This window comes from Pristis pectinata, chromosome 30, assembly GCF_009764475.1.
Source record: "Pristis pectinata isolate sPriPec2 chromosome 30, sPriPec2.1.pri, whole genome shotgun sequence".
NCBI classification, from domain to species: domain Eukaryota; kingdom Metazoa; phylum Chordata; class Chondrichthyes; order Rhinopristiformes; family Pristidae; genus Pristis; species Pristis pectinata.
The window spans coordinates 19638744-20652433 of NC_067434.1; the positions used below are offsets into that span (position 1 = coordinate 19638744).

At 42.7% G+C, this 1013690-nt stretch overlaps 2 protein-coding genes and 1 long non-coding RNA gene across 3 annotated transcripts in view; 2 read left to right on the forward strand and 1 right to left on the reverse strand.

Moving 5' to 3' along the window:
* LOC127584780 (leucine-rich melanocyte differentiation-associated protein-like) overlaps nucleotides 1-106175 on the forward strand; it is a 755871-nt gene extending 649696 nt beyond the window's left edge. Inside the window, exons 6-7 of the mRNA XM_052041759.1 lie at nucleotides 2396-2483; nucleotides 105732-106175. Of these exons, the coding sequence (XP_051897719.1) occupies nucleotides 2396-2483; nucleotides 105732-105820 (177 nt within the window). The 3' untranslated portion in view covers nucleotides 105821-106175. The remainder of the gene's footprint in view (nucleotides 1-2395; nucleotides 2484-105731) is intronic.
* Nucleotides 106176-165471: 59296 nt separating this feature from the next.
* Nucleotides 165472-208178, forward strand: LOC127584757 (uncharacterized). Its single transcript, XR_007958428.1, has 3 exons — nucleotides 165472-165531; nucleotides 167190-167297; nucleotides 208056-208178. It is a non-coding gene; the product is annotated as an uncharacterized LOC127584757 (long non-coding RNA).
* On the reverse strand, nucleotides 174654-954058 carry LOC127584756 (calcium-activated potassium channel subunit alpha-1-like). Its single transcript, XM_052041687.1, is given in 32 exon segments — nucleotides 174654-176627; nucleotides 196605-196633; nucleotides 197761-197985; nucleotides 199936-200054; nucleotides 208109-208303; nucleotides 214965-215095; nucleotides 215668-215751; nucleotides 226360-226399; nucleotides 226401-226474; nucleotides 261076-261268; nucleotides 263586-263810; nucleotides 271431-271554; nucleotides 275147-275240; nucleotides 311191-311267; nucleotides 323835-323921; nucleotides 333322-333390; nucleotides 347018-347127; nucleotides 376003-376158; nucleotides 384247-384316; nucleotides 390226-390308; nucleotides 392182-392287; nucleotides 402883-402993; nucleotides 414208-414299; nucleotides 427725-427895; nucleotides 432068-432143; nucleotides 443192-443267; nucleotides 510366-510477; nucleotides 516881-516974; nucleotides 562219-562286; nucleotides 765235-765318; nucleotides 765320-765397; nucleotides 953308-954058. Coding segments are annotated over 32 exon segments (3645 nt in total). The 5' UTR covers nucleotides 953548-954058; the 3' UTR covers nucleotides 174654-176475.
* Between the last annotated feature and the right edge of the window lie 59632 nt (nucleotides 954059-1013690).

Here is a 1013690-nt window from a genome sequence, read left to right on the forward strand (position 1 = left end):
TGGAATCCATTCCTCAAATCCCATTCCTTCTCCAACTCATTCTCTTCCAGAATGTTGTTTTGTGAAACCTCCCCCTTTGATCAAGCTTTTACTCAACAGTCCTAATGTCTTTTTTTTGTCTGGCTCAGTGCCAAATGTTTTAAAGTTAATGAGGGCATGAAACATCTTAGAACGATTGTATTATATTATAGATGCTGCTTAAATGCATGTTATTGTTTAATGAACAAGATATGATTTCCTTCTACTATATTTATTCTATATTAATACACTTGCATATTCACACAAGTCAATTGATATTTTAGAAATTAATTTAGTGATTTTTAAGTCAATTCAGCATTTCCTCACAGACTTAAGGTTACGTGGCTTGTTCCTTTTCGCCTGTACCTTGCGAAAGAGGAGAAACCTGAGCCACAAGTGTGATGTTTGACAGGTAGAATAATATCACTTGCAGCTATCTACCTGGTTCCTGCTGCTTATTTGAATGACACCACACCTCACCTGGCATCTCTCAGCACACTGATTCCACTCTAGTACTTTACCTCGAGGCATTTTACCTAAAACCAGCCAGTCCACTTCTCAGTTGAGTGCTGATCTCAATACTTGTTTCTAAAGATAGACTGCTGAATAATTGCAATCAGAATGGTAATTTAGTTACTTCATGAATTGATTTATTGCTTAAAACTGATTAAATGTTATTTCAGAAACTGGTCTATTTGTTGAGTAAAAAAATGTGAAGGGCAGCTTTGTCATTTAACATGGTGTGAAATAGATTTACTAGCTTAGTTTATGAGGTATTTTTGGATAGAAGCAAAAAACAGTCCAAAGCATTTCATAAAGCTTTGGATGTCAAATTACAAAACTGACAGAAGCAGACTAACAACTTCAAAAAGCTGACACAGGTTCCTGAAAGCTGACAACTTACAAACAGCCATAAATGGAAGGAATGGCTGGTGAAAGCTAGTTGCATGATTTTACAGCTTAAGTTGTAGATGCTCCAGCGATTCCTATTGATATTGCAAGATCTAGTAACAATAGTATATTGACTTAAAATGCAACCTGTACAGATCATCGGCAATGTGGAGACACAAGAGACGGCAGATGCTGGAATCTGAAGCAAAAAGCAAAGCACAGGAGGAACTCAGTGGGACACGCAGCATCTGTAGAGGGAAATGGACAGTTGACCGTTCTTGTTCAGGCCCAGTCCCGAAGCAGGGTCTTGACCCAAAATGTCGACTGTCCATTTCCCTCCACAGATGCTGCTTCACCCTCTGAGTTCCTCCAACAGTTTGTTTTATGCTCACGAGCAATGCATATGCACTTGCATGTAAAATGAGAGATGGGGATTGCTACTTGGCAGATTGTAGGGTGAAATGTAGTAGAAATCACTGAAACTAACTGTGAAGAATATATTTAGCAACTCCTGTACATTATTGTAAAATGCCAAGGTAGCCTCTCCAATTTTCTTTCCTCCTTTAAGACTTACCTTAAAACCCGGACTAATGACCAACCAGTTGGCCATTTGCCCTGATATCTCCTTGATGCGAAATGTTATTTATTAGCGGTCCCGTGAAGTTCTTTGGATGCTTTGCTCCCTTAAAGCTGCTATACAAACTTGAGCAGTTGTTACCAGTATGTCTGTCGAAAGTTGTATCAGAAAGAGGGGAGTCAGAGACTTAAAAGACTGAGTGTTGCTGGGAAACAGTGGTCCACAGTTTATAAATAAATACTGTAGGCCTAAACTAAACTTGAGATTACAAAGAAGTCTAGATCAAGAGGTTCCATTGATTTACGAAGAACCAACTCCAGTGTTGCTTCTCAAAATCTTTAAAAATTAGTCAACTATTTAAAGTCCTGTCACTTGCTGTAGTTTAAACCTGTGATTCCTGTGACGCTGTTTAATTTTGCTCCTCACATATCTGGGTCTTTCCAATTCCATTTGTTGGATTTTTGACCAGAAACTAGGAAAGACACCTTCTTTGTAGTCAGTGCCTGCAGGAACACAGTAAATAATTAGAGACAGAAATGCAAACATTTTCAAGTTAGGACAATAACACTGGACATTAGAACTTACGAAATTTGAGCAAGATAAGGCCTCATGCTGCACTGAGCTTGATCTATCCTAATCTAACTAATCCTAGTGCTCCATTCAGTAGGATCATGATTGAACTGATCTCCCTCAACAAGTGAATGGTTGGTTTGTTTGCTTGTGTGCCATACTTTTGTAAACCTTCACAAAGAATTTTGGAAAAAAACATAGCTTTGATGAAGCTTGTCCCTGACATATCCATCTTTCAGTGAAGCGCTGATGTTGAGAAGTTTCAGTTTGAAGTTACTTGTATAAATAATAGGTTTGTTTGACCTTCAGCTGCTATATTGACAACTGTTTATCATACAGGCCTCTGGTGAAGATGACTTGAACGTGCTGGGTTTTCACCAATATACCCCATTACCTCAAGGGACTCGAGATGGCAGTAATCACAAAGGTAAGACCACTTTTTGGCAAAGGTACCAGTATGGTTTCTGGGCGATACAAAGTTAAGCGAGAGTGTGAACTTTGAGGAGGATACAGAGACTCCAGTGTGAGTTAGACAGGTCAAGTGAGTGGGTAAATGCAGTGTAATGTGGGTAAATGTCAGGTTATCCACAAAAACAGAAAGGTAGATTATTATCTAAATATATTAGAAACAGGGGAAATGCATTGAAACCTGGTGTCCTTGTATACCAGTTCATGAAAGTAAGCAAGTAAATCGAATTTGTTGCCATATTTTTTACGGACAAGTATATGTATGCACAAGTGCAATGAAAAGCTTATTTGCAATAGCATCACAGGCACATACAGTAGCATCAAATAGACAAGTCACAAGAAAAACAAATTATACACCATTTTTGCAAGAAAGAACACAATTAGAACTAAGAAAAAATCCTTTGTAATGGAAGGTGATCAAAGTGGTCATGGTGTTGCCATACTGAGGTAGTGATTAGGGTTGTGCAGGTTGGTTCAAGAATCAAATGGTTGAAGGGAAGTGGCTGTCCTTGAACCTGGTGGTGTGGGACTTCAGGCTTCTGTACGGCCTGCCCGATGGTAATTGCAAGACGATGGTGTGGCCTGGATGGTGGGGATCTTTGATGATGGATGTTGCCTTCTTGAGGCAGCACCTCCTGGAGGGAATGGGGATGGATGTGCCTATGATGCAGCTTCTTATGTTCCGCGCATTTGAATTGGCTTGTGAGACCAAGATGCAACCAGTCAGGATGCTTTCAATGGTACATCTGTAGAAGTTATGTTAGAGTGTTCTATGCAATAGATGGATAAAAAGGCAAAAGGTCTGTTGGCCTTCATTGCAAGAGCCTTTGGGTACAAGAGCAGGGGTGATTTGTTGCAATTGTACAGGGCCTTGGTGACACCACACCTTGAATACTGTGCATAGTTTTTATCTCCTTGCTCTTGGATGGGCAGGGTACAACTAAGATTCACCTGACCAACTCCTGGAGTAAGACAACTGACGTGTGAAGAGGGATTGGGGTAATTGTATTCGTATTTGTTTGAGTTTAGAAGAATAGAAGTGACCCTCATTGAAAAGTCCTGGTGAGGCTGGACAGACCAGATGCAGGAAGGAAGTATCCAATGGTGGGGAAGTTCAGAACCAGGGGTCACAGCCAAAGGAATCAGGAAAGCCATCTAGGACTGAGATGAGGAGAGGTTTCTTTACACAAAGAATTGTGAACTTGTGGAATTGTCTACAACAAAAGATGGTTGTGGCCAAATCATCAAATGTATTCAAGAAGGAGTTAAATATAAGTCTTATGGATAAAGAGATCAGGAAATAGGCAGAGGATACTGTGCTTGGATGATCAACCATCATCATATTGAATGGTGAAGCAGGTTCAAAGGGCCGAATGGCCTTCTCCTGCTCCTAATTTCAATGTTTCCAATCTAAATGTCTTTAAAATGTGAGATATCAACTAAAACTTGTATCACAGAATTGTTGGATAAATAAAATAAGGACAAACACTTTCCTTTGCCACTAACTAGTCGACAATATTCTCAGTAATTAATATTGCCGGTCTTTATCTTGCTATCCATTTTTGGAGCATTTGCAGATGTATTGCTATGACTGGCTTGATAATCTATACATCAATTCTGTTATTAGCTTTAATTGGCAATGACCCCCATTTTGTCTATGGCTAATTTGTCATTATTAATCTTGATGCATTCACTTTCACTGTGGGAAGCATAATGGAGTAATTAACACCTGAATACTTGACTAATAGTTATATTTTCTGTGTCTTAAAGGTGTTTGACTTTCTTTTAAATTGAAATTATTTATCAGTTGTAATTGAGGTTGTGTAGAATGCTTTTCTCTGCAATAAATTGGGGAAATAATGAAGGTACAAAGATTTATAGATTCCATTTGCGTTCAGTTACATTATAAAGCTCTGTGGGTACTCCAGATTGTTGCCAAAGGCCCAACTCAGAAACCTGTCCTCTGCTTTAAAATCTCGTCTTTAATACTTCATTTGGAGTATCCTGGAACTTGCTGAATTGTGCAGAGTTAATTCACTGAGCAATAATTATTGATTGACTTGTTCCTACAGTGTATTAACTCTTGGTCTGGGTACATGATCCTAGGTAGAGAGAACTTGAGTTGTAATAATGATTGGGTACAAGTGGAAGAAAAAGGTTTACTCTTCTCAGAATTTGTTGATTTAACCTTGTAATAACAAAACTAAATGATATGATCCAAATAGAACTGGAGAGAGAAGGGAAATGAGCATGAGGTCACTTTTCATTCCATATTAAAACCTAGCCCACCACAGCCACACACTGAAACAGATGAATCCTTTAAAAACCACACACATCTCATTCCCAGACTAATAAAATCTACATCGGTTATTTGAAAATGCCTCACCCCTCTTTCCTCTGCAGATATGACCAAGGTGTTAGAGAGTTAGATGTACCTTAAATCTTCATTGGTCACAAGAGTAAAGTGGAAAGTGTCTGATATCCATCCTGCCAAGTGCACGTAGCCTTGGGAGAATCTCCCAGATTGATAGTGCATGTTGCGTGACAGTACCACTCAGTTTCAGAATCAAGAGAGGGGCCATAGAGTACCGAGGTGCAGATAAATTTCTTCACTCAGATGTTAGTGCACCTATGGAGTGGAGTGACTCAATCTATGGTTCATTCAAAACACTGACCTATAGATTTCTGGCCTTTAAGGGAATCAAGAAATGGGGGATAGTGCTGCAAAATGGCACTAATGTAGAAGGTCAGCAGTGATCTTACTGAGTGGCCGGACAGGTTGGAAGGGACAGAAGGCCTCGTCCTGCACCTACTTCAATGCTCTCATGTGACCCAAACCTTGCAGGAGTGACAGAAGGGAAAGGTGTGGGAGGGGGATGAAGGTAAACACAATGAGAAGGACCATGACCAAAGTGTTGCCAGAGCTGTAAGACAGCCAATGTCTATGGGAAGCATTTATAGCAACGTAGGGAGCTTCCAGAACCTGCTTGCTGTCTGAAGTATACCCTCTTCGTCACTCACAAACCAACAATCCCATTATTTTGCCCATATCTTCCACTCTGTACCCAGCAATGCTGCCAACTCTTTTACGAAATTATGAATATGAAGTCCACTAAAAACAAAACTTTTGAGTTGTGGATTTGATGGAGTGAACTTTTGCCATTGTAATTGAATTCACTTGGTTAAATCTCTCGGTGTTTGAACTCTCCATGTTTTTATATTGTGGTTTGAATGCACCAGAGTGTTAGAACCCCTGTAACGGGGTGGAAAGTCATTGGTCATATAATGAGGGCAATACAAATAGCCGCAGTGCAGCACCCCTGGGCTTGAGGGTTCAGCAGACTGCTGTGTCTGACCGTGGGTCAAGGCATTCTGGACTCACTGGTTGTTTAAAAGAGCAAAGATGTCCAAGGATGGCAAAGATGAATGTGCGCTATCATCAGGCGACAGGAAAGAATAAACGTTTTTCGTGGAACCAGTGGCAGTGTCATAAGAGTGTGCCTGTACTTCTGATAGGATGTGAATGAAAGGGTGTACTGAAGCCCCTGTACTTTGGAGTGGAGTGACTTAATCATGTTTTCATGAATTGAATGTCTGAACAGAGGCCAGATTCCATGGTTTCAATCATCTAAGCTCTTAGCAAAGCCATCAGAGTTGTCATTGAAGGTTCCACCATTATAGACCCTGTTTCAGGGTTCAAAATGTTGACTTTTCTTGGCAACTGATTCATGCTTTTATAAAGCTTTGTGCAAATCCACTGCTGGTGCACATAAAAGATTATGGTGTTTCAGAATAGTGCTTGAATCAGGGCTATAGCCTCAAGACTTTCAACTCTGACCAGTACGGCAGGATTCACATTGAAGCTCTTCCTTCAGCAGACTGCTCATCTGTTATCCTTCCCCTGCCTAGTTGCTCCTCTTCTGCTTCCCTCCGTAGATGCTGCCTGACCCGCTGAGTTCCTCCGGCATCTTGTGTGTCGCACCAGTGTAAAGCTGTCTCATTTGCAAGGAGCATGTTGGGGTTCGAGCATTAGGGACAAGGAGGTCATGGAGTTGTACATCACAGAAAGAGGCCCCACTACATCTGTGCTGACCATCACGTTCCATCTGTACTAATCCCATTTACCAGCTCCTGGTCTGTAGCTTCCTCTGCCTTGGCAATTCAAGTGCTCATTCAGGTGCCCTTTCAATGTTGTGAGAACCTCTGCCTCCACTACCCCCTCAGGCAATCCGTCACAGATTCCAACTATCCTCTGGTTGGAAAAAATAATTAGAAACATTTCTCCAACTTCTGGAAACCCCTCCCCTTTGTTTCTCCCCCCACCCCTTTGTTTTCCCTCATTCCTGTGGCCCCTTCACCCCTTCTCTTTCCCCTTCCCCACCCTCATGACCTACCTCCCTCCTATTCCCCACCTCCTTCCCTTTATTCCATGGTCTTCTGTCCTCTCCTACCAGATTCCTCCTTCTTCAGCCCTTTGCCCCTTCCTCCTATCACCTCTCAGCTTCTTACATCACTCCCTTTCATCCCCCCTCCCCCACCAACCTACCTTCCCCCTCTCACCTGGACTCACCCATCACCTGCTCCTTTCCCTCCATAGATGCCGCCTGACCTGCTGAGTTCCTCCAGATTCCAGCATCTGCAGAATCTCTTGTGTCTCTGGTTGAAAAAATTCTTCCTCAGATCCTTTGTCAACCTTTTACTCCTCACCATAAACCTATGCCCTCTAGTCTTACATATCTTAGCCAAGGGGAAAGGTTTCTTACTCTCTATCCCCTTTTTGAAGTAAAAGAACAGGAGTTCCATTTCTTCTGTCTCACTGATGCTAACAATCTTTCTGCACTCCCCTCATGTTTATTAATGTTTACACTTGCCCCTGGAGGATAAGTTCATTATTAGTCGTATTGTGAAATGCTTTGATGATGTTGGTGAGGGTTGGCAGCAGTGAGAGAAGGCAATACTGGCAAGGAGATTAAGAAGTGTAGACCATGTGAGGTGCAAAGTTCTAACATAAAGAACGGAAAGAAGAAGATTGAAGTGTGCCGAAGTTGGGAATCAGGACAGGGAAGGTTTGTGGCTGCTGAAATTTCTATTGGTAAAGGAGAGTTTGTCATCTTACCATTACAACTCCAGTCAGGACACTGAAACTGTTTGTGCAGTGTTCTGGTGTCCTGGGCTCAGTGCTTCTACCACTACCAGAATCTACCACCCATGCCCATTGCTGCTTCATGCTATTTGTCTAGAAGTGGTGTTCCTTCCTCTGGCAGACTCTTGTATCGTAATCTCTCATGCAACTTTTCCTTAGCTCTCCTTGGCCTGTCATCTCCTTAATCTAGAGGTGCAGCCTGTCTTTTGTTGAGGTTGCCTGGTAATTTAACGTTCAAATAAGTGAGCTGCCAATTAGTGGTCATGCACAAACACTTTATCATAAGGGTAACTGACAAATGGAACACTAATTGCATCCTCTTTATAGGGTAGTCACTCTTGATGCAAAACCACTTCTGAGCATGAATATGTGTGTCCAATTATCTCAACCTCCATCTCTTGGAGATAGTTGGTTTGGCTTGTAATCACAGATTGTCCGGAATTACAGTGTCCAGAGATCAAACTCAGTTGTACCAGACATGTCGAACACACCACCAGGAACTATGTAGTTCTGAGAAGTTAGTAAATTGGAGACAACATTGAGTCAACTCAAGCTTTGCTTTTCACAGTGTTTTGAAGAGCTGCAATTTGATTGTAATGTTAACACATGACTCATAACAGTACTTTCCCCTGTTGTATTTCACAGCATGTTAGAGAAAAAGAAGCATAATTTATTTATTAGTATTTGATTATTTTGAAACTGAATACCATGTCATATACTTTTCTTCGACAGAAATTACATTAATGTGAATATTTTCCATTGATGTGCATCCTAAGGACTGTGCAGATTTGTTTTTTTTCTATCAGTAAAGTAAAATCATCTACTCCTTAGGTCACCTGAATGCTTTCCTAAATGCTAGATTCCTTTGTTTGCAATATAATTGAGTGACAGCATTTGGCAAGCATCAATTGTAAGTATTATAGCATACCAAGAGATTTAATAACATTCTTGTTGTCTGCCTCTTTGATGGGTTCCCTTACAAAATATCAAAGCTATTGTGATTCATTTCTTTTAAATATTTACAATGCACATTTGAGTAAAAAGTTACCCACTGTGAGATGTGTGTTTGAGAAAAAATGTGGTGCATTTGCTGGTGCTTTGATGAAGCTAATTATAGATTTACTGTTAATTGATTATCTGGAAGAATATTCAATTCATCATATTTAAAAAGGTGGCTAAGATAGCAAGGGATTTGAGATGTACATTTAGTATTGTGTTGTATGCACTTGCATGCTTAATGGCAAGAAGGCCAGTGCTGGTTTAGAAGACTTTCAGTGCAGACAATGGCAGACGTTGGAAGGTGGCACAGCGGTACAGCGAGTAGAGCTGCTGCCTCCCAGCTCCAGTGATCCAGGTTCAATCCTGACCTCTGGTTTTGTCTGTGTGGAGTTTGCACGCTCATTCTCCCTGTGACTGTGTGGGTTTCCTCTGGGTGCTCTGATTTCGTCCCTCAACCGAAAGACTTGCAAGTCGGTAGGTTAAGTGGTCACTGTAAATCAACCCTAGTGTGTAGTTGAGTGGTAGAATGTGGGGAGAATAAATGGCTTGTGTAGGAATGGTTTGGGTGGATGCTTGATGGTTGGTGTAGGCTGTGCTGTATGATTAGATGATGTTAGTGAGTCACAACTAAATACAGATCGCCCCCAGGAAACAAACAGGTTCCATTTTTACAGACGTCGATAAGTCGATTTTGTCCATAAGTCAGAAAATACACAAAAATTACTCGATATGGTAACTGTACCTCCACAGTATTGTAATGAATGGCATTAAAAGCACATAAGACTGAAAAGAAAGAACAATTACTAAAAGTGGAGAGAGAGAGGGACCTAGTTCTGTTATTCGTAGGAACAAACATATGTGTATACATTGGACTTTTGAATTTGATAATATTATGGGAGCTTATTTGTATGTATGGGTGTCTATAAGTTGGGCATTCGTATCCCGGGAACGGTCTGTACCAAAATAGATCAGTGTATAAAACAAAAGAGGTACCAGAACATGATTCAGTGCTGCAACACACTCTTAGAATTTTTGTCCCTACATAAATGGCTTGAGCTCTGCTTTTACAGTTTTACAGTCTGCCTTTCCAGTTTATTCCATCAAAGTACTGATTGGGTTACACCATTGTAGAACATTCCAATGCCAACTGTTAATTTATCCAGAGTGACCTACTAAAATTCTCATAATGGTATCAATGAAGCTTTCAAAAGGTTGAGAGATGTGGGTTTGAAGTGGCAAGGAGATGAGAGGTGCTAAAACTGACAAGCTAAAGTAAGACCAGAATCATGGATCAAGTTATATCAGTTGTATGACATTCTTCTGTGATGTGTCTTACTTAATTAGTTACAATGCTTATTTTCTGTTGTCAGATCTTTTTCTAGTAACGTAATTATTTAAGCTAATTTCTTGTTTATAGTTTAAATGTATTTATAATTTAAATGTAATTAATGTCATGTAAACACACTTGAACTATATTTATCTAATTAATTGTAAGTACATATTAAAAGCATAGTGAGACTTTTATATTCGTCTCCCTTAAGACTAGTCATCTCCCTTAATTTTTTTAGAATTCTGTGCTGTGGAAACTCGTTATTGGTTTCTGTTGTTAATGAACGTAATCACCAATTTCAACTTGGCAAATGAAATGATCTTTCTTGCAATATTGGTAGTGAGCTTATGATTTATGATGATATAAAGCCTCCAGCTGATGTTCCAGTTTTTGCTCCACACATGTCAGGTTAGATTTTGCTTAGCAAAAGAACGCTACACAGCTCAAAGGAAATTTTGTTCAAAGTGGGAACTGTTAATGCAGGCAGAGAATTGGGGCATCTGGGACCTGAGTGAGCAGGACAAGCAGCAGTGTGGCTTCTCAACCAATTATATCTTAATGAATAGGAAATAAAAATTAGAAGAACCGTGGAGGGATGTAATAAAAGAACTGAATTCTGTGTCAGATCAAGTGGAGAAAGATAGAATTTGATTGAGAGAAAAAGGGCAGCAAGGAAAGTAATGAAGTATATCTTGTTTAACATCTTCTAAGACGCAACCTGAAGAAATGAGACATCACCATTTTAATGGTTATTTTGTGGCTTCTAGAGAGCTGATTGCATACCATTAAATGGTAACTTATTTTTGTAGTTCCTATCCTTAAATATGAGTGGTAGGTTTACTTTATTATCAACCATGCAAATAGAACAACTTCACACCACTTGATGCTTTTCAGATGAAAATCATTAAATAGTACTTTTACAACAGAAAAGCAGTGTCATTTGGACAATGACTTTTTGACTTTGGTAATTAATGCACCCCTGACCCTTACCTGCAATAGTATTCACTTAAATAACAGTGAGGATCATGAGCTGAACCATTACTTTCATTGTAAAATCTGGCTCCATAATTAACACTTGATATTGACTGCAACATTGTATGGTCATGAGACTATCCTGATTCCATTTTTGTTATTCTGGAACTGTGTCAATATACTGTGGGTCTGCAAAGATTCAAAATGTGAAGTGATTTTGAAATCTAGAAAGAGACACAGCAGAATCTTAAAATCAGAAGTGTACACATGCAAATATAACATTTAAAAAACCATTTGGACAGGTAATAGGAAAGGTTATATGGGCCAAATGCAGGCAATGGGACTAGTTCAAGTAGAAACTTTGTTGTCAAGGATGAGTTGGGCTGAAGGGCCTGTTTTCATGCTGTACAACTCTATGACACTGTAAATGTTCAAATATTGCTGGCTATGCTATTAATCTCTCCTACAAGCAAAGCCGTCCACTGTAGCTACTCTGCACTGTGAAACCATTTCCACTGAGAGAACATGTGCTTCATGAGTGGGACATTAAAGTGTATTCTAAAACCGGTTTTTCACCACAGTTACACGTTCTTTCTTCCTCATTGATGGCATCTTGAGAATGTCTGCACTGCATAAGTGTGAGGTTTTAGTTGAACAGTTCAGTATTGCAGAGGTGAGGGATTACAGGGAGTACACTGCAGAATCTACTTTTATCAACTTGTCATATATCACAGCATTTAATAATAAACCTGTTCTATCTTAATCATTTTCCATAATTAAACTCTTGCTCTCTCCTTTGACATATTTTACTTGGAATCCCATAATGTGGCAATCGTGTTTCTCTTTTTATATTCTCCAGATAATATTATGAATTAATTGTCTCTTTTGCTGATTGAAAGGGCACGTTCAGCTTTCTGAAAGTCAAGGACAAAATTCAAAGCCTTGGTGCTTGCAGTGACATCTGCATCCGTGTGTGTTATTTTCTCATTTCAAATGACCTGCTTTCAAACTGGTTCTTGAAACCTTTTCTATCATTTATAATTTGTGTCTGTAATCGATGCTCATCTTCTAATTGTAGTTTTTGACAGAATAGGAACACTTCTAGTTCTTCCATTTTTCTGAGAATGCAAATAATCTTTCTATTTTTTTTGTTTTACATATCTTTTATGAGCTGACCTTGTACCTGAAAATTAATACTTGTCTACAAAATAAGAAATGAGGGAAACAAGGAGGCATGGATACCTGCTGCTTTATTGATTCTACATCCGTGTTATTTGAGCTTGTGAAATAGAACCTATGTTAGTTTATAGGTTAATGGATTTTCATAGTCGTTCATCTCCCTTGTGTCAGGTTCATTCACACCTGGTTCATAGTGACTGCGTACACTTTAATAGCATTAATTCTTGAGATCACACTTATTTGATTGCAGCGGGATACTTGCACTGCAATAATTTCCGATGCAATTTTTAAGAGTGATAACCTAAGTTTAATATTTTTAAAGCATTGCTCACTTGAGTGTAGCGTGAACCACTTAAATCATCTGTTACTGAACACTCCCTGTAACATCAAACTGCATGTTGTCCATCAGATTACATGCTCTATTATTCTCTGTTGCTCAGTGTCACAAGGGCAACATGTGCATTGAAACCATTATTTTGTTATTTGAACATTATTGGAGTTAAATTTCAAATACATTCTTCATCCAACTCCTTTCCCTATCCCTTCACCAATTTCACCAGATAGAAAATTGCTGCTACTTCACAAAAGACAAAGGAAGCACATGGTGACCACACCATAGCCAGCTAGAGCAGAGATAATATTATTATCTCTGGGTTATCCCAGGAGGGTTATCCTCCTGTCACTCAAGCATGGCTATGAGTTACATGGAGCCATACAACCTTCAGCCCAATTGGTCCATGCCGACCAAGATTCCCATCTAAGTTTGTCCCATTTGCCTGTGTTTGGCCCGTATCTCTCTAAACCTTTTCTATCCATGTACCAGCCCAAGACCCTTTTAAATGTTGTCAATGTACCTGCCTCAACCACTTACTCTGGTAGCTCATGCCATATACAGACCACCCTGTGTGAAAAACGTGCCCTTTAAGTTCCTATTAAATCTCTCCCTTCTTACCCTAAACCTATGCCCTCTAGTTCTTGATTACCCAACCCTGGGAAAAAGACTGTGTGCATTCACTCTATCTATCACCTCATTACTTTATACACCTCTGTAAGATCATTGATGCTATCCACCGCTGTTGTGAAGACTGTCACAAACCATTAGGAACCTGACCCATACTCTCAGATTATCTGACACAGATTATCTGATGAAGGGTCCTCGACCTGAATCACCAGCTGTTTCTCTCTCCACAGATGCTGAGTGTTTGCAGCGTTTTCAGTTCTCATTTCAGATTATTTATTTAATCTCCAATCGGAAGTATTATTTTCTTAGTTATCTTCTATGGGAGAGGAACTCAATGAGTACTTTGCATTGATATTCACTAAGGAGAAGGACATGGAGGACAGCAAGGGGTATGCTGATAATCTCGGGCATGTAGTTATTGAGAAGGAGGAGGTGTTGGGTCTCTTGAAGAGCAATGAGGTGGATAAGTCCCCAGGCCTGATGAGTACTATCCCAGGTTATTGAGAGAGGCAAAAGAGGAGACTGCTGGGGCTTTGACAGAAGCCCTTGTATCCTTTATAAGCGCAGGTGAGGTCCCAGAGGACTGAAGAATTGCTCCTCTGTTTCAGGAGGCCAGTAGAGACAAACAGGACATTATAGGCCGTTGAGCCTTGCCTCAGTGGTAGGGAAATTATTGGAGAAGATTCTTAGGGATATGACCTACTCACATCTGGAAAAGCATAGACTTATTAGGGACAGGCAGCATGACTTTGTGAGGGGAAGATCAGTTTTTCCAAACTTGACTGCGTTTTTTGAGGAGATGATGAAGGTGATTGAGGATAGGGCAATGGATATTGTATATGTGGACTTCCATCAAGCTTTCGACAAGGTCCTTCATGGTAGGCTGATCCAGAAGATTAAGGCACATGGGATCCATGAGGACTCGGTTGATTGGATTCACAATTGTTTTGGCCATAGAGACAGAGGGTAGTGACGGAGGGGTGTTTCTCTGACTGGAGGTCTGTGACCAGTGGTGTTCCACAAGGATCAGTGCTGGGACCTCAGTTGTTTGCGATATATATATATATATATATATATATATATATATATATATATATATATATATATATATATATATATATATATATGAATGACTTGGACGTAAATATAGGTGGGCTGATCAGTAAGTTTGCAGATGACACAAAAATTGGCAGAGTTGTGAGCAGTGAGGAAAGTTGTCAAAGGATTCAACAGGATATAGGACAGATGGAAATGTAGGCAGAGAAATGACAGATGAAGCCTAATCTGGACAAGTGTGGGGTGCTGCACTTTGGGAGGTCAAATGTAAGAGGAAAGTATACAGAAAATGGCAGACCCTTAGAAGCGTTGATGTACAGAGGGATCTTGGGTGCAAGTCCATATCTCCTTGAAACTGGCAACACACGTAGATAAGGTGGTAAAGAAGGCGAAAGGCATACTTGCCTTTATTGGTTGGGGTATTGAATATAAAAGTCAGGAAGTCATGTTGCAGCTGTATAAAACTTTTTTCAGGCCACATTTGAAGTATTCTATGCAGTTTGGACACTGCATTACAGGAAGGAGGTGGAGGCTTTGGAGAGGATGCAGATGAGGTTCACCAGGTTGTTGCCTGGATTAGAGAGTATTAGTTATAAGGAGAGGTTGGGCAAACTTGGGTTGTTTTCTCTGGAGCATTGGAGGCCAAAGGGTGTCCTGACAGAGGGATATGATATTATGAGAGGCAGAGAAAGGGGAGAGAATCAGAGTTTTTTTCCCAGGGTGGAAATATCAAAAACTTGAGGACATAGCTTTAAGGTGAGAGGGGGCGAGTATAAAGGAGATTTACATGGCATGTTTTTTTTTAACGCAGAGAGTGGAACGTTCTGTCAGGGGAAGTGGTGGAAGCAGATACGGTAGCAACATTTAAGAGGCATTTAGACAGACTCTTGAACAGGCAGGGAATGGAGGGATAGAGACCACGAACAGGCAGATGTGCAGTTCAAATGGCATCATGTTCGGCACAGACATTGTGGGCCGAAGGGCCTGTTGCTGTGCTGATCTGTGTTCTAGGTTCTTGCTCTTTATTTGCTTATAAAACATTTTTGGATTTTCCTTGATTTTAGTAGTTAATATTTTTTTCATATTCCCTTCATATTCCCTTGGTGAACTAGCTTGTGGAATGATGAGGTTATGTAAAAGCATCTGTGAAATATTCTCTGGCTATAGCATCAAAAGCCAAACCAAGATCACACCATTCTTTGAAAAGAAAAAAGCTGTGGATGTTGGAACTCTGAAGTAAAAGCAGAAAATGCTGGAGATACTCAGTAGGTCAGGAAATATCCGTAGGGAGAGAAACAGATTTAACATTTAAGGTTGATGACCTTCCATCACAACTGGCTTTCTTTTATCATGAGCTTGGAAGGAGTAATCAAGGATTGAGTAACTTCGACCTGTTCTCATATTGTGACCAAAGGTTAAGGAGCAAGTTTGCACCTTTCAGTTGTAGGAGTGGTATAGAGAAGATTGGAAAACTGCTGTGTGCCTTGAACTTGTACTCTTACAAAACAGTCCTCAAAATCAAAGTGAACTCCCCTCCCTGCCCCCTTAAAGAGACACACAGTGCACCAAGTCTGTGCTGACCATCAAACAACCATTTACACTCATCCTTCACTAACCCCATTTTTATTCTCTCAACATTCCAACAACACAACACTAAGAGCAATTGACAGTCCAGATGAAGGGCCTCGACCCGAATTGCCGACTGTCCATTTCCCTCCACAGATGCTGCCTGACCTGCTGAGTTCCTCCAGCAGCTCATTTATTGCTCCAGATTCCAGCATCTACAGTCTCTTGTATCTCCACGATCCTTCCATGGTTCTGTTTGTGCCTCCTTAATCACACACACAGATTCTGTGGCAATATTTTAACCCATTGGTCTTCAATTTTTACAGATATCTTTTCAAGTTTCCAGTCCCTTCTTGACGACTTTCACCTGTGATCTTCTGCCACCTTCCGTCATAACATTTTTGTTGTAAAGTACCTTGGGACTTGCTCTTATTAAAAGGGTATTAAGAATGTAAGATTTTGTTGATATATGCATCTTCATGAACTTTAAAACTAAATCCATACAGCAGCCATATAGCAGCACACAGGAACATTTCAGTGTCGACATATTTTACTTTGGAAATTCTGTGATCAGTGTCACTAAAACTATGAGACACTTGGTTGTTATCAAACTGTTTTGGTGGGAGTTTGCTGCTTCCAAATCGGTTGTTTCGTTCTCAGCAATTAAATTCTTTCACTTCAGAAGTGCTTCACTGGCTGAAGAGTAAATTGGGATGTTCAACAGTTGTGGAAAAAGCAACATAAATATAGGTCTGTCTTTCCCTTTCATGAGAAGTAACAATGAATCACCTTTACTGATGGTGTACTAATTCTAAATAAATAGGTTATTATTTTTGTAATTAATTTCTTGTGCCCACTGGCCTGTTCAGTGTAATGAGAGGCTGTCTCTGAGAGTTACGTGTGCATGGGTATGGCCAGCTTGTCAGTCACAGATCATCCAATATGAATGATCCCCCAGCCCCTTTTCAGATGTGGGGAAATATCTCCAATTCATCAATTAGATCAGAATGATTGTCCCTTCGAAATGAATGGCAACAGGCTTGGCTATGACTGGCCATTTCATCTCTCTGATATTCCAGTACTCTTTGGTCACCTCCGTGCTTGAGAAAATCAGAAAAATTAGTGGTGTTGTTGTTGGAACTTCCTGCGTGGCTAGGAACCATTTCATTAGAAAAGTGTGAAATGTGTAAGACTGTACATATGCTCCCCTTTCTATCCCAATTATCATCTTAAGTATTTATGGTCACCAATCACGATTCACCCCTCCTGATTTTATTTTAAAATAGCTGCTTAAATATAACATAAATACTATTTAACCATACATTACTATTTAGTAATGCAGAAAAAAATCTTAAATCATTATTGGAATATATGAGGAGACAAATATTAAAAAAAGTTAGTGTAAAAATTAGTGTATTGGCACTAAATAAATCAGGATGTCATTAAAATAGCAATCAAATTAATGAACTATTATACATTGAAATCTAACCCCAGCGGTGTAGAATCACAAAGCTGAAACCTAATGAACATTGGCCTTACAGCCAAGGAAACGTCACACACAAAAGGGAGACAGATTGTCACAGAGGCTCTTTTCCACAGAAGTGATATCCCTCCATTGGTCTCACTTGCAAGCACTGATTTCAAACCATTGTCTGTGAGACAATGGGAATTCAGTTAAACAACTTTCAGTTCCTAATTACTGTCGTGAAATGTATTCTTAAAAAGTGAATGCAGACGATGAAAAATTTGTTACATTTTTCAGAGCTTCCAGCAAATATCTTCTCCCAACAAATTGCCAAGGGCCATTTCTGTAAATGAGACCATATTCCCTATGAAGCCCGGTTTGACGATTTATACACAATATCAGGCAACAGTGCCTGGGGGTCCAACGGAACACTGTCATCGCAGCAACTGACAAGATTCGTGTAATGCCCTCCTTGCTATTGGATACCCGAAGAATACAAATACTATCGCAATGTGGGACTTAAGCTACAAACCTAAATCAGGTTTCTATTAAAAGTGAAGAAATATATATCATGGCTGCAGAAAATCAATAGAAAAGATTTCACTTGATTACAGGAACTTCAGGTTTGTAAGATGTGATGGTTCATTAACACTGCAACAAGTACTGAACTTGGATAAATGTCTGAAACAGAACTTGAACATAAGATTCGGTCCATACCTTTGAAGACTTCAGGCATCAGAGTCTTTTTACCAAACAAACTACAGAGCTGTAGAAATCTCAGGGCAACTTCCTCCCTCTTCGTTCTGAACTTTTGAGGTACTGACCAGAACAATCAAACAATATGATCAAATTAAAATGTCGGTCTCTTAAACTTCCAAAACAACATAAGAAATAATTGCATTTGTACATTCTTCCATTTGCTACTGGTTTATATCGGTTACATTAGAGGCAGAGCTAGCAGCCTGCGTTAAATGGGTTACACTTGTTCTGTTATCAAATTAGATTTGCATCAAAAGAATGTTTTGTCTTTCTCCGAACTCATTTCCCACTGAGAAATAATCTCATCTACTCTGGGCAGACAACTGCAGTGAGTAAGAAGATCCCATTTGTAAATAATTAATGTAAAATATATCTTGAGTTGGGATATGGCTGATTTTGTAGTTAGAGATGCAACGGGACAATAACTAATGTGTGAGTGAGAGACATTTTCCTTTCACTGGACTACTTCCTTTCACTATGATCACACCAATTGATGGAATGGATAGTAAAACGTAGACAAATCTGGGGATTTATAAAAAGGGAAACAATAAATTCACATGCAACACACAAAACACTGGAGGAACTCAGCAGGTCAGGCAGCAGCTATGGAGAGAAATGGACAGTCGACATTTCCGGTCGAGACCCTTCATCTGGTCTGGAATAAATTCACACTTAAAGTTGTTTTGCAGCTTTTGAGTGAGGTTTGAATTGTACCACTGTTATAGTAAAGGTGAGGTTGGTAATTATGTTCAGGCCTTTACAAATAACAAAGAGAAAAACACTCAGTAGTGCCGCACTTAAATTGTTGTATTGTGGATCTGCAGTAACTGACCTCTTCTGCAAGGGGATGGATTTCTGACATATTTATTCCATGTTTTGGAATTCCATCACCACTTCTCCTTCTGGGATCTCTGTCCTTCCTGTCAGCCACTTCTGGGAACTCCAGCCTCTCTCCTAGTGCCCTGTGTCTTTGGCAACTTCCTCAGCTGCTTCTATAATTAGCAAAATGTAAGCATTACTTTCTTTTGTAATTTTGTCTGTCATGTCTGCAGCTGCAATTTTTATTTGAAGTTCATCCTCTGCTTTAGATAGGTCCTTAATAATCAATCAGTGTGTTTCGCTGGTGTTCGTTGAGGTAAGAATGTTGCTAAGGCACAAAGTACATTCCCCGCTCGATACCCTTGACTGAGCTTTAATCCACCTTGGCACAGAGTTGACACACTTACCTCTGACTTAGAAGGTTGTTGGAACATACCTCAATCTGAGATTGGATTACATTATCTACAATGACTAATAGAGTGCTGTACTTTTGCATGTAATGTCAAACTAAAGGTCCATTTGCTCCTTTGTGGACTTAAATAATTTCTTGCTATTCTCAGGAATGGAGGAGTGTTACTGGGTCTCTGACAAATAACTAACAGTTAATGAATATCACTAAAACAGTTCATTTAATCAATGCCGTCATTGATGTCACTACCAGAGTGCAGGAAGACAAACCCATTTAAACAGTTCTTACCAACAGTTAATTTTATATCCCTTTTCCTGGATCTACATACTAAGTATTTCCACGATGTTATGTACATGGTTTGAAATTCCATTTTCCACAGTCTTTTGCCTTTTAGGCATGTCTCCTTATTTTCTAGCCAAGTACTTTATAAGTTTCAAGTGAAGGAAAAGGAAGTATGTGAAGAGGTAGGGAAAATCAGTGACTCTTCATATTCCTGATCTCCATTCAGCAACTCCTGTTACATGTATCCTAGCCAGGGACGCATCGAATTTGGTTCACACATGCTCGAGACATCTCATCTAGTGATACGTCAATTTCACTCCAGAAGTCAAAGCTAAGAAAGACATTAGTCATTAATCAGAGTCATACAGCATGGAAACAGCCTTTGGCCCAACTCGCCTCTGCTGACTGTGTTGCGCAGTGAGCTGGTCCCATCTGCCCACGTTTGGCCCATAGCCCTCTAAACCTCTCCGATCCATGTACTTATCTCGATGGCTTTTAAATGCTGCTAATGTACCCGCCTCAACCACTATTTCTGGCAGCTCATTCCAAATATGCACCACCCTTTGTGTGAAGAAGCTGCCCCTGATATCTCTTTTAAGTTTCTCGCCTCTGATCTTAAACCTATGCCTTCTTGTTTGACACAGATCATTCTACAACAACAGGAAAATTAATGTGATTACATGTGGCTCTTAATCTCTGGAAAGCAACATAGTACCTTATACTAGACCCATGATGGAAAGCAGCATAAATCTGTAGGTCAACATCTGTACTACCTCAATGCACTGTGTAATGAATTGATCTGTACAAACCGTATGCAAGACAAGTTTTTCACTGTACTTCAGTACAAGTGACAATAATAAACCAATACCAACATTCTCCAATGACCCTTGAAATGTTGAGAGTTTGACCACTTTGCAAGCAACCCTCACATAATACAACAATGTAAATTTCTAGTTGTTTTATAGTTGGCAAATCAAAATTGGATGTGTAAGTAGATACTGCAGAATAACTGATAGCTCTGTCGATGTGTTTTGTTTGTTTTGAAACTGCTCTCCTTTGAAAAAATCAGAAAACATGGCCAATTTGCTTTGTATTCAACTGGGGATTACTTTAACGGACAGTATCCTTTGATCAGCTTGAAGTGTCAAACAATAAGAATATTGGATAATAATGGATAATTGAAGAATAAGAGGAAGTTAAACCAGGACAGGACTTGCATGGTAAATGACGGCCCTGGAGAGTGTTGTAGAACAGAGAGATCTCAGGGTACAAGTACTACTGAAAGTGACGAAACAGGTAGACAAGGTGGTAAAGAAGGCCTTAGCACACTTGCCTCCATCGATCAGAGCACAGAGTACGAGAGCTGGCTTGTCATGTTGCAGATGTACAAGACATTGGTGAGGCTACACTTGTGTGAAGTTCTGGTCAGCCAGCTATAACAAGGGTGTGATTTATCTGGAGAGGGTACAGAAAATATTCACAAACATATCACTGGGACTGGAGGACTTGAGTTATAAGGAGAGACTGGATAAACTGGGGCTGTTTTCCCTGGAGTGTAGGAGGCTGAGGGGTGATATTATAAAGATATATAAAATCATAAGTGATGTAGATATGGTTAATTGGCGCAGTCCTTTTCTTGAGGTAGGGGAGTCTAAAACTAGAAGGCATAGGTTTAAGGTGAGAGGGGAAAGATTTAAAGGGGACCTGAGGGGCAAGTTTTTCACACAGAAGGTGGTGGGTATTTGGAATGAACTGCCAGAGGAAGTGGTAGAGGTGGATACAACTACAATATTTAAAAGACATTCAGGCAGGAACTTGGACAGGAAAGGTTCAGAGGGATATGGACCAAACTCAGGCAAATGGGACTCAGGTAGGTAACTTGGTTGTCATGGAAGATTTGGGCTAAAGGGCCTGTTTCCATGCTGTTTAAGTCTATGACTCTAATAAGTAAAAAGAATTAGCAGCACAGTCCAGATTATTAAAACAGTATGACAGTGGTGAACAATACACACCTTGCTGGATGGAATTTGATAAATACATCATCTCTTGAATGTATTAAATTCAGTCAATGAAATATCACCAGTCAGAAAGCAAGATATATCAACCATACTACCACTAGAGAGATCCTAGGTATGGAATGATTTTATAAAACATAAGGGTCGAGAAATGATCGGTATGGGTTTTAAATATCAATGTTCCAAATACATTCCTTGCCTTGATATAGTTGAACATGTTTGGTCAGAGTATAACTTTTCCTGTCACATCAAGGCTTGAATATTGCCTTTGGCAGAAGAAGTTGGATTAGCCACATCTCAAGAACATTTTCATCCACCGCTATGTGTTGGTTTAATACCACATGGAGCTGATCAGCTACAATTCATTTTCTATATTTGTTGCAATTGGATTTTCAGTCAATAATTGTAACTTGTGCTTACAGCAAAGATGCACGTTATTTAAATAAATGACGTTTCCATTTGAGCTGTGCAAGCTTACTTTGGATGTGAATGGGATGGTGTCTCATGGATCTAACAGAATTGTTACAGTCTTAAGTAATAAAGATCACAAAATTGCCCCAAAGTTCTCCCATTCACTCACAGTGATGATAAATCATCAAAATTGTATTGTACAGTCCAAAATTCTCTCATGTGTATTTACAAGATAATTGAAGAAAAACAGAAAGATACATGAAGATTAGTGTGACTCAGTACTTAAAGCTATTCAATGGAAAGACGGTGAAGAATCTTTACTCAGAAGTCACACTGTAAGGATTCTGTTCTGCATTTAGAAGAATACCATGTCAGTGACAATGCTACAGTCAGCAAGAGTGGAGATGAGCTTCGAGGGCACAATTACTGAGATTGATTTTATGGACATAATTTGTATTTAACTATCCTCGACTCTGCAATTTTTTGGAGGAATTACCTCGCTTCTTTTTGGAGAAGTTACTGCAGTTTCTGTTTCCTCTTCACTTTAATTAGACTCTGTTTGCTGATTAAATTGATTCAGTTTTCTTTACAACAGTTTGCTTATTTATTCATCCCGCCCACTTCTATCTCATTGGTTGATGTAGGGCTGCCAATGATAGGCTAAAGATATATGACTTCTATTCCATCATCGTATCGGCATGGCCCAATGCTCTTTGCAGGCAATTAAATGTCTTTGAAGTGTAGATTTATTGTAACATAGAAACTGCAGCAGAAAATATGCAAAAGATAAGCCTCACAAACAAACACAATGATAATGCTGAGTTCCTGAGTTTTTGTAATGTTGGTTGAAGAGCAAGCATCAGAGGTCAGGTTTTGCGCTGCTAATCGCCAGGAGATTGGGAGAACTACCTTTCTCTCCTTCCAGACAATAAGAAAGAGAGACTATGCTGCATTTCATATACCTCTTAAAATGGTCTAGAATCTTCGACATCTAATGGATTACTTTTGATGAGAAGTCATTGTTGTGATCCAGAAAATAAGATAGATAATTTGTGCAAAGCAAGCTACCATAAGAAGCAATGTGGTGAAGTGCTATAGAAGTTATTTTGTTCACCTGAAATAGCGCAGTGACAGTGCAGCACTCCCTCAGGACTGCATTGAAGTGTCAGATGGTATTTTGAGCTCAAATCTCTGATGATTCAATGGGAAGCAAATACATCTGAGTTACAGCTGGCACTTTTGAAGTAGCATTGCAGGTAAAATTTTAAGAGCTTACTTTGGAAAGTTGTTAGACATTGAAAGCATTCAGTCCTCCTGAATTTAGTCTTGTCCAACTCATTGGTACACACACAACTGTAACTGAATCCTACGGCTTATTCACAAATATGCAGCTGACAGGAAAGCATTGACTAAATATGCCGAATATCAGCATTTCTCCAATTGAAAAATATATTCTGTTTTGCTGGATGTGATTTCATCCACATGGAGGAAACTTTCAAGTATTTATCACAGATTTGCTTTGGGCAATACAAGGCAGTGAGAAGTGGGAAGTTCTTCTGTTGAAGGACATTGTGTTCCATATGTTTCAGTATCACCACCAATTGTTGCACGCGATGCCCACAATATTCTTTCATTTTGAATTTATGTGTATTTGTGAGAAGAGATAATTATCTTTCTTTCTTTGGAAAGCTTCCACTATGAATCATGACAATTCATAGTGCATGTTCAACCCCTGATGTGGTTGTGTTGTGCATTTACGTAGTAAATTTAAATTTGGACCTCCAAAGCTAAATTAAATAAATAATTAAAAATCTTTGTTGTTTGAAAGATCACAAGGAGACGTGATCCAAGTACTTAAAATGATGGATAATATAAATCTGATCGCTATTTGATATAAACAACTGTCAAATGGCAGGACTAGAGTGCTTACTTACCAAGCTTAAAGTGAGAGTAGAATTGAATTTTTATGCCTACAGTATAATAAAAACATTAGAACATTTGAAGGCATGAATATTGTTCAATGTCTTATGTGACTAAGTCTGTTCCATCTATAATTTAATTGGAATGGTTTGATTAGGTTGTAATGCTATGTTATCATGCAGGATTGATGCTACATTACCTTTTGATGATCTGATTTTATGAGGGGTAGGTAGGAAAGCAAAAAGTTTGATCAGAGTTTCAAGGTTTGTTCAATGATAATTCATTCCTCCTGAGACCAGTCCATCTTTTGCAATCTGTTGCACTTTCAAAAACACAAATAAAAAGATATTTGTGATTTCTATAATTCCAATTGTTTTATTGAAAAATTTCCATTTTCAAAGCCTTGCAAATTTCAATGCACTTTTTACAAAGCAATATCCTTCTTATTTACTATTCCATTGTACTATTGGTAAATTTCATATGACTGAAAGAGTTGGCACAAGAGTCCGATGAGGCAATCAACTCCTTTCAATCAGTAGAAAAAAGGTTTTGCCTTGTACTGCTGTTCTCAGTTTAAGATAAGAATAGGTGGGTTTTGTGCCAGTTGTAGTCTTCCACTGCCAGCCCAACATAAAACTGATACATTTCCATCTGTGGGAAGTATCTTCATTTACCTCAGTACTTTCAAATTAATGAATAAATTATTCATACATCTGTTCAGAATTGTAAAAACGTCTTGGGAAATGTGTACAAGCTGTACAAATCTACCACTTGTATAGATTTCCTGCCACACTAGCAATACTAGGCAATTTCATGAAAATCTTGGCGCAGCAACACCATGTAAAATTAAAGCTGCTGGGACCATGTAAGAACTGTGCCAAACTGGTCAAGGATAAATAGAGCAGAGTACCGTGTAAGATATAAAATTATTGCTTGAGTTACTGTTTGAGATGGAAGGGAGATACTTTGCAAAATGTTTCCTTATGGCAAAACGGATGTAGGAATGAGCTTGATGGGTTTAATGACCACTTCTTACCAAGACTATTTTTGTTTCTTCTTTACATGCCAAGCAAACAAAAAAAGCATCAAAGATCCTAAGATATACAACAGTTTTGAAATAAATTTTAATATTTATATTAAGAGATCATGAGAAGCAGTAGTGAAGTGGAAAATCCTGAAGATACAATCCATTTATCACATAGGTGGGTAGTTCCTATAGCTGCAAACAGTGACAATGTATTAGCTAGAGTCGAAATGATTGAGTAATCCTTCTGTCATTCAAACTTGCTCTTCACAGTGAAGTAAACAGCTGAGATTGACCTTATGTGTATAATTTCACTCACTGAGCATTTCTGGTTTGGCTGGGAGATGTTGATGTGGTTTATTACCTCTGTTCTTTAAGTAGACTATTTACTGAATAAAAACCAGGAATTCCAGAAATACTCAGCAGATTGGGCAGCATTTCTGCAGAGAGCAATAGAGTTAACATTTCAAAGACCTTTCATCAGCAGAATTGACAAATGGTCATCAAGCTGAAACATTAACTTCGTCCTTTCTCTCCACGTACACTGTTTGACCTAAGTACTTCCAGCATTCTGTTTTTATTTCAGACTTCTGGCATCTGCAGTTTTTTTTTGTTATCTGAGTAAATTGGCTCATGAATCATAGGCCCTGTCCCATCCCAAATTCATGGGCGGACACAATACTGGCAACAAAATATTCTGCTGAATTATCAACACATCATTTCTGTTGCACTCAACTAATGAAAATGTTTTCTGATACCCTTCACGAAGCCAACATTCTTTCAGACGCCAGGACAGATCCTCCCTAAGAGGGTATTAATATTTAAAGAGGGCCTTTCTGAGCAGAAAGTTTTGAATACCGCTGCTTTAACGTTAATAAAAGAGAATTTTATATCCTCAATTTCCGTGTTTTAATAAAGCACATTGTCTTATCACGTGAATTCTTGTCCTTCTAAATGGCAATGAACTTTATATGTTTCAACAGTGCAAACCTTACAAAAGATGCCCTAAAGATTAAGGCAGAGTTATTCACAAAGTATTTAACATACAGAGCTGTTAGACTTGAAATAATTAAAGATAAAAAATTTCAATATATTCAATCAAATAACTAAATGTTACAATATACCAAGCTATCAATAACAATGGACTTAAACCAGTTCCAAGTTACAAAAAAACTGATCAACTGTAAACTTTAAAAAATAAAATTTAAACTATGCATCCTTGCTGACTTACATCATGAAGTCAGAGATTTGTACAGCACAGAAACAGGCCCTTCAGCCCACCTTGACCATGCCACCAATTGTACCTACCTAGATTAATCCCATTAACCCATGTCAGGTCCATAGCCTTCTACGCCTTTACGATTCATGTACTTCTCTAGATGTTTCTTAAATGTCATGAGAGTATCTGCTCCACCTGAAGTGCATTCTAGACTCCAGCCAACTTCTGTGTGGGGAAACTTCCTACCTCTCACCTTAAAGTTATGGTCTCTTGTCTTTGATACCTCCACCGTAGGAAAAATATTTTTTACTGTCTGTCTCCCTCATAATTTTATATACCTCTATCAGATCAACTCTCAGCCTCCTCCACTCCAGGGAAAACAAACCCAGTTTCTCCTTACAACCAGAACACTCCAATTCAGACAACATCCTGGTGAATCTCCTCTGTACTCTCTCCAGTGTAACCACATCCTTCCTGTTGTGTGGTGACCAGAATTACACACAATATTCCAGGTGTGGCCTCACCTCTATCTTATAAAGTTATAACATGATGTCCCAGGTTTTATATTCTATTTTACATGGCCTCAAATCTCATTATGCTTGTGACGAGACTGTTTTATTTTTAGAAGGATGAGGAGGGATCTCATTGAAACCTACTGAATATTGAAAGGCCTGGATAGAGTGGACGTGGAGAGGATGTTTCCAGTAGTGGGAGAGTCTAGGACCAGAAGGCACAGCCTCAGAATAGAAGGACGTCCCTTTAGAACAGAGATGAGGAGGAATTTCTTTAGCCAGAGGGTGGTGAATCTGTGGAATTCATTGCCACAAGTCATTGGGTATATTTAAAGCAGAGGTTGATAGGTTCTTGATTAGTGAGGGCGTCAAAGGTTACAGCGAGAAGACAGGAGAATGGGATTGAGAGGGAAAAGTAAATCAGCCGTGATCGAATGGCAGAGCAGAATCGATGGGCCGAACGGCCTAATTCCGCCCCTATGTCTGATGGTCTTTACGGCTTGTCTTAAGTGGCGGAAAGTTCCATCAGTTTGCATTGCTGTGACTTCACTGAATTGCTGTATTCATGCAATGTGGAATGATTCAGAATGAGATGGGGTGGGAGTGGGAAGTGGTAAGGAATCAAGAAGGTCAGATATCCTGAGCACGTCTACCTGGTGTGTCGATGAAAGCGAGATCCTTCAGCCCGATCCTTCAACCCGTTTGCAGCAAATGAGCCGAAGAGGGCGAAACAATGTAAAATGGAACTTGTTGAAATCTCAATTATTTACAGGTACAATTGTAGGATTTAGTTACTAAACTACAGAGCTACGACAGGCATTTTATAATCCTTGCTCCTCGCCCATTTACATGTAATAGTTGCTTCTTTGATTTAACTTTTGAAGGGTCAATACACAAGGGTTTCCAGCAGTGTCATCCCATGTCAGAGACTGAGGTATGGAGTCTAGCTGTATTGTTATTGGTTGGTTAATTTACTGAACTTCCTGCTACTTACCACTGAGGCTTTCTGAAGGTAAAACCAGTTGCCCAGTTTAAGCAACCTTTGCACCATTGCCCTTACCTCGTTTTCTAATAGTGGGCTATACCAATCCCATAGACATATTTAGGACATGGGCCTTGCCTTAGTTCTTGTCACAGAGGCATTACTTGTGAGGGCTCTTGACCGTAAGCATTTAATTGAGGGGAATAGCCTCCTAGTTTACTACGTTTTAGACCATTTTATATCAAAGAGGTTTTATTGCTTGCATTAGCAAAATTCATCTGGTCTGGGTTCTTCAGTTTCAACCTTTAAAACTCCATTAGTTTTTGTGAGTTCAGCTCCTGAATGCACATCTGAAAGAAATGTTGCATTCTTCTTTTCTTGGTGAAATATCTGCTCTGTTCCACATGTAATTTTTTTAAAACATTTTTTGATCCATTGATTTCCTGCAACGACAAAAAATCTGCAGAGACAAGCTAAAGGAAAAATGGAGCTGCATTTCTCTCAGTTTATCTACAAATACATAATACTTAAGGCAGTGATTAATGGTGACAAGTAAAAAGTTCCATACCTCGCCATACCATGCTGGGAAAACGTGCAGTTCATTTCTTTGGCACAAGTGTGTTAAAAGTTATGGTGTGTCAGAACTTTTTTCATTATTTTCAGAGTTTCTAAAGAGATTATTTCTGGAATGAAACAATATTCACATGTCATAATGATTAGCTTGGAAATGACCTCGATATAGTTTAGACATCTGAGTTCTATTCTAGTGTTACCAACATGTTTTTAGCTCTGCCAAAAGTTTGAGCAGGTCTGTATTTCCTTTCGAACATCAAAACGAAGACATTTATCATGGAGATTTATCATGGGACAGACATCCAGATGGTCTGGGTATTTTAGCTGCTGGTCTGGCATGGGCCTGATTGGACTCATGTCATTGCCTAGTTAGAATCTAATATATCAGCTATTCCAGGGAAGTGCTTGACTTTCTTTGAGTAATGTAGAAATATTAATGTCCTGGCAGATGTGGAATAGCTTGTCAGTTTAAAGGAAAACCAAGCCATACCCAATTACCCTTAATTATGTTATAATTAGAGTATGATATGTGTTATAAAAACTGCTGGCTCAGAGAAATATTTATCCCGATAAATCAAATTTAATATATATTAAAGTATAAAAACCCTTGTAAAGCAAAGTGTATTGATAAAAAGAGGAGGCGGAAGATGCAAAATATCATATCTAACGTTAGAGAGAAAGCAATAATCTCTCTGATTGTGATAATTATGTTGTCAACTGGAAATTAAATTTTGTTAATTAGTGTTAAACAACATGTATGGTTATGGCTGTCATGGAATTTGTACATTCTAGTTTTATATGTACAGTACATCATTGCTCATCATTCTAATAAATAAGGACAACTCATTTCTATTTCAGGATTTGATTGGGTGATCAGTTTTGACATGCAATGTCACTACAAGATGATACAGTTCACTGAATCCAATTTTAACTGTTGATTTCAGGATATTATGATTTCATTCTGTAACATCCTTCATTTTCACAGAACTAGTGACGAAAATAGCTTAAAAGGTAATGGTTAACCTTTGTACTGGCAACAGCTTTTACCATTACAAACCAAAATGTTTATTTAATAAGATTCCTGATACATAACAAATAAAGTGGTTATTTTTTGCCCTTCTGAAGGTAAATATGTTCAGGGAGTGACTTAAAAAATAAATCTGTTCCAGGAATTTAAGTTAAGGAAGTGAAGCGGTGTTTGTTGTGTGTTGTTGCAAGCTGTGAAATGTAATTTGGGTGTGGAATCGGTTGCATTAAACTTCTCTTCATATTGCAAAAGACGTGTGTCTGCAGTCCTGGCTAACTGTATCTTGAAAGTAAGATTTGCTTAAGCTGACAGCCAGGAACATAAAATCGTTGAATGATGCAGCACCGTAGAGTCCTTTGGAGCTGTCCTGGATCTTTGATAGAACAATTTAATTAGTCCCACTCTCCTACCCTGTCCCAGTAGCCTGTGCATGCATTTCCTGTTCCAGTACATATCCAGTTTCCTTCTGAAGGTTACAATTGAATGTGCTTCTACCACCCATTCAGACAATGCATGCCAGAGTGATGAAAATGGATCTATCCAGAATCAGCCTCAGTCGGTTCCGCTAAGGTTGTTGTTCAAGTCGTACTCTCTGCCAGACACCGAGGTCAGTGCCACACAAAAAGGTGGCTTGGTGACACCAATCTCAGGAAGTAGTTAGCTTCACGCCAAAATATAACCACAAATATTTCAAACATCCCACCTGCTCCCTTGACTGCCTGGTCCAGGAACTCTCAAACCTTCATTTTCAATCATTCTAATGTTAGCTGAGAGCCAGCAGGCCAGTTCACTTTGCGCTAACACTAAATTTTAACCAGCATTTAAAATCCATCGAGCAGAGCCGCTTGCACAGAGCAAGCCTCCCCAACACCCCACTTTTCCCAGTGGGTGAGTTGTGCTGCAGAACTGTTTGATTTGCCACAGAGGAATTATTAAAACTCCTCTCAACGTAGCTGTTGTTTCCAAATTTTGATTTTCATGTTTGAAGAAGAAAATTACATCGCCTTGCATATGACACTGCAGCTTAATCATGGTGCCTTCATTTCTCAACTAGAAAATACAATCATGCAGTTAAGTACATAATATACTGAGAGCCCTGCATCATGTATTGCTATAATTAGCTTTGTCAGGCTCTGGACCTACAACCTTTATGCAGATAATATGATAATATGTCTTCATAACCAGATGACCTTACATGCACAATATTTCTCTCCTTATGAAGATTGCATGTCAATAAAGTAATTGACTCTCAGAGCCTTTGCCAAGTGAAGATGCATGATTGGACTTTCAGAGCAGTGATGTGCAATCGTTATTATTCTATGTGTCAGGGATCCATACACGAGCCTCTGATGGTCATACAATGACAAGGCTGGGGATTAGGCACAGAGGGAAGGGAGCACATAGGAATGATATCTTCCAGTCAGATGATGCTTTCTTTGAGTGATCTTCCTTTTCTATCGATGTGACACTAGGTTTGGAGCTAACAGTTATTGGTGTTGATAGGCACACCCCATGCAGTGAGCCAAACATGGTTGTTTTGATCCCTTATTCTTTTTTTCTCCCATTCCCTTTTCGCTGTTTTCCGTCACAGTGTCATGTTAAATCATCGTTTGGTGGCAGAAGCTGGACCCTCAGGTATTGAGGTATCAAGCTTTCGAAGGCATTATAAAATGAATATAATAATGTAAACCAGAAAGTAGCACAGACCACTTATCAGGCTGGGTGACATCTAATAAGTGTTGTTAGTAGTTTCTTTTGGGCACAAAACCAGGCATTCATCCTCCAGTCATGCAGGTGTGGCTTATGCTGTCGGGAGTCCAGTTACGGGTAACATTGGCAGATTACTATTGATGTCTGTCACTTTGTGGATGTCAAGCTGCTTATCTGAGAAGCATAGAGTTCTGGGTACACACTACACAGTTGTGTAGGGAAAAAAAATCTATAAAACACCGACATTTGGGTCAAACAGTTGATGTAAATCCGGTTGCCCTGAGAGATTTCTGTTAACGAGTGTGTCAAATTAATGGTCTTGCTGAAATGCTCCATCTTGAGTGATGGAGGTAACTGGAACTGTGCATTATAAGAGAAAAAGCAACTGCCACGTTGCTGAAATTTATATTCTCAGGTTCAAAATAATTAACATGCATTAACAAACAAATTGAAAAAAGAATAAATATCAGGGTTTCACATCTTTGCTTGTAAAGTGAAACTGCAATAGAATGTTTGCTGCTGCACTGGTTATTAATGAAGTAAATATATTATCTTTAATTTGCAATGTTATGCGCTTGGAGAAAATTAAGTTAGTGCTCCATGGAATGATTAGGATTAAGTGGAGTGCATGAATTCACTCTTAGTTTATTTATTTTCTCATAAAGTATTGACATTTCAATATATTATTGCTGTTGTGTTATTATTGTGTCTGTTATCACAGTGTCATTTCTGGTTTATTAATGAATCCAGTTATCACCTAACTAAAGTAAATATTAATCCTGTACAGCTTCAAGTACAATGTTTGGCTTGCACACCTCTCACCCCTGGATTTGAGCACACAATCTAGATTAATGCTTCATTGCTTTAAAGAGAAAGTGTTGCATGATCAGAGGCTTTGGATGAGATGTTTAATCTACCTGGTAAAGTGAACATGAAACATCCATGTAGCGTTTGGAAATGAACGAAATATTCATCTAATATCCTGGCTAGTGTTTCTCCCTAAAATGAAACTGACAAAATGCTGATTAACTGGCCAGTAATACATTTATTGTTTATGGGACTTTGCAACATCTTAATTATCTGCAGTGTTTGGATGCATAATAGTCACTGCACTTTAGGAGGAATATCTTGGATGTATTTTAAGGTGAGGACTTGGTAAGATGTCAGTTAATTTAGTCCTTCGTTGATGCCACGGCTCTGAGCCTTTGGATTCATTAGAAAGAGTGACGAAGTTGTAACCACACTTATCCAATCACGAGAACAAAAGTTTCTTTCAAATGGGTATCTCGCCTCAGGAGGAAGAGAAGTTTCATCTTTCCCGATGCAGCTTGCAGAAAATACATTTCCCATCGGTTAAATAAATTAAAGCCATATTATGCAGAAGCTAGTTAATGAAAACTGAATATGTGCAAATGAGCAGGACCAATACAAAGCAGTGGCTCTGGGTCTGATGCTAGATATTAGGGGTTTACAAAAAGATAACTCAAATGATTGGGTATCCCAGTTTTTAAACTGAGTTCCAAGTAAGGCCAAGAAAATCTTGTGCAGAACAGAATAAGACTTTATGACCTGGGAGTTAATTTGACAGAAGAAGGTAAATTTTCGGGGATTCAGCAAAGTAAATAATAATCAGGTAAATTGGTTTATTATTGTCGCATGTACCAGGGTACAGTGAAAAACTTTGTTTTGCATGCCATCCATACAGATCATTTCATTACAACAGTGCGTTGAGGTAGTACAAGGGAAAACAATAACAGAATGCAGAATAAAGCGTTAACAGTTACAGAGAAAGTGCAGTGCAGGCAGACAATAAGGTGCAAGGCCATAACGAGGTAGGTTGTGAGGTCGAAGGTCCATCTTATCATTAAATTGTCTTATTATACTGGAATAGAAGCTGAACTTGAGCCTGGTGGTACTTGCATCCAGGCTTTTGGATCTTCTGTCCAATGGGAGAGGGAGGTGAGAGAATGTCCAGAGTGGGTGCGGTTTTTGATTATGTTGGCTGCTTTACCAAAGCAGTGAGAAGTGTAGACAGAGTTCATGGAGGGGAGGCTGGTTTCCATGATGTGCTCTTTAAATGCAACCTTGTCTTTATTGTGAAATGAATAATATTCAAACACACAAAAATTAGTCTTCTCTTCCTTTGCAAAATCTAGTCTCCATCTGACAAACCTCCCCTGAAATACTTTAATTTCCTTACAATATGAGAGAAATGGCTTTTTGGCTTTTGTTTTTTCTTCTGTAGTGTAACAGGATCTTCTGTGCAGAAGCTCAGAGGGCAGTGGGGGGTGGTTAGTTCAAGTTATCCAGAGAGTAGGGTAATAACAGCGGATAGCTGACAAGACACAAAATTGGACCATTGCTTGAAGAGGCTTAGATGGGTAGCCTCTGATAATTCTTGGAGTAACTCGGCTACGGATACAGTAATAAATCTATCTCTCAAGAACGTTCTCATTAATGAGTTGGGCCACTATTGTCTCTGGTGGGCCAGGAAGGTCCTACCATTGGAGAGTAATCATCCAGAAATGAATCATTAAGAATTGATTTGAATGGATATTCCAGATTCCATTGCCTTGTGGATTTTGGAAATAAATTTGGCAGAACTTTCTCTGAAGGGATTGATTAAGTTCGGTGAAATCCATAAAAGATTAGATTGTGCAAACATAACTGGCTTGCCTTGTTACGAGCAGTTTTAACTTTTCAGTGAAGGAAACATCTGGTGTATAATGCAGAGATATTTCAATGTGTTTCATATTGGAATGCGAGGAAATTCTTGCATTGTGATTTCTTACCCTCAAATAATACTTCAGGGGAGTTTGCCAGGTGGACACTAGGCTCCTGTAAGGAAAGAGAACATCAATTCTTGTGTGGCAGTATGAAAACATGATTGATTACATTCAAAAATAACTCATTGCACGGTCAATGTTGCACTTGAAGAGAAGCTAGGTTAGTACACAAGGAGTATACCGATAGGGTGATTTTGAGTAAGGCAGGGCTGGATCCGGGGGAAAATTAATTGATTCAGTTGAACCAACAAGACTCTTTTTGTGCGATGAATCTGAAGTAATTTTTAATGTAAAAGAGGAAAAAGAAAACTAGTTCTGTCTATTAATTCATATGCTCCCCTGCATTCATCTCAACAAACAGTTCAAGGACTGCATTTTTCCAAAAGGAAATGGTCAGTGAGTGAGGATATAAAAGGCAGGAAGCAGTGAGACTGAAGTATTGAAGTATTTTGTTACCTTCTGATTGTGACCCAGCAGAAGGAAAGTTCACATTCCAATATCAAGTTAACAGAAACTGGGTGTTGATAAATACATTTTATGATAGTATGATTATAATCTGGCCTAAATAATTATATCCATGTGCCTGATTAGTTTTGGTACACAAGTAACAACTATCTAAGTCCAAAATATTATATACACCTTAATTGCTCTGCTTGATCCAGAGTATAAGACAAATGTTCTATAATGGAGGTAATGTGCCTTAAGTTTACTTGCAGCAGAGATTTCAACAAAATCAGCCTACATTCACGTATTAGCTAAGTTAATCAGTATTTCGGAATGCATCATATTGTATGGGCAGCTGTCATCAACACAGAAACACTTTCCAATTAACTCAAAGCTTAAGTTGCAGGGTAACTAACTTGCATTTATGCTTTGGAATTCATCGGGCTGAGATTTGAGAAATTAGTAATGACGAGAAACATGATTTACTGATAATGCTTCCAACTGGGGAACAAGTCCACAGTTACATACAGACAAACACTTTGCTGGTCATGCCTTGTTGAATTGTCTCTTGGATCCGAATACATAAGATCCGGGTTCAAAGAGAGATTAGGGACTTTTCCTGCTCCTTCAACGTGTTTGAATTGCTCTTGAATATCCCCGTCAAAGCGGCCCATCCCCAAACTTCCACAGCCGTCATTCCCAGCACCAAGAGGATTGGGTATGTGGTATTTAGGGGTTTCATCTCCACATGCTAAACCACCTTTAATGCTTAAAAATAAAGGGGTTAACATCTATAATAATTTTATATAGAGACATAATTATAAAAACATGTTTAGAAGTGTGTTATCAGAGGATATTAAAACTCTTGCTGTTGTTGCATTGGTCTAAAATACCACTCTATGATTTGTCACAAGGTCATCAGACTGAAGGCAAGTAAGATAGTAACAGTTTTTCTTCTCCTTCGATGCAGCACCTTGTTAATATATAGCCCACCAGCGAGGTAATGCTGGGTGAGAGCTAATAATACGATGTTATTGACTAAAGTTAGACTAGAATATCTGACAGTATCTAGTTGGGAAACAGCATGCTGTGTTACGAGAATATTCACTGCTTAGTGGTTTTTACCAATAGCTGAAGTAAGCCCCAAAAGTTTGTTGTATTACAGGTCATAAACCTGCCTTCTGATTCTTTTGGCCCTCTGTCTTATTTTCAGAGTGTGTATTAGCAAGGTTGTAGGATTATAGATTCAGCACCAGCGTTTTGTTGAGTTACATGCCATTTTTGGCTGCATTACAGAAAATCTATTCAAACAGTTTAAGTCTGTTTTGCAACCTTCTCACAAGACGAAGCAATACTAACATCACGCTGGTGCCAGCATGATACACTGCTTCCTTTGTATCTGTGGAGGACAGTGCTTGTGATGCATATTTTGCACTCCTGTATTAGTGGTTTATAGAGCCAAATTTAAACACTCCATCACTTTCAGATCTGTGTCATGAGTTTACTGAAAATAGCCAACTTTTGACATCCAGGGCACTACTGAAAATCAAGTCCTTTGTTTTGTAATTTGCGAGTATACGAGATAAACTGTCCCATTGGGTAATGTACTTCACCAGGCTGACAGACCCACAAATGCATGTTGATGGTAACTGTTACAATTTATTAATCTGAATGGCCACAATTGAGCTGGAAGCTCTAATTAAGGGTGAAAAAAATGACATAACTTGTGATGTGATCATATTTTGAAATAACTGCACTTGAAACTATCCTTTGACTTTGTTAACTGCTTCAACAATGAAGTGAATATTTGATTTCTTCCAATATATTCCTTCTACAAATGGAATTTAGTTTTATTCAGGCTGCGATATTTGAATGTAAACTCTTACTGTGAGCTCTCTCATCATCAGAATTTTCTGCTGTGGCACAAGACTTCTTTGTAAATATTTAACCCAGTCAAAAAAGACTCTTGGTGCCTTAAAATGGGAGGGGTCATGGAAGGTTAATTGATCATTTCTGAGGCTTTTCGATGCGTGCTTCCGTGAACCTTGAATTGCAAGTAATTAAGCAGTGAGAGGCAATTTGGGAGTCCTTGAGGAAATGATGTCTTCTTCTTTTCATATGGTGTTTGTGAAACTTGTTTAGAGGCTTTCGAGTCAGGTTTAGAATCTGGAGTTGTTGCGAGAAATGTTGGCCATATGCCCTGGGTAAATATCGGAGAAGGTTATTTTTAATGTTACGTTGCATTCTTTTTGACTTTGCCTGCGGTCACAACCGGGACTTTGAGCTGCCTTCAGTGTAGAGGATGGACCAAGTCCTATATATCCAGTTCAAGGCAGTCTGTACGTTTTGTGGAAGGTTTAGCCCAGGTATTAGTTCCATTGGCTGATGATGGGCTATCAAAATTAACCTGTGTACATTTAGTCCTTTTATACATTTGTTGTTAGAAAGGATCCATCATTTCTCCTCTAAGATGATTCTATCTCAATTTTGAATGCCCTCAACCTGCATGAAAACCCTTGGAATAGAGCCCATTCCAGGCACCTTTATCCGCACGTTCTTCACGAGTCACAGAGAGATACGGTGCGGAAACAGGCCCTGTGGCCCACCAGATCCGCGCCGACCACTACCCACCCATTAGTTCTAATCCTACATTTATCCCATTTTATATTCTCCCCACATTCTCAACAACTCCTGTCAAGTTCTATCATTCATCTACACACCAGTGGAATTTTACAATGGCCAATTAACCTTTGCCTTTGGGACGTGGGAGCAAACCAGATCACCTCGAGGAAACCCATGCAGTCACAGGGAAGACGTGCAAACTCCGGACAAACAGTGCCGGAGGTCAGGATTGAACCAGGGTCTCTGGCGCTGTGACGCAGCGGCTCTTCTACCGGCACCAATGTGCCACCCCTACACCAGGTGTGGGGACCAAAGCTGAATTCAGTGCCGCAAATGTGGATGCACCATATTCTTATATAGTTAAGTGAAGTATTTCTTGTTTTATAACCATTGGTCCTGGTCCAACCACAGAGACACCTTGGCCAAATTTTATCGATGCACCATAGAAAGTATCCCATGCGGATGCATCATGGCTTGGTATGGCAACTGCTCTGCCCAAGACCACTAGAAACTGCAGAGAGTTGTGGGCACAACTCAGCAAATCAGGAAAACCAACCTCCCCTCCATGGACTCCTGTCTACACTTCTTGCTGTCTCAGAAAAGCAGTAAACGTAGTCCAAGACCCCTCCCACCCCAGATGTTCTCTCTTCTCCCTTCTCCCATCGGGCAGAAGATACAAAAGCCTGAAAGCATGTACCACCAGGCTCAAGGACAGCTTCTATCCCTTATTTATAAGACTATTGAACAGATCTCTTGTACTATAAGATGGGCTCTTGACATCACAATCTACCTCGTCATGGTCTTGCACCTTATTGTCTACCTGCACTGCACTTCCTCTGTAACCGTAACACTATATTCTACATTCTGTTGTTGCTTTTCCCTTGTACTACCTCGAGGTATCGATGTTGTGAAATGATCTGTATGGATGGCATGCAAAGCAAAGTTTTTCACTGTACCTTGATACATGTGACAATAATAAACCAATTACAATCCAAACTACTTCCTCACGGCAGTTTTCACAGTGTTTCAGGAAGGTATGAACAACAGTTACTGGCATGGGGTTTTTTTTCTTGTCATGCTGGCGATGGAGTTGAAGGGAATGGGTTGGTGGTGACAAGTCGAGAGAAACAGAGGGGTAGGTTTGAACCCCCTTGAAACAATGTTGAGGAAGAGGCCTCTTTTCTACCTGACTGTTGAGCATTGCCAACATCCGCTGTTTGATTTCTGATTGTCAGAAGAAGAATCATTATAAAGGCTGCCTGGAATGGAGTACCTCAGTAACAAGGAGAGATTGGATGGACTGGATTTGTTCTCACTGGAACACAGGAGGCTGAGAGCTGACCTTACAGAGGTTTATAAAATTCTGAGGGGTATAGATAGAGTAGACAGTCACAGACTTTTTCCCAGGGTAGGGAATTCTAAAACTAGAGGACATAGGTTTAAGAGAAACAAAGGACTGCAGATGCTGGAATCTAGATGAAAAACACAATGATGCTGGAGGAACTCAGCAGGCCAGGCAGCATCCGTGGAGAAAAGCAGGTGGTCGACGTTTCGGGTCAGGACCCTTCTTCAGGACTGAAGATAGGAAAAGGGGAAGCCCAATATATAGGAGGGAAGAGCAGAGCAGTGAAGGGTGGACAAAAGAGGGGAGGTGGGGTGGGCACAGGGTCGTGATAGATAGATGGGTAGATGCACTATCTCTTACCTGCATCTACCTATCACCACCCTGTGCCCACCCAGCCTCCCCTCCTTTGTCCACCTATCACTGCTCTGCTCCTCCCTCCTATATATTGGGCTTCCCCTTTTCCTATCTTCAGTCCTGAAGAAGGGTCCTGACCCGAAACGTCGACCGCCTGCTTTTCTCCACGGATGCTGCCTGGCCTGCTGAGTTCCCCCAGCATCATGGTGTTTTTCATCTGGCATTGGTTTAAGTTGAGAGGGGAAAGATTTGAAGGGGATCCGAGGGGCAAGTTTTTCACACAGAGGATTGTGCATATATGGAACAAGCTGCCAGAAGAGATGGTAGGGGCAGGTACAATCACAGTGTTTAAAAAGCATTTGGGCAGGTATAATGGATGGGAAAGGAATGGAAGGATATGGATCAAATGCAGGAAAATGGGATTAGCATGGATGGACATCTCAGTTGGCATGGATGTCAGGCCAAAGGGCCTGTTTTCTGTGCTGTATGACTTGATAATTCTGTGACTGCTTTAGATAGTGTAGATGGATGGAAGCTGTCCCCATCAGCAAGGGGACATAAGTTTAAAATTCTGGGCAGAGAAGTTCAAAGGGGATATCTCTATTGGAACTGGAGCTCACTGCTTCGGGAAACAGGATCAACCATTGCCTTCAAAAGAAAATTAGAGAGATGACAGAGGCTTCAGAGTAAGATAGGAGGAATTGGACCAACAATATAGCAGAGTCTTGATGGGCTGAATGGGTTCATACTGTGCTGTAACAGTATTCACTGACTATATAGCATCTTATTCTGAATCACTGGGGAAGAATATTGAGTGCTTCTGTACAATGCAGGAAATCTTGAGTTTTACACATTGTGGGTGCTCATTTCTCTCTGAGATTGAAAGAAAATCTAAGTGGATGTCTCGTATGTAGCTCTTGCTCCACATCGCAGAGTGAAATCTTGAAGGAATGTATGAAACGTGGAGTTCTGTTTCCGTGCAACTCAATGAGTTATTGCTAATGATAACGCTAATAAACACTGAAGAATCAGCTTTGTGTTTCTTAAGGTAGTCTTCAGTGGAACATCTGTCACTGTGTCACTGTGACATTTTCATTTCCTATACCAGGTCTCCTTGTGGTCTTGTCCAATGACTGCTTCACATATGATTTTAATTATCCACTCCAGAAATTATTGAGTTCTCCTGAAACCAAAACTTCTCTAGAGTTACAGACCCAACCCTTGCTATGAAGCAAACCCACTTTAGATTAGGCATCGTAACCTAGCCTGCGTATACATTCCTCACTCAGTCCTGCTCCCAGCACTGTCTATTTCACTGGTTCTAGACCATCTCTCCTGGTCTCTTCCCATGCTACTCAGTGGATGTGGGAGATCATGAATCACTTTCCACCAGTGTCCTGGTTTCTCCCAACTGCCCATTTCTCTGCTGTACACTGTACAACATCTGATCCTGACACACTCACCCGGACTGGTTCACCATGTGTCTCATTTTGCTGCATTCAATTTAAATATAGCCAAGAGCTAGACATTAACCATCAGTTAAAATCTATGCACGGAGACCTAATAAGATTAATGCAAACCATAAAACAAGAGTTGGGGAGAGACTGACAGCAACAATAGGGGCTGACCTCAGACTGGGAATTGAGAAACAAAATATCAGCAAGGTTTCACAGTGAGAAATCTTACTGGAAAGTAATGCAGAGATAGCAACCTATCAGCAATTTATGTAATAACACACTGCAGCATGTAATAACCCTACAATTGTTCAAAGCCATGCCCTCCAACTCACCGTGAGCAATGCCACTGGAGCCTCGCATGTTATTCCAATTATAAATTTCTTCCAGCTCAAGCATGTCGTATATTTTGAAATTTCTGCAGTATAGCAATTTGTGTAAAACCAGTCAATGTGATATTTTATTTCTAGTATTTTCTGCTCTCACAAATTAATTCTTGCTCAGTTGCACTGTCTCAGGCTTTTCCTTTAAAAGAGAATCCATTAAACTCCCTCTTAACATCAATCAAAATATCATTTGGGCCTTATTACTCTATTCATTTTTAATCACTTAGTACTTTATGGTGTGGGCAAGGTTCCAGCTTCTTACAGTGTCACTTCTTTCAGATCTGAACTTCCAAAATAAATCTCCCTTAGGTGCAATAATGGCAGTTAGCTGTGAGCGGAAATCTGACCCTTTTAAATTTGCAGTGCATATGCTAACAGTCCTTTCATCCACGCAATTATAAAATATTTTTATTTTGGGGCACTATTTGCATCTAACTGTGAGAAAGATTTCAAAGCCTTCTGGCACATCAGAACTCATCTGCTCCTTGAGTTTCCAACGTGGGGCCCCACAATCAGACATGATTTATTTGTTGCTGTTACATTTTGGACAACATTTCTGCAGTTTGTTTAGATTTCTGTCAAGCCCCAAGATATTTTTTTGGCTCCGGCAAACTTTTTGGAAGAGGCTTGTGCATGAAATATAGCAGAGCGGAGACATTTTTGAATAAATTTATAATTGTGAAGATGATGGATGGAGTAAGATTACTGTTCCCAAATGTGCGGTGTCAATTATCCAGATGATGTACCAAAAGTAAATACAGATAAAAGGTTTGGTGAATGAGAACTATTCATGCTGATTACTAAATACAGGATGTCACACTGGTAGCCGAGCATTACGGGAGTACTTTTACAAGTTTGAAAGACCTATAACTCATCTGTGGCAAAGTTATGAAGTCTTTCCCACAAGTAAAATAAGCTTTGCTATTCACCCGCATCAGTGGTGTATTCTTTGAAGAGTTATTTAATGTGAAAAGCACTAAATTTAGCCTATGGCCTACGCCCTTTGGATTTGTGGTTTTCCATATAGTCTTCCCTTCCCCCTCTCCCCTTGCTGGGTCTGGACACATTTACTGACTGCTTGTGTGCAATACAAGTAAAGTAAGTTATTGGGGATTAATCTGAAAAGTTGATGGGTATATTCTCTGCCAGGGTGTTTCTAGTCCGGGTTTGTTCTGTTACTTTCAGAGTACTTCAATGAGTGTGGATCGAACCAGCAGCTAAGTTATGAAGTGCAGGGAAAATCTTAATCTTGCCCCTGACTGACTGGAGGAAGCTGGTGGTAAAACACTGCACTTTCTACAATAAAATTTGAAAGCCAGTAGTTCAAAGTGCGTAGGAGAAATTGACAAAGGAGGTTCAGTGTACATCTGACGCTGTGTAGGTTATATTGGTAAATCATAGAGAGATAAATCGTGGCAACAGGCCTTTCGGCCCACTGACCATGAAGCGCCCATTCATATTAGCCCTGCCCTAATTCATTTTATTTCCACCTAGCATTCCCATAAATTCCACCACCAATCTATACACTAGGGGCAATTTACAGCGGCCAATTGACCTACCGATCTGCACACCTTTGGGATGAAGGAGGAAACCAAAGGAATCTATGCGGTCACAAGGATAACATGCAAACTGCACACACAGCATCCGAGGTCAGGAATGAACTCAGTCATTGTAGCTGTGAAACAGCAGGCTCTACTAGCTGCACCACCGTGCTACCCAAAGTATATCATAACACATTTCTGCAGGCTCACAATGCATTCGTACACCATAGTGCTATTAATTAAAGTCAAAGTCGAGTTTATTGTCATCTGCATAAGTGCGTTCAAGCACAAGTGCAATGCAACATGCAGCAAAATCACAGGCACATTGCATCAGAGACACAACATTCACAAGAAAACATAAATTAAACATAAATTATCCAACATTATACAAGAGAGAACACAATTAAAACAAAAAAAGACAAAGTCCTTTGCAGTGCAAAGTGGTCATAATATTGCTATACTGAGATAGTGATTCGGGTTGTTCAGGTTAGTTCAAGAACTGAATGGTTGAAGGGAAGTAGCTGTTCTTGAACCTGGTGGTGTGGGACTTCAGGCTTCTGTACCTCCTGCCCAATGGTAGCTGAGAGAAGATGGCATGGCCCGGATGGTCAAAATCTTTGATGATAAGTGTTGCTTTCTTGAGGTCACGGCTCATGTAGATACTACCGATGGAGGCGATGGATGTGCCTGTGATTGGTCTGAGTCCACTACCCTCTGCAGCTTCTTACGTTCCTGCGCATTCCAATTGCAACCAGTCAGTCATTACCCCAGGCTAATGAAATGCTGTGTGGGCAGAATGAAATTTTGGGATGAGCTTTATCTATGGGGGTTGGAGCAAGGTGTGGAAATCCATTTCTTTGCACCGATAACAGCAAACATCTCAGGCAGAAACCAAATCCATTTGCAGCAATCCTACAAACAATATTCCCAGCCTGGGCTCACTCAGTTTTGGTCAAGGGCCAGCATCCCAAGCGAGCACATATTCAAGAAAATGTAGAAAAGCCAAGAAACTATTGGAAAGTAGCCTTGTAGACTTGGGTGTATAAGGTGGTATGAAATTACCATACACTTTGGGAAATATGAACCAATCAAGGCCTGCCAACAGGTCATGTTTGATTATGCACAAGGAAGATATTTAGACTGGAAAATGTGGTGCTCCACAGGAGGAAAGTAGAAATCTCGACCACAAGTGGTTACAGAAGTCCATGAATTTCCTTAAAAGGGAATTAGTTGCTTGAAAGAGAGTGGCGTGGAATGTGAACAGGAGGCTGGTTCTGAACTGTTTTTCATGTGAAGAGAAACACGTGCACAAGTGGATCAAATGGCTGGGCCACTTGATTTCAATTATGGTACCACATGCATCAAGTGAAAGGAGCAAGCTCCCAGGGTGAAGTATATCTAGCAGAGAAAAAAAAATGCATAATTTGCATTTAAGAGTGCTTTTCACTATGGAGAATGACAGAGATTGTTTGAAAATGTCAGAAATGTATTTGTGAAAATTTATGTACGGCAGTCTCTCATAAACAGCAATTGAATAAATAACCTGATCATCAGTTTTAATTTGGATTGGCCAGTGCAGTCTCCTGCTCTTCTTATAATGTGCCATTGAGCCATTTTATGTTCCCCAATGAATGGAGTCAGGATCTCACTTAAATATGCCATCTGATGGATCGCACTTCCAACAATATTGTCCTGACTCTTGGGCTCTCCCGCTGCTTGTTTTGAGTGAGATGTAACAATTAACCAAGTCCATCCCTTTATATTTAGAACATGAATGATTTTCATCACGAGGATACAATTAAAGAATATGTTTGGTTTGGCTCCTGTGGCCTCTTCGAATTGAAATCTTCTGTAATCTCAAGTATATCCAATCAAATGTTCTAAGGTACAGGAGATGCAGATTTCGGTAGTTAAATTAGCATAATGTATGCAATTTCCAATTAACTTTAAAAGCTGAATATTACAAACTTCATTGGTCTTGGCACTAATATTGATTGCGGATGATATTCTTTTAAATTTTTATAAAATTTAAGAGATTACACCAACATCTTTCTTTTTACCCCAGGTAAGCAACCCAGACTTTTGCTGAAATTAGTGATGCCCAACAATAAACCATATTAAAGGCAGCACATTGAACTCAGTCCATTGAACCTGAGAATGGATGATCATTTGATAATGTTGAACAATTTTCTCTTCTGCCTAATCGAGTGTTTGTTGCCTCTGTTTGTGGTGACGTGGCTTCAACATTCATCCAACTCATCTGCAGTTTTACATTTTATGAATTGCATGTTGTTTCTTCATGATGTGTTTGGACATTGCTTCTTAAGATGGCTAAAATGAAGTTAGGCAGGCCACAAATTTTTTTTTGGAGAAAAAAAATGTCCCGGGAAAAGAGATGGACAGCAGCCTGTAAATAAAGGACAGAAATATTCTAAGTCCATCTTGGCTTGAAAATTGCTTCATGTTTTTATTTGAAATGGAGATGTTGCAAATAGCAACTTCTATATATAAAAAAACAGAATTGACCAATGTATTTATAATGTTACAGTACGGGTGAAAGTTTGACCTGCCAGCACAGACTTTACTCTGGGTATTTCTAATTAGCTGTCTTTGCCCTTGCTCGGACACAATTGGTAGCTCTGCAGGTGTAACATTCCATGGGAATTAAGGTGATCAGCTGCCATTCAGGAAATCACCAGGATAATGAATTGAGATGCATCACTCGGTCTTGATGAAGGGTCTCGGCCAGAAACGTCGACGGTTTATTTCCCTGCATGGATGCTGCCTGACCTGTTGGGTTCCTCCAGCACTTTTTGTGTATTGCTTCAGATACATCCAGCATCTGCAGAATTTCTTGTGTCTCTGAGATGCATCACTGAGAGCTTAGATTCTGTTCAGACACATTGACATGCTAAAGGAGCTGTTGGGCTATTCTTGACTTGAGAATTAATCACAATTTTGCCCTTTTCCTATTATTTTTAAGCTTTTTTTCTGAGGTACATCCAAACAGGATTCAGATCTACGTTGATTGAGATCCTGCTTATTAACAGCTGACTTGCTCTTTGTGAATCAGGGATCTAAAGCACAAAGAAAATAAACCCATGTTTGGGTAGGTTGTGCATCTGATGAATTGTGTTAGTCACTAGAAGCTGGCTTCCTCTAAACTATCAGACCACCAAGATCTATCCTTTCTATAAGGTTCTCGAATTGAAGCAGCAGTCATGTGTTAGTAGAACATAGAACACAACAGCACAGTACAGGCCCTTCAGCCCACAACGTTGTGCCGACATCTTATCCTGCTCTGAGATCGATCTAACCCTTCCCTCCCACATAGCCCCCTATTTTTCTATCATTCATGTAGTTTAGTTTTAGTTTTACAAAGGATTGTTTTGCTGTTTTAGGCTGCATGAACACACTTGAACCCCAGTGACCCTCAATGAAAGGAAGTGACAACATCACCTTAGTGACCATAACCACTCAAAGATAACAATGGTCATTGTGTATGCTCTATTGGCAGGACCAGTTGGACTGAAGGGCCTGTTTCTGTGCTGTTTGACTATGAATTTGTGAATAAGTGTCAGCCTCATCAGCTAATCTGATATGTGTCCACATGGTCTCATTCCATGGAGGAAGCCCACTGCACACCATGTTAGTGTCCAGAGTCTTTTGGCTGAAGCTGAGGTTGATCCTTTTGCATTGGACGTAAGGTTTTGTTTGCAATTGACAGCAGCATGTGCTATCCATATGCTGACTGGCAGTCTTGGATGCTTAGGTGCTGGAATCTGCCAGGGGTGACTAAATTTTAATCCTTTTTGCTTCCCTTATTGTGGAGACAGGAGGAGCAGGCCATCGTGATTTGGATCCAGGGTTTTCAAACTACCTGTGAGGTACAACTACTCACTTGGGTGAAAGTAGAGACTGGAACGATGGGCTATTGGCCTAGAATGGGTATTGGAATTGGTTTATAGTGTCACATCTACTGGGATACAGTGAAAAACTTAGTTTTCCAAGCCATCCATGCAGATCGTTTCAAAACATAAGTACATTGAGGTGGTACAAGGGTGGTTGGTCACTTGGGATTCAGTGGGGAGAAATAATAGGAGTGGCTATCCTTCTACCCACACCAAGCTGGGTCTGTGCTGTACCTGGGAGGGAAGGGATATGTGCTCCCATTGGGCCTAAAAAATGAGGCCTCATCGCTTGGATTAGATTTCATTATATCAACTGATACGATAATAACCATTTCTGAGTTTTGTGAGTTATTTGGAAAATTCACCTGAACACTCCCTGTTGTAAATTGCATTTGCATGACCATCACTGACTCTGCCCCAGGGTTGTGTAGAATGACATGATTGTCCACACGACTCCCCTTTTGGAGCACAGCTGGGAAACTCAGACTACATTTTCCTGGGGGCATCTGTTCTTGGGCATTTCGGAGATGGTGTGATCTTCATCCAATCGTGCACAAATAGAAGGTCAACAAGGTAAATGAATTCCTTCTTGCATACTTGGGCCCTCCCCCAACCCCTCACTCACCAACATCAAAAGAAATCCCCAATCCCTTTCAGGTTCCAGCCCAATCCTACGATTCTTTGCTTCTGTGTTGCCTGTCCCATCCCCTTCTAACAATCTTATGGCCTCCATTCCCACGGGCTGATGTCCCATGCTGATCACCCCCCCCCATCCCAAACTATCTGCCTATCTCCCTCTCATTCCCCCTCCAATCCCACTTCCCTCCAAATTCCAGTCATTGGTACCCTCACCGTCCCTTTCCCCCTCCTTGTAAACTCCCAAGCCTGATGTCGATATAGCTGTGCAGCATGGAACATTTTGGCTGGGAAAATGCTGGTCAAAGCATTTGTCGGTGACCCATGCCTGTGCCATTCTAGCCCTAGGTGTACCACACTTTCCAGGTAACTACATTCTGGCTGTAGAATAGGACTTGACAAATCTTGGAGGAAAGGGCTAGGGTGAATAGCAGCCAAGATGATCTCTGAGGTCTGAGACTGAGGTGATAATGGCAACACCAGGGACAATCCTGGGCTAGCAGAGCCCAAAGAATAAAGAAATGGAAAGGAACACATAATAGTGGCACAAAAACTAAACTGCTGGAGGAATTCAGAGGGTCAGGCAGCATCTGTGGAGGGAAATGGATAGTCGACATTTTGGGTTGAGACCCTTCATCTGGACTGAAAGAGTGGAGGGGAGATGGCCAGTATAAAGAGGTGAGGAGGGAGCAGAGCAAGAGCTGGTAAGCAACAGGTGGATCCAGGTGAGGAGGGATGATGGGCAGATGGAGGAGGAAAGAGTGGAGGTAGTGACGGAGGCTGGGAGATCGTAGGTGGAGGCAGCAAAGGGCTGCAGATGATGGAATCTGATGGGGAAGGAAGGTGGAGCACGGAACCAAATAAGGATCTTGTGTCTTCATAACAGTTGCAGTCTGAAAAAACAATGTTTCAAGAAACTATTGACCAGAAGTTCAGGAGCAGTTGAAAATGAAGGGAAATCTGGATTTGAGAGGTGTATGTGGATTGGGACAGAAATACATGTGTGCAAATTTATCATTCCAAGGGCAATAGGTACTGACGACAAAATACTTTATGTTGACGGGAAGAGTTTCCTTGTACATTTAACTTTATTGTATTTATACTTTTCTGTTGTAGAAAATGTCATAAATGAACCAGTCAAGCTTGGGTCCAGTTGAGAATACTTAAGCATGGCGCAAGAAGTGTGATGCAGTTAACAGGAAGTGCAACATGCAGAATATTTTTATAATGTTGCATCCCATGGCAAATAATTGGTAAACTGTGATTTGCCAACCATGGTATCCCAAATAAAGCAGATTTTATTCTGCCGGGTCATGTGAAGTGTTGTCCTCTAGGGCTGCAAGTGCTTTTTGCTGTTCAGTAAATCTTAGATGAGGTCACACCTTAGTTGCTGTTCAAGCTACAGGTCATCACCTTGGCCTGGTTATTTTTAGTTGTGCTTGTAATGGTCATTGAGACATCACAGGTTTAAATTCTTTTGCCCAAAAACTCAGTTCTTAATTATTTTTTTACACAATGTAAAAATCCTTGTGTGAGAGCATCAAGAAATGAGAGCTTGTTATATCTCTTTTGAGACGTAAAATTAGATAGATTTGCAAATTCATTTGTGTATTGAATGGGTCTTTTCAATCCCTCAGTCCCAGCCCTGTTGGCTAAGTCTGCCATGCATGCAGTGTAGGCCTCTGCTATCACTAATGGGTGCAGTATAACCCCTGCTTTGATTTTCCCTTCTAATGTTTGGAGTAACTCCTGACCCCTGATTCCATAATATGTTCATAATTCAGGCCTTGGCACGGCGGGGGGGGGGGGGGGGGGGGGGGGGGGGGGGGGGGGCGGGGGTGGAAGTCACAGGCATAAACCGGTATCCTGAGCCTTGCTGCCTCACCACCAGGTCTTCCAAGTATGAGAGCGCCATCCTGTGTGTAAAAGGCTCGTAGATGGAAAACCTGAATTAACCTTAGTACCTAAAATGGATCCCCTGAGAACACCATGGCTGCCTATTATTATTTATATATTTATCTACCTTTGTAATCTCCCTATATCTATGCACACCTTTACGTATATCAAGTATATTTATACAGTATATTCATTTCCTTTTTTTATGTAGTACCATTTCAAAGCCTTTTATGGAGCATTTGTTAAGTGTTATTTTTGAAATATGAATGTGGTATTCCTTCTAAAACTCATTGTATGCAAAAAAAAGATAAGTCTTTGATTAGTGTTGAGGGTCTCTGGTTGAGAACTAGACTTATCTATACAGCTATAAGATACAGAGAAACAGTTCAATGATAATAATGCATCCATTGCAAATGAATTTGTCTATATCTTTTGTTTTCTTTCAATGTTTGCTGAAACAAAGAGCATTATCTAAAATCCAGGTTGTCACAAATATTTGTCACTTACGTATGAAATCCCCTGTGATGGGTCACATGGGGCTATGTACCACGGCTAGGATTAAATCTGCGATTGAAGCTACTTCTACAACTTAAATTACTGTTCTCTTATCTCAAGGTAACAGAGCGACAGTGTGCCTTGTCCCACTTTCTACTGATTGAATATATGTCAGTAAAATTAATTTCATTGCCACTTAAATTAGCTCCTCAGTGTGATCTCCTGCTTCCCATCAATTTATTTCCTTAAGAATTAAATTTCCTTTTTACGTCTTTTATTTCAGAATGGAAATTCCCTGGATTGGACATGCTATCAATAACATTTTCTCATTTCATAGAAATTTATAAAGTCGAGAGCATGGTACAGAATTGAGTAATCTTTCACTTTAATAGTCCTACACAGAGATAGCTGAAACTAATCTGATGCCTTGTTATTATTTTCTACATGCAGCACTCTCTGTAGGGGAAAAAGTACTTTCTTTAAACAGTAAGCGTGTATCTGATTAGCTTTAATATCAAGAGATTCCCATTCGTACTTAGTCTCCAACCTAATATGAACAATTGTATATTAAGCCTCATCATTGTCTTGCAGTATTGTAATGCTGAGGAGAGTCCAAGGGGTGTTTTCTGCTGATTCATTTTTCGTAAGAGCAATAACCCAAATTTTGCAAGTTCACATTTCAGTTCCTGTTTGGCAGGTCAGTGGGAATCACTTGAGAGGTGTTTTCTTGAAATGTAATCACAAGGATTGTGATTGGTCTGTAGACAGCGAGGGATTATTTATGCTGCATTTGCATTGAGAGTTTTAAAATAAATGAAATTAATGAAGTTGTAGCGGCTGTTACCGCGATGTGAAAACAAGATGCTAGTCGAAGGGTTTCAGAACAAGAACTGGTTTATTTTCCTGCCGTGTGTGGGCCTTTTAAGAGAGCCTGTTCCCGCCCACTCAAAACGGCAATGACGTATATGCTACGTCATCAAACCTTTCCCGCGCGAGGGTTCTCCCTGTCGCTCGGGGAAGACGAAGGCCCACTGCCATCTTGGGCCTCGCCGCTCCAACGACGCGCGACCCGACCGCCGAGCCGGTTCGCTTGCTCGGACGGTGAGTCGCTACACAACCTCCCCCCCAGGAACCGGCGATACGGTCCCCAAGGTCCGCAGGCTGTGTTAGCCGCTGCTTAGGAGGTCGGCCTCTGCGTCACGATGCTGGAACTTCGACTGGTTGTTGTAGATCTAAATGGGCCGGTTTGAGGCGATCCGTCGTGAAGACCTGCTCCTTGCCCCCAATGTCCAAAGTAAAGGTGGACCCATTATTCCTGATGACTCGGAACAGCCCCTCGTGTGGTCGTTGCAACGGTGCCCGAGGTGTGCCCCTGCGAACGAAAACAAACTTACAGTCTCGTAGTTCTTTGGGCTTACAGGATGGGGCTTGACCGTGCCGCGAAGTGGGAATCGGGGCCAAGATCCGTTTGGACCATCGGGGTCACCAATGTAGCGGCTGCTACTGCGATGTGAAAACAAGACACTAGTCGAAGGGTTTCAGACCAAGAACTGGTTTATTTTCCCGCCTTGCGCAGGCCCTTTACAAGAGCCTGTTCCTGCCCACTCAAAACAGCAATGACGTATACGCTACGTCATCAAACCTTTCCCGCGCGCGGGTTCTCCCTGTCGCTCGGGGAAGACGAAGGCCCACTGCCATCTTGGGCCTCGCCGCTCCAACGACGCGTGACTCGACCGCCGAGCCGGTTCGCTTGCTCGGACGGTGAGTCGCTACAAAGTGCATTATTGGAGAGATTGAGAGTTTTCTCTGGCCTTGTAGGCGACGGGCCCTGCCATGAAACACTCAGCAGGTCAGGCAGCATCTGTGCAAAGAGAAGCAGTTCAGATCTGAAAACCTTCATCAGAAAGAGTGAAACCAGTTCATATGGGTAGCAGAGAAGATGGGGGAAGGCCATGGGTAGAGCAGAGGGTCCCGGATCTCAAACGTTAATTGTTTCCCATCGGGCAGAAGATACAAAAGCCTGAAAGCACGTATCACCAGGCTCAAGGACAGCTTCTGTCCCATGGTTATAAGACTATTGAACGGTTCCCTAGTATGATAAGATGGACTCTTGACCTCACAATCTATCTCGTTATGGCCTTGTACCTTATTGTCTGCCTGCACTGCACTTTCTCGGTAGCTGTGACACTTTATTCTGCATTCTGTTGTTGTTTTCCCTTGTACTACCTCAATGTACTGATGTGATGAAATGATCTGTGTGGATGGCATGCAGAACAAAGTTTTTCACTGTACCTCGGTACATGTGACAATAATAAACCAATTTACCAATTTACCTCCTCTGCTGAGCGTTTCCACCATTTCCTGTTATTATTTCAAATTTCTAGCATCTACATTTTTTAATCTGATGCCATTCGGTTTCCTTCCCACCTGGCCGGACCGCTCACATCACAGCCTGCACGTGCTAAGTGTCACGGGGAGCTTCGGAGAGGAGAAAAATACACAAAAACAGAGATGATAGAAAACGTGTGGAGAGTTTGAATTCCAAGATAGTACACAAGAAACAGGAACAAGATTTGGCTTTCTGGCCCTTTGAGTCTACTCTGCAATTCATTAAGGTCATAGAATCATACAGCACAGAAACAGGCCCTTCAGCCCACCAAGTCTGCACTGCTCATTTGCACTGATCTTACCATAATTATGGCTGATCCTCCATCTTAGCAGCATTTTCCAGCACTAACTCTTAATTGCTTTGACATCCAGAAATCTATCAATCCTACCTTTTGTATGAACACGACTGGGCTTCCATATCTCTCTCAAGTAGAGAGTTCGAAAGATTCACCAGCCTTTGAGTGAAGAAATTTCTCTATATTGAAGTCTACCCCTTATTCTGAAACTGTGTTCCCTGGTCCTAAACTCCTTAGCAAGGGGAAACATCTTCCCTACATCTAGTAAGGTGTAGCACTGCGATAGCATAAGGTTCTGTTGCTGATGGTTCAGTGGGGGGGGGGGGGGGGGGGTGGCCGGAGGAAAATGAAAAACAGAAAATAAGGCAATGAAGCTTCTGCAGTGTATACAAGTTGTAGTTTGGAGGATTGCAGGAGAGGTATGTGTGGCAGAGATAGGATTTATAAATATGGAGAGGGATTTTAATTTTGATGTGTTGGGGGTGAGTATCTGGTGAAATAAATTAAGCATTGATGGGTTAATGGGATAGGATGCAGTGAAGTTTTTGGCTAAATTGAGCGTAGCAGCTAGTGCAATGCTATTACAATGCCACCAACCCGTGTTCAATTCCGGCCACTGTCTATGAGGAGCTTGTATGTTCTCCCCATGTCTGTGTGGGTTTCCTCCGGGTGCTCCGGTTTCCTCCCACATTCCAAAGACGTACGGGTTAGGAAGTTGTGGGCATGCTATGTTGGCCCCGGAAGCATGGCGACACTTGCGGGCTGCCCCCAGAACACTTTACACAAAAGATGCATTTCATTGTGTGTTTCGATGGACATGTGACTAATTAAGAAATCTTATCTCTTGAGTTTTCCATTGGCTGCCGGGCATTAGAAACATTCAGAAATTAGATAAAAGTTCTCTGTATAACGGATTGTTGTGCTTTTATCGTGTGGTCTTAGTGACATGTAATATTTAAAACACAATTTAGCTCAGACATGGGCACTGATGTTATTGTTGACTAAATTCACCAAGATGAAAGCCATTGATCAGGACAATTGCCAAAATTACAGCCCATCTAATATTCTTTCTGGAAACACTCAACATCTCTAGATAGAGAAAGAGTCAATGTTTCAGATGAATGACCCTCCTTCAACAACTTGCACAGTCATTGACACCTCATGCTCATTTATATGGCAGCCATACTCATGAACACTCACCCTACCCTGCGCTGATTCATCAACACCCTTCCACATTCATTATAAGATAAGATAAGGTATCTTCATTGGTTACATGTACATCGAAACACAGTGAAATGCATCTTTTGCGTCGAGTGTTCTGGGGACAGCCTGCAAGCGTCGCCATGCTGCCAGCGCCAACGTAGCGTGCCCACAACTTCCTAACCCGTACGTTTTTGGAATGTGGGAGAAAACCAGAGCACCCAGAGGAAACCCACGCAGGCACGGGGAGAACGTACAAACTCCTTACAGACAGTGGCCGGAATTGAACCCAGGTCACTGGTGCTGTTATAGCATTATGCTAACCGCTACACTACCATGCCTGCCCTGGGTAACGTTCCCCAGGGTCTGTATATGACACACCCTCGGCCAATCAGCCCACTGGATGAGCAGTGTCACTTCCACCCAACTCTGAGGTAAACCAACCAGTTATCCTTACAAAGACCAAATCCCCAGGCATCAGTGACATCACAGCCAAAGGATCAGATGTGCAAAACCTGGCTCTACTTGCTGGATGCATTGGACCCACTCCCAAGACATCCTCATCAACCAGGAGCTGCACTCACCAAGTACTCCTCAGAAGTGAAAAAAGCTCAGAGGGAAACTTGTCAAGGAATTATTTTAAAGTAGGATAGAAGAAGGAGATTGCACAATAACACGAAGACCTCCCAGTGGGATGAGCCCTTGGGATTTTGGGCGATAGATGACCTTGACAATACTGAAGAACCTTCACATGGTTATCAGCTTGCAGCTTGATTTTCTGCACTTGTTCCCTTTGCCATCTGTTCTACGGGCCATGATTTCTTTCACTGGACCATTGCCTTCAGATACCTCCAGATCTAAGATTGCCTTACATTTTAATCTGCTCCTTGTGATTCTCAGCAAACCAGTTATTGGCTTTTGAGTTCAGGAGTCAGGGAGTTATGTTTCAGCTTTCTAAAACTCTGGTTAGACCACATCTGGAGTATTGCATTCAATTCTGGTCACCCCATTACAGGAAGAAGGTGGAGGCTTTGGAGAGGGTGCAGAAGAGGTTTACCAGGATGCTACCTGGATTAGAGGGCATGCTCTATAAGGAGACTTTGGATAAACTTGGGTTGTTTTCTCTGGAGAGGTGAAGGCTAAAGGGAGACCAGATAGAAGTTTATAAAATTATGAGCCAGTATCATCTTCCTGCTGTCAAAGTGTCTAGTACTAGAGGACATGCATTTAAGGTGAGAGGGGGTAAGTTCAAAGGAGATGTGTGGGGCAAGTTTTTTTTACACAGAGAGTGGTGGGTGCCTGGAATGCACTGACGGGTGGTGGTGGAGGCAAATTCGACAGGGGTGTTCAAGAGGCTCTTAGGTCGGCACATGAATATGCAGAGAATGGAGGGATATGGACCACGTGTCGGCAGAAGGGATTAATTTAGTTAGGCATTTAATTACTGGATTAATTAGTCTGACACAACATCATGGGTTGAAGGGCCTGTTCCTGTGCTGTACTCTTCTATGTTTTATGTTTTCTAATAAGGTAAACATGAAGCTCTCTTCATGGGTGCTGATTACGGGTCTTTCAGGCAGCTATGGCACTGTGAACACACTGTGGACTCCTGTTGATCAGGAGTCCTCAGGTTGTGTGTGAGGTGCTGACTGAGAAGGGCATTCATTGTGGGGTTTTTGAGTCCTTCAGCACTGATGTTCTTGTTACAGCGTTTCTGTTGCCGCCATTGTTTGAGAGAAGAGTGCAGGTTGTGCAGTGATCAAACCATTTGGCATTGGTACCTGTTAATGTGAGGGTGATGTGGATATCCTCACTGTCTCTGGTTCGGTTGAGGACATTGTCATGAGGTTTTGCAATTCATCTGGTCCCGATGAAGGGTCTTGACCCGAAACGTCAGCCATTTATTTCCCTCCACAGATGCTGCCTTGACCCGCTGAGTTCCTCCAGCAATTTGTCCTTTGCTGCAAGTTGCCAAAGCTGCTGTTCATACTCCTCTAGGCAGGTGCCATCTTGACATCTGAGCTTTAAAGCAACAAAGAAGGCCATTTGTAAAATGCACCCGTAAACATGTGTTTGTTTTATTTGTTAAGTATTCATTTTCTCTTCGGTGCCCCCTGGTGCCCTCACCATTTCACTGATGAAACTGAAGGTAAGGGAATACCTTGGAGACTTCAAGTGCTCCTGTGTTTGCCTCAAGTTCTGTGCCCTTACTACCAGGAGACTATTACGGCAATTCTCATACAGAGTACTCAGTACAACACTGGGCCTTCTGCTTCCCCAAAATAACCTCCTCCAACATATCTGCAATAGAGTGGAAGTACAGAAAAGCATAAATTTGATTCCTTTAAAGTTCAATCTTTAAAAAAAAATCAGAATGCAGATGGGTAACAGATGCTGAAACATCCCAATGTGTCATCAATGCTCAGGTCAGAATACAATGCAGTCAAAATGCAGACATGCTGATCGTTCATTGAAGGTCATTGTGGGAGAGTGGAGCACTGGCTGTAGTCAGCGGAGTGGATGCCGCTTGGTTCGTGTCCACTGGTGCCATTGACTGACTGGGTCCCATATTCCATAACCTATAGTGCTTCATGAATATAAAATCACTCACAAAATGGCCCCATATCTGATGGTTTTGGGGGAAAAGGAATAAATATATTTGTCTCAAGGCCTTTGAATTTTATAGATTGGAATTAATATAACACTTCAATCCAAATTTGTACTTAAACATCATTTTTGGTGTTGGTACATTGGCAAGGAAAGTATATGTTATTGTTTTGTAACAGCTGTCATGCAGTGTAGTTAGAACCCTTAAGTAGCTCCTGTTGTTTTGATTTAAATTTATAAAAACCGTGTGTCAAATCCCCTGGAGTTGACCTATAATACTTTATATATTTGCCCAAATTTTCATCCATAATATTTCCTGACTGAAAACACATGGTAAACAGATTCCACTATTCAGCTGACACCATTTTTATTTCAAATTTGGCATCTTTCAACTGACGTGAATGACAACTGTGACAGCAATCACCTCTTCAAATCTCTCCTCAGTGTCTCTTCTGGCTTCTGGCATCCTTTCTTTTTAAATTTCTATCAGATGAGCGTGCTTTCTTTGGCATACATTGCCGAATCTTTTCGTATCAGTCCGGCAGGGAGCCTTTGCCCTGTTTTACTATTTATTTTGTTTGCAATGATATTCTCCTTTTCAAATTTATGTAAAACCTAGCACAGATAATTCTTTTTAATGCTTATATTTTGTTTTAATGTGGTGTCAAATGTATGCAAAATTGTCTGCGAGGCTCTCAGAGGAAGGAGCAATGGATGGTGCTGATAGGGGCCCAACTATTAATCAGGATCACAGTCCATATACATATACCAGCCAAAAAAGAGCCAGACTCTGCTCTCTCATCACAGACTTTTTGACCAGCATAATGTTCTTCCTGCTGAAACCTGTTGAAGATATGTTTTCTGTTTTTGCAAGAATTAAAAAGAAACCCAAAGGTGAAATTGTAACCTTGAAGGCAATAACACTAGTTCATTGACACAATTATCCCAGCAAGGGAGAAATTGGAAAGTGACACGACCTTTGGTACAGAACATTATGGGCTATTTTTAGACAGTTATTGGTGTGCAATCAATAAAACTTCTCTGAATAACAGAACAATAGAGGAAAGCATACAACAGTACAGCACAGGAACAGGCCTTTGGCCCATGATGTCTGTGTCGAGCATGATGCCAAATTAAACTAAACCCTTTGGCCTGCCCGTGATCCACATCCCTCCATTCCCTGCATAATCATGAGCCTGTCTAAAAGCCTCTTGAGTACATCTATCGTATCTGCTTCCACCACCATCCCTGGCAGCAGGTTCCAGGCACCTACCACTCTCTGTAAAAAAAACTTGCCCCGCACGTCTCCTTTAAACTTTCCCCCTCTCCTCTTGAAGCTATGCCCTCTAGTATTTGACATTTCTACCGTGGGAAAAAGATGAGATTAGGCTGTTCTCTACGCAAGGCTGTCAGATCTGGTTGGGCCTACTACTGGAGATCGTCACATCACCTCCCACTGCCAACCTTGTCGCACAGTCTTTATATCATCTCCAGTACTTTAATAACTAACAAAAGCATTACTGAAGGCAGACTGTCTTGCTTCTTGGCACTAAGGCATTTCCTCCAACTTAGCAGTATGTTAAATGACTGGGTTGGTAAGCCGAGCTGAAGCTTTGTGCCAATGTTGGAACATTCTGTTGATGGAACACCAAGTCTGCTTCAACGCAGCACTTGCCCGTCCCATGCCTTTCCTTCTGACCTTGCAAGTGTTAGCCTCAGGCTTTTAGGGCTCAGAATTTGGCCATAATTTTATGTGCTACCGAATTCGATTTCTGTGAAAAATAGATTGCAAAGGAAAATTGTGGGCCAACTGTGTTTGCTGCCCCACGTTTTTTCTTGCTGTGTGAATAATGAATGGATGAGTCTTCAGTGTTGTACAATATGGACAGAGTGGGCTGCTGATATAGAAGTGGGCCTTTACATCACAGACTGGTTTGGCCCAGCTCTGGGAATCTACATCTCCAGTAGGTTTGCTCGAAGTGAAATGTTGACTGTTGTGACGGCTGTTCCTCTGGGGTCATTCCTCCAAATCCATTAAATCCTGCAACTCACTGGCAGTACCTCACAAGCCCCACCTCACTGACTGCTGGTCTCCCACTCCGCCACCAATCATCAATGCCTGACTGATAGGCTGTTAGTCCCCATTAGCCAATGGAAAACTAGCCTTCACCTCACTGATACCTTGCAAAAATTATCCTGATCCCCTCGATCAGTTCTTATAGAATCATACAGCACAGAAACAGGCCCTTTGGCCCAACTCATCCATGCCAACCAAGGTGCCCATCTAAGCTAATCCCATTTGCCCTCCTTTGCCCCATATCCCACTAAACCTTTCCTAGCGATACACATACCCAAATATTGTCATTGTACATGCCTCAACCACTTTCTCCGGCAGCTTGTTCCACATACCCACCACCCTCTGCGTGAAGAAGTTGCCCCTCAGGTCCCATTTAAAAATCTTTCCCCTCTCACCTTAAACCTATGCCCTCCAGTTTTGGTTCTCTTTTCCTGGGAAAACGACTGTGTGCAATCACCCTATCTATGCCCTTCATGATTTTATACGCCTCTATAAAGTCACCCCTATGTCTCCTACATTCCAAGGAATAAAGTCCTAGCCTGCCCAACCTCTACCTGTAACTCAGGCCCTCGAGTCCTGGCAACATTCCCGTATATCTTCTTTGCACTCCTTCCAGCTTAATGACATGATGACCAAAACTGTACACAATGCTCCAAGTGTGGCCTCACCAGCATCTTGTACAATTGCAATGTAACGTCCCACCCCTTATACTCAATATTATCAGCTTATAATCAGACATAATCAGCTTCTTCTTTAGCTGATGCCCATTCCTTACCACTGATTTCTTTTTCTTGGCATCTAAAGCCTGTTAAGCAGAAAATGACACCTTGGGCCTTGCACCCAGCTGAGCTCTGAAGTGGATCATTTCTTGGCTCTCTTCACACTGGTCCATTAACATTTCCAGAACGATACCATTCACTTTCCAGCCCCACAAGACCCACAGCTTCAAACATTGTAATTTCATTATGTTTCCATTTTCAAGTTAGGTATGACTTTCCAGAGAATGTTTTTCTTCTGTTGCACCCAACTCTCGCAGATTTAAGGGGGAATGGGAGGCACAATAAAATGTGTAAAGCTTGCTGTTTGATAAGCTTTGGAATTGAGCAGGATTTAGCATCTGTTCATTGTGCTGGTGGCTCGAGATTGATTCAATGCAGAAAGGAAAAATCACAAATTACAACTTTTCAGCACATTATTTTGTTATTTAACCTATGTTCTGGGATCTTCTCCATCTAAGATCCCAGTCTGTCTTCTGTTAACAGTCCCAGATCTACAGAAGTGATTTCTTCCACAGTTTGTACTTGTTTCCTTTTCTGTGGACCAGCATTTCTTACTTAGCCATACCAACCAGGTTGAGTGGTGTGCTGAATTATGGGCAGATTTTGTACGTTAGTACACCTTGGTATTATTTTTGTTCATGAATACCCAGGAAGTGGTTTCACTGGTAAGGCCATCATACAATGGCCACCTCTGGTTGCTCTTGAAATGGTTCAGAGAAGGTGAATCAAGACCTTGTGGTGGAAATTCCAACAGTACTGTCAGACAGTGAGTATCTGGATTCTGACCCATTGGTGACAAAGGATGTTTTATAACCAGTGGATTGTTTGTGGTGGGAAATCTAGAGGCAAATCTAGCTGGCTCTGCCTTTGGTCTGTAACACACATTTAAGTGTGGTTTAACGCAAGTTCTTCCAATTGTATTCACATATTCTGAGGCTTTCAGTTAAAGAGTAATGGGATCCTATCTTTACATGCTTGGCCTTACAAGGCTTGAAACGTTGATCCCAATGGCAGACCTTCGCTGATTGCGTCATCACAGGTAGACTGGGTGGTGAACAAGGCATTTTGCACACTGGCCTTCATCATGGGCATTGAGTATAGGAGTTGGGACGTTATGTTGCAGTTGTACAAGATATTGGTGCGACCACACTTGGAGTACTGTGTACAGTTTTGGTCACCCTGTTGAAGGAAAGACATCATTAAGCTGGAAAGAGTGCAGAGAAGATTTATGATGAAGCTGCCAGAATTAGAGGGCCTGAGTTATCGGGAGGGGTTGGACAAATTAGGACTTTATTCCTTTGAACATAGGAAATTGAGGGGTGACCTTAATAGAGGTGTATAAAATCACGAGAGATACAGACAGGATGAATGCACATGGTCTTTTTCCAAAGGAAGACCCAGGTTCAATTCCTGCCGCTGTCTGTAAGGAGTTTGTACGTTCTCCCCGTGTCTGCGTGGGTTTCCTCCGGGTGCTCCGGTTTCCTCCCACATTCCAAAGACGTACGGGTTAGGAAGTTGTGGGCATGCTATGTTGGCGCCGGAAGCATGGCGACACTTGCGGGCTGCCCCCAGAACACTCTACGCAAAAGGTGCATTTCACTGTGTGTTTTGATGTACATGTGATTGATAAAGAAATCCTATCTGATCTGAAGAGGAACTAAAAACTAAAAAGAGCATAGGTTTAAGGTGAGAGATGAAAGATTTAAAAGGGACCTGAGCTACAACTTCCTCCTGCAGAGGGTGGTGCGTGTATGGAACGAGCTGCCAGAGAAAGTGGTTGAGGCAGGTACAATAACAACATTGAAAAAACATTTGGATAAGTTTCATGGAGAAGGAGGGGGTTTAGAGGGATATGGGTCAAACTAGCTTGGTGAGTACCATGGTCAGTATGGCTGAGTTGGGCTGAAGGGGCCTGTTTCTTGTGCTGTATGACTCCATGACCTACATTGGGCTTGCCATTTTCCTGCATACCACCATAATGAGATTTCCACAATTCATTTCTCATACCCATTACATCTGTCTGAGAGCGAGACAGTGTTGGCAAGAGCTTAGGAGAAAGGTTCGAAGAACGCAGCTATAAGCAGGGTATATTTTCGGGTGAGGTTTTCTTTTCCAGAGGTTTCTGATGTTCTTAATCTGGCACTCTGATGTTGTTCATCTTTCCTCAGTACAAGTACCAGAATGTAATGTAAAATTATGTTCTTTCAGCGCAGTTATTCATCTGTAACCTCTGAACTGCTGTTCCCTCGCGTAATTATTTCAGATGGTAACCAAATCAGTTTGCAAAGTTTAGAACATATTTTTGGACCAACAAAGTATTTGGTTCATCTCATTGAATGTTTCTGGGCTACAGTTTTTTGGAAGCTTATACTTTTTAGTGGGTTACCAATCGAAAGGAGATAATGTATGTTTAGGGGGCCTGTTTTTAAACCAGAATGTACCTATCTTCTTTTTATTGCCTTTTCCAATGCTTTGGACTCTGCAAGGGGTTTACAGCGCGTGTTGCTGAATCTTTCCTTGAAATATTAAATATGTAATATATAGTTTCCTCTGTTCTGAATGCACTACTGTAGAGCCAAAATAAAACTCATGTGCATCAGAAAATAACTCACGGTGAATTTAAATCTGACATTTGACTATTTTATACTGTCATGTCTGTTCTTCACAAACTGGTCGTGATGCAAGCTGTATCTCCCCAGCTGATGAATGTTTTTAAGGATATGTACTTTCTCACTGTCCTGCAACCCCCCCCCACCCCCCCCCCCCCCACCCCCCCCCACCATTAGCAATTGAAGGTGGTGTGAATTGTTCAACCTCAGGAGAAGCTTGAGAAGAGCATTAGCAGTTACTTAATCTATTGCTCATCAACTGTTTCCATTACTTAAACAGCATAAGATTTATGTCAACGTGTAACTGATATTGACACAAATCAGAGCTAAAATGTCCGACAACTCTCAAAAAGCTCAATGCCATTCAGGACAAAGCAACCCATTTGGTTTGTGCTCCATCCACCACTCAAAGCATTCATTCGCTCTACCAGCAGTACACCACCTAACTACAAAATGGATCCCTGACAACCCCTCCTTAACCTGTGACCTCTGTTGCCAGGTAGGGCAAGAGTAACAGGAACACGAGCAAGTCACCAGCTGTAGGATCCCAACCAAGTCACACACCGACGAGTATAAATCCTGGAACTGTTGACCCATCAACACTTTGGAACGACCTTCAACAGAAGGACTGCAGCAGTTCAAGGTTGTAGCTCACTACCACCCTCTCGTGAGGTAACAGGGATGGGCAATAAATACTGGGCTGACCAGAAATGACCAGATATGAACAAATGAATAATTAAAAAAATATTATTGTCTAATATTCAAGCTTCTTTAATAAAAACATCATGTGGTTATCTTGGCCAGCACTTGGAGTTATAACTCAACAAGTTCTTCCGTGTATTTACCAAGGACATGAAACGAACACCATCCCACAAAATCTGCCATGACAAATATTCTGAGAATGGAGAATGTTCATTTAATCTGATCTGATTACAAAGCTATATCAATTTTAAGTAATATTCAAGGGTCAATGAGCTAAGTATGGAATATCATATATAAATAGAATTAGAAGATGTCTATAACTAGGGAATTTTAACAACCTGGCAATCATTTTACCTTCATAGAACAAAGAACAGTACAGCACGGAACAGACCCTTTGGCCCACAATGTTTTGCTGACCTGGCTAAATTAGCAATCAAATGCTCAACTAATCCCTTCCGCCTAAATATCCATATCCTTACATTTTTTGAACATTCATGTCCCTGTCTAAGAGCCTCTTGAATGCCCCTATTCTATTTGCCTCCAACACCACCCCAGGCAGTGCATTCCAGGCACCCACCACTCTCTGTGTTTAAAAAAAACTTGCCCCGCACATCTCCTTTGAACTTACCCCCTCTCACCTTAAATGCATGTCCTCTGGTATTAGACATGTCAACCCTGGGAAAAAGATACTGGTTGTCTACTCTATCTATGCCTCTCATAATCTTGTAAACCTCTATCAGCCCTCCCCTCAGCCTCCGCCGCTCCAGAGAAAAGAACCCAAGTTTATCCAACCTCTCCTTATAGCACATGCCCTCTAATCCTGGTAAACCTCTTCTGCACCCTCTCCAAAGTCTCTACGTCTATAATGGGGCAACCAGAACTGAATGCAGTATTCCAGATGTGGCCTAACCAAAGTTTTATAAAGCTGCAGCATAATTTCCTGACTCTTGAACTCAGTGCCTCAACTAGTAAAGACAAGCATGCCATATGCCTTCTTTACCACCCTATCGACCTGTGTAGCCACTTTCAGGGAGCTATGAACATAGATCCCGAGATCCCTCTGCTCATCAACACCACAGGGCACTGTCTCTTTACATTTGATCTCCGAAGGTGCAACACTTCACATTTGGCAGGGTTGAACTCCATCTGCCGTTTCTCCGCCCATATCTGCAACTGATCTGCATCCCGCTGTATCCTTTGCCAGTATCCACAACACCACCAATCTTCGTATCATCTGCAAACTTACTAACCCATCCATGTACATTTTCATCCAGGACATTTATACACATCACAAACAGCAGAGGTCCCAGTACGGATCCCTGCGGAACACCACTTGAGTATTATACCTCCACCATTAATGTAATTTGTATTTGTATTCAACTGCAAACTATATATATAAAAAATAAAATCCTTTTACTAATAGGCAACAGTTTGAAGAAGTTCTTAGCCAAAATCCCCACCACATTTTGAGTATTTTCCTTTAACCAAGAGGTGGAGAAGATTTCAAACTCATTCCCTGAAAGGGCAACATGGACAGAAAATATCTGGAGCATTTAAAAAGAGCTGGGATAATCACCTGATGTGGCCCAGCCTACAAAGCTTCAGACTAAGCATTGGAACATGCAGTTAGGCTGGACAGCAATGTTCCAACTAGTATGGGGACAATGGGTTGAATGGTTTCCTGCATGCCTAAATTTCTGTGATTCCATGGGAACAGACTGTAGTTATAACTATGTTAGATTTAAACTGCCCAGTTTTTAAAAATGCTTCTCAAAATTAAGCCATGAGCAAAGGCAATCTTCCAATGCAACTGGTCCAGTATTCTCTGACCAGTTTTGCAACATTCTGTGCTGAGCAAAAGACAATCTAAAAATTAATATCACTTTAAATGTTGGGAGAGAGCATGTAAAAACATCAGCTGGGAGTGTGGGGGCTTGTAATCCCTCATACAACTTTGTCAGCATTTGGTTCAAAGCCGATCCTGTTGTGTTGAGCACTCCTGTGTCATTACAAAATGAATTGCCATAAGTTTTGACTCTTAATCTTGAAAATCTGACATCTACTGGGATCCATTCAAAGTAATTAATACATATTCAAGCAGCAGACAGTTCTATTCCTTGATTTCCTATTTTATAAATTATGAATTGAGTAACAATGTATATGGCATTCTTTATAGAAAAGAGCGCAGCCATTCTGTATGTTGCATTATCAGGTCTCAGTGCTCAGTTGTTTCTACCTGGTCTTCATTTATTTTATTTTCACATTGCCTGATCGAATAGGAGTTAACAGTTACATGAACTGGGGGGGGGGGGGGTGGTGTGGGGGGGAGCACCATGGCCCCTAAAGTAATTACAGACTACTTCTAGACATAGCTGCTGCTGTGGTCATTCAAGGTCCAGAGGGCACTGACTATAATGAAAAATGTGACACTACTAGTGCCGTGGATTCATGAGACTCTGTCAGATAGTCACTATATTCAGTAACTAATAGGCTTAAAGTGTGCAACCATTACAGATTTTTGTGAATAAATTGTAAATCAGTATTGATTTTTTTATTGATTAACTTTCATTTCTTAGACATTTATGATGCAAATGACACAATCTCACTAGCTGTGTATGTAATAATAGATTGCACAATGAGACAGGATTTAATTTGACCTGAACCCTTACTATGGTATTTCTGTATTTATGACACAGACCTGACACAATTGTTTCTGAAATATTATGATGCCTCCTATTTATAACACAGAACAAAACTGGTTTTAACACATTCATTTATTAGGAAAATTGTGTTGATTTTTATTAAGATTAAAAATTCTTTCTATAACACATTATTTTTCTGAAGAAGAAAACACAATGTAAGAATAGGAACTTCATTCAAATAGCCACATGTCTATATTTTAAATGAAACTATTCATGAAATAGAAGCAAAATGAGAAGAGTTGATTACATGTAAAAGCCTGGCTTGATAGTATAAATTGCATTAGTGATGGTTTTGATACCACAGCACGATATATCTTGACAGTGAGGGCCTTGAGCCCAGCAAGGTGCTGTACTCGTTTCTGAAGTGTTGCTGTTGAATCTCTTAAAAGTGTAGATTGTTTTCTCGTACAACAAACTTCATGTACTGCATATAATTTGTACATTTAATTTTAGGCTTTGATCAGTAGCCTGGTTACGTCACATAATGAATGTGTTTGTTTCACTGTGACTGCATCCTAAAGAACAAATCGATGTTTTAAACAAAATAAGCAGATTGTACAAGACCATCTTTGTGAGCCTGAGCACGTGCTACTGATTAATATAATTGCGTGTCTAAAATCATTTTTGTATTGAGAGCACACATTTAACATTGTAGATTAATTGGTTGCCTCAGCTGCAAAAATCCTTAAATTGTTCAATTCCCAGTAACAAGCAATTTATGTTGCTGTTTATTGCACATTATAGGAGGCGAATGCAGTTTCAGAATTTTTTGTACTGCTGCTCCTTTAATTAGTTGCTCTTTGGCAATGCATAATACTGTACTGTAAATGGACAGGCCCCTGTGTCCTAATTTTATGCAGTGGAACTGCCAAGATTTGCTTCCAAGCATCACTACAGTGAAAAATAGCATGCATTTTCCTGATAGTCCATGTGGTTGCAGAGTATAAATGGCTAATGAATTACAGATGAACATTGACGCAAATTAATCTTTTTGATGTCCCTAGGTTATATGGCAGGCATTTAAAAGTTTAATCAATACACTAAAGTTGAAAACATGCAGGCACTGCAGTTGTTTGGATGTAATAAACATTGGAGGAAAACTGGAGACTTGTACTCAGTACATGTATCATAATGACAGGTATTTATGTTTAATGGACTAAATATTTTTTACTGGAAGAGAACAAATGTCAGTTTAACTTTGAAGGTTTTGGATTTAAGTTAGCAATACAGGCTGAGGGAGGTGGTTGCCATCTCAAATAGTCTGTGAGGAAGCAAAAATCTAAACAATATAATGACTGATTGGTTCTGCCTTCAGTTAGTTAATGGTAATGAAGCAAAGTTGTCTGGGTTTTTATTTTTGCACATTATCATTTTCTCCTTTCTGTTCAATGTGCAGCATGAACTGATTATTTCATTTTCGTAACCTAGGTTTAACTTTTTACACACTTTAATGTAGCTTGTTAGTTAAGCAAAGAATGTCTTTCTGAAGCAACTGCAGGGTGAGCAGTAACTAGGAAGTCTAGTGTCAGTGGAGACTGATAAACAGTGTGCATGAGATATATCCAGTCTAAAATAACAACTCGGCTACCCGCCCTATCTTTGCTTCACCCCATAATTCAGTCTCACATATGGGTATGGATGTCTGTGCGCTGAGAGTCTATCTTTTTTCTACAGGTATTATTTCAGCCCTTTCACATAATAAGGAAAGTTTAATTGCATTGTTAATTGATTTTTTTTTGCACAGTGTTATTACCATGATTGATTGCCATGTTGATGAAAATGTTAAATGCAGCCAATGTAAAGTACCAGAGCTGTAAGGATTGGAGAGCCTTGTGGGGAACAGATAACCTTGATGTTAAGAGCTACATCCTTTGGATATGTCTTTCCTTGACATATTGATGGCTCTGGAATGGGGAAAGCTGATTGTATGCAGAATACAATCATTAAACCCACTTCAGTGGGCTGTTGATTAATTTGTTTTTTCCTGAAGGTTCTAGTTAAATAGAAGGCCTCAGTAACCTTAAGAGCAGCAATATTTCAGAGTGGAAATTGCATCTTAACTGATTATTTTCTTCGCTGCTTCCCTTCTCCACCTCCCCACACATCAAAAAAAATCCTTTTCCCATCATCACTGCTCAGAATAATCATTCAACACTGGTAGCTAATCTGAAGACAGCACATGCCCACATCAAAGCAGAGCACGTCAATGTCATTCAAGGATGTGGAGATACCCTCCCTTTCTTGAACAAAGTATGACATATGAGGAACAAAGTGTTGATTGTTCTACTGCCAAATTGTACATAATGGAAACATTAGCTTCAAGATAACTTTTAATCTGTCAGACTAATGGGTTCTTAATGTGTATTGGGGTTTAAATGTATGTCAGCCATGTCTGTATAAGGTAATATACTTGCGGCCCAAGAGGATCTCGATGACTGTATGCTCGACACAATATAGTTTATTATTGTGTATCCGCTCATCATTTTGTTCCCACGGACTTTGGGCTGCTTCTCAATTTTCCAGCAACAGATTATATGAAGTAAGCACTTGAGAAGGCCTGTTTGCTTTCCAGTTATAGACGGACTGCTGCCCCTCAGAGCATATTCAGATAGGGATTCGTCACGTCGTCACTAATACGCTGCACCGAAACCATCGGCAGAAAAGTTTGTTTTTCCGCAAGTGCGTGCACGAGCCTGTATTTCACGGGTTGCCCCTTGTATCGGTTCTGTACTTTTCCTTTATGTTGTGTTAGACATGTGGAAAAGAAAATCCAAATGTCAACTTTTCCAGATCAGATTGCAGCCGATTAAATCTCCTCACTGCGCATTAGGAGATGAAAATAGAAACTGACAGTCTTTACATTTGTAATAGGCATCATCTGTACCTAATTTTGGTTTGTTAAGTTGTAAGTTATCAAAGTTAACATAAATAAATAGAATAAAGGCATAAAGGTTTAATATTAAGAAAATACATTTACAGCACATTCCTCTTAGTGTCATTTTCAATTTGTCTATTCTGGACATGTAACTAAACAAGTTGGCACGGGCAGCAAATACATCTTTGGTCTCTACCAATTATTAGTTATGACATTTGGTAAAGCAACAGCGTAAAGAGACAGTATCCCTTTGTTGGAATTGACTATTTTTTTCAGAACTGCTCTAATCCACAAAAGCCCGTTGCTATTATATCAGATTTTTAAAAAAATTGTGACTCCTATCTATGGGACTTGTAATAGAACTCAAAATCTGACGGAACAAATCTGTCAATCTCTGCATGATGGAAATGTTCCCACTTGTGACAAAGGTTGCCGTGTCCTGGGACCATGGGTCAATCTACACATACAGCACAACCCTGGTCTCAGCGAGGAAGTTAACATGAGCCAAGGCTCCCCCTAGGGTAGGATAGAGAAAATCAGCCAGGCCTCCCAATCTTGATGGATATCCAAGATCCCTGCTGTGAGCATGTGGATTGATGTCAATTAATGTGCTCATTAATGATGTCCTATATGAATTCCAGTCAGGTATGTTGCTTTCCTGTTGGGATGTATGCAAGAATGGGTATCGAGAGGTAAATGGAAATGTGTTTCCGGAGCAGGGGTATGTTATTGATGGGAATCCTCTAGTTGGATCTAGCATAGATTAGCTGGGCTAAATATTCACCTCCTGTACTAGAACAACTCTAATTCTCTAAGCAGTTATAGACATGTTGCAGAATGAAATTTTGAGGAATATGGCCATGTAGGGTTAGCAAAATCAGTGAGGGCAGTTCTGATGTAGTATGCAGGAAAATTACTAAGACATGTGTTACACATATGTTGCTGTACATTGTCTGTGTATGTAATTTGTCATTTCATCAAGTTTTCTCTCAGATTATTTCAATACTATTTTGGACTCTGAAAATTGGGTATGGGGAAACTGAAGTAAATCAGTGTCTTTGCTCCGATGCCCATTGTGTTTTTCAGAGATCCTCATCAATCATACTTGTAAAAGAACACCTTGACAATCCCTCAAACTAATAACGCAGTGACCTTGCATGATTCATTACTGCGATTAAAAAGTCTGCCAATGACATTGTTTTTCATCCAAAATTTATTTTTGCATCAATAATTTGAAAAGGATTTCATACAAAATGCAACCATATGTCCAATATCAAAATGTGTAAACCAGCCAGATAGAGGCAGGGGGAAGAGACTGGATGGAAATCTTAATATAACTTGAATTAAGAAGGACAAGCTTCAGTTATGTAAACACAGGGATTTTGAAAATTGATTCTGCAGTTTAAAAATGCAACAGACAAAGCAACATCAATAAAATGTTGAAAAACATATTAGACGGTGATTCCAGATGCCTGAAATGTTGAATTTAACACAGAGCTTCCATTGATGTGGAAATTCAGCTCCAAGTTTAGATTGGAGAAGCTGGGACTCTTCTCCTTGGATCAAAGAGGGTTGAGATGAGATTTGATAAAGGGGTACAAATCATGACTGGTTCAGATAGAGGGAAACTGTTCCCATCAGCTGATGGTGCAAGGACCAGAGGACACAGATATAAAACTTTCAGTAAAAGGTATGAGGGTTGCATAAGGAAAACGTTTTTTACTCAGACAACAGCCATGTTCTGGCTTTGCCGCCCAGAGAGATGGTGGCAACAGAATCAATCAATGTCTTCAAAAGGGAATTGGATGGACACTCTGCAGGGCATAGGGAAAGAGCAGGGGAATGGGATTATTGGGAATCCTCCAGTAGGACTTAGCATGGACTTGATGGGCCAAATAGTCACATCCTGTACTATAACAACTCTAATTCTCTAAGAAGGCTTTTCCAGTAAACATTTGCTAACACCAGTTGTCTTAGCAAGAATTATCTAAAATTTTCCATGCATCTTACTGCAATTTTTTTCCCCATTGGATGGATCAGTTTTTGGCCAATGGAAATCCCACAGGTACCTGCAGCTAGAAATGCTGACAAAGGTTACCCTTTCTTCAAGTTCCTTCATACACTGAATTGAATCCAGATGGTATGTTAAGCTCATTGGTTAGAACCTCCACCTGGATGACGAATCAACAGGTCCTGCAATGTGGTCGGACTCTGCAAGTGCAGTGGTGAGGATTTGGAGAGAGGGAAACTTGGCAGGGATTCCCTGTGCTTATCACCACCCTCCATATGTGGAGATCAAATTTTGTTTCCATGGTGTCCACATTCATACAGCCTGTCAGTGCATCTGAAAGGAGACCATCAGCAAAGTCCTTCAGGCCTGCTGGACTTTGACTCTATAATCCAACAGCAGTTGACTACTGCAGGAGAAAGAAACAGTTTCATTAGTGACTACATAAAGGAGAACTTATCTCTCTGTCAATGACTATCTTGCAAGCTGTTTCAAATAGGACTCAAAATATACAATGCACACTGTGATGTCATCATCAAGTAACAAGGTAGTTAGCCACCAATCCTCAATTAATTCTAAAATTCTAACTCTCAAATGGTTTCTTATTTTTTAAAAAAATGCTCATCTAATAGAATGAGAAAATATTGAGGATTTCACAAGTTTTCTGGAGTCTCAATCTCCCTTCTCAAGTGGCGACACTCTCTCTGGTACTTTGCATGCCCGTAGTTTAACTGTTCTGAAGCAACACCTCCTTTCATAAAACAAATTGTTCCTCTATTTGCGTGACATCTTGACTTCCTATTTTAAATCTGTATTTTTTTTATTGCCCCTTTGAACTTGAGGTTTATCAGGTGCATATGAAAGCTGTAAAATATGATTTGTTATCGAACCACATCTGTGTTGCCTGGTATGGTCACTCTCTGCAAAGCCCGTGCTTTAGAAAAAATATTAACCGGTTTCAGAGCCCAGGAGTTCAGAAATTTCAGCTGACTTTTACTGTCACTAGCTCGAGCACCTTTATCCCCAGGCGAACAACAGCAGCTGGAATTTATTTCCTACTGCCAGACAGTCCGACTGCCTTACAATACATCCAGAAATTCACTTTCTTTAATATTCTAACCCTTTATTCGAGGTGACAGCTGCTCACACGTTGCTGTACAGAGCACCTCAAGTAGCAAGAGTTATCAGAAAAATGAGTGTCCCGTCGTTACAAGCTCACAATGTAGAATGACTGAGGTTATCCCTAGGCCTCTGAGTCCCAACCTCCCTGACAGAACCGCTGGTAACATAAAACTTGACTACAGTTTGTAATGATGTCTGGGGAAAACTAGGCAGAGGAGAAGCAGAGAACACTGCAAGTGATAGGAGATGATGTCAGATTCAGTTAGGAGTGCAGACGGTGTTGGAATATGGTTGGCACTAATATGGTACCAGTATCTTTCTCCTCATCTCTGTTTTCTGTCACTGCTCACAATTCTGGGCCTGTCTCCACAACTGACAATGTCTTTTCAGATCACGTTATTGCCAGCGCAGAGTGCACTTAGCACATCATCACTCAGCTGCTTTGTTTGAAGCCTCGTCTTTTGTCATTAATGCACTTGATATCTATTTAAAACTGACGGAGAATATGGGATCTGTTTTCCTGTCTCGAGATCATTGACAATATTAATACCACATGTCCTTGCTTCATTTTCTAATCGCTGACACCTAGCTGCAGTCTCTTGCATTCATCAAGTGGCTCTTTCACCAGGATGTCTGTTAGCAGTCCTGTTTCTAATCCGTCAGTAACACCAGCAGATAGCAATCACTAACTGTTAACATAAGCTACAAAAACATATTCTTAACAAGTCACTTCATTTATTTTATTTTGGTGGGGACGGTGAGGTGGATGAGATGAGTGCAAAGTGGAGGAAGGCATAAGTCTAGCGTGTAAAGGGCAAATGCCAGAAGTGTTTCTGGAAAGAATTGCTCTGAATAGCCTGAAGATGTCGAGTATTAAACATTGTCCAGATCTCCCTGCAGTTGTGATTTTTGTATCCCATTGAAACCAAGCAGGGTCTGTGCTTCCAAGATGATCAATAGACTGTTTCTGGAGTGAAGCTCCCAGCTTGGCTGACCTTATGGGTCAAAGTGTAAATGGCAAGATGGCCATTATTAGGCCAGTTTACTGCATTGCCTTGCTCATTGCTGCAGTACTGTGGTATAAATCTGCTGCGATTCTTTCCCAGAGAATCTTCATGCTCTAGAAGACGTGAGCTAAGAGTAGGGCACAAAGTGATGCTGAAATTGCAAATACCCCTTTATTTTTCACCTTGTGGACATCACTGGGAAGGCCAGCATTTACTAACCATCCCTAATTGCCCTTGAACCGAGTGGCTTGTTGGGCAATATTTGAGTCAACGACATTGCTGTTGATAAGGATTCACGTTAAGGTTTTGCAAATGGGATACCGAATGAAGATATGTGGCAGTTTAATGAGCCAGTCAAATGACAATATATCGGATGCATAAAATTAATCAATAATTTAGCATTTAACATTTTGGGTGTCAGAACATCAGGAGAAGTGAGAAATAAATTCCTTTTTTTGGACAGTTGACACATGATCCTTGCACGTTGGTTGCACCTTCCTTGAGATAACCCTGATAGCGCCATACATCTCGGGAATCATTATTTTCCCACATGTAATCTTTTCAAGGATTCTGTTTCCCTCCTCGACACTGTTCAATCATCACGTCTCTCCTCGAGCCTGTCAATTCCTTCTGGAGATCATTGTGAGTGATGTTCTTCTCCTGAGATCAGTTCTCCCTGGCATCTGGGGAGAATAATGATAGACTGATTTCGTCTGCTGCTGAAAGACTAAAATGGATCCGTAATGAAAAAAAAGTCAGCCAAATTAAACTACACAAAGCATGCCAATTTATTACAAGAAAAATAAAGCTTAACTATTTGATGAGTGTTATTTTCCCTTTGCCTTACTTGTTGGATTACTTTGTCCCTGGCTGGTCTGAGTCCAAAAGGAATGAAAGAAACAAAATCTATTTGAAGATGGAGGGAAAGCATTTACTGGGACATAGTTTGCAGGTGAAGTAGCCACGTCAGATAGAGTCACAGAGCCGTAGAGATACACAGCACTGAAACAGGCCCTTTGGTCACTGACACCAAAAGCCGGAGGAACTCAGCAGGTCAGGCAGCATCTATGGAGGGAAATGGACGGTTGACATTTCGGGTCCCCGGCTATAACCCCTGCCATGTCTTCACCATCCCCTCTAACCTCCCCCTCTCCGAGGCAGAGCAGTCTGTCTTCAGCAGAGGCCTCACCTTCGTACCCCTGCACCCACACCTCAACAAGTGCCAAGCCCACCCTGACGCTGAGCCCTCCTTCCGTCAAGTCCACCTCCACGCCTATTCTTTCGGCAAGGACTCCCCCCCACTGATGACCCTTTCCTCCTCCTCTTGGACACCCCCCTTCTGGCCTTCTGCCCTCTCTCAACCTTTTCATTTCTAGCCGCCTACTCTAATTTTGAAAGATCTCAACCCGAAATGTCAACTATCCATTTCCCTCCACAGATGCTGCCTGACCCGCTGAGTTCCTCCAGCATCTTGTGTGTTGCTCCAGATTCCTGCATCTGCTGTCTCTTGTGTCTCCTTTGGTTACTGAGTTGGTGCTGAGCATCCAGTGCCCATTAACATTAATCCTGCACTGCTCCCATTTTATTCTCTCCTCATTCCCATCAACTACCCCCCTCCCCAGATTCTACCACTGTCCTACACACTGGAGAGCACTTTACCAATTAACTAATCAACCAGCATGTTTTTGGCATGTGGAGAGAAGCCGGAGCACCTGAAGGAAATGCGTGTAATCACTAGGAGTGTAAACTCCGCAGCCATGGAAGAGTGATTGGGATTGAGCCAGGTTGAGTGGAGCTGCGAGGCAGCAGCTCTACCACTGTGCCACCCACAGACTACTTTCCGTGCCGTTGTCCCATATTACAGTGTGCAAAATGTACTTGCATGCACTGAGTTTCCTCATCCATGCCCACTGGTTTTCCTTGCCCTTGGGCCTACAGACCTGGTTGTGTGCCATGTTTATGTAACATCATGGGTTGACTCAAGCTGAGTGTGGCTGATGGCTCTGAAGTGCAGCAAGTAAGTGAGTCATAGAACATAGAACAGTACAGCACAGAATAGGCCCTTCGGCCCACAATGTTGTGCCGACATAGCTAATCCCTCCTACCTACAGAATGCCCATATCCCTCCATTTTCCTCTCATTCATGCGCCCATCCAAGCCCGTCTAAAAAGCCCCCAATGAATTTGCCTCCACCACCCCATCAGGCAATGCATTCCAGGCATCCATCACTCTCTCAGTAAAAAAACTTAACCCTCACGTCTGTTCTGAACCTACCCCTTCTCACCTTAAATTACCGCCCTCTGGTATCGGATTGCTCAATAATGGGAAAAAGATATTGCTTGTCCACCCAATCTATGCCCCTCATAATTTTATACACTTCCAACAGATCACCCCTCAGCCTCCGTCGCTCCAGAGAAAGGAACCCAAGTTTGTCCAGCCTCTCCTGATAGCACATGCCCTTTAATCCAGGCAGCATCCTAGTAAACCTCTTCTGCACCCTCTCTGAAGCCTCGACATCCTTCCTATGGTGAGCTGACTAGAATTGCACGCAATGTCCCACTGTAAATCAAAACATCTGTCACTCCTATCCCACACTGGATGTATCTGCTGTAGGAATGGTGACCCCATTCATTGGAATAGACATTCCTGGATTGGAATAGGTACATTGTTAAATATTTTATTTTTGTTTTAATCGCAGAGTCAAACAGCATGGAAATAGGCCATTTGGTCCACAGTGTCCACACTGACCAGTGGGCACCCATCCATAGTAATCCCATCTTCCACACTGCCTGGGCAATTTAAGTGCTCATCTGGACGCCTCTGAAATGGTGTCAGTGATTCTGCTTCCATCATGCCCTCTGTCAGTGTATTCTAACTATTCCCCACTCTCTGTGAAAAAGGTCTCCCTCAGATCCCATCTAAATCTCTTCCCCAAATCCATGTCCTCCAGTTTTATTCACCTCTGATATGGGGAAAAGTTTCCTACCTTCCACGCCTCCAATTGTACCCCTCATAACTGCATGTATCTCAGTCATTTCCCCTCTTAATCTCCTTCACTCCAGGGAGAACAGACCTGGTCTCCCCAGTCTCTCCTCATAACTGAACTGCTCCATCCCAGGCAAGATCCTGGTGTTTTGTATTTTTAATTATGCACATTTTGAATATTTTTAATTTTTTTTAACTGTCAAAGACATTGTAAAAAGTGCCTCCGAGCTTAGAAAGGTTCCAGCTCTCATTTTGCCTTTTGTCAAAAATTGTCAGGGCATTTGGAGAGGGCGGGGCCTCAGCACCACACCACTAAAAAACCTGCCTCTCAGGTCCTAGGGCTCCCCTTGTTCGGCCTTCCACATCCAATTTTGTAAGGGTGGGCAGAATCATGGGCCCAGTTGTGTGAATTTTTAAGATGAGAGCAGTGTGGTCACCTTGCCCTGGGACAGGGAGTGCTGTGTGTTGTGCTGTAAAGCTGCTTCACCGTGGTACCCTGACACAATAAATTAGTTCAAGTTGTTGACCAGACTTGTCCACATTGTGAAATGTTGAAAAATAATTCAAAACGTAAGTCTAAAGGTTGATGATTAGAATCATCAATGTAATTGATGTTTTTAAAAGATACACAAAATGTCCCTAACAGCAAAGGTGATTCAGTGGTAGCTGAACTTCATGATACAGGAAGGTCTAGGTTTGACCCTTGGCCCTTGGTATCGCCTGAGTTAGTTGGCCTGACATGAGGTGTTGCATTTGGCCTTGTAACCTTTGGGTCCTCAAACCAGCCTTTTCCTCTTCCAAATCTTTTCCTCACCCTTGATTTCAAATTATCTCGTGCACTCCTTTCTGCCTAACATACCCAACCAGCTTGATGTTCCTCCAGGTGCCTGTCCCTTTCAATACCAGAACTCCAGAAATTCTATTTATTAACACCAACCAAGATTCCCTCTTAACAACATTTTTATTGGCTGATAAATCAGCCTCGTTTACTGTGCTGAACATATATCATGATCACTAATGCTAACATTATCATTAAGCAAGAGATTTTCATTTTCAAATGTACTGGAGATCTCATTACCATTAAGACCCAGGGGCCAACAATATTCAAAGCTCCACTATTTGGCCTTGTGACTTTTGGGTTAGAGAGGGGATATCAGTCAATGTTGTAATGCACTGCAAGTGAGCGATGGGCATGTCGTGAGAGGTCAGAATTGTTCTTGGCTTTGATGTCTGGATGGTTGGTCAATTGATTGAGGCACTCAGGAGGGACTGATCACTGCAGAGGGGCAGTAGATGAGGAGACTTTCAGTGCATGCACTGTGATAAGGGCCGATGGTACGAGAAGTTAGTTTATGGGCAGCACAGTGGTGCAGCTAGTAGATCAGTGATCTGGGTTCAATCCTGATCTCTGGTTCCATTTTCACATTCTCCCTTTGACCCTGTGGGTTTTCCTCTGGTGCTCTGGTTTCCTTCCACGTTCCAAAGATGTACGGGCTGATTGGTTTATTGCCCACTGTGTAGGTGAGTGGTAGAATCTGGGGGCAGTTGATGGGAAATGTGGGGAGAATAAAATGGGAACAGAGTAGGATTAGTGTAAGAGGGCACTTGATAGTCAGCCTGGTCGGATGAAGGGCCTGTTTCTGTGCAGTATGACTCCATGATTGTCTATGATTCTATTTCTGTTGCTGCTACTGTACATTCTGAAGTAATTATGGTTTGATCCAGATTTCCAGACCTCCATTGATTTTTGGATTTCTCCCCCTTCAATAGTTTGCATCTATGTCTAGTGAAAAAACTCTGCTTTCCCAATCGCTGAATTAATCTTGTAATGATAAGTATTTTAATGCTGTGGATTTGTATCTTTGATTGGGGCTGGTCAACCACAATGCACTCTTGCGCTTTAAACAGGCTTCAGAAAGATGGGCTTTCACCTCAACTGTGTGGATGAAAGCCAAACGTTTGCTGAGGGAAATGTTCTAACGCTGTGTCGCACACTTGCCTGACCATCAGATTTTATCTGCAGACTCTGTTCCTTGAGATAACCTTATCTAAAGGCTTTGTGTCTTTCCACGGTCCATTGTGACAGGGCAGCTAATTGAAGTGCTTAGTGTGTCAGAGAGAACAACTTTATTCCCAGTTTGACCATTCAGTGATATAATCTGCTCTGTGATGGAGATTTCCACCTTTGAGGGAGCCAGATACTTTACCTGCCTCAATAATTAGCCTCAGTCCTGTTTCCCAAATCAGGGAAACACACCAAGTTTAGATTTACATCAGGGTGAAATAGACATTTAAGTGGGCATTTTGGAAAGGGAAAACATATAAATATGTTTCTGGTTTTTAACTAAAGATAATTTATTTACTATAGTTTTCTTTGGCATTTGTAGGTATTTTTGCAAAATGTCGCTATGTCTACCATGGAAGACATTCAGAAGGGAACAGGTTCATCCGCGATGATCAACTTTGAGAATGCTTCTGTTAACCTACCTGCTTGTGTGTTTTATTTTTGTAAAAAGGTCTTTTTTCGAAATGGGGTGGGGGTGGGGGGGGGGGGGGGGGGGGAAGCACAGGGAATACAACTGCAGCCTGCTAGTCTCTTCTGCTGACTTTGCCATGCCTGTCAAGATCAACGTTTCAGTCTAGTCTGAGCAGGCACATAGAAATTGACATGATTGCCTTTAAGCAGGTTCCTTGTAACGCCATGACAGACAGCTGCATGCCTGACAGGATGAGCTTCATGATGGATTGCTTGGTAGAACTGCTGCTCATGGGAGTGCAGAGGTCACAGCTGATGTTGAACTGAGCATGCTTATTACATCACCACAAGTTCTGGAAAGTCATATTAAGCCCTTACACCACTCATTAGAATGACTTGTTGTTGAGTAATGGGAAAATTCTGTTGCATTTTATAGATGGCCATGGACAAGATGAAATGAATAGTCATACTAAACTGTAAATCCCTCTGACTGACCAACATTATTTCAGGGATTTTATCCTGATTTATGTTTTGCCTTGTGGGTCTTATTTTGATGTTGGAAAGATTAAATATCAACCCCATTAGATGAGCTTCTCTTTTTAACTTTGATCAGTGAAGGCTCACGAACAAAATTGACAACTCTGGCAGGCTGGATAGATTATACTTGTATCTCTGTGTGGTTTTGACTTTTGATGCAATGGAAAACCAGTCTACCTTCACCACAGTTTTTTTCTTAAGCAGCAGACCATTCCTGAACTGTGTTAAAATATGTTTTCCATACCATATTTGGTGTGTCAAGAGGCATTTAAATAGAATTTACAATTTATCCCCACTGTAAAAGGTGAAAAATATTTGGGGATTTTTCATCTTCTGTGTTCAATGTTATTCAGTTGGAGTCTGATTTTTTTTGTAAAGGGGAATTTTCATGCAAACAATAAGACATTAAGATAATCCATGGTATTAATTCAGTATTTGGATTTTTACAGCAGTTTTCGATTTAACACAGTACAGTGTTGCTTTGGATACAAGCGTATTTCAGGAACGGACATGTTCCTGTTTTATATTTAACGGTGACTAAGCGCTTCAGTCTGTATACTTTTCCACACAGTACACCATTGTGGTTTTGTCCTATTTAATGCAGTAACTAAATGTTTGCATGCATGTTTTCCGTAAATAGTTTTCCTGTGCTCTTGTATTCGATACAGATGATGTTCCAAGTATCTTGTTTACAATTTACAGTGGATTCATTGAGCAGTGATGATCAAAATTTACTGTAAAGCAGATAACATGTCTAAACAATATGAAATTATTGCAAGTATATTTACATATGCTAAGAATATTATGTTACATTGTTTTGATTTAAAAACTAACAAAGCAGATTTCATAGCTTAATTAATCTCTTTCTGACAAACGACTGCAATAATTTATATTCCAATCTTTTGCCAAAATTACTTGTAACAGTTTGTTATTGAATTCAAATGGTTGTTTCACTGTACCAAATAAAAGCATTCACCAAAAATGTTGGATTCTTTTTGGTCTGACGAAGGCATTTGCCTTGTTTCAAGTTTTCAGAATGGTGTGCTAGCTTAGGTGCTGGGAAAGGATTTCAGACACAGGCAAAGAGCATGAAGTGAGTGCAGCCATTTCCTGCACAAACTCTCAGATGGCTGGTTTTGTTAATTTGCATTTTTCAATTTATTTTAGTGATGTAAAAGTGAAAAGATAACACACTGTGGCATTTTCATCCACAGCATATTTTGTTAAAAGTTTACTTTTGAGTTTCAGCTCAGATCAGTCAAGTTGAACCAGTTTAGGCCCCATATCTAAGGAAAGATGTGCTGGCCCTGGAGGTTCACAAGAATGATCCCAGGAATGAAAGGCTTAACATATGAGGAGCATTTGATGGCTCTGGGCCTGTACTCGATGGAGTTCGGAAGGATGAGGGGGGATCTCATTGAAACCAATCGGATACTGAAAGGCCTGGATGGAGTAGACGAGGAGAGGATGTTGCCATGAGTAGGAGAGTCTAGGGTCTGAGGGCACAGCCTCAATATAAAGGGACGTCACTTTAAAACTGAGATGAGGAGGAATTTCTTCAGCCAGCAGATGGTGAATCTGTGGAACTTGTTGCCACAGAGGGCTGTGGAGACCAAGTCAATGGGTGTATTTAAGGCAGGGATTGATAGGTTCTTCATTGGTAAGGGGGTTAAGGGTTACAGGGAGAAGGCAGGAGAATGGGGTTGAAAAGAAATCAGCCACGATTGAATGGCGGAGCAGATTCGATGGGCTGAATAGCCTAATTCTGTTCCTATATCTTTTGGTCTTATGGTCTAATTGTGGAAATTTTTACACTTCAAATAGATAACCAATTCCAATGAAATTATCCCTTTGACTATTCCCTTAACCTTGCACTTGAGATAATTATTTCATTTGCACATGCTCAGTCCCTTTGCATGGAGCAAAGCAAAGAAAGGAACATATTTCATTAATGTAGTTGTGTTTTAGAGTGTAGTTGTATGGAAAACATAGCAACCAATATGCACACAGCAAGCTCTGACATGACCAGATTTTTTTTTATAAGATAATAATTGGCCAAGATTCCCTGCTAATCATTAAAAGAGGGTCATTGGGAGCCTTAATGTCCTTTTTGTTTGAAGGATAGTATGTCAGACACTGCAGCTGCTGCTCTGTACCGTGTGAGGTGGTAACTGGGAGATCTGCCTGCTGAACTTGACCTGACATACACCTGGCTCAGGAAATACTGACTCCATCTCTTCAATGGAGAGCAGAGGTTGCATGAAACTAAGGTAAGCATTTGGGAACTTAGATTTTTTTTGAATGAATTGGTTTTATTCATGTTTTTTGTTGCTTTTTAAATGTATTTTAATTGAACTTCTCAAATTTTGTTTTTAGTTTAGTTTTTTTAATAGTCTGATTCATTTTTAATAATTTTTGAAAATGTTTGAAGTTTTCTCAGGATTTTATTGGTTGAAACATTTTCTGATTGGTGTATTGTTCCCCCAGGGAGGACTTACACAGCAAAGGGTGTGTTGATGAAGGTCTGGGTGACTTGGTTAAAGAACTTGGCAGCTGGGAATCCACACAAGGTAAGTGCGAGATTAAAGGGTAGGTGACCAGGGAGAACAGGCGGCACATTGACTGCCAAGAGCTTCTGGTCCAATGACTGTGACTATTTACAGAGAGATGAGGGGCATAGGTCTTAGATGTTTCTTCACTCAGATCTCAAGAGAGAGAGAAAATTCCCAAAACATGTATATTGAAACTGAGACACTGAACTTGAGTATTTGAGGTGTGCTCATCAGTCTTTGGATTTGAAACTGACCTTTCGCCCAGAAGTATTTTGTGGATCAATTTTGGCTGCACAATCAGTTTATGACCGGCAACCTTCTACCATGTGAAATTAAAGAAAACAATGTGGTAATGTTGCTTCAGAAGATGAACTGGCATTGGCCAAGCACTTTGGGATTGTTCCTACACTGTTGAAAAGTTAGTTGATAGCAGGTAATGCAAAGGAACATTATTTTTTTTCCCTACAATTTATTTTCTGTGCTTTTGCCAAGCACAGAAGTCACCAGTGCCAATATCTCTCCAGAAAGCTGGGCCCAATGTGTCATCTAAGGATTAGATTTTGCCGTGCACGCTGATTACTTATTCATGTGCAATTCATTTCATAAAGAATCTCCTTACAAAAAAATCATTGTTTTTTTTGAAGGCATTGAGAAATCTCCAAACAAAAAAGAACAAGAATGTTTCCATTTATTTTAAATCCATTAATTGTGTAGCATGCCAGATCTAATGTTAGCTTAAGGCAACACACTTGAACAACAGTGTGCCATTGAATTTTGTGTGTCTGGTGAACAAAATAGAACAGGAAATACACAATTAGGTGTTCCTTTCATTTGGATTTGAGTCTCTTAAACTATGCAATGGGGATATTTACACTCACTTCCAAAGGGGCTCTGAGCCATTCAGATCTAAAAGGCTTTGATCATATGAAATAAGAGCAAGAGAAGGCCACTGAGCCTCTCCATCCTGCGCTCTCGTTCAATAATCCACATTCCTCCCACCGGTTCCCCTCCTCACCTCCTTCCCTTTATTCCATGCTTTACCATCCTCTCCAATCAGGCTCCATCTTCTTCAGCACTTTCTCATTTCCATCTATCACCTCCCAGCTCCTTGCGTCGTTCCCACTCTCTCCCCCCCCCCACCTGGATCCACCTATCACCTGCCAGCTCTCGCTCCACCCCTTCCCCCACCTTTTTACTACTGGCTATCTCCCCTCTTTCTTTCCAGTCCTGATGAAGGGTCTCGACCCAAAACATCGTCTGTCCATTTCCCTCCATAGATGCTGCCCGACCTGCTGAGTTCCTCCAGCTTTTTGTGTGTTGTTCTCATTCAATAACGTCATTTCTAATCTGAATGCAGTTTAAGCTCTGCATTCCGATTGACCTGGTAGCCTATCACCTCCTTGCTTATCCAGTCTCTGTCTCCCTCTGCTCTATATATATTCAAAGATTTTTATTCAATCACCCTTTGAGGAAGTGTTTCAAAGACCAGCAGTCCTCTGAGGAAAAGAAATCCTTGCCTCGTCCCTGCCTTATTTTCAAACAGTTCGAGATTCTTCCATGAGGAACCATCCTTTCCACATCCACCCTTTTAATACCCTTCAGGATTTTGTATGCTTCAATCAAATCCCCTCTCCTCCTTCTAACCTCCAATCAGCCTAATCTGCCCAATCTTTCCTCATGAGACAACCAATCCATTCCAGGTACTCGTCCAGCAAACCTTCTCTGAATTGCTAACATATTAACATTTTGAAATGAGGTCACCAGTACCGTAGATTGTACTCCAGATGTAGTCTCACCGATGCACCATACAATTGAAGTGTGACCTCCTTAACTTTTTAATCAATTCCCTATCAGAAAGTGATAATATTCTGTTAGCAGTACTAATTATTTGTTATAACTGCATACTAACCCTTAGTGAACCATGCACTAGGACACAGAGATCTCTCTGCATCGCAGAACTCTGCAACCTCCCACTATTTACAAAATATACTTTTTTTTATTTTTCCAACCAAAATGTACATTTTCACATTTTCCTACTTTGTACTCCATTTGCCAGACCTTTGCCTACTTGCCTAACCTCTCTACATCCCTTTGTATTCTCCTTATGTCACTTCACAACTTAAGTTTCGCACCTAGAAGGCAAAAGATACTGCAGATGCTGAAATCTGGAATAAGAAGGCAGAAGGCTGGAAGAATTCACCTGTGGAGGCAAAAGGTGTGTAATCAACGTTTCGGGTCAAGACCCTGCATCAGGTCTGAGAGGGAAGAGGAAAGGTTGCCAGTGTATGGCAGTGCAAGGGAGGGGTGGGACAGAGATTGGTCAGTGATAGGTGGAACGTGGTGGGGGTGTGGATGATGGGCAGATGGAATCAGGTGTGGGGGGGGGGGAGGGGATGGGAAAGGTGAACAAGGGGAGAAGAAATATTGGTGGGTAGGTGAGTGTGTACAGGAGGAGAACACAACGGGTATAGGTTACCTGAGATTGGAAAATTCAATGTTCGTGCCATTAGGTTGTACGCTATCCAAGTGGAATGCAAGATGTTGTTCTTCCAATTTGTGTTTAGCATCACTGTAACATTGGAGAGGTCTAAGGATAGACAGGTTGGTGTGGGAGTGGGAAGGAGAGTTAAAATGACATACAATCTGAAGCTCAAGATGGCCGTTGAGGACGGAGGGCAGGTGCTCCATAAAATGGTGCTTCGTAAATGACTCGTTGCAGGCTGCTCTCTGTAGATCTACTCATTACCCTTGGTATAATCGTTCTACACTTTTAAACTTAAATTCTACCTCAATGCACTCTGTACTAACTCAATGTAACTGCACTGTGTAATGAATTGACCTGTACGAACGGTATGCAAGACTAGTTTTTCACTGTAGCTCAGTGCAAGTGACAATAATAAACCAATGCCAATACGCCTGATTCCTCCAGTGTAGAGGAGGCTGCATTGTGAGCACTGAATGCAGTGGATCAGGTTAGAAGAGGTGCAGGTGAATCTCTGCCTCACCTGGAAGGGCTGTTTAGGTCCCTGGATGGTGGTGAGGGAACAAGGTGCAGGAACAAGTGTTACACTTCCTCCAGTTGGAGGGGAAAGTGCAGGGGACGGGGTGGGTGGGAAGAGGTGAACAGACCAGGGAGTAATGAAGAGGGTAGTCCCTGAGGAAAGCAGAAAGGGATGGAGGGCGGAAGGTGTGAGTAGTGGTGGGATCATGTTGGATTAGTGTCTGACCTATCGCTGTGTCATGAGCATATTTAGCAACCACACCTTGAGTGCCTCTGTCTACATCATTTAAACAGATTGTAAGAAGTTGAGTCCCCAGTGCTGATCCCTGAGCCACACCACCCACTACATCTTGCCAAGCAGAAAACAACCCATTTATGCCTAATCTCTGTTTCCTATTAGCTAACCAATCCTCTGTCCATGTAAATATGTTCCCCTCCACACCACGAGCTTCTATTTTCCGCAATAAACTTTGATGCGGCATCTTATCAAATGTCTCCTGGAAATCCTCAGATCTTGGGCTTCATTGGAACAGTCAAGATGCAAAAATAATAAAGCGCATGCTCTTAAACACAGCCAAAGGCAGTAACGATGCCACATCCTTTCATTCAAGAAGGGGTGTGGCGTGGCAAGTCCACAACGTTGGTCATTATCCCAAGACCCCATCATGAACATCAGATGAATGCAGTATTAGGCTCAGGTGCTTTAGAGTCCTAGCGTTGTATGGCACTGAAACAGGCCCTTTGGCCTAACTCATTCATGCCGACCAAGGTGCCTTCCCGAGCCCGTCCCATCTTCCTGCATTTGGCACATATCCCTCTAAACTTTTCCTATCCATGTTCCTGCTTAAATATCTTCTAAACGTTGTAATTGTACCACCTCTACCACTCCGTCTCCCAGCTCATTCCATATACCCACCGCCCCAAAGGTTCCCTTTAAATCTTTCCCCTCTCACTTTAAACCTATGCCCTCTAGTTTTAGGCTCCCCTATCCTAGGAAGAAGACTGTGACCACCCAGCTCATCTCGGCCTTCCATGATTTTACAAACCTCTTTAAGGTCACCCCTTAATCTTCTTCACTCCAGGGAAAACAGTCCCTGCCTATGCACACTCTCCTTATAATTCAAGCCCTCCAGTCCTGTTAATGTCCTCGTGAATCTTTTCTACAACCTCTCTAGCTTAATCACATCCTTCCTAAGTATGGTGACCAGAACTGCACACAATACTCCAGGTGCGGTCTCACCAACATCTCGTACAGCTGTAACATGACGTCCCAACTATTGTACTCAGTGCCCCATCCGATGAAGCTAAGTGTGCCTTACGCCACCTTCACTACCTTGTCTACCTATGTCACCTCTTTCAGGGAACTATGTACTTGTACCCCCTATCTCTCTCCGATCTACAACACTACCCCAGGGCTCTGTCATTTACTGTGCAAGTCCGGCCTTGGTTTAACTTGCCAAAGTGCATTGCTTCACACTTGTCTGAGTTAAAATCCATTGTTTCACCATTATCTCATCCAGTGCAGATGAGGGTTCTCGACCCGAAATGTTGACTGTCCATTTCCCCCCACAGATGCTGCCTGACCTGCTGAGTTCCTCTAGCAGTTTATTTTTAGCTCCAGATTCCAGCACCTGTAGTCTCTAGTGTCTACATCCAATCTGTTGATTATCTGTCTGTGCTTAACTTAAAAGATCACCACTTCGTCTAAGATTCAGAGTTCCAAGAACTGTGATCCACCTGTATAAGATTTTAAGTGGAATCAATATTAGCACAGAAAATCAGATGAAAAAAATTAAAAACATAAGGTCAATTGTACAGTGTCTTTTAAAAAAAATTACACAGAAGTATAAAGATTGGGCACAGCTATAAATTCCTTCTGTGTGCTGCTGACAGCTGTGAGGAAGTGTTGGGGCATTTGATTGTCATCTCCCCAAGCTCTTAATTGCTCATGTAGATGCTAATTCGGCCAAATATTTCCACTGCTACTGGGATCAAAATGACCTTCTCCAATTTTTATTTCATAATTTTTGATACAGCAGATATTTCCAGTGAATTGGAAGGACAGGAGCATTAAGGAACTCATGTGTATTTGAGTTGTGCTCATCAGTCTTTGGAAGCAGCACATCACAAAGGTCAAAAATAGCCCGGCACAAAATTCTCTGTAGCCCTGCTTCCTATGAGAAAAAGTGCACATTTTAGTTTGACATGGTTTTTTTAAAAAAAAAACTTGGTGATTACTGCATACATTTCCAAATGACCATGTTTATTTGTCCACGTTTTGATATGTTTGGAGGATACTTGCAATGACAGATGGAAGAGGGAGCTACAAGAACTTTTCCTCCACACCCCCCCCCCCCTTTACAAAATGTCATCTTTTCCCTGGCTGGGATATAGAAGCATCCTAATGAAAAGAGCAGACGTTTAAAAGTTTCTGACAGATGTCAAGGAGGCTGCCATTGAGCCAGTGCTCCTGATGTGGCTCGAGATGACAGCATCAGAGGCTTTAGAGCTGGCTGCGGGACATTCCGAGTTTGGTGTGTGTCGCATTCAATCCTTGTTCACTGGATGTAAGAAGGAGGGAGGAAGGTGGTGGGAGGGGGTTAGTGGGGGAAGGTACTTTTTTTTCCAACAGGCTCAGGGCTGTGGACTTCAGTATTGAGTGACAGATATGAACCAGCAGAAAAATCCGTTGAAAGCAATAAGCGTACCAAGGGCTGACATTCAGATTGATAGCACAAGGTGTTTGAGTATTTGGATCAAGTGAGATGTTCTCACTAATCACCATGTGTGCAGAGTTAGCTGCATTCTGTACCTGTAGATATCAGCTAAGACTGGCTCAGGATGAACTCACTCGAAGGAAAGAAAAAGCGCCTATTTCTGGAAAGGTTTCAGATGAGCAGCATTTGTCATTGAGGGGGAGATGAGTGTAATTAGCTTGTCAGTCTAGTTTGGGCTGAGTTGGCTTGCAGTGGTAAGAAAGATGGACTGACTGCCAGAAGAGCTGACAGCCAGTCGATAATGCAGCAATTAATGTCATAAATAATTCTGGAACCAATTATATCAAAATGGACTCCATGCTTTGAAAAGGAACAGTATTCCCTTATCATTTCTCCTAACAGCAGGAACAGCTTTCATATTTCTCTGTAATTACTTCTTATTCTCCACCACAATACAATAGTTCTGTTCATAGTACATTTGGATTTTTTCCCCTCACAAATACATTTTTAAAAATAAAATGATAAAACACAGTACAGTACAATTCAGTGTAATGAAATCAGTTAACTCCCTGTTACATCCAATTGGGAAACAATTGAGGGGAAAAAAAAACTTTCATGAAATACTATTTGGCTTACGCTTAGATAGGGACAAAAAAAATCACTTAACAGTGACATTTGGGAATGAAGACATTTATGAAAGAAATGGATCTGTCTTGATATTTTAGAGGTTGCTGCAGCGTCGCTAACACCACAGCTATTGATTTTTTTTCTTCTCATTGTCGGAATCTGAACACTAGATAAGACAATTCCCCATACACCAAAGCACAGTAGCAGGAGGTGACCGAAGGAGCTGTCCCTTTTCCCTTAAAGGCTACCTATGATTATTCTGGTCCTTTAGTATTGACAGCTCACAATGCTGAAGGTCATTGGAGGAGACTCAGACTATCTGTGTCACATGATTTTTGTTCTTGTTGTTGTCACACAGCATTAATCTTCCAGACTGCATGTTGCAGTGTCAGTAATATGGAAGAAAATATTGGTTAAATACAGCTAGTGTATTTATAAGCTGTTGAAGGTCAAACCTGATATAATATACTGTGCAAGTAGTCATGGCTCAAGGTCACTGCAGTTTCCTGTTCATAATGTATGAATATTGAAAGTCTCAGAGACTCCAATCAACCGACCTAAACCTTGGAACAAAAATTTTACTAAGTAAATCAGTACATGTTCTGGCACTTCTATTAACCTCTAATACACTGCTGACAGTAAATGAGTAATGATAAATAATATGACGTGGTTGCAAATCACTTTTAGTACCATGGGCGAAAGAACTGTGCTGGCATGCAAGCATCTGTTAGCACTTAAGCTTTATTTTTTTTGCTGGTAAAATTAAACTATATTTTGAGTAAGAAATGGCTAATAACAAATGAAAAGAAAGCTTAATAAATTAGCTTTACCCTCTGGAGGGCTACAGTTATGAATTTGTTTCAGATTATTTAGAATCTAGTTCTGTGAATAAGGGAGCAGAGTTCTGTGCGGACACCGTTTTAACATTTATCATTGGAACACAGAAATAAGTTCTTTTTCCTGCCACGAAGACATAACACAACATGAACATATCTTTGAAAAATCGGGGAAAAAGACATATTTGTTCAGCAACCTTCATAGCTTGGGGATATGTTAAAGTGCTTTGCAACCAGTGAAATACTTTCTGAAATGCAATCAGATCTGTGGTGTGGGAAACTTAGAGGCAATGGAACCAATTTGTGCACAGCAAGCTCGCGCAAACAGTAATTTAACAACAACCATAAAACATGAGAATGAATTGCAGCTCGAGTCCAACATGTTTCAACCTAAATCTAATTGTATTCATCTATTTTATTGTTTTTTTATTCAGCAATTATATCTTTTTCCTTCTCCCGGCTGATCAATCTTGATTGCATCTTCACAAACAAAGATACCATAAGGAGCAGGGATGAACAACTCACCCATTCAGTCTATGCTGCCATTCAATAAGGTTATAGCTGATATATTTGTAATCTTAACTTATGTATTCCAGCTATCCCTGGTGACCTTTCACTCCCTTGTTTCTTAAGAACCCATACACCCCTGCTTTAAAAATATTCCAAGACTCTGCTTCCACTGCCCTATGAGAGAGAGATTTCCAAGGATTCACAACACTCTGTGACGTGACCACTTCCAAAGATTTTTCAGGATCTCCAAGCTCCGTAGGTCTGAGAACACAGAGCCTGTGAGGGCAAATCCAACCAGGGCAAGTTGTGAAATAGCATTTGTAACTTGAGTCTAGAAATTGACCATTAGAGCTGGCAGGTTGGTGTGAAGACATGAATGTAAGTACAAAATGCAGCCTTCAGTTTGTTCATAGCAATGCTCCACAGGCCAGTTAACCCGTTCGTTTGGTTGACTTGCACCTGGAACACCGACTGCCAAGGGTTTTGAATGGAACCACAGGTGGGTCAGCCTATCACAGGCTTCCACAGGGTTGCTTCTGAGATCTTACCCTATCAGTAGACTACAAACCCAGTTCATCACAGTGAGGGGTACCTCACATCTGACCCGAGGGATGACTGGTGTATAAATGGCAACTGCAGTCAGTTGACTCAACCATCGACTCTGTGGAAAAAGTACGGCTTCTACCTTTATACATGTGAAGGTTCCGATCTTTATTTTGTCTCCTGTAAAATATTATTTTGCTTTTGTTCCTTTCTGGTTTGTGGAACAAGCTGCCAGAGGAAGTGGTAGAGGAAAGAAAGAAATTTGGACAGGTACATGAATAGGAAAATGAATAGGGTAGCTGCAGCACAGAAGGAGGCCACTTGGCCCATTATGTCTGTGCTGCTGTCGACGAGTGAGTCTCTGTCTTCCAGCAATCAAAGTTGTTCTCCACCACACATTTATCCAATTACCTCTTGAAGTCTGCAATGTAACCAACCTCTACCATATCTGCAGGCATAGGACAAATGTTTATCCATTATTTATCTTTACGAGTAATTTAGTAACTAAAATGACTGATTACCTTCTATGTTACAATAACAGCTAATTTTATATGCTTTTCAGAAAAAGCACTGAAGACACAAATGTCTCTGTTGTGTTTGACGAGGTCTGCCATGTTGTATCAGTTGGCAGCAGTTTCTGCTGCTAAAACTGTTGTAAACTGGTACTATAATCTCTCACCTCTTTATCCTCCTGTGGGGTAGTGAGGCCTCTTAAATCTATCACTACATTTGGATGCTAGCAGCAGCGGACAGCTCAATTTTTATTCCACACAAGCTGTCCTGGACATCTGTTATTTTCATCTAAGCAAAAACATTTTGCATGGGTTGCATCATCAGCAAAATGAAATAAAGAATGGCATTATGACAAATAAAATATAGACATTTATGTCATTGCTTTCTTTAGATATAAACAGACCTGCAAAATTTCACTGCAGGTGCTGAATGTTTCATCTGGTGAACTAAAGTCTTGAAAATGAGGGCCAGGATGAACAGTCTTCTGGAAGCCTAATAAATTAGTCCTGGTGCACAGGGTATGGCATTTAAATCATTCAGTGTTTTATTAAAAGAATGGACTTATTTTCAGTTATTTCATTTCTCTTTGTCCTTTCCAGAGGGAGTGAATCCTGAAGGCACGAGATTTCCGGCAGATCTATTGGGCATTCAGCACTTTGGCATTTCTTCTGCACGCAACCTCTCCATCTCAGCCAATCTCTTATCCCTTTCTCCCTGGTGGACTTGTCCTGCTTTTCATAAATACATTGAGCATGGAAACAGGCCCTTTGGCCCAACCAGTCCATGCTGACCAAACTGCCCATTTTCCTGCGTTTGGCCCATACCCCTCTAAACCTTTCTTATCCATGTACCCGTCCAAGTGCCTTTTAAATGTTGTTAACGTACCCCCTCAACCACTTCCTCTGGAAGGTCGTTCCATATACATACCACCCTCTAGGTGAAAAAGTTGCCCCTCAGGTTCCTATTAAATCTTCCCCCTCTCACCTTCAACCTGTGTCCACTAGTTCGTAATTCCTCAACCCTGGAAAAAGACTGTGTGCATTCACCCTACCTATGCCCCTCATGATTTTATACTCCTCTATAAGGTGAGAACTTCTCTTGCAGCAGGAAACAAATTTTAACCAATCTACTCCACAGTTTTTCATGAGGTCCAATTTGGGTCTGTTGAGGACTCTTTTACGTTGATTGTTTTTGGATTTGTACATCTTTACAAGTGCCAGCAACCCTTTGGTTAAATGGTAGATGGAGTGTGGCCAGCGGTGGTTCCATGGCTTCTAGGTCTTGACGTTCACAATTGAACATGGAACTCCTGCTGAATCTTTTGCTCATTTTTGTGTTCTTGTCTGCCTCAGATCAGGAAGGTCCAATTAATCCTGTGATCTTTGTGCCCTGTGGTGGAATACCAATTGGTACGATCCCAGATCAATCTGAGCAGCTCCACATCACATGATGTCCTACATTGCGTGTTGTGACTTCCAATTCACATGAAGTAGCTCCATGTCATACACAAGCCCCATGTTACTTGGACTAACCCATGCCTCATGGTTTGTCATGGAGTGGCCCCACATCACATCTCCTTTGTGTCAGCCCCACCTCCTGCAGAGTGGCCCCATTGTCAGGTGAAGTGGCCTCTACTTCATATTGGTTGGCCATCCATCCTGTGGAGTGGCCCCATGTCTCACCCAGCGGACTCGCGGTCTCTCAGAACCACTCTACTTCACGTGCAGTGTTGCATTTCTCAATGAAGGAGTCAGCAAGGCCTTTTTGAAAGGTTGGGGCACTGAGTGTGATGTGCAACTGGGATAGAAAACTAGCTGAGGCCAGGGGCAGATCAGCCATGATAATACTGAATGGTGAGGCAAGCTTGAGCGGTCAGATGGCCAACTCCTGCCAATGCTGGAACTATAAAAACAGGCAAAAACTTCTCAATGGGTCGGGCAGTGTCTGTGGGGAGAGAAGCTGTTTGGTCTGCCCATGTTCTTGTTTCCATCATTGTAACCATTGTTGGGTGTATTCTTTTCTCTAGAGTCATGCAGCACAGAAACAGGCCCTTCAGCCCAACTGGTCCACGCCAACCCTGATTCCCATTTTAACTGTTCGACTGATGGTGGCCATGCCTTCAGCTAACTTGGCCCTGATCTCTGGAATTCCTTCCCTAAACTGCTCCTCGTTCCCCTTTTCAGGTCTCTTAAAACTTACCATTTCAATCAAGCAGTTGGCCATCAGGTATAATCAGTTATGCAATTAAACATATTTCAGGAGGAGACGGAAAAACTTCTGGATGCAAATGATATAGGGAGAGAGCAGAAAATGCAATTGAGATAGATCATCATCCATATTAAATGGTAGAGCAGGCTCAAAGGGCTGAATGGCCTACTTACCCGATTTTCTATGTTTCTAGGGTTAGGATTACCAAATTCTGTTTATTAATGCGCCTGGGATGTTTGCTACATTGAAGGTGTTATATAAGTACAGGTCATTTTTGTTACGGCAAATGCACAGTCCATTTTCCACCCCTGCAGTATTCTCTCCCTATGTGCTTAGTTCACCATGAGTACTTGTACGTTGTAGACAGTGCACGGAAAGGAGCAGTGGGTGCGGTGCAGTGCTTTGGGGGGTGGCGGAGAGAGGTTGAGTGTTTCCATGAGCAGGAAACATAGCTGAGGGATAATGAAGTCATTTCAGTGTTCCCAACCAGCTGCTTCTGTATTTCTGTTTGCCTTTTATAAAGCACATTGTTTGAAATGTTGCACAGTGCAGGAGAAGCTTCACTGGTAGCACCTCTCTACACGGCTTCGTAACAGATCACAGATTTCCACAAATAGGCTGATTTTTTTTTTACTGAAATTTTCATTCTCATCGCAAAAAAAAATGGCATACCATTGTCCCAAGTAGAATGGTCAATTTGAGCAGTCTGTTATTGTAAAAGTGTGCATTTTCACTTAAGGCTGAGTTAAATGTATTTATATCCAGAGAAGCAACAACAGCCTCAAATTTTAGAACAAGTGTGAAGTTATTAAGACCAGCATCTCTGCATACAGCCAAAGGATCTTCAATTTGGAGAGCTCATGAGGTGAACAAACACCTATGTTTATCACCCGTTGTGGAAAATTACTAGCAGTTAGGGGTTTTCATAGGCAGAGTGCTGCATGTACCCTCAGGCAGTGCTGCTTCACTGATGGAGATGCATCCACTGTAGCATAGTGCATGTTGCACCATGTTTAACATTAAACTGGCCTGAAGCTCTGTTTCGGTTTGTCTTGAGTTTAAATGCAAAAGCTTGCTGGAAACAATGACATTTATTCACATTATCAGTTGCCAAAGGGTCTTTGAGGGAGACGGTTATTTTTTCTGAGGATACAGGAATCAAGTGCCCCCTGGAGGTGAAGGTTGCTTCTAATGAAGCACATGTGATGGTGGCTTTGCTGTGACAATGACCAGTTACAGATTATCTGAGGCTGGCTTTGTTACAGGTTCAACACAGTTCAAGCTTGTCTCCACACACTGCCAGTTCCATGAGGATTTAACTTAAGTGTTCTAGTTAGTAGCAAAATAAAGCCTGTGTGGTCTTTGTGGCTGTTTTGCCTCAGTAATTATCTCTTGAAAGATGAGATTGTTATATTAAAAGCTGTATGTAATTTATATATCTGGAGAAAGAGAGAGATATAGTGGTTATGCACAGTAAACAAAATGATGTTGCTATATAGTGATGATTCAATGGCTTGCAATTCAAATGGTATAGTGGTAGAGCAGACAGGTAATCCAGAAACCAGAACTAATAGTCCAGAGACATGAGTTCAAATCCCACTGTGGCAACTGAACTTAAATTCAGTTAATAATCTGGCATTTAAATAAAAAAGCTGGTCAGGAGTAATGATGACAACAAAATTACAGGATCATTGTTAAAACCTATCTCATTCACTAATGCCCTTCAAGGAAGGAAGCTGTCCTGACCCAGTATGGTTTATATCCAACTCCAGACCCACCAATCGGGTTGCCTCTTAGACACCTTCTGAAATGGTTCAGCAAGCCATTCAGTTAAAAGGCAATTAAGAATGGGCAATAAATGGATTTTAAAAAATGTTTAAAGCAACATAAACTATTGGAAACATCAGCCTGATCTTTAAAACACAGGATTAAATTATCCTGTAAAATAGTCACCAGTATCCACAGACTCTCCCAGCTAACTCACGTACACCTCCTCCCACCCTTCTTCCTCTAAGGACTCTATTCTAATCTCAAGTCAAATCAAATCGAGTTTATTGTCATGTGCTCAAGTACAGTGAGGTATAGGTACAATAGAAAACTTGCTTGCAGCAGCATCACATGCACATAGGTTCAGACAACAATACACAGAACAAGTTATACTTAAATTATACATAAATTACACAAGATAGTAAAGGAAAAAAAGGACTGTACAGAACAAAACATTACTGCAAAAAAGAAAACTATTCGAGACAAGTCCATGGTAGTAAAGCTTGATGAACCTTTTAGAGTTTTTTTCAAAGAGGTAACCAAAAGGTGGATGGGGGAGGGCAGTGGATGTTGTCTATTTGGACTTTATCAAGGCCTTTGACAAGGTCCCACCTGGTAGGCTGGTCTGGAAGGTTAGGTCCCATGGAATTCAGGGAGAGCTCGTTAGGTGGATTCAAAATTGGCTCGGAGGTGGGATGCAGAGAGTAGTGGTTGAAGGTTGTTTCTTGGAGCGGAGGCCGGTGACTCATGGTGTGTCGCAGGGGTTGGTGTTGGGACCCTTGTTGTTCGTTATTTATATAAATGATTTGGATGCGAATGCACAAGGCTTGATCAGTAAGTTTGCAGATGACATGAAATTAGGAGGTTTTGTTGACAGTGAAGAAGGTTACAGGGGGATCTTGATCAGTCAGGGAAGCGGGCCAAGGAGTGGCAAATGGATTTCAATGCGGATAAGTGTGAGGTGTCACGTTTTGGAAAATCAGACCAGGGTAGGACTTGTACTATGAATGGTAGGACACTAGGGAGCGCAATGGAACAGAGGGACCTAGGAGTGCAAGTGCAGAGTCCATTGAAAGCAGCTTCAGAGTTAAACAGGGTGGTGACAAAGGCTTTTAACACGCTGGCCTTCATCAGTCAGGGCACTGAGTATTGGAGTTGCTGTTGTACAAGTCTTTGGTGAGACCACACCAGTGTGTATAGTTTGGGTCAGCCCGTTATAGGAAAGACGTGGTTAAACTGGAAAGAGCTCAGAAAAGATTTACAAGGCTGTTGCTAGGACTTTATTCCTTGGAATGTAGGAGAATGAGGGGTGACCTTATGGAAATGTTTAAAATTACAAGATGCATAGATAAGGTGGATAGAAACAGTCTTTTCCCCAGGGTAGAGGAAAACAGAATTAGGGGGAATAGGTTTAGGGTGAGAGGAGAAAGACTTAAAAGGGACCTGAGGGGCAACTCTTTCACACAGAGGGTGGTGGGTATATGGAACGAGTTGTCAGAGGAAGTGGTTGAGGCAGGTACAATAATATCATTTAAGAAGCATTTGGGTTGGTACATGGAGGGGCGGGGCTTCGAGGAATATGGGCCGAACGCAGGAAATTGGGACTAGCTGGGTGGGCACTGTGGTCAGCATGGACTCGTTGGGCTGAAGGGTCTCTATCCCTGTTGTGGTGCTCTATACTCTAAGAGGTGGTCCATAGCGTTCCATTGCTGAGGTAATGTTAGGGTTGTGCAGGTTGGTTCAAGAACCTAATGGTTGTAGCTGCTTCTGAACCCGCTGGTGTGGGACTTCAGGTTTCTGTACCTCCTGCCCGATGGTGGTCATGAGAAGATGGCACAACCCAGATGGTGGAGATCCCTGATGATAGACGCCACCACCTTGCGGTCTCACCTCATAGACGCTTTCAGTGGTGGGGAGGACTGTGCCCATGATGGACCAGGCTGTGCCCACTACTGTCTGCAGCCTCTTGCGTTCTTGTGCATTGGAATTGCCATACCAGGCCATGATGTAACCAGTCAGGATACTTTCAACAGTGCATCTGTAGAAGTTTCTTTTTTTCTTTTTCTTGCAGTTTTTTTGTCTCCATCATATCTGCTCCAATGGTGAGCCATCCACACTCGTGTCTTCGAGATGCCTTCCACTTTCCTTCACCATGGCTTCCACTCGAGGACAATGACAGAGCCCTCCACCCCATCTCACACCCTTCTCCTACCGGTCAGAGCAAGAATAGGGTCAGTTCGCTCCATCCCTCCTTCCTCTCTGCAACTTTTTCTCACTTTTCTTGTTCCGGTGAAGGGTCCTTGACTTGAAACCATGACTCCGTTTCTGTCCCCACTGATGCTGCCTGAGTGCTGAAGGCTTCCAACACTTCCCATTTTGTTTCAGATTTCCACCATCTGCAGGTTTTTGCTCCAATTAAATTACCCTCTTGTATCAGGCCATTGTTGTATTGCATATATTATGAACAATGTCATACTGCAGCCCAGCCCTCGATTTTCTAAAACCACACCAATTTTAAAGATTCAGGAAATTAATAGACATTTTACAGACCCTTCACCCTACACTTCATCCTGCAATGGATCCAAATTTAAATAGTCCACTGCGTGTTTTTTTTGAAAGTAAATCTTTACTCAGCGGTTCAAACATCTGTTCAGCTCAAAAGAATCAAAAGTGAGCTTTATTTCTTTATTTTAGATAGATCATCATTGCAAATATTTGTACTTGTTTCATTTTAAAGATAAAAAACTTCATCATTTTCATGTCTAAGGTTAACACACAATTAACAGCCCAGTTATAAATTCAGTAATGCTTTTAAACCGTTCCTCCTGCCAAACACCTCTTAAATAGCTAATAAAAGTGAGACAGTAACAGGACATGATCTCCAACTGCACTATCCCCTAGAAGTCAATAAATGTCCAAATTGTTCTCCACTTTAATCCCCACCACAGTCCATCCACGAATTTCAGAGGTTGTGTATAAATGAAATTCCTCATTGACTTTTTTTTTCATCTAGTTTGGTTATATTTTATCAAGCAAACATACATACAGCCATATTTCCAGTATTGTGTATGGTAATGGTGTAAAATTAGTATAAATTAATCTAATCTAAGATTATTACAGGTTAATCTTGTATAGGAAGCATGTGTAGCTAAATCTAGAAAAAGGAATGTGCTTTCATGCTTTGATGAGCTGGAGCTTTTTTTAAATCAGTGTAGAATATTATCGAGGAGTGAGAGTGGATGAATTGTATGGGGAGCACTGGGGGAAAGAAAATGCTGTCATTGAAGGGGGATAACGGTCCCCCCATAGTGACGACATTGAAACGTCGGCAATAGGAACAGGAGTAGGCCTTTTGGCCTTTCCAGCTGCTCTGCCATTCGGTGCAATCATGGTTGACCCTCTATTTCTATATTAAATTCCTGCTCATTACCCACACCCCTTTTGCAACTAGAGATCTATCCATCTCTTTCTCAAATATGTACTCAATGACCTGGCCTCTATCCCCTTCTGTGTAGAGAATTCCACAGGATTGTCACCTGTGTGTAAATAAAGAAATTCTTCTCATCTCAGTCCCAAATATCTTCCTATATCCTGTGACCTATGGTTTCCCTATATCCAGCCAGCTGAGCCCTGTCAAAACTTTGCGTGTTTCAATTCGATCTCCTCTCATTCTTCTAAATACCAGCGAATGCAGGTCCAGCCAACCCAATCTCTCCCCCTATCACAATCCACTATTCCAAGATTCTGTCTGGTGAACCGCCGTTGCACTTACTTCATGATCAGTATGTCCTTTCTTAAGTTCAAGTTTTCAAGTTCAAGTTTTTCAAGTTCAAGTTTGTTGTCACGGGGATACATACCTGGTGTATAAATGCCATGAAAGTTAGCTTATTACAGCAGCAGCACAGTGCATTATAAATATGACAAACATAAGTTACATCAACTTAAATTGACATAAACTTACACCACACAATAAACAAAGATAATGCAACAACATTAGTGCAAGTTGAGGAAATATAGTCTGAGGTAGAATTAGGGTTCAAGCGGATTCAAGAACCTGACGGCAGTGGGGAAGAAGCTGTGGTTGTCCAAGGTAAAGAGACTGAACCAGCATGCAGTGCTGCAGTGTACTCTCACCAAGGCACTGTGCAATTGCTCTGAGTGAGACTGTTTAATAAGGAGTTGAAGAGCCAAGCGCACCAGTGCAATACATTATTGGGCAACAGTTGTACACTTACTGAAGGGGATGTGTGGGCACTTGATGGGGTAAACTCCTACATTTAGAAACGGGCAGAATCGAAACATAGGTTGAAGATGGATACATGAGAGAATTCAGAGACATTTGCAAAATTAGGAATAGACAATACGTTAAGTGGGAGTCTTCCTGAGAGGAGTCACCATTTTAAGTACACAGGTCATAGAGTTGTACACCATAGAATCAGGTCCTTCAGCCCACCATGTCAATGCTGACCATCATGCCTATCTATACTAATCCCACTTGTCTGGTTTAATCCCATATCCCTCTATGCCTTGCTCATTTACTTCATAGTTTTTTCAGTAGATGTTATGTGAAATGGAAAACTATTATGTTTACGTTCCCTACTTTTACCTTTTTCACAAAATCAATTTAAATCAATTTATATTCAAATGTGCCTTCTTCCCACTTTGCTCTAGAGTTCGTGAAAGCACGGTGGGTGCTGACTCTGCTGTCTAAAAGGAACAGGCTGGGCCCCTGATTGTGGGACAGGTCCTGCTTGCTGCCCGTCTCCAGATGAAGAAGGCAGATCAAGCTGACCTTCCGCACCCTGGAGGTGTCCGGGTGAGGCAGGATAAGCTCTGAAAGGCAAATAAACCTCGAGCTAGACAAACCTTTGGCAGCTCGCCACCGTTACAAGGCTTTGGAGCAGTGTTCAAATGAAGTCGGCAGCATTACTTCGCACCAGGATCAGGAGTGGAAAGTGAGAGGAAGACATGCAGGTGATGCAGGTACCAACAAGGTCTAGAGACACAGACACAAGAGACCGCAGATGCTGGAATCTGGAATAACAAACAATCTGCTGGAGGAACTCAGCGGGTTGAGCAACATCTGTGGGAGGAAAGGAATTGTTGACGTTTCAGGTCGAGACCCTGCATCAGGACTGAGAGTGGAGAGGGGAGATGGCCAGTGTAAAGAGGAGAAGGGGAGTGGTGAGACAAGAGCCCCAGGTCCAGACTGGAATCATAGAGTCACACAGCACAGCAACAGCCTAACAAATGTGCTGAGTATCATCCACTTACACTAATCCTACACTCATCCTATTTCATTCTCCCCAGATCCCTATCAACTCCCCCTAGACTCTACCATCCATTTATACACTAGGAGCAATTTACAGCAGCCACCATCAACCTGCCGCCATTGGGATGTGGGAGGAAATCGGAGCACGCCACGTGGGAGAACATGCAAACTCTCCACAGAGCAGCAGCAGAGGTCAGGATCGAACCTGGATCTCTGGAGCCGTGAGGTAGCAGCTCTACTCACTGCTCCACTTTGTTGCTCCAGGGATGTTGGGGCTGTTCTCCTTGGAGCACAGGGGTTGACAGGAGATTTGACAGAGGTGGATTAGAACCTGACTGGTTTGGCGAGGGTAGCGAGAGAGAAGCGGTTCCCAAGAGTGGACTGTCAGGGACAGCACTGATGGGATTGCTCTACTGGGAGCTAGCACTGACTTGATGGGACAAATGGCCTTCTGCTCTGCTATAACAATGCTACAATTCAATTGTTGGTTGGGGTGCAGGTTCTGAAAGCAAGGCGAGGAAGAGGAGGAGTCATCCTACAGATAGCCATTAGGGGGAGGGTTGAAGCATGACATATCACTTGTAAAGAAATGGGTGGCAGAGATAGACAACTAGTCAAGGGTTCAAGGCAGAGAGAGCTGGCCACAAATAGTCGAGAACGAAAATCAAACACTGTAAAATAATAGTGAAGGGAAACCCAATCAGGTTGGATCTGAGTAAGAGGGGAAAGCAGAATTTATCGCAGCAAGGGTTCCTATGATGGCTGAACAGAAATGTTGGAGAGATTCAGAGCAATGTACAGGCAGGGTGGGGAGCACGAGGAGAGCAAACCGGAATGTAAAATGGTCAAAGGGCTTTGATTATTTTGATTGTGACTTGCTGTTGCTGTGCACCTTCCGAGGACAACGACAACAAGTTGCAATAAAAATGGAAAATCTCGATGTACTCAGCAGGTCAGTCAGTATCTATGGTGAGAGAGACAAAGTTAACAGTTCGGGTCACAGTTCTGAGAGCTACAGGAGTGGCAGACATGAGAGAGAAAGTGTCATAAAGTCATACAGCATAGAAACAGGCCCTTCAGCCCATCATGTCCGTGCTGACCATTGTACCTATCTACACTCATCTAATGTACCTGCACTAAGTCTATAGCCTCTTATGCCTCAGTAATTCAAGATACTTGTCTTAAATGTTATATGTGACCCCACCACCTCTTCAGGCTGCAGACTCTAACTACCCTCAGTGTGAAAAAAGTTCCCCCTCAGACCTCCTCTAATCTTCCTACCTCTCACCTTAAACTTATCCACTCTTGTCTTGGACATACCCCATGTAAAAAAGATTTTTTTACCATCTATCCGTAATATCCCCCTCATAATTTTGGATACCTCTATCAGACCACCCCTCAGCCTCATCCACTCCAGGAAAAACAAACCCAGACTGTACAGTCTCTCCTTCTAACTGTAATACTCCAATTCTGACAACACCTTGGTCCCTCTCCAGCACAATCATATCCTTGTGATTACGGGGTGAAGCCATGGAAGCATTTTGAAAACAAGGTTAGAATTCTAAGTCTGAGGTGTTGTTAACCGGGAGCCAATGTAGATCAGTGAGTATATGGGTTGATGGAATTTGGACACAGGCAGCAAAGTTTTGGATGTGTGGTTCATCAAAGGCAACAAAAGCATGGATAAGGGTTTCAGCATCAACTGAGAAGCCATAAGATAAAAATCTTTCAGAAGCCGTGCCTGCATACTTGAATTCCTAATACCTTGTAATCAAGCTATCATGAAGTTATGAGGTAGATTTCACATTGTATATCAGAGGCAGTAAAGTTTGAAATTTAGACACATGAACAAGTGTTCTGACTTGGATTATCAGCTTGCAGATAATTATATGAAAAGAATTGAATCATCCACTGTTGTCTGTGCAGATGTCTCAAACACACTGTAAGAGTTGCTGCTCTTTTTGTAAATTTTTGGTACTGATTATGTCTCTATAGGAGTGGGAGAAATCCGCTCCACAAACTGTTGTGACAGCCTTGAGAACTGAAGTGGTGGCGTGGAGACAGGACCAAATATGAGGGAATTCATTGGAACCGCATTGCGGTCTTCTCTGATTATGATCAGTCCTTCTGCCAGTTAAAAAGCTTTCTCCAAATAAAGCCCCAAGCTGATGCAATAGCAGCATTATATTTTTTCACTTCTGAACACATGGGTCTTCAAAGGCACCACAGCTAACACCTTCGCAAATTGCATAACCAGTTGGCAACAATTTATATAAAAAAAATCGACTTGCTTTCACATTTTTAAGTCTGGGATATGTCAAGAATAACCCAAAGTGTCATATTTAAAACTCTGAGCCAAAACTTTCTTTGTGGTAAAGTAAAATAATGGCCAATGCCTTTTTGATTTATTGCCTGTTTATCTGGAATTATTCATATCTCGCCACCTTAAGTGCTCTGATGTGGTCAGTGGTTTGCAACACCTGAGCAGCGAGACTCAGTTCAACACATTTTTGCCTGTTCTTGAATCCCGGCAAGTCCCAACTCCGAAGCAGGTCATATCACTTCACTAAACCTTACAGCACTGAACATGTGAGAGCTCTGCCAAGAATGTATAGGATTGTAATTGCTTCTCGCTTTCAATTCTCAGCAAATGCAAGAAGCTTTGAATTTGATAGACACGGTGAATGTAATACTGCCATCCACTCTGCCCTGTTGTCTGATACTATAATTGCTTCAAAAACATGCCCTATAATTTCATAATTTTTTTTCGTCTGATCTGTGACAAAGGAATGTAAGTGGGCAGGATGCTTGCCATTTTTTTTTACACTCTGACTATTATAAGCACTTCATGATTAAGATTTGCACTGAAGGTGCCACATCTGTAATGTATAAGGCTTCACAACTTTAGAAGTGGAACCACTATTCCATCTGTGTTCCCCGAACAGTTCCTCAATGAACCATCTGCATGGTCTCTCCTGGTTGCCATCTCCATTGGCGGGCCCCCTTTGTCGAGTTAACAATTGCAACACTAAAACAAAAACTAGGAGACCATGTTTGCACCCTATATAAAATTGGCCATTACACCTTTCAGAACTTTCAATGAATTAATCCCAAGCTTTGGCCTGTCTGGGGGATTTTACCTAAGGTCATTAGAGTCATGTGTAAATTAAAATTTGTGTGTAAATTGATAAATTGGTTTGTCATCGTCACATACCGGGCAGGCACGGTAGTGTAGCGGTTAGCGTAATGCTTTACAGCGCCAGCGAACCGGGTTCAATTCCCGCCACTGTCTGTAAGGAGTTTGTACGTTCTCCCCGTGTCTGCGTGGGTTTCCTCCGGGTGCTCCGGTTTCCTCCCACATTCCAAAGACGTACAGGTTAGGAAGTTTTGGGCATGCTATGTTGGCGCCGGAAGCGTGGAGACACTTGCGGGCTGCCCCCCGAACACTCTGTGCAAAAAGATGCATTTCACTGTGTGTTTTGATGTACATGTGACTAATAAAGATATCTTATCTTACCAAGGTACAGTGAAAAATTTTGTTTTGCATGCCATCCATACAGATCATTTCATCACATCAGGGCATTGAGGTAGTACAAGGGAAAACAATAACAGAATGCAGAATAACATGTTACAATTACAGGGAAAGTCCAGTGCAGGCAGACAGTAAGGTGCAAGGTCATAAACGAGGTAGATTGTGAGATCAAGAGTCCATCTTATTGTACTAACCTCTCTCTGTGAAAAAAATACTCCTCAGATCCCCTTTAAACCCCAACTTCTTACCTTAAAACCATCCTCTCTTTTTTTTGATACCACTACGATGGGAAAAAGATTTTGAACTATCTAACCTAACTCGGCCTCTTGTAATCTTAAGTACTTTTATCAAGTCATCCCTCAGCATCCTTTGTTCCGACTTATCCAATCGCTCATCAGTTTAAGGTCAGAGGAGGAAAGTTTAGGGGAAATGTCAGAGGTAGGTTTTTTTTTACACAGAGAGTGGTGGGTGCCTGGAACGCACTGCCGGGGGTGATGGTAGAGGCTGATACAATAGGGAAATTTAAAAGACTCTTAGATAGGCACATGGATGTAAGAAAAATGGAGGGTTACGGGCTATGTAGGAGGGAAGGGTTAGATTGACCATGGAGTAGGTGTTTATATAGGTCGGCACAACATCGTGGGCCGAAGGGCCTTCACTGTGCTGTACTGTTCTATGTTCTCTCTCCATAATTAAAGTCCTCCAATCCTGGTACCATCCTGGTGAAAAGATTATTAATTCTGCCTCTATTTCCCTGTAAACTGTAGTCTGTGCATGTGAACAGTTGAGGATCTGACAGCATCCATCATTTACCAATACAAAATTGACCAGTTATATCAGACTTTAGATCATAAGATATAGGAGCAGAATTAGGCCATTCAGCCCATTGTGTCTGCTCCACCATTCAATCATGGCTGATCTTTTCTCAACCCCATTCTCCTGCCTTCTCATCATAACTCTTAACCCCCTTACCAATCAAGAACTTATTAATCTCTGCCTTAAATACACCCAATGACTTTGCCTCCACCACCCTCTGTGGCAACAAATTCCACAGGTTCACTATCCTCTGGCTAAAGAAATTCCTCCTCATCTCAGTTTTAAAGGGATGTCCCTTTATTCTGAGGCTGTGCCCTCAGATCCTAGACTCTCCTACTAATGGAAACATCCTCTCCACAAATATTCTGAATCATTAAAAATGTGCACATTCAAAAACCCAGAATGCACCACTGTAGGTGTTGGGCTGCAGAAAAGAAGATCATTGTAAGTAGAGTTAATTAGGGAGATACAAAGTGAAGTTCTGATCCACTTTAGAGGAGTCATAGGTAATTGGTAATTGGATTATCATTGTCACATGTACCGAGGTACAGTGAAAAACTTGTTTTGCATGCCATCCATACAGATCATTTCAAAACATCAGTACAAGGGAAAAGATAAGATATCTTATTAGTCACATGTACATCAAACACACAGTGAAATGCATCTTTTGCGTAGAGTGTTCTGGGGGCAGCCCGCAAGTGTCGCCACACTTCTGGCGCCAACATAGCATGCCCACAATTTCCTAACTCGTACACCTTTGGAATGTGGGAGGAAACCGGAGCACCCAAAGGAAACCCACGCAGTCACGGAGGGAACGTACAAACTCCTTAAAGACAGAGGCCGGAAATTGAATCTAGGTCGCTGGCGCTGTAATAACCTTACGCTAGCCGCTACACTACCGTGAATGCAGAATATAGTGTTGCAGTTGCAGAGAAAGTGCAGTGCAGACAGACAATAAGGTGTAATGCTATAATGAGGTAGATTGTGAGGTCAAGTTTGCTGAAGTACAGTCAATTAACTCCTTGACAAAGCAATTGGACCTAGTTCTAATTGAAAATTGGAGAAATGGTATGAAATGAATTAATCATGGCATTCCAGACCCTGACTACTTGTGATATTGGTGTAGGGTCGTGCTGTGACTTTAGGGTTACTGAAGATATGCTTTCATTACCTTAACTCTGGTGGCAAAAGTAGGTTTGGAAGAACATATTTATTTTCTCCACATACGATTGTGTGCTTCCACAGTACCAGAAGACGGTGTTCCCTGTATGCTCCAAGTTAGTACAGAACTTTTGATGGACATTTCCCACTCTACATTTGTCTTCCAGAATACACAAAAAACAAATCTGAAAGACTCATCTGCTTTTGTTAGTTTAGCAGTGCTTGGAGTTCCTTCAAATCTTTTAGTTAATGCTTGTAAATTAAATATAGGATTTTTTTTGCTGAGGATTTATTGTGCTGATCTCTACAGTGAATAAAAGACAAGACCTTGTTAGTCTTTCCAGACAGCCCTCACTTTGTCTGTCAAGTTCCCTTGGAGCTCTGCAGAATTCACGATGATTACACCAGGTGGCATTCTTCCAGACACCAGTGAAAGGAAAAGTTCTTAATCTTGAGGCTGGAGTGTGTTAGTTTTGACAGGATGTCCTTTTGTCTTCCAAAGAGTGTAATGGGCTCTACATTAATCTAGTCCTTTTATTATTTTAAGTTCCAAATTGTAATCCCTCTTGCCCATCATTATGATGCAAAGAAAGCAATTTTCAGTCCTTAGCCTGATTTCCCCAGGAGAGCGGAGCCTGGAAATCATCACTGGCAACTCTGATGTGCAACTTTATTTATACCCATCACGTATCCGTTCCAATGCATGCAAAGGTAATGCAACGATATTTGCCAAACCATGAATGTGGTTATTTTTGTCATTAAAATGACTATTAATCAAGAAAATAATTTGCAGCAGAGGTAATGCAATAACCACTAGGGACCTCAATTTTCATGCAGGACTGGGTAAATCAAATTAGCAAAAGTAGCTTGGAGAAGGTTCACAGAATTGATTTGGGATGGTGATACATCATGGAACCAGCTAGGGATCAGTCTATTTTAGAACTTGTCTTGTGAAATGAGGCAGGGGTTAATTAGAAACATCATTGTAATGGATCTGCTGCAGAAATGTGCTCACCCAGTGATAAAATTTACACAGAGTTCGAGGGTGACACACTTAAGACTGAAATGAGAACCTTGAATCTAAAGGAAATTATGTAGGTTAGAGGAATGAGCTGTCTTAAACTGAGATATTAGATTAAAAGATAATCTGGTAAATGGGTTTATTATTGTTATATGTTCTGAGGTTACAGTGAAAAACATTGTTTTGCATGCCACCCATACAGATCATTTCACAACATCAGTACATCGAGGTAGTACATGAGCAAAGCAGTAACAGAATACAGAATATAGTGTTACAGTTACAGGGAAAGTTCAGTGCAGGCAGACAATAAGGTGCCAAGGCCATGATGAGGTAGATTGTGAGGTCAAGAGTCCATCTTATTGTACAAGGGACTATTTTTATAACAGAGGGATAGAAGCTGTCCTTGAGCCTGGTGTATGTGCTTCAGAGGCTTTTGATTCTTCTGCCCAATGGAGGGGGGAGAAGAGAGAATCTCCAGGGTGGGTGGGGTCTTTGATTATGTTGGCTGCTTCACTGAGGCGTAGACATTTAGATAAACAGTGGGCAAACACATTATATTGCAGTCTTTCCATTGCAAAGTACACACTCTATGGGAAGAGTGATCCATCCATTGCTACTTAAAGATGATAAGACAAAAGAGAAAACATACAACTTTCCCAGAATACACACCAAGCCTTAGGTTTATTGGAAAACAGCAATTGACAATGAAAAAATTGGTAAAGAGGAATTGATATAATGCAAGAGAATATTAACAAGAAATCTGGCAGCTGGGGTCATTATATATGTATATTGAAGGCTGAGGTAATAGGCTTTTGGACACGGAAGAAATCAGGGCACATGGGGTTCAGGTGGAAAGGTTGTCAAGGCAGAGGATCACCTTATGGTCGACTCCTGCTCTAAACATTTTTTCTTGTTTTATTTGAAAAGCAAGTGCAATATTCCATTTAGTTGCATTATTCTTCTATCCCATGGGCAGTTAAGAAAGTTGTTTTAATTGATTGCCTCTCATTGGTCCATGAAGCCATGAACAATACCTCGTTATTCCTTTTTTTTGAGCTATTTACTTTGTAATTTGTAGTAATTTTTTATGTCTTTGCACTGTACTGCTGCTGCAAAACAATAGATTTCACATCCTATAAGTCAGTGATAATAAAACCTGATTCTGATTCTGAGGAAAGAGGATTTCTTTACCAAGGATACAGCCAAGTGTAGTACATTGTGTTTTAATGGATGAGCAGAATTTTACCCCACTAATAGGACTGGCCCTTGGCAACTCAGAAGGGCAAATAGAGACTGCTATGTGTTTAGTTTATAAGCAAACAGAAACTCTTTCAATGGCTTATTGAGGTACGTGACAAGATCAAAACCCTCTATGGCAGTTATTAACATCATATGTAAAGCTGGTTCCAATGAAACTATTCAGTTTATAGTGTTATCTTTTTAATTAGGTATCATAATTCATACAGTAAGAATAAATAACTTAATGCTTTGTTTTATTGCAATATCAAAAGGCAGGTCCATGTACTAATTATATTATTTTTGTCTTGCTCCTATCCAGACGCATCACACCTTGGTAATGGCAACTGCTCTACCCAAGACCGCAAGAAATTGCAGAGAGTTGTGAACACAGCCCAGTCCATCACGTAAACCAACCTGCCCTCCACTGACTCCGTCTACACCTCCCGCTGCCTCAGGAAAGAAGCCAACATAATCAAGCACCCCTCCAACCCCAGTCATTTTCTCTTCTCCCCTCTCCCGTCGAGCAGAAAATACAAAAGCTTGAGAGCACATACCACCAGGCTCAAGGATGGCTTCTATCCCACTGTTATCAGATTCTTGAATGGACCTCTCATACTCTGAAGATGAACTCTTGAGCTCCCAATCAACCTCGTCGTGGCCCTTGCACCTTATTGTCTCCCTGCACTGCACTTTCTCTGTAATTGTAACGCTATATTCTGCATTCTGTTTTCCTTTTCACTACCTTTTCACCACACTGTATGAAATGATCTGTCTGGATGGCACGCATACAAAAGCTTTTCACTATATCTTGGTACGTGTGACAATAATAAACCAATACCAAATAATTGCACAAACCTGCTCATTTCTTCACACATAATGAAGACTCAAGAGCCACAGACTCAAGGAGTGCACTATGTGGCTGTACCTTCATTACTTGGAGCTAGTAAATACGATTCTACAGCACCTGCCTTTGTAAAGAGATGGAAGTGCTCCTGATAGTCCTTTGCTTCCAACTTGTATTAAATATGTTCATTAGAGCCCGTTTTTATCGCTATCTTTCATTTTGGGGAGAAGAAACAATGGGATTAATGTAGGATTAATATACCTGGATGGTTAATGGTTGGTGTGGTCTCAGTGGGCTGAAGGGCCTGTTTCTGCACTGCTTCTCACTTTGACTCTTATGACATAACTTCTTCTAGCCTTACAACCTTCCAACAACTCTATCCTTCTCCATTTCTGTTCTCCTCGGCAGACCCCACTTCCTTTGCTGCTCTGTTGACAGCTTTGCCTTCAGCTGCCTAGGTCCAAAACTCTGAAATTGCTTCCCTATCTCAACTGTTCCTTCTTTTTCTTTTTCTTTTTTATCTTCCTTATCTCTTTTGACCAAACCTTTGATCGCCCATCCTCCTGCGGTTTAGTGTCAAATTTTGTCTGGAAACTTTCCCATGAAACACCGAGGCACACTTTTCTCCATTAAAGCCACAATTCCTGATCACTTGCCCAATGTTTCTGCTTTCTCCACGTCCAACTCATACTTTGATAGCCAACAGAACCAATCCATTTTCAATCCCCTGATGTGCAAGTTGTTTGAGTTGGTTGTGAAAAGTATGTTTGCAAACAGTGAAACATTGTGGGGACATAGAACTACTCTCCATACCTTAGTCTGATTGGATATTTTGCAATTTTGGCCCCAGTTTCATGATTCTCCACTGTCATCAATCACTTGTATGGTATTTTTGCCAAATACCTCTTACAAGTTGTTACATATTTATTGGATCACTCCCATCAGAAGCCTTAGACCCATCTCCGGAAAGTATAGTAAATTTGTCCAGTTTAATATATATTGGCTTTCATTTACTGGATTTGTTTTCCTAGGCATTGCTCACAATATTTTGTAATGGTGTTGAATATTTTTTTTGCTAAAATTGTTGGCTTGTTAAAGCATTTCCAGGATTGCTTCTCTCATTTTGGAGAGACGAATGCTGCATTCGAATGCCTACATTTGGACCAGTACACAACCAGTACTGTTATTTTGAGGAATGATTTCAAGTATCGTTCCATATTAGTCACTGGAATCACTCATTGATAAATCTTTAACAAATCTCATTGGACTGCCTCCCAAGTTTGAGAAGAGATCTCAAATGGCGTCTCACAATGAGCAAGAGATCAATAATGAAAACAGCAAAGGAGTTTAGTGGGATCGTTCTTCAAGCCACAAACAAAATGAATGGGGCATCAGGGATTGTGTAGAGAAGACAATTATTAAAGAAGGAGATGGCACTGAGGGAGTATATTCAGTATAACAGTTGTTTTGCTATTGATTTTTGTTCTTTGAATTTCCCTTCATGAAAATTGTCCCTGACTGTGACCTGAGCTTGGCTCTCAAACCAAAACCTTTCTTCATATCCTGTACCAAGTTTGTCAAAATGACTTTATTTAATATAATTCCCAGTTTTCTCTCCTCAATGACACTTTAGTAATCTTCAGTCGAAATTCTGATTTTAAAACTTTTATGTAGTTGTGTATCATGCTTTCATTCACCTCCGCACTTTGGTGTAGGTCTGTCTGATTTTTTCTCCCCAGTGCCCCTAATGTATCTTGCGAACAATATATTTAGCTGCTTTTTAAACCATTTCACCAACTAATCTAACTTTTCTGCTGTTGGAATCACTTGCTCATATATCAGAAGGTTTTCTCCAGTCTATTTAATTGGATATGTTCACCAGCATTTGGTTTGGAATAATTTTTATATACTGTGTTTGCGTGGATGTTGTGTATAAGTCAGTGTTGGGGAGCTCACTAGAGGTTACTTCAACACTCAATTCTTGCAGTTGATTCAGTGGTAGCATTGGGTGTTGCAGATTGATTTGGCCTGGTGTTTGGAAAGAATGTTGAACACTACCTATCTTGAAAAGACATGGCCCCACTTGGCATCAGCGGCGAACAGCAAACACTTAGAAATGGGAATCAACCTGCAACTTATTATGGAACACAAGCTGTTTCTCCTTAGATGCTCTTAGAATCTGCCATTTCCTACTTCCTACTTTATCATGATATTGAAATCTGATCTTTTCAATATGTATGGCACTCTAATTTTAAATATTTAGATCTAACATAACAAAGGGCTTGACTACACTGATATTTAAGTTATATTAAAATCCTTTTGTCATCTATGTTCAGAGCACTGGTATTCTCATTCTAAACTTATCCACATCTCACTCCTTCTCCTTTAAGGTATGCATTATATATTTCTTTGACCAAGCTTCAGTTTCCGATCTTAATTTCTCTGGTTCTGTGTCATATTTGTCTTGGTGATGCTCCCTTGAGGTACCTCGAGAGATTTCACTGGAAGTATTAGATGCATGCATTTTTGTTGCTCTGATCTTTTTAGTGGCCTTTGATCTAACTCACTTGAAGTTGCTTAACGTACAGTTGCTCTACTTCCTTTGGCATTGGCATGCATTCACCATTTCTGGCTTGGCTTGTTGCTTATTCCCCTGCTACCCAGTACAATTATATACGGCATGTGCTTCTTCTCTTCAATGATTTACTGTGAGGGCTTGCATTTACTGTCAGATTTTTCCTTGATCATGGCTTCTTTGCCATCTCTCTTTCTGAACATTTTCACGCACATTGAATAATTTTTTTTGTCAACTGTTGTGGATCCTCTTTTCTCTTGTCTAATGCTAATGACTTTCTGTTCCGAGAAGGGTCTCAGACCTGAAGCATTAATCTGTTTCTCTCCCCGCAGATACTGCCTGACCTACTGGCTGTCTCCAGCACTTTCTGTTTTTCCACCTAATTTTCCTGTGCATTTGGCCAAACTAATTTACATACATGAAATCCAGATCTTTCATTAAAGCTTTCTCCTCGTTGATTTCAGAATATTCGTTTGTGATTCCGTTTATGGCCTTGCTTTATCCTACCTCTGCGGCAGATGTGACGAAGGTCTCAGATGGGAGTAACCCGTTAAATACACAACATGACTTGTTTTTTTGGAAATACGTCTTTCAAAAGACTGTTGAACTCTTGGAGTAGTGCCAAAGGTGAGAAATAGGTTGGACATGGTGTATGGAGAGCAATTATAAGTTCACACTGGAGGAAAAGAAGTTCAAGTTCAAGTTTATTGTCATGGGCATACATACCCAGGGCATAAATGCTGTGAAAATTATTTTTTTGCAGCAGCAGCCACAGTACATTGCAACCATTTTCAAACGTAAATTGCATAAGCTTAAATTTACATAAATTATATATCTTACACAACAAAATAAACATGACAACATCACCGCAAGTTGAGGGAAATATAGTCTGAGGTAGAATTAGGGTTTTTCAAGAACCTGACAGCAGTGGAAGAAGCTGTTGTTGAACCCTGAGGTGTGGGTCTTCAGGCTCCTGGACCTCCTGCCTGATGGCAACAATGAAAAGAGGGCATTGGCCCCGATGGTGGGGGGTCCTAATGACAGATGTCACCTTCCTGAGACATCGCCTCCTGTCGATGTCCTTGATGATGGGGAGCGCCGTACCCATGATGGAACTGGCTGAGTCACCGCTCTCTATAGACTCTTGCATTCTTGTGCATTGAAGTTCCTATACCAGGCCTTGATGCAACAGTCAGAATGCTGTTCACTGCACGTCTGTTGAAATTTGTCGGAGTCTTCAATGACATGCCAAATCTCCTTGAACTTCAAAGAAAGTAGAGATGCTAGCATGCCTTCTTCATGGTTGCATCTATGTGCTGGGCCCAGGACAGACCTTCCAAGATGTTGACAACAAAGAACCTGAAGCTGTTCACCCTTTTGACCACAGACCCTTCAATGAGGACTGGTGCTAGTTCACCTGACTTCCCCTTCCTAACAATACAGTGTCATTCCATTCCTTTCAAGTGAGTTCCACATTTTCTTTGTCTTCTATTTTGTTTCAATTTTCTGCTTTGTTTTTCTTACTAGTAATCTAAACAAAGTAATGGGGAAAGCTGCAGTACAGTATAAGCTGTAGCTATAAATGCTCACTTGTTATGATAGTCTAGATGATTTAAATTAAATTTTTAAAACTCCCAACTAATGAAATGTGTTTTAAAGCTTTAGGGGAGACAAGGGTGAAATGCAGGCTTGCACCGATCCTTGAATTCCAGCACCATGCACGTCCATCCATCACTGGTCAGTGTAGGTGTCTTGCAGTAATTTGATGCTGTCCAACTCATGTCCTGATTTAGTCCAAATTGCGGCTTAAACATTTGTGAGATCAAGTTTAATTCTTATCTTTTTCATCTGATCTGATCTGAACTGAATCCCCAGGGTAAATGGATAATGCACTACCTGCTTTCCAAGGCCTGTCTTCTCACTTGGCCTCTCAGTTCACTTTAGTAACCCAGCGCTAAACCTCACCCCGAACCTCCCCTCTGTCTTTATCTCCATCACAGCTCCGGCACCAACTCACTTGGGATTTCTTGCCGCAGCAACTATGTTGCTGATGCAAAGTTTCAGAATCAGAATCAGGTATATTATCACTGACATGTTGTTTTGTGGCAGGAGTACAGTGCAAGACATAAAAGTTGCTATAAATTACAAAATAAATAGTGCAAAAAAAGGAATAACGAAGTAGTGGTTCGTGGGTTGACGGACCGCTGAGAAATCTGATGGCGGAGGGAAGAAGCTGTTCCTAAATTGTTGAATGTGGGTCTTCAGGCTCCTGTACCTCCTTCCCGATGAAACGAGAAGAGGGCACGTCCCAAATGGTGAGGGTCCTTAGTGATGGATGCCGCCTTCTTGAGGCACTGCCCTTGGAAGATGTCCTTGATGGTGGGAGGGTTGTGCCCGTTGAAACTTTCTTTCAAATTAACCGGATAAAATCTTTTTAATTAGGATCTTGCTGTTGTTGTTTCCATTCAAAATATATAGCTTGTTTGGAGCCTTTTTAAGTCCTGTCTGGAATTCTAAGACCAGTATTTGTGCAGACAACACTGTTTCTCTAAAGTTTTGTTATTACCCATATATATATTATCTACTTATACATATAAGTAGGTAAGTAGAAGCTGCAGAGAGTAGTGACCTCAGCCTACACATCACAGGCACATCCCTTCCACCATCGGAAGTACCTACATGAGGCGCTGCCTCAAGAAGGCAACATCCATCATCAAAGATCCCACCACCCGGGCCATGCCATCTTCTCACAGCTACCATTGGGCTGGAGGTACAGAAGCCTGAAGTTCCACACTACTAGGTTCAAGAACAGCTACTTTCCTTCAACCATTCCATTCTTGAACCAACCAATAATCACTACCTCAGTACAGCAACCCTATGACCACTTTGCACTACAATGAACTTTGCTTTTGTTTTGTTCTAATTGTGTTTTTTCTTGTATAATTATGTTTTACTTTATATTTTTTCTTGTGAATGTTGTGTCTCTAATGCTATGTGCCTGTGATGCTGCTGCAAGTAGTTTTTCATTGCACCTGTGCACACATGTACTGTGCACATGACAATAAACTCAACTTCGACTACTTTATTATAAAAAGAAAATATCTCCAAACTGATTGATAGCAGACCAAGAGCTGCAGAGTTGCCACTGATCTCACACATTCCCTACCCTTATTCTCAGCTGAAGTCTTCAGGACTCCAATAGCCTCAGCACATGGACAAACAACTCTGAAATGAACAGGCAGGATTTACCAGCGACTGAGAGACTGTGAAGCTGATTTTAAATGTAGCATGCTTTAAACCCTATCAGTTGCTATAGATGGATGGTTTTTAAAGTGGGGGGTATACTTGCTATGGTCACCATGCCTTTGGAGACTTTGCTTGTCTAATTGCCCTCCCAACTCCTTTAGGTTCCCCCCTCCCCAAATAATGAAATGATAATCTATTACCCCCTCAGATGCACAATTCCAATGTGTAAAACCTTTGGGAGCAACTCAGCACAAAAAAGCTAGTGATGCAAGTTCTGACATAAAAACTCCAGTATATAATAAGTTAATCCAATGCTTCAAGTGTATGTGACCTCATCTATTACCAATTGCTGGGGGCCCATTGTCCTCCCAAGTAACCTAAGTAAGTTGAAGCCAACTTTCGCAGGTCATTGGATGAACCAGTTGTGATAATTTGTGAAGCAAGTTATTGATTTGTGCCACCAGTGACACTTTGTTCTGCAGGTGACCGATGAATAAAATTCAATTAGCTTGATCGTAGAGTTGCATCTTCTCTTACTCCATGCCATATTCAGTCCATAGTCACACTGAGGATATCTTCGGGATCTGACACTGGCCCAGAATGATGTCAAGGTTGATCTGTCTGTAATCTCTTCTTGTGTGTAGTCCTGCACTCAGCTCCTGAGGTTCCCAGTCCTGCTACTGTTCCCTGTATCTTTTGCTTCCCTCCCCCAGTCAGAGACATGATCAAGATTCCAGCTTCGGGCTCTATGGAACCCTTCCATGTTTGTCAGAAAGGTCAGAATCCAAGAGAGTTTCAAAGACTTCCAAGAAAAAAATTCTGAAAAAAATTAGCTGGAGGAATTGCAAGGAGATTACAGTGATCTGAATACTACCTGCTGCAGTGCATCTTGTAAATGATGTGTCCTTTAAAGACTGCTTCCAATGGCTTTCCATTTGTTATCCCATCTAGATGTGGGTGTCACGAACAAGCTCAGCATTTAATGCCCTTCCATTGAAGGTGGTAGTGGGCTGTTGACCTTGAGGTGCAAAGTGCTATTGGGTGGAAGAGCTCCAGGATTTAGATACAGCAGTAATAAAATGTTGAATATAATCCAAGTCAAGGCAGTGTGTGACTTTTAATGGTGTTTTGATGTGCTTGTTTTGCCTTGTCCTCCTCAGTGGTAGGGATCATGGATCTAAGAGATGGTATTAAAGACACCTAGGCAAGCTGCTACGATGCATCTTGCATATGGAATACACTACAGCCAAAGTATGCCAGTGGCAGAGGAAGTGAATTGATGAACAGGGCTGTTTTGTCCTGTGTGGTGTCAAGCTTGAACATTGTTGGAATCGCACTCATTCGACCACGTGGAGATTATTCCATCCCTCTCCTGATCAGTGTAATGTAGATGGTAGAAAAACTTTGGGGAAATAAGGATAAGTCCAGGGTGTCTAAATATAGAAGGCCCAGTCATGTTTCTATTCAGTGATGATCTTACTAGATATGACTTGATTAATTTTTCTGAAGCATTGCAAAATGGAATTGAACGTTTGCCAATCATCAGTGAACATCATAAATGTATGGAAGGTATTATCAATGTGGCTGTTACTCTTTCGTAATTTGTTCACAATGTCAAGATTTTTAGACTCTCTCTAGTTGGTGATGGTTATTGCCTGGCACTTCCATGGCACTAATGTAAGCTGCCAACTGTCAGTCCATGCCTGATTATTGTTTAGGTCTTTTGCATTGCATCCTTCAATTTTGGAGGAGTTGCAAATGGAATTGGACACTATGTGACCTTCAGTGAACATCTCCACTTAAGTTGGAATGAACGTCATTCATGAGGCAGCTGAATGTGATTGGACCTAGAGCACTTTCCTGAAGAACAGTGGTGATATCCTGGGACTGGGATGATTGACCTCCAACAATCATGACCAATTTCCTTTGTGCAAGATATGACTCCATCCATTGGAGTGAATTCCCCTTGAATCCCATTGATTTCAGTTTAACCCAGGATCTTTGATACTACACTCAGACAAGTGTTGCCTTGATGTCAAGAGGAGTCACTCTCACCTCACCCCTGGAATTCAAGTCTTTAGTCCTCATCTAGAGCTCAAAACAATATGAGACCTGCAGCTGAGTGGTCCTAGAAGAATTCAAACTATGTACCAGCGCACAGGTTATTGGTGAGTATGTCCCATTTGAATACACTGTGGACAACACCTTCCATCGTTTTGATTAGGAGCAAGCTGATGGGACAGTTATTGGTTGGATCAGACTTGCCTTGTTTTTGGTGGATGGGATACATCTGGGCAATTTTCTGCTCTGCCAGGCACATGCCAGTCTTATCCTGGAATAACTGGCCTCAGGACATGGTTAGCTTCAAGAGCACAAAGTCTTTAGCAGTAAATACAGGATATTGTTAGAGATCAAATAGCCTTTGCTCTCAGTCCTTTCATTCCTACTGGTCAGAGCAACTTAGAATCAGAGCTGGGGAATGATGTGAGGATGGAAGTCCAGTGCAGACCTAAGTTAGCCAAATGGTTTGTTCCGTGCAATGTATTTCCATTATCAGTAACAAAATGATTACAGAAATTGTTAATGGGTATGAGAAAAATTTTTGAATTTTGTGTGAATGAAATAATTTTTAAAAAGCTGCTGTCTTTACAAATAAAACACATTATCGTAGCCGGAGCCCTGTTCCCCTCCAATTTTCTTTTCCTAAACAAGAAAAGATTTGGTAACTTAATTTGTATTTCTTTCCCAATGTTCCACATTCTTTCTTCTTGGTCTCCTCTGCAACCTTTCAATTTATGGTCAAATGCCAGACTCACTCTAAGTACTCAATTTCTAAGGATTAAAGTAATCTGTTTTTACTTACAATAATGTTTTCAAGATGACCCCAGTACTTAATTGTTGACAATAGGCTTGGCCACCTTGCCTGTTTGGCTGTGAAATTTAAAGTCATTGGAATTGTCAGCTTCACTGTGCAATTCCGTCTCTGTGCTTGGAGTGTAAATACTTAAATAGGCATCTAGCAAAAGCTTGATTTTACATGGCAGCTTTCTACTAAGTAGGTATTTCCAAAACTAGTGTGGGTTCTACTGGAAAGATTACAAATGGCGGGAGCCTTGGCAGATTAAATAAAGGAGACCTTGGAGTTCTATAAACTGCAACCATTCAGTGGGAGCTGGCAGTTTTATTTGAATAGAAAAGGGTCTGAGTTCTGGAAATTGGATCGCACTGTACCACTTCACAGGTTTGAAGCTGTTGCCCAAAGGATCATTGTGGTAGGGGCCAGGCTGATGCTCATTCTGTGATTAAGATCCCTCTGTAGTTAAGGTCCCTCAGAAGAATCCTTGCCACAAAGCTGAAAATAACATTTGGTCCTTGACATGTGCTGATAAGGAAAAGAATGCATCTCTGAGACTTCCTCTGCACAACTGGATTATGCCTGTGCAAATTGTGACTGGTTGCTTTAAGGCAGCACAACAGAGCAACAGTTCGTTCTGCTGCCTCACAGTTCCAGGGACCCCACCCCCATTCTATCCTGACCTCCTGTGTTTTGTGTGTGGAGTCTGCACATTCTCCCCGTGACTGTGTGGGTTCTTCCCCCGTTCCTCCAGTTTCTCTGCGCAGTTCAGTCGTTGTGCTTCGAGTGTAAATACGTATTTAGCGACAGCTCAATTTTACCAGGCAGTTTCCCACGAAGCAGGTATTTACAAAACTAGAACAGTCCTAACCCAAGTAGCCCCTAGTGTAGTTTAATAGAACAAAGAATCAAAAGGGAGTTAATGGTAGTGCAGCAGTTAGTGTAACGCTTTACAATGCCAGCGACCCGGGTTCAATTCCAGCCGCTATCTGTAAGGAGTTTGTACGTCCTCCCTGTGTCTGCATGGGTTTCCTCCAGGTGCTCCGGTTTCCTCCCACATTCCAAAGACGTACGGGTTAGGAAGTTGTCGGCATGCTGTGTTGGTGCCAGAAGCGTGACGACACTTGCGGGCTGCCTCGGAACACTCAATGCAAAAAATGCATTTCACTGTGTGTTTCAATGTACACGTGATTAATAAAGGTATCTTATCTTATGGGTGAGTTTAAGTTACAGGGGTACAAAGAAATAATGGGATTGGAACTAATGACGTCGCTTCCCTGGGAACCAGCATGAATTCAATGGGCCAAATGGCTTCTTTCAATATTGCATACCATGAAAGGTCATTACCTCTCTATTCAACCCCACAATAAATCCGTGGGCCCTGGCGAGACCCTCTGCGATGGCTGACATGACTCTTTGCCACATCCTCAATCCCACAGGACGTTCTTGAGACGTTGGCCTGCTACCTGTCAGTCATGCTGTCTGAGGCAGTGCTTATTTGGAAGTGGTTCTGAGCTAGTCGTACTTCTGATAAATACCATCTATGATTACCTCCAGGAGATCTCAGGAGTTTCAGAACATGGGTGTACATTGAAGACTGGCAACAATGATGTGTGCTATTGGCACATGTGTGATGACATTGGCACTTGCACTCGTGATTTACTTACATCTGTGGAAGAATTCTTCACGAATAAACAGCAATCAGAGGTTCAGTCTGTTAACTGGCTCCCTCCTCATGCTGGGATCTTCTTACTGGAGTCTGGGTGTCTGGCTCTATTGTTATTTCTTCATCTGAAGGATGACTGGTTTCCTGATTCAACTCATGGTTTCCAGTAGTTGGATTTGTATCCACGACTGGAATCAATTTGTCATCACATATTACTTTGGCATGTTCTGGTCTGTCTCTTGCTGCAATCACTTGACCTTTCCTCCAAGTCACAAGTCACAAAAGTTTCATATTGCTGATGTTCTATTTCATCCATGCCCCAATTCTGCATCCAGTATTTATTCGTAAGTCTTACCACTCTCACTTTCTCTTGAGCTACTTCTGTTTGCCCAATGACTTTTGCTGCTAAACATGGCTTTAGTTGGTTCTCCACACTTTCCTCCAAGGTGGGTTGTAGTAAGCTCAAGAGCATTTGAAGCCTGCAACACAGAAACAACTCTGCTGGGGTGAATCCTGTGTTGGAACATGGTATTGTATGCTACTTGTAAAAGAAGCTAGCATACCAGCAATAGTTTCTGTGTTTACGATGCCAGAATACTCTGAACGTAACTCATTCCAGATTCATCTCCTGAAGGCACTGGGGATGCCTATTCCACACCCCTGCTTTAGACATCCTTTAACAATGGACAATTCACATCTTCTGCAAAATGCATACTTGTCCACATTTTGGAATCTTAATTGTATTGGCTCAACTTTCAGAGTTTGCCACATTTCACAAGTGGATCTTTCTGTGTTGTTTCAGTGATTTTGGCAGCTTAGACTGAACGTCAGCGTCCACCAGTTGTAAGGAAGGATTGCGCCCTCATTACCTCTGTGAGAATTTTCATGTCGTGATTACATCATGCCTGAAAGGTGGGTACTCAATGGTGAAGCATTGGGATAACAGGGCTGACTGCTTAATGCTCCTAGTTACAGGGTTTTCAGAAGAAACAGCGTAGGGGTGAAAACAGGAGGGAGGAGGTTGGCAATACTGCTTAAAGAAACAACCTTTCAAATGAAATCAAAACTTAGAGAATCCTGGAAGTGTTTGATAGACTAGAAGCAGGGAGGATGTTTTCCTGATTGGAAGTCCGTAAAAAGTGGTGTACCACAAGGATCGGTGCTGGGACCTTTGTTGTTTGTAAGATATATAAATGACTTGGATGAGAATGTAGGTGGTCTAATTAGTAACTTTACAGATGACACAAAAATTGGAGTCTTAAGTAGCGAACAAAGTCACCTAAATCAGCTGGAAGGTTGGGCCAAACGTTGGCAGATGGAATTTAATCCAGAGAAGTGTGAGGTAATGCACTTTGGGAGATTAAATTCTAGTTGGACATATAGAGAAAGTGGCAAGGACCCTAGAAGCATTGATGTACAGAGAGACCTTGGGGTACAAGTCCATAGCTGGCTGAAACTGGCAACACAGGTGGATAAGATAGTGAAGAAGGCACTTGGTGCACTTGCCTTCATAAGGCAAGGCATTGAGTACAAGACTTGGGATATTGCATCTGTACAAAGCACTGGTTAGAATGCATTTGGAGTACTGTGTACAGTTCTGATCTCCATACTATAGGAAGCCCTTCATTAGTTCTTTTGAGAAGAAATTATTCTGGATTTAGTTTCTGAGAATGAAGCTAGGCAGTTGAATGAGTGTCTCTAGGAGAGCATTATTATGGCAGCGATCATAATTCATTTAGATCAAGCATAGTTCTAAAGGTCCTAAATTTTAAAGGTCCTCAAATATACTAGACTGACATGTAACTTAGCAAAAGAGATCTGGAAATAGCAGCTTAAAGGTAAATCAATCTTGGAGCAATGGGAGACATTGAAGAAGGAGATTCGAGGGGTTTAGGGCAAACATGGTCCAACAAAGATAAGGGTAGATTGCCACATCTGGTGTCCCCAGGTTACAAAATGCAGGGGGGAGGAAAAAATCAAACTGCTGGGCGAACTCAGCTGGTCAAGGCAGCATCTGTGGAGGTAGAGGGATGGTCAGTTGTTCAGGTTGAGACACCAAAATCTCGAGCATGCTGGATTAATGGAGTTTTACTGTTAATGGAAGCCATTCTAAGGGACAGTCTAGAGCTTCATTTAGGAAGGCAGATTAATCAGGCATAGTCAGCATGCTTTTGTTCAGGGAAGATCATGTCTGACTAATGATTGTAATCTATGAGGAGGTAACAAGGGTTTGATGTAGTCTTTGTAGCTTAATGGATTTTAACAAGGTTTTTGGCAGGCTGGTCAAAAAACAAAAAGCTCATGGAATCCAAAGAAGAGTAGAAAAATGGATCCAAAATTGGTTCAGTGGAAGGAAGCAGAGGGTAATGGTTGATGGGTGTTCTTGTGATTGAAGTTCTTCTTACCTGTGGGGTCCACTGTGCTCAGAATATCACTTTTTGTAATAAATTCATAGAGAGTTACAGCACAGAAACAGAGCCTTTGACCCATCAACCATCTGCCATCCATTTTACACTAATTCTATATGAATGCCATTTTTTATTTACTCCACATTCTAAACTTCCCCCAAGTTTTACCACCCTCATTAACACTTGGGGCAATTTACAGAGGCCAATTAATCTACCCACCTGCATGTCTTTGGGATGTGGGAGCAAACTGGAGCACCCGGAGGAAATCCATGTGGTCACAAGAAGAACTTGCAAACTCCACACAGACAGCACCCAGGTTCAGGATCAAACGGTCAGATCTCTGGCACTGTGAGACAGTGGTTCTACCGGCTGTGCCACTGCACTGTGCCATATTTATTCACAATTTAAACCTGAATGTAGAGGGTATGATGAAGAAGTTTGTATCTGCTAGAAAAATTGGCTGTGTGGTTGACAGCAAGAAGGAAATCTTTAGACTGCATGACAGAGATGGACATAAAAATGCAAATGGAATTTAAATCATGAAGAGTGAGGTAATGCCTTGGGAGGTTCAACAAGCCAAGAGAATGGACAATAAATGGGAGGATATTGAGGGGTGTGGAGGAAATGAGGGACCTTGGAGTGTCCATCCAGGCACATAGGATGCTTTCCTTTCTTATCCAAGGCACAGGATATATGAGCAGGAAGATCATTGTACACAGCCCTTGCTAGACCACAAACCTAGATGTGCGTGCATTTACGGCCACCACATTACAACAACAATGTGGTTACACTGAGAGGACACAAAGGAGATTTACAAAGATGTTGGTAAGACTGGAAAATTGCAGCTCTAAGGAAAGGCTGGGTATGCAGGGGCTTGTTTACTTCAGAACAGAGGAGTTGAGGGGAGGCTTAAATGAGGCGTATAAAATTCGGAAGGGCAAGGTAGAGTACAGAGAAAGGTCCTATTTCTTCTGGCAGTGAGATCAAAAATCAGCAGACAAAGAGTTGAAGTAAGTTGTAGAAGGATTAGAAGAGAAATAAGGAAAAGATTCCTTCACCATTAGGGGTCTGAAACTCACTTCCTGCCAGAGAGAAGTCTAAACAGATGTAAACAGTAGTTGCATCTGTACTTGAAGAGCTGTGAACTGCAAGGCTGTGGGCTAAATTGCTGGAAATTGGGAACAGACTAGAGAACTCTTTTTGGGTTGGTATGGATGTGATGGACCAAATGGCCTCCGTTTGTGTTGTAAATTTTCTATCATGAATGGAATCGCCCATTTTGGCATTCTGGAGGCTGCTATTGTTGGAATTGTACATTTGAGACCTAGAGTGGGTTGAAAGGGTTTATGGTCCTTCACGAAAAAATTTTCCCAGAAGAAACTGGTGAAACTTCTTCACTCGAAATTAAGAGCTAGCTCTTTTTTCTCTCCCTGCGTTAATTCCGTCCACTTTTATTTGAAGTGTGAGTCACAAGTCCTCTTGGCTTCTCCGTGATGTGACTGATTACCTATTCTGTAGGCACCACTTGTGTGCTTCAATATCCTCGTTGTGTCATTATCTACCAATGAGGACTCACCACTTAAGCTCTGTGTGTGTAGCTCACATGCTATCTACTGATCTTCACTCCATCTCCGTTTCTCATTCTTTTTTAGTACCTGACATGGTGGTGCAAGTACTAGTGATAAATCCAATAAAAATCTGAAGTTATTTTAACCATAGTTAAAAAAGACAGGGTGCCCTGTGACACTCTCTCATCTCTTCACCTTCACAATGGCAATTTCAACTCCACTCATGAATGGAACATCCTTAGTTATCAGATCACAAACATGGAATTGGTCTGAAAGTTAGTCTTCCTCAAAGGAATCGGAAAAAGCAAGAAAAAAATCCTGCAGATGCTGGAAATGTGAAACAAATAGGGGCAGGCGTGGTAGTGTAGCAGTTAGCGTAATGCTATCACAGCGCCAGCAACCCGGGTTCAATTCTGGCCGCTGTCTGAAAGGAATTTGTACGTTCTCCCTGAGTCTGCATGGGTTTCTTCTGGGTGCTCTGGTTTCCTCCCACATTCCAAAGACGTACGGGTTAGGAAGTTGTGGGCATGCTATGTTGGCACCGGAAGCGTGGTGACACTTGCGGGCTGCCCCCAGAACACTCTACGCAAAAGATGCATTTCACTGTGTGTTTCGATGTACATGTGACTAATAAAGATATCTTATAAATAGCGAATGCAGGAAATAGTCATCCGGTCAGGCAGCATCTGTGGAGAGAGAAGCAGAGTTAATGTGTCAGGTTGATGACTTATCATCAAGTCTGTAAAAAGTTAGAAATGAAACACGTACAGGTAACCGGGAGTTACTGGGGGAGGGGGGAGGGGAGATGGAGGGGATGTGGTGGTTGCATTCCTAGAAATTGCGATTGCAATTTTTCCATAACATGCAACCACATCATCTGCGCATGCATCAAGAAATGCAAGTTGAAAAAAAATTATGTTTATTTATTTACTTTTTTTCTCACATAAATCCCATGAGAGTGAATTTGATTCTGTATCTTAAATTTTTGCGTAGTTATTTGTGAATTCTGTAAGGGTGCATTTCTGCAACCCAAACAGCCAAAATGTGGGGGCTACCTGTATTAAGCTTTCAGATGTGACAACCCTCTCTCAGCTGCCACCGCTTGTGTCCTTCAGTCACTCTTGATCAGTAACCTATCATAGACATTTCCTTTGTTCTCTCCACCCCTCTCCTTTCTCTGCAACTTGGAACACGGCGTAGAGAAGTCAGGACATCATGTTGCAGTAGTACAAGATGTTGGTGAGGCTGCACTTGGAATACTGTGTTCAGTTTTGGTCACCCTGCTATAGAAAAGGTGCCATTAAGCTGGAAAGGGTGCAGAAAAGATCTAGGAGGATGTTGCTGGGCCGCGAGGGACTGAGTTATAGGGAGAGGTTGGGCAGGCTAGAACTTTATTCCTTGGAACGTAGGAGACTGAGGGGTGATCTTATGGAGGTGTATAAAATCATGAGGGGCATAGATAGGGTGAATGCGCACGGTCTTTCCCCCAGGATTGGGGAATCAAAAATTTAAAGGCATAGATTTAAGCTGAGAGGGGAAAATATTTAAAAAGAATGTGAGGGGCAACTTTTTCACGCAGAGGGTGATAGGTATATGGAATGAGGTGGTTGAGGCAGGTACAATAACGACATTTAAAAGACACTTAAACAGGTACATGGACAGGAAAAGTTTAGAGGCATATAGGTCAATGGGACTAGCCCAGATGAGCATCTTGGTCGGCGTGGATGAGTTTGGCCAAAGGGCCGGTTTCCGTGCTATATGACTCTATGTTTAATTTCTCACCTTTTGTAGTTCTGATGAAAACTCATTGACCTGAAGCATTAATTCTGTTTCCCTGTCCACAGATGGTCCGTGACCCTCTGAGTGCCTCCAGCATTTTATATCTTTATTTTCATGAACAGAATTCCTTTGACCATGATTCATCCTGAGGCATTTTCAACCTGATCCTCTATTTTAAGGACATTATTAACATTCAAAGACCTTTCCATCCTTCACATGTATGCTGTGAGAGAATTATGTGCTGTGATTAAGTGATTAAGTTACTGGATTACCAACCAGAGTCCTAGACCATTGGTCTGGATGTAGGTGGGAAGGGACTGGACAAGGGGAGACAGGACGAGTTTGAATCCCACCAGGGCAGCTGGGGAATGTAAATTAACTGGGCTTCTGTAAAAAACACTAACTAGATTGTGGTAAAAATCCATCTGATCCACTGGTGTCCTACAGCAAAGCCATTCCTAGTCTGCAAAGCCCAAACATGATTCTGGATGCATCAAATGGTGGACTTCTAACTCCTTTCTCAGTTCAGGAGCAATCATGAATGGGGAATAAATATTTCTCAAATATTTCACACATTCTGAGAAATACTCATGTCCACTCAGATTTTACCCTCCTAGGCTGCTTGAGCTTCCATTTTATATCTGTTGCCCCCCCAAACAGTGAGACTGCAGCACTTAAATGGTGACACACCACTCCATCGCCTCTGCCTCCATGCCTATTTCTTTGACAAGGAGTCCTCACCCCCCCGCTGATGACTCCTTCTCATGTCTCCAACACTCCCCTTCCTCTTGGACAACCCCTTCAGGCCTGTTACCCTCCCTTGACCTTTTCCTCTCCAATTGCCGCCGTGACATCAACCTCCTCGACTTCTCCACTCCCCTGGCCCGCTCCAACCTCGCCCCCTCCAAACGCGCAGTCATCCATTCACTTCACACCAATCTCAACCTTGTCATCAAACTCGCAGACAAGGGCGGCACCGTTGTAGTCTGGCGGACCGACCTCTACTTTGGAGAGGCCAGGCAACAGGTCCTAGATACCTCCTCTTACCAACCCATGGACGATGACCCCACCGAAAAACTCCAGGCATCATCTCCCATATTACATCAGGAGATCTCCCCTCCACGGCCTCTAACCTGATAGTGCCCCAACCCCACACTTCCGGCTTCTCTAGTACCCAAGATCACAAACAGGACTGTCCTGGTAGGCCCATTGTTTCTGCCTGCTCTTGCCGCACCGAATTTATTTCCTCATACTTCGACTCCATCCTGTCTCCCCTTGTCCAGTCCCTTCCCACCTGCATCCGGGACGCCTCGCATTCCCTCCGCCATTTGGACAACTTCCAATTGTCCATCTCCCACCACCTCACCTTCACTATGGATGTCCAGTCTTTATACACCTCCATCCCCCATCAGTAAGGTCTTAAAGCCCTCCACTTCTCTCTACAATAACAATCCAAACAGTTCCCCTCCACCAACAATCTCATCTGCCTGGCTGAACTCGTTCTTACCCAGAACAACTTCTCTTTTGACTCCTCTCACCTTCTACAAATCAAAGGTGTAGCCATGAGCACCTGCATGGGCCCCAGCTCCGCCTGTCTTTTCGTTGGCCTGCTTACCTCCTTCCAGCAGCTGTCTCCTACCTTCATAGTCCCCTCCCACCGCCTCTCATCGTCTGCCTCCATCTATCATTCACCTGCCACTGCCTTCCAACTCCACCCTCTCACCTCCCCCACCTGACACTACCTGCCTGTCACCTTACACCCCTCTTCAGTCCACCAATCGCCTCAGAATCCTTTCTCACCACTCCCCTGCTCCTCTTTACGCCGACCATCTCCCCTCTCCCCTCTCCACTCTCAGTCCTGATGCAGGTTTCGACCCGAAACGTTGACAATTCCTTTCCTCCCACAGAAGCTGCTCGACCCCCTGAGTTCCTCCAGCACATTGTTTGCTGCACTTAAATGGTCAATCCTCCTGTGCATTTAATTCTCCTGTTACCAGCATTCCCAATGCTACAGACTGCAGCAATCTTTGTTTGGAATTGCTGTTGCCTGTGCAGGGTTTACTAAGTCAGTTTGCCAAAGCCAGTTTCTCTCCCTGCCTGTAACATGTTAAGGTGCCAGGGTCAATGCCAGAAGAGTATTTCTTCAACACTCCCGACACCACCATTCTTTTTCTCCAGAGCTGTAATGCATGTTGTTTTGACAATCTTCATTGCCAGTAAATGGTTTACATTTGTCACATGTACAGAGGTAGAGTGAAAAACTTTGTTTTGCATTGCACCATTACAGATCATTTCATCGCATCAGTACATTGAGGTAGTACAAGGGAAAACAATAACAGAATGCAGAATAAAGTGTTTCAGTTACAGAGAAAGTGCAGTGCAGGCAGACAATAAGGTGCAAGACCATAACGAGGTAGATTGTGAGGTCAAGAGTTCATCTTATCGTTCAATAGTCTAACAACAGCGGGATAAAAGTTGTCCTTGAGCCTGGTGGTGCATGCTTTCGGACTTTTGTATCTTCTGCCCGATGGGAGGGGGGAGAAGAGAGAATGTCCAAGGTGGGTTGGGTCTTTGATTATGTTAGCTGCTTTACCAAGGTAGCGAGAAGTCCATGAAGGGGATGTTGGTTTCAGTGATGTGCTGAGCTGTGTCCACAACTCTGCAGTTTCTTGCGGTCTCAGTTATACTTAGAAACAGTCGACAAATCAGTGTAATAGTGCTTGTAATTATTGTCCATAATAATCACTTGGAGACATCACAAATATCTGAATTAACCAGGAATGAAACTGTAGTATGACTTTGTTGATGAACCTTTAATATTAGAACATAGAGCATAGAACAGTAGAGCACAGGAACAGGCCCTTCAGCCCACAATGTCTGTGCCAAACACGATGCTGAGTTAAACTAAATCTCTCTTGCCTGCACACGATTCATATCCCTCCATTCCCTGCATATTCATGTGTCTATCTAACAGCCTCTTAAACACCACTCTTGTATCTGCTTTCACCACCATTCCAGGAACCTACCACTCTCTGTGTGAAAAACCTGCCTCACGTCTCCTTTAAACTTTCCCCTCTCAGCTTAAATGCATGCCCTCTAATATTTGACTTTCCTACCCTGGGAACAAGGTTCTGACTATTTTGGTATAAGTTATCAGAAAATTTATGGATACTACTTATGAATTTAAGTAATTTATTTTCTTCAAGTAATGTCATTGATATTTCCAAAGAAGAAGCAAAATAAATCACATCCAATGTGATTCTATCAATGGTTAATCAACAAGCCTGAACGTTAACGTGGCACTTAGTAAATACTTAACAACATTTCAGTTTCTTCTTGTAAAGACCATCAGTAATACTTCTGGCAGGGATACACTTGGATCTTCTCCAGCTATGATTATTGCTACTGGTTATTAATTAAAATCCAGTCAGCTAGATGCAATTAAAATAGATTTAAAATCCACAATGGCAAGGGAATTTCATTTTGTTAAATTAATGATTAGGGCTCCTGTAGTGTAGCATAAGCAAAATATTTGCCCTGCATAATAAAGAGTGATTTTACTATGATGGTAATGAAAAATTAGACCAGATGAAAGTGTGTAAAATACACTTGTCAAAACAGAGTTGACATACCAAACTGACAGTGATAAGTTCTGTTGATGTTTTTATTATAATCTTCATTTAAAGATAGGTAATCAAAGTAAGCACGTTGTTACATGTCTGCTGTGCTAATTAAAACATTCCACTGGCAAGTGACAGATTATAAATTGCCATCTTTTTCATCTTGAGTGTGCATTTTTTTACCAAGCTAACGCTGACACAAAAAATTGACAAGGATCTTGTAGAATACCTGCTATCAGTTAACCTGGAGGGCCAGCTGGCAGGCAGATGTCCCAGATCCTCTGAGACCATGGAAGAGGGATGTAGGGTTTGGTTATGTTTGCTTTGTTTCTCAATATGTTAATACTCTATAAGCACTTTATCATCTCATATTACAAGGTTGTTGGACTTTTTCTTTCTGCAAATTGTTTAAAGATAGATCCCTCCCTCCTCCCCTCCACTATCTCTGTCCCTCCCCTTCCCTCCCTTCTCCTCGAACATAGAACAGCACAGTGCAGGAACAGGCCCTTCGGCCCACAATGTCTGCACTGTATCAAGATGCCAAATTCAACTAATCTCTTCTGCCTGCACATGATCCATATCGCTCCATTCTCTGCATATGCATGTGTCTATCTAACAGCCTCTTAAACATGTCTGTCGAATCTGCTTCCTATCGCTAGCAGCCTGTTCTAGACACCTACCACTCTCCATGTAAAAAGCTTGCCCCGCACATCTCTTTAAGCTTTTTCCCTATCACCTTAAATGGAATCTCTTCTTCTGTTCCTACTCCTTCGTCCCCTTCCCTCCCTCCCTCCTCCACTCCCTTCTTCCCACCTTCCCTTTCTCCTTTCCTCCTTACTCCTCTCATTCCCTCCCTCCCAAGCCTCTCTCCTTCTCTTCTTCCTTCCTTCCCCTTCCCTCCTCCTCTCCCTCCTCTTTCCCGCCCTCCTCTCTCTCCCTCCCTCTGTCCCGCCTCTCCTTCCTCTCTCCATCCCTCCCAAGTGTTATTGAAATCATAGACTTTCAATTTCAGTCATCTACCCCGAAGCAAATCCAAACATAACCATTTTTTGTGGACAGCAGAAGATGGTAAATTTGTCCTTAGAATCAAGAATTATTTAGAGTTTAAAATAGCTGCACACTTGATCACTTGATCGAAATTGCATTCCACAACAGACAGAGGTTACTGATGGCTGGCATTGAATTTTATTTCCAAGTCCTTAAAACTTATTCCCTCCCTTTACCTATCAATCTTTCCTCGTTTCCATGCTGTTCAATCACCAACTTGGTATCACCTCTGTGCCATGTCTCCGTCACCTTTGGCTTCTTGGTTGCTCCTTTCAATGGTCTTTGCATGTTTGGCCTCCTATCTGATCTCCTGCTGAGCTTGCAAACATTTATCTGCACCAGAACAAAGATTGCCACCTTTATCTCCATAATATCACCCTCCTGTACTCCCACGTCAACAATCCCTCCGCTGAAGCCTTGATCAATGGCAAAGTCACTTCAAGGGCAGTCACCTCTTGTGCTACTCTGAACAAAATGAAACCTTCCATTCTTTAGCTTATCCGATACTATACTTGCACCACACCAAATCCAGAATGTCCATTATATGTTCTTGGCAATCAGTGTTGACCACCTTTACAGAGGAAATTAGTGAATGAATGGGATTGGTCTGTGAGACAGAATAGACTCAATGGGCCAAATGGCTGCCTCCTGTGTCATGGCAACATGACAATATGGTAATATTAATTTTCCAGTCCTTAGCTTTCCTCATCTTTGAACAATCCGAGGATTCGATCCAGACTAGCCATGCTCTCTTGTCAGGTTGGCCAAAGTCAGGGATTTATTTGTGAAGTTATGAGAAAGATGCTAAGAATAAAGAGAACTTTAGGAGTGATGTGGTGGTTAGATTAGTTAAACAACTAGTATCCAGAGGACACATCTTTTGATTTAGGGATGCAAGTTCAAAATCTGCAATGGCAGTCAGAGAGTTTAAATTCAAGTAAATAAATTCGGAATGAAAACTAGTATCAAAAGTGGTTAATGCAAAACTACCAGATTGTCATAAAAAGCCAATCTTGTTCTCTAATGTTCAGGAAAGGAAATCGGACATGCTTGCCTGATCTCGGCTTAAATATAACTCCATAGTGGTTAGCACAGTGCTTTACAGCGCCAGAGACCCGGGTTCAAATCCGGCCACTGTCTGTAAGGAGTTTGTACATTCTCCCCGTGTCTGTGTGGGTTTCCTCCGGGTGCTCCGGTTTCCTCCCACGTTCCAAAGACGTACAGGTTAGGAAGTTGTGGGCATGCTATGTTGGCGCCGGAAGCGTGGCGACACTTGCGGGCTGCCCCCCAAAAATCACTGAGCAAAAGATGTATTTCACTGTGTGTTTCGATGTACATGTGACTAATAAAGATCTTATATCTTATATCTTATTGTGGTTGATTCTTTAGTGCCCTCTGAAACATCCCAGCCAGGTGCTCAATTTAGGGACATTTTGGAAGGGGGAATAAATGCTGGGCTTGTTGGCAATGCTCTCATCCCATTAGAGAATAAATACAAATAATAATCCACACCTAACTATAACATCCTTGGCCTGGCAGTGGCTAAATGCTAAAATAAGTCCTGAAGTCATAGACTCTAGGACTCAATCACTTTAAATGGATGTGTTCCATTCCCATTGCTAGCTTTTTCTCACTTTAATGAGGAGGGAAACGAGTTATGTTTTGTTTTAGGCACCAATGAAGGACTTGCATTTTTACGCATTTCACCTTGCCATTGAAACTGAAATGAGTCTGATCAATGTGCTCCCAAACCCTAAAATGCCCACCAGGACCCCCTTGTGAGGGCAGAAGCTCATTCAATATCTTGGGACAGTTTCATCCATTTACATTCAGAGAGAGCCTGATTATCCAAAATATATTGCTTAATGAAAAACCTAGATTTTATTTGATCCACCTTCAACTGCCCGAGCTTCAAACGAGCCAATGCACATAGAGATTACTGTTGACTGATTCAGAATTAATGAACACGTCTTGACAGTGAAAAGAAGGTTATTCGAAAAGAGTCCAATTTTAAATTAAATTAATACATGTACCTACAACATGCCATTTGGAGAGCAGGATAGACCAGCTCCAAAAAAATCTCCTGTTCCCTTACCACTTCTAAACAGCAGCTATTTAGTGATATAGTAAAGATTCCTCTACTGGGAAATGGGATTAGCGCACTGAGTAATGCTCTTTTTAAGTTAATCCTGCAGTTCAGTCCTACATTTTATGATATGGGAAGGAACAATTGCTGCCAATTTGACCACATTACACTCTCATTTTTCCTTTCCCTTATTAGTCTTTGTTACCGCATTTATAAAGAGTATTTCAATGAAGGTTGTTAAAGCAGCATTACCCCGAGAAGGACCGACACAGAGCTTCTGTCTGTGGTGCAAGGATTCAGGAGATTGAGTGTGTGCAGTGATAAAAATTGGATTTTTATATGTGTTAGCTTATTGTTCAGAAATGAAACATTTTCGATGTGAATTTGATGAATTGAAATCAGTGCTGTTGGTTCTAATGCAAAAGATGAGTTAATACTACCAAGCTGAAAATCAAATAATATAGATGTGAAGTGTACTGTACTAGAAATTTCATTTTTTGTGTGCAGTCAGCATGGATTTTATAAATGTATGCGCATATATCCATTTTTTCCATCTGCATCATTTCCTTTATGTGACAAGCAATGCCATTTGTGATGTTGAAGTAGACTTTTATCTGTTCAGATTCAATTTTTCTGGATTGCTGCATTTTCCAACTTTTTAAGCAATTCACTATTTAACACTTTCTGAATGCTCAGCATGCCCGCGTCACAAGGATCAGGTTTCATTAAGCATTTCTGGATATTGTGCCTCTTTGTGTGTGTACAAGTACATGCGCAAGGGGAGATATTTTTGTTCGCTGGAAAGTGTCAAATGTAAAGGGGTAAAAAGAGCTACCGTGTTCGGTCATTAGAGTGATGTTATCCACATATGTTTGTATACCTAAAGCAGTCCAATAGCCCCCTGTTAAATGGTGTGGTGAATAAGGCCTCTGTATTGGGTAGAATATCCTTGTCCATTCTTTGAGCCTTACACTCACAGGTAGGAATTATTGGACGCACTTTGCAATTAATGTAAGCATGCCAAATTTGATGAAAATGCCATGAATTAGAAATGTACCTGATTCAATAAATATTATTCATTATATTTCTGGACTGCATTATATTTTGCCTGAGGAAAATCCTGCAAGAAATGAAGCAAGAAACAAACCACTGGAGAAACTCAACGGGTAAGGCAGCATCTGTGGAGGGAAATGGATAGTCGATTGCCTGACCTTCTGAGCTCCTCCAGCAGTTTTTGCTCCAGATTCCTGCATCCGCAGTGTCTTATGTCTCCTGCAAGATTTGAATTGCAAACGAAGGGAAATTCCTTCGACTGGTTACTAGCAGAGAGAATATCTTGCATTTAAGAGAATTATTTAGATGTAGGAAGGGGGGCAATGAACAAGAAGACTTTTAACAAGATTGTTAAAAGAATTGAGCAAAGTAACATGACATAGCTGCAAGCATTTGTGGGATTTATTTACAATACAGGCCTGATTAAACATGAAGGATTAGCCTACTTGATCTTGTCCTCACCTGCTGCAAATGTTTGTGAACATGGTGGTAGTGGTAGGAGTGACCATTGCAGAATTCTGTGGAAACAAGGTTGTGCCTTTGTGCTAGGGGTAGTCCCAACGATATCTCTGCTAATGGAGGCAGAGTAAGCACAGATCTCACTCCTCATCCTCTGCTCCCTCTTTCCCCTTCATCTCCCCCTCCTGACATCCCTGCTCCGCCACTCATCACCGTAAAGCTGTGATAAGGGCTGCCCCCATCCCAATAGTGAGGTTCTTCATAAATGGCCCAGGCAGTGGAAGTGCCCATTCTGCTAGTCAGCATTGTGCTCTGTTATACTTCTTGTCGCAGGTGGCTTTCATTGCCAGCATGCTGCTCATGCGTCAAAGTCAAAGTCAAGTTTAGTATCATATGCACAAGTACATGTATGCACAGGTGCAATGAAAAACTTGCTTGCAGCAGCATTACAGGCACATAGCATCAGATGTTTGTGTGTGTGTGTGTGTGTGTGTGTGTGTGTGTGTGTGTGTGTGTGTGTGTGTGTGTGTGTGTGTGTGTGTGTGTGTGTGTGTGTGTGTGTGCGCACTGTGCATCATCCATATGATCATTGATAACCCTTATCATCCTATTGGCAGTTTACATTTCTGACTAGAATACGCCTGGCAGAGTGAACTGGCATGTTTTACAAAGGCATTATGACAGCTGCCAGGGTACCAAGCATTGACCTGTCTCTGCTCGTACACCAGCTGGATTCCCATTTGGATTTGGTGTGGTAGTGAGTTGGCAGAGATAATGTGTGTGCAATCAAAGGCATGAGGAGCCTCTGATCCTGGCAAAAACACATACTCTCCCCGTACACAGAGGAAGAAGATTCTCCCTTACATTAGCCATAGAGTGCAAGCTGTGAGATGTTGTGGGTACCTTCAGATAGAACCGTTTCCCACCTGCTTCTCCCCTTTCCAATGCCTTGCCTGTTCTGTTTGGTCTCTGTTCATTCTCCAATTGTATCCACATCTCAGAGCAACTGATGTGTGAAGAACTCAGTAAAAGTCCTTTAGCTGCTGCCACGCCATCCATGTAGGCTTCTACAGCATGAGACAACCACAGAAAACTCTGGTGGAGTTGAGCATCTACAAGTTTTGTTGCTTTCTGTAGTCGTAGAAACAGCTCGGAAACATCAATCAGCATCACGCCATTAAGGAGTAGATGAACCCATCATCTAACATTGGTGTGTGAGTATCCTTTCTCCGGCTTATCATGTGTTCAGCTGTGAGAAGTTGAAGGAGGGCATCACACAGATCACTGAGCTCCAAAATGGTTTCAACTCTTCATTATGCACTGATTGATGTCAGGATCCAACTGCCCCAGTGGACGTTTACTGCATTTACCACCGACTTAATTTTGAATGTCTAAAGGGACTCATAGCTCCAAAAAATGTGCACTAATGATCAGAATTTCTCTTGAAACCAGAAATTTAATCTAATGAGCTGGTGGTTTATTTTATTGGGGCAGTGCTGCAATAGCTTTGACAAATACTGATGAAATAAAAATTGTTCCTGTTTCTTTTCCCTAATTCGACTGAAAGTGATGCATTTAGTATGTTAATCGAACATCATGTGTTGAGCATTTCACACAACAGGAGTAGAATACAGAGAGGTTAGTAACAAAACGTTATTGCCTCTCGGTGTAGAAATGGATGGGACGACCAGGATTTATTACAGTAATAAGTGCGCTCTAGACCAGCTGTGAACTTAAATGAACATTAAAATAAGATCGACTATTAATTAAACATTGTAAATGCTTAATTAATACTAGATCATAGTTTGCCAAAGTATTATGTGAATCGTTTTATCCTGTTCAATAAAGTTTACTTTCAACAGCTGTCTTGCTCCTGAAAGGTTATATTAGACCACAGTGTAACTTGTCACGTGTCATAAACCACAATTAGGCAATTTAAGTGTACAGTTTATAAATGTTCTCTTCACAGTTTCACAGACGCTGTTCAGTGCATTTAATCTTGGCATTAATTGTTTTTTTTTATTGATAGTCTTTGTAGAATGCTAAGTTCAGATTGGGCTGAAGGAGATTTGTATATATAGCAACTTTACATTCACTTGCATGGATAGGAATCAGAATCAGACATATTATCACTGACTTATATGATGTGAAAAATTTGTTGTTTTGCGGCAGCAGTACAGTGCAAAGACATAAAATAACTATAAATTACAAAATAAATAAATAATGCAAAAAAAGGAATAATGAGGTTGTGTTAACACACACAAAATGCTGGAGGAACTCAGGCAGCATCTATGGCGGGAAATAAAAGTCAACGTTTCGGGTCAAAACCCTTCTCCAGTCCCTGGTGAGGACTGTTTATTTCCCTCCATAGATGCTGCCTGACCTGCCGAGTTCCTCCAACATTTTGTGCTTGCTGCTCCAGATTCCAGCAACTGCAGAGTCTCTTGTGTCTCTGAATGAGGTAGTGTTCATGGGTTCATGGACCTTTCATATGTAGGTCCATCATATTTTTTGTCAAGTAGTGTGCAATATAATTATGTGTGGGCAGTATAACTTTTATCGCAACTTAAAAGAATCTCTACTTTCCATCCACGTTTTCAAGGTAAACACACTAACTTAGTGAGGCAGTCTAATGCTACTTCATGAGTTTGAACATGTACCCTTGCGTGCTGTGTAATGGAACTCCAGTCCTTTTACATTGCTGGACTGCTTCATCCATCCTAAAGGAATAGTTGAATTGGGTAACCTTGGCCATACCCACTTGGATACTGTTGTGTACCTTGGCTAAAGAAGGGGAGAATCATTCAGACTTTCCATTTTCTAACTGCTGGCAGGTGGCTTCATCTGGTAATGCTCAGCAGCGATCTGCAGGTTAATAACCTACCCACACTACGCTTGCATCTCTGCAATCAGCTCTCTGGGGGATCGCTGGGGGATCTTTGAGGTCTACAGGACCATCACCCAACATTATTCACTGATGTAATTAGAAGAAAGACTTGGAATTTCCTCAGAGCTCCCTCACTGGAAACACAGCAGAGACTCCACTTACATGCTTAAATGGGCTTTATGAGGCAATTATAATAAGGTTGCAGCAGCAGCTCTGAGGAGCTTCTTGGCTTTGCTGTGCTGTAGTGATCCTGTTCTCCTCAAGTGTTGCTTGTCCATTTGTTGGCTTTAGAGATAATGTGGTCTCCTGAGTGTCCTCAGATCACCAACTCATTGTCCCTGTGATTGACTACTGGGATCAGTGACATAGGATAGGAATATAGTAGCCCTGGCATTGGAAATTCCAAGATAATAACTCTTAGCATTTTGTTTTATTGTCTTCATACATATGAACATGTTAGGTTTTGTTGCTTCATTAATTCTTTGCTTTCTGTTAATCCAATAATGACAGTGGAGTGTATCCATGTACTGTGCACATTAGTTCACCAGTGTCTGGTACTGAGCAACGTTACTTCATTCTGGAGTAATTGCCCTTTACTGGTTATACATTGTTATTGTTACAGTTTGCTTTAATACTGGGACAGAGTTTATTTTAAAACTTGACATTCATTTTATCAACACCAGCAAAATGGCCAACTGCAATAACTGGGTATATTAATGGCAATCCCTGTATAATGCTCCTATAACGCTTGCCAAGATTAGATTAGCAGGCACCTGTCTTACGCAGCCAATTTTAGTCAGAGATTTCATTGCACAGGATTTTATGCGTACCAGTGGGAGTGGTTAGCTAAGTTCCTTGAGTTTAAAGTATAATGATCGATTGTGTTGTGTGGATGTGATGAAGTTAGCAGACACCAAGCTACCTGGTGAAACCAAGTTATTGTAAACACCGCTCATCGTCTTTTGCCTGGTGGAATGTAATGTGTACAAATGAAGTAACACATCTTAGTCTCACAGAATATCAAGGTGGACTTTTTTAAAGGTTACTGTTTTGAACCCATCACCTTAAAAAGGAAGGGAAAAGGTCAGTTTGTATATGGCATGTACTTGACAATTAAACACATAAATAAATGTTACTTTTACACATCTAACTAAAAAAGCACATTGCTTCATTTAGAATAATTGTGGATACAATTCCCTGGAGGTAAGTTGCACTCATTAAATGTTTTTATATATAAATATAATGCTCATAAAGGAATATGTCATTTCAATATAGTAAACTTTGAATATCAAATTTATTCTTAAAGTCAAATTTATTATCTCTGGAGTTATAGTGTTTATCAGAGATACGTTTCTTCTTTCAAAATGTACCATCAGGTTTTAACATACTTTTCTCCCAAATCATCGACATTTTTTGAGCTGATTAGAGATCTGTCATTCTGTCAGGCTTCCAGTAAATGAAGATAAGTGAAAGCTATGTCCTTTATTAGGAGCTGCCGATTACTCACTCTCCATTCAAAAAGTACTTATCAGTTTCTAATTCTTGCTTATAAGAAGCTATGGATTTTGTACCTATTACATGGACCACCAGCAGTGGCATTAAGGCATATACAGGCTTTGCGTTGTCAGCTACCAGCTGAGCACCATTGGACGCCGGTGACAATACATCTGCTGGAGTCTTCAGGCTGTCTACAAAACATACCAAAGGTTTCAGGGAAGGAAGTCCTGGATGCAAAAATTGCAAGGTGGGGATTGTTTATTGCAACATACGTATAGTGAAAGGTAATGCAATAACGAGCTTGGATTACCCATAATAAAACAATATCTAGAATTAAGTGAAGAAAGATACATTTAGCATGTGTGCTGCTGTGGTTTTGTACTTAAGTTCTGTTAATCGCCCAAGGTAAAGATTAGCTGCTCTTGTCAATTTAATTCAGCTTCAAGTAAAGCAACAAGGTCACTTTTTCCTGCAACAAGAATTGAGTTGTCATGTAGTTCTAATAGGCAGCACAGGGAATCATTAGTCCACCTCAGCTCAATGACTGATGGGCATTTCACTTCAATCATCTGACCATGCACCAGTGGCCCAGTACTATTGACACCACGTCAGTGCCGAAAGAAGATGCCTTAATCCGCTGAGACACTCTCCGAATTGATTTGACAATCTGCAGTAATGACCTTCTTGTTTTCGTAAAGAATCACTGTTTATCCAGGGCAGCTCTGGTATACTAAATACATTCGATTGTCATGGAAACTCATATCATCACAATCAGAAGCCCTTGAAGTTTCCAGCTGATAATGTAGGTGTCAGACAGTGAATATTGCTGGCATGTTGACAGGTCGCACCAGCAGCTAAGTGTGCAAAATCACTAATAGGCTGCATGATGTGCTACTTCTTTCCAAGGTGAGACATGCAGGCAAAGACAACTCCTGGTGCTCAGCAACAATAATTTAAAAGACAAAGGAAGTGAGATGAGGCTCCTGCTCAGAACTTTGCCAAGCTCAGGAATCCACGTAGCACTCTGTCAAACATGATTTTGCAGCTTCTGTTAAACTGGAGATTAAACAGTATGGCTCGTGTTGGTCTGTGAAGGCGAGATTGAAATTTTCCTGAAAAATAAAATCGTCTGAACATTTTCTTGTAATCTGCAACCCTGCCTTAAAATGCAAGGTGCTTTCAATAACACTCCTCAAAAGTGGTCATTTGAAAAGCTGGCGGTGGGTTATTGGACTCGGGGACTGGGGTGACCACATTACAAAACAATGCTTCATGTAGCCAAGGTGTGAGTGGGAGAAATCAAATCACCTTCTCACCAACTGCGGGTGCCTATAGATCACACCGTTAGGCTCATTGACTGTCACATCATTGCACTGTTGGAGGTGTAAAAGTCAGTTTTGAAAAATCAGGAGTGTGAAGAATTTTGAAACTCCATTTTATAGTGGGAAGTTAAAAAAAAATGAGCTGTCACCTTTATTCCATTATTGGTACTTGATTAATTACCAGCAAAGCAAGTATCTCAGAAACGTTGGTTTCAGTGGCAGCTGATATCATTTGACAACTTAACAATTGTTCAAAAGTTTCCTTACCCTGTGAAGCACAGACAGTGAAATGTTTATGCAGATTGGAAAGTTGACGTTCCAGCAAGAGACAAAAGTGTGAAGCTTTGGAATCCCAGCAATGTATCTGTCATTTTAAATTGAAATTCCTAAATTTAAACTCAGATGTCAAGGTTCCTTAAGGGCTTGGGCTGATTTGGGTAAGAAATGACTGTCAGATTCAGTTCAAGTCATTGGATGTTTGCCTCAACTGCCAATCATGGGCTTGAGTACAATGGGTGCCCCAGGCCTTGAATCTATCCATCCCTGCTGACATGCCTTCTGTCATTTCAAGAGCTGCCTCCTAGATGGAGCATCACAAGAGGAAATGCATTACTGTGCTTGAATTGTGAGTTTCATGATATTTGGTAATCACATCTCCCTCCACGTCTACAACTTACTCAGAGTTCACTGGTAGTCCTCATGAGCACAGAGCAGTTCATTCCTGTTGCCATTATCTCCCTGCAGTCTTCCCCTACCTCAGCGATGGAGGACTATGGACCTCTTGCACTACCGTGGGCTTGTCTCTGATTGTGTCTTTTTATTAGCACTAAGGTCTTGTTTTAGCACAGTCTTTTGTTCTCTCTCTTCACTGTCATGTATAATTTATGCATGATATATATTCTGTGTGTTCTCTGGACACGTACATGGATAGGAAAGGTTTAGAAGGTTATGGGCCAAATGCTGGTAAATGGGACGACCTTGAATGGGTGTCTTGGTCAGCATGGACAAGTTGGGCCGAAGGCCCTGTTTCCATGCTGGATGACTCTATGACTCTCTCTGTACCTACGGGCCTGTGATGCTGCTGCAAGTTTTTCACTGTACCTGTACCTCACCGTACTTGTGCACATGACAATAAACTCGACTCAACTTGACTCGAGTGATCTGTATTCCTCTGCTCCTGAGATGCTGATTTACACCCCTTAATTGCTGGCTGCTCTTTCACTTTTTATGCTCCAATGTTTTGAAATTCCCTCTTTAAATTAATTTGCCTTCTCAACACCTCATTTTAAAATGGGTTCTGTTTGACCCATCTTGCAATGGGCCATCTTTGGGGCTGAGCATAACCTGGTTCCATTCCATTTTGGTGGGTTCTGGTGTGGCATGTTGAACTGCTGATACCTGGTGGAGTTAGCGAGTGGTGAGATTGGGATGATTACACTCCTTCTGTTTTTATATGGTCTCCACGACTCCCATTGTAGAAGCTCAAGAAGCTCAATTCATATCCAGATGCTGCTCCTCTATTTCAAGTGGCCATGGGCCAGGGATTCCATAAAACAATGCAACAGTTTTGCAAGAAGCGTCCTTGAAGTGTTTCCTCTGTTCTCCTGATAATCGCTTGTTGTGACAGAGCTCAGAATAAAGCAGCCGTTCAAGAGTTTGGAGTTAAGCATGTGAATGATGTGCCCCTTCCTTTCCCATTCCCAACTCCACACCACCAGAGCTGGTTGTGCACGATCAGAGCTTGTTGCTGGTGCTGTTGACCTGGGAATTGACCTGCCAATTTGGAATGATTTTCAGAGATAGGCTTGATAATATTTCTCCAGTACTTTGAGGGGTCTGCTATAGGTGGTCCATGTCTTTGAAGCATACAGGAAAGTAGGGATTACAGCAGTTGTGTAAGCCATGGAAGTGTTTGATTTCAGGTCTGGTTCTTCAAAATGTCCTTTTGTTCAGTTGGCCAAAGGTTGTTTGGAAGCACCGGAGACCTTCACTGAGCCATGACTCCTGAGGTATGGGAAGTAGCTAACATTTTCCATCGTCCCACCATGGATTTGAATGTTGGGGACCAGAGTTGTGCATTAGTGGCAGATTGATAGAGGACCTTTACTTTCAGATGTTCAATAAGGACCATTGTGATTCATTTTTCAGGATCTACATACTGTTGGCAAGGCCAACATTTGTTGTTCATTCCTAATTGCCCTTGGTCAGATGGCAGTGAGCCATCTTCCTAAAATACTGCAGTCCTTCAGCCTTAACACAATGGTTATGTTCCAACAGAGTGGCCTCACAGCTTCAGTGACCTGGGTTCAATCCTGACCCCTGGTGATCTCTATGTGGTGTTTACACATTCTCCCTGTGACCAACCGTGACTCCCAACTAAGTGCTCCTATTTCCTCCCACATCCCAAAGTTGTTCTGGTCGGTAAGGTGATTGGAGGCTGAAAATTACTTCGCAAGTGTAGATGATGGTAGGAGAATTGGGGAAGTTGGGGGGGGGTGGCATGGGGGGGCATTGAAGTGCTTGTGAGAAAGAATAGGTTATTGGAAAATGTGAAGGAACAGGGTTGCTCTGAGAGTCAGCATGGGAGGAACTCAATGTATTGAATGTCATTTGTAAAACTGAATGGCTTACTTGGCCATTTCAGAGGGTATTTTAAGTATCAACCATATTTCTTTGGGTCTGGAGTTACATATAGGGCAGGTGTCCTTCCCTGAAGGACACTAATGAACCAGATGGGTTTTACAACAATCTGATAACTTATTTTGTGCTTCTCATTACTAAGACCAATTGATTTGTTTCAAATTCTAGACTATTACCTAGACTTAAATTCCACAGTTACCATGGCGGGATTTACTTAATTTTAATGTGTCTTGGGGCAAATGGATAACATGAACTTACCTGCATCCTGAGCCATTACTGTGAGGAACATTTACAAAGAATTATTAATTCAGTTTTAATGACTGTGAAGTGATTAAGTTTGTTCCCTATAATCATTAATTCTTATTTATTATATGTCTGATCTGACAAAGGGTCTTCGATCAGAAATATTAATTGTTTCTCTTTCCACAGATGTGTCTAACCTGCTGCATGTTTTGGGACTTTTTTGTCTTTATTTCAGATTTCCCTCATCTGCAGTTTTTTTTTTGATTTTCATTTGATAAATTTGAATCCTAAAATGTTGTGTGAGGTTTTAAAAACAAGGAAAATATAGTTGGAGCACAGGTTTGGACCAGCAATTAAAGCAATCATAAAATCACATTTCCTCTTTTCAAGACCATCTAATGACAAGAAGAGTTGTTAAAGATATTCTTGAGCTTGGAAATGTTGCAGTTCACTGACAAATGTAATCCAAAACATCTCTATGTCTGCAATAGTTAAATGGGTAGTCTTCACAATTTGAGTATTTTTAATTTATTTTTATAAGCAGGCCCTGGGTTACATAAGGATTCTGACCCTAAGAACCGTCCATAAGCTGATTTTTCAGTAAGCCAGAAATGTCCGTTTTCTGTAGTAACCCATATCTAATGCCCGCAAACATTTGCTATAATTCTTTCATTTCATTGAATAACCACCCTAACACTATCCATAATTAAACTACTGGAATATATACAGTATCCAATCACTAATGAATGCCATGGAACATTTTACTATTATTATTACTAGCTTGAAAAATACTTTAAAATGTATGGGAGAATTTGCATGAAGTCGTATTTTTGTAAGTCAGGTCATTCATAACCCGGGCAGCCCCTGTACTTCCTTATGACATAGAAGGAGCCCGATTTGGCCCTTTGAGTCACAAGAATGCCAAAAAAAGGGTAGGAGCAGGAGTAGGTTACCAGGTCCCCTCCAGCCTGCGATATGATCATGGCTGATCTGCCTCAGGCATCATGTCCTCTGCTGCACCAATTCCTCATGGCTCTCAATTCCCTGACCTTCCAAAAATGTATCTATCTCCTCTTTAAACCCCTCATGTGACATAGCGTCCACCAACCCTCCAGTGTCGAGAATTCCAGAGATTCACCATTTCAATAGGAAGAAATTCCTTGGTATCTCAGTATTAAATGACCACCCCATAATCTTGTAACCATGTCCCCTTGTTTGAGGCCCTCCCACTGGTGGAAACATCCAAACATTTACCCTGTCATGCCTTTTTAGGATCTGATATGCTTCAATAAGGTCACTCCTCATTTGTCTAAACTCCAGAGGACATAGATCCAACTTCCTTAGCCCCTCACGAAAGAGCAAACCTCTCATCTCAGGAATTAACCTTTTGAACTTTTTTTGGATTGCCTCCAATGCAGTCTACCATCACAGGTAGGACCTGCAAACTCCAAACAGACAGCAACAGAGGCCAATATTGAACCTGGGTTGCAGGAGCTGTGAGTCAGTGTCACTGTACTGCATTGTTGTTCTGCGACAACGTGAACACTTAATTATTCTTGGTAGAAGCTGATTTTAACATAGCACCATACACAGAGTCTGGTGGTAGATATTCTTGTAAGGGAATGCATTACTAATGGAAAGAGGATAAGGAGTTACTTTATAACCGTACCTCAGCATGGCTGCAGTTTTCCTTACTAAAGGTACAGCCATGCAGAGGTATGATTATAGACCAACTCTTCTCTGTTTCGCCATGGTTATCTGCCATCAGCTAGTAACATCTGGCACTCACTGGGTTGCACCTCTGGATGGGGGATTGATCTTCCTTGTTACTTTATCTTTCAAAGATCTGGTGACTCCTGTCACATCAGACAGTCTTTGCAATGCACAACCATATCAGAGATATGACAAATGTTACACTTACAAATACTTCCATCTCTGTAAGGACATGCCTTTCCCAGTGGGACATCTGTTCAGTGGACTCACTAGGTAGAAAGGATCTTTTAGGTGCCAGACATCCACTTGAGGTTGATGCAATCATTTTCATGGCATCAGATCACAATTGTGTTTTTCTGTGCATTATCCAAGAGGCAGCCATGAGATTCCCATTGTGTTGCAGTTACAGAGTAAGGTTCTGCAAGAAGCAATGGTCAGTTCCACTGCAGCACTGTTGGAGAACCCACTTGATGCCATGTAAACAGAGCGAAATTCAAACATGGCTTATTCCTGTATCAGTCCTGATGCATACATTGGTAAAAGGGTTAAGAATATTCTCTCTCTGTAACGTTGTGAGCAAGAATGTTGGGCTGTGTACAAGAACTGTTTATTCATAAGCAGCCTGTCTGACAGAAGCTCAGGTGTGCAAAGGCTGGCAGTTCACATTAAAGCCTTCTTCCCCAATGTCACTGCAGTGAATAATTGCCCCCTTCATGATCATGCAGCAGCACTGATAATGGGTGAAGCCTTCACTACAAAGCCGCTGAATAAATAGCGTCTGTCACCATAGCTCTCAGGCATCAGTAGAGTCAAACACCTGAGCAAAGCTGAAAGCTCTTTAAAGCTCATTGCCTATCATATTTACCCTGAGGACAGTGGTGGAAAGAATCCGTACTTTAAAGTAAATAGGAATATTTCTGACAACATTGGGTCTCTGATAATTACTGAGGTTTCTTATTATTGATGTCTATCATCAACTGCTGTTGCATCAACCTTGAGTTTATATTAAATGTCTTCTGCATAGAGCATTTACGGATCCAGGACATGTTGATTAGTCAATAATCAAAAGCAAAATTCAGCAATTGCTGAAAATCTGAAATAAAAAATAAAATCCTGATATCACTCGGGTCAGAGAACGCTTGTCATTGCAGCATGCCATTTTGATTAAGGTTCTGTTAAACTGGTTCAGTTAATGGAAGAGCAACGATGCTGGTTTGCACACAGACTGAGTAGAGGTGGCATTTTTAACCTGTGCAGTTCTCTTTCATAATTCAATGCCTGAGATACGTATTTACTCCAGTCAGTGCAGTGGGGATGGTGGGTGAGAGGGATGTTGTGAGCAGTGGGCTGTACTGAGTTACAGAAACATTGAGCCACACAGCGCAGAAACAGGCCCTTCGGCCCACCATGTCCATGCTCACCATCAAGAATGCATCTGTACCAATCCCCTTTTCCAGTACTTGGCCGGTTGCCTTCCACGCCTTGACAATTCAAGTCGTGAAATTCTCTGCCTCCATATCCAATTCAGGTAGTGTGCCAACCACCCTCTGGGTGAAAAAAAATCTTCCTCATGTTTCAACTTATCTACTCTGTAGCTAAAAGGTAGGAATGTGTATGTGTGCTTTTGTGTGTTGGTTGGGGAAAGTCTCAATGACTTTTAAACAAAGTTTCTTGTCATCTTGGCAATAAAACTTCAGCGTTTTCTTTTGCTCTGGAGGCCTGTAGCAATTGATGCAGTAGGGTGTCATGTACTGCCTTCATCATTTGTTGCCTGGGCTGGCATTATGAAATGGGGCATGTATTCCACTGAGTGGTAAATCACTCAAAGTGTCTCAGGGCTATCACAGTTGCACCCCTCAGCCACACTTTACATCACATGCTCCCCGACAAACTGAGGCAGGCCTTTTTAAAGCTGCAGTTCTGCAGATGGAAAAAAAATCAATATTTATAACCGCCATCTATAAATTCGCCAATGACACTACTCTTGTTGGTGGACTTTCAGGTGGCGGGGAGGAGGCGCAAAGGAGAGAGATAGATCGGCTGGTTGAGCGGTGTTGCGACAACAACTGCGCACTCAGCGTCAGCAATTGATGGTGGACGTCAGGAGGTGAGGGGGGAGGTCAGGAGTACCCACGTAGTCCTCATTGAGTGTTCAGCAGTGGAAAGGGTGAGCAGCTTCAAGTTCCTAGATGACAACATCTCAGAGGACCTATCCTGGGCCCAACACATTGATGCAATCACGAAGAAGACACGTCAGCGGCTCTACTTCGTTAGGAGTTTGAGGGGATTCGGTATGTCACCAAAGAAATTTCTACAGATGTACGGAGGAGAGCATTCTGACTGGTTGCATCACCGCCTGGGATGGAGGCTCCAATGCACAGGATCAAAAGAGGCTGCAGAGGTTTGTAGACTCAGCCAGCTCCATCACGGGCACAACCATCCCCACCATCGAGGACATCTTCAAGAGGCGGCGCCTCAAGAAGGTGAAATCCATCACTCTGGACCCTCACCATCCAGGACATGCCCTCTTCTCATCACTATCATCAGGGAGGAGGTACAGGAGCCCGAAGACCCACACTTAATGATTCAGAAACAGCTTCTTCCCCTCTGCCATCAGATCTCTGAATGGTCCATGAACCCATGAATGCTACCTCGTTATTCCTTTTCTTTCACTATTTTTTTATTTTTGCAATTTGCAGTAATTTTATGTCTTTGCACTGTACTGCTGCCACAACACAACAAATTTCACATCATGTAAGTCAGTGATAATAAATCTGATTCTGATTCTAAAAAAAATCTGTAAATGCAACGCAATGGGAATCCCACGGCTGCCTCCTGGATAATGTGCCCAAGGACCCAATTGTGATCTGATACCATGACAGTGATTGCATCAGACTCTTGGATGAGGAGTCCTGGTTCCCAAGTGGACGTCTGGCATCTAAAAGATCCTTTCCACCCAGTGAGCCTACTGAACAGATGCCTATTCCCCACTGGAAAATTTAAAGAAAAAACACGAGCAAGCATATTAACCTTCATCCCTTCTTGGAAAAAACATAAAGAGGCAGAAGCAGGGGTAGGCCATTCGACCCCTCGTGCCTATTCCATCATTCAGTAAGACCGTGACTGATCTTCTGCCACAGCACTGCTTTTCTGCACTAATCCCATGCCCCTTGATTCAGTTAACGATCAAATATCTATTGATTTCAGTCCTGAATATACTCAGTGACTCCACAGCCCTCTTGGGGATAGAATTCCAAAACTTCACTACCCTCTGAGTGAAGAAATTCCTTCTCATCCCGAATTCCTGACCCTTTATTTAGAGACTGCGATCCCTTGTTTTAAATTTCCCAGCCATGAGAAACATGGTCCATATCTCCCGTCAAGCCCACTACGTGTTTATAAGCTTCAATGAGATCACCTCTCGTATTTTTAAAACTCCAAACATATTAAGACCACCTAATCTCTCTTCATACAGCAAACCCACTGTCTTTGGATTCAATCTTGAGAAACTTTGCTGCATTCCCTCTGTCGCAGTATAACCTTCCTTAGATGGTGAGACCAGTTCTGTAAACAATATGCCACATACAGTCTCACCAGGGGACTGTCTAACACGGGTAAGATGTCTCTGCTCTTGCAGTCAAATCCACTTGCAACAAAGGCCAACCTTTTGCTTTCTATGTTGATATCTGTAGTAGAATTTGACGAGACTGCAGATGTGTCTGCAGTCCAATTTACGTCCCACCTGGTCATGGATTTGGGAATCTGCTCCACTTGGCTTTGGAAGCTGTAATGTAATGAGAGACAGAGTTCCATCCCTGCCATGACACTCATTCTCCCTTCCCTGACCCTTCTCTGGCCCCTGGTTCACTGGTCCTGATATTACTGAAGTGACACTGGTGGAAGGAGGGTGGTGGTTTTGGTGGCAGTTGTGGAAAGTATCAGCTTGGAAGTAGGGTAAGGGCAGTGTGTGCAGGGGAAGTGGCAGTGTCAGGTCTGATGGGAGAGGCATTGTGCCATCAGAGTCTGTTGGGTCTCTGAGAGGTCAGGGTTACATCATGGATGGGAATTAGGAGAGAGAGAGACAGAGAGGGACAGGATGCAGTCATGGATAGTGGGGGGATTGTGGGCTTGGAAAGGAATTGGACAGGGTGTCAGCAAGGATGGGTGAAGGAGGGTGAGAGATGGATAAAGTGGGGAGGAGGAGATGAGAGAGATGGACAGAGAGTGAGCTGGGGAGGTGAGGTTGATGGACAGGATGGGGTGGGGGGTGGGAGGTGAAGGAGAGGGTGAGGTGGGGAGGTGAGGGAGATGGACAGGGTGAGGTGAGGGAGATGGACAGGGTGAGGTGAGGGAGATGGTGAGGTGAGGAAGTGAGGGAGATGGACAGGGTGAGGTGAAGAGTTGGACAGGGTGCTATCAGGAATGAGAGGCTTGTGTACATGGTCCTTTGTAGGGTGGGGTTCTGATGGAACCCACTCATATTACAATAGTTAAATGTTCTTCCCACTTGTTTCCAGGAGCAGAGCACTGTGATCTCTCAGTTCTGAAGCATAAACAATGAATCAGATGGTGAGTGAGAGACAGAAGTAATGATATAGCTAGTTTCCTCTGTGACATTTCAGGTGATGATTCAATGCAACATCTTTAATGGATCAATAGTTCTCTTTTGCTCCTGTCTTTAGACAAACAATATACTCAATGTTATTGACAATCAAAATTATGTATGCATTTCATTTACCTCACTTGAATTTTAAACACTAAACAATTCTATTCTAATGTTGAAGGTGCACAACTTTAAGATATATATTCCTCTCTCTCAGTCTGGAAAATTGCCCAAATGTTACAAAGTTAGTGAAATTACAGATGGATATATCTATGAAGAAAACATTAGCTTCTTCCGAGGACGTATAAAGAAATACAGTCAAACTACTATGGGGGATGGATCTGGTTCAGTTACGAAGAAGGTTAAAATGCTGTGCTTTTGAAAGGATTGAGATTAGATTTGTAAGCTCTTCACAACATAGCCCCCGTTGTAGTGAGACAGTGACATGTTCACAGCCCTGTCAATAAAGCTGCTGCCAGATTAAACAGCTGATCAATCATCTTCAGCTAAATCGATCAGAATTGGTTCTGCCTGCATGCACATGCTGCAGGCCAGTTTATTTTCAATCAATCATTTTTAAACCACCTCACAAGTAGGTTTTAAACAAATGATTGATTTGAATTGATAACCAACATTTGTGTGGACACATCAAAGTGATTCAGTTTAACTCTTGGAATGAGCCAACGGAGAAGGTTACAGGAATTTCTCACTCTGCTGAATACTGATCTGTGATACTTATTCTGTCTTAAAGTGAATCACTGTTCATGCTCAAGTCGTTGTGTCTTCCCCCTGGATGAGATCAGGTTTCTCAGCACAAGGCAGGCATAACATCCTGTGTGCTGTTCCAGACCATTGGGAACCTCTTGTCGACACAAAGGACCGCAGATGCTGGAAACTGAAGCAACAAACAATCTGCTGGAGCAACTCAGCAGGTCGAGCAGCATCTGTGAGGGGAAACTCGTACTTTTGTCACTACCAAACTTGTCCACCGAAGTCTGTTGTGAGGGAGAAAACAGATTCGATGGGTCTCAAAAGCAAGGACTCTGAACACAGTCTGACAGTAAATGATTTTATTTACAAAAGTCGAGCATGGGAAAACGGCAACAGGAATAACACGCACACGCGCACATAGTGAGGGTGGGAAAATAGCACTGGGGATAAAACGCACGCACGCGCGCACACACACAGAAAGAACTAGGCATACATAATCAAGGAAAAACAATACGATACCTGCCGCCCCTTGACTCAGTGCAGGCACAGCTCTATGCTACTAGGGACACTAACTAAAATGCTCCTAACCCTTTAACAATGCACACCTCACCGATTTTTCCAGTGCAGTTCCACTGGAGTGAAGCAGGGTGATCCCTCGAAGATGGCAAAGAGAGTGAGCTGAGCACACGTAGCGCCTTTTATGGTGCTGGAGGGTTGGGTGGTCCAGCCCAGGTAATTTACAGGGGGCCAATGGCCAGGTGTGCGCTGATGGGTGGGGTGGAGCCAAACCTTGATTTGCAGTGGTGTGTCTGCCAACCAGGTAGTGGGCAGTGCTGTCACGAGACAGCCACGACCCTCCACAATACAAAGTCCAATCCAATCTTGTCTGACCTTCCTCACTCTGTACTGGATAAACTTGAAAAGAAAAGCAAACAAACTGCAGATTCTGGAACATTACTTATTACAACACAGAAGGAGGTTATTAAGTCCATCTTTGATTGCTTGTCCCACTTAACAGGACTCAGGGTAATCTACATGAATGTACCTGCACACCTTTGGGATGTGGGAGGAAAGTGGAGCACCCGGGGGAAATCCAGGTGGTCACCGAATGTGCAAACTCCATGCAGTTGATGCCCGATATCAAATCAAACTGGAGCTGTGAGGCAGCAGCACTTTCTGATGCAAGATCATTCACCTGAAACTTTAGCTCTGTTTCTCTCTCCACAGCCGCTACCTGACTCTCACCCCCCCCAAAGTCTTTCCAGCATTTTCTGTTTTTATGTCCTTAAACTTGAGGTCATTGATAACTCTGTTGCTCTTGTCCTAGATCACAGCTCAGACCAAACTCCATTTCCCCATCACCACTGTATTCATTGATATATACACTGACTTCCAATTAAACAATGCCTTGACTTTATAAGTTTCATCCTTGGTTCCAAGTACCTCTATGGCCTCGTCTCTCCCACTTTCTGTGATCTCTTGCACCTTATAAATCTCTGAGACATCATCTAATTCTGACCTTTTGAACATTCACAAAATTAATTGCAGCCATTTTCCTTTGTTTTCCAAGTCCTAATCTCTGGAATTGCCTCCTTAAGACTTCCATCCCTGTATCTTCTTTCTTCTAACACACTCCTCAAAATGTATCTCTTTATCCAGGCTTCATAGCTTATGTGGCTCAGTCAATTTTTTTTGGTTGCTAGCTTTCCTGTAAAGAACCTCAGTTTGTTATATAATGTATGTCCTGAAGTGATCTGTGTTTAGCTGATTCTCCCAAACAACTCGAGAAATGGCTTGAGGCAATCCAAAATTTTTACAACCTACAAAATGTAATAGAAGGCAAATAGTTTTAATCTGCTAGCCAGCTTTCAGAAGGGCATCTATCATGTTATTTAGCCTCTGTGTGTGCACATGTTCATAACCTCACCAGTTTATCAGGAGTTGTCTGTGTTATCAGGAGTTCATCAGGATGTAACTCTGCCACACGTTGTGCATACTCCTGTTGTTTGTTGAGCTGATTTCAAACCCCACTTCCTAGTTTTGACTAAGTAATGTCATAGTAATCTTTACATTCCTGTCTCCTCTTCCCGATTGTTTTTTAGCAAGAGGGTTTGATTGTTGTGTTATTATGTAATTTCTGCATGAAGACTGATAGTTGTGTGTTTGCCTTTTCAGGTTTTGTTTCAAGGTCAGTGTTAAAATCTATGGTGCTGCAACTGCACCTTCCCTCACCACCAGTTGAACATCTGCAATGTTTTGTCAAACATCATTTTACCATTAAAATGTTTTTAACTTTATTGCAGAAATATATTTACAGATGGTCCATCTGCAAAATTAGCCCCAGTACACTGAGATCACTGGTTGGCTTACTTTAAATCCAAGGAACTGACTTGAAATTGACAATTACAACATGGATATTCATAAAGGGAGAGCTTGATTGGTTAAGAACTGTGCTAAACCCAGGAGAAAAAACTCAATCGTCTCCACCAGAAGAACAAATCGTTTTGCCAATTAAACATAATTTATAAAGCAACAAACTTCTAGTGACAATTATAATCATAAATCCTTTCTCACACAAGTGCTGTTTGAGAACAGCTCTTCATCAGAATTAAAACCTGTGCACTTTGTTTTTAGAGTCAGAGAGTCAAACTGCATGGATATAGGCCCTTCAGCCGATCGAGTCCGCACCCGACCATTATATAGAACCAGCCTTCTCATTCAACGACAGAAGGAGCTTGAACAAAATGTAACCTAGCAGAGCCATACAGCCCAGAAGAAGGCCCTTCGGCCCATCACTTCTATGTCAGTTGTCAACTACCCCTTGACACTAATCCCATATTCCAGCACTTGTCCTGTAGACTTCTATGCCTTGCTTCATAACTGTTGTGAATACTAATTCGTTATCACAGTGACAGATGGCTGGTGCAAGGGATAGAATAATCTCCCATTATTGAATGAGCAGGTCATTTTGATGAAGGGAAAAGGGCTGTTAGGGTACTCACCTTTGTCAATGATCCATTATGTCACAGATCCCATTATCTCCCCGCTTGCGGACATACTGGGACCCAGCACAAATCTGCCTTTGGTGAATATTATCTGCAATGTAAGCAAGGTAACCCAATAGCTCTGGCAAATAAGCAGTCATATGTCCAGAAGCCCTCAAAAGCAAGACATCATGTATAACCTCAACTGATAAAGTCTGCGACAAAAAGCAGCCCCAGTCACCTTTGTTTGCTTTTTGTTGGATTGTCTAGCATTAGTCAGGTTTGGGATGCAGTTGAGTCTCTGCATTGGACACAGTCACATATTGGCATCTTTCAAGGAAGAACATCACCCGTTGACTAGTGGCATTGGTGCAGAAGAGAGCAGTGTAGTGAGATTGGGTTTCAGGCCTCCTTGTGGGGCAATAGTATTGTATTCAACCTGTACCACACCAGACACATCACCGGTGAGTACAGAGAAGAACAAGGTTTCGATCACTGTCCAGTGTTGCTGTCTACCTCAAAAAAGCACACGCAGGATGAAAGTTAATTAATTAGAAAACTGAAAAAGCAGAATTTCCATCATCTGAAACCATGCCTTGAGGGATGTGGTAAGTGATCCAGCAGAATAACACTCACCTCATTATTAACTTTGGATTTTGATATCGTACAAAATTATTTTTAGTTCAAGGTGGCGGAACTGAGGCCACTATACCTACAAGGGTCATGCCTTTCATTTTGATGAGTCTTGACAGGAACTTGCTGAATTTTTTTTTCTGATACCTATTTTCTGGACCATTATTGCCATTCATACATGGGAGAACAGCCTTCTAAAGCTACTATATCAGTGATAGCCACAATTTACCATGACTGCTGCAGGAATGTCACTGTTTACACTTCAGTAAAGAATATGCAGGGTAATGGATGGCCAGAGTGCATTACACAGGGAGATTTGTTGGGACTTTGGTATCTATTTATAATGCGTTCGGAGGAGGGGTTCACTGATGGCACTCATCATAACTGTAAAACCTTATGGTTTTAAACACACTGTGTGATTCTTAACTCAAGCATTATGAAACTGACAGCATATGTTAAGTGCTTACCCTTTTGTACAGTAATCTATGAAAACATGCAGGTATATATCAAACTGAATAAAGAACAAGGTATTGTGTAATATTTATGTAGAAAGTGTACTTGGGCTGTACGCTGAAAAAAGGGAGGTGTGCTTGGGAAAGTTTTCAAGCTACCTTTTCTCAATCAGTATCTGAAGCTGCTCTGGTGAATCTCTGTCATGATAAATAACAGACAAGGCACTCACCCCTTCACTGATTGAAAGATTTTCGACACTTTCAGAGAAGCTGTCATTGCTGGAAACACTGGCCACATCCAGAGGTGCTGGGAGACATTCAGAGCTCATCCAACTCTTCACTTCAAGTTCCTGGCTGTCAGCATCTCAGAGGATCTATCCTGGGCCCAACACACTGATGCAATCACAAGGAAGGCGCACCTGCGGCTTTACTTCACTAGGAGTTTGAGGAGATTTGGTATGTCATCAAAGACTCTTGCAAATTTCTACAGATGTACAGTGGAGAGCATTCTGACTGGTTGTGTCACCGCCTGGTATGGAGGCTCCAATGCGCAGGATCGAAAGAGGCTGTAGAGGGTTGTAGACTCAGCCAACTCCATCACGGGCACAACCCTTCCCACCATTGAGGACATCTTTAAGAGGCGGTGCCTCAAGAAGGCGGCATCCATCACTAAGGACCCTCACCAACCGTGACACGCCCTCTTCTCATTACTACCATCAGGGAGGAGGTACAGGAGCCTAAAGACCTACACTCAATGTTTTAGGGACAGCTTCTTTCCCTCCGCCATCAGATTTCTGAATGGTCCATGAACCCCTGAACACTATCTCGTTACTCCTCTTTTGCACTATTTTATTTATTTTTTGGTAACTTATAGTAATTTTTAAGTCTTGCACTGCACTGTCGCCACAAAACAACAAAGTTCACGACATTTGTCAGTGATAATAAACCTGATTCTGATTCTGACTTTGGAGGAAGGCTGCATTTCAATCTGTGGAATCTGCCCACAGATTAAATTCATGCACAGAAATTCTGTAGCATCACTGGCAAGGCCAGCATTCATTGCCCATCCCCAAGTGGGATGGGTAGATAAGGGAAAACCATTGTTGTGAACCTGTAGTAACATTTGGCCAGGTCAGATGAGGATGGCGATATGAATATATGAACATGTACACATGAATTAGGAGCTGGAGTAGGTGACTCAGGCCCTCAAGCCTACTCTGCTATATAATGAGACCATGACCCATCTGATGGTTCCCATATTCTCATCAACACACAGCAACCTTTCCCCCATTTGTTTACCAAGGATATGTCTATCTGTCTCTGCTTGAAGAACATTCAGAGGCTTTTCTTCCAACATCTTCTGAGGAAGGAAGTTTCAAAGACTCACAATCTCTGAGAGTTACTGAGGGGCAGTGGTGAATAGGGTAGATTTTTTTTCTGATAAACCAGCAGTATTATGATCACTATCACTGAAACCAAACTTTTACCCCTGAGTACGATCAACTAATGAACTAAATATAAATCCCCAGCAGCCATGTCCTGGGATCATTAGTGCAGGTCTGTGGAATACCAGCCCGGTAACTTAACCAATCCCATTGTCACTGAATCCTCATTACACATCAAGTAGTATTGTGTCTCACGCTGGTGAAGTACAGGGATGAATTGGGAGTATTTCTGAGTATATTCCCTTTTGCCTCCCAAAAGCAGATGAGTCCTAGGTATATTGTGCAGTTTGATCATTATAGATAATGCAGGATTCCCAGTGTACAGTTAAAATGCAGCCATTGAGGTTGGTACTGCAGATATATATTGTGATGGAATGAGCAACTTTGAGCTTGTTTTGGATTCACTCTGTTGATGCAGCCTTAAGTTCACATTCAAATCCAAACCCACTGATATTACTTGAGACCCCACACAAAATGCTGGAGGAACTCAACAGGTCAGGCAGCACCTGTGGAAGGAAATGAACAGTCAACGTTTCAGCCTGAGACCCTTCATCTGGATTGATGAAGGTTGTCGGTCCAAAACGTCGACTGTACTTTTCCCTCCATAGATGCTGCCTGACCTGCTGAGTTCCTCCAGCATTTTGTGTGCATTGCTCCAGATTTGTGACTTACTTTAGCCTGGTTGTGGTGATCCTTATTTAATACACTTTAGGTATTGGAGACAATCGAGTCTGCTAAGCAAGGTGTGAGTATTCAGCATGTTCTAGGCACTCAGTTCCTGTAGTGGCTGCAGATGTCCTTTCCATGAATTTTCAGAGTGTGGGATTTTATTATTGCTACAGTAGCACACATTACTCTCATGTATAAATTAGCAAGTGTCTTGCAGCAGTGAAATTACCAATTTCATGTATACATAAATATTCTTATTAAATGTGATTTCCTTTCAGGATTTTTCATGGACCTCCATAATTTCCACACTCGAGACTGGGTAAGTGATAAATTACAAGTGGTTAGCTGGCAACAGAAGTGCCACGTGAAACCTCTCCGATGTTTTTATTGTGTCTGTACACACTTATTTTTAAGGCATTTCCTTAACTGCAGGAACAGGGCTAGCTTCAAGTAATATAATGGACAGAAAATCCGAATGCACACAGAACCTGCTGGTTGATGTATGAACAAGTTAAACATCAGATGAATGACCTTAGAATAATAATAAATAAGTTATTATTTATTTCTGAATCACAATCAGTCTGCCATGTACCCACTGACAACAGGTACTGTTTGTGCCATAATTCAGCTGGACACCAGAGGGTGCATTTACCTGGAGACATCCCCTGTCTAGTTTCTCTCTCTCCCATGATAAACTTGCTCCTGGACTCCATCAGTAATTCAGGACCTCAGTATAGGACAATCCCTGGTTCAGATCAGGGGTCTTCTGTTCCTTTTTTCATCTTTGTAGATGTCCTGAGCCCCTGCCCCAATGGCTCTATTTTTCAACATCTCCTCCCACATGTTCAGTTCCAATGAAGTCACTGGAGGTCAATGTCAAGAGGTGATGAAGCACTTAGTGCTAGTGACCACAAAGACAACTGTCCACCACTATGTTAACATGCACCAGTTATCAAGTTTAATCAAAAAGCCATGGATTTTGAGGAGAGTGGGTATGTCACCAATTTCTACTGATGTACGATGGAGAGCATTCTGACTGGTTACATCACAGCCTGTTATGGAGACTCCAATGCACAGGATCGCAAGAAGCTGCAGAGAGTTGTAGACTCAGCCAGCTCCATCATGGGCACAACCCTCCCCACCATCAAGGACATCTTCAAGAGGCAGTGCCTCAAGAAGGCGGCATTTATCATTAAGGACCCTCACCATCCGGGATATGCCCTCTTCTCGTTGCTATCATCGGGGAGGAGGTGCAGGAGCCCGAAGACCCACACTCAACGATTCAGGAACAGCTTCTTCCCTTCCGCCATCAGATTTCTGAACAGTCCATGAAAGCTATGAGCACTGCTTTGTTATTCCTTTTCTTAACACTATTTATTTATTTTTGTAATTTATAGTAATTTTATATCTTTGCACTGAACTGCTGCTGCAAGACAAGAAACTTCATGACACATAAGTCAGTGATAATAAATCCAATTCTGATTCTGATTCTGATTCTGATTGCCATTTTTGTACCTCATGTTTGCTTGCAAACGCGCACCTCTTCTTTTCCCCACCCACTTCTGCCTCTATCCCCCCAACCTCTGCTTCTCTCTCCCCATCCATTTCACTCTCCTTTGCCCCATCTCTCTCCTCCATCCCTCTCTCTCGGTTTCTCTCTCTCTCTCTCTCTCTCTCTCGGTCTTCCCTCACCCAGTCCCTTTCTCGCCCTCGCCTACTGTTCCTCCACACTTTCTCTCTCTCCCAACCCTTTGTTCCGCACCTGAATCTTCCCCCATTTTGTCTTTTTATCTCCACCCCTGTCTCTTTCTCCCTCCTCGTCCCTATCTCTCACTCCCTCACTCTCTTCTCTCTGATCAGCTCCCAACTCTCTCTCTCTAGTCTCTTACTCATCTGTCTCTCTCCCCAACAACTGTTTGCTCTCTCCCTTCCTTACCTGCCCCCTCCCTCTCCCTCTGCTCCTCCTCTCCTCCTCTCCCTCTCTTCCCCCTTCCTCTCTCTCTCCCTCCCCTTCCACCTCCTGTCCCTCTCCCCATCTCTTTCTCTCTTCTGCCCCCACCCCAACTACCATCTCCCTATACCCTCATTCCGTTCTCACAAACAGCTTCCACTTGCCTCTTTTATTTGTCAGATGATATAGTTATGACTAGCTTATGGGTCGATAAAATGGGTTACAAGGCCTAATGATTCCTTTTCTATTTTGTCTGAAAGCCTGATGAAGCTAATTTATCTAATCTTTTGAACTAAAGAATGTGATTTTGTAAAACTCGATCTGTATTGAATACTCATCATTTTGAATGTGCTACTTGATTAAATTCCCCATCATGAGGGAGCTTCAAGGACTTGTTATCAGAACACTGTTTTCTGCTCCTGATGCACATACCTTTCCCTGTTTATTAATATTGCTGATGTACAGTATAATTTCTTGGTGACTTCCACAGGGTTGTACCTCAACATTAAAGCCCCTATCGTTGTTTTGAACCGGAAGAGCTTAACCCTCTCTGTCTCTGTCATCTCCTCTCCTTTGCTAAATATTTCTTTCCTCCCCACTGTGCCCCCTCCCCCTTGCCTCTGCCAAATTACACCCCAGACCCTACGCCTCCCCATCCGACTTTTCTCCTATAAGCGATCCCTTGTCCTCGTTTCCTCGTCCCAGTTTCCTCGTCCCAATACAGTATCTGTTTTTCTCATTACTGTCTTTGCATTTGAAAGATGCAAATTAATAACATTTTATTTGTTAAAGCTGGTTGCAGAATTGGTGAAACTTCAAAATCGATGCAGTTCAATAGAAAACAATAGAAAACTGGGAAAAAGAGGAATGAGAAGTTTATTTTGCTTTAATATTCTATATTACTAAGTAGATATGATTGATGGTATTTTTCTGTATTAATCTGCAGTGATCCTTGCTAACAGCATAGTTGCCCATTTCTAATCAGTTTCATAGACTTAGAATCAGTCAGTCAATGGACACATGCATGAATCAATATGAAACGGGGCAGCACAGTGGCACAGCTGGTATAGCTGGTGCCTTGCAACGCCAGTAACCCAGGTTCAATCCTGACTTTGGGTGCTCTCTGTGTGGACTCTGCACGTTCTCCCTGTGACCACGTGGGTTTCCTCCAAGTGCTCCGGTTTCCTCCCACATCCCAGAAATGTGTGGGCTGGTGGTTAATTGACCAGCAAACAAAAAGCTTCTCCCTGTATCTCAGTACACGTAACAATAATAAACCAATTCCAGTTCCACTGCAAATTGCCCCGATTGTGTGTAGGTAAATGGTAATGGGAATACAGAGAAAATAAAATGGAATAAGTTCAGGTTTAGTGTAAACGAGTGCATAACAGTGGGCCAAAGGGCCTTTTTCTGTGCTGAATGACTCCATGATGAAGAAATTCAATAATCAGTAGATAAATTGCGGCTATAATTTAAATGAATAATTAAGGAGTGCTCAGTTGAAGCTCATATGCAATATCATTAAATGTAGTTAATTAGTTGAGAAATTTCCAACCCCTATTTCACCATAAATTCTTTGTTAAAGGCTGTGCCCCTTCAATATTGAGCTGGAACTTGCAGGGAGATGCAGAGAAGCTGTTCCCATTAACGGAAAGTTTGAACACCGGTGGTGGTGGTGGGAGGTCAAGAGGTGGGGGTGTGTGAGGGATGAGGAGTCAGGATATGTCGGGGGTGGTGGGGATGAGGGGGTGGGGGTGGTCATGTTATAACTGACAGTCAAAAGACACAGAGAAGATTTGAGGATAAACTCTTCTTGGGCAGAGAAATGTTATAATCTGGAATTCACTGTTTGTGATACCTGTGGAAATAATATATGAATTTTTTATTAGACACATGTACATCGAAACACACAGTGAAATGCATCTTTTGTGTAGAGTGTTCTGGGAGCAGCCCGCAAGTGTCGCCACGCTTCCGGCGCCAACATAGCACGCCCACAACTTCCTAACCCGTACATATTTGGAATGTGGGAGGAAACCGGAGAAAACCCATGCAGTCATGGGGAGGATGTACAAACTCCTTACAGACAGCGGCTGGAATTGAACCCGGGTCACTGGCGCTGTAATAGCATTACACTAACTGCTACACTACCGTGATAGAGTCAATCACATTGAATGGGCACAAGGATAAATAATTTCCAGGTCAATGGGGATAATACAATGGAAGTAGGTTGGTCAATAGGGAGCTAGTATGGAAATGGACTGAATGGCCTCCTTCTTTGCTGTAATGATTCTATAATTCAACGATTGATCTGAAACACGTCATGGAAAATGGAGAAAAAGGATGAGGCTGAACCTTTGGTCACCAAAGGGCTTCTTCCTTGTGTTGGTCCATCTACAACTGTGGATTAATTGATAGATTTGATCAGTCATCATTTCATTGACTATCAGCCTGGTAGAAGGCAAACTAAATAGCCCTTGATCTTTTCTCATCAAGCATTCCAGGAGTCCTGCATCTGGTTTTATATTTCATGGGCCCTGAATGTTTACGTATTTTACACACTTACTGTTCATTTAATGCATACTCTTCCTTTCTATTTCTCTTTATTCCTCTTCCCTTCTTAACAGTTTCCTTGACTCAAATTCACCTTATTTCAACTTCCTGTTTTGTTTGTTTTTCAGTCTATTGATCAAGGAAGATATCGACAATAAGCGTTATTTCTTTATCCAAAATCTGGACAAAGGGTCAGTTATCACAATATTACCTTGCCTCCTTGTTTTAATGGGGTTATGTTTCAAGGCAATTTTGGATTATTTTAAACATCACATTATTTTAGCATATTTAATGTAATTAAAATTCTATTGTGAGTCAACTAAGACCGCCTTTGAACTATTTATTCATTAGGGCGTAGGAGACTGAGGGGTGATCTCATAAAGGTGTATAAAATCATGAGGAGCATAGATAGGGTGAATGCACATGGTCTTTTCCCCAGGGCTGAGGAATCAAGAACTGCCAGAAAAAGTGGTTGAGGCAGGTACATTAACAACATTTAAAAGATACTTGGACAGGTACATGGATAGGAAAGGTTTAGAGGGATATGGGCCAAATGTGGGCAAACGGAACTAGCTTAGATGGGCATCTTGGTCCGCATGGACTAGTTAGGCCAAAGGGCCTGTTCCCGTGCTGTATGACCCTATGACTCTATATATCTCTGGGCACGAGATTCGTGAGGACAGTGATGTCGCTGCTTCATTTTTGGACAGGAATTCCCGCAATTAGTGCAGCAATTGATGTGGGATATTAACAATGAGCTGAAATATTCGGTCAACATTACCCACCTCAAGGCTGCCACTTCTGGCTCGACTGCTTGCAGACTTTCACTACTTAAGAGGAGCACTATTGATCAGTGGCAATTGTTTGCTAATTTGCTACCCTTTTCTCATGATGTTAAGTCTTTACTGCCATTAAGATTCAGTGGAAGCAGATGAATTCTTGTGCAAGCAAACATACTTAATCCTCCTTGATAGCCAAATCGAATCAACATCCACTCCATCTACTTCGACCAGAGGTTTTTTAATGCGACTAAGAGTGGCAGTCCAAGTTGAAATTTCATTCTTTAAGCTAGGAACATTGGCCTTAACAGCCCTTCCTGCCTTTCCTTTAGAAACCCACCCCTACATCAACACTCTGAAGTCAAGGAACAGGTAATATTTTCTCTTTCAAACATCAGGTGGAAAGAGAATCACTGGAAGCATTTTAGAAGTGTCTAGATGAACACTTGAATCACCTAGGCATAGAGGGCGATGGGCCAATATGGGATTAGAATGGACGGGTGCTCACTAGTCAGCATGGACATGGTGGCCCAAATGGCCTGCTTCTATGCTATATGACTCTGTGACTCTAACTACTGGACAGGTGATAGTTAAGTCCACTTGATAAATGTTTGACTATCAATACACCAGTGTGGACTCCTGACCCACGAAGAGCAAACAAAACAAATGACCAATAAATCCCCCTTGGTGTTGGTGCAGGGCTAAGAGATGAATTGCCGACTCTTCAAACATTACCACAGAAACCTTTTGCATCCATTGTTACAAGCAGCCCAGGTCTCAGCTCTGCACTTCTGACAATGGCCGCTGCATCACATGCTTGCTTGGTTAACACCTGACCTTCTGACATGGAGCTGATGACTACAGCTGAGCCAAACTGCCCATTGTTAGACAATCTCTTCACCAGTCAGTTGGTAAGGATAGGGATAAATAATGTAGAAGCTATTGTTTGCTTTGTATTTCCTTGATTAAAAGTCAAGTGCAGAACTGCATCTTTTCAATATCCTGGTATTTATGGGTATCATAAATTCAGTAATATTCCCCTCGTGGCTGAAGTTTAGCACATTTGGCTCTGCTCTGCTCGTTCTGAGTAAGCAAAAGTTGGCATTGCTATTCCCCAAAGCCCACAAGTTTCTATAATTGTTGAAAAAACACATTAAAGAGGACCACCTTTTTGGATGAAATAACCACAGCAGTTTAAACAAGTATGATATTGTTTGAATGACCTATCAGGCATATTAAAAGAGAAAGGACAGGGATATTCTCATGTTAGTTGTTGTATTGTTTATCAACAGAGTTTTAAGCTAAAAGATAAAATGTCTGTCACAACTCCATGCCTTAACTCCAAGACTTCAAACATCTATTTCATACTTTTTGTACAGTTCCATTATAATCTGTCAGCAGCTGGTGCTGAAAGAGACATTTAATATGATAAAACTGAGTATCATGCATGTATGAATGAACAAGCTAATGAATGGATAAAATGGTGAAAGCTTTACAGCTTGGAAGGCATTTAACCATGCTACTGTTCCATTTATCATCTTAATTTTTGTAGTGCAGTTCATTTTATCTGACTGGTTAACATCACACTGACATACACAGATATTGAAACATTTGTTGGAGGGTTTGAAGCCTCCGGTTGACAGTAAAGTGGGAGAGTTGTGTGTTTTCCTCTCCTGATGGATTGAGTGTAGCCAGGGCCTTGATTGTGTAGGAAGATGGAGGAATCTTAAGGCACTGGTGGAAGGCTGATCCTCTCTGGAATTAGATGTGAGACATCAGCAATCTTAAGTTCACGAGTTGGAAATCTGATTTGATTCTGAGGAGGTGCACCTCAATGTTTTGCCTTCATTCATCAGTCAATTGTCATCTCTGCAATCCATATATTTTTTTCAAAAAGTAGGTTATGTTTGTTATTTTCCTTGGTTCAAAAATAAATGTAAAAACAACATATCCAAGACGTTCTCACTGGAGACTTTTTATAAGTTATCTTATCCATGCAGTTGATGTTATGGAGTTATGGAAAAAACCATAGTGTAACAGGACCTTCAGCCCACTCTGTCTGTGCTGACCTTTGAGCACCCATTTACACTAATCCCATTTTATTTAGAAAGAATCTAGTGAGAGTTTAAGGTCAACTTGCTGGGGGTTTGAAGGAGTAAAGAAAAGTAGCAGGTATAGGCAACTGAAAACAGTCAAGTCTCTTGAGGAAGGTAGAGAATACTTTCCAGTTTAGGAGGCTAAAAAAGGGCCATGAAATAGCATTGGTAGACGAGATTAGAAATAACCCCAAGGTATTTTATAGATGTAATAGGAACAGAAGGGTGACTAGTGAAAGAGTGGGTCCCATTAAGGACCAAAGAGGCAATCTGTGAATGGAGCCAAGGAAAGTGGACAAGATCCTAAATGAATACTTCTTGACTATATTCACTAAGGAGAAAGACATGGTAGATGGAGAGTTCAGGGAGAGAGATGGTGATATTCCAGAGCATGTTAACATTAATAAGGAGGAGATATTAGATGTCTTGGAGTATATAAAGCTGGATTAGTCCCCAAGGCCTGCTGCAATGGGAAACAAGGGTGGAGATCACTGGGGCTCTGATGGAGATCTTTTTCATCTTCATTAGCAATAGGTGAGGTACCAGAGTGACTTGAAGATAGCTAATGTTGTTTCATTATTCAAGAAGGGCAGCCAGGATAAGCCACATAATTACAGGCCAGTGAGCCTTACCTCAGTGTCAGGGAAACAATTGGAAAAAATACCAGGGGACAGAATTTATCTACATTTGGAAAGGCAGGTATTAATTAGGGATGGTCAGCATGGTTTTGTTTGTGGGAAATCCTTTCTCATTAATTTGATTGAATTTTTTAAAGGGGTAACTTAGCACATCGATGAGGGCAGTGCAGTAGATGTTGTCTATATAGACTTCAGTAAGGCCTTTGACAAAGTCCCACATGGTAGGCTAGTCTAAAAGGTTAGAGCCCATGGGAATCCAGGTCAAGCTGATAAAATGGATCCAAAATTGGCTTAGTAATAGGAGGCAGAGAGTGGTAGTGGAGGGTTCTTTTTCTGATGGGGATTCTTTGACCAGGATAAGTACCTTGATATTTATGATATACATTAACGGCTTGGATGTGAATGCAGGAGGTATTATTAGTAAGTTTTCAGATGACACAAAAAGTGGTGGTGCTGTAGATAGTGAGCAGGGTTGTCTAAGACTACAGCATGATATAGACCAGCTGAAAGTTAGGTGAAGGTGGATGGAATTTAATCCAGACAGGTGCAATACAATGCATTTTGGGAGGGCCAACAAGGATAGGACCTACAAAGTAAATGATAGTATCTGAGGGAACACTGATGAACAGAGGGACCTTGTGGTACAAGTCCATAAATCCCTGAAAGTGTTAGCACGGCTGGAGACGGTGTTGAAGGTGGCCGACGGGATGTTTGCCTTCTTCAGCCATGATGTAGAATATAAAAACTAGGACGCCATGTTATAACTTTATAAAATAATGGTCTGGCCACACTTGGAGTATTGTGTGCAGTTCCAGTCACCACATTATAGGAAGAATGTGATTGGGCTGGAGAGGATACAGAGGAGATTCACCAGGACGTTGCCTGGATTGGGACATTTCAGTTATAAGGAGAGATTGGATAGGCTGGGTTTCCTTTCCCTGGAGTGGAGGAGGCTGAGGGGTGACCTGATAGAGGTGTATAAAACTATAATGGGGATTAGATAGGGTAGATAGTGAGAATCCTTTTCCCATGGTGGAGGTGCCTAAGACAAAAGGATATAGGTTTAAGGCGAGAGGTAGGAAATTTAAAGAGAATCTGTGTGGAAATTATTTCACACAGAGAGTGGTTGGAGTGTGGAACGGGCTGCCTGAGGAGGTGGCGAAGGCAGATACCCTCACAAATATATGAAGCACCTGAATCGCCAAGGCTATGGACCTAATACGGGTAAAGGGATTAGTATAGACGTGGATGTCGTGAGCTGAAGGGCCTTATTCTGTGCAGTACAACTCTTTAACTCATTCCCATCAACTCCCCCCAGATTCTACAATATCTAGCAATAACAAGCAATCTGTTTTTCCCATTATTGAGTGATCTAATACCAGAGGGCATGCATTTAAGGTGAGAGGGGGTAGGTTCAGAACAGGCATGAGGGGTAAGTTTTTTACTCAGAGAGTGGTGGATGCTTGGAGTGTGTTGCCTGATAGGGTGGTGGAGGCAAACTCATTGGGGGCTTTTAAGAGGGGCTTGGATGGGCACATGAATGAGAGGAAAATCGAGGGACATGGGCATTCTGTAGGTAAGAGGGATTAGCTATGTTGGAACAACATTGTGGGCTGAAGGGCCTGCTCTGTGTTGTACTGTTCTATGTTCTATGCTTCTATGTTCCACCACTCACCAACACACCAGCAGCAATTCACAGTGGCCAATTAATCTACCAGCCCGCACATCTTTGGGATGTGAGAGGGAGCTAGAACACCTGGAGAATCAGAATCAGGTTTATTATCACTGATGCATGTCTTGAAATTTGATATTTTGTGGCAGCAGTATGGTGCAAGACACAAAAATTACTGTAAGTTACCAAAAAAAAGTACAAAAGAGGAATAACAAGGTAGAGTTCATGGGTCATGGACCATTCATAAATCTGATGGTGGAGGGGAAGAAGCTGTTCCTGAAACGTTGAGTGTGGGTCTTCAGGCTCCTGTACCTCCTCCCCGATGGTAGTAATGACAAGAGGGCATGATTTTCATTCTGATTCTGATTCTGATACCAACCCGCACATCTTTGGGGTGTGGGAGGAAACTGGAACACCTGGAGGAAACTCATGCAATCACAGGGAGAACGTGCAAACTCCACACAGACAGCATCTGAGGTCAGGATTGAATTCAGGTTCTGGAGCTGTGAGGCAGCAGTTCTACTCGTTGCAACACACATTAGAGCTAATCACTACACTGAGCTGGATTACCATTAAATAGGAATTAAAATGCTTATACTAATTGATTTAAAAGGAAGATTTAATAGGAACTTCAGGGGCAACTTTTTTACACAAAAATTGGCATGTATATGGAAAAAGCTGCCAGAGGAAGTGGTTGAGTCAGGCACAATAACAACTTTTAAAAGACAGTTGGACAGGTCCATGGATAGGAAAGGTTTAGAAGGTTACGGGCCAAACACTGGCAAATGGGACTAGCTTGGATGGGCGTCTTGGATGGCATGGACCAGATGGACCGAAGGGCCTGTTTCCGTGCTGTATGACTCTATGACTCTAAAGATGAATGAGTGTGAAATCACAGTATTATTGTAAGAACCTACCCAGTGCACCCACGGCAAACAGAGAAGGAGATCTGTACTTACCATTCTGGCTCAGATATGACTCCAGATCTAAAATAATATGAAATATGGTTGATACTCTAACTAGAGTGACGCAGCAAGCCACTCAATTCAATTAGGGATGGATGATAAATCTAGGCCCTGCCAATGAAGACTTCATCCCATGAATAAATTAAAACAGAAACATCTGCCAATTTCCAATTAAGTAGCATTTTTTCTGCATTCTGAATCAGATGTACCAACATTGTTTTATTTGGAAGCATTTTATTGATCTGTTTCTTTCTGGTTATAAAATGGCTGATCACGTTGAAAGGAAGGGGGCAGTAATGAGCAAATGAGACAGTCAGAAAAATTATTCATAATTTATAAGTAAGTTTCCAAAGTTTGTGCTTCAGTGCTAGTTTATTCCACATGTATATTTCTGGCTATAAGAGGAAGTTGCATTCATAGCTCTTGATACATCCTGATGCAGGGTTTCGACTTGAAACGTCGACAGTTCCTTCCCCCCACAGATGCTGCTTGACCGCTGAGTTCCTCCAGCAGATTGTTTGTTGCTCCAGATTCCAGCATCTGCAGTCTCTTGTGTCTCCTCTTGCATTTATAGGTTACTATTAATTTGCTAACGTCCCCAAGATGCTTCACGGGACTTGAAGTTTTTCAGGAGTTTTCAAGATAGACAGATGCTAAAGGCCGTGCTAAAGGAGGAAAGATGAAGAGACAAGTGATTTAGGAAGGGAATTCCAGAAGTTAGGTCTTACAAAGGCTGAAGGTATATACTGTAAATACAAGGAATTGGAAATTGTGGTTGCACAAGGCCAAAGCTGGAAGGATGTTTGTAAGTTGTAGAATCAGAAAAGGTTCAGTGAATGTCAAAGCGTTATGGAGTCATACAGCATGGAAACAGGCCCTTTGGCCCAATCGGTCCATTCTGACCAAGATGCCCATCCAAGCTAGTCCCATTTGCCCACATTTGGCCCATATCCCTCTGTATCTTTCCTATCCATGTACCTGTCCTATCTAAGAGCCTTTTAAACATTTGCCTCCACTACCACCCCTGGCAGTGCATTTCAGGCACCCACCACTCTCTGTGTAAAAAACTTGCCCTGCACATCTCCTTCAACTTATCCTCTCTCACCTTAAATGCGTGCCCTCTAGTATTAGACAGTTTGACCCTGAGAAAAAGATACTGTCGATGCCTCTCATGATCTCATAAACTTCTATCAGATCTCCCCTGAGCCTCTACCGCTCCAGAGAAAACAACCCAAGTTTGACCAGCCTATCCTCATAGCACATGCCCTCTAATCCAGGCAGCATCCTGGTAAACCTCTCTGCACCCTCTCCAAAGCCTCCAGATCCTTCCTGTAATGGGGTGGCCAGAATTGAATGCAATATTCCAGATGTGGCCTAACCAGAGTTTTATAAAGCTGCAACATACCTTCCCGACTCTTGAACTCAATGCCTCAACTAATAAAGACAAGCGTGCCACCCTATCAACCTGTGCAACCACTTTCAGGGAGGTATGGACCTGAACCTCAAGATCCCTCAGTACATCATCACTGTAGAGGGTCCTGCCAATAACAGTGTACTGGCCCTTTACTTTGATGTATAACTCTATGGCTTTAATATTCTTGGTTTGTGACCTCTTTCGAACCCTGATCATGAAATGTTATTCAAAACAGGACAGATATTACAACTGATTACTCCAAATGTCTTGTGTGTTAGATTCTGTTTGTTTGCTCAATGTATGCGTCTCCCGGAAAGGAATCTTATTTGGATAAACTTTGCCTGATTGAGTTACCAAACCCCATCTGGTAGCAGAATGGGAAACTATACCTGAGGCCTTTCAGATCTCCTGTTGGGATAGCCTGCAGTTTATCTGCAACATCCATGTTCTAATATGTGAAAATGTAAATTGGGGAATAGTTGAAGAAGGAACAAGGGATAGCTGGAGGTTTCCTCTGGAACCACTGGGTAAAGGTGTGTACCATCCAGCCCTTTAAATTTGCTTTATTCTGTACCAGTATTTATCTTAATCTCTTTTGGTGTGGTCATATGTTTGATGGATAGAAGTGCTTCTCACATTTGACAATCTTCTGAATAACAAGTTCCTTTTTATTATACTTACAGTGAAATGAAATATTTTGAGCACTACACAGCCATTAAAGAAGCATCATTTTTATGTTAACTGGAGTTTAAATGTCCTCGTTGAAAAATTGGCATTCAGATGGGGATTAAGAGAGGCTGTTTCTTTAAGCTGTCCAAAGCTGGGGGAAATCATTTCAGGATTTAGGTTTGGCTTTCTGGAAAGTCTTATTTTTTTCTTACAGCACTTTGACTCATTTCTCAGAGGCAGAGTGTTCCCTGAGAATGAGTGATAATGCTTGGGTTGCCTGCATTTGAACAGGCAATGGATTAGACATCAATCATTGGGGTCCTCAAACCCAAGGAAAGGAGGAGGGGTGGAGATTTTCTGTTTGCAGTTCCTAGTCATTGGGTAAGTACAAAAATATTGCTATTAAGTGTGTCTTTTTGTAGTATGTGCATTCAGTTCAGGCAAAGATTGATTAAGAACAGTCTTATATTAAATTGGCGGTATCAAGGTTGAGAAAGCCAATACACTCATCAGGCCTATTCTGACTCCTGGAAGTTTACTTGGGAAGGTTTTTAAAAAATGCATTGAAGGAGAAATACACCTTTAGTTGGCAGAGAATAAAACTTACAGGAATATTAGTCACAAGTTCTTTTTTATTTGCTCGTGAGTTGCAGCATTTATTGTTTGTCCTCAATAGTTCTTGATCTGAAGAGTTGGTCTGGAGTCACATGTAGTCCAGGCTATGTCAGGACAGGAGATTTCGTTCCCTGAAGGATATCATTGAACCAGATGTTATCTTTTTAACAACATTCTGTTACTGAGGCTGGCAGTCTTAAATTCCAAATTTGTATAATTACATGAATTTAAACTCCCCAGCTGTCAGTGAATGGGATTTAAACTTGTGTTGCTGGATCAACATTCACTGCTCCAGGTTTCCAGCCTGTTAACCACTACACTACCAAACCCTGACAGTAGCACTGAGTTCGCCACCGCACATTGGGTTCCATTGAAGTTAATGGAACTGACTATATCAGTAGTTTCCAAGTCAATGGATTTTTTTCAGAGAGGACACCGTGTAGTGGGAGGAAGAGGTAAAGACACAGCTTTGGAAGCTCCTTCCAGCCCTGTTCATAAGCTGCAAAAAACGCACTGCTGGAGGGACTCAGTGGGTCAGGCAGCATCTGTGGAGGGAGATGGACAGTCGAGATGAAGGGTCTCGACCCTCCACAGATGCTGCTTGACCCGCTGAGTTCCTCCAGCAGTTTGTTTTTCGCTCCAGATTCCAGAATCTGCAGTCTCTTGCGTCTGCGGTTCATCAGATGATATTTATAATCTTATAATGACACGGCAAGGCCATTCAGTTCATCAGGTCTGTGTCAGCTTCAGGGGGAGCAATGCCGTTATTCCCACTCTTCCCTATTTACCCATAACCTTCTACAGTAACCATAACCCTCTACAACAAGCCAGATATCACGACTGATGTATTTAAATGCAGCACACAACCTGCTGGAGGAACACAGTGGGTCGAGCAGCAGCTGTGGGGTGAAAAGAATTGTCGACATTTCGGGTCAAAACCCTGTACCAGGACACCCAAAATGAGACATCGACAACTCCTCCCCCCCCCCCCCCCCCGCCAGAGATGCTGCTCAACACGCTGAGTTCCTCCAGCAGATTCCTTTGTCCCCGTGGGTTTCTTCTCGGTGCTCCGGTTTCCTCCCACATTCCAAAGGCATACGGCTTAGGAAGTTGTGGGCATGCTATGTTGCCGCCGGATGTGTGGCGACACTTGCAGGCTGGCCCCAGAACACTCTGCGCAATAGGATGTATTTCACTGTGTGTTTCGATGTACATGTGACTAATAAAGATATCTTATCTCTTGTGTCTCCTGACGTATTAATATGTTTAGTACAGCATATTCAGTTTTAAAGTGAGCATTGACGTGTATAAGTCATCATCAACTGCAATTTGTACTCATGGAAAGGGCTGAAGTTTACTGGATCGTGTTATCAACTCCACCTGGTAGCAAGTGGGAAATTAAATCTCAGGATTTTGTATCTTAGGAACACCAACAGATTCACTGGATTTGCCCAGGGCCAAGAACTGTGCACAAAGAAGTTGCTGTTGTTGACTTGAAGAACCTCGAATCATCTAAATGCAGAAGTTTCCAGGTATGAGTACATTTAATCCATGATCAATGGTTTTGTGGATTCTGAGAGAATATGGGGATGATATGGCATTGTGGACCTCAGGCAGAGGATCAGCCCTGACCTTACTGAATGACAGGACAGACAAGGGCCTGATATTCTTTAACTGTCTACTGGCTTGCTCATGATTCAGAAGGCATGGATTTTCACTGAGGCACAAACTTCATATTGGCAGGACTGGAAATGGAGAATGGTTGACAGATGTGTCTGAAATTTGCTTTAGCTTCTGATTTGTGCAGAGTGGACAGTTAACCCTATTGATGCTGTGGCAGACGGTTGATTGAGCTTATCGGTAAGGGATAAGGTCGATGGGCATTTTCAGTGTCGTGTGATTAGTTTAAAATGTGGCAGCTTCAGTTAGATGGAGAATTCAATTGACAAACTTGATTTACTTTCTGTGGGGTCAGGAGAATTTCACCGTAATGAAAAATCACAGAAAAATAATGACTTTCTTCCCAAAAAAAAGTACATATAGAAAAACGTTGGCCTGTGGAGAGCAAACTAAATTTGTGTGGATTCTTGAGTTGCAGCCTGTCTTTGTACTGTGCTGGAACACTGGCATTCTTAATGGTTAAGTTTTATTATTTGTAGTCAACTGTCTTGTTAACTCACTGCTGACATCAAGCTGATTTAAAATGACATGCAGAAAGTTGCAAGGCATGCTCTGGTCTGTAACTTTTTAAGCTGGCTTCTGGAGATAGTCTCAGATTTCTTGCCTAAATGTGGTTCCGCTCACTTCACACCAGATTACACAGCAGTGTGCTGACGAGGAACTAAAGCTGTGTCATATTGCTCAAAACGTTCAGTCCCTGACCTAGTTGTAGAATGACTTAACTTGTAGTTTCTTATAAGTGCACAGTTTCATAATTGTCTGAAAAGCAAAGAGATTTGTATTTATATAGCACCATTCACAACCTTAAAATGTCTGCAAGTGCTTCACGGACAATGTATAGTAGTCTTCAAATGCTAAAGTAATTGTCCCCATTTCCAAAACTGACCCCTTATTGTATTTCCTTCCATTGTATTTTCTGCAGATACTGTACTGCAAGCTCAAATAAAATACATTTAGTTGTTAAAGAAAAGCTTTAGTTACTGCAGGAACCTTGTTTAACATCTCCTTGCTACTTTGTGATTTTGGGTGCTTTGAAATGTATTGTTGAAAGTCTTTCTTGCATTATGTTAAGTGATATTTTCGAAAGCATTGTGAGTGAGTGAGAAAATGCATTAAGTATCAAATAGGTCAAGGTACTCTGGCTAAGGGAGATTTTATCCCATTGAAGAAATGACTGGTCAGGGGTTAATGCTACTTCGAGTTTTCCATCATTGTATCAAAAGTAGTTCTTCTGACTGACAGCCAGTCTGGTATAATGTGATAGGAGAGTTAAAAATGTGTCACACAACCATGTGTCAAGAGTTGTATCCCTGTAATGGTGGTGATCATTCTAATAGTCCCCTGTGGTGTGCGCTTCCTACACTTTTGTAGAATTTACATCTGCAGCTGCAAGTCATGTTCAGGATTTGCAACAGCTATGAGCCAAGTACTGTAAATACATTCCCATTTGTTGCTGAGTGAAGCTGCTTAAAATTATGTCAAAGCCTCTTAGGTTTAAATTCTATGCCAGTTACTCATTAAAAGTTTTATCTAGTTTTCTTTGTCATTTCAATATAATGGTGATTGGTTAATTTTTGTCTCATGTACTGAGATACAGTGAAAAACTTTATTTGCTGCCATCCAGACAGATCATTCCATACATAAGTACCTTAGAGTAGTACAAAAAGGAAAAAATATTAATGGAATGCAGAATACGGTGTTACAGAGAAAGTGCAGTGCAGGTAGACAAATGAGATGCAAGGGCCATGACGAGGTAGATTGAGAGATCATGAGTTCATCTTTATCATACAAGAGGTCCATTCAAGAGTCTCATAACAGCAGGAAAGGAGCTGTCCTTCTCACAGTTCTTGTTGAAACCGCAGTGAGATGGTACTTTTTCCCCTTATTCCTGATCTCTTGTGAAGCTGTGAGATGCCGCTTGGAAGAATTGTGTCTAATTCTGGTCACCACACTTCAGGAAGGATGTGAAAGTCTAGAAGGCACGGTAGTGTAACGGTTAGCGTAACAATTTACAGAGCCAGCGACCCGGGTTCAAATCTGGCCACTGTCTGTAAGGAGTTTGTACGTTCTCCCCGTGTCTGCGTGGGTTTCCTCCGGGTGCTCCGGTTTCCTTCCACATTCCAAAGACGTACAGGTTAGGAAGTTGTGGGTGTGCTCTGTTGGCGCCGGAAACGTGGCGACACTTGTGGGCTGCCCCCAGAACACTATGCAAAAAGATGTATTTCACAGTGTGTTTCAATGTACATGTGACTAGTAAAGGTATCTTATCTTACCTTAAAGGGATTTACTGGAAAGGTAAAGAAATAAAACTGCAAATGCTGGAATCTGAATAAAAAAACGGAAATGGTGGAAAAACTTCAGCCAGTCAAGCAGCAACTGTGGAAAGAGAAACCAGTTATTGTTTCCGGTCATAGACCCTGGTTCTGATGAAGAGTCTTCGACCTGAAGCATTGGCTGGTTTCTCTTTCCACAGAGGCTGCTTGACTGGCTAAGTTCTTCCAGCACTTCTGATTTGGTTTAGTTCCTCAAATGAGAGAGATTTCAATTCTGTGAACAGACTAGAGAAGCAGGGTTGGTTCTTCTTGGAGCTAAGGTTGAGATATGGACAAGTTCAATATTATGAAGAGTTCAGACAAAATGAGCAAAAAGGAAGTGTTTCCATTGAAGGAAGGGATCAGAAGCAGGGGTCATAGATTTAAAACAAAAGTAGAGTCCAAGAACACAAGAAGAAAGTATTTGCAATGAATTAGGATCTGGAAGGCTAGGTGTCAGAAGCAATTTCAAACATAGTTTTCAAAAATCAGTTTTATGTGTACTTGAAGGAAAACTATTTGGGGATTACAGGGAGTAATAGTAAGTGTAATGACCTCCTAATATAAATTTATAAGATTATGAGAGGCATAGAGTAGACAGCTGGTATCTTTTTCCCAGGGTTGAAATGTCTAACTCAAGGGCATGCAGTTAAGATGAGAGGGGTTAAGTTCAAAGGAGATGTGTGGGGCAAGTTTTTTACACAGAGAGTGTTGGGTGCCTGGAATGTGCTGCCAGGGGTGGTGGTGGAGGCAGATACGATAGTGGTATTTAAGAGGCCCTTAGGCACACGATTGTGCAGAGAATGGAGGGATATGGACCTTGTGCAGGCAGAAGGGATTGGTTTAGTTATGTATTTAATTACTAGTTTAATTAGTTTGACACAACATTGTGGGCCAAAGGGCCTGTTCCTGTGCTATACTGTTCTATGTTCTATGACCTCACAAAATTGGTACAGATTCAGCATTGTGTGTGTGTGTGTGTGTGTGTGTGTGTGTGTGTGTGTGTGGTAATAGTTCTATGATTCAGCTAAACTACCATTTCCAATGCAGCCAGGCAGGGGGAGTGATTCATAGGACTGAAAAACTCTGGGCTTTCTGCAGATGAAACATCTTCATTCTGCTTTACAGCCACTTATCAGCCCCACCACAAGCTGACGGAACTCAATGTGATACACCTTTTCACTTCTCGCTTTTCCATGTGAGCAGTGTAATGGTTGTAGAAGGGAGAGGAGGAAATGGTAAAGGCACCAGTTCAGGCAGTAGGTATTTTTCCTATTGAACTGACTTTGTGATCTTGGCATTATTTGGTCAAGGGCATGGAATTGTCAGAAACCAGAAAAGAAAGAGATTTTGCCCGGATGTCCATCCCGCTCATGACCTTGAAATGTTGCAGTACATTCAGGACATTCAGTCCTTCAAACCTGTGCTGGTACTGGTACTCTTCTCCATTGGCCTAGTCCCATTCTCTTCTCGATTGTGGTCCAAGCTCCCTGTGCAATGGTATCTCCTTTTGAAGAAACTTGTTGACTGCAGCAGCAAAACTTTATGGTGGAGAATTCCATCCAGTAATCGTCCTCCTGTGTAGCAATTACTTAAAGTTCACCCCACCCCCAGATTATTTTTATTGTGATTATTACCACAGGTCCCCAAACACCGGTAATACACGTTTTGGGGGATGCAACTTTCATTGACAGGAAGTGTGTTGGCCACATAGATCCTGCAGAGGTGATTTTGGCATTGACTTACACCAGGGTTAGAATTGTGCAGCACGTAAGCCGTTTCAGCCACCTCGTCCATGTCGACCGTGATGTCGATTAATACTCATCCCATTTGCCTGCATTAGACCCATACTCCTTCACCCCTTTCCTATCCAACTACTTGTCCAAATGCCTTGCCATCTCCTCTGGCAACTTGTTCTAGATAGTCACCACCCTCTTTGAACTTTTCCCTCAAATCTCCTTTTAGTTTCTCCCCTTTCACTTTAAACTTGTGCCCTTTACTTCAAGACTCCCCTGCCCTGGGATGAAGACTCTGACGATCTATCCTATCCATGCCCATCATAGTCTTATAAAACTCTATAAGGTCACTCCTCAGCCTCCGACATTCCGGTCGGAATAAACCCAACCTATCCAATCTCTCCTTAAAATTACAGCCCCCCCCCATTCCAGGCAACATCCCAATGAATCTCTTCTGCATGTCCTTCCTTCTGGGAGGAGGGGGTGACCATAGGGGTATGGGGATAGGGATTGGAAGTGGTAGAGGACCTGTCCATAACCACCCCTCTCCTCCCAAGTCTGGTCACCTGTCTGAAGGCTGGATGAAGAGTCTGTACGAGTGGAGCCTCCTTTCACCCGTCTGGTGGTTAGAATGCATCGTCTTGGTTGACATTCTGGCCTCCAGAGAGAAACCTGGTCAGACATATGGAATATCCACCATGCCTTCATTCCCCGTCCTCAAGAGGCAGATCCGTCAGTGCAACTCTATTCCTGCTATTTTCCAATGGGTTCCTCTAATCTCGTTAGGGATTATGACCAGAACACACAGACTTTTGGATCCACTGCCAGAGAGTTGTTCTTTTGTGAGGTTGGTTGATGTTACAACATAAATGGGCAGTGTTGGCAGGTAGGAGCCCTTGTAGGTGAAACATTTGTGGAAGATGTTGTAACTGTGCAATAAATGGGGGACCCAGGATTAGACCTTGTCAATGAGAGACAAGGATACATCCCTGTGGTACCTGAGGAACAGCATCTTCATTTTCCCTCATCATCTCTGGGTCATTTGTTTGCCACTTTCACTGTGGGCACTCAGTATTGGATCCCAAATGATATAGAGTCATACAGCATGGAAGCAGGCCCTTTGGCCCAACTCGTCCATGCCGACTGAGATATCCAGCTAAGCTAGTCCCATTTGCCTGCGTTTGGCCCATATCCTTCTGAACCTTTTCTATCCATGTACCTGTCCAAGTGCCTTTTAAATATTGTCATTGTCTCCACCACTTCTTCTTGCAGCTTGTTCCACATATGCGTCACCGTCTGTGTGAAGAAGTTACCCCTCAGGTCTCTTTTAAATCCTTCCCCTCTCGCCTTAAACCTCTGCCTTGTAGTTTTTGATTCTCTTTCCCTGGGTAAAAGACAGTGTACATTCACCCTTCCTATGCCCCAAATACGGAAGACTTTGGCTGGACAAGATGCCATTTTAATCTCAGCTGCAGCGTGAGGTTCTTAATGGTGACTCAGTACACACTGATCATTTGATCTGTTACGTGGGGTGGAGACAGTTGTTGTAAACCCTTGCCTGAACCGAGGGCCTTCAGCAAATAATCTTGGTTTGGTATTGGTGGGATTGCCTGATCCCCCACTCATCTGTACAGCCCTGAGATTTAGAGGGGCTGCATGTTGGTGGTGTGAATTCTCTTGCTTTTCATTGACCCACAGTTATCGCGTAGTGAGCCCATCTGTGGGGTACTGCCAAACCCACCCCATGTTGGCAAAGTACTGTGTCCATTGTCGGTGCCGTTCCAAGCCTGCACTTGGCCGTGACATGTGACTGCAGCTTCACCCATCTCCCTATCCCTGTAATGGTCAGAAGTAGTTTAAACATGGAGTTCAAATGCCACCATGACTTTAAATTGTTAATTAAAAGCAAATTGGAATAAAAAGCTAGCATCAGTAATGTTGGCCTTGAAACAATCTCATTGTTGTAAAAAAATCTCCGTTCACTAAGTCACACAGAGAAGAGACTCTTCCAGCCTTTGTTGGGTCTGGCATATTTGTGACTCCAGATTCCCAGAACAGGTCCACCCCATTTCACGACAGGTTCCGTTCCTGCGAACTGTTTGTAACCCGGACAGTTCGCAAGTCGGAAACGTGGCCATGAACCGAGTTTCCACCCGGCAGAAGATACCTGCAGCCCCTCAGCAGTCAACAAATCCATCCTGCCGGTCTCCCAGAAGCTCGATCCTATGTATGGGCTGTACATAAGTTGGGCGTCCGTAAGCTAGGGAGGACCTGCGATCTGGTTCTCTCTTGCCTTCTTAACTAGCCAAGCAGGCAACTTGGTTCAAGGGCTAATTAAAGATGGGTAGAGTCATAGAGTAAAACAGCATGGAAGCAGGCCCTTCGGCCCAACTCGTCCATACCGACCAAGGTGCCCACCAAGCTTGCCCCATTTGCCCTTGTCTGGCCTGTATCCCTCTAAACCTTTCCTATCCATGTGCTTATCCAAATGTCTTTTAAATGTTGTTATTGTACCCGCCTCAACCACTCCCTGGCAGCTCATTCCATATATGCACCACCTTTTGCGTGAAGAAGTTGTCCCTCAGGTCCCCTTTAAATCTTTCCCCTCTTGCCTTAAACCTATGCCGTCTGATTTTAGTTTTTAGTTCCCCCTTCCCCTGGGAAAACGACTGTGTGCCTTCACCCTATCTATACCCCTCATGATCTTATACACGTCTCTAAGATCACCCCTCAGTCTCCTGCATTCCAAGAAATAAAGGGCGTGACACCTGCAGCGCAAAAATGAATACATTTTAAATAAAGCTCTATAAGTGTATGAAATTATAAAGGAACACGCATTAAAAGGCAAGGAAATAGCATGTTGTGTTAGTTCTATCAGAATATCCATTTCCAATGAATTGGGGCATATCCTTAGTTGTTGTGAATGTCCATTACATTGAACATGTCGGAATATGTGCTCTGATCCCTGTCTATGTATTTATTTATTGGGGAGGAAATCTTTCCCTTTGAACTTTTGTATAATTTTTCCTTTGAAGAGAAATCAGATCCCAGTGCAGGATTCTGGGAAAAGGAAACAATTAATCCATTGGTGTCCTGCCACTCAGTGAGCTGAAAATAAAAAATTGCAAAGAACTCACAACATTCTTTCATTGGACACAAATACAACAGTTTTAATCTGAGAAAAAATACAAAATGAAACCATGTACAATATATGTACAAACTCTTTTTGTACAAGACAAAATATTATCACCAGATATCAGATATGACAGCGCCAGGTCAATCAAATCTGAACACCGTCATATTAATCTTCTCTAATTTCCTAGAGAAAGGAAACTCATTTAAAAAAAAATTGCAAACCAAAAATAAAAATTGAGGAGGACACAGGAGCCCTTGCTGTGATTGTCTTCACAGCAAGGCTGCGGGAGCAGCTGAGCAACGAGAACGACACAGAGTTCAGGAACGAAATTTAAAGAAGGAAAGTTGTGCAAATGCAAAACCTAAAACATGCCAAATAATAATGAAGGTGCATATTTTCTCGGTAAGAGCAGTAAAGTTAGCTTTTAGTTGTTGTTGGGTTTTAATCCACTTAATTCCCAACCTCAGGCAGCATGAAAGAGTCAAACTTGAATGGTAGATGCTGAAGATTAAAACAGGTTAGCAAGTTTTCCTTATTAACAATCCAATCAATAGTATTATATTTTATTCACAATTGTTCACTCTACTGCCTACAAAATGTAACAACAAAGTAATCACAATTCAAAAATCACTCCAGAACAAGGTGTTATCTGGTTGCAGTACGGATGTGTTCAGTGTTGCAGTCACAGAACGGACAATGAAGCTGAGATAAAGTTTTAGCTAAAGATAGAACCTAAACTTGTGGGATTGTCACAGCAAGATCTGAGTACAAAGAGTAAGGATGCCTGCTGTGTTTCTTTTCCTATCCCAGTACTGTGAATTTGCAGTAAGCCTAGGTCAGCTGTCTTCTTGTGATGGCTGTCTTCTCTGTGAGGGGGTTGGGAGTGGGGGTGAGGGGTGTGGTGGGGTGTCACACCAACAGTCAGACATTGAGTTCCTTGGGTCAGTAAGTGCAGCTTGGGAACTATGAACTAAGTTAAGATGCTGTGCAAGTTTGCTTCAGTTAGTCAACTCTGCAATATTGTTTTCTACTTCATCGAATTAACATTAATGTCTTATCCACCCAGAATATACTGCAAAGTACAATCTACTTTATGGTGTTAACTAATTTGTGGCGTCTCAAAATTCCCATTTCAAAACAGTTTAAAAGAGGAGAAAATGGGTGATTGCAGAAAAATAGCACTTGGCTTGAAATGTTCTCTTCCACAGGAGACCATATGGTCAAGCACTTCTGTATCTTAGCAAAACAGAAAAGAAATTCAGAGATGGAAAACTGAATAATGGGCAATAACATATTGTTGAACAATTTGTAACACAGGACTTGCTCTATGCCCTACCTGAACACAGGACAGATAACAGCTTATATTCTGAAAGCATTCACATGCTAGTCATCAGACCACAATGGAAGCCTCACTGCTAGAAGTATACTGGTTTTATTATTTCATTTATTGAGGGATTGTGTACATTTAACTAATATTTTTTTTTGTGACCTTCATCCTCCAAAGGGAAACAAAATCCGAGTCTGGTCACAAAAAGAAAGAAGTTACAAAGTAGGAAACAACAAAGTTTTGCATTATAAAATAAAGACCTTCTAATCATAACTGGCCATAATATTCAGTCTGCATCGATTGTCTTCAAGTTATCAGTGAAACCATTCAATAAAACCTGTGATTCCATGCTGGACAAGCAGATAATTTTCAAGGGCAGATAGTTGCTGCTTCTTGGTGGAGTGACGTGTATGGTCCTTCAACTGCTGTGTAACGGCAAGGTCCATGGAGTGTCAAAGCCAGCATCTAGTTAAAGGTGCTTCACAATGTCTCCCTCTCAGTTTAGAGTTTGTACAAGTATCAACATTCATCTTCTACCTCTCTGATGGGTGGGATCAAACTGCTGGTGGATTTGTACTGATTGATTTGATTAGCCATGTGACCGCTCAGTGGTTTTATCTGAATGTTCCTGGGGAAGGCGTTATCAGTTTCATCTGTAAACCATTTCTTTTCTGCAATGGAACCGAGGTGCCACAGATGAGTGAGGGAGCGAGGAGGGAAAAGAGAGAAAAACATTATGGTTAGTCTTGTGGGCTGGGGGAAAAAAGTGTTAACACTGTTACATGTTTGACAGATTGTAAAATTGGAATTCATGACATGTTCCCTCCTCCACTGTGATCCTGACTGATTAAGTGGTTTAAATTATTCCCTGTGACAGAATGATAAAGTTACAATCTGTTCTGACATGATCCACAGGTTGCCAGCATTCTGCAGTGTCCATCCACATTCATCTTCACGTCAAACAGACATTTTTTTGGTAGCTGTAATTCAATGGAACTTTTAAAGTAATCAAAAGACCTGAATTATTGATGGGGTTTTTATGTGGAGGGCTCCCAGTGGACCAGAGTTGGAAAGAGAGAGGAAAAACAGTGCTTTCTTTCAGACTCAGATGGCAGCCGCCCCTAAACTGGTTCAATTGCTTTGAAACTCTCAGCTTATGGCGCAGAGGTATTGTAAATGTAAAATAAAATCAAAGCAACAAAAAACTGACTACATTTTGACGTGACAACATTTGTGAAAACCAATAACAATATGATGTCTTGTTTGATATAGTGAGATTGTTCAGTTTTACAGGCATTTTTTTTCCTTTCTCATTTTACCTGCTGCCTTTACAAGCCTTGCTGCAAGAGGGCTTGGTGGAACAGGGTAGATTCAGAAACGTCTGCAAAGCTTGCCTTCCTCACCAGATAGGAGAATTCAACCACTGCTTGCAATTGGCTTTCTTCCTCTCTCTTTGATGGAGTACCTTGCCTTTCTGCAGTGTTCCATTACTGCAATAGTTAAGAGGCAAGCTGACTGCTAACTGACTGCTCAAGTGAAGCAGACAAGTTGAAGTGAGAGGCCAATCCAGGATTTGAACCCATAACTTTCTGAACAGAAATTCAGCTGTGGGGGCACAACATTTTAAACTGTCCAGGTCTCTCACCATTGGAGAATACTGTGTTTGCAGAATCAGACCTTTGGACAGTTGTAAAACCATAATTTATTCAACTGATTAAAATCAAAGGCACTGCAGATGTTGGAAACCTGAAATAAAAACAGAAAATGTTTGAAACACTCAAAGTCAGGCAGCATCTGTGGAGAGAGAGAAACAGAGCTAATGTTTCCTTGGAACAGTCTCTGACCTGAAACGTTAACTCTGTTCCATTAACTGAAGCAGGAAATGGAAGATCATCGGGTGCAAATACACACTCCTTTGTCCTCGGTAGAACGTTGAAGTCATTGGGGGAGGGAATCTTTGATTCACTCCTTCTCCATTCCCATTGTGTCCCTGTGGTAATTGGCCACAATACAGCTTGGCAAGGAGAGAATCCTGTTCCATTGTGGTGCAGTCTCAAGTCCATGCAGTCTCTTAAGTGTGTAGCTTTAGAAAAATACTTTTCTTGCTAGAGCTAAATCCTTCTCGATAAAGGTAGTTTCCCACCAAATCCTGTAAAACCAGACAAGTTTGAAACCTAATGTGTGAGTGAAACCCTTTCTGACTAATGTTGGCACTTTCATTTCACGCACCTTATCCATAAGCAGACGGTTGAAAGATAATGTTCTACAACTTGGGTTGTGAAATAAAACAATTATTTATAATGTTTTTTATGAATCTAAAGTTGCAAAGCCCAGGTGTGGAGAGCCATGATATTATTTTTCTGGACTTGCAGCCAGATGTGGCCTGTTCCATGGACTGTCAATGATTGATGTGGGTATTGATATTCAGCCAATAGTCACTGGCAGATTTCACAAATCTGTGATGGGCGTCGAGCTTTGGGGACGGTGTGTAGAACCAACTAACACATTTGTCACCAAGGGTCTTTTTCTTTTATAGATTATCGAACTCCTGGGAATTGAATAGGTTAAACTTGATATGCTCAGAACATCTGAGGAGGAAGATGTTGATATATTTAAAATACTAAGAGATGATGGTGATCTAGATGCAGATTCTGGCTTGGGTTAGGGGTTAAAAGCTCCCTTCCTCCAATAACAATGCCTCCCCTACACACACACACACACGCGTGCGCGTGCGCACCCACCCCCCCCCCCCCCCCCCCCCCCACACACACACACACACACACACACACACACACTTGAGATCTCCATGGAAAAGGATCTGGATAAATAAGCTGGGAGTTTGGCCTGAAGTGGGTGACGATGTTACCGATTGTAGGGCAGAATACAAGTGGTGAACAGTATGCCAAGGTTGAGGGTTGATGTAAGGAAGGAAGCAGATTAAGGTAACATTAGGACATAATGTTGTTTCTTATTAAGTTTGGCTATTGATACTCACACCTCTGGGTAACAGATGCAATTTCAAACTTGTTTGAAGATATTTTTGGTTATTATTATTGTTTGGTAAAATTACTTATTGTAAAACATAGACAATGTCTGGTTTATGCATAAATTTTAACTAAATTGGTAATGACCTGCGCATTCAAAGTCCTGCTTACTGCCCCTGAATCATGTCACTGAGTGGCACATGAAATGATGTCCCACAAACAAAAATATTTGTTCAGTAGCCCAGGCACTTTTGGGAACTTGTATTTTGAAAGCAAAATCCATGATTGACATCATAAAAGACTGTAAAGAATCCTGACTTTTTAAGCAGGCCTTTAAGGATTTTGTTTTGTTGACTGTTAACAATAGACTGTGAAAATCTCAAGGGCTGCTCTTATTGTATTGGGGGATTGAGGTGTGATATCGGGGAATGGGACTGGGAGGAGTTTGGCTCCAACTGCAAGTGATGAAGGGCTGCTGGGACAAAGCACTGCTCCCTGAAGCTGAATAATTCTGTGCTCATAACTATGTGGAAATATTTTCCAAAGATCCCAGGCTGCACAGCAAGAAGCAAAAAATTGTAAGAATGTTTTGGGGATGCTTATTTTATTGATTTTACTCCAGGTTAATAAACTCTGATCAATAAAAGAATTTTATGGGGCCCCTTCACAACAGGAGAATGACTTTGGGATGTAAAGTAGTTCTTGCAGATCTTCTTTAATACATGAGTTACAGCAACAGGCCAGTGTTCTGATCAGAGTAGGGATCTTTGCCAATTCTCTAATTTTTGAGACTTTCACCTCCCGTTCAGTGAGAATCCGCTGCAATTCTACACTGGATGGAGAGCGCATGGTGAACAGTTTAATGGTAAGCTTCCTTCACACTCTACGTAAATAGAGGCAACCAGGCAGATTTTGGGCAGACCTTCATCTTCTCGGCATGGTTAGTACTGATGGAAGGTAGTCTTCATTCTTTGGGTGCCATGAGTTCTCTGGTCGTAGTAGCAGTATTTCCAAAATCAAAAAGAGTGGGAGGCAGCAAGGGGGTAGCAGAAGGCGGTTAGCCAAATGTCTACCATTGCAAAGGTGTTAGAATCAATTGTTGAGGACATAATAGTAGGACATTTGGAAAGTCATGATCTGATCAAACAGAGTCAGCATGACTTCACAAATGTACGAGAATTCTTTGAGAAAGCTTCAGGTCAAGTAGATAAAGGGAAACCTGTAGATGTAATATATGTGGGCTTTCAACACAAAACTTTTACTTCACTCGATGTCAGTTCATCGTGTTGGAAGTGTGGATCGAGGATTAGCTAATCAGAAGGAAATGGAGATAAAGGGGTCTTTTTTCAGGTTAACAACTTCCAACCAGTGAGGTACTACAGGAGTCAGTGCAGGGACTACAGCAGTTGTTCATAATGTGTGTGTGTGTGTGTGTGTGTGTATACACACACAATGATTTAGAGGAAGGAGGTGAATGTGCAATAGCTTAATTTGCAGATGGGACAGAGAGGTATTGGTAGTTTAAGTCAGTTGACAAAAAAATGGTAAATGGAGTATAATGTGGGAAAGTGTGAAGTAGTTCATTTTAGAAGGAAAATTGATGTAACTATTACTTAAATGGAGAGAAACTGCAGAAAGCTGGAGAACACAGGATTTGGGATTTTATATGATTCTTAGAAAGCGAGCCTACAGGCGCAGGTAATTGAAAAGGCTAATGGAAAGTGACTTTATTTCAAGAGGGATTGTAAAAATAATGAAGTCTTACTACAACTGCACAAAGTATTAGTGAGGCCACATCAAGAGTACCGTGAACAGTTTTAGAGTTATACAGTACAGAATCAGGCCCTTCAGCCCATTGAATCTGTGCTGACTATTAAAATTCCAATTACATTAGTCTTACTCCAATTAAATTTTTTGTTCTCCAGAGATTCTCTTCAATTTTTCCCAGCTTCTACCACTCACTACACACCAGAGGAGACTTGCAGTGACCAATTAACCTACCAACTCACACATCATTTAAGGAAAGATATATTGCCATTAAAGGCAGTTCAGAGAAAGTTCAGTTGGATAATCCTGGATATGGAGGAATTGTTTTCTGAGAAAGGGTGAACAAGTCGGGACTCCACTCATTGGAGAATAGAAGAATGAGAGGTCATCTTTTTGAAACATGCGAGGTTCTTGGAAGGCTTGACTGGGTAAATGCTGGGGGGATGTTTCCCGATGGAAAAGTCTTGGACCAGAGGGGATGGTTTAAGAACAAAGGACTGCCTGTTTAAGACTGAGATGAGGAAGAGTTTTTTCTCTTGTAATTCTTTCCTGAAGGTCCTGAATCCTTGAATATACTCAAAAATAATAGACTTTTAATCAGTAAGGGAATCAAGGATTAAGAGGAGAATATGGGAAGGTAGCTTTGAGGAAATTTGGATCAGCTATGAGATTGAGGCAGAGCAGGTTCCAGGGGCTGACTGTCTACTCCTGTGCTTTTTTTTATTCATTCAGGGGAAGTGGGCTTCATGGGCTGAGCCAGTATTTAATTGCCCATCCCAAATTGCCCTTGAGAAGGTGGTGGTGAGCTGCCTTCTTGAACGGCTGCAGTCCTTGAGGTATGAGTATTTCCACAGTGCAGTTAGGGAAGGAGTTCCAGGATTTTGACCCCAACGACGGTGAAGGAACAGCGATATATTTCCAAGTCAGGATGGTGTGCGGCTTGGAGGGCAACTTCCAAGGGGTGGTGTTCCCCGTGCTTTTGCTGCCCTTGACCTTCTAGCTGGTAGAGGTGGTGGGTTTGCAAGGTGTTGTCTGAGGAGTCTTGGTGAGTTGCTGCGGTGCATCCTGTAGATGGTACAAAGTGCTGCTACTGTGGGTCGGTGGTGGAGTGAGTGAATGGTTGTGGATGGGGTGCCTATCAAGTGAGTTGCTATGTCCTGGAATTATCCAGGCAGGTGGAAAGTTCTCCATCACGCTCCTGACTTGAAGCTTGTCGATGGTGGACAGACTTTGGGAAGTAAGGAGGTGAGTTACTTGCCAAAGGATTCTTAGCATCTGACCTGCTCTTGTAGCCACATTGTGTATTTGGCTACTCCAGTTCCATTCCTGTTGAGCTTCTTGAGGGTTGTTGCAGCTGCACTGATCCAGGCAAGTGGAGGATATTCCATCACTTTCCTGACTTGAGCCTTGTAGATGCTGGATAGGCTTTAGGGAGTTACTCGCCTTAGGATTCCTCGCTTCTAACCTGCTATTGTAGCCACAGGGTGTGTATGGCTACTCCACTTCATTTTCTGGTCAATGATCACCCCTAGGTTATTGATAGTGGGGGATTCAGTGATGGTAATGCCATTGAATATCAGGGAGTGATAGCTTGACCTCTTGTTGGATATTGTCATTACCTGATTTTTTTATGGTAAAAGCCAGAGATGAGGACTTCACTTCTGGCTTTGACCAGTCCTGGGTCTTGCTCATGGAGAAGGGAGAAGGCCAGGACCCAGGAGAGGTAGATCAGGCAGGACCTGTTTCAGGGAAACTTTAACTCTGTTCCTCTTTACACAGATGCTGCCTGACCTGCTGAGTATTTCCAGAATTTTGTTTTTATTTCAGATCGCCAGCATCTGCAGTTTTTTTAAGCATTTTCTCAGGAGAGGGAGGGATGAGCAACAGATACTTGCCTAGTACACAGCGGCAGAATTGTGTCACATTGTCCCATGTGGCTGAGTAGTGGTCAGTGGATGAAAGCCAATGAGATTGGTTTATAAAGAGTTCCGTTAACAGGGCATCCTCGGTATTGCTGGGTCAAATTTCTGTGTGTGTGTGTGTGTGTGTGTGTGTGTGTGTGTGTGTGTGTGTGTGTGTGTGTGGTGGTTTTGCATTTCACCAGAGCCTCAGTTACAACAGGAAAAAAACAAGCCAACTTTCAGGCCTCGGTAATCAAGCAGAAAATTATAAGCAGATCAAAGAATCCCACAGGGCTCTTAAATAACCTGAAGTTTAATAATTTTACAGCCAATCGTCTAATGTTTTCATTTCTTCGAACCATAGCCTTTCACACAAGATGACAAAGTAGAAACTAGCAGGAATCAATTTAAGAGAGGGATTGTTTTTACCATAAACAGCCTTGACGGCAACAATCTCATTGCATTACTTTCTATCAATGCAGGGAACGATCTGGACGTGTTAACAGTTCCTTTTATTTTATTAAATGCTCTGAATGTTTAGCATAATGGCCCCTATTCTGCAGAACATCCTAATCTCTGTATGTTTTCAGACAGATCTCCTAACTGGTTAACTTTATAACTTTTTTGTGTTATGAAACCTTGTGTAAAGCTCATTATTTAAGGTTAAGATTTCCTGGTGACGCAGGTAGATAGTACCTTTTCTCTGTCTAGTTATTAAGCTGATGTCAATGATTGTAGGTTCGAGGATTGCTCTTTTGGTAACTGTGTTCCTTTTCCATTCAAGGTTACCACCTTAACAAAAGGGCTGGTGGTGCCACAGATTGGCTTGAAGCGTGTGTTTGAGATAGCGTAGTTTCTCAGGCATACTTCTCCATCATCATGTCAAATGAGAGGAGTAATGCTTCCTCACATGTTGTTCATAGCTAACTCATAACATCAGTAATAGCATCCACTGAGGGAGAAATTAAAAGCTCTTTCCTGAACTTTACATTAACTTTTGGATGATTTGTTTAAGGGGTTATGTGTCCCGTTACAGATAGAATGATAGTTCAGTACTACACTCAGCTTCCCACATCCGTACTAAACCATGAGTGAAGAGATCTCAATGCTGGGTTCCAGGACCTGGGAGATGGACAGATTGATTGAGTTTGCTGCTGCTCCCTGAAGGATCTTCTCTTGAGGAGCTGAAGCGGCCATTAGATGAACCGAAGTAGATCTTATTTTTTAATTGAGAAAGTTAAGGGCCAAGACCTAAAGCAGAAAAGAGTTGGACAATGTTCAGGACGAGTAAGGTAGCAACTAAATTAAGGCAAGCTTCAATTTTATAGCCCAGTAATTGCAGAAGGAAGGAATACTGAGTGCGGTGAAATGTTCTACAGGCCTAGTATATAACAGATCAGTGTAAGATATGCAATGAAATTGTCATTGCCATAGACCAAGGGAGCAGGACAAATAGCATGGAGGACAGAATATTTAGAAGAGAAGAGAAAATATGGAAGTGGCAATGCTGATAGTTAGGAAATAAAGGCATAAAAAGTTGAATTGGACAGGGAAGAAAGATTAGATCTGGAGAAGTTTTCTCAACAGATGAATGTTTTCTTTTTTGTCCAAGAATGCAGAGAAACTGCTGGAAATTAATGGGAAATATTTAAATCTTGCACGGGTTTGCGTTGTACAGACAAAGCATGAACTGTTGATGGTAAGAATTGTGGAAAAGATAGGAACAGGAATTGACCATTTGGGCCTAATACCTGGTTCACCCTTCATTCAGATCAGGACTGAACCTGTGCATCAAGTCTACTTTTTTGCCTCTTCACCAAATCCCCTTGTTCAAAAAGCTGTAGCTGTGGCTAAAATAAAAAAAAGATGTTCAGTGATTTATCAAGGAAAGTGAGGCAATCAAGCTTTAATACTTCAGCATTGCACGATGGAAGAAACAGATATCCTTTGTGAATGTGTAACATGAAGGAATGTTACAACATCAGTAAAGGGCTGGCATAGTATTAAAAGTAGGAGGCCATCAATAGAAAACTTATTGATTTGATGATGGAAAGAAAAAGATTCTGAGGATGACCCATAAACTGCAGCCACAGATATGGTTATTTGAAGGGAAGGTACCAAAGACAAGTTTTTTTGAAAGTGTGTAGTGTCAGTTTTGAGGTTGAGAGCTGAAATCCTGTCTATTGTTTTGGTGTTCAGATCAATGAAAAACGTAGCAGATTTCAAATGGTATTACATTAAAAAATAAATAAAAGGTCACCAAAAACAAGGAACTGTCATTGGATCAGACAAGAAGTTCTAAATAGATGAATTGATTTAGTATCAGCAGCACTTTCCACAACTATAGGAAGCTCAGACGATTGTAGATCAGGCTGGAAGTTGGGCGGAAGGATAAACTAATTTTCTTTGGAATAGAATATGGCAACAAATCCTGAAGAGGTTGAGACAGTAGGGAAAGGGCTGCGACATTGGAGTCAGGAGAGCAGAGAACCTGACCACCTGCAATGGAATCCACTCTGCTGCTGGATGTGTTATGTTGGAACAGACCGATAGAGGTCATTATTGGCTGAAATGAGAGGAGACAGTGAGCCACAAGGTTCAGCTTGACCTTCGAGATAGTTTTGTACAATATATCACCCTCCAGCCCAATGTGGCCACTTGATAATCTGGAGAGGACAATTTACAGTTCAAAGTAATAAGTAACAGATACTATCCTTGGGCGTGTGATCTCAATACTCATTTGCAAGGCAAATGCAAATGTGCTTTGACAAAGGCTGGCAAAGTAAATTGAAAAGCAGAATGTTGCTAAGGGTCAAGTAAGTAGACATGAGCAGCACATTTACTGGGATGGATTGAGTGTAGCCTTTTCCAATCATGTGTCTAAATCAGTGCTAGCCTCCTTGCTGACTAATTGGCTTACACTTGTCTGGAAGGGGTAGGCGGGTGGGATGGTCTGTATCCTTGGCAGGTTCAATGAGCCCAGGAGCAACTGGAGGAGCAGGAATGAAGCAGCTGGTCTTTCTTCTGATGACGCTCACCTCGCTACTCTGAAAGCAGAGCTGCTCCAAGCACCGAGGGAATTTAAGTGGAATGTTTCAGGTTACCCATTGCATCTGTCTCAGGAGTCCTTGAGACCTTCTGTCCTATTGCCAAGAGAGAGCAGAAAAACATCTAAACTAAGATGTACGTATGGTCTGGTATAAACAAAGTGAAATTATCCTCGAGGACAATGAGAACAACTTCAATTCTTTCAACAGAGGAGCAAGAAAAAGTTCAGCCTGGAGCTGTGCCCTTTGCAACAGTTTGTGAGGTGTATTTTTAAGAGAGACGAGATGGGCTGAGTTTGTTTTCCTTGGAGTGGAGGAGGCTGAGGGGGGACCTGATTGAAGAACATAGAACTTAGAACATGACAGCACAGTACAGGCCCTTCTGCCCACAATGTTGTGCTGACATTTTATCCTGCTCTAATATCTATCTAACCCTTCCCTCCCAAATGTTAAACCTTCCCTCCCATTTCTCTATTATTCATGATAGAACACAGAACAAGTGTGGAAAACCATGAGGGGCAGAGATAGGGAAGACAGTAAGAAACTTCTGCCCCACCCCTTAACAGAGAACATAGAACAGTACAGCACAGGACGGGCCCATTGGCCCACGATGTTCTGCTGAACTAATTAAATCAATGGCTCCTAATTAATCTAATCCCTCTTCCCCACACATTGACCATCTCCCTCCCTTCTCTGCATCTTTATGTACCTATCTCAGATTCTCTTAAGGCTCTTGTGTTATCTGGCTCCACCACCACCCCTGGCAATGCATTCCAGGCCCCCAGCATTCTCTGGGGAAAAAAAACTTACCTCGCACATCTCCTTTGTACTTTCCCCCTCTCACCTTGAATACATGCCCTCTAGAACAAGACATTTCAATCCTGGGAAAAAGATATTGCCTGTATGTATGCCTTGCATAATTTTATAAACCTATCAAATCTCCCCTCAGCCTCCACTGCTGTAGAGAAAACAGCCCCAGCTTTTCCAACCTCTCCTCATAGCATATGTCCAAACCAGGCAGCATCCTGGTAAACCTCCTCTGCACTCTCTCCAAAGCCTCCACATCCTTCCTATAATGAGGCGACCAGAATTGAACGCCAAACTCTAATATGTGGCCTAACCAGAATTTTATAAAGCTGTAACGTAACTTCCTGGCTCTTAAACTCAATGCCTCAACTAACGAAGGCAAGCATGCCATACGCCTTCTTCACCAGCCTAACAACCTGTGCAGCCACCTTTAGGGAGACATGTACCTGTCAAAAACAGAAGGACGTAGGTTGAGGGTAAGCGGAAAAAGATTCTGAGCGATCTTCTTCACCCAGAGGGTGGTGGAATCTGGAACGCAGTGCCTGAGTGGGTATTGGAAGCAGATACTCTTATAACATTTAGGAAGTAGATAAATGAGCACTTGAATTGCCAGGACCTAGAAGACTACGGATTAAACGTTGATAGACAGGATTAGTGTATCTGGGTAACTGATGGTCGAAAGGCTTGTTTTTGTGCTCTTTATGACTCTATGACGAAGTCTATAAAACAATGAGAAGCCTAGACAGGGTAACTTAAAGGGATATTTCCCTTTGCAGAGGGATCAAAAACTCTGGGGCATGGGTATAAGTTAATTGAAAGACTGATTAGAGGGGAGTGGGGAAAAACTTAGTTTACTTAATGAGTGTTGGGAATCCAGCTGGCAAAGAATGGTAGAGGCGGAAATCATCATCAAATCTGAAGTTTAGCTCCTGAGGAGCCATAACTGGGAAGTGAGATCGGCTAAATGTCCATTTTTGGCTGGCATGGGTACATTAGACTCAATGACCTCCAGTGTTGTCGATCTCCATTCGATTAAGAAACAAGCCGTGTGACTGATATCCAGTGACAACTAAGACTGCTTTCCAGCATACCACGTGTTAAGCTGTTGGGTATTATTTTCTCCACATTCCCATCAACTCTCCTCGAATTCTACCACTCACCTACACACCAGGGTCGGGTTACAGTGGCCAATTAACAACTACTATCTAATCTGATCTACATAGTCTTGGATGTGGGAAGAAACTGGAGCACGCGGGGAAAACCCACAGGGAAAGTGTGCAAACTCCACACAGACAGCACCGGAGGTCAGGATTGAACCCAGCTCGCTGGCGTTGGCACTATTAGCTGCACCACTGTGCTGCCCGTAAAGTCATTACTGTTTGCAGGAGCATAAATTAGCTGCCATATTTTTTGGATTATGACAGGGGTGCACTTTAAGCAGCTTTCATTAGGTCTAAATAGTTTTGGACTAACCTGTGGTAGTGAAATAGAGACATAAGGGGACTGCAGGTGCTGGAATCTGGAAAAACAAACAATCTGCTGGAGGAACTCAGTGGTTTGAGCAGCATCTGTGGGAGGAAAGGAATTTGCAGTGTGGGAGATGGTGATCATTGGTGGGGGTCACAGTCCAGGGTTTGGTATGAGGAGGTATCTGAGAGCTGTCATGATCCAGTCCTGATGTAGGCTTTCGGCCTGATACATTGACAACTTCTTTCCCCCCCCCCACAGATGCTGCTCAACACGCTGAGTTCCTCCAGGAGATTGTTTGTTGCTGTGGTATTGAAAGATACTGCATTTCTGGCCTTCAGTCTCAATAGCGGTGAAGACGAGACTGTTGCTTGTTTATAAAAACCCACCTGGTTCACAAATGTCCTTCAGAGGAGGTCATCTTCCACTCTTAGCCAGTCTGCTCTCCCTGTGACTTCACATCCAACAACATAATTAATTCCTAACTACCTTCATAAACAGATTAACAAACTACTCTGCTCGGGGAATTTAAGAATTTGCAATGAACGTTGGCCTTGTCAGCGACGTTTACATCCTGCGGGCAAAATCAAAATTCCATTCCCCTTACACTCTATTATTCCATCATTCTCAATCATGTTTCTAAATGCCGTGGCACCCTAGTCTGATATTTCCCCTGCACACACCCACCCTTCCCACAACCTCCTTTTCCAACCATGTGAAAATTCTCTTCTTTACAAATCTCTTGATAACAATCTTCTGAAATTCTCCAAAAAAAACCTGCAGATGCTAAACACCCTAAAAAAAACTATAGAAAATGCTGGAAATACTCAGCAGGTCAGGCAGCATCTGTGGGAAGAGAAGCAGAGTTAACAAGTTCCGACAAGTGAAATGTTAACCCTTGTTCTCTTTCCATAGATGCTACCTAACCTGCTGTGTGTTTCCAGCATTTTGAGAGTGGTGAACCAGGTAGGTTTTTGTGACAATCCAGTGGTTTCATGGTCATTGTTACTGATAGAACCTAAGTTCCCCGATTGCCATGGTGGGGAATAGCCCCTGATTGATGGATTTATTACGCTAGCCAGATCTTGGATCAGGCAATATGATTCTGATTACATGATCCAAAACACAGCATTCAATATCTGTCATCACACAGTGTTGGTCGGTGCCACTCTCTACCCTCACTGAAAAGTTGTAGGTTCAAATCCCACACTGGTGAATGGGATTAGTATAGATCAGTGGTTGGTTTAGAACATAGAACACTACAGCACAGTACAGGCCCTTCGGCCCACTATGTTTTTTATCTTATAACCCTTCCCTCCCACATAACCCCCTATTTTTCTATCATTCTTGTGTCTATATAAGAGTCTATTAAATGTCCCTAACCTATCTGCCCCACAACTTCTGCCGGCAGTGCGTTCCACGCACCCACCACTCCCTGTGTAAAAAAAACTTAATGCTGACATCCCCCTTATACCTTCCTCCAATCACCTTAAAATTATGTCCCCTCATGTTAGCCATTGTCGCCCTAGGAAAAAGTCTCTGACTGTCCACTCGATCTATGCCTCTTATCATCTTGTACACCTCTACCAAGTCCCCTCTCAGCCTCCTCCTCTCCAAAGACATGGACGTGGAGGGCCAAAGGGCCTGTTTCTGTGCTGTATGGCTTTATGACTGGGACAGGATCTGGACTGATCATCCATTTCAGGACTGAGGGAATGATCCAATACCTGCTAAAACTTGTCATTGTCACATTCTCTTTTGTGGGATCTTGTTGTGTACAAGTTGGCTGCTGTTTCCTCTACGTTACAACAGCCACCACACCATAAGGGCTACATTGGCTGTAATAGTGCTTTTTTAACGGGCTGTGTTTGTGTAAGGCTGAGGTTGTGGAAGATGGCATATAAACTCTTACTGTAAATAGACACTCAACTCTTTGAAGATTATTGCCCATACTAAAGTGAAAACCATAAACTGTTACAAGTATTTGAAATAAATGTTTTACCTCTTTTTATTTCTTCAAAACTGGTTCAATTTCTTGTTATCTTTGTTAAATTATATATAAGTGATTTTAAGTGAAGAGGCTCAGAGTGGAATTTCCCACTGTGACGAAAGTTGACTGTCAGTCTCAACTTATTGACTATTGAAGTTAGGCCTGTATCTCCCTCAGACTGTTGCTCTAATACTTATGGTATCACACTCCAAGCTACTGCAGAGTAACAAATGGACGACTCCCATCCCAACCCCCCCTTTTAAATAAACTATAATGAATTTTCAATGGAGATACAAGAGACTGCAGATGCGGTAATCTGGAGCATTCGAACAACCTGCCGGAGGAACTCAGTGGGTTAAGCAGCATCTTTGGAGCCAAAGGGATGGTCGAGACTGTGTATTAGGTCCTGATGAAAGGTCTCGGCCCAAAATGTTGACCATCCCTCTGCTTCCACAGATGCTGCTCGACCCGCTGAGTTCCTCCAGTAGTTTGTTTTCTCACAATGAGATTTCACTGTTCCAGCATATAGTGGGTGCTGTGTACACACACAAAACCACGTGGCCTTTCGCAGCAGTACATTCCGCACATGACAGGGTTGTTTGAATGAAGCCTGTTGATGAATTGGCACAACTGGACAATTCCCAAATGTTTCTCTATTAAGAAACAGGCAGCTGGAAGTTAGAATTTGGGATATGTGCAGAGGAGAGGGAAGATGATGCTTGATCTTGACCTCCCTCTTGAGGCTTCAAGGAAGCCTGGTGCTGTTTATAGGTGAGGCTGTAAATCTCTTGCAAAATGGATAGAAATCCTCAGTCATAAATGAATGAAACATACCCCTTTTTAGCCAATCAAGATCAGCTAGAAAGGTTCTCTTCTCAACCAATCAGATGTTACTTTTTTTCTGATGGCTGTGCAAGAACCTAATGGCTTCTGAGAGTGACAGTTGCATGCGTATTTATCTAACTAGCAATGCAGAGACTGGGGATTAGACACTGTGTGACGTCTGTGTTAGGAAAATCAGCTCCCTAAGTGCCCGTTATGTCATGTGGCATTTGCACACACATTATGTACTATTATGCACTGCACTTCCTGCCGTGTTGAAGAAGCCCCCCATCATTTCAACTTGGGTGAAATGATGGAACTGAGGTAACAGTTTATGGTTTCTATTTTAAAGAGCTGAGTGTCTATTTAACAGTAAGACTTTATATGGCATCTTCCATAACCTCAGTCGTATACAAACCTTAAAGGTGGAACTGAGAAAGGACATAAGTGGTCTGGGAATTAATTAGTTATAGAATGAGGAATTAAAAAGACAGTTAAAGTAAAATGAAAAGGGCCTAAAGTTTGAAATAGTCTGTACAGCAGGGCATACAGTGTATGTAATGAGGAATTAGGAGGAATGAATATGTAAAACTAGGGACCAGTACCAGATCCTCAACTATTTACATCAAAGGCTCAACCCAGCCTGCTACTCCCATTTGCCTCTCAAGGAGTGTCCAAAGTTGCTTTGCAGCTCCCAGTGCTGTTCTCACTGCTGTGCCCACCCCACAAAGCAGAGTGGGCCACAGGTGGGGACTGGGCCTCGGGTGTCATAACCTGAGACCCCACTCCTGCAACACTCTGATGGTCCCTCGACAGCTTGTGCTGCCTGAGGGCCTTCCCACTGCCTCTGCATGTCTCTGCCTTTAGAAGCACTTGAAGTAGACTTAAATAATTTAATAAAAGATACATTTATTGAAAAGTACACTAATTTGATTACTTAGATTCACTTACCTATTTAATGAACATTGGTACCTCCATTTAAATGAATGGGGCTGTGCTGGTTAGACCAGTTGTGGTCTGGATATGAAGTGTATCTGTCCCCTTGGCTTGGGATGCTTTGGAAGAACCCTTGGGGCCGAAATCCAGAAGGCACTGATACACAAAGTCATAGTGTCGTACAGCACAGAAGTGGGCCCTTCAGTTCAGGTTGACCATTGTACTTATCTATACTAAACCTTACTCCCCACTCCATCGCCTTCCATGTCTTGACACACTCATTGAATGGTGCAGCACAATAGAGGGGCTGAATGGCCTCTTGCTTCCATTTCTGAAGTTCCAACCTGAGGTACGGTGTGACGAAAGTTGTGTGCCTCACCATCCTGACAAAGATATTTTGCAAGACAAGTTTTTCACTGTACCTCGGTACAAGTGACAATAATAAACCAATACCAATAGAAGGCAGTGTGATCCAGTCCATTGCCTGAGAGGGAAAAGCAGAGTGTGAATTATCCAAATATTCCTCTGATGGTACAAAGTGAGGAAGCTGAGCCGTGAAAAGGAGGCAAAATGTCTGCTGAGGTACACAGGCAGGTGACACAAGTGGCAACTTGCAAATGGAATCTGGGAAAATATGAGTCTTTCCAATTTTGAAGGATGGAAAAATGGTGTATTTTTAACTGGCAAGAAACTAGTACATATTGGTCTGCAAAGGGATTTTGAGTCTTTCTTGAGGTGCAACAAGCAGGAGACACAAGAGACTGCAGATGCTGGAAACCTGGAGCAATGCACAAGATGTTGGAGGAACTCAGCAGGTCGGGCAGCATCTGTGGAGGGAAATGGACAGTCGACATTTTGGGTGAAACCTCTTCACCTGGACTGGAAAGACAGGGGAGATAGCTAGTATAAAAAGGTGGAGGGAAGGGGTGAAAGAAGAGCAATTAAGCAGATGCAGTAAGCAATTAGGAAGGCAAAATGTAGGTTAACCTCTGTTTCAAGGAGTTGGGGGTGCAATAAGTATGGAAGCCTTGCTGAGACTGAACAAGTCTTGTCACGAGCCTATTTGAAGCACCGAAAGCAGTTTAGTATCTGAATCTAACTCGGCCAGGAGCTGGTACCACACGGGTTCATTAGATTGATTCCTGTCCAGTGAGGAGAAATGAGGAAGACTGGTCCAAACTCATCACACATTAGAAAAATGAGGTGTACAAGATTCTGAGGGGGCTTGTCAGGGTATTTGATAAGAAGATATTTCATAGAGTCATACAGTTTGGATTCAGGTGCTCCGCCCATACTTATCTATACCAATGCCATTTCCTCACACAGCCCAGAGCCTTCAATGCTGCGTCATCTGAAGAGTCTGGATAGGCTGGGACTTTGTTCCCCTGGAGCATAAGAGGCTGAGGGGTGACCTTATAGAGGTATATAAAAAAAATCATGAGGGCGTAGATAAGGTAGATGGTGACAGTCTTTCTCCCCCAGAGGGGAAGATTTAGAAGGGACCTGACGGGAAACTTCTTCAAGAGAGCGCTGGGTATGTGGAACAAGTTGCCAGAGGAAGCTGTAGAGAGGGGTACAATTCCAACGTTTAAGAGACAGTTAGGTACGTACGTGGATAGGAAAGGGATTTGAGGGATATTGGCCAAACGCAGGCAAATGGGACTAGCTTGGATAGACGTCGTGGTCGGCGTGGACAACTTGACCTGAAGAGCCCGGTTCTGTGCAGTGTAACTCTATGATATAATTCTTAAATATCAGAGTATCTGCCTTCACATCTCCTTGTCTATGAGTGCCAGGTTTCAACCACTCTCTGCATACATGGGTTGTAAGGGTCAGTGGAATGTAATGGTATAGATTGGTCAATGAGGAGGCACCACTGTTAAAGACGTAGATCGAAAGCATGTGGCAGGTGTTTACTCCTCCAGTGGTAAAGAGGTTTTTCTCTCTCTGCCTCAACTGAGGCTTCACATTGCAACTGAAAAATACTAAGCAGTGTGGAACTGTGCCTGATGTGTTTTTTGCTGCTGGTGCAGTGGAGGCCAACTTGTAGCTCCTACAGCACAGAACAAAATTCCTTGTTCAGAAGTGATTAATTTAGTCAGACATTTAATTATTAGTTTAATTAGTTCAGCATAACATTGTGGGCCGAAGGGCCTTTTCTGTACTGCTCCATGTTCCTTCAGCTTATTAATCAGAAATTCAAACAGGGGCAGCTAACGTCTTCCTGAACGTTTCCCAAAAATATGGAGGCCGTCCAACCTCCGGAGGAACAGAGGTTACTCCTGCACACAAGGAAATTTCATCTCAACACAGCTTCAGAGCATCGCCTTATATTAAGAACGGTACACATCCCCTAAAATTAGTTTGACCAATATCTCTTGGTAAGCAAGGACATAAGCCTGCCTTGCATCCCCACCACAGGATATAGTGGGAGACAAATATAACATAACTGGGAAACAAAGCCACCAGAGTAAAAGCACAATGAGGGGAATTTATTTCTTTTGCTTTGATTAAAATACCAGGTTTTTGAGAAACCATTTCCTGCTATGCTAATATTGAGTAAACAAGAGAGGGTTTAATTAGCCTGCTGTGAGTCCACTGAATGCATTTAGGTCAGTGACAGGCAAGAAGTAATTCTTATTTCCTCTGCAGTCATCTGTAATGGCAGGTACCTGATCTGTGTCCAGCACGCCTATTCACACTTTGATGCCACAACTGAAAAAACACTGGAAATTTTTTTTCAGGGGGTGGTTGAAGGCGTGGTGAGAATGAGCAGAGTCAAAGAGAAACAGGGTGGAGGTGGCTGGCGGCAACACGCTGTTGGCTCTGGAGGAGGATTTAACTCTCAGACCTCTCTGGGACTCAGTTCAGGTCTCTGTTAATGGGCTGAGCTTCAAAGAGCAAGTCTGATTGCTGAGATGATCTTTGTTGGTTTCTGCTCCTCCTATGAGAGAATATTATCTCATGTACCTTGCTGCTGTTTGAAATCTACGATGTCCTCATTGTTATCACGGGCCCTGATGTCAAATGTAGTGATTTGAGACATAAAAAGGTGGTTATTCTTGGGAACCCATGGAGAGAATTCCAGATACCTTTGTGATTTAAATGATTTGTGTAATTCTGACTTGATTTTTATATGGTGCAGAGGGGAAAATAGCTGAAAATTAGGACTGGTGTTGCTGATGAGGCATCTGCAGTGAAACCTGTGTGAGATAACTTGGGAAGGTGATCTCAGAAGTCTCAGCTCTGCATCAGGTGCTCCTTGATGTTCTCTGATTTGCACTGATCCAATTTCTTTAATAGTACAGCAACACAAAGTATGTTCTCTTGCTGACTAACTCCAGCATGAGTACTGCATTAACCAGAGTGGCAGTGGCAATGTGAGAATGCTTCTCAGAAGGCTTGGATTGGGAAAGGAATGTCACAGTCCCTGACTCCTGTTTGTTTGAGCATCATGTAGGGAGGGTTGGGTTAGTTTGTAGAATAACCTGTTAGCCCTTGGTCTTGAACAGCCAAATGGTGACCAAAAAAAATGTGTCCACTGAGGAATCTGGACCTTTAGAGGAGGTAGAGAGCTTTTGTGAGGGAGTACAGTAGTGATAATGCTAATCTAGGAAGCCTGACTTTGTTAATCTACTGCTACGTCTAATAACCTCTCTAAACTGATCAGTACTTCCACAATACTGAGACTTAATTCTGGAGCCCAAGGCTAGGAAGATCAGTAACTTCAAGATTTGGCACATTGCTGTGAAATGCAGAAATGCCAGATTCAGCTGGCTGATCTATCAGTTCCTCCTCTGCTAGAGCTCCACAGAGACCAAGACACCCCAAGGATTATGCTGAGGAATGGCCTCTTGATCCCATCTCAGATTTGGAGCAGGATCTATGACCATACTTCAATGTAGTGCAAAAGAATAGGAAAATCACTTCCTTTTAATATTTTACTTTAGATTAATATTTTTAATGCCTCTGAGTTTTGGAGATATTTAGAAGTTGTTAAAAGTCATTGACAGCTGGTAAAGCTGAGAGGGAAGGAAGAGGGATTGACTTATTTAGTCTCGCTCCCCAGTTAGTCCTTTGTCTGTTATCCAATTTGTTACAGCACTTGCAGTGCTGCTCCTGGTACTTTTTTGGAAGTGAATAATTTTCTTCCTCAGCTAATTTCCCAAATCAATTGACCCTTCTACTGAGAGGATTAAATTTACATCAGATATGCAAAGTATACAGCAACATCTACAACCGTGGTTTAAACATAGTAAAAAAATAAAGCAGAACATACAAGTGGTTTCAAGGTAAATGCTTGGTACCAGGGCAGGGTAGGAATGAAGCATTGCTGGTTTGCCGGGCTTGTTTTGCAGCCCGGACACTCCTGCAATGCTCTCATTCACGCATTGCTGTATCCCATCCAGACCTCCTCCCTCTTGACAATTCATGTCAGAATGTGCTGATACAGAATGACTGAGTCACCAAAACATCACTTTCAGCATACTGAATTTTCAAGGAAGAATGGGAATCAATGTTAGCAAAACCACTGTGCGAATGGATGATTAATCGCTCAGCTAACATCAACACAAAAAATCACATGGTCCCGCCTGTTACTACAGAACAACGATGTGAATGACAGAATCTGCATACGGTGACAGATTCCAATTGGTCACAATGCAATCACATGAGCAGCAGGATGCCACATGCAAGGAGGAGCATGGGAATGGTGGAAACGGGGTCACATCTGTCATGGATCAAACAGCAGCAGCAGCAGCAGCAGACAGCTCGTTTCGGCCAGAAAGCATAAATAAACAAACACAAATTATCTGATCTGTTTTAAAAAAAAGTCTTTTTACTAAATTTTAATTGACGAAATTTCACAAGGACAATGGAAAGAACCCACGGCACCTGCCGTATCATGCAAAACCATTGATAGTCATACCTTGGCTCATTCTAGTCATCCTTGTAGCACTTTAGAGAAAAAGTAAGTAAATATTCTAGGTAAGTTTACAATTTTCTTAAACTATCACATTTTGGTCTCAGCCCTTTCACTGTCACTGCCCAATTGAACAGTAAAATGTTTTAATTGAACAGTGTCAGTGAAAGGCGATTGGTAGTCTTTGAACCATAACACACACTCACTGGCAAACCCATGCTATGAAATAGCAGTATTGGAAACTATGTATAAAGCTTGCTTTACTGCATTGGGGGAGAAGAGAAAGTCACCGTACAAATCTTCCTAAAAAAATCTGCACCCCACAAAACACATGGACAGTGTGTCTATGACATTTACACGGAAGTATGCTTAACAAATACTAACTGTGGAATGAAATGACTACCATATAAAAATATCTGCTAGATTATTATTACTTTCTGCCAACATTCACGTCACTAAACCATCCCAGTAAAATATTATTGTAAATTTTTTTCACCTTAGAAAATGTAAAAGTTAATTTAGAAAAAATGACATCAATTCACAGGGAGTAGAAGAAAACCGGTTGATAATGTAACAGTCAGAAAGTAATGTTTTGCGCATCTGACTAAATTCTATTAATTACATCCTCCACCCCAATATTGTTCAGCTGCGTCTGCACTAACGATATTGAATTAGTCACAATGTCATGAATTTAAAATGACCCAACCCCATTTCTAAGGTGGGAAGCAGTAACCACCTTCACCAGGAGTTGCCTCTTTGGATGCAAGCCATGTTTCAGTTTAAGATAATTATAAAAATCTTACCCCTTTCTGTACCCTAATGCTATGCATTAAACTAATTATTATGGTGCTCTGTGTAAACCATCAAACATTAAGTAATTGCTTCAAATAATAATGTCAGTGCTTTCTGCGGAGAATTAATTGGTGTTGGATAATGATTGGTTTTTAGGTTCCTCTGGTTTGTTGCTGTTGTGCTGCAGGAAATGGATATGATGAAATCTGTTGACAAACGCATGCATATAGACAAACATGTGCAGACATATATGATGCGGTCCGTAACACAGGAAAGTTCTGCTCTGGGGAATGGGCAAAGATGGAAATTCACAAACATTCTTTGTCATCAGTTAGCATGGTCATAGCAAGCTCTCTCGTCAAGCACATACTTCTGCTTTTCCCGGGGATCCCTTGTCTTGTTCCGGTTTGGACGGTTGGTGGAAGATGGGATGGAGTGCACAGACGAGCTTTTCTTACTGGAAGAGTGAGAGGAATGAGACGAGTGCGAAACGCTGCCTCGGGACTGGCCAGCATTGTGGTCAAATTGCATCAGGCAGAAGATCACATCAGTTGAGACAAGTTCAAACTCGTAGGGTGGATTTGCGATTACATATCTACAAAAGGACAGGAAAATACAAATGATTCATGCCAGTTATCCCATCACTGCAGTGATTAGAAGTAAACCTGGCAAACAAATAGATTTTTTTTAACTCTTGCTTTTGAATATATCTACAAGTGCACTTAACAACAATTGGGAAACCAATGCCAAGGACAGGAAACTCTGGCAAACCATCATCCGAGAAGGAACAGCAACTTTCGAAGCCAACAGATGTGCAGAATTAGAGGAAAATGGAAAAAGGCAGCAACAACCAAAGCCCGATCTGGCATCTGGAACCACCTGTCCTGAATGCGGAAGAACTTTCAGAGTCAAGATTGGACTCATAAGCCACTTGAGAGCCCATAAGTAGATCAACGGAACGAAGACCATCATCCTCGACCTCGAGGGATAGCCACGACGACAAGTGCACTATTGATGATTGTGTTTCTACAGAGGAAATGGATAGTCTGGCTGCTTCTTGCACCCAAACTGTCCCAATAATTGGGCTGAAAGCAAACTGCTGGAGGAACTCAACAGATTGAGTAGCATCTGCAAAGGCAAAGGAATTGTCAACGTTTCAGATCGAGATCCTGCGGCAGAGTTGATAGTTCCTTTCCCCTCCACAGATGCTGCTTGACCCACTGAGTTCCTCCAGCAGTTTCTCTCTTATTGGAGACACAAGTTGCTCCAGACTCCAGCACCTGTAGTCACTTGTGTCTCCAACAATTGAGCTTCTTTTTGATGGCTTTCCTAGTAAGTGAAATTACAAGTTGAGACAAGCCATTCACAATTTGGAGAGCTGAGCTTTCTCCCACATATGTACCATTGCTTAGATCCTGACTGCTATCTTTGAAACAGTTAAAACCTTTGAAGAAGAGGTTTACCAGGATGCTACCTGGATTAGAGGGCATGTGCTATAAGGAGAGGTTGTACAAACTTGGGTTGTTTTCTCTGGAGGCAGAGGCTAAGGGGAGACCTGATAGAAGTTTAGAAAATTATGAGAGTTAGAGTAGACAGCCAGTACCTTTTTTCCCAGGGCTGAAATGTCTGATACTATAGGCCATGCATTCAAGATGAGAGGGGCTAAGTTCAAAGGAGATGTGCGGGGCAAGTTTTCTTTTACACGGAGAGTGGTGGGTGCCTGGAATGTGTTGCCAGGGGTGGTGTTGGAGGCAGATATGATAGAGGCATTTAAGAGGCTCTTAGATAGGCACACGGAAACGCAGGGAATGGAGGGATATGGATCATGTGCAGGCAGAAGGGATAAGGTATCATTAGCTTAAATAGTTCCGCACAACGTCGTGGACCAAAGGGCCTGTTCCTGTGCTGTACTGTTTGATGTTCTAAGTAATTGAAACTGTGGGTGTTGTAGTGACTGAAAAAGGTTCATTCCCTATACTGTGTCAAAAGAAAGCCAGAGGGATGTATGAGTGGGTCCAGTATTCTTTGCTTTGCCATCTGCTGTGACTGTTTAACAGAACTTACTTCTACTCTCTGGATAAAGAGAGTCTTGGTACAAAAGAAATAAATGTTCAGAAAGGTGAGGACATGCAGCCAATTCATTATGTGCACCTACTACCATTATTTCACGCTGGAACAAGTGATAGGGGTTGGGACTCATTGCTTGGCAATGTTCTGAAGTCAACTTATGTGTACAATGTCAAATTGTGTTGCTGTACCCCGGGATGCCATTGTCTGCATTCAGGCATCTGTCAAAGCATCTTGGCATAAACATATCCGTTTGACTTAAGACAGATGTAACACTGCAACAAATAAATATTACAGATAAAACTTTCCTCTCTGAGACTAGAGTGACAGAACCACATACTTGCCTATTTCCCTTTCTTCAACTGATCCAAATCTATCAACAAGCTCCATCTGGCTTCTGTCTTCGAGTTAGGTTTGATGTTATTCATATTGTGCTCCCAGCAAAATAATGGAGTTCTAAGAAGCTTGTACCACTTACCGCTTGGTACACTGATTGTGTGTACGCAGATGTGCATCTCTTAGTCGATAAATTCCAAAGCAAAGCATGTTGTAGGTTTTCAAGGCTTTGCAGAACAGGTCTCCGTAACAGCCACCATCCTGGGGAAAAAATAAGATGGAAAGGAAGATATCAGCAAAAGCAGAGCTTCCTGAGCAACTTTAGTCTCCCAAAATACCACACTGGGAGGTTGGAAAGTAATAGAAATGCCTCAAATGCAAAACAAAATAATTTCTTTAACACATTGGTAGCATCGATTGAGACCTGGATTCCAAAAAATTACAAGGGAAGATTTTTCTCTAAATCATTTAAAAGTGGGGTGCATTGCCGGCAAAGCCAGCACTTCCTGCCCATTAAATGACTGCTCCCCTTCTGGTGAATGTACACACAGCAGAGTGTTCCAGGATTTAGACCCAATGAAGGAACATGACATGTTTCCAAGTCAAGGGTGGTTTTTGCTGTCCTTGTCCGCTTGGTAGAGGTCATGGATTTGGAAGGTGTTGTCAGAGCAGAAGAAAAACACTGAAATCTCACTGTGATGGTTTCACTCCTAAACCTAAAGGGAATCATTTCTCTTTTTTTACCATACTGAAAACCTTTGAAAATTCCACCAATTCTCCTTAGTCTAACAAATCCATGGAAGTGACTTCACCACTCAGACCGATGTGGCTCACAACCCCCTTAAGGGATGGGCAATGAATGCTGGTCTGCCAGCAATGCATGTCTCCTGTAGAAGAATTAAAAAAAAATCCAGGGAACCTAGCCTAAGTATCAGATCTTTCTGGGGTAAAGTTATTAGATACCTCCAGGTGCAAATGATAGCCAAGATTTGGAAAACACTTTCATGAATGGTAATAAGTTTCACATTGAAATCTTTTCAGAACTTTGGTCCAGGGATTCCAGTTTAGACTTAATGAGGAATCAGGACACAAATAGCATGCGCTGCTAGTTATTTTTTCATCAGGAGCAGGAGGAGGCCATTTGGCCCCTCGTGGCTGCTCTACTTTTGAATAATTTCCTTCAGTTGCTCTGGTTTCCTCCCACATCCCAAATGCATGCGGGTTGGTAGGTTAATTGGCCACCATTGCCTCTTATAGGGGAGTTGATGGGAAAGTGGGGAGAATAAAATGGGATTAGTGTAAATAGGTGCTTGATGGTCAACGTAGATTTGGTGGTCCAAGGACATGTTTCAGTGCTGTGTCACTCTGTGACTATATCATTGTAAGATCACGGATGTTCTACAGTAGCGCCACTAACCTCATGTCCCCAGTACTGTCGATAACTATTACAAAGGGAATTGTGCTGAAGCTACCCCTCGACTCACCTGCAGACCAGAGAATGTAAAATCTTGAACAAATTTTACAAGTAGTAGTGAAAATAGATTAACCACAGAAATGTGTATCACATTTAGTCGGAGTGTCTGGTCAATAACTCACAAGTGATTGCATTTTCAGTAACTTAAAATGCCTTTAAAAAAACTACTGTATACTTATACTTTACATTACACCATGGGCTGAATGGTTCACTTCTGTATTAATTTTCATGACTAGTTGCATGGATGTATACTGCATGGTTCCAAGGAAAATTAGAAGCAATCTATTAAGTTTTTTTTAAAAGAAGCCTATTGCTGTTTCAACCTTCAAAAAAAGTTTAATTTTTCCAAGGCCTGCAAATAATTAAAATTACCAGAAAAATTCAAAAATAGGAACAGGGACAATTAGGGTGCAGGGCCATTTTCTTGCACATTACCTTTAAAATAACACAACAGATTGTGTAAACTCAATATATTTAAAGTAATTACGAATACAGAAGCAGACTGGTTAAGTTACTGTTCTAATATCCAGAGGCCTGGATAATTAACTAGGTGACAAACGTTTGAATCCCACTATTGCAGCTGGTGAATTTAAATTCATGTAATTTAATTTTAAAAATCAGAAATTAATAACATGGTGATTTTGAAATTACTGGATGAAAGTTTTTTTAAAAAAAGCACCTGCTTCATTAATATTGTTCAGAGAAGTAAATGTGGCTTCCTGACTAGATTGGGCCTGTATGTGACTCCACTCCCGTCAATGTGGCCGACTCTTAACTGTGCTCAATGTGCCACAGTTCAGGAGGAATCAGGGACAGGTGACATTCATGTCCCATGAACGAATAATAAATATTTCAAATTCCCTGTTGTGTTAGTTTGGCTAATTTTGGGCAAATTGCACAGGAAAAGAGATTTGAAGGTGAACAGCAAATTCTCCCAGTGACTCTTTATTTCCAATCTCACTGCTCCAGTTTCCCAGAACAAGCGACTGCTTAGCAAGACAAAACCAAGAATATCCTTCATGGCTTTAAACCTCCAGTAGCATTCTCAGAACACCTTTACAGTGTGCTGGCGTTTTCTGGCTGATGATGTTCAGGACATTTAATCCTTCACAATACTGAAGTTCTCCCTACAAGGTTTTCTTGTTGTTAAACACGACCATTGTAGAAATATTTCCAAAAGTTGAGTATTTTGGCATTTTAGTCTCAAAGAACAAATACCCACAAAAGCAACCAACTTCTTTCCCTTTTGTCTGTACTATTTATTATATAAAATATTTTTTGAGCACTAAGTGTTGCTGAGCATCAGCAGCAAGCAAGACAGCAGAGTGGGTTACTGCCCACAAGACTGAAAGCGCTGAATTAACTCACACAGTCAGAATGACATGATTGCTGAAGTACTCTGGGTTAATGACTGTATATCCATTAATGTCAATTCGGAATGCTCCCTTGACTGAAACCTTTGTGATGTTCTCTTTTTCTATGGGATTGAATGATGATTTGATGGCAGTGAAATTAAAAACAGTAATCCACTGTGCTGGATTGGCACTTAGATGTTCAATTCACAAGAAACATTTTTGAGAGCATTTACATTCTAATGCTTTTCCTCATGGAAGAGAGTATGTATTAAATAACTGTACCAACCCCCTCCCAGCTTGCAGATCATGCAAACTCTAAAATGCTCCTGTTTTTTTATTTGAAACAGTCCCGTTCTCACTACTCTCATGGCCTGTGTTTCCACAAATAGGTCTCTCACCTCTTGTGAAACTATTTACACAGTTGCGATACTTAATGCTGTTGGGTGAAAGTGCACGTTTCATGAGTTATGGGCATTCCCCAAACATGAAAGGACTTCAGTAATATCACATCAAGGATGTATTATATGGCACAGGGCAACAGAACTATTTTCAGCAGAAATATTTGCTTTACCTCCATTCCATTCATGCTTGGGACTACTCCATGAAGCAATGGGGTGGCGGTATGATGGACTGTTGTCAGCTCTGTGAATGGCCAGGGGGATGTGCTTTTCTGCAATGCAACCCACTGTTCGTGGTTCACTACACTGCCTCCCTTGGTACTGAATTCAGCAGCTTAAACAATGGGTGTTTAGCACCAGCCTTGTACTGGCAGAGTTGGTACATCTTAAGAGAACGCAGTGAAGCAGCCTCCACCAAGACCACAGAAGATCTGTTTCTATCTTCCTTCCACTTCTTCTGATGCTCACATTCCTCAGTATTCAAAAACACTCAGTGACTGAATTCCAACAATCCTGTGGGATGGAGAACTCTAAAGATGGAAAACAAAATACCCCAAGCTCCCAGTTGCATGCAATTTCAATTCCCCTTCCAAATCCCATACCAACCTGTCCAACCTTGCCCTTCTCCACTGCCAGATTAAGGCCCAAAGCAAGCTAGAGGAACAACATCTCATATTCCACCTGGGTAATTTATTTCACGGTTCAGCATGGCAACTGCTCTGCCTGAGACTGCAAGAAACTGCAGAGAGTTGTGAACACAGCTTAGCACATCACATCATAAAAACCAGCTTCCCCTCCATCGAGTCTGACTACACTTCTCGGTGCCTCAGTGAAGCAGTCAACATAATCAAAGTCCCGGACATTCTCTTTTCTTCTCCCCCCTCCCATCGGGCAGAAGATACAAAAGTCTGAAAGCATGTACCACCAAACTTCAGGATAGCTTCTATCCCGCTGTTATAAGACTATTGAACGACCCATTGTACGAAAAGATGGACTCTTGACCTCACAATCTACCTCGTCATGGCCTTGCACCTTATTGCCTGCCTGCACTGCACTTCCTCTGCAACTGTAACACTTTATTCTGCATTCTGTTGTCGCCTTTCCCTTGTACTACCTCAGTGTACTGATGGGATGAAATAATCTGTATGGATGGTATACAAAACAAAGTTTTTCACTGCACCTCGGTGCATGTGACAGTAATAAACCAATTTAAAATTCCTCTCCCTCCACAGACGCTGCTGGAGTTCCTCCAGCAGATTGTTGTATCTTCATCTTAGTCCTAAATAGCCAATCCCTTTGCCCAGTATTGGGGTCATGGAGTCAACCTCTTAACCTGCCTTGGGATAAGGAAACAGCCTCTCAGCTGATACAGTTTAAAGAGATCACCCTGGATTTTTCTAAACTAAAATGAGTACAGGTCCAACACTTTTCTCCTTCGTCAACCCTCTCATTTCAGGGATCAGTCTAATGGCTCCTCATTGTATGCCCTCTAAGGCAGTCAAGAAGATGAAAAGTAGATGCAGGACTCCAGGGATAATGTGACCAACACCCTGTAATATTATAAAAGGAATGTTTTAAAAGGACATACGTTGTACAGTTGCAAATAAGGTATTTTAGTGACTAAAAACATGGACTTAAATTCTATTAAAAAAGTATTTTCCTTCTCCAGAGGATCAAGGGTTCTCTGAATTACTATTACTGAATACAATCCACCAAATTTACATCATGCTTGTGTTGTCTAATTTACTAGAAAAATTATTGTAATTTCCAAACAGAATTATAAATATGGGATGATGGGATGCAGAAAATAATTTACCCAGTGGGCTACAATGACAGACAGCCCCGTGATCTGATCTTACAACTTTCCAGTTGGGAGAGAAGTGTTCAGATGATTGGATTAGTTACTGTAGCTTTGCGATATGTTAATATACTTGAAAGTGCAATGTATTGGCTTTTAGTCATTTAAAGTGACCAACTTCTCCTTATGTTGTTTTTCCTAATCAGTATACCAAGTGCTCTCACAATGTTTGGCAGCACTCCTCAAAGAGAGAATTTTAAACAAACTGTTCTTTGCATCTTTTCCCTCTTCAGTCCTAGACTTGCTGTCTATAACTCATGGTCATCAGCATGAGGTAAGAATCTTACCTCAACCTTGACAGAAATTCAAAACAAAACTGATATCGTGTTTCCATTATAATTGTTTTAAACTATTCTTCCCATAAGGTAGCTATTACAGCGCCAGCGATCGGGTTTCGATTCCCGTCGCTGTCTCTAAGGAGTTTGTACGTTCTCATGTGTCTGCGTGGGTTTCCTCCGGGTGCTCATTGCCACATTGCAAAAGACGTACGGGTAGGTTAAGTTGGGTTTAAACTGGGTGGCGCGGACTCATTGGGCCGGAAGGGCCTGTTACCACGCTGTAAATAAAATATTAAAAAAATTTAAATTTAAATAACCCCCCCCTCTCTCTCATTCCACATTCTCCCTGTGTCTGCATGGGTTTCCTCCCACATTTCAAAGACGTACGGGTTAGGAAGCTGTGGGCATGCTATGTTGGCGACGGAAGCGTGGCGACACTTGCGGGCTGCCCCCAGAACACTCTACGCAAAGATGCATTTCACTGTGTGTTTCGATGTACATGTGACTAATAAAGAAATCTTATCTTATCCTCACACTTGAGAGTGATACAGCACAGAAAGGAGCCTTTCGGCCTACAATGTAGGCTCAGACAGTTTCATCAAGGGGACACCAAAGGCAAAGCCCTTCCCATCCTTGCCAAGGTCCACACCCATGCATATTCAATGTGGGTTGATAATCAGGGATCAGCAACTGATAGGTTTGCCCATTGTTAGCGACTCTGTCACTTTGCATTAGCGAGCTCAGCACCCACTCAGGCTCAAACACAACCTACTGCACACCAGACAATGGCTGAGCAAATGTGCCAGAGTTCTGATTGTACTCTGTCTGGACCACTAAAGTAGCTGAGTGGTAACCATTTATACCTCAAAATCTTTTCTTCCAACACATCCTCCTTATAATGTGCAAATAACATAGATTATAATATTATTACACATACATACACAAATACCATATGTATTATGTTTGACATAACGGTGTCAGGCAAGCACTTGAAGTCCTAGAACATTACAGCACAGTACAGGCCCTTCTGCCCACAATGTTGTGCTGACATTTTATCCTGCTCTAAGATCTATCTAACCCTTCCCTCCTACATAGCCCCCCATTTCTCTATCATTCATGTGGCTATCTAAGAGTCTCTTAAATGTCCCTAATGTATCTGCCCCCACAATCTCTGCCGGCAGTGCATTCCACGCACCCATCAATCTCTGTGTAAAAAACTTACATCCCCCTTATATCTTCCTCCAATTACCTCAAAATTATGTCCCCTCGTGTTAGCCATTGTTGCCCTGGGAAAAAGTCTCTGACTGTCCACTCGATCCATGCCTCTTATCACCTTGTACACTTCTATTAAGTCACCTCTCAAACTATCCTCATAAGACATGTTCTCCAATCCAGGCAGCATCCTGGTAAATCTCCTCTGCACCCTCTCTAAAGCTTCCACATCCTTCCTATAATGAGGCAACCAAAACTGAACATAATACTCCAAGTGTGGTCTGTGTACTGTGTACACTTTTGATCTCCTTACCCAAGCAAGAATATATTTGGCATGGAGATGGTACAATAAAGGTTCATTAGATTATTGGATTCATTCCTGGTACAATAGTATGAGGGGGGGAGGGATATTTACTCAATTCTTGTTCTATGTGCCCTTCTCTGACTGGGAAGGTGACAAGTCACATACAATCAACCCAGCTGAGAACTGGGATTCCCAGCTGAGAACCTCCACTATAAGGCACCATGTTCAAGCACCAATCAACCCCATTCATAACCCATACCCAACTACATTATAGAAAAATAAAGCAGTCAATGGTTATATATTACACGGGCTATATTCCAGTGCTTCTTGTCCTGAATCACATCTGCTTCTCTAAGCCTCGCTCATCAATGTATCTTTTTATTGCTTTCCCCCTCATAGAGTCATATAGCATGGAAACAGGCCCTTCAGCCCAACTCGTCCATACTGACCAAGATGCCCAAGTCCCATTTCCCTGCGTTTGACCCGTGTTCCTCTAAACCTTTCCTATCCGTGTACCTGCCTCAACCACTTCCTCTGGCAGCTCATTCTGTATACGCACCACCTTCTGTGCGGAAAAACTTGCCCCTCAGGTTCCTATTAAATATTTCCCCCCTCACCTTAAACCTATGCCCTCTAGTTCTTGATCCCCCAACCCTGGGAAAAAGACTGAGTGCATTCACCCGATCTATGCCCCTCATGATTTTATACACCTCTGTAACATCACCCCTCAGTCTCCTACTCTCCATGGAATATAGCCCCAGCCTGCCCAACGTCTCCCTGTAACTCAGTCCCTCGAGTCCCGGCAACATCCTCATAAATCTTTTCTCGCACTCTTTCCAGCTTAATGGCATCTTTCCTACAGCAGGGCGACCAAAACGGAACACGATACTCCAAGTGCAGCATCACCAACATCTTGTACAACTGCAACAATAACATCCCAACTTCTATACTCAGTGCCCTGACTGATGAAGGCCAGTTTGCCAAAAGTCTTCTTCACCACCTTGTCTACCTGTGATGCCACTTTCAGGGAACCATGTGCTTGTACTCCGAGGTCTCCACCGTTCACCGTGAAAGTCCTATCCTGGTTTGACTTTCCAAAATGCAACACCTCGCACTTACCGGAATTAAACTCCATTTGCTATCACGTTGTCATGTACCTGTTGTGACGCTGCAGAGGTATGCAGAGTTGGGTAGCATTTGGGCACCTAGAGTCTTAAAGTCATCGAGCTGTACAGCACAGAAATGGGCCCTTCCACCCAACCTGTCCCTGCTGACCGTGATGCCCATCTCTGTTAATCCCACTTTCCCACATTAGGCCCTTTCCTGTCCAGGTACCTGTCCAAATGTCTTTTAAATGTTGCAATTGTACCTCTTGCTTTTCAGTGTAGAAGAGTCAAATGGCAAATTGGAATGGCACACCAACAGATTCACCTTACCCCAAGGTCTGCGAAGGGGCCGTCGTACAGAGCCAGCTGTGCCACCCGACACCTGTCCCTGTTTGCCAGTGTCTGTGGAGTGCTGTAGCCACCTCGCAAGGCGTTTTCTTCAGCCAGCATCGACTCCAGCTCTGGTGTGGCTCCCCCTGTTACTAATGTCCGTATCAGAGTCAGGATATTGTCATTGAAGTATGTCTGCAGAGATAAAACAAACTCTTTAAGTGAACACTATTAAAGTCATCACTGAAGAAATTCAAATTACGCTTTCGGAGGACTTTGTGCAGTTAAAACTAGCGGGCTGTCACTTCACATGTTTTATCTTGGAAGTGAAAAGACAGCAGACTCCAATTACTCTGTTTTAGTTGTATGTCCCATTAGGTCCTTTCACTATATATCTTTTCCTCAACACACAAATTCAGGTCAGTTTTGTTCTAAAGGGCAGAAATTGCAATGATTAATTCCCTCTATAATTGGTGTTAGTGGCGATGCAAAGTCTCCCTCTCTCAATGTTAACTTCACAACCTATATGAGGCTGGGAAAGATACAGAACTAGAGGACTCTAGACAGGTTTAAAGCCCATGCGAGCTAGAGTGCCTTTTTTCCTCATCACTGATTCAGCTGGGAGCAGCCTTTATGTCGAGAATGTCGCTGCACATTGCCACAAGTATACTCTGGCTGTCCTCTTCTGCGATCACATCCTACATCCTTACGACAGGAACTGACAGAAATCAGGCTTAAGTATGTATCAATTAAACATTTTGATTTTCTAAAAAATAAATGCATGATGAGGATAAAATCCCAGGTGGTCCTGTTTAAAACACTTGAGTGTGCAGGCAAGCAGAGTTTATTAGGTGCAGGCTCCTTCAAGATGATAGCTTGCCAGCATCGATAACCATTTCATGCTGTCAGGTAAACAATCAGGCTTAGAAATATTTGCTTAATGTCAATATGATATATTTAAACTTTATTGAACTGATAGAAGTATATAAAATTATGAGAGGCATAGATAGACTTTTTACCCAGGGTGGAAATGTCAAATACTGGAGGGCATAGGTTTAAGGTGAGAGGGGGAAAGTTTAAAGGAGATTTACGAGGCAAGGTTTTTTTTACACAGAGAGCGGTGGGTGCCTGGAACATGCTGCCAGGGGAGGCGGTAAAAACAGATGCAATCGCTACGTTTAAGAAGCACTGAGGCAGACAGATGAACAGGCAGGGAACGGAGGGATATGGACCATGTGCAGGCAGACGGGATTAGTTGAATTTGGCATCATGATCAGCACAGACATGGTGGGCCAAAGGGCCTGTTCCTGTGCTATACGATGAACGTTTCAGTGAGGAGATACTGCCTTCACACATTAAGTTTAATACCAACATACATCCGCAGAGAATCATTGAATTGTTACAGCATGAGAGAAGGCCATTTGGCCTATCTACTCTCTGCCTTCTCTGAGTAGACCAATCACCTCAGTTGCATTCCCCTGTTCTTTCCCTGTAGTCCTGCAAATTGTTGCCCTCATCTGCCCATCCAACTCCCATTCAGCTGATTAGCTCAAGGAATCCCCTCTCACAGAATGGTTTAGAGAGAGGATTATTGAGAAACGTTCCACAGCAGATGAATAAACCTAAAGTACTAGATTAAGTAACCCCCCAATAAAGGAGTATGGACATCATAATCTGCGGTCATAGTTTTAACACAGTCTGCTTTTGTAAATGGCCAGTACTGTTGAGAGGCTACATGGGGCCACTGTCATGAATACCTAAAGGCCATGGTTGGAGCAAGTGTAGTTGTTGTTGTCGATGTTACTGAGACCTGAAAAATACTAAGGTGGGAGAGAGAGCAGATTCTGAGATTTTCCCTTGGGCTTGGGTTGAAGTTGTGTGCTACACCCCACAGGAGGTCAAGGGACCCACAAGACGAACACTGCAAAGGCAGTGGGAAGGGTGGTTCTTGCAAGGTGTCAAGCCAAAAAGACCTGAAAGCAGTGCTGAGGAAGTTCAGTGTCCCATTTGCTCAGGTGTAGTGAATGGATCTGCAGACAAACTACACCACTCGCCTCAGACCCAGCCCAGAGCATCTCATCTTCATCAATAGCCATCCAACAATCTCCATCGATAAGGACTCATGTCTCATATTCCCGAGGCTGGCAATACGGGATACCTCTCATGCATACACATTGCACGATGCTAACTGACAATTTTTTTTAGGATAAAGTGACACACAACCACAGGGCACACCATGATGGCACATCTTTACCACAGTGTTGGCCGTCGTTAGTGCAGCATTGCCTCATAGCCTTAGGCTGAACCAGCAAGCTAAATATCTTCATGTCTAATGACAGTATCCATCCTTGTTCCCACAATCATTGATCCCCTTGTGGGGCAGGCCCTTCAATGTGTCCTTGGGACTCCCCTGCCTGCCCTCTCCACCCCGGCCTTCCGATCAAGAAGTCAGTCTGGTCCACGTCAAGTGAAACGTCACTCTGAACTGTTCAAATAAGGCCCTGTTAACTAAAGATCTTCCCCATAAAAGTGAAAACCTTTGCATCTGTGCAGGGAGCTGCCAATGTAAACATCCCATTGTGTCTGTGTAAGAAATGTCTGGCACAAGAGGAATTTGATCCTATTGAGCGTTAAGTAACAAAAGATTGGAGTCAGCAGACAGCCCCAAATCAGCCTCCATTTGGACCTGGGCCTCTTATCTGCGAAGAGCATTGACTCCACCAGCAAGAGTCAAACAATCACAAAATTCACAGGAACAATACACAAAGGAGCTGGGGGAACTCAGCGGGCCAGGAAGCATCTACAGAGGGAAATAAATAGTCGACGTTTCAGATTGAGACCCTTCATCTGGACCCGTCAAGTGTCCATTCCCTCCAGAGAAGCTGCCTGACCTGCTGCCCAGCATCTTGTGCGTTGCTCCAGATTCCAGCATCTTGTGTCAACATGTTGTAAAACCCCATCCAGTTCACTAATGTCCTGGGGAGGAACTCTACCTGCTTACTCAGCCGGCCTCTTTGTGACCCCAAACCTGCAGCAGTGTGGTTGATTCTAATAGCAAGAACTCAGTTATACTATAACCACAATGTTTAAAGGTCCAACAGCACTGAATACCTTCACCAGAAGAACTGCACTAGTTCAAGGAGGCAGCTCACAATCACATTTAATGTTAACGGTGGGACAATAAACACTGGCCTTGCTCCTGATACCCAAAAACTGAATTTAAAAAAGAGTCAATACTTTGTCCAGCTGTAACCAAGGAGTTCCATCTTTAATCTGTGATGTTTACAGTAGCAAATAAGTGCTGGGTCACCTTTTGTTATTTCAAGAATGGATACCTATAAACTTGGCCAATGAAAACAGTGTGTAGCGCCAGGGATTGGACGGTGACTATAAGTGAATCACACAGCCACGGCTACAAGTGAAGCCAACTCAGCTCTAACATGTGGCAGCTATCTGCGATTCTGACAACGCTGTCAGCCAGAATGATAGATGAGAGTTGTCTGTTAAACCATCAACACCTTTGTTCAATGTGAACTGCTGCCTGAATGATGTTTTGTTCTAACTGCTTTTCAAAACCAAGATAGAAGCCAAATTGAGACATCAAAGTAATGGAGTGTTTCAATGCCCAGAAATTCATCTCCTCCTCGCTGGCAACTCATGGACCACATCAGCCAATGAAGGGCACTCAATGCCAGAGCAATACCCACAAGCCCATGTAACGCTTGAGGATTGTCACTTGGGGAGCTTGATGTTGCAGCGACCTTGTTAAGTCATCTGATGTGCTCAGCACAGCTCCATTTGATGGCAATGTCTGTGAAAAGTGTGTTGACAGAAACTTCACTTTGCTGATTCTGCACCAAATCGGACTGTCTGATCAATCTGACAGATCCATTTATAAACTTTCGCCTATTAGTGCAAGTTGGATTCAACTTAAATTTGCATCTGGTGCCAGCAATGAGTTGCTGATTTTTTTTTGTTTGTTTGTTGCTGCCTGGTACAGTACATTACTTCACATTTCTTGCATCAAGTGATTTAATAGCAAATCCCAGAAGCAGAGCACGTTGGAACTCGTGCAGCTTTGCTGTACAAGGAAAAAAATACCTCCAATGGGCACATTGACCAATTTCAGTACCGGATTCACAAATTAAAGATCTCTCTGTGTGTTTCCACAGAAGTTTGTAGCCCCTGCGCTCATATTCCGGATATACTAACAATTGCTCCTAGTGCTAGAATTATGGGACCATACTTCACAAATTGTCAGCTGTGTTTATACTAATGTTTAATGAAAATGAAACCATGTCTGTTCTGTTCTCTGCAGAGTGCCAAACCTCACTGATCTGAAACTGTGGCAAATATTAAAGTGAAGAGTCAGTTCCCCTCTATTACAGTCACTTTCTCACCATGCATATTTAACATTGTGCCCCCACTTTTATCCCTTGTTCCCTCACTGGTAATTAAACAACGGTTGGAACGTATACAGCAATTTAACATCACTAATCTTACACTATTACATCGCAGGACAGCCTCCCCTCCATGGACCTACACTTCCCACTGCCTCGGGAAAGCAGCCGGCATAATCAAAGACCCCTCCCACCCCAGTCATTCGCTCTTCTCCCCCTTCCATCGGGCAGAAGATACAAAAGCATGAAAGCGCGTATAACCTGGCTCAAGGACAGCTTCTATCCCACTGCTAGAAGACTCTTGAATGGTCCTCTTGTACGATAAAGATGACCATTGATCTCTCAGTCTACCTCATCTTGACCTTGCACCTTCTTGTCTGCCTGCACTGCACTTTCCCTGTAACTGTAACACTTTATTCTGCATTCTGTTATTGCTTTTCCTTTTGTTCTGCCTCAATGTACTTATGTTTGGAATGATCTGTCTGGATGGCACGCAAACAAAAGCTTTTCACTGCATGTGACAATAATAAACCAATTACCAATAATGGACCAAGTGCAATTGTTCCAAAAGTAGCACTTGGTCAAAGAAATAAATTTTGGGGAGCATTTTAAAAGAGGAGAGAAAGGAAGGGAGGTTTAGGGGAGGAATTCCAGACTGGGGGGCATAAAACACTGAGGTGAATGAATATTCCAAATAGGAAGGAAAGGCCATAGAGGGGTCATGAGACTGGAGAGGTTGGAGAGATGAGAGCCAAGGCCATGGAAGGGTTTTGCACATGAGGGCAAAAGGCATGGCTGGGCTCAAAGAAAATGAAGGTGAGTGACCAGAGGGGCTAAAGGTGAGCAGGACCTGGTGGAGATTAGAATCGAGTTCTGGATAAACTCAAACATAAGGAGGAAAGGGGATGAGAGACCGTCAGTGATAGCACTGAGATAGCCAACTCTAAAAACCAGCATGATGGCATCAGTGATGGACTGACAGAGGTGGCTTCTGTTTCTTACAGTTCATCAAGTTGATATTGATAAACTAAGAAAAAAGACCCAAGACTCTGAAACACAGAACAAGAGAACAAGAACCCCCTTTAGTGCTTTCTTCAATCCTCACCTCAAATGATTGCATTGGTACCTTTCTCTCTTCCTGCTTTCACCTAAGCCACTGTCATTCACTGATCTATTTTGTATACCTCCAAACTTGGCTTCATGTCAAGGTTTGCCAGTTCCTCTGGGTGCTGTTACTGAATTAACGGTATTATTTAAATGCAAGTAGTAGTTGTTGTTGTTGAGTGCTCCATACGTGCTGGGAAAGGCTGTTGAGTGAGATATTTAATGCACAGCAAGTCCAGGCCTTGTACTGACACATTGAGAAGACTGGCTGTCAAAGGTGAGTCTTCCAGCATTACATTGCAACTACTCTGGAGCACTTAGCTAACTGAATTCCATTATTTCAGAAACCCATTCAATAAAAATCACCAACCGCTTTAACTGTGGTCGGCTATTATTATTTTGAAGAGATGCTTTGAAAGCTTTTGATCGCTTTCAAAATAACCCCAGCTTTCTTACATGGTGCTTTATTTTGACAAAACAAGAGCCACCCTTAAAAATACAGGTTCTGTTACTGGCAGGGATCTCAGCCGATCGATCCTGCAGGTACTTAGCACTGTTTGAAACCGCCAGAGAACTTCACACCAGCACTCTTTACAGCAAACTGTGTCATGCTAACAGGCCAGTTGAGGCCCATCATTTGAATAAGCTTTCGCTTCAAACTGATCTGAAATGCAAACTATGATTCTGCTGCAGAGTTAAGGCCAGCAGTGAGAATCCACCTTGAGGAGCTGAACTCTTAACACTGCTTCACCATCTCAGCAACTTCTCTGTTAACAGCCGCCAGCACGTAAGATAGTCTAAATGTTTCTCTGCTGGTTGAGCAGACTGGCGGGGAACTTAAATAAATCTTTATTTCTCTATGTTTTAATGTAACTCTTGCCGTCAGTTATTGTTAAAATTTAACTGCTGTCTGGATGCCTCCAAGCAGAGCTCCAGTGCTCCATTCCACGACCGAGGAGCTATGCAAACCTCGTCTGATCCCAAATCAACCTGAGCAGGTAATTATCTGTGAGTGCTACTTGTGCATTGTGCTTGTAAAGATAACTTCACTGCTATTGTCTTCTGAAAGGATGTGCTATTTAAAAAAATTGCTTCAGAGCTAATGGAAGCTTCAGCCCCTGATTGCAGTTACTCTGGCACCTTGAATTATATCAGCACACTTATTGAAATATGGAACATGCAAATGCCCAAAGGCTTAGCCGAATCCTGCTAAGCTTTGGCTTGAAGACACTGATAGATCTGTCAATGAGTGATTCACAAGAAAGATCTATTTTGAAACAAAAACATACTCATCACACAGAGCCAGTTGTCGTTGAAAGGACATGAAACCACATTGGCTTGATTTTACGTACCGCACTCATTAGGGAGTCTAACACACTGACAGCGAATGCAGTCCCACACGCAAATGGCTGCGTCAGATACAACTCGGTGTCTGGATCGTCGTCATCATCTTGGTCCAAGAATTGAACATTGGAGTCATTCACTGGAGGGAATAAAGGAAAGACAAGGATACATCAGCACACACTGACCGATCCAGGGAGGGACAAGAGTTCTTCGACAATCACCAGCGGCTTTAAAGGATTGCAATGTCTAAACTTTGCTTCTAATTTATTTCATAATTCCATGCACAGTGACAAGCAACTGGAAGTTAGTCTCTGTTTTACAACCCCGAGTTTGCCTTCAGAGAGTAAATCTAGCAGAAATAAAGAATTTGTTCTTAAGTTCTTTTCCCCTTTCTCAGACTTTTGAGGAGAGCTTTAGAAAGAATCATCAGTCAGCATGACAGAGGCCGATGAAGACGCTACAGCAAACTGTGAGCCACAATACTATGGAAAAAAAACTGCAAGGACAGAGGGTAAGGGGAACAAGGGACGCTCTGTGAAAATAATAACTGTTAGGAGAAAAAAAAATTCGAAGGACACAGCCAAGGCAGGCAACGTCAATCACAGCTAGCGAAAGAAAGAGTGCGACAGTGGAGAAATCCCTCTCAGCCAAATGAAAAGAGGAGCTATGGAGCAAGGTGAGGCTGTGTAAGAAGAGAAAGGGGCTGCTTACCCAATTCAGTTATCATTGGGATGTTGGCTCCAATGTTTTTTTCCTGACTGAATGAAACCAAAGGGAGCAATTTGCCAGGTTTAACTAATAATGAATGAGAAATTGGTAAACAGGAGAGTACAAAAGACACAAGAAAGAGAACACACAGGTAATACTTTCAATAGCACCAATACGGAGCAGCAATTCATCAAATATTTACAGTTTCTAAACAAAGAAAAGGTTTTTGTTAATTAGTTACAAAGGAGAACAAGCTTAAAGTTACTTTAAGCTTGGACTCATTTGTCCATGGTCCCCAGCTAATGAGGTGTTCATTATAAGTTTCTCTTTAGTTTTCTTCTCTTCCTTCCTGAAGGCAGTGGTGACAACATTACTACCCACGTTGGAGTGTCCCAAGCACAAGGACCCAGTAAGATTGGCTGGTGGAGGGGAGGGTTAACGTACCCAAGGTTAATCCTGTCTTTGTTAATGCCCAATGCCTGGTAACTGGAGAGGCACTACAGTCGCAAGTCTGAACCCCTCTTCACCACCACTGGGTCGCATTAGCTGAAATAAAGCGCAGGATCCTACACTGCATGGCTCCTTCCCATGAGGTGTTTCTCTCTCCACACTCCAACCCTCCGCCCCCAGGAATACAAGACAATACTTTAATCGAAACTGCTTGTTGTCCTTGAAAGAAAAACTTCAGTGAAGTTATTATTATGAAAATTACCACTGTCATTCAGCTGCTGTCAGTAGAAATCACACATCACATAAGCATAAACAACCCCTGCCAACAAGTCCAATACTTAATAGTAAGGTGCTCAGTGGCTTGCATTGCTACTGAGCATACAGATGATGTGTGTCTTTGCGAACCTGGATGCATTAACAGTGTGCAAGTATTTTGGTTTGGGTTAGCAGTGTACAATTAAATGTCCACTCAACACTGACAGCTCAAGGCTGGTGGTGTCAAATGATTAAACAACTGTGCTTTGTCACAAAGAGACCTGTAACAAGCAGGGGCAACGAGGAATCGTGTCTTGGCTGAGACATGTTTGGCTCGTGTACCAGGCCAGTAATGAATTTTCTGAGCTCAGGTGCCTTCTGGCTGGAATTCAACAAGGGAATTAATGCCAATCTAATCACTAGTGGAGCCTGCAGCTAATGCCAGGTGTACAGGTGGTAACTCAAGTTCTCCCTTAAACATTGTGCAGAAGACGTTTACCAGGAGGCTCCTTGGATTAGAGGGCATGTGTTATAAGGCGAGGTTGGACAAACTTGGGTTGTTTTCTCTGGAGCGACGGAGGATGAGATGAGACCTGATAGAAGTTTATAAAATTATGAGATACACAGATAGATAGCTGGTATCTGTTTCTCTCCAGGGTTGAAATGTCTAATACTACATGCATTTAAGGTGAGAGGTGGAAAGTTCAAAGGAGATGTGAGGGACACGTTTTTTTACACAGAAGAGCGGTGGGTGCCTGGAATGCACTGCCAGGGATGGTGTAGGAGGCAGATACGTTAGAGGTGTTTAAGAGGCTCTTAGATTGGCACATGGAATATGCAAAGAATGGAGGGATACGGACCATGTGCAGGCAGAAAGAATTAGTTTAATTAGGCATCATTAGCTTAATTCATTTGGCACAACATTGTGGGCCGAAGGGCCTGTTCCAGTGCTGTACTGTTCTATGTTCTAAATGTAGCAACTGGAAAACCCTGCCAAGAGCCAAGATAAGTTTTTGTTTAACTTGATCAGAAGAAAGTGGAAAGAACAATGCAATACTCTGCTTATAGGTCAAAACAAATTAATAGCTTGCAGGTTATGGAGGTCATTTCACAAGAGATATAGCTGTCTGTTTATGATTCAGCAGTGTTGACAGTTTTATATGAATGGTCATGTTTATATTCAACATTTGCAATGTGCTGCTGGTCTTTTTATCTTCTACAAGCTGCTATCTTTAGAATTTGTTTTAGCAGGAGATGAAATACTCAAGTTGCTGAACACCGTTGCTCTAAGTTAGGGCTAGTCATGGGGAAAGTCACGGGGAAAGTCGCGGGCTGGATCGGGATCACTACTGCTCATACTTGCCCAAGCGGATCTGGCTGGACCTCAGCACCTGAGAGCTTCAGGTTCCAGCCCCAGAGCAACCACTGACAGCCAGCAAAATCAGGACCAGAGATTTGCTTTCTGTTAAAGCTGAAAATGTTGGAGACATTTAAAAAAATAATAAAATCTAAGTAACTAGTTAAAAAAAACAAAAAATAAAGTTCGTTAAAATACCTAAAATTACTAGAAGTGTAACAATAATCTTCCTTTCTACAGGGTGAGAAGCCTCATTCTGTTACTCACTGCCTGAAAGGGTAGTGGGGATGAAACCCTGCTCACATCTAAACAATACTTGCATGTGTACTTGAAGAGCTGTGACCTACAGAGCTGCAGACCCAGTGCAGGAAGGTGAAACTAGGCTGAATAACTCTATCGTAGGTGATGGTTTCACTGTGTTGTAAATGTTCAATGGTTCTATGAGCTCCTTAAGTCCTTGCTAGCTGGCGTTCAGCAGCGAGACATGGTGACAAAGTGCCCTGAAGTCTATTGTCAGTCAGTTTCAGACTGAAGTCTAAGACTTGCTCCACTGTGAATGTAGCTCCCTTTAGAATCACCAGACACAGTCAGGAAGATTCACCCCATTACTACCTTTGATCAAACATGCAGCTGTACAATGAGAAGCAAATGTTGCCCTAAGCCTCTTGTTTTTTTCAGGTATTTCACAGGTAGTTCATTCATATTTCTGTAAAGCAACCACATCAGAAATGGAAACGTGTTTCCCATTTGGAGAGTAGATGAACTATGTACACCTTGTGGTATTACTTTTGAAACATTGTTGTATCAGCCACTGCTGTTAGTTGGGAGTCAGCTATCTCCAATAAAGAATGTTTTGTTCATAGCTTTACCTCTGACATTTGCCTTGTAAGCATATTCTCCTAACAGTCAATGGAAAAACACCATTTTTGATTTGGAAACCTTGCTAGATCATCAGATTGTCGTAGCAACAAATCAATAGCTTAGAGTCATAGAGTCATACTGCAATCAAGTTCATGTTAAATGTCGTTAATGTACCTGCCTCAACCACTTCCTCTGGCAGCTCATTCCACATACTGACCACTCTCTGGGTGAAAAAGTTGCCCAGCAGATTCCTATTAACTCTCTTCCCTCACACCCTAAACCCATGTCCTCTAGTGCTTGATTCCCCAACCCTGGGAAAAAGACCGTGCGCATTCACCCTATCTATACCCCTCATGATTTTATACACCTTGATAAGATCATGCCTCATTTTCCTATGCAATGAATAAAGTCCCAACCCGCTCAACCTCTCTCCATAACTCAGTCCCTTGAATCCCGACAACATCCTCGTAAATCTCTTCCGCACTCATTCCAGCTTAAGGGCACCTTTTCTATAGCAGGGTGACCAAAACTGAACATAATATTCCAAATACAGCCGCACCAATGTCTTGTACAACTTGTCACATCTCTGCACAGAGCAGTGAAGCAGTATCTCCATCTGAGATCCCGTGGTAATGTTACCTGATACCTTTTTTATCAGATTGTTGTTGTACGTACAGTTACAGAAAATTAATATTAAATTGTGCCAAAATTATTGGGCTTACCAAGGTTATTGGTACAGTGGAAAAATACAATCTGCAAAGTAACGGCAAGAAATGCACCCAGGTTTCCTACACCACGGGCGGTCTGTGTTACAGATATAAAGAACAATAAGCCGACTGGAATGAAAAATCATATGTTGATGGACATTGCCAGCTCTAGCCAATCTGTTTGAAAGTGCAGTTGGAATTTTTTTTGCATTAAACCCTTACAAAAGGGGTTACTATTAATTCTCTCTCTTAAATAAAGTTTAAATTCTGGTTAAAACAAGATTTTGCTCAAAGGCACTGGCATACAGTATTTCATGGATCAATGCTCATTTTCCCCATCGAACTGATCAAGATACAAATTAATTAAGATGTTTAGTTAAAACTTGGGTTAGAAGCGTTAACAGCTCAGGGCAACTCCATGCTTCATGTGAATCTAAAATCAGATAAAAAGTAGTAAGAATGCCTGTTGGAAGCTGGTCTCCCCAGGATTTAGGCAACCCAGTGGCTTGTCTCTGGAACAGATCAACATTTCACTCCCGTTCTTCTGAAAAGTTTTTGTTTATTCTCTTTCTGACAGGTCCAGAGGACAATCTGTTTTTTAAAAGCAGGATGCTGCGGTGAGAAAAAGCTATAAGGCACAGATCGGAGAGAATGTAGCCCAGGGACTGTGGAGCAGAAAGCAAAGGAATTATCCTGTTGAAATTGAGTAAAATTATCCGCTAACGTGAGGCAGTAATGCAAGTGCATTATTTTTTATATCTGATACAAAGCTGACCTCACTTATCTTTTGTGTGTTCACTATACCATGAAACAAAACAGATTAGTGACATGGTCTGCAGGCAAAGGCATGAGCTCCAGCTCACATATTAAGGGGAATATATTTACACATCCTTATCAATTATACAAGCAAATAGACAGTAGTGTGAGTCATCGTGTCTTGGTTATACAGCACAACAACAGGGATCTTTAGCCCATCAAGTCCATGCCCAGCATCTACACTATTCCCATTTTACTGTTCCCACTTTCACCTCAACTTCCCCAAGATAATTTCCACCCACTTACACACGAGGGGTAATTTATCACGGCCAACCATCCTACCAGCCTGCACATTTTTGGAATGAGGGAGGAAACTGGAAGAAATCCATGCAGTCGCGGGGAGAACATACAAACCCCACACAGACAGCACTGGAGATCAGGACTGAACGCAAATCACTGAAGATGTGAGGCAGCCGCTGTACTAACAACTGTAGTACTAGTTACTGTGCTGTTGTCTCCAGTAAGATAGCCTGACTGCTTGATGCCACTAAATACAAGGATTATCAACCTCCAACAGTCCAAAATTTTAAACAGGAGAGGAATCTCACTTGTAATGACCACATTTAATGTTTGGGTGGGTTTTCACCTTTTTGAAATTCTTCCAGCGATTCTGCATAAAAGGGTTAGATATTAAGAGGGTGTGAATATGAACAAAATGAGTTGTATTCAGTGTAACGAGCAACTTAGTTTGTTTTACACTATAGATTGGCCTGTTCTACACTACAGATTGTCACAGGGTGGTGTGTATGCTGGTATTCAAGGGGGAAATGGATCAATTCCTGATTCAGCAAAGATTTAGAGGAGAGCAGGCACAGATTAACAAAAGGCACAAGGATTATTGGTCAGATTAGGTCCCAAAATAGAGCCAAAGAGATTGGCTGGATGGATCATTCTGTTAAGTACTCAGTGTAGATGGAATAAAACCTTACACTCCCAGGGCAGACACATCAGGAATACAGGGCTGTTGAATAAATTGTGTTTTTATGTATAATAAAAGTAAACTTTACTCTTAATTTGTGCTTGGACCTCAAAAGCACCACAGAACAACTGATACAGTTCTTCCTTTAGATGTACTCTAACTTGCTGGTTAACATGGTAGTTAAGATGAGCAATCATTAGAACCTAATTATAAAATTATAATTTTTAATATATCCAGAGGGCAGGACTAATTATCCAAAGCCAGGGAGTACAAATCCCAACCTGACAGATGGGGAATTTAAACTTGGCATAATCATCTGGAATCATAACAAAAATAGTCTGAGCAATGCTGACCATGAAACTTAGAAACTGTCACACAAACCCATCTGTTTGGCCCATATGTGAGCCCAGACCACACCAACGTGAGTCTTAAAATGGTGGGCCACTCAGTCCTATCAAGAAGGCTCAACACCAACTTCTCCAAGGCAACTGGTGATGGTCAATAAATGACAGTCTCACCAGCAACATCTATATCCCGTAAGTGAATATTAAAAATCTGAGCAGCAGTGGTATTCAACAGATATCAAGGATTATTCTTGGAGAAAAGATGTTTTAACTTAAATTTAATGCAAGAATCTTGGAGATTCTTTTGGATAAATTCCCAGGTAATGAATAATTAGGTGCATTCTGCTTTGGTTTATAGGACTGGCATTTAAAGGAAGGTGACTTTCCTCTTAGAGTTATTTTCTCTGGTTTACATAGACAGTCACAATATGTGATGTGACCTGTGTGTAGTGTAGCAGTTAGCGTAATGCTATCACAGCACCAGCGACCTGGGTTCAATTCCGGCCGCTGTCTGTAAGGAGTTTGTATGTTTTCCCCGTGTCTGCGTGGATTTCCTCCGGGTGCTCCGGTTTCCTCCCACATTCCAAAGACCTACTGGTTAGGAAGTTGTGGCGTGCTATGTTGGCGCCGGAAGAGTGGCAACACTTGCGGGCTGCCCCCAGAACACTCTACGCAAAGATGCATTTCACCGTGTGTTTTGATGTACATGTGACTAATAAAGAAATCTTATGTTACAGCTGTGGTTGCGGTTGGCACTAAGACCAACATCTGCTGGTTCAGTAAATCCCACCATCAAAAGGGCAAGTTAAAACCAGTGGAACAGACTACAAGGGACCTGATAGGTGGTGATGTGAAGCTTGATTCCATCTGCCAGAGGGTCTTCAGTCCAGTGGTGGACTAGCAGTTTGGACCACATCCTGACCTCCAGTGCTGTCCATGATGGGCAAGAAGATACCAGGCCACAACGTGCTGATGGCTAGTCCATGGTTCCTTAGAGAATTGGTAACAAGCTGCTTGTGTGCACAACACATGCTCCATGCTTCCTCACCTACACACTGCAGCCTGGAATTGTGCAATGTTTTTGCAACGTCCCTTCAATGAGGTTTTTGGGAAACACTGCACATCAAAACCCCAGCTGTAGGCCAGGCATCCAGCAATGGCTGCATTAATTTAAAAGGTTAGTTTTGGTAAGAATTTTCATCTATTTGATACAGAACTAATGTAGACACGATGGGCCGAATAACCTCCTTCCACGTCGTGGCAAGTCCATCAAGTAACTTCCCCCTTGCAGAGTCAGACTGTAGGATTTTAATGGTTCCATTTCTGCGTTGAGTTTCAAGCCAGGATAGAAGCAGGCAGCCACAAGGCATTGTCAGAACACTACTAGGAGTTCTTATCCCATGAAACAGTAAACCCAACTTGCTATATCGAGTTTAATTTGCATTTGGAGTGCCGTATCTTCGAAATGAGTTCGTCTTTTCACAGCACGTAGAAATCATGCGGTAATTTTCTTCCCAGACCAGTATCTGGCCAGCGGTTGCTGGGTTATTTATGCAGCAGTAACGCCTTAACATTACACTTGTTGTTATTGTCAACTAATTCTGGGCCAATGCATCAACTCACAATGTTACCCCAGGTTCCTGTTCTTTAATACAATGACTCACAAGGTGATAGTAGATTTAAAAGTCAGAAAGTGTCTCCTTTAAGATTGCCAGTGTGCATACCACATAAAAAAAAGGATTGTTGCAATTATTGCAGATTACACATGACATGCTTAACGTATCCTAAACATTTATCAGTAACTAATTACAATTATCTCCTGGTGAACTTGCACTAATCATGTCACGGTTGTTAACCTCTTGTGCAAATAATTCACTGTGTGAAGCATTGAGATGTTGCAATGAGAGAAAGCATTTTATAAATGTGCGTCTTATTAGTGTAGAAAACAAATTAAGGTGGTGAGCACTCACGATAAAATCAGAAACAACAAGGGTATGAAGGTTAAACACGGCAGGATTCTATTTGACAACCCTAGGATCTTGACATAATTTATATGAAAGTGACTACATTAAGTTAACACTCAGCTTCAGGAGGTTAAATCCACTAAATCCAGCTTCCAAGAACCTAGACGCACTTATGCTTCCTGCAGAGCATGCCAGTAGAAGACAGTTCAGTTCTTTATTTACTCACAGACTTCAACAGCTTCCACGTTCCAAAGGCCTATTTATTTGAGGACAGCAGAGAGTTGTTGGTGGGAGTAAATGCTGCTTTGCTCATCAGTAATGCTAAAGGGCCAATTATAAGGTCATGGACACATCACACACCCCTCCCTTCTTTAGGAAATAATTGTCATCAGTTACTGATAAATGTCCGGGATAAGTTAACTATGTCGTAGGGTTGTTGGTGGGAGAAAAGCTGTTTCATTCAACAGCAATGCCAAAGGACAAATATAAGGTCAGGGACCCATTGCACACCTTTCCCTTCATTAGGGAATATTTGTAATTAGTTACTGATAAATATCTCGGATGTGTTAACCACACCAGGCACAATCTGCAGTAAATGTAACAATCCTTGTGCTGTGCACACTGGTAACCTCAATGGAGAGACTTCCTGACTTTGAACTACAAGTGCCTTGTGAGGCATTGCATTAACGAACGAGGAGAGGGAAATGTGAAGAGGTTAATTCAATATTGACTGCTTTGCACTACCAAAAGTTTAAATTATCAAGACACTTAATAAGGGGAGAAAGAAAAGAACAACTTGGCCTGGGAATGTCTGGAAGACTTGGCGAGAGACAGAAGGTAGAGCCAAGGAAATGCTAATCAGGTAAGTGACACCTGGCCTGCTAACAGGGCAGGGCTGAATTATTATTATTTTCGAAGAAGCTAGATAATTTTTTGTTTACTTCTTTGCTTTTGCAAAACTTTCTGCTTGTGGTGTCACCTCACTAAGTGCTGATCAGAAGTATATGTTATGGATTTAAAACTTTAAAAACTTTATTTATACAGCACAGTAACAGGCCCTTCCGGCCCAATGAGCCCACACCACCCAATTACACTCGTGTTAACCTATTAACCTGTACATCTTTGAAATGTGGGAGGAAACTGGAGCACCCAGAGGAAACCCATGCAGTCAGAGGGAGAACCTACAAACTCCTTACAGACAGCGGCGGGAATTGAACCCCAGTCGCTGGCGCTGTAATAGCGTTACGCTAACCGCTACGCTACCGTGCCAATTATTGAATGCAGTTTTAATACCAAGGAGATCCATCGTTTTGATCCTTGGTCCACACTATCAATTGACTGCAAGGTTGCAAGGAAAAGTAGGACCCATTTATGGAACAAATCAAAGGTACTAATGAAAGGAATGATTTATAACAATTTCATTTTGTACATTACATCAGTTAGGCAGCAGTTTTGCAAACCTACTCGTTAATCTGTATATCACATCACCAAATGTAGAACTGTGGTGGCAGAGGAGGGTGTCAACTGACCCATTGTATCTATGGAGATACCCGAAGAGCAACGTCGTCAATGCCATCTTTCCTGTAACCCAACAAATTCTCTCTCAAGTGCTGACCCAATTCCCTCCTAAATCACTGAACAATCCTGCAATTAATCCTTCTAGTGGTGTCATGATGTAAAAAGATAAGGATTTTTCCAAATATTTCTGCCAGGTTCTATTGCAATATTTAGAAACAAATTATGGATGCTGTGGTAACTATTCTCAGTTTCATGATAATCCATTTAAAACACAGTTAAGATACACGTGGTCAGCATTGCACTTTCTACCTAATCTATAAAAGGTGACCTAATGTGACACGTTATTGAGTCCCTGGGTCATTGATTGGGCTGTGCTGCATTAGCTGGTCTCAGCTGAGTTGGTCCATAGCCACCCTTGGCCTACTAGAAGAAAAGATAGCACAGGTTGAACCAAGGACCTCCTAGGTCTAAATGATCAGCAGCATTTCCTACATTTATCTCTGGGTCATTAGTGGAGGAAATTCAGTGCTGACTAAACTCGTTACAAATTCAATAGTGTACTGAAAAAATAAAGGTCTTCCTCAACAGTCAACTCTTTACCTTTGGATCTTTGATCTGTCAGGTTACAACTGGCTGCCCGTTGGCACGTCCGGGCCTGAATTTTGCTCTCAGCTGGAGTCAGTACGGATTCCAGCCATCATCCAATGTGTCTGTGCTGTCGTCCTCAAAGTTTCATCCTCATTCTTCTATTAAATTAATTAAGGAACCTACAGCATCCAGCTACTTTCTGAACAGATGTAGCAATCCTCTAAGGCTTTTTAACAAATCCATTGCTCTCAAGTTCTAGGAAACACCTTCAATCAAGAACTAAGTATATTGAGGTAACAACAACCAGTTCCTTTTAAAAACACAAGAGTTCGCATTGGTAAATCCATTGGAAACAAATCACCGGAAATTTGGATGCTATAAATCTCCATTCTGCACATACACTCCATCTCCAAAATTTACTTGGTTATTTTATGAAATTTGCAGGAACTAACTAACAGCTACAAACCAAAACAAAAGAAATGACCATTCCTGGTATGTCCCACAGCCATCATTAGGACATATGGGGGTTTCCTGGGGTATTTCATCCAACGAGGATCATTGATGAAAATACCAGCACGGGAATGTCACTTCAGAGTGATAGCCATCCTCAGCTGCAAGGGTTAAATGCATAATATTGTGGCAACTGTGCATTGTATTTCACTTCTCAAATTTGTTTGCAGTGAAGTCAATATTTGGAAGCCAAATGCAATTTGCAACTGCAAACTTTGCGTCCAGCATTTGCATCTAGGGTGAAATTTTCAGTTGCGTAATCTCAAGTCCATAACTTGGGATTGCTGTTGGCAAATGCCAAATGTGTCATGTGACCAACAGGATAATTTGACACATGCCCACTGAAACACTGTTAGTGATAATGGAATAACAAAGCACAACCCACCCAGAGGAAGAAGCCCCATACCTAGCTCAGTCATCATTGGGATGTTGGCTCCTGTGGTAACAGGAAGTCTGTCGGACCAGGCCATGGACGGGACTGTTGTCTGGTGATGTTCTGTCCATCCCCGGCGGTGTGAATCCTATGAAAGAATAAGAAGTCATAAAATCACATGTCTATCTCTCCTCATCAGAGGGGGTGAACACGGGCCCCTCGCCTCACTGAATGACCCCACTATCTGGTTCTGTGGCAACAGCACGTCGAGGTGACCCCACATGGGATAACCCTCCTGTAGGGTGCAAATAATCTCCGATCGTTGAGACTTGTTGTAGGTCCAAACACTCGGTAGTATTTCCTCACTAATGAATACATGTGTAGTGTTGACAGAGTTGGCAAACTGTAACTTTTTATTTGTACAGAATACACAAAAGATCAGCTTGAATGGAAGACTAAAAAGTAAAGTGCTGTCGTAAGCCCTCATTATAAAGCTCTCTGATGTACCACAGTTCTTGATGCAACATGCGTTGCTGATAAATAAAGTATATCAAACTCCAGTCCCTCTACAGAAACATGATTTTCGCATGGTTCCTGAAGGGAGTGTTATAGTGAGGGGCTGCAGTACAAAGGAAACTGCCAACATCTTAAGTCAGAGAAGTGACATGTGCTTTAAAGCCAAACACCCCCAAAAAATGGTTAGAAATTCTAATTGAAGTGATGAGCATCAACTGATCAGACACTCCTCAATTTGGAAATGTGAGGCACAGTGAAAGAGCAACTCCTGTGGCTTCTCTTAAACCCAGTTCTCTTCCCTCCTTTCTAATCTTTTTTAGATCAGAAACTCCATCCTGCATGCTTTTCTTCCAAATTCATTTTCGTTTTGGTGCCTGCATTAATGTTTTAATACCAAATCGACCAAGCCCACTAGCAGTAACCTGAAATAATTTAATCAATAAAGGTCACTTGATCCTATTTAGCATTTACAGGTTTCCCATCATGTTGCTGATATTAATTTTACATGTTTCCCATTTTGCTACTACATAGTGAACATAAATCCTTTTTAATCAGAAATGTTAACATTCAACATCCTAAAAAACCCACAAACATGCCATTTCTTTTGAAGTCATAGACCTTGACATTTTTCATTTTCCATGTTCACAAGTCAACACCTAAAGCCAGTAATGCAGTATACATAATACATAGACTTCAGGTTCTTTTAGAGAGAGCTTCAGGCCATTAGTTAATGCTGACACAATAAAACCCAGGCTGTTGCCTTTTAGAATTGTTATCTTTTCTTAAAAAAAAAACATACTGATCTTAAAGTTTTTAACAAAATGAACATTCTTCCAATTGACTTTTTAAGGAACTCTCTGAAATTGTTTCTTTCAAATGGGAAATGTATACTCATTTTATATTTTTAGAAAGCTTCAACTTAAATGAAGAGTTTATAATACACTTGAATATCAAGGATAAAGCTTCCGTTAATGGTTGAAGACTGCAGAGATGATCAGGTTCAGTTAGTCAATCAAAGCATTGCATTTATTCCAGGCATTGTCTTGTTTCTCCCCCAAGTAACTTGTGGCTAGCAGTTCCTGTTGAAGCAGAGTTGGTAATGTATCATTCAGGATGCTATTAATAAATTTTATTGTTATTAATAAAAACAAGGGTCTTATTATTTGCATGCAAATTTCCTGGCTAGTGTTTAGTTCTCTATATGTCATCAAGCTCTGTGAACTTTAACAAGCTCAATTTATATAATAACCTATCCTTACAGAAAAAGACTGAGTGAATGAGGAGGTCAAAATACCTGGAAACAAAATCATTTAATATCACTAATGAAATAAACAGAACTGTTTTGAAGCAGACATTAAATGCCGAGCACGTTGAAAATCTTACTGCCATTACCCTTCACTCAAATTGTTATGGATGTTTGCTGTCTCAATAAAAAAGGAAGTAACTTTGAGTTCTGAACAGTGGCAGACTCATGTTAATTAATGAGGGAACTTTGGAACCTTTGGGAAAATCAGAACTCAATGAACACTTAATGCATGTATGGGAATTACTACACAGCACTACTGCATTCAAATCAAACCTGACATTCCATAGTCTGTCCAAAGAATGTTTAATGGCCTTGGCAGCATTAGAATTATACAGAATAACCTTGATGCACATGAAACATGTATTAGTGAGGCTGGGAAGTAAAGAGAAATGATCGGACAAAGGCCGATGCTTGGGTCATCATTATTTAGTCCTCTCTGCAAAAAGTCAAAGCATTTATTGCATTTAATTCCCCAGCCCAGAGGACTCCTCTACAAGATGCTGACATTCTGTATAACACACTGTTCAGGCTTTAGAACTCCCCTGTTGTTTGAGACTCTTAGTTACTGCGGCCATGCATGGGAACTAATACGGGAATAATGAAAAGGGAAGCTGACAGTGTGCCTCTGTAGTATTGGTGACTGAGGACAATTTTATGCAGAATGAAGATCAAGGCAGTGAGTGACATATTTTAAGAGGGTGATCATTCAGTGATGCTTACCAGATAACTGAACTCAAACAATTGAAGGATAGAAAAACAACCAGTCAACAAGATAAATAAAACTCAATGACTGGATTAAATACTTTTTAATATCACATTAGTATCTGCTGCAACATAAATTATGCAAATTTCAAACCAAAGCTTATGTGAAAATTATGCAGATTATAACTTGATTAGGCTTCTATCAGGAGATCCAATTTGGCTTTTTTTTATCTATTAAGCTCCAATAAATGAAGCATCTGAATAGGTCCCCTGAGCAGCTGCAGTAATAACTGCACCAGCAGTTGTTTCAGCGTTTGATGTTCAAGTAGTTCTGCACATAGAAAGTGGTGGGAGGAATGAGGGCAAAGGATTGTTCTTCTCAGTGGATGAGTTTATATTTCAGAGGTGACAAAACCAAGCAGCATTGACTAACCCGGAACATGGAAGTCAGTCTCTCCCGTCACCCTGGGTGTCACAGTAATAAACACAAGAGTAATAATATACTAACATTCATTTAAGTGCAAGTGATTGAAATATAGACCAGCAGACTGGTTGCAGGTATGGTAATGAGATCACCGGTCAGTCACACAGTTCCATGTTGGGGCACAAAGCAATTATTAATGGGCTGCCCTCTAGTTTAGTCATCACTGGCTTCTCTCCTAATCAAGGCGCAGTGGAGATAAAAAAATGTTTTGAGTGAAGAGAAAAAAATGATCATATAACCAACTAAAAGTATATTTAACCTCTGCAGTCATAATAAAGACAATGTGTGGCCACAAGTATTGATGGATAATTTATTTTATAGGGGCGCTATCCCTTCACTGGCACAGTTGCTCCACCTTCTGTGCTGTGGGATTAGTGCGGAGGATGGAGGGGTCAGGGTTGCCTCAAACAGGGACCTCATTTTCCCAATCAAATTGCTCCTCACCACTTTCCGAATGTACTCCAGGGTTTGTAATTCAGCAATTTTCATGTGTTCTTGGCAACAAACATTATACGGAGCCTGAAGTGGACCTCCCTGGGTTGTACCTTTTGGAAACCAGATCTTAATACGGAAATATAGTATTGTCTTTTCCCAGGGTTGGGGAATCAAGAACAAGAGGGCATAGGTTTAAGGTGAGAGTGGAGAGATTTAACAGGAACCTGAGAGGCAACATTTTCACCGCAGGGTGGTCAGTATATGGAATGAGCTGCCAGTGGAGGTGGTTGAGGCAGGTACATTAACAACATTTAAAAGGAACTTGGATAGGTCCATGGATAGGAAAGGTTTTAGAAGGATATGGGCCAAATGTGGGCAAAATGGGACTGGCTTAGATGGGAATCTTGGTTGGCATGGACCAGTTAGGTTGAAGGGCCCATTTCCGTGCTGTGTGACTCTACGAAGATATGGGCAATGAACACTATCCACACTGAAATCGTTAGTTTTGTAAAGAAGTGTGAGGAATAATTTGATATTCTGAACTAACGCAAACTAAATTACTCCCATCAAGAAGCCAAAAAATGAACTGTTGGAAGGAAGGTAGAGTGCTCCAGTTATTCTTGTATATCTATAATGGCTATGAAGTCCTATGTAAAGTTCCTTTGGGAACCTTACGCATTTTAGCAAGGGAGTAAGACTTGCAGGAGAAATAGAGTGGCCTTTCTATGGTCTTGATTCTCCTATTTATTGTCTAAAACCTTTCTTTTACATGATATAAACTGAAGAAATCATCAATGTGCATTGTCTGCTGCAAGGTGAAAACTTGGTGAAAATAAGAGCTCTTTAAGCATTGCCATGGCATCTTGTATACCCACCTTCAGGGATAGACAGAGCCTTGGTTAAATTTCTCATTGGAAAGATGGCATCTCTGACATTGAAGCACTGCCCCAGACTGCATTGGAATATCAAATTTGGCTTCTGTACAAACTTCTCCAGAATATGCTGGATCTGGGCATCACTGCCAAGGCCAGCATTTATTTCCCCTCCCTAACTGTGGGGGTTGCAAGGTGACATGATGGTGCAACTCTGTCACAGTTCCAACAACCTGGGTTCAATCCTGACCTTGGGTGCTGTTTGTGGGAGTTTGCATGTTCTCTTTGTGGGTTTCCTCCACGTCGAACGTTGACAGTAAAGCACAAGAACAGGCCCTTCAGCCCACAATGTCTGTGCCAACCATGATCCAACTTAGTCACAAAGGCCTGCACATCATCCCTATCCCTCCATTCCCTGCCTGTTCATCTGTCTGTCTAAAAACCTCTTAAATGTTGCTATTTCATTTGCTTCCACCACATCCCCTGGCAGCATGTTCTGGCACCCACCACTCTCTCTGTAGAAAACTTACCTCGTAAATCTCCTTTAAACTTTCCCCCTCTCACCTTAAATCTGTGCCCTCTAGTATTTGACATTTCCACCAGGGAAAATGACTGATTACCTACCCTGTCTAGGCCTGTCATAATTTTATATGCTTCTATCAGGTCTCCCCTCAGCCTCCAACACTCCAGAAAAAACCAGTCCAAGTTTGCCCAACCTCTCCTTATAGCTAATACTCTCTAATCCAGGCAACATACTGGTGAACCCTCTTTGTATCCTCTCTGGCAACCAATGGGGCAACCAGAACTGCACATAACACTCCAAATGTAGCTAAACTAAAGTGTTATGCAGCTGCAACGTGATTCCTGACCTTTATATTTAACACCTCAACCAATGAAGCCAAGTATGCCGTATAACTTCTTTACCAGCCTTTCTACTTGAGTTGCTACTTTCAGGCTGCTATGGACTTGCACATCCCATGTCTTAAAGATGTCTTGTAGGTTAATTGGTGACGATAAATTACAGGAACCAAAATGGGAGGTTGGCGGGCATCTGAGAGGGAAGAGGTTCCAATGTTACAGGAAATATATCAAGGGGAATGGGACTGATGAGATTACTCTGGGAAAATTGCTTCGGCCAAATGGCCCCCTCCTGTCTTGTAATAAATGTGTTTGAAGAATCATCCATGTTGAAGTCACATGTAATCCTTCAAGGATGTTAATGAACAAGAACAGTAATGATTGTCTTTTTAAATTCAGGATTATTAACCTGAATTTAAATTCCACAGATACCACAGTGGGAATTTAACTCAGGTCTCTGGACTGTTAGTCCAGGCCTCTGGTTTACAAGTCTGATAATTTAAACACTACCACCACTGTCCCCTATCACAATATGACCTGGAAATGATTGTTATTGCATTAAACAATCTTTAATTGCGAAACACTGAATACAACAACATTATAAGAGTGAAATTGTGGGTATATTGAGACAGGACAGAGAAATAGAAAATAGAGAAACAAAAGGACTGCAGATGCTGGAATCTAGATGAAAAACACGATGATGCTGGAGGAACTCAGCAGGCCAGGCAGCATCCGTGGAGAAAAGCAGGCGGTCACGTTTCGGGTCAGGACCCTTCTTCAAGGACTGAAGATAGGAAAAGGGGAAGCCCAATACACAGGAGGGAAAAGCAGAGCAGTGATAGGTGGACAAAAGAGGGGAGGCGGGGTGGGCACAGGGTGGTGACAGGTAGATGCAGGTAAGAGACAGTGGTAGGCAGGTGTGGGGGAGGAGGGGAGAGCAGATTTACCTGGGGGATGGGTCAAAGGTAAGGAGGAAAAAGGGAGGGTAGAGAAAAGAGATAGGTGAGGAAAGGTAAGAAAAGAGGCAAGGTTGGGGGGGCGGGGGAAGGTTGAGGGGATTACTTAAAGTGGGAGAATCCAATGTTCATGCCATTAGGCTGCAAGGTTCCAAGATGGAAAATGAGGTGTTGTTCCTCCGGTTTGCGCCTGGACTTCTCCTGGCAGTGGAGGCCGAGGACTGACATATCTGTGATGGGGGGGGGGTGGGGTGGAAGTTGAAGTGACCGGCAACGGGGGGAAGCAGATCGCGGTTACGGACGGAGCGCAGGTGTTCTGCGAAACGGTCACCTAGTCTGCGTTTGGTCTCACCAATGTAGAGGAGGCCACACATGGAGCACTGAATGCAGTAGATGATACTAAGGGAGGTGCAGGTGAATCTCTGTCTCACCTGAAAGGACTGTTTGGGTCCCTGGATGGAGCTGATTGCACCTATGGTGGGGGCAGTGGAAAGTCCCTGGGGTGGGAGCAGGATGGGTGGGGAGGGAGGATTGAACTAGGGAGTCGCGGAGAGAGCGGTCCCTGCCAAAGGCAGAAAGGGGTGGGGGAGGGGAAGATAGGGTCCCGTTGAGATGGCGAAAGTGGCGGAGAATGATGTGTTGGATACGTAGGGTTGGTGGGATGAATGTGAGGACAAGAGGGACCCTATTCCTGTTGGGTCTGGGAGTAGTGGGGTAAGAGCAGAGGTGCGGGAAGTGGCAGAGATGCGGGTGCGAGCTCTCTCGACCACAGTAGGGGGGAAGCACAGTTTAGAAAAGAAGTTGGACATCTCGGATGTCCCAGAGTGGAAAGCCTCAACATGGGAGTAGATGCAGCAGAGGCAGAGAAAATTGAAAAAAAGGGATAGCGTCCTTGCAAGAGACAGGGTGGGGAGGAGCTGTAATCGAGGTAGCTGTGGGCATCAGTGGGTTTGTAGAAGATGTCAGTGGGATAAGGACTCTCCTGAGATGGAGGATGGAAAGATCGAGTAAGGAGAGAGAAGTGTCAGAAATAGTCCAAGTGAATTGGAGAGCAGGGTGAAAATTTGTGGCGAAATTTGTGAAACTGTCGAGTTCTGCACAGGGTGCAAGAGGTGTCACCAATGCAAGTCGTTGATATAGCAGAGAAAGAGTTGAGGATTGGGGCTGGAGGAGGCTTGGATCAAGACTGTTCAAACGTAGCCAACAAAGAGGCAGGCATAGCTGGGGCCCATGTGAGTGCCCATGGTTATGGCCTTGGTCTGTAGAAAGTGAGAGGAATCAAAAGTAAAGTTGTTTAGGGCGAGGACAAATTCAGCCAGGTGGAGGAGAGTGTTAGTGGAAGGGGACTGGTTCTGTCCTCTGGTCAAGAAAGGAAGCGGAGGGCGGTGAAGGTGTCATGATGGGGAACAGAGGTATATAGGGAAGATGGCACAGACAGAGTTATGAAAGAGGGATGACAAATAAACTTGGCTCACGGGAGATCAATGCAGGAAATGACCAAATTCTACCAAAATATCCGGACACATAATGTTAAGAGTTTCCCACTAGCAACAATGATGATTGTTTGAACTGAATATTATTTATGTACACTAAAAATAAAACCATTCCTACTTCTATTACAATCTGGATATTTAGTTTGGGTTTTGCCACAAGTCAAAAGAAGAGCTAATAATGAAAAATCTGCTGCAATGATGTTGTTACAACTCGTGAACTTTAATTACCATAGATGCAAACTTTGAATGATTAGCATTTCTGACACAGAATGAATAGAATATTGATATAATTGTATGTAGAGCTGAAGTGATTCAATTCTTTCACTGGTGTGCTTAATTATACACTGTACAAAGCACTGAACTGTATGGCAGTGGTTTAATATCTATTTCATAATAATGCTGAAATAGGGCAAGTTAATCGCCTATGCTGAGATGATGGCCATAGTAGACTTTGAGCATTGTGATATGCACTAACTTCATACTTCGAATGCTGGAAATGATTTCCTTCTTAAAGCTCATTCATTACTGAAACTGGCAGCTGAGGGATGCCCTCAAAAGTCTTCCCATGATGGAGCTGACAGGAAAGATTATGGAAATCATTTAAAAAGTAATCAAGATGTCACAAGATGAGAGTATATTGCGTTGCACCAATGTCATAGACAAGCAAGAGGGTCCCAATAGGTTCCAAGCCTTATCTTATTTTGATGGTTATCTCATTTTATTTTTAGCCAAATATTTAGGTCAGTGGCTTGGAGGTGAAGGATTTGGCCATTTTCTGAGTCCTGGAGAATTGGGAATTCTGGAGAAACTGCTATCCCCAGTGATTAGTGGGTAGGTGGGACTTGGCTCCAAAAAACCAAAGGGGTGAGATGAAGAGCAGAGATGTGTTTAAGGAGAGACACAAGGAACTGCAGAGGCTGGGATCTGGAGCCACAAGCAATCTGCTGGAGGAACTTAGCAGGTCAAGCAGCATCTGTGGGAGGAAAGGAATCTCGATGTTTCAGGTCGAAACCCTGCGTCAGGACCTGAAACGTCAACAATTCCTTTCCTCCCACAGATGCTGGTCAACCCACTGAGTTCCTCCAGCAGATTGCTTGTGTTTTAGAAGAAGCAGGGAGAAAGGAACAGACAGATCAAGTGATGGGGTGGGTCTAGATAGAGAGGCTGGAGGCAGATGTGGAGCAGATACACCAGGTTGGAACCAATGGGCCAAATGGCCTTTTGCTTTGCTGTTAATTCAATGGGAATAAAAGCAACTCTTCAAATAAAAAATGGAGCCAATGGAGATGCTTTTCAACCCAGGTAAGGTAACCATTGTAAATCAGTTCTGCCAAACTTAGGGCACTGCTGTATCCTGGGGCAGGTGGGAGCCTCATAGTCAAGTGGTTTGTGCAGTTTTACAGTCCAGTCATGCTGGGCACCAACTCTCCAGCATGCTCTAAGCCTTCCCATGTATTTCCCAATGCCTACTGATTTTAAGTGCATGGGGATATGGCTTTGAAAGGGTCTTCTTGTTAACTTCATTCTGTTTTGGTCACCTTGTACCTGTAGGGAATCTCTGAGATGGATATTGTTGGGGAAGGCTTCACTTCCCAAAGATTCCTGTGGCCATCACACTACAAAGTGACTACCTTTCTAAGGTGCCTCCCTGGGATAGCACCATGAAAAAGGAATGTGTATCGGGGCATCGGGAGTGGCAGTGCTTCATTGGTTTATACTTACAACCCAATAAGGTTGGCCTCACTGAATTATACCTTCAAGACCAATGTGCCAGGTTCTTCCTGGGTATGTTCTGTTCCACCAGCAGGACAGACTTACTTGAGGGGGTGGCACATTGGTGTACAGGTGGGAGGGAGTCACCTTAACATTGCCACTTGGCTCTGTGGTCTCATAGTATTAGATCAAGCATGGGCAAGGACTCCTGATTACCACCCAACATTCTCCTCCAACAACATATTGATGATACCCCTCCACGTTGAACCACACTTGGAAGAAGCGGGGAAAGTTAGAAGGACAGACAATGTACTCTGGGAGGCAGATCTATGGCAGATGCACCAGCCTGTGATATTCCTGGCAGAAGTGACCATCACACAGTGTTTGTGGAGACAAAGTCCTATCTTCACATTGAGGACAACTGCTCTGGAGCATGTAGAACTCGAATCATGGAGAATAGGATTGAATCAAGACAGATCTGGCATCCATGAGGTGTTGTGGACCATCAATAGCAGCAGAAATCCAGGCCACCACAATCTATAACCTCAAGTGTCACCATAATCAAAGAGCCCTCCCACCCAGACATTCTTTTCCCCCCTCCCATTGGACAGAAGATACAAAATCCTGGAAGCACGTACCACCATGCTCAAGGACCGCTTCTATCCCACTGTTATCAGATTATTAAACGGTCCCCTAGTACAATGAGATAGACTCTTGACCTCAAAATCTACCTCGTTATGGCCTTGCACCTTATTGTCTGCCTGCACTGCTCTTTCTCTGTAACTTTAACACTATATTCTGCATTCTGTTATTGTTTTCCCTTGTAGTAATGAAATGATCTGTATGGATGACATGCAAAACATCGGTACATGAGATAATAATAAACCAATTTACCAATACCCCTCACCCTATCATACCAGAGATTAACCTGGCTCATTGAGGAACACAGAAGAACATGCTGGAAGCAGAACCAGGTATACCTAAAAATGAGGTGCCGACCTACTGAAGCCACGACACAGGGACCACATGGGAACTAGACAGGAAGAACAGCTAGGAACAGACAGAGCTGAGCAATCTCACAACCAATGGATCAGAGCAAAGCTCTGAAAATCCACCATGCCCAGTCATGATAGCTAAGGGCGGAGGAGGTCCAGTATGCTAAAGGAATGGCTGAAACTTTCCCAACTATATTACGACAGAAGTCGGAGTGGATGAATTGGAATTGGTTTATTATTGTCACATGTACCAAGGTACAGTGAAAAACTTGTCTTGCATACTGTTTGTACAGATCAATTCATTACATCAAGGTAGTACAACCTGCCTTTGGTCAACTGGACTCTTTCCATGCAACATCAAGAAACAGACGTCAGCACTCGATACAACAAAGGCTGTGAGACCTGACAACATCCTGGCTGTTGTATTGAAGAACAGTGCCCCAGAATTACTGCATCTCTAACCAAGCTGTTCCAGTACAGTTACGAGAATGGCACCAGTACAGTTACAAGAAACACTGTTCAGGTGTATCCTGTTTGCAAAGAGTAGGGCAAATTCAAGCTACCTAATTACGACCCAATCAGTCTACTCTGGATCATAGGCAAAGAGGTGAAAGGTGTTGTGATAGTGCTATACATGGTGCTTATTCATCAATATTCTGCTCACCGATGCTCAATTCACCAGGACCATTCAGCGCCAGACTACATCACAGCCTTAGTCTAAAGATGTACCAAAGAGCTGAATTTCAGAGTTGAGGTGAGAGTGGCTGCCCTTAACATCGAGGCAACATTTGACCAAGTGGCAACAAGGAGCCCATAAAATTGATGGCAATGTTCATCAAGAGAAAAACTCTCCGATGGTTGGTGTCAAGTTTCGTACCAAGGCTGTGGTTGTTGTAGGTCAATCACTCGAGTCCTAGGGCATCACTCCAGGAGTTCCTCAAGCACAGTGTCCTATGCTCAGCCAGGTTAAGAGCTTTATCTATAATCTCCCATTCATCATACATCAGAAGTGGGGATGTCCATGACGTCATAGAGTTACACAGCACGGAAACAGGACCTTCGGCCAAACCTGTCCATGCCGACCAAGGTGCCTACTTGAGCTGGTCCCATTTGCCTGGACTTGCCCCTGTAAACCTTTCCTCTCCATTACCTATCCAAATGTCTTTCCAATGTTATAATTGCCTCTACCAGCTTTTAGACCATCCATGTGAATTACTTTGTCCCAGCAAAGGTGTTTGAACATTCAGAGGTGTCTTGTCAGTTATAGTGTGCTTCCACTGTAAATATGTAATTCAATGGAACCATTTGTTGGACTCAAAATATTGAAGTAAACAAATGTCATTGTAGCTATTGAAATTGTATTGAATTTGTTCTCAAGAGTATAAAAACTGGATGTACTTTGAGTTCAGAGAGATTCTACTGAGAATATCTCCAGGAGAATGCCTGCTTGTCGTGATGAATAAAGACCTCTCACAGCTTCCGTCTCTGTGTGGCTTAGTCACAGTCACAACAGCAGCTTGCAACACCGACACATTCAGCAATGGGCTAAGAAATGGCACGGAACATTCATGCCACAGAGGTGCTGGGCAATGACCTTCTCCAACAAGAGAGAATCTTTTCACCTACCCTTCACATTCAGTGTCAATACCACCACCGAGATCCCCATTATTCATATTCTGGGGATGACCATTGACCATCTATGACAAAGATGACTATGTCAAACTCCTATTTATTGATTGTAGCTCCACCTTCAATACCATAATTCTGAACAAACTCATCTGCAAACTCCTAGACCTACGAATCAGCATCTCCCTTTGCAAGTGGATCCCTGACTTCCTGACCAATGGACTGCAATCAGTGAGGATAAGCAGCAACACCTCTGCCGTGATTATTCTCAACTCTGGTGCCCCACAAAGTTGTGTCCTCAGCCCCCTATTTACTGCCTATACTCTCACGACTATGTGACCAGATTCTGCTCTAACTCCATCAACAAGTTAGCAGATGACACCACCGTAGTGGACCAGATCACAAATAATGACAAGACAGAGTACAGAAAGAAGATAGAGAGTCTAGTGGCATAGTGTCATGATAACAACCTTTCCCTCAATGTCAGCAAAACAAACGATCTGGTCATTGACTTCAGGAAGCGGGGCGGAGCACATGCCCCTGTATGTATCAGTGATGCTGGGGTGGAGATGGTTGAGAGCTTCAAGTCCCTAGCTGTAAACATCATAAATAGTCTGTCATGGTCCAACTACTTAAACGCTATGGCCAAGAAAGCACCCCAGCACCTCTACTTCCTCAGAAAGCAAAGGAAATTTGGCATGTCCCTGCTGACCCTCACCAAATTTTATAGATCCACCATACTATCCATACAGCATACTATCCGGATGCATCATGGCTTGGTGTGACAACTGCTCTGCCTAAGACATTGCACAGAGTTGTGGACGCAGCTTAGTCTATCAGGAAAACCAACCTCCCCTTCATGGGCTCTGTCTACACTTCCCGCTGCCTCGGAAAAGCAGCCAGCATGATCAAAGACCCCACCCACCCTGAACATTCTCTCTTCTCCCCCCTCCTATCAGGCAGAAGATACAAAAGCTTGAAAACACGCACTACCAGGCTCAAGGATAGCTTCTATCCTGCTGTTATAAGACTCTTAAACGGGCCAGTTGTACGATAAAGATGAACTCTTGACCTCACAATCTACCTCATCACGGCCTTTGCACCTTACTGTCCACCTGCACTGCATTTTCTCTGTAACTGTACCACTATAGTCTGCATTCTGTTATTGCTTTACCCTTGTACTACCTCAATGTACTTATCTTTTGAAATGATTTGTATGGAGAGCTTGCAAAACTATGTTTTTCACTGTATCTCGGTACACATGACAATAATAAACCATTATCAATACCAAGAGCTCAACTGAACCAGCCACATAAATATAATAGCTGCAAGAGCAGAGCAGAGGCTAAATATCCTGTGGTATACAACTCCCTTCTGACATTCCAGAGCCTTTCAACATCAGCAAGGCTGTCAGGACTGTGATGGGAAACTCTCCACTTGCTTGGTTATGCCACTCCAACAATACTCCAGAAAGTCGGCACCAATCAAGGCAAAACTGCTTGCTTGACTGGCACCCCATCCACCCCTGTAATATTCATTCCCTCCACCACTGACACTGGAGTATACTCCGTTTCCAAGATCCATGGCAAATACTAGCCCAAACTATTCTAGGGGCACCTCCCTCATCCATGACATCTCTCACCCAGAACAGCAAGGGTTTTAGGCACATGGCTACACTACAACCCATAGGCTCCCCTCCCAGGCACACAACATCCTGACTTGAAAATTGATTACCGTTCCTTCAATGTGAGTGGGTCTAAATCCTGGAACTCCCTCCCCAACATCACGGTAGCTGTTCCATGTGGTAGCTCACCACCACCTTCTCAAGGGCAATTAGGGACAGACAATGAATTCTCACCTTGCCTGCCACATCCCAGATACTGAAAACTGAATAAATGCAGTAAATACTTGCTAAAGTGATAACTTTTTCACTGTACCATTCATAAACACTGAAGCCAAACAGGAGCATAAGAAGTAAAATAGGAGTAGGCCATTCAGCCCCTTGTGTCTGCTCACAACGTGTAAGATCATGGCTGCTTCTTTACCTCAGTAATTTCATGCACCGATCCCATCTATTCTCTTAATATCTAAAAAACTATTGAATATTGTCAGCAAATGAGCCTGCACAGCATCTTGGGTTGACAATACCAAAGATTCAACAACTCTGGGTGAAGAACTTTTGTCTTATCTCAGTCCTGTACGGCTGACCCCTTGTTTTGAGATTATTGATCCCTGGTTCTAGACACACAGCCGGGGGAAATATCAACTCCCCATGGACTCTACTGCAGACAGGAATCGTGCTTTAACCAGTGTCTTCCCACCACAGAGTGCAACGAGGAAGGCAAGAGCATGATGGTTAGAATGCTAGGAACTCAAGGGGAGCAATGAGTCTGATTATCAGCATCATCAAAGGAGTGAGACCAGGAAGGCTGCATAGGGGAGCTTAGAAATGAAGATGACTCATCACAAACACTGTCTCTCCCAGGGCCTGCACTGGGGACAGGGTTGGAAGCTAAAGACACCCAATAATCATTTAGCATTAAGAATTCATATGTACAGAGTATGGTGTGGAGTCTGTGTCCAGGTTTATGGATGTGAATCATTAACTCGTTCCTCTAAATATGGGTCAACAGTAAAGAGCAGCTACTTCCCTTCAACTGTTTGGTTCTTGAATCAACTGGCACAACCATAATCACTGCGGTATAGCAACACTATGGCCACTTTGCACTAAAATGGACTTTGCGTTTTGTTTGAATTGTGTTCTTTCTTGTAAAAATTGCATATAATTTATGTTTAATTTATGTTTTTCTTGTGAGGCTGCTTATATGATGCTGTGTGCCTGTGATGCTGCTGCAAGTAAGTTTTTCATTACACCTGTGCACACATGTACTTGTGCACATGACAATAAACTCCACTTTGACTTTGATTTTGAATTCTTGTGCACACTCTCCTGGCAAGGGATGTGAGCCAGGCACTGAACAACCTCCACTGCCCTCAACGTTCTCTCTCACCCCCACACACACACACACACACACACACACACACACACACACACACACACACACAAACAGTTGATCAACGGACTGAAACTTTACAGAGAGTTCAGAGCTCACAAAGTGAAAAATAAAACAAAATGAAAGAGAAAACGAGCTTCTTAGAGCGGATTCTTGGCGCAGGATATCCATCTGAGATCAGAGATTGCAATACGCAGAGACAGATAGGAACTAAAAATGGAGTCATCAAAGGCAAGGGTTGACAGCTGTTGGTTGGACTTTCATCTTCAGGAGTTGAAAGCTACAATATTATCGCCTGCCCACAGGACATGAACACAGTGATCCACACATCAGACTGCACGAGAATCAAGGACAGTGCACACAGAGGGAGCGCCGTCTGAAATAAGTGAGGAATGCAGTGGAATTATCTGCAAGTTTGATATCAGGACTGAGGATATTGGGGTTAAATTTGCATTAAGCTCTATACCCACAAAAGTTCTTTGTTCTACACCGTAAGGCAACAAGCAAGAGTCAGCCAGCTTCTACCTACACAGGTGAAGAATGGAGTTTGTGTAAGGGAGATGTAGTTTTACACAACTTCCTCCCTCCAGGTTTCTCTGCTGTTTTTTTGAAAGCAAATGAGGTTCTTGGTGTATACAATTCCTTCATGATTCAAAGCAGTGAGAACTAGAAAGGTATTCTGGAACAACGGCACTGAATTTACAGCAGAAAAGGAAACCCTTCGGCCCAATGCTCTGTGATGGTCCTTATAATCCACATAAGCCCACTCCTATCTTCTAATTCCTTCTCCCACATTTACTTGTATAGCTTCCTCTTATCACTTCTGTTGGGTTCAACCACTGCACTGAATTCCACATTCTCACCAGTCTCTGAGCAAGGATGTTTCTCTTGACTTTCTGACTGGTTTCATCTGTGAAGTTACCATGAACCTTTATAAAACTCTGGTTCAGCCATAACTGGTATACTGTGGGAGGATATCTTCCCTCTGATGCAGAGTCACGACCCGGAATGTCGATCATCCCTTTGCCTCCACAGATGTTCCATGACACATTGAGCCCTACCGTCAGCACAACATTGTGGGCTATGTTCTATGTTCTATCAGCAGTTTGTTCTTGCTTCATGTTACAGCATCTGCAATCTCTTGTGTCTCCACTGAGCATCGGCACCAAACTCTAGGAAGATATTAAGGCTTTGAGATGGTGCAGAAGGGATTCAGCAAAATGATTCCAGGGATGAAGGAGCTTGGTTATATGGATTGACCAGAGAAGTTGGGATGTTCTCCTTGCAACAAATGAGGTTGTAAATCATGGAGGCACAGAGAGAGTGGAGGGAGAGAAACTGCTCCCATTAGTGGAGATGTCAAGAACAAGGGGCAGAGTGAAGGCAATTGGCAGAAGTGAGTGAGGACAAATTCTTTTTACCCCAGGAGTGGTTGTGGTCTGGATAGACTTGCCAAATGTGGGAGTGGAGGCAGGTTCAATAGTAACATTCAAATTGGAACTGGATAAGTATCTGAAAGGAATGAATTTTCAGGGCTGTGTGGAGTAGGATAGACTAGATGACTTTTTATGGAACTGGCACAGGTTTGGTGGGCCGAATGGCCAGATTTCATGCTGTCTCATGATGTTTCATGCAGGCCAGATCTTGTTCATCCAGAGAAAATATCAATTGTTATCCCAACTTGGAAATGAACAGGAATAATAGCTGTGAGGGGAGAGTGAGGGGGAAGAGTGGCCGCCAGCCGGCCTCACTGACTCAGGGAGTGAGCGAGTGAGTCTGTTCAGTGCTCCCAGCTCTGCTCGCTTCCAACCAGCCCCTGATTGTTGTGGCTCAGGGGATGGGGAGCGGGAGGGGGAGGGGGGAAGGCACATGGTAATGCTCTGTCCCCACCCGGCAGAAGATCCTGAAGTCCTGCAGCTGCCGGCAAATCCATCCCTGTCCATCCTACTGGTTTCCAAAACGCTCACTCATATGTCCGGGCTGTCAGTAAGTCAGGCACTTGTAACCCGGGCAGGACCTGGAACTTCTTCTGTTCACCTGCTTATCAACTCCCTTTGGTTCTTTTGCCACACTAAGGAGTAATGTACAGCAGCCAATTAACTCCTCAGCACGTCTTCAAGAAGCAGGAGGAAACCAAGGCATCTGGCAGAACCCCACACAGTCATAGGAGAACATGCAAACTCCACATGGACAGCACCTAAGATCGGGATCTAACTGTGACTGTAACCAGAAGCCGTGAGGCAGCAGAACCATTGTGCCACCTTACAGCTGTACTACAACTTTTCTACTTGTACAGTCCGTTCCCTTTACAATAAATTTGGCCTAAAAAACTGTGGACGGGAACTTTGACCCACTTGACGTTGGTTTAACATCCTTCATCCAGAGGGCACCCCTGAAATTCTACATTCTCCCCAGTACTGCACAGGGTATCAAGTCTCAGGAGTGGGGTCTGAACTCACACCAGTGGAGACCTGAGGTTAATCAACTAAGCTGGAAAGAGAGATCTTGCCAGGACAGGCGAGGCTCTCTAAAGATGTATCTGAGCATAAAAACCAGACCCAGCAAACAAAATGGGATGATGGATTGATGGCAGAAAGAAACCTTTTACAAATGTCGAGTTCTTCCTTTTTTTGAGCTCACTCAGTTTAAACAGTAAAATATAAATTAGGTAGCAGAAAGTTGCTAATAAATCACAGATAATGAATATGCAACATCCTTAATCATCCATGCCATCAATATGCCATAACTCCTGAAATATATTCAAGTTCTGAAAAACATCTGCATGATAACAGAGCTGCTGTCATGCTTGCAAAATTATATCTTATTTATTCATTTAAAAAGGTGAAATAGTCAACATTACAAATCATCAAACCTCACTTTCTGTTCTTATAACAAATCTATTACCGAGAAATATGTAAAGTGGGGATTTCACACCTGAAAAAAGACAAACCAATGAATCACCAGAACAAAATGTTCTGTGCATATTGTACTCATTCTTAAATGTCACAGTTATGTAATAAATATATTGTCCCCCAGTGGCTACAGAGACACTTGGTGCTTTGTCAAATGCTTGTTTGATGGTCTATCTGCATGGGGCATTTCAATGTGGTGGAGGTTCTACATAAATGCAAGTTATTGTTTGTTGACATGCTCCCAGCCTGTACAACAGGTAGGCAATTCATGCCATTACTGTGACTCTAGTAGACAATAATGACAGTCACCCACTTGTATAATGGAGACTAACTTTGCTTGAAAATTACACCTAGTTACACATTCAGCTTGTCTGGTGTAAGAGATGCAGAACAGATCATTGGAGAGGCCTAATTCAGGTGCACAAGAGGGACTGCAAACCAGATCCCCCTTCCATCTATATCTCCAATGCTAAAGCCTTTAAATAAGCAATAACTCAATTTAAAATGAAGGGTCCTGCTTTCAGAAACTGCATTAAACTCTGGGTGGAGGACACGCTGTGCAAGCTACCATTTGGTTTTCATTTAACAGGGAAAGCAATACATCGTTCCCTTGTTGTGGAGTAGGTCTATCCATCGCCCCACCGCCACTGACCTCTCCTCCATCCCTCTCTTCCAATTACAGGAGTTTGCTGCATAATATCAGAGCACACTCTCCCCACATGCAGAGAGAACACAGTTCCCTCCATCCCCTGTCTCTCAGGGTTCATAACCTTTCGCCCAAAATTCCTTTTAAGGACTGCTCCCAGTCACAATATAGCTGCCACTTCTCTCTCTCCCACCCATTTCCAGTCTCTGGTCCACTATCTCCTCCAAAGCAAGTTGTAAATCCCCAAAACCCTGAGACGCACTACCTCCACCTGAACGCAACTTCTCTCTCCCCCCGTGCTAATACCAAACATTCCGATTCCACATTTCCGAGCTCCCCTCCCTCCCCAAGCTCCTACCTCCAACCCAAAGTCTCTGGTTACCTCTCCTTCAAGTCCTGCACCTCACATTCTGCATCCAAAGATCTCCTCTCTTGCCCAACTCCCTTCTCTCTGATTGCCAAAGGTATCCCAGCAAACATTCCCCAGATCCTGGAGTGGGGCTTCACCTGAACCTGGGTGGTTTGGTCAGTGATCGCTGTTGCATCCCAAGAAACAATATGCTGGAGGAAATCAATGGGTTGAGTATAAGATTTCTTTATTAATCACATGTACATTGAAACACACAGTGAAATACATCTTTTGCGTAGAGTGTTCTGGGAGCAGCCCGCAAGTGTTGCCACGCTTCCGGTGCCAACATAGCACGCCCACAACTTCCTAACCCATAGGTCCTTGGAACGTGGGAGGAAACCGGAGCACTCTGAGGAACCCCACAGAGGTGCGGGGAGAACGTGCAAACTCCTTACAGACTGGTATTGAACTGGGGTTGTTGGCGCTGTAATAGTGTTATGCTAACCGCTACACTACCGTGCCTGCCTGCGGGTGAGGGGTTGGGGGGAGGAACTGTTGACGTTTCTGGTTGAAACCCTGCACCCAGTTCTCATCACCAGCACAGATTTGCCAGTTATTGAGACTGGCTGTTGAAACACAGGCCTTTGCATCAGGGTAGAAAGATCACCACAACCACATCTATGCAAGCGCTCCAAACATCTGTCAGCAGCAATGGATGAATACATTTAGAGGCTGGACTTCATTCTGTCACACAGCCCAAGCAGGAAGTATCGGAGAGGAAGAGAACACAAAGGAAGTGCATTTAAATAGTACCTTCCACAGCCTCAGGATGTCCCAAAGAGTTTTAAATCCAGATGCACACCTTTGAAGTATAGTCACTGTTGTAATATAGAGAAACACTGAAACACGACAAACAACAGTGAGGAAAGTTACTTTGCCATCTGGTTTTGTGATGCTTATTGAAGGACTTATATTGGCTCCAGAGAGAACTAAGCTGTACCTTGCTGATAGAGTGCAATGGGATCTTATCAACGCATTGTAGGAGCTCTGGCTCAACATCTCATCTGAAAGCAGCACTTCCAACAGAGGGGCAGTCCAGTACCTCACTGGAACGGTAAACCAGATTACTCATTCAATTCTAGTGGGGCACTTTGAACTGAGGGGCCAGGGTGCTGCCATCAAACCAAACTTTGGTGTGAACAGGTCAGCAGAGAGGCAGAGGGAAAGTGGTGTCCCTTTCTATCCAGATGTTTATAACCATTTTCAGTCCTCTAATCCTCTGCAATCTTTGCATACCTCCAATTCAGACCTTGTGTGGATTCCCAATTTCCGTCACTCCACCAAGAGTGACGTCCTTAAGCTCTGGCATTCTGCTCTGCCCAAGACCACAAGAAATTACAGAGAGTTGTGAACACAGCCCAGTCTATCACAAAAACCAGCCTCCCCTCCACTGACTGCCCACACTTCCCGCTGGCCTCAGGAAAGCAGCCAATAATATCAAAGACCTCTCCCACCCCAATCATTTTCTCTCCTGCCCCCCTTCTGTCGGGCAGAGGATACAAAAGCTTGAAAACACGTACCACCAGGCTCAAGGACAGCCTCTATCCTGCTGTTACAAGAATCTTGAATGGACCTCCTGTACAATAAAGATGAACTCTTGATCTCTCAATCTATCTGGTCATGGTCCTTGTACCTTATTGTCTACCTGCATGTTCTCTGTAACTGTAACACTATATTCTGCATTCTGTTGTTGTTTTCCTTTTGTACTACCTTGATGTACTTATGTTTGAAATGATCTGTCTGGATGGCACGCAAAACAAAGCTTTTCACTGCATCTCGATCCATGTGACAATAATAAACCAATTACCAATTAATGAAATAATGTCACCTCCATTGAAATTTCCTCCATCAAGCAGTAGCTTAGGTCCCTTCTCTTTGACCAAGCGTTTGGTCACCTGCTCTAATATCTCCTACACATGGTTCTGCAGATAATGGGCTTCTAAGACACTTCAGGATGGTTAACTGTGCAGAAGTATTGGAGGCACAAAATAAATTCAAGTAATTGAGAACCAAGATTTATGCTTAAAATTCCTTGCAATGGTTGCTAATTACATCTGGAGCGTTACATACAATGCTGTTTGTGGATGTGGTGGCCAGCTGACATCAGGTGAAGTGACAAGCAGAACACACTCTAAATGATGGTTGGTATCCCAATACATATGGGCTAAAGTAAAGCTCTTGAAACTTAACGAGATGGAACCACTAACATTTCCTAAAGATATCTGAATAATATATTTTAATATTTACAACTGTATACAATTCCTGACAAATTTTCCATTCTAAGTTCCGATATCCACAGTTCTGATGGAAACTCACAAAACATCACATTACAATTACTTCGTTCACCCAGTGAAGGTGGTCCAAGTGCCACCACTTAATGCAAAAGGCTTTTAACAGTGTGACAAGTTTACATAGGCTCCCCCTTATAAATATGGATATAGGGATTTAAAGATGAATACTAAAGGATGACTTTAAAATGCATGACTTTAAATTGGGTACCAAATTATTTACGTTTGTCCTGTTTGTAACGTACTGTGCTGCTGCTGCGAAAAGCTAATTTTCATGGCATTTATACCCTGGGTATGTATGCCCGTAACAATAAATATGAACTTGAACTATAAGCTTTTTGCTATCATGTACCCATCAAATCCACCCTGATTCTCCTACTACATAGCTACAACAGGGCATGTACAGCAGACAATCACCTACCACATGGGAAGAAACTAGCAGTCCCAGGGAAAACCCACATGGTCACAGGGAGAATGTGCAAAGTCTACACAGGCAGCACCAGAGGTCAGGATTGAACCAAGTCACTGGACCTGTGAGGCAGCAGCACTATTTATAAGGCAATTTTAACTTAGCCTGCCCAGTGGGAGCCACCCATGCTGAGTGGTTACTCTGGAGTTGGGTACTAAGTTGGGGACAGGTCCTCATGATGTCTCTGGGATTCAACTCAATTGTAATTTAGCAACTTGAGAGGGAAATCTCAAGAGGCTTTACTGCTTGGTAAAAATGGCAGGACCGGAACTAGTAAGGTCCCACACTTGAGTCAGGACCTGAAATGAAAGCTAGAAACTTCCCAAGCAGGGATTTATCCTTCCACCCCTCCACCACATACTCATCAGAAAACTGTCACAGGATGGTCCCAGATCTTTCCACTTGCCTGGCTTCATATCACAATCTACGCAGAGCAGTTGGGAGCTTGATGCCTGGGTTTGAAGCACCCAGGCCTGCAGTCTGAGCTGAGTTTCCAATTTGTAAAGGAAAATAAATTTTGGGTTAAGGGCAGGCATTTTCCCAGGCACAGTTGTTGTTTGCATCTGGATACCGAGTAAGTCGATTCTACTTGTGGAAATGACCTGCATCCTTCCTGACCGTCACCTTGACATGGTGTCAAGACGACAAACTTTCCCTCAGTGTCAGCAAAACAAAAGAGCTGGTCATTGACTTCAGGAATCAGGGCAGAAAACACGGTCCTGTTTACATCAATGGTGCTGAGGTGGAGATGGTTAAGAGCTTCAAGTTCCTAGATGTAAATATCACCAATAGCTTTCCTGGTCCAACCACATAGATGCCATGGCCAAGAAAGTGCACCAGTGGCTCTACTTCCTCAGAGGGCTAAGGAAATTTGGCATGTCTCCGATGATCCTCACCAATTTTTACAGATGCACCATAGAGAGCATCCTATCTGGATGCATCACAGCTTGGTATGGCAACTGCTCTGCCCAAGACCACAAGAAATTGCAGAGAGTTGTGAACGCAGCCCTCTCTATCATGAAATCCCACCTCCTCTCCATTGACTCTGTCTACACTTCCCACTGCCTCGGAAAAGCAACCAACATAATCAAAGACCACTCCCACCCTGGTCAATCTCTCTTCTCCCCCCTTCCATCAGGCAGAAGATACAAAAGCTTGAGAACACGTACCACCAGGCTCAAGGACAGCTTCCGCCCTGCTGTTATAAGACTCTTGAACGGACCTCTTGTACGATAAAGGTGAACTCTTGATCTCTCAGTCTACCTTATCATGGCCTTTGCACCTTATTGTCTACCTGCACTGCACTTTCCCTGTAACACTATATTCTGCATTCTGTTATTGTCTTTTCTTTTGTACTATCTCGATGTACTTACGTTTGGAATGATCTGTCTGGATGGCATGCAAAACAAAGCTTTTCACTGTACTTCTGTACATGTGACAATAATAAACCAATATTAATTACCAGCCTATCAACTTTGCTGAGGATTGTCCTCTCACTGAAGACCTGAGAATAAGCATGCACTGTTTCAAACTGAGTCACATTGGTCCAGCTTCAGGTGGTCAAGTTCCCTGCAATTTCTTATAACCCTACGCTCAGAATTTTGAAACAAAAGAAAAGAGTCCTTTCTGTCAATGGGCAAACCAGGGGCAATGAGAGCTGCCACAGAAATAAATCCAAATCTTTGGAGGACTCACTAGTTACCTTTATGGTGGTTTAAGTTAACAAAGCTCCTCTTCCCGGGCTTTTGGCTGAACATGTCGGTGGGGTTGAGTGGCTGTAATCGAAACTCAGATAGGTCTGATACGGGAGCCATCATGAGCACCCATGTAACGATTACAACTGTAATTGCCTGCCAGTGACTTCATTAGCTATCACGTGACAACCAACATACCCCCAAAACCAGCAGTCGGCCACAGGGCATGTGCAGCTGGATTTATGTGGTGGAGTCCAGACGGGGATTCAACCTCCCACCGAGGTCAAATGCAGAATACATACACTGTAAATTCATAGCCAACATTATGTGAGTGAGTCTAATTAGTGTTGTAAATCCCAGAAAGCTCCCATTGACAGGGATGCTGAATGCTTGCAATGTTTTACACCAGTGATCTAGGCTGACTCAAAAATCACGCCCTGGGCAAACCAAAAGCAGTGTGTAGCTAGCTACTTCTGAGCTCCTTTAGCATACTAAAAGCAGAAATGATGTGAGTTTTCCGTCGGACTTTCAATGATTTACGAGCAGGCTGGGAAGTCAACTGAGGACCATGAATTTCAAACGTTGGGGCCACAGATAAAAGGCGTTCAGAGGGAGCTCTGCAGACTTTCGGACTTTACACAGCTGCACACCCCCTGGGCGAACCAATACATGAATTCATGTAATGTGGGCCTCCGGTTTGTGGACTGACAAAAGCTGGGTTTACGCTACCTTTTTAGGAGAGGATGGAACGAAATTTGGAAGCGTTCCTCGAGATTTCATCACCTGACCTCCCACCCCTCCACTGCCTCGATCAAACATCCTGCTCATCACCTGCCCACCCCCCAAAATTTATATGGTAAGCAGAAGACCATGTGAAAAGGACAGTTCATGGAGAAAGTGAATCCAGGTGTTTAAACAGATTAAGGGATTTGGTTGAGTTTGTGCGGGGGAAACCATTGCCTCATGGGAAATCCAGCACAGGAGAGCATAAATTGGAGGGAAACTTTAAAGCTGAGAATGGAAACTTCAACTACTTATCCCACAGGGAAAGATAAAGTTTCAGTGGCTCCAAAGCCCCGATCAGTACCAGACAATGGTGACCAGGGGAAGGGGGTGGGTGGAGGGTGATTGAGGGGTGAGCATGCTTACAGAGGCTTGGAGTTTCCATACTGAACAAGTCTGAATTATCCTAGTCACCCTGGCTGAACTAAAACAAGTGACATTAAACTTACCTCAGTGATCTGCATTAACTCCTCAACAGAAAGGATGGGGTATTGGAATTGGAATTGGTTTATTATTGTCACATGTACTTGAAAAACTTGTCTTGCATACTGCTCATACAGATCAATTCATTACACAGTGCATCGAGGTAGTACAGGGCAAACAATAACAGAATGCAGAATAAAGTGTACCAGCTGCAGAGAAACTGCAGTGCAGGTAGACAATAAGGTGCAAGATCCAATTCAACTGATAGTTAAAATTTCACTGGGGCCCATGTATGTACACTGGACTCTGTTTTGTATTCATCAAGGAGAGTTTCACTTATGGGGTTTCACCTGCCTCCAGATGAAAAGGAGTTCAAACTGCAGATTGGAGAAAGTGGGACACAAAATAGAGCCACTTCCTTGTCACCATGGACTCACTCAAATCCTGCTAATCAGGAAAGTTAATCAATCCTAACATGTTTGTTAATGTTTGATGGCTGAAGAAACAAGAAGCAGCTTAAACAGTTCAGTTAAAAGTAAATTTAACTCATTATTAAAATATAATAAATATACCTTGTTATTAAAATATAATAAATATTGTCGGCAGTTTGAGAATTATAATTAGTCAATTATTCTCCCAAGGATCTGATGTAACTTCAAACTTTCAATGGGGCTCATCTTTATTTGTTAAAATGAACTCTCCCTGACCCTCCAGAGTTCACCACTATACCTGGCAACTACTGTTCATATTTCCGATGCAACACCTATTAATGTATATTAAATAAGAACTTCCCATACTCCTGCAGTATTCGGCTAAAGGAGTTTATCTTTTCCCAGGTCAGAAAAACTAATCATTTCTTATTTATTCTGTGAAACCCATAAATAAATTCCATTAAAGCTCTTTTGGACTTCTCTGCTCTGGCATCCTAAAGCTTAAAAAAAACTTAGCTTGCCATTACCAATATCAATCAAAGAGTATAGTTTTGGACATTGACAATGACTCAGTGTCATAATCAGGCTGTGCATAAATTTATCAATGATCCTCATTTTTATCTACGAACGCTGAAAGATGGTAGCCTTTAAGGTCTGTGGCTTGTCACCTGAACTTACACTTTCAGGAATTCTCACTGGAAACATCTCTGATCAGCCTATCAGTTACCTAAAGTAGAGTTGCCAATGCTTCAGGATTGAAATATGAAACCCTGGAACACCAAGAAGATATTTATATTTATTTGTTCATGAGCTGTGGCCATTGCTGGCAAGGCTGGCATTAATTGTCCATGCCCGATTGCTCCTCAAACTTACTAGATTGCTCATTCCAGAGGACACAAGGAGTCAACCACAGTGGTGGGTGAAACTGGGTGAAAATATCAATGAACGAAATGGATTTTTTTTTTGCAACAGTCTGGTAGTTCCATGGCCACCATTAATGATACTAGCATTTTATTTAATTATTCCAAATCTGCTATGGGGAATCCACATTCCTCTCTGGATTTGTCATTTAGATTTCTGAATACTATTCCAGTGTCACTGTAACTCTGTATGAATCCAGTGAAACAGTTACAGGTGTGATAAACATAATGTTTTTCTTTCATTTTCTTTTAATATTTCAGTTCCTTTATATAAAAATAAAGGATGGGGACAAATGACTTGGAATGTTGTCTGCCTTAAAGACAGGCATGTCAACCAACCAATTGGTAGAGGGTGAAGGGGGAGTGGTTGGAGTCAGGAAATGACATGATGGCAGCTCTAGCCCTATGTGCAACAGAGTTGGTAACTCTATGCCAAGGGAATGTGCACCACCGAATATAATGTTGCCACATTGCTTGGTTTATAGTGCCCTGTGTTCACAAGAGGCAGCCTCATTGAGACAGGAAAGATTTTGAAAGAGGCTGACAGGGCAGATGCTGAGAGGCTGTTTCCTCAGGCCGGAGAGTCTGACCAGAGGCAGTCTCAGGAGAAGGCCACTAAGGTAAGCAGAGGCATCTTCAGGCAGTAGGTTGTGCATGTGTGGAATTCTCTCCCTTGAAATCCAATGGATGTTCAGTCCCTGAGCATGCTCAAGGCTGAGATTGATAGTTTTTGGGACTTCAAGGGAAGCAGAACACATGAGGATTGTGAGGAAGGTATTGAGACATGGAATTGGCCATTATCTTACAGAATGGTGATGCAGGCATCAGAGAATGTGTGGCCGGCTCCTGGACCCATTTCTCACATTACTTGAGAACTAATGACAGCCTTTTCGTGAATTGAGACAATTCAGTGGGGGAAAAGCATTTGAAAGCTGGGAGATAAAATCTGGTCTATGTTTCTCTTGATCACACTCTTGGACGCAAGGTAAGCTATGTAATCCTCTCTAACTCTGTGGCTGTTGGGGTCCTGCCTAGAGACAGCCTTTAGTGAAGAATGAAGGAGAGAAAGGTCAGGAATGTATGTGGACAAAAAAAATGAGTAACTCTTCACAATAAACGAAATAAAGCTGCCCACACTGAGATAAGAATGAGCAACTTTGCATGACTCAGTAGGTGCTGACAAAACTCCATAACGTTGCAGTGTGAGTTTATAAAGGTTCAAGATAATGAACAGTGAAATCCCATACCAAAGAGAACTCAAGTGTATAAAGGAAAGATTTGCATTGCTCCATTTTAAAGCCCAATTGGGCGGAGATTACTATTTTTATTCAGGGTGTGTAATTGTAGTGTTGAATAGCAAGATGAAAGTGAAGTGTCTCATAAATCAGAACCTGCCAGTTTCAACTTGATACAAAGGCTAATTAAAGCCGAGTTCACCTTATCACAGGGAAGTTTCACGAGAGCACCACAGGTCACAATAAGCTAATGGCATTGAGCAGAAACTAAGGACAGCACGTGTCTCTGCTGTTGACTGAATGTGGACATTTACCACCAGTTTAACAAAAAAAACAAGGGGACAGGCAATTGGTGAAGCTGATGTTTTGATGTGGAATTTCCCAAATACATGCTACGTTACAGGGAAGAATATAAGATATCTTTATTAGTCACATCACACAGTGAAATGCATCGTTTGCGTAGAGTGTTCTGGGGGCAGCCCGCAAGTGTCGCCACGCTTCTGGCGCCAAGATAGCATGCCCACAACTTCCTAACCCGTACATCTTTGGAATGTGGGAGGAAACCGGAGCACCCGGAGGAAATCTACACAGACATGGGGAGAACATACAAACTCCTTACAGACAGTGACCGGAATTGAACCCAGGTCGCTGGCGCTGTAAAGCATTACATAAAGAAAGAATCCTAGGGCAAAGCACACAAAATGCTGGAGGAACTCAGCACGGCAGGCAGCATCTATGGAGGGAAATGAACAGTCGACGTTTTGGGCCGAGACCCTTTGTCAGGAAAGGAAGAGGGCAGAAGCTGGAATAAAAGGGTAGGGGGAGGGGGAGGAGCACAAGCTGGCAGGTGACAGGTGAGTCCAGGTGAGAGGAGGAATGGTAGGTAGGTGAGGGAGGGAGGGGGTAAAAGGGAGTGATGCGAGAAGCTGGGAGGTTATAGGTAGAAGATGCAAAGGGCTGAAGAAGAAGGATTGGGTTGGAACAGCATGGACTGACCCTCCAGTAAAATGCTCGGGGAGCATTGTGCGATCAGATGTGTTACCTTTTGGGTGAAGCATTAACCTCAAGCCTCCATGCCCTCTTAGGCAGGTGCAAGAAAAAACCCATGCTACTCTGAGGAGGATGGACTTACGAACTTGGAGCAGGAGTAGGCCACTCGGCCCCTCAAGCCTGTTCCTACTATTTAATAAGATCATGGCTGATGTGTGATTGTAACCTCGACTCCACAGTCCACTTACCCACAGGATCCTTTCACCTCTTGCTTTTCAAGAACATATCTGCATCTGGTTTCAAAATATCCAAAGACTCTGCTTCCATTGCCCTTTGAGGGAGGGAGTTCTAAAGACTCCCGAGAGAAAGAAAAGTTCCACCTCATCTCTGTCTTAAATGGGCGACCACTTATTTTCAAAGAATGAATCCCTAATTGTAGATTTTCCCCAGGAAGAAATATCCTCTTCACATCCATTCTGTATGCTTCAATCAGGTCCTCTCTCACTCTTTTAAACTCCAGTAGATACAAGCATCACCTATGCAATCTTTCCTTATTAGACAACCTGCCAATTCCAGGAATCAGATTAGTAAACCTTCTCTGAATTACTTCCACTGCCTTTACATCCTTCCTTAAATAAGGAGACAAATACCGTATTCAGAACTCACCAAAGCCCGATAAAACTGAAGCATAACCTTCCTCCTTTTGTATGGCCATGCCATTTTTCACACAACCCAGTTCAAGAACAGCTATTTCCCTTCAAACATTTGGTTCCTGAACCAACCGGCAAAACCGTAATTAGTACACCTTAGCAACACTATGACCACTTTGATTGCTTTGCACTAAATCAACATATTTTTGTTCTAATTGTCTTCTTTCTTATAAAGACTGTGTATAATTTATGTTTAATTTATGTTTTTCTTATGAATGCTGCTTAGGTGATATTCTGTGCCTGTGATGCTGCTGCAAGTAAGTTTTTCATTGCACCTGTGCATACATGTACTTGTGCATATGACAATAAACTTGACTTTGATTTTGATTCCATTCCCCTATCTCTCCTGATGACTTGTTGTATCTGTGTACTACTAGCCTTTTGTGAATCATGCACGAGGATACCCAGATACCTCTACATCCCAGAGCTAGCAATCTCTCACCATTCAGATAATATGCCTCTATTTTCCCTTGCAAAATGGTCAATTTCCCATATTCCCACATTATGCTCCACTTGCCAAACCTTTGCCCACTAACCTCTCTAGCCCTCTGTAACTTCTGCAGCTTCAAGTTCCTGGGTGTCAGCATCTCAGAGGATCTATCCTGGCCCCAACACATTGATGCATTCACGAAGAAGGCACGCCGGTGGCTGTACTTCATTAAGAGTTTGAGGAGATTTGGTATGTCACCAAATACTCTTGCAGATTTCTACAGATATACGGTGGAGAGCATTCTGACTGGTTGCATCACCACCTGGTATGGAGGCTCCAATATGCAGGATCGAAAGAGGCTGCAGAGGGTTGTGAGTAGAGCCAGCTCCATCACGGGCACAACCCTCCCCACCATCGAGGACATCATCAAGAAGCATGCCTCAAGAAGGCGGCATCCGTCATTAAGGGTCCTCACCATCTGTGACATGCCCTCTTCTCATTGCTAGCATTGGGGAGGAGGTACCGGAGCCTGAAGACCCATACACAACGTTTTAGAAACAGTATCTTCCTCTCCGCCATCAGAGTTCTGAATGATCCATGAACCCCACCTCATTATTCCTCTTTAGCACGATTTATTTATTTTTGCAACTTATAATAATTTTATGTCTTGCACTATACTATTGCCACAAAACAACAAATTTCATGAAATATATCAGCGATAATAAACCTGATTATGAATCTCATATTCTCTTCACAGCTTAATTTACTACCTGCTTTTGATGAGGGGATTTATTCCTCAACTGACGTAACCAAAACAGATTATTTGATCATTATAACAATGCTCACTGTGGGATCTTGCTGTGCACAGGTTGACTGTCATGCTTCATCCAATATAGATATGACCACACTTTTAAAGTACTTCATTGGCTGTAAAGTGGTTGTGGCAATCTCAAAATGTTGTGCAGCCAATGATGTATTTTTAAACTGTAATCCAGAAAGGGTTCTGAAAAGCATCATGGCAATCAAAGTCTAGCCTCAGCAAAAGGAATTCCTTCTTGCTGATTTCTCCTCATCTCCTTCCAGTGGGACAGAATTCCAGACAGCTGGATGATATCATGTCCAAATTGAGTAAATATCCCGGGGAGAGTCAAGACCAGTTCCTGGCTTGTGATTTCACTCTGGACAGCTGGTATAGAAATGAACTCACACTGGTAAAACACGGGGTAATTTGGAGAGGGAATAGAGTCAAAGAGCCATACAGCATGGAAACAGGCCCTTTTGCCCAACTTGTCCATGCTGAAACACCGTGAATGTGAGCAGTCAGGATGGGGTGTATAAGCAATCAGTAAGCACTCGGTGTTGTGAATGAAGGCAGTGATCAAGACTGGCTCACACCACCAACTCAACCATGCCCACCCAAAAAATCACCTGGCTTAAGTTAGGGTTCAGGGCACTGATCGCCAGATTTGGGACCCTTTTGTCATTTCTTCCCCTTAATGGTTCAATTCCTGCATCTTTCTAAGTTATTTGTAATTGGTGGGAGTGTCAATGGGACAAGATATATTTAAAACATAATAAGTCAACCATTTCTCAGGACCATCATTGATTGAGAAGAAACTAAGAATTCTAAAGAAGAAAATGTGGTGAAGTACTAAAAATACTGATAAGAGTCAATGAGCTTTCTGGAAGTGTTCCTTAGTGAGAAAAGTACTGACTCGCTAATGACATCAATTTGGAAGAGTTGTGTGATGCAGTTAAAATTCAACGTATCCCTGTGCCAGATGCCATCTATACACTGGGCACTTTCCTGAAGATGGAAAGTGTTCTTTTTGGGACAACATTTAAGATGTCTAAATGCCTACTTGGATAAACACAGATGATAAACACAGTGACACCCAGACCATCACTATACCAGAAGCAGCTTGTGTAAACTCACTAGAGTTTAGAAGAATGAGAAGTGGCCTCATTGATACATGACAGAAGCTTAATTGAAACCTCTGAGAAGTTTTGACAGGATAGATGTTGAGAGGATATTTTCCCCAATGAGGAATGTAGAACGAGGGGGCATAGTTGCAGAACAAGTGGTCGCCTCATTTAAAACTGAGATGAGGATGCATTTCTTGTCTCTAAAGGTGCCGAATCTTTGGAATTCTCTACTGCAGAGGGATGTGGAGGCTGAGTCACTGAATACATTCAAAGCCAAGAGAGACAGATTTTGGACAGGGAAGTCAAGCGCTTTGGGCACCAGGCAGGAAAGCAGAGTTCAGGTCAAGCACTATCTTATTGATTAGTGGAGCATGCCTGAGGCCCATTGGGCCAACTCTTGCTCTTATATCTCATATTCAAAGTTTGTCTCATCATTCACTCTTACATGAGGAATGCAAATCATCTGCTCTTTGTTTAAATATTAACAAAGCAGTAAATATTTTTATTTCTGACTTAATAACCAGTATTAAGTGCTGGGCTGAATGAGCCAGAGCACAAGTTTTGATGGATTGGATAGCTTTTTCTTATCCATGGTATCTTCTTGAAGTAAAGATGTCTTGCTCTACTTAAATAGGGTCCTGGCAAAGCCTCATCTGCCATGTCGCGCACAGGTCTGCACTTCCCGCCTAGGAAAGGATAAACTTGCAATAGAGGTGCAGTGAAGGTTCACCAGATTGATTCATGAAATGGTGGTTTTACCACATGATGAAGGACTGAACAAACTAAACCAGCACTCTCTTGAGGTTAGAAGACTGAGAGATAATCTCATTGAAATGGACAAAATTCTTCAGGGGCTTGTCGGGATAGATGTGGAATTGATGTTCCCTTCCTCTGGCTGAAGTGTCAATAACCAGGGGTCATGGTCTCAAAACAGGGGTCATCCTTTCAGGACGGAGATGAGAAGAAATATCTTCACACAGGGGGTACTGAATCATTGGTGTTCACTACCCTAGAGGGCTGTAGAGTCTCAATCAGCAAGTAAAGGTAGAGATCAGCAGATTTTTAGATATCAAATCAAGGTTAGTGCCGGTAAGTTGTACAGAGGCAAAGGATCTCACTGAATGGTGGAGCAGGCATGAGGCGTCCAAAGATCTTTTTCTTATGTCCTCATGGACCATTAGTGTACCTCAGCTAGGACCACAATCGAATTTGGAACCTTCAGGATTTGCAAGCCTTGATGGCAAATCAGGTGTCAGATGCACCCAGAAAAGCACAGGAAGACCTATTCTGTTACAAAAGTGATAATGCCAGCTGCTCCCGCATTCCCAAGGACATCTGTGTGACGGCAGTAAAACCTTCTGAGGGAACGTTCACACAGCCCAGAGGAGATTCACAGTAACGGGGCAGGTCCAGTCACACAAAAATTCACTACCAAGTTATCTGCAGCTCAGGCAGTTTTTTAATTGGACCTCTGCATAAAATAACAATTAGACCATGTTCCAAATGAAGATAAAATACACATTTCACCGGAATTCACTGCAGGTTTCAAAACATTTTTTTTGCACTTCATACCATTGAACAGTAAAAGAATGGCTGTGTAGGATTAGTACAGCAAGTAATAAATGGAAATGGCAGGAATTTGGAGGTAATGTCTTTCCTGAACTATTCCCTTAAGGCCATGCTGTGAAAAAATTCCTAAATGTAGATACCACACTAATGTACTTCACCCTGCAATTAGAACATTACTGGAACCATTATCCACTTAAACAACATCATCTGATGCAGTCCTTATAGTCTCATTAGAATTTTAAGGGTTATGTAGTTTACTCACATTGTGCTGCAGCCTTGAGTTTGCAATTAGTAAATATAAACCTGCAGGGTGGCTGGTTGTGTCATGCCAAAGGTGTGTAAGATATTACCATGAGAATATTTAATTTTTATTTGCAAGCGAGTGGTTTAAATGGCACTCTCTTAGCCAATGCAGCCCTCATTTAATTAAGATTACTGAGCCTCTTAAGAAAAAAATCAAAGGGCCAAAAGTCATTCTAATAAGGCACCAAACACAATTACAGTAATAATGATAGAGCTCAAAATCTATTCCAGAGGCTTTTAAAATATACTACCATCACGTCAAATACCTTACTGGCATGAGAGCTTTTCAATCTATTCTGAGGAAAATTAAGACTAGCCTTGGAACAACCTGTCCAATATTAAAGACGCTGAACATTTTAAAAGTCTCAAAGGAGGTATAAAGTGCTTTTATAAATATTTCAGAAGTACAATCATTTAAACGGTGTTATTATCTATTGCTCTGTTAGCTTTCAAATACCACTACTTGAAGTTGGCGAGTGTTATTTAGCAATTGTTGCAAATCGATTTCAGTAATTTTATAAACAGCCTAAAGCAATGGTTGATTTTCAACCTGTTGCCTAGCAACTGCTGTAATGCATAGTCATCTATATAAATCATTTCCTTCGGTTGGACCAAATGTTGATGCACTCGTACACTTTAATTAAATCATAATACTTTTTTCTAGATTAAAGTACATAGCATGTTGGGCAGAACCCAAAATGGAATCTACTTAAACATCTCAATGTCTTAAGGCAAGAACAGATATTAAAATATTTATAACAGGGTCTAAGATGTAGTAAATAATGGCACTCAACACCTACATGGAGATGTTATCGTGCATTTATTTGCTGCTCTGAAACGTCCCCCGTCATTTCTCACTTGCAAGGAGAAAGTAAGACTTGTCCCAAATGAGAAGGAAGCATACTAACGATTTCTAATATGTTTCTATCCCAAGACAGTAGCGTTTAAAATATTTTCACATTACTGCACAAACAGTTGCACAATTCGAATCTAAATCTTTTCCAACAAAACGTTTTATGGCGTTAATCCATCCCCACCTCAATCCATCACGAACAGAGTCAAAGCTAGTGTATGATTAGTCATAGCTAGGGAAGTATGTATGGTGCCTATCAGTAGGTGGACAAGGATGGTCTCTTCTTGAGCTAAACAGAGAGCCCAAGGAATCTTCTCCAAAACTCTTCAGGAGACTGCAGAGCTGGAAAGATACAGCCAACTCCATTCATCCCTTGACCTTGTGACAAAGCAATGAAATGTTTGAGGATAGCAAAAACAATTGTTGCAAGGGAAATTACCATATATATTAAAATATTTTTTTCTTTTGGTCATATTCTGCTTGGTTCTTTCAATCAGTCAGAAAAAAAGACCACACACAAATTATAAATATGAACCTTCTAAGCACTTAAGTTTAATTGTTCCCGTCTATATTAATATTCAACTTGTTTGAAAATCCCCATCAATCCAAAAGCATTCCTTTTCATTGTTATTTATCTCAGTCCTGTTTAAAACATCAGAGCAGTCAGTTGTCCTTACTGTCAAACAAACCAATACGAGACTGTTTGAATTACTGAGTGAGAGATATTCTACTTGCCAGCTCCTGTCCCCTTAAGGCATGGCAGGGAAGTATTATAGGGCAGTCCTTACCTTGGGAATTAGCTTGTAAGACCCCTATGCTGTCATCAAACTGCATAGATTTGATGTTGAGTGACGCCAAGATGCATTCTTTGTCTTGGAGCGAACAATCGTCGATATTGTTCTGATTGGCTGATAAAATAACACACATGTCGCAGAGGTTGATGTTGACAGCCCTTAAATCAGCTCGACATAATGGTGTACCCTTCAGCAAATAAAAAATAGAAAAACAAATTAAAGATCAAGACTGGAGCTATGGGACAATACTTAACAAGTAGTCTTTTATACTCCAACATTAAACCAATGTAACTATGTGCTGGGGAATTGGAGATGTGCACTTATCTGAAAGGGTAGATGGTGCTGATGGCAACTCTCTGGTTCATTGTCTATACTCAGTGAAGCCATTAAAAGCAAATAAGAAGTCGGCTTGTTGCCAGCTATTCACATCAGACTCACTGATGCCAAGTCAATAACTGTGAGCAATTTTTTCTAACTGGCAAACTCTGGCATTCAGAATGTGTGAACTAAATGCCAGGCTGCTCATCACTGCTACAAAATGTCAAAGAGCTAGTTCTGCATCTGGACATGCACAAAAGTAAGGGTCAGTGCAACGAACAAGGCTCAGCCATAACAGATACTTGTGGAGACCAGTCCTCGATAGCTTGTTGACACTACCTGTGCTGCTGGATCTGCTGTCACTGAGAACTGTACTCTTGTCGTCAGTTAAAGTTCCATCTGAGGGAGAACATTTCTGTTGTGGAAGATTGCGTTTTGAAGAGTGCACGTTTCCGATGGCTCCTAAATATTTGATTTCCGTGTGCAAGCACCAATAATGTGAGACCTCTTGGTTTGTTATGATTGTACGCTTGAGGACAAAAGCACGTAGATCAGTTTTAGTCTCTGAAAATCCACCAGGACAGAAAGCAAGTGTTACTGCTCCAAGGACTGCCTTGTTGGTTGTGGTCCCTCTCATTGTCAGTTGACCTTTGAGCCATACAGTGCTTCAAAAGTGTAAATGCAAGAGGTGATTTCTCCTCTGGAGCCCACTGCCTAGCTCTTTGAGTGCTCTGGTGGTGGGGACAGAGTGTTGACATAGAACTAAAGCCAGATTGATTGATATGTCTTCACAAGGTTGAACATCAATCATTTACTGCTAATAGCTGCATTTATGTCAATACCATCCACTTGCTGAAGTGAAGGCACTGGATTGGTGCTTAGATGTACAAGGATAGAGCAGCTAAGCCAAATGTAAAGTGATGCAAAATTTATGACCAGGCAAAGTAAGGGTGAGAATTATTTATTCCATCCCATAGACATACATTGACTGCTGGAACCCTGCAGAGATCATAAGAGATGAGAAGGCAGTTTGGGGGAAAGATCTGGCAGCTGGTAAAACTTACCTTCAACAAGAGCGGTGCTAGTCTGTGCTCAGTTGGGGAGCCTCTCACTCTTTTAGTGAGCAGGAGCAAGAGCCAGGAGCATTTCACATTACTGTGAGCTCCAACTGTTTTAGCCCTTGTATTTTGTGATCAATTATACAGACTCAGTTCACTGCTGAACACCTTGGAAACAATGGCTGCCTTCTCTCCTCCCACACCTGAGCATACTCAGAATGATACAAAGTGCTCTTAAAGGGGAAACGCACATCGTATTCTTAAAAGGAAAATGGAATAATATTGCATAACAATAAAATGGCATAAAAACACTACAAATCTTCCTGATTTCTATGAACATCATCCAATTTACCTAAGTGATGGCATTAAATTGGTGCTTAAGCATGCATTGCGGTCCAGAAGATTTGAGGGTCTTAAAGACACCAAGTTATTTCTCAAACAGACGACATCTCATTCTTCTTTTTAAAATTCTATTGAGTGCTAACTTGGACATCAGTGTGAATTTCCAACACAATAGCAATTCTGGAAATTAATCATAGCTATGGTGTCAGACAGCATGGAAACAGGACCTTCTGCCCACTTACTTTCCTGTGGCTAGTTAAATCCACTGACCCACAATTCTTTGGGATGTGGGAGAAAACTGGAGGACTTGGTGGAAAGCCACGTGGTCTCAGCGAGAATGTGCAAACTCCACACAGGGCAGCTTGAAAGTGAATCCAGATTGCTGGAGCTATGAAGCAGCAGTATTAACTGCACCACTATGTTGCTCCAAAGTTAAAAAGCACAGAAAGAGACCTTTTAGCCCACCTAGTCTGCCTATCCACCAGCCATTTGCAGTAGTTCTACACAAATCTTATTTTATTCTTCCCTCAGACTCCACCACTCACCAATGCAATAGAGGCAATTTACAGTGGCCAATTAACATACCAATTGTCTTTGCTATTGTGGGAGGTAACCAGAGTACCTGGGGGAAACCCACACGGTCACGGGGAACATGCAAACTCCACACAGATGGTAGCAGAGGTCAGGATTGAACCTGGGCCGCTGGAGCTGTGAGATGGCAATTCCAGCGCTTCTAGTTTCTCCGTTCTGTAGTGTTCCAAAACCCAACACATTAATAGGACTCACCGGTAATATCGACACTTTGGGAAAGTTGTGAAGGGTCTCCCACTCTCTCGTCAGGTATTCCAGTGTCCCAACAAAAACAATGTGCTTCAGTTCGTGGTAATGGAAGTTGCTGGCCCGTAAAGGCATGACGAGGTTGCGTAAACCAACCAAGGCAGAGTTCATGTCCCCAAAAATACACACAACCACGTGACCACTTAATACCGTCATAGCAGCCTCACTCCGGGTCTGAGAGACAGAGACCATTGTTAATGTCATGCACACAGGCAGCAAGGGCTCAAACATTAATCACAGGAGGATTAAACAATGGTACAAGAAAGGCCTGGTCTGTCGCCAGGAAACGAGCTGGTTATCTTACCTCTATCACAGCCATTCTGAGTAGTGATGGAGCACTTAAGGAGCAGTTCATAACGTTAGAACATGGAACAGTACAGCACAGGAACAGGTCCTTCGGCCCACAAGTTGTGCCAAACTAATTAAAATTGTAATCAAATGCACAACTAAACTAATCCCTTCTGCCTACACAATGTCCATGTCCTTCCTTTTCCCTCACATCCATGTGCCTACCTAAGAGCATCTTGAATGCCCCTATCGTATTTACCTCCACCCCCACCCCAGGCAGCACATTCCAGGCACCCACCACTCTCTGTGTAAAAAACTTGCCCCGCACATCTCCTTTGAATTTACCCCCTCTCACCTTAAATGCATGCCCTCTGGTATTAGACATTCTCTCTTCTTCCATCAGGTAGAAGATATAGGAGCCTGAGGGCACGTACCACCAGGCTTAAGGACAGCTTCTACCCCACTGTGATAAGACTATTGAACGGTTCCCTTATACAATGAGATGGACTATGACCTCACGATCTACCTAGTCGTGACCTTGCACCTTATTGCACTGCACTTCCTCTGTAACTGTGACACTTTACTCTGTACTGTTATTGTTTTTATCTGTACTACCTCAATGCACTCTGTACTAACTCAATGTAACTGCACTGTGTAATGAACTGACCTGTACGGTTGGTACACAAGACAAGTTTTTCACTGCACCTCGGTACAAGTGACAATACTAAACCAATACCAATATCAACCCTGGGAAAAAGATTCTGGCTGTCTACCTTATTTATACCTCTCATAATTTTGTAAACTTCTATCAGATCTCCCCTCAACCTCCGCTGCTCCAGAGAAAACAACCCAAGTTTGTCCAACCTCTCCTATAGCACATGCCCTCTAATCCAGGCAGTATCCTGGTAAACCTCGTCTGCACCCTCTCCAAAGCCTTGACATCCAATAACGGGGCGACCAGAACCGAATGCAAGAGTTGCCCCACTCTTTCACCCATGAATCCTACCCATACCAATTCCAAGTTTTTCAATAAGTGAATCAGGAGACTGTTCCCATTGGCAGAAGTAGGGTTGGTTAGCAGAGAATGCACAGTAATATAATTACCAAGGAGTCACAGGTGAGATGAGCAGCATTTTGGTTGATTTTATTGAGTTGTGATGTCCTGCCTGAAAGGATGATGGAAACAGATTCAACAGGAACTATCAAAAGTGAAGGCTTCATATGGGGGAAACTGCAATCCTGTGACTAAATAGTAGGAGAGTGGGTCCAACTGGAGAGCTCCTTCAACGAGCCAGTATGGATTCAATGGGCTGAATGTTCCCTTCAGCACTATGAGATTCTAAGCCACTCCCTCTGCATTGGCTCTGAGGTGGAACAGTTCATTCTCCTTATTTATTTACCTGCCTTAGAATTGGAGAACTTTATTCCTTGCAGCGTAGGAGACTGAGGGGTGATCTTACGAAGGTGTATAACATCAGGAGGGGCATAGATAGGGTGAATGTGCGCAGTCATTTTTTCAGGGTTGGGGAATCGAGAACTAAAGGGCATAGGTTTAAGGTGAGATCAGAATAAGAACCTGGGGAGCAACCTTTTCCACATAGTGGGAGCTATGTATCTGGAATGAGCCACCAGAGGAAGTGGCTGAGGCTGGTAAAATAATACCATTTAAAAGACACTTGAACAGGTACATGAATAGGAGAGGTTTGGGGGGATATGGGTCAAACAGGAGCAAATGGGACTAGCTCAGATGGGCATCTTGGTCAGCCTGGACGAGTTGGACTGAAGGGCCTTTTCCTGTGTCGTACGACTCTATGACTCCAGTGCAGAGAAGATTCACCAGGTCGATTGCTGGGTTGAAGGGGCTGTGTTATGAGGAAAGTCCAAGAGGAGTGGGTCAAAGAGAGTCATGCAGCACTGCAATGTGTCCTTCAGCCCACTGAGTCTACTCCGACAATCAGGCACCCATTTACATTAATCCTACACTGATACCACTTTATTCTCCCACATCACCATAAACTCCTCCCCCCGCCCCCCCCCCCCCCCCCAGACTCTACCACTCACCAACACACAAAGGGCAACTCACAGTGTCCAATTAACCTACCAACCTGCATATCTTTGGAACATGGGAGGAAACTGCAGCACCCATCAGCAGGCCATCGGTCCGAAGGCTTGAATGATCCTTTATAGCCCTGACCTATTCTTAGCTATTACACATCACAGAGGCAGAATGGGAGGTGAGCCACCGGAACATCTAAGTTCCTGAGGGAGCTTGACTGGGTAGATGCTGAGAGGTTATTTCCCTCCCCACCCCCACATAGAAATTTAGAACAAAGGGACATACTTTCCAAATAAAGGGTCACCCATTTAAGACAGAGATGAGGAAGAATTACTTCTCTCAGAGGGTCGTGAACCTTTGGCATTCTCCACCCCAGAGACCTGCAGAGGAGGAATCATTGAATATATTAAGCGTATGATCAATAGGTTTTTAGACTACATGGTAGTCAAGGGTTATGGGATCTGGCAGGATAGCTGAGTTGAGGTCAAAGATCAGATCAGCTATGACCTTAGTGAACGACAGACAGATTGAAGGTCCACGTCCTTCAATCCAACTCCTGCTCCTATTTCTTACATTCTACCTTCTACAGGCAGCGGAGGAAACTCCTTTCAGCTCCTGCTGTCGTCTGTGGGCTGTGTTCAGCTGGAATGGGGCTGGTGGCCACACTTCACATGGCATTGATTTTTGTGACAATATTTTCTGTGCTAACCTTTTTTCAAGGGAGACAAACTGAGAGTCAAGTCAATCCTCAGAATCCAGTTCGGCAGACTTGGAACTGAGGCATTTTCAAAATGGCACCTAACTTCAGGCTCACTTGTGCAAGGCTCCAGCTTCCTGCACCTTTGGGCAAAATCCTGGCGTAGTCGACAGCAAGTCTTGTTAACAGCAGGGAGCAGGGGTCGGTTCCCACCCTCTCAACCTCTTCTATCATTTAATATCCTGTTGCTCAGCAGCTGCTCCATGCAGTCACTTTGTACCCTTAACCTGTGACAGCAATAAAACACAGTGAAGGCAGCTGGAGCCACATAGATCTAGGAAGCCTTGGAATAAACAGCCTCAGAGAAAGAGGCTATCCAGTATCACCAGTCTCAGCACAAATTAGACTAGCCATTCTCCAGATGACTTGTGCTCTCCCGGTCCAAAAGTGCTGGATTTCTGCAGGGCGCATCAGAACAGAATTGATCTCCCACTCCTTCACGGTAGTCACCAGGACGTTCTGTAATGCTCTCAGCTGAGAGGGGAGGGGTTTGTGGGTGGATGCAATTTGTATCTGGCCACTTAGCTTTACACCAGCCATGGCTAGTGCATCCAGCATTGCCCAAATCAGGACAGTGTCAGGTGATGACAGATGGAGGCAGGCAAAGGAAAAAAAGAGGCAGATGGAGCAAGGTTGGGGGGTGGGGTGGGGTTTGAAGGTTGGAGACCTTCACCTGTTCATTCACCTGCCACTGTCTCTCCCTCCCATCCCCAACCTGGCACAACCCACCCGTCACCTTTCACCCCTCCTCAGTTCACCAATCACCTCGGACTCCTGTCTCACCAATGACCCCTCTCCTCTCTATACCGGCCATCTCCTCTCTCCACTCTCAGTCCCGATGCAAGGTTTCGACCTGAAACATTGACAATTCCTCTCCCCCTCCACAGATGCTGTTCGAACCACTGAGTTCCTCCAGCTGATTGTTTGTTGCTCCAGATTCCAGCATCTGCAGTCTCTTGTGTCTCTTAGTTGAAAGAGTGCCGCAAATCCATGGCAGAATCCAAGGGTGAATTGAGGGATTGCCCTTCAGCCACAGTGAGAGTTGGAATGCCGTTTTCATTGGGTGCTCATCCTCTGAAAATGCCAACAGTCAATTCCTACTCATAAAATACCTAAGTGGAAACATGAACTGGCTCAAGCTGGTGATAACTCCCATGGTTGAGCAGCCTGCTGTCACATGGTGTCCAAGATCACTCACAAGTCCACCGACAGCAGGTGCTGTAACTCCCTGTAACCCATGGATTGCAGTCCAGTTCAACAGGAGATACAGGGCAGAATAAAACAGGAGCACTTCGAATGAGGTGTAATTGTGATAAGAAAAAGCTGCAGATAAATACAAAAAAAAGAAATAGAACCATGTCCTTATTCAGCAGAAAATCCTCATTTCTTCCTTCCTTCAACCTATTTGGCAAAATATCATAAAATCTCTTTTAAAACAGTTTGTGATAGATTAGATGCAGCAGAGTGAATGGCATATCAATGCTCAGAGACAGCAGAGATGTAATAATGTTATTAATGGTTGGGCATCAACAGCACCACAGCCACCATTGTTCAGTTCATGGTATCCACACCAGTGTCTTCTCATTTCCTCTGCTGACATAACATATCACCTGGCAAGAAGTACTCCTAATACTAGTCCTCCTGTTTTAACGCTTGCAGTACTTGAAACCATCAGTCATTGACCTGTATATCACAGCTGCAATGACTTCAAAACTATGGGCCTCCAATGCCATTACGCTTTCAAACTGACAGAAACTTTGGGAGTTCTGTGAATAGTTGCTGTCAATGATTCAGCCCACTCCCTCAGACTGTTCCATCTGCAGCCATCCCCAACGGAATCAAGGGAAATTGGTCGAATGGTGAGAACGATGGAACCAGTCATCCTGGAAAATACTTGATTCAAATGATTAAACTACCTTCGAGCTGCATTGATGAGAACCAACGACAGCAAAGGGGAGGTTCACGCCTTGGTGATCACTTGGCCTTTGTGGGCGACTTCCTTCGAGGTCAGCAGCTGGTGCTATTGCAGCTCCTGTGACTGGGCCTGCCTACACCAGTAGTAATGACATTGGTGCATCAGTGAGGAACATGCAATGAATAAATCCTCCAGCTATCAGTCCATGTTATGTATTGTTCCTCTATTGGTGCACTAGTGAAGACACAGACCAATGGGCAAGGGCAGTGTCTGTGGTAGAAATGACCAAGTGCATCCAAGGTACCAGTCCCTGGCAGGAATGGAGTTGGCTGATCTTCACCATAGTTGGGCTAGAACTGTAGTCACCCAGTGTTTACAGGAAAGGGGAGTGAAATCATTCAGTGTCTCTTCTCACAGCATTTCTCCCTCCTGCCAATGGAGAACAAGTGCCGGTTGATGTTAGATGAGGACAGGAGTAAGATCAAGATCAAGATCAAGACAGGAGCACCCCCCACACTCATTCTCCCAAGGACAGGAAGATGGAGGGATATGGGCACTCTGTAGGTAGGAGGGATTAGCTATGTCGGCACAACATTGTGGGCCGAAGGGCCTGTTCTGTGCTGTACTGTTCTATGTTCTATGTTGAACCAACTGCTAACATCTGCCATTGATCAGACATATAGGAAGGCTGCTGAGAAGCTCATGATGGCCACCCGACTACAAGAATGTGCCAGCATGATGCTAGGACTTTGCAAACCATCTAAAGAGTGTCTGACCAGTGGGATCTCTGCCACACCAAACTGCCATGATTGATGAGCCCTGCTCCCTGCTGTTCACAAGGCTTGCTCTCTGTTGCACAAAGATTTCAATGACTTCCCCAAGGATGATGGAAGACCAAGCCCTTGGATAAGTGAGCCTCAGGTTAGGTGCCATTTTGAAAATGTCTCAGTGCCAAAGCTGAAGACTTCCATGACCTATTTCAGCACCGATCTTTCCTGCAACTTCCGCATGGAAATCTCACATTTAAATCGGGATAGTGCTGAACTCTGTGATGGGGTCACTTAAAGTGAACGGACAGAAAAAGTTGACAGGATGCGAATCACTCACAAAGCCACTCAGAGCCGATTCCAAGGCACATCCATGTACTAAGGTATGGTATCACCTCACGTGGCCGGACAGGTAATACCCGACTCCACAAGAAGAAGGTGCAAGCTAGGGGTCAGCTTCACTGCAAATTTTGGTGCATCTTACACTGCTGACTGCTACTGAGTCCCTGCATCAGCACTACCTTTCAAGCAGGCTCTGAAACACGCAAGGGGAGGAATCTGCACCCACAGTGCTGTTTTCGATGGACAGAATTCACGGGAAAGTAGGGAACAGTGAAACCAATGGCTTCATTGGCATCCCTGTACAATTTGATCACAAATGACTTCGCAATGCCATTGATGAAGTTCTAGTGAATAATATGGATATTGTGACTAATAATATGCCAATAGATATTGCCTTCCCTGGGTTTTCCCTGCACCCAGAGCTGATCAACTGTAGGATGCTCTAAGGGTCAGTGGAATGGAGAAACATCGTTAAAGAATGCCAGCACAAATGTAAGGATTTATTATTTGCAGATGAGAACATATTAGTGTTGTAAAATGTGTCATGACTGACAGTGTGACAGAACAAATACTTCTACTCAAAGGGTTGCCCATTCCTGATTTGCAAACCACATCCATGTACTGAGACATTTTATCAGCTCACATGGCTGGGCTGGAAGTACACTGCCCTACCAAGCTCAGACTGAAAGGACTCAGCTTCTCTGCAAATTCTGGTGCGTCTCACACTGCTGACTGGTACTCTATCTCTGCAACAGGACTGCCCGCCAAACAGGATCTGAGGAGAGCCTCTGTGAAGAAATCAGATCTCCAGCAGAGGCTGCGCAGGTAAGCATGTATTTCAAAGGAAGACTGCCACATTACTGCAAATCAGCAGAGGGATCTTACAAACAAGAAATGGCATTTATGCAATCAATACATGCAACTTCACTTTGAGCCTCAGATACTCAAAAGTAACCAGGCAGCTAAATGCAGAAATGCACAGCTGATTGTTGGTCTGATTGCAATTAAATAGAAAGTTTAGAGCTCTAATCATATTTGCATGGTTGATATATTCCAAAGGCTGTCTGCAACTAGCTGAACCCTGTTATTATTGGGATAAATGAACCATACCCAATGCTAGTTGCTTCAGTATCTCAGACTAAGTGCGGTCAACATCTTTCACAGGCCATGCATTTAATCCCAATCAGACTGTATCCGATTTGCCGTGATACACCCGTGAAATTAAGCAAAAAAATTGGGTATGGTTGGAGAAAAGTGGATCTTAAAAACATGATAGGAGCAGAAATCACCACGGTTTCTCAGTCTTATTCCACCATGGCCCCAACTCCACTTCCTGTACCTCATAACCACTGACTTCCCTGTAGTCCCAAATCTATCGCCACCTTGAATACATTCAAAGAGTCAGCCTTCGCATCCCTCAGGGGAAGAGAATCACAAGGAGCCATGACTCTCTGAGAGATGAAATTCCTCTTCAATGGGAGGCCCTCTATTCTGAATGTCTTAATGAAGCTCAGGAGAACTGGTGGAAGCTTGTAAAACAACGTACAACTGCTCCTCCCGGAAATGATTGGAAGTCTCACCACACACAAGAGTCATATCCCGCTCCGTAAAATATAGCTGGCATGTGATTGGGCGGCCTTGTCACTCAAGTATAGTTCGTGATACCCACCAGGATGACCTTTTCCATTTCTTTGGCTGGACACCAGTGAAACATGCCAGTGGAGTCGTATTTCTTCACGCTGGCATCTTTTTCTTCAATCTGATCATTTCCTGGGAGTGACAGGGGGTCGTGCCTGCAGAGACAAGGAAATCGAGACAAGGAGTTGCCTGTCATCCTGACACCTTGCCCTGATCTTTTCCGACCAGTTGTAGCCAGTCAGCCGGCCCGAGTTGTTTAATTTACGAGCAGTCCCATTACTGTGGTGCTTAGCCCAGACATCACCCCACCCCCAGTGCTCCCACCCTCCTCCCACCCCAAAAAATAACATGATCAAAGGGTTCGCATTAACTGCTGCAATGAGGTGAAATAGAGAGAGACAGAGCCTCTCGCTGGCTGAGTGGCAAGAAGATGAAAAGCCAATTACAGGCTTTTACCGCATACAACTTCCGATGCTGTTCTCTGAGCAATAAAAGCTTTAACAGGGTATACTTGATATATTTTAGCAATTTTGCCCCCATCATATTTTGCTTTTTTTGAAAACTTGAAGCCATTAATGTTTCAGAGGATGTCAGCTCAGAGCAGATTGATTAATTCACATCTGCATCATGAACAGATGATTTTTCTCCCGAAGAACACTGAATATAAAAGTGGTCCTCACCAGCTGCCACCTGGCCATCAATGCCTGCACTTCTAACATTTCACTGCTTTCTGCACATCCATCAGTCACCAGCAGCTGTCATCTTTAGACTCGGTCTTGAATAGTCAGCAATAAACACCCCATTTCATCATGACCTAGCTAAAGCTCTACCAGAATCCCCATTACTTCAGATTCCAGCACTTACAAGGTAATTACATCCGTAGCACACCTTCCCTTTAAACTACAGAAGTTGCATTTAAGAAACGCTAAAAGAATTGCCAACTGTGAGAAATAAATCAAGGTACATTTTTGAGAAATCAGATTACTTCCAATTCTAAAGCCATAGATTTCAAAATTCCCACTAATATATTCTTTAGTAACAAAAACAATAGTTTAAAGTATATTTACAGATGCAGACAGGCAATATAGGAAACTTGCCCCTTTTAGCAAATATTTGATAAATAGACGGCAAGTTGGCCAGGTTGAACTCTTTTAGTTGGAGAAGCTTACATAGCGAATCCTTTATTAACCCTTAAACTGTTATGTTCTGATTGTACTGCAGTCCCCACCTATGTAACGCTATCAGCAGTGCTCATAGCTCCCCTGTGTAAAGTGATGTTTCTTCTACTTACACTGAGATGAGCACTTCACACATTTGAGAATCCTTACTACATAGAATTAATTAGGGAATGGCTGAAAGTGTGTTTACAGAAGTACAGGGAAAGACACAAGACGCTCCGATAGTTTAAAAACTAAAAAAACAAAATCAAGTTTCAATTGCCCTGCTAGGAATTCAGTTAACTTCCTTTGAGAGGACTTTGACATGACTTATCAAAAGCTTCTTCTTATTGTATTTAATACTTCCACTTCCTCTGTCGATATATTTTGAATCTCCCTGTGTTTAAAAATTGTTGCCATGCTACAAAGCGGAGATGGTTTCCAATAACCAGCTAAGAATACGTTGTCAGATTTCCTTTAGGTGAGGACCTGTTTGAATGTTGCATCCAATGTTACCAACAACATCAGGTGGAAACTGTGGGTAATTTACCATGAGCGGACACTAACCCAGCAGTCTCACAAGCACTAGCCAACAGCAAAACCACAAATCCCAGCGACTCGCTTTGCCGGGGATGTATTTTCTTTTGTACAGCTGACTAGATGTAGCTCCCATGCTTGTCTGCAATTTGAGTGCCTGCTTGAAACCCCACACGTTCACATTATTTTGCCTCCTCCCCCACCAATCTCACTCTCTGTGTTTCGCTCTCTTACTCCTTCACAACCGTCATGACAAAACATTTGTCTATTAAAATGTTCATCGCCTAGATGCATGCATTCAGCGCAGTTGCTAATAACTGCAAAATCATTTAGTGATTTTACACCATGGCTGAATATTTCATGATGCTCCGTGTGTTTCACGATTTAGTCAATGGACCTCTGTCACTTCAATCTTTGCTGACTGCCTTGACTGCTGCAATAAAGCTCCGCCAAGATAGCTATCTTTCACCAACTGTCACTCACTGCAGCCTGTCACTGGCAAACTCCTGTTCAATGCTGCTACTCACAGGGAATAACTATGACATTTGTTACACCGTAATGTTCTATTCTGATGGATTTGAACAAATGCGTTGTGATTAATAGACCCAACATTCGCTGACTGCAATTAGAACCAAGTATCCGATGACCCCCACCCCCCTCCCCCCTGCCGAAATCCATCAGAATGGTATTAATTTCATGTAAAGAATGCTGGACTGCCACTCGTTAGAACTTGTTATACTGAAGGTTCAAACAGGCCTGTGCTTGGTGCTCAAGCTGCGTTTAGCAATTCCAATGTGTTGCTGACTAGACAGCACAAGCAAGGGATGACTCTTCTCCCTCAGTGCCACTCCACAAGGCAATGAAAGCAGCCAGCTCTTTGAAATTTTCCGATCCCATCATACAAACTGACAAAGGCATGCTTTTCAAAACCCACATCCAAACTGTTGATCATTACTTATTTACAAAGGCCTTGAGGCATGTGTGCCTGCAAAAACCATACTTGATACAATATATACCAGCTTATTCACCCTTGTGCAATAAGCAACCCCTAGGCATCCTTAAATCGGCACTTAATATTGCCCATAAAACCTACCTTGTAATTGCAAAATATGTAATATTTAAGGTATAATATATCTGCGGGATAAGGATTTCTGAAAGCTTTGGTGACTTTGTGTTCAGTAATTCTATGTTTTGCTGAGGGCTATGAGTTGAAAAAACTGCACCAAGCATAGACGAACTGTCATTTCACTACCCAAGGGCCACTAATATAAAGGAGTACCCTAGAGCAGAAAAACTTCGGCACAGCTTTGAAGCATAGGAGAACAGCAGAACTTGCTCCCCCAGAATTATTGCTGCATGCAGATCAAAAGACCCAGTGCATATTTTACACAGTAAACAGGGACCTTCTGTTAGTCTATGAAATGTTTGGAGTTTCTGTAAACCTGAAGCAATTCTCGTGTAATATTGTTTCATATGTTAAGTGGATGAAGCTGTTTACTTGTCAAACATTGTACGCACTTTAACCCCTGACACAGGAGTAACAAAGCACCCAATACATCCCTCTCTCTACCCTTACCCCACCAATTATTAGCCTTTGTTTTCCGCAACCAAGTCAAAATCAATTAATGGCAATCTAATGTAAATGGACAAGATAAAAGGAATGTAAAAAATTTGGGTTCGTTTCTCATCGTGACACCACATCTCACATATGGCCTGAAGTACAGAAAAGAGGGCTCGAAGGACTCCTTGCAAACGATGGATAGCCTGAGGAAAAGTAACTGGATGAGTCCCTCTGATTGGTTACTGCTGTCATTAGTGCCACTGCTGTTTAAGAAGTACATACAGACGGGCTGGAGTGACAGCTAAGACTTTAAAGGCTGCGTTTTCTCTAACAGCCTTTCCTACCTCTTTCATGACAGAAATTTTTCAGCTCTATCATTAACTGCTGACAGTCTGACAGAATAAATACTTCAGCCTTTAAGGATTTCTCTCTCTCTCTCGCTCGTTCTCTCTCCTTTTAGACACAAGAGTTCTTTATGCTGTCTTCTCTTACCTCATCAGTTTGGGTGAACTGTTGGGTGAATTTCGCATGCCTCCATTTCGTTGCTTTTTTTTGGGAGACAGTGCTGATGGGTTTTCATCTTGAACTGCAAACAGACGGAAGATGGAAGATTAGCAGCCATTCAGAGGCGGATACAAGATGAAAACGCAACATTAAATAAAAAGGCATATTAAACCGAAAGTGACTCATTATCAAAGTTAAAGGTCCCCACACTACAAGCAGCTAACGAGTCTTCAGAATTAAACAAAATATTAATCAGGATGTTTAAAACCCTACTAAGGTTAAAATTATTCTGATTATGGTGCAACAAAAAAGGTAAGAAAAGGAAAATTCAAAGCAATGCACATCAAACAAAACACACGCACACACACACACGCGCACACACACACACACACACACACACACACACACACGCACACACACACAGAAAGGAAAACTCTGATTGGACATGGCTTAATTTGGGTGCTGGAATACAAGGGATCACCCACCCTCTGCAAAAAAAACACAAGGAACCCAAACATACTTGAGATGTAAGATATTTAATGTGGTTACATGGTTTAGTAAAAGAGAAATCAAACCGATCGGCTTAAACGTGGGGCCATTCCAAGCGTGTAGTTTTCATGTATTGACTCCAAATGTTCGGCAGTGGTGAAAGGACAAATACATGGGCACACTTGCAGGACTGGGCAAAGCAAACAAGGTGGGAGAAAAAAACTGCAGGGTGGGGCCCACTGCCTTCCAAACAACAGCTGTTAAAAAAGGCAGAGACAATGTTTAACCAAAGTATTTAATGCATTAAGGAAACACCATTAATTCTGGCTCTCAACTTAAACAGAACGTAAAAATAACAACCCCGCATAACTCTATGCCCACGCATCTCTGCTCTGATTTTGAATACATTTCACCCAATAAGAATCTATAATTTGATGCATAATTTTCATCAAAGTACTGGGATTCAATTGGAATGTTTAAAAGGCAGGTGGAGGGAAGTTGTCACTGTTCTCTGTACAGGCCTTGGTTTTAGATGTTTTTAGGACAAACAACGATGCTTTATATCTGCATGGGATGGCACAGTGAATTCATGAGAAGTGCAATAGGACAATGGAAGGAGAATCCCAGGGGAAAAGGTCAGTGAGGGCCAGTTAGACCAAAACTATGAGAGGACAAGAGTAGAGAGGGAGTTGGCTCTAATGATTGGGGTCACAGAGTATTGGGGTTTGTGGTATAGAACTAGTCTTTCTGTTTACCGTTTGCTCCATGCCATTAACCCCATGAGTTTGTGCAGAAGCCCAGCCTTTAGCACAGCAGGAGTACAGATATAATACTCCCCCAACCTGCATCGCTGAGCTAAATACTGGCAGCAACAAAGGCAGGGATGCATTGATCCATAAAGCACGCCTTTGGAAATGGGCTGTAATATTGCAGTTCCACCAATATTTCTGAAACAATTGGGAAAGGCTTGATATCACCGCCAGCTTATAGCAAACTCAGCAACTCACAGCTGGAATGAGCATTGCATAACACCATCTTGAACATAATTAGCGAGAGATTAGTTTCTACTGAAATATGCTCTTACTTTTAGAACAAAGCCAAGATCTGTTGTAGAGGGAAGCACTGTGGGTACAAGTGAAATTTGGACAGGAAAGGGTCATTCAACAGCATCATAATTGCTCTACCATTCAGTGTCAATGCTAGTTTCTATTGGAACCTATCAGCCCAGTCCCTACGTCTTCAGCGTCCAAGAACCCATCAAGCTCAGCATTGAATATACTCAACATTATCCACAACCTCTGGGGAGAAAATTCAAACCATTTACAAGTGAAGAAATTCCTCTTCTCCTTCCTAAATGGCCGACCCCTTTTCCTGAAACCTGTCTGGGATGCTTCAGCCAGGAGAATCATCGATTCTGACAAGCCCCTTAAGAACTTTATGTGTTTCAGCGAGATCAACTCTCATCCTGAATTCAAGAGAATACTGGGCTGGTCTAATTAATCCCTCCTCAATCACAGCAGTTGGAAAGAAAATAACTAATGGGCTGTTAAATCAGGGTGAACTGAGATATTGGCTGGCGTGAAATGCTAAAGAGCAGGGTTTTGGCTCAGGAATTCTCAACATTTTCTGGATCATGTTTAGTCAAACTTCAAACTGTTTTTACTGGCAAGTGATAAGATGACATGATCCCCCAGACAGCTATCCACAAAACCTGGAAAAGCACATTCTTCACCTTTAAGTCTGTAATATATTACTTTCAAACTGTACTGTGTTTTCATTCCCCATTTGCAATGTCATTTTATTACTTGTTTGAACATTCATTTCTTTAACTTAAATCAGCACAAATAGGTGGCTTTGTCCACATGGGTTATTCATAAACTATGGCGTGCACTAGTGGGTGTGTGGCTGAAGGTTCATCAAGCAGCTACTGCGGCTCCTCACTGTAATCGGTAGCCACTGATAATTCTACGGGGTGCGTAGGGAAAAAAAGACATAATCAATGATAAATAATTTAAAAAGCCTGTCCACGCAGCTGTCTGCTGGGTTTATGCACAGTGTTCTGAAAGTGACTCGCCTAGATTTTTGCTCATTATTAACTTAAGTAAATGCCATGTATTGTATTTCAAAACACAACAGCTTTAAACTCTCAAGCTCTGGAAATGGCAGCTCTTAATAAGAGGAGCCCTGTCTGTGAGTGCATCTGCATGGCTGTATCTGAATGCTGGTGTGTGTGTGTGTGTGTGTGTGTGTGTGTGTGTGTGTGTGTGTGTGTGTGTGTGTGTGTGTGTGTGTGTGTGTGTGTGTGTCTCCACTGGTAAATGCAGGCATGTGCACAAGTGCATACATATATGCATGCATACATGACTGAGAGGAAATAAGTGTGACATTGTGTGTGCACACATGTGCTTGCAGAAGCATGCACAAGAATTGTATGAGAGTGCCCAGGTTGTGTGCTTGCAATTGCTTTTGTGCATGTGTATACATGCATGAGAGTGTGCGCTTGTGCGTGTACGTGAGAATGTTCACAAGTGCGTATGCACGTGTGTGTACATGAGTGTGTGCGCATGAGATTGTGCCCGTGTCTATACATGCATGTGTACATGAAAGTGCGTGCTTATGAGTGTGTGTGTGTGTGTGTGTGTGTGTGTGTGTGTGTGTGTGTGTGTGTGTGTGTGCACATGCACACCCGCATATAGGTGCAAAAGACAGTGTGAGTGTATGGATGTTGGCACTGTGTGTGTGAGTGTGCCTGTGTGTGCGTGCGATGTGTCAGTCTGTGTCAGTGGTCTTATACTTTGAAAGTTAACCGCATTGATTTGGGTTTGTTTTTCTCAGTATAGAGACTGCTGTGAAGCAGAGACTGAGCTCAGATCACACATTAAAAGGAGCACTTCTAAGTGGACCATACTCCTGTCACCATTTGGCAGATTTTCTATCTGTATGTGTGTGTAATTTTTCCAGTAATGTTTGAAAGAAGGAATAAAAGGCACCCCAAACTACAATGTCATGCACAGCTGTCAGCACTGACTGCCAGCTGCAGCCCAGGACAACCTCTGGAGGTCATTGAAAACAGAGCAGTTGGGCTGATACGTCGCAGGCAAGCGTGGGGTCCACTGCAGCCCACCAGGGACTGCACATCCCCCTTCCCTCGCATGCAACACACTTGGGTAGCTGGGCACGGAGTCACTGGTAAGCAGAGGGCTCCTTTGCAGCTATTAATAAGCAGCATGGACTGTGTAACAGATGCTGCCCTTGGTAACTCTATGTGACCTGTGGCATTGCAAGTTAGTTTGGCAAATGTACCAAGAAAGAGGAGAGACTTTGAAAATAAATGGTAACTGGGAACAGTAGCACAGTGGATACATTGGTTTTCTGTGATTCAGAGATAGAGTCATTGAGAGATACAGCATGGAAACAGGCCACCAAGTCCAAGCACTTTCAAGCACCTGTTTTGATGATAATCCCACCCTTATCCATCATATTCTCCAACTTCCCCATCAACTCTTTCCCCTGCCCCCAGATTCTACCACTCATTGACACATTAGAAGTAATTTACAGTGGTTTCAGGAGGAAACTGGATCATCCGGGGAAAGCCTCGTCACAGGGAGAATGTGCAAACTCCACAGAGACAGCACCAGAGGTAAGGATTGAACCCAGGTCAATCAAGCACCTGTTTCAATGGAGCTGTGAGACAGCATCTCTACCAGCTAATGACCAGAATGGATGAACCATAGAACCACAGAACCATACAGCACAAAACAGGCCCTTCGGCCCACCATGTTGTGCCGTCCATCAAACCACCCTCACACTATCTAACCCTTTCCTCCCGCATATCCCTCTATCTCACATTCCTCCATGTGCCTATCCAACAAACTCTTGAACCTGTCCAATGTATCTGCCTCCACCACCACCCTAGGTAGTGCATTCCATGCACCAATCACTCTCTGGGTGAAAAACCTCCCCCTGACATCTCCCCTGAACCTCCCACCCATAACCTTAAAGCCATGCCCTCTCGTCTTGAGCATTGGTGCCCTGGGAAGGAGGCGCTGGCTCTCTATCTATTCCTCTCAATATTTTATATACCTCTATCATGTCTCCTCTCATCCTCCTCCTTTCCAGTGAATAAAGCCCTAGCACCTTAAGCCTCTCCTCATATTCCATACGCTCTAATCCAGGCAGCATCCTGGTAAATCTCCTCTGCACCCCCTCCAACGCCTCCACATCCTTCCTATAATGCGGCGACCAAAACTGAACACAGTACTCTAAGTGTGGTCTAACTAGAGTTTTGTAAAGCTGCATAAAATCTTTCACCCTCTGCAACGAATGAACCTGCCATTCTTACCCAGTTTGGCACATAGGTGACTCCTGACCTACCAAGGTGATTGATCCCTTACTGAAGTGACAGAACAAAGGCAATGTGGAATGGGTAACAAATGTTGGTTTTGCTGGCAATGCCCACATCCCATAAATGATTAAAGCAAAATGTTAGCAACATCTCACAGCTACCATTGCCCTCTACTGTAAAAACTAGCTTGCATGGATTGACTGAAGGGATATCAGATGTTCCAGTGATAAACTAACCAGAGCCAAACTGAGCTGGTGATCTGCAATGGGTAACAGTCAAACAGGCCGTGCAAAGCCATGCTTATAATTTGTTATCCTGGACGCTGACAAGTCAGTCAGAAGCAATTGTCATTAGTCTGACTGTTCAGATAACAGTGCACTCACCAGCTGATGATTGTGAGGCACTGTTTTAGTGCCTGTAATTGGATGATTGATGGCAACAAGGCCCACATCTGCTCCTTAAGCTATCTTTGAATAAACAGCACAAAGTGATGAATTTCATGGATATAAATGGTGCTAAACCAGAGGGCAGCCAAAGAACAGATCTTCCCCCATTCTGCTGTTATGATAATTCATGAATAAATGAAAACTAACATACATAAAAGGAAATCAAAGTAACTTCCTTTCCTTCTTGCTACTTTAATACTCTTTCACTGGCTGGGTCTCCTCAGGCTTTGACTTGTTTGAGAAGGTAAGACCTTCCTCCATTTTGCCAGTGGTGATCTTGATCCAAATGTTAGGAGGCATCAGGAACCTGAGTCTCATTGCAGGGTTTTGACTCAGAACATCAACAATTCCTTTCCCCTCACAGATGCTGCTCGACCAGCTGAGTTCTTCCAGCAGATTGCTTGTTGCTTGGATTCCAGCATCTGCAGTCCCTTGTGTCTCCGTCAGGAAGGTCAGGACAGGCTTGTGGTTTTTCATCCATCCAAGGGTTAGGAAAGTGCTTGTCCATTGCAGCCTAGCTAAAGTAAGGCAGTCCTTGTGTGGGCAAAGCCCAGTGCAGTCCTACTTTCAACAGCTCTGTGGCACAGCTTCCCAGCACCAGTGAAGACAAGGTTTGTTCCTTTAATGACCCGCCATTGCAACCTGTTCTCCTGCTACTTTCAGCTCCCAATGCCACAGTCCGACACTGAAGAATCAGTGCCAGTTGTGCTGCAGACTGAGTGGTTACAGCAACAGGCAGAGATCCCATTATGTCTCCAACAATGGTCCCCACTGCTGCACCTTGGAACAATAACTATTAATGGCTCAGTTTTGTATTGGCAGTCCAACGTTGTGCAGGGCAGGAGGGAAGGGTATTAATCACACTAATTGGTGAGAAAGCCTATTGAAATTCAATTAGTATCTTCCATTTACACTGCTTAGGGATCTACATCTAAAACCCTCCCTATATGTTTTTTGACATAGATCTAAAACCCTATCTCTAGTCGCAATTTGCTCTTCTTTGTCTCACCCATTTCGCTCACATTTCCTTAAGACATGGAAGGAGGCCTTTCAGCCCATTGTTTCTATGCCAGCTCTCAGAGCAACCCCATTTCCCCTCTTAATTCAATTTAACTTCCCATCAAAAGCCACATAATAAATGCCCAGTGGCAGTGAACATACAAAACCCCATAAAGCAACTTCTAAAAAGAAAATGTGGCCATCCATCAAAAATTTTGGATGATATTAATGGATGGTGTGATTGATTATAGTTTGATTGATGCAAAATCATAAAGTGCTTTTCCTTCATTCTTTGACAGCACTGTAACAGGGCCCAAGTGCTGATAATGTGTGACTGTCACCTATGTTTCATTAGCGTATGCAATAATTGCTTTATGAACAATTGCAAATTATTTGGATAAATTAACATTTAGAGAAATGCTTGAGAGATCGACAATAATGCAAGTAAATATTTATGCTTTCTCATATTTATTTGCATAAACAAATTACTTGTTAGAAATACTATATTATAATGATTGCTATATTTATCATTGACCATTAATGACTTTGCAACTTTGATTTATAAGACGCTGAGTATATTAGAAAGCTTAAATCAAATCTTTACAACAGGCTTGGAGTCTGACTCAAGCATGCAACCTGGGTGAGTGCTACAGTGTAATTAGACAGGTCTAATTCATATCGTCTGATCATTATTCTAAATCTTATTGAAGTGATCACCAAGCATCAGAAAATGTCAGAATAACTTATTGAGCTCATTGCACTTTCAATAGAGGCCAATGGCATTTTTGAAAAATGTTGCTCTTGTGCATTACAGAGGACATTTCCTCTATTCTCTGGACAACAGCAGCAAAATCCCCAAAGTAGCTTGGAGCAATCTGTGGAGGTTGATTCTAACGTCAGCTGCTGGTTAGATTCAAACCCCCGCATTGATAACTCCTGGATTCATCTGCGCGTTGTCAAACATGTACAGCATTAGTTTGAGAATACGCAAGGTGGCAGTTTCACTGAGGACTTCGAATGATCCAGACGGCTGCTGTCTATTTACGTGCAGCGAGGCAAATGACGAGCTTGCCTTGCATTTATTCTCAGTTTATGTAATGACCAGTTTGCAATTAAAAGGATAAAAGTCCAAGAAACTTTTCTGCATTTTTATCTGCTGCCACGTTACGCGAGATTCCTTATCACCTCTCTCGATTTGGCCAGTTTTGCAGGTTAAAGGTCATCCTCCTCAGCAGCACAGGAAAGGATCACTGGAAAACATCTCTCTGGATACAGTCAGCTACAATCATTCAGATTACAGGTGGAGAACTGATCCGTTTCCATTCAGAGCGTGAAGTCCCAACTGTTCACCCAGCAAGCTATCAGATAGAATCTTTTGGCAAAATCTACAGGGTTGGCAACAATAACATTCAGAAGCTTGAGAAAGCTTATCATCTGCTAGTGGCACATGTCCGAACCTTTAACACTTTACTCTGGGCCCAGCACTGCAGAATTTTCCTGTGACTCAGGGAGAATAAGTAAAAGGAAATAAGCTTACTATTTACTCTAACATCAGCATGAGTGAGTGTGTGGGAATAAGAGTCTTTGAACATGTGTGCAAGTAAGTGTGAATGCGAGTATTTCTGTATGTGTAAACAAGTGAGTGTGAGAGGTGGAGTGTGATAATGTGTGTGGGCTATAGCTGTGCAGGTGTGAGTGTGCGTGTGACAGTGGGAAAGGATACCCGCATGTGCAGGTGTGCATGTGGTGTCCCTGTACAAATAAACACGCAGCTTTCTGTGGTATCTTATTCCTGAAGTAGCAGCACCACCTGCTGTTTACTGCATTCATCTAAGAGTTGGAAGAGACTGCTACACACCAGCATTCACTGCTTTAGTTTAAGTTTTACAGGAAAATATTTACAAGGTATTGTAGATTCGTGGGGATGGTTACATTTGACACACTGAAGCAGTCCGATACATTATTACTAAGGGAAACCACTGCATTTAATCAGTCACAAATTTTAAAAAGATACTCTTCTATGCTTAGAGTGCACTGATTAACAATTAATGGGCAAAATGTTCAACTGTTCTAGAGTGATATTATTTGCACAGATTTTGTCTGTTTGATCCAAATATAATGCCCTGGCTGGTAGTTTCAAATGACAGACAGTGAACAGCATGGATCGTCTCCAGATCTAAGCCATCTGAGCACAGTGTCTGGACTGTGCCAGTGTCAGTGTTGTGGCATTCCCAGATTCAATCCTTGCATTACTGCTCCCACACTACAACAGTGTAGGACAGTAAAAGACCACACAATTTTTAATGTGGCAATAACGAGGCGCATGCACTGAAAACACACTGGAGTAAAGGCTACGATCCAAACTTGAGCCTTGATAATATTCCAATGAATGATGCTTTCCCTTGTGTGTTACATTAACGCCACCACTAAAAGTGCTTGCTCAGCCACTGGGACTGTGGCTTCCTCCCAGGTACCCATGTCACTGACCAGGCCCTGTGCCAGCTTCACACAAGGATTATTTTTACAACCTTTAGGATTCTTCTGCTTGTACAATATGTTTGGAGAGTAAGCAGCCTGTAAATCGGGATGGAGTGGGGCAAGTGCCAGGGGACCGCTTGGCAGGCACTGCAAGTATGTCCAACAATTACTCTTGATCAATGGGCAGACTAGCATTGCCACCAGCAGCAGCTCAAGGCTTTGTGAGTGTCCTGGCATCTGCACTTGGGGATTTAACATACAGGTCCAAACACTGCTCCTCCACTGTTTCATTCACCTCCATTCCCTCCCCATCTCCCTAAGGCTCATTACACCCAACCAGGAGAAACCCAGAAGGTCCCCAGGATTCTAGTGGTGGTACAATGGTTAAACCACCAGACTAGACTAACAATTCAGAGATGCAAGTTCAAATCCCACCATGACAGCTGTGGAATTTAAAAAAGAGTGACTACTAATAACTGGATTGTTGTCGAATCCAATCTGGTTCATGCATGTCCTCCAGTGGGAGAAACCAAGCTACATGGTCTGACCTTAATGTGACTTCAGACCCAGCATTGCGGTTGATGAGTGATTGCCCATCGTAATTGCCCAGCAAACCATGTGGTTGTATCATAACCCCCACCACATTACTGCCCGGCTCAAGGCAACAACAGCCTCACCAACAGGTTCTCAGGGTAATTAAGGATGGGCAATAAATGCTGGCTTTGCTAGTGATTCCCAGATCTCAAAAAATGAATAAAGAGGAAAAAAAACATTCTCTGATCTGTGACCAGTTTACTGACCTCGGGCTGGTTAGCATCAAACTTTGGGTTCAGGAGGTACAACTTAGTCTGAATTTCCATTTTTGTTTAGTAACTAATCAACTTAGGAGCAGGAGAGTTAAAAGCTGAGTCAATACAGGAAAGGATTCAAATGTGATTATTCCCCAGCCTCTGTTAAGCCTGCTTTATAAATAAAGACCATTTGGAACAGAACTCTAATTGGCAACTTCTAGCTGTGAAACCGGATCCAAACTTGAGGAAGGGGCAAAGAAACCCCTCTACTTCAAACTAGAGAGACCAGATATTTGACCCTATTTGTTTTGGCTGTGATTCATTCCAATGAGGCTGAAGAATTGAAGGATCAATATTCCAGACCAAATGTTAACTGATCACACTGGTCTAATTGACCATCAGTTTGCAAAAACAAAAGCTAACTAAAAATTAGGTCATCACTGCACACCGACTAGAAGGGTAAGGGTCGAAAAATGGAATAAAACAGGAAAGTCAGCTGGGTTAGGGGGAGAACACATGGGAAAAGAAATCAAACGGGAGGCAACAATTCAAGGGGAAACTAATTGTGGCAAACCAATAACTTACTTGAGCTGAGATATCCATTATAGCCATATCTTGCTGAGGACAATGCAAAGAAATGAGAGGTTAAGAGACGTGGAAACAGGAATCATGTTTCATGAAAGGTCAACGAGAAGCACATAGAGAAAAAAAGTCAAATACAGGGAAGTTGAAACTGAAAAAGATGTTATGATAATGTACTCCATCCAATGTCAGCTCACCCATGCACCACTGATGTATTGCTTTCCCAAATGATCACTGATGTATGTCATTTCCAACCATTCCCAAAGATGCCCTACAATGAGGCATGTTGTTCATCCTGCAGTATGTCACTGATCAGGGATCCTGGAGCCATTACAAACATCCTTTACCTGGATCTGTACCATTAGGATGGCACAGGTTGCTGCCAATCTTGTTGTTAAGTTTGGCATCTGTATCCCTGACCACAAAAATGGACCAAAGCTTCCAGTCAGTGGTAAAGTAATGGCATCTGCCACCGACCGTGGAAAACTCCGCACCATCTCACCATCTCCATGGCAAGAACATTCCCTTTCCAAGCACCTGTTGTACTCAGGCACCAGGAAAGAGGGATCCCCAAAGTCAAGCTGCCTGAGCAGCCAATCAGCTGCCTGAGCAGCCAATCACATTAAACAATTCTCACAGAAAGCAAACCTGGAGACAATATGTTCAATTTTAAATTAAGTTTTAAACATTATCCAGAATGCTAAATAAATATCAGAACATGCACATGATTAAAGTTCCGAAATTCTATAAAAATATTTTTAAGGATGTTCACACTTTAAGATTCCTTCTATATTGAAATAATCATGTGAAGAAATTATAAACCTTACAGATAAAATTAATTTTTAGGATCACTTATTTGTTAAGCACTCATTATGGCAGAATGCTGTTCAAAATGGAAATAGACCTTTTATAAATAAGCACATGATTTTCAGGAAACTTTGCAGCTAAACTAATGTATAAAGAGCTGAAGTTTATATCAGTTCAAGTGATATTCTTTGATTTCAGTGAGGGAGGCTCCAAACAGCCCACCCGGCAGAGCTGTGCTGCGTTGTTTCCATCATGATTTGTACACCCAAGGGGCACGGACATTCATAAAGTTGTTGTCAGTTTTGTTGAGTGATAATCGCAAATTCCAGTAGGTTGGTTGTGATTACCCCCCTCACCTCAGAGCTGACCATCAGAAGCAACAGGACACATGACAACACCTTCCATCTCCTACAGAGAGTCATGCAGCAGAGGAACAGGCCCTTCGGCCACCACATCCATACTGACCATCTAGTACCCATCCATTCTAACTCCACTTATCAGCACTTGGTCTGGAGCCTTCTATGCCTTGGAAATTCAAGAGCTCGTCTAGAACACAGAACAGTACAGCACAGGAACAGGTCCTTCGGCCCACAATGTCTGCGCCGAACACGATGCTGAATGAAACTAAATCTCTTCTGCCTGCACGTGATCCATATCCCTCCATTCCCCGCATATTCAGGTGTCTAACTAACAGCCTCTGAGACGTCACTATTGTATCTGCTTCCATCACTACCCCTGGGAGCCCCATTCCAGGCACCATGCTTAAATGTTCAGATTCAGATTAACATTGTCATATACGCCAGGGTGCAATCAAATTCCTTGCCCGCGTGAAGCTCAGAGCAAACAGTATATATGGTAATAACAGCTATATACAGCAACGAGTGCAAAACAACAGAATGGTGCAAAGTATAGTAGTGCAATCTGAAGTAGTGCAAAAAGAAATGCTGAAGCAACGATAACAGAATAACCGAGGGAGGTAGAGTTAAGAGTCCGAGAATCTGGCAGCACCACTGGGAAGGGGATGTGAAAGAGGTGGTTGGTGCAGAAGTCTGACAGCAGTGGGCAAGAAGCTGTTCTTAAGTTTGCATGTCCGGGCTTTCAAGCTCCCGTATCTTCTCCCAGAAGGTAGAAGACAGAAAAGGGAATGGCCAGGGTGGCAGGTATCCTTGTTGATACTATTAGCCTTCCTGAAGCTTGTGAGTGTATCGACCCCATCAGTTTTTCAGGTATTGAGTCTCACATTGTGAGCACCCTCTGGATGACCATATTTCCCTCAAATCTGCTCTAATCCTTTTACTCCTCACTTAAACCTATACCCTCTGGCTTTAGACATCTCCGTTATGGAGAAATTTTCCTACTATTTACTCTAAATGTTACACTTTGGGAGATCGAATTTGAAGGCAGAATACAAGGTTAATGGCAGGACTCTTAGCAGTGTGGAGGAACAGAGGGATCTTGGGGTCCACGTCCATAGATTCTTCAAGGTTGCCGGGCAGGTCGATAGGGTTGTTTAGAAGGCGTATGGTGTGTTGGCCTTCATTAGTCGGGGTATTGAGTTCAAGAGCTCCGAGGTGATGTTGCAGCTCTATAGAACTCTGGTTAGACCACACTTGGAGTATTGTGTTCAATTCTGGTCGCCTCATTATAGGAAGGATGTGGAAGCTGTAGAGAGGGTGCATAGGAGATTTACCAGGATGCTGCCCGGATTGGAGAGCATGTCTTATGATGATAGGTTGAGCGGGCTAAGGCTTCTCTCTTTGGAAAGGAGGAGGATGAGAGGTGACTTGACAGAGGTGTACAAGATGATAAGAGGTATAGATTAAGTGGACAGTCAGAGACTTTTTCCCAGGGCAAAAATTGCTAACACAAGGGGGCATAATTTTAAGGTGATTGGAGGAAGGTATAGTGGGGATGTCAGAGGTAAATTTGTTTTTTTTAATGCAGAGAGTGGTGGTGGGTGGAACGCACTGCTGGCAGAGGTGGAGGAGGCAGATACATTAGGGGACATTTAAGAGACTCTTAGATAATACATATGGATGATAGAGAAATGGAGGGCTATGTGGGAGGGAAGGGTTAGATAGATTTTAGAGCAGGATAAAATGTCAGCACACATTGTGGGCCAAAGGGTTGTACTGTGCTGTAATGTTCCTATGTTCTAATACCTACCCATCCTCATCCCATTTACCACCGTTAGTCCAGCAGTTTCTGTCACCTGCAGTCCTGACCCTGAGGGGAATGAAGTAAATCCCCAGGAGGAAAGGCGCAAGATGGAAAATATTTCTACTGGTTAACCACCAGGCCATCTTGTAGTGGATCAGAAAGAATTCTCAAGGAAACCCTTCAAACGTGATGTTATGATGAAGGAAACAGTGTTGGAATGAGAAAGCGAGACAACAGAAAACAACATAGTTCTTTGGCTCCTGCATGGTACCCTGTTCTAGACATAATGTTAACAGAAGAATTGCCTCACTAAAATTAGTGAGTTCAACACTGACAAGCGCGATTGCTGCTTGTGTCTAGATAGGCCGGTCAGATCACTGCTCCTAATGCAGGCTGACTTGAGGGAAGGGAACAGGAGCTGAATCTTGCTCTGAGCCTGCTCCGGACAAGACCTGTGCATCTCTGTAAAAGGTTTTGCTTTATTCACAAAAGGTCACTCCTTGGGCTGAAGGCAGCACCATGACAGAAATCTTCCTGGGAAACAGTTCTTATCCTGGCATCTGTCGCTAGGAATAGCGCGGAGCAAAAGGACTCTGAAAAACAACTGTCTTGCATGAAAAAATGTTGCAAGAGGAATCGGCTGCCTGGTGGTAAGAAACTGTCAGGGTGAGTTTTGTGACAACCAGCCACACTCAGGGAAATGAAAACGCAAACATAATTTCCATGTCACCATATATAAACCCTCCACTGAATGCACAGCAGAAGATGCAGACAGCATCATTTTCCAAGCCTGTCCACATCACAAACGAACCACTCACTGTTTCGGTTCCAGTGACCACTGGTAAGAAACACTGTGGTAACAAGCCATGCTAACAACTGCCTCTAGCAATAGAAATTCCCCGACCTCTCTTCCTGTTAGCCTACACAGGTTCCTTTGAAATGCCATTTTGGACAGTAATATCCTGCTTTAAAATGTTTGCACATTGTTAAGAATAGGTTTGTGGTGGATACAGGCGGGAGTGCTAGTGTTATCTCTGGTTTTAAAGCACTGATGGTTGTGTAACTTCACAGATTACACACACGACAAGCAGCTCAGAGTCACTTGGCCCCCCTCGCTACCCTGTGAATGGGCACATACACCAACGCATTCAAAGTTCCCCTCTCCACAACTTGACGTTTTGACTTGGTTACACCATCATTTCCTGATCCTCGTCCTGCCATTGTTGCCAATAGCTGTTCCACGAGGCAGAACTGTATCCAGGAGTAACCTCTTGGGGTTGGGAGTGGAAACCCCGAAGCCCTGCCCCTGATGGCTTGGCTCTTTCCCACTGAGTTCAAAATGCCTCAGACGCACTTCCAAACAATTAGAGGAATATGAACATAAAATTTTAAAATGATAAGTTCACTTAAACCCATATTACACTTATGTAAATAAACAAAAAATTATTAATTAAAATTTAAAATGTTTTTTTTAACCACTTGCTTTTCTAATGAGATCGACAGCCCCATTGACATCAATGGGGCCACTGCTGGGTGAGGTGAAGTGGAAGGGTAGGATAAGATATGTTTATTAGTCACATCTACATCGAAACTCACAGTGAAATGCGTCTTTTTGTGTAGAGTGTGTCTGTGGGCAGCCCGCAAGTGTCGCCACGCTTCCGGCGCCAACATAGCATGCCCACAACTTCCTAACCTGTACATCTTTGGAATGTGGGGGGAAACCGGAGCACCCAGAGGAAACCCACACAGACCGGGGATGACGTACAAACTCCTTACAGACAGTGGCGGGAATTGAACCTGGGTTGCTGGTGCTGTAATAGCATTACACTAACTGCTACACTAAGTACATTCAGCACTTCAGCTCAGTGCATTACAGAACAACAACCCAGGACATGATGGTGACGACAGAGCAAGAAGCCAGGAGTGCTCCTGTCTGACCTTCTGTATATCCCGTACATGTTGTCCCCAGGCTATGGTTCTGTTCCTCTGAAGTGTTTGTAACCCGAATAGTGTGCAAGTCAGAAATGCGGTTGCAAACCAAGTTCCCTCATGCCAGAAGATGCCTGCAGCTCTGCGGCAGCCAGCAAATCCACCCCTGCCAGTCTCCCAAATGCTCGCTCGCATGGGACGATCTGTAAGTACTTGGGGAATTGTAAGCTGGGGACAACCTGTACTTCTGCACTGCATTGGCCAGGCACAAAAGTCCAAAAACTGTGCTGACTTTAGATGGTCATACAGCATGGAAACAGGCCCTTCAGCCCTGCAACTAGCCAATGCTTCTCCCTGGAATTGCCAGCTTGACACATCATGGAATGGCCCAATCACTTCCCATTCAAATAACATCCTTACCAACTGATAAACTAACCCAGGATGCTTCACAGAGACTTATCAAACAAATAAAAGGATATTAAGTCGCACAAGGGGATGTTGGGAACAGATGACCAAAGCATTGGTTAAAGATGTTGGTTGAAAGAGTCATTCTAACAGAGGAAGGGGAGGTTTCCGGAGGGAATTCCAGAGCTTAGGGCCTTGGCAGCTGAAGGCAGGACCACTAGTGGTGGAAGGACTGATCAAGAGATCAGAATTAGAAAAATGCAGATATCACAGAGTATTGATGGCAGGAGACGGTTACAGAGAGAGAAAAGAGAGCATGAAAGGATTGAAAACGAAGATGAAAATTTTAACATTAAGGCCTTGCCTAACCCTAACCCTAACTCTAACCCTAAGGCAATGAGTACAGGCATGGTAGGTGAATAGAATCTAGTAGAAGTTAGGACAGGAGCAGCAGAAATGTGGATGGCAATGATCCAAGGAACTGCCTGAGTGGGACTGGCCACCTCATTTCTCATTCCAATCCTGCAGTCCTCAATCTAATAACCTTACCTTGTCAGGAGCCAGAATAGTGATCTTGCTGGACTGGTATTCTGAACCACAAGGCCACCACTGTTGGTGAGTCTCAAGTGAGGTGATCAGTTGACATGGGTGGTGGGCTACTGAAAGAGTCCAGCTCATGGAACTTCTCTGACACCTTTATTGGAGCAAACTCCCAAGCCAGGGTTGGCCAGCTGTCAAACTCTGTCAATATTTCTGATTGTCTTGACATACAGAAGTACTTAACAACTTTTAAATTTTTGTTTAAAAACTATATTTGAAAATTCTAAGCACATGTAAATAATTTTACACATTATTGTAAAAAATATAACTTACCTTATTCTACCTTCCCTGGAGCTCTACAATCTCTAATCAAAATGAAAAGGACTGATGGATCCTGTTCTACTCAGATTGTTGGAGAACATGTCCTTAGTCCAGAGGGGGAACACAGCTGGAGGACTTGGCTGTATGTTTGGGACTGGTGTATTTGTGCAGCAGTCTCAAACCTCATCGTCAATTAAAACTGAGGAGCTGTCAGCAAAACCCAGGCTACCTAAGTATACATTTCCACATATGAAATTTTCTCTGGAAGATGTCTTAGTTGGTGCACTCATCAGCTAATTTAATGCTTTTGCCACGTTGTGAGGGCAACAACTGATATTTTGCTAATGTCATACTATGAGAACAAACTGAATCATAAGGTAGCATCAGAGGAGCAGTGACTGTAATTTTTATTCATCCAGATCAATGTTATCGCATCACAGCATCTACCATTCCTTAACAGACTCTGCCAATGCTTCCTATTTCAACTTGATACAAGAATTACTTCTTCCCAGCTGTGCCGAACATGCTGCCCACAAGATTGAACATGTTAACTTTTTATGCTTGTGAATTACACTAGACCGTCATGGAATCACAAGGACCAGATAAACTCACCCTGGCTTCCAGCACAGAAAACCCAAGAGCTTTAAGCTGAACTCTCAATATCGCTGTGCAAATTCTTATCACTTAAGCATGGACAACGCAGTTCTCCTTGTGTGTAGGTTTTTGTGTTCTTACGATGATCTTGATCACACTGTGATGTACTTGCTTCGCAGTATCACAGATAGTCTGAGACATTCGGTCTGCCAGCTGACAATCTTGTCAGTTTAGAACAGGCAAGTATTTTGATTGCCAAAGGGTCACATTACCACAGCCTGTTGATCCAAGGCCAAGAGAAACAGCTAAAGCAATTTCAGTGGCAATCCAAAATCACAACAGAAAAGAAAACTTCATAATTTGGCATGAGGGAACAGGGATCATAGAGTATCTATGCCATAACCAGTAATGACAACAAACAGACAGGCAGTTCAGTAAAGGTGTTAACAAACACTGCATTGATATTGCTGCAAACTCTTTGATAACAAGTCAAGGCAAGCACCTTTGAACTGAAAACCTGGTGAGGTTTTACAGACCTTAAGGGAACAGTTCAACACTGCAGTACAGCCACACATCATCATATAATATTATGAAAACAAGACAACTTAAATGGGGAAGGATGGGCTGAGACAACTCCAGTTGGATTGGAAGAATCTTCAAAGTAACACCTTGACATGTTGCTGGAAAGACTTCTGATATGTACAAAGACAGGTCCGGCAGCATATCAGGCACAATGCACGCATTCACCTCTGACCAGGTGCAGCCAGGTCCCCTACAAGCCCAGGCCATCTCCAAATGCTCTAAAGAGTTCAGTGGAGAAGGAACCAGGGAGGTCAGAACAAAATAGTGTGCGCATGAGTAGAGTGAGTGAGCCATGCTAAAACCACACTTAATCTAGCCTTAGACAAACAATATCTGCTAACCACTGTAGGAGTTATCAGGATCAGAGATGTTCACAGAACTGGATTTCTCCCATACTGACACAGATGTGAACATTGACAATAATAGTCAGCATTGTACGATCATCAACACACACAAAGGGTCTCCTCATACACTAGGTTACATACCCTACTGAGTCAAGTCTTTGCCTAAGATTTTTCGCAACATGATGGATAAAAACTTGCAAGGTTTTGATTGCTGATGGTGTAGCCAAGGTGATCTGTCGATTGCCATGAGGACAGAAGGAGAAAATATTCTGATTCTGAAGGAAGCGTTCCAGAGATTCCAGGAGAAGTGAAACAAATGTATGTTTTTGCAAGTGGTTGTGAACATTGAAGGTTGATGTCAATGGCCTGCAATCAGCAAAAGGAAAAGTAGAGGCCATCACTAATGTGCCGAAGCCTAAAATTTTAGAAGGCTCAGGTCCTTCCTTGGGATGGTGCAGCATTATGTGCAATTCCTTCCAGATCTTGCAATGGCACTCACACCATTGCATCATTTGTTGAAAAAGGGAGGTGGAGCATAAAGCAACAAAGTGCTTCCAATAATTACAAGAAAAAATAGCAAATGGAGCTCTTCTTGTTGATCACAACACTATATGCAAGCTGGAGTCGGCATGTAATGCATCCAGTCATGGTGTAGATACAGTGGTATGACGTACGATGGATAGTGGGCAAGAGAAGTACTTCTTGTACTCTCACAAAGAGCTAATTAAACATGAGTCCATACGGAAGGGACCAATGAAAGGAATTGAGGTATTTCATCAGTTTTTAACAGGCAGAGAATAACCCACAAGCAATAACTAGTACCAGGTTGAGCAATCCATCAGGGTGGAGGATGACTTGGTTCTGCTCCAATTCTATGGGTTCTGAGGTGACTGATGAGACTAATGTGGGTCCTGCAGACTCTTCCAAAGTGGGGCAGAGGGCTTCACAGAGCTAACAGGCGGGTAGCTTGGGAGATGGTGCTGGACTTCTGCCATTTATGCATGATTCAGAAGTGCTCCCAATGCATGGACCTAAGCTCCTCAGTGCCATCCTGAATGCTCCTTTCACTACGTTGAGTGGTCATGGGTCAAGGTTTCCCAGGAGATGGTAGGGATGTTGAACTTCTTTAAAAAGGCTTTGAGAAAAATCCTTTAATCTTTTGTTATGTCCCTCTGGTAATCAATTCCTGTGATAGAGCTTGCAATGAAGAGTCTGTCTCAGAAGTCTGGTATCAGGGAGGCAAACAACATGGACCTCACAATGGGGCCAATTGTTTAATTAGGGCCTCAAGTGCTGGGGATTTGGCCTGGAAGATGACAATGATGTTGCTTCACTTATCCTTACAATGGATTTGGCAGATTTTGCGAGACAGCATAGGTGGCACCTCTCCAGTGTTTGAATGACTGTAGCAGTCCATGACTTAGAAAACATAAAGGGCAGGGATCACTGCTGCCTGGTAGATGATGAGCTTTGTGCTGGATTTGAGGTCTTGATCTTCAAATACCCTTTCCCTCAGATGGCCAAAGGCTGTGCTGGTGTATTGAAGGTGATGGTAAATTCCTTCAATGATGTCTGCCTTCACCAAGAGGAGGCTCCTGAGATATGGGAAGTAGTCTATGTTTTCCAGGGCATCATTCTGGACCTATATGGTTGGACACTGCATTGTACAGTGGGGACAGATTGATAGAGGACCTTGGTCTTGTGTATATTAAATCCATTTCTTATACGATTCAGTGAAACGTTGACAATAACCTTAGAGCTCGACCTCTGAACTCATGCATGTGCATGTGATACCCACTACAACAACATCAAGGATGAAAGATGTGTGATCTTCTATCATAGTACACACAGGGACTACAGAAGTTCCAAGCAAAGCACCAGTGTGGATACTCCCCTCCCTATTGCCTGAGAACTCTGACACTGGATGTGAAAATGAGATCAACACATTGACGAACACGTTCCAGTAACTGCATCTGAAATCAAAGACAAGATCCAGAAAGACTTAATGGTAAAAAGGGTCTATGAACAGGCACTGAGAGGATCGATAGAATTTAACTAGTGCACAGACAAAGAACTGAAACTGCTCCACAATCAATGCAATGATTCTGTTCCTTTTCATGAAGTTTGCTGGGTAATTGAAATGGCAGATCGTTGTTAGAAATGAGTTCTTCAAGTAAACTGAGGCATGTGCACGGAGACCTCAACTCTTCCATAGTATGTTCTGTTATGGCACATGAACTTATGTTTCACTTCAATCCACTTTGAGTGACCATCGATGAATGCTTGGAAATTGACATTCTTCTTCTCACTAAAGTGAAATGTACTATCTGAAGAAATCTAGTGCATCAGTGCAAATGTGTTTTCGATGACTTATTCCTACAACTTCGTAAATATTACGTTTGTTCACTGATGATCGAGATCACTATCCAAACCAATGCTTGACCATTTTTTCATATGGACAATTTCTGAGAGTTTAGTATGAAGTTCGGCCAAGGCCTTGACCTTCACTGTTATTGGTCTCAACGTTCTATGATCCCAGGGGTGTATCACTCTTCCTTTATTTCAGTGGAACACCTGAGGGCTCAGTCAGAACAGTTAAGGAAGCTCTCAAGTAACAAGTGTTGCACGAATATTCAAAACTCAGCATGAAACATCACCCAGCCAATTTCATGCTGAGGTGGCATGCCCCCGAAAAACTCTCAATAACAAAATCCATGTCCAACTAAATTTAGCCTTTGGAGTTGAACAGAGGCAGCTGAGTCAAAATTCTCATTATGATATTACTCCAAAAGAGAAACGGCTTAAACAGATAAGCGCATGTTTTGAGTCCATCTCAGAACTCAACCCATACAAGTGGGAGGTATGAAGCTCAGCTGAAATCGGTGACTGCTCTTGGTGGTCCAGGTGTCAGAAGCATATCGGAGCACAGGAATCACTGCTGCCCAGTGAGTTTTGTGCCAGGATTGAGATATTGATCTTCATACATCTTTTTCCCCAATCATTCAAAGGCTGTGCTGGTGCATTGAAAGCAATGTGGAGTTTCATCATCAATGTCTTCGGCTGAGAGATGGCTCCCGAGATCTGCAAAATGGTTCACGTTTTCTAGGATTTCACTGTGAACCCTTATTGTTGTTGGGCAGTGATGTACAGTGATTAATTTAGACAAGATGAACATTCACCTGCCTGGAGCTATTTCTACATAGTTGGTTCATACCAACTTAGCCCATATACAAGATCTGAAATGATTTTCTCAGTGACGATCAGGAGAAAGCTGAGGTCTCCACAGTAACACAGTTACTGCTGCCGTACACCAAGATCTTGGTTATGTTTTTGCTGCTTCAGTATCATTTATTTTGCCACCTGCCAAATGTCTTGCATGCTTGACAAAATAATGAGTTGGTCTCCATGGGCCAATAACATTTCCACAATTTAACTTATTCAGAGTTCAATGGTATAATTGTGTTGATGAATGCATCTTTAGTTTGCACTAATGTAAAAGCATTTGCATCAATCACTTCAGCAGAGATTGCTGTACTGCTGGAAGATGGAAATACTACCATGCAAGTACACCAATGCTCATCCATTTGCCAATGCCCTCCCCTTCATTTCCAGTCTCTTATAAAATAATGGAACATAAGTCAATTATGATTTCAATCTGCTACCAAACTAATCCATATTCCTTGGAGAGTGAAAGATTTGTTAGCGTTGTACTGCTAAAGCTATAGTACTATTCTGAAACAAGTCATTCAAATGTCAAGACAATTAAACAATTACTGTGAAAACTGACCTCAGTTAAGCAATTGATTAATATGCTGCCCTTTCACCTCTTGGGTCAAAGATCAAGTTCAACTTAGGCTTTGAGGATGAAAGTTTCATTTCTCTGGGGTCTGTCTGTGGAAAGATCTTGGACAACAACACCCTTGGTTCTGTTGTGGGTGGGCTCACATCCAAGGTAATGGAAAATAACTTGGGCATTAGTTGACCGTCTCATCGACTGTGACGAATGATAATATTAAGCTGAATATGTGGACGCTCAATCTAGTTACAAAAATAATAGCAAGAAGTTCCAGGCCTACATACACGAGCCACAAGAAAGACACATACGTTAGACTATTGTTTACTGACTACAGCTCTGCCTTCAATACAATAATTCCAAGCAAACTTGTCACCAAACTCCGAGACCTAGGACTGAACACCTCCCTCTGTAACTGGATCCTTGATTTTCTAACAAACAGACCGCAATCAGTGAGGATAGGCAGCAATACCTCCGGCGTGATTATTCTCAACACTGGTGCCCCACAAGGCTGCGTCCTCAGCCCTCTACTCTACTCCCTATACACTCATGACTGTGTGGCCAGATTCTGCTCTAACTCCATCTACAAGTCTGCAGATGATACCACCGTTGTAGGCCGTATCTCAAACAATGATGAGTCGGAGTACAGGAAGGAGCTTAGTAGAACGGTGTCATGACAACAACCTTTCCCTCAATGTCAACAAAAGAGCTGGTCATTGACTTCAGGAAAGGGGGCAGTGTACATGCACCTGTCTACATCAATGGTGCTGAGGTCGAGAGGGTTGACAGCTTCAAGTTCCTGGGAGTGAACATCACCAACAGCCTGTCCTGGTCAAATCACGTAGATGCCATGGCCAAGAAAGCTCACCAGTGCCTCTACTTCCTCAGGAGGCTAAAGAGATTTGGTTTGTCCCCTTTGACGCTCACCAACTTTTACCGATGCACCATAGAAAGCATCCTATCTGGATGTATCATGGCTTGGTACGGCAACTGCTCTGCCCAGGACTGCAAGAAGCTACAGAGAGTTGTGCACACAGCCCAGTGCATCACGGACACCAGCCTCCCCTCCTTGGACTCTGTCTTTACCTCTGGTTGTCTTGGTGTAGCAGCCAGCATAATCAAAGACCCCATCCACCCAGGACATTCTCTCTTCTCTCCTCTTCCATTGGGTAGAAGATACAGGAGCCTGAGGGCATGTACCACCAGACTTAAGGACAGCTTCTACCCCACTGTGATAAGACTATTGAACGGTTCCCTTATACAATGAGATGGACTCTGACCTCACGATCTACCTTGTTGTGACCTTGCACCTTATTGCACTGCACTTTCTCCGTAGCTGTGACACTTTACTCTGTACTGTTACTGTTTTTACCTGTACTACATCAATGCACTTTGTACTAACTCAATGCACTGTGTAATGAATTGACCTGTACGATTGGCTTATAAGACAAGCTTTTCACTGTACCTCGGTGCAAGAGACAATAATAAACCAATACCAATCCTCTCTCACTTGCAATTGTGTTACAAAGGACAGTGAGAAAAACCCAGAGCTGGATTACCTGGAGCTGGACTGCTCCCTGGGATTGGCACCCATAGTTTGCCCTTGTCCCCCTGACCTTCCCCACTATGGAGCCTAGCAGCCTGGCCCACAAGGCAACTGAGCTGTGAACTGCAGGTGCCTTACCCACAAAACACTTTCAACAGCCTTTGACAGCCAGCACAGACAGGGGAAAAACTTTGCCTGCTGTCAAAAATTGTCACAATCATAATAGTTTTTAAGAGTCTTTGACATTCAAAATCATTTAAAAACTATTAAAGTTTAATCAAATAACTTTTTCAAAATATTAACAATAGTTAATTATATACTCATAAATAGTTTAAAAACTTTAAATAACAACAGTTTTTAAAACAATAACTTAATTTCTCCTTGCTGAGCTAATTCTTTCTGTTATGATTCCTTGTGTTTTGACTTGGTGCAGAATCTAACAGTGTAATACTAGAGGGTACCAGCAGGTCCGATCTCTCCTGCTGGGCACCGTGGGAACTCCATGGGGTGAGCAGACTGACAGAGTGAGTGAGCCGAATCAGTCAGTAAGTCCAGGAGATCCCCCCTCGACAGCACACACACGGAAATCCAAGACCTACTTCAATTGAATGGCAACTGCTCTGATCAAAACTCAGCACAATCCAGCCCCTGGTTCTTAACTCTTCCGCAAGTTTGTGAAACGGGATTGCAAAGATGGCAAACGTAAAATCTTATTTCTCTAATAAAAGGGGGCTTGATGAATCCTGAAGGGTGGGACCATTGCTGTGTTGTGCATCCTCTAACCTGGCAAACTAACCTTAACAACATGGCTCCTTTTAACAAGGTGTGTGACCAAACCATGGTGTCAAGATGAAGCCAGCTACAAGTAGAGGTTTACAGAATAGTGTCATACTATTTAATCTTCATGTAATCTTTCTGCCTTTAGATTCTGAAATGCCATGAAAATTGGAATAAGATTCAAAGTGAGTTGGATTTAAATAACACGGTTTGTGGTTAGTCTAACATCCAAACAAGCTCACCTCATCGATACACAGGTCCAGTCCTGATAAGGATGTAAGTGTTCTGCCATGTTCTACTGTTGTGAGATTGTCCCCTGATTAGGATGTTTATTTAAACAGGAGTGGATAGCATTGGCAATCTGTAATCATCTACTTGGAACAAGATTCCTGAGTAACAATAGTAAAGGGTAAAGGTAACCACACATGGTAAAGATACCTAGACTGGTGGTGATGTCTCACACACAATGCCATTTAGGCTAAATATGATACTCCATGGTCCCCTGTAACTATAACTGATACAGAATAGTGAAAGTGGTACTGTACCTCTGTCAGTGCTCAGAGGAGCAGAAACCATGCACCAGTTTTTGCATTTGGAATAATACACACACACAGCAGGAAGGTATTATTGGAAGTGCATTGTGCAGTCTTCGTTTCTGAAACACCCATTTTCCTCCAATGTTGTTTTCATTAACCACTTTAACCTCAGTTTATAAACTCGTTTTCCACCTTCCTCTCAACAGATATCCATCCCCTTTGATATTGTTACTGCAATTCAGGAGTAGATAACATCAGCTGTTTATCTACTCTGTGCTTTTATCAATTTATTTTCTCAATTAGCTGTGTTTTACTTTCCCTCAAATTTAACCCACAGACGTCTCTGGTTAACAAAACAGTGCACTAAAGTTCTACAGCATGATACCAATATTTTTTCTGTGATACATAATTCTTTTTAAGATCTGAAATCCCATTGCCAAATGTGAATGGCAGTTGTGTGCACATACAGCTTGCTGTGTGTTCTCTAGATGATGAGAGGGGTTGTGGTGCCCAGGTCATTGGGAAAACAATACTGCGGTGAGAATTCACTAAGAAATTCACATCCAGGAGAATCTGTCTGGAAAATGGACTCTGTGCCCTCCCCAGCAATGAACACAAGTGAGGGTGTACACTCCTTAACTAATGCTGAATGAAGTATCATGCTCTACAATGCATAGAACAATTTTATACAAAACGATAAAACAAGTGTGGCCTGCCTACCTCTGGGTCTAAGTGTTCACACATCTAGATGTCCTGGATCAAACTAAGCTGAAAGTTAAACGATGAAATTCCATCAATGAGCACACAACAAAAGCTGTGCTGGTGGCTGAGACTCCTATGTCAATCTTCTCTACTCTGTGGGACATCAAATGTTTGTGAAAGCCAAGGCAAATTAAATGGCGAGGCCAAAAATTAATTTCTGGACAATTTTACTCAGGCTCAGATCCTCGACCAACTTTATAGGGTTAGGATTTGCAATATGGGCAGCAAGATGAGCTGTGGCCAGATGAAGGCAGCTCAGACTCATTGGACTGTCCCACACATGGCAGCAGCCCCACCCAGCAAGATATGGGCAGTCAACACTGACGCACTTAATTGGGTCAGTTATGAAAAGAAATGTGCGTGATGGTTTAACCATTTGGCTTCAGCTTCTATTTGTTCAAATTTGGGTGGATTTTCCCTCATTTTACTTGCACCCACACCAACTGCCTCTCTGCTCATTCTCTGTGTGAACATCAGCTCCCAGCTGCCTCTAAGAACTGTCAACAATCGTGTTTGTAAAACAGCCCATCTTGGGATCAGGACTGCAGTGTAAACACGGGAGACTTCCCTCTAAAGATGTGCTACACAATTTACTATAAATAGAAGTCCCTCTCAAATTATTTTTGGGAGGGACCAATTATTGACACCTATTATTGTACACCAAAACACAGTTTTGCTTGGGGAGATGCTTGTCTGCTGAGCTTTCAGGGAAAAGGTGATGCAAAATAAAACTCTCAGGCTTTCAAAATGGTTGACTAACTTGAGGGCCTTCCCTTGTGTTTGATATGCCCGATGTGAATTGTTACAACTCAGAGGTGTGGACCCTGAGCAGATTTTTCTTGCTTTGCATTCTAGTTTCCTCCACAGAACAGGTAGGTATTGGTATAATCATAACCTGTAGCGTGGAGAGTCCTAGATTTCAGTAAGTACTTCCCCTGCCTTCTCCTTGAAATGCAGTTTACATACTCAGTCAAACCAGAAACTGCCCCAAGTAATTATTACACTGGCCAATCAGTGGAACCAGTGCTGTGATCTAACTGAAAATATCAAAACTGTGTTAACAATGAAAGATAACCGTCTGACCAAACCACATAGAGTGCTAACAATACTGGGGTCCACACCAAAACCAGTAATGATATAATGACCTTTAATGAGCATCTGGGGAAGCAATCGAGTACCATGGTAATAGACAAAGGGCAAGAAACATCATAGCTGAACTGACACTAATTCAAGCTGATTGTCAAAGCAGCTGAAGAATGTAAGTAAGGAAATGTGATCTGTATGTTTGACCTGCCTTTGAGTCCAACCCCCAGTGCTGCCATTTCTAATTGTCAAATAGTCAACATTTCACATCTGCTCATATTAATTTAGTGAAAATCTGATCCTCACCCCACAAGGTCCTTCGATCCCCTTGTTTCACAAACTGGTTCAGGCCCTGAGCTGCGTTGATTTCTTTTGTGCATGGGTGTCTATTGTTCCAACAGGACTTACAGTATCTACAAACCAGTCCGGGACTGGAATTATTGTTCGGGAAGCAGGAAGGGTTAAGGTGCTTCACTAACTGGGTGGAAACTGCATAGCTGCAACTTAAATGGGCAGGATAATATTAAAAGTAAAACACCACAATTGCTGGAGAAGGGAAATAAAATAGACAATGCTGGAAATGCTCATTAAGTCGGGCAGCATCTGTGGAGAGAGAAACAGAATGAATCATTCTTCAACTGCAAGGTTGACCCTAAACTTCCAGTTGCCTAAAACAGCTAGTTCTGAAATGTTAACTCTGTTTCACTCTCCACAGATGCTGCCTGATCTACTGAGTATTTTAGACATTTACATCTGAGCATAGATATCTGCAGCAGGTGATATAGGAATATTTAAGCAAACGTGCTTATGTACAGGCTAGATTTAGGGTCAGAGATCTGGGGTTCAAGGTTGGTAGGTCCTTCAAAGGATGTGGGGTCTATTTGAAGGGGCACAATCTGACTCTAGCAACAGCCAGTGTGGGTTCCTGCTGATGTAGTGGATTGAGACTAATACTCGTGTAGAAGAATTCAGTTTGGGACTGGTATCCTGTCATTCACTGAAGGCCTCACTCCCATTTGACTCCATCTCATATTCATATTTCCCACCACGCAAGAGGTCACTCAGCCCATTGAGTCCACGGCAGTTCTCACAGCAATCCCACCAGCGTGAAACCCCCTCTTATTCCTGTTCTTTCTCACAGGCCCATCAACACCACCCACCAACACTAGGGGCAATTTATAGCGGTCAATTAACCTACCAACCGGCACACCTATTGGACGATCTTTATTTCTGATCTCTATGCCACAAACAATCTGCTGAAGGAACTCAGCGGGTCGAGCAGCATCCGTGGGAGGAAAGGAATTGTCAACGTTTTGGGTTGATCAGTCTGAAAGTAGGGTTCTAACCCGAAACATCGATGATTCCTTTCCTCCCACAGATGCTGCTCGACCCACTGAGTTCCTGCAGCAGATCGTTTGTTACTCCGGATTCCAGCATCTGCAGTCCCTTGTGTCTCCTGATCTCTGTGACCTACTCTGGTTCCACAATCACCTTCCAGATCTTCCTTTCCTCTCCATCTCCCTCTCGCCATATCCTTTTCCTGTTACTTCAGTCATCCATTCACTGGAATTCCCCCTTTAATGCCCCTCCTCTGCCCGCCCCCCTTATGCCCAAAAACCCATCTCCTGGATTACGTTTTATTTCACCTTCCCTAATAGTCTGGATGGTGCCTTCATTAACCAACAGTTCAGTTGAGAACCTCCAGCTATCCTTTGTTCCCTGGCTCTGCCTGTCTCCTGCACTGGGACACGAATGTCTGGCCTGAGCGAGAAGCTGGATCTCGGCACACTGTTTTCCCTCTCTAAGTCCATGAATGATTCACAGATATTGAGTGGTGAGGCTGGGAGCTCAGCTTTAACATCAGAAAGCAAGAACTCCATTCATTTTTGGGATTATTGACCCTATGTTAAAAGGCAGGGACAGTTAGGTTCCTTTCACTGATTTTACTTTGTTCTATTGCTGTAAGGTGTTTTTTTTTCTCAACGATCTTGAATTACTTAAGGCATTTAAAAACTGTTCAACAGGGCCGATCTTCAGGATCTGCCTCCTAGTCACAACTTGTTGCACCTTGTAGAATGGTTCTTGAGGATGGCAGGTCAGCTCAGCTAGCCATCTGTGGCCCGAACAAATTACCTGGGCAGGAAAGCACCAGGGATGACAGGTTTGGGTAACAGGCCAGATCCATGACGATCTGGTCCAACACATATTTCATTTCCATACGACATAGGAGGAGGTCATTCAGCCCATTGAGATTATACCGGCTCAGAGAGCAATCCCACTCCTCCAGTCATTTTCCCTGCAACCTATTCTCCCCACATTCCTGTCAATTCCTTCCAGATTCTCCCATTCACCTACACACTAAAGGGAAATTTACAGTGGCCAACCAAGCCACCAGCTCGGATATTTAGGGGATGTGGGAGGAAGCCAGAGCATTGAGAGGAAAGCCACATGGTCAACGGAGATTAGGATTGAACCCAAGTCTCTGGAGTTGTAAAGCAGCAGCATTCCCAGCTGAGCCAGTGTGCCGCCCCAGTTACATCCTTATTTACTTGGATCTCCCTTGTCTTTATGAAACATCCTGGGACATTTCTCCTTGCTAAAGGTGCTCTTTGAACATAGACCACATTATAGTGATGTGGATGATTGGTAACTGCGTAAAGGAACGAGGCTTGAGACTGCTTCCCCACTGACGGTGAAACAGATCGGAATTATACCCTCAACCCCGCATCCTCAGCTAAAGTTAAGCACTATGCACTTTGGTACGGAGCTGTGTTTAATGGTTTCCAAACACTGGTTGCACTTCAATGTTCATGATAGTTTACTAAAATTAAAAGTGCCAAAATCCATATTTTACAAAGTATAGAATGGGCCTCAGAGTTTCTTTAAATTTTACTCTGGATCTCAAGGTGAAGCCAAAGAGTTCCGTGTGACTCGAGTTGTTGGCTTAACTTGCCTAACTTCAGTTTGGGCGACTCATGAAAGAAGCCCTTGTATTATTTCTTGCAGCTGTACAAAATGTGCAGGTATAAGTGTATTAAACATCAGCGTTTGGCTTGTGCAGACTACAGCTGGAATCTGGAAGTTCAGAGCAGTTTTCTGTGGGAATAAACATCCTCATCTCCCAATAACAGTTTAAAGTTGGACACAAAGCAATGTGATTTGAGTCCTTCTTTTATGAATGTCAGATTACCATCTCTGGCACCTTACTGCCCTGAGTAAAGCCTTGTGCCATTGTGCATCCGGCTGGTAATTTCAGACGGTAAACTAACTCCAGACAGGGGTGAGTCTGATTACTGAGAGATCTGACTTAATTCACAACAACTTCATTCAGACTGAATGTGACCTCCTGGTGTAAACAGAGTATTATGCTGTGAAATAAGATGATAGAGTTACTACTTCTTATCATTCAGCAACAGCGCAGGGTCAAGTATTTTGATTCACTGTTCCACCAGGGTCGGTAACGCTCAGTCTAAAATGAGCTAAAGTTCCAGGATTGGGTAAAACAATGAGATATCTGGCACCATGTTCCATGTTTACAGAGGGTTTTAGGTTCACTTCACATCTGTTAAATTACAGGCACACCAGTCAGTGTTTATTATTGGTTTTAACAGCTTTTAAATCCCTTTTCCAGCAAACATCCTTCAGATGTTTTTGATCTTCAGACACTTGATTCCAGAGGCATAGTAACACAGAATCAACATCTCTCTGAAGTGGCTTTTCCCATGTTCACTCTAACCGGGGCTTGGACTCCATCAATTGTTGCACCATTGGGAACCTGGAATTGCTTGGAAAGGTGGGAATCTTAGCAACAAAGAAAGGGAGTGGGATACCCAACCCAGCTGTTCGTGGGGTTCTGGTATGGCTTTGGAATGATGCAAGTGGGGGTAGTTTGACAGAAAGAGATAATAACAGACTTAAAACAGAGGGATAAATAGAAATAAACCAGCTAAATTCAAGAGTTTCATCCCAATTACTCTGGCTATGTACTTTAACTTTAATGAAGTCACTTTGCCATAGATAATCCAAATGACATTTAAATACATGGAATAATTTCAATACCACACTGTACCAAGGGCATCCACATCAAAGCTGCACGGCGGGTCTCCCATGCTAACGCGCAGACCCACGTTCTAGCAAAGCACACGCAAAGCCAACGTCTTCACGAGGAAGCTCAATGTACAAGGCAGCAGTGGCAGCTAAAGTACAACTTACTGGACCACAGAGTACAACACAGAGGGGACGACTCCACACACGACTGACATGGAACAGCATGGTGTTAAACTTACAGGCACGCAAACTGGTGGAGCAATCATTAACAGAGACAGAAGAAAGTGGGAAGGTTCTCTCAAGGGTGTCCAAGTTACTATGTACACTGTCTGACATGCAAGTGCAGTCACGCTCAGAGCGTCCGCAATCAAAACAACATGCGAGTTTCATTCTCTTGTAGATGGACATCTTGGCTATAATCATGTTTTCGATGGAAGGAGAGGAAGAGGAGCAGGTTAATGGCAAGGTTATTCAGTCTGGCAGTTGGAAGGAATCAACAAGGGATCTAACACAGGCCTTAGTAACATAAGCAGGCTTGACAAGGAAGAAGAGCTTAGTTCATTGCATAAAAAGTTGTGATGAAAAAGTCATTTTGAAAAGTTGAAGAGAGTTCAGTAGATAACTTTGAACATACAATTAACAATCTTAAGTATTTTTAAGCTAGTTTCATGTCAGTTACTTTACAACATAACCACAACCACAGAGGTTGGTGAGAATTTCAATTATACACCTGAACTATCCAGCAGACTATGATAGAAAGGGCACAGCATTTTTGTGACTGCTCTTCTTGCCGCTTTCTTTTGTCTTTGCCAGGGCTTGTACTGCTGTTGAGAATTTGGTTTAATGAGTGATTTTGTCACCGTTACTGCTCTGTTTATGAGCATGTCAAAATTTAGGTGGCTCTTAAAACACGGATCCAATTCTTTCAAGCACATTTGATGCCAAAATGGTTATTTTGTCAAGTGATTCACTTGCACAATGAAATTTGAAATGTAAATAATATAAAATGATAATAGTTGATAATAAAACTAAATTCTTGTAATAAGAAATAATTTAAGTTTCCCACAGCTAGTAAAAAAAAAGAACAAAATCAACCTTGGTTGACCAAGCCATTAATGGCACCTGAAACGCACTTAAAGCTCTCAACTGAGTCAAGCACTGACCTAAGGCCATTTATATCAAGATACTGGCCAAGCAAGGGTTACGCTATGATTGAGGATAAAAAGGCACTGGAAGGTGATGAATGAGAGGCATCTTCAGTAGCATCCCCATTTCTCCACAATCTTTATAGCAGTTAGTTGCAAAACATTTAATTTTCAGCAATTTTTTTTTTTGGTGCTGGGTTATCCGTTAGCTGAGAAAAGAATGATCATATCATGCAGCAGTAAGCCCGTTCAATGCACACAAAAAGGCTGTTCAGTTTGCGTTGATATTTCAATAAAGAAAGTAGCATCAAAACCTAATTAAAGCTGGTGATGCTGGATAACATCAGCCTCTTGTCTTCCTTTGAATGATGCCAATCTTTGCAGGCTGACAGTAATCAACTCTGACAAACCTTTAAAAGGAATGGCATCTTGAGGGAGATGAACTGCTTTTTGATCTCATCTCTTGAAATGAAACCAAATACTTGAGCCAAATTATTCTTCCAAATCAACAGGGAATCGGGACAATGATGTGTGGGTGCATCTTTTGTTTTGGAAAGAAAAAAGGAAGACTTGAGGAGATTATTTCTGAGACCATGCAGAAGTATCGAAATAACAGCATGCTGATTTAAATGAAAACTGGCTTGAACCTTGGCAATCAAGAACAAAAATCCAAATAAAAAAATTCAAAAAAGGTTATTAAGATCGAAGCATTCAGAAACGTTAACAAGTCTAGCTCATTTGTCAAAAAAATCCATGCTGTAATAAATACACTGCATTTGTTATGGAAATAAAACACAAACAGTCATAGACAGTGACATGTTGAAAAATGTTAGTTATTGATGGGATGCATGTGGTTCTATACATGAAGGACATGTCTACTAACTCAACACACAAACTGCTATATGGATTCCTTGCAAAAACATGTTTATACTGCCATTTTTATATGGAAAAAAAAGATAATTTGGGTTTAGATCATCCTTTTAGGAGTTGAAATGGCATGGGCTGTTGGAAAGAGGACAAGAAATGAAGAAGGTCTCTGAGGACATCTAGTGGTTATGTAGAACCCCACATTCAGTAACACATGGAAACAACCTGGGTTCAGTTCCACAAGGTACATTTTTACATGTACCCCAACCATCAAAACAGGCTGAAATAATGACACTCATTTCAATTGGATTCAGTATTGCTGATAGTTGGCATAACAAAGTAAAATCAGGTCTGTACAATAATACTGAAAGGTTAATTCGATTAGCGAAGAACAGACTTGTTCTTATACTAGTTTCTCAGTCTGTGGGCCTTGGAGTAGATGGTCAGTTTAGTGAAAATACAGCAGCAATAGTAGCTGCAGGTTCACAGCACTCTCAGGAAGGTGAGAGAAAGCCAAATTATCACTCTGGTCTAACTTTGAATTTATCTACCTACTTTCTATAGTTGGAGGGTGCTGTCAATGGGGCTGTTCTTTTGTGAAATCCAGATTAAAGTGGTTTTGGACCTGAAGAATCAGTTGTTGGATTGGACTGCTTGATCTAGTTACTGAGACAGAAACAAATGAGATGAATCTCCTACAAAGTTCCTCCAATGATTGAAAAATGAAATGCACAAACAGAACATTCTTTCTGGCTCAACTTAGCATTCTTTAAATATTACTCCAAGCACTTTTTACTTCTAACTTTCCTGCTTTCTCTCCTTCCTGTTTTGCTGGTCTATGATTAAGAATTAATACTAGTGGACTATTCAGTTATAAGGAATGGTTCTTATATTAGGGCCATACTTTGAGTTGGAGGGAGAAAAATGCAATTGGTGGTGTAAGTTTAAGGGTTAGCAGATGCAATGTTGTAGCATTGAGTCTTGTTTTCCCATCCAGGTTACTAGGGGTTGATGTCAACTAAGATCTGAGATCAGCCAACTCAGGACAAACTAACGGCAACATTTGGATCTTTAACCACTTGCATTGGTGTCTTCTTGTGTGGCCAATGCCTTCCTCCAGTGAGAATGCCTGAGTTTCTTGCTCTGAACCAATAACGTACATTACTAAGATTCTCGGGTCTGCACTCCAACCTTCTCCAAGGGACAAGGGCAGCTCCTGTTGCCTTATATCCTGGGCCACCGGTACCATTCACTTCTCATGCTGTTTGAGACTTACAAGCGGGTCCTTGCCACCAGGAATGGGCATGCCATCATAATCCTCAAGTAAAAAAAATGTGGGAAACTTTGGAAGGTGGCTTTGGGGAAAAATAAGTCCTTTTACCTTTCTCTGCTCTGCTAAAGCTGGGCCAATAAAACCTCCCACTCAATTCTATACTTGGTTGCCCACATACTTCCTGCCCTTTAGCTGCTAGTTGGTTCTGGGCTGCTGTATTTTCTACAGATTCAAAGTGATCTGTGGGCATTGTTGAAGATGATGTGCGCGTTTGCATGCAACATAAAAAAAACCTCTTGCTTAAGGTAGACAAGTTGTATCGCACTTTGGGCAACAGAGAACCTGCTTTTACTCACAATATATCACTACCAGTGTGCAGTTAAATTATAGTTTCATGTTCCAGGGCAGCAAGAAAAAAATAAATTAAAAATACATCAATCATCAAAAGGTACTCGCAATCATTTCATACATGGATTCTCATTTGCCTGAGTTCCATGGAAAGAGGTTTAAATGTATCTGTGGTTTCTCTGTTCCCCTATAATATTTTCTACAAACGTGAGATAACCTAGAAGGGGTGAATGCTTAATACATTTAAGTTCATCCTTAAACACAGATACATACCAAACTCCAGTACGTTTTCTCCAATAACTCTTCCCACCAACCCCCACCACCACCCCCCCCAAAAAAAAACCCTGGAAGGGCCATTCCAGTTCCATTTCCTACCTAGAACAGATTTCCTTTGCAAATTCTGGATGTTCATTGAATAATTTAGACTACAATGAAAAAATAATGATACTTTTAAGCTGAATTTTTGTTATGCTTTCAAGCAGTTGGGGTTTCTTTTATTTTAAAAAAAGATAAAGCTACTCACTTTAATTATTCTTGACCTTTGTGGATGCACCAAGTTTTTTTTTTTGGTTTAAATTATTAATAATGGGCCTAAAAGGTTTGGACAAATGGCTAAGTAGGTCAGGTATATGTTAACAATGTGACATGACTAATGCCAATGTAATGATAAATCTGCTGGAATTTCTGCATAGATGTGACAGCAGCTACTAAGATGTGTGTCCTTATAAAAAAAAATATCCTTGCAATTCTGGTGCTGTTTCTCAAGTATTGCATATTGCATGCTCAGCCAATGTAGGCTGTGAAATACAATGCATTTGGCAAGGATTTGTCTTTGTTTTTCCAGCTGACTTGTAGCATTACCTCTGGAGTTTTCAAACAGCGGCAGTTTAGCTCTGACAAGCTCTTTCTTCAGCCTCACTAATCATGTCATTTTATTTATACATCTGTTCTACATCACATCATTAATAGATTGAAATTTGGACTCCTCATTTTAGGCACACTGCTATTCTCCACGTATATTTTTAATTTTTTGCATGTGGTTTAATCACATTAATGCTAATTATTTTTCGCTCCCCAATCTGTAGCATTCATTAATTTTCCCAGATTTGTCATTATATATTAATGGCATAATGTTAATCTAAACCTGCCTTCCTTTCAGGTAATTAAACTCCCTTTCATATAGCCTGAATAATGTTGCTCTCCATTTAATTTCCTTTGCCTCACTTAAATGAGTAGGTTAGAAGAGTTGTGAAGGACGTTTGTGGCATTGTTACATTGGCACATGAGTATGCCCAGAGGCTAGGCATACATGACAGTAGGACAAAGAGAGACACCCGGCATGTCACTCTCAAGCTTGTTCATTGGTCAGTTTCAGGATACCAGTGGAACAGCCTATTGGTCCATCATGCCGATAGCAGAGAACATGTGGCATGAAGAAAAACCTTAAGGCGGGGAACTATGTCCCTCAAAAAATTTCAGTGGAGTGGAAACCAAGTTCTGTCAACATCACAAGCATTAACTCTTGCTAAAAATTATAACTCTCTTGTTACCCCAGTCTTAAAACCACATTGCTTTTACATAGTTGACTTTCAATAATTATTAGAATTGAGTTTCCATGCACATTGACCTCTATCCAATTCGTATATAAAAGGTTTATATTCTGTAACAAGCTTTATGGCTATTGAACCGAACCCTGCCAAATGGGGGCTATAATTAATAGGCGAGTTGCAATAAAAAGTGCACCTGTACACTTGAAAGCTGTTAAAAATGAGTGTGTTGCTGTTGGGCAGCAGACATTTATAGTGTGTTGTTTATATTCAATGTCTACAGGGTGAGTAAATGGAGGTTTAACTACACAACTGTACTCCATCTCTGATCTTCAGTGACAAGCTAATAACACAAAGCACTTGATGACCGGTATGCCCTTCACCAGTATCTACACACTGAAGACAAAACACCTCAACATTCAAACCATACATTGGTCTCAAATTATAATCAGTAATTACAAGCTGTTGACGCAAAGATGATGGAATTATTACTTACGTCGTTTACAGCCACATTTCTTAATCCTTTTTGTATCTGTGATGTCATCATGACAAGCCTTACAGTAGAAAAAGGCCCTAAAGAAATAGAATATAACATGACCATTTAATGGACAAATACATTTACTGGGCTGGAGAGGCATATTCTCTACTAATTTGCAAAGGGAGAGCATAATGTCTTAAACAGCCAATCTTTACTGAACACATGTTAATTCAGAGTGACTAGCAGCTAGTATTTAAATTTTAAAATTCCTGAGTATAGTTGTTTAACAAGTATACTTGTTTAGGGGGAAGGGGGGGGGGTGGAGTAATTTTTCCAACTGAAGTAAAGGTGTATTCAAGAACACATTAACAGAGGAATGGCCTTTCACCTCATTAATCCTGCTCCTTTCCCAGAGCCTGTTCACTTGGTGCTATCGTGGACTCTACCCGACATACTTAATCTCCTGAGGGAAAGATGTGTGAAATTTCTCTCTGACCCCCCAAGGTAATTGACTGAAACTCCAGAATATCAATCTATCCTAACAAGGTCTATTATTCAATCCCCACCAGCTGCCTTCTACCAATGACGTTTCCATGGCGCCAGTGTCACAGGAACCATTGTGTTTCCTCAAGTCGTCGATCATCTCTGTCGGTACATATCATTATAATCTTCAGATATGTAGCTGCTCCTTTTGAAGGGGTTCATCAGCACAGCCTGAACTGCTTTTGCTAAGACTTTGTTCCAACATCCACACCACTCTGCGGGGGAAAGAACATTCTAATCTCCAGTCCTGCCTGAGGCTTGTTAATTCTGCTCTCATTTCCTGTAACTCTGTGCTCCATGTCCAAGTTAAATAACTGGCTCACATCTACATTATCCATGGTTATCAACATTTGAGAGATCTGGACACTCTTCTGAACTTATTCCTCCGATGATATTTGGTTCTGAGGAGATCCTTTCATAACAAGCACCGGGTCTTTTCACATGTAACTTTTTTGTCTACTTCTTTGCTTCTTGGTGTTGAGGATACATAACAAAGGGGGAACAGAATAATTTCACCCAGTGTCTGGATTTATCAGTCAATGCAGAGTTAATCTCATTTACTTTACAATATTAGCGTAATAAAGCATTCCGAAATGCTTTGCAAACAAAATTTGGCACCGAGCTACTCAAAGAGTTATTTGCCACGTGGTGAAAAGTTTGATGCAAGGGATAGGCTTTAAAGAGCCTTGTATAAGAGGAAAGGGAGGTGGGAGGTTCAGGGGGGAAATTCCAGAGCTTAGATGTTAGGCAGCTGAAGGCACAGCCATTGAAATAGGGGCTGATCAAGAGCCAGAGTTAGAGAGCACTGAGATCTGGGAAGGTGAGATGACACTACACAGGTGGAGAGGAGTGAGGCTATAGTGGGATTTGAAAAGAAGGATAGTAACTTTAAGGCTGAGGATTTTAAATTAAGCCACTTAACAACCTGATCTACCAGTGGGACTCTCACTCGGTGGGAGAGAGGAGCAAATGGAGTGTCCAAAACCAGTCACATGTGAAAGAACATGAGAAATAAGAACAGGAGTTGTCCACACAGCCACCTGAACCCACCCTACCATTCAATAAGATCGTGTCGGATAATCTCTTGTCCATTTTGCTTCCTGATCCCTGCGTCCCTTAATTCCTTTCAAGTGCAAAATATCTATCAATCTCGGTGTTGAATATCCGCATTGACTGAACATTCAATGAGAAATGGAACGCACAAGATTCACAACCCTCTCCAGCTGTGGCCTCTTTAAGCCTGGCTATTGTACAAGGTCAACAGCTGTGGAACCACCTCAACTGAGAGAGAAGACTCTCAGTCTCATTATGGAAAGGTCAAGAGACAGTGAAGGTGATTGGTAGAGAAACCAAAAGCTCAGGATGGTGAACATTTCTCTCGCAGTGAGCGGTTGGGTTCTGGAATGCACTGCGGGGGTGTAGGGGAGAGACATTCAATTCCAAAGGTAGCTGGATACGCATTTGGTAAGTAAAAGGGGCTGGACTGTGGGGAGAGGGCATAGAGTGGGACTGGCCATAAAGCTGGCAGGGACTCAATGGGCAGAATGGCCTTTTTCCAATGTTCCAACCTGTGATTCCCAGCAGTCTGGAGTGGAGGTCTCACGGGTGTCAAAGTGAGGAGAGCTGGAAACACCAGACACCACCGATTGACACATGCAATTTCTGTGAGTGTGTGTATCTCTCTCTCTCCCCTCGAGATGCTTGTTAAAACCTACCTCCTTGACCAAGCTCTTGGCCACCATTCTATCTGCATGCAGCTTGATGCCAAGTCTTGTCAGTTGATATACTGTGAAGTGCCCTGGAATATTTCATTAACACACACTGTTGCTATATGTGAATGAATGATAACAGAGCAAAGCAATGAGACCTTTACCCTCATTCAGTGTCAGTACTGGGCCCTGTACAGAAATACTATATTGTGAAGGTCTCTCTCTTTATTTGGCACAATGATCTCACCCCAATCTCAAACTATCCCTCTGAACCACAGTGAACTGTCTATTTTCCCAGAGTGTGGGTCCTTTTGGTGAGACTGATAATTGGAAGTCAGAGAGTCACAGAGCAATACAGCATGGAAACAGGCCCTTCAGCCCAACTTGTCCATGCCGACCATGGAGTCCACCAAGCTAGTCCCATTTGCCCACGTTTGGCCCATATCCCTCTAAACCCCTCCTATCCATGTACTTATCCAAATGTCTTTTAAATGTTGTTGTTGTACCTCCCTCAACCACTTTCTCTGGCAGCTCAGGTACAAAATTAAAACCAACCGCAGCCCAAGGACTCAAGGTTTTTTGATGCACAAACCAACCCGAACCCAACACATGTAGTCAGGTCCCATCGGGGTGTGGCCAATGGCCAGGATCTGCTGCCTATTTAGTGTCGACTTGCAGCAGTTTGGTGTTCCAGAGTGTGTTGTGAGCCAACTGGCTTGTTGAATAAGGAGAGATAAGCAGACTGGGCCTGTACTCTTGGAAAACAAATAAAAGTGGATTTGCAGATGGGATTAGTTAAAATTGGGACCATGGCTAGCGCAGACACTGTGGGCTGAAGGGCCTGTTCCTGTGCCATACTGTTCGATGTTCTATAAAACTGCAGATATTCCAATATTGGAACCAGTTAACATTTCGGGTTAGCCCCTCCCTCAGAACTGGGCGAACTACAGTTCTGATGAAGGGTTTTCGACCTGAGCTGTTAACTGGTTTCTCTTTCCACAGATGCTGCTCGACTAGCTGAGTTCTTCCAGCATTTCTGTTTTGGCTTCTGGGCCCATACTCTTTACAAGAAAGAAGAAATGAAAGGTGATCTCATTGGAGCATAGAAAATTCTTAAGAGGCTTGAAAAGGTAGCTGGGGAGTTGATATTTTTTCTGGCTGGGATGTCCAGGTCAGGGATCAGACTCTCAAAATCTAGAGTCAGCCATTCATCTTCTAAACTCAATGAATGTAGACCCATCCTGCTCACTCTGTCTTCATATGTCAACTTCTTAATTCCAGAGATCAATCTAGTGAAACTTCACTGCACTGCCTCATATACAAGTATATTGTTCCTTAAATACAGAGACCAGAACTGCAATGTAGTAGCCCAGGTTCAATCTCACCAGCATCCTGTAATGATGCATCAGAACATCTGTAACTTTATTCTGCATACCCCTTGCAATATTCCAACATTCCATGCACCCTCCTAATTACTTGGTGTTCCTGCATGCCAATCTTTATGTTTCATGCACTAGGACTCCCAGATTCCTAGTTTCATGTACTAGGACTCCCAGATCCATTATGCCTGGCATAAACCAGGCCATTATTTGAATAAAGTGAGACTAACATTTTGTAGTCTCACTTTATTCAAATAATGGCCTGGTTTAACTTTCCAAAATGCATCACTTTGCAACTGTCCAAGTTAAATTCTGGCTACCATTCCTTTGCCCACTTTTCCAGTTGATCTATATCATGTTGTAACCTTAGACAACCTTCTTCACTGTCCAACACACCATCCACAAACTTACTAAACATGCCACCACTATTTTCACCAAATCTTTAATATATGTGACAAACAGCAGCGGACCCAGCACCGGTCCCTGCGGCACGCCGCTGGTCACAGGCCTCTAAGATGAGAAGCAAACTCCACTACCTCCCTTTGACTCCTTCCACCAAGCCAATTTTATATCCAATTGGTTAGCTCACTCTGGATCCGATGGGATTTCACCTTCCGGACAAGTCCACCATGCGGGACCTTGTCAAAAGCCTTGCTAAAATCCAGGGCCCCTGCAATTTATTCCCTTGTTTCCTACAACATCCTAGGGTACACTTGGTCAGGCTTTTGGGATTTATCCACTTTTACGTATCTCAAGACTGTTGATACCAATTTACCTCCTCTTTCATAATATTGATATATTTCAAGACATCACTGTTCTCTTCCCTGAATTCCCTAGCTTCTATGAGCTTCTCCAAGGTAAAAAGGGATGAGAAGTATTCATTTAAGACCTCACCCATCTCCCATAGCTCCACACACAGACACTACACAGATCCTTCAAGGGACCTCATTCTCTGGTTGACCTTTTGCTTGTAATATACCTATGGAATCTCTCAGGATTCTCCTTTGCATTATCCACCAAGGATATCTTATGCCACCCCTTTGCCCTCCTGACTTCCTTCTCAAGTATACTCCTGCATCCCTTATACTCCTCCTGGGATTCACTTGATCCCAACTGCCTGTACCTAACATATGAGCCCTTTATACTGAGCAGAGTCTCATCAGCCAGGGTTCCCTAATCCTGCCAGCCTTGCCCTTCACTCTAACAGGAACATGTTGGCTCTGAGCTCTCTCAATCTCACTTGTAAAAGTCCCTCACTTGCCAGACAGCTCTTTACCTGCTAACGGACTCCCCCAATCAAACTTTGCATGTTCCTATGTAATGCCATCAACATTATCCTTGCCCCAATATAGGACTTTAACTTTTGGACCAGTCAGATCTCTTTCCATAACTGTTTAAAAACTAACAGAATTATGGGCACTGTTTCCAAAATGCTCCCCCACTCACACTTTGCCCAGTCTCATTTCCCAATAGGAGAGCAAATGTTGCCCCTTCTCAACTAGGGTCATCTACATATTGCTTGAGAAAACTTTCCTGAACGCACTTAACTAATTCCATCCCACCTAATCCTTTAGCACCATGGCAGTCCCAGTCAATATTGGGGAAGTTAAAATCACCAACTAGTACATCACCATTATTCCTCCGACTAAAAAAACAACAAGATGCTGGAGGAACTCAGCAGGCCAGGCAGCATCCATGGAGAAAAGCAGGTGGTCAACGTTTCAGGTCAGGACCCTTCTTCAGGACTGAAGATAGGAAAAGGGGAAGCCCAATATACAGGAGGGAAAAGCAGAGCAGTGATGGGTGGTCAAAAGAGGGGAGGCAGGGTGGGCACAGGGTGGTGATCGGTAGATGCAGGTAAGAGATAGTGTCAGGCAGGTGCGGGGGAGGAGGGAAGAGCAGATCCATCGGTGGATGGGTCTAAGGTGTGGAGGTAGGCGGCATGGGGAGGGGGAGGATAGGAAAAGGAGAGAGAAAAATGCAAGGAGAAAAAAGAGAGAGAGGCTGGGAAAGGGAAGAAAAGAAGAGGCAAGGTGTCGGGGGGAGGTTGGTTCACTTAAAGTGGGAGAATTCGATGTTCATCCCATTAGGCTGTAAGGTCCCAAGATGGAAAATGAGGTGTTGTTCCTCCAGTTTGCGTTTGGACTTCTCCTGGCAGTGGAGGAAGCCGAGGACTGACATATCAGTAATGGAGTGGGAGGGGGAGTTGAAGTGACTGGCAACGGGGAGATGCAGATCACAGTTACGGACAGAGCGCAGGTGTTCTACAAAATGGTCACTGAGTCTGCGGTTGGTCTTGCTAATGTAGAGGAGGCTACACTTGGAGCACTGAATGCAGTAGATGATATTAGGGGAAGTACAGGTAAATCTCATTATTCCTCCAGCTGACTGTGACTTTTCTATGTATTTGCTCCTCTAATTCCTGCTGACCATTGGTAGGCGTACAGTACAATCCCATCAAAATGATCACCCCATTCTTATTCCTAAATTCTACCCATATAGACTCACTGTACATTCCCCTAGGAATATCCTATCTGAGTACAGCTGTGATGTTCTCCCTAATCGAAAATGTCCAGTCACCTTCCATGGTAGAAGGAATCGTGGTGCTCCATTGATCAGTTACCATGCACCATGGAACCATGCAGTGAGCTACTGAGCCATTCATCTGTTGACTTCACAGGTCGCACAGAATAGGGACGGAATGGATGTTGGAAAGCATAGGGAAAGTCAACATCTGGCAAAAGGAGGAAATCAAGAACCTTCTGGATTTGCAGCTGGAATGTTGTGACCACATGGTTTTGTTCTTAATACACTCATAGAGTCTCTTCAGATTCTCCTTTACCTCATCTACCAAGGATATCTCATGCCCTCTTTTTGCCCTCCTGATTTCCTTCTCAAGTGTACTCCAGCATCCTTTATACTCCTCTTGGGATTCACATGATCCTAGCTGCCTTTACCTGACATATGCCTCCTTCTTTTCCCTAAGCAGAGCCTCATCAGCTAGGGTTCCCTAATCCTGAAGCTTTGTCCTTCACCCTAACCAGCAACATGTTGGTTCCAAACTCTCCCTATCTGATGTTCAAGAACAAATCAGGACATCTGCCTTGATTGGCTGTGACCTGTACAAACTCAACGCTGATGCTATAGCATTCCTGGAAACAAGACTCACAGGTACGATCCAAGGGGCCAATTATGCCTTCTTTAAGATAAAAGCACCAAGGAGATTTGAAACAACGGTGTTGGCTTCGCTTGAGCAACAAGTCAGTGAGACATACACCCACTGGATGTCTGAGTGCATTGTCTCACCTCTGCCTTCAGATGACCATTGGCTGTGTTAACATCATCATTGCTGGTCCACCAATACTCCATTCCAGCAGAAGGAAACATTTTACAAAGGATCATCACCAAGTCCTCAGAACTTCAAATGCAAGAGTTGCTGCAGATGGTGATTCAGAACCAGGTTGCCTGGGACATCTCAACATTGACATGATGCATGAAAATGGCCAACATCAACTCAATTAAACCCAACTATGCATTCCCAACTTTTCTGAAGAAGACCACCATAAAGTGTATTGTCAACATCCACCATAGGTTGTCATATTTTGGAGGAAAGACCTACTCTCAGTGAAAGAGATTTGCATGTTTCATAGATATTGATCATCAGCAAAGTGAAGGTACTGATCATTAGCGAGGGACTACATGGAGCAAAATCCAGGGCAAGGCTAAAATCAGTACCACTAACGCTAAGAAAACAGAGTGATTATCACAGGTTTATGAAACTCTTAAAGCAGTAACTGTGGGAGGTCACTACCAGAGAAAATTTGGCAATATGTGAAAGGTCCAAAGACACACTAGAGGAAAGAGAGACCGTCTGATAAGGATTGGTTGAAAGACAATGCAGAAGAACTATTGTCTCTCATCAACATTAAGAACACAGACTATCTGGAGTATAAATAGCCAACCAAGAGACTTCAGGGTCAAAACAAGGGATGTTCTGCACACCAGATAGCCTCAGACACAGGAAATCTAAAAGTCAGGTACGATGGTCTAAAGCACTGCCCCTACCAACAAAGCTGCCCCTCCCACAAAGCAAGCAGATGTCCCATTGCAAGAAAGAAAGATCACTGTGAATCATTGGACCAAATGCCAACCCGTGCGAGAGTTAGATGTGGAGTCCACTAAAAGAAAGCTGAACAAGTCTATAAAAGAGATACGAATGATTGCAGCAACTAGAAGCATACTGCTAGTAAATACAGAGGAAAAGCTTTCACAGAAGTCGTCTTGGCATTCCAGAGTAGCTGGTGATTCAGAGCTGGATGATCAACAAAGCTGCCCCTCCCACAAAGCAAGCAGATGTCCCATTGCAAGAAAGAAAGATCACTGTGAATCATTGGACCAAATGCCAACCCGTGCGAGAGTTAGATGTGGAGTCCACTAAAAGAAAGCTGAACAAGTCTATAAAAGAGATACGAATGATTGCAGCAACTAGAAGCATACTGCTAGTAAATACAGAGGAAAAGCTTTCACAGAAGTCGTCTTGGCATTCCAGAGTAGCTGGTGATTCAGAGCTGGATGATCAACTAAAAGACATAATAATTCGCATCCAACAACTTCAAGAAAAGGACAGTGAGCAAAATTGACCACTGTACATCGCCTGAGCAGGTTAACACAGCCTTAGTAGTGCTGGTTTATTTGCAATCCAGGAGAAGACAGGATTCCTACCAATCCTGTTTAGCCATGTGCCTTCTCCACAACAACAAGGTGGTCAGTGTTCAATTTATTGAGTCTATTTCAGACAGCTTCGAGTTGAAAATGGTCTGAGATAAAGGATGTGTTCTTGCCCTTACAATCTTTGGAATCTTCCCTCAACTGTGTGTTTAAAGGCTGGAAGCTGGAGTGTGCCTTCATTGAAGATTGGACGGGAATCTCTTTTCCCTGTCAAGACTCAAGATGAAGGCCGATGTCAGTAAGGTGCTTTTCAGGGAACTTCTACTCACTGATGATCCTGCCCTTGTAACACACAAGAGGTCTATTATTAGAACTCACGGATCACCTTTCACAAACCAGTCAGGCATTTGCTGTCACTGTTGACGAAAAGAAAACAGCCGTACTCAACCAGGGACTTTCACCAGATTCATTAATCGCCTCTAATGAGAACCAGCTAGAAGTTAAAAGTTCATCTGCCTCGGTTCCACAGTGAACACAACCATTCACTGGAGGAAGAACTCAATGTTCATGTCAGAAAAGCTGTGACCACCTTCAGCAGACTAACTAAACACCAGCTCACTATCACAACCAAAATGCTGGTGTACAAAGCGTGTGTTACTGAGGACTAGAGAAACATGAACTATCTTTTCACTCCAAGAACTAAGGTTAAACAGCTTCCACCTGCACTGTTTAAACAGCAGACTCAATATCGAATGGCAAGATGGGATCACCACTGCAGAGGTACATCAAAGGGCAGATTTACTAAATCTGACAGCCCCACTCAAACTTGGATGACTCTCTACTTTGGCCGTCTGAGGCGACTGTAAGATGGTCACACACACTCTAGGGCATGCTGTGCAGGGATCTACCAAGGGAACAAGGGTCCTCCAAGCTTCACAGTAAAGATGCATGCACGTGAGATGTGGAGGAGGTTTTAACTGATACTAACAGGAAGAGAGCAGGTGGCTCCAGTAGGACATCAAAGTCCATGACAGGAATGAGCTTAACAACCTGATGAGAAGAGAGGCTGAAAGATGGTTCTGAACTGAATTTGTCTCACACAAACACAAACACACACACACATACATTGCTACCACTGCCATAGATGATCCAAGTCTCAGACTATTGAGTCACATGAGACATCGTGGGCCAGCTCTGACTTGGGCTGCAATATCCAGTCTCTTCTGGAGAAGAAAGGATGCCAACAAATAAAGTCAGTGCAGGGACTGATTCTGAGCTGCTTAAAGAAAATGACAAAGAGCAGCAGAAATTGTCTGTACGGCCTCTTGAAGCAGCTCCACCATTCAATAAAATCGTGACTGATCTGACTTTGGCCTTGGCTCCAATTTCCTGCCTGTTCCCATAACCTTTGATCCCCTTAGTCCTAAAGTCTTGGCCATGAAAAAATGTAATGATTCCACAGCTCCTTGTGGCAGAGAATTCAAAAAATTCACAACTCTCTGGGAGAAGCAACTTCTCTTCATCTCCTTAAATGGGAAACCCCTTATTCTGAAACTATATCCCAAGATCTATATACCCCTACATCATCTCAGAATCTTTCAACAAGACCACCTCATTCTGTTATACGCCCAACACGCTCAACCTCTCCATCCCAGGAACCAGTCAAATAAATCTCTGATCTATCTCCCCTTAAATTAAGAGACCAAAACTGTACAGAGTAGTTCAGGTGTGGTCTTGCCAAAGCCTTGTACAGCTATAGTGGGGCTTTCCTACTTTTATGGTAAATCCTCTTTGCAATGAGGGGAACGTTCCAATTGCCTTTCTAATGATTGCTGGATCTACATTTGAACTTTGTACAAAGACATCCAGATCACTCTGTACTGCAGCATTCTATAGTCTCTATCCATTTCATCAATGCTCTGTTTTTCTATTCTTCCTACCAAAATGGAGAATCTCATATTATGTACCATCTGCCAAATATTTACCCCACTCACTTAACCCATTTAAATTCCTTTGCAAACATGTTGAGTCCTCACAGCTTTGCTTTTTCTTCCAGTTTTGTATTGTCAATGAATTTGATGACGAAGTCCCGTCACCTACTGCCTATGTGGAGCCACAGAGTCATAGAGCATGGAAACAGGCCCTTCGATCCACTGAGTCTGCACCAATGATCAAGCTCTATCAACGCTAATCTCATTTTATTCTCCTCACAATATACAATACTTGGGGGAATTTTACTGTGTAAGTAACCTACCAACCTGCACGTCTTTGGGTTATGGGAGTAAACCAGAGCACCCATGGAAAACCCACACACAGGGAGAGCATGCAACCTCCACACAGACAGGACTAGAGGTCAGGACTGAACCTGGGTCACTGAGGCTGTGAGGTAGCAGCTCTACTAACTTGCACCACTGTGCCTCTTCACTAATGCGAATGTGCATTGTTTCAAAAGGAAAACCCTTTGATTTATCAAGATCTCTGTCATCACTGCTTGTGGTGTTACAGTTCTGACAGGCATGGATTGCCACATTTCTGTACCAGCCTGGAATGTAGGACACTCCAGGTCACATAGCCCACAGAGACAGGAAGTGGTATTGTGTGGTTAGTGGAGTGGGAAGACAATTCCACAGGCCCAGACTACATCTAGTCTCATGTCCCTACCTCCCAACCTTATGGCATTGGATAGACCAAAAGACATTGCAGAGAAAGCCTGGTGATATTTGAGCACAGCAAGAGCAGAGAGTTACATAGTACAGCGGAGGAAGAGGCCCTTCCGTCCGTGATGTCTGTGCTGACTATGATGCCAAATTAGACTAATCCCATCTGCCTGCACATGATCCACATCCCTCCATTCCTTGCCAGTTCATTTGCCTGTCTAAATTCCTCTTCAACCCCACTATCATGTCTGCTTCCACCACCCCTGGCAGTGTTCCAGGCACCCATCACTCCCTGTGTAAAAAAAACTCACACCGCACATCTCCTTTAAACTTTCCCCCTCTCACCTTAAAGCTGTGTCTTCTAGTACTTGACATTTCTGCCCTGGGAAAAAGATTCTGACTGTCTACCCCATCTATGCCTCTCATAATTTTATAAACTTCTATCAGGTCTCCCCTCAGCCTCCAATGTTCCAGAGAAAACAACCCAAGTTTGTCCAACATCTCCTAACACACTCTAATCCAGGCAGCTTCCTGGTGAACCTGTTCTGCACCCTCTCTGAAGCCTCCACATCCTTCCTGTAATGGGGCAACCAGAACTGCACACAATATTCCAAATATGACCTGACCAAAGTTTTATACAGCTGCATTTGGAGTATTGTGCTTTATACAGTTTAATTTGGACCTCAGGCCCAGAACTGTACAGACCTCCAAAGGACCTTACAGAATGGGAGAGCAGCTATATGAACTACCCCGGTCCTATTGATGATGAACTATATAGAAATCTCACCCCTCTATTTAGCCTGCGACTCAGCTGAAGAATAAAGCAAAATAGAATATCTTGCTGCTGCAGAGAACAAAAGAAATAGGAGCAGGAGTAGACCATGTAGCCACGTAAGCCTGCTTCTCCACTCAACAAGACAGTGAAAGCTTATGTTTAAGGTGAACTTTGCTGATGGGTTTTCAACATAATGGATTTATTCTCATGCTTCGTCTGAAGGCTCAACTGTGGAAAGGTAAAATTCCTCCCTCTCACTCCAAATAAATAGAGGACATGAGTGGTCATCGCTTGGCATGGCACAATATAGACCATACGATATAGGAGCAGAAATAGGCCATTCAGCCCATTGAATCTGCTCCTCCAGTCAATCAGGCTGATTTCTTTAAACCCCATTCTCCCTGTAACCCTTAGCCTCCCTTACCAATCAAGAACCTATCAATTTCTGCCTTATATACCAATGAATTGGCCTCCATTGCCGCCTGTGGCAACGAATTCCACAGATTCATCCCCTCTGGTTGAAGAAGTTTCTCCTCATCTCAGTTTTAAAGGGACTTCCCTTTATTCTGAGACTGGTTCCTCAGATCTTCAACTCTCCCACTACTGGAAACATCTTTTCCATGTCCACTCTATCCAGGCCTTTCAGTATTCAGTAGGTTTCAATGAGATCCCCCCTCATCCTTCTGAACTCCATCGAGTACAGGCCCAGAGCCATCAAACACTCCTCATATGTTAAGCCTTTCATTTCTGGGATCATTCTTGTGAACCTCCAGGGTCAGCACATCCTTCCTTAGATACAAGGCCCAAAACTGCTCACAATATTCCAAATGCGGCCTGACCAACGCCTTATAAAGCCTCAGCAGTACAGCCAATATATCAGGAAGCAGATTACAGTTACTTTCAATGCCTGTGGATTAAAGAGACGAGGTACCTTTTTACTTCCTTGGCGTCACTTGCAATGAAGAAACCCAATGTGCCTTCATGGATCTTGATGTGGTTCCCAGGATTGATTAATATGCTACTCAGTGAAAACACAAAACACCAAATTTCTGTTAGTTACTGGAAGAGAAAAACATTCTCCCTTTGGCACACATATCAAAGGGGAATGCATTCCCATTGTAATGGAAATTACTCCCATATGAACTTAAATTTCAATAGCTCTATACACTCTAACAGATGACCAAATGATTCAATTAATAAGTGAAAGGAGCTTTCTTGTTAGTCCTACAATATTAAGATGCATTGTAACCAAGGCACCATCTGCTTAAAAATATACAGCTTTAAATGAATTCTCATTTTTCCTGATTTGAAAACCTCCTCTTAGCAAAATATAGGCCATATAATTTTATCTGGATCACTAGCTTAACACAGCATCTGAATCGACAGTGGAAGTGCTGTTTTATGATAACTTTTCAGGTCAACTTTCCTCGGAGGAATTACTGCTTTTTTGCCTCTGAAGAGAGGTCATGTTTTGTTTTACACATTTACCTCTTTTTGTTTGCCATCCTTTGCCCTATTTTCTTCAGGGCCTCTGAAGGAAGTGCTGCCAAAATTCAAAGGCTGTGAGCTGCCTTGCTTTCTCAAGCTTTCCCCATTAAATTTTTGAGGAAGGATACATATGGAATGAACATCCCCCGAAATCTGCCTGGGCATTATTCACAGATTTAAATTTTGGACTTTTTTTTAAACTTGGGGGTGGGGAGTTGGTGGTTATGATCGGGGATTCACCAACAGAAGGATGATGGAAACGGAGTAAATCAGGGCCTTCAAAAGGGAATTGGATAAGTACAAGGGAGACTCATTTGTGGGTCGACAGGGAAAAAGTGGTGAGAATGGGGCAGATGGGTTTCCTCTGCTAGGACTCAGCACAGACTTGAAGGGCTGAATGGCCTTATTCTGGGACAGATGGGATTTGCTCTATAGGACTCAGCACAGTCTTGAAAGGCTGAATGGCCTGATTCTGTTCCATAACAATTCTCTGACTTTATATCCTGTCAATCCAACAAGAACAAGTTCTTGCCAAGTTAACAACCCCTGCTGGAGTGAGATAGAAATTGGGTGGGGTTTGACAAGCCAAAGAATTATAGTTCAAATGCTAACCAATCTTACTTATGTGAAACCTTTATAGTAATACTTTGGTGGAGGAACTATGGGCAAGATTTATCACCCACTTACAGGCGGAAAATCAAGCTTAAAATGAAGCTACTGTTCACAGATAATTTAACAAGGCTGTAGCAGCAGTGTTTCAGTAGTTTGAACAGCTCCCCAGCGATTGGCAAACAATGTGTGCTACTTGTATTATCATCAATTAACCACAACTTATCAATGGTTTAAAGCAATGGTCATAATACTTTAGAAATAATGCACGTCAAGAGTACAACTACTGCACAGCACAGCTGTATGCTAAATGAGGCAGTTGGCCCAAAGGAAAGAGGTGGCTGGCATATTTTAGAAACAAGAATCCCAAACTCCATGTTTAAATTGGCTGTTGTCAGAAACCTTACTTTGGTCCCAGTTGTTCAGCATAAACATCCAGCTCTTTCGTCTGGGCACTCTCAACCTACTTGATTTTTTGAAGAGTTTAGCTCTCATATTCAAAGACTTTGCTTTCTGGTTGACTCGAAGTACAAACAAATGGAAAGGAACGGTTGCAATACAGGAAGGACACTCAAGGGAAGACACAGTCACAATTAAAGCACAGCAAGACTACAATTGCTTCCAGGAATGAACTCCATGCAGTTGCTGACCTGATTTGTTACCAGTAAGGAGCACCTTCTCAACCTGGGTAAAATGGAACGTAGCAAGGATGCTTGATGTGATTAACAAATCTTATCCTTTTCCTAACCCCGTGATCTCATTCTTTTACTGTTAGTTTGCTTATATTTTTCAATTATCCATGTGCTTTATTCTTTACAACATCATTAGGATCCTGTACTGTGGACTTTGCTTCTCAATTGATCTCAGTAACTAAAACAAAACAGGGCAGAAATTAAGATGGAGACACAAGAAACTGCAGATGCCGGAATCTGGAACAACACACAGGATCTGTGGAATTTGTTGCCACGGGCGGCTGTGGAGGCAAAGTCATTGGGTGTATTTAAGGCAGAGATTGATAGGTATCTGAGTAGCCAGGGCAGCAAAGGTTATGGTGAGAAGGTGGGGGAGTGGCGCTAAATGGGAGAATGGATCAGCTCATGATAGAATGGCAGAGCAGACTTAATGGGCAGAATGGCCATCTTCTGCTCCTTTGTCTTATGGTCTTATGATGCTGAAGGAACTCAGCGGGTCAGGCAGCAACTATGGAGGGAAATAGACAGTCGACATTTTGAGTTGAGCCCCTTCATCTGGACCAGTGAAATGTCGACTGTCCATTTCCCTCATTAGATGCAAGGCAGAAATTAACCCCTTTACTAAAAGGCATTACTAAAACATGGCAAAATATACTCCTTTTCCTCATGGACATCACTAAAACTGGACAGGAATAAACTCTTTTATTCATGGATATTACTAAAATAGATTGGAAGTAACCCCTTATACTCATGGTCATTCCTAAACCAAGGCAGAAATAAACATTTTTACTAATGGACATTACTAAATCGAATGGTGAAGCTGCTTTTACATCAAAATCATTCTGCGCAGGTATAAAGACAATTAAAATACTGCAGATCGAGTTTATAAGATGAAGACTAATCTGTGCTCTGAATACTTTTAAATCTTATGTAAGATTTTCCTTTCCCTTACCATCTCCTTGATCATCTTGTTATGACTTTGAAGCAATTCTATATTCTCTCTGTTGTGCCATTGAGATCACTTTGTATTTCATCCAATGCAAAACTGCTTTTCCTTTAAGCAGTTTGCAAATCATTTAACATTTTATCCTGACTACTCACTCTCTCCAACTTCAGCCTGGTTTTGTTTCCTTATCTGACCAGACCTGACCAGACCTAACCACCCCTCCCCTCACCCCACCCCACTTCACTAAACTGCTTCCCCACAATCTTCAGACAGTGCATATTTTCAGCATTCTCCGCCTTTTGTTAAAAAAATTCTGTTGCATTTCCACATGGAATCTGTGAAATGTAATGCACCCCATGCCTTAAAAAACACCAAGGATTTATTCGGAATGGAATAATAATTTGGCAGCAACTAATTGGAAAACAAACCTTCATTTGTGTGACGCATCTTCAAATTATCAGAAGGTCTCAAGGTGTTCCACATAATAAACCATGCTGAAATCTGAGACTCATTCAGGCTGACTTCCAACAGGTGAGAAACAGCCCAACTTGTCATGCTGATTGTGAGGCTTAATTACCTAATTCACTAAGTGATTCTTAAGTCTGATTATGTCAGTCTGCAGGTATCTGGTTAATTACTGTACTTCCTCACGGCTTTTTTAACAGGTAGAAAATTTACAATTGACGTCCCTGGTTAATCAAATGTGTAGGCTCTCCAACTTTCAATATTGCTGGGAATAACACGGAAATGTTGCACTTAAATTTTTTTTCTCTGCAGTATTAAAGAGAAAAAAATAAAAATCATGCCAGGGTCCTGGTAGATATTAAATGCAATCAGAATATGCTGGAAACACTTAGCAGATCTTACGGCATTTGTGGAATGAGAAACAGAGTTAATATTTCAGGTCAAAGAACTGGATAAGAGTCCTTTGCCTCTCTTTCCACAGATGTTTCCTACCTGCTGAGTATTTCCAGCGTTTTCTATTTTTATTTCAGATTGCCAGCATCTGCAATATTTTTAAGGCAGAAATTGAAGTTGATCAGGGTTAAACAATGTTATTATAAGAAGTAGTAGTAATAACATTCTTTAGATGCTGCACATCCCAGCATTTTCTGCTACACATTATTATTGGATTTAATGCAGTGCATGTACTAAAATATCAAAAAGCTGTCAATATTCATTCACTTTGGGAAGTACTCAAAGTGGATTTACTTGAAATGAAATAATTCTGTGGCAACTAATAAAAAACACACTTTCATTTATATAATAACTTGTCACATCATCGCACATTAGTATCAGCTTTGTCTAGTTTAAATCTTAAACCTTAAACAGGCTCAGGTTCTACTACCAGATAGAATGTGTGTGTGTGTGTGTCTATCCTATTCACCAGTGTACACATTGCTGCTCTCATGTAAGCTTTTCTTCAAGAGTAGGAATCAGAATTCTGCAGACTCAATCCAATATTCCATTGACATTGTAATTAGAATATAAATTAATAAAACCCAGCTACGGTGATGATTTCCATATATCAGAAAATTCTTCAGACAATTGAATGATTAACAGATTAAATTTTAACCAGAAAATTATGGAGGAATCCTGGAAGCAAGTTTTTGTCAGGGTGGAGTAGGCTCCATTCAGTGGCACCACACACACACACACAGAACAACAAACAACTCCAAAAGTAGAGGTGCATCCATTGCATTCTAGGTGAGACTGCAGTAAATGCCGTTGGATGACTGAAGGACGAAGTGATGGGAAGCCCTCTTACTTTTGTTGTAATGTAGACCACAGCACACAAGCACTGAGATAGACAAAGCAGGGAGGGGGTGGGGTGAGGCCAGACACAAAGCAGAGGAGAAGGGTCAGTTTGAGAAATAAAGAGAAGCAGTTGGCTGGGTGGGTTATCAATTAAATAAAGCTCAATAAAAAAAAAACTAAAAAAAATAATTTCAATAAAATTCTTAATGGGTGACTTTGGGATAACTGGAGACTGTCAAGGTACTAAGTTATATGATGCATTTATATTTCACTCAATGTAAAGCAACAAATAGGATCAGATTATGAGCAGTGGCCTTGAGTGCTTGGGGGACAACTTGTATCTGTGGAGGACTTGCAATGGCATGGTCAAAAAAGGGGCCATCCCTACTGTTTGGTGCATTGAATGCACGAGTCCAAGATGTGGTCAGTTATCCTCAAGGTCTGCTTAAAATTATTATTAAAATAAAATCAATATCATCAAATGCATTAATTGACGACTTGATTTGTGACCATTCTTCAGTGAATCCATAGACAACATGAAGCACAGCGTGTGTGGAATCTGAAGGCAAAGGGAGAGACAGCTTAGGATATGTTGGCTGACTGGCATCTGGGGGTGGAGCTGGGTAAGAAGGGAGGAATAAAACTTCAGAGTAGCAAAGGTCTTAAAATGAAACGGTCTGAGACAATCTGTGATACAACAATAATGGACCATTTAGAAAATATAACATTATTTTTCGCTACATAAAAATAAATAGAAGGAAAAAACACTATCGCTCTCTTGGGCTGGATCTTGCTGAGGGAACTCATGCATTCGGGATGCCAATTGTGTGATCTGTCAGCCAGTCCTGCTGAGATTCCCCATCATTTACGCAGGGGCCCTGCCTCTCAGATCAAGCATAGGATGCCATTGGTGTCACTAGAGATGATAGGGAAAGGAGAGAATGAGTTACTTTTCTTTAATCATCTCAACTTACTTTATGTTCTCAATCATTCGTGTGCCTTTTAGTTAGCTTTATATTTTTAAAATAGTGATCTTTTTTGAAAAAAAATTTCATCAGTAGAAACAATTAATACTAACTCAAGCAACAAGCAGTCTGCTGTAGGAACTCAGCAGGTCGAGCAGCATCTGTAGGGGAGGGGGAAGGAATTGTTGATGTTTCGGGTTGAAGCCCTGCATCAGTTCCGACAATTCCTTTTCCCCCACACTGATGCTGCTCGACCTGCTGAGTTCCTACAGCAAACTGTTTGTTGTTCCAGATTCCAGCATTGGCAGTCCCTTGTGCCTAAGAATAACTCAATCCTTAAGACTGGCGCAAGAGAGATTGGTAAATAGGCTTTTCCAGCTGCCAAAGCTTACAGAACAGTTTTGGGGTGAAGTCTCCACATGGCACTGTCCACAACCTACTTATTTGTACACACTACAGTAGGGGAGTCCTGGATATGGAGGGCCAGTGAGATTGGCTGTTTAGGTCTGGACCAGGTAAACACAGTTGTTTGGGGTCCATGAGTGGCAATTTCGGACAGGGGGCTGAGTCAGCAAGATCTTGACTAAAGATATATTATTTTTGATATGTTTTAGTATGATTCTGCTGATTTGGGAAGAGTTTTAAAAAAATGAGCTCTCTGAAAAATAAGACCAGTAGAGGGGAGAAGTAAAGATCTGAAATGAAGTTTAAGGTTGGTTGGAAAGTAAATGAAGAGGGCTTTACCGCTTGGCACCTCTGTAAACAACAAGAAAACAATTCAATCAAACGCCATTTAGAAACAAACAGCTCACAACATCAAACAAAGGAAACGATCCAACTTGGCAAACATAAAACAAAGAAAATAGTTTTGCTTCTTTGAAAACATGAACATAAGAAAACAGCAAAAAAAAGACAAAATCCTGGCAACAGGAACATATAATCTGAATATTGCTCAACCTTCTCAGCAGTTTGAAAGACTTAAAGAAATAAATCTTTACATTCCAATTGATACTGAAACAAGTATCCACCGTGCTACTTAGCAGCTCTAATGAACTTCGCCATCTGATACATTTTGGCAAAACAGTGTTCATGACTGTTGAGGGCATTAATAAATCTCAGGTTCAATGTGTCACTGAGCTTGTCAATCTCTTCTGCTTGTGCTCATGATTTCAACACAAAGATCAGTCCATGCTGCCTTTTAAATGTGATAGTCTTGATTACTTCTAATCCCACTGTTAAACTGCCCCTAAAACCTTTAGGAAAAGTAACCAATGAATACAAAGCAGGAAATGCCAGAAATTGCACCTTGCTTAGCATCTGAATATGGAATTGATATTTTGGGCATGACTTTCATTGTTATGAAGGAACCAACCTGAATATTAACCTAATGCCTCTCCTAACTGGAGATGCTGCTGCGTTTTCCAATATATTCCTCAGTTAAAAGACTTATGGTGAACTTTTCCTCCACATTACACAAAAATTAGGCTTTACAGAATTTTCTGTAACCTGGAAATCTGTCAATTTTGTCTTTAATGGAAATGGATAGACCAGAAATATATTTTACATTAGGTGGGTGTATAACATTGGACACATAATGACAGTGAGAAGATGATTAGACCTTCTAATTAGTGTTGGCTGATACATAGTACTTCATGTGAGCAGTTCATTATGTCTTCCTAGTGTTTGATGTATGTAATATTGAGAAGGTTAATGTCAATTTTAAGTAAAATTAAGACAGTTCCTGGTGCAAATGCTAAGCCACACTATTCTAAAAAGTTATTCAGGCAAGAGCTACCTTTTGATTAAAAAAAAAGTTACGTGAACCCTTCAGCATTGGAACTTTGGGATATTTGGTGAACAATTCTCTTGCAAGCTAATGTTCTGGCTTTGTGATGAGCAGAGCAGCCGAAGAGTTATGTAGGAACACATGGCAGGAAACTGGATCTAACGTGGACTTCTGAGTTTGAGCAATGGAAGCATGGTTTCTCCTATGCCTTCTCCAATGTTACCCTTAGCCTGTACTACAGCACGAATTGGATTGGCCAACTGCAGTTGGACATACACTTTTGGTATGGGTAAGCACACTTTCTTCTCAGTTTGGGCAGTGTTTAAGTGGTCACCCACTTGGTTCTTTCAACAAGTTGCTGCTAGGCAGTGTACCACATTCGAGGGAGTTATTGGACTTAACTTCAGCACCTAACAATTAACCATGGCTGTGATTGTAGTTCTTGAGAACCAGCATTACATATTACGACCAACTGAGAATCAGTATTGGATCAATAATGTTTGCTTAATGCAAATGACTGGATTAAAGAGCAGTTTGCTTAACATGATGCTGCTCTGTTAAGTGGTTTGTACTACATTAACTGAGCTTAAATCAGTAGCGTTTATCCTCTTTCGCATGTCATGGCAGCTATATCCGAATGCACTTGCAGAATGAGATACATAATATCTTGCTTCATTTCCTATTCAGTGTAAAGTGGAAGTAAGGCTCCACTGGGCTCTGGGTAACATAGGGGCATTGGGCAAGACTTCAGCAGGCACATGACCTGGTGTGGGCACAATATGAACTGCTACTGGGTGTGTTGTGAGCTGCCGATGGTTGGGTTGTGCTAGTAGAGCACCTCAGATGGTCTACAGGCAGTAAGGATCATCCATTATGTTCACTAGAAGAGTCAAGTGTTGTGGGGATCAGGCAGGAACGTGGTCCTGAGGCCAAGATCTCAGATCTGCCATGATCTTATTGAATGCAGAATGGGCTTAAGGGGCTGTATGGACAAATCCTGCTCCTGCTCCTTATATTCTTAGGGAACCAATAACCGTGATGTAACAAGAACACCCTGGAGTCACCTATACATTAAATGTAAGTTCCTGGACAGCATATATTATTAACAACAGAGTCCAAAAGGAACTAAATAAGCCTCTTTGAAATGTGGGGGAGTTTTTGAATTAAATTGATGGCACACTTTGAAGAATGTTAAAGCTTTGCCATTTAACCGTCCTCAGATATAATGGATGAAAATGCTTTATTAACATGTGTCTGTAAGATCACAATCTTCCAGTTGGCAATAATTGGGACAAGATCGATGTGATAGGAAGTCAGGATTCTTTTGGATACAATAATAAAAAAGCTACACCGCCAGCCTCCTATTCCCCTGTGGGTGTTCTTCTTCAGTATCTGACCTCTTCTTAGTCCTTTATAAGTTATCTCCTGTAACAAAGGTTTATTTCTCCCCACAGTGTTTTACAAGTCACTGGTGAGTCACAGTGGCACAGATGTGACTTCACTAATGTTTCTCGTGTTATTAAAGATACACTTGTTGGGCTTTTCAAAGAGGAATCAAACAGGTAGTTGCTAAAAAAAAATCCTGATCTAATATCTGCTCGTAGTTGATCAGTCAAAACAAATGTGTTGCATTAAGGAAATGTTGCGAGGGCAACAATTAGATCACGAGGACTAATACTGATACAGCCAACAAATCTGACATTTGAAAGAATGCTTTGTTTCTGATGGTCTGGTAGTTATTTTCTGGTTACCGACCCTTGACCACTGCATTGACAATGATCAGACCAATCACAATCTGAATATATGAGGACATTCTTGGCAGCACCAATGCTCCAATGTCGTTAGCTTTACAATAACATGGCTTAGGAAGACCCAATTCTTCAAAGAGCCATCAAGAGCCAGTCATCATTTTATTTCAGCCACAAGAGCCTTTCATATCCTTTGTTCACCACTTTAAATGACTGCAACTGAAACTGGCAACAGCCATATAAAGGCTCTAGAAGGTATTTAATCTGATTTAAACTGCCAATGTGAGAGGGGATTAAAAGATGCTGGGTTTTTGGCAATGACTGAATGCCTTTGTTGACGTTTAGTGCTCTCTTGATGTTTTGTCCATGAGGAAGATGGTGATCCAGTTAATACTCACAGTTCATAGTGAAGGTTGTGGTACCCACCTGCTTTCCCTTGTGTCTGATTTGTATTCTATGGCCAACAGTAACAGCTTCAGCTTCACAAAGCACAGCCTAAGTGAGGAGGAGAAGTGACCAGTTAGTTCAAGAAGCTGGACATTTGCACATCAGAAATGCTTACAGTGTGAAAAGAGGCCATTCGGTCCATTACATCTATGAAATGACCTGTCTGGATGGCTTGCAAACAGAAGCTTTTCACTGTATCATTCTCTCTTCTCTCCTCTTCCATCAGGTAGAAGATACAGGAGCCTGAGGGCACGTACCACCAGGCTTAAGGACAGCTTCTACCCCACTGTGATAAGACTATTGAATGGTTCCCTTATACGATGAGATGGACTCTGATCTCATGATCTACCTTGTGACCTTGCACCTTATTGTCTACCTGCACTGCACTTTCTCTGTAGCTGTGACACTTTGTACTGTTATTGTTTTTACCCTGTACTATCTCAATGCACTCTGTACTAACTCAATGTAACTGCACTGTGTAATGACTTGACCTGTACGATTGGTATGCAAGACAAGTTTTTCACCGTACCTCGGTACAAGTGACAATAATAAACCAATACCAATATCTTGGTACATGTGACATCAATAAACCAATACCCTCAATACCTTCTGTAAGAGTTCCCTTGGCAACGTTTTGTGTTCAGATACTTATCCAGCTCCATCTTGAATCTTACAATTGAATCTGCCTCCACTACAACCCCCAGCAGTGAATTTCAGACCCTAAGCACTCGATGTCTAAAAAAGTTTTGCTTCATGTCATTTTTGGGGGGTTCCTTTGCCAATCATCTTCATTCTACATTCTCTGGTTTTTGGCTCCTCCACTGATGGAAGAAGCCTCTCTCCATGTACCCTGTCTATACCCTTCATATTCTAAAATAACCCTGTCAGATGGCTATGCAAACATCTCTGTTTCAAGAACAATCCCAGCTTCTCCAGTTTATTCATATAACCTCATCGCTCCAGGGAATGGTGTCTGATACTGCTGATTGTGTGGAGTTTACATGTCCTCCTCATCACTGTGTGGGCTTCCAGTGAATGCTCTGGTTTCTTCCCATATCCCAAAGATGTGCTGGAAGGTGAATTACCCCATGGAGTAGATAAAAGGCAAAGAATCCAAGGGGAGTTGATAGGTATTTGCGGGAGAATGAGTTGCAGGGCTGCAGGGACATAAGGATGTGGGGAATGGACTGATGGGATTGCTCGTTTGGGAGCTGGGCATGAACCTGATGGGGCAAACGGCATTCCTTCTGTGTCCTTTTCAGTAAATAATAACTAAGGTCCCTCATCCCTGGAATAATTTTGGTAGATGTCTTTTATATCTTCTCGAAATCCTTTCCATCTTTCCTAGGGTGTTGCGCCCAGAAATAAACACATCTCTACAGCCACGAGAAAGCAAGAAACTTGGAGGTGCTGGAAATAGGAAATAAAATCAGAAAATGTAGGAAACACTCAGCAGGTCAGGGAGCAGCTGCGGAGGGACAAACTGAGTTAGTGGTTCACATCAATGATCCCTCATCAGATGCAGTGGTGGTTTACAGCTTCCTTGCTCATGTACTCCATGAAGCTGCTTATTAAGACGAGGATCCTACATACTTCGTAACTACATTCTGCAGGCTCTGTCAATGCAAGGCTCATGTCCCAGACATGATAGGATGCCAGGTGCAATGGTTAAAATACCGCACTAGTGATCCAGAGGATTGGGCTAAGTATCCAGAAACTCCCAGCACAGAGGTATGGAATTTAACTTCAGTTAATTAAATAATCTGGAATTAAAACTTAAGAAAAAACTAATTCACTCTTCATGGGAGGAAAGCTTCCACCCTTTTTACGGTCTGGTCTGTGTGACTCCAAATCAGTAGCAATGTGACAGGCCTTTAACTGCCCCTGAAACGACCCAACAAGCCACAAAGCTGTGTTACTGCAGCAGTTCAAGAGTCTGACCCTCCATGACCTTCCCGAGGGTAATTAGAGATCTGCAGCATTGCTAACCTTGTCAGCGAGAGCCATATCTAGAAAAAAATTGCTCTGATCTCACTAGAGATTCATTTTTTGTGAATGCTGCTTATGTGATGCTATGTGCCTGTGATGGTGCTGCAAGTAAGTTTTTCATTGCACCTGTGCACACATGTATCTGTACATATGACAATAAACTTGACTTTGACTCTAGAGTTCTGCGTGGAGTTTGTAAAATCAATTATGAGTAAACAGAAAATACAATCTTTAGAATCCTCCTGGCTTGCTGGTGACAAACTGTAAAAGCATGGGTGTGGATCTCAGTCTGCTCTCCCCTCCCTACCTTGAAGAGAAACAGCTAGCACCGTGGATGGGGCTGGGTTAGACATGGACATGAGAGAAAGGGCTGTGTATTCCAGAACTATACTGCTCTGTGTTGATACTTTGTCCATCTTCTGCAAAGTAATACAGAACGGGGTTTTTCCAAATAGAAGCAGTCTTAAACTAAGGCTACAAGTTTGCAACCACTTCTGCTGTAAACTCTGGAATTCTCTTCAACATCTCTACTGTACCAGCTCTGCTACATCCTTTAAAAGCTGCTCTAGATCTCTCTCTTTGACCAGGTCCTCGGTCATTGTGTTGCTAGCATCACAGGTGGTGTTACTGTCTTCCTATGTGTCTTGCCGTAATGGAAGTGAAGAACAACTTCATTACCTAGAACAAGCTACTTATAACTAATGTGCAGTCAGGCAAGTATATGGACTGCTGGTGGATACAATATATGCTTAGTGACATCATGAACTCTCCTAAATCTACAGACATGATAGACATCTCCAGGGCATAGTTGCAAAGTCTGGCTAAGTTCTTGGTCTGATTATGTTCCAGTGATGTGCCCTCAGATGTTTCGGGACAATCAGGGGTGCCTGCATAAATGCAACAGTGATGGAGATGTTAGCAACATTTAAAGACATTTAGATAAGTACATGGAAGGGAGGGGTTTAGAGGGATATGGGCCAATCGCGGGCAAATGGGACTAGCTTGGTGGGCACCATGGTCGACATGACCAGTTGGGCCGAAGGGGCCATTTCCATGCTGTGTTACCCTATGACTCTAAGTGAGTCGTGCTGAAGGAAGAACTCGTGTGTATTGTTACGAGCCATGGCACCTGGGACAGTAGTGTAGTAGTGTGTATGAGGTTGTTTCTGACTACTGTGAGGGAAAAGAAAGACTATAACTGAAGCGTACTGGCAGTTGCACAGACAAATGGGAGAGGGAGATGGGGTAGAGAGGGAGAGGGAGAGAGGGAGAGCAGGAGAGAGGGAGGGAGGGAGAGGGGAGAGGAAGGGGGAGGGGGAGGGAGGGAGGGAGAGAGAGAGTGTGAGTGAGTGAGTGAGTTGGGAACACTGACTGCCAGTGTCTCTGTGGCTATGAGTGATGGACAATTGTTGTGAGTGTCACTATACAAATCCATGTATGGATATTTGTGGAGCAATCCGTGGAGTCCACTTTGCCGTTACCCTGTACTGGAAAGCAGGTATATCTGTGGGCAGCCACATCTCGAGTGCCCTCGAAGTGGCAGAAATCTCTGACTAAAAGCAACAGAGTTCTTCGGCGATCACGGTGTCGTATTGGTTGGAACTTGTGGAGTTCGTAAACTGCTCTCTATATTCTCTCTACGTTCTACTGTGGTTTTCAGAAACCTTTGCTCATCGTATTGCTTCATGAATTGCTGAACTGAACTTTGAGAACTGTTCCTAGACTTGGGTGTTTGGGAACTTGCCACACACACACTTCAAGTTTATTTTGGGGACAATGTTTAATAATCTAGCGTTTTTATTTCTCTTATTATTACAAGTAGTTATTAATAAATAGATTCTAACATTTAAACATGGCTCATTGTGTTTCTATCGTTGCTGGTACGTAACAGTATGACTAACACATGTAAAGGAAGGCCCACCAAACTGATCTGCTGCTCAATGCAGCTGGTGTAGCCTAGACCAGAACAGAATATGGTTTAACCTCAGATCCAATGAGACAGATGTCATCATGACCTATCACTGGGCAGTTGATCTCTGGAGCAGACTGTATCATCAGGTGTGTGCCATAGTGTACCAGAAATTCATACTTATGTTCTAAAATGTGCTAATGTTCATTCTATTTCCCTTTAATCCACACAACTGTAAGGTGTGTTCACAAACCAGTCAATCTGTTAAGTGTTTCTTTCTCATTCATTTATGGGACGAAGGCTTCGTTGGTAAGGAACAGCATTTATTGCCCATCCTTATTGTATAAGGGACAATGATAAACACTTCTGAATGCATATCCAATAAAACTGAAGCACCTCAACATAGAATCGATCAAAATATAAAATGATTAGCCACTTAATTTCTGGTCCTGTATATCAACTTGCTTGTCAATTAACAAGCACAAAGCACCAAGTATATATGTCCCACACTGATCCTGTCATCCATCATTGTGCTCTCTTAAATCTCGTCACTCAAATACACTTGACAAGAAAGCTGAAAATCAATTCTATTTAGCTATACTATCATTATTAATTAACCAATAAGTATTGAACCAGAATATGAAGAATGATCATCACATAAAATTAAATTCAGAATTCTTCGGTCAATAATATGATGTTTATAGCTGAACTCTCACAAGTATTCAAAAGGTAACAGTTAATAAAAGTAAATTGAAATAAAACTCAATGGATAACTAAATTATCAATTTAAACTCAAAGCTAATCATGATTTTTAATCACCCTGATATTTAAAAAAAATCATTCTTGTCTTAAAGTCTTGAAACTTGGTGTTGTATTGTAGTACATGAAGGGTCCACTATCATATTCCAACGTTAATTATATTCGTGACTGACCTGTAGCAAAAACTCTAGTTCCATTCTGACACCGATCCTATACAAGGATGTTACTGGATTGGAGGGCTTGAGTTATAAGGAAAGGCTTGATAGGCTGGGACTTCTTTTTAACCTGGGGCATAGAAGACTGAGGGGTGGCCTTCTAGAGGTATATAAAATCATGAGGGGCATAGACAAGGTGGATGCTTACAGTCTTTTTCCCAGGTTAGGAGAGTATAAGATGCAAGGTATAGTGAAAAATTTTGTTTTGCATGCTATCCATACACGTCATTTCATTACAACAGTGTATTGAGTTAGTACAAGGTTTAAGGTGACAAGACAAAGATTTAAAGGGGAACTGAGGGGCAAGTTTTTCCACAGAGAGGGTTATTGATATGTGGATCGAGCTGCCAGAGGAAGGTGTAGAGGTGGGTACAATTGCAATGTTTGAAAGACATTGGATAAGGTAGATGGATTAGAAAAGCCTAGACAGACATGGGCCAAACACAGGCAATGGAGCGAGTCCAAATGGATATCTTGGTCGGTATGGATGAGTTAGGCTGAAGGGCCTGTTTCCATGCTGTATGACTCAATGATAAAAAAGGATCAGTCCAGAAAATTTCAATGGGACCAAACATCCACAGCCTCTTGGGACAGCCTATTCCAGATTTCCACTACCTTCACAAGAAACAAGTGCCTCAAGATTAAATATTGTGTCCCCTTGTTTTGGAATCTCCTACCAGAGGAAGAAACATCTCTACATATGGAAGCCTGCGATTACTAAATGCCTTAAATCAGTCACCCTTAATTTCATTAGCCTAAGGGAAAACCATCAAAGTTTTCTTCAGCCTAGGAGCATAGATATGGTCAATGTGCACAGTTTTTTCCCCGGGGTTGGGGAATCATGAACTAGAGGACATAGGTTTAAGGCAAGAGGGGAGAGATTTTGGGGGGCAACGTTTTCACCCGGAGGGTGGTCAGTATATGGAATGAGCTACCAGAGGAAGGGGTCGAGGCAAGTACATTAACAATATTTAAAAGGTACTTGGACAGGTACATAGATGGGTGACCCTAATCACTACAGTTTAGCAACACTGTGACCAGTTTGCACTAAAATAGACTATTTTTTTGTTTAATGGTGCTCTTTCTTATAAAAATTGTGTATAATTTATGTTTCATTTTTGTTTTTCTTGTGAATGCTGCTTATGTGATGCTATGTGCCTGTGATGTTGCTGCAAGTAAGCTTTTCATTGCACCTGTGCATACATGAACTTGTGCATATAAGAATAAACTCGACTTTGACTTTAGAGGGATATGGGTCAAATGCAGATCAATGGGATTAGTTTAGCTGGGAACCTTGGTCTGCATGGACCAGTTGGGCCGAAGTGCCCATTTCCATGTGTATGACTCTATGCTTTAACTCTTTTAGCCAAAGTAAAATTAGTAATAAACAATGATATGATATCTTATATCTTGTACTATAACCTTACATTATTGACCTCAAAAGCTTCCCAAAGCAGACATTATTCAACATTTATTCCATTTAACAATCTATTCTCGCTGAAACTCCAGAGCAATATCAATATTTGCACATTATTGAATGCTCCAACTTCTTGTTAAAATGGAGGTCCTGTGCCTGGAGTCCTGAGCTGTATCCTTTCCTCCTTTCACAAATCCAACGGGTCACAAACACAACCCTCCCCACCATCGAGGACATCTTCAAGAGGCAGCGCCTTAAGAGGGAGGCATCTATCATTACGGAGCCACACCATCTGGGACGTGCCCTCTTCTCGCTACCACCATCGGGGAGGAGGTACAGGAGCCTGAAGACCCACACTCAACGATTCAGGAACTGCTTCTTCCCCATGAACACTACCTCATTATTCCTTCTTTTCGTACTTTTTGTAATTTATAGATTTTTATGTCTTTGCACTGCACTGTTGCCTCAAAGCAACAAATTTCACGTCATATGTCAGTGATAATAAATCTGATTCTGATTCTGGGTCCAGTGTGGCATTTTTGATAGGCTGCCCCATTTCATAGGATGAGGCATGTTCTGTTTTTGGTAATTACTGCTTCTCTTTAACACTTCCTGCAAGCATCACCCCTCGCCTCCCTGCCCCCAACAGCACCTTGCAGAATTATGACCTTGGTGGACTTTGTGAGGCTGTGAAGATTTTGAAACTGGACAGATCTTCCAAAGAGGTGCCAGCATTTTTGCCAGGACTTACCCATGTAAGTCATGGCATGGGTTTAAGATGACACTTCTGTCTGTGCTGCCTAAACTGCTGAATGGATGGACTCCTATTGGAGTGCAATGTGATAGCCCTGTGCCAACATCCTAACTCTGCTCACTGAACCTGCGGGTCAGACCTGGAGCGAGCCCATTAAAAGCAATGGGAAGAAATGACTGTCACAAGGACAGTAAGTAGACCTTTTTACTTGATTTAGTTCAGTTAACTTAAATGTATTCAATTGGTTTTAAGTATGTGTGAGTGTTACTTCAGTGATTTAATTTTTTAAAATTACATTTTAATAATTTAAAATGTTTAATGTTATATTAATTTTTTTAATGGTTTCCGGGTGTTTTTGAATGTTTAAAAGTTAAAGTGATTCACAAACTTTCTTTTTCAAAGATAGTTTAGACAGCTGATGAACCGGGGGCAGTGAGAGATGGCGGGGGTTTCACCGGCTGTCGGAGCTCTTCTATGATTGCAGCTGGCTGCCTCGGCTGAGACGGTCCCTTTGTTGAATCACATCACGACGAAACCCAGGATCCCAGCGGGAGGACTGTGCCAGGGCCACACTTGTAGAAGCAGCCTGGCACCTGGGCAGGGGGACTGTCATCTTGGAGTCATCTGAAAATCTGCCCCTATATGTGGTGCAGTAAAATAACCTGAGAATAATCCTAACAGTCCCCATTTACAGCTGGTTATGTGATGGATTATTTTGGTTGAGGTGCCTGGCACAGAATCCCAACTGTTTGGAAGACAAATCACAAAGAATTGACCATGAATCAAGCTGGCATTTTGGAAGTAATCGGTTTTAGTACTTGCCTTTTTAAAACTTTTCATCTGTTTAATTATATCTTTCTTCTCCCTAACATTAGTCCATAAAACAGCTGTATTTACTGTAATGTTAACGGATTAATTTGCACAACAATATACAAAAGGACATATTGATTATCATAGGGCTTAATTAAAGAGAATTGGATAGCGTTATCCATCTAACACTAGCAAGGACATAAGAGCATGAATAATGAGGTCTCTTTAATTTAAACTAGAAAACAGGATAATTGAGTCTCTAGGCAAAACCTATGTGTCAAGCGAAGACTTTTAGGCTATTCCTAAATCTCATTAGAACATCTGCATTCATTGATCATCACTTCCTTATGGCAGTGCATCATTAGTCGACAATAAAATCTCCTCCTTGTTTAAATCTCATTAACCCCATGAGAACAGATGATTCCAGTTTCCCAAGCAGCCATTACCATGACAGGGTGACTGTTATTTGGCGTAAGAACATTACTCTCGTAATAAAGTAATCAGCAACTCCCCAGGGGAAATCCAAACTCTGAACTGTAATTACCATGCAGAGGCTTTACTGCTTTCATACACTCCCTTTACCCTGGGAAACCCAATTCAATTCTATTTGTTGTGCTCAATTGAATTTGATTCCCCCTTCATTTTCTTCATCAATTTTGCCCCGACCCAGGGAATAACTTGGCCATCACTTCTGACGACGTGCTCAGTTGAACAAGGACTATTTAATCTAGGCATTACATACAGCTGCACAATTTGGAATCCAGATAATTTTAGCTAAGTTCCTGAACCTTTCACAGCAGTTTGAATGGGAATTTATTGCATTCCTATTCCCACCTTAAATTTCACTGTTTTCTTAACATGGCGTGTAAAGAAAAGGGAAATACTGGGTTATTTTAAGAGTATTAAGTTACTGCTTGGTGCCATTTTGTAAGTCAAGGTGGTAATAAATATTTTTCTGGAAGTGACTTTCAAAAATTAGCCTGTAGGATACATCTTTCAGAGGTTGACTCACTCTCTCCTTCTCCAACCCATCTGAGATTGGGCACTAGTTTGGAGGCCAATATCCAACACCTTTGGCCGGGCTGTTGGCAAACCAACCCAGCTTGCTACCAAGCTGCCTAATGTGGAGGAGATAAAATGCCTATGGGCAGTTTGTCTGGTTCACCTATGTGGACCCTATGGCCAAGAAAGCACATCAATCTCAGAAGGCTAAGGAAATTCGGAATGCCCCCAATGACGCTTACCAATTTTTATAAATGCACCATAGAAAGCATCTTATCCAGATGTTTCACTGCTGCTCTGCCCAAGACCTCAAGAAATTGCAGAGGGTTGTGAATGTAGCCCAGCCTGTCACGGAAACCAGCCTCCTCTCCATTGACTCTGTCTACACTTCCCGCTGCCTCAGGAAAGCAGTTAATATAACCAAGGACCCCTCTCACCCCGGTCATTCTCTCTTCTCGCCTCTCCCATCAGGCAGACAATACAAAAGCTTGAGAGCATGTACCACCAGAATCAAGGACAGTTTCTATCTCACTGTGATCAGACTCTTGAATGGGCCTCTTTTAAGCTAAAAGGTGAACTCTTGACTTTACAATCTACCTCGTCGTGGCCCTTGCACTTTATTTGTCTACCTGCCATGCAGTTTCTCTACAACTGTAACACAATAAACTATACTCTGTTTTCCTTTTACTACCTTGATTTAATTATGATCTGTCTAGATGGCATGCGAAACAAGAACTTTTCACTATATCTCATTACATGTGATGATAATTAACTAATACCAGTACCAGATCTCATGGAGAAATGCTGGTGATTCTGGAAGTGTCATGAAGTTCAGGACTTGCTTGCTTACACTAGCCCCAAGCTTGTTGGCTGTTACTGCCTGCCAATTCCCCCATGTTGGATTTCTTATGGGATCCAGTGGGGGAATGCAAGCATCTGGTGGCTGCCCAAAACTCTGAAACTATTCCTGGTTTAGCAACAGTGACTCCATTCATTTTATTGTGAGGGACTGCTGCTGGCAAACAGGGTAAGTATGGAGAAACAAGCAATCTGCTGGAGGAACTCAGTGGGTCAAGCAGCATCTGTGGGGGGAAGGAAATGTCGACAAAAGGAATTGTAGACATTTGAAACCCTGCATCAAGACTGATGCAATGTTTCAAGCCAAAACATGAACAGTTCTTTTCCCCCCACAGATGCCGCTCGACCAGCTGAGTTTCTCCAGCAGATTGTCTGTTGCTCCAGGTTCCAGCATCTGCAGTCTCTTGTATCTCTTGGGTAAGCACGGAGTAATTTATATTAAATTGACTTAATTAAATAATTTTAATTGTTGCAATGTATTCCCAAGTGTTTTTTAAATTTAATTAAATACATAAATTTTCAATTTAAAATCCAAAATGGTGGCTGGGAAGGGTCAGTGAAACGTTAACTGTGATCCTTGCTCCAAAGATGCTGCCTGTCAGCTGAGTATTTCCAGGAGCTTCTGTTTTTATTTTTCAAATGTAATTATTCAATTGATTTTCAATGTTTTTTAATGTTTTCAGCAATCTTCAGAAAAATTAAAAGCTTTGACGGCCAGCTAAGTCAGGAATTATTGTTAGTGAATTGTCCTGGTGTACATCCCCACCTCAGATGCGATGTCATTACTGAGTACCAGGCCTTGCCGGTACCCAGATCTTGCCTTTAGGATCATGATCCAATATTAACAAGGGTAGATACACAATCAGAAATTCCATAGTTACATTGCAGGTCAGTGGCGAGAATGGGCAACTTGACACTGGCGACAAATATATATTGACCTTGTATATTAAATAGTGACCTCTGCTTGTGAAGCTGGGAAGGCAGGAATGCTCAGCAATCTTATGTTCGCCTTGTAAGTGGTTTTTCCACTTCTGTTTTATGAAGAATTATTTCACCATTTTTGAGTGGATTGGTATAGTTAACTTGACAGATAGTGGTTATTTGAGCCAATCAGAAGTGTGTGATGGATAATTTTCTTGTGCCTCACAAATAGCTCATTCTCACATTAAATGCATTGGCTGTCACAGTTAATGTGTGACTGTTATTCACAAGCCTTTTAATTACACAGACAAATGGATAATGTGCAACAATAGCGAGAGAGAAGAGTGCAGTCAGGACGGCTGTACACAGAGGAAAGGGGAGATTAGAGAGTGTGTGTGAATGCGCGTGCACGTGTGCGAGAGGGAGAGTGGGTGGAAGGATGCATGTGAGGTTGACGGGTATGTTTGTCTGTGTATGTGTACTCATGGGAGTGTGAGTCGGTGGGTGTCATGTGTGTGTAAAGGAAGTGGTGTGTGTGTGTGTATGTATGTGTGTATGTGTATTTGTGTGTATAGGTGGCTGTTTGAATGTGCATGCGTGTGTTTGCGCATGCACATGTATTTCTCATTGATAATTGGTTTATTATTGTCACATGTACTGAGATACAGTAAAAAGCTTTGGTTTGCATGCCATCCAGACCATTCCACAGGCTTTTACATGTGTGCATGCTATGTGTCTGTATGTGTGTGTCTGGTGAACGGTGATGGATCTAAGAGCAATCAGAATATCAACAGAAAGGACACGGGCCAGCCGAGAGACACACATCAAAGCGTCTGAGTGTGGGAGGAATGTTAGAGCAGCACTGGGCAGGGAAGGGAGGTTGACAAGAGCCTCCACTGTGCACCATGCAGTGGTCTGATGACCGGAAAGCATGAGCAGGTCAAAGTCTGTCGATAACAATTGAAATGAAGCTGGAAAGGACCTGACGTGTCCTTGGGTAAATGGTCTGGGGTTGGAGCCAGAACACAATGATCTCCTCTCTTCAGTCCTACCATTTTTGGTGAATTCTGTTGTCATCATTACAGAGAATCATAGCATGGGGAATAGAACATTTTCTAAATAACAGGAATTCCTGCTTTAGAGTTGTAGAAATCATAACATTGTACAACAGAGCCAGAGGTCATTGTTCCTGCTGTATTCATCCCAGCTATACAGGTTAATCCATTGTCTGCCTCTTAGTCCGTTACTCTCCAAGTTACTGCTCCTTGGGAGTCCATCCAGCTGCTGGAAATATGTGATGAGGGTTTGTGCCTCTAGCACCCTTTCGGACAGTGAGTTGTAGATCCAATCAGCCCTGCTCATCGAGTGAAATATTTTTCCCCCACCTCTCCTCTAATCCCAACACCAATTAAACCGATACTCCGTGGTTATCAAGCTCCCCACGAAGGGAAATATATCTTTTTTGTTTAGGTTGTCAGGACTCATAATTTTGTGCATCTCAATTAAATCTCCCCCCAGTTTGCATTGTTCCAGGGAAAACAAACCCAGCCCAGAATGTGTCACCTCATGCTTCCAATAGTCCAGCCTTGGCAATATCCTTGTAAATATCCTCTGTCCCTTCTCTGGAGCTGGGTTATCCTTCCTCATTGAGGTGACCAGAACTGTGCTCGAGCTGTGGCCTATCTAATGTTTTTACACAGTTCAAACATAATCTCACTATCCTAATCTTCAATGCCTTGGCCATTAACACCAAGTATCCTCAGTGTCTTCATAATCACCTTATGCATATATCCTGTTACCTTTGTGGGCATCTATTCCAAGGTCTCTCTTTTTCTTCCTGCTCTTAGTAACCCACAATTTGTCAGGAGCAGTGTGCTTTAGTGCCTGTGCCCTCGTGTGGGATTTCCATTTCACACACGATTCCTTACAACTTCAGAGTGAGATTGTCCGTGTGAAGATAAGGTCAGTATTTCTGTCCGTGCACCAACGACTAGGATGAGACTTCCCAACTGCATGTCAGATTTAACTCCAACACCTGAGGGATGGGGACAATTTATCATTCCATTTGTTTGGATGGGATTGGTATTTGGATCTCAGGAGGACAACGCTTCACCTTCCTGAAGCCTCCAACTTCGCAATGTATCTATCCGTTCATCTACACAGTTCTATACTCAATGCACCTATGACAATATCTCCCTTGTTCTCAAATGCATTACTGAACTGAGCTCATTATGACTCATTTAGAATCAATTTCGATCCACATGGGCCATTCTGAGCTTCTAGCTGCCTTTCACTTTAGTTCTCCATCCCATTCCCTCTTTTGTCTTTGGCCTTCTATACTGTTCCAACAAAGTCCAACAACCTTAAGAAATATCATCTGATCTTCCTACCTGGTGCATTACAACTTTTCAGACTCAGAGTTCCAACAGGCAGTGACATAGAGGCCAATGCAATAAGCAACAGTGAAGTACAAACTTCGTTACAGAATAGGGACAGGGATGGATGCCCTTACAAAGGAGGTCCTCAGCAATAATCATGCAAGCCTCAAGCTGAATTGATGTAGGCCAGATTCTTTGCATCAGGCAGAATAGGTCAAATCAACTTCTCAGCCATTGACTCTGGAGCTGCAAGAGGAAACTTTGTTCTGATGCGTTATTCACGTCTTGACACTAATGATTGCCCACAATGTTCTAAGAGTCGCAATGCAATTAGAGGCATATCCACCATGATATCTGTGGTAATGAAAACTCAAAAAGCCGGAGATACTCAGCAGGTCAGGCAGCATCTGGTAATCCAAAGTGTTGCCTGATCTGCTGAGCATCTCCACTATTTTCTGCTGCTATCTCAGATTTCCAGCGTCTGCAGCTTTCTATTATTAGGTTACTTTCTCCAAGCGGTTGGGACCATTTCAATGTGGCGATCATAATCATTGGAGCGAATGTTTGATACAAGACCAGCAGGTGGGACGAATGTTCTAACACTTCCTGGAATTAGTCGTCAGGTTTCGTGATAGTAGGCGAGCATGGAGTTTTTTTACTTACTCACAAACTGCAGGGAACGACAAGCCTATGAAGGCACTGGACAGGTATTCTGTGTACATCTCATTTGCCACACCTTCCAGGTAGTATTTCTGCCAAGTATCCTCCTCGATCTAGAACGGAAAGAGAAAGAGAATACTGACCCACCAATAACAGGAAAACCGAGAGGATTTTGTCCAGTCCTCTCAATGCATTGATGGTACACAGTAGTGTAGGGGCAGGTACGGTAGTGTAGCGGTTAGCGTAATGCTTTACAGTGCCAGCGACCCGGGTTCAATTCCAGCCCACTGTCTGAAAGGAATTTGTACGTTCTCCCTGTGTCTGCGTGGGTTTCCTCCGGATGCTCCAGTTTTCTCCTACATCCCAAAGACGTACGGGTTAGGAAGCTGTGGGCATGCTATGTTGGCGCCAGAAGAATGGCGACACTTGCGGGCTGCCCCCAGAACACTCTATGCAAGAGATGCATTTCACTGTGTGTTTCGATGTACATGTGGCTAATAAAGATATCTTGTCTTATCTACTTCTCCATTGGCAGTCCTTGAATTTGAAAAGTGCCTTAACCATGGAAATAAAAGTTGATAAAATCACACATGCCAGTCCCCTTTCCATCATACTCACCGTGTTGTCAACAAAATGAGATTAGAGAAGTTCCATTAGTATTGCCTTTGTAACAATCACTGCCCGTTAACAATAAGCCACAGCTTGAGTCATGATTAGTATTTGCAATGATGTAATGAACTAGAAGCACATAATCCACACTATCCTTGGGCTTTGAGCACGTTGTTCGACAGCTGCAGCTTTAACCTTAACCTCCCCAGATCAACTCCATTCTGGAGCCGATCAGGAGAAACGCTCATTCATTCATAAAAATACAAATGCTGGATATACTCAACAGGTCAGGTAGCATCTGTGGAGAGACAATCAGAGTTAACGTTTCAGGTTGTTGACCTTTCATCAGAACCAGAAGTGAGGAATCAAGCACGTTCTAGAAACATAGAACAGTACAGTGCAGAACAGGCCCTTCGGCCCACAATGTTGTTGCCGACATAGCTATTCCCTCCTACCTACAGAATGCCCATGTCCCTTTATTTTCCTCTCATTCATGTGCCCATCCAAGCCCCTCTTAAAAGCCCCCAACGAATTTGCCTCCACCACCCTATCAGGCAATGCATTCCAGGCATCCACCACTCTCTCAGTAAAAAACATACCGCTCACATCTGTTCTGACCTACCCCCTCTCACCTTAAAATGCATGCCCTCTGGTATTGGATCGCGCAATAACAGGAAAAAGATATTGCTTGTCCACCCAACCTATGCCACTCATAATTTTATACACTTCCAACAGATCATCCCTCAGCCTCCGCCGCTACAGAGAAAAGAGCCCAAGTTTGTCCAGCCTCTCCAGTTCGAAGCTGCTGATAAATTGTGGTGGGGATTGGGTGGGGTGGTGGAGAGAACAAAGTCTGTGATAGGTCCTCCACACTGGAGAAAACCAACACAAATTGGTGACTGCTTTGTGGAACCTTTCTGCTCAGTTGTAATGATGAATTGAGTTTCCAGCTACTGCTGTTATTATGATTCTCCTACTCTGACACCTCTGTCTTCGGCCCTCCTATGCTGTTTGAGCAAAGCTCTATGCAAGCTTGAGGAATAGCACCTCCCCAGGGACTCCATACTTAATTCAACAAATTCAGATAACCCAGCCTTTCCTGTTTGTGACAGAACTGGCTGGTAACATTAACTCTGTTTGATCTCTCCATCTGCTGAGTATTTCCAGCATTCTCTTTTATTTCCTATTTCCAACCACTGCTGTGTTCTGCATCTCACAGTTCCAGCAGTTTTCTTTGTTTCCTTCTGCTTTCATTTATTTCCCTCTAGTTACGTGACAACCAGACAGATCAACGAGCATTCCCCACCCTCTCTCCGTCAGCAGCAGCAGCAGCAGCAGCGTGTGCGTATCTGTGTCACCTGAATTCTCTTGGTCTCCATCCTATCACAGATGTTGAGTCCAGATGAAGGGTCTCGACCCGAAATGTCGACTGTCCATTTCCCTCCACAGATGCTGCCTGACCTGCTGAGTTCCTTCAGTTTCTTGTTTGTTGGTGTTCCCTTCTTCCTCTGTGCCCTCCCGCTCTTTGCAACATGCACTTTTCCAGTTCTGATGAAAGGTCATCAGCCTAAAATGTTAAAGGGATTCTCTCCCCACAGATGCTGCCTGACCTGCTGAGTATCTGCAGCATTTCCTGCTTTTATTTTAGATTTCTACCATACACAGTTTTTTTTTGCTTTTTGATAACCATTCATTAACTTGGGGCAGTTTCTTGCTCTCTGACACTGAATACCTAGTACAGCAATAAAAGGAGGACATTCAGCCCATTGACTCTATGTTATTGGTCCCATTGCCCCTCTTATTTCCCTGTAATCTATTCTCTCTTACATGTTCACTGACTTCCCCCAATTCTCCTGCCAACACTTACAGTAGGGGTAAGTTTGCAGGTTTTATGCAGGCTATCTTATATTGGTCCTCTGTGTACATTTATCCCAGAGCTGAAACTATTTTTCCTTTAGAGATCTCAATGCAATGACTTTGTTATGAATCATTCACAGAGCATGGATGTCACCATTCATTCTCCTTTCCAACCTGCCATAGAACTGAGTTGTTCACTGGGCCATTTCAGACCCAGGAATGGAGTCACACTTAGGTTAAATGGATAAGGGTGGCAGATCCCCTCTCCCAAAGGATATTGGCAAACCAGATGTCTTTTCCTAATGACTATTAGCTTAACTTCAGGGCATGCATTCAGGGATGCCAGATTATCGGATTTTTACTGTGGAGGTTTCTATGGGCAAAGAACTTGTAGTTTTTTGAATTAATCCTTCTTTAGAAGGGTCCTGATGAGATTTCACCTGGAATATTTTGTTTGGGTTTGGTCTACTTTACCCAAGGAATAATATATTTACAATTCTTTTATTTCTTATATTAATAAGTCAAAATGTCTAATACTAGAGGACATGCATTTAAGGTGAGAGGGGGTAAGTTCAAAGGAAATAAGAAATAAGAAATAAGATTTCTTTATTAGTCACATGAACATTGAAACACACAGTGAAATGCACCTTTTGCATAGAGTGTTCTGGGGGCAGCCCGCAAGTATCGCCACGCTTCCGGCGCCAACATAGCAGGCTCACAACCTCCTAACCTGTACGTCTTTGGAATGTGGGAGGAAACCCGAGCACCCGGAGGAAACCCATGCAGACACGGGGAGAATTTACAAACTCCTTACAGAGAGCGGCCGGAATTGAACCCGGGTTGCTGGTGCTGTAATAGCGTCACACTAACCGCTACACTACCATGCCTGCCAGATATGCAGGACAAGTTTGTTTTTTTTACACAGAGGGTGGTGGGTGCCTGGAATGCGCTGCCAACAGTGTAGTGGAGGCAAATATGATAGGGATGCTTAAGAGGCTCTTAGATAGGCACATGAATGTGCAGAGAATGGAGCAACATGGACATTGTGTAGGGAGAATGGATTCGTTGAGTTAGGCATTTAATTACTAGTTTTAATGAGTTCCGCACAACATCATGGGCTGAAGGTCCTGTTCCTTTGCTGTACTGTTCTATGTTAACAGTCACTGTTACAGACTTCCCTTACCAATTCTATTTAAGTCAACTGAAATTAAATTCCCCAGTGATCATGGTGGGGTTCGAACTCATGTCTCCAGATCAAAGTATAGAGCTGTGGATTAAGTCCAACAAGTTAACCACTACGCTACCATACTTCATTGAGGCTGGCCTCAATAACAAAGCTCTTTTCCCCAAATACTTGCCTCAGTTGTTGACAATGAGAAAAGGTAACAGCCGGGCCTACAATGTGACACACACTCTTTGTCCAGCATGGCAACGTTCAAACCAACCTTTACAAATGTGCCCTGCTGCACCAGCAACTTCTTCATTTTTCACTCTGCTGATGCGGCCTCTCTTAGCCAAGTCTGACTAACGAGTAATTTTAGATCATGAACTTGTGATTAGGTCATTGAGAATGCATTGTTTCTCATTATTTCATGACAGCTGAAAATGGATGAGGAAGAGAAATCACATTTTTTACTTATGAAAGAGACTCAATATTAGAAAATGAAATCTGAATGACTGTAACCTTGGCTGCTCTCCAAACCTGCGACATATAAGAAACCACAGGCACAATCTGTGCCCCAGGTCTCTGATCCAGATGTAGTTATTTTATGGAGGTATCTGCTATAGGGTAGAAAGGTTAGGAGATTGTGTGAACCAGAAAATACTCGAAAGGTCAGGTAGTGCCAATAGAATGAGAGAAAATCAGTTAATGTTTCAGGTCACAGAGCATGGAAACAGGCCCTTTGGCCCAACTGGTCCATGCCGACCAAGACTCCCATCCAAGCTAGTCCCATTTGCCAGTGTTTGGCCCATCACCTTCTAAACCTTTCCAATCCATGTACCTGTCCAATTGTCTTTTAAAAGTTGTTATTGTACTGTCTCAACCACTTCTTCTGGCAGCTCATTCCAAATACAAACCATCCTTGGTGTAAAAAAGTTGCTCCTCAAGTTCCTATTAAATCTTTCCTCTTACCTTAAACTTATGCCCTCTAGTTCTTGATTGCCCAACCCTGGGAAAAAGACTGTGCACATTCACCCTCACCTCTATAAGATCACCCTTCATTCTCCTGCACTCTGATGAAAAAAATCTCAACCTACTCAATCTCTCTCCATAACTCAGTCCGTTGAGTCCCAGCAACATCTTTGTAAATCTCCTCTGCACTCTTTCCAGCTTAATGGCATCCTACCTATAGCAGGGTAACCAAACTAGGAAAAGTTCTGATGAAAAATCACTGACCCAAAACATTAATTCTGTTTCTCTCTCCATAGATGCTACCTGACCTCTTGTTTATTTTCAAGTTATATTTCAGATTTCCAGCATTTATATATTTAAGTTTTACAAGTTATTGTCATCCCCTGGTGAGGGTACTTCTTAGGAAATAATTATTACATTTATCTCTAAAATTCATGGCCCAGGTTTCCCCAAGGGAACGATAGTTAGAGTTATCAGAGTCCCTTAAACCCATCCACCGACAGCTGCTCCTTGAACAACAAACAATCTGCTGGAGGAACTCAGCGGGTCGAGCAGCATCTGTGGGAGGAAAGGAACTGTCACCATTTCGGGTCAAAACCCTGAATCAGGACCAGCATCTGCAGTCTCTTGTGTTTCCATTGAGCTACTTCTTGAAGATGTGTAAGAACACAGGGGCTCATTATCAACCTCCAGAAATCAACTCTGGCCAAGCTGCTGACTAATTATTTACAAGGGGTTCAAATAATTCCAATTGGGAAAAATTAAGTAAGGACATACTTTCAATTTTCAAAACATAACTAACGAGACCTGCAGAAGGATCTTATCATAGTTCATGGAATAGACCCTGACTCTGCACTGGAACAAAGGGTGGGATTTAGTCACTGACGGACTGGAAAGGTTTGTCAGACAGCTGTTTAGAGGACAATCTTATGGGCATTAGTCAGGCATCTGGATTTAACTGTTTTTCCCAAAGTAGAGTAAGGGCATTCTCCCTAGTGTCCCAACCAGTACTTTTTCCTTAACCAAAGTCACTTAAAACAGATTACCTGGCCATTATCACATTGCTGTTTATGGGAGCTTGCTGTGCACAAATTGACTGCTGTATTTCTCTACATCATAACTGTGACTACACTTCAAAAGGTCTTCAAAGAGCATAGTATGTGCTGCGGAGACGAGAGATCATGAACAGTACTGTAGAAACTCGAGCTGTTGATTTTATATCTTCACACTTAGCTCAGGCTTTTCTGGTGACAAGTTAAGGTTCATTATTAAAACACAACATTGTTGCAGCCTGGGTTTAATAGCTTCCAGTGAACAAAAGCACGCTATTAAATAACCACAGAACCATTGACTTTTCCAGCATAGAAGGAGGCCATCCTGCCCAACGCATCCATCCAAGTCAAAACTAGACATTAATTTAATCCCTGTTCCCAGCTCTTGGTTCCTAACCCTGCTGGTCATTACAGTTCAAGTGCTCACCAGACAGTTTTTAATTGTTTCAAGGGTTTTCTAGACCTGTTGAGTGAAATAACGTTTACTCTAATCTTTCCAGTCCATGTTCGTGCCCTCTCTGCCCAGGGAAATGGGTCTCGTTCAACCTAACCAGGTCTCTCACAATTTATACACCTGTCAATTAAATCTCCCAGCAGTCCCCTTTGTTGCCAAGGAAACAAACTGGCTGAGATAATCTCTCCTCATAACTACAATGTTGTAATGGTAACTTTTCCCAGTCACTGATCACTGTTAAATTTCCTGCTCTTCCATACCACACCCCATCACCCATGCAGTTACACCATGATAAGAAAAGGTTAACCAGGATCTCAGGTAATAATTCCATATTACACTGTTGGTTCACCTTCAGATGTACTAACAGTTTTACCCAAGGCTGTTTAGGTGTTCACGTAGGGTTCATCGTTGTGAGCCCAGCAGAAGGGAGGTTATTCTATGTACAAGGTCTCAGGTCACTCTGGAAGGAAAGAGATTTCCCTATGGCTGTGATAACTGTGCATGGAGAGGGCTGTGCTCAACAGGTTGGGGGCACTGTCCAGTCCATGATCAACCCAGTGACCCCTTGCCAAGTGGGATTAGAGAGCAGAAGGGTAAAGTGGCTCCCAATGGGATTATTTGGGATACGTGGCACAGAAAAAGTCCATTTGACTCAACCAGTCCATTCTAGCATTTATGCTCAACTACAGTCTCCTCCTGCCTTTCCTCATCTGCCAGTGTAATTCTCTGTTCCTTTCTCCCTCACATGTTTGTCCACCAACCACTTAAGTGAATCTATATTATCTGCATTCCCGTGATTTGGCTAAAGACGTGTCTTCCAAATTCCAGACTGGATTTCTTGGTCACTGTCTTACACTGATATCCTCTAATTATGCTCTCCCACAATTCTGATGAAGGGTCTTGGATCCGAAACATTAACTCTGTTTCCCTTTCCACAGACCAAGAGGTACAGGTGCATAGTTCCCTGAGAGTGGCAACACAGGTAGATAGGGTGGAGAAGAACACATTTGGTATGCTCGCCTTTGTCGGTCAGGGCATTGAGAACTGGAGATGGGATGTCATGTCGCAACTGTACAAGACGTTGGTGAGATCGCACCTGGAGTATTGTGTGTGGTTCTGGTCACCCAGCTGGAGGGAAGATCTCATTAAGCTGGAAAGCGTGCGAAAAAGATTCACAAGGATGTAACTGGGGTTGAAGGGCTTGAGTTATAAAGAGAAGCTGGTCAGGCTGGGGCTTTTTTCCCTGGAGCGTTGGAGGCAGAGGAATGATATATAATCATGAGGGGCATAGATAAGGTGGATGGTCAATGTTTTTCCCAGGGTAGGGGAGGGGAGTCTAAAACTAGAGGATATATGACCTTCCAGAAGAAGCTGTAGAGGCAGGTACAACTACAATGTTTAAAAGACATTTATACAGGTACATGGACAAAAAATGTTTAGAGGGATATGGGCCAAACATGGGCAAATGGGCCTAGCTTGGTTGGAAATCTTTGTTAGCATGGACAAGTTGGGCCAAAGGGCCTGTTTCCATGCTGTATAACTCAATGCCTGAGATGCAGCCTGATCTGAGTGGTTCCGGCATTTTCTGTTTTTATTCCGGGTGTCCAGCATCTGCAGACGGTTTTATTTTGACTTATGTTCTCTCTGCATCCACTCTCTCAGAAGCTGTCATCATTTTAAAGCATTCTGTCAGAGCACCCACCAGCCTTGCTGTCCTCAAGAGAAAAGTGATTCACCGACACTTAACTGGATCCCACTGGAGGACCGAAAACAGCTTGGGAGCAATGCAGCAGCCCATTCAACCAACCTCCATCACCATCCAGGCTCCTACATCCAGCCTTAACACTGAGCAACATGTCTGAGTCCAGTAAGGCCCGTATCCTCCTTAAAGCCTTCTTGTAAACTGTCTGCTCTCTGCCAATTTGTGATGTCTGATCTGCCATTGAAAACCTGAGTCAGCCCAGAACACCAAGGAGTGAGGGGAAATATTGCACCAGTGAGTCAAGAACACTTTGTCTCACTCTTGGAATAAACTGAGATTAGAGTATATCAAAATAATCCCGGCATTTTTGTCCCAGATACAAAAGGACACAATAATTAATAATTAACATCAACAACACTTCGAAACCTGCACTGCCGAAGTCCATGCACACAAGACACTGGAGGAACTCGGCAGGTTAAGCAGCATCTATGGAGGGGAATGGACAGTTTAAGTTTCAGGTCGAGACCCTTCATCTGGATCTTGACTCTCAACTGTCCATTCCCCTCCACAGATGCTGCCTGACCCACTAAGCTTCTCCAGCATCTTGTGTGTTGCTCCAGAACCCAGCACCTCCAGTCTCTTGTGACTGCAGAAGCCCAGATTAGCTTCCTCCCTGAAGGAGAAACAACTCTAGGAACACACGGTCACACTGCCACATCAGGGTACACTGGATCAGAAACCCTTCCCCAGCTGCCACTTGCAAAGGGAACCCAATCAGCCATTGGATTCAGGCCACAGAGGAAGGTTCAGGGTGCAGCCTGACGAGCTGGAGTTGTGGGCTCATTCTGTGCCCATCTACACTCCTCCACTGAACTGTGGTAGCTGATATCAGGTGACTCCACCACACACTGGCTCTCATTTCCACAGTCTGGCGGCAGTTTGCCATTGTCTCTTTGTGGTGACTCTGGAGGTAATTTCTTCCGTTGTGGTTTAGGCCCAACTTGTCTGCATGAGGTGGGTTTACACTCAAGTCCTGGGAGATACAACTGGCTGGGAAGACTTTTGTTGGTTGCAAGGAAGAGTGTCTCTCATGGGAACTTTGCCCTCCCAGTGCAAAATTTAAACATCATTGGCCACCAAGAAATTCCCGGCAAGATTTAGGATAAAATAAGATATCTTTATTAGTCACATGTACATCAAAACACACAGTGTTCTGGGGGCGGCCCACAAGTGTCAACACACTTCTGGTGCCAACATAGCATGCCCACAACTTCCTAACCCGTACGTCTTTGGAATGTGGGAGGAAACCGGAACACCCGGAGGAAACCCACGCAGACACAGGGAGTGGCCAGAATTGAACCTGGGTCGCTGGGGCTGTAAAGCGTTATGCTAACTGCTACACTACCGTGCCTACATCATGGTATTCCCTAAGTATTAACTGTGGAGCTAGCTAGCATCCAGAGGCCAGGTCTGTTGACATGGTGACATGAGACTGAAGTAATTAAATAAATTTGGGATGTGAAGACAATGAAACGACCAGATTGTTATAAAAAGCCTCCTGGTTCACTGATGTTCTTCAGGGAAGGGAATCTGCCGTCCTCATCCAATCTGGTCTGTAAGTGACTCCAGACCCACAGTTGACTCTTAACTGCCCTCTAATCAGGGTAATTTGGGGAAGACAATAAATGTTGGTTCACCCAGTGAGGCCACACGCTATGAGCAAGTAAGTTAACTTCCTCAGAACTAAAAAGATGATGTGGCATAGGTTTGGCCAATTGATCGCCTGCTTGTGGGTCCGAAAGCGAAGATTTTACAGACAAATCGGGCATTAAAACAAAAAAAGTGGGGAATCCAAAATCCAGGCAGTGAAAGTATAAGTTTGTGCAGCAATCAAAAAAGAGCGAGAGCTTCCAGTAACGAGGCATGGAAAAATGAAAGGACGGCAAAGAAGATGAGATCTGCATCTTTGCCAGTGAGTGAAATGTTGGTTTTGTACATCAGCCCATCATTTCCAAATGAAATGAAGGGAGTTTTCTCCATTAGAATGAAATAAAGACGAACTGGGAGAAAGAAATGTGAAGTCTGTGTGTCTTTGTGAAATCACGAGGAAAGAGAATGAACAACACGTGTGGGGGATGAACTGGTGCCTTGGGAGTCCCAGCTATTCAGGAAGAGATGCCAGATTAACCGTAATTTATGATGTTGATTTTTGAGGTTGTAACTGAGGCATTCGGCAGTAAATCAATCAGCTGTGGAACGGAATCAAAGTCAGAAACATTAGGCGCAGGGGCAGCAAGAGATCCGTAAAGCTGAATTGAAAGTGCGGCCTGCAAGTATCCAAACCATGAGTTGGGGCAAAATCACCTTCTAATGTATAAATTCTCCTCAGATTGGCTAGATTTATGTGCAGATTAATGTGCTGGAGAAAAAGAACTGCTTGAACTTAGTCCAAATATACTTTAGAGTTTTTAATAATTTGCATGTGTTTTCTGTAGTTAGCCTGTGTAAGTACTGGCTAAACATTCCTTTACACAGGGACTCAACTTTAATCCTAAAGCTGCATTTAATGCAAAATTACATCTAGAGATGTATGAAAATATTTCAAGGTGCACACGTAATTTAGTGATTTGTCAGTGTGTTTCTGGCACTTTATCAACTCTGTGTTTAATATGCACCATTTATTTTCAGACTTAATTTTGAAAGATGAAATCAGCACTTGGACTTCGAAATGCTCCATAAACTCCCTTCACACCAAATTCTTGAGTGACAACATGGAACCAAGTGATTGATCATTTTCAGGTTTTCTTAACCCTCGAATGAGATTTTGATTAAAACAAATCATTTTTCATCAACGGATCACCAGGTGATTAGTTATTTCAGCAGAACATGAGTAAACAAACAGCAGCTGTGATTAATAAAGGCGATGGATAGGATCCAACTCTTTAATTCCCAGACAGGTTCGCTGTTCCTATAGCCAATAGAGGAAGTTTTATTATTCCCCTAATCCCTAAAAGCTTTGGCCTGCACAACTGGGCCTGTTAAAAGCCGAGGCCCTGGAGACTCTGTTATGCCGATTAAAAGCCAGCGGACAACAGTAAATTATCAAATACACTTTGGAAAAAAAATATAAAGTCTATTCTCAACTTGGTGACAGGTATGATGTATGTATGTTTTGAAATGATTTGAAACCTTACCTAAACTAATTACTTCATTCATGTTAACAAAGCACTCCCAGAGTCTGATAATTAACTGATTCATGCCCAATGCTCTGTGGCATTGAAGCATTAGAAGCAAGTTGGTGTTCTACCAATGAAACAAAAGTTAACACACATATAACAACTTGTTTAGGTACAACACAAGTCACAAGTGTTAAATCATTGGGGATTGATGTGCAAGCAAAATTTCATGTTGCAAGCAATTCTAGGCACATTGCTGGTGGACAGGAGATAAGCAATAATAGCCTTTGCTCCCTCAGGTCTGCCATTCAGTCAGATGGCAACAGACCTTCTATTTCACATTTCAGCCCACCATGTCGCTCTGGATATGGTGGGTCGAAGAGCCTGTTTCTGTGCTGTTTGATTTCCTTGCCACCTCTATCCTCATCTCCTTCACTCCCTTTGGTGCCCAGAGATCCTCCAACCCCCATCTAAGTGTATTCACCAACTCAGCCCTCATAGTCCTGGGGAGAAGACAATTCTAAGGATTGGCAGTGAAGACATTACTCCCTTTCTTAGTCCTAAACTCCCCTCCTTCCCAACACCACCCCGCAATCCCGCTGACATTATGCCTTGTAGATAATAAGGTTCTTCAGCTCAGAGAAATAGCTGCCCAGGGTTTACTCTGTTAAGCACCCCCCCCACCACCCCCACCCCACCCCCAAAAAAATTGTTATTTTTATAGATATTTATTTATTAGTCACATGTACATCAAAACACACAGTGAAATGCATCTTTTTGCGTTAATGAGAATGTGCTGGGGACAGCCTGCAAGTGTTGCCACTCTTCCGGCGCCAACATAGCATGCCCACAACTTCCTAACCCGTACGTCTTTGGAACGTGGGAGGACCTGGAGGAAACCCATGCAGACACGGGGAGAACGTACAAACTCCTTACAGACAGCGGCGGGAATTGAACCCGGGTCACTGGTGCTGTAACAGCATTACGCTAACCGCTACGCTGCCATGCTGTCCTAAATTGTAAACTGTGTAAAGGCGAGCTAAACTGTGCACAGCCTGGTTACCTCTCACATCCCAAGGATGTGCAGGCTGTGCACATTATTGGTAGAGAGGAGACAAGGAATAACAAGCCCTCAACCCACTGAGTCCACACCGACCATCAACCACACTTTTTTTTACGCTATCCTTACATGAACCATTTTATTCCCTCTTCATTCCCATCAACTACCCTCAGAGTCCACCCCTCATAAACACACTAGGGACAACTTACAGCGGTCAATTAACCTACCAATCCACAAAATGTTGGGAAGAAATCAAAGCAGTCGGAGAAAACCCAAGTGGTCACAGGGAGAAGGTGCAACCTTAATGCAAATAGCACGGGAGGTCAGGATTGAACCACGGTCGCCAGAGCTGGAGGACAGCAGCTCCTACTAGCTCCACGGTTCCACTGGGTGGGCCAGGTACCACTAACATTGCATTTATAAGACTCTTCAATGGATCGCTTATACAATAAAGATGAACTGCTGATCTCCCATCATGGCCCCTGCACTGCACTTTCTTTGTAACTGTAACACTATATTCTGCATTCTTTTTTTCCTTTCGTACTACCTTGATGTATTTAGGTATGGAATGATCTATCTGGATGGCATGCAAACAAAAGCTTTTCACTGTATATCAGTACATGTGACAATAATAAACCAATTTTCCCTGTACCTCTCTCCCATCATAATATTATAGACCAATTGCACTCCAAGGAAACACCATCACATTCTAATTGCCCCATTAACCCATCTGACCTGCCTCACTCTAGACAGATGCTCCCTGTGTCCTAGACAACTCTCCCGCCACCACATCTATAACTTAAAATTAACCTTTTTTTAAAAATCTTTCCTTCGCAGTTCTGACAAAGGGTCGCTGACCTGAAATATGAACAGCTTCTCTTTTGTCAGGACCATCTATGATAAGGCTAACTAGCCACGTCATAAGGATTATGACTATCTGCATTTGGACTAATGGCCATTAAATTATTGGTAGTCAAAATCAGACCTCATACAGATGCAATGCATTTTGAGTTTTTTCTATAAAATGTCATTCCCTGGAAAACCATGATACCAAACCACAGTGAATAGACCCAAGAAATGCCACCAAGCTACACAACTAAGTACTTTCACTTGCCGGTAAGTAGTGTGAATGTTTCACTCATTGGGTCATTTCATGGGAAGGTCACAAAACAGGGCTTCCGTTGGACGAGGCCCAATCTCATTCTCCAGCATCCAGACTGTCTTGGTTCAGGCACTCAGCTCAATGACTTTCCAATTTGCAATGTAACTTCCCAAGTACTGGATCAGCAGGTTTGCTGGAGAGGTAAATGGTTGAACTGCAGGCCTGAGCCTTTGGACTGAGGTCCATGCATCCCCGGCACTCCACACCAGCACCTCCCAACCTCATGAACTCTACCAGCATGAAGGTGAAGGGTAGCAGGCCCATTACAACACCAATACCTGCATGACCCCTCCAAGTCACTTGGTAATACATCACCAGTCTGTCATTGATGGATGTAAATCTTGGAATGCTCTCTCCTAGAGGACACGATGGGAGTACCATCACCAGAAGGACAACAGCAATAATGTAGCTTACCAGTGCCCTCTCAAGGACAATTACGCATTGACAATAAATGCCAGACTCATCTGTGGCCACAATTAAATAGAATCACAGAGTTATAGTGTTATACAGCAATGAAACAGTCTCTTCAGCCCAACTGGTCCATGCCGACCAAAATGCCCCATCCAAGCTTGTCCCATTTGCCAGTGTTTGGTCCATCACCTTCTAAACCTTTCTAATCCATGTACCTGTCCAATTGTCTTTTAAAAGTTGTTATTGTACTGTCTCAACCACCTCCTCTGGCAGCTCATTCCTTTGTGTAAAAAAGTTGCTCCTCAAGTTTCGATTAAATCTTTCCCCTCTCACCTTAAACCTATGCCCTCTAGTTCTTGATTCCTCAACCCTGGGAAAAAGACTGTGCCCATTCACCCTATCTATACCCCTCATTATTTATACACCTCTATAAGATCACCTCTCAGTCTTCTACGCTCCGAAGAATAAAGTCCTAGCCTGTCCAAACTCTCCCATTTGACCTGGTTGATTTTGAATGTTTTAAAAAGCTAACATCATACGTTACATTTTTACCAAAGACAACTGCAGCAGGATATAATGCAGACTGCATGGAAAATCCAACACACATTTTTCCAGGGTACAAGGTATTTCTTAAATCCATATCACTTTCTAATTTAGAATGTGGCACATATGCAGCGTGAATATCCCAGACCAATCTGTTACAAAAAGTAATCAGGTTACCAAAAAAGAATTCTCTCATGTTACATAGTTGAGTGCGCACCACATCAGTCAGAGTCATAACGAGAAACACAAAAATCTCATGTAGTCACTTTGTTGCAGATGAAAGAAATCATTAATTCTACTGCTGACGGATGTTTGGACACAAATGGTAAATTGCCGCAGAATACTTCAGAAAAACAAGATTTCTTTTGGTAATGTTTGGAGGTCAATGCAACTCTCCAAAATCCCTTTACAATCGCAATGATCAGAAACAGGAGGTGTGTACCGGACCTCGAACTGACCGTTAAAACTAATCCTTCTACCACTTCTGGCCTAATTGCATGACAAGTAAATGAAAATTGAGGATATGTCAGTATACATTAAGACGACCCAAGAAGGAAGGCTTAACCCTGCAATACATTCCCCCATCCAAAATAAAGGCAATCTGGTGACAGATTATTCTCGATACCTGTGACTTCAAGGTCAGTGCATTCAAGCTATCTCATGGCCCACCTGGTGCTGTAGGCCCTCTTTGATGAGATATTTAGGTTGCTTAATTTTTTTTAAATTCAATTTCTTTCCATGAAATGTCTGACTTTAAATTATTTGGGTAGTCCAAAGTGGCCAAATGGTTCGGATTTTGTGCAGAACTGACAGCATTTATGTGCATGGACACAGAAGTTTTCCATCCTACTCCCACCTGAGCTTGGAGGTTAGACTCCTCGTGGAGTCCTGTCCATAGAGAACAAATCTGCAGCCATCCCCCAGTGCTTTTGCTGGGAAACCTGTCTGAACAACTTGTGCCAGGTTAGACCTGGAAAGGTAATCTAATATTAATGAGGTTTAGAATCATACAGCACGAAACAGGCCCTTCGGCCCAACTGGTCCATGCCGATCAAGATTCCCATCTAAACTAGTCCCATTTGCCCGCATTTGGCCCATATCCCTCGAAACCTTTCCTATCCATGTACCTGTCCAAGTACTTTTTAAACGTTGTTAATGTACCTGCCTCAACCGCTTCCTCTGGCAGCTCATTCCACATACTGACCACTCTCTGGGTGAAAAAGTTGCCCTTTATGTTCCTGTTAAATCTATCCCCTCGCACTCTAAACGTACATCTCCAACCCTGGGAAAAAGGCTGTGCACATTTACCCTATCTATGTCCCTCATGATTTTATTCACCTCCAATAAGATCATCCCTCATTCTCCTGCACTCCAATAAATAAAGTCCCAACCTGCTCAATCTCTCTCTACATACTTGAATTAATGGATGCAAGTAAGGTGTTTTTAAATGTTTGTTATTTCAATTTTTAAAATTTTTTGTATATTTTTTAAATTGTAATTTAAATTGTAGTAAGTTTTTATATGCTTCTATATATCAGAGACATTTGGATGCATTCAAAGTTTTGACAACTGGTTGAGTCTAGTGGTTGCCAGCCGACAAAGTTTTTCAACAGCTTTGTGCTTGGGGCTTGTTTGGTTCCTTCCTCAGCCCAACACTGTGCATCTTTGTGGGATTACATCTCAAATACAAAACTTGGCCTCTGTACAGGTGCTCATCAGCACGTTGTGGGAGACAAAAGAGACAGCAGATGCTGGAATCTGTAGCAACAAACAACCTGCTGGAAGAACCCAGCGAGTCAAGCAGCATCTGTGGGGTAAAAGGAATTGTGGACACATCAGGTTGAAACATCACCAATTCCTTTCCCCTCCACAGATGCTGCTCGACCTGCTGAGTTCCTCCAGCAGATAGTTTGCAGCACTTTATAGGCATTTGACACCTACAGACTCTCAAGAGATAAGTTTGGAATCAGAGCAAACGTGGGCCTTTTGTCATATTGCTGGCATGAAATCCTGTGTGAATAATATCTTCTCAAATATCTTGGAGATTCCCACAGTCTTGTGAGATATTTCAGATTCTGTGTTATCCTTCATTTAGCATAATTTCTGTGGATTTGCTCCTTATCCACTTAAACAAGTATCATCTCTAGCAACCAATTCCAACAGCTGGAGAATGTGAAGTGTCTAACAACGACCACCACTGTCTTTCTGTAGATACTTTATGACACCCCTCTGGTGGTCCAGCCAGAATATGGTAATTACATCTCACCACACTTCATTAGTGTTGGGAAAGGAAATGAGGATATCACTTCCCCAAATCAACACCCTAAAGACAGATGACCTGCCCAACGGTCATACTAACAAGTATTTCAGAAGTGATCTGCAAAACAAGAGGAAGCTCATTTAAGAAAAACTTTGGAGGTGATGCCTGATTGGGTATAGAAGGCAGAATACAAGGTTAATGGCAGGACTCTTAGCCGTGTGGAGGAAGAGAGACATCTTGCGGTCCACATCCAAAGATCCCTCAAGTTTGCCACGCAGGTCGATAGGGTTGTTAAGAAGGCGTATGGTGTGTTGACCTTCATTAGTCAGGGTACTGAGTTAAAAAACCGTGAGATAATGTTGCAGCTCTATAAAACTCTGGTTAGACCACACTTGGAGTATTGTGTTCAGTTATGGTCACCTCATTGTAGGAAGGATGTGGAAGCTTTAGAGAGGGTGCAGAGGAGATTTACCAGGATGTTGCCTGGATTGGAGACCATATCTTATGAGGATAGGCTGAGTGAGCTAGGGCTTTTCTCTTTGGAGAGGAGGAGGATGAGAGGTGACTTGGTAGAGGTGTACAAGATGATAAGAGGCATAGATCGAGTGGACAGTCAGAGACATTTTCCCAGGGCGACAATGGCTGACAGGTTATTGGAGGAAGGTATGGGGGATATCAGGGGTAATTTTTTTTACACAGCCAGTGGTGGGTGCATGGAATGCACTGCCGGCAGAGGTGGTGGAGGCAGATACATTAGGGACATTTAACAGACTCTTAGATAGACACATGAATGATAGAAAAATGGACAGCTATGTGGGAGGGAAGGGTCAGATAGATCTTAGAGCAGGATAAAATGCTGGCACAATGTCATGGGCTGAAGGGCCTGTACTGTGCTGTAATGTTCTATTTCTATATAGTTAAAACCCAGTCTGGTGACAGTCAATCTGAGCCAGGCCTGAGTTTTCGGAATTTGTTCCGTACCTGCCTCTGAGGTACTTGTGGAATTTTGCACTTCACGAGAATATGTTATAATCTGATTTTGACACTGAGGTAAACATGAAGCCTAAGCCTTGGAACTGCTCCCAGATCCTGGGCAACATTCCACGTCCATTGTCTTGCCATGTAATATGCCCTGCTAACAAACTAGAAGTTAACAACTGAAAATCACTGTCCCACCTCAGGTCAAGTCCCTTGCCTGCTCCCTGGATGAGCACCTGTCTAATACAGCTGCCACTCATCGAGGCCCAGTCACACTGACCCAGATAAAGTGCCAACCAGGACCAGCATGACTCAACCTGCCCCAATCCAACCCAAAATACATTCTTTCAGAAGGGAATACAAGAATGGAGTTGTAGGCTGCAGCTCCGCGACTAGCACCACTGTGCTGCCCCAAGTGTACAGAACACCCAATCCAACATGAACCTGACACGTGTGGGTCAGGTTGGAATATTTTATTTATTCATTTTTTTGAACTGTGGGCATTATTAACACGACCAGCATTTATTGTCCAGCTCTAACTGCCCTTGAGAAGGTAGTGGTGAGCCACCTTCCTGAACCGCTTCAGTCCTTCTGCTGAAGGTATTCCCACAGTGCTGTTGGAAAGCGAGTTCAGAATTTGATCCCGTGACAATAAAGGATCAGCAGTGTATTTCCAAGACACAATGGTGTATGATTTAGAGGGGCATCTGCAGGGTATGGTGTTACCATGAGCTGTCTGCCTTTGTTTCTCTTGGTCTTAACTCACCTCTTGTAATTCAGCACTTTGGTTCAGTTTGGGGTTGTGATGAGATCTGGAGCCCACCGTTCTTGGTGTAAACCACTTGGTTGAACTGTCGGCTACACCTTCCATTTCTGTTGAAGATTGAGAGTAGACTGACTCAGCAGTAATTGCAGGAATGGACTTCTTCTGCTTTTTGTACCTGAACAAGTTTCCACGTTGTCAGCTTGTGAATGAACAGAACAGTTGGCTCAAAAACATGGCTTGTTCTGGACCTGAAGTCTTCACATTATAGTTGTGTCATCATCTGGTCCCGTGGTCTTAGCTGCGTTCAGTGTTGAGTTATCTCTTAATATCACATGGAGTGAACTGGATTGGCTAAAGACTGGCTTCGGTGATGATGGGGATCTCAACATCCATTCAGCAATTCTGGCTGTTCATGCCTCAGCCTTGTCTTCAGCTCTCACCTGCCTGGTCCTGCCACTACTGAGGATGGGGATGTTTTTGGAGCCACCTCTTCCTTCTGGCTGCCTAACTGTCCACCAGTTTTCATCACAAGATGCAGCAGGACTGCAGAGTTTTGATTTGATCCACAGGTGATGGGAGAATTCAGCTCTGCCCATTGCTTGCTGGTTTTATTACAGTCTTGTGTTGCAGCTTCACCAGTTTGGTGCCGGCACTTCTCATTGGACCAGGGTTAACCCCTTGTCTCGACAGCAGTGGTGAGGGATGGCCACGGCAAGAGGCTACAGATTGTGGTAGTGTACATCTCTGCTGCTGCTGATGGTCCATTGGGCTTCATGAAGGCTTGGCTTTGAGCTGTCAGAATTGTTCTGAGTCTAACACACTGATGGTGTCCTCAGTGGGAAGACAGGACCTTGAGTCTACAATGCAGTAGTCACTTCTACCAACACTATCATGGATAGATCCATCCACCACATATAGACTGGGGAGGACAAGGTCAACTAGGTTTATTCCTCATGGTGGTTTTCTCACTATCTGTCACACATACACACACACCCATCTAGCAGTAATTTGCCTCAGGTCTGAGTCAATAGTGGAGCTACCAAGTCACTCTTGGTGACAGACATTGAAGTCCACACCCTGAGTACATTCTGTGCCCTTGTTCCACAGGAAGAAGGACTGATTCATCAGCTGACAGAGGGAAGGTAGGTGGTGGTCAGGAGGTCCATGTTGACTTGATTTTATGAGATTTCACGACATCTGTAGTCACTGCCATTACTCCTCCCACCTGTACAGTGTGTGTTACCCCCCTCTTGCAGGTATATCCTCCCTGTGGACCTGGACGTACTGAATGATGTGATGGAGGACCATGTTGGTGATAAGGTTTGATTCTGTGAGTACTACTCTTACTGGGCTGTTACTTGACTCATCTTTGGGACAGCTCTCCAGGTGTTTGAGGGGAGACCTGTGCAAGAACTGAAGTAGGTGCTCATCTCTGTCAGATGGTTCCCTCGCTACCTGCTGCAGACCCATGTTCTTCAGGACTCAGCCAGCTCACTCAGTGGTGGCGATACCAAGCAGCTCATGGTGATGGGCATTAAGAAACAGAAGAAGGAGTAGGCCATCTGGCCCCTCGTGCCTGCTCCACCATTAAATAGGGTCATGACTGACCTTTTACTTAACGTTGTCACCTTTCTGACACTAACCCCATATCCCTTGATTCCCTTAATCTCAAAAAAATCTGTCCTGTATATGTCCAGCAACTATACACCCACAATTCTTGTGCAGAGAATTCCAAAGCTTCATCACTCACTGGGCGAAATAATTGGAGTAATACATCATGGAGACAGGCCCTTCAGCCCAACTCATTCATGCTGAACTTTTTATTTTTATTTCCTCTTTTTATTCTGCGACATAACATCCCAACTTCTATACTCAATGCCCTAAATGATGAAGGCCAGCATGCCAAAAGCCTTCTTCACCACCCTGTCTACCTGTGACACCACTTTCGGGGAACTATGTACTTGTATTCCAAGGTTCTTCTGTTCTACAACACTGCCCAGGGTCCTACCATTCACTCCCGCTGTAATTTCTCATCATCTCTGCCCTGAATAGGCAACCCTGTATTTTGGGATTGCGACCCCAGTTTTAGACATCCCAGCCAGGGAGAGCAGCAACTTGGTATCTATCCTGTCATGTATATATTTCAATACGTTTGTCTCTTGTTCTCCTAAACTCAAGAGTGTACAGTCCCACAGAGACACAATATGCTGGAACGTGGAGCTAAAACCTGTTGGAGGAACTCAGTGGGTCAAGCAGCATCTGCAGAGGCAAAGGAGTGGTAGGCATTTCATAGAGCATAGAACATTACAACACAGTACAGGCCCTTCGGCCCACGATGTTGTTCTGGCATTTTATCCTGCTCTAAGATCTATCTAACCCTCCCCTCCCACATAGCCCTCCATTTTTCTATCATTCTTGTGGCTATCTAAGAGTCTCTTGAATGTCCCTAATATATCTGCCTCCGCCAGCTCTGCCGGCAGTGCATTCCACACACCCACCACTCTCGATGTAAAAAACTTGCTTCTGACATCCCCCCAATACCTTCCTCCAATCAACTTAAAATTATGCCCCCTCGAGTGAGCCATGGACCATCCATTTGCCTCTGCAGAGTACAGGCCCAGTTCGCTTAATCTCTTCTTATACAACGAACTTCCACCTATTCCCCCACCTGGGATCATAGAGTCATGGAGCATGGATTCTGCTCATCCCACCATGCCAGCCATCAAGCACAGTGGTGCAGTGATCCAGTTCAATCCACACTAATCCCATTTAAAAAATTTTCCCCTTTTCCCATCTGCTCCCTCTAAGAGTCCACCATCCACTCACACGCTTGGGACATTTCACAGTGGCCAATTAACCGACCAACCCAGATGTCTTTGGGATGTGGGAGGAAATTGGAGCACCCAGAGGAAACCCATGCAGACACGGGTAGAAACGTGCAAACTCCACCAGAGGTCAGGATTGAACCTGGATCACTGGAGCTGTGAGACAGCCACTCTACTAGCTGTGCCACTGCACTGCCCTAAAGTATACAGAATGTTGAAGAACATTCTGTTGTACACTCTGATGTTCTGATTAAATGTAGTGATTACAGTACAGCTGAGGATATTGCTGGTCTACTTAAGAATTAAGCACAGGGCTACATGTCTGGAGTCTGATTGTGGCCAGATCAGATAAGAGCAGCAGATTTCCTTCCCTGAAAGACATTAGTGAATGAGTTAAGTTTTTGTGATAATCTGGCAGGTTCAGTCATCATTTTCTTTTGAATATCAGATTATTAACTGAATTTAAATTCCACAGGGGAATTCACATACAAGTTGCTGGATTGCTAATCAATGACAGACATCCATCACCAAAACTGACAGATTTTGTGAATATTAAAAACTTTTTGCACTTCGAGAACAAAATCTGACAGCCAGGACAGTAGGATGTGTTCAAATGTCCACCGAAATGTTGACTGTTTCTCTTTACGTAAATGCTGCCTGACCTGCTGAGTTTTTGTCATATTTGCTGTTTACCTACTGAATGTCGGGGTGCTAATTCATTCTTATTCAGATATTCACTCATAGGTGTGAGCAGAGATGTGATGAGCAACATTTTATGGAGGAAGTGGTGATGATCTAGAACTCGCCTTTGGTGAGGTTTGGTGGAAGTGAAGATGGTGACTGATTTCACAATGAAATTGATCAGCATTTGAGGGAAATAAACTTGCTGCGGCACAGAGGAAGGGACAGACTGATTGCTCCACAGAGAGCTGGCATGGACTCCATGGGTCAAATGGCCTCCTTCTGTGCCATATGGTTCTATAGATGCACCACCATGAAAACCCCAGTCCCATGTTTCATTAGCTTAAAAGGAATCTGCATATGGAAGAAATAAGTCAGGTTCAAGATGTATGTACAAGTACGTGCAGGGGCTGATGGCCCTTTGGAGAAAACACTTGTGTTCAAATTTCATCTAATTCTAAATCCAATTTGCTTAACACATGGTACATCAAACACAATTTGAAATGTTTTGAAGATCTGCATTTTAACCCAACAGTCCATGATGTTAAGATGCATTGGTCCTCAGAAAGTAGACAAGCATAATTATTCTGGCTCAAGTCTGACAGGCAAATCCTGTTGAAATTATTAGTCATTGTTTAGTAAGAATTTTTTTTTATATAACTGTGTGCTGAACTTTGAGATGTATATTGGAAGTCAAAGTCTTTTTCATTTTATGCCAAATGCTAAATAAAATTAAAAGGTTCCATATGAATATTGTGGTAACTGGAAGAATAAATCAGACGATTCTGGTTTGTGTTTGGTTTAAAATGAATAATACAGCAGGCAGTCAAAATGAATCATACTGTTTAAGGTCCAGCTTAATGCGTAAGGTCTGTTCTATCTTCCTAAAATGCAAACCAAGGCCTTGGTCAAGGAAGCTGTTGGCACTTTTAACCATTTGCAGGATCGAACAGTTTCATGAATTCTGGAACACTGGCCAGACTTCAATAGTCCATCCACAACACCGCATAAATTGCATCACTAGGTCATGAACAGCTGGAGGAAGGTACGGCTCTTATAATGTTTCATTGCACAAGAATCCAAGCTACAAAACAAACCAGGGAAAGATTTCCTCTGGGTGCCCTGCAGAGTCACAAGTATGTTCTTTATAAATGGGTTTATAATTCTGTTATCCATGCCTTTGCTACCTCCAGATTTAGTGATTACAGTGCTCTTGCAATTGATTTGCAGGACACCCAAGGCTCGCATTTAGATGGTGTTCATTTCCCACCCCCTCTCTACCTCCACTTGCTCCTCCAGCCCTACAAGCTTCCCAGATCCCTGAACTCCTCAAATTTTACCTTGCCCTGATTTTCATTGCTCCATTGTAGACGGCCAATTCAGCTGCCTGGTCCCAAAGTATTTCACTTCTTCCCTCTCTTCCTTTAAGACACTTCTTTATCCCTAGCCCTTTGGTCACCTGTCCAACAAGTAGCTGGTTGTCAAACTTCATTTGGTAATACCTCTATAAAGTGTCATGGAACATTTTTACAACATTAAACCCACCATGTGCACACAAGCTATAGTTAGGCAGACCATAGAGAGGAACAGCTCCCCCCATAGCAAGTCCGAGAAGCTCCCTTCGGGTTAAACAATTTGCAACTATTACTGCCCATACTTTTGGACTAAGTTGTGAACCATTCACTGGGTTCCTTCCGACAGTTACCACATGCCTGCACAGCACAGAACAATGTTGGTCCATGGAGAAACATAGAGGTTAATGGCAAAGGAAGCAGTTTAGCTCATCATCTTCATACCAGCCTAAAATAAAATGTAAGTTCATCCACTTCCCATTTCCTGGTCTGCAGCCCTGTAGATGGGAGTTTCTCAAGTCTTCATCCAATACTCTTTAAATGGGACAAGGGTCTCTGCCTCCACCACCGTTCCAGGCAGTGAGTCTCCCATCGCTCTTTGAATATTTTTTTCTCAACTCCCCTCAGTCCTTCTGCTAATTAACTTAAATCTGCCAATTATTGATCTCTCCAATTAGGTCCTTGCTGTTCATCTTGTCCTGTGCAGGCTTCCTGAAATTTTGTAACATTTAAATCAGCAACCAGTCTTCAATTTCAGCTAATCCAGTCCCTGCTCAAAACTAGATTTTCCTGCCCTGATGATGTCCTCATAAATCTCTCCTGCACCCTCTCCAGAGCCATCGCATCCTTCCTGCAGGACAGTGGCCAGCACTGGACAGGAAGGCGGACTGGTACAGGTAGTGCAGCCGTTAGTGTAATGCTTTACAGTGCCAGAGACCCAGGTTCCATTCCCGCTGCTGTCTGTAAGGAGTTTGTACGCTCTCCCCGTGTCTGCGTGGGTTTCCTCCGGGTGCTCCGGTTTCCTCCCACATTCCAAAGACGTACGGGTTAGGAAGTTGTGGGCATGCTATGTTGGCGCCGGAAGCATGGTGACACTTGTGGGCTGCCCCCAGAACACTCTATGGAAAAATGCATTTCACTGTGTGTTTTGATGTACACGTGACTAAAAAATACCTTATCTTATCTAAGTAGCACATAGTGTCCCAACCTTGTCACGGAGGGAGCAGTGTGCAGGGGAGGACCTAAGACAGGGTGAGGTACAAGCACATAGACATCAGGTGAGGAGAAGGTCAGGCATCTCAACAGGCATATATGAAGAACAAACATTTAAGTACCAATAGCACTGCACCTCAGTACAGTACCGTAGCATGGTGGTTAAGTGACTGCATTAGCAGCCAGAGGTTTGATTGGTACAAGGACCAGGGGACACAGTGATCGGGAGATATGAGTTTGAATCTCAACATGGGAGTTGGGGAATTTAAATTCAAGTCTTTAACTTAGTCTGGAATTTTGGGAAGTGCTAGGACCAGTAATGGTGACCAAGAAACAAATAGATTGTTATATAAATCCATCCAGTTCATCAGTGTCGTTCAGAGACAGAAATCTGCCCTGTATGTGACTTAAAACCCACTAATGTGGCTGACTCTTAACTGCCTCAGTTCAGGAGTAATTAGGAAGTGCAAAAGATGCTGATATTGCCAGTGACAGCCTTCATCGAACACAACAGTACAGTACAGGAACAGGCCCTTCGGCCCACGACGTCTGTGCTAACCATGATGTCAACGAACACTGCACATCTGCCTGCACATGATCCATATCTCTCAATTCTCTGCCTGTTCGTGTATCAGTCTAAATGCCTCATAAACTTTGCTATTGTATCTGCTTCCACCACTTCCCCTGGCCATGTACTTCAGGCAGCTACTGCACTCTGTGTGAAAAGACTTTCCTCATAAATCTCCTTTAAACTTTCCCCTTCTCATCTTAAATCTACGCCCTCCAGTATTTGAAATTTCCATCGAGAAAAAGACTTTGACTATCTACCCTGTCTATGCCTCTCATAATTATATATTGTACTAAATAATGAAAGTGTGGTGGAAATAAAATATGAGTAGCTGCCTGAATTAACTGCAAGGCAGGAAAAGACTCACAAGAAATGTTTGCTTTGTCTTTGACATTTGAGTGTTAAAAACCTGCACAAGTTTCTTGCAATGTTTTCTTTGTACACAGTTACATTTCAGTAATGAAAGCTCATTGCCCAGAAACATTAAGTTTCTCTCTCTACAGGTGCTCCCTGACCTGCTGAGTGCTGAGCAAAGGGTAGGCACGGTAGTGCAGCGGTTAGCGTAATGCTTTACAGTGCCAGCGACCCGGGCTCAAATCTGGCCACTGTCTGTAAGGAGCTTGTACGTTCTCCCCATGTCTGCATAGGTTTCCTCCGGGTGCTCCGGTTTCCTCCCACATTCCAAAGACGTACAGGTTAGGAAGTTGTGGGCATGCTATGCTGGCGCCGGAAGTGTGGCGACACTTGTGTGCTGCCCCCAGAAAACTACGCAAAAAGATGTATTTCACTGTGTGTTTCGATGTACATGTGACTAATAAATATCTTATCTTATCCAGCATGGTATGCAATCATTTTTGTGTATAAGGAACCAAGTTGTCAATGCTTCTGCTCATCATCCCAAATTGGAGGGAAACCCCTCAATCAAGGCTGATCTTTGGATTTCACAACCAGTACGGGAATGGAGGCTGGGTCCAGGTGCAATCCTGGGACACCCCCCTCACTCCAAATCACTGAATGGTCTGTCCTGATTCAGATGTAGATTAAAGTGGAGTCAGGGAATGTGTTAGACACAATGGACAGAATCCACAGGCGTTAATGTAAGTGGCCCATTGAAATATTCAGCAAAACCAGCTATTTGGAGATCAGGTAAGAAAGAGGCTTGAGGGACAGGATCTGCCAGGATCTTACTGAATGGCAGAGCAGGCTCAAGGGGCCAAATGGCCTCCCCCTGCTCCAATTCCTCATTTTTACAATTATGAACATGTCTCCAAGATGCCTTCAGGAGGTCCAAGACCAACAAACAGTCCCGCTGTTAAGGCAGTAGGAGAGTCAAATTCCCCCTGATATACTGCCACCTGTGAATAAAGCAATGGTACTTCTGCAGCACAAATCAAGGCAAATTGGTATTGGTTTATTATTGTCACTTGTACCGAGGTACAGTGAAAAAAAATCAACGGAGATTACAAGAAAATTCCAGAGTACAGGACACTTGGAGCTGATGGTGACCAGAAGCTAGGATTGAACCCTGGTCTCTGGAGCTCTGAGGCAGCGGTTCTACTCACTGCGCCACTTGAAGTGCACTAATAAAGCTGTTTGACAATTAATGTGACAGATTTGTGACCAAAAATGTAAATGTTTCACTCTCATTTGATGTCTTTGTTTTATCTAGACATGCCACTCACTGAGGGCCCTCACACCAAAAGGTATACTGTTAGTACGAGTAGAAATCCATCATACCTGAAGGTGCTACTTTTCTTTATTGGTTTCCATTTTCCATTTGGCTCATGTTGCTGAGTAGAACAGAAGCCTTCAGCGAGTGGGTTGGTCACTTTCCAAGCCCTAACTGTGGTGCCTTATTCTGTAGGGGCTGAAAGCTTAGTTTGTGTAGTGATCCAGATGTAACAGGTGGTGCTAATGGACTGTGCCATGCGGCTTAATATAAGCAAAACTTCAGTTAAGTTAACCCATGACTTTGTCCGAAATCAGGCTTAATTAACCTTTACAGATCCCCGTACTGACATGGATTGAAGTAGATGAAATAGTATTAATGATCCCAACTAACTTCGATAAAAAGAACTTCTGTTTGCGTGGTGCCTTTCATAATCTTAGTCAAGTGCAGTTGTAGCACTGAAAACACAGCAACCAGATATTCACACAGCAAGCTCCCTCAAACCCCTCTTTGTGGGTTGAGGAATAAATATTGTCTGGAACACTGGGGAGAACTCCCCAATCTTCTGCAAAGACTTTTGTGGGATGGTTTACATTTACCTCAAATGGCCTTGGTCAAATATCTCAGCCAAGAGCTGGTACTTTGGACAGTGCAGTATGTCACTTTGACTGCACAGATGCATCAACCTAGGCACATAATAGTACTGAGAACAGTGTTCGACTTGAGGACAAAATTCTGTTTGTTCATTGCACCTGTATTCTGTGTGGAAAATAGCAGTGAGGAAAATATTGGAAATATTCAGCTGGTCTGTCTCCTGTGTCCCTGTTTGGGTCACTGGGTATTGCTCCCTCCCCCCACATCTCCGGGGCAGAAAGCTCAGGGGTTCAAACCCTGCTGCAGAACCCTGTTCTGATGAAGTGTCTCCACAGATGCTGCCTGACCAGCTGAGTATTTCCAACATTTTCCGTGCTTATTCTTCACTGCTATTTTACACACGGATGACAGGCGCAATTAACAGATTTTTTACTTCAAATAGGTTAATAGCACTGAGAAGACCAATGAACTGATCACTCACATTTATTGACAAGCTTTGCCAGTCACTCTTAGCCAGGAATAGGGAGATTTTATCCACCGCTATCATGTTTCAGACTACCAGCATCAGGACTCAAGTGATGGACACAGCAATGAGGTATTCAATGATTTTATCAACTTGTAGTAAAGTTATAGAATCATACCGCACAGAAACAGGCCTTTCAGCCCGTTAGGATTGTGCTGACTATCAAGCAGCCAGTTACACTGATCCCATTTTATTCGCCCCCTTTTTCCACCAACTCTCCCCAGGTTGGACTTCTCAGCCAGAGACCATAAGACACAGGTGCAGAATTAGGCCATTCAGCCCATCTAGTCTGCTCCACCATTCAATCATGGCGGATTTTTTTTCTCTCAACCCCATTCTCCTCATAACCTTTAGACTTGGGGCAACTGGGCAGTGGCCAATTAACCAACTGACCCTCACATGTCTGGGATGTGGGAGAAAACAGAAGCACCCTGGGGGAAACCCACACAGTCACAGGGGGAACATGCAAACTCCATGTAGATAGCACCCAAGGTCAGGATTGAACCCAGGTCGCTGGAGCTATGAAGCAAAAGCTCTACCAGCTGCCCCACTGTGCCGTCACACCCTCCTCTACCTCCTGAAGTACAGTTTGAGGAGGCCTTGCTGTTCCAGGAGGTTTCCATAGCATCAGAGTGTCCTTGGTAAAAGTGGAGACAGCATCTCCAGTCACCTGGGAGCTGTCAATCACACACCTCAGAGTCTTCCCTGCTGCCGGAATCCTGGAAAAGTAAGGCTGAAAAGGGTTCCTTTTGACCCCTCAACTAGTACAATAAGACGGACTCCTAGTACAATAAGATGGACTCTTGACCTCACAATCTATCTCGTTGTGACCTTGCACCTTATTGCCTGCCTGCACTGCACTTTCTAACACCTCATTCTGCATTCTATGATTGTTTTACTTTGTACTACCTCGATGCACTGTGTAATGAATTGATCTGTATGAACGGTATGCAAGACAAGTTTTTCACTGTACATGTGACAATAATAAGCCAATTCCAATTCTGGGAGCCAGCAAGATTCCAGAGGATGAACTACAGATGTAGATGGCTTGTCTTGGTTATTTGACAATTGGTTCTGTGCAGCATGTGATCTATAAATCCACATGAGTTTCACCCCACAACTGTTTATTATTCCATACATGAAAGAGGAGAAAGATCCAAATATATATGTTGTGGACTGTTAACTAAAATAAAATCTAAGAAAAGCCCACCAGATCTGTTTTAACCCCAAGCTCCATTACATCACAGGCACAAAGAACAGCGGTAAACGAGTTCAGAGAAGTAAAGAAAGAGGGAAACATCTTCCATTTTCTTTTTCTTTTCTCCTTCCAGATCTATTCAAAAGGATGACAAGCTGGATGAACGTTTCATCAGGTTTAATGTGAAGAGACAGTACAATACCTTGATAAACGACCTCATAGAGAAGAGGTTGGCCAGCATTGTAGAGAGGCCTGGAGCCAAGCAGCTTTGAGCTATAAAACCCAGTTTCAGCTCAGCAAGGCAGATTGCATCATCACCCTCCCTCCAGTTCCAGCTGGGTATGTTCAGCAGATGAGCCTGAAAGCAAAGCAAAGATTAAAAGTTACTAACTCAATTGCCTCCTCACTCTGCCACAAATATTTTTAACACAATGCCTTGTCAACTGCACAGTGTTTCACACAATGGCATCTTCAGTTTCCTTGCAAATTAACTATTGAAGAGTGACATTGTGCACGCCTGTACTCACATCTGTTGCCCATTCGGAGCAAGCTCCCTCGGGTCTTTCCATACCTTTCCAATTTCGCCACTCTAACACTTGGTTTTATTTTTATATTGTTCGCACAGGAGTGCCAGTGTGGCATTTCGGTCCGGTAATGAACTTCAAGAACTATAAGCAGCTGGACAGCTTCCATGGCGGGCACTCGTAACAGGCGCGTTACACAACAGTTCTGCTCGCCTCTTTGCCAGGCTGTGTCTGGGCTGTCAGCACCGCTATTTGTTGCCTGACATTTTGCAGGTGTCTCCGTTGGCTTGAAGAGCCACACCGTGCAGACATTTTAAATACATAACATGCAAAATAAAATGCTGGGGGGTTGCTGGAGGAGAATGGGAACTCAGGCTGAATCTCAGCTGAAATTACATCTTGAGTAAAATCTCACCAGAGGATATCTTTTAAAATAGTTGTTGATATCTTTATTAGTCACATGACCATTGAAACACACAGTGAAATGCATCTTTTGCGGAGAGTGTTCTGGGGGCAGCCCGCAAGTGTCGCCACGCTTCCGGCGCCAACATAACATGCCCACAACTTTCTAACCTGTATGTCTTTGGAATGTGGGAGGAAACCCACGCGGACACGGGGAGAACGTACAGACAGCAGCGGGAAGTGAACCCGGGTCACTGGCGCTGTAATAGTGTTACTCTAACCACTACACTACCGTGCCTGCCCAAGCAATTTCAAGCCCCATCCCACTTTCCTGCACCCTTGGAGAAGAGAGGAACATCTCCAGGCACTTACATGGGATATAGGGCACAGAAACAGGCCATTCGGCCCAACCACTGCATACTGGCATTTATGCTCCACTACAGCCTCCTTCCTCATCTCAATCCACCAGCATAAACCAGCGTTTGCCCAGCCTTCCCTTAAATGAATGCATACTATTCACCCTGATAATTCCCTGCAGTGGTGAGCTCCATGTTCTCATCACTCTTTGGCCAGGGAAGTTTATTCCGAATTCTTGTTGGATTTCCTAGTGACCACCTCATATTGATACCCTCTACTCATGCTTTTCCCCAAGTGTGGAACCGCGGTCTCTGCATTCACTCTACCAAAACCTTCCATCGTTTTACAGACCTGTATCAGCTCACCCCTCAGTCTGCCCTTCTCCATGGAAAAGGCAAGCCACGATGTGTTTATAAGGAGCCCACTTTCATTCTCACCATAGAGGGCAGGGGCAGAACATTCCTGTCTTTCACGAGCAAGCTCAGAGCACAAACTTTGGCACTTTTTCACTCCTGGTTTTAAAACCCTAACACTAGCCAGCTGTCAATGACAGTTTCCATGGCATTAGGGGTGATGGGAATCACAGGACGGTCGTGGGGAAGAGGACACCGAGCTGAGTTCCTCCACCTAGTCTTAGGTTCACAGAGGCCAATTTCAAAGCCTTGTTTCAGCCTGATCTAACACAAGGAAGGAAGCAAATTATTGGCACATCAGATGGCACCATTACCCATGAAGCCAGCTGACACATGGACCATCCTGGTTATGATAGGATGGCAGGACGACACAGCGAAGTTTGGGATTCTTCTGCATGCTGAGCAGAGAGGCACCTGCGTGGAATAGAGGAGGCCAGGAGCAGACTCCTTAACCCTCAGGACTGAGAGACCCCTTTCCCCAGACTGCACCTCCTCTGGTGATCTCCAATCCTAGCAACCCAGTCCATTCAATCTTTCGCAAGATCCACGAACAAACCTCCCTTGTAGTCCTAACATTTCAGCCTGTCCATATCTCATAGAACCTACTGCTTCCCATCAACTGAACTCACATGATTCTAATGGCAGGTTGAACATTGGTCCAACAAGCAAGACCTCCCAATTGGAATGAGGTCCAAAGCGTTAGACTCTTGATCTCCCAATCTACTTCGTGGACCTTGCACTTTATTTATCTACCTGTGCTGTACTTTCTCTGTAACTGTAACACTGTATTCTGCATTCTGTTTTCTTTTTACTGCCTTGATGGACTTATGTATGGCATGATCCATTTGGATGGCACGCAGATAAAAGCTTTTCACTGTATCTCAGTATGTGTGACAATAATAAACCAATAAAGACACAATACTAATAATGGCATGCTTGCCTTTATTAGTCGAGGCATTGAGTTCAAGAGTCAGGAAGTTATGTTGCAGCTTTATAAAACTCCAGTTAGGTCGCATCTTAAGGATTGCATTCAATTCTGGTCGCCCCATTAAAGGAAGGATGTGGCGGCTTTAGAGAGGGTGCAGAAGGGGTTCACCAGGATGCTGCCCGGCTTAGAGGGCATGTGCTATAAGGAGAGGTTGGACAAACTTGGGTTGTTTTCTCTGGAGCGGCGGAGGCTGAGGGGAGACCTGATAGAAATTTATAAAATTATGAAAGGCATAGATAGTCAGTCAGAATCTTTTTCCCAGGGTCAAAATGTCTAATACTAGAGGACATGCATTTATGGTGAGAGGGGGTAAGTTTTTTTACACAGTGAATGGTGGTGCCTGGAATGCGCTGCCAGGGATGGTGGTGGAGGCAGATACAATAGAGGCGTTTAAGAGGCTCTTAGATAGGCACATGAATGTGCAGAGAATGGAGGGATATGGACATTGTGTAGGCAGAAGTGATTAGCTTAATTAGGCATCATCAGCTTAATTAGTTCGGCACAACATTGTGGGCTGAAGGGCCTGTTTCTCTGCTGTTCTATAAGTGCAGAAGGAGGCCATTTGGCCCATTGGTCCATGTCAGCTCCTGGAAGAGTAAAGGCATCTGTTCCGTTCCCTTGCCCTTTATAATGAAGGGATGTACAGCTGCCATAGTAAGGAGTGAAGGCACACCTCAGGAGTGAAGTCACGCCTCAGGAGTGAAGTCACGCCTCAGGAGTGAGAGACACTGTTTCTGGTTTTGGACGTGCAAGAGACTGCAGAAGCAAAAAGCAAACTGCTGGAGGAACTCAGCAGGACAGGCAGCATCTGTGGAGGCAGACGGATAGGTGACATTTCGGGTTGAGACCCAGCATCAGGTCTTAACCCGAAACACTGACCATCCCTCTGCCTCCACAGATGCCGCCTGACTCACTGAGTTCCTCCAGCACTTTTTCTTTTTCCTGTTTCTAGTATTTGTTGGTTCTGTCAGGTAAAGTGCACACCTGAAGGTACAAGGACCAAGGGAATGTAGATTCAAGGAGTCACAGGGGCAGGGGGTTGTGTGTCAGAATATTTCATGGAGCAAGTGGTAATGGTCTGCAACTCACTTGCTGTGAGGGCACTGGGAGAAAAGATCAAGGACCTCTGAAGGACAATGAACGCGCTCTTGAAGGAAATAAAATGTGTAGACCTGCAGGGAGAGCGTGGGGGAATGGAATCGGCTGGACCCAATGGGTGGTGCATCCTCCTTCTTTGCCCTGCTGACTCTGAGACTCCAGGTGTGTCCCTTTAACGCATTGCTTATCCATCTACTTCTGCCTTAAAAATATTCAAAGACCCTGCTTACACCGTCCTTTGAGGAAGAGAGTTCCATTCACTCGCATCAGTCTTGGAGAACAAATTTTGGCTCGTTTATCTTAAATGGACAATGCCTTATTTTAAACAGTTACCCTTAGTTCCAGATTGTCCCACATGAGGAAGCATCCTCTCCACATCTGATGCCTGAAGCATCATTTTTATATGTATAAGATAATTTCATTCTGATTTAGTTAATATTGAAGAGATGTTAAATTTGTAATGAACTAAGAGAGTAACAACAGACAGGGAACTTATAAGTAGACAGTTGAATTAAATTAAATTCCAAATACCTACAGGTTAGGAAGTTGTGGGCATGCTATGTTGGTGCCGGAAGAGTGGCGACATTTGTGGGCTGCCCCCAGCACATCCTCAGTAACGCAAAAAGACGCATTTCACTGTATGTTTCCATGTTCATGTGACTAATAAATAAATATATTATCTTACCTATGTAAATGGAAATTGTTACTACAGCAGCAGCCTGCAATGGCTTATCAGGATGATACAGCCCCCAGAGCAGAACTCAGCCCCTCCCTCACAGAGGGCGGTGAAAGATCACCTGCAGTACTCAGACCGAGCAACTGGCTCCACATCTGCACTGATCCAGAGACAGGAGAGCAGGCCCTCTCCCCAAGGGCATGAGCAGAGGGCCCCCAAAACAGGGAAAAATGTTTGCATAAAACAAATAAAATGATTTAAAATCAGCAAGCCCATTTTTCAGTCTTTGCTGCTGAAAATGCTTTAGTGTCTCAAATGCTGATTGTGTGAAACAAGACTCAAACCTGTCATGTCTGTTGCAGAGTTATTACCGCAATCTTTTTCAGCGTTCTATAAAAGCAGCAATTTTTCTGAGAGGGAGCGAGGTTTGCACTCTACACATCCAACAGTGACCACACAGGGGAGCAACAGCTGCTCCTGCCTCGCCGTTCACCCAGAGTGGAAGGGATCAGGTCAAAACACTTGTCAAAGTAAAAAGATACTTGCATTTATATATCACCTTTCCTGTCCTGAGAGATTTCACAGCATTTCACTGCTAGAGTCATAGGTCATTCTGCATGGAAATAAGTCCTTCTGCCCAACTCATCCACGCCTACCAAGCTATTCCCATTTGCCTGTGTTTGGCCCACATCCCTCCAAACCTTTCCTATCCATGTAGCTGTCCAAGTGCCCTTTAAGTGTTGTTAATGTACCTGCCCAACCACTTCCTCTGGCAGCTCGTTCCATATACGGACCATCCTCTGGGGGAAAGCGTTGCCTCTCTGGTTCGTATTAAAACTCTCCCCCCTCACCCTTAACCCATGTCCTAGAGTTCTCGATTCTCCAACACTGGGAAAAGGACTGTGCGGATCCACCCCATTGATGACCCCTTGATTTTATACACCTCTATAATATCACCCCTCATTCTCCTACGTGCCAATGAATAAACCCTAGCCTGCTCAACGTCTCTATAACCCTGTCTCTTGAGTCCTGGCAATACCCTTGTAAATCTTAATGGTATTAAAGATTAGATTAAGATCTTTATTAGTCACATGTACATCAAAACACACAGTGAGATGCATCTTTTTGCGTAGTGTTCTGGGGGCAGCCCGTAAGTGTCGCCACGCTTCCGGCACCAACATAGCATGCCCACAACTTCCTAACCCGTACGTCTTTGGAATGTGGGAGGAAACCAGAGCACCCGGAGGAAACCCATGCAGACATGGGGAGAACGTACAAACTCCTTACAGACGGTGGCCAGAATTGAACCTGGGTCGCTGGCGCTGTGAAGCATTACGCTAATCACTACACTTCTGTACCTGCCCCCTTTCCTATAGCAGGGCAATCAAAACTGAACACAATATTCCAAATGTGGCAACATACCAACATGTTGTACTATCTGAAGTGTAGTCACTACTGCGAAGAAAGTATCATGATGGCCATTTAGTGCACGGCAAACTCCCAGTAAGAGCGACATAATGATGACCTTGTAGCCTTTGCTGAGTGTGGGGGATGAATGAAATGGTGCCGTGTGATCCTTTACATCCATTTGAGGCGACTAAACGGAGCCTGTTTTGACATCTCATGTGAATGCCAACACCTCCACTAGTGCAGCACTCCCTCAGCACCACGTTGGACAGTCGCTCTGGATATTTGAGACTTGAACCACAGCCATCTGACTGAAAGTTGCAGAAACTGCCCAGAAAACCACAGCTGACACTGATATCAACAGAACATCTACATCCTCAAATTCCACCATGCCTCGTGTTTCTCCTGGTCTCGTTTTTTTACCAACGCTGCAAAAATATCATGTTTCGATATATTTTTCTCCCCATCTCACAGAGGAAACCCAGTGCCATTGAGAGAGAAAGCACAGGCACAGGAGCATCCTCTGGCAGACTGTCGCTTGGAGCCGAGTCAGGTTGTGGTTAGGAAACCTCACTCTTGGCACAGGGTCCTCCTATCGGATATCGCTCTGTCTCAAAGCCATATGCCATGCTGTCAGGATAAACTAAGAATATTATGCTGCACAGTTTTACGGTGCGTGTCATTTCTCAGCAGAACATTTCCTCTCCCTTCTCTATTTCTCCTTGGCATTTAGTAGCAGGGCACCTGGAGAACCCCATTCCCAAGACAGTATACTTGGACATTTCTTGGAGTCTTGGACTCACAGCCAAACCCCAGTTGGATTCCCATCACAAACCAACTCTCCAGCACTTGGGGTCCCTTTCTAATTTATATTCCGGATGTGAAGGCCATTGACAAGGCAAGTATTTATCATCCACCCCTAACCCCTGTTGTCCCTCTGGTGAAGGGACTCCCACAGTGCTGTTCAGGAGAAAGTTCCTGGATACGGACTCAGTGATTTTGAATGACCGGAGATGTGTTTCCAAGTCAGGATGGTGTGTGACTGGAAGGGGAACATATAAGTGGTGATGTTCCCTGCTGTTGCCTCTTTGTCCTTCTGACTGAAATGGTTTGGAGTTGGAAAAGTACAGCACAGACCGAAATGAAAATCAAACAACCGCAGACGCTGGAAATCTGAAATAAAAACTGTAAGTGCTGGAAACAGCCTGTACCTGCGGAAAGAGAAACCGAGTTAACATTTTAGGTTGAAAACTTTTCATCTGACGAAGGGTCTTCAACCTGAAATGCTGTCTGTTTCTCTTGCCGTAGATGCTGCCTGACCTGCTGAGTGTTTCTAGCACTTTCTGCTTTGTGATATGCCATGTATCCACATGGACTGATTGAAGTTTTAGAGGACAAAAAATGGTGTGGGATTATCAACCCACTCTCTCCCCCTTCTGTACACGACACTAGCAAACACAGGCCAACTTTGTCATCTTTGCCACAACAATATACAGAGGGGGATTATGCTTGAACTCTGTGAGGGGGGTCATGGGGGCACTCAAAGACGTAGACGCTGTACAGTCTCCTTGCAAATATTGATAATTAGTGCCCCAGAGGGGGAAATACAGGAGAGGGCATGTGGGATCCACTCACTCAAAACAGGGAAGTGATCTTTTGAGGGCAGGAACAAGACTTGGAGTCTGCATTGTCCTCCACTTCCCGAGGTTACAGTAGTACAGAGGCTGGCTTCCTTCAAATGGATGGGTGCCGCTTCCCCAACACCCATAGACTTACACATCATGGATCCAGGCCCTTCAGCCCCAGTGGTCCGTGCCGACCAAGATTCCCTTCTAATCTATTTCCATTTGCCCGCATTTGGCCCATGTCCATCTAAACCTTTCCTATCCATGTACCTGCCCATTTGTCTTTCCAAAATGCAACACCTCGCCCTTATCCGAATTAAACTCCATTTGCCATTCCTCGGCCCACTTACTCAGCTGATCACGATCCCCGTGTAAATCCTGATAACTGTCTTCACTGTCAATAACATTTGGTCCAGGTCTATAACTTGCTGTGCCTCGGCGATTCAAATGCTCATCCAGATACTATCTTAACATTGTAAACACACCACTTACACAGACAGTGCATTCCAGATTGCAACCACTCTCTGTGTAAGTTTTTTTTCCCCTCAGATCCCCTCTAACCCTCTTAATCCTCATCTTAAACCTTTGATTTTAGACATCTCCAATATGGGGAACGGATTTTCACTTCCCACCCCATCTATGCCCTTCGTAACTTTGTAGGATCCCCACCTCAGCCTTCTCCACTCTAAGGAAATCAGAAATACCCAAATACAACTCCTCCATCCCTTTCCAATGTTGGATCCTAACACAATCCTCACATACTTTATCCATCAGATTCCACAATATTGCCAGGACAAAGGTGTTCCTTGCCATTGGGTGGGAGGGTGGGGAACCAGGGAGCAGGAAGGCCAGTTCTAATCCCCTGTCAGGAGAAGCATTTCACCTCAATCACTTCCCTTTCTTCAGAGAGGCAAAGGAGTGGATAAAGCATTTGTAAGCAGTAAAATCACGCTTACCTTGTTGTGATACTGTAGCATCTGTGTTATAATTCTTATCTTTGGATTATAATTTTTGATGGATATTACCCTGAAACAAAAGAAGAAAAATGGTCAGTCAGTCCTTCAGGTTAAGCCCTTGAATAATCATTGTCTCATTGGCAAACAAGGCAAGATCTCCTAAACAGCTGCCGCTGGGCACCTAGAGCTGTGGAACACTGAGATTGTGACCAGTGTGGTATTGACAGATTTGCGTATGAGTAAAACTGCAAGAACTCATTCCTATTACAACGAACAATTCCTGTTTCAGTGGCCATGTTCCTGTGTAATTAATAAGACAAGAAACAGCAATAGGACTACTGGGAACTACTGGGGCCCTACTGGGTCATGTCCAGGACTAATCTGAAGCCCTAAGCCCACTGAGCTGTTCTGGATACAAAGAGAACCCGGGGTGAAAATCCTTGGGTCTTCATCCACTCACAGGTACAATGTTGGTGCAAATGTTCCAGCTGTGGAACAGAAGAAATTCCAAGGAAATTTTCTGAGTGTCATTCCACTATTCCATTTATCACCAGGATATGGAGCCTGTTCCTAATCCATGTGTGTTAGTATTCCCACCACAAGAGAACACACAAAGCTTCACCTGACCAGGCAGTCTGTCCACTCCCTAGCAAACAGCTAACACTCTCAGACTTTCACAAATGGGTGAGATCCAGGATTCCTCACTTTCTAAGATTCTCTGGCCCACATCCCTATCCCAATGGGTATTCCATGAAGCACTGGTGCACACAGCAACCGTCCTGCAACCGTCACCTGATGTTACTCACGAGGTTGCTTAAGGTGACATTTGATTTGATCATTTGTGCCTGCAAAGCTGCTTCCTGCAGGTGACTCACACTGCGAGTGATACACAGTGCGGGTGATATACACTGTCCACGGGTGATGCACACTGCGTGTGACACACACACACTGCGGGCAACACACACTGTGGGTGACACACACACTGCATAACACATTCTGTGGGTGACACACACACACACACTCTGTGGGTGACACACACACTGCGTAACACATTCTGTGGGTGACACACACACACACTGTGGGTGACATATTGTGGGTGACACACACACACACTGCGAGTGACACATACACTGCGGGTGACACACACACTCTGTGGGCAACGCACACACTGCAGACAACGTCTGCAAGTGTCACACGTCTGCGACCATCATTCACTGCCATTGTCAGCCTGTTTCTTACACTGTCACTGTCTGCTGGTTTCACAGACTACCTGCAGTGCCACACACTCTCACTATCCCTGTCTACTGACCTCTCATGTTGTCATTGCCTGCTTATGTCATATCAGTCTGTAATTTTACCAGTGACACAGTTGCATGGATCCACTCAAATGGGCTGAAGTTATTTCCAACAAATATCCAGCGGCATTCCCCAGTCAGGAGGAGGAATCGTGACGGACAGTCGTGTAACAATGAGTGCTCTGCACACACTGCCTCGTTCTGCACCGCCCACCACAACAACTTCCCATTATTCTCCTCAAACCAGTGCAGTCACATCCAGAAAAAGGATAATGTTTTAATGGACAGAACACAGAACATGTGAAAGCAATTAAAAGAAATGCTTCCAGCAAACCAATCGCTCCTTAGGAGATCTCTGGCAATAATAACAGATGAAATGAAATTAAGTGAGCGTGCAGTTAAAATAAAACACGCTGGTGTAAAGTGGGATGTATCCCATCAGGCGATTAAAATTCCATCCATTTTCTAGATGTGTCTTCTGTCCAAATCCAATCGTCTTCTCCATCGTGGATGGACTTTGCTGCCTTCCCAGCTCCTTGTCTCTGAACGCTGAGCCTTTCCTCACTCAAAGGTCAGGCCATCACTTTGGTGGTGAGCTGCCAGTGGCCACTCTGTTACTGACCACCTGCTGGATGAGACCTTTGCATAAAATTATACCGGGGGCAGTGGTCTGAATCAGGCCGTGCTGCTCCTCTGTTCCATGCCGGAGTTTACACTCCACTTCACCCTCCTGCCATTCCTCTTAACCTGACCCCATTAACTTTCATCCTTCTTTCATGGATTGTGCACACTGCTCTTGGCATTTACTGTTCATCGTTATCCTCCCCCTGAGCTGAGGAGGGAGCTGAGAGTCAACCACATTGGTGGGTCTGGAGTCATTATCAGCCAGAGTGCATAAGGAGGGCATATTGCTTTCCCCGAAGAACATTAGTGAACCAGGTGAGTTTTTATCACAATCTGATAGTTTCCTGATTACTGCAAATGTGACTAGTTTTTTTTAAATGCATAAAAGCATGACAAATAAAAGCAGGAGGTGGTCACTTCGTTCCTCAACCATGCTCCACCATTCAATAAGATCCTCACTGATCTTTTACTTCAGAGACACACTCCTTGATTTCCCTTAATATTCAATAATCTATCATTCTCTGTCCAGAATATATTTGGTGACTGAATCTCCACAGCCCTCTAGGGTAGGGAGTTCCAAAGATTCACCAGCGTTTGAGTGAAGTACTTTCTTCTCATCTTGGTCCTGAATGGCTGACCCTTAGCCTGAGACCGTGTCCCCTCCTTTTCAACATGTCAGCCCTGCACCCACCTCACTGAGCCTAACGGAATTTTTGCACGTTTCAATGAGATCGCTTTCAATTATTTTTAAAACAAGACAGTGTAGGCCCAGTGCGTTAACCTCTCCCCATAAGTCAATCCTCCCCACTTCAGAGACTAGTCTGGTGAACTCCCTTCTGTTCACAACTACATCCATCCTTACATGGGGAAGAACAAACCTGCACATGAGAAACTGGGTGCACACTCATCAGGGCTCTACATCGTTGCAAAATGACATTTCACTCAGCATACCCTCTGCAATGTGAACAGCCTGCTGTACATACACGTTAACTCCCAGTGATTCATGTACAAGGAAACTCAGGTCCATCTGAACATCAACACCTTCCTGTCTCACATCATCATCATTCCTGTTTTTTACCCAAGCGAACAACCTCAGGAGGGGCCAGTTGGGCCAACATTTCGATAGCCCCGAGAGAGTGCCCGGGCTAAGATTGGGACAGTTGGCCCAACAATGGGACAGTCCCAAAAGAGTGCCTGGACCAGGAGTGGGTCAGAACTGGTGGAGACATTAGCTCGACATTGGGACACTGCTAAGGGAGAGCATTACTGGATTAACCAGCACATTTCATTAACAAGTGCCTGCCGGCTACGACCCCAACAAACTCCAAAACTTGATTTTCCTCTCATTAATCCACGTTGATTTTACACAATCATTTATTATCTTTTTAAATGTCCTGTAATCACTTTCTTTAATGGTGAAGTTACATTGGAATCCTTTCCAGAATCCATGACAATCAGCGACCACCCATGACAAAAATGACAGTCAGTGCCTCCACCACCACCTCTTTCAAAACCATGGGATGCAGGTTATCTGGTCCTGGGGATTTATCAGCTTTCAGTCCCAATACGTTCTCCAATAATTTCTTCCCACAACGCTAGTTTCTTTCAGCTCATCATTCACCAGCACTGTTCTCCACTCTGCGCTTCTTTGGTGAAAACACGCAACATTTTTGTTTTTTTTTGCCATTTCCTTGTTCACTGAAACAATTTCTCCTATCTCAGTCTGTTAGTACTACTGCCTCGCAGCCCTAGGGAGCTGGGGTTGATCCTGACCTTGGGCGCTGTCTACGTGAAGTTTGCATGTTCTCCCTGTGACCAGTGGATTTCCTCCGGGTGCTCCAGTTTCCTCCCAAAGACATACTGGTGGGTTAATTGGTTACTCTAAGTTACCCCTCAGTGTATGGTAAAGGCAAAAAATAATCAAAGGGGAGTTGATAACATGGGTGAAAGAGAGTAAGTTGCAGGAGTAGAAGGAAACAGAGAGACGGGGAATGGGATTGATGGGAGCCATCCAGGGTCTGATGGGACAAATGGCCTCTTTCTATGTAAGGTAAGAATCGGGACAGTGGGTACAGTCTCACAGCGGTGGGGGTACTCTTCCCCCAATACTGGGTGTGCGGCATCTTGTTTGCTCCTCATGTTAGTGAACACGACCCCTTCGAAAGATTTTACCATCTTGCAAAGAGTGTGGTGGTGAACGACAAGAGTGACTTTTAGACTTAGGAATTTAAGTTATTGGAAAAAGTTCAGGAACTTGGGATGGTTTTCTTTGGAAAAAGTGAGGCTGTGAATTGATGTTTCCAGGTTAATTGGCAAAGTTGCTGCAGAAAAATTAACTTTGTAAAGAGTCCAAATTTCAAGGATGTAAGCTGAAGTTTGTAAAGTTAAGAGGGAGGAAGACAGTCAGGCTTAAGTTTCATCCAGGTTTAATGTGAGTCTTGGAACAGGCTCTCAGGGAAAACTACTGATGTGGATGATGGGCAGCACAGCTGGTGGAGCCGCTGCCTCACAGCTCCAGTGAACGCAGGTTCAATCCTGGCCTCCGGTGCTGTCTGTGTGGAGTTTGCACGTTCTCTCTGTGACTGTGTCTGATGCCTTCCCATATTCCAGGTTGGTAAGTTAATTGGCCATTGTAACTTGCCCCGAGAAGGAGGTTTGGGGGTGTGGGGGTGGTGGGTAGTTATAGGAATGTGTTACAGGGACAATTAGTGGGGAATATTTGTGAATCAGCATAAACTAAATGGGCAGAAGGGTCTCCTTCCAAGTCGTAAGAAAATATGAAAGTATAAAGAGGCGGAGAGTTCAAGACAGAGAGGTATGAGACAAACTCATTTGTCAAAAAGGAACACATGCATTGAGCTGAATGCCATTTTGCTGCTCAGTAAATATTGTGTCTTCAATGACAAACCAGCAACTCACTCCTGTTGGCAGAGTACTGTCACACTTCTTGCAATCTCGTGTACTGAAGTCAGCGCTAGTGATGTGGTCTCGTCTTCAAAGGCAGAGTGGGTGACTGCCTTGCAATACATCTCCATTCAGTCCACATGGGTGACTCTGAGCTTCCAGTTGCCTGTCAGTTTAATGCTGCATCTCAACCCTTGCTCTGACCTCTCTGAATTACATTATTCGAAGGAAGCTCTAAGAAACACGCCTACTTGATACATCACGGCCCTCAAAACTCAACCATTTCAGATAGTCATTTCTGGCACTCAGTTTTATTTCAGATTTCAGTTATGTCCTTTTTTCAAACATAGCGTTAGTTAGTCACAAACCTCTACCATCACCACCTGTACCATTCCATCTTCCTTTGTCTTCATTCTATTGCAGACTTACCCTTTTGTTGTCTCTTCCACTGCCCCTTTCTCTGCAGCTTAAAACTTGTTTAGTTTTTAACTTTTCCCCGTTGTGATGGAAAGTCATTGACCCAAAATCTAACTCCATTTTCGGGCTGAGCTGGACTCACAGACGGAGTCATCGGGAGACACAGCACATTTGAGCCTGAGACTCATAGATGGAGTCACAGATACAGACCCTTGGAACCACCAAATCCATAAGACCATAAGATATAGGAGCAGAACTAGGCCATTTGGCCCATCGAGTCTGCTCCAATGCTGACCATTTACACTAATCCTACATTATTCCTATTTTTTATTCTCCCTACATTCTTATCATCCCCCAAGATTCCCACCACACATCTACACACTATGGGCAAATTGCACTGTCCATTTAACCTACTGACCCACACCTCTTCAGCAAGTGGGAGGAAACCGGAGCACCCGGAGGAAAACCACACAAATAGCACCTGAGATCAGGATCAAACCTGGGTCTCTGGTGCTGTGAGGCAGCAGCTCTGCCAGCTGTGCCACTGTGCTGCCTGAAAAGCCAGTTGCTGAATGTTCCCAGCATTATCTATTTTACTTCAGGTTTGCAGCATCTGCAGTGTTTTGCTTTTGCATACATTGAGCCAATTTGCTCAGCCCAGGCTGAACCCTCGCTGGGACCTCATCCATTTGGCTGAACAATGTTCTCTCGGCAGTAAAGTTCCATCCTTCACTCTTACCTCATGATGTTCGAGGCATCTTCAGCATCGGGGTCAGGACAGTACTTGTTCGCCAGAATTAAGCAAGCGTCTGATGACTCTATCTGAGACACGGAGAGACATGAAAAGCCCATGAAAGTCATGGATCATTGCAAAAAAACAAGCCACTACAATAAACTGACGTTCATTGGATTGAGCTGAACTGGATTTAAATCTCAAAACAGAACATTAATCCAAGTTCTGCACAGAATCATAATGACAATTGTCAAGTTTTGATTGGAAGGCAGAATAGAAGGAAAGGCTGAAGTAAAATAAAATTACCCTGGTTAAGTTTGGATAAAACTTTGCACTGAAACAAAAAGATGACCTCCTTCAGATTCTACTCAAAGTATTCATCACATCTAGAGAGAATATTCTGATTTCAGCATTCTGGACCAGATCCAAATCAACTGCAGCACAAAAGACATGTGGCATGCAATGAGACAATAATCATGGAGCACTTAACAAGGCAAGAGGTGTTGGGTATGTAATGAGACAATCGGCACGGCCCCACAATGAGACAAGAACGGGGAATGTAACAAGGCAATAGGAGTGGGGCACGTAATGAGACAACAGGCTAAGGTGACATCATGTGAGAACTGGCGTGGGGCATGTAATGACACAACAGACAAGGGGCACGTAATGAGACAACAGACATGGAGCATGTAATATGACAATAGACATGGGCCATGTAACTAAACAATGGGTGCAGCTCAGGTAATTAGACAATAGGCTTATGAGATGCAACAAGAGAATAGGTGTGGGGCATGTAATGGAACAACAGATTTGAGGCACGTACAAAGCAATAGGAATGGGGAATGTTATGAGACCCATACGTGCAGGATACAGAAAGAGACAACAGGCATGAGGGACATAACAGGACAATAGATGTGGTCATGTAACAAGCAGTGCAACAGAATATAGTTTCACTGCAGCAGGAACCTAGAGCAGCAATATTACCATTGGCAGTTCATGGCTGCCACTGTTTCCAAACTGTTAGAGATTTTCTACCGGGCTTTGAATTTGTTGGTGCACATAGTGACTCATGTCTAACTAACCCAGTGAGGAAGGGACACAATTCAAGCTGCAAACTGCCACAAGTTGCTGGACAGCTTGAGCTGGTTCACTACCTGCCTCACGAAAACAGCAGGCTTCCAATCTCAGACAGTGTTGGGAAACACTGCAGAAAGTCTGGGCTGGTATGTAATGATGCAGCAACAAGACTGATATTCCTGCCAATACCATAATCAACTCTGCCCTATCTCAGTCACATGGGCAGTGAATTGTTGTGAGAGACCTTTAACATTGAAACCTTTACTTTACCTTACTTTCCATATCTGTCTCATTTTATCTCCCTCATTCCAATCTTCCTATTCCTCTTTATTTCTCTTTCCAGCAGAAAGACAGGAAGTACTTTCATTGACAGAGAACACAGTGCAGTGCCCCATTTCAATAAACTAGCCATGAATATAGCCTCAGTGTGGCCATGTACCTCAGGGTACACTGTTGAAAGGCCAGACACTTCCCTCAAGTTGTAGCCAGATATGATGAGCAAGTAACTCGGGGGGGGGGGGGGGGGGGGTGAGGGTGAAAGTAACTTAATTTTCTCACTAACCCGCATCAGTTTACTTGAAGTAGCCAATAGACAGCCTCACGACTTTCCTCTTAAGGTACACAAAGAGTGTTACATTGACATAAATGGGCAATGGTTGAGCAATTGATCCTGGGTTGCATTTCACCACACCTTGTCTACTTTCCTTACAGTAAATGAGATGCAGCTTTCTAAACAAACCAAGGAGAAACCAGACCACATCCACCCACAGCGACTGATAAATCAGAAACCAGGGGAGACTTGTCTGAGTTTATGCAAACTCGCTATCCTGGCTGGGATACAAAACACATCAGAGCACAGAGTCAGAAAAAGGATACAGTCATTACCTTGACTCTGGCGAGATCATGAGGATTCAGGACAGAACCTTGGAAGAATTCCACCTGAGTGAAATGTCTTTTAAAAAGAGCTTCGAGCTCAAGGTTAGGGGAAATACTGGGGAGAGATTAAAAAAGAATGTGAGACAGTTAGCGATCAGCAATCTTTTCAAACACAATGCAAGATTTCAGACAAGAGAAATACAATGATATTGTGTGATGGTTTAACACAAAATGATTTTATGCTAGTGTACACGGGATAATGTTACCCAAGGTCGTATACCACTGGTCTGAAGCCAGTTAAGCAAACACAAAGGGTGAAAAACCCTCATTTCCACGAGCAATGTCTCTTAAAGTTACCTCTCTGACCAAGGTTTGTTTGCTTTTCTCTGATATCTCATCATCTGGCCAAGTGTCAAATATTTGCCAATAAAACACCTTGGGATGTTTCACTATATTAAGGCTCTATAAAAACGCAAGGGTCTTGGACCCAGAGCAAAGCAACACTTTAGAAAAGTTGCAGGGAGGTATATTTGAACGGAAATATACCATAGAATCACTTGCATTTGAGAAGCCAGACAATCCTTCTGAGCACTGTTTTGTCACGAGGCGAGACGCAACTAGTAACCGTAACGCGTGGAGCTAGCCACGCAGTGGCACCACCAGTAAAGCTGCTGCCTCACAGCTCCAGTGACCCAGGTTCAATCCTGACCTCAGGTGCTGTCTGCGTGGAGTTTGCACATTCTCCCTGTCACCACGTGGGTTTCCTCTGGGTGCTCCATTTCCCTCCCACCTCCCAAAGACATGAAGATTGGAAGGTTAGTTGGCCACGGTGAATTGACCCTGGTGAGTAGGCTAGTGGTAGAATCTGGGGGGTAATTGATTGGAATGTGGGGGAAATAAAATTGATGAGTGTAGTCACATGTACATCGAAACACACAGTGAAATGCACCTTTTGAGTAGAGTGTTCTGGGGGCAGCCCGCAAGTGTCGCCACGCTTCCGGCGCCAACATAGCATGCCCGCAACTACCCATGGTAGATGGGTACCATGCCGTACGACTCTATGATCGTTCTATGATTGTTCTATGGTTCTATGACCACAGGTGGGGAGTGGTCCAGTGAGCCTGTGATGGAGACCCCATCTAATACACGATCAATGAACCATATGGCCATGGAGGAGGCCATTCAGCCCATCATACCTGTCATGGTATGACATGGTAGTGTAACAGTTAGCGTAACGCTATTACAGCGCCAGCAACCTGGGTTCAATTCCCGCCTCTGCCTGTAAGGAGTTTGTACGTTCTCCCTGTGTTTGCGTGGGTTGCCTCCGGGTGCTCCACTTTCCTCCCACATTCCAAAGACGTACAGGTTAGGAAGTTGCGGGCATGCTATGTTGGCGCCGTAAGCGTGGCGACACTTGCGGGCTGCCCCCAGAACACTCTACTCAAAAGATGCATCTCACTGTGTGTTTTGATGTACATGTGACTAATGAAGATATCTCATCTAATTCTTCTATTTTCTTACAACATAAGAGATGGCCATTTGGCCCATCAAGTTTATGCTGGTTCCCATTAACCCCACTCCCCTTTTTATTTCCCTGTAACCTATTCTCTATCATTTGCCCCATCAACTGCACTCTGATTCTTCTTCCACCCACCTACACCAGGGACAATTTTCAGAGGACAATTACCCTTCCAACCCACACACCTTTGAGACCTGGGAAGAAACTGGAGCACCCAGAGAAGCCCATCAGCTCACAGGCAGAACGAACAAACTCCACAAAGAGAGCACACGAGATTAGCCTCCGCGTTACTCGAGTTGCGAGGTGGGGCAACACTTCCTGTTGCCCTGTCCCTGAAATCAGCCCCATCACGCTTCTCCATAACCCTTGAACTGGTTACTCCCAGAAACTTATTTTCCAGTTCCCTTCAGAAAGGTGCAATGAATCTAAATCCACCGCCCTTCTTCCAGATCACAATAAATAAATTCTTATTGCTTCCCTCCACATTATCTTGAACCTGCATTTCCTGGATACTGACCCTGATCATCACAGCCCCTCCATCAACTCCACCTCAGAGTTATGCCCAGGGCTTGAACTTTGCTGGGCATTACTTTTGGTTTAGTTCAAGTGTTTCTTTTCTGCTTATTGGCAAAATTGAGTATTTTTGATTATTAAAATCAACTTTGGCTAAAACATCACCTTTCAACTCCCATGAGATGGTTGCCATGTGGTTTACATGGACTTCAGTAAGGCCTCCAAGGTCCCACATGAGAGTTGGTCCAAAAGTTCAGGGCCCATGGAATCCAGGGCAAGCTGGTAAAGTGGATCTAAAATTGGCTTGGCAATAGGAGACCGAGGGTGCTGGTGGAGGGTTGCTTTTGTGACTGGATGCCTGTGATTAGTGGTGTTCCACAGGGATCCTTGCTATTTGTAATATTCGTGAATGATCTGGATTTGAATGTAGGAGGCTGTGGATGGAGGAGGCATGATCAGTAAGTCTGCAGATGACACGAAGATGGATGGAGTTGTTGACAGTGTGGAGGGTAGTCAGGCTACAGGGTGATGTTGCTGTGTTGGTGAAGTGGGCTGAGAAATGGCAGATGGAGTTTAATACAGATAAGTGTATGGTGACACATCTTGGGAGTACTACTGAGGCTAGGAAATCACCATAAATGGTCAGGTCCTAGAGCATATTAAGGTACAGAGGGACCTCGGTGTACAAGTCCAAAGACTCTTGAAGGTAGCAGCACAGGGTAGGTAGTGTGGTTAAGAGGGTTGGCCTTCATTAGTCGGGGCAGTGAACACAAGAGCAGGAAGGTTGTGCTCCAACTTTATAAAACATTGATCAGATCTCAGCTGGAGTACTGCATGCATTTCTGGTCACCACACTATAGGAAGGATGAGACGGTGCTGGTAAGGGTACAGAGGAGATTCACCAGGGTGTTGCCTGGGATAGAGTGTTTCAATTAGGGAGAGAGACTGACGGATGAGGTCTGTTTTCACTGGATCATACGAGGTTAAGAGGGGACATGGATAGGGTTATGCCATAACGCTATCACAGCACCAGCGACCCAGGTTCAATTCCCGCCGCTGTCTGTAAGGAGCTTGTATGTTCTCCCCGTGTCTGCATGGGTTTCCTCAGGGTGCTCCAGTTTCCTCCCACATTCCAAAGATGTACAGGTTAGGAGCTGTGAGCATGCTATGGTGGTGCCGGAAGAGAGGCGACACTTGTGGGCTGCCCCCCAGCACATTCTCAGTAACACAAAAAGAAGCATTTCACTGTGTGTTTCAATGTACATGTGACTAATAAGTAAATATCTATCTATATCTACTGGGTAGACTACAGGAAACTCTTCCCCATATCAGAGGTAGATAAAATAGAGGGCATAGATTAAGGGCAAGGTGTAAGAGAATTAGAGGGGACCTGAGAGAGACCTTTTTCATCCAGAGAGTGGTGAGTACCTGGAATACACTGCCAGAGAGAGTGATGGAAGCAGAGTCACTGACACCATTTAAGGAGTATCTGGGTGAGCATTTGGATCGCCAAGGCATAAAAGGCTACAAGCCAGGTACTGGAAGATGGAATCAATATGTATGGGTGCCCACTGGTCAGCAGGGGAAGTGGTGGGCCGAATGGCCTGTTTCCCCATTCAATGACTTTGTGAGATGTTGTAGCTGCTGGTAATGGTAACAATATCTCACACTCAAAGTCATCAGTCAAACCCCACCCACTCTTTCGCTCCATCAGCTTACCACGTAAGATCAACCTGCCCACCATCTGGAACCTCCCTCCTTCCCCCACCTTCCTGCCCTACCTTATCCCAGTCACATCACTGTCCAACATTTCCAAACAACTATAAGACATAGGAGCAGAATTAGACCATTCAGCCCATCGAGTCTGCGTTACCATTCAATCACAGCTGATTTATTATTCCCTCTCAACCCTTTCTCCTACCTTCTCCTCATAACCATTGACCCCATTACTAATCAAGAACCTGTCCACCTCCACTTTAAATACACCCAATGACTTGGCCTCCACAGCCGTCTGTGGCAATGAATTCCACAGATTCACCACCCTCTGGCTAAAGAAATTCCTCTTCATCTCTGTTCTAAAGGGACATCCTTTTATTTCCACAGATAAGCAGGATTGGTCTGTAGTCTGTGCACATTATCTATATTTAAAAAGCCGCTTTCTTAAAGCAGAGTGGACAGCTGATATTATAAGTAGAACGGCTGCCTCACAGCTCCAGTGACCTGGGTTCAGTCCTGACCCCTGATGCTGAGAGTGTGTGTGTGTGTGTGTGTGTGTGTGTGTGTGTGTGTGTGTGTGTGTGTGTGTGTGTGGAGAGTGTATTTTCTCCCCTGTGATCATGTGGGTTCCCTCTGGGCGCTCTATTTCCTACCACACCCCAAAGGTGTGTGTGTTGAAAGGCCAAATGGCTGCTGTAAATTGCCCTTAATGTGTAGACGAGTGTTAGAATCAGGGGCAGTTGATTGGAACATGGGGAGAAAAGGTTACAGAGAAAACCAGCAGTCGGATTGCTCTGTGAGCTGATACGGTCTCGATGGGCCAAATGGCCTCATTCTATGTTGTAAGGAAATATGACATCCATATGGATGATTCAGATCTTTATTAGTGCAAATATATTTTTCACTAATTCTTGAAGATTTTGGAGTTATTATGAGAAACAAAAGAAAATTTGAGGCCTCAATTATAATCGGAGAAGGAGCAGATCTGTATCAGGTTTGTACACTCCTAACTTGAGAAGGAGATGCTTTCCAGCAGGAAGTGTACCTAAGCACTCGGTGGAAACCATGACTGGAGGAAACCTGGGCCAGATTCCAGGCTGGGACTTTCCAGCCATGACCCTTGGGACCCTGACATCCCAGCTTCACAATTGCCCCGCAGATCCTGAGGCGATTCTTCAAGGAATCCATGTTTCTGGAGCTCTGATATCTCGGCTGGAGCAGACTGATTGAGCTGGGCCTTGTTCTGGTTTGGTCTGTATCCAGTGAACTCAAAAACAAGCAAAGGTAATATATTGCACTGCCCACTTCATAGCCTTTCAGCTCCTCACGGTGTTCACTAGGATTCCCACTTCCCAGCTAAGACCAAGACCAGAATCCACGCATTCAGAGCTTTGGGAGACATTCTAAACCCAGCTATATGGGACGGTGAGGGAGATGCCATTCAGATATGTGACAAAGGTTTCCATGTCCAAATCCCCCTGCTGCAGGTCCTGAAGCACTTGTGTGCTGGCGTTAAACCACTCCTCACCATGCAGAGGGAAGTGAACGAGGAGGTGACCTGGATCGTCCTGGCTCTGAGAGACATGGAGGTGACCCACTAAACCTTTGATCAGGGAATGCAAAGGGAGAAGGGGCGAAAGTTGCAGAGGAGGACTTAAAACAAAAGATTGGTGTAAGACACTGTGATCTCAAAGCACATTGTCATTTTAAGTCTAACTGAGGCAGCACCATCCAGTGGTTCCATCACAAACTGCAGTGAGGTACAAAATTTTTCAGCAACAGCGGAATACACCAATAAATCCTGGGCCAGGCTCTGAAAGGCTCACTCAAGTCCTTTCTAAAATATATATAATAAAAGTTCTTCCTTCAGTGAGCCTAAAAGGAAAAGGGCTTACTTATCCTGTGCCAGACATGTGCAGAAATGTGCAGGCGTTCAGTTCACTAGAAGCTTCCCATGGGAAACCTAAAATACTGGATCCACTCCTGAGAATACTATTCCTCTCACTCTACTTCCAGGAAGACACTGACTTTGCTTCTTCCATGGCCACATTGTTCCCAGGCATTGGATGGGATCACAAACCCAACTGGCCAATACAGATGTGCAGATGTGGGCAGCTATTGCTCATGGATTAGATCCATGTTCTTTGGAATTAGCTTTCTATTCTTTGGAGTTTAGGAGAAACATCTAAGATTCTTAGAAAGCAGAGTACATGTTGAGATGTTTTCACGAGTGGGAGAATCTCGAAAGAAGGGACATGTTTACATGAATCATTTCAAACTGAGGTGCTTGGGAACTTTTGCTTGCAGAGGGTGATGAACCTCTGGAATTGTACATCTCTGGGGATTGTGGAGGATGATCTTTGGGAGTATGTTAAGACAAGGTAGATGAACTTTTAAAAGATTGGGGAATTGAGAGCCATGGGGAACTGGCACAGAAGAGGAGATGAGGCCTGGAGTAGATCAGCTGTGTTCATATTCATTGGCAGAGCAGGCTGGAAGGGCCGAGATTCTTGCTTTGATTTTCGTATGTTATTCCCATTTCAGGTGGAGCACAGTTCAATCCAAGTCACACTCAATCATCACAGGCACAATCGTCCTAACAGGGGTCAAGTTGGGCTGGCTTGCCTCCTTCGTAACATCTGTTAGTTTGAGGCTCAAACACTGGCTCAGGACAGAGTCCACCCAGTCGGCACAAAGCAGGGTGGAGGGGGAGGTGGGTTGTAGGCCTGGAGCTACCCCAGTTTGTGGAGTTCAGCTCCCACCTCTGTGGAACTCTGCACTACGAAGGAGCCTCTGGAGGGCTTCCAATAGCCGTGATTCATATCCACACTTTAAGAGGAATCAGCAGTTCCAGATGCTGCTGGGATGGAGCGAGCGAGAAGCTCGGCTCCCCTGCCGGTGTAAATCCAGAGAACAGAAGACTGCAACCGCAGGCAATAATTCAAATCATCGCTGCCATCAATAATGCAATTCCTAGTCACGAAGATCAACTATTCAGCTCCACCTCCAAAACAAGTTGTGTTTGTCTGAGAAGATGTTTTATTCGAGAGTCATTGTCATCGTCTCACAGCACGGAGAATGGCCATTCTGCCCACTGTGTCCATGCCAAATAACAACAACCCATTTACCTTACACCAATGCCATTTTGTTCTCCCCACATTCTTATCGACTCCCCCCAGATTCTACCACTTACCTACACACTAGGAGCAATTTACAGTGGCAAATTAACCTACCAACCCACACATTTTTGGGACTGTGGTCACAGGGAGAACATGCAAACTGCACACAGACAACACTAGAGGTCAGGGTTGAACCCAGGTCGCTGGAGATGAGAGGCAGCAGATCTATGTCCCAATGGATTGACTAGAGGAGGTCAAGCCTCAAAAAGAGGAATATTAGGATAGGCAGCTGTAAGTTGGGTCAAAGATGGAGGTTTCAAGACATGTTGTCATGGGGAGATGTTAGAAGATGGACTTCCCATTCGTGGCCCAATCCACTGGGGCAGGGACGAACATAGACACCGTGACGAAGAAAGCACATCAGTCCCTCTACTTCCTCAGGAGGCTAAAGAATTTCGGCATGTCCCCTTTGACCCTCACCAATTTTTATAGATGCACCACAGAAAGTATCCTATCTGGATGCATCACGGCTTGGTACAGCAACTGCTCTGCCTGAGGACGCAAGAAACTTCAGAGAGTTCTGGACTCAGCTCAGCACATCATGTAAACCAGCCTTCCCTCCATGGACTCTGTCTACACTTCTTGTTGCCTCGGTAAAGTAGCCAACATAATCAAAGACCCCACCCACCCCAGACATTCTCTCTTCTCCCCCCTCCCATCAGGCAGAAGATACAAAAGCCTGAAAGCATGTACTACCAGGCTCAAAGACAGTTTCTATCCCGCTGTTATAAGACTATTGAACGGTCCTCTAGTATGATAAGATGGACTCTTGACCTCACAATCTCACATTATGACCTTGCACCTTATTGTCTGCCTGCACTGCACTTTCTCTGTAACTGTAACACTTTATTCTGCATTCTGTTGTTGTTTTCCCTTGTACTACCTCAATGCACTGATGTGATGAAATGATTTGTATGTATGGCATGCAAAACAAAGTTTTTCGCTGTACCTCGGTACATGTGACAACAATAAACCAATTTAAAATTTAAATTTAAATCTCATGGGACTGTAGACCCATCGAGCAGGGACCACAAACCCAAGTGGCCAGTATATTTGGGTTTGTGGCCAGAGGACTAGATAGAGTGGACAGCCAGCGCCTCTTTCCCAGGGCACCAATGCTCAATACAAGAGGGCATGGCTTTAACGTAATGGGTGAGAAGTTCAAGGGAGATATCAGAGGAAGGTTTTCTACCCAAAGAGTGGTTGGGGCATGGAATGCGCTGCCTGGGGCGGTGGTCAAATTCAAGAGATTACTAGATAGGCATATGGAGGAATTTAAAACAGAGGGATATGTGGGAGGAAGGGGTTAGATAGTCTTAGGCGAGGTTTAAAGGTCGGCACAGCATTGTGGTCCGAAGGGCCTGTATTGTGCTGTACAGTTCTATGTTCTATGTCTGGATATGAGAAATTGAGAGACTGAGTGCCCCTGGGTCATTAGCTCTTCAGATGCAGCACATATCCAGGCCTCATTCAACAATCACAGGCACTGGAACTATTTTTTGTGTCAATGATTGCAAATTTTCAGAACAACATGATATTAACAATGACTCAGTGACCAAATGCCATGAATTGTCCAGTGCAATCGGTAGTCTGTGCTGAGGGAGCTCACGTGACCTGAGGCAGCTGTTGTGCTACGAATAGCCATTTCGTCCTTGGTCTCTGAAAGGGACTTTAGTCAGATTACTGTCCAGGATTCTGGTGAAACGCTGACTCATTTCCCTTGTTTTGCGTATTAGGTTTTGCCAGCATTTGCTGTTTGCAGCATCGGAGTTTCAGGCTGCTAATCCCTAAACGCTTTCATGGCAATGTACTAGGAAAACTAATCTGGGAATCAGAGCAAGAAAATCCCCCAACATCTTACTGGTGTTTAAATGTAGGACGATTAAATGGAACGGTCTTGGGAAACCATGGCAAAAGTTTGCTGAAGACTTACAGTGTTGGTGAAGCAAGGAGATGTGGGAGAGTGTGCTTGAGGCAGGAAGCAGGAAGAGAGGGTGGCTCCAGTTGTATTGATCATGCACTTGCATGCTCATGAGGGCCAAGACTTTAAGTCCTGGCTACGTGTGGTGAGGTGGGAGCTCTTCAAAGCTATGAAAGTTTCTCAGAAAGTTACACCTTCCCTGTGGGGTCATGAGATTAGAATAAATATTTCATAGAGCATGGAAAGAGGCCCTTCAGCCCAGTGTGTCTGTGCTGATCATTAAGCACCCATTTACACTAATCCCATTTCATTGTTCCTTTATTCCTACGTTACAGTGGCCAACCTGCATGTCTTTGGAATGTGGGAGGAAACCAGAGCATCTGGGGGAAACCCACACAGTCACAGGGAGCACAAGAGACTGCAGATACAAAAATCTGGAGCAATAAACAATCTGCTGAAGGAAGTCAGCGGGACGAGCAGAATCCGTGGAGAGAAAGGAATTGCTGACATTTCGGATCAGAACCCTGCACCGAGATCAGACACAATGTGCAAACTTCACACAGACAGCATCCAAGGTCAGGATTGAACCTGGGTTCCTGGAGCTGTGAGGCAGTTGCTCTACTCGCTGCACCACCGTGCCAGCCACTGTTGGTCCTCTGGCCCAACCAGTCCCAGAGCACTTCCACGATCGTGGCTCTAGGATACCCGGGTTCAATCCTGACCTCGGACACTGTTTGTGTGGAGTTTGCACATTCTCCCTGTGACTGCATGGGTTTCTCCCGGGAGCTCCTGTTTCCTCCCACATCCCAAAGACGTGCAGGTTGGTAGGTTAATTGGCCACTGTAAAGGCCCCAAGTGAGCAGGCGAGGGGTAGAATCTGTGGGGAGGTGAGGTGTTGGTGGGAATGTGAGGAGAATAACATGAGTTAGGATAGAATTAATGTTTAAATTGGTGATTGATGGTCGCCACAGACTCAGTAGGCTGAAGGGCCTGTTTCTGTGCTGTATCCCTCTGAGACTCTCTATCAACTGACCCACCAACCCAAGCTGACAGAACAATCTGTTTTCTGATTTTTGCCAACATGGGGCAAAAAAAGTCTTAATTTTCAAACAATGGGTCTCTAAGGGTGAGGGTGGTCTATGTGAGCAGCACACAGACTGCACACCGCTCCTGTATTTAGGGTGCTTTCCATCCTTACCGTGTTTATGGTCAACGTCTCACTCATATGTCCCCTGGACTAGGAAAAATCAGGGAACATTTCAGTGCAGGAGTAGGCCATTCAGCCCCTCAAGTCTATTCCACCAATTACTAGGCTGATCCTGGGCCTAATTCCAACCATCTGCCTTATCCAAAACCCCTTTAAATCACTAATTAACAAAAATCATTCCACCTCAGCCAGCTCCATCATGGGCACAACCCTCCCCACCATTTAGGACATCTTCAAGAGGTGGTGCCTCTTGTGACATCCATCATTAAGGACCCTCACCATCCAGGACATGCCCTCTCTGTGTTACTACCATCGGGGAGGAGGTACAGGAGCCTGAAGACCCACACTCAACGTTTTAGGAACAGCTTCTTCCCCTCCGCCATCAGATTTCTGAACGATCCATGAACCCATGAACGCTACCTCGTCATTCCTCTTTTGCACTATTTATTTATTTTTGTAACTTATAATAACTTCTGTGTCTTTATGTCTTGCGCTGTACTGCTGCTGCAAAACAACACGACATACGTCAGTGATAATAAACCTGATTCTGATTCTGCATCAACAGTGGATCTGGCACCGACTGCTGTTTGCGGAAGAGAGTTCCAAGTTTCTAGTACACGTTGCTATTCAGATGTAAATCAGAGCCGTTACTTACTTGTGCAGAAAGACAATTTCTACATTCACATCATCCCTGTCTTTGTGCAAGAAGTCTTTTAGAAAGTTGGACACACTTTCCAGCGTGATGTGCCCACACACCACTATGTGCCTGTTGGAGTGAAAGCAGATCAGGTCAACACTTGATGCCACAGCTAAGGTTAAAAGTCATCCCAACATTTGTACATTCTTATTAAAGCACCTACTGTTGATGAAGCAAAATGCTGTTGTGACAGGTGAGGGGTATCTGTGTGAGAAGAAGCAGAGGAAACACAGAATCCCAATGTACAGAAGGAGGTGAATGCAAATTTATCTCGTAATTCAAATTCCAAGGCCCCTAAACTGGTTGCTAGGTATCTGCTCCAACTGGTGCACAGAGCCAGTGTTCACTTTAGTGTTAGACAAGCCAACATGTGGTTCAAGGGCAAGCAATGGAAGCAAACTCCTCAAATCTACTTCAAATGTGGGTTTGAAAGCTTGACCAAAGCAATCCTTGCCCTCCTGCACATACAGCTGGAGATCGAGGGCCCTCGCTCTGTGATCCCATCAGCTACTGGGACGGCTGACACTTGAAGTTTAAAGTCCATTGGCAAGTCTGAACATTTGGAAACATTTTGCCTTAAAACCCCAGTTGGTGGTTTGGGCTCACTTACTAAGGACGGAAACGCTATGGGATGGATGAGGCAGTGATACAGCTGAGTGTAATTAAGAGCAGGCCATATGTCCCATCGAGCCTGTTCTGGCAGTAAATGGCTGATCTGATCATGACCTCGGCTCCACCTTCCTATCCATTTCCCATTGTCCTTGATTTCCCCAGAAACCTGTCTCGCTCAGCCTTGTACCAACATCCAGCCTCTACAACACTCTAGGAGAACAAAATTCTCTGCATTTAATCTTGGATGGATAACCCCTGATTCTAAAACTAGGCCCACTAGTTCCAGATTCCCTCTTGAGGGGAAATATCCTCTCAGTATCCTCCCTGTCCTGCCCTTTCTAAACCCCTTCTAAACACCAGCCAGTATCAGCTCAAAGTACAAGTCATCCCTAACTTACGAACACCCAACCTATGTACAGCCCACATACATGAGCAAGCATTGGGAAGACTGGTGGGATGGAGTTACTGACTGCTGCGGGTCTGCAGGCATCTTCTGAACTCAGTTCGAGGCCACATTTCTGACTTGTTCATCATTTGGGTTATGGACAATTCACAGGAATGGAACCCTGCCGTAACCTGGGGAAACCTGTACAGGAAAACTCTGCTAATCCGGCACCCTCAAGACTTTGGTAGTGCCAGACTAAAAGATTTTGTAGACTATCCTATGTTACTACTATTAATACACCAACACACTTTTAATTCACTTTTTTTTAGATGTTACACGGTGGTATGTGAACCCAGTGAGTTTAAAGAGAACACAGGAAATGAGATCCCAGTGACCTTAGAGGGAGCTTGGGAAAGGGGCTCCAGTGAGTTTGAAGGGAGAGGGGTCCTGGTGAATTTAAAGGGAAAGCAAGAAACAGGGTCCCAATGAGCCAGACGTCAAACAATTGTGATTTCTGAATCAGGATAGCAGATTACTCTTCAATTCTGACATCCTTGAAACCTCACATAGTGCAGGGAAGGGACTCAGTTGTTGCTGTCTATGTAAACTACCAGATGCAAGAGTGAATGTTAGCTTCAGTCACACAGAACACACAGAGAGGAATGAAGGATCTGTCCCTAATCCAAAACTCAAGGTCACATGAATAGTTGGTTTAACCTTCAATCAAACGTGGGTCTGAAACTGCTCAAACTCCCGATGGGTTTCTCCTGCTCCACTTCCTCACACTGGAAATACACAGGAGTAGATCGGTCAGTGTGCGTGAGTAAGCAAGTGATTACCAATATGAATCAGTGGTTAGGTGTACCTGTGTGCACATGCACAAAAATAACAGTGAGTGAGTGAGCGAGTGTGTTAGTGAATGAGAGAATCAATGAGTGCATAAGAAAAGGTGTGTGCGTGTGTGTATGTGTGTGTGTGTGTGTGTGTGTGCGCGCGTGTGTGTGTGTGTGTGTGTGTGTGTGTGTGTGTGTGTGTGTGTGTGTGTGTGTGTGTGTGTGTGTGTGTGTGTGTGTGTGTGTGTGTGTGTGTGTGTGTGTGTGTGTGTGTGTGTGTGTATTTGTGTGTGTTTATCGGTTACTGTGTATATCAGTGGGTGAGTGCGTATGTGTCTACACAAGTCCCCGTATTTGTTTTGTACCTGATTTGCCCCACCTAAGACATGGAGCTAGTAATGCTTGGAAGATGGCCACTGGACTAAGGTCATGGGTGGCTCTTCCTGTCTATGGGACCCCTGCAAGAACCAGCACCCTCAGAACAGAGACTGTCAGCAGCGAAAACCATTTCAACTGTTCCATAAAGTTTTTGACTTTTGAAACCCTCCCTTTAGAATTGATACAAGGAGAAATTTCCTCACTCAGAGATGGTTAACTTTTGGAATTCTCAACTAAGGAGGGATTTAGAGATTCAATCATTGATTGCAAACCAGTAAATTTCTGGATATTATATTAATGAAAGAATATTAGGCAAACACTGGAAAATGGTGTTGATCAGTCTCAAGGGGCTGAATGGTCTACCTGCTCTGAGCTTTGGCCTTGTTTCAGTTCTTACCTCCTGATATTGTTAATACTGCACTGGGATGCAGCACTTCATTGTGTGACACTTCACACAATAGGTTTTGCTTATAATCGAGTGCAATATTTTCCCAAGGTGTTATCACAGAGGAGTACAACCCTGACCTTACACAATAAGCACGAGGCATTTAGCTTTCAGAGAACCTTGGGCAACAACAGCAGCGAGAACTCTGGTCCATAAGAACATAAAAAACTATGGCCCTTCGATACAACTCCACCATTCACTAATATTGAGGCAGATCTGATCGATGGCCTCAAGTCCACTCTCCTTCCAGATGCCCATGAGCTTTGATTCCCCTAAAACTTAAAAATCCATCTATCCTAAATACACTCAATGACTCAGCTTCCACACACCTCAATTCCAACAATTCTCAACCCTCAGAGAAGAAATTCCTCCTCATCTCCATCTCAAATGGGTGAATCTGAACCTGTGCTCCCTAACTCTGAATTCTCCCTTCAAGGGAAACATCCCTTCACATCTACCTTGCTATCGTGTCACTTATCATTCTTCTAAACTCCATTAAGTCCAATCTTCTCAACCTTTCCTAGTACATCATTCTCTTCCTCCCAAGAATTAACCTGGTGGACCTTCTCTGAACTGCCACCAATGCAAGCTTGCCCCCTCTTAAACAGGGAGACCAAAACTGTCTGCAGTACTTCAGTTAGTCGTCTCCCTAACCCCCCCATGGTTTTGCAGCAAGACATTAATATCTTAAAATATTGCACCACTTTGTAGCAGTCTGACAACCTGTTACCAGTTAAAATAGCAAAAATAAAGAGGTTTTCTCTCTCATTGAAGAATAGAGGAAAAATGCCAGGTAGGTATAGCGTCAAATTCAAGTTACAGAGATGGCAAATTTGCATTCACAAGTACAGAGACACAGATTCCAAAAGGAACAGAATGAACCAATCGGCCAGGAATTTAATGGCATAGGCACAGCTGGGGTTGATGGGGGGTGGGGGGGGGGCGCGCGAAGTTGCTGAAAGAAAGCACAGAATTAGGGTTTTGACCCCAGGATAAGCTACAAAGATGGATTGATTCATTCTTGTGCAACATGATAGCCATTCAAGCAGCAATTAAAGTTAGGTCAACACATTCCATCCACTTTTTAATTCAAATATCTCACAGTTTAGGACAACAGTCGGTGGAAACGTATGGAACCCAATAACATCTTTATAACTTAATAAGATGTTAAGTTGTGTGAATCTGTGTAACTGGAAGATGGAAGCACATTTGAAGTATTGTGGAGGTAACTGATTATTCAGAAAAAGTTATGCATTCTTCATCATCATTATGAGTGTCAAAAAGACCTTACATAAACATCTTCAATCACATGGAACATCTTTAAGAGTAACAACAGGAAACATTTCCTCATACATTTGTTCCCTTTGGGTATACAGCTTCCTTTCCTAGTGCAGAAAGAAATATTCATGTGTAATACAATGTATAATATATCAAAGACCAGTGTCCACGTTTGCACTCAATTTTTGCTTCGTTTTGATTTCTTTTGGTCCTTCAACAGCCAAACCCACTCCACATGAACCTTGCTGAAGCCTCTGTGGTATCTGGTAGGGATCGACTGACAGAAACTCACCTAGGAAAGAAACTATTGGTGCCCAACCCACAATTCCCTCCCCACTATTCTCCCATAGCTGGCTGAGATTGGGTAGGTGTTACCGATGGACTTTGGTTCTGGACATGTGTTGGCTAATCACACTGGTACACCCGTTTAATGTTCCCCTATGTTGTGGGGGCCCTTCAATTTTCTCCAATTGCTCTGCCATCCTAGTGTGTTGGGAAAGGATCCCATTGGGATTGAATCACTTTGAAATATTAATACAGATGATGAATTGGCCAGGAGAAATTGGTTTTGATTATTTTGCTGCCCAAGATTTATGTTTGTGTGTTCACTACCTTCCTCAGCTCAGTAGACCACAGGACACTGAAGGAAGTCAACATGCAGGGACTGGCTCCTCAGGGAGTGATTGGAAGCTGCTTACTCCATCACAGAGTTGTCACCAATTGTTCTCCCTGTAACTCCAGGATCCCAATAGTTTGTAAAGATCCATAGGGGAACTCATTGCCACGAATTAAGGCAACATGCAGGGATTTATGGAGAAAGGTAGGCAGTGAATTTCTTCTGCACCAGTAAGAATTCAGATATATATCCACCACACATCTGATACATCTCCTTGAATAACATTGTAAGTTTCATACATATATGTAGCACCAGGCACCAAACACATACCCACAAGAAGCCCAACAAGAGAGAGAAATATGACTGGACTGTCAGAAATTAGCGCACAGCCTTAAATATCCAGCAATGATTGGTGCTCATCCAACACAAAGGCTTCCGGGCAAAGTTTCGGGGGAAGCGATTTGGATTATATGCTGTGACTAGGTTCATGGAAATGCGTGCTTTCTTTCCACAGACAGTCAAACTTCAGACACAAATCCGTCGCCAACAAAGTGATGGAGAATGGTGGGGAACTCAGTCTTGAAAATCCATCGATGAACATTGCAGTAAAGTACATTTACCACAGAGCAGGGAAGCAAGAAGCCAAATACTGACTGTCACTGGTCAACATTTATCTCAGATCATAATATTTAACCCATCCTCTCGTTTAATTTTAATTTTTTCATTGAATCTCATCAGAGGTCAATTTGGAAATTACAGGGAAGTACAAGTTTTGTTTCTGAACAGAAGTCATTCACAGAATGTCAACACCACTGGCAAGGCTGGCATTTAGTGCCCATCTCTAAATATCCCTGGAACTGCAAGGCCTCTGTACTCAATTCTGTTCAAGTCAACCACATCGCTATACCTCTGGAGCCACAAACCGTGGCAGAAGAAGATGACAGATTTTCTTCAATGAAGGACATGAGTGAACCCCATGGGCTTACACAACTATTTGGCTGTTTCACAGTGACTGACTGACAACAGACTTTGACTCCAGATTTCTTTAAGTACAGGAATTTAAACTGCCCAGTACTTTAGTCAGAGTAGGAATCACATCTCCAGACCAATCGCCTGTGCCTTCAGATAGTAGCTTGGTAACCCAACAGCTGTGGGACTGACTCCAGTATATAAACACACAGGACTGAAGATCCAAAGTCATAACCAGGAAAAAAGAGCGGGATTTTTTCAATGGAAATGTCTGAAAGTTGGAAATTAGAATTCTTGTATCTTAGCAACCTCTGCACTCAGAAATGTGGAAGTGTTTCCTGATGCAGGGTTTTGACCCAAAATGTCGACAATTCCTTTCCTCCCACAGATGCTGCTCGATCCGCTGAGTCCTTCAGCAGATTGTTCGCCACTTGAGATTGTGATGTGATCTTTGCGATAATATCAGGTGCCAAGGTAACCAAAATGTGCACAGTACTTGATTACTTTTATCCTCTCCAAGTGAAGCAGCTATTGGCTTTCCATCAGGGATGGGGGCTGTGGCTAGCTTGGTATCATGGATTCACATCACCCTGTGCCCATTAAACTACCAACTTGCTAAGAAATCAGCCTGTCACTGCATCCACTTTATTCTTCTTTCCTGGTGAATTACATGGTGCCTTAAATCCTACACAGGTCAAAAACACTCCCACTAAAAAATCCAGGAGAAAGAGCAGTCTGGTGCTATAAACCTTCTTACTCTCACCTTCAGATTGTAGTGCACAGTAAGTTTAAAATTACAGCTTATCACAAACCCCCAGGTGAAACTAAAACAGAATGGAGCAAAGTACGCCAACACTCACAGCCTTATTTCTGATGCCAATTAGTTTGGCTCACTGGGTATGCAGTGTTATAGTTCCCAGAGTTACCCGCAATAACCCCCGGTGGTCATGTACACAATGTCAATGCAGATCCACATCCTGACAGCACAGTAGGTAGATTTTTAAAATATGTGCCCTTGTGAAGACCAGCATTTGTTGCCCATCCTTAATTGCCCTCGTGAAGGTAGTGGCGAGATGTCTTCTTGAACCATTGCAGACATTCTGATGAAGGTACTCCCACAGTCCTGCTGAGAAGGGAGTTCAAGGATTTAGACCCAGCGATAATGAAAGAACTGTGAAATATTTCCAAGTCAGGATGTGTAACTTGGTGGGGAGCGTGCAGGCAGTGGTGTTCCCATGCTTCTGCTGCCCTTGTCCTTCTTAAACGCACATTTCTGTCGGAGTAGCCTGGGCGAGTAACCGCAGTGCATCTTATCAGTGGTGCTACTGGACACCGACGGTGAATTGAATAAAAGTTGAGGGTGTATGCAGTACAATTCAAGTGGGGTGCTTTGTCTTGGCTGACATTGGGTGTCATTGAAACTGCACCCATCTAGACAATTAAACAGTATTCAACCAAACTTGTGTCTTGTAGATGATGGAAAGTCCTTAGGATTTCAGGAGGTGATTCACTCACCAAAGGATAACTTGCCCCTGACTTCATCCTTTTACCACACGATTTGTACACTTGTCCACTTGAGTTTCTGGTTTCTGGCAGTGGTGAGTGTAGCTGGTTAAGCTCTCTCTTGATGAAGATGGTCAATGATTAGCACTAGTGTGGCATGAATTCCACTTGCCACTTATTAACCCACACCCGAATGCTGTGTGGGTCTTGCTCAATGCTGGCTCATCTGGTTCTATTTTCTGAGGACTCAACTGAACATTGTGTCATCATTAGTGTGTGTCCTCGCATCTGACAAAATGATGGAAGGAAAGTCATTGATGAAGCAGCAGAAGATGGTTGGGCCAAGGACACTGTCCTAAGGAACTCTTGCAGTAATGTCCCGGGGTTGGGATGATTGACCTCCAACACCTTCCATCTTCCTTTGTGTGAGGTATGACCCCATCCACTCAGAGTACTTTCCTCTTGATGGTCATTGACTTCAATTTTACCAGGGTTCCTTGGAGTCACAGTGGAATCTAATGTTCCCTTGATCACAAAGGCAGTCATTCTTACCCCATCTTTGAAATTCAGCTCTTTGGTCCATTTTCAAACCAAGGCTATGACAGGGTCCTGGCAAAATAAAAACCAGGCGAAATAAAAGCAGTGAACAGGTTATCGGGGAATACGTTCTTCTTGATAACACTGTAGACACTTTCTGTTACTTCATTGTTGCTTGAAAGTGCACTGACTGGGCAGTAATCAGTCACATGTAGCAATGGAACACCTTGGCTGGAGGCCCAGTTTGTTCTGGTTTTCAGCACTATAGCTGGGACATTGTCTGATCCGTATTTTGCCATATCCATTGATCTGCTCTTTCTTGATATCATCTGGTGGGAATCGAAACAGCTTAAGACTGGCTTCTTGACGGAAGGATGTTGGGATGAAGCAGAGGTGGATCATCATTGTAGCACTTCTGGCATCAGCCTCATCTTTAACACTCACATGCTGGGCACTGACATCATTGGGTGCTCTTGGAGCTGCTCCTCCTGTTAGCGGTTTAATTGTTCCCTTCCATTCGGGGTGTGATAGAACTGCCGAGCTTTGATCTGATCCACTGGTTATCTAGTCATTTAACCATGTCAAGAACCATCCTCTTACAAAAAGTTTGAGGATATAGATTGCCTTTCGAAGGTGGAAAAGTGTACACAATCCTAATCCATCTTTGTCCAGAACAACCAATTTGAGACTATAGTTCTAGAACAACCAGTTTGAGACTATAGTGTATATCCTGGAAGTTCAATTGCATAATCTGTTTTATTCAGTATTACATAATTGAAAATCAATTTCTCCGTGAGTGAAACATGATAAATCAATTTCTGGGTCACTTTGCACGCTCAGACTTGACCGGGCACTTCCTATCATCGGTCACTTTGGCAAACCCAACACAACTTCCACATTGGGAGGCCCCCTGGGATGACATCATTCTCCTCCACCGTGGTCCTTTGGGGAATCTTGGACCACGGTGTCTTATGGTTGCTCATGTTTGGGCAGTTCTGGGGCAACATAGTCTGACTCCCAAACTGGGAGTCCCATGAGGCAAGTCAAGTACTTATCTAAGTCCTTGGAACCTTCCCTACCTGCATTAAATCTATGCTTTAACACTCCTTGAGTCCTCCCCCAGTCAGCCAATCTCCTTGGGCATTATCCCACTCCCATCCTCTGGCTGCTCTTCCCCACCCACCACATTAGCAAAGCAGCAATGTCAGCTTGCCCCTCACCTTCTCCCTTATCCCCCGCCCCAAAATAACCATGCTGGTGAGCCCTGATCCCATATCCCTCTTGCACTCCAAGCCAGCCTCAAGAGTGGGAAGAACACATTCCAAACGGCCAGCTCTGTTGGGCCTTGCAAGTGGGTTTGGACACAGTGAGGCAGCAGCCAAATCGTCTGCCTGCCCAGTGTGTCTACATCACTCCAGCACATACTTTCAGATGGACACCAAGTTCAAGGCTGTGGTGGGAAGGGCAGCCTGGTGTGGAGTACGTACTCCTTTTGGAGAGGGTAGATGTTCTCCAGAATGCAAAGAACCAAAAAGACAAACAATGTCTGGCAACCCAGGGTAGGTATATACCACCCTGGCCACATGGGGCAAGTTGGCTGAAATCTGACAGTCCAGTCACTTATTTCTCTCGGATGAGACAGGAATTGAGGAGCAACTAAGTAAATGCACTGATTAGAATTACCACTGTGCTTCCATTAGATAGACTTGACAGGCAGAACCAGATTACAACTCGCTGTGGATATCCCGACCAATAACATGATTGGAAACAGGCAAGATTCAAACATAAGTTGCACTTATGTTAACAGGAGACAAAAAAAGCATAGCAGCATCCCAAGCATGTAACACAGGAAGAACAGACAGGGTCACAGTGATTCAACGTGCAAATGCAGCCATGCAGCAGAGAGGTCAAGGGGCAAACAGATAAGGATTAGCTCCAACATCAGCACCAGACCCAGCCATGCCTTCCACTACTGCTCTAATCCTTGTCACACTGGTGTGCTATAAGGATAAACTTTTCCAAACAAAGTGTAGCTGGCTGCCCATGTGGTATAGAAGGAGCTTGTTAAAGAATGCAACGACTTCAGAAGTCATGAAGATGGTTAACCAAACCAAGAGGTTGTACCCTTGATTGACCGCATTCATAGGAATACAATTACAGGGTTTTGTCTGTCCAATTCTGAATCCTTATTAATAATGACAGCTAACAAAGTGCAAGCAACCTTACTGGTAGTTTAGACATTTTGGTGCTGTGCAGACTGAATATTTATGTTGCGCGCTGGATTGATGCACAGGAATCAGAAAGTTAGAAAATCGGTTGTTTATAAAATGTCACATTGCATCAACTTTCTCTTCACTAAAAAAAAAGTTGCAATTATATGAAAGGCAGGAACTGGTGCCAGCAAACTCAGCTGAGGCTAGAAGCCACATTGCCAGCTCTGGTAAAGACATTGCATGGTTAGAAATTACAACCACATGGGGACTTATCTCCTGGGCATGGAGACTGAACCTTCTGACAATTCGTTCTCTCAACACAGGACTCCAACTGAAAACCAAAATACTGGCCAAACATAACATATCATCAATCTTTTTCTTCTGATGGGGAAATGAGTCAAAAAACAAAGGACACTAACTTTCACATAGAATTTCCCAACTATACAAGCACTGAGCCAAAGTCGAAGTGACTAAAGGTCTTAAAAACATTATTCCAATGATAAATTAGGAATGGTTTAATGGAGTTTTATCTCCACTGGGCAGTTTGCGTGCTGATGAAAGAGCCATGGTTTAGTTAGTGTGGGGTTGGAAACGTGAAGGAATCCACAAAGACAAGATTTAGCAGAAGCAGCAAGGGACGTCTACAAGCAAAATGCCTGTGTCGGAGAGGAGGCCATCAACAGAGACTGCAAAGCAAGCCAAAAGCATTTTGGATCTAAGGGTGTGGGAGTTAAGATCTTTAAGGGGGAGGGACGATCAGGGACGGGTGTGGAGACAGGTACCAAGGTTTCAGACCACACAGTATCACTGGACCGAGCGCTGGTGACAGATGAGACTTTGGCAAATTCTCAAGAAAGGGGTTCCATAGAAGAGTCATATGAACTTCACTGAAACGTGAATTACAAGCTGCATGCAGGAAATGAACTTTCAGGCAAAGGGAAGGGCTACCAGGCCAGGATAAATAATTCCAAAAAAAAAGACATTGAAATAAATCATTCTGATTGAAAGAAGCAAGAAAATTCAGACACTGATATTATGTTCGTTTTAGTGAATGCCAAAATCAGGGTAGCTGGCTGCCACATTTGTTCCACAGCTTTTACGACCACACGTCGATTGAAGAGCAAGGGTCCCTGTTTGAGGCACTCATTAATAAATTATAAAAACAGCATAACCCTGGGCTCTACTCACAACGTGGCAATCCTAGTAGTGACATCCAACTCTACAGCATTTTAAAAAAAAGGTCTCTGCAGACGAGAGGTCACTGTTAAGGTGGTGGGGATGTGGAAGGGGTCAGGGGGTCAGAGGTCTCACAAGCACACCTTTATCCACTTTGACTTACTTTCTGCCTCGGGTTGCATTAAATGTCCCTCCGTATTTCTTCCGGTTAAGGATGAGAGCAGCAATTTCTGGTACGTAGCGAGCAAACATTGCCTACATGCATGGAACAGAAAAAGAGAATGGCATGCAGAGAGTGTTCTACTGCAACAGAGGCAGCAGAGCCCCCAGGTACTTACTTTCTTCCATTTACCGCACTATAGGTACCACCATATTTCTTGCGGTTCCCTATTAACTCTATGATTTCAGGGACGTAGCTTGCAAACATGGCCTAAGAAGAAGATAGGAGACAGAAGAATAGACTAAAAAGAGAGGCCAAAGAGTGGGAGGATGCTAATGTTCTCTAAGGTTCAGAAGATGTTTTTAAGATCTGAGACTAATAGAAGAATTAGTCAGATCTGTAAGGAAAATATCAGCTCTGCTGAAACTAGAACTCACAAAGCAAAAAGGGTTTAGCTTCGACAAGGGGAGGTGCTCGTTTTGAAACTAAAGAAACTGGAGCTGTCTGTAATTAGGAAGCAAGAGGCTTTCACTGAATTCCAGAAATGTTTTGACAACAGTGCAGTAAAGGCAACAAATACACTACGTCCTCTAAAAGAACAAACAAGGAGGAGGGCGGAGAAGAGCTGGCACCAGTTCGGTTTGTGAGTTTTAGGATAGTTTACAATGAAGATTAATTGGACCAAAATTTATAACGTTTTTGAGAAAAAAATAGAAAGATTAACAGTCAGAGCTGATTGTGTAACAGCAAACAAGTTCAAAAAGTCTGATCATAGAATCCAACATTGAAGGGGAAAAAATGCAAAAGTAGTTAAGAGAAAATTTCTATCTGCCATGTTTTGTGCAACAAACACATTCCTTGTGGCAGGTCACATCCAAGAGCCTCTACTGGATGAGCTTCCCTCTTGGAGCTAACTCACGGATTTGTGGTAACAGTGGTTAATCCCCAGCAAAATGCACTGTCTCGCAAACTTAGAATCCAATTTTGAGGCTGGTAGACATTGTGTCCTTCGACTGGATTTAAAGCGACCGCACAGTCTCAACAAACTGAGCTCCAAAAATGGTGTGATTGGCTCATCTTGTGAACATGCTTCACTGGAAGTTATATTTTGAAATGTATTTAGCATGACTGAATTCAAGTGAAGGTACACATTGCACAAATAAAAAGATTTTGCTGACTATATTAATTAGGGTGAAGTGAGGCTAAGGAGATTGTTGTTTGAAAGAACAAACACAGACTGGATCGCCTGAATGGCCCCATTCTGCACTGTCAATATTTGATGACCAGTGCCCTCTGTTGACTATGATTGGTGCTGCTGCAAAGCACAGTATAGCTCCGATAATCCGAATCCTTCAGGACTTCAGCACAAGCAGATTTTCCGGACTATTGGATGATTCTCCTATTAATACCCAAACATATTTCTATTTCACCTTTATTACATGTTATGCAATAGTATAATAACTCTTCCAGTGAACCTGGTACATTTGAAAAGAGTGGGAAATATACAAACACTCCAGACCCCAGCTCCCACCGCAAATCCACCCATGTTCCTGACCCTTGGTGTTCCGGATTCCAACTTGAGCTCTGGCCTCACACCGCACTTCCACTCTGGACGTCTAGCTCACATTCCGGACTAATGATTGAATCAAGTGCCAGACCATCAGGACTCCCAAACAATCAGATGCTGGATCATCGGAGTTTCACTGTGGAGGTTTCTAAGGGTGAGGGACTTGTAGTTGTTTTTGAATTAATTCTTCTTTAAAAGGGCCCTGAGAAGACTGTACCTGGAATATTCTGTTCGAGCCTGGTCTATCTTACCCAAGGAATAATATATTTACAATTAATTCCTGAGAAGGAATTTCTGAGGACAGATGAAGTAGGCTAGGCCTAGAGGTTAGAAAGGTCAGAGTTGATCTCAGTGAAACATACAAAGTTCTTACAGGGCTCTACAGGGTAGAAAAGGGGTGACATTTCCCCTGGCTGGGGTGCCTTAGACCAATGGTCGTTGTCTCAAAATATGCAGCCAGTCATTCAGGATTGTGAGGAGAAGAAGTTTCTTCACCCAGAAGGTGGTGAATCTTTGGAATTCCCTGTTTAAAGGGCTGTGCAGGCTCAGTTGCTGAATGTATTCAAGACGCACCAATAGTATTTTGGGGGTATTCGGGGAACAAGTGAAGCGGAGATAGTGCAGGAAAGTCATGCTGAAGTAAAAGGGAATGATCATTTGAACAGCACAGTAGAGATGAGGGGAGGAATGGCCCCTCCTGCTTCTATTGCTTAAGTTCTTACATGTGTACTTGGTTTTTTGGCCACTGCCAACCTGAACACCTTTGACCAGAAGGCTTCCGACATCCAAGCTCTTGGAGTCTCTATGAGCCGTCTGTCCCACTATGGGTGGGAAAGGGGTGCTTATAGCCAAGTCTTCTCTGCTAACTTTGGGGCCATTCCATGCTGATGGCTGGTGAAAGCTTTCATTAGTTCACCCTCACTCACCCTGAGGAAGTGAGGCTAACTGGAGCACTATTATTACAGACTGTGGTTAAATGAGCACAGAGACCAAACCCGAGACCTCACCGGTATGAATAAACCCAGCCACATGGAGGGTCCTTTTATGAATTAAAGCATACAAGGTCTTTTGGGTGGGCATGAAAATCAGTGAAGCCCTTTTATTCAAAGCATTTGTCAGGAAGATGAAGAATAATTACGGATTTTACTTTATGATCAGAGCCTCGAAAACCAAGGCTAGAGCATTATTAATCATGATTTTAGTCCCCTTTTTGACAGAGAAGCAGAATTAACAATGACGAGACCAAACCCAGGGGAAGGCTTTTTATCTGACCACCGAGTCCTTTTAAGTAATAATATTTTTACTGCAAAGTCTATTTAAAAGTGGACAGAGAGGACAAATAAGTATGAGTTATTTCTCAGAGCTAAGTGACTGAATTGACTGCATGTTTGATATGAGCTGCTGTTATTAAACCAGTATATTAAGAGCAGCTGCATTCTGTTTCAAAGCCTCAATCTTGCAGTTAATTGTGTTAAATCTAAATGACTGAGGCTCCTGGTTAGGTTTAAAGGTTTTGGCTTCCACAATATACTGAAGACTACAGCAGTGAATAAATTCTTCGCTCTGCTGTGTCAAAATTAGTTCAGATTAACAGAATGTCTGTAGTAAAAGCACTCACTCAGCACCAGCACCATTAGTCACTTCTGGGCTCACATAATAGTTGGGCCATTCATACTCTCCCGTTCAGTACTTCGATAACCATTCAATAACCAGTGCCAGTTATTAATAAATTTGATTTGCTCTCATCCAGGGAACAGGCTCTGTAGTGCATCCTATAGCCACGTGTTTGTTAGCAGTTGGAGAGGAACACGGAAGGGGAGGGTTCCTGAAACCGCACTAAAAATCTAAAACATCACTTCATTGAAAGCAACAATTCACATGGAAGGGATTAGGGTCAGAGGCATTTATACAGATCTGTTACACAAAACACAACAGTTGGAAACAACCTGGTCCCCAACGTATAAAACAAGGGCAATGCTCTTCCTATATTATCTGCTGGCTTCACTGGCTATAACGTTCTAATTTTAACCAGCCCAATATGAGAAATTGAAAGAAACATTTTAATTACATAATCTTAGTGACAAAATAACATTATTTCTATCGCAGTATTGCCTGTTCAGTTTAAAGGCGACTCTGCTCTGCTAAAATGGGAGACAATCTGGGTGAGGCCATGTGTAATCCAGCCCAGGGCTGGATTTAGACTGGTACACGATAGGATGTAGACTCCTGGCTGAGGCTCCAATCTAAACAGATATCAATAATGCAAGATACTGGCATTTGGAACCGAGGTGTCCTGAGGAAAGATTAACCAGGGTGGGGCTATCCCCTCTGGAGTTTAATAGAACGAGTGGTGATTGAATTGAAACGGACACATTTCTTCCAGGGCTCGACAGGGTGAATGCAGAGGGAATATTTCTGGGGTTTCTACAACTAGGGTTCATCATTTCAGAATAAGGGATCAGCCAATCGGGACTGAGATGAGGGAAAATTTCATCACCCAGTGGTGAACCTTTGACATCTCCCATCCTTCAATGGAGGCTCAGCTGCTGAGAATATTCAAAGATTGATAGACTTTGGATCTTAATGGAATCAAAGGATATGGGGTTAGTGCAGGGCCAGCACTCATCAGCCATGATCTTAGTGAATGAATGAGATGGCATGAGAGGCTAATTGGCCTACTCCTATTTCTATGTTCTTACTTAAATCAAGATGAGGAGACATCAAAGCTCCCAGCCCTTCCAAGGGCAGAAAGGCACAAGAACGCAAGAAAATATCACCAGGTTCCTCAGGCCTGCCACGCCATTCAACATGGTCGTGGCTGATCTCTGCTGGCCTCAACTTCTGTGCCAGTTCCCCATTACCCTCAATTCCTCGATCTTTCACATATTTATCTATCCCCACCTTAAATATATCCAGTGATCTGGCCTCCACCACCCTTAGGGGCAGAGAATTGCAGAGATCCACCACCCCTGAGAGAAATTTGTACACAGGTCTCTACCGTGTAGGAAAAAGAGGGCCTGCACTGCGCAAAGTGACACGATTGCCTCAGTAACTTCATGAATGTGTTGCATGAGAATATAATCACCAGCAAAAACAGACAGCAAAGTGGAAAGAACATTAGTGGCGGGTTTGGAAGCATGCCACTGTATGTGCATCAATTTAGTTGAAACAAAATTTACATTTATGCCTAACTTTTATGATTTTAATTACTTAAAACGACCAGCGCAGGCTGATGATGAGCTTTGGGATATGATCTATATCCCACTCAGCTGGTACTCGTAAATCTCCTGCAATTGTTAGCTGCAAGCTGTCAGGCCAATCTACCATAGGAAATAAATCGTATTTCACAACTCAACATATATCTTTGATTTACGTTACACCTGGTTATGCTATAGCCAAGCACAGAATGCTTAACGATAGACCAGGGTTCTTAAAGTGATAAATGTTCCATTGCCAACACTGATATTCACCCAACTAAATGAACATTAGAATTCACAATTTTTTTTTAATATACCCAAAATTGTAAATGTTCATAATTGACTCTCAGTGATCTATCAGTGAAGCTTTCCCTTGTAGCCTGTTGGGAGATTTAGCTTAATACTGCAGACAACTGCTGTCACAATTCTTACAAGTCTGAAAATGTGTGGGAGGCTTGACAAGCCACAATAATGTTTACGTGATTGTCTAAGCAGCTGACATTTAGTGCAAGATCCATTGAGGGAACAAAATGGCAAGGATGGGGTACTTTGGCCCAGAGGCAGCTTCTCTGGTGCCCATTCTATCAACAGTCTCTGCACAACTATTGAACATTGTTGGGAGAAGAACATCTGACAATTGACCTGAGAAAGAATGGCTGGGAATGTAAGACATAGATCAGAGTTCCAGAGGCAGGGAGGTAGGGACATTGTCCTCAGTGCTATTCAAAAAAAAATTGATTCAACTAATAGCATTGTTTTGTAGGGGTTGAAGAGGTTCTTGGGGACTAGATTCCACTCCAATAAAATTAGTTTTCCTGGGTTAGAGAGGTTGTTCAGCAGTAATTATGGCTTAGAAATTTGGGTTCATTCAATAAAATGTAGCAATTTCTGTGAGAACAGGCCAGTGAATTGCTCTGTGTTGCTGGCACAGTAAAGACCTCAACACAGCAGCCAAAAGAAGAGAAGGCCATCACTGATCACTGACATTAACTTCTCCATTTGTGTTTGACTGTGCATGTATGGACAGTAGATGCTGCTGTCATTTACAGAATAGAGACAGCGATGGGTAATGGTCTGACACTGTACATTGTGGGACATGTCATTTTTAAAAAGAAGAAAACAAAGAGCAAAGATATATATAAAAAACTCTACAGGAATAGCCTGGCCACTAGTTAGGAAGGCTGCCTTACCTCTGGGCTGACAGTGGGAAGGCTGCATGCTTAAACTATAATACACCCACTCAGCAAAACTGCATGAGAAAGAATTAATGACAACCCCTGCTGCTTAATAAAATACAGTCTTTCAACATACCGGACTGCTTTACAAGACAGCTGCACAGAATAGGCTGAGAACCTTGCTGTTTTGCAGTAAATTTAAAATAAAAACAGTTTTCAAAAAGTCTCCAAGAGTAGAGTCGCCTTTGAACTAAGCAACTAATGAAGAAGCATGTCATTTCACCTCCCTTACGCCATATAGCTTGTGTTCTGGGAATTCTGAACACTTAAACCCATAGTTTGGGATTGCTGTGATGTTCCACTTTACATGTAGGTGGTCAATGCCTTTTGTTATGTGGGCTGAATCACTGTCCGTACCTGTTACATTCCAATTTGGATAAAACAACTCATTTCAAATAAAACCACATGTTATAAAGCATTTCTTGTCCCACATTAAAATTATCATTGCTATACATTAAAACAGGATAGATTGGGTTGTTCCCTAGTTTCTGTTCACTGGGTGCCTCTGATTTTAAAGAACCACCACAGAATTCCACTGCAAAAGCATGACGTAGGGAAAAGTGTCCAACAATATACAATTTACGATTCAAAAGCACCCACCAAATCAACAGCTCTGGTTGCTTTATGCAGATTCAACATATGGCAAGGACAGTAAGATGCAAACACTAATGATCTTCATTTTCCAACTCACACAACTAAATTCTATGCCCCCTCACTGTTTTGCCTCTACGTCGTCCAGAACCCATTTACAAACCTGCCAAGGATTAGGTAAAATAAAGGCCTTGTCTCCAGGAAAATACAGCAAACAGTTATACCATGGAGTTTCATTGGACCTGTGGGCTCATCCGTGCTGAGCCAAGGAAGCTGCAAATCTTATTTAAGTTACCCAATTGCTCTATAGTGTGATTTCAAGGTCTTAATGGTTGCAGTAACTCCAAACTAATATCATACAGGTGTTGGTGGACTAACCACTCCAGCACGGTGGTGTTGTCAGCTGAAAGGACACCCTGTTTGGGAACTGTGGCAAGTAGCTGTGCAATAGAGTCATAGAGAAATACAACATGGAAACACCTTCAGCTCACACCAATCATCAAGCAACCATTTATACTAATTCTACACTAATCTCATTTTATTCTCCCCACATTCCTATCAACAGCTCCAGATTCTGCCACTCACATACACACTGGGGTCAATTACTACCAGCCTGAACGTCTTTGGGATGTGGGGAAAAAAAAAGAACACTGGGAGGAAACCTATGTGGTCACAGGGAGAACATGGAAACTCCACACAGACAGCACCGGAGATCAGGATTGAACCCAGGATGATGATTACATGAAGGAGTGGCTCTACTAGCTGCATCACTGCCCTGCCAATTCATTGATCTGTTGAATTCCACACTACCTTGTTCTTTTTCCATTCACTACTGAGAGTACTCATTCCCTCTTAAAGATTCATTTTTTGAGTTTGTTGAGAGAATTATCCAGATCCTAAAAGTTTGAGAGGAAGGTTGTGGACCTGAAAGATTTCTTTTGCACAGTTTCTTCCCAACTCTCCAAGTACTTCCAGCATTCTCTGTTTCTGCTTCTGATCTCGGTGTTCACCTGTTGTTTGAAGGTTCTCTACTGGACACCACCACTTTTTTCCTCATTTCTCTAGGCCCCTCCATAACCCCTTCCCCTCATCACCCTGTTGCCCACCTCCATAAACCCCTTTTATCTATTCCCCTTTAATCTCTATAATCCCGTTTCCCTCCAATTATCCCACACAGTCCATTATCTAATTCCCCATTATCTAATTTCCGCTTGACATAGTTACCACTTTACAGAAGTGGCAAAACTTCAGAAAAACTTTCACTGGATGGAAAACACTTTGGGATGTTCTGAAAGGAGTTGTGAAAGGCACCATATAATTGGGTCTCTTTAATCCATTTCAGATTCAGGGATAAAGGGAACAGTGCAAATAGGGTGCATTTGCTCTTTCATGGGGGAAGATGGATCTGTTCTTGTGCGGACGCCCATGAGTAAGGCTGAGGTTGGGATACGCAAGAACAGCAGAGGCACAGACCTCAGTGAGGTGTGTCACCTCCCACAACCAGATGTTGAAGCCGCTTCATGGATAGGGATTGTCCCAACGGCTGTCAAGAAATAGGTGCAGCATTGGTTTAAGGTTCCTCCAGCTCAGTGAGATAAAGGCTAATTCAAGTCCCCTTTCCCACCTGATCCACATATCCTGATTTCTTTCTGTCCTAAATCTTCTGATTCCAACCACTGAACACACACGTGCTCCTAGGAAGAGAATTACCACAATTCACAATCCTGTGCAACAAAAGTTCTCATCTCAGTTCAAAGTGGCCGAACTTTTATGCTGAGATCATGACCCTTTGTTCTAGATTCTCCAATCTGGGGAAAGTCCCTCTCAGTGTTCACATGCCAACTCCTCTCAGAATCATCTCGCCTCTTTGTAAATTCCTGTCACTACTGACCAATACTTCTCAATTTCTCCTCATCCCAGGAATCAATTTAAAGAACCTACACTACAACATCTTCAAAGGTAATATACCTTCCTCAACTACAGAGACCTAAACTGCACACAGTCCTCCAGGAGCAGCTTCACTGAGTCTTTGTTCAGTTCAGGAGAATTTGCACTCCAAGTCTCTTGCAGTGAAATAATGGTTTACCTTGATGTTTGTGTTCCTTGATCTTTCTACTCAAAAGCGGGAGATGTTTGTTGAACCTCACAACACGTCTTGAATAAACGTGTCCTCTGGGTGATGGTAGTATTTGCTCAGGCCTCAGATTTCATTAACTTCTTGATGGAAACAAACCAGCATGAAAGAGCCCTGCACATCCATCATCTGACCTGATTTCTGGCAGTGCAAGGGATCATTGATGGCACTTCCATCTGCTACCCGTACACTTCTTCCTTAGACACAAAGGGACTGCAGTCCATTCCAGTGCTGCTGGTTAACGATGGCAGGACCAAAAAAATGCTCATTCAATATGGGTCTTGTCATCTCTCCCAGGATGGAGGCTATACCTTCAGTTGCCAAGATCCAAAGCTCTGGGATCCCAACCCTGAACCTCTCTGTTTCATTCCCCTCTAAGATTCCTCTGAGAACCAACCCCTTTTGACAGGTCCTCAGTCATCTCTTCCAATACTTCTTGTGGCTGGGTATTAAATTCTGCTAGAAGATGATTGTTTAAAGTGCCTTGGCTTGGTTTCTACATTAAAGAAGTGAAGTAAAGAAAGTATCTGTTGTTAACATCACCCCTCTCCTCCAGTATTGACCATGAATAATTTTGTTTCCATTCAGGTACTGAAGGCATGATAGGTAAGGCCAGCATTTGTTGCTTATCCTTAATCGTCCTCGAGAAAGTGGTGGTGAGCCGCCTTCTTGAACTATTGCAGTCCTGGAGAAGATACTCCTGCAATGCTGTCATGGAGTGAGTTCTAGGATTTCGACCCAGCGACGATGAAGGAAAGGCAATGTGTTTTGAAGTCGGCATGGCATGTGACTTGGAGGGGAATCTGCAGGTGGTGGTGTTACAATGCACTTGTTGCCCTTGTCCTTCCTGGTGACAAGAGGTCATGGGTTTGGGAGGTGCTGTCAGCGTACCCGGGGTGAGTGACCATGGTGTAAACACTGTGTGCCAGGCATGGAGGGAGTGAATATTTAGAATGGTGGATGGGTGTGCTTAAGGGCTTCTTTATCCTGAATGACACCAAACTTCTCCAGTGTTGCAGTTGCATTCAACCAGGCAAGTAGAGTGAATTTGGAATGGGAGTTACTTTTTTAATGTTAGAATGACGTGCTGTTAGCCTGCAGTGTGGGGCAAGGTTAGAAAGTTCAACCAAGCGTAAGCAATTCCTTTTAAATTTCTTCCTCACCTTGCCCAAGAATTGGGCAGAGCTGAGAGGAAGTTAACCCTCTCAGCCAACCTAAGTCAGGTTGACTTGCCAGTGTTTCCTCCTTGGAGGAGATCCCTCTGCTCAGAAACCCAGCTGCTTTCCCTGCCCAACACCTGGGCAGCTGGACAGCTGCTCTGGCTGAGCAGTGGTTCCTTTGAGAGCAGCTACTGCTGGATAACTGGCTCCCTGGAGGTCAGTACACTCCCAGCTCATTATGCACTGTGTGCTGGAGAACCAGAGGGCAATGGAAGTCTACAAGCTCACACACCAATCCAAGGTCAGCAACACAAACCATCCAGTGTCATCAAGGTGCCAATATCAGCCCCACACAGGGCCAGACATTGGGAGAGATGTCAATGATTAAGGCAAAGCAAAGTAAAAGTTGGCACTTGATCTGAAAGTTATGGTGTAACCTTTCAAGGTATCACTGGATAAACAACACCATATTGAGAACCCTTCTTTTCAGTTCTATTTCCATTCCAATTTCCAGGGCCAAATCCCATTCTTTTATCTGCATAATGGGACGTAGATCTGAGCTGGTAGCATAATTCCAATTTTGTCTTTTTCCTATTGTACTCAACCCAGATTACAGAGCTCGACAACTTCTTCTGAGAAATGTAATTAAAACAAACAAAAGTTTGGGAAAAATTTCCCCCATCAGCTTGTTTTGAATCGTGCTAGCACTGAAGGATTCACAGAGCTGGATGTCCCAGCTACAAACATCAACAGTGGTTAAGTAAATTTGACAATGTAATTTGCAAGAGGCACAATGCCCAGAATAATCTGGTAACTCATTCAAAAATCCCCCTTGAAATGTCATTGTAGAGAAATAGAAATGTCCTGGATAGTTGTTTAAACAACTGTATTTTCGAAGTTGTGGGCATGCTACGTTGGCACCAGAAGCATGGTGACACTTGCGGGCTGTCCCCAGAACACTCAATGCAAAAAGATGCATTTCACTGCATGTTTAGATGTATATGTGACTAATAAAAATATCTTATCTTGTCTTATCTCTTCAAAAACCTAGGAAGTTTTATTTAAATTGTTCACTCATTTTATGTCTTAAAATATTCTTTCCCCCGAAACACACTTTGTTTCTCTTTGCACTGATCTGCATTAGCCATCAATCTGCCCATTCTCTAACACATCAATTTTTAACCTCCTTTGTTTCTCTCCAGTTGCCGTGACCATAGATTTATATCATTAGTCAACTATCTCGTCTACTTACAGCTCAATCATTTAGTTCAAAGCTAAATGATATCCCCATGGTTGTGCAGGATCCATATCGTGCCAGCCAAGAGCACATTGATCTCATCCGACCTCCTGCATTCTGCCTCATAGACTTCTCTCTTTGCAGCCAATTCCCTTTAATTGTATTTTGGTTTTCATTTGCATGACACTTCATATGAGGCACATCAAATACCTTTTGAAAATCCACATCCATATTCAATGTGTACACAGTGTGATATACTGTGTTGTGAGATGATGGGAGTTGTTGCCTTGTGTATTAGGGGAGCGTTGATTCCTGTTTGGAGTAGATGGCTGTCATACTGATTTCCCACACAGAGTGGGCCAAGAGAAAGCTCCCATCATCCAATGCAGTGAGTGTCCAGTCAAATCCCGGAGGTCTGTGGTGGGGAGTGCCGCTTGTCATCCTCCTGCCACCGTGCCGCCCCGCTCTCCAAGAAAATGAACAGATGCTGATCCCCCAAGATCACATCAACTTTTGCCTGTCTCTCAAATCCTTCAAGCCCCATATACCAACGCTGATGAAGCTTGGAAATGTGAAATGGAACTCAGAGGTGGTCACAAACATTTGGTGAAAGATCAAAAGCAGAAGGTCCCCAGTCCTGATCTTCGATGTGGGTTATGGGACTTCTGAATTCCATCCACTGGCAGATGTGGAGACCTGATGCACAAATGGAACATAAATCCTCTCTAGTGGGTGGTTGCAGTCACCAGGAATAGACTATAGAGCTCGGATCAACTCACGGGCAAGCCACAAACAACGTATCACAGTGACACACTCTCCCATGCCGACAAAATTATCCCACTTCAACATCTAACCATAGAATGGTAGTTTTTATTTTCAGCTAGCCCAGCTATATGAAAGTTGATGGTAAAGACTCTGTGCTTTCTTGTTAACCAACCCGCCCTTTATAGAATTATTCAGTCCTCTTCTCATCTGCCCATGAGGAATGGTTGCAACAGAAGAACTACTAAAGATGTGTGTGGCTGAGAAACAGATCATTACTTTCACTGAAACCCATGGGTTATCAATAAGCTGCTTCTGCTCCTGTGGATTATAACTGTCCCTTTCCCCATTGCCCCTCCCCATTCCAAAAGCCAGAAATGAGCTGGTCAGTACACTTTACTGGCTTGCCATGCCAAGCCACCCTTAAATTAGAAACATCTGCAGGAAGACAACTGGGACTAGGCACACAAGGCTCCAGGTCAGCTCTCTGAAATCTCCACAGCATTGCCATTAGCAAAGCATTACACAGACAAAGAAGCATAATCTGATCCTAACTGCTACTCCGACTGCTTCATTTACTCATTTGGCTTCATGCTCTAGTTATTAACTTTGTTCTACCTATCTCTTCCTCCGCTTCTGAAAACCTACTATGTTTTCTCATTCTGATAACAACTTTTAAGAGCAACTTGGACAGGTACATGGATAGGAAAGGGCCAAATGCTGGCAAATGGGACCATTTGGAATGGGTATTTCGGTCGACGTGGACCAGTTGGGCTGAAGGGCCTGTTTCCATGCTGTATGACTCTATGATGGAGGAGTCTGGGCCTGAAGAGTTGACTGTTTCTCTTATCACAGATGCTGCCTGACCTGCTGAGTGTTTCCAGCATTTTCTGTTTTATCTCTAACATCTCCACTTGCCCATAACACCATTCAGTTCAGCCCAGTGGCAGTCTTCCAATTTAATGCCAACACTCCCTTTTTGAAACCAAGCCTCCCAAAATCAACCTCCATTACCTCCATCCATCCCCCATAAAAGGTGCACTTACTGCACAAAAGTTGAATTAAAATCTAAAAATCTATGAAATAATAGGGATCTCATTATTTTTACAATCCCCCGATCTTTCATGGAATATTAAAAATGTTTTGCAACTGAATCTTACGAGGACAGGAAACTCATTCAACCCGAAACATTAATTCTGTTTCTCATCCACAGGTGCTGCCTGCCCTGCTGAGTGTTTCCAATACTCTCTGCTTTAAACTCAGATTTCCAGCATTCACAGGATTTGTCTTTTAAATGTGTGATATTGCACAGTCTGTCACTAGCCACACAATAACAAGCTCGTGAGAGACACAGGAGATATGCATTGGCGTGGCTGAGACAGAGGAGATGGATCGCACTGTGTAACAGACGACTGCCAATAAACAATAGTCAGATTGAGCTATAATTTAAGAACTCTTCCATTAGAATCAGAGGTCCATCTACCAGTAAACTGAGCCTGAAGGGAGCACTTGCCACAGTGCCTGGATGTGGAATCTTCAGGTTATGTTAGACGTGCTCTCACATCATTCAAGGCTGAAGATCCAATGTGGGAAATTAAAAAGTTTCTCGAACAAATTGGAATGACACCAATGTAAATCGTCTCAAGTTATTTTGAAAACATCCAGGAAGTCCAGTGAGGATACTTTTTGCTTGGGAACAATATTAAATTCTGGGAATGTGGGACTTGCCTGGCCTTCATCTTACCACTTGGAGCAGGTTTAACAGATCCCAGACTGCAGTGATTGTTCCATAGTAAAGAGGTGATATTTTACCAAACCCCCGAGGATGAAGAAGACCATGAAGAGGCGCCCGAGAGTGGTCCTTGCGTAAACGTCCCCGTATCCGACCGTCGACATGGTGACCATCAGCAAGTAGACGCATTCCCAGTATGTCAGCGGTTGGGAGTTCTGGAAGTTTTCCCAAGGATCTCCTGAGTTCTCCACCTGTGAACAGCATGGGGAAAAGCAAAAGTTAAATGCAGGGTTGGAAGGCTTGAGCAACACAGAACTGAGAGCGAGCTTTGGTACAACTTCAGCACCATCTAGTGCCTACACCCTGACAGTGAGCAGACTGCTTCCTGTGAGGTACCTGTGGTTTAAAACTGTGCAAATGATACAAACTGCTGTTTCCCTTCTGTTTATTCCTCTTTTTAAGCGGCTTGACAGCATGGTTGCGGAGTGAATGTTTCCACTAGCTGGGAACCAAGGGTTGCAGTGTCGGAACAAGAGACGTGAAGAAATATTTTCACCCAGAGGGTGGTGAATCCTTGGAATTCTCTAAACAAGAGGCCAGTGTAAGCTCGGTCACTGAGGATATTCACGGTAGATTTTTGGATATTGAGGGCAGCAAGCGATATGGGGCTAGTGCAAGAAGGTGGTGCTGAGGTAAAAGATCAGCCATGATCTTACTTATAGCAGCGCAGGCAGGAGGGGCAGAACAGTCTACTCCTGCTTCCATTGCTTAGGTCCTTATGTTCTCCTAACAGCCTGAGTTTCATCAGGTGGGCACACATTTGAAAAACACAATGGACTAAATGACCTCCTGTGCTGTAAATGTCTTGGATTTTCTGAGGCCTTCAGTGGCCTGCTTTAGCACTGATCCAGGGGAGAGTGAGAGAGACATCTGCAAAGATCCTCATCTTCCTAACCTATTGCCTCCTCCACTGCTTGTGGGCTTTTAAGCCCAGTCTGGAAGGTCATTTTACAAAAGGAAGCCCTAGCTCACTATTCAGTTCCAAGAGGGATCACAGCCAAGGCCAATCTACTGCTGCCATTAGCAACAAACAACTGCTGGAGGAACCCAGCGGGTCGAGCAGCATCTGTGGGAGGAAAGGAAATGACGTTTCGGGTCGAAGTCCTGATGCAGGGTTTCGACCCAAAACGGCAACAATTCCTTTCCCCCCCACAGATGCTGCTCAGCCCACTGAGTTCCCGCAGCAGATTGTTTATTGCTCCAGATTCCAGCTTCTGTAATCTCTTGTGGTCCCACTGCTGCCATTCTCCAGCCTCTCTGCGCAATCTACTCATCTTCCTCTCCACAGCAGGATGCTATTCTCCTTCAATTTTTATCCCTCCCCCCTACCATCCCTCCTTCCTTTATACCCAAACCCCGCTGTGTTAAAATCAGGGACATGGGGCAGTTTGAGGGATGGGCTTCAAACTTTTTGACGTTAGCCTACCTAGTCCCCATTCCCTCACCCCTTACTCTTTACCCAGCTGCAGGGTTTGAAAAGCCTATCAGGAGATCAGAACTTCCCATCAGCATGAAGTACAGGGGGAGTTGGGAACTGCTTCCACCAATGGATAAAAGCTAAAGGAAACTAGTGGGAAAATCATACAGGGCAGCAAGAATTTTGTTCAGTACCATCCACTATCACTCAGACTTTATCGACCATTCTTTGACATCACTGTTTATGACGTCCTGATGTCACCCAGAATTTCCTTTGTATATGTCCCTCTAAATTGGCTGGCGGTAAAAACATGAGCACTATCCATTAAAGGGACAGAGGGCCATCCATCATTTTCACAATGACACCATTTCCACTGGGCTAGCTCACACTACCAGGCTTGTCTGTGGTCCTGTGGAGAAGTCTCGCCAACTGTAGTGTACAGTTAGTGCCTTCCACACACCCACATCTGTCTACTGCTTTGCGGGAGTCAAGAGTGCACTGGAGCTGAGACGGTGGTGCATCTGAGATCGCACTCCACCACTGGACCCAGCAGTGAGTCAAGGGGTGAGACACAAGTGCATTGAGGGGCCAGATTGTCTTCACATCCAGCTGACATGGCTGAGCCAGGGCTAAATGGAGCAGTGGCCTGGATTGTAAAAGTAAATGCAGGCAAGTAGCTCATTTTTTTCCCCTTTATTTTACTTTATGTTGGTGACTCACGTCTTTCACCTAAACTTGCTTCAAATTAAATACATTAATTTTCAATTTTTTAATGATTTTTTAAAAATTTATTTCTCTAATCATAAAAGACTTCCCTGAAAGTGGCATCACAGGTAGACAGGGTGGTGAAGAAGGCTTTTGGCATGTTGGCCTTCATCAGTAACAGCACTGAGTATAGAAGTTGGGATGTTATGTTGCAGTTGTACAAGATGTTTGCTGAGGCTGCATTTGGAAGATTGTGTTCAGTTTTGGTCACCCTGTGATAGGAAAGATACTGTTAAGCTGGAAAGAGTGCAGAGGAGATTCACGAGGATATCGCCAGGACTCAAGAGACTGAGTTATGGAGAGAGCTTGAGCAGGTTCGGACTTCTTTCACTGGAGTGTAGAAGAATGAGAGATAATCTTATAGAGGGGTATAAAATGATGAGGGGCATAGATAGGGTCAATGCGCGGTTTTTTCCCCAGGGTTGGGGAATCAAGAACTAGTGGGCACAGGTTTAAGGTGAGAGGAGAGAGATTTAATAGGAACCCGAGGTACAACTTTTTCACCCAGAGAGTGGTCACTAAATGGAACGAGCTGCCAGAGGAAGTGGTTAAGGAAGGTACATTAACAACATTTAAAAGGTACTTGGACAGGTACATGAATAGGAAAGCTTTAGAGGGATATAGGCCAAACGCTGGCAAATGGGACTAGATTAGATCAGTTTCTTGGTCAGCATGGACCAGTTGCTGTTTCCATGCCGTATGACTCTATGCTCAGGAACAAACCTGTCAAAAGTCCATCAGTTTCATTCCATCCCGATGCCTAGTTGCTATTCCCAAACCACTCTGCCTCGTATCAGTGAGGCCTGGAGCCTAATTTAACTGCAGGAATGCAAGATATTAGTGTGGCCTTGTGTTAACGCTGGGACAACAAGAGGTGTGGTCCAGATCGAGCACGATGTGACCCAAATAATGCCTTCATATCCATTAACACATGTTGAGTCACTGAGTAATGTGGCTTTCTTGAAACTGAAACACAGCCCAGCAAAAACATGGACTGTAAAAGGCCACAGATAGACTTTGTTTGCTGACACGCTGTGTGGAGCATCTAACTGTGGATGGAAGACTGCTTAGTGAAATGCAACTTATGATGGTGGATTGGGAGCGGTTAAATGAACTAGGGCATCAAAGTCAACTATTTATACCTGGTACAATGAGCGATCAAAAAGGTGCATGATTAAAACCAAATGAGAAACACTCCAGAGTACTGCTGAAGTCACAATGGGAACATCCTTCTTGGTTTTAGGAGAGATTTGTGGAGATGCCACCTAGTGTGTCGAGCTGAGTATTCTAAAAGACTGTATAGATTTGTATTGTATTCCCAATGGATGAGGAAGTTGATCTATTGGAGGTATCTGGAGAGTCCACTGGGGAGAACTCTACTCAGAGGGAACTCGGAACAGAATCTTCCATTTCCAATTCAGGAAATGCTGGAAGAACTTCTTAACCCAAACAATGGTGAGATGGGTCCTGTCCCAGAAGGCCACCAAGGTGTTTAAAAGGGAGGTGGATAGTTACTTGGAAGAGAGAGCAGAAGGAAAATTAGGTTGAAATGGTAAAGCCTAACACAAATATTGGAGAAGGCTTGTCAGGTTGTATGACCCCTTCCTGTTATTGCTCATACTCTGATCAGTGGTGAGCCATTGTTTGTTGAAATGCAGTGATAACACTCACAATATAATTATCACCATGCATTAGTTAACTCTGCCCAAAAAAACAGTGCCCTTGATATCCACTAACCACACAATACAGAACCTATTCTGTGATTTTAACATCGTTACCTTACTTTAAGAATTGTTGGAACCCTACAATAAATTTGCTACTCCTTAATCAGTTGCAATATTTATCATTCTCAATAAGACCTCAAAGTGCAGCATTATTGAGGAATACGTGCAGCTGATTCATATTGTTTGGTCATGTCACCGGACCATCCTGTTTAACTGAGATGGCCTCACATTAAACAGAAGAGAAGTTCCAGGATCTCAGCCATCAACCTTAACCCCATCCACGCAGTGTGGACAGCTCTTACACTCAGTGCTTGATACAATAATTTACTTCAGGTTGGATATCACCCTGAGAGATTTAGCACAGGTACAAAAGCTGCAAGGGTTTTACTATTTGAAAATACAAGTAATTCATCTGCTTGAAGATACCAAATCAAGTTAACTTTTCACTAGGACTTACCAAGTGTATGAAGCCAGCTCCTGTTAGCCATGTGCTTATAAATATGGAGAGTAGGTTCACCAACTTGATGGAATTACTGTTTGAAAGAGAAAAATAAATTCTGAATATTATTCCTTGGAAAAACAACATTAAAGTGAGTGTGCATGTTTCTGTTCTGACTGGTAGCCTCTGAAATATGTGATTTCAGGAGGTAAACAGTTACTGGAAATTAAAAGTCTAACAAGATCAGAAAATATAGTCTACAGCAACTCAACCAGACTTGCTTGAATTATTTATAATTTGTTTAAAACCCACCAAATTAACTTGTTGCTTCCTATAACATAGGCAGTATGACTGTATTCTTTCTCTCTCTACAACTCCTGATGAAGATGATGCATCCAAGACCTTAACATATATTTACTCTTGCAGCCCCCTGTACAGTTGTGGGGTTTTCAGGACAAATTACTCTCCGGATGGCACTCACAGCCCACCTCAGGGGGTTTGTCGATCTACCACTTTTGCCCACCACTGTCTCAAATCGGGACATGAGTGTCACCAGAAGTGAGAAACGGAGCAAAAGTAAGACAAAGCGGAGATCTCCACATACACACGAGCACAGCCAGTGCCTAGAAATTCACTCTCGGTCAGTATGGCTAAACAAACTATTGAATATCATCAGTGCATACCACCCTGCCTTCAAGATTCAAAGACAGAAGTTGATGTGAGGCATGACACACTGACACTTGCATGTTCAATGCCACGGACTGTGGATGAGTTCCTAGGAAGTCCTGAGAAGCAAACATTTACTTTTGTTTTGGAAAGAAAATGAGCCAGTATAACTGTGCATCAGTTTCCTTACCATTACATGTTAGTAATAGAATGGCACTTTCCAAGTGGAAGATGATTACAAGAAAATCAAAAGTAGATTCCAGAGTATTTGTCCTTGCAATGTACCTGCAGTGCACTTTCTCTGTAACTGCCACACTATATTCTGCACTCTCGTTTTGCTTTTTCCTATGTACTACCTCGATGTACTTGTGTTTGGAATGATCTGTCTGGATAGCATGCAAAACAAAGTTTTTCACTGTATCTCGGTACATGTGACAATAATAAACCAATTGCCAATTATTTGTTCATTGAAAGCATGCCTCTCTTAGGCATTACTTAGACCTGCCCTATACCTGGTGAGCTCAATCCTCGTGAAGGCAATAGAGGCGAGGGAACCTAAACCATGAGGAAATATGGAGGGTCTGACATGACTTACTGGGCTCCCAGAACATCTTGTGGCCCACAGGAAACTCCTTTGAAAATATTGGCAATGTTACTTTGAAAACTGGCACAAAAGATGTTACCTCGGAATATAAGGATGATCCCAGTATCATGGGAATACATGGTCACCATAAGAAATGCTTGGATCCGAACCCAATCATCATCTTTTTCCCAGGGTAGAAATGTCAAACACTAGAGGACACAGCTTTAAGGTGAGAGGGGGAAAGTTTAAAGGAGATGTGCAGGATAAGATCTTTTACACAGAGAGCGGTGGGTGCCTGGAACACACTGCTGGGGGAAGTGGTGAAAGCAGACACAATACTGGTGTTTAAGAGGCATTGAGACAGGAACACAAAAATACAGAGAATGGAGGGGTATGGATCCTGTGCAGGCAGATAGGTTTAATTTAATTTGGCATTTTGGTCAGCACAGATATCATAGGCTGAAGGGCCTGCTCCTGTGCTGTACTGTTCTAAGTGAAAGTGAGATAGGATGAATGTATAATGTGGTGTAGAACCAATGTCTTACCCAGTCAATAATTAAGGTAAGGAATTTAACCTACATAACCCATGGTGATTTAGATTGTGAAACGCATTACTGGGATTGTTGGCAAATATAGGTATTTAGGAATATATTTTTAATTGCAGTGTGCACACTGGATGAAGAATCATTCTTCTTATCAATTCCTCTTGCTAGGAACATATGATGAGACCATTTGGTATTTCCACTTTCAGTCCAAACAACAAAATCTTGTCCCCAGGAGAGATCAGCAGCCTGTTCAAACTGTGGAAGGTGGGCATTCGAAACTGGGTCTCAAACTGGCTCAAAAAAACCCCTTGCCCTGAAATGTTACTCAGTCAGAGATGGGACAGGCCATTTTAAAAACCATCATATTCCAATTTGTTATGTCACCCTAACTTCAGTATAACCTCTTGCTCCAGCCTGCCTACTGCATAATAACACAGATGTGCACTTCAGATATGGGTTTAAAGCTGTCCTAATGTGAACCACTGACCTGTTGCAATGATGGAGTACTTACTTGGTATTGGCAGAGCTCCCATTACAATATTTCCATCACATACATGGAAAGACAGTTCAAAAGCTTTGCAAATGCTAAAATGCATTGAACCAATTCTATTTGGTTAACAGAATGGCTCCAAACACCAGCAGTGCTCGCTCCTCTTCATTGCACACTGGTTTAAGGTTATTTATATTGCTGGCTTTTTAAGTTTACTGTGAATAAACACAATCATCTATCATCAGCAAGAGCTGGTGGTTATTATGTAGTCTCCCTCATTCTAAACAATCTATATAACACAAGGGTGATGTTATTGTGCTCTGATTTATTCCCTCATGCTAACTCTGCTGCACTATATTGATGTGCTTAGAAACCTACTCATTGTCTTCAGAGAAAATGGCTTAGTAAGAAAGGACGTTTCTTAAAAAGCCCAGAATAGGTGCACTCTGTGAAAAGGTTTCTAACAGTTCATTACTGCCAGTAAATTAAACAGCTCCATCTGAATGGTGATTAGATCTGAATGAAAGCCCAGAGAGACACTTTAGCAATGAGCTTAATTAAATCATAGCTCAACATGCATGTGAGCTCCAACTCCATAGAGGACAGTTCCAGCAAGCTGAATTTGGGACTGAGATGAGAAGAAATTTCTTTTAGACAGACAGCTGTAAGTCTAAAAGCCGTCTGTCTAAAAGAACTTCTCTGTGGCAGAGAATTCCACAGAGAATGAAGTTGATTCTTACTTCTCTTGAAATGACCCAGCCCTACTTATTTGGAGACACAAGCGACTGCAGATGCTCGAACCTGGAGTAACTATCTGCTGAGGGAACTCAGCGGATCGAGCAGCATCTGTGGGGTGGGGGTGGGGGGTGGGAAGGAAATGTCAATGTCAACAACTCCTTTTCCCCACAGATGCTGCTTGACCTGCTGAGTTACTCCAACAGATCGTTTGTTGCTCCTACTTATTTGTCTGGTCAATATTCTGTTAGTAAAAGCGAGGAGGTGAACATAAAGGAATTAGGTCTACAGTCAATGGAAGTGCAGAAACTTCCATGTGGTGGAATATTGAGCAGCATGTTGAATTGGTGCAGCAATAACCAGTAATATCATTTCTGGGGAACAATTAATGATAGGCAATGAATTCCAACCTTCAAAGGTGCTCACATCCCAACAATGAATAAATGAAAACAGGTTTAGATAAGCTGGAGAGAGAAAAGGTGCTGGTGTTAGGCGAGGCTGCATGACCAGAGGACACAGATTTCAGGTTCTGGGCAAGAGATACACTGGGAAAATGCGAGGAAAAACTTTCTTTTTACGCAGTGAGTGGTGATGCGCTGTAACTTGCTGCCGATGAGGGAGGTGGAAGTGAAAGAGAACAATGATTTTGAAAGGAAATTGATTGGTTTGAGGGAACTAAGCTTGTAGTGCTGTAGAGTGAGCTGGGAATGGGGGGACCAATGGGATTGCTCTAGCAGAGAGCCAGCATGGCCTCCAAGGGCTGAATAGCCTTTTTCTGTGCCCGAATGACTCTGGGTAAACATTAAAAGAACATGGCCTGTCTTTCACTTGTTGAAAAGGTAAACAGCACTGCACTTTCTCTGTAGCTGTGACACTGTACTGTTATTGTTTTTTTTACCTGTACTACATCAATGCACTCTGTACTAACTTGATGTAACTGCACTGTGTAATGAATTGACCTGTAAGATCGGTTTGTAAGAAGTTTTTCACTGTACCTCAGTACAAGTGACAATAATAAACCAATACCAATACCATCACTTTTTGTGTTCTCTGACTGACTTGGTCTGTTTCCAACACTTCCAGATTTATAACAATCACAAATTCTGTTAAACTCTTACATGTGCAAGATAAATTCTATCCCTCAATGTGTAACTAACTATCTCTGCTGGACTAAGAAGCCATCATCATATGACCAGAAATAGCAGCAGGGGTAAACCATTCAGCCCTGAGTCTGCTCCATCATTCAATAAGATTATTGGCTGATCTTGTGTCTCATCCGCTTTCCCACCCAGTCTCCACGTCCCTTAGTACCTAACAATCGGTCTACTTCAGCCTTGATTATACCATACTCAGTGACTCAGTATCCAGTTATCTGGCATGAAGAATTCCCAAGATTTATAATTCTCCGAGCAAAGAAATTTCTTCTCATTTCAGTTCTGTGGCTGACTCTTTCTCTCGAGGCCACATTCAAAAGTTCAAGGACCACCAGAGGAAATATTCCCCATCATCTAACGTCAAAAGTCTTCTGCGTTTCAACGACCAGCTCTCATTCTTCAGGGCTGCTACTGAACATGCACTTCCAAGTGACCAATCCCACCATTTTGCAGGGGTCTCCTTGGAAGTAGATCATTTAATGAGAAATGGCCCTCAACAAAACGGCTACTTTCTCTTAAAGAGATAAAAAGACATGAAATTGGGGTAATGAGGAGGAATAAACATACTGTTGGGAGCTCTGGTCACCATTGAATGAGCTGTGTAATCTTGCACCACTACCTGCATCACCATCCTCCCCAACCATATGCAATGCAGGAATCACAAATGTCTCCAGCTAAACTGACCAGGAAATCATAGAACCACAGAAAAATTACGGCATGGAAGGAGGCCATTCAGTCATCAAGTTTGCGATGGTTTTATGCAAGAGCAATGCAGCTTATTTCACTCCCCACCCTCTCAACAAGGCCTGCATTTATTTTCCCTCTTGGGTCTTTTTTTTATTTGCCCACTGGATGTGGAACTTGTGAAATGGATGGAACTGGCAATGCCAGCATTTATTGTCTATGTCTAATTGTCTCAGAACCAAAGGGGCAATTAAAGAATCACTCATTTTGATGAGTCTGCATTAATTTATAGGATGGATCAGGTAAGGCCAGATTTCTTTTCTTGAAGGATATTAATGAACCAGATCTGTTTTTATAACAATCCAGTAGTTTCATGGTTACTGAGACCAGCTTTATTTTAAATTCCAGATTTATTTAATTACTTGAATTTAAGTTCCCCAGTTGCCATGATGGAAATTGAACTCATGTCTCTGAGTCAATGGTCCAGAACTTTGGCTGCTGCTCCAGTAACTTAATCACTCTGGTATCATACAGTGCATGGCTATCTCCAAGTACATATAAACATCACATCTAATCTCAGCAATTGCCTCAAGATGACGTGAGATGTACGAACTGAACACGTGAACAATTCTGTGGAGGGTGCTGGACCCTGTCTACATAGACAGGCGTTATTGGGAGGTGCACACTGTCTGACATGTTCAATGGGATGAGCACTGAGTCTTCCAGTTTCAGGTAACTCATACCCACTGTGTTCCTTTCCCACCCCCACCAGTCCCACCCAACTTCTCTCACTTTGTTCACCTTTTCCACCTAACCCCCAACCCCATGACTTATCACCCACCCCCACCTGGTTCCATTTACCTATCACCCACATACCTACCTACCTGGGTTTCTTCTTCCTTACTTCACTTTTCCTATCCCCTGCTTTCATCTGCCCTTCATCCCTCCCTTATTTTCAACCTATCACCTACCGGCTTCTGTCTCTACCCTTCCCCCTCCCTGCCCCCACCCAGTTCCATCTCCCTCCCCCCCATCTGTTTCCACCTATCACCCACCAGCCTCTTTCTCAGCACTCCCCCCTCCCTTTCCCCCATGTGGCTTCATCTGCCCATCATCCCCCCCTAATCTGGTTCCACCTATCACCTTCCAGCTCCCGTCTCACCCCTTCCCCTCACTTCTCTACACCGGCTACCTTCCCTCTACACTCTCAGTCCGGATGCAGTGTCTTGATCCGAAACATTAACCATCCCCTTGCCTTCACAGATGCTGCTTGACTCAAGGTTTTTCCAGCAGTTTTTTTTTGCCTGACATGCTGATGGTTACTGGAGGGGGTGGTGGCCAGAGGACATTGTAACTTTGAGTTACAAGCTGTGGCTCTATTCTTCACAAATTTTCGTCTAAGGGCAAAGATCCAGTGGGAAAGACCCTCAAATAAAATGTTGCAGTGTGAGACTGCAACATTCATGTGAAGTCTTACTGGATGGGGCTACCACATTTGATTTGCAATCTGCATATATGTATAATGGAGTCATCATGCTGCTAACAATTTATGTTTAATTTATGCTTTTCTTGTTAACGTTGTGTCTCTAATGCTATGTGCCTATGATGCTGTCGCAAGTAAGTTTTTCATTGCATCTATGCATAGATGTACTTGTGCATTTGACAATAAACCTGGCTTGATTTGCTCCGTGAAGCTAGCTGTCATTAAGAGGCACTATCAGAGAGCTGGCAAGATAATGTATTGACCACATCAGTATTATCTCCGGCATGCATCCTCTTCCTGAGTGTTAACCTAAACAATCTCTGCTCCGGTTTTTGAGCCTTGCTTATTCAGACGTGTGGTGCCGACCAAAATTCAGTGAAAACACTCTGCATAAAGATGTTTCTCTGAGGTTAACTGGCCACTGTAAACAACCCCTGGTGTGGGTGAGTGGTAAAATATGGAGGGGGGGGTGGAATTGATGGGAATGTGGGGAGAATAAAATGGGATTAACATGCTTGATGGTTGGTGTGGACTTGGTGGGCTGAAGGGCCTGTTTCCGTGCTGTATGACTCTATGACCAACCTATCCCCACCGGGAGTTGGATTGGAGAGGTTGGGGTTGCTCTCCCTGGAGTAAGGGAGGTTGAGAGAAAAGCTGATGGAAGAGTACAAGATCATTATAGGTTTAGAAAGGGTAAATACAGGCAAATTGTCCCAGAGTATTGATGAAAAGTCCAAGGGAGAATGTGAGGAGAAGCACCTTTATGCAGAGTGTTGTGATGATCTGGAAGTCAATACACATAATGTGCAGGACTGCAGGGAGAGAGTAGGGTAATGGGAGCGAATAGCTTGCATCAGTTCAACGGGCTGAACAGCCTCCTTCTCTGTTGTACCATTCGATGATTCTATGAAGTCTGGTCAAAAAGTGTGTGGACTAACAGGGTTGGGCTTGGCTGTACCAGTCAGACCTCTGTCCCTACAGCATCCTCACTGTTCTATGTAGCTCAAAGCTACAGCATCATCCTACAGTTCTTTGAAAGACAGTCTCAATGTAAATTCGCAGCTCTCCATATCTCTCTCTCTCATTCATATATTCCCCCAAAGGAAAGAGCTGTTTCCCTTCCTCCTGTCAAAACTGGCAACATTAATGAGAAAGGGGTTAGTACTCTAATCCACAATCCCTCTTCAATCCATACACAGCATTGCAACTTCTTCCATAAACCATTTAAATGGATTACTACAATCCAGCTCAGCTCTCAGTGAAATCACAAACCTTTCACCCAAAAATGCTTGTTGTTTAAAATATCCTAAATTATTTATTTTCAAAGCTGGTGAATGGGGAAAAAAATAAATTGTTCTGCTGCCTTGCTGGCTCAGTTGGTAAAAGCACCATGAAACATGGAACTGAATAGCATGGAGCAAGAAGGTTCGACTTTCAATACTCAAGACTGAGCGCAGTCTGGGACTCATGGAGGATTTGCTTGAGGGTTTAGGGGGCAAGAGGGATTCAGAGAGGGACTGATTGGGTAGGTATGGGACTTTCTTCTGGCTGCAGAAGCTAGGGGCACAATCCCAGACCATTTATGACCAACCTAATGAGAATGTGTGAACCTTTAGAATGGTCTAGATCAGAGGCTGTGGATTCTCAGTTGCAGATTAAATGAAAACTGAGATCAACAGACTGTTGAACACTGAGAGAATCAACAAGGGTTTAAGGGGAGAGAGGTTCAGAAGAATCTGAGGAAGCTTTTTTCCACCTGGAGGGAGTTTGAATCAGGAACACACTTCCTGAGTGAGCAGCAGAAGCAGGCATTCTCACAACTCTTTGGAAAAGCAATTGAATTGCCAAGGTATAGGAAGCTGTGCACCAAATGCTGGTAAATGGAATTAGTTGAAGATGGGTCAGTATGGACACGGTGGGCTGAAGGGCCTGTTTCCGTCCTGCATGACTCTATGTGAGAAGATAAAGGGATCATCTCTCATCCTATTGACTGGCAGAACAGAGTCAAGGCACCAAATGTCCACCTCCAATTTGCGTTCTTGTGCTCTCCCATGGATGCATGCCATTTGGATTGCAGCCAATAACATAACTGGTGGTGATACTCTCCCCCCCCCCCCCCCCCCAACCCCCCCCCAGTATGCTTCTTAAAATATACTTTTAAGCATATATGTGAATTGCTCCTGAGGACAATATGTATTGGCCACCCCCAACTGCCCTTGAGTAAGTAGTGATGAGCTGCCCTCCTGAACCGCTGCAAATATATAACATTTATGATACAACTGAGTGGCCAAATGGGCAACTTCTGAGGGAGGTTAAGCATCAATAGTCCCATACAGGTTAAAACAGATACAGTTTCTTTTCCTAAAGAACTTAGAATAGTACGGTACAGCATACTTCCTAAAGAGCTCCCTGAAAGTGGCCACACAAGTCGATAGGGTGGTAAAGAAGGCATATGGCATGCTTGCCTTTATTACTCAAGGCACTGAGTTTAAGAGTCGGAATGTTATGTTGCAGCTTTATAAAACTCTGGTTAGGCCACATCTGGAGTATTGCATTCAATTCTGGTCGCCCCGTTATAGGATGTGGATGCTATGGAGAGGGTGCAGAAGAAGTTCACCAGGATTAGAGGGCATGTGCTATAAGGAGAGGTTGAACAAACTTGTGTTGTTTTCTCTGGAGCAGTGAAGGCTAAAGGGAGACCTGATAGAAACTTATAGAATTATGAGAGGCATAGATGGAGTTGACAGCAGTATCTTTTTCCCAAGGTCAAAATACTAGAGGGCATGCATTTAAAGTGAAAGGGGGAAAGTTCAAAGGAGATATGTGGGGCAAGTTTCTTTACACAGACAGTGGTGGGTGTCAGGAATGTGTTGCCAGGGGTGGTGGTGGAGGCAGATATGACAGAGGTGTTTAAGAAGCTCTTAGATAGGCACATGAATATGCAGAGAACAGAGGGATATGGAACATGTGCAGGCAGAAGGGATTAGGTGTCATTAGATGATTAGTTTGGCACAACATTGTGGGCTGAAGAGCCTGTTACTGTGCTGTGTTAACTTTAGTGAACAAGATGTTTTTTTAATGCAATTTGATGGTTTCACGGTCATCCATTCTCACATCAAAGATGTTCTCTTAAAGCTTGGGTCCAACTCTGACTAGGCTGAGGCCTGACTGGTGATGGTTAAGTAAACATTGTTCTCCTCACACTTCAGACACAATGACCCAAACAGGAGAATGATGTTACAACAGCAGGGAATGAAAATCAAAAAACAACTGCAGGTACATGAACTTTTAAACTGAAACAGAAAATGCTGGAAACACTCAGCATGTCAGACAGCAAGTGTGGAAAGAGAAACAGGGTTAGTGTTTCAGGTTGAACACTCTTCTGTCAAAAATATTAACTCTCTTTCCCTTTCCACAGATGTTGTCTGACCAGCTGAATGTTTCGAGCATTTTATTTTTTTATTTCACACAGCAGGGATATTGTTTGTTTGAAACCTGCAAACTGAAGCTTACAATATCTCAGTTGACATCCACATTATTCTGTATCAGAAGATTATGGAACTGACTGTCTCAGCTCAAAGTGAACATGTAATCTTGTTTGCAAGCTCAATGCAGCTCTGAGGACAATGCTTCACCTTCAGAGGCTGCATCAATCCGTCCTCTACCTGAGCAGAAGCGTGGAGATGATGTGTTCCTCCCCCTCCCTGACCATCTTATTCTGGCTTCTGCCCTCTTCCTTTCTAGTCCCGATGAAGGGTCTTGACCCGAAACATCAACTGTTTATCTCCCTCCATAGATACTGCCTGATCTGCTGAGTTCCTCCAGCATTTTGTGTGTGTTGCATGGAATGACTGGTAGTCACATTTGCTACATAGCAAGAGTAACTCCACTTCATTTGGTTGCAAAATGCTTTGTTTCATGCTGATGACATGTAAGCAGCAATATCTTACTAAAAGTGAATGCTCTTTCCATCATAGAGCCCCAAAACAGTCCAATTGACCCTCTAAGTCCAAACCAACCATCAAGCACCCATCTACAGGAATCTCATTTTATAATTCTTTCCATATTCTCATCAACTCCATCCCACTCTCTCCCCAGCAGATTCTATCATTTAGCTACACACCAGGGGCAATTTACAGCAGCCAATTAACCAAACATTCTGCGCATCTTTGGGATGCGGGAGGAAACCAGAGCACCTCGAGGAAACCCATGCAGTCATAGGGAGAACGTGCAAACGCCACACAGACAGAACTGGAGGTCAGGATTGAAACTGGGTCATGGGAGTTTTAATGAAGCAGCAGCTTTACTTGTTGCACCACTGTGCTGCCCTATTTTGCAACAGGGAAAAGTAACATTATTAGGACAAAGTTGCTGCTGGTTAAAAATCTGCAGCATCTCCCGTTTATTCTAACTTTTAAAACTTAAGATATCTTTATTAGTCACATGTACATCAAAACACACAGAGAAATGCACCTTTTGCGTAGAGTGTTCTGGGGGCAGCCCGCAAGTTAGTTTAGTTATAATTCAAAAAAGAAACCATGAGTGTTGTTGATGAGTGGATGAGCCAAGGTCTATGATTTCTGCATTTCTTGCCCGTTTCAAAAGTTGAATCTATTTACAAACAGACTGTACATATCTAAGTACCATTTCTCCAGAAAACTCAACATTTTCATTCTTTAAAAACAATGAATACTTAATTTTGTGTTACTCTAAGAGTGTTTGAAAGGTATCGTGCGCGCAAAACCTGTGTAAAACAGTCCCGCCCATTATTAGATGACAGAATGATAATCTCTAACACTTACCTTGTTTTTAGGATATTTAGAAATTGTAAAATTTCTGAGAACTGTATCAATCTCAGCGCTCTTAAAAATCGCAAACCTGTAAAAGGAAAGAGCACGTTGTCAGCCAAAGCCCGGAGCTCGGAAAACCTAACAACTGGTAACATTCAGACCCTGTGTAACCACAAGGTTAGGCTGCAAATTATAGTCATTAAATGGTCAGTAAGAGGGTAACTTTCTGCTGGGGGTGAGATAGATCAGGAGTTCTAAGAGAAACCACAATTCAACAGATACATTGTGTGCTTCATTCAATAAATTCTCTAGACCTTAATTAAGTAAAGGATGTAATCTGACAAGGTATTTTCAGAAAACATCTGGGCCATGAGTGTTTGATTTGACTGAAACATACACTTAAAAGTGCCTTTGGAGGCATCTAGCTCGGCTTGATTACAAAATACCATTGACAGATTACACTGTTTGCATACCTTAACAGCAGACAGAACAAGAAAATGCAACTTAGCACTGTGTGGGAGTGCCAAGAATCATTCTTCACTTATGCTAAATGACTTGATCATTTACTATGGACCAGCCTGTTCTTTTAGAGAGTCACCATGCAAACACTGAACACCTTCCAGATAATTCCTAGCATTCAGTTACAGCACGACATGATAAAACTCTCCTCACTAACACTCGTTCTTACAGACATCAAAGGGCAGGAAAAAAAGGAAGGAAGCAGCATCCTGAGCTTAAGGTAAACTGTGATCACAACTTGAATTTTTTTGTCTTTTACCAACAAAAGCAGCAAAAACATAAATGAAGGCCTGCTTAGAAATATTGTTTTTTGACTTTTCACCAATTCAACTTCATGCCAGCTTTCAATGTTAACCACGCAGAATTCAAATTTTCATTCATTTCACTTTTAAAGTGCTGCTCAGAACTCTCAGAAGTACCACTGACCAATCCCATTTGCTTGTGGGGTTCGTTGGTCAGAAGTGTGATGGTGCTGACTCAAGATGGCGCCGACTCAAGATGGCGCCGGAGCATGGCAACTTGTTGCAAGCTGCCCTCTGTATGATGAGATGGACTCTGACCTCACGATCTACCTTGTTGTGACCTTGCACCTTATTGCACTGCACTTTCTCTGTAGTTGTGATACTTTACTCTGTACTGTTATTGTTTTTACCTGTACTACCTCAATGCACTCTGTACTAACTCAATGTAAGTTTTTCACTGTACCTCAGTACATGTGACAATAATAAACCAATACCAAGGTAGAGGTAAATTTTAATAAGGTGGCTTTGAATATGTTTCTGTTATTATTATTATTATTGGGTTCAATTTAGTTGTGTTTTGTAGACACTGAAATAAACTGAAAGTGAAAACATGGTTAGATGGGGAATAACAGAAACTTTGTAAAGTAGTGGGGAAGAAAGACAGGAAAACAGATGTCCGATTTTCACCTCCTTCAGCGGAGGAGCTTCGGGTTACTTGCCACTTTAATTCTCCATCGCACTCCCTCCCTGACATTACAATGAGACCCAATGCAAGCTTGAGGAACACCACCTCATCTTCCATCTGAGCATATTGTAGCCTTCCAGACTCAGTATCAAATTCTCCACCTTTAAGTAAGTCTCTTTCTCGTCTGTATCAGACCTGGCTGTTTCTGCTCTAAGTCATCCATCTACTGTATTGGCTCAGTTTTCCTCTCTCTGTTAGTATACCCTGACCTGATGAACATGTCCCATAACCCTGTCATTAGCAACACATACCACACACAAAGAAACATTATCACTAAGTGCCCATTAACCCATTTGACCCATCTTCTTCAATGATAATATGGGATAAAAAATAGGAGTAATGATCTGTCAGTCTGCTTCTTTCACTGGGAGTGGGGGAGGAGTCACTTTTATGCCCTCCTTGCCCCACATTTTGCCCCCACTGAACCTATTAACTATTTTGTTGACACTCATGCAAGAAGCTGTCAAATGCCATCACATCACTTTGAAAGACCCACACTAATAACAGAGAAACTGCAAAGACCACAACTGGCCATGATTGACTCTCTAACCCACCTTCTGCCCCAGGAGAGTGTTAATGCACAAAGTCTACCCCACAAGATCATCAAATAAGTTATACAAGTGAGAACACACCAGATGTAACGCCAGATCAAGACAAAATGAGACACAAAAACAGAAAATGCTGGAAACACTCTGTCAAAAGGTCATTGACCTGAAACATTGATTCTATTTCTCTCTCCATAGCCGCTGGCTGACCTGCTGATTATTTCCAGCAATGTTTGCTTTACTTCATATTAACAGAACACTGAGATTTTTGGAATGGAATATCCTATCATACTATATTTGGGCTTTTTTAACCACTTTTTAGACCTGCCCTGTCACTTGCAATGAACTGTGCACATATACCCCTAAATGGCTTTGTTCTGGCAACAATTTTAGAATTGAACAGTCTAGTCTACATTGCTTCTTCTCTTCCTTCCAAAATGGAACACCCACAGTGTTTTTGTTTTTGATGTGCCAATCATCAACCATGCCTCCCTTTGTTAGAATCATAATCACTCATAATCAAGCAGAGGTCCTTTCCTATGTGTTAAATCACCAAAAAGATCATCTTTAAAGGCAGTTTCTAGACTGTAGAAAATGGAAAGAGAATAATCTAAACCAGCTCGCATTAATAAAGAGCTGGATGGAATTAGAGGGCCATGTGTAACTGAACTCTGCAATCAAATTAGAAAAGCTATTACCTAAATAAATGAGATAGGAGCAGGTTAATTTCAGAAGTACCTCCAGGGACAATTCAAAGAGTTTTTTTGTTGATTGTGTTAAGACAGAGCGGGTTGAGAAGGCCAATTATGTTTATCTGCTGCTTCTACAGTTCTTGAAAGGATTAAACACCTACACAGCATGGTGCTCACAGAAATTGGTAATATAATCAATTCTGTCCTAATTGCTTTGAGAAAACAGAGGCTATAACTAAACAGGTGGGAAAGCCTCACAGTTTCCAACTCTCTGAAGATGAATGCTGGTCAATTCCAAAAACACTCTAAATCCCTTAATTCATGTTTTGCAAGAATAGGTCAGTTAATTCATTGGTTTGTTTAGAAGACAAGAAGGACGGGGCAATGTGGCCAAGAATGATCACACAAGGTAGTCGAGCCTGCTGATCAAACTCGAGAGGAGTACAAGAACGATTAACTCTCAATGGCGGCTTGCAACAAAAGAGAGGACTCTTCTTGTGTGATAGGAGAGATCTCTCCTTACTTGATGAGAATGTGGATGCGGAGCAACACCCTGAAATTCAAAAAGAATACAGGTACGGGCCAAGATAAATTTGAAAGCTAATAGCTGCAACAAAGGTTTGGTTTCTGTGAAGCAATACACAACCTCCCCATGTTACGAACACCCAACTTATGTACAGCCCGAACATACGAACGAACGTTTGGGAGACAGGTGGGTTGGATTTGCCGGCGGCTGCAGGGCTGCCAGCATTTTCTGTCACCAGACTACTGGATTTAAAGTCCTTTAAAAATGTTTTTCAAAATACTCGTACCATCACAGTCACGAACAATTCACAGGAACGGAACGCTGCTATAACCTGGGGATGACATGTAAGAATTCACCGGATTTCAAAGTCATTTGAGATTACATCAACTGCTATTCAGAATTTGGTAAAATGTGCTGGCATAAGTATTTTGGAAAAGATTTTTAAACTGTTAAAGTCCAATGATCTGGTGGCAGAAGACAGACGTGGAACAAATAACTGCTGCAAGAGGAAGACAGCCAACTGTGTGAAGACACAGAGGACATTAACCCTTGGACCACCAGGACTCTTGGAGAAAAGGCAACCTGCTGCCCCAATATTCAGTGTTTTGAATTTTTGCAGATATTTTGATACAGGAATCAACAGCCTCCCCGCCACGGACTCTCTCTACACTTCTCGCTGCCTTGGTAAAGCATAATCAAAGACCTCACCCACCCTGAACATTCTCTCTCCTCCCACCTCCCATCGGGCAGAAGATACAAAAGCCTGAAATCACATATCATCAGGCTCAAGGACAACTTCTACTCCCCTGTTATAAGACTATTAACCAGTCCCCCGGTACGATGAGATGGACTCTTGACCTCACAATCTACCTCGTTGTGCCCTTGCACCTCATTGTCTGCCTGCACTGCACTTTCTCTGTAACTGTAACACTTTATTCTGCACTCTGTTATTGTTTTACCTTGTACTACCTCAATGCACTGTTGTAATGAATTGATATGTATGAACGGTATGCAAGACAAGTTTTTCACTGTACCTCGGTACATGTGACAATAATAAACCAATTTACCAAGTAGATCATTCAATGTCTCAGCATGATTCACAGAAGTTCGATCAAACAGAATGAAAGAGAAGGGATGAAGGCTATAATCACAATAAAGTTTAAATATCAGAAACCTCAGGTCTTGTGTGTCATGCTGCCCAGATCCTGAATCAAACAGAGAGTTGGCCACCAGTTGCCTGCATTTCCAACCCTAATTAAACAAATGTTTCACAGCCACCTTACACCATTAGAAACATGCAAGGCAAGTCCTGGATTTAATTGCACAAGCGAAGCATTGGACAAATCTGGTCACTTGGGGTGAGATGTGAGGCAACTTTGGTGAAATTGTGCCAGTTTCGGAAGAGCTGGAGCAAATCTGAGGCTTTGGAAGTTAAATAAAACCAGAGAGAATACAACAGCACAACCAGCTACCTAATAAACACAACCACACAGCACGGGGGGAGTGGGGGGGATCAGATTTCGACACAGGGAGTTGTTTGGGGGAATGGGTCTGGTACTCCAGGAGTGGAGGAAACTTACCCCAGTAGTACACAACCTGGTAGCAAGAAGCCAGAGAGCTGTCTTGCTCTTCCTTGTCCGCGTTGTGACTGTGGCTGGCTCTGATGCGATATCCATTCTGGAAGAGGTCTCCCAGGGACTTTTTCCGTCTCCTGGTGCTGCGGAGGGCCTCGGTCCGCGTGGATCCATTTGGGGCACGGTAGACTAAAATTTTACTTGGAATCATGGTTCCCAATGTTCACAAGTTGACCTCAATGCAATGCGGCATAGCTCATCCCTGCTCCACTTGCAAGTCCCTCAACATATCAAAGTGAGCACATTTAATGTTGCCAAGACTCTTCCTTTACGGTTTTGATTCAATGTCCTCCACTAGTAATCACCACAAGGATCCCACTTCCATTGGAACACAGTCCGTGCAAAGAAGCCTTGGCATTTCGGTGGCACCTTTCACAAACTCTGTACATCCCAAAATACTCTACAGCCAATGACGTTCTCCTGAAGTGTGACTACTATTTGAAAACGTAACCTGGGACTATGTTGTTTCTGATGAGAAGACCATAAATTCTAAGCTAACAGTAGGCAAAGTGTCCAATCAGGACATGCGAGAGTGAGAAACAAACAGAACAATGCAATATAGGGACCTCCCACTCACAGCTTGATCCACGATGGAGCAAAGCTTCAAACAGCATTTTTGATCAGGATATTACAAGATAAGCTTCTTTGCCACTCGCCCCGGGAGAATCAGCCTTTGGCTGTTGAGAACAGACCTGCTGCCCCTGGAGCAGGCTATTGCCATGCACCACTGCAGCCTCCATGCAGAGTCTGCTCCTTGCTATGTTGCACTATTGACACCAAGCCCTAGGTCGGTGCTGCCTAGTTCTGTTTCCCAGCAGACCCTTACCATTCAGGAAAAGCAGCCAACCCCTCCTTTGCAGCGAAGGAGGGCTCTTGCAATTAATCAACCCTTCGGGGATTTAGCACAACCAAAATGAGAAAAAAATAATCCTAACTTAATCACAACTCCACTGAGCTGATGTTGTGCTCTGCTTTCTTGGGAAATTGCCTGAAGGCTTGTGACAGAACACAGATAATGAAAGCTTATTTTAAGCAAATTCTTGCAAACAGTTGTCAAGTTTAACTTGGAGAGTGGCACTGCTCTTGTGCAAATACATATAGTTTGTATATTAAAAATCAATGAGCTCAATATGGTCTTTAAACAAATATAATCATAAAGCTAGAAGTTACAAGGGCCTGGAAAAGCCCTTGGCTTTCTCAGACATGGCTTTACACAGTTGTACTGTCTATAGTTTCTCTGCAAGGCAATTAACTTGAAAATCAGTGAAAACACTCTGCCAAACTAAAGCAACTGGGGCACGGATAAGAAGCAATGGAATGCACTTGGATTGAGCTGCATTAAATGCTGCCATTAGTGAAGAAAGCTGATGCGTATTATAAGTGAAAAGATATCAGCCATATACTTAGGAAGTAAGTGAGTGAGTGAAAGAGGTCTGAATGTTATTTGCTTGTATTAGGAAATTGGAATCTTAGAATTCCATTGCTTGAACCCCAATAGAATACCGTTCATGGCTGATCAATCAAATGCTACCTATAGATTGAGCAGCAAACACAATAAATGCTTTCATAGGGACTACCCAGGGCTGAGTGTTTATGGCTAATACACTCCAAGTCCCAAGAGTGTGTGATAGAACCATATGAAAGATTACTTAGGTCACAGGAGGAGGACAGAGAGAGTCACAACACTGAAGAAAGAATGTTATAACACTAGGGAGGTGCGGAGGAGATTTATAAGGATGCTTTGAAGGCTGGAGAATTGTAGTTGGGAGGGGATGCTGTCCAGGCTGGGGTCGCTGCCTTTGCAATTTAGGACACTGAGAGCAGATTGCACTAAATTATGAGAAGCCTGGATGGGGTTAAACAGGAAAGGTATTTCCTTTGGTAGAGAGGTCAGCAACTTGGGGGAATTAATCTAAGCCAACTGCTATAAGGATTAGAGGAGAGATAAAAAAAATTATTTCACTCAACAAATGGTGGAAGCCTTGAGTTCACTGTCTGAGAGGGGAGGGGGAGGTGGAGGTTGGCAAAAGATGCAAAAGCTTGAAAGCACGCACCACCAGGCTCAAGGACAGCTTCTATCCCACTGTTATTGGTCTCTTAAACAGACTTCTCACACGCTCAAGGTGTACTCTTGATCTCTCAATCTACCTCGCTGTGGCCCTTACACCTTATTTGTCTCCTTGCATTGCCCTTTCTCTGTAGCTGCTGTACTATATTCTGCATTCTGTTTTCTTTTTACTACCTCGATATTCTTATGTATGGTATGATCTTTCTGAATGGCACGCAAACAAAAGCTTTTCACTGTGTCTTGGTTCACATGACAGTAATAAACCAATACCAATCCTTCCCCGATTTAAAAAGTACAGGCGACCCCTGTGTTATGGGACAGTTGTGTTCTAGAAAATGATCTGTATTGCCATTTTCTGTACCGCGAAGCCACATCAACTGCATGTGTCACAAAATGCCAGCTGAAGAATTAAACTTTGCATTTATTTATTTGTTTACTTTTCACACAAATTCCGTGAGATTGAGTTTTTATTCCGCATCTCAGATTTTTTGGTAGTGACTTATGAATTCTGTAAGGGCGAATTTCCATAAACCAAACTGCTGTAACATGGGAGTCGCCTGTACCTGGACGAACACATGAACAGTGATAGTCTACAGGGTCTGCACTAAGAGCTGGGTAAACTGGAGGGTCTACCACTAGCTTCTGGATGATGGAGAAAGCACATGGAGCCAGATGGCCTACTCCTGTTACCATTCATCGTGATAGTGTATAGTCTCATTCAAAATACAGCAATAAAAGCCCAAGCACAAATGTGGTTACATTGTGCAACCGAATACATTGAGGTTTGGCAATGATGGAGAGAATGGCTGTCAATCTCACGGTTGGCAATGCTCCAGAGTTGTCCTGGAAGCCTCCAGGATTAGAATTAATCTCCTGAACACTCATATGAGCATCTGTGAACAAAACCTGGAGGGACATTGCAAAATGTAAGTTATTTTTATTAAAAAATGGAGAGGAACAGACATGCTGTCTGATTGGACGAGGTAGTGGGAGGTCACATGATGCAACCTCCAGGAAAGCACTGAACAAGGGTTGGCAATTCTCAGAGCTGGGATTCCATCTGCTCTGATGCTGGGGGAAGTCTGACTGAAATGTAAACCAGGCATGGCAAACTTGCCATCTCATTTTTGCCAGGACTTGAGGTTTTTAATGTGATATTTACAACTAACAATTGTCCTTCCAATCTCCACCTTCTTCCCCCCACCAAGGGTTTAACCCCACCCCCCACACAGACCTCTGATATCTCTACACTTTTCCAGACTCAACTGCACTTTCTCCAAACTGCACCCTCTCTGTCCCCTTTCCCTCTCTTCCCGATCTACCCCGTTCTTCCTACACCCACCCCAGCCTCCCACCACCTTGGTTCTTTCCCCTCCTCCACCCACTCCCTGTCCATCACTCACACACTCCTCCCACTGGGTCCCCTTCCCCCTCCTCCCCTCCCCCCCCCACCACACACACTGTTCCCCTCTGCCCTCCCCACTTCCCTCACTTGGTTCCAGGCTCCACCTTCCTGTCCTATCAGATCCCACCATCTGCGGCCCTCTGTTGTCTCCACCTCTCACCTCCAAGCCTCTGTCACTATCTCCACCCTTCCCTCCTCCATCTGCCTGTCACCTCTCCTCACCTGGATCCACCTATCACCTTCCAGTGCTTGCACCACTCCTACCCTCCACCTCTTCACACTGGCCATCTCTCCTCCGTCTTTCGGTCCAGATGAAGGGTCTTGACCCAAAATGTCGACTGTCCATTTCCCTCCACTGATGCTGCCTGACCCGCTGAGTCCCTCCTGCAGTTTGTTTGTTGCTCTAGATTCCAACAGATTGCTGCAGTCTCCAGTATCAGCCCATATCCCTTCTCATGAGCTGATACCACCCAAATGTCCTTCAACCTCCAACTCACCCCTCCTCCTGACTACCGCATCCCCCCTCCTCTTCCCAACTCCTCCTATCTACCCCTCACAGACTGTTCTTCTCCTCCCTTCCCCACCCTGCACCTTCACCCCTCCTCCAGAGCCCATTATCAACCTGTCTTCCCCTCCAACACCGCCTTGATGCCTCCCCTTCAACACTTTCCATCCCCTCCCTTCCCCAGAACCGTTCACCCCCTTAATACATCTCCTCGCCACCCCAGGCCATCCCTCACCCATTCCCTTCCATCCCCATCAACTCCTACCCTCCCTTCCACACACCCATCCCTCCCCAGAACCCTTTGACTCCACTCCTCCCAACCAACACCTCCCTCCCTCTCCCCTTCCCCCAGTCAAACCTCACACCCCCATTCCCTAATCCCTGTTCGAACTCCCAGTCAGACTATTGAGGTGCCAACATTGGTTAGGTCCTGCTGTCAGATCCAATATCTCCCATACCATAATGTTATGAGGATAACTGAGTAACAAGTATGAGTAGACTCCGGTGAGCAGGGAGCTGGGAAGAATAGCTGAGGGTCTCAGGAGATATCTGTCTTCGTGTCTGTTCAAACTACTGAGAGTCCATGATTTGGTCTAGTGCGAATTTGAATCCTGTGGAAAATAAATGTTTTAACCTGGCAAAATTCCTCAAAAATATTCCCACCAGGGTTATCAAGATATGGGATTTACCGTAACATCAGACCTTCCCTCTCCATGAACCAGGGCACAAGGTGTCAAACCTTTGACTTAGGTGACAAAAATTATATCAGCAACTAAAATCTGCAATCTGTTTCTTTCCACATCATCTTCAAGGCGGCATAGACAGGGTAGATAGCCAGAATCCTTTCCCAGGGTAGAAATGTCAAATACTAGAAGGCATAGTTTTAAGGTGAGAGGGGGAAAGTTTAAAGGGAACGTGCAGGGCAAGTTTTCTTTGCACAGAGAATGGTGGGTGCTTGGGACGGACTGCCAGCGGTGGTGGTGGAAGCAGATATGATAGTGGCAGTCAAGATGCTTTTAAGCACTGGGCGGCATGGCAGTGTAGCGGTTAGCATAACACTATTACAGCGCCAGTGACCTGGGTTCAATTCTGGCCACTGTCTGTAAGGAGTTTGTACGTTCTCCCTGTGTCTGTGTGGGTTTCCTCCGGGTGCTCCGGTTTCCTCTCACATTCCAAAGACGTACGGGTTAGGAAGTTGTGGACATGCTATGTTGGCGCCAGAAGCGTGGTGACACTTGCGGGCTGCTCTCAGAACACTCTATGCAAAAGATGCATTTCACCGTGTGTTTCGATGTATATGTGACTAATAAAGATATCTTATCTGTATACAGGGAATGGAGGGATATGGATCAAGTGCAAGCAGAAGGGATTAGTTTAATTTGGCATCATGCTCGGCACAGACATTGTGGGCCGAAGGGCCTGTTCCTGTGCTGTACTGTTGTATGTTCTATCTTCAAAAACTGATCGTACAGTGCGGGTTAGATGAACTGCTTGTCTGAGTCAGTGCTTGATCTTCCAAAACTGGTTTAAATGCACAGCTTCAAAATCCTGGATTTGACGTCACTTAAGCCTGGGTAAGCCAAAATATTGTTCTTCAACTCTGCAGCTAAAGGCTCAGCTGATGCGGGGCTTGGAGCAGGAACAACGCACAAGGGCTGTGCTGCCAAAATGGACCCAAGTCAAGGCAGCTTGGGGGCCAAGTGGGGCAAAGGAAGCTGTAGGGCCATTATCTTCCCAAACTTCTGTCCTATTCAGGGTCCACTTTGTAATTTACATCTCAGGCAACTAGGATCCTCTTTATTGATTTGTGCATTATACCTTTTACAAGTACAGGCAGTCCCTGGGTTACGCAAGGGTTTCGGTCCTGAGAACATTTGTAAGTCAGAACATCCATTTTCCATTGTAACCCATATACTCTATTTCTATTGTAACCTACACACTCTACGTACACGTTATAATTCTTCATTCAGAATCAGAATTATTATCACTGACTTGGGAGACGTGAAATTTGTTGTTTTGCGGCAGCAGCACAGTGCAGACACATAAAAATTACTATGAATTACAAAATTAAATCGTGAAAAAAAGGGAATAACGAGCTAGTGTTCATCTCATCAAATATTCACTCTAACACTACCCATAATTAAACTAGTGGAATATATACTGTAGCCAGTACTTAATGAATAATATGAAACATTTTATTATTATTACTATCTTGAAAAATGCTTTAAAATGTATGGGAAAATTTGTGTAAAGTCGAATTTCCGTAAGCTTGGTCATCCGTAACCCAAAGAGTTCCTGTACTACCATATATGTATCACTATTATAAATTATGTAAACTACAAATCACTTAAACTACGCCTCACAGATTTTAGTTGATAGTGTGCAGAAAATTTCCTCAGTTAGTTAGTCTGGATCAAAGAAGCTGATTGGTTGCATCACAGCCTAGTATGGAGGCTCCAACACATAGGATTGAAAGGGGCTGCAGAGGGCTGTAGACTCAGTCAGCTCCATCACAGTGACAACCCTCCCGACCATCGAGGACATCTTCAAGAGGCCGTGCCTCAAGAAGGCAGCATCCATCATTAAGGACCCCCACCATCCAGGACATGCCCTCGTCTCGGGGAGGAGATACAGGAGCCTGAAGACCCAAATTCAACGATTTAGGAACAGCTTCTTCCCCTCCGCCATCAGATTTCTGAACAGTCCATGAACCCATGAACACTAGCTTTATTTCCTTTAGTTGCACTATTCATTTATTTTGTCATTTGTGGTAATTTTTGTCTTGCACTGTACTGCTACCGCAACACGACAAATTTCACACCATATAAGTCAGTGATAATAAATCTGATTCTGAACTCCTCCAACTACAGTGTTAATGTTCATACCTCCAGGTCTTCATCCTAATTGTCCACTGCTGTAGGTGTGGGATTTGCCAGCTCTTAATGAGTCATCAAGATCACACATTTCCTTGTTGTTATCTTGTCACGTTAGCCTAGGCTTTTAAGTTCCGTGAAAAGTTTTGTCTTCAATAACTCCATGGGTTGCACTGCCCTGGGAGTTTCTGCACAATGTAACACAGAACTGCACATTCTCCTTCTCTACATCGGTGAGACCCGACGCAGAGTGGGTGACTGCTTCACAGAACACCTTCAGTCCATCCGCTGCACAAGCAACGATCTCCCGGTGGCCACCCACCCCAATTCCAGATCCCACTCCCATACCGACATGTCTATCCGTGGCATCCTCTACTGCCACGCTGAGGCCAGCTTTAGGTTGGAGGAACAACACCTCATATTCAAAAAAAATCACCTTGGTAGCCTCCAACCTGATGGTCTCAACACTGACTTCTCTAACTTCTGGTGACCCCTCCCCTCTTCTCCCCACCTTTTTCTTTTCCTTCCCTCATTCCTATGGCCCCCCTCCCTCATTCTCTTTCCCCTTTCCCCACCCTTATGACCTGCCTCCTTCCCTTTATTCCGTGGTCCTACTGATTCCTTCTTCGTCAGCCCTTTGCCTCTTCCACCGATCACTTCTCAGATTCTTACATCCCCGACCCTCCTACCTTCCCCCTCTCACCTGGACTCACCTGTCCCCTGCCTGTGTGTGCTCCTATCCCTCCCCCCCACCTTGTTATTCCGGCTTCTGCCCTCTTCCTTTCCAGTCCTGATGAAGGGTCTCGACCCGAAACGTCGACTGTTTATTTCTCTCCATAGATGCTGCCTGACCTGCTGAGTTCCTCCAGCACTTTTTGTGTGTGTTGCTCCTGATTCCAGCATCTGCAGAATCTCTTGTGACTGCACAATTCAAGCCTCTTGCTCAGTAATTCCTCACTGCTATGCTTTTACTCCGGAAGCTTTCGTTGCTCCATTTAACCACTTGTATCCAGGAGGATGTCCCGTTTGGCACTCACCAACTTTTATCAATGCACCAGAGAAAGCATCCTATCTGGATACATCACGGCTTGGTACGGCAACTGCTCTGTCCAGGACCGCAAGAAACTGCAGAATTGTGGACACAGCCCAGTGCGTCACGGAAACCAGCCTCCCCTCCATGGACTCTGTCTTTACCTCCCGCTGCCTTGGTGAAACAGCCAGCATAATCAAAGACCCCACCCACCCGGGTCGTTCTCTCTTCTCTCCTCTTCCATTAGGTAGAAGATACAGGAGCCTGAAGTCCCTTTAAAACTGAGATGAGGAGGTATTTCTTCAGCCGGAGGGCGGTGAATCTGTGGAATTCACTGTCACAGAGGGCTATGGAGGCCAAGTCATTGGGTGTATTTAAGACAGAGATTGATAGCTTCTTGATTGGTAAAGGGGTTACGGGGAGAAGGCAGGAGAATGGGGTTGAAAAAAATATCAGCCATGGTTGAACGGCAGAGCTGATTGGATGGGCCAAATGGCCTAATTCTGTTCCTATGGTAAATAATAAACCGAGTGATCAACAGTCCCTCAATCATTTTTATTGCACTGCACATTTCCAAGCATCCTGCAGTGTCATTAACTCACTAGAGGTAAAATCCTGGGCTGAGAAATTCCTTCTCGCAGCACGGAATTTTCTTTGCTGCACAATGAATTTTATCTAACGTGCCATACTCCATGTATGTAGAACTCTTCCACAAATTTGGTCCAGGTCTTCAAAGCACATGATGTGACACTGGCACTAAGACAGCTGGACTAACAACAGGTTTGGTGACACTGGCGTGATTTTGAATGTGCTCCCGCTGTTAACAAGTAGTACAGCAGCAACCGAAGCATGTCTTAAACTGGAGTTTTGAAGCTTGCCTGACTTTATTTAAAGGGCCCATCCCTATCTGGGGCATTCCTGAGGAGACTGAGTCATCAACTTTACGGTGGGTAGGTTTTACCTGTGGTGATAGCTGTTACCCACGCACTCCTAGCCAACATTCTAGTGCCCAAACTACACACCCCACCATGCCTTGCCCCTTTCCCTTCCACCCCCGCCTCTCTCTCTCTCTCTCTCTCTCTCTCCCCCTCTGTTTTTAACCTCAGCAAAGATGGGTTCAGAGTTCATCAGCTGTCAACAAGTAAGACCAATAGGGCTGTGGACGGAGACCTAGGAAGTTGTATTATCTTAAAGATAACATAAGGTTTATTTATTGGTCACACGTACATCGAAACACACAGTGAAAGGCATCTTTGCGTCAAGTGTTCTGGGGGCAGCCCGCAAGTGTCGCCACGCTTCCGGCACCAACATAGCATGCCCACAACTTCCTAACCTGTACGTCTTTGGAATGTGGGAGGAAACCGGAGCACCCAGAGGAAACCCAAGCAGACACGGGGAGAATGTACAAACTCCTTACAGACAGCGGCCGGAATTGAACGCGGGTCACTGGCGCTGTAATAGCGTTACGCTAACCGCTACACTACCGTGCCTGCCCCATTTCATTTTTGGTTAGCATGGTCACAATGAGCCAAATGGCCACTTTGTGCTGTAACTGTGCTTAAGATGGAGTCATACAGCACAGAAACAGGCCCTTCGGCCCACCATGTCCATGCTGACTATCAAGTACCTTTCTGCACTCATCCCATTTACCAGCACTGACCGTGCCATGTGTTTGTCCAGCTGCTTCTCAAATGTTCTGAGAGTCTCTGCCTCCACCACCTTCTCAGGGAGTGCATTCCAGACTCCAACTACTCTCAGGGTGAAAACATTCGTCCTCAGATCCCTCAAAACCTCTTGTTCCTCACCTTAAACCCATGCCCTCTGGTCTGAGACACCTTTGCCATCAGGAAAAGTTTCTTACTAATTACCCCATCTACACAGATTTGTACACAGTACCATGAATATAAATTGCAGCATTGTGCCTCTAGGTTATTTTGATACATAGCGTTCATTTAAATTTCAAAGGAGTGCATTCTTACAGTTCCCACTAATGAATGAAGTCGGGTAAAGGGAAAACCACTTGGCACCACACTACTCCTGGATCACTCTGCAGGTCACTGAGACCAAGTACCCACTGACCTGCGCAGTTAGTCCTTACACTGCCAGGGAACTCTCTAATACTTTTTAATCTGAGACTCCAAGAATCTAATCATATGTTTCACAAGAACCCTCGACAGGGCTGTCTGCTGCAGTCTCTTGTTTGGTATCTGTGCGTTACTGTTTATACAGTTCATCTGGTCTTTAGATGGATGGTTCATGAATCTAACAAACAGCAAAAAGAAAAGCAGCTTTGTGATCCATTGGCAACAAATGCATCAATCTAGTCAACAAGTCGTGCTGTGAATGTAATGAGTCAGCTGAGTGTGTTGTGCAAGAGATATCAGGCATCGCTGACTGTCTCTCTGTGTGGAACTGTACCCACTGTCATACTAATGACTGAAGAGTGTGATTCTGAACACAATACTGTGTATGAGCCATGGTCAGGCCCAGGGTCTCCTCTGTTGGCAATGAATGACTGGAATGGCTGCACTCTCAAGGGGGAAAGAAACTCCTGAGGAGGTATCTGAGCTTGTAGCGTTGGCCTCCCAAGCAGTCCTGGGGAAGACTTCCAACATTGAGCTCCAAAATCAGGGGAGGGCCCAAAGTTGAAGTCACAATGGAAGGACTGAAGTTGTGGTGACAGAGGGCACTGTTGAGACCACACTAGGGGTACCACGTAGTATTCTGGTCTTCTTATTTAAGGGAGGATAAACTTGTACAGGAGGTAGTTCAGGGAAAGTTCACCAGGCTGATTCTTGGAATGAGCAGATTGTATTATAAGGAAGGATTAAGCAAGTTGGCCCTATACTCACTGGCGTTTAGAAGAATGGGAGGTGATCTTAATAAAATATAAAGGATTCTGAAGGGGCTTGTGTGGTGGGTGTTAAGAGGACATTATTCCCAGTGGGAGAATGTCAACCAAGAGGTATAGTTTCAGAATAAGGGTTGTACATATAAGACAGTGAATGTGTTGAAATTTCTTCTTCATAGGTTTTATTTTACTTTACAACATAAAAAAGAGGCTATTTGGCCCATCGAATATATGCCTGCCCACAGAGCAATCTCATTCCCCCACTTGTTTCCCTGTAACTGATCCACTCTCACATGCCCATCTCCTTCCACCCACCTACACTAGGAGTAATTTACAGTGGCCAATTAACCTACCAAGCAGCATGTCATTGGGATGTGGGAGGAAACCGAGGCACCTGGAGGAAACCCACAAAGTCGCAGGGAGAACGTGTAAGCTGCAGAGAGATAGCACCGGAGGTCAGGATTGAACCTGGGTCACTGGAGCTGTGAGGTAACGGCACTGACTGCTGTGTCACTGTGCTGCTCATCGGAAATTTCTACCACAGAGAGCTGTGGAGGTTGAATCACTGAATATACTCAGAGCTGAGATAGATGTTTGACCAGAGGAATCCATGGTAACAGAGCAGGAAATGAACTGAGGATAAGACTATGAAATGAAGCAGGATGGCTGGTGAAGGTATCGCTTCGGAAACACTTTAGAAACAGTGACCATAGAACAGAGCACAGGAACAGGTCCTTCGGCCCACGATGTCTGTGCCGAACACGATGCCAAATTAAACTAAATCTCTCCTGCCTACACATGATCCATATCCCTCCATTCCCTGCATATTCATGTGTCTACCTAAATGCCACTATTGTATCTGCTTCCACCACTACCCCTGGCAGCACATTCCAGGCACCTACCACCGTTTGTGTGTAAAAAAACTTACCCTGCACATCACCTTTAAACTTACCCCTCACCTTAAATGCATGCCCTTTCATAGTTGACATTTCTACCCTGGGGAAAAGATTCTGACTGTCTAACCTATCTATGCCTCTCTTAAGTTTATAAACTTCCATCAGGTCTCCCCTCAGCCTCCAATGCTCCAGGGAAAACAACCTAAGTTTGTCCAACTTCTCCTTATAGATTATACCCTTCAATCCAAGCAGCATCTTGGTAAATCTTTTCCGCACCCTTTCCAAAGCCTCCATAACGAGGCAAGTTTCAAGATAATTAAGGAAAGGGATTAGGTTTGGGTTCTAAAATGGGGGAAGGCTGATTTTGACAGCACAAGAGAGGACCTGGAAGAAAAGTAGACTGAGGGCAAATTTTGCAGGTAAAACAACACCTGACAATTGAGAGTCTTTTAAAAGTGAGTTGGCAAGAGCTCAGGGCCAGCTTGTTCTGGTAATGGTGAAAGGCAAAGCTGGCAAGATTAGGGAATCTTGGATGACAAAGATTATTGAAGATTTGATCAGGGAAAGAAAGGAAGCATATGACAGGCATGGGCAACTGGAGTCCAGGGAGTCCACTGCACAATATAAAGGGTGTAGGAGAGTACTTAAGGAGGAAATTAGGAGCACAAATAGAGACCATGAAATATCCTTGGCAGATATGCTTAAGGAGAATCCTAAGTCATTCTGTAATTATATTAGGAGTAAGAGGGTAGCTAGGGAAAGAGTGGGTTAATTCGGGACCAAAGGAGTAATCTGTATCTGGAACCAGGGGATGTGGGCGAGGTCCCAAATGAATATTATAAGAAGTAGAACATGAAAGACTGTAAGTTCAGGGAAGGATACATTGATAGTCTGGAGCATGTCAGTATTAAGAAGGTGGTGTTGTTAGATGTTTTAGAACAAATAAGGGTAGATAAATCCCCAGGGCCAGATGGAATCTATTCCAGAAAGTTGTGGGAAACAAGTCAGGAGATCGTTGGGACCCTGATGAGATTTTTGCATCTTCGTTAGCCACAGGCAAGGTACCAGAAAACTGGAGGATTGCTAATGTTGTTCCTTTATTTAAGAAGGGCAGCAGAGACAAGTCATGTGACTACAGCCTGGTGAGCCTTATGTCAGTGGTAGGGAAATTTTTGGAGAAAATTCTGAGGGACAGGATTTATATACATTTCGAAAAACAGGAGCTGTCAACGTGGCTTTGGGTGGGGGAAACAACTTCTACCTATTTTGATTGACTGTTCTTGAGGATTGACAAAAATAGGTTGGTAGACGTTGTCTGTGCAGAGTTTAGTAAGGCATTTGATAAGGTCCCACATGGTAGGCTCGTTCAGAAGGTTAAGACACATGGGATCCAAGATGAGCTGGCTAATTGGATCCAAAATTGGCTTGGTGGTAGGAGACAGAGGGCAGTGGTGGGAGTATGTTTTTCTGAGTAGAGGTTTGTGACTTGTGATGTACTTCAGGGGATGGTGCGAATACCTTTGCTATTTGTGATACATATTAAAGATGTGAATGTAGGAGGTATAATTGGTAAGTTTGCAGATGACATGAAAATTGGTGGTGTTAAGGATCGTGAGGAAGGTTGTATAACAATACAGCAGGATGTAGATCAGATGGAAAGTTGGGCAGAGGATTGGGAGATGGAATTTAATTCCGACAAGTGTGAGGTGATGCAATTTGGGAAGTCAAATAGGGGTAGTGCATATACAATAAATGGTAGGCTGCTAAGGAATGTTGATAAACAGAGAGACCTTGGCTTCAAGTCCACAGTTCCCTGCAAGTGGCAACATGGGTTGATAGGGTGTTGAAGATGGTATATGACATGCTTGAGAAACAAAGGACTGCAGATGCTGGAATCCAGATGAAAAATACTTTGAAACTGGAGGAACTCAGCAGGCCAGGCAGCATCCATGGAGAAAAGCAGGTGGTCAACGTTTTGGGTCAGGACCCTTCTTCAGGACTTGGAGTATTGCATGCAATTCTGGTTGCCACAGTATAGGAAGGATGTGATTGTGTTGGAGAGAGTACAGAGGAAATTCACCAGGATGTTGCCTGGATTGGAGGGCTTTAGTTATGAAGAGAAATTGGATAAGCTGGGCTTATTTTCCCTGGAATGAAAGAGGCCGAGTGACCTGATCAAGATATATAGAGGGACAGATAGGAAAGATAGTCAAAATTTTCTTAAGATAAGATATTTATTTATTGGTCACATGTACATAGAAACACAATGTGAAATGCATCTTTTTGCATTACTAAGAATGTGCTGGGGGCAGCCCACAAGTGTCGCCACCATAGCATGCCCACAACTCCTAACCTGTACATCTTTGGAATGTGGGAGGAAACCGGAGCACCCGGAGGAAACCCACGCAGACACGGGGAGAACGTACAAACTCCTTCCGGACAGCCGTGGGAATTGAACCCGGGTCACTGGCGCTGTAATAGCATTACACTAACCACTACACTACTGTGGATATCAAAAACAAGAGGGCACAGGTTTAAGGTGAGAGGAAGGAGTTTTAAAGGAATTTTGAGAGGGAAGGGAAGTTTTTTGCATAGATATTGGCTGATATCTGGAATGCACTACCAGAGGAGGTGGAATCAGATACAATCGGTATGTTTAAGAGGCATTTGACAGACACTTAAGTTGGCAAGGCATCGAACACAAGAACACAATAGGAGCACGAGTAGGCCACTCGGCCCTTCAACCCTGCCCCACCACTCAATATGACCATGGCTGATCTATGCTGGCCTCAACTCGTCTTCTATGCCAGTTCCCCATAACCCTCAATTCTTTGATCTTTCAAATATTTACCTGTATCCAGTCTGGCCTCCACCACCCTTGGGGACAGAGAATTCCAGAGATTCACTATCCAGTGAGTGAAGGAATTTCTACACAGCGCAGATTTAAATGACCAGCCCCTAATTTTGCAGCTATGTTCCCTTGTTCACGACAGATACGGGACTAGTGTGGGCAAGTGAGATGAGTGTAAATGGGCAAAAAGGTCGGCGTGGACGAATTGGGCAGACGGGCCTGTGTGATATTAACTGTGATCGTATTGAATGCCAGAGCAAGCTTGAGTTGCTTCTTTCTCTTTTTCTAATGCTGTCAAGTTGATTTAACAATGAGACTTTGCTCCAAATTCTGCCTTCCTCATAGATCAAGAAACAAAAGAAAATTTTCATTTCTATAGCATCTTTCACATCCATTGGAATGTCTCAAGATGTTTCACAAGCAATGAAATGCTTCTGAGGTGCAGGCATTGTCATAATGGAGGAAGCATGTCAGCCAGTGTGTGCACAACAAGATCCCACACAGAGAACCCCCACCAGAGAACTACCCTCATTTCACCACTCCCTGAAGCCCCCCTAATGAAGTTAATGAAATTGCCCCTTATCCACGCCAAGCAGCCTCCCCTCCATCAATGCCGTCTACGCTTCCTGCTGCCTCAGTAAAGCAACCACATCAAGGACCCCTCCCACCCCGGATATTCTCTCTTCATCCCTTTCCCATTGGGCAGAAGATACAAAAGCTTGAGAACATATACCACCAGACTCAAGGACAGCTTCTATCCCGCTGCTATCAGACACTTGAACTGACCTCTCATATGCTAAAGATGAACTCCTGATCTCCCAATTTACCTTGCTGAGGCCCTTGCACTTTACTTATAATCTACCTGCACTACACTTTCTAACTATAACACTATTTTCTGCATTCTGTTTCCTTTTTACCACCTCAATGTACTTTTGTCTGGATAGCATGCAAACAAAGTTTTTCACTGTATCTCGGTACATATTACAACAATAAACCAATCCAATCCAATCCAAAGACCCACGGCCAAACCTGTTAAATCTTTTCTCAGACACAATCCACTTATACCGGGAAAGAGTTTGTGAACCCTAATGCTGTGCAAGGGATTGAAAAGAGAAGAAGACAAGGTATAGTTCATTAGCAAAATGAATCAAGAAGAGAAAGGAGTTTGGATTAATTTTTTTAAAAAACAAATTCTTTTTCTCAGAGGCAGCTAATAAAAGCAATTATTTTTAATGCAAGTTTGTTTGATCTTGACTCAATGTCAAACTGCAATTAGAAAAAACTCCAGTAAAATAAACAGCGGTGATGCCCCATGGCTGTTGATCGAAGCAATGCTGCCCACTCTCCCAGTGGCAATTGATATGCATCAAGTTGACAGATTTGCAACTAGATAAAATAATACATCTTGAGAAAAAAATGCTTCAATATGATTTTTCAATATAAAGCAGTCACAACAGATTAATAACCAGAGTCAAAAGCGGCAGATTTCTTTCAGCAAGAATCATATGAACTTGCAACAGAAGAGGAGCTCATTCAACCCATAATGATCATACTGGTCCAAAAATAGCTACCGGGTTTAATTCCACCTTCCAGCAACACACACAAAATGCTAGAGGAACTCAGCAGGTCGGGCATCATCAATGGAGGGAAATAAACAGTCAACGTTTCGGGTCGAGACCCTTCAGCAAAATGGTGCCGGAGCGTGGCGACTCGTTGCAAGCTGCTCTCTGCAGATCTGCTCATTACTTTTACTATAATCATTCTACTCTTTTAAATTTAAATTTTATGTCACTAAGTATTACTAATAATGTTCTTTTAAATCTTCTTACAGGGCTGGCGATCTTCCGACGTCCAGGAACGACTGTGGAACAGCTACCTGCAATGCACTTCCCTGTAGCTGTGACACTTTACTCCATATTCTGTTATGGTTTTTACCCTGTACTACCTCAATGCACTGTGTAATGAAATGACCTGTACAAACGGTATGCATGACAAGTTTTTCACAGTTCCTCGGTACAAGTGACAATAATAAACCAATATCAATACCAATCAGGACTGGAAAGGAAGAGGGCAGAAGCCAGAATAAGAAGGTCAGGGGGAGGGGGAGGGGGAGGGGGAGGAGCACAAGCTGGCAAGTGACAGGTGAGTCCAGGTGAGGGGGGGGAGGTAGGTGGGTGACGGGAAGGGGGATGAAAGGGAGTGATGTAAGAAGCTGAGAGGTGACAGGGAGAAGAGGCAAAGGGCTGAAGGAGGAGGAATCCGGCAGGAGAGGGCAGTGGACCATGGAATAAAGGGAGGGAGGTGGGGAATAGATGCTCCTCCTCCTCCCCCAACCTTTTTATTCTGGCTTCTGCCCTCTTCCTTTCCAGTCCTGATGAAGGGTCTCGACCCGAAACGTCAACTGTTTATTGCCCTCCACAGATGCTGCCTGACCTGCTGAGTTCCTCCAGCATTTTGTGTGTGTTGCTCCAGATTCCAGCATCTGCAGAATCTCTTGTGTCCCTTCCAGCACTGGGTCTGTACCCTGCAGGTCACAGCTCTTTCAGTATACATCCGAATACTGTTTCAATGCTGTGACACCCTGCACCACCCTTTGAGGCAGTGAGTTCCAGACCCCCACTATCCTGTGGGGAGAATATCTTTTCTCACCTTCCTTTAAATCCTCTGGGGTTTTCAACACCTCTGCTAAGGAAAGAGTACTCAAACTATTGGCCTAAATAGACATAATCTCCACACTCTCATTTTCTATGCCTCAAGATAATACCAAAAGCCTTAACTCCCCTCAACTATCCATCTTGCTTTCTCTAAAGGTCTCCGGACATACCCTCCTGAGGTCCCCCTGCCCATCTGTTGGTGTACCATTCCCTCAGTACTAACTCTCAAATAGTACTAGGCTCCCTCAGCATTGCCTCTGATAGAGCCACATTCCCTTAGTACTGCCCCTCCACCTCTGTGGTGCTCCCTCAGCATTGCCTCTCTGATACCGTGGGCTCCCTCAAAATGCCCCTCTGATTGTGTTCACTCTTTCACTACTATCCTTTGACAGTACGGCCCCTCTGACTGTGCAGCACTCCCTCAGTACTGCCCCCCGACAGTGCAGCACTCCCTCAGTACTGCACCTCCGACAGTGCAGCACTCCCTCAGTACTGCACCTCCGACAGTGCAGCACTCCCTCAGTACTGCACCTCCGACAGTGCAGCACTCCCTCAGTACTGCCCCCCGACAGTGCAGCACTCCCTCAGTACTGCACCTCCGACAGTGCAGCACTCTGTCAGTGCTGCCAGTTTTCTGTTCAAGTACCAACATGCAGGTTCCAATCGAGGCCTCCTAGCCTCTGTGCCAAGTCTACCAATCTTCTCATCTCAGTACAAACCCACCTTCAATCACCGTGGACATCAAGGTTCTGAATGCTTTTAAGACTGCAAAAACAACTTATGATGTGCAGGCTTGGAATCACAGCTAATGCTGGAAGACTGCTGGAGAACAGTACAATGCAAGGGCAGAAGAAATAGGAGCAGGAGTGGGTCATTCTGCTTTTTGAGCCTGCTGTCATTCAGTTAGATCATGGCCGATCTTCTACCTCAGAAACCATTTTCCTGCAATATGCCCAAGCTCCTTTGTTACATCTTATATCCAGAAATCTATGAATCTTTGTTTTAAATGCTGCCAGTGACTGATCCTCCCTAGCCCTCTAGTGTAGAGAATTCCACAGGTCACCCCTTGATTGAAGAAACGTCTCCATGCTTCAGTACTAAATGGCCTACACCTTATTTTGATGTTGTAACACTTAGTTTTAGAATCCTTCACCAGAAAAAAAACATCCTCACCACATCTGTCCTGTCAAAATCTGTAAGAATTGTGTACGTTTCATTGAGATCACCTTTCATACTTCTAAACTCTTGAGAATAGAGGCCTCATCATGTGACAGACCTGACACCTCAGGATCCAGTGTGATGTATCTTTGCTGAAAGCAACAAACAAGATGTGGGAAAAACTCAGGGGATCAGGCAGCACCTGTGAAGGGAAATGGATGGTCGACATTTCAAGTTGAGACCCTTCATTTGGAACTGGATTTTTGATGAACTCCCTCCACAGCCAGGAAACCTGCTTTTAGCTAAGGAGACTAAATTTGTACATAATACTCCAGGGGCAGTCTTGTCAAGGCGCTCTACATTTGTAGCTTGATAGGAATAGGAGGTGAAGAGCATGAAAGAAGTAAGAAAGAGCGAGAGAGAAAGGGGGGAGGGAAAGGGGGGAGGGAAAGGGGGGAGGGAAAGGGGGGAGGGAAAGGGGGGAGGGAAAGGGGGGAGGGAAAGGGGGGGAGGGAAAGGGGGGAGGGAAAGGGGGGAGGGAAAGGGGGGAGGGAAAGGGGGGAGGGAAAGGGGGGAGGGAAAGGGGGGAGAATCACTGAGTGAACTGTGTACAAGAATGGAGAGAACAGCAGATACAGGATCAGGAGTAGGCCACTTGGCCCCTTGAGATATTCCACCCGTCTGTAAGATTACTGCTGGTCCCCTGCCTTTATTCTACCTGTCTGCCGAATCTCCGTATTCTTTGACTCTCATCCTGCACCACTTCATTAATTTCATCCTACTCCGTGGCTGAGTATCCACTGTTCTAGGATTCCAAAGATTTACAATCCTCTGTCCAAACATATTTTTCACCTCTTTCCTAAGTAACTGAGACTCTGTCCTTAATTTTCAGATATCCAGTCAGTCAGAACCTTACAAGCTCCAGTGACTCCGGTTCAATTCTGAACTGCTTTGCTGTCTATGTGGAGTTTGCATGTTCTCCCTGTGATCTCGTGGGTTTCTTCTGGGTGCTCCAGTCTCCTCTCACATCCCAAACGTGTGCTGGTTGGTAGGTTATTTGAATACTGTAAATCACCCTCGACGTGTGGGTGAGGGGTAGAATCTGGCAGGTGGAATTGATGGGAATGTGGGGAGAATAAAATGCGATTATTGGTATTGGTTTATTATTGTCATACGTTCTGAGATACAGAGAAAAGCTTTTGTTTTGTATGTCAGCCAGACAGATCATGCCATACGTTATTCCACAGAAGTAGCAAAAAGAACACAGAATGCAGAATATAGTGTTGCAGTTACAGAGAAAGTGCAGTGCAGGTTGACAAATAAAATGCAAGGGCCACAAGAAGGTAGACTGAGAGATCGAGAGTTCAAGAATTCAGCTTTTAGCATATCAGAGGTTCATTAAAGAGTCTGATTACAGCAGGGTAGAAGCTATCCTCGAGTCTGGTGGTACTTGCTCTCAAGCTTTTGTATCTTCTGCCCGACAGCAGAGAGGAGAACAGAGAATGATTAGTGTAGGAATGGTTTAAATACTTGCTCGACGGTTGGCACAGACTCCAACAGGGCCTGTTTCAGTGCCCTAAAACTCTGTGAAACACACTCTCACCATCCCCCCCTCAATGCCTCTCAGAATCTGGTGTGTTTACAGAACATAGAATAGTACAACACAGGAAAAAGCCCTTCAGCTCAGGACAACGCTAAGTTAAACTAAATCTCTTCTGCCTGCACATGGTCCATATCCCTCCATTCCCCGCATGGTCAAGTGTCTATCTCTCCTCCTAACTATAATTCTCCAATGACAAAAAGTAAATTTTCTGGCAGGTTTAAAAAGTCACTCACTTTCCTTCTCAGTTCTGAGAAGTGAAGTAGTATTGGTGAGCAGCTACCTGGGGCCTTGAAGCAAGGCCTGGGACTTAATGTAGGGCCTCGGCCAGTGACCAGAGTGGGACTACCATCCACACACACCAGGAATTAAACCCCATGCACTACAGAAGAGGGAATCCAAGCTGAAGCCATTGATATCCACAGTTCCAGGACACCTCAATTTAAATATCAGCAGCCTTGAGATAGTTCTCAATAACCTGACAGAATTTCCAACATCTCAAACAAACAAAAATGCCCAGATACCAGCAGTGGACGAGAACAGCTTGCATTTCTGTAGCGCCTTCAGCAACCTCAGATTATTCCAAAGCTCATTATGGCTCATGACATAAAGTACGGTCACTGTTGTCATGTAGGAAACACAGCAGCCTATCTGTGAACAGCAAACAACCACATGACAGTAATACGGTACGTAACTGGATCAGTAGTTCCAGCGAAGTGTTGGTTAGGACACAGGGGAAAACACCAGAGCTTGTACTGAACAGTGCCGTGGGACCTTTATGAGCCTGAGAGTGAAGACTACACGTGAAAGGTGGCTCCTCTGACAGTGCAGGACTCCCTCAGTGAAGCACTGACACGTCTCTGCAGTGAGACTTCAACTCACAGCCTTACAGCAAAAAGAACAGACAGAGACACTTACTGGCTCTGGTTAGATGATTTCCGCTGTGTTTATGTGCAATACCACGCCACTACCAGTTATTAAGATGAGATAAGGTAACTTCATCAGTTCCATGTACATCGAAGCACACAGTGAAATGCACCTTTTGTGTAGAGTGTTCTGGGGGCAGCCCGCAAGTGTCGCCACGCTTCTGGCGCCAACATAGCACGCCCACAACTTCCTAACCCGTACGTCTTTGGAATGTGGGAGGAAACTGGAGCAACCGGAGGAAACCCACACAGACACGGGGAGAACATATGAACTCCTTACAGACAGCAGCAGGAATTGAACCCGGGTCGCTGGTGCTGTAATAGCGTTACGCTAACTGCTACACTAAATCCTAAAAAGTTGCAATGATCTGCTGAAAGTGTAAGTTGAGAGAGAAATCTTACAGAGCCTTATTGCAATGCTGAAGAGCAATGTTTGCTCTCCTGGGGCACATGATGGAGAGACTTTGGGATGTGTATCGCTGTTTTGATGAAGGGTCCCTGTGTTTACTATTTCTCTTTCCACAAACGTTGCCTGACCTGCTGAGTGTTTCCAGCAGTTTCAGTTTCCATTTCAGATTTCCAGCATCTACAGCCTTTTTTCTTTAAATTTACTTTCTATTTTGATTCTTGTTTAGCAGACCCTGGCAAATTATATGCAGAGCAGAAATCTGAGTGGGTCTATGAATGGACAATGCCAAAAAGCTCAGAGGGTTGACTACCATTTAAGATAGTGTTAACTAGGTGCAACAAACAATCTGCTGGAGGAACGCAGTGGGTCGAGCAGCATCTGTGGGGGGAAAGGAATTGGCAATGTTTCGGGTTGAAACCCTGATGCAGGGATTCGACCCAAAACATCAGCAATTCCTTCCTCCCCACAGATGCTGCTCGACCCACTAATTTCCTCCAGCAGATTGTTTGTTGCTCCGGATTCCAGCATCTGCTGTCTCTTGGGTCTCCTGGTTTTAACTCGTGTTCATTTCAACAGGCTCACACATCGCAGCTCCACACCAACAACACTAGAGGGCAATGAAAGGCTGTCTCAGGATGAGAGTTCAGTTCTCACAGACCTCTATCTGGGCAGGAACGATCGACACTCTACCGAGGCCAAACTTTCATGTCACCATTTCCAATGAATTTCACGCCATCTGTTTTAATGGATCTGCCTTCTGAAACGTCAGTAAAAGTAGACCCTCATCATCAAATGAAGTCCAGAAGGCAAACAAATTCTTTTCAAACTGAGTCACATAGACTCACATTGAACAGATGAGCTGTAGAAACATCTGGGTTTTCAATCACACCAGCTAGATAACTGAAATATATTAAGATTCAATTATAAATCTATCACAACAATATCTTTGTTTAATTTTCCGCCCTTTAAGCATGCTACTGGTGCTGAATTCTAGCAGTTAGCGTAACGCTATTACAATGCCAGCGACCCGGGTTCAATTCCGGCCGCTGTCTGTAAGGAGTTTGTACGTTCTCCCCATGTCTGCGTGGGTTTCCTCCGGGTGCTCCAGTTTCCTCCCACATTCCAAAAAAAGTACAGGTTAGGAAGTTGTGGACATGTATGTTGGCACAGGAAGCGTGGCAACACTTGCGGGCTGCCCCCAGAACACTCAACACAGAAGATGTATTTCACTGTGTGATTCGATGTACTTGTGACTAATAAAGATATCTTATTTTATCTCATTTCCCCTGACTTCCGGAAGCTGGGTGGTGCACATGACCCTGTTTGTATCAATGGTGCTGAGGTGAAGATGGTTGAGAGCTTCAAGTTCCTGGGTGTAAGCATCACCAATAGCTTGTCCTGGTCCAACCACGTAGATGCTATGGCCAAGAAAGCACACCAGCGCCTCGACTTCCTCAGAAAGCTCAGGAAATCCAGCATGTCCTTGTTGACCCTCACCGATTTCTATAGATGCACCATACAGAGAATCCTATCTGAATGCATCACAGCTTGGTATGGCAGCTGCTCTGCCCAAGACTGCAAAAAACTGCAGAGAGTTGTGGGCACAGCTCAGTCCATCACAAAAACCAGCCTCCCTTGCATAGACTCTGTCTACATTTCCTGTGCCTCGGGAAAGCGTTCAACATAATCAAAGATCCCCCTCCCACCCCGTACATTCTTCCTTCTCCCCCCTTCCATGCCTTAGATACTAAAGTTTGAAAACATGCACCACCAGGCTCAAGGACAGCTTCTATCCCGCTGTTATAAGACTCTTGATCAGATCTCTTGTACGATAAAGGAGAACTCTGACCTCATAATCTACCTCATTATGGCCCTTGTACGTTACTGTCTACCCTCCACTGAGCAAAAAAGTCAAAACCGGGAACCGGGTGAAACTAAAACCACAACTTTTCAGTTCAGTTCTGGTCGCCTCATGAAAGGAAGGATGTGGAAGCTTTAGAGAGGGTGCAGAGGAGATTTACCAGGATGCTGCCTGGGTTGGAGATCATGTCTTATGAGGGTAGGTTGAGCGAGCTCGGGCTTTTCTCTTTGGAGAGAAGGAGGATGAGAGGTGACTTGATAGAGGTGCACAAGATGATAAGAGGCATAGATCGAGTGGACAGTCAGAGACTTTTTCCCAGGGCAACAATGGCTAACATGAGGGGACATAATTTTAAGGTGATTGGAGTAAGATATAAGGGGGATGTCAGGGGTAAGTTTTTTACACAGAGAGTGGTGGGTGTGTGGAACGCACTGCCGGCACAGGTGGTGGCGGCAGATACATTAGGGACATTTAAGAGACTCTTAGATAGACACATGAATGATAGAGAAATAGAGGGCTATGTGGGAGGGAAGGGTTGGATAGATCTTAGAGCAGGATAAAATGTCGGCACGACATTGTGGGCAGAAGGGCCTGTACTGTGCTGTAATGTTCTGTGGTCTAAAAGGGTGTGATATCAGAAAAATGCACTCCCCGTTATTGCCATGAGAGATACAGTAGCTGATGAGGCAGCGCAATGGCACAGCTAATGGAACTGCTGCTTCACAGCTCCTGTGACTTGGGTGCTCCAATTTTCTCCCACGTCCCAAGGTAGGTGAACTGGCTGCTGTAAATTGCCCCGAATGTGTAGGTGAGTGGTAGAATCTGGAGTAAGTTGATGGGAATATGAAGAGTATAGATTACAAGGAAAATTAGTGGGGTGGAGAAATGGGATTGTTTCTATGAACCAGCAATGGGCCGAATGGCCTCCTTTCTATCAGAAAGAAATATGGAATATGGAACGAACTACCATTCCTTTTGCTGCCTTGGCAAACCAACATGCATCCACTCCACACCAGCCAAGGACTGAGCACATGATGCGCCACAGTATTAACTTTCAAACAGGCAAAGCCAACACCTGTTTGCAAGGGCTTAAAGTAACACGTCTATTTTTGCAGAGACACCAAGGAAAAGGCTCCAATGTTCCCAGCACTGCAAATCACATCCACAGCAAATTTCCTGCCATTCTGCACCTTCATCAGATTTAATTAACACTTCTGTGACACTTAAAAGAGTAATAATTGTAGGGCCCACGTGGAGGTAATCTCACAGTGCTTAAAGCCGTAAACTTTTTTCTAGTATGCCCTGCTTCAGAGAACTTTGTTTTCACTGCATCCCTTCCACACTATTAATAAACAGGGAATACAATTAATTTGGGTTTATAATCTTCTCTCATTTTATACACCCCCTCCCACATCCATTGCGCTCTGTGCTAAATTGTACAAGTAAGGCCACGGTTTTTGAGTTCCTTCAGCAGTTTGCTTTTTGCTCCAGATCCCAGCCTCTTGTGTTGTCACCAGTCTACATTGCATTTGTAACATAGAAGAAGCCAAGCTAGGCTGGTTAAAATACAGGACATTGAGGAATCTTATCCCTCTGTCAGCAATGAGAGAAAGAGAGAGAGAATGAGAGAGAGAGAGTGAGAGTGAGAGAGTGAGAGTGAGAGGGAGAGAGTGAGAGTGAGAGAAAGAGTGAAAGTGAGAGAGAGAGAGAATGCCAGAGTGAGAGTGAGTAAGAATGAGAGTGAGTGGGAGAGTGAGAGAGAATGAGAGAGTGAGAATGAGAGAGTGGCAGTGAGAGTGAGAGAGAGAGAGAGAAAGAAAGAGAGAGAGAGAGAGAGTGTGTGAGACAGGGAGAAAGAGAGGGGGGGACCAGGGGCAGAATGAGAGGGACAGAGAGAGAGAGAGAGAAAAAGATTGAGAGAGAGCCAGAGCGAATGAGGGGGAGCGAGTGAGAGTTAGAGAGAGAGAGAGAGAGAAGAGTGAGGCAGAAACAGGGTTAGAAGCAGAGACTGGGACAGAGGGACAGGAAGAGGGGGGCAGCCGGGGGTAGTGAGAGTCAGGTACGGGGCAAGGTACATGTGAATGAGTAAATGCATGTATGAGAGAGTGAAGGGTAAATTTGTGTGTGAGCAAGTATGGGAGCATGTGAGAGTGAGTGTGATTGCACAAGTGTTGCCCATGTGTGGGTTTGATCTGACCAGAGCCAGATTCTGCAACTCCAGGCTATTGGGACCTGATCTGTGTCAGTTCAGACGGACTGGCTCAGTACTTTCTAACTAAAGCCCTATCCTGCTGCCTGCCACAGTTGAATAGACTTTCTTCCCCACCTCTAATACCTCAAGGAAATCATCGTTCAAAGGAAAGAAAAGGGCAACCAATGCTCTTCAATGAGATTGTTATATTTACGGTGAAGGTTGATCTGGGTTTGAAAGAAACTGCAAGTCCTCAGGCTCTGGTGACGATCAGGTTGGCTGTGCCTGGATTGGGGTTTAACTTTATGCACTAACAGATCTCCAGTTTTTCTGTCTGTCACAGAAGTAGATGCTTATACCAATTGTCAACAGTAATATCTCTTCAAAAACAAGCATATTAAATATAAATTTCACTGCAAAGATCGACATGCCTGAGTTATCAGTGTGTAACAGCTGATCCTCATTTTTTGATGGATTATTTAAATCCTCACATTGCAAAGAATGATATTGAGATCTTTAACTGCTCAAACCATCTGTTCATACATTGAGACCCATAGATCTTCCACAATTATCACTCTGTGGTCAAACAGAGGTCAATGCTGACAGTTGTGACTTCGGATTTTGCCCCAGAATATGGTGAAGTGTTTCGAAGTTCTACATCCAGGATCCCAAAGGTGTCCTTGATTCACTTTGAAAAGGTCAGGGGTAGTACTGACGAATGAGGTTACTTTGGGTCCAATCCAAAGCAGGGATTTGAGTGGTTGAGTTGGGAATTCCAGTGAACAGAATAATCACCACAAGGAAAAGGGCCACAGTTGTTTGTCTGTCTTAGTGCTCAGTTAAAATTCACTGTAGGTACAAGCGGAAAGCAGTGCACATCAAAATGAAGCCCATTGTTTGCTAATTAATGGTGGTCGGACAATGCTCTGACTTACAGCATCCAACTGCCCTCAATAATTGCACAATATTTGCTTCCAATAATACATTACATTTGTCAAAAGTGTTCCACTTAACATAGCAATCTTCCTGGCACACAAAGACATCCAGATATCTATTGAGTCCTTTCCTGAGATAATGCAAATCATTACTTATTTTTCTGCCTTTGCATTACTGCATTTTTTGGCAGAAAAATAAAAACTCCAATTATTCAAACATGCTGCTGCCTTATCTTGTTCAGACACAGTAGTGTAGCGGTTAGCATAACGCTATTACAGCACTAGTGACCCGGGTTCAATTCCGGCCACTGTCTGTAAGGAGTTTGTACGTTCTCCCCATGTCTGCGTGGGTTTCCTCCGGGTGCTCTGGTTTCCTCCCACATTCCAAAGATGTACGGGTTAGGAAGTTGTGGGCGTGCTATGTTGGCGCCGGAAACGTGGCAACGCTTGCAGGCTGCCCCCAGAACACTCAACGCAAAAGATGCATTTCACTGTATGTTTTGATGTACATGTGACTAATAAAGATATCTTATCTAGAGGAATTGAAATTTGCCAGTTTTAGAAAGGCTGTTTGCAAGTGTCATTAATGTTAATGTTACAGGGCAATACAATGCATCTGCATTGATGACCTCACGCTGGTTTTGGGTGGCACAGTGGTAGAGCCATTGCCTTACCTCACCAGAGACCTGGGTTCAATCCTGACGAAGGGCGCTGTCTGTGTGGAGTTTGCATGCCCTCCCTGTGAACGCCTGGGTCTCCCCAAGTGCTCAAAGACACACTGATTGGTAGGTTTAATGGCCACTGTAAATTTCCCCTAGTGTGTAGGTGAGTGGTAGAATCTGGAGGGAGCTGCTGAGAACATGGTGAGAATAAAATGTAGGATTAGTGTCAATAGGTGCTTGATGGTCAGCATTGACTTGGTGGGCTGAAGGGCCTGTTTCCATGATGTACCTCTCGATGACTCTGTAATTACTGGGAGCTACTGATCCGGTTTTTTCAACCCCTCCTGCCTTCTGATTTTACTGCAGTGATTTATAAAAATCAAGCAACTTTTCACATAAAGAGAAAGCTCATGACTGAAGTGGACATTTATGTGAGCTAAGATTTAGAATAAGGATATAAGTAGAGTTGAGGTATTGAGGTATAACACCACAACCTTTAAGATTTAAATTTTCAATATTCATAGTTACAGCACCAAAGATATAGAGATTGGTGAAGGTTAATTGCTGAGCAATTCATCCCCACACTGCACATACGGTCTCGACCTGAAATGTCGACATTTCCTTCTACAGATGCTGCCTGACCCGCTGAGTTCCTCCAGTGGTTTGTTTTATGTACAATAGTTATTTGGCCAAGTTACTCAGGCAGCACCTCCCAAACCCTTGACCTCTGCCATCATGAAGGACAAGGGCAATAAGTGCATGGGAACACCACCACTTGCAGGTTCCCCATTAAGTTGTGCACCATCCTGACTTAAAAGTACATCCTTCAACATTTTTGGATCTAAATCCTGGAACTCTCTCCAACAGGACAGTGGGAGCTGACACATATGGTCAACTCCTGTCAGGATTGAGTTGAAGGGCTAGGCTCAGGACAGACCAGATGCACACATATGCAACATGTGTGCATACACTCACTCACATACTCTCACATGTGCAATCTCACTCTTTCAGAACACACACACACACACACACACACACACACACACACACAGAAAAACAACAAGCACACTTTAAAAGGTATTTCAATTATAGTAAAGTATTTTAAAACATCCTGAAAAGGTTGAAAAAAGTGCAATGGAAATGCAAATCAGTCTGTTTCAGAGTTCGAAAATTAAATATTCCAGAAAGTTCCTTTCCTGCCCACTGTGCTTCATACTGACTGATTTGCATTTCCATTTTATTTTCTTCATCATTTTCAGGATGTCTTAAAATACTTTACCATAACTGAAATACTTTTTAAAGCGTGCTCATTGTGTGTGTGTGTGTGTGTGTGTGTGTGTGTGTGTGTTTGCTTGCTTGCTTTGGGTCCATCTTTGCAGTACGAGCCTTGTGTGCTCTCTGGTGCCCCAGTCAATATTTATTTCTGGGCATCTGGGAATCACTGTCTGTGGGAGCTTGCTGTGCACAACCTGTGTTTCCTACCTTATAACACTGACCACAGTTGGAACTTTACTGACTGCAAATACCATGTGTTAGCATGGAAGCACGTTAAATGTGTTATATAACACAAAACTTTCTCCCCTTTCTAAAAGATCACTTGACTCTGCTGAAGCAATATGAAATCCTTAGCCACGGGATGATTCATTTCTTAAACCACACTGCTTCCCCACACAATTACCACAAATTAACCCAACCCAAAATGGTTTTATTTGCATTCTTTCACCCCAACCTGCCTCATTTGTTTCCATTGTCACCAAAATAAAACCTACTGCTTACATCCTGTTTAAAAAAAGTTCCCTGAAAGTGGAGACACAGCTAGGTAGGGTGGTGAAGGATATTTGACATGTTTGCCTTCTTCAGTCAGGGAAGTGAATACAAGAGTTGGGACGTCATATTGCAATCGTACAAAGCACTGGAGAGATCACACTTGGAATTTTGTCCGCAGTTCTGGTTGCCCAGCTATAGGAAGGATATCATTAAGCTGGAATAGGGCGCAGAAAAGATTCACAAGGATGTTACCGGGACTGGAGGGATGGGCTGTAAGGACAGACTGAATAGGGTGGGACTCTTTTCCCTAGAGCATAGGAGGCTGAAGGGTGACCTTATAGAGGTTTATAAAATCATGAGGGCCACAGATAAGTTGAATGGTCACCGCCTTTTTCCCAGGGTTGGGGAGTCTAAAACTAGAGGGCATAGGTTTACGGTGAGAGGGGAAAGATTTAAAAGGGACCTGAGGGGCAACTTTTTCACACAAAGAGTGGTGGATTTATTGAACGAGCTTCCAGAGGAAGCGGTAGAAGCAGGTACAATTACATTGTTTAAAAGACATTTAGACGGAGTAGGAAAGGTTTAGAGGGATATAGGCCAAATGTAGGAAACTGGGACTAGTATAAGTAGACAGCTAGGTCGACTTGGCCGTTGGGCCAAAGGGCGTGTTTCCATGCTGTATAACTCTATGACTCTAAGGTGTACTGCTGATGTTTTTGATTAGTGCATTTATTTAACATTTTAATTTCTGCTTCAATATTCATATTTGTAGCTCCAAAAAAAAATTAGTGAGTGTTAATTGCCCAGCAATTCATCCACAGCCCACAGCACTAACCAGCAGTACAGGCCTTCTACTCTGCCACTGACTTCAATGGAATGTAATTCCGAGGCAGTCCACGGTGAGCTGAAGTTCCTGTGTTTAGGCCAAACAACCAGAGACACATTTCTCGGAAAATGTCTTCAATATTTACCTCAAAAATGACAAAATGCTTTATTATTCCCTTTGTTCTGCTGCACCTATGACACACTCACTCAAGCCCCTACATCTCCAGATGACCCTGCAATTTCAGCCTCTTTGAGGCCAACATCCAGGCATCCTTCAAGATGGTGAATCTAAGAAAGGAGTCTGGTCCAGACGGCATACCTGGCCAAGTTCTAAAGATCTGTGTGGACCAACTGGCTGGAGTATTTACAGACATATTCAACCTCTCACTTCTGCGGTCTGAGGTTCCCACTTGCTTCAAAAAGGCATTTATTGTATCAGTGCCCAAGAAGAGCGTGGTGACCTGTCTCAATGTCCAGAAGCGCTTACATCAACCATAACAAAGTGCTTTGAGAGATTTGTTATGGCGCGAATCAACTCCTCCCTCAGAGATGGCTTGGATCCACTCCAGTTTGCCCCCCACCACAACAGGTCAACAGCAGATGCGATTTCTCCGGGCTCTTCACTTTGCTCTGGACCATCTGGACAACAAGAACTCATATGTCAGACTGCTGTTCATCGACTACAGCTCAGTGTTTAACACAATCATTCCATCCAAACTAATCATCAAGCTTCAAGACCTGGGCCTCTGTACCTCCTTCTGCAACTGGATACTCGACTTCCACATCGGCAGACCTCAGTCAGTGAGGATTGGTAACAATATCTCCTTCTCACTGATCATCAACACAGATGCACCTCAAGGCTGTGTGCTTAGGCCCCTGCTCTACTCTCTATACACACGTGACTGTGTGGCAAAGAATAGCTCCAATACCATCTTCAAATTAGCCGATGACACTACTGTTGTTGGACGAATCACAGCTTACCGGACCGAGATAGAACACCTGGTTGGGAGGTGCCGCAACAACAACCTCTCGCTCAACGTCAGCAAAACTAAAGAGATGATTGTTGGTTTCAGGAAGGGGAAGGAGGGCGAACATGTGCCAGTCTACACTGGGGGAAATCAGTGGTGGAAAGAGTCAGCAGCTTTAAATTCCTGGGCGTTAACATATCGGATGACCTGTCCTGGGCCCAGTACATAGATGCAATCACAAGGAAGGCGTGCCAGTGTCTTTATTTTCTTAGGAGGTTAAGGAGGTTCAGTTTGTCACCGAACACTCAAACTTCTACAGATGTGCTGTTGAAAGTATCCTGACTGGTTACATCATGGTCTGGTACAGCAATTTGAATGTGCAGGAATTCAAGAAGCTGCAGAGAGAAGTGGCCTCTACCCAATACATCACGGGCTCATCCCTCCCCACCATCGGTAGTATCTACAGGAGGTGCTGCCTCAAGAAGGCAACATCCATCATCAAAGATCCCCACCATCTGGGCCATGCCATCTTCTCGCAGCTACCATCGGGCAGGAGGTACAGAGGCCTGAAGTCCCACACCACCAGGTTCAAGAACAGCTACTTCCCTTCAACCATTCAGTTCTTGAACCAACTGGTAAAACCCTAATCACTACAGTTTAGCAAGACTATGACCACTCTGATCACTTTGCACTAAAAATGGACTTCTTTTTGTCCTAATTGGGTTTTTTTCTTGCAAAAATTATGTATTATTTATGTTTAATTTATGCTTTTCTTGTGAATGCTGCTTATACGATGCTACGTGCTCGTGATGCTGCTGCAAGTAAGTTTTCATTGCACCTGTGCACACATGTACTTGTGCACATGACAATAAACTTTGACTTTGACTTGATGGGAGGAGGTGATCAATTCTTCCAAGCAAAGTTGGCTATAAGATTGCACAAAATATTCCATTGTAAATTACGGAAGATTTAGTCCAAAGACTACCACACTGAGCCATGGACCGATGGAAAGGAATCAACTGGCAGAGAAGATAATGGTCAAGGATACAATGGATCAGTTGACCCAACTGCTACAGTCATGTCCACAGTCCCTGGGATTAAAATAAAATATTAGGTAAAACTGGTATCTCATTGCCTCTGCCAGTTTGGAAATGAAGCTTTTAGTTTCACTCATCACTGTAGAAATGTGCCCTCCAAGTAATGTACCAAAAGATACAACAACACCTGGCACTTCCATAGCACCGTGAATGCAGTAAAATGTTCCAGGGTGCTTCAGAGATAAGTCATCAAACTGAATTTGATACTGTGCCACACATAAGCAGTTATTAACGCAGAGGACCATGAGTTTTGTAAAGGGGGAGCTTCTTTAATGGGGAGTGGTTGAGAGGGTTAGGGAGGGCATTTGAGAGCTTAGGGTTTTAGTAGGCAGGGTCACAGCCGCTGATAGTAGAGTGATTGAAATCAAGAATAGTTAAGAGGCCAGAAATGGAGGTGCATGCAGTTGACATTCTCCAGTAAGTGAGAAGGTTCTGTTTTCAGCTGCTGGAAAAGGTTGGTGTTTGTTTTGCATGGTGACATTTAACACCTGCTAAGTGAGCAAGGTGTGGATCATAAGGTGGTGTCGTCACAGGAGGTGCTAATGGCAGCTTTCTGATCTCCACCTTGAGCCAGGAAGATGAGTCAAATCCCACAGCATCACCGCAGGGAGCAAGGTGATTTTCCTCCCTTTGCACAATGATTCTGTTGAAAAGCCAGCTGGACAGGTACGTGGATAGGGAAGGTTTAGAAGGATATGGACCAAACGCAGGCAAATGGGACTAGCTTGAATGGGCATCTTGGTCAGCATGGACCAATTGTGCTGAAGAGCCTGTTTCCGTGCTGTATAACTTTCCAATTCTGGTATTCAGGTGCCTCCATTTGAGATGTAATCTTCATTCTCTGCCCCAGTGTGTGGGCAGCAGCTGTCAGCCATGTCCTGGACTGTGGCTGCACAATGCATACAATGATACTGACAGCCTGGACAACACAGCCCAAAATAATCTGGCTTCCACGAGGCTCACCTCTCCCAAAGGAAATGAAATGCCAAGGGTATCTAAAGTAGCAACTTTAAAAGACAAACGTCTCGCGAATTTTCACCAAACCAAGGGTAGACAGTGAGAGCGGGAGCACGTAAAGGTGAGGTAAGGACTCAGGGTTTCAAAGGCAAGGAAGAGGGTAGTGGCATTAAAGGATCTCCATTGCAAAAGGCCAGCATTGTGAGATAAAGGGAGGGAACGGGAAGCTGACGAGGAATATCCATGGCAGTTGGCTGCATGTTTAGGATTGTGGAGTAAAGTGAGGTGGCGGAGAGAAAGCAAGGCTTGGCAGGAGGAGGCCAATCACAAGATCATCACATTCAATGTGCTGCATGGCTGCCCACCAAGGTACTTCACTGACTCTCGGGGTTGGGTGAGTGGGTCGATGCAGGGCTGCCTTTTGTCTACACTTCACGCTGCCTCAGTAAAGCAGCCAACATAATCAAAGACCCCACCCACCCGGGACATTCTCTCTTCTCCCTCCCACTCAATGTCAACAAAACTAAAGAGCTGGTCATTGACTTCAGGAAAGGGGGCGGTGTTCATGCACCTGTCGACATCATTGGTGCTGAGGTCGAGAGGGTTGACAGCTTCAAGTTCCTGGGAGTGAACATCACCAACAGCCTGTCCTGGTCAAATCACGTAGATGCCACAGCCAAGAAAGCTCACCAGCACCTCTACTTCCTCAGGAGGCTAAAGAAATTTGGTTTGTCCCCTTTGACACTCACCAACTTTTACCAATGCACCATAGAAAGCATCCTAACTGGATGTATCACAGCTTGGTCCAGCAAGTGCTCTGCCCAAGACCGCAAGAAGCTACAGAGAGCTGTGGACACAGCCCAGTGCATCATGGACACCACCCTCCCCTCCTTGGACTCTGTCTTTATCTCTCGTTGTCTTGGTGAAGCAGCCAGCATAATCAAAGCCCCCACCCACCCAGGACATTCTCTCTTCTCTCCTCTTCCATCGGGTAGAAGATACAGGAGCCTGAGGGCACGTACCACCAGACTTAAGGACAGCTTCTACCCCACTGTGATAAGACTATTGAACGGTTCCCTTATACAATGAGATGGACTATGACCTCACGATCTACCTTGTTGTGACCTTGCACCTTATTGCACAGCACTTTCTCTGTAGCTGTGACACTTTACTCTGTACTGTTATTGTTTTTACCTGTACTACTTCAATGCACTCTGTACTAACTCAATGTAACTGCACTGTGTAATGAATTGACCTGTACAATCGGTTTGTAAGACAAGCTTTTCACTGTACCTCGGTACAAGTAACAATAATAAACCAATACCAATACCGTCCCATTGGGCAGAAGATACAAGAGCCTGAAAGCAATTACCACCAGGCTCAAGGACAGCTTCTATCCTGCTGTTATAAGACCATTGAACAATAAGATGGACTCTTGACCTCACAATCTACCTCACCATGGCCTTGCACCTCATTGTCTACCTGCACTGCACTTTCTCTGTACTTGTAACAATTTATTCTGCATGCTGTTATTGCTCTTCCTACCTTAATGTACTGATGTGATGAAATGATCTGTACGGATGGCATGCAAAACAAAGTTTTTCACTGTACCTCGATACACTTTAGAAGAATAAACCAATTACTAATTTACAGTGGAGGGCTGGATTAGTCAAGCTTTATGCAGGATGCTGGATGGGAACAAAGCCAGGAGATGGTGGGAAGCAGAGGTATTATCCTCACGCACAATCCTGAGGTGAACCTTCATCTCATTACTGACAAATTTCTTTTAGAAACATTAAAACACCCTACTGGTCATGTGATTCACCCCACCACTGTTCCCCAAAGCCACAATACAAGTCTAACACTCCATCTCACATTGTAAACCAACCCCCTTGCATCTCACTTAAGCTTTTTCACTGGGGCGCTTTGCTTTTGCGTGACTTTTTGCTCTTGACATTGTTGTTGAAGCGGGCTAAGGTTCAGATATCGCAAATCAGTCCATTTGCTTTTAGGCTTTAGAATCACATCCTGATCCAAACTAAATCCTCATCTAATCAGGCCGGTTCCTGGAACCCTTGCCACATGTTTATTTTTGTAGACAAGGATACAAAAGGTTACAGAAGCAAAGTAGATGAATACAGAAAAAAATCAGATCTGAGATGATTGAAATAAATGCAAACCAGGTTTGAGGGACTGAATGGCCTCATCCTGTCCTACCATTTCTTCCTTTGTTCATGAGTTTCCACTGTGACGACACATCTTTTATCACCCATCAGAAGGTGGCCAAAGGCACAGAAGCCTGGAGTCCCACACCACCAGGTTCAAGAACAGCTACTTCCCTTCAACCATTCGATTCTTGAACCAACCAGTAAAACCCTAATCACTATTACAGTTTAGCACACTATGACCACTCTGATCACTTTGCACTAAAATGGACTTTTTTTGTTCTAATTGTTTCTTTTTCTTGCAGAAAATCTGTTCTGAAACCAACCAGCAAGAACCAACGTCTCAAACCAAAACATTGGCTGTCCATTTTCCTCCATAGATGCTGCCTGACCTGCTGAGTTCCTCCAGGGCTGAGGGGAGAGAGGTGGCAGTTTGTTGATGTTTGGGATGTGCAGCTTGCCTTCGAACTGAGCTTTCAAGAGTGGCCTGCACCCAGATGGACAGGGGCAAGAGGAAAGTTGGATGAACTTCAGGTTGTACCAATAGGAAACGGCAGAGGAATATGGTCTTGAGTATAATTAACTCCCTGTTTAAATGTTGCCAACCAAAACCAATTTAAAAAGAAAATCAAGGGACTATCATGTTTCTGGGTATTTGCTGTGCAAGAACTGATGCCAGCTTATGACATACCACTGACTGAGTAAGCACACCCCACTGAGATAGAGGACTCTGCAGATTTCAATCCTCCAAATGTGGAAACGTCTGCTCACCTCAGACGTAAGTGGCTGACCCTCTAACCGGAGACTGCCATCCTGCTCCTAAACTCTCCAGTTAAAACAGCCTCTCAGTGTTCATCCATTTATCCATCGCAGACCCTTGGGTTTGAATCTGATCACCTCCCACTCTCTGAAACACTGGTGAATGAAGCCTGAAGCTTCTGCCTACAGGGTCCCAGGGACCTTGGCTCTCAGGGACTCTAGCTCCCAGTTTGCTAAATACTCCAGCATGTGAAATATTCCAATGATGTGTTGGTGTTGGGATGGACAGCTGGGTGGGAGCAAAGGAGCACAGTTACTTCTGACTGGGACATTTCTGCTGTGACCTCAACTCTGGAGCAATCTTCATTGCAATAAGGTGACACCAAACAAAAATTCAAACCTTGAAGCAGAATTCCAGTATTCAGGCATTTTTTTTTTGCTTTCGTTATTCATTTTCTGGGATGCAGACTTCACTGGAAAGGCCAGCGTTTTTTGCCCATCCCAAAATGCTCTTGAGATAGTGGTGGTGAGCTGCCTTCTTGAACCCCTGCGGTAATGGTACAACTGAATAGTTTTCAGAAGCCTCTTCAGAAGGTGGTTAGGGGTCAATCGCATTGTCTATGCCTGAAGTCATATGTAGACAAGAGCAGGTAAGGATGCAGCCATGGTAGTGTAGCGGTTAGCATAACACTATTACAGCGCCAGCGACCCGGGTTCAATTCTGGCCGCTGTCTGTAAGGAGTTTGTATGTTCTCCCCATGACTGCGTGGGTTTCCTCCAGGTGCTCCGGTTTCCTCCCACATTCCAAAGACGTACGGGTTAGGAAGTTGTGGGCATGCTATGTTGGCACCGGAAGCGTGGCGACACTTGCGGGCTGCTCCCAGAACACTCTATGCAAAAATGCATTTCACTGTGTGTTTCCATGTACATGTGACTAATAAAGAAATCTGATCTTAACCTTCTTACCCTTGAAGACTATTATGGAATTGAATAGGTTTTTTATCAAAATCTGGTATTTCATGGTCACTCTCAATGAGGCAAGATTATTTTTAAGTTCCTAATTATTTAATTAATCAAATTTAGATCTTACATTTGCCATAGTGGAATTTGAACTCATGTGTCTAGACAGTAAGATCCGGCCTTTGGGTTATTAGTCTCCACCACCACCCTAGCCCCAGGATACAGAGGTCTTAAACTGTCCTCAAAATGACTCTGAGAAAAATATACATGAAGATATCCTCTCCAAACCATCTAAAGCCACTGCTGAAAGCCACACAGTCCCTGGTCCTCACTCCACTGCACAAACCTTCAGTACTTCCACCAGCTGCCAACAACTTTGACTGTTAGTTGTTGCCTCGGAGCCAATTAATTTTAGTGAGGTTATTTTTATAGGAAATATTAAGCTGCGTTGAGCAATTCTTCCAGCAATTAGGCCCCCTCTCACGTTGCTTCAGGTCAGCCTGCACAATACTTTTTTCCCTCTCTCCACGGATGCATTTACAATTTTCTGATTCAATGTATTTCATTTTTTTTTCCGTCTGCAAAAGACAGTTTTTGAAGGAATTTTTACCCTGACAACGTTGATCTGCACCCAGCAGAGATATGGCCTCTGTCCTCTTTTCCCTCCCCCTCTTTGCAACTTAAAGAGGGATTGTCTTCTCGCTATTCTCGTTCTGATGAAGGGTCCTCAACTCTGTTTCTCTACCCACTGATGCTGAGTGCTTCCAATACATTCTTTGTTTTCACAGGTTTTTTTTGCTCCAAAGGTTAGTATTTCAGGTGGTTTTCTCTAAATCTGAGGTCACCCAGTACTAAAACATCAGAAAGCTCAACACAAGCCAAGCAAGAGATAAAGACTCAGTAAACATCGCGGTCAACCTCTCCATCCTTCTCATATATTAGGCCCATTACATTTATGCTGGATGTCAGCGCAATCCCAATCCCCCATTTATTTCCCTGTAAGCTATTCCCTCTCACACCCCACAATCTGATTCTTCTACTTTAACTAAACTGGGGTAATGTACAGTAGCCAACTAACCTTCCAACCCTCACATCTTTTGGGATGTGGGAAGAAACTGGAGCGCTCATAGGAAATTCCTGTGGTCACAGGGAAAATGCACAAACTCAATGCGGACAGCGCTGGAGGTCTGGATTGAACCCGGCTCACTGGCAGCAGCACTAATCTGCTCCATCACTGTGCCACCCTAACAGTTGTGAGGACCTCTCTACAGGACCCTCATAACTTAGGAACATTGTGGAAAAGGGAAAACTTGATGCCCAACCAAGCGGACAGTGGGGCACTGGAGAACAGATTAAGCAGATACCCTGTCAGCTTCCCATTGTGTAAATTGCCCAGGTAGTTTGCACTTCCCTTCCCTAGCCCTGGATGGGACATTAGCTTGTTCCCCCCTCAATTCACATCTCTGCACCCCACAACTAAAATCACCTGTCTCCCCCTCTCTCAAATGCAGCCAGGCAGGAAGGTCTTGCATCCAATCCTATGTTCCCAGAGAATTGCTATTTTAAGCATCAAAATGTGTTCAGATGATTATATGCCTTGGGATTGTTAATATCATCGAAATGTTTGACAAATTGAGCAATGACAAATTACAAACCCAACAGTTACTAAACCTATTATCTTTCAGCCCAGCAGGGTCTAGAATATCTGGCTGCTTCAATGTTGTTTTGATTATTGGCCTCATTCTTCATTTAATAATTCTGCAATACTCCTAATTCAGTTGTCTGCTCAGTTACTTCTGCCCCTCAGATGAGATTATTAATAGATATTAAATGCAGATGCTAAGTCTGAATGAAAACGGAATCAATTTTAATCTTTACAGTTAGACAACCACAACTCCCCACTGCCAGACCATCTTAGCCTCCTAACAGCTTTTGAGCACTCTGATGGCAATCTGAGCAGACGAGCTCTCCCTAAACTGCAGCCTATTTTATTACAGGCTTATGATTGTATTCTTTGGATGAAAGTTGGCAAAAACCAAGGTACTTTAGCACTAGAAATAAGAAACAGTCTTTAACTTCTGAATCCTTTCTGCTACTTAAACCTTGCTTGTGCATTTCCAGTAAGATTTTCTGCAATTCAATATCATGAGAGCGAAAGAAAGAAACTAATATCACCTACCACCTCTTTGCAATGTTACCATTCTCCTGCTGTTGCTTTCCATCCGAAAGGAATTCAGTGCTAAAATAGTTAATTCTCTCTTGCATCAGTACAGCTGTGGCAACCTGGAACTGGTTTTCTCAATATCCACTCAAAGACAGAGCCAGCATTTTAAATCATTCCACTAAAGGAGATTATGCTCCTGAACTTTACAAACAGAATTATTTATCTTGCTTTTCATTGTGCGTGGAGATGGGAAGGAATGGTCTGTGTATCTGTTGAGGATACAGGAGGAAATAAGGGCAGGTTTTAAACTAATCTACCTGCTGCTAAATCTCAAAGCTAGACAACTAAATCCCAAAGATGGACAGGCCAGTCAGCCAGCAAAACAACAATACTGCAGCAACATAGGGGCCCCTGTAAAATTACCCAGAGCGACACATTAACTGTGGTTCTAAGGAACTGAAACTTGGTAAGGAGTCGTCTGGTGAGATGTCAATGTTGGCTGTGAACATCTGTATGCTCTGCTGGATTAGAAAAGATCCTAGGGCACTTTCTGAAGATCAGTCAGTACCATCCTTCAAATGCCACCAGCAGAAGCTGATTAATTTGTCATAATCTCACAGTACTGGAAACTTAGCTTTATTTACACTGTAATGGAAATTGCACTTCAAATAAAGAGATCCATAGACAGTGAGGGACTTTCATATGGCTCAGGATGTGAAATACAATCTATTCTTTTACCCACAGTTGCTTGAGCCCATGATTTTTGAAGTCAGATGCTCCTGTTCCTGAGAGTGTATCTCATACTTTCCAAGATCAAAACTGGAGAGAGGGGTGAACAACAAACCAGATGTCCTCTTTTTCCACTTTCCTTCTGGACTCAAAATGTGCAGGTAACGGTTATTTAGGTGACCGAGAGTTTTCATCAGCTGTAAAGACGAGCCATGATCTTACCGCCGGTCAGGTCTCAGTGGCGTCCCTTCTAGTCTGGACATTCATGAAGGAGACGCTGGCAGAGGTGCATGACCTAACCTCCAGTTCCATGCAACAACAATTTTATGGTCCTGATTCTGGGTTATGACCTGAATCGTCAACAATTCCTTCCTCCCTCCACAGATGCTGCTTGACCCCACCATCTGGGCCATACAATCTTCTCACAGCTACCATCGGACAGGAGGTACAAAAGCGTGAAGTCCCACACCACCAGGTTCAAGAACAGCTACTGTTCTGTGCCGGTACTTCTCGTAAGCTGCTAAAGAAATCCGCTGACGGTTTGGTGATGCTGAACATAAAGGGCCATCATGTCTCACGATCTGGTGAAATTCAATCTTACTTGTTGGGAGCAATATGTCATCAAAGCATAGCGTGAGGACTCTGGATCTGTTCGTCTTCTATCTCACTTTGAAATGGAAGGTATGCTCAATCTGGGGACTAAACCAGGTCTCCCTCTATTCCGTTATAAGGTTGGAGAGAATTATCTGTGACCATTTGGTTCTTGAATCAACCAGCACAACCTTAATCACTACAGTTTAGCAACACTATGACCACTTTGATCACTTTGCACTAAAATTGACTTTGTTTTTTTGGTTCTAATTGTGTTCTTTCTTGTAAAAATTGTGTACAATTTGTTTAATTAATGTTTTTCTTCTGAATGCTGCTTATCTGATACCATGTGCCTGTGATGCTGCTGCAAGTAAGTTTGTCATTGCACCTGTACATATGCAGATTGCTTGTTGCTCCAGATTCCAGCATCTGCAGACCTTTGTGTTGGCAAGTTTACATGAATGTCCTCAGAGAGAACATGATGAAACCAAGCTCCTACTATTGGAGCAGTTGAGTTCCAGGGAAGACCTGCAGTGATGCTTCTAACATTGAGCTATCAGGCACTAATCTTGTTAATCCTTTACCTCAAACCTCAATTGCAATAACCTCTAAGGTGCTTGGTCACCAGCAGTTCATCATTGTTCACGAATGAAAGTCGCTGTTCCTGCAATATTCCTTCAACTAATCCACTTCAAGACACACTGAGAAAGAGAGCTGGCAAAATCTGCAATATCAAAGGCCAGAGATTTCCTAGTCTAATCTAGTTTGGAGCTGGAGCTAAATTACAGTAATGTTCTGGTAGTTTTAACTGAAGTTAATGGTGTAAATGAAGTGTTAGCTAGACTTCAGAAGGAACAGCTTTTAGTCAGGCCAAGAATGGACAACTGTGATCTGTTGTTTGCAATTCCTATGTCACGTGGGAGCTTCAGGGCACTTGTGGCCTACAGACTATGTACATAGGAAGTACTTCCAGCTGCTCGAGCTCAAGGTTGGGATGTCTGATCTTGAGGGACAGGTGGACTCACTGTAGAGAATCACGGAGGTGGAGAGTTTCCTGGATTGGATGTTCCCAGAGGAATCCAGACCAAAGGCAGGGACTGTTTAGGACAGAAGATGGATGAGGCAAGGAGCGCAGGAGTCTTTGAGGTGTGTGTGCCGCTCTCAAACTGATACTCATCACTGGAGACTGCTGAGAGAGGTAGCAATTTGAAGGAGTACTGTCCAGATCAGAGGTGGTGGTTATCAGAAAGCAGAAGTATAAGAGAGGAGAAGATGCAGGAAGGGGTAAGTCTGTTGGCATCAATGGGCAAGGCAATACTTGAGGGGAAAGTGTAGAATATAGTATTATATAGACAACTCCCACCAGTTATTTTTTCCCTTTACTATTCATAAAGGCAGGCACGGTAGTGTAGCGGTTAGCGTAACGCTATTACAGCGCCAGCGACCCGGGTTCAATTCCAGCCGCTGTCTGTAAGGAGTTTGTACATTCTCCCCGTGTCTGCGTGGGTTTCCTCTGGGTGCTCTGGTTTCCTCCCACATTCCAAAGACGTACGGGTTAGGAAGTTGTGGGCATGCTATGCTGGCGTCGGAAGAGTGGTGTTTAATACTCAAAGGTATAAAATGTTTAGAAAGGAAAAAAGAACAGGGAGGAATAGGAAAGACATTTTTGAAAAAGCTGCAGATGCTGGAAATCAGAAATAAGAACAAAAAGTGCTTGAAACACTCAGCAGGTCAGGCAGCACGATTGTTTCCAGCATTTCTGACTAGGGAAGGCAGTGTGGTGTTGAAAAGAGAGGATGTTCTTGAGTGGGGACAAGATCTAAATCCATTTGGTTAGGGTTCAGAAGCAGAATGGGTACTCCCAAGCTACTGGCAGTATTCTATCAGCCTCAATATAGAGAGAAAGATAGAGGAGAAAATTAGCTGGGAAATTACATAGCTAAGTAAGAGCTATACAGTTGCCTTGGTTGCCCAAATAGCAAATACAATATTGTTAAGGAAGAGAGGAGCATTTCTGAAATGTGTTCAGGAGAACTTCCTTTAAAAATATGCCCATAGCTCAGTGAGAAAGGAAGCACTGCTGGGTCTGGTTCTGCGGTGGACCAAGTTGTCCAAATGTCAGTTGGAGAAGTCTTTGGAGGAAGAGTGATCACTGTATTGCAAGGATTAGATCAGTAATAGAGAACAGCATGGAACAATATCAAGTAGAACTTACTTCAATAGGATGAGAGGGGATCTAGCTAGATCAAAATGGAACCAAAGGCTAATGGGAAAAACTTTAACAGACCGATGAGCGATCTTTAAGATAACTTTTCAGGAGCAGCCCATGTATCCCACCGCAAGAAGGAAAGGTAGAGGAAACAGAGTAGGGTTCCTTGGACGATGCGGGCAATAGAAAAGATGATAAAACAAAAGATGCATGCCAGGTGAATTCTTCAAGCAAGAACCAGACTAATTACAATATTGGGAGAGAAAGTGAAGAGGAAACTTAAATTGGCAAAGAGAGTGGCAGATAACATAAAAGGAAACCCAAAATCTTCTGGCATGTAACTAATATGCAGATAGTAAAAGATTGGGTGGAACTTACTGAGGCGAAAGGTGGTGATCTCTCTCTGGAGGCACAGGGCAAGGCTGGAATACTTAATGAGTGTTTTGTTTTCTAAGAGGTTGCTGACAAAATATTGGCAGAGGTGGAGGTGATGGAAGTAATAGAGGGGGTGAAAAATAATAGCTGTTTTAGGTTGTTTTAGAGTGGATAAGTTGGCCAGTTGAGGTTGTGAAGGAAAATGGGGGTGGAGAAATTCAGAATCAGAATCAGCTTTTTTATCACTGACTCAGATGACATGACATTTGTTGTTTTGCGGCAGCAGTACAGTGCAGTGACATAAGTGACTATAAGTTACAAAAATAAATAAATAGTGCAAACAAAAAAAAGAATAATGTGTTCATGGATTCATGGACCTGATGGCAGGGAGGGGAAGAAGCTGTTTCTGAAATGTTGAGTGTGGGTCTATGGCATATTGGAAGATTATGACAACTCACCATCCGGAACATGCCCTCTTCCAATCTGCCATAGATAATTTGAGGTATCCAAGGATAGGGAAGGTGGCAAATGTGTCACCTTTGTTCAAGTAAGGGTGTGAGGGCATTCCTAGCAACGATAGGGTAGTCCGTTTAACATCAGTTTTGGGTAAAGTTATAGAAACAATAATCAAAAAAAAAAATTGACAGGGAGAGGTGTGATTTAATTAATGAGAGCCAGTGCAGGCTGGGAAAGAAAGATTGTGTTTACTAAACTGAACTTTTTGATGGTAACGAAGAAAGATGATGCCTGTATGGATTTTAAGAAAGAACTTGATCAAATTTCATATAAAAGGGTGGTTAACAAAATTCAGGCTCATGGAGGACGAGGGTCAGTGTCAGCTTGGATAAGAAATTAAAAAGCAGTGAGTTGAGTTAAATAGTTGTTTCTCTCACTGGTGGAGAACAGAGAGTCATTTTCCCAAGGATCGGTTCTGGCACCCACCTGCTTTTCTTGATATATACATAAATACCATGGATATGAAAATACAGAGTAAGGTTTGAAAAAAGGTTTGTGGTATAAAGCGAGGCTGATACCAGTCAACTGTAACAGGACAGAGATAGGTTCAAAAAATGGGCAAATAAATGACAGACGGAATTTAATATAGAGAAGTGTGTGACGATGTGTTGAGACAGAAAGGACTGGGAACGTCAATTTAGACTCATTGGTATAATTTCTAAAGCATGTGCAGGAACAGAAGGACCTGGGAGATTATTTACATGGATCATTGAAGGTAGTGAGACTTATTGAGACAGATATTAGCAAAGCATGTGAGATATTGGGTTTTACAAATGAAGGTACTGAGTACAAAAGCAGGGTGGTTATGCTGAACCTTTACAAAACTGGTCAGACCATAACCAGAGTATTGAATCCATTCTGGCTGCCACACTTTAGGAAGGATGGAAGATCCTTGAAATGGTGCTGAGATTTACCAGAATGTTCCAGGGATGTGGGGTTTCAGTTAGACCCAAACTCCCTTGACCCACTGCCCCGTCATTCCACTGCACCCACAGTGCCGACAACAAGACCACTTCTACATGAATGTGAATGTGTACTTTGAGGTTCTCCACCTTCAGAGTCTCAATCATTCCTCGTCTGCATTCTATAGCTTTACTGTGCCCAATATCCATTTTTATCTGATATACATTTTACTGAACATAGTAACATCAATATTGAACCATATCCATGAACTGTCAAACTCTTTTGTGCAGGGTGATAACAGTGCATGTTTATAGGTATAGCCCTTGTCTGTTACACTGATGACATTGGCCATTACATCAGAATCAATGTAATCACAGAGGCAGATACTGAGCTCTGTTGGCTTTCTATGTCAGTACATTGAACAAAAGCACAGAACGGATCTCAGCTGGCCTGAGAATGATCGAGAAAACGAGCTGTTCTCTCAGCTCGACAGTATCACTGATGACTGCCGGCCTGTGTCTGGGATGACTGCACACTTCCTCAGCACAAGGACTGGTGTGGCACCCACAGAACAGCAGAGGTTAAAAACAGTTGCTCCTAGTGAGGAAGAAGCCATCGGCAGCCTTCTGAAGGTTGGTGCCCATCTGAAGCTGTAGTCTATCTGCTGTGTTTCATCACCCTGTCACAGCTCAGTAGATGGACGCTTTGCTTTGTTGCAGCAAGGAATGAATCTGCATATATATAGCACCTTTCACATGCCACAAAGCATTTCACAGGTGACAACTCTGTAGTAGGAACTGTGTCTCGTTCACAAAAGCAAGAGCCACCTTATTCATAGCAAGGTTGCTAAATGAATGGCCTATCGATCTATGGAGGTGGATTGTGCAGAGGGAAGATTATTCGGCTAGCTGGCAAGAAAGTTTCTCTGTTTCTCTTTAAATATTGGCTTGTGATCATTCAAGACTGCTTGCACAGTTTGTGTCTCTCTGCAGCTGCCCTTCACTGCTGCACCAAGAAGGGTCTGCGCCCTCCCTCCATCGTGCTATAGCCCTGGGAAGACACTGAAACCTACAAACTCCTTCAACGAGATACAGCGGTCACCACTGCACTGAGCCAGTGTCGGAATGACTCCAGGTTCAACGTTAACCTGAGCTGACTTAGATACCTAACGTCAGGGAAAACCAACAATGACAGAGCAAAGAACACCAGTAGCTCTGGGAAAGGGAGACTGAACATTGGCTGGATTTGGAGCTTTGCACCAGTGCACACAGTGAGCGAGGACAACACAGGGAGAACAATGGTTCCGATTTGCCTGCAAGGTGCAGTCAGTGTCCAGACAATACTTACAATCTCACCTGCCATGTGTACAGAGGTCACTAACAGAGTTATTACAATATTTCTGTGGAAGCAGACCCTGTATCATTTGGAACCTTTAATAAGTGGGAAAGTTTATAAGATAGGATAAGAAAGGATAAGATATCTTTATTAGTTGCATGTACATTGAAACACATGGTGAAATGCATCTTTTTGCGCAGAGTGTTCTGGGGGCAGCCCGCAAGTGTCACCACGCTTCCGGCGCCAACAGAGCACGCCCACAACTTCCTAACCCGTACGTCTTTGGAATGTGGGAGGAAACCAGAGCGCCCGGAGGAAACCCACGCAGACACACGGGGAGAACGTACAAGCTCCTTACAGACAGCGGCCAGAATTGAACCCAGGTTGCTGGCGCTGTAATAGCGTTACGTTAATTGCTACACTACTGTGCCTGCCCAAGTTTGAACCACCAGAGAGATCCACGTTAGAAGTAGAAACCGGAGTCAGCCCCATGGCCCCTTGAGACTGCTCCATCATTCAACAAGATCCTAGTTAATCCGATCTTTGGCATGAACTCTACTACTCTGCTTGTTCCTCATTACCCTCGACTCCCCTATAGTCCAAAAATCTGTCCATCTCAATCTTAAACACATTTAATACCATCTTCATTGGCATGCACTTCTGAAAATGTCGACCAGTAAAAGTGATCAGCTCACTGCCATTTGGGTGTTTGGTTCATCTGATAGTTGATGTACTCTGCTCACTCTTGGCTTCAACCTTGTACTTTCAGGATTATGTTCTCTGGCAAACAGGAACTGAAATTACTTGGACATATCTAAGCACAAATACCGTTTGAAACATGCTAGCTCACGATTTATATTTTGTTGCACCCATGAGCATATTCGCACACACCTATTTCACTTTCCAAACCCCATCAATGAGTTTGGCAAGTGCTACAAATACACTGGGAGTGCCCAGCTCTGGATTCTGCACAAGGTGTCACCATCCTTTCTTCATGCTGCCGAATTATTTCTCACACTATCCTACCCGTCAAAATGGACCACTGTCTTTGGAATCTCAAAAGGCCGCTTGCCTGAAAAACAAGCTTGTCAAACTTATTGCTCGTTTACAATTGCTCCAATAATGGAACGTATGCCAAAACACACACAACTTTGCAACAAGTACCTTTCCTCAATAAACAGATCTTGCAAGCATTTTCCCATTTAACTTTAAAAGTATCATAAAGTCATACAACACAGAAATAACTCTTTGACCCACCATGTCCATGCCAACCATCAAGTACTTATCTACACCAATTCCATTTATACTAGCCCTTAGTCCATTACCTTGGAAGTTCAAGTGCTCGTCCAATGCTTCTAAAATGCACTTGTCTCCCCCACCTTCTCCATCCCCCAACCAAAGAACTGCCACCTTTGCACAGTAACACAAAGGCAAATCTGTTCCTTAAGAGAATGCTATCTGTGGGATCTTGCTGTGCACATTTCATTATACTTGAAAAACTGTTAATTGACTGTAAATACCTTAGGGATGTCCTCCAGGGTTTATGGAAGGCACTTCAGAAATGCAATTTTTTTTATTATTTGCCTTGAGATATCTCTTCTCAACAAATGAGGCCAACCAAACGCACTCTTTTTCCTATGTCGAAAGAAACACTCATACATGCAGTGACAAACTGGTGCTGGCAGACATGAAGGGAAGGGAAGGGAACCTAACAGGATGCTCATAATATCTCCGACCTGGCAAAGAGCATCATTTGTACAAAATGTCGTTCCAATATTTACAGAACTCACTGGGTGATAGCAGCTTATCATATCTCCGGGTTATTTAGAAATGGCACCATAAACCTTGGCTTTAAGGTCCCTTCAGTGTTCAGAATGAACCGCATTGTTTTATGTTTGCAGTAAAATGCCTCCTTTGGGGTCTCTCTGTGAGGCATTAACAGCTGAAGGAGTAAGTAACTGCCCCCGAAGGAGCAACTAAACCACACCAACCAGATATTACATGGAAGACAGTTCCATCATTTTGACAGTCAGAAGGCAATTTATTGATTTATAACAAGACAATGAAAATAACACAATGGAACATCAAGAGAGAGGCAGCAACAGTCCAAATGTTAAAACAGCTTTATGGATTCTTTGAACCGTTGTATTGACAGGAAGCTGGGGTCATTGTTACTGTTAGAGTCAATAGGGCTGAACATGGACCTCAAGAGCAATGTACAAAACAGCCAATAATGAATCAAAGTCCTTGTCAAATCCTGCCTAGTCTCCTTTGCTCTTCTGTCTGTGACCACCTTAGGGAACTTAGGACCCTGTGGGGAATCTTGTGTTGTCATCCTACTGTGAAAAATTAAAAGTAATGGCGCGTTCGATTTCCAGATGAATTGTGATTTTGTGTTGTTTTCACTTGATGTCCAAATACACTGGACAACCCCTTCAGAGACTACCAAGGTCCCATTCAGCTACCAACACAGTCACATACAGTATCTGCCTGTTGTCTGTTACAGTACAGTATGAGAGTTTGATGAATTCTCTGTGCTGTGACAACAGCAGCTATCTGAACATAGAACAGTACAGCACGGGGACAGGCCCTTCGACACACAATGCCTGTGCTGAGCATGATGCCAAATTAAACTAATGCCTTCTGCCTGCACATGATCCACATCCCTCCATTCCCTGCATGTACACATGCCTGTCTAAAAGCCTCTTGAATGCCACTATTGTATCTGCTTCCACTTTCACCCCTGGCAGCTCATTTCAGACACCTACCACCACTACCCTCTATCTTCCATGGGCAAGCCAGCTCTGAATCCAAATTATCAAGTCACCATGGATCCAATGCATCTTAATCTTCCTGATCAACCTACCATGGGGGACCTTGCCAAACACCTAAAAGTCCATGTAGACAACATCCACTGCCCTAACCTCCTCAACATACATCGGTAAAATTAAACCTTGGTACCTAACACCATTTAACCCAGAACCTGCAACAACAAAGATACTTTCACAAGATCAACTTTGCTTAAATAACCAAGACTGAGTTGAGTGTGGAGATACTACCTTGATCTTTAATGCCTTTTTTCTGAATTATTTTCTACTTCCCCAGTGCCTCTTGTATTACCTGCTTCTGAACAATGTAGACACTGAGGTCCATCATGAGTTAGGTCATCCACAGAGCAAACACACCTGCTGCAATACCTTTAAACACAAGCACCGAAGCTGAATCTCAGCATCTACAGAGTGGGGTCAGTGAACCTGTCCTGTGATAAAAACAGGGAAAATTCAAAGGTTTGCCATATGCAACACTTCCAGCGGGAGCAGGTGAGCCCTCAAAGCTCAGCGCAGAGAGTTGACGTCCACACAGTGGCCCAAAGGCCACAAAACCTGCCAAGCTGAGCTCACTTCCACAGCCGTAGCACATTCCTGTCACTCGGTGTCAGCTTCAAACAGTTCTTTGACAAACGAGCTTGTGACAGGAGGTGGGAGAGGAACGGCTTCATCGTATGCACTGGGCTTAAACAAAAGCACAATCCTACTGTAAAATAAGATGCAGTGAGCACTCAGAGTAATCTTTGCAGATCGGTGAACTTTACTGACGATTCCTCTCTGAGTTTCCAGCATTTTCTGCCTTTAACGTTCTTAATCCTGTTCCTCAGTTTGTGACTCTTCACTATTGGATTTGAGCATCTACTCAGATCTGTAGATGCTGAGATTCAGCTTCGGTGTTTGTGCTTAAAGGTATTGCAGCAGGAGTGTTTGCTCTGTGGATGACCCAACTCATGATGGACCTCAGTGTCTCCATTGTTCATAAGCAGTCTAGAGGTAACACAAGAGGCACTAGGGAAGTAGAAAATAATTCAGTATAAAAAACATTAAAGACCAAGGTAGTACCTCCACACTGCAACTCAGTCTTGGTTATTTAAGCAAAGTTGATCTTGTGAAAGTATCCTTGTTTTTGCAGGTTCTGGGTTAAATGGTGTTAGGTACCAAGGTTTAATTTTACCGATGTATGTTGAGGAGGGTAGGGCAGTGAATGTCGTCTACATGGATATTAGTAAGGCCTTTGACAAGGTCCCTCACGGTAGGTTGATCAGGAAGATTAAGATGCACGGGATTCATGGTGACTTGATAATTTGGATTCAGAATTGGCTCCTGCCATAGATGTATCTGTCAGGGCTGCAAAGCTAAAGAACTTCCTTCTAGGCACACTGCAGCCTTCCAAACTCAGTTCTGAATTCTCCAACATCAGGTAACTCGTCCTCTCTGTCTGTATCAGAACAGGCCTTTTACACTGTATAGAATTACAGAAGCATACAGCATAGAATTCACCCATGCTGACCAGTAGACACCCATCCATATTCATCCCATTGCCCAGCACTTGGTCCATAGCCTTCTATGCCAAAGGAATTCAAGTGCTCATCTAGACACTTCTTAAATGCTGTCAGTGACCCGGCTTCAACCACTCTCTCAGGCAGTGTGTTCCAGGTACTTATCACTCTCTGCTTTAAGATGGTCTTCATTGTATCCCCTCTACTCCCTTACCATAAATCTACGTCCTTTGGTTTTATCTACCTCTTATATGGCGAAAAGTTTCCTGCAGTTTGCCCTATCTATACCCCTCATAATTTTATATACCTCAATCACGTTCTCGCTTAAACTCCTCCACTCCAGGGAGAACAGACCTAGCTTCTGCAGTCTCTCCTCGTAACTGAACTGCTCCAGCCCAGGCAACATCCTGGTGAATCTCCTCTGCACGCTCTCCAGTGCTGTCACATCTTTCCTGTACCTCAGAGACCAGAACTGCAGGCAGAACTTCAGCTGAGGTCTGACTGATCTGTTATAAAGTTGGAATATAACCTCCCTACTTCTGTATGCAATGCCCTGACTAATGAAGGCCAGTCGTCTATATGCCTTCCTAACCACACTATCTACCTGCCTTGCCACTTTCAAGGATCCATGGACTTGTAAGGCATGCATCTGTGAGATTGGCTCAGTTCGTCTCTCTCCATTGGTGCATCCTGACCTGCTGAGCACATCTCACAGCCCTGCTTTTAACAACACAGAACAAAAGCATAATCGCCCTCTAACTGTCCCCATTAACCCATTGGACCTGGCCATTCCCTACCACACATACCTCCCTTCTTGTGTCCATCCCTCCTGCCATTTTCTCTGCAACTTGAAACCACCATTTTTTTTTATCACTTTCCCGGTTCTGACGAAGGATCTCCGACCTGAAACGTTGACTCTGTTTCTCCTTCCACGGGTGTTGCCTGATATGCTGCGTGTTCCCAGCATTTTATGTAAACCAAGAAGCTCTTCAATTAAAGGTAAAGGTCTGGAAAAGTACAGACCAAGAGTTGGGAGAGGAATTAGTCTACATACTTCTTTTCAGTTGTCTTGGATCTGATGGACATTCTTTCCATGCCATAGATTTCTGATTTACAAATGGCTCCAACACTTCAAACTATGGGTATTCATTGAAGGCAATGGGGGTGATGGACTTCTAACAGTGGAGCTTTAACACACAAGGGGAGGCAGTTATTCTTCCCTTTGCATGCCACGCAACCAGTATTGTTCAAAGAGCTACCACCTTCCAATGAATCTATTAGCAACCAACCGTGGGTTACTTCTCAAGGAAAGTACAGTCATGACATCAAAGTTACTGATGCCCATGTGAAAGCTATCATGAGGCAAGGATGGAGAGTGTCCTGACAGCTGGCATTCATGATGACAGCTGCTGTCAACATAAAGACTGAACAAAAGTACCTGTACCTTCTAAAAATAAATGGAAGGCATAATCTCGGAAGAAATTGTTTCCTTTCTCTCTCTCTATTCAACTTACTATAATGTGAAGAGGTTAGGATAAAATGCAATGATAGCTTTAAGGGTAAGATAGATATAAGGGAGGAAGGGATAGAAAGGTCTTCTGATGGGGTGAAGTACAATGAAATGGTGGGAGTCTTGTCTGAAACCAGGTCAGCAGCAGAGGCTGAGAGACGTGTTTCTGTGCTATTCAGTCCAACACAATACAAAGTGAAAATCAAAAAAGGCTGCAAGTGCTGGAAATCTGAAATAAAAAAACAGTAAACATTGGAAATACTCAACAGGTCAGGCCACATCTGTGGGAAGAGAAACAGAGTTAACATTTCAGATTGAAGACCCTTCGACAGAAGGGTCCAATCACCTGTCTAAAGATCTTGCAAGGCAGAGATGTTTTGATCTGAAATGTTAACTGTTTCTCTTCCTACAGCCTGACCTGCTGATTATTTCCAACATTTTTGGTCTTTATTAATGCTCTACAAATCCTGGCTCATTCTGCGCCTGGGTCCAGGGGTAACAAGCAAGTTCTGGTCCTTCCTCACCTCCACAGCTACCATGAGGCATCCCAATCCCACCTCCACACATACATTCTGAGAAAACAATGTCTGGAGGTGAAATGGTGGTTTCACCATCTGCAGCCTCTTGTGTCAACACTTTCAAAGTAATTCCCTCGATCTGAAGTAATTTGAACCTACTGAAAGGTGCTGAATAAATGTGAGATCTCGCTTGCTTTCTTCTGCTTTATGCTTTTAATTGTTATGAATATTGGTGCTGTAACACCTACAACTTATTGCCTTAAGAAGCCTCATCAAAGGAGTTGCCAGGGTTATCACAAAAGCGCAGTGATCAATTTGGGAGTGATACACTAGAAAGTGATTCTGGCCAAGTACATTGCTTATCTGATGGAGAAAGCAGTGTTTCATGCAGTCTGATAGTACCTCACAACCACACCACCTCTGCCTCAAAGGACAAGGGTACAGGCACATAGGAGCACCACCACCTGCAGGTTCCCCTCCATGTTTCATACCACCTTGACTTGGAAATATATTGTTGGTCCTCCACTGCTGCGGAGAAGACAAACTCAATTTCTGTTGGCATCACATTGCAGTACAAAGGGGGTGCAACATATGCAGAGGTACTGTCTTTCCGACAGATTTAAAACTGACGCTTCCATTTCCCCTCCCGTAAAGAAACGTAAAACTGCAATGGAGATTCGTTATGTCCTGATCAATGTTTCCACCTCATTTGACTTCTGAAAACCAGGTAACCTGCTGCTTTATTTCTTTGCCGGGTGTGTGAGTTTGTTGCGCACAAGTTGGCACTTTGGGATCGTGTCACAAGGGGTTGAAGCAGTGAGACGTCAAATCCTTCATTAGATCATTTCAAAGAATACTCCTCCAGTTCCCCCCTCCGTGCAGTTTTCTTTCCTTCATGGAGTTATCTGATTTCCTTCGGGAGGTTACTGTTGAATCTGCATTCACTGCCTTCTAAACAGCTGATTCCAAATCCTACACCTTCAGGGCCTGAGTTTTAGGGAGAGGTTGGGCAAGCTAGGACTTTATATTGGAGTGTAGGAGGCTGAGGGGTGACATTACAGAGGCATATAAAATCATTCTTTGTTCATATCCACATTGTGTTTTTTGCCATTAGCTCTGAATTTTCGCTATTCCTCCAAATCTCCTCTCTCCAATGCCCCTACTCCTCCCTACCAACAGCCCCCTCATCCACACTAATCCCCCAGTTATTGTCTGTTTAACCACTGGCAAAAGGGTGGCAGAGTAGTGCAGCAGGTAGTGCCACTGCCTCATAGTTCCAGCAACCGTATTCAAACCTGACCTCTGGTGGTGTCTATGTGGAGTTTACACATTCTCCCTGTGACCATGTGCTCTGGTTTTCTCTCACATTCAAGGACATGTTGGTTGGTAGATTAATTGGCCACCATTAATTATCCCCTAGTCACAGAGTAACACAGCACGGACACAGGCCCTTCAGCCCAACTGGCCCATGCTGACCAAGAGCCCATCTAAGCCAGTCCCATTTGCCCTCGTTTGGCCCATATCCCTCTAAACCTTTCCTATCCATGTACCCATCCAAATGTCTTATAAATGTTGCTATCGTACCTGCCTCAACCACTTCCTCTGGCAGCTCAATCCCTGTACACACCACCCTCTACGTGAAGAAGTTGTCCCTCAGGTACCTTTTAAACCTTTCCCCTCTCAGCTTAAACCTATGCCCCCTAGCTTCTGACTCCCTGAAACAGATTGTGTGCATTCACCCTATCCATGCCCCTCATGATTTTATACATCTCTATAAGGTCGCCTCTCAATCTCCGACGCTCCAAGCAATAAAGTCCTAGCCTGCCCAACCTCTCCCTATAACTTAGGCCCTCAAGTCCTGGCAACATTCTTGTAAATCTTCTTTGCACTCTTTCCAGCTTAATGGCATCTTTCCTACAACATGGTGAGCAAAACTGTACACAGTACTACAGGTGAGGCCCTACCAACATCTTGTATAACTGCAATATAACGTCCCAACTCCTGTACTCAGTACACTGAATGACAAAGGCCAATGTCCCAAATGCCTTCTTTGTCACACTGTCTACCAAGATGTCACTTTCAGGGAATCTGATATAGGTAGGCGTGGAGTTGATGGGCACATGAGAAAGCGTAGGTTACAGAGAAATAAGATTAGGATTAAAAGGATTGCTCTGAGCACCAACATAGAATTGATGGGCCAAATGGCCTCCCTTCTATGCCTTAAGGAAATACAAAATATGAAACAGATTAATAAACTAAGTGATCTTCATGATCTGAATTCACCCTCAGCACCAATTCTGTTATCTTTCATTTCTCCTGTGTTCTTTTAGATATTCATTGAGTGGCAACACATTTGTCTGGGGCACAATGACCAGCTGAATGAACATAAGCAAAATAAAATTTTTAGCTTTTATTAGCTCTTTGCACTGCAATATTTTCCTGTACCTTTCATAATAATGTGCATGCAAAGATTCTTATCCATCTTTCATGGTGAATATTACAAAGCCTGTTGACCTTAACCTGTCTTCAATTACTGCAGTTTAATCAGTCACAAGACTCCAATATATTTTCTGTTATTTTTTAATACAGTTCCCATCTCGGCTCTCACACATTATTCTCACCAACTCAGGCCCGATATCTCCTGAGAGATCTTGCTCATGGCTAATATGATGGAAAACCATCCATTGTCTTTATAGGTTTGTAGAAACACACTGTTCCTCACACGGCAATAAAAAAGCTGAAGGATAAAAATTAGTCTAGCATGGTCAGGCTGACAGAAGTGATCAGGGTTAGTGACTCAGTGCAGCTCCGGTGCATGTTGTAAGATGCACGTTCCTCGTGGAAATTCCGCAGTCTTGGTTAACGAGAAGGACAAGGCAAGATCAACTGAGTCAAAGCCCTTCCACCCAACTCGCCAAGTTCACGGACCAAGCAAGTCCAGTTGGGTTAAGAATCAGAAAGCAAGCTTCTTACTCATTGAAGCAATGTCACGACCTCTGTAAGAACATAAATATGAGGCATCCAGGCCTACTGAGCCTTTCAATAAGATCACAGCTGATCAAGTCTTGGCTTCTGATCTACATTCTTGCCAGTTCTCATAACCCTTCGTTTGTGCGCCTTAACCCTCAATTTCCCCGAAGTCACAACTTCTCTCTTACAGCCTTAATTATAGTTGATGATCCATCACGCAAACCAGCCTCCACTGACTCCTTAGATACTTCACGCTGCCTCAGGAAAGCAGCCAAAATAATCAAGGACCCCTCCCACCCCAGTCGTTCTCTCTTCTCCCCTCTCCCATCAGCCAGAAGATACAAAAGCTCAAAAGCACGTACCACCAGACAGCTTCTATCCCGCTGTTATCAGACCCTTGAATGGATCTCTCATACACTAAAAGATAAACCCTTGAAATCCCAATCTACTTCATTGTGGCTCTTGCACTTTATTTGTCTACCTGCACTGCAATTTCTCTGCATCTGTAACAGTATATTCTGCATTCTGTTTTCTTTTTACTACCTTAATGCAATTATCTATGGCATGATCTGTCTGGATGACAAGCGAAATGAAATCTTTCCTGGTACATGCAACAATAATAAACCAATACCAATGACTCAGCCTCTGGGGATAGAAGATTTACACCTCAGAGAAGGAATTCCTCTGTAGACCAGTGATCCTTTATCTTGTGACTGTATCACTATACAATTTCAGATAAAATCAGCTCTCCTTTTCTCAAACAGAAATATAGTTACCCTTCACTGTCAGCTCGGAGGGCTATGGATGCACACATGTAAAGATCAATAGATCTTCCAAATTACAGGAATAAAGGGATAATGGATCCAGTGGGAAAGTGGTAAAGGTTGTTCTTACTGAAAGGTGGCGGGCTTGTGGGACCCAATCCTGCTTCAATTTCCAATGATGGAACCAGGTCTTCTGTGTGAAGCCATTTCACAGAAACACCACGAGGTGGAGCCCAAACTGCATATTGTTAACACAACTCTCTTGCCATCGAGGCTGGGGACATCCCAGAATTACATCCCTATTGATTCAATTTGGGAAGAGAACTGCTTGACCCCACATTCATGGGGGAAAAGAAGTATCGTTACATCAGTTCCTGGAAAAGCCAGCCTTGTTCTGGAGCTGAATTTATTCTCAAAAGACTGCAGCGTGTCTATATTTTGCAAAAGTAATGCTCTAGTAAAAACAATTTCTGGTTAATATTTGACATATGGAGTAGTTCATGTTATTACAGATTGGGGTCCTTTTTACAGAGAATAACAAAATAGCTGTCAGCTGCAGATGCAAGAGGTTAAACTTTTGCTTTTTGATCATTAACAAGTGGCTCTACTTCCATCGGAGTTTGAGGAGATTTGGTACATCACCAAAGACTCTTGCAAATTTCTATAGACGTGCGGTGGAGAGCATTCTGGCTGGTTGCATCACCGCCTGGTATGGAGGCTCCAATGCACAGGATCGCAAGAGACTGTGGAGGGTTGTAGACTCAGCCAGCTTCATCACGGGCACAACCCTCCCCGCCATGGAGGACATCTTCAAGAGGCGGTGCCTTAAGAAGGTGGTATCCATCATTAAGGACCCTCACCATCTGAGACATGCCCTCTTCTCGTTACTACCATCAGGGAGGAGGTACAGGAGCCTGAAGACCCACACTCAACGTTTCAGGAACAGCTTCTTCCCCTCCGCCATCAGATTTTTGAACAGTCCATGAACCCATGAACACTACCTCATTATTCCTTTTCTGTTCACTATTTATTTATTTTGTAATTTATAGCAATTTTATGTCTTTGTACTGTACTGCTGCTGTGCTGTCCTGTGATAATAAACCTGATTCTGATTGAACTCTACAAAATCTTGGCTAACTGATAAGTTTCAATGTGCACCAGGAATGTAATCAAATACATGTTCTTGGTTTGATTGGACATCAGGCGTGAACTGATCAGCTGATGCACAAATCAGTTCAATGATCTTTAACACACTATTGCACTGGGGTGTTTCACTATACTGTATATGCAGAGATTCTTATCTATCTTTTTAGGTGAATTGCACTGACAGATACCCAGCAGTTCCACAGAAAGCCACTGGCTGGCTGCAAGGTGCAGGTCACTTCTCCAGTGCAGAAGCATAGAGCGAGCCAGAGGTCAGACGGCAATAGCTCTGAGCTCCCTCTCTGCAGCTGGAGTCGCTGTTGCATCCAGGAGCTCTCCATGATGTATTGAGCTGAGCGCTGGGCACACTTTTATCGATGCACCATAGAAAACATCCTATCAGGATGCATCACAGCTTGGTATAGCAAATGCTCTGCCCAGGACTGCAAAAAACTGCAGAGAGTTGTGGACACAGCCCAGCGCGTCACAGAAACCAGCCTCCCCTCCTTGGACTCTGTCTTTACCTCTCGCTGCCTTGGTGAAGCAGCCAGCATAAACAAAGACCGTACCCACCCGGGCCATTCTCTCTTCTCCCCTCTCCCATCAGGTAGAAGATACAGGATCCTGAGGGCACATACCACCAGGCTTAAGGACAGCTTCTATCCCACTGTGATAAGACTATTGAATGGTTCCCTTATACGATGAGATGGACTCTGACCTCACGATCTACCTTGTTGTGACCTTGCACCTTATTGCACTGCACTTTCTCTGTAGCTGTGACACTTTACTCTGTACTGTTATTATTTTTACCTGTACAATATCGATGCACTCTGTACTAACTCAATGTAACTGCACTGTGTAATGAATTGACCTGTACGATCGGTATGCAAGACAAGTTGTTCACTGTACCTCGGTACAAGTGACAATAATAAATCAAATCCAATACCAATACCAAAATACTTTGTACGGAGTCCCTCAGTTACAATCCAGCTGCAGCCAGGACCAGCAATCATGACCCCTGTCACTTACATGGGGCACCGATCATCATTATCAGGTAATGTACGAGTATTTATTAGAGACACAAGAGACTGGAATCTGGAACAACAAACAATCTGCTGGAGGAACTCAGCAGGTCAAGCAGCATCTGTGGGGGAAAAGAATTATCAATGTTTCGGGTTGAAACCCTGCATCAAACTTATTGCTCCATTTTTTGCTTTATTTTAATCATTAATGTTGTTAGTTAATTTACATGAGGAGTGTGCTTTTAAATGAAAATTATTTGAATTTTTTTCCAATTATTACAACATTTTTCAACCGTTTCCAAGTGCCTCTGATCACGAGTGACATTGAGACACAGTAGAAAGGTTTTTTTGACAGCACGGAGTGGTTTGTGGGTGGGGCTTCAGACTCCGTCACCTGAGGCCTAATATCCATTCACCAAATACTCTGTTTTATGTGATGAAGACCCTGTTACAAAACACTAGACTTACCCTTCTCTACTCAGGGAGAGCCCCATGGGACATTTACGTCTCTGTGAAAGACGGCGCATCCCACAGGGCAGTGCTCCTTCACTGCTGCACTGAATGTTCAAGCTGCAGAGTTGTGCTCAAATCTCTGAAATGAACCCACAGCCTCCTCTCTCAGGTTCAAGGTAGTGAATGCTAACGTTGAGCAATGGAGAACTTCCCCTGCTGCAGGCACCTTGTGACAATAGCAAGTAACCCCGAATCAAGATCAGTCTGGCCTGCTGCCTCTCCGCTGCCCAGCAATGCACCTCTGCCTGTTACTCAGCAGAATTATCCCTGACACTGCAGTGTGATGTGCTCACTTCTCACCCACAGAGTCTTCATGGTTATTCACTGCAGTAGTGAGCCAACGTCACCAACAACAGAGCTGAGAATGAGCTTCGGACTCTTATGGCCAACCAGGGTTAGAGGTCCTTCATCCCAACTCCCTGCTGTGTAGGTCACGGTTAATGAACCCAGCATCTCATCTGCTCTCAATGAACAAAATGCTGGAGGAACTCTGCTGGTCAGGCAGCATCTGTGGAGGGAAATGGACAATCCAGATGAAGGGTCTCATTTCCCTCCACAGACGCTGCCTGACCCGCTGAGTTCCTCCAGCATCTTGCTATAGATTCCAGGAGCTGCAGTCTCTTGTGTCTCCAGCTCATCTGCTCCGATTAATCCCACCTAGCTCCAATAAGACCTGAAATGTTAATGCTGCTTCTCCCTCCACAGATGCTGCCTGACCCGCTGAGTATTTCTGGTTCTGGCTCTCCTGCTCTCCTCCACTGAGAGCGCAGGAGGATGAGACCACTCGCTGGGCTAGAGGCACTGCCGATCAACCACCCAGAGAGGACACCAGTGACCATCACGAAGCATGCGCAAACCCCTGAGATGCAACAACCAGAGCCCGTTTGGATCCCTCGCTAACTTATCACAAATATAAGATGCGGGGCTAGTTACTCCTCTCAGTAGAATAAAAATGCGCAGAATCATAGCAGGACAGCACAAGAACTGGCCACTGTGCCTGTGCCAACCATGATGCCAATTTAAACTAATCCCATCTGCCTGCACATGGTCCATATCCCTCTATTCCCTGCCTGTTCATGTGTCTTTTTAAATGCTTCTTAAAATATTGCTATCGTATCTGCATCTTCCACCTCCCCGGTAGCACGTTCCAGGCATCCACCATTCTCTGTATAAAAAAAACTTGCATCATAAATCTCTTTTAAACTTTCCCTCTCTCACCTTACACCTATGCCCTTTAGCACTGAAGGACTGACTATCTACCCCATCTATGCCTCTCATATTTTCAAATACTTCTATCAGGACACCCCTCAGCCTCCGACATTCCAGTGAAAATAATCCAAGTTTGGCCAACCTCTCCTTATAGCTAATACCCTCTGATCCAGGCAGCATCCTGGTGAACCTCTTCTGCACCATTTCCAAAGCCTCTACGTTCTTCCTGTAATGCAGCAGCCAGAACTGCACACAAGACTCCAGATGTGGCCTAACCAAAGTTTTATACAGCTGCAGTTGGCATCCCACTTATTGGTGATGAATGGAGCCCTTTAGTGACTGAGATCTAAACTGAGAGTAGTCCCTATTCCCAGCACACCGTGACTGAGTTCTTCACAGCCACAGGTCAACAGCAGCAACCAACAGGTTCTGAGCATCAAAAGGGTCTGTGCTTGGGGGGTGGGTTGGGGGGTGCAAAGTGCAGTGAGGGAAGGTCAAGTGTGAGCTTTAAAACTCAGAACCTGAGTGTCATTAGAACTGAGAGGGAATGGGACAGGAACAAGAGAATACAGAGCCATGGGGAGAGAGGCGAGAGATGTAGGGGACTGATGGGATTGCCCTGTTCAAAGCCAGCATAGACGCAAAGGGCCAAATGACCTCTGTGCCAAACAATACTATGAACTCATCCTGATAGTCAATGATTGAGATTTGCAATCAACTGACACATTGTTGGGCCACAGTACTGATGAGTCCTTGCACTACCTACCCTAGGTGGCAAAGCCCCCAAACACCCAGCAATGCCTTCCTCCACCCCACCTTCCCCGGCCAGTCAGAGGAGGGAAACATGCTCAACACTTGGGGTAAATAAAACCCATACTGAAACAACTTAAAACTTTAGAACTTTATTGACACAGCAGGGTGACAGGCCCTTCCGGCCCAACAAACCCACACCACCCAATTACACCCATGTTAACCTACTAACCTGTATGTCTTTGGAATGTAGGAGGAAGCCAGAGCACCCGGAGGAAACTCGCGCAGACACGTGGAGAACGTACAAACTCCCTACAGACAGCGGCCAGAATTGAACCCCGATCGCTGGCACTGTAATAGCGTTACACTAACCACTACGCTACTGTGCCGCCCTTGTTGGAGGTTTGGACCTCTTCCCACCTTCTCACCAGGTGTCACAGAGCATTTTTACAACACAGAAGGAGGCCAATCAGCCCACTGAGCTAGTGCTAGCTCCCACTAGAGTAAGCTCATCAGTCCCACACCCCATCTTGCCCTGTAGCCCTGCCAATTATTCTCCTTCAAGTGTCTATCCAATGCCACTTTCAAATGTGCTGACTGATTATGCTTGTGACCCTGATTGAGGATAAGCAACGAAGTCTTTCCTTACATTCCACTGGTATCTTCTGGCTAAAACTTTAAATCTGTGCCCCTTGGTCCTTGAACCATCTGATAACGGGAACAGCTTCCCCCTATCTAGACCTGATGGAAGTTTATAAAATTATGAGAGACATAGAGAAGGTAGACAGTCAGAATCTTTTTCCCAGGGTAGAAATGTCAAATATTAGAGGAGATGCACTTAAGGAGAGGGGAGGGGGAAAGTTTAAAGATGACGTACAGGGCAAGTGTGGTGGTGGAGGCAGATACGATAGAGGGGTTTAAAAGATTGTTAGATAAGAGCATGAATATTTAGGGTATGGAGCAATATGGATTATCAGGCAGAAGAGACTTAGTTTAAGTTCTCAAACTTCTTTGCTCCAAGGAGGAGACGATGTTTATACTCTTGCTTTCAACATCCCTCATTGCAAGACAGATTTACAGAAGTTCACATGGTGTAAAATTGAGCACGAACTTGATGCAAGGCACAGAGACTGAACAAACAGTACAACTCCAAAGAGTTTCCAAGGTCAACCGACAATGATTAGCAGTTAGCACCAAAGCAAATTATTCACAGGTCATCAAGCACTTTCATTATAGCCGTAATTAAACCACCCTGCAAATGCAAGTCACAGAAGGCATTTATTTAAACTGACCATTTTTTGCAGAGATTATTTTCACAATGTGTCTGGCTTGAAGTATTTTTATGCTCTGTTGGTGGGTACGTAGGCTATAATAGCTAAACCATTTCAGTCTGAATAAAATTGGTTCTCAGAGGATTTCAGTCACCGCCTCATGTGCACACAGCTAGGCTCTACTTTCCTTGCACTGCATACTAATCACATTGGCCCAATTTTTATACATGGTATTGGAGCAACTTTAGAATGTAGAACATAGAACAGTACAGTACAGGAACAGGCCCTTCAGCCCACAATGTCTATGCCAAACAATGTCAAATTAAACTAAATCTCTTCTGCCCGCGCATGATCCACATCCCTCCATTCCCTGCATATGCACGTGTCTATCCAAAAGCCTCATAAATGCAACCATCATATCTGCTTCCACAACTCCCCCAGCAGCCCGTTCCAGGCACCTACCACTCTCTGTGCAAAAAAACTTGCCCTGCACATCTCCCCTAAACTGCCTCTTTCAAATTAGATGCATGTCCTCTAGCATTTGACACCTTGGGAAAAAGGTCTTGACTGTCTACCCTATCTATGCCTCTCATAATTTTATCAACTTCTATCAGATCTTCCCTCAGCCTCTGACACTCCAGAGAAAACAACACAAGTTTGTCCAACCTCTCCTTATAGCTCACAGCCTCTACTCCAGGCAGCATCCTGGTAAACCTCTTCTGCACCCTCTCCAAAGCTTCCATATCCTATCTTTGTCCTTGGAGGAACACAAATATCAGTTGCGCAACATTCCATGGGTGCATCATCTGCAGCGTGGGCTTGCAAAGTTTGGGTTCACACTGAGTTATAACCCAAGCACAGAGTTGCAGCCCAAATTTGTTCTCAACCGAGGTAAGTCAGACCTTCTGGAAGATGTAGGCTCACTTTTGATTCAGTGTGCCTTCCAAGGTTTTGTATCAGAACAAACACAAACTAAGTATTAACACATGATGAGATTACTCCCGACCCACCAGCACAACTGGGAAATGATTCAAATCAAAAATCTCAATAATTGGCATGGGAATGGAACGGATGAAGAATGTGTCGCTTACCCAGCCAGCTTCTGCTCAAGTACACGGACACGAAGACCGGAGGCACGGTGAAGAAATCCACCACTGAATTCACTTCCAACCAGAACCACAGCTTATCATTGGCTGCAATAAACTGAAAAAGAAACCATAGTGTCATCATCTCAACACCCCTCTCATGCAGAGTTACCACATTTTTCCAAATGCACAAAGAAATCTTACATGTACTTTTTAGTTTTAAAGAGTTAGATATTTCAATAACGTTTGGATCCATGTAAAGATGTGATGAGTTGCAAATGGGTTACCAGGGACAGAAATGTACAAGGTGAAAATTTCCTTCCAAGCTCAGGGCATGAAGCCTCTCAAAGCAAGTTGTCAAGAACAGAATTCTCGCACAAGGAGCGTTTCATAGCTCTGGGTTTATACTTGATGGAGTTCAGAAGGATCTCATTGAAACCTATCGAATACTGAAAGGCCTGGATAGAATGGACGTGGAGAGGATGTTTCCATTAGTGAGTGAGTCTAGGATCTGAGGGCACTGCCTCAGGATAAAGGGACGTCCCTTTAGAACTGAGATGAGGAAGAATTTCTTCAGCCGGAGGGCGGTAAATCTGTGGAATTCATTGTCACAGAGGGCTGTGGAGGCCAAGTCATTGGCTGTACTTAAGGTTCTTGATTGGTAAGGGGGTTAAGAGTTACAGGGAGAAGGCAGGAAAATGGAATTGAAAAAAAAACTCAGCCATGACTAAATGGCAGAGCAGACTTGATGAACCGAGTGGCCTAATTCTGCCCCTGTATCTTGTGGTCTTATATTAGTGCTTGCCTGTTGGCTGGTAGATGTCAGAACCTGCTGTAGTTTTACCCCACATCACTCGGTATGTTCTTTCCTTTCATTTATTTTGCACTGAGCACTTTGGTTAAATCAGCAAGCGTCCTGCACATTGAAACCCTTGTGGCACCTTTCACCCACTGGAAGCCACTGATCCCTGGCGATCCCAGTCACGGGGAAATGTTTCAATTACTGCCATTCCGTGGTGACGGGAGGTTCTTTTTCTCAAAACAAAAACATTTGGCTTCTTCTTCTGCTCAGCAGATATGGTACTTACAAAGACAGCTTTGCAAGTATGTTGGCGGAATTACCAATCATAATTGTTTATTTTACAAAATGAAATCAGGTGTGGAATATCAGTGCAATCCCCAGACAGGAGACTAATCAATGCAATTAGCTCACACTGTCACAATAAATCTGAGGATTTTAACCTGCGGCATGTTTACTGATCCCAAATGGAACCAACCATAATATTCCTCTGAAAGGGTATTTCAAGTGCAAAATACTGCAAATACTGATTCTGATGAAAGGTCACCAACCTATAATGCTAACTCTGTTTCTCTCTCCACAGAAACTGCCTGATCTGTTGAATATTTCCAGTTAGTCCTGTGTTAGGAATTCTGATTTAGCCTACATGAACTCCAGTGAAGGAAGTACATGTTCCAATATAAATGAAATGATACTTAACCCCACAATGAGTATATTTATGGGTGTTCTTCATTTTCTATGCCATGCTCCTTTCAATATTATGCATTATGTGTAGATGATGGATAGCAAAAGTATCCTCTGTTTCCTTGTACATTCTTCAAGTTGCTTTTCTGTACCCGAGAACAGGTATTGATCGCATATTATAGCCAAGAATATGAAGAGTGTTGGGGTTATGGATCCATTGCAGGGAAATGGAGTTAAGATACAAGCAGGGCAAATAGAAGGAAACTCTGTCCTTCAGTGGATGGTTCAAGGACCAGGTACTCCGATTTTAAGTGCTGGGGATATGATATAATAGGAATGTGAAGAATTGGAATTGGAATTGATTTATTATTGTCACATTTACCAAGACACAACCTTTTGTTTGTGTGCCATCCAGACAGATCATTCCATATGCAAGTAAAGCGAGGAAGTGAAAAGGAAAAGCAGAATGCAGAATATGGTGTTATAGAGAAAGTGCAGTGCAGGTAGACAAATAAAGTGTCAGGGCCACGATGAAACTTGACAGACAATCGGGACTTTCAAAATGCAATTGAATAGGCACTTGAGGAGAAATAATCTATCAACGGCCACAGGGAATGAGGTTGTTCTTCAAAGCGCTGGCATGGACATAATGGGCTGAATAGTCTCCTTCTGTGGCACAGTGATTCTAAATGGTGAAGCAGGTTCATGGTGGTGAGTGATCTTCTCCTGTCTTATGTCTGGTGGTGGATATTTCAGAGTTGGAATTGGAATTGGTTTATTATTGTCACATGCACCAAGATAAAGTGAAAAACTTGTCTTGCATACCGTTCACACAGATCAATTCATTACACAGTGCATTGAGGTCGTACAAGGCAAAACAATAACAGAATGCAGAATAAAGTGTAACAGTTACAGAGAAAGTGCAGTGCAGGCAGACAATAAGGTGCAAGATCGTAATGAGGTAACATTGCGAGGTCAAGAGTCCATCTAATCGTGCTGGGGAACTGTTCAATAGTCTTATAACAGTAGGATAGAAACTGTCCTTGAGCCTGGTGGTATGTGCCTTCAGGCTTTTGTATCTTCTGCCCAATGGGAGAGGGGAGAAGAGAGAATGTCCAGGGTGGGGGGGGGGGGGGGTCTTTGATTATGCTGGCTGCTTTACCGAGGCAGCGAGAAGTATAGACAAAGTCCATGGAGGGGAGGCTGGTTTCTGTGATGTGCTGAGCTGTGTCCACAGTTGAAGACAGTCATTGAGCACAGCAATGGGGAGATGAGGCAGGGAGCTCTCTGATGGAACGTTTCCAATTGGTAACAAAAGGGGCAAGTAGCTGCTCTTAAGTTTAACTTTGTAATTGAGTAACTCCGTGAAAGTCATCCCTTGGGAGCATCTCTCTGTGGAGAGACAAAGAGAAACTTTCTGCTCTCATAGTATGGTGAAGGAAGCCTTGGCAATTTCTTAAGCCTGACTCTGCAGGGTCATTTCTTAAGCAAGCCTTCCTGCTGAGAAAGTGTCCAACACTGTTTTTGCTTTCTATTTCATCAAGGCCAAGCACTCAAAAATAAAACATAAAAGAAATTATCTCTCCGAAACTCCCCAGTTTATATCTACACACTGATTTTAAAGGAAGGCCAGTTATGGCCATTTCTCATCAACGTGCATGCGCATCACTCCGGGCTTGAAGGTTTGATGTATGTGGTTGATATCACCACATCACTCAAAGGAGTGGTCTCCAATTTTCCACAGACCTCCAACCCAGAGCCACTGTGTGTTCAGTTGAGAGGATAAGTCCAGCAAATGACAGACTGCGTGTTACCGGCTCTCTCAGTCTGTTCCCCAACTGATGGAGCTCAATCACACTCAGTGACTGATTGTCTCAGGATGTGACTCTAGCCTAGAAACAATGGGACCTGGCCACAGGAATCAGGAGTACACACTAATAGAACATTCAGGCCAGGTGAAGCCATGCCAAGCCAGTACTTGGTATTGGTATTGGTTTATTATTGTCACCTGTACCGAGGTACAGTGAAAAACTTGTCTTGCATACCGATTGTACAGGTCAATTCATTACACAGTGCAGTTACATTGAGTTAGTACAGAGTGCATTGAAGTAGTACAGGTAAAAACAATAACAGTACAGAGTAAAGTGTCACAGCTACAGAGAAAGTGCAGTGCAACGAGGTGCAAGGTCACAACAAGATAGATCGTGAGGTCATAGTCCATCTCATCGTATAAGGGAACCGTACAATGTGCTGTTCCCAGTACTGTTCCCAGGTCAGGATGATTTGCCACATCTGTCCTCTGCTGTGGACTGATACTTCATCCTCAAACAAATCAAAAGCATATCTGAAATTTTTACATCTCTGGTGACAGTTTGGTCGGGTACGGGGAAAACAACAAGTCTTCAGGCTCGGATTGGCCGAGGTCGGATCATGTTTTAGTTTTATACCTGAGCCAACCCATGCTCAGCACTGGCCACATTCTGTGAAACAAGGGCCCAAGCCCCTTCTCACTTGGAATAAGCATAAACGTCAATAGAATTAGATTTCTTTTGTCTAGAGGACAAAAAGAATCTTGAAGAAAATACTGTGCCTGCCCTGAAGATAACAAATATTAAGACACACAGCCAGCGCCGATCAAACATGAAGGATTTTTTTGTGTGCAGGGTTTGTATCATGATTATGCAAATGATGAGCAAGGTCATCCTTTGTTTATGAACGTAAGCATATTAACATTCTGAGAGGGAGCGGGAAGGGGAGGGTTTGCTGTCACAATGCAGCTGCTACACTGTTCATTCTGAAAAGAAATATGTGGCTGTTCTGCATCATTTTGAGTTATAAACTGGGATGTTTTTTTTAATCCATTTATAGAACAAAATCTCCATTTGCAATTTAAGCCAAAAGTGATGAAGCCTGAGATGAACCAATTCCATTAATAGCACAAACTGAGATGAGTTGACTGTACCAGAGAAATTATATGGAAAGAGTGTCTCGAATATTTTAATGCAATCTAGGAAGTCTCAGATATGAAACACTTCAAATTTACTGTTTACCAAATGAATCATCTGGTTCCAGTTCTTACTGGACATATTAAGGCACTTGGTTTAGGGGTGTGAAGCATTCCCAGTCAAGTTGCTGATTTTGAATTTGACTGTTCCTCGTTGGGCTTCAAGGTCTGGGCAAGCACTAGATTAAAGCAGGCTGCAGTAGTTCAGTGCTTCAGCTGGGGGGACTACCCAACACACTGCTCATACCACCGAGCACCTGGCACCTCTGATGCTGGCTGTGGTGGAGGGAAGAGCAGAGGAAACCCATCCCACGTGGATTGTCAGACAGAATGGGGATTCTCCTGGGGGTGAGGGTGGGGGGGAAGAGAGAGAAAGAGAGAGAGAGAGAGAGAGAGAGAGAGAGAGAGAGAGGGGGGGGAGGGGGAGAGGGGGAGAGATATCTCTGTTTGGACACATTTCTCAGGATGTGGCCAGTCCTATCTCATAAGTGCAGAACTGCTCCGGTATAAAATCCAAACATGACCCAAGCTCGGCCAATCCCACGCAGAGGGTTTACAAGTTTTACCATGCCTGCCCAGACTATCACCATAAACATGATGAACATGACGATCCCAGACATGCCGTTGATCTGTTTGAGGATGAAACAATAAATGTTGATCAAGTGCAGCAGACACGCGGTTGTAATGAGCACACCACCCTACTCGGTCTAGTGCTGCGAATGCCTGGCACAGCCAGATCTGGTCTGAATTTTCCAACAATGCTGGAGATCAACAAGAAGCAGCCATTCAGTGCATTGTGGCTATTTGCCAATCAGTCCATCTCTCCCTGTCCTTCCCAATCAGTCCCATCCTTCCCAATGTCACACTCTCCCAGCCCTTTCCCAATCAACCCCACTCTCGTTCCCTTTCGCAATCAGTCCCATCATCTTGCTACTTCCCAATCAATTCCACTCTCCCTACCTCTTCCCAATGAGTTGTTCTCCCTCTTCCTTTCTGATCTTTCCCACCCTCTGCTCCTTCCCAACACTGCAGGGCAATGCTGGAAGTCACTTATGGAGTCAGAGATTTGTGATTCAGGCAAACAGAAGTGCTGTATTGCTAATACACTGTAGAGCTGGGACATAGGAGACACACAGGTGGATTCACAGGAGACACAGCCACTGGATCTGACTAGGATTGCAACTAGACTCATGCAAAGCATTGTGCTGGAACATTTTTCTCCCCGGTGTGCCCTGTTAACAGTGTGCCTGCACCTAACAAGGAAGCCAGATACCCTATTTTGGAATGCAACAATAGCGTAACAAATAAGGAAAGGCATCTTACAATTGAAGCAGCGGGCGAACTCCTGTCACATTGTTCACACCAGGTCAGCGGACTGAGCCAAAACATGGGAGCATTACACTTCGTTCCACAGTTTGCATGCTGCTGTTAAGGGGAGTTCATGGGTAGTTTGGTTCATCAGTTCAAGGTCATAACATTGGACAAAAGCACAAATGTAGGGTAAATGCACTTAGAGTAATTCTGATACTAATGATGGGCTATTTCCTGTAAATGGTTAGAGGCTTCCTTAGATGTAATACGGACATTGGATTGTGGATCCAACAGCTAATCTGCTGCCTTTGGTCACAATTATTTGGAGGAACTAGTAGGTATTTCAGCTATCTGTCACAATGGGGAAAATCAGGGCAACTTGTATCACAGCATCCCCAGTGCCAGGAAGGTCTGAATAACAGGTGTTACAGCAACAGCTTCTTGACAAATAGATGCTCTTGTTCCCATTATAACACAGGTTGGAATGCTTGTCACAAAAATCTTGCTGGATCATGACAACAGGAAATAGCCGTTACAAACAGGAAGCATCGAGAATGTTAATATATAAAATATATTTACTCATAAATATCTAGCTATACAGATCATCGTGTCAGGAGATTTCATCAAAAAACTGGAAATAAAATACTTCCTGAACTAAAATCAAAAAGCCAGTTGTATGATCACATTTTAAATACAATTTAATTCTATTAACTTAATTCTCACCCGCAGTCCGAAGTACAGGAGGAAGAATACGTTGAATGCCATGTCAATCTGTAATGTGAAATCATCGTAGAAATTCTGGCAGGATTCTATTGGGCTAGTAAAACACAGGAAAGGAAGGTTTAGTTTGAATCAGAACAACACAACACAAAGAAAATATAAGCCACAATGAAACATTTTCAGTCCTCATTACACTCCTGAATAGCAAGAGTCTTTATCCCTGCAATTTTCCATGTAAACCGTTCTTTTCATATTAGGCATACACGAGGAGAGAGCATCCGATATCAGGGAATACCGATAATGCATCAGGAATACATGGGATTTGCTGTAAAAAAAGGACATGCAAAAACAAAAGAGTACAAAGCAGATATCATTCAGAACTTTGTTGGTCCTTGATTAACCCTTAAAGAACTGAATACTTAAAAGTCATTTTAAGAATTACCATGATACGTAAGCATGGACAATCTGTTCACTGTAGCACACACTTAAAGTGGCATGCTGTAAAACACAAATATATTAAATCTTTATAGAAGTGCAAGGAGTTTTAGCAGTGCTTTAAGGGTTACTAAATTCATGCAGCATTGCTTTTCTCCATATGAGAAGCAGCCATAGCGAGTGCTAAAATAGAGAATCTCTTCTTGTGTAATCGTATCAGGCACCAGTTATTGATGTGTGTATTTGTAACACATGCAATTCAAACAAACAAAATTAGAATTGCAACACTCTTATACTTTACTCTTCAGAAACATTTACATTTACTTGTCTATCCATGAGTTGCAGGCTAGTAAATTATAGAAGAGGGCTCTTCAAAGTAATGCAAGTTTTAAAAGTATCCAAACAATAGCTCTACATGCAAATGATAGTCACTTCCAAGTTGATGTGATGTTTTAACTGCATAGAATTCCATCATTATAAAAATATTTTATGATCAAATGCTGAAAATGTGGTACATTTTCAGTGCTTTATTTGCCTTCTGGAACTAGACAGATTATGCATGTTTTAAGTATGCATAGCAGATATATAATGCAAATAAAGAAATTAAACACCAGGGTTGGAAGCATTTAATAAAAGATGCTGGAAGAGGCCAGCATTGCACAGCTCTGACGAAGGACTTGAGCCAACATACCATTTGACATTTCTCCTTCCCCAGTGCTGTAAGTTTCTAATATTTCCCATTTTTTATTCAAAATTAGGATTTTTTTTCTCCATCTACTCCCTGGAGTCAGCTCATTCACTGGTGCATGGCAATTTTACACACAGTGCTGGAACTCCCATTGGATGTGAGGTACCTCACAGTAGGAAATGAACAGCCAGTGCACAAGGTAAGATTAACCTACTGCAAAGGTGCTTAACTTGGCCTACACTTGAAGACCTACAAGTCTAATGCTGTAAATAATTATAGTTCAGAGTTGCTTCGGATTTGGTTTAAGCAACTGGCACATTAGTCAGTTTTAAATTGACCCTGAGCAGCACCTTGTACTTCAGGACTGTTTTGCAGCCCATGAAGTCAACTACATGTCACCTCAAAGTACAGATGCTGCTTTAAGATATTTTACAAGTGGATCTACCAATCCATATGACATATCAGTCTATATTTTTTCTCTGGTATTTCCCCAAGATGGAGAAATACCCCTTTAAGATAAAACACAATCAATATTCAGAGTCCCGGGTTGCTTGGTTGTGGAAATCTGTAATGTGCTTCCTGTGTTAGATGCCTGGTTAAAAAAACAAAGCTTTTGAAGATCGCTTTGCATCCATAACAAGTATGACTCTGCTCCTATTGTCATACCAGCAAATGCCAAAATATGTTTGCTAAATATAGCAGACTGTGAATTTATAGACAGTGCAGCAGACCACATTAAATCTGCTGAATAACAGTCAACCCATGAAGCTGCTGTAGTCTAAGGGAAGAAAGGCTAAAAGGGAGGCAAGGGGAATGTCACTGAACTATGACGGTTCGCAGGAAAACCCTTATCAAGAGAAAGAACGTTATAGTCAAAAAGAAAACGATATTTACTAATGGTAGAGTGTTATGTAGAAAAGATATATCCTGTTCAGTCACTTCTTAATTAATTATTGACATTTTAAAACTATCAGTTCAGGGATTAAAATGTGGGGAGGAAAAGAGAAACAAAAAAAGGATTTGTGCAAAGCCTTTGAGAGAGAGTCTGGATTTGTGTCACCAGTTCAGTAATTGTTCTGCACTCCAACAACATGCAAGGTAGCTGAGTCTCCAACAACATGCATGAAAACACTTGCACTGACAGACCAGAATGCAATATAAAATCTAATCTCATAAGGTACAGAAGGTTGCAGTGACCAGAGAAATGAGCCGTCATACTAATAATAGATTTTATTTTGGAAAACACAAAAGGCGACAATGTCTCACGAGTTGTATTATGTGAATTTGAGGTGCTAAAGGGAAGCACTTAAATTCACCAAAAATGACTGATGTTTTTGATGCATGTTTAATTACAGTAGAGATTACATACTGACAAAATCAGTGCAAAGGCGTGACGATCAGCAGTGGGAATAATACAGCTGGGGAAGAGAACCTCAGAAGCTGCCGACTGTAATCTGTAAAGAACATGCTCTCATGTCAACCTACACACTGCACCACAAGTGTTTCAAAAGATGGGTAAAATAACCAAGCTTCTTCCATTTTTCCAAATCTACTAGAATGCTTCTGACTGACACTGAGCAAACAAACTTTTTTTTAATTAAACAGCATTGAAAATTGATTAAATCAGATGTATTTTTCATCTCAAAAAAGTCAGTCTATTCATTTCTGGGGTTCGATAGGTTCACTGGCAAGCTAGGAACTGAAGGAAAACACATTCAAAATACCTCTTAAGTTCAGTGTGATTACATGTACTGTGACTTTCATCAGCTAAATGCAAACAACCGGTGCCACAGTGAAAATAACTAAAGTAGTAGCTTGATATCACAATTTATCAGGAAATAACATTCTGCATGGTAACGATAAAAATATTAGGAATGGTTCAGTGTGATTTTTTTTTCAGGCTGTCTAGACCATCTCTGTTATATTAGTGTTTCTTCCTATAAGAACCTATGACACAATCCTAAAAGTATTTACTGTGATTTTATTGCTTCGCTTAAAGGACTGATAAAACCAAAAGGATAAGGTTTCTGCAGATTTTTTGTTATCTTAAATTAACTTTGTGCAGAGGGGTGAAGACTCAGCCAGCCATCAAATTGATTAGAGCAACACATCTCAGAGAGATATTACTGTTGCAGTTACTGACTGCTTTGCATTTCAGTGTAAACTTTTCACTGAAGACAAACAGTCTGTACTTGTCGAGAAGGCAGAAATGATTCTAACAGCTAAAATTGGGGCTGACAGCAATCTCTTTTCAAAAGATTAAACAGGGTCCAAATTAAAAGTCATCCATATTATGGAAGCATTGAAGTAAACCATGAAATATAACTATGAGCAGCTTTTCCAAAACCAGTTCCAAAAGGCTTATTCTGTGTGATTTTCATTTCAAGCTATCAGGACCATCTCTCCTATTGTAATTTTTCTTGCTGTAAGAACATATGGTACAATCCCAGAAGTATTTGAGTGTATGTTTACTTGCAGTTGTGGAACAATGGAAGACAAAAATAAAGAGGGTATTTAGCCCTCAGACCTGGCCTAACATTCGATTAGATTAGGCTGTGCCTTAATCCCATTTGCTTCATCATAGAGTCATAGAAAGAGAGATACAGCACAGAAACAGGCCCTTCAGCCCACTACGTCCTCACCAGCCATTATCCACCCATTTACACTAATCCTACACTAATCCCATTCTCCCTACATTGTATCATCTTCCCCCAGATTCCACACACTAGGTGCAATTCACAGCAGCCAATTAACCTGCATGTCTTTGGGGTGTGGGAAGGAACCAGAGCACCAGGAGGAAACCTACGCAGTCACAGGGAGAACATGCAAACTCCACACAGACAGGACCCGGGGTCAGGATTGAATCCAGGTCTCTCGCACTGTGAGATACCATCTGGGCCACTGTGCCGCCAAATACTCTTCAATATCTTCACCTCACAAGAACTTCATTGATTTCAATCCTGCAAAGGTTAAACTGACTCCCACCATCCACAGCCTTTCAGAAAATACCATGAGAGATTTCTACAGCTCTGGAGTGATGGAGTCTTTTTCAAAGACACTGCTGAATTCCCTGGACCCACGTTTAAGTCTGCGCCCCATTTCCTCATCAAAGGAAATCGTGTTTTATTTTCATTACCATGTTTGAATTTCTTTACCTTTGGTTAATTATCCTGAGTGGAACATCCCACAATCTGCCAAATTCAGGGAAATTAAAACTAAATGAGATTAGTTTAAATTGGCATCATGGTCGGCACAGACATTGTGGGCCAAAGGGCCTGTTCCTGGGCAGTACTGTTCCATGTTCTACAAACTTGCACCATTTATCCCTTTTGGCCTCAGTTACCTCCTTGGTGACTCTGCTGCATTCACTCCTATGAGGTTTTGTATTCATCTGAAGCAGATGTTAGAGAGATATCAAATACTGAATCTACACAGAAAAACAGAGCCAGCTGCTGATCTAAAATGAAAGAATTCTCCAAAAATATCATCCTTCCTTTCAGGCTTTCCTTCGGAATGTGCCAGCATGAGTTTCCTTTAACTTCTAGGTTATTTTCCTCTTTGAAATACATGGGCTGAAAAAGACTGCCCTGTAGAAAGTGTGAATGAATCAATGAGGCCAACTCGCCACTGGAGGGAATGTCTCTCGCCCTGACACACAGCGAGGGCTGTCCTTCAAAGAGTTTGAACCCCAGAGACCAGTTCCTACAAATTATGTTCTGCACCTCCACTGGTTATTTCAGCTTTACGAGATTGAAAACGCACTTTGGATTGATGCAAATGTTACAACAGCCATTTTATATCACTCAGGAAATTCAGCTGCATACTTTCTGCTGCCAGTTGTGCTTACACATCTATTAAGAACTCAGCTTCAGGACAGTTTCAAGTAACAGTCTCTCCCAAGCAATACTTCTGTTAAAGCCTTGCTAGGAAGATTATGCCATGCTGCCCAAAGAGAAACCATCACCATATACATCCGGAACAGTTCGGAATACACAGTTCGGAACACATCCGAGCACCTCCAATGCCCCTGTTCAGGACGGAGAGATGGTGCGTCGAAGTACACAGGACACTCCTTATCCTCGATTATGGAAGTGGGATCGGAGGGAATGAGTCCCCAGCTGCTGTCAGGGTCATTCTCAATTTCTAATACCATGCTCCCAGTGTCTACTACTGTGCACCCAACATCTAATATCATGCTCCTAGTGTCTAATATAGTGCTCCCAGTATCCAAAACTGCTCCTATTAACCAAAACTGCTCCCATTTCCAAAACTATGCTCCCAGTGTTCAACATTGTGCTTCCAGTATCTAATACCACGTTGCCAACATCTGATACCATGCTCCTAATGTCTAGTACTGCACTGCCAATACCTAATACCATGTCTAACACCATGCAGTATCTAATACTCTGCTCTCAATATTTACCACGGTGCTCCCAGTGTCTCCTGCTACGCTCTCAGTTTCTAACACTGCGCTTGGAGTGTTCAACACTACGCTTTCAATGTCCATTGCCATGCTTTCAGTGTCCATTGCCATGCTGCCAACGTCCAGTGGTCCCTTTCATGGTCCCAGTGTCTAATGTCGTGTCCCCACTATCTAATACTGTGCTGCTATTGCGGCAAAGTCATTTCAAAAGTTCAAAGACTAAATGCAAAGAAGGAGGGCATGGATCAATTGGGTTGGGCCATAGATCAGCCCCGAAATTTACTGGAGGAATTGGCTGGTGACTGACTGGCCAATATGTGCTTCCAACTCCCTAGAGCAATGCCAGCACAAAACATGACCTTAGATGAGGTTTGGAGCCTTGGCTTTTGAATGAAGCACAGGCTGACCTGAAGAAAATGGAAAATCTGACAGCTGACATTAATTGCAGATAAAAAGCTCAAGTTGGTTCTCTGTAGGAGGGAAGGCTGCTGTGCCTCAAACTCAAGTCTTCTCCCCATGAGACAAATGCACTTGTTGGCAACTTTCAGTAAGTGAGACAGATCAGAATACACACCAAACTTTTCTGCTATATATGATAGATCACTGGCACCAAAGAGTCAGTAACTAAATGGAGAGCTTCAACTTTGTAAAGAAGCTATTGAGATGAGTGCCAGAATGCAATGGAAAGTTATTAAAGAATTTAAAGATCCTAACAGTGTATCTGATCCTGAACAGATGCCAGATAGAATTTGTACGATCCTTCAAATATTGGATGCTACACACAACCGTTTAGTGACCCACCTGGACCCTGATTACAACAGCAACCTGAGCACTGAAAATAGCAGCAAATCAACAGATAAAACAATAACTCAGTGTGAATAAAGGGAGCAGGGAGTGTGTTAAACAGAAAACCGAAGTTTGATCATGGTCTTGGTTCAAGGAGAGGTGGGCAGTACGTGCATGACAGAGCATCTGTGCACCCTGTCCCAGAGTTAATTAGAACTCTGCAGGAGAGCAGGGCTGCACAGGAAGAGGGAGTGAAACTACAGCAGACTTGCCAAAGTCTCAGGGAGAACATTCCTTGAAAAACATGGAAGAACTAAGCAGCCATGGTACCACAGAGTGCTCTAGACTAAAGAAGCGAGAACTGCACCTCTGAAGTGAAATATGTACCCTTCAATAATCCAGTTTTTACACTTTAGTCAGAATCCTATCTACATTTTTAACAACTGAAAAACATCTCTAACTTTATAAATAATTACTTGTATATTCAAATATAAAACTAAAATATAATGAGATTACTCCAGAAGTTAAACTTAAAAGATGTTCAAGAATCAGAAAAGGAGATGATTATAATCACAAAATTGAGCAGGTTCCAGTGATCCATGTAATCCAACAAAGGACAATGTGGCAAATCCAAACACACTGCCCACCTATCTGTACGTCACGCCTTGGTTGTAGTTGAAAGCATAGTGATATCTCCAGGGCAGAACAAGCAGCACCCTTGATTCACATGTCAACAGATAACATGCTGTACCAGACCAAGAGGAGGTGAAATCAGTTGGCCCCATTCCATGGGAAAAAATAAATTCAACTAGTTCCCAATTTGTTTGAGCTTAGTTCTAAATGTTTTGTTCATATTTTCATTTCTTGAGATGTGGGCGTGCTGGCAGACCAGCATTTACTGACCATCCCATTAGCAACTATACCCAATGCTTGGGACAGAGGGGCAATTTTTCAAAGTAGCACTTTCTTCCATGTCAGAGCTGAGTCAATAGGTAATGTTTTGTAGCGACTCACCATCCGGGTAAGCGAACCGGCTCGGCAGTCGGGTCGCACGGCGTCGGAGTGGCGAGGCCCAAGATGGCGGCGGGCCTTCGTCTTCCCCGAGCGACGGGGAGAACCCGCGTGCGGGAAAGACTTGATGACGTAGCATATACGTCATTGCCGGTTGCATTGGGCGGGAACAGTCTCCCTTAAAAGGCCCGCGTAAGGCGGGAAAATAAACCAGTTCTGTTCTGAAACTCTACGACTCGCGTCTTGTGTTCATTCCGCGGTAGCAGCCGCTACAGTTTCAAGTTTTAGTTGGTGTGTACACACAGTTTAGCTAATTGAAAACTTTGTTTTGAAATAATTTGTTAGTGAAATATTTTGGTTAAGAGTTGCAAAGCTTTAAAAGCTGGTCACTCTTCAGTGAGCAGCACATGGTAAAATCAAGGAGGCTCATCCTCAGGGAAACACGGAGCAAGCTTCAAGATCTCAGTTTAAGAAATTCCATAACATCGGGACCTGACTGAATGATGCAGAGGAGAAAAGAAATTTCAAGAGTCTTTATATTATGGTGCCAGTTCTTGATTGGTGAGATCTAGTAGAAGGTTCACCAGAACACTGAATGCACTCAAATTTTCTGGGGCAACCCGTGACATAATTATTCAGAGCTCCACTTATAGATTGGGACTTGTGAAGGGACAGATGTGTGGCCAGACTGAGAAGATACAGCTCAGGGTAGGGTGAAGGGATGTGCAGAATCAAAGCATATGGCCTTTCCAGTACATCATGCTTTTGCAGAGGATCAAAGTTATTTCAGTATATCGGAAGCCTAAGCCACAGTTGAGAAAGAGTAAGTAGATCGAGGAAGAAATGATGGGAAAAGAATCAAGCAAGTTGGCAGGTGAGCTTCAGATTGCTCAGTTTGTACCCTCTGTGTTGGGGTGCGGGCACTGCAGTTCAATAGTTGGGCTACATGGGCATATCCACACATCAGCATGGCTGGGTGCTTAGAAGAAGGTGCACGTAAAGAGTAGGTTGTCATCAGCTATGTAAATTCTGTGCTGCCCAGTAGCTGAAGGTGACACCGAGTGTGCCATCCTGGGTTAAGATCACCCCTGACCCTTGGCCTCGGAAATTGAAGATCATTATGGGTTAGGGTGATACGTGCTGCAGATGTAGCTGGTGGTACCTCATCTGATGGAGCCAACCACAGGCTGAGAACAATCTGATGTGCCTCCAGCACCACAAAAACCAAGACACGTGGATTTTGGGCAACATTTGTACAAATGTTCACCTGACCAGGGTTTACTGATTGTTTGCATAACAGGATCCCAAATGCTTTGCTAGTTGTGGTCTCGTTATGCCTTGATTTATGCGCAAGTAGACCAAGGTCCTCTATTCTGCACACTGTGCATTGGACTAATAGAATAGCAAAGGTGTGGGGCACCAACTGGCTGCAGCATTCTATGATTCATTGAGGGCTTCAGCACTTAAATGGACTAAGTCCTTTCCAAAGCAAGATATGTGCCCTGCTATCAATAAACATAAGTACAAAAGCACTGAGGTGTAGATGCCTGTGGGATATAAAATGACTTATTCACAGCCTCTAACCAATCCCTATTTTCTAGCCTACAAATATTAAGTGGAGCAAAGGTTATGAAGGTCCACGTGAACAGAAATGGCAAGAGAAAAAAAGCCAATTTCTGTTCTATGGTGTCCTTGTGCAGCAGTTTCAATTCATTCATGGGACTTGGTTATCACTCGAAAGGCTAGCATCTATTGACTGTCCCCAACTTTTCACTGTATCTCAGTACATGTGACAATTGTAAAACAATACCAATAACTCCCCTTGTGAAAGGATTGGTGAGCGTCCTAATTTAGTTGCTTGACTGGCTTGCTGGGCCACGTAGAGAGCATTTAATTGGTTTGTTGCAAATACCATGGGTTCCAGGTTGCACATGGATCAGACCAGAAAAATAAGACTTCCTTCCCTCCAGGATAGCCATGTTCTAGATGAGTTTTTACAAGAGTTGAGCAATTTCACAGCCACCATTATAGGTATTTGCTGTTTATTCCAGATTTATTCCTTTCACTGAATTTAAGTTTCCTAGCTATCGTAGTGGGATTCACACACATCTCCAGATCATTAATTACTATCAGAGCAACATAACCAGTATATAAGTGTTAATCCATAGGGATTTATTGGTTTGGGCATATCAATTACTTCAAACACATGGAGAGAGCACACAGAGCAGTGAAAAAGTCAGGGAGTAAGGAAGTTGAATCATGAAGGATCTGCAGACATCAAATTCAACTTTGCAGAAAAAGATGGTTGGAACAAGATCAACAGAGACACAAGAAATTCTGCAGATGCTGGAATCTGGAGTAACACACAAACAGTGCTGGAGGAACTCAGCAGGTCAGGCAGCATCCGTGGAAGGAAATAAACAGTTGACGTTTTGGGCTGAGACCCTTCATCAGGACTGGAAAGGAAGAGGGCAGAAGCCAGAAGCCAGAATAAGAAGCTTGGGGGAGGGGAAGGAGTACACGCAGGCAGGTGATAGGTGAGTCCAGGTGAGAGGGGGAAGGTAGGTGAGAGGTGATAGGCAGAAGAGGCAAAGGGCTGAAGAAGAAGGAATCCGGTAGGAGAGGGCAGTGGACCATGGAATAAAGGATGGGGGGAGGGGAGGAGAGGAGATGAGCAGATCATCAAGGCAGGGGAAGGGAGCCACAGGAATAAGGGAAGACAAAGGATGGGGGGGGAGATGGGGGGAAGAAAAAGAAGGGGTGGGGTTACTAAAAGTTAGAGAAGTCGACGTTGAGGCCATCAGGATGGAGACTCCCAAGGCGGAATATGAGATGTTGTTCCTCCAACCTGCGTCTGGATAGATATGTCAGTATGGGAGCGGGATGTGGAACTGAAGTGGCTGGCCACCGGGAGGTCCTGGCTGTCGCGGCGGACGGAGCGAAGGTGCTCGACGAAGCGGTCACCCAAGATCAAATTATGATGGCTAAGTTAGAAATAGAAATGACAAGATCTGAAGAGCCAGACCTTACAAAGTGCAACAAAAAGCAGGAAACCCTTAAAACCACCACATTCCCAGAAATGTAACAATTTAGAGAAGATTACCCACTGGATATGGATGAAGCAAAGTCAAGGAGGCACCCAGCTAACTAGCTAAATGACAACTGTCAATGCATCGGCAGATGGGAGAAGACTGGTTACAAGGTCAATGCTGATCAGCTCAAAGTGAACAGGTGAAGCATTTTGCAAGTGAGAAGGATCCCAATCGTTAAAATTCAATTACAACACCAAGCATGGACGTGTGGAAAACAATGAGGAGGGTAATTTTAGAGAAGGCATAGATCGGCTGACAGAAGGAGCAGATAAAGTTTACTTCAGAAAAATCACAAAGTACTACACTTTGGTAGGAAGAGTAAAAAGAGACTAAATTGCATGGGTACCATTTCCCATATCATTGGAGTCAGATCTTATTGAAGGCAGACATCAATGATAAAATCCACTACCACTGCCAATAGCCCAGCACAACCTCAAACAACATCAAACTCAGCACAAAACCCATGTTCCAGCAGTGGTCCCTGCCCTCTTGATTGTTTCTAATGTGTGGATGACCTACAGCAGGCACCTTAATGCATTAGAGAGGTACCACCAACACTATCTCCACAGAATTCACTGGCAGGATAAGTGAACCAACATCAGCATCCTCTCCCAGTCCATCATCCCCAGCAGCAAGACCCTAATTACACTCAGACAACTTCAATAGGCAGGCCACATCATAAACATGCCCAACACATGAAGCACTTACTCTAATCTGAGCTGTCATAGCAAGGGATTACCAAGCGGACAGAGGAAAAGTTTCAATGCTCACAAAGCCTCCTTTACACTAAAGCAAGTGTAATATCCCTATGGATTCCTGGGAAACTCTGGCCCATGATTATTCAAAATGGGAAAGCAGCATTCAGCATTGAAAACCTCGAGCCCATGTACTGGGAGCAGACAGAGATCCACTGTAAACAGTAGAAGGAGTGCACCACCTCACGAAGTACCAACCAACTTATTCCACCTTCGGCAGGGCTCATGGCCCCATATTGGCCTAATCAACCACCACAGAACTGGAATGGAAACAAGCAATCCTTGATCTTGAAGGACTGTCTGAAGAGAAGAGGACAGTTCTAAACAGTATGCAGGAACAGAGGACCTGGGTCCACATAAACATAAGTCAATGAAAGTACCAGGTCCATATTGAGACCATAGTCAGTAAATTACATGGGAACCATGATTCATAAATGGAGCTGTGAAATATAAAAGCAGGGAGGTTTCATAAAATCTTCCTAAAATATTGGTTGGACCAGAAATGGAGTTTGCATCCATTCCAAGTCACCACACTTTTGGAAGGATGTGAAGGTCCCAGAGAGGGTGTTGGAGGGATTTACTAGAAAGGTCCCAGAGACAGGGGATTTCAGCTATAAGGTTTGACTGGAGAAACTCAGGCTGTTCTCCCAGGAGCCAAGAAGGTTGAGAGGAGATTCCTAGAAATGTACAGAATCTTGACAATATAAGTAGGGTAAATAGAGAGATATTTCCACTAGTGAATGGTTCATGGACTCAGAGACAAGTTAAAAGTGTAGAGCAAAAGATGAGGAGAAGCTTTTAAATGTGGAGTGTGGTTTCAATCCAAAATTCATTGCATCTTGTGGTGGTGGAAACAGAATCAATCAGGGACTTCCAAATGGAATTAGACTGGTCTTAAGGGTTAATTTACAAGACAGAGGGGAAATAATGGGAAATGGGACTGAGCAGGTATCATTAGAAAGAGGCAGCATGGACTCAGTGTCTGAATGGCCTCACACATACTGTTTTTATTCTGTAGATTCTTTGTGCTTATTATGGTGCATTTCAATTTCTCTGATGTGTATTGGACCCAAATCCTTCAGGTAAAATGCAGAGCTTCATGCAGCTAATCAAGTGCTTGACAGCACTTGAGTAATCGTGTACTTCAAACAGTAATTTCAAACACGCAGACACAAGATGAATGAACAGATGTTGAGGGAAAATGCAAGTAAATACCATGGAGCAGCAGAGGCTGGAATGCCAGCAAAATACATTTATTTTAAAACAAAAGAGATCCTTAAATAACTAATAAAGATTAGATTTGAAGATCATATGGGAAATGCCAGCAGAGAACATCAATGTTCAAAAAAATTCTTCTTCTAAAGTTTTAATGTCACCTGAAAGAGCTAGCAGTCTGAGATTAAATATCATTGATTATAATACTGGGCTCCAGAATTTCACCTAGTTATAAATCATTTGAGAATTCAGAGAGCTTGATCTATTGTGGTTGGTACTCAATTTAAGAGATTGACTTTGGTTGACTTCTCGAACTCCATCAACTTCTAGTCTGAGGAAGAATGCAATAGCTGCAGTGTGCACCGTGTAAGAAATGCACTGAAGTTACTCTCATAGCTTACGGCAACAACACCACCCAGACCTACAACCTCCATCACCAAGAAAGACAAGGGCAGCACCATCGCCTGCAGGGACCCCTCCAAGTCACACACCATGCTGACTTCCCCACCCAACCACACTGTGGGAGTATCTTCACCACCACTTCCTCAAATGGGCAGCAGCGAGTGTTGCCAACTCACAGCTTCAGGGACCCAGGTTCAATCCTGACCTCAGGTAATGTCTTTGCAGAATTTTTACATTCTGTTCATGACCATGCAGGTTATTTTTGGGTGCCCTGGTTTCCTCTGACATCCCAATAATGTCCTGGTACTTCAATTATTTATTGTAAATTACCCCTTAGTGTAGGTTAATGGTGAAAAGAATAGGGGATTTGATGGGCATGTGTGAGTATAAATTGCAGGGAAATAAGAAGGGGGGAAATGGGCCAATGGGATTGATCCTTGGAGTGACGATGGACAATGGGTTGAATGGCCTTCTGTAGTGCTACAAGGGTATGACAAATAATAGGCTGCGGTGCAATAAGCACATTTCTCTTGTGAAGTACTGCAAAAGATACCTGGGCAGCTTTGAGCTGGCACCCTGTCATCAGTCACTGAGATCAGTCAGCCTTCTAAACTTGCTTCTTCCAAATACACATCTAACCTTTGGTGCTAATCACAACAAGATCCTGTGCTCCTGCAAACCTAACAAAAAGCTGTCTTCACCAAAACTGGGAAACAACATCCAGCCCACAGTGACTCCTGAACTCTTGATAACCCAATGACGGAGACTGAAAGAAAACCTTGGGAAATTGGTCCAGATGTACAGGTGCAAGTCCAGCAACACTTAAGCTTGAAACTATTTAAGCAAAGCAGCCCCCTTGACTACCTCTCCTCCCAGGCCTCTTCACCACTAGCACATCATCCCTGCCATGTAAACCATCTACATTATGCACTAGTTATACTGCAGTCACTCTGACAGCACCTCCCAAACCTGTGATGTCTGCCACCAACAAAGACAAGGGTAGCAGGAACACCACCTCCTACAGGTTCCTCTCCAAGTCTCATATCACATTGATTTGGAAATATATTGCTGTTCCTTCACTGTCACTGGATCTGATTCCTGGAACTCCCTACACCATAGCACTGTGAGAATACCTTCATCAGAAGGACTGTGGCAGTTCAAGAAGGTGGCTCACCTCCAGGGCAATCAGGGATGGGCAATAAGTGCAGGCCATGCTGGGAAGGCTCATATTCTGTAAATGAATAAACGTTAACACATGAAAATCACGATTCAGGAATATTCCAGCCTGCAAAGGTGGACCCAGAGACAATCCCACTCAAATGCAGGGAGAAAGGAAGTCAATAATTACCAGACTGGGCACTCACCCTTGCTACTTTGCCTGGTCATTTTCCATATAACACCCTCGCCATCCAAGCTGAACCTTGAACCATCTGAAAGAGCGTTTTCCATTTCAGGGATCTCATGTCAGTTGACACCAAGGAATCAGAAACAATGTGTTGCCACATTGATAAATATTATGAATGCCACAGATAAAAATTGTCACAATGTCATAAAATGGAAAGGAAATGCCAATTTTGTTTGATCTTTGGGCCAGTGATAAGAATGGAAGCAGGGAAAACGGGGCAAAACATTTCAACCAGGAGAAAAAACTACAAATGGGAGCAAAAAAAAACTGACTGGAATTTAAGGAAAAGTAAAATAAACAGAAGAGAGAGTCGGAAAGTGAGGGATACGTTGATGGGAACTAAGTGAAGGAAAGGAGGAAGCATGTGGATTGGTTAGGCTGAATGGCTCATTTCTGTGCTATGCCTACGGTTACCTTTAATTCTGAAGTTCAGCTGTTGATCAGGTGCTTATCTTGTTGACTATGTTTTACTTCAGTTTTGATGCTTGGACATCAGCTTCAAACTAACAGCTTTCCAAATGTTGTTCAGAATTTTCTTAATATGCCGTGAATGATGCTTGAAAATTATGGGACAAGAATCCCGTATCAGTTATGTAAACTCGTAGTTTCAACGTGACAAAGGAAGGCACTCAAGCTTTATTAGGTTGCTTACCAAGACTGTTTGGATGTAACATTGGTGTCCAGGGGTATAACTGGTTTGTGCAAAGTTTATCTGAGGTGCAAGACTGTTTCCTGTAATTTCAGGGTTGTTATCTCTGTTTAGTAATGAACCCCAAGAAAAGTATTTAGACCAACATCCAAAAGGACTGATGCATTGGACTCCAAGTCAGCAGACGAGCTTGGTTCCTTTAATCACTGATGAAGCAGGCACTAACTCTTAGTCAGGGTTTGTTTGAGTGCAGATACAAGGTTAATGGCAGGACTCTTGGCAGTGTGGAAGAACAAAGGGATCTTGGGGTCCACATCCATAGATCTCTCAAGATTGCCACTCAGGTCGATAGGTTTGTTAATAAGGCATATGGAGTGTTGGCCTTCATTAGTCGGGTTATTGAGTTCAAGAGTCGCGAGGTGATGTTGCAGCTCTATCGAATTCTGATCAGACCACACTTGGAGTATTGTGTTCAATTCTGGTTGCCTCATTACAGGAAGGAGGTGGAAGCTTTAGAGAGGGTGTAGAGGAGACTTACCAGGATGTTGCCTGGATTGGACAGCATGTCTTATGAGGATAGGTTGAGCTTTCCTTTTTGGAAAGGAGGAGGATGAGAGGTGACTTGATAGAGGTGTACAAGATGATAAGAGGCATAGATCAAGTGGACAGTTAGAGACTTTTTCCCAGTGTGACAATGGCTAACATGAGGGGACATAATTTTAAGGTGATTGGAGGAAGGTATAAGGGGGATGTCAGGGGTAAGTTTTGTTTTACACAGAGAGTGGTGGGTGCATGGAACGCACTGCCTGCAGAGGTTGTGGGGGCAGATACATTAGGAACATTTAAGAGACTCTTAGATAGACACATGAATGATAGAAAAATAGGGGGCTATGTGGGAGGGAAGGGTTAGATAGATCTTAGAGCAGGATAATATGTCGGCACAACATTGTGGGCCAAAGGGCCTGTACTGTGCTGTAGTGTTCTATGTTCTATGTAGGTGATCTGTGCTACTCACAGGTCTTGATTGCCAAGCAAGAGATGTTGACCCATGTATTGCATGCCATTTGACGTCAGTGGAGCCTCTGTGTTTATACCCTCTAACACGCTTCTGGGTTGGTGGCACAATGCAGAGAAGATTATCCCTTCATTCCACATGGAGGCAGCACAACAGGGCCATCATTTGACTTCAACAAAATCTTATCATTAAATTAATCAAAGGGATCTAAGCCTAATATTTTGTATGATTCCAATAACTGGCAGCAGTTTCCATACCATCTCAACGTGAACCCAAATTTCACAGAGAATTTCTCTGTGCCCGCAGTGATTGACAGACCAGAACTCATATCACAGAACCAAGTGGTTCGGACTACTGATCCAGGGACACGAGTTTCAATGGCAGCAAAGGATCTCGAATACAAGTAATTTTATATCACTTGGAATTAACGAAAAAAACAAGGCTCAGTAATTGTGGGCATTAATCTATTAGATTGCCTTTAAAACCCATCTGGATCATGAATGAAACCTGCTGGCCTTACCTAATCTGACCTATTTGTGACTCTTGACCCACTAATGTAGTTGCCTCCTAAGACTTTCCTCAGCTTGGGTAAAATTAGGGAGGGCCAATAAGTAATGCCATTGCTAGCGACATCTACATCCTGTGAACAAATACATCTGAAGCTAACAGAAGCCCATGCTATTAATTCTAAGGCAGTGTTAGCAAGTCAGCACACAAGGGTGCAAAAATTCATCATCCATTGTATGCATGAAGCAGCATAAAATCATTGAACATGAATTTTAAAGCCTGGTTCAATGAGCACAGTTTTTCGGCATAGATTGCATGTTTAGCAAGTGCAGCAGAGGATGGGTTTATACCATCTGCATAAAGCCTTCAGAGCTCTACAAGGCATGTGTATGTACTATAGAATTTAGCGTCATGATAAAAAAATGCCCATCACCTTCTCCAGTAAATGATGTTCAGTACCAGTTAAACATTAAGCATAGAACAGTCCAATGGGAATACAGAATCAGAGAGAATACTAGCTCAGATCCAACACAGGGGTGGAAAAGGGTGAGGTGTGCTTTGGCAATGTCATAGTGCAGCAACATCTGAGGTGAGAAATAACTCCAATGATCCACTTGTGCCATGATGTCTAATGCTTAGCCAGATGGCTGCCTGAAATATCTTGGCCAAGATTAATGGCAGCTGCTTCATGCTGTACTCGGGGACAATGTGGGCAATGTCTTATTCAACACCAATATTTGTGGTCTGGGAGAGAAGCTTACTGATGGATTCATCTCATGTAGTGCCTTGCATTGCTGTTGTTTCGGAACCATTTTCTCTTCTGACAGTGGGAAATGATACACATGGATGGACTTTGAGATAAACTGCATAAGAAGAAGCTAACTAAAGACAAAACAACCTTTCCTGAACTACTCTTGCAAGCTTATCATTCGATGCATGGAAGAGTAGAATCCGCCAGAATTAATTTGCCATTGACGCATTGTTTAAAACCAAGATTAGGCTCAAACAGCAGTTTGAAACTTTATTGCTAAATCTGAAATCTGCTTGAAAGTTCATCACTCAAGCCTAAAAAATGTTTAAAAGAAATTTATTTCATATTCCTTATGGTCCCACACCCATCTTACAAGAGGGAGAACTGAGGTTCTGACATAAAATTCTCAAAAAGGCAAGGCATCTTTGTGAGATTTATATAGTTCTCCCTGTTGATTCAATCTACAGTATTACAGAACTGTTTATATTCATGCAAGGAAAATCTCGTGAGGTCGAGCCATGCATATATTTGCATTAATCTTAAACGTGCAGCCAATCTTTGTTCCAGAGGATTGTGAACAGGCCCAAAGTATTATAAGTGAAATGATTCTCATGAACTCAAGCACTAAAAGTGCAAGTGTGAATAGTTAGACAGTAGAAGGAATACAAGACAGAAAGAAAAGTAAAGGAAACTTCTCAACTGAAAGAAATTGAAATTTTGTGGTTTTTTAATTGGACACTCATTAACATGAAGTCCTGGAGTTTGAGAGAATAGATCACTTCTCGGTCCTATGAGGAGCAGAATGCTCTCTCCACTGCCTTAGGAATGTGTATCACCTTCTTTTATCATTTTGTCTCTCGTTCCCTCTTCAATTTAAGTTTTGAATGAGGGGTAGTTTACATGCTGTGACTGGGACCAAAATTAGGGCCCCATATCCAGCAAAGCAGAGATACTTCCTGCCATCATCTTGAACTGGACTGGAAAAGACCAGCTGGAGCAGAATAATAATAAAATAATTATTCAGAGGAACAGCCAGGAAGCATTTTAATGAGAGTAGACAGCGCAGTATGCAATCTCATGGTTGCCCCTCTGATGTTACTTGTTCGAATATTGTATTAACTCTCATCTAACAATACATAGCAAGATTCTTTGGGACGACAAACTGTTTTGTATTCTTCTAGTTCGAGACAGTCAGATCATTTATTTTGACAGTCCCACCACATCTAAAATTAATAAAATGAATGACGGTGCAAATCTTCCTTTTGACTTTTGCCTTATTCTTTTACTTAAAAAAAAACAAGGTTTATGATCATTTACCATTTTTAACACTACCATTTGAAGCCTATGTGATTTGGTTTCTCTGTGAATCAGCAAATGTTGAGCATATACAACATTACATCAAGGTTATAAACTGTTTTGGGGCCAGAGTTACGCACAAGATGAAAACACGTTAGCCAACAGTTTGACAGGCTTTTCAATGTCTGAGCTCGCTTCCATTCATCTTCTTCAGATAAAGTTCAGTAATGCGTGATATTCAGTGGTTAAAGGGAGAATACTGGGTCATCGTGAAATTGCTTTGAAGCAGAATTGAGTTTCTTAAACACACTTTGTCTGAGGTGGTATCCTTCATCACAATATTACTTTCAACATTCCCGTATCAATAAAATCATCCATGCATATATATTCCAAGACAAGCTAACAAAATAATAGACATTAAAACACTAAATGAGAAATATTGTGCAACATTGTTAAAAATATGACTCAGCCGTTTAATGCCACTGAGGTAAGCAAAGAGCTTCAGAGGTTAGAACATTAGTTTATAGCTGATTACAGACCACTGCAATTCTGACATTTTAATCCTGCATTGCACTGTTGCTGCTGAGAACCAAAATTAAATGATTCCACTGTCAGGGCATAGGGGCCTTAACCAAATGGTCTGTCTCTATTATTCCATTTGCTTGTCTTGGAGTCCTATACCTTTAACTATGAGGAGCAACAAGTTTCAAAATTATCTGGTAATCGGTCAATATAACGTGTTGACACATTCCGAAAGGCATATTGTGTGTACAATTATAAAAATGCTGTACATTCAGTTAACAAGTCACCAGGCTGGATATGTTGCATGCACAGGCAGCATAGGCTTTAGCTATGGTTGTTCAGGGAAGCAATGGTTAGTACCATCATGCAGTTAGTGCATGGCTTTAGTGCCATGCCATTAACCTACATCAATGAGCCTGGAGTGCGTCTCCTGGGTAAGACATGATATGAAACAGGGCTTGGTTAGTACAGCAGTGATAGTTCAAGGGAAAAATGCTGTTGCTATAAAAGAAAATATTTAGCAGCACTATATTAATTCTATCAATATTTCCACAGCAGATGTACTATAAATATTTTGTCATTCTCTCCATTTGCAACAGTGAACCTGCACCAACATTATGTTATAAGGGCACTTACAATTTTAAACTGTTTTCACTGATGAGAAAGTTGTTTGTCCCTTTAACAACCATGTGATTTTATCCAGGGTACCTACACTCATTACATACTCACCATACACAGCCTAAAGGCTTGATTCTCAATGTCATGTGTGTCCAAACAGACCTGACTGAGCTGGCTCCAAGATGGCCAGCTGTTTGGTGGTTCCCCACATTTAATTTAAAAGCAAGCCTCAATAGCTTTCCCCTTCAGCAAGTATTATTTTCACTTTTCTCTTCCATGGAGAAACAATCAATTGTCATTGGCTCCTGTGTGTCGGGATGTGTTAGGCATACTTTTGTTGTCCACAAAGTCTATTTCTAACAGCAACTAAAATCAACAATATCAATCCATCAGTACATTGTAGAATTTCGTGCATTTTAGCAACTATAAGTCTATGGAGGCCAACAGAAGGTACATAACGGTAACTAGAGACAAGAATGGGTGTTTCGGGTTATTAGCTTTGGCATTAGATGAAGTCATGTCCAGGCACAAAATCTACAACAATATCATTAAGACAAACTCATTTTAATATCGTTACTGCTATTAAATTCATGGTGTTACCATTTCTAGTGTTCAGGTTGAACTTGTTCAATGCATGGAAGACACAGATTTCAAAACATATAATTAAGTTGGTTTTCATCCAACCAAATTCTTCATTCTGGCGAGTCATAATCTAATGCCTCTCTAAAGCATGAATTATTCAGCACAATGGTAATTCATTTGGGCAAATGAAATTAATCTCCATTTCCTTGAGCCACTGTGTATAGATACTTCACATTTTAAAGGAATAAAAGATTTAATACTAAAAAAACAGAACATTTTGGAAATATTCAGCAGAGCAGGCAGCATCTGTGGACAGAGCAACAGTTAACCTGAAATGTTAACTCTGCTCCTCTTTCCACTGATGCTGCCTAACCTACTGAGCATATCCAACAATTTCTATTTTTATTTCAGATTTTTTTGAGAATCAAATAGTTTGCATGATAGATTCCTTAAGCTTATATTTACTTGAACTGAAACAGAATAGTATTTACTATTTTGCTCAGTGTATTCAAAAGTTAAAACACTTGTAGTCAGACAGTGTTATTCTGGCATTATTTAGTTCTGTCCCACACTGATTTTTACACAAGGCTCAAGAACCTAAGAATTAATTTACATTGACCTGAATGGTGCAAAATAGTTTGCAATAAGAGGAAGTTGGAAAAATATTGAATCAGTTGCCTAGTTTTTGTGAAACAATATTAATCCAATGAGAAGTCACATGAAACACATTCAAAATAAAACAAGCTAGCTTTTTCCCTCAAGAACAATGCAATAATTTGTGTTATTTTAAAGAAAAAATGGGAATGTTGACCACACAGATCAAAATAATTTTAGAATTACATCGACTCTGCCATTTAAAACAATCCACCAATTTACATTGGTATGCACCAACACATTTTCCTGGAACACTCTTGTTCCGCAAGAAATTTCATATAGAAACACTAAAATGAAATAAATACAAATAATGAGAATAGCTGAAGCTGAAACAAAAGAAAACAAGGGGAATCCCCAACAGGTCAACAAACCTCCATGGAGTGTGAAAGAGTTGGAGCTCGAAGTTGATTATCTTTCATCAATTTACTAATTTTTTTTATTCAGAGCTACCTCATCCAAAATGTGAACTCTGTAGAGGCTGTCTAACCTGCTGAGTATTTCCAGATTCTGTTTTACTCTAGAAAATATGTCAGAAAGGAAAAGTGGAAGAAAATCCAGAAAAACAGATCCCACAATTCCAGAATTATTGTTAATTTTGGATCGCGGATACAGAACAGCATCATGCGGCCAAGATTCTGGTTAGTCTTCATTAGTAGAATGCAACAACCACAACAAAAGACCTCCAGGACAAACACTGGAAAAATTATGCACAGTTATGATCCAGACCTTTTTACTTGCTCCTATAACAAATCCTTGGAGTTTAATAACTGCTGCACCAATTATAACATTTTTCAGTGTTCATGAACTTGCAGTATCTGACAGATATTCAATAATGAATACATAATGCATTTCACATAAAAAGTTTATTTGTATCATTAAATCGCATAAGACAGACAGCAAGATAATCAATTTTAACTTTCTAAGTGCTATGTCTAATATAGTAGTCACTTCTTCATTTAACCAGCTCTTTTTGTCATCACTCATGCAAATTTGTTTTCAATCACATAGATTGTCGCTACTCCAGAGTCTTTGCTAAATGCAATCCAGTTCAACATATTCATCCTGCATTTGAACTGAAAATTCAAATAAAGTTATAATGTCTGTAAGCATTCCTCATCAGTTCTCCATCCATCAGTGTGAGAGGAACAATGTTTATATACTAAATGTTCTGCCAGATAAGAGTACAATCATTGCAATTACATTTATAATTAACATCAACAGATTAAGGGTGTGGGCAAAACTATGACAGGTACATATCAAAGGAAAGCTTAACTCATATCATCTCACAACATAAAAGGCCATTCAGCCCATTGAGTCTATACTGGCACTCAGAGAACTCCAATCAATCCCACTCTTATTTCCCTATAACCTATCCTCTCTTACCGGGCCATCAACTTCCACCACCACCTGATTCTTCTACCGCCACCTACACTAAGGGTAAATTACTGCAACCAATTCACCTACCAGTACATCTTTGGGATGCAGAAGGTAACCAGAGCACTTGGGGGAAACCCACACAGTCACCGGAAAAATGTGCAAACTTCACACAGACAGTACCAGAGGTCAGAATCGAACCCAGGTTGCTGGAGCTGTGTGTGGCTGCAGCACTAACTGCAGTGCCATTGTGCTAGCATAAGTTAAATATCTTCCTGTAGGAAACAGATTGGAAAACATAGAGAAACAAGAGGAGTTGGATGTCCATGCATAAATTCAGTCAACATAAGCGTAAAGACCATTAAAAATGGAATGTTGGCTTTGAACTCAAGATGACAGGAATACAAGGGACAGGAAAGTGTGCTTGGTCTTGGTCAGACCTGGGATAATGAAGCCGTTTTGGATCCCATCTCTCTCAAAGGCTCTGTAGGGGATTAAACTGCAGATTTGCCAAAATTATGCAGGTGCTTACTTGCTATTTACCTGAATAAATTCCTCAAAAAAATTTGAGAGGATTTCCCTTAGTTTTCAAGGTTGCCAAATTACCTAATTGAGGTATTTAAAATAATAAAGTATCTGTTGTATTTGATGAGGAGATACAGAATAAGATTACAAAATTAGAGAAATACTCCTCAACTGTGAAGTAAGAAAATACTTTACTTTCCACTTCTAGCGGAAAAGACAAATTCTCTTCCCCAAAAGGCTGTGAATATTGGAAACCATCTGGAATTTTCAACACTGAAATTGATGGACTTTTGTTCAGGAAGGATGTCAAGGACAGCAAAATGAAGCAAAGTAATTATCAACAGGATCTAATTGAAAGGCGAATTAGGCTTGAGAGACTGCATGGCCTCTTTTTATATTCCTAATTACATACTAAATCCATTGATTGCAGCCAACAAAAGGTTTTGGAAACTGTGCAACATCAAGGCCATCTATAAATTGGTAGAGAGATAGGCTTGTGAACATTCTTCAGTTTCTGCTCTGAGGAATAAAATTAGGTCTATCAATTTTCACCAAGAACACAGGGGCATTAAAAGACACAACTGGTGCAAAGAAAGAATTAATGGTGACTGATGCAGGACAGTCATTTGATCAGATGTAACATGTAATGATGAATATTCACACACGAGGACACAAAATCCAACAGGAAGATTACACTGATATACCTTCACTTTAATCTGTGCATCACTTAAATAATTATTAGGGAAAATTGCTTTTGACTTTTCATTTCCACTTCCAACTAAAGTGCTTCAACGCATACCCACATTAGTTTTTGTGTAAGTCAGTCCAGGATACAAACACAGCATTTCCATTACATTCTGAACTGCATTTAATTGATTTGGGTTTACTCTATCTTCTGTCAATTCTTTAGAGCACAGCTGAGTTTAACCAGTTCAACTTTCCAGAGAAAGCTATAGGAATTCCGAGTAACCAGAGTGCCAGACAGCACCTGTGCCTGGCAGCTGAGGACTGCAGTGTAAGTGGAAGAGAATACAAATACCGAAGCTGCAAATATTTTCCAGATTAGCTGTGCTCTTCAACCCAAAGACCATTTACAGAAAAGAATCAGTGACAAAAACCATCTTTGGATTGCTGTCAACATTTCTAAGAGCAAGTAGTTCCATGATATCAAAATTGTATCATACTCCCCTTCAAATTTACTTAGTGCATGCAATTTTTGAGCCAAGGATTCCACCATGTAGCATAGTATTTTTGAGCGCGAGGCCATAAAACTTGCAAATAAAAGAAATCTCTAAATAAGGTCAGTAACTTTATGCACCAATGGTTAGTTGAGACTGCAGGTATACTTAGGGGGTGGGGAGGTAGAGCTGTGGGAGGAGGAAGTAATCCTGTTCCTTCAGGTCAACAAGCAGTGCTGAAAGTGCGCTTAGCCTCCAGGCTTCCCTTTGACTGCCGAGTTTCCTAAATCCTTGAAGACCCATGCAGCAAAGGTCAACTTTATATCAGGATCCCAAAAGACTTGCCACAGTGAACACGCTCAGTACCGACTCTTATATATCTAAAATAGGTCTGTTTCTCCAAGGACAGAGCACAGGAAATGAGCTGTAGTTAAGAAAATCTCTGTTCTTGTGTTGCTGACAAAGGACGTGGTCTGTCCCTTCCAAAGGGGTGAGTAGAAGTGGCACTCACTTGCCAAGATCAACAAAGTCACCAGTAATCTTCATGTTTCATTGTCCAGAGTTGTCCACCTTTCAGGACAACTGCATGTCTATCATCTGATGCACTACCCAAGTCAGCCAGTACAGCAGGTAAAGGACTGTTCCCAAACTTCCACCAGATATACTCCAAGCCAACCACTTGAAATTCAGATGAAGGGTCTTCTATATTAACTCTCTTTCTCTTTCCATAGATACTGTCTGACATATGGAGTGTTTCCAACATCTTACATATTTATTTCAGATTTCCGACACCTGCAGATTTTGCTTGAAGCTATAGCTGATAGGGATGTGATTGTTATATTCTATTCCTATCAGCTATAGGGATTTCCCTCCCTCCCTCAGTCTCTAATGTTTGGCCATAGACAAATCAGTGACCTCTGAGACCATTTGATGAGTGCACACCTCACATCTCCAGAATCCCTTTTCCAAAACAAAATAAAAATCAAATTTAGTTCCCCCAATATTTTCATAAGATTCGTATTCATCTATTTAAATTTCCATTACATTGTTAAGAAAGATCTGCCTTCCAATATTTTTGATCCTGCTCTGTATCCACCTCTATTGCATTAAAAGAACATACAATATCAGGGTTTGGAAAACCCTCAGAGCCTATCTGATTTAAACAGTTTAGACACTCGCTTATTCAATGTGGATGTGAATCTGACTTGTCCTATGAACCTTAAACTCACTGTTAATCAGAGCAAGTTCAGATCTTCTTTGACTTCACCAAATAATGAGTAAAAGCTGTGAGACCTTTGAGTAAGAATGCAGAAGTGAAAAGTAGGCAACTGTCAGCTCTACTCCAGTAATCCTGAACAAAATGGCTTTTCCTGACCTACATCTGTGGTCCACATTTCTCAGGAAGATCCCAGTTATTCCAAGGGATTGTGACAATTATTCTGTACTGCAAGTGGATCCCGCAGGTACCAATGAGTTGAACCTCTCGTTCACCTGCTTTCTTCTGGTGTTGCCCTGAACAACGTCACGGGATCTTGCAGAGTCTCATCCAAAAAGTAATAGCTTGGGAGGGACAACCACATTTGCACTGTGGTTCTTCTCTGTGTGGGGATGTGGTACAGGTTGTGTAAGGGGACTTAAACTCTCAACCCGCTATGTGAGAGATGCAGCCTATTAATTACTACTGGATACCTGTAGCCTATTAATTACTACCGGATACCTGTGAAAACTTTCCCCACATTTTGTTTCTAGTCCTGTGGAGAATCACGTTAAATCAATGCCCTCTGGTTATTGATTCTTCAACTATTATTTACTCGATCTAAATCCTGCATAATTTCAAACTCTTCTGTCAAATCTTCACTGCTTTAAAGAGAATGTCCTGGGCTCCTCCTGTCTACACACATAACCATAATCACTCATCTCTGGAGCTCATCAACTAAATCACTTCTGAACCCTCCCCAAAGCCTTCACATTCCGAAGGACAATGCCTGGAATTGGACATAATCCTTCACCGCTCAAGTTAAACCAAAGGTTCCAACAGGTTTAGCTGAACTTCCTAGCTTTTGCTCTCTCTGCCTTCAATTTCTACCACGTGTTTGTTTTCCTTCTGTTTTGATTCACTAGTTTACAGTTTGGGGGAAAGATACTGGAAATGAGCAGAGGGATAGATAACATAGGGAAGAAGCTACAATCTAAATAACAGTGGCTTTGAGCATTGTTGGACACTGAGCAACGTGTGTCAAGAGAGAAAACATGAACTACATCCTGGAAACAATGAAAGCATTACTTCTAATTTGGTGTTAGAGCCAAAGAAAATAGGACAATTCACAAAACTGAACTTAAAACCATGGCAAAAAGCAGGAAGGGATGGGGATGGCAGGGGGAACCACAATGGCAAATCTCTCAAACAAAAACATCTTTGAGTGTATCCTCTCTGTGCGGGGATGTGTTACAGGATCAGCTGTCATTGTGTTGGAAACATGTGGCCGCCATGACCACGAAAGCACACCAACACTTCTACTTCCTCAGGAGGCTAAGGAAATCCGGCGTGTCCCCGATGACCCTCACCAATTTTTACCGATGCACCATAGAAAGCATCCTATCCAGATGTATCACAGCTTGGTATGGCAACTGCTCTGCCCAAGACTGCAAGAAATTCAAGAGAGTTGTGAACGCAGCCCAGTCCATCATGCAAACCAGCCTCCCTTCCATCGACTCATCCCGCTGCCTCGGAGAAGCAGCTAACATAATCAAGGACCCTGGTCATTCTCTCTTCATCCACCCTCCAACCCCGTGGTCAGGCAGAAGAAAGAAAAGCTTAAGAGCATGTAGCACCAGGCTCAAGGACAGCTTCTATCACACTGTTATCAGAGACTTTCATATGCTAAATGATGAACTCTTCATCTCCCAATCTACCTTGTCATGGCCCTTGTATTTTGTTTGTCTATCTGCACTGCACTTTCTCTGTAGCTGTAACTATATACTCTGCATTCCATTTTCTTTCTTACTACCTCGATGTGCTCATGTATGGAAACATCTGTCTGGATGGCATGCAAACAAAAGCTTTTCGCTGTATCTTGGTACACATGACAATAATAAATCAATTTCAACCAATTCTAAGATGGAGCCCTCATTGTGAACCAATGGGAACTTTGGGTCAAAACACCTAATCTGGCCACCTGCCACCCAAAAGAACAGCATCCAGGGATCTGGGGAACCAAGTCTAATGCAAGCAGAATTTAGAAAATCTTGATGAATAGTTTCAGAGAATCCCTGCATTTGATGATGATCAGGCTGAGATGACTGATTATGAACCAGGTTATTGTGGAACCATCTGAATTAATTGAGGAGGAAGATAGGAAAAACTTTGTTGAAACTAAAATGTGCGATGATGTACTACAGCAAGATGATGTGAGTGAGAAAATGTCTCGTCTGCCAGACATTAAACAGATTGATTACCCAAACACCTATCTCTCGATGCTTACACTGTCTCTAAACTGTCAGACCATTTGTCTGACATCCAATACTGGATGAGAAGGAATTTCAACTATTGGGAAGATTGAAGTCAAAGTCTTCAGATCCAGTTACAAACTCTGCTCTATTGTCACTGACTCTAATTCCCTCTTTGGCAATCATCTGAGACTGTTTACACTGACAGTGCCATATTTGACTCCAAGATGAATTTTGGACCATCATTTATAATATTGCCCTGCATCAACTCAACTGCTGCTGAAACCCTTGACCATGCCTTCAGACCTGGCTATTCTCAACAACTATTTGACCTCGTTTTCTCTACTTGCGGTTTATCCACATCTCAATGCCCATGCCCTCAAACCAAGCTCTATTCAGCCATCAGCCCATGCTCATTAATGCATCTTGGCTCTCAGTTAGACTTTTAAAAGTTTCATTGTTGTGTTCAAATTTCTCCAAGCCCTTGCCTCTTTTCTTTCAGTAATTTCCTTCAGCCCTAGGAACAACCACAATATCTACACTCCTCCAGTACTGGCTTCATACCTATTCACCATTTGTAATAATTCGTCCTGGATGCTATGCCATTGGCTGCCATGGCCCTAAGCTCTGTAACTCCCTCCCTAAACGCCATCCCCTCTCCAGACATACCTTGAAACCCACCTTTTTGACCAAGCCTTTTCTCGTCTACTCTACCATCACCTTTTGTGGCTCAGCATAAAATGTTGTTAGAGAATACTCCTGTAATGCACCTAGTTAAAGGTGCAATGTACATACAAGTTGTTGGCATTGTGTTAACCCAATACTGAATGATATTGGCCAAAAATGGCTTGAACCAATCACATTCCAATACTGCTGCCGTCAACAGGAAAATAATTGCAGTGCTAGTAACCCCTGATAGAACTCCAGGACAAGAATCAGTTGAACATTTCAACGAGTAACATAGACTATTTAATATCCGAGTGATGAATTTCAATATGACACCAATTACTCATGGAAATATAAATTAAATTGTGCATGAACTTCAGTACACAGGCACATACACACTTATTAGCAGAAGCTGTGACCCAGATTTGAGCAGTAAGGTAAGGAAAGGAAAGAATGGAGGAACAGGATCAAGAGGAGAATGATGAAAAATATTTATTAAAGGTGTATGCGGGAGTTGTGGGCTATGGGGATTAGACAGGAAAGAGGAGTTGAAGCCAACAATTAAATGAGATCTTACTGAATTTGTGGAGTATGCCGATTCCTGCTCCTGTTTCTTATGTGAGGATTCAGTGATCAACAAGAGAGTACCTAACCCCTGGCTCTTCTGCCATTCAAGTAAGGACCACTTGGTTCATCAGATCTCCCAGTGTTGGAACCAGGGCTTCAACAAAACACCACAGTGGGGCTGTGAATTCTTAGCATCTGTGCATTATCAAAGCATAGTGAAGGACAGTGGGACTATGAATCCATGAATCTATATGGCCATGGATAAATCAATTAAAAAGTAATTACTGATCATATCTTCTATACTTCTGACATAATAGAAATTCAGTGTCTTTATGACCTTGAATACGAGTATTGCCTTATCAGCAATTGCATACTGAACTGAGTCATAGAGACACACAGGATGAAAACAGGCCCTTTGGCCCAACTCGCCCATGCTGACAAAGATGCCCATCTAAGCTCGTCCCATATCCCTCTAAACCTTTCCTATCCACGTACCTGTCCAACTACATTTTAAACGTTGTTATTGTACCTGCTTCAACCATGTACACACTACCCTCCATATGAAGAAGTTACCCCTCATGTCCCTTTTTAAACCTTTCCCTGCTCACCTTAAACCTATGCCCTCTAGTTTTTGACTCCCTTTCCCAGGGAAAAAGACTGTATGCATTCACCCTACTTATGCCCTTCGTGATTTTATACACTCCTATGAGGTCAGTTTCCATCAGCTTGAAACTGCTGATTCACCTCAACCTATCACCTTTGCCCATAAGCCAAAAACTGGGATTCCAATAGGCCTGTGAGTCTTTTCTAAAAACTCTAGTTCCTAAAGACACCGGCAGACTTGACTGGCAAACCCACTGTGAAGGATGACACACTGGACAGCACTTGTTGTTGGTCTCAGCAACATGTAAAACAACACTCAAAAAATTATTCTCATTTTGAGAGCACTGCTATTTTATTAGCCTCACAGCAGAGTTATAAATAATGTGCGAAAATGCTAATTAATGCTCTTTATTGTATAGTTTTGGTCTCAACTGAGCCAATTTAGTATCATCAGCTTGTTACTGCATCATCACTTCAGTTTGCACTGCCTCAGTCTATGCATCTCTCCCTGAACATCATTCAACAGCCTTATTCCAGATGGACTTCACTAAACCATACAGAGAACCAATAAGCTCCCAGCAACTTATCTTTATCTGTCTCACTTTAATGAAAAATAAAGGTTTACAGAGCCAAAAGCTAAACATCACTCAGCCAATCTACAGCACAAAATATAAGAGGACTTTTTTTTCCCTCTCTTTATAACACACAGCTGCTTTTATAGTAATATATGCTTTCAAATGATGCTGATCTGTTGCCTGATTCCATTTAAGACATGTGCAATTGGTACAAATTACACTTCAACTATCACAGAATAAGGGGCAGTTCAAGTAAATCAAGATCATTCATTACATACAATTAGTGTCAAAAACAAACCAGATGATACAACAGCAGAACCCTGGAGGAGAAACAGTTCTGATTTTGCAATTGTTGAACTTCCTCACTGTATGAAAAGAGAAAAGGTGTTTGCACTTTCCTGCGTCACTTCTGAGGAAATTTCATGAACAGTCCCAGAGATAAAGTGAGATACATCTAACATGGCCTCCATGTAAAACAAGCATCAACTACAAGGACCAGGACCTCGATGCATCTTGTGTCCAAAACTCTGTACTTTGCAATGTGCAAACTCAACCACTTCAAAAACACATTCTAATTTTGACTTCCTTGGGATCCACGTGATCGCTGCTATTTCAGTATCCCACTCACAAGCAGCCAAGAGGAAGGTAACTTCCATTGGTCAAAAGGAAGAGGAGCACATTTACTGGAGCCTTGTACAGCAAATCACTTTCCCATAATAGTTGAGAGGGTAGAAACAGAGAGCAAAAGAACAAACTATTGTTTGTCATTAACTTCAATATCATCCAGCACTCAGATGTTCTCTGTGTTAACATGATAATACAATTTTCAAATGACATGAGCATTTCACAATGCTTGATTAAACAAAATAATGTATATTACACCTAAAAAAAATCTATCTTAAGGTGAAAGACTCACATTGACTTCAATAATACCAGCAATGCATTAGCCTATTTGTTATTCCTCCTTCATCTGTTGTTGAAAGCAGTGAATATATTGGGCCAAGATCTGAGGCTATGGAATTGACTGAGGTACCACAATAAACATTAGCCTGAGGCCAAAGGTCTTGGAAATTGAAGCATGGGCAACCATTAGTGTTATATGCTGAGTCCTTGGAGCTGCACGAGTCTCTGGCCACACAGACCGATCAATGCGTTCTATGGAGGCTTCCTGGACAAAAAGAACTGAACCAAGTTTTGCAGCTGGCACTCGGGCTCATTACCAACAGACTGTGGAGAAATCAGATTCACCATACCAGAGGTCTGTGGGCACAACCTCTCACCCTGGGGCCCTGAAACTACAAGTTACAGAGTGACACTTCAGAGGATGGAAAGTGTGAACCATAACTGAGACTTTGGAGCGAAAGGGTATTTAACACTGTGTTGGACCTGGGGTGTTATTCATTTGGAAATCATTCTGAAGGAAAGATTTGGGACGCTGAAGCTGGGTGTTCACCCCGTCTCCTCATATACTTATTTACCAGATATTCAACTGATGTCCTTGGGAGACACAGAGTTTACAACTAAATTGATAAATATATTACACTGTTCATTCTTTCCCCCAATGATCTGCTGTAATGTAACAGTGATCCAACTTCGAAAGTATTTCACTGGGATATCTTGAGCTCCTGAAACGATGTTATTTAAAGGCAAGACTTATTTTCTTTTCCTTTTCCTTCAGCTGGTAGACAACCAGTTACTGACCAGCATTAGATGTGTGGTTTTAACTTGATTTGCCTCTTGATTGGGCTTCTCTCTGGCCCACCCCAGTCCGTTGTCAGGGAGGGAACGGCTCAGCCTTCAGATCTCAGATCTGTGATTTGGGAATTGTGGATGTGGCTCCATGTGTTTACTGGTTAATGAAAAGCCATACTGTGATATTATTTATTGTAAAACAATTAGCATTAACTTTCACTCACGAAAGACAAGCTAGGATGGACATGTAGATAGGCAGCTGTGGTGTACTTGTCAATATTGTGAGGTCAGGAGTCGATCTTATCATATAAAACTATTGAATGGTCCCCCAGTACGATAAGATGGACTCTTGACCTCACAATTTACCTCATTATGGCCTTGCACCTTATTGTCTGCCTGCACTGCACTTTCTCTGGAACTGTAACACTATATTCTGCATTCTGTTATTGCTTTTTCCCTTGTACTACCTCAATGTACCGATGTGAAGAAATGATCTGTATGGATTGCACACAAGACAAAATTTTTCACTGTACCTTGGTACATGTGACAATAATAAATTAATTTATCAATAGTTACGTGAAAATTGTGTGGTCAGAGGATTTAGTGACAAGCAGGGAATTCCCTGCCATTGGATTTACAGTAAAATCCTGGGTTCTGTACTTATTATTATGTGTAGTATCTGCCTACACTCCAGCAGCATCCCAGGTCCAGCTTAGTAGGCATTGCAGCAAGAAGGTCAAGGAAAGACAGGAGGGCTAGTGACCTCAGAAAGCAAGATCAGAAGGGACTTGGAATCTCTATGCAGGAGAAGCCATTCAGTGCAGAGGGTGGATGAAGGGGTGATGCCATCTCACTCAGACACCAGGGCCACAGCTTGCGGGAGAGGCAAAGGAGAAGCATTTGAAAAGAGGCGCAGGAATGAAGAGGAGAGGAGGAAGCCAGCAAGGTGAGTTTGCACCACAAAGTGCAGAAGCAACGGTGGAGATATCAAGCACAAGGGCAGAGAACACTACATCGTAATCACTCATGAGCAATGCTTGCGTCAAGACATAACATCAACGCAATCATGATCAATGAGCCAATGAGTAAAGCCCTGTTCATAGGTCAATGGACTTCCTGGAAGAAGATACATGAAGGGGAGTTGGAGGAGTACCATTAACATAAAGCCAGGAAGATCAGCCTCTTCGCAGAATGAGAGGATTGCCAAGAGGGTGGACAGTCTGAATGTATCCAAGGTAGCAATGAATGGAGAGAGTAATAAAGGGAAGCACATGGGCTTAACCTCAGTGGAGTGAAGCCTGGAATGCAGTGGAAAGCAGCAGGGTGGCTAAACAGTCAAGTGTTAGAGAAGGGATTTGGAAGGACAAAGCACGTGAGGGGGGTGGGGAGCATCAGTGGGCATCGAGCAGGAGGAGAGAAAGACCCAAGAGGAGAAGAAACAATAGGCCCAGGTCTGGGCATGCTAGTGAACACAGCAGATCTTCAGATCACAGAACCACGTAAAGGTTCTATGTCTGTCCTAGGCACAGAGTGAGAAGACGGAAGAGACCATGTGAGAGTCTGAAGCTTGAGTTCAGAGGTATCCTTACTGGGATGACCTTGACATGTAAATAGGATAAATTCAGCTTGGTATGCTTATGAACTAAAAACGAGGGGCAAAATCAGGTACAGAGGGAGAGGGAGACCCCAAGTGGCTGGGGGCCACAGAGCGAGGTAGCTCTGTAGGAAACCAAGGGCCACAGGAGCACAGAGGATTGACAGTGAATCAATGGAGGCCGGTGCAGGAGCCCAAGCAATAGGCTCTGCTACTTGTGACGCACGGATAAGTGGAGTCAACAGCCAAGAGAAGCGGTTACAACATGTCAGTGGAACCTTCATTTTGCAGAGAGACGTATGAAAGAAATCCCCCCCAACTGACAGAATGAATGAGAGACTCACATGCACTAAATATTTTTGTTAAACTGCAGTCCCATAAATACTGAAACAACATTTCTGAGTCATTCGCTTATGCTTCACAAACATCATTTTGAAAGAATGAGTCAGCAACTCAGCAGCCCCCCCTTCTAACTAAAACACAAGCAACAAACTAAAGGCTCGGTTCCAGGGCAGAGGGAATGAGAGGGAGTTGTTCTTCAAATGATCTCCAGTGAAACAGGCCAAGGAGGAGGGGAACACCGAGGTCTCTATTCCTGACTACTGCCCCATCCCAATCAACCAGTGGGGGAGTCTAACCTGAGGGCCCCATGCAGTCTCACACAATAGAGAGACACAAGAGACAGCAGATGCTGGAACCTGGAGCAACAAACAATCTGCTGGAGGAACTCAGTGGGTCAGGCAGCATCTGTGGGAGGAAAGAAACTGTCGACGTTTCGGGTTGAAACCTGCGTCAGGACTGAGAGTGGAGAGGGGAGATGGCCGGCATAAAGAGAAGGGGATTGGTGAGAAAGGATTCTGAGGCGATTGGTGGACTAAGGAGGGGTGTAAGGTGACAGGCAGGTAGTGCCAGGTAGGGGAGGTGAGCAGGGGTGAGTTGGAAGACGGTAGAAGATAAAGAGAAAGAGGAAAAAGAAAAAAAATGGATGGAGCAATGTGAGGGAAGGGTAGTGTGAAGACAGGAGACAGCTGCTGGAGAGAGATAAGCAGGAGCACTACAATGCCCTCTCTGGCCTGGCAATGCTTTCAGCTCAGGCTGACACACAGCGGAGAACCTGTAGGAGACATGGGGTGCACACAATGGTGTTACAATCCAAGAGGAATGAGGGGTGATCACTGAAACCTACAAGCTCAAAGAAGCATGACAGAGTAGATGTCAAGATGTTTCTTACTAGTGGGAGAATCTTGAAAGCTGGAATATGGTTTTAAGATAAGGGGCTGGTTATTTAAAACCCTGGTACATAGAAATTTCTTTCCACAGGGTAATAAATCTCTGGAATTCTCAACCCCAGAGAGTTGTGGAGGTGACCTCACTGGAAGTATTTAAAGTTGAGATAATTTTTTTTTGAATGATCAGGGATTGAGGGCTCTGGAGATCTGACACAGAAGAGGAGTTGAGGCCTGGAGTAGATCAGCCATGAACACATTGAATGGCACAGCAGGCTTGAGGGGACTGGTGACCTACTCCTGTTCCAATATTCTAGTGCCCTTGTGAATTTCATCCCCTCCACCTTTACAGTAACCAAATGTTCTAATTCAAACTAAAATTCTAGATGAAGTAATGCATAACAGAACCTTGTGGAAATTCATCTTCCTGTCAAAAACTCGGGATCTAAGATCCATAGGATGGAATTTCTGAGCCTTAAAAGCTTGTCAAATGAATCATGGTTGGCTGCTGGTGAAGGCACTCAGATACTGAGAAGGCACCTCTGCTAAAACTGGCTTGTCTTTTGATGCATTCAGGGAACATTCTGGTTAACTGCATTCCAAGGATTTATTCAATATGACCTTGTAAATGAGCTCATAGGTATAATTGGTTGTATGACAGACCATTCCTTCCCAACACTTAGGTGAATCACGCTATTAATTGCGAGATGGAAAGAATTGCAAAGTAACCCTTGTCAGTGTGATTGTTTATGCTGGAAGTGATGCTCAACTGATTGCAGTTGTGACTAAATCCTGACGATTCCTTCTGTAGACTAACACAACCTGATGAAACCTACCGGATTCTCTTCCACTAAGGGAACACAGAAAGTTAGCAGTATCTTTAAGACTATAATTATCGTGACTGAACAATGAAGATCGAAAATTCTGTATAAAGGGTGTAATGTTCCCATGCAGGTTTGCATTTTCTTTGGAAAAAGCAAAAAAACTGTGTGGGAACATTAATAAATGAAAATACTGGAGATACTCAGCAGGGCAGGCAAGTATCTATAGAGAGACAAACAGAGTAAACTTGCCAAATTCAAAAGAATAGTAACTTTGTTCCTCTCTGCAGATGCTACCTGATCTGCTGATTATTTCCAACATACTGTGTTTCTATTTTGCATTTTCTGCATTTGGTCTAATGCTCCATCAATACAATATAAATATTTTTAAAGCTTTGTATTTATTGTGTTAAACTGATGAGCTTTTTATTTACCCCTTTGGTAACTGCTCAGTTTGCTGAGCATCACAAACTTTTCCATGCACTGTAACAAGAATCTCATCTTGCTCCCATTAATACTTCCCACAATGATGAGACTGCACTATGGATACAACCTGCCTTGGGACAACATGCGCATTCCAAAAGAGGGGCACTGCTGAGCAAGCACAGTAAACAGGTCCCTGGGAATGATTCTTCTGGGATAAAAACAGAAAATGCTGGAAGAAACTCAGCTGTGTTTCTCTGCCCACAAATGTCATCTGACCTGCTGAGTATTTTCAGCATTTTCTGTTTTTATTTCAGATTTACAATATCTGCAGTATTTTGCTTTGAAAGCACCCTGAGCCTTGCCTGTTGCACTGGGCTGTCAGAAGGCAATGGAAAGCTATTCAGATAAATGTGTTTACCTTAAAGGAAGCTGCTTTAACCTCCCCAGCTCCAGGATCATCTCCCCAAAGACTCATTTGTAAATGCCATACACTTCACTGTCCTCCTGTTCATTCCCTCTCAGGCTGAGGCTAAAAAAGGTTTGTTAAATAGTTGCAGGAAGAATCTCTTTGAAGGACAAACTCTGCTCTTCCTAAACTTCACTCTGAAAATGGCCCACAAAATAAGAACCTCTTTTCTCACTAAAAAAAACAAAGATAACTTTCCCCTAAATACAAACTCATTTTCCATCACTTTTCTCTATTGGAGGCGTGTAACACAGCTGACTCTCCTCTCATTCTGGCAAGGTTGCAACCACTTGTCAACTCTGATCCCTGCTCAAAGTGTGTATAACATTTTGCTTGGTTTGTTTAATGTTAGCAGGGTGCATGGGCTGGGACAAGAGGAAAAAGGGAGTTGGAAAGGAGGGTTAAATTGTTTCAAAATAGGCCCAGCTAAGAGAAGTTGTTCTATTTTGGAAGGCGGCATCTCTGGGTGTCTGAGCCTTATTCAGTCAGCAAGTTCGTCTCTGAAATAATTGCATTTGCCACTTAAGGTTGGAACTGGCTGGAGCAGTCCAGGTGCAGAAGGGCCAAATGTAGAATTATTCTTGTTGGATGCAAGGAAGAACATTCATCAAGACCATTCAAAAATAAGATAATCCAAATAATGGCCCTGACAATTCCAACAAACCCTCCTTGCTGGTGATCTGAGCAGTGTCAATTCAGGGAGTAACGTCAAGGATACTCATTTCCTATTTCCTTACCACATAATAGAAAAACATTATCCATCGAGTCTATGCCAGTTCACAGAGCAATCCCATTCCGCAACTTATCTTTCCCGTAACCTATTCTCCCCACATTCCCTACAACACCCCTTTGCTACCACCCACCTCAAGACTAGAGGCAATTTACTGCGTCCAGTTAACCTATCAACCACACATCTTTGGTATATGGGAAGAAACCAGAACCCAAGGGAAGCCCACATGGAGAACCTGCACACTCTACACAGTCGGCACTGGAGATCAGAATTGAACCCAAGTCACTGGAACTGTGAGGCAGCTACTCTACTACCACTGTGCCATTTGACATCTTGAAGACTCATGTAAATGAGGCCAGAATCTCCTCTCTCTTTGAGATCAATTAAATGTGCTCTTGTTTCAAGATGCTGATACACCCAACCAAACCTGTGACCCTGCCGCAATTCAATGTTCAACGCCATCCTCTGTTAAGGATGATAACTATCAGTTTCTACCTTGAAAGTTCCCTGTTCCAGTTCCTAACAACTTCTAAGCAAAGTGGCAGTTGTGGAGACACCAACCTTGCCACATACCTTGCTTCAGTGAGGAAATCACAGGGTACAGGTTTAAGGTAAGGAGTAAGAGGGTTGAGGGGTATTTAAGGAAGAATTTTTTCATGTAGAGGGAGGCTGGAGTTTGGAAACGCACTGCCTGAGAGGGGGAGCCATACACTCCGTCACAACATTTAAATAGCACCTGGACGAGCACTTGAATCGTCAAGGCATAGAAGGCCACGGACCAAGTGCTGGTAAATAGGATTAGTGTGGATGGGTACAGGTGACTCCCATATTAAGTCCTTTCGGTCACGGAAATTCACCCTTACAGAATTCACAAATCACTACCCGAAAATTTGAGATACGGAATAAAATTCGGTCAGATTCATGTGAAACAAAGTAAATAAGTAAATACAAAAGTTATTTTTTTTCAACTTGCATTTCTTGAAACATGCACAGATGGCACGGCTTCACATCATGGAAAATCGCCATGTGTACCGTTTTCTAGGAATGCAACCCCCTTTCCCTCATCATGCCGGGTTAACCTGTTCTTGATGGTCAGCAATGGACAAGGTGGGTCAATGTGTTTCTGTGCTTCACGTCTCTATCATTTGCACTAGTTTACACGATGCAGCTTTTCAATGGATCAGTGAAGCCATTAACACCCTCCCCACTTTCACTGACTGAAGTTTGTGGAGACATCACTATGCTCTTTATCTATTCTCTCCCCCTCCCAACCTTTAGACCTTTGGATGATACATAATCTTCTAAACACAGTCATGGCAGTCTGATTTTATTGGAATCACCTTAATCTACCTTTCTTTGTTAATGTGTTGTGCTGCTTCCCCGACACACACACAAAAATTTTAGTAACTCTTGAGTTACTTCAATGACTTTATTATGAACCACATAAAGACAGACACTTCTGTAAGAAACCTGAAGTGTATTATATGGAGATCTGAAATATATCAGTCACTACTAACTGAATGGCAAGCAAATCATGCACAAACTGAGGCTTTCTCTGCATTGGAGGTGTGAATAAAGCAAGCACAGTTTGTCAGAAAATCCACTTCATCTTTGTTGCAACATGCATCTGAATGCATCGCTGCACTTCAGCGATGTGACAGCTTAGAATTATCATGGACGGATTTTACAGAGAATTGATATTGTGAAAAAGATTATGCAGTGCTGGGGTCCATGATTTAGGACCTCTTAATGCCGTCACAATATACAATGGGGCGAAATTCACTCATTCACTGAAATCGTATCCTGCCTTAATTTGACACATTTTACTGCGGACCCTGGTTGATTTATCTATGCCTCAGAACTGAAGGGGAAGCTAACCTGTCAGTGCAAATCCACTCTTCCAATGACATTCCTCCACATATGAGACCAACTCTGACTCTGATTGCCCATGGTCAGTCTTCTGAACCCTTCTTGCTCTTTTGAAGTCTTGCTACTGGGATAGTGAGGGCAGCAGACCACATTGCTGCTAGGGAAAATATTGTTTAGACCAGCAACTGCTAAATTTCCTCATTTTCTACAACAAGAGATGAACAAATATATTGTGCTTCTGATATTATTTGATCATTTACTAAGTAATAAATTTGTTGGGTAGTTAACACTCAACTTAAGTGAATGGTAATGTTACGTCACCCAAGGTAGGTAGGTTTGTGCAATGGAGAAAGAGGAGGTTCCCTGTTCAGTCTGCGAGAACATTACAATTCAACTGGGCACGTGGACAAATGAGCATGTTCAGCAATCATTCTGTAGCATGGGACAATGTATATCATGAAAGTAGTTGCGATGTAATCTTGTCCACATTGGATAAACCAAGCAAAGAGTGGCTGATCACTTTACTGAGCTCCTTCATTCAGTTTGAAAATGTTGCTTTAATTCTCCATCTGACTGCACTCTCTCCGCTCTGACTTTCACGCCTATACCATTTAAATGAACGACAGGGTCAGTCCAGGAAGTGCACCCCTCCCTTCGAATAGGGAGAGTACATGGGCCGACTGTACTCACCCTTGGCCAATGGTTCATAAACTAAGTGGCGGCTATGACTGCCTTGAGAGGCAGCAGGCTCATATGCCCTGTGCATCACAGCATGTAAATACTTAACACATTGGACCCCTCACCCTGCCTCTGAACTAAGGTACAAAGGTCTCACTTTATGCATGAATGATCTGAATGAAGGAACTGATGGCTTTGTGGCCACTTTTGCAGATGATACCAAGATAGGTGGAGGAACAGGCAATGTTGCAGAGGAAGGGAGTCTGCAGAAGGACTTGGACAGGTTGGGAGAATGGGCAGAGAAGTGGCAAATGGAATACAGCATAGAGAAGTGTGGGGAGATGTACTTTGATAGGAAGAATAAAGGTGTAGACTATTTTCTAAATGGGGAGAACATTTCAGAAATCAGAGATGCAAAGGGATTGGGAGTCCCTTGTTCAGGATTCCCTCAAGTTTAACTTACCAGTTGAGTCATGAGTAAAGAAGGTAAATGCAATGTTAGCATTCATTTTGAGAGGACTAGAATATAAAAGGATGTAATGCTGAGGCTTTATAAGGTATGGGTCAGATCACATTTGGAATATTGCAAGCAATTTTGGGCCCCATATCTAAGGAAGGATGTGCTGGCCCTGGAGCGGGTCCAGAGGAGGTTCACAAGAATGATCCCAGGAATGAAAGGCTTAACATATAACATATGATGTCTCCGGGCCTGTACTCGATGGAGTTCAGAAGGATGAGGGGGATCTCATTGAAACCTACCAGATACTGAAAGGTCTGGATAGAGTGGACGTGGAGAGATGTTTCCATTAGTAGGAGAGTCTGGGATCCAAGGGCTTAGCCTCAGAATAAAGATACGCTGCTTTAAAACTGAATTTCTTCAGCCAGGCGATGGTGAATCTATGGAATTCTTGCCACAGAGGGCTGTGGAGGCCGTCATTGGGTCTATTTAGGCAGAGATTTATAGGTTCTTGATTGGTAAGGGGGTTAAGGGTTATGGGTAGAAGGCGAGAGAATGGGGTTGAAAAAAATCAGCTATGATTGAATGGCGTAGCAGACTTGATGGGCCAAATGTCCTAATTCTGCTCCTATATCTTCTAGTCTTGTTCAGCAAGAGCTTTTAGAAAGCTGTTAGACATTGAGGAGACATTCTGGATTTGCCCTCTGTGGCTGAGTCACCGTTTTCTCATCGCTCTGCAGCAGATAATGGTGGGAGCAGCGAGACCATAAAGGTAAGTGCAACTATGGGACCAGCAAGGGGATATACCTGAGGCACAGGTCACTCTGAGTACCATTTGAGACACTGAGATCAACAGACCATAACCAGTAGTATTTATTCATACAGAGGCACTGGTAATAATCTTGATGTTACCACTTACATGGCCTCTACACCCATGCTTTACTTTTTGCCTTACTTCTGGTGAAAGATTATTCACCTGAAACATTAACCCTGTTTCCCTCATCACAGATGCTGCCTGACCTGCTGAGTGTTTCTGTACTTTGTCTTCACAACACACAGAAGTCCGGCCATGAAAGTGCATGAGACAATCTGTACATTCCAACTTCACAAAATGGCCATAAGATAATACAAAAATAAGGTTGCAGGGAACAACAGACATTACATTCGGTAGCTGCTGGACATCATCTATCAGATACAACAGGTGCTAGTGTAGTTCAGTCAACACAGTCTCGGAAGTAGCTTTCCAAGGAGAAGGAACCACTGCTCTACAGTGATTGGTTGGTGAGAAGGCTTGGGAGTACAGCAGCATAAAGATGTCCATGAAGAAGAGCTGAAGGATATGACATTAATGGTGTCCCCAAAAGGTGTCAACTAGACTGACAAAATTGAGCAATTACATGACTTACACTATGACTAATACACAAAGAAGATTTTTATTTTTTTGTTTTGATTATGTTGGACACCAAAGAGACCAGAGCGAGGGTGTACAAATTTCAAGGGGCGGGGATTTAAAACAACGTGCAAAGCAGAAAGTGGTGATGAACTGGAAGTCCCAGCAGAGGCAATGGAAACAGAGTCAGTCAGGGCTTTCCAAAAGGGCATTGGATCGGCATAGGAGAGAGAGTGTTTTGCAGTGAAAGAGCAGAGTATTGGGACTGTTGGGATTAGAGCTGGCACAGACTTGATGGGTTGAATGGCCTTCTTCTGTGCCTGACAATTCTATAGTTCTGCAAAATTCTGGGAATGTTGACTGTCCTCAGCTCTGCTGCATTTGATGCTTGATTAATCTATTCAGAAGACAAAAGGAGACCCTCAATCAAGGGGTAAATTTTGCTGATGACAAAAGCATACTATTGGAGGGTGGAAGTACAATGACATAGGAATATTAACTCTGTCGACACTTCTCGCTGCCTTGGTAAAGCAGCCAACATAATCAAAGACCCCTCCCACCCCAGACATTCTCTCTTCTCCCCCTCCCTATCCATCAGGCAGAAGATATAAAAGCCTGAAAGCACATAGCACCAGGCTCAAGGACAGCTTCTATCTTGCCGTTATAAGACTATTGAATGGTCCCCTTGTACGATAAGATGGGTTCTTGACCTCACAATCTACCTCGCCATGGTTTTACACCTTATTGTCTGCCTGCACTGCACTTTCTCTGTAACTGTAACACTTTATTCTGCATTCTGTTATTGGTTTCCCTTGTACTACTTCAATGCACTGATGTGATGAAGTGATCCATATGGATGGCATGCAAAGCAAATATTTTCATTGTACCTTGGCACATGTGACAATAATAAACCAATTTAACAATTTACCACATTTATCTATTTACTTGTTTCTATCAATCAGCTTCCCTGCTACACATTCTTGGGTGTTTAAGGGAACAGAATATTAAACTGAAAATAATTATTTCCTAGCTACATTCACTATATCTTAGCAGTGATTTATGGAATTGGTGGATTTGCAAGCCTCATATCAATCAGACTATTGACAAAGTTATACCAGTGTACAGCCACATTGCACGACAGAATGGTAAACGGTTAGCTTCAGCATCTTATTAGGTAACTAATCAACAGTTCAAAGGAGAAGCTCTGAGATAGCATGTGAAAAGATTGAGGAGGTAGTGGCTGGTGGCAAGGGGTCCTTTCAAGATGTTTACCAGAAGAGTTTTTCCCTCTACTATTTAGGAAAATTTATGGCAACAGCTTTGATACTCAGTTTGCATTTCCTAGTATCCTTTTCCCTATAGAGATGATCCAAAATCACTGCACCAAAACTTTTCAAAGTTGTAATGAAAACAGAACAGGCGGCATTAGCAGAGAGAAAAACAGAGTTAATGTTCAGGTCAATGGCCTTTTATCTAAACTAGGAATAAAGCATTAACCCTGTTTCCCTTTCCACAGATACTGACTGACCTGTTGAGTATTTCCAGCATTTTTATTTCAGATTGCCAGTGTCTGTGATGTTTTGCTTTTGTACTGTTTCTTCAAACTTGTGCCAAGCACATCAAGAGCACTGTAACATAAATCTTGTCAAAAAATTTAAACCACTCGACTAAAGTAAATGACGGCCATCTTTTTTGTTCATGCAGTGCTACTTGCTATCTACAGAAAGCATTCTCAAATCAGCAAACCTCTTCAGGTGAGTTTTACAACAGAAAGGACTAAATGAAGAGAAATCAGTGCTAATAAATCTGGTAGGAGTGTCCAAACAGAAGTGGGGGTGAGGGACCGCATGCATCTGTACTCTAACAGCAAACCTACTCAATACTAGGGTCTAAGGTCACTACGTTCTTCAGCAATGCAAACGGGTCTAATACAACTAGCAAAATAAATCAAGATCATGCATATCTTACCTTGATGAACTAATAATTTGATTTTTTTTTAAAAAAAGGAAATGAATGGGAGAAAGAGCTGGTGTTAGATTGTTATTTTGATGGTAGGTTCCATTTCGTAAAAATGTTAGGTTTGCAGCTTCTCTTTGGGGATGGAGTTTGGGGAAGTGAATCCCATCATATTCCCTCTAGCTTTCCAGCTATTGTCCCTGCTTCCACCAAAGCTGTGCAAAGCAGCCAATGAGAAAAGTACTTTGGATGTTTTGCGTTTCCTTCAGCAGGTGGGAATGAATGATATCAGGGATTTATGTGCAGGGTGGAAACAGAAAAATCAAATGAAGTAGCACCAATGACATTTGTGCAACTCTCCTCTTCCCAAAACTCTTGTCACCAGCGTGATTTATCATTCGGAGATCGGTCTGACTACCATCACAATCGAGTACGATGAACCCCAAGCACCTGCTGTTTCCAAAAGGCTAACATTTATTCCCTTTCCCTTGAGCTACACAAATCCCAACAAAGGACTGAAACATTTCATCCACAACACAATGCACCAAACCCCATTGGTTTCCTTCACAGTCCGCATCATTAGATGAATCTTTCCTACAGCTGAATAGTTTCATCAGAGGGGAAAAAAAACACATCTACTTTAGAGTTTTGGTGCACAGCTGTGACACCACTTGTCATTTTCATTTCACCACCAGCCTGCTGACAGGTTTAGAGGCTGTTTGAGGAATCCCCCACCTTCCTAGGATGAGGAGCAGAAGCAATAAGTAGAGTTGATAACATGACCCTCTGATGCAGGAAGGTGTAGAAGTTTTTCTTGAAAAAGCAGTCCACCAAGAATCGAATTTAAACGGCCAATGAGATTCTTTGTGTATTGCAGCATTTTCTGGAAGAGTTTACAATCAAAACCAAGGGCAGCAACTCCACCAGAGAACAGCTGAGCCTTAACATCAACTCCATGCACTTTAATCTGAAGTTTCAGTGGATGTTAATTGATCGAAGTATATAAGAAAATTCTACAGATGTGTCTTCTCCCAATATAACAGGGGATGAGAAGACTCACTGCCCCCTGCCTTTTAACCACTCCCCTTTGGAACCATCCTCTGCTTTATGATTGTCCCATTCCCACCCTCCTTTTGCTTGCAGCATTATCCCCTTTTTTTGTCCATTTAATCAGCCTGAAAAACATGCCGATACCTGGAGTAGATTATGGGGGTCCTGAAATCTGTTTTGTCATTTACTAAAAACTGTTTAGCAGAGCTTTTCATCTGATCCTGGGCCTCATCCAGTTCCCTGCCCAATCTTCATATGCTGGGAATGTCCAAACCAATCCGACCTTCAACATAGACATATAAACAGCCAGGCACCACTTGGGTGGAGAATTCCTGCCCCATCTCCGGCCTCCCTTTCGTCCTCGTCAATACCTCCCACCCCAACTTTTTTAAAATCGGTTCTATAACTTCTAATCGATTCTCTTAACTTCTAGTCTCTGGCTTCCAGTTCTGATGAAGGATTGCCGATCTGAAATATTGATACCATCCTTTTTCCACAGGTCCTGCCTGACCTGTTGAGTATTTCCAATATTTTGATCAAGTAATGGGTGCCCCTGTTCATAGAAAGATACAAACTTACATAGAGGCAACTTGGCCCACAACTCATTGAATAAGCCATCCATTTATTATCATTCCTGTACTGCTTGCCTGGCGTATTTCAACATCCTTCTTTGCAAGCTTACTTCAAATTATTTTTGAAAGTTCCTGTTGAGTCTGCTCTGCCGTCATTTAGCACATTCCAGACCACAATGGGCTATGTTTTAAATAGCACTCTGCTTAATTCATCCTGTTCTCCCTCAATTATCTTAAGCTGATGCACTCCGGGCATCGACGATGCAGTAGCGTTCAAACAAAACCCTTCCTTCGTGAGCAATAAATGTTTTGCAAGCAATGCAAACAGCTACTGTCAGAAGCAAGCACATATGAATAAGAATAAATTGTCCAGTGGTAAATTATGAAAAAAAACAACTCGTTAACTTTGGACCACACTCCTAACCTGAAATAAATACATCCTAAGTACAGGAGATGCCAGCTAAGGATACTATTCCCAAAATTGTGGATTTCACATTTTCAAATCATTTGAAAATCACGAAGAAGGGAAGAACAAAATAATTTACAAGTTGGTAACATTTGTGAACATTGAAATTAGTACTAGTTCACAGATTATCCCTCTGAAAGAAACTCTGCAGAGAACTGAAATGACTGGCATTTTTGCCAACTGCTCAGTTAAAAAGTAATGCAGTACTTACTCTGAAGAATCTTATGAAGTATATTACAAGTGCCACCAATGCTGAGGGCAAACACCAAGACCACCTGAAAAAGAGAGAAAGGAACAGTTGTTAGGACAATTGGGAGAAAGTTCATTCAAAGAAGATGCAAGCTACACACATATCAGGCAGAAATGCTGGTATCTTTATCAATGCTGACTTTCAATCAATATTTACTTTATGTGGATAAAGGTGCCAAATATAGTGCACCAGTGTTTTGCCAAGGTGACTTTACCACAAATAATATTTTTATTTTCCTTATATTTCATTCCTTAATGAGACTTGGTCTTTATTTAAGAAAGAAGTTACAAATGCTACAATCTACAACATGTATTTTTCCCCACACAGATTTAAACTTTGTGTTGGCGATCTGTTTTATAGCAACAACCATGCATTTTGTTTCAAGAAGAAGCCTTTAAAGTGGGGTTATTGTGCGTAGACTATCGACCGAATTTGTTTGTGGTGTTCAAGATAAAATTTGTGAGCCATTTATGTGATGGGATGGGATGGGATAACTCAAAGGCTGTGAAGTGTGAACACAAGAACATAAAAAATAGGAGCAGGAGTAGACCATCTGGCCCGTCGAGCCTGCTCCGCCATTCAATAAGATCACGGCTGATCTGGCCGTGGATTCAGCTCCACCTACCTGCCTTCTCCCCATAACCCTTAATTCCCCTACTATGCAAAAATCTATCACAATCGGAATCAGGTTTATTATCACTGACATATGTCATGAAATTTGCTGTTTTGCGGCAGCAGTACAGTGCAAGACATAAAGACATAAAATTACTATAAGTTACAAAAATAAATAAATAGTTCAAAAGAGGAATAACAAGGTAGTGGTTCATGGACCGTTCAGAAATCTGATGACGGAGGGGAAGAAGCTGTTCCTGAAACGTTGAGTGTGGGTCTTCAGGTTCCTGTACCTCCTCCCTGATGGTAGTAACGTGAAGAGGGCATGTCCTGGGTGGTGAGGGTCCTTAATAATGGATGCCGCCTTCCTGAGGCGCCGTCTTCTTGAGGTACCACCTCTTGAATATGTCCTTGATGGTGGGGAGGGTTATGCCCGTGATGGAGCTGGCTGAGTCTGCAACCCTCTGCAGCCTCTTTCAATCCTGTGCATTGGAGCCTCTATACCAGGTGGTGATGCAACCAGTCAAGAATGCTCTCCACTGTACATCTGTAGAAATTTGCAAAAGACTTTGATGACATACCAAATCTCCTCAAACTCCTGAGAAGTAAGAGACACTGGCGTGCCTTCTTCGTGATTGCATCAATGTGTTGGCCCAAGATAGATCCTCTGAGATGTTGCTGCCAAGGAACTTGAAGCTGCTCATCCTTTCCACTGCTGACCCCTCAATGAAGACCAGTGTGTGTTCTCCCGACTTCCCCTTCATGAAGTCCACAGTCAATTCTTTCGTCTTCCTGACGTTGAGTGCGAGGTTGTTGTTGCAACACCACTCAACCAACCGATCTATCTCACTCTGTACATCTCCTCATTGCCATCTGAGATTCTGCCAACAACAGAGGTGTCATCGGCGAATTTATAGATGGCGTTTGAGCTGTGCCTAGCCACACAGTCATGAGTCTAGAGAGAGTAGAGCAGTGGGCTAAGCATGCATCCTTGAGGTCCACTTCTGTTGATTGTCAGCGAGGAGGAGATGTTACCACCGATACGCATTGACTGTGGTCTCCTGATAAAGAAGTTGAGGATCAGGTTTTGAAACTTGTTGATTAGTACTGAGGGGATAATGGTGTTGAACACCAAACTGTAATCAATAAACAGCGCCTGACATATGTTTTGCTGTTGTCTAGGTGCTCCAAAGCTGAGTGGCGAGCCAGTGAGATTATGTTTGCTGTAGACCTGTTGTGGCAGTAGGTAAGTTGCAGCAGGTCCAGGTCCTTGCTCAGGCAGGAGTTAATTCTAGCCATGACCAACCTCTCAAAGCACTTCATCACAGTAGATGTGAGTGCTACCAGGCGATAGTCGTTGAGGCAGCTTATGATTGATGCCCTTTTGAAGCAGGTGGAAACCTCCAAATGCAGTGAGAGGTTGAAGATGTCCTTGTATACTCCAGCCAGTTGGTCAGCACAGATTTTCAGTTCCCTGCCAGTTACACCATCGGGCCTGATGCTTTGCGAGGGATCACCCTCTTGAAGGATGTTCTGATGTCAGCCTCCAAGACAGATACCACAGGGTTGCCAAATGCTGTGGGATTTGCACAGGTGTAGTGTTATTCTCCCTTTCAAAGTGTGCATAAAAGGCACTGAGCTCATCAGGGAGTGAAGCATCACTGCCATTTATGCTGTTATGCCATCTATCTAACTGTGTCTTAAATATATTTAATGAGGTAGCCTCCACTGCTTCCCTGGGCAGAGAATTCAGCAGATTCACTACTCTCTGGGAAAAGCAGTTTCTCCTCATCTCTGTCCTAAATCTACTCCCCCGAATCTTGAGGCTATGTCCCCTAGTTCAAGTCTCACCTACCAGTGGATACAACTTTCCTGCCTCTACCCTATCTACCCCTTTCATAATTTTATATATTTCTATAAGGTCCCCTCTCACTCTTCTGAATTCCAGTGAGTATAGTCCCAGGCAACTCAATCTCTCCTCAGAGGCTAACCCCCTCATCTCTGGAATCAATCTGGTGAACTTCCTCTGCACCACCTCCAAAGCCAGTATATGTTTTCTCAAGTAAGGACACCAGAACTGCACGCAGTACTCCAGGTGTGGCCTCACCAGTACCCTGTACAGTTGCAGCATAACCTCCCTGCTCTTAAATTCAATCCCTCTAGCAATGAACGCCAAATTCCATTTGCCTTCTTGATAACCTGTTACACCTGCAAACCAATTTTTTGTGATTCACGCACAAGCACTCTCAAGTCCCTCTGCACAACAGTATGCTCCAATCTTTCACCATTTAAATAATAATCTGATCTTCTATTTTTCCTTCCAAAGTGGATGACCTCACATTTACCAGTGTTGTACTCCATCTGCCAGACCCTTGTGCGGATTAATGAAAACTCAGGTAATGATGCACATCTTGACTGCAGTTACCAGTTTAGTTGTATTATTACAGAATCCAAATTTGAGGAAGTTCTCAAGATTTTTTTTAATGAATGAAAGTACCTGATTTTGCCAAATAAAGATAATGGCCAATAAAAGAGCACCAAACTGAACCAAAAGTTAAAAAAAATTCTATCCCTGATCATTGGTAAATCCATCATATTCAAGGTTCCAGTTCCATAGTTCCATCTCAGTAAGAAGTAGAACAATGATATAGCATATCCAACATTCAGATATTTGAGTTGGATTGATTGATGAATTAAATCATGTAGTAACAATCAAATCTTTTAGCAGGTATAAACTTGATTTGAGAGTTACCAGCGACTAAATAATCAATGTCATAACCTATTGGCATAATGTAAGCCAACATAAGGCCCCAGTGGCCAGCTTCTGTGGGGACAATGTAAGGATACAAGCTGGCTCTTAGAGCTTGCTCCACCATTCAATGAGATCAGGGCTGAACTTCTGCCTCAAGTCCCACCGAATCTCCACATATCCAATTCACTTACTGTTCAATGATTTATTACTGTAATCTATGACTGAATCCCTCTGAAGTAGAGAATTCCAAGTCTTATAAAATCTGCAATTTCTCATCATCTCAGTCCTAAAAGACTAATCCCTAACCTTGAGATACTCCAGTAAGAGGAAACATCCTCTAAGAGTTTACCTGGTCAATCCCTCTCAGAATCTTGCCTATTCAATCAATTCCTTCTTCTTAACTTCAGTGAGTGTGGGCCTCATTCCTTTTGTTTTGCATTACAATCTTTTATGATTCTGCTCTAACTCCATCTACAAGTTTGCAGATGATACCACCATCTCTTCTCTCCTCCTCTACCCTCTGGGGTAGAAGATACAGGAGCCTGAGGGCATGTACCACCAGACTTAAGGACAGCTTCTATCCCACTGACCTCACGATCTACCTTGTTGTGACCTTGCACCTTATTGCACTGCACTTTCTCTGCAGTTGTGACACTTTACTCTGTACTGTTATTGTTTTTACCTGTACTACATCAATGCACTCTGTACTAGCTCAATGTAACTGCACTGTATAATGAATTGACCTGTACGATCGGTATGCAAGACAAGTTTTTCACTTTACCTCGGTACAAGTGACAATAATAAACCAATACCAATTATACAATATTTGATTTGGAGCTCAAGAGAAAAGCTCAAGAAAAAAAAGGACTCTGTCTATACCTCTCGCTGCCTTGGTGAAGTAGCCAGCATAATCAAAGACCCCACCCACCCAGGACATTCTCTTTTTTCTCCTCTTCCATCGGGTAGAAGATACAGGAGCCTGAGGGCACGTACCACCAGACTTAAGGACAGCTTCTACCCCACTGTGATAAGACTATTGAACGGTTCCCTTATACAATGAGATGGACTCTGACCTCACAATCTACCTTGTTGTGACCTTGCACCTTTTTGCACTGCACTTTCTCTGTAGCTGTGACACTTTACTCTGTACTGTTATTGTTTTTACCTGTACTACATCAATGCACTCTGTACTAACTCAATGTAATTGCAGTGTGTAATGAATTGACCTGTACGATCTGTTTGCAAGACAAGTTTTTCACTGTACCTTGGTACAAGTGACAATAATAAACCAATACCAATGTTATCAAATGCCCATTAAAAATCTAGGCATACTACATTCACTGGTTCCTCCTTATCTACCCTACTGGTTACATCCTCACAAAAATAATAGATGTATCAGAATCTGTCAAATCATACAAAAAATTGCTATGACATCAGGCTAACTGAACCATCGATCTATATTTCCTCTTTCCCTAATTTAAGTTGTGGTGAATCATTTGCTATCTTCCAGTCTGCTGGGACAGTTCCAAAATCTAAGGAATTGAAAGGTCAGAGCTAAATTCCTCCACTATCACCGCAGTCACCTCTTGTCGAACACCAGGATGGTGCCTATCAGGGTTATGGAAACCTGCTGGCTTTCAGTCCCCTTCTCCAGCCTTTTCTCTTTAGTTTATTAATTACTTTAAGCTCCTCACTGTCATTAAATGCATGGCAATCCTCTGCTGATGCTTTATTGAATTTCTACACTGAAGATAGCTGCAAAATCTTTGTTTAATTCCTCTACTATTTCTCTTCTCCACTATTATAATTTTTCCTGACATTATCCTGCATTTATTTTTATCATTGCCTTCCTTTTCATGCTGCTATGAAGCTCTCTTTCTATATTTCTTCGTACTAATGCACAGTCAAGCATTGCCATCAGTCTAATACCTTCCTATTCATCAGTCAGTTTCTGGCAATAGGCCAATGGCTCCCTACTATGCCATTATGATTCTCTAATTCTGACAAATCTGAAAACTAAGCTTATCTTCTCTCTTCAGATAGCACCTTTGTGTATTTTCGACTATCTTGCGTTTTAATTCATTGAATCAGTAAAACCAATCGTATCTGTGCAGCCCTCCAAATGAATGATCCAATTAGTTACTTTCCCCACAGACATGAAAACTATAATGTCCAATTGCCTTTTGAAAGCTGCTATTGAATTGGCTGCCAACATCCTTTCAGAATGTGCATCCCAGAAGATAACAAACAGCTTAAAAAATGGTTTTCCCTCCTGCCGAATATTTTGCCAATTATCTTTCGTTTGTGTTATTAGGATACCAGCCATCCTGCTGGTGGAAACTGTGTCCCTACCCAGTCTATCGAAACACAATAGGTTTTGAGGACTTACCCTAAATCAACCCTCAAACTCTTTAGTTCAATGGAAAATAATCCCAGCTGTGCAAAGCTGAACAGGCTCTCCACTTGCGCTGTTCCAATAAATTTCCCCAGAACCTGTGATCCCAACTCAGTGATAAAGGTAATTTTGCCTTTTATACTGCAAGGACAAATTTACTAAGTTCGTTATTTCGCTGGAAAAATACGTTTGAAGGGGATTTGATCTGTCTTTAACATGCAGAGTTACATTCAAGAGAAACATAAGCAAATAAGAGCAGGAGTAGACAACCTGGTCCCTCTAGCCTACCCTACCATTCAACAGGAGCATGACTGATCTGCCCCAGGACTCAACCCCTATTCCATGCCAGTTTCCCATTGCCCTCAAGGCCCTGTTCTTTCAAAAATAGATCTACCTCCTCTTTATGTAGCTCCAGAGGTTCACTATCCTTTATGAGACAACATTCTTGCACACGTCAATTTCAAATGACTGCTCCTTAAGTAGTAACTATGTCTCCTCATTTTAGACTATCTCACCAGTGAAAACATCTCAATATTTACCATTTTAGTATTTATCTTCTTAGTATTTTGTATATCTTAGGGTGCACTGCAGCATCTCACCAAGTCTCCCTAGACAGCACCTTCCAAACCCATCACCTCTACCAGCTGGAACAACAAGGGCAGCAAAACCATTGAAAAACCACCACCATGTTGAAACTGCCCTCCAAGTCACACACCATCTGGTTTGGAAATATATCACCGTTCCTTCACTGTCGCTGGGTCAAAATCCTGGAACTCCCTCCCTAACAGCGTTGTGGGTATACCCACTCCTCAAGGACTGCAGCAGTTCAAGAAGGCAGCTCACCACCACCTTCTCAAGGGCAATTAGGGGTGGGCAAATAAATGCTGTTTCAGCCTGTGAAGCCCACATCACTTGAATAAATAAAAAGTATAAGATCACCTCTTCGAAAATCGAAAGAAAACAGATGTAACTCGTGATAGGACAACACTGTCATCACAGGAACTAGCCTTGTAGATGTGCGCGCAATGTCCATACGAGTCTAATGAGAACAACTTTCAAGTAAGAAGCCTTGTGAGAATATTTTCATGCTTTACACACAGACACCATGGGTTCAGTCATGCTGGCTGAGTTGGGTGGCTCTGGAGAGAACTGCCAGCATTCATCCACTTGCAGGTAAACAAATTCTGGCCTTACTCAGTCGAGGACATCCAGACTTCACTCCATTGCTGGAGAATCCACAGCTCTATATCTGCAATAGGATTGGAATCCCAATCTATTTGATTGTCAACTGGGAAGTTAGAAGGAAAGAAGTAAACTCCATTATTTTATTTTTACTATTTGTATATTTTTGATTACAGTTCTAATGTTTTCAATTTTTTGATGTTTATTTACACCAACTAAAAAAAGTAATGTCATATATATCAGAAACAGTTACAAACTCTCACAAAAACTTGCCTTTTAAACTTAAGGGAGAACAGGCCCAGTCTGATTAATCTCTCCTCAAACAACAAATTCCCTCCCAATCCCCCATCTGGTTTTTAACATACTGCTCTAGAGTGCAGCTGAGGTGATCCCTAGCCACAAGGAATATCATCCCCACAACCACCCTCACAAACCCCAAAAGAATTTTTTACATTTCATTAAGATCACCTCTCATTCTTCTAAACTCGAGAGAGTACGTGTCTAGTCTGTTTAATCCCTCTCCCTGTGACAAACCCACCATTCCAGCTGTTGGGTCAGGAGTCTGTGAAGAATTGCAATCTTAGACTGCTCTACAAAATGCCAGATGGTGTAAGCAGACAATGACACAACACTTGCACACAGACCGCAGCATTTTCTCAAGCAGTCTGGATTCTAAAGGAATACATTTGTATTTTCAAAACATAAATGATGCAGTGTAAATAGCTCCTAGCACTAAATTTAGTCCAGAGCTGGTTCCTCTTTAGGGCTGTCAGTATTACTGAAAAATCTCATCCATCTTCACAAAGAAACTCTTGATTCCACAGTCACTGTTCCCATTTCCCAGTTTCACCGTCACCCACAACAGTAACAGAATGGCCAACTGGAATTATATTTAAATCGCTCTTCATTACTTGCTACCCTGATCTCAAAATCGTCTTTTCTTTTAATTCCCTTTTCCCAACATTAGGAAGCAGCCAGTTCATCAGCTCCTGGGCCTGAGCAATGATGATCAAATTAATTACTATGACAATGCAGGCAAGAGCAAAAGGGCCAAACTCTCAACCTTCTGGTAAAATAACCTTCATTTGTTCTGAGGATTTGTTTTTACAGCCAAACCTAAACATAGATTTCTAACTGCACCGAGATATAGACTTCACATTAAATTCTGACATAACACATTCACTGCAACTAAATAATGTTTCAGACAGGGTCAGAGGGACTACATGGATGTGCTGTAAGAAGGATTTCACCCATGCAGGAGGTTACTTTATGGGACCTTTGAGGTTGAGGATCTTTGATAGTGTTGCCTGAAGATTTGAGAAGAACCATGAAATCAGAAGAGAAGCCATCAATATGGCTGCTCTTTGTATTGTGTGCACGTTTGTTCAATGGATTTATTTCCACAGTAGTATACAATTAGTCTACACTTAGTAATAATTTTAAGGCTGTCTAAATATAACAACAGTTTCAAATGCTAACATATTTCTGGGTCAAACCTTGGCTCTGGAGTATGAGAAATCATGATGTAATCTAAATTACTTCTTACACGTGTAATCATGGTGTAATCTAGATTACTTGCAAATATCTAACCGATGTAACAATTGCAAGTTTGGCAGCAACTGACACTGAAAAGCAAAAGATCAACATTTTACTAGAGGTGGAAAACTATACTTTGGCCCATTACCAACATTGGATATTCCCTCAGAGAGGCAAAGTTACCTTTCAAGTGGTTACTCATCCTCTAAAGAATAGCAGAATAGCTCAACTCTGATTCAACAACAAATTAAAAGAACCATATATGTAAGCAGAACTATAAATCATCAAAGGGTGTTCTGGAGTTGCAGGCACCATGGGTGACCACTTATTGTCCATGCCTAATTGCCTCTTGATAGAGTGGTTTGATGGGCCATTGCAGGAGTGCCCGTTGACAACAGTGCTTGGGATCAAGAGTCACACATAGGCCAGACTGAGTAAGGACAGCCGATTTCCTTCCCTGAACAGCATTAGTGAACCAAACAGAAATCTTAAAAAACTGTAGGTGCTGGAAATCTGATATAAAAACAGAAAATGCTGGAACAGCTCAGCAGGTCAGTTAGCATCTGTGCAAAGAGAAACAATTAACATTTCGGGTGTGGGACCCTTCATCAGAACAGAGCAAACCAGATGGGTTTTTCCAACGATACAGGAGTAGTTTCATGGATACCGTTACTGAGAACAGCTATATATTCCAGGTGATTGAATTACTTGCCTTTAAATTTCCCAGTTCGTGTGGTAGGGGTTTGAATACTGGGCTCCGGATCAATTATCTGGGACTCTAGATTCTAATCCAGTACTTTGACCAGTATGCAACTGTACAATTTATATTACATTTGCAAATCGCAAGTTTAGTAACCACAGATCAGCTTCTGATGCTGACTGGTACAAAGGCATTGATTGTGTAGTGGAACATTCAGTATCTTGCACTGAAACATTGCTGTTCTTATTAAAGAACAGTCTTTGAAACTTCCAAGCACACTGAGTAGAGCAAGAGTAAAAGAAAACATCTCCAAAGAGACAGGTCATGGATCATATGGTCTTGGGAGTCACACAACACAGAAGTAGGACTATCAGTCCAGCAAGTCCACACCAACTATGAGGCACTCATTTGCAGTAACCCCATTCAAATCTTCCCACATTTGCATCAACTCTCCCCAGGCTCTACTCCTCACCTGGATAACTTTCAGTGGGTAATTAATCTACCAACCCGCACGTCTTTGGGATCATCAAAGATCCCCACCACCTGGGCCATGCCATCTTCTCGCACCTACTTGCTTTGCATTAAAGTGAACTTTGTTTTGTTCTAATTGTGTTCTTTTTGTAAAAATTGTGTTTAATTTATGCTTTTCTTGTGAATGCTGCTTATATGCTGTTATGTGCCTGTGATGCTGCTGCAAGTAATTTTTCCATTGCACCTGTGCACACATGTACTTGTGCATATAATAATAAACTCAACTTTGACGAGGAAGTAAACCAGGGGAAAACCCCTGGTCACAAGGAGAACATGCAAGCTCCACAGGCACAGCTCCAGAGGTCAGGATGGAACCTGAGTGGCTGATGTAGTGTGGAAGCTGCTCTATTAGCTACACCACTCTGCTGTCCAAGGTGGAAGCGAAACCCTGTCAGTCTTTGAAGAGACGGTTTTGGTAATGGCTTGTGTGGTCATTTAAGAGAGCTGGAATTGTTACCCAAAAATGAAACAGTTTTTCACTCGTACAAAATATTCTGGCTATTTTACAAAGTTAATGAACTTAAGTCACACCTCCATCTAGACCATAAGACCATAAAAGAAAGGAGCAGCATTAGGCCATTCAGCCCATCGATTCTGACCTGCCATTCAATCATGGCTGATATTTTCTTCAACCTCATTCTCCCACCTTCTCCCCATAACCCTTAACCCCCTTACCAATCAAGAATGCATCAATCTCTACCCTAAATACACCCAATGACTTGGCCTCCACAGCCCTCTGTGGCAATAAATTCCACAGATTCACCACCCTCTGGCTGAAGAAATTCCTCCTCATTTCAGTTTTAAAGGGATGTCCCTTTATTCTGAGGCTGTGCCCTCACATCCTAGACTCTCCTACTGATGGAAACGTCCTCTCCATGTCCACTCTACCCAGGCCTTTCAGTATTTGGTATGTTTCAATGAGATCCCCCTTCATCCTGAACTCCATTGGGTACAGGCCCAGAGCCATTAAACGCTCATTGTGGTTATTTGTCCACAATCATGCAGTTGGATCTATTTAATTGCTGGGCTGATCCAGGCTGACCCAGCCGTCTTGGCCTTCACTATGCACTTGCAGCAGAGTTGTGGCAGAATGCATGCATGGATCATTGATGAAGACATGTGAGTTTAAGCTTGGTGCCCTTTCTGTTTTGTCATTTCTGGAGGTGAGGAGAGGGGAGTGGTCTGCAGGCTGAGGACAATTAGAGACGGACAATAAATGCCTATCTTGCAGCAAAGGCCACATCCTGTGAATAAATGGAAAAATAACAAAAACCTGAAATTAATTCCACTGCTCAATCTCCTCCAATGGTCTGGTGTTAAACGTGTGTGCCTCTCTCTCTGTCTCATCACATTCTTATTCAATTCCTTCTGAAAAGTGCAATGATTTCTGATTCAAGCACATCCCGCAGACAACATTCCATGTTTTCATCATCCAACATTCCTTCTTTCTTGCCTTAAATTGTCGGTCCTTCCTCACTCAGTCACTACTTCCTGAGCCAAAGGAAATATTTGTTCACTGTCAAAACCATGTGTAATTTGTAAAATCTCAATTAAGTCACCTCATGCCCTGCACTGCTTCAGTAGACAGGGTTTCAACTCCAATTGCTACTCATTGCTGAGGTTTCCACAGCGGGCGTTGCCTTGGTGACCAGCTCAGCATGCTGGTCTTGCTGAACTTGGGAGTTTGCTCAGTGCATCTTTTAGGAAGAATGACAATGCACTGGCAAGACTTGTGCTGAACGCTTGTGTTCTGGGACTCACAAATCCTTTTCAGCAAGCAATGAATTTGCCAAGAAGAGTTATACTTCAGGCTGGATTGTACTTGGATCAGAATTCCTGGATAGCTCTTTATGTCAGGAGCCATGGAACCCATGTCAATAATCATTCAACACTTAAGTAGTTCACACCCCATTATATCTCCCCATCCTCCGTACAAAAGCTCAGAATGTTAAATGCGTTGTACATCAAATGACATTGCAGGGAATAAGTTTATAAAGCCTGAGGAAAGTGGAACTTGGACCAGAACTTTGCAATCAAAATATAATTCAAAGGCTAAACACTGCCAATAAAGCAGAGAATGCTGGGAATCCTCTGCAGGTCAAGCAGCATGTGTTGGGAGAGAAGCAAAGTTGACATTTCAGGTTAAAGACCCTTCATTGGAAAGGCCACTGACCTGAAACAATAATTCTGTTTCTCTCTCCACAGATACTGCCTTGACTTCTAAGCACTCCCAACATCTTTTTTTATTTTTATTAACCCAGTATGTAAGGTGCACCAGTGTTGAACTTGCTTTACTGATCCCCACGCTATCTCAGTCCCTCCAAAAGCACCCAAAATGTAGAGTTTTCCACCAGATTTTATTGTAAATGCGGCTCTATTCTTCTACCTAACTCCCTCCATGAATTCCCAATCCCTGAATGCATACTTACCACAAAAGTTACTGAGCAAAGTTAGCTGAGACCATGCAATGGTGCTCTTTCCCGAATAATAGGGCAAAGAACACAGGGCTGTGTATTGATCATAGGGTGTTACAAGATAGCGACAGACTTCATGCTTCAAATGGCACCATAAATCACCACCAAGCTTCAGTCATTTAGTAACACTCAGAGATATGTACCCTTGGAATACAATTCAACCCACGTTACTCTGGATAATGGATATGGGCTTCACAGTGGCAATTCATTTCAATTTGCAGGACTGAGTATTATGACCTGAAATAGCAAAATTTGACTTCTAATTTACAACTTCTACATAACATGCTTAAATGTCTCCTGACCATCACACCTAAAGCATTACACTTGATAAGTACCAATTACACAATCTTAAGAAAATGGCAATAAAGAGCACTTGAGAAAGTCAATAAAGTTTCTAACAAACCTTCTGGCTAATATTCTGTGTGTACTAAGCTGAGATATTTCATTTAATGAGACTTCAACATAATAAGGCAAGATAAATACATTGATTTTATCATTAATATTTTCCTGAAAGGACCAGGTTATATTTCAAGGGGATTCCACGATGGGACCCCACCATCCGGGTCATGCCCTCTTCGCACTGTACAGAAGCCTTAAGTCTTGCACCACCAGGTTCAACAACAGTTACTTTCCAACAACTGTCAGGTCCTTGACCCAACCTGCACAATCCTAATCCTCCCTCAGCAAAGTAACACTACAGACCACCTCTTGCACTACCATGGACTTGTCTCTGATTGTGTTGTTTTTGCACTAATGTCTTGTTTTGAACAGCCTTTTTCTACACAGCCTTGTATAATTGATGTATAATTTATGTTCTGTGTGCCGTCTGAATCTACGTGTTCGTGATACTGCTGCACGCGAGATTTTCATTGTACCTGTGCCTCACCAGGCTTGTGCATATGACAATGAACTCGACGTGACTTGACTCTCAGCTGTGCATGGTGAACAAGTTCGTAAACTATAAAACCCACACAAACTACTCCCAGGATTTCTTGACGACTTATGCCAAGGCAGGCTGGTTGAAACAAAATAAAATTACTGAGGTCTGAAATCAAATTTAAAATTAGAAGCAATGAAAGTAGCTGGAAATTTACAGACCAGACCACAACATGGGTGACCTGAATGTCCATGATCTGGTGATCTCGAGACAAGCGTTGAGATCTGCCTCTGACAAACTGTGAGGGAATTTTCCTTATATTTGTTGTTTTTTCACAGGATGGAGGCACTGTTGGCAAAGCCAGCAGGTATTTTCCATCCTTAATTTCTCCCAAAATGTGTGACTTGCTGGATCATTTCAGAGAATGTTTAAGAGTCAACCAGATCGCTGGGGGCAGGTGTCACATATAGACCAGACCAGGAGGGACATTAGTGAAGGTGATAGGTCAACACCATCACCATTTTACATGCATTTCAGTCAACTCAAAGATAAGGCTTGATCAATGGGTGCAGACAGCATGTTCCAGCTATCCAGCCTACAGTGGTCAGGCCATGTACTGCAAACCTGTTGGTGTTGGTGAGCACTCCAAGGATCATTGGTTGAAGCTGGTTAACCAGGTCAAGAACTGCATCCAAGATGCTGAGGAACTTGCATGCAGCTGGCCTATCCTGGAAGCCAATGAGAAATATTGCATCTTGCTGCCTGGATTGGGCAATTTTCTTGAAGTTATGCATGGTCGACAGCAGCAAAAAGCAAACTGCAGGGAAAACCTCAGCAGGTCAGGCAGCACCTGTGGAGGTAAAGGGATGGGTGACATTTTGGGTCGAAACCCTGCATCGAGTGTAGAGGGAAGATAGCCAGTGTACAGGGGTGAGAGGGAGGGGTGAGACAGGGGCTGGTAGGTTAGAGTGGAACTAGATGAAGGGGGGGGGTGAAGGTGGGGTGCTGATGGGCAGGTGGAGCCAGGTGGGAAGGGGAGTGTTAAGACAGAGGCTGGTAGATGGAAACAGATACAGGCAGGGATGATGGGCAAATGGAGCCAGGTGGAGGAGGAAAGGTGAACTAAGGAGAGGAAAGCCAGTTAGAAAGGTATTTGGATGACAGGCAATTAGAACTGCTGAGAGAGGGTAACGGGGGGGGGGGGGTGTGGGGGGGGGTGAGAAGAGATGGAAAAGATGAACAAAAGGACAAAAAACCTGGGTGGACTGGAGGGAATGGGAAAGGAACCCAGGGGGCGTGGGTTAACTGAAATTGAAAAATTCAATGCTCATACCAATGGGCTGTAGGCTACCCCAAGCAGAATATGAGGTATTGCTCTTCTAGCTTGCGTTTGGCCTCACCATGGCAGTGAAGAAGGCCAAGGACGGACAGGTCAATTTGGGAACGGGAAGGGGAGTTGCAATGATGTGCAACCAGAAGCTCAAAATGACCATTATGGACAGAGCGCTGGTGCTCTGTGAAACAGTCGCTTTGTCTAGCCTTGGACTCGCTGACTGCATCAGCACTGGCGTTAAGTAGTCTTGGTTCTTTCACATTCAGGAATGATTTCACCAAGCATTCTGTCCTGACAGCATGCCTGGGCATAACGACAAGTACATGGTTCCCTGAAAATGGCATCGCAGGTGGGCAGGATGGTAAAGGAGGCTTTTGGCACACTGGCAGTCATCAGTCAGGGCATCGAGTGTAGATGTTGGGATGTTATGTTGCAGTTGTACAAGACGTTGGTGAGGTCGCACTTTGTGTTCAGTTTTGGTCACCCTGTTATAGGAAAGACACAATTAAACTGGAAAGATTGCAGAGGAAATTTACGAGGATGTTGCTGGGACTCGAGGGACTGAGTTATGGAGAGAGACTTAACAGGTTGGGACTTTTTCACTGGAGCCTAAGAGAATGAGAGGTGATCTTATAGGGGTGTATAAAATCCTGAGGGTGAATGCGCACAGTCTTTTTCCCAGATTGGGGAATCGAGGTTTAAGGTGTGAGGGGAGAGATTTAATAGGAACTTGAGGGGAAAATTTTTCACTCAGAGAGTGGTCAGTATATGGAATGAGCTGCCAGAGGAAGTGGTTAAGGCAGGTACATTAACAACATTTAAAAGGTACTTGGACATGTACATGGATAGGAAAGGTTTAAAAGTATAGGGGCCAAACGCAGGCAAATGGGACTAGCTTAGATGGAATCTTGGTCGGCATGGACCAGTTAGGCCAAAGGGCCTGTTTCCATGCTGTAGGCCTCGATAGCTGGAAGTCCAGCTGCTGTGGTTGCTTTACTCAATGAAGTTGCATTGTGTCACATTCATACCTTCCTCTCAGAGCAGCTCAGCTTGTTAAAAAATAATTCTGCTTCTACACAAGCAACACTCAAGACTTCCCACGGCGTGCTATCAGCTTGGTATCAGTCGGAATTCTCTGACTTTTCCAATTTATGGAAAACTCAAGCACAGACCCTATAACAAATTCTGTCTCTAACCATACATTATCCGTTATCCCTGTCAGCACTGTTACACCTGAATAAACATTCAAATTCAAGTGGTAAAAATTAACTTTGTTATATATCAGAACCTCTCTAGTAGTCCCAACAAAAATTAACAAGAGAATTGTGAATAACCAAAATCAAGTAGAACATTAACAATGACGGTCAATTCTATTTAATATTTGATTTGTGTGTTTATCTAATGAATGGATTTCTCTCTTCCAGCATTGTTTTGCCATAAAGTGCTGTACATTTGTCCCACAGAAAATTATTTTTGCTTATTACCAACAGTGGGAGATCTATGAGGCAGTGAAAATGTAATCTACCAGTTTATAAACACATTTACAGTTTTAAAATGTGATGGACATGCTGTCCTATCGTGTTTGTCAACCTCAAAAGATGGATTTGCTCACAGCTAATTTCATTCCCTTTTCCACAGTAAAAGGCGAAATTCCAAAGTCAGAAGGGCTTCGCTATTTTCAAATCTCCAAGGAAAAAAAACTACACATAGCAACCTTTGTGATGGTGCTCACCTGACATCTGGACTGATAACGAGGACACAGCAAGAGTCAGACAGTCATGCCGGGTGCTCGTGGATGAGGAGATGCCAATTCGAGAGCACTAGGTGGACATGAACTGTTTGTGATACATTGAGAAAGGTAACTATTGGTGGTTAAGGATCAGATGAAACAAAAACAGAAATTGCTGTAAGTCTCAGCATGTCAGGCAGCATCTGTGAGGGAGAAACAGAATTAATGTTTCTGATAGACCTGCCTGCCCCGCTAGATCTTTCCAGAATTTTTTGATTTTCGTTCAGATTTCCAGCACCTTACATTTTTATTGATTTTACAGAGCAGGTGACAGGTCATTCACATATCCACCGAAACATACAAAACATTAACCAAGCATTACACACACAAATTAAATTTATGCCATTGTGTTTCAAACACAATTCTAATTTGAATGGGGCGGCCAGCTCTCATTAAAACTTAAGTGAAGCAAATGATTTTTTTTAGATTATTATTAATGGTTTTGATTAATTTACATGAGTTAAGTGCTTTGAAATAATTTAATAATTTAATAATTCTATTTTTTTTCAATTATAGTTCATCAGAGACACTTAGAAACAGTGGCTGCTCCATCTCCCAAGATAGTTATACCCCTAACCCTACCTCAGCAATGGAAGTCTACGAACAACCTCTTGCACTACCATGGACTTGTCTCTGATTGTGTTTTTTTGCACAAAGGCTTTGTTTTTGCACAGTCTTGTATAATTTATGTTAGTTTATATTCTGTGATGTCTGGACCCACGTGCCTGTGATGCTGCTGCAAGCAAGCTTTTCATTGTACCTGTACCTCACTGCACTTGTACACATGGCAATAAACTCAGTTTGACTTGAGCCAGGGTTAAGCTCCCAGGACACTGGGAGACAAGTGGCAGCAGGGACCCTGCAGGGGGTGATCACTAGGCAGGGGGCTGGACTGAATTAGGATTTACTTTGTTAATTCCCATTTCCGCTGATATCAATCTGATGCCAAGTGCCAGAGGAGCCAGATGTTAATCTTTCTTATAAAAAAAACTAACAGAAACATGTAGAGTGCCCTATCCTCGCAAGACGTAAACAGAAAGAACCATAGAACACTACAGCACAGAAAACAGACCATTCGGCCCTTCTAGTCTGTGCCAAAACTTTATTCCGCTAGTCCCATTGACCTGCACCCTGTCCATAACCCTCCAGACCTCTCCCATCCATGTATCTATCCAATTTATTCTTAAAACTTAAGAGTGAGCCCACATTTACCATGTCAGATGGCAGCTCGTTCCACACTCCCACCACTCTCTGAGTGAAGAAGTTCCCCCTAATCCTTTCCCCTTTCACCCTGAAGCCATGTCCTCTTGTACTTATCTCTCCTAATCTAGGTGGAAAGAGCCTACTTGCATTTACTCTGTCTATGCCCCTCATAATTTATTCAAGACTTGAATAAATCCAGTGAAAAGTAACATAAGAACTCAGAACCCCTTGCAACCCCATGAGCTGTCATTAACGTTCTGGGGGTGTGACAGACATGTGAAGTTCTGAGAGGGATTGGCAATGGGAGGTGCTGAGGGACTGTTTCCTCTTGGCGGAGTGGCAAGAACCAGAGGAACACAGCCTCAGATAAAGGGTCAGCCATCTGAGACTGAAAGGAGGAGGGATTTCTTCACGAAGAGGGTTCTGAACCTTTTGGAATTCTTGACCCAGAGACCTGTGGAAGCCAAGTCACTGAGCACATTGAAGGCTGAAGCACCAGAGAAATCAAGAGATATGGGAATTGGGCAAGAAAGTGGACTTGAGGCACAGGGTTTGCCATGATCTTACTGCCTGGTGGAGCAGACTAGAAGGATAACATGGCTAACTCTTCTAATGCCAATAGATGATATAACCAAAACCTGAGGGATATGTGGAATAAAATCCAAAATATTTTTTCTTGTCTTATAGATTCAACTGCATCACCTCTAGGTGTAAATAAGGCATTTTCTAAGTCTTGTGATGCGGCGGTGTGTGTAGGAAGCCATTCTGCTCTGTCGCTTATGTAGGTAAGCTTTCCCCACAAGCCCAGGCTCACACATGGGAAAGAGGTATCAAGCCCCAGTGATCTCAATGGCAGTGTTCCAAAGACTGATTGAACCATAACTCAATGATGTTTTTGGTTTGGCAAGTTAAGTTACTTTTAAAAAACAAAATGGCAAAGACAGAACCAATAATTACTTGAACAACTTACTTTAAAAAAAACTGCATCTGTGTTCCATGCACATGTCAGACATGTGAATATTAAATTGTGCAATGAATTTAAGTGTTAATCCACTTTAAAATAATAATTACATAGCACTTGCATAAGGCTTTGTTTACACCAGGGATAATATCCGGTTTAACTTTTGTGATAATTGTTTCTTTGCCTTGGATCTGTCATAATTTTGATCATTGCTTTTACTTGCAGCATAGTGCTGGCTGCACGTGCGTGCACACACACACACTCACATATGTGTATGCTTTCTTGATGAATGTAACTTCAAGGAGTTCAGCTACATTATGACATGAAACAGCAGCTTTATTCTGACATCATATTTCTTGTGACATCAAGAGGCCATCATTTGCCCTATTGCTTCTATGCCAGCTCTCCAGAGCATTCCCATCTGATTCCCACCTGTGCCTTTCCCCCACTAATTTCCCTGCAACTTATTCTCCCTCACACACACATCAACCCCACTCTGATTCATTTACAGTAACCAGTTAACCTACAAAGTATCTCCGGAATGTGGGAGGAAACCAGAGCACCCGGGGGAAACCCACACAGTCACATGGAGAATGTGCAAACTTCACATGGACAGCAGCAGAGGTCAGGATCAAACCCGAGTCTCTGGAGCTGTGAGGTAGCAGCTTTACAACCTGCACCACAGTGATGCCCAGTCAGGATTCCAGCTGCTGCTGTTGAATCCAGAACAAAGTGATCAAAGTAAACAAAAAGCTGGAGGAAGTCAGTGGGTCAGGCAGCATCTGTGGAGGGAAATAGGCAGTTGACGGTCCGGGTCTAGACCCAGATGGAGGGTCTCGACTCAAGATATCAACTGTCCATTTCCCTCCAGATGCTGCCTGACCTGCTGAGTTCCTCCAGCGTTTTGGTGGTTGCTTCAGATTCCAGCATCTGCAGTCTCTTGTGTCTCTTACAAAGTGCTCAAAGTCCGTCACATCCAGACATTTATCAAGGTGTTTAACTGATTTGCAACATTGACGGAGGGAGTTAACTAAGAGGCTGAGACAAATTCAGAGGAGATATGATGATGCTGTAAATGAATACGATACAAAGTTTATCCAAACCTAACGACTGCAGTGGGGCATGTAGCATGACTCACACATAACTGGCCCACCTCACTCACCCCCCATTTGAGAATACATCTATCATATTTTGCCACATAAATTAACATTTTTCTTGTCCAACATATTTTTCATTGTGGGCTAATTTATCTCCCTCTCTCACTGTCTAGACTTGAACCTGATGCAAGGATTGAGTCAAAGACAAGTGACGGTCTAATAGGCAGTCTTTCGTTATGCTTCATCCTGCAGATGTTCTAACCCTGGCTACTTCCACAGTGTGGCTAATGATGTAGGTGAGAGAATATGACTATGCTGCATTAGGCAGGTGTGACTTTCTTCAAGTTATATTTTTGGTTCAATTTCAGACTTCTCTTGGTTATTATCACCATTTGTCAAATTTAGTAATTTCAGTTATTAATGAAAATTTTACTCAAATGCATCAACTTTTAGTTTCTAAAACAAATTGCAACTAAATTAGTAATGACAACAATGGGTTGAACAATGTTTGAACCAGCCCCTGCCTTGTGTTCGCCCCCTGCAGGATCCCCGTAGCAACTCAGCTCCCAATGCCTTGGAAGTGTTGCAGCAGTGACTGTCGTGGGAGATGGAGGAGCCACATGTCTCCACTGAACTATATTTAATTGAAAAAAATTAAGAATTATTTTAAAGATTAAACTATTTTAAAAATACTTAACCAATGTAATTTAATTAAAACCATTAATAATAATGTAAAAAAATTGCTTCACTTACATTTTAATGAAATGGGCCACATAGACATGTTACTGTCTCTCAGTGCTGAGTCCAGCAGCAGAAACAGAGGTGAATGCTGCTGCCATCCAGCTCATTCTGTAATTCCACCCTGCAGTGTGCAAACACAGGGATCTGAATGTGTACACACACACACACACACGCACACGCACGCACACGCACGCACACACACACAGAGCAGCCAGCCAATGTCTTCCAAAGGAAATGTCAGCTAACATCAGCATGATCCAGCCCAATAATATCCACACATTCAAGTCCAATCTTTGCCAGCCACATATTTAACACCCAAGTTATCCCAGCTGCATCACTGACTGACGAATTCCATTATATCTCATAAACCGGTGCAAGTGATTATTAGTGTTTGCATTCTAAAAGTGACATTATATCGCCAATAAGCCTTTTGTTTAATCCTCTATGGATTAACCCAATCTACAACAATTTCATGGACAACTTCAATAAACTGAGGGACAATTACAACACAGTGCTTGGGTCCTCCCACAGTTTACTCTTTGTAAACTTGAGGTTATCCAAAACTTTGCTGCCCACTGAGTTCACACTGAATCCCTTTTGCTCATTGCTTCATGCTTCTGATTCAGGCTGGCTGTGGGCTAAGCAAGAGTTTGAACTTAGCAATTTTATCTTTGTTTTCAATTCCTTCATGGCCTCTCTCCTCTCTAGCCCTGAAACCTCCTCCAGCCCTACATCCTTTCAAAAAGTCTGCACTACTTTGGCTATTGCATCTTGTGCATCCCCCAGGATAATTGTTCGTCCGTTGGCAATATCCAGCTTCCAACCTCTGGAATTTCTTGCTTATGACTCTCCACCTCTCATCACCCTCTTCATTTAGGATGCTCTTCTAAATCTCCCAGGAGTAATGTTAATGTCTGACATTGCTCCTGTGAATCACCTTGGGACACTTTAAAATACTCAAGTGCTTTATCAGTACAAGCTGATAATATTTTACCTTGACATGTATACGAGAAGCTGATATTTTATGCCTCATGCTGACTCAAGGACTCATGTTTCCATGTTGATTGGCCGCAGCCTTTATTTTATAGTAACATCAGAACCGTAGCAGCTGCTGTAATGTCTAGAAACTAATAAATGTCAGTAGGAGAGAGGAGGCCTTTTGCTACAACATGGTAACTGTCCATGGTGCTGAAACAGTGGTGAGCTATTTGTAGCCTGCTGAGTGCGCAAGGAACCACTTTTTTATCCACAGTAATCCAGCTGCTTTTAAGAAGTAGTGGGCTCCCAAGGTGTGGGATCTGAAGAAACGACCCTTCTATTCAAAGCAACCCCTCCACGGACACTGTCTACACTTCTTGCTGTCTAGGAAAAGACCCCTCCCACCCCAGACATTCTCTCTTCTCCCCCTTTCCATTCTGCAGAGGATACAAAAGCTTGAAAACACACACTACCAAGCTCAAGGACAGCTTCTATCCTGCTGTTATAGACTCTTGAATGGACATCTTGCATGTTAAAAATGAACACTTGACCTCACAATCTACCTCGTCATGGTCTTGCACCTTATTGTCTACCTGCACTGCACTTCCTCTGTAACTAGTGCCATATTCTGCATCCTGTTGTTGCTTTTCCCTTTGTACTACCTCAAAGTACCTACATTTTGAAATGATCTGTGTGGATGGCTTGCAAACCTAAGTCTTTCACTGTATCTCAGTACATGTGACAAGAATAAACCAGTACCATACAACAACGGTACAAAACTGAGCAATACCATTTTTATGTTTCTCCTGTCAAATGCAGTGTGGAAAATGAAAAGTGAGTTTCAGGCCCAGAATAGCATGTTTGGTCACAAAGACAACACAAATATGTCGCATGAATGACATGAATTGTTTTCCACACAGAAACAGCTTCATTGCAGGGAGTCCTCGGAATGCATCCTTGTAATTAGAACAGCAGCTCTGTCTATCTTCAACTCACATCACACGTGAAACATTGCATTCCTAGCTTTTATTTCTGCTTAGAAAATCATGAAGTGATTAACATGAGAAATGAATCCATTTGGCCCATCTGTGACTGTACAAGATTATTGACTTGCAGCAGTAGAATGTGCCAAGGTCTTTCTCCTGCAGTGGTTCTGTTGGTGATATCTGATGTGTGACCAGGTCAAGGGGTCAGCTGTTGGAACCTGAAGGCGGAGGTGTCTCCTGTAAGGAATTGTCCTTGAATTTAATCCAATGGAATTTGGAGTCATCGATTGAATAAATGCACTGCAGTTTGTAGACAGCAGCCAGGGTGAACTAGAGGTGGGGAAAGAATATTTAGGGTGATAGATGGAGTGTCAATCTAGCTGATTTGCCTTGAATGGTGTCAAACTTCTTGATTATCATTGGAGCTACACTCATTGAAAATGTGAAATATATTCATTCATTCTACATGCCTTGTACAGAAAGGAAAGGCTTTGCAGTGTCAGAAGGTGAGGCATTCACCAAAGAATACCCAATCTCTGTCTTAGTCTTACAATAACTAAGTATTTGCATAACTGGTCCTGTTGAGTTTCCAGTCATTGGTGACCCCAGGATGTTGATGTTGAGGTCTTGGTGACAGTAATGTCATTGAATGCCAATGGTAGGTGTTTAGACTCTCTCTTTTGTGTGGCATGATTGGTGCAAGCCAGTTATCAACCCAGGTCTTGCTACATGCAGGCATGGGCTACTTCCTTTGTTGAAAAGCTGCAAATGGAATTGAACATTGGGCCATCATCAACACATATCCCCATCACTGGACCTCATGGGGGGAAGGAAGATCATTGATAAAGCAGCTCAAAATGTTTGGGTTGTGCCCAGTGCCCTGAGGAACTCGTAAAGGGATATCCGGGAGCTGGATGATTGACCTCCAACAAATACAACTGCTTTGCTTTGTCAAACGATTGGAGCATTTTTCCTTTGATACCCATTGCCTTCAGTTATAGCAGGGCTCCTTGGTGCCACACTCAATCAACTGCTTGCCTGGATGACGAGGATGAGGTCAGGTAGGTTTATCCCTTGTGTGGGTTTGCATCTCTGCCCTTCAGCCACTTCTGCTGAAGGGCATCGAAGTCCGCAGCCAGAGTACATTCTCTTGATACTCTCCATGGTGTTCAATAAGAGGGAACATTAGCATCAGCTGAGGGAGGATGGTGAGTGATAAGCAGAAGAAGGTTTTCTTACCAATGTTTAACCTGACGCCATGAGATTTCACAGGGAACGAGGTTTCCCAGGGCTACTCCCTCTCACCTGTACAGCAATGTACCACCATATCTCATCCACCTTTCTTATGGAGGGAGTATGAAGAAGCAGGCTTGGACTTTGTTTGTAAGGATCGGTACTGCGAATATAACTATGCCAGGCTATTGGTCTCCCAGTGATAAGGTGAGTGCCCAGTCTTTTCACCGTGTAGGTGAGTCCAAAACTAGAAGGCAGAGGTTTAAGGTGAGAGGGGAAATACTTAAAAGGGACCTGAGGGGCAACTTTTTCCACACAGAGGGTGGTACGTATAGGGAACGAGCTGCCAGAGCAAATGGTAGAGGTGGGTACAATTAAGACATTTAAAAGACATTTGGACAGGTACATGGATAGGAAAAGTTTAGAGTGATATGGGCCAAGTCCAAGCAAATGGGACTATCTCAGTGAGGCAACTTGGATGGCATGGATGAGTCGGGCCGAAGGGCCTGTTTTCCATGTCGTATAGTTCTCTGACTCTATGCAGATTACAGATGCCAAATGTTTGTGAGCAAGACAATGCAATATCAACTGAGCTGGCAGCAACTTTGCTATGTCTAAATTTGGTGAGGGAGTCAATTTAGTGCGATCCATCCAGTTTTATCCTTTCTCTGTTTTAGTGTAGTGATTTGGGCACATTTCAGAGGTCACTTAACCACAGTGGCAGATGTGTAGTCACACAAAGGACAGAGCAAGTAAGGAGGACACATCTCCTCCCTGAAGGACCAGAATGAAATAGACGAGTTCCGAATGACAGTCCGGCAACTTCACAGTCACCTTTGCTGATATCACCCTTTTTTTTATATAAAATTCCAGATTATTAATTGAATTTAAATTCCACAGTTGCCACAGTGGGATTTGAACTCAGGTCTGTTAGTCCAAGCCTCTGGTTTACGAGTCTGGTGAGTTAATTGTCGTATCAGCACTGTACCAAATGTGCAATATTCACACCTATTCTACCCTGACAAAGCCTCAGAATCAAAACAATTCTACACGAGAGAATCGACTCAACAAACAGAGACACAAGAGACTGCAGATGCTAGAAGCTGGTGCAACACACAAAAAGCTGCAGGAACTCAGCGGGTCAGGCAGCATCTGTGCAGGGAAATGGACAGTTAAAATTTTGGATCAAGATCCTTCATCTGGACTGTGCATTGCAACAGACAAAATATAAATTAGGAAAAGTGACAAGGCAGATTCTTCCCAGTGACTGAGCTCCAAAACAGCACTACAAAGGTCTGGGAAAGCTATAAGCGGGGACCAGGCACTTCCTCGTGTTATGCATTGGGTGACAGGTTAATAAATGGCACAACTACAATAATTATTCTGAGAAATAATTATATTGCAGGCTTGAGTCTGTGCAGTGACTCTGACATTACTTTGACAATTACACCCAGCCCAGACAGATGGGTTTTAAATCTGGGCTCTCTGATTTGGATACAGATTGAGCAAAGCCTGGCCAAGCTGGCCTGATTCCAATGACCTTGCTGAGCGCCTACATGAAGACACAAAGTACAGGAATAGTTTCACGTCAATGCTGTTGGGAGCACACTTTGGAACTGGGAATCGGGCATATTGTCAGGGTCACAGGAAGAGAGCAAAGGCATTAAATCTCAGCCTGACTTAGCATTGCTTAACCCTCAGCGCAAGCAGAGGGGAAATAATGCTCTGCTAGCTGGCACTCCGACATTATGTGCACGGTGACAGACAATGCAGTCACATTCGGCCGGAACGCGCTCAACCTAGCCTGCGTTTTAAGTTTGCCTCTTGCAGAACGCCCGTGGACACAATTACTTTTTCCAGCCACGAGACTCCCAACAACCTGCCGGCCTCATGATACAGAACAATCCATGAGAGGCAACTGGACCACAGATGGTGGAAAGGAAAGCCCCGCCCCCCAGAGCATCATGATGACCTTCTGACAGCTTGTGCTCGCAAAGGCCTCTTCACTATTTCCAAACATTATTGCTCAGAAACATCTAGAAAGAGTCGAAAAAAATACCTGAATAATTAAAAGTTTTAAATAATATATTAAAAAATATAATAAATCCATTTAAATCACATTCAGCTTTTGTAAATTAATTAAAGGAAGGGGGAACTAAAAACTAGAGGGCATAGGTTTAAGGTGAGAGGTGAAAGATTTAAAAGGGACCTGAGGGGCAACTTCTTCACACAGAGGGTGGTGAGTAAATGGAATGAGCTACCTGAGCAAGTGGTTGAGGCAGGGACAATAATAACATTTAAAAGACATTTGGATAAGTATAAGGATAGGAGGGATTTGGAGGGAGCTAGTCAGCCCATCGAGTCGATGTGGGCTCCGAGGAGAGCAATGCCATCAGTATCTCCCCTTTCCCCCCACCCCACCCCCACACTCCTTACCCCATCATCTTGCAAGTAACTTTCTAGCTAGGTTCTAGCAGATGCTGATACAACTCCCTTTGTAGGACCTGATTGACTCTCTTTCCACTTGCCCTACAGGCAGTGAATTCCGGATCATTGCCACTGACTAACAAGTTTTTACTCACTTGTATCCTTTGCCCAAAATTTTAGACCCACCTCCCTGGTCCTTGAACCATTCACTTATTGGAACATCTTTCCTCGATCTACCCTTTCTAAACTACTTGTGATCTTATACACCTTCACCTCATCTCCCCACAACCTCCCCTGCTCCAGGAGAATAAATCAAGGCTCTCCAGTCTAACCCTGGTGCTGAAATCCCTCAACCATACAGCCCTCTTTTCTGCACCCTCTCCATGACCGGAATTAGATGCGATAGTCCAGTTGTGACCCAACTAGTGCTTTATGAAGGTTCAACACAAGTCTCTGCTTCTGTGTTCTCTGCCTCTATTTATACATCCAATGATTTCATCTGTTTATCAATTTTTACAAGTCATAGAGTCACAGACATTTACAGCACAGAAACAGGCCCTTCAGCCCACTGAGTCCATGCCAACCATCAAGCACTCATTTTTACGTTCATCCTATCCCCAATCCATTTCATTTTCCCCACATTCCCATCAACTCCCTCCAGATTTTTTTTTTGGGGACAATTTACAATGTCCAATTTACTTCCCAACCTGCATGTTTTTGGGACATGGGACTGCCCACAGTAAATTCACACAGTTGCAGGGAGAACATACAAACTCCAGCACCGGAGGTCAGGATTGAACCTAGGTTTCAGAAGCTGTGAGGCAGCGGCTCTACCAGCTGCGCCACCGTGCTGCCCTGCCTTATGACCATGCATCTGGAAACAGCTGCCACATCTGCACAAACAAGGCTGCCAGATGTAAGGAGGTTAGGCTCCAACTAACAGCACCAAGTGATCTGGTAGGAGGAGAGCCAGGAAAGAAAGACTTGTACCTTCACTGCCTTGGGATACTGCACAGTGTGACACAGCCAACAAAGTACATGAGAAGAGCAGCCACTGTGTGGGAAACACCAGAATTAATTTGCACACAGCAAACCCCACAAACCACCATATGATGATCAACAAGCAAACTAAGTATTTTCAAATACTATTTATTAAGGAATAAAGTTTAGCTCAGAAACCATTCCTTACAGTGCCTTTGGATCTTTTACATCACTTGAGATGGCACATACACACCTCACCTAACAATGGAGCTTCAGTCTGGACTTTGGTGCTCGAGTGTCTGACACAAACCCTTACGCTTCAGAGGTAGGAGTGCTCTCGATTGTGCCACAGTGCACACAAAACATAGTGCAGTCCATGGCTTGCAAGATACAACCTCCTGTGTCCTTCCACTCCCAACTGCTTGTCACTTCCCAGTTCAGCAGCTTTATTCAGTAATGTAGGTTAAATCCTGCCCCAGTCGACAACTCAATTAATAAGAGGAAACATACTATGATCGGGTGAAGCTCGTTCTCATACTCAGGAATGCTCCAGTCCATTTACTGGAAGAGAGCAGCAGAAAATGACAAGGCATGAAGAGAGCCTTCTCAAAATCTCCTGCAGTCAAATCGACTTCTCTCTATGAATTATAGCACCTTCGCAGCACAGAACAAGGCCATTCTGCCCATCAAGTGTATCCCATCCCTAGCAGAGAAACCTGGACAGCACATTCCCCTTTTTTTCCCTATGCAGGACAACACTGTACACTACAACCCTATTTCATATTCTTTAATTTTAATTTCTAATTGTCCTCTTATTCAAGTCTCGGAGAGATTATTTTGAGGTCTAGTGCACCAACATAATGCATTGACAACAAGTCGATTGTGGATTCAATATTGTACCTCGCTGAGGTCCCAATCTTAGCCCAACTGTACAGACTTCAGGTGGTATCTGTCTCAGCCCAAAGGCTGTGGCATCAATGAGCTAGATGAGACTTCCAGTGACACAGTGCGACAGTCATGACATGATCAGCACATGTGCAGGACTTTATTTCACTGTAGGCTGCACTAGACATTACCAATTCAGCAAGATGAATTTACCTAAAATAATTTGTTGGAATGACTGTTGCTGATATTAATAGAAGCTTTATTTGTGAGACATTTGTTTGTGATATTAACAGAGCTATTAACAAATTATAAGTGAATGGAACAAAATAGTCAATGGCAGCGTGACACAGTGTGAAATATTTTCTCAATATTATTAGCTGCTGTCAACTAGAACATTGCATGTACTGATTGCCAAGTCCAAAATGTTGATTGATATCATTGTGTCAGCTATGTTATGGCAGCGTGAAGATTTACAACAGATCGTTGGATCAAATAGAGGATATGCCCCAGTCTTGAGATGCTGAGAAGAATTCCTTTCCTTTTTCAGGTTAATTACATTTTGAGTTGTGGCAGCCCCTGTCTGCTGGTTAAATTTCACACCGTGTTGGATGTTATGGCCCTGGATTATGTCACTGCACTGAAGTCCAAGCCAGCTAAAGATTTTCTCTGAAAAAATCTTTCAGAAATACTCTGGATCATAAATAACAAACATAAGAAAGAAAATCTATAACCCAGTCTCACGCTTTAGGTTACATTATAAACTAACTGAACATTCCTCTCACAGTATAAAATGATAGAAAATGCTACAGATGTGGAGTACGCCAACAGAATTTCAATCGGTAACCAAATGCAGTGCAGTGGGCTTCACATACAAGAATACAAAGAGAAGGCCATTCAACCCTTCTAGCCTGCTTCATGCTTTATAAGATCAAAGCTAATCTTTTCGTAATCTTAATTTCACATTCTTGCCTACCAAGGGCACCTTTCACCCACTTTCTTGACAAATATCTACCAACCTCTGCCTTAAAAATATTTGAAGGCTGTTTCCACCAGACTTTAAACAGAGCTCAAAGACTCATGACCCTTTGAGAGAAAAGTATTTCACCTCATTTCTGCCTTACACTTTCCTACATTACACTCCACTTATCACATCTTTACCCACTCATAACCTATCTATCTCCCTTTGGTACCACATTATGGCCTCCTCACAACTTAAACTTCCTATCTATCTTTGTGTCATCAGGAAATCTGGCAATCAAACCTTTGGTTTCTTCATCCAAGTCATTTAATATCAATTGTATAAAGGTGAGGCTGCAGCACCCCTTGTTACATCTTCCCAATGGCACATTTATTTTTACTCTGTTTCTTGTTATTCAGTCATGTTTCAATCCATGTCAATAGGTTACCTCTTACATAATGAGCTTTCATTTTCCACAATAACTTGATCATGCACCTTTATAAAATGCCTTCTAGAAATCTAAACACATTCATGTTCCCCTTGATCCACATGACCAATTCTAGGAAATGCTTAATCCTACAGTGCTGATACATTGACAGCCATCCCTTCAGTTGTCCATGCTCCTTGTTCTGGATGTCCTTCCCTTAATTCCTCCATGTCCAACCTCATCCTTCAAAATCTCTCTGGCTAAAGCATTGGTCACAGTTCCCAATCATTCCTTTGCCTTATTGTCTAATTCTCTATTAATCTGCAACAAATCACCTTGAATCACTTTTATTCTATATTAAAAGCAATGGGGTCAGTCCAAAGCTTCAGATCGAAAATAGAAACCAATGTCAAGATTCACCCAGTGACAGCTGAACAGTGTCAATTCCCTTCTTTTTCACTCTTTACCCAGTTTTGGTTGGGCTGAGATCCTTCATGGTTTTATATGCTTGAGATATTCTATTGCATTGTATTTACTGCATGGAAACAGTCACCCTACCCAACAGGTTCATGTCGACATCTTAATGCTTCACCCATGCCTTCTTTTCATCAAACCCCTTGAACGGTTACTCAGCTTCCCTTAAATGTATTGATGCTATTTACCTTAACTTTCTTTGAGAGGACAATGTCTACTTTCTAACCACCACATGAGACTATAAGTATTCCTGCATTACTATGGTAAATTTACAAATGACCCAAGGGTAAAATGGAAGTCCTGCATATTAAAGTCTGAGATGTAATATTAAGATATTACTCTTCCAGATGTGGAAATGGCTGGTTTCCCGTGAATACTGATGTCAGAGCGATGGGCTGATAAAGCACAGAGTTTGCAGAACTTCTATGTGTTAACATACAAACTGAAATCATTCATTATGAATGGTCACAAGTAGAATCACATCTTCCACAATTCACTCGGTATTTTAAAGTGTCATGTGTCAAGCACGTTGTGTTAAATTTTGCATGGCATTGCACATTTTTGCACACTATTTCAATGGCTCTCAGTTACTGCAACAGCTCCGAACAAGGCTGAACATATATTAACGTGAATCATTTGTGGAGAGAGAAATCCATTGGGGTTTTCCTTCCCCAGAACATTGCAGTCTTTGCTCAGGATGGTCTGCATTGGTTTTGGAGCCTTTGATCTATGGCAAAGGATATGATAGGAAGATTGTTTTTGGCCGGAGCAAGTTATTGTATACAAGCACAGCTATATGTATTTTCCCAAATTCAGTGCTTCTGAGGATTTGTATAGATGGTCATTAACTTCCATACGACCCTGTAATACTTGGTTCAAAGGTAAAAGAGCACATTGGCAAGGTTCAACGAAGCCCCAAATCTGCAGCAGCACTGCAATTCCAGCATCTGAAAGGGGAGAGCCAGATTAAAGGGAGCTCCCTATCCATGTTTGGAAGAATATTCACATGAAGGCTTTATTTAGTCTCCTTCAGCCAACCACGTTCCTTGGGTAAAGCCTGCCAGTTGGCAAAATAACATCAGAAGGTGATGTAATCTTTTCAAGGGAGAGGAACAGTTATAGTCAAATCATCACTCAATGACTGTGCAGTTTGACTGGATCTGGTCAATATCTTCAAAAGTACCTTTGTAAAAAGCCGCATTTATAACATTAACATAGTGGAACTTAAAAGTTACGTTTGATACATTGTGGACTCATTGGACAAGATTTTGTGATATAACCTTGTAAGCTTTGGAGAATAAACAAGAAAATTACCTCCCTTCATATACCCCATTAAACCCACTGGGGCTGATTTATTTATTCACTTCCTCATATTTCCTACCTTCTGCCCCAAAGCCAATGGCTCCTCGTTGGAATGGTTCCACCAGATGTTCTCAGGACTGTCCCCAAATTCCTAATCATTATAGACCATGACTATGAAAAGGCCACCGGTCCATGAAGACATCAAAGGTATACCAGAAACACGTCTCATAACGCAGTCATGCCTACACTTCTTGATAGAAGTTGTTGAATGATAAGGATTGGAAACTGATGGCTGGCTTTCCAACTTAAACTGAAGAGTTTCAGAGGACTGGAGTGATTCAAAAAGACAGTACATCACCATCTTCTCAAGGGTATTTGGGATTTGCTTTGCTGGTAACTTATAAATTAATAAACAAAAATATTTTAACTAGGTACAGGTGGGATCAAATCTGAGAACTTTGTAAAGGTCAGCCTGAATTATGAGCAATAACGCTTTGAAATGCACTCTCAAAATCTAGGGAAGTTCCCCTAGCAGCAGTGATATACATATCAGATGTTGGCTGAAGGATAAATAGTGGCTTGGACTTTGTGGGAACTGTTTGGGTCTCTCTCAGATAGTAAATTTCTAAGAAATGTCCCTCAAACTTCCTTTGCTGCTCAATATGATCACAGCTGATTTGATCTTGACTTCCACTCCACTTTTCAAACTGGGCCTCATAATCCATGACTATAGTGCAAAGTTTGTCTGTCTTCACCTTGAACATGTTCAGTAACTCACCCTCCAGAGCTTTCTGGGATAAGGAAGATCTAGGATTCACAATCCTACAAAGAAATTCCTCTTTATCTCCACAATTGGTAATGTCTTATTCTGAAACCTTGGCCACTAGTTCTGGATCCCTCCCCTCCCTCACCCTATCTATGCCCCTCATGATTTCATACACCTCTATAAGATCACCCTTCATTCTCCTATGCTCCAATCTTTTTAAAAATTTTTTTTTTATTTACAGCATGGTAACAGGCCCTTTCAGCCCAACGAGTCCGCACCGCCCATTTTAAACCCCAAATTAACCTACCCGTATGTCTTTAGAATGTGGGAGGAAACCAGAGCACCCAAAGGAAACCCACGCAGACACAGGAGAACGTACAAACTCCTTACAGACAGCGACGGGAATCGAACCCCGATCGCTGGCGCTGTAATAGCGTCGCGCTAACCGCTACGCTACCATGCCGCCTCTCGCCATAACTCAGTCCCTTGAGTCCCGGCAACATACTTGTAGATCTCCTCCGCACTCTTTATAGCTTAATGGCATCTTTCCATAGCAGGGTGACAAAAATTGAACACTATATTCCAAATGCGGCCTCACCAACATCTTATACATCTGCAACGTAACATCCCAACTTCTATACTCAGTGCCCCGACTGATGAAGGCCAGCGTCCCAAAAGTAGGAGGGTGTAATCACAATATTGCACAAGCACAATATCTCGGGTATCACTGAGATTCACTGTTGGTGTGTGTCTGCAGCCACCAGAGGGGGCAAGGATTCTGTAAACCTTGCAAAGAATCTCCTGGCTGACAGAGCAGCCAACTCGTATAGAAAATTCCTGGCATCACTTCACATCTCTTCATCTGGAGCAAGGAGATGTTTTCCACTCATCTGACATCAACCATTACTTTCAAGACATTTTAGGGATCTTTTGTGAAGTCAGATGCCACTGCCAGAAGGTAATGACAACACAATATTTTCTCCTTGTTTGGAGACTTTCTTACAAAGAGACCGTATTTGGAGGTTGCTTGAAGCCAAGATGTGTGGGTCCAACTCCTCTTGTTATTTAGTGCTGGAATAACTCCCCCAGCTGTTCCTGGTGGTGTTGATCACCTGTCACTGTCACCCATGAGTGGTGACTGCTATTCATCTGGGAGGGACACTTCCCTCACATCCATACTTAAAGCTGGGCCCACCTTACAATAAATGACTACATTTACTGGTAATAAAACGCTTTGGTCCATCTCGAAGTCCAGAAAGAACCTGGATAAGCACAGGACAGCTTTTCCATCTTCACAGCGAAGTGACAAAGTTAGTGATGGGATTCAAGATTGGTTTCCTGACAGGCTGTTACTGTACATAAATCTCAAGGGGCCCCTCTCCACCTCCCTCCGCTTTCATTCTCTCTCACTTTCAGTCTCACTGCACTTTCCCTGTAACTGTAACACTATATTCTGTATTCTGTTATTGCTTTTTCCCTTTGTACTACCTCAATGTACTTGTGTTTTGGAATGATCTACAAAGTTTTTCACTGAATCTTGGTACATGTGACAATACCAAACAAATTATCAATTACTATCTGTCTCTACCCTTTTTCCCACCCTCTCTTTTCCCTGAAAATTGGATCTTACCCCTTATTGGTATGTTGAACATGTTTTGCACATAGCGCTAATGTCAAAATGGAGGTGACCAAAAAATAATCCCCAACATTGAGATGTCCTTGCAATGGTGGTACTCCCCTAGTTGGAATATTTAACCCTTCGTTGCAGATTTACTCACAGGAACCACCAGCAAACTTGCAGCCACCTTGCCATTCCTCTGCTGACCTCTGGAGGCTCTGTGGCAGTGAACCTCGATGTCAGTCACATGACAGAAGCATCAGGGTCACCACGGGAATGAGCGAAAATGATAGGAGAGGGGAAGGAGAAGATAAAAACAGGAATAGATGAACAGAAGAGCTGAACATAACAATGAACGTCAGGGAGTCGCTGTCCATAAAATCAATGTCCCAACAGGATCCCTTCGAACCTGACCTGGTTTGCTCCTTGTTTTACAGCAAGTGAAATAAGTTCATAGGTCACCAACTTTTGATGCAATTTCTTTTGGAAAGGTAGTAATGAGCACTGTGCACATTGCTGACATCGTCACATGCACAGATGGTGACGGGGAAAGGACACGAGAGCCCAGAAGTGGCCTGGCCCAGTTTTCCACTGAGCAGGACTGCCACAGAAATGGGCACACACACACACACTTCAAAACAGGCGCAAGACAACATTTATCCGAAATTAGCCTGGTAAGAGGAAGCAGAGGGCAGTAGTGGAGGAAGTATTTGTCATTGAAAGCCTGTAACCAGTGGTGTACTGCAAGGATTGAATCTAGAAGCCACGCTGTTTGTTATATAAATAATGATCTAGCTGAGAGTGTAGGGGATACGACACGAAAGTTCACAGATGACACGAAAATTGGTGGTGATGTTGTTAACGGTGGGGAGGGCAGTCTTTGGCTATGGAATGATATTCATTATTTGTTAAGATGGGCACAGCAATGGGAGATGGAATTCAATCCTGAAAAATGATACATTTTGGGAGGTCTAATAGACAAAAAGTGAACAGGAGGACCCTAGGAAGTACGGAGGAATAAATGGACCTTGGTGTACATGTTTAAGGATCCCTAAGGGCAGCAGCATAGGTAGATAAGGTGGTTAAGAAGGCATACTTGCCTTCATAAACCAGGACATAGAATACAAGAGCAAGGAGGTCATGGTACAATATGTAAAACATTAGATAAACCACAGGCAGAGTACTGAGTGCAGTTCTGGTTGACAGGTAATAGGAAGGACATGATTGCACTGGAGAGGGTGCAGAGGAGATTCAACAAGATGTTGTCTGGGATGGGGTGTTTCATTTATGAGAAACACTGGATAAATTGGGTTTGTTTCCTTTGGAATGGAGAAAGCTGAGAGGAGACCTAACTGAGGTACACAAAATTATAAGGGCATTGACAGGGGAGACAGTGAGAACTTTTCCCTTTAGCAGAGGAGTTTATGACCAGAGGGCGGAGGTTTAATGTAAAGGGTGGGAGATTCAGAGGGGGTTTGAGGAAGAATTTATCACCCAGGGTGTGGTTGGAATCTGGAACACACTGCCTGAGGGGTTGGTGAAGGTAGGTACTCCAGAGAGACAAAAGGACTGCAGGTGCTGGAATCTAAATGAAAAACACGAGGATGCTGGAGGAACTCAGGAGGCCAGGAAGCATCCGTGGAGAAAAGCAGGCAGTCCACCCCGCCTCCCCTCTTTTGCCCACCTATCACTGCTCTTGGGCTTCCCCTTTTCCTATCTTCAGTCTTGAAGAAGGGTCCTGACCCGAAATGTTGACTGCCTGCTTTTCTCCACAGATGCTGCCTGGACTGCTGAGTTCCTCCAGCATCATAGTGTTTTTCATCAAAATTGGTACTCTCACAACATTTACAGAGTATTTAGATAAGCATTTGAAACGACGTGGCATATGGGCAGAGAGCTGGGAAATGGGATTCGTCATAAGTACTTGAAGGCTAGCGTGGACACAGTGGGTGACAGCCCTGTTTCTGCGCTGTATAACTCTATGTGCAATTTATGCATATAAAACAGGCATACAGTAAGTAGGTCTGATTTCTCGACCTGTGTCTCTCTGATGCTCCTTAAAGCCTATTGCATACCACCCCACACTTCACCCCTCCCTCTCTGGATGTGGCTCAGCAGCCTCCTAAGCAGCTTTGGGGACATTTTACTACGTGAAAGCCACTATGTAAATGGAAGTTGATAATTGTTGCTGGAGGTGATAATAGTGTAGTACCTGGAAATCTGATGCTCCGAACCAAAGGTTGGGTGATTGTGGTCAGAACTTTCAGCTATAAGGCGTGAAGTTTATGGCTGATTCCTCATATTAATTTATAGTAACTGGGCATTGAGAAGTGGTTAGCAGGCAGTTCACAACTGCTCCCAGTGCAGAAAGTGATTGTCTGGAGTCACTCTAGTGTTTCTGTTCTGAGACAGTTGCTTTATTTTGTCTTGCGAAAAGTGAATTTAACAGCAGTTCTAAGTCTGAGAAAGCAGTTGGCTCGGGGACTCTGCAGAGACATACTGCAGGAGCTGTCAACACCGAGGAAAGGTTTGTTAACAACTGAGAATGAACAGATCCCAGATCTTAATCTGCAATGTTAAACCCTGAAGAGGAAATTATTTAATTGGTGCTACTGGAACAGGGCTTTGAGTGTGAAGTGCGCATAAATCTGGTGAACACTATGATTTCCGATCAGTATCCAGGGTAACACCAAACTCTGTCCAGCGACACCCAATCAGAATATCAAGGTACAGTGGCATGGTGGACATGTTACTAGGCGAGAAATCCATCAAACTGGACCATTGACCCAGAGGCACAAAGTTCAATTCCCACCATGGCAGCTGGGGAATTTAAATTCAGTTAATGAATTAAATCTGGAATAAATAGTTGTTTCCAATAATAGATACCATGATGTCAAAACCCATCTGGTTCACTAAAGTTCATAGGCAGAGAAAATCCACTGTCCCTTCTGCTTTAGGACTCCAGACCCAGAATAACTTGATTTTTTTTAACCTTGTCTCTGAAGATGTAAGTAACTCGGCTCAAGGGCGAGTAGGGATGAGTAATAAAATGGCAGCAATACCCACAACTCTTGAATAAATAAGAAACATGTGCCTGCATGAGGGCCCTGTGGCTGTGAGCTGGGAAAATAGTGTATACCACCACTGTTTGAGTAGTGCCACTATGTAAGTCAAGCGGCAAACGTTAGCTATCATCATGACTGGGACATTATAACCTTACGGACTGTAGGAGGGAAAAGGAAGAGAGGGCAGACGTGCAATACTTCATCATTCTGAATGAGATTGGCCGTTGGACAGCTAAAGATTTATTGTGCACTTTCCAAGTCAGCACTGGGGCAGTTGAGTAATGTGAAGACAGAGTATTCTGATGAATAATCCTCCAGAAGGTCATGCAGGCTACCTTCATTCACAGTTGGGGAATGAAACAGTTAATCCTGCCCTAATGCACCACAGACAATATTTTAAGAATTATGGCTCGCACCAATAAACTCCTGTGAGCCTCCACATTGCAAAAACCAGGGAGGGCGAACAATAATGAGAGATTTTTCCCTTCAAAAGTACTACATTGGTCCAGGACTAAACAACACAAGAAGTCCAATACTCCCACATCAGTCATGCCTATCACCATGTCCCTATTCCCAGGTGACTGCCCTGTACATTGGCTCCTTTTGAATGTGCTTATGGCTGCGTGTTTTAGATACAGTATACAGATACTGGAGCTCTTGGTGATAGTCATGGATCGACGGGCTGAATTGCCTCCTCTTGCTCTCCATTCCTATGATTCCATTCACTAAGAAAAGAACACAGAAGTTCTCTGAGTCCCAGCCTACATGATTACACTAAGCAACAACAAATGTATAGCTTATCTGATAATTCATAGAACAGTGCAGCACAGGAACAGGCCCATTGGCCCACAATGTCTATGCTGACCATGATGTCAAATGAGACTAATCTCATCTGCCTGCACATGGTCCATATCCCTCCATTCTCTACATATTCATGTGTCCATCTAAATGCCTCTTAAACACCACTATCATAGCTGCTTCCACCACCTCCCCTGGCAGCCCGTTCCAGGAACCTACCACTGTCTGTGTAGAAAACTTGCCCCGTGCATTTCCCTTAAACATCCCCCCTTCTCATTTTAAAGCTTTGTCCTCCAGTATTTGACATTTCTATCCTGGGGGAAAAAAAGGTTCTGACTATCTACTCTATCTATGCCTCTCATAATTTTATAAACTTCTATCCGGTCTCTCCTCAGCCTCTGACGCTTCAGAGAAAATTCCTTCACTGTCTGCTTGGGAGAACGTGAAGGGAGCAAGTTCACCTGAAAGAACATCACAGCTTCACTTCAGAAGTCACCTACTGGCTGTAAATGCCTCGTTATAGAGAGCGACATCCAAGCTCTTTTTTTTATTAAGCACAAAGCTAAAATAGTCATATGGCAGCAATAAAAATCTTCCTGACTGCGTAAACAAAATCACATCGATAAAAACAGGTTATCTCATTTGGTTTATCCTATGTGCATCCTCCTTTGCTACCTGCAGTTTCTGATGAGTTCTCTGGGTGAGCTGCTACTTCTGCCTAAACCCATGTTGTGGGTGGGAACCTCATCAAGTGCACAATCCTTGTATAGGAAGGGCAGATGGACGGCAGTTACGTAGGAGGGTTAATTGTGGGTTGAAGAGCTTTCCACAGCCACAACTGGTCCCAACAACGTGTGGAACATTAAACAATTATTTAATAAGACTCAATGTCCTTTCCAGCAGATGGAATTACCTGCTCTACACATACCTTCAAAGGGAGGCAGGAGGGTCAGTTAGCTCCCAAATCGACTCTGTGCTTGCATTTGAGCGCGGGGGGATTTTTAGAGATCAGCTACACTGGGGAGATTGCTGATCAAATCCCACTACTTTGTAAGTAAATCCACTGTTTAAGCATCGGCAGAGATTTGTGCTTCTCTAGAATTCACAATGCGGCATTACACTGGCCCCCTCAGGGAGACTTCTCTGCGTATAAACTGGATCTGATGGCATCTCATTCCCTGGGGTGGACCTGACCACTGCAATCAGCAGGTTCACTTCAAATCGCACACGATTCACTATACTTAACATAACAAACTCCTTGTTGTATTGGACTTAATTCTGAGGGCTGTCGTTCACAACCTATTTTCTATCATTGAATAGTTAAAGCAGGCTGCATGCCTGGCTGGAGCTATCACATGGGGTAATTTTGTGGGGAAGTGAGACCTGTATTCAAGGTGGATGATGCTGGAAGGATCCAGTACAACTTCCCAGTGAGCAGGACCTGCCAAAAATGGGTGCAAGCATTTCAAAACAGATAAATCTAGCTTTTTATGCACAACTTACTCATAAAACACAGATGCAGATAGATCTAATTTCCTGGCAGTGCTTCACTAAGTGCAGAGCCATTCATCCCACCACTGGAAGGAGCTGAGCAATAGGATCACAGCACATTCCTTAAAGTCACCTACAGGATATTAAATGCTCTATAGCTTAAGTACAACAACAGACAACCAAAGAATGTCCATCACCTGGAAACGGCAGAGAGAAAGCAATTCCAAACTCTCCTGTGGTTAGGTCCAGTCTTGATCCCAGTTGGCCTCCTGAGAATCTCTCCCAGTCACCTCACCTAGCACCTGATGGACACCAGTAGGACCCTGTGCATGTTGTCACTCATTCTGCTGCACCCACACATTGGGGAATGCCACATTCTACAATCCACAGCACCTCTTCACCTTCCATCAGTATCCTGTTCAACAATGTCAGATCATCAGCAACTCCATCTCATTTTTCCAGCATTCTCAGTTTTTTTTCCTTTCCTGATTTCGGATGATGGTTCTGCTTTCCCCACTTATTCCAATTCCAGGCTGGCATTTTTTTTTCTTCAGCAGAAAGCAAACTGCTGGAGGCACTCGGTGGGTCAGGCAACATCCACAGAGGGAAATGGACAGTCATCATTTCAAGTCAAGACCCTTCATCTGGACTGGCAGTCGACCGTCCATCTCCCTCCACAGATGCTGCCTGGTTCGCCGAGTTCCTCCAGCATTTTTTTTGCTCCAGATTCCAGCATCTGCAGTCTTTTATGCCTCCACTTTATTTCTTTTATTGTCTTATGCACAACCACTCTCACTCTGCATTGTCATCCCTTGTATTATTCAATCTCTCCTCCGTCCCACCCTTTCAAAGACCTTCCCTTTTGTTCCATCCCCACTTTCTCTGCAATATAAAACACCTCTAACTTTTCCCAGTTCTGATGAAAGGCAGAGGACCTGAAATCTCCACCGTTTCTCTCTCCACGTATGCTGCCTGATCTGCTGAGAATCTCCAGTAGGTTGTGTTTTTATTTCACATTTCCAGCATCTGCAGTTTTTTGCTTTTGATGATCATATTTTATTTCATCATTATACTTCACGTGATACGAGGATATTCAGCCGGTATTACAACCAATTCCATTCTCCATTTGTTCTCTCTCATATACCGATCAACACACCCCAATTCTTCTGCCCACCTTCACTAGGAGTAATTACAGTGACCAACTAACCTCACAGAGAGCTTTGGGGAGAACAGGGAGAACATGTAAACTCCACACAGACAGCATTGGAGATCAGGACCGAATGCAGATCACTGTAGCCCTACCACCTGGTACATGTGTGTTATGACTTTTGTTCACACTGAATTGGGTCTGACAGCCAAAAGAAAAATCTAAGGATGAAATTAGTTCTTTTTTTCCAAATTAAAACTACATACCATAAATGCATCAGTCCATTAATTAATAAACACACTAATTGCCAAACCTAGTTGTAACACTGAAAGTACTTCAGTGCCAGACTGCCTTGGGTATCAGGGTAATGGTTCTTTTGATTTATCATTGCAATTAGCTTTCTGTGTACACCTAAAGTAAACTGGCTTTTAACCTGTCATTTCTGGATGGAAGAGTCTGCAAGCATTTCTTCAGGGAATGAAGAGGGCATGCATTTAAGGTGAGGGGGCTAAGTTCAAAGAGATGTGTGGGGCAGGTTTTGTTTTTACACAGAAAGTGGTCGGTGCCTGGGATGTGCTGCCAGAAGTGGTGGTGGAGGCAGATACAATCGAGGCATTTAAGAGGCTCTTAGATAGGCACATGAATATGCAGAGAATGGGGGGATATGGCCCATGTGCAGGCATAAAGGATTACATGTCATTAGCTGAATTAATTTGGCACCACATCATGGGCCAAAGGGCCTGTTCCTGTGCTGTACTGTTCTATGTTCATCTTGGACTTGTTCACCACTCCACCTCCTCGTAAGTCTGCTGACTGATCGTGGGTGACTTACTTCTGAGAGGGAACCCCAACTGCTTGTACACAGTCCCTTAACCCAGTTCCATCACATCAGTTTGAGCTGGTCCTTTGGACATAGAGCAACACAGGGACGGTGGGTAACTTCCACTGAATTAATTCACAAAAACCAACACGCTGTCACACTGAGAAATGTGAGTAGGTGATGGGAGATTAAAAATTAGACTGAAGGACACAACATGCAGCACCCACCTCCGAAGGGTATTCTGAATCATTCCCACTGAAGGCAGCTCAGGAGCTGTACAGTTTCCAGTGTACCTGCTATTGGTATTGGTTTATTGTTAGTTTATTATTGCCACATGCCCAAAGATACAGTGAAAAGGTTTTATTTGTGTGCCATTCAGACAGATCATTCCATACCTAAGTATGTTGAGGTAGTAAAAGGAAAACAGAACGCAGGTACGTTAACAACATTTAAAAGACACTTGGACAGGCACATAGATAGGAAGGTTTAGAGGAACATGGGCCAAACACGGGCAAATGGGACCAGCTTAGATGAGTCGGCATGGATGAGTTGGGCCGAAGGGCCTGTTCCCATTCTGTATGACTCCATGGCTCTAATTTTAAGGTGCAACTGCATTACTTACATGGGCTCGGAACTGCGGGGGTATGTTGGTCCGTCGTGAGTTGCTTTTAGTGGTTCGGTTGACTGTTAACCTCTAAAGTGATCTACAACTCTAGTACATTCTCTTGGACAGATTCTCTGAAAACACCAACTTGTGCCCATAAAGAGTAACAGCATGTGAGTGTTTGTTGGGTGTAAATTCAAGCCCTGAACTCAAGCCAAAGGCCAATGTTCTGTATATAACACACCTTCATTGCGATTTTACTCCAGAAAAAGTCTTCTGGAGTTGAGATTAGATATAGGACTTGTCTGTACTGCAAAAATAAATTTATTGTGTTAAATGCTTCAGAAACATTTTTACAGCTTAATAAGATGTTCCGCAAGTGTGAATATTTCTCTCTTTGGCTTCAGGCGAAGAATTGGAATTTATTTTTAGAAAAGGATTCTTTAGCTGAAAGTATTAGCTAAATACCACTGAAACTGGGTTGGGTTCACTGACGTGGGAACAGATCCATTGCTGGAGTTGCAGTATCCCTGACAGCAGAGATACGCTGGTCAACTCTGAAAGGCTAGTACTTTCCCACTTGCATTGGCCGTGAGCTTGTGGGTATTTTACTGTCAGTGTGAAGAACAGCTTGTATTAGCCTTGCTGAATCTTTGCAGCCCTGGTACTTGTTATTTATATTCTAAGCATGCTCATTCAGTTTGCTGACACATTGCCATCTCTGAGAAGTGCAACAGCCCTGTCTTACATTTCCTGCTCAGATGAAAATCCGAATAATTAGTTGTGAAGTTCCCTTTACCTCATCATCACCTTCCATTAAACGAGCAACAACTCTTCAATGTTCTCACTACGGCTCTTCCTACATAGTTTCTGTCTTTTTCTAAGTGATACCATTCAGTTGGTCACAAAAACCCTTCACTTGGCTATTGGCAATGATATTATCGGCGATCCAGAATGTTCTAAGATTATGATGCAGCAGAAATGGTGCCCGGCAGTGCATTAAGCTGATTGAGCTGCGGGCAGTTGGCAGTTATCCCACCATTCTGGGATAAACTTGCTTTTGATCCAACATCCTGGATTCCGGAAAGATTTGTTTTCCTGCTTTGTTATTTTACTCCGTGTTCTTCTTTCCTTGTCCTTTGAAGGTGTAAATTCCTGCTGAGCTCTTGCCCGCACAACAGTTGATCGTCATGTACTCTGTCTAAATGATACTTCATCATAAGTTGGCCGCATTACTGAGGGAAGGTCCCTCCCTGACCTTGGCCAGTGTCCACATGGACACATGCGCCAGCACAGGTCACTGCATAGTACTCTGGAGAAGGAATATTGGATGCTTTCCACTCATTCATACTCATCAATTCATAATTAACATGCCATCATACAAAAACCCAACTAATTGCTGGTAGATTGGAAGGTATATTGAAAGAACCATATGCAGTGTGTATGAACCAGCCAGACATATTACAAATCTAAGTGTTGACAAATAATGTTGAATTTAGATTATTTGAAATGGAAGCTCATTTGATTAGTCCAGATGAAGGGCCTCAACCCGAAACGTCGACTGTCCATTTCCCTCCACAGATGCTGCCTGACCCGCTGAGTTCCTCCAACATCTTGTTTTTTAGCTCATTTGATTAACCTGTGATTAAGTCAATATTCTGCTAGGTGGAATACAACACTTGTAAAATGCGATTTAACTTACGCAAGAGATTGAAAATTGAGCTGGTTTACCATATTTAATTTTATTTATAGGGTCAGAAACAGCACAGTTGTGAATATGTTCATGATCAATAGGCTTAACTTGTTGCAGAATGAGAGTAGTGCAGTGTTTCCCTATTGGATGAAGCAACGAGCAAGGGAAATATAGCTGAGAGCTATGATCATCATCAGTACATTGGAGTTTGGGCCAAAGCTTAAGTAGGACAAAATAATTTGCTCTTCTCACCTCTGTTCCCAATCTGGTTACATGCACAAATTTAGGAACTTTGCCTTTGATTCCGTCTTCAACTGCAAAGTAAATTCACAACAGAATGGTCTCAGCATTGATCCTTGTACAATGCCAGTGCCTACTCTCTATCCTTCACTCCTGCTCTCTGCTTTCCGTCCTTACGAGATGTAGCAATTCATTCTGCTACTTGTCTCCTGACATTGCATTCTCTGACCTTTTCAGTCTATTATTGGGTATTTCATTAATGGCCTTTTGAAAATCCAGTGAAAGATGATGTAAAAAGGTTGGAACAAAGGAGGTCAAGGCAACTTTTAAGTGGTTTGCAGCATAATGATGAGTTTTGATCATGTAATGGGAAGACATTGTTCCATTTGCTAAGTGGATAATGTTATTCTGGTGCACCATCACTTTACCTCTTTGTGCCTTGTTCTCCTGCAAGAGGATTGTTTCAGATACAGTAACCACAGGAATTTTTGCATCACAGGCTTTCTGAGCACATAACAGTAGCTAAGATTTGATCTATTACACAGGCTTCTCTCAGGAGCTCACCGCTCACCCAAAACAACACACTTAATTTAGAGTCATGGAGTATTACATCACAGAAAGAGGCCCTTTGGCCCAACTCGTCCATGCTGACCAAGATGCCCATCTAAGCTGATCCCATTTGCCCGTGTTTGGTCCATATCCCTCTAAACCTTTCCTATCCATGCACCTGTCCAAGTGTCTTTTAAATGTTGTTATTGCACCTGCTTCAACTACTTCTTCTGGTGGCTCGTTCCATAATTTTTATTTTCTTTTATAAAATAGTGACCCGGTCTTCAAAGTGGATCAAAAGGGGTCGACAAAGAAGAAAAGCTAAATAGAAGATGTTCAACCCAATTTTCCAGAGCTATATAAGAGTATGTTAAATGAGGGAGAGAAAAATATGGCTAGAGGAGGAAAATTAAAATATGAACCAGATTTAAGGGGACGTCCTTTTTCCTTAACAATTCTACTGCTAGTAATTAATTCAGATTCGGGAGTTTTTTTTGTTGTATCATATATACCTGTTGGACCAGAGAGAGAGAATTTACCAGTTAGATCTTTAGATCTGCTGGTTACAAGTTCTCAAGGCATAATAGGTACCACTTTTAAAGCATTCATTAGTCTGCAATTATCTTCAATCTTCCATCCAACGTGTTATTTAGAAGTGGAAAGGAATAATAGAATTATCTTCACTGCATGCATCCAATCTAATTCTCATGAAAAAGTACCAAGCCCAATTTCAGTTTAAAGCCATGCATTATTTATTGATTCTGCTCTTGCACAAATTGGTGCTTTGCAAATGACTTCAGAAGATTTGATGAAGGAAAATAGTTGTTCGAAAATAGCCCTGCTTTTCTGCTGCATTGTAGACTGACTAATTCGGTGCCAATCATGTCACAATATAAGACAGGTCCACCTTAATTATGAATTGAAATGTCATTTACTGTCATAATGACTGCTCATCTAGGTCTGGCTGATTCAACTGTCCAGATCTACAGGTACCTTGGTTAGGTTTTATTATGGGCTTAGCTGCAAGTAGTGCCAATGTTAATCCAAGACAGAAGAGATGATTGGGTAGTTCTACTGTCAATCAAGTCAGTTCCGCACATGGTTGCAAATGACTGAAATGAAATTTAAGTGTATAACTTGTGTGCAATCATCCTCAACTCACTATATTTAGAGTCATAGTGTCATAGAGTTACACAGCACAGAAACAGTGCCTTTGGCCCATCTGGTCCATGCCGACCAAGATGCCCATCCAAGCTAGTCCCATTTGCCAACCTTTGGCCCATAACCTTCTAAACCTTTTCAATCCATGTACCTGTCCAACTATCTCTTAAAACTTGTTATTGTACCTGCCTCAACCACTTTCTCTGGCAGCTCATTCCACATACATACCACCCTTTGTATAAAAAAAGTTGCCTCACAAGTTCCTATTAAATTTTTCCTCTCTCACCCTGAACCTACACCCTCTAGTCCTTGAGTCCCAAACCCTGGGATAATGAATGTGTGCATTCACCCTAATCATGCCCCTCATGATTCTATACCCCTCAATAAGATTACCTTTCAGTCTCCTACCTCATTTCTTAGGTGAAATTATCCTGTTAGCAGGAGATGTTGCATAGTTTCTACTCACACCACTCTTGTGATAAACAGTTTTATGAAGAGGACAACATTACTCACTTAAAAGTCTGCTGTTTATTGTTGGCCAAATAACTGCCCTGCCTTGCCTCCAGCACATTTGCTGAAGTTAGAGATTTCACGTATTTATATGTCCAGCACAGATTGTTGAAGCTGTTCTCAACATTCGCTCCTACTGTCTGGAATATCTATCTGCTTAAAAACAACATGGGGGTTCCAATGTTACTTTATATCTTGGCACCTTCTTCAACACAGATCTGAACTTCAGTTCTATTCAAAACCTATGTAAAACAAAATTCCAGACATTTTCCATTTTACTTATGTTTCCACAAGATATGGAATGCTGGTGTTTATTGTGAATCCCTAAGTGCATCTGAACCAAGAAGCCATCCAAGGCTCATGTACATTGGCGGGGGGAGAGACACATTTAGGTCAGACTGGGGAAAAACGGTAGGCTTCCTTCCCTGAAAAATAACAGTGAACCGGTACATAGAGAGGCTCTCCTGTTGGCTAAATACTAACATGAAAAATTAACTAACTGAGAAGTTTTTTTTTAATTTCAAAAGGCTTTGAAAGCTCTTTCCCATTTGGTTGCCACTGAATGTCAAAGTTAACCTGCCTTTGAGCTGCCAGCTTGCAGAAATGCTGAGGTATATTTGACCTATTCAGCCTTAGTTTTGTTTTTAGAAAGCAGAGACTGCATTTGTTGGAAATTTAAGACTGCAAACATATTTACTTGAAAAACATCATGTCTGCTTATATCTATAAAGAGAATGAAAAGTTGATATTTCAATGTAAGCTCTTCTTTAGAACAGCCACAGTCAGTAATCTTCGCAAGTCTGTGATGTAGTACCCAGAATATAAACATTCTGCAAGAGTAGTATTCTCAGGGCTGAGTGCGTGCTTGGTTGATATACTGCATATGTCTATCAATCTTGCATACATACATACATATAGATGTTAAAGATGCAGATAAGATGTACAGCCAATGGGAATATGCAATACTGAGATGGATAAATTTTAAGACACCAAGGGTTATTAACCTTATTGGGACAGGACAGAACAGAGCAGTTGATGTAGAATTCCAGCCATAATCACACCTGTTTCTATTTCTTAAGCAGGACAAAATATAAGGAACAATATTGAAATGGAATGTATTCTAGTTTTTAACAGAGAGAGTGCAAGTAAGAGACTGCGAGCAAGAGAAAGATGTTCAGCGCTCTACACAGAGAGGAAGAGAGACGGAGCAATGTTTTGAGATGAGCATCTTATTTCTACAAAGCAGAGACCAAGCTCTGCATCAATGGAATTGGTGCAAAGATCTGTGCAGAATAGCACATGTGTTAGGCAGAAAGGAGAAGGATATTCCTGTGACCTGTCCAATCTGTGCCAGTAAACTCAAAGCACTGGACTCCGCAATGACCTCCTCTTCTTCAATGGGCAAGGCAAAGTTAAAAGAAAATCCTTGCCAGTTTCTGTGTTAATTTCAATCTATTGTACTGAGGCCTAAGCACAGTCCTGAAGCTGACATTTCTAACATGTATTGACATTAACATTTGTCCTTTCTCTTCAGAAATACAGGATATTTCAGTTAATTCAGATTTTTGTTTTACAAAAAGGCTTCAGGATATAACCATCACTGTTGGTACACCCTCAATAAGTAGACAGAATGTAAACAAGAGAGCCGCTGAAGGTTAATTGGAAAAAATGGCACTACCAAGCCTGCAGAGAGAGATCTGGGATAGTCCAAAAGATCGGAGTTCCTTAGTTGAATAACAGCCTGTGATCAATGAAGAAGGCAGCAACCTCTGGGTCAGAAAGTCGCTCATGATGCTGAATGAAAAGATAATATCCAATACAACACCATGTAAAAGTGGGGATTATATCTTGAAGCCCCATTCACTAAAATATAAAAAATAAGAGAACCTTAATTCATGGAGGAAGCACAGAAGTCACTTTTAGAAACAGATATTGAATGTAACTATCACGACAAAGACAAAATTTATTGCCCTCTGGACAATAACATGATTGGATTTTACATTCAGTTTGAGCTAAGGAAGGAAAGGTCTAAAACCAGTATTTTAACTTGCATCCAAGATCAGTACTTTTAACTTAAGTGAGGACAACTGTGAAGGCATAAAGCAGAGCTAGCTATAGTGAACTGGCAAATTAGGTGAAGGAGACTTTTTTTTTAGAATACAGAGAATAGATTTCAATGAGAAAGGGAAAAGAATCCAAGGGGAGTACCTCCCAACTATGGTTAACTAAAAAAGTTCAAGGTAGCATCAAGCTTGAAGAAGAGCATTTAAATCCACAAAGATGGGTGGAAGAATACTGGACAGAATTAAAAAAGAAAAGGAAATTGACGAGAAGTTTAATAGAGAAGGAAAAACTGAAGTACCGGATTAGGAAGGCACAGAATATGAAAACAGATGGTAAGACTTTCCACAAATAATTTAAAAAGAGTTAACAAAACTGGAGGAATTAATAATGGAAAACAAAGAGATGGCAAGTAAATTAAACAGGTATTTTTCATTGCTCTTCACTAAAGAGGATACATCCCAGAAGTAGCTGTAAATCAGAAACTGGGAGGGAGGAGCTCAGGAAAATTACAATCACTGGGGCAGTGGTACTGAACAGATTGTTGAAACTGCAGGCTGACAGTCCCCTGGGGCTGATGGACTGCATGCTGGCATCTTAAAAGAAAAGGCAAGTGAGAGAGTTGGTGTGTTTCTTTTAATTTTCCAGAATTCCCAAGATACTGGGGCAAATTCTAATGGATTGTAAAATAGTGGATGCAACTCCTTTATTCAAAGCGAGAAGAAAGCTGTACACAATACTATTGTGGCTGAGTCATTGGTGAGATCAGGATGGGAAGACAGACTTCCTTTCCGAAAGAACACCTATGTACTGAGTGGATTTCACCACAATTCAACGATTTTATGATAGCTTCTTAATTCCAATTTTATTTTTTTTAAACATCCCAGCTATAATAATGGGCTTTGATCATGCATCAAGATCATTAATCCAGACCTCTGGATTACTAGGTTGATAACATCACCATTTTTCCATTGCATTCCAGTTGCAGGACTGCCCTTAAATTTTTATCCACTGAGACTAAAATAAACAGAAACCAGCCAAGCCATCTGACATCTCAGCTTGTCCTTACTTAAAGCACAAAATCATAGATTCATAGTGTTATACAGCAAGGAAACAGCTCTTCAGCATGAGTCTGCATCAACTATCATGCACCCATCTACACTCATCCCATTTATTATTCTCCCCACATTCCTATCAACATATGAATGATAGAAAAATAGGGGGCTATATGGGATGGAAGGGTTAGACAGGTCTTAGAGCAGGATAAAATGTCGGCACAATATTGTGGGCCAAAGGGCCTGTACTATGCTGTAGTGTTCTACGTTCTAACTCCCTATCAACTCTACCACTCATCTGCACACTAGAACAATTTACAATGGGCAATTAACCTACTAACCCACATGTCTTTGAGATGTGGGAGTAAACCAGAGCCCTTGGGGAAAAAGTCTACACAATCACAGGGAGAACAAGCAAGTTCCACACAGGCAGGATTGAACCCAGATCGCTGGAGATGTGAGGCAGCAGCCCTACGAGCAGCACCAGTGTACTGCCCGATGTTCTATCCACCAAATTGCTTTCAGTGGACTGAGGGAATTTTGCATGTCCAAGTAGCCATTGCACCAAATTAGATCACAGAAAATGGTTGGTTGTCCCTAATTATCAACGATGGTGTCTACATGTACCAGGAACCTGCTCCAATCCAAGGCAGAAATCCTTCCATTTCTTCCTCCTGAGTTCTCACAGCATTCTCTTAAATGCATCAAGGGGATGAATTAATATTCAGGGCTGGACTGATGATGGGTGCATAACATCAGCTCTAAAGAACACGGGAAACCTTTAGAAGCAGAAAAAGCATGCTAGATACAGCATCTTAATTTGCCATATATGGTGTGAGGAATGTGAACCTTTAAGCCACTGTTTGTGGCAGACATTTTTCAGACTGTTGTTCCCAGCAGCTGCCAGTCACAGAATCGGGCAGCAAGGGTGAAGGGCAAAGGTCAGAGTTTGCTTTCGCAAACCTGTAAAAACCTCAGTGAGCGATTGCAGCTGAAGTGCACTGAGCGCTGTAGTCTGAATGTTTCTCTTTGCAACCAGAGGCAGCTGAAAGAAGACCCTGAAGCCCTCACATTTGAAATTCTTAGGCACTCCTTGCTGTTGCTGTTGGAGAAACATCAACAGCACAATAATTGGTTTTATACCAGCAGAAAGTTATTTAAGGGAATCTATTTCAAGTCAGGGCTTTGCGCCAGGGTTTCCCCATGTGCATATAAAAATAAACAGCAATTTCACAGGTCCCATTAATAATTTCTAAAAGAACTGGCTGGTTCACACTGCCCATCTGCAGCCAACGTTCCCAGTAGAATTTTGCATTATTTGAAACATTTATTTTTGGATTGTGTTCAGAGACAATTTTACTTTGGGAACGCTATATTCCTTTAAAGCTACTGGTTTTCCTTGTATTACAGTCCCTCCCAGTTCTGTCACCTGGCCAATAGTTTTACTGCATAATTCAGAAGGCCATGGCACTTGTTTTTTTTAGAAATGTAGATTACCACATGCAAGCACGTTCTCTCCTACATCCACATAATGTCTAAACATGTGGATGCGCACACGCACACACACACGCCTGAACAACATCAGCATATTTCTGGATATGGAAATGTTATTAATATAACAGCTTACTTATTATCAGCAACCTAGAATTGTAATATGAAATAGTTGCAACAACGCAACTAATTTCTTCCCATTTTTCCCAAATTTGCAGAGCGGATACTTGGGCACACCTACCCTCCAGTATCTCAGCCATTCGTTATACAAAAGCTGCGACAATCAGCAATGGCAGGTTTCATCACTCCCAAATCTGTTTAAATCCTCGCTGGTGCACTCACGTGCACGATAAAACAGGTATTTTCCAACAACAGGAACAGAAACACTGGCTGCCTCTCCCCGCCTGATCCTGAGAACTATTATCGATCGTTCCATCTCTCTCTTCTTAAAGACACTCCTTAAACTCTCAGTCCATGACCTTTGCCCTAACATCTTACCTGGCTCTGTGTCAAACTGTGTTTGATGACATTTTCTATGAAGTGCCTTGTGACACTTCTCCAGGTTACAGATGCTATATGAATGCAGGTCGCTGCTGATCAGATAACAGCACAGTACAAGCTGCAAGCTACATTTCGGCTTCTGTCTGAAATGCTCAGCTACAAACTGCACAAAGCCTCTGTCAACTGGGCTGCTGTGTGAGATAACTATGATAAATGACGACCAGACCCAAGGCTGTAAGAATAGACCACTCTGCCCATCAAGGTTGATTTGTCAATTCTCTGGGATCCCCTGAACCATTGCTCAAACTCATTTTGAGCAAAAGCCAATAAAACAGCATTTGTTAATTCAGTTTCTCACCTCCTGCTTAATGCATCTTCTGAACTGGATAAAACTGTGCTTTACTAACATCATTCCAAGCTGTGCCATTTTCCTGTACACCAATCCCTTGCATTTCATGTCAGACACATTCCATCACAATTATATATTGATCCATTTTATAAATGCATCAACAATTCACAATTTGTATTAATTTGAAGAATCAAAATTTTTTTGCTAATTGCTTGCAAACAATCTCACAGCACTGACATTGTGTATAATAGATCAGAATTTATTGCCAGTGAATCAGCCGCCCACACTCACAGCTGACCAACTCGGTACTTAATGACACTTCATGGATCTCCCAGAAGCAACTTACTGGCAAAGTGTCGCTCCTAAATGGTGAGACCCTGTCACCATATAATGCTGTCATGTAGGGGGAGACACAATAAACACCACCCACAAGACAGCTCAAAATTATTTTGACAACCTGTTCAGCTATGCTTCCTGTCTTAGCTGGCTGTCAAATCTGTAAATACATTAAATGTTTCTAATTGTCAGGGGCATTCAAAACTGTTAAATAATCAAAAAAACCTTTAAAAGTAGCGATGATTTAAAAAACAGAATCTAAACACCTTATCACCCCAAAATTTTATAAGGTTAAAAAAAACTCAAGTGATCTCACTTGTTTGAAGAAAATTGTGCATCCAAATGACCTCTTGCCCCACAGCCATTTCTCTCCACTGAAACAACATGCCAGATTTCGCAGAGAGATTCCTCAGAATAAGTGCTGGGGAATTATGATACATTCACACTCCACCGCTTCAATCTACAAGTTGTAAAACAATAGATCAAAGTCAGCAAAACCCCAGCCAAGTGCAGCCACCGACTTCGGGAGCTCTGTGTTCATGTGGGAATCCCCGAACCTGGTAGCACAGGAGTGGAGAAATGACAGCAGTTTGCTGGGGAACTGTCAGTATTTCCTGGCAAGTTCCACCCCCAGCATACCAAACCCAATGAACACAAATGCCATTGATTCAATTAGGTGTTTACCTCTGGACTGCAGAATTATCCATCCAGGTAGTCAAAATGTGAGCTTTAGGAACAGAAGCAGGTCATTTGATTCAACAAGGGAGCCCCTTTATCACCCTCTCGGTCAATAGGAAAAGACTTAGTTGTCTCCTGAAACCATTTATATTGTTATTCTGAGGATATACCGACATAACTTATTTCACAGATCATTAAGCATTAGAGGAAAAGTTCCAACAGACTGCTTCCAATTTTTCAATTTGGCTACTTAACCCTTTGTCATGATGAACAATTTACACAGATCGGTTTTGTCAATCATCTTCGCAACCTTGAAAACTTCTGTTACCATTGATACCATTGACTGATAGCCACACTGAAGGATTTTAGGAACAGAGGGGATGACATCTTTTAATATCCAAGACACAAGAGAAACGAAACCTGCCCTTCTTGTGTGTGCAACCAATTTAGAGTTATGTTATTTTGTAAAATCTTCTTGTTAACTTTGTCTTATTCATTCCAACTGGGGTCAATAAATAGGGTCTGAAAATCAACATAAATTATATTTTAATAAGCTGGACTAATTTGATAATCAATTGTTGGGTTTTGTTTGTTAGTCTGATGCCAGAGACTTAATTCCAAAAAGTATCTCACAAATCCATGGGAAACCCCTCTCTTGCCAGAACTATTGGATTGAGCTTTAGAACATGGAACAGTACAGCACTGGACAGGCCACTTGGCCCACGATGTTGTGCCGATCTTGATGCCACTTTATACCAAGTGTGCTCCTCCTGTGCATCATCCATATCCCTCCATTCCCTTCATATTCATGTGTCAATCTAAAAGCCTAACCCTAACCTCCACTAAGCTACCTGCTTCTAGGACTGCCCCGGTATCCCACTCCAGGCATCTGCCACTTTCTGCATAAAAAACTTGCCCCTCACATCACCGTTAAACTTCCCCCCTCTAACCCTAAAAGCATGTCCTCTAGTGTTTGACATTTCTACCCTGGGGAAAAGACACTGACTGTCTACCCTATCTACACCTCCCATAATTTAAAAAATCTCCATCAGGTCTCCCCTCAACATCCGATGCTCCAGGGAGAACAACCCAAGTTTGTCCAACCTCTCCTTATATCTCATACCCTCTAATCCAGGCAGCATCCTGGTAAACCTGCTCTGCATCCTCTGCACAGTCTCCACATACTTCTCGTAATGGGGTGACCAGAACTGCACACAATACTTCAAGTGTGGTTTGACTAAAGTTTTATATAGCTGCAGCATGACCTCCTTACTCTTGTACTCAACACCCCTACCAATGATGGCAAACATGTCATACGCCTTCTTTACGATCTTATCCACTTCCACAGCCACTTTCAGTGAACTATGGACCTGGACCCCAAGATCCCTCTGTACCTTAATGCTATTAAGGGGCCTACCATTAACTGTATACTTTCTCCTTTCATTTGATCTCCCAAAGTGCAACACCTCACACTTGCCCAGATTAAACTCCATCTGCCACTTCTCTGTTCATATCCGTAATTGATCTATATCCTGCTGTATTCTTTGATAGTCCTTTACACTATCCACAAGTCCACCAATCTTGGTGTCGTCTGCAAACTTGCTAATCCACCCATCTGCATTTTCATCCAAATCATTGATAATATATCACAAACAACAGAGGTCCCAGCACCGATCCTTGGTGTAGAACACCACTGGTCACAGACCTCCAGCCAGAATAACAACCTTCCAACCCTACTCTGTCTTCTATGGGCAAGCCAGTTCTGAATCCAAACTTGGATTCAGTTTAATCCAAATGTGCATTCCTGAATTTAATTGCCATGCCACTGGTAATTTTGCCTAATCTCTGAAATTTCCTCCCAAAACTCTTCTGCATTTTTGGATTAAGTACAGGGGGTGAATGCTTTGAAATTTTATATGCCTCTGTGAAAAACTATACCTGAATATTAATAAAATTAATACATGCTGCCCAATCCCCACTGAGTCCCCAATCTTGGAGTAAAATTCACCCTGAATCACACGCATCTTTATCTTCTCAAGCAACCAACCATGAGGGACCGTATCAAATGCCTTACTAAAGTCCATGTAGATAACATCCACTGCCTTACCCTCATCATGCTCCTTTGTCACCTCCTCAAAAATCTCAATCAAGTTTACAAGGCATGACCTGCCCCACACAAAGCCATGCTGACTGTCCCTAAGCAGGCCATGCCTCTCCAAATGCATATAAACCTTATCCTTCAGTATCCTCTCCAACAGCTTCCCTACCACTGACTTTAAACAGATGAGGAGGGGGAATTCATAAATTATTCACCATAAAGTTCAGAATATTTTTTTCTGGAATATTTTATTTTTCTTGGAAAGACTATAGCCTAAAACTTCAACAGGATTTTGTAGCAGTTTGCCACACCTGTTTCAATGGGGATTGGGCAGCATGTATTAATTTTATTAATATTCAGGTATAGCTTTTTCACAGAGGTATATAAAATTTCAAAGTATTCACCCCCTGTACTTCAGAAAAATAGATGCTTAGAAAAAGCTTTTGATATTGACTTGATAAAGCCAACACAATTTTGCCTCAACGTCTTTGTTCTGCAATTTCATAACTTCAAGCCATCCAAAACTCTGTCATCCTTTTCCAAATTGCACCATTCCTCATTAACATTTTTCCCGACTCACACTGGCACCTGGTTCAGCAAGGCCTTGTGAATGCTAAAATTCACATGCTTGTTTTCAAACTGCTCCATTGTCTCTCTGTTGTCTTCTCCAGCACAAAAATCACCTGAAATATCTGAGCTCCTTCAACCCTCGGCAAATGTGCATTCCTGAATTTAATTGCTACACCACTGGTAATTTTGCCTAATCTCTGAAATTTCCTCCCAAAACTCTTCTGCATTTTTTTCCTTCTTTAAGATACTTATACAAAACTACCTCTCACATGTCCTCATAACTGTCTGTCTTATATTTTCTTTTGTAACTCAGCATCTTGGGACATTACAAGCACTGTAGAAGTGCTGTTTTAGAATCTAACGAAGTTCCATGAGGAGTTTCCTGGTGTGTTGGGTCTCTATTTCTTTAGCAGTAGTGATGCGTGATGGCGAGGAGCTCTGTGAGGTCTTGAGGGTTTGCTTGCATCTTAATGAAGCTACGTTGGAGTGAATCCCAAGTGTCATTGATAGCAGCTGAGGATGCAGTATATCAACCCAGTACGAAGCATTGGTTCCGATTTGGACTTTCTTCAAATGATGAGGTAAAATAAAGGTCATAAGAAATCGACCAGATGACCTTTGAGCCTGCCTATTTAATACAACTATGATTAATTCCTCACCTCAACCTCTTTCCCCAATTTGCTCAATTCCTCATTTTACATCTATTTACTCATGGGGAATGGATGTCATTGGCAAAGCCAATACTTATTGTCCACTCCTAATAGTCACTTGGGCCATTTCTGAGGACAGAGGATTTAATCACATTGCTGGGTCTCATATTTCATTAAACACAAAAGAAGGCCATTGATCCCATTGTCTATGTCAGCTCTCAGAACTCCTCCATTATTTTCATTCCCCCACTTAACTTCCTGCAACATGTTCTCTCTCTCATGCCCATTCTCCTGCTACTCACCTACACAAGGGGCAATTTATGGAAACCAATTAACATCCAAGCAAGTCTTTGGGATATGAGAGGAAACCCACAAGGAGATGTGCAAACTCTACACAGAAAGCACTGGAGGTCAGAATCGAACCCAGGTCACTGGAGCCATGCGACAGCAACACAACCTGCAGCAACACTGTGCTGCCTTGTATAAACTCACACAGAGGCCAGAATAGAAGTCCTTCAGGGTCCATCGAGCAGTGAACTCGATGCTTTTTTTTAAAGAAAAGAACAGTCTGGTAATATTACTGTCACCATTGCTGATACCAGCTCCAAGTGCAGATTTATTTATTTGCTTGAATTTGAATTCCCCAGCTACCATGTTGGATTCATATTCACCTGTCCAGATCCACAGTCCAGGCCCATGGACACTAGTCCAGGAATTTAACTCTAAGTCACCGCACAAGTATGGGCATGAATATTTATAGTGGTAAAGTGAAAGAAAGTATTGAATTTAAAATAAAGACCAAATTCTGAGAATATTTTTTAACAATTAGAAGTTAAAGATAGTCTCAAATTACCAAAACAAAACAATATAATTGTGCAAAGATAGTTGGCAGGTCAGAAGACTGGACAGAATATAAAAAAGAACAGGCAATATTAACACCGTTTTGTGAAAGGGAAATCATATTTGAAAAGTTTATTGTATTTCTTTGAAAAGGTGACGTACTGTGGATCAAGGGGAACTGATGGATACTCTGTACTTAGATTTCCAAAAGGCATTTCATATATTACCACACAGAAGGTTATTGTAGAAAATAAAAGCTCACGGTTCAGCAGTTATACAGTATATTCAAATAGAAAGAAGATTGGCCCACAAGAAACAGAGAGTAGGCACAAATGGGTCTTTTTCTGGTTGAGGAGATGTCACAAGGGTTGGTGTTGGGGCATTAGGTTTTGCATCATGTAAGTGACTTCCACCACTGGGAAATAAGCACACCAAATGTCACCTATAGCGCAGGTCAGTTCCAGGTAGAAGATCCTTCCACATTTCCTTTGACTGATTTTTGGACCCCAAGGGAACTGAGGGATACTGGGATCGGGCATTGAAATGGACACAAAGGAGAGGATCAGTTGTGATGGGGTCTGTGCCTGTTTCAGTGTCTTTTGTTCCAACCTCATCTCCATTCTCATCTTCTGAAATTCATTCCCTAAACAATGGAGCAACTGACTTTCAGGAAATGTTCTCAAGAGCTATAGTCCCCTTTAACACACAAACAGGAACAGTTACTGCAGTTTTGTAACAGCTAACCACTTTTTTTTATTATTCACTTTTTAGCATGTGGGCAAGGCCAGTATCTACTCCCCAACACTACTTGCCCTGGAGAAGATGATAGTGAGTTGCCTTCTTGAACTGCTGGGGTCCCTCTGGTTGAAGGCCCACAGTTTTGTTCCAGGATTTAGATCCAGTGAGGGTGAAAGGCTGCCAATATATTTCCAGGCCCGGACTGTGTGTGACTTGGAGGGAGATCTGTACATTGTGATTTCCTTGCAATTGCTGCCCTGATCTTTCTGGGGTTGCAGTGCTGTTGCAGAAAGCAATCACACGCCATGCACGGTATGACATGCAGTGACAATGAGTGCCTTTAAGAGTCCAGAGGAACATTAATATTCAGCTGGTCTTTCAGCTTTAGTTGCCAGACCATTGTCAAGGCTTAGAATTAGTCACTGGTTGATAGAAATGAAACTTGTCCGGTAACTTAATGGCATGTTGTTCCTTTAAGTACATTAATGGATGGCTGTCAACTGAGCTTAAACAATAGTGCAAGAAGAACTTGTCTCTTCCTGTGATGGATGGCCAGGTCACTTTAAACCAACACATCCCACTGAAAACAATCACATTTGCTGTTTGCCCCAGTCACTTCAAATGACGCAGACTTTGTTCTCCAGCTGGTCAGATCCATTCCAAACCTCACTGAGAGCTGATTTAATGGAATGTTACCTTTAACTTTCTCGGTGGATAAAAATTGTACTCTAGTTATCTGAAGGCTCCACTGATGGATATACTGGCACGGCAGCCAGGAACTTCAACCCAAGACCACACTCCGCACTTAAATTGTGAAACTTTAATTGGTTAATGGGTGTATCATTTGATGGCTTTGCCACAGTTTTATTCTGTTTTAATGTTTAGCTACAAGGAGAGGTTGTATAAACTTGGATTGTTTGCTCTGGAGCGTCAGAGTCTATGAGGTAACATGATAAGAGTTTATAAAATTATGAGAGGTTATAGATAAGGCAGGTAGTCAGGGTCCTTTTCCCAGGGTGGAAATGTCAAATACTGGAGGGCATAGATTAAAGGTGAGAGTGGGGGAAGTTTAAAGGGGATGTGCGAGGCCAGTTTGAGTGGTAGATGCATGGAATGCACTGCCAGGGAGGGTTATGGTGACATTTAAGAGGCATTTGGACAGGCACATGAACATGTAGGGAACAGTAGGATATGGATCATGTGCAGGCAGATGGGATTAGTTTAATTTGCCATCGTGTTCAGCACAGCCGAAGGGTCTGTTCCTGTGCTGTACTGTTCTGTGTTTTATGTAATGTGAAGTGAAATGTGTGTACAAGATATTTAGATGGCCAAAGGGTTAAGTTACAGGAGTAGAAGCTGGAGTTCTGAAACAGTGACCCAGAGACATGAGTCCAAATGCCACCACAGCAGCTGGGTAATTTAAATTCAAGCAATTAAATAAATCTGGAACTTTAAGAGTAAAGCTAGTCTTGTTAATAGTTGGTAAGAGGTGACTGAATTTTCGTAAACGCCCATCTGGTTGGAGAAGCAAATCTGCCAGTCTGGCCTACGTGACTCCAGACCAATGTGGTTGACTCTGAACTGACTCCCCAATTCAGGGAAGGAAGGAAAATAAATATTGGCATTGCCACTGACATCCACATCCTGTTAACAGTTCAATAATAAAAATTGCAGCCCAGATCAGAACAACATAGAAATAAGGGCCAGAACTGGCTGTAAATGCTGCGCTGTCAATTAATAAGATCATGGTTAATCCTCAGCTTCTCATTTCCACCTCATCCCATGTCTCTTGATGCCAAGAATAAAGCATCCAGAGAGTGGTCACATATTTGGGATTTATCAGCCTTCAAGCTCACTAATATCTCCAGTACTTTTTACCAATGCTTAGCTGCTTCAGTTCCTCATTATCACCAAGCCATTTATTCTCTAATATATCCAAAAGATTTTGTGTGCCCTTCTTCCTTGAATACAGACACAAAATAACTGTTTAATTCCTCTGCCATTTCCTTATTCCTCATTATAAATTCTCCTGTATCTGCCTATAAAATGCCACATTTGTCCTCACTACTGTTCCTTTTGCACACCAGTGAAAGGTCTCACAGTCTGTTTCCTGCTCTACTAGTCTGCCTTGCCTTTCTTCATCAATTTCTTGGTCCCCCTCTGCTAATTTCTAAAATATTCCCAAACTTCAGGCCTTCTGCTATTTCAGACAACCTTACAAGCCTTTCTAATGCTGTCTTGTCAGCCACAGAAAGTTACTTATCCTCTGGCTTTTTGGGCTAACCAACATCTGACCTCCATCTTTCCTTTCACTGTATTCCTCCTAATCATCCCCAGCCAACTCACCTTTCATACCTACGTGGTTCCTTTTGTTTAGATATAGACCCTAGTTTCACATCAGTTTCAGACCCAATGTAAAATCCTCTTGTATTATGGTCACAGTCCCCAAAGGGCTTCTTAATAATAAGATTGTCAATCAATCCTTTCTCATGGCACAAAAGGAAATCCAAAATAGCCTTTTCCCCATTTGGTTCTTTAATAGCCTAATCTAGAAAAGCATCTCCAACACATTCATGATTTCTACTTCTGCCATATTACAGCAAATTTGATTTGGCTGGTTTGTGTGAGGATTGGAGTCTCCCAACAATTCCTATATTACCCCTTTACATACACCTCTAATTTCTTGATTTACGCTATACCCAATATTACAACCACGATTCAGTGGCCTATAAATAACAAATGTTTTCTGCCCTTTGCTGTTTCTTAGGTCAAACCAAATTGATTCCAATTCTACATCGTGACCAGTCTTGTCAAGATCATTTCTCACCACTGCACTGATCTTCTCCTTTATTAATGATGCTACACTGCACCCACTCCCTTTTCCTTTCTCCCTGTCCTTCCTAAATATCAAATACCCTGGAATTTTTAGTTCCTAGCTTTAGTCACCCTGCAACCACATTTCCGTAATAACAATCAGATCTCACACATTTAGTTCTACTTGTGTCATTGATTCATCTACCTTGTTACAAATGCTGTGAGTATTTGGATAGAGTATTTTTAATTTTGTCATTTGAATATGCTTTACTCCCTTTGTTGCTTGACTTTGTTTTTGCTGTCTATTATTCTACTTACTAGCTCTCTCATTTCCCCTTTCTGCTTTGTCTCACTCCAGAGTTCACTTTGAGATAGCCCTGGTAAACCCCACCCCCTCCTTAAAGGACTGGTTCCCACTCTGCTGATGTGCAACCATTGTGATTTGCACAGGTCCCAGCTGCCCAGATATGGTTCCACGCCTCAGAAACCTCAACCTTCTCTCCTATTAGTCCCATTTCCCTGCTCTTTCCCCAGAGCCCTGCACGTTATTCCCCCTTGACCTGCCTCTTCAATTCCCTGTCAAAAGCACTGATTCACTCGGTCTCCATTTCCCCTACAAACAGCCAATTCTAGAACATTAACACTCTCTGTGTAAGAAAATCTCCCCTCACATCCCCTTTTCAATCTGTGCCCTCCAGTCCTTGAACCATCTGGTACTGTAACAACCTCCTTATCAAACCTAGCACAACCTTGTACATGAGCATCAGCTTGTAAAAGGGAATTCAGACTTTGGAGATTAAAGATGTAAATTAAACTCTTTCCACTGTTCAATCATCTATTGTGACTTCAATATATGCAAAATGGAGAAGAAATGCATTCAGTCTCAACAATGCATTTTCAAACATTCTGTGAATCAAGTGATCCAATTGTCTTTTTAAATTGAATTTTGTCTAGCATTGTCATCCATTAATGGAAGATGGCATTTGAACAAGCCAATTAAAATAGGGACTGCAGTGCCAAGAATGAATGAACTCAGTCTATTGAGGAACTCAGTCTATCACGTGATCCATCCATCAGCAGAGCAGCTCCGAATTCAGTTCCTCAGTCTGCACTTAACTCATCTGAACCCGGGGAGAGGCCCTCAGTACTGTTTGAAGGAGGGAGTGAAGCAACAATCAGCCTGGGGTTCTACATAAACCACCAGGCAGTGACTCTTGGTCAACCATCCATTCACCGTATATGGACCAATATTGTGGGGCAGCCAACCCCACAGCAACGCAGGAGTGCCTTCACCACACAGAACTGCTGTAGTTCGAGATGGTGGCTCACCACCACCTTCCTGAGGCAACTTCAGATGGCGATTCAATACTGGTCTTGCCAGCGACGTCCATGTCTCATGAACGGAGGGAAGTTCAACAAACCATGGGGTTTGGCTGCAACACTGTCTTAACATTTTTACCCAAACCAATCGTTTTCTTTATTCTGCTGATCAGATCAGAACCTTAATTTCTGCTCCCTCAGAACCACTTACACAAGAGACTGCAGGTGCTGGAATCTGGAGCAACAAACAAAATGCTAGAAGAACTCAAAATGGACTGCAGATGAAGGGTCTCGACCTGAAATGTCAACTCTCCATTTCCCTCCATAGATGCTGCCTGACCCGCTGAGTTCCTTCAGCAGTTTCTTTCATGCTTGTAGTTTAAAATTTATCACTTGTTCCTAACATCATTGCAAGTATGTTACTCTGCAAATGAATGTATCCCAGTTCTGTAAGGTTGGGTGAGAGCAGAAGATGTAAAACCACTTGCTTTAGCATCAGAGAAGAGCTGATGATTTTAATTTTAAGTGATGTCACAGCACTGGCAGCACCAGAACTGCGATGATTGCACCTTTAATCTGTTAATGTGGTGTTTGCTCTTCTAGATGAACACTGTGTGGTCGGTGACAGGAAAGCAATGAAACTGATGGAAGATGGAAACCAGCAATTAATCAGGAGTGTGGCACTTCCAGTGATTGCTAAATCATTCTTCAAAACAAAACCATGCGGGATATGATATGAAACCCGATTGCACAAAAAACCCCAAGCATTGAGATGTGATGCAGCATTCAAATGTGATCTCACTTGCCCTGGAGCTGTGACTGAATGCCTTTGCCTTCAAACCACATCACAAAAGTCGAACCCAGTCTGCATTTTAGTGTCCCTGTCCCATCACCCTGCAAAATAACATGGTGCTGAAGCAAACTTCTCGCCATTAATTCGGACATGAATCTTTCTTCAATGGTGCATCGAGTTGGCTCTCTGCTGATGGCAATCTGGAGCTTCTGGATCAGAGTTACACTGTACAATCAGAGGTGCACTAAAATGCTCATATGCAGATGTCAGTTTAATATCATGAATGTATATTGCTACCTTCCCAATGCTAAAGAGCCTTGGTGTGAACTTCAAAGATTTTTCTCCAGTGCTTGCTCATGCTCGCCTCAGATTGTGTAGTACAATTCTGAGCAGCAGAGAGTAGATTTGAGTCACTTTTGGTAAATTAAATTCGTAAATTGGTTTATTATTGTCACATGTACCGAGGTAGAGTAGAAAACTTCTCTTGCATACCGTTCATATAGATCAATTCATTACAACAGTGCATTGAGGTAGTACAAGGTAAAACAAGGAATGCAGAATAAAGTGTTACAGTTACAGAGAAAGTGCAGTGCAGGCAGACATGAAGAGAAACAAAGGACTGCAGATGCCAGAATCTAGATGAAAAAACAACAAGATGCTGGAGGAACTCAGCAGGCCAGGCAGCATCCGTGGAGAAAAACAGACGGTCAACGTTTCAGGTCAGGACCCTTCTTCAGGACTGAAGATAGGAAAAGGAGAAGCCCAATATATGGTGGAGGGGGGAAGACAGAGCAGTGATAGGTGGACAAAAGAGAGGAGGTGGGGTGGGCACAAGTTGGTGATAGGTAGATGCAGGTCCTGACCCGAAATGTTGACGGTCTGTTTTTCTCCACGGATGCTGCCTGGCCTGCTGAGTTTCCTCCAGCATCTGGTAGATTTTTCATGCAGGTAGACAAAAGGTGCAAGGTCATAACGAGGTAGATTGTGAGGTCAAGAGTCCATTTTATCATACAAGAGGTCCGTTCGATAGTCTTGTAACAGCAGGATAGAAGCTGTCCTTGAGCCTGATGGTATGTGCTTTCAGGCTCCTGTATCTTCTGCCAGAGGGGAGGGGGGGGGGGGTGAAGAGAGACATGTCTATTTGACAAATCTCCACCTGGGTTAAACATGAAAAGCCTACTTCAAACCCAGGTTATTGAGTAAAGGGTGATGGCTCAGATTGGGTTGTGCTTCTATGACTTGGACTAGAGACAAAAGCAATTGCTTACAACTTCATGATGTGTGATTATACTTGGATGCTTTAAACACCCTGGTGCTCATGTACTCTTCTACCTTAGATTCCACCATCTGAATGAAGCATGGATGTTCAATGCTGGGATTTACCCCAAAATATCATGAGCATTTCAATCAATATTAGAACTTCCCTATAAATCAGCAGCCCTTGAACTCTCATTTTCTGTCGAGAACTCAGGTCCATATAATATGGGCAGTACAGTGGTGCAGCTTGCAGAGCTGCTGACTGATGGGCTCCAGTGACCCAGGTTCAATCCTGACCTCGGGTGCTGTCTGTGTAGCACTTGCACATTCTTCCTGCGACCACATGGGCTTCCTCTGGTTGCTCAGGTTTCCTCCCATGTCCCAAAGACATGGACACTGGGTGGTCGATTGACCACTGTGGATTGCCCCCAATGAAGATGAATGGTTCAATCTGGGGTGGGGGGTGGGGGGGCGGAGTTGATGGGAATCATGGGGAGAATAAAATGGTATTAGTGTAAATGGGTGCTTCTTGGTCAGTGTAGAACCAGGGGACCAAAGGGCCTGTTTCTGTTCTGTATCTCTCTATAACTCTAATATTTCACCATTTTTGTGGACCTCCCTCAGTCAAAACTTTCACCTCTTTAGGTACACTAGAATCCTTTAATAATTCAGGAGTGCAGCTTATCAAACTGTATCAAAGAGTTTTAACGCCCTTCAAAGAAATCTCTAGGGTCATTATGGGAGTTTGATCAGTTTTCCCTGGGTTCCACTAGATTCAACAGGACAATTTGGGTGCTGCATTTTGAGAGATAAGAATAACACCACTCACTCACCTGACTTTTCATTGGTAGGTTGATGTTACTGGCAAGGCCAGCATTCATTGTCCTTTCTAACTGATCTCAAGATCATGAGGATGACTGACCTTCTGGAATTGCTTCAGTCGCTCCAGTGAAAGGGCTCAAACAATGCCATGGCAAAGGGAGTTGCACAATCTCGACCCGACGACAATGAGGAATGACCATAGATTTCCGAGTCAGGATGGTGTGCAACTTGGAGGGGAACTTGCAAACGCTGGTGTTCCCAAACACCTGTTGCCCTTAGCCTTCTTGGCAGTAGTGGTCACAGACGTGGAAGGAGTTCTTAAAAAAGCCGCAGCAAGTAACAGCAGTGTATTTCAGAACGAGCACACATAGCAGCCATGATGTGCAGCACGTGGAAGAAATTAAATTTTGGAATGGAAGATTAGGTGCCAAGCAAGCAGGCTGCTGTGGTGATGAGCTCCTTGAGTGTTGTTAGATCTGCACTCATCCAGACGGGTGGAGAGCATTCCTGATTTGTAAGTGGTATAAAGTCTAAACCTACCTGATCTGATCCATTGATTTCCATATAGGCACAGGTATTTTAACTCACTGAACAAAATCAGGCAGCACAGTGGGTCAACTAATAGAATTGAGGCCTTACGATGTGAGTGACCTGAGTTCGCTGCTGATCTTGAGTGCTGTCCACGTGGACTTTGCACTTTCTCCCTGTGACCGCGTGGGTTTCCCTGCATATCCCAAAGATGTGCAGGTTGGTAGAGTCAATAGGCACTGTAAAATTGCACCCAGTGTGTAGGCGAGTGGTAAAATCTTGGGAGAGTTGTTGGGAATGTGGGAGAATAGAATGGGTGAGGGTAGAATTAGTGTTTGATGGACTTGATGAGCTAGAGTGCCTGTTTCCATGTTGTATCTCTCTACAATTTTACTTTTAATCATAAATCATTATCCAGCCAACTGATTAATCTGAAACACATTCTACTGAACCTGCATGGCATAAGTTAACAGTAATGAGGCTGGAATATTGGCACTAACTAGTTCAACAGCTAATGAACCAAAAGGTCAGCAAGTCACTTACAGGAATGCAGCGCACATCAAACAAATGTACAAGTTAAGGAGTAATTGTACTGCCAGTATATATAGATAGATGAAGAGCAGTGAGTTACAACTATAATTTAATTGAAGGGTTGTGTTACATCAAACTTTAAGTAGTTCAGCCTACATTTAACACTAAAGCAAGAATGAGAATTTGCTTTGAAATCCAATGTTCATGGAGCTGCCGCCCAGCTTACTCATGGTGACATTCCTGCACAGTAGTTCTCACCACTTAACCCAATCTCTGTAGGAAAAGCAGCTAAAGAAAAGTGAAGCTATTTCAAAAATCTTGCATAAATGTGTACTCCACCAAAGGCTATAGGCCATGCATCTACCATGGACTCCTTCCAAATACATTCCTATTTTAACACACGCATCAGTCAGGCTTCTGCACTGCAGATTTGCTTATGTAATGGAAAGCCTGCTGTAGGGATGATGTGTGCAGCCAGCAGTAAGTGGAGAATCTAGAGTGTAAAGTACAGAGGCATCTTCAGATCAGATCAATAGATTAATTGCACCAATCTCCAGTGACATTACTTGTGGCAGATCAGATGACTGATTGCTCTGTAGCGCTGCAAGAACTATGTGAGGCAATAGCTAATGTATAATTCTACTGCTGACTGTCATCTGACACATCTTTTTAAAGTCACAAAGCTTCTCCTGCTGAAAGTCAACTTGAGGCCAACTGTTCTAACCAGGGCATTAAGTCATTCAGGGATCAGTTGGGCTTATTTTTTTTTGTCAATAACACTTAAGCACAGAAGAGTCACACGCACTTAATTTCCATTAGTAAATCCCCAGTAATGCTGATTGCAGCAATTTGGTGCTTCCACAACAGGGGTGTGATGCAATTTAATGCACCATGCGTTATAAAGACCATGGACCTACACTACCAGTAAGAAATTTATTTGTCATTACAAGAGACGGTGAGACTTTTTTACTGCTGCGAAGGCAACCCTATTTCACAATACTACTTCACAAAATCTAAGTAGCATCCATCAGTGCAGATCAATCCATCAATCCAAATGCCTGAGAGCATGAACCACCAGACTCAAGAGAGAGCTTCTTTCCCACTGTTATCAGACTCTTGAACAGATCCCTCATATGCGAAAAGATGAATTCTTGAACTCCCAATCTACCTCCTCGTGGCCCTTGCACTTTATTTGTCTACCTGCATTGCACTTTCTCTGGAACTGCAACACAATATTCCATATTCTGTTTTCTTTTTACTACCTTGATGTACTTATGTAAGGCATGATCCGTCTGGATGGCAGGCAAAACAAAAGCTTTTCACTGTATCTCGGTACATGTGACAATAATAAACCAATACCAGATCTTGTTAGTAAACTCCAGTAATTCTGAATGGAATCACTGAGGAATTGCTGGATGAATGGCAGTGTGTCTGTGTGAACTATGTTGTTTTATTTATTCATTTACAAGATCTGGGCATTGCCTATTCCGAATCACCATTGAGAAGCTGGTGATGAGCTGCTTTCTTGAACCTCTGTGGTCCATCTGGTGAAGATGCTCCCTTAATGTACATGAACATTCAGAAGCGAAGTCCCAGACTCTCTAAAAGATTGAGAACCCGGCAGTTTGCTCCACAGCTGGACTTCACATGTAGTCAAGTGGGAGAGCCACCTCACTGAACCATTAGAGGCTCTGCCTGAGATGGTTTAGGCCAATGAAGTGGACTCTCCACATTCGGAACAGGTGCGTAAGGGTATGGAGGAGCCATGAGCGCCAACTCCAAGCAGTGGGGCAGGGTCAGAGAGATTCTGCCCAATGTTCTACTGGCACATCTTATTTTTGTTTCTTACTTCTCAGTTATAATGTCTCCACAAATGTATTGTTAGTACTTACTCATTACTACCATCGGGGAGGAGGTACAGGAGCCTGAAGACCCACACTCAACGATTCAGAAATAGTTTCTTCCCCTCCGCCATATGATTTCTAAATGGGCCATGAACACTACCCCGCTATTTTTTTTTGCACTATTTATTTTTGTCACTTATAGTAATTTTATGTCTTTGCGCTGTACTGCTGTCGCAAAACAACACATTTCAAATCATGTAAGTCAGTGATCTGATTCTGAGACACACCATGCATAAATCTGAGGAGCTGGTGTTTTATTTGCTTGGCAGAAGACACGCTATTTACATGTTGCAACTTTAGGCTGAGTCTGCAAGATTGCAGGGAGAATCGGGTAGATAGTGGGAGAGGGGTTTGCAGAGGAGAATGGTGATGGTAAGATGGAGGAGGTTAGATGTTGGTGATGGGGAAATGGGAAGACAAAAAGATGAAGGGAGAGGGGGAGTCTTTCAGCTATCTGATAGTTCAGTTAGTTTCCTGCTTTTCTATAATATTTGCATTCCACTGACTTACAATTAACAAATGCAAATTTTAACCAATCAGCTTTTAGGAAGATAACTGATGGGATTTGAATATCAGCCAGCTTCAACCTTCAAAGTTTGAGTAATTCACATCTGTGAAACCCCTTTATGTGGACTCAGAGGGCAATAGGGCCAACTTCCCTGCTGTGTGAATCTGTGAGAGAAAGGGAAGCAGAGGAGACCGGCAAAGAAACAGCACAGGAAGAAAACACGAGATGGAAGACTTAGTAGAAGCAAAAAGCAGAAGCCAAGCTTCGACAGAGGAAACTAAGTAACATATAACTATAAACACAAAGAGATAACACGTGTAGCATTTGATCCACACTGCAAGTCAGCCTGGGATAACGGTGCAGAGGACAGGTCAGAGATAATTCCTATGCCAATTATCAATCATTTTAATTTATTCATTCACAGGATGTAGTCGTTAGTCAATGCCAACGTGCATTGTCCATCCCTGGCTAGCCCTGAACTGAAAGGACAGCTGAGAATCAATCTCATTGGTAGGACTGGAATTGCATATTGCCTCAGACCTCAACTGCGGATGGCAGATTTCTATTCCTGAAGGGCATTGGCAAACCAGAAGAGTTTTCACAATTACTGAGACCAGCCTTCTATTAAATTCCAAACTTTACTTGTATTTAAATTCACCAATTTCCATGATGGGATTCGAACTGAAGCAGTGGTCCATAATTCTGGTTGCAAGACCAGTAACTTAACCACTCTGCTACTGTACCCTTGATAGCTGTGTTCTGATGCCCACATTAAAATTAAACCTAAGTATGTCAACGAAAGTGTTGAAAAATTGATGGTCCGTCACCTGTGAATCACCTTACCCATTACACTATCACACCCACAATCTTTATCTTATATTAATAACATACTGTAAACAAAATAGAAGCAAGTTGTGAGCAATTTCTTAAAGCCTTGTTGATCACTGTTAATGTTCTATTTTGAATGCAGCATCATTGCTACTTCTGTGGAAACCAGCCTTGGTGTTGTCTGAAACAATAAGGCCAAGAAGCAAATTTAATTTGAAGCCAGAGGAACCTGGTGTGTTCCAGCTGACACTGGGTTAAAGGTTTACCACCAACAACCCACTCAATGCAAAAAATGGTCACTGGTGTTCATGAACTGCCTCCTCTCACACAATAACCACCATTCCCATCAGAAGTCACACCAGCAGCAACCTTACCATCTTCCATCAAAGAGCTGGTCATTGACTTCAGGAAGGGGGGAGGTGCACATGCTCCTGTCTACATCAATGGTGCTGAGGTCAAGAGGGTTGAGAGCTTCAAGTTCCTAGGAGTGAACATCACCAATAGCCTGTCCTGGTCCAACCACATAGATACCATGGCCAAGAAAGCTCACCAGTGCCTCTACTTCCTCAGAAGGCTAAAGAAATTTCACATGTCCCCCTTGACACTCACCAACTTTTATAGATGCACCATAGAAAGTATCCTACTGGATGCATCACTGCTTGGGATGGCAATTGCTCTGCCCAGGACCACAAGAAACTGCAGAGAGTTGTGGACACAGCCCAGCACATCATGGAAACCAGCCTCCCTTCCATGGACTCTGTCTGTACCTCTTGCTGCCTCGGTGAAGCAGCCAACATAATCAAAGTCCCCATCCACCAGGAACATTCTCTCTTCTCCCATCAGGCAAAGGATAAAGAAAAACCTGACAGAACATACCACCTGGCTCAAGGACAGCTTCTATCCTACTGTTATAAGACTACTGAATGGTTCCCTAGTATGATAAGGTAGACTATTGACCTCACAATCTACCTTGTCATGATCTTGCACCTTATTGTCTACCTGCACTGCACTTTCTCTGTAGCTGTGACACTTCACTCTGCATTCTGTATTGTTTTACCTCATATTACCTCAATGCACTGTGTAATTGATCTGTGTGAATGGTATGCAAGACAAGTTTTTCACTGTACCTTGGTACAAGTGACAATAATAAAGCAACAATTCCATTTTGTACCAGCACAGTAAACCCAGGCAACACCTTACTACCTACTACCTGCCAGTGTGGCACAATGGCACAGCTAGTGGAGCTACTGCCTCTCAGCTCCAGCGACCCTGGTTCAATCCCAACCTCAGTGCTGTCTGCGTGGAGTTTGCATGTTCTCACCATTACCTAGTGAATTTGCTCCGGGTGCTCCGGTTTCCTCCCACATCCCGAAGGCATGAGGGATGGCATGATAACTAGCCACTGTAAATTGCCTCTAGTGTACAGGTGAATAGTAGAGGGGAATGTGGAGAGGACACAATGGGATCAGTGCAGGGTTAGTGTGAACGGGTGCTTGATAGTCAGTGCGGATTTAGTGGGCTTAAAGGCTCGTTTCCTTGCTGTCTGAGCCTATGAACTCTGTGAACTTGAGGAAGTTAGAGAAGTTGACATCATAACAAGTCACCCCAGCATCATTTCTCCAGGCAGGGCTGAGGCCAGGCATCTTAGCTGGTTTTGAGGATGCACATTATGCTGCCAATTGATTTCATTTAGAAAACCAGGCATCATGGTAAGACTGAAGAATGTACAGAAGGCAAAGCAAAGCTGTGCAGTCAGAGGAACAGGAGTCACAGTAGTAGTGCTCTGAACATAGTGGCATGGACTAAAGATCCAGGCTCAGTTGGGTTGCTCAGGAAGTGCCAAACACATTCTCTGCAAGATTTGACACTGGTGCACATCCAGGTCCTTGGCTGGCAGCAACAGGCAAAGGACAGAACCTACCAATTCTTCAAAAGCTTGGTTAGATGGACAGCACATTGCCACAGCATTGAGCAGGCAGGCGCACAGAGAAAGGACACACAGGATGCTCAGAGGTAGTACATCATAAAGACAATGGAGAGATGCAGCAAGGAAACAGGCCTCTCAGCCCACCAAGTCCGTGCCAACCATCAATCACACATTTACACTCATCCAACATTAATCCCATTTTTTAAAAAATTCTCCTCACCAACTCTCCTCAGATTCTACAACTCACCAGAACACCAGTGGAATTTTACAGTGGCCAATTAACCTACCAACCCGCAACTCTTTGGGATGTGGGTGGATACAGGATTACCTGGACAAAACCCACGTAGTCACAGGGAGAACATGCAAACTTCAGACATACAGCACCAGAGGTCACTGGAGCTACGAGGCAGAGGCTTTACTAGCTGCACCACTGTGCTGCCCCATGGGTGTGTTGTGTGCTCGCAGTATCATACCCAGGCAATCACCTCATTCCCAGTGTGAAGAGTGTTTGGCACATTCCCCATGAGATATCCCAATGTGGTCCCATCTGCAGAAGTCAAACCCCAGGGGTTCTTCAATGGGACCAGCACTGAGATACTTGTTTCTCACCACTGGAAGTCACAAACCTCATCATCGAAAGTAAGCACAGGGATCTTGACCTGATTCCTTCTCAAATGAAGAAACGGCCAAAGATAGGCAGCAGAGAAAATGATTGAAAGAAAATGCTCATTTCAATAAGATGTTGACTGCTCTGTATTTTCTTTCTTGTCAACTAACTGAAGGAACAGCAAGTGCAGCACAATGCATTAAGAGTGTGGACATGCACTCATATCTTTAAATATCTAATAGCAACAGCGGTGCTATATTGAAGAAATGTGCTCTGATTTGTCAGCAATATTCATGGAGTTAGTTCCAAATACTGTGCAGTACACTGACTCACCTGTTGCCATGATGTGATGCAGTTGAAAAGAACAGCATGTGGTGACATCCTGTCATAAATTTGACAATTCTTTAAATTGTCTTCCTGTCTTATCAAGGAAGAGTTGTATGGATAGGCTAGTTCCTCTAAAATATCTCGTGCAAAAACTACATCATGAGTCTTTTGCAGAGACATGACAGCCATGCAAGATCCCGCAAATTGGATAAAATACCTGTTCCTTTGGATTTGCCTGTTGCATGAGGGAGGACTGTTGCCTGGGAGAAAGGAAGAACCTGCTGTTCTTTGAATTATTCCATGGGCTCTGAGCATCAACTCAGACAGCAAGCAGACAGTGGGAGATTTCAGTTTAATCCTGACTGGTTACGGCAATTCGAATGCACAGGAACATAAGAAACTGCAGACAGTAGTGGACTCAGCCCATTACATCAGTGGCAAATCCTTCCCCACCGTCGGTAGCACCTACATGAGGTGCTGCCTCAAGAAGGCAACATCTATCGTCAAAGATCCCCACCATCGGAGCCGGATGGGATATATCCAAGGTTATTACGGGAAGCGAGGGAAGAGATTGCTACGCCTTTGGCGATGATCTTTGCGTCCTCACTCGCCACAGGAGTAGTGCCAGATGATTGGAGGGTGGTAAATGTTGTTCCTTTGTTCAAGAAAGGGAGTAGGGATAACCCTGGGAATTCCAGGCCAGTGAGTCTTACTTCAGTTGTATTACAGGAGAAGCAAATTACTGGAGAAGATTCTTAGAGACAGGATTTATGGGCATTTGGAGAAGCATAAGCTGATCAGGGACAGCCAGCATGGCTTTGTGAGGGGCAGGTCGTGCCTCACAAACCTGATTGAATTCTTTGAGGATGTGACAAAGCACATTGATGAAGGTAGAGCAGTGGATGCGATGTACATGGATTTTAGTAAGGCATTTGATAAGGTTCCTCATGGAAGGTTCATTCAGAAAGTCAGGAAGCATGGGATCCAGGGAAACTTGGCTGTGTGGATTCAGAATTGGCTTGCCCAAGAAGACAGAGGGTGGCTGTAGATGGAGTATATTCTGACTGGAGGTCGGCGACCAGTGGTGTTCCGCAGGGATCTGTTCTGGGACCCCTGCTCTTTGTGATTTTTATAAATGACTTGGATGAGTATGTGGAAGGGTGGGTTAGTAAGTTTCCTCAAGTTCACAGAGTTCACAAAGGTTGGTGGTGTGGATAGTGCCGAAGGTTGCTGTAGGTTACAACAGGACATGGATAAGACGCAGAGCTGGGCTGAGAAGTGGTAGATGGAGTTCAACCCGGAAAAGTGTGAAGTGATACACTTCAGAAGATCGAATTTGAAGGCAAAATACAAGGTTAATGGCAGGACTCTTTGCAGTGTGGAGGAACAGAGGGATCTTGAGGTCAACGTCCATAGATCCCTCAAGGTTGCCACGCAGGTTGATAAACGTAAGAAGGCGTTAAGAAGGCGTATGGTGTGTTGGCCTTCATTAGTCGGGGGATTGAGTTCAAGAGCTGCGAGGTAATGTTGCAGCTCTATGAAGCTCTGGTTAGAGCACACTTGGAGTATTGTGTTCAGTTCTGGTCGCCTCATTATAGGAAGGATGTGGAAGCTTTAGAGAGGGTGCAGAGGAGATTTACCAGGATGTTGCCTGGATTGGAGAGCATGTCTTATGAGGATAGGCTGAGTGAGCTAGGGCTTTTCTCTTTGGAGTGAAGGAGGATGAGAGGTGACTTGATAGAGGTGTACAAGATGATAAGAGGCATAGATCGAGTGGACAGTCAGAGACCTTTTCCCAGGGTGAAAATGGCTCACACAAGGGGGCATAATTTTAAGGTGATTGGAGCAAGGTACAGGGGAATGTCAGGGGTACGTTTATTTACACAAAGAGTGATGGCTGCGTGGAACACACTGCCGGCAGAGGTGGTGAAGGCAGATGCATTAGGAACATTTAAAGGACTCTTAGATAGCCACATGAATGACAGAAAAATGGATGGCTATGTGGGAGGGAAGGATTAGATAGATCTTAAGAGCAGGGTAAAATGTCGGCACAACATTATGGGCTGAAGGGCATGTACTATGCTGTAATATTCTATGTTCATCCGGGCCATGCCATCTTCTCAGAGCTACCATCAGGCAGGAGGTACAGAAGCCTGAAGTCCCACAGCTACTTCCCCTCAACCACTCAGTCCTTGAACCAACCTACACAACCCTAATCGCTACTCCAGTAATAACAACACTACGACCACTTTGATCACTTTAATCTACAATGGACATTGTTTTTTTTTGTTCTAATTGTGTTCTTTCTCGTAAAAATTGTGTATAACTTATGCTTAATTTATGTTTTTCTTGTGAATGCTGCTCATCTGATGCAATGTTCCTGTGATGTTGCTGCAAGTTAGTTTTTCATTGCACCCATGTACTTGTGCACATGACAACAAACCTGACCTTGACTTTGACGTTGTCTTTAATGCTTCATGTTGAAGTTGACACCTTCAACGATACAGATTGTGACCCAAAAGCTGCTGGGGCTTTATATTTTGCAACAAAGGCCATGTGGTACTTTGTTTATATCTGCACCTTCAGGTCAAGTTCAATTTGGAAAGCAGTTCATTGGAGTGCAAAGTCAGTGAGACACATCTGGGACCTCTTTGGCTGATGGAACTAACAACCTCTCTCCTTAATCAATGTGAGTTAGGCATAAAGAAAATGAAGGAAGAGCGATTAGGCTAAAATTAGATACAGAGAAAGAAGTGACGAACAACTGGAGTTAGTGGATAAAGAGAAATTCAGGAAGGAAAATAAATTTTTAAATGTAACAATCCTCCAGAACAATTTATTACTTGTGGAAATGGGACAGTTTCAATTATTCCTTTGCCAGACAGTGTCAGGACCATAATTATGTCCTAGTGCAGGATTTGGTGGGAATTACAACACAAATGCAGCACTTCTGTAGTATTGTACTGTACTGTACCTCATCATACTTCTGCACGTGACAATAAACTCAACTTGACTGGTTTCTTGAAACACACAAGGAAGTCAATTATGACCTGTTTTGGCGGCACTGATAACCGTATGACACAAACTCTGAATGACTTGAGGCAGTTCAAATCTCCTGGCAGATCTGTTCCTTGCCACTAATGGTTGGGTGTTCTATGCAGTGATAACAGTGGGACTCTCTGAACTTGCTGATGTTTTTGGCCATTATCTTCATAGTGTACCACCCTGTCTGTTCAGAACCATTTGCCCCGATGCTTAAAGCTTTCATGGTTTACAAAAGATAACTGAGTGTCCTGCACTTTCACAAAGCTGAAATTATTGCTTCTGCTTCAAAATATCTACAAAGCTATTTATGTATTATTAAACACACTGGGATATATTCTCAAGGGATATATTTAACAATGACAACTGATGACTTTGCAGTTGAGATGGTCGACATTCCTCTCCTGGTAACAGCAACCAAGAACAGAGATCCTGGACATTTGGGTGCATCCACATAAAGGGACGTTCTCAATGTGAGTTGCTGCTCGGACTGTGAATGGAACACAGTAGAAAATCGGACCCGTGCCAAGCATTGATCTCCCAACAGGCTCACTGCAGGGTGGGGTGACAGAGGCTGAAGGGAGAAATAATTTATTGAGCATCATCTACTTGCACTCCATGATTTGTGCTTCACTATTCACAATGAGAGAGCAGCTTGATATTTACAATGGTAGGTAGCCTACAGAACCGGGAATCAGTAATTTTTTCAATTGTTTTATCAAATAGCATTGTTACCATTGATTTTACTTGGGAGTGCTGAAGATTCACTGCAAAGATGTGGGAAACATGAAGCTTTGAACATATAAAAAGGATTAATTATATAAAGTGACTCCGCTCCCATATATTTATGTATGCTATTGTCATTTGGAATGACAATCTCATTGGGCCCACACCTCAAAGGTGTTGGAAAATTGCACACCAGTAACAGGATTTTGTGTTCCCTGGGACTGCCAATGTTCAAATTTGCATTGATCAGCAAAAACCATAACGCCTCTGCAGGATACACAGCTCAGTCAAGCAATCAGACTAAATTTGCTGGGATTGAGAAACAGAGAATGTTTATAGCTAGTGAGAGAAAATTCAGAGATCTAAATACCAATAGCTTGGATAACGACTTGGACACATATCAATGAATATTAATGTTCCCACACTTAAAGAATTTGCATTTACATAATATCCCACATTCTCAAGATGTGCCAAATTGCTCTAAAAGCAGTTAACTCCAAGGTGCAGCTGAACATGTTAAGAGGACACGACTATTAATTAAGTTGGTGCAGCACCAAATGAAATGAATGGAATGAGGGAGCAATGTTTGCCAATGTATTGCAATAACTTCTGACTTTTTGTTTAAGGATTTCCAGGGGTCCTTGTTACATTCACTTCTCTAGGCACACAGAACCTCAAATTCCTCTTAATTCTGATTTGGAGATGACAGTTACAACTGATACCTAAACAATGCCGAGTAAATGTTAAATGTTTAAAAATGCTCTTCAAACTTGATGGTGCAGAATGTGCATGTCTCTTCTGTGTGAAATATTTCTTCCTCCACAGAGGCTGCTTGACCTGTTGAAGAGTTTCTACTGGTTTTATTTCAGATTTCTGACATCTGCAGGATTTTGCTTTGGCTGTATTCAAGGGCTGGTCTGCCTTAAGCACCATTCAGTCTCATCACTACCTCCACCAACTTTCATTTGACTGCTGTGACTCTTCAGTACAACGGCCTTCCTGCTACCGTTGCTGTGCTGCATGTGACTAACATCAAGTGCACTGTGACTCCTAGGTCTAACCAGCATCACCATTCAATACCATTAATGTGAATTCACTTGAAACACAGAAGTTAGGTCTTGCAGGCTGAAAATAAAAACTATGCGAACTGCACAGAGTTTCAACAAAGGAATGTTCTTCCAGACTGTAAAAGCCCAGGCCACTGCCACACCAGATCACTGCCACTTCTGACGGGCTGGCCAGCCTCTCTAAACCCAGAGAACAGCTGAGTGCTGAAGATGGTGAAAGCCCACAGCCACTGGGTCATCCAGGAAGACACTCAGCCTTACCTGCTAGGCTTTTGCCTGAGGTTCTCAAAGTGATCAGCCAAAACCTGGGTATATGGTTAAGGAATGACCCACTTGCCTGTGGCACTGGAGGTCTGCAGGCAACTAAGGAACCATGTCCCAGCATGAATTTGCATCTCCAGGGAAAATGAGGAGTTAATTGAGGAAGGAGGTGTGGGTCCAAAGTCAACTGTACACTGCAATAAACAACAGCAATTATCTACCAGACATCTGGCCTGCTCCGGTACACCAGCCATAGTCAGTCTCGATACCTCATGAAGAATAGATCTACTTTCTAACAATGCTCCCCATTTGTCACCACTTTAATGACATCCTGTCAGAAGCTGCTTTCCATTCTTTTCAAATTTTCATAACCTTTATATTTAATCTCATGTGCAATGCCAATCGGAGCACCTCTGCAGAACCCAATGCTCTTTGTGGAGCAGGTAACAGATTAGGGATTTATTTAACCCAGATCCATCTGAGACACATTCTATTAAAAGTAAATTTACCTTCCTACCAGAGTCATCATTCAATCCAAGATTTGCTGGCCCCCATCATAATGTTCATTATCAATTTAATAGGTGCTGAAAATGAACGAGAATCCTGAGCAGGAAGGCGGTTTTATCCCATTCAGCTGAAACAATGAATGATGATTCTGGATCTTCACTGATGTCACAGGGCTAAAGTGCAGAGACAGTAATCCAGTTTATCCATCCATCAAACCTCTGCCACAGTAAGTCATTCATCACTGGGACAAATTGTAATAGTGTGACCAAAGAGGAATTTTATCTCTTTCTGATTACAATCCTCTGCATACTAGGGTATCAGCAGAACATTCCTTACTCATTTACCTTTACAGGAGACACCTTCAAAGCACATTGCCCCTCTTCCTACACAGAAGAGGCCTCTGATTTAGCAGGTACATCCAGAAGAAAGACTTGCATTCCTTTATCATTCCCACAATATTCAACTGGCTCCTAATGCTTTAAAACTATTTTTGAATTATTATTACTACAGCAAGCTCCCCCTGAGAGCAATGTGATAACAACCAGTTAAGGTTTTCAATGACAATGCTTGACCAGGACACCAGGATCTCATACACTCACTTAGGGGCAGATTGGTTCCATTGGCTAAAGCACCAGAAACACTTTTAATCCATAGCCATTCCTTCCAACACTATTGCCTGTGTGGGATCACTTGCCTTTCATTAAACTAACAGGCCTATTTTAGTCATTACATTGTAAACATGAAATTAAAATTTGTCACAAACTTATTAAGTTAAACAAACAAGAAACTCTGTGACAAGTACCAAGATTGATTGTGAATGTTTCATAGTCTGCAGTGTAAAGCAATTGCGATGGCCTATAACCTATTTCAGAAAAATACTTTTATATGAAGCTGAGTTCTGAAAAGAGAATGACATATCTAGTTGCGATCTGATCAGTGCTCATAGAATTATACAGCGTGAAAACAGCTTCATCAGCCCAATAAATCCATGCCAGCCATCCAAGTATCCATTTCCACTAATCCCATTTTATTCTCCCCATATTCCCACCAGCTCCCTCCAGATTCAACCACTCACTCACACCTGGGGTGGTGGCGATTAACAGTAACTCATTAAACTACTAACCCACACATCTTTGGGATATGGGAAGAAGCCGGATCACAAGGGGAAAACCACTTGGTCAACGTGCAAGCTCCACACAGACAGCATTGGAAGTTGGGATTGAACCTGGGGGGCTGGAGCTGTGAGACAGAAACTCTACCAGCTGTGGTGCTTCTGGCTGCTCCTGCTCCTTCTGAACAGTATCACTGATAGGTAGAGAATGCAGAACAATTTAGCACACATCCTTTCACCTTGCAAGCTTGGTAGTGAATGCAATGCGCCCAAAGCCATTTCCTTGCGCTCTGACAATTGGAAGTGGACTAACCTTGGGAGCTCTTCTCCCTACTCTGAGTCAGTTCAAACCTTCAAAACTGATTAGCACTCACGTTACTGAGGGATAATTATGGTCTGGAATTGGACCCTATTTTATGTGCAACTGTTTGTTTTAGACAGTGTATCCCAGCCCATGTTGTGAGCTTCTGCTTAACTTAGACTCAGAGGATCTGCAGAAGATTGTAGACTCAGCCAACTCCGTCACGGACACAACCCTCCTCGCCATCAAGGACATCTTCAAGAGGTGGCACCTCAAGACAGTGGTATCCATTATTAAGGACCCTCACCACCCAGGAAATGCCCTCTTCATGTTACTACCATCGGGGAGGAGTACAGGAGCCTGAAGACCCACACTCAACGTTTCCGGAACAGCTTCTTCCCCTCCGCCATCAGATTTCTGAATGGTCCATGAACCCATGAACACTACCTCGTTATTCTTCTTTTGTACTATTTATTTACTTTTGTAACTTATAGTAAATTTTTGCCTTTATGCCTTGCACTGTACTGCTGCCACAAAACAACAAATTTCATGATATATGTCAGTGATAATAAACCTGATTCTGACGTAAACAATGAGAACTCATACACAAAATACAAAATTAGCATGCAGAAACAGCAAGTCATTAGGAGGGCAAAAATGTAATGTAAAAGTGGGGATGTCTTGTTGCAACTGCTATTTGTTACAGGGCACTGGATGGGAGGAGGGGAAATCTTATTTAAGGAAGTACGTGCCTGCATTGAAGGCAATTCAGAGAAGATTCACTGGGTTAATTACTGGGAAGAAAGGGTTGTCTTCTGAAGAAAGGTTGTACAGGAGTTTGGTAATAGAGAGTTCATCTTATTGAAACAAGGTAGAGGTGAGAGGAAATCTGGAACTGGGGGGGATTGCTGCAGAATAAGATGTCACCCATTTGATGCAAAGAGGAATTATTTCTCTGTGAATGTCATGAATCTTTGGAATTCTCTATCCTGGAGGGTTGTGGAGGCTATGTCATTGGTCTAGTTAAAGATCAGAGATTGCAGGGCTATGGGCATAGGTACAGAAGAGGGGTAGGCCTGGGGCAGATCAGCCATGATCATACTGAAGAGAGAGGCAGGCTTGAGGGAGCAGGTGTGGCCTACTTCTACGTGCGTGCATGCATGCATGTGTGTGTGAGAGAAAGGGGGGGAGTGGGGGGGAGGGAGAGGGAGAGGGATTGTTTGTGTGTGCGTGTGAGTGTGTGTGTGGGGGGGGAGAGAGAGAGAGAGAGAGAGACAGACAGACAGACAGACAGACAGACAGACAGACAGCCAAATTGTCTCATTCATGTCAGTGAATTGGTAGCTTTCATTGTTCAGGTTGGCTCTATCATATTAGATAACTGTACACTGAAGTCATTACAACATTAGTAGATGTGAATACACCAGTGCATTGCTCCTTAAACGCCATCCACTTTTCTCATTAAGAATCTTTGTGAGCATACATTCACTCTGCAGCTCTGTCCCATCCTTGGCAACTCACACATATTTGAAACACCTTGGTAGAATTTGAAATCTTCAAAGTGCTCTCTAAATACAAGCTCCTGTAAAAACATCCACACATTCAACAAAATTGCTTTGCCAAAAGCTGTGCTCTGAGTAAAATGACACGTTTTGCTCTTCCTTAAATATTTACCAAGCTGATTTTAAATGCCATTGCTCCCTTACATCATTCCACCTAGTCATACCTGGGATTGTTTGAGTATCTTTAATTAAATGTTTATTCTACTGCTGGCCTAAGTTATCCATCCAAAAGCCACTTCCAATCTTAGAATGAACATGTTTAAAATTAACCTATTTTTTAAACAATTTTAGATGTTGAGGAGGGAACTTTTAATGTTACATTAACAGAGCTATTTCACTGAATGCCACGATAAATATTGAAGGAAGGTGAACAATGAACTGGTAAGTCAAACTCAACAGAAGTCACTTTGGCTCAGTTAAGCTTCTAATATTTATTAATATTCCATTACTCCACTAGTACCTTAGATGTTATACAAATCTAGTTTTACTCTACCTGAACTGACTTCAATGTGATTCAGATTATCTGTATTTTCCTGTTAGACAAAATTGCCTTCTGTACAGGGGTCATACAATTTAGTTATTCTGGGCTTATATTTATATGCCATTGCAAAATGTCATTTCTTCTGAAATATATAACACTTTTGTCTCCTCTAAGGAACAGAATTGCAGTGAGTGGCTGGCACTGAATCTGTAGCAAGAATTCATGCCACTTCTCGACACTTCCTAACAAATTTCACGACATACAAGACAGTGATAATAAACCTGATTCTGATTCTTCTATCCACATGGAGCTGACCTTGTTTCAGGAAGGGAATTTTCACTGCTACCTTCTGACGATGAACCACTGTCATGTTTGTGTCTGGTGGTGATTGGAACTCCTTGCTTTTTGTCACAAGTTCTGTCAGTTTCGCAAAGCAGGTCAGATACAAGGCTATAACGAGCTTAATGAATTGGACTGAATCCACACGTTACTTAAGCTACACACACAAAGATCTATCCCACAACATATATTTTAAGAATTCATCAAAATTACAACATCTGGATCAATCCTTCAACATAACAACATCAACACTGGCTGTCTCTCCTCCTCTTTGATTTCTTGAACCAAACTTGTAATTTTCTGTAATTTCTATCAGCTGTGGCTTGAAATATGCCTCCAATTTCTGCACTAATTCATTCATTGTTGGCTTTTTGCAGGACTCGCTATGTCTGAAGTAGGTCTGAGAGTCAATCTCCTTCAATAAAACAGCCACAAGGAATTATCCTGTCTGTACATTTTCACTATGAGCCTCTAATTCTTGACTATTTTTGGTGAAGGGCATCTCCATTATATCCACATGTCCTGCAAAGGACATACATGCTTTATTGCACATTCATAGATTGTCTTTCTATACTGTCTATGCTTGAGCTTCCATGTTGTCCCATTTCCCAACTGTACACTGCTGAGTGACACTGCTGCACTCAAGACCTCTCTGCACTAAGTTCAGTTCTCTTGTGCACCTAAGACTCGAGTTATCAGTGTCTTTCTGTCTTTCATGGTACAATTGCCTACCACTGCCGGAGCTGGAGGCAGGTTCATGGACTCAGTGTGCTCCATGGATAACTAATGAGTTTCCCTTCCCTGACTGCAGGGCTTTAAGATTCAATGCCATTAATCATCAGTCCTCAAAAAATTCATCAAAAGAGTTTCTTTAAAGTGCTTTGTGCTTTTGTCCCTAGGACCCAATACATGTCAATGGCTTTGATGAGCCCTGTGGCCAACTGGGCAATGGCGAGTGTGCCAAATATTCTGCACTAATGAACTTTGCATGAATTAATCTCCAGGATGCACCAGTTTGAGAACACGTGCTAACTCTTTACTGGACAACAACCATGTTAATGGCATACATACTACCATGTCACAGGTGACTCACTCATTCTTTTTATTCATTCACAAGGATGTGGATGTCAGTGACAATACTGACACTCATTGCTCCTGAATTGAGGAGGAAGTGTACAAAAACAATCAAAGTCAAAGTCGAGTTTATTGTCATGTGCACAAGTCCATGTATGCACAGATGCAATGAAAAACTTACTTGCAGCAACATCATATAAGCAGAATTCACAAGAAAAATATAAATTAAATATAAATTATACACAATTTTTACAAGAAACAAAACAGAACAAAAGAAACAGTCCATTTTAGTACAAAGTGATCAAAGTGGTCATAGTGTCGCTAAACTCTAGTGATCAGGGTTGTGCCAGTTGGTTCAGGAATTGAATAGTTGAAGGGAAGTAGCTGTTCCTGAACCTGCTGGTGTGGGACCTCAGGTTTCTGTACCTCCTGCCCGATGGTAGCTGCGAGAAGGTGGCATGGCCCGGAGGGTGGGGATCTTTTACAATGGATGTTGGCTTCTTCTTGAGGCAGTGCCTCCTGTAGATACTACCGATGGTGGGGAGGGATGTGTCCATGATGTATTGGGCTGAATCCACCACTGTCTGCAGCTTCTTACATTCCTGCACATTCGAATTGACGTACCAGACCATGATGCAACCAGTCAGGATACTATCACCAGTACATCTGTATAAGTTTGTTCGAATGTTTGGTGACAAGCCGAAGCTCATTAACCTCCTAAGAAAGTAAAGATGCTGGCATGCCTTCCATCTGTGTGCTGGGCCCAGGGTAGGTCATCCGATATGTTAACACCCAGGAATTTAAAGCTGCTGACTCCCGCTACTGCCAATTTCCCAATGTAGACTGGTGCATGTTCACCCTCCTTCCCCTTCCTGAAGTCAACAATCAGCTCTTCAGTTCTGCTGATGCTGAGTGAGAGGATGCTGTTGCTGGACCACTCAACCAGGTGTCCTATCTCGCTCCAGTAAGCTGACTCATCACCACCTGTGACTCGTCCAACAACAGTGGTGTCATCGGCAAACTTATATATGGCATTGGAGCTGTGCTTGGCCAATCAGTAGTTTCATGGTTACCATTACCGAGATTGTGTTTTTTACTCTCCAGATTTTATTGACTTATTTAATTGCCTGAAATTAAATTATAGTCATAGAGTTGTACAGCACAAAAACAGGCCCTTCAGCCCATCATGTCTGTGCTGACCTTTTTTGTCCATTTACATTAATCCCATCTGCCCGCATTAGGATCATAGCCTTCTAAGCCTTAACGAATTAAGTGTCTGTCTAAATACTGCTCAAACGTAGTAATTATATCTGACTCCACCACCTCCTCTAGAAATGTGTTCCAGATATTAACCAGTCTCTGTGTAAAAAAAAATTATCCTTCAGATCCTCTGCAAAACACCTTCCTCTCACCTTCTCTACGTCCTCTTGCTTTTGATTCCCCAGATGCCCCTGGATCAGTGGTTCCCAATACTGGCTGCTCTGGATATTGTCAACATGGATTTTAGTAAAGTGTTTGACAACGTCCCTCATGGGAGACTCATCCAGAAGATTAAGATGCATGGGATCCATGGTGAATCGGCCATTTGGATTCAGAACTGGCTTGCACGTAGAAGATAGAGGATAGTGGTCGAGGGGACTTGTTCCAGCTGGAGGTCTGTGACTAATGGTGTCCCTCAGGAATCCGTACTGGGACCCCTGCTGTATGTGATGTATATAAATGACCTGGATGAAAATGTACATGGGTGGGTTAGTAAGTGCAGATGATATGAAGATTGGTGGTGTTGTGGATAGCATAGAAGACTGGCAAAGGATACAGCGGGATACAGATCAGTTGCAGATATGGGCAGAGAAATGGCAGATGGAGTTTAACCCGGCCAAATGTCAAGTGTTGCACCTTGGGAGACCAAATGTAAAGAGACAGTGCACTGTTAATGGCAAGACCCTTAACAGTGTTGTTGAGCAGAGGGATCTTGGGCTCCAAGTTCATAGCTCCCTGTAAGTGGGTACACAGGTTGATAGGGCGATAAAGAAGGCATATGGCACGCTTGCCTTCATTAGTCAAGGCATTGAGTTCAAGAGTCAGGAAGTTATGCTGCAGCTTTATAAAACTTTAGTTAGGCCACACCAGGAGTACTGCATTCAGTTCTGGTCACCCCATTATAGGGAGGATGTCAAGGCTTTGGAGAGGGTGCAGAGGAGATTTACCAAGATGCTGCCTGGATTAGAGGGCATGTGCTATGAGGATAGGTGGAACAAACTTTGGTTGTTCTCTCTGGAGCGGCGGAGGCTGAGGGGAGATCTGATAGAGGTTTATAAGATTATGAGAGGCATAGATAGAGTAGACAGCCAGTATCTTTTCCCCAGGGTTGAAATGTCTAATACCAGAGGACATGCATTTAAGGTGAGAGGGGGTAAGTTCAAAGGAGATGTGCAGGGCAAGGTTTTTTTTACACAGAGAGTGGTGGGTGCCTGGAATGCACTGCCTGGGGTGGTGGTGGAGGCAGATATGATAGGAGCGTTCAAGAAGCTCTTAGAAAGGCACATGAATGTGAGGGAAATGGTAGGATATGCGTATTGTGTAGGCAGAAGGGATTAGTTTAGTTGGCCGTTTTATTACTGATGTAAACGGTTCGTCACAACATTGTGGGCCAAAGGGCCTGTTCCTGTGCTGTACTGTTCTATGTTCTTCTTCTGCAGTCCCTTGGGATCGAGGATGATGTTCTTCTGTTGTTGTTCTGCTTGTTCTGAGCTGGTTAATGAGGCCAATGTGGGAACCACGGTCTTTTCCACAATTGGAGCAGGTGGTGACTGACAGGATGGGTGGGTTGGTCGGTCGTTTATGAGGTGGCATACTCCTTCCACAGATTACGCAGGACTTCTGTAAGCTCCCAATGCATGGCCTCAAAGTTCTCAATATCATCCCGAATGCTCCTTCTCCACTTTGAGCAGTCATTTGCCAGAGACTGCCAGGAGTTAGTGGGGATGTTGCATTCCTTCAGAAGTCTCTGAGCACATCCCTGAATCTTTTTACAGTAACCCCAACCATCACATCACTGCACTCAAGGTTTCATATTTACCCAGAAACGCACCACAAACAATAACCCTGTTTCTCACTGGAGATGCCACGTGATCAACTGTATTGACAACCTCTTGCATTTTTATATTCGGTTTCCAGCATCTGCATCTTTTGTTTTAGTGTACTGTCACGGCGCACAGCCACCATCCAAAAATAAAAGGATGACTAATTACGTGGGCAGAACGAGTGAAAAGAAAACCCAAAAAACCCAAGAAAACCCAAGAAAAACTGCAAAGCATAGGTATTAAAGGTATTAAAGAACACATTAACCCTCAATATTCTCCAACAGCAGACCATCTAGTCCAACACTGAAGGGCCATACAAGATGAAAAGAGAAGCAGAGAAATGCGGAATTATCTTTTGGTTTCCAACAGAAACATTGAGTATTTTCTCTGAAGCAAGTGGAACACAACCCAAGATTATAGTCAACAGTTGCGAGAGCATTGTGGACTAATCCCCTTTCACAATCTGCCACCATTCTAATAAACAGCAATGTAGAAACAACTTTTAGATTATTTCTTGTACCTTCAGAAAAGAGGAGAGCTCTCCTGCGCATGAAAACGTTGACCCATTTCTAACTCATTGAACTTTTGAGAGAGAGTTGGGGGAAGATACAACCACACTTTGCAACCGTGAGAATGAAAAGCCTGTCTACAACCATCGCCATGGCAAACAGACCATGGCTGATATCCCTGACCCAAACAGTCCTTCAGTATCAGCATAGCATCTATTCTCAGAGCCTTGCAGAAACCAGTGAGGGATATCCACAGCCTAGACTTACAACTCTGATTTGCTGCTCAAATAGCCCCATGCAAGAACAACTCACTGAGCAGATGCTCAATAATCTTGCTTGATTGCTAAACATGCTGCCAGACTTCAGCAATAACATTGCAGTGGTGTAAGATAAACACATATTGATTTCATTTGGAACTAGTTAAATTAGGTGAAGATTAGCACTGCAATTGTGCTTTCCTTCAAGATTATACATCATGATCAACCAGAGTCAGCTCAACTTTTTATCTATCTCTATAAGTTATTCCGAAGGCCCCTCATTCTCCAATTAGAGAGGCATCATTGCTCAAACCCTCCACTATATGTAAATCAAGCATGTTAAAGAACACATTAACCCTCAATACTTCCCATCAGCAGACCATCTTGTCTAACACTGAAGAACCATACAGGATGGAAACAGGCCATTCAGCCCACCAGGTTCATAACAACCGTCAAGCACCCATTTACACTCATCCCATTCTCCACACATTCCCATCAACTCCCCCCCCTAGATTCTACCACTCACCTACAATCAACAGCAGCCGACGAATCTACCAACCCACATACTACTGGAATGTGGGAGGAAACCCATGCAGTCAAAGGGATAACGAGCAGATAGCACCAGAGGTAAGGATCGAATCCAGGTTACTGAAGCTGTGAAACGCCAGCTCTACCAGCTGTGCCACTGTGCTGTCCCCTAAGTCAGCAATTAGTTCTATGTAATCTAAACAGCAATTTTTTTTGAAGCAAGGAAAAATAATTCTGATGCTTCATTTAGACACGAGTCTTCTCTATTGGATGAAATATAATCCATATCTGATTGGGTTGTTCCCTGTTATCAGTTGAAGCAGATTCACAGATAGTACACAGGAGCAATTAAGATCCTAATTTGAAGTTACCAGTGGATTTCATCACAATTCCATTTGGCAAAATTTTTAGATACACAACATTTTCAACATTTAGCCAAAAACAAGAAATGAGGCAATTATTTAGCCCGAGCTGTTTGGGCTCAAGTAGCCAAATAGAAGGAATTATGAGAAACAAGACTTCCCTCTGATCAAAAGGCCACTGAGGACTTCCTGAACACAATCTATCACCATGAATCACTGCCCTCAGTCACTGCAAACCCACAAGTACCTAGGCCAATTTCAGTGGTCTTCTACACCCAGGAGATGCATGAGTAAGTCTAGGCATCAGTTAAGTTTCAGGTGGGTTTGAGTGGAGGCCTCAGGCAGAACAATCCTCAGAGCCTTTGGTGCAGGGGGAGCTTTGCCTGCTGCCAAAGTTGTAAAGACTTTAGATGTCTCTGACATTGAACAAAATTTAAAAACTATTAATGAGCAACTATTTATCGGTAACAATTAAAAAATATATTTATATAGTACACTTAAAGCTAAGAAAAGAAATTAAAAATAATTAAAAACATTACACTCAAATAATTTGGAAATAAATGCAGACCCAGAATCTCCTTGAGGTTTCAAATATTTTAACGGATCTGAGCTGAGGTAGGATCTGAGAGGGAATTCTTCCAGTATAAACAAGACCAAAAAACTGCAGGTGCTGGAAATCCAAAACAAAAGCAGATTGTTATCAGAACTGGGAAAAGTTGGAAACCATGCTTTAATTTGTAGATTTAGGGAAGGGGCGGAGAATAAGAAGGGAATGGCAGTGATGGGGTGGAGACCAAGGGAGATCAAATGACACCGGTGGTGTCAGCTGAGAGAATGTGGTGAAGACTGGCAACTCGTTAGGAGAAGTTGTAATTAGGAAACAAATAAGAACAGAGATAGGGGCAAAGCAATGCTGTTTTAAGAGGTAGCTTCAACAAATAATGAGGTGTTTTCAATGCGTAAGCCTATTTCAAAATATTTCCGATGCCTCTTCAATATCATTGCTGTCATGGAAGAGTGCTGTGAAGATTGTCAAAGTAAATACCGCTTGGCGTAAGATCAAGCAGCAAAGGTTGCCAGTCAAGTTGTTAACTGTGAAGAATTTGCTGAAACAAAATTTATGATTAAAACTTGCAGATTGTGTAGGTTAGTGAACAAATTTAGATTGTGGTGTTAAGTTTGAGCAAACAGATAACTAAGGACAGGACGAGTACACTAAATCTACTGAAACGATAGCTTTCCTCCAATTCCGGCCTCTTGAGCATCCACAGTTTCCATCCCTCCACTGTTAGTGGCCATTCCATCTGTCCACCATTCCAGCACCTCTGAAGAAGTTCCTTAAAACATACCTCTTTGACCAAGCTTTCGATTAGCTGCCCCAACATATCTTTACTTTGCTCGGGATCAAACCTTCTTTCACTGTACTGCTGTGAAGCTTATTTGAGTGTTTTTCTTCATTAAAGATGCTGTACAAATTTTGGGAGGTATTGGTGCTCCTTCTATATCCAGAGCTTAGAGGTTTTAATGTTTGATTAAGTTTTTTTTTAGAGATAGAGTAGAAAAGAATTTATTCATTTTAGTTTATCGTCAAATAACAGGAACATCTAAAGTTCAGAACTTTCAACTTGTATTATCTGAACAAAGATGAAACATTGTGTAAACTATTGTCAGAATACAAAATCAAAATTGATACGGCAAAATGGATGATCTGATAAGATAGTTCATTAGCAGTTTATAGGGCTTATGGCCAAGATCGCACAGAAAGAGCAAACCTTGCACTGTAACAGTGTGCTTCCCTCACTGAAATTTATTCTTAAATATTGCCCTAATGTCACATTTTGCATGTCCATTCTAATCCAAGTCTTCAGGCTCCAAAAACAAATATTTGCAATGTACTCCTGACCCACTTCCTAATGAGGTCACCCAAAACTCTGCAACCCATGCATTAAGTTGCCCCAGGCCCATTTACACATCACCCAGCTTGCTCACCCATCTACTTTGGCTCTTGGCTAAGGAATGCTTCAATTTTAATTATCATCCTTTTTTTTAATCTTATCAAGATTTTGCCCCTCTTTATGCCTAATCTCCTCCAGTCCCTACAACCCTCTGAGATATTTGTGTTCCACCAAGAGTTAATTACAGACAAGAGCAAAGATGTCACTCTCACTCAGACAGATTTGGAGTCCTAAACTGCTTTGGATTGATGCCCTCAGCTTCTCCAGCAGATTCCAGCAAGAGATGCAACAAAATCAGGTGTGAGACAGTCAAGATCATGAGTGCATGCATAGAATTCTATTAATATTGACCGTAAAGCTCCAGGGTCTTAATGCATAGGGCTAACAGTAATGACTGCACCTTAGATGTGTGTTGGCATCTGAACTCTACACCAAAACACTCCAACAGGCTACAGGGACGATCTGCACTTAAGCGTACATCCCACAGAAGCTGGGAATCAGAATTCCAAATGGTTATAACACCAGGGAGCAAGGCAGCTTAGTTATCACCCTGGCTGTCATTTGGTATGAAATGATTTCAAATGTACTTTAATGTTCAAGCACCAGCAGTGACAATTTCACCAAGTTCTTGCTGTTTTCATCAGCCTTTACTACTTCGTATGTGATGAAAGCTCAAAGCTGCTTAGCAACAGATGCTGTTCCAAAATAAAAGTGCAAAATGTTCTCCCAAGCAAGATGGAGACACAAGAGAGACTACAGATGCTGGAATCTGGAGCAACAAACAATCTGCTGGTGGAACTCAGCGGGTCAAGCAGCATCTGTGGGAGGAAAAGAATTCTCAATATTCCCGGTCAAAACCCGGACCGATACAGGTTTCGAACCGAAACACTGGCAATTCCTTTCCCCCCAAAAATGCTGCTCGACCCGCTGAGTTCCACCAGCAGATTGTTTGGTTCTCCCAAGCAAGATCTGGCAAAGTGAGAATAAGAATTTCTTTACTTAAGTTCATTCACGTTATGAAAATAACCTCTATACCCATTTCTCCTTGGCTGCCCCTAGGAATTTAGCCTTCCCCAGACCAATCACAGAAAACTTCCACATGTGCATCTAAATTTCAAATTCAGGTCATTGTTGTTGCCTAACCTCAGAACCTCACACCCAGTCACACGTGCTCAAGTGATGTGCTTATGTTAACATCTGCATTTTATTGAAAGCTTGTGGTTAAAGAGCGACTCAGTGGTAACACACTTGACCCTCAAATTTCTGATTAGAGGATAAGTCCCACTCCAGAAACTTGTCTGCAAAGTTCAAGGGTAGTCCCCTGGTGAAGTGCTGAGGGAATGCTGTTGTGTCAGTGTGCTGCCTCTTTTGAGATGTTAATTTATGACCATTAGTTCTAGCAGTCGGATGCAAAAGATCCCCAGGGAGTAACTTGAAAAAGATGAGTTCTCCCCAGTGTCACCAACAATTGGCCATCAATCAACGTCACACAAATAAAGCTCACCAGCGCCTCTACTTCCTTAGAAGGCTAAAGAAATTTGGCATGTCCACTTTGATACTCACCAACTTTTATCGATGCACCATAGAAAGCATCCTTTCTGACATCACAGCTTGGTACGGCAACAGCTCTGCCTAGGACCGCAAGAAAATGCAGAGAGTTGTGCACACAGCCCAGCACATCATGGAAACCAGCCTCCCCTCCATGGACTCTGTCTATACCTCTCGCTGCCTTTGTGAAGCAGCCAGCCTAATTAAGGACCCCACCCACCCAGGTCATTCTCTCTTCTCCCCTCTCTCATCAGGCAGAAGATACAGGACCCTGAGGGCACATCCCACCAGGCTCAAGGACAGCTTCTATCCCACTGTTATAAGACTATTGAACAGTTCCCTTATACGAAGAGATGGACTCTTGACCTCACAATCTACCTTGTTATGACCTTGCACCTTATTGTCTACCTGCACTGCACTTCCTCTGTAGCTGTGACACTTTACTCTGTATTCTGTTATTGTTTTTACCCTGTACCACCTCAACACACTGTGTAATGAATTGATCTGTACGAACTGTATGCAAGGCAAGTTTTTCACAAGTGACAATAATAAACCAATACCAATACCAAATAGATCATTTGGTCATCTCTACCATAGATCCATCTTGGCCTTGAATATATTCAATGACTTGGCCTCCACAGCTCTCTGGGCCAGAGAACTGCAAAGATTCATGACTCTTCAAGAGAAAAGTTCTTTCTCATTCGTATCTTAAATCCAAAAATGTTGCCTATTGGTTTAAGATTTCTTCCACAACATCCTCTTAGCATCTAACATGCCTCAGGATTTAGTATGTTTCAATAAGATCACCTTTCATTGTTCCAGACTCCAATGAGTCTAGAACCAAACTGAGCACCTTTTCCCCCGTAAGATAACCCTCTCATTCAGGAATCAACAACATGCACCCTTCTATGAACTGCCTCCAATGCAAGTATATCCCTTCTTAACGGCACTTGGATGAGGGGTTGGAAGGGTGGGTTAGCAAGTTTGCAGACGACACAAATGTCGGTGGTTTTGTGGATAGTATGGAGGGCTGTCGAAGCTTACAGAGGGATATTGATAGGATGCAGAGCTGGGCTGACAAGTGGCAGATGGAGTTCAATCCGGAGAAGTGTGAGGTGGGAGTACAAGGCTAATGGCAGGATTCTGGGGAGTGTGGAGGAGCAGAGGGATCTGGGGATTCATATCCACAGATCACTGAAAGTTGCCTCACAGGTGGATAGGGTAGTTAAGAAAGCTTATGGGATGTTAGCTTTCATAAGTCGGGGGATCGAGTTTAAGAGCCACGAGATAATGATGCAGCTCTACAAAACTCTGGTTAGACCACACTTGGAGTACTGTGTCCAATTCTGGTCGTCTCATTATAGGAAGGATGTGGAAGCGTTGGAAAGGGTGCAGAGGAGATTTACCAGGATGCTGCCTGGATTGGAGAATATGGATTATGAGGAGAGACTAAGGGAGCTGGGGCTTTACTCATTGGAGAGAAGGAGAATGAGGGGAGACATGATAGAGGTATACAAAATATTAAGAGGAATAGATAGAGTGGACAGCCAGCACCTCCTTCCCAGGGCACCAATGCTCAATACAAGAGGGCATGGCTTTAAGGTAATGGGTGGGAAGTTCAAGGGAGATATCAGAGGGAGGTTTTTCACCCAGAGAGTGGTTGATGCATGGAATGCGCTGCCTGGAGCGGTGGTGGAGGCTGATACGTTTGTCAAGTTCAAGAGATTGTTAGATAAGCATATGGAGGAATTTAAAACAGAGGGATATGTGGGTGGAAGGGGTTAGATAGTCTTAGGCGGGGTTTAAAGGTCAGCACAACATGGTGGGCCAAAGGGCTTGTATTGTGCTGTATTGTTCTATGGCTCTATGGCATAGAGGGTTTGCATAAAAAGGAGATGGAGCAGACCATCGCACAAACTACCACCATCTGCCCCCTCTGCAGAAGAGACTACAGTTCCCACATTGGCTTCATCAGTCATTCAGAATCCTCAGAAGATTTCAACTAAAGTGTAAGAAGGTTTTCACAGAATTTCCACCGAGGAACAAAGAAGACAGACAGGATGATAAATAACTTATTCCAGGGATTCAGTGTCATATTGTTTTGTGATGTGCATCATTCTTTATGTAATTTTGGCACGTTTACAACACACAGAGGCAGCTTTCTGCCTTTATTCAAGGCCTTATATATTCATAGGAAATGGGTAGAGAGGGAAAAGACAGAATTTACAAAAAGGATATCAAGCTGAGGCATGTCGTGTGAAATTCAATTTTGCAGCCAAACACTATTTATAATATTTTAATACATAATGCCCATATATGCACATATGTAATACATAATATTTTAAACACTGAAATATTACACTCTCTGCTGAGTGTGTTTGCCACACTGTATGTGTTTGGGTAGCTTTATGTACAGTGGTTTTAGTGTGGCTGAGCAGGTCGATGTGGATAGGTCAAGTAAACATTTCCATCAAGTGTCAGTGAGAGACACAACGAGAGTCTGAAAATAATGGATTTTTAGAGGAAAGCATTTGATGCATTGGCTGCAGGAATAAAACAGACTCTGCTGGAAAATCTCAGCAGGTCAGGCAGCGTCTGTGGAGAGAGAAAAAAGGTTGACATATTTTTAAGGCGGAGGTAGATAGCTACACGACAAGCCAAAGGGTGAATGGTTACTATGGGTAGACAGGAACGTGGGGTTGAGGTTACTTTTAGATCAGCTGCGATGTTATTAGATGACTGGGACAAGCTAGAGGGACCAAGCTGCCTACACCTTACCCTAGTTCGTAAACTGCATGTATGTTCATCAGAACAAGTTTGAAGATGCAGAAAATGAGGGGAGAGGTGGTCTGTGAGAGGACACGAAGCAGGAGAGATTAAAGGATAATAGGACAGAGGTGAATGAGATGGTGGTAATGGGGCAAGGCCAGCTCAGAGGGTATATAAATGAGAGACGGCAGAAATCAGATTCTGTAATGCTGATTATGTGAAACCATTGAATTTAAGGATTAAAAATTCTCAGTAGAGTTGACGAACAGGATTAAACCCTCAAATATATTTAATTTGTGAGATCCCAAAGTGACAAAGTCAACTTTCACCTCAATGCTCAGGTTGAATTTGGTTTGAGATGTGAAAAGATAACTCACCTACCGACTTTGACAACACACTTAGAATGATGAATGGAAATTTACCCACTTAATGTCAAAGATAGAAAAGTTTGCTTGCATTGCAATTAACAAATACTCTCTAAAGTCCAAGGTTAGAATTTAGTGGTAATAGAAACATGTATCAGCAATAAGTTGCATTCCTAGAAATTATTGAACATAGCAAAACAACCCCAAAGGAAAATAATAAACAGAATTTGACACTGGTTAACGTAAAACGATATAGGAGCCAATGACCAAAGGATTAGTCAAAGATGCAGATTTAAGGAGCACCCTACAGGGGGAAGGAGTATTTCAGTGATTTAGGGAGGGAACTCTCAGACAGTGCAGTTACATTGAGTTAGTACAGACTGCATTGAGGTAGTACAGGTAAAAACAATAACAGTACAGAGTAAAGTGTCACAGCTACAGAGAAAGTGCAGTGCAATAAGGTGCAAGGTCACAACAAGGTAGATCGTAAGGTCAAAGTCCATCTCATCGTATAAGGAACCGTTCAATAGTCTTATCACAGTGGGATAGAAGCTGTCCTTAAGCCTGCTGGTACGTGCCCTCAGGCTCCTGTATTTTCTACCTGATGGAAGAGGAGAGAAGAGAGGATGTCCTGGATGGGTGGGATCTTTAATGCAATAATGATCTTTAAGCATTATATTAGGACCTCTACATTGAGCTTGGAGCTGCCCCATCACTGCCACATGGAGTTCACAGCACAGTTCTCCCAAATTTGAAATTGTGAAATCTGTAATTGTGAAATTTTGAAAAAGCACTGGGAAATAAATCGGTGCTTAAGGAGCTCTTCTTGAGGCAGCCATGGTACAGAAACAGAATAGCTGCCATGGAGATGAAACAAAATGTGCAGTGGTGAGGGGATACGATGATCTCTGATGTGTCTGGGGACTCATTCCATGTCCGACAGGCCTGATTTGCATCCAAGCCCATGTGGATTGAACTACAGGCCAGCAACAGCTACCTATAGGTAATAATTAATTATTTAAAAAAACTGTGACGAATGAAGGAAGTGCCAGGAAATTATCTACCATAAAACTGACCAGGAGAAGTGAAGCTGGGAGATGCTGTGTGCAGGATGTTGAAGTGACAGTGGAGTCCCTTCAGTTTTCACCTGTTTCCTGAACTCTGCACAAAGTGGTTCTGTTCTTCTTGTCAGTTAATAAAGTTCTCTGAAACCTCCAACATCTGTCTGTTGTAGGTGTGATGTGTGCTGCACAGCCTACATCATCAGATGTGCGACTAACTTTGGGCAAATATTAGTCATGCTAAGGGGAGTCACTTCAGAAATGCCCGGTCCGATTTCCCTATAAATACTTGCCAACCATAAATCTATAATGCACAGAATGCCTTTGATGTGCACTTGGGTCCAAATTCTGGACTTGGAATTATTCAGCAACCCACCTGCTTTCCTCCTGTGTGTGAGTGTGTGGCACAGACTACTTTAGTGCACTGAGTACCTCAGTCAGGGCTGTGATGACACAAGAGATTCAAACCTGAGATAGACAACTGAGGGGCATTGTCAGGGTAGAGAATAAAAACCTTCCCCCACGACAGAGCTATCTGTAGCTAGAGGGCACGGGCTTAAGGTAAAGGGCAGGAGGTTTAGAGGGAATTGAGGAAGTAAATGTGAACTGGATAAATATTACAAGCAACGACACTCGGAGAGACTACACACAAAGGAAGGGATAAGAAGGGCCAGCAGATGCATGTCAGCCAAATGGCCTCCGCTCTGCTGCATCATGCTGCTTTGCATGCATTCCCTCCATTCCAGCCCTGCTGCACAAACATCCTCCTGAATTCGACAACACTGTAAATTACAAACAAAAAAAATCAGAGCCAGTTGCTAAGTAACAGAAGCACATCCAGTGCAGTATGATTTGCAGTCTCTCTGCTCAGTGTGTGCGATACCAAATACAACTCACTGCATTTCCATCCCCGACAATCCACGCTCACTGATGCTCTGAATTTTGTAACCTATCAAAGGACACCAGATTATTTCCAAATAAATCACTTCATGTTACTTTTGGCCCACCGCTAATGGTCCTTGAGAAGGTGGTGGCGAGCTTTCAGAGTGGAGGTGGCATAGTTTTATTATATATCAGAAAGATTATAGTTGTAATTTTACCATGCAAACATTAATTACAGTGAAGCACATCAGCTTTGCAAACTTTGACCTTTATTTCACTTCAACCCTGCTGGATTCTCTGTGGTGACAAACATTCTCCCCATCTACTCTTCCAAGTTCCCAATTAGGCCAACAGTGAGCTGTCCCGGTGACATCCATCAAAATAAAATTAACCTAGAAAAGGTGCCTCTCCTTTAAACAGTGAAATTCAAACAGTAATTGAAACAAAGCAAATTAATTCATGGCATTGCTTCCTGCATTGACAGTGTCTCCCATTACTTTTAATTCTCACAGGTCACAGAAGACCTCAAGCATACCAATGGATGTCTATGCACTCCCTCTCCTTAACCAGCCTAGTGCAAAAAAAAGAGATCCAGGCAACTGGAGCCCCCTCCCTCTGCTTACATGCCCATCTAAACCAGGACAGTGCCAAGACAGCACCCAATGGATACCTGTGCCCACAAAGAGACTCCCTGACTTATTCTGGTGTCACCTCATTTCTTGCCCCCAGCATTGGGTTTGCAAAGGTTAAGAGCTTGAGACAGAGAGGCTGGCAGAAATTGAAGAGAAGCCTCCTGAGAGATCAATTTTGGAAATCTGTCCTTAGTCAGATCCAGCAGGGCTGATCAGTAGCAAATGATTCTATTATCCTCATCAATTGTCTGAAAGCTCTCAGCTTGCCCAGAACGACATCTACTGACATCTCATCTTCCAGGCAGTAGAAACTATGCGGAAATCTGCCTCAAAATCAAGCTTCTAGAATTATTATACAATTCCTTGATCCACATAGAACACTACAGCACAGTACAGGCCCTTTGGCCCACAATGTTGTGCCGACATTTTATCCTGCTCTCAGATCTATCTAACCCTTCCCTCCCACATAGCACCCCCCCACCCCACCCCACTATTTTTCTATCATTCATGTGTCTGTCTAAGAGTTTCTTAAATGTCCCTAATGTATCTGCCCCCACAACCCCTGCCAGCAGTGTGTACCAAGCACCCATCACTCTCTGTGTAAAAAAACTTACCCCTGACATCCCCCTTATACATTCCTTCAATCTCCTTAAAATTATGTCCCCTCGTGTTAGCCATTGTCGCACTGGGAAAAAGTCTCTGACTGTCCGCTCGATCTATGCCTCTTATCATCTTGTACACCTCTATCAAGTCACCTCTCATCCTCCTTCTCTCCAAAGAAAAAGGCCCAGCTCGCTCAACATATCCTCATAAGACATGCTCTCCAATCCAGGCAACATCCTGGTAAATCTCCTCTGCACCCTCTCTAAAGCTTCCACATCCTTCCTATAATGAGGCGACCAGAACTGAACACAATACTCCAAGTATGGTCTGAGCAGAGTTCTATAGAGCTGCAACATCACCTCGCGGCTCTTGAACTCAATACCCCAACTAATGAAGGCCAACACTCCATACGCCTTCTTAACAACCCTATCGACTTGCGTGGCAACCTTGAGGGATCTATGGACGTGGACCCCAAGATCCCTCTGTTCCTCCACACTGCCAAGAGTCCTGCCATTAACCTTGTATTCTGCCTTTGAATTCGATCTCCCGAAGTGTATCATTTCACACTTATCCGGGTTGAACTCCATCTGCCACTTCTCAGCCCAGCTCTGCATTCTATCAATGTCCTGTTGTAATCTACAGCAACCTTCTACATTATCCACAACACCACCAACCTTTGTATCATCAGCAAATTTACTAACTCACTCTTCCACATCCTCATCCAAGTCACTTATAAAAATCACAAAGAAGTCACAGTGTTAAGCTCAGATATGTCCTTGACTAGATCTTTTTCCATTTTCTGCCTCAGAATGTTTTGTTCTTTTAAAAACACATTCACTAAAAACCTTTCCACATTTTACTTGATTTCCCTTCATCTTTTAGAACCTTTAACCACTTTCATGTTTGGCTTCTTTTTCCTGTTTGGCATCACTGTTTGGCTTCTATAGTTACAACCTAGCAAAAGTGGATATATCTGGGGACACAAGAGACTGCAGATGCTGGAACCTGGAGCAACAAACAATCTGATGTAGGAAGTCAACGAGTTGAGCAGCATCTGTGGGAGGATAGGAACTGTCCACATTTCAACCAAAAACTGAGTTCCTACAGCAGATTGCTTGTTGGAAAATTTTGGCTCATTTCCCCAACAATTAACCTTGGTAAACTAAAAGAATGAGAATGACTTTCTGTACGGACTTTGAAGGTAAATATTCTCCACATTTTTCTGGAGAAATTACCTTGCTGTTATTAGGAGAAGGTGCAGTAGTTTCTTGTTCCTCCATTCTTTAATTTGGTTGTTTTCTGTTAAGAGAAGGATTTGGGGTTCAAGTGAAGGGAAGATAAAGTGGGAATTGGAACATTAATCCATGACAATACTGGGTATAGAGACCAAAAAATGCAAATTAAGATCCCAGAGAAATGGAGAAATAACAGAATTTAGAGAGGAGAAGAACAGCAGAATCATGAATTCACCAAACTTGACGAATAGCAATAGAGGAGATAAGGACTGGCAATGATGAAAAGCATTGGGCAGCAAGACATGAACTGAACGCAGGAGTGACACAGAAAATATTTTGAGAAACCTTTCCTTACCATCCAGCCATCAATCAGTGGGAGTAAGTATAAACTGTCAATAGCTCCTCTTTGAGATCGAATCTGATTTTTAAAATGGCTTACATTATAAAACAATCAATGGATCTCAGTCAAACAAAAACTTAATCACAAATGCTCACTCAGGAACCGATCAACATGTAACTTCTCTGGCATTTGAAGCTGTCAGCAGCTCGAGACTTTAAGAGAACTGATGGCTGTTCCTACCTGTCTATTGCTGGAGAGCATTAACCCCTTCACGACCTACAACAGCAAAGGTCAAGGATGGTAATTTTCAACATGTGGGAGGTCAGCACAATCGATCAGAGCAGAGAGGGTTGAGAGGACACATGATGGAGCTGTCGAGTCTGCACTAAGTAGATTGAGATACTGCTCCCATCGTTGGAACCAGGACAGCACTGATTAAAGGTGATTGGCTGAAGCACGAAGGGCAACATGAAGAGTAACTTTTTTTTACACCATGGGCGACTAACACCTGGAGTGGACTCCCTCATGAGTCACGGAGGCAAATTCAGTCTCAGCTTTCAGACATAATTTGTTTGGTACTTGAGCAGACACCAACCGAATGATTACCAGGGGAGTAGAAATAGTTATATGGTAGAGAGCCAGTATCAACACAAGGGGCCAAGTGGCCTCCTTCTGTGTAGCTACCATTCTGTGATCCTGCTCCTCCTGAGGCTAAGCATAGGGAGTACTTGAATTTGCAATAGCCTGTGGACGCACAGTCACTTTAATAAATCTATGACAAAAACCTTTCAGAAGTCGCCAGAAGGGCAAATGCAGAATGGTGGACAAAAGAGATGGGTGAAATTAAAGCAAAGATTCGGAATGAATTATGTTGTGATTAGAAACTATAATTATCACTGCACAAACACGTAGCTGTCATATTTGAAATGTATCTTTAGTATCAATGCTATTAAGTTTCTCTAAATCCTGTTACTAATCCATCAATCATGTAGGTATATTTATAGGATGGATGTGGCTTACCAACTATAAAAAGATGTATAACCAAGGAGTTGTCAGTGTGAGGCAGAGAACACTGTGGATATTGCTTTGTGACCTGTCAGTTCTTTGACAAGGATAGCTTGATAACACTCAAAATACTCCTGGGGGCATCAGTAGATCTTCTGGCAGTAAACAGAAGCCTTACACACATATATAAAGGCATCCCCCTCTCTGATGCCTACTCCTCTTTTAACATGGCAAGAATTTTCCCTCAGTAGATGGGACTCAGTCGATGTTTGACAAACTTACTGGAGTCCTTTGAGGATATAATGAGTGCAGTGGCTAGAGGGGAACAGGTGGATGTTGTATACTTGGATTTCCAGAAGGCATTTGATAAGGAGCCGCATAAAAGACTTATCCAGAAGATAAGGGTGCATGGAGTTGGGGGTAATGTATTAGCATGGATAGAGGATTGGTTAACCAATAGAAGGCAGAGAGTTGGGATAAATGGTCGACAATCAGTGGTGAGCTGGGTGTCGCAGGGGTCGGTGTTGGGCCTATAACTGTTCACAATATACATTAAAGAGTGTAGCCCATCTAAATTTGCTGATGACACTAAATTGAGTGGAAAAGCAAATTGTGAAGAGGATGCGGAGAGTCTGCAGAGAGATATAGATAGGTTAAGTGAGTGGGCTAGCATCTGGCAGATGGAGTACAATATAGGTAAATAAGAGGCCATCCACTTTGGAAGGAAAAATAGAAGATCAGATTATTATTTAATTGGTGAAAGATTGCAGCATGCTGTTGTGCAGAGGGACTTGGGAGTGCTTTGTGCATGAATCGCAATAAGTTGATTTGCAGGTACAACAGGTTATCAAGAAGGCAAATGGAATGTTGGCCTTCATTTCTAGAGGGATTGAATTTAAGAGCAGGGAGGTTATGCTGCAATTGTACAGGGTACCGGTGAGGCTGCATCTGGAGTACTGCATGCACTTCTGGTCTCCTTATTTGAGGAAAGATATACTGACTCTAGAGGGGGTGCAGAGGACATTCCACAGGTTGATTCCAGAGATGAGGGGGTTAGACTATGAGGAGAGATTGAGTCACCTGGGATATAGTCACTGGAATTCAGAAGAATGAGAGGGGAGCTTATAGAAACATAAAATTATGCAAGGGACAGATAAGATAGAGGCAGGAAGGTTGTTTCCACTGGTAGGTGAGACTAGAGCCAGGGGACATAGCCTCAAGATTCGGGGGAATAGATTTAAGGACAGAAATTAGGAGAAACTACTTTTCCCAGAGAGTAGTGATTCTGTGGAATTCTCTGCCCAGGGGAGCAGTGGAGGCTACCTCATTAAATATAGGTTAAGACACAATTAGATGGATTTGTGCATAGTAGGGGAATTAAGGGTTATGGGGAAAAGGCAGGTAGGTGGATCTGAGTCCACGGCCAGATCAGCCGTGATCTTATTGAATGGCGGAGCAGGCTCGACGGGCCAGACGGCTTACTCCTGCTCCTATTTCTTATGTTGTTATGACTCAGACCCGTCTACTGTCCATTGGTTTCTTTCCTCTGGGGAAAGATGAGTGGTTTGGGACATCTCTTGCAAGTCTTCCAATGAACAGTCACTTCAGTGAGCAACAGATTTCAGAAAGTCATTTTCCTGAACATCTGCTTTCAATATTGAAAGGAATTCCAAACTGCCCTGCTACAAATAACTTTAAATCGCACAAAAGTAGTCAGCTGAAATGAAACAAAAGCTTTCCAGGAACAAGCTACAAGGCTAAATTTCAGCTCATTTAACCACATACCAATTGTTATTAGTGAAAGATAAATTGAAACACAGTACTGTCATTTAGTGTAAACCATATGATTCTCTCAAGACACTTGAACTTCTGTATTATTTTAAACATTATAAGGCATTAAATAAAGATTATTTTTGAATAGTTCAGATTTTCTGTCCATCCTTAATTGCCCCAGAACTGAGGAGGCAGTTAAGAGTTAAGGAAACAAAAAAAGTTGGAAACACCAGCAGGTCAGGCAGCATCTGTGGAACGAGACCTGAAACATTAACCCTGTTTCTCTTTCCACTGATGCTGCCTGACCTGCTGACTGTTTCTTGTATTTTCTGTTCTTGCTTCAGATTTCCAGCATCTGCAGGTTTTATTTCAACCACAAGGGCAGGTCTGCAGTTGCATCTTTGGAGCAGACCAGTTAATGACAGCAGATTTCCTTTCCTGAAGGACTCTAGTAAATCAGATGAGTTTTTTTTGACATTCCTGTAGTTTAATTCTAACTGAGACAAGTTTTTGAATTAAGTGCCATATTTAGTTTGTTCCCTTGAATGAAAAATTCCCAGCTGTTGCCATGGTGGGATTCAAACTCACATCTCCGCATCCATGGTCTAAGACGCTGGCTGCTAATCCAGTAACTTAACCACGACAGCCCCATGCAATGGCATGAGACATTCAGGATTTAGTGGCATTCAATGAACGGATTGTATTGTGTCCAGCTGAGGAGATGAGGTGTGGGGTGTTAAGATTCTAGTGTAAGGATAAACTTCGAAAAAGCAGGACTTGCAATTATTTTAAAGTAAAACCCTGCAGATTTGGATGATCTGAAATATAAAAAGGAAATGTTTAGCTGGTCATTAACCTGAAATGTTAACTGTATTTCTCTGTCCACAGGGGCTGCCTGACCTGCTGAGGATTTCCAACAGGTTCTGATTCACTTCCAGCTGATTAACCTATTTTGCATTAACACACCAAGTCTCATCGGTATTTTGTCTGCAAATGTGTCAACCAATTTCTGCAGAGTAAGATCCCCCAATCTTGCTGAAATAATTGGAGAGTCGTTTGTGTGGGGAGAAGGCTGGGAGTCAGTTCGGTAGCCCTTTCAAAGAGCCATGGCCCACCCCTTACATGCACTGGAGAAACCCATCCCCATCACCACTTCCCCTCAAGGCTAGAACAAGACTCCAACTCCTAACATCGGAATACCCAGTGGAAACCAGAGATCCCACACCCCTAATGAAAATAATCCTGGAAACCTAGTTAAAAGAATTCCTTGGGGTTGGGCAGAGTCCTGTTGAATGTGGAGAGAGGCAAGGGCTATGAAAACCCTGGTTCCCACTCAAGAGAGCCAAGACCATTGGAGCTTCGGAAATGATGACATGCTCTTTGGCGGATCACGCTGTAAAAAAAACCTCATCTTCATCTCAGGGTAGCCTCACCTAATTCATTTACAATCGTGAAGCCTTCACAGAGAAATTCAGCCCAGCATGCACAAAGCAACACCTGAAATTACTTAACCTCTTAACCTTGTTTTAAACTGGTTAATTACTTAACCTGAGCAGGAAGACTGAAATCAGTCTAACAGTCCCCAGAAGTTCCAGCTATTGAATCTAGCTGAAGGTTAAAGCACCTTTGGCTAATGAACATAATAGCTCAGCAAGCCATTTTTCTCCTTCAGTTAGACCATTGTAAAAGCTAATGTATAACCTGCACTTAAAATGAAACATAGTCAGTACGACACTGGTACTGGATTCTAGATTACATACTTATGGGCTGGCTTCAATAGTATCTGCTTGGATTCTTTGATTTGGAAGAGATGCACCATTCAGCAAGCCCCCACTTGCCCTTCATAAGAGTTGGTCTATTCAGAAAGCCAAGAGATGGTAGAGGCAAAGGGATAGCAGCCCGGACAGTGCATACATTCTTCAACCCTTGTCCAAACCCAGGACAGAATTCAAGCACAGCATGGGTTGGGCTCTTCGGGAATCTCAAGGCTCACAAATTACCTCTCCCAAACACTACAGATAGCATCCTTGAATTGGGTGAATGTCCCTGATGATAGTCTCTATTTCTGGAACAGTACTCCACAGAGAAAAAATAACAATTTCCGTTTATATACCAACCCTACTGCAGCAAGTTCCAGAGTTCCACTTTATGAAACAAAAACATTGAGTGAAATAAAGAAATATTGGGACAGGTGACCTAATGCTTGGTCAGAAGGCGGTTCTGACTAGAGTCTTGGAAGAAAGATGGATAGAGAGGCAGAGAGGAAAGGAATAGGGAATTCCAGAGCTTCGAGCAACAATCTGCTGGAGGAATTCAGTGGGTCGAGCAGTACACGTTGGGGGGAAAAGGAATTGTTGATGTTTTGGGTCAAAACCCTGCATCCAGTCCTGATGCAGGAGTTCGACCTGAAATATTGACAATTCCACTCCCTCCCGCAGACACTGCTCAACCCACTGAGTTCCTCCAGCAGATTGTTTGTTGCTCCAGATTCCAGCATCTGCAGCCACTTGTGTCTCAAATTCCAGAGCTTTGGACCAGACAGCTGAGAGCATAAACACTCACGATGGGGAGATTAAAATGATGAAAGAGTAAAAGATCACATTCGAAAAAGGCCTTTCAGCTCAACAAATGCATGAATAGTGTGGGGCCTCATCCCAGACCACTACCAGCATCTCCTTCCCATCCTCTCTCTCTCTTCCTTTCTTATCCATCTTCACTTTAAATCTGTCCCAGTTATGTGGGAAGCTGCAACAGAACACAATATTTAGAAATAAAACATTCATGCTCATTTTTCTTTGCTGAGTTCCCATTAATCTCTTCTCGAACAAAATCATGATATCAAGGAAGACAATGGAGAACAGTGCTTTTCTGAAGGTTAATAGTTGAGAGAACTCCCAAGGTAGTGTGTGCACTCTGTGCTTTTAATAAAGAGTATTTCATATTAGTTAGTGACCCAATTATAATAGCAAGCAATTGGATTTGACAGGCCACAACTAACTTGAGCAGAATCAATTCTTAAAGTGCTTTTCAAAAACATCATTTGCTTTCCTTACAATTCCAGGAATTCGCATAGTGACAGGCTGCAGAGCCAATAGTTTTAATGGAAATTATCGATTCTGGATTCCTGACCTGGGCAGAGAAAACATTTTAATATTAATTTTTTAGATGCAAGCCTCGCTGGCAAGTACATCATTTATTGCCCATCCTTAATTACACATCCTTAATTGCGCTTGAGGGGATGATGGTGACCTATCTTCTTGAACCATTGCAGTTCCTCTGATAAAGATGTTCCCACAATCGGTAATTCATAATTGGTTTATTATGGTCATAAGATACAGTGAAAAACTTTGTTTTGCATCCCATCCAGAAAGATGATTTGAAAACAAAGAGAAAACCAATAACAGAATGCAGAATATATTATTACAGTTACAAGTACAAGTTACAAGAATAAGGTGTAAGGGCCATGACGAGGTAGATTGCGAGGTCAAGAGTTCACCTTTATTGTACAAGAGGTCTGTTCAAGAGTCTTATAACAGCAGGATAGAAGCTGTCCTTGAGCCTGGTGGTACGTGTTTTCAAGCTTTTGTATCTTCTGCCCGATGGAAGGGAGAAGAGAGAATGTCTGGGGTGGGTGGGGTCTTTGATTATGTTGGCTACTTTCTAGAGGCAGCAGGAAGTGCAGACAAATCCATGGAGGGGAGGCTGGTTTTCATGATGGACTGAGCTGTGTCCACAACTCTCTGCAAATACTTGCCATCCTGGGCAGAGCAGTTGCCATATCAAGCTGTGATACATCCAGATAGGATGCTTTCTATGGTGTATCCATAAAAATTGGTGAGGGTCAATGGGGACATGCCGAATTTCCTTAGCCTTCCGACAGAGTTCCAGGATTTAGGCCCAACTATGATGAACAAATGATGATACAGTTCCATCTCTGGATGGTGTGCTGTACAGTTATACAATTGATGGCTTGTGCTGATTTTTAACTAATGGTTCCATAGAAAGCTGGCAACTAGTTTCATTGCACACGTTAGAGCAATTGAGATTTCTGCACCTGTACTGGCCAATGGAGAAGTACAGAACACACTAATGTTACATCTGAAATCCTGCTCTGCTGCTGCCCAATCCAATGGCAGTACTGTAATGTACTGAGCTGCAATGTACTTCTATATCAAACCCATCACCTTGATGCCAGCCATAACTGGTGCACTTAACGTGGCCACATTTATCTTCATTTAAAAGATAAATGAAACTGAAAACATTAGTATTAATTTTTAAATATTAATGTTTCTAATTTTCCTGAGGAGAAAATATTTTAAATAAATGAATTATTCAAATGAAAATTAAACAAATTTTTGAAATTAATTAAACTATTTCTGGATGTGCCTGACCATCAGAAACAATGAGAAATGCTTTCTGACAGCATCAGGTGCCAAAAGACTACAAGAACGGTCTAGGGACAGAGTCTCAGGATTTACAACCTGAGTTTGTTACTGCTTGCTCTGCCTCATAGAACAGCAACACCTCCAGGACATCAGCATACACAGAAGGTAAATGCAAGGCAGGGGCAGGGACAAGCACAATCTGGTCCAAAGTTTTAAGCAAGAAAGCTTAGTGCACATTTTACGTGTATCTGGCTTGCTCTCCTCTGACATAATCTTGGAAATATTTAGGAGCAGCCAATATCTCATCCAGACCTTGGCAATGACCAGTCCAAGAGACTAACATAGACCCACCAGTAGTCACAGCACACAAGACCACCCACTGCTCATTGGGTCCTAGTCCATTTGTGAACCTCTCCTACGTGAGCAGAGCCAACCTCCCAACAGAAACTGGGAAATAGGAATTGGCTGATGCTGGAGTATTGGTAAGTAGGAGACTGCTGTCCTAGACTCAAAGCAACAGTCCCTTACATTGTGGTTCAGAGGGCTGGAGGGTTGTGATGGAACCTCAAACTCCCTCCACAATCCTCCTGCCCTCACTACTTGGTAGAGCAGCTCAAAAGCTTAACTTACAAGAAGGCAGCAAGAGGTTTACAGGCAAGTCCCATGGTGGTGGGAGTTGATAGTGGTGTGGTGGTGGGAATAGGCTCCAAACCACCTGGCAGATTTCAGCCAGACAGACAGGGTCAAAGTCAGAAATCAAAATAAAAACTGCTGGAGATTCCCACCAGGTCAGGCAGCATCTATAGAGAATGAAACAGAGTTAACATTTCAGCTTGATGCCCTTTTATTTGAATATGCTTCCTGAACTGCTATCTCCAGCAGTTTCTGTTCTTATTTCAGAGTTCCACAAGTGGAGCATTTTGCTTTAGGGTTAAAATCAAACTGACCAAGGACATGCTGAATAATATGCTAAACTGAAAGTTTTTCAATACTTATCATTTCTTTATAATATTTTCCAAAAAGCAATCCAGAAGAATTGGCCCATCATCACTCATCATTCCACAGAGATCCTTACTTCCCTCTCCCTACTGTAGTACTGGAGTTCTGATCTGTTCACTCTATATTCCCACCTCCACTTGTTTAATGCACGTAATGCATTTCTGATATCAGCCTAAAAGCCACTGTATTGGTTTGACCCTCAACTCCTGCAGCTAATAGAAAGCAACATTTCATGCTCCCTTTTACATTTCCCTAACCAGCATATCTCCAGATGGCTGCATTAAGGGTTACCTGGTTGGGAGATGGAAAAAAAAAACTCAAATGTCTTCAGACTCTCCATGTATCTGTGACATATGAATGATAGATAAATGGAGGGCTATGTGGGAGGGAAGGGTTAGATAGATCTTAGAGCAGGATAAAATGTTGGGACAACATTGTGGACTGAAGGGCATGTACTGTGCTGTAATGTTCTATGTTCTATCTCGCCCTGAGCATTAACCAAGTGGGTCTTTTATGAACCATGGATTGGTTTTGATTATCTCAAATTCTGTCTCCAACATTCAGATTACACTGAGTGTCCTGGAGTATCTGATCACTACGTGGTCAGGTTTGCAGTCTACTGATTTGACACACAGTTCAGTGTCCTGTTGGTTTCTCGAATTTACTCCATAATGGTTGGACATGGTTAATATCATTCAAAGCATGCTTGGGAGAAGATGGCCCTTTCACCTTTAACTGGCGTCTTGCCAAACTTTGTTGAAATGATGTTCTGCTGAAACCTTGCTCCCTGAATCACAATCAGTCCATAACCTCATGCCAACATGATAAGCTATCTGTGAATGGGGAGAAAATAATTTAATGCCATCAAAAGAAACTGAATGGAGATTGCTATAGGCAACTGTGTTCTTGGAGAAATGTCATTAACTGCTTCTGAAAAGCAACCTGCTCACACTGTGGCCTTGATCTTTCTTTGCTCAGACTTAAAAGAGAATTATTTTGAAGAAGAGCTCAAGTTTTCTACAGGGAGGTTCTGTGCATTGATAGAATCAGCAAGTTGCTCAAAGTAAATCATGAGTCCAAAAGCAATGTGCCTTCTCTCTCTCTTGTGGCTATGTGGTAGAGCAACACTAGGATGTTAAATTATGTCTAGAGTAGCACAATGTATATAATTTATGTAGTAACATATGTTTGGAAAATGTATTTTGTGTATAAATTAAATGTATTTAATTGATAATGGTCCTCATGCTGCTTTTGGCACCTTATCTTGGATCACTGGTTTGATAAATGGCAGGTGTCATTTTGGGTTCTCTATGACAGCTATGTTTGCAGACATGTGCACTCAGCGGACTTGCTGACAATAAACAAACCTCCTAAAGAATAACATTCATCCTCCATCATTTTTGGTACATTGGTTTATTATTGTCACATGTACCAAGATACAGTGAAAAACTTTGTTTTGCATGCCATCCATACAGATCATTTCATTACAACAATGCATTGAGGTAGTACAAGGGAAAACAATAACAGAATTCAGAATAAAGTGTTACAGTTGCTGAGAAAGTGCAGTGCAGGCAGACAATAAGGTGCAAGGCCATGACGAGGTAGATTGTGAGGTCAAGAGTTCACCTTATCGTACTAGGGGACTGTTCAATAGTCTTATAACAGCGGGATAGGAGTTGTCCTTGAGCCTGGTGGAACGTGCTTTCAGGTTTTGTATCTTCTGCCCGATGGAAGGGGAGAGGAGAGAGAATGTCCAGGGTGGGTGGGGTCTTTGATTATGTTGGCTGCTTTACCGAGGCAGCGAGAAGTGTAGACGGTCCATGGAGGGGAGGCTGGTTTTCACAATTCTCTGCTGTTTTCTCATTAACTATATTGATATTTTATATATTAAATACAGTTTATAGCTTATATTTTAAAACGTATTGTAAAATATAATGCATAGGTAAAAGATAATTATTTCCTGAGTCAACTAAGGCAAAAGCAAAACTCTTTCTCAGAAGTTTAACAACTGTCATCTTTAAAAAACAATAAGGAAAGAAAAATGCCCAACCAAAGGCTTAACTGCAGCATTTGACTCTCTCTCAACCCCAGACGTGGGAGGAATATTGCAAGATGCTGTAGAATTTCATTGCTGCTGCTGCTGCTGCTGAAAATACACAGAAATCTATTCTAATAAGTCTGATGGGAGCTGCCAAATATAGTTAATGAGAAACTTACTGAGCCCAGGGATATCTGGTAATAAGGAATTGGTAGACGTCTTAAAGAATTACTTCAACCTAAAGTCAAGTAAAATGCTGCAAAGGTTATAAAGTTTGATTCATTGTTATGAAAACCAATTAAAACAGTGGCCATCATGTAGCCAAGTTGAGAAAGTTATTACAAGACTGTAATTATGGCCACACACTCCATCAGATGCTAGGACACAAATTAATATGTTGAACCAAGCACGAAATCTGGATTCAGAGGCAGTAGTCCTCAGATGTGAATGTGACCTTTGCAAACACACTGCACATGGCCTAAGCAATGGAATTGGCAAGTCAAATCAGGCAATATTGCAAGTGAGACCAGCTGTTCCATGTAACAGCATGCACAGTGGACACGTGGCAAAGCACACTGTTCTGAAGCAAACCAAGCTCTGTTTTGAAAAGATAAACAAATACTATGTGGAGGGAAACATATGCCTTCCGAGTACTTGTTCATGTCAGGAAAATGTGGCTTGAAAGGTCACATCTTCAGAGCTTGTAGAAATAAGCATAAAGGAAAGTAAACAAAATGAAAACAAGAAAGTGATGTTCAAAATGTTCAATGTTCAAAACTTCGTAAGTTTCTACCATTGCCTCCAGGTAAAGGAAGCAAGTGAAGCTGGTAATATGAGATAGTGTTCACAATATTTAACGAAAAAGGGGCTAGCTAAATAAAAGTAGAATTACTCATTCTTGTTGTGAATGTGCATAGCAGTGATGGGACATTTGAACTCGACACTGGGTGCAGCATTACACTGATGGACCAGACTGAATATGTAACCAGGAGTGGCTTGAAAACACTACGCCTGTTAGAAAGAGGCTGGCTGTAATAAGTTCATCACATTAAGGTGGGTGATGCTGGGACATTACAGAAGGTGTTGGGGAGACATTATGGGATTTTCAAGATGAGTTTAGCACATTGAAGGGCAGCCAAGCCAAAACTGCTGAAGACTCTGGCACTCCATCATGGTCCTTCAAGTCAAGGTCATCTCTTTATGCAAAGAAACCAAAACTGGAGACAGGAATTGACAAGCTTCTCTGAGAGAAAATAATTCAACCTGTTAACTTCTGTGAATGGCAGTACCCATTATGTCAGTGTTCATGTCTCCATCAGGATTTCTGGAGATCACAAGCTGACTGTCAATCTAGTCTTGTCCCTGGAACAGCAGTGCATTTTTAGAACTAAGATGAAACCACTTTTGAATTATCTTAATAAATTCTTGCTAAATCCAGCAAATGTCTCAGCTCCACTGCAGTAATTACTATGAAAGGTTGAGAAGTGAAGATGGGCTGAAACTCAAGAAAAAGCTTTTACATATTCTAAAGAGCTGCTTCAGTGTGCAGATACGCTAGTCCACTACTCCACAGACAGATAGTTCATCTTGTCCTGCGACACATCTCCCTAAACTGTTGGTACTATGTTATTCCATCCAACAGACGTCTTTGAAAAGCCAATAGGGTTTATTTCCAGAATGCTGACAGTAGAAAGAGTTCTCTCAGCTGGATAAAGATGGTTTCGTTGTCACGTGAACTACTGCAGTTCCATGGACTTCACTTCCCCTATATACACAGATTACAAACACTCAATTTGCTTGTTCATAAAATAAAGCCAGTGCCTCAAATGGTTTCCCCATCAATTCAAAGAGAGCATTTGAATATACTATTGCCTTCAAAGGCGGCAAATACCATGGAAACACGAATGTTCTGAGTCATCTTCCAGTGCTATTGGACACCTTGCCTGTGAGTACAGTGCCAACCAGACAATGGACAACAGAAGTCCTGTGCTGCCTCAAGCAGAGGTCAGACACTCTACTAGACAGAGGAGATCTCCAGCATATTTGAAAGACTTTCTTAAATAATGTTGAATTAGCTTTTAGGGGGAGGGTATTATAGCTGATGGTTGTCCCTCTCCAAGCTAGCAGACGTCATGGTGTTTTAGGGGGTTATGTGTCTGTTTTGGCCTCTGGCAGACTTAATAGTGATTGCTCTCTGCAGGAGTTGTATTTGCAGACATGTGCACTCAGCAGACTTGAAGACAAAAATAATCCTAAAGAACAAAACACGGGCTCCACCTTTTCTATATGTTAAGATGTAACAGACTGTTTCCCTCTTTGCAGCTATGGATTGCAAATTAGGTTGTTATGTGCTCCAGAGTCTACTCCTGTTCACAGTAATAACTGGAGATGCTCCCAGTTTCTAAATGTACTTCATTGTTTGCATTTACTATGATCTGCATGTGAGCAGTTTAGAGACAACCATAACCTATGTGGGATTCCCTGTGACAGATCTTTCACAAGATGCTCAGCTGTGACCTCTTGTAAGTTTGGTTGGTGAGTTGTGCTGTTAAAACATCTCAAGACTCCATGATTAAGAACATAAGGCATTCTCGTCCCCCATCTGCAAAATATTACAGGTCCAGGACTGCTGATCCTTCTGGGGAAGTCAAATAAAGCTGCAGATAGGCTTGGTAGCAGGACTCTGGATGCTCTGAGATAACATTAGGTCAATTCAACCCCTTTGTGCCAAAAGGACAAAGCCAGAAAGCTAGCAAAGGCCGTGACTCTGAAAACAATTGTAAAATGTCAGTCAATCAATGATAAGCAAAATGATTGATGGTTTTATCTCTGAATTTCATCTGGTGGATATCAGTGCAGCATTTGCACATCCAGCTTCAGTGATTCCCGATGGTGTCTCAGACACTCAGACACACAAGAGCTTATTTAAAGGAAAGGTCAAGCAGCAAATTCAGGATGCCTCCAGGTGATTCAATCGTGATGTAGGCAGCGCTCTTCACACAAACTCCCGAAAAGTACAACACCCCGAGCATTCATTAAACTCAAACTCTACAAATTAGTGGAGATCGATTTTCCCAAAATAAACTCTAACTAAATTAGATTAATTGAGACATGAGCAAAGATGAACAAAATTGAACATTAACATTTTAAAAAAAGAAATAGAGTTGTCACACTCTGGGGTCCACTGTTGCCATTAAGAATGGGGATTAATACTCTGAGTTTAAACATGACATGGAAAGGCTGTCAGTGGTGGATATTTCCACTAATTTTCATTCTTTCATGGGATCTGGGGGTCATTGGCAAGGCCAGCATGCATTGTCTATTCTTAATTACCCTGAAGGTGGTGATGGTGAGATGCCTTCTTGATACACTGCAGTCAAGTGTTGAAGATGCTCCCACAGCGCTATTCAATATTTTAGAAATTATCACTGGGTGTTATCAAATGGGAAGTGTCAGCAGCTGAGAAGACAACTAATGGTTTGTTGGAGGGACGGCAACAGAAATGAGATAAAGATGTTGAACAGTTAAGCTCCTATTAAACATTTTTATCTCAAGTACACAAAATCATTGTGATTGTAATTAAAGTTCACCTTCACGGCCACGTGATAAATCTGGTCCTCTCTGCAAAGGTACACAATTAAATGGGTACTGGCCACAGAGCACAAATCAAAGTACACTGTGGATTGAAACTTGTACCATCTGCCAAAGGGACAGCAGAAGGTGTAACCACAACACTCACACCACGAGGTCCATTCCTCCAGAGCTACCTGTAGTTAGAAGACAGGAGGCAGCACAGCCTGCTAGCCTGGTACAATACAGACCGAACAGGAAATGGCAAGGAAATCCAGCAGCTTCCAGGAAAGGGGCTCTACAGCCCTGGTTTTATTCCACTCAAGAGTTGTCAGTCCACCCAGAGAAGTGTCCTGCTCATTAAACAGTCGCATGGACTCTCAGACATGGGCACGAGTCGACGGAAAAAAGGATCAAAGCCACAACCTTCTGACCAGAACTGCAGAGTAGGTGAAATCAGGTGTTAAGGATGGATTGAGACAGTGATTCCACTTCCAGCTGATCCCGACAGACTTTCTATGTGAAGTTGAAACTATTTACCTTTATGTATTTTGACTTTAATGAAGGAAGACCTCCCAAGGTGGTTCATAGGAATATTTTTTAAAAATTGTTAGCGAGCCACACAAGAAGTTGATAGGCAGACCACCAAAGGTTTGATCAAAAATATAGGAACATCTTTAAAGGAAAGACAAAGTGGAAGCTAGGATCCCTTTGGAAACTGATTGCAGGGCCACCAATGATGGAGCAATTGAAGATGGATCTTCACAGAACCAGAACCAGAGGAGAACCATAGCATTGCAGAATTGGGAAGATACAGAGGTGGAGAGGAGGGACTCCACTGAGGCTCTGGAAAAATGTGGGTGAGTACGATAAAGGCAGTTGTATGAGGCAAAGCTGGAAGCGGGTCAGGTTTCTATGGGTGAAGACATGCTACCCAAAATTTCAGCAGACTAAGAAGAATGCTACACAGTATTTCAAAACAAATTAATCTCAATTTGCAACCATAACTTGGTCATGCAAGTTTCTCAGCTACAAGCAAGCAGATGGGAACTGAGATTAACACTTTCCCCCAAAGGATCTAATTTATTTACAATGATAATGACTATTCTAATTTATGCATAAATGGAGCAACAGAGCAAACTGTTAGAGAGTACGAGATATAATCGAATTGTCACTCCTGTACCATGCTGAGGTTTAGGTATGCTTAGGGGTCAGTCCATCTGGACAACTCACTGGCTCACTAAATAACCACATGGACTCTCAAGTATCTGGTGAAGCAGGGCTCACACACTCAACCTATTGACAGTAATGAGACAGTAAAACCAATGCTTCCTTTGTCTACTTAAAATCGACTGGAAGATCATCAACTCATAGAGTCATAGAGCACTACAACATACAAACAGGCCCTTCAGCCCATCTAGTCCATGCTGGCCTGGTTTTCTGCATAGTCCCATCTACCAGCACCCGGACCATAGCCCTCCATACCTCTCTCATCCAAGTACCTATCCAAACTCCTCTTAAATGTTACAATTGAACCCGCATCCACCACTTTTGCTGGCAGCTCGTTCCACACTCGCACCACCCTCTAACTGAAGACGTTTCTCCTCAGATTCCCCTTAAATATTTCACCTTTCATCCTAAACCAATGACCTCTAGTTCTAGTCTCACCCAACCTGCATGTATTCACCCTATCTATACCCCTCATAATTTTGTATACCTCTACAAGATCTCCTCTCATTCTCCTGCGCTCCAGGGAATAAAGTCCTAACCTATTCAACCTATCCCTGTAACTCAGGTCCTCAAGTCCCAGCAACATCCACGTAAATTTTCTCTGCATTCTTTCAAGCAGTGATATCTTTCCTGTAGGAAGGTGATCAGAACTACACACAATGCTATAAATTTGGCCTCACCAACGTCTTATACAACTTCAACATAACATCCCAACTTCTGTACTCAGTGCCCTAATTTATGAAGGCCAATGTGCCAAAAGCTCTCTTTACGACCCTATCTACCTGCGATGCCACTTCCAAGGAATTATGGATCTGCATTCCCAGGTCCCTTTGTTCTACCGCACACCTCAGTGCCCGACCATTCACTGTGTAGGTCTTACCCCAGCTTGTCTTCTCAAAAGTGCATCATCTTACACTTGTCTGCATTAAATTCCATCTTCCATTTTTCAGCCCATTTTCCCAGCTGTCCCAGATCATTTTGCAAGCTTTAATAGCCTTCCTCGCCATCCACTATGCCCCCAATCTTGGAGTCATCAGCAAATTTGCCGATCCAGTTTACCACATTATCATCTACATCATTAATATAGATGATAAATAACAATGAACCCAACACCAATCCCTGTGGCACACCACTAGTCACAGCCTCCAATCAGAGAGACACCATCTACTACCACTCTCTCACTTCTCCCACTAAGCCAACGTTGAATCCAATTGACTACTTCATCCTGAATGCCAAGCGACTTAACCTTCTAGAGCAGCCTCCCATGCAGGACTTTGTCAAAGGCCTTGCCAAAGTCCATATTGACAACATCCACCACCTTCCCTTCATCAACCTTCCTGGTAACCTCCTCGAAAAACTCCATAAGATTGGTTAGACATGACCTGCCACGGACAAAGTCATGTTGACTATCCCTAATCAGGCCCTGTCTATCGAAATACTTTCTATCCTGTCCCTTAGAATACCTTCCAATAATTTACCCATGACTGACGTCAGGCTCACCAGCCTATAATTTCCTGGTTTACTCTTAGAGCCTTTCTTAAACAATGGAACAACATTAGCTATCCTCCAGTCCACCAACACCTCACCCACGGCTAAGGACGTTAAAAATATCTCTGCCAGGGCTCCTGCAATTTTTGCATTGGCCTCCCACAAGGTCCGAGGGGACACCTCGTCAGGCCCTGGGGATTTATCCAACTTAATTCACCTCAAGACAGCAAGCACCTCCTCTTCCGTAATCCAGATATGGTTCATGACCTCACTACTCTTTTTCCTCAGTCCTATAGACTCTGTGTCTGTCTTCTGAGTAAACACAGATGCAAAAAATCCATTTAAGATCTCCCCCATCTCTTTCGGCTCCACGCATAGATGACTATACTGATCTTCAAGAGGACCAATTTTGTCCTTGCTATCCTTTTGCCCTTAATATAGCTATCGAAACCCTTTGGATTCTCTTTCACCTTCTCTGCCAGAGCAACCTTATGTCCTCTTTTAGCCCTCCTGATTTCTCTCTTAAGTGTTCCCTTGCATTTCTTATACTCCTCAAGCACCTCATTTGATCCTAACTGCCTATACCTGATGTGCACCTTCTTCTTTTTCTTTACCAGGGCCTCAATATCCCTCGATAACCAAGGTTCCCTAAACCTGTTAGCCTTGCCTTTTTATCCTAACAGAAACATACAGATTCTCTACTCTCAATATTTCACTCTTGAAGCCTCCCACTTACCAAGCATCTCTTTGCTGAAAAGCAACATGTCGCCATTCCACACCTGCCAGATCCCTTCTGATGCCATCAAAATTGGCCTTCCTCCAGTTTAGAATCTTAACCCTAGGACCAGTCCTATCCTTTTCCAGTATTATCTTGAAACTAATGGAATTACGATCACTAGATCCAAAGTGTTCCCCTACACACACTTCTGTCACCTGTCCTGTCTCATTCCCTAAGAGGAGATCCAGTTTCACCCTCTCTCTAGTTGGGACCTCTACATATCGATTAAGGAAACTTACCTGAACACATTTGACAAACTCAATCCCATCCATTCCTTTTACAGCGTGGGAGTCCCAGTCAATATGCGGAAAGTTAAAATCACCTACTATCACAACTTTATATTTCCTGAAACTGCCTGCTTTCTCTCTACAAATTTGCTCCTCTAACTCCTGCTGACTATTGGGAGGTGTATAATATAGTCCCATTAATGTGGTTGTCCCTTTTTTATTCCTCAGTTCCACCCAAATTGCCTCGGTAGTCGAGCCCTCCAGTATGTCCTCTCTGAGCACTGCCGTGACATTTTCCCTGATGAAGAATGCCACCTGTCCCCTTTAACACCTCCCCTTCTATCATGTCTAAAGCAACGGAACCCCGGAACACTGAGCTGCCAGTCCTGCCCCTCCTGCAACCAAGTCTCACTAATGGCTACAACATCATAATTCCACATACGGATCCATGCTCTAAGTTCATCTGCCTCACCTACAATACTCCTTGCATTGAAACAGACGCAACTCAGAACATTAGTCCCACCACACTCAACCTTTCAGTTTCCATCTTTGCTTGCAGTCTTAACATCTACTTTCCCACAGCCCCTCCACTTGCTGCCCTGCCACTCTGGTTCCCACCCCCCTGCAACTCTAGTTTAAGCACCCCCCCCGAGCAGCACTAGCAAACCTTCCCACAAGGATATTGGTCCCCCTCCAGTTCAGGTGCAAACCTTCCCATTTGTACAGATCCCACCTGCCCTGGAAAAGAGCCCAATGATTTAAAAGTCTGAAGCGCTCCCTCCTGCACCATCTGCTTAGCCACGTGTTGAACTGCACAATCTTCCTATTTCTTGCCTCACTAGCACATGGCATGGGTAGCAATCCTGAGATCACCACCCTGGACATCCTGTCTTTTAACTAAGCACCTAACTCCCTGAATTCACTTTGAAGGACCTCGTCACTTCTCCTGCCTATGTCATTGGTACCAACGTATACTACAACCTCTGGCTGGTCACCCTCCCCCTTAAGAATGCTATGAACTCGATCCGAGACATCTTGTACCCTGGCACCTCATTCTCATCCACAGAACGTCCTGTCTGCTCCCCTATCACTACCGCTTGCCTCTTCTCCCCACTTCCCTTCTGAGCCAAAGAGCCAGACTCAGTGCCCGAGACCTGACCACTGTGGCCTTCCCCTGGTAGGTTGTCCCTCCCAACAGTATCTAAAACAATATACTTGTTATCGAAGGGAATGGCCACAGTAATACCTATTCCCTTTCTCTCTCCTGACGGTCACCCAGCTACCTGCCCCCTGCAACTTAGGTGTGACTGCTTCCCTGTAACTCCTGTCTATCAACCTCTCAGTCTCCCGAATGATCCGAAGATCATCCAGCTCCAGCTCCAGTTCCCTAACACGGTCTGTAAGGAGCTGCAGCCAGATGCACTTCTCACAGGTGTAGTCATCAGGGACACTGGAGATCTCCCTGACTTCCCACATCATGCAAGAGGAGCAAACCACCGCACTGAGTGTCATTCTCACTGCTCTACCTGTGCAATAATAAAAAAAGAAAGAGAACTTAACAGAATCTCATATTAGTCTCTACTCATAAGCCTCTTGAGCCAAAGCCTCTGCTCCCCACTCTTACACTGGCCCACTCACACAATGGTTGCTCTGCTTTACCCTACCTGCCTTTTATTGGCTGAATTGCCACGCACTTAGCCAATCAGAAACAAACTTTTAAAAAAAAGCTGCTGGCTGCTGGAACTGTGTAAAAAAAACCTCAGTGAAAGATGCACTTTAGACTGCCCGACACGTGATGATCTTCCAGTGTCCACAAGGGAATGCTGCTGACAAGCACTTCCCGAGGTACAGGAGGGCGTGTTGAGGGATGCACTGAAACTCAGGGCTGCCAGCACAAAGGCTCTGTGGGAAAGGAACATAACCTAGGGTCCTGCCACCACTACACATTGGGCCCTATGTAACAGTCTTTCTAATACTTCACAGATGCATTATTTAAGTGGGAAACATGATGCATTGCAAGCGAATGCACTGAATCATCGGTAAATGATAGATAAAGTTATGTCCAAGTGTAGTTATTGTACACATTATGAATAAAGTATATTTTTGGAAAATAAATTGACACATAAGATCCCTGTGATAAATGCAGGAGATTTCTCCCAGGCTTGTCACAAGCACCAACTAAATAAATTAACTTGGAATTAACGCATTGTTTTTTTTATGGGAATCCGTTGTGTACCAGGGGCATAGATAGGGTGGACAAGTACTGTCTTTTTCCCTTTATTGTGCGATCCAATACCAGAGGGCATGTATTTAAAGTGAGAGGGGGTAGGTTCAGAACAGACGTGAGGGGAACGTTTTTTACTCAGAGAGTGGTGGATGCCTGGAATGAGTTGCCTGATAGGGTGGTGGAGGCAAATTCACTAGGGGCTTTTAAGAGAGGTTTGGATGGGCACATGAATGAGAAGAAGATGGAGGGATATGGGCATTCTGGAGGTAGGAGGGATTAGCTATGTCGGCACAACATTGTGGGCCAAAGGGCCTGTTCTGTGCTGGACTGTTCTATGTACCACTTGCCCGCTATTTCTTACACCGAAGTCATGACTAGATTTCTATACTTCCTCAATTTGGGACAATGAAAGATCATGAATTTAAGTTCTTAGCAACTTCCAGGCCAAAGTGCATTTTTTTTTAAAGTGCATGATTCAATAATACATAGAACATAGAACAGTACAGCACAGAACAGGCCCTTTGGCCCACAATGTTGTGCCGACATAGCTAATCCCTCCTACCTACAGAATGCCTGTATCCCTCTATTTTCCTCTCATTCATGTGCCCATCCAAACCCTTCTTAAAAGCCCCCAATGAATTTGCCTCCACCACCCTATCTGGCAATGCATTGCAGGCTTTCTGAGTAAAAAATGTATCCCTCACGTCTGTTCTGAACCTACCCCCCCCCTCACCTTAAATGCATGCCCTGAAGAGATTAAATACTGGAGAGATATTGTACACAAATTTAAAAAGTAACAATATATCATACATAACCATCAGTTGATCACATTTTAATGCAGAACTAATTCTGTAATGATCTATTCAATACCCAGATAATAAAATCACCTAATAAAGCGCTATTCAAAACTCAGGCTCACAGTTGGAAGAATTTCACTATGCTGTACCAGATATATTTAAGGTAAACTATCAGCAGTGAATGCTAGGATGAGATTCTTTTGGTCAAGTGAAAACCCCATACAGACTTAATGGGGCATTTGACCTTGAGGTTCCAACCATATGTGTGTCCTGCAGCTAAGCTGAAAGGAACACCTCACCAGAATAATTTATTTCCTGAGCATTCGTGCAGACAGAGATGAAGTGCTTTACAACTGAGTGTTCCCCTGGCTTCTTTGACACATATTGAAGAGCCAGTAATTAATCAATGAAGATCAGCGGTTAGACATTCTCTGTCATGGTAATAATTTCTCATCAAGAATACGGTTTCTTCAACTCAGTGTAAATGAGTTTGAATCTGCCTGATCTATGAACCACTTTGCTGAGAAGCCACCTCAACATAGCAGAGAGCAGGGATCAGTCATAACGCAATTTCCCTGCTGACTCCATCGCAATCACTGACCATTTGAACAAGGGCAAGGCAATAGCTTCCCTCTCCTGTGGGGGGGGGGGGGGGGGGGGGTGGAGTGCGTGGAGAATTATCTCTGGGTGAGGCACGAGTTTCCCAACTCCAGTCTCTCAAGAGGTGGGCTGTGAGTTACAACAATAACCTTTTTTTATTAGTTGGGGGGAGATAGATTTTTCAAGCAAGGTTGAAATAGGGTCTTAATCTGATAAGGCAGTCCCCAACAGGCAGCTTGAGCCTCACATCACCAGAAAACTGGTTTGGAGCCAACCTGGTTGTGACTGTTCACAATGGAGTGAGACATTTCTCAGCGAGACACACAGAGCCCCTGGTGGCAGCAGCCAAGGGCCTGAGAAGGGCTTGGTCTCTTTAACAGTACGTTTCACTGTGACATAGAGATTGTGATGGCCTGCAGGTGTTAAGGTATCTCAGGAACCACCTCTCAACAAAAACAGATATTGATGATGAAACTCACCATCGCCTTCAAATGCACCAGCACAACCTTTTTGGATCGATTGAGACCAAGGGTGCTTGAAGACCAAGATCTTCAACCTGGCATGAAACTCGTGATCTCATGGGGAGCAGTGATCCCTGTCCTCCTGTATGCTCCTGAGACCTGGATTACCCACAGAAGGCATGTTAATGGACTGGAGGTATATCACCAGTGCTGTCTCTGCAAAATTCTCCAGGTTCACTGGAAGGATCATCAGTGTCCTCTCTCAGGCCAACAACCACAACACTGAGACCATAATCATACACTGTGGCTCCACTGGGCAGGCTACGTCACTTGCATGCCCAACACCAGACTCTTATAGAGCTATCGCAGGAAGAGATTAATGGGCAGACAGAGAAAAAGATTTCAAGATGTGCCCAAAGCCTCCTTGAATAAATGCAACAACGCCACTGACTCCAAGGAACCTCTGGATCAGGACTACTCAAAGTGGAGAAGGATGGTATTGAGAGCCTCAAATCCACAGATTGGAAACACACAGAAGCCCTGTGCAAGCCACAAAAGGAGTGCACCATCTGGCAAACTACCCATTCACCCACCATTTTCAGCAGACACCTGCTACACCATCTGTGGAAGAGTCAACAGTTCCCACATTGGCCTCACTAGCCACCTTAGGACCCATAAAATCAGAGTGGAAGTAAGCCATCCTCAATCCCAAGAGATTGCCTATGAAGAATTAGTTGGTATATGGTGCAGAAGCATGAGTCAGTCATTGAGCCCCTCGAGCCTCCATCTTTCAATCAGGTAATGGCTGATCTGATCTTGGATCTTGGACTCAGCTCCACTTTCTTGTCTGATCCCTATAACACTAGATTCCCCTGTTATCCAAAAATATGTCTCAGCCGAGAAAGATCAATGGCTGAGCATGTACAGATCCCTGTGGTAGACAATTCCAAAGATTCATCACCCTCAAGGGAAAAAAAATGCCTCTCCACCTTCGTAACATTTTAATCTGAGACAAGGCAACCTGGTTCTAGATTCCTCTCAACATCTACCTTGTCAAGCTCCCTCAAAATCTTATACATGTGATTAAAAAGAACAAACGCTTCCAAGAATCTTAGCCACTCTCACAGCAGACTTTGACACAAATCACTGACCAAAAATATGGCTCAATATTCTACAGATTGAAGAATCACCTCTCATACTTGTGAACTCCAAAGAGTTGAGGGTAAATTTTCTCAATATTTCCTTCAAAGACAATCTCCTAATCCTAGGAAACACTCTAATGAACTTTCTCATTACTGCTTCCAAGAATATCTTATAATATTGGCTCAGAGGTGAAGATGGGATTGATTTTACTCTAAAGCAATAACGAGGTGTCGATATATATCTACATGACCTTTGTTGTGTGATGTACAGTGAGCATGCTTTGACATAATGCCGTCTGGTGATTTCTAACTGGAACAGTGAAGATCTGATAGCAGTGAGGATACTTTCCTCCATGTACTGAAACCTTCTGAAACATGGCAGTGAGCTGGTAACTGGCAGAGCTATCCGTCTTTTTATTATATGTTGGCACTCATGCATTGTTCATGTAAACTCACGTAACCTCTGTTGCATTGTGATCTTATCCCAGCTAAAGGCCCTTATCAATCACAGCACAACTTGAAAGCAAATGATGAATGAAAACCCAACTTCAAAGTAATCCTGTGATTGACATCCCACTCGAATCTAACACTAAGAGAACAAATACAATAACGTAACGGCAGTTGGTTCACAAAGTGCTCGAGTATATTTCAGCATTTTACTCAACTTTGTCTTTCCACTCCTCCTGCCACCCGAAACTTTAAAATATTAAATACAAACATTTATTTGTTTAAATTCGGGATTACTTACTTCAGGGAGGTTTCTCAGGTGTGTAATTCAAAAAGGTCTTTTAAGTTGACACACCTCCATTGTGTTAAGTCTGAACTGCAAGTGTGATTGAATAACTGAATTAACATACACTGATTCAACCTCAACTGTTGGAAATCTAGTGTTGCTATTCTGAATATTGCTAATTAAGAATTCTGAAGAATTATTAGGGGGACAAAGACAAGGTTGAGTAAAATGCTTAAATGTACAAAGTTTAACACTCGAGCATTTTATGGATCAAATGCCCCATTGTTGTTACAATATTCTTATATTTATTCTCAGCAATACTGCGATCTTGGAGCAGCAACTGCTATTTTCCTAATGATTTAATGGCACAGAATTTTCAGCTCTAAGAGTAGGTGAGGTTTATCGTTACTGGGAAAATGGATGGAATCTGGGTATAGAACCAGAAGTTGCTGTCAGCGATGCTGTGCTCCTCACAATGCGCACTGTTGCAAACTTCACCAGTACAATCTTCACAGAATCAGGTGATTTGCTGTGACCTTTTGTTAATTGCCTATTATCCTCATTGCAAAGTCTGATGAAAATGATAAGCCTCAGGAAATTAGGAGTAACAGAGTTTTTAAACTGCATACTAATTAGTCTGAACCAACTCTCTAGACCTGAAAAATTAGTTTTGCAAGTGTGGAGACTAATTTTTAAAAAATAAATGCTTTGCATTTTGTTTGAAAAAAACCTTAAGTTTGTGTTTTACTGTTTAAAATTTTACCTTAACTCCACATTTATTCCAACTGTCCTACATATACCGTGTATGAGGTGCTGCCTCAAGAAGGCAACATCTATCATCAAAGATACCCACCATCCAGGTCATGCCATCTTCTCTCAGCTACCATCAGGCAGGAGGTACAGAAGCCTGAAGTCCCACACCACCAGGTTCAAGACCAGCTACTTCCCTTCAACCACTGGGTTCTTGAACCAACCTGCACAACCCTACTCATTACCTCAGTCTAGCAACACTATGACCAATTTGATCACTTTGCACTAATTATTTTTTGTTCTGACTTATTAAATCACAGCAACTTCCCTGAATCTTATACACAAGAGAGACTGGAAATGCTGGAAGTCTGGAGTAACCCTAACTTCTGGTAACCAACCCCCTCCCCTTTGTTTTCCCCCATTCCTGTGACCCCTTCTCTTTCCCCTCCCCTGCTCGCCACTTTATTCCATGGTCTACTGTCCTCTCCTATCAGATTCCTCCTTCTTTAGCCCTTTGCCTCTTCCACCCATCACCTCCCAGCTTCTCACATCATTCTCTTTACCCCCTCACCTGGACTCACCTGTCACCTGCCAGCTTGTGCTCCTCCCCCTCCCCCCACCTTCTTATTCCGGCTTCTGCCCTCTTCCTTTCCAGTCCTGATGAAGGGTGTCGGCCCGAAATATAGACTGTTCATTTCCCTCCATAGATGCTGCCTGACCTGCTGAGTTCCTCCAGCATTTTGTGTGTGTTTCCTAAATCCTACATCTTTATATAGAGCAATACAACACAGGAACAGACCCTTAGGCCCCAGTGTCTGTGCCAAACAGATGCCAAATTAAACAAAATCTCTTCTGCCTGCACATGATCCATATCCCTCCATTCCCTGCATATCCGTGTGTCTATCTAAAAGCCTCTGAAACAACTCTATCATATCTGCTTCAACACTCCCCCAGCAGCCCATTCTAGGCACCTATCACTCTCTGTGAAAAAAACTTGCCCCGCACATCTCCTTTAAACTTTTCCCTCCCTCCTTAAATGCATATCCTCTAATATTTGACATTTCTATCTGGGAAAAAAATTCTGACCGTCTACCCTATCTAGAGGAAACAACCCAAGTTTGTCCAACCTCTCCTTATAGCTCATACCCTCTAATCCAGGCACCATCCAAGTAAGCCCTTTCTGTATGCTTTCCAAAGTCTCCACATCCTTCCTGTTATGGGGTGACCAGCATTGCACACAATACTCCAAGTGTGGCCTAACCAAAGTTTTACGTACCTTCAACGTGACTTTCTTATTCCTATACTCAATGCCCCGACCAATAAAGGCAAGCATACCATATGTCTTCTTGACCACCCTATCTATTTGTGTGGCCATAGCCAGGCACAGTAGTGTAGCAGTTAGTGTAACGCTATTACAGCGCCAGTGACCTGGGTTCAATTCCAGCCGCTGTCTGTAAGGAGTTTGTACGTTCTCCCCATGTCTGCATGGGTTTCTTCCAGGTGCTCCGGTTTCCTCCCACATTCCAAAGGTGTACGGGTTAGAAAGTTATGGGCACGCTATGTTGGTGCCGGAAATGTGGCAACACCTGCAGGCTACCCCCAGAACATTCTAGGCAAAGGATGCATCTCAGTATGTGTTTCGATGTACATGTGACTAATAAAGGTATCTTATGTTAGCGCCAGAAGTGTGGCAACACTTGCGGGCTGCCCCCAGAACACTCTACCAAAAGATGCATTTCACTGTGTGTTTCGATGTACATGTGACTGATAAAGAAATCTCATCTTATTTTCAGGGTACAATGGACTTGGACCTCAAAACAAGTCATACCCCAAGCTTTTATTACACCCTTTAGTTGTTCATTATTTTTAATTTTCTGGTCCTTTGGTATTTATCATTAAATCTGGGACTTTCAGTTTTTCCTCATATGCTTTCCTCAGCTTTACCCAAAGTCTTGATAATGTGCGTAGTCCCAAATGATTGTTGTATTCCCACAGGGTATTAACTCCCCGCAACATAATCTATGCCATGGGTTGAAGCAGAGGCGTTCTTCAGGTGATCATAATGAAAACTGATCAAACTTTGAAAATGGGAAATGAACGCAAGACCCAGTGTGAGCAAGGTAGTCTCAAAACTGTTCAGAATCTGCACATGTAACCCTCCATCCTCTGCCACTTCTTCTGAAAGCTCATGGAAATGTGAATGCAGTTGAACCAGCTCCAGACTCTTGGGTCATTTTCAAACACAACTCTTGCCAACCGCGATCCATCATCTGTGATTATCAACAACAATTTCCCAGCCAAATGCCTCAATCTGTCTCTCTCCCTCAGATATTCATAAATAGAATTCCTCCTTATTTAAACTAAAAAGTCAAAGAGACAAAACTTACCAGCTGGCACAATAGTTATTTGTCATCAATTATTGAAGGAAAACTTTAGTACTGCCCAAATTATTTGTTGAAATCCTTTGGGGAAATCCTTTTAGGGACTGCACTGCTTAATACTTTCCAAGAAAGGACATTTTTGCAGATGGCAGACAATTTTTATACAAAGTCAGGATGCTCTTTAAGTGCTACAACAACTTAGAGAACATGAAAACATAATTATTGGTGTAAGGTTATAACTGGTAATTATTAAAGTACAAGTCCCAAACTCTATTGCTGTTATTCTTCTTCTTAGCCAGTTCCTTGGGATTGAGTAAGTTGCCTCCACATTAGGTCGGGCATTCTTAGGTAACCGATACAGGCCAATGCAGGAATTGCAGACCCTTCCAGAGATGGGGTAGGAGGTGGTTGATGGGATGAGTGGGTGGGGAGTTTGTGAGGTGGTACACCCCTTCCATCATTAATGCTGGGTTTCAGTGGGGTCCTGACGCTTGGACATGAATTTCTCAATGATAACCCAAAGTGCTCCTTGTCCACTTTGAGTGATCAGAGAGTCATACAGCAGAAACACACCCTTTAGCTCACTCAGTCCAAACTGACCATCAAGTTCCCATTTACACTAATCCTACAGCAATCACATTTTAATTTATTTCATGAGTTAGGGGTTTAAGATATAAAGATATTTATTTATTTGTCACACATACATCAAAACACACAGTGAAATGCATCTTTTTGCATTACTGAGAAAGTGCGGGGGGCAGCCCACAAATGTTGCCACTCTTCCAGCGCCAACATAGCATGCCCAACATAGCTCCTAACCTGTACACCTTTTTGGAATGTGGGAGGAAACCGGAGCACCCAGAGGGAACCACGCAGACACACGGGGAGAATGTACAAACTCCTTACAGACAGCGGGGGGAATTGAACCTGGGTCGCTGGCGCTGTAATAGCATTACATTAACCTCTACACTAACAGGGATGTTGCATTTCTTTCTAAATAAGGCTTTGAGAACACCCTTAAGTCTTCTCCTGTGTCCACCTTGCAATCTCTTTGCGTGACAGAATTACAAGGCACAGATAGGAAATGTTTAGAGGGATATGAGCCAAACACAGGCAAATGGGATTAATTTAGATGAGCGTCTTGGTTGGCATGGACCCGATGGGCCGAAGGGCCTTTTCCCATGCTCCATGACTCGAGCTTTGAACAGACCATCTCTCTTGGAAGTCTAGTGTCAGTCATGCGAATGACAAAACCTGCCCATCAAGGCAACTGAGTGCTGGGGTGTTGGCCTGGGAGACAACACTGACATTGGTTCACTTATCCTGCCCATGCACTTGGAGGATTTTGTGGAGACAGCTTTGATGGTCTCTCTCTAATGGCCTGAGGTCACTGCAGCGGGTTGTCCAGGTCTCAGAAGCATACGGAATGCCAGGAATCTCTGCTGCCTCATAGACCACGAGTCTCCTGCCATGTTTGAGGCACCATCTTCGAACACCCTTTGCCTCAGATGGCCGAACATGATCATGAATTTCATTATCATAATTATCTCTGAGGAGTAACCCCTGGTAACTCAACACTGGCCAGCTGCAGTTTCAAGAAGCCTGGGGTTACACGTAATCGATTATGCTCCCTTTATTTCTGGAATGAGCAAGAGTCGCCATATTTCTGCAATGGATCAGTTAAAATGAAGATTAACAAAAAAAGCCTAACATATTGGGTTGGACGAGCAGCTACAGAGAAACAAGGTTATAGAATAGTCATGGCAATAATAGTGCCATGGCAAATCAGAACAGAATCAATGCGGAGGACCCAGATTCAACATGCCCTGGTTGTGATGATGGAGGTCAAATCCAGCAGTGCAGGACAGAATGACCTTGCTTCCGGCAGCATTATAGAACCAAGCACCGAATAGCTGAAGCTCCATGACGGTAAAACCAGCTGAGTGCTTAATAGGCGTCTGCTGTGTAAACAGTATGGAGAGGCCTTTTGCTGCTCGTGGAGTCAAGGAGGAACAGTGTGGTAGGTCAAGTAGGTTGAAAAGGCTAATTAAACCAAGTAAATCCTTGTGTGAAGAACTGCAGAGGCAGTCTGAAGGAGTTGCCATGGTGTAATGGCGGGAGAGCATCCCAAATAACAGATACAAGGAGATTAACAATGAAAGTCAGATAAAAGGGCAAATGGAACAGAGAATGTGTAAGAGAGCTATGAGGATTTTTCACTGAAGCAGAGAGTTGGGGACCAGAAGGTCTCAGAAGAGTTATGAAAATACCAGCATTATCCAAAGAACAGATCAGAACAGGAGTGTTCAAGAACCTGAAGCAACTTCTTGTCTCTTCTTCTTCGGCATGCTTTCACACCAGTCTGTGGGTTCCAAGGTGACTGAGTCCAATATGGGATCCACGGACTCTTCACACAGATGGGGATGGAGGTACTTAGCGTGGAGGGTAGGGAATGGGAAGGGGCGCGCCACTTCTGTCATTTACGCTGGGCTTCCACGTGCTCTCAATACATGGATTTGAGGTTCAAATGCCATTCCGAATGTTTGTTCTCTACCTTGAGATGTCATTATCCAGGGATTCCCAGGAGGTGTTGAACTCTTTCAAAGAGGTTCTGAGAACATTACTGAATCTCTCCTTTGCTGGCCTGGTAATCCTTGCTGTAACAGAGACCGGAATAGAGTGTTCATGTCGGGCCCATGAATAGTGTGGCCTGTCCAATGGAGCGGACTAAATGAAACTAGGGTCTCAATATCAACCCACCTCCCTCTCCTATCAGATTCCATCATCTTCAGCACTTTGTCACTTCTGCCTATCACCTCCCAGCTTCTTACATCATTCCCACTCTCCTCCCTCCCTTGCCTCCGTATCAACCCCCTCACCTGGATCAACCTGTCTCCTACCAGTTCTTACTCCACCCCTTCCCTCCACCTTTCTATACTGGCTATCTCCCCTCTTTTCAGTCCAGATGAAGGGTTTCGACCCAAAATGTTGCCTGTCCATTTCCCTCCGTAGATGCTGCCTGACCCGCTGAGTTCCTCCAGTGCTTTTTGTGCTGCTCCAGAATCCACCATCTGCAGTCTCCTGTGTCTTCAGGAAAAATATGTTCGAAAACCAACACCTGAAACCCAGCAAAAAGCTCAACCTTAAGTACTGTCCTGATGAAAGGTCTTCGTCCTGAAATATTAATTCTATTTCTCCCTCCACAAATGCTGCCTGAACTGTTGAGCGTTTCCAACAATATCAGTTGTTACAGTCATGCCAGATGCTGTGTTTAACAAACATAGGAAAAGGTGCTGCAAGTCACTATGCCTCATAAAGATAATTAGAACATAAAGCTTGCTACAATAAATTTAAACACTAACATTACTTGGTGATGGATTCTGAAAATGATGGAGAGAATGAGAGTTTTAGGAGTACAGCCCCAAATGCTACATGTACCTCAAAATGGCAGCATTCTAGCAAGATCACAACTCAATGAGGGTAGGAAAATATTTCTCAACTGTTGGCAAGAGATCTGGCAGAGTTCCTTTTGGACAAAGTGCTCTGTCGACAGCTCGGCAGAGCGCAATGACTCAAGACAGATTTTTAGTAATGAACCAGAGCTGGAGAGGGTACTTGCTGAAATTTGCTAACAGGTGCTGTCTGGCAGCAGGTGGACCAATAAAAGATGGTCAAAAAAATCAGGCACAAATTACATGTGTTGAGGAAAGGCAAGAGAAGAGGCTCTCAAATCCGGCTCCTGACTCATGCACTAAGATTAGAAACTGAGAGCAAGCCCTGGGGCACACGGTTCTTCACTGATATGAATAATTAGCACAATCTGTAGGTGGCACTGATGCATGCCCATATAGAGCTTTTATTTGGAAACATGAGAAAGTGGAGACACGTGTTAAATGTGCTGAGATACGTAGTCAGTCACCAATGAAGAGACTTATGATAGAGATGAATCATCAAGGATCTCCAGCAGCATCAATGGGAATACTATGGATAAGAGGACTAAAAGTGATTACTGTGATAATACTAGAGAAATCAGTGAGACCAAACGAAGATAAACTCCAAGGATCTGATAATCTACCAGCCTCCCCTCCATTGACCTCCTGCTGCCTTGGGAAAGCAGCCAACATAATCAAAGATGCCTACCACCCCAGTCATTCTCCCTTCTGTCCCCTTCCATCAGACAGAAGATACAAAAGCCTGAGAACACATACTACCAGGCTCAAGGGCAGCTTCTACCCTGCTGTTATAAGATTCTTGAACAGACTTCTACAATAAAGATGAACTTTTAATCTCTCCATCTATCTCGTCATGGCCCTTGCATTCTTTGTAACTGTAACACTTTCTCTGTAACTGCAACTCTACATTCTGCATTATTTTGTTTTCCTTTTGTACTACCTTGGTGTTCTTATGCATGGAATGATCTGTATGGATGGCATGCAAAACAAAGCTTTTCACTGTACCTCAGTATTTGTGAGAATCATAAACCAATTACAAATTATACTGAGAGTTTTGAAAAGCTGTAGAAATAATGGAGACTCTGATTATCATCTTCCAAGATTCTAAATGCACTGGAATGGTTCTTGGAGGATAGGAAATTTTACTCCATCATTTAAGAAAGGAGGGACAAAGAAAATATGGATCTGCTGGACTGTGAGCCTGACATCAGTACCAGGGCAAATTCTGGAATCCATAAGGAAGGAGATAATAGCAAAACATCCAGAAAAAAGATAAGATTTAGCAGAGTCAGTATGGAAAGGAAATCATGTTAGGCTAGTCTACTGGAGTTCTTTGAGAATGTGATTCGTTGAATAATTAAGGGGGAAACAGTGGATGTGGTTTAGTTAGATATTTGGACATTTTTCAAGTTCCTGCACAGGAGGTTGATCCGCAAGGTTAGAGGACATGGAATTGTGAGTGATGTACACTAAATTCCATGTCCGGATTGAGAATTGATTAAAAGGCAGAAAACAAAGACTGGGAATAAACTGGTCTTTGGCCAGTGGGGTGCTGCAGGGATCAGTGTTTGGACCTCAGCTTTTAACAATCCACGTCAGTGATCTGGCTGGGGGAACCAAGTGTTACATTTACAAGTTTGCAGATGACAATTGGTAATTGGTTTATTATTTGTCAGATGTACCAAGATACAGTGAAAAACTTTGTCTTGCATGCCATCTAAACATAAGTACGTTGAGGTAGTACAAAGGAAAAAGCAATAACAGAATGCAGAATATAGTGTAACAGTTACAGAGAAAGTGCAGTGAGGCAGACAATAAGGTGCAAAGGCCACGATGAGGTAAATTGAGAGATACAAAATTAGGTGGGATTGTGCATTTCTAGGAAGACGTAGGGAGGGTGGAAGGGGAAGTAGACAAACTAAGGTGAGTGGGAGAGAATATGACAAACGGCACATAGAGTGAAAACATGCAAAGTCAGCCACAGAAAAGCAGAGGTTTTTTTTAAGTGTGAAAGATCGCAAAATATTGATGTTCAAAGGGACCTTGGTGTCCTTATACACAACTAACTCACTGAAAGATAACAGGCAAGTGAAGAAAGCAATCGGGAAGGCAAATGGTACGTTGGCCTTTATACAAGAGGATTTAAGTACAGAAGTAAAGATACCTTTTGTAAATATGTATGGCTTTATTGATACTGCAACTGGAGTATTATATACACCTTTGGTATCATTTTCTAAAAATAAAAGAATATACTTGCCACAGAGCAAGTATAATGAATATTCACTAGATTGCTTCCTGAAATGGTAGGTTTGCCATTTGAGGAGGGAATAGAGCTATATTCTCCAGCATTTAGAAGAATGAGAGGTGACCACCTTGAAACTTACTGAATACTTACAGGCCTCAACAGGTTGGATGCAGGGAGAATGTTTTGTACTGAGGAGATTAAACCAGTAGTCTCAGTATCAGAATAAGGGGTAGACCATTTAGGACTGAGATGAGGAGATATTTCTTTATATTTAGTTGGTGAATCTATGAAATTCTCTACGCTGAGACCTCTTCTCTTACGTGGATGGGGGGGGGGGGGGGTTTAGAGGGAATGGGCCAAATGCAGACAAATGGGACTAGTTTGGGGGCCACCATGGTCAGCATAAGTGAGTTGGGCAGAAGGCCCTGCTTCAGTGCCGTATTGTTCCATGGAGGCTTCAGTTTTTGACTTTGTTCAATATCCCAAAATTAACCTTGGTTTTAAGGGAACCAAAGGATATAGGGATAGTGCAAGAAAATGGCATTGAGGTAAAAGGACAGTTATGACCTTGATGAATGGTGGAGCAGGCTCGAAGGGCCAGATGATCTATTCCTGCTCCTAATTCTTATGTTCAAATGTGACAACCTAGATCACATTGAAAAAGTTATTGTGATGAATTGTTACCACAGAAGAAAAAGTTCAGACTTGCAATGTCTATTGTCACTGAGGATGCAGCAAAAATGTTGATGGGGCAGATTCCAGGACCATAATCATGATGGCAACATTTGATGCGGTGTTATGGACAAGCAGCAATTTGGCTGTTTGGATGATGCAATTTTTTTTTGCAACATCTACCAAATAAATCTATTTAACTGAGAGCCTGTCATTTAAATTTCATTGCATCGGGTTCCGCCTCATGTCCCAACCAGCCAGCATTGAAAATGATGTTCTATCCCACTCTCCTACAAAGAGTTCACTGCACAATATGAAGCATAACTATCCCACAATCTATTTCATTTTGCAATTACATTGTCTTTTTCTGCTTGACAAGTTGTTAAAATATTTGTCTATTTATTTTTTTGACATGGTGTTGGAGTTTGTATTTAATAGGTTCATAAAATGGAACTTTACAGCAAATGAGTTGGCCATTCAGACCATCAAATCGAGACTGAACCTGATAGGACTATCACATCCATCATCACAGTGTGAGGCATCAGGAAGGCTAACAGTATCATCGAGGATGTCTGCCACCCTGGCCGTTCCCTTTACTCTCTTCTACCTTTTACCTTCCAGAAGATACAGGAGGTTGAAAACCCGAATGACCAGAGTCAAGAATAGCTTCTTCCCCACTGCTGTCAGACTTCTGAACCAATCACCTCTTTCACATCCCCTTCCCAATGGTGCTGCCACATTCTTGAACACTTACTCTATCTCTTCCGCTATGTCGCTTTTGTATTTCTTTTTGCACTACCTCAGTTTGCACTACTATACTCTCTATCATTCTGTTGTTTTTACGCTCATCGCTGTACTTATTGTTGTATTCATTATTACAATGTGTATACTGTTTACTCTGTGAGCTTCATGTGAGCAAGGAATTTCATTACACCCTATTTAAATGACAATACATTAATCTGATTTAATCTATTCAGTCCCATTGCCCGCTCTTGCTAAAAGTGCATTTGTTACTTTATTAAAGATAAACTCTCTAACCGATATTGATTTGAGACCTTGATAACAAATGGAAATGTGAACACTCACTTTCCTCCCTGGTGTCAGGTTTGACTGACTTAGCAGAGTTAAAGCTCAAAGATTCAGGAACTTGAAGAAAAAAATAATTCTCATGCAATAAGCGGACAGAAAATTTGAGACATCCTTGATAATCTTCTTCTCTCTGAATAATCTTCCTCCCTTTGAAATTCCTGAATTCAGCCACTCAGAGAAAACGTTCTGAGATAAACTGATTGAAGATTTCAGATCCCATTTTGATTTGGTTTGAATTTTTGTCTCATGTTGGCACTGTAAAGCTCTTTAGGAAATCCTTTGCATTAAAGACACTATTTTTCATAGAATCATACAAATGTTGCAGCAAAGAAGGAGACCTTTCAGCCCATTGAATCCATGCTGGCTCCTGGTGGGGCAGTCTGATCAGTCTTGTGCCTTGCTCTTATCCTGAACTCCTGAGAATGATTCCCCCCTCTTGTGCCAATCCAACTTACTTTTGAAAGCCCCAACTGACTCTGTTTCCAACACCTCTGCAGTGAATTCCAGATTGTAACTGCTCACCAAGTAAAAAAAATTCCTTCCCCCACTTTATCTCCCAAATTTTAAATCTATACCCTCTAGTCCTTGAACCATCCACTCCTGGAAACAACTTCCCTCTATTTACCTTGAACAAACCAGTAATGATCTTGTACACCTCCATCAAACCTCCCCTCAACCTTCTTTGCTCCAAGGAAAATAACCCCAGCTTCTCCAGTTAATCTTGGAGCCAAAATCCCTCTTTCTTGGAACCATCCCAATAATTCACTTCTGCACTCTCTCTAAAACCTTCACACCTTTCCCAAATTGGATGAAACACCCCAGTTGTTAGACCCAAGTGTTTTACAGAGAGTCAGCAAAACCTCTCTGCTTGGCACTTATGCAGTCTTGGATCCTATTTGCTTTACTGTTCGCTCTTTCAACAAGTCCTATCATTTTGAAACATTTATGCATGTCTACACCCAACTCCTCAGGCTCAAATACTGATAATCAAACAAATCTGTATCTCCATCTCATTTTTCATTACTTCAGGACATCCCAACCTGCTTTACAGCCAATAAAGTACTTCTGAAGTGTAGTCACCATTGTAACACAGTCACACAATCACTGCTGTAACGCAGAAAACATGGCAGCCAATTTGCATACAGAAATATCCACTCCGCCACTAAAAGTAATAAGCTAAAAATGAGAAAGTCTGTTTTGGCGAGGTTGGTTGATGGATAAATATTGCCCAGATATTATTGGAGAGAACACTCCTACGGTTTATATTCAGTGCCTGGGGATTGTTTAGGATCAGCTGGAGGCCCACTTGGGCTAATATCTCTTCCAAAAAGTGAAACCTCTAGCAGTGCATCACATTGCAGTATTAGACCAGCTTTGCATGCTCAAGTCTCTGGTGTGGGACTTGAACCCACAACTTTCTGACTCCAAGACAAGAACACAACAACATAATCCATCAGTTTTAGCTGCACATTAAAATGAATCATTCTTACCAATCAGAAATGTCCCTCGTTACACTGGCAGGTCTAATGTGATTGGTTTAATTCCACTTTGATTCTTGTTTTAATTAGATGAACAGCAGTCAAAACACACAAAGGACGTCTTCACACCAGTGCAGACTAACTCATTCTGCAAACCCAACCTATTACCAGTTGCTCTGAGTAAGTATACTCAGCTGCTAATAAATTAATTATCCACATCTTCAGGTGGTGCTTGAAGTGTTTTTGCTACTTTCTTCAAAATAGTCTCTCTTGCTGATACTGACGTCATTCATAGAGTCATACAGCAAGGAAACAGGCCCTTCAGCCCAAGTGGATCACGTCGACCAAGATTCCCATCCAAGCTCGTCCCACTTGTCCACATTTAGCCCATATTCCTCTAAACCGTTCCTAGCCATGAACCCGCCCAAGTACCTTTTAGTAACAGCTCATTGTAGGTAATAATAACCAGACAGAAGCTTGCTTTCTTTGAATCAAGCAGTGTTTGAATTAGATGGAAATGTGAACACTGACTTTCCTCCCCGGTGCTGGGTTTGAACCAGCTTGGCTGAGTTAAACGCTCAAAGATTCGGGCACCTGACGAAAACAAATTCTCATGCAATAAAAGGGAGGGTAAATCTGAGGCATCCCTGTGGCCAAATTTGCAACTAATGCTTCTTCTCTCCAATAATCCTGAACCCAGCCACTGAGAGGAAAGTATACATACCGACTTAAAGTTTCCACTCCCATCTTGTGCACCTCTTTGTCCAACTGCCCGAGTCTCCTTCATTGACTTCGTTTGAGTTTTTTGTCTCATGTTGTGACTGTAAAGCTCTTTAGAAAATCCAGTTACATTAAAGGCACTATTTATTTTTGATAGAATCATTCAATTGTTATCAGAGAAGGAGGCCATTCAGCCCTTTGAGTCCATTTCATCTCCTTGTGGAGCAATCCATTAGACTCACATCCTGCTCTTTCCCCACAGTCCTGCAAATTATTCCCCCTCGAGTTCCAATCCACTTCCATTTCCAAGGCACTGATCAATTCTGTCTCACCGCTTCTAGAACACAACTCTACTAGGAACAACTATAAGGACGAGAGAGAGAGACAGACAGAGAGACAAAAAGAGAGACAGAGAGAGAAAAAAAAACAGAGAGACAGACAGAGAAAGAGGGACAGACAGAGACAGAGAGAGACAGACAGAGAAATGGAGAAAAGGAAGACAAAGGTATATAGAAAGATATAAATGAAGAAATTATCAAATGTACCAAAGATACCATTCAGTGGACTGCCACCAATATTCCATCGCAGTGACTTCAGAGACACTTACCACACTGCTGCTGCCATGGTGCACAAACCAGGAGTAGTTAGTAGCCATACAATCTTAAATGAACAAGTAGTGTTGGATTTCACTAGAATTATATTGAAGTTGGGTATAATTAAATTACATATTTAATTCAAAGGTGATATTGTCGATCTAGTGCATTATCAGTGGGGAGTTGACAGGTCCCAACATTGGCAATTGCTCAAAGCTCCAGCAGGGTTACAAAGAAATCACTTACTAATGTTACCCCCATCTGTACAGTTTAGAGTGTCAGTGAAAGGTCTGAGAACACATAGATACTTGAATTAATTGGGCAGAATCACAACATTAACCGTGCATCTAGATATTACAGGGGTGAGGTATGAGGCAGAGAATAGAATGTGCATGGACTTCTAATTGGCTACATCTCAGCCACTCGCCAAAAATAAAACAAGTGGGCTGAATTACACTGTGAGGAAACCAAGTCAAGTAGTTTAAAGTAAATCTGTGACTATGCATTTGCTATCTGAATATGCCGTCCAACTCCCATTGAAGGACTCATTTCTCAGCCTATGTTGAATCAGGAACTGAATTGAAATAATGCTAATTCAGGTTCAGTAGCATCGTATTTAAGTTACTGGCCTAGCAGTGAGAGTTCTGATCACTGATCCAGAGACATGAGTTCAAATCCCATCATGGCAACTGGGGAATTTAAATACAAGTAATTTAATGAATCCAGAATTTAATAAAAACCTTACATCAGTAACAGTGAAAGTAATCGATCATTCAACAAACCCATCTGGTTTCTTTACGTCCTCAGGGGAGGCAATCTGCCATCCTTCTCTGGTCTGGACTATGTGTGACTCATGATCCACCAAGGTGATTGACTCCTAATAGTTGCCACATTTCAGGGCAATTATAGATGCTCAATAAATGTTGGAAAGTCAATGAAGTCTACATTGCACATACAACAAATTACATTCAAAGATGTGCAATAAATATTCCTCCAAAAGTTTTTCAACAAAGCTCAAGGAAGAGCTCCTCAAATTATAGAGGTATCTAAAAGCATGAGGGGGCATAGATAAGGTGGAGTCTTTTTCCCCCACAGTAGGCAAGTCTAAAACCAGAAGGGACAGGTTCAATGTGAGAGGAGAAAGATTTAAAAAGGACCCAAGGGGAAACTTCTTCACAAAGTGGGTGGTTAGTAATTGGAACGAGCTGCCAGTGAAAGCTGTAGAGACAGGTACAATTACAACATTTAAAAGACATTTAGACAGGTAGATGGATAGGAAAGGTTTACAGGGATATGTGCCAAACACAGGCAAATGCGATGAGCTCAGGTGGACAACTTGGCCAGCATGGACCTGTTTCTGTGCTGTATAACTCTATGAATCTTTCTGCCTACTGTGCATCCACCTTGCAGACACAACCCTGACTTTCACAATTTCAGATAATTAGCTTTATATCTCTCATTTCTAAGGTTCTCAAGTTGTTTTTCTCTGGAAGATTTTGGATTTTATTCATCCCCTCCAAATTACAACTCCTCCAGACACAATTTTTGTTACTCACCAGTTGGTTTCTCGCACTACAGCCATTGAATCCCTCCTGACCAATCTTTCAAAGGCTTTCTCTTTTGCTCTCCCTCTCCTTCCTGCCTGATACTCTCAAATTTTTCCCACTTCCAATGCAAGGTTAACTCTGAAACTTCAACTCTGATCCTTTCTCCACAGATGCTGCATGACCTGTTGAGTATTTCCAGCATTTCCTGTTTTATTTTATATATACATACACACACAGACACACACACACACACACACAATCCACTGGAGAAACTCAGCAGGTCGAGCAGCATCTATTGGGGGGGGGAGAGGGGAGGAGTTGTCGACACTTCAGGTCGAAATGCTGTATCAGAATGGGACACATCGAACCTGCTCTTGCCCGACAGAACTTACTTCCTATACTTGACTCTCACCTGAATTCCACTGCATTCGTCTTCACATAATGTCTCGTCCAAGTCATTTCCAGCCACAGAACTAATTGTTGGGACTGGACAGGACCAAGGATACAGTACATTACTCAGGGGTAACAAGTGGTCGATCACACCGATGACAACCTCAACTCAGCTTCATCTTAATCTTAAAAAGGTAATGGGCTGTCTTGGAATGGACAGAGAACCATGTCTGTTTGAAGTAGTTATTATCCAGCCACCAATTTCACAAGAGAAGCCACTGACATCCCAGTGAGTATGCCAGGTAAACATATGTTACATTAGCAGCTGTGATTTATTCAACAGTGAAGCTCGCCAAGAGAATTATTTAGTCACGTACAGTGCTTCCACTACTTGGTAATTATGTTTGGAATAGAAATGCACACGTCATTATTAGTCTGCCATTATAAAAAATTGATATAAGAATCATTGAACCATTATCACTTGTTTGAATGTTAACCACCATTAGCACAGAATATATTTTTCTTTTAATAATATTCTGAGTTTACAAAGCGCAGTAATTAACCACTGCACCACAACTTAATCTTAAACCAAATAGATGAAATATTTAAACATCATGGAAAGTGAAACGAAATGGATGATACATAGGATCATGTGTGATATCTTGCTTTAAAAATGGTGTCATGTGAATGACACATGGTGCTATTAATGTGCAAGTTTTAGCTGATTAAGACTTGTGTATTTATAAGATTTCACTACAGCCCTATGGCTATCCATCACCAACCAGAACTTGCTGGCTTTGTATATTCCCTGTCTGCAGAAAGTTAAATCCAAGTATCTGTATAACAAAGCCCCAACCCGCTAGTTAATCTGCACTTTTTGTTTAGGAATACCTCATGGATCTTTCAACACCTTTGTTCTTCTCTCCTGTTTATGCTAAACTGACCACAGTAAAATGCCTTCAGAGTACTGCCATTCATCTGCAATTGTCATAATGCACGGTATTAATCTTACTAGATTTTCTGGAATCATTAAGGCACAAGAGGAGGCCATTTACTCTGGGCTGGCTCCCAGCAGAATAATTCTATCTATCCCATCCCCTTGTCCTTTTCCCTTGCTCCTCAAGTACAGGTCGAAGGCTGCGATTGGCTCTGTTTTCACGATCCGTAAGTTCCACATAACAACCACTGAGTTAAAACGTTGTCCCTCACATCCTCCTTGTGTCTTTTGCACAAGGTTTTAAATCTGCATCCCACCACTCCAATCAATTACTGTAACTAGTTTTCCTCCATCGGTAATGCCACATCATTAACCTTCCTAGACTTATCATTTTTTTTCCAACGTGGAGGATGTTAGAAAGGGAGGATGTGAATACGGACTCACAACTGGGGTGCCACTGGCATGTTTGTTTAAGTGAGTGAGTGCAGCATGGGATTATTTAACTGTTGAAAACATTTTGCCAAATTAAGCTTCCTTCACTGTTCACCTGCAAGTCCCTTCAGTGTTTTCTCTTGCAATTAACCTACAAATGCAATCAGTGACGAAATAATTTCTGCCAGCACTGGTAAATTTTGGAGACTGGAACAGATGTTGCAAAAATCAGATGTAAAAACTTTGCCTTTCTTGTAAGTGTGGCAGACTTCAATATTGTCAAAGTCAAGTTTAATATCACATGCGGCACGGTAGTGTAGCAGTTAGCGTAACGCTATTACAGCGCCAGCGACCCGGGTTCAATGCCAGTACTGTCTGTAAGGAGTTTGTACATTCTCCCTGTGTCTGCATGGGTTTCCTCCGGGTGCTCTGGTTTTCTCCCACATTCCAAAGACATACGGGTTAGGAGCTGCGGGCATGCTTTGTTGGTGCCAGAAGCACGGTGACACTTGCAGACTACCCCCACCACATTCCACACAAAGGATGCATTTCACCGTGGGTTTCAATGTACGTGTGACTAATAAAGAAATCTTATGTTACATGTACGCACAGGTGCAATGAAAAACCTACTTGCAGCAGCATCACATGCACATAGCATCGTATAAGCAGCATTCACAAGAAAACATAAACTAAACATAAATAAAGCACAATTTTTACAAGAAAGAACACAATTAGAACAAAATAAAAAGTCCATTTTAGTGCAAAGGGATCAAAGTGGTCGTAGTGTTGCTAAAATCTAGTGATTCGGGTTGTGCCGGTTGGTTCAAGAACCGAATGGTTGAAGGGAAGTAGCTGTTCTTGAACCTGGTGGTGTGGGGACTTCAGGCTTCTGTACCTCCTGCCCGATGGGAGCTGCAAGAAGACGTCATGGCCTGGATGGTTGGAATATTTCAGCCAATCATGATCCTTTTTTTCCCACTGGGTAATTTTTTTTCCATTGGGAAGTGGAGTGAACTTTTTGGTTCTTAGCGGATGATATTATCAATAAACTGCTGCGGTCTGAGGACATTTTGTTAACAAAAAAAGTAGTGAAGATTATTTCTCATTTTCTGAGCAAATTCTTATTGAATATTTCAATTTCGTTTGAGGTTGAATTGTAAGGACAATGTGGTTTTTTGAAGTGGATGCTTGCTTTGCTTTACTGGTGTAACAAAGCTTTGGAAGTAATTCTAAACTTCTCTATTTTTTCCCTAGGCTAGTTAGGGAAAAATAATCTGCTTCCTCATTAGTGCCAAACACAGGGGAAATGGCTGAGATAATTGTATTACAATTAGCTTGTATTCTTTGAAAAAGGATTCAATCTGGGATTTACTTCATGCCAGGATTTCCATTTCCCAAAGGTTGTGATAGAGAGGCAGTACCATAGAAGATGCCATTCCTATAATTGGTCCACTGATAGCTGATACCTCCAGGTTGAAGTCTAAGAATACTTCACTTGGAAAAACAACAGGACTCTTGGTATCAAGCTTGTTGAGAAAGGAAAGGATGACTTCTGCCATTTTCTTTTCCATTCTCTCCTGTTCGCCCAGCTTTTCAACTCTCTGAAAGTCAAGACATCAGTTCTGGAAACTGTACTTCATTGCTGCAAAAGAACACATTCCTCTCTCTGAAAATCAAGAAAGACCTGCAGATGCTGGAAATCTGAAACAAGAGTTCTGACAAAGGGTCGCAGATCCAAAATAACGACTGCTTCTCTTTCCACAGACGCCTGCGGAGTCTTTCCAGCATTTTCTGTCTTTGTTCCTGTCTCTGAATCTGTGCTGGGTCTCTCTCAATTCAACTCATATTCATTTCTTTTCAGTAATTTATGAAGAAATCTGAGCACTTCCACAGAACTGATATTAAACAAAGTCGAAGTTTGCCTGGTTTCTTCCTCTCAACATTAGTCATACAGCATGGAAATAGGCCCTTCAGCCCAGCTTATCAATGCCAACAAAGATGCCCATCTAAGATAGTCCCATGTGCCAGTGTTTGGCTCACATCCTTCTAAACCTTCTTAAATAACAACAATTTAAATGAGCAAACTTCTAAAAAACACACAGGGAATAACTCTAAACTGGACATCACAATGCCTAAGTCAAACAAGCTACAAAAGACAATGACCAACTCGTCTGCATTTCCCTAACCAACTTCTTTAATCCTGAGCTGGAAACAAGCAGTTCCTGTAGATTCCACCATTCTTGTTCCTCACTATTTGAACCATCTTCATTTTTAAAACTCATTTTGGCCTGATGTTTTTTGCACAGTAATATCAGCAGAACAATGCATGAGAAATCTTGAAAGTGCTGCTGGTAATTCAATGCTTCACCCTAACACCAGTGCTTTTTGCAACCTTCTCACATGGTTCAAGAGACTGGGGTAGATTTCTGACATAAACAAAGTAGTGTAGTCATGAAACGCACTGAAAATCTTACACTTTGTCACATGTAGTGTAGCGGTTAGCACAACGCTATTACAGTGCCAGCGGCCCGGGTTCAATTCCCGCCGCTGTCTGTAAGGATTTTGTACGTTCTCCCCATGACTGCGTGGGTTTCCTCTGGGTGGTCCGGTTTCAAAGACATACGGGTTAGGAAGTTGTGGGCATGCTATGTTGGCGCCGGAAGCGTGGCAACACTTGCGGGCTGCCCCCAGAACACTCTACACAAAAGATGCATTTCACTGTGTGTTTCGATGTACATGTAACTAATATATCTTATCTTATCATTATGAAATACATGTGAGTTTTTAACTCAACCACTATCAATGCCTTATAAATTGTCTGATCTAATCAACTAATTTTAAGTAGGTGTAAAGTAATTTTCTCACAAGTCAAGTCAAATTGAGTTTATTGTCAGGTACAAGTCCGGTGAGGTACAGGTACAATGAAAAACTTGCTTGCAGCAGCATCACAGACACACAGGTACAGACAGCACACAAAACACAAAATACATAAATTATATAAAACAATGAAGAGAAGAATACCGTGCAAAACAAGACATTAGTGCAAAAAAAAACCACAGCGACAAGTCCATGGTAGTGCAAAAGGTGGGATGTGGTGTCCTGGACACTACAGACCACCTCTTGGAGACAGCCAGTATAAAGAGGTGAGGGGAAGGGGTGGAGCAAGAGCTGGCAAGCGATAGGTGGCTCCAGGTGATAGGCAGATGGAGGAGGGAAGAGTGGAAATGGCGACAGAGGCTGGGAGGTGAGAGGTGGCGGCAACAAAGGGCCGCAGATGGTGGAATCTGATAGGAGAGGAAGGTGGAGCCTGGAACCAAGTGAGGGAGGCGGGGTGGGCAGATGGGAGCAGTGGGGAGAGGGCGCCCAGTGGCAGAAGAATGCGGGTGATGAGCAGATGGAGTTGGTGGAGGAGGGGAAAAGAGGAGAACTTCTTGCCGCGTAGAACGTTAGGTCTGTCCTCAAGGTTAGGGCAAGTGCCGTCAAAGGAAGACTGGCACACTGAATCTAATAACCTCCTCCCAATGTTATGTTTTTGCTTCAGACTTCAGACCTACCCCTTGCAGTGAAAGCAAATACAAACTATTTCCTTAATACATTGCCATATTAGCTAATATACTACTGCTTGCATGGGTCTTTAAAGGTCAATATTTCTGGGAGCCTTTCACTCATTCTTAGTTCCTATAAACATTTACTGTCAGCTTTGTTATAGTTTCAAACTTGTTTCCCTCTTCCCTTCTCTTAGCTTTTGGCTGCGTTCTATATTTGTCTCAGTCTGCTACATCACCAGTTTCTGCGATATTTTTATGCCACTTCCTTTGGCTTATTTCTCTGTCATGTCCCTTTATAGATAGTTGGCTATATTGTTCCTGCTCTTTGGGGACAAGAATTGTTTTTCTGAGCTATTCACTATGTTTTTGAAAACCTCCCACTGTTTTTATTATGTGCTACAGAAGGCCTGCACACCAGAACTAACTGCTCCTCTAGCTAAGCTGTTCCATTAGAGTCACAACACTGTCACCGACTCATCTGTGTGGGAAATTGCCCAGATTTGTGCCATTCATGAAAAAACAGGACAAACCCAATCCCAATAATTATTGCCTAACCTGACTGCTCTCAATCATGTCCACATCAGGATTTAAGTAGATCAATGAGCACCAGACCTCATGGTTGAAGCATTGAACAAAAACAGCTGAATTCGAGAGGTGAAGTGAGTGACTTCCCTCATCATGTTAATAAATTCATATCATTATGAATATGACAATCACATTGATGAATTCACTCACGACAAACCAAAAAGCCAAAAAAACAGGGAACTCTGGTAAAATTGAAGCCAGTAGACATCAAGGGCAAAACACTCCAATGGTTGGAGTCACATCTTGCACGATGGAAGATGTTTATTGTTGTTGGAAGTGAATTATCCCAGTGCTAGCACATCAGGGCAGTGTCCTAGGCCCAGTTATCTTCATCAATGACTTCCACCATAGGGTCCAAAGTGGGGATATTCACTGAAAATGCCACAACGTTCCATTCCATTCACAACTCTTCAAGCAAATAAAGCAACCATGCCAGCAAGCAGTAGGATACAGACAATGTGCAGGCATTGCTTAATAAGTGACAAGTAATACTTGCACCACAAATGTGCCAGGCAATGACCATCTCCTGCAAAGGAGAGGCTAGCCACCCATCACTGCCTTTATCATTGCCAAGTCCCCATCAACATCCTGGGGACCAGAAACTCATCGGAAGCAGTCACTTAATAACCTGACAACAAGAGCAGATCAGAGACTGTGCAAACAACTGACCTCCTGACACCCAAAGCTTTACAACCCCCTCTACAAGGCACAAATCAAGAGTGTAATGGAAAACTCTGATTTGCCTGAAAATTGTAGATCCAACTATTCATAAGAAACTCAACCTTATCCAGGGCAAATCAGCCACTTGATATACAGTATGCCCATTCACCCTACTAAGCATTCATCTACTATCAAAACATATTGGCTGCAGCTTGTACCATCTATAAAATGCATTGCAGTTATCTGCCAAGGTTACACTGACATCTCCCAAACCCATATCCTCCACCACATACAGGACAAGGGCAGTAGGCACTGGGGAACACCACCAACTGCAGGCTCCCTTCCAAGTCACATACCAGTCCAACTTGGAAATATATCACCGTTGCTTCATCGTCATTTGGTCTAAATCCTGAAACTCTCTACAACAGGGTGGGAGCACCTTCACCAGAAGGATTGCAGAAATTCAAGGCAGCAAATCACTGGCAACTTCTCAAAGGTAATTAAGAATGGGCAATCGACGCTGGTATGCCAAACTACCCACAAATCAAAAATGAATTACAAGCAGAGATTAACCTACTTTTGTTGTTTATTTCCTTCTCATTCCTTGGTTCATTGCTCAGTACTAAATCTGGTCTGACCTGTTTCCCCTGTCAGTTCTGAAATACACTGTTTAAGAAAGCTGTCTTGGACACATTCTCAAAATTAATGACCTTTATGAATTGATGTGCTAAATCTCCCGGTCTGCAAAAATTGAATCGGTTGTCATAAGCACTTTGCTTTGAACCACGTGCTTCAAAGGATGTCAGCTGATGAGGACAAGCTTTCCACTCTTTCCCATTCACTCTACCACTTTAAGTGGTACCCAGCGAACAGCCCTGACAAGACTGCAGAAAATTTTATCCAGTTGTGTGAAATGAGCTCAAGAAATAGGCCACCTTTAACCATTAACAAAGTCAACAGACGACGATTCCTGAGGTGAAATTGCTTTAATTTCAGATTTTTAGTGCGCTTAACCAAGGTGATTTCTAAAATAAAGTTTAGATGATTTGGTGCATGACAGCAGTGCCTGCTCTTCAAAAAAAAAACACCACTTGCTGTGAAATATTTGGAATGCACTTAGGACAAGTTCATTTGAAAAGACCAAACCTGAAACATTAATTCTGTTTCTCTTTCCACAAATGATGCCTGATCAGTTGAGTGTTTCCAGCATTTTTTGTTTCATCTCGGACTTCCAGCCACTATAATACTTCATTGTGGAAGAGATTTTTTGCTGAATTTTGAGGAGTAAATTCTGTTCCCTAATAGTGCAATGCCCCTCTGTATTGTCTATTTGATCGATTTCTTCCTTTGACGGGAACAAAATGCCTCATTACGGAACCGCGAAGGTATTTTTTTACTTAATTTGGACTTGAAAAGCTGCAAGTACCACATTGTATTGTTCAAGATGGACTAACATTATTCAGAGTTAACTGTGATAGATGAAAAACAGTGTCACCGCATAAACTTTACACAAATCATGGGAGAACAGACAAATATTTATGTTGCTATGTGACATGTTGAATAAAGCAGTTGCTGTTTCAGTAAGTAGCATTTTCAGCTCTACGAAAGCCACTATGGAATCTGCAAAATAATTTCCATTTCTAATATGGTCAAGTTCAGAGACTGCCATTTACCGGTGATAATTCCAATTGCCAAGGTCAGTAAAACCACCATTTATGGTTATCTTCAAGCATGCACCATATTGGCGGTTTGAGTAGTACGGCACTAAATAAGGTATTTCACTGAAAAATCTCTATGACTTGTCTCAAGGTGGATACAATACACAAAATGCAAGGAGTATATCTGAAATAAACACAAAACCTTGTACAGGATTGGTGTAAGTGGGCATTTGATGGTCAGCACGTACTCAGGGTATGAAGGCCTATTTTTATGCTGTGTGACTCCGTTAAGTTGAAGCTACGAATTTTTGAAATAAAAAACTGCTGGAAAAGCAGAAGTTGGGTTAATCTCTCAGAGTGACAGTTCTCTTCAGAGCTTGAAGCATCTCCAATCTTTTCAAACATTTGGAAAGAAATATAATTGTCCACAGCATACTCTGTGCATATACTAACCAGGGCCAAAGAGGATCAAAACTATGAGGACGTAATTGGTACCACAGTGCTTACGTTGTATTACCTCCAGCAACACAACCCTCCCACAGTGACAGAGAAGAGTCAGCAAGGAGAATTGTTTTATTTATTAATTCACTGGATGTGACTTCATTGGTAATGCCAGCATTTATTATTTATCCTTACTTGTTCCAGATCTGAGGTGGAGGAAAAGTTAACCATGTGCCGTGGGACTGGGGATGCATCTAGACCAGACTGCGTAAGGATGGCAAATTTCCCTCCCATCATATTTCCAGATTTTTTTTCCTTTTACAAGGGAGGTTTATTCAGTAATTACAGCATCACACTATTACAATACTTCAATATTCCACGATTCATGCTATTTACAGTCAACAGCTTCAAATTACAACACAGTCATCTCTATCCAGAATGCACTCAAGTCCCTGTGGTGCCCACCGGTCCTGGAAGGCTGCCCAGTGTAGCCGTGGACACCACGTGCTCCTTCTACAGGGACACACAGGCACAGACGTAACCCCAGAAGAGGAGCAGGCAATCAGTTTGGGCAGAAACCGCGACTGCCCATCCAGATTTCCTTAGCAACTAATACCATATTGATGTCACACTTGCCCATGTTTGACAACCATGAAGTTCCAGCCTCACTGAGCTCAACTCCAGACTGATGGCTGTTGTTCCTTTCCTCCAGATTAGTCATTGTCATAGAGAGATACAGCACGGAAATGGGCCCTTCAATCCACCATGTCCACACCGACCATCAAGCACTCATTTTTACCCTAATCCTACTCCAACCATTTTATTCTGCCCCATTCCAATCAACTCTCCCTAGATTCTACCACTCACACTAAGGACAATTTACAGAAGCCAATTAACCTACTAACCTAGTTGGAACTACGTTTAAGGTGAAAGAGGAAAGGTTTAAAATAGACCTGAGAGGCAACTTCTCCATGCAGAGGATGATGTGTACATGCAACGAGCTGCCAGAGGAAGTGGTTGAGGCAGGTACAATAACAACATTTAAAGGACACTTGGACAGGCACATGGATGGGAAGGGTTTAGAGGGATATGGGCTAAACGTTGGCAAAAGGGACTAGCTTGGTTGGGCATCTTGAACAGCATGGACGAATTGGGCCGTAGGATCTGTTTCCATGCTGTATGACTCCATGACTCTATAACCCACATCTTTGGCATGTGGAAGGAATTTTTTTTAGAGTGTTACCACACAATGTAGCCTGCAGTTCAATGGGATGAAACAAGAAATAATGCAATCCAAACACTGAACAGAGTCTTAGTGATTGCAAATGTCCAGCCCTTGGCTTTGTGTTACACATCTGGATGGTTCCAACACTCTGGAGAAATACCTTCATCATGTAAGTGCATACTTCTGTATTCATGACTTGTTTTGTTGTATGCGTGCCTTACCGGTTAGTCTCTGGAGGCTCCTATTAACTAAAAAAACTCCCACTTTTAACACACCTTCTGGCAAATAAGAATAAAATACTGAGCAGATTTGAGAATGATTTTGTTCCTCATGTATAAAAGATTTATCTTCTGGGGCTAGTCAGAAATACCAGCCACAGATATAACAGATTAAACATTATGAATCTTTTTATAATCTTAGTAAACCCTGTGATTTATGGAAACATTGAAATAACTTCACAACAATCTTAACTTCACATGGGAAAACTGTTCAACAATAGGTTGAGTAAATCCGACAAACTGATTTCAGTTTCTCCCAGACTCATCAGAGCCAGTGAAGTATTTTTTTGGAATGTAGTCATCGCTGTAGTCTAGCAAACAGGCATGCAGTCTGTACACAGCAGGATCCGACCAATAGCAATGACCAGATAATTAGTGGTGTTGGTTAGGGGAGCAATATTGGATAGGACACCAGGGAGACTTCCCCTGCCCTTCGTCAAAGGGGTATCATGAGAACTTCTCATAAGAATGCAAGAAATGAATACAGGAGTCAAACATGCTGCTCCTCCATGATACTCTCTGACCTGAGCTTGCAATGTGCTTTGTGCCCAAAACTCTCTCACTCTCTGCTCATTGGCCTGAAGAGCCATTATGCTTAGACAGAAACCTCCAACAACCACACAAAACTGAATTAAGTAAAAAGTTCCCTGCCTTTGCCATAAATGCTGATCCCTTCTTCCAAAACTGCAACCCCTAGTTCTAGACTCTCCAGAGGGGGAAGACATCTCTCAGGAACAACCTCCCAACCACCCTAAAATTATTCTGAGTCAATGCAGCCAGACCTTTCACCTGCTGGGACTTTAAACTCCACCTTCTGGGTGAATCTTGGTTTACTTTGAATAGTTCTGCCTTCTCTCACCACACCGAGGTTTCACTTCATTTCTAGCTAAACTTACGTAACTCTACAATTTGGTCACACAATTTCACAAACTGAAAGCTATTCCACCATATTAGGACAAGTACCAACTCATCTGTCACATTTGCTTTCCACGACTGAGTGTTGTGAAGATCCTTTCATGAAAATTGTTGAGATAAAACAAGGTTTTGCATGTGTGCTGTCTTAGTTTTATTGTGCAGTTATCTACATGATAAAACTCCTTATCTACTTCCATACCAACAGCCAAAGGGTCATTGAGTTGGACCGCACGGAAACAGGCCCTTCTTCCCACCATGTCCATGGTGACCTCTTTGCCCATCTGCATGAATACCAATTGCCCACATTAGGACCACATTCTTCTATGTCTTGTCTAAATGCCTCTTAAACATAGTAATTGTATCTGATTCCACCACCTCCTATGGCAGTGTGTTCCCGACATCAACTCCTCTTTGTGCAAAAAAACTATCCCTCAGATCCCATTTAAAACCCCTTACTCTTGGTTTTGATAACCCCACATGGGAAAAAGATTTTGACTCTCTCTCCTATGTATGGCTGTCATAACCTTATATAATCAGATCACCAGCCTCTCACTCCAGGGAAAATAAACCCAACCTATCCAATCCCTCCCCATAACTAAAGTCCTCCAATCCATGCAACACCCTGGGAGAGGACGTAAAGGGTTAAAAACTGTAACTATACCTATAGTTGATAGAAAAAATACCTCGCAAGCAACAGCACTCAAGCTGCTGACTCAATGGATAAGGTGTTAATTACTTTGTTCGGGACCTTGGTCAGTCCCGTTATGCTAGACAATAGGGGTACTGAGTGCAATAAACAACAAGGTGGAAGCTTATCCTAAACAATGAGGGTGATACCTGTCTTTGAATTTCTTGATTATAACTCAATTATGGTGGACAATAGGTGCAATGTCTGTCTCGGGATCTCTGTGGCCTGACCGAAACTCGCGGTGCTGCATGCATTAAGTGTGCGTGACAATATCTGTATAAATTTCTGTCTGCTCCTTTGTACGGGGAGAACTCAGGAAGCCACTCTTAACGAGTGCTGAAGAGACCTCTCCTTAGCAGTGCACTGCTAATAAACGCGTTTTATCGAAGCAACCTCGTGGCACTGTCTAACTTTACAGCGGACAGAAGTGAGAACTTAATTTCGAGACAACGTGGGGATCCTCCTCTACACTATCTCCAGCACAATCACATTCTTTCCATAGTGTGGCAACCAGAACTGTACACAATACTCCAACTGTGGCCTGACCAGTGTTTTGTAAAGTTGCAACATAGCATCCAAACCCTTATATTCTATGCCCCAACCTACGAAGGCAAGGATGCCATATGCGTTATTTGACCTGTGTTGCCATTTTCAGGGAGCTATGGTCATAGAGTTACATGTCATGGAAACAGGCCATTCGGCCCAGCTCATCCAGGCTGACCAAAGTGCCTTCCTGAGATAGTCCCATTTGCCCTCATTTGGCCCATTTTGGCCCTTTAAACCTTTCCTATCCACATTCCCGTCGAAATGCTTTTAAACATTATAATCATACCCACCTCCACCACTTCCCATTCCATGTACTCACGACCCTATGGTCTTGGACCCCTAGCTCTCTCTCTTCATCAACATTTGTCATTTACTGTGTACATCTTACCCCTCTCTGACTTCCCAAAACACAACACCTAGCGCTCGTCTGTGTTTCGTCCATCAGCTGGCCGGAGTGATAGTGTCCTGAATCACATGATGCCCTTGGCTCTCCAGCTGGAGAAGGTCTAGGGTTGGAGAAGTGTTGTTGAAGAAGCTTTGACAACTGTTGGATGTACCATCTCCAGCCATGGCGTTCCAATGGTGGAGGAAGATGAAGAGTCAGCAGGTGGAAGAGATGTTGATCAGGCAGACCACCTTACCCTGAATAATCTCCATCTTCTTGCATATCACTGCAGTAACACCCATTCATGAGAGTGGGCCACAGTCAAGCCCTTTCCTTCCAGGTGGCAGAGATGCTTAGAGGAGTCAGGAGGGGAACCATTTACCACAGAATTCTCAGCTTCAGATATCACAGTCAAGGCATTTGCCTGATAAACACAGTCCGACTTATGGTTCGTGGTGACTCACACCCTCTACACCAATCCCAAGATGTTGGAAGTGAGGTGTTTGGCGAAAGTGATTGTGTGGGACTGAGCCAGTCAGGGACTTGGTGATGGTGACAGTGAGGATTTCAGTGAAAGTGACATTGTGGGATTGTCAGTGGGGTAGGAATTGGTGACAATGAGACATTCAGTGAAGAGATGGGATAAGAATCTATAGTGGTGTAGGATGGAGGTGAAAATTTTGCAGCAGAATGTCAAAGGAAAGCTATTGATCCCTCTCTTGCCTGCTAACTGTGACAAACACTTACTACTTGTCCCTATCAATCCAAACTATGCTACTGCACTCCTCTGATCCATACAGGGACATATTTTGGTGGTGTTCTTAATTCTTTTTTTAAGTATATAATTTCCTGTGTTGAATTCATATATTTAACGTCCATGCATTTGACATTTTCCAGCAATTAGCAGCAAGAGTAATCACCAAACTGGATTTTGGTTAAGCTTCAACTTCCTTCAGTAATTCAAGGCCAACACGTTCCAACTAGCACATGAGGGATCTAGGCAGACTGCCAATTCTTGTTCTACAAGCAGGAGGAAGGGAATCCCGATGGAAAGTAAAAGTGGGTCTTTGTATTCAGAGAAAGTTCTGCACAAACAATGCCTAATGTTGCTTCTGAATGTTTCATAATTGTACAAGATTTAACAGTGCAAATGCATGTAAACAGATGCAACTCCCTTGACAGAGACATGGCTGCTAGGTGACCAAGACTAGGAAGCTGAATATCCAAGGATATTCAATATTTAGGAAGGATGAGAAAGAAGGAAAAGGAGATGGCATAGTGCTGTTAGTAAAGGATGAAATCAGAGTAATAGTGAGAAAGGATAATGGGTCAGAAAATCAAGATACAGGATCAATCAGGGTGGAGCTAAGAAATACCAAGGGGTAGAAAACAACAGAGGGAGTTGTCTATTGGTCTCCAAACAGTAAAGGAAATGTAGGGGGCAGCATCAAACAGGAAATTAAAGATGAAACAAAAGTAAATTAAATTAACAAGGGCATGACAGAAATCATAGGTGACGTTAATCTACATACAGATTGGTCAAAATGAATCAGCAATGATATTGTGGAGGATGAGTTCCTGGGATGTGCACAATATGTTTTTTAAGACCAATATGTTGAGGAACCAAATAGGGGACAGGATATCCTAGACTGGGAACTATGCTAATGATAAGGGGATAGTTGTGTGGGCTCCTTTAAAGTAGAGTGACTATAACATCTTAGAGCTCTTCACTAAGATGGAAAGTAAAATAGTTCAGACTGAAACCAGAACTCCCTGTTCTAAACAAAAGGAACTATTCTATGTCTATGTCTATATTAAGGTATGAGGAGCGAGTTGGTTATGACGGATTGGGGATCTTCATTGAAAAGTGTATCCACAAGTGGATAGGAAAGGCTGGCATTTAAGGATCGACTGCTAGGGCTACAACAATTATACAGTCCTTTCTGGTGCCAAAACACAAAAGGAGAAGTAACCCAACCACGACTAAATTGCACATAAATTATATTGTAGAGTGAAGAGAATAAAAAGACATTAGAGCAAAGAAAACACAATCAGAGACAAGACCATGGTAGTGCAAGAGGTGGTCTGTAGCGTTCCGTTGCTGAAGTAGGGTTAGGGTTGTGCAGGTTGGTTAAAGAACCTGATGGTTGTAGGAAAGTAGCTGTTCCTGAACCTGGTGGTGTGGGACTTCAGACTTCTGTACCTCCTGCCTGATGATAGCAGCGAGAAGAGGGCACGACCCAAATGGTGGGGATTCTTAATGATAGATGCTGCTTTCTTGAGGCAGCGCCTCCTGTAGATGCTGTCAATAGTAGGGAGGGCAGTGCCCGTGATAGACCGGGCTGTGTCCACTACTCTGTGCAGCCTCTTGTGTGTTGGAATTACTGTACCAGGCCATGATGCAACCAGTCAGAATACTTTCCACAGTGGGTCTGTCAAAGTTTGTTAGCGTATTTGGTGATGTGCCAAATCTCCTTAAGCTTCCAAGAAAGCAGAGGCACTGGCGTGCCTTCTTCACGATTACTTCTGTGTGCTGGGCCCAGGACAGGTCATCCAAGATGTTGATGCCCAGGAGTTTGAAGTTGCTGACTCTCTTCACCTCTCCTTATTTAAGGAAGGACATGCTTGCATTGGAAGCAGTGTAGGGAAGGCTGCTGGGGTGAGTGGATTGTTCCGGGAGGAATGGTTGTGCAGAGTGGGCTGATACTCATTGAGGTTTCTAGAAATGAGAGCTGAATTTATTGAAACATACAAAGTTGTGCAGAAAGGTCACGGACCAGAAACAAATAATCCTGTTTCCTCCCACCCATGTGATTTGATCTGTTGAACACTTTCAGCAGTTCCTGCTTTTATTTAAGATCTTGAGGGAGTTTGACAAGTTGGATGTCGAGAGGAAGTTTTCCCTTGTGGGGGAAACCAGAAGCAGAGGGCATAATTTCAGGATAAGAGGGCAACCACTGAAGAAAAGGATGAAGAGGAGTTTTTGAGGACCAATATGGAGAGCTGTGGAGACTGGAGATCTGTGGGTTTTTGGGCTGGAGCGTAGCTGAAGGTTGTGGTCAGGCAGCATCTGTGGAGGGAGCATCACAAACCCAATGCAAACTATGGATTCAGCAGCACTCTGAGAAGACCTATCTGGACATGATGTGTCCTACATACACTCCACAGAGGCTGCTTGACCTGCTGAGTTCCTCCAGCCATTTGTTCTTTGGATACAGGATGGACCTGAGGTGAGTTCACGTGTGCTAGTTTGTGGAATGTATTGCCTGTCTCCTAGTTAACCTGAAGGTTGATATATTTGACAATTGCAGAAGAGAAAACCTGTAATTCCCAAACACAATGTGCACAAGTTCTGCAGGAATAATTATGTTCCCTAAGATTCATCATTGCTGTTTGGAACATTATAATTAATGAGTGAGATTTATGCATTGCTTTCCAAGCTCTCACATCCCAAAATATCTCACAGCCAAAGCATTGCTGTGTAGTTATGTTGGCAAAATTAGTAGTCAGTGAGATAACTGGTCTGAGTCTGGCTCACCTCTGTTGCACTGGCTGTTCCCTTCTCCAACTGATTATTTTTCCATTCAATGTTGTGAATATCTTCCTCGATGTATTACGCAGTTCTGATGAAGGGCCACGACTGAAGTGTTAACATTATTCTTCACTGAGATGCATCCAATGTTTTCTGTTTATGTAGACACAAGAGATTCTGCAGATGCTGGAATCTGGAGCAACACACACAAAAAGTGCTGGAGGAACTCAGCAGGTCAGGCAGCATCCATGGAGGGAAATAAACAGTCAATATCTTGGGTCGAGACGAAATAACCCGCCACCTCTGACATGTTGCCACTCTTGACTCGAACCATCAACTGTTTATTTCCCTCCATAGATACTGCCTGACCTGCTGAGTTCCTCCAGCATTTTGTATTGTTGTTTTCCGTTTATGTTCCTCTTTTCAATGCCACTGGCTGAGAAGTGACCAGTGTAGTGAGGACGTCCAACTGTGCCTCAGTTTAATACCTTAGCCCAAAGATGTGCACCTCTGGTGATTGACACTGAAGTGGGACTTTGACTTCTGACCAGGACAAGCGTCCTTTTGTAAAAGGAAAGAGAGAGAGAAAACATAATATTTGTCAGTAGCTGATGATTTGAACTCAACGTTTATTGTTGGACAAAACCTTGACTGGTTTGGACAGCATAAGAATAGGGAAGGTGTTCCCATTAGTGTATGGTTCATGAACCTGGGGCGACGGATTGGAAATTTTGTGGCAAGATATACCAGAAGGATGTGAAAGCAATGTCCTTAATCAGAACGTTGTTAGAATCTGAAACTATAGAGGTGATGGAAACAGAATCAACTAATGCTCTTCAAGAAAATAGGATGGGCAATTAAGAGAGAATTTTTAAGGACCATGGAATAGGACTGACAGCATTGACTTGATGGGCTGACTGGTCTTTCTGTGCTTCGGGAGCGGAAGCAGCCGTGGAGTTCCAAATAGCTAAGTTTTTTTTCCCTAACGGTTCAGGGATAGCGGGGAGTAACTGTGCAGGCACGTGACATCAGTCGGTAGCGCGCGGGCAGGTTAAAAGGAAGACTGCCATATCCAGTGGGCAGCGTCGAAGCGGGCAGCGGAGTGAGTGGGAGCAGGGTGTTTTGGGCTTTGGCTCAACAAGCTTGGGCGTAAAGGGGCGAGGCAGGTGAGTAGCTGATAGGTAAAGGTAAGGTTTACCTTTTACTGTTATAAACTTTTAAGTAGGATAAAACTAGGTAGGGAAAGAATTAGTTCAGACGGAGGACATGGTGGTGTGCTGCAGCTGCATGATGTGGGAGCTAGTGGACCCTGCTGTGGTGCACGGTGACCACATCTGCAGTAAGTGCTTGAGGCTGGAGGAACTTCAGCTCAGAATTGATGAGCTGGAGTTGCAGTTTCAAACACTGCGATGCATCAGGGAGGGAGAGAGTTATGTAGATACTGTACATCAGAGACAGTCACCCCCCTTAGAGCAGGTACTTCTGGGGTCCAGGAAGTAGATAGAAGGGTGACTGTCAGGGGAGAGAAAAAGAAAAAGAAAACAAACAGGCAGAGAGTGCAGAGGACCCCGGAGGCTGTTCCCCTCAATAACAGGTTTTCCGCTTTGGAAGCTGTTGAGGGGGATGACCTGCAGGGCTCAAGCAGCAGTAGCCAGGTCTTTGGCGCTGGGACCGGTCCTGCTGCTCAGAAGGGAAGGGAGGAGAAGAAGGAGGGCAGTAGTGATAGGGGACTCGATAGTCAGAGAAACAGATAGGAGGTTCTGTGGAAGTGAGCATGAATCCCATATGGTATATTGCCTCCCAGGTGCCAGGGTCCGGGATGTCTCTGATCGTGTCCACAGGATTCTTGAGCGGGAGGGAGAACAGCCAGAGGTCGTGGTACATGTTGGTACCAACGAAATGGGTAGGAAGAGGGATGAGGTCATAGAACCATAGAACAATACAGGCCCTTCGGCTCACCATGTTGTGCTGCCCTTCAAACCACACCTAAGACTACCTAACCCCTTCCTCCCACATATCCTTCTATCTTAAGTTCCTCCATATGCTTATCTAACAATCTCTTGAACCTGTCCAATGTATCAGTCTCCACCACCACCCCAGACAGTGCATTCCACGCACCAACCGCTCTCTGGGTGAAAAACCTCCCTCTGACATCTCCCTTGAACTTCCCACCCATTACCATAAAGCCATGCCCTCTTGTATTGAGCATTGGTGCCCTGGGAAAGAGGCGCTGGCTGTCTACTCTATCTATTCCTCTCAATATCTTGTTTACCTCTATCATGTCTTCCTTCATCCTCCTTCTCTCCAATGAGTAAAGCCCTAGCTCCTTTAGTCTCTCCTCGTAATCCATAATCTCTAATCCAGGCAGCATCCTGGTAAATCTCCTCTGCACCCTTTCCAACGCCTCTACATCCTTCCTATAATGAGGCGACCAGAACCAGACACAGTACTCTAAGTGTGGTCTAACCAGAGTTTTGTAAAGCTGCATCATCACTTTGCGGCTCTTAAACTCGATCCCCCGACTTATGAAAGCTAACATCCCATAAGCTTTCTTAACTACCCTATCTACCTGTGAGGCGACTTTCAGTGATCCGTGGATATGAAACCCCCAGATCCCTCTGCTCCTCCACACTGCCCAGAATCCTGCCATTTACCTTGTACTCCGCCTTGGAGTTTGTCCTTCCAAGGTCCTGAAAAGTGAGTTTAGGGAGCTAGGCAGACGGCTGAAGAACAGGAACCTCAAGGGTAGCAATCTCAGGATTGCTGCCAGTGCCACATGATAGTGAAGGTAGGAATAGGAGGAGAGGGCAGATAAATGTGTGGCTGAGGAGTTGGTGCAGGAGGGAAGGCTTTAGATTTTGTATCATTGGGATCTCTTCTGGGGAGGCAAGATAAGATAAGATATCTTTATTAGTCACATGTACATCGAAACACACAGTGAAATACGTCTTTTGCGTAGAGTGTTCTGGGGGCAGCCCGCAAGTGTCACCAGCGCTTCCGGCAACAACACAGCATGCCCACAACTTCCTAACCTGTACGCCTTTGGAATGTGGGAGGAAAACCGGAGCAGCCAGAGGAAACCCACGCAGACACATGGGGAGAACATACAGACTCCTTACCGACAGCGGCCAGATTTGACCCGGGTTGCTGGCAGCTGTAAAGCGTTACGCTAACCGCTACACTACCGTGCCTGCCCTGTACAGGTGGGACCTGTACAGAGAGGATGGGTTACACCTGAACCCAGAGGGGGGGCCAATATCCTTGCAGGCAGGTTTGCGAGGGTGGCTCAGGAGGGTTTAAACTAGTTTGCAAGGGGATTGGGAACCAGAGGGGGTAGGTCAGAGGAAGAGGAGGATGGGGAAAAGTCAGATCTAACATGTAGAGAGACTTTGAAGAAGGAGAAGCAGAGTACAGGGTATAAAAGTAGAAAGGTTGATGGGCTAAAGTGCATTTACTTAAATGCAAGAAGTATCAGGAATAAGGGTGATAAACTGAGAGCTTGGACAAGTACATAGGACTATGATATTATAGCTCTTGCAGAGACTTGCTGTCACCAGGGCAGGAATGGATATTGAATATTCCTGGTTTTCAGTGTTTTAAAAGGGATGGGGGGGGGGGGTGGGAGAAGAGGAAGAGGGGTGGCGATACTGGTCAGGGACACTATTACAGCTGCAGAACGGGTGGATAACGTAGAAAGATCCTCTCTAGAATCAGTATGGGTGGAAGTTAGGAACAAGAAAGGAGCAGTTACTATACCGGGAGTATTCAATAGAGCCCCCCCAGTAGCAGTAGAGATACTGAGGGGCAGATTTTGGAAAAGGTGCAAGAATAGCAGGGTTATCATCACGGGAGACTTCAACTTCCCAAATATTGATTGGCACCTGCTTAGTGCCAAAGGTTTAGACGGGGCAGAGTTGTTAAGTGTGCTCAGGACAGATTCCTGTCACAGTATGTTGACAGGCCGACTAGGGGTAATACCATATTAGATCTAGTATTAGGTAATGAACCAGGTCAGGTGACAGATCTTTCGGGTGAGCATTTGGGGGACAGTGACCACCGCTCCATAACCTTTAGCATTGTCATGGACAAGGATAGGAGCAAAGAGGATGGGAAGATATTTAATTGGGGAAAGGCAATTATGAGGCTATAAGGCTAGAACTTGAGAGTGTAAATTGGGATGACTATTTTGAAGGGAATGTACTTATGGAGATGTGGTCAGCGTTCAGGGATCTCTGGCAGGGTGTTAGGGATAAATTTGTCCCAGTGAGGCAGAGAAAGAATGGCAGGGTGAAGGGACCATGGGTGACAAGAGAGGTGGAACAACTAGTTAGGAAGAAGGCAGCAGCATACATAAGACGTAAGCAGCAAGGATCAGATAGGGCTTGTGAGGAATATAGAGTAGCAAGGAAGGAACTTAAGAAGGGGCTGAGGAGAGCAAGAAAGGGGACATGAAAAGGCTTTGGCGAGTAGGGTTAAGGAGAATCCCAAGGCTTTTTTCTCGTACGTGAAGAGCAGAAGGATGGCTCAAGTAAAGGTAGGTCCGATTAGAGACAAAGGTGGGAAGATGTGCCTGGAAGCTGTGGAAGTGGGTGAGGTTCTCAATGAATACTTCTCTTCAGTATTCACCAAGGAGAGGGGCCTTGATGACGCTGAGGACAGTGTTGGTAAGGTTAATGTTCTAGAGCATGTAGATATCAAGAGAGAGGATATGTTGGCACTGTTAAAAAATATTAGGACAGATAAGTCCCCGGAAGCTGACGGAAATTCCCCAGGCTGCTCCGCGAGGCGAGGGAGGAGATTGCTGAACCGTTGGCTAGGATCTTTGAGTCCTCGTTGTCCACGGGAATGGTACCAGAGGACCAGAGGGTGGCAAATGTTGTCCCCTTATTCAAAAAAGGTAGAAGGGATAATCCAGGGAATTACAGATCAGTGAGCCTTATGTCTGTGGTGGGCAAGCTGTTGGAAAGGATTCTAAGAGATAGGATCTATGAGCATTTAGAGAATCATGGACTGATTAGGGACAGCCAGCATGGCTTTGTGAAGGGAAGATCTCGCCTCACAAGCTTGATAGGGTTCTTTGAGGAGGTGACCAGGAAGATTGATGAGGGTAGTGTAGTAGATGTGGTCTACATGGATTTTAGTAAGGCGTTTGACAAGGTTCCACATGGCAGGCTTCTTCAAAAGGTCAGAGGGCAAGGGATCCAGGGAGGCTTGGCTGTGTGGATTCAGAATTGGCTTGCCTGTAGAAAGCAGAGGATTGTGGTGGAGGGACTGCATTCAGATTGGAGGGCTGTGACTAGTGGTGTCCCACAGGGATCGGTTCTGGGACCTCTACTTTTTGTGATATTTATTAATGACTCGGATGAGGGGGTGGAAGGGGGGGTTAGCAAGTTTGCGGACAACACAAAGGTCGGAGGTGTTGTGGATAGTGTGGAGGGCTGTCGAAGCTTACAGAGGGATATTGATAGGATGCAGAGCTGGGCTGACAAGTGGTAGATGGAGTTCAATCCGGAGAAGTGTGAGGTGGTACACTTTGGAAGGACAAACTCCAAGGCAGAGTACAAGGTTAATGACAGGATTCTGGGGAGTGTGGAAGAGCAGAGGGATCTGGGGGGTTCATATCCACAGATCACTGAAAGTTGTCTCACAGGTGGATAGGGTAGTTAAGAAAGCTTATGGGATGTTAGCTTTCATAAGTCGGGGGATCGAGTTTAAGAGCCACGAGGTAATGATGCAGCTCTACAAAACTCTGGTTAGACCACACTTAGAGTACTGTGTCTAGTTCTGGTCGCCTCATTATAGGAAGGATGTAGAGGCGTTGGAAAGGGTGCAGAGGAGATTTACCAGGATGCTGCCTGGATTGAAGAGTATGGATTATGAGGAGAGACTAAGGGAGCTGGGGCTTTACTCATTGGAGAGAAGGAGGATGAGGGGAGACATGATAGAGGTATACAAAATATTAAGAGGAATAGATAGAGTGGACAGCCAGCACCTCTTTCCCAGGGCACCAATGCTCAATACAAGAGGGCATGGCTTTAAGGTAATAGGTGGGAAGTTCAAGGGAGATATCAGAGGGAGGTTTTTCACCCAGAGAGTAGTTGGTGCGTGGAATGCGCTGCCTGGGGTGGTGGTGGAGGCTGATACGTTTGTCAAATTCAAGAGATTGTTAGATAGGCATATGGAGGAATTTAAAATAGGGGGATATGTGGGAGGAAGGGGTTATATAGTCTTAGGCATGGTTTAAAGGTTGGCACAACATGGTGGGCCGAAGGGCCTGTATTGTTCTATGGTTCTACAGTTAACAAATCTCTGATTCTTTGGCTCCCCTTAATCCAGTACAGCAGGTAGACTTGAGAGTAAGCGCCTGCCTTGTTACATGCTTCATGGCTGTGTCCAGTGCATGGTCTGACCCTGGGTACCCAAAGCAAGTCAGCACAGTGCTGGCTTCAAATTGCAAATTAATTTCAGCTTGAAACCAGCCTCTGGGGTAATACTCTTTCATGTTGTGCTCATTTCAGAGTTCAGCTGCTGTGTTCTCTTTTGTTTCACAAACCCAATGCATACTACATATTTACAGCACTCTGAGAAAACCTGTCAGGACTTGTGATGTTGAACTACATATGGTATTGAGGGCAGACTATCAAAGCATTATGTTCAACTTACACACAGTCAATCAAAGTCCCCTCAACCACATGAGGATGGTAGTTGGTAAAAAGCTTGCTTGACAAGAATGGAAGATTAAAGATTGTCCCTAATCGCTGAAAGTAATTGAGTGGGCCACTGCTGATAATTAATCTAATCTCCCACTCTATTCCATTTAATTTGAACCAATTATATTCTACACTTGATACATCTGGGCTTCCAACCTTAAAAAAGTCATGGTTTACCTTGGAGCACTTAATCTTGTCAATATTTATTCTGAAAGTCTTCAGCCCCATTTTTAGTCAGGTATTTATCTAGTTCCATAGAAGAGTACAGCACAGGAACAGGCCCTTCAGCCCACAATGTCTGTGCCAATCCCAATACTGAATTAAACTAAATCTCTTCTGCCTGAACACGATCCATATCCCTCCATCCCTGCATATTCACGTGTCTAACTGCATCTAAAACAACACTACCGTATCTTTTTAAAGGAATGGTTTATACTATTGATGACATTTTACTATATGCACAAAGCTCATGACTTTAATTCCTTATAACCAATTCAAATAATACTTCATGCTTCTTATCTTGTCAGTGGATTCAACGGTCACAAATATCTCCGTGGGCGCAGTATGCTCTGAAATTCCAGAGCTACGAGCAGCTGTGCAGATTTAATCTCACCTGCCACAAGGTCACGTTTCTAATTGACAGTGAAAGCAGATTTGTCCAGTGTTAAGGAGCAATGCTGTCCCATGCACTCGGGCTGTGGAGTGAGCTTTCTACTGGTGCCTTTGTGGTGGGGTTGTGGAATAGGCAAGTCGATTGCAAGGGCAGGCAGTGACCTTCCAGATAGGGGGTGGTGGGTGGAGAGCCGCAACCTCTGGGGTGGGGAGGGTGGATGGTGACCTCCAGGGTGAGAGCTATGGGGAGGGTAGATACTTCTGAGGTTGGGGTTTGGGCAGCAATGTCCTAGTTGGAGGTGTGTATTGAGGTCCAAATGAAGGAGAAAGAAAATAAATATAGAACAGCCTGTGAGCTTTAACACAAAAACATGTCCCAAGGCTCCTAAGAGAAACATGAAGAACTTGATACTGAGCTACACAAGGTGATATTAAAATAGATTACCAAGAGCTTGGTCAATGAGGTAGATTTAAGATGTTATTAAGGAAAGAAGAGGAGCAGAAAGGTTTATGGAGAGAATTCTAGAGCCTCAGGCATTGGCAGATGAAGCAGGTAAATTCGATGTCCATCCAGTGCAGTATCATAGACAAGAGGTGGGTGGTGCTCTCCTCACCTTGCACCTGCCTCTGGACGGAGAAGAAGAGATTACATCAGAAGGTAATCATTGCCTGTGGCATTAGGTAGTTAAAGACCAGACTGGACTTCCAGCTAGGATAGCTGGGTAGGGGCCACACAACTTCTAAAAGAATGCTCTACAATAGTTGAAGTTTTGTATTAGGTCCAGTGTGCTGCTTTGAAATCAAGTTTAGTGTTTGGATTAAAATTGGTGCTGACTCAAGTTAACATTTTACCATTTTAGAAATAACACTACCAGTATGGCCAGCCTTTATTGTTCCTCCCCAATTTTCCTGTCGAAGGTGTTGCCAAGCCATTTTCTTGACAACCTAATGACTTGCCGGGTCACTTCAGAGGGCTATTAAGAATCAACCACATTTGTGAGTCTGGAGACACGTACAAGACACTGATTAAAGACCGCAGGTTTAATTCCTTGAAAGACATTGGTGAACCAGATGGTTTTCTTCCAACAAGCCTGTAGTTACAAGATTACTATTACTGATAAGTGGTAATATTGTTCTCCATAGAATGCATGATGCAAAGGAATAAGGGCATAAAAATAGTTGGGTGTTCAATGTATTTTATGCTGATCCTCACTGAACCACAAGGATCTGAGACTCTGGTTTTGATGAAGAGAGTGCATTTATGGCTCCTTATAACATACTCCAAAGGATATCAATAATCTGCCTGGCCTGCTCATAAAATATAGCTTTAGGTCGTGCTGCTATCTTTTATTTTTACCATAGATTTTTACATTTGGGCCAGTTTCCTTCAATATTCTCCCCGAGAACACAGACTGGATTATGTTCCAGAGGTCCACCAAGAACTAATAAGTGACATGTTCCGTGTTCTAAACATAAGCAGAGAATGTTGGCGTTACCGTTTGGTTCAGTTTTGCCTTGCAGGATGTCCTGAGAAGCTTATTTGGGATGGTAATAAGTCATTGAGTTAGAATTAAATTATAAATTGAGCAGAGCTGATTGGACTAAGAGCAGAACACCAACAGCAGCCAATCCGAACTTATTGAACTCGGCACTTGCGCACAGCTGGGGTCAAGGATGCAGGGATAAGATTAGAATCAGAGTCAGGCCAGTTAGGACAGAGATTGGAAACCAAAAGAGTGATAGGAATGTGAGATTCTCTTCCACAAGCAGAAGTAGAAGTTAGCTCTGTCAATAACAAGTTAGATAGTTCTGGGCTAGGTTATTAAGGGATGAGGAGCCATGATGGATGCATGGAATTGGCATCCGTGCAGATGTGAGTGCATTCGATGGTCAAATGAGGGGTTTAATGGTCTTTGAATATTACAGTGTTCCTGTCTACTTTTACTGCTACAGGCAATGTATGTTGCTTTTAAGTGATGATCGGAGTCCATCATCTTTGTATTTTGAGGGCTCCCCTGTTTTCTCCCTTTTGGTTCCTCACTGTCCATAGTAGATAAGAACATCTGAGATTGCAACAAGAGTGGGCCACATGGGTTTTCGAGCCTGTTGCACATTCAGTGATGTCAGGATCATACTGCACAAGCTAAGAGCTCATGGTGTGGTGGGTAATACATCAGCATGGACAGAGGATTGTCAGAAAATAGTGCCAGGATAAATGGAATAAAAACAGAAAATGCTGGAAATACTCAGCAGGTGAAGCCAAAAACGGAAATAACATTTCAGGCTGAAGACCCTTCATCTGAACTGAAATGGGTAACTTTCAGATTGGTAGTTGTAATTAGTGGGGTACAATAGGGATCAGTTATCAGTACCAAAGACAGCTAAATGGACAGTGTGCATTATGGCCAAACTTGTTGGTGATACAAAGCTAAGTAGGAAAGCACGTTGTGAGGAGAATACAAAGTGGTATACATTGCTTCAGTGAGTGAGCAAAAATTTGTCAGATAATATGGGGAAGTAAGAGGCTGTCTGGGGTAAAGAATTTTAAAAACTCTTGATCCTCCAAGAAGAAATTCCTTCTCATCTCCAACTGAAAGTCAGCCTCTTAACTAGAGACCTTGTGCCCTGGTTCTAGGCTCCCCCTGGCAGGGAAAGCATCCCGACACTTTGTGCCCTCCTTGTAAACACTCAGTACTAACCTTTATTCATTTGTCAACTCTGCGACTGAACTCAGTCAGTATATAAAATGAAAAATAATCATCAGAAGTTAATCCCTTTCAGACCATACACACGAAACAAATGCCTTGAACTTAAATGACACCCGGGATTCCACATACAGCAAGAAATTGAAATTTCAGTTTGGATATCCCAAAATATAGTTTGATATCTCCAAAGTCTCTACCTCCGGAGAATTGGCAAGACTCTGTGTTATTATTTTCCCCTTTTCTTCACATACTTTAAGGCTTATTTTAGACCAAGATATCAGAATCAACTGAGCAGTCCCACTTATACTGCTGGGTCCCACTGCGACAACCCAGAGGCAAAATTAGAACCAAGATAAAAAGTTACAGATGCTCAAACAATGATATTGGAATGATATTGTTGGTAACTGCTGGGAAGAGGCCAGTTGACAGTTGCCAGTTTGACTGGGTTCTGACCTGAAAGATGTGCATAAGTTGATCCCGTGAGCCTCTTTCCACAGTTACAGCTGGAAATTGTGATGGACAGGCACAAAGGAATAAGGAAATGATTGAACATTTAAATAGTGACTGGTTTGAAGGATAGAGCTAATCATGCAAATTTGAAACTCCTGGTCAGTTCTCTAGTGTCGCTGCTTGCAAAGCAAGAGGTAGTGATCTACTCTTCATTGAGGATAAAACTCGACCAGTGGCAATGTCTGGTACAATATGTGTCAAAAGTCATACCACGTGGTACACTTGGTTCTTAAAAGGTATACACACCAAATTCCAATCATGTAGATTTGGAAGCATTTTCACACAAGGGCTTTATGTTTAGAGAAGACTACTTAGATCCAGTAATTCATCCAGTAGATCAATTCTGCATTACCCCATTGTTGTATCTCATGGTTTCCTAAATCATTACAAGGTTTTTGCTCATGGTCAGAGGTGGATTCCTAACATTTCTTACCCTCTGCTTGAAGATGCATCTCCTGATATCAATTCTGAAATGGTCCTTTGCAACACTGAGCCTGTGTCTGATCCCACAATTTTGCTGAAAGTAGTATTCTGGATGAATGTTTTTCATGCCAGTTACTCCCCACTGTACCTGTGACAGATCACCTCTGTCTGTCATTAAGGTTTCATAAGCCAAAACAACAATCTGGCATGAGCCAGATGGTTCATTATTGATTGCACTACCTCTGCCACCTGAATATCACTCCTGTTTCACCACCTTTATAAGGTAAAGTCCCTGAGTTGTACAGTCTGACCAGTGAAAGATGCAGGGTTTCGACCTAAAACGTCGACAATTCCTTTCCTCCCACAGATGTTGCTCAATCTGCTGAGCTCCCCCAGCAGATTGTTTGTTGCTACAGATTCCAGCATCTGCAGTCTCTTGTGTCTCTTGAGAAAGAATTTTACAGACTGACCACAACTCCCTTTGTCTTGCATTCTGCTGTGCCTGATTGTAGTTTAGTTTTAGGGTTAAAATATCTTGGATCTGAGACTTGTGCCAATGAATGCAGCACACTCTTGTCCATCCCCTGATCATCTTAAATCTGCCCCAGAATCAAACCAATCCCTTGGGCTTGAACTCAGCTATAGGAGTCAGACATTATACCATTGCCTGGTTCGGTAGTGTCTTTCTTTGGTGTACAACCTCATTTCAAATTGTATCCAGTATGGAACATGAGATTTTTGTACGTAAGTTATACTGTAATAAATTCATCCCCTTACATCTGCAAGGAATAATATCAGATTGCATGATATTACCATGTAGTTATGTCTGCAAAATATCTCACTGACTACTAATTTTGCCAACATAACCTACATGGTAATATCATGCAATGCTTTGGCTGTGAGATATTTTGGGATGTGAGAGCTTGGAAAGCAATGCATAAATCTCACTCATTAATTATAATGTTCCAAACAGCAACAGTGAATCTTAGGGAACATAATTATTCCTGCAGAACTTGTGCACATTGTGTTTGGGAATTACAGGTTTTCTCTTCTGCAATTGTCAAATATATCAATCTGCAGGTTAACTAGGAGACAGGTAATGCATTCCACAAACTAGCACACGTGAACTCGCCTCAGGTCCATCATGTATCCAAAGAACAAACGGCTGGAGGAACTCAGCAGGTCAAGCAGCCTCTGTGGAGGGTATTTAGGATGCACGACGTCTAGATAGGTCTTCTCAGAGTGCTGCTGAATCCGTAGTTTACATTGGGTTTGTGATGCTCCCTCCACAGACGCTGCCTGACCACTGAGTTCCTCCAGCTCTTAGTTGTTGCTCCAGATTCCAGTATCTGCAGTGTCTGTATCCACACTGCCACTACCCTTCTGAGACCAGGGGCTTCAGTTAAAACTGCCGGAGGGAAAAGGAACGGCAGGCTCCTCACCTGACTCCATCAGGCACAGTCCCCTCCCGAAACATTCCCCACTTAAGAACTTAATATAAAAAAGGAGCAGAAATTGGGCATATATCCCCCCACCCCAAACCTACTCCACCCTTCAATACATAATGGCTACTCCATCTGATTATTGGCTTTGACTCCACTCTGTTGCCTGTCTGACTGTATCCTGTCTGAAAGTATCCTGACTGGTTGCATCATGGCATGGTACAGCAATTCAACACACAGGAACACAAGAGGCTGCACAGGGCAGTGGACACAACCCGGTCTATCACGGGCACAGCCCTCCCCACTATGACAGCATCTATATGAGGCACCGCCTCAGGAAAGCAGCATCTATCATCAATAATCCCGTCATTCGGGCCGTGCCTTCTTCTCACAGCTACCATCAGGCAGGAGGTAAAGAAGCCTGAAGTCCCACACCACCAGGTTAGGAACAACTACTTTCCTACAACTATCAGGTTATTTACCGACCTGCACAACCCTAATCCTACCTCAGCAACAGAACACTACGGGCCACCTCTTGCACGACCATGGACTTGTCTCTGATTGTGTTTTCTTTGCTCTAATGACTTTTTTCTTCTCTTCACTGTACAATATAATTCATGTACAATTTATATTCTGTGCGTTGTCTGAACCCTGTGCCTGTGATGCTGCTGCAAGCAAGATTTTCATTGTACCTGTACCTCACCGTACTTGTGTACATGACAATAAACTCGACTTGATTTGACTTGAACATATGCATTGCTCCAGGTCTGATCACCAAGTCCCGTACAATAGAAACAGAACATCCCTACTTTTGAATTCAGTTCCTTGCAATAAAGGTCACCTTTCCATTTCCTTCCCAATTACATACTGCACCTGCACGCCTGTCTTTCTTGTACAAGTTCTGCAAGGGCAGCGAAGTTGAAATGTGGGTCAATGACTCAGTTGACAAAGTCCATCACAATGTTTTCTTAGCCACTACATTGAACTGGAAATAATTCTGCTATTAACAAGTAGGTCAAACAATTTGCCCAACTTAAGCCTGTATCTTTTTCACATAACACATTTCAACGCTAAATTAGAATACATTTTAGGTCATGGCATGGATTCCAGCTGAATTAGCACAAACCCAGTTGCTCAGCTCCCACAGAGCCAAGCTATTTCCCTTGTTGCTTTTAATAAAGGTATGATGATGGCATGAGTCTCAAAACAATAATCTTGTGGATATTCAGAGATTACAAAGCAATTAGCACAAGTGCTGAGCTTGTATTCCCAAAGGTTCTTTAGTTCGAAGAATAATTCTCAGTTTTACATTGCTTCACACAATGAAAAGACGCTTGCCAAGTTGGAACATTCAGGGAGCGTTGAGTGGGGGGGGCGGGGGTGGAGGGTGAAAAGGTGGAGCTTGCTGAGAGGCTGGGGCAGCATTGCCCGGTCAATTCTCAAAGAGTATCTCCTTTAACCATGGTGCCTTGTGCAGGACATAGATCAAATGACTTATCCGCTACTCTGTTCTGTACTGAGCTATGTTCCCATTCTTATGCAGTGTCATGGAAACCTCCTGAGATCCAGGGTGACTTGCTTCGAGGAGAGCAACATGGGACCCTGCCACAGTTGGTACTTGACAGGGGGATGGCAGGTTTTGGGGCCACTGTATCCTCCTTCTGCTGTTTGAAAATGGCCTCCACATACACGTCATAAAGACTCGAGTTGCTCGGGATCTTCCAGCCCTCTCTTTGTCCATTTTGAGTGGTCACAGCGTCAGCAATTCCCATGAGTCGATGAAGTCAAACCCTAACGCACACAGTCACAGGAGACATGGAAACTCGACACTGACAGCATGTTTTATATCCCAGCTTCCACCACCTATTTCATCCTACAAAACCAAACTTACCCTCCTTGTTAAATTTCCTGTTAAATGAATTTTATGGTGTAAAAAAAAACAAATACCATTTTGGATCAGGTGAGAAATACACCTACACTTTTTCAATCAAAATATTTTGGGTTCAAGCCCCTTTCTCTGAGTTGAGCAGAAGACCACGGATGCGATAGAATTCAGGGAAAAGAACAGTGATGTCCTGAAACATATCAATATTACAAAAGAGGAGGTGTTGGCGGTCTTGAGGCACATAAACGTGAATAAATCCCCAAGGCCTGACCACGTGTATCTAGGGCATTGTGGGAAGTAAGGGAAAAAAATTGCAGGGTCCCTGGCAGAGGTTTTTGTATCTTCCTTTGCCATGGGTGAGGTACCGAAAGTCTTGAGGGTGACTAATGTTGTGCCTTTACTTAAGAAGAGCTGCAAGAACAAGCCAAGGAACCAGTGAGCCCAACATCAGCGGTGGGAAAGTTACTGGAGGGGATTCTGAGAGACAGGATCTGTCTGCATTTGGAAAGGCAAGGACTGAACAGGGATATTCAGCATGGCTTATTGCATGGGAAATCACATTTCACAAATGTTATCGTTTTGTTTTAAGAGAAGACCTAGAGGAGTGATGAGGCAGGGCAGTAGATGTTGTCTACATGGACTTTAACAAGGACTATTGGCAAGGTCCTGCATAGTAGACTGGTCCAGAAAGTTAGATCCCATGGGATCCAGAGTGAGCTAGGCAATTGGATACAATATTGCTTGTGGGAAGGAGTCAGATGGTAATAGAAGGTTGTTTTTCAGATTGGAGGCTGTGACCAGTGGTATGCCACAGGGATCAGTGCTGGGCCCCATTATTTGTCATATATATTAATGATTTGGATGATAATGCAGATGGTATGTTAGTAAGTTAGTGGATGACACCAAAATTGGTGCTGTGGTGGACAATGTAGAAGGTTGTCTAAGGTTACAACAGGATCTACTGGGAAAGTGAGCAATGGAATGACAGATGGAATTTAACTCAGACAAGTGAGACATTTTGGGAAGTTAAACCAGGGCAGGACTTACACAGTGAATGACAGGGCCTTGGGCATGCTGTAGGACAGAGATACAAGTACATAGCTCCCTGAAAGTGGCAACACAGGTAGACAAGGTGATGAAGCAGGCATATGGCACGCTTGCCTTCATCAGGTGAGGTATTGAGTACAAGAGCTGGGACGTCATTACACAGCTGTACAAGATGTTGGTGAGACTGCACCTGGAATATTGTGTGCAGTTCTGGTCACCATACTATAGGAAGGGTGTGATTAAGCTAGAGAGGTGCAGAAAAAATTCACAAGGATGTTCCCCAGATAGAAGAGCTTGAGTTATAAGGAGAGGCTGCATAAGCTGGGACTATTTTCCCTGGAGCGAAGGAGGCTGAAGGGTGACCTAATAGAGGTTTATAAAAAGGTGAATGGTCAGAGTCTTTTTCCCAGGGTAGGGGAGTCTAAAACGAGAGTATGGGTTTAAGGTGAGAGGGGAAGATTTAAAGGGGACCTGAGGGGCAAGTTTTTCCACACAGAGGGTAGTGGGTATATGGAATTAGCTGCCAGAGGAAGTGGTAGAGGTGGGTACAATTACAGTGCTTAAAAGACATTTGGACAGCTACACAGATAGGAAAGGTTTAGAGGGACATGGGCCAAATGCTGGCGAATGGGACTAGCTCAAATAGACAGCTTGGTCAGCATGGTTGAATTGGGCTGAAGGGCCTGTTTCCATGCTGTATAACTCTAGGAATGTAAATTGGGACTGATGTTTTACAGCAGAGGGAAAGCTGACTTACAGTTCAAACATTAAGCTGCAAACTACAACATCTTTCGCACCTTTACTGTGGAACATTCCAAGGAACTTCACAGAGATGTTGTCAAAATCTGAGACCAAATCTCTAACCACCTGCTCAGCAGATGTAAAGTAAAACCACTGATGTTAGTTAAAGAGCTGACTGTTTAGCCTCATATCCAGGATGACATTTCTCCCTTGCTGAGACCACCAAATAAAATTAATTGATCACTTATCTCATTTGTTCCTTGCAAGAACCATGCTGAGGGATAAATCAGTCGTCACATCTGCCAGTAAGTAAGTAGCAGTTTGCGAAGCACCATAAGATACGTTGTGAGTGTAGTGTTTCAGTACCCAGTTTCACTGTGGGTTTATCACAGTGACTTACATTGATTTGACCAGCGTTTGGTGACTGAGTTCTGATGGTTAACTTTTCCCATAAGCAAAATTAAATGTCTGGATTTTCTTTCCCACAACTGCCTCTGTTTTGCATTCATGTATATCACCAATAATGACATTACGAGTTGGTGATTCTCTTTTTAAGCTTCTTCATGTGTTGTGTATGTCACTGGCAAGGTCCACGTCTGTTGTCTGTGCCCTCACTACCCATGAGAAGGTGGTGGTAGTGAGCTGTTGTCTTGAACCACTGCAGTTTGAGGTTTCTACCATATTGCTATTGGAAGGGACATCTAGGAACTGGACCCAGCACAACTAACACATGGCAATATTATTCCAAGCCAGGATGACGTGTGACTAGGTAGGCAAAGATATTCCCAATCATTGCTGTCCTGATCCTTTCACAGGTAGAAAGAGGTGCTGTTGAACTATATATTTATCCTATTATCATTCAGCCTTTGACTTTACATCTGGGTCCTCAAAAGCCACCGAGAAAACTCGACCATCTCTAGACCTCTGATGGATTAACATTTCTATGACCTTCCTCTCCCCTACTGATGTCAGATACCCACTCACTACTATTTCCAGATACCACCAAGGACTGATGTGACAAATGTCCATGAAGACCTTATTCCAGAATGAAATACAAGTCTTGCTTTTGTTACCAGAGCTCATTATAGAAATGCCAACACAATGATGCAAAGCTCAGAACTTCAAGTAAAAAAGGCAACCCAAACATAAGCTCAATGAGCAGGGACATTGCCCATTTCACTGGGGAAAGAAACAGATGTCACCAAAATTTAGACTGTGTGGTGTTGAGAACCAACATAGCTAATTATCAAATGAACAAAAAAGGTGCAATTGCTGGAAATCTGAAATAAAAACAGAAGATGCTGCAGATACTCAACAGATTAGGGAGGGAATGTGTGTGATAGACTGGAGACTACAGTTGTCCACATGATTCATTTTGATGCCACCCAAAAAGAGGAAAATGAATGCTTATGATTCCCTTTGTTCTCTTCACCCCCCCTCCTTCTCTGCAACTTCAATGTACTTGTTTTCACACGTTTCCAATTCCGACTAGTCACTGACCTGAAACACTAACACTGTTTATCACTCTCCACAGATGCTGTCTGACCCGCCGAGTCCCAGCATTTTTTGTTTTAAGCTTCCAATTATCATTGCTTTCTTTCACTATCGATGGTGCTCCTAAGGATTCTTTTTCATCTGCATCAACACCTTTCTGGAGTTGTGCACTATGCTGATGGTAAACGCACAGGCAATATTAAATCACATGTACATTCAAATAGACAAGGGCAACGATCTACATCCAGGAAAAAGAGCTTCAAGATAATTTATCATATTACAAAGCAAAGTGAAAGTAGGGGTCTTGATTGCTAGGGAGCAGTGAGATATAGTCTGAGGATACTGGTCACCTCACTATAGGAAGGATGTTGAGGCTTTAGAGAGGGTGCAGAGGAGGTTTACTAGGATGCTGCCTGGATTAGAGGGCAGCTATTGTGGGGGGGGGGGGGGGGGGTGGATGGACAAACCTGGGCTCTTTTCTCTGGAGCAACGGAGGCTGAGGGGTGATCTGTTGGAAGTGTATAAATTGAGGGGCATAGATAGGGTGGACAAGCAATATCTTTTTCCCATTATTGAGCGATCCAATACCAGAGGGCATGCACTTAAGGTAAAAAGGGGTAGGTTCAGAACAAACGTGAGGGGTAGATTTTTTTACTCAGAGAGTGGTGGATGCCTGGAATGCGTTGTCTGATAGGCTGGTGGAGGCAAATTCATTGGGGGCTTTAAGAGGGGCTTGGATGGGCACATGAATGAGAGGAAAATAGAGGGATATGGGCATTCTGTAGGTAGGAGGTATGTAGCTATGTCGGCACAACATAGAACACTACAGCACGGTACAGAACCTTCGGCCCACAATGTTGTGCCGACATTTTATCCTGCTCTATTTAACCTTCCCTCCCACATAGACACATGAATGATAGAAAAATAGGGGGCTATCTAAGAGTCTCTTAAATGTCCCTAATGTATCTGCCCCCACAACCTCTGCCGGCAGTGCGTTCCACGCACCCACCACTCTCTGTGTAAAAAACTTACCCCTGACATCCCCCTCTATACCTTCCTCCAATCACCTTAAAATTATGTCCCTCGTATTAGCCATTGTCGCCAAAGAGGCCTGTTCTGTGCTGTACTGTTCTATGATACAGCTAATAGAAATCATTGGTAACAAGCATACACCAGCCTTCAGTCAATATCTACTATATCCTATGTTAATAGTCAGGTGATATTTACTTAGACATCTTGTAACTAACCACGGCATTTATACAAATCCTGATTGGGATTTATACAAAGTGTGTATATATTCTAAACCTATCCCCCAACTCCTCCAAGACCAGTTCCAACCCTATTTCTCCAGCACACTTCTTACATTATATCTCCCCCTTTATACTTCCTCCTCTTCCCCTGCCAAAAAGCAACCTTCAAGAACTCCACCCAGACATGAATAGCCAGAGAAAGGAAACATTGACAATCACATTTCAGTGTATTTATTGACAACAGTGCATCAGTGAAAGGTGAAGGTGGACGAAAGCCAACTTGCCTGTACAGTGGGAAGTATTTATTCAGAAAATAGTGACTGTCCAAAGAGTAAAGGATACAAACTACAGCAACATCTCTCAATAAAAGCAGAGTAATTTCTCCAGAAAAATGTCAGGGATGGAGGGAAGTTACTTGTAAATTAAGTACACAAGATCAATCGACTTCAGTTCCAACAGACTGATGGTGGAACTACCCAATCATCTCCAGTCTGGCTGGCTGGAGAGCAGTAACTCTAGCTACCAGCATAAATAACAGGTAAAGATGATATAAGCTGTTTCCTGATAAGGGACATACTTCACAGTCACTGAAACACCTTCTGCATACTATTGGCAAGTATGTTCCATTATGTCTTTTCCCTAGTACCAGGAATGAGAAATTAGGAGTACTTTTACGATCTGAACAAATGCATACACTAGAAAGTTACATCGGCAATACCTTAGGTGGAATCAACAGGCACAATTTCAAATGTGGATCGTTTCCAACCCCACCAGCAACCCAACCCAAATATCCCGATGAATGACGATTTTATGTTCCCGTCAAATACCTGCAAAACACAGCTACCTCTGGCATAACAAACTGATTTTGTTCATCACCTTCAAGCTAATTAAAACAATGAATTATTAATGAGATGGATGCACCACAGATGAATGGCTAATGATAAAACAAAATTGAAAAACAATTGGCTGTACAAGAACTTGACAAACAATGCACTACCCTATAAACTCTGTGTGATTAAAAAGCATTTAATGAAGTTTGGGCCAGTCTCTGACAGGTTTAAACATTGAAACAATAGGCAGAGGTGTCATGTTCTATGACAACCAGCACATAGATCGTTTCCAGAGCCACTCTGAAATTCAAACAACGTCCTGCAGACGTGAAATCAGTGAGAATTAATGTTCACTGCCAAACTAATGGAATGCGCAAAAGGCGTAATCTCTACCTCTTCTGTAATTCAAACAGCAGTCACTCCTTGTTAGCTTATTCTCTTTGGGGCAGTTACCACTGATTTACGCAGGATGAAATATATTCATCATAAAAGCATAAAAACTTAGGGCACAGAAGGAGGCCATGAACCCATTGATTCCAGGTCACCCAAAAGTGGATTTTAAATTAATCCCAGCTCTCGTTCTGTGGCCTCTGCAGATTGTGGCTCTTCAACTTCTCATTTTAAACGTGCTGAGGGTTTCTTCCTTCACCTTCTAGACTCCAACTACTCATTATTGAAGTGATTTTATCTCAGCTGTCCTCCAGTCCTTTCTACCAATCAACTCATCGACATCCCTGAGTTACTACCCTCGCTGCTTAGGGAAAATAAGTTATTTCTGCAAACCCTGTCTGGGCCTCTAACAAGTTGACACAGCTCAACAAAATCACCCCTCAATATCCTTTGTTCCATGAAGACAAGTCTGTCTCTGCTCATAATTATAAGTGTCCAGCCCTGGTAGCATTCTCATTAATCTCCTCTCCACCCTCTACAGTCCTTTCACATCTTCCCTGTAAACATGGTGACTAGATCTCTACAAAGTACTCCAGGTGTGGTCTATACAGTGTTTATACAGTTTTAGGAATAAGGAAATGGACAGTTGACATTTTGGATCGAGACCCTTCATCTGATTGGTCTCGACCCAAAATGTGATTGTCTATTTCCCTCCATAGATGCTGCCTGACCCGCTGAGTTCCTCCAGCATCTTGTGTGTAGCTCCAGATCCCAGCACCTGCACTCTCTTGTGCCTCCACTTTGCGTCTAGCTGGATTCCATCACCCACACCTTGATCTGGAGTTACGTTCTGTGGCTGAGAGTATTGTGTTCTTCTTCCCCACTCTTTGGCCTCTCTTTCAGCCTGTCCAGCTCAGCAACATTTCATATTTATCACAGCTTAGACCTGTTGCACTTATAAAACATCTTCCTTAACATTTTCAGCACATAGAAAATGTAATAGAGGCATCAAAAACTACAGCATATAGGTTCAGGATAAGCGGGAAGAGTTTAGAGGGGATCCAAGGAAGAACTTATTTACCCAAAGGTGTTGGAATATTGAACACACTGCCTGTGTGGATGGTGAGAGCAGGTACGCTCATAACATTTGAGTAGTATCCAGACAAGCACTTGAATTGCCAAGGCATACAAGGCTACGGACCAGCTGCTGGTAAATGGCATCAGCATGGATAGATAACCAATGGTTAGCCTGGTCATGGTGGGTTGAAGAGCCTGTTTCTATGCTGTACAACTCTATGGCTCTACAGACTGGAACATCTTGTCTCAACAGTTGTACTGGTGAGTCTAATCTGTGATAAATATGAAAATGTTGCTGAGCTGGACAGGCTGAAATAGAGGCCAAAGAATGGAAGAGGATCACAATACTCTCACCCACAGACTTAACTCCAGATCAAGGTGTGGGTGATGGAATCCAACTGGACACAAAAGGGAGACACAAGAGACTGCAGATGTTGGGATCTGGAGCTACACACAAGATGCTGGAGGAACTCAACGGGTCAGGCAGCATCTATGGAGAGAAATGGACAGTCGACATTTCGGGTCAAGACCAGTCCAGATGAAGAGTCTCAACCCAAAACGTCAACTGTCTATTTCCCTCCATAGATGCTTGCCTGACCCGCCTGAGTTAGACACAAAGTGGAAGCATTAAAGAAGAATAAAGAAGAACCGGCCCTGAAGAACAAAACATAGTGGCTTGAGTTGAAAGTGAACAATGCAATGAGACAACAACATGAGCACTGCAGGCAGTGCTGGGTGAAGGACCACAGCAAATCAGAAAATAGAAGTAGGGTATGAAAACAGATGCAACACCCCAAACTAATGACGAGCAGCATGGGATGATCTCAGGGGAGATGTTCTACAAACCTTCAAGGTCCTTGAGGGAAAATTGCAAATCAAACCTGGTGAGGTGATCGACACAATCACACTCCAGAATCTAGTGACACAACTGAATCTTCAAAAGGAGGAAGGCAGACAGTGGTTTCTGCGCAATGTATCGAGGCAAGCAAAATAAAAGATAATAAAAAAAGCTTTCATTTATTCTTGAGGTGCAGTCACTGTTGTCAAAATTACAGCAACCAGTTACTGCAAAACAAGCTCCTGCAAACAGACGTGTCATAGTTAACAGAAAATCTGTTTTTTCAGTGGTGTTGGTTGAGAGGTTAATATTGGCCAGGACCATGGGGAGAACTCTGTGCTTCTTCAAAATGGCAGCCAAGGATCTCAATATTAAACCGAGAACAGACCAGATCTTAAGTTAACATCTCATCTTAAAATGGCACAACCCTCCCTCAGCGGTGAACTGGTGTGTCAGCCTTGATTTTGTGCTCAATTCTCTAAAGGTCAATAATTAGCAGCAAATTTGAAAACTAAACTCCATCCATTCTATGGGTAACTCTGATATTTTTGGCTTTTCCAAATATTTTTTTTACTCAGATTATATCCTTGGGATATTTTTCTTCATTGAAGCCTTTAAATAGATGCAACTTGTTTATGTGCAGTCACGCGATTCAGAAACCATCTGTGTCTACTGTAGAAAACAAAACACCCCTCTTCTGAGCTCTGTCAAGCAAGCGAAAATGTACCCAAATTTCTGTGCTTTTCATTGGGCTGAAGAGCGTCGAGATTTCGATCCTGTATTTGTGCGCGTGCTTCATCTACAGGAATAGAGTGAGCCCACCACGAGCAAGGGTTGGGAAAGTGAGAGACACTTGTGGCTACATGCTAACTTCTCTCCTCCCCTTTTCCGCATTTCGCAGAAACTGTTCCCTTCCCGACTCCCTGGTCACCTCTTCCATTCCACCAACCACGCCACTTACTGCACCACGCTCCCTTGAAACTGCAGGTGATGTAACATTTGTCCTTTCACCCCTTCCCTTCCCACCATCCAGGGACCAAAGAGTCTATGGCTAACACGAGGGGACATAACTGTAAGGTGATGGAGGAAGGTATAAGGGGGATGTCAGGGGTGTCTTTTTTTTACACAGAGAGTGGTGGGTGCGTGGAACGCACTGCCTGCAGAGGTTGTGGGGCAGATACGTTAGGGACATTTAAGAGACTCTTAGATAGACACATGAATGATAGAAAATAGGGGCTATGTGTGAGGGAAGGGTTAGATAGATCTTAGAGCAGGATAAAATGTCGGCACAACATTGTGGGCCGAAGCGCCTGTACTGTGCTGTAGTGTTCTATGTACTTCCCAGGTGAAGCAGTGATCCACTTGCACTTCTTCCAATCTAGTGTACGGCATTCAGTGTGCACGATGTGGTCTCCTCTACTTTGGAGTAGCTAAACGCAGATTGGGTGATCGCTGTGCAGAACTACGGTGTTCTGTTGGCAGGGGTGACCCTGAGCTTCCCGTTCACGGCCACTTTAATTCCTCATCCCACTCCATTCTGACCTATCAGTCTATGGCCTCCTGTATTGTCACAGTGAAGCCCAATGAAAGCTTGAGAAACAGCATCTCATCTTCCATCTGGGCACGTTGTCGCCTTCTGCACTCAATACTGAATTCTACAACTTCAGGTAACTTGACTTCTTGGTCTGCATCAGTCATCCAGTGATATTAGCTCAGTCTTTTTTTCCCCTCCCTTTTCTCTCTCTGAGAGTGGAGGACGTGCCCAGCCTGACCTGCCAGGTTTGTCTTCCGCTATGCATTTTTGCAACTCCCAGAGTCAATTGTCTATCCTTCCCTTTCTTCCAGTCCAGATGAAGGATCTTGACCCAAAACGTCGACTGTCCATTTCCCTCCCTCGATGCTGCCTGACCCGCTAAGTTCCTCCAGCACCTCTTTTGTGTTGCCCCAGATTCCAGCATCTGCAGACTCTTGTGTCATCATTTGTCTATGTTCTTTTATCTATGTTCTCACCCTCTAACTGCTCCCATTCCTCATTGTCCAGATGTTTACAGCTTTTTCCATGGTCCCCCTGGTTTTACCCTATCAGAGACATTCCCCATCCCGCCACCCTCCCCGCAGCTTAACAAGCTTCTTTTGTTTCCTTCCCAGTTCTGAAGGGTTTCTGACCTGAAACATGACCTGCTTCTCTCTCCACAGATGTAGCCTGACCTGCTGAGTTTTTTTTTCCAGCATTTTCTGTTTTTACTGCCCAAACAGGAGTATCTTAGGTGGGAGAAATGAGAGAAGTGGGGCAGGAGAGGGAAAGTGGACGGGTGGAGGGGTCTTTAGGATGGCATTTCCAGAGCTTTCAAATTTGGAGAGGTTGTTTCCAGTAGTGGGAGAGTCTAAGACCAGAGGACACAGCCTCAGAATAGAAGGATGTCCCTTTAGAACTGAGATGAGGAGGAATTTCTTTAGCCAGAGGGTGGTGAATCTGTGGAATTCATTGCCACAGACGGCTGTGGAGGCCAAGGCATTGGGTATATTTAAAACGGTGGTTGATAGTTCTTAATTAATAAGGGCATCAAAGGTTACGGGGAGAAGGCAGGAGAATGGGGATGAGAGAGAAAAATAAATCAGCCATGATCGAATGGTGGAGCAGACTCGATGGGCCCAATGGCCTAATTCTGCTCCTATGTCTTATGGTCCAATGTTGGGAGCAGCAGGCACCAATAGTGAGACGGTGGAGACGGGGATGGAGGTGAACAAAATCAGAAGGGTGTGGTGATCTCCGAGGGTTATAGTAGATTAGAGAGAGCAAGGGCTGGGTTCATGGAGGAATTTGAAAATAAAAGCAAGAATTTCCTTATCAGTGTGTTGCTCAGATTGGAACAAGAGCAGGTCAGAAGCCCCTGGCTGGTGGCCCAACGGGACTTGGTGGATAAGGTGCAGAGAGTCCTGCACCCTCATACGCATTTTCCCCAGGCTGCTTCTCAGTAGAAGATGTCATCATCACCATTTTAAGAAAAGAGCATCAACTTGTTTGGGCAAGTAGAAAGGACAGGATAAGCAGAAAATCACTATCATCACAGCATTAAGAAGTGCAAATGGTCTCATGACGCACTTCAATATGATTCGCGTAGTCGCACAGTGCATCAGCTCTGTGTTCTTGAGAACAGTGCCACTTAATGCAGCAAAAGAATTTAAACAGATATTTGGTCCTAATTCATAAAGTCCATTAACGTATTGCTGAGATGCTAAATGACTGTTTATATGGTTGCTATTGTAACACTCATGATTAAGTTACATAATTTTTCACTGAATGGTATTTTGTTGCCTCCTGGCAAAAACTCTTTCAAAGTCAACAATTCGTGCTGCTATCCTCAGAGGTTCCATTTATTGTTTAAAGAGAGAAAAATTCACAGCCTGCAGCAGCTGTGCTGTAACCTTAATAGCAGATTAGGTGGAAATGGCCAATAATAATGGATCATAACTGTTGTCAATAAAATCTCCGCAAGATTACAACCCAAGGTCTCGTTTTTGTGTGTCACGTCTGCTATCTTTACTACCCAACGTACCAGAGGGCATGTTATTATATTTAAACTTGCCAGCTTTCAGAGGAACAACTTCAAGAATGTTGTGGGCGAACAAGTGTGTATGCATACCCATAATCTCTGGGACAGTTACATAATGATTTTTGAGAGCCTTGGCTTGCCTGCACATGGTAATACGTTCCTGTACACACTCTGGCTTCAGCGTTCATTTGTAGCCTTGAACCTCTGACCTCTGTGGTCTCCCAGCTGATATCTGGCAGCTCCTTTGTCATTTAGTTTGTTGTTTCCCCAAGGGTTTTAAACCATGCAGTTGGAGCCTCACCAAATCATTTCTTCAAATGCTTACCCTCATAAGGTTACTCAAGGTCACTCACCAGTCGATTGAAATCTGCATGAGTCAATCCAGTGACAAGAGGTCCCATTCAGAAACAAGAACAGTCTGGTAAACCTCAACGTGCAATTCTCCCCCACACTCAACAAATAAAACTTTCGCTACTACCAGCAGGTAGGAGGTGCAGGAGCCTGAAGACTCACACTCAACAATTCAGGAACAGTTTCTTCCCCTTCACCATCAGATTTCTGAATGGTCCATGAATCCATGAACACTACCTCACTATTCCTCTTTTGCATGATTTATTTATTTTTGTTACTTATAGTAACAATTGGGCAGGCACGGTAGTGTAGTGGTTAGCATAACGCTTTACAGCGCCAGCGACCAGGTTCAATTCCGGCCACTGTCTGTAAGGAGTTTGTACGTTCTCCCCTTGCCTGCGTGGGTTTCCTCTGGGTGCTCCGGTTTCCTCCCACATCTCAAAGATGTACAGGTTAGGAGCTGTGGGCATGCTATGTTGGCACCGGAAGAGTGGTGACACTTGTGGGCTGCCCCCAGAACACTCGATGCAAAAAGATGTATTTCACTGTGTGTTTCAATGTACATGTGACTAATAAAGATATCTTACAGTAATTTTTATGTCTTGCACTGTACTGCTGCCGCAGAACAACAAATTTCACGACATATGTCAGTGATGATAAACCGGATTCTGATGTGACAAATGGAACAGGATCTGACAGCTGAGGAGACCTCTCCTCAGGTGGCACAGTGACACAGCTAATAGAATTACCGCCTCACAGCTCCAGCGATCCGGGTTCAATCCTGACCTCGGGTGCTGTGTGGAGTTTGCACTTTCTCCGTGGCCGTGTGGGTTTTCCGAGTGCCCCAGTTTCCTCCCATGTCCCAAAGACGTATGGATTGGGAGATGAATTGGCCACTGTAAATTGCCACTGGTGTGTAGATGGGTGGTAGAATCTGGGAGGAGTCAATGGGAATGTGGGGAATATAAAATGCGATCAGTGTAGGACCTGTGTAAATGGGTGCTTGATGGTTGATGTGGATTTGGTGAGCCAAAGAACCTGTTTCCATGCGATATCACTCCATGACCAACAGGCTCTCCCTTTCCAGGTATTAATTTATAGTACACCATGAATTAGATTGGTAAGAAAAATATTTAAATGATTACATACAGAAAATCATGAGAAGTGAAATCTTCCATCAAGATCAGACTCACTGAAGTACCCGGAAATTGTTAGCCAGAAGCAAGTTACAGTCAGTCACTTTATACCACCACACCTGTCAGTCACTCCTACCCAACCCTCACAGACCCTCCCTTTCATTCTCTTCTCACCCCCAAATCCTACCACATCTCTCTCTGCATCATGAAACTTCTTTCATCTCCGACTCATCACAGCTTGACATATTAACTCTCTCCTTCTTCCCAGAAGCTGTCTGGTCTGTTGAGTATGTCCAGCATTCTCTGGTTTCACCATAGTCATGAGTTAGCAGCTCCTGGTCCAGCTCTCTCCAGGATAATCCGTCAGCGGGGACATTGTCCGGTTGCTGCAGAGAGAAATGAGTGGATTCTTCCACCTCCACCATCACCATCACCAGCCTCCTCTTCCCTTCCCTTCCCCATTTACACAGCATAATTTTCCTTCCTAATCCACATCACAGTGTAAAAGTCAGGAAGACATGTTGCAGCTGCAAAAAACTTTCATTAGGCCACATTTGGCGTATTAAACCATAAGATATTGGAGCAGAATTAGGCCATTCGGCCCATTGAGTCTGCTCCACCATTCAATTGTGGCTCATGTTTTTTTTTCTCAACCTCATTCTCCCCATAACCCTTAACCCCCTTACCAATCAAGAACCTATCAATCCCTGCCTTAAATACACCCAATGACTTGGCCTCCAGAGCTCTCCACGGCAACGAATTCCACAGATCCACCACCCTCTGGCTGAAGAAATTCCTCCTCACCTCAGTTCCAAATGGACGTCCTTTTATACTGAGGCTGTGCCCTCAGATCCTAGACTCTCCTACTAATGAAAACATACTCTCCACGTCCACTCTATTGTGGGCAGTTCTGGTTGCCCCATTACAGGAAGGATGTGGAATCTTTGGAGAGGGTGCAGAAGAGGTTCACCAGGATATTGTCTGGATTAGAGAGTAATAAGGAGAGGTGGGACAAACGTGGGTTGTTTTCTCTGGGCATTGACAGCTGAGGGGGGACCCAATAGAAATTTAAAAAATTAAGAGAGGCATAAACAGTGTAGGCAGTCAGACCCCTTTACCCAGAGTTAAAATGTCAAATACTAGAGGACAGGGGAGTGGTGGGTGCCTGGAATGCGTTTCCAGGGGCGGTGGTGGAAGCAGATACAATAGGGATTATTAACAGGCACAGGAACGTGCAGGGAATGGAGGGATACGGATGATGTGCAGGCAGATGGGATGAGATTTGGTGTCTCGGTCAGCACAGACATTGTGGGCCGAAGGGCCTGTCCCTGTGCTATCACAAGATCTGCTGCACAGTTCTGCAAGAAGTGACAACACTGAACACAAAAATGGGGTTTTGGTCACTTTTTGCCTTTTCAAGGATTAAGTGTCCTTATCACCACATGCATTATGAGCTTTGAACAAAATAAGACATCATAATAATGCAAGGAGAGGAGCTGGAGAAGGCCACTTGACCCTCCCCCCCCAAGCTTGCTCTGCCATTCAACAAGATCAGGCCCCACTACCCATCTCTCGATTTCTCCAATATCTTCTAAAAATATAAAAATAAAGGCAGCAGCCTGTTGGCACCGAATGGGGAGCAGCAGACAGGAAGGAGGGAGATCGAGTTAAATGTGTAGATGGTCACTCCTCGTCACGCATGTGGGCGTGGTCACAGCCGTGGGCCTGGTCTCACACCCGGTCACACCTATGGGCCTGGTCTCACACCTGTGGGCCTGGTCTCACCCCCGGCCACACCTGCGGGCCTGGTCTCACCCCCGGCCACACCTGCGGGCCTGGTCTCACCCCCGGCCACACCTGCGGGCCTGGTCTCACCCCCGGCCACACCTGTGGCCTGTCAGATGTTTCCAGCTGTGGGCCCGGTCTCACACCCGCTCCCAGCTATGGACCTGCTTACACCTGATGATGAAAAATCCGCTTCTTCCCAAGAAAACAAAACAATCAAAAGTAACGTGACTGAGAGTCAGCCAGACTGGGGAAATGGGACGGAGGAGCTAGAAAATAACATCTTTGAAGCAGCATCGACTGCAGTCTGATGACACAGCCAGACCCTGCTTTACAACAAACCACAGGGCATAAATTGAGCAGAATCAGCCTGACAAATCAACAGGTTTGGTTTAATTAAACAGAGAAGGTTTAATTTCTACTTATAAAGTGACTTATTCCGAGTTCCCCAATGGTGCGGCTGATGCCACACTCAATGTCTGCCTCTGCCTCATGGGTCGGATTGTAACGGACACAGTCCCTGTCTGGACTCGACGCCACACTTGCCTTTTCCAGGTGCTGAGGTCCAATCGAGCTGACCCTCTGTACCTGAGAGGTGAGAGTATTTCACTGAGATCTCACCCACAATCAACCCTGGCAGTGGTAAGCTTGTTTCTAGTAGTCAGATGTATTTAAAGACAATTCAATAGGCTTATATAGTCCTTTAACAAATAAATTGAATTAAAATGCCTGAAAATATTTACAAATAATTGAATATATTTTTTTAAAAATTCAGAATAAAGTAAAATAACTTCAGCTACACCCATCTTCTTCCACAGGGTTGGTGACCATACTTAGGTGGGTGGGTCACTGCTGGTACACCAGCCCTCCCCTAGGATGAAGCTGAGGGCCAGGTGCAAAGTGCATGCAGGCCCTCTCTTCACCACTCCAGCACAAGGTTGAATCACGAATCTCTCGGCAGAGCAAGAGGTCGAAGGCACTGACCTCTGCTCCTGGCTCAAGCCCTGGCTCCAGCCTACCTCCAGCTGCTGCCTTTGGTTGTGCCAACACAGATGTCCAGTGGTTCCTTGTCGAACAGCTGGATGTCAGTCAACTGATTTTGGACCCAATGGGTTGGTTTCAGTCAAGCCTGAGGAGAAAGCACTGAGAGCTTGGTCTTGACCAGCTGAGGGCAGAGTCAAGCACCAGCTACAAACTGCTTCCTCCATCCCAACCCTGTCCAACACAGGATTAACCAACTGGCAGCCACCATCACTGCTCGGACATGAATAGAGCAAGATATCAGATGATAACTTGCGTTAATCCATCAACAGCAACCATGGATGGGAGGCAGAGAAACCTGACAGCAAAAGTAAATTAATTTACACTTCAATATAAAGATGTTCATGAGTAATAATGATGTCCTCAACCCTGAGTTCAGGTTGAACCTGCTTTCTTCAACTTCTAGTTTTTCTTGCAGAATATTTATAAACTTTATTCAGCCAATCAATTGAAGGTAGGAATGGTGTATGACCCAAGACAAACAGAAGACAGAGTCTATTTAAAAAGCAAAGGAGAAAGAACTGCTACAACTCCAAATAACACAGGCTAATTTCTCCACAAAAATTGTGTATTATTAAATATAAATTATTTGTCTAAAATCAATTCCAGTTGGCTATGCTTATGTGGGAAAGCTTGATAGACAGCAGAATTCTCCAATCATTTCCGTTCTTCACATCCTGTGCAGAACTTTGACCACTTTGCACTACAATGTGCTTTGGTTTTATTTTGTTATAATTGTGTATAAGTTATGTCTAATTTATGTTTATCTTGTGAATGTTGTGTATCTGATGCTCTGTGCCTGTGATGCTGCTACAAGTAAGTTTTTCATTGCACCTGTGCACACATGTACTGCCCATAAGACAATAAACTCGACTTTGACTTTGAGGACTTTTTCTTCACTTTAAGGTGCCAGCGTTAAATGCTCCAGTCACTAGAGACCATTTCTAGCAAACCATAACTAAAAAATAAATTACTTAAATCATTGGAAATAAAAGCAGACTATATCCACCATTTACTTTACAAATACATATTAATAAAACAATATTTCTAATAAAAGGAGCATCCTAAGTTTTAAATCAGAATTCCTATTGACTGCATTCACCTCCCAAATAACTCCAATATTGCACATATCTACCACAATACATAAATAGGGAACATGTCAATTTTGAGTTCAAGGACTTCACAGAAGAGATCAAAGCCTTGGCTGCATTGATAGCACCTGGATGTAAGTTCAAAGACCTTAAAAATGACATGCTTCAGACAGCAGTTTGTTCACTGCCTGTGACTCGGTGTTAATGGCTAGCTGCCCCAGTGTGATGTTGTTGAAAGTCTTTTCTCTTAACAGATGAACCAAGTAGATAAAGGTGTGTAGCAACGTCAAAAGTGAAAAGAACACACATGGTTGAAATCTGTTGATGCTGACCGCATGACCAGCTACATCCCATCACCTGATGCCCAACAGCCTATCTTCATTTTAATGCGGGCGGCAAGAAATGTGTCACACGGACCTGCTTCTGCTTAGCTGCGAGATTCAAGTTGCATGAGGGGAGTGCCAACAATGAACATTTAATGCTCCCACCTCCACAACATTCAGTGTTTCCCCAGCCACAATCCAAACCTTCACTATCTACATCCCTGTGCCCAAAGTGCTCTGTGAAGTTCCAGAGGGGGTAGTGATATCTGTGTTGTTATTCTGTGTGCTTGGGATTGGACTTGTACACATACAAATGGTCTAGAAAACCTACTGTGTGCACAACAGACCGTCACTGGTGTGTGTGTGTGTGTGTGTGTGTGTGTGTGTGTGTGTGTGTGTGTGTGTGTGTGCGCGCGCGCGCCTTACCCATCCATTGCCTTAATCAGCTGATCACTGTACTGCCCTCTGAACTGGCCTTCAAAGTCATGGAGATCTACAGGTTAATTGGCTCTTGTAAATTATCCCTTGGGGCATGTTAATGGAAAAAAGAATCGAAGTGATGTTGATGTGTGAGAGAAAATAAATTGCAGGGGTTCAGGGAAATAAGGAGAGGATTAATGGGATTGCTCTTCTGAGAGACAACATAAACCAGATGGGTCACATGGTCACCTTCTGTACCATTTTAAGTACAGATGTCACCAAGTTACAAACAGCTGACTTATGGACACCCGTTCATATGAACGAACTCCCATAATATTATTAAATTCAAACATCCAACAAACGTTAATTCCTATGAACAGCATAACTAGTTCATTCTCTCTCTCTACTTTCAGTAATTTCTTATCAGTCTCATGTGCTTTTGATGCCATTCATTACAAGACTGTGGAGGTATGGTTACCGTAGCAAGTGACTTTTGGGTATTGTTCAACTTACAAAGAAAATTGGCTTACGGACGTCTGTAAAAACAGAACCTGTTTGTAACTCAGGGACAACCTGTGTAGGATAAGTGGAAGGTGAGACACTCATTTCTGTTAAAGGGAGCTCGCCAGCACTTTCTGCTTCTATTCGTTCTGGGGATGTGGGAAGGAGAGGGGAGACCAAGAAAGATGTGAACTGTTTGGCCAAAACATTAAATAACCAGCAAACAACAAAAGATATTGGGGACCATCGTGGTCCGTTTCCCAGACCAGCAGTCAGAGCTCTGCACTATTGACTCAGGGGCAGAGTTTTGAATTCCAAGTAAATTAAACTTACTTCAGGTTAAATCAAAGTAATTAAATAAACCTTGAATGAACTGCAGGATTGTTGTAAAAATCCACTTGGTTCACTAATGTCCTTACATAGTCTGGATTCCTTGTGACTCCATTAAAAAAATGGTTTAATATAAGACTGAAGCGTTTAAGTATAGACGGAGATGATCGAACATGCTACGCACTGCCAAAGTCCTGGTACAGCAAAGATCATGCAAGGAATGCAACAAGTCAGTGTGGAATAACATGGGCTGTAACATTAGATCAGGATCCTAGAGTTTCAGCAGATTAGTTTTGGAGTCAGGAAATAGTTTCACGGACTCCACAGTCCCGAATTACACATCTCCCTTTGAGGGTAATCCCTGATAAAGTAATCAGCACATGGCCTCCATGGGCTAAATGATTGATTGCACACCTCCAGTGAAGAAGCTGTCTCCTTTGGGAGTGTGGTCCAGCAACAGGAGGGACAACAGTGGTCTTTGATGCACACCTTCTGATACACAATACGCACCCTCCTTTCAGAGTCACCAGGCCAGTGAAATCACTGTTGCTTTTATTTCCTATTTAGTCAAAAGCAACAATGAGTATTTATTGAAGCAACAATGAAATATTTATTGTCCTTTCTTGATTTTCCAAGATTCAGCCCCAAAGTGTGGACTTACATTCATGCGTCTGCAATAATTTTACTTTTACACAGATTCAGCAGAAATGGTGGTTATTCAGTCCAGAACCCTCACACTGGCTCTTTGAAAGCATTATCCAATTAACCCTGCTCCCCTGCTCATCCTCCAGTGCCCTGCAACCCAACTTGTTTTTGTTTGATGCCACTTAATTGCTCACATTCATCTGTGGTCAAGGCTGAAGTTTCAATACTGCGGCCCCCTCTTCCCAGGCAAGCGACAGTTTTGGACAGTATTTGCCAACACATTTTGATGAAAGATTTTTTGATTAAAAAAACACATGATGAAGTACAGAAGATGGGCTTAATCAGGTCTTATTGGGATCACCTTTGAATTTGCCCTCCCATGCTGAGAACTCGTGAATTCTGTCGGTGGCGATACTAGTCAATTCCATTGTACAATGTTACCCACAATAGTTGCTAGATATATATGGCTAATTGGGAATCCAAATGCAAGCAGCTGGATAGTTGTTTAAGAATTAAATTGTTATGTTTGCTTAAGCATATAAATCACCCAAGACACTGGAATTAACTCCAACACTTCTTCAAAAAAGTGTCATGGGGACTTTATTGACTACCTGAAGTAAGTGCTCAGCTGAAAGATAATATCTGTGGCTCTGCAGCATTCCCTCAGTATTTCTCCAAGTAGTCAGCCTAGACTTTAGGGTCCAAGTCTCTGGGGTGGGACTGAAACTCACAAAGGGTATACAAGTCCAGCAACGAAGTCACCAATAGTAAGTGGAGTCCTTGACCACTGATTCAGAGAAACAGTTTGGAATCCAAAGTCATACAATTCAATGACAGTTAGGGTCAGACAATAAATGTTGGACTGGCCCACATCAAGTGAATAAAGTATATAAACACAGAGTAATTGCTGTAACCTGGGCACTTGACGTCAAATCTCACTTACACAACCATGTATGCGCACTTTGGCCTTTGTGTATTTGTTGCTAAGATGCAGGGTGTAAAGCAAAGTATTGATCATTTGTTCTGTGCACTTTCCTCCTTTAGTTATTGATTACAGGCCATCTGCTAAAACAGACAGTTACAGGAGGGCTGTCACTATGGCCAATTCCACCAATCAGAATACTTTCTCCAGGCCTGTGGAGCAAAGAACAGAAGAACGAGAGCTCACCACTCTAACTCACTTTCCTGCCTGATTCCCAAATCCCAAAAAAACTATTGATCCCAGCCCCAAATACACTAAAAGTTTGTATAAAAGAAGACTTCTTATCTATCATATATAACCAACCTCTTATACAAAGACAATACAGGTGAACCAATAGCATGCAACCCCAACAGGTCATGGTAGAAGATATCTAGTTGCTTCTTATAAAACCAAAAAATCTGCAGATGTGGGAAATCTGAAACAAAAATAAAAATTGCTGAAAACATTCAGCAGGTCAGGTAGCATTTGTGAAAAGGAAAATAGTTAATATTTCAGCTTGAAGACCAAGGGTCCTAACACTGAAAAGTTAACTATTTCTCTTTCCATGGTTGCTTCTAACTCTGACACAGAGACAGGTGGTAGCGATATTTAATTGATGCAACCCAAATCCATTGTTACATCCCCAACCTGAAATTATACAGATGTGATCTAACTTTCCATTGGAGGGAGTCTCACCTCGCTTCATTTGGAATGACTTAGCATTAGATTTAACAGGATTTAACAATGGTGAACTACACAATGCTAAACCCTCCTCAAATGGTTAAGACAAAAGGATATACGAGCAGAATTAGGCCATTCAGCCCATCAAGTCTGCTCTGGTTAAGGTGAAGGAAGCTAAAAGACAAACAGGGAGGTCAAGGATCCAGAGGAGGAGAGAGAGGCAGGAAATAAAATCAATAGAAAATTTGTTTTCTCATATTTCAGGTTCTTGAACCGACCTGAAAAACCTTAACACAACCTCAGACGATATTTTTATCTCTCTCTCAATCTTGTACTAGTGTCATTATGTTTATTTTGTTGTTTATTTTGCACACACATAAGTAATGTATAATTTATGTTGATTTAAGTTTATGCTAACTTATGCTTGTCCTCATCTTGTAATGTACTGTGCTGCAAAAAGCTAACTTTCCTGGCATTTATACCCTGTGTATGTATGCCTAGGATAACAATACACTTGAACTTGCTTATGGCATAGAAGACTATTTGGCCCATTGAGTCCATGCCAGCCCTCAGTGCAATTGCCTCAGTCCCACATGTTTCCCTGTAACCTATTCTCTCTCACATGCCCATCAATTTGCCCGATTCTCCAAGAGAGAAAATAATACCCTCCCCCCAAAAAAAACAAAGTGAAAATATGAATAGCAGATGGGATTGCTTCAACAAGAGCTGGCACACATTCAGTGGGTTGAATGGCCAGCAACACAAGTGGAAATGTTCAACACCTGCACCAAGGAAACGCCATCAATCACCGTGGGGCAAGAACTACCACCATATGCTGTAACAATTCCACAACTTCACATCTGGTCAGCCAAAAAATATATAGATTCATATGTGCTCAGTTATTCTTCTAGATTATAAAATGTGCACCATAAACCAGGTTAGACAATGTTTAAATACATCCATTAATACTCCAATTGCTGCCATTTGTGTGCAGTTGCTTTTAGCTCTGAGCAACAGCAGGGATCATTAAGATGTTTACTGCCTCGGAGGCAGCACATGCACTGGTTTCCTTTTAATGAGTGTGACTGCTTTTTTCGACATTCTCTCATCTTCTGCGTCAGTGAGCTGAAGGTCCAGGGGAACGGGGGTTCTTGCAACGGGGGAATGGTAGGCTGCAACCATCAAAGGTCCACTTTATACCAGTCAGCTGTCGTGATGGAAGCCTCCAGACTCCTGCCCGAGGGAATGCAGTAAAACTTGCCAAAACAACATAATTAATTTCACGGACAAGGGACTTCATCTGTGTAGCTACGTAAACAATCTATCAGAGCTAAGAGTGATTAAACTGTTTCTAGATACAGATTCAGTTAGTTATGAATCCACCCCAGAAACCAAAGCAACGTCCACTCTGCCCTGAGCCACAACTAAGGCCAGGAACACACATTCGCAAAACATCAGGGACTCCTGCTCCACGTCTTCTGCCCCCTCTCCAAAGCCTCCATGTCCTTCCTACAGTGTGGTGACTAGAACTGTACACAATACTCCAAAAATATGGCCTAAACAAAGTTCAATACAGCTGTAACATGACTTTTATACTCACTGCCCTAACCAATGAATGTAAGAATGCTGTACCCTTTTCTTTACTACCCTATCCACTTTCAGGGATCCCCCAAGGTCCCTCTGTACATCAATGCTCCCAAGGGTCCTGCCATTTACTGTGTACTTTCCCCTTGCATTTGACCTCCCAAAATGCATGACCTCATACTTGTCTGGATTAAATTCCATCTGCCATTTCACTGCCTCAGTTTTCAACTGATCTATGCTCTGCCGTATCTGTTAGTAACCTACCCCATTACCCACAGCTCCATCAATTTTCATGTCATCTAAAACCTTACTAATCAGACTATCTGCATGTTCATCCATATCATTACATGTACATTATAAACAACAGAGGTCCCAGCACTGATCTTTGCAGAACACCACTGGTCACAGGCCTCCAGTCAGAGAAACAACCCGGCACCACTACCAATGGTCTCCTCTTTCTCAAACCAAGTTTGTGTCCATGTGACTTAATCTTCTGGACCAGCCGACCACTCCCTCCATTCTGACGTATACACCAACAGAGGTAGAATAAGGTCATAATAAGCAGTCTACTACAAGGTATAGTGAAACTACGATAATCTAGCCCGCTGGGACTTCTGAGATGCTGTACTAGCAGGTTTTCCAGATTATTGGAAGTTCCTCATATTAGCCAACACACTTATATTTCACCCATCCCTGGTGGATCTGCTCTCCCTTCCTCCCCGCGTCTGTTTATCACTATCTCTTACCTGCATCTACCTATCACCACCTTGTGCCCACTCTGCCTCCTCTCTTTTATCCACCTATCGCTGCTCTGCTTCCCACCCCCCCCCTCCCCTATATATCAGGCTTCCCTTTTTCCTACGTTCAGTCTTGAAGAAAGGTCTTGACCCAAAATGTTGACCGTCTGATTTTGTCCATGGATGCCGCCTGGCCTGCTGAGGTCCTCCAGTATCTTGTTGTTTTTTCAGCTGCATTTCACACATTACACAAAGGTATGATAAACTTTCCAGTGAACAGAGTGAGTTTAAAGGGAGCAGGAGACTGAGCCCTGATGAGTTATAAGGGAGCACAGGAAAAAGCCAGGTGACAAATCTGGAACCTGATCCACAGACCTGATCCCTTGCCAATACTCTAGACCCTGCTCCAGCTGCAAACCTACCCATGCTCTGACCCCGAGTGTTCCCAACCCTGAATCCAACCCTACATCCAGTCCACACACTCAATAACACACAACCAACTTTGCAAGTACATGGGTCTGTGGGTAACAAGGACCACGTCAAGGACGAATGAGCCAGATGCCGAACCACTGGGATTTCTGAACAACTGGACACCTGGTTATTGGTGTTTTACTTTACAATGGTGTTGTTACGGGCTTATGGTTCAGTGGTGGCACGTGATAGCTTTTATAATCACAAAGAGTGCACATGAATCCTAGAGGTGAGCTGATATATATAGTAAATATCAATAGAATGGTCTAAACTAGGCCATAATCTGAGATAAATGTCAGATCACTTGCCTTCTGTTTAATGACTCCATTGTGTCTATAACACTGTTTCTTCCCTCCTCTCTGTGTGCATGCCAAAAATATTTCTCTATCCTCTCAGCTATGAAGATGCACCTTCCAATTTTCACCAGAATGCTTCAGGGATCTTGACTAAGCAAGCACCACCAGCACGAGCACTGGATAAGGGAGTGATAAACTCACCCCAAATACATAGTGTACCCAAGGACTCAATATGGACAAATGTTCGACCTGAAACTGGGATCTTAAATCTGAACAGAGCAAACTACAAATACATGAAGTATAAGCTGGCTATGGTAGAATGGGAAGCTACTTTAAAAGATATGACAATAAACAAGGAATGACCAACTCTTGAAGAATTAGTACATGGATTAAGGGTATCTTAGGGGCAAAATAAAAATAATAGGATAAATGGATCAGCATCGGCATCAACCAAAGTTAGACACGGTGTTATATCACTGGAAATTATGTACAATGTCACCAAAACAAGTAGCAAGCCTAAGGATAGGGAGAATTTCAGAATTCAGTAGTGGAGGCAAGGAGGGACAGGGTAATGATATAGAAAATTAAAAGTAGAATACAAGAGTAGGCAAACAAGAAACATAAAAAACATTGCAAGAGTTTCTATAATTATGTAAACAAGAAAATATTAATATTGTGTGGAATGCACTGCAGGTAGAGGTGGTGGAGGCAGATACATTAGGGACATTTAAGAGACTCAGATAGCCAAATGAATGATAGAAAATGGAGGGCTATGTGAGAGGGAAGGGTTAGATAGATCTCAGATAAAATGTCGGCACAACATTGTGGGCCGAAGGGCCTGTACTGTGCTGTAATGTTCTATGTTCTCAACAGAAGTTAATGTGGGTCCCATGCAGACAGGGACAGGAGAAATTATATTGGGGAATAAAGAAATGGCAGAGAAATTCAACAAACATTTTGCATCTGTTTTCATGGAAGATACAGAAAAGTTTCAGGAAAGAATGGACTACAGAGCTAGCATTAGTTAAATGTTAATATTGAGGAAAATATTGGGACAGAAAGGCAATGAATGCCCAGAAATATGATCTGCATCCTGAAGCTCTGAGGGAGGTGGCTGTGAAGATAGTGGATGCACTGGTTGTCAACCTCCAAGATTCTAAAACACTTCCCATAGATTGGAAAGTAGCAAAGGTAACTCCACTATTTAAGCAGAGATAGAAAAACAAAACAAGGAATTATTTAATTAGTCTGATTCAGTATAGGGAAAGTGCTGGAACCCATTCTTAAACAAGTGGCAATACTGCACTTAAAGTAATAACAGGATTGGGCTGAGTCAACATGGTTATATGGAAGGACAATTTCACAAATGTGTTAGTGTTTTCTGAGCTTGTTGCTAACCAAATAGATGAGTGAACTAGTTGGTCTGGTATATTTGACTTTCTGAAGGCTTTGATAAGGTGCTGCACAAGAGATTATCAAACAAAATTAGAGTGCAGAGTTTTGGGGGTAATGTACTAGTGTGGATTAGGTTAACAGATAGAAAACAGGGAGCTGGAATCAATAGATGATTCTCAGGTTAGCAGGCCATGGATGTCTTACAGTCTATATCAATGATTTGGATGAGGGGATTAAGTGTAATATTTCCAAGTTTGCTGATGATACAAAACTAAGTACAAATATAGGCTGCGAAGAGCACTTAGAGAGGCTTCAGGGGATATAGATCAGATAAATGTATAGGAAAGGACATAGCAGAAGGAATATAATGTGGAAAATGTGAGGTCATCCACATTAGAAAGAATAGGAAGATGGAGTTTTTTTTAAATGGTGAGAGATTGAAAGGTGTTGGCGTTCAGAGGGACCCAAGTGTTCTTGAATGGATCACAAAATTAACATTCTGGTTCAGCAAGCAATTAGGAAGGCAAAAGGTAGGTACTTATTGCAAGAGGATTTGAGGACAGGACTCGATATATCTTGCTCCAATTATATAAGGCTCTAATGAGACTGCATCTTTAAGTCTGGACTACCCACCTAAGAAAAGATATACACTTGCAATAGAGAAGGTGCAGCCAAGATTCACTAGACTGACTCCTGGGACGGTGGATTTGTCATACAAAGAGAGATTAAGCAAACTGACCCTGTACCCTCGAGGAGTTTGGGAGGAATGAGAACTGATCTTATTGAAACATAGAAAATTTACACAGGGTGTAAGAAGATAGATGCAGAGTCGATAATTCCCCTGACTGGGACCAGGGATCACAGTTTCAAAATAAGGGCTTAGCCATTCAGGAATGAGTCTGGGGAAATAGTCATGGGGAACATCAGAATCAGGTTTATTATCACTAACATAATTTGTTGTTTTGGCGGCAGCAGTACAGTGCAAGCCATAAACGGCGGGGAGGGTTGTGCCCGTGATGGAGCTGGCTGAGTCTACAACATGGAAATGGCAGAGGAGTTAAACAGATATTTTGCATCAGTCTTTGAGTGAGTATATACTAGGAATATTCCATTAATACTGAATGACGTTGGGGAGAAATTAAACACCACCAGATAAATATTATGGAGCTAAAGGCTGATAAGTACCCTGGCCCAGATGTCTTATATCCCAAGATCACAAAAGTGGTGGCTACCAAGGTACTGGATGGATTAGTTGTACCTTCCAAAAATCCTTAGATTCTGGAACAGTGCCAGGGGATTGGAAAACTATCAATGTAATTCCCCTTATTCAAAAAAGGGAGGCAAAAAAAGGGTGACTGTAGGCTGATTAGTCTCGCATTTATTGTTGAAAAAGTGCTAGAATCAAATATTAAGTAATAGCAGCACATTTGGAAAATCATAATCTACTCAGAATCAGCTTGAGAGAGGAGATCATGTCTGACAAATTTATTAAGAGTTTTTGAGGAAGTCTCACCCAAAGTGGATAGAGGGGAATCAGTAGACTTCCCGAAGACATTCAACAAAGTGCCTCCCAAAACGTCAAGTCTCAAGATCAGAGGTCATGGAGGTTACATATCAGCAGAGGATTGGTTAACAGGCAGGAACAAGTGAGTAGCGACAAGGGTGTTATTTTCAGATTAACAACCTGTGACCAAGTGGGCAACTACAACAATCAGATGACTTGGAGGTAGGAAGGAAATGTACAGTAGCCAGTTTGCAGATGACACAAACATTGGTGGGAAGGCAAGTTGTGAGGAGGATACAAACATTTTACAGCTAGATACAGTATTGATAGATGGGGTGAATGGGCAGTAAGTTGGCAAATGAAATATAAATGGGGGAAAATGTGAAACTGTTCATTTTAGAAGGTAGAACAAAAGTATCACTTGAATGGTGAGAAACTGTGAAAGCTACAGCACAAAAGGGATTTGGGGGTTGGGGTGGTACCTTGTACATGAACACAAGAGTGCAGCAGATAATAGGCAAGGCTAATGCAATGTTAATCCTTATTTGAAAATAGTTGGAGAATAAAAGAGAGGAAGTTTATTGCAACTGCATAAGGCACAATTGAGACGTTATACAGCATACAATAACTAATTTTGTTTTTCCTGCAGAAGGAAAGATATTATTTTATTAGACATCAGGGTAATCCCAGATAATGTGAGGTCTGTTCCATGAAGAAAGATTAAACGTTGGAGTTTAGAAGACTGAGAGATGATCTTCTTAAAACAAGTAAATTCTTTGAGCGCTAGACAGGGAATTGCTGAGATGATGTTTTTTCTCTCATGGGAGAATCCAAAACAGAGGGCATGGTTTCAGAATAAGGCAACAACCATTTAAGATTGAGATGAGGAAGCAATTTCTTCTCTCAGAGGGGTTGGGAGTCTTTGGAACTCTTTGCCACAGAGAGCTGTGGAGGCAGAGTCTTGGACATAATTAAGGCTGACAAAGATATATTTCCAGTCAGAAAGGGAATTGATGGCAGGAGACTGGGTGAAGCAGGGAGACAGGATCAAGTGTGGAAAGAGGAGAGTGAATGGGCTTTTATCTCCCCCATCATGTGCAGGCAGCAAAACTCCAAGTGTGGTCATGCCAAAGCCATACGTGGCCAGTATATAATAGTTTTATAATTTACCATCTGAGGACGATAACCTTATTCCCTACTTTCTTGCAATTAGCATGTGCTTTGAGAGTTTGAATCATTTACCAAGCCATGAATTGCCCCAAGGTTTCCTTCCATGTTTCTGAGCCCAATGAGGGTTCCCCAACATTATTAACACATTCCTGGAGTTTCCCCAGGTACAAAGCACCACAGTACAGTTATCCTCTACACAGGAAATCTGTCATAAAGGCTCATTACTCTCCTTTCTAAATCTGATGGTAACCTATATTTTTTGTTCTAAATTTCCCAGCTCCTGGGTATGTTTTATGTGTCATCTGCCTAATGTGTGGATGGTTCCATTAATACTCTGACCCAAATCATTATTGAAGAGGCTCAGCATCAATGGTCCCTGAAGAGAATGCTACTGGCTTCACTGACAACCTGACCAGGTGCACTGTGGAAAGTGCCTACCTGTGAGCTTGGAACCTGTTAGCTACTGCACCCAGCATCTCGCTGCCAATCCAAACACATAGAGGACTGTTTGTTAATCGGTTGATGAGAGTGTCAAATCTCGTTGGCTGGAATCATGGTGAGACAATAAGGCACCAACCTGAATCACAAAAGATTGAAAGGGAGGGGTGGGGAAGTGGTGGTGGGTGGAGCAAGAGATGGTCTCAATTTCTTTCTGGTGATGTAAAATTCAGGGTTTGGATGGTATGGCCCTGGACTCTACAGGATGTGTTTTGAGTGCTCAGGGAATGGTAGTCCTGACTCCAATGGAGGAACAAATATGTAGGCAGATATCAGAGAGATGCAATAAAAATAGAGTTGTCATACTGGAGGATTCCAATTTCCCAAATATTAGAAGGGATTGCTAGGCGTTAAAGGCTCAGAGGGGGTGGAATTTTTGTGATGTGTCCAGGAGAGTTTTTGATGCAGTATGCAGTTTAGACCAAGAAGGGAAGGAGCAACACTGGATCTTGGAGAATGTGGTTGGTCAAGTGAAGGAGTGTCAGTGAGGGATCATTTTGAAGATAGTGAGCACAAATCTGTATACTTAAAGTGTTGGTGGAACAGGATAGGGATGGACCAGTAATAAAAGTCTTAAATTGGAGGAAGACCAATTTCATTAACATAATGGAGGACCGTGCAGAGGTAGATTGGGAACATCTCCTTGCAGGCAAGTCTACATCTGCACTGGGCAAGCATTCAAAGGAGAAATAGCAAGAGTTCAAGGCCAACATATTCCTGTCAGGGTAAAAGCCAGGGGTATTGGGTATAGGGAACCCTGGATGTCAAGTGATATTGAAGGTTAGATACAAAGAAAAAGGAACCATATGACAGCAATAGGGAACTAATGACTGGAGAGGCCCATAAAAAGAACAAGCAGCATTGGGTGGTGTTTAAAAAAATTAGGAAGGCTAAGAGAGATCATGAAAAATCACTGGCAGACAGAATTAAGATAAATCTGAAGGTGTTCTGTAAGTATATTAAAAGCAAAAGAATAAACCTGGGAAAGAGTAGGCCCATTAGGGACAATATGGGCAATCTGTGTGTGTAGCCAGAAGATATAGATTAGATCCTAAATGAATACTCTTCATTGATTTTCACAAAGGAAAACAGACGTTGCAGTTGGAGCATTCAGTGAAGGTGTGGGCAAAAGTCTAGTGAAAGTCCCCATAAATAGAGAGGAGGTATTCGATGTCTGAGTGGGCTGAGAGATGGATAAATTCCCAGGGCCAGATGAGATTTATCCCAGGTTGCTATAGGAGGCAAGGAAAGAGATTGCTGGGGCTTTGGTACCAGACAACTGGAGGACAGCAAACATGGCCCCCTTTTTTCAAGAAAGGCAGCAGGGAATAAGCCAGTAACAATAGACTTACAAACCTAACATCAACGGTAGGGAAGATACCGGAAAAAATTCAGAGAGGATTAATAAGCACTTAGAACGGCAGGGAATAATCAGAGACAGCCAACATGCCTTTGTCAAGGGCAGATCCCGTCAGACATTCTTCACAAAATCAAGCCCACCATTTGCCTATACCCCCTGGCAGTGTATTCCAACCCTAACCACCTTCTGTGTAAAACAATTTTTTCCTCATAGCACTTTTGGTTCTTTTGCCAATCATCTTCATTCCATATCCTTTGGTTCTTGACCCTTCCACCAATCAGGACAGTTTTTTCTCTATCTATACCCTGCATGTTTTCAAATACTTCTATCAAATTTCCTCACAGCCTCCTGTGTTTCAGAGAGCACAACCCCAGCTTCTCCAGTCTGCCCACATAACTAAAGTTCCTCATCACTGAATCAGTTTGGTAAATCTCTTCTGCACCATCTCTAAAGTGTGGAGCCCAGAACTAGACGCAATACCCCATTTACACGGCAAGAGTGCCTGAAGCAAAGGGACATCAATCTCGAGTTATTGGACACACCATCAGGAGTCTGGAGGTGCCATCCAGTCTGCTGTCGGCACTGCCGGATCGTCCAGCCACATCAATGATGCAGCTGAAGTCACCAGCCAGAATGACGGGCCAGGACGTCGCCAGCAGCGACGTTTTGAATTAAAAAAATGGACACACACCAGCAAACAGCTGTTGTGCATATCAGGAAAGCTACAGTTACCTGTGTCAGAGGTAACAGCTCAGTGATCAACACTCTCCCCTGAAGCTGGGGGTTACATTGCACAGTTTACAAACCCTTATTTTTTAGCATCTATTAAATCTATTTTATGAGTTTCTTCACTTAAACTATTAAAGTGAGGTAAAACATTACTGTAGTCAGAATCTTAAGCATGTAAGGATGTATAAGTACTGAGTTTAAACGTTATAAAATAAACAAAAAATGCTGGAAATATTCAGCAGGTCAGGCCACATCTGCAGGAAGAGAAACAGAGTGAACATTTCAGGTGGAAGACCCTTCATCAGAACTTGAAACATCAACTCATTTTCTCTTCGCACAGATGTGACCTGACCAACTGACTACATAGAACATTGACAGCAGAGCACAGGAACAGGCCTTCACTCCATGATGTCTGTGCGAAACATGATGTCAATTGAAACTGCACATCCGCCTGCACGTGGTCTATATCCCTCAATTCTGTGCCTGTCTAAATGTCTCTTAAACATTACTATCAAATCTGCTTCCACCACCTCCCCTGGCAGCAGATGCAAATAGATCCTATTCCTAAGAATCTTCCTCAATAATTTCCCAACCACTGATGTAAGGCTCACCAGCCTATAGTTTCCTAGTTTGTCCCTACTCCCCTTCTTAAACAGAGGAACAATACTGGCTATTCTGCAGTCCTTTGGGATCTCGACTGTATTCCCAAAATTTCTTTTTATTTTAGATTTCCAGCACCTGTAGTTATTTTGATTTTCACTGAATTAATATTGCTCTTAATCTCTTTCCTCAAGTCTGGTTACTAGAAGCTGAATTTGATAGGTTAGGTGCTCTGCGGCCTCTGGGCAAGTTACCATGTGGGAGCAGAAGAACATTAATCACCATCTGCCTCTTATCCACGTGAAGCAAGAACTGGGGCCACACAGCTCCAAGGCAGGTCAAACGGTGAACTTAAAACAAAGGTCGGAGAGATTCAAATCATGGCAACAATATCTCTGCATGCACAACGCAGCGAACTTCAGCATTAAACAGCAGAATAAACAGTCCTCTGTGATCAGACACTGCCGTATAACAGCAGCAAGAGCAAGGGCTCTGTTGGCTCACTCCTTCGATACCTGCGCCTCAGTACCTTTCACTTTAAATTGCTCGCCTATCTGCATCATCCTGTTCAGAGCTGTGATCGGCCCTCCCAAGCAACTGTGAAGCCGCAGCATGATTAATGTTTCATTGAAGCAGTTGAGGCAAAGCAAAGCAGAGGCATTGGACAGCATTCACAGTGAAGGAATTAACAGGATGATGTAAGAGGCTTCTGATACTGGGTGAGGCAAAGCATTTAAAATAAGGATGCAAAGAGGTACTACAAGTAGAGCTGCTGCTTTATAACTATTGACCTGAGTTCAAACCCTAACATCCATTACCATCTGTCTTGAGTTTGCATGTTCTCTCCGTGACCACCTGGGTTTCCTCCAGTTATTCCAATCTCCTCCAAGACGTGCAGGTTGGTAAGTCAGTTGGCTGCTGTAAGTTACCCTTGTGTAGGTGAGTGGCAGGAGAGCTTAAGGAGTGTAATGGCCATGTGTGAGAAAATAGGTAACAGGAATAGACTGATGGGATTTCTCTGGGAGATAGCACAGACTAGGGCCAATGAGAAGGCAAGAAGCCCTAGTGGACAATCCCATCAACCTGAGAATCAATCTAGTCAATCTTCTCTAGACTACCTCCCATGTCAATATGTCCCTCCTTAAATAAGTAGACCAAAACTGTATGCAATATTTCTGGTGTAGGCTCACCAACATCCTATACAGTTGCAGCAAGATTCCCTTCTTTTGGACATGGTTCCCCCATTTGCAAAACAACCCATTTTCCCATTTACATTCCCAATTACTTGTCACCTACGCCAGCTTCCTGTGACTCTTGTGCCAAGACACCCAGGTCTCTCTAATCACCAGCATTTAACAGTTTTATACCATTTATATAACCCTTGACTTTTCTATTCTTCCTACATAAATGGATTACTTCTCATTTATAGTTTTCCCCGTGTAAACAGCTGATGGAGGGTTACTTATTTGAAGTGTTAACTCTGTTTCTTTCTCTCCACAGACACTGGCTGTGTATCTCCAGGACTTTTCCCATTTAAATTCTGATTTTGCTTTTACTTCTGATTTTCAGCAACTGTGGTATTGTGCTTTTCCTGAATTTAACCCATTTCTATATTATTCCCACGTCTGTTTACTTTGACAAGAAATAAGCAAATGAAATACTGGAGAGGTGGCTTAAGAACCATTAACTATCTGTTGGTCAATGTGCCAATCATTCCCAGGTTATAGAGCTACGTTAAAACACCACTAATTTATGGCTGGAAAGCAACTGGAAACCTAAAGGTTTGGTTGTTTTTGCTGCTCAGTTAATGCTTTGGTGGTATAATGTACGATAAACTCAAAGCAGTTTGTTGTGTTATCCCAGTAACCAGCAAAAGCAGCAAAGTTTGGGAGGGAAAAACTCAATAAAACATTCATTTGGACGAAGCCGTTGGACCTCCTCCCCACCCACCATTCCCTTTGATGTGGTGTCTTGCTTACTGACAGACAGGAAGGAATCTCGGTGGTAAATTAAACCAATTTATACTGATTGCCATTTCCGCATCTTTCAAATTAAAATGCCACATGCTGATTTGTCCAGATAATGTAGCAGGCTTGTTGCTTTGCCAAGATATTCCACTTCTGAGCTGCTCTCCGCTTCTTATGTCTGATGATGTGCTTTTGTTTCAACTTGATCAAAGAGCAGCACCTTCAGCAATTTCCATGGTTTGTTGTAGGCGGTACTACCTTGCCCAATGAAGTGGCCAGACTCTGCAGCGTCTTAAGAAGCAAGTTAAGTAGGATCATATAAGGTTACAGTTCAAATATGCTCCTCAATCTGATCTTTAATCACCATGAAGTTTGATCAGATCAGTCGACTTGCATCTCAGTCTCATTGACTTGGCACCCAATCTCAGAACAGGGACATTAGCTTCAGTACAACTTTGCTATTAATAACTCCTTTCGTCAGTAGACCAGCCTCAGCCATCTAATCTAATTAAAGAAATACTGGTGCACAAGTTGGATCAGGCAAGAACTGGCAGCAAGTCTAAGAAACAAATCAAAAAATGGAAGCACTAGTGTCCACTGATTGCAAGGTTCTGAAGCTACAGGTTAAACATCCAATCGCAATTATTATATGAGGTTTGATTCAATTAAAATTCTTTTATTTTACTTTGATTTCTCTCAGTTGTGCTCTCCCTTTGGTGTGACTGCTCATTATATCAGGCAGCAACTAGGACATGCTGAAACATTCATAGTCGCTGCTCTGTTGCCTGGGTGTGCGATTTCAAGAGGAGACACAAGAGAATACAGATCCTGGAATCTGGAGCAAAAAAAAACTGCTGGAGGAACTCAATGGGTTTAGACTGCATCCGTGGAGGAAAATGGCAGCTGACACTTTGGTTCGTGACCCTTCGACTGTCATTTCCCTCCACTGAATGTGATTTTAAATCAATTTCACGACGAATGTTGGAACATGACTGATCTCTGGAAGGATCCAGGATCACCTTATCACTGCCTCTGCTTTTGAAATCCAATTTTGGTTCATTTCTCCGAGGAGACGGGGAGGAAGGAAAGTGAGCATTGCATTTTTTTTTATCAGCTGGCAGTTACCACAACCAGCAACAAGGGCACAGACCTCAGGCAGCTCTCCAACATCCTTCTCCCTTGCTCTCTGCATCTATGAACTCAGATTTGCACATTTCAACAGCCCTTGGTAACCAGATGTTGTCTGACTGATACTTCAGGATGAGCTGCTGGTCCATGTTCTGTTAGCTGATGGCAGAATAGAACATCAGGAAAACAAAAGTTATCACCCCAGCTGCCAGAGGTGGCAGCCGTGAGACACATACCAGTGCTTATAAACACAACTCCCAATGAGACGATTAAAAAAAACGGAGCAGGGAACTCAGGCTTTTAATCATACACTGCAAGGGTGAAGTGCAAATGATTCCAGATCCAAACCAAATCCTTAGTGCAAATTAGATCAAGCAGCATCCATCAGATGAAAGCCATGAATTTGTAACACTGTTCCTTGAGGATTGCAGTCTCAGGCACAGAGAAACAATCGGTGGCAGTGAACAATTGCCCATTAATCACTCAGTTAAACAAAGTTGAAATTTATTGAAGGTGCAACACTTTAGAAGCAAACATCCGGCCAATTATAAACATGTTCTCAAACACAAGAGGATTGAAATTACTGTTATTTGTTTCAGTGACATATGCAGCCTCAACTTTGCAAAGGGGCTTATGAAATTCTAGATAAAAATTTGTCCTGGTTCTGTCTTGGTAGGGGACCCCACTATCCATACTCACACAGGGCAACCTGTGATGACCATCCATGCATTGACTAAATGAATCACCTACGGTTATTCAAGAAATATTCTTCATCCAAAGACTTTAATGGAATATTCCATCCAGCAAACTGAATATAATCAACAGAAAGCCTTGGCTGCTCATTACTAAACATGTTGAAATTGTGGGTGGCTCTATATTCAGAAAAGTTATTTGGATTTTGACTCAGTTTAAGGTGAAACTCCTGCCTCTGAATTAGGACAGGCATAAGTCATTGGTTAAAGATACAAAAACAGGCCATACCAAAATATGGCCCCAATTCTGCAGGCAACCATTACCACATAACTAGTGCTTACAGTGGCTAATTAACCTATCAACCTATACCTCTTTGGGATGTGGGAGGAAATCAGAGTACCCAGTTACAAGGAGAATGTGCAGACTCCTCACAGACAGCACCAGAAGTCAGGATCGAATCTAGATCACTGGAGCTACAAGGCAGCACTTCCACTACCTGCATCCTGCTGCCCAGTTGTCACAGTACCTCGAAGGTATCACAACATATTTAGTCAACAACAACAATGGTGCATTTCGGAAGTGAATGATAGCAATACTTATAATTGTTTTGGCCTGATATTTGGTAATTCAGCAACAGTCTAACGTAGCTTCATAAAGTAGAGGACATTCTACCTACTCACAATGGATAGACAGTAATTTGAAATGAAATCACCTATTCCAAGTAATCTGTTACAGGCATAGATCAAGTGGATAGTCAGAGACTTTTTCCAGCGTGGCAATGGCTAACACGAGGGGACATAATGTTAAGCGATTGGAGAAAGGCATAAGGGAGATGTCAGGGGTAAGTTTTTTTTCACACAGAGAGTGGTGGCTGCATGGAACACACCGCTGGCAGAGGTTGTGGGGGCAGATACATTAGGGACATTTAAGAGACTCTTAGATAGCCACATGAATGATAGAGAAATGGGCTATGTGGGAGGGAAGGGTTAGATAGATCTTGGAGCAGGATAAAATGTCAGCACAACATTGTGGGCCGACGGGCCTGTACCGTGCTAGAGTGTTTTATGTTCTATGTTTACAAATAATTGCATGAATATTTGAGTGACTAAACAGTCAATCTGAGAAATTAAATGTAGCATTGCATGCATAAATTGGACAGAAATCTCCAACTTCCCAGTTGATATATATCATTTTGAGTTAGGCTTCCAGAGAATGTTCCTGAAGCAGGCATCAAACAACTTGCATGTAAAGGCACGAATACCAACAACACCAAATACAAAACTAATTTGCCTTTAACTCCATCACAGCAAAGGTAGTTTGTGATGAGAAAGCAAGATCAAGATGCAGCCCAAAATATGGCCCTTAAATAGATACCAAATGGAAGCAACCACAACAGACATTTTCAAGAGCAAACAGCCAGCAGAGGTGCACAGCTCAATGTGTGAAAGCAAGGTCTTTCAGGAGAGCTGCCCGCAGATGTCTTAAGCTTTCTGGTCCACTATCTGCTTCGTATCAGGAAGGTGATTAAGGACCAGACTCTGGCCACACTTATCTAGGCTAATGGAGGAGTCAAGTTTGTTGGCATGTCAAACGGCTGCGCCCTCATCCTCTATGTCCCCTTCTGCATAAAACCTCTTCTTGCTTTTATCTTGTATCTGGATAACTTACACTTGTAATGCCTAACTGCTTTTAGATAGGAACTTTGTAAACATTAGCAGCAATTGTTTGAGACAGATTATCAGGAAGCTAACCAGCAATGCAAATGAACAGGTACCACACAAAAATAAATCACTTGTCCCAACTTGTAATCATTGCTTTTAATGCTGCAAAACAATTAGTGTTGAACGATGCTCACAGTGTCTAGACTGCCCGCAGAAGCCTCTCATTGTTATTGGACAGCAATATGTCTTAACGATCTACCCATCTATACAGGGTTCAGCAGCAAGTACTCATTGACAGCAACACTATTTGGTGTCAATGTAATAACCTTAGCTGGACCACGCACACCAACATCGCGAGGAGTGAAAGGTAAGACTCACGAGAACTCGGCCGGTGAGAGTCTGGGCGGATATCATGACTCCGGCCCAGTCCTTTACAGAGGTCATCCAGCCGACCTCCCCCTTGTGGTATCTCCTCCTTATCATCCAGGTCCTGGAGGGTGTCGTCGCGCTGACTGGCTGCACCGCCAATTTTCTGTGCATCCTGGGAGAATCAAACAGAAGGACACAGAATTTGAGTGTGAATCAGTGGGACACATTTCAGAAGAAAAGTCAGCCTACTGCAATGCTCAGCACATATCAACCAAACCTCAAGAAGATTTGGTAAACCCATTATCAATATCATTAGAAGATTCTGAAAAGGTTGGCAGGATGGGTGGTGTGAGGCTGCTTCCCTCAGCCAGAGAGTTGAGAACTAGGAGGTAGAATCTCAGGACAAGGGGTCAGAAACTCAGGACTAAGGTGAGAAGGAAAACCTTTCACCAGAGGGAAGTCTCAACCTCAGGAAGGGGTGGATGCACAGGCACTGAGTGTATTCAATATTGAGTTGGACAAGAAAGGAGAGATAGAGGATCTGTCACAATCTTGGAAAATAGTGGAGCAGGCTTGAGGAGCCAATGTGGCCCACCTGCTCCTCCAAGATCCTCATTGGATTCTTCATTTCTCGCAGACTATGGTGGAGCAACAGTGGGCAGCAAACTGCATCACCAACAAACTGAGGATATAACGAGGCAGGAATCAGCAGCAACCTTCCCCAACCACTACCATATCCTACCCACAGTGAGTTACAAGGTCTCAAGTAGTACCAGGGGCACAGCAGAGAACAGGGTACTACCTCCCAGGCTCCCTTCCTCAGTGCACTACTGCCATCCAAAGGAAATATTAGATCATGGGGACGGTGCAATTTGAACCACATCTTCTGAGCAGTCAGCCAATGGGCAATGAAATTCAACCTACTTACTTGCCTGTATGAAAACTGCTTCCCTGAGAAACCTGCCCAATACTAGTGGGATCCTTCTTGCACAATCTACTGCCACCTCCCTACTAAGCCTGAACTAGGTCAGAAGAGGACATACCTCCAGAAAGGGGAGGAAAGGGGCAAGATTATCTTCCTGCCTCCAAGGAGCTGGGTGCTGAGCCCACACCTGCCTTGAACTGCTCGCCTTCTCAAGGTTCAAGGCCCCAAATGTAAGAGGTCCGACATTCTCACCTCACCACTGGCCCTGTGCCTATAACTTGTCTCTGGACTTTATGATTTCTTGCCTTTTAGGCCAAGAAGTTGGTTAGTGATTTAAGTGACTGGGAGTTAAACTAGCCCATTTCCAGAGCAGGAGTTTCTATTCTCAACACATGGATAGAAGAGTTTGGAGGATGGGATTCCAAATGATTCCTGCCTCCTTATAACCATGATTTTTTTTCTACAGTGTACTGCTCGCTGCATGCTCGGTATAAGAGAAGTGAGGAATCCCATGGGAATCTCAGGAGAGGAGGGGTTGGCCACTTAGTCCCTCGATCCCACTCTGACAGTCAGCGCCGTTGTGAATGATTTGCAGTGAACTCCATTTGTGCATTTTCCCCGTAGCACCTCAAGTAGGAGCAGGTCAGCCACACAACCCTCGACTCACTCCACCAGTCAACAAGCTGATGGCTGATCTGAACTCAGCCTCAGCTCCAATTTCCTGCCTGGTCCCCATAATCCCTCTCGGTTTCAATATACCCAGCAACTTGACCACCTTAGCTGCTTGGAAGAGAATGGGCTGGCACGGTAGTGTAGCGGTTAGCGTAATGCTTTACAGCGCCAGCAATCCGGGTTCAAATCCAGCCGCTGTCTGTAAGGAGTTTGTACGTTCTCCCCGTGTCTGCGTGGGTTTCCTCCGGGTGCTCCGGTTTCCTCCCACATTCCAAAGACGTATGGGTTAGAAAATTGTGGGCATGCTATGTTGGCACCAGAAGAGTGGTGACACTTGTGGGCTGCCCCCAGAACACTCTACGCAAAAGATGCATTTCACCGTGTTTTGACGTACATGTGACTAATAAAGATATCTTATCTTATCATGTTCTCCGAGTTTTAATTTCCCCTCATTTCTGTCTCAAATGGGTGACCCCTTATTCTGAAACCATATCCCCTTGTTCTAGATTCCCCAATGAGGTAAAGCATCCTCTCATTTTATACCCTGGTAAACTCTCTCAGAATCTCATGTTTCCAAATAATCAAATCTCATTCTTCTAAACTCCAGTGAGTGTCAGGCCAATGAGAGCAACCTTTCTTCATAAGACAGCCACTTCAACCTGGTGAACCTTCTCTAATCCACACACAATTCAAAAACAAAGCACAGCTTTGAGCAGGGCACACATACAGACATTTTGACAATGGAGACACAAGAGGCTGCAGATGCTGGAATCTGGAGCAACAAACACTCTGCTGGAGAAACTCAGCAGCATCTATGGGAGGAAAGGAATTGTCGACGTTTCGGGTTGAAACCCTGCATCAGGACATTTTGACAAACCTGAGGTTGTCATTCATGTAAAATGGAAAGTTCCATGCATTCCGCCCACAGGGATATAACTGCCAGTGAAGGATGCATATATCTCCCACATTGAAGGTTTCTTCAGGACTTCTGAGAAACAGGCACCTCCAGATTCTGATCTTTCACTCTCACTCTCCACCCCCACTCACCCAGCCATGAGTAAATATTAGAGTTAAAGGTTTGTGGATTAAGTAGCAACAATGGAGTTTATCAGACTTTGAGTAGGGACACCGAGATCATTTCATTTCTTTTGACTAGTCACAACTTTGGGGAAAATGTGTTCTTGGCAAATGACTCCTGCTCCTATTTGCTATGTGTGTGGCAGCTCTATACTCTTAACTGTTGACAGTTACAGATTGACCCAGCAATGGGCAGCTCGGGGTGAGATGCGGTTATCAGTGTCTCACAGATTAGAGTGGCCAGCCAGCAATTGGCATCCACTGGCACACACCAGACCCAAGCAATGCGTCACCCAGCTCACTGGCAACATCATCATCATTTGTTTTGATTTTCAACTAGTTGAGGACAGTTTATGCTTCCTAATGATGAATTCTAGGATGAATTCAAACTGCCCATTATGAAGTGTACAAAAGCAATTCGCAAAACCTTTACTTTGATGCTTCAGCCTGTAACGAGCTCAAGATTTCCTTAGTCAGCTTAGCGTAAGCCTTCCAAAAATAGACTCCTTCTATTTAAAGAACTCCTTCACCAACAAATAGCACACAGTCATCTTATAGTTAATTCATTCAAACAGACTTCCCAATAAATTTCCTCACTTGTTGATAGAACCTGCAGGAACTGATTATCGCCGTGTCAGCTGATCCCGACCAGCCATGGCAAGTTAATACTCTTATCAGAAATGACCACTAATGGGTACCTGGAAAGCAAGTCCCAGTCCAGCATTAAGCTCGGAGCTGACCGTGGGGACCAGCAGTTTGACCTGGCATTTAGCGTTGCCTTAGAAAATGAGCCGGTAGAGTAACGTCAAATGAGTGGAGAGAATGGTGAGAAAATGCTGATAGGATGTGGGGTGTGGTGGGTGAGAGGAGAGAACAGAGAGATGGAGAACTGGGGAGGGGAGGAAGAGGAAGGAAAAAGGCAATGTACCCTTCCTCAAACTCCATGGCACCTCATCAACATTCTGCAAGTGATCTACTCAAAAATAAAATCGAGGTGCCTTGAATGCACCACAAGTATAAGCCTTCTTTTAATTATCTTTCACATTGTTCCCTTACCCATCAGTTCTTCTGAACTATAATTGTATCTTTGCATCAACCTGACATAGTTTAGAACTCATGTCATAACTCACAATATGTAACTCATTTATTTGCTCTTGTCTGATCCCAATCTTCCCCAGTACTGACTCGAGACACATTTTAATTGGAGTGCTATGTTCTGAAGCAGCATACTGCTGACAGGTCACAAGTCCTCAGCCAACTTTAGTGCAAATGATGTTTCCATTCCTTATACAAGCAAGGGATAAGATCAGGGAGAAACCAGAAAGCAGCACCCAGCTCAGTGACTGGCAAGTGTGTTGCACATAATGGAGGGATCCAGGATTCTTTACAGAGGGCCAAGAGACACTCCTTCACTGCTGAGAAATGGAACACTGCACACAGCCTTTAAATACTCTGAAACTCAATAGCTTTCTCCAAACTAATTCAGATATTAGACAATAACAAAACCCACATTTTAACATTAAAAAATAGGTTTTGTACTGCATTTGCAAGCTGTGAGAACACTCCATGATTCATAATTCCTAACCCTGAATATCATCATAAGAAACAGGCGCAGGCACTCAAGCCTGTACTGCCATTGTGAGTCATCTTACCTCAGCATGTTCTGATGAAGGGTTCCAGACTTGAAACGGTAACTGTTTCTCTTTCCATAGATGCTGTCCAACCTGCTGAGATTTTCTAGCACTTTCTGGTTTCTATTTCATTTAATGTTGGTGTCTGCTCCAGTCCAGATTGTCTGAAATAACTAACTTTCAGAGCTCCCGGCCAGCAACACTGCCATTGGAACAAGCCATTGAATGCATTCACTGTAAGTTAAGTAGTTTTCACCAGTAGACAGATTCAACCTTCACTCTACTGCGGACAAGGTGAAGGGACAGAATTTTTTGATTCCATCTACTGGTGAATCTCCTGTGGTCAGTCAATGACTCAACCACTTGGTAACATACAATGGGCAGAATATGATGGAAAATGGTAATTGGTAACTGATAATTGGTTTATTATTGTCACCATTGGGCCATGCCATCTTATCGCAGCTTCAATCAGGAAGGAGGTACAGAAGCCTGAAGTCCCACACTACCAGGTTCAAGAACAGCCACTTCCCTTCAACCATTCCGTTCTTGAACCAACCAGCACACCCTTAATCACTGCCTCGGTATAGCAACACTATGACCACTTTGAACTACAAATGGGCTTTGTTTTTCTTGTTCCAATTGTGTTCCTCCTTCTTGTTAAAATTGTGTTTAATTTATATTTTCTTTGTGAATGCTGCTTATTTGATGCTATGTGCCTGTGATGCTGCTGCAAGTAAGTTTTTCATTACACCTGTGCACACACGTACTTGTGCAGATGACAATAAACTCAACTTTGACTTTGTACCAAGATATAGTGAAGATCTTTGTTTTGCATCACAAGCATACAGATCATTTCTAAACACAAGTACATCGAGGTAGTCCAAGGGAAGAGCAATAACAGAATACAGAATTATAGTACAGTTACACTTACAGAGAAAGTGCAGTGCAGATAGACAATAAGGTGCAAGGGCCACGATGCCCGAGCACCACCAGCTCAGCATTTCTCCCGGAGGAGCCATATCCTGAACTTTGTTGGGGTTTTGCCCACGCTGTTCTGACATTTGTTCTGTGCCAGAGTGCAAGCTTTCTGTGACTCTCCCACTACACTTCCCATGGGGAACCTCTCTGCTGAACCTGCACTGTTACAGCAGGGAAAGGAAGACCAAATATTTCAATGGAGAGAAACAGCTCAGAGGTACATGAAGGAAAAGGATGACCTTGAATTAATTCAGTTTACTTCAAAACCTTTCATAGTTTTGAAGTGTTAGTCTTTTGTTTTTAATGACGTTTTAATTATATCATTGATTTTAATACTTTCTGAATGATTCCCTGCACCAAGATGTTAAGCTTCACAGGACCACACCACTTAGCACCCTTTTGGGCCTACCAAGTGAAACTTTGCTACCACTGGTTACCAAGATTCAGCAAACCCTGAGACTGACACCAAAATGGCCCCTAGTTCAGCACCTCACTGGGGTGGACATGGTTGGAGGGGGGTGGGGGGGTGGGGGGAGGGTAAAATCTTCCCCATTGTCTTACTGTGTCGTTCAGGTAATTGGGCCACAAGGTACAATTAGACATGCAGAGGTCAGTTGGAGGTCAGACCCTCTCAGGCACATCCTGAGGTTCACACGAACATTACAGAAACAGTAATTGGCCAATCAACTCTTTGTGGCTGCTCCATCATTCAGTAAGGCCGACCTTTTACCTCAGTGCTACTTACCTGCACTAACACCACATCCTTTGATCCATCTAAAAATCTTTTGATTTCTGTCTGGAATATACTGAGCAACCAAATGTCCACAGCCTTCTTTGGCTGAGAAAATTTCTCCTCAAGTCTGTCCTGAATGGATGTCCCCTTATTCTGAAAGGATGACACCACAGCCAGGATAAACATCAACTCTGCATCTACTCTGTCAAGGCCCTTAAAAACTTTGGCCACTTCAATAAGATCATCTACTATTCTGCAAAACTCAAAATAAACTAGGCCTATTCTGCTTAATCTTTCCCTATACGACAAACCCAACCTCCCAAGAATAAGTCTGGCGAGTCACTCGCTCTGTTAGAAGTATTTCCTTCCTTGGGGAGGGAAACCAGACCTGTTCAAAACTTTCCAGATGGAGTCTCACCAAGGTCCTATATAATGAGAGCAAGATGTCTCCACTCCTGTGCAGTCGTAGAGTCAAACAGCACAGAAACAGGCCCTTCAGCCCAACTGGTGCATGCCAACTGCTAGTCCCATTTGGCCCATATCTCTCCAAACCCTTCCTATCCATGTACCCGTCCAACTGTCTTTTAAATGTTGTTATTGTACCTGCCTCAACCACTTCCCCTGGCAGCTCATTCTATATATGTACCACCTTGTGTGTAAAGTCGTTTCCTCTTAAATTCCTATTAAATCTCCCTCCTCTCACCTTATATCTATGCCCTCAAGTTCTTGACTCTCCAACCCTGGGAAAAAGACTGAGGCACTCACTCTATCTCTGCCCCTCATGATTTTATACTAACGTATACACACTGATGCTAAACTCCTCTTTCAATAAAGGTCACCAGAAGCTCAGGCCTGGTCAGTACTTGGATGGGAGATCAACCAAGAGGACCTAGGCTTGTAGACTGGGAAAGCAAATGACACAACCAACAGAGTGAATTCAGTGTAAACCTCAGTCATACTGCATTGTATGCACTTCATAAAGAGACGAAAAGAAGAATTATTTCTGAAGACTAGCAGAGGTAAGAAATGACCCACTTTTCTCTCTGTATCCGTAACGAAACACAATGGAATAGATAAATCTGCAGCTTCATACACGTTGGCAGACATACATCTCCTGTGGAAAATTGAGGCAGCCTTTGTACTGTAGCTGAAGAGGCAGAGGGGTTGCTGCTGAGATTTGTGGGCAGGAAAATACACACAGCTCCACCAACCAGGGTGTAGAAAAGAAATTTTTTCAGAGACAGTGGAGCCAAAACTTAATTGGAAATTACACAGAAGCATGAGTATTCAGTGGACACACAAGAGACTGCAGATGCTGGATTCTGGTGCAAAATAAACAAACTGCAGGAAGAACTCAGTGGGTCAGGCAGCATCTATGGAGGCAAAGGGATGGTCAACATTTCGGGTTGAGGCCCTGTATTTCCTCTCTTGAAATAAGAGGTCATCCATTCAGGACAGATGTTTTTCAGCCAAAGAATAGTATGCTTTTGGAATTAAGAGTCCTGTGGAGATTTAGATGCTCAGAATATTCAAGAAAGAAATCAAGAGACTTTTGGATGTTAAAGGAATCAAAGGATATGGGTCAGTATCCAGGGTACATCAATAGGTACATTATTTCCCTCACACATTGCAACTCTCGATCTACATTCTGCCCATGTTTCACTCCAGGATGAATCAGAATCAGGTTTATTATCACTGACATATGTTGTGAAATTTGTTGTTTTGTGGCAGCAGTACAGTGCAAGACATAAAGATTACTATAAGTCACAAAAATAAATAAATAATACAAAAGAGGAATAATGAGGTAGTGTTCATGGGTTCTAAGATTTGTGAGGCATTCTGTCATCTGGTTAGAGCACATTTTTATATATATATATACTGAGGGCCAAGAAAAATAAAATTTGAAAGATTAAACTAATTTGCAGTTTTCTTTCCCCCAAATCAACTCTCTATGCTGCTGAGTGCTACTTGAATGAACATGTTTTAAGTTCACAGCTTTTAATCAAAACTTCACTCCTAACAATTCTCACAGAATTTGGTTTCCTCGGATTAAAATATTTTTAGCTGTTTGCTCACAGTATAGTTTAGGACCCTGTGGTTAGTAGATTTTGTCCCTATTTGCTACTTGTCACATTCCCCATGGGTTCAATTAGGATCAGTTGCTTGTTTCAAAATGTGAAAATAGATTTATTCTTGATTTTGCCGAGTAGAATGTGAGCCTGACACTTGGCTGACGTAAACCTCAATCCCCAAATGTGGCTCCTCAAGTCTACTGGACACTGGTGAGTATGAAACACACAAAGTTTTCACAGGCTTCCTAAAAAAAAACTGCTCCATGCTTACTCAACATAATATCTCTTCCAACACAATCCTCTGAAGGCTCACCCATTGTCTAACTTGTCGACTTAAGCATCTGTTGTGATGGAATCATAGAGCACAGACACAGACAATTCAGCCCACCAAGTTTATGCCTACAATTAACCACCCATTTACACTAATCCTACACTAACCCCAACTTGTTTCCCCACACATTCTCATCATCGCTGTCTGTAAGGAGTTTGTACGTTCTCCCGTGTCTGCATGGGTTTCCTCCAGGTGCCCCGGTTTCCTCCACATTGCAAAGACGTACAGGTAGGTTAATTTGGGTTTAAAATGGGCGGCGCAGACTCATTGGGCTGGAAGGGCCTCTTACCACGCTGTAAATAAAATTTTAAAAAAAAATTTAAAACTCTACCACTTACCTACACACTGGAAGCAATTGCAGTGGCCAATTAAGCTACCAACCCGCACTTTTTTTGGGATGTGGGAGAAAACTGGAGTACCCAGAGGAAACCCAAGAGTTCACAAGGAGAATGTGCAAACTCCACACACACAGCACCCAAAGTCAGGATTGAATCCAGGTCTCTGGTGCTGTGAGGCAGCAGATCTCTGCTGCCCATATCCTATTGCCATTTTTTTTGTTGGTCTAGTTTCAAAGTATCAGGAATCACACTGAGAACGTACCAGCCAATATCTCTTCAGAGAGAAGCTAAAACATCAGTCAATTGTGGGCCTTTTGCACCACATGTCACAATTCTGACATGAATCTATATTTAAACTATGCTGATAATAAAAGTACCATGTGTTAATGTAGTTTGAACTGTGCACAGTTTGGTTTTGTTTAGAAGGAATATACTTGCATTAAAGGCAATTTAGGGAAGGTCCCCAAGGTTGATTCCTCAAATTAAGTGGCTGACTAATGAAAATCAATTCAGCACACTGGGCCTATTCTCACTGGAGTTCAGAAGAATGACAGGTTATTTTATTGAAAGTTTCAAAATTCTGAAGGGTCTTGATAGGGCAGATGCTGAGAGGATGTTTACCTTTGTGGGGGTATCTAGAACTTGGGATCATAGTTTCAAAATAAGGGATAGTCCATTTGAGACAATTTCTTCTCTCAAAGGATTGTGAACCTATGGAAGTCTCGACCCAGAGAGAGATGGAGGCAGAGTAACTGAGTATGTTCATGGCTGAGAAAGAGAGATCTTTGAACTTTAGTGGAATCAAGGATTATGGGGAACAGGGGTCAAGATCACATCGGCCATGATCTCAATGATTGGCAGAGCAAGGCTGAAGGGCACGAGTCATCAGTTGAATGTGAACCGAGTTACATTGGTTTGGGGCTGCACTATTCCACATTTAACTGAGGCAGGTCACAGGTTTTCTCGATGTGAAACATCCCTTTGGGTCCCTCATAATTTTATTAACAAACATCCTCCTGAAATATTAGTACGTTCTTTGACAGCACCAAGGTGCTAACAAGCTGATAACATTGTTTTAATTCCTGTTCATTTGTTCAGGGGCAATGTAATTACAAGTGAATCTGTGAATGAATACATAAATGGATTAGCATAACCCATTTGCTATCACCTTCTCAACTTATTAAATTGGAATTTACACAATGTATTCAGAATTTCCATATAATTGAAATGGAGTAGAGACAAGCAACTTATCAATTACAAAGACCCCAAGCATTGCTTTTCTGGGACAGAGCAACTCACAATTGCCTCTTCCACTCCATTAACCTCATTGGTCGCAGTGGGGTTTTCCTGTGCATTGGAGAGTTCAAACTCAGTGGAGTGACTGCTTACCTCAATCTACTACAGTATTGTCCTCTTATTCTTCAGTTCCCCTCACCAATCTCCTCACTTATTGCCTTCCAGCTGTTTGGACAGCTTGCAGGAACAGAATCTCCCATTGGAACATTTTAATTCCAGCTGTTAACCCCACTTTCTCAGCCAATTCACTTCATTCAAGTGTAAAGATTCTGTCAGTCAGTGAGGTGAAGGAAGGGTGTGGTTGGATCATGAAAATTATTAAAAATATTTCCAACAAATGAACATTTTTTGGGGCAATCCTCATCATTAACCCAGGAGAATCATATTCTGATTTCATAGAATGAAAATTGGGGTATGAGCTTAGAAAAGCAGCTAACATAATCAAAATCCCTACCCACCCCAGATATTCTCTCCTCTCCTCTCCCATCAGGCAGAAGATACAAAAGCCTGAACGCACGTACCACCAGGCTCAAGGACAGCTTCTATCCCACTGTTGTAAGACTATTGAATGGTTCCCTACTACGATAAAATGGACTTTTGACCTCACAATCTACCTCGTTACAACCTTGCACCTTTTTGTCTGCCTGCACTGTACTTTCTCTGTAACTGTAACACTTTATTCTGCATTCTGTTATTGTTTTACTTTGTACTACCTCAATGCAATGAAGTGATCAGTATGAACAGTATGCAAGACAAGTTTTTCACTGTACCTTGGTACATGTGACAATAATAAACCAATTTACCAATTTACTAATTATTTTATGAAGCCCTGCCTCTAACCTGAAGCCTTATATGGGAAAGAGTAGATCATTGCCTGGGCTACCGCACTAGATGCGTGACCTGTGCTCCTGTTTTGGAAGACTCCATGGTGCCTTGGAAGTCACCAACCATACACATGGGTGTGCACAACCAACTGGCTTTCAGACTATAACAATAAGACAGGGCAGAGCATGGAAATGAGCAACTCCACTCAGGTACAAAGAAAGGCATGTGCCTGGAATGCACCGCCAGGGGTCGTGGTGGAAGTAGATACAATAATGGTGTTTAAGAGGCTGTTACATAGGGACATGAATATGCAGGGATGAAGGGATATGGATCAGGTGCAGACAGAAAAGCTGGTTTAATTTAGCATCGTGTACGGCACAGACATCTAGGGCCGAAGGGCCTGTTCCTGTGCTCTACTGTTCTTTGTAGGAATTTTAGTTTGATCATTTGTGGACGGGCACTTTAAACAAGACACATACATACATGTAGGTATTCTTAATGACTGGGGGGTTCAAGCTCCTGCCCCAATTCAAGCATCACAAAGGCTTAAAAAAATACTGCTCTTCATCCAGCATAGACATTTTCGGTGGTCTCAATACTTAAACAATTTTCATATAAATTTCAGTCTGAGTTTGTTCAATGCTCAGCGAAGTTTATTTTCAATTTTCTGTCAGTAATTACAAGCACGTACAGACAGTCTCTTCCTGGCAGTGATATTTAAGCATCAAGATATCCAGACTGTCGAAAGATTAATTGTGCTTTCAAATGTAGAATAATGTCCAAAGGTCCTTTAAAGCTGAGAATTGAAAACAGCCTAACTTATATTGGAGGATTGGGAAAGTTGGCCAAATTCTTAGTAACTATGCAGAAGATTCTAGTGATTCTACCATCATTACCCTCTGGAAGCCAATGCTACTGACTCTGGAGTTAGATGCAAATCCCACCCAGTTTCCCAAGGGGACCAGGTGGAACATATTGAGATGGATCGCTATTTAAACAGACCACAAGCTGTAAAAGGAAAACCAAAAAACGGATTGGAGAAAAGGTAATTTTTGCTCAAGGTTATGGCTAACACTGTTCGTACACCTGCTGCCAATGAAGTAAACACAACCTTTAAGCAGAAGTGGATCACCTTCAGATAGTTTCTAATAGCACCTCATATCTCTTTGGAAAAAGCGTCACTGTGATAATTGGGCACTAATAGCATAGGATGTACTTACAACAAAAAAGTTATTTCATCTCGATAATTATATTCACACGTTGTTTTTCAGTAACATTGTAAGTTAAAAATGTCATATTAGAATTGCCGGTGCTTCCTTCGATAAAATAAATGGATCACATAGAGAGACATGGGCTGGAGGAGACACTCCAGAATTAACCTAGCCAGCACACCAGAGATCTCACAACATGCTGTCTCACTGGGTTACCCTGCACATAAATCTCCTTAGAAGGGATACAAGATTGGACTGATTTTAGTATCACTAATTCCTTTGAGGACAGTGTGTGGTCCCTTTGAAAATGGAAACATTTGGAGGCATCAACTTGGCTCAGTAACTCTTCCCCTAATTGCTTTGTAAAAGAAATACATAATAGAGGCTATTTAAAAAAAGGTTCACTAGTGTACTTGCAGTGTGTGTGTGGTGTGTGTGTGTGTGTGTGGTTGTGAGAGTTTGTTTGTGTGTGTGTGAGCGCGCATGCACAGGGTATTGGCCCAAGTTTGGGGGATTCATCACCCATGCCACAGATTGGATGAAGAGGAAAAGAACTGCCATTCTATTTCTTAGCCCTCATTTGAAAAGGTTTTGAGTGTATAAAACCACAACCCCAGAAAGTTCCTCTGATGAAAGATTTTCAACCTGAAACATGAACTCTGTGACAATGTCTGCAGATGCTGCCTGAAGTGCTGCATGTTCCCAGCATGTTTTTGTCCTTGTCTCAAAAAGCAAATCACCATGGGTTAAAATACATACTTTTTTGAATTTCTAGCTGTTATCACATTGGTGTTTGTGTGAGATGACTGTCCATAAGTTGTTGCTGTTTCCCACCTGACAATGCTCACTTACACCTCAAAAGTACTTCATAGAAGTGTCTTGGGACATAGATTATGTAGGCACTTTGCATAGACAAGGCTGGCTTTCTTCAAATGGCCATTTAATGTCACCCATAATTAGACTAAGAACAATTACCAACACAAACATTTTCGTTCCTTCTTTGATATAAAATCTGAAATTACGCAAGCATATTCAGTTTCAAATTCTCCAAATGAAATATGACAGGGATGGTGCTGAAAATCTTTGGTGCTAAAAATTTTATTGATTTAGTGAAAAACACAAAGTGCATCTCCGTGCCAGACAGCTCACAGCAACATATCCGTCAGAGGGGTAATTTAATAAGGCAATGACTCTGGCAGCTAAGCAACAGGCAGCATGGAGTCACCATTTTGGTGAAAAGTATGGACAGCATTGTCCAGTACACTGCAATCATGCTGCCACATGTCGCAAAATTCCTCAACACCCAGGAAAAGAATCAGTCATCTGAGGAGCTTACAAAGTCACGTATCATCAATAAACGTTCCTTCAGTCTTAAAGCAATATGGAACATTTAACTAAGTTCAAGGTGCAGGTTTTCAAAAAAACTATTTCTGCTATTGTAAGAGGCCTGTTAAATGTAAGTAAATCTCACTGTCTACAGAGTAAATTCATCACACCTTCATCTTAATTTTCAAACGTAAGAAATAGGAGCAGAGCCAGTATTTGGCCCCTGGTGCTTCACATCCATTCAATGGCATCTGATCTTGGGCTCAGCTGCACCTTTCTACCTGGTCCCTGTTAGGAATTGTTCGACACAAGACATTCTCCAAGAGGTTTGGAGGTAGCAGCCACCAATACAACTGAGAGCCAGTCTTCATGAACTATTTCAAAATATAAACTAGAAGCTGTAATCACTTTTGACATTAAAAGGACAGCTATCTGAACTCACAACAACTATCTGCAGAGAACAGCCTACTGGTCCACAGCAGGAGACCACTGAAGAGATATGGTGTGTAAGCTGACATTTATGCACTAGCCAAACTTAAGACAATGGCCTATGTTAATTGACCTACATCAAACCAGACATCAGACATCCTCAGCTAATTTATTTCTCACAAAGAGATAATGGAAGGTTCCAGATCAAACTGAATATTTTGTCACTTAGCAAACATTTTGTCATAGGCATATTTACTCTGTTAATCAATAACTGGGTATTTATTATCCAGAGAGTCAGCCCTCACAACATGAATTTTGAGTGCCTGGAGTATTTGTCTTTGAAAGCTTTCAGACCATCCATGTGAATTACTTTATCCCACAAAGGTGTTTGAATATCCAGAGTTGTCTTGACAGTCAAAATGTACTCACATTGTAAGTATGCAATCCGATGGAACATTTGTCTACTTCTAAAATATTGAAGTAAACTATGTAACTGTAACTAATGGAACAATACTTAATCACATGCTATTATCTCTGTTCTTAAGAGTATTTTGAGCTCAGGGAGATTCTCCTGGGGATTCTTCCACCATGTCTCCTCTATGTGTCTTCTTGTTGTGCTGAATAAAGACCTCTAACATCTGCATTTCCAGTCTCCATGGCTCATTCAAAGTCACAACGTTCCCTGTTACCCTTGACTCCTCAAAAATCTATCCATCTCATGTCTCAATCTTGGCAGCTCTCGAGTAGAGATGTTCAAAGACTCACAACCCTCTGAGAAGAGAAACTCTTCCTCATCTTCACCCTAAATAGTTGACCCCTTATTTAGAAACTATCCCTCGCACTCTGCTGTTAAAAAAAACCTTGTTTCTCCACACACAAATGGATCCCATCCATCGTATACTGAATCCCAGGGAGGGACAGATGCCTTAAGTCATAACACCTTGAGCCAGGAAGACCCTGCTTCAAGCAAATATTTCCGATGGCCCCACCAATGGCACCGTGCTCAGCCAAAGAAACATCTGGGATAAATCTAAACAACTGACCTCCCTGTCTTGTCACTGAACACAAAGATTCATAATCTCAACATTTAGAAGTAGATGCAGGGAAGATGATTCCTCTGGGCAGGGTGGCTCAAACCAGGGGTCATAATCTTAAAATAAAAGAGTCTGTCATTTAGCACAGAGAGGGGAAAAGATTTATTCACTCAGAGGGTGGTAAGTCATTGGAATTCTCTACCCAAGTGGACTGTGGAGATTCAGACTATATTCAAGACAGAGGACAAAAGGTTTTTAGATATTAAGGGAATCGAGGGGGGTGCTCAGGTAAAAGATCAGCCATGAGCATAAAGATAGGAAATAAGTAGACAAAGTTCTGCTCTCTCTCACTCCAACACGCTCCAGTCAATGAAATCAATGGTTTAAGTCCATATATTTCATGGAGAAGTCATTAGCATGGTTCATCATTTGGCAGAGACCAAACACTTTGAAGCCACTTTGGCTGTATCCAGCAAAGAAGACTGAAGCTATCTGTACGTTTTGGGCATCAGAATATGATGAGCAGCAAGTACAAGGGCTTGGGATCACATCAGTCATCGAGTCATAGAGCAATACAGCACGGATACAGGCCATTCAGCCCAACGAATCCATGACGACCTGCATTCGGCCCATTTCCCTCCAAGCCCCATCCCTGCATGTGCCTATCCAAGTGCTTCTTAAATGATACTTTTGTACCTGCCTCAACCATTTCCTCTAGCAGCTCGTTCCATATCCTCACCACTCTCTGCATGAAAAAGTTGCCCCTTTTAAATCTTTCCCCTCTCACCCTAAATCTATGCCCCTAGTTTTGGACTCCCCTACCCTGGGGCAAAGATTGTTACCTTCCACTTTTTCTGTGCTTCTCATAACCTTAAATATTTCTAAAAGGTCACCCCTCATTCTCCTACGTTCCAAGGAATAAAGACCTACCCTGGCCAACCTCTCCCTATAACTCAGGCCCTCGAGTCCTGGCAACATCCTCGTAAATCTTTTCTGCACTCTTTCCAATTTAGCCACGTCTTTCCTTTAACAGGGTGGCCAAAACTATATACAGTACTCCAAGTGCAGCCTCACCAAAGACTTATACAACTGCAACATAATGTCCCAACTCCTATGCTCAATGCCCTGACTGAAGGCCAGCGTGCTAAACGAATTTTTCACCACCATGTCTACCTGTGATGCTGCTTTCAATGAATCATGCACTTGTACCCCGAGGTCCCTCTGTTCCATGACACTCCCTGGTGCCCTACCATTCATAGTATACTGTAAATCCTACACTGGTTTGACTTTCCAAAATGCATCACCTCACACTTATCTGTATTGAAATATGTTTGCCACTCCTCGGCCTACTTCCCTAACTGATCAAGATCCCCCTGTAATCCACGACAACCTTCTTCACTATCAGCAACACCACCTAATTTCACGTCATCTACAAATTTACTGACCAAGCCTTGTACATTTGCATCCAAATCATTTATGTAAATAAAGAATAACAAGAGTCCCAAGAGCGACCCCTGTGGCACACCACTAGTCATCTGAGGAAAGCAAAAGCCATTGTTATGGTTAATGAAAATTCGAGATGGGGTAGTGGCGGGGGGGGGGGGGGGGGGGGGGGGGGGGGGGGGGGGGGGGGGGGGGGGGGGGGGGGGGGGGGGGGGGGTGGGTAGTGGTAACTTGAGAATGTGTAGATTATATGGAGCATTGAACACTTAACAAGATAGAGAGAGCCATGCGACAACTCGTAGACATCATGTTACATGAAGTCATTTGATGTTTATTGTGTTTGGAACATAAAGAGTTCACCACCGCCAACTCCGGTGAATAGAAGTGAATCAATGACAGGCAGCACGACTCCCTCTGCGACACAGACTATGCAACATTTTGTGAGCCAATCAATAATTCAGAGTCCTAAATCAGCATGGTGCTTTTATACCTTGGCCTCAGAAAGTATAAATAAAAAAACAAAGGATTTGACAGCCATCGACAGAGTTATAATGGAATCTTGTGCTATAATTTACATATTTAATTAGTACTGGTCCATTGCTCCACCAGCTATCAAACCATGCTTTGACATTGAGGAAGGCACTTTCCATGTTGTTACAAGGTACAGCAGGTAGCTGTCAAGACTATCCTTTCCGAATTACATTACTAGCAAAGCTGTCTGGTGCTTTTGGCTAATCCTATACTGAAGTCTGCACAGCAAGCCAGGGTAATGTGTGTTTCATATCAACCTTTCCCTATTTTTCCATAAGCAAATCACCCAAAAAGCATTCTAGGATGGATGGCAAGAGTTTTGGCCTGTGACCCTACAGAATCAGCTGAACTCAGATACCATCTTTGGTGAGAGAAGGGTCAAGCGCAGTGTTGGCTCAATGACAATACTCTCGACTTGTCTACCCTGTGGTTGAAGTATAAGATTTTATGGAGTCACCTGAAGAAGGGAAGAGGCCAACATTCAACCCTCAACGATTATCCATAAAACAGATTAATCATTATTTATATCAGTGTTCATTCTGGAACTTTACAAAAAGGCTGACAGATTTCCCAACATTCCAGCATAACTGCACTGGCTTTTAAATGATTTAGACATTGTAAAAGATGCTATATAAATAAGGTCTCTTTATCCTGCAATGAATGGACTTCTTGAGTAATAGTTGAACACCAACACATTTAAGTTCAGGAAAATGAGAAGTTACCTAATTCAAACATAAGTTTCTGAGAGGTTTGACAGGATGGACTCTGAAAGGATGTTTCTCCCTTGTGGAGAAATCTAGTACAGAATAAGGGGGCACCAATTTAAGACCTGGAGGAGGTATTTCTCACAGAGGCTTGTGGAGGTTGAATGATATATGTTCAAGGCAGAACCGGTTGGATTTTTTTTTTGAGTGTTATGGGATCAGGCAGGAAAGCAGACACAAGGCCAAGATTGGATCAGACGTGACTGGTATGGCAACTGCTCTGCCCGAGACCACAAGAAACCACAGGGGGTTGTGGACATGGCTCAGCACATCACAGAGACCAGCCTCCCCTCCATGGACTCTGTCTACACTTCTCGATGCCTCAGAAAGGCAGCCAACATGATCAAAGACCCCTAAAACATTCTCTCTTCTCCCCCTCCCATTGGGCCTGAAAGCACGTATCACCAGACTCAAGCACAACTTCTATCCCACTGCTATAAGACTATTGAACGGACATCTTGTACAATAAGATTGGCTCTTGACCTCGTGGCTCACAGCCTTGCACCTTATTGTCTGCCTGCACTGCACTTTCTCTGGAACTGTAACACTATATTCTGCATTCTGTTATTGCTTTTCCCTTGTACTACCTCAATGCATTGATGTGATGAAATGATCTGTATGGATGGCATGCAAAACAAAGTTTTTCACTGTACCTTGGTAAATGTGACATTAATGAACCAATTTACCAATTATTTGATTGAACCACTGGCCAGCCTCAAGGGACCATTTGGTCCACCCATTCCTATTTCTTATGTTCTCTCTTTCAAACCTTGGCTAACACTCTGAAGGTCACTGTATTTCTGAAAAGGTGTAGTCAGTCCTATCTTCATAATCAAGCATGTGATTAATACTGGAAAGTCAGTTTTGTTGTAAAACAAAACTTTGGTCTTCTCTCTCAGATAAAAAGAGAATGTCTCAGAGAGGGAGTGAATTTATAAGCAGTGCTTCAAACACCACCTTTCATCCGAGACTGAGATAACTGCGGTTTCCTTTCCTCAACAGCCGATTTAGTTAGATAAGCATTCAACAATATACAGTGCTGTAGTGCTCAGTGTAACGCTACTACAGCACCAGTGACCTGGGTTCAAATCCGGCCACTGTCTGTAAGGAGTTTGTACGCTCTCCCTGTGTCTGCATGGGTTTCCTCCGGGTGCTCCGGTTTCCTCCCATATTCCAAAGACGTACGGGTTCGGAAGTTGTGGGCATGCTATGAAGGTGCCAGAAGCATGGCGACACTTGCGGGCTGCCCTCAGAACACTCTACGCAAAAGATGCATTTCACTGTGTGCTTCGATGTACATGTGACAAATAAAGAAATCTTATTTTATCTTATCTTACAGTGGTTGCTTGGAGACATCACCCACAGGAAACAACTGGCCAACATTACGTTTGGAAGTCAATGATAGATGATCTCCCAAAGGCATCCATGAGCTCTGGGGGTTAAGGAGGGAACAGGATCGAACTTTTCCTCAGGGCATAAAAATGTAGGGTAGAGTGCAGAAGAAAGGCAATTGTGGAGGAGTAAATAAGCAAGTATTAAATAACTTTATTCAAAAATACTGCAAAACTCTCAAAATTCCCTGCCATTGACATTAATATATTGCTCATGCAAAGCAACATCTGGGAATAGTTCACCTTTCCCATCAATCTTAAATCCACCAACTTTCTTCAGCTTAATACATAAACAAAAGCCTTTTGGAAAAGCAGTCAACGTTCATATAATTCCTTTCCTACACTTCTAACTTGCTGTACTTTTATAAAGTAAAAAACATTTCCTACCTCCTAGATCCTTTATGTGGCAAAGATCAATTCAATTGTAGCTGGATATCAGAACACCTGTTTGTCAAGGTTTTGTTAATGCATTTAAACAAAGCTCCTTTTCCCAGTGGGCAGCGTGAGCTAATTTCTCTAGATTATAACCAGAAGCAAATGGCCCTCAAGGAAGACAAGGAATGCAATTCACATCTTTAGCGTACTTGCATTCATTCGATCAACCACTATCAATCAATGCTAATTTCAATGCCTCATCGTATTTCATATATATCCTTATGGAAGCTTTAAAACATTCCTCTCTTCTGCCTGCCACTTAACTTGAGTTTCAAAATATCAAAGAACAAATTACTTCCAACCAAATGACCCCTGACCAACCTAATGAGAAGAAGGTGGAGGGATATGGGCATTCTGTAGGTAGGAAGGAATAGCTATGTCCCACACATTGTGAGCGAAAGGGCCTGTTCTATGCTGTACTGTTCTATGTTCTAATATTCAGTTATTACTGAAAACAAAATCAGGCAAGGAAAAGATCACAAAATAGAAAATACAACCTTTCCCTCCATACAGATTCCAGTAAGGTGTAAACAAGGGATGTAAGAGGTGACTATGTTTGAGGTTTGGAATTTGGGAGAGCACTCTTTAATTTCACAATATGGGGGAGACTCCACTAGTGAACACACCTGGAAGAAAGCGCCTTGATGTATAGAATAACCACCTGTAGTTGGCATGGTGAGTAGATCACAACGCCATGGATAAAGTCATCCTTCCAAAATCCTGCAATTATTGCAGCACAGAAGAAAGCCATCCAATCTACTGAGTCTGTGTCAGCTCCCTACAGAGTAATCCCTTCAGTCCCATCCCCCTGCACTTTCCCCCACTGTCTTTCCAATTCTTTTTGAATGCAAAAATCAAACTGCAGGAGGAAATTAGTAGGTCAAGCAACATTTGGGGAGGAAAAGGCTATTACCTCCCAACTCCACCCCTCCCCTTCCTCGACCTGGCTCCTTCCGCCCATCATCCTTCACCATTCCTCGGTCCACCTATCACCTACTGGCCCTTGCTCACCATTCCCCCCCCTCACTCCTTTACACTGGCTATCTTCCTCTCCACTCTTCCGTCCTTATACAGGGTTTCAACACAAGGCATTGACAATTCCTTTCCCCTCAACAGATGCTGCTCGATCCACTGAGTTCCTCCAGCAGTTTCTTTTTTGCTAAATGTTCCAGCATCTGCTGTCTCCTGACGAAGGCCCTGATTGACTCTACTTCCACCACTCCTAAGACCATAAATTCCAGATCAGTACTCTAAGAATTTTTTCCTAGCCTCCCCCCTCATACATTTTGCCCAAAATTTCACTCATCTCATGGTCCTTGAACCATCTGCTGGTGGGAACAACTTCTGGTTTACGCCAGCTAAACCATCACAATCTTGCGCACCTCCCTCAAATCTTCTCTCAGCTCCAAAGAGAACAACCCCAACTTCTCCCAGTCTAACTTGTACTTGAATAACTTTATCCCTAGAACCATCCAGTAAATCTTTCCTGTACGCCCTCTAGAACTTCCACGTTCTTCCAGCGTCATGTTGACCTGAATTGGACACAATATTCCAATTGTGGTAGAATCAGAGTTTTATAAACTTTCAACATAACTTCCATTCCTTTTGCACATAATATCCAAACCTATCACCTTCCCATTACAGATTTATTTTACATTTATATGGAGGAGGATTCAGCAATGCATTTAATATTTCATCCACAGAGAGTATTTCCAACAGTGTGCCACTCTCCCAGTATGGCAATGAAAGGACCAATCAATTGTGTACTTTGGTTGAGATGGAAAGGTTTGACAGATAAGATAAAATGAAAGTTATTTCAAGAACAAAGCAGTGAAGTTTTAGATGAAAAGATTTGCAAGTTGAGAGGAGCAAACAACTTACTAGGCAAACAATGAAAGGACACTCCAGGGACTGAAGGTAAGTTAAGTTCTGGAAGAAGTTACAACAAATAAATGCCAAATGTGAGGACAGCAAGGGAGTGCGAGGAATTAGAGGAATATGAGAACAAACAAAGAAAGGAATGAGATAGGAGGAGATGGAGAGAAGCAAATCCAAGAGATAGAAATGCAATAGAAGCAGAGACCTTCCCCAGATTCAAACCAAAGAGCTCATTTCTCAAATGAGATTTTAGATTGACTGGAGTACAGAAATTGTCTTGGTAATGGTTTAAACAGTTCACAAATATTACCAGGTATTACCTTTGGGAGGTAAATCCGTACATATTAATCAGATGAGAAATTCTATCTGGGTTATAAATATTTAAAGTACACTGGGTCTTTGGGTTCACGGAAAAGCGTGCACAGGAACTTAATTTACTGACTTTTGCAGGGAATGTATACACATCCTTAACATTGTGTGGCAGTGCATGCGTAGGCTCATTGCGGGGCATTTAATTCAGTCTATTAACGTGGTGGAGGGGGAAGGGGGGATGGGAGTTTTTCTGTTTCCCCTTGCCTTCAGCTTCCTTGAATAAATTTGGCCCATGTGCCAGTGTTACAGTCATTAAAGAGTCACCTATCAGACGCCAAAAAAGGACTACAAATTATATGGGAAAAATATCCATAGTGATGAAGTGTTGTGTAGGTCAATGACTGGATTTAGTTTATCTACTGTTTAGCTCTATTTAATTACAATGTGGATATTACCCAGGTTTGTCCAGTTCACAAAAAATACAGGATAAATCCATTCCAGTAATGGCCAAGCAGTCTACTTTCAACCATGAAAGTGATGGAAGCCACTGTAGACAGTGCTGTCAAGTGGCAATAACTCACCAATAATTGACTCAGCTACACCTAACTTGGGTTTCAACAGGACCACTTGGCTCCAGATATGATCCAAACATGGACCAAAGAGCTGAATTCCAGAAGTGAGGTAAGAACGACAACCCTTTACATCAATACAATCTTCAAAAAAAAAGTGGCATCCAATGTACCCTGGTAAAAATTGAAGTCAATGGGCATCAAAGGAACAACAGTCCATTACCTAGAGTTATACCTCACACACACACACACACACACACACACACACACAGGTAATAGGTCTATCATTCCAGCCCCAGAACATCACTGCAGGAGTTTCTCAGAGAGTTGTCCAGGTTCAACCATCTTCAGCAGTTTCATCCATGACCTTCCTTCCATCATAAGTTCAGCAGTGTGGAACTTCATTGATGACTCAGTAAAGTTCAACTCTTTCACAGCTACTCAGCAAATACAGTAGACCATGCTTACATGCAACAAGAACTAGAAAACATTCATGCAGGGCCTGATAAATGGCAAGCAACATCAATGTTATAAAAATACAAGGCATTGACCATCTCCACCAAGACAGAGTAAAAGTCTACCCTTGACATTTAACGGCATGACCATCATCCAGTCCCCTACCATCAAGACTGAGGGGGCCACTAATGAGCAGATGCTTAACAGGACCTGCCAAATAAATACGGTGACTACATGAGCTAATCAGAGACCAGTGTCCTGTGCGTGAGCAACTCACACCTTCCTACCCCCAAGGCACTTCTAACACCTGCAAGACATCAGTCAGGAACCTGACTGAACGTGTTCCAGGCCTACATGTGTACAACTCCAACAAGTTCAAGAACCATGCAGGAGAACGCACTCTGCTTGACTGGAATCCCATCCACCACCCTGCACGTTCATTCCCACCAGCACCAGTGCAGAGCAGCTGCAGTGTACACCTTCTATGGAATACACTGCAGTTCCTGTCAGCTTCCCTGACAGCAGCGCCCCATACCACCGAGAAGGACGAGGGCAGTAGGCGCACGGGATCATCACCACCTACAGTTTCCTCTCCAAATCACATGCCATCCTAACCTGGAAATACACTGCCAGTCCTTCATCATCACTGGATCTGAATCCTGGAACTGCCTCCCTAAGAGCACTATGGGAGCACCTTGACCAGAATGACTGCTGTGATTCAAGATGGCAACTCACCGCCACCTTCTCAAGGGTAATGATGGATGGGCAATAACTACTGGCTTTGCCAGCAATGCCCAAATACTTAAAGTGAATAACAATAAATTATAACGTTTGTATTTAAGCCTAATTATTAGGTAGTGCCTGAATGAAGCCACCTGGTTGGTCACTTTTACTTGTCTACATCCACCTTACTTGTCGACCAGCACTACATTTCCTCTGTAACTGTAACACTCTATTCTGCATTCTGTTTTCTTTTTACTACATCAATGTAATTATGTATGCCATGATCTGTCTGGATGGCATGCAAAACAAAAGGTTTTTACTGTATCTCGGTACATGTGACAATAATAAACCAATTTCAACTTTCCCTTTGGAGTGAATAGTGACCACATGGTGGGCTGTCCATAGAAATTCTGCAGCAAATTATCAAGGGAGAGAGAGAGAGAGAGAGAGGAGAGAGAGAGAGAGAGAGAGTATTTAGGGGTTTGCTCAGACATCAGAAGCACATGCTGGATAAACAGGAAATTATGTTGAGGTTTAATGGGTGTGGTTATCAGAACAGGTAACAGTGAGACCAAGTGTACAGCAATGTAAAAATCTGAGGCCTGGGAATACAGTGACTGTGTATTAATGGCAATTCAGGTTGATAAAGATAAATAACTGAAAGTCTCGTCTCACTCCTGACTTACTCCTGCAAGCTCTTTCCCTTTCTCCTCCTGTGTCCCTTCCCAACGAGTTCCTGTTCCCTAAATTAAATTTACTACAGCTCATCAGCATTTTAAAATATTACACAGTCCTTGATCAGGACCCGTGATGGACATGAAAATGTTTTGGGCATTTCAGCATATACACGGCAAGTAGCTTAAGTTCTTGTTTCAAAAGACTGTCTTTGTACAGAAGGTACCAAGGAAGCAAAATCACATGCTTCAAAGTAATGTTTATCGACACCATTCATCCTTTCCCAAACTAAAATGGAATCAGCTTGCATCTCACTCTGTAACAATGACTCAGCGCCTCCAACACATCACCCAGAGGAAAGGGAGATTGACACATGCAGGGCCGCAAGCTGGATCTAATGCAAGACGTTCCATTATCTCCTCTTGCACAGGAGGTGACAAGAAGCTGGCCAGCAGTGCAAACATGTTCTGACATCAGGACTGAGGCGAATATTCCAGAGTGACAAATGGCCATACCACAACTGCAATAGGTTTCCCTTTGGAGATTTAAACAGAAAATTGTACAGTCAGATGTAACAGCTGCAGTAAAATAGGGGAGTGCAGCCTTCAAGGTCAGGTCAGGTCAGGTAAGCTCACATACCTGCAGCCTTCAGTGAAAATGACGCACGAAATAATTCAAAAAATTCCATTTGAGAATGTCATGATTGACCAGGACACAGTTTGTACCAAACAATCTCCATCTGGTACCGTGCATCCTTCTACACAACTAAACATTGACTATCAACAGGCAAAGAAGCAAGTAAGATGCTCTTGCACTGTGCTTTGTTTCTGAATTTTAATAAAGCAAAGTGCGATTAGGGAAGCTTGTTTCAATTGTAAGGGCCAAAGGGAGGTTTTGTTGCAATAGTGCAGGGTGTTAGTGAGGCCACACCTGGAGTACTGTGCACAGCTTTGGTCTCTTACCTCAAAAAGGATATACTATAGTAGCATTGGAGGCAGTCAAAGGGGATTCACCAGGCTAATTCCTGGGATGAGAAGCTTGTCCTGTCACGACTGGCAAAGAGATTTGGATCTGTATACTTTGGAATTTAGAAGAATGAACGGTGATCTTATTGAAACATACAAGATCCTAAGTAGACATGACAGATGGATATTGAGATGCTATCACTGGTGAGAGAGGCTCCAACAAGGGGACTTCTTTTCAAGATAAAGGGCCAATCATTTAAAACTGAGATACGCAGAAATTTCTTCTTGCAGAAGATGATGGATCTTCCACCCCAGAGGGTTGTAGAGGCCAGACTATTAGAAGTATTTAAAGTAGCATTAGATAAATATTTGAAAGATTGCAAAATTGACAGCTACCACTATCTAGCACAGGAGAGATGTTGAAGCAGTTGTAGGTCAGTCCTGATCGTAGTGAATGGTGGGGCAAGCTTGATGGCCTGGTGGCCTGTTCACACTCCTATTTTCAAAGTTAAGGTCAAAGTCAAGTTTATTGCACAGGTGCAATGAAAAACTCACTTGCAGCAGCATCACAGGCACATGGCATCATATAAGCAGCATTCACAAGAAAAACATAAATTAAACACAATTTTTACAAGAAAAAACACATTTGGAACAAAAATAAAACAAAGTCCATTTTAGTGCAAAGTGGTTACTCTGCAGTGGTGAGGAACTTTAATCATTTTCTCTCTCGTCTGATACTTAGCTGCGACAGCTCTCACATTCATGAATGCTCTGCAGAACTCCTGCAGATAACCATGTCATAACGAGATATGAAACAGGAGCAGGAGTCAGCTGTACACCCCTCCAGTCTGCTGCACCATTCAGTCAGATCACGGCCCATCTGATCTTAGCCTTAGCTTTACATTCTTGCCTGTTATTCATAACCCTTGATTCCCCTCTCTCAGCTGAAGACACGATCAATAACTCAGCCTCCAAAGACCTTGGGTCAAGAATCTCAAAAATTCGTGGAAGAAAATGCTCCTTAATTTTGCAACCTCTTATTCTGAGACTATGCCCCATGGTCTTCAATTCCCTCAGGCGAGGAAGTATGCTCTCAGTGTCATAAGCCAGTTACTCCATTGACTCCACTTAGCAACAATTCCTAGTTCCAATGGGGAATGTTTTTACTGGGACTGGAATAGGATCCTCGCTTAGAAAGAAAATTGCAGGTAACTACCCTTTCCTAATTCAGAGAAGTTGGCTCCTTGGCCAACACAAGTTGGCAAGTTCCGTTGTTAGATATTGACTTAATATTAATTAAGTACAATTAACCCATTTGTCGTTGTGTTAAATTGGTGTTGTGTTTAACCCTAATGCACAATAGGAGGACCCACAAAATAAATGGTGGCTAAATTGGTCAAATTTAACTTTGAAATAAATTAGTGGTTTCTACCTTTTTTTGCTTTGTATGGAGGTTGCACCTGCCACGTGAATACCACACTACCGCTAAGAGTTGAGTTATGTCCTTCAAGTACATGATGATCACAGTACATGATGATCACAGTACTCAGGAGTGCCATAGAGATGAGGGATAATGATGAGAGGACATCATGTGTGTTGTGTCTTTGGTGGCAACTTCTCTTTCTGCAATCATAACCATCGATTGTTCCTCATGTCAAGACATAGACCAGGTCACCGAGGTGCCCAGACTGAAAATTCAGGCAGAAATCACAGCCCCTGCAAGCACTCTGATGCACACAAATGATCTCCAGCACAAGCAGTGTAGTGAATGGTCAGACAGGAACTGATGTCCCAGGAAGGACACCAGTCCATGGGATGGTTGGCAACTTACTGGAGGCTTCGCACCTCCATGAGTGAAAAACAGGTTGTTGGTTGCATGTTATCGGTCGAACTTCTTCTGGTAAGGCTGAAATGAGCATTGTGCACTTTGATGACATCACCACGTGTGTGTGTGTGTGTGATGCAATGAAATCGAAACCTGCGCTCAGGTTAACTGTTGAAAATGGGCACAGTCACGATAAAAGGTGAAAACAGTTTCTTCTGGAGAGAAAGCAGATGCAGATAGATCTAATTTCTGTGCTTCTCCATCTACAGATTACCCTTAACACCACAAACAAAGGAAGCTGCAATGGGATCGTAAGAATTTGAGTGGAAGAGAATTTAGGCAACAGAATATGGTGGAAAAAATCAATAGTAAACTGAGATTTAGATAAATAACCATCACTGGTATTTCTTAATAGAGAAATTCTAAAAGATACAATCGGTGTGTGTTCCTGCATCAATTAGGATCACTATTGCTCCAATATTCATTATCCATGGCAAATGTATTTTTAAACTTAGTTTACTGAAAAGAAAATCCTTGCTGTTTTTCCTGTTAGACAAAGTAGAATACATGTCTTTCCAACTTCAGACAGGACAGCTTTACTCCCAATTTAAGCAAGAGTTATTAGTGTTCTCCACTCTGTACCATGTTTACACAATAATAGGGAATGGTAGCTTTGTATCTTACAAGCATTGTACACAATTCCAGGGTATATTTTCATGAATTTTTGATACAAAATAGCATTGACTCACCCTAATTCATTTAATTGAAGAATGTTTAGAAGCCTATTTCTCAGATGCCAGAATCAGTACTGTTCCAACTCTCCAAGGATGTTGCGAAGTCACTGTTTAATAAAGCTATCCAACATTAGGCATCCAAATGGCCAATTAGTGCTGCTGTAACATTGGGCCATCAATAAATCAGCATGCACTCTTCCAAGAATACTATTAAGGAGTTTTCTTTATTCATTTGGGGATGTGGGTATCTCAGCCATGAGAACCCTAATATAATGGCTTACAGGGCTTCTACTGAGAGCAGCTTTCGATGGCCAAACTCACATGAAGTCCAGACCAAGTCAGAACTGCAATTTACCATCGGGACATTGATAAACCAGATGAAGTTTCCAATCACAGTCCCATAACTTCATGCTCAGTAAGAGCTTTATAATTCCAGATTTAATGTTTCAAGTGAATCAAAATTGGCCAGCTACAGTGGTGAGATTCAAACTGCCGTCAACGGATCATTTGCACAGATCTCTTGATTCACCGCCCAGTAAAACCACCACTTTGTCCTTGTAAATAGAATAACAGAAATGGATGGGGTGGCAAAGGGGGCTAAGGTTGCAAGGAAAGGGTGGGGAGACAGTGAGCAAAGCAGGGTGAAGGGGAGTTGGGGGGCAAGGAAGGAGAATGACGTGGGGGGGAGTGAGGGGAGGGAATGGGGTGGAGGATGGGGGAGAAGGGGAATGGGGGGTATGAAGAGAGTTGGGGAGAGGGGGAGAGTGGGGGGTGGAGGAGAAGGAGAGTTGGGGGGGGGGGAATATATTGGACCAGGTTTGCTCGATGGACGAGTTACTTGACACCTCTTCAGTGAACCGAAGTTTAATTTGCAACGACATCTGTTTGCGGGGAAGCCATCCCTCTGTATTTTAAATTGGTGAACTAGCCATTGACTGCTCCATGGATGGGATTAAAATGACCCCAAATTTGTTAAAACATACTCCTTTTTTGTCTCTGGTGAACATTGATCTTTTTCTGAACCAGCATTATACATAGTTATCTGATTGGCTAAAACACAAAGCAGTGAAAATCAGTTTTCAACCAATCAGGAGACAGATTATTGGATCTGAGCAATTTTGGGTCACAGGTCAAATCACTTCTGGGAAAATCAGTAAATGGAAAACCAGTTAAAAAAGGAGAAATAAGCTACATGTTTCCAAACAAAGGAATTGATCAAAACTGCTTGCATTTTATATCAATGGCTCCTCTAGTGAGAAAAGATAAAAGTGAACATTCTACTCCACCTGCTCGATGAATGCTTTCCAGGAACAGTCAAAAAACACAACAACAGCCAGGACAAAATAACCCACCTAATTGGAATCCCCTCCATCATCCTAAACATTCATTCCCTCCACCACCAGCACACCGTGGCCACGGTGTGTACCACCTACAAAATGCTCTACAGTTACTCACCCAGGAAATTCCAACACCTCCCAAATTCATGACCTCCACCATCAAAGGACAAGGGCGACGGGTGCAGGGGAACACAGCCACCTGACCTGATTCCAACTATCGCCTACCAGATCCTGCCTCACACCCCTGACCCCTACCTCCTCACCTCTATACTGGCCATCTCACCTCTACACTGGCCATCTCACCTCTACACTCCCAGTACTGATCCAGGGTCTCGACCCAAAATAATGACTATCCCTCTGCCTCCACAGATGCTGCCTGACCTGCTGAGTTCCTCCACCAGATTTTTGTTGCTCCAGATTCCAGTATCTTCACCCTTGCGTCTCTGGAAGTATATCTCCGTTCTTCATCGTTGCTGTACCTAACTCCTTGAAATTAGTCCCCATTAATGTTGTGGGACCACTTTCACCAGTGATTCAGAGAGGTACCACCTTGCCATCGGCCATTAGTGATGGATTACAAATGCACCAATGTACTGAAAAATAAATAAATAAAATCTGACACTTGAGCAAAATCTTTGTCCATGACATCATGCTTAACAATTACAGGGTGAATGAAAGGCAAAGGTTTTAAAAATCCAGTCAATTTTTTACTGAAGCTTGAGTTTCGTCTCAGGAAGCAACGTCAGCACATACTACACGGTGTTTGAATGCAGCTGAGGCTGAATTCAATTACGAAAAGCAGCTTATTATCCCATTTAAAAAGCTGCTATCACAACTGGAGTTAATTTCTTCCTGTAGTAAACCTGCCTGGAGAAAATTTTCTCCACTCCTTTACCTCAAACTAATTTAAAACCACTTCACCGTCAAAAGCTGACAAATCAACTTGTCGCAGTGACAAAATATACACTTAAATCATCTCAGTTTCAGTTTATATTCTTGGCTTGAATCAAATAGCTTTGTTATAAATTGCCTTCTACGTCAGAATGGACCAATTTCCTGGATAATTAGTATGATAATTATAATAGTTTCCAATACATTCCTATGAAAATTCTGATGAAATGTTTTCAACCTGAAACTATAGCTGTTTCCCTTTCCACAGACACTGCCTGACCTGCTGAGTGTTCCCGCAATTTGAGTTTTCATTCAGTTTTTGTTAATGTTTGGGAAGTGTCTTGCTTTGTGGGTCCATAGATCCCTGAAGATAAAAAACCAGCAGATAAAGGTGGTGATAAAAGCATTTTAGGAGATTTAGAATGGGAGTTATCCCATTGAAAAATGCAAAATTCTTAAACTGCTAACAAGGAAGATGTAGATATGATGTTTCGTTTGATTGGTTTATTACAACCAAGGGTACAGTCTCAAAATAAGGTGTCTGCCATTTAGGATTGAGATGACAAGATATTTGTTCACCTGACGGTGCATCTCTTGAATTCTCTACCTGTGGTGGTTCAGTTGCTGAATATATTTGGTATAGAGATTGATAGATTTTCTGATAATAAGGGAATCAAGGGATTTGGGTTTAGTGAAGTAATGTGGTGCTCAGTCAAACACAAGAGACTGAATAGCTAACTCCTTATTTCTTATGTTCCTACCTGCAACATATCTGGCTGGAAAAGCTACGTACCCTGAATGTCTGCCTTTGGAGTAAATGAAACTCCTTAACTTTATAAATATCACCAATTTTTCTGCTCTACGGTGAGCTTGATCCTTAATTGCAGTTCTACGCAGCTTGTATTTTTCCTTCCCTCAAAATCTTTTTATTCATTAATTCACAGGATGTCAACATTACTGCCAAGGCCTTGGACTGAGAGGCTTATTGGGTCTGTTTAAAGGACAGTCTAAAGTCAACCACATTGATGATGGGTCTGAAATCAATAAAAAGCAGACTGGGGAAGGACACCAGATTTTCTTCCCTGAAGAACGTTAGCGAACCAGATAGATTTTTCTCTACAAGGTCACCCTAACTGACACAAAATGTTTTAATTCCAGATCTAATTAATTACTTGAACTTAATATTAACAATTGCCACAGTGGGAGTCCCTAGATATTTGGTCACGGCTGCTAGTTACCACTCAAGTAACTTAATCACTATGCTATTGTACCATAGGCATAGGAAGACACATTATTCTCATATCAACATTCAACACTTGAACTAAATTCCTTCTAATGCTCTTCTGACAAGACATGAACATGCAGAATACCCACATCCTATTGAGAAATGTAGACACAAAGAGACTGCAGATGCTGGAATCTGGAGCAATGAACAGTCTGCTGGAGGAACTCAGCGGGTCGAGCAGCATCTGTCGGAGGAAAGGAATCGTCGACGTTTCGGGTCGAAACCCTGCATCAGGACTGAAAGTGGAGAAGGGAAATAGCCAGTATAAAGAGAAGGGGGTGGTGAGACAGAGGCCAGAGGTGATTGGTGGAGGCAGGAGATATGATAGATGGAGGCAGACAAAAAACAAGAGGGAGATGGAGCCAGGAGAGAGGTGGGGCAGGTGAAGGTGGAGGCAGATGTAAAGGTGATAAGCAGGACCACAAAGGCTGCCAGTGCTGGAATCTGATGTGAGGAAGGTGCCTCTGTCATGTCTCCCACCTCCACTTCCTGGCTCGATCCGTCCATCATCCTTCAACATCCCTCCCCTCCTCAGTCCACCAATCTGTCTCACCACCCTCGCACCCCCCCCCCCCTTTATACTGGCTATTTCCCCTCTCAGTCCTGATGCAGGGTTTCAACCTGAAACTTCGACAATTCCTCCCCCCCACCCAGCAGACTATTTGTTGCATTGGGAAATACAAGTTCACGTTTTTCTCTTTGTTATGAAACAATTGTTTTTGTAAGTGAAATAAAGTCAGTGAAGAACTTCCCACTGGATGGGTCAATGAGTTACAATAGCAGGAGTCTGCCATGCCGAATGCCTTCAATTGCAGCAAAAGGTGCAACTCTATTTTAATCAAATCACAAAACATAGCTGTTGTAAAATGGAAATCCTGAGATCAACGTGAGGTTAATTCCTGAAAGTAAGGGCATCTGCAGACTGGACTAATTCCTAAATCAGAAGAAACAGCCTTCCTTTCTTTCGGATACCTTTGACAGTAAAATGCAACTTCAGAAATGTAACAGACTCTAACCCTTTCAATATATGTGTTTATTAAGGCAGCACAGTAGTGTAGAGGTTAGCATAACGCTATTACAGCACAAGCAGCCCAGATTCAATTCCTGCCGCCATCTGTAAGGAGTTTGTACGTTCTCCCTGTGCCTGTGTGGGTTTCCTCCCACATTCCAAACATGTACAGGTTAGGAGTTGTGGGCATGCTATGTTGGGGCCGGAAGTGTGGCGACACTTGCAGCTGCCCCCAGCACATTCTCAGTAACGCAAAAAAAGCATTTCACTGTGTGTTTCGATGTACGTGTGGCTAATAAATAAATATCTTATCTTATCTTAATAAAACAGGTGCCGCCTCTTGAAGATGTCCTTGTTGGTGGGGAGAGTTGTGTCAGTGATGGAGCTGGTTGAGTCTAAAATCCCCTACAGCCTCTTGCAATCCATGCATTGCAGCCTCCACGCCAGGCTGTGTTACAACCAGCCAGAATGCTCCCTCTGTATATCTATAGAAATGTCTTTGGTGACATACTGAATCTCCTCAAACTCCAGACAAAGCAGAGCCACCGGCATGCTTTCTTCATGAATGATGCAATGTGTTGGGCTAACTGGGGTCTCAATTTTAATCCAAGAGATTAAGCCAAAGCTTATCATGACCTCTCTGGTTTTACCTTCTCCACCAATAAAGGATTATAGTATAACAATTTTACATTATTTAAACAGCTTATCTACCTTATTTCTATTAGTGAGTCGTGACTGACACTGGTAGAATAAAGAGCCAGTTACCAAGAAGGAATTCTTCAATTATCCTTCAAAGTTGCTAGTATCTTTCCAGTAATGTTAACAATGTACATTGTTCATTTATTGAAGGCCACAATTTATTATCTTGTCAAAAAAATGTACTTCAATTACTTTTTTACCTCATCCATTTTCCTCTTCCAGAACCAATCTCCTTGCTGTTAAATGCCTCTTAATTCTTCATTCCACTTACTATTTTTCATCTGTGAATCTTGATGTTGAGTATCCCCAGGATGTGGGGATGGAGAGGAGGGGTGGGGAGCATCCCAGGAGAATGCAACAGCCTCCCCAAACAGTTTCCACAGAGGTACACTTTTGCTTAAGATTGTAATGATAGGACCAAACCGCTCAATGTGGGAAGCTGCCACATTCAAAGCTGCCAGAGGGGTGACATCTTGAAAAGCACAGCCCCGAGAAAAATAATACAGCACCTGCCTTTGTCCATCTGTGTTTTCAGTCTGGCTCCAAGCCAACTTATTAAACAAGACCATTACATAAAGTAGTTACTTAAGTAATAATTTGAGTACCTGTACAAGAGGTAGAAACAGTTTCCATCCTGAATTACTGAAATACAACATTGGCAAAGGGCTGAACTTCATCAGATTCATTAAACCCAAAGAGGATGTCATTCAGAAACTTCTTTTCATAGAAGAAGGCAGGGTCTCGACCCGAAACATCGACTGTGTGTTTCCCTCCATAGATGCTGCCTGACCAGCTGAGTTCCTCCAGCATTTTGTGTGTGTTGCTGCAGATTCCAGCATCTGCAGAATCTCGTGTCTCCTTTTTTGAGGAGTTTAGAGTTTTTTTTCCAGTCAATATTCTTATTTTGATTGCTCCTAAACATAGAGGAAGCTGGTGTGTGAAATTTTATCAGATTGGAGATTGGTTTATTATTGTCACATGTACCGAGGTACAGTGAAAAACTTTGTTTTGCATGTCATCCATACAGGTCATTTCATGACAACAGTGCATTGAAGTAGTACAAGGAAGAACAATAACAGAATGCAGAATAAAGTGTTTATAATTACAGAGGAAGTGCAGTGCAGGCAGACAATAAGGTGCAAGGCCATGACTAGGTGGTTTTTGAGGTCAAGAGTCCATACTATTGTACTAGGGGACTGTTCAATAGTCTTATAACAGCTGGATAGAAGCTATCCTTGAGCCTGGTGGTACATGCTTTCAAGCTCTTGTATCTTCTGCCCGATGGAAGGGGCAAAAGAGAGAATGTCCAGGGTAGGTGGGGTCTTTGATTTTTTTGGCTGCTTTACTGAGGTAGCGAGAAGTGTAGGCAGAGTCCATGGAGAGGAGGCTGGTTTCTGTGATGTGCTGGGCTGTGTCCAGAACTCCCTGCAGTTTCTTGCAGTCTTGGGCAAAGCAGTTGCCATACCAAGCCATGATGCATCCTGAAAGGGTGTTTTCTATGGTGCATCACCAACTGAGAAATGGAAGGACAGTGACTGGCAATGGAAACTTGGAATATCTTGCAGGCACAGAGGGATTAAAGGATGTGGGATGGGCAGGGGGTGTAGAGTTGGGCTTGGAGTTCAGCACAATCTTTCTGAACAGCAGAGCCCCTCCAGGGTCCTACTGCTTGTCCCATTTTTTATGTTCTTGGCACTTCCATCCTGCAGGATGGTGGAATAAAATAAAATGGAATGGATCTCACAGGAATGGTGCACTATTGGTCCAACAATCATAAAATCATGACAACATGAAAGGAAGTCATTTGGCCCATCAAGACCTTGCTGACTCTCTTCAGAGCAATCCCATCACTCTCAATCACAAGAGCACAAGAAGATTGGCGCAGAGGTCGGGCACCAGACCCCACAAGCTTGCCCTGCCATTCAATATCATGGCTGATCTGCCTCAGGCCTCATCTCCTAACTCTGTACCAGTTCCAAATAGCCCTCAATTCTCTGACTGTTCATAAACTTATTTCCATTCTCTTTAAATACTTCCAGCAATCTAGCCTCCACAACCCTCTGGGACAGAGAATTCCAGAGATTCATGAACCTCTCCATCAAGAAATTCCTGTGCACCTCAGTTTTAAATGACCACCTTATCATCTTCTAACTACGCTGTCTCGTTCGAGACTCTCTCACTAGTGGAAACATCTCAACATTATGCCCCCTTAGGATCTTACATGTTTCAATAATATCACTTCTCATTCTTTAAAACTCCAAAGAAAACACATCTTAGCTGTTCATGGTAGGACAACCCTCACATCCCAGGAATTAGCCTACTGAATCTTTTCTGGATTGCCTCCAATGCTAGTATAAAAGAAAGGGACCATAACTACACAATAGTCCAGGTTCCACCAACACCTCATACAAATGTAATAATACTACTCTATTTCTAAACCCTCCCATTCTTTTCCCAAAGCCCTGAAAATTATTTTCCCTCTGAATTTCATAAATAAATAAGGGTAAGAAAAAGCCTGAAGGCCATATATCTAAAGGAATTCTGATGGGAAGCAAGTTTATGTGGAACTTTAATCACGTTGAAACATACATTCGAGGTCCCTTTGTTTACCCTGACAGCTGATTGAATGGCTGATTGACTGTAGACAGGCCCAAAAAAAAATTACAAGGAGTTTAGATGAAATCACAAACATTGAAGTAAATGTGAGCCAAAGACTACTGTAGCTGGATGATACCCAGTTACCCCTCTGCTGTTGATCAGTTTTAGTTAAACCATCTGACTGTTCAGTGCAAAACCGAATGATTTGACAGGGATAAACTACTACCTAACCTAACGTCAGGTCACGACACAGAGCTGTACAGGACCTCACCAAAATACTCTTTCCGACAGCGAATTCAGCAACATCGATGTACCAACACAATCCAGGCATACACTGCAATTAAGCAGCAGGAACAGAAGTAATTCTCCAGAATGCAGTGAGACCAGCAGGTTGAGTGCTGATTGTTAGAGGGAGTTCATGACTGGGAATGAAATCACATCAGGCTACTTGGTGCCTCTGAGGGGGAATGGAGGTGTCGGTGATAGAAGATCAGACAAGAATCGGAGGTATTTTTTTCTCCACACCCCACCTCCAAATATAAAAATGTTCTTGTATTATTAAATATATAAAGAACATTCATATATTTGTCCCTACCAGGGGTTCACATTGCAATGGGGCTGCATAGGAGGGGTGAGAACATGATCAGCCACAATATACATCCACTGTATGTGGGGAGAACCCGGCAGAACAGCCAGTACTTCGTCCTTCTGTCAGGTTTGTACATCACTGCACAGAAATACCGTAGAGGCCTAATTTTTCCTGCTTCTCCTTCTGGGGCATTTCCATTGTTAGACAACTGATGAGTACGCCAAAATGCCAAAGCTGTACCCTGATTAATAAGGTTGTATTACCATTGGTTTGCAGGTGTAACAGATTATCAAGGCGGCAAATGGGATGTTGGCCTTCATTGCGAGAGGGATTGAATTTTTCTATTAATTTTCATTCCGGGCTAGTCCTGGAGGGAGCCAAATGGGAGGGAAGTGGTGATGGGCTCTCAATCCACTGTGAAGCAGATGCCACTCTTTAGCTCCCCACTGGTCTGTACCAGATGCTAAGGACTGACAAGTAGTGGGTGCCAGTGTTAACTTAGGACATCACCTCTCCTCCATAGCCAGAGATTAATTTTAATAATTCCCCCCCACAAAGAAAGAAATAACTTTGTAGGAGGCAGGGCAAACTGAAGCCTTCTCAAACTGCCTCCAAATAAAACGTTATCGAGAACAAACTGCTACAAGGGAGCTCAGAGGAGCTGTGCCTTTTGTTCAACCTTGCTTACATTTGCCTTGCCAGCATTTTAATCTCGCTGCTCAGTGGCCTGTCAGTCACTGTTGGAAAATTCAAAACAGATGAATCATGGGCCCTCGTAATCTGACACAGTTCAGGGAGAGAAACACTGCGCTGTCAGCTGCAAGGGTGGCAAGCAGTAAAAGATAAGACTTTGTCTTAATTGATCAGCTGCCTCAGTGATGAAAGTTGAAGTCATTGAGCGGAGCGCCTAGTCATTACTATTCCAGAGAACTCCAAAAGCCCCGTTTCACAGAAACTAAAAGCAAGACACATTGGATACTTCACACTTTAGGGCATGCTTGGGATTATAAACCTCCCTAAAAACCAGAACAGAACAAGCTCACATCTTCAACCTTCTTAAATATTTGTACAGATGTTTCATTAAAGAGTTTGACACGTGCAACATTAGTTTTAGTTCACTTTCTGATGGTATCCAGCATTTTCTGATTTTCTTACAAGTTTTAGACTTTTTTATTGTTGGGAGGCTAGGAAAAAGAGAAGTCAGTCACAAAGACAATTAAGTTTAAATGCTCGGGGAGCTTTCATCTTGAAAATTGAACACTTTGTCAAGTCTTCTGTACTGGCAGCTTATGTGCTATAAAGTATTTTCTGTACAGACGTGCCTGCTCCAAAGACCAAAGGGAAGTGGAAATAAATTACAATGAGTCTGAGGGATTGTGCAGTTCACCAATGTTTAATTAGCCACTGGGGGTTTAAGAACATAAGAAATAGAAGCAGGAAAAGGCCTTCAATGAGATCATTGCTGATCTTGAAACTCATTTACTTTCTCATTTGATCCTTTGGTTCCCCGGAATTCAAATTTCTACTGATCTCAGCCTTGAACATATTCAACGACTCTGCACCCACAGCCCTTTGGAGCGAAAAAAAATTCCAAAGTTGCAACCACATGGATGAAGGAATTTTTCATCTAAATGGTGGAACTCTTCTGAGCCTATCCCCACTCTGTCCTTTCAGAGGTAAATGTATTTGGAGAGGTGCAATGAGGGAAAGGAATGTACAATAGAGGGATATTGACCTTGGATGAACATCATGGATCAGTAAAGGCAGTAAGACAGACCAATAAAGTGATTATGAAGGATTTAGGGAGGCTTTCCTTCACTAGCCAATGTATAGTACATTGGTAAACGTGAAGGACAATGTATAGAACGTTGGCCATTTGGAGTGGATCCGAGAGAGTCCTGGATGCCAGGGAAATCCTAGTGAGGTTATGAATGTCAGAGAGAATATCAAGGTGAGATAACAGCATGGGGAAAACAAATAACAATAATGGACAGCTATTACCTATTAGTGGCATAGAATACAGTAGCAGGGAGGTTATTCCAGAACGGTCCACAAGACTAATTAGGACACCATTTGAGTGCTGTGAGTAGTTCTAGTTAACTGCATTACAGGAAAGATGTGCAGAGAAGGTTTATGAAGACTGGAAAATTTTGGTTGTGAGGAAAGATAGGGTTGGTTGGGGTTGCTTTCTTTGGCACAGAAGAGGCTGAAGGCAAGCTTAATTGAGGTGTAGGAAACAATGAGTGGTCGAGATAGAGTAAAAAGAGAGGTCAAAAACCAGAGAGTACATAGTTAAGATACAGAGAGAAGGGTGAAAGGGGATAAATCAGAAAAACATTTATCCTTGAGTGTGTGACAGTGCGGTAGGACTCACTGCCCGAAAGGGTGATAGAAACAGAAAGCTCCATTACATTTAAAGTGTCTGGACATGTACTTTAAGAGCTGTGACCTGCTTGGCTATGGACCCTGAAGGTGGCATTGGGCTGATGGTTCTTATTTGACCAGCACAGACACAATTGGCTGAATGGTCACCTCCTGTGCTGTAAATCTCCTTGAACCAATCAGCAAAACCCTAATCACCACTACAATTTAGCAACACTATGACCACTCTGATCACTTTACACTAAAATGGACTTCGCTTTTTTTAAATTGTTCTAATTGTGTTTTTTTCTCTTGTAGAGATTGTGTATAATTTGTTTAATACGTTTTTCTTGTGAATGCTGCTTATCTGATGCTATGTGCCTGTGATGCTGCTGCAAGTTAGTTTTTCGTTGCACTTGGCAATAAACTCGACTTTGACTCGCTGGAGCTTTGCAGCCAGTGAAACTCCCCCAACTGCATGTCAGAGATCAAAGGATGAAGCAGCTTGGTCCCAGTTGATCAGAGGGCAAATTGATTTCACGTGAGCTCTGCTTTTGTTGACAGTTGTAACGCTGGCCTGCTGACACAGTGATGTATGTACACTCACGAGAAAAATACCAATCCTCATTTTGCCAGATTATTTGGTCAAGTGTGACATTGAAATGTACTGTACATGGGATGAACGACTTCAAAATTCAGACAGCCACAGGAAGTGTGTAAACTGTTACCAAGAAAGTAGAGACTGCACAATTACACCAAACTGAACATACTGAGGCACTACTTCAAGTCATAAAGTTGCTGGAGTGCATGTCAAGGCCAATTTCCATCCCTCTCTCTGGGATCTTTCCCTTCATTTTGAGTCACATCCCACTGAGCTGCTTTTGTTTGGTCACATTTGACTTGGGTCAAAGTCAAAAGTCAAATTGAGTTTATTGTCATATTGTCATATGCACAAGTACATGTGTGCACAGGTGCAATGAAAAACTTACTTGCAGCAGCATCACAGGCACATAGCATCATATAAGTAGCATTCACAAGAAAAACATAAATTAAACAATTTTTTACAAGGAAGAACACAATTAGAACAAAAAGAAGTCCATTTTGGTGCAAAGTGATCAAAGTGGTCATGATGTTGCTAAACTGTAGTGATTAGGGTTGTGCTGGTTGGTTGAAGAACTGAATGGTTGAAGAGAAGTAGCTGTTCCTGAACCTGGTGGTGTGGAATTTCAGGCTTCTGTACCTGCTGCCCAATGGTAGTTGAAGAAGATGGCATGGTCCAGATTGTCCCAACACTGACACACATACTTGCATTGCTTATTTTCACTTGGTGACCCGCTCATAAAACCAACACCATGCTTCCAACTCCTAACTGTGACTGAAAAATTATACTCGCCTGACCAGAACTGCAGCAAATGTAACAGGAGGCAGGAGCAGGCAAGTGAACTACATTGAAATGCTGCAGAAAATTCGAATCAAATTCCACAACTAAAAATCCAAAAGCAGCTCATTAAAGCATGGTAATGTGATCACTGCACACATAATTAGTATTATTTATATTTCTTCACTTCTTTTGCCTTGCTTTACCTCTGCACTGACAAGAGACGATATTTGTGAATGCATGTGAAATTCTGCGTAAAGCAAAGCACTCAGTAACTTTCCCCCCATGCAATATCCAACTCCAGCAAGGAATTATTTACCGCTCCATAAACAGAAAAAGCTGGGAATATTCGGCAGGTCAGGCAGCATCTGCGGCAAGAGTTATGTTTCAGGTTGGAGATCCTTCGTCAGAACTGACCTGCAATGTTAACTCGGTTTCTCTTTCCACAGATGCTGCCTGACTTACTGAGCATTTCCAGAATTTTCTGTTTCTGTTTCAGATTTGCAGTTTCATACATTCCTATTTACTGCTCCTAGTTTACAGTTTCACGAATAAAGGTCGGGGTATAAAAGCTGTAATATCTTGTAACTGACAAAGGGGAGCTAGGTCTACCCATGAAACAGGAAACACTGTAAAGATATGGAACGCATGATGTTAGGATTAATTGGATAGGTCTTAAAGAGCTGGCACAGATATGATGGCGTGAATGGCCTCCCTTTCTGACAAGAGGGCCAAAGATTTTCAATGCCTTTCAATTCCCTACTGTTAAATACATCATTGCATCTGTTTATTCCCTGCCTGCGAATCAAGTGCAACACACAATAATCCAACTGCCTGTTGGCCCTGCAAGCATCACCCGAGGCAGTGGCTCTCTTGCCTCAGAGTCAACTGTTGTGGGTTAAAGTCCCACCACTCAAAACTACCCAAAAATCCATGCGGATACTGCACTGCAGTACTGATGGGAGTGTTGCATGATCACAGGTACGATTTTTCACATTTTGAAGAGAGTCGTTCCAAACACCCAGAGCCAAGTTAATCCCCCAATCTCTATAACACAAGAAAAAAATAATCTGGTCTTTATCGCATTGCTGTTTGTGTGATCTTGCTGCATAAAAATTGGCTGTACAGATTCCAACAACAGTGACACACAGGGTGTAAAGAACTTACGGAACATTCTGAAGAGAGGTGCTCTGGAAATGCAAATATTGTGGTAAAGTTCAACTACATCACAAAGCCGCCACTTTGTGAAAGTGATACATCATCGATCCTTCCTGGCTTTGTCCAACATTATAATTCTAAATGCTGTTATTCAGCTCAAGGTCAACAATTCTCATAAATCCAAAATGTCTATGCAGAGTGCAACCTTTTAAAACCAAATGTCAAGTTAATGGTATGGCTGTGGACTCAAGTAGGGATTTCAAGTTCACTAATCTTTTTTCATTACTGCAGCCATCAAAAATAAACACAAACTTCTACGCTGGTTTCTGAAAGTGATTCTTTACCAGTAAAGCTCTGTGTTTAACCTTGAGCTACATTGTTTTATGCATTAGGGTTAGTGATTGGAGTATCTCTCATCTGAATGCAAATCTGTTGATTTCAGTGCTACAGATTTTCAGGGACTCTGTTTGGATTCAGAGACTGATGCACAGCCTTCAGTACCACTAGGAGGCCACAAGTCTGAGCCTGGTGTTGCATCTGCAAAAATCACAGAGAAGCAACTTGAGGGCCAAATAATTTTCAGTGCCATTAGTCCAAGGAAATTAGCTGATTTGAGCTCTGGGGAACTGCTGACACCGTGCGATAACAAGGCTTCATTTAAAACTGTTTTGGCAAGTAAACCATAGAGTGCTGACAAATCCAAGATCACTTCAAAAACAAACCATTGAATTGTGTCGGGCACTATCATTTATATCTTACACATCTTACTCAGTTTATAAACACCACCATCCCAACTGCTCTGTTCTCATGTTCTCTTATGACATTCAGCCCATTGAGTCTATGCTGGCTCACAGAACATACCCATCAGTCCCATTCCCCCACTTATGTCCTTGAAACCTATTCTCTCTTACATGCCCATCAACTCCTCCCCCTCCCCCCGATCTTGCTGCCACCCACCTACACAAGGGGGAACTTATAACAGCCAATTACCCTACCAGCACGTCTCTTCAATATAGAAGGAAACTGGAGGACTGTCACAGGGAGAACGCACAAACTCTGCACAGACAGCACCAGGGTTCAGGATCAAACACTCTGCTTTTCTGTTACATCCAAAGTGGATAACCTCACATTTTTCCATATTATATTCCAGATCTCTCTCTCCTCTGGGTACAGCCATTGGAAATTCACAAAGCATACTTCCTATATTTTGTTTTGAAGTGCCTAGTGGGAACAATTATCAAATAACCCTAAATCCAACCAAACATCTCTCCAGTTGCCAGGGTTAATGTGACCCACCACTTCTTACACTGCAAGTAACTGACAATATGTGTTCCACCTCACTGTTACAGCCGCACATCTGTGTCACTTCTGGGTACATGGAAGTAATTCTGAAGCGACTGCTGTTCCTCTGTCAAACCAAGGGCTACTTCCTGCAATTGTATCTGATGTCAATGGAGGCCTTTAAAGAAATGGCAGCAAAATGGCTGAGTCACTGAACCAGCAATGCTGAGGTCCAAAACATGATCCAGAATTTGAGCTCAAATTCCATTGAGAGAGCTGGAGAATTTAGAAAATTGTGGAATTAAGAGTCAGTATTGGTCATGCTGATCATAAAACTACTAGGATTGTTTGTTGAGTCATGGAATAACACAGCAAGGAAATGGGCCCTTCAGCCCACAATGTCCGCACCAGCCATCAAGCATCCATTTCCGCTAATCCCACTTTTTTCTGCCCATGTTCCCAAGGTTCTAGCACTCACCTATAAACTGGGGTCAAACTGGAGCACCCAGAGGAAACCCATGCAGTCACAGGGAGTAAACTGCGTGCAAATTCCACACAGGCAGCACCCATGGTCAGGATTGAACTAGGGTCACTGGTGCTGTGAGACAGCACCACTGCTAGCTACACCAATGTGCTACCCAAATGTTGTTAAACCTCTTTAAAGGAAACCTGCCAGGATTTTCCAGTGTGACCCCTGACCCACAGCAATCCCATCAACTCTTAACCATCATCTGAAATGGCGCAACAAGTCTCTCAGCTCAAAGACAACCGAGAATAGGCCAGTGACAAATCCTGTAAATAAAGAAACACCTAATACGCCAAACTGATTTGAAACTGTTCCCGTTCAATGATATAACGACTGACACCAACTTTGAATGGCACAAACTTAAAGAGAACTGACTCAAGAAGAGTTGATTGTAAAGCACCAAATAATACAAATTCATATTAACATTAGAATATTAGGAAACAAACTTCAGAATCTTTATTTTTAAGTTACTTGTTCATGGGATGTGAACATTGCTGGGAATGCCAGCATTTATGGTCCATCCCTAATTGCCCCTGAACTAAAGAGATAGTTGAGAATCAACCATATTAGTGGGTCATATACAGGCCTGACCGTATACGGGGAGCCGATTTCCTTCCCCAAAAGGCTGAAGTGAACCAGAAGGATATTTACAACAACCTAATCGTTTCTTGGTTGCTGTTATTATTAATTCCAAATTTATTTCATTACTTGAAATTAAATTCCCCACCTGCCTTGTTGGGATCTGAATGCAAGTCCCTGGATCTATGTCCAGAACTCTGGCAGCTAGGTCCAGTACTTCACTACCAGGTCCCTCTGAACAAGACACGTTACCCAGACTGTCAGCCGTCAATTGCATTATCCACAATTCTTTTCACTGGATGGTTTAATGGGTATCAATAGCATGGTAAAATTGATTCGTTTCATAACTAACATGCCCTTTACTTGATCCTGTGCTCTATGATATATCTTCATTACAGTTTGATTGAATGCTATGAAATTGCCCTAATTGTATAAACCCATTCCCACTCACATCATTCAGCCTGCTTGCTAATTGCTATCGTTGCCAGTAAGTAGAGATGGCCAGCTCAGTCTTTTTATCTGAACCCAGTGTTAGGAATGGGCAGAGATGAAGGCAGTGGGGAAGGTGGCACTGTTGCTGCTTGCAAATCTTTTGAAAATCATTTTCAAGAAAGAGGATGTGAAAAGCATTTTTGTCAAGTTGGATCAAGCAAAATGATCAAATGTAATTTCTTCATCAAAGAAATAAGATAAGATTTCTTTATCAGTCACATGTACATCGAAACACACAGTGAAATGCATCTTTTGCATCGAGTGTTCTGGGGGCAGCCCGCAAGTGTCGCCACGCTTCCGGCACCAACATAACATGCCCACAACTTCCTAACCCGTACGTCTTTGGAATGTGGGAGGAAACCGGAGCACCCGGAGGAAACCCACACAGACATGGGGAGAACGTACAAACTCCTTACAGACAGTGGCCGGAATTGAACCTGGGTCGCTGGTGCTGTAATCACGTGAACCCAAAATTCCAAAATCTTCAAAGATGAACAGGATTAGTGAGTTGAAGCACTCTATTCAAAATCAAAAGGTTACAGGGAGGACAAGTTAACGTGTTATGTCAATGACCTTCCTTCAGATCATCCCGCTCATTCTGTTTCTCTCTCCATATGTGCTGCCTGACCTGTTGAATAGTTCCAACATTTTCCATTTCTATTCCAAGAATTGATTAGATACTCAGGTTCTGACTGAATGTTACTTCAATGGCCCCACCTCTCGAGTGACATGTTAAACTTTCTCCTCCTGTTCTCTCAGATGTAAAAGACCCCATGACACTATTGTATAAAGAGTCAAAGACATTAGGTTTATTTCCTTCAAACTAATATTACCTAGCATTGAAGATTGGAACAAAATAACGAAGGATATAAATCAACTTGCCTCAATCAGACATTTCTTGGCTCACTACTTGCAATCTTCTATATAGCCACAAGCTGCACATTTTGACAGATGTTCTTACTGGCAGACAGAATGCTCAGCTGTAATTGGTACAATGCAAGGAGGATGAAAGGTCATGTTCATTCAATGCAAATACTTAAAGCCCAAAAGACTCAAAATCAACATGCAAACAAAAGCTTGCTTTCAGTCAACGTCAACCCTCCTGAAAATGAGGAAATAAAAGAATCCACCAATGTGACCTTGAGAGAGAAGTGAACCTTTTGCAGTGTTACCCCAGATGGAAAACAACCTTAATTTAGACCACTTGACTCTAGTTCCAAGCTAATAAAAATCTTCTGAGGAATTTAGTGAGAGCAGTTGAACTCGCTGTTAATTCTCATCCATAGTTATCAGACTGCACCCATCAATCTTGCCATGGAAGTCTACTTTTGTCTGTTTCCAGACTCATAAAAAACACTTTCCAAGTAAATTGAGCTCATCTAATTTGCACGATCAAACAAAAAGAATAAGGAAAGTGTCAACCAAGCTGATGCTGCAGGAGAACATGGGTTTAATTCAAAGAACCATGAGGAATAGAGCAATAAGCATTAAAGAAAGCAATGAGCGGTAATGAAAACAGACATTAATGCATTGTACTCATGGTAATTAATCTTTCAAATAGAAAGTGGTAGAATTGTTAAATTTGATAGTGCATTTAGCCCATCATAGAGGCAGCATTGCGCATTTTGTTGCTAAGTGTTATGATGGGAATTGATGCACCTCAGTGGAAAGATATCTGGTGCTTATTCACGTATTTCATGCAAAAATAAATTTACTGATTGATTTACCATAGACTTTTACTCCCTGAAATACTTTTCAGATATTTTCCGAAAAGGCTGCAAAATTCACATAGCAGCACCACAAACAAACACAACACACACACACGCACACACACACGGTGATAATATCCTGGGATCCAGGGATCTATTGTTTTGCATCTCAAGTTCTATTAGCTTTAACTAGGTATTGAACAGTAAGTCACACTCCAGTTCACAGGCACGTAAGTACCACTTATGGAAGTGATTGTGGAGAGCATAACTTTGAGTCTTTAAAACAATCTATTATTATAATGGCAGCTATTTAAGTAATCAGTCTCAATACTGACAGCTCAGCAGCAGATGGTCAGGGTGAGAGGGTGGGAGAGTGTCATGGACTAGGAGCACTGCTTGTTAAGGGACACAGTACCTCATCTATTTTTGTTTGAAAAGATCCTTTGGAAATGAATTGGTAATCATGGGACCACGTATCCATATTAACATGCTACATATTGCTCATAATACTAAGTGCTGCATATAAATAGTTTTTAATGCTTTTAAATGGACCCTTTCAAAATAATTGAGTATTTTCCAACTCCCGCATTCAAACCTAAACATGCATCAATCAACAGCATCACAATAAAAGCAATAAGATCCTTCCTACTACAATTTAAACAGAGAAGAAAAGCTGACTTCAATGTTTAGACAATTGATGTTGATAACAATTTAATTAAAGTAAAGAATTGGCGTATAAACACCATTTTGGTCAAATTCAAGGATATTCAAGGTTATATATATAAAACAGTATATATTCATCCAAGGGAAGTGGGCAGAGCCAGCATTTAATCCCTAATTGCCCCGTGGTGGTGAGCTGCCTTCTTGAACCACTGCAGACCTTGAGGTGTGCGTGTACCCACAATGCTGTTAGAAAGCATGTTCCAGGATTTTGTCCCAGTGATGGTGAAGGAACGGCGATATATCTCCAAGTCAGGATGGTGTGCAGGTTGGAGGGCAACTTCCAGGGGGTGGTGTTTCCCGTGCTTTTGCTGCCCTTGTCCATCTAACTGGTAGGGTTTGGAAGGTGCTGTTTGAGGAGACTTGGTGAGTTGCTGCAGTGCATCCTGTAGATGGTACAAACTGCTGCTACTGTGCATCAGTGGCGGAGTGAGTGAATGGTTGTGGATGGGGTGCCTACCAAGCGGGCTGCTGTGTCCTATATGGCATTGAGCTTCTTGAGTGATGAAGCTGCACTCATCCAGGCATGCAGAGAGTGTTCCATTACATTCTTGACTTGAGCCTTGTTAGGAAGTGAATTATAATGTGTAACTTTTATAAATTTAAAGGGGGAAAAAAAAACTAAAATCTTCCCAATGTCCATGTCTCACAGAAAGTTGCGTCTTCCCTGTTGCTTGCCCAGCACATTATCCTATTACAGTCTGTTGTCACTCTGACCCACGCGAGACCAGAGAGCACCTACCTCCTTACGTTCTGACTGTAGACAGCTGATGAGCAAGTGAGTGCTGGAGCAGCACATCAGTCAGGTGCAGATGCAAGGGTCCGTGTCCTGGTTCATCACCAGCAGCTGCGTAACGGAGGACTCTTGGATCTACAGGCTGTTCCCGGGGGACACACCGAGACAGACATCAAGTGCTGCTGGAAGGTCATTAAATCGGTGAAAATGCTCTTTGCTCTGCCCGAAACTTGTTGATCTTCCAGCACAGTGAGATGTCCGTAGGGGAAAGCTGCCGACTGGCACATTCCCGGCTGCAGGAGTACGTGCTGAGGGACGCACTGAAGCTCGATGCAGCCAATGCTAAGGCTCTGTGGGAAAGGACCACAGTCTAGGCTCCTTCCACTACCCCATGTGGAGGGGCAGAGTTGGGTGGAGAACCCCCTCGAACAATGAAAGGGGTGTCACCTCAGGGGGGCCCTGTGACTGACTGTGCTATGTTTGTGTTTCTTTTTTAAAAGTTGACACTGCTGAATGTAACAACCATGGATGTTAAGGTTTTGTTTCTTCCTTTGTATATAATTTTTTGTCATGAATAAGAAGTCTATTTTAGAAATTTAAAAAAAGGAGCAGATTCTCTCGGGCATTTGCGAACCTTGGGGTGACTTCTGTAAACCATTGGGGATTCTGGGTCAAATGTTCAGAATTCCGAGACACGGCCACTGGGTTGCCGGGGCGGGGGAGGCGGTTGCCGAGGAAGGAGTACAGCAAAGATTCACCAAGCTGATTCCTGGGGTGGCAGGAATGTCATCCAAGTGGGATTTGCTTGACTAGACCTGTGTTCACTCAAGTTCTGAAGGTTGGTGAACCTGTGGAATTACCTCATAAGTGCAGTAGAGGAAGTCACTGAATATATTTGAGGAGGAGATAAATGGATTTCCAGACAAAATAATGCATCAAGGGGTACAGGGAAGCAATGGAAATACTGTACTGAGATAGAAGATCAGCCATGATCATACTGAATGGCAGAGCCATCTCATAGGGCCAAATGGCCTAATCCTGCTCTAATTGATTGACTATTGACTGTAAACATTTCTGCTTACACTGTGGTCAGTAATCCCAGTGATTTAACCTCCTCTGCTTTATTATACACAACTAGGCATTAAAGTTATCATTGACTTTCTCTCTATTGCTGTGTCAACGAGAGTTAAAATGTCATTTAATTACAGGCAATGACTGTACTAGCATGGCGCCAACCCCATCCTTCAATGCATAGCATGAATATATCAATATATTAAAATGAATTGTAACGTGCAGCAATCTATGTGACTATTTAAGTGTTCTGTACTGTCTTTGCAAATTCTGCTTATTCTTGAGCTTAGCTGACCCTAGTGGTTTACCACTGTTGTGATGTAAGTTAACTATGTTATTTGTACGTAAAACATGCAGCAGCTATCCCATTATTCAGTTGCCCATCGGGCCAATTAAAATATAAAACAACACTTAAGTGTGACTTACTCTCAAATGGTGCATCTCTTGATGTCATGAGCTTCCACAAAGAGTGGCTTCGCTAAAATCCACCAGTGTATTAAACGGTACAATTAACAATAACGTTAGCAGTATTTGTCAAAACAAGTCAGATTTTTTTTCTAGATTAGTCTTCATTTATGGCACCTCACTGTAGTTTTGTCTTCGTGTCTGAGTACTCTGTAATCAAGAGTTTGAATGACCCTTATTGGCACTTGATAGCAATTGTGTTGTACAAGAACTGGTCTGCCAATCAGTCTGTCAGTATTACCATAATGCCACCCCCAACCCACCCCACCGCCACTCTCCATGACAGGTGGCAGCAATTGTACAATCTCCCAGGCACAGATATGGGACGTAAACCCTTCTCGCCATCGGAGTATGAGGTGCTCTATGATGTGGTCAACCACTTCTTGTCTCAATGCAATGTGCAAAATTAAGCAGTTTAGCACAGCTACAACAGATTGGGTCAAACTGTATTTACCCAATCTAAACAAAAGTCTATTCCGAAGACTTAACTCTTTTATAAGCTGTTCACTTCATAGAGTTCCATAAGACAAATTAAATAAAAATACCTATCGGTCAAATAGGTACAAACCAAAAAAAAATGCTGCAATTCTTAACTCTCAGGAATTGCAAACTCAGTACACTCTTTGGATTGTACTGAGTTCACCACCCATCCTGAATTCTGCTTATGGTCTTTGAAATGTTCGAAGCAGGAAGAACCGATTTACTTTACCAAAATTTTTTTTTTAAAAAGATCTTCTTCATCAGGCTAACAGTAACTGTTAATCACTGACTGGTCACAGAGAGGCCAGGTTTTCTATTTTAGCTCTAATTAAAACTACAGTGGATTGCATAACAATGGGGTCTCTTCTTCAAAGCACCTTTGGCACTTATTCATTTAGTGGTCATCTTGACACATAAATAATCATAGGAAATGCCAAAACAAAGCTATTGTTCGAACTTACATTTAACCACTAAGTGTAACAAAAACAGGATTGAATTATATTGAATTCACATCAGTAAAATATTCTCATGCCAGTGCGTATGATCTACACAAGACATGTGTCCCCATATCAAAACAGCTTTAAATTCCTTTCAAATTCACTTTGTACAAAGGACACTCTACTCAGTGAAAATAACTACAGCAGAACACAAAGGACCAGCTGCAAGAAGATACTGAATGAAGGAAAGCTGGATACAAGGCCTCGCCAGGTTACAAACGCCCAAGTTATGGACAGCTCGTACGTACAAGCAAGCGTTTGGGAGACTGGAGGAATGGATGGGGATGGATTTGCTGGCAGCTGCGGGGATCTCGGCATCGTCTGCAGGTGGGAATGGGCCACTTCCACGCGCCAAACAGCCCCTCCCACCCCAAGCTGCAGCCAGCAGGGGGGCTGGGTGGAGCCGAGCAGAGCCGGGAGCGCTGAGCAGACTCGCTCGCTCACCAAGTCAGTGAGGCCGGCTGACGGCCGCTCTTCCCACGTCTGCTCGCTCATGCATCACAGCTGTTTCTGTGATCCTCTCCCACACACTGCCTTTGTTCATTTCCGACTTATAAATGGTTCAGGTTACGATCAGTTTTCAGTCCTGTTGTAACCTGGGGACCGCCTGCATTGTCTACAAACTGATGAAAGATAAGTTATTGGCCCACTGCAGCCTTTGTGTAATGGCCTTTGACTGGTCCGCAGGGTAGCTCTGTTACTGCTCTTAGCTTCTGGGGGTAAAACTCACTCACTTTTTATAAAAACTTTACATGATGTCCAGTGAGCCTTTCACAGGAATGGAGTCTGCCTACAAAAACAGCTTCTGCTTACATATATACATGAAGAGTACAAGTGATGCTATTGGCAAGAATGATCCCCTTAGCTAGATCAAACAGAAAACTTTGAGAATATCTTGGGACAGAGTTGCCACATTTCTCTACCCTAATGCTACCTCATATTAATGAGATCACTCCCAAAATCAATGATGCCTCAAAGTGAGGCCCAAGCCTCCAAAAGATCAAAGGAATTGCTGCAAGAAGGTGCTGAATAAAGAAAGGCAGAGAGGCTTAATTGGATTAAACTACAGATTTCTGAGAGGAATTTGGTTCAGAGCTCTTTGATAAATCTAACTAGCAAAGGATATTTGTATTCTGAGGTACCTCTTATGTGAATTGAATACGAAACCATGATTGGAATGAAACACTCCTGAACTGTTTGATGCACCTATTTCAGAGATTCATTAGAATAATCACCCAGTGCTTATCCAGCAGCTATTTTGATCAAGATCGAGCTTGTTAAGATTGAGATCTGCATTCAAGATGTTCAGTTCATTTTCCTGGGCTTTCAATTGTATTGTTTTTCAGTTCTGAATTTAGAACATGCTTTGCTTTCTGTCCAGTAGGAATATATTCCTTCAGCAAATGGTGTTTGGAAGAGATAATTCCCAAGATAAACCTAATGCAGTGATGCTTGAGCAATCTCAGATTGGCAATTTTGCCTAATCTTGCTTTGACCTTCACACAATTCCAAGCACCAAATATTTTTTCTGATGGTTGTAAAGGAAGCAAAGAAACCTCACTGCAACGAATGTAAATTTTGCAAAACATTTATTATTTCAGCTAAAAATAACCCAGTTAATTCACTTTTCTGTCCTCAGTTGAAAACCAGTTATGGCACTCCTCCCAGAACCTGCTAACAATCAGACCTTTTTTGGTAGAATCTGTCAGAATCATTCAGGATGCTGACCATGCCCTTTGGTTCACTCCAACGATTGTGCTGTCACACCAACACATTCAGGCACATCTCATAGTTTGTAAACAACTTTACAAGGGCAGCAAAACAAGACAAATGTGGTCCAACCTCTTGGAACATAATGAAGATTGAATTAGATCAAAGAGATTAAATCATTTTGCCATATTTCCTTACAGCATAGGAGGATGTTCAGCCCATCTAGTCTATGCCGGCTCACAGTGCAATCCCATTCCCCCACTAATTTTCCCTGTAATCTATTTTCCCACCTACCACTCACCTATGCATCACAGCTTGGTACGGCAGCTGCTCTGCCCAATACTGCAAGGAATTGCATAGTTGTGGACACAGCCCAGTCTATCATGAAAACCAGCCTCCCCTCCATTGACTCTGTCTACACTTCCCACTGCCTCAGGAAAGCAGCCAACATAACCAAAGACCCCTCCCGCCCCAGTCATTCTCTCTTCTCCCCCCTCCAATTGGCAGAAGATACAGAAGCTTGAGAATACACACCACCAGGCTCAAGGGCAGCTTCTATCCCGCTGTTATAAGTCTCTTGAAGAGACCCCTTATAAAATAAAGGTGAACTCCTGACCTCTCAATCTACCTTGTTGTGGCTCTTGCATTTCATTTGTCTACCTGCACTGCACTTTCTCTGTAACTGTAACACTTTACTCTGCATTCTGTTGTTGTTTTCCTTTTGTACAACCTCGATGTACTTATGTATGGAATGATCTGTCTAGATGGCATGCAAACAAAAGCTTTTCACTGTATCTCAGTACATGTGACAAAAATAAACCAATTATTACACACTAGGGGGAAGCTACAGTGGCCAATTGATCTACCAACTCACGCACCTCTGGGATGCAGAAGGAAACCGGTGCATCCGGGGTCACTGGGAGAACATGCCCAAGGTCAGGATTGAACCTGCCCACGTTGGTGGAGCTGTGAGGCAGCAGCTCTACCAGCTGCACCACCGTGCTGACCACAAAATTCTTGCACTCTTTGGAACTGCAAAACTTTTCCACAAACCATTCTATCGTAGCATTCCTCATATTCATTTGTGGTTGAAGCTCTATTTTTCCCATTGTATGGATCGATTGCCTTGACTGAAACACAGTAGGAAACTAGATTTGAACTCACAATTGGATTTGAGAAAAGAATGGCCACACCCTCGTATCAAAAGACAGTATTTCTTTTTAAATGATACAGGTGTTAAGCAGACATATTAACTTTCTCCCTTTCAAGGTAACTGCTGGCTGGTTAATTTAGAAATGATAAGTTTGTCTAATTTGACAATCTGCACAACCTGCCTACACTAGCGCACTAAAACCCACTGGCCCAGGCCCAGTAATCTTTTGACATAATATATTTCTGCACACAGGCAATAATGTCAAAGAAAATTATCCAAGAAAACCAAGTCTTACTGAGGTGCAAAGGAATCAAGGCTTGGTTCATTGGCAACTCACTAACAAACTTTGTGAATATATAGTTTATCTGAAGCCGATTCTGGCTTACTTCTTCAATGTAGATTCAAAACACGTTCACCTATGTGAAGAAGCTGCAATTTGAGAGATGCATAACACTTCTTTCATGAGATTTGTTGGCTTCTGATATTTCAGGCCAGACCGAACTTTACGGTTTTATAGTTTTGCACACACTTCACAGTTGATGTAATCCTTAGGATGCTCTGAGCGCATTGCTATACGTGTCCTTGGATATCCAATATTGTGAAAAGCTCAAGAAAGAAACTGTTTTCTGGGTGTAAATAATCTGTGGTCCCATTAACAAAAAAAAAAATTCTTGACACTTGTGGAGTGCACCTTAAATATCTTCTAATTTTTTTCCCCCCTACTGGCCTGAAAACAATGTGAAAATGGGCACTACTGATCCTTCTCTATATCAACCCAATGGCCACTCATCCCTTGTTAGCTTTGAGAGTGTTAGCAGACAGAATCATGGAACTAAGCCAAAGTATCCCCAGATGGTATTCACTGATGCTCACCAACATCAGGTCCATCATCAACACCATCATCAGTGCCCATAAAACTGCTGATCATCGATTCATTGACCAGCCCATGGCTGTTGCATGCAATACCATCAACCCGTCCTGAAGAAGTGTCCTTACCTGAAAGGTTGACCTCCTGCTTTTCTCCACGGATGCTGCCTGGCCTGCTGAGTTCCTCCAGCATCATAGTGTTTTCCATCAATATATTGGATTGACATACTGGAGTTGGGCCGACCCTAGACTGCCACCCACCCTCTCCCCACATCTATATTGTCCCATCAACCCCGGACTCCAGTAGTGAGGCACAATGAAGCCTCAGCAATGACTCCTTCTTCAGAGCCAATTCCTTGGGCTCAAGTATGATTTGCTTCTGTGACTGATGAAGCCGATGTGGGAAGCACGGATTCTTCCACAGATGCGGCAAGAAGTTCTTGGGTAGGTGGTGCCAGTTACACCAGGCTTCTCGGTGTTCCCGATATATGGATTCAAGGTTAGTGGCGACCGCAAATGGCATCGTGAATGCCCTTATAGGCTTTAACAGGAGGTGAGAGGAAGGGAGCGATGGGAGTTAGCTAGAATTGCACCTCCTGTCAAAGGCTGCAGTCCCTGGGAATTTTTAAATGTCACTGACACACAGGAACATCTAAAACTATTAAGATTGTTTCAAGTTTGTTGTAAGGTTATTAAAATAAAATAACATATTTTGAAAGTTGAAATTAATAAATAATTTAAAACATTAAAATATGTGATGAATAAATAAGAGAACATGCCTTTCTTTCCCTGAGCTCCAATTCAGGATGATGGTTCTACACAAGGCCTCTGCTGGCTTCAGAGCAGAAAAGCAGATTTGCCAGAGAAAGGAGTCATAATTCTACAGCATGGAAACAGGCCATTCAGCCCACCAAGTCCATTCCAGCCATCTGGCATCCATTTACACCAATCCTGCACCAATCCCATTCTTTTCCTCCTTTCATTACCTTCCAGCCTGCATGGCTTTGGAGTGTGGAAGGAAACCGGAGCACCCAAGAGAAACTCAAACCATCTTTAGGACGAGAAAATAAGTAAACAGGAGCAGGAGTGGGCCACCTGGACCTTCAGGCCTGCCCTGCCATTCAGTGTGATCATGGCTGATCTGCCTCAGGCCTCAACTCCTCTTCTGCGCCATCACCCTCAACTCCCTGACCTTTCTCAGGGAGAACATGCAAACGCCACACAGTCAGCGCCAGAGGTCAGAATTGAATCCGGGCCACTGGAGCTGCAGGGCAGCAGGGTTACGGTCTGCGACACTGCCGCCCAAATGCTGGGAAATCCCAAAACGCCCGGGCTCTGCCACGTGGACAAGAGTGACAGAGCAGAGTGATGTGTTGGCGCCTGATGTCATTCGGTCCAGAAGCCAGGTGCCCCCTGGCACATACTTACGCTGGGGTGGCTGAACTGTGGTTCGGTTCAGTTCAAAGTCTTTGCTGCAGGACAAAATTCCCAGCTCTCCCTCCAGCATCCAGATAGAAGCTGTACATTCTATTTGCACCAACACCATAGGGGCATGCAGTTTAGCCATCCAGTTGGCACCAGATTAGGACTCTATACCAGGGATACATTAGAAAGATGAGCCCGCCAAAATATCACAGCTATTCTTATAGCATGATTGCACTCCCACAGGTCAAAGGTCCATCATCAGCAGAGGCTTCCACTGAAGGTATAAGCAGGAGCTCAACTCTCACCGGCCTGTAGCTGCCCTTCATGCGACTACCTAATGGGTGCTTTTGAAATGCAGAGAGTGAGTGACGAAATTGATATTATCACTCTGGCAACAACTTACATTGACGTAATGAAACATTCCAAGGCACTGAACAGATAGACAATTAAATCAAAATTGGAGGAACTCTGGCACTGGGTTACAGGGAGATCACAGGGCATTACACAAGGCTTGAGCAAGGAATTTAGCTTTAAAGGGTACAGTGAACTTTGCAACTGGGCAGATGACAGCACAGTTGCCAATAGCTTTATAGTTTATAATTTATTTTCATTAGCAACTGATGTCACGATAATTACAGCCCTTTCAGAAACATTGGGGAAAGTTAAGTGCGAGAAGATTGTTCACAATATCAAAAATGATTCAAATGACCAGTGGAGCTTCGAAGATGCGTGTTATACCGATTTGTTTCATCCAAGTTGCAGTGAAGCACTGAAGAAAATAATGTAGAAGGGAGCCATGAAGATAATTCACATAAAACACTGTCACACGGTGGCTAATTTCATTCTGTAGACCACCTCATGAGATCAGTCCCGGAAAATGTCAGAAATTTACGATGAAACTCAGCAACTCCCTGGAAATACAAACAGCTTTTCATGGCAACTGTTACAAACAGCTGTCATTTTAATGAAGTTCCCTTCTCTTCAACAGGAACTGGAACTCCACACAAAACTAAGCACAGAAAATGCCAACATCATTTATTGTTGCACACCCACACAAGGGAAGACCCCTGAACTAAAGGGAAGGTTGTCAAAGCAATAAACTATCCAGCAACAGATTATATCAAACCTCTCGTACACAGTAACAGGAGCAATGAGAACAGTAACTTTTCACCTGTTGAACCTTGATTTACCATTACGATGGAGGAGGCATTGGCGGTCTTGAAATGCACAAAGGTGGATAAATCCCTGGGGCCTGACCAGGTTTATCCTAGGACATTGCAGGAAGCAAGAGAAGAAATTGCTGAGGCCCTGGCAGAGTCTTTGTATCTTTGTTAGCCACAGGGGAAGTACCAGAAGACTAGAGGATGTTCCTTTATTTAGGAAGGGCTGCAAGGGATTAATGCAGGATTAGTTTAAGTGGGTGATTGATGGTCAGCATGGACTCAGTGGGCCGTAGGGTCTGTTTCCATGCTAAATCCTTCTGTAACTCTATGACAAGCCAGGGAACTACAGGCCAGTGAGCCTTACATAAGTGGTGGGAATGTTACTGGCAGGGATTCTGAGAAACAGGACTTATTTGCATTTGGGAAGGCAAGGACTGATTTGGGGTAGTCAGCATGGCTTTGTGTGTGGGAAATCACGTCTCATGAACTTGATTGGGTTTTTTTGAAGAAGCAACCAAGAGGATTGATGAGCGAAGAGCAGCAGACTTTGTCCACATGGACTTCAACCAGGTCCCGTGGTGTAGGCTGGTCCAAAAGATTAGAACACATGGGATCCAGGGTGAGCTAGCCAAATGGATACAAAATTGGCTTGGTGGTAGGAGGCAGCGGGTGGTAATGGAGAACTGTTTTTCAGATTAGAGGCCTGTGACTAGTGGTGTGCCGCAGGGACCAGTGCTCAGTCCCCAGATGTTTGCCATCCATGATTTTATTGAGAATGCAAGTGACATGGTTAGAAGGTTTGCAGATGACACCAAAATTGGTGGTAAAGTGGACAGTGAAGGAGGTTAATACAGGGCAAAGGAATGGCAGATGGAATTTAACTTAGAGAAGTGGCAAGCGATGCATCTTAGGAAGTTAAACCAGCCCAGGACATACACAGTGCCTGGCAGGTCCTGGGGTGTGCTATTGAACAGAGAGACCTATGGGTACAAGTATATAGTTCCCTAAAAGTGGGAAGACAGACAGGGTGGTGAAGGTGGTGCATGGAATCCTTCCTTCATCGGCCATGGCATTGAGTACAAGAGATGGGACATCATGTTTCAGTTGTACAAAACGACGGTTAGGCCACACTTTGAGTATCATGTGCAGTTCTGGTCGCCATGCTATAAGAAGGATACGATTAAGCTGGAGAGGGTGCAGAAAAGATTCACAAAGATGTTGCCCAGATGGTGGGCCTTGAGTTAGAAGGAGAGAGCGCATAAGCTGGGACTATTTTCCCTGTGGCGAATGAGGCTGAGGAGTGACCTTACAGATTTATAAAATCATGAGGCACATAGGGAGGGTAAATAGTTGCAGTCTTTTTCCCCCAGCGTAGAGAGTTTTCAGCTAGAGTGCACAGGTTTAAGGTGAGAGGGAAAGATTTAAAGGGAATCTGAGGGGCAAGTTTTTCCATACAGAGGAGCTGCCAAAAGAGGTGGTAGAGGCAGGTACAATTACAATGTTTAAAACACATTTGGACAGGTACATGCATAGGAAGGTTTTGAGGGATATGGGTCAAATGGGATTAGCTTAGATAGGCACTTTTGTCAGCATGGACGAGTTGAGCCAAACAGCCTGTTTCCGTGCTGTGTAACTCTGTGACTCTATGAATCAATAACTTGGGTCTGAAAGCACCTTCTGTTCTGGAACTTGTGTCCATCTCAACTCAATGCCATCAGCACACAGTACAGAACTAGTCAGTCTTAGTTAAGGTGTTCACTTGGAGAAGTCAAGAGGAAGCCTACAGATGTGCCACAGGGAGACATCAGTGAAAAGGTAACTTTCAACCTAGCTTGCAACCTACAGGAACCACAAATACTTGCCATTTACACTGCGAGCTAAAAGCAGAGAAGTTTTCCAAATACCAAGAGTATTTCTTTAAGTGAAATTACTTTTATTTTTCTATCCGTTAACCCTTGAGGATATTTAATTAATTAATACATGTAATTTTACGGCGATGAAGACTGCAAGGCTGGAAAAGGAGATAATGCATCTTTAATGAGTCCTGCACGTGATCACGATAGTGGGAGCTCGTGTGAACTGGTCATTTTGAAGAGAGCGACCCTGACTTCTGCTTCATCTAATTGGCAGCATGCAGAGCTCCATCCTGCAGTGACAGCAAACATCACTTTAAAAAAAAATTTACTGTGACTTTTTTCTTCAGTTAAATATTTAAACATGGTGAAGTTCAAAGGCCTATGCCTTACGGTGAGCACAGGATAAACCCAGAAAAGGAATGCCATTTAATTATTGTTACTCAGCCATAGAGATATGTGGTAAGATCACAAGAGTTTGGAACAGTAAGTCTTTATGTCAGAGAGCACCACTCAAATCCCATCCCCAAAGCTCCAACAGAGCCTGTTTTCAACAACAATTTTCCTAAGAAAATATTAATAATGATTAAAGGTAAATAAATCAAATCCTCTCCTGAGAAAACACTGGAGAAAGCATTGATTTTTTTATGAATACTAATTATCCTGCCTCAAGCTGGCTACCTTTTTGGACTGACCACATTGTTATCTTCTATACTTAAAAGAAAACTCCTTTCAAGTCCATATTTAATGCCAGTCTCTTCAGCTAAATTGTATTTTATAACTCCTCGATCAAATGAAGTGTCAGCTATACGCAATCTGATAAGAAAAGCACTCAACACACAGCTAGACAAACCACAATGTAATTTAAGTGGAACTGTTTGATAACGTAGGTGTCGAGTTCTTTGCTGTTGCATTTACATATGTATCAGGACAGATTGGTCAATACCCAACTGAACAATAATGCTGAGTTAACAAGATCAAAGCCACATTGATGTGATTACTTCAGCATCCTGAGGGAAAATTGTGATAGAGAGAGTGCTGCTGCCTCACACTCTAGTCACCCAAGCTGAATCTTAACCCCTCAGTGTTTGTCTGGGTGTCCTCCATGTGGCTGTGTGGGGGCTCCCCTCAGTGCTCTGGTTTTCTCCCCCATCCTAAGGATGTGTAGGTTGGCAAGCCATTGTAAATTGCCCCTAGTGTGAGTAGGTGAGTGGTAGAATTTGGGGGGGGGGGGGGGGGCAGGGGTGGATGCGCGACGCAGGGGGAGAGTTGATGGGAATGTGGGGAGAATAAAATAGAATGAGCCTAAAAGGGCGCTTGATGGCTGATGCAGAGTCGGTGGGCTGAAGGACCTGTTTCTGTGCTCTCGCTCTCTCTCTCTGAAGCAAAGTACCGCAGATGCTGGCAATCTAAAGAGAATGCTGGAAATACACAGCAGGTCAGGCAGCAAGAGAAACAGAGTTAACGTTTCAAGTCCATGATCTTTCTGATGAAAGCTCTGCCCCAAGTCTTTTGATCCTTAATTTCCACAATTTAGAACATTATCCTTGAGAACAGGGACATCGGAACTACCGCCTGGAAATGACTCTTGGACTGGGCCACAGAAAAGTCCCTGAAATGCCAAGTGCACAATTTCTGTGGGGGGTGGGGGTCTGTCTCTGTATGTGTGCCCCTTGGGCTGCATTCCCCAACACTGCAGAGAGTGGCTCATGCAGGAGGATCAAAGAGAGCACCACAGGGGTCGGGGTTGTGGAGAGGTGAGATATCAGAGTGAGAACCAACAGGGGGGTGGGCATATGGTTGAAAACACCCACAGCAGGGCACAGGGTGTGAGTGGGTTCAAGGCCAATCAGTAACAATCACTGCACAAACTCGACAGCCCCAGTGCCTAATCTCACCACACACACTGGTGTGTCGGCAACAAATTCAACTCACAGTCATGGAGTAATATAACACGGGAACAGGCCCTTCGGCCCAACTCGTCCATGCCAACCAAGGTGCCTACCTAAGTTAGTCCCATTTGCCTGAATTTGACCCATAGGCGTCTAAACCTTCCCTATCCATATACTTATCCAAATGTCTTTTAAATGTTGTTATTGTACCTGCCTCAACTACTCTCTCTGGCAACTTGGTCTATATACGCACCACCCTCAGTTCCCTTTTAAATCTTTCCCCTCTCACCTTAAACCTATGCCCTCTAGTATTTGGGTACCTTTCCCCGAGAAAAAGTCTGTGCATTCACCTTATCTATGCCTCTCATGATTTTATACACCTCTCTCAGATCACCCCTCAGTTTCCTACATTCCAAGGAAGAAAGTCCTAGCCTGCCCAACCTCTCCCTAAAACTCCAATTTGGAAAAGGTCCTCCAAACCCAAATATTTTTCCACCTTCACCTTAAAAGTATTAGTTCACATCAACACATGCTAAATGATGGATTGGGCCAGAGAGCTTTTCAGTAGCCACTAACTTTCACTGGCCATTAGCTCTGAGTCGAACCTCCAGTGGGTTGGTGTGGAGTGTTGAACATGACTATCTAAATCTGTGCCATCAGGTGCAGAACCTAATGGTTCTACGGTTGTTCTACTTTTCTGGAGAAGTGAATAAAGAACATTCCAAAAGAGCATCAATTGCCTCCTTAGCATAATTAAACCTCACTTCCTCAGCAACATCAGTTTAAATGTGCACCAGACCTTCGGACAGACACTGTGGCAAACATATCCATGGCAGCAATGACATGGTTTCACTTTGAGAATGGCTGAATTTAAAGAGGTAAATGCAGATTACATTATGGTAACAATGCAAGATACTCTGCATTATTTTCATTCTTACCATCAACAGGTATAATTCTCCTAGTCTGGAAGACAACAACTGCCTGACTTGAACCTGGCTGCCAATAACTAGTAATAATAAGCCCAAATTAAACAAGGTTAGGGTTGGTTCAGTAAAATATTTGTTTGTGATTTAATTTCTAATTTTCCATCTAATGGAAGATTAGCAAACAAAATGATTAATGCTGGAAAGACAGAGGGCCATTAAAACTCGGCTATATTGCAGTAATTTTCACAACAATTAACACCATCATCAGTCCCACAAACAGATCACCAACAATGCAGCTCAAGGAGACTTGATCATCAGTCAAAACTGCTATTCTCAGCCTCGCACAGACTACCGGTCTGGTCACAATGTGGACCATTGAGCAGTGTGACACATCCAGATTGGAAATGCACAGACAGCAAAAGAGAGAGACAATTTCAGGAGTGGGACACAGAGGTTGAACTGCATTTACTGAAGATCAGAGGTACAAGACTTACAAGAGTCACGGATAAAGGATTTAAATGAGATTGTGATTAGAGACTAAAATCAACAATCAAAAGCAAAGCAGAAAGCAGTGGGTTTGTTGGATTTCCAGTAAAAGCTGCTCATGATTAAACATTTAACTTTGGAGTTCGGGAAATATCAGGAAATTGAATATTAGTAAGGTAGGTAAAGGCGAATCACATTGTTGCAGAGTTGTTTTGAACAGTCTCCAGGCAGTAGACCAGAATCTTAATAGTCCAAGGTGTATCGATTTGGAGTACCATTGCACTCACAGGACTGCACGAGGACTTTTACATGAGTCACAGAGGCAAAGATGAAAGGGGCTATTTCTCATCACAGCACCAAGAAACCCTCCCAGAACTCCAAGGACTTTGCTTCGACAATCCCATCTGGAAGCCAATTCCAAATGCCAACAGTTTTACATGAAGGAATGTCCTAAACTGATCCTAAATTTGACTTTCACCAATTTGTTGGGATAAATGTTCTGCATTACTTATTATCTTACACATGGCTCTATACTACTCCCTCCAAATTACTTCCTTTGAAGATAGAATGTCTCCAGTCTTCCATTTCTCAAAAACCAGGGATCAATCTCATGTGCTTATAGATTGGGATTCAGTGATTAAAACAGAATATTACTCAAAAAATGCATCCAGCTACAATCTTTCACAGTTTCAGTGTGGTATCCTCCAGTTGACAGTTTATTGAGTTTGGAAGCAATGTGCAAGGAGTCTGCTTGACTTGGTGATAGCAGCAGCTACATATTTTAGCCCCAATTTCTTTTGACTGGAATTCTGTCTCAAGTGGGGCGAAGCTGGTTCAGCCAATGGTCACAAGGATCACCATGACCACTAGGTTTTCTCACTAGAAGTAACATCCACCGTCACATCTGCATGGTAATTGTGTTGTAAATAGGCAGAACTTCCAGTGTTGACATCGTAACATGGGACGTAAGGAATACATCCCATGTTACTATGCACAGAAGATGCCTTGAGTGGCTCTGTAAAGAAGAGTAATTAAGCATGGGGTAATTGAGTCACAACCCTATGACTTATGAATTTTTAAATGAAAACTGGCTTTCCCCTTTCACCTCACCTGCTGCTGCAGGCACCTCAACCTCTCCTGATCCAGGACTGAATCCCAACTTACTTTAAGTAACTTCGGCCCTACAGAGTCACCAAGGTCAGTTGCAGTCATGTTGGAAGGAGTGAAAATCTGAGAGATCAATTCTACCTACTTGGCTTCCACAAAAATGAAATTTCCTGGCTAATGGCCTCTTTTCCCTGAAAATTACGGGTGATAAATTGGTTAACACAGAACATAGAACACTACAGCACAGTACAGGCCCTTCAGCCCACAATGTTGTGCTGACATTTTATCCTGCTCTAAGGTCTATCTAACCCTTCCCTTCCACATAGCCCCCCATTTTTCTATCATTCATGTATCTATCTGAGAGTCTCTTAAATGTCCCTAATGTATCTGCCCCCACAAACTCTGCCAGCAGTATGTTCCACACACCCATCAATCTCTGTGTAAAAAAAACTTACCCCTGACATCCCCCTTACACCTTCCTCCAATCTCCTTAAAATTATGTCCCCTCGTGTTAGCCATTGTCACACTGGGAAAATGTCTCTGACTGTCCACTCGATCTATGCCTCTTATCATCTTGTACACCTCTATCAAGTCACCTCTCATCCTCCTTCTCTCCAAAGAGAAAAGCCCTAGCTCGCTCAACCTATCCTCATAAGACATGCTCTCCAGTCCAGGCAACATCCTGGTAAATCTCCTCTGCACCCTCTCTCAAGCTTCCATACCCTTTCTATAATGAGGCAACCAGAACTGAACACAATACTCCAAGTGTGGTCTGACCAGAGTTCTACAGAGCTGCAACATCACCTCGCGGCTCTTGAACTCAATACCTCGACTAATGAAGGCCAACACTCCATACACCTTCTTAACAACCCTACCAACCTGCATGGCAACCTTGAGGGATCTATGGACTTGGACCCCAAGATCCTTCTGTTCCACCACACTGCTGAGAGTGGTTAATTGGTAGAAAGATTAAAGCACCGCTATAATAAAATGATCTGTATGAACGGTATGCAAGACAAGTTTATCACTGTATCTCGGTGCACCTGACAATAATAAGCCAAGTTACCCAAAGAGCAGCATGGGTCTGGAACTCACTGCCCCAAAGGGTGTTGGCAGAAACACTCAGTACATCATCAAAAAAAATGCCTGTATGAGCACTTCAATTACCAAAACCTACAGGGCTTTGAACCAAAAACTGGGAAGTGGGATTAACCTAAAATCCCTTTTAAACCAGCATGGATACAATGGGCCAAATGGCCCCCTCCTGCCTTGTAAGTTTCAGTGTCTTTATGATTCTCACCTATAATACAGTAGCAAACGATTCCTTCAATCACCTGAAATGTCTTAGTTTCACCTTGAACAATTTCAAATCAGAAATCCTATAAGTTTTCACTTTGGATAGGGAATAACATTAATGTGAACAAGTTGTTTTAACGAGACCTATTAAAGTAAAATGCATTATGCTTTTCACACATTGGCCCTTCCTTCCATTTCTCATTATTTTAAGAACATTCAGATTTGGATGTTTGTTCTGTGCTGTACAATACGTTGTTCATTGTTCTGTGTGTTTATAAAGTCCTGCCATTAAAATGCACATCCATGCTCTGAATGCTTGAAATTTTATGTATTAAACATAAAAATAGAGTGGATGTGGAGAGGATGTTTCCATCAGTAGGACAGTCTGGGATCCGAGCCTCCAAATAAAAAGGGACATCCCTTTAGAACTGAGACGAGGAGGAATTTCTTCAGCCAGAGGGTGGTGAATCTGTGGAATTCATTGCCACAGACGGCTGTGGAGGCCAAGTCACTGGGTGTTTTTAAGGCAGAGATTGATAGGTTCTTGATTGGTAAGGGGGTTAAAGGTTACAGGGAGAAGAAGAAGAAGATAAGAAGATAAGAGAAGGCGGGAGAATGGTGTTGAAATAAAAAATCAGCCATGATTGAATGGCAGAGCAGACTCGATGGTCTGAGTGGCCTAATTCTGCTCCTCTATCTTATGGTCTTAAATAAAATTGTCTGATTGGACCATGTCAAAATAAGCAAGAATGATTATCACCGAGAGCCTCGTCACTGGAACAATTGAATAAACTTCATAGGAATTTTGCTGCATTGAAAGAGGCCACTCTGGTGAAAAAAAACTTGGGTTACAGATTGATATTGGACATTTAACAGTTAAGTTGATTGCCCAGCAAGGGCACTAAAACATCTTGCATCCAACTGCCTTGTTAAGGAGCCATTTACGAGTTTGTGAATTTCCACAAACTTCCCTCTGACTGACCTTCAACCAATTATGTGCCTGAGCAACACATGCAAAATAATTAGACTAAAGATCTATTTCTCAACTCCTTTAGCTTTGACCAGATCAAAAATATTTAATGGGTTCAGTAATGCGCATCTTCTGAAATAAGCAATCTGCCCGCCAGCCATCATAGATGTTGTGTGCACAAAAAAATGTTTCATAGATAGCTGGTGCTGCTGTAAAGTGTAGCAGGCTGAAAAGATATCTAATTATGTGTACTACCAAGTATAAATCTACTGTGCCATCTGGTCTTGCTGCACTGATTAACGATTGGTTTTGCTCTTTCAGAAAGACTTGTTTTGCAATTGGATGTCTCCTGATAAAGCCTGCGCCAGCCTATTACATTTACAATCAAATTGCTTTAAAAATGGGAAGTGTTTACATTGCATAACAGGATGGTGACAGAAATGAAACTGGTACCAGTAAAGCTAATGTGGTCCTTTATGCACTAATGCACAGGGAACAGCATCAGACTGATGACCCACCAAGCCCATCAAGAAACAGCTAATGAAATGTTTCGTCTACCTGTAGCCACTTGCGACACTGCCATCTGTTCCGTCGTATCCACCTGTGCTTGCTCCACTATTTAAGGATCACCATAACAGATATCCAGTATCTGTATGATTTTAGTTATAGCTAACTCTTCAGTACTATATTTTCAGCACAGTTGAGACTTTTCTCCCTCAGTCGGATATGTTGTATGTGGTGACACAAGAGAGCACAAATGCTGGAATCTGGAGCAACATATAATCTGCTGGAAGAACTCGGTGGGTCGAGCAGCATCTGTGGAAGGAAAGGAATCGTCGACATTTCAGGTTGAAACCCTGCACCAGGACCTTGGAGTTCCTCCGGCAGATTGTTTGTTGCTCCATATTCTGTGTGGTGCCACAAGGCATCCAAGTTATGGCATAGATGGTCCACAGCCATCTTCATTATCTAATCCAAAGTCAGACACCGTGATTATTTCTTTTATATATAGTGCAACCCGTGACTTTGCAATCTAGACAGCTTGATATTTTGTCATTCCTCAGTGGAAAGGTTTTCTTAGCATGAACACCATTGGTCTAATGGCCAATGTGAAGATGCAATGTTAAAAGGAGAACAAGTATCTTGCCATTTGTGTGTTGAATGGACCCTTAAAGTACTGACTTCAGATGGTGAATGGTGTGGAGAGGAGTCTCTAACATTAACTCTGTAACAGAGAGTTCAGAACCATCTGCTCACCTGGGGATATTGGGAGCATAGTGATTAAGTTACCAGGCTAATAAAACTGAATCCTGGGTTAATGATCTGAGAGACACAAGGGAGTTCTCGCCATGACAGCTGGGGAATATAAATTCAGTTAATTAAATAAATTATGAAATTGAAATATTTGTACATAATAAAGTCAATGAAACTACCGATTGCCATAGATGCCCATCAGTTCCTTTAGGAAATGACACCACTGTCATTGTGACTCCAGACCTGACAGTTGATTGAGTCTGACCCATTTTCTGAAATGGCCCAGCAAGCCTGTCAGTTCAAAAGGAGTTAGGAATGGAAAAATGCTGTTTATTGTGTTCAGTTTTGGTCGCCCTGCTATAGGATGTTATTAAACTGGAAAGAGTACAGAAAGGATTTACAGTGATGTTGCCAGGACTCAAGAAGCTAAGTTATAGGGAGAGGTTGGGCAGGTTAGGACTTTTTTCTTTGGAGTGTAGGAGATTGAAGGGTGATCTTATAGAGGTGTATAAAATCATGGCGGGGTATAAATAGGGCGAATGCACTCAGTCTTTTTCCCCATGGTTGGGGAATCAAGAACTGGAGGGCGTAGGCTTAAGGTGAGAAGGGAAAAATTTAATAGGAGCTTGAGGGACAAGTTTTCTTTTAAAAAGCAGAGAGAGTGGTACGTGTATGGAATGAGATGCCAGAGGAAGTGGTTGAGGGAGGAACAGTAACAGCTTTTAAAAGACATTTGGACAGGTAGATGGATAGGAAACATTGAGAAGAATATGGGCCAAATGCAGGCAAATGGGACTAGCTTGAATGGGCATCTTGGCTGGCATGGACCAGTTGGGCCAAAGGGCCTGTTTCCATGCTGTGCAACTCTATCCAGTGATAACCAACTCCTGCAATCTAATAAATCGCTAATTCTGCTTTAATAACCATAGCAGTTAATGAGGTAATAAAATATAGTAAAGCCATTCAGTTAGATCCTGGCTGATCTCTGTTCAAAATCCAGTCACCCACTTCCATTCCATCACTCGCAATCATCTTATAAACAATAACTTATCAATCTCTGCAACATGCAATTAACTCCCGCCTCTTCTGATGCATGGGATGGAAGGAAACAACAGTGGAGAGTGAAAAAATGTCAGTATAACATTTCCTTGCACCAGTTATATTTCTCACAAATCTTCATTCTGCCCCTCCTCATTCGTAAGATGCCCAGAACTGGAACCAATAGCCTAAATGGGGTACAACCAGATCTTTATATAACTGTAACTTAGATTTCACCCCATTCTAGGTCAAGCCCTTTGAGATAAAGGCCGGCATTCTGTTAGCCTTCTTAATCAAGACCAAAAAAAAAACAAACTGCTGGAGAAACTCAGCAGGTCAGGCAGCATCTGTGGAGGGAAATGGACAGTCAACATTTCGGTTCGAGACCCTTCATCTGGACTGAAAGAGTAGAGGGGAGATAGACAGCATGAAGAGGTGAGGGGAAGGGGTGGAGCAAGAGCTGGCAAGCGATAGGTGGATCCAGGTGAGAAGGGGTGATAGGCAGACAGAGGTTGGGAGGTGATAGGCGGAGGCAACAAATGGCTGCAGACGATGGAATCTGATAGAAAGACAAGGTGGGACATGTCAGCCTTCTCAATCACCTTTTCCTTTCTGTTTAAGTGAGTTCTGTGACACAAGGGATTCTGCAGATGCTGGAATCTGGAGCAATACACACACAAACTGCTGGAGGAACTCAGCAGGTCAGGCAGCGTTTATGGAGGGAAATAAACAGGAATATAAACAAAAGAAAAAATCCACAAGCCGAAACAACGACCGTTTATTTCCCTCCATAGATGCTGCCTGTCCTGCTGAGTTCCTCCAGCATTTTGTAAGTGATTCCATAAACCGCTCTCCTCCTCAAGTCCTGGCCTTGTATCATTTAAAAATTAATCTGATTTCTCTCTTGTATGTCCAGAGGGATAACCTCGTATCTCAACAATGAAGTCCATCTGCCACAGTTTTTCACTGATTCTATCAATATTCAGCTCCCAGTCACCGCATGTTCTCCGCCACATATATTGGAATTGTGAGAAAATCCATAATTCCAACTTCAATAACTACAGCCCTCTATTACAACTTAAAATATCTTGGCACCATGCTCACAAATCTGTTAATCACAGTTGATTATACTTACATTCTATAAACACATCATAGATTGTTGCCAATGAAGTAAGTCACCTTATAATTACAACTGTAAACTTCAAAGTTTAGTTATTTCTGGTGCAACCAAAAAAATCATGCAATCTCATTTTGACAATAAAGTGGAAAGCAGAACAAATTCCCTGTAACATTACAAGCTGTACAAATGACCGGTGTTCCAAGGTTAGAAGTGATGGCCATCATTCTAATGTATAATAAATTACAGTGGTGGCAAGATGAGATTCCCAACACATTCACCTGACTTCTTCAAAATATTGGAAATTCCATGACAATAGAGCAAATTGTACAGGTTAAACCAAAAACAGAAAGTGCTGGAAACACTCAGCAGGTCAGGCAGCATCTATGGAAAGAGAAACAGAGCTAATGTTTCATATCAAAGACCTTTCATCAGTAGTGGAGTCTGAGTCTAAGGTTCTTTTACCTGAATGACTAACTCATTTTGCACACTTCACAGATGTTTCCTGACATGCTGAATGTTTCCAGCATTTACTGTTTCTATTTCAGCTTTCTAACATCTGCATTTTTGGGGGAGTTTTCATGCACAGTCTAAAAATTGGGCTGGATTTATTTACAGGTTGAATTACATACAGATGCAGCAGAACAGAAAGAAATAAAGGGCATAACACTTTAAAACAACTAAGATCAGATGAGTTTAAAACAACTAAGATCAGATGAGTTTAAAACAAGTTACATATTTTTTGGGAACATGTTTCTCGTACATTTAACAGGAATTTTGGGATTGAATGTCAACAAGCTAATGAAATTATACGCAGTTCCCACTGATTCTAATTTTTTTTTTATTTACAGCGTGGTAACAGGCCCTCCTGGCCCAACGAGTCCGCGACGCCCATTTTAAACCTAAATTAACCTACTCGTACGTCTTTGGAATATGGGAGGAAACCGGAGCACCCGGAGGAAACCCACGCAGGCACAGGAGAACGTACAAACTCCTTACAGCCAGCGACAGGAATTGAACCCTGATAGCTGGCGCTGTAATACCATTACAAATATTATGAGTTACCCGATCTCCCAACCAAGAGTAACAGCTCCCTCTCTACTAAATAGGAGTTTACTATTTCTGTACAATCCATCCCTCGAATATTTGTGGGCGAGGTTGAATTAGCAGCAACATGAGTGTCCGGCTGAGTGAGTTTTACTGTATGACCTGCCATTAACCAAGAGCAGAATTGAGGCAATTCATGTTACAAGCTGCTGCAAAAATCATCATGGAAAGCTGTCAATACAGGCCGGATTTAAACAGGAACTATAAGGACTTTTTTAAAGCTACACCATGTTTTTCTCTTCCATTCTAAGTACAGCAAATGGATAAATTAAATCAATATAGTAAATTTACTCCATGCAAACTGAATCCTTTTCTTCTTAGGCGGATCCCTCAGGATCGCAGAAGACTTGCACTCAGAGTGGAAGATGTTGGTGTGCGATTTCTGCACACGTGAGGTGGCCTTTACACAGCAGCTAACACACCACAACAAGGTCCTGGTCTAAGTAAAAGGGAGGGAGCTGAGGAGGGGTCAAAGAAGTGGGAAGATTGAGGAAGGCAGTTAGGGGCAAAAGGGTCAGAGACAAGGGAGACAGGGCGTTGAGGGAATGGAGGCAAGGAAAGAGTGTGTGCAAGATTAAGCATCTGTGTTCTTGGTGAGTCCGGTCTGTGTGTGTGCACATGCATGTTTGTGCAAGGGTGCGCATGCAAATTCTGTGTAGCAGAGCCAGATCTAGAGAAAATATTACAACTTACCAAGTATTATTATTAACAAAGGGGAAAATTATTTCACAATTGGAACAATTATGTATATTTGACCCTCAAAGTTATTATTGCCTGTACATACCAAAGACTTCAGTGTGTTGGCACTTGGTCATCTATACTTCAGTGTACTGTCTCACTCCAGAACCAAGGTCACCCCAGCCCAAGCAATTCAGCTGCAGTACACAGATCATGCAAGCTTGGAGGTCTAGTTCCAAACCACCATAGACTCGTTCACTGAAGCATATGGCAGATTAGGCCTTGCACTCAAAGTCTGCAAAGCAAGGGTCTTCTAACAATCTTCACCCCTCTGTGTAACCTCCCTCCAACAATAAAGATCCATGTCAAGAACCTGGAAAATGTGGATCACTTTCCTTATCTTGGGAGGCACTTTTCAGTGAAGGCAGATATCGATGATATTCATCATTGTCTTCAGTCACCAGCACAGTCCCTGGCCGTCTGAGGAAAAGAGTGTTTGAAGATCGAGACTCCAAACCCAACACAAAAACTCATGATCCATGGGGGAGCAGTGATCCCTGCCCTCCTGACACATGGACTACTTGCAGCAGGCACATCAAAGCAATGGAAAGGTACTACTACACATCTTCACTGAATCCTCCAAATCCAATGCTAGTGTCCTCCCTCAGGCCACCATCCCCTGTACCAAGGCCCAATCAGCTCCGTTGGGCAGTCTGCATTCTTTGTGGAGCCAACAGCAGACTCCGAAAACATATAGTCTATTTCAAGCTCTGCTGCAGGAAGAGATTGCCAGGGGGACAGAAGAAAAAGATTTAAGGACACTTTCAAAGTTCTCTTGAAAGTGTAAAGCCTCCCGACTGACCCCTGGGAATCTCTGACCCATGACCGCACAGAGAAGAAGTATTCAGAATGGCGAAGTCCATTCACACAGAAGCCCAATGTAAACAGTGGAAGGAATGCGCCACCTCCCCAACTACCCATCTGCCCACCCCAACAAGTACTTCCTACCCCACCTATTGGAGAGTCCAAGGATTCCATAATGAACTCATCAATCGTCTTCGAACCTACAGAACTAGAATGGAAGCAAGCCATCCTTGATCCCAAGGGATCACTTGAGAAGATGATCTATTAATACAGCAAGCAACTAAAATATGATGGGGTAGATAAAATGCAAAATGCATTGCAGTTACTCACCAATGGGAGTATTTCCCATACCTATAAACTCTGCAACCAAATAAGACATGGGCAGCAGATGCATGGGTACACCACAGCTGCAGGTTCCTCTCCAGATCACAGCCCACCTTCTCTTGAAAATATATCGCCTTTCCTTTCTTATTGCTGGGTCTAAATCCTGAAACTCCCAATATAGTGGGAGCGCTTTTACCACAAAGATAAAGGTGGTTCAGAAAGGCAACCGTCTCCGGAGCAATTGGGGATAGACAATAAATGTTGCCCTTTCTAAAGATTCTGATGTTTCATTAATGAATAAAGAACATTCAAATAGTTTACATGAAAATCCCACCCCTTTTGTGGGTGTTCTAAGGATGATGAACATCAGGGGCTGTGATATTCTGCTCTGTGTCTGAGGTTCAGTCTTTAACTGCAGGAAACATTTTTCTGTCCTACATATGATTCAGACAGGAGTCCAGTCACTAATACTTCATCTCAAGCTGATCTGGAGCAGAAATTTGCCAGTGTCCAAGGATGAACGGCACAAAGTCAGGACTGTAATAATTTGGATAACATGTGCCAAGACTGGAAAGGAATTTATCCCTGTTAGCACGGACAAATGCATTGTATCATTGGTTACAGCCCTGTGATGTTGAACGATGACCGGATGTGCCACATTGTGGGCATTTGGAAGATCACATCATTTCTCAGGTTGCATCTGCTCCAGTATCTGGCTCCTCTCCTCTGATCCTCTACTTAACAGCACAGTCATTCTGGCACCATGCATCTCAATGAGCTCCAGTGTCAACAGGTATATATGGCATCTCGAACTATTCTTGAGTGTTTTATTAAATGCCACCAGACTAAATTCAAATAGTGCAGACCACATTTCACAATTAAAATTGCCAGAAAGAATCAGCCCCTCAGATTTTGCAGATCTGCATATCAATGCATTTTCACAGCATCTCAGATCCCCCACAACTGAGTCCACCTCCCAAGCTAGAATGAAGACAAAAGTTTCTGAAACTAGCTTCCTTCCTCTCCAAGCAAACTTTAAATATTTGCAATACAACCGCAAGCAGCCCAGTGTCCTTCACCCATCCTTGTGAGAAGAGAGGTGTGATGAGCTGTAAAGCTCCATATGTATTGTACATGTTCTGTTAGTTACACTATTACATCTTTAATCCAGTGACAGTTCCACAAGCAGTGTATGCTATCGTCCTGATTGACATTTGGACGGGTACATGGATAGGGAAGGTTTAGAGAGATACAGGTCAAACACAGGCAGATGGGACTAGCTTAGATGGGAAGTTTGGTCAGCATGGACGAGTTGGACTGAAGGGCCTGCTTCCATGCTGTTTCTGCAATTCTATAATTGAGTGAAGGTATTGCCATACCAACAGACTTCTATACAAAATTTCCAGAGCAGTCACTCGGAGAGCTATTGAACATACAATGCTGTAGTTAATGGAAGCACAAATTTTCATCCTCAGAAAATGCCTTCCGACAAAAGGCATTCAGCTCTCTAAATTACACAAAGTAATCTCAGTTTCTTTCCACTTTTATCAAGAAATCTTTGCATTCGAGTCAGAACATAAGAAATAAATCTTCCAAGTCAATGGTCATTGGCTACTGCTGATCTTCATGTGTTTACACTAAAGGCAAGAACGTGATCAAAATAATCAGATATCTGAAAACCCAAACCAATGGGATCTCCATAGTTTATCAGCAAGTGCAGGGCAAAATTTCTCTGGACTTAGAACTATCAACGCTAGGAAAGCACAAGTCCAAGAATCCACTTTAGAACCAGTGCTGTATCAATCTGGAAACACCAGAACATCAAAAGGAAAGTACATTCAGAACACTCCGCATCACCACATTGCTGCTGTTCTTCCTCACTGTCCGGTACTCATCATGGTAGGTTCACAGATGAAGAGCAAAATGGTGGCACTGCATTGTGGCAGGAACCTTTGATTCCACTCAAACACAGTAGCTACCGGTATCATTCACTGTAATGGGCACCAGCAAACCTGCCACTCACACTGACTTAGCAAAACCACCACTGGCGTTCAAAATCACACTGGCCATTCGAGCAAACAGCAGCCAATGCCTATGCTGTAAGAATGCAACAAATACTGTACAGCAGAGTTCCCTAGGTTCATCATCTCCAAGGACAGTTGGCAGCCCCCGACAGAATCCGCACCGTCTCCAATACAAACAGGATGCCTCGCCCAGAATGTCCAAAATGGCCACCTTTGCATGAATGAGCCTATCACCAGCATCCCACAGGTGCTCCAGCCACTGCAGCAGCAACAGGAGGCAAAACTGTCCTTCACCATTGTCAGCTCACTGCCGTTCCTTCATCACCAGGCAGCTAAGGTCAAAACCCAATGGTTGGAATCAGAGTTAATTCTCACACTGACTGATGCACTATTTAGACTGTGTGCATGCATGCCATTTATTTTTCTTCTCTACAGGTACAAGGTCAATGAAAAGCATTTAAAGGAGAACACTAACCATGGTTGCATATTTCTATATCACCGTTGTACCGAACAATTGACAAGCTTTATGCTCTTGTTACTACGGGAAAAATAAAGAGCAATTAGCTGATAAACATTTTATTTGTGGAGATGTATAGGCTTCAGGATGGCATACATTAGGACTTGCAAGGACAGCTTCTATCCCCGCTGTTGTAAGACGATTGAACAGTCCCCTAGTACGATAAGAAGGATTCTTGACCTCACAATCTACCTCATTATGGCCTTGCACCTTATTGTCTGCCTGCACGGCACTTTCTCTGTAACTGTAACACTTTATTCTGCATTCTGTTATTGCTTTTCCTTGTACTACCTCAATGTACTGATGTTGTGAAATGATCTGTATGGATGGCATGCAAAACAAAGTTTTTCACTGTACCTCGGTACATGTGACAATAAGAAAGCAATTAACTGGATGTGGGAATTCAATGGCTTTTATGTACAACCATATGTTCCTGCGTTATTGCTGCTAATGGCTGTTTAAGCACAAATTTGCTTCAAAGGTTACGGTGCTGTTGTGTGGCTGTAGTTGTATCATCAAATGTTTTATACCTGTAGATTTTATAAGGAAATGGGTAGGGCATGAGAGAGGTCCACATTTAGAAGGATTACTTTGGATCTGTAGGTCAAACAGGACAAGATGCTATTTTGCTGATAAATCATCCTTAAGCATCAGGGAGTACAGTGCATAGCAAGTTAGTCCAGTCAGCCGACAGCACTCATTCCAACGTGACATAGATTTGACACTGTTTGCCATCCTCTCTAAATTGCCCCATCTTCAAAACTTCATAGAATTAAAGGAAACTTTAAAATATTCAAACTAATCGAGATGTGACCCCAGACCTTCAGCTGTTTAACAATATACCTCAACCTTAACATTCCAAATGAGTGAACTTCCATAGCCCTCCAAGACAGAGAATTCCACTCCTCCATGTAACAAGATTTCTCATTTCTCTCTCAAATGGCTAACCCGTTACCCTGGGACTATGCTCCCCTCAGGTTCTATGCTCTCCAGCCTGAAGAAACAGACTCTCAGGATCTTTAATATTGATGAACCATTTCTCAATCTGAACCCAAGTGAAATTGGATCAATCTTATTCAATTTGTTCTCATAGCGCAACATGTTAACCCCAGGAATCAATTCAGTCACACTCCTGGGCTACCAGGAAACACAAAATAACTCTTGCATTGAATATCATGGTTAATTTAAACTGAGTTGAAGGAGAACATACAGGATAAAGAAGCATGAAAAATTCCCTTTGGTAAACTGCAGCAGCATGCAATGCATCAGATGCAATAATAAAGAGAAGGCAATTCAACACTGCAGTGAATGGTCACTCACTTCTTAAAGAATGAAAAGACAAGAATCCAAAATCTCTGCAGCAACTAAACAGGGGGTGGGGCGGTTTATGTCTAATTTTGCCTGAGTCGTGGTCAAAGAGGAATAATCTCCAACAGAATCAGAAAAATTTTAGGTCACAGAATTTGTTCTCACGAATTGGGAGATGACCTCTGACCTTGACTGATTCCATTAGCTGTATTTACAGTACACAGGTTTGACTTGAGAAGTCTCACAATGCAGAATTAGCCTGCATTCTACGTACAACACCTCAAATCCTGTGGAAAGCACAAAAACTCTTCTCCAGCACACTTGAGGCTTTCCAATTACATTACACAAATGTACAAGGTCATGGCTAATTGAGTGAAGATGATGAGATGCAGTCGGCTTATCACGCTCTCCTTTCACCTCCATATTGAACTAATGGCATGAAATACTCTCCTCTGCTGGTTGCAATTTTCCTTGGTCTGGTTCACTGCACAAAGCTGTCCATAAATTAACTAAAGTCAACAAAGCTTGAACAACAATATTTAATATTGGCCCCATTGATATCCATTTTAATCTGATGACAATCAGGATTTTTGAGAGAGCACTGAATGAAATACATTAGTTTAACAGAAGGAAATCACTACTGTCTAAATAATGAGACTGCTTCGATGTTAGTACATTACCTTTTTTAAGAATCACAGAGCACACAATCAAAGGATTATTATGGCACATAGGTCATTCAGGCTATCAAGTCTGTGGATCATCCTGCCAAAAGCACAATTGGTTCAGTATCCGCCACCCCTACAATCAGCGAGTTCCACAGCCCAACTATTCTCTATGTAAATTGGTTTTACTTCACATCCCCTTTGTATCTATTGCTTCACATTTTACATACAAGTCCCCCTAACTCTGAAAAATCCTCTATCAAATCTCCTCAATGTTCCATCAAATACCCTAACTATCTCCTTCAGAAGGAACTGTAACAACACTAACAGCTGCAAATATTTTCCACATATTAAATCAGACCCAGGATTATACAACTGAGAAAGTGCTTAAATATGGAGGTGTTTCTAAAGCACAATGGCACACTGGCACATAAATTGGATCGAGGAGTTATCACAGGAGCTGTTCGGTTCCAAGAAGAATTTTGTTGTACATTAAATGCTGAAATCTACAAGTATAATGCAGTGTTCACCACATTTTGGTGCTGAACTCATATTTTCAACAGCTTTAGTTTAAACCTCAAAGTCATCAAAACATGGAATAGCAAACACAAGAGACTGCAGATGCTGGATTCTGGAGCAGCACACAAAGCACTGGAAGAACTCAGCGGATCAGCCAGCATCTATGGAGGGAAATGGACAGTCAATGTTTGTTTCGAGTCAAGACCAGATGAGGGATCACGACCCAAAACGTTGACTATCCATTTCCCTCCATAGGAGCTGTCTGACCCGTTGAGTTCCTCCAGTGCTTTTTGTGTTGTAATGGAATAGGGAATATGCCACCAGACCAACCACGAGGCATAGTTTCCTCTCCAGCAGAAATAGTCATCACAAATTTGAGCACAGACTCTCTGCACAGGCTCCAAACCACTTCTGAATACAAGGTTGTGAACAATTTGTTGCTGCATGTTTGAGAAGGGCTTCCTTCCACCCCCACATGCTCCATTTCACTTCTGAAACAAAACTCTCAAGAGAACACAGGTCAGGTCATGACAAGTTCTGATCGTCCATCCACTAATGCAACAAAGGTCAGCAGTGCGTGTCCTGTAATGACCTCTCCTGTGAGAGCTGCTTTATCCCAGAGGTCTTCAAGCCAGAATACCAAATCAGGGAGCTTTGAAATAGATCTGAAATACTCATTAGTACAAACAATATATAATAAGATCCGATTCCCAGTAATCCACCAGAGGTTTATGACCCTCTGGTACCAATCAGATCAAGAGGTACACTTACAAGACATAATCTCTATCAGCCAATCAATGATTTATTCTCCATTCATGAACGTCATTACACAATGGCATAAACCCACCCCACTCCCAAAAATAAAATCATCATTTCTCAGCCAAATCCTGAGATTAAGTTGCTGTCTTTAAGTAAACCAATGTCCACAATATTTTTAACTGTCACTATTGTGTTTTATGATCTCTGAGGCCATTAAAATGAATTGTGACTGTTTTTTCTACTAACTGTTACCTATGACCATATTTGACAGTGGCATTAGACTGGATAGCATTGGGATTAAATCAACATCAACACAATGCCAAATAAATTAGCACCATAATAAATCCCGAAAAGTGTGAACAAGTCTTCATAAAAATAAACTGTTCATCACTTTATGGAAATATTCAAGGTATTCTCTCCACTGTTAAACTCATTTCACTTGGTGCAAATGTGTTTGTGACCTTCCTGTTGAACTCCTGACAACAACAATCTCAACAGCACTATTAGCTGAAGTCCAACACTTATTTAATCGATTCCTTGAATTAATTATCAGTTTGCATTCCCCTTCCTCACACTCAGAACACTCAAGCCTCCCCATTCCATTTATGTGCCGTGCATCATCTACATAATACAATGCACTAACTTGCCTTAGTCAATCTAACAGCACCTCCCAAACCATACATCAGCCCGATTTGGGGACAGATTATCATTCCTTCATTCCATTATGGACACAACCCTCCCCACTATCAAGGACACTTTCAAAAGACAGTGCCTTCAGAGGACAGTACCCCTCACTAAGGACCCTCATCATCCAGGACATGCCCTCTTCTCGTTACTACCATCGGGGAGGAGGTACAGGAGCCTGAAGACCCGCACTCAACATTTTGGGAACAGCTTCTCCCTCTCTGCCATCAGATTTCTGAATGGTCCATGAACCCATGAACACTACTTTGTTATTTCTTTTGCACTATTTATTTAATTTGTAATTTATAGTAATTTCATGTCTTTGCGCTGTACTACTGCAGCAAAACAACACATTTCATGACATGCAAGTCAGTGATAATAAACCTGATTCTGTTGCTGGATCTAAACCCTGGAACACTCTGTCCAACAGTACCAAGGTGAATTGTGTGGATGTTATCAAGAGGAAGCTGGATAAACATGAGGGAGAAAGAACAGAAGGAGATGCAGATTTGAATAGAACAAGTAAGAAGGTTCATGTGGACATGAGGTGTATCTGAGCCGATAAATCACTGCTTATTTTAAAGCTCTCTAACAAACAGTGCACCAGTGCAATACAGAGGAGATCCAGTGGTCTGCCCTGAAAATGGTACCAGCCCTCTCCTTCTTTTCTTTAATAGGCCAATTACACTTACAGTGGTTGTCACTGAAACAACCAAAGGACACAAAAGTCAAAGCATCATTCTCCAACCTTGCGCTGATTAGAGCCTTCACCAGCGAGAGCACTGGCAGCAAATTCTGACGCAGTTAAAACAGTGATCAGCAAATTTGACACAAATTGAGCCTTGTATCCTGGTAAGCAAAGCTCCCCACCGAATCACATGTTCAGTTGAAGTAATAACTCCCCCTCAACTTTAACCAAGCTTTAGAGGGGTTTTCACTGACTCAAATCTCTAAATCTTACTTTTCTTCCTTTCAATAACATGTATTTACATAGAACCTTTCAGGTAGTAAAATGGTAGAACCTCAAATTCATGAATGTGCAAAGATGCCAGAATTAGAAATCTCACTGATGGTAGGAGGAAACTGCAGAGGCAGGAGGTTGAGATGAAGGTGGGATTTAAGGAAAAGGCTATAAATATAAAATTAAAGCTTCGCCAAAATAGGAGCCAATTTATATCAGCAACTAAAGAGATGATGTGTGAAAGAAATGGGGGCTATAGTCTGGCTTGGGTGGATCCTACTCTTATCAGTGGCTCTCACCTGTATACACCTAACAACGACAATAATCATGGACCAGGCCAGTACCTACTGGAAAAATATTTTGAATGGAACAGCTAATTAATTAAATGCCGTAAGGAACAAGTGGTCAGTTAGTACTTAATGAGCGATCTCATAAATTCAGTGTGACTGCAAATTATTTTATCCCCTAAATACCAAACAGAAAGTGACCCTAATATCAATGTTCCTAAAGGTGAAATTAAGAAGTGCTCTGATTGAAATATTCAGAGGAATTAGATAGCCACAAGATATTCTACAGCACAAAGTCTTCAAACATATTAGGTTCTGGGAAAATACTCCCACAGTCCTGGGCATCAGGTGTAAACTTTTCTAATTATGAGCAACAATTGAAGACATATTTCTTTTAATTGGTAATTGAATTGGAACAGTAGGAAAATTTAAGGTGCTTGGAATTCAACTAATGCAAAAAAGGCCCGCTGCCACCCCAAGTCCGACAGGATGCCAAACCCATTCCCCCAGTGGATCTGCTCTCCCCTCCACCTCACCTGCCCATCACTATCTCTTACCTGCATCTACCTATCACCACCTTGTGCCCACCCCACCTCCCCTCTTTTGTCCATCTATCACTGCTCTGCTTTTCTATATTGGGCTTCCCTTATCTTCAGTCCTGAAGAAGGGTCCTGACCCGAAACGTTGACCGCCTGCTTTCCTCCACAGATGTTGCCTGGCCTGCTGAGTTCCTCCAGCATCTATATTGGAGCATCTGCAGTCCTTTGTTTCTCTGACAGGACTTGAAGTATTGTGTACAGTTGGAAAGACGTCATTAAGCTGGAAAGAGTTCAAAGAAGATTTACAAGAATGTTGCCAGGACTCGAGGGCCTGAGTTATAGGGAAAGGTTGGGCAGGCTTGGACTTTATTCCTTGGAGCATAGGAGACTGATGGTTGACCTTATAGAGGTATATAACATCATGAGAGGCATAGATTAGGTGAATGCATGTAGTCTTTTTCCTAGGGAAAGAGAATCAAAAGCTACAGGGCATAGGTTTACGTGAGAGGGGAAAGATTTAAGAGGGATCTGAGGGGCAACTTCTTCCTTACGGAGAGTGGTGCATAGATGGAACGAGCTGCCAGGGAAAATAGTTGAGGCAAATACAATAACAACATTTAAGAAACATTTGGTCAGGTATATGGATAAAAAAGGTTTAGAGGGATATGGGCCAAATGCAGGCAAACAGGGCGAGCTTAGATTAACATCTTGGTCAGTATGGATGAGTTGGGTTGAAGGGCCTGTCTCTGTATTGTATTACTCTGTGACTCTAGGATCCAACTATACGTGCCAGGTCAGGTGAGGTATACTTTCTGAAAGAACGGTTGGAGCCAGGTCAGCTTGGCTCAGTACTTCACTCAGATCAGGATGATTCACTCAGTCTTTTCACACACATTCTCCGCTCTTGATCAATATTTGGTGCTTCATCCTCAAACAGACCAATAGCACATATGAGATTGTTCCATTTATGATGATATCCAGTCAGACAGGGAAAAACAACCAGTCCTCAGACTGGGTTGGATTTCAGATTAGTTATGGTTGGGATGGATTTAGGTCAGGAATTTTGCACCTGTGCAGTGCTCTATTCCTCATTATTAGTGGCATTTTATCTTGTTTAAAAACACTGTGGGGATCTATTCTCGTCACATAATCCACTAAATCAGAAGTGGTTGGAAAAATAAATGCCCAAATCTAAGCAAGAGTGATCCAGTCACACCTGGGATAACTCTGAGCTCACAAAAAATGTAATCTTGCACTGCCAAAACCAAATGGTGTTACGTGTCAAAACCTGCGTCACTACCCACAGTTCTGCACCCAGCAAACTCCTGACCATTGAACTGTCACATGAAGAGAGTAAACTACTAAAGGACAAGGTTGTTCTTGCTCTACTGATAACAAAATCATAGCATCTTGCTTCCAAGCGCAGTTTGTCAACTATTCACCAGAGTGAGGAATACTGAATTAGGGAATCATTCAGCTGATCATGTATGTGCCAGCCCAAGCATAGAAATGGGATGTTGCTACCGCATTGGAACAGGGCCAGTTTAGATGGAGGCCATTCTGCCCATCAAACAGCGGTCAATGAATTTGTAAAGATAATTCTTAAGTGAACGTGAGTTGTTGATCTGTTTATAAGCCTGTCCCTTAATCCTCTCTCCTTAACCTTCAAACTCCAGTTATTTGGGGCGACATACAGGTAGTCACCGGCAACATTCTCCTTCCCAGCACAGGACTTACAATCAAAGCATTAAAAAAAATACATTGAACAGAGTCTTTTTATCTCAGCTTTAAAATTCTTTGCTTCCCACATACAATCTTTTTCTGCCAAGCTTTCAACCTCTGGGGACGTGGGACAAGGCTCTTCTTCCACAGAAGTGCTTCTTGTGGGAAAACGCGAACAAATAAATTCAACGGCTACATAAAATTGGTCTTGCTCTGAGAACAGAATCCCACAGTGCAAGCCAGAAACAAGACCCCGACTGGAGTTAAAGGAAGATAACCTGTCCCCACCAGCCTTAATTTTAATGTGCTGATTAGCAACAAGCCAGACAACCTGAAGGGGAGACAGAACGCTCACAAAATTTAAAAAGTTTTTAGATGAGCACTTGAATCGCCAAGTTTGGTTTCAAGAACAGACCAAGAGTTGGAAATGGGATCAGTATAGATTAGTACCTGATGGTCAACAAAGACATAACAGGCTGAAAAGCCAATTTCTGTGCTGTCTGACCATAACTCCATGACCATCATCAGTTGTCCATTTCTTGCAACACGCAACATATAACAACTATTAAGACAATTTTTGAAAGGTACCAAAAATCAAAAGCTTGCAAGCTAAAATTCTTCTGAGGAAATTGCATCAACTTTAAAGTTCTTGAAAGTTAAAGTTTTTGAAAGTTCACATTCATAGTCTGATGATAAATGGTTTCTGGTGATACAATTATTTGTGGTGTAACTGTAGTTAACCACATGCAAGACATAATTTGCGCATTCAGTGTCCAATGCAGGCAACACAGCTCACTATTCACACAAACAGATTAGCAAAGTACAGAAGGTATTGAGGTAGACTTTTATGCTGAATTAAGTATATGTTGATGGTTTTCTTACAATAAAGTAAGCATAATCTATTGTTATCAACATAAACACTTGGTTGGTAGCTTCCTTTATTCTGTTAACGTGCAAAAAGTCTGATAATATTAGACCCAAAATGGTACAAATCCAATCCCAATCAAAAATATCTCCACAGCTCAATATCATCCTTGGCTGAAGCAAACAAGCCAAACTAGGAAGATGATTACAGCCCTTTTCCTTGAAAGCACACTATATATTTGGTCAATATTTGGGTAATGTATTTTTAATCCGTTGGCAAGTGTTAGCTTGCAGTCTTGCCCTCAAGTTCTTGAAGAACTATAATGTAAAACAGGAGAATGCCATCGACATGGTTATTTTAGGATTGATACAACCGATGAACACTTTCACCAATATAAATGGGCACTTGCCTGAGAACAAAATGGCTTTGAGCAGTGTTACATGATTCCAGGGTAATCATCCAGCTGAAAGTTACCATAGATGGAACAGCGATTATGCTGCTTGCGTACTCGGGTGTCACCCCTTGCCAATCAGAGCATGCAATGATGCAGCTATTGGTGTACGAGCATCGTAATATCAACAAAGAGCAGCAAAAAGAGAACTGGTGATTGGAGACTTGGCACTTCCTTGTGCCAAACTTTTGCAGAATTACACTAAGAAAAATAAAGCATAAATCTTAACTAACAAAGGCTCTTTGACCTGAAACACTGTTTCTCGTTCCAAGATGCTGTTTGACCTGCTGAAGTGTTTCCAGCATTTTCTGTTTTTGTTTCAGATTTCCAGCACCTGCACTTATTTTGATTTTCACCTCTATTATCTTGTACGTTTTGATGCTCCAAACGGTGCAGAGCTGCTGAAAAACTCCATACACTGGAACAGATCTTCTCTTACTTAAGTCAGTAGACTACCCTCAGGCTACCCCAATACTTCCAGCTTGCTCCGGAGTGGGAGTTTCTGGCAGGATACTGACTTGCTCCAGATTGACAAAGTCCCACCCAGTACAGAACCTTTCCAATTGTAAGTGGCCGATCTCTCTCAGAATGCCCTTGACAATCAGTGAGACCATGCCCCCAACTGTTGTGACCCACAGGAGTATTTTGAGCTGTCTGATTATCATTCAACGAATGTGTCTTAGAAGTGTCTAAAAGTCCAGCATTGGAATGTTTACTTCTGCTAGAGAAATACCAAACAAACTTATGGTTTCACACACTGAAGCTCTATTTAATCCATGTCAGAACAGGAATTGTTTTTGTTTCCTTTGTCAGTGGGCATTATCAGTCCAATTAGTTTCTATTAAATTTTGTGTTATCTCTTCTGTTCTCAAAAGCAAAGGTTTCTTCTTCTAAAATGCAGCTGTTCCTGAGATAATCATTTTCCTACTGGTGTCTGATTACCCAGGCACCGGCACAGTGGTGCAGCTGGTGGTTCTGCTGCCTCGTAGTGCCAGAGACCCAGGTTCAATCCTGACCTCCGGTATTCTCAACGCAGTTTGCACCTTCCCCCTGTGACCATGTGGATTTCCTCCAGATGTTCACTTCCCTCCCAAATCCCAAAGACATGTGGGCTGGAAAGTCAGAACATTACAGCACAGTACAGGCCCTTTGGCCCACGATGTTGTGCCAACATTTTATCCAAGATCTATCTAACCCTTCCCTCCCACAAAGCCCTCCATTTTTCCATCATTCATGTGCTTTTAGAGTCGCTTAAATGTCCCTAAATGTATCTGCCTCCACCACCTCTGCCGGCAGTGCGTTTCACACACCCGCCGCTCTGTGTAAAAAAAAAACTTAACTCTGACATCCCCCCATACCTTCCTCCAATCACCTTAACATTATGACCCCTCATGTTAGCCACTTTTGCCTTGGGAAAAAGTCTCTGTTGAAAGTCTCTCCAAGTTAATTGGTCACTGTGGATTGCCCCGAGTGTGAAGGTGACTGGTAGAATCTGGGGGAAGTTGATGAGAATGACATAGATCGAGTAGACAGCTGGTATCTTTTTTCCTCCAGGGTTAAAATCTCTAATATTAGAGGGCATGCACTTAAGGTGTGAGGGGGAAAGTTCAAAGGAGACATGCGGGGCAAGTTTTTTTTATATACAAAGAGTGGTGGGTGCCTGGAATGTGATGCCAGGGGTGGTGGTGGAGGCAGACATGATAGAAGTATTTAAGAGGCTGTTAGACAAGCACATGAATATGCAGAGAATGGAGGATATGGGCCATGTACAAGCAGAAGGGATTAGTTTAATTAGGTATCATTAGCTTAATTAGTTCAGCACAATATCATGGGCCGAGGGGCCTGTTCCTGTGCTGTACTGTTCTATGTTCCATGTGGGGGGAAAAAAATGGGGATTAATGTAGGATTACTGTAAATGGGTGGTTGATGGTCAACACAGACTCATAGCGTCATTGAGTCATAAAGCAATACAGCATGGATACAGGCCCTTCGGCCCAACCAGTCCATGCTGACCACAGTGCCCACCCAGCTAGTCCCAATTTCCTGCTTTCAGCCCATATCCCTCTAAGCCTCACCCCTGCGTGCATCTGTCAAAATGCTTCTTAAATGATACTATTGTACCTGCCTCAACCACTTCCTCTGGCAGCTCATTCCATATACTCACCACCCTCTGCATGAAAAAATTTCCCCTCAAGTCCCTTCTAAATCCTTCCCTTCTCACCCTAAATCTATGCCCCCTAGTTTTGGACTCCCCTATTCTGGGGAAAAGACTGTTACCATCCACTTTATCTACGCCTTTCATAATTTTAAAATTTTCTATAAGGTCGCCCCTCATTCTCCTACGTTCCAAGAGATAAAGTCCTAGCCTGGCCAACCTCTCCCTACAACTCAGGTCCTCAAGTCCTGGCAACATCCTCGTAAATCTTTTCTGCACTCTTTCCAGTTTAACCACATCGTTCCTATAACAGGATGACCAAAACCGTACACAGTATTCCAAGTGCGGCCTCACCAACAACTTATACAACTGCAACATAATGCCCCAGCTCCTATACTCAGTGCCCTGACTGATGAAGGCCAGCGTGCTAAATGCCTTCTTCACCAAAGGTGGGGTGAAGGGTCTGTTTCTGTGTTGTATGACTCACTCTATGTCTCTATGACACTGAGGCTCAGAGAGGAGGTAGAGTGATGGGAGATTTAAAGTGCGGCAGGGAAGAGAGAGGAAGTTCGGTGGATCCAGTCGTTAGAATTTCCACTGCCTAAATGAAATACCCAGTTAAAAAAAAAGTGTTTTACAAGCTGTGAGTGACATGCATGGTTCGCTGGCAAATGAAGAGTTAACAATACAGAATGAGATGATTAATAATACAGCTCATCAGTTGAAAGGATCTGCAGAGCGGAGCCAAAAGATCACCCTAGAGGCACACGATGAGCTCCTTAGCAACAGTGAAAGACAGAGCAACAAGGGATTCATTAGACGATACCCTTAGAGCAACCTACAAGCAGGAACAAATCTTCTGAAACAGGCACAGAACACTTGCCTGCTTCCATGCGAGCTGACGTAGCCAGGATTGACAGTTCAGAGAGGCTTTGAACAGTATGAAAACTACTGTTGAAAGGCTGGCATAAGAAATTGGAGCAAGAGAAGCCTCTTCGGCCCCTTGTTCTTGTTCTACCAGTTCCAATAAGTTGGTGGCTGATCTTTTACATCACTTTCCTGCACTAACATCATATCCCTCAATTGCTAAAAATCTGTGTCTTTGTCCCGAATTTATGCAGTGATTGAACCTCCACTGTCCTCAGGCAGAGAATTCCGAAGATTTACTATTCTCTGGATGAAGAAATTTCTCCATCTCCATCCTGAATGGCCTTCCCCTTATTTTGAAACTGTGACCTGTGGTTCTAGACATCCCTGTATCTATTCTGCCAAGCCCCATACCAATTTTATATGTTTCAATGAGACTACCTCCAAGAGAAACGAGGCCTAGTCTGCTTCATCTCTGCTTGGAGGTCTAACTCGCCACCTTAAGAGTCAATTTGATAAATCTCTGTTGCACTCCCTCTATCATAAGTATATCCTTCTTGTAGAGACTAGTGCTGAAAGGCTGACATAAGAAATAGGTGCTGTTCAGCATGACCTGACCTGTACACAATGTCTCAAGTGCAGTGTGACTTCTGCAGAGCGTTCAATATCACAGCACAGATATTTCAGCATTGGGATCGAAGGACTTGGAAGGTCAGCGCTACAATTTAAGTGTGTGCCTCACATGGAACACTGACCTTCCCAGCAGAAAGGTTGTTAAGTGCCAACAGGTATGGGAATAACTGCCGGAGGAGCTTCGGAAGATCTGCTTCGTTAAGTTTAGTATTGCAATGTGGTCATGTGGATAATGTTTAAGGCATTGCTTCAGAGAAAAGCAGATTAATTCCTCCAATGTTTGGATTTAAAGCATTGAAACCTGAGGAAAGTTTGGGTGAAATGCCTTCTTAGCCTTGAAAGAAAATGACTGCAAGAATCCTTTGAGATTCAAGGTAATTCTTAACACCACAACAATGGCAAATGAATGATTCAAAGCAGATGTCCAGAAGAACCTCTTAGAGTGTCTAGTAATCGACACTGGGAAATGAAGAGTAAAATATGACATTGACAGAGGTCCCAAGTGAATGGAAACACCACCTGCCAGAAATTTGACCTTTGTCCTCATCACCAAACATGCAGTCCTGCATTCCACTTCCAACATTTGGTCCATCCATTGCATTCGGTATTGAGTGCCAAATGTGCAGCTGCTGCTCCACTGCACAGTTATAGAGTCAAAGTGTCATACAGCACGGAAACAGGCCCTTCAGCCAAACTGGTCCATGTGGATGAAGACACCCTTCTAAGCTAGTCCCACTTGCCCACATTTGGCCCATATCCCTCTCAACCTTTCCTGTCCAACTGTCTTTGAAATGTTGCTGATGTACCTGCCTCAATCAATTCCTCTGGCAGCTCATTCCATATATGGACCACTCTCTATTTGCCCCTCAGGCTCCTACTAAATCTCGCCCCTCTCACATTAAATCTATCCCCTCTGGTTCTTGATTCCCCAACTCTGGGAAAATGAGCTAGTGCCACGAACGTGGAACAAAGGCCTGCATATGACCACCTTCCATCAAAATTCTATTGGTAATTCCTTGCCCAACACTTTGTGAAATCACATTCTGCTAATGTTGTTAAACACAAGCATACAACAGCAGCAACCACAAGGTGAACCCGATATCCTCTCAGACTTCCAACACTGCCACAGCCAATCACCAGGTGAACCAATATGGTACAGCCACCAATGGAGGGAGCCAAGGCTTGGGGTGGATGTGCAGAAACAGCAGCAGGGGGGTAGGTGCAGCTTCTGTTGTGGCCCTACAGATTAATAAGTGAAAGGGTCCTATGTGTTGGACCAGAGAATGTAATGAGATTGGTCTATCCACAGCTATTTTAGTGCTCCGAACCAAAAGCATAGGATTCCAACGAGTTGGCTAAACCTTCTGCTGCAATAGCAGCAGTGAACACTCCTATAAGTGGACCCGAGACCCCTCCAAAGATCCTCACAACCAGGAGTTCAATGTCCCATGGGCCCTCTGCCTCTCACCTATTCTTCTGTGCATCTCACTTCTGCACATAGGCCCAACTTTACTTCACCTGCATTTGTTTTTCAGTTGCCATTGGTAAAAGAACAAATGGGTGGGTCTCAGCACGTTGTGCTTCTACCTTTCCATTCATTTCGGCGAGGTGGGGGGGGGGGAGGTGGTGAAAAGAGGGCAGCCTTACCTGAAAGTAAATGGGCCCAAGGAGCAGGGACATCCGTCAATGCCAGTTTAATCAGATAATAGTAACAAAGCTGAGGTATCAGAGTTTGACAGGTAATTATGTGGAAAAACTCAGGGAGAATATGTCAGCAAAATTATCATTTCAGAAGGTCGACAGCTTCCACAATAGTAAAAAGGCTTTGGCAAATGATCCTTTTAATACTGTGGACAGCAGAGGGTTTTTCCAATGTAATAAGCTCACCTGCCTCCTTCTGTCAGGTGTTGTGAAGGGGATAGAAATTGCCTAATTCTATTTTTTATATAAAGAACAAAAAATCAAATGCAAATGGATTGCAAATGCCAACAGCTGGACTCCTTGTGATTGCTTTGTGACAGCATCATGGAACCACTGGGCAAAATGCCCAGGTTGAATAATCACAGCTTACAACATTATCCCTGGATGTGGCTGGTGGATGATCCGTCAGCTACAGAGGTCATGAAAAGACTTTCTTTTGGTTAACCACCTTCAGCCCAGTGCACACACAGTAAAGTAGAAAATGACAGGATTTATTAGCAACGCTTCACATTTTACCTAATTGACTTGTTTAGTTGGACATCAGCAATGTCTGCTGAGCACCATGCCGGTTCAACGTTTTCAGGTGTTTTGGGGTGGGGGTTGTTCCGGGCCCTCAGATGCCAACAATGCTTTTCAGTTCTGACGAAGGGTCTCCAACCTGAAATGTTGAAGGTTTCTCTTCCCACAGATGCAGCCTGACCTGCTGATATTTTTCCCCCAGCATTTTCTGTTTTTGTTCACATTGCATCACGAGCAAGGCCAGCAGGCACCAGTAAGTCGACACAAGAGCATCTTCAACAGGCAAGTTTGAGCAGTGTGGATCATGAGAACACAAGAAACAGGAGCAAGAGTTGGCCATGTAAACTCTTGAACTTGCTCCACCATTCAGTAAGATGCTTGCCCTCAGTTTCACTTTTCATGACTCCTCCTACAGACCAAAAACTTCCCTCAGCCTCGAACACCTTCAATCATTCAGCCTCCACAGCTCTCTGGGATACAGAATTCATCAGCCCCTCTGAGAGAACAAAGTCCTACTCATCTCCAACTTTTGGGGTAACTTCGCATCCTGATACTTTGGTTCCCTAGTTCTACAATCCCCCACCAGCAGAAACATTCTCTCAGTACTTATCCTGTGAAGGCCCGTCTGAATCTTGTGTTCACAATGTGGCCTCCTCTGCACTGGAGAAACCAAACGCAGATCAGGTGACCACTTTGAAGAACATCTGCATTCAGTCTGCAGGGGAGACCCTGAGCTTCCCATTGCTTGCCATTTTAATTCCCCGTCCCTCTCTCATCTATTGGTCTGTGGACTGCTGTATTGTCACAGTGAGGCCCAATTAAAGCTTGAGGACAAGTTACAGCCTTCTGCAACTTCAGGTAACTTGACTTCTTGGTCTGTATCAGTCATCCATCTGTAATATTAGCTCAGCCTTTCTTTTCCCTCCCTTTTCCCTCTCTGAGGGTGGAGGACATGCCCAGCCCGACCTGCCGGGCTCGTCCTCTGCTCAGCGTTTTGCAACCGTTACATCGTTTTGTCTATGTTCTCACCCTCCAACTGCTCCCATTCCCTTAAAGACAGTTTATCCCCATGGTCACCCCGGTTTTACCCCATCAGTGACACCCCCCTCCCTGCAGCTTTACAAGCTTCTTCTGTCTGCTCTTCAGTTCTGACAAAGGGTCTCTGACCTGAAATGTTGACGGTTTCTCTTCCCACAGATGCAGCCTGACCTGCAGATTTCTTCCCCTCAGAATTTTCTGTTTTTGTTCAACAGTAAAGCCTAGACTGGCTGTGGTTCCTTGATTTAAATCCAGCAAACTACTTTCAGAATTCTGGATCAGGTTTATTATTACTGACCTACGTCGTGAAATGTATTGTTTTGCAGCAGCAGTACAGTGCAAGACATAAAGACATAAAAATTACTTTAAGTTACAAAAAATGAATAAATAGTACAAAAGGGGAATAGCAAGGTAGTGTTCATGGACCATTCAGAAATCTGATAGTGGAGGGGAAGAAGCTGTTCCTGAAACGATGAGCGTGGGTCATTAGGCTCCTGTACCTCCTCCCTGAATCTTCTTGACTCTTGTGCCTGGTCAGGCCTGGAGTGAGATCCAAGCTCCTCGAGGGTCAAGGGAAGACAAGTTACTTTCTTAACAAAAATAGTACTTTTGTTGAATGCTGTTAATTATTTATGCCTTTCAATAACTTTTTTTTTAATTTTAGTATCGTTATGTTATTTACTTCAATTTTAATCCTCTGTCAGAAACATTTAAAAGACATTGAAGTCGATGACAGCTTTCCCTTTCCAATCCCCAGCTCTGCCGTCCATGACAGATAATCTGGGGTCAGGGCCCATGCACCTCAGCCTTCTGCCCAGCTAAGTGTGAGTGTGCAGAGACTGCAGGCAGATCCAGTCCTGCCTAATCCAGTCCAGTGTTTCCCTATTACAATGCAAAGAACACATGACAACAGCTGCCCTTCAGAAGCTACAAAGCCATAAAGCTGGACAAATCAGTTATCCTCCTTCGAACTGCAACAGCTTGCAAGGGTTATTGACAGAGAACATTCTGTAACACAAAGCCCCCAAATGGGGGACAATAATTTATAACCCCTCTCACGCAGGGTCATAAAGACATAGAGTTATACGTAATGGAAATAGGCCCTTCGGCTCAACTCGTCCATGCCAACCAAAGTGCCTTCCTGAGCTAGTCCCATTTGCCTGCATTTGGCCCATTTTGGCCCTTTAAACCGTTCCTATCCACATTCCCGTCGAAATGCCTCTTAAGCAGTATAATTGTACCCACCACTACCAATTCCCCATTCCATATACCCACGACCCTCTGTGTGAAAAACTTGCCCCTCAGGTCTCCCCTCTCACCTTAAACCTGTGCCCTCCAGTTTCAGACTCCCCTACCCTGGGAAGAAGACTGATTATTCACCTTCTCTATGCCCCTCATGATTTTATCAACCTCTATAGGGTCACCCCTCAGCCTCCGACACTCCAGGGAAAACAGTCCCAGCCTATCCAGTCTCTCCTTACATATCAAAGCCTCCATCCTTGTAAATTTTTTCTGCACCTTTTCCAGCTTTTTGACATCCCTCCCATAGCTAAACAACCAGAACATCACACAATACTCCAAGTGCAGTCTCACCAATGTCTTGTACAGCTGTAACATGATGCCCCAACTCTTGTACTCAGTGCCCTGATCAATGAAGGCAAGTGTGCCAAATGCCTTGTTCAGCACCCTGTCTACCTGTAGAACTGTGTACTTGTATCCCTAAGTCTCTCTGTTCTACAACACTCTCCAGGGCCCTGCCATTTACTGTATAAGTCCTGCCTTAGTTTAACTTCCCAAAATGCAGCACCTCACACTTGCAGAATTTCCAATTCCTCTCAAACTGTGCAGAATTTCTCTACACCAGAAAATCAAAGCAGAACATTGCACTAAAACCCAGCTTTAACACAGGAAATTAAACTGTTGCAAGGGAATGCATTATATATAACTTTACCTTGAAGTATTCTTTATTGCAATAAGCAGCCGTTCTTAGATTTCCACTGACTTTAAAAGATGTTAGCTCCTTGTTCTTTTTGCCCTGCCTGCAGCAACATTCATAAATTGTGTTTGAGGTCTGCAGGCCTTTATCCAGGTTTTTTGCAGTGGGAATTTATACCAGAGATATCTCTATTGACTTTGTATTGAGGGCAGGGTGTGACGATGGGATCACTTCTTTCAGCCCTGTTATAAATAACTCAGAGAGAGCAACATGGGCTTAGTTACCTGAGCACAGCCATCTTTATATTTCTGCTCCTGATTCCCCCTGCTGGTAAGTCAGCACTATGGCAACCCACATTGGTCAAACAAAACTAATTGCACAATTCAGTATAAAGTCAAAGTCAAGTTTATTGTCAGATGCACAAGTACATGTACGCACAGTGCAATGAAAAAAATTACTTGCAGCAGTGTGACAGGCACATAGCATCAGATAAGCAGAATTCACAAGAAAAATCATAAATGAAACACAAATTATACACTTTTTTTTACAAGAAAGAACACAATTAGAACAAGGAAAACAAAGCCCATTTTAGTGCAAAGTGATCAAAGTGGTCATAGTGTTGCTAAGCTGTAGTGATTAGGGTTTTGCCAGTTGGTTCAAGAACCGAATGGTTAAAGCTGTTCTTCAAGCTGGTGGTGTGAAACTTCAGGCTTCTATACTACACTCCTCTCCCTTAGATTAAACTTCCCTTAACAAAAGTTATCACTACTCATTAACTACAGAACATAAGAGTTACTAACTCCTGGGCTGAAGTAGACTGCTTAACTCCAGAAAAAGTTCAGGGGATTATTCTGCTGACTTATAGAACTGGCTGCCAACTAACAATACACAGTCAGGCATGTCCAATTTAAAAGACACTTGGACAGGTACATGGATAGGAAAGGTTAAGAGGGATGTGGGCCAAATGTGGGCAAATGGGATTGGCTTAGATGGGAATCTTTGTCAACATAGATCAGTTGGGCCACAGGGCCTGCTTCCATGCTGTATGACTCCATGACTTCTCTCCTTTGCCACATGGTATGCTTTCATTTGGGAGTATCGGACGCTGATAAGAATAGACAATCATGAGCACACGGAGCAAATTCTGCTACAGTCTCACAAGCAGGAGCACAGTCTTGTTTCAGTGTTGAAGTGGAACAACATCTGTGGAACCCCGAAGGGTAAGAGGTAGTCCATGCAAAGGTGAACATGTCTATTTTCCACTTGTCCTGTGCAGGTCAAAAACCTTTAACATTCCAGAAATCCACAGGAACTTTTAAACTCAGAAACCTTGGGTCTGGTCATCTTATCAAGTGTTCTGACCTGCTGCAGCTGAGGTCTGGACACAGTGGAGGACAAATTAGACATGTACATGGCCAGTCACGTGCAAGGTTGATGTCCTTTCCTTTACCATACTGAAATAAGAACCCAGTTAACATTTTGATTGAAGGAACGGACTGGAATCCCTGTTTCGTCCAGAACCTTTTGAAGGTTTGAACAGCCCTCTCAGCTGCACCATTAGTTGCAGGGTAATATGGTGGGGATAATGTGTGGCTGACCCCATTTGCTTCAGGAAGAGCTCAGCGTACTGAGCGCTGCTGCCTGACACAAGCTCCCTTGGTGATCCATAAGATGCAAGAAGATCCAGAGTGGTGTTAGTAGTGGTCAGTTGTGTGGGAAGCAATTACAGCCGTTTGGAGTCCATGTCAATCCAACCAGAAGATGCTATTTGTCCACTTCAGAGAAGTCCACACAAACATGGTCCTGGATTCAGTGGTCCAGGGACAATGCAGAGGTTCAGGGGCAGATCGATTCGAAACAGCCTCTTATGGCGCACTCTGACTCACAAGATTCTGTATGTCTTGATACAGTCCTGGTCACCAGAGGTAACCCCAAACCAAGGCCTTCATGTGAGAAATACCAGGGTGATACTAATGTACATGAGCCAATAACCACTTCCTGACCTTTGGAGATATTATGGCTCAGGAAGCCCACAGAATACAGACCTTGATCTGCTGACAGCTGACCCCTTTTATCAAAGACAGGATGGGGTGCTGCATCTCTAAGGAAGCTGGTCCAAAGTATCAGGGTTAAATCAAAGACTTTGAATGGACAGGATTCCCCTCTTGTTTCTGCAACAACATCGCATGTTGGATAAGTGGAGTTTGAGGAGATTCAGTATATCACCAAAGACTGTTGCAAATTTCTACAGATGTAAGCTGGAGAGCATTCTGACTGGTTGCATCACTGCCTGGTATGGAGGCTCCAATGTGCAGGATCAAAAGAGGCTGCAGAGGGTTGTAGACTCAGCCAGCTCCATCACGGGCACAACCCTCCCCACCATTGAGGATATCTTCAAGAGGTGGTGCCTCAAGAAGGCGGCATCCATCATTAAGGACCCTCACCATCTGGGACATGCCCTTTTCTCATTACTACCATCGGGGAGGAGGTACAGGAGCCTGAAGACCCATACTCAACGTTTTAGGAACAGCTTCTTCCCCTCCGCCATCAGGTTTCTGATTGGTCCATGAACACTATCTCATTATTCCTCTTTTGCACTACTTACTTATATTTGTAATTTGTGGTAAATTTTATGCCTTGCACTGTGCTGCTGCCGCAAAACAACAAATTTCACAACATATGTCAGTGATAATAAACCTGATTCTGATAAACCTGTACAGCACAGTAGTGTAGCGGTTAGCATAACGTTTTACAGCACCAGCAACCCAGGTTCAATTCCTGCCACTGCCTGTAGGGAGTTTGTACATTCTCCCCGTGTCTGTGTGGGTTTCCTTCAGGTGCTCCGGTTTCCTTCCACATTCCAAAAGACGTACAGGTTAGGAAGTTGTGGGCGTGCTATGTTGGCGCCAGAAGCATGGCGACACTTGTGGGCTGCCCCCAGAACACTCTACGCAAAAAGATATATTTCACTGTGTGTTTCAATGTACGTGTGGCTAATAAAGAAATCGTATCTTGAAGCAATGATGCTTGAAATACTGTTCCATCATCATTGCTTCCGATATGACTTTTGCATGGCAGTCAAGACAGGACGTCCACATTTGCACAGTCCCACAAACATCTGTACTCAATTTCTTCATCACAGCCCAACAAGGGCAATGCATTCAAGATGCTATAATGGTTCAGATTGCTGACTTTGGCCTGAGTATAGTCAAGAGAGGTTTGTGATCTGCAAGCAAGCTGAATTTTCAACTGTTCAATTACTTGTGAGATTTCTTGACCTCAAAGATTATGCTCAGTGTTTCTTTTTGAATTTGAGCATAATTTCACTCACTTGGTGCCTGGGTTCTGGAAGTAAAAGCCATCGGGCATACCACACCTGAAGGTAACACTTGCAAAAAGACTGCAGTGACTCCATATGGGGATATGTCACAAGCAAGTCTCAGAGGTTACTCTGAATCAGAGTGTGCTGGTAACTATCTGTTCAGAAGCTAGTGTTTGCACACTGTGGTGACCACTTTCATCTGGCCTCTGCTTGCAATCCCTCATACCGGCTGCATCAGAGTCAACAGGTTGGTAAGGAAATGTCCACAGTAATTCAACGATGACCTGAACTCTGCTACGTTGATTGTACTGATGCGTTAACAACAGGCACAAGCTCTGCGCATCAGTTTGATAGCCTCAGTATTCCACGGATCTCTGTAGGAACTGGCAGTCTGCCAGCTTCACTCTGATTCTGTATCATTGCAATCTCAACAGGGACTGTTGAGGGGTTGTCAGGCACTCTGTCACCGAAGGTGCTGAAACCGGGATTTCAGCCACAAAGCAGACAACATGGTTCACAGTGTGCTGGAAAATCGCCAGTGCTGTTGAAACTCCATAGGCTGAGCAATGATATCAGTACAGCCCACTCTGGGTATTAATGCTGAGGTTGACTCACCACTCTGGATTCAACTCAAGGTGTAGATGTGCAAAGGATAAACCCAGTTTAATGAAGAACCTTCCTCCTGCCTAGGCAACAAGCACATCCTCTGCATTGGAACTGCACAGGTTTCAGTTTTTACACAGTCTCACGGCCTCAATGTCTTGCTCTGCTTAGGTCCAACTACAATAACAGCTGCTCAGTCACTCCTCTACATGTGACAAGATGCCATAACTCTCCAGGTGATCCAGTTCATTCTCAACTACTTCCTTCAAGGCTAAGGACACAGGTCAAAGCTTGTGGAAGATGGAAGTGATCTTCTTCCATATGGATCTTCACTTTGAAATCCCATGGCTTCTCATATCCCTCAAAGTTAGGAGCACTTCTATCCAACAGTTCCTGAAGTGCATATTGTGGAACACTTTCTTTACTTTGTAAGCTGAAGCTTTTTTTAATCTTGTTGATCCTCCCCATCTAGTTCTGCCCCAATAATGTAGGGCTGTCCCCCTCCACTTACACCAGGGGCAGGATCCAACTACTGCCTCCATACTTCATTGGAACTTGAACCTCGCTCCAATAAGAGAAACTCTGTCTCCTATGTAAGAGGTGAATGTGGGGGTACAAGGGACACGTCATAAACACCTCCATGTATATGTGCTCTGAAATAAGTGATACCAATGCTCCCTGCAGATGTTCATCTGCACACTTACTGATTTTCCTACAAGGTCCACCTGGAGGTAAACTCTTTCTCTGCTCACTTGGGTTGTGCAGACGGTTAACAATCCAAGGTGCACTTCCTCTGGGTCTCTCCATAGGCAAACAAGGTCTCTCTAATCATTGCGAAGCTAGGTCATTAACTCTATCAAAGGTTTCGGGAGAGTGATGTCACTCAGCCACTTACACTGCCTGGAGGTAAAAGGCTGCTTCAGTTCTAAGAATTCAGGTCCTGAACTTTCTAATCACATTCAATCTAGACTGGCAAGAGTGAAGATTGAATATGCAGTAATGAAAATTGAGCAATCGAAAAACCAGAAATGCTTGAAGAGATATCTCAAGGTTATCAGATCTGTTCAACTGAGTTATTGCTCTGTCGCATCATACCAGCTACCTGCTAATCTTAATTACCAACATAAAGCCCCAGGCATCAACCGTAGCTATTCCCCATGTCACCCGGTATGGACAAAGCCAGCTCTTTCTCCCATCCTCATGGGTTGGATGGAGACAGCCTACCAGGGCACAGCCTCTGCTTGATCAATCATGGATGTGCCTGTTACCATTTACCTGCCCATTCTAATTGCACTTGAACTGATGTCTTTCCCAAAAATGTATAGTTCTGGTCACCACGCTATAGGAAGGATGTGATTAAGTTAGAGGGAGTGCAGAAAAGATTCACAAGGATGTTGCTGGGACTGGAGGGCTTGAGTTATAAGGAGACACTGGATAAGTTGGGACTGTTTTTGCTGGAGCGAAGGAGGTTAAGGGGTGACCTTATAGAAATTTATAAAATCACGAGGGGCATAGATAAGGTGGATGGTGACAGTCTGCTTCCCCAAGGTAGGGAAGTACAAAACTAGAGGGCGTAGGTTTGAGGGGTAAGGTTTAAACAGGACCTGAGAGGCAAATTTTTCCACACAGAGGGTGGTGGGGATATGGAACGAGCTGCCAGAGGATGTAGCAGGCAGGTACAATTACAATGTTTAAAAGACACATGGACAGGTTCATGGATTGGAACGGTTCAGAGGGATATTGGCCAAGTGCAGGCAAAGCTCAGGAAGGCACTTTGATTGACACTGACAAGTTGGGCTAAAGGTTTCTGTGCTGCACAATGCTATGATATTTCTGTGGCACTGGAATCCTGCTCAATTTTTCACTGTATCTTGGTACATGTGTATCTTGGTACTTCTCTCAAGAACAGCGACTTCCCTTCGACCATTCAGTTCTTGAACCAACCGTCTTCTCGAGAAAAGAATGGGTTTCATACGACAATCCAGTAGTTTCACTATCCAGGTGATGTGGGAATAGTTATGGTTGATGCCAGGGATTTCATGTTGGTAATTAAGATCATCAGGTAGCTAGCAAAGTACAACAGACTAATAATTCAGTTGAACAGATCCAATAGCCCTGAGATACCTCTAGCTTTTCATTTGAGAATTTGTTCACTGAATTTTGTTGTAGGTATTGGAACTTGTTTCTCTGGATAACCAAACCAGTCCTCTAGATCCCTCTCCCAAGAAAAACCACAACTTTATTGTACAGCTAGAAGGATGTGACAGGAGCAGAAGTTTCAGGCTGCTAGCCAGATTACCACGTCTACAGCATAGACACAAGGCCAAATGCATTCACATCTTGGCACTTGGCATATGAGACAGTACATCGTGGCTGTGCAGGAGTGTTCCCAGTGATTCCACTCTCCTGTTCCATCCCCTTATGATCTGATAGTCCATGGCAACAAGGGGAATGGAACTGCACACAACACCAGCACTGCCATTGGAGGTCTCCCTCACAACATGGCCAATTGGAACACCAACTCCCAGAGATAGTTTACACCAGCATTTCCCACCAAGCAAGTTCAAGACCCCTGCAGAGGAGTGGCAAAGGGGGCCTGTGAGCCTTTAATAATATTTAGGTAATTTAGTTTGAAAAAAATTTAAAAGTAAAAACATGTTTGGCCTGCTGGTTGCCCCAGATACCAGCAATCCTCAGGAACCTCTAGGACCGGCCCAACTCCTTGACAGGAGGATCCATGACATCATCAGGCATTTATGGGGCAGAGGAGTGGCATAATTTACTGAAAGTGAACAAGTGGGCTTTCATGGACTCTGTCTGCACTTCCCGCTGCCTTGGAAATGCAGACAACATAATCAAAGACCCCTCCCATCCCAAACATTTTCTCTTCTCCTCTGCACACTGTTGTTGTTTAATAAGAGATTAACGTAATAAATTTCTAAAAATTTGTTTTCTGAACTTCTCTTCCCTTGATATCAGGGCTGGGCAGAACTTTATGCAGCTAAAATATTGTAAAATACAGTGCGTATAAAAGTATGATTTATAAGTCAGAACCCCTTTGAGAACCCCAATGTGTTCTAAAGTTTCAAGCACATGGCCCTTGCACCTTACTTGTCTACCTGCACTGCACTTTGTCTATAACTGTAACACCATATTCACATCCTGTTATTGCTTTTCCTTTTCTGCTACCTCAATGTATTTATGTTTTTAAAAGATCTGTCTGGTTGGCATCCAAAATAAAGCTTTTCACTGCATCTTGGTACATCTGGCAATAGTAAGGCAATTACCAATTACTTTTCTCATACAACCTTAAGTTCAATAATGAAAATCAGTTCCAGCCTTTAAACCCTATTTATTCCATTAATAATGCATTACAATTTAACTTCTTCTTGCAAAAAAATGAACAGTCATGAAAATATACAGATTACTAAGTAGTGGCTTGAAAAATAAAACTTTGAATTCTACTATGTCTAATTTTATTGGACAAATGCAATAATGTACAAGTGCCAGGGGTGTACAAGTCGCACACTAATTTTCAGAGACTTCAAAAAATGCTCAGAGAGTAGTCAAACACCAGATTTTACAACATCCAGTACAGACTTTCACTTCTCCCAGTCAGGATTCAGGAGGAATTGTCAATCTTCGTAAGAACAATAATGACTTAAAAGTACATTGCTCTCCAGAATCTTACATTGCCTGTTAGAAAGTGGCATGATGTTTTCCTATGTTTGCAAATGACTGCATGTGTTTACAGTGTTTATGAAAAGGATCTACCTCTGTCAAAACAACACCTGTTGAGTTCTTATCTAATTGTGGAATGAGTTAAGCAATCAGGATTTGCAGATGGAAATCAGTACCTTTAAAACATTAATAGCTGTTGAACAAGCGATTAGGTGTGAGATAGGATTAAGGTGCAAGGTGTGAGATAGCATCACCAGTGTTCCAGAACCAATGACAAAGATCCAGGAGCCAGGAAAAAAATTTGTGGAGGAAATAAAAAATTAAGTTCACTATTTCTTTAACTCTTTGTTACACCAGTTTAAAGTAGTAAATATATTGACAGTCTGAAATCATCCAATCAGGTAATGAAGCATCAGAAGGGAAAAAGCAGAGAGAATTGATGTGTTGAGTTGCCAATGGCAAGGTAGATCTTCTGATGGTACCTCCAGGGATATGTCCAGCAGATCTAGCAACTCCCGTGGGTGAGGGGAATGGGCTGCACACATCATGAGCAATATTATAACTTAATGGAGAATCAAAAACATTACGTTTCCTTCATGGAATGTAGAGACAACTGGCAAGACCTTCAGTTATGGTCCATCCCAATTGCTCTTGAACCTGATTGTTGGTCCATTTCTGAGGGCAGTCAACCACATTGCAAGGAGTCCTAAGTCACATAAGGGACAGAGCAAGTTAGGTCTGCAGAGTTCCTTCCCCAGAGCTTATTAGTGAACCAGACAAGTTCCATTACCATCCAATTATTTCCTGGTCACCACTGTTGCTACGTTTTTTTGTTCAAGATTATTTACATTTAGATTTTGATTTCTTAGTTATTATGGTATGATCTGAAGTCAGATCTCCAGACTTTCAATTCATGTTTCTGAATGTTAGTCCTGTCCACAGTATTGCAGGTAATTCAATAATTCTCTGTGACTGCCTGGATTTCCTCTGGGTGTTCCTCTTCCCTCCCACATCCCAAAGACATACAGGTTGGTAGGTTAACTGGCCACTGTAAATTGCCCTTCATGTGTAGGCGAATGGTAGAATCTGGGTCAATTGATAGGAATGTGGGGAAAATAAAAAAAAGGGATTAATGTAAATGGATGGTTGCTGGTCGGAACAGACTCAGTGGGCCGAAGGGCCTGTTTCTGTGCTGCCTCTCTCTATCACTCTTTGAAAATGGAAACAATTAATGTTTCATGTCAAAAACATTCATCAGAACTTTGTAAATATCATTTAAATAATTAAACGTTTCAAATTATCTCCAAAAAGTCCAAAAATAAATATTCACATTTCCTTTTTGGTCATTAGAGTTGTGCAAACTACCAGTGGATTCACTGGACACTACAAAACCTTGACTAGAAGGAACATATTGTTAAGTTACGATGTCCAGAATTAAACTGAAAAACTACTTCAGTGTTGCATTTATGAGAGACCGACTGAACGTGACAAAAATTCAACATAAATTTAATCATAATTAACTGCTCAGGAGAAATAAATATTCCACTGATTTTACTGACGCAGTCATTGAATTTATCCCAGTCAATATTATCAAAAATTAAAACATTTGAATGGTTTGACAATATTGTGCACCAGAATACTGAGCAGATGCCAAAACCAATAGAAAGCGAAAGGCTTTAATTGACCATCCTAGCATCTTCCACATCAATTTACCCCTTTAAATGCATAAGACACAATTGTCAGTCTGATATGAAGCAGTTAATTCAGCATAACTTTATCACCTCAAAGATCCATATTTTTAATTTTCAATTGGTTCTTCCCTCCCTAGTGAACTCACACTGTAATTTTCTAAAACCTTGCATCACAAAGGGTTAATTTGAACAGCGGACTTTAGGCTTTTCTCTTGAATGGATGTTTTTAGGCAGCTGAAATAGCCGAATTTAATTTCAAAAGGGCAATTTTCCCACTTCAGTTTCCTCGCATGAATTGCACCCACTGGGAGTGTGCACAGTATAAACCCAGCCACACCCTGACTGCACTTTCCTAAGTACTGAAATTGATAGTTGGCAGAATGTTCGCTCATTTCTGACACACAGGGTTCCCCCACTGGAAGCGCAAATAGGAAAAATGACCCCATTAATATAATGGTGGTGTAACAGGAAGAGCAGAACAACTTTGTTTTCTGTGACTGTAATGAGATTCTAATTTCACTGTGCTGGATATAAACACTTCCCCAATTATAACCATTGCTTTGTGCCTTCCTGCCATTTGTGATGCAATCAGGGCATCGCCGTGGCCGGGTGCTTCAACATTAATTGTAGCATCAGGAGGAGCAATCACAAACACAGGAAACTGACCTCGCTGGCATTCCACCGTGGAGTTCTCCAATCACTGTCCCGAATTTTCCAACCAGGGATTTAAAGTCGCAATAACAGATAGATAATATTTAGTTCAGTTTTTCCAACCTGAGCAAGTTAATATAGAATGAGCCCAGTCTTGAGGAAGACGATGAAGAGGGATACCAGAGTGGAAAAGATCAGGGTGATATAGTGGTGCAGCTAGCAGAGCCGTTACCTCACAGCTCTAGCTACCTGGATTCAATTCTGACCTCTGGTGTTGTCTATGTGGAGTTTGCACGCTCTCCCTGTGACTGCATGGCTATCCCCTTGGAGCTCCAGTTTCCTCCCACATACCAAAGACGTGCAGGTCGGTAGGTTAATTGGCCACTGTAAATTGGACGTAGGGTAGAAATGTGTGGTAGAATCTGCAGGGAGTTATTGAGAATGAGGAGAGAATAGAAATGGGACAAGTGTGGGATTAGTGCACATAGTTGTCACAAATTTGCCAGCCTGTTTCTGTGCTGAATGACTAAGTTTCGAAAGGGAACACCAGAGTGTGAGGGCTGTCATGAGAGAGAGAGTCCATGGTTCAGTGCAGGGGTGGCATTGAGCATTAACATTAGAGAAAATTGAATAGAGAAAGCAGAAACTGCATTGAAATAACACCTTTAAATACACACCAAAGAATGTAATAAATAACTCAGTACCTTCTTTGAAGAGTGGTCACTGTTGTGAAGTTGGAAACATGGCAAACAAATTATGTTAAAAGGATTGAAAAAAAGAGGACCTGAGACTGTGACTTGTGCTACCAAGGAGGACAAGGGCATCAGGTACCAGAGAACACCACCACCTGCAGATCCCCCACCCTAGCTCCGAAATATATTGCCAATCCTTCATTGTTACTGGATCGAAATCCTTGAACTCCTTCCCCAGCGACACATGGGGCGTACCTTCACTACAAGGACTGCAACAGTTCAAGAAGATGCTTCAACACCACCTCCTCAAAGGCAATTAGGGATGGGCAATACATGCTGGCCTTTCCAGTGACATCTGTATTCTGTACATAGAAGCACATACTCCCTTACTGTTTCTGAACTGCTCATAACCTCTTAAATCTCCAACTTCTTCCATTCTTAATCAATGGTCATTGCCTTATAACATTAGCTGTGTTTGTTTCTCTACAGTCGTTGCCGGAGCAACTGAGTACTTCCAGCATTTCCTGCTTTTTAGTTCTGATTTCCAGCATCCACAGTAATCTACTTTTGTTTTAACAACAGTGTGTTGATGCCTTGGAAGCTGATGTTTGGAAATTCTTGCCCAGTGAATTACTAACATCTACTCAACACAGGAAGGGGTGTCAGAGGTAAGGAGGGGCATCATGAGTTGTCCCATGTGATTCGCACTTGTCAACAGATTGACAAGAGGGAGAAAGCTGGGAGGAGGAAACCGTCTGCCGAAATGTGTTCAGATTTGCAAAGCCAATGCAATTAGATGGTTGTGTGGTGCTTATGTTACTAGACCAGTATCCAATGGCCTAGACTTCTCATCTGGAAGCAAATGACCAAATCCCTCCATGGCAACTGGGGAATTAGACTCAAGTAATAACACAAAACCAGAATTTATAACTTGAATTGATCGCTCTCCAGAATTTAGAGCTGGTCATAGTTGTTTAGAGTTGTCATTAAAAAAATCATCCAGTTTCCTTCAGAGAAGGAATTGTTCCATCCCAAGCAAAAAACAAAGCACTGGAGGAACTCAGCGGGTCAGACAGCATCTGTGGAGGGAAATGAACAGTCGACATTTTGGTTCGAGACCCTTCATTTGGACGACCTGGTCTGGGCCTATATGTGACTCCAGATAAAAACCTGACTCTTAACTGCCCTTTGCAATGATCCAGCAAATGACTCGTTCACTCAAGTAAGAATGAACAATAAATGTTGGCCTGACTGCTGTGAACTAATACAAAACAAATGCAGTGGAAACACACACACCTTGAGACATTGCAATTTGATTGTATTAAATCAAACCCTTTTCTGTTAAATAAAAGTTGACTAAATTTTATTTTTACAATAAGCAGATATTTGATCATGATGCAAATGAGAGAGTCTCAAGACTCTTATTTCTCGAGTTTTTTCTTATTGTTTTCTGAAAACAAAGAAAAAACAGCACTGCAAATGCAATTTGAACAGAGATCAGTCCTTCACTAGTATTGTAAAGGAAAAGTTCTATATGGCAAAGCACTAGAAATGTAACAATGTGCAACATATTTAGTTTACTTCCAAACAGAAAGGTGTCTAAAAGTGAAAAGAATTATTTTGAAAATATTGTGCGTCTCTTAGAACAACTTTGATGGCAAAAATGAAACAGGAATTTTACAATGACAACAGTGACTAGCTGAAAAATAAACCAGGTCAATCTCAAAAGGCCTTTGGAATTGCAATCAGAGAATTACATAAAATATGCAGTGTGGAAACAAGCTGTTGACACAACTAATCTGAGCTGGTGTTTACATTCCCATCCAATCTCCCTCATCCGGGTCTCTCAACACATCTCTCTGACACTCTTGTATTCATCCCTTTCAACTTCATTTTATTTTATAAGCACCATTCTACCTTCTCCAGCAGAACAAGTCAAATAAGGTAAAGTGTCGGTCAAGAGAAAAGCTCAAGAAATAGTATAAAGCACAGAGGGGTAGAAATGAATCCAGTGTCTTAACTGCAAAACACCCAATATTGTTGCAGTTTCCGTGCAGCTGACTCCAAGTGCTAAAAGATGAACTCTTGATCTCCCAATCTACCTCATCGTGGCCTTTGTCCTTTATTTGTCTCCCTGCACTGCACTTTCTCTGTAACTGTAACACTATATTATGCATTCTGTTTTCCTTTTTACTACCTCGTTATAATTATGTATAGGATGATCTATCTGGATGGAATGCAGACAAAAACTTTTCACTGTATCTCGGTACAAGTAACAATAATAAACCAATTCCAATTTTCAGAAGCAGAGTATAAAAAGACAGACATGATGTTCAAACTTTGATACCATACCTTCAAGGACAGATTTCTACATTGCAAAACTTTGAGGATTGGGATGCCCACTACACTCTACAATTCATCCTAACCTTTTAAATAATTAACATCAATAACTGTAATTGCCAAATAAATTCTGAACAGGACACACCGATCTTTGGGAGTGGCACAGTGCCACTGCTGGTAGAGCCACTGCTCACAACTCGTGACCTGGGTTCAATCCTGACCACCAATGGTGTCTGTGTGGGGTTTGCACTTTCTCCCTGGGACCACATGAGCTTCCCTTCAGTGTTCTGGTTTTCTCTCATACCTCCAAGACATGCGAGTTGGGAGGTTATTTGGCCACTGTAAATTCCTCCTGGTGTGAGTGGGTGGTAGAATATGGAGAAAGTGGTGGGAATGTGGAAGATTAAAGATGTATAGGATTAGTGTAAATGGGTGCTCGATAGTTGGCACGGACTCAGTGGACCCATGCTCTACGACTATATTTTGGTCCAAGCTCCACAGTTTATTCCATTGAGCTCTGGTTACTTTTCAAATCAACCACTCTTTTGTGCCATGCCTCTTAACTGCCAAAGCCCAACTTTCCAACGTTCACCGATATCTGGTCAAATTTTACCTCCTCACCAAAGAGAAGCAACTGGTTGCTTCTGCTTTGTCGGCCTCCCTCAATAGGTTAGACACTCTGATATCTTGCCTTCTCCAGAGGACAAGCAACATTTTCATGATCCTTCCCCAAAAAACAAATCTCCTATATTCTGGAGGGTCTTGATTCTAACTTCAGAGGGCAATATCATTCTTCCTGACCAGAACTACAGCACATTTTATTTTAACCAGTACAGGCCATCCCCAGGTTACAGCAGGGTTCAGTTCCTGTGTGTAACCCGAATAGCTCACTAGTCGGAAATGCGGCCATGAACCAAGTTCCCAGGTGGTGGCAGATACCTGCAGCCCCGCACCAACCAGCAAATCCATCCTGCCAGTCTCCCAAAGACTCATTCGTATGAACAGGCGGTACATGTTGGGTGTTCATAAGCTGGGGAGGGCTGTATCCGATGAAGCAATAGTCATTTTCCTAGTTTGATTGTCTACTAACCTCTTCCCACCACTGGTACAAATTATCAAAAAAATCCAGAGTTTGGTACCTATTTAAAGTGCAGTCAATAATATAATGCAAGAAACAGCAGTTCCGCACATAACAAGCTGACACAAGCTGCAATATGATAATGACCAGATTATCAGGTACTAGTTGTGTCATTTTAATGGTTGAACATTAACCAGGTACAGCCCCTTGAGCTACCTTCAGAGTAACCGCATGGGGTTTTGTACCTGCATACCAAAGAGCAGCCACAGTCAGTTCAATGTCATGTCCAAAGGATGATACCATTGACAGTGCAGCACTCCCTCAGCACTGCACTGGGGCATCAACCGAGATCTTTTATGCTGAAGTCTTTGGAGTGAGACTTAAACCTACAACCTCGAACTCAGAGTCAGAGTTGTCACACATGACATGAACACTAATGCTACATGAATTTCCTTTCTTTCCACCTTTCCCTCCTATATATTGGGCTTCCCCTTTTCCTATCTTTAGTCCTGAGGAAGGGTCCTGACCCAAAACGTTGACCGCCTGCTTTCCTCCACGGATGCTGCCTGGCCTACTGAGTTCTTCCAGCGTCATTGTGTTTTTCATCTAGATTCCAGCATCTGCAATCCTTTGTTTATCTCCCCTTTCTTTTATTCTCCCCATACGCTTATCAACTCCCCTCCGCGCCCCCCAAAATTCTACCTACACACCTGGGTCAATTCGTAGTGGCCAAGTAACTTTTCCTCACCTCCTTGAGATGTGGGAGGAAACCAGAGCACCTGGAAGAAACCCACATGGCCACAGGGAGAACATGCAAACTCCACACAGACAGCAACCGAGGTCAGGATTGAACCTGGGTCGCTGGAGCTGTGAGGCAGCGGCTCTGCACCAAGTACATTAGCCTCCAGCTTTCAAATAGAATCCACGACAATCTAGGGATGGATTCACTCATCTCCCTCATTTCCCACCTGGAAGTGAGGTTGCCTTTGCTAATTTCTGCTGCTTCATCAGACGCCAGCACCGTGGGCTTGCGTCCAATAACTGCCGTGGGTTCACATTTCATACAAGGATCCAGACAGCAAACAAACCCTTTTGGTCCCTGCCAGATTAAAGCACAGATCTCAAGGGTGAAGTTTCAGTGCACGGATCAATGTGGGCTGCCAGTTTCCCATTTTACAACTCAAGTTACTGAATGTTTACACCAACAAGTGAAAAATCACGGTAAACATAATTCGTTTGTTTTGAACCACTTCATTATAAAATTACCACAGGAAGTTAGGAGCACAACATGGCCCAAAAATACAGCAGAGACAGCAAATTCTACTGTCAATAAACCACCACATAAATTATGCAGATCCATGGTATCCTGTCAGGATAGGTAACAGATGAATCACTTTTGAATTATTTAATATCTGTCTCAGGTTTAATCGGTTTGATAAGTTATTCCTATTTAACGATCCCTGTTTTGTGTTAGGTAACAGGAAGGATTTGCTGAAAGGAGGTGCTCATCATAACAGTTCTCAACCTCACACAACTATAATCCGTGCCACAAATATTTTAATTAAAATTGTCCAAATTATTGTACAAAGCCCATCACAGTTGTATGAAATGTTGGTAATGCTCAGGAATCAAGGAAAGTTGAAATAGTCTGTCCTGGTCCAACCACGTAGATACCACGGCCAAGAAAGCGCACCCGCACCTCTACTTCCTCAAGAGGCTAAAGAAAGTCAGCAGGTTCCCTTTGACCCCACCAATTTTTAATCAATGTACCAGTGTCCTGTCCAGATGCATCACGGCTTGGTATGGCAACTGCTCTGCCCGAGACCGCAAAAAACTGCAGAGAGTTGTGGACACAGCTCAGCACATCATGGAAACCAGCCTCCCCTCCATGGACTCTGTCTACACCTCTCACTGCCTTGGTAAAGCAGCCAACATAATCAAAGACCCCAGCCACCCTGGATATTCTCTCTTCTCTCCCCTCCCATCAGGCAGAAGATACAAAAACCTGAAAGCACGTACCACCAGGTTCAAGTATAGCTTCTATCCCACTGTTCTAAGACAATTAAACAATAATGATAAAATGGACTCTTGACTTCACAATCTATCTCGTTATGGCCTTGAATGTTATTGTCTGCCTGCACTGCACTTTCTCTGTAACTGTAACACCTTACTCTGCATTTTGTTATTGTTTTCCCTTGTACTGCCTCAGTGCACTGTTGTAATGAACTGATCTGTATTGAAGGCAGGCAAGACAAAGTTTTTCACTGTTCATGTGACAATAATAAGCCAATTTACCAAGCTAAACATCCATTCAAAGTTTAAATGATAGACACCACCAGTAGTACTTGAGCATGAAAGAAAGTTTCATCACTTTTGTTAATTCATTTTTCGGACTGTGGGCTTATTAGCAAGGCCAGCATTTATTGCCCATACCTAGATTGCCCTCGAGAAGGTAGGAATAAGCTACCTTCTTGAAGCCCATAAGTCCTCGAGTAAAAGTGCTTCCACGGTGCTATTGGATGGGGAGTTCCAAGATTTAGACCCAATGACAATGAAGGAACAGCAAAACATTTCCAAGACAGAATGGTGCACAACTGCAGGCGATGGTCTTCCATGCACCTACTGTCCTTCAAGGTGTTGGCGGGTGTAGGATGGGGAGGTGCTGTTAGAGTAACCTGGGTGAGTAACTGCAGTGCATTTTGTCGATGGCATAGACCACAGCCACAGGGTGTACCAGAGGTGAGGGAAATGAATGTCCAGGAAGAGGTACATGGGAGCAAGTGAGCTGCTATGTCCTGGACGGTGTTGGGTTTCTTGAATGCCGGACCCACACTCAGAACGTGGAGAGAATTGCATTCTCTTACACTCTCACTTAGTGCTTCATAGATGGTGGGAAAGCTTTGGAGAATTAGGAGTGAATCACTCACCAAAGGATATCCCGTCTCTGACCTGCCCTCGTAGCCATGACATCTACATGAGCAAATGGGTGACTAGGCAATGGTGATGCCCAGGATATTTAATGTTGACGGGTTCAACAAAGGTAATACTATGGAATGTGAAAAGTAGGTGACTCTCTTATTGGAGATGGTGTCTGCCTGACCAATGTATCACAAATGGTACTGCCACATATCATCTCATGCCTGAATGTTTTCTAGGTCCTGCGGTCTGCTTCCAACCACCACAATGAAAAATGAGATATTGCAACCTTGCCATGCCTTAAAATCGTTTAAGGAACTTTCACTTATAATGCAGATGACAGTAATTTAGCACATCATGTAGAATAATTTATTCTAACCGTCCCTCACAGGAAGTGCTTGTCATTAATTTAGTCGTCTTCATTCGGTTTCTTTCCGGCCCTTTAAACTTCTATCCAGTGAAGATTCAACAATGCATGATGGGGTAGATAACTGTGTAAGCACACCTGGTGTTGGGGCACGAATAGACTGGCCCGGTAGCATAGTGGTTAGCATAATGCTTTACAGCGCCAGCGACCCGGGTTCAAATCCGGCCACTGTCTGTAAAGAGTTTGTATGTTCTCCCCGTGTCTGTGTGGGTTTCCTCCGGGTGCTCTGGTTTCCTCCCACATTCCAAAGATGTACAGGTTAGGAAGTTATGGGCATGCTATGTTGGCACTGGAAGCATGGCAACACTTGCGGGCTGTCCCCCCCAAAAAAATCACTATACAAAAGATGTATTTCACTGTGTGTTTCGGTGTACATGTGACTAATAAAGATCTTATCTTATCTTATCAGAACTCTTCAACAGAAAAGTTGAACAAGTCCGATCAGAATTAAAGGACAACTTGCACCTTCCTTTGAATTCTGTCTTCATAATGTTTGACCCAATTAAATTTCTTCAATGGAAACACTCATCTTGCAAAATTTTCTCTGAATCCCTTTCCCACGCAATCCCAAGAGTACAGAGTGCTGGATTGAGTGATCACAATGCTCCAAATCACATCAGAAGGCCAATAATTAACCATTATACTTTCAACATGGATAATTGATTGTTAACTATAAAATTATATATTAGGCTATGAAAGCAATTAAAATCACTACTAGAGGTCCAGTTCATTTTGATTATGTTTTTAAAGCCACTATGTGGTTGCCTAGTAATTTGAGGTCCAATAAATATTACTTGATTCATTGCTTGTAACTGACAGCACTCTCCAGGAGTGAATACAGGGCTTAGTTGAAAACAAATCAATCTTCTGTTCAGTTAGAATGTGAATCGATCAACCAAATTGAACAGATTAATTAACACAGATTGCACTTCAGCTTAGTGGTATTTATATCAGAGACATCCAACAGCAAGAAACATCAAATGCTCGGAATGCAAAAAGCTGGTTTTAACAAAGCAGACATACTTTGTAATGCCCAAAGAACACTTTCCGGGAGCATACTGATCATGCACACCATGCCATATGGAAAGCAATCATTTACTTGTGCAGGTGACAAGGAAGAAATCACAATTTTCTTTTTATCCAAGCATACATTCATTGTTTCTCGCATTAGAAGCTTTGCTGAAATCAAAGGTTGCACCAACTAGAATTTGAGAGGTGACCGTGCAGGGAATCACACTGTCAGCCAGCTATCTGGATTTAATATTTCATTGCTGTTGGTCTCCAGAGGAAGAAGTGCTCACTTGCTGGAAGATTGCTGCACTTGAATCCAGCTAATCCCCCAAATCAAACAAATGCCAATCAGTAGGTGTTTCAGACACAGAACTAGTGTTAAGACAGCACCAACTGCAGTGACTAATTCTGGCAAGGGAACAAAAGATTATAAACTTGGTCCAACAACTTTGCAATAGTGATGAACACAGCAAAAAATCTCAGCTGCATCTCTTAAGTATAAGCTGATTTGATGATAAGCCAACTATGAATAAATAGATAGACACCACTGACACAAACCACCTTCTCATACTTGTACTGAATAGCATTATGTAATCATACTGCTTTTTATATTCAGATTAACATGTGGCTTGGAAGGAAGGACCCATATAATGAGCAGCAATGATACACAAAGATGGGTGTTTGAACATTTGATTAACCAAGTAGTTTTCTATGATGGTGGAAGTGTCCCTACCTCACCCCACACCACTGCTCCGTTCCTCAACAATGGCTTCAGAAGCTCATGGTTCCCTCAGCAGTCTCCCATGCACACCCTTGCCAAAGTTGAATACATCCAAAACTTTAAATCCTGTCCTAGCCACAGGTCCTGTTCATGTGTCCTTGCCAGATTCCACTGGTTTATCCTACTCCATATCAGCTCCAAACCCTGCCTTAATGATAAAATCATTCATTGATCACTCGAGTTCATCTCGGCCCACCTCTGCAACCACTTTCCTGCTCTCTGGCCCCAAGTTTCCTGAAAAATGTCAGCCACCCTGTGCAGAAATACCAGCATCTACCTCTGTAATGGTCAGGAAGTCTGTGACCCCAGCACAATTATACACGGAGTTGGACGAAATTCCCTCACAGCCGACCATCGCTAACTTCCCAACTGTACTCCAATGTTTCCGGAATGCCAGGTTCCTAGAGTTTCCCAGCAATTACTCTGGAAAATCTATCGCCTGAACCTATGCCAGTTTAGACCCACTGCAGGAATCCAATCATTTCAATGGAGAGGAACGGCTATGAAGGACAGAAGTAAGTATTGGGTAATTTACACAATTTTGAGGTAATTCATTTAATTATTTACTTAAGTCTTTTCAGATGCTTTAAATGTGTTATTTCTTTAATTGTTTTTATTGAAGTTATAACAATTTTACTTTCTTGAAAACCATATTTAGTTGATAGAAGTTCATAGAAGCTGGCTGTAAGAGCATTTTGTTGTGCCTTGTCATCGGAAACTATAGCAATAAGTAAGGTCAAAGCCTGCCCCTCGCCAAAGCAGCCGCTCAAAGCAAAAGTGGCTTTATTGGGTAGACAAATGACACGCCACTCCCGGGAAGTTCATCTCAGATCTCAGCCTCAAATTTTCCTCCTTCCAGGAACATTTCATTCACTCCACCATTAGAGAGGCAGCCCTCATCAACTACAGCCAAACATGGAGACTTCCATCAAGCACTCCCTGCCTGGCTGTGTCTCCAAAACGCTCTCAAATTCATTCACTCCCTTTTAAAGTCCATTATAGATTTACCTTCCACAACTCATGTCAGGCAACTCTTGTGTTGCCTTGGAAGGAAGGACTTTATATGGGACATTATATGCTCATTATATGAGTCCTTCCTTCCAAGGCAACAGTCTATGCATGCCCTGGAACCCCATTCTCATTCCCTTGACCCGCTCTCAGTTTTTGACAGATCAGAGTGCACCAACAGGCAGTCTCAAAAGGGAGATGACCACTGATTAATATATTGGCTGGTATGTGATTGTAAGATACAAAAAGGAATTAAATAGTCCTCAGTCTCACCCCACCACAAACGCCAAGAAAACACACAAACGCCTCTGCTTCCTCAGATGGTTAAGGAAATTCGGCACGTCCCTGATGACTCTTACTAATTTCTAAAGGTGCACCATAGAAAGCATCCTAGCTGGATGCATCACAGCTTGGTGTGGCAACTGCTCTGCCCAAGACTGCAAGAAATTGCGGAGAGTTATGAGCACAGCCTAGTCCCCTCCATTGACTCCGTCTACACTTCCTGCTGCCTTGGGAAAGCAGCCAACATAATCAAGGGCCCCTCCCACCCCTGGTCATTCTCTCTTCTCCCCTCTCCCACTGGGCAGAAGATACAAAGGCCTGAGAGTGCATACCACCACACTCAAGGACAGCTTCTATCCCGCTGTTATCAGACTTTTGAACAGACCTTTCATCCGCTAAAATATGAATTCTTGATCTCCCAATCTACCTCATCGTGGCCCTTGCATCTTATTTGCCTACCTACACTGCACTTTCTGTGGAACTGCAACACCATATTCTGCATTCTGTTTTCTTTATATTATCTCAATGTAATTATGTATGGCATGATCTATCTGGATAGCACACAAAGCAAAACTTTTCACCGTCTCTTGGTACATGTGACAATAATAAACCAATTCCAACACGTAAGTGGCACAAAGTCACATTGTTTCTTCCTTTTACATTTCTCCTACAGAGCTAAAAATAGCTGTTTCCATTCTGAAAAGATTCCCAGAGGTATAGAACTATTTATAGTCTTGGGATACCGGTTTTACAACAATGGCATTGTAAAATGTACGGTCATTTTGAGGCAAGCATTCAGAGGTATATCACTGACGCCCTATGGCTATACTGGTTTCACAACACTGTCAAAACATAGAGCGCACCAGGTCAATTTGAAGAAGGCTTTCAAAAGGTTCATAACCAATGCCCTATAGCTACACAAGCAAGGGCGCTTTCAGTTTATCCATTAAATGTTTTCTAGCTGAAGTTGGGACAGGCTTTAAGTGCCTTCTCAATGCTATTTCTCCCTTGACAAATCATAAGCAATTTGAAGAGATCTGGTCCTGCAGGGAATTTAATCACAATTAACTGTGAAAATAACTAGATGAAACTGTCCCCTTAAAATATTAAATCAGATACATTTGAGTAGCTTGAACTTACAAAACAAACATGGCTTTGAGATGCAGAGGACAAGAGATTAAAGTGGGAGGTGTGGCTGATGATTGTGCTTTTTCTACCCATATCAATTTCTGCTGAAGATTAAAATATTCCCAATCTCACCAGCCCTTCCAAGTGCTTTGAATTTTCCTCAAAAATCCTTTCAATGATTTGAAAGAAAAGATACTAAGAAATTGGTTGACAGTCCTATGTGCAAGTTACAGAACAAAAGAACAAATTTCAAAACAGCCAAATGTGTTCAGATTTGAAAAACAAATCAGCCAAAGACATACAAAAACTGTCAAATGTATTTCCTCAGAGAATTCATGCATGTAAATGGTTATCCTCTCCAACTGGTGAGGCTGCACTTAGTGTATTGTGTACAGTTTTGGTCACCCTGCTACAGGAAAGATGTTACCAAACTGGAAAGAGAGCAGAAAAGATTTACAAAGTCGTTGCCAGGACTCGAGGGACAAAGTTATAGGGAGAGGTTGGACAGGCTGGGACGTCTTTCCTTTGAGCATAGGAGACTGAGAGATGATCTTATTGAGGGGCATATATATGGTCAATGTGCTCAGTCTTTTTTCCAGTGTTGTGGAATCAAGAACTAGAGGACATAGGTTTAAGGTGAGAGAGAAAAGATTTAATAGGAACTTGAGGGACAATTTTTTTTTAAGAAACGCAGAGGGTGGGACGTATATGGAATGAGATGCCAGCGGAAGTGGTTGAGGCAGGTACAATATCAACTTTTAAAAGACAGTTGGACAGGCATGTGGATGGGAAAGGTTTAGAAAGATATAGGCCAAACATGGGCATATGCAACTAGCTTGGATGGGCACCTTGGTCAGCATGGACCAGTTGGGCTGAAGGGCCTGTTTCCCTGCTGTATGACTCTATGGTTCTATGCTAGCAATATGTTGTTCACAGAGTTGTCAATAGAAGTCTTCTTTAATTATAAATTAAGAGGACATCTACAGTCCTTTACTACAAAGGAGACGGGGTACAAAAGAGATGGGAAATCTTGCTATAATCGTACAGGGTTCTGGTGAGACCACACCCATAGGACTCAGCGCAGTTTTGGTCTATTTACGGAAGGATATTCTTGCCTTGTAGTGCAAAGAAATATCCCTAGATTGAGTTCTGTGGAAGGAGTTGGCTTATGAGAAAAGATTGGTCAAAATTCTCTGGAGTTTAGAAGAATGAGAGGTGATCTTATTGAAACTTACAGATTCTTACATTTACACTGTTGGAGGTAACTAGAACCAAAGGTGTCAGCCACTGAAGACTTACATGAAGAGGAATTTCTTCTCTGAGGATTCTGAATCTTTAGAATTCTCTGTGCCAGAGAGCTGTGAGGGATGTCATTGAATATATTTGAGGCTGGGGCAGACATTTGGACCAGAGGGGAATCAAGGATAACAGGGAATAAGGATGCAAAGTTGAGTTGAAACCCATGATCCTATTTAGTGGTAGAGCAGAGATCACATGGCCTACTCCTGCTCTTATTTCATATTACTTATATTCTTAAAGTTGAATATGTTTAGAGATTAGAAACAATCTGATCACCACACCACCTTTAATAAGCTCACACTTTTTAGAGTATAACTTGAACTTTTCCCCATTGCATTTTAGCAATAGGAACGCGATGGGCCATTGTCAAACATGGGCAAAGGATAACAGACAACATTGGAACAGGAGCTGATGCACCTGCTTCCAAATTAATAATTCATACCAGGGGGTTAAATTCAGGAGCTGGCTGCTAAACAGGTCAGCTTCTCACTCTTGCCATTCGAAGAGAAGATCATTCATTAAACAAGAGAACCAGTTCCAAATGAAGACTTGTTGTCTCTGAATTGTGAGCATTGCCTTTAACTGTTATGCACACAAGGTCCTTGGGATTTTTGTATGGGACTTATGCTGTCTGCCCATTTTAAAAGTAGCAAAGGATTACTGGTGACACAGACACAAGACATGGCACAGGCTAACACAACATTTGCATGCATATCTGAGTTTGGGTTTATTCCCTTTTTGGCAAGTATCTAGAGAAGACTGGTATTGGTACATGATTTTTTATTTACAGGAGCACAGATTTCTCTTTAATCACCTTTGAATGCTTTCTGGGATCACATCACACCTTTGATACACAGATGCTACATTACTTCACAACCCTCTACATCGTACACACGATAAGCACATAATGCCCACAGACACTAGCTTCGGTAACGTACAGTGTAACTGCACTGCTTAAAGATCACTATGCAGTGCAGATCTCAACAGGAACATCTCCACGGCAACTGAAACATTATCCAATAGCTCCATTAAGAAAAAGCTGCAGGCTGCACTGGAAGTAAATTGGTGTGGAACATTTTCTTCTTTTTAAAGATACATTCACACAAGCTGGTCTCTGTTGCATTGGAAACGGTAACAATAATCTTCATTGCTGCGGGCATCACATTCTTTCCAAAGCAACGTTGCATATTTCTATTATAACTGATTGTCCAAAGTTTTCGTCCTTCCAATGTCATAAGTGTCCACCAAGTCTGCACCAACCATCAACGACAATGACACTAAACCTACATTAATCCCATTTTTTAAAATTCTCCCCACATCCTCATCAGGTCCTCCCAGATTCTACCGCTCACCTACGCACAAGGGCAATTACAGTGGCTAATTAACCTACCAACCTATGTCCTGGTTGACCAAAACCACTGAAGTGAACCAACCTTTGGTGAAACCTTGCTCTGAATACGTGGGTTAATTTCTTTGTTTATTAAATCAATACGCACTCCTCTGAAAGTAACGAATTGGCTGCAAACCTATTTGGGTTGAACTATAGTGTGCAAAATGCACTACAGTTACTCACTTAGCTACTTTAATAGCACCTCTGCAACACAAGATGGACAAGGAGAGTGGAAGCATGTCAATACCAGCATCTGTAGGTTTCCCTCCCAAGTCCTCACTCAGAAATATGTTGCCATTAGTTTCTTGTTGCTGGATCTAAACCTTGGATCGAAACTATTGGAGCACCTTCACCAGGACTGCAATGTCCAGGATGATGACTCACCACCTCTCAAGGGCAATTAAGGATTAGCAATAAATACTGGCCTTGCCACCTATGCCCACATCCCTAAGAATACATTAAAGAAAAAACGTAACGGTATCCAGATGTTCATTTATTGCAATGTTGCAAGATCACATCTGGATTGTTACTTGCTACAGTTAAACAGACACTGTGGCTCAAGTTCAGGAGGTACTAACAACCACAGAGTGTTCAGTGTCATTCAGTGCACCATGTTAGAACCTGCCCTTTATCAGAAGATCCAAAACTGACTCCCACTGCCTGGCACCTTCCCCAACAGCTACTCCTCCTGCCTCAGTCTTTAACAAATCAATTGCTTTCCACCTCATTCTTTGCACCATCAAACATTATCCTTACAAAGAGATTTCTTCTAACATACTCCTAGCTATTACAGACAACTTAAGTTATGACTGCCTCTGTTACCAAATCTCCAGTCAGAATATAAAGGCATAGAAATTATTTGGTGCCCATTCAGATGAATAAATGAGTTTCTACATGGGATATCTGTGGCTACTTTGGTCATTACTTCACTGCTTAAAAATTCACTAGTGGCCATTGAATATCCAGAGCTGCATGAACCATTGCAATCGCACTTTCTCTGCAAAAGAAATGATTTTTGTTCATGTGGTTTTGTAAGAGCTGGAGCTATACAACTGAATCTATAAGCCACAGTCTTTCTCTATCTACTCTATCAAAATTTTAATGAAATTGTGCTATCCTGATACAATTTCCCCCATTTTCCATTCGTGGTAATCGGAGCTGATCTTCTGCCAAGGTCCACTCAGATCTGCTGGCAGGTAGGCCCATAACGGTGCAATTCCCGAGTGTAGGCTGAAGAGCAATCTCAGCAGCCTCAGTAATCCACATGGGCTCCAACTGTATAGCACCAGCTCCCAGAGGAATCCCAGCATCTGCTGAAAGTGCCTGCTCCAGGTTAGACCTGGCTTGAGTATAGCTGTCCATTAAAATAAACGAGACATCAACTGAGAGAAATAGAGATTTTTATTTGATTAAATGAAATTAGTTTAAATATTTTAATTGTTTTAAAGTGTATGTGTGCATTTTAGTCTTTTGATTTTTTAAACTTTTTTAACTATTATTTTTTAAACACTTATTTTAACAGGTCCCAGGCAAATCTGAATGTTTGTGAAAGTAAAAGACAATGAGTAACTGCAGCTCTACTCTCCAGTGACCCAGAAAGCCAGCCCCACAGCAGAAGACTGCACGCAGGTCACAAAGGAAGAAAAAGCGTGGTCTCCAGGCAGGTGGGGAGAGGTCTCAAATCAGCAGAAGATCCACCCCAGTATTTTCTTACAACCTGAACACAGAGAGTTGTAGGTGCCTGGAACACCTTGCCAGGGAAAGCGGTGGAAGCAGATACAGTAGCAACGTGTAAGAGGCACTGAGACAGGCAGGGGAATGGAGGGATATAGACCATGTGCAGGCAGATGGAATTAGTTTGGATTGCCATCATGGTTGGCACTGAAGGGCCTGTTCCTGTGCTGTACTGTTCTATGTAACCCTGGAAGGCACCAACATCCACAGTTCAAATTACAAAGTGGAAATATCATGGCAGTAATTTGCTGAGTTTGCAATATAGGCTGAAATTTGGAAAATAAGCTTTCATTAGTTTTTCAGTTAGATCCTAACTGGTTCAATGTTTTGGTACAATTCAAACAGACTTTACATCAGTAGTAAGTAGAGAAAATACTGGAATGCTCTTCAGTCAGGATGGATTTTTATCCACCCATCACTGCTCTGCTTTCCCCTCCTGTATATTGGGCTTCCCCTTCTCCTATCTTCAGTCCTGAAGAAGGTTCCTGACCCGAAACGTTGACTGCCCGCTTTTCTCAGCGGATGCTGCCTGGCCTGCTGAGTTCCTCCAGCATCATCGTGTTTTTCATCTAGATTCCAGCATCTGCAGTCCTTTGTTTCTCTAACTGTGTATGAATCAGGAAGAAATAGCGGAGGTATTTAATGAATACTTTACGTCAGTATTCACTACGGAAAAAGATCTAGGGGATTGTAGTGGGGACTTGCAGCGGCCTGAAAAGCTTGAGCATGTAGATATTAGAAAAGAGGTGGTGCTGAAACTTTTGGAAAGCATCAAGTTAGATAAGTCACTGGGACAGGATGAGATGTACCCCAGGTTGCTGTGGGAGGCGAGGGAGGAGATTGCGGAGCCTCTGACGATGATCTTTGTGTCGTTGATGGAGGCGGGAGAGGTTCCGGACGTTGTTCCCTTATTCAAGAAGGGGAGTAGGGATAGCCCAGGAAATTATAGACCGGTGAGTCTTACCTCAGTGGTTGGTAAGCTGATGGAGAAGATCCTGAGAGGCAGGATTTATGAACATTTGGAGAGGTATAATATGATTAGGAATAGTCAGCATGGTTTTGTCAAGGGCAGGTCCTGCCTTACGAGCCTGATTGAATTTTTTGAGGATGTGACCAAGCACATCGATGAAGGGAGAGCTGTAGATGTAGTGTATATGGATTTCAGCAAGGCGTTTGATAAGGTACTCCATGCAAGGCTTATGGAGAAGGTGAGGAGACATTGCAGTGTGGATCCAGAACTGGCTGGCCCACAGAAGGCAAAGAGTGGTTGTTGAAGGGTCGTATTCTGAGTGGAGGTTGGTGACCAGTGGTGTACCTCAGGGATCTGTACTGGGACCCTTTGTGATTTTTATAAACGACCTGGATGAGGAAGTGGAGGAGTGGGTTAGTAAGTTTGCGGATGACACGAAGGTTGGGGGTGTTGTGGATAGTTTGGAGGGACATAGATAGGATGCAAAGTTGGACTGAGAAGTGGCAGAAACAGTTCAACCCAGATAAGTGTGAAGTGGTTCATTTTGGTAGGTCAAATATGTTGGCGGAACATAGTATTAATGGTAGGACTCTTGGCAGTGTGGAGGATCAGAGGGATCTTGGGGTCCAAGTCCATAGGACGCTCAAAGCGGCTGCGCAGGTTGACTCTGTGGTTAAGAAGGCATATGGTGTATTTTCCTTCATCAATCGGGGAATTGAATTTAGGAGCCGAGAGGTATTGTTGCAGCTATATAGGCCCCTGGTCAGACCCCACTTGGAGTATTGTGCTCAGTTCTGGTCGCCTCACTACAGGAAAGATGTGGAAGCCATAGAGACAGTGCAGAGGAGATTTACAAGGATGCTGCCTGGAATGCGGAGCATGCCTTATGAAAGCAGGCTGATGGAACTCGGCCTTTTCTCCTTGGAGAGACAGAGGATGAGGGAGGACCTGATAGAGGTGTATAAGATGATGAGAGGCATTGATCGGGTAGATAGTCAGAAGTTTTTCCCCAGGGCTGAAATGATGGCCACAAGAGGACATAGGTTTGAGGTGCTGGGGAGTAGATATAGAGGAGATGTCAGAGGTAAGTTTTTTACTCAGAGAGTGGTGAGTGTGTGGAATGGGCTGCTGGAAACAGTGGTGGAGGCGGATACGATAGGGTCTATCAAGAGACTGTTAGATAGGTACATGGAGCTGAATAAAATAGAGGGCTATGGGTAAGCCTAGTAATTTGTAGGGTAGGGACATGTTCGGCACAGCTTTGTGGGCCGAAGGGCCTAAATTGTGCTGTAGTCTTTCTATGTTCTATGTTAAATGGACATCTTGGTCAGCATGGACAAGTTGGGCCGAAGGGCCTGGTTCCATGCTGCATTGCTCTATGATCTATGCATCTGCAGTTTTTTTTGATTTTCATGGGGAGAATGGGATGGAGTCCTTGCAGGAAGCAGGGAGGGAGAAGGTGTAGCTGAGACAGACATGAGAATCTGTGGCCTTGTAATGGATATTGGTCACCAACTTATTCTCCGAGATGGAGTTAGAGAAGTCAAGAAAGGGAAGAGACAATTATGGATCATGTGAAAGTGAGGAATTGGCAGGAGACGCAATGATGAAACCCGAGTTCTGTTCAAGTGCAGAAAGCAGCACTAATATGTCATCAATGTGCCAGAGAAAGAGGTGAGGGAGGGAGCCTGATTAGTACTGAAACAAGCACTGTTCCACATATCTCACAAAGAAGTAAGCACAGGTCAGGTCCATGTGCAGTCCCATAACAATGTGAGGATTCTGAGGGAGGGTCACAGATCCGAAATATTGACACCTTGTTCTCCGTTAGTCTCTTCTAACTCAGTTGGACATCTTTTGTGTAAAACTAAATGCTTCATTTAGGATTTCTGACAGACAGATACTAACCAATGCAGGTTAACAGATGTGAACAAATAGTTTGTGATAGATGGCCCATCAGTGGGATTCCCGCTGTGACAGGTAACCAATATTCCAGATTGCCGGAGCATCACAAGTACAGTTTGTTTTATTTAGGAAAGGGTCAAGTGAGCTCCCACAGACTCTCAGAATCTGCTTTGATTGACGGCTGTATGCTCAGAACCATCCAACAGAAATATCGCAGCCTTTGGCAGCCGTTTAGCAGCTATAAACTGGAGCTTCCGCTGTGCTTCAGAAATCATAAATGGTGTCAAACATCAATTAAAATTATTAAGAAACAAAAGATTTCTTTTATTATTGGATTGGAGAACAACTGAATACACCTGCAAAATCTAAATAATGTCAAGTCACCTAACATGAAGACTGCTTCTGTTTGACTTTGCTTTTAACTGTAAAATTGATTGGTCATTTAGCCTCAACTGCACAGTCAACTTGTTGTTTCTCTCCTGATTCCCAGAGACCAGGAAATCATTAGTTCCAGTGAGCCCCTTGATGATTCAAGTGCTAATTGTTCACCTTTAGCACTTTATCTCTGAGATTTCATACTTTAAGTGAGGCTTTGGCATGCATGTGCAAGCTTCCCTACTAATTTATTCGGGGGATGTTTATAAAGGGTGATATTTTATTAGTCTCCATTAGCATTTTGGGGTTTACATTCTTCAATCAAAATGAGACAACTGGACATTGTCACTTTGTTGTCTGTTGGAGCTCCCTCGTTTCCAACATCAGAACAGTGACCACACCACAAAAATACTCCATTGGCTGTTGAGCTCCCTGGGATAGCCAAAGCAGCTATAGAAATGCAAGTCATTTTTTATCTTTTGGGGTGCATGCCGTCTAGGAATGCGACTACTTAACTTCTGTCACAGACGCAAGTCAGGAGCAATCAACAGAACACTAATTAGCAAAAAACCTGGATGGTGAATAAGAATTGTTTTTAAATCTGAGTTATTACACCTGTATAGCATTGACTAAACATGCAGTAGAGGGGGATTCATTAATAACTTCAAGAAATTTGGTAAGATTCCTTGAACAGACGAATTTGCAGGACTTTCTGGAGGGCAAGTGTAATTGGACTTCAAGAAATTTGGTAAGATTCCTTGAACAGACGAATTTGCAGGACTTTCTGGAGGGCAAGTGTAATTGGATTCTTTCCTCAGCATGGTCATGAATTGTCTCCCTCTTTGCTATCTGATTCCAGGATTTGGAGACGGCATGTGTGTTTATCAGGAATCAGGCTGAAAAAAAACTACAAATGCTGCAAATCCGAAATAAAGCCAAAAAATGCCAGAATCATTCACCAGGTCAGGCAGCATCTATGGAAAGTGGAACAGAGTTTATGTTTCAAGGCGAAAACCTTTCTCTTTTCTTTGCCACAGATGCTGCCTGACCTGCTGAGTGTTTCAGTATTTTCTGACTGAGGAATCACGGTGCCTGGAATTCTGTTCCTGAAGGGAAGAGAAGCTGTACCCTCAATTGTCCGTCACACTGGACTCAAGCTTCATCACCCCAGCTTTTAAAAATTATTTTGAAAAATCAATTTGATCAATACTTGACTTCTCCATTTTGTAACTTGGAAGCAACATATCAAAATGAAATGTCTGCATTTTTAAAAGTATTTTGCAAACTTTTTGGACAAGTAAATAATCACTACAAGCAATCGTACATTCATTTCATTGCAATGATTCCACATAGACTGAAGCAAATGTCCAAGTTTCCTAAATCCATTAAATATTTCGACTTCTTCAATTGTAACAACCACAGTTTACAACACAGTTCATCAGGACCGCACCTACACACAGACATCCCTATACATTTATGCATTGCTTGTATCCCACCTTTCAATCATCTGGTTAAGAGTTTTATCCTTTCTAGGAAGTTATGTCCATTTACAGTGGGGGAAAAAACTTCAGAAAATGAAGAATATGCCCCAACATTTTAAGCATTGGTGGTCACAGGGTAGAGAAGCCTCACAATGCTGTGGTCACAAATGACTTTAAATGCAATTTTAAATTGTGTATTATTTCAACCTTTCCCATCTAAAGTGGCCATTAGCTGTGAAAGCTAACACCAGACTTTGCAACACTGGCAGAAATATACACAACAAATATAGGGGACACTTACAATATGTCATTCTGCCTACATTACACTGCTTCATCTACATTATGGTGAGTATCAATAATTCGGGATCCTCCTCATGATGAGTGGGATTATAAACAGAACATAAAGACAGGTTTTTATTCATACCTTAAACATAATAAAGCATAAGCAATGCCAAGAGAATGACACTCAGTGACCACAGGAGATCATTGAGTGGAGCTTGGTCACGAAGATAGGTGTTATGGAGAACCTTCAAATGGGAGATGGAGATGGAGAAATTTAAGATTTCTTTATTAGTCACATGTACATTGAAACACACAGTGAAATGCATCCTTTGCGTAGAGTGTTCTGGGGGCAGCCAACAAGTGTCGCCACGCTTCCGGCACCAACATAGCCCACCCACAACATCCTAACCCGTACGTCTTTGGAATGTGGGAGGAAACTGGAGCACCCAGAGGAAACCCACGCAGACACGGGGAGAACATACAAACTCCTTACAGACAGCGGCCGGAATTGAACCCGGGTCGCTGGCGTTGTAGTAGCGTTACGCTAACCACTACACTACCGTGCCTGCCCTTACAAAAGGGAAATCCTGAACTTAAGACCTCAACAGCTGAAGGCATGGCCACTATGTTGTCACAATGCAATCATGAAGAAGGCACACCAGCAGCTCTACTTCGTTAGAAGTTTGAGGAGACTCGGTATGTCACCAAAGACTTACAAATTTCTATAGATGTACAGTGGAGAGCATTCTGACTGGTTACATCACCGCCTGGTATGGAGGCTCCAATGCACAGGATCGCAAGAGGCTGCAGAGTGCTCTAGACTCAGCCAGCTCCATCATGGGCACAACCTTTCCCACCATCAAGGACATCTTCAAGAGGCGGTGCCTCAAGAAGGCAGCATCCATCATTAAGGACCCTCACCATCCAGGACATGCCCTCTTCTCATTACTACCATCGGGGAGGAGGTACAGGAGCCTGAAGACCCACACTCAATTCAGGAACAGCTTCTTCCCCTCCGCCATCAGATTTTTGAACGATCCCTGAACACTGCCTCATCATTCCTTTTTTTGTTTGCACAATTTATTTTTATAAATTTATAGATTTTTATGTCTTTGCACTGTACTGCTCCTGCAAAACAAGAAACTTCACGTCACACAAGTCAATGATAATAAAATAACAGTGGAACATTTCAAATCGGGAAAGTGTGAGAGATTGAAGGAGTAGGAGGTATTGGAGTGTTGTTGGGACGGTGGAAATTACAGACATTGGGAGAGGCAGGACCAGAGGTAACTCTGAAACAGGAACGAGAACATTAAAATCCAGCATTGCTTAACAGGAGCTATAGTAGTTCAACAAGCAGAGGGTGAAGAGTGAATGGGAGTTGTTGCAAGTTAGGACAACCTCCTCTTCCAAGGTGAACATTCCCAGTTGCAGGAATATCCATCCCACTGCTCCAAAATGGTTCCAACTCTTTGTTTGGCTCAGCCTTCTGCTGGGTGTCCAGCTAACAGCTTGGGCGAGGCCCCTGTCTTAGTGCAGGCAGTGAACTGCACTCAGAGAATGGATTCGACTTCCAGCAGGGCCTCACCCCCCACCCCAGGCTCAACCGCCTGCAAAGCTATCAATGAGATTGGGGCCATTGACAGTCTTTGGTGTTTGTAAACATTCAGTAACACTTGGAACCTCTGTGGTAAACAAAATTAAGTTTAAGAAAAAGCACACACCTTCAAATAAACCACTGTAGTTGTCTCTTAACTGCCTCCTCAGTTATGGGGCAATTAGAGATGGGAAATAAATGGTGACACGTCCAGTGATGTCCACAAATAAATATAACAAATCGAAGCAGGCTCTTCATTTACATCTTCAGGAGAGAGATGTCGGTCATTAGGTAACCTAATTCTTGTCAATTAACATAGAAGCCAAGCCTGGTGTGTAGGTGAGTGGAGAATGTGGGGCGTATAAAATAAGATGAACATAGGATGAGTATAAATGGGTGGCTGATGGTCAACATGGATTTGCTGGGCCAAAGGGCCTGTTTCCATGCCGTATAACTCCATGATCCTACGATTCAAAGCAGTATTCACAGTCTGCTTTCCCATTGGCTGACAGAATTCATATGGGCATCCCCCAATGAAAGGGATCAACTGTAATCTGCTCATCCTTCACAGAATGATGCCATTCTTGACCATTCTGCCTACAAGAATAGGTTCTCCTCTTTGTCATGTATAGACTCATCACGATTTTAAATGCCTCTACCTGATCCCACATAACCTCTTCTACTCCAAGGAGAACAACCCCAGCTTCTTGAATCTACCCGTGTAACTTGTCGCTATTCCGAGCTAGCAAATACTGGAGGACGTGCACTTACGTTGAGAGGGGGAAATTTGAAGAAGTGCAAGGCAAGTTTTTTTCTCCCCACATAGGGAGTGGTAGGTGTCTGTAAAGGGCTGCCAGGGGTGGTGATGGAAGCCGATACGATTGTGGCATTTAAGGGGGTTTTAGATGGACACATGAATATGCAGGGAATGAGGGATGTGGATCAGGCAGAAGAAATTTAGCTTAAGTTGGCATACAAGCCACCTGTTCCTTGGCTGAGTACCCAATATGATCTAGTGGATTCCCTGGCATCAAGCCTTCAAGTGTTTAGCCATCCTAAAATGGTGCTTGGCTAATTAAACACAGAGCTCAGGGCACTGCAACTACTAAAAGACCCCCAACAGCAGCTTTCAAAGAGAAATATCTGAAGCAATACTGGGAGGGTGAGGGAGTCAAAATACATGCACCTTAAAACATCTTACACAACCCATAGTATCTTATCCCATCTGCTACATGTCTTCACTCTGTCAGAGAAACTCGCTTGGCTTCACACACATTTTGCTGCTACTCAGAATAACTTACTTCTTCTGTAGGTCAGATGAAGGGTCCCTCATCTGAAACATCAATTCTCTTCCCACAGATGCTCCCTGACTTGCTTAGTTTTTCCAGCATTTTCCATTTTCAGTTTTTTTTTAATCCTACACTTATCAGTCTTGCTACCTTACCACTAATAACCCATTACACAGGCCCAGTAGCTTATACAAAAGCAGTAAATGCCAGAAAAATTTAGCAAACACAGAAAGAATCAGGATCAGTAGCGTAGTGTGTCCCATGAATCAGTAGCGTAACTGTCCCATGAATCCATTTCGACTCATCCTATCACAGACATTCCCTTTGTTCCACACATCCCTTCCCATCTTCCCTCCTACTGAAAACCTACCTGCATCTCTCTTTCCCAGTACTGATGAAGGGTTGCAGACCCAAAACGCTGACCATTTCTCTTTCCACAGATGCTGCCTGACTTATTGAGAATTTCCAACATTTTCTGCTTTTATCTTAAAACCTATTCTTAATTAGCAACAGGAGCGTTAATGCTATTCCTGGATGGCACCTGATCCCACTCACACGTGACAACATCTGGTCCTCTGGTGGCCCAATCATCAACATCATCACCCTCCCACCCATCCTGAAGCCTACACTAATAACCTCAATGGTCTGAGCAATAGTAACAGAGCACTTCTTCAATGTCCTGAGGGTTCAGCTCTGCGTGAAATGCAAAGTCTACTTAAACAACAAATGGAAAGCTTTTCCTACAACTGAAACCTTCATGCACACAGGTTGTGCATCAATGCATCTATTGTATCTGATGTCCTTGAGAGATTACACTAATAAGAATTCCAAGGACTTGTAGATTCTCTTGGATTTAACACCATGGAGACTCTTGGGAGTTTTAGGTTAATTGCTTTCCCAAAGTACATATTGATCATGGTTAAATAAATCCTAAAGTCTACTTCCTCCTGACAGCAAACAACCCTTGCTTTACAGATGAGGAACAAGAAGAGTTGTGCTCAGGTTTTCATAAAATAAAATCGTAAAGTTGTTGCATGGAAGGGAAAAAGACTGTGCGCCTTCACCCTATCTATGCCCCTCGTGATTTTATACACCTTTCTAACATCACACCTCAGTCCCCTGTGCTCCAATGAAAAAAGTCCCAACCTGCTCACCCTCTATCCATAACACATGTAAGCATGGAAGGAGCCCATTTGGCCCATCGAGTTCATGCCAGTCCTCTAAGAGTAATGTTTTCCAATCGCTTTTTTTCTCCCTTGATCATCTATCCAAATCCCATTCGAAAGCAAAAAGAGGATATAAACCCATCTCTCTCTCAGGCAGTGAATTCTGTGACTACAAGTTGAAACTCTCTAGTCCAGCATTCTGTGCTCCAGCAACTCCTGGAGTCTGGCGTGTTTTGAATATCAGAATTAGATTTTTATCACTGACTTAAACGACATGAAATTTGTTGTTTTGCGGTAGCAGTACAATGCAAAGGCATAAAATTACTGTAAATTACAAAAAAAATTGCAAAAAAAAGGAATAACGAGATAATGTTCATGGACCATTCAGAAATCTGATGGCGGAGGGGAAGAAGTTCTTTCTGAGTCGTTGAGTGTGGGTCTTCAGGCTCCTGTACCTCCTCCCCGATGGTAGTAACGTGAAGAGGGCATGTCCCAGATGGTGAAGGTCCTTAGTGATGGATGCCACCTTCTTGAGACATCGCCTCTTGAAGACATCCTTGATCTTTGCTATATAGTTAGAGGTTGAGCAGTTTGGGACTTTTTTCAATTCCACCCAAGATCTAGCTAAGATCTAAAATTAACTAAGATCTGCACCAATTTGTAGCTAATTAACCAAACAGTGCAGATTTTGCAATCTCAACCGATAGCCTTTCCAACTAATGGAAACTTCAGGTTACAGACATTTCTCTGAACCCTTAAGTGACCAAGGGACTGTCTACACTTCAAAAGAACAGTTCTCCTGCTCAGAGGAAGATGAACAAGGGAGATTTCGGTGGTCCAGACTTTGTGGTCTAGCACAAGAGTGCCGGACTAGAGAGTTTCAACCTGTATTAACTTCATGAAAGGGCTTTCCTCATCCAAAAGAATTTATGGATTATATTGCTGCAATCTATTCCAACAGAGTACTTGGCAGTACTTAAAATGGAGCGGGGGAGGAAGTCAGGCAGAGGATTTTAACAGCCCACTCAATTTCCCTCCCATTCATTTGCAGCTTTGTTACAAGCACTTGGTCTCTGCCACGAATCCAACCCACAATTGGCACCCAGGCTGGAAAGGAAACACCACCCTGACACCACAAAGGGGATAGACAAGCAGTTGGATTTGTTTCCAGAGACAACTTAAAGTGGGACCAGTCCAATAGGGAAGAGAATATTGGTTAAATTACTGGAGCAGTACCCATCCCAGAAACATGACTTCAAATCCTACCACAACAGATGGAGAATTTAAATTCAAGTAGTTAAATAAGTCTGGAATGGCTGAATTGTCATAAAAAATACATCTGGTCCTCTGTCCCACATGGATATCAAGGGGAAAACACACCTATAATTGCAGAACATCACTGCAGGAGTTCCTCAGGACATTGTCCTCGGCCCAATCATCTTCAGCTGCTTCACCAATGACCTTCCTTCCACACAAGGTCAGAATGGGATGTTCACTGACAATTGCACAATGTTCAGTTTCACTTGCAACCCCTCAGCAAATAAAATAGTTCATGCCCGCATGCAGCAAGACGTGGATCACATTCAGGCTTGGGCTGAAGAATGGCAAACAATATTTGTGCCACAGAAGTGCCAATATGAGAGAATCTTATGACCTACCCTTAATATCCAATGGTATTACCACTGCTGGGATCACCATCAACATCCTGGGTGTCACTACTGACCAGAAACTCAACTCATTCAGAACAAAGTAGCCCAGTTGACCAGTAGCCCATCAACCACCCTAAACATTCACTTGCCCCCAGTACTGGTGCACAGTGGTTACAACATGCACCATCTACACAATGCATTGCAGTCACCCAGGCTGATCTGACAGCACCTCCCAAATGGTAACCCTAACCAACAAGGAGGACAAGCACAGAAGCAGATAGGAACATGACCACTGCTGGTCCCTCTCCAGGTCACTCACCATCCTGACTTGGAAGAATTTCACATTCCTTTATCACCATCGGGTCCAAATTATGAAACTTCTTTTCCAACAGCACTGTGCAAGCACCTTCATCAGAAGGATTGCAGTGATTCAAGAAGGCAGCTCACCATCACCACCTCAAGGGTGATGCTTAGATCCCAAACAAAGAAATTAAACAGACTCCAGATCCACCAATACAATACTCTTAATTACACCTTCAGTTTGAGGCAATAAGAGATGAATAATTAGCCTTATGTCCAAGTCCATAGCTCCCTGAAAGTGGCTGCACAAGTTGATAGGATGGCAAAGGTGGTGTATGGCATGCTTGCCTTTATTAGTCGAGACACTGAGTTCAAGAGTCAGGAAATTATGTTGCTGCTTTATAAAACTCTGGTTAGGCCGCATCTGCATTCAATTCTGGTCATCCCATTATAGGAAGGGTGCGAAGGCTTTGGAGAGGGTGCAGGAAAGGTTTACCAGGAGGTTGCCTGGATTAGAGGGCATGCACCATAAGGAGGCGTAATAGATTGGAGTGAGATAGATTGGCTGGTTGAGTGGTGTTGCAACAACAACCTTGCACCCAACGTTAGTAAGACCAAGGAACTGATTGTGGACTTCAGGAAGGGAAGTCGGGAGAACACACATCAGACCTCATTGAGGGCTCAGCGGTGGAAAGGGTGAGGAACTTCCAAGTTCCTGAGCATTAACATCTCAGAGGATCTATCCTGGGCCCAACACATTGATGCAATCATGGTGAAGGCACGCCAGCGGGTCTACTTCATTAGGAGTTTGAGGAGATTTGGCATATCACCAAAGACTCTTTAAAAACTTCTACAGATGTATGGTGGAGAACATTCCAACTGGTTATATCACCGCCTGGTATGGAGGCTCAACAGGAGACAGCAGGGGGGTGTAGACTCAGCCAGCTCCATCACAGGCACAACCCTCCCTGACATTAAGGACATCTTCCAGAGGTGGTGCCTCAAGAAGGCAGCATCCATCATTAAGGACCCTCACCATCTGGGACACGCCCTCTTCACATTACTACCATCGGGGAGGAGGTACAGAAGCCTGAAGACCCACACTCAATGCTTCAGGAACAGCTTCTTCCCCTTCGTGATCAGATTTCTGAACAGTCTATGAATCCATGAACACTACCTCATTAATCCTCTTTTGCACGATTTATTTATTTTTGTAACTTATAGTAATTTTTATGTCTTGCACTGTACTGCTGCCACAAAACAACAGATTTCACGACATACGTCAGTGATAATAAACCCGACTCTGATCCTGAGAGGTTGACAAACCGGGGCAGCAAACAGTCTGCTGGAGGGACTCAGCAGGTCGAGCAGCACCTGCGGAGGGGAAAGAAATTGTCAACGTTTCGGGTTGAATCCCTGCGTCAGGACGGAGACCAACACAGGAGTGGCGAGATGGCCAGTATAAAGGTGGGGGCAGGAACTTCGGACTCCTTTCTCACCACTCCTTTATACTGGCCCTCTCACCTCCCCACTCTCAGCCTTGATGCAGGGTTTTGACTCAAAACATTGACAATTCCTCTCCCCCCCTGCCCACAGATGCTGCTCGACCCACTGAGTTCCTCCAGCAGATTGTGTGTTGCTCCAGCTTTAGAATCTGCCATCTCTTGTGTCTTCACTGGGCAAACTAGGGTTGTTTTCTCTGGAGTAAACAGCTGGTATCTTTTTCCCAGGGTCAAAATTTCTACTAGAGGGCATGCATTTAAGATGAGAGGGGGAAGATCAAAAGGAGGTATGCAGGGCAAATGCCTGGAATGCACTACCAGGGGTAGTGGTGGAGGCAGATATGATAGAGGTGTTTTAGAGGCTCTTAGATAGGCACATGGATGTGCAGAAGGTTGAGGGATATGGAGGCAGAAGGGATTAGTTTAACGAGGCGTCATAAGCCGAATTAGTTTGGCACAACATCATGAGCCGAAGGGCCTGTTCCCATGCTGTACTGTTCTTTGTTCTATGTTCTATACACACCATAATTACTATAAAGAAGGTGGAATTGATGAAGAGGTCATTCTTTAAAACCTTTATCAAAAATTGATGAAGTTAATTTACTACTAATCTCCCACTGCATTTGTGTTGTAGTATTCCATTGCAAGCATCCATTGTTTATTTAATTACTCCCCTTTAGTGAATGCGTCCCCTTCTCTCTCTGACAGAGTGAAACTGCCTGTCTCAACTAAACATAATGTTGAAGAAATACCCTCAAGTCATTGTGAATTCTCAGCCTACTGCAGAATAGCCATAACCATGTTTAATTGTGTTAAACTATGCATAACTGTGAATTCTCTGCCCTGGAGTGTTGTAGAGGCTGGATCATTTGGGGGGGTATTTAAAAGAGGAAGTAGATTAATTTTGAAAGATCAGGGAATTTGGGGTTACGGAGAGTTGGCACAGAAGGAAAGATGAGGTCATGATGATACTAAGTGGGGGGACAGGTTACACCTGCTCCTATGTCCTTGATTTCCAATGGAATGAGGGAATCCAAAAGAAAATTAAATTTATAGAGATCACCCCCACATTACGGATGGGGTTGCATTCCTAGAAAACAGTAACTAGATTTTTCATAACATGAATCCTAAGCAAAAATTGATTAAATTTGTTGTTCCTTTTGCATTGTGTGTTTATTTATTAATTTTCTCTCACAAATTCTGTAAGAGCAAATTTCTACTCTGCATCTCAAATTTTTTGGTTGTGATTTGTGAATTCTGTAAAGGCGAATTTCCACTACTTGAACTGCCGAAACATGGAGATACACTGTACGTAAGAACCCAATAAGACTTTTTTTATTAGTCACATGTACATCAAAACACACAGTGAAATACATCTTTTGTGTAGAGTGTTCTGGGGGCAGCCTGCAAGTGTTGCCATGCTTCCGGCGCTAACATAGCATGCCCACAACTTCCTAGCCCGTATGTCTTTGAAATGTGAGAGGAAACCAGAGCACCCAGAGGAAACCCATGCAGACACAGGGAGAACATACAAACTCCTTACAGACAGTGGCAGGAATTGAACCAAGGTCGCTAGCGCTGTAATAGCGTTACGCTAACCACTACACTACCGTGCCTGCCCAATATGTAAAGAGTCTCTTTCAAGCGTCTTATGCAAATTTTGACTTGGCCATTATATGGATGGTAAATTATCAACTGAATAGTTGACTCCAGTTCATTGTCTTATTCATAGGATGTCAGTACTGCCAACAAGGCCAACATTTATAACCCATCTCTTAAGATGATGCTGGCGAGCTGCCTTCAACTGTTGCAGTCTTTCAGGTTAAAGTACTCCACCCGTGCTGTTTGGTAGGGAGCTACAGGATTTGAATCTAGCAAGAAGAATGACTGATGTACGTCAAAGACAGGATGGTGTGCGATTTGGAGGGAAACTTGCAAATGATAGTGTTCCTGTGCACTCACTGCCCTAGTCCTTCGAGGCAGTAATGGTCACGGTTTAGGATGACTCGTCAGCGCAGATGAAGTTCACACAGTGTAGTCATGGCACACTGTGGTGGAGGGTGCCATGACTAACGAATGTGGCCCAAACTAAGTGGGTGGCTTTGGCCTGGATGGTGTCAAACTTCTTGAGTGTTATTGGGCAAGTGAAGAGTAGTCCATAAAAATCTTGACACATGCCTTGTAGATGGTGGAAAGACTTAGAAAGTAACAAGATAAAGGATTCAAATATAAATCAGATTCAAATATGTCAGATTCAATAGAGGCCATGGAAAATTATTTGACAGAGACTAGACTGTACTCTACTTAAGTTAATAAATAAGACCAACAAAACTATTTTAATTTGTGTGCTCAATTCAATCTGTTATGTCTGAGATCAACTCTGTTCTTAAGAAGCCAAGATCAAAAATTACAATCTAAAAGTGGAAACCACAGGAGTAATTCGAGTTCAGTGGAATATGTCATGCTGGTCATGACAGATCAGCTGCTGATTTCAGGCCTTTCTGCTTATTCCAAGATAATGTTGCCAGCTCAACACCTTGGCAGACCTGCTCCCATTCCCCCTCATCATCCTCCACCTCTCTATTCCAAACCTTCCAGTGATTAAGGTCACGGCCTCGATATTTCAATTGGTGTTCTATTCATGCCCATGTTAGTTTTGCATCAATGCCCATGTTCAAACAAGAATGGGAAATGTTGGCTAAGATAATGGATAACACAAAACTAGCTGGCACAAAACACATACCTGATGCCAAAGTCCTTCACCAAACTTTGAAGTATGTAAACTGAACAGCATCAAACATACTGCAAGCCTTTTTTTATATAAGATTAGTGTAAATCTTAAAAATTGCCTAAGACAATAGATGCCAAAACTGTATATTCAAGGCTGAAATAAATAATTTTTTGATAGTCCAAGAATTAGGAATATGGGGATCAAGAAAGATGTCTTAAAGTACAAGGATTTCAATGTAGAAGAATGAAACATGAAGCAGGAAGGATAAAAAACATGAATGCAGGAAGCCCATACATATCAAATCAAGGAAACACTTCTGCTTTTGTTTCTTATCTCCTTCCAATCACAAAAATATATGGTACGTGAAAATTCCACCAGGGCCAATAACTTGTCCCCACAGACCAAAAACAATTAACTCATCCGTTAATCCACTGAACCTCTCGAGGAGGCATTGAGCCTGAGCTAAACCACTAGCTTTCCCAATGGTTTTAGAAATGTCTCCAATTCCTCCTGGGCAGAACAGAGAAAAGGTAAGGCAGCTGCCAAATGCTGAGTGTTCCTGACCTGACCACGTCACTCTGAAACCATGAGCAACTTGAGTCACAGTGCAGGAAGAGTCATATCCCCAGGAGCATTCGATTCATGATTACTGTTCTTATGTTCATGCACAGTTATTCATGGTTGTTTATCCAGTTTGTATTCAGAGGAGCTAAGGGGGCAACTTGGGGGTTAAAGGAGGTGGTGAGAATGGTTTCCTCCCTCCCCTAAAATGAGTGAATATTCAGTCCAACTGCAGCCCAGTCTCCATTTCTTACAGGCACAGAACAAATTGTCTTCTTTGAACCTTTCATAGAGTCAAAGAGACATACAGCACGGAAACATTAAGATTGTATCAACCATCAACCAACCATTTACACTCATCCTACATTAACCCCTTTCTTTTTATCCTCCACACATTCCCATCAACTCCGCCTAGATTCTACCACTCACCTACACACTGGGGCACCTACTAACCCACATCCTTGAAACAGGAGCACCCAGAGGAAACCTACGCCGTCACAGGGAGAATGTGCAAACTCCACACAGACAGCACCCGAACTTAGAATTGAACCGGAGTCTCTGACGCTGTGGGGCTGCAACTTTTCTCACTGCACCACTTTCATAGGTACCTCAAATCTTGTGAGAGTGTGGGAGAACTTTAAGAATCTGCCTAGCGAATGCAGCTAACCCTAACCCATTAATAACTATCTCCAGGTACTTTCCTTTCCCATTGTAGATCCATTTGCTCTGTCCACACACCTTTCCCTCACCTGTTCCTAAAAGCATTATTCATCTCCAGAAAAAACCCATTTGCCATTTCTTAGTGCATCTGTTTTAATCATCCAGAGCACTCGGCATTCAATAAATCTCCCTGGGACACACAGCTTGGTGACATCGAATGTTATATTATGGCAGCATTCTCCTCCATGTTGCTTAGCAATATGTTAACACCAGGAAGCCCAGAAGGTACTGCCACTGAACTCCATTTATCACTGACCTCCTGGTAAAGCTTCATTTATCACCTCCTGTTCCCTACTGGCAAGCCTTTTTTTTTATGTAACCAGCTAATTTCCAAACAGTTCTGGCATGCTGAAAAAATTGAAATACCAGAAAGCTACAGAGTGTATTAAGTTTTCTAGATTCTAGAAGGCCCATGCATTTAAATCTCAGCTATGCAACAATAAATGAAAAAATATAGATTTCAATATTTAAGCTACAGCACATATCGACTTTCCCATTTATAAAACTTTCCTTCCAATAAAATTAACATTGGATGACTAATGACTCACCGAGGTTTATCTGAATGATTTATCAGAATGGCCACGCTGTTAATCATACGGCAAAGTCTTTCAACCCTCATACAAACTTTGACTCATCAGCACTAGGCTTCATTATGGCTGTACCACATTGGAAGTAATCTCTGAAGGAGGTCAAGGAGTTGGCTAGGATCAACAACAGCTAAGAATGGATGATCAGAAGGGAAGCTGCTCTGGAAGATTCTTTTCTGACATTTGGTCACATTTGATGATGTCAATGATGATATCTCATTTATTTGGCTTGGGCTTTCAAGTAGTAGTTATCTTCCAACTCACACAGTTAAGCTTGGCTGTGTGGGCAGCCAGATCAGCCCCAACCAAATGGTTCCTCCTGCTGTCAAAAAGAGTCCTTCTTCACACCCATGTAGAAGTTGGTTGAACCAGCAGTAATCTGCACCCACCTATCTGATGGGTCAGCTCTGATAAATGCAGCTCCCTCCCCAACTCAATACAGTTTAAAGAAACCCTTCTGGTCCAACTCATTTCATCAATTTCAACAGTGACGATGAATGGAATAAAGCCTGCACTGAAATCTATGTCCAGAACAACAAACTCATTCAAGAACTAATGACAAGGACTTCTGGATTTCAATACCTTGAAGGATTCAGGCAGTTTAAACAGATGTATGGAAGCTATGCATTGGGGGCAAATCAAACTCTCTTCAGCCTGCGAATGTGGTAACAGAGATCAAATAATGAAGCCCATTGTCACATCCTGACATAATGCACAGTCAATGGAGATATCTCTGAGATAAACTCCCTCTCTGAAAACCCCATATAATGGCTTACAAATGTCAAACCCAATTTATAAATGCTTCCTACAGCCACGTACAAGGAATCAAAAGGAATTCAACTGGCCTTTTCTTATTCCATGCATTACCACATTAACACATGCTAGCTGCCTTATTCAGATGTCTCAAGATGACAATGCAATGTGCAGGCTTCTAATTTAAACAATACTATCAGGAGATATTCCCTGTAAGGCTTCATAACCTCAATTACATGGGTATTGTTAGGATTTTTATTATCCTGACAGGTTAAATTTTGTATCAATGGTAATTAAACCAATAGAGTGAAAATATTCCTCTGCACATGGGCACCCCTGGGGGCCACTTCTAAACTAAGCCACTGCTGTCACAGGTAACCTTGTGCAACTCTTCATGCAGTGCTGAAGATTGCAATGCTATGACAGGCTCATCATTATAGGGAACATAAGGAAAATTAAATAAAGATAAAAGTTGAAACGATTTCAGCAGTGCAGCTCACTTGAAAATCATGAATGCATGATCCCACAGGGGGTGGGGGTCTACTTAGTAATCACAAGAACCAGTCTGAATTGTGGATAATTGGAAGCATTCATGTGCAGATAAATAATTAAAATGTAAAAAATATTCCCAACATCAACAATCAAGTTCAGCATGAATGCAGCAATGTCACTGTAAAAGATGCTACTTCTGAAAAACTTTAATAAAGTATACCCTGTAATGGGATTAAATTGGTAAATTGATTTATTATTGTCACATGTACCGAGGTACAGTGAAAAACCTGTCTTGCATACCATCCAAACAGATCATTTCACTGCAACAGTGCATTGAGATAGTACAAAGGAAAAACAATAACTGAATGCAGAATAAAGTGTTACAGTTACAGAGAAAGTGCAGTGCAGGCAGACAATAAGACGCAAGTCTTTAATGAGGCAGATTGTGAGGTCAAAGGTCCATCCTATCATACTAGCAGACAATTTGATAGTTTTATAAAAGGGGGATAGAAGCTGTCCTTGAGCCTGGTGGTACGTGCTTTCAGGCTTTTGTATCTTCTGCCCGATGGGAAGGGGGAAATGAGAGAATGTGTGGTGTGGGTGGGGTCTTTGATTATGCTGGCTGCTTTACCGAGGCAGCGAGAAGTATAGACAGAGTCCATGGAGGAGAGGCTGGTTTCCGTGATGTGCTGAGCTGTGTCCACAACTGTCTGCAGTTTCTTGCTGTCTTGGGCAGAGCAGTTGCCATACCAAGCTGTGATGCATCAGACAATATTTACTCTTGCTCATAAACATTAATTGTACACCTAGAAAGTAAATTAAATTGGAGCATCTTTTCCAAGTAATTAAATGATCTCATTCATTTTAAATAAAATGGGAAATCAAAGCTTATTTCTACTGACTTCAGATTGGGGAACTTGAAATTAATTTAACTTGGTGAGCTTGTTTGCAAAGCTCATTTGCTCTCCCTCTCTCGGACATTCTCCTGTCTCTGGTTACAGTTTCAGGTCCCTGCCTGATGTCCATCTGTTAAGATCCAGTTAGAATTCAATCCTCACCTGCTTCTCTCAGTCAACCAGTGCAGTCAGAGAAGCCTCGATCACTCACAACCCAAAAGAATCAATGGGAACACAACCAATTTCATCTTTCATTATGATCTACGTTGCATTCTTTTCATGAAGAGACACAAAATAATTCAGATTTTACTTTCTGACCCTAGCCATATGGAGAACCACAGTGCCTCGAAACGTAGCTGGTCATAACTTAGACGCACACACACATCCAACATTTCATCAGGTCAACTGCAGGAAAAGTATAGCTTACAAGTCGTCAAGATACAAAGCACAGAAACAAATCCCTCAGCTCACCAAGTCCACATCAAACATCCACCACTGATTTACACTCCTCCTACATTAATCCCAGTCATTTTTGACCCTCACCACATCCTCATCAATTTCTCCAAGATTACAAACTTGGGGCATATACTGTGGCCATTTAACCTAATAACCCGCACGTCTTTGGAATGTAGGTGGAAACCCAAACACTGGGAGGAAACCCATGCAGTCACAGGGAGAACGTGCAAACTCCACACAGACAGCACACAGTATCAGGACTGAAGCTCGGTCTCTGGCCCTGCGAGACAGTGGCTATACTAGCTGCAACACTATGCCGCCTAATGTGCTCCACTTTCTAGCAATGACAGATATCCAAATCGATTAGAGATGCAAGACATTACAATTTTATGTTCCAACTTTAGTTGGGCCTAAAACATCTCCAGAAAAGTTAATTGAATGAATCTGCAATTAAAAAGCTCATTTCAGTAATGGTGACCACAAGACAATCATTTTGTTTTTAGCAACAATCTGCTCCAGCTCACTAACGTCCATCAGGGAAGGAGATCCGCTGTCCTTATCTGGTTTGGCCTGTGTGTGACTCCAGATCCATATCAATGTGTATGACCCTTTAACTGCCCCCTTGAAATTGCCCAGCAGGCTTCTCAGTTCAGATACAAGGGATGGACTATAAATGCTGGTCTTTCCAGTGACACCCGCATCCCATAAATAATTAAAACTACATGTGATTTATTTAATCTGTATCTTGCTGCATTTTCCAATACATTCTACATTTCTGTTGTTTAGAGCAGGCACGGAGGAGCAGCTGGTAGAGCCGCTGCCTCACAGCACCAGAGATCAGAGTTCAATCCCTACCTCCGGTGTTTCCTGTACAGACTTTGCACATTCTCCATGTGACCACATGGATTTCCTCTGGGTATTCCAGCTTCAGGCACGGTAGTGTAGCAGTTAGCGTAACACTACTACAGTTCAACCTGGGTCTGTAAGGAGTTTATATGTTCTCTCTACGTCTGTGTGGGTTTCCTCCCGGTGCACCGGTTTCCTCCCACATTCCAAAGACGTAGGGGTTAGGAAGTTGTGGGCATGCTATGTTGGCGCCGGAAGTGTGGCGACACTTGCGGGCTGCCCCCAGAACACACTACGCAAAAGATGCATTTCACTGTGTGTTTCAATGTACATGTGACTAATAAAGAAATCTTATCTTATCCTCCCACATCCCAAAGATGTGCAGGTTGGTGAGGCAATTGGCCGCTGTAAACTGAACCTAGTATGTAGGTGAGTGGTAGATTCTGGGGTGATCTGATGAGGATGTGGAGAGAATATAAATGGGACTGATGTAGAACGAGTGTGCATGGGTGGTTAATGGTCACCGAAGACTCGGTGGGACGAAGGGCTTGTTTCCGTGCTGTATCTCTCCATAACTACGATTCTATGAGCCACGCTGAAGTCCTCATCATGACTTTCTTTTCATAAAAGGCATGAATTAAAAAAAACCATACCAACTTGCAGTGCATTCATACATGTGTGACATAAAATATAAAGATGCTTGTTGCTCATTGTCAAATATTTTCTTTGTGCAAATCTTTTCTTTCACACTACTGTGTTGCTTATAAAGTCCATGAAAGAAGAAGATACCCAACACTTTACCAATCTGTTTGTTTAACTGCTACCCAAGTTCACTCTTTCACCTTCAATTCAATATTCCCAATTCCACACACATCCTCAGGAAGGGAAGGAAGATCAGGCTAGAATTGGAGCAGATATAAACAGGCCGAAGTCTTCCAGTTAGTGAAGTGGAATCAGAAAGGGATGCAAAGTTGAATGAGTAACCAGAGTGGCGTGTGGTTTACATTGTGAAGGGGGAGAGATTCAGGCAGGGAATGCAGCAGCCTGCAATCCTCAATAGACTCCAGATGGGGAAGATAGTTAGGATGGAGACAGTAATGTCATGGCTGGGTGGATGAGGAACAGCATTCCGAAGGGAAGCAAGGGTTAGAACATAGAACACTACAGCACAGTACCAGCCCTTTGGCCCACAATGTTGTGCCGACATTTTATCCTGCTCTAAGATCTATCTAACCCTTCCCTCCCACATAGCTCTCCATTTTTCTATCATTCATGTGTCTATCTGAGTCTCTTAAATGTCCCTAATGTACCTGCCTCCACGCACCGACCACTCTGCGTAAAAAACTTACCCCTGACATCCCCCTTATACCTTCCTCCAATCACCTTAAAATTATGTCCCCTCATGTTAGCCATTGTTGCACTGGGAAAAAGTCTGACTGTCCACTTGATCTATGCCTCTTATCATCTTGTACACCTCTATCAAGTCACCTCTCATCCTCCTTCTCTCCAAAGAGAAAAGCCCTAGCTCACTCAACCCATCCTCATAAGACATGCTCTCCAATCCAGGCAACATCCTGGTAAATCTCCTCTGCACCCTCTCTAAAGCTTCCACATCCTTCCTATAATGAGACGGCCAGAACTGAACACAATACTCCAAGTGTGGTCTGGCCAGAGTTCCATAGAGCTGCAACATCACCTCGCGGCTCTTGAACTCAATACCCCAACTAATGAAGGCCAATACTCCATACGCCTTCTTAACAACCCTATCAACCTGCGTGGCAACCTTGAGGGATCTATGGACGTGGACCCCAGGATCCCTCTGTTCCTCCACAGAGGGATCTTGGGTTGGGTTGGACAGGACAGAGAAATAATATTATGAACAGAGAAAGTGAAATAAACAAAAAAATAGATTTTTTTTTAAAAGTTAAGACTACTTTCCTTGTCTTTCAGAATCATTAGGGATAGGACTGGTTCATGTTGACTACTTGACCACTGTTAGTACCTGTGAATGTTATCGTTTATCTCTTGCATCAGCAGTGGGGGAGGGCAGCTAATTTTACTTTAAAAGCCTTTGGTATAAGAAGCCCGCAAACGTTCATTTAGAACCCACGGTGAGGCAATCACTCATCCTGTTCCCCAGCCAGCTCTGCTTGCACTCAGCAGACACATCGCTGCTCCATAGAATGAGTCCATCGTTTTTCTTTACTGCTCTGCAAGAGTCAGTCATGCTGATGTGAACAGATATGAAGCTGAGCTGACAGCATACAAAATTATGAGGGGCGTAGAAAGGGGACACAGTAGAAAACATTTTCCCCATAGGAGAGGTGTCTAAGACTAGAGAGCACAGTACAAAAACTTTAGAGGAGATTTGAGGAGGAATTTTTTTCATCCAGAGGAGAAACGCACGGCCTGAAGGGTGGTGGAGCAGGCACTCTCACCATGTATGAAGGCGAGCACAGGCATAACAAGGATACGGAACAAGAACTGATAAATGGTTGGCATTAACAAGGTGGACCAAAGGGCCTGTTTCTGCGCTTTATGACTCTATGTTACAACTATATTACTTTTAAACTTCTGCACATGTTCAAAATTATTAAGATGTTCTTGAAAAGAAAATGCACACAGGGATCTTCAAAGAAAAACACAATTTGTAACTACAATAACATCAACTCTACAACACAAAGCAATCAGCAACTTGGGAATTACTACCACACATTAAAGGGCTGGATTCACAGATTCCTCCACCACTAATCTCACAAAAATAAGAGTTTTAAAATACAACAAGACCCTCTTTAACCTCCTTGCCATTTGCAATCAAGGGGAAGCAACATGGCTTTTGTGAACTGCATTTGCTCAACTTGATTCCTGCAAATTATTCAGCCCTATGGCATATCCATAGCCCAAAGGAGAAGAAAAAAAAATCAATAGGCTATGTAAAGATGATTAGACAAGTCATTTGACGGAATTCGATAGTGTTTGTATCACTGTACAAGAGGAGAGATGAATAGTATCAACATTTAAAGTGAATTAACAGGTTAAGCAGAAAGAAATCTGAAACGATTTCACGCTTTACATTGAGGTTTCTCCTCCATACTGAATACACTCAGGAATGGAGGGCAGCAGAGACAATGTTTTAGTACAACTTGGTTTATATCTACCTCAAATAGGAAGCAAACTGAGGAATACAGTAACAAAATCCATCCATTGTGGACATGGAAGCCAGAAACTCCACTCAATGCATTCCTGTGAATTAGGTACATTGTTTGTCAAATAGACTGGGCATGTTTGCTGCCCAGTTTATTCAGTAACTCTAGTTAGCAATCAACAGAAATGAGCGTACATTCAATTATAGAAAGGAATAGGTGTGCCAGAATTTCTTCACATTGAAATATTTCTGTGGATCTTGGAAGTAAAAGACACTCAAGAGCCATGTAGACCTGCTAATGGCTATTTCTCAATGTTATTGTAATTACTTTGATATGGTTGCATTGGTTGCCTTGGTGTTGGCATTTAGAGAGGAGTCTTAACCTGCAGTCTTCACACCAGGGATAAGCAGCAGTATCCCAGAGTACTGATGCAGGCTCTGAGAAACAACCACATTGGGCCAGATCCTGCTAGTCTTATGTTTTCTGCAGACAGTGGTCTGGGCAAGCTAATCCCCTGCCCTTGAAAGGCAGCCCACAAAATAAGTGGACTCCAAGGAACTACCAAGTTGCTGGAAACATACTGCTCCTAGAATGCCCTCACTAGCGATTAACGGCATTTGAACTCTTTTTAAATGTCCATGATTGACAGTCACTTTGAAAACTGTAGATCCAATTAATGTTTTATATAAAAAAGTTAGAAGTACCTTAAAAACTAAGCAAAATTAATGAGTCCAGGTATCTTACAAAATAAGGCACCTCAAGGACATCCACAGGATCGGAGATCCTATTCAAATGAATGGGGTGTCATTTCTGCCCGAGGCCTCCATGGTATAAAGCTGAGGCCAGATGTGAAGCATATCCTGACCTGTCTCCAGCATGTCACTGCCACAGAGCTCAATGGTGAAGCCAGTAAAGGAGTGGGTGTTCAGACACACTGGCATATACATGAACAAGACCATGAGAATCATCAGTGAGACTTCTCTTCCTTAAAATGAGATGCAAGATAGACAAGACAAGATTTCTTTATTAGTCACATGTTGTAGTATGAAAGGCCAGGGGTCAGATGACAGTGACAACACTACTGACCCCCATGGTCAGATGATAGCATTGCCTATCAGGTCGGAAGCTGCACCACTGTCAATCAAGGGTCTGGCTCTGCCCCACCCATTAAAGAGCACACCTGAGGATTGGCTCGTAACCCACCTTTGTTCTTGACCCTGAATCATTGGCTTGTTTCACCTGAGCGGCTCCACCCCGCTACAGCCCTATAAAAGATGGTACACGTGGGCTCCCTTCCTCTTTTCCGATTGCTGCTGGGGTCGAGACACTTCCACAGGGGTCTAGGAGCGTCCTGAGTAGATTCCCAGTAGCGTAGAGCCATTGTTTGTCCCAATTCAGGGGGTCCAGACAACGTATTTGTTCGTTCCCTGATCGTTTGTACTAGTTCATTGTGTGTGTGTGTGTGTGCGTGTGTGTGTGTGTGCATGTGTGTGTGCACGTGTGCACACGCGCGCGTGTGTGAGTGTGTGCACTTCACCCCTGTTGTGACTCCTCCCACGTTTCACGATCAACCTAGTGTGAGTGTGCGAGGGTGCATTTGTTCCTTCACATTCTGTTCCTGCGTCGGTCTTTATGAATAAAATCCTCCTTTTAAAGTACAAAGACTGTGTGTCCAGATACCTTTATCTTTAAGATACCAAAAGAACCTTTCTCATAACACATGTACATCGAAACACACAGTGAAATGCATCTTTTGCGTAGAGTGTTCTGGGGGCAGCCTGCAAGTGTCGCCACACTTCCAGCGCCAACATAGCATGCCCACAACTTCCTAACCTGTACGTCTTTGAAATGTGGGAGGAAACTGGAGCACCCGGAGGAAACCCACGAAGACACGGGGAGCACATACAAACTCCTTACAGATAGTGGTGGGAATTGAACCTGGGTCACTGGAGCTGTAATAGCATTACGCTAACCGCTACACTACTGTACCCATTTCGGAACCGGTTTATGTTCTCACCTTGCCAATAATGTGATCAACTTTTTTTTAGAAAAAGTCACCGGCTGGTTTGTTAGACCTACAGAAACCCATTGAAACAAGCTGTTTGCACAGATGTTCTGTCTGCATTTCCATTCTGTATCAAGAGCAAACTCATTAGTCAGTTTGAGTGGCATGTTTTACCGTGGAACAGCTGCAGATTTGGAAAAGAGCCAGATCATTGTAACATTGAAGAGAAATTCCTGCCAATGAGATTGTGCCAGGGAGTGAGAGATCATGCCTTTGGCAAAAATTAAATCTCAAATGATTACTCACTCTGTTCCCTCCTGCTCTACAACGTTGTACCTGTGCTAGAGAAATGGCTCCAATACCTACTGCCTGATACCTTGTGTGTCTCATGGGCATTTGAAACAGCCCAAAGACCCATTGCTCTTCCTTTTTCTTAAAATGTGCTACACCTCACTTTCTCTCCTCTTTAACACTTGTTCTCCAAGTCCCTCCCAATGATCATGGAGACATTGAGATTCATGCAGCACAGAAACTGATCCTTCAGCCCACCATGGCCAGTACCCATTTGCCAGCGCAAGCCGATAGCTTTCTATACCTTGGCGATTCAAATGTTCATCTCGATACATTTAAATACTGTGAAACTCTTTGCCTCCAAAACTTTGCCGGGCAATGTGCCTCAGATTTTGACCCACCCTCGAGTGAAAAGAATCTGTTCTGCTCTGCTCTCAACAATAGACTTTGTTACCTGGAGTGGGGAGGGGTGGGGGGAAGAGGAGGAGGAGGAAGAGGAGGCAGAATGCGGGGGAGGAAGAGGCAGAGCGCAGGGGAAAAGTTTACAGTTGGGGGGAAAAAAGAGGTTTAGAGTTTGGGGGGGAGGAGGGAAAACGGGTGAAAAGGCAATCAAATTGGTCAAACAGGATCTCCCCGTAACTAAGCCACGCTGACTATCTTTGATTAATACTTAGCTCTCCAACTGTGGATTAATCCTGTCCCTCTGGGATTATTTCTCCAATAACTTCCCTGACACTGACATTAGACTCACTGCCTATAATTACCTGAGATCCCTGCTGCCCTTCTTTGAACCAAGGTACCATATTTACTGTCCTCCAGTTATCTATACACACTCCCCTTCGTTGCACATCCCATTTTCTTCCACGTTTACCTTATCCCCTCTGATACTTGTAACAACTCTGAAGGAGGACATTCAGCCCATTGGGTCCATACTGGTTCACAGGGAAGCAATCCCATCACTTCGTTATTTCCCTGTACCCCCTGAAACTTATTTTCTCTCACACATGCCATCAACTCCCCTTTGATTCATTTTGCCATTTGTCTATATTAAGGGGTCATCCATAGTCACCAGTTAACCTATCAACATGTCTTTGTGTTGTGAAAAGAAACCCGCGCAGACACAGAGAGGATCTTAGTAAGATCCTAGTGGTACCCCCTCAAATGGTTTCAGAAAATCCATACAAACAGCATCCATTACAATCCCATTACATTTCCTTTCTGTACAACAATTCAATAAACTTTGTCAATTTAAAATCTTCTGCTGTTTGATCTTGGTTAACTGATGTTTGCTGAGATGCCAGGCATTTTGTCCCTTACGGCTGCGGTTCACTGCTAACCTAAAACAATCCACCTCGTATTTTCTTGTCTCTGCAAAGACGCTAGTGCCATCTTCCACCCTCCTTAAATTTTGCATTGTGCAGTATCTTGAGAAATAATAGCCAGTGCCTTTGCTACCGTTGTTTCACCATCCCCAAGAACAATACTGGCTTTAGTATCACCTTCCTGGGAAATGCCGCCACCAAAAGGTTCACATCCACTCTATAATATCAACATCCATTCAAATAAAGTAACTACTTGACATTTAACTCAAATGATTGATCAGACTTAAATAAGAACAGAAAATGCTGGAAATACTCAGCAGGTCAGGTTGCATCTATGGGAAGAAAATTTCCATAGTTCCCATAGAGGCAACCTGACCTGCTATTTCCAGCATTTTCTGTTTTTTTTATTTTAGACTTCCAATTTCTTTTGATTTATTGATTGATCGCACCTTCGCTTCAATCCTTCGCTCTGAGGAACGCGTGTACTCTCACAACTAGATACAATGTTAAAAGGTCACAGATAACAACATCAAGGGGAAGCTCACTAATCAATGGGAGGAAGAGGGAGGGGTACGTTGGTGGGTTTAGGTGATAAGGGTGGGAAGAGGCTCATTATAGCATAACAAACAACATGGGCTTCCCAATATCAGATGCAGGCACATAGCTGGAACAATCTGTAAAAACATCAGGTCCACTTTAGACTCCAATCAGCAGCATGGAGAGGGTGTTAGCTCAAGTGAATTTATTCAGCTGAATGAATATATAAACAACATGCTGGAAGTGCATTTGGTTAGAACCCTTTATGCAATGAAAGATACTAATGAAATCACAGAGCCAGTGTGATGCTTCATCGGAACATTGCCTATACTTTAAAAAGCATAACACCAGCTGTAAAGCACTATAGGGTTGGAGCAAAACAACTGCCGATGTTAAAAATCCGAAACAAAAACAGAAACCACACTGGTCTCAGCAGCATCTGTGGGGGAGACAGTAAAGGGCAGGCACGGTGGTGTAACGCTTTACAGCGCCAGCGACCTGGGTTCAATTCCGCCCACTGTCTGTAAGGAGTTTGTACGTTCTCCCTGTTTGTGCGTGGGTTTCCTCCGGGTGCTCCAGTTTCCTCCCACATTCCAAAGACGTACGGGTTAGGAAGTTGTGGGCATGCTATGTTGGCGTCGGAAGCGTGGCGACACTTGCAGGCTGCCCCCAGAACACTCTACGCAAAAGATGCATTTCACTGTGTGTTTCGATGTACATGTGACTAATAAAGATATCTTATATGCTAGAAACATGCAGCAGCTCAGGCAGTTGTGGAAAGTAAAACAGAGTTTCAGTTTCTGAAGAAGGATCTTCAACCTTAAACATTCTCTGTTTCTCTCTCCACAGAACGCTGCCTGACCTGCTGAATATTTCCAGCATTACCTGATTTGATTTCTGATTTCCAGCACCTGCAGTTGTTTTCGATTTACATCCAGTAGGGAGAGTAACAGAGTGGGTGCTTCTAGTTGAGGAGCCTTCTTCACAACAGGAAAAATGAGAAAACAAGAGTGTTGGAAATTGCAGGAAGGGGAACAAGTGGGGAGAACAGATAAAGCATCTGTCTTGGGGTTAGGTTGTGAGTTAGCGGGCAGTGGGAAAATTATCCCTCTTGTGTTCATTGATCTCATTACTGGAGATTCAGTCTCACTGGACCCTGCCACTTTGATCCGGCCCACGCCTTCATTATCCTGGTCCCGCTCCACTCGCCTTTATTGGGATCTGTGCCTTATTCTTTATTCCATACCTTAATAGGGTGGGATAGGGGTCCCAGGTACTGTAGTCGTGTATGTGAGGTGGGGGTGGGGGGGGTGGGGGTTGTTATTGTGTTTGTGGGGGGAGTTTGGCTTGTGGGGGTGTTGTCTAAGGTTTGTGGGGGTGGTTCAGTGTTGTGGGATATTAGGGTTAGACCGAAATTGTCAAGATAACCATTTAAGAGGTGGAAGAGAAAAACAATAGAAACAAATTGAAACCGCAAGGTACAGCCACATCTGTGGCAAGAGAAAGGGGGGTTGGTACTTGAAACGGTTACATTCAATATTAAATCTTGAAGCCTTCGAGGTGCCCAGATGGAGGATAAGGTGCTGTTCCTTGACCTCACATTGGGTATCATTACAGCAATGCAAGAAGCTGAAGACAGAGACAGGGACGAAGTATTAAAATGACAATAGATTGGAAGCTCCACGTCGTTCTAGAGGACTGCACAGAGACATTCTGCAAAGCAGTAACTCAATCTGCATTTAGTTTCACCAGTGTAGAGGAGACCACATTGAGAGTACTGAATGCAATATACTTTATTGCATTATGGAACCCTTTAAGGGCTGTTTGAAAATCCCGATGGAAGCTGGATCAGTCAAGGTACTCCTTCCTTGAAGTGCTGAGTTTCCCTGCTCCCCTGACAACAGATACAAGTAATAATGGGAATACAGATCAGGATAAGGAGGGAGAACCAGAAACAACAGCTCAGAATAAAGTAAAAAAAATGCATCTTAACAATGATTCCTACTTGCCTATTTATTTGAAAGATAAAAAGCACCCAGGGATTTGAATTCACCTGTTTTACCAAACAAAATATTTGGGTCTGAGTCACCAAATCTACATCATCACATACTATGTGTTTACATTACCCAGGGAAGATTGCATGCAAACCAGGAAGATGTTACATAGGCTGACTGGACTGGTTTACAGGCAGAGTTTTTAAGCCTTGTTGGCAAAGAACTGCAAGGAAAGCAAACTTTTCCCCTTCCACAATGCCCTCCTCGCTAGAGGGGAGCTTGCTAAAGCTTTTTGGTGCTAACACACACAGAAGTGATGCAGGGGGGTGGGGGGGCAGGGAAAGGGGGAGTGGTTCTCATTGGTCAGGCTGAACACTACCGGCAAAAGTTGCTGGCAGGAGGGGCAGCCTAGTCCTGGATCTTAGCTCCATCTCCCCCATTCCAAGACCTTCTTCATGGAGTATTTCAATTCAAACCTATTGCACCCAGAGTAAAAACCATCCTCTTGTCCATTGCGAAGAAGTCAAGGAAAGTCGGGTTTGTAGTCATGTGCACAAGTACAGTGAGGTACAGATACAATGAAAAATTTGCTTGCAGCTGCATCACATGCACGTAGGTACAGACAACACAGAATACAAATTATACAAGACAGTGAAGAGACAGAAAAAAACAAGACAGTGCAAATAAAAAAAATGACACAATCAGAGATAAGAAGAACACAACTTCTAACTTTTCAGTGACACATTGCATAAAGTACACCTGTAAAGTACCTTGGGGCACTGCGAGGCTGTGAAAGATGCTTTAACCCGGTTTTTCATCATTCAGGAAGTTTCCTGCTTACAATGTGTCACAGATCTAACTTGTACTGTTGATTTATTATTCTGTTTTGAAACAGGAGTCAAACTACATATCTGAGTATTCAACGAAGGATCTTTCTCTTCCTTTGATTGTTACTTCCTTTACTGGTGTCCCTCCTGGCAAAGGACTGAGTTGCTCTGTAACCTCCGCATTGACGGATGGGGAGGTGCCCTGTTTCACCCAGCGAGGGAATGCAACACTCCCATTCTGCACCTCTCTACTGTAAACTCCCCACTCCAGGATTTGCAGAGACTCCTTACAAGTTATGCCAGCTCTGCTGTGAGAGTGCCTGGCACAAAACTGCTGGTAAACAGATACTTAATGGACTCAACCCTATCCAATACAAACTGAACTAATCACAGATACTCAATGGACCTAGCCCTATCCAACGGGCTTTATCTAATAAATATAAATGTATCATTGACTGAATGGAATTGACAGATTCTGGGCTCAATGCAAAGAGCAAAGGCATTACAAAGAGCCTCAGTATCCCTAGGGAAGGGAAATAGAGTCATGCACTTATTTCAGGATGGAAACAGGCCTTTCGGCCCAACTCGTCCATGCCAACCAAAATGCCCATCTAAGCTAGTCCCATTTGCCTGCATTTGGCCCAATTTCCTCTAAACCTTTCCTATCCATGTACTTATCCAAATGTCTTTTAAATTTTTTTTTATTGTACCTGTCTCAATTACTTTCTGACAGCTTGTTCTGTATACACACCACCCTGTGCGAAGAAGTTGCCTCTCAGGTCCCTTTTAAATCTTACCCCTCTCACCTTAGACCTCTTTAACCTAAAGGCTGCGTCCTCAGCCCTCTACTCTACTCCCTATACACTCACAACTGTGTGGCCAGATTCTGCTCTAACTCCATTTACAAGTTTAGAGATGATACCACTGTTGTAGGCCGTACCTCAAACAGCGATGAGTCAGAGTACAGGAAGGAGATAGAGAGCTTAGTGGAATGGTGTCATGACAACAACCTTTCCCTCTATGTCAACAAAACAAAAGAGCTGGTCATTGACTTCAGGAAAGGGGGCGGTGTACATGCACCTATCTACATCAATGGTGCTGTGGTCGAGAGGGTTGAGAGCTTCAAGTTCCTGGGTGTGAACATCACCAACAGCCTGTCCTGGTCAAATCACGTAGATGCCACAGCCAAGAAAGCTCACCAGTGCCTCTACTTCCTCAGGAGGCTAAAGAAATTTGGTTTGTCCCCTTTGACTCTCACCAACTTTTATCGATGCACCATAGAAATCATCCTATCTGGATGTATCACAGCTTGATATAGCAACTGCTCTGCCCAGAACCGCAAGAAACTGCAGAGAGTTGTGGACACAGCCCAGTGCATCACGGACACCAGCCTCCCCTCCTTGGACTCTGTCTTTACCTCTCGTTGTCTCGGTGTAGCAGCCAGCATAATCAAAGACCCCACCCACCCGGGACATTCTCTCTTCTCTCCTCTTCCATCGGGTAGAAAGATACAGGTGCCTGAGGGCACGTACCACCAGACTTAAGGACAACTTCTACCCCGCTGTGATAAGACTATTGAACGGTTCCCTTATACAATGAGATGGACTCTGACCTCACGATCTACCTTGTGACCTTGCACCTTATTGCACTGCACTTTCTCTGTAGCTGTGACACTTTACTCTGTACTGTTATTGTTTTTTACCTGTACTACATCAATGCACTTTGCACTAACTCAGTATAACTGCACTGTGTAATGAATTGACCTGTACAATCGGTTTGTAAGACAAGCTATTCGCGGTACCTCGGTACAAGTGACAATAATAAACCAATACCAATACCTATGCTCTGTAGCTTTTAATTCCCTTTCCCTGGGAAAAAGACTGTGCATTCACTCTATGTATGCCCTCATGATTTTATACACCTGTACAAGGTCAGCCCTCAGTCTCCTACATTCTAAGGAAATCCTAGCCTGCCCAACCTCCCCACATAATTCAGGCCCTTGAGTCCTGGCAACATTCTCATAAATATTCTTTGCACTCTTTCCTGCTTAATGATATCCTTGCTATCACAGGGTGACCAAAACTGTACACAGTACTCCAAGTGTGGTCTCACCAATGTCTTGTACAACTGCAGCATAACTTCCCAACTCCTATACTCAGGCCAGCTTACCAAATGCCTTCTTTATCACCCTGTCTACCTGTGGCGCCTCTTTCACAAAAAATATGTACTTGCATTCCCAGGCCCCTCTGTTCCACAACGCTCCCCAGGGCCCTTGCATTCACTGTACAAGTCCTACCCTGGTTTGACTTCCCAAAATGCACACCTCACACTTATTTGAATTGAAAGCCATTTGCCAATCCTCAGCCCACTTACCTAGCTGATCAAGAGCCCCTTGTAATTTTTTAACTTTCTTCACTGTCTAAGATACCACTTATTCTAAATCTATGTCATATTTCCTGGTCACCTCACTATAGGAAGGATGTTGAGGCTTTAGAGAGGGTGCAGAGGAGATTTACCAGGATGCTGCCTGGATTAGAGGGCATGTGCTATCAAACAAGCTTGGGCTCTTTTCTCTGGAGCGGCAGAGACTGAGGGGTGATCTGTTGGAAGTGAAAAAATTATGAGGGGCATAGATAGGGTGGGCAAGCAACATCTTTTCCCCTTTACTGAGCGATCCAATACCAGAGGGCATGCATTTAAGGTGAGACGGGGTAGGTTCAGAACAGATGTGAGGGGTACATTTTTTTTTACTGAGAGAGTGGTGGATGCCTGGAATGTGTTGCCTGATGGGGTGGTGGAGGCAAATTCATTGAGGCCTTTTAAGAGGGGCTTGGATGGGCACCTGAATGAGAGGAAAATGGAGGGATATGGGCATTCTGTAGGTAGGAGGGAATAGCTATGTCGGCACAACATTGTGGGCCGAATGGCCTGTTCTGTGCTGTTCTATGTTCTATGTTCTAGACTGAAATCCAATAATACTTTCAGAAAGTATTCATGATACAATCAGATTCTACTTTTCTATCCTCAGCAGATCTTTATCACCCCACATCCCCAGTTAGTTCATTAGCCTTACAAATGTCAGGCTATTACTATGTGTAGACATTGTGATGCCACAAAAGATGCTATATAAATTCAAGACTTTTCCCACTAGCTCATTATCATCCAGGAAACAATTTTAATGCAGTCCAGCACCACACTAAATTGTATCTGCTCTGAGGCGAAGGGAGCAGAAACCTAATGAGCTATTCTTGAATAAATATTTTTAAATCATCTCTCAAGGTATAAATTAAACACAGTGCGAGCTGTGTTTTTGGGACATGGGACTAATTCTTTTCCACAATCTGAAGCAGCAGAGTATAAACAATACTTGCTGATAGGCAATCCTTCAACCGACACATTCAGCTATTGGGAAGGGTTATAGTTCTAAATTTATTAAAGGCTACATAATCCCTTGCCATCACTGCAGAAGACAGTGAAATGCAGCTCAGTCATTCCAATGCATTTCAAAAGTAGAGAAAAGAGAAAGAGCCAGGAAAGCCAAGAGCCACTTGTGTCACACAGATAACACTGCAATGTATTTAAACACACACAGCACAGCTGCTCCACAATGGTTGCAAACAAAATTGCTCTCCAAGCTTGGATAGGAACATCAATATTCACTTATCACAGAGGTGGAGCCTCTTTAACACCAGGTACTTGAAACTATCCCCTAATACATACAACTCAAGTCAGCCACAGCTCAATAATCTATTAGCATTTGGTGCCTTTTTCCCCCTTAGTTCATCAATGCTGTGAATTATTCAAAACAAACTGGCTGATGGCAATATAAAAACACCTCCTCACAAACTGTTTGTCAGGGATTTGTCAGGATGCAATGGGTGTAGGAAAGAAGGGCCTTCAATTCCACCTTAAAATTGCTGACTCCCATTGAACTGCTGTTGAAGTCAAGTGTATGGAAGGGACTTAAAGGCATAGTAGTGTAGCGGTTAGCGTAAAGCTTCACAGCGCCAGCGACCCCAGTTCAATTCTGGCCACTGTAAGGAGTTCGTACATTCTCCCTGTGTCTGTGTGGGTTTCCTCCGGGTGCTCCGGTTTCCTCCCACATTCCAAAGGCGTATGGGTCAGGAAGTTGTGGGCATGCTATGTTGGCACCAGAAACGTGGCGACACTTGCGGGCTGCCCCCAGAACACTACGCAAAACATTCATTTCACTGTGTGTTTCAATGTACGTGTGCCTAATAAAGATCTTAATTTGTTTAATTTCTTTGGTTGTGCAGTGATCCCAAGTGGGATACCACTACTTTCATCTTAAAGTTACACATTTCAGAGTGAGCAAAGCACACTGCTGCTGCTCTGATTCATCTGTTTGGTTAAATCCAAAAGCTGCCCATTATGAGAATGAGAGTCACATTAATTACAGCACTCAAAATAAGGAATTTCTATTTATAAAAAACTTCACTGTGCAGCTGTGGTAGGTAGGAAGCCTTGACTGGTTACTCCTCAAAGGATTGAGATTTTTCACTTACATGGTTAAATAATTAAGATATATTGAGAATCAAAGTCAAGAGTTAAATCCGATCCAACTGTAATGACAGATAGTTATCCCTCCTCCTCCATGGTCTCCATGTAGCTTTCAAGATTGCTGGCTGCTTTCATTCTCCTCCTTACCCAGCGATGCTCTCTCCCAGCTCCAATCATATCTGTTCCACTGTGACAACTTCATTAGGGCCTGGATACCCAACCACACCTGATGGCACCCAACTGTGTGTTGGCTCATGTCAAATGCACATGCTAATAAAGCACTTGGGTCTGGAAATTTCAGCCTGGCCTGCCTCAAGAAGGCAACATCCAAAGGTCCCAACCATCTGGCTCATGCCATCTTCTCGGAGCGACCACCGGGCAGGAGGTACAGAAGCCTGAAGTCCCACACCACCAGGTTCAGGAACAGCTACTTCCCTTCAACCATTCGGTTCTTGAACCAACCTGCACAACCTTAATCACTACAGTTTAGCAACACCATGATCACTTTGCACTAAAATGGACTTTGTTTTTGTTCTAATTATGTTCTTTTTTGTAAAAAAAAAGTGTATAATTAATGTTTAATTTATGTTTTTCTTGTGAATGCTGCTATGTACCTGTAATGGTGCTGCAAGTAAGTTTTTCATTGCACCTGTGCATACATGTACTTGTGCATATGACAATAAACTCAGCTTTGACTTAGAACACATACATTAGGAGCTGGACTAGGCCTCCTCTAGCCTGCTATGTAATTGAATAAAATCAAGGTTAATTTGATTGTAACCTCAACTCCATCTACTTGCAGTAACATTTAACCCCTTTGCTTTTCAAAATTCTATCTTCCCTCTCTTCCTCCCACCCTTTGGGAAAGAGAATTCCAAAGACTCACAACCCTCTGGGAGAAAAAGTTTGCCTCACCCCTGTCTTGAATGTGGGATCCCTTATTCTCACACAAGAGGAAACACCTTCTCTGCATCCACCCCGTCAAGACCCTTCAGGATCCTCTATGTACTAACCAAGTCACTTCTCAGCCTTCCAAACTCCAGTGGGTACAATCCTGGCCTGTACAATCTTCCAGAGTTCAATGTCCTGTTTAGCTCCAGTTCCCATTCTTCCCCAAAGTATGACCCAGTGATACTCGCACCTGACGACTTCTAGAGTGGATGTGGAGAGGATGTTTCCAGTCATGGCAGAGTCTAGGACCAGAGGGCATAGCTTCAGAATAAAAGGACACCTCTTTAGAACAGAGATGAGGAGGAATTTCTCTAGCCAGAGGGTGGTGAATCTGTGGAATTCATTGCCACAGACAGCTGTGGAGGCCAAGTCTGTGGGTATATTTAAAGTGGAGATTGATAAGTTCTTGATTAGTAAAGGGCGTCAAAGGTTAAGGGGAGAAGGCAGGAGAATGGGGTTAAGAGAGAAAAATAAATGATCAAATGATGGAGCAGACTCCATGGACCAAATGGCCCAATTCTGCTCCTATGTCTAATGCTCAACCTGATGATGTAATCCTCTTCCATGTCTTCATTACTACAAGCATGGATTTCTCCAATGGTTCTCCTCACCTCTGCTCTTCATTAAGTTCAACTGGGCCAATGCTCCTCAACCAAAACTTCCGTCAGTGCCAACCTACAATGGATTCCAAAGTCTCAGGAAAGTGAGCACACATGTGTCACCTTGGTCTTCAGAGCCCTATGAAGCCCATACAACCTGTCCATTGATCCCTGCTTGTCCAAGCAATTCATTGAAATGTTGTTAAATGCATGTTCTTGACTCCTGGTATTGATCATTTGCCTGCTCTTGCCCTCAATGAATTATTTCCCCCCACAAAATTATCTTCTCTTTCCAAAATCCACCCATCGCACCATCCAAAAAACACCTTCCCTATTTCCTCTTGGGCATCATCTCTTTACTATGTAAACACTGCTGAAGAACTTATTTACCCGAAGTGCTGAGTAAACATGAATTCTTTTGAAGAAATTCCACTTCAAATAGCATTCACATCAAGAGTTACTTTTGTTAATGCAAATGCACTCATTTGTCCAACAGTAGACCTCTGCTGAGTACCACAGTCCAGGTGATCTGTTACTGCAACTTTGGTATAAAAAGCCTCCATTGTACATCATGTGGTTATATTATCAATGTACAAACATAATGTGGAGGGAGATAAGTTAATTCTCACCCATTTCTTCCTTGGCCTTCATCCAAAGGATGATGAATCTTTGGAATTCTCTATCCAGGATGGCTGTGGAAGCTCAGTGTTGTGTATATTCAACACGTGGATTGATAAGATTTCTGGACATTAAGGGAACATTGGAATATGAGGACAGATGCCAGTAATAACACAGAGCTAGAAGATCAGCGTTGAGCATGAATGGTGGAACAGGATTGAAAGCTGTACACCTACTCCCATTTCTCATCTTATGATCTACATACAGTATCATCGATTCAATCCCAGGGTGGTAAACACTCAGAAACTGTTCTGAAATCTGTATTCATCACCCTTTATGCAATACAGTAATGACTGGTCAACTAATCTAAACTGCAGAATTGAATCCCAACTAATTAACCTCCACAAAAGGAGAGAGGATACTTCTGCAACTGCAGCAGCTCAGCACAATTTCACTTCATTGGACATATGATTACCTAAAGTACTTGATAGAACAGTCTTGAGTCTGTTCCTTAGTAGATACTCATCCAACATTTCCTAAGTACTAGGTATCTTGGAGCTGTCTGTCCCACCTTCTAAAGGAAGCACTGAGCTGTATTCTACTGATTGGGACCTGTGGTCTAATTCTCAATCAATCTGTTGTTATCTTGCAATAGATTCAACCCACAATCTCTTATCAACCCAGTCCAACAACTTGTAACACTTTGTCCAGGGAGACTGTATCAGGAATTTCAATCAATTGTGGGATATGTCTTGGTAAGTACGTATTATTAAAGTGTAACTAGAAGATTAGAGGAATTCAGAGATCTGTGGATCTGTACCTTGTCCTTATATCTAGCCCAGAGTAATAGTATCAAGGCACTTTCTCTAATGAAGAGCAGAGAGGATCCCATCCAAAATGAGATTGGATTATTCCAATCCAATTCCAACCTGGAACATGCTGGTGGGCTAAATGACCCTAAATGTGTCACAGTTCAAGACAGCCAGAGAATGAAAAAGTGAGAAATGGGAAACAGTTACATAGTGGGAATGTCATCTGAAACTGAGAATTAGTTTTTCTGTTACAGCACATTCCTGTTCTAGTAGAACTGAAACATTTCAGTTTTAATCAATAAAATCAGAAGAGGATCCACAAAGATCTCAGCAGATTTTTTTCCACCCAAAATAATTTGTGCCAACAGTAAATGTTAAGCATACAGAGTTTACATTTGTATTTATTTTACTTTAAGAATGCTGAACATGGCTTTCAAAATGCTCGTGTCAACAGCTGACCAATCACATTTGCCTGTGGGATACTTCGGTCAGTGTTGAACAAGGGAAAATGATCAGAAAGGTAAAAACACAGGCAGGAATGAGACAGAAAATAAAAGATCCTGCAATCACAAGAAAGAAAATTAAGACTTTGTGCAAGAATTAAGGTTAAACTTGGCCTGGTATGTAATTGTTATTATTATTGATTTTGATTATGTTGTGCTTCATTGAAACTGAAAGTTGATCCATCATTTAACTGAGGGTTTTTTAAAAAATTTGAAGAAATCCAATTTTGCCAAATACTAATAGAAACCAAAATATCCTGAAAATGAACTCAAAATAAAAACTGAAAAAAAATCAAGCCTCAAGAGTAAGCAATATGATTAGGGAATGTGGAGGAATCCCTTAACTGTTCTGAAGTAGAGTGGCATCTGACTTGGGAAGCATTTAAGGTGACATTGGCATCTTCACCTTGAAGAAGACAGCATTTTAACTAAAATACGTCCCCAAGACCACAGCAGCCAGAAATGTGCTTTGAATAAATCACCAAAATAAAGCTCCTCAAGAGGGCTGCCCATCTACGTTGCTGAGATATTTTTTGTCCCATGAAATAAAGCTGAACTGAACATTGATTTCTCACACTTTAAGTACTCCCCACCTGCCTTCCCCACACACACACACACACACACACACACACACACACCATGCTTCTTCTCTTCTTCCCTTTCCTAGCCTCTTTTTTTCTGCTTTTTTTTCCTTTCTCTCCTTACCTTTGACCCATCCCCCGGTGGATCTGCTCTCCCCTCCTCCCCCGCACCTGCCTATCACTATCTCTTACCTGCATCTACCTATCACCACCCTGTGCCCACCCCGCCTCCCCTCTTTTGTCCACCTATCACTGCTCTGCTTTTCCCTCCTATATATTGGGCTTCCCCTTTTCCTATCTTCAGTCCTGAGGAAGGGTCCTGACCCGAAACATTGACCACCTGCTTTTCTCCACAGATGCTACCTGGCCTGCTGAGTTCCTCCAGCATCATTGTGTTTTTGACCACAGTATAAAGTGACTATCACATGAGCAATAAGGAGAGGAAGGATAAACTAGAGTTGTTTCCTCTGGAGCGTCAGAGGCTGAGGGGAAACCCGATAGATGTTTATAAAATCATGAGAGACATAGACAGAGTAGACAACCAGTATCTATTTCCCAGTTTCGAAATGTCTAATACTAGAGGGCATACATTTAAGGTGAGAGGGGTAAAGTTCAAAGGAGATGTGCGGGGCAAGTTTTTTGTTTTACACAGAGAGTGGTGGGTGCCTGGAATGCACTGCCGGGGGTGGTGGTGTAGGTGGATACAATAGAGGTGTTTAAGAGACTCACGTGCAAACACAGAGAATGGAGGGATATGGACCATGTGCAGGCAGAAGGGATTATTTCATTAGGCAAAATCAGCTTCATTAGTTCGGCACAACATCATGGGCCAAAGGGCCCGTTCCTGTGCTGTACTGTTCAATGTTCTATGTTCTATCCAACATAAGCCAAGATGGCAAAATAACAGAAAGAAAAAAAACTGAGAAAAGCTACACCAATCAGAGATCGGGACTGTTGCATGGAGCTTCAACCTCCCATGCGACGTGTTCAGCACTGTTGGATTTGCGCTTGTACTAACTTCAGATACAGCAACAGGTTGTGTGGGCACTGAGTAAGACAGGTCCTGTGCAACGTTGGCAATTGCCCCCTAAACAGTACAAGTTTTTAATCGTTTATTGAGTTGCCAAGCCTGTAATAAACACTAAGCAAATTGAGAATTCTTTCATGAGCAACTGCGAGGTTCACAGAAGTGGAAATATTAATGAGTAAAGTTAGTGAACAACTGTGCAGTCCAAATTTGAGAAATAGATCCCAAGTTATTACAACCACAGAAGAATGATCTGCAGCTGGAGACCTATGAGCGGAAACCATTTTAACCTATGAAAGGAATTTGATTCATCATAAAAAGATCAAAGCATACAGTTCTGGTCACCACACTACAGGAAGGATGTGGTAGCAATAGAGAGAGTGCAGAAGAGCTTCACTGGGATGTTGCCTAGAAAGGAGAGTTGTTGCTGGGAGAGACTGGATAGGCTGGGTTCATTTTCACTGGAACGCAAGAGGTTGAGGAGTGACTTTATGGAGGTTTATAAAATAATGAGGGGCATAGCTAGGATAGAGTGCAGAGTCATTTTCCCAGGGCAGGGGGGTTCTAGAACTAGAGGACACAGGTTAAGATGAGAGGGGAGAAAATTAAAAGAGATCTGAGGGGCAAGATTTTTTTACCCCCACACAGAGGCTGGAATTTATCCAGAATGAGCTTCCAGAGGAGGGGGGTACAACTACAATGTTTAAAGGGCATTTGGAAGGGTACCTGGATTGGAAAGGTGTAGAGAGGTAAAGGCCCAGTGCAGACAGATGGGAGTAGGGTAGATAGGCATTGAGGCTGGCACAGACAAGATAGGCTGAAGGGGCTTGTTTCTGTGCTGCACCTTTCTATCATTCTGTGGATGAACCCATTCCTTTCCCTCACCAAGAACCTCAAACCAGGAGGCATGGTTCCAGAATAAGATGGCGATGGGGAAGAATTTCTTCTTTCTGTGGATCGTGTCTCTTTGGGGCCGAGTCAGGCTGAGTGTGGCAGAATTTTTTTGGATCCCAGGGGATCCAAAGGGAATGGGGATCCGACTGGAGAGTGGAGCCAAGGCTAACATCAGATCATCAATGATCCCCTTCTGCTATATGTCATGTTATGTACTGAGATCTCTCCGGGTTAAAATAAGGAACTGCAGCAATGCAGGAATAGATCAGTATAAATGTCTAGCCTTTATGGTTGGACAAACTTGGGTTGGTTTCTCTGGAGCAGCAGAGGCTGAGGCAAGACCTGATAGAATTTTATAAGATTATGAGAGGCGTAGATAGGGTAGACAGCCAGTATCTCTCCTCCAGGGTCTAAATGACTAATACTAGAGGGCATGCACTTAAGGTGAGAGGGGGAAAGTTCAAAGGAGATGTGCAGTGCAAGTTTTTTTTTACACAGAGAGTGGTGGGCGCCTGGAATGCGCTGTCAGGGGTAGTGGTGGAGGCAGATATGATAGAGACGTTTAAGAGGCTCTTAGATAGGCACATGGATGTGCAGAGAATGGAGGGATATGGACATTGTGTAGGCAGAAGGGATTAGTTTAGTTCAGCATTTAATTACCAGTTTAATTAGTTCGGCACAGACATCATGGGCTGAACGGCCTGTTCTTGTGCTGTACCATTCCATGTTCTAACATTCTGTATTCAAGCTCTACTGTGTTTAACCTGGCACAAAACATTAAATTTTCTTTTACTCCACCAGCTCTTTATTGCACGTACAACGTCTTCCTATCAAACGTAAGTGTTAGACTCTACATACGGGGTGACTGGAAGCAACATCACCTCTCCCAGCCCAGTTACTCTCCCTTCTCTCATTGGGCAGAAGATTCAAAAGCTTGAAAGCACGTACCACCAGACTCGAGGACAGTTTCTATCCCACTGTTATCAGGCTCTTGAAAGGACCTCTCATAATATACGCTAAGGATGAACTCTTGATCTCTGAATATACCTCGCTGTGGCCCTTGCACTTTGTCTAACTGCATTGCACTTTCTCTGTAACTGTAACACTATATTCTGCATGCTGTTTTTCTTTTTACTACCTCAATATCCTTATGTATGGCATGATCTGACTGGATGGCACTCAAACAAAAGCTATTCACTGTCTCTCGATACATGTGGCAATAATAAATCAATTTTATCCACTATATAGGAAGGTGCAGAGACCAACACACTGGGGTACGTTCAACCATTTTTAATCAGGAAGTTACAATGGCAGAAAGAGGCACCTCAGGAAATTCCCATCGCTGGCCTTCCACTGGCGTTGCAATGACCAGAATAAACTCCAGATCGAGGAGGCAGTTGCCCGCTAGAAGTGAAGTGAGGGTGAATGAGATGGTGTATGAGCCACACTCTGGTGGGATTGTTCGTCATCAGCAGCCAAAGGCATTGTAGCGATAGCAGGTCAACAACCCTTTGACTCATCTTGACAGCCAGGAGCATGTGACTTGAATTTAATGAGAAAGTGAGAGAATAACAGTGAGAGAGGGAGAAAGCATGGGAGTGAGGGAGACCAGGAGAAAGAGAGGGTGCAAGAGAGGGGAAGAAAAAGAATGAGAGTATGTACGAGAAAGACAAATGGAATGAGAGTGAGAGAGAGCGAGTGACGAGGGAGAGAATTAAAGAGAAAGTGATGGATAGAGAATGAGTGGGAATGCAAAAAAAAGAGGTAAATGTTAGTTGCAGCCAGCTCTGTATATTCATGTGCCAACTTTGACAGTGACTGACTATCACAGGGTGCAACAAACACAGGCTGTGACTCACCAAGCCTCTCCTTCACCAAGATATTGAAAAGATAAGAATTCACCTTCAATATATTTAATCCTCTAGGAACATGAACAAAGAAAAAGAAACATCCTGAGAATTGAAATTTTTTCTTGAAGTACAGCAGAATCTCCAGATATCAACCCCAGCACACATTTATTGCTGAGATTACTATTTAAAATGGCAGAAAATTTATAAAATGAATTCTTTTTTTTCCTTTTTATGAGCTCAGCAGGCAATTCCATGTGCAGGAATTAAAAGTGCATTGCAAAAGTAGAGCATCAGATGCTACTGTCTTTGTGGGGGCTTGAAAGTATATTTGCACCAATCTCTCGCACATTGCAACTGAGATGGATCCAAACAATGAGTCATATTAGTGGTGACTCAATTCAAAATGCATTGAGAAGACTGAATAGAGAGGAACTAAGGTACCAATATTGCCTGTCAAACTGTGCTCTGTACATACTCGGCACAATGAAGCTTACTATAAGCCACCAGTATTTAATGGAACTCTTCCTCTTTGCAGAGATCTTAAGTATGGTTAATATAATAAAAGGCTTAATAAAGAATGCAAAGCATATGTTTAATAACGCATTACATGGAGATTAAGGGTTATGGGAATAGTTGCAATGTCATTAAGAGAATATTACACAAATAGGTAAAGCTTTACTTGCAAGGTTTACAATCCAGCCCGACAAGAAATTCCAGTTTTGATGTCAGTCCTTCATTTATGATGAATATAGAAAACAGAAGCAAGAGTTGGTCATACATCCTCTTGAGCCTTCTTCATCATTCAATAAGATCAAGTCTGACCTATTAGTCTCAACTCCTCTGCCCAATCCCCATAACTCTGGACTCCCCTGTTGACCAAAGATCTATTGAGTTCAGCCTTCAATGCATTCAGTGATTCAGCCTCCACAGCTCTCTGGATAGAGAATGCCAAAAAAAATGCACAACTGTCAGAGAAGAAATTCGACATCAAAAATGGGCAAATCTTTGTTCTGAGAGCAAGCCCCATGGTTCAAGATTCATCCACAAGGGAAGGCACCTTCTCAGTATTTACCCTAATAAACCCCCTCAGAATCTTAAATCTTTCAGTAAGATCAAATATTCTTCAAAACTCTGTAAGACAATTTTTCTCATCCTTTCCTCATCAGACAATATCTTCGTCCCAGGAATCAATCTAGTGAATCTTCTTAGTTACTTCCAAAACAAGTATATCCCTCCTTAAATGAGAACAAGCATCTGGCCCGGATGGTGTCCCTGGCCTTGTCCTTAGATCCTGCACAGATCAGCTGGCGGGGGTATTTACAGACATTTTTAACCTCTCTCTGCTTCAGTCTGAGGTTACCACCTACTTTAAGACGACCACTATCATCCCAGTACCCAATAAAAACAAAGATAACGTGCCTTAATGACTACCACCCAGTGGCACTGACATCCACCATCATGAAGTGCTTCAAGAAGCTGGTCACAGCACGCATTAATTCCAGCCTCCCAGAAAACCTCAACCCACTGCAATTCACCTGCCGCTGAAACAGGTTTTTGGCAGACACCATCTCCCTGGCCCTTCGCTCACCTCTGGAGCATCTGGACAGTAAAGACACCTACGTTAGACTATTGTTTATTGATTACAGGTCTGCCTCAATACCATTCCAAGCAAACTCATCTCCAAACTCCTAGACCTGGGACTCAATGCCTCCCTTTGCAACTGGATCTTTGACTTCCTAACCAACAGACCGCAGTCAGGATAGGCAGCAACACCTCCGCCACGATTATCCTCAACACTGGTGCCCCACAAGGCTGTGTCATCAGCCCCCTACTCTACCCCCTATATACTCACAACTGCATGGCCAGATTCTGCTCTAACTCCATCTACAAGTTTGTAGATGATACCACAATAGTGGGCCATATCTCAAATAACGATGAGTCGGAGTACAGGAAGGAGATAGAGAGCCTACTGACATGGTGTCATGACAACAACTTTTGCTTCAATGTCAGCAAAAGAGCTGGTCATTGACTTCCGGGGGGGGGGGTGGGGGGGGGGGGTCAGTGCGCCTGTTTACATCAACGGTGCTGAGGTTGAGAGGGTTGAGAGCTTCAAGTTCCTAGGAGTGAACATCACCAATAACCTGTCCCGGTCCAACCACATTGATGCCAGGGACAAGAAAGCTCACCAGCACCTTTACTTCCTCAGGAGGCTAAAAAAATTTGGCATGTCCCCTTTGACCCTCACCAATTTTTATCAATGCACCATAGAAAGCATCCTATCCAGATGCATCACGGCTTGGTATGGCAACTGCTCTGCCCGAGACTGCAAGAAACTGCAGAGAGTTGTGGACACAGCTCAGCACATCATGGAAACCAGCCTCCCCTCCATTGACTCATGTCTATACTTCCCGCTGCGTCAGTAAAGCAGCCAGCATAATCAAAGACCCCGCCCACCCAGGACATTCTCCCTTCTCCCACCTTCCATCGGGCAGAAGATACAAAAGCCTGAAAGCATGTACCACAGGCTCAAGGACAGCTTCTATCCCGCTGTTCTAAGACTATTGAACAGTTCCCTTATGATAAGGTGGACTCTTGACTTCACAGTCTACCTCGTTATGACCTTGCACCTTATTGTTTTATTGTTTTACCTTGCACTACCTTAAAGCACTGTTGTAATGAATTGATCTGTATGAACAGTATGCCAGACAAGTTTTTCACCATACCTTGTGCATGTGACAATAGTAAACCAATTTACCAACAAAACCCTGCACATTGTGCCAGGTGTGTGCTTACCATAGCCTCACACAGTTGTGGTAAGACTTCCCTGTTTTTGGATTCAGAGAGTGACAATGAGGGATATTTTACTGCAGCAATGCAAGTTCTGATTGAAGTAGAGTTTTCATTTCCATAATGCCCGAACATCCCAGAGAAACATCCCAGATTTCCACAGACACAAGAGAAACAGGGAGCTGTGAATTGATTAAATTTTTAAAATTTTATTTACAGCGTGATAACAGGCCCTTCCGGCCCAATGAGTCCACAGCGCCCATTTTAAACCCATATTAACCTACTCGTACGTCTTTGGAATGTGGGAGGAAACCGGAGCACCCGGAGGAAACCCACAGGAGAATGTGCAAACTCCTTACAGACAGCAACGGGAATCGAAACCCGATCGCTGGCGCCGTAATAGGGTTGTGCTAACCGCTATGCTACCGTGCCGCCCATAACACATAGGATGAAATGTTAGATCAAGGAGGTTTAAAAAAAGTCAGGGAGGTAATTCCAGAGGAAATAATACAAGCCGTAAAAATTTCCAAAGACCTCCAGCCTTCATTACAAAACTGTAACAGATCAGAATATTACATTCCCATTCTACTGCCCAGTTTCATTCTAAATAAAATGCAATCATTTTTACCTTGTTTTAGTTTCTCAGTTTGCTGTTGAAAGTTACTGTGAGACCTTTCTCCCCCTCCAAAAATAAACAGGAAAGTATCACATAACTCACTGCTTTTGCACCAGATTGTCCATTCTGGAGAAAACCTTCCAATTCTCCATCAACATGTTTATATTACCTGTCGACTACAATGTTTTTCTCCAACAGATTATTCCATTACCCATACGGTAGAGGTTACACCTGACTTCCTTCTCCCAACTCCAAGCTTTTTAGTGTGATATGGCCTTCAGAATAGCAGTCAATGAAGCACTTAGAGTTCCTGAGCCTAATTGTCCCAGAGAAATGTGTGTGCACATCAAAGTAAGACAAGTTTAACTTTGACTCAGTTTTGATTTTCCCATGCCCAACTGGTCTGGCAGTACTTAACAGTCAAACGCCTACAGCGGCAGGTTCCAAAGGATGAAAAATGTCTTTGAAATCCCAGCAAGGTATAGATACCATTGAGAATGGATTTTTTTTCTTCTGTTCTCACTTGTATATCTCCTCCAGACAGATCAACAAGCCTAACAAGGCTTCACCACTGTCTCTCCGCCAGCACCACCAACGATTGTATCACTTGGTTTCTGTTAGTCACCCTATCACAGGCACCCCCTTTGTTCTCTCCACCCTCCTGCCCAACTTTAAAAAAAAAGTTTGATTTCTTCTCCTAGTTCTGATGTAAGGTTATCTACGCGAAAGGTTTCTCACCACAAATGCTGCTTGATGTGCTGTTATTTTAAATGACAATAGCAGTGAAGAGGTTTGGGATGTACTGAGGTGTGAAAGGTGCTATTATGTAAATGCAGTTCCCTTTCCTTTACATCATCTATGACAATTATTTTACCGAAAGGATGAAATGATAGAGTAAAAATAATGAATTTCTTACAAATGATTGTTGCTTGCTAATCGAAAAAAATAATTGATGTTAGTGACTCACAACAAGAGCATGACATATAAAATTTGCAATTCAGATTAGACTGAAGGGGATGAACCTGATTGATTCAGATCAGTTCTCTCATGGGATTGCGTAAAAGCATAAATGTTCATCGCTTTAGTAGTTATCAGGAATACTCAGTGAAGCAGAGGGAAATCCTTTCCTAAGCCAACATATAAATCACTCCAATAGTCAGCACAATATGGGTGCATGATGTTACTGAACAAACAGAACTGACAAATGGTTATAGATAAGAATCAATGACAGATGTTACCACTCAAGCAAGCTACCAATACTTACACTAGCAAAGCCCACAATATCACTGAACCAAAAAAAAGGAGCAAGATTATAAAACAAAATAATGGGTCTCGCCCCCAACCCCAATCAGCAGTCTTCACCCCAAGCAGTACACAATGGAAGATCTAGTTCTGCTACTCAAATGTTTAGGAAGAGATGTCGCAAACAAGTGATTGATCAGGGACTGAATGGGCAGCTCTGGAAGTGAACCCCAGGTAAGAGTCAATGACCCCAGGAGAGAAAACTGAAGGCAAAAGAACACTAAATTAAAAGGAAAGATTTGTGGGCTCAGTTGAGGACAATCCAGCCAAACTGGTTTTGAATTATCTGTGTTGAGACCTTCCTCTATGGTAACTTGGTGATGGGTGGAGAGATTAGAAACTATCACAAAATCAACTATGTTTCTTGGGATTTTTCCTGCATTCATAAACATCATCATGGATGTGTGCCAACAACTTCTTCCCACAATGCACACTCTTTGGATCTCTACAAAATGTACAGAACAGAAAATAGTGAGCATAATATGTTTGATTTATAGTTGATTGTTTACTGCTTCAGTGCTACAAAGTTCTTCAGTTCTGTGTTAGAGAGGAGGACCCACTCCATTGAATGCATAACCATTAAATCTTCACATCTCTAAGTGCATTTTAACCGACCACTGTGATGGTCTTATCAAAAAAATAAGACATGGTTTCAACTGGTTAATTTCACAGACTGTGACACAATATATGTATTTAAAGACCAATGTAGCAAAGTGAAGCTGAATGTAGAGCTTTATTCAGTTCTGAATACTGTTCCCATCCACTTTAGCAATTATTTTGTCATTTGCCAATCTATTAGTGTACAGAGTAAGAAATGTATAAACAACAAACAAGATTCTGGAGGAACTCAGCCGGTCAGGCAGCACCTGTGGAGGGAAATGGACAGTCGAAGTTTCGGGTCAAGAGCCTGAAAGACAGCCAGTATAAAGGGTGAAGGGAAGGGGTGGAGCAAGAGATGGTGAGCATAGGTGGGTCCAGGCGAGGAGGGGTGATAGGCAGATGGAGGAGGGAAATGTGGAAAAAGCGACAGAGGCTGGGAGGTGATAGGTGGAGGCAACAAAGGGCCGCAGATGGTGGAATCTGACAGGAAAGGAATCTGATATGTACGAAGCTGTTTGTTCCACCACAGCAAAAGACGTAGACCCTTGCTTTGCAGCGAATTAATGTGGTGCAAGTTCTGTGTGGGTTGTCAATTTGCACAAAGCAAGATCCCACCAACAGCAAGAGGATGAATCAATTCCATCTGTTTCTGCTGCTGATTAAGAGAGAGCTGTGAGAAAGGAGTCACTAGCTCTTTTTCTTCACATACATGTAAAAGCAACTGACTCATACAACTTACCGCTCTCCTTAAAATGGAGAAGATGATCAAAAAGAATGTCTTTATAAGTCCAACAAATTGGAATTAGACCAAGGTACAAGTATCAATAAAATCAGTATATTAATCACACAACATATGAATCATACCCCCCGTCTTTGGGAGTTCAATTTGAGGTAAACACATTTGGTTTTTCCCCTATTAGCTTTACATTATTATATGGGCATAAATAAATCATGTTTTGATACTGTAATTATTCCATTAAGAATATATAAAAAATAAACAAAGATGAAAATCAAAAACTAATGGTTTGAACATCTGTTGAATTCTATCAAGACTCATTTTAAAAGACAAACACATCTGTGGGCAACTCAAACCTTCATTTCAGTCCCTACTAAGAATATCCAGAAACTCGATGTAAACACCAGAAATATCATAAAAATATCAGCACTATTAATTTATCTTCTCCAACACTTCCAAACACAAAAGCAGAACAATGAAAGATTCAATCAACACCAAAACAGCTAAATTAGGAGATACTTTCTGATTGCTCCGTCTGAAAATAGCACACAAGCGAATGCAGTGCAGAAAGAAAGACCTACATTCGTTCAGCACCTTCCACTTCCCTTGCAGGATGTTCCTGAGCACTTTTCAGCCAAATACTTCATGAAAAGAATTGCTGTTGTAATGTAGGAAACACAGCAATTTGCACAGAGAAAGATCTCACAAACAGCTTTGCGATAATAACCAAATAATCGGCAAAGAAGGTTATCAAAAATTACAAAGGGACCTTGATGAGCTAGGTAAGTAGGTCAAGGAATGGCAAATAGCATTCAACCCAGACAAGTGCAAGGTGTTACATTTTGGGAAGTCAAACCAGGGTAAGAATTTCACAGAGAATGGTAGGGCCCCAAGGAGTGCTGTAAAATAGAGGGACCTAGGAGTAAAAGTACATAGTCAACTTAAAGTGGCATCATGGGTAGACAGGGTGGTGAAAGCAGTGTTTAGCATGCTGGCTATCAGTCAAGGCACTGAGTATAGGAGTTGAGGCATTATGTTGCAGTTGTACAAGACATTGGTGAAGACAAACCTTGAGCATTGTGTACAGTTTTGGTTATCCTGTTATAGGAAAGATGTGCAAAGAAGATTTACGAGCATGTACTCAAGGGTCTGAGTTTTAAGGAGAGGTTGGGCAGGCTCAGAATGTATTCCTTGGAGCGTAGGAGAATGAGGGGCGATGTTATAGATGTGCATAAAATCATGAAGGGCATGGATAGATAGTTTCAAAAACAAGAGGGCACAGGTTTAAGGTGAGAAGGGAGAGATTTAAAAGGGACCTGAGGGACAACTTCTTCACACAGATGGTGTTGGGTATATGGAACAAGCTGCCAGAGAAAGTGGTTGAGGCAGGTACAATAACTTTTAAACAATTGGACAGGTACATGGATAGGAAAGGTTTGGAGGGATATGGGCAAATGCGTCCAGATGGGATTAGCTTTGATGGGCACTTTTGTCGGCATGGAAGAGTTGGGCCGATGGCACTGTTTCAGTGCTGTATTGTTCTAGTTGCATTGAGTGAGAGGTAAATATTGCTTAAGATACAAGTGATAACCCCATTGTTCTTCTTTGAAATAGTATTAGGGTACATATTACCTCCACCCCAGAGAACAGACAGGGCTTCTGGCTAACTCTCATCTGACAGTGCAGCACTCCCTCAGAAATGTATTGCAGTGTCAGCCTTGATTTTTGGGCTCATGTTTCTGGGTTGAGATTTGAACCTGCAACCTTCTGTCTCAAAGGTGATGATGCTATCGCCTGAGCCATATCTGACATAACTGCTACAGGTTGAAATAGAGCAACTGTTATATGTTGGTGTTCACAGCAACTTGGGTGTGCGTGAACACAAATCACAGAAAGTTAGTTGACAGTGCAGCAAATGATTGGGAAGTCAAGTGACACAATGGCCTTTTACTGCAAAGGATCTGACACACAAGCATGAGGAAGTCTTGCTTCAATTACACAGTTGCTTTGATGAGACCACTCCTGCACTACTACATGCTGGTTTTGCCTCCTTACTTCAAGTATATATTTCCTTTGGAAACAGTGCAACAGAGATTAATTGGTTTGGCGATCCTATAAAGGAAAATTAAGTAAAATATGACAACTAGAGTTCAGAAGATTCAGAGGTAATTTCAGTAAAGCATGTACAACCATGAAGGGGCTCAACAAGGTGGATGCTGTGAAGCCATTTTCCTTCACTGGAGAGACTAGAATTAGGGGATTCCAGTAATTAGAAATGAAGTCGAGGAATTTCCTCATTCAGAGTCATGGAGAGATAGAGCTCGGAAACAGGCTCTTTGGTCTGCCAAGTCCGTGCCAACCATACATTACCCATTTTAAGAAGACTGTAAAACTCTGGCATTCTCTCCCCAGAAGGCAGTGGACGTTCACTCACTGAGTAGACACAAGATTGACTTCAACATATTTTTGGAATCCAGGTGAATCAAGAGAAATTGCCATGGGATGGGAAAGTAGAGATGAGATAGAAGATCAGCCAAGATTCCATTGAATGACGAGACCTTCTGGCCTACTCCTAACTCTTATGCTTTCCGAGTTCCTAGGAAAATACATATTGACTAAAATAATCTTGCTTAGTTGTAATTGTGCATTACCTTCTTTACTTTTACCATCTTAAATTTATACCATACAATATTCGAAACAGATTGCAGTCCAGAAGGTGTTACTAAGCAATTTTTTTTGGGGAATATGTCAATATGAGAGTCACTAAGCAATTCTGATAAGAAGCTGGATTCTGAATAAATTAAACACTTGCTAATCGGTTACCAAATCAGGCACACCATTTTGATGGAACATTAGATCTTTCTCTTCTGACATTTACAAGTCCCACTGCACCTTGAACTATTCGAACAGTTACAGTTATTATTTTGTGTGCAATGAATGCCCACCCCTCATCTCTCAGGAATGATTCATCATGAATCAGTTTTTACAAAGGCAATAAACATGGCATTTGTTCAAAATGTCACTCGCTAGTAATTTAAGATGGATCTTAAGAGCAAAATACAGGTGCTGAGTTTAAGTATGCATTTCTCCACTGATTATACACAATGCTGCATTAGTCATATTTCACCGATCTTCAGATACATCAATTCCAGCTAATACTCACTGGGTTAAATTAACGCTGTTTCTCTCTACATAGATGCTGCTTGACCTGATGAGCATTTACTTGGCATCATGTTTGGCACAAACATCATGGGCCAAAGGGACTGTTCCTGTGCTGTACTGTTCTATGTTCCAGTATTTTCTGCAGTGAATGTTTCAAATTGTTCTACTAGGAGTCAGACAGACTCAAAGGGCTGTATTATGACCTCCTTCTGTGCCATAACAAATGCCATGATTCTAAACAGGTGGTATCTAGTTACAACATTAGTATAATAAATGGAAGGTTGGCTTGTTTGCCAAAGGGATTGAGTATAAAAGCAGTGAAGTCTGCTACAACTGTACAGGCACTGGTGTGTGCACACACAAAGTCTTGGTGTCCTTACTTAAGAAAGAATACTCCCATCTCAGACAACAGAAACATGCTAGATTGATTCCTGGGATGAAAAGGTTGTCCTTTGTGGAAAGATCGAGCAAAATAGATTAGTAATTCTGAAACTATCTTTTCAAAGCATGCATGATCTGAAGGGGTTTGACAGGGTAGATGCTGGATGGACTTTTCCTCTTGTGAAGGAATCTAGAACTAGGGGGCTTAGTCTCAGGATTGCCCATTTAAGACTTGAGGTAAGGAGGAATTTCTTCCTGCAGAAGGTGCAAATCTTTGGAATCTTCTCTCCAAAGTACTGAATCATAGCAAGTTGAAGATGAGAGATAACAGCAGATGGCAGGAAAATTGGTGACGTTGTTAGAGGAGAGGAAGGTTGAAGGCTATAGCAAGATATAGGTCAGATGGAAAGTTGGGTGGAGTGTTGCCACATGGAATTTAATCCTGACAAGTGCAAGGTGATGCATTTTAGGAAGTCAACTAAGGGTACAACATATATACTAAATGGTAGGGCACAAAGGAATGTTAAGGGACCTTGGGGGTCCAAGTTCATAGTCCTCTGAAAGTAGCAACACAGATAAATAGGTGGTGAAGGCAGCATACAACATGCTTGCCTTCATAGGTCAGGGCACAAAATAGAAAAGCTGGGACGCTATGTTGCAGCTTTACGAAACATCGGTGAGATTGCATATGGAGCATTCTGTGTAGTCCTGGTCGCCACACTGTCGGAAAGATGCGGTTGCACCAGAGAGAGCGTAGAGGAGATTCATCAGGATTTCGACTAGATTGGAGGACTTTAGTTATAGAGAGAGGTTGGATCGGCTGAGTTTGATTTCTCTGGAGCAAAGGAAGCTGAGGGGTAACCTGAGAGAGGTGTGTAAATTATAAAAGGCATAGATGAAGTACATGGTAGGGGTATCAAACAAGGGGAGATGAAGGAGTTTTAAAGGGGATTTGAGGGGAAAGCTTTTTCCCCCACACCGAAACCAACTGATATCTGGAACTTGCTACCAGAGGAAGTGGTGGAGTCAGGTACAATCACTAGATTTAAGAAACATTTAGACAGGCACTTGAACATGCACAAAATAGAAAGACACAGACCCGGTGCAAGCAACTGGGATTAATGGAGATTGGCAAAAACGTCGGCATGGACATGGTGGGCCGAAGGGCCTGTTTCTGTGCGGTACAACTTGATGAGTCGATTGCTGAACTACAGGGGAATCAATGGTTATCAATTTACAACAGCCAATAACCCTCCCAACCATGTCTTTGGGATTTTGAAGGAAACCAGAGCACCCAGGGGAAACCCATGCAGTCACAGAGAAAACATACAAACTCCACATCATTCTTATTGTCTCAGACAAGTTCCTTATAATTTTGCACTCTTAAACAATGGTGCCTAAATGCCATTAGAGTTGCTAACAAGTAACTCTAGTGTTGATCTTTATGGTAGTCAATATTCTGGCACATTTTGAAGTACAGCTCTCTGTTGGCTTTAATGACAGAGTCAGTTATTTTCTACTGGCTTGTGGATTGTGCAAGGCTCACAAACTGGCTAACGGTAAAGTCTGTGTACATTGGTCTGGGTTACAATACTTTCTTCTCTAACTCTACCCTGCAACATAAGAATGCGTGCAGGCCATTTCACCTCTAGAGCTTGTTCTGCTACTGTTTAATTAGATCATGACTGATCTGCACCATAACCATCATTGCTTGATATCCCTGATACCCTTATTTAATATACTCTTTGAAGGTATGGACTGGAAGCTTTAACTGGCCCAGAATCTACTACCTTCTGGGAGGAAGAGTTCCAGATTTCAAATGATGCATGAAAACATCCTTCCCATTTTACTTGGGGCATATCCTGTTGAGTCTAAGCCTTTCACAAGTTCCCATTCCACAGGAACTGGAATTGGTTTACTATTGTCACATGTACAGAGATACAGTGAAGACCCGTTTGCGTGCCATCCAGACATCATGCCATAAGCAAGTACAGAGAGTTAGTTAAGAGGAAAACAGAATGCGGGATATAGTAATACACTTAGAGAAAGTGCAGTGCAGGTAGACAAGGGCCACAACAAGGTAGATTGGGAGTTCAAGAGTTTATCTTTTAGCATACGAGAAGTCCATTCAAGAGTCTGATGACAGCGGGATAGAAGCTATCCTTGAGTCTGGATCTATATCATCAAGATATTTTGTAACTTTAAACATGTTAATTTGATCACAACCTATTCCTCCATGTACGAGGCAATACAGGACAGTTTTTTTGCCACCACTCCTCATCAATTAACTTTGAGGGCCTGATACCAATGTGGGGAATCACCTGTTGAAACCCCTCCTAAACTAATGGGCTGAACTGTACTGGACAATACCTGCCCCCCCAGTCCTGGACTCACTGCCTGCAGTACCCGCCCATTCACACTTACCAGAGGCCTCAACAAGTTGACCCATCATACCTTACAGGGTTGAGCAACAGGCTGGCCACATAATGCTCCAGCCATGGAATATCCTAGCAGCCTTTGACAGTTTGCTGTGGTGAAAGGCTTTTAAAATTTCTCATAAAGTCAGAGACAATTAACAATATTAATTCAAACGGGAAGTCACAATGGCACGACTGTTAAAGATACTGCCTCTCAGCTGTAGTAACCCGGGTTCAATCCTGACCTCCAGTGCTGTCTTTGTGGAGTTTGCACGTTCTCCCTATGACCGTGTGGGTTTCCTCCGGGAACTCTGATTTCCTCCTACATCCAAATATGTGCAGGTTGGTAAGTTAATTGGCCGCTGTAAACTGACCCTAGTGTGTAGGTGAGGGGTAGAATCTGGGGGCAGTTGATGGGAGTGTGGGGGAGAATAAAATGGGTTGAACATAGAACAGTACAGCACAGTACAGGCCCTTTGGTCCACGATGTTGTGCCAACCTACGTATATAAACTTATTCCATGATCAATCTAACCCTTCCCTCCATTTTTCTTACATCCATGTGCCTATCTAAGAATCTCTTAAATGGTTCCTATTGTATCAACCTCCACCACCAACCCCGGCAGTGCGTTCCAGGCACCCACCTCTCTGTGTACAAAAAAAACCTACCTCTGACATCTCCCTTAAACTTTCCTCCTCTGACCTGAAACTGACGTCCTTTGGATCGGGATAGGATTAGTGTAAAAATGGGCTGTTGATACTCAGTGGGCTCAAGGGTCTGTTTCTGTTTTGTATCTTTCTGTGACTCTAGATTAACTCTTAGATAGAATCTGGGGTAGATACAAAATCGTGAGAAAATAGAAGCAGGAGTAGGCACTCAGCCTTCAAGCCTGACCCACTGTTCAAAATGATCACAGCTGATCTACCCCAGGCCTCAACTCCCCTTCAGTTCCCCACAACCCTCAATCTTCCAACCTTTCAAAATTTTATCTACTTCCTCTTTAAATACCCCGTGGGTCAGAGAATTCCAGAGATTGACCATCCTCTGTTAGATGATGGGGCTGTGGAGAGGATTACAGGGAAAATTCGAAGGAAATAGGAATGTTCTGAGAGTTGCAAAGACCACATGGGCCAAAGTGACCTCCTTTTAAGTCACAAGGAAATATGGAAAAAGAAAAGCTAAGATGTGTGAAAATACTAACAAATAATTAAAATGTGAATGGTCATAGTCCTATTCCCCAGGTAGGGAAGCCTAAAACTAGACGGCATAGGTTTATGGTGAGAGGGGACAGATTTAAATGGGACCCAAGAGGCAACCTTTTCAGAGGAAGTGGTGGTATGTGGAATGAGCTGCCAGAGGCAATGGCAGAGGCAGGTACAAATACAGCATTTAAAAATCAGAATCAGGTTTATTATAACTGACATATGTCATGAAATTTGTTGTTTTGTGGCAGCAGTATAGTGCAAGACATAAAAATTACCATACGTTACAAAAATAAATAAATAGTTCAGAAAAAGGAATAACGAGGTAGTGTTCATGGACCGTTCAGAAATCTGATGGCGGAGGGGAAGAAGCTGTTCCTGGAAAGGGCATGTCTCAGGTGGTGAGGGTCCTTAATGATGCCCTCTTCACATTACTACCATCGGGGAGGTGGTACAGGAGCCTGAAGACCCACACTCAACGTTTCAGGAACAGCTCCTTCCCCTCCACCGACAGATTTTTGAACAGTCCATGAACCTATGAACACTACCTCGTTATTCCTCTTTTGCACTATTTATTTATTTTTGTAACTTATAGTAATTTTTATGTCTTGCACTGTACTGCTGCCACAAAACAACAAATTTTGTGACACATATCAGCGATAATAAATCTGATTTTTAATCGTTGTATTTGTAAAATTGTAAAAGACATTTGGACAGGTATATGGATAGGAAAGGTTTAGAGAGGTTTGAGTCAAATGCAGGCAAATGGGATTAGCTCAGGCAGGTAACTTGGTTGACAGAGGAGTTGGGCCAGAGGGCCCACTTCCATGCTGTGTAACTCTGTGATCTAGACGGTTTGCCTGCTGGGTAACAAAAGCAGTGTTCTACTGCTTTAAACTCAGGGCCATGGGTGGTGGACCTAAACCCTCTCCTCAGGGAGAGATTCATTGGCCAGTCCACCAATGGCAAAGGCAGTGGCATCTAATCTTCAAGAAGATGAGGTCTTCTGCATTTCGAATGCACACAGACAGAATTCCGAGGTGTGAATGACTCAGAGCCGGCTGCTCCTCTGAGAATCATTGGCTCTTGGTCAATAACTTCTGCTTCTATATATCTATCCTGCTCCCTAGTGCCCAGAACTAAATCCACTCTGATCAGATTGGAAATGTATCGCTTCCCCTTGGATTACCAGCCACTTGAGATGAAGGCCAATAGTTCCCTTGGCCTTTTTTTGATTGCTCCAAATTTCATTCTCCACGTCTTCTCACCTCTGACACATTAAAAGCCTCCAGCCACATCAGGCAGAAAAGATACTCAACAACAACTGACGTGGAGAGGAGATGGTGTTGAATTATTCCCTTGAACCTCTTGTGCTGAACATACACAGCCGTGGTTAGAAGTGTACCCCACTTCCAAAGTCCAGGTCCCATGACTTCAAGGAACCAAAACACGATTTCAATAGAACAGAACAGCTCACTTAGCAAGCAAGCAAGGACAAATTCCGACCCAATCAAACACACAGCCTGGGAGACTTGTCACTAAACATTAAGACTGGAGTGGAATGAGTTTCATTAATAGCCTGATGGCAGATTATTGTTACTGCACTGTCAGGACTAACATCAGAGATGCGGATGCATTAATATAGAATGACAAATACATTTTTACACATCCAAGGGCCCAGCTAATAATACATGCATAAATAATAAACATACTTTTGCAGCTTCCTCACGTCTCCTCAGTTCATCAATGTGAAACAAGGATTCTTAAGACCAGCTGACGCAATACTTCTAACCTGCTCTGAAATGCTAAACCCAGACAGCTAAAAAAGTTACTTGACTTCTCAATTTTGAAAACATGTCAAAAGCTTTCCCCTCTCTCATGCTCAAGGCAGGCACGGTAGTGTAGCGGTTAGCGTAACGTTATTACAGTGCCAGCAACCCGGGTTCAATTCCGCCCACTGTCTGTAAGGAGTTTGTACGTTCTCCCCACGTCTGCATGGGTTTCCTCCGGTGCTTCGGTTTCCTCAAACATTCCAAAGAAGTACGGGTTAAGAAGTTGTGGACATGCTATTTTGGCGCCAGAAGCGTGGCGACACTTGCGGGCTGCCCCCAGAACATTCTACGCAAAACATAGAACACTACAGCACAGTACAGGCCCTTCGGCCTACAATGTTGTACTGACATTTTATCCTGCTCTAAGATCTATCTCACCCTTCCCTCCCACAAAGCCCCCTATTTTTCTATCATTCATGTGTCTATCTAAGAGTCTCTTAAATAATCCTAATGTATCTGCCCCACAACCTCTGCGGGCAGTGAGTTCCACGCACCCACCACTCTCTGTGTGGAAAAACTTACCCTGACATTCCCGTATACCTTCCTTCAATCACCTTAAAATTATGTCCCCTCGTGTTAGTCATTGTCGCCTGGGAAAAGTCTCTGACTGTCCACTCGATCTATGCATCTTATCATCTGTACACCTCTATCAAGTCATGCAAAAGATGTATTTCACTGTGTGTTTTGATGTACTTGCAACTAATAAAGATATCTTATCGTTATCTTATGTCAATTTCAGCTGGATCTTATATTTATGAGAATGGTGCCAAGACTTGAGGGCCCAAGTTATATGGAGAGGTTGGGTAGTTGAGAATTTTATTCCCTGGAACATAAGAGACTGAGGGGTACCTCATAGGTGTATAAAATCATAGATAGACTGTGTGTGCATTCATCCTTTTTCCAAGGAAAGGGAACCAAAAACTAAGGGCATAAGTTTAAGGTGAGAGGGGAAAGTTTTAAAAGGGACCTGAGGGGCAACTTCTTCACGCAGAGGGGTGGTGCGTATATAGAACGAGCTGTTAGAGCAAGTAGATGAGACAGGTATAACAAGGCATTAGGATAACTATATGAATAGGAAAGATTTGGAGGGATATAGACCAAATGAGACTAGCTTATGTGGGCACCTTGGTCAGCATGGACGATTTGGGCCGAAGGGCCTATTTCTGTGTTGTATTACTCTATTATAAATGAAACTATTGAGTTAAAAAAGTCATCAGAGACTTTGACTACTTTTTAATTTAGATAAGCATCATTAATGGCAGATAATGGGGATATCAGGAACTGCTACCTTGAAAATGAGCAAATGCTTCAACTTTTACCGAGCAGCCTCCGATGACAGAAACCCTTTATTAAGCAGAGCTGAAGCCATCACAAAGGAAATGGAGAGACTCTGCCACTACTGTACCATCATCACCTTAACTCATCCAATGAAAGTTGGTTCTTTAAAGCAACTTCTCCCAGTCAAGGCAGGGTAACTTCTCCAAAGAAATGCCACGTGGAGGATAGCCATACAAAATATGTGCATAAAATGAATCTCTGTTATTTACAGCGGTGTGGGTATCATGTTTGAGTGGCAGGGGGATTACCCATTTATCCCTACTTTGATTGGCTATAACATTGGTACTGAAGGGAACCTCTTTTCAAATGGTTATAGAGTCATACAGCACAGAAACAGGCCCTCTGGCCCAACTGGCCCATGCTGACCAAGATACCCATCCAAGTTAGTCCCATTTGCCAGCATTTGGTTGATAACCTTTCCAATCCATGTACCCGTCCAACTGTCTTTTAGAAGATGTTATTGTACCTGCCTCGATCATTTCCTCTGGTAGCTCATTCCATATACGTACCACCCTCTGTGTGGGGAAAATAAAGTTGCCTCTCAAGTTCCTATTAAACCTTTCCCCCCTCAGCTTAAAACCTACGCCCTCTAGTTCTTGATTCCCCAATGCTGGGAAAAAGACTGAGTGCATTCACCCTATCTATGCCCCTCATGATTTTATACACCTCTATAAAGTCACCTCTCAGTCTCCTACACTCCAAGGACAAAAGTCCTAACCTGTCCAACCTCTCCCTATACTCAAACCCTCAGTCTTGGCCACATCCTTGTAAAATCTTTTCAATACTTTCCAGTTTAATAACATCTTTCCTATAGCAGGATGACCAAAACGGAATACAATACTCCAAGTGCAGCCTCACCAGCATCTTGTACAAAATATAAAAGTTATAAAGGAAAACGTTTAGGCTATAGAATCTTTCACGTTTTCAGGACATCCCAAGTTGCTCCACATTTTCACAGAGCAACCACTGCTGCAAATGCAATGGACAAATTGCTACGTGATAAAGAGCAGAAATTCGGACTTCAGTGCTGTGGAGGAAGGAAATCTGGGGAACCCACTAATTTCCCAAAGCAGTTCCTTGGATTCTTTAATGTGAGGCAAATTAGTTTAATGTCTCATCAGGAAAAATGAAAGTGTCAGCCTAGAAAATAACGCAACCTTTAGCTCTTCACATTGGTGAGCAGTGTCCTGGTAAATCAAGATAATAAGCTTCTGCGAAGTCTTTGAGTGTTTTTGCCTCTATAAAACAGCATCTTACAAATAATGTTGAAAAATATCAGTAACTTACTGTATTGGCTCTGGTTTGTGGGTTCCCTCAACACAGCACAATATATTTATAAAGCTGCACAGAATGGGAAAAATTCAATTTGCGATGGATGCACAGGCTCTTCGGATTCTGAATTCCACCCTCCCCAACCCATCACCACCTCCCCTCATTGGTGTGGACTGTGTTGGAAATACTAATGGAACCTACCAAAAACTCGAGGCTGTTGAGTTAAAACCCTGAAACTGGGTTCGATCCCACAGCTTGGAGACAAGACTGCCACGGCCAACAATGTTTAAACCGTTGGAATTGTTTCTGAGCCAAAGGTTTTCAGTGCAGATACTGCGTGGCATTGTGACCCAGGTCCCTGGTTCAGGGATGTTCACACAAGAGGATCGAGCTGCTTATGATGTCCCTTGCTCTAGGTTTATTAATAATCTGTTGTTGATTCACTGTGAACCCTTCTGCTCCATGGACAGTGAATAAAGAAAACAAGTAGTGTCATCTGTGTCTCTGTGGGCAGCAGTCTCTGTGGGCTTAAGTCACACCCCAGAGATCTGAGCATAAAAATCCAGACTGGCACAACAGTGCAGTACTGTGGGAGCACTGCACTGTTGGAGGTGCTGACTGTCAGATGAAACGTTAAACTAGGCCCTGTCTGCTGCCTCGTTTGGACATAACAGGTCACGTGGAACTACGATGAGAACCAAGGAGTGGACCTCCAATTGTCTGGCCGATACCTAACCCTAAATCAACATTTTCTGGTCTCATCACACTACACTCCGGCTTTATATTACAATGGTAACTACGCCCCAAAAGCAGAGTCATAGAGAGGTACCGTAGAGATTCAGCCCATCAAGTGCACCTCAACCATCAAGAACTCAGTGGGACTAATCCTACCTTAACCCAATCTTTTATTCACCCACATTCCCACTAAAAACTGCCCTCACCTCGGATGCTACCACTCATCAACCACCATGGACAATTTACAATAGCCAATTAACCTACCAACCCACATGTTTCTGGAGGGTGAGAGGAAACCCATGCAGTAACAGGGAGAACGTGTAAACTCCACACAGACAGCACTGGAGGTCAGGATTGAACCTGGATCACTGCAGCTGTGAGGCAACAGCTCTCTACTCGCTGCACTACCTTGCCCACCACATTTTCTGTAAATCACTTTAGAATATAATAAATATTCATTTTTTCAATTGCATCAATAAGTGCACTATTAGATGCAACCTCGAGCGACTTATTTGTTAAAACGCAGACAAAAAAACTAAACTGGGGAGAGAACTGCCCTCCCTTGTAATATGTTCCTGAACAATCCCTTTCCCCTTATTCATTTTATTTTTTTTATTTATACAGCATGGTAACAGGCCCTACCGGACCAACGAGCCCGTGCCGCCCAATTACACCCATGTTAACCTACTAACCCGTACGTCTTTGAAATGTGGGAGGAAACTGGAGCACTTGGAGGAAACCCAAGCAGACACGGGGAGAATGTACAAACTCCTTGCAGACAGCGGCAGGAATTGAACTCTGATCGCCGGCACTGTTATAGTGTTATGCTAACTGCTATGCTACCATGCCACCCAATATCGTATCGTATCATATCTGATCATATATTCATATCAGACTACAGGAGCACACAGCATTGAGATGGAGACCTCTCTAAGTGTTCTACCTTGTTGGATGACGGTGCCTAAAGGGAAGTTGCTATCAACATGGGATCTGACAAATGCACGTCAGCCTCCTCCTTTGAGTCATTCACACCCCTGCAGTGCCATTGGGCTTTTGGAATCTACATAAGCAAACACCCAAGTGATCAAAAAAGTTAACCTAGAGTCATAGAGCACAGAAACAGACCTTTCAGCTCATCAAATCCATGCCTACCTCAACCACCTGTTTTTACACGAATCCTACCCCAAGCCACTTTATTCTCCATCAACTGCACCCAGATTCCATCACTTACCTACACACTAGGAGCGACCTTACAGTGGCCAATTACCTACTAACCTGCACACCTTTGGGATGTGGGAGGAAATCGGAGCACCTGGAGGAAACCCACATAGTCATAGGGAGAACGTGCAAACTCCACACAGACAGCACCCGAGGTCAGGATTGAGCTTGGGTCATTGGAGCTGTGAGGCGTTGGCTCTGTCAGCTGCACCACTCTGCTGTCCTTGTTTTAAACCTTGAGAGACTTCAGACTGTACACTGGATCACCAGGTCACAACTGTTCACAGAAGAGGGCAAGTTTTGAATTTGTATGCTTTTTTTTGACCCTTGAGCTTTCTGCTTCCCCTCACTCTACACACCCATATGGTCTTCAACCAGAGCAACTGGTCCACAGGTGTGAGCCTGGAGATGAAGAACAGGTATTCCCTCAAAGTGCATAGCTCCAGCTGAAGTGGCTGGCAGCAGTATCCTGGTAAACGTCCCTCCCACCAGGTTCTTGGTCATTTTACCTTCAATGCCCAGCACCTTAGGAGGAACTGAAAGCAACTGCAGCAGCTTAAGCATCTCAGCTTAAATATAACGGGCATCCTCAGCTGGAGGATATCAATTCAGCAACGCAAGAGTCTCCACTGATTGTCAATCCACCCATTCAGCTTTGTCTGTTAGGAATCAAAGAGGGCAAACTGTCTGTCAGTTGCCCACAAGTATTAGCAACATCTAGCACCAACACCACCAGAGTGCAGGTGACAGACAACATCAGCAATTTAACGGAGCCATCTACTCCATGGGCATTGGAAATGAGCGGAGTGAGAGAAAGGTCCTGCCTTTAAGTACCTCTGGGAAAGGCAGAGACAGGTAACACAGTGAACCCAAAAATAAAATACTGCAGATACTGTAAATCTGACATCCGCTGGGGAATTAAGAACTCGAGGGCATAGGTTCAGGGTGCGAGAGGAGCGATTTAACAGGAACTCGAGGAGCAACTTTTTCACCCAGTATTGGAACGAGCCGCCAGAGGAAGTGATTAAGCCAGGTACGTTAACATTTAAAAGGTACTTGGACAGGTACGTGCATGGGAAAGGAGTAGAGAGATGGTGGCCAAACGCAGGCAAATGAGAGAAGTTTAGATGGGGATCTTGGTCAACATAGACCAGCTGGGCTGAAGGGCCTGTTTCCGTGCTGTATGACTCAAAACAGAAAGTGTGAGGAAAGACACAGGTCAGGCAACATCTGTGGAGAGAGAAACAGAATTGATGTTTCAAGTCAATAACCTTTCATAAGAATTCTGATGAAAGATCATCAATAAAACATTCATTGCATTTCTTTCTCCATCGACGCTATCTGACTTACTGTATATTTCCAGCATTTTCTGATTTTGCATTGGAACAGAGCACACACACAAACCATAGCAGACCACTGCTTTAAATCAGCTACACAGCACAACTGGAGATTAAATGAAGGGCAGGGAGGAATATCTCAGTCAAACAATCTCCCCCTGGCCCTGTGCTTATGCACTGAACTATCACTTGAATGTATAATGAATTATTCAGAACTAAAATCATAGAAACACTCTAAAAAACTTCTGCAGAGGTACTGTTGAAAGTAATCTGACTGGTTGCATCATGGTCTGGTACAGCAATTTGAATGCACAGGAACGCAAGAAGCTGCAGAGTAGTGGACTCAGCCCAATGCATCAATGGCACATCCCTCACCACCATTGGGAGTATCTACACGGGGTACTGCCTCAAGAAGACAACATTTATCATCAAAGATCCCCACCAGCCAGGCTATGTCATCTTCTCTACCATCGGGCAGGAGGTACAGAAGCCTGAAGTCCCACACCACCAGGTTCAAGAACAGCCACTTCCCTTCAACCATTCAGTTCTTGAACCAACCTGCACAACCTTATCCATTACCTCAGTTGAGCAAGACTATGACCACCTTGCACTACGATGAACTTTATTTGCTCTAATTGTGTTCTTTCCTGTATAATTTTTTTTATAATTTGTGTTTTTCTTGTGAATGTTGTGTCTCTGATGCTATGTGCCTGTGATGCTGCTGCAAGTAAGTTTTTAATTGCACTGTGCAGGCATGCACCTGTGTGTAGGACAATAAACTCAACTTTGATAGGGGACACATATAAGCTTGTTTTAAGTGGTTGGGCCAGATGCTGGGTCTGGTGGAGCTAAGCACATCAGGTAAAGAAAGTCCCAGACTCATGAGGACAGGGACACGGTGGGTAATAGACGTTGACACACCCTTCCTTTCACTCCATCTCTCCAGTCCATGCGGAGCCCAGCAACAGTGCCTGACGTGTCAGGGCTCCCCTGTGTTACTCTGGAGATCCCCCTCAGCAATGCACACCAGCCAGAACTGGAGACACCTTTGAATGGAGATTCCTAAGATTGTGGAAGGGACAGAAACAGTAACTTCAGTTAATTTTTTTCTTACTTATGTTAGTTTATCTTAAATGCTTGTAATTATTTTTTTAATGCTAAACCAAAGATCAGCAATTGCTTTAAAACTTGCCTCCTCAGCCATGGCAGGAGGCAGAAGCTCCAGCTTTGCCTAATGTCAGCTGCCAGCATGATCCGATACCTCTTGGCATGGACGAGCAGTTCATTTGGTTCTTTGCACATGGGTCAAGCAAGTGCAAGTGGGCAACATGCTGAATCTAAGTTAATCTGGCCCAATGTTTAAGTGGTAGCAGCAGACACTGGAAATCAATGATAACCTATAACAGTCTGTGTTCTTATTTCAGTTTCATGGTGGCCTTGTATAATGTGACATAATGCTGAGTATTTCCTGCCTTTTGCAAGTTTTTCTGGTGATCCTGGGCTTCTTTATTGATATTTCAGTGCAATTACATCGTTGAGAGTCACTGAACATCGCACAGATTCACATTAAGATATCTTTATTAGTCACATGTATTTCACTATGTGTTTCAATGTACATTTTTCGCGTAGAGTTTTCTGGGGGCAGCTCACAAGTGTCGCCACGCTTCCGCCACCAACACAGCATGCCCACAACTTCCTAACCCGTACGCCTTTGGAACGTGGGAGGAAACTGGATCACCCGGAGGAAGTCCACGCAGACACGGGGAGAACGTACAAACTCCTTACACACAGCGGCTGGAATTGAACCCGGGTCGCTGGCGCTGTAATAGCGTTACGCTAACCGCTACACTACTGTACCTACATCAACCATAGTGTTGATTCAGTGGAGTAGTGTAGCGGTTAGTGTAACACTATTACAGTGCCAGCGACCCAGGTTCAATTCTGGCTGCTGTCTGTCAGGAGTTTGTACGTTCTCCCCATGTCTGTGTGGGTTTCCTCCGGGTGCTCTGGTTTCCTCCCACATTCATAAGACGTACGGGTTAGGAAGTTGTGGGCATGCTATGTTGGTGCCAGAAGCGTGGCGACACTTGCGGACTGCCCCCAGAACACTCTACGCAAAAGATGCATTTCAGTGTGTGTTTCGATGTACACGTGATGAAGAAAGACATCTGTCTTAAATTGTAACAGCCGTGCCATGTTAACTGGTAAACAATCTGCTCTGCTGTGGTTTTAAGCAACAACTTTCATTAACACATTATATCACACCCTAACTTGCTTGTCAAAGGTGTAATGAAGATCGAGCACCTTGACTAAGAAAGGGATACTTAGGAAATTAATTCAGGGTATATGAGGAGGTGGAGGGAGTTAGGGAAGGTGTTTCAGGGCAATGGTTCCAAACAGGTGAAGAGCTACCCATGGTGGGAGGCAACAGTATTAGAAACAGGATCTGAGTGATAGAGGCCAAGGCTGGAGTTCTAGGCCTGGAGGGAATTAGTGATAAGGAGCCACAATTCAATGCAACAGCTTCTCATCCCTGGTATGAGATCTAGTCTGGTCAGACCAGCGCATCTTCTGTCAGACTGCCTCCACCGCCCCCCCCATAACCCCCAGAACCTGGTGAACCTGAGTGGCAACTAAACTCTTCAATATTAGGAGGTGGGAGTAAATTATACGGAGCTGGCAGCAGCTCAGCACTGATTTACACATCAAGCCATACAGAAGGCTAGAGTGGCAAACAGAAATAGCGCATCGTGTCAGAGGCTGCAGACAAACCATATGGACTGGGGAGTGTTTTCTCCTCCCCCGGACCTGAGCCTGATTTATCCTGACAGTTCTCAGTGTTAATAACTGTTACCAAACTCGAAATATTCCTTTCTTTTTTGGCAATTTGAAACCTTTTCAAGCTGTGCTTCATCCACTCCCTGACCAAGGGTTAGTCTACCTCAACAGGTTTGCCTACACTGCATTGAAACTAACCACAGATGTTAAATTCAGGAAATTAAAAAAAATTAAAAAGCTAGAGATACCCAGTAGATCAGGCAGCATGTATGGAGAAGGAACAAAGTCAACGATTCAGCTCAATGACTTTTTTCTGAAAACATAATCTGAAACGTTAACTCTTTCTCACTCCTTGACCTGCTGAGTATTTCCAGCATTTTTGCACCTTTGATTTTCTTTCTTTTAGGAGTTAATGAGAGGATATATTTATTGTGATTTTCTATTTTACTTGATGAACTCCAGCAGAAATTACGTAACCCAAAAAAAAAGACAGACTTGCACATATGCAACAGCCCAGCAAATTTCAGAAACACCTCTTGAGCTTTACAATGCAAATTAGAATCCCTGCTGTAACACAAACTCAACCACCAATTAGGTATGCAATGTCCCACAAATGGCAGAAATAAATTAATCTGATTTGGATGGTAGCACTAGAAAGAGGACATTGCCAGGACACTCTTCACCTTGCAACATTTAACGTCACCCAAACCTACAGGGTCAGGTTCAGGATTTCCCAGGGCAATATCTCAGTGTTGAAGTGTGCTGGGAAACGGGGTGACTGTGGATGGACAATTGATGGTCAACATGGACATGGTGGATTCAAGGGCCTGTTTCTGTGTAGTACAACTCCATCTCAGAGTCACTGATGTGCAGCACGGCCAGAATACTCCATCGTTGTGGGAATATCCTCATGCTCTGGAACAGAGGAAAGCCTACGGTTTACAAGCAAAAGTACAGCTGACACAACGTAATGTCCCAATCAACTGTGCTCACTAATTTTGTGTGCTAACTTCACAATCCATTATAATGCCATGTATTGAGTGTTTTTTCAAATGCAATTAAATAGACTAAAAGAAATGTTGCAGACTTAAACAGCCACCATTATTCCAGTATTCAAGCTCTCTCAGCTAAATGTGCTCTGAATGCAAGTAATATTGATGTTGCTCTTATTTTACCTCTTGGATTATTTACCATTCACAGAAAAGACTCCACCTGCCATTCTTCCAAAATTTATTTTTCACTGGTCTGCTTTTGATGACTTGTGATACCACTGACACAAAAAGGTGCCTCTCCATTCAGCTAAAAGCCACATTTGGTGGCACAAGAGGGGCCAAAGTGAGGGGCTGCGAACTGACAACTGTGTCTTTCCTCTTGCCTTTCATAATGAACAGCAACGCTTTCCCACAATATACCTCATTAAGCGCAGATCCAAACTGGACCTACTGAATTCTGAGATGTTAATTTGTGTTGCATTTAAGTGCATGCATTCTTTTTTACTGACAACATTGCATCAGCCAATGCATTGGAGGTAGGTGGGGTATGGGATTCATGGCAGTTTATGGTTCAAAGGGAATTTACCCAGTGAACAAATTCTGTTTAAAGAGTAGAGTAAACTACCGCAATTTCTCCCAATAAAGTAGGGTAATTCCACCGGAAAAAAAATGCAAAGAGTGGAGAATAGTTCGATATAAATTATGGAATAAAATCAGCATGGACACCAAGCTTGATTGACAGGGTAATCACCCAATTATCTCCACTTGTCCTGGCAAGAGCATTGCCAACACAGCCTTAAATTTAACCATGAAACCAAGAGGAACTCTCAGTTCTGATGCAAAGTTTCGACCTGAAACATTGACTGCAGAGGGTTGTAGGCTCAGCCAGCTCCATCACAGGCACAACCATCCACACCACTGAGGATATCTTCAAGAGCCAGTACCTCAAGAAGGCAGCATCCATCACTAAGGCCCTCTTCTAGTTAGTACCATCAGCGAGGAGGACCAGGAGCCTGATGACCCACACCCAATGACTCAGGAACAGCTTCTTCCCCTCCGCCATCAGATTTCTGAACGGTCCATGAACACTACCTCGTTATTCCTTTTTTTTGCACTATTTATTTTTATAATTTATAGTCATTTTTATGCCTTTGCACTGTAGCTGCTGCCGCAAAAAACCATATTTCACATTGTACAAATTAGTGATATTAGATCTGACTCTGATGTCCCCTGACTTCCACAGATGCTGCCGGACCAGCAATTGTTTTTTTTTGCTCCAGATTCAAGCATCTGCAGTTTCTTGTGTCCCCGATTTTCGGGCAGGACCAAGCAATTTTGAAATGCACTATATGAAGGAACAGTTGCACCCTTCCACTCACCTATTCGTCAAATGTCAGGGCAAACATAGAACACAACAGCGCAGTACAGGCCCTTCGGCCCACAAAGTTGTGCCGACATTTATCCTACTCTAAGATCTATCTAACCCTTCCCTCCCACATAGCCCCCCATTTCTCTACCATTCATGTGTCTATCTAAGAGTCTCTTAAATGTCCCTAATGTATCTGCCCCCACAACCTCTGCCGGCAGTGCGTTCCACGCACCCACCACTCTCTGTGTAAAAAGACTTACCCCTGACATGCCCCTTATACCTTCCTCCAATCACCTTAAAATCATGTCCCCTCATGTTAGCCATTGTTGCCCTGGGAAAAAGTCTCTGACTGTCCACTTGATCTATGCCTCTTATCATCTTGTGCACCTCTATCAAGTCCCCTCTCATCCTCCTTCTCTCCAAAGTGAAAAGCCCGAGCTCGCTCAACCTACCCTCATAAGACATGCTCTCCAATCCAGGCAACATCCTGGTAAATCTCCTCTGCACCCTCTCTAAAGCTTCCACATCCTTCCTATAATGAGGTGACCAGAACTGAACACAATACTCCAAGTGTGGTCTGACCAGAGTTCTATCGAGCTGCAACATCACCTCGCAGCCCATGAACTCAATACGCCGACTAATGAAAGCCAAGGTCTGACTCACTGCCCCCATGTGTCACTCTGACCCTGGTTATATCAGGAGGATTTAAGAATCCTGTTTATGCTTCAAAATCTCAGCAAATAATATTCACCAGGGACATGACATCCAAGCCCCACACCAGAGATTTGAATACAAGGATGTGGGGCAGTACAGAGCCCCTGCCTTGCTGTGCCAGTGACCCAGGTTCAATCCTGATCTCTGGCGCTGTTTGTGTGGAGTTTTTAGGTTCTCCTTGTGACCGCGTGGGTTTCCCCGAGTGCTCCCACATCCCAACGAGCAGCCTTCAAACCTGATACTAAAACGGAGCCCCTTACCGTCCCTGAGGTGGAAGTGAAAGATCCCCCCCTCCCCGCAGCACCGTAAAAAACAGAGTTATCCCCCAGTACCTTTCCCTCGGTCCAAGTTTCCGAACAGTTTTCCTGGGGTTGCAATTTGTGGGATCTTACTGTGCCGCCTTGTTTATTGCACCGGTGACAACACCTGGAAAGTTCTTAAACTGCCTTGAGGCATCCCGTGAATGGGACGCGGCAGGTGCTACAGCAACGCAGGCATTTCCTCCTCAAAGGACGCGGCAGGCGCTACGGAGATGCAAGGAATTCTTCGCCGATCCCTGCAAATGAATGGCTGCCTTGCAACAAAACAGCAGGCCGGCTGGACCCTTGGTGTGAGTGAGCTCTCCCGAAACCTCACCCAGGGGGGCATCGCTCACCTCCAACGCACAAAGCTGGGTTGAATTCCTCAGCGGACGCCGAGCTCGGTGACTGGGTCAGCCGGGAGGTCGGTCAATCCCAACCCCTCCAGAAGAGACCGAAACACCACTGCAAACCCCGCGACCATCCAGAAGACCCCAGGGGGGTCCCTGGAGGTGTCGGAGGCAGCACCTTGGCACGGAATCCGTTCAGGAACTCAGCGCAGGACATCCCCCTCACTTGTGGGGCGCTCCACCGGAGAGGAGGGAGCGGGGCACAGGGACACCGGTTCTGTCGCAACCCCGCACACACGGGATGATTCACCGGCTCACCCACCGCCACATCACCGCGGGGGCCAGCAAGCCTTGGCAGGTGACCGACCCCAACACACACTCTCCCTCTTATTCCCACCTCCTGGCCGGCCAGAATTTTAATTCCTCTTATTTACACCCCCCCCCCCCCCCCCACCACCAGTCCCAGAAACCAACCAACCTGCTGAATCAAGGGGCATGCAGAGATGGTTGGGTAGATTGAATGCTAGGGCAGCCTTGATGGGCCGAGTGACCTTCTGGGGTACATTGCACAGAGGAATGGAGAAGTGGGCACCTTAATTCTCCCCCCTCCGTTCAACCTGATCATGCGTGTTGGACCCCAGACCTCATCTCTGTTCCCTCAATCCATGACCTCCCAACACAAAGACTACCTCCCCTCCCTCCTCCTCCTCCCCTCCCTCCCTCCTCCAAAGGCACAGCGGATAGCCCTGGGGTTTTACCTTGTTCTTGAGGCCGCAGTGACAGCAGACAGCCCACAGGTACTGGATGGTCCTCCACACCAGGATGATGAAGAGCCCCCCGAAGAAGGTGACCATGGACGAGGCGAGGAAGGCCCACCACATGCGCTGGTCGTTGCTGTCGCAGATCATCTCGGCGTCGATGGGGATGATGACAGGGTCCATGTTCAACACGGCGGAGTCTCGGTTCGAGGACGCGTTCGCATGGACCATGGTTAACATGGGGGAAGAGGGCAGAGGGGGAGGCAGCCGCGCCTCTCCACCCGGCTCAAAGCCATGCTAGCCGGCACAAGAGGGGCCGAAGAGCGGGGGGGGGGAGGGAGGGAGGGAGGGAGGGAATGGTGGTGGGGAGGGGGGTGGGGAGGGAGGGGTAGAAGATAACCAGCCTTTCCTTTTCTCCGGCCGAAATGCTTCCCTGGTTCAAGGAGGAATCTCCGCCGAGCTGTCAGTGACGCAAGATTCGATTAATAATCTCCCAGCGCAAATTCCCTTCAATCGGGGTTATAATCCAGAGAAGAATAGTCCTCCGAACTGTTCCCCCTTCTTTCTGGCGGCCGCCTGCCTTATTTGCAGGAGTATTTATAGATGGGGAGCTCTTGACTGCTGCGCCGAGCCCGGGCTGGGGAAGAGAGGAGGAGGGGGTGAGTTTCCACAGGCGCTCTCGGTGACAGCTCCCGCCACAAGAGAGCCGTCGGCGATCCCCAGGTGTAGCTCTGTTATTTGCCTGTGTCGAAGGCGGAGCCGACAGACACAGATGGACAGACCGTCCCCCCCCCCCCCCGCCCCCCGCCTCTCTTCCCCCCCCCCCCCCCCTCCCTCCGCCAACCAACAGCGTCTGCGGCTCGCATTACTGACGCAGCGCCAGATTTGCTGGGTTCTCGTTCCAATTTCCTACCCAGTGAATTTATATATTTTAAGACCCTCCTCCCCCCCCCTTTATAAACCGGTTCAGCCCCCCCCTTGCTGCATTTGAGGGGGAAAAACCCCAAATGATTCCCTTTGAGGTTGTAGTTTGTTTATGCTGGATGCGCCCGTAATTCTTCAAATAGAAAATGAGTGTGTGATTTAATGGTGTGAAGAGGCGTGTAATTATTTTGGGTCTATTTTACTGAATAAAGTATATATTTTTTTGAAAAATGCAGGATTAAAATGTACCGTTTCCACGTATCCACGTCCTCTCCCCGGAATGTTTGATTTTTGCCCCTGCCTTTCACCGGTCCTGTTTCGAAAGCTGAACACAGATCGGTGAATATGAGACGGCCGTGACAAGTCTGTCTGTGCCCGGTGGTGTGGAGCCGGTCAGAGAGAGAGGGGAAGGGGTCCGGAATTTCACATCGTCAACTCCTCCCCCAAATGCCCCAATTTGAAATTAACGCGAACTAGTTGCATCCAATGTCTCAGCACTGGGGGGAAATCCCGCATTTAATTTACGTTTAACAGCCTGACAACAGTGAAATGCAGGAAACAGCGACTGTCCCATTCCCCGGGATGTCCGCACTCTCTAAACCGGTGGACACAGCGAGCTGCGGGCGGTGTTTATCCGGAAGGTATTGGGCAGTGGGTAATTGAGACACAAGTGTTGCAAGCCACGGCCTCTCCGTCTCTGCACGGAGGGATGGGCAGCTAACATCAGAAATGTTAGGGTTCACCCGCCACGCATTGTTTACAGCTCATTCTCCCGTCAGGATGCAGCGATGGAACATGCAAGGTGTAAAACCTTTCAACATTGGCTGAGGTTTGCATCTGGGGTACACTTTATGCTGAAAACTCCTGGAAAATATTGGTGCCCTACACACAGATCTTCAGTGATATCTCCATGCAATCTGCCTTGTGAGTAACAAGTTTTTAAAATAGTTCCTTTCATAACATTGCATTAAAATAGCGAAATGGTGTTTAAAGTATAAAGTAAATGGTTTTTAAAGTTTAAAGTCACAATCAAAACAACTGAAACAAGTTAACTGAACTAAAAGTTCTGTTGGAAAACGAAGATGACGGAATATTGATGCACAACTATAAGCCGTGAGTCTCATGTCCTTCAAACCAAAAGAAAATGGCCAATGCATTGATAGTTTCTGGAAGCAAAATGATTTTCTAATTCATGCTTGGAATATTCAGTTCGTCGTCAGCAATAGGGTGGACGGTGTGTCTGTGGCACATCTCCTGGTATAAGGGCCAGAGCGTGAACCAGGGCAGTGCCACTGCCACCCTCTGGTGGCCGTTGTGGGACGTGCGACAGCCGGAGGATGACACAATTGAGACCTTTGTTCTTGGAGCGCTTTTTGTCACCCTCCCAGTGGGCTTTCCGGCCCCAATTCAGTACTTCTGGAAGAGTAATCACCGAAAAGCAGCAGCCAATTGTACATAGCAAGATCCCATAAACAGCAACGTGATAATGACAAAGAAGTGCCAGAGGAGCATAGAACGGTACAGCACAGTAAGGCTCTTCAGCCCACAATGTTGTGCCGACCTATATAAACCTACCCTACCATCAACCTAACCCTTCTCTCCTACACAGCCCATAACCCTCCATTCTACATACATCCATGTGCCTATCTAAGAGTCTTTTAGATGTTCCTACTGTATCAGCCTCTACCCCCACCCCCGGCAGTGCGTTCCAGGCACCCACCACTCTCTGTGTAAAAAAAACTACCTCTGACATCTCCCCTAAACTTTCCTCCACGCACCTTAAACGGATGTCCTCTGGTATTGGCCATTGCCGTCCTGGGAAAAAGGTGCTAGTTGTCCAGTCTATCTATGCCCCTCATAATCTTATACACCTCTATCAAGTCACCTCTCATCCTCTGTCGCTCCAATGAGAAAAGCACTAGCTCGCTCAGCCTCTCCTCAAAGGACATGTTCTCCAATCCAGGCAGCATCCTGGTAAATCTCCTCTGCACCCTCTCTAAAGCTTCCACATCCTTCCTATAATGAGGCAACCAGAACTGAACACAATACTCTAAGTGTGGTCTAACCAGAGTTTTGTAGAGCTGCAACATTACCTCGTGGCTCTTGAACTCAATCCCCGATTAATGAAGGCCAGCACACCATACACCTTCTTAACCAACCTATCAACTTGTGCAGCAACTTTATGGGATCTATGGACTTGGAAAAGGAAGTGGTAGAGGTGGGTACAATTACAGCATTTAAAAGACATTTGAACAGGTACATGGATAGGAAAGGTTTAGAGGGTTATGGGCCAAACTGAGTCAAGAGTCCTGACAACTGAACGACAGCCCAAAATGGTCCACTGTCTGATCTGCTGAGAGTTTACAAAGTTTTAGGGTTTTCAGAATCAGATTTATTATCACCAACTTAGATGACGTGAACTTTGTTGTGTTGCGGCAGCAGTACAGTGCAAAGACATGAAACTACTATAAATTACAAAAACAAATAAATCGTGCAAAAAAAAGAGAAATAATGAGGTAGAATTCATGGACCATTCAGAAATCTGACGGTGGAGGGGAAGAAGCTGTTTCTGAATCATTGAGTGTGGGTCTTCAGGCTCCTGTACCTCCTCTCCAATGGTAGTAAATAAAGCATTGTCCATAAATCAACACCGAAGATTAATAATATCCACTTTTGCAAAGACAGGGTACATTTTTAAATTGTGCATAGACAAGATGCATAGCTTGTCAGGTTGGATTTGAGGAGAGCATATTTCCCAAATGTGTGAATCAGGATAACATTCATTGTTTACTTTTTGGTTCCTGAACAACTTTTAAATTCTGCAGCCTTAGAAATTTATTGGAGACACAAGAGATTGCAGACGTACTCTGGAGCAAAAAACAAGCCGCTGGAGGAACTCAGCGGGTCAGGCAGCTGCCCTGTGGGGGAGGGAAAGGGATGGTCGATATTTCAGGTTGGGACCCTGCATCAGCACTAAGGGCAGAGAGGGAAGAGGGAGGGGTGGAGTCGGCAGACAGTGGCTGGTGGGTGATAGAAATAGGTAAGGAGTAAAAAGGGGGGGGGGGGGGGGAGGGCAGATGGAGCCAGGTGTGGGGCAGGGGAGGGTGGAGGTAGAGGCAGAGGCTGGAAGGTGATATGGAGACACAAGACGCGTGCTTAATGGCTCTGGGTCTGCACTCAATGGAGTTCAGAAGGATGAGGGGGGATCTCATTGAAACCTACCAAATACTGAAAGGCCTGGATAGAGTGGACGTGGAGAGGATGTTTCCATTAGTAGGAGAGCCTGAGATCCAAAGGCACAGCCTCAAAATAAAAAGACATCCCTTTAAAACTGAGATGATGTGGAACTTCTTCACCCAGAGGGTGGTGAATCCGTGGTATGTTACCACAGAGGGCATCGGAGTCCGTCATTGGGTGTATTTAACGCAGAGGTTGATAGGTTCTTGATTAGTAAGGGGGTTAAGGATTATGGGGAGAAGGCAGGAGAATGGAGTTGGAAAGAAAATCAGCCATGATTGAATGGCGAGCAGACTGGATGGGCTGAATGGCCTAATTCTGCTCCTATGTCCTGTTGTCTAAGAGGCTGCAGATGCTGGAATCTCATAAGTAAGGAAGGTGGCAGTGGAACCAGATGGGGGAGAATGAGGGGCAGGATGGAATCACTGAGGGAGGGGATAGGAGACCCAGTGGGTTAAGTTTGGGGGTGATAGGCAGGTGCAACCAGGTGGGGAGGGGAACAAAACTGGGTGATGCAGGGCTGGAAGCTTGGAAAAAGGGGGTTGAGAGAACCTGGGTGGATCAGAGAGAGACAGAGAGAGAGAGGGACAGAGAGACAGAGGGAGAGGGACAGAGAGAGAGGGACAGAGAGAGAGGGACATGGAGAGACAGAGAGAGAGGCAGAGAGAGAGGCAGAGAGAGAGACAGAGAGAGAGAGGGACAGAGAGACAGAGGGAGAGGGACAGAGAGAGAGGGACAGAGAGAGAGGGACATGGAGAGACAGAGAGAGAGGCAGAGAGAGAGGCAGAGAGAGAGACAGAGAGAGAGGGACAGAGAGAGAGGGACATGGAGAGACAGAGAGAGAGAGGCAGAGAGAGAGGCAGAGAGAGAGACAGAGAGAGAGAGGGACAGAGAGACAGAGGGAGAGGGACAGAGAGACAGAGGGAGAGGGACAGAGAGAGAGGGACAGAGAGAGAGGGACATGGAGAGACAGAGAGAGAGGCAGAGAGAGGCAGAGAGAGAGAGAGAGAGAGAGGGACAGAGAGACAGAGGGAGAGGGACAGAGAGAGAGGGACATGGAGAGACAGAGAGAGAGAGGCAGAGAGAGAGGCAGAGAGAGAGACAGAGAGAGAGAGGGACAGAGAGACAGAGGGAGAGGGACAGAGAGACAGAGGGAGAGGGACAGAGAGAGAGGGACAGAGAGAGAGGGACATGGAGAGACAGAGAGAGAGGCAGAGAGAGAGGCAGAGAGAGAGACAGAGAGAGAGGGACAGAGAGACAGAGGGAGAGGGACAGAGAGACAGAGGGAGAGGGACAGAGAGAGAGGGACAGAGAGAGAGGGACAGAGAGAGAGGGACATGGAGAGACAGAGAGAGAGAGGCAGAGAGAGAGGCAGAGAGAGAGACAGAGAGAGAGAGGGACAGAGAGACAGAGGGAGAGGGACAGAGAGACAGAGCGAGAGGGACAGAGAGAGAGGGACAGAGAGAGAGGGACATGGAGAGACAGAGAGAGAGGCAGAGAGAGAGGCAGAGAGAGAGACAGAGAGAGAGAGGGACAGAGAGACAGAGGGAGAGGGACAGAGAGACAGAGGGAGAGGGACAGAGAGAGAGGGACAGAGAGAGAGGGACATGGAGAGACAGAGAGAGAGAGGCAGAGAGAGAGGCAGAGAGAGAGACAGAGAGAGAGAGGGACAGAGAGACAGAGGGAGAGGGACAGAGAGACAGAGCGAGAGGGACAGAGAGAGAGGGACAGAGAGAGAGGGACATAGAGAGACAGAGAGAGAGGCAGAGAGAGAGAGACAGAGAGAGGGACAGAGAGGGGGAGACAGAGGGCGCAGGTAACCTGAAATTGGAAAATCCAGTGATGGAGCCCAGTCTGTACAGGTTGCTCACACATATCGTGCACTCCCATTCCGTCTCACGTCCCTGCCAATAACTTCAGGTACAAACATCATAAGCATAAGGAGCAACAACTGGTGTTTCACTCAAGAACTGCCTCAACTTCCAGAGTTTAAGATACCAGTAATCGTTAAGTTTACAGACGAATTCTTGCATTGCCTTAATCATTCCTTCAGCAAGCTCTTAACGTCCTTGCACATAATCAGAAGCACCTTTTGTTTCCCTCCCCAGTTCCACCCATTACACTCCACGTTTCCTCACCACCATCAAGTCACTGACCAACACATCCCACAAACTAACGGGATTCACCATCAGTCTTCGTAAGCATTTCACAAGCAGCACCAAGGGAAAATAATGAAAATGTAAATCCTGCAGGGTGATGTTCAAGCTGTGATCAAATGCAGTTCTCATAAGCCAGTCCTCAGCATGACAAAGATCAACCAAGTGCCAACTAAGTGTGTGTGGACACATCCACCGTAACACAGGACAAGGAAGTCTCTTTCGCTTATGCTGAAATAATAATTTACGCAACTTTTAAAAGCTCGGTGTTCTGTGCTTGGGTGGCACAGCTAGTGAACCACTGCCTCACAGCTGCTGCAAGCTGGGCTCAGTCCTCGGATGTCGAGTTTGGACGTACTCCCTGTGACGGTGTGGGTCTCCTCCAGGTGCTTTGGCTTCCTCCCACCTCTCAAAGACATGTGAGTGGTAGAACTGGCCACTGTAAATTTCCCCCAGTGTGAGGGTGGGTGGTAGAATCTGGGGGGAGTTGGTGGGAATGTGGGGAGGATAAAAATGAGGCCAGTGTAGAATTAATGTAAATGGATGGTTGTTGGTTGACATGAAGTGAGTGGGCTGAAGGGCCTAATTCTATGCTGTATGGCCCTATGGAGTCAGTTAAAACCACAGCAATCTGTGAGAAATAGTTAAGAAAAATCTGAACTTGAATGCGTAACATCACATTCAGAGCACACAGTCTTATCCTTCATCCACAAGGTGTCAGGAGAGGGGAAAAAGCTGTTCCTTTTACTCAGTGGTTGCAAAACTTCAAGAGATTTGGTATTGGTTTATTATTGTCACTTGTACCGAGGTACAGTGAAAAACTTGTCTTGCAAACCGTTCATACAGGTCAATTCATTACACACTGAGTTAGTACAGAGTGCATTGAGGTAGTACAGGTAAAAACAATAACAGTACAGAGTAAAGTGTCACAGCTACAGAGGAAGTGCAGTGCAGGTAGACTATAAGGTGTAAGGTGATAACGAGGTAGATTGTGAGGTCAGAGTCCATCTCATCGTATAAGGGAGCCGTTCAATAGTCCGTTTCAATAACCGTTCAATAATTTGGAGATTTAGCTTTTGTTGCTAGAGGACACTCATCATATCAATGCATTGTAGCTGGGTTAGACAGGCCAGAATTGTCAGGAGCAATTGAGCCTGGCAGCTGCGACAACATTCTTAATGATGCTCACATGCCTATTTAAACAATGTAGTAAATCACAGTGGCTTAGCAACTGTCAAACACTGCCTGTACGGCGTGAGGTTTACTGATGAAGGAAGCACCATTACAACTGAAGCCATCTCTCTGCAGCTGTTGTTCCAGGGTTTGGTTCTTTGAGCCGACACCCTCAGCCCTTGGACCCCTTGTTTGACATTGGCTTATTCTTAAACCAATTTAGATCATAATAAAGCGTCTGGTCTCCTCCGCCCACTTGTAACACAATCACTTTGAAGCATTAAGGCAGGCACGGTAGTGTAGTGGTTAGCATAACACTTTACAGCGCCAGCGACCCAGGTTCAATTCCGGCCACTGTCTGTAAGGAGTTTGTACGTTCTCCCCGTATCTGCGTGGGTTTCCTCCGGGTGCTCCGGTTTCCTCCCACATTCCAAAGACGTACGGGTTAGGAAGTTGTGAGCGTGCTATGTTGGCGCCAGAAGTGTGGTGACACTTGCGGGCTGTCCCCAGAACACTCTACACAAAAGATGCATTTCACTGTGTGTTTCGATGTAAATGTGACTAATAAAGATCTTATCTTCTCTTATCTAATGCTGGAAACACTCTAAAGGTCAGTGTGTATCCATGGAGAGAGAGAAAGAGAAAAACAGTAAATATTTCAAGTTATTGATGGGAGTTCATTAATCCTGTCAATCTGCTGACTATTTCCTGCACTTTGTTTTTATTTCAGTTTTCCAGCTTAGAGAAACAATCTGCTGGAGGAACTCGGTGAGTGACCAGCATCTGTGGAATGAAAGGAATTGTCGACGTTTCGGGTCCTGATGCAGGGATTCAACCCGAAACGTTGACAATTCCTTTCATCCCACAGATGCTGCTGAACCCGTTGAGTTCCTCCAGCAGACTGGAGATACAAGGGAGACTGCAGATGCTGGAATCTGGAGCAACACACATCATGCTGGAGGAACTCAGCGGGTCAGGCAGCATCTGTGGAGGGAAATGGACAGTCGACGTTTCAGGTGGAGGCCCTTCATCTGGAAGAGTCCTAACCTGCTGCCTGAACCGCTGAGTTCCTCCAGCACTTTTTGTGTTCCTCCACTAGTTTGTTTGTTGCTGTTGCAGTGATTCCAGCATCTGCATTCTCCCGTCTCTCTCTAGAGCCAAAGAGTCATGGAGTGAAACAAAACAGAAACAGGCCCTTCCAACCAAGTTACCTCACCATCTTTGAGGCACTGGTGTTTTCCTCAGTTTCTCACTGGTCATTTTCCTATACATCTCACAAGAACGTGACAGTGTTTTACCAGTGCCAGGCATGGTAGTGTAGTGGTTAGCATAACGCTATTACAGCACAGGCAACCTGGGTTCAATTCTGGCCACTGTCTGTAAGGAGTTTGTACGTTCTCCCTGTGTCTGCATGGGTTTCCTCCAGGTGTTCCAGTTTCCTCCTACATTCCAAAGACGTATGGGTTAGAAAGTTGTGGGCATGCTGTGTTGGCGCCAGATGCATGGCAACACTTGCGGGCTGTCCCCAGAACATTCTACGCAAAGATGTATTTCACTGTGTGTTTCGATGTACTTGTGACTAATAAAGATATCTTATCTTATCAATGGGTGCAGCTTGGGGGACGAGCCTTCAAACTTCCACTCAGTTAATCCAGATGGTAGAGTGGAGTAGTGTCTCCTAGAAAAAGCATCAGTAACCATGCGTAACCATGCAACAAAGTACAGGACAAACAAAGATCTGATTTGTGCAGTGCCTCCATATCATGGATGTTTCAACCATCAAGCACCCATTTACACTAACCCTACACTGATCACATTTTATTCTCCCCATATTCCCATCAACTCCGCTCCCCCCCCCCCCCCCCCCAGACTCTGCCACTCACCTACACACGAAGGGCAAATTACAGCAGCCAACCTGCATGTTTTTGGGATGTGGGGGAAAACTGGAGCACGTGGAGGAAACCCAAGTGGTCACAGGGAGAACGTGCTAACTCCACACAGACAGAGCCAGAGGTCAGAATCAAACCTGGGTTGCTGGAGCTATGAGGCAGAAGCTCTATTACCAACACTATTGTTGCACCCTTGCTTCTGTTGTTACAACCAGGAGAAAAAGAAATCGCATTCAACTGCATCCATATTCTTTGCATCTCTCCATACAATCAACACTTACAACAAATATTGATGTTTCATGTCAACAGACAGCTCTTTGAGGAGTTATGTTCAGTTTATGATGACAAAATGCAATGTGTATTGCAGAGCTCTTCCCTCGATGTGGTTCCAATAGGAACTTTCATCCTCATTTCCAAACGTCTCCATGGTCTCCCTTCTTCCCATCTCTAGCGTCCTCCTGCCCTACACTCAAACAATTCTGACCGCTCGATCATCCGTCCAGCATTGGCATTTGGGTCTTCTCTCCAGGCTAACAGGGTGCAATTCAAAGCTCAGACTTCTAGGGCCACGACAGCTCAAGATCGGCATGGATAAATTGGGCTGAAGGGCCTGTTTCCATGCTGTATAACTCTATGAGGTCATCCAACAAGGTCTCCTCCATTGGAAGTCAACAGGTACATTATTGCCACTGGAGTAACACAGTGTAGGAGCACAGAGACAGACAAAGACCAGCACTAGAGCGATGCACAGGGTTTCTTAGTTTGTTTTGCTTCCTATGTGGAAAGATTTCTGGTCTAAATTTGGATCAGGATGTGTTGGATTTTATTTTTGCTCTGTGATTGACAATGGGCGAGACTAGCCAAGGGTTTGGTGGCCAACACTTGAATTAGTTCTTCACACACAGCCCAGACATAAGGAGGCAGCCTACTTTCCAGGCCATTTGGCCCACTGTGTCTAATTCTGCCTTCCTGTATATACTTCATAGCCCCGCAAGTTCACAATGTTTTTGTCATCTTAAGTAAGACTCCCGTGTTTGATAATGGGTGGACAGAGTTACACTGTGATGGATAGTATTACTAACAGATCAGGATGGCCAAATGTAGATTCATTTGGGTGGACCCTCGCACATTACATTTCTGCTCTCTGGGACACTTGGAGCAGATGCCTTAATGAGAACCACAAACACAGCACAGTATACCACAGGGAAAGGCTCTTTGGCCCATAATGTCTGTACCAACCATGATGCCAATTTAAACTGTACATCTGCCTGCATGTGTTCTATATCCCTCCATTCCCTGCCTGTTCATATATCTGTTTAAATGACTCCTAAACATTGCTATTGTATCTGCTGCACCACTGCAGCAGCTCCAGACACCCACCCGTCTCTGTGTAAAAAAAACTTGCCTCGTAAATCTCCTTTAAACTTTTCCCCTCGCACCTTAAAGATATGCTTTCTAGTGTGTGACATTCCCACCCTGGGAAAAAACTCTGACTGTCTATCCTGTCTACACCTCTCATAATTTCATAAACTTTGATCAGCCTCCGATGCTCCAGAGAAAACAATCCAAGATTATCCAACTTCTCTTTAAAGCTAATACTCTCTAATCCAGGCAACATCCTGGTGAACCTCTTCTGCACCCTCTCCAAAGCCTCCACATCCTTTCTGTAATGGGGCGACCAGAACTGCACACAATACTCCAAATGTGTCCTAACCAAAGTTTTATATGGCACAATATGGAAAAATAATCTTATCTATGAAGGCAAAGTTTGACTGCATTGCATAAGGTTTAACACCTTGCTTCTAAGCACTGAATTTATAATCTTTGAACAGTTCCAACCTGCAACACCCCATTTTATGCTGTAAGTGGGAATCCCATCTTTAGCTTAATTTCCTTGCTAAGGAATCACATAGAGGAAAATAAACACCTTGTAGTTAAATGATTTGTATTATAGATGTGAAAGTGCAATGGATGCAAGACGGGTACAAAGATATAAAAAATGACAAACCGATGATCCTGTGAAAAATACAAGAAGCAGTGGGGTGCTTTGTGCATCTGCACCCTCCAGTAATCAGTTAGCACATTAAGGATACATGTGTATGGGCATCCAATACATCTGTTTAAAGAGACCCTCCTAAAACAGTTAAATTTACATTTCCACACATACCCTGAATAAAAGTTTTGGGAAAAGTATGAGGAAGATCAGTGCTTCACAAAATTTAGACATCAAATCAACCTGACTAAATTTTAAAAGCTATTTACACAGGCACATTTCCCAGCTGGTGACAGTGAATAGACGTAGAGTCATAGAGTAATACAGCAAGGAAACAGGCCCTTCAGCCCAACTCATCCACCTGAGCTATTCCCATTTGCCCGCATTTAGCCCGTATCCCTCTGAACCTTTCCTATCCAGACAAGCTCACAGTTGCCTAACAATGATGGACACCAAGCACTCACATTTAGAAGATAGACTCCCATGTTCCAACCAGCGCACATTTAATTTATAAACTAAGATAATTCACTGCGCTGCAATTACTTTCTCCTTATAACAACAGACAGCGGACTTGAGGCAATGTCTGTTGTTATATGGAGGCTTTCAGATGCTTGGATAATGGGATCAGATGTTGTATTTACAGCACTTTCAGAACATCGGATCTTACTGGCAATGTTATGACCTTAGTCATTTATCAAATGTGATTTTAGTTCTAATGCACTGTTGCTCATGACAGCTCAGTTTCTGAATTAGTCCCAAGTGAAAGCAAAGGCAGATTGGGTTTTTAACTCTGACGTAGTAAACATGGCCAGCACACCTATGTTTAAAACAGCTTGTTGTCTTAGGAGGGCATGCCATTAAATTGTAAACCAGTCCTTAAATGCATGCTCTGAGATTGCCATCTTAAATATATGAGAACAGTAAACCATAGCTACATTGCAGAGATCCTCAGATTGCAAGCTTCAAATGAGATTTCACTTAGCTGTGAATTACAAACACGTTCTCCAATTTACCGTTTGTTTCCTTGTTATCTTGCTATGGTGGCAAGTCTATGAGTTGCTTGCTTGAAGTGAACAAATTTATTATAATATATAGCATTGGCTATGCTCATTGTTTTGAACTTAAACAATAATGTTTAAAGCCTAAATAATGATTGAGAGAAAAATATAGCAGTATGTGGTCAGTTCCTAAAGATGCTCAAAGCTAAAAATTTCCAAGAGGTTTCTCCAATTTGCCAAACAATTCACAAAGCTTCCAAAAGCCGGTTCTATCCGTGGTTTGAATCCAGCTCCATCTCTGGGAATGGAGAGGTCATCCAAACACCTTGCCAATGCACCTGAAAGCATCGGTCAGGCAGAATCTTTGGAGGAAAATGAACAGTCGACCCAAATCTGGAAGGGTCTCAATCCAAAGCGTCGACTGTCCATTTCCCTCCACAGATGCTGCCTGACCCGCTGAGTTCCTCCAACTTCTCGTTTATTGCTTGCTCTGTCTTCAACTTGTTCTTCCAACTTCAAAAATCCCAAACCCTGAACCCCTTTAAAGTTCCACCATCTAGATGCCTCTCAACATTCCTCCTTAGGTGAGAGGGGGTAGGTTCAGGACAGACATGAGGGGTATGATTTTTACCCAGAGAGTGGTGAATGCCTGGAATGTGTTGAGGCAAATTCATTGGGGGCTTTTAAGAAGGGCTCGGATGGGCACATGAATGAGAGGAAAATGGAGGGATATGGGCTTTCTGTAGGTAGGAGGAATTAGCTATGTTGTTACAACATTGTGGGCCAAAGGGCCGGTTCTGTGCTGTACTGTTTTATGTTCTAAAGTGGAATTTGACCTCAATGCAGGAAAAAAACACTTCACATTCTTTATTAGAGTGACACCCCTAGAAATGATAACAAAAATTGCATGAACGTCCATGTATGTGCCTTGGGCTGTTTAATTAAATGCTCTTCAAGGTTTCCAGTCTTGCTCATACACAAAGTCCAAGGTCCCAATATCAAGAGCTCCTGATCTTCATAGTTTCAGACTCAGCCTGATCTCACTTGTCATCCATAATCTCCAGAAAACCCAGTGACCTAAGGCTGAACCAGAGTCAGATCTGCGAGGAGACTCACCTCCAAACTCTCCATCCTGTCAGCCGATCCTTGCATCTTCTCCACATCATTGACCCAAAAACCCTCCTGGGATATCTTTTGTTCTTCTTAAGGGTTAAATATGTAGACCCTCTTGCTCGCTCTTTCAAAACCATATGGCTCTGACCTTGGTTCTTTCTCTCCCAGAAAGCTCAAAGCTGTGCAACATTGTACTTACCCCAATGTTCCCATCTGTAACAGGAACAAATTACAGCACTGGTAACATGATAAACTATCTCATGCCACTTCAGACCTGAAGGGGAAAACACTGGACATTGAGCCAAAGGCAAGGTGGTGACAAAAAAAGATTCTTTTGGTGAGAGTCTTCAGAAGGAGAAGCAGAAATACTGAGACAGGGAATCCTAGAGCAAACTCACCCATGATGGAATGAAGGGAACCATGATGTACTAGAGTACTTACGTACTCAGACTGATTTGCTAACACATATTCTTATCCTAAATGACAAAAGTAACACTTGAAGTGTTAATTAGTGTAATTAAGAGCTTAATGTATTGGAGGAAGTGTGTTAGCATGTATTGAAAACTTGTTGTCACATAGTAAACAGAGTTGGAAGGACATAGTTCAGGCTGGAAGGATATAGTTAGCAGAGCAGGGATCTTGGTCCTTATTCGTTTACTATTTACATTAATGATGTGGAGGAGGGAACAAAATGTAAGGTTTTCAAAGTTTGCTGATGCTACAAAAATAGGTGGAAGGGCATGTTGTGATGAGGACGTTGTGACTCTGCAATGGGCTACAGATAGATTGAATGACTGGCCAAAAATCCAAGTAAGAGGTCTAAAAGGCAGATTATTATCTAAATGGAGAGAGACTGCAAATGAGTGAAATTCAGTGGGATCTAGATGTTCTAATGCACGAATCACAAAAAGTTAGCAGGCAGGCCCAACAAGTAGTTAAGAAGGAATACAGCAGGGTTGGAGTTTAAGAATAGGGAGTTTTGTTACAGTGTGTGGAGTGTTGGTGAAGCCACACCTGAAAAGCTGTGTGCAGTTTTGGTCTCCTTACCTAAAAAAGGATAGAGTAACATTGGAGATAGTCCAAAGGAGATTCATCAGGTTAGTTCCTGGGAATGAGGAGGTTGTTCTATAAAGAGAAGCTGGACAGTTTGGGTCTGTTTTCCTCAGGAGTTTAGAAGAATAAGGGCTGACCTTATCCAAACATACAAGAGCCTAAGAGGACTTGACAGGATGGAGGTTGAGATGTTTTCACTGATGGGACAATCACAGTCAAGGAGACATAGCTTCAAGATAAGGGGCTGGTCATTCAAAACTGAAGTGCTTAGAAATTTCTTCTCTCAGAGTGTAGTGAGTGTCTGGAATTCTCTCTCCCCAAGAATGGTGGAGGTCAGATCAACAGATATAGTTAAAGTGGAGATAGACAAAGATTTGAAAGATCGAGGAATTGAGGGTTTTGGGGAACTGGCACAGAAGAGGAGTTGAGACTAGTATAGATCAGCCGTGATCATACAGAAAGACAGGGCAGGCTTGAGGAACCTAGTGGTTTACTCCTGCTCCTATTTTCTTGTTTTCACTATTTCACATGGTCATGTTGATCGAGACCCCAAGCTTACCTTATTGATTGTAGAGCTTTCCAATGTGAGGTGGAATTCCTGTCATGCGAGACACTATTGTACAAGTTCAACATTTGTCAGTTTACAGCCATCTGATGTAGCCCTAATCAGCCTGTACGTCTGTGGTTAGAAGGTTACTAGAAATTTACTAGATAAGATCAGATATATTTATTAGTCACATGTACATCGAAACACACAGTGAAATGCATCTTTTGCGTAGAGTGTTCTGGGGGCAGCCTGCAAGTGTCACCACGCTTCTGGCGCCAACATAGCATGCCCACAACTTCCTAACCCCTACGTCTTTGGAATGTGGGAGGAAACCGGAGCACCTGGAGGAAACCCAAGCAGACATGGGGAGAACGTACAAACTCCTTACAGACAGTGGGTGGAATTGAACCCGGGTCGCTGGCGCTGTAAAACGTTATGCTAACTGCTACACTACTATGCCCGCCATTCTAAGGATTAGAGACTTCATTTACTTGGGAATGAGTGGAGAAATTGGGGTTGGCCTTCTCAGAACAGAGGAGGTTGAGTGGGGATCCGATAGAAGTAATTAAAATCAGGAAGGGTCTGGGCATGTAGATGGAGAGAAACCATTCCCATCAGCAGAGGGGTCATGAACTAGAGGACGTAAAAAAAATGAAGGTGATTCACAAAAGAACCAAAAATAACATGAGAAAGAAAACTTCTTGTGTGCTGAGCTCTGGAACGTATCACCAGGGGGAGTAGTGGAAGCAGGGTCAATTGCAGCGTTCTAGAGGGGGCTAAATAAGTACTTGAGAGAATTTTCAGAGCCAAGAGGAGAAAGTGAGGGTCTGAATTGTTCATGCAAAGAGCTAGTATGAGCTGGATGGACTGCACCATCCTATACTGCAACTTATCCACAACAAACGGAAGGAAATTCTCTCACCAATGAAGGATTTCAAAAATACTTCCTCAAATTAAAAGTAAAGCCGAATTTCAAAAGATTTTGACTGAATACATTAAGTGCAATCAATATAATGCACAATTGATAAACAATTGCTTTGGCAACTGTACAACAGGCATAGTTATCCAGTGTTGTAGTCAATGGTTCAACTCTCTGGATGCTACAATGGGTTTATGTACAACCCTGTATAATTCTGGAAAGATACCAATACAATTCAGAATCAGAATCAGATTTATTATCACTGATGTACGTCATGAAATTTGTTGTTCTGCAGCAGCAGTACAGTGCAAGACATAAAAATTACTGTAAGTTACAAAAGTAAATAAATAGTGCAAAAGAGGAATAATGAGGTAGTGTTCATGGGTTCATGGACTGTTCAGAAATCTGATGGTGGAGGGGAAGAAGCTGTTCCTAAAACATTGAGTGTGGGTCTTCAGGCTCCTGTACCGCCTCCCCGATGGTAGTAACGGTAAAAGGGCATGTTCCGGATGGCGAGGATGGTGGATGCTGCCTTCTTGAGGCACCACCTCTTGAAGATGTCCTTGATGGTGGGGAGGGTTGTGCCCATGATGGAGCTGGCTGAGTCTACAACCTTCTGCAACCTCTTTTGATCCTGCACATTGGAGCCTCCACACCAGGCGGTGATGCAACCACTCAGAATGCTCTCCACTGTACATCTGTAGAAATTTGCAAATCTTTGGTGACGTACCAAATCTCCTCAAACTCCTAATGAAGTAGAGCCGCTGACCTGCCTTCTTCGTGATTTCATCGATGTGTTGGGCCCAGGATAGATCCTCTGACATGTTGACACCCAGGAACTTGAAGCTGCTCATCCTTTCCACCACTGACCCCTCAATGAGGACTGGTGTGTGTTCTCCCGACCTCCCCTTCCTGCACTGATGGGGGGTGGGGGGGCAATCATGCTCCATCGTTCCTAATATTAACGTATTTATTAACTGAGACCTTATCTCACCTATCAGCACTTGCCATCATTTCAATAGCTGTGTTATCTTCAGTGTCCTGACAATATCAATCAACATCACAAAGTAAAGGTTTACACAGTTATTTTCTCAGTGCTGTTTGTGGGATTTTTCTGTGCACAAATTGGCTGCCACGTGCAACTGTAATAACAGATCAAACCATACTTGTTGGCTGCCAGACACTTAAAGAACAACTCGAGTTCATAAAGAACAAGTCTTCCCTTCACGAGCAGTTATAATCAATTGTCTGCAATCTGGGGTTAATTTTTAAATCTAGGCCAAGCCAAACCAAGTGCAGCAGAGAACATCAATGCAGGTATCAAACTATTTACACACTGAAGAGGACATAAGGGAAAATCTGAATGATAATACTGTGTCATCTCAATAAGGTGGTTCAACTTGGCTGAAATTGCAGTCTCTGGTCCCCTGGGTGATCAGTTCTAATTTCTGATTACTTTGGCAGGGAAGTGAAGTTTTTCAACCCAGTTAGTCACAGGAAAGTTGTACAATCAGCACTAAAGAGAAAAGAAAACACAGAAATGCGATTTGATATCTCCATCGAGTGATGTAATGGAATCTAGGAAGAACACACAAAAAGGAGGAGATGGCATCATACTAATAGTAAAAGGATGTGATCAGCATAGTGGAGAGAAATGATCCAAGCTTGGAGAAACAAGAGACTGCAGATGCTGGAAGTGAGAGCAACAAACAATCTGCTGGAGGAACTCAGTGGGTCGAGCAGCATCTTTGGGAGGAAAAACATTGTCCATGTTCCAGGTCAAAACTCTGGTCCTGATGCAGGGTCTTCACCCGAGACGTTGACAGTTTCTTTCCTCCCACAGATGCTGCTCGACCCGCTGAGTTCCTCCAGCAGATTGTTTGTTGCAATGATCCAGGCCAGGCAGCTGTTGGTATAGAACTAGAATCAGTTTGGGTTGAGCAAAGGGCAGGACACGTTGGTGGGAATTATTTAAGAGGCCACCAAATAGTAATTGTAGCATTGGCAGGGCATAAATCAGAAATTCTAAGTGTGTGTAACAGTGGTAATATAGTATTCATGGGGGGTTTTAATCTATATATAGACTGGAAGAGTCAAATTACTGGTAGTAAAAAAATGTAGAATGCAGAGCGATGGTTTTCTAGATCAGGATGTAAGAAACCAAGTTGGGAAAAAACTATTATAGATCTATCTTTGTGCAACAAGAAAGGTTTAATTAATAAGTCTTGTTACAGTATAAAGAGTTGTTCGGTGAAGCATGACTACTGAATGATCGAGGGCAAGTACCTCCAGGCTCAAGGACAGCTTCTAACCCGCTGTGATCAGGCTCTTTAATGGACCTGTCATACGTCAAAAGATGAACTCTTGGTCTCCCAATCTACCAGCAGTAACTCCATTACAGCAACAGCGACCCGGGTTCAATTCTGCCATGTCTGTAAGGAGTTTGTATGTTCTCCCCATGTGTCTGCATGGGTTTCCTCCGGGTGCTCTGGTTTCCTCCCACATTCTAAAGACATATGGGTTAGGAAGTTGCGGGCATGCTATGTTGGTGCTGGAAGTGTGGCAACACTTGCGGGCTGCCCCCAGAACACTCTACGCAAAAGATGCATTTCACTGTGTGTTTTGATGTACATGTGACTAATAAAGATATCTTATCTTACCTCACCGTGGCCCTTGCACCTTATTGTCTGCGGGCACTGCACTTTCTCTGTAACAGTGACACTATATTCTGCACAGATAGAGTGACTGCTTCGGTGAGCACCTTTGCTGTACCCCCCATGCCAGCTGGGATCTCCCCAGGGGCCAGCCATTTGAATTTCACTTCCCATCCCCACACCGACACGTCTGTCCACAGCCTCCTCCACTGCCAGGTCGAAGCTAAACACAAATTAGAGGAACAGCACCTCGTATTCCGCCTGGGCGGACTCCAACCAGGTGGCGTGAACATGAGATTCTCAAACCTCTGGTAACCGCTCCCCCCTCTGTCCCTTTTCCCCCATTTTTCTTTGCTCTCTCCTCCTGACCCACTTGGCCCCCATCACCCTCTCTCTTTCCCCCTTCTCCCACCCTCTCCATCTCCCCATCACCCACACACTCCTCCCACCGGTTCCCCTCCCCACCTCCCGCGCTTTACTCCACGCTCCACCTTCCTCTCCTATCAGATTCCATCAGCTTCGGCCCTTTGTCACTTCCACCTGTCATCTGCCAGCTTCTGACATCATTCACACTCTCCCCTCCCCCATCTACCTGTCACCTCCCCCTCACCTGGATCCACCTGCCAGCTCTTGCTCCACCCCTTCCCTCCACCTCTCTCCCTTCTATCTTTCAGTCCAGATGAAGAGTCTCATCCTGAAACATCAACTGTCTCGTTCACTCTGTAGATGCTGCCTGACCCACTGAGTCCCTCCAGCATCTTGTGCATTGCAGTACATTCTGCATTCTGTTTTCTTTACTACCTCGATGTAGTTAATTATGGAATGATCTGTCTGGATGGCACGCAAACAAAAGCTTTTCACTGTCCCTCAGTACATCCGACAAGAATAAACCAATCCAATTTTGCATTGACTTTGAAAGTAATGCAGTTTGAAGCAAAACTAGGGTCTTAGATCTAAACAAAGGAAACTATGTGGGTATGAGGGGGAGGTTAGCTGTGGCGGATTGAGAAACAGCATTAAAAGATGTGACAGTGGGCAGACAATGGCTAGCGTTTATAGAAATAGTACATGATTTGTGGAAAAATGTTCCTCTAAGACATAGAAGTCCAAAAGAAAAAGTGGTCAGCCTGTTACTGAAGGGAGAAATTAAAGATAATATTAAATCAAAGGCTTATAAAATTGCCAGAAATAGTTGGCCCAAGGATTGGCAGCATTTTAGAACTCAGCAATGGACCAAGAAACTGATGAAGAAATAGAGAGTAACTGGTGATCAATGTATAAAATGGTCAGTTAGATCTTCTATGGGTATGTCACAAAGGGAAGAGACTAGTGAGAGCAGATCTGGGTCATTACAGACAGAGGTGGGAAATAAAGAAGTGGAAGAGAAATGAATCAGATAGAGGGAGAATGAGGAATGAAAGAAATTAGTGCAAGTTAAAACAAAAGTATGGGTGGCAAGCCAAGAAATCCCAAGGACCTCATGATCTCCATCCTAGAGTTTGAAAGAGGTGACAATGGAGTTAGTGAATCTCTTCATTATAATCCTTCAAAATCCTCGAGGTTCTGCAATGGTTCCTGCAGATTGGAGGTTAGAAAATGGACCCCCACAATTTAAGAGGAAGGAGAGAGCAAACAGGGATCTACCAATCTGTTGGCCTGACATCAGTAGTTGGGAAAATTGTGAAATCATGAAGGAGTCAATAACTGAACATATAGAAAAAAATAACAGGATTGAGCAGAGTCAGCATGGCTTTATAAATGGAAAATCATGTTTAACTAATCCGATGGTGTGGTTGTGGATGCGACAATAGATAAGGTGGGAGGGGGCAATGATGGTCATAGCATATTTAGGTTTCTGGAAGAATTTCAATATCAAATACTGAAGGTTGGTCTGTTTTTATAGAGTACATGGAATTGGAGAGAATATACAGGCATGGATTGAGAAATGGTTAACAGACAGAAACTAAAGAGAGGGAATAAATGTTTCTTTCCCTCAGGTTGGTAAACTGTGACCAGTGGTTACCGCAGGGAATGATGATTGGGACCCAGCTGTTCACAATCTATATGGCTGAGGTAAATCAAATTTCAGACTTTCATGTTTGCTAATGACACAAAACTAATGGGGAGGAGGAGGGAAAGAGGCAAGAACACAGCAGAGGGAGTACAATGTGGAATAATGTGAGCTCATCCACTTCAGTGCACAAAACAGAAAATTTTTTAAATGGTGACAGATTGGGAAATGTTGATGTTCAAAGGGCTATAGGTGTCCAACACAAATCACTGAAAGCTAACATGCTGATACAGCTGGTTATTGGGAAGCCCAATGGTACATTGGCCACAAGGAGAGGATTTGAGCACTGGAGTAGAGAGGTCTTGCAGCAACATATAGGGCCTTGGTGGGACTGTGCCTAGAGTATTACTGTACAGTTTTTGTCTCCTTACCTAAAGGAGGATGTACTTACCAAAAAAATAGAGCAAGAAAAGATTCACCAGGCTGGTTCCTGGCCTGGCAGGTTGTTGTATGAAGAGATACTGAGTAGGCTGGACATATATTTTCCAGAGTTTAGGGGAATGGAGGCGATCTCATTGAAACTCACAAAATTCTTACAGAGCTTGACAGGGTGGATGCAGAGAGGATATTTCCCCAGGTCAATGGGGTTTAGAACCAAGGGTCACAGCCTCTGAATGAGAGGTTGGCCATTTAGCAATGAGATGGGGAGAAACTTCTTCACTCAGAGAGTGGATAACCTTTGGAATCCTCAACACAGAGGAGCGTGGAGACTCTGTCAGTTGAGTCAATTCCAGAGATCAATTCTTACATTCTTATGAAATGTTTCTCCAAGGATAGGAGTGTCATACAATGAGGAAAGTTGATGAACAGGAAGAGCTTGTTGGTTCAGCAAGAAACATCTCAGAAGTCACTGCAGATAGATAATATTGTCAGTGCATTCTTGGGTCGTATGTCTACATGATTAAAGGGGAAAGGCAGATGTCACACAAGAATTTGAGGAAGTTATTTTTAAATAAATATTTCAAGACCTGGCTTTGATCATAAAACATATTGTGGAGATTTCAGGTGAGGCAAACGAGAGAGGCAGAGCACCAATGAGAATCGGGAGTAGGATTAGTATCCATGCCCTGCTCCAAGGTGTTGTTTGTCACATCCCACACTGAAGAAAATAGAACTAAAAAGGTTAAGAATTGAAATATGTGATGTGAACCTTGTCCCAAGTGGATCACACCCCATGCCTTTAATCATTCAGCTTTTGACTATGTATTAGCAAATTAAATTGACAACGGCAAAAGGAGAATTTTAAAACATTGACGGAGAACTAAATTGTGGTATAATTTCAGTTCTAGAGATGTCATTGATGAAAATTTTTCCCAAGTTTTATTTGTTCACAAGTTGTAACATCCAAAATATTTCTCTTCCTGCAGATGCAGTCTGACCTGCTGATTATATCCAGCGTTTTCTGTTTTTATTCCAAAATATTGTGTTGGGGTTTGTGGCAGAGGTGAAACTGAACTCAAATAGACAGGGGCAGGAGCACAATCACAAATGCCAGCTCTAAAACTAAATGATTGACATTTAGTTCCATTGAGAATATCAAACAGTGAATGTGACAAGTGACTGATGCAATACTTCGTTCACTGCACTGTGTCTGTGACAAATTTCACTTCCAGTGTAATTTTATTTGATACAGATTATGGTACTGATATAGACAAAAAAACCTTGAAACCAGAAGGCAGGAATTGAAATCCCATTGATTCAAATCCTATTTGTATTCAAATTCCCAATGGGAATGACACATTCCTTTAATTCTTTGAAATAAATGGCTCTGATATAACCCAGCTATACTTCACTGGAGTGAAAAAAACAGAAATCAAGATCTCCTGCACATGTAATGAAGAAATTCTGCAATTTCACATGAACCTTTGTTCTATATTCTGTGCAAACCTTGGAGCCAGTAGACATTGAAGGCTCCTCTTTAATTGTGTAATGTTGGAAGGTTTGTTTTTAGTTAGCTTGAGAAGCTCATAACTGAACTTCTGAACCACCAACCACGGAATATAAAATTTCAATTGCTTTATTCATTGAGTGTAAAGTGTATACCAGCTATCATTTCAAATATGCTCATGCTAACTAAGTCTCTTTACTAAGAGATTGCCCATTCATGAATTATTGTCTGCAAAGCAAAACTATTTAAATAAGGAAGAGCTTGCATTAATATAGAACCTTTTACATCTTTTCCAGAGAAACCTAGATTGCATTACAATCAACAAAACACAATTTAAGTACAGCCACTGTTATAATGCAAGGTACCTGACAGCCATATTGGAATGACCAAGGCATCTCTGTTTGGAGATGGTATTTATTAAGAACACTTTTTAGTCAGCCAGTGAGGTGGAGATTGCACTGGGCACATGACTCCCAATAGTCAAACAAAGTTAATTTACTGAGATGATGCTGTCAGGTTTTGTCTTTTGACTGAGAAGTTAAAACATCTGCTCTCTTCAATGGGCGCATCAGATTCCATTACACCGAACTAACGTTCTTCTCTTTATCCTGCCCAATATTGATCACTCAATCAACATCTCTAAAAGGTCCTGTTTTGTAGCAATGCTGTGGAAAGGTATGGAAATGATTAATTAACTCCAGCCTGTCAGTCATTTAAAGTACACAAGAAACTGAAACAAACTACAGCAACTTCTCTCAACAAGCGCAGGGTAACTTCTCCAGAAAGACACAATGAGTGGAGGATTGTTACAGATATGTGCATGTAATCAGCCTTACTCATTTATAATCGGTGTAGTCCCCGAGCTTGATTGGATTAGCCAATTGCCTCCTCTCTGCCTGCCCATAGCGCAGTCATTACATGTAGCCTTTTAGAAATGTTAATCGGTGTACAAATATTGGCTGGGATAATGGGGGAGAACCCCTCTACTCCTCTTCAGAACACACCACTGGAGAGAGGAGATGGTTTGCTTTCTCGACTAAAAGATAGTGCCAGTGATGCTGTAGCTTTCTCTCAATGCTGTACTGAAACATGAGCTTACATTTTTGCTCCAATAGAGGCAAGAGCACTATCCACTGAAGCACCACTCTCTAAAGAAACAAATGGATACTTTAAATGGATGCAATCATTTTAGAATTGTGGGCTCTTTCTTTGTATCTTTAGAATTAATCTCTTTAATGCCGTGATTATTTCTGAGTACTTTTGTGTTAACATTCATATCTATTTCCGCATATACCTTCATAAAGAGACCTCGCTCTTTTACCAATCACTATAAATGATGAATTATAATCCAGACAGTGAACACTTGCTGTTAACCTGACATTGAATCACAGAGTAATAAAGTAATATAGCACAGGAGAAGGCCCTTCAGCCCACTGAGACTGTGCCACAATCACCCATTTACACCAATCCTACAGTAATCCCATTTTTTTTACATTCTCCTCACATTCTCATCAACTTTGCTTCCCACCTCCGCCCCCAGATTCTACTCCTCACCTACACACAAGGAGCAATTAAACTACCAATGCACACGTTGTTGGGATGTGGGAAGAAACCAGAGCACCCAGAAGAAACCCATGCAGTTGCAGGGGGAACGTGCAAACTCCACACAGGCAGCACCCGAGGTCAGGACTGAACCTAAATCACTGGTGCTGTGAGGAAGCGGATCTACTGGCTGTGCCATTGTGCCATTCAAGATGTTGTCCAAGAGCATGAAAAGCAAGACGGACATTGTATTCTATCCAAAGCTCACAATGAGTAGACTAGTGTCTCTGCAACGTTAGGAAGATCAAAGAAAGTAAGCAAGACCTGCTTAATATCAGTGTAAAATGTATTAATTGCTCTAGATTTCCAAGAGTCAAAAGAAAAGACATCTGTTGCAGACGCTGGTGACACTGCTCTTAGTTACGTACTCCATGGATTATAAAGGTCAATGAATATCCTGACAATATATAGTAAATTCTTCAAGAGAAAATAAAACTTTTATACCATAGCAACACCCTCAATCCGGTTGTGTGCACAAGCCCTGAATTCCTGGATTTTCAAGTTGATAGCTCACTGGAAAACAAGCCTTTATGCAGCGATTGTGGTTTTGACCTGATACAATAGTGTTGTGCCCATTCAGGTTACAGAAATTCATAAATCACTACCCAAAAATATGAGATATGGAATAAAATTTGCTCTCAAAGTAAATGAATAAACACAAATTTAGTTTTTCCCAACTTGCATTTCTTGACGCGTGTGATTCGGACCATTTTTGAGGAACACAACCCTACCCACATAATGCTAGGGTCGCCAGTACTGAAGGGTTTGGGAATGATGCCTTCTCCAAGTATTGATAAGTGTTGTAAACTGGAAGAGGAAGTCTTGCAAGTCAAAGAAATCAACAAAAAAGCTGCAGATACTAGAAATCTGAAATAAAATCAAAAATGCTGGAAACACTCAGCAGGTCAGACAGCATCTGTGCAAAAAGCATGTTTCAGGTTGAAGACACTCCACCTGATGAAATGACCCGAAACGTTAAATCTGTTTCTCTTTCCACAGATGCTGCTTTACCTGCTGAGTGTTTCCAGAATTTTCTGGGACTTTGGATTGCCATAGTGATTTGGTTTACTGTTGAGGGGTACATTAATGGTTAAGCTGCTGAATTGGTGCCAATTCTCACTGAGCACATTCCTCTCAATAAACCTGTTTTACAAAGCAACAATTTCCTGGAGATTGTGAACTGCTGTCGTTGCCAGGAGACAGTTGCTGTTATTTTGATCCAAGTCCACAGACTAAGTTGAAAGAACTATTAGCAAAGGCTTATTTACAAAAGTAGATTGATAAAGATCTTTTTAGCAGGTGGTGTCACTCATTTTAAAATGTCACAATGACAAATAATTCCAGACTCAGAGGCAAATCAAAAAAAAAACTGCAGGTGCTTTAAATCCAAATTAAAACCAGAAAATGTTGGAAACACTCAGGTCTTTGACCTGAAACTTTAATTCTATTTCTCTCTCCACAGATGCTGCCTGACCTGCTGAGTGTTTGCAGCATTTTCTGTTATTGTTTCAGTAGCAACCGCATCTTTAAGTTCACAGTATATGAGTATCATCGGCAAGGTCAGCATTTATTGCCCATTCCCTTTTTGGGATCTAGTCGATGTAAGAGAGCAGTTAAGAGTCAACCACATTGACGGGTCTGGAGCCACGCACAGGCCAGATCAGAGAAGGAAGGCAGAAGTCCTTGAAATATTCATTAGGTTGGCCACCATCTGTCAGAGAAGGTGGGGTTCAAATGAAAGATCAAACTGAAACATTAACTTCATTTCCTCCTCCACATACTAGAAGTTTCCATTTTTATTTCAGATTACAAACATCTGCAGTATTTTATTTTAGTCAGAATTCCTTCTGTGAAGGAGATTAGTTAACCAGATGAATTTTTGCAGTGATCTGGTAGTTTCATGACCTTCATTAAAATTATCTTTTTATTCCAGATTTACATTTAATTTCTGAAGTTAAATTCCCCAGCTGTCTTGGTGGTATTTGAAGGCACATCTCCCCATCAATATTCCAGGCTCTAAATACTAGCGACTTGGACACTATGTCACCATACCTTCCATGGAATTAAAGCATCAAGAATGACCCTCACCATTCGGGACACGCCCTCTTCTCATTACTACCATCAGGAAGGAGGTACAGGAGCCTGAAGACCACACTCAATGATCCAGAAACAGCTTCTTCCCCTCCGCCATCAGATTTCTGAATGGTCTGTGAACCCACCCTCATTATCCCTTTGTTTTTGCACTATTTGTTTTTGTAATTTATAGTAATTTTATGTCTTGCACTGTACTGCTGCCGCAAAACAACACATTTCACATCATTTAAGTCAGTGGTAACAAATCTGATTCCGATTCTCCAGAAGAATTTCACAGCAAAGTAGAAAGCCATCCAGCTTATTACATCAGGGTTGGGTCCCTGAAAATAACCATCTCCTGCCTGTAAATGTTAAATGCTTTTCCACAATGAACATTGGTGTAATGTTGTGGCAACAACAAAAAACATGGTGGCATATGCAGTCAAAGTCATCCAATAAGGTTTAGTTCTTCATCTCTGTTGAGGTGATTATCAATAGTCTGTCCTGGAAGTTGCTTACATAACCTAAAGCAAAGTGAGCTTTACTAATAGCAATCCCCATTTTATTCAGTTCTACAGAAGGGTATTTAGCTCATGAATCAAGGTCTTCTCATTCATAAAAGGGCTAAGCTAATAATTCTGGCCTTTCACATTGGTTTTATATAATCTGACACATCATCAGTATTTCAGTGAAAGTGAAATAATTCAAGAGCTAAATATCCAAACTACGTACTTCCTCCTAAACTCACTCTGACGTAAAGAAGCAGGAAAATAAGATGTGTTTTGGGGGCATTATTACTTTAAAATCCGCCTGCAGCATAGCTAAATATAGACAAAGTAATTTGTAATGAAGTTGGGAGAAGAATGTGAATACTTAATAACAAGACTGAGCATACACACAGTAAAATATTGCACAGGGCAGAGGATAAATAACTGATGAGCTCTGGTATGAAAATAGCAGTGACAATAAATTTGTAATGATTGTTTATATATTCCATTACTAAATATTCACTATTTTGAAGAAACTATGATGTCTGCCACAGATACCTGGAGTTAAATTTTGAAAGTCTTGCTTACTTGAAAAAAAAGGGAAGTGCTTTTTTTTGCATCCGATAAGGAAGATAATTTCAAATAAATGCAACAGTGTTATTGCTTTAGGAAAATATTATTTTAAACAGTCAATAAAGAGAGCCAAGTCTCCCAGCTGATAAAATGGAATAATGCCAACTTCATTTTAACAAATCAATAGTTAAAATCATTCTAGATAAAGTATCAGAGATAACACAGAACAGCTGATAAAAGGAAGAAAAATAGATTTAAAACTCAATATTAAAATGAATCCTTACAAATTTTGTGTTTTATAGCACATAAGGAAACAATTTAATTTTTGAAACTAGAAGCGATTTGGCAGATTGGAGATGAAAAACCTCTGATTTAGGCCCATTGCCTAGTATAATGCTCATTAAAGTCTATCGAGAAACATCGTACAGAATTGTTTTCTCCCTGTTCGGTCACCAATGACCAGAATTCACCATTCTCCAAACCTGTCCAACGGTCACAATCAGAGAAAAGAGATTATTTCACAAGGATCTATGTTATATTTTGAAAAAAGGAGTCTGTGTTTTAACCTTTTGATGGTTTTACTTATTTCTATAAACCTGTTGGGCAGCAGATCTCTGCAATGGTAACCCTAACAGAGAAAAAATGCATCTGCCTAAGAACAGACAGTAACAACAATCCCCAAGATACAATAACCCCCTTTGGCTAGAAGAACCATTAGATATCACTACATTCCCACCAACCAGAACCTAGAAGAGTTATAGAGTGATACAGCACAGAAAACAGCCCCTTCTGCCCAACTTGTCCATTGCCGAACTAAACTAGTCCCATTTTCCTGCATTTGGCCCATATCCCTCTAAACCTTTCCTATCCATGTACCTGTCCAAATATCTTTCAAGCACAATAAACTACCCCAAGAACTATTATTCATATTATCACTTGATGCCAGGTTCAATCATCTGGTAAGCGCAGACTCTTAAATTCTTCAGAACCAAGAGTTTAAAGCTCTCTGCATACAGCCATTAAATCAGTGTATTAAATTTTTATTCTGTTAGGGTTATTATTACTGAGATGTGTTGCCCAGCAGGTTTATAGAGATAAATAAAACTGTCTAAAGTAGTTTTTGATGCTTTTTCCTCACCGCTCATTTCCAAGCTAGTATTTGAATATTGACTGCCTCAATCCTGCATTCAAGGCTGCCTGTGACCATAGAAGTTCCAGTGAAAGAGTGCAAGGGTTGCAATGACTCCAATGATGCATCTATCATGCAGACATACTTCAAACTCAGCAACAAAAATGTGAAATTTTCAGCTCAAGGACAAGATGCCAGACAGAGTGGTAAATCTACATGCAAAAAAAAAGCAGGCAACTTATAACTGATTGAAATTGTTTAATGGGGAAATTTAGAAATTTATTGTAAACAAGTGGAAAATATCGTCAAATAGTGGGGTGAATAAGATAACAGCAGACAAGGGTGTTTTCTTTCTTTTTCAATCTTTTTATTAGTTTTCAAATTAATACAGATTAATATATCAATGTTTATACATGTAATACAAAGAGATCAGGAGAACAATCATGACATGGACAATCATAAAGAATAATAAAGTATAAAAAAAAATCTGTAGATCCAACGATCTGTTAGTGAATGAATATAATACAAAAGAAAAAGATTTATTATAAAATATGAAAGAAAGAAAAAATCCCCAAAACAATAAGAAAAATTATAAACAATATATCAAACCAAACTAAGCTAAAGAAAAAAAAAATTTTTAAAAACAGAAAAAAAAACTGGACTAAAATTTCTCAATAGAAACAGAGCAATATTATGTCGTCAACTCCATTCCTCTGGACAAGAATGTTGTTGGGGAATTATAGCATTAGTGTTTGGGAATAGCAACTTCATGGGTTAAAGTGGTCTATTTGTTCATTGGTATTTCTGATTATTTGACATTTGATTCAAAACTTAAGTAGTTATTTGATCCAATTGCAACTAATTTCATTCAAAGATAAATGCAGGCCAGAATAGCTGACCCTCTGGTCCCATGCTTTTAACCCTATTCTTTTCAGCAGAGTACTACAATAACACACCAGAAGAAAAATAATATTTTTACTTAAAAAAAAAGTTTAATAGTTTAGTCACAGATGGGATTTTCTTTCTGGATTATGGATTAGATACCATGGAGAATCAGCAAAAAGAGCCCAAAACTAGCTCATCCATTGTCTTCCAAATAATAGGCCACAATGACATCTCAATGCAACCTTACATTTCTCTGCAAGCATTGCACAAAGTTTTAGTTCATCTTAAACTGTAACGAAATTGGTCATAACATTATAAATTCTATGTTTTCCTTTGCCAGGCTGCTCTCTTTTAAGGCCCAGTAAATACTCTGTTAGCCTGGATGTACAAAAGACTTAAACTGCAGCCTCCCCTCCATGGACTCTGTCTTTACCTCTCGCTGCCTTGGCAAAGCAGCCAGCATAATCAAAGACCACACCTGCCCGGGTCATTCTCTCTTTTCTCCTCTTCCATCATGTAGAAGATACAAGGCTTAAGGACAGCTTCTACCCCACTGTGATAATACTATTGAACGGTTCCCTTATACGACGAGATGGACTCTGACCTCACAATCTACCTTGTTGTGACCTTGCACCTTATTGCACTGCACTTTCTCTGTAGCTGTGACACTTTACTCTGTACTGTTATTGTTTTTACCTGTACTACCTCAATGCACTCTGTACTAACTCAATGTATCTGCACTGTGTAATGGATTGACCTGTACGACTGGTTTGCAAGACAAGTTTTTCACTGTACCCTGGTACAAGTGACAATAATAAACCAATACATGGGCATTGATTCCCCTGGCTGGGATGCCCAGAAGCAGGAATCATTGTCTCAAAATAAGGAAGTAGTTATTCAGGTCAAAGGTTAAATAAGATTTCTTCATCTTGATGGTGGTGAATCTTTGGACTTTATTGTTGAGTATATTCAAGGTAGAAATCAAAAGATTTTTTGATATTAAGTGATATGGGGTTAGTGCAGGAAAGGTGAAGGTCAGCCATGATCTTATTGAATGGTGGAGTAGATAGAAAGGGCCGAATGGCCTACTCCTGATCCTTGTGATCCTCTTCTCTGTTATTTGCGATCAGCAGCGAGGCAATGGTGCTCACTTTACCCGGGAGGAAAGCTGCTGCTGCAAAGTTCTGTCAGTTTCCATAGTGCAGACTCTCCGTTTTACCAATCTCAATTGCTGTCAGGCATTTGTTCAAAAGGATTCCTGGCAATAATATTCAGCATGCTGAGGAACCAATCACACTGAGGAATTCTGACAGCAAACCAGGAAAGGAAAAGGACAATTTTAGCTGACATTCTGTAGACGCAAGCCTATATTTAAAACATACTCATACGATTAAAGTTGAAGCTGAAATCTCAAATTTATTTTAAAAGTAATATTTTTTATTTCAAAATCATTATATTCTGAAATATTTAGAACATAAAACAGTACAGTACAGCACAGCAACAGGTCCTTCAGCCCACGATGTTGTGCCAAACTAGTTAAACTAGTAATTAAATGCCGAACTAAACCAATCCCTCCTGCCTCCACAATGTCCATACCCCTGCATTCTCTGCACATTCATGTACCTACCTAAGAACATCTTAAACATCTCTATCGTATCTGCCTCCACCACCACCCCTGGCAGTGTATTCCAGGCACCCACCACTCTCTGTGCAAGACTTGCCCCGCACATCTCCTTTGAACTCCCACCAGCCCCCCCCTTCCCCCCCCCCCCCCGCCCCCACACCTTAAATGTCTAATACATCTAGTAATCTAGTATTAGACATTTTGACCCTGAGAAAAAGATACCGGCTGTCTACGCCTCTCATAATGTTATAAAGTTCTATCAGGTCTCCCCTCAGCCTCCGCTGCTCCAGAGAAACCAACCCAAGTTTGTCCAACCTCTCCTTATAGCACATGCCCTCTAATCCAGGCGGCATCCTGGTAAACCTCTTCTGCACCCTCTCCAAAGCCTCCACATCCTTCCTATAATCAGGTGACCAGAACTGAATGCAAATTATCTGAACCTACACATCTGAAGCAGCTTTTCCTCAGGTCAAAGAATAGTGATAATATCTTAAGGTAATAGCTTAGTATGCTATTAATAATCTGCTTACACTTTTTGCAACATAATGTATTGATTTTAAGGGTATTTTATCGCAAAAATAATTCTTAAGTGTCAGATTACTGATATCTGGAGCTTAGGCTACAGAAAAGAACAGGAGTCGTGAATTGCCAGTAGCAAATGGAGACACAAGAGACTGCAGATGCTGGAATTTGGAGCAACAAACAAACTGCTGGAGGGCCTCAGTGGGTCAGGCAGCATCTGTGGAGGGAAGGGAATTGTTGACATTTTGGGTCAAGACCCTGCATCAGCTCAGAGAGGGGAGAGGGAAGGTAGCCGGCATAAAGAAAGGGGGAGGGATGAGACAGGGACAGTAGGTGGTAGGTGGACTGAGGAGGGGTGAAAGATGGAGCCATGTGGGGGAGGGGTGGAGTTGGGAGACAGAGGCAGATGGGCGATGGGGGGGAAGCAGACAAGGGGAAAAAAGGAAGAGGGGGCAGATGGGGGAGGGTGAAAGTGGAGAACGAGGCTGGAGGGTGATGAACGCTATTAGTGCTGGAATCTGATAATGAGAATGATTTAAGGGAGATGGGAAGATGGAACCAGCTGGCGGGAGGGGAGCTGGTGGGTGCAGTGCATGGGTATCAGCTAACAGATAAGGCCATAAGATATGGGAGCAGAATTGGGCCATTCAGCCCTTCGAGTCTGCTCTGCCATTCAATCATGGCAGATTATTCTTTTCCAAACCCCATTCTCTGCCTTCTCCCCATAACTCCCAACTCCCTTACTAATCAAGAACCTATCACTCTCTGCCTTCAATACGCCCAATGACTTGGCCTCCACAGCCCTCTATGGCAACGAATTCCACAGATTCACCACCCTCTGGCTGAAGAAATTCCTCCTCATCTCAGTTCTAAAGGGATGCCCCTTTATACTGAGGCTGTGTCCTCAGATCCAAGGCTCTCCAGCTCGTGGAAGCATCCTCTCCACATCCACTCTATCCAGGCCTTTCAGTATTCGGTAGGTTTCAATGAGATCTCCCCTCATCCTTCTAAACTCCATCGAGTACAGACCCTTTCGTTAAGGCTTTATTGCTGGATTAATTGATTTCTGTGTTCAACACTGGAAATGCATATGCCAGGGGAGACAGTCTCAGGGGCTAACAAGCATGAACACAGAGTTTCAGCATCATTCAAAAATATAGGCTATCATTTTGTTCCAGATAATTTAGTACTGCTCCAGTTTTCACTCCAATAAATTAATTTCCCTTTAGAATGATATAGTCAAACAAATAATCTGATGAAACACTGGAAAGTAATTGGGCCTAGTCAGCAGAGTGCTGGCTCAGGTTACAGTCTTACACAGATAAAGGACTGTTATCTTGGACAGAGGAGCAGTAAGCCAATCCCCTTTCATCAGGATGCTAACAACAGTAACACATTTCATTCTGTTGAGAGACAAAGAGAAAAGCATGGTCTTGATTTCAAAGGATAAACAGAGTCAAATAGCCTGGTGGATATAACGAGGGAAGATTTTTCATTTCACTGACCTCATGTACTTAATTAGAACCTTTATACTTTCTGCTTCCAGTACTACACTAATTATCATGGTCATAGATACAGCGCAGAAACAGGCCCTTCAGCCCACTAATGCCAATTGTTTGCCCAGATACACTAATGCCTTTTGCCTGCATTAGGCCTGGCCTGCTATGCCTTGCCTATTTAAGTGCCTGTCTACACGTCTATTAAACATGGTGATTGTGTTCGATTCCACCATCTCCTCTGGTAGAGGGTTCCAGATCTCAACCACTTTCTGTGTAAAAAAAATACTTTCTCCTTAAATCTCCTTTAAAACTCCTTCTTCTCACTTCAAACCTGTGCCCTCTTGTTCTTCTTACGATGGGTAAAAGATTCTGACTATCTCCCCTATCTATGCCACCTGTAATGTTATAGACTTCCTATAGAAATCCCTTGCTCGAGAGAAAACAAGACCAGCTAATCCAATCTCTCCCATAAATAAAGTCCTCTAGTCCAAACAATATCCTGGTGAACCTCTTCTTTCTTTTTCAACCTTTTTATTAGTTTTCAAATTAATACAGATTAATATATAACATCAATGTTTATACATATAATACAAAGAGATCAGGAGAACAATCATGGCATAGATAATCATAAAGAATAAAATATAAAAAAATCTGTAGATCCAATGATCTCTTAGTAAATTAATATAATATAAAAGAAAGGAAAGAAAAAGATTTATTATGTAAATAAAAAGAGAAAAAAAGATCCCCAAATCATTAAGAAAAATTATAAACAATATATCAAACCAAACTAAACAGAAAAATTTCAAAAAAAACCAAACAGAAACAGAAAGACTGAACTAAAATTTCTCAATAGAAACAGAGCAATATTATGTCGTCAACTCCGTTCCTCTAAGTTGGAAAGTTATTGAAAAGGGATCTATATCATGTGAAAATATTGAATAAATGGACTCTAAATGGTGAACCTCTTCTGCACCTTCTCCAAGGTCTCAACATCCTATAGTGTGGCGACCAGAACTACACATAATACTCCAAGGGTGGTCTAACCAGTGTTTTGTAAATTTGCTACATAATGTCTTAACTTTTCTATCTTATGCCCCAATTTATGAAGGCAAGCACGCCATATGCCTTCTCCACCACCTTGTCAACCAGCATTGCCACTTTCAGGGAATTATGGACTTAAACCCCATGGTCCCTCGGTTTATCAGCACTCCTTGGCGCCCTACCATTTATTGTATATGTCCTACCCCTATTTGATTTCCCAAAGTATATCATCTTGCATTTGTCATGATTAAATTCTATTTGCCGACACTCCATCCGAGTTTTTATCTGATCTATATCCTGCTATAACTTTGGCTAACCTTCTGTGCTATCCACAGCACTACCATCTTTTGTGTCATCTGCAATTTACTAATGATACCTCCTACATTCACTTCAAAGTCAGTAATATATATCACAAACAACATGGGTCCCAGCAGCGATCCCTGTGGTCCACCACTGGCCACAGACTCCGATCAGTAAAGCATCCTTCCACCACTACCCTCTGTCTCCTATCACCAAACCAATTTTGAATTCAATTAACCAACTCACCTTGGATCTCATGCACCTTAACCTTCTGGACCAGCCTATCATGCAGAACCTCATCAAATGCTTTGGAGGCAACATATCACCACCCTGCCTTCATCAATCTTCTTAGTTACCTCTTCAAGTAACCTAATCAAATTAGTGAGACAGGATTTCCCCTGTACAAAACCATACTGACTATCCCTGATTAGCCCCAGCTTTTCCAAATGTATATGAATCCTATCTCTTCAGATTCTCTCCAATAACTTCCTTATCCCTGACACAAGCTTCATAGCCCTGCCTTGTTCTTTCTTAAATAAAGGAACAACATTAGCATCCTCCAGTCTTCTGGCATCTCATCCAAGGCTAACAAAAACTGTTCATCAAGGCCCCAGTTATCTCCTCCCTTGCTTCCCCTAGCAACCTGGAACAGATCTCAGCTGGCCCTGGGGATTTATCAATGCTTATGCACTGGGGATATCTAACACTTCCATCTTTTTAATACTGACCTGCTCCAGATTATATACATACCTCTCCCTGAACACCACCTTCTCAAGCCAATTAAGAATGAGCAGTAAAGAATACTGGGCTTACCAGCGATACCTGCATTACAGTGTTTAAATAAGAGATCTCTCAAACCTAACTATGGTCTTATATTAAGTACTTGCATCATCTTTCTCTAGTTCTTTGCTTCCTAACTTTATTATAATGAGCCAAATTACAAGGCTTGGTGAAAATTTGTCCAAGGTATAATGATCAGCAATGAACTTCTAGAAAGGCTGGTGGGACCAAGTTCAATGGTAATTTTCAAACAGGAAAGAACTGGGCATACAAATAGCAGGGCTCTGGGAGAAAGAGCAGGGAGTGGAATGAATTGGGGCTCTTCTGAAGTGCACTTGGAGTCATAGAATCATACAACTTGGAAACAGGCCTTTCAGCCCAAATGGTCCATACCGACTGTATTGCCCAGCGAGCTAGTCCTATTTGCCCACGTTTGGCCCATAGCCCTCTAAACCTCTCCTATCCACGTACTTATCTAGATGGCTTTTAAATGTTCTAATGTGCCCACCTCAACCACTATTTCTTGCAGCTCATTCCAAATACACTCCACCCTCTGCGTGAAGAAGCTGCCCCTGATGTCCCTTTTAAATCCCTCGCCTCTGATCTTAAACCTAAGCCCACTTGTTTTTAGTACCACCTTCCTGGGAAAAAGACCATGCATTTTCACCCTATGCCCCTCATGATCTTATATACCTCTGTCAGGTCACCCCTCAATCTCCTGTTTCAAGCACAATGGGCCAGGTTGCCTCTTTCTCTGTCTTATGGCTCTGTGGCCATATTAAAATAAATGATGTTGCTTGGATTCAGCCGGATGAGCAAACTCCCATGATCATGGATGTTCCCCCAGTTCTTTCCAATGCATCTACATCCTGTTTTAATATATGCCGCCTTGGATAATTTCTACTAAATAGTCTTTACAGCAGGATTCATGCATCAGGCTAATGTAAATCAGCCATTGTTTATGTGATGTTGTTGCATAAATCTGTCCTGCTTTAGCTCATTGGAGAACCTGCCGTCTGCTCAACTGGCCATGAAAGTGACATTTCACAACATTAATATGCAAGCTCTGGTACAAAGCCAAACTCACAAAGAGATGGAGAAGCTGGGCCATTAGAAATCATCTTCCAAACTTCTCAGTCCATGATTTTTCCATTAATATTAATGGACAGACAATCATGGACTCTGCGTCGATTTCCTGATGTACAGTTTGCAGGCAGTGTTCCTCATAACAAGCACACGGTCAGAAGTTCGTTCCCGTGTTGAGGCAGCGTTATCAGCAGATGTAATGAATAGGTGATCAATTGAACACAATCAACTTTAAAGCATCTAAGAGTAGAAACGTTTGGTGCTAAGTGCTAACAAGGATTATTGAAGCAGTGATGTACTTGTACAAGATGTTAGTTGATCCATTCTTACAGAACATTGTTGCTACCTTGAAGATTACATTAAAGTGATTGGTGCAACACACTGCAGATGTTAGAAATCTAACACATACAAGAAGCTCTCAGCAGGTCAAGCATCACCTCTGCTTCTCTCCCCACAGATGCTGCTTGACCAACTGACAACTTGCAGCATTTTCTGTTCTTGTTCCATTAAAATTAACATTAAAAATAAAATGCTTGTTGCAACTGACATTCAATCGTTCGAACTGAAGTGGGAAGCTGGGATTTACTGAAAGAAGCAGGAGCAGGGGGGAGGAAATGTGTCACTGAATTCAGGGGAAATTGTCACCTCTGACCTGACACCAGGTCAGATCCAATGCCAAACCCAAGACCCACTGATTTCAATGGCCCTGCAGACTGAAGTCTTTTTAAAATTAATTTGCTTTAGTTTAATTCTGTTTGTTATTTCTAAGTGTTGTTTAATTATCTACTCTTTTAAATTTACTTCAATTTTAATAATTTTGAAATGTCCCCAAGTATCAGGAATGTTTAAAAGAAGTTAGATTCATAGATACATAGAACGTGGAACAGTATAGCACAGAACAGGCCCTTTGGCCCACAATGTTGTTCTGACATAGCTATTCTCTCCTACCTACAGAATGCCCATATCCCTCTATTTTCCTCTCATTCATGTGCCCATACAAACCCCTCTTAAAAGCCCTCAAGGAATTTGCCTCCACCACCCTATCAGGCAATGCCTTCCAGGCATCCACCACTCTCTCAGTAAAAAAAGTACCCCTCACGTCTGTTCTGAACCTACCCTCTCTCACCTTAAATGCATGCCCTCTGGTATTCGATTGCACAATAATGGGAAAAAGATATTGCTTGTCCACCCTATCTATGCCCCTCATAATTTTATACACTTCCAACAGATCACCCCTCAGCCTCTGCCACTCCAGAGAAAAGAGCCCAAGTTTTTCCAGCCTCTCCTGATAGCACATGCCCTCTAATCCAGGCAGCATCCTAGTAAACCTCCTCTGCACCCTCTCTAAAGCCCCGACATCCTTCCTACAGTGAGGTGACCAGAATTGCACGCAGTACTCTAAATGCAGCCTAACCAGAGTTCTATAGAGAACTTCTTGACTCCTGTACTCAATACTCTGATTAATGAATGCAAGCATTCCATAAGCCTTCTTAACCACCCTATCTACCTGTGTAGCCACTTTCAATGAGTCATGGACTTGCACCCCAAGGTCTCTCTGTTCTTCAACACTGTTAAGGGGCTTGCCCTTCAGAGTGTACTGCCTCTTGACATTAGTTTTGGCAAAATGCAAATCTCCACCCCCAGTTTTACCAGCTCTCAAAGTCTGGTGGGGATAGTTTAAGGTGTGGTCTCCGCACGGGGCTGCCAGAGGTCCAATTGTCTTCTGGAACTTGCCACTGGCCTCCATGGTGGGTCAACAAGATCGGCCCTCCGCAATGCAGGTAGCTTTCTTCCAACTACACAGGAGCCGCCATTTGGTTGATTCCCAAGGAGTAAACCCACCAGCCCCACTCCTTATGTCCCTGTACCCCCACAACTTATTCTCTCTCACATGCCCACCAACTCCTCGGATTCCTTTTGCCTTAAGGAACAAAAATGGTTGCCTAACTTGCCAATGACATAAAGATAGGACCAGCACAAACTACGAAAGGAAATAAAAAGACTAAAAATGAATATAGTTAGTGAGCAAAGATCTGGCAAATGGAGTACAAAGGTGAGAAAATGTGAAATTATTCATGTTGGTATGAAAAAAAATCGTATTGCCCAAATGGTGAGAGTTTTCAAAACTCTAGGTATCCTAGTACATGAATCGCAAAAGGATAGTATGTAGGTGCAGCAGATTATTGGGAAATCTAACAGAACTTTATCATTTACTGCAAGGAGAATTGACACCGAATGCAAGGAGGTTATGTTTCAGTTACATCAGGTACAGGATTGGTCTCCTTATTTAAGCAGAGGTGTTAATGCATTGGAAGCAGTTCACAGAAGGTTTAAGATATTTATTTATAAGTCACATATACATCAAAACACAGTGAAATGCATCTTTTTGCATTGCTGAGAATGTGCTGGGAGCAGCCCGCAAGTGTCGCCACTCTTCCGGCACCAACATAGCATGCCCACAACTTCCTAACCCGTACGTCTTTGGAATGTGGGAGGAAACCAGAGCACCCGAAGGAAACCCATGCAGTCACAGGGAGAACGTACAAACTCCTTACAGACAGCAGCGGGATTGAACCCGGGTCGTTGGTGCTGTAAGAGCATTACGCTAACTGCTGCACTACCCACTAAACTAATTCCTGGAATGGGCAGGTTGTCGTAAAAGGAAAGGTTAGACAAACCAGCCTTGTATACAGTGAGGGGTGTCTTGATTGAAACAAGATCCTGATGGGTCTCAGGAAGGTGCATGTGGGAGGATGTTTTCTCTTGTGGGAGAATCTAGGGGGTCATGGATTAAAAATAAGGAGTCGCTCAGTTAAAACATACAAGGCAAATTCTTTACTCTCACAGGTCTGAGAGTATTTGGGACCCTTTTCACAAAAGCACAGTCCTTGAATATTTTGACAGTAGGAAGTGGAGTTGAGGTTACAGTGAGATCAGCCTTGAACTTATTGTATGGCGGAACAGGCTTCAGAAGCTGTGGCCTACTCCTGCTCCCAATTTGTATGTTAATGAGGTATAGCAGGTAGGTTGACAGACAGTGCAAGGTGATAACAGGAAATTGAGTCATTGATCAAGAGTGCTTTGAAATGTTTGAACTGTTTTCAGAAGATTGAAGTATGAATTACCATGAATTGCTGGACCATTTGCATCAGTCTGCTATCCGCCCCACAGACGCTCCCGTACATTACAAACTTCAATTTGTGCTGTTAAAATAAATTAAACTTGCTACTGAAAGTTAGAGTTCGTACTCGGGTGATATGATCCAAAGACCTTACAAACAGCAGAGTTTCTGTTCATGCAATGTCACTTAATACTTTGGTCCAGAAATTGAATTGGAGGAGTCTCATCCATGCAACTAATAAACTGTTCCCAAATCCAAGATTTTAAACTTTACTTTTCCTATCTGTAACCTAATCCAATTTTTCGTCTCCTCTCCTTGTCTGCCTTTGGCTCAAATTTTCCCCCATTTTCTTCCCTTCATTCCCATCAGGCCTCTGCTGAGAATGAATTGTCTGGGATCAGGGAGGGGAAGATCAGAAGGAGTGGTGAAAACAGTAGGCTGCAAAAACAAATTTTAACACAAGTCTTAAAGGAGGAGAAATCGCTCTCAGTCCTGGAGGTGGAAAAATATGTGAATTCCTTGCGATACGGATTTGCACAGGAAATCAACCCTCACCATTAAATATTTATCCTTTTGTAAGATAGTGAAAAGACCCCTGCTGCTGATTGACACACAGTCCTTCAAACAGAAATCATTGCACAATCCAGATGTCATAATAAGATGCAGCATGAATGATATTTCGTGAAGAATGAAATATACCAGGACTTTCAGGTACAGACTTTAGAATCACTTCAACAGTGAAACAGTGCACCACCTACACTAACTATATGGAACCTCAATTACTTCGAATGGCTAAAGCAGTACTCGCAGAAACCAGGTCAGTACAGATGTCCAGACTGTATCCATAGCTGTGATACATGATAATGACAGCATTAACATTTCATGCGCGTTCTGTATTCTCCAAGGGGCAAGATAAATTTGTCCTCCAATTTGCCTCTCCTCTAAGAGTCTTGTTCATGTTTTCATTTCATTTCAAATTCTTGTATCATTAAAGTTGTTCCCTGCGGAAAATAGTAACCAAATAATCTAGTCCATATCAGGCTTCATTATCTTGGAGAAGTAATTTACATGGCACTTTTTAGATGCAGACAACCGTGCCAAACGTTGACTGTGTTGTGGTTGATAAATATGCAATACATAAATATCTCCGCTCCTTACAAATAGTCAACCAGCATGCTGCAATTAAATTTATAAATCTTTCATTATTACAAAGTTTGAAAACCCTCAAGGATGGTTGAAGAGAACGATGTTGTCTCGTTAAACCAACATAATGCAAGCAGTTGCGCATTTGATTAAATAAATATGAAACAAATATATTCAGAACTAGAAATAGATATGTGGAAAGTGGTCAGGTTACCTTGAAATGCTGTAGAAATGTATAATGCAGATTAGCTTGGAACAGACTATGAAAATAGAATAAATTTATTACAAAAAAGGATTCTGCTAACTACTGCCATTGCATGGCACACGTTCAGCAGGTACAGTTTACAACTTGTCAAAAAACAATGTAAAGATACAGTTACACTGTGCTAGGAATAACACACAGTTCAGCACAGGGAGATGGGGATCTTAGTCAGCACAATTTCTTGATTCTTTGTTAAACTTTTAGTGCAATTTTTTTCCCCTTATACTTTGAAATTGGGACGATATAAATAGCAACTAACTTTCTATTAGAGAGGAGATAACTAGAGGAATAACCTAAAGCAGGCTAAGGCACAAATATACTTTCCATGAGGGAATGCAAATCACACTTTGACCTAGAATCTAAATCGACACATCCAAGGCCCAGATTAGCGCAGCAAAATTAAGCCAGCACTGCTTTAGAGTATTCAAAGCTGTTGTTGGGGTTGCTGTCTTTTATTCAGACAAAGCTTCTACAAACATCCTATTTTTGCAGCCGGACAGATAGATTCCACACCAAATGCAAGGGTTACATTATATGGAATAAGATTATCAAGCTGTAACCTCAGCTCCATTGCTCTCTGCACGGCTGAGTATTTGCAATATTCTGTTCTTATTTCAGATTTCTAGCATCTGCAGTGTTTTGTATCTTTAAGTTCCAACGCTTTCTTTTCTCTTTTTCTCTCTTCTGCTCTGTTTTCATTTGCCTGCTCCTATTTACACCACCTTCAAACAGATAATTTTTGATTAAGAAGCTTTCACCGCTTTCTGTCAGCTGACATAACCATCACTTGCCCTTCCGTCTTTCCTGGTCCCACCCTATCGCAGATATTCCCCTTGTTCTCTCCAACCCTCTCCTCCGCAGCTCAAAGCAGGTTCGATTTCTCACTTTGTCAGCTCTAATAAAAAGTCATTGATTTGCATCTTTAAATATATTGCTCTCTCCACAGATCATTTGCAGCATTTCAGATTTACCATACCTATACAGTACGTTTTTTTCAAATTTTGATCTGCCTGTTTTAGTCTCTTAACTAACAATAAATCAAATAGCTTAACCTATTAGTCCAGCATTTCAGTTCACGGGACTTTAATGCACATTCAAAGCGAGACATGCTTTTGTTTATTCTGTAACTTCATACTAAATAGTGTATTAATAAATATACAAAATATGCAATATATTGCACGTAATGTTTATTAACTGGGTAATCTGTTCAAAAAGGCAGCTGCCTCATTGTCACTTCAAAGATCTGAAAGTTGATCATATTATCCAGTGATACATTTTTCTTTCTGTATCAAGACTGGGTAGGAGGCAATTCTTATAAGATCAATTAATGTCAATTTCACCTCTTACTCACAGAAGGATGAAAAATTATTTCCAGACTTCAAAAATAAATTCATAATTAACCTTTTAAAATTGAGTAAACAGTCAATTTGTATGTTACAGCTTTTTCCCCCACATGTAGGTAACAAAACTACACAAGGATATCTAGCAGGGAAAAATCTGTATTAATGAGTTATCCATATTTTATATATTTTGACAAGCAATTAACAGTGTACTGATACCTAATTTTGTGCATCTGAAAATTCAAATTGATTAAAAAAAGCCAAAACACAAACATTAATTTTATCTGCCAAAATTGTATAAAAAATTGAATTCTGACGAGTGTTCTTGTACCTGTCAGAGAGTCACAGAATCATACAGCATAGAAACAGCAAACAAGTCTGCACTCACCACCAAACACCCATTTACAGTAATTCTACCCCCTAACCCCATTTCATTCTCCTCACATTCCCACAAGAGGTGGCTTTCCAGCAGGGCAATCTCTGGTCAATGGATTCCAAACCTTTTACTTTCTACTAATAGGTTGCTAATTTATAGCTTTAGCAAGTCCAAGCAAGCAGAGTGCAGTAATGGGAGAGATAAATGAGCTGCTTATGAAGCCAAGAATCAATTTCTGTACAACTTTGTGCCTTGGATTTACTTGTGCTCCAGTCAGGGGGGGGACAGGGAGAGAGAGTGTAAAGCAGAATGAGAAAGGGTGTGCAGGTATCTGCATGTGAAAGAATGAGAGAACACGCGTCTCCATCGCCATCTGTCGCACTCAACACAATCCTCTCCCATGGCCCTGTTTCTTTAAATTCATCTCATCTTTAACAATGGAACACAGTTCAACAATGCCAGAATTAGCAGAACCCGTTATTATTTTCATCACCTGTGAAGGTACTTTGACCGTGTTGGACTGGCCTTGCCAAAGCTCACAGCAAGCTAGGGACTCATTCCAGCAGTTGGCACTCACCTGCTGGCAAGCTGTTGTCTTTCTCCGATGAAGCTTTGCTGTGGTCTGTGCAGGCACAATGTCAAGTGTCTCGATAACTGTCAGCTGCCCACCTCCAGAACAAGACATCAGAAAACAGGATTATAACTTTGATCCAGTCACAATGATACATTGTGGTGATATTGTTGATGCTGTTGAAGATTACGTTATTAGCCTGAAGGGCGAGAGTTATCACTGACCTTTGCCATGATTTCTCTTTAATGTTGTACTTTTGGTTTCATATCACACTGAATGAAACCATACCTTGTGAAGCAGTTCAACTCTCACACTACACTGAACAGAATTTTTGACGAAGTCACTAATTCACTCTGTGTATCACACCAGGTAAACCTTAGCTACTAGAGTCTCAAATAAAGTATCCAGCAAGAAAAAGGCTGTCAGTCATCTGAGCTAAAGGGGAAGTTATCCCGTTCAGTAGAAGTTAATGGGTCACGTTCTATCCTTGTCTGTGGTGCCTTACTGCTGCAGCATGAGGAAGCCCAGAGTTGGTCTCCACCACATTTTTCAGCCCTCATACATCACATCCCATTTTATTTGCAAAAGCACAGTCTTGCAGATTCTGAGGACGCTGAAGAACAAAGTGCTGGAAACACTCAAGTGACACGAGTGGAGGTGCAAACAGAGCTGATGTTTCAGGTCAATAACCTTTCTCAACATCAGAAAGATCATCAATGAAAATGTTAATTCTGCTTCCCTCTCCAGGGAGATTCTCTGATCTGCTGAGCATTTGCAGAATTTTCTATTTCTAACTTTAGATAGAAATGAGACAAATACTATGACCTGTCCTATTTTCCATAACTTCCACTCAATTGTACAATCACCATCCTCCTCCACAGAGCACCCAGGAGCAGGGGTAAGTGGAGGGTCACAGTGAACGTGGCAGAACATTAAAAATAGTCCAGAATTAGTGGCATCTCAATAAAATGGAATTTTTAACTTAGACACTGGGCAGTCCACTCAGTTAATGGTGCCCCTCTGAATTTTAGATTGGTGCCATTAGTTGTGGGATTGACAGCTTTCCCTTCTATTTCAGATAACGTTTTCTTTTGAGAAGCCTCTACTTGTAGACGTTGAATGAAAAGGAATGGAATGATGCTTGACTCGGACAACATGAATGTTAAATCACAAGCAAATCCCACTGCTCCCTGGTAACCTACAGCTGTTGGAGCAATTCCTTACTTTAAAGCTGTTGATTAAAGCAGTTTTTAAAACTCTAAATTCTTCCACTGGCCCATGACAGGAACAAAATATCTGAATCGCAACCCTTGGAATGTGGCTAGTTCACTTACAAAAGCTTGAGTACACATACCATCCGGCTCAGGTACAGCTTCTATCCTGCTGTTATCAGGCTCTTCAACTAAAATATGAACTCTTGATCTCCCAATCTACCTCTTCGTGGCTCTTGCACTGTTTACACTTTCTCTGTAGCTCTGGTGGTGAATGTTCAAGAAGGCATTCACCATTACCTTAAGTTCATTTTGGATGGGTAATAGTTGCTGGTCTTTTGGTCCAAGTCCATAGCTCCCTGAAAGTGGCCGCATAAGTTGATAGTAAAGAAGGCATACGGCATGCTTGCCTTTATTAGTTGAGGCACTGAGTTCAAGAGTTACGAAGTTACGTTGCAGCTTTATAAAACTCTGTTTAGGCCGCATCAGTAGCTTTAACACCATATTCTTCATTCTGTTTTTCTTTTTACTACTCGATGTACTTATGTATGGAGTGATCTGTCTGGATGGCTGCAAAAGATGTCTGGCATGATAGAAAAATAGGGGGCTATGTGGGAGAGGAAGGGTTAGAGTAGATCTTAGAGCAGGATAAAATGTCGGCACAACATTGTGGGCCAAAGGCCTGTACTATGCTGTAGTGTTCTATGTTCTAAAAGCCTTTCACTGTACCTTGGTACATGTGACACATTTAACCAATTCAATTAATAATGCCCTTTATTCTGAGCAAAAAAAAAGGATATACTTCAGAAAAATATAGTTAAGAGGAAGTGGATGTCATGGGCAGGATTAGTTCCTCTTCTCTAATAGCCCCCTGAACTGAATGGCTTGTTGGGCCATTTCCAAGGCCGGTAAGAATCAATAGTACAGGTAGGCCTGGAGTCACCTATATATAGGCCGGACAGAATCATCTCACTGAAAGGTACAAAATTCCCACAGAGCTTGACAGGGCAGATGCAGGGATGACGTTTCCAGTGGCTGGGGTGTCAAGAATCAGGGGTGACAGTCTCATAATATAAAGTCAGTCACTTGGGACAGAAACCAGGAGCAATGTCTTCAACCAGATTACAGGGGATCTTGGGAATTTTCCACCTATGAAGGCTCTGGAACCTCAATCAACAAGTTTATTCAAGGCAGATCAACAGATTTTTGGTTATTGAGGGAATGAAGGGTTATGGGGTTGGTTAGTGCAAGTCAATAGCACTGGGGTAAAAAGTCAACCATGATTATGCCTTCTCCTCTTGCTTCTGTTTCTTATGGCTGTATATAGGTCCTGCCTGGGTTACGAACGCCCACCTCATACACACAAGCTAGCATTTGGGAGACCGGCCAAGTGGATGGGGATGGATTTGCCGGTGGCTGTTGATACCTTCTGCCAGGTGAGAAGGGGATGTGGGAACGGGTCACTTCCATGCATCTTTTCTCTCTATCTCCCATGCTTTCAGCTGCAACAATCAGGGGCTGGGTTGAGCTGAGTAGAGCCAGGAGCACTGAGCAGACTCACCCACTCACTCCCCGAGTCAGTGAGGCCGGCTGCTCTTCCCATGCCTGCTCGATCTCCCGTCACAGCTATTCCTCTTCATTTCTGACTTACAAATTGTTTGGGTTACGAATAGTTCTTCGGAACAGAATCCAGTGGTAACCTGCGCACTCCCCGTGTCTTTTAAGATCAGGCTCTGACCACTCTGATGGAGCCAGATCTCAGCCAGAGGAAACTGTACAGATGATAGCACACACTGCATGTTTAACAGAAGGGAGCAGGAATATCTACCTACCCAGTCAAACACACAGTGGGATGAGGTTGAATACATTGTTAGGAGTCAGTCCAATGACAGTGGCAGGTTATTGTTTAGAGTTACTGCAGACTCAAAACCAACATCAGAAATGTGCACACATTAATATAGAATTACTAAATACATTTTACATCTCCCGGCACACTGCCAACGCATGCATAAATAATAAACATACTCCCTCATGTCTCCTCAGTTCAATCAATGAGAAACAAGTACTCCCAAGACTGGCTGAGCATTTAATTCTAACCTGTTCTGAGAATACCAATCCCAAGTAAGGTAACAGTTACTTTGCTGCTCAGTTTTGAAAGCAAAAGTCAGACTAAACTCTTCCCTTGCTTACTTTTATTTCAACTTCATCTGGATCTTCTTCTATACAAATAAAATTATCAGGTTAAAGAGTTACAGAAGACTTTTAAAAATACTATTTATTATTTAGATGAGCACCATTAACGGCAGCCAGGGACTCGGATTCACACAGTGAATCCGGACTGCTACCTCATCATCTCGTGATTTCAGACTGAAGTTCAGAGCAATTACTTCATTTTGAGGACTGTGGAATCCTTTTCCTGAGGCCTGTGGAGGCTGTATTGGTGATTCTGAATTAATACGGGCACATTTCTGATGTTAATTTTGATGCTGCAGAAACTCCAAACAATAATCTTCCATTACCGATTCCAACAATTGAATAAAACCCCATTCTACAACACTTAGTTAGGGAATAACCCTCCTGAGCTGGTGGATAGTCATTCTTGTGCCCTTCTGTGTATGTTTAAGACAGATTGATAGATGTATGCATATCGAGGGAGAGGAATATGGGATTAGTGCAGGAAAATGGCACAGAGGTAAATGGTCAGCAGTGACCTTTCAGGAGACTGTTCAGTCCGTCCCACAAATACTGGCCAATAACAAGCACGAGGTTACTCCCAGTTCCAGCTCTCATTCTGTACCCCTCCAGATCACAGATCTCCAAAGGCTCACCCAACTCTTATTTAAATGTGATGTTAGTTTCTGCCTACAAATGCAAGGTCAGGCGAAGGGATGTTCATTGATGACTGCACGATGTTCAGCACCATTCACCACTCCTCAGATAATGAAGCAGTCCACATTCAAATGCAGCAAGACCTGGACATTGTCCAGGACTGGGCTGATAGGTGGCAAGTAACATTCATGCCCCATACAAGTGCTCGGCAATGGTGATATCCAGCAAGAGAAAATCTAGCTACCGCTCTGTTGTTCAATGGCATCACCATAATTGAATCCCCCATTATCAATATCTGGGGGTTATCATTGACCAGAAACTGAAGTGTAGCCACGTACACAATGCGGCTATGAGAACAGGTCAGAGGCAAGGAACCCTGTGGTGAGTAACTCACCTCCCAACTCCCCAAAGCCTGTCCACCATCCACAGCTCAGGTCAGGAGTGTAATGGAACACTCTCCACATGAGTGCAGCTTCATCAACACTCAAGCAGCTCAGCACCATTCAGGACATAGCAGCCCACTTGATAGGCACCCCATCCGTTCACTCACTTCACCACTGATGCACAGTAGCAGCAGTTTGTACCATCTACAGGATGCACTGTAGCAACTCACCAAGACTCCTTGGACAGCACCTTCCAAACCCACCACCTCTCCCAGCTAGAAGGACAAGGGCAGCACAAGCCCGGGGAATGCCACTGCCTGGAAGTTGCCCTCCAAGCCCCACACCATCCTGACTTGGAAATATATTGCCGCTCCTTCACCATCGCTGGGGTCAAAATCCTGGAACTCCCTCCCCAACAGCACTGTGCATATACCCACTCCACAAAGACTGCAGTGGTTCAAGAAGGCAGCTCACCGTCACCTTCTCAAGGGCAATTAGGGGTGGACAATTAAACACTAGCTCAGCCTGCGAAGCCCACATCTCTTGAATGAATAAAAAAAATTTACTCAGCAGAGTGAGGAGTGCGCACACTAGAGGGAGTGGGAGAGAAAAGTGGGAGGGAGTGCACACAGGGAGAGAAAAGAGAAAGTGGTAGTCACAGGGGAGGGTGTAGTTAGGGTGGCAGATACTGTTCCCTGCAGCAAAGGCAGAGAGCCTGAGGGCCGTGTTTCCTCCCTGGTGCTAGGGTTAAGGACGTCTCTTCTCGGCTGCAGAAGAACTTGGGAATGGGAGGGGAAAGGATCCAGTCGTCATGGTCCACATAGGCATGGATAGGACTAGGGAGGAGGTTGTGCTGAAGGATTACGAGGGGAAGCAGAGTGGGTGGGAGAACGTACAGAAGGAAGAGGAGGAGGAGGGAGCGCCTGGGCACACAGGGAAGTGAAAGGGGGCCTTGTATGTGGGAAGCAGGAGCGTAGAGTGGGAGGGAGCACACACAGTGTGAGAGGGGTAGAGTGCGCTCACTTATGGAAGGATTGAGCTTGTCACATGGAGGAGGTAAGGGGAAATTATGCATGGGAGGAGAAGCTGGGAGGAATGCATTATTATTGTTGCCAATATTACAGGAACATCAGTTTGTAATATTGTCCAATATTTCTGTCCAGAGCCTCACTCATCACCAAGAACATCAGAATCTCTGATGAGCAATGGTGAGCTCCATTGGCCATGGAGTCTCTCTGTCGGCTTAATGTTCTGTGTCCTTTTATGTTACAGCAAATAAATAGCTTTGCGAATGCATTCATTCCAACCTACTGAACCAGAGACAAGGCAGGAGATGTAACAATACACGAATACACGGCCAATGTCCAGAGGCCATCTCCAGCTCCACTTCCCTCAGTATTTTCTGCATCATGGACCTCATCTCCAGCAATGTGATTAGCCTTTAACCTGGGCAAGTTTATGCAATGCAGGCAATAAAATGCAACAGCCCACCCTCCATGTCTGATACTGAATGAAGTGTTAACTTACAAAAGACATTTTCTATAAGGACCCACCCCAACCAGAGTGCCTTTGTGGTGCATTGTTCGATTTATTTAAATTGTCATCATATTCCTCTCCTTCAGTTGCAGCCTGTTTCTCTCCTGGCATGACTGAGCTTGTTAACTTTCCATTAATTTTTAAACAAGATTATTTCAAGGTTATGAAGGTACAAATGACCTGCTTACTTGTGACAGGTACTTACCATTTCAAACTGTACCTCAGAGCTCCAGTAGCTTTTACAAGGGCTACCATTTTCTTCCTCACAATGTTCCCACTCAAGAGGGTGTAACCTGATGCTTCTGAACTGCTGGCAATCTTCCCTCTCCACTCTCAGTTCCGACACAGGACCTCAACCTGAAACGTTGACAATTCGTCCTCCCCCACAGATGCTGCTCAACTCCTTGAGTTCCTGTAGCAGTTTTTTTGCTTCTGAAGGACTTCAGTTTAATAATAGGGCAGGACACCCTCATCTTGATTTTGTGAAACAGTATTACCAGCAGCTGATGATTGAAGCATCTCTTCTAATGCATTTCACATGGAACATTGCTGAATAAATGGTTAGTTCCTCTTCCTCTGAACCAGAATCAAGAATAATGTTAAACATTAGCACCTGTTAGAAAACCTAGCCATAATCAGAGGTTAATAGGCAGAATTTAGTAGTCCCAACATCTTAAGTATCCATCACTTAACCCTAAAGAATCTGCTCTTAACAATTTGCAAGTCAGAGTTAGACACAAAAATAAAACACATGGGAGAAATTAGCTGTAGAAGGAGGGAGGTAGTGAAGAACAGAGTCTATATTCAGATTTTGTTAGTTAAGAGCAAAAAAGTTTTAACTTTAGCAATACTATTTGATAAAAGGTTAAAACTCTTGAATTCAGTTCTGGCTCTTGAAATACCAGTGAGGTTAGGGCTGCTCACCAAAATGTATGTGCATATGGTACAGCAGCTTGCAATGAGGGCCACATGTGAGTTTGATTGCCAGTATCCAAATGCTGTTGTTGTTTATTGGTATTGGTTTATTATTGTCACTTGTACCGAGGTACAGTGAAAAACTTGTCTTGCATACCGATCGTACAGGTCAATTCATTACACAGTGCAGATACATTGAGTTAGTACAGAGTGCATTGAGGTAGTACAGGCAAAAACAATAACAGTACAGTGTAAAGTGTCACAGCTACAGAGAAAGTGCAGTGCAATGAGGTGCAAGGTCACAACCAGGTAGATCGTGAGGTCAGAGTCCATCTCATCGTATAAGGGAACCATTCAATAGTCTTATCACAGTGGGGTAGAAGCTGTCCTTAAGCCTGGTGGTACGTGCCCTCAGACTCCTGTATCTTCTACCTGATGGAAGAGGAGAGGAGAGAGAATGACCCAGGTGGGTGGGGTCTTTGATTATGCTGGCTGCTTCACCAAGGCAGCGAGAGGTAAAGACAGAGTCCAAGGAGGTGAGGTTGCTTCATTGTTGGCATTTTGTTGTCTGGTCTACCACTAAAGTAAATTGAATGGTGTGAAGTTGTATTTGCACAGTAAGTATGAACAAAGCGGAGTTGCATCTTCTCACTTCAAGTCGAAGAATTCTCAGCAATGTGATTAGTCTTAATTGCTGCCAACCTACATCTCTGTCACTGAAAATCAATGATTGAATGTGTGAAGTCTCCGTTCTGATGAGAAACAAATTGCTGACGTGTCTCCTTTGTCTTTAGACATTGTTCTACAATCTGTACTTGTTATACAGATTAAAGTACGTTTTAATGTTGCCAAATTTCAGTAGTGTGGAATTTCCTCTGCTTGACTTCTCACTTTTTTAGTTTTATGCCTTTAATGTAACACTATTTTTCTTGTCAAAAAATAAGTATTACACTTAAGGAAATCCAAGTAAAGTTTTTGGATAAGGTATTAATTTTATCTTTAACTTCATTCTCCTAGTCACAAATAAGACCACGGTAGTAACAGGGGAAACACACACAAAATGCTGGAGGAACTCAGCAGGTCAGGCAGCATCTCTGGAGGGAAATAAACAGTCGACGTTTCGGGTCGAGACCCTTCATCATTTCCCTCCATAGATGCTGCCTGACCTGCTGAATTCCTCCAGCATTTTGTGTGTGTTGCTCCAGATTCCAGCATCTACAGGATCTCTTGTGTCTCTGTCGACAGTAACAGGGGAAGTGTGATATTTGTGACCTCTTTGGAGTGCACATTTCATCACAAAATTAATATTCCATTTTTGAAATATTAATTTTGTGATGAAACGTACACTCCATGTTCCCATGTGGATATTTTGTAGATCTGAAATATACATTGACCTTGCTTGAAAGAACTGCATCAATTCTGAATAATAATTATACAGAATGGATAAAGCTACAAAACACATTCAGCTTAATGTGCAGTGTTGTCATTGTCTCGATCAAAGACAATTTTAAAAATTATTAATTCAGCATCAAGATATAACATCAGAATTAATGACTATTAGGGATGCCAAGTACTCAGGGGACACAAAGAAAGAATATATTTTCCCCTCCATTAGAGGAATATTTCTCCTGCTTTTGCAGGCACAAGGCTTCTGATTGTGCCAGACCTGACTTCCCACCCACTGTCCTGACATGTCTGCACTTGGACAGAATGCAGAAGGTCAACCTCACTGGCTCTCTGTACGTTTCAGCAAGAAATGAATGGACACTCAACCTCAGGCAACATGGCACGACGGCCTCTCCAGAACACCACAGACAGAAGGCAAAGAACTTTGCCACTTACAAAAATGTCTAAGAGACTGTAACAGTTTCTACATGTCCCCATTAAAATGATTATAATTCAGAAAATTTAAAAAGAATCAAAACTAAGTTAAGATAATTAAAAATTTACATTCCTCTTTGTGTCCCAATCGAGGTTTAGGATTCCCCAATGAATTTATTGCACAATGCAGGGGGATCCCAGCGAGATTGGGCTCCATGTGAATTTCGACAAAGGAGTGTAAAGACAGATGTGGCACTCTGCTGCTCTGCAGGTCCCAGATTCCCAGCTCGTGAGCAAGTCCAAGATTTACTTCTGTTCAAATGGCTGAATCACTGGCCGGCACTGATGGGATTCAGCCAAAGGTAATTGTACATTCAATTGTTCTTTTACTTAAAACTTTCCAACAGATCCCACCTACATGCCTATTATTTATCACTTTAATGAAGACCTCTTGTTCCTATAATTATTTGCATCAAGATATTCTCAATTTGAGGACACCAGCATGAGTCTCTCAACATAAAGACAAAGATCATGGAGCCACAAGAGATTCTGCAGATGCTGAAAATCTGGAGCAAAACACACAAAATGCCAGAGGAACTCAGCAGGTCAGGCAGCATCTATGGAGGGAAATAAACAGTCGACATTTCGGGTCGAGACCCTTCATCGGGACTGCAAGGAAGAGGGGAGAAGCCAGAATAAGAAGGTCGGGGAAAGGAGAGGAGCACACGCAGGCAGGTGACAGGTGAGTCCAGGTGAGAGGGGGGAGGTAGGTGGGTGGGGCAGGGGGGATGAAAGGGAGTGATGTGAGAAACTGAGAGGTGATGGGTGGAAGAGGCAAAGGCCTGAAGAAGAAGGAATTCGGTAGGACAGGGCAGTGGGCCATGGAATAAAGGGAAGGAGGTGGGGAATAGATGGGCAGGTCATGACGGTGGGGGAGGGGAAAGGGAAGGGGTGAGGGGGCCTCATTCCTATGAGGGAAAACAAAGGAGGGGGGGGGAGAGGAAGGGTTACCGGAAGTTGGAGAAATCGATGTTGAGGCCGTCAGGTTGGAGACTACGAAGGTGGAATGTGTTCCTCCAACCTGCATCTGGCCTCAGTGTGGCAGTAGGATTGTCCTCTTTTCCCCCACTCCCTTTGTTTTCCCTCATTCCTGTGGTCCCCCCCACCCCGTCCCTTTCCCCTCCCCCATGACCTGTCCATCCATTCCCCACCTCCTTCCCTTTATTCCATGGGCTACTGTCCTCTCCTGCCAGGTTCCTTCAGCCCTTTGCCTCTTCCACCTATCACCTCAGCTTCTTACATCACTCCCCTTCATCCCCCCCTCCCCCACCTTCCCTCTCTCACCTGGACTCATCTATCAGCTGCCATCCTGTGCTTCTACTCCCCTCCCCTGACCTTCTGGATTCTGCCCTCTTCCTTTCCAGTCCCGACGAGGGGTCTCGACCTGAAACGTCGACTGTTTATTTCCCTCCATAGATGCTGCCTGACCTGCTGAGTTCCTCCAGCACTTTTGTGTGTGTTGAAAGATCGTGGAGCTGTTTAAGTAAAGGATTCACAAGGATGTTATTGACTGGAGGGCTTGAGTTATAAGGAGAGGCTTGATAGGCTGGGGCTTTTCTAACTGGAGCATACGAGATCCAGGGGCCATCTTATAAAGGTAGATAAAATCATGAGGGGCATAGATGAGGTGAATGGTCACGGTCTTTTTCCCAGGGTAGGGAAGTCTAAAACTTAAGGGCACGGGTTTAGTGTGAGAGGGGAAAGATTTAAATGGGACCTGAGGGCCAACTTTTTCAACAGAGTGTGGTGGGAATGTGGAACGAGCTGCCAGAAGAAGTGGTAGAGGCAGGTACAATTACATTTAAAAAAATTTAGACTGGTACATGGGTAGGAAAGGTTGAAGGATATGGCCAAACACAGGCAAATGGGACCAGCTCAAGTAGACAACTTGGTCAGCATGGACCAGTTGGGCCGAAGGGCCTGTTTCCATGCTGTCTGACTCTATGACTCTAAACCTGGGTTGTTGAAATGTGGAATCCATTGCTTTGTTGGTCACAAGTGCTGAAGACAAGTGATAATGTAATCTACAATGTTAACCTAGTTTAACTCCTACGCCTTTCAAGTTGATTTTCTATAGCTGTAGAAAACCTATCCAATAAACAACATTATTCCTATGTATTATATTTTTACTACTTGCTGACAGAAATTTAGTTTTACTTTTGTTCACTGTGATGTATTATTCAACATTTTGATATTTTTCTCAACATGAAATCCTTTTTTTAAAAAAAATATGGGAATATCAACAACTTCAATTAACAGGGTGACCTAATTAACACTCCTTTGCCTTTTAGCTCCATTTCTCTATGGTATTATTTAAATAGTCCATTGGCAAATGGAGCTATTATTTAAACTCAGATTTACCAAATGCATTAAATAGTTTAACCCGGTGCCACTTTCACTGCTCCCTTTGTCTGTGGTGTTTAGACTTCATCAGTGGCAGGTCAGCTCTTTACTCTTAACTCTTTCAATTTGTAATTGATTTGGAAAATAGGTTGAGAAGGTTTGTATTTATTAGTCAAATGTCAACACAACAGGAATTAGAGAGGGCAACTGGGTCACAATGTAATTTAAAACTAACAGATTGATACGGTCAAACCAGCAAGATTTTCAGCCACTCTACAATCTCATCAAATAATAATTCTGGGCTCTGTCTGAAGTGCACAAATGATCAACTTTGCAACATCTATTCTTTCTTTAAATATACTGCAATCCAATAATAAAGTGCATTTTCTCCAAAAGTTTCCCAATGCAGATACTTGTATGAATTAAATAGACTGCAAAGAAAAATGTATGAATTTGGTTGCATTAAATAACAAAATACTTTTAATATTCAAAACAAAATTGACCATTCTGTTTTGTTCATTGGTGCTGAATGATGCTGCAACTCTATGACCAGTTTGAATACTGGCATATTAGTCTAAAGATTAAGTGGATTTCACCTAAAATGATATGATTTTGTACTGTTACTCCGTCATTGAGTTTTAGGGAGAGGTTGGCCAGACTAGGTCTTTTATTCCTTGGAATGTAGGAGAATGAGGGGTGACGTTACAGAGGAGTTTAAAATTATGAGAGGCATAGATAAGGTGGATGGTAACAGTCTTTTCCCCAGGGTCGGGGAATGTAAAACTAGGGGGCATAGGTTTAGGGTGAGAGGGGAAAGATTTAAAAGGGACCTGAGGGCCAACTTTTTCACACAGACGGTGGTGAGTATATGGAACGAGTTGCCAGAGGAAGTGGTTGAGGCAGGTACAACAGTGTCATTTAAGAAGCACTTGGAGGGGTATGAGCCAAGCACAGGAAATTGGGACTAGTTGGGTGGGCACTGTGGTTGGCATGAACTGGTTGGGCTGAAGGGCCTGTATCCATGCTGTATTGCTCTATGACTTGATCAATTAATGTGCTATTAATAGGTTATAAAATTTCTACTATATTTATATTACAATTACCTCACATATTTTAATTTTCAATGCTGTTACTGTGAAAGTATTAAATAGTTTAATCATATTTACATTTCTGCTTATTTTTTTATTAGAAAGCAGTTAATACATGGATATAAATTATTCATTAGTGTTGATGAGAAGCATGAGACGCACACAAGCTTTGTGGTACTGAAATCCTAGCCAGATTATTATTATTTCCCATAAGGATCTGTTCACTCTTTGGACAAAGGCAAATGTTAATCACGTTATCTACCTATACTGTGTGAGAATCAAGTGTACATTGTCATTCCTTGCGGAGAAAACCCACTGGAATCAAAACAAATCCTGTTTAGAATGTTCTTAGTAATTGAAATGAAGAGCCCAACAGACAATAAAAATCATGTTTCATCTCAGACTCAGCATGTTAGCAGGAACACAAATGTGGCGTGATATTGGGAATCATGTCCCCTACTTAATTATAGCATTGGGTATTATTAACTGGAAACATAATTAAAGGGACTGTGGACTAAGTTTTGACTGGACATTTGCAGAGGTTAAGTAGTTTATATTTAAATTGACACCTTCCAAAATTCACAAGCATATGTTGCCAAACTGACCAATCCTCCAAGGAAACATGTACAATTCTGCACTTGGAAACTGTAATTTAAATTGTAATTTGGACTGATGTTTGCATTTGAGGTTTTTAACAGAAACATTCATTTCTGTTCATATTTCTGTCTACAGATGAATTCTGGAAGTCTGTATCTTAAATATTAATTTCTAGTTGACACACACACTCTTCAATTAACTTCTTGCAACTAAAGCTGTACCTAATATTTGCTGCTGATTTGATCAATTCTTGGAGGGGCTGAGGTAAATCTGAGAACTGATTTGTTTGGAAATTGTCATCGGTTCTAAACTGTTGAGGCTAAGTTTATTCCCTTTATTTTTGATCATGGTGCTCACGTTCAGGTTAATTCCTAGATCAATCCATGTTGCAAACGTTCCTTTGGAAAACTAGTCCAAAGGCTCTACTCTTCAGAGCACTGAATATTACCTACTGGTTCATGTCTTGTGATGGTTACCCCTGTACATTCTAAGATATCTTTATTAGTCACATGTGCATTGAAACACGCAGTGAAATGCATCTTTTGTGTAAAGTGTTCTGGGGGGCAGCCTGCAATTGTCGCCACGCTTCCGGCACCAACATAACATGCCCACAACTTCCTAACCCATATGTCTTTGGAACGTGGGAGGAAACCAAAGCACCTGGAGGAAACCCACGCAGACATGGAGAAAACGTACAAACTCCTTACAGACAATGGCCGGAATTGAACCCAGGTCACTGGCGCTGTAATAGCGTTACGCTAACCACTACAATTCTTTTTGAGTTAGCAACACCTCACTACTGTACATTCCTTGCAGATACGTCAAAACTTGGATGCAAATCAAGTCACAAGTTCCTATTTGAAAACAATCTTGTTTTGGTACAGATAACTTTTTTTTTTGAAGTCTCAGTGCATCTCAGACATGTTTTATAGCTCTACGAAGCTGTGTTAGTAGCTGTGTTTATGCAAGCCCACTAGCCTGGCTTTGTACGGGAAAATGAATGTTATAGCATTTGAAATGTTCTCTGTATATGTTGACCAATGTTCATCTAATATTCTTCAATTTTTCTTTTTCATTATTGTGGCAAGAACAGAGGGTACTTGCTATCCAGAACTGCAAAGATTTGTAACACCTCAGGAATATCAGCTTCCAATTATAGCTAGTGTTATGTTCTCACCCTCAGAGGGAACATATGGGTACTTGAAGGTTAAGTTAATCCACAATTACAGTTACTAAAATTGCACTTGTTCCATCTTGCCAGTGATATATGCCATTTAGAGATAAGAAAATAGAAAAGAAATTTAACTGCAAGGGAAGCAAGAACTAGAGGGCATAGGTTTAAGGTGAGAGCCAAAGATTTAAAAGGGACCTGAATGGCAACTTCTTCACACAGAGGGTGGTGTGTATATGGAACAAGCTGCCAGACATAGTAGTTGAAGCAGGTACAATAACAATATTTAATAGACGTTTGGATAAGTACTTGGATCGGAAAGGTTTAGAGGGATACGGGCCAAATGCAGGCAGATGGGACTAGCTTAGGTGGGCACCGTGGTCAGCATGGATGAGTTGGGCCAAAGGGCCTGTTTCCATGCTGTATTACTCCGACTCTAAATGTTTCTGTTAATCAAGGTTTGAACAACCTGAAAAATTCTCAGAATAAACAAGGCTTGGAATATTTTTATTTACTTGCTTTAATAGCCTACATTCAAAACTACTAGTTTTTTTTAACAAGGTAAAATCTTAACACCTTATGAAGACCACCTCTTACCTTTTATTTTTTCTTTACTCACAATATTCAGCTTTATATCTATCATTACTTTTTCCACCCTTCCCATGCATCTCCTGCATGTTCATTGGAAAATCTCTCTTCTGCTCTGATCAGCTGTTGGAATAAAATGAATGGGATATCATAGGAGGCTGAAGTTTACATGTCGATCCCCAATCCAAGTTACTTGTGACTACGCAAAATTCAGATTAAGGATAAATTCAAATTATGCATAATTGTTATTGTATAACTTCATGAAATTCAGATTTCAGCTATTTTTGACTGCACATTTGCAGAGTAGATATTTTATATAACAGGCATTTAGTAAAAATGGCTGATTTCCATTATGAAAAATGTCTGTATGAAAGTTAATAATCAAAAATTGATTTTTATTACTGTTGACTTACCTACAATATTTTAAAAGACTTCATAATGTGAGGTTTGTGATAATTGGTGGCTTTTCTACTACCCACTATTCAGACATCACATCTAAGATGAGCAGACACAAGCGACATCGTCACATCTAAGATGAGCAGACACAAGCGACTGCAGATGCTGGAAATCTGGAGGAACACAGCGGGTCAGGCAGCATCTATGGAGGGAAATGGAAAGTCGATGTTTCAGGTCGAGACCCTTCATCAGGACTGGAAAGAAAGATTTGAGATATATAAAGGTGGGGGAAGGGGTGGAGCAAGAGCTGGCAGGTGATAGGTGGATCCAGGTGAGGAGGGGGAGGGTGATGGACAGGTGGGGAAGGGAGAGAGTGGGAATGATGCAAGAAGCTGGGAGGTGATAGGTGGAAGTGACAAAGGGCTGAATATGATGGAATCTGATAGGAGAGGACAGTGGACCTTGGGATAAAGGGGTGAGGTTGGGAACCAGTGGCAGAAATGTGTGGGTGATGGGCAGATGGGGAGGGGAAAGAGGGTGATGGGGGGCCAGTGGGATCAGAAAAACAGTGGGGAGTGATTATCTAAGGTTATCTGTGATTATCATTTATCTTAAGGTCATCTAAGATAACAAGGATTAATCACCTTCGAATCATGCCATATACTTTTATACTACAGTAGCTAACCTTTCCAATGCAGGTGTTGACATTCTGAACTGGTCTGAAAATTCTAGTCCTCTTGGTGTTGTTGCCCCTACCGTATTATCAACTTTTCATTGCCTGAAGAAAGTTGTATCATGTACATACCCATCCCTGGATCCATTGATTTCGAGGAAATTTAATCAGATAATGTACCTTGAGAAGTTTTAAGCCTGTTACATGATTTAACAATCCCATCGCACAGACCCACAGATCAATTGTTGCATTTTGTTTAAAAGAGCATTTATTGACAAAATCTATCAACCAATGCCTTAGAGACTCAGCAAATTATCTATTGCACACCAAAGTTAATTTACTCAGAAGACAGTATTTCAGAGTGAAGGAAACCAAAACTATAATACTTCTCATAAAATCATTGGTAATTTTCCTGTAAAAAGTGTGAGTGGAGGATATTCACCAGTAAATTATTTGCATAGAATCAATCCCAACCACTTCAGGCAGTGTGGGCTTCACTGACAGTGGAGCCACCCTAAAATCTCCAATTTTCCTGGCCCTAGTGTTGTCATTATGTGCAGCCTTTTCTTTTTACAAAGCTGAGCCACCTTGTAATTTAGCAAAGGAAAATGCATCAACATAAGAAATAGCAAGTGGCCATATGCTCCCTCAAACTTTCTCCACATTCAATTAAGATCACAGCTGATCCCATCTGGCCTTGGCTCCACTTAACCCTCAATTCCCCTTTAGAACCAGCCCTGAATATATTCAAGAACTCAAGTCTCCAAAGCTCTGTGGAGCAGAGAATCCCCAAACCCTCAAAGAAGAAACTCCACAAATGAGCAAACCCTTATTCTGAAAGTATTTCACTAGTTCTAAATTCCCCACAAGGGGAAATAATCTGCATTTATCCTGCCATGTTTCATAAGAATCTTTTACGTTTCAATAAGATGGAACAAAAAAAATTCCAAAACTAACAGGTAGAAGACATAAAAGACATATTGTGTTATGGGCCTGTGTAACACTTCTTCTGTCCACAAGCAAGATCCTATACTTTAATCTCCATTCTCATTGTTCTGCTGATATTCAGCACAACCTGTTGGAACAGCACATCTTTCAGTAAGCCTTATACATGCCATATCGCATTCAACAAGTTTAGACAATGATCCTTTTATTCCCTTTCACAGCTCTTCTCACTCACTCTTACTTCTTTACTTTCCTCTTACTGGTCACCACTGCCCTTTACTATCCTCCCTTACGTTATTTAATCTCTTCTTCTTCCCACCCCACTGTAGATCTTTGGTTTTTGTTTATCCTCTCCTCCCCTCTATTTGCATCTTGTGATTTTTTTTTAAAAAAACAGAACTGGAAAATGTTGTAGGTGAAAGCTTGAAAACGTGAAACGATAATTTGATCTCTCCTGGGGATTTCCAGCAGTTTGTTTTCATTAATCTGTAAAAAAAAGCCAGTGAAAATTCTCTCTCTTGTTTATATAAGCATAAGAAATAGGAGCAGGAGGAGGCCATCTGGCCCCTCGAGCCTGCTCTGCCATTCACTGAGATCATGGCTGATCTGGCCGTGGACTCATCTCCACCTACCTGCCTTTTCCCCATAACCCTTAATCCCCTACTATGCAAATATGATTTGGAACAATGCCAAATTGATACCCAAACTGAAGGAAGTTCAGAGCAAACCCATCTGTTCTTGTCCTATCCAAGGCTCCAATGTCCCAGGATTGCTATCCTTTACTCAGCTTTGACCCA